Here is a 1,153,433-nt window from a genome sequence, read left to right as displayed (position 1 = left end):
ACAACTTACTTTTACCAAAATTCAATTATAATAAACATCACCAAAATGCAGATGTAAATTATACAGAATCTGAGAATCATGTGACCCCTCCACTATTGCTATGCTGCCACACTTACCACTGCATTGAAAACAAAATAAGCTGCCAGCATACTGAATTCACACTCATAACATGTGCAAAATACCATCACATAGATTACCACTTTAAAAGGACAAAACATATAGAATACCTACAAACTCTGTATCATTGCAGCAAAACTCTTCCAAGTAAAAGACATGATTCTGTCTAATGTAAAATACTTCTATATCATGGTATTTGCGAATCACTACTCAGGTACAGTGTAACAGTCTATACAAACACATCAAACAGCAATCTCACAAAATTAGAAACATTACATAGAAAATTGTAAACTCATACCCCTAGATTCATCAACACTCATATGGTTCTGCAGTGAGATCACATTTCATACTCACACTACTCAACAATCTACCACAAAATTTAAAACACAGAATAGAAATTAGAAACACAATTACAGAACATTAAAACACGAACTGTGGAACCTATACCAACATAGTTAATACAGCATTAACACCTACATACACTTCACAAATCACCAGCATCCAATGTAGAATCTATTTATGTTGTTTGGTACATAATATGTACCAAATAACATAAATAGAGTATGCTAATCCCACTCTTCATAAAAGCTAACCCTAGCTTCAAAGTAGGTGGGATTAGCCTGCTTCAATCAAACAATCCTCATAATCACCATCATCGTAATTATTAATATTGCTGTTATTTTGCTAAAACTGAACTCTTCGAACAGATTACAACGTGTTAACCATATAACTGTAAATAACCTAAATGATATCGCTGTAAAATGTATATTTATAAAAAAATTATTGTAATTATTATTATTTACTATATGTTTGTACTAAACATAAATATGATGTGTTAAATGTACATACTTTGGAGAGAGAAAAAAAAAACTTGAATACGAAATCATATTTCATTGTATAACTGTGAACTATAATAGTAAATTATTATTGTAGTATTATTATTACTAATAATACATGAATTATTCTGTAATATCAATCTCACATTATGCCTATCATGATATTAATCAGAATCTGTTCTTTAGTCACATGAAACAAAATGAAATATTATTGCTTAAATTTTACTTTACATACATATAATTTATCTGAAACATAATAAAGTGTTTAAAAAAATTTATTGTTATTGTACAGGCACCTCCATGGAGTAAAAAGATTCATCGTAGGAGACTAATTTATCCACACAATCTATCATACCTCTCTTTGAACCCAAAGAGAGGTATGATAGTAATTTGTAGAGGTATGATAGTAATTTGTTAGCATTTTGTCTGTTAAGACAAAATGCTAACAAATTACTCTGGCAACTCATTCCATTCATTCGCAATTCTCCAAGTGAAAAATCTAGTTCTCACACTGTTACCACACTTTTACTCAACTTCCAAGGATGACTTCTTGTTCTGGTTCCTCTGGACAAGTGCTGAAACATTTCCCCTACATCTATCCTAAAAAATCCTTTAAGCAACTTAAATGTTTCTATCATATCTCCTCTTTTTTGCCTATCAACAAACTTCTGCAGCCCCCCCCCCCAATCTGTCCATAGCAGACGTTCCACAGACCACTCACCATCCTGGTTGCTCACCTCTGAATCCTCTCCACCACTTCCTCATTCCAGAGAAACACAGATCTGAGCACAGTAATCCAGATGTGGGCATATGTGGAATTATAAGGCAGGTGATTATAATAGTCTTAGACGTCAACTTCGGGAAGTTTCATGGAGGGAGGAATTGGAAAGCCAGGATATCACCAGTGCGTGGGAAATTGTGAAAGAATATTTGTTATCAGCAATGGTAAGTTGTATACCACGAGTGAAGAAGAGGACGCAATTTGGAGTAAAGTGGATGACAAACAATATTAAACAGGAATTGCATGCGAAAAAGAGGCTATGGAAGAGATATAAGGAGATAGGTGAAGAGATGCATGAGGAATATAAGACACAGGCCAGAAGAGTGACTAGTGTGGTAAGGAAAGCGAAACTGGAATATGAGAGGAGATTGGCCCTAAGATCCAAAGAAAATCCTAGGGAATTTTTTAGCTATGTGGCCAGTAGGAGGAGAAATGACTGTGGAAGAATGATATTGTGGGATAAAAATAGGAATAGAGTGACATGCAGAGGACATAGTGGAATTGTTCAATGAACACTTTATTGGAGTATTTCATCCTAGAGGAGTCAGTTTTAATGCTAGAGGGATAAGACTGGTATGAGGTCTGGAGGTACAGGAGGAGAGTGTGTTTCAGATACTGAGTACTCTGGATGTCAGTAAAGCTGTGGGACTGGATGGTATTTCGCCACGAGTTTTGAGAGAATGTGCTAGGGAATTGACAGTACCTTTAACGTGGCTTTTCAATGAAAGTCTGGCTTTGGCAAAGGTGCTCAGGGAATGGAAGGAAGGTAAGATAGTGCCATTGCATAAGGGTGGTAACAGACTGGAAGTGTCTAATTATAGGCCAGTCTGTGTGTCATCAGTAGTTGTTAAGATCTTGGAGAAAGTAGTGAGGGACCGTGTACAGCATTGGGCAGATGAGGGTAATGTTATCTGTGAGAATCAACATGGATGTGTGAAAGGACGCTCTTGTTTTAGCAATATGCTAGCCTTTTATAATAAAGTTACAAGAACATTAGATGAGGGAAAAGCATAAACTGCAATTTTCTTAGACTTGGCGAAGGCATTTGACAGGGTGCCACATGATAAGCTGATATTTAAGTTGCAGCACATGGGTCTGGATGTTAGATTGGTCAACTGGATTCAGGATTGGCTGTCTGATAGGTATCAGAAAGTTGTGTATGGTGGAGCAGTTTCAAGGAGGCAGAGGGTTACAAGTGGGGTCCCACAGGGCTCAGTACTAGGACCTATATTGTTTAACCTTTATATCAATGACATAGCCAGTGGATTGCAGGGGGATATTCAGTTGTTTGCAGATGATGCGAAGCTGGGAAGGATTATTAGTAATAGTGCAGATGTGGTAGCCCTGCAAGAGGATTTAAATAAGCTAGATAGATGGGCAAATGAATGGGGGTGTCAGTTTAATGCAGCAAAATGTAAGGTCTTGAGGTTTGGGAAACATCGATGGGATGCTGCATACTCTATGGGAGGAGTTATACTGGAGGAAGTAGGGGAGACAAGAGATCTGGGGTTGATGATTGATAGAAACCTGAAGTTTAGGGGACATATTGCAAAGGTGGTGAAGGTAACACAGAGGATTGCTGCTATTATGAGAAGGACACTGACCTGCAGAGATAAGAGGGTTATCATTCCATTGTATAAGTCTCTGATCAGACCACACTTGGACTATTGTTCTCAGATTTGGTCCCCAGGATTTGAAGGGGATAAATTAACTGTGGAAAGGATACAAAGACGGATGACAAAGATGGTTTCAGGACTGTACAAGGATAGTTATGAGGATCGGCTGAGAGAATGTGGACTGCAGAGTTTGGTGGATAGAAGAAGGAGAGGTGATATGATTGACTTTTAAACTGTTGAGAGGTGGTTACAGGGTTGACACTGGGGAGTTCTTTCGCTTGGTTGATCAGCGGGAAGGAGTGATGACAAGAGGCCATCCCTGGAAGTTACGAAAGGAAACTGTGAGCAGGAGGGTAAGGAGTGGTTTCTTTGTGTGGAGGATGGTTGAGCCGTGGAATGCATTGCCTGATGGAGTGGTGGGAGCGAGAACGGTCAGTGAGTTTAAAGAGTGGTATGATGGACTTTGTGTTTCTCAGGGGGGGACCTCCCCTCAGTGAGTCTTGACAGACTTTATGTCTTAGGAAGGACCTCCCTCGATGAGTCTTTTGACTCCTTGGAGGCTTGAATAATAATAATAATAATAAATCAAAAGCTTTATAAAAAGGAATAACAACTTCCATATCTCTAGCTATAATTCCTGCTAACTTACCATCAGTGGTTCCTCCCCACATTCCCACTGCTCTCAAGTTCTGCATTATGTTACAATCACAAGGATTTTTTTTTATTATTATTATCCCATGGTATTATTACACCAGATCATAGAGGTCAAATTCATGTATTTTATACAACACCTTTTCTGGGTTGTTATAAAGTTCACATTTAGAAATACTCATACAATTTAGTAAATGCATTGCTTTTACTAAATTGTATTTTATTAAATCGATGCTTCCTCGATGTTACAGATTTTGCAACTGGGGAAGACTTTCATGCCATTGCTAAACTTGATTGATCTTGTGTGGCCAGTCTTGAGGCGACAGATCATGGTAGTGGCACAGTGATTGAACTTGGAGTTGGTGGCAGCTACTGGTTTTTCTGCTGAATACCAGTGGTGAGTCATATCCTGGAGAATCATTCTTTTTATGTTTTCTTTTTGAGTGGTTTTCAAAAGATCGGAATCTGGTATCACTTGATGTTGCAGCCATTTTTGCTACTTCATCTGCAGTGTCATTTCCTTTTAATCCCACATGAGATGGAATCCATTGGAAAATTATTTTGAAATCCTTATGTAGTTTGTTTATGTTTTTGCTGTCTCTAAATATTTCTTGATGGCTAGAGTAGCAGTTCTTAATAGCTTGAAGGGCTGCTAAGGAATCTGTGAAAAATATAAATTCCTTTGGGTTTTGTTTATCCAAATGCTGCATTTCTGTATTAATGGCTATTACTTCTGCATTGTATCAGTTGCATCCTATACTGTTGGTTGTTTTTAGTTCTGTATTTTGAGAGCCATAAATGAATATGCCACTCTCAGAATTGCCATTTGGATTTTTGGAGCCATCTGTGTAGATCTTTATTGAGTCAGGTCCATATTCCATTATTTTTGAAAGAGCTAATAATGATCTCAAGATTTCAGGGTTTTCTAGGCTTTTTTCTCATGTTTCTCTATTTCAAAAGCAATAACTATATTTTTCCTGTGTTGATTTGGAGGAAATGCTGGGTAGTTGGCTATTTTATTTGGACAATCCAAGGGAATTTTATTTTCCATGATTTCACATTGTTGGTTTTTTCTTTATTCTGTTTGTTGGTTGCCACTTTTTAAACAGTTTACTTGTTCTATGATGTGTAAGGTTGGCTCTTTTTTCTACAAATTTAGTGAGATTTTCTTGCCACCTAATTTTTAAAGGAACAAGGTTGGATTCGAATTCTGTGATTTTTCCAGGAGTTGTATTCCTTAGTCCACATGAATTTTTATAAGCTTATCTAAACTAGTTTGTGATGTTTGCATCCGGATGGGTGAAGCATATTCCATTATAGGTCAGATAATAGAGGTGTATGTGACTAAGGTTTTAGCATTGACTCCCCACTCTTTACCTGAGATGCTTTTCATGATATTTAGTTTTCTTTTTGCTCTCACTGCAACATTGTTGATATGTTTATTAAAGCTTAGTGATGTCAGGGTGACTCCAAGGTATTTGGAGTTTTCATTAAATGTAATTAGTTGACTGTTTAGCTTAATCTTTGGTCTCCACTTTCTGAGGTGGTTACTAATGGTAAACACACAAATTTCTGATTTAGTAGGGTTAATTTTGATTTTTTGGTTTTCATAGTATGTAGATAAACTTTCAATGGCTTTGTTTTCTAGGTTGTTGAGAGCTGAGAATAGGACGAAATCATCAGAAAACATAGTTATCTTTGTTTCTTTATTTATATTTTTATCTAAGTCATTTAAGTAGATGGAAAAAAGGAGTGGGCTCAAAATGCTGCCTTGAGGGAGTGTCGTATTTTCACGAAGTTTGGAAAAGAGTTTCTGCCTCCACACCTTATCAAAGGCATTGCTAAAATCTATAGAAGATGCAATGGTGGATTTGGTCTGGAAGTTATCTTGAATTGACTGGGTTAAGTAGAAAAGTTGATTAGTTGTTGAGTGATTTCTTCTAAAGGCAGCCTGAAAATGTGGTAGTATACTATTTTTGTTTAGATAGTAATTCAAGCGTTGGAGTATCATTTTTCCATCAATTTGTCTGGAATTGAAGTCAGTGAAATTGGTCTATAACTTCCGTTGGTCTTGAGGTTTGTTAGGCTTAACGATTGGTATGATTGTGGCTGTCTTCCGGTCTTTCCTTGTTTTATAGGCTATTGTTGTATAGGCGAAGTAGCCAATCTAGGCTAGGGAAGGAAGATGCTTGATCATAATTCCTTGTATGTTATCTGGTCATCCACATGATTTATTTATATCTATTCTCTCCAAGGCATCTCCCAATTCAGAGATTGTAAATGGATCCTAGAATAATTTGATTTTATATTTTAGGGAATTTGCAGCATTTTTCTGCTGTCGAGCCTGTTTTGATATTTGATGATCTTTCCTAGTATTCATCTCTAGTTTGCTTATATTTTGGAAATGAAAGGCCAAGGTATTTGTGATCTCCCTGTCTCCAATTTTGATATTTCCATCTGGATCTTTTAGCATGTTAGTCTCATTTGCCTTTGGTAGGTCTCTTTGTAAATTAGCAGTCAGTTTCCAAAGTTTGGTATCTGAAGTGTTTGGATTTAAGTTGTGGCAGAATTCTTGCTACCTAGTTCTTTGTAATATATTATATTTTTATTTCATTTCAGCATTTATCTAGTACTCTATCCTGGTTTCTGGAGAGCTTCCAATTTTTTAAGAACAATTCACTTCGTTTAGTTATTTTATTAGCAAGTTCCTGGTGACCTTTGTGTAGTTTGAAATAACTTTTCTCCTGTAGACCTTTGTGTAGTTTGAAATAACTTTTCTCCTGTAGACCTTTGGGATAGTATTCTTCCAAGTTATGTAGTCTTTCTAAGTCATCATGGTATGTGTGATCTTTCAGCATTTTGTTACTTCATCCTTGTATTTCTCTCAATTTGCCTTCTGGAAGTTTCAATGATATTTTCTTTTTTGGGTGGGTCTAGTCATTTTTGGGTTCAGATTGATTAATATTGGGGTATAGTCGCTTGCTACTGGTTCCAAAACAGACCAAATAGCTTTGTTGTGAAGATATGGAGACATCGCAGTAACATCTGGGGCATCTTTTGTACCATAAGAATGAGAAAGATAAATGGGTTCTCCACTGTTGAGTTATTAGTCCTGTTTCATCTCAGTAATTACTCAGGTTTTCTCCTCTTGGATTTATTTCCTCAGACCCCCATAACAGGTGTTTGTTATTCATGTCTCCTAAGATGAATTTTTCCCTCAATGAGATGGGATGGATTTGGTCCAGGTTTGTCAGGAGGAAGATAACAATTGAATGTGTTTAATGGCTTTTACTTGGTTCCAGTATTTGGATTCCTTGTATTTCAGTTCCTTCTGCTACTATGTCTAGTTCAACAACTTTATATGACAAGTTTCGGATTAGTGTCGGAAGCTCTCCTCCATTTTGGTCAGTAGGCCTATCTTGTCGTATGATATAGTTTTTAATGTTTAGTCTGCTGGTTTGTTGAAGTTTGGTTTCCTAGATGCAGATAATATCAGCATCATGTTTATCATCTAGTAGTAATAGTTCATTTAGTTTTTCTTTGCTTGCTGGAGTAACGATACCATTTAACACTTTACCATTTAAAACGATACCAGTTAAAACTTTAACATGCTGTTAAAGTTTTTCTTTGCTCATTGATGACCACAGTCCACTCTGTCTATGACTTTCAGCACACAAAATTTGAATTCTACTTAGCCAATTTTGATGCATTATATCTCTGTCTTCAGTGTGTCAAGTAGAATTACCATGCAACACTTTCAAATTAAAAACAGGAGTTAAAACCAATTTAAAACTCTAAAAATGGGAGCTGCTGAATCAGTGTGTGCATACTCCTATGCCTACACAACACCGTCTCAATAATAATAATGATAATAATAGAGGATTGGGAAGGATCTACATCATTTCAAGTGCAAGAGCAGAGCGTGTTTCAAATGATAAGTACTCTGGATGTCAATAAAGCGATGGGATTGGATGGGATTTCACCACAGGTTTTGAGGGAATGCACTAAAGAACTGACAGCTCCATTGAGTTGGTTTTTCAATGCAGGTCTGCTACAGGAAAGTGCCAAAGAAATAGGAGGAAGGTAAGATAGTGCTATTCCATAAGGATGGTAGTAGAATGGAAGTATCAAACTATAGACTAGCTTGTATTTTAGAGTAGTTAAGATTTTGGAGAATGGGCAGATAACAGTAATGTTATCTGTGAAAGTCAGCATTGATTTGTTAAGGGGTGCTCATGTTTTAGAAATCTGATTGCCTTTTATAATAAAATAAGAAGAATAGTTGATGAGGGAAATGCACATATTGATATTTTTTTTTTTTTTTTTTTTGGATTTTACAATGGCATCTGACAAGGTGCCACATGATAAGCTGATATTTAAGTTACAGCACATGCATTTATATGCCAGGATAGTGAACCGGATTGGGGATTGCTGTCTGATACATATCAGAGAGTTGTGTGTGAGGAAGTAATATCAAGGAAGCAGAAGGTTACAAAGCCCTGTGTGAATCCTTTTTACAAAGGATTCACACAGGGCTCAATACTTACTGGAACCTGTATTGTAGGGGAATATTCAGTTGTTTGCAGATGATGTGAAGTTGGAAAGTTTATTAGTAATATACCATATGTGGTAGCTCTTCAGGAGGATTTGAATAAGCTCGACAGATGGGCAAATGAATGGAATAATGGGATATAAGTTTAATTCAGCTAAATATAAAGGCATAAGTTTGGGATATATCAATGCATACTCACTGGAGGAGGCAAGGGATCTTAGGTTGATGACTGATAGAAACTTGACATTCGTGGGACTAACCACAAAAGTGGTAAAGATAGTTCAGAGGACTGCTGCAATACTGAGAAGAATACTGACCAGCAGAGATTGAAGAGTTTTCAATCCATTTATGAATACCTGATCAGACCACAAATGGGTGCTTGTGCTCATATTTGGTCCTCAGAATTTTAAGGAGATAAATTAACTATAGAAAGATTGCAGAGGTTGATAACTAAGATTATATCAGGACTGTACAATAATAGTTATTAGGATAGGCTGAGGGCTTGTGGACTTCAAAGTGTGGTACGTGAAGGAGAGGTGATATGATTGAGACATTGAAACTGTTGAGAGGTAGTCACATAGTTGACAGTGAGTTCTGTCACACGATAGAACAAAGGGAAGGATTGAAGACAAGGGACTATCCCTGGACATATTATTATTGGTGAATGGATTCAAAGAGGTAGTTATGATAGAAATTGTATTGCCTAGAATGGTTTCCCTATGATGAGTCTTGTGACTCCTTGGGAAGCAGAAAGTAATATATTTAAAATGGCAAGATTTTATGACATAATTATCTCATTTAAAGCAGTTTATTTTGAAAATGTTATTAAATCATATGTGGTGTATCTGAATGATAATTCTGAGATACACCACAAACTGATTTATTATTATTTACAAAACAAGCAAAAGTGTCTTACATTATTTTTGACATCTGGTTTACATCCTGACAACAGCAACTCACGACAACTCTGATTGTGCCCATTTTGGCAAGTCAAATGAAGTGCTGTAAAACTGCCCTGAAAAAAAATCCAGAATTTCTAGGGATATTTATACTTTCTAAACATCACATATCCTGTATATATCATAAGTAAGTTAAAAATAATTCTTTGGCATTGCTAATGGTATTAGTTCTGTAATAAACTTCCTATCATCTAAAGAATGAGATACAGGAACTATCTTGAGTTTTCAAGGATAAAAATGTGAACAACTTTGTCTTTTATCTTTTAATTATTCACTTCAGATTTTAGTTCCTTAAGAATTGCCTTTAAAGACTAACTGTAATGAACTTTTGACCTATGAAGCCACACGACTTAAAGCACATTGTTGTACTTGGGATTCTTGTAGATCAAAAATCATCATCTTTCAGTATGTTAATGTTTTGGTTCACATTTATTTTATTTGGTCACAAGAGTTATAATGATGACCTGTTACATGTATGAGAGTAAAACAAATTAAAAAATAAATCAATAAATATCAATTTCAAAAGATTACCTAAGATTAAACTTCGCAATAAATTTATTTATTATTAGAAATATTTATATATTTGATTCTTCAGATCAGTGCAGAACAATATATTTTATTCAGGTTCTTTCATTTTACTGAAATACTGTGAAAATTATTTTCATACAATTTTCATATGCTAATGTTGAAAATAATTATGTTAATATTTATGAAAAGCACAATAATATTTACTGAAATAAATATGATTTATACAATCCATTTGTTTTATTACTCACAGAATTCCAGTATATTGCTTACTGTTTTTAGATATTGTATTGTCCTACATTCATGAACAAAAGATGTCGAATTGCCTTCTGATTGTAAAATTATTGTTATTATTACATGATACCTCCAGGGAGTCTAAGAACTCATTGAGGGAGGGCACCTACTCTACAGCTCTGACTCCACCACCTACAATCATCATCTACACCAATGTCATCTACTGTCCAATACCACCACTAGTGTTTTCATAGACGATCACAAACATCCATGCCAGGGGTGAATGCTGGTCTTGAAATTCACACTTGCTCTTGGTATCATTCAGGGAGTGAGAGATATGATTGAAGTCTGATTAGCAGAATAATGAATTACTGAACATTTAAAACTATATATTTAGAAATTTATGTACATTTAATTATACAAATACAACATTTAGTTTACAAATGATATTCAAACGTGTTCTCTGCCAGGTTGGCAGCAAAACGATCCAGAGGAAGACCAAGATATAGGTGGATTGATACAGTACAAAGTGCTTTAGACGATAGAAATATAAGATCTGATAATGTTGGAGTGTTGACAAGTAACAGACTGATTTGGAGGAAAATTGTAGATAGGAAATTAATAATGATGTAATTTCTTTTCATGTAGTATTATCATATCCTGTACACCCCTTGAGGGTACATGGCAGGAATTTGATGATGATATTCTGTCTTTTTCAATTTAGCTACTTGAATACAAATTCTACCCTACGGTTCTTCTTTATGAACTGGTCAATAATATCAGAATAAAAAGTTGGTTGTAACTTAATTTTCCCACGCAACATGCACACTTGTAAAGGCTGACTGAAGCTCACTGGCTAAAGCTACATTGACTGCGTATGGGCTGTGTTTAAGCAACAGAGTGAGACGACATGAAATGGTTATGTGCACGCATGAAATCAGAGTGCTGCTGCGAGGACCTGGAAGCTCGGACAACCGAGCAAGCCAAGGTAGCTTTGGCTAGCCGAGCAAGCATTGGCCTTCAATACACAATGCAAAGCTCAATTATTGCCGCACAAGCTTAAGAAGTCTTCTGTCTACAAAAAAAAAAAAAAGCCTAAATGGAATGCTTATAAATCCATGCATTTATTAACAAATAAATATTACTTCTTTCTCGATTAATGAGCTTGCATAGCAAGCATGGATAATTCGCCCCTGATCCATGCCCACAGTCTTTTGGCTGGAGAGCAGATACGCTAACCACTTGGCCAACCAGGCCGGCACATGTGTGTATATATACACACACAATATATATATGTATTGGAGGGCGCTCGTGAGCCAAGCATGGCACACGTGTAAGAAGAGCTCCAGATTTAGAGAAGTATTCTTGGAATAATTAAGTATATATATATATATATATATATGTGTGTGTGTGTGTGTGTGTGTGTGTTTGTTTGAGTAAGAGCTGCTGTAAAAGTTGGGCACTACCATTATTATTAGTGTAAAGTATTTTGTTTTCCTTTAACTTAATTACAAATTCGTTGTTATTATTAGACTTTAGAGTGGTAACTGGCAGACTAAACATGGCGGCGGCTTTGTCATTCCATGACTTTAACTTAGATTTCAGTCGTTTCGTTAAGTGCAAGGTGTGTTATATGTATTCCTTCAATTACATAAATGATTTGTGGATGTTTAGAGCGGATGGAAGGAGGGTGTGTGCGAAGTGTGACCCGAACAAGGAATTGATGAATGCAAATATGAAACTGATGACAGAAAGTGTTAGTAGCGAGAATGTTGCAGGGAAAATGATTGCAAGTTCGAAAGAGAAGGATGGTGTGGATGAGAGGCGAAAGAATGTTAAAAAATCAGTAAAAAAGAAATAGAGTGATTTAAAAACCGTAACGGATATTAATAAAGGTGAAAGTGAGGCAATGAATGAAACTGGAAATGGCGTGATGCAGGATTCGAAAGTGGAAAAAATCGAAAGAATGAATGATAGTGAAAATCGGACACATGTTGGATCGAAAGTAGAGTACAGAAGGATGAATGAGAGTGAAAGTGAGAAGAGGGTGTCGAGAGTTAGAAAATGAGAAAGAATGCGACGCTAGATTCGGAAGTTGAATTGGATGAGGAAAGAGATGAAATAGATGCGGAATGAAATTCAGAAAATTCAGGTAAAAACTATTAAAACTAATCGTGATGCCGCAAGAGTTAATGAAAGATGAGCGAGTGGCATCATATGGCGACTCCATTATTAAAGATGTGCAGTATAGTACGATGCACAAGGTATGTTTTCCAGGTGGCAAAATGAGTAGTGATTGAGGCATTGGATGAGGAATGAGCGAGCAAAGCAGTTGATGGGTTTAATCAACACGAATGATTTGACAGAAAACAAAGAGCAAGTCAAAATGGATGTCAGGAGGCTGCTTAGAAGGATAAAAGAAAATAGTTTGACAGGAAGAGTAGTCAGCGTGTTGCCTAGGTATGACTGTGGTGAGATGACGCAGAGAGCAAGAATTATGAATATGCTGGCTGAAATGTGTTATGAGATGGGAGTATAGTTTGTTAATGTGTAAAGGAATGAGTTTGAAGGTAGAAGTGAACTGTATGGGAGCAATGGGCTGCATTTGAGTGGTTATGGTGTGAGTCGCTTGGAGAGACGGCTGCTGGAAGGTAGAGAAGTGAGCAGAGTGAGAGAGAATGAATTAGATCAAGCGGGAAGTGATGTGGAACAACAGGAGAGTAAGACAGGAGAGATTGAAGAGGTGGTTATAAATGAGGAAGTGAGTGGTATGCGTATACAAAATGAGAGAATGGGTCTGCAAGAGGAGCAGGGAAACAGGGAGGCTTAGGGTGGAAAGGGTTACACAGCGTCAGAAAGGCAGATGCTCTGAGAGGAGATGAGAGCATATGTAGACAGGAAAGAAATGGGATGACCTGGGATCAAGAGGAAACAGCTGGAATTGAAAAGGGTTTCAAAATGAATAAGCAGAAAGGGAAATAGCCCCAGTCGAGCATGGAGAGATCACATCAAGTGAGTGATATCAGTAGAACTAGCTGTAGATCGAGAAATGAGCTGTTGTGTTTGTATACAAATGCTAGAAGTATAAGAAACAAGGCAGATGAAATGGTTGCACTAATTGCGTCTGTTCAACCAAAGATTGTTGGAATATGGGAGACATGGTTGGAAGAGGACGACATTCTGACAGGAATAGAGAAGGAAGGGTATGATGTGTTTTGTGAGGATATAAGGAGGTAAAAAGGGAGGGGGGAGTGCTATTGATGATAGAGAAAGAGTTGTGTCCATACAAAGTAGAGATGCAAGAAGGAAATAGTGCCAGTGGTTTTGAGGCAGTATGGTGTGAGATAGAGGTGAATGGAATCAAATACTTGGTTGGATGTTGTTATAGACCAGGTAATGTGGATGGTGGCGATAATGAAATGTACAATCAAATTAGCCAAGTAAATAAGAAAAGGGTGTCGTTATGGGTGATTTTAATTATGGCAATATAGACTGGAATGATGAGATAGCAACTGGAAGTAAAGAAAATGAGTTTCTTGAGTTTCTGAGGGATAACTACCTCAGACAGTATATAACAGAGAGTACACGGGGATTGAGGGTCTTGGATTTGGTCATCTGATCACAGGATGTAATTATAAATTGAAGGGTGACGAGTGTGGTAAGAAAAGCAAAAAAGGATTACGAAAGAACATTGGCCATGCAGGCTAAAGAGAATCCTAAACAGTTTTTTAGATATGTAGCAAGTAAAAGGAAAAATGTACATGGCAGATTGATTTTAAAGAATGCCGATGGTAGGGAGGTAACTGAATCAGTTGAGATAGTTGAGTTACTGAGTGAGCACTTTGCAAAAGTATATCATCCAGGTGGTGACATTGCAGAAACGAATAAACCAGTAGATTATACGGGAATTGTGGTTAATGAAGTGGAGGTGAGTAGTCTATTGCATAACCTCAATGTCAATACATCTGTGGGATTGGATGGTATACCAGCTCGTGTTGTACGAGAAGCAGCTAAAGAATTGTCAGTACCCTTGACCATTTTGTTTAATTTGAGTCTCGGGTCTGGGTTAGTCCCGAGCGGGTGGAAAGAGGGGAAAATAGTTCCACTGCATAAAGGTGGTTCCAAGACTGCTGTAGTAAATTACCGACCGATTAGCATATCAGGAATCATTGTCAAGGTCTTAGAGAAAATAGTCAAGAGGTAAATACAAGATTGGATAGAAGAAAATGGGATACTGTATCGGGGACAGCATGGTTTTGTGAAGGGTAGGTCATGCCTCAGTAACTTGCTCACGTATTATAACACAGTGACGGCTGAACTGGATAAGGGTAATGGGTTTACGGTGATTCTACTGGACCTTGCCAAGGCCTTTGACAGGATTCCACATGGAATTCTAATCAGTAAATTGCAGCATATGGGAATGGACATAGGGTTGGTGAGATGGATAGGAGGGTGGTTGACGGAGAGATATCAGAGAGTGGTTTACTCGGGAGTAGAGTCCACAAGACGGCCTGTGACTAGTGGTGTGCCACAAGGATCTGTTCTTGGACCACTGCTGTTTAATTTGTTCATAAATGATATAGGAAATGATCTGAGAGGAACAGTTCATTTGTTTGCGGATGATGCGAAGTTGGGTAGGGCAATAGTGAATGCAGATGACGTCAAAATTTTGCAGGATGATTTGGATAGATTGGAGGTCTGGGCTAAGGAGAATGGATGTCAGTTTAATGTGGCAAAATGTAAGGTTATGCATTTTGGGGTGAAAAGATTTTCGGCAGTTTACTGCATTGGTGGAACCGTGCTCCAGGAAATTGATGAGGCACGAGATTTAGGAGTGTTGGTAGATAAGGAATTGAAATTTAGGGGACACATTGCAAAAGTGACCAAAACAGCTCATCAAATCACTTGGTTGCTGAAGAATACGATGACAAGCAGAGACAAGCAGGTTATTGTTCCTCTGTATCGAGCCTTGATAAGACCCCATCTAGACTACTGTGCTCAGATTTGGTCACCTAGGTTTCTTCTTGATGGGGAGGAGGTGGAGAGGATCCAGAGGCGAGTGACCAAGATGATAGCAGGTCTGTGGAATGAACCGTATGAGAACAGGTTGAGGATTTGTGGGTTGCAAAAATTGGTTGATAGGCGGAGGAGGGGAGATATGATTGAGACATTCAAATTACTGAAGGGTTTCTATAAAATTAATTCAGAAGATATTTTTGAGTACAGGGCTGGTTGTGGGAGGATTAGGGGACATCCATAGAAACTGGGCAAAAGTGTGGTTAGTAAAGGTGTTAGAGCTGGGTTCTTTACTTTTAGAGTAGTGAATGAGTGGAATGCGCTCCCTGAGTCTGTGGTGGATGCTGTGACAGTGAATGAGTTTAAGGCGAGGTATGATAGATACTGTATGAATGTCAAATAGTTGTGATGAATATGATTTGGGGCCTCCCTCGATGAGTCCAATGACTCCCTGGAGTTGCCCGTAATAATAGTAATAATAAATGAGGTATCAAATCATCCACCAATTGGTGAGAGTGATCATGAGGTGATTACCTGGGTGGTTGCCAGGAGTGCGAGGACCTCTGTGAAAAAAGGGTATATGTGGAACTACAAGAACTACAAGGGATGGCGGGGGGGGGGGTTATGAAGAGCTCAGGATATAGCTTCCAGGTGTAGCATGGAATGAGGAGTTAGCTGGAAAAGAGATCAATGCAGCTTGGTGGATTTTCGAACACAATCTAGTAGATGCAATGTCTATGTGTATTCCAAGGGTGAGAAATTTAAATAAGGTAGGTGTGAGATGGATGAATAAACAGAATAAGCATGTGATACAGAGAAAGAGGGCATTATGGAGGCAGCATAAGAGAAGTGGAAATAACCAATTCCATGAGGTCTACAAAGATCAGGCAAGGAGGGCAACTTGGTTGGTGAGGGTAGCTAAAGAGCGGTATGAACAGCAGATAGCTAATGAAGCCAAAAAGAGTCCTAAGGAGTTCTTTTGATATGTAGCCAGCAAAAGAAAGAATGATTATGGAAGGATGACATTGATAGGAGAAAATGGTATAAAGACAGTTGTTGAAGAATGTGTGGTGGAGATACTTAATGAGCAATTCGTAAAGGTCTTTCAATCTTGTGAATGACTTCATGGAGAGATTGAGAGCAGTAGATGATGGGGAAGAGAGACTGACTGTAAGTGAGGAAGAGGTGTATGGGGAGTTGAGTAAACTAGATGTTAATAAGGCTGTGGAACTTGATAATATATTGCCACATATTCTGAAGGAATGTGCCAGAGAGTTGACACCTGTCTTGACATATTTTTTTAATACGAGTCTTGTACTTAGTCAAGTCCCTAAGGAGTGGAAGGAGGGCAAGATTGTGCCACTTCATAAAGAAGGTGATCAAACTCAAGCATCAAACTATAAGCCTATCTGTGTGTCAGGTGTTGTGGTTAAGTTGTTGGAGAAGCTTGTGAGAACCAGGATCCAGAGTTGGGTTGACATGAATGGTATTATTTTTGATGGCCAGCATGGATTTGCTAAAGGGAGGTCATGTTTTAGTAATCTACTTACTTATTACAATAAAGTGACTGCTTCCTTGGACAGAGGAGAAGGATACACAGTAATATACTTGGATTTCGCAAAGGCTTTTGATAGAGTACCTCATGATAAGTTGACAGTCAAACTAGAGCAGTTGGGGTTGGATGTTATATTAGTGCATTGGATTGGAGACTAGCTATCTGATAGGTATCAACAAGTTGTGTGTGGAAGTGTGATATCCAGGAAAAGGAAAGTCACTTTTCAGTTGTTTGCAGATGATGCAAAGTTGGGATGAACCATAAAGAGTAGTGAAGATGTTGTCGCCTTGCAAGAAGACTTGAATAAATTGAGTGATTGGGGATGGAAATGGGGATGTGAGATGAGTTCAATGTTGCAAAATGTAAGGTTTTAAAATTTGGAAAACAAAGATGAGATGCAGAATTTATGCTTGGCGAGAATATATTATTGGAGGTAGAGGAAATAAGAGATCTGGGGGCGATAGTGAATAAGGATCTAAAATTTAGGGGACACATAGCCAAAATTGTGAAGACAACACAAAGGCTTCTGGGAATGATGCAGAGGACACTGACGTGTAGAAGTAGGAAGATTCTTGTTCCATTGTATGAGGCTTTGATTAGGCCACACATGGACTATTGTGCCCAGATTTGGTCACTGGGTTTTCAGAAGGATGAAGAGATGTTGGAAAGGGTCCAAAGGCGATTGATCAAAGGTAATTTCTCACCTCTGCAATGTCAAGTATGAGAAAAGATTAAGAGATGTAATTTGCAGAGTCTGTTGGACAGGAGGAAGAGGGGAGAACCAGAGGTCATCCCTGGAAACTGTATAAAGAGGATGTGAGTAGGGCAGTGAGAGGCAGGTTTTTTTTCGTACAGAGTTGTGAATGCCTTGCCTGAGAGTATGATGTCTGCAAGGAGTTTGAGTGTGTTTAAGACACGGTATGATGAGATGTGTGTGTGTGATAAAAGGGCCTCCCAGATGAGTCTGACTCCATGAGGTCCTGGGGTAATAATAATACGTCTTCTTATCAACCTCCACCTCAAACCACACTGCCTCAGAACCAATGCCACCATTTCCCTATTTCATGTCTACCTTTAGTGGATACAATTCTTCTGCTATCATCATCATCAGCACTCTGATCTTACGGGACATTAATGCAAAAGTGGGAAAGGCTATGAAAGTTAGGCTTGAGCATGGCATGTTTGGTCTAGGTGGACCCATGGTGAAAAAATTATGAAATTTGCCCATGCTAACAGATTAGTTGTTAACAATAACTGCTTTCTGAAACACCCACAACAGAGCTATAATTGGAAATCTAACATGGATAGGTCAAGGTACCAGATTGATTACATTATGGCTCTCCAACAGTGGAAGACAATCATCTCTAATGTACATACTTATCATTATTATTACTACCTAAGACCCCATGAAGTCAAAGACTCATCTGGGAGGTCCTTTTATCATATACACAGCTTATGTATTATGCTTTAAACACACTTAAATTCTCTGCAGACACCACTCTCAGGCAAGGCATTCCAATCATTCACAACTCTGCATGAAAAAAAAAACCTCCTTCTCACTCCCTTACTCACACCCTCCTTATACAGCTTCGAGAGATGACCTCTGGTTCTCCCCTGATCTCCCACTATTTTCTGTAGAACCTCTCCAGCATTGATCCTATAACAACTCCTTATTAACTTGTAGGTCTCTATCATATCTCCCCTCCTCCTCTTGTCCACCAGACTTTGCAAGTTGCATCTTCTCAATCTTTCCTCATACTCGACATTCCAGATGTTAGAAACCACCTTAGTCATTCACCTCTGGACCCTTTCCAACATCTCTTCATCCTTCTGAAAACCAGGTGACCAAATCTAGGCACAATAGTCCATGTGTGGCCTAATCAAAACCTTATACAATGGAACAAGAATCTCCCTACTTCTCAAAGTCAGTGTCCTCCGCATCATTCCCAGAAGCCTTTGTGTTGTCTTCACAATTTTGGCAATGTGTCCCCTAAATTTCATATCCTTATCCAATATCACCCCAAGATCTCTTATTTCCTCCACCTGTGACAATATACCCCCACCAAGCATAAATTCTGCATCCCATCTGTGTTTCCCAAATTTTAAAACTTCACATTTTGCAACATTGAACTCGCATCCCCAATCACTCAATTTATTCAAGTGTTCTTGTAAGGCCACAACATCTTCTCCACTCTTCATATGTCGTCCAAAATTTGCATCATCTGCAAATAAATGAATATCTCCATCCAAATCTTCACCAATATTATTAATATACGAGTTAAACAGCAATGGCCCTAAAACAGACCCCTGAGGCACAGCACTAATAATTTTTTTTTTCCTGCATATCACTCCCCCATACACAACTTGTTAATACCTATCAGATATCCAGTCTCCAATCCAATGCACCAATCTAATATCCAACCCCATCCACTCTAATTTGACTATCAACTTATCATGCGGTAATCTATCAAAAGCCTTTGCGAAATCTAAATACCGTATATTTCGACAGATAAACACATGCATTATCTATACAGAAAAGTCTAAATTCGTTAAAAATGAACATGTGCAGTATACATTAGAAAGGTATGAGAGGTAAATCAAATGTAATAACAAAACTAAGGTAGAAGTATTGATATTACTTAATATTTATTGGACATTACTATTCAAATCCAAAAAAATTCTTCATCAGACTCAATATTGAAAGAATCAATTGCGTTATCGTTTGGTATTTCTTCAGCTTCATAAGTTAGTACATCTCTGCATTCCCTTGTGCTTTAATGAAACCAAAATTTAGCTACTTTCACTTCATAGTCGCACGGTAAATTTTGTCCAACACTAGAGGAGGAGCATACACTTAAATTGTTTCTTTTCATAAATCCAAAAAAACCCATTGAAATCCTTTATATTATTGTTTTGTGCAATTCTTTTCGATTCCTGCAACACACGGACAGTAGATATTCTCATACCTTTAGCTCTTTCACTAACAACCCAATCAAACAGTTTTATTTTCTATGGTTGGCCATAAGCACCTTCTAATCCTCATAGCACGTTTCCTCGTATGTAAACATTTCAGGACTGTGTCAGCCTTTCGCTATTCACGAAAACTACTTTCTCCAACACTGAAAAATCTACCAGCTTCACAATTCCCTTTTTCCTTTGCTACCTCTACCACTTCAAGCTTGAACTGCGCTCTGTAGGATTTTCACTGAGAAGTATTTCTCTCTTTCATGGGTAATTCAGATCTAATAACAAAATATAAACAAATAATGATTTACTTAATGAAATATTTTAAAACAGGATGTACGGAATAATCGACCACTGCTACCAGCAACGCACATGCTTTTAAAGAATTTCTCCGTCCTATGTCTGTACTTCCTAACGCTACCGCTAGTTGGCACATGCCCATTATCTATACATCAAAAGGAGCGATGAAAATGTTGGGGTGCACGTTATACATTAGGTGTGCATTATCTATCGAAAAATAAGGTATATTACTGTATATCCTTCTCCTCTGTCCAAGAAATCAGTCACCTTATTGTAATAAGAAAGTAAGTAGATTACTAAAACATGACCTCCTTTTAGCAAATCCATGCTGTCCAAAGATAATACCATTGTTGTCAACCCAATTCTGGATCCTAGTTCTCACAAGCTTCTCCAACAACTCAACCACAACACCTGACACACAGATAGGCCTATAGTTTGATGCTTGACTTCTATCACTTCCTTTATGAAGTGGCACAATCTTGCCCTCCTTAGGAACTTGACCCAGTGCAAGACTCGTATTAAAAAAATATGTCAAGGCTGGCATCAACTCCCTGGCACATTACTTCAGAATAGGTGGTGATATATTATCAAGTCCCACAGCCTTATTAACATCAAGTTTGCTCAACTCCCCATACACCTCCTGCTCACTTACATGCAGGCTCTCCTCCCCATCATCAACTGCTCTCAATCTCTCCATGAAGTCACATTCACAAGACTGAAAGACCTTTATGAACTGCTCATTAAGTATCTCCACTATATCTTCTGCAACAGCTGTCTTATACCATTTTTCCCCAATCAATGTCATCCCTCTTCCATAATCATTCTTTTTTTGCAGGCTACATATCAAAAGAACTCCCTAGGATTCTTTTTGGCTTAATTAACTAACTGTTGCTCATACCTCACTTTTGCTATCCTTACCAACCAAGTCACCAGCCTTGCCTGGTATTTGTAATCCTCATGGAAATGGTTATTACCACTTCTCTTATATAGCCTCGATAATGCCCTTTTTCTCTGTATAGCATGTTTAATATCTTTATTCATCCATTTATTCACACCTACCCTATTTAACCTTCTGACCCTTGGAATACATTTAGACACGTTGCATCTACTAGATGTCTCCTGAGCTCTTCATAATCCCCCCCCCCCTTGTAGTTCCACATATACCCTTTTCTCACAGAGGTCCTCACACTGCTGGCATTCACCCAGGTAATTACCTCATGGTCACTCTCACCAAATGGTGGGTGATTGGATACCTCATTTATAATTACATCCTCTGATGAGATGAGCTGTCCTGGAGCAGACTGCGGTAAAGACCATCAGCTGGTAAGAGCAAAGTAAATCTGAGACTCTTAAATCTTCTACGTCAGTCTTGTCCCGCTAGGCTGAATGTCAGAGTAATACCTGGTGGATTCACAGAAGAAATATCAACTCATCATGGATCATGGCCTAGAGACTGGAAGAAACCAGTTTTCATAAATACTGCTAATATATAAGAGGGGAGATAACAAGGATTGAAGAACTAGAAGTTTATACATGAAGATTTTATTAAAGATCATTCTAAATAGGATTGAGGCCAATGTTGAAACAGATATGCCAAGAACAAGCAGATCTTAGGAAAGGTAAGCACACCAGAGATCAGACCTTTTGCCTTAGATGGATCATAGAATATTATAAGGAATTTAGACTCCCTATGGTAATAATGTGTCTCATAGAATACTCTAAAGCTTTTGACTGTGTGCAGTATTTAAAACTGTGGGAAGGAATGAAAATAATAAGTTTTCCTCAACACATTACCAGGTTGATAACTAACTTGTACAGTGAGCAAGAAGCCACAGTAAGAACAGGTGTTAGATTGACTGGTTGGCTTCAGATTGGAAAGGAAATTAGACAAGCATGCTTATTTTCTCCTTATCTGATAGTATCTGTGATGAGGAACATCATGCATGCAAAATTGGATGAGTTTAAAATAGGAATTAGGATAGGTGGTAGATCGATTGGTAATGAGATGCACTGATGATACGGTACTCCTTTGTAATGACAAAGAAGAACTAGGACAAATTCTCGACAAAATTAATGAGATCAGTAAGAATAGAGGACTTCAGCTCAATTTTAGCAAGACAAAGATTATAGTTCTCAAAGGAAATATAGATGGGGAAGTTCCTGAAATAAGTGTACCTTAATGGAGAAATAATTAACGAAGTCAGCAAGTTTAAGTACCTGGGATCCAATATTAATGTGAAGAATTGCTCTTCAGAAGACTTCAAAAGAAGATTAGGAGTGTTTAAAACAACAGTCAGAGACTTGTCTAAAATTTGGAAGGATAGATCTATCTCCACAGGAACAAAGTTGAGGATTCTGGATGTAGATATTTTTTTTTAACAGCGACTTATGGATGTGAGACTTAGAACCTGAAGAAGCCTGATAGGAAAAGGATAGCTGCTTTTGAGATGCACTGTTACAGAAGGATGTTGACAATATCATATACTGGAAGGTAGACAAACAGATGGGTGCTAGAAAGGATTGAAAGAATTTTAAGGCTTCTTAAAGATATGAGAAAGAAACACTTTGGACACATTGAAAGGATGGTAGGAGGATGTCTCAAAACAATAATAGAAGGTAAAGTTTCTCGAAAGAGATGAAGGGATAGACCATCAATGAGGTGGAAGGATGGATGATGGGTCTGCAGTGACTGATCTTCAGAAAGTTGGAGCCTCTAGAAAAAACATACATATCACCTAACAATTGAAATGCTACTGATGTCCAATAAATTGATGGATGGACAATTAACCTGGTAATAACCCCCTATCAACTTAAACATCTCAATCATATCCCCTCTCCTCCTAATTACAAGTCTCTGCAGATTGCAATTCCCTCAATCTGTCTTCATACCCCACATTCCAATAAACAGTTACCACCTTAGTCAATCTGTTCTAGACCCTTTCTAATACATCCTCATCACAATGAAAACCAGGTGACAATCTATGCTCAATCATCCATATGAGGCCTGATCAAGCCTTATACAATGGAACCATAACCTCTGTTTCTGCACCTTAAGGTTCTCTGAGTACCTGAGCAATACCCTCCTAAAAATGGCTACAGCCAAAATACTATCAACAAAATTCTTCACAAGATCTCAAAATAAACTAGCTTACAATAAAACTGTAACCATTCCATACATTAAAGAAATATCAGATAAAATAAACATAATACTACAGAAATACAACCTTAATTCCACCTTTAAACCTGCAAAATTAAAGAACATATTCAACTCATCCAGGATCCACCTTCCTCCGCCACCATTCTCTGCTTCCAATGACTATGGTATAGAAGAAACAAGCAAGAGAGTTAGTTGTGACTGTAGGGACGAATGATCTAAGTGGACATAAGAAGGATATGAGGACTAATATCAGGAGACTATTGAGAAGAGTGAAAGATGCCAGTCTTTCGTCAGGCATTTGATTCAATCTGTAGAAGAGAACTATGGAAAAATTTGGAATTCCCAACAAAATCATAAGAATAATAAAGAATCTGTATGAGAAATCTGAAAGTGCAGTATGAATGGAAGACACTTTAACCAACTGGTTCCACATAGAGAGCGGAGTAAGACAGGGATGCAGTCTGTCACCAGACCTGTTCAATCTTACATTGGAAGAAGCAACCAATAAGGCCTTAAACAATGAAGACTCTGGAATCAAAATATATGGGAAAAATGTGACAAATTTAAAATTTGCAGATGACACTGCATTACTTGCAAGCACAGAAGAAAATCTACAGTGAATTTCTGATAAAATAAAGGAGGAGTGTATAAAATCTGGATTAAACATAAATATAGACAAAACAAAAATTATGCAAATAGGAAAAAGAAGCACCAATCGGAAAATTAAAATTGATAGTAAGAATCTAGAGCAGGTAGAAAACTTCACCTACCTTGGAGGAGTTATTGAGTACAATGGCGAAATCATAAAAGATATAAACAGACAAATCAGTCAAGCATCCTAAACTTCTGGACGACTTAATAAAATATGAAAGTCAAGAGACATCAAACAAGTAACAAAAGTAAGAATCTATGAAACAATGGTCCTCCCAATACTCCTCTATGGAAGTGAATGCTGGAATCTCAAAAAGGCTGAAGAGAAAAAATTATTAGTTATTGAAATGGGTTGGCTAAGAAGATTACTTGGAGTATCTCTGCTGAATCGACTAAGAAACGAAGATATAAGGAAATGACTAAAAAACAAGAAATAACAATAATAGACAAAATCCAAGAAAGAAGACCGCGATGGTTTGGCCATGTGGAAGAGATTTTTTTAAGAACAGGAGGGGGGGTAGAACAAGAAGCCATCGCTGGAAACTGTATAAGGAGAGTGTGAGCAGAGGAGTGAGAAGCAGGTTCTTTGCATGGAGAGTGGTTGGTGCAGACACATTGAAGCAGCTTAAAACATGGTTGGATGAGCATTGTGTGCAATAGTGTGCACTCCCATGATGAGTCTGACTCTATGGAGGTCAAATGTTAATAATAATTTGCCCTACATAGGTGAAACAGAACACACAATTCCTATTTGGAAAAAAGGAACACAAAAAGCACATTCAATTTAATAACTATGGTAAATCAGGCCTTTCTGATTATGCCCTGAATACTCTACATAGAATTGACTGGAAAGGCACCTGTTGTTTACATCACACCAAAATGTGGTATGAACATCAACTCAAGGAGGCCTGTGAAATTTTTTTTATCAACCACCCTAATCTTAACAATAATGATGGTCTAAAAATCCCAGGAATGGAAGGCACATATTCTACTCACATAACCTTTCCTTCTAAGAGTTAGTTATAAATAGGACTGTAAGTAATCCAGGATATTAACTCTAATATAGCAACTCTCATGTTAAATTAGAACACCATTTTTGTTGTGATAGAAGTATCTACATGAATTTGTTCTCTGATGATGTTATAAATACAATATAGCTTTAACATAGTTTATTATGATTATTATTAGAGGTCAGGCCAATAGAACGATGGTTGATCATATCATTGTCTTTTTGGCATACTGTTTGAAATGTAATATAGCTTGTCTCTGTATACATGTGTACTCCAGATGATGACCTTATGGCTGATCACCGTTTACCACTAAAGGAAAGGATTGAACTGACAGCTCCATACACTCTCCCACTCATTCAATTGATTCAAGTCCTCCTGTAAGGCCACAATATCTGATTGATTCTGCATCACTCTCCCCAGTGTTGCATCATCTACAAACACTTGTACATCTCTAGTTAAACCTATTCTAGTATTATTATTGTACAAGATAAATAACAATGGTCTAAAACAGACCCCTATGGTATGCATCTAGTAGATTTCCTCTTCCAGGATACTGCATTTCCATACACAACTTGCTGATACCTATTTGAGAGCTAGTTGTATATCCAACCAATCTATAATCATATCCCATGTATAGGATAGGATAGGGATGTAAAGGATATTATAATAATACAAAATGAAAATTTTACATCATTACAACCTTCCTACTAAAATTTTTCATCCAAATTAATCTGTTATCTGTCTGGACTATAATAGTATCAGATCTTGTATTTCATTCTTCTAAGGCATTTATCAGATCTTGTATTTCATTCTTCTAAGGCATTTCTTATTGTATCAATCTACCTAGACCTTGGTCTTCTTGGATTCGTCTTGCCATCCTGAAAAAAAAAAAGCACTTGTTTTACTAATCTTTCTTCTTCTGTTTAAGTGACCATAAATCCTGAGATTAGCTCTACTTACACATTCCTGAATGCAAACAATGTCGAGTTCCTTCCTAATATCCTGATTTTTAATATTATTATTATTGTACAGGCACCTCTATTAAGTCCAATAACTTATCATGGGAGGTCAAAACTATTGCATACACAACATCTTATGGACTTCTTGACCCATCAACAGACAAAGCACTCACAACTGACTTTGATAACCCATTCCAATCATTCACCACTTTCGAAGTGAAAAATCTAGTCTTCACACCCTTGATAATCATCTTACTCAATTGCCAGAAATGACCTCTTGTCCCTCTAGCCAAGTGCGGAAATATTTAAGAGTTTATAGAAACATTTATGTTACTTAAATTGTTTTATCATATCCCCTCTTTTCACCTATTAACCAACTTTCGCAACCCACAAACCCTGAGTCTATCCTCATAGGGAGCATTCTACAGATCACTCACCATCATAGTCACTTGGTTCTATATCCTTTCCACTACTTTCTCATCTCCAAGAAACTCGGGTGATCAGACCTGAGCACAGAAATCCAGATATGTATGTATCAAGGCCTTATATAAAGAAGAATGAATCTATGCTTGTGTGTTCTTCAATAACCAAGTAATCCTGTGACCCACCTTGCCAACGGCAGCAACATATCATCTAAACGGCAACCTATTACTACCACCCCGCCAATCATCAGCTTCATCAATTTCCTGGAGTACAGTTCCAATGTGGTACACAGCTTGTAAGCTTATAATCACAAAATGTATAAATTTATACTTTTCCACATTAAATTGATACCCATTATCTTGTGCCCATACTGGCAGCTCATTAAAATCATCCTGCAAGCAATCTACATCACGATGATTAACTATTATCCCAATTTTGCATCATCAGCAAACAACTGAATATTTCCCTTCAAATTATTTACTGCACCATTTCAGTACAAATTAGAGAGTAGAGGTCTAAGCACAAAGCCTTATGGCACATTGCTAGTCACCTGCTTTCTCCTTGATTCTGCTTCTCCACATGCTACTTTTTGGTATCTGGTGGTCAGACACCTAAGCATTTTGGAGCAGAATCAATCAGCCACCCTTGTATCACCAGTTTTATATCCATCCTCATTTGTTCCAATTCACTTAGCAGACTTCCATGAGGTATCCTGTCAAATGCTTTTGCACAATTTAGCAGTACTATTGTATAGCTATTTCCTTTATTCAACTCATCTGTTACACTATTATAAAATGTTAGTAAATTACTATGGCTTATATAACTGACCCTTCACAAAACCATGCTGCCCCTGATAGAATCTAATATTCTTATTCACCCATTCTTGAATTCTGTCTTTGACAAACTTCTCTGATACTTTTACCACCACTCCCAAGATAGATTGGTCTATAATTTGCTACTATAGTCTTAGAGCAGCCTCCTTTATATATAGAAATTATTTTGCCTTCCTTCCACTTCATTGGGATTTTACCAGAGCTGAGACTTAAGTTAAAGCCCATCAGAGGCACTGCCAATTCCTTTGCATATTCTCGTAAAATGAGAGCTGATATCCCATCTAATACGGTATGGCACATACAAAAAAAACAGTACTGAACTTTGACACACACCCCCTTCAGTACATAAGATATGCATACATATTAATAGAACAATTGACTGCATGCATATCAATAGAACAGCAGGTGTAGTCTACATCAGGGGTGTGGAACCTTTTTAGTATCAAGGGCGAAAATTGCTAATTTAAAAACTTCCACGGCCAACTGGCAAATTTTTTTCTCATGAAGTACTGCATGAGAAAAACAAAGTCAAAAGTCAATATGTTTTGACACGCAGCAAAATGTCATGGCGGTAATTGGGAAGCAACCAATCAGAGAAAGTCTGAACTTTGCCCACGAGAAATGCTCCCGATTTCTTTTGATTTTAATGGCTGGTCTCGATTTGATGGTTGCCAGACGTATGACGATCATATTTTATGTAATATAGTTATTTTTGATTTTGTATATTTAAATATTTAAATTTAAATTATTATAAAATTTTATTTACATGTATATACGAATACATCAGCAAAGGGGTGAATTGAAATAGACTCGCGGGTGAAATTTCACCCGCGGGTCTATTTCAATATAGGTCTACATCATTACATTTAGCTATAGTAATTTATTGTAGTAATTTAGCTGAAGTAATTTATAGCTGTAGCATTTTCATTCATACGGTGTTGGTAGAGCAAATGCCAGCCTGGTTGGCCTAGTGGTCAGCATACCTGCTCTCCAACAAACAGGCTGCAGGTACAAATCCCAACTGCACTGCTTATTGGAGGCCTGAAGTGGCTTGAAAAAGTTCTGTGTTTGGTCTCTAGAGGAGAGTTTCCAGACTATGTACAAAAAATAAATAAAGATTAATAATAAATAAATAAATAATACAAAAAAATATATAAAAACAGAAATAAACCGTAGCCCACCCACAGTACAAAATGTACTACAGGTTTACAAAATAACTTTTTGTGGGTGAGAGCAACATAATAAACAACTTTTTTTTTTAAAGAAAAAAAATAGTCCAACTTACGGCATGTTTGCAAGCAGTTTGTTTGTCGTTTTCTATGAGTGTTCCCCAGGCAATAGTGTCAACATTGCTTTAATCGAGAAGTTCCAACATACCAGGAGTGTTCTGCTGCAATTTAAAAAGCATTCAGGGAGACCACAAACTGCTAACACAAATGAGAATTACAGACGTTTGCTGGAGCAAGTGTTACAGACTCCAAATTGATTCAGCAGGCCTACTTGGCCGTATAGTTCGCGTATCCGATCTCCATCCAATAGGCTGCTGGTTCAAATTCCGCCTTGGGCATGGATGTTTGAGATTGTCTTTAGGGGATGACACTGATCATCCGGTATGACAACACTGGCCCGGTCTGTCAATGCTGAACAGTAAAACTTGGGATACTGGCCTCAGTATCCCACGTGATGTACGGAATACCATACATCAATTGGTTCTAGAGCCTATTTATCAGAACATTTCCCTGGGAGACTCATTTCCAGGTTCATAGAATTCCTGTACCCTTCACATTCTCATCACAGAGAATCCTTAAGGAGCTGGGTGCCTTTTCATATGTCATTCAGGTGGGTCAGAAACACAAACGGATTATGCTGCATGGCAGGAATACTGTGCATGCATGCTGGCCAATGTCTATGAAGATCCATCCTCCCTCCATAATGTCTGGTTCTCAGACAAAGAGCATTTTCATCTAAGCAGTAATGTAAACAAATGAACCTACAGGTTTCTTGGTTTCTCAAGACCTAAATTTGTCCAAGAGAAACCTCTTCACAGTGAGAAGGTCACCACGTGGTGTGTGTTTCAGGCCATGGCACAATTGGGCCATACTTCACTGAAGAGGGTGATGTGATTGTAACCTTGAATAGAGAATGCTACATCAAGAATGTGCATTCACCCAGAATTTCCATAGGATGTGTATTGTAAAAAACATTCATTTCATGAATAGGTATTCCCATCAGAACACAGGTTGCTGTGTCCTGATGGAATACCACATGATGTATGGAATACCATACATCACGTGGTTCTAGAGCCTATTTATCAGAACACTTCCCTGGGAGGCTCATTTCCAGGTTCACAGAATTCCTGTACCCTTCACGTTCTCATCACTTGATGCCTTCATTTAGGGTATGTTGAAGGAATGATTATTCCGCCATGACCTGCCTTCAACCCTTGTTCTCCAAGACAAAATAGAACCTTCGCATGTACTACAAAACCTGTCTTGAAAGACAGGGTGCCCATTTCAAACATGTAATCTACCATTGTTAATGCTTTACTCGACCAAGATTCCACTGATAGTTGTAGATATCATCAGGTGTAAACATATATTTCTTTGTTAATAAACCGGTTTACTCCATAACATATATTGTTGTAGTTATTCAGTACTGTTATTTTTTCTTTTGTACCATACTGTACTACAGCTGTATTCACACTGGGAATCTGGGGAGTGTGAAAAATTCTAAGTACTTCCAATTCATCATTCTCTGTTCTTCTCACATCAGTTCTTGCTTCATGTGTCACAGCACAATCCTCACTTGGATGATTATACCCTTGTTAAAGTTATCCTTCCACAGTCATTCTTTCCCTTACTTTTCACATAGTGAAAGAACTTTGGGATTTCTTTGGATTGCTTGGTTAATTTCATTGCATAATGTGATTTTGTCTTCCTTTCTTTTGCCATCTTTCATGCATGAAGCTTCTACTGTTCTTGAACTTGCTGATCATCTTTCTTCTTATACATTATGCCATGGCACCACATTAAGCTGCTTCCTAAGTTTGTCATAATAACCTATCATGCAGTTCCACGTATACTCTTTCTTAACTGAAAACTCCATGTTTTACAATTTCAAGTCAAGAACAGTTCAATAAATGCAGTTTCATTCTTCTCATGCCATTTCATAGCTACCCAATCAATGTTCGGATAATTGAAGTCCCCCATTATGATTACTATTTTCTCACCCGTCGTATTTATTTGTTGATGCATTTCTTTGTCACTAGCAACCTATCCACCAGGTCTGTAACAACACCCCACTGTATTTAATCTTGTAAGACTCCACCTCACACCAGATGGCTTCAAAGTCTCCTACACCCCAATGCGACTGTGGGACCATAAAACAAACCATCTGGCACATTGTGGAGGACTGCAGCATAAGACCCTACCCTGGAGACCTGAGAGACTTTGAGGCAGATCTTTCAGCAGTTAATTGGCTATCTGAACTTGACTTAAAATATTATATATATTTTTTTTCACCTGATATTTGCATATGTGCATTACTTGTATCATTTTTATTGTCTGCACAAATATGTATATATTCTGATGTCATGTGTCTTTATTATGCCATATGCTAAATAAATAAATTCAAAGTCACTGCCACATGAAAAATTGTTATTAGTCTTGCAATCATTGATCTCAACTCTAACTGAATTCAAGACATCTGATATCATTAGCAGCATGCCCCATCCTCTCTTATCCTATCCTGTCTATCCTTCCTAAAAGTACTATACCCTTTGCACTCGATAACAGTTATATGTGCTTCTCATATCCAAGTCTTAGTAATGTTTACAACATGAAGTCACAATATATTAACCAAGGCAACAAACTACTCCTAGCATTCATGTACAGATATAATAGACTTAACTCGTGTACAGACAGGCCAAAGATTATTGGGATCACTGAGACGTGGTTGACAGAAGAGGGTATAATAACAGGAATAGGAGTGGCAGGGTACAGCACTTTTCGGCAGGATAGAAAGGGAAAGCGTGGTGGTGGAGTACTGCTTATGATAAGCGACGACTTATGCTTATGTCCTCTAAGAGTGGAGGCTTTGGAAGGCAGTGACACTAATGATTCTGAATGTATATGGTGTGAGGTAGAGATAGGCAAGATGGGATATTTAGTGGGGTATTGCTACAAACCAAGGAGCAACAGAGGGTGGGGACCAGGAGATGTTTAGACAGTTGAGCTTGGCAAGTGCAAGAAGAATGCTTGTTATGGGAGATTTTAACTACAGCAGTATAAATTGGGGAGAGGAAGATGCATGTAGCAATAAGGGAATGGAATTTCTAGAATTCTTGAGGGACAAATATCTTAGGCAACATGTAATAGAGAGAACAAGAGCTTCAAGACTCTTTCTTTTAAGGTTACACTGTGATCAGCATTCATATTTCCAAATTTAGGGACACAAAGCACATGTGTTGAAATGATTATTTTACTTATTATTAATAAAATAACAATTTGACATTTAGACCCCTGTATTGAGGTCATCATCAGAAAGATACATGTGTATAGGGAATCAAGCTACATGCTCTTGCACTCTGTACTGGTAAATTAAATCTATGCTGTTAATTAATATTTTTCTTAGCTTGACCTCTAGCAACAATTAAATAAAATAAAATAAAAGTTGAAAAAAAAATTATAATTAATAAATAACCAAACTACAATAAACTCTACTAAAGTCCTCATGTACTAAAATTCTTCTGGATTTGTACAGTTCAGATTGTTATACAGGGGGGTCCTCAAGTTACGTCGGAGATCCATTCGTACGAACTAACGTAAGGCGATTTTCGATGCAAGGCGGAATTACCATAGCCTAAGTTTCCCCCCTTTCACTTTTCAATGCCTCAATCTTTTCGCCTTTTCTTGAATTAACATGAGGCTAATTGGGATACAGCGTTGATGCTGATCTTCCAGCCAAAGAACAAGAAGCCTTTCCATCTTAATCATGAGCCTACTACGTTTATTTGTAATCACAGTCTATTTCATGGGCGCCAATCCTTTCATGTGTTCAAGGATGCAAACTTTATCCTTGATAATAGTCCCGACTGTGGTATGACTTAAGTTCGATGCGCAGCTGATGATCATTGGCGTTTCTCCCTTTTTTGCCATTTTAACAATGTCAAATTTCACTTCTAATGTAATGGCTTTCCTTTTCTTCGACACACTGCCATCGGAAGAGTCTGCCTTACATTTGGGAGCCATACTGAAGGGTAAAAAGTCACAAAAAAAACACAAACACAAAAGTGAAAGAGTGGATGTAAACAAAGCATGCAGTACCCAAAGAGTGTATGCTGGGACCCAAGCGATGCCACCACTCCCAAACAAACGCTGCGTAACAGCGTATTCTTCCACCGTAATCACAAACAAGTTCGCCCACGACGTTTGAATTTTACGTTGCGCTGCTTCAAGTCGAAATTTATTTTTTAAATTATTTATGGGATTACTGATGTAAAGTCAAAACGACGCATGTCGAGGACCCCCTGTACTATGATTTTCTTCAGACTTGTACAGTTCAAGTTGCTATGGAATGTTAAGGGGAAAAAAAAAAACACTTCACCGAGTCTTCTTGTATTGGGATTTTTCTTTGGCTTGTTCTGGTTGCTATAAAGGTTACAGACGAGTCCTCCACATTCTTGGAATGGTTAGGCCATCATTTTTGTTCAGATTTGGGTTATGTTTGAGCATTTCACATGCTCCTTTGAATTTCCTCTGAAACCAGATTTTGATGCGGTGTAAGGACTTGGTATTTTTCCAATCAGTTCTGTGGTATGTTTCGAGTGCATGGTCAGAAAGGTCGGTTTTCAAAAATGGAGGTATTTAATGTGTCGTTTGTGTTCATCCTGCCTAATTGGAATGGTTTGCCCTGTTTCCCCTATGTATGGTAGGTTACATGTGCATTGTATTTTGTATACCCCTGGGTGAGCTAGGTGTGGAAGAGGATCTCTGGAAGAACTGAGTAGGTGTCTTAATTTTGTTGGAGGTTTAAAGGTGGTTTTGAGGTTGTATTTGTGTAGTGTTCTGTTTGTTCGTAAATGCCTCTAACATAAGGTATGGCAATAGCATTCTTGAAATCTTTTTTTGTTTTTACTAATATCTCTTTGGAGGTTTTTGTGAATAATTTTATTGTATCCATTTTTTATAAATGTATGGTTGATGATATTGTATTCCTGGTTTACAGCTTGTTCATTTGAACAGATAGATTGAGCTCTGTGTTTAAGGATGCTTATGACACCTAATTTTTGTGTTGGGTGGTAATAAGAATTTTTGTGTATGTACTGGCCTGTGTGTGTAGGTTTGCAGTAGACTGAGAAGGAGAGACAGCCTGAGGGAAGACGTGTGACAAGTGTGTCTAGGAACAGAAGAGAGTTGTTTTTTTCTATTTCAATGGTGAATTGGTTACGTTTGCGTTGTTTGTTCAGGTGGCTAAGGAACGTATTTAGTGCTTCGTGGCCATGGGGCCAAATGGCGAAAATATTATCGACGTATCTGAGCCAAATTTTGGGCTTTAGGCACGTTGACTCTAGAACTCGTTGCTCAAAGTCTTCCATATAAAAGTTAGCTATTAGGAGGGGGAAAGTGGCGAACCCATGGCTGTACCCTCTTTTTGAAGGTAAAAAAACAAGAAATACCAGGAGCAGAGTATGTGGGCAAAGAGGGCAGTGATGTCGTGTGGAAATATGTTCTGTAGGAGAAAGATAGCATCACGATCGGGACACTGGTGAAAAGGGAAGTTATGTCAAAGCTGACTAATAAATCTTTGTCATTGAGTGTAATGTTTTTAATTTTGTTTATGAAATGTTGTGTATTTTTTTTTTATGTAGGAAGGGGACTGACCAACCAATTCCTTAAGTGTGGCGCACTAATTTTTTTGGCTAAATGGTAATTTGGACTGTCATTTCCTTCAATAATCGAACGTAGTGGTGTGTCTGTTTTGTGTATTTTTGGGAGGCCGTTATTGAAATTGTTTTGTCAAAAATGTGTAAAGCAGTTAAAAAAAATTGATGTACTTACCGGATTTGAATAGTTGTGATACTTTAAACAAATTTATTATAATTTAAAATATTAAGTTGTGTTTTTGAAGACATTCGCTTGTTGCTAACGGAGACACCATGTCAGCCATTGAGAAGGTTGATGTGTGATTGACAGCTGACAGAAAGTATTCGGTATCATAGTAATGAAGAGAAAAAAAAAAGACAATGTTCAGAAAGAAATTAGAACACGGGCTGACAGATATTTAGATTCGGAGGAAATTGTGTTTTTTATGCGACAGTCAGAGGAAAATTAATAATATGTTCCGAAAAAGGAATTGTGGAACTATGAAGTTTAAAGTGGAATAAGTATTGGTAAATAAAAGGGAAATATTGATATAGGCGTTTTAAAAGAAATACTGAAGGAAACGCTAATTAGAAGATTTATAGTAGGCTCCGAAAAGGGAATTGTAGAACTGTGAATTCTTTTAAAGTGGAAGAGTTAAGGCTGTCAAATAAGCATTAGTGAAAAAAAGAAGAAGTTGCTATTTACATTCTAAAAGAATGTTCGAGAAAACTCTGATTAAAAAGTTTCATCTGTATTAAGGATGTCAAATCTAATTATTATTTCTACTGGAAAGGAGACAGAATTGAGTCAGGAAGAATTAATGTGTGCTACATAAGTGATGAGAAAGGATCCTGTGAAAATGAAGAATAAAGTCATATATCTTCAGAAAAGGGCCTTGACAGAGAGAGAAACTGGCTATGAACATTTTGTCATTGTGAAAACAAAGTGTTTAGTCTAGTCTTAAGTGTTTTTTTTTATTTTTAAAAAGGCCTTGGATCCAATTAAATTTGTAGAGAGTTATGTAATATTTGTTTGAAGTGTATATATATTGTTTTTATTATATTAAATGTGTTTATTTTGTATTTTGGTCTTGTGTCAGTGATTATTTGGATTCTGAAAGAAATAGTAAAAAAGGAGGTCATTGCACCAATCGAAGTGAACCCTTGTGCATATATAGGTACACTCGGGATAAATAATTTATCCCGAGTGTACCTATATAATAAAAAATAATAATTTAGAAAAATAGACTGATTAAAAATCTCCTCTTTAAATAAATATCCTATATATAAAAATCACTAATTATTAACAAAGGTGCAGTCGACAGGATAGGATTGGTTATAACAACTATTTTAGAATCCAGAAAGTAAATCTTGACTTAAGTAAAATGGCTACAGGAATTAGCAATTTTAGTAGTGAAGATGCTTTAGTTAAAGATGAGGAATTTTTTAGGTTAATTAATCCAACTTTAGTAATACCTTCCTTCTCAGGAGATAGTAGTGAAAGCATAGAAGCATTTTTTATATATGCAGAAAAAAATTAGAGAGTTAGGAAAATGGTCAGATTTTCATTTGTTGATTATACTTCATAATAAATTATTGGGCAAAGCCAAAACATTCTTAAACACATCTCCTTTACTGAGAGACACTGACAGTTATGCAACATTTTAAAGTTTGCTAATATTAGAATTTTCAAATTTTCAAAGAGAATTAGGGCCTAACATTTGGAAAATTCATCAGTGCATCCAAGGTAATAGGGAGTCTGTTTCAGAATATTATCACAGACTTTGGAGCATTGCTCATAAATTTAATATTTCATCTGAAGAGAAATCCTCTGGGGTGCTTAAGGGTCAAAGCTGTATAACTGAGAGGAGACCTCCACATAGCCTTTAAAGGAATGCGGAGAATCGACCAGGGCTTCTGACCTAATGTCCAATCCTCACCTTCTCGTGGTGCACCCTGTTGGGTATCTACTTGGATACTGAACGAATGAGGATGGGCTGGCAATTTGGGATTTAGCCAACCAAATTGTATTCTTAGTGGTTAAACCAAAATAAAAAATGATGGTACGACATGACAAAATTTCATGCCGGCTGGGGCGTCGCCCGGTTAAACAAGCCCCCCATTGTTTTTGCCAGGGAACCAGGGCGAACAGCGAAAAGTCAGCTACTGGAACAAATCTGAAAAAAACCCCAACTCAACTTCACCAGAGTTAAAGATCGGTACTATCAACATAAGAAGTTTGAATGGCAAAGAAATGGAGCGAGCTGAGGAATTAGATAAGTACCAGATCGACATAATAGGGGTGACTGAAACAAAAAAAGACCAAAACTGGTGAGATCTTTCTGAGCAATAAATACAAAATGTTATATTCAGGCAATGACAATCAAGGAAAAGAAGGAGTAGCCATAGTATTCAACACAAAATATGAGGCTAATCTTCTTGAATGGCAGTCAGTCTCAACTAGAGTAATGTGGGCAAATATGAGAATGGGGAACTGGACAATGAGAGTTATTTGTGCTATCACTTTTTTGAGGCTTTAGAAAAAGCAACTGACACAATGAAAAAGGAAAAGTTGGTCCTTGTTGGGGATCTAAATAGCAGAGTAGGAAATGATTGTGAGACATACAAAAATATTTTGGGAAAATTTGGAGAAAAGAGCAAAGCTAATAATAATGGCAAATATCTGTTGGATTTCTGCTCAGGACATGGACTGGTTATTACTAACACCATGTTCCAACATAAAAATGTGCACAAATTCACATGGAGAGAAGAGACTAGGAATAAGAAAAGTCTCATTGACTATGTTATTGTTGATAGTGATGTTTTCTCCCTGGTGCAGGACACTAGAATGTACAGAGGATTTGAAATTGGAAGTGATCACTATTTAGTCTTGAGCAGGATAAAATTGAATTTCATATTGAAAAGAATAACATGTAAGAAAGTTTTAAAGCGAATAAAAGTTGAGCAGCTCTCAGATGTGAACTGTAGACTAAAATACACAAAGATTATTGAAGAAAAATTGAAAGAGTTTCAGAACAGGAATTAAACACTGGAGATTCAGTGGCAAACTCTGAAGAAAACATTGATTGATTCTGCCAGAGAGGTATGTGGTGAGGTTGTCTGCAAGGATAAAAAAAATCGGAACTCCCTGGTGGACACACGAAGTTAAAGAGGCAGTGAAGGAAAAGAAGAAAGCATATCAAAAGTTCCTGACAAATAAGTCAGCTTGTGCTCGTAGAGAATACAGAGACAAATGTAAGAAAGCTACAGAGTGTGTAAAACTAGCTAAACAAAAGTCATGGGAGGACTTTGGCAAGAATATAGAAAATAAATATCAAGAAGGTGGCAAAATATTCTGGAGGTTGTTGAAGAAGCTTAGGAATGGAGGAAAGAGTGCTGTAAAAGGAGTTAGAGATGATAAAGGTGACATGAAAATGGGAGAAAAAGATATCCTTGAAGAATGGAGTAATTACTTTGAAAAACTGCTAAATGAAACAAGCAGTGATGACAGCACAGTGCTAAAAAACACTGACCAGGCATGCAGTCAGGAATACATATCCATACTTGAAATAGAAAAAGCCATCAAAGGCTTGAAATGGGGCAAGGCAGCAGGGGTAGATGATATTCGACCAGAAATGCTGAAGTATGGTGGTATAAGAGTCTTACAGTGGCTGCACTGCATAGTTCAGAAAGCCTGGACAGAGGGACGAATTCCCGATGATTGGAGTAGAGCTCTCATATTACCCATATATAAAAAGTGAAATAAAACTGAATGTGAGAATTATAGAGGTATTTCTCTACTGAATGTTCCTGGCAAGATCTATGCAAGTATACTTGAGAAACAGTTGAGAAGAATTGTGGAAGAAAAGCTTGGTGAAGAACAAGCTGGATTCAGGCCAAATAGAGGCTGTCAGGATCAGATCTTCACTTTATGACATATAGACGAGAAAGCATGGGAATATAACAAAGATCTGTATTTAAGTTTTGTCGATTTGGAAAAGGCATATGACAAGGTGCCAAGAGAGAAGCTATTCAATACATTGCAGTTATATGGTGTGAATGGGGCATTATATCAAGCAATACTTCGTCTTTATTTGAGTTGTAAGTCAGCAGTTAGAACTGAAGGAAGTACAGGAAGATGGTTTAATGTTAAATCTGGTGTGAGACAAGGATGTACGTTATCCCCTCTGTTATTCATTATCTATATGGATCACATTATGAAGGAAAGTGGTATTAAACATGATATCAAAATTGGAGATGTTAATGTCAGCTCTTTGCTTTATGCGGATGATGTTATACTTCTAAATAAATCCGCTACAAGTCTGCAAGATTCTCTGACTAAATTGAATAGCTGTTGTAATAGATATGGTATGAAGGTCAGCAATAAAAAGACAAAGACAACGAAAATAGGCAGAATCATTGAAAATGTCAACTGTGTTGTGAATGGAGAACCTGTGGAACAAGTGAAACATTTCAGCTACTTAGGCACGATTTTTACTGAAGATGGTAAATTAAATATAGAAATAGACAACATAATCAGCAAAGCTGGTATGGTAGGAAGTCAATTGAATAAATTCATATGGAATAAGAGAGAAATTAGTTGGAACACTAAATTAGCTGTATACAAGACAGTGTTCAAACCAGTTTTAACTTATGGATCTGAGAGCTGGGTCAGATGTAAAACACTTGACCAAAGACTAGAGAGACCGCAGATATGAGAGTCCTGATAAAGATTATAGGCATGAACAGATGGCAATATCATATTAAAAATGAGGATATTAGGAAAGAACTTGACATTGCCAGCATCCAGGAATGCATTAGCAGAGCTAATCTCAAGTGGTATGGTCACTTAAACAGAATGGGCGAAGAAAGATTAGCAAAACAAGTGTTCTCTGCCAGGTTGTCAGCAAAACGACCCAGAGGAAGACCAAGATATAGGTGGATTGATACAGTACAAAGTGCCTTAGACGATAGAAATATAAGATCTGATAATGTTGGAGTCTTGACAACTAACAGACTGATTTGGAGGAAAATTGTAGATAGGAAGTGTTAGTAATGATGTAATTTTTTTCATGTAGTACTATCATATCCTGTACACCCTTTGAGAGTACATGGCAGAAATTTGATGATGATGATGAGAAATCGTCTTAAGAATGGTTGCCGTTTAATCACTTTAGGCTTGGACTTAAAAAAGATAATTTGAAAGAAACAACATATAAGAAAAAGGTTGAAAATCTTGAACAGTGTTTTGAAATTGTTAGGGAAAAGGAAGAGAAACTTAGAGATATATTTGATTCCACAAATAATAAACAGGTAAACTCTTTTCAGTATAATGAAGCTCATTCTCCTGACACAGTGGCTATAGATAAAGTGAGAGAAGGAAAGTTTCAAAAATTAAGAGGCTCTAAGAAAAAGAAACAGTCTAAGGAAATTTCTGTAAATCTAATGGAAAATGTTCTAGAATCTGAGTCCAAAGTAAAATCACATGATTATGGAAAATTAGATGAGCTGAAATCATTTCTTAGTGAAGAAATATAAAGACAGCAGAGACCAATAGTAAAAGGGAAGGAACTTCTGTTTAAGATGATATCGGATTTAACAATATCCAAGAATCTTACAGATAATCAATCTTTATCTTGTAAATCTAATGGTATTGATAGGAATGAAACACCTCAAAGGAGATATGTTCCAAGATACTTTAGATGTAATAAACCTGGTCATTTTGCTAAAGACTGTTACATTAGGGATAAATCTTGTTTTCAACATAAGAAATCTGAGGATAAAAGTAAATCTGGAAATAATTATTATTCCAATATCATACTGGCAAAGACAGAAATGTCAAACTACTCATTACACATGGGTAAAGCTAAAGACAGCTCTAAGCCTGAAAGAAAGTTTGATGTATCATTAGCTCCTTATGCTAATACAGGTAATCCTTTGACAGTTCTACAAGGATTTATTGAAGATGTGCCTTGTGAAATCTTGCTTCACACAGGTTCACATATTTCACTCATTTCTTATAGTTTGTTCAACAAAATTAAATATCTAATCCCAAATGACATTTCAATTTTAAGTTGTCCAATTAAATTAAAGGGTATATTTGAAATAGAAATTTCAGCTGATAAGCAAATCAATGTTTTTTTTTCAATTCCTTGTTTTCCATTGAAAGTTTGTCATCCATTAATGGTTCTTCCAGAATCATCAAATCCAAATGTACAAGTAATATTTGGAATCGATTTTCTGAAATGTCATGGTTTTGCATGTAATTTGTTGATGGTACAGTGTCCTTGTGTGGACTAGAATGCCATTTAGACAGGACATCAGGTGACAATGGAAAATTAGAGCAATCTCCTGAAGATTTTAAACACCCTGATGATAATGATCAAGTGTTTAATATTGAGACTAAAGAATAAGGAACCTAGTTCACAAATTTGGGAAAAGGATGAGATTGTCCAAGCTCAGAAAGATGATCCCATACTTAAAACTATTTATGAAGCAGTATTGAAGGGTGAAACTCGACTGGATACATTTATAAACCTGGAAAACTTATATTTAGATAAAGATGGGTTACTCTTATCTAGACAAATGGAAGATGGAAGGTTGAAAGTGAAAATATTGGCACCAACTCAAATAATTCCTTGGATTATGTACACTTTCCATGATTCTGACTTGGCAGGTCACCAAGGATTTTCTAGAACTAGGAAAAGAATAAAGGATCGTTACATTTGGAAAGTGTACATAATCCAGTGTACATATGAAGAGTGACGTACTCACATATGTCAAATCATGCCATAAGTGCCAAATAAGATTCCTTTTCAGAGGAAAAGCTCCACTACAACCATTTCCAATTCCAACTAGACCTTTTCAGGCTGTTGCTACTGATATGGTAGGTCCACTGCCAATTACTAAAAAAGGAAATAGGTACATTCTAGTAGCCATAGATATTCTAACTACATTTCCTGAAGCAGTGTCAATGAAGGAGCAAACTGCAAAGACTATTGTAAGAAAGTTCTTGAATATGGTAATTTGTAGTTATGGAACTCCTCAGCCCTTACTTTCAGATCAAGGAGCAAATTTCATATCTGAACTCTTGTTATAGTTATGTAAATTACTCAACGTTAGGAAGGTTATTACAACACCTTACTAACCACAGTGTAATGGTATGTGTGAAAGACTGAATAAAAATATAAAGCAAATACTTTCCAATCTGGCAAACACTAAAATGAATGATTGGAATACATATATTTCTCAAGCATTATTTGCATGTAGATCTGCTTTTCGTTCTGCTATCAAAGAAAAACCATCTTTTGCTTTATATGGCTTTGATCCAATCTTCCCTAATGAACTTGTTTCAGTCATTCCTAATACAGGATACAATACATAAACAAGTATCTGGAAACAGTTATAAATTTTCCACTACTCGCAGATTAGTAGGTGAAATAAGTAAATTAAGTTCTCAGAAAATTAGGCAGTATATAAATCGTTTTAGAAAGTATAAGTAATTTGCACCAGGAGATTTAGTATTGTTAGATGATAAATCTAGTGTAAAAAGAGTTGGAAAATTAGGAAGGAAAGCTTTAGGTCCATATAGAATTCTAGAAAAATTTTCTCCTGTGAATTTTAGGATTGAAGATGTCAAAAATCCTAGTAAAATTATAAATGTACATTCTGATTGGTTAAAAGAGTACTTTTTAGGAAGTAGAAATTTAGTTATATTAGGAGACAATATGAATAGAATATTGAAAGATGAGAGTTGTTTTCCTAGTACTAATTGTGCATCTCATTCACAATCAGTTAGTAAGAAAGGGAATAATTTTAAAGCTCATAATTCGAACACACAGCAAAGGAGAAAATTTAATTTGGGTAAAACAAAACCTAATGCAGGAAATTTTAGAAATCCCAAGACACATAATTCAGATAATGTACAATGTAAGAGTGATGATAATCAAACTGACTCTAACATGGATGAAATAGTAGCAGAATATCATATGTTAGTTAACTTAGAGTTAAATAAACCAGAAAAATATGAAAATACCTCTAATTTAGTTAATAAGGATAAAGAATCTCAGAAACCTGTAGAAATTGATTCTGAAAGTGATGATTCTGTAGATTTAGGGCATAATTCAAATAGTTTAAATGAAATATTTGAGAAATATAGAAACGAGATTTGTTAGTATAGTAAATTGGAAGAAGAAAATTCTGCATTATCTCTAGCATCAGATGATTCTGAAACTAGTGATTCCGAGAGTGTAAATAATGATAAGCTTGAATCACGTTATTATTTAAGATCTAGGAATAAGCATCAAAGATTTTTTAGATATAGGTTAAATATTTAACATTTTTTTAAAAAATTTTCAGAGAAAGATGAAACTGATGTAAAAATAATCATAATTTAAAATTCTGAATATTTTTACATATTGTTTATGTTAGTATGTTTATTAGTATTAGTTTCATAACATGCATTGTCGGCACTTGCGATGTGCCCGTTATTGAAATTGCTTTGTCAAAAATGATATGTAAAGCAGTTAAAAAAATTGATGTACTTACCGAATTTGAATAGTTATGTTACTTAAACAAATTTATTGTAATTTAAAATATTAAGTTTTGTGTTTTATGAAGACATTCTCTTGTCGCTAACGGAGACACTGTGTCAGCCATTATATTTAGTTTCTCACTTGCCATTTTCATGAAGTGCGCATGCTCGTTGAGAATGTTGATATGTAATTGACAGCTGACAGAAAGTGTTCAGTATCATAGTAATGAAGAGAAAAACAAGACAGTGTTCAGAAAGAAATCAGAACACAGGCCGGCAGATATTTAGATTAGAAAGAAATTGTGTTTTTTATGTGCCATTTGGAGGAAAATTAATAGTATATTCTGAAAAAGGAATTGTGGAACTACGAAGTTTAAAGTGGAATAAGTATTGGTAAATAAAAGGGAAATATTGCTATAGGCTTTTTAAAAGGAATATTGGAGGAAATGCTAATTGGAAGATTTATAGTAGGCTCCGAAAAGGGAATCGTAGAACTGTGAATTCTTTTAAAGTGGAAGAGTTAAGGCTGTCAAATAAGCATTAGTGAAAAAAAGAAGAAGTTGCTATTTACATTCTAAAAGAATGTTCGAGAAAACTCTGATTAAGAAGTTTCATCTGTATTAAGGATGCCAAATCTAATTATTATTTCTACTGGAAAGGAGACAGAATTGAGTCAGGAAGAATTAATGTGTGCTACATAAGTGATGAGAAAGGATCCTGTGAAAATGAAGAATAAAGTCATATATCTTCTGAAAAGGGTCTTGAGAGAGAGAGAAACTGGCTATGAACATTTTGTCATTGTGAAAACAAAGTGTTTAGTCTAGTCTTAAGTGTTTTTTTTTTATTTTTAAAAGGCCTTAGTTCCAATTAAATTTGTAGTAAGTTATGTAATATTTGTTTGAAGTATATATATATATATATATATTGTTTTTGTTATATTAAATGTGTTTATTTTGTATTTTGGTTCTTGAGTCAGCGATTATTTGGATTCTGAAAGAAATAGTAAAAAAGGAGGTCATTGCACCAATCGGAGTGAACCCTTGTGCATATATAGGTACACTCAGAATAAAAGAAATAAATGTTAGAAAAATAGATTGATTAAAAATCTACTCTTTAAATAAATACAGTCATATCCCGACTTACACTACCCCAACTTATGTGACTCCGGAGTTATGCGGTTCCTTATATGTAGGTATTCCCATTCCACTTCACCACTAGTCGAATGTTTCCAGCGTTAGCAGCATTCGCCATTGTCGCACATGCTGTGAACAAGCACTGATGTGTTTCGCGTTCTCCATTCATACATGATTTTTATAGTCTACAAACCTTGCGAATGTTTAATGTTATGTTCTTGATACAAATTTTATCACATAAAAAATAACAATGTCATCCAAAAGAAGCAAGTCTGATTCTGATATAGCTAGCAAGAAAAGAAAAACATCGTCTTTGGAAACAAAACTCAACATTATTAAGGATTTTGAAGGCGGAATGAAAATTTGTGAGCTAGCAAAGAAGTTCGGTCTACACGAATCCACAGCAAGAACAATCATAAAAGAAAGGTTTACAGATTTTGGAGGACATAGATTCTAACGGGGAATGAATTGTAGCCACAAGGCAAGGAATAAAAAAATCATTGGCTTGCTATGAAGAAATTTTGCATGACAAGAAAAAGACATTATGCCGTCAGACGAATCTATTAGATTTTATGAAATGATCGACATAGAAATAACTTTCTTTTTTTTATGTACAAAAAACTACAATTATGATTATTTCTTAAAAAAAATATATGTGTTTTTGTAAATCTTTGGTCCCAATTAACTAATATTTTGTATGTTTGTATATATAAATTACATGCAAAATTATACCCCGAGTTACGCGAATTCGACTTGCGTGCTTTTTGTAGGTCCCACCTACCACGTAACTTCAGGGAATGACTGTGTATGATAATATCCTATATATAAAAATCTCTAATTATTAACAAAATTATCAGTTCTTCGTAGAAATCTGCATTTTCCATATAGGCATGTAACTGCCAATACCAATCTTCTTCTACTCCCTGTACATAGTTCAGTGAGATATGGGTCAGGAACAGCCTTCATTAAATGCTCTGGTCAACTGTTGCACACTGGGAGTTTTGTTTGCCTGTGTATGATGCTGATCTCATTCCTGACAGATTGTCTTAGAACCACAGTTAAGCCTCTTAGACAAGCAATGTAGGTTATTTTTCCACTGATTAAACACCCAGGATATCCACCTTTTGAGAATCCAGTCAACTGTGCTATTTTCAAAATCATGGCTCTAGTCAGATGGGCACCCACAATAAGCCCTTTATTGAACTCCAAACAATCCATTATTTTTTCCATTGTGATCAACACTACTGATGATTACTGACAGCAGCATTCTCAAATAATTGCCTAGAACACATGGTGACGTACGTGATGAAATATTTTGTACATATGCTGCATAAGTGATGCTTACGTACCTCTGTATAAGGTTTCTAATTCAGTGGCCAGTGTCTGTAGAAGGACTAGAAACAGATGAATACATTTTGCTGTGGAAGTAATTAATGCATGGCATAGTGGTGGAATGAATAAGGATGAGAATAAGAACAATGTGAAAGAACACAGAGTAAGGGAGAGAAAATGGGAGTTGACAGAGAGAGAAGGAAGTGTATCTCCAAAGAGAGTGATATCCTACTATATTTGTATAGTAATGTAAGGAGTTTGTATACTAATAAAAATATGTATACCTAGGTACTGATATACCTGTGACACTGAGTCAGTATGCTCAAAGATAATTGGTAACAAATTGGAAAGATATTGACTTTTTCAGACAGGTAAGAAAGTGTAGGTCACTTGAGGATTAAAGCTACATAACTAAGACAATACCTCCACATAGCCTTTTTAAGGAATACAGAGAATATCCAAATCCTCACTTTCTTGTGGTGCACCAGGTTAGATGGTTGGTTACCTGAGTACCGAATAGACAAGGATTAGCCGGAAATTTGGGAATTTAGCAAAACAAACTGCATTTTGTATTGGCTTAATCAAAAAGATAATAATAAAATTACAAGAGGAAATATCATTGTGGTGAGTTCAGTTAAATAAGACTCTGCTGCTCTTTATGTCAGGGAACCAAAAAGGAGAACAATGAAGTCAGCTGCTGGAATATACTCAAACTCAAATCAGCATAATTCAAAGAAAGATTCTCAATGCAAGAAGTGTTAATGGAAAAGAAGTGTAACAGCCAGAAGAATTAGATAAGTACCACATTCATGTAATTTGTGTTACCAAAACAAAGAAGAAAAAAGCAGGTCAAATTCTTCTAAATAACAATGCAAGATGTTATATTTAGGCAGTGATGATCAGGGAAAGGAAGGAACAACTACACTTAATCTTCTTCAATGGTAAGTAAAAGATAATATTACTTACCTTTGAAGAAGTTTAAGTAAAGTGATGTGAACAAACATCATGATGATGATGATTTTGAAATCATCTGATGAAATTTTGAAAACAGAGGATATGGATGATGAAACTTATTAACATGTGCATATGATCCCACAGAAGGTTATATATCAAGGAATAGAAGGAAACAGGCTTAGTCAAGTGGTTACTTCTCCAACTTTAATTATAAAGCCCCCAAGAGAAATTGGAAGAACGACGGTACATTGTGCCCTTGATTGGAAATTGCCCGAGTTCAATTCTGGTCATGATGAGAAGAATCTTTATATGGGTTTTTTCATTTGAAGGTGAGTTAGCCAATCTCATATGGAGGTAGCAGGCTTTTTTCTCCCAAAAACTCAGGTTTTCCATCCTGCATCCAGACAAATCAGTCTTGAGAACACACACACACAATTTACATACAGAAACATACCAGTGGTGGTAGGCAGTAGATGGCATTGGAGTAGATGATGGTAGATGTTCAGTGTGGTTGGCAGATTAAGTGGTGGAGACAGGGAGTTGCAGAAGTAGGTGCCCTTCCTCGATGAGTCTTTGGACTCCTTGGAGGTAGTCTCATGTAGTAGTAATAACAATAATATATCATGGGCGAATGTTCCAAGTGTGCTAGGTGTGTGGTGCTCATCCACCAAATAGCAATATCATAGATATTACATTTTTGCATTCATTCCCATTAAAGACTTCGCATGATTCCTAAAAGTAAATTCAATATACTAATACTTCACTTTTCGATGTGTAAACATTGCATCACATTCGTGTTAATAGCCTGGGTCTGCATTCAAAATACATATACCTTTGAGCCCTTTACAAAGACGTACAGAGAATGCACCGGGTCAAATCCTTAGCATTCTAGTAGTGTTAAACTGCTCAAAAGGCGAGGCAGGGTGAGCTCAGAGGCAATAGCACCTAGAGGCTGTGACTAGTTACTGTGTCAACCAATCCAAAACTTCTAGAAGTTTGTCCTATATAACTAAAACCGCAAGAGCAAGGAATGTAAACTCCAGGATGTTTATAGAAAGCAATTTTGTCCTTTGATGATAGTAACAAGTTGCGAACTGTTTCTATTGGTTTGAAGGCCACTTGGATCTCGTGAGGTGTTTTGCAATTTTCTTTGAAACTGTTCCAGCAAAAAGAATGGAAATAGAAGACCTGTAGTGAGTTTCTTGGGTTTGCTGTTGGTAGGGGTTGGAGAAAAGAATCTTTTTTATCAATTTTTTCAGATAACCATTATTTGTTAAAGTTTTGAAGATGAGATGTAATTCATCTGTTATAACTTTTTCATCTCTTATGATACAAACTGCTCTGTTTTTCAGCATATGTATAGTACTCCGCTTTTGTGAAATATGGTGTGATGAAGAAAAATGCAGGTAACAGCCAGTGTGGGTCAGCTTGCGGTAAACCTTCAGACCAATATTGCCATCCATTGTTTAATAGATTTCATCTTCAAAACTTTAACAAACAATGGTTATCTAAAAAAAAATTGATAAAAAAGATTCTTTTCTCCAACTCCTCCCAACAGCAAACCCAAGAAACTCACTACAGGTCTTCTATTTCCATTCCTTTTGCTGGCACAGTTTCACAGAAAACTGCAAAATTGCTAAGTCCTCATGAGATCCGAGTGGCCTTCAAACCAATAAAGACAGTTCGTAACCTTGTTATGATCACCAAAGGACAAGATTGCTTTCTATAAACATCCTAGAGTTTACAACATCCCTTGTTCTTGCAGTTTAAATTATATAGGACAAACTTCTAGAAGTTTAGAGATAAGAAAAAAGAAAACATCAGGGACGTTAACAACAACAGAGAAGACAATTCTGGTTTAGCTCTCCATTTTTCTAATACCAATCACAACATTGAATGGGATAAAAGTACTATGTCGTACTTAGAAGACTTTCATACCTGCAACATCAAAGAAGCTGCAGTAGTGATCCGTTCAAGAGGCAGCCTTAACAGAAACCAAAGGATGATCCTTGGTGACATATGGAAAACACTCATAAGATCACTCAACACATCAGAGTTCAACCTTGCAGCCAATTATAGAACACACCTGTATAACAATGACTGCTAACATACACGCTTCATGAGTTTGGTGTAACGTTTCATTTGAATTTTGATAATATTTAGCATTCGGTTATGTTTTAACCTGATACTTTAGCTTCTTTCTGTTACATTTTAAGCTGTTTTGTGGATTTTGGTATGCCCAGAAGAAGCCGACAGTCAAGTTGACGAAACTAGTAAGCTATATCTCTGTAGAAAATCTCCGACCAATTAAAACCCAGTTTTATATGTTTCATTGTATAATATTAGTTGAAAATAATTATCATGAACAGTAAATTATATATATTTACAATAATTTGCTTTAATGTATTTAAGTGAGGTAAATACAGCACGTTTGTGTTGCTCTCGGTTGAGGTGTAATATCTCAGTATGCATCCTAGAAGGTTTTCTTTTTTAATAATTATTATGTGACACCTCCTGGGAGTCCAAAGATTCATTGTGGGAGGACACTCTACTCTGCCTCACTAAATACATCTCATCCTCTTCACTACTACTACCATCAACACTATCTATCACCCATCATCACCAACAACAGTATTTTTTTTCTGTAAATTGCCTGTGATCTGAAGATTTGTCTGTACACAGGATGAAAAATCAGAGTTTCTGGGAGAAGAAACCCTGCTACCTCTGCATTATTAAGCTCATCCAAAGATGACACCAGTTATTTATTGTTTACTGGTTGGAAGTAGACTGACATTTGATACGTCTGATATTCACTACTGCCAATAGGGTGAGAAATTCATTCACATGCATGCATGCACACATGATAATTTGGAATGTCATGACGTGTCACTGAACTGGAAAGCCTGAACTAATATATTGTGTTTCATTAAGTGTGTAAGTTGTGTAGGATGCATATTTCTCGTTCATAGTATGTCCTTAAGGCTCTTTTCAGGCTATTGTAGTTTGTAAGGTTCCTGTATTCAAAAGGTAGTTTATTTAACATGTCTGGGATGCAGAAGCTCTAGGTGGCCTTTTCGTAGTGATCATTATATTTATTTTATATGTGATATAATTAGTTGTCTGAGGTCTTGTCATATGGTATGTCTTTCTGGCTGTCCTAGTTGGCATCGAAATAATATTCTAGCATAGCTACATAGTGATGCAAGTGTTTTGTTGTTAGTATTTTGTATTCTGACATTGCAGTATATATAAAGCCAGTATTGTCTCTTTGTTCCCAGAAGATCAGTTTTATCATTTTGTACTGTAAAGAACAAAATATAAGCTGTTAATAAAAAATAAATAAATAAATTTTAAAAAATATACGCTGTTATAGTATCTTAGTATACTTTAGCATAATGCTTTGTATATGATGTTTTTAGGCATGTGGGAACTGTCTTTTAACCTGTAGAGTCTGCCAGTTATTATGTGACTTATTATTATTATGTGATTATTATTATTATTTTGCAGATGGTTTATGTGGCTATTCCAGTTTATATCGGCATCAAAGTAAATTCCAAGGTATCATATTTTTTCAACCTGAGTGATGGTACATGAGTTTTACTGTTCTGTGTGTTTTTTTTATGTTGGAAAGTGGATGTTAGATGGATATATATATATATATATATATATTATCAACTGGTTGAGTCAATCGATTTCTGATTTATAATTGATTTTGTCTTAGCAGAGTTCAGGTGTATGGAGTTTTTGGTGAGCCAGCCAATGAGCAGATTTATGTCATGCTGTATATTTGTTTGGGCTATGCTTACATTAATAATAATAATAATAATAAATTTTTCCTCTGGTTTCCAAAAACCGGAAATATGAAAAGACATCAGGCGAACATGATCTTTGACCAGAAACGCTCAAATATGGAGGTATAAAAGTCTCACAGTGACAGTACTGCATAATAAGTGTTAGAATCACTTCTAAGCCTCTATGGAGTCTGAAGACTCATCAGAGAAAGCAGTTAACAAAAAAAAGTTGGTCCTTGTTGGATAACTAAACGGCAAAGTAGTAAATGAATAATGGACATAGAAATGTTTTCGGAAATATGGACAAAAAAGATAATAACGGTAAGTACTTGGTAGATTTCTTTCTGGACATAGACTAGTTATTACTAACATTATGTTCCAACATTTAAAGAACAAAATAAATTTTTAAAAAGTCTCATTGACTGTCATTGTTAATAATGATGATATCTTCATGTTGTAGGTTTTCTAAGCTGTCTTGCCATATAATGAAGATATCGTACATATCTCCACCATGTAGATGGTCTAGGGGAGATTGTGGAGAGAATTTCTTTTTGAAGTTTTTCCATGAAAAGGTCTGCACAAGATGGTGAGTGGGCTTCCCATTGCTAGGCCTTCTAATTGTTGGTATATGGTGTTGTTAACCTTGAAGAAATTAGATTGAAGGCAGTGTCTAAAGATCTATATGATGTCTAGAGGAAAGAGATCTTGGATGATGTTTATTACCTCTTCTACTGGTACATTGGTGAAAAGGGATACAACATCTAGACTAGCTAGCATGTCTGTTGGTGCAATCTTAATGGCTTGGAGTTTATTTATAAAATGCTGACTATTCTTGACTATTGTTGACTAATCATAGTCTCACAAAAAATGAATCTGACATTCTCAAAAAAGGTTTTAACTTTGCAATTATGCCAAAACTCATTCCTAAAATGGATTTCATATATGGAATTGAAAAAGGCCTATATCCACTACCGCAAAACGTAGCCAACACTATCAGATTCAAAAGTACGATAATCCTAGCCAAAGCCAAACAACCTATTCTCAATACATCTCCTTATGATAGAAAGGCAATTCTCAACTTGAAGAAAAACAAAGGTATCATTTTTACAAAGGCTGATAAGGGAAATTCTACAGTTATCCTTAACTCTAAAGATTATTATGATAAGTTAAACGTATCTTCATGTTTCTTCAGGAAACAGATTTCAGATAGGAAGTGATTACCATTTAGTTTTGAGCAGAATGGAAATAAACATCTCATTGAATGGGGGGGGGGGGGAGTGTGTAAGAAAATTTTAAAAAGAATCAAAGTCAAATAGCATTCAGAAATGAACTACTGATTAAAAATACAAATACTATTCAAGAAAAAAATCAGTTTGAAAACAATAAGCACTCCTTGGAGACTACTGCAGAGTTGAAAGAAAACATCGAGTCATATGGAGAGGCACATAGTCAAGTTGTCTTCAAGAATAGAAAAATTCATCACTTCATTGTGGACTTTGTATCAAAAGTTCCTAACTGGTAAGTTAGTATGTGCTCAGAGAATACAGGGAAAATTGTAAAAGAACAAAAAAATGAAAAATAAAACTTTTAAAAAATGTGTAACAACAGCTAAACAAATGTTAGAAGACTTTGTGTAAGAATATAAAAGATAAATATCAAGGAAGTTGGCAAAATGTTCTAATGGCTAAAGAAGCTTAAAATTTGAGGAAAGGGTACTGTAATAGGAATGAGAGAGGATACAGGTGACATGAAGACTGAAGATATCCTCTAGTCGTCTGGAGTAATTAATTTGAAAGACTTACTGAAACAAGAAATGAGATCTGTGGTATAAAATATTCAAGAGGAATGCAATCAGGAATACTTGAAGTAGAAAAAGCCATCAGAAACCAGAAATATGAAAAGACATCAGGCAAACATGATATTTGACCAGAAATGCTCAAACATGGAGGTATAAAAGTCTTACAAGTGACAGTACTGCATAATAAGTGTTAGAATTACTTCTAAGCCTCCATGGAGTCCAAAGACTCACTGCATGAGATTGAACACTCACAGACCAGAATAACTATCATACCTTGACTTGGAATACATCTAGTGTTGAAGCATTCGCCACCCACTCCAGCAATGCATTCTACTCATTCACCACCTGTCAAGCAAAAGATCTCCTTTTCATTTCCTTATTGAGATGACACTTATACAATTTCCAGGAATGACCTTTCATTTTAAGGTTACGCATTATCCTATGCAATAATTCCGCTGTATTTTATCTGATAGGCTCCTCTAACTTATACATCTCAATCATGTTACTTTCCCTCCTCCTATCTGCTATGATCTGTAGACCACATTCTCTCAATCTGTACTCATACACAACATTCCAGCATCCTGAGACAGTCTGTTATTTACCTCTACATACTCTCTCTCTCTCTCTAATGTTTCCTTATCACTAGTGTAACCAGTTAACCAGAACTGTGCACAGTATTTGACACGAGGCCTAATTAGTAACTTAGAAAGTGGAACTATCATCTTATCTGTACATGTCAGAATTCTTCACATTATAGTGGCAATTTTATGGGTAACACCTATTTATTGCCCTCTTCCATTGGGGACAGGTTGAGTCTACCATGTTTCCACAACAACTTCCAGAAGTTTGGTTTCTTGCATGGCTGGTGAGATGTCTATAGGTTTGTAATCCGCAGCTGACCTTTATTGATGTTATTCACTTAATCATTGGTCTTCCTTTTATTTTTCTTCTAATCTTGCATACAAAGTGAGATTGGATAACCTTTTTGGTGGCATTCTCTCGACATGCCCATACCATTGAAGTTATATTCATGTTGGAGGCTTAATGGAATGTATACATCACTCAAAGAATTAAAACTGATTTTGATACTTCCAATATTTCATCTCAGTCACTGAGACATCTTCAGGGATTATAAAAAAAAAAAAAAAAAAAACTAATGTAACATACACACAAATACAACACAATACACAAGCTAAACACATGGGTGACTCTTCAAGTCCTATCTAGGTGATGCACCTTCTATGGACAATTGTAGATGGCCTAGAATGTAAGGTGGGATCTCTGATTATTAATGTTTCTCAAATTTTTGGAAGTTTAATGCAACTGTATTTATTTAGATTTGGTTGATTTCTGAGTGCTGCTGCAGATTCTAAAAATAGTAAATTCTAAAAAGAAAGACTATGGTAGAGCATGGTGGTTTTTCCCCAGGAGATCCTGTGGGTTGCATACAAAACATGGTCTGCCAGGCCAGACTGACCATAGTCATGGTTGCAGGTGTATGATTTGTGTTCTTCTAGGCAGATGGTTGCTGATCTACCTGCCTGTCCAAAGTACGCCAACTTGCAGTAACAGGGGTACTTTATAAACTCCAGGCACTAAGAGAGGAGAGAGCTGATCTTTGATAGAACAGATAAGGGTAGCAAGTTTGCAGTGGGGCTTAAATGCCGTGTGGAGGTTGTACTTTAAGGTCTTGGCTATTTTTTGTGATGTGCCACGGATGTAGGATATGGTGATGGCATTTCCGAACTCCTGAAAAGATGGCCAGGGAATGGGGGAGGAACTGATTATTTTTTAATACCGTAATCGCTGTAGCCATTGGAGAAAAAGGTGTTGTGCATGTGGTTGAGTTCAGTTGAAAGGACAGTTCCACTGGAACAAAGATCGTGGGCTCTCTTGGTTAGAGTTTTAATAATGATTCAAAAATTATCGAGCAGGGTGGTGGTGGTGGTGGTGGTGGTGGTGGGAGAGTTTATGAATGTATCTGCCGGTGTGCGTAGGTTTTCTATATACAGTGAAGGAAAGTGTACCATTAGGAAGGCGTGTAAACTAAGAAGTCTAGGAAGGGTAAACTATTGTTATTTTCCTTCTCCATCGTAAACTGGATTCTTGGATGTAGGCTGTTCAGATGATTGAGGATGGAGTCTAATGTGTGTGTGGGCCGTGATGCCAAATAGAGAACACATCATCTTAGCCAGATAGAAGGTTTGAGAGGAGCTGAATCTATGGCTCGTTTTTCAAAATTTTCCATATAAAAACTGGCAAGAGGGCGTGATGGGGGGGGGAACCCATGGCGGTTCCCACTATCTGTTTGTAAATTTTATTCTTCCATGAAAAATAACCAGAATTGATGGCAAAAGAAAAGAGATCTAAGTTGTCAGAAGTAAAAACGTTTTCTAAGAGTGTCAGGTATCACTTAAGGCAATACTGGTAAACAGTGAAGTGATGTCAAAGCTTACCAATATGTCTTTATTATTTAAAGTTAGATTTTCTATTAGGGTTTTAAAATGAGTAGAGTTTTTTTATATAGGATGTGGTGAGCCCAATGAGGGGGGGGGTCAGAGAGTTAGCCAGCTGCTTTGACACCGCACCGCAAACTTGCTACCCTTATCCGTTCTACCAAAGATTAGCTCCCTCCTCTCTCAATGCCTGCAGTTTATAAAGTATCCTGTTCCTGCAAGCTGGCATACTTTGACCAGACAGGTAGCTCTGCAACCATCTGCCTAGAACTCAAATCATATACCTGCAACCATGACTATGGTCAGTCTGGCCTGGCAGACCATGTTTTGGATACAACCTATAGGATCTCCTGGAAACAAACCACCATGCTCCACCACAGTAAATTCAAAAAATAAAGACTATTTTTAGAATCTGCAGCAGCACTCAGAAATCAACCAAATCTAAATAAATACGGTTGCATTAAACTACCAAAAATTTGGGAAACATTAATTATCAGAGATCCCACCTTACATTCTTGGCCACCTACAATCGCCGATAGAAGGCGTGCAACCTAGATAGGACTTTAGAGTCACCCATGTGTTTAGCTTGTGTATTGTGTTGTATTTGTGTGTATGTTACATTAGTTTTTCTGTAGTCTCGGTGACTGAGACAAAATATTGGAAGTATTAAAATCAGTTTTAATCCTTTCCGAGTGCTGTACATATTCCATTAAGCCTCCAACATGATGTTCTCACAGTACTTAAGCCTCAGCACATGGACGTCTTCTTTTGATCTTTTCTATTAATGAGTCTGTATAGTTTAGGTCTTGTTTTACAGTTTCATTTGTTTTCTTTTCTTTTCTGTCCATTATGTTTTATTTATTTATCTGAGCATTTCATCTTGAAAACCTCCAGTTTTCATATGTCTTCTTGACTCCACGTTTCTGAAGCATACAGCACAGTGGGTATTATAATAGCATTATATAATTTTATTTTTAGAGGTTTGGAGATTTTATTATTTTTCCAGATTTTATCTAACTTATTAAATTATGACCATGTAGTCGATATTCTATGTTTAATAGTGGTCATAGTATCTAAGTGTTCTGTTATTACTGTTCCTAAATAGTTGGATTGTTTTATCTGTTTATGTTTTCTTTGTTATTTCCAATTACTAAGATTTTTGTTTCGTCCATATCTTTGGTCATGCTGTATTCTTCAGCTGTAACCCTTACATCTGTCATGATATGCCCCCTGAACTTTCAATTCTCTATCCATCAAGATCCCTGAATTCCTTGCCGCCTCCACACCTTCTGAACCAAAGTTCCTTCAATATGATAAAACACATTCTATTTTCTCTGGCAAAAGTGCATAATTTTACAATTAATAACACTAAAATGAAATGAAATCTCCATTCTTCAGCCCAAAGCACTTGCCAATTCAAATCCCCCCTTGTAATGAAATCACATCAGAATTTCCTGACATTGCTCTTCCTAATTTCATATCATCAACTCAACAAACAAATGAATATCTCCTCTCATATCCTGAACTATATCATTGATATATAAGATAAACAGCAGTCCCAGAGCAGAGCCCTGTGGTATCCCACTCATCAACTTCCTTTGTTTGTGACACTGCAATCCTATACACAACTTGATAATAATGCTTAACAGTATAACCAACACCAAGAAAGAAAAAAATACATTTATTATTATTATTATTAAAACAAGACCTCATGGAGTCAAAGACTCATCTAGGAGGTCCTTTTATCTCACACACATCTCATCATACCAGGTCTTAAACACATTCAAACTCCTTGCAGACACCACACTCTCAGGCAAGGCATTCCAATCATTCACAATTCTGCACGAAAAAAACCTGCCTCTCACTCCCCTACTCACACCCTCTTTATACAGTTTCCAGGTATGACCTCTGGTTCTCCCCTGATCTCCCACTATTCTATGTAGAACTTCTCCACCATTGATCCTATAATAACCCCTCACCAACTTGTAGGTCTCTATCATATCTCCCCTCTTCCTTCTCTCCACTAGACTCTGCAAATTACATCTTTTCAATCTTTCCTCATACTCGACATTCCAGAGGTCAGAAACTACCTTAGTCAGTCGCCTTTGCACCCTTTCCAACATCTCTTCATCCTTCTGAAAACCAGGTGACCAAATCTGGGCACAATAGTCCATGTGTGGCCTAATCAAAGCCTTATACAATGGAACAAGAATCTCCCTACTTCTACACGTCAGTGTCCTCCTCATCATTCCCAGAAGTCTTTGTGTTGTCTTCACAATTTTGGCGATGTGTCCCCTAAATTTTAGATCCTTACCCACTATCACTCCCAGATCTCTTATTTCCTCTACTTCCAACAATATATTCTCACCAAGCATAAATTCTGCATCCCATCTTTGTTTTCCAAATTTTAAAACCTTACATTTTGCAACATTGAACTCGCATCCCCATTTGCTTGCCCAATCACTCAATTTATTCAAGTCTTCTTGCAAGGCCACAACATCTTCACTACTCTTTATGGTTCGTCCCAACTTTGCATCATCTGCAAACAACTGAATATCTCCATCCAAATCTTTGCCAATATCATTAATATACAAGTTAAATAGTAATGGCCCTAAAACAGATCCCTGAGGCACTCCACTAGTGACTTTCCTTTTCCTGGATATTGCACCCCCATACACAACTTGTTGATACCTATCAGATAGCCAGTCTCCAATCCAATGCACTAATCTAATATCCAACCCCATCTGCTCTAGTTTGACTGTCAACTTATCATGAGGTACTCTATCAAAAGCTTTTGCAAAATCCAAGTATATTACTGTGTATTCTTCTCCTCTGTCCAAGGAAGCAGTCACTTTATTGTAATAAGTAAGTAGATTACTAAAACACGACCTCCCTTTAGAAAATCCATGCTGTCCATCAAAGATTATACCATTGTTGTCAACCCAACTCTGGATCCTAGTTCTCACAAGCTTCTCCAACAACTTAACCACAACACCTGACACACAGATAGGCCTATAGTTTGATGCTTGAGTTCGATCACCTCCTTTATGAAGTGGCACAATCTTGCCCTCCTTCCACTCTTTAGGGACTAGACCAAGTGCAAGACTCGTATTAAAAAAATATGTCAAGGCAGGTGTCAACACTCTGGCACATTCCTTCAGAATACGCGGTGATATATTATCAAGTCCCACAGCCTTATTTACATCTAGTTTACTCAACTCCCCAAACACCTCTTGCTCACTTACAGTCAGTCTCTCCTCCCCATCATCAACTGCTCTTAATCTCTCCATGAAGTCACATTCACAAGATTGAAAGATCTTTATGAACTGCTCATTAAGTATCTCCACCACACATTCTGCAACAGCTGTCTTTATACCATTTCCTCCAATCAATGTCATCCTTCCATAATCATTCTTTCTTTTGCTGGCTACATATCAAAAGAACTCCCTAGGATTCTTTTTAGCTTCATTTATTTAACTTACTAATATTTCACCGGTTTTGTAAACAGCATCATCAGAGCACAATGATAACTGTGACAGGCAAACTGCACTAAACAAAGTAACTGTAGAAATAATTTAAATTGTAAATGGTCTGCCAATCCCGAGGTGCCCTCTAAATTGTTTCTACAATTACAGTTTAGTGCTGCGTGCCTGTCACAGTTATCACTATACTCTGATGATGCCGAATATAAAAACCAGCAAAATATTCGTGATTTTAATAAATGTAATTTTTTCCTTAAATTAAGGGGGATATTAAATCCCATATAGTTTTAAAACCGAATAAGAAACTCAAAAATTGGAATCAGAGAGTTTCTTGCCGAATATAGTAAACTATAAAGTATCGGCAACACTAGCGTTAGCCAATGCAAGTGATCCTAGTACGTAGTACAATACCGGACGACACGTTGCAAAGGTGGGGGAAGTTCAGATCGCTACTCTTAGGTATTTTCCATAATGTAAAAACACATTTCCTAGGAAATGTATGCTGTTATTACATTATGGAGGCAGGTCACTACCCAGACCGGTTTCAGCCATTTTTGAGGCTTCATCAGTGAGTAGCTAGACCTAATACCAAAGTGTATAGCGAAAAGAACTTATGTACTCTGAGAACGAGTTTTCCAAACAGGTGCAACCATTAAGTTACTTAAGCTTATTAGCTCTTTATACTTAAGTAATTTTTTACTCTTGGTGATGGTTATACTTGGTGATGGTTAAGCATTATTATGAATAATGAATGACCCCTAACCTTTCTTTACATATTTAAATTCTACAGAGAAGAAACTGCACATAAAGCATGTCAACTTGGTAAAGAAAACTAAAACTGTCAAGACAACTTAATTGGCTGGCCTTCCTTAAGAGGTGTCGGGACACAAATACCATTCCAAACTAAGATTCCGAAAGAAGGTTAATTCTAAAATTAAAGCTAAACATATTTATATGCAGCCATAGTGAGCAGATTGGCAGCACTCGCACCCATTTGGCAAAAATCAATGCTGCCATCACCATGTTACCTGAAAAGCTTTCCGAAATACTCAGTCCACAAATGTGGTCTATTGTAATCTCCACCTCTGAAAATGCTAATAGTTAAGAATCACCATCTGAAAAAATTTGCAGCACTTCAACAGAGGAATCATTCATGACCACAACTACAACAAGAATATGTGTAGTAGTAAATCTATACTACCACGCATGCACATAGTCATGGGTAAAAATTAGGTAAATCCAAACCTTCCAAGAATAACATTCCGCCAAAAGAAATATCAGCACTTAAAGCTGTATAAGAATAAACAAATTTTTGTAACTAAAGCTGATAAAGGAAATGCTACTGGCATTATGAACTAAGCAGAATACAACAGAAAAATTAATCAACTTCTTAAAGACTCCTCCACTTATCAGATAAATAGATTGGGATCCTACAAAATCCCAGAAGAAAATAGTGCACAAATTTTTTAAAAAAAAGTTACATCCTGGCATAAAGAAATTACCAAAAAACTTAAACCATATCATGTCAATCTACCTCAGATATACAGGATCCCTAAAATTCACAACCCCCCCCCCCACACACACACACTTTGTACAATAGTAGATAGCATAGCCAGCCCCACCTACAAACTGGCTACACATATATTATTATTATTAACATATGACCTCCATGGAGTCACAGACTCATTGTGGGAAGTTCACACAAAGCTCATTCAACCATGCCTTAAATTCAATTCGATGTGTCTACATTTATAACACACTCAGGCAGCACATTCTACTCTCCATGCAAAGAACATGCTTCTCACTCCCCTGCTTACATCCTTATACAGTTTCTAGGGATAGTCTCTTGTTTCTCCCCCCCCCCCTCTCCTATTCTATGAAAAATTTCTTCCAATGTCAATCTTATTACAGCCTCTAACTGATATGTCTCAATCATTTTCCCTCCCTGCTCTTCCTGTTCACAAGGATTTACAATTTACATTCTTTTAATCTGTCTTCATACTCCACATTCCAAACACCACCTTTGCGAGTCTCCTCCGGACCTTTCTAACATATCCTCATCATAATGAAAACCCAGTGACCAACTCTATGCACAATAATTCACACGAGACTTTATCAAAGCCCGAATCATAACTTCTTTATTTCTGCACGTCAGGGTCCAACGCATCATTGCCATTATCCCATGTGACAACTTCACAACATGTGCAATGTGGCTTCTGAATTTCAGATCTCTCATCTCCTCTACCTCCTTTAAAGTTTTCCCAATAAGTGTATACTTTGCATCCCATCATTACTTACCAATTTTCAAAACATTTCACTTTGCAACACTGAACTAACAGTTTTACATGCCCATTCATGCAATCCATTCATGTCCATCTGTAAAGCCATAACATCTCCTTGGCTCTGCATTACTCTCCCCAATTCTGCATCATGTGCATATCACCAGTTCAACCCACCCCAATATCATTAATATACAAATTAAACAACAATAGCCAAAATATAGACCCCTGAGTCACACCCTCCTTATATAGCTTCCAGGGATGACTTTTTGTTCTCTCCTGATCTCCCACCATTTAATGAAAAACTTCTCCAATGTTAATCCTATAACAACTCTTTACCAATGTGTAAATCTATCATATCACCCCCTTTCCTCCTATCCACTAGACTCTGCAAATTGCATCATCTCAACCTTTCTTCATATTCAGCATTCCAGAGATCAGAAACTATTTTGGTCAATTGCCTCTGGACCCTCTCCAACATCTCTTCCTCCTTTTGAAAACCAAGTGACACAATCTGTGCACAGTAGACCATAAGTAGCCTAATCAGAGCTTTATACAATGGAACTAGAATCCACTTACTTCTACAAGTCAGTGTGCTCCTCATCATTGCCAGAATTCTTTGTGTTGTCCTCACAATTTTGGCAATATGTCCTCTAAATTTTAGATTCTTATCTACCATCACCCCAAGATATCTTATTTACTCCACCTTCAACAGTATATCCACACCAAGAGTAAATTATACATCCTATCACTGTTTTCCAAATTTTAAAACCTTACATTTTGCAACACTGAACTCACATCCCCATTCCCATGCCCATTCACTCACTCTATTCAAGTCTTCTTGTAAGGCCACAACATCTGCTCTACTCCTCATAGTTTGTCCCAGTTTTGCATCATCTACAACTAACTGTATATCCTCCATATAAATCTTCCACAATATCATGAACATACAGGTTAAACAGAAATGGCCCTAAAACAGACCCCTGAGGGACATCATTAGTGACTTTCCTCTTGTGGGATATTGCTCCCCCCATATACTCCTTGTTGACAACTAACAGACAGACAGCCAGCCAATCTCCAATCCAGTGCACTAGTTTAATATCCAACCTCATCCAGTCTAGTTTGACTATCAACTTATCATGTAGTAATTTATCAAAAGTCTTTGCAATGTCTAAGTTAATATTCTGTATCCATCTCTCACAAGCAATACTTCTGTCACTTTATTGTAAGAGTAAGCAGGTTAGTAAAACATAACCTCCCTATAAATAAATCCATACTGACAACCCACAGAAATAACAGAATACTGCTGTTATTAACCCATTTCTGTATCATAGTTCTCACCAATCTCTTTAGTACCCTTCAGATATACAGATTGGTCTATAATTTCTATCCACAGCCTTATCACCACCTTTATGCAGTGGAACAATTTTACCTTCTTTCCACTCTGTCTCTTGGAACTTGTGCTGTTGTAAGACTCTTATTAAACAGGCATGCCAATGTTATTGCCAATTCCCTGGAACATTCCCTTAAGTCATGCGCTGACATAGCATCAAATCCTAACACCTTATTGACAGCAAACTTATTAATTTCATCATATACCTCCTGCTCACTCACAATTAAGCCATCCTCTCCTATTTCCTCTGCACTTGAGTTTCTCATGATTTCACCCTGATGAGGATAAAGTCCCCTTATAAAGTGTTCACTGAATGCCTCAATGATGTCTTCTGCATATAATAAATTTAGTTTAATCCTTTATCCAAGTGTGAGCAAACAAAGTTTGCACCTGAAAGTATCTTCAGGACTGAGGTAAGATGTCTTCTGCAGTAGTTACCATTCTCATCATCTTACCATTGTCCTTTTTTCTTCTACTTGCCACATATCTGAAAAACTCGCTCTGGTTTTTCCTGACCTCATTTGCTAACTTCTGCTCATTTTGCTGTTTTTACCAACTGGGCCTGCTTTTTATACTCCCTCATGCAATTGACTGCTACCATTATTCATCTTGTGCTCCCTTCACAGTATCCTCTTGTCCTAAATTTCATGCTTAATCCCTTTATTCATCCATATCACACTTACTTTATTCAGTCTTTTGATCTTTAGAATATGTTCGAACATCAATGTTGTAAAATATCTTTTGGTCAGTTCACATGGAACATTTATCTATTGCTTACTTAACACCTCATTCCATGTTATAGCTCAAAGCTGTCTCCTAAGCTTTTCATAATCACCAGCCTTGTAATTCAAGAAAAAAAAGTGTAAAAACCCCGCTCACAATCACAACCTCTGATGAAATGATCACATCTAAAACTCTCAATCCTCATGTCATCCCCTTCATATACTGCCTGAGATAGTTGTCTCAAGAACTCTTTATCAATATGTGCTTCATACAGGTGTAAACAATCTGCAACAGCACCTAGAAGGAATGGAAATAATAGGAGAATAATTGGAGGTGAAAGAATCAAAGGATGGCATCAACTGTTGATTGGGCTAGATGTTAATAAGCTTATGGGAATAAATAAATGAATATCAACGAATGCTGTTAAAGGTACAAAAGAAATAGTTATGGCCTTGATCAGGTTATTTACTGAATTTTGCAGTTGGGAAAGTTCCTAAAGAGTGGAAAAAAGGCAAAATACTATCCCAACAAGCATAGTTCTGGGACAGAAGTTTCCAATTGCAGACTAGTTCATATAAATCTCTAGGTGTGGTCAAGATACTGGAGAAATTGGTTAGGTAAGGAATACCGAAATGGGTTGGTGGACAATATTCTCTGTGATGGTCACACATTCTCTATGAACATCAGAAGGACAAGTATCAGGAACAGTCTCTGTGAAGAAGGGATATATGTGGAATCTGACAAGCAATGCAAAGCTCTATACCAACAGTTATCCAAATAAATAGAGTGAAACAAGGCAAGTAGTGTGGGAAAAGATTTATGAAGAAGGCACAAGTCAGTTGGTAATGATCAGATGTTTGTTAGCCAGAATATAAAATACTGGCTAACAAACATCATAAAGAAAAAAAAGCGCAGCATGAGAGGAGACTTGCCAGTCATGTTTTAGCAATCTGTTTGCATGTTATGATGAGGTGATGAATGTATTCGTTAAGGAAAATTCATACATAGTGATATTCTTGGTCTTTGCGTCACTAATGAACTTTGAGTCACTAATGATGTGCCTCAGGGGTCTGTTTTAGGGCCATTTCTGTTTAACCTGTATGTTCATGATATTGTGGAAGATTTATATGGAGGATATACAGTTATTTGTAGATGGTGCAAAGCTGGGACAAACTATGAAGAGTAGAGCAGATGTTGTGGCCTTACAAGAAGACTTGAATAGATTGAGTGAATGGGCATTTAATAGATTACCACATGACTAGTTTGTGTACAAGATGAGGCAGGTGAGTCAGATAACAGACTGATTAGACAGATTGGAGACTGGCTCTCTGAATGATAACAGCAAGCTGTGTATGATGGAACAGTGTCTCAGAAAAGGAAGGTGACTACTAGCATGCCTCGAGGTTCTGTTCTTAGGTCCCTGCAGTTCATCTTATTTGTTAATGATATTTCACATAGATTGACTTGTGATCTGCAACTGATTGCTGGCCATATAAAGTTGTGAAAAATCATAAAGTGTGTTGCTGATGTTAATTTGCTTCAGGAAGATTTGAATTTTAAGTTTCAGCTCAGATAAAATGACTGAGGTTGTTATTATTAATATTAACAAATGCAATATTAACAAATATTGCATTTGTTAATATCATTAATATTAACAAATGCAAGGTACTTCACATTGGAATGCAAAGATATAAGATTGTTGCTGAATTAGAATGGGGCTTTAAGAAGATGAGATTTGGGATCTGGGAGAGATGATGATTGAGAGCTAGCCAAAGTTCAGATAGTACACCATGTTGCTACCATGATAAGGAGTACACTGACAAAAGAGATACGGTGGTGGTAATGCAACTGCTTTTATAAGGCAGTGTTTAGATCACACAACTATGGTGCTCAGATTTGGTCACTAGTCTTCGCTGTGATGAAAATACACTGGACAGATTCTGAAGATGAATGCCCAAGGTATTGTCAGGACTCTGGAAAGTTGCTTATGAAAGAAGAGGTTGAGGGAGACTTCTAAGTAGTTAGATGGATAGAGAGAAAAGAGATGATATAACAAACATATTTAAGTCAGTGAAGAAGTTTTACCAGATTAATACAAAGGGGATTATAAAACAAGTGGAGCATAAAATTCACTGCCAGAATAATACTTTTCATTGTAATACTTGTCACTAGTTAAATGAGCCTCCCATGATGAGTCCATAATAATATGAATAAGATTCCTTAAAGCACTCTTTAAGGAATCTTAAAGATTCCAGCACTCTTTTTGCTGCAACTTTATTTGGAAATAAAAAGACATCCATTCTCCACTAGTGATCATACACTAAAGTTGAGAGCATTTCTGCAGTATGCTAAATTATCACTACACAAGCATCTCCATGAAGTTCAGAGCCCATCACAAGAGGCCAATTTGCACAATACCTATTATAACTCTCCTTGAATTCATTCACTGACAAAGCATTCATGACAGACTTATAACTCATCACACTCATATCTAGTCATGAAACTAATACCACTCTATTCGATTTCCAGTATTGATCCTAAACCCCTCCCCTGAGTCACATACCAAAAAATTACCTCTGTATCAATCCTATAAAACCCTTTTTAGGAACTTATATGTTTTAACAAATTACAAACACCACCCACCCCCTAATTGCTATCCCAGATTTGTTAAACTGGAGTAGGGAAACTGAGGAACTTTAGCGAAATAAGAAGAAACTGAAGACGCAACTATTGCTAAGGAGCTCATAGCAACACTCAACAAAAACAGAAAGGAAAGATGGATCTCAACTATCCATGAACCTGACTTCACCAAATCTAGCTAGAAAAGCTGGTCACTTCTGAGAAAATTGGTGGGGGGGGGGGGAGAGAACCAACATATACAAACCATCAGAGATAACTCCTGATCAAATGGCTAATCATTTATGGAAAACCTCCAAGATACGTCCCATCTCTATCAAGAAAATAACTTTGCAATCTTCCATCAGAAAAGAATCTGAAGATGGGCTTCGAGCTTCCTGAACTTGTATGCCCAATATCGCTGGAAGAGATACAGGAAGCCATAAAACTAACCAAGAATAGCAAGTCTGCAGGAGTGGGTGGTATCCTCCCCGAGTTTCTAAAACATCTCGGCCAACGAGGTCAAATGTGGCTGGTCACCCTTTTCTCAAAAATTATAACAACTAGAAAATGACCAAAACTGTGGCAGGAAGCCAAAATAATTCCTGTGCCCAAACCAGAGAAAGATCCAAATAATGTCAAAAATCTATGACCTATCTCCTTGCTTGCTCCACCTTTAAGCTCTTTAAGAATTCTCCTTAAAAGAATTTCACCACTCATTGAAAGAGCAAGCTGGCTTCAGGCCAGAAAGAAGTTGCTGTGACCAGGTCCTGACCCTGACAACACAGATTGAAGCATGCTTCCAGAAGTAACTTAAATCTGGAGTGACTTTCATTGACTTGACATCAGCTTATGACACAGTCTGGATGAGGAGCCTCCTCTTAAAGCTAGGCAATATAAGGTGCAAAAAAAAAAAAGTTCCACCTTTTTGAATCCATTCTCTCCAACAGAAAGATCCGCATCTATATTGGTGGAAAAAAGAGCAGACCCAGACTCCTCCAAATGGTCTCCCACAGGGCTCTGTGTTATCCCCTTAATCTTTAACATCTACATGTCTGACTTATCACATACCAGCTCAAGCAAATATATGTATGCTGATGACCTAGTGATCCTACACCAATCTACCTCCTTTGCTAACCTGGAAACAACCTCGAACACAGACCTGAACATCTGGAAGAGTACTTCAAGCAGTGATACCTGAAGCCAAATCCAACAAAAACTGTGTCCACAGCAATCCACCTGACCAATCGACACCTCAACCTCTCTTTCTGTGGCAAAATGGTAGTACATGAGCCTCACCCGAAATACCTTGGGGTGAGCCTGGAATGAAGCCTAACCTATAAAAGTGCACATCGCCAACCTGTCCAACAAAATTAAAATGAGAAATAATATCATTTCAAGGCTTGCTGGAACAACCTGGAGTTTTGGTGCAGAAGCCATAAGGTCATCTGCACTAGCCCTCACATTCTTTGCAGCAGAATGTTGTGCCTCTGTCTAGGAAAGAAGTGAGCACACTAATATTATAGACACCCAGCTAAACTCTACCATGAGCACAATTAGTGGACAACTGAGAAGCACCCCCTGTTCCCTGTCCTATCTAACATTGCTCCACCAAATATATGGAGAAGACAAGCCTCAATTAAAGAATTTAATAAAGTAATGAGCAACCCACTCCTGCCTCTGGACCAGACTCTCATCAATCCACCTGGTCTTCGCTTAAAATCAAGAAACCCTTTCTAGTCCATGGATGAACTCTCTTCAGCTGCCTTACCATCAACACCTGACATGTGGAGAGAACACTGGTCCAACAATCTCCGACAAATGGCTTCCTGGTTGAAGATCCCTGTGATCCGCAGCCTGGTTTTGCTCTTCCTAGGAAGATTTTATCATCTGTCAACAGGATCAGAACTCACCAGGGCAGATGTGGCTACCTACTACATAAATGGAGACTATCAGACCACCCTTATTGTGACTATTCCCCCTATGGCCCAGACGATCACTCATATTGTAAATGACTGCCCAAGGTGCCAATTTCATGGTGGTGGCCTCCGGGACATCCATGAGGTGATGGATGAGGAATTGGCTTTCTGGACTGGACAGCTGCTTTGTATTCCTTTTGCCATAAGAATGAATAAATGAACAAATTATAAAAGTATGGAATGGAAGACCACTAGATGGCAATTTTCTGACAAGCCATCTATGTCAGATCCTATCAAATGTCCTGGAAAAAGTGAGTGAGTGCAGAAACATCAATTTCTCCAAAACATTCCATGTCCAAGGCTGCACACTGTAAACAAGAAGATCCAATGTGGATCCCAAGAAGTGAAATCCATATATATGGGATGGAGCATCCCAGAAGAGGAAAGTCACTAGTGGTATGCCATTACAGGAGTCTGCTCTTGGGGCCACTGTTATTTAACTTGTATATCAATGATATTGGGAAAGGTTTAACAGGAAATAGACTGACTATTTGCATAAGATTGAAGAAAATTATCAGGACTCAAGCAGATGTTCTGCCTTACACGAGGACTTGAATAAATTCTATGAGTGGAACTGTCAGTTAAATATTACAAAGGGTAAGGGTTCTGAAATCTGGTAGGCAATCATGGTATGCAAAGTATACACTTGGAGGGGAAATGAAAATTTTGAAGGAGGTTGAAAAGACAAGAGATCTGGGTATGATGGTGAACAAGGACTTGAAGTTTAGGGATCACATCAGATTATGGCAATGATGCAGAGGACCTTAATATGCAGAAATAGAGAGATTATGGTTCCATTGTATAAGGCCTTGATCAGGCCTCATATGGATGATTGCGTACATATTTAATCACCTAGTTTTTGTGGTGATGAAAATATATTAGAAAGGGTCCAGAGACAAGGGGCATGAAGACAGATTGGAGGAATGCAATCTGAAAAGCCTCATAAATAGAAGGAGGAGAGGGGATAAGATTGAGACATTTAAGTTGGTAAGGGATCAGGTTAATGTGGAAGAATTCTTTTGCAGAATGGTAGAAGTAGCAGCATTAGAGACTATTTGTGGAGACTATATAAGGAAGGTGTGAGCAAAGGAGTGAGAAGTAGTGCTTTGCATGGAGAGTTAGTGATTAGAATGTACTGCCTGACAGTATGGTGAATGCAGAAAAACGGAACGAGTTTAAAGCACAGGTTGATGTTGTCTAATAGAGAGTACCTCCCATAATGAGTCTGTTGACTCCCTGGATGTTTGGTGTTAATATTAATAACACAGTAATGTGGTGAATTAATCAGGATAACTTTTGAAACCTTGGAAAGTTTTTATGAATATGAGCTTAAAAGTTTTATACACTCTTTCTAATTAAAAACACTTCTGGTCCATAACATTTTATTCCTTTCCATTGCATCTTGTTTTAGTAGATGAAGTCTGACTAGTGAAGTTTATTTAGAATCATGGAAGTGGATGTATTCTTGTTGCTCTTTTAAATGGGTGTGAAAGTTGCCATTTATGAAAGGAATGTTGTGTATTTTGAATGTTGGCAAGAATTTGTTAAACTGTGATATACACACACAATCTGATCAAAAGTATCCAGACACCCCTCTGTAATTCATAAACTGATGTCTAGATGTCACTATGACCTCACTTACTGGTATAAAAGGAGACACAGAACTGTGTGTTGTTCAGTGATAAGCAGTACGAGCAGAATAGGTAGGTCAAGGGAGCTCACTGACTTCAAATGTGGACTAGTTATTGGTTGCCACATCAGTAAGAAATCTGTCAAAGACATTCCAACCCTCCTCAAGTTGCCGAAGTCAGCAGCTGGTGACATGATTGTTAAGTGGAAATGCCAAGGCACAACCACAACAAAACCACAGTTGGGTAGGCCAAGTGTAATGACAGACAGGGATCATCGAGTGTTGAAGAAGGTGGTTAGTGGAAATCACCAGACATCGAGTGAAACAATCATCCGGGAGTTCTGCATTGCTACTAACTGTCCAGCCAGCACCATGACTGTGCATTGAGAGTTAAGAGGAATGGGGTTCCATAGTCAAGCAGCTGCCCGTAAACCAAACATTTCTCCTGTGAACGCTAAGCGCTGCTTGCTGTGGTGTAAAGAGCGATGCCACTGGTCAACAGACAACTGGAAATGTTGATTTAGAGTGATGAATTACATTTTACCATGTGGCAGTCCGATGGGAGGGTCCGGGTGTGGAGAATGCCTAGAGAATGATTCTTGTGAGCATGTGTAGTACCAACAGTGTAATTTGGAAGTGGCAGTGTTACAGTATGGGTTTTTTTTTCCCATAGAATGGACTTGGCCCCCTTGTAACACTACACAGAAATCTAAATGCAGAAAGGTAGAAGGCCATTTTGGTTCACTGCATACTGTCTATGATAGAAGATCTATTCGGTGATGACTGTTGTCTGTATCAGCATGACAATGCTACCTGCCATAAAGCAAGGTCTGTGAAGGAATGGCTTGTGGACAATAATGTTACAGAAATGGACTGGCCAGCCCAGAGTCCTGACCTGAATCCCATAGAACACTGACTTTGCTCCAGATCCCCAACGACCCACATCACAAGCTGCTCAGGCAACAGCTCTTCAGAAAGAATGGGCTGCCATTCCTCCAGAGACATTCCAACACCTGGTAGAAAGTCTCCCCAGCAGAGTTAGAGCTGTCATACAGGCAAAGGGTGGACCCACCCTGTATTAATGTCCATTACTGGAAAGTGTATCACAAGGAAAGTCTGATTAGGGTTTTGAGTAGGGGTCAAGATACTTTTTATCAGATAGTATATATACATACATTATATATATCTACTCTATAATATAAAATGATAAGGCTTTTTTTTGTAACGTTTTTCTGTCACTTTTTTTGTCAAGTTATTTGAAACGTTTTGAAACTCAGAGCTACCCGAGTGTCGAGTCCTCAAAATTCGAGTCATCAGAATTCAAGGAGAACAAGCCTACCAGTCCGGAACTCAGGGGGTTGGGCGATGAAAACTCGGAAGGGTGGGGCTGAACCCCCTTTCGGGTTTCCAAAATTCGAGTCATGAGAATTCAAAGACGTAGAAGACGTGAGGAATTTGAGGATCTTCCTCAGCCATAGCCAAGTTAGCCGGTCTTAGGTGCGGGCAGTAGGGTTTTTCCGCCAGTTTATCTGGTGTTTTTCATCCCACAAGCAGGCAAACTGGCCCCATGAACACACACGGATCTAGAGCCATAAATACTTAACCCCCCATGAGGGGGTTCAACTCGCCCCAATAGGGACGGGGGAGAAAAAGGGAAGAAACTCCATACGAATAAAAGTCCGGAATTGGGGCGCCAGGGGGAGGAACCCCCTTTCGAGTTTTCAAAATTCGAGTCATCAAAATTCAAGAACTGGCCTACCAGTCTGGAACTCGGGGGGGGGGGGATCAGGGGGAAATCCCCTAGTATATATATATTTTAATATTTATTTAGTGATATGTAAAGTTATTATATAAAAGATTATTAAAACATTACATGTGAATATTTAAAAAGACTAACTTGAATTCTTATAGAATATAAGAATTCAAGTTAGTCTCTCCAAGGAACAACTTTCCCTTTTCTTTATATGAGTTGTTGAATTTGGCTACTAGAGGGCTGCAACATGTGTAGTGTTAGAAAAGGCCATTGGAAAATATAAGTGCTCTTTTGCATAAGAATTGACAATATTACTTGAATTTTTGCATTGTTTATTTTTGATAACTTAATGTGTCTACATGATTTTTGGCCTTGAGGGGTTGTTATTGACTTTATTAATTGAAATTCAAAATCTAGCCTTCTTTGAATAGAACACAATAGTGGTTCTCATGAGGTCAACCACATGGTTTTCGACCAGTGTGACTAGGCAAGCACCACAAAAAATCATGTCATTAATGACATAGACTTTTCAAAAATAGTTCTATGTCGAGAGTGTAATATGTATGTGTGGCGAAATGTGAGAGGTGTGTTTATGGAGAGACTGAACAGGAGATGAGAGAAAGTATCGACTTGTAGGAAGTGCAATATTTTATTAGGCTAAGAGTTAACGAATGTGAAACAGACTGGAGAAATTAAAGAAACAGAAATGGAACGAAAGCTAGTAAGACTAAGAGACCAAAAGAATGCAAAAATGTGGAAGCAAAAGTAAGTGATAAGGAGCAAAAGAAAGTATAAATGAAGAAACAGAAGTAAAGTGTGGCAGAATGAGAGGTAGCTAGACTACAGGAGTGACACAGAGAGAGCAAAACTGTTGGATGCAAGATTTGATAAAACAGTTATTCAAAATGAAATGAGGAATATGCAGAGCGATATTAGACATTTAGTGGAAACAAATGAAAGGTGCAAAATAATAGAATGAACAAAAGCAGGGTAAAACAGGTGAGTGATTTGAGAATAGCAGTGTATGGAGATTCCAGTGTTAGAGCATTAGTTAATGAGAGAATCCATAAGGGCTGCTACCAGGAGGGAGAACGAGCAAGATAATTCATGCCTTGGAAATTAGGAGGAAACAAGCAGGAGAATTAGTGTTGGTTGTAGGGACATTAAGTGGAAATGAGGAGAATGTAAGGGCAAATAACACAATGAATCATGAATTGTATGCTAACAGAGTGTGTGTGTGAGGAGAAGGGATTATAGTTTGTGGATGTATGGCATGTATCTGAGGGAAGAATGGAATTATACAGATGTGATGGATTGTGTTTTAATGGCTTTGGTGTGAGTGTACTGGAGAAAGTATTGTTAGATGGAAGGCAGCAGGATGATGCAAGCAGGAGATTAGAATTAAAAGATGAAGAGAAAGATCAGGAGAATGGTATTGAAGAGACAGAAGTGCTTGGCAATGGAAACAGTAGAATGAGAGACAAAGAGAGAATGAGAATGCAAGGAGAACAGGGAAAAGGAGGGAGCCTGGGAGGGAGAGTAGATGTTGGAAGTAGTAGTAAATGTGTGCATGGGGATGATCAACACAGAAATGGAATAGATCAAGCTGTGGGTGGGGAAGTTGAGAATGAGCAGACATGTGGAAAGCGGTGATAACGGTGATTGGGCAAGGGCAGGTGTGGTGGGGAAATCACAACCAAAAAGTGGCTTGAGTAAGGTTGGTTATAGACCTAAAAGTGAACTGCTGTGTTTATTTATGAATGTCAGGAGTATATGAAATAAGAAAGATGAATGGTTTCACTGATTGAGTTTATTTGCCCCAAAATCGTTGGAATAAGCGAGATGTGGTTGAATGAAGATAATATCCCGACAGGAATAGAAATGGAAGGGTACAGTGTTTTTCACAAGGACAAGAATGGAGGAGGGGTGCTTCTGATGATAGAAGCGGAATTACATCCACATAAGGCAGACATGAAAGAGGGAAATGTGGCACTGGTTATGAGGTAGTGTGGTGCAAAGTTGACAGGAAGACATTTAGTTGGATGTTGCTATTGGCCAGGAATTGTGGAAGGTGGTAATGAAGAAATGTATAAATAATTTGGATTAGTGAACAAAGGAAGGGTACTTATTATGGGCAATTTTAATTATGGTGGTATAGACTGGAATGAAGAGATAGCATCTGGGAATAAGGAAAATGAATTTCTCGAGAGATAACTATCTCAGGCAGCACATAAAGGAGGGCACATGAGGATTGACAGTTTTAGATATGTTCACTCCAGTTGGTGAGTGATTATGATTGTGGCAAAATTGCTAAAAGATTAATGAAAAGTAGGATACAGAAATGGATTGATTAAAGCAGTATTCTCTGTGGTTATCAGCATGGGTTTGTTAAAGGGAGATTATGTTTTACTAACTTACTTATGTACTATAAGAAGATGACAAATACTTTGGACAGAGGGAGATGCATATACAGTGGTGTACTTAGATTTTGCAAAAGCTTTTGAAAGATTGTCACATAACAAGCTGTTAAATAAACTGAAACAGATATTATTATTATTATTAAAACAAGACCTCATGGAGTCAAAGACTCATCTAGGAGGTCCTTTTATCTCACACACATCTCATCATACTGGGTCTTAAACACATTCAAACTCCTTGCAGACACCACACTCTCAGGCAAGGCAATCCAATCATTCACAACTCTGCACGAAAAAAACCTGCCTCTCACTCCCCTACTCGCACCCTCTTTATACAGTTTCCAGGTATGACCTCTGGTTCTTCCCTGATCTCCCACTATTCTCTGTAGAACTTCTCCACCATTGATCCTATAACAACCCCTTACCAACTTGTAGGTCTCTATCATATCTCCCCTCTTCCTTCTCTCCACTAGACTCTGCAATTTACATCTTTACAATCTTTCCTCATACTCGACATTCCAGAGGTCAGAAACTACCTTAGTCAGTCGCCTTTGCACCCTTTCCAACATCTCTTCATCCTTCTGAAAACCAGGTGACCAAATCTGGGCACAATAGTCCATGTGTGGCCTAATCAAAGCCTTATACAATGGAACAAGAATCTCCCTACTTCAACACGTCGGTGTCTACCTCATCATTCCCAGAAGTCTTTGTGTTGTATTCACAATTTTGGCGATGTGTCCCCTAAATTTTAGATCCTTATCCACTATCACTCCCAGATCTCTTATTTCCTCTACTTCCAACAATATATTCTCACCAAGCATAAATTCTGCATCCCATCTTTGTTTTCCAAATTTTAAAACCTTACATTTTGCAACATTGAACTCGCATCTACATTTGCTTGCCCAATCACTCAATTTATTCAAGTCTTCTTGCAAGGCCACAACATCTTCACTACTCTTTATGGTTCGTCCCAACTTTGCATCATCCGCAAACAACTGAATATCTCCATCCAAATCTTCGCCAATATCATTAATATACAAGTTAAATAGTAATGGCCCTAAAGCAGACCCCGAGGCACTCCACTAGTGACTTTCCTTTTCCTGGATATTGCACCCCCATACACAACTTGTTGATACCTATCAGATAGCCAGTCTCCAATCCAATGCACTAATCTAATATCCAACCCCATCTGCTCTAGTTTGACTGTCAACTTATCATGAGGTACTCTATCAAAAGCTTTTGCAAAATCCAAGTATATTACTGTGTATCCTTCTCCTCTGTCCAAGGAAGCAGTCACTTTATTGTAATAAGTAAGTAGATTACTAAAACACGACCTCCCTTTAGCAAATCCATGCTGTCCATCAAAGATTATACCATTGTTGTCAACCCAACTCTGGATCCTAGTTCTCACAAGCTTCTCCAACAACTTAACCACAACACCTGACACACAGATAGGCCTATAGTTTGATGCTTGAGTTCGATCACCTCCTTTATGAAGTGGCACAATCTTGCCCTCCTTCCACTCTTTAGGGACTTGACCAAGTGCAAGACTCGTATTAAAAAAATATGTCAAGGCAGGTGTCAACACTCTGGCACATTCCTTCAGAATACGCGGTGATATATTATCAAGTCCCACAGCCTTATTTACATCTAGTTTACTCAACTCCCCAAACACCTCTTGCTCACTTACAGTCAGTCTCTCCTCCCCATCATCAACTGCTCTTAATCTCTCCATGAAGTCACATTCACAACATTGAAAGATCTTTATGAACTGCTCATTAAGTATCTCCACCACACATTCTGCAACAGCTGTCTTTATACCATTTCCTCCAATCAATGTCATCCTTCCATAATCATTTTTTCTTTTGCTGGCTACATATCGAAAGAACTCCCTAGGATTCTTTTTAGCTTCATTAGCTAACTGCTGTTCATACCTCTCTTTAGCTACTCTCACCAACCAAGTCACTCTCCTTGCCTGGTCTTTGTAGAACTCATGAAATTGGTTACTTCCACTTCTCTTATGCTGCCTCCACAATGCCCTTTTTCTCTGTATTGCATGCTTAATCTCTTTATTCATCCATCTCACACCTAACTTATTTAACCTTCTCACCCGTGGTATACATTTAGACATTGCATCCACTAAATATTTTTTGAAAATCCCCCAAGCTGCATTGATATCTTTTCCAGCTAACTCCTCATTCCATGCTACACCTGCAAGCTGCCTCCTGAGCTCTTGATAATCACCCCCCTTGTAGTTCCACATATACCCTTTTTTCACAGGGGTCCTTGCACTGCTGGCAACCACCCAAGTAATCACCTCATGGTCACTTTCACCAATTGGTGGATGATTTGATACCTCATTGATAATTACATCCTCCGATGAGATGACCAAATCCAAGACCCTTAATCCTCTTGTGCCCTCTGTTACATACTGTCTGAAGTAGTTATCCCTCAAAAACTCAAGAAACTCATTTTCTTTACTTCCAGTTGCTATCTCTTCATTCCAGTCTATATTGCCATAATTAAAATCACCCATAATGATCACCCTTTTCTTATTTGCTTGGCTTATTTGACTATACATTTCACTATCACCACCAACCACATTACCAGGTCTATAACAACATCCCACCAAGTATTTGATTCTATTCACCTCTATCTCACACCATACTGCCTCAAAACCACTGGCCCCACTTCCCTCTTGCATCTCTACCTTGTATGGACATAACTCTTTCTCTATCATCAATAGCACTCCCCCTCCCTTTTTACCCCTTCTATCCTCACGAAACACATCATACCTTTCCATCTCTATTCCTGTCAGGATGTCATCCTCATTTAACCATGTCTCACTTATATCTCTGGGTGCACAGACGCAATTAGTGCAACCATTTCATCTGCCTTGTTTCTTATACTTCTAGCATTGGTATACAAACACAACAACTCATTTCTGGATCTACAGCTAGTTCCACTGATACCACTCACTCGATGTGATCTCTCCATGCTGGACTGGGGCCATTTCCCTTTCTGCTTCTTCATTTTAGAACCCTTTGCAATTCCATCTGTTTCCTTTTGATCCCTGATCATCCCATTACTTTCCTGCCTACACATTCTCTCACCTCCTCTTGGAGCATCCACCTTTCTCACGCTGTGTATCCCTGTCCACCCTGAGCCTCGCCGTTTCCCTGCTCCTCTTGCACACCCATTCTCTCATTTTCTATACTCATACCACTCACTTCCACATTCATTTCCACTCCTTCCAGATGAGACTGAATAACAGACTTCTTAGTTGGATCGGTGATTAGCTGTCAGATAGGTATCAGAAAGTTGTTGAAACAGTGTGCAGTATCACGAAAGGGGAAGGTCACTAGTGGGGTGCTGAAGGGGTCAGTTTTGAGACCATTGTTATTAATTTTTGTATATTAATGATGTTGAAATGGATTTAACTGGTGATATATAGCTGATTGCATTTGATGCAAAATCAGAGAAAGCAATGCAGAGGTAAGAAGATGTTATGGCCTTACAGGAGGACTTGAATAGATTGCATGAATGGGCAGGTAAGTGAAACTATCAGTTGAATGTTGCAAAGTGTAAGGTTTTGAAATCTGGTAAGCAACGATGGAATTCAAAGTATACACTTGGCAGACAAACTTTAAAGGAGGCAGAGGAGATGGGAGATTTGGGAGTGGTGTTAACAAAGACATGAAATTCAGGGGCCACATTGCACAAGTTGTGAAGCGTCATATCGGATAATGGCAATGATGCTGAGGATCCTGATATATATAAATAATGAGGTTATGATGCCATTGTATAATGTCTTGATCAGGCATCATATGAATTATTGTGAACAGATTTGGTCACTGGGTTTTCATGGTGATGAGGATATGTTAGAAAGGGTCCAGATAATATTCACAAAGGTGGTCAAAGTAGTTTTTAGAATGTGAAATACGAGGACAGATTGAGAGAATGTAAATGGCAAAGCGTAGTGAATAGGAGGAGAAACATGGAGGGGGGGATATATATATATATATATATATATATATATGATTGAGACATTTAAGCTAGTCAGGGGTTGTTATCAGGTTGACAAAATAAGAATTTTCATAGAATGGGAGAGTGGGGGTAGAACAAGAGACCATCCCCAGAAATTGTATAATTAGGGTGTGAGAAGAGGAGTGAGGAGTATATTCTTTAGATGGAGAATAGTAATGAAACACATTGGTTGAGTGTGTTGTGAATGTAGATACATTTAATCAGTTTAAGGCACGGTTGGATGAGCTTTGTCAAGATTTGTCACGGACTTCATGGAAGTCAGATGTTAATAATAATAAATGCCTATAATATGAGACTGCAGAATCAAGGAATTTTGCAAATACATGGTTAAGAAAGCAGAGCATATTCATCCTTTGAAGGGTGTTTAACTTTCTTGTCCATCCATCCTCTGAACTCTTTTTCCAATTCCTGTATCATCTTGTTCAATAAAGTCTTGAGATTTCAAGATTTTATTCATTTTCAGTATCCTCACTTTAGTACTGGCATATTTCCTGGAGTACAGTTTCCTCAATGTGGTACACAGATTGTAAGCTTTGTATCCCAAAATGCAGAACTTTACACTTTTCCACATCAAACTGACATCCATTATGTTTTGCCCATACTATCAGCCGATTTAAATCATCCTGCAAGACATCTACATCAGCTTTATTAGCTGTTATCCTACCTAACTTTGTATCATCAGCAAACAACTGAATATCTCTATTCAGGTTACGTCCTATATCATTTATGCATAAATTAAACATCAGTGGTCCAAGCACTGAGCCCTGCTGCATACCATTAGTCACCTACCTTCTCCTGGATTCTATTTCTCCATGTACCACTTTTTCGTATCTGTTTATCAGCCATCCTTTTATCCATATGCATACCCATTTGTTGCATTTCATAACAGAGTTTCATTTAGTATCCTATCAAATGCCCTGGGAAACTCTAAGAGTATCATTGTGTAATCATTCTGTAAGATATCTGCTATCTAGCAATATCTGATTATCTTACATTAATTTTTTTTTAGCAGCAGCTGAATTTGATTAAATAATTAAATAAAAAGGAAAGGACAACTTTTTTTTATTATTTATCATGTAGTTAAAAATTTTCAAAAATGTATAGTGGAAAAATGCATTATTTCTTGCAATAATTAGAAATGTTAATGTAAGAAAGCTTCGTTACTTACAGCACCTAGAAAACTATTTCATTGTGATATTTTTATTTGTAAAAGGGCTCACTTCAGTTTTTTTTTTTAATTTCTGTAACAAATTTGAGAGAAGAAATGATTGATCTTTCCAATGTTTTCACAGAATTGAAAAACTGCCGACTTGCTTACAACCACCATGTGGATTACTGAGTCAGATAGCAGTGGGCTTGCACGAATGTCATACTTCTGAAGAGGAAGTTGAATGAGTGCAAGAGAGAAAAATAGTTTCCTCAATTAATCTAAAAAGGTGGGTAAGAGTGTTATGAAGGGAAACAAATAGTTATCCCAAAATTAACAGATAAAAATGATTATACAGTTTCTCCCGAAGCAAAAGGTATGGTGTGCAGAAAGCGTATTCCAGATAAGAACTGTAAACCCACAAGAAATGAACTTTTTGTACTTAAGAATAATGATAAAGCTTCCACAAGAAAACTGGGAGCTTTAAATTATCATAATATTCTAAAGTAGGAAAGGAACTGATACTGCAAAGAAGATATGAAAGAAATATGTTCTTTTTTTAAGAAAGATTGTACAAAAATTTTTTTTTTGTTTTAGAAGAAAAACAGGTATGAATTAAGAAATTTATATTTTATGTCCATTACTAACAGCTGAAGAAACTGTGTATTACGAGTTTCAACTTTGTGTATTCTCACAAAATCCTATGATTTTGAAGAGGAGAAAACTAATGTAATGTTTATATTCTTTAACTGCGTTAAAAACGAAAAATTGTATATAGTGCTTGTGAAACAAACATTTCACACACCATTTAAAATAATACAGAAAAATCTACACTAATATTATTTGTAAATAAATATATTATTCTGAATTTCCTTTGTCCCTCACTCAATCTCTTAATGTATCACAATAACAACATCCCGAGTATGAATCTGTAGTGTTAACCATTTCTCTTATAATAAAAAGAAAGTGGAAAACACATGCAATAAAACACAAATCCCTTTATCAAACTAAGCTGTCACTATTATAAAAAGTTAGTTCTAGTGGAAAGGCTTAGACGTTGGTTATGCATTATTACTAAATAGTTTAGGGAAATAACAACGTACACTAGGATATACATTAAAATAACTTTTTAATACAAATCCAATATTTCGGCAACGTCACGTTGCCATTTTCAACAGGAACTTGTGAGCAAGACACGTGCATGCAGGCACAGAGTAAATGAGGACGAAGCAGGAAGCTATTCTTTCTCCTAAAGTCCTACTGGTGCCCCCTAGCAGGCAATGTTGGTGTTCTTGGGCAATTGGGCTGAGGTCTTCTGATGTAAGTTTCCCAAATTTGAGACAGTCTCATGCAGCCAAATTTGTTGAGGTTTGATTTGTTTCTTAGGGATGAGGCTGATTCCATGAAAAGCCTTTCGTACTTGTATTTACTATGGTGAATGATTGTGGCTTTTTTCCACTGTATTCTATGGAGGGTATCCAGAGCATGGTCTGCAAGACCAGAGTGGCTGTATTGGTGGAATCAGATGTAGTCCTTGTGTTCTGCAATTCAGATATTGGCTGTCCTGCCTGTTTGGCCAAAGTAGGACAGCTTACAGCTGCAAGAGACCTGGTATACACCAGGTAGGTCTAGCAGGGGAGGTTGGTCTTTAGTGGAGCGGATAAGGGATGCCAATTTTTTATATGGTCTGTAACAAGAAGCTAAGCCGTGTTTTTTTAGGATTTTTGTAATTTTTTCCGAGGTGCCTCTGATATAGGGTATGGTGATGGAACCACAACCCCCCTCCCCCCTTGTTGTGAGGGGGGGTTATTTTTTGGATTGTTTTGGGAGGGTAGCCATTGGCTGAGAAAGTGTTGAGAATGTGGTTTAGTTCTGTGGTCAGGGCATTGTCATTTGAACAGATAAGTTTAGCCTTGTTGTGTAGTGTCTTAATGACACCATATTGTTGTGAGGAAGGATGGTGGGATTGTTGGTGAATGTATCTGCCTGTATGGGTGGGTTTTCTATAGACTGAAAAAACCAAGGTTCCATCAGGCTGGCAGTGACTAGTGTGTCTAAGAAAGGAAGGCAGTTGTTTTTTTATTCTTCCAAGGTGAATTTGATTCTGGGGTGTTGGTTGTTTAAGTGTGTTAGGAAGGAGAGGAGTGCATCGGAGCCATGTGGCCAAATGGCGAACACATCATCTATATATTGAAGCGAAATGGTTGGCTTTTGTGGGGCAGAGTTTAAAGCTTTCTCTTCAAAAGTCTCTATATAAAAGTTGGCCAAGGGTGGGGAGAGTGGAGAACCCATGGCTGTCCCCTCTATTTGTTTGTAGAATTTTCCTTGCCAAACAAAATAGCCTGAATTCATTGTGAACTGAAATAGGGCTGCGATATCAGGAGGAAATTTAGCTTGGATTAGTTCTAAGGATTCTTTGAGTGAGACATTTGTGAATAAGAAGGAGACATCAAAGCTGACCATTACATCAGTGTGTTTGAGTGTAAGGTTTTCTATGCTGGCTTTGAAGTAGGCTGAGTTTTTTTTTTATGTATGAAGGTGTGTTGCCAGTATAGTGTGTGAGAGCTTTGGCCAAATGTTTAGCTAGTTTGTATGTGGGGGAATCAATGCCATCCACTATGGGACGTAATGGCACATTTTCCTTGTGTATTTTTGGAAGTCCATAAATACGGGGGGGTATGGAGTTAAATGGTTTTAATTTGTTAGTGGCTTCCACAGGCCAAGAAGTGACCTTCTTAAGGAGCCTGTGGAGTTTTCTAATTTGTGAGTTGGTGGGATTGTACTCGATAGGGAGGTAAGCAGCCCAATCTAACAATAGAGCTTTCAACTTACCTGTATAATCCTTTTGGTTAAGCAATACTGTGGCGTTCCCTTTATCCGCTTTGGTGATTATTATTTCCTTGTTTTTCTTTAATTCCAGTAGAGATTTAATTTCTTTAATGGGCATGTTGGCTTTAGGTGGTTTTGCTTTGGTCAGAACACAAGCCACATCCAGTCTGATATCGTTGGCGATGTGGTTAGGAAGGTGTCATATCCCGCGTTCAACTTGTATCATAATATCCTCTGCAGGTATTCTTCTGGGCACAATGGTGAAGTTGTGGCCACATGAGAGGGCGTCGAGTGCTTCATTTTTCACAATACACGACGAAAGATTGACTACCGTTTTGGTAGGAAGTTGCGGTTTCAAGATCACGTTCTTCTTTATTAAATTTTCAAATTTTTTGATGTGTCGATCTCGTACTTTTTTAAATTCTTGCTCTGCTGCAGTGCACAAGATGTCATGCAAAATAGACCCATATTTCGTGGCTTAAGGTGCTTGAAAGATCATCTTCGAGTGCCTCACAACAAGGGGGGGGGGGTTCCATCACCATACCCTATATCAGAGGCACCTCGGAAAAAATTACAAAAATCCGAAAAAAAAACACTGCTTAACTTCTTGTTACAGACCATATAAAAAATTGGCATCCCTTATCCGCTCCGCTAAAGACCAATCTCCCCCCCCTAGACCTACCTGGTGTATACCAGGTCCCTTGCAGCTGTAAGCTGTCCTACTTTGGCTAAACAGGCAGGACAGCCAATATCAGAATTGCAGAACACAAGGACTACATCCGGTTCCACCAATACAGCCACCCTGGTCTTGCAGACCATGATCGTGGCTTTCTTCCACCATAGAATACGGTGGAAGAAAGCCACGATCATTCACCGTAGTAAATACAAGTACGAAAGGCTTTTCATGGAATCAGCCTCATCCCTAAGAAACAAATCAAACCTCAACAAATTTGGCTGCATGAGACTGCCTCAAATTTGGGAAACCTACATCAGAAGACCTCAGCCCAATTGCCCAAGAACACCAACATTGCCCGCTAGGGGGCACCAGTAGGACTTTAGGAGAAAGAATAGCTTCCTGCTTCATCCTCATTTACTCTGTGCCTGCATGCACGTGCCTTGCTCACAAGTTCCTGTTGAAAATGGCTATGTGACATTGCCGAAATATTGGATTTGTATTAAAAAGTTATTTTAATGTATATCCTAGTCTACGTTGTTATTTCCCTAAACTGTTTAGTAATAATATAAAAAGTTAGATTACTAAGACATGACACCCTTCACAAAGCCGCCGTGCCACTCAGAGTAACATTCTTATCCACCCATTCCTGAATTCTTTTTATAAACATCAACATCCGACCTTCCATGGAGTAAGAGACTCATCCTGAGAGGTACACATTATTGCACACAATGCTCATCCAACCATGCCTTAAATGATTCAATGTGTCTACATTCACAACACACTCAGGCAATTCATTCATTCCACTTACCAACCACTCTACATGCAAAGAATCTTCTCCTCATGCCTATGCTCACATCCTTTTTATACGGGTTTTCAGCAATAACCTCTTGTTCTACCTCCACCTCTCATTCTATGAAAAATCTCTTCCATGTCAATCTGATGACAACCCCTGACTAGCTTATGTCTCAATCATATCCCCCCCCTTCCTCCCATTCACAAGGCTTTTCAATTTTATTTTCTGTAACTGTAAACATTGACAACAGTCTTACGATAGAAAATTCTGCACTCCATAAGTAATTTATTTCTAATTAGTGAATCTAACTCTTAATTATTTATAGCTATGGTTACCACTTACATATCCAAATTTCAAAATGTTATAAAATGAAGCACAGCTTGGTCTAAATTTATTTATACATAAATCATCATGTGTATATTTGTACCTTACCTTATTTTTAATATACACATTTGCCTTTTGCTTGCAAAGGATCTGCAATGTTTGGCTGTATCCTTTCCATGCAGCTTCATGCAAAGCTGTGTTTCCATGCTAAAATAAAGAAATATTAGTAGCACTACATATTAATGATTAAAAATAATGCAAGGCACTACACACTAATCATGTTCAATATTAAAAATAATATGACTCGCTCGTGGTTGTGAAAAAGACAGTTAACAAAAATGAAACTTTCAGCATTCCGCAAGCCACCTTCTTTGTATTAGACTGTACTTCTCCATATATTGGAAGTTATGAAGAGGAGAAACTTATGTAATGTTTATATTCTTTAATTGTGTTAAAGATGTGGCAATTTATTCTCTTTAGGAGGTAATTTATTGACATCGTCCAATCTCCAAAGTTCTTGGAAGAGATTGGTTGTATGGAATAATGGGATGTTAGGGCAGAGGGTTTAATTAATTTGAATAATGAAAACAAAGGGAATCATTTTTTGGACTTTTCAAATGTTAGCACATCAGTGCTCAAAATATGGACATCAAAACTATTATCTTTCAAATTATTATTATTACTCCAAGATCCCATGAAGTCAAACACTCATCTAGGAGGACTTTTTATCATACACACAGCTCATCATACCACGCTTTAAACACACTCAAATTCTCTGCAGACATCATACTCTCAGGCAAAGCATTCCAATCATTCACAACTCTGAATGAAAAAAAACCTGCTTTTCACACCCTCCTTATACAGCTTCCAGGGATGACCTTCCACTATTTTCTGTAGAACCTCTCCAGCATTGATCCTGTAACAACCCCTTAATAACTTGTAGGTTTCTATCATATCTCCCCTCCTCCTGTCCACCAGAGTCTGCTAGTTGCATCTTCTCAATCTTTCCTCATACTTGACATTCTCTCTTCATCCTTCTGAAAACCAGGTGACCAAATCTGAGCACAATAGTCCATGTGTGGCCTAATCAAAGCCTTATACAATGGAACAAGATAATTTATTGTCTTGTCAGTGTCCTCCACATCATTCCCAGAAGTCTTTGTGTTGTCCTCACAATTTTGGCAATGTGTCCCCTAAATTTCAAATCATTATCCACTATCACCTCCAGATCTCTTATTTCCACCACAATATATCCTCAACAAGCACAAATTCTGTATCCCATTTTTGTTTTCCAAATTTTAAAACCTTACATTTTGCAACATTGAACTCACATCCCCATTCCCTCAATTTAGTCAAGTCTTCTTGTAAGGCCACAACATCCTCTCTACTCTTCATGGTTCGTCCCAACTTTGCATCATCTGCAAACAACTGAATATCTCCATCCAAATCTTCATCAATATACAAGTTAAACAGCAATGGCCCTAAAACAGACACCCGAGGCACCCCACTAGTAACTTTCCTTTTCCTGGTTATCGCTCCCCGATGCACAACTTGTTGATACCTATCAGATAGCCATTCTCCAATCCAATGCACCAATCTAATATCCAACCCCATCCACTTCAGTTTGACTATCAACTTATCATGCTGTAATCTATCAAAAGTATTTGCAAAATCCAAGTATATACTGTGTATCCTTCTCCTCTGTCCATGGAAGCAGTCACCTTATTGCAACAAGTAAACAGATTACTAAAACATTGCCTCCCTTTAGCAAATCCATGCTGTCCATTAACCCAATTCTGGACACACACACACACACACACACCTCCAACAGCTTAACCACAACACCTGACACACAGATAGGCCTATAGTTGAATGCTTGAGTTCTATCACCTCCTTTATGAAGTGGCACAATCTTGCCCTCCTTCCACTCCTTAGGAACTTGACCGAGTGCAAGACTCATATTAAAAAAATATGCCAAGGCTGGCATCAACTCCCTGGCACATTCCTTCAGAATACATGGTGATATATTATCAAGTCCTACAGCCTTATTTACATCTGGTTTGCTCAACTCCCCAACATCCCATCTTTGTTTCCCAAATTTTAAAACTTTACATTTTGCAACATTGAACTCTCATCCCCATTCCCGTGCTCAATCACTGAATTTATTCAAGTTTTCTTGTAAGGCCACAACATCTTCTCTACTTTTCATAGTTCGTCTCCTAAATTTGCATCATCTGCAAACAACTGAATATCTACATCCAAATCTTCGTTATTATCATTAATATACAAGTCAAACAGTAATGGCCCTAAAACAGAACCCTGAGGTGCACCACTAGTGACTTTCCTTTTCCGGGATATTGCTCTTCCATACACAACTTGCTGATACATATCAGATAGCCAGTCTCTGATCCAATGCACTAATCTAATATCCAATCCCCATCTGCTCTAGTTTGACTATCAACTAATCATGTGGTAATCTATCAAAAGTATAATAAATTTAATTTAATCCTTTATCCAAGTGTAAACAAACAAAATTTGCGCCTGAAAATATCTTCAGGACTGAGGTAAGGTGGTAAAACACCAGGCAATTCCGAGCAAAGGTGGACCAAGCTCTCGTCACTCCTTGTCTCAGTATCTCCCATAATGCAAAGCACATCTCCTTGTGAACATGTATACTGCTATGCATTAAGGGAAGGGCCACTACCCAGACCGGTTTCGACCTTAATCGAGGTCTTGTCAGTGGGCGACAGACCCAAACGTGGAGATAGTAAGGCAGAAGCAATAGGAGAGGACATATTTACCTATATGAGTTGCCAACAGGTGTACCACCTTATTATTGAATTACTCTGGATTTAGAGAAAGATGTTGGAAGTTTATTTTGCACTTGGTTAGACTATAATAAATTTAGTTTAGGTCTTGATAGTGGCCCTTCCCTTAATGTATAGCAGTATACATGTCCGCATGGAGATGTGCTTTGCTTTATGGGAGATACTGAGACAAGAAGTGATGAGAGTTTGGTTCTGTGAAATCTTTTGTGAAATCTTAGTATATTACTCTGTATCCCTCTCCTCTCTGCAAGGAAGCCGTCACCTTATTGTAATAAGTAAGTAGATTACTAAAACATCACCTCCCTTTAGCAAATCCATGCTGTCGATCAAAGATAATACCATTGTTGTCAACCCAATTCTTGATCCTAGTTCTCACAAGCTTCTCTAAAAACTTAACGACAATGCCTGATACACACAGATAGGCCTATAATCTGATGAGTTCTATCACTTCCCTTATGAAGCAGCACAATCTTGCCCACCTTCCATATGTTAGAGTAATTTGAAAAAAAATGAATAACTAGGATCAGACTATTAGATCAGAATGCACTTATATTCTGAATATTATTCCACTATTATAGAAGCAATTTTGATTTTAAAGTAAGGTTATGTTCAATCCCTTTACTGAATGGAAACTGATGGCATTATAATGATTATCATTATAAGATGGCATAATAATTATGTCATTTAGATATTTATTTTGTCTGTTGTTCTGGGAACATATCTATTGAAAGAATCAAAGATTAATGTTTTTCTGAGATTGAAGTTTATAATTTGAACAAAGAATGTGGCTGAAAATATGAGGGAGGGGAGGTATAATGTAGAATTAAATTATGATGCAGAGCTTGAGTATGGATGAAATGGGAGAAGTGGTATATAATGAATTAAGTACACTTATCCTAATATGGCAATAGGACTCAATAATACATCATAGTGCATCTTGTTGGATTCTGATAATATAGAGATTGGAGTAATTATTTGCTTCAGAATCCAACATGATCTTCCATCACATAGGCTAGACTTGTAAATATTATTTAATATAAATCACTTGTTTATAAATTAATATTCATATAACTACCTTTAACTTTATTTGATTTTTAATTATTTAATCAAAGATATGTATTAATAGTAATATTAAAGATATGTATTAATAATAATATTAATAAGACTGTATTAAAATATTATTAATAAGACTGTATTAAAATATTATTAAGCAATTTTATTTATTGCTATGTTAATATTATAAGAATTTGTATTTGATATTTTAACTGCGCATTAATTGAAATGTAAGTATTCTTTATTTGTTCCTACTTGTAGAGGTTTAGCGTTATGCAATACCTCAATTTTATTATGTTTTGTTTTGTTGTCATGGAAACGTATGTTAGATAGCTTGCACGAGTTTGGAACAGAGCATGAGTGAGAATGTTGAAAGTTTACTAAAAAGAATTTGAGTTAAAGAGAGCACAAGAACAATTTAGGTGGGAAGAGGGGATATAAAAGGAAGAACGCTGAAAATATAAGAAAAGAGAGGATTGGCATTCGGTTGGAATCAGAGGATGTTCTACTTTGGCATTTGGAGAGGGAATCAAAAAGGAGATTGATTCAGTAAATCAGAGTGCGATAATAGTGAGTCGGCGAGTCACTCAAGCAGCTAATTAAAGTCTACTAGTTGAGAAGCAATTAGCTAATAAGTTTCAGAATAACACATTAAGCAATGGAAGATAGCTGAGTGACTACTGAATGACTAGCAATACTATACTTGAGATTTAAATTCAGGGCCGAACTTTCAAGGACACACGGAAACTTGAAGCATAACACAGAGTAACTAGAAAATGATTAGAGGCAACAAGGTTGAGTTAAACGATAGTTGTGTTAAGAATTATAGTACCTAAAGGATTAATTGAATGCCGGAGGAATGGGCAACTGTGCAAATAAAACTTCAAGTTAAGGAAATGGTGTGTTACCTTAGTGCAAGAGCTATTAGAAGAATACTGAATTAGTCAAGTGATGTCAAATGTAGTACAAGCGTTTTGATCTATGCAAGAACGTTTAATTATGTGTATTGTGACCGTTAATTAATTCAGTTATTACCAAGAAGATTTATTTTAATGAGTGCCGTTTATTGTTTAAAGTGTTTACAGTTAAAAAAAGTATTCGCATATAAGTAGATGAAGAAGGAAGATAGTCGGTAAGAATATTTCAACCATTGATATTCCTATGCAGAGATGTGAGTGTGTTTCTTCCTAGAATATCCCTATACTAACAGTAATTATTGTGGAGATTAGCCAAAGTGTAGATTTAAAAGTGTGTGCTTGTGAAAAAGTGTTGCCACCATTATATTGTATATGAAACTTAAGAAGCTATGATATATTAATGTGAATGATCAATAAGGAATTTTATGACATTAAACTTTTTTAAATAGTTAAATATATTGTGTGAAGACTGTATTTCAGATGACAGATTAACCACTGCCTGAGCTTGTATTTATCAGAGAAGCTAAAATGTTTGTGATATCTTAATTACTGATTTGAATTTAAGTGTATAATTTGTGATTCTAAATTAAATGTTTGTTTTGTTAATCTAAAGTTGTATTTTGCCTGAATCTCTTTTACTGCACCATTCATAAAATATTCGAACCAAAGCGGGTGAATTAAGTAAGTTAAATATACTCGGCCAGTATATATTAATAACAACATATAAAGGAGAAATATGTTGAGAGTTGGTTTTTCTTCAGTTCTTGAACTAATTCAAATATAGAGTGGCGCAGTCAATAAATATAAATTTTCTCTATATATGAATTAGAAATCAACTTGCAACCTATAAACTAATTAAGAACATCATAATAACTAAATATCGGATCCAAAGTATAGATTGAGAAGAAGTAGGATCCAACAACAACAAGGGGTGTATCCCCGCACAGGTTCGAATCCTGTCAACTACGCCATTTTGTTGGATCCTACTTTGGATGAAAAATAGAGAAATTTTATATTTATTGACTGCAAATAAAGAATATTTACATTTCAATTAATGTGCAATTAAAATATCAAATACAAATTCTTATAATATTAACATAGCAATAAATAAAATAGCTTAATAATATTTTAATACAGAGTCTTATTAATATTACTATTAATACATATCTTTAATATTACTATTAATACATATCTTTGATTAAATAATTAAAAATCAAATAAAGTTAAAGGTAGTTATATGAATAATAATTTATAAACAAGTGATTTACATTAAATAATATTTACAAGTCTAGCCTATGTGGTAGAAGATCATGTTGGATTCTGAAGCAAATAATAATTACTCCAATCTCTATATTATCAGAATCCAACAATCTTATGGTAATGTTTCAGTGAGTTAACAGCGGCCTTAACATAATTATTTAACCAGGGCCTTGCAATGGAACAAGATCCAAAAAAAGAATAGAAAGAGGGTAGAATTTGTCTACTTCACATGGGAGGGTCAGATGACGAAAAAGCTTGGAATTATGGTTAAGTTGTAGAGACTGGTTAAGACTACAATCCAGATATGGTTTGATAACAGCATTTTCTGCAATAACTGATATGTTTGTTAAAGGGAGGTCATATTGTGATAAAGATTGCATTGGAGAAGGGGGGGGGGGATATATATATATTTTGCAGTAGTCTTTGACAGATTGTCACATAACAAAATTAGTAATTAATCTGAAATAGATGAGTCAGATTAAGAAATGAGTAGCTAGAAAAGGAGATTGGGTTGTCAGATAGGTATCAGCAAGCTGTATACAAGGAAGTTGTATTCAGAAAGAGGAAGTCATTACTGATATGCATCATGGGTTTTCTTTAGGACCATTATTGTTTAACTTGCATATTAATGATACCAGAAGCAGTTTGAATGTGGGATATGAGCATCTGCAGATAATGCAAAGTTTAGGAGGACTATAAGGAATAGAGCAGATATGACCGTGTGACCTTACAGCAGATCTGAATAGACTATGCAAGTGGGCAAGGGAACAATCTTACAGTGCAAAGTGTAAGGTTTAGAAATTTGATAGGCAAGAACAGAATGTAGAGTATATAATCACTCAGGATATCTTAAAGGCAGTGGAGGGAGAAATGGATTTGGGGGTTAACTTTGGGCAGTTATAGTAGACAAGGACCATCTCAGGACCTTCTCTGCCATGTTAACATTTACCCTGAAGAACATAAAAATACATCTGTAAGCAACTGTATGGCAAGTCAGGATGAGCAGATCATGCTCTACATATTCCTTTACACAGGATTAAATAAAAGAGGAAAACTGTGCTGCACAGAAGTCACTGAGAGACTATTTTTAGAATTAGTATCAAGCTGGGGAGTGAGAAAATTCCACTACCCATGGTGCTCCCTGGGACCTACAAGGATGCTAACAGACCTCTTTGAAGAACAACGGACAAATTGCAAAGAGGTTTTATATCGCAATGGTGAAATGCACATAAGAATCTTCAGAGGAGCAGACCTCTATAAAAACCTGGGCTCAGTTTGCTCTGGCTATCAGTACCTAGTTAAAACCCCCTATCTAGGGTTACAAGGAAAATTAAAAGATTCAATCCTCTGACAAAGGAAAGCAGCTTTGGCAGTATTGACACAAAGTTGAAGTCTTATGATGGTAGAGTTTGTGATTAGAAAATTGCAGATAGCAATACAGATTATTTTGTACATCTGTAATACTGCAGAGCAGAAAGCAAACCACCATGGCGAGCAAATCTACACAAATGGCCCCAATTTCCCAGCATTCCTTAAATGGGACAAGGATACAAAAGAGGCAGAGGGTTACAAGTGAGGGTCAGACAGGGCTCAGTACTAGGACCTATATTGTTTAACCTTTATATCAATGACATTGCCAGTGGATTGCAAGGGGATATTCAGTTGTTTGCAGATGATGCAAAGCTGGGAAGGATTATTACTAATAGTGCAGATGTGGTAGCCCTGCAAGAGGATTTAAATAAGCTAGATAGATGAGCAAATGAATGGGGATGTCAGTTTAATGCAGCAAAATGTAAGGTCTTGAGGTTTGGGAAACATCGATGGGATACTGCATACTCTATGGGAGGAGTTATACTGGAGGAAGTAGGGGAGACAAGAGATCTGGGGTTGATGATTGATAGAAACCTGAAGTTTAGGGGACATATTGCAAAGGTGGTGAAGGTAACACAGAAGATTGCTGCAATTATGAGAAGGACACTGACCTGCAGAGATAAGAGGGTTATCATTCTGTTGTATAAGTCTCTGATCAGACCACACTTGGACTATTGTTCTCATATTTGGTCCCCAGGATTTGAAGGGGTTAAATTAACCGTGGAAAGGATAATGACAGATGACAAAAATGGTTTCAGGACTGTACAAGCAGAGTTATGAGGATCGGCTGAGGGAATGTGGACTGCAGAGTTTGGTGGATAGAAGAAGGAGAGGTGATATGATTGAGACTTTTAAACTGTTGAGAGGTGGTTACAGGGTTGACACTGGGGAGTTCTTTCGCTTGGTTGAACAGCGGGAAGGAGCGATGACAAGAGGCCATCCCTGGAAGTTACAAAAGGAAACTGTGAGCAAGAGGGTAAGGAGTGGTGGGAGCGAGAACGGTCAATGAGTTTAAGGAGTGGTATGATACTTTGTGTTTCTTAGGGGGGGACCTCCCCTCGATGAGTCTTGACAGACTTTATGTTCTTAGGAAGGACCTCCCACGAGTCTTTTAACTCCATGGAGGCCTGAATAATAATAATAAAATGGTGTGTTCACTAAAACTAAGAATGTCAGAACCCTGTATGAAGCTGGTAAGCTAAGAAATGCCATCCAAGAAATGAAAAGACTTGGAATTGGTATTTAGAAATGAGAAAAGTTAGGTGGCTAGGATCAGGCAAAACTGAAGCTGATGACATTATGTTGGAGGTTTAATGGATTTTTTACAACACTCAAAAAGAATTAAAATAGAATTTAATACTTCCTATATTTCGTCCTAGTCACTAGGACATCTACGGGGATTATAAAAAACAATTAATGTAACATGCACACAAAAAACTTACAATACTAAGCCCAACCACATGGGTGACACTAAAGTCCTATCTAGGTGGAGCGCCCTCTAAGGGTGGTCGTAGGTGACCTGGAATGTAAGGTGGGAACTCTGGTGATGAGTGTTTCCCAAATCTTCGGAAGCTTAATGCAACTGTATTTATTGAGATTTGGTTGGCTTTTGAGAGCTGCTGCTGCTTCTAAGAAAAGTCTCTCTTTCTTGAATTTGCTGTGGTGGAGCATGGTGGTTTTCTTCCATGATACTCTGTGGGTGGTGTCCAACACATGGTCAGCCAAGCCTGAATGGCCATAGTTGTGTTTAACGATGTACGACTTGTGTTCCTCTATTTTAATTCTTTTTGAGTGTTGTAAAAAATCCATTAAATCTCCAACATAATGTCCTCACAGCACTTAAGCCTCTACACAAGAATGAAGCTGATGACATGACAATGTACCACTCTGGAAGTAGTGAAAACAATCATCAAAACGGAGTTAGAATAATATTAAACAAAGATGCCAATAAGTCACTGTTTTGAACTTCATCTCCTACTCAGATGGATAAATGTTACTAAAACTGAAAAACTGAAAGGTCAACCATTAGATATCAGTTTTATACAGGTCTATCCCTCTACTGACAAGAATGATACCAAGATCGAAGAATTTTGCGATCAATTAAAAAATATTAACAAAAGATACAAAGAAACATGATATTAACATTGTCGCAAGTGATTTCAATGCTAAAGTTTTGAAAGGCAAAAATGGTGATAAAGTTGACGAACATGGACTGAGAACAAGAAATGAGATCATTTTATTCAATTCTGCCAAGAAGAGGAGCTAATAATCACAAACACATGGTTTAAGCTACCACTGCAAAGGCTTACTTACTAATTAATCAACAATTCTGAAGTTCCATAAAGAGCACAAAAACCTATCCTAGTACAGATATTGCTTCTAATCATAATCAACTGGTGATGGAGTTAAAACTTAGACTGAAAACTATACTTAAGAAATATCAACAAAAATATTTAATCTAGGAAAGTTAAAAAAAATCCAGAGATAAGAAAAAACTGAGTCAAGATCTGATCAAGAGATAACTCTTATCAAGAATGATGACATCATGAGGGTTGATGAATCATTAGACAAATTAAAATCTGTCTTCATTGAGAAATGTGTCAATACTTTGTGTCCTGATAGAATAGTAATAAAAGAAAATTTGATAACTGATGAAATTCTCTCTCTCATGGATCAAGGAAGATCATAAAAATCATAGTCCAACAAAATATAAAGAGGTTCAGAAAATTATTAAAGACAAGATCAAAGAAGTAAGAGAAATCTGGATGAATGAAAAATGTAAAAAAATAGAATTTCTATAGCAAAAGCATGACAGTTTTAATCTATATAAAAAACTGAAAGAGACCTTGTGTATATTTAAGAAAAAACAACTATGTATCCTTCGAAACAAAAAGGGGAGAACTATATCCAAAAAGGATGATAAAATACAAGAATGGATGAAATATTGCAGAATGTGTGGTGGAGATACTTAATGAACAGTTGATAAAGATCTTTCAATCTTGTGAATGTGACTTCATGGATAGGAGGGATTGAGAGCGTTGATGATGGAGAGGAGAGACCGAATGTAGGTGAGCAAGAGATGTATGGGTAGTTGAGTAAACTAGATGTTAATAAGGCTGTGGGACTTGATAATATATCACCACGTATTCTGAAAGAATGTGCCAGGGAGTTGACACATGCCTTGACATATTTTTTTAATATGAGTCTTGCACTCGGTCAAGTTCCTAAGGAGCGGAAGGAGGGCAAGATTGTGCCACTTCATAAAGGCGGTGATCGAAGTCAAGCATCAAACTATAGGGCCTATCTGTGTGTCAGGTGTTGTGGTTAAGTTGTTGGAGAAGCTTGTGAGAACTAGGATCCAGAGTTGGGTTGATAACAACGGTATTATCTTTGATGGACAGCATGGATTTGCTAAAGGGAGGTCATGTTTTAGTAATCTACTTACTTATTACAATAAGGTGACTGCTTCCTTGGACAGAGGAAAAGGATACACAGTAATATACTTGGATTTTGCAAAGGCTTTTGATAGAGTACCTCATGATAGGTTGACAGTCAAACTAGAGCAGATGGGATGATAAATTTAGTTTAATCCTTTATCCCAGTGAGAGCAAACAAAGTTTGCACCTGAAAATATCTTCAGGACTAAATATAGTGTTGTACTATCTTACCTGGGTAAGTAGTACAAAACCAGGCAACTCGTAGCAAAGGTGGAGCAAGATACCAACACCCCTATCCCAGTATCTCCCATAATGTAAAACATCTCCTTGTGGATATGTATACTGTTATGCATTAAGGGATTGGCCACTACCCAGACTAGTTTCAACCTTTATTGAGGTCTCTTCAGTGGGAGCCAGGCCCAGAGTTCTTTGCTACAAGTTGCCTGGTGTTGTACTACTTACCCAGGTAAGATAGTTCAACACTATATTCAATCCTGAAGATATTTTCAGGTGCAAACTTTGTTTGCTCTCACTGGGATAAAGGATTAAACTAAATTTATCATAGTCTAACTTAGTGATAAATAAACTTTCAACAGAGCAGATGGGGGTTGGATATTAGATTGGTGCATTACATTGGAGATTCGCTATCTGTTAGGTATCAACAAGTTGTGTATGGGGTAAGCGATATACAGGAAAAGGAAAGTCACTAGTGGAGTGCCTCAGGGGTCTGTTTTGGGTCCATTACTGTTTAACTTGTATATTAATGATATAGGTGAAGATTTGGATAGAGATATTCAGTTGTTCGCAGATTATGCAAAGTTAGGATGAAACATGAAGTATAGTGAAGATGTTGTGGCCTTACAGGAAGACTTGAATAGATTGAGTGATTGGGCATGGAAATAAGGATGTGAATTCAATGTTGCAAAATGTAAGGTTTTAAAATTTGGAAAACAAAGATGGGATGCAGAATTTATGCTTGCTTAGAATATATTGTTGGAAGTAGAGGAAATAAGAGATCTGGGAGTGATAGTGGATAAGTATCTAAAATTTAGGGGACACATAGCCAAAATTGTGAAGACAACACAAAGGCTTCTGGGAGTGATGCGAAGGACACTGACGTGTAGAAGTAGAGAGATTTTGTTCCATTGTATAAGGCTTTGATTAGGCCACACATGGACTATTGTGCCCAAATCTGGGCACAATTTTCAGGTTTTCAGAAGGATGAAGAGATGTTGGAAAGGGTCCAAAGGAGACTGACTAAGGTAGTTTCTGACTTCTGGAATGTCAAGTATGAGGAAAGATTGAGAAGATGTAATTTGCAGAGTCTGGTGGACAGGAGGAAGAGGGGAGATATGATAGAGACCTACAAGTTGGTAAGGGTTGTTATTGGATCAATGGTAGAAAAGTTTCACAGAGAATAGTGGGAGATCAGGGAAGAACCAGAGGTCATCCCTGGAAACTGTATAAAGAGGGTGTAAGTAGAGGAGTGAGAGATAGGTTTTTTTCGTGCAGAGTTGTGAATGATTGGAATGCCTTGCCTGAGAATGTAGTGTCTGCAAAGAGTTTGAATGTGTTCAAAACACGGTATGATGAGCTGTGTGTGTGATAAAAGGACCTCCCAGATGAGTCTTTGACTCCATGAGGTCTTGGGGTAATAATAATAATATGTAGAACTCTTTACTGATAACAGAAAAAAAACTAGAAAATACTTATGAACAGGTGGAAGTTCCATGCATTCTAAGATCAAAGGTAGAATATGCACTGAACTCAGCTAAAAATGGTAAAGCCTAATGCCCCAATAGAAATACCAGTACAAATAACAGCATTGCTATATTAGTAAAGCTATTTAATAAGATCTATGATACACGCATAATCTCTCAAGGCTGGTCACAGTCAACCTTCATCATGCTACCTTAAAAAGCAAATGCCAAAACTTGTAATGACTATAGAAGGATCAGTCTAATGACTCATGTTCTCAAAATGTTTCTGAAAATAATTTAAAAATGAATATACAGAATATGTGAAGATACCATCAGTTATACCCAATTCAGTTTAGAAGCATTTTGGGAATGAGAGAGGTTCTTTTCTGTTTTCTCAAATCTTATTCCAAAAATGTAGTGATCAAAACAAGGAAGTATTCATTTATTATTATTAATTATGACACCTACAGGGAGTCCATGGACTCATCGAGGGAGGACACTTGCTCTACAACTCTCTGTCTCCGTCACCAACTCCATGAAACTTTACAACAAACTGCATCTACACCAACGCCATCTATCGCTCGCCACCAGTATTTTCACAGACAATCACAAACATCCATGCCCATGGCGGGATTCAAACCCACAGCCTTTTGACTGGAGAGCAGATAAACTAAACACTTGGCTAGCCTTCATTGACTTCAAGGAAATGTTTGACTAAGTCCAACACACTAAAATGATTGGAGAAAAAAAAAATCAGCTAACGCCTTTTTATACCTGTATACGGGGAGTAGGCGAAGCCATTCAGCCCTATCTAACTTGCACACCAAGGCACTTGTTGCATGAAGGAAGACTTGGTTTCGAGTCTCGTCGGCGACTAGAGGAAATTTTTCTAAGCCTTTTTTTGACTGGTTCCCGAGTTAGTCGATCTCTGGCACGGGCAAGCGGGTTTTTCCTCCCGGAAACTCGGGTTTTTCGTCCTGTAAACTCAAGAAAATCGACCGTAGAACCCACATTATTTCAGACATTAAATATATTGTGTTAGGGACCACAAGATGGCGGCACATTTGAGCAGTCTCTCTTCACTGTGTACCGCTTAATTAGTGATAGCCTTCGGCCATTTATCTCTGATTGGTACCAGTGGAGATTGAACTGCCCACTCAGTCTCCAAAAGTTAGATAGGGCTAAATGGCTTTGCATACTCTCCATATACGGGAATAAAAAGGCGTTAGCCGATTTTTTAAAATGATTGAATTATTAAAAAAATTGGATTTGATGGTAAAGACATCAAGATCATTGAAAACTTATATTGGAACTAAAAGGTATCTGTTCAAGTTGATGGCATGATTACAGACTCCATTAACATCAAAAGAAGAGTATTATTATTATTATTATTCAGGCCTCCATGGAGTCAAAAGACTCATCGTGGGAGGTCCTTCCTAAGAAACACAAAGCCTATCATACCGCTCCTTAAACTTATTGACTGTTCTCGCTCTCACCACTCCATCAGGCAATGCATTCCATGGTTCAACCACCCTCCATGCAAAGAAACCACTCCTTACCCTCTTGCAAACAGTTTCCTTTCATAACTTCCAGGGATGGCCTCTTGTCATCACTTCTTCACTGTTCAACCAAGCAAAAGAACTCCCTAGTGTCAATAACCACCTCTCAACAGTTTAAAAGTCTCAATCATATCACCTCTCCTTCTTCTATCCACCAAACTCTGCAGTCCACATTCCCTCAGCCGATCCTCATAACTATGCCTGTACAGTCCTGAAACCATCTTTGTATTCTTTCCACAGTTAATTTAACCCCTTCAAATCCTGGGGACCAAATCTGAGAACAATAGTCCAAGTGTGGTCTGATCAGAGACTTATACAACGGAATGATAACCCTCTTATCTCTGCAGGTCAGTGTCCTTCTCATAATTGCAGCAATCCTCTGTGTTACCTTCACCACCTTTGCAATATGTCCCCTAAACTTCAGGTTTCTATCAATCATCAACCCCAGATCTCTTGTCTCCCCTACTTCCTCCAGTATAACTCCTCCCATAGAGTATGCAGCATCCCATCGATGTTTCCCAAACGTCAAGACCTTACATTTTGCTGCATTAAACTGACATCCCCATTCATTTGCTCATCTATCTAGCTTATTCAAATCCTCTTGTAGGGCTACCACATCTGCACTATTAGTAATAATCCTTCCCAGCTTTGCATCATCCGCAAACAACTGAATATCCCCTTGCAATCCACTGACAATGTCATTGATATAAAGGTTAAACAATATAGGTCCCAGTACTGAGCCCTGTGGGACCCCACTTGTAACCCTCTGCCTCGATCATATATGTGCTGTTGCCTCTCCTTTTTAACATATTTCAGAAGCCATATTTCAAAAAATCTTAAAAGGAAGAGAGGAAGGGATTAATGTAAATAGAGAAATTATCAATAACATCCGATATGATGATGATGGCAGCTCTCCTGGCTGGATCTTCAAATATTCAGGATCCTCAAAATCTTCTCGAACTAGTGAACAAAGAGAGTGAAAAAATGGGATTAAGAATGAATATCACCAAAACTAAATTCATGGTCATAAGCAAGAGACCAATACTTAATTCAGCACTTTCTCTAAATAGGTAACAAATAGAAAGAGTGACAAAAATTAAATATCTCAGATGCTGGTTAAATGAAGAATGCAACCCAGAAATGGAAATAACAGAACTGAAGTGGCAAGAAAAAATTTTCTCCTCATGAAATCAACACTATGTAACCACAATTTAAATTTAGAGCTTTGAGTATGCATGATTAAATGCTATGCATGGTCTATACTGCTCTGCTGTGCAGAAACTTGGACCTTGAAGACAACATCAATACAAAAACTTGAAGCCTTTGAGATGTGGTTATATAGACAAATGTTAAAAAAACCCATTTGCAACAAAAATGTCCAATCAAGAAGTACTGGAACATATGGGGAAATCAAGTGAACGTTTAGATACCATAAAAAGAAGAAAAAACATTTACAATGTCATTGGCTCTTTACCCAAAATTCTAGGACATTACTGAAGTGTTATAAAACTAATATATGAAGAATAAAAATACGAGAACTTTTGGACATACTTTTTGGATGTTGGTTTCTGTCTCCTTATTCTGGCGATGTGCCTTCATATGCTATTAAGCTGTTAAAGGAAGGGGGATTTTTTTGGAAAGTGGAGGTAAAGTAATGTGGGAGAATTATTTGAAAAAACCCAGGTTTTTTAATGTATGTATAATATTATTATTATTATTAAGGGTGGGTAGAAAGTGTTTTAGGAAGGGGGAGGTGAGAGAAGAATCTGAAGATAGAAATTATTATTTTGGAAAAGAGGAGGGATTTATGGGATTTACACCTGAATTTTTCCCTTAAATCCCTCCTCTTCCCCCAAATAATAATTTCTATCTTCAGATCCTTCTCTCACACCTAACCCCCTTCCCAAAATGCTCTCTACCCACCCTTAATAATAATATTATACATATTAAAAAACCTGGGTTTTTTCAAATAATTCCCCCACATTACTTTACCCCCACTTTCCTCAAAAAATCCCCCTTCCTTTAACAGCTTAACAGCATATGACAGCACATTGCCAGAATAAGGAGACAGAAAACAACATCCAAAAAGGTATGTCCAAAATTTCTCCTATTTTTATTCTTCATATATTAGTTTTATAACATTTTAGTAATGCCCTAGAATTTTGGGTAAAGAGCCAATGACATTGTAAAAAAAAGGGGCACTCGTAAATGAAAGGAGGCTATATTAGCCATTAAAATAATAGTTTATTTTTAGAGGAGTAACATGGGAATTTTCCCAGAAATACCTAAAAAAACTACATTTCTTGGTCATCTGCTTCATAATGAAAAATATAAATATAAAAAGATAAATGGAAAAGAGGACAAGGAAGATCTTGTCTGGGAGACATGAGACAGTAGACTGACATGAGCTGTGAAAGACTATTCAGAATGGCTGAAGATTGCTTAAAATTTGCCAAGGTGGTCACCGACCTCCTACAGGAGGTAGCAGTGGCACACCCAGAGCAGGGGCCAAGGGGGTCCTGGAAGCCCTCAAAGAAAAAGGAAAAAAAACGCTAGAAAATTTTCCAAAATTTTCCGTCAATAATCAGGCATAGTGGAGTCCCACTATGCCTGATCATTGATGGAAGAAATGCTCCCACATATTTATTGTCCAAACACCTCTCCAGCCTCCTAAAAGGACATATCAGAAAACTGGACACTTATATTAAGAATTCAAAGCAATTTATTGAAAAATTGAAAAAAAAAATCTTGATCTTTAAAGACAGACATTCTCACTAGCTTGGACGTGGTATCTTTATTTACCAACATCACAGTAGAAGTTATCAGTATCCTATAACTCTTCCCTGAAGATACGGCTCACCTTTTTCGTCACTGCCTTAAATCTAATTATTTCAAATGGAATGAAATAATATATGAGCAACTAAATGGCATAACTATGGGCAGTATCCTTTCGCCACCCTATGCAGAGCTGTTCATGGAAAAGCTAGAAACAAACATCCCCTCAAAATTAGACCCAAAACCATTAGTGTGGTGGAGGTATGTAGACGATGTCTTCATAATTTAGAGGGACGCAAACACAGTTCTTTTGGACTTTGTAACCAAAATTAATTCTTTTCATCAAAAAATACAATTCACTTTGGAACTGGAAAAAGATAATCAACTTCCATTTTTGGACACCCTAATCAAGAAACTAGCAGATGGACATATCAAACTAACAGTCTACTGCAAACCAACACACACTGGATGCTACCTTCATTTCAAGTCAACTCACCATATTTCCCGGAAGCTCAGCATAATACATATGCTCAAAAATAGAGCTACGAACATCATCTCAGAAGAAAAAGAACTCTATGATGAAATTATTCATATATCAGAGATATTAATAAAAAACAGCTATCCAAAGAACGTAATCAACAAGATTCTTCATAGAAACCCCGCCTCAACAACAACCTACCATCACTCAATACAGTTCATCCTTAGTTATTCCTTATGCAGGTACAGTGTCCGAGAAGATCGCAAAACATTTTAAACCTTTCAACATCAGAGTTGCGTTCAAACTGGTCAAGACTGTCCATCACATTTTAAGATCGCCAAAAGACATTAATCCTTTTTTCAAACATGCTGGAGTGTACAACATCCCATGTGCTTGTGGTTTAAACTATATAGGACAGATGTTGAGAAGCCTTGAAATCTGATAAAAATAACATATAGGAGATGTTAATAAAAACAGAACAGGTAACTGAGGTTTAGCCCATCGTTTCGCAATTACTAACCATACTATTGATTGGGATAGCAGCTCCATGCCTTACCTAGAAGAAGATTTCTGTTGTAGAAATTTCAAAGAAGCTGTTATCCGTTCTGGAGAAAATCTTAACAGAAACCAGAAAATGATAATAGCTGACATATGGAAAACCTTAATAAGATCACTTAGTCTGCCAGACAAATTAGAATTTAATTTCACTCAAAACTACAGAACGTGCTATCATAACAGTGATTAACACAACACACTCCATGAGTGTAATGTTAAGCATTCTGTTTTAATGTTTAATTTATATGATAGTGTTACTCCATTTTCTCTGTACTAGCCACTTTGAGATTTTTTTTTTCTCTTACCGTTATAAGCTCTGAAGAAGCCGGACAGCCCCATCAGCGAAACTTGTTGGTATTAGATGTTTATAAATCATGGTCGATTAAAGATCAATATATATATATCTATTTAATTAAATATTTTTCTAATTAAAATTCATTTTTTTTTATTTATGTGTCTTTTATTTCTATACTACTTATGAATTAGTGATCATTGCAGATGCTCAGTCATAGGTCATATGTGATGCAAAGTGTGTATTCTCAAATCATCTACCGAACTCACCATCCCCCCCCCCCCCAAGATAAAATCCGGAATGCGCCACTGGGAGGTGGCACTCAAAGAAGAAGTATCAAGCACAAGTATGGCTGCATTAATTTGCCAAAGATCTGGAAGACAGTCATTTCAAGACCATACTTAGCCTGATTTTCTCCAAATTAACTTTGCTGGTATCCAATCCCTAGAAAATACTGTTTAAAATGTGTGTGTATACACAAACACACATATTAGACAAGCATCAAAGATATACCAATAGATCAAAGATCTAGAAGACGCATACACACACACTGCTTGGAAAAAAGTCAATGTACATCATAGTGTGAGGAACAAACAGCCAAGGTGCCCACCTTAATAAGATGTACGATTGCCTTCCACTGCAATGACTGCAAAAATCCTATGAGGCATACTTTCCACAAGCATACGATAATCATCAGTAGGAATTTTGGACCATTCTTCCTATAGACATGTAATGAGATCTAGGACTGTTGTGGATCAGACATCCCTTGACCTCACCTGATGCTCATGTTCATCCCACGTTCAATAGGGTTGAGATCAGGGCTCTGTCGAGGCCAGTCAAGTCGGTGCATGCAGTTACAGGTACACTTGTTAACTATGCGTAGCACTTGCAGTTGACTCCCTGTGCTTCCATCTCAGTATGGTATCACTGATTGTTCACCTGGGATAGCCCAATTTGTCAACAATTTGCTGAACAAAAATTGGCCTGCAACATGGCATACTATCATGACACCTCTTTCAAACTCTGTCAGTTCCCTTCTCACAGCCATTTCACCCATTCCACTGACTTGGGAGCATCATATTCCTCCAATTTATACCAATTTATACAAAGACATGAATCATTAGGTGACACGATGCATTTTGCCCGTGGAGGTGTCAGATGACTTCTTTCCAAGCAGTGTGTGGTGTGTGTATATATGTTCATGAGAAGAACCCACAAAATTCACATTAGACCAAAAAAAGGAATAAAGATATTTTGGTCTAATAATGTGCATTATGTAGTTCTTTCTCAAGAACTTAAAATAAAATTAATAGAAGAAAAACTAAACAAATATAAACAAAATTGGATAGAACATGTAAACTGAATGGCTAACAGCCAATTATCCTAAATAAGTAATAAAATATAAATCAAATGGATGAAAAGACCAGGTAGACCTCAAAATAGGGATACTAGATTAAAAATGAGAACAGAACAAATAAACACAAATCAAGCACCTCTGTAGCACAATTGGAATCATCGCGCCCTTCGATTAGAAAAGGCCTAAGTTCGATTTCGTCATGACAGGAGGAATCTTTATATGGACTTTTTCAATTGAAGGTGAGTTAGCTGATCTCATACAGGGGTAGCAGGGTTTTTTTCTCCTGGAAACTCGGGTTTTTCATCCCACATACAGACAAATCGGCCCTTCAGAACACACACAATTTACAGACAAAAAATACTAGCTATGGTGGTTGTGGGCAGTTGATGTAGGTGATTGATAGAGATTCTGTGTAGTGCAGATGGAGAGTTGTACAGTAGGTGTCCTCCCGTGATGAGTCTTCAGACTCCTTGGAGGTGTCAGGAATAATAATAATAATAAGGTCTATATTTAACATTGTAATGATGATATATCATACTCACACACAAGTCATAGGTTCTATAGCACAGTGTTATTTGTGAATAAGAAAGAAGGAATCTTTTAATGCATTTCTAGTAGTATAGGAAATATAAGGTGAGGGAGGTTGTTCCAAAGAACAACAGATGAATGAAAGAAGAAGAACAGCAGTTGGTTTGGTAAGTTTGGGTGATATAAATGGGTGATGACCTGCAGTTGCTCTTGTTATTAAATTCCTGAAGGGCAGAAAAAGAATGATGGTAGTCAGTTCTGCAGAATGCTGTTCATGAAATTACCTATAGAAGATATACTGAGAAGAAACCAAACATCTGTGAGCGAGAGAGAGAAGGTGATTGGACTGAATTTGTGAGAAAGGAATCTTGATTAATCGGGCTGCTGGCTTCTGTATAGGGTTAAGCAATTGTAGAGAGTTTTGGGCACTACCACAAATATGTAAAGGGTATTCTCAAGTTGGGTGGAATTGTGATTTATACTGTGTTTTAAAGTTGTAAAAGTGGAATGGATTGTCTTGAGCAGAAAAGTAGGTGAGCTACCAAAAACTAAAGATAAATGACACAAGCTCTTTCTTGTGAGAAATCACACAAACCCATATTTTGGTAGCATCAAAGTCCACAAAGTTATTATACTGCACTGAAAAGAAGGTTCAAAGTTCAAGACATTGGAAGGAAAGTGTTAAATTGTGAATGAAGCTATGTTATGTAATTTATTATTTTTCATTCACATTTAACATTGCTTATTAAATATTAATCATGGTTTATATAAAATTGTTTATTATTCCTTAATTAAGAATTACTAATTAAATATTTACTGAAAACCTGACCTGCTATTAATTTATAAAATAATAATATGTATAGAATTTTGTATAACTAAATATATGTGGTGTAACGTAAAGTGTTAATTTATATTTAACTGTATACGTAATCAAAAAGTTAAAGAAGTAGCTTAAATATTCTGTTGTTCTTATTTGTCAAATATTTAATGTTATGTAATCATTCATGTAAGAGTAGTAACAGAGCATACATTACATTAGCGAAATGTTTACGTTTAGTCTGTTGTCATGGAGACGCACGCGTAAACAACCACGAATGAAGAGAGCGTGGCGTTCGAACGTAAGGTGGGAGTGAAGGTCATATATGAAGAAATAGGAGAGGATTATTAATTAGAGAGAAGAGAGAGTTTTGCGGAGCCTGAAGGAAAGTAGGATATAAGCAAGGAAGTGAAAGAAAATTATAAGTTCTCTAGGGCAGAAATTCATGAGAATAGTGTTGAGAAGTGAGCCAAAACATAGTGAATCATATACTTAGCTGCAAGTGAAATAAGCTGTGGTTATAGAGGAAAATTGATGTCGTAATCGGATAAATAAAGAACTGGACATTCAATGAAAAATTCTGATTAGTTCCAGTTAGTCTAGGATTACGTCTTAATTCTGTGTTGCCCTGAGAAGAATATAATGAATTTATCTAGTTTCAGAAAAGTAAACAAGGAAAGATATCAGTGCCTTATTGATGTGTTTTTTTTAGAATAGTGAAGCGCAGTTAACAAAAGTTCAGTTAAAGCGTAGAAGAATTTTATTATGTGTGTTCCGCTAATGTAAATAAGTTAATTCATAAGTGTACTCGCAATAACTTGATGTATTGAAGATTTTATCTGGTAAGAGTAGTTGTATATGTTTGTCTATTCTAGCATTAACTGTAATAGATCTCTGATGCTCAAAGTCCGGAATAAGCTTGCTTGGAATATTGTCTACCTAGATTAGTGCCTGCTGTGAACTTAAGCATTGAACTGACAGATTTGTAGAGACTGACTGATTGTGAAGTTTGTTATTTTAATCTGAGTTAAGAAAATATGTGTTTTTGAAGTTGCAAATTGTTTTTGAGAATTTAGAACATCGAACTGGAATGAGAGACTTAGCGAGTTGTATTGAGTTTATTGTATTGTTTCATTTAAAAGTAGAATTATTGTACTTGTTATATATCATATATTAAATGTTTTATTTTGTTAATCTAAATATTGTGTTTGCCTGAATTCCTTATTATTGCACCGTTCATAAATATTCGAATCTTGCGGGAACCCCAAGTGGAATAGTAAATAATTCGGCCTAAACTAATGAGAAGACTGCTAACTTAATTAAGAATTGATCCTACTATTTTATATAGACTAATCTAAAAATAGGGTGGCGCAGTATAATTATAAATTTCTCTACTTTTGGATCGGTGATCATTTCGTAAATTAGTTGTATTATTCATAAAAGTGACTTGAACCAAGATGGCGGATTTAGAACATAACATGAAAATAGAACGTCACGACAAAAGCTTCTAATGATTGGGCACTACAACTGTCAAATGAAGAATTTGGTGTTCTGTCATAAGCAAACCAATCAATTGGATTGAAGTAAAAACGGAAAAGTAGGTGAGCCCTGTATTGGTGAAGAATCTGAGGCAATAAACTGTCCACCATAACACAGTGAATGGCAAGAGGAAACTGGCAACATAACTGCAAAGGGCAGAAAGGAAACCCTTCACACTATACCAGATTAAATGTTTCAGAAATGTCAAGAGCAACCACATGAATTTCTTAATCTTTCCTTGATTAGTGTTCAGATGTGGCTGGTGAAAACTAGAAGATCAGCTGTGGACAAAGCAGCAGAACCAATATTGCCATAACTAATTAGCTGATGATTGCCTCCAGGTAGTGAAGAAATTGGCTGTTGATCTTCTCTGTGGTTGATGAGAACTGAAGTAAGACCAACTGAAAAGTATCTTGTAGGCTCAACTAATCACTTTGTGTGTGTGTGAGAGAGATGGGCTGAAGTATGCCTGTTAAATCCTATATGATAGATGCCAGTCAAATAGGAAGATGTGATACAGGATTAGTATTAGTTCTGGAGCACAGATTTTCATCATAATAGGGAGACTTATAAGAACCAGATGACTTACTGGTATCGAAATTATTCAAGTTTCTTCTGATTTCTTTCTAACAGAGGACTAGGAGTGGTAAGAGAAGTGACACTAGTAAGTCAAGCACAGTATGGGTGTGGTTACAAGTAACATTTGGATGCGAGAACTGCAGAAACATAAATAGGTAAAAGTTGTGTCCAAATGTTCTTGGTGAGAAAATAGAAAGCTCAACTACCATTTGGATATATGGCAAGTCTGCAGCATTTCAAGTTTTCAAATTAGATTTTTTGTTTGTTTATTTGGTTGGTTGGTTTTACAGTTGTTGCAACCTATAGCATATGTTGAGCACTCCTTAATGTCACTTTGTTACCTATTCAAGAGTGTGCCATGAATGAAATCTGCATGGTAATAGCACTATAAGGTAACAAGACCATATATATTAGTTCTTTATCCTTTATAAATCATATTATATTGCAACATAGTAGTAGGTTTCCATTAACAGATGTGTTCAATTTCAGATTGGACCATTTTACCTATGGTTGTATTGGCAGACTGGATTTGGAAATATTTCTAATCATTTTTTAATTAGTTATTAAAATAATTTTACACTAGATTTCATCATCAAATTCATGATATGTACTCTCAGGGGATATAGAGGATAATTAGGATAGTACTACATGAAAAAGTTACACCCTTACTAACTTCCAATCAATAATTTTCCTTCAAATTAATCTGTTATCTATTAAGACTGATATTATCAGATCTTATATTTCTGTCTTTCAAGGCACTTTTTACAGTATCAATCCATCTACATCTTGGTCTTCGTCTGGGTCTTTTCCTGCCAACCTGGCAAAGAACATTTGTTTTGCTCATCTTTCCTCTCCCATTCTGTTTACGTGACCGTACCACCTGAGATTAGTTTTACTAACACATTCCTGAATGCTAACAATGGCAAGTTCTTTCCTAATATCCTCATTTTTAATCTGATATGGCATCAATATGACATTGATGTCACAGGTTCACTCCACTAATCTTTCTCAGAACTGTCATATCAGAGGTTTCTAGTCTTTGATCAAGGTTATTTCTAACCCAAGATCTGTTAATCTTGGAATCATAAGTTATTATGATTATTATATAACACCTCCAGGGAGTCCAAAGACTCATTGGGGGGAGGGCACCTACTCTACAACTCTGTCTCCACCCAATTCTCAACTACAATCATCTACACCAGAGGTTCCCAACCCTCTGGTGTAGATGATTGTACATGTTGGGAACACCAGAGGTTCCCAACGCCATGGTGCCCATCGACCAATTTGTGTGTGCCTGCTGCCGCTGTTCAACCATGTGCCGTATAGTTTGAAATAATCAGGCAACAATTCATGGCATGCTATATGACGCATGCATTAATGACACGATGAGTATTAAATGCATACAATGTAAAGTAGATGCGCATTCGAAGTTGTTCATTCCAGTTTAAGCACTGGAATATCATCATATTCTCCTAATTATGAAGCACTGGCAAATGAAATGCGATGACAAAGATCACACTAACTTACATATATATATTTAAATTTTTATATAATGTAAACTTTTAAGTAATAAAACATTTGATTATAATGTAAACTTTGTATGTATTCATTTAACAAATTAATTTAAAAAATTTGCTTGAAAAAAATAGATGGTGCCTGTCGCCCTATTGGTATTTTAGAATGTGCTCTAAGAAACAAAAAGGTTGGGAACCCCCTGATCTACACCAACGCCATCAACCACCCACCACCAATACTATAGATTTTTATCTAGCATCCACCCAAGCCAAAGTTCTACAACTTAAATTTGAGTTATCCGACTACGTTATTCCAGAAATTTGGGAGATTCTAAACAGGATCACTGACGACTTGGCCAAGCACTCATTACTGAAAAACAAAGAAAAATTAGTAATGAAATTTCAAGCCCTACAACAACAGAAAAGCACGAGACCATCAAGATGCCATTACGAAAGGAACAGCCAATCGCAAACCGACATCATAAGAAGCAGCCAATCGCCAACAAACAATGTTAGGAGCAACCAACCACCACTGAGTCACTGCTTGGTTATCAACCAATCAAACCACAATCTCACCCAAGGTGAACTCTCGCTGCTAAAGAAAGGTTTGAACTACGCCAGTGTTTACTGACCTCAGCTCCGAGGTCAGTAAACAAACTTGATATAGTGTATCATATCGAGAGAGGTTTAAGATCCCTCCCCACTTTTGGCTGATAAAATACAAATTGGAACATCGTATATACTAAATTCAAACAAAAAAACTAAGCACCAACTTAAACAAAACCGAAAATCTAGCCCTTAAATCCTTAAAAAATAACCAAGACATTATAATCACAAAAGCAGATAAAGGCGATGCCACTGTCCTTTTAGACTGTACAACATACATTGAAAAAATGAACCATTTCATATCGGACCACAACACCTACCAAATGGTAAACTACAACCCCACAAAATGTAACAAAAAGAAAACAACTGAATTAATCAAATCCGTCCACACATGGACCGAAGAAACAACAAAAAAATTAATACCTCAGTATGCCCGTGTGCCCAGAATTTATGGCCTGCCAAAAATACACAAACCAGGCACACACCGCTTCGTCCGATTGTTGAAGGAATTGACAGCCCAAATTATCACTTAGCCAACAAATTAGCTGCCACACTCAAGGAATTGGTAGGTCAGTCCCCTTCCTACATAAAAAATACACAACATTTCATTAATAAAATTGAAAACATTACACTCAACGACCAAGATTTATTAGTCAGCTTTGACATAACTTCCCTTTTCACCAATGTCCCAATCAATGACACGATCTTGCTCCTATAGAACATATTTCCACATGACATCACGGCCCTCTTTGTCCATGTACTCTGCTCCGGATATTTTGTGTGGCAAAACAATTTTTACCTTCAAAAAGAAGGTACAGCCATGGGCTAACCGCTTTCTTCCCCAATAACTAACTTTTATATGGAAGACTTTGAGCAACAAGCTCTATAGACAGCATGTCTAAAGCCCAAAATTTGGCTTAGATACGTCGACGATATTTTCGCCATTTGGCCCCACGGCCACAAAGCTCTAAATACTTTCCTTAGTCACCTAAAACAACACAAACGTATCCAATTCACCATTGAAATGGAAAAAAATAACTCTCTTCCTTTCCTAGACACACTTGTCACACGTCTTTGCTCTGGCTGTCTCTCCTTCTCAGTTTACTGCAAACCTACACACACAGGCCAATACATACACAAAAATTCTTACCACCACCCAACACAAAAACTAGGTGTCATAAGCACCCTTAAACACAGAGCCTTAACTATTTGTTCTAATGAACAGGCTCTAAACCAGGAATACAAGATCATCAACCAAACATTTATCAAAAATGGATACAGTAAAAAAACTATTCACAAGATCCTCCATAAAGATACCAGTAAGAACAAAAAAGATTTCAAGAATGCTATTGCCATTCCTTATGTCAGAGGCATTTCTGAAAAAATAGACAGAACACTTCGCAAATACAACATTAAAACCACCTTTAAACTCCCAAATAAGTTAAGACATCTACTCAGTTCTTCTAAAGATCTTCTTCCACACCTAGCCCGCCCTGGGGTATACAAAATACAATGCACATGCAACATACCATACACAGGGGAAACAGGGCGAACTATCCCAATCAGACAAGACGAACACAAACGACACATTAAATACCTCCATTTTGGTAAAACCGGCCTTTCTGACCACGCACTCCAAACATACCAAGTCCCTACACCGCACCAAAACCTGGTTTGAGAGAAAATTTAAAGAGTCATGTGAAATGCTCAAACACAACCCAAATCTCAACAAAAATGATGGCCTAACCATTTCAAGAATGTGGAGGACCCATCTACAACCTGTATAAGAACCTAAACTAGCCATAGAAAAATCCCACTACAAGAAGACAACCTGGTGAAGTGTTTGTAACATTCAACAGCAACTGAAAGAAATCATATTATAACAATCAGAACTATCCAGAAGAATATTAATACATGAGGACTTTAGCAGTTTATTGAAGTTGAAATTTTTTTTATTATTATTTTTTTTACTTAATTTTATTTTTATTTATTTGTTTTTTTTTTAATTAATTTATTATTTTATTTTATCACTAGAGGTTCAGGCTAGGGAAAAGGATTAACTAACTACGTAGATTAAGTTTACTGGTATACAGGGCATGAGCACACAGCTTGGTTCCATATACACTTGTATTCTTCCAATGATGATCTCGATACACGGTTCGAAACGTCAAGTTTTATTTTATTAGTAATTAATAAAATAATCTGTTCAACACGTGTGTTTTTGTGTCCCTAAATTTACAAATATGAGTGCTGATCACCGTGTAACCTTAAAAGAAAGAATATGGACTAAATGTAAACTTTGAAAAAACTAAAACAATGATATTCGGACAACAGGAGTTACTGAACAGAGTTATGAGAGACAGATTTCAACTGGAAAATGCGGAACACTTCACATATCTTGGATGCCACATGATGCATGAATTGGACCCAAAAAAAAGAGATAAAAATTAAAATAGCCAGAGCAACAACTATTTTAAAACACAAATATGGAAGAGCCAAGATATAAAGATGCAAAATAAACTGCGCATTGTAGAAACTTGTATCTTCAGCAGCATGCTCTATGGATGCAAGGCCTGGGTACTCCTGAGAGAATCTGAAAGGAGGATATTGGCATTTGAGAGGAAGTGCTATAGAAAGATCTTGAGAATAAGCTGGATACAGAAAGTGAACAATGAGGAAATCTACAGACGAATACAACCAAAAGAAAACCTGATCCAGAAAATAATCAAAAGGAAACTACATCTATTTGGCCATATATATAGAATGAATGACGAGCGAAAATTAAAAACGTTGCTGTTTGGAATGATTGGAGGAAAGAACAAAAGAGGAAGACCAAACAGAGAATGGGGCGATGACATCATCAAATGGTGTGGAAACTCTATACACAAATTGAGTCATCTTGCACAAAACAGAATGCAATGGAAGAATCATATCAAGATGGCAGCAGACACCTACAGGCATTGAATCCATGGTTGTTGATGATCTTCCTGTACTTCCTTTAATTCTAACTGCTGACTTAAATCTTAAATAGACTATGTATTGCTTGATATAATGTCCCATTTATACCATATAACTGTAGCGTTTTGAAGAGCTTTCCTCTTGGCACCTTGTCATATGCCTTTTCCAGATCAACAAAACTTAAGTACAAATCCCTGTTATATTCCCAAGATTTCTGAACTACTTGTCTTAAAGTAAAAATGTGATCCCGACAATCTCTCTTTGCTCTGAATCAAGTTTGTTTTATTATTATTATTATTACATAGCACCTCCAGGGAGTCCAAAGACTCATTGAGGGAGCGCACCTACTCCACAACTCTCTGTCTCCAAAGGGTCACCAACTACAACTATGTTCATCATCTACACCAATGCCATCTACCACAGACCACCACCAGTATTTTCACAGACAATCGCAAACATCCATGCCCACAGCAGGATTCGAACCCACAACCTTTTGCCTGGAGAGTGGATACGCTAACCACTGGGCCACCCAGGCTGGCTTGTTTTTCACTACGTTTCCCTTCCACAATTTTCCTTAGCCATTTCACAAATATTCTTGCATAAATCTTAACAGGAACACTGTAATGTAATTTATTTTGCTTTTTATAGATAGGTACTATGAGAATTCTGCTCCAATCATCTGGAATTGGACCCTCTGACCGAGCCTTCTGAATTACGCAATCCAGCCACTGTAAAACTTTTACCTCCATGTCTGAGCATTTTCTGGACGAATTTCATCTACTCCAGCTGCCTTTTCATTTTTCAGGATTTTGATGACTTTTACTTCAAGTATGGATATGTAGACATCAGTACATTCCTGTTGGGAGGTTAAGTTGACACTGCCTGTTTGATTTAACAGTCTTTCAAAGTAATTACTTCAAACATCTAGAATATCATTATCTCAGTTTTCATGTCACCTTTATCATCTCTGATTCCTTTTAGATTACTTTTTCCTCCATTTCTAAACTTTTTCAATAGCCTCCAGAATATTTTTCCACCTTCCTTGCTTCACTTTCTTACAGTTTTCTCTGTATTCTCTACAAGCACAAGCTGATTTAATAAACCAGGAACTTGCGATAGGCTTTCTTCTTTTCCTTCACTAACACTTTAACTTCCTGAATTCATCATGGAGTTCTGATTTTTCTATCCCTACAGATAATCTCATCACATGCCTCTCTGGGTAAATTAATCAACGTTTTCTTCAGGATTTGCCACTGAATCTCAAAGGTTTGGTTCTTCTTTACAAATTTTTTCATTTAATGATGTTTGTGCATTTGAGTCTACAGCTCACCTATGAAAACTGCTCAACCTTGATTTGTTTTAAAACCTTAAACACTCTTCTTTTCAATATGAAATTCAATTTTATCCTGTTCAAAAGTGAATAGTGATCACTTCCTATTTCAAATCCTTTGTATACTCTTGTGTTTTGAAACATCAGGAAAATATTGCTATGAACTATAACATAGTCAATGAGACTTTTCTTATTTCTTGCATCTTCTGTTCATGTGAATTTGTGCATATTTTTGGGTTGGAACATGATGTTAGTAATAACTAATCCGTGTCCTGAACAGAAATCCAGCAGGCATTTACTATGATTATTAGCTTTTCACTTTTCTCCATATTTTCCCAAAACATTTCTATATGTCTGATAATCATTTCCTGCTCTGTTCTTTAGATCACCAACAAGGACCAACTTTTCCTTTTTCATTGTGTCAGTTGCTTTCTCTAAAGTCTCAAACAAATTCCTCCATTTCTACCTTAGTAGAACCTTTTGTGTAACCACAAGTGCAAATAAGTCTCCTTGTCCAGTTCCCCATTCTGATATTTGCCCACGTTACTGCTTGATATGGCCAGCCATTCAAGATTATCCACACATTTAGGGTTGAATACTATAGCTACTATTTCTTTTCCATGATTGTTATTTCTTGAATATAATATTTTTTATTTGCTGCACAATGAAAGATGGCCTGTTTTGTCTTCTTTGTTTCAGTCAAGGCTATTTTGTTGATCTGGTACTTATGCAATTCTTCTGCAAGTTTCATTAAATTTCCATTGATGCTTCTTATGTTGATAGTACCAATCTTGAACTCTGTTGATGTTGAGTTGAGACATGTTCTAGGTAGTTCCAGTAGATGACTTCGTTATTTGCCCTAGTTCCCTGATGCAAACAAGGGCCTTGTTTAACCAGGCAACACCCCAGTCAGCATGAAATTCTGTCATGTTGTATACTATCATTTTACATTGTGTTTTAAGCCAATAAAAATATAATTTGGTTGGCTAAATTCCAAATTGCCAGCCCATCCTTGTTCGTTCAGTATCCAGATTGATACCCAATAGAGTGCACCACAAGAAGTTAAGACTCAGCATTAGATCAGAAGCTTCAATAGGTTCTCTGCATTCCTTAAAAGGCTACATGGAGGTCTCTTCCATTATGCACCCCCTAGTGTATTTCATTATCATCAAATTCCTGATATGTACTCTCAAGGGATGTACAGGATAATGACAGTACCAGATGAAAAACTTGCATTATTAATAACATCCTATCTCCAATTTTCCTCCAAATCAATTTGTTATCTGTAAAGACTCCAACATTATCAGATCTTATATTTTTATCTTCTAAGTCACTTTTTACTGTATCAATACACCTATATCTTGGTCTTCCTCTGGTTCTTTTTCTTGCCAACCTGGTAGAGAACACTTGTTTTGCTAATCTTTCCTTTCCCATTCTGTTTAAGTGACCATACTATTTGAGATTAGCTCTACTAACACATTCCTGGATACTAACAATGTTAAGTTCTTTTCTAATATCCTGTTTTTAATATGATATTACCACTGATGCCATCTGATCACACCTCTAATCTTTCTCAGGACTCTCATATCTGTGGTCTCTAGTCTTTGATCAAGTGTTTTATTTCTAACCCAGATCTGTAAGTGAAAATTGGTTTGAACACTGTCTTGTATACAGCTAATTTAGTGTTTTGACTAATATCTCTCTCATTTCATATAAATTTATTCAGTTGACTTCCTACCACACCAGCTATATTGATTCTGTTGTCTATTTCCAGATTTAATTTACCATTTTCACTAAAATTCATGGCTAATTAGCTGAAATGTTTTATTTGTTCTATAGGTTCTCCATTCACAATGCAGTTGATATTTTCAAATGCTTTTGCCTATTTTCATTGTCTTTGTCTTGTTATTGGTGACCTTCATACCAAATCTATTACAACAGTTATTCCATTTAGTCAGGGAATCTTGCAGACTTGTACTGCATTTATTTAGAAGTATAATATCATCCGCATAAACTAAAAAGCTGAGATTAACATCCCCAATTTTGATATCAGGTTTAATACTATTTTCCTTCATTATGTGATCGATATAGGTAATAAATAACAGAGGGAATGATGGACATCTTTGTCTAACACTAGATTTAAGATAAAACCATCTTCCTGTACTTACTTCAATTCTAACTGCTGACTTACAAAGAGAGACTACGTATTGCTTGATATGATGTCCCATTTACACCATATAACTGTAGCGTTTTGAATAGTTTTTCTCTTGGCACCTTGTCACATGCCTTTTCCAGATCTACAAAACTTAAGTACAGATCTTTGTTATATTCCCATGATTTCTCAATTATTTTTCGTAAAGTGAAAATCTGATCCTGACAGCCTCTATTTGGCCTGAATCCAGCTTGTTCTTCACCAAGATTCCCTACCACAAAATTTCTCAACCGTTTCTCAAGTATACTTGCATAAATCTTATCAGGAACAATCAGTAGGGAAATACTTCTGTAATTCGCACATTTAGTTTTATGTCCCTTTTATATGGGTACTATGAGAGCTCTACTCCAATCATCTGGAATTCATCCCTCTGTCCAGGCCTTCTGAAGTATGCAGTGCAGCCACTGTAGGACTTTTATACCTCTATATTTGAGCATTTCTGGTTGAGTATCATTTTCCCTGTTGCCTTTCCACATTTCAGGCTTTTGATTTTCTACTTGAAGTATGGATATATTTTCCTGATTGCATGCCTGTTTTGAGTGTTTTTCCTACTGTGTCACTGATTGTTTCATTAGCAATTTTTTGAAGTAATTATTCCATACATCAAGGATATCTTTTTTCACCACTTTTCATGTCACCTTTATCATGTCTAATTCCATTTGCAGTACTCTCTTTCCTCCATTTCTGAGCTTTTTCAACAACCTCCAGAATATTTTGCCACATTCTTGATATTTATTTTCTATGTTCTTACCAAGTCTTCCCATTTCTTTGTTTAACTAGTTTTACACAGTGCTTAGCTTTCTTACATTTGTCTCTGTATTCCCTACGAGCACAAGCTGATTTATTTACCAGGAACGTTTGATATGCTTTCTTCTTTTCCTTCACTGCCTCTTTAACTTCCTGTGTCCAAGATGGAGTTTTGATTTTTCTGTTCCTTGCAGACAACCTCACGACATGTCTCTGTCTGAATCAATCAATGTTTTCTTCACACTTGCCATTGAATCTCTAAAGGTTTGGTTCCTGTTCTCAAACTGTTTAATTTTTTTTTAATAATAAGCCTCGGCCCGAGCAAATTTTTGAGTGTGTGCAAGATTTTATTTCCGCCCTTCGGTTGTAAAAACTATGTTACAAGAAATAATAATACCTCTAATACATCGATTTTTACAGTAGGAACACACCTTAAATACCTTGTATAAAATATATCTATGCTTATTATGTTTAAATTTTGTATAAACACCAAAATAAGTCCAAAGGGGAATGACTCACTCATTGTTTTAAAAACAGAAGCAGGATGTTTAAAACCAAGGATAATGTCTATAAGTCAACATGTTCCTTTCAAAAGTGTTTACAAGTCCTGTAGCAGGTGACCTTCAAGGTCAGTATTGAAAAGGTGTGGCTGGCATCAAACGGAAAGTCCCGTAGGCCACAACTGGATTAAGGACGCAAAAGGGGAAGAATAAGATTTGTCTGCGAAAGTTCGAGAACTGCCAAACTCGTGCTGTTGTCCGGGGTTCTCGTAACTACGCACATGACATGCATGGGGACATTTGGGGTCCCATGACCTTGAAGAAAAGTGCAGGGGGTAATGAGATATATAAGGCTTGGAATTGTGTTGAGGAAGGCTTCCTGTTTTCATCTTGCGTGATCTGTCCATAAAGTCGAGAAGGAGAGGTGCCGATTAGTTCCGGAGGGGAGAGATGGGAGTCTGTTCATAAAGGGAGTTTCCAGTCCGAAGCCAAGGATAAACCGGAGGTTACAGTCTAAGGAGATATCTTGCGGTATTGGTCCAAGCTTTGCCACTCTGATTTGAGTACGTGCATGCCCACCCACCTACGCAGTTCCTCACCGGTCAGTTCCAGACGGCGGAAGAAACCTATCCAGTATCCCGTTTGCCGACGCAATCCTTCGACAGTGCCCTGAGACTCCTATCAAGGAAAGGAAGAAAACACAGAACAGAGAAGAGACCCCTGAAGTACCGGTAGAAAATAAACAGAACAAGGAGGGAAGACGTGTGCAGGACAGTCAAAGACCCATGTGAGTCAATATGTTCATTTCTTTTATGTGCGCGAATTAAGACAATTCCCCTAAAGAACTGTTGAATGTTTTGGTATAGAAAATTAGTTTTATCATACATAAATTACCCATACATCTGTATAAATGATTGATAAGCTAAACATGAGTGTAGTTAAAATACCTAGGAAGTTTGGTATTTGGTAAGTGATGGTTTGGTATAGAAAATTAGAGTTTTATCATGCATAAATTACCCATACATCTGTGTAAATGATTGATAAGCTAAACATGAGTGTAGTTGAAAAAAACCTAGGAAGTAATTGGACTAATTGAATTCCCGTTTAATAATTATATGTGCTAATTTGAATGCTTAATCTAGAAAGGATGAAATTATGCTAATATGATCACCAGTCTCATAACTAAGTTCTTAAGTTAGACAGTGAGAATATAAGAGATATATAATGTATGCATGGTGCATGTGTAAAGGCTAATTATGATCATTATTCGCACCTAAAAATATTTGCTTGTTATATGTGAAAAGTCTTTGAAAAGTTTGTAATGTGGAATGTACCAATTGTGATTTTGAGAGGGTATGAGATTTCATTAAGGATCACACCTGAGAATATATTCAAGACTAAGAATTTCTAAGGTAAATGAAGTATTAATTTTATGTATTGTATATAACTATCTAACCAGTAATTAAATTTTGATTGTTTATTAATACATAATGATTCTGTCTCAGTTTAATCTTTTTGCAATGCACCGATCCCAAATAAAACTAAATTCGGACCTGTAAGGTGGGAAACCCGAAAGTTAATGGTTATTTGAGTTCAATATAGAAATTTAGGCCATGCCTGAAAACCGTGTCTAAGTTAAGATTTGATTAAGTTCTTTGTTCGACTAGAGTATTAATGCTTTCTTGTGTCTTAAGGGGAACTTCTGAGGCACAGTCTTGAAATTCAAATAAATATCTAGAGATCCCAGGCACAAGGGAGAGTACTTTAGAATAGGACAAAAAGGGAGTAAACCGGAAGTAAGATTAAGTCTATAGAGAAACCTCTAAGAGGAATTAGAAGTCGATATAAGGCAAAGAGATAAAGTGATATATTACAAACAACAACAACACAGCATATGAGTTATATATAAAAAAGTAAACATATAACAATATAGGTATAAATAAATAAAGTTAAGAAATAAAAGAAGCTGAAGCAACAATTAGAAAGATATTACAGTGTTGCAATTGAGGATAAAAAACAATAACGTCAACGAGATACATACCGAACATTACACGGTTTCGTATTTCTATTATTTATTAATATCATATTTTTTATATTAAAATATTAAATTACTAAATAAAAATTTCCAATTAATTCTGTTTCTTAAATAAAAATATTCTATTTATAAGAGAATCAAGTTTTCGCAATGTAATTGGATTTAAATGTTTCTGTCCCTGGGATTATCAAAATAAAAATAATTATTTGGAGCTTATATAATTAGAAAAAAATATAATTATCTTTATAAATATGTATATATAAATTTAATATTTTTGAAATATATGGCCTGTGAATAATGTTTGTGTATTTTAGTCTACAGCTCGCATCTGAGAGCTGATCAATTTTATTTGCTTTAAAACTTTCTTACATGTTTTATTTTTCAATATGAAATTCAATTTTATCCTGCTCAAGACTAAATAGTGATTACTTCCAATTTCAAATCCTCTGTACACTCTAGTGTTCTGCACCAGTGAGAAAACATCACTATCAACAATAACATAGTCAATAAGACTTTTCTTATTCCTTGCCTCTTATCTCCATGTGAATTTGTGTACATTTTAATGTTGGAACATTCTGTTGGTAATAACCAGTCCACATCCTGAGCAGGTATTTGTCATTATTAATAGCTTTGCTCTTTTCTCCAAATTTTCCCAAAATATTTTTGTACATCTGACAATCATTTCCTACTCTGCTATTTACATCTCCAACAGGGACCAACCTTTTCTTTTTCATTGCATCAGTTGCTTTCTCTAAAGCCTCAAAAAATTCCTAAACTTCTATCTTAGTAGAACCTTCTGTGGGCCCATAGGTACAAATAAGTCTCATTGTCCAGTTCCCCCATTCTGATTTTTTTTTTTTTTAATGACACCTCCAGGGAGTCCAAAGACTCATCAAGGGAGGACATTTACTCTAGAAGTCTGTTTCCACCAACAGAAACTACCATCATCATCTACACCAATGCCATCTATCACTCATCACTACATTCTGATATTTGCCCACATCACTCTACTTGATACTGCTTGCCATTCAAAAAGATTAGCCTCATATTTTATGTTCAATACTATAGCTGCACCTTCTTTTCCCTGATTGTCATTGCCCAAATATAACATTTTGTATTTATTGCTCAGAAAAATCACACCAGATTTTGTCTTTTTTGTTTCAGTCATCCCTATTATATCGATCTGGTAGTTATCCAAATCCTCAGCTAGATCCATTTCTTTGCCATTCAGGCTTCTTATGTTGATAGTACCGATCTTGAACTCTGGTGATGTTGAGATGGAGTGTGTTTCAGGATTGGTCGCGCCACTGCTACTAATGGCTCATGAAAAAAGTTAAGCAAGTTTGAGTGCAGTTAGTAGTTGGAAGGCAAGTTTGAGTGCAGTTAGTAGTTGGAAGGGATTCAATCGTTCAATGCTGTTGGAATACCTCCCTCGATGAGTGTTTGGACTCCCTGGAGGTGTCTAATAATAATAATCTGTTTTCGCCAGGAAGCCAGGGCTATTTGTCCTAGTTCCCTGGCAAAAACAACAGGGACGGGGGGGGCCTTGTTTAACTGGGTGATGCCCTAGCCAGCATGAAATTATGTCATGTTGTACTATCATTTTATATTTTGGTTTATGCCAATAAGAATACAATTCGATCATCAAAATCCGAAATTGCCAGCCCATCCTCGTTCGTTCAGTAACAAGGTGCACCATGAGAAGGTGAGGATTGGATATTAGGTCAGAAGCCCTGGTCGGTTCTATGCATTCCTTTAAAATAGGCATGTCAAACACGCGGGCCGCATGAGGCCAGCCGACAAGTAACATGCGGCCTGCCAAACTTTGTACCCAATATGGTTATTTAACTTTTGACAACACTGAATTAAATAAACATATTTAAAACATTAACATTTCCACTTAATATTAGTCTATACACCAAACTACTCTGCAATTTCTAAAGGAAATAATGTTCTATTTAAAAAGATATATTTCGGTGATTACACCACATTTTTTTTTTTATTATTCAGTTATATAAAACACTGAAATAATAGTTCCTGACAAGTTTCGTAAATCGTAGGATAGAATTAATAAATACAAATCATAACCGTCTGGCTATTCATAAAACTCAAATAACAAAATGCAGATATATAATGTTATTGACGTTGAACAATACTGGATGATGTTACGTGTTCTTGTTATAGTAGTAGGTGGCCTGGAATGTAAGGTGGGAACTCTGGCAATGAGTGTTTCCCAAATCTTCGGAAGCTTAATGCAACCGTATTTATTGAGATTTGGTTGGTTTTTGAGAGCTGCTGCTGCTGCTGCTTCTAAGAAAAGTCTCTCTTTCTTGAATTTGCTGTGGTGGAGCATGGTGGTTTTCTTCCATGATACCCTGTGGGTGGTGTCCAAAACATGGTCAGCCACGCCTAATGGCCATAGTTGTGTTTGAAGATGTAAGACTTGTGTTCCTCTAGACGGATGGATGCTGATCTGCCTGTCTGTCCAAAGTACGCCAGCTGACAAGAACAGGGTACCTTGTAAACTCCAGGCAGAGAGAGAGGAGGGAGCTGATCTTTCGTAGAACGGATAAGGGTAGCAAGTTTGCAGTGGGGCTTATATGCTGTGTGTAGGTTGTACTGTTTTAGTATCTTGGCTATTTTTTCGGATGTGCCAAGGATGTAGGGTATGGTGATGGCATTTTTAAAATCTTGTTGACGAGAAGGACGGGGAATGGGGTAGGAGTTGATTATTTTTTTGATACTGTGATCGCTGTAGCCATTGGAGAGGAAAGTGCCGTGTATGTGGTTAAGCTCAGTAGTGAGGGCGGTTCCACTGGAACAAAGATTGTGGGCTCTCTTGGTAAGAGTTTTAATAATGCCATATTGTTGAGAGGGGTGGTGGTGGGAGAGTTTGTGAATGTATCTGCCTGTGTGTGTGGGTTTTCTGTATACAGTGAAGGTAAGTGTATCATTAGGCAGGCGTGTGACTAAGGTGTCTAGGAAGGGTAAACAATTGTTCTTTTCCTTTTCCATAGTGAACTGGATTCTTGGATGTAGACTATTGAGATGACTGAGGAAGGAGTCTAACGTGTCTGGGCCATGAGGCCAAATAGAGAACACATCATCTACATATCTTAGCCAGATAGAAGGTTTGAGTGGGGCTGAGTCTATGGCTCGTTTTTCGAAATCTTCCATATAGAAATTGGCAAGGGGGGGTGAGAGGGGGGAACCCATGGCAGTTCCCTCTATCTGCTTGTAGATTTTGTTGTTCCAAGAGAAATACCCAGAGTTAATGGCAAAGGAAAAGAGATCTAAGATGTCAGAGGGAAAAACGTTTTCTTAGAGAGATAAGGTGTCAATTAAGGGAATATTGGTAAACAAAGAGGAGATATCAAAGCTTACCAATATGTCTGTCTTATTCAAGGTTAAATTTTCTGTTTTTCTGAATGGATGTCAGACAGGCAGATCAGCATCCATCCGTCTAGAGGAACACAAGTCTTACATCTTCAAACACAACTATGGCCATTCAGGCTTGGCTGACCATGTTTTGGACACCACCCACAGGGTATCATGGAAGAAAACCACCATGCTCCACCAAAGCAAATTCAAGAAAGAGAGACTTTTCTTTGAAGCAGCAGCAGCTCTCAAAAACCAACCAAATCTCAATAAATACAGTTGCATTAAGCTTCCGAAGATTTGGGAAACACTCATCACCAGAGTTCCCACCTTGCATTCCAGGCCACCTACTACTGCCCTTAGAGGGCGCTCTACCTAGATAGGACTTTAGTGTCACCCACGTGGTTGGGCTTAGTATTGTTTGTTATTTGTGTATATGTTACATTAATTGTTTTTGTAGGACGAAATATAAGAAGTATTAAATTCTATTTTAATTATTTTTGAGTGTTGTAAAAAATCCATTAAGCCTCCAACATGATGTCCACACAGCACTTAAGCCTCTACACACGATATGATACTCTATAGGGGCCAACATGGTTTTGTTAAAGGTTGATCCTGCCTTAGCAATTTATTAACTTTTTATAATAGAATGACATCTGAATTGGACAAAGGAAATAGCTACACAGTGGTAATTCTGGATTTTGCTAAGGCTTTTGACAGGATACCCCCATGGAATGCTCTTGCGCAAATTGGAGCAGATGGGGATGGATACTAAACTGGTGATATGGATAGGAGAATGGCTCAGGGAGAGATACCAGAAGGTGGTGTATGGAGGAGCAGAGTCCAGGATGAGGCAGGTGACTAGTGGTGCCTCAGGGCTCTGTGCTTGGGCCATTGTTGTTTAATTTGTACATAAATAATATAGGAAATGGCTTAAAGGGGGATATTCAGTTGTTTGCTGATGATGCATGGGTAGCACAATAAAAAAATCAAGCCAATGTTGAGAGTTTGCAGGATGATTTAAATAAGCTGGCAAAATAGGCAGAAGGTAATGGATGTCAGTTCAATGTGGAAAAGTGGAAAGTTATGCATTTTGGGATTAAAAGATTACTGCTATGTACTACAGTGATGGAATGGTGCTCCAAGAGATTGATGAGGCTAGGGACTTAGGGGTGTTGGTGGATAGGGAGATGAAGTTCATGGGACACATTGCTAAGGTGTCCAAGATTGCACATAGGATTACTTGGTTATTGAGGAACACACTAACATCCAGAGATAAAGAGGTTATTATTCCCCTTTATAAAGCATTGATACTTCCATGTTTGGACTACTGTGTTCAGGTCTGGTCACCTGGATTCCTTGGAGATGAGGAGGTTGTGGAGAGGGTCCAGGAGAATGACTAAGTTGGAGAGGGTTCAGAGGAGAGTGAGAGATTGAGAGCTTGTGGATTGCAGAGGTTGGTTGATACACGGAGAAGAGGGGATATGATAGAAACATTTAAGTTACTAAAAGGTTTTTATAAGATTGATGCAGGGGAAATGTTTCAGCTGTGTGATAGTGATGGAAGAACAAGAGGTCATCCCTGGAAATTAAGGAAAAGTGTAATTAACAAGGGTGTGGGAACAAGGTTTTTCACCTGGAGGATGGAGAATGGCACTTTCCTCTCCAATGGCTACAGCGATCACAGTATCAAAAAAATAATCAACTCCTACCCCATTCCCCGTCCTTCTCGTCAACAAGATTTTAAAAATGCCATCACCATACCCTACATCCTTGGCACATCCGAAAAAATAGCCAAGATACTAAAACAGTACAACCTACACACAGCATATAAGCCCCACTGCAAACTTGCTACCCTTATCCGTTCTACGAAAGATCAGCTCCCTCCTCTCTCTCTGCCTGGAGTTTACAAAGTACCCTGTTCTTGTCAGTGGAATGCATTGCCCAACTCAGTTGCAAGTGTTTCGTCTGTAAATGAATTCAAGAAGAGATATGATAGATGTTTTGATGGTTTGGGTCTCCCACGATGAGTCTACTGACTCCATGGAGATACCAATAATAATAATTTTCAACATTCTCATTGCATTATTCATCAGCAAACACTATGCTCCAAAGTTTTAAATATTGGACATGTCCTAAAAAATGTCAGTAAAATTGTAAATTATATTCGTGCACGTGGGTTTAATCATTACCAATTTATTAACTTTCTAGAAGATATAGAAAGTGAATATAGCAATCTACCTTATTATACAGAAATTAGATGGCTTTCCAGTCATAAAGTTTTAAAGCAATTCTTCAAATTGCTGGACAAAATTACCATTTTTTTAGAATCAAAAAATTATGAATATGAAATGTTAAAAAATGATCAATGGATAAAGGACCTGGCTTTTTCAGTTGACATTAAAAGTCACCTTAGTCAACTTAATCTTCAAGGCAAACATCAAGTAGTTACCATGTTATTTGACCAATATTAACATTTTCAAATCAAAATTATTACTTTGGGAAAAACAAATTCAAAAAGAAAATTAATTTATCCCATTTTGAATGTTGTCAATCATTATTACAAAAATCACTAAAATTGAAATTTTTAGAATATGCCAATCAAATGAAGTTATTAGAAAATGAATTCGAAAGATTTTTAGATTTTAATAAATATGAAAATCAGCTTCACCTATTTACTTCTCCTCTATCGATTGATGTTGAAACTGTCGATGACAATTTACAGTTGGAATTAATCTAAATTCAGTGCGATTCTGTATTGAAACAAAAATATATGGATGTTGGAATTCCAGAGTTCTCTAATTATTTATCAGTCAATCGATACCACAATGTGTTAGGTGCAATTGGGCATATTTTATCTATGTTCGGTAAGACATATTTATGCAAACAACTATTTTCAACTTCAAAGAATAATAAAACTGTGGAAAGATCAAAATTAACAGACCAGCATATGCAAGCAATATTGAAAATAACTACGGCTCAACAAATTCAACCAAATTTTGAAGATTTCATTAATGAAAAAAGTTAAAGTTTCTTCAAAAAAATTATATGTATAATTTTATTTAAATATGTAAACTTTATATTTTATATGTATTTTTGTAACACGGTTGTATTTTGTACTTATATACTCTAATGTTTTCTCTTTATTTTGAGATTTTTTTCTGTTGCAGCCCTTGGCTTGAGGTATATTTCTTAATTTGACCCTTGGAGGTAAACGAGTTTGACATGCCTGCTATGTGGAGATCTCCTCTCAGTTATACAGCTTTGACCCTTAAGCACCCCTACTGTATGTCTTGTCATAATACATTTATTCATGGGCAGCACTGATAGCAGTGATTTATCATTTTGCATTTCCACTTGAAAAGTTCGATTTTCAGCTAGCCCATCTGTAGATGACTATTGAAAATGTTAAGTTTCATTAAAAGATAATGAAAACTATAAATACTGACTGTTTCATCCTGAGCATCAACTCGACTTCCAGACTTCAGTAAAAATCTAACAACTTCTGTGTGTCCTTCTGTCGATGCATAATGAAGTGGGGTATAGCCTGCCTAAATAAAAAAATAATTCATTATATCCTTAATTAAATAAATATACAGTATACTTTCAATAAACAAAAATATTTAATCATGCTTTTTAACTGTAAAGCTTAATTGGTAAAAAATAACAAGAAAATTGAAAAATTTCCAGTTAATAAAGAATGAGTATAGCACTTATTTTTTACTGATAACAAAGAAAGAAAACTAAAAAATTATTTATTCATATTGTTACTTCATAGCATGATAATGCTTTTGGAATAACAAGAAAAATTATATATAACAGTTTATTAAGCATGAAATGATTGTACAAGTAAATAAAAAATAAGCAAAATACATATGATAAAAATTTGAAATATTTTATAACAAATTATTAAGTTCTCATCAGGAACAATATGCTGACTGATTTCTTTACTATTATGTGTTGTTCAATGACATTTTCTAATTGAAAAATCCAGAAATTGACATATTTTGCTGGATGACAACATGCTGGTAGTAGGCATACAATTTTAACAAACAGTAGCAAAGAAACTGTTTTTGTCATCGATGTAGTGTAAAAATTCGATGTTGCACAAATCGTAATTTTTCAAATACATTGATTTTTTACAGAAGGAACATATCCTAAAAATGAAAACCTTGTACAAATATCTCTAATTTTGTTATGTTAAAATATTGTATAAAGAGTATGATAAGCCCAAAGGGAATTAACTCGCTCATTGTTTAAGCAAACGAAGTAGAATTGTTGAAGCCAAAGGCAACGCCTTGAAATCGGTAGATTCTTTGATAGTTGTTTACCAGTTCAATCTCAGGTGACTTACAAGGTCAGTACATAAAGGGGTGGTGTAAATCAAAAGGAAGTTCCGAAGACCACAAAATCAGATTAAGAACGTGAAGAAGGAAAATTAGGAAGTCGGTGAAAGTTCGAGAATGAGTCACGAAATATTGTCAGGGGTTCTCGTAACTACATACAAGCTTTGCACAGGAACATAAGAGGTTCCAAAAACTTAACCTAAGGTTCAGGGGTACAGATGGATATAAAAGGCATGGATTCTAAGAGACTGGACACTCTTTTTTTCATCTTGGGATCGTGACCACGTGAGTTCGAGATTGAGAGGGGTCGTTATTCAGAGGAAGGAAGACAGAGGTCCGTCCACCAAGAGCCACTCCAGTTCATGGTCGAAGATATCTGGAGGTGATCAAAATAAGGAGAAACCTAGTCGAGTTGGTCCTAAAGCTCTGCTGCTCTATCGAGTCCACGCATGCCCCAGACCACCGTAGTTCTTCACCAGGCCGTTCAAGACGCCGGAAAATCTCTCCTCGTATCCCACCAGTTGATGCGACGACTCAGTGTTCTGTGACTCCGAAGGAAGAATTCCGAAACACGGAACAGAGAGGGAAACTTGAAACGCTGAATTGAGCAGACAAGGAAGGTATATACAAGACAAGAAGAAACCCGTTTGAGTTTGTCTATTTGTTTAATTTTTGTGATGTAAGAGAATCCTCTAATGAACTGATAAGATATTTAGAATAAGGCAATGATAACTTATGTGTGAATAATGCTAGTGGATGTGTGTAACTGTAAACAGATGTGAAACTGAGCGGAGTTAATTTCCCGAAAGGCAATTTGAGCTAAGTGATTGAATTGATAACCATCTGTATTCATGATAATTCTATATTAACGTGTTTACCTGTTGTTTATGTCATAAGATTGATTAAGCTCGAAGTTAAGAATTCTGCTGATGTGATTATTTATATTTAATTAAGTGGTTATGAGAGATTACTTTGAGTTATATTAGGTACATAACTGAAACTGGAATATGGTAATTGTATGCATCCATAATATTTGTATGTAAATTTATTACTTGTTATTTGTCACAAAAAATTTGATTGATGAGAATTAAGTGAGCTAATATGAGAGGATACCTTGAATGTTATAATTGATTGCATGATTGAAACTGAGATTTTTTGAGGGTGATCTTCCATGATTTTATGTATTGCGAACAATTATTCAATTAGTCATTAAATATGTTTGTTTCTTATTATACAAAGGTGTCGTCTGAATTATCTTTTGCAATGCACTGATCCAAAAAAACTTAATTCGAGCCTATAAGCGGGAACCATAAGATAAAAAGGTAGTTAAGATAGAAAACGCATTTGAAGCCATGACTGCAAACCTTGGCCAAGAAAGGATATATATCTGATTAATTAAAATCTACTGGGGGTATAAATATCTCCTCATGTCATTAGAAGAACTTTAGTGGTGCAGTCAAAAGTAAATAATAAATTTCTAGAGATCTTTGGCATAAGAAGAAAATACCGAAGGTAGAAGAACTTAAGAAAAAGGGTGGATAGAGTAGCAAGATAAAGATAAGTAAAAGAAAGAAAAGTACTATTTTTACAATAGCTGTAATACAGATTTATAAAGGCACAGTTGACAAGAAAGTAAATTAACACAAGTAGATTTTTACAGTAGCTCTGGTTAGAGTGATTATCAGATTCATCTATGAAAATCCTCATTCACGTTCATTTATTAAAATTGGTATTGTACTTAAAGCATTCATGAAATGTTTCAATTTTTTGAAAATCATATTGTCAACTGGGTATTTTCTAAATCCATGAATTGCATCTCTTTTATTAACTGAAAGAGTCCAGTTGACAATTTTCTAACTTCAGTGTCATGAAATATCACTTGACAGTTAATATCTTTAGCCACTGTTTTCTATCAAATACTTGAGCTGACACTTAGCCAGCATTTTACTGTCAAACAGTCTGTTTTCTATAAATTATTATTATGTGACACCTCCATGGAGTCACAAGACTCATCAAGAAAGAGTATGCCAACAGCATCGAATGATTGATTCCCTTCCAACTACTAACCACGCTCAAACTTGCTTAACTTTCTGTTGAGCCATTAGTAGCAGAGAGGCCCTATCAATCGACCAAATTATTTCAAAATACTGAAGAAAGATCTTGGATCGATTGGCAAATAATTTCTATAATCTGTCCCATGAAGTGAAACTTCCTAAAATCTTAGATTTGCAGCTTTTTAATATTGTCTTGGAACTTCTACATACTTGAAGTAGTATATCTACTACCATTGTATACTATACTCAGTGCTTTTTTTTCTGGTGGTACGCAGTACCGGCACCGTTTTTTTCTTAAGTTTTTAAAAATTTGCGATTTATTGACAGCAAAATGTATTATAAATATTCTGGTAGATGGTACTGTGTTCACGAATTGAATTTTCAGTTTTAATTACTCATAAGTCGGTACCCTGCTTTCCTGTTTCATAGGTTGGTACACAACCGGAAACAGGAAGTTGAGTTCACTTCCTATTGCTTCCAATATCAGTTTATCAGTTCTATATTCACTCTGCAACAGGCAAGTGTTCACGTGAGTTTTGAATTAATCTAAGTTAAATCAGTGCAATCATTGTTCAAAATGAGTACAATAAGTAGTAACTTTATGCCAATGAGTAAAAAAAGGAAGGCTGAAGAAGCAGAAATTGTTGAATCTACTTGTGATCCTGTAAAACAGAAAACTAGCACCGAAAATACACTTGGTGAAGAGGATCACGAAACCAAGACCAAAGATCCACGTGGTCAAAAGGAAGCAAATTCCGATAACGATTGGCCCCAATTTTTTTAAAATTTTTTTTTATTATTAGACACCTCCAGGGAGTCCAAAGACTCATCGAGGGAGAGTGTGCCAACAGCATTGAACGATTGGTCCCCTTCCAAATACTAACCTCGCTCAAACTTACTTAACTGAGCTATTAGTAGTAGAGGCTCTACCAATCGACCAACCTTTGCCGGCAAGTTGGACACTTTTGCAGAAAAATGACTTCTGCGAGAAAAACGAGTGGCTGTATGTCAAGAATAAAATGTTGGACTGTAAAGTGTGTCGTGATGTCAGAAGTCTTGTCGTCGATAAACACATGGGAACAAAAATTTCAGCCGAGTAGTCAAATGGTAAAATCAGTCATTTTGGAGAATCTCGCAAACAATAGTTAATGTCATTAAGAAAAAAGATTTATGATAAGGAGAGTGCAGTGCACAAAGCTTGCCAAAATATAAAATGTGAAGTAAAAAACGAAACATTAGAGAAAGTTTTCCTAAATACTTTGTGTCATAATAAAGACGTAACAGGAAAGGTGTTTCGAACTGCTTACAAAATTGCGCAGAGAAATAAATCATTTAACAACTTTGAAGATGAAATAAATTTACAGGAACTTAATGGCTTAGACATGGGATATATTCTTCATTCTGCAAACGCTTTGCATTAATTGTGAGCCATATCGCAAATGGAATGCGAAAAACATTAATAGACAATATAGTGAACTCCAAGAACAAAATATCGTTACTTGTTAATGAATCAACAACTGCGAGTAACACAACAACATTGATTGTTATTCTTCGTGTAGTTCTTCCTGAACGTTCGGCTCCTGTGAGTCTTTTCCTAGATTTGATCGAATTACCAGATGTAACTGCTAGAGGAATTCTAAACTCTTTATTCAGTCATCTCAAGTGTTTAGGATTATCTGAAGATTATGTAAAGGAGTATTTATTGTCTGTAACTTGTGATGGTGCAGCCATGTTGTTTGGTGTGCGTAATGGTGTAAGGAGGCTAATGCAAAAGAAGTTTCCTAGTGTTATTTTCTGGCATTGTGCTAGCCATCTCCTTGAATTGTCTGTTAGTGACACAGTGAACAATGTGGCAGGAGTGAATCGCTTTAAGAGTTTCATGGACAAACTTTATGTGACTTATCAAGCTTCACCTAAGAATGTTAGGGAACTTCAGGAATGTGCAGCGACTCTAGAACTTCAACTTCTTAAAATTGGCAGAATTTTAAGCACTCACTGGGTTGCATCTAGCTTTCACTGTTTCTGCAGTGTGGTAAGACTTTGAAGCCTTCGTCCATCACTTTCTGGAAGCAAAAGAAGACAGCAGAAGAAGCAAAACAGATCGCTTTCTTTATGAGGGCCTTTTAAGAAAAATAACGTCATGCGAGTTTGTTCTTGATTTGGGCCTTATGTGTGATGCTCTCCAAGAACTTAGTGAACTAAGTCTAGATTTAGAAGAAAGAAATACTGACTTGTATACAAAGCAGACAGGAAGTTAAGGAATACAGTTCAAATTTTTGAAGAAAGAATAATTGAAAATCCTGGTCTGTACTACGGTATTTCTCTTCAAAGTCAGAAGAACATGAAGCTCAAAGGGATTGAGCTCCACAAAAATGAAAGACACAGTCCTGCAATAAGTTCATCTGCTTTCTATAAAAGTCTGAAAGAAGCTGGAAAACATCTGCTTGAAGGAGATAATGCTGATTTGCCTGAATATGCTATGATTTCAGATTCCAAGTATTGGCCAGAAAATCAAGAAGCATCTGACATTTGGTGAAGCTGAAATTAAAAAGTTAGCAATCAAATTTCGCTTAAATCAAAGAGAAGCAGTTCGTAGTTTCCGTGAATATCTTCAAGAAAATAAAGTCCCGGACATACTACTTCCTCTAAAGCACACTTTGGGCACAATTGCAATATATTCCAGTGAATGTGAAAGGGGTTTTTCTCAGATGAATATTATAGTAACTGATCTCTGCTTGTACGGACAAATTCTGCACTGATGTTCATCAAGATAGTAGGACCTCCTCTCACTCAGTTCAACCCTAGCAAATATGTGGCCTCATGGCTGCTCCAAGGTCGTCATTCTGCAGTTGATACCAAAAGCAAGAAGCGATCTAGAGACGACGAGGGTATATCGGAGGATATGTTAAAAGTATGAAAGTTGCTGTAATAACATCTTTATGGTGAGTACCGGCACCTTTTACTTATAGTAGTATATCTTTTACTTATAGTAGTATATCTTTTACTTATAGTAGTATATCTTCTATCTTTGTATACTTATAATAGTATACGGTGCCTGTGGCATGTTTGCATCTCAGCAATCAGGAATGCAGTAGGTAAAAAAAACAGGGAGTTCATGTCTGCATAAAGTGTAGAAAATAGGAAGAGCTAGGAGACATGAATATCAAGATAACCAACTTTGGTAGCAGTGTGTCAGAAACTGAATGCCAACAGAGAGAGAGACCAATTGCATGATTGAGGATGAGGAAGATGATCATCATATGGAAAGGGAGATAACATGAAGGAGTGTAGTAGATTTGAAGGATGATGATTAGGGTTGGTGAATGTCAAGTGATGGTAGATTGCTTGGAGATAGAAGTACTAAGAGAAGCAGAACATATGAAGAATGAGATTAGGAAACTGAGAAACTAATTGATATAAAATGAACAGATTCCATGATTCATTGAGTGTAAATGCCAGAGGACTAGACGACTGCTTGACTGGAGGAACAATAGACAGTGATTTAAAGAAGATGAAAGTGTGGATGAGATGATTGTGATGGAGAGTACAAATCACCTGAGAAGGCATGGTGTGAATAAGGTAGCGAGAGAACTGAGGTTAATGCTTGAGGCTGTATAACGGAAAAGTGTGAGAGGTAATAGCAAGCATGTTACCCAGGTATGATTATGCAGAGCAATCAATAATGAATGGAATGATAGTGAGACTGTGTCAAAAGGGAGGCTTGGAATATGTGGATGTCTGGAGTGCATTTGACAATAGAAAGCTGTATGCAAGAGATAGACTACATTTGAAAGATGCAGGCATCTGGAGATATTGTTGTTCTTGGTGCAAGCAAGAGTGTTAGGGCAAAGAAACTAGAGATGCTAGGGTGTATGGTGGCAGGAGTGGCCTCTTCTGGGAATAGTCATTTGGGACATGAGAGAATGCATGATATACTACAGAGTCAAGCGAAATCTAGAGGGAATAATAAATATAGAAACACTAATGCTGTTTTTTTTTTATTTTGCAAATGCCAGGAGTATCAGGAAGAAAGGCAATGAAAACTTCACAATATCCAAAGGTTATTTGGATCAATGAAACATGGTTGACAGAAGATGATATACTGATAGAAAGATAAGTAGCAGGGTATAACATATTTTGGCAGGATAGGAAAGGAAAACATGGTGGATGAGTATTATGGCCTGAGATGGAGTTGAGAAGGAGAGGTATAAACTGGAAAGAGGAAACTGCATATAGTAGTAAAGAAATGGAATTTCTGGAATTTTGGGGGGACAAATGTCTTAGGCAACATGTAGAAGGAATACAAGGTTAAAGAGTTTAGGATTTGGTCACAGCATCAGAGGATCTGATTGTAACTGAGATGTTATCCATTCTCCAAGTTAGAGCATCTGACCATGTAATCTTGACTTTCTGGATGAACAGTCATGAAGAAATATCTAGGAAAAAGGAATTTATGTGGAATTATATAGCAGGGAATTATAATTATCTTAGAAATCAGTTTCGGGTAGTTTTATGGATGAAAGACTTTAAAGGATAATTTATCACTAGTGCATGTGAACTAGTGAAGAAATATACATTAGCAACAATGGCAAGAACATGATTTGGTGTGAAGTGGATAAAAAATGATATCAAACAGAAAGTCCAGGTGAAATAGAGGTTGTGGAAGAAGTATAAGTACATGGCTGGAGAGCAGTTGCATGAAGAATATAAGACTCAGGCCAGAAAAGTGACTAGCATGGTAAGAAAAGCAAAACTTGAATATGAGAAGAGATTAGCTCTGAAATCAAAGGAAAACCCATAGGAATTTTTTCATTATGTGGCCAGTAGTAGGAGAAATTATGAAATTACACTATTAGACAAAAATATTCTGGAGGTTGTTGAAGAAGCTTAGAAATGGAGGAAAGAGTGCTGTAAAAGGAGTAGAGATGATAAAGGTGACATGAAAAAGGGAGAAAAAGATATCCTTGAAGTATGGAGTAATTACTTCGAAAAATTGTTAAATGAAACAAGCAGTGATAGCACAGTGGTAAAAAAACACTCAACAGCGATACAGTCAGGAATACATATCCATACTTGAAGTAGAAAAAGCCATCAAAGGCTTGAAATGTGGAAAGGCAGCAGGAGTAGATGATATTCGACCAGAAATGCTGAAGTATGGTGGTATAAATGTCTTACAGTGGCTGCACTGCATAGTTCAGAAGGCCTGGACAGAGGGACAAAGAGCTCTACTCTGATGATTGGAGTAGAGCTCTCATAATACACATATATAAAAAGGGAAATAAAACTGAATGTGAGAATTACAGAGGTATTTCCCTACTGAGTGGTCTTGGTAAGATTTATGCAAGTATACTTGAGAAACGGTTGAGAAGAATTGTTGAAGAAAAGCTTGGTGAAGAACAAGCTGGATTCAGGCCAAATAGAAGCTCTCAGGATCATATCTTCACTTTACGACAAATAGTTGGGAAATCATGGAAATATAACAAAGTTCTATATTTAAGTTTTGTAGATCTAGAAAAGGCATATGACAAGGTGCCAAGAGAGAAGCTATTCAATACGCTACAGTTATATGGTGTCAATGGGGCATTATATCAAGCAATACTTAGTCTTTATTTGAGTTGTAAGTCAGCAGTTAGAATTCAACAGGAAGATGGTTTAATGTTAAATCTGGTGTGAGAAAATGATCTACATTATCCCCTCTGTTATTCAATTATCTATATGAATCACATTATGAAGGAAAGTGGTATTAAACATGATATCAAAATTGGAGATGTTAATGTCAGATCTTTGCTTTATGTGGACGATGTTATACTTCTAAATAAATCCGCTACAAGTCTGCAAGATTCCCTGACTAACTTGTAATAGATATGGTATGAAGGTTAGCAATAAAAAGACAAAAGAAAATGAAAATAGGCAGAATCTTTGAAAATGTCAACTGTGCAGAACAAATAAAACATTTTAGCTACTTAGGCATGATTTTTAGTGAAGATGGTAAATTAAATATAGAAATAGACAATAGAATCAACAAAGCTGGTATGGTAGGAAGTCAATTGAATAAATTCATATGGAATAAGAGAGAAATTAGTCGGAACACTAAATTAGATGTATACAAGACAGTGTTCAAACCAGTTTTAACTTATGGATCTGAGAGCTGGGTCAGAAGTAAAACACTTGACCGCAGATATGAGAATCCTGAGAAAGATTAGAGGCATAAACAGATGGCATCAATGGCAATACCATATTAAAAACGAGGATATTAGGAAAGAACTTGACATTGCCAGCATCCAGGAATGCATTAGCAGAGCTAATCTCAGGTGGTATGGTCACTTAAACAGAATGGGCGAGGAAAGATTAGCAAAACAAGTGTTCTCTGCCAGGTTGGTAGGAAAACGACCCAGAGGAAGACCAATATATAAGTGGATTGATACGGTACAAAGTGCCTTAGACAATAGAAATATAAGATCTGATAATGTTGGAGTCTTGACAAGCAACAGACTGATTTGGAGGAAAATTGTAGATAGGAAGTTAGTAATGATGTAAATTTTTCATGTAGTACTATTGTATCCTGTACACTCCTTGAGGGTACATGGCAGGAAATTAATGATGATGACAAAAATGTGAATAGAGTGACTGATACAGAAGAAATTATTATCACCCAAGAAGACCCCATGGAGTAAAAGACTCATCTAGGAGGGCCTTTTATCATACACACAGCTCATCATATCATGCTTTAAACACACTCAAATTCTCTGCATACACCACACTCTCAGGCAACGCATTCAACAACTCTGCATGAAAAAAAAAAAAAACCTGCTTCTCACTCCCCTATTCACACCCTCTTTATACAGTTTCCAGGGATGACCTCTGGTTCTTTCCTGATCTCTCACTATTTTCTGTAGAACTTCTCCAACATTGATCCTATAACAACCCCTTGCTAACTTGAAGGTCTCTATCATAGCTCCCCTCTGCATCCTGTCCACCAGACTCTGCAAGTCACATCTTCTCAATCTTTCCTCATGCTCGACATTCCAGAGGTTAGAAACCACCTTAGTCAGTCACCTCTGGACCCCTTCCAATATCTCTTCATCCTTCTGAAAACCAGGTGACCAAATCTAGGCACAATAGTCCATGTGTAGCCTAATCAAAACCTTATACAATGGAACAAGAATCGCCCTACTTCTACAAATCAGTGTCCTCTGCATCATTCCCAGATGCCTTTGTGTTGTCTTCACAATTTTGGCTATGTGTCCCCTAAATTTTTAGATTTTTATCCACTATCACCCCAGATCTCTTATTTCCTCCATCTCCAACAATATATCCTCACCAAGCATAAATTCTGCATTCCCATTTTTGTTTTCCAAATTTTAAAACCTTACATTTGCAACACTGAAATCGCATCCCCATTCCCAATCACTCAATTTATTCAAGTCTTCTTATAAGGCCACAACATCTCTACTCTTCATAGTTCGTCCCAACTTTGCATGATCTGCAAACAACTGAATATCTCCATCCAAATCCTCACCAATATTATTAATATACAAGTTAAACAGCAATGGTCCTAAAACAGACCCCTGAGGCACAGCAGTATTATTTTTTTTTCCTGGATATCGCTCCCCCATACACAACTTGTTAATACCTATCAGATATCCAGTCTCCAATCCAATGAACCAATCTAATATCCAACCTCATTCAATCTAGTTTGACTATCAACTTATCATGCAATAATCTATCAAAAGCCTTTACGAAATCTAAGTACATTACTGTGTATCCCTTTCCTCTGTCCATGGAAGCAGTCACCTTATTGTAATAAGTAGATTACTAAAACATAACCTCCCTTTAGCAAATCCATGCTGTCCATCAAAGATAATACCATTGTTGTCAACTCAATTCTGGATCCTAGTTCTCACAAGCTTCTCCAATAATTTAACTACAACAACTGACACACAGATAGGGCTATAGTTTGATGGTTGAGTTCTATCACCTCCTCTATGAAGTGGCACAATCTTGCCCTCCTTAGGAACTTGACCGAGTGCAAGACTCGCATTAAAAAAAATATATCAAGGCCAGTGTCAACTCCCTGGTACATTCCTTCAGAATATGTGGTGATATATTATCAAGTCCCACAGCCTTATTTACATCTAGTTTGCTCAACTCCCCATACACCTCTTGCTCACTTACAGGCAGTCTCTTCTCGATCATGAACTGCTCTCAATCTCTCCATGAAGTCACATTCAAGATTGAAAGACATTTATGAACTGCTCATTAAGTATCTCCACCACACCTTCTGCAAGAGCTGTCTTTATACCATTTTCTCCTATCAATGTCATCCTTCCATAATCATTCTTTCTTTTGCTGGCTACATATTGAAAGAACTCCTTAGGATTCTTTTCGGCTTCATTAGCTAACTGCTGTTTATACCTCTCTTTAGCTACCCTCACCAACCAAGTCGCCAGCGTTGCCTGGTCTTTGTAGTCGACATTGAATTGGTTATTTCCACTTCTCTTATGCTATGAAGTTATTGATATTGATATATATAATGGAATTATTTATTGATCACTTGATTTGGGTATTTCACCCTGGAAAAGAGAGTTTTATCAGAAGAGGGATGGTGAATGTTCAACATTTGGAAGTAGAAGAGGTGAGTGTGTTACAAACATAAGTTCTCTGGATGTCAATAAGGCAATGGAACTGGATGGGATTTAGCTGTATTTTGACAGAACATCCTAAAGAAATGACAACTCCACTGACTTGACCTTTCAATCAGAGTCTAGCTATGGGAAAGGTCCCCAAAAAGTAGGATAACAGTGAAATAATGTCATTGCATCAAGGTGGTTATAGAATGGAAGCATCAAACTATAGATGTTTGTATTTCTTCTTAAGATTTTGGAAAAGTTAGTGAAAGATTGTATACAATACTAAGCAGATAAGGGTAATGTTATCTGTGAGCGTGCCTGGATTCACTAAAGGGTGCTCTTATTTTAGTAATCTCATTGCCTTTTATAATAAAGTAATAAGAGCAAGTTGATGAGGGAAATTAATATACTGCATTTTTTTCAATTTATTATTATTATTATTTATGTGGATACTCCATGGAGTCAAACGACTCACTGTGTGAAACCCACTATCCATTAACGCAATACCTATCGTACATCTCCTTAAACAACCTATTCACTGTTTGGGTTCAAAACCACCTCTGGTAATTCAATTCCACTCATTCACCACTCTCCAAGTAAAGAACCTAGTCCATACACCCTTACTAATCACACTCTTAGACAACCAAGTGTGATCCCTTGTTTTTACACCCCTACTTCCCATGTATTGAAAAATTTCTTTTGTGTCAGTCTTATAGAAAACCTTTAGTAACTTATAAATTTCTATCATATCCCCTCTCCTATACACAAAGGCATTTGACAGTGTCACATAGCTGATATTTAAATTATAGCATATGGGTTTGGATATCAGATTAGTGAACTGGATTGGCTGTTTGATAGATATCAGAGAGTTGTGGGCAAAATAGTGGTATCAAGAAAGCAGAAGGTAACAAATCAATTCCACAGGGCTCAAATACTTACTGAAACCTCTATTGTTTAACCTGTATATCAGTAACAATGTCAATGGTAAGGCAAGGGAAATTATTATTATTACGTAACACCTCCAGGGAGTCCAGAAACTCATCAAGGGAGGGAACCTACTCTACAACTCTCCGTCTCCACCATTCCACAAATTGCAACTACTTTCATCATTTACACCAACTCCATCTACTGCCGACTACCACCACTGCTATTTTCACAAACATCCATGCCATGGCAGGATTCAAACCCACAGCCTTTTGGCTGGAGAGTGAATACACTAACCACTCGGCCAACCAGGCTAGCTCAGTTGTTTGTAGATATGAAGTTGGGAAGGGTTGTTAGTAATAATAGTGCAGATGTGGTAGCTCTTCAGGAGGATTTGAATAAGTTGGACAGATGAACAAATGAATGGTGGTATCTTAACTCACTTAAACTTACAGTCTTGAAGTTTAGGATCCATTGGCGGGAGGCAACATACAAAGAAAAGAAGGCAAGGAACCATAGATATGATGAGTGATAGAAACTTAAAGTTTAGGAGGAAAATTGCAAAGGTGGTGAAGGTAACCTAGAGGATTGCTGAAATACCAAGAAGGATGATGACCAGCAAAGATAGGAGAGTAGTAATCACCATGGTATAAAGTCCTGATCAGCAACATCTGGATTATTGTGCTGCTCAGATTTGGTCACTGGGATTCAAAGATAAGCTAACCTTGGAAAGGATTGCACAGATAGATAAAAATGATATCAGGGTTGTACAACGTTAGTTGTTATGATTGGCTGAGGGCTTGTGGACTGCTAAGTTTGGTCGATAGAAGAAGAGATGATATGATTGAGACATTTAAACTATTGTGAGGTAGTTACAGGGTTAAACACTGGGGAGTTTTTTTTTTCATATGGTGGAACAAGGGGAAGGAGCAAAGACAAGGGCTGTCCCCAGAAGTTACGAATAGAAGTAGTGAGCAAGAGGGTGACTGGACCATGAAATGCACTGCCTGATAGGGTAGTGAAAGCATGAATGGTGAATGAGTTTAAGGAGTGGTATGATAGACTGTGTTGTCTAGGATAGGCCTCTCACAGCAAGTCTTGTGACTTCATGGAGATCCTGAATAATAATAACAACAACTGTTTGTCATTCATGAAAAAGTTATACATCTTCTATTTTTTTTTTAATTCATCCTGTATAGTTCTATACTGCATTCCTGCAAGTTCAAACTGAAGTCTAATAACTCTTGAAAAACATCACACAAACTTAAGTCTAATATCAAGTTTGTAATCTTAATTTTTTCTGTAGTCCTTCACACATGCATCTTTCTTTGCTTCTGAAAAAATTATTAGCTAATGCCTTGTTGTCCAAAACAGTCTAAACAGACCAGAAATTCAATGCTACTTATGTACTTAAAATTCTTCCAATTTTGAATAGTTCGCTATCAAGCAACTTTGAGCACACTTTCAAATCTCTTGCATTTTTGGTGGTGCACTACACATGACAAAGTTTGTCAACAAATGCTTTAAACTTATCAATACCTGCAATGGATTTCACAACAGTACCTACTAACAGTAATAAATGGCAATTAACACAATGCCACACAGTTAATGAAGGGAATTTTTCATTCATTAGTTTAGTAGCCCTACTTTTATAACCCTTCATAACAGCTGCACCATGAACAGTTTGCCATCATGTCATATGACTGAAGACAACAGAGCAGAGAATAAAATAACCCTTTTGTGGTAAGAGTTTGGAGTTAAGTCATGTCCAAAAACAAATTGATAGCCGAAATTATTTCAGTGAAATCATTCCAGTGTGCAAATACAAGTTTGAATGGACATGACTTATCACTCAATCTTCAATGAAGTTCTACTGTTCAATGCAATGATGATATTAGCCAATTCTTTTTCTTATTTCATCAATAATGTGTTTCAAGATGTTAATACAAGCATTAGCTGAATGAACAGCACAACTCATGTCAATCCCACTTAATTTCTGTAGGGTTAATCTCCATTTTAAAATCCTCAAAAGACTGATTTTCTTTGATCACCTTATATGTAGTGTGAAAAAGTTTCATTGTTATTAATTTTTTAGGAGAAACTTCTTATCAGGGCCATGCATGGGTAGGAGGCGCCCTTGTGCAAAACGTTTTTCAGCACCCCCATAAAATAAGTTTCCATGAAAAATTTTTACGAAAAATTTTATTTTGCTAAAAGTACAAAATAGTTTATACACATATATAAAAATAAATTTTATTTAACAGTAGTAAAACATTGTAATCATAATCACTGAAATTCATAAATAAATAAGAAATTTTTAATAATAAACATTTTCAAAAATGTTTATTCCTTCATATATATAAATACAACAGAATATATATATATATATATATATATATATATATATAAAAACAAAAATTACTTTCATTTTAATATAAAAAGAAATATTACATAACGAAGATAATTTGGATTCATGCTTTTAACTATAAAACAATTAGTAAAAATATAGATTTATTTTACATATTTATCCGTCTTGCTTTGGCAGCCACAAAATTTTTAATAATATGATGAGGGAAAGGCATATACTGCAATTTTCTTAGACTTAGCAGAGGCATTTGACAGGGTACCACATGATAAGCTGATATTTAAGTTGCAGCACATGGGTCTGGATGTCAGATTGGTCAACTGGATTCAGGATTGGCTGTCTGATAGATATCAGAGAGTTGTGTATGGGGGAGCAGTTTCAAGGAGACAGAAGGTTACAAGTGGGGTCCCACAGGGCTCAGTACTAGGACCTATATTGTTTAACCTTTATATCAATAACATTGCCAGTGGATTGCAAGGGGATATTCAGTTGTTTGCAGCTGATGCGAAACTGGGAAGGATTATTACTAATAGGGCAGATGTGGTAGCCCTGCAAGAGGATTTGAATAAGCTAGATAGATGGGCAAATGAATCGGTGTATCGGTTTAATGCAGCAAAATGTAAGGTCTTGAGGTTTGGGAAACATCGATGGGATGCTGCATACTCTATGGGAGGAGTTATACTGGAGGAAGTTGGAGAGACAAGAGATCTGGGGTTGATGATTGATAGAAACCTGAACTTTAGGGGACATATTGCAAAGGTGGTGAAGGTAACACAGAGGATTGCGGCAATTATGAGGACACTGACCTACAGAGATAAGAGGGTTATCATTCCGTTGTATAAGTCTCTGATCAGACCACACTTGGATTATTGTTCTCAGATTTGGTCCCCAGGATTTGAAGGGGATAAATTAACTGTGGAAAAGATACAAAGACGGATGACAAAGATGGTCTCAGGACTATACAAGGATAGTTATGAGAATCAGCTGAGGGAATGTTGACTGCAGAGTCTGGTGATAGAAGAAGGAGAGGTGATATGATTGAGACTTTTAAACTGTTGAGAGGTGGTTACAGGGTTGACACTGGGGAGTTCTTTCACTTGGTTGAACAGCGGGATGGAGTGATGATAAGAGGCCATCTCTGGAAGTTACGAAAGGAAACTGTGAGCAAGAGGGTGAGGAGTGGTTTCTTTGCATGGAGGGTGGTTGAGCCGTGGAATGCATTGCCTGATAGAGTGGTGAGGGTAAGAACGGTCAATGAGTTTAAGGAGTGGTATGATAGACTTTATGTTCTTAGGAAGGACCTCCCACGATGAGTCTGACTCCATGGAGGCCTGAATAATAATAATAATGATAATTTCTTTATTGTCTAATGAATCCATATTATTATTTTCAATTGATATAATTGATAAATCCGTTAGACGCTCTCCAGACATTGTTGACCGCAAATAATTTTTTATTAGTTTCAGTTTTGAAAAACTTCTTTCCCCTGATGCTACGGATATTGGTAATGTTAAATAAATATGCATCACAATCGCAGTATTCGGAAACGTGTCAGTTAATTTATTTTCGTATATATATAATTTAAGACATCCTGAAGAGCTGACTCTTTTTTTTAAGAAAACATTGCAAAGTTTTTAATTTCTCAAATAAAGTCATACCATCAATATCGCGATTGTCGGAATCTTGATTTTCGCTCAGTTTTAAGTGCAAATCTTTACAATGTTTCATTAAATCTTCATCGCTCCAATCTTTTAATTTGCTAATGTCTCTTATAACTTTATAACTTTAAAGTCTTGCTATGTTGTTTTAAGAGTACGAATCTTTCCGTGACTGAAATTATTGTCGTGTCTAAAATTGCGAAGAAAAAAATTATTTTAAAATTTTGTTTAGGATCATGCATTGTCTCATCTGATGCTTTGTAACCAAACATTTTTGTTTTTATTCTTTTCCAAATGTCTGGAAAAATAGGATCAATATTAAGATTGCTTGCTACTTCTTTTGCAGTTATAATATTTTCAAAATATTGGTCTGTTCAACGAGTATTTAATTCTTGTATAACATAATCAAGATTTTCTGTAATTTTTCCTATATCAAATGTTGGATTCTGCATTATTTTGCTTGCAACATTTACGAGACTTAAGATTTCGTACCAAACATGAACAGAGCAAATAAATTTAAACAAATAAATCTTTGAAATTAAGTTGCCTGCCTAAACTCTAGAATCAATATCTTTAGTTTCATCTTCTGTAATATCAAAAAAGAGCCTGGTAAATTTCCTTGATATTAATTTTAAGTGGCTTTATTGCTTCTACTCTACTTTCTCACATAGTAGCAGAAAGTGGTTTCAAATTTAAAACAAGAATATGTTTTTTAATATAGCCCAACATTTTACAGATATTGAAAAATAATTATATAATTCCTGTATTACCCCAAAAAATTTGCAGTTTCACAGGATATCTTAGCTGCATCATTAACTACCAAATTTAATGAATGAGCAGCACATGGAATAAAAAAAAGCCCTTGAATTTATTTCAAGGATTTTTTTCTGCAGTCCATTATGTTTGCCTCGCATATTTGAACCGTTATCATAAGCTTGGCCACGTAAATCCTAAATGTTAATATTCAATAATTTTAAATAATTTTTTATAAATTGAAATAGTCCTTGCCCAGTGGTATCTTCTACAGATTGAAAACCCAAAAAATGTTCACGAATTTCTGCTATATTTGTATCTTTATTTTGATTAACAAATCAAATAACAATAGATAATTGTTCTGTGTGGCTTATATCCGGAGTACTGTCAAGGATTAATGAATAATATTTTGCTTCTTTAACCATTTCTAAAATTTTTTGTTTTATAGCTTCAGAAATTATACGGATGATCTCATTTTGTATTTCATCACCTAAATAATGAGCAATGTTCCTTTTTTTGTGATGTTTGGATGCGATGCAAGTGTTCTGCCATTATCGAATCAAATTTAGCGACAGTTTCTACTAAGTTTAAAAAATTGCCGTTATCATTTTCAAAAAGTTTTTGTAAAGAACCTCTAAAAGCTATACACTGTCTTGATAAATATTGTATTATGTAGATTAACGGTGCTATAACAGATTGCCAATATTTTTTCTCAGTTTCATATAATCTTTGTTGTGTGCAATCAATAGTGCATTTCTTAATCAACGACATTTTAAGTTCGCTGTATTGTGAACAGTTTTTAACGTGCGTGGAACATGTCTCGTGTATTTTTAGTATATGACTCAAATGTTACCATTCGTTACAACCGTATTCATTAGTAAGTTGGGAATTTTGACTACCAAATATTTTACAATAATAACAGAAAACCGAATTTGGCGATTCTGAATAAACTAAATAACTTCGTAAAAGTTTTTCTCCATTTGCTAAAGTTCGATAATAGTATGAATCGGAAAACTTGCAGCCAGATTCATCTTTGGGAAATTCTTTATTAACTACTTGACGCGGGCAATGCTCAACTAAAAACAATCACTAACTTTGGTAGTTATATGATTCGGCCAAGTACCTGGATCATTAACATTAAAATTTGGAGTTTCATGTTTCGCTGAATCAGAATCCAATATTTCTTCTGCTGCAACTTCTGTAGACAGTCCAGTTTCATTTTCGCATGTAACATTTGTTTCTTCATAGTTATCTTGTGTCCTCTCTTTTTCTGGAGTAGAGCTACACGGAGTACTTGCTTTGTCAGAACTTTCTGTTCTTTGTTTTTTATGTGGTCCTGAAGTTAAAAATTTATTCAGCGATCCAGCCAGTTTGTGTTCCAGTTGTACTCGCTGCAATTGTCTTTTCCTGTTTTGTGCACCAGAAAACTTCTTTGGCTTTTTTTCCGACACCTAAGGGTTAACACACTTGATTAGAGTTTAAAATAAGAAGAGCGTTAAAAGTTGTTCACCAAAATATATAATAATTTCTGAAATTTTCCCTTCAATTTATTTTTAACCCCTTAACCGACAATTATTTTTAAGGTGAATGGCCCAAGACTGACTATTTTTTTTTAATTACAGAATTTGAATTTTCAGATGTTTTGAATAATAAATATGCTTACATTTTAGGTATTTTTTGAAAATTAACATGTAGAGATATTAGCCACTGATTGATTTCTCAGTGATATTTATTTAATATTTTTTACATTCTGGTAATTGTTTAATAATTAAGAAATTTCTAGAATATTAAAATTATTTATTAAAGAAATCAGTAAAAGGAACCCCAACCCCAATGTCTTCCAACCAGAACAAGAACAAATATATAAATAAATCTCTTATTGAAAATTATTTATTTTCTAGACGTCTACCCAACATAACATAAAAATCTTTTGTTTTCAAAATAAGATAATTAACTAAAATTAAACGATTTAACTGATTTTCAAACTTAGCAAAAATATAATAGATGTATTTACTTTACATGAATAATAATCCAAATTCACAAAAAATTTACTAAACAACCATAAATATATTTTATAAAACAAAAGGCAACTGCACAGTAACACTGTTAGTGTAACACACAAAATGAAATGATGCAAAAATACACCCAAAAATTATCAAGAAAGGGCCAATTGCAGTATGTGTAAACAAAGCTCATCTAAAGGGTTTTATAGCTCATAAATATTGAAAATTTATTTTTCACTTGGTTAGAGTATAATAAAATTAGTTTAATCCTTTATTCAAGTGTGAGCAAACAAAGTTTGCACCTGAAAGTATCTTCAGGACTGGGGTAAGGTGGTACAACACCAGGGCAACTCGTTGCAAAGGTGGAGCAAGCTACCAACACTCCTTATCTCCTATAATGCAAAACACATCTCCTTGCAGATATGTCTAATGTTATGCATTAAGGGAAGGGCCACTACCTAGACTAGTTTCGACCTTTATTGAGGTCTCTTCAGTGGGAGCCAGGCCCAAGTGGAGATACCAGGCAGAAGCATTAGCAGGTCATCTCTACCTATACGAGTTGCCAAATGGTGTGCCACCCTTTTTTAATAAATTACTCTGGATTTAGAGAAAGATGTTGAAAGTTTATTTTTCACTTGGTTAGAGTATAATAAAATTAGTTTAATCCTTTATCCAAGTGTGAGCAAACAAAGTTTGCGCCTGAAAGTATCTTCAGGACTGAGGTAAGATGTCTTCTGCAGTAGTTACCATTCTGGAATAAAGGGAGAGAATAAGGTAATTAGAGTTCTTGGCATTGGTCAGTTCAACCTGGCTATTAGTTATAGGCATTATTAAAAGATGGAGGACGATACAGTCATAGTGAGAAAATGCAATATAGTATTTTCAGGGAGGATACGGGGAAAAGAATGAAGGAAAGAGTTTTGTTTATTAATGATAGCAGAAGAACTGAAGCCAAATAAGGGTAGAAGTCAGCAGAAGGAATGCAGAGGGCATTCCTTTTGGGGTTATCTGTGAAACAGAGGCCAATGGGATGAAATATATAGTTGGTTGCTGCTATAGGCTAGGGCAGTATACCTACTACTGGGACGTTGTTCTTGTGAAGTTTGGGTAAACCACATATTCTAGGAGGTCTAGCGTGGTATGTCTCGAGTTTTTTTACAGTTTCTCATCTAAAGAAGTTGTTTACCCAAACTTCACAAGAACAACATCCCACTCAGATCTGTCATTGATTCTATTAGCAGCCCGATTTACAAGTTAGCAAAATTCTTATCTAACCTTCTCCGTCCCCACATTGGCCACTCAGCCTCATCAATTAAAAATTCCACAGAGTTTCATGCTAAAATAAAAGACACCCAACTGTTGGAAACTGACATGCTAATTAGCTTCGACATTGTCTCCCTCTTCACTAATATCCCCCATAAGGAAACAGTGGACCTGTTAACTCAAAAATTTCCGTCTGATATTTTTGAACTATTCAAATTTACAATTACTTCTGGTTACTTCACTTGGAAAGAAAAAATCTACAAGCAAGAGGAGGGAACAGCTATGGGGTCCCCCTTATCACCTAACTTGGCAGACCTGTTTATAGAAGATCTTGAGGGGAAAATTTGCGCGTTTCAACCCAAACCAAAAATCTGGCTACGTTATGTCGATGATGTCTTTGCAGTCTGGGGTCATTCCGAACAAGGGCTACATCTCTTTCTAGATAAAATAGAAACATTTCACCCCCACATCAAATTTACGTTAGAAAAAGAATCTCCACAGGGTATCTCTTTCCTGGATTTACACATCCAAAGAAAAGAAGGCGGTTCCATCTTAACTTCCGTCTATCGAAAGCAGACCTTTTCAGGTCGCTACATCCACAACTCTTCTGCTCATCGTCCTTCTCAAAAATTTGGCATCATCAAATCACTGGTAACCAGAGTGCACAGATTTTACTCCTCTGAGGAATCTCGAAAACAAGAATTGGAAATAATCAAAAACACAGCCATTCTAAATGGATACATCCTAAAACTACTCAAAAAATCATCAGCCACTTCTCCACACATATCAATCTAGACAAAAACAAGCCCATAGGATTCCCATACCTTATGTCAAAGGCATCTCAGAATGACTTTCAAAAATTATGAAAATATACAATCTTGCTGCAACCCATAAACCCATCAACCAGATCTACAACTTGTTACCTTCGTCTAAAGACAAACTCCCACCTCTGTTACTACCTAGCGTGTATGAAGTACCATGCTCCTGTAAACTGTCGTACTATGGGCAGACAGGCAGATCTGTTCTTAAAGGCATCTCTGAACATCAAGCCGCAGAAATCCGGCCTTTCCCAACACAGAGTTGTAAACCCAAACCATAGGATCCACTGGGAAAAGACCAAACTTCTACACAGATCTTCATACAAGCATGAATATTTATATAAGGGCTGAAGCCCTACTTCACAGACCCAATATAAACCACAGCTAAGTTTTCATTACTGTATTTAGTTATATTTCATTTTATTTAGTGTACTTACATGTTTTGCTTGTAATTGTTTGTACTTTTCTTATTTAACGAAATTTATTAATTGAATAATTAACGATTATGCTACTCGGCAGTAAAGAATGATGGTGGATTCAGCTGCAGTCGCAAGTGGCGTATCGCCAAGTCCTCCGCCATTTAAGAACTCTATTATAAGCAATATCATAAGGGACTTTGTGGCATGCAGTACTTGCAGCATGTATGCGTCTCAGGAATTGGATATGTGGCTTGTGAAAGAGAGCAGAGAGCGTATGTGTGCAAAATGCAGGCAGTGGGAGGAAATCAGTGCATTAGAAATATCAATATCCGACCTTGTTGCTCCAGGAACGTCGAATGAATGTAGAAAGACAAGTAGTGTCGTAGGAGAGAATGAAAAAAATATATATATGAATGAGAAAATAATAGTTGATAGTGTGGAAGGCGTGAGTGACTGTGAAAGTTTAGGAGATGGTTTTGTTTGGGAGAGGGAATTTAGATTAAGAGTGACTGACCTGCAGAGGGAGATAGATGAGCTAAAAGAGGAGGGGGAATGTCTTGTGATTGAGAGCAGAAGTATGAAAGATAAGATTAGGAGAATGGAAGAGATAAATGCAAGGCGAATCAAAGTAGGAGAGAGAGAGAGAGAGAATTTTGGGAGTGTTAGAAGAGGAGGAGAAAAAGGAAACAGTAGAAGAGAGGGAATGAGTGAGAGGTATGGGGGTGCTAGAAGAGGAGAGAATGGAAACAGTAGAAGAGAGGGAATGCTAGAAGACGAGAGGATGAAAACAATAGGAGAGACGGAATGAGAGAGGGATATGGAAGTGCTAGAAGAGGAGAGAATGGAAACAGTAGGAGAGAGAGGTATGGGAATGCTAGAAGAGAGAATAGCAGTAGAGGAGAGGGAATGAGAGAGACCTATGGAAATGAAAGAAGAGGAGAGAATGGAAACAGTAGGAGAGAGGGAATGGTAAGAGGTATAATGTATGGGGACTCAATGATCTGTGGTATTCAAGATAGGATGCGTGAGGAGTGTTTGCCAGGAGGAACAATAGGAAGGTTGGCTATGGCAATTAAGAGAGGTGAAAGAGTGGATGAGATGATTGTGATGGTAGGAACAAATGACTTGCATGGTAATATAAGTCGGGCAGAGAGAGAGAGAGATATGAGATTTTTTCTTTAGGCTGTACGGAAGAAGACAGAGAGAGGAAAAATAGTGTGCGTGTTGCCTAGGTATAATAATGATGAGCTGAGCAGAAGATCAGCGATATTGAATGACATAATAGCTAGAATGTGTGACAAGAGAGGACTAGTATATGTGGATGCTTGGAGTGTGTTTGAGGAAAGAGAGGAATTGTATGCGAAAGACCGCTTACATTTGAAAGAGGAAGGATGTAGGCATCTGGAGAGATTGCTGTTCTGAACGAGTCAGTGTGTCCCAGGGAGGATGATAGCAGGGGTGGCCTCTTGTGGGAATGGATATTTGGGAGAAGGGAAACGACATCAGGTAACACTGAGCCCAGTATTCAAGATAGGATGCGTGAGGAGTGTTTGCCAGGAGGAACAATAGGAAGGTTGGCTATGGCAATTAAGAGAGGTGAAAGAGTGGATGAGATGATTGTGATGGTAGGAACAAATGACTTGCATGGTAATATAAGTCGGGCAGAGAGAGAGAGAGATATGAGATTTTTTCTTTAGGCTGTACGGAAGAAGACAGAGAGAGGAAAAATAGTGTGCGTGTTGCCTAGGTATAATAATGATGAGCTGAGCAGAAGATCAGCGATATTGAATGACATAATAGCTAGAATGTGTGACAAGAGAGGACTAGTATATGTGGATGCTTGGAGTGTGTTTGAGGAAAGAGAGGAATTGTATGCGAAAGACCGCTTACATTTGAAAGAGGAAGGATGTAGGTATCTGGAGAGATTGCTGTTCTGAACGAGTCAGTGTGTCCCACGGAGGATGATATGTGGATGCTTGGAGTGTGTTTGAGGAAAGAGAGGAATTGTATGCGAAAGACCGCTTACATTTGAAAGAGGAAGGATGTAGGTATCTGGAGAGATTGCTGTTCTGAACGAGTCAGTGTGTCCCACGGAGGATGATAGCAGGGGTGGCCTCTTGTGGGAATGGATATTTGGGAGAAGGGAAACGACATCAGGTAACACTGAGCCCAGTGGAGTCTAGAGGGGATAATGCTGGGTATAGAAACAATGGCATTTATATGCTTTATACTAATGCCAGGAGGTATCTGGAATAAGGGAGAGGAATTGGTGGCGCAGATAGCATCAGCCTGTCCAAAAATTATTGGGATCACTGAGACATGGTTGACAGAAGAGGATATAATAACAGGAATAGAAGTCACTGGGTACAGCATTTTTCGGCAGGATAGGAGGGGAAAGCGTGGTGGTGGGGTACTGCTTATGATAAGTGATAACCTATGTCCTCTAAGAGTGGAGGTTTTGGAAGGAAGTGAGACAAATGATTTTGAGAGCATGTAGTGTGAGGTAGAGGTAGGCAAGACAGGATATTTAGTGGGGTGTTGCTACAGACCCAGGAGCACCGAGGATGGGGACCAGGAGATGTTTAGACACTTAAGTTTGGCAAGTGCAAGAAGAATGATTGTTATGGGAGATTTTAACTACAGCAGTATAAATTGGAGAGAGGAAGATGCATGTAGCAATAGGGGAATGGAATTTCTAGTATTCTTGAGGGACAAATGTCTTAGGCAACATGTAACAGAGAGAACAAGAGTTTTGGATTTGGTTATAGCATCAGAAGAGTTGACAATAACTGAGATGACATCTCTCCCATCAGTTGGAGAGAGTGACCATATGGTTTTGACTTGGAAAATGAATAGACATGCAGGAGTATCAAAGAGACGGGAACTTATTTGGAATTATAAAACAGGTGATTATAATAGTCTTAGACGTCAACTTTGGGAAGGTTCATGGAGGGAGGAATTGGAAGGCCGGGATATCGTTAGTGCATGGGAAATTGCGAAAGAATATTTATTAGCAGCAATGGTAAGTTGTATACCACGAGTGAAGAAGAGAACACAATTTGGAGTAAAGTGGATGACAAACAATATTAAACAGGAATTGCATGCGAAAAAGAGACCATGGAAGAGATATAAGGAGACAGGTGAAGAGAGCATGCGTGAAGAATATAAGACACAGGCCAGAAGAGTGACTAGTATGGTAAAGAAGGCGATACTGGAATATGAGAGGAGATTGGCCCTAAGATCCAAAGAAAATCCTAGGGAATTTTTTTGGTATGTGGACAGTAGGGGGAGAAATGACTGTGGAAGAATGATATTGTGAGTTAAAAATGGGAATAGAGTGACTGATGCAGGGGACATAGTGGAATTGTTCAATAAACACTTTATTGGAATATTTCATCCTGGAGGAGTCAGTTTTAATGCTAGAGGGATAGGGTAGGTTCGAGGTTTAGAGGTACAGGAGGAGAGTGTGTTTCAGATACTGAGTACCTCTGGATGTCAGTAAAGCTTTTGGACTGGATGGTATTTCACCACAAGTTTTGAGAGAATGTGCTAGGGAACTGAGTGCCTTTAACCTCACTTTTCAATGAAAGTCTAGATGTGGAAAAGGTACCCAGGGAATGGAAGAAAGGTAAGATAGTGCCATTGCATAAGGGTGGTTTACATAGACTGGAAGTGTCTAATTATAGGCCAGTTTGTGTGTCATCAGTAGTTGTTAAGATCTTGGAGAAAGTAGTGAGGGACCGTATACAGCATTAGGCAGATGAGGGTAATGTTATCTGTGAGAGTCAACATGGATTTGTGAAAGGGTGCTCTTGTTTTAGCAATATGCTAGCCTTTTATAATAAAGTTACAAGAACATTAGTATGAGGGAAAGGCATATACTGCCATTTTCTTAGACTTAGCAAAGGCATTTGACAGGGTGCCACATGATAAGCTGATATTTAAATTGCAGCACATAGGTCTGGATGTCAGATTGGTCAACTGGATTCAGGATTGGCTGTCTGATAGGTATCAGAGAGTTGTGTATGGTGGAGCAGTTTCAAGGAGACAGAGGGTTACAAGTGGGGTCCCACAGGGCTCAGTACTAGGACCTATATTGTTTAACCTTTATATCAGTGACATTGCCAGTGGATTGCAAGGGGATATTCAGTTGTTTGCAGATGATGTGAAGCTTGGAAGGGTTATTAGTAATAGTGCAGATGTGGTAGCCCTGCAAGAGGATTTGAATAAACTAGATAGATGGACAAATGAATGGGGGTGTCAGTTTAATGCAGCAAAATGTAAGGTCTTGAGGTTTGGGAAACATCGATGGGATGCTGCATACTCTATGGGAGGAGTTATACTGGAGGAAGTAGGGGAGACAAGATCTGGGGTTGATTGATAGAAACCTGAAATTTAGGGGACATATTGCAAAGGTGGTGAACACAGAGGATTGCTGCAATTATGAGAAGGGCTGTGACCTGCAGAGATAAAAGGGTTATCATTCCATTATATAAGTCTCTGATTAGACCACACTTAAACTATTGTTCTCGGATTTGGTCCCCAGGATTTGAAGGGGATAAATTAACTGTGGAAAGGGTACAAAGAAAGATGACAAAAATGGTTTCAGGAGTGTACAATTTTAAAACTGTTCAGAGGTGGTTACAGGGTTGACACTGGGTAGTTCTTTCACTTGGTTGAACAGCAGGAAGGAGTGATGACAAGAGGCCATCCTGGAAGTTACGAAAGGAAACTGGGAGCAAGAGGGTGAGGAGTGGTTTTTTTGCATGGAGGGTGGTTGAACCGTGGAATGTATTGCCTGATGGAGTGGTGAGAGCGAGAATGGTCAATGAGTTTAAGGAGTGGTATGACAAATTTGTGTTTATTAGGGGGGGGGCCTCCCCCTCGATGTGTCTTGACAGACTTTATGTTCTTAGGGAGGACCTCCCACGATGAGCCTTTTGACTCCATGGAGGCCTGAATAATAATAATAAATAATTTGTAAAATAATTAAATTTTAATTTAATCTAAATAATCTGATGTGTTTATTTTATTTATTTTTTTACGCTAGAAAGCACTGCTGCATGCATTTGGATTCCATTGTATTCATGCACCCTATCTATATGTTATTCCTAGTATTCTTCTCAACTGTACTGACTTTGTCCTAAGACACTTAGGTCAAAATATTTACGTATTAAAAAAACCCATTACTGTGGTTTTACGTGTGTTTATTTACTCATGAATTCTCCACAGGTTTCTTTATATAATCAGATATAAGATAGCTGTGCCACTATACAAGACAATGATAAGATCACGCATGGACTATTGTATATATTTAATCACATGATTTTCACTTGTGGTGAGTAACTCATGATCCAGAGATGAGTGACTAAGCTAATATAAGTGCTCTGAAATTAGCTATGGTTGAAGAAATATAAATTACAGGATAGGCAGAAATTAAGTGATAATGTAAGAGATGTTTTAAGTTTTGTGTCAGGTTTCTGTTTGTTCTTTTGGCAGAAAGGCATCAAAAAAATCCTCATTAGTCTAGATACAGACAGTCTTCTGGAGCTAATGGTATCACCAAATGTACTCAGAATTTGAACTCCAGAATTAACATTCATCCTGTGTTGCCTAAACAACACAGAAGTATCCTGACATCCAACCATTTCATTGCTATTTCTGAACCTCAAATTCTTTAAGTTTAATTTATTTAGCCTAGAAAAGAGAGCAAAAATACTCTGTATGCTGATTCTTGAGCATTTCATCTTGTGTGATAAATAAAATATGAATACTGTATTAACACAAATACAAAACAAAAAAATAATAATAAAGGCCTACAATAACTTAAGCAATTAATTACCCTCCAGATAAGTAACTTACTCTATCAGAACAATTAATTTTTGCTCCAATATTAAGAAGAACTTTGACTGCATCCAGATGTCCATTAGCTGCTGCTAGATGAAGAGCTGTTCGACCTACCTAGAAATTAAGAACATTTATCAGATATAGAAGAAATCTCTTTTTACATGAAATTCAAGTAGGATTCAAGAACAAAATAGGAATGGCTAGAAGGAAATGGGATACTATATGAGGAAAACATGGTTTTGTGAAGGGTATGTCATGCCTCAGTAACCTGCTCACAATTTATAATACAGTGACAGCTGAGTTGGATAAAGGTAATGGGTTCATAGCGATACTGCTGGACTTTGCGAAACCTTTGCCAGGATATCACATGGATATCACATGGAATTCTAATCAATAAACTTCAGCACATGGGGATGGATATAGGGTTGGTGAGGTGGGTGGGTGGGTAAAGGAGAGATATCAGAGAGTAGTTTACTCAGGAGTAGAGTATAGAAAAAGGCCTGTGACTAGTGGCATGCCACAGGGCTCTATTCTTGGGCTGCTACTGTTTCATTTGTACATTAATGTTACAGGAAAGAATCTGAGACGAACTGTTCAGCAGAGTGCTGATGATGCAAAATTGGTTAGAGCAATAGTTAATAAGATGTTAACATTTCACAGGATGATTTAGATAGATTGGCAGTCTGGGAAAAGGAGAATGGATGTTAGTTTAATGTGGCAAAGTGTAAGGTTATGTGTTTTGGGGTGAAAAGATTACCAGCTGTATACTACATTGATGGAAATGTACTCCAGGAAATTGACGAAGCCAGAGATTTGGAAGTGTTAGTGGAGATGGAGTTAAAGTGGCTAAAGCAGCTCATTGGATTACTTGTTTACTGCAGAATACTTTGATGAGCAGAGACAAGCTGGTTATTATTCCTCTTTATCAAGCCATGATAAGACCCCATCTTGACTACTACATGCAGATCTGGTCACCTGGACATCTTGGCAATGAGGAAGAGGCAGAAAGGATCTAGAGGCAGCAGGTCTACGGAATGAACCATACAAGAACAGGTTGAAGATTTTTGGGTTACAAAAATTGGTTGCCATGCAGAAAAGACGTGATATGATTGAAATATACAAATTACTCAAGGGTTTTTACAAGATTAATACAGCAGAAATTTTTCAGAACAGGTGGTAGTGGTTAGAACTGTGTTATTCAGGGTTCCATAGAGTCAAAAGACTCGTCGTGGGAGGTCCTTCCTAAGAAACACAAAGTCTATCATACCACTCCTTAAACCCACTGACCATTCTCGCTCTCACCACTCCAACAAGCAATGCATTCCATGGTTCAACCACCCTCCATGCAAAAAAATGACTCCCCAACCTCTTGCTCACAGTTTCCTTCCGTAACTTCCAGGGATGGCCTCTTGTCATCACTCCTTTCCGCTGTTCAACCAAGTGAAAGAACTCCCCAGTGTCAACCTTGTAACCACTTTTCAACAGTTTAAAAGTCTCAATCATATCACCTCTCCTTCATCTATCCACCAAACTGTGCAGTCCACATTCCCTCAGCCAATCCTCATAACTAACATTGTAAAGTCCTGAAACCATCTTTGTTATCTGCCTTTGTACCCTTTCCACAGTTAATTTATCCCCTTCAAATCCGGGACAAAACCTGAGAACAACAGTCTAAGTGTGGTCTGATCAGTCTTATACAACGGAATGATAACCCTTTTATCTCTGCAGGTCAGTGTCCTTCTCATTATTGCAGCAATCCTCTGTGTTACCTTCACCACCTTTGCAATATGTCCCCTAAATTTCAGGTTTCTATCAATCAACCCCAGATCTCTTGTCTCCCCTATTTCCTCCAGTATAGCTCCTCCCATAGAGTATGCAGAGTCCCATCGATGTTTCCCAAACCTCAAGACCTTACATTTTGTTGCATTAAACAGATACACCCATTCATTTGCCCATAGTTTGTTTGCTGATGATGCAAAGTTGGGTAAGGCAATAGTGAATGTGAAAGATATCAAAATCTTGCAGGATGACTTAGATAGATTGGAGTTCTGGGCTAAGGAGAATGGATGTCAATTTAATGTGACAAAATGTAAGGTTATGCATTTTGGGGTGAAAAGATTAGCAGCAGTATACCAAATTGGTGGAACTATACTCCAGGAGATTGATGAGGACAGGGACTTGGGAGTGTTAGTGGATAGGGAGATGAAGTTTAGGGGGCATGTTACAAAAGTAGCTAAATCAGTTCATCAACTCATTTGGTTGTTGAAAAATACCTTGACAAGCAGAGACAAGCAAGTTATTGTACTTCTGTACCGAGCCTTGATAAGACCTCATCTCGACTCCTGTGCCCAAATTTGGTCACCTATGTTCCTTCTTGATGGGGAGGAGGTGGAGAGGATCCAGAGGCGAGTGACCAATATGATAGCAGGTCTATGGAATGAACCTTATGAGAACAGGTTGAAGATTTGTGGGTTGCAGAAATTGGTAGATAGGCGGAAAATGGGTGACATGATTGGGACTATTCAAATTGCTGAAGGGTTTCTATAGGATTAATTCAGAGGATATTTTTGAGATCAGGACTTGGGGTGGGAGAACTAGGGGACACCTATGGAACCTGGGCAAGAGTGTGGTTAGCAGGGGGTGTTAGAGCTGGGTTCTTTACTTTTAGAGTGGTAAATGAATGGAATAAGCTGCCCGAGTCTGTTGTGGGTGCTATGACGGTGAGTGAATTCAAGGCAAGGTATGATAGATACTGTGAGAATGTCACATAGTTGTGTGGACATGATGTTTAGGGCCTCCCTCGATGAGTCTAAGGACTCCCTAGAGTCGCCCGTAATAATAATAATCTATCTAGCTTATTCAAATCCTCTTGCAGGGCTACCACATCTGCAGTATTACTAATAATCATTCCCAGCTTCACATCATTGGCAAACAACTAAATATCCCCTGGCAATCCACTGACAATGTCACTGATATAAAGGTCCCAGTATTAAGCCCTGTGGGACTGCACTTGTAATCCTCTGCCTCCTTGAAACTGCCCTGCCATACACAATTCTCTGATATCTATTGGACAGCCAATCCTGAATCCACTTGACCAATCTGACATCCAGATCCATGTGCTGCAACTCATATATACATCAGCTTATCATGTGGCACCCTGTCAAATGCCTTCGCTAAGTCTAAGAAAATGGCAGTATATGCCTTTCCCTCATCTAATGCTCTTGTAACTTTATTATAAAAAGCTAGCATATTGCTAAAACAAGAGCGCTCTCCAATAAAGTGTTCATTGAACAATTCCACTGTGTCCTCTGCATTAGTCACTCTATTCCCATTTTTATTCCACAATATCATTCTTCCACAGTCATTTCTCCTCCTACTGACCACATAGCTAAAAAATTCTCTAGGATTTTCTTTGGATCTTAGGGCCAATCTCCTCTCATATTCCAGTTTCGCCTTCCTTACCATACTAGTCACTCTTCTGGCCTGAGTATTATATTCTTCATGCAGCTTCTCTTCACCTGTCTGCTTATATCTCTTCCGTAGCCTCTTTTTCGCATGCAATTTCTGTTTAATATTGTTTGTCATCCACTTTAAGAACAAAATTTTTTGCTTGGAGGATGGTGAATGAGTGGAATGGGTTTGCCAGAGTCAGTTTGGGTGACATGACTAATGAGTTTAAAGCAAAGTATAATAGATACTGCAGAAATGTTAGATGATGCTTGGCATGATGTTTAGGGCCTCCCTTGATGGGCCTAAGGACTTCATGGAGTAGCCCATAATAATAATAATAGTAACAAATCAGGAGTTTCTCAACTGCATGCCCCTGTTTTTCACTTAACTCTTCCTCTGATCAACATTGGAGAACAAGATAGTGAACATTTTTCTAAGAGGTCACAAAAAAACAAAACAAAACAAAAATCCAACAAGTAAAAAATAAAAAATAAAATCAATAATACAGACAAATAAAATATCTGCTCTAAATCCAATTCACCAATATTCGTCATCCCTAATGGTAACAGATGAACATGTGTATCATCTTAGTCATTCAAACCAGATGTTATTTCTAATGGAACCTTAGTGGTAACCTCAAGTAATACTGTCTACCTTGACTGTCTGAACTACTTAGAGTTCTTTCTAGCACAAGGGCAATACATATTCATTATTAGATATGTCATTCAGTGTCAAAAAATTCCAAATCTTAATCCTTTGTTTGATCCTAGATGAGTCTTTGACTCCATGAGGTCTTGTTTAATAATAATCTGCTCTGGTTAATAATTTCCTTACATCACTTTTGTTGGATTGATTTCCTTTCATTATTGCTCTCAGAATTTTGAATAATCACTATCTCTTTGATTTTCTATTTCTAAAGCTTAATTTTCTGTATCCCAAAAATACACAAGGCCAACTTTCTTGTGAAATTCATTAACTACTAAAAATGGCTTCTTTCTCCAATTCCAATGACCACTGCAAATGGGGATAAGGTATTCACTGTCAGCTATGATCTATCATAAATATTTCACCTATCCACCAGAATTATGGATAATGATCACCACCCTGCCAAACCCCTTCTTGATCAGATCCCATTCCAAATATACTGTTGGTTCTTAGTTGAGATAACTAATCTCAAATATGAGGTCAGTTTTTAGCCATTATCATTCTCATGCACTTTAGCATTGTACTGGTCCCAAATAGAATGACATCAGACTTTATGGTCTAATTACTGTTTCCATTCTGTCAACCCAAACAACTACTCCAAGAGAAAAACAAAAATAATTCTAATGGGATGAATACCTTAATTTCCCATTTCACCCAAAATTTCCAACCATGATTCAAGCCCTTCCTTTTAAAGTTACACTGTGATCAGCATTCATTTTGATAAACTTGTGGATACTTCTGTGTTAAGAATAAGGAGGTTGTATGAAATTCTAACTTAACAACCATAGCCTAAAAATCTCAAGAATATCGATGGTACCTATTTTACCAATGTTTTAAGAAGTCATTATAAATTAGAATTAGAACTGTATTAAATATATTAACTATTAATTAGGATTGTATAATTGTATATACCACTACTGCTGTATTAAGCGACAACATGAATTCGTTGTTCGGCCATATAAAAATAGGATATAGATTGATGTAGGCTTTTTCCACTAGATGCCAGGCCAGTAGAACAGTAGCTGATCATTGCAGAAAGTTTTTTTCACTTGGCTTGGTTATTCTGCAAATTAAAGATCCAAGAAATTATATTCTTGGTTTAATTATTATTATTACCCAAGACCCCATGGAGTCAAAGACTCATCCAGGAGATCCTTTTATCAAACACACAGCTCATCATACCATGGTTTAAACAAACTCAAATTCTCTGCAGACACTACACTCTCAGGCAAGGCATTCCAATCATTCACAACTCTGCATGAAAAAACCTGCATCTCACTCCCCTACTCACACCCTCCTTATACAGCTTCCAGAGATAACCTCTGGTTCTCCCCTAATTTCCCACTATTTTCTGTAGAACCTCTCCAGCATTGATCCTATAACAACTCTTACTAACCTGTAGGTCTCTATCATATCTCCCCTCCTGCTCCTGTCCACCACACTCTGCAAGTTGCATCTTCTCAATCTTTCCTCATACTCGCCATTCCAGACATTTGAAACTACCTTAGTCAGTTGCCTCTGGACCCTCTCCAACATCTCTTCATCCTTCTGAAAACCAGGTGACCAAATCTGGGCACAATAGTCCATGTGTGGCCTAATCAAAGCATTATACAACGGAACAAGAATCTCCCTACTTCTACACGTCAGTGTCCTCCGCATCATTCCCAGAAGCCTTTGTGTTGTCTTCACAATTTTGGCTATGTGTCCCCTAAATTTCAGATCCTTATCCACTATCACCCCCAGATCTGATATGTCCTCCACCTCCGACAATATATCCTCACAAAGCATAAATTCTGCATCTGATTTTTGTTTTCCAAATTTTAAAACCTTACATTTTGACATTGGATTCGCATCCCCATTCCCATACCCAATCACTCAATTTATCAAGGCCACAACATCTTCTCTATTCTTCATAGTTCATCCCAACTTTGCGTCATCTCCAAACAACTGAATATCTCCATCGATATCTTCACCAATATTATTCATAATTATTCATAATATTATTCAAGTTAAACAGCAATGGCGCTAAAACAGACCCCTGAGGCACACCACTATAAACTTTCCTTTTCGTGGATATCGCTCCCCCATACACAACTTGTTGATACCTATCAGATAGCCAGTCTCCAATCCAATGCACCAATCTAATATCCAACCCCATCCACTCCAGTTTGACTATCAACTTATCATGCAGTAATCTATCAAAAGCCTTTGCAAAATCTAAGTATATTACTGTATCCTTCTCCTCTGTTCATGGAAGCAGTCACCTTATTGTAATAAGTAAGTAGATTACTAAAACATGATCTCCCTTTAGCAAATCCATGCTGTCCATCAAAGATAATACCATTGTTGTCAACTCAATTCTGGATCCTAGTTCTCATAAGCTTCACCAACAACTTAACTACAACACAACTGACACATAGATAGGCCTACAGTTTGATGCTCGAGTTCTATCACCACCTTTATGAAGTGGCGCAATCTTGCCCTCCTTCCACTCCTTAGAAACTTGACCAAGTGCAAGACTCATATTAAAAAAATATGTCAAGGCCAGAGTCAACTCCCTGGCACATTCCTTCAGAATACGTGGTGATATATTATCAAGTCTCACAGCCTTATTTACATCTAGTTCGCTCAACTCCCCATACACCTCTTCTTCACTTACAGTCAGTCTCTCTTCCACATCATCAACTGTTCTCAATCTCTCAATGAAGTCTCATTCACAAGACTGAAAGACATTTATGAACTGTTCATTAAGTATCTCGAACACACTTCTGCAACAGCTGTCTTTATACCATTTTCATCAATCACTATTATCCTTCTTCCATAATCATTCTTTTTTACTGGCTACATATCGAAAGAACTCCCTAGGATTCTTTTTGGCCTTATTAGCTAACTGCTGCTCATACCTCGTCTTTGTAATCCTTCTAGAAGTGGTAATAGTAATAATCCATCAAAATGGTTATAAGCACTTCTCTTATGCTGCCTCAATTTTCACACTTACCCTATTTAACCTTCTGACGCTTGGAATACATTTAGACATTACTTCTACTAGATAGTTCTTGAAAATCCTCCAAGCTGCATTGATCTCTTTTCTGGCTAACTCCTCATTCCATGCCTCACCTGCAAGCTGTCTCCTGAGCTCTTCATAATCACCCCCCCTTGTAGTTCCACATATACCCTTTTCTTAAAGAGGTCCTCACACTGCTTGCAACCACCCAGGTAATCCCCTCATGGTCACTCTCACCAATTGGTGGGCGATTTGACACTTCATTTATAATTACATCCTGTGATCAGATGACCAAATTCAAGACCCTCAATCCTCGTGTGTCCTCTGTTACATACTGTCTGAGTTAGTTATCCCTCAAAAACTCAAGAAACTAATTTTCTTTACTTCCAGTTGCTATCTCATCATTCCAGTCTATACTGCCATAATTAAAATTACCCATAATGATCAATCTTTCCTTATTTGCTTGGCTAATTTGATTATACATTTCATAGTCCTACCATCCACATTTTCTAGTCTATAACAACATCCAACCAAGTATTTCATTCCATTCACCTCTATCTCACACCATTTTGCCTCAAAACCACTGGCACTATTTCCCTCTTGCATCTCTACTTTGTATGGACATAACTCTTTCTCTATCATCGATAGCACTCCCCCTTCCTTTTCACACTTTCTATCCTCACGAAACACATCATATCCTTTCATCTCTATTCCTGTCAGGATATCGTCCTCATCTAACCATGTCTCACTTATTCCAACAACTTTGGGGTAAACAGACTCAATTAGTGCAACCATTTCATCTGCCTTGTTTCTTACACTTCTAGCATTTGTATATAAACACAACAGCTCATTCCTGGATCTACAGCTAATTCCACTGATAACATGCATTTGATGTGATCTCTTCATGCTTGACTGGGACCATTTCCCTTTCTGCTTATTCATTTTAGAACCCACCTCAATTCCAACTGTTTCCTCTTGATCCTGGTCATCCCATTCCTTTCCTATCTACACATGCTCTCACATCCTCTTGGAGCATGCACCTTTCTCATGCTGTGTATCCCTGTCCACCATGAGCCTCCCCATTTCCCTGTTCATCTTGCACACCTATTCTCTCATTTTCCATACTCATGCCACTTACTTCCTCATTCATAACCACCTCTTCAATCTCTCCTGTTGTACTCTTCTGCTCTTCCACATCACTTCCCACTTGATCTGATTCATTCTCTATACTCACTTCTCTACCTTCCAGCAACAGTCTCTCCAAATGACTCGCACCATAACCACTCAAATGCAGTCCATCACTCCCATATAGTTCACTTCATCCTTCAAACTCATTCCACAGATTAACAAATTGTACTCCCCTCTCCTCACACATTTCAGTCAACATGCCATTCATAATCCTTGCTCTCTGCCTCATCTCACCACAGTCATAGCTAGGCAACATGCTTACTACCCTTCTTGTCACACTATTTTCTTTCATCTGTCTAAGCAGCCTCCTAATAGCTATTCTGACATGCTGTTTGTCTTCTGTCAAGTCATTCGTACCTATTAAAACCATCAACCTCTTTGCTCGCTCCCTCCTCATATCCAAAACCTCAATGTCTGCCACCTGGAAAACATACCTTGTGCATCCTCTCAACCAGCACACCTTTAATAATGGAGTCGTCATACAATGCCACTCGCTCGTCTTTCGTTAACTCTTTCTTACCTACTTGATTTGTTTTAATCATTTTCACCCGAATTTTCTTAATTTCACTCCGCATCCATTACATCTCTTGCCTCATCCAACCCAATTCAACTTTGAATCTTGCATCACATTCAATCTTTCTAATTTTCAAACTCTCGACTCCCACTTCACACTTTCACTCATCCTTTTGGAGTTTCTGTACTTTTGGTCCATGTGTCCAACTTTCGCTTTCATTCATTCATTCTTTCCATTTTTCCCACTTTTAATCCTTTCATCAAGCTATTTCTGATTTCTTTCGTTCTCTCAATTCTGTTTCCTTCTGCTACATTTGCCTTGCTTTCATTCTTTTTACTATCCATTACAGTTTTCAAATCATTCGTTTTCTTTTTCAATGCTTTCTTAACAATTTTTTGCCTTTCTTTCACACCATGCTTCTCTTTCGAAAGAGCACTCATTCTTCTTGCGACGTTCTCGCTACTAACATTTTCTGTCATCAAATTCATATTAGCACTCATCAAATCCTCATTTAGCTCACAGTTCACATATACCTCCTTCCATCAGCCCTAAATGTCCACAAACCATCTATGTAATCAAAAGAATACATATAGCACAGCTCACACTTCATGAAACGACTTTAGTCTAAGTTAAAGTCATGCACTGACAAAGCCGCTGCCATCTTTCCCTCTGTCAGTTACTACTCTAAGGGCCAAAAACAACAAATTTGTATCAAGTTTAAGCAAAATATCCCACCCACCCACCCACCCACCCACACACACACACACACACACACACACTAATAATACTAGTAGCATACAACTTTTATAGTAGCTCTTACTCAGACAATCACTCATATACAATTAATTATTTCAAGAATAACTTATCTGAATCTGGAGCATTTCTTACACACCACCGCTACTGTTGCCTCACGAGCACCCTCACTCTATTCAAGCGTAAGCAAAGTTTGCATGTGAAGAAATTTCAAATACAGATTGGGCTACTACTACTTGGCATACTGCCTGAAATGTAATGTAGCTTGTCTGTGTATATACTCCAGATGATGACCTTAATATGAAAGTCAAAATGCCAGAAAATTATTTGCCAGAAGTAATTATTCTAACAATAGTAGTTTCTATAACTTTATCAAAATATATAATCCAAGTCTTTTTTCCTCCAAAAAATGTGAGCTAAAACAATCCATGAAAAAAACTTTGGCATAGCACAAGTGACTCAAGACTAGAACTTTAGCTTCACTCTGAACTTAAACACCAAATTACAATAGCTATAAAAAAAAAAAAAAAAAGCATCACCAAATCCAATTTTGAAAGGGATTTGATTGATTTTTTTTTTTTTTTTGCTCAAATAGCTGGGTTGGGTTATTCTGAATTATGGCTAAAGTAACTAAGGCTATGAAGCTAGCATATTATGTCTGTTAACTTGGTATTCTTCTAGACAGTGTCTGCTTTGCAAGATTAAAACACCCTGAATTTCAAGTAGGGAAAAACCCCATCTCCCCTGAGATAGCTGAATCACCTTTGGCTGAAAAGCACTACAAAAGATTTTACAATCTAGATGGGATTCGAATCCAGGTTAATCAACCAAACAGCGCTGTCATTGCTAACTATTAAGCATTTTAGTTTCTTTATCAGGATCACTATCCTGATGTATAGTTGCATAATCATCCGAAAATAAAGATCTTCCATAACCAATGCCTTAAACTCTGATCTCCTAGTTATTTATCAGTGGGTCAAGGATAAATGTGAACTTCAGTTGCAACAAAATACAGTCATCTTATTTCTCACAAAAAATTCCTCACTTCACTTCCCCTTACTCCTAATAATACTGAGACTCCAAAGAGGATCAGATTTTTATTTGCAAACTGACTCACACCTCTATTTTCTTGTTACTCTACACACGTGCATCTCTTGCATCTCTACTTTGTATGGACATAACTCTTTCTCTATCATCAATAGCACTCCTCATCCCTTTCTATCCTCACGAAACACATTATATTCTTCAATCTCCATTCCTGTCAAGATGTTGTCCTCATCTAACCATGTCTCACTTATTCCAACAATTTTTGGGTGAACAGACTCAATGCAACCATTTCATCTGCCATGTTTCTTACACCTCTAGCATTTGTATACAAACACAACAGCTCACTCCTGTATCTACAAGTAGTTCCACTGATACCACTCATTTGATGTGATTTCTCCATGCTCAACTGGCACCATTTCCCTTTCTGCTTATTCATTTTAGAACCCTCTTCAAGTCCAACTGTTTCCTCTTGATCCCAGGTCATCCCATTCCTTTCCATGCATGCATTCACATCCTCTTGGAGCATCCGCCTTTCTCATGCTGTGTTCCCCTGTCCACCCTGAGCTTCTCCGTTTCCATGTCTGTCTTGCACACCCATTCTCTATACTCATGCCACTTACTTCCTCATTCATAACTCCCTCTTCAATATCTCTCCTGCTCTTCCACATCGCTTCCCACTTGATCAGCTTCATTCTCTGTTCTTCTCACTTGCTTAGCTTCCCACTTCTCTACCTTAAAGCAGCAGTCTCTCCAAGTGACTCACCAAACGACTCAAATGCAGTCCATCACTCTTATATAGTTCACTTCATCCTTGAAATTCATATGATTGTTACTCATATGAGTTTCAATAAAAACATTTCCCTCAGCTATAACATAATGTTACTGGAAATATCACACAGCTCATTCTATTGCAAATAAATCCATTGTTTGCATTCTACCTTGTATAAACTGTTTTTGCCACCAAAGATGGTTTATAAGTTTCAGACCAAAATATATGGCCTTATGTTTTAATGTAAATAAGTCAGGTAACTATAGCACAAGTTTCTCTAAGAGAAAGAATATACAATAAATACAATTCTCAATAATAAGTAATTCCTTAGTTAAGGGGATAAAAATCCCTTATTGTTTTTCAGCCAGTAAGCGAAACTAAGATCGAAAAACTGTGGCACTACCAAGTGGTCACTTACGCTTGGATACGCTGACAGTTCATCAGCATGAAACGTTACAGATCGTAGTTTTCGATCTTAGTTTCGCTTACTGGCTGAAAAACAATAAGGGATTTTTATCCCCTTAACTTATATCAACCTCGCCAGAAAAAAAAAAAATAGCCGTTTGGCTTTTCATCTTAGTTATAATAAGTAATTCCGTTTATCTCTTTAAGGAGATCTGACTTTCCTTATAGAATTAAAGAAACAAATTAATCTATCTCTAATTTCTCAATACACACAAATAATTAAACGGCCATTCTAGGAATTATATAAATGAACACAGTAATATTATTTTGTCTCATCTCTCCAATTCCTTAGAGTACAAAGTTTAAAAGGTCTCATTTAACTAATGTTTCCTTTCTGTAAACTAGGCGTGAAGAATGATCACTCAGACAATACGGAATACATTTAAATGAGCAGTTCCAAATACACTTCCAATAAAATGAATGAGTTCCCTATCCTTGGAGAGGGATTAAAGTTTCCTATAAAAACTTTCCGAAGATTAGAAGACCTTTTTGGCTCTCCTTCCTTTCTTGCCTACACTTTTCTTCTTGGAGTTCCTGTTACCAGTGGCAGCTGTTCTAAAAAAACAACTAATGCACATGTCCATTACCAAGATTCAAAGAGAAACTCAAATAACAATATGGCTGGCATTGCTACGGTGTTTCATATAGAAACACTGGTAAACAACATAAATTTATAATATATGTGCAACTGGTGTCGGCTCTTGGGATTCTGCATCCACATGCAATTTTAAGTTGAGCGCACCTTACTTTTTTTTTTTTTTTTTTTTTTAAATGTAGTTAAAATTTCTGCATGGTTAGCCGAGTCACTTCGCAACCATATGCCTGGGGAAGTAGTGTCCTAGGTTTGATTTCCGTCGCCGACGTGAGGAGCTTAAGGATCTTCCTCAGCCATAGCCAAGTTAGCTGGTCTTGGGTGCGGACAGCAGGTTTTTTCCCACCAGGTTATCTGGAGTTTTTCATCCCGCAAGCAGGCAAACCACACCCATGAACACACAGGCTACAGTCATAAAAAATACAGCAAGGAAGGCAACGGAAAACCACCTTGCGTCACTATCTCCCTAGTAATCAGCTGCAACCCTCTCAAGAGAGAGGAAGCCATAGGATCAGATCAGTTAAAATTTAAAGGAGAAAAACTCAAAACACATTTTTATCTAAAATTGTGTACTTTTAAAAATCATTATATTAGCAAAATACATATATTTGCAACACAGTAAAAATTGCAAAACATGCAAAAATGCACATAGACTAAATTACAAATACATATGTTGCCAATTAATGGCTATGAGCTATTATAACTAGAGATGCATAAACTAGGAAAATTGCACAATTACAAGAATCATCTAACTTTTAATGGAAAAAGAAATACATGAAAAAAATTAAATGATTTAAAAGTTTATTTTCTTCATTTTATGGAAGCAAATTCATCCAAAATTTCACTTGTTTCTAGCAGATATCACCTTCTGTTGCAGTCTTTCCTTTCAAATACTAAACCTTGGATATTTTTAATTAGTTTGAGTCTTGAAAATGATAGTTTGCCACTTGCTACTGAAACTGGAAGTGTCAAAAATATTTGAAGAGAAATTGTTCAATTAATAAAAGCACTTTCGAAATCATACCATCATTTTTTTTTATTTTGGTTTTAACCAATAAGAATACAATTTGGTCGGCTAAATACCAAATTGCCAGCCCATCCTCATTCATTCAATATCCAAGTAGATACCCAACAGGGTGTATCCCGAGAAGGTGAGGATTGGACATTAGGTCAGAAGCCCTGGTCGGTTCTCCGCATTCCTTTAAAGGCTATGCGGAGGTCTCCTCTCAGTTATACAGCTTTGTAGTACTATCATATCATGTACACCCCCTTGAGGGTACATGGCAGGAATTTGATGATGACGATGACTTTCGAAATCGTTTGAGGCCAGTAGGAGGAGAAATGATTGTAGAAGAATGACATTGTGGGATAAAAATGGGAATAGAGTGACTGATGCTGAGGACATAGTGGAATTGTTCAATGAACAATTTATTGGACGTGGTGAAATACCATCCAGTATTTCACCACGAGTTTTGAGAGAACGTGCTAAAGGACTGACAGTTCTTTTAACCTGTTGCAGTTTTTCCTTTCAAATACAAAACCTTAGATATTTTTTAATTAGTTTGAGTCTTGAAAATGATAGTTCGCCACACTTAGGAAAAGCCACCATTATATAATTCAGTAGGTTTTCAATGAAAGTCTGGCTACAGGAAAGGTGCCCAGGGAATGGAAGGAAGGTAAGATAGTGCCATTGCATAAGGGCAAAAGCAGATTGGAAGTGTCTAATAATAGGCCGGTTTGTGTGTCATCAGTAGTTGTTAAGATATTGGAGAAATTAGTTATGGACTGCATACAGCATTGGGAAGATGAGGGTAATGTTATCTGTGAGAGTCCACATGGATTTGTGAATGTACATTCTTGTTTTAGTAATATTGTTGTGACGTGTTCTCTTGACGTTCGAATCCGCCATCTTGCTAAAAGTCACTTTCATCAAATAAGGAAAACTAATTGCAAATTAATCACTGATCTAAGGGTAGAGAAATTTCTATTATACTGCGCCACTCTATCCTTAGATAAGTCTATATGAATTGGTAGGATTAATTCAAAATTAGTTAGCAGTCTTTTCACTCATTCAGGCCGATGGTTCTTTTTTCTTTCTTTCTGGGATTCCCGCTAGATTCGAGTTTTTGTGAACGGTGCAGTAAAAAGAAATTCAGGCAAACACAATATTTAAATCAACAAACAAAACATTTAATATATGGTTATATAACAATTACATAAATTCCACTTCTAAATATGACAAACCAGTCAAGTTAGCATATCAAGTCAAGTCATTCATATTAATCCAATCTTTCAAACTTTCTCAAACAAATTCACAGTTTCAGAATCACAAAGTTTCTTTACTCAAATTATTACAATAGAATTTCTTATTTATTCAGTTTCCATGTATCTCTCAGCTACACTCTACGATTAACTCATAACAGGCACTAATCACGGTAGATATCATTTCAATGTCTAAATTTTCAACTCTCAGCCTCGATGATATGCTACAGTTAATGTTAGAAACAGCGCAACGGAACTAATACTTAAATCTGCATACACTGAAATAAACTAATATGACTGTCCTTACCAGAAATAATCTTCAATACTTCCAAGTTTTTGTGAGCACACTTTCAAATTGTATTTATCACACTTGCGAAACACTAAATAACTAAAACATTACTAATCGCGCTTCAAAAACTCCAGATAACAACTATAAGGTGCATTAATTATTCTTATTTTTCATTCATCAACTAGTTTAACTCCATACAATTCCTTTTTTCGTAGTATAGAAATAAGTCGTAATTGTAGGCTGAATGGATTTATTCAGAATTCTTCGTTGAATGTCCAGTTCTCTAATTATCCGATTACGGCACTAATTTCCTTTTATTACTACGGCTGATTTTGCTTTCAGCCAACTATAAGATTCACTTATAAAAAAAATATCTACTCAACTCCTTTCCTTAGGAATCTTTTAATTACTTCTACTTCTTTAGTTTACTTCCTTGCTACCTTATAGTTCCAAAGTTCCGTTCCGACTCCCCACTTACTACTACGTATCTATTTTCTCTTCTCCTCTACAAACGCTCCCTTCACACGCGCTCGTTTATTTCACGCGTCTCTATGACAACCGATAAACATAAACATTCTCGCGAATGTTACATTAGGCTATACAACTACATAGAGTTATTACATAACATTAAGCTTTCACAAAAAGAATAAATAGAATAATCGCATTTCAACAAATGCGTAGTTAAATTACAAATATAAGACTTTATAATATTGACATAAGAACAAATAAAATAGCTTAATAACATTTAATACAGAATCTATTTCCCATTAACACATTTCTTTGATTAAGCAATTAAATATTTGACATAATTAAGGTAGTTATATGATATCAATTATAATTTATGTTATTTACATCAAATAATATTTACAAATATAGTTCTTGTGACGGAAAATCATGTTGGATTCTGAATCAAATAACATTTATTCTATTTTCTACATAATTAGAATCCAACAATATGCTAGCCTTTTATAATAAAGTTACAAGAGCAGTAGATGAGGAAAGGTATATACTGCCATTTCTTGGATTTAGTGAAGGCATTTGACAGGGTGCCACATGATAAGTTGATATTTAAGTTGCGGCACATGGGTTTGGATGTAAGATTGGTCAACTGGATTCAGGATTGGCTGTCTGATAGGTATCAGAGAGTTGTGTATGGTGAAGTTTCAACAGAGGGTTAAAGGTGGGATCCCACAGGGCTCAGTACTGGGACCTATACTGTTTAACCTTTATATCATTGACATTGTCAGTGGATTGCAAAGGGATATTCAGTTGTTTGCAGATGATGTGAAGCTTGGAAGGGTTATTAGTAATAGTGCAGATGTAGTAGCCCTGCAAGAGGATTTGAATAAGCTAAACAGATGGGCAAATGAATGGGAGTTTTGGTTTAATGTAGAAAAAGGTAAAGTCTTGAGAATTGGGGCCCATCGATGGGATGCTGCATACTCTACTGGAGGAAGTAGGGAAGACAAAAGATCTGGGGTTGATGATTGATCGAAACCTGAATTTCAGGGGACATATTGTAAAGGTGGTGAGGGTAACACAGAGGACTGCTGCAATAATGAGAAGGACATGGATCTGCAGAGATAAAAGAGTTATCATTCTGTTGTATAAGATCCTGATCAGACCACACTTGGACTATTGTTCTCAGATTTGGTCCCCAGGAGTTGAAGGGGATAAATTAACTGTGGAAAGGGTACAAAAGCAGATAACAAAGATGGCTTGAGGACTGTACAATGTTAGTTATGAGGATTGGCTGAGGGAATGTGGACTGCAGAGTTTGGTAATAGCAGAAGGAGAGATGATATGATGGAGACTTTTCAACTGTTGAGAGGTGGTTACAGGGATGACATGGGGTTGAACATTGTTCATTGGTTGAACAGCAGGAAGGAGTGATGACAAGAGGCCATCCCTGGAAGTTACGAAAGGAAGCTGTGAGCAAGAGGGTGAGGAGTGGTTTCTTTGCATGGACGGTGGTTGAACTATTAAATGCATTTGCCTGATAGAGTGGTGAGAGTGAGAATGGTCAATGGTTTCAACAAGTGGTGTGATAGACTTTGTGTTTCCTAGGAGGGACCTCCCATGATGAGTCTTAACTCCATGGAGGCCTGAATAATAATAATAAATATTGTAATATTTTCAGTGGGTCTAAGGCTGTCACTATCGTATATGATGTCCTTTAGAATTTGCATTTCATTATATAATTCAGTGGCACAAATATCCTTTTCTTCACCATCAATCAGTGCAACTTGTAAATCACAGTGTTTTCTTGAAGTGCCCTCGTCTATATTAGAAATTTCCTTGAAACTGGATAAAAACTGAAATATGTTAAAGTGACTTGCCAAGACATCAAACCTTTCAGCCAAAGAATTAGTAATAGTGTCCACAATTGGAAGAAAAAAATGTAACTTTAAAGTTATATTGCAAATAAACTGGTGCTTTTTCCTAACAGAAGAATCTTTTCTTATTTCTGTATAAATTGCTGCTTTTGAATTGAGAAGAAATTTCTAAATCTAATGCTAACACTTTTGTCGATTCAAGTATAACATTAAAATTTTCATCCAATCTAATTTCTTTAGTAAAGTAAATTACATCATTTAACGCGTTTATAGATTCACTTAAATTTGTGTTATGATGCTGAAGCATTTTCATCATTGCATTGATCCTGCACAAAATTCATACCAGATTATAAGGGAACACACCATAACCTTTAATTTTCAAAAGTAATGTTTTTTGCTTCCTATTTTGTGCTATTGTCGTCAATTTGAATATTATCATAAATTTCCACAAAAGAATCTAAAACTTCTCCAATATTATATCTAAGCGAATGAAGGGCACCAATCCTTGCTTCTCATCTAATAGCCGATAAAGTTTTAAGTAATTTTGGTGTATTTTTCAGTACATCCCATCGTTTAGTCAAAGCACTAAAGAAATTATAAATTTCTTGTACAGTGGTTAAAAAACAAAAAAACTCACTGCTTCGGTATTAACTTGAGCAGCATCAGCGATCCCCAAATTTAATGCAATGTGTGTGCTGCACACAGGACAAAGAGTGCTCGACAATTAATATTCAATACGTATCTCTGAATGCCACTATGTTTCCTCGCATGTTTGTCCCATTATCGCATCCTTGTCTCCGCAAATTTTTAATATCTAAATTTAAATAGTTTAATTTATCTAAGAAGTATGTGGTGCTTCAGTTAATTTTTTTCATCCCCATTATGCCCAAAATTTATTCTGAAGTAAAATATCTATTGAACAAAAAATTAAAAATTTGGTAAGACAAAAAATAAATGTGAATAAAAAATATAAATAAATACTTAATGAAATGCATCAACGTTTTGCTGATTTATGAAAGCTTATATTAAATTTTGAATATAGTTACCTCAGTAGGAATTAAATACACATTCATGTGTGTTTAGCAATCAACAGTTCGGTGATTTACAAACAACGCACGAGATCTTTTCCACAAAAAATGCCCAATTATCATTTCGTAATAGAAGTAAAGCCAGATACACTTATGCACCTCACATCCTAACCTGGCGAATGTGCGCTGCATGTAAAAAAGGAAGTCTGTAGTGTAAGGCACCCCTTGTAACACACACCCAGTTCATTTAGTGTTTCCGCCAGCTCTATATCACACTTAGTGAAAAACAACTTTTTTTCGTTAAGCTAAATGTTATTAAAAGTTGCTGTATTTATTGCAGAATATTTAGAGAATATCCACAATTTAATAAACACTAACATTAAAACCTGGTCGCTGGGCTGTCATGGCACATCGGTGATGGATGAGGGTGATAGTCAGTGGCACTACTTTGTAGGCCTCCCAGCTAGGTCCATGGGACCCACTAACCAATGACAGCTGCAGTCCTCCATTCATATTGGGGGGTTGGGTGGTTCTAGCTGCCCATTCTGTAAAAAATGCTGCTATGTAAAGCATCATGTCTAAACAGAAAAGAAATAAAGCACGGGTAGTCTCAGGAACGGTGGTGTTAGGGTGATGTAGCAAGCCCTGTGGTATCGTCAGTCCGTGACTGCTATAAAGAAACTCAACGCAGAAATTGCTTGAATATTGCTATTTGGAATGCAAGAGGATTGAATAAATGTGGGAAACTGGCTAATGTGATGGGAGATGGAAGGACTGAATATTAGTATACTAGGAATAAATGAAACCTTTTGGAAAGGATCATCAGATTTTGAGTCAAAACTTCCAAATGGCAAGATATATAAAGTATATACGTCAGGTAGTAAAATATCAAGGAGAGGTGTAGCGTTCATTGTAGAGAAGAAAAGTAATAAAAACATCATCCATATCATCAAAAAATCAGAGTAATGGCAATTCTAGTGAAGTGTAAATCCAGATATATGCTGATCATTCAAATATATGCTCCTACAGAACAGAATGAGGAAGCAGAAATATATAATATGTATGATGAAATAGAATGGTGTATAAAGGAAGTTGGAAGCAAGAAAGATTGAGTTATTTGTGCTATGGGTAACTGGAACGCAAAAGTTGGATCAGAGAGAACATCTACACACGTGGGTCCATTTGGACTTGGAATTCGGAATGAAAGAGGACAAAAACTGATTGATTTCTGTAACAAGCACAGTCTCTCATCATAACTAACACTTATTCTGAGCAAAAACCAACAGACAGCAAGATACACATGAGAAAGTCTGGATGGAGGATACAAAAATTAATTAGACTATATTGTGATAGTAAATGTTACTTCAATGGAATACAGAACTCAAAGATGATGTCAAGTGCCTGATTGCGGATCTGATCATATAATGGTCTTAATGAAGATGAATATTCACCTGAAAACAATAAAAATTAAAGTAAGTCAACCCCTAAAATGGGATCTGCAAATGGTACAAAATCCAATAGTAAAATCAAAATTTAATGAAAATGTTTCTGAACTGCTGTTTGCACAGTCACAAAACGAAAACGAACCCTCTCGGCGGAATAGACTACAAGCAGCTATCATAACATCTGCTAAAAACCACATCAGTAAACAAGAAAGAAAGAAAGAAAGAAAAAACAATGGATATCACAAGTAATCAACCTTATCAATGAAAGAAGAACATGGAAAAGAGGAGCAAATGAAGAAGAAAGATTAAGATATAAAACATCAGATAAAAGAATCAGACAGTTATGGAAGAGATTGAAAGAAAACCAGATAAATAGGCAATGCACTGAGAGAGAAGAATTACAAATTAAGAACCAAACCAGAGAAGCACTCCTGAAAGTGAAAGAACTTAATGGAAAAGCAAAATGTACACAGTCTAATATCATCAAGGACAAAAATGGGAACATAATCATTGATAACGAAAAGATAAATGAAAAATGGGTGGAGTACTTATCAGATCTCTATGATGATGATAATAGTGGTAACATGATAGATGATTCGATGATGCACGATACCTTAAGTTAAACATAGCAACAGATACCACTCTACCGACAAGAAAGATGGAATAAATTTAGTTTAATCCTTTATCCAAGTGTGAGCAAACAAAGTTTGTGCCTGAAAATATCTTCAGGACTGCGGTAAGGTAGTACAACAACAGGCAACTCGTAGCAAAGGGGAACAAGCTAACATCACTCCTATCTCAGTATCTCCCATAATGCAAAACACATCTCCTTGCAGATATGTATAATGTTGTGCATTAAAAGGAGATAGAACACATAATTAAGAATCTTTCTAATAATAAATCCCCTGGGTGTGATAATATCCCAGCTGAGCTCCTGAAAGCTTTGACTGGCAATAATAACTATTTAGTGAAATCCCTTTAGGACATCTATAAAACAATAGAATTACCTGAAGTTTTTACTCTATCTGCATACCAATTCTAAAGAAAAATAATGCACAAAATTGCAAGGATTACAGAACTGAGAGCCTAATATCCCATGCAGCTAAAATTATTTTAACCACCATTAACAAAGAAATTGAACAATTGAAATTGTTCAATTTCTTCAGTGAATTGAACAATTTCAATTCACCTATTAAGAGCTTTAATCGGTGAATTGAGTGAACAACAGAAAGACTTCAGAAGAGGAATGGGAACCATTAATGCAATCCTGGAACTAAAAATACTAATAGAAAGATCACCTGAAAGAAATAGGAATATTTACATATGCTTCATAAGCTTTCAGAAGGCCTATGACCGGGTAAAACATAAAAAAATTTTCAATATATTAGATAAATTAGACATAGAAGATCATGTACTTAAGATTATAAAAATGATTTACACCAAACAGAAAATGCAGTTGTTTAACTCTGAGGCTTCTGTAGTGAAAATAAAAACACAGGAGTTAGACAAGGTTTTGTCAAATCTATTTAATATCTGTGTATCTATTTTAATATCTATAGACAGTGATGAAAAATATTTAATATTTTTCATCACTGTCTATAGTGAGACAGTGATGAAAAAGATTGCAAAACAAAACATAAGAATTAGTATCAATGGTATAAAACATAACAATCTTAGATATGCTGATGATATCATTCATAGCAGTAAACAGAAACAAATTAATCAAATTACTGCTGTTACTAATTGAAGAAAGTAAAGAGTTTTATCAAGCAATACTTAGTCTGTATTTGAGTTGTAAGTCGGCAGTTAGAATTGAAGGATGTACAGGAAGATGGTTTAATGTTAAATCTGGTGTGAGACAAGGATATACATTATCCCCTCTGTTATTCATTATCTATATGGATCACATTATGAAGGAAAGCGGTATTAAACATGATATCAAAATTGGAGATGTTAATGTCAGCTCTTTGCTTTATGCGGATGATGTTATACTTCTAAATAAATCCACTACAAGTCTGCAAGATTCTCTGACTAAATTGAATAGCTGCTGTAATAGATATGGTATGAAGGTCAGCAATAAAAAGACAAAGACAATGAAAATAGGCAGAATCATTGAAAACATCAACGTGTTGTGAACGGGGAACCTGTGGAACAAGTAAACATTTCAGCTACTTAGGCACGATTTTTAGTGAAGATGGTAAATTAAATATGGAAATAGACAACAGAATCAACAAAGCTGGTATGGTAGGAAGTCAATTGAATAAATTCATATGGAATAAGAGAGAAATTAGTTGAAACACTAAATTAGCTGTATACAAGACAGTGTTCAAACCAGTTTTAACTTATGGATCTGAGAGCTGGGTCAGAAGTAAAACACTTGATCAAAGCCTAGAGACTGCAGATATGAGAGTACTGAGAAAGATTACAGGCATGAACAGATGGCATCAATGGCAATATCATATTAAAAACGAGGATATTAGGAAAGAACTTGACATTGTCAGCATCCAGGAATGCGTTAGCAGAGCTAATCTCAGGTGGTATGGTCACTTAAACAGAATGGGCGAGGAAAGATTAGGCAAAACAAGTGTTCTCTGCCAGGTTGGCAGGAAAACGACCCAGAGGAAGACCAAGATATAGGTGGATTGATACGGTACAATGTGCCTTAGACGATAGAAATATAAAATCTGATAATGATAATATTGGAGTCTTGACAAGTAATAAACTGATTTGGAAGAAAATTGTAGATAGGAAGTTAGTAATTATGTAAATTTTTCATGTAATACTATCATATCCTATATCCTATACATATGTATAGGATATAGGATACTATCATATCCTATACATCATCATCAAATTCCTGAGTACCCTCAAGGGTACTCAGGAATTTGATGATGATGAAAGAGTTTGGATTAGATACAAATGCAAAAAAGACTAAATTTATGAAAATCTCAAAAGAAAACAGATCCTAGCCAGAAATATTCATAAACAATATAAAAATTGAAAATACAACAGAATACAAATATTTAGGCACCTACTTTACTGCAGATGGAAAGCAAGATAAAGCGATAAAAATAAGAACAGCCATAGCTAAAGATGCATTCTGAAGCTCTGTGGGTATCGAGACAAAGAAAAGAATGATAAGAACATTAGTGTGGTCAGTTTTTACATATGGAAGTGAGACCTGGATATTCAAGAAGGGAGGAGTAAGACAACAGAAATTGCCTTTGAAATGTGGTAGTATAGGAGAGCTCTGAAAATCTCATGGACAGAACATGTGAAAAATACCGATGTCCTACAGAGAATGAGAACACATAGATCTTTATTACAGGAAATGATGCAGAGAAAGATGAGATTGGTGGGACATGTAGTGAGAGGTTCAGCAGAACAGAGGATACCAACAGTTTTAGAAGGAAAATTTATGGGAAAAGGATCAACAGGCAAAAACGAAGGACATAGCTTGATGATATAAGATCATTAACAGGATCACATGGCTATGCAGAAACAGAAAAGGAATGCCACCAACAGAGAGAGAACTGGAAGAACAAGGTGCTGCACCCTCTCACTGAGGAAGCTACATGAAGAAGAATGTTAAAATGTGCTTTTATTTTATTTTTTTACTCACTTCAGTGCCCTGATGCAATGCATCGCCTGCTTACAGTGTTAAGCTGGCCCTACATACAACATTGCTCTGTTGTTCCTAAGAATTACAATATATGGTAAACAAATTTACTACTTAATGATGTTTAAGTTCCCTTTAATATCACTACGCTTAACCACATGGCGGTTCCGATAATACTTAGCATATAACTGCATTACTAAATGCAAACAAATCACATATATACTCTTTCTTTCAAGGTTACACGGTGATCAGCATATTTAAGAATTTAGGAACACAAAACACGTGTTGAAATGATTATTTTACTAATTATTAATAAAATAACACTTGACGTTTTGACCCCTGTATTGAGGTTATTCAGAAGGATACATGTATATAGGAACCCAAGCTAAATGCTGTTGCACTCTATAATGGTAAATTAAATCTACGTTGTTACCTAATCTTTTTCTTGGCCTGACCACTAGTGATTATATATATATATATATATATATATATAAATAATTAATTTTTTTAACTTGGGGATACTGTATATTAGGGTTACCAAGTAATTTTATAAGCTTGGTTATTTAACTCCTAATCCCAAGTAAGCAAACGATTAAGTTTGCACGCATTAAGTTTGCACCTGAAACATAGTTCAAGTCTAAAGATGGTACAACACCAGGGCAATTCATTGTAAAGGTGGGTAAAGCTCTGATCATTATTCTTAGTATTTTTCCATAATGTAAAGCACATCTCACTAAAAGATGTATATATATACTGCAATATGTTATGGGTGGGGTCACTACCCAGACCAGTTTCAACCTTTTTTGAGGTCTCCTCAGTGAGTAGCTAGACCCTAAATACCAAGGTTTTAGTAATACAGAGCCTTATCAACTTTACCTATACAAGTTGCTGCAAGGTGTTTCTATTTTTAATAAGAATCTCTGGAGAAGATATAGATGTAATTAATTTTTTAACTTGGGGATACTGTATATTAGGGTTACCAAGTAATTTTATAAGCTTGGTTATTTAGCTCCTAATCCCAAGTAAATGAACAATTAAGTTTGCACCTGAAACATAGTTCAAGTCTAAAGATGGTATAACACCAAGGCAACTCATTGTAAAGGTGGGTAAAAAGTTGAAACCGGTCTGGGTAGTGACCTCACCCATAATGTATTGCAGTATACATCTTTTAGTGATATGTGCTTTACATTATGGGAAAATACTAAGAATAGTGATCAGAGCTTTACCCACCTTTACGATGCATTGCCCTGGTGTTGTACCATCTTTAGCTTGAACTGTGTTTCAGGTGCAAACTTAATTGTTTGCTTACTTGGGATTAGGAGTTAAATAACCAAGCATATAAAATTACTTGGTAACCCTAATATATAGTATCCCCAAGTTAAAAAATTAATCACATCTATATCTCCTCCAGAGATTCTTATTAAAAATAGAAACACCTTGCAGCAACTTGTATAGGTAAGGTTGATAAGGCTCTGTATTACTAAAACCTTGGTATTTAGGGTCTATTTACGGTCTAGCTACTCACTGAGGAGACCTCAAAAAAGGTTGAAACTGGTCTGGGTAGTGACCCCACCCATAATGTATTGCAGTATATATATACATATACATCTTTTAGTGAGATGTGCTTTACATTATTGGAAAATACTAAGAATAGTGATCAGAGCTTTACCCACCTTTACGATGAGTTGCCCTGGTGTTGTACCATCTTTAGACTTGAACTATGTTTCAGGTGCAAACCTAATTGTTTGCTTACTTGGGATTAGGAGTTAAATAACCAAGCTTATAAAATTACTTGGTAACCCTAATATAATATAATATATATATATATATATATAATAAAATAAAATAAATAAAATGAAAACTACAATAAACTCTGCTAAAGTCCTCATGTACTAAGATTCTTCTGGAATTGTACAGTTTAGGTTGCTATTGAATGTTCTGTACAGAAGCAGTTTCCATCCATATTTTGTCAGCAAAACTGGCAGGGAGGGATTTAAACCTCTCTCGATATGATAAATTATACCAAGTTTATTTACTGACCGGTGCAATGGCATAGTTTAAACCTTTCTCTAGCAGCGAGAGTTCACTTTGGGTGAGATTGTAGTTTGATTGGTTGATAACCAGGCCGTGGTTCGATTATATATATATAATCGAATATAGGTTGGTTGCTCCTGACTTCATTTGTGGGTGATTGGCTGCTCTTTGTGTTGTTGGTTTGTGGTTGGCTGCTCCTTTCATTATGGCATCATAATTGTCTTGTGCTTTCCTGTTGTTTTAATGCTTCCAACTTCATTATTAATTTTTCTTTGTTTTTGACTAATAGGTGCTTGGCTGAGTCATCTGTGATCCTGTCCAAAATATCCCAAATTTCTGGATTAACGTAACTGGATAGTTCAAATTTCAGTTGAAACACTTTGGCTTGGGTAAATGCTAAGTTTTTTTGTGCCTCATGGATCTGTTCCCTTAACAACGCTTTTTCTATCCGGACACAGATACGAAGTGCTTTAGCTGATGTAAACTTCTTTAGTTTAATGCAGTTGGGTATTAAGTTGCTGTCTCTACATTGTTTCAAAAAGGCTAGTCGATTAATTAACATGGAACTAGAGAAAGACCAGAGAAAGGTTTAAACTATGCCATTGCACCAAGGTCAGTAAACAAACTTAATATAAGTTATCATATCGAGAGCGGTTAAAGATCCTTCCCCACCAATACAAAATACGGATGGAAACAGCTTGTATACTAAATTCAAACAACAAATTAAGCAGCAACCTAAACAAAGTGGAAAAATTGGCCCTCAAATCCTTAAAAAATAACCAGGACATTATCACAAAAGCAGATAAAGGGAATGCAACTGTTGTTTTAGATTGGACAACCTACATAGAAAAAAAAATTAACCATTTGGTATCGAACCACAACACCTACCAAATGGTAAATTACAACCCAAGCAATGCAACAAAAAGAAAACAACTGAATGAAATAAATCCGTTAGCACGTGGCTGGAAGAAACGATTAAAAAACTAATACCTCAGTATGCCCACATGCCCAGAATTTATGACTTGCCAAAAGTACACAAAACAGACACCACTACATCAGATTGTGGAAGGAATCGACAGCCCGAATTACCACTTGGCCAAAAATATAGCAGCCACACTCAAGGAATTGGTAGGTCATTCCCCTTCCTACATAAAAAAATACACAACATTTCATAAACAAAATTAAAAACATTACATTTAATGACCAAGATCTGTTAGTCAGCTTTGACATAACTTCCCTTTTCACCAATGTCCCTATCAATGATACTATCTTGCTCGTACAGAACATATTTCCACAAAACATCACGGCCCTCTTTGCCCACGTACTCTGCTCTGGGTATTTGTGTGGCAAAACAATTTTTACCTTCAAAAAGAGGGTACAGCCATGGGCTCACCACTTTCCTCCCCAATAGCTAACTTTTATATGGAAGACTTTCAGCAATGAGCTCTAGAGTCGGCATGCCTAAAGCCCAAAATCTGGCTCAGATACGTCGACGATATTTTCGCCATGTGGCCCCACGGCCATGAAGCACTAAATACATTCCTTAACCACCCGAACAAACAATAAAAATGCATCCAATTCACCACTGAAATAGAAAAAAAACAACTCTCTTCCGTTCCTAGACACACTCGTCACACGTCTTCCCGCAGGCTGTCTCTCCTTCTCAGACTACTGCAAACCTACACACACAGGCCAGTACATATACAATACTTCTTATCACCACCCAACACAAAAACTAGGGGTCATAAGCACCCTTAAACACAGAACTTAAACTATCTGTTTAAATGAACAAGCTCTTAACCAAGAATACAAGATCATCAACCATACCTTTATAAAAAATGGATACAGTAAAACAAACCATTCACAAGATCCTCCACAGAGATACCACTAAAACCAAAAAAAAAAAGATTTTAAGAATGCCATTGCCATATCATATGTTAGAGGCATTTCCGAAAAAATAGACAGAACACTACACAAATACAACATCAAAACCACCTTTAAACCCTCGACAAAATTAAGACACCTCCTCAGTTCTTCCAAGGATCCTCTGCCACACCTAGCCCACCCAGGGGTTTACAAAATACAATGCACATGTAACATACCATACATAGGGAAACAGGGCGAACCATCCCAATCAGGAAAGATGAACACAAACGCCATATTAAATACCTCCATTTTGGAAAAACCGGCCTTTCTGACACCACACACACTCCAAACATACCACAGAATTGATTGGAAAGGTACCAAGTCACTACACTGCACCAAAACCTGGTTTGAGAGGAAATTCAAGGAAGCATGTGAAATGCTCAAACATAATCTAAAATCTAAATAAAAATGATGGTCTAACCATTCCAAGAATGTGGAGGACCCATCTGCAACCTTCATAGCAACCACAATAGAAAAATCTCAATACAAGAAGACTTGAAGTGTTTTTTTTTTACCCCCTCTCGGAACATTCAATAGCAACCTGAACTGTTCAAATCCAGAAGAAATTCGTAGTATAACAATATGAACTGTATAATTACAGATGAATCTTAGTACATGAGGACTTTAGCAGAGTTTATTGTAGTTTTCATTTATTTATTTATTTTTATTTATTTTTTTATTTTTTTTAATCACTAGAGGTCAGGCTAAGAAAAAGATTAGTTAACAACGTAGATTTAATTTACCTTTATAGAGTGCAACAGCATGTATCTTGGTTCCTATACACAAGTATACTTCTGATGATGACCTCGACACAGGGGTCGAAACATCAAGTGTTATTTTGTTAGTGCCTCCGTAGCACGATTGGAAAAGGCCTAAGCTCGATTCTCGTCATGAGGGGAGGAATCTTTATATTAACTTTTTCAATTAAAGGTGAGATAGCTGATCTCATACGGAGGTAGCAGGGTTTCTTCTCTCAAACTCAGGTTTTTCATCCTGCATATAGACAAATCAGCCCTTCAGAACACACGCAAATTACAAACAAAAAATACTAGCTGTGGTGGTGGTTGTTGGCAGTAGATGGCATTGATGTAGGTGATTGGTAGTAGAGGTTCTATGTAGTAGTGGAGAAGGAGAGTTGTACAGTAGTTGTCCTCCTGCGATGAGTCTTCAGACTACTTGGAGGTGTCACGAATAATAATAATTAATAAAATCATTTCAACATGCATGTTTTGTGTCCCTAAATTCTTAAATATGAAATCACATATATATTTTCACTCAGTGTATATATATATCTGTAAAAATGAACATAACAAATAATATGATTATGCAAGATTTTTACACATTCCTCTTGAAAATGTTCTAGTATGGTTCTGTCATTGCTTGTTTCATTTAAGTAATTACTCCTGGGGTAATTACTTTCAAAGTAATTATCCCAGACATCTAATATATCCTTATCTTCAGTTTTATGACCCCTTTATCATGTTTCATTCCTTTTGCAGTACCTTTTCCTCCATTTCTAAACTTTTTCAATAACCTCTAGAACATTATATAAATCAAGCGGATATTAAATCCAGCATTATTTCAAATGCCAAATGTAGAAACTATGAAAGTTTCATAAAGAAGTTGACTAGAGAGCTTATGGGAATACACTCACCAGCATTTACGAGTTGCCCTAGCGAAGATCATATAGAAGATATGACCGCTGGCCCGAGCATCCATATATTTGCCTTTTATAATAAAGTTTTTGCTCTCTTAAGATTTCTGCCTGGTCTCTGAAGAGAACCAACTAGTTCGAAACAGCTCTTAGGCCAGTGAAACCTTATCAAAATGGACCAATAAAAGACGAACATATGGATGCTCAGACAAGCGCTCGTGTCATTTATATGGTCTGCACTAGGGCAACTCGTAAATAACGGTGATATTCCCGTAAGTGCTTTGGTCAACTTTTTTTTATGAAACTTTTATAGCTTCTACATTCCTTTGAAATTATGCTGGATTTAATATTCACTTGATGCCAAAATGAAGCCTTTTGGCTGTTATTTTAGTAAAAACCTTCAGCACATTTTGCCACTCTATTGATATATTTATTTTCGATATTCTTACCAGCCTTCCCATGACTTTTGTTTAGCTACTTTTTACACACAGCTTAGTTCTCTTGCATTTTTTTTTTTTTTTGTATTCTTTTAGGGCATCTGCCAACTTAATTGCTAGGAACATTTGTTATGCTTTCTTCTTTTCCAGAACTGTTTCTTTAATATCTTGTGTCTGCCATGGGCTTCTTATTTTTCTATTCTTTCAGACAACTTCATCACATACCTCCTCCCTGACTGAAACAACATCTTCTTCATCATTTGCCGCTGAGACACCAAGGTTTGGTTCTTGTTTTCAAACTGCTTCAAATTTTCTTCAGTAATGTTTGTATAGTCAAGTCTATAGTGTACCTGTAAAAGCTGCTCAACTTTACTTAATTTAATGCATAGCAGTATACGTGTCTGAAAGGATATGTGCTTTGCATTATGGAATACTAAGGTAAGTGATGTGAAGTCATTAGCCTCTATATACGAGTTGCCATGTCCTGAAAATACTTCAGGCACAAACCTTGTTTGCTTACACTTAGATTAAGGATTAAACCAAGAAGATAATTTCTTGGCATCTTTAATTTACAGTATAACAAAGTGGAAAAACTTCCAACATGTAAGTGAAATAATTGCTCCAACATGTGTTTTGTCTCCATAAATTATACACAGTAAATGCTGACCACTATGTTACCATGAAAGAAAGAACATGTTCCACCTTAGTCTTCTCTGCTCTGGACACTTTCTAATATATTCACATCGCCATAAAAACCAGTGGACCAAATCTGTGCACAATCATCCATATGAGGGAACCAGTCATCAAAGCCTTATACAATGGAACCATAATATATCTAGTTCTGCACGTTAAGGTCTTATGCATCATTGCCATAATCTGATGTAATGACTTAACAAGTTTTGCAATATAACCCCCTGAACTCCGGGTCCCTGTCAACCATCACTCCCAGATCCTTTGCCTCCTTCAAAATTTCCGTTTCCCCACCAGGTTTATACTTTGCATCTCATGATGGCCTACCAAATTTCACAAACTTACACTTTGCAACACTGAACTTATAGTTCCAATCATGAATTCCTATAGCACACCACTAGAGTGACTTTCATCATCTGGGATATTTCACCTGTATTCACAACTTGCTTATACCTGGCAGCCAGTTGCCTATGAAACTCACTAAATCTAACATCCAATCCCATCTACTCTAATTTAGTTACCAACTTGTGAAGTGACAATCTATCAAACGTCTTTGCAAAATATAAGTCAGATGTGCATCTGAGAAGTGAAAGAAATGATTGATTTGGCCAGCTTAAATTAATTGAAATATTATTATTATTATTCAGGCCTCCATGGAGTCAAGAGACTCTTCATGGGAGGACCTTCCTAGGAAACACAAAGTCTATCATACCACTCGAACTCATTGACCGTTCTTGCTCTCAACACTATCAGGCAATGCATTCCATGGTTCAACCACCCTCCAAGCAAAGACACCACTCCTCACAGCTTCCTTTCATAACTTCCAGAGATGACCCCCTTGTCAATGCCCCTTCCCACTATTCCACCAAGTGAAAGAACTCTCCAGTGTTAACTCTGTAACTGTCTCTCAGCAGTTTAAAAGTCTCAATCATATCACCTCTCTTTCTTCTATCCACCAAAGTCCACATTCCCTCAGCCGATCCTAATAACCAACATTGTACAGTCCTGAAATCATCTCTCTTATCTGCCTCTGTATCCTTTCCACCGTTAATTTATCCTCTTCAAATCCTAGGGACCAAATTTGGGAACAATAATCTAAGTGTGGTGTGATCAGTCTTATACAATGGAATGACAACTCTTTTATCTCTGCAGGTCAGTGTCCTTCTCAGTATTGCAGCAATCCTCTTGGTTACCTTCACCACCTTTGCAATATGCTCCCTGAATTTCAGTTTTATATCAATCATCACTCCCAGATCTCGTCTCCTCTACTTCCTCCAGTACAGCTCCTCCAATTGAGTATGCAGACTCCCATCGATGCATCCCAAACTTCAAGACTTTACATTTTGCTACATTAAACCACACCCCTATTCATTTGCCCATCTGTTCAGTTTATTCAAATCCTCTTTAAGGGCTGCCACATCTGCATTATTACTAATAACCCTACCCAGCTTCACATAATCTGTAAACAACTGAATATCCCCTTGCAATCCATTGACAATGTCATTGATATAAAGGTTAAACAACACAGGTCCCAGTACTAAGCCTTGTGGAACCCCACTTGTAACTTCTGCCTCCTTGATATTGCCCCACCATACACAACTCTCTGATATCTATCAGACAGTCAATCTTGAATCCAGTTGACTAACCCAACATAAACCCATGTGCTGCAACTTAAGTACCAGCTTATCTTGTTGTACCTATCAAATCCCGTTGCAAAATTCAAAAAAATAGTAGTATGTGCCTTACCCCTCAACTGCTCGTCACTTTTTTTTTTATGAAAGACAATCATATTACTAAAGCAAGAGTACCCCTTAACAAATCCATGTTGATTCTCACAGATAACATTACCCTCATCTGCCCAATACTGTATATTGTCACTCACTAATTTCTCCAAGACCTTAACTACTAATGGCACACAAACTGGCCTATAATTAGACAATTCCAGTCTGTTACTGTCCTTATGCAATGGCACTATCTTACCATCCTTTCATTCCCTGGGCGCCTTTCCCATAGTCGGACTATCCTTGAAAAGCCAGGTCAACGAAGCTGTCAGTTCTTTAGCATATTATTATTATTATTATTATTATTATTATTATTAAACAAGACCTCATGGAGTCAAAGACTCATCTAGGAGGTCCTTTTATCTCACACACATCTCATCATACCGGGTCTTAAACACATTCAAACTCCTTGCAGACACCACACTCTCAGGCAAGGCATTCCAATCATTCACAACTCTGCACGAAAAAAACCTGCCTCTCACTCCCCTACTCACACCCTCTTTATACAGTTTCCAGGGATGACCTCTGGTTCTCCCCTGATCTCCCACTATTCGCTGTAGAACTTCTCCACCATTGATCCTATAGCAACCCCTTACCAACTTGTAGGTCTCTATCATATCTCCCCTCTTCCTTCTCTCCACTAGTCTCTGCAAATTACATCTTTTCAATCTTTCCTCATACTCGACATTCCAGAGGTCATAAACTACCTTAGTCAGTCGCCTTTGGACCCTTTCCAACATCTCCTCAAAACCCATGGTGAAATACCATTCAGTCCCACAGCTGTACTGACATCCAGAGTACTCAATATTTAGAACACACTCTCCTCTTGCACCTCTAAACCTCATACCTACCCTAACCCTCTAGTATTAAAACCTATTTCTCCAGGATGAACTACTCCATTAAAATGTTCATGGAACAACTCCACTATGTCCTCTGCATTAGTCATACTATTCCCATTTTTATCCCACAATGTCATTCTTCCACAATCATTTCTCCTCCTACTGGCCACATAGCTAAAAAAAATTCCCTAGGATTTTCTTTGGATCTTAATGCCAATCACTATTATTCCATTTTTGCCATTCTCACCATACTAGTCACTCACCTGGCCTGAATCTTATATTCCTCATGCATCTGCTCTACACCCCTCTCCTTATATCTCTTCCATAATCTCTTTTTCACCTGCAGCTCCTGTTTCATATTATTTTTTTTTTACCATCCACTTTACACCAAATTATGTTCTCTTCTTCACTCGTGGAATACAGCTTACTATTGCTGCTAACAAATATTCCTTCACAATTTCCCAAGCACTAATGATATCTTGCCCTTGCAATTCCTCCTGGCATGGAACTGTTCCAAGTTGATATCTAAGACTATTATAATCACCCACCTTATAATTCCACATACATTCCCCTTTTTTTGATACTCCTGCATATCTATTCATCTCCGAAGTCAAAACCATATGGTCACTCTCTCTCAAACTGGGGGGGTGGATGTCATCTCAGTTATTATCAGCTCTTCTGATGCTATGACTAAATTGGTAACTCTTTGAACCTCTTGTTCCCTATATTACATGTTGCCTAAGACATTTGTCCCTCAAGAATTCTAGAAATTCCATTCCCTTATTACTACATGCATTTTTCTCTTCTGCTTATACTACTGTAGTTATAATCTCCCATAACAATCATTTTTCTTGCACTTGCCAAGCTCAGCTGCCTAAACATCTCCTGCTCACCACCCTCTGTTCTCCTTGGCTTGTAGCAACACCCCACTAAATATCCTCTCTTGCCCACCTCTACTTCACACCATATGCTTTCAAAACCATTAGTGTCACTGTCTTCCAAAGCCTCTGCTCTTACAGGACATAAGTCATCACTTATCATAAACAGTACTCTGCTACTGCGTTTTCCCTTCCTATCTTGGAGAAAAATGCTGTACCCTGATACTTCTATTCCTGTTATTATATCATCTTCCGTCAACCACATCTCAGAGATCCCAATAATCTTTGGCCAGGCTGATGCTATCAGTACCACCAATTCATCTCCTTTATTCCGGATACTCCTGGCATTAGTGTGAAGAATAAAAATGTCACTGTTTCTATACCTATCATTATCTCCTCCAGAACCCACTGGACTTAGTGTTACCTGATGTCATCCCCTTTCCCCAAACACCCATTCCCACAAAAGGCCACCCTTACTACCATCCCCACGGGAATTCTAGTTTCCCTGCATTGATACACTAACTCGTTCAGAAAACAGCAATCTCTTTAGATGCCTACGTTCTTCCTCATCAAAGAAGATATTATTATTTTTATTACCCCAAGACCTCATGGAGTCAAAGACTCATCTGGAAGGTCCTTTTATCACACACACAGCTCATCATACCCCATCTTAAACACACTCAAACTCCTTGAAGACACCACACTCTCAGGCAAGGCATTCCAATCATTTACAACTCTGCAGGAAAAAAACCTGCCTCTCACTCCCCTACTCACATCCTCTTTATACAGTTTTCAGGAATGACCTCTGGTTCTTCCCTGATCTCCCACTATTTTCTGTAGAACTTCTCCAGCATTGATCCTATAACAACCCCTTACCAACTTGTAGGTCTCTATCAGATCTCCCCCTCTTCCTCCTGTCCACCAGACTCTAAAAAAATTATATCTTCTCAATCTTTCCTCATACTTGACATTCCAGAGGTCAGAAACTACCTTAGTCAGTCGCCTTTGGACCCTTTCCAACATCTCTTCATCCGTCTGAAAACCAGGTGACCAAATCTGGGCACAATAGTCCATGTGTGGCCTAATCAAAGCCTTATACAATGGAACAAGAATCGCCCTACTTCTACACATGAAAGGGTTGCTGATAGAAGCAAAAAAGAAGAGTGAGAAAATAAATATTGAGTCTGCTACCTCAAGTATCTTGGGAGTGGATTGAGAGGAAGGGCAATGAGTGATAATGAGAAGACTGTGCAGGAGGAGGAATGATGTGAAGTTTATAGATGTATGGAGTAATCTTGACAGATTTCATTTGAATGGCTTTGGAGTTAGACATTTAGAGTGTTGTTCACTGAGAGGGCTGAGATGTAAAATCAAGGAAACTAGAGTACTGAAGGGTGGGGGGATTCAGTTAAGTGTTTGTTCAGCCACCTCTGAAACAAATGAATGTGTACAGAATTGAGTTTTCTATGCAATCTGCATCATGAGATACAGGTTTCATAGAAAATTCAAATTTGAATAGGTTAGCAATGATATTACACAACAGGAACTGTGAATCCAAGAGTGATGTTAAAATGCATGTACATATTCCAGAAGTATCAGAAATAAATGAGGAGTTTTTGGCATTGGTCAGTTCATCCTGGCTAAATGTTATAGGCATCAGTGAGAACTGGTTGACAGAAAATGACACAGTAATTACAGGAGTAGAATGTAAAGGGCATAGTATTATCAGGGAGGATAGAGGGGGATAGAACAGGAGGAGGATACAGCTGATGATAACTGAAGAACTTCAACCAACAAAATTAGAAGTTAAAGAGGATTAGGTCTGGGGAAGATGATTCATCTATCAAAGGGAGATGCAGATGCCATGTATCAGCAAATTAACACAAGTGCAGGATGAGCAATTATTTTTGGAGACTTCAACTATGTGGAAGGAGGTTAAAGGGAGAAAAGGGGTCTTGGCAAGATGTAAGTGGAATTTATACATTTTAGAAATTATGGACATTACAACCGTATTATAAATAACTCTTTAATTTCCCGATGTTTCGATCTTCATATTAAGATTATCGTCTGGAGTATATACAAATATACAAGGACAAGCTGAGTTATATTACACATAGTAAGCTAAAGAAACAATGATTTGATCACCAGTTATTCTACTGGCATGACCTCTAGTGAAAAAAAAAAAAAATTACAAATTAATTAATTATTTAGAAACTACATCAAAGCTAAATTCTATTTAAGAAAACATGAGAAAAACATTCTTTCACATTAACAATGATGTCCTATTTTTAACATTACAATTGTTATTTTAGATTTATGATACTAGATTACCTGCAGTCCTGTTTATAGTTAACTCTTAGAGAGAAAGTAATAAATTTGGTTTAATCCTTTATCCAAGTGTGAGCAAATAAAGTTTGCACCTGAAAGTATCTTCAGGACTGGGGTAAGGTGGTACAACACCAGGGCACTGTGTTGCAAAGGTGGAGCAAGCTACCAACACTCCTATCTCAGTATCTCCCATAATGCAAAACACATCTCCTTGCAGATATGTCTAATGCTATGCATTAAGGGACGGGCCACAACCCAAACTAGTTTCGACCTTTACTGAGGTCTCTTCAGTGGGAGCCAGGCCCAAGTGGAGATACCAGGCAGAAGCATTAGCAGGTCATCTCTACCTATACGAGTTTCCAAATGGTGTGCCACCCTTTTTTAATAAATTACTCTGGATTTAGAGAAAGATGTTGAAAGTTTATTTTTCACTTGGTTAGAGTATAATAAATTTAGTTTAATCGTTTATCCAAGTGTGAGCAAACAAAGTTTGCACCTGAAAGTATCTTCAGGACTGGGGTAAGGTGGTACAACACCAGAGAACCCACTGAAGAGATCTTAATAAAGGTCGAAACTAGTCCTGGTTGTGGCCCTTCCCTTAATGCATAACATTAGACATATCCGCAAGGAGAGATGTGTTTTGCATTATGGGAGATACTGAGATAGGAGTGTTGGTACCTTGCTCCACCTTTGCAAGGAGTGCCCTGGTATTGTACCACCTTACCCCAGTCCTGAAGATACTTTCAGGTGCAAACTTTGTTTGCTCACACTTGGATAAAATATTAAACTAAATTTATTATACTCTAACCAAGTGAAAAATCAACTTTCAACTTAGAGAGAAAGGTTCCGTGGGTAGAATATGCGCCTTCCATATGCTTGGGATTTTTAGACCATCAATATTGTTCAGATTGGGGTGGTTGACAACTGGTGCTTTTCCAGTCAATTCTATGTAAAGTGTTCAGGGCATGATCAGAAAGGAATTGTGTGCCCTTTTCCCCTATATATGGTATATTACAAGTGCAATAAATATAGTATACTCCAAGGTGGGCCAGTGGAGGGAGTGGGTCTTTGAATGAGTTGAGTAAGCTTTTTAATTTTGCAGGAGATTTAAAGGTGGCTTTAAGGTCACATTTTTGTAGTACTACAAAGTACTACAAAAATACAACCTTAAAGCTACCTTTAAACCTCCTGCAAAATTAAAAAGCTTACTCAATTCATCTAAAGTCCCACTCCCTCCACTGGTCCACCCTGGAGTATATCATATTTATTGCAGCTATAATATACTATATATAGGGGAAACACGATGCACAATTCCTATCAGAACATAAACGACACATTAAATATAATAACTATGGTGAAGCTGGCCTTTGTTTACATCACACCAAAACATGGTATGAATGCAAATTTAAGGAAGCCTGTGAGATTCTTATCAACCACCCCAATCTGAACAATAATGATGGTCTAAAAATCCCAAGCATGTGGAAGGCACATGTTCTACCAATGGAACCTTTCTCTCTAAGAGTTAACTATAAGCAGGACCGTAGGTAATCCAGAATCCTAAATCTAAAATAACAGTTGTAATGTTAAAAATAAGACATCATTGTTACTGAAAGAAGATTATTATTATTCAGGCCTCCAGGGAGGTCCTTCCTAAGAACATAAAGTCTATCATACCACTCCTTAAACTCATTGACCGTTCTCGCCCTCACCACTCCATCAGGCAATGCATTCCACGGCTCAACCACCCTCCATGCAAAGAAACCACTCCTCACCCTCTTGCTCACAGTTTCCTTTCATAACTTCCAGGGATGGCCTCTTGTCATCACTCCTTCCCGCTGTTCAACCAAGCAAAAGAACTCCCCAGTGTCAACCCTGTAACCACCTCTCAACAGTTTAAAAGTCTCAATCATATCACCTCTCCATCTTCTATCCACCAAACTCTGCAGTCCACATTCCCTCAGCCAATCCTCATAACTATCCTTGTACAGTCCTGAAACCATCTTCGTCATCCGTCTTTGTATCCTTTCCACAGTTAATTTATCCCCTTCAAATCCTGGGGACCAAATCTGAGAACTATAGTCCAAGTGTGGTCTGATCAGAGACTTATACAATGGAATGATAACCCTCGTTTTCTTAAATAGAATTTAGCTTTGCTGTAGTTTCCAAATAATTAATTAATTTGCATTTTTTTGTCACTAGAGGTCATGCCAGTAGAATAACCGGTGATCAAATCATTATTTCTTTAGCTTACTGTGTGTAATGGAACACAGCTCATTCTTGTATATACTCCAGATGATGATCTTAATATTAAGATCGAAATGTCAGGAAATTAAAAGAGTTATTTATAACATGGTTGTAAAGTATATAATTTCTAAAATAAATGCTGATCACTGTGCAACACTAAAAGAAATGAAGTTATACAGTTGCTAAGAGATCATTACTCTAAACATCATATCATGACAAACACCAGAGATTTGAGAATGCTGAATCTGGTAATAACATCAGAAAATGTATTTACCAATTGTGGAGAGGGACCATGCAATCTTGTTCTGGAAAGCTGCTAAATGTATGGAATTCACTGTCAAGAAATGATTTATGTTAAACTTTTAAGCTGGTTAAACCAAGTGTAGATTAAATGGATGAGTAGAGACAAAGAAAGAGCTGAAACAAAAACTGTACAGGGAATATATATATAAAATAAAATATGATCAGCAATACAAGGTGCAAGCAAGAAGGGTGGCTTATGTTAAGAAAGGTCCAAATCAGATTATGAGAGAAAATTAGCTAAGCAGGCCAAAGTAAAACCATAAGAGTTTTTTCATTATGTAACAAGTAAGAAGGAAATAACAATGGAAGAATCACTTTCATCACTACTGATGGTAGGAAGGCAACAGAGGAAAAAGCAATAGTTGAGTTGCTGGGTGATCACTAGGCAAAGTATTATCTAGGTGGAGATTTTCCAATTGCAAATGCAACAGAGAATGGATGTCAAAATTGAGGTAGATGAACAGAAAGGTGTGCAACATACTGTAAATTATCATGTGAATACAGCAGTGGGACTGGATGTCAGGTTGGCCGGTGTGCTTCGTGAATGTGCAAGAGAACTGACAGTGCCTCTGATGAAGTTGTTCAATCGAAGTTTGAGTTCTGGAAAGGTTCCAAATAAGTGAAAAGAGGATAAGATAGTTCCATTACATAAAGATAGCAAGTTATAATAGACGTTAGGAATGTGGCACACATTTCATAATAGTGAAATTACATAAAAGAAATGTCAATACCATGATACTACTAGGCTTTGCAAAGGCAAGAGAGACAATACTGTATGGATAACTATTGCAAAAATTCAAGCAAATGGGAACAGATATGAAGCTGGTTCTTGGATAGGGCATGGCAGACAGATGCCAGAGAATAGTATGGTGGAGTGGAATCTAGGAGAATGAGGGTGATTGGTGGAGTACCTCAAGGTTCTATACTATGACCACTGCTTTAACTATTCTTTTTTTAATTGGGAGGATAGCAGTTGATAAAAAGTGTTGAAGATATCTTGCAGGATGATTTTTATATTATTATTATTTTATTATTATTATTATTCAGGCCTCCATGGAGTCAAAAGACTCATCGTGGGAGGTTCTTCCTAAGAAACACAAAGTCTATCAAGACTCATCGGGGGGGGGGGGGTCTATCAAAGTCTATCATACCACTCCTTGAACTCATTGACCGTTCTCACCACTCCATCAGGCAATGCATTCCATGGTTCAACCACCCTCCATGCAAAGAAACCACTCCTCACCCTCTTACTCACAGTTTCCTTAACTTCCAGGGATGGCCTCTTGTCATCACTCCTTCCCGCTTTTCAACCAAGTGAAAGAATTGGCATATTGTAATAAATTCCCATTTGTAGGCAAAGAATAATTATTGTCAATTTAATGTAAAACATAAGGTTGTGTGCTTTGGGCTGAAAAGGTTACGTACTGTGTATCACATTGATGGTACTGGATTGCAGGAAATTGATGAAGCTAGGGACTTGGAGGTGATGGTGGACAGAGGATTGTAATTCAGAGGGAATATGTAAAAGTTAGTAAAATAGCAAAAGATTGTCTGCATGGTTAGCCTAGTGGCTTTGAGCTTCGCAACCGTATGCCTGAGGAAGGAGTGTCCCAGGTTTGATTCCTGTCGACAACGTGAGGAACTTCAGGATCTTCCTCAGGCATAGCCAAGTTAGCCGGTCTTGGGTGCGGGCAGTAGGATTTTTTCTGCCAGTTTATGTGGCGTTTTTCATCCTGCAAGCAGGCAAACCGGCCCCGTGAACATATGCCTCTACAGCCAAAAATATACCCCCCCCCCCCCCAGCGGCAGACTAGGCAACAGGTCGGTTGGGAGTGGTACTAACAAGAAGTTGCATCTAAGTAACATGCGGACCCTGCATAGAAAGTGGGAATAGCACATAGTGAAAGAAGAAGTAAAATAGCAAAATATTACTAGAATGTTTTAAAACACACTAACACATGAAGATAGATTATTATACCTCTTTATAAGGTTATGATTTGGATGCATCTTGCACAGATTTAGTAACCTGGGTTTCTTAGTGATCAGGAGGTGGTGGAAAAGATTCAGAGACAAGTGACTAAGCTGGTGACAGGTCTGTAGAATGTTCCCTATAAGGACAGGTTGAAGGTGTATGAGTTGCAAAGTGACTTAACAAGCAGAAAAGAGAAGACAATAATAGAAACTTATATGATATTGAAGTGGATTTATAAAATTTACTAAGAGAAATTTTTTCAATGCATGACAAATAGAGAGAACTAGAGGTACCCCTGGAAATTGTGTAAGAGTGTGGTTAGTAAGGATGTAGACTAGATCTTTTACTTGAAGAGTGGTAGGTAGGTATTTTTATGGGAGAGTTCAGCTATAGTTTTTATTGATGCCCAATGTTGAAAACTACTCTAGAGCCTCCTTTGACACTTCATATATCTCCTGCAGGTCACCATGAAAATGGTGAAGGAGGCATTCACTCTCAGGGCTTGTGAGTGCCCTAATAAGAGTGAATGAGTTTAAGAAGAGGTATGATAGGTATCGTGTGTATAAAAGTTAGTGTGGGTCTCTCACACTATGAGTCTTCTGACTCCATGGAGATACCTGTATAATAATAATAAGTATGCCACTGTATATGCATCTCCTTTGTCTGATACATTCATCAACTTGCTATAGTGCATAATTAAGTTGGTAAAACATGACATTCCTTTAAACAGATCCATGCTGATAAGACTACTGTTATCAACCAACTGTGGCATCAACTAGGTTCTCTCACTTATCAACCTACTGAGTTATCCTAGCTCTCACCAACTGCTCCAATACCTTATTTACAACTTCAGGTGTAGCATGGAATGAGGAGTTAGCTGGAAAAGAGATCAATGCAGCTTGGGGATCTTCAAAAAATATTTAGTGGATGCAATGTCTAAATATATACCACGGGTGAGAAGGTTAAATAAGGTAGGTGTGAGATGGATTAATAAAGAGATTAAGCATGCAATACAGAGAAAAAAAGAGAAGTGGAAGTAACCAATTTCATGAGGTCTACAAAGACCAGGCAAGGAGAGTGACTTGGTTGGTGAGAGTAGCTAAAGAGAGGTATGAACAGCAGTTAGCTAATGAAGCTAAAAAGAATCCTAGGGAGTTCTTTCGATATGTAGCCAGCAAAAGAAAGAATGATTATGGAAGGATGATATTGATTGGAGGAAATGGTATAAAGACAGCTGTTTCAGAATGTGTGGTGGAGATACTTAATGAGCAGTTCATAAAGATCTTTCAATCTTGTGAATGTGACTTCATGGAGAGATTAAGAGCAGTTGATGATGGGGAGGAGAGACTGACTGTAAGTGAGCAAGAGGTGTTTGGGGAGTTGAGTAAACTAGATGTAAATAAGGCTGTGGGACTTGATAATATATCACCGCATATTCTGAAGGAATGTGCCAGAGAATTGACACCTGCCTTGACATATTTTTTTAATACGAGTCTTGCACTTGGTCAAGTCCCTAAAGAGTGGAAGGAGGGCAAGATTGTGCCACTTCATAAAGGAGGTGATCGAACTCAAGCATCAAACTATAGGCTTATCTGTGTGTCAGGTGTTGTGGTCAAGTTGTTGGAGAAGCTTGTGAGAACTAGGATCCAGAGTTGGGTTGACAACAATGGTATAATCTTTGATGGACAGCATGGATTTGCTAAAGGGAGGTCGTGTTTTAGTAATCTACTTACTTATTACAATAAAGTGACTGCTTCCTTGGACAGAGGAGAAGGATACACAGTAATATACTTGTATTTTGCAAAAGCTTTCGATAGAGTACCTCGTGATAAGTTGACAGTCAAACTAGAGCAGATGGGGTGGGATATTAGATTAGTGCATTGGATTGGAGACTGGCTATCTGATAGGTATCAACAAGTTGTGTATGGGGGTGCAATATCCAGGAAAAGGAAAGTCACTAGTGGAGTGCCTCAGGGATCTGTTTTAGGGCGATTACTATTTAACTTGTATATTAATGATATTGGCGAAGATTTGGATGGAGATATTCAGTTGTTGGCAGATGATGCAAAGTTGGGACAAACCATAAAGAGTAGTGAAGATGTTGTGGCCTTGCAAGAAGACTTGAATAAATTGAGTGATTGGGCAAGCAAATGGGGATGCGAGTTCAATGTTGCAAAATGTAAGGTTTTAAAATTTGGAAAACAAAGATGGGATGCAGAATTTATGCTTGGTGAGAATATATTGTTGGAAGTAGAGGAAATTAGAGATCTGGGAGTGATAGTGGATAAGGATCTAAAATTTAGGGGACACATCGCCAAAATTGTGAAGACAACACAAAGACTTCTGGGAATGATGAGGAGGACACTGACGTGTAGAAGTAGGGAGATTCTTGTTCCATTGTATAAGGCTTTGATTAGGCCACACATGGACTATTGTGCCCAGATTTGGTCACCTGGTTTTCAGAAGGATGAAGAGATGTTGGAAAGGGTCCAAAGGCGACTGACTAAGGTAGTTTCTGACCTCTGGAATGTCGAGTATGAGGAAAGATTGAAAAGATGTAATTTGCAGAGTCTAGTGGAGAGAAGGAAGAGGGGAGATATGATAGAGACCTACAAGTTGGTAAGGGGTTGTTATAGGATCAATGGTGGAGAAGTTCTACAGAGAATAGTGGGAGATCAGGGGAGAACCAGAGGTCATCCCTGGAAACTGTATAAAGAGGGTGTGAGTAGGGGAGTGAGAGGCAGGTTTTTTTCGTGCAGAGTTGTGAATGATTGGAATGCCTTGCCTGAGAGTGTGGTGTCTGCAAGGAGTTTGAATGTGTTTAAGACCCGGTATGATGAGATGTGTGTGAGATAAAAGGACCTCCTAGATGAGTCTTTGACTCCATGAGGTCTTGTTTAATAATAATAATAAAAATAATAATAATATCAGCCTATAATTTATACCCTTAACCTTATAACCACATTTGTGAAGTGGAACAATTTTATCTTCCTTCCACTCTTTGTGAGTTGTGCTGTTGCAAGACCTGTTAAACAGATAATCCAAGGCTGAATGTACCAGATATAACTATCTGGGTCATTCCCTTCTATCTGGTACATTCCCTTAAGACATGTAGTGATATCCGTGTAGTGATATATTGTCAAGTCCGTTTGCCTTACTGACACTGACCTTACTTAACTCCTCATATACATCTTGCTTGCTGACCATTAAATTTTCTCCCATTTGCTCTTCAGTTGAGCCTCTCTTTACTAATATTCGCTGGGTTTTGAACCAGCAATGTCAAAGCACAAGTTACAATTGACAGATCATGTTTTGGATATTCCCATTAAAAACACTCAATTCTAAGTCAATGTTAATGACTACCATAAACTGCCATATGAAACTACTTCCCCCCCCACACACACACACACATGCACCTCAAAAAAAAAGTATCATAAATAAATAGAAACTGCTCTATCCATAGACTTCTTAGTTAAAACCAAAATGCTGTCTTTTCAAAACATCAGAAATGCTAATATTACCACACAAAAAAGTGCATTAGAAAGAAATGAACTCACCTCATCAGGTTCTACTTTTACTCCTAAGCGGCTTAGTTCTCTGACTTTATCAACTTGTCCTGAAGCAGCTGCTTGTCGCAACCTTTCTGTAAGTGTAGGGACGTTACCTTGAGCAGGGATCATACTCTTCATTTCTAATGGAGTCGAGTACACGGCTGATCTGATCAATTACAATGTGACTTTTGCAGAGTCCTCAAGAAAACTGTCTGTAAACAGACAGTTTGTTAGCATGGTGGGGGATCTAAAGTATGCATTTTGTAAATAACCTCAGAAAATATTAAGGACCTTAAATGATTATAGAAAAGAAATTATATTTTAATCCTATACCAGAGCGTAGGCAAACAAAGTCAGCATGTGAAGGATCTTCACAACTACTTGTATATAGAAGCTAATGACATCACATCATTTACCTTAGTATCCCATATTAAAGACCTAGGATGATTGAGGTTTTGTGTTCTTGCTTGCTTATATACTGGTAGTAATAATAGTCTTAACCAAGTCTAAATGGAAGCAGTAGTTTAATTTATGAAAAACAAATTAATAAAGTTTATTACAATTGAAATCTCAATTTTTCTATCTTAATTTTGTATGGTTCAGTTTTCTTTTTTGTTGTTGTTGGTATACGTTTATTATTTTAAATTTACTTCCTTTCCCCTATTATATTTTTTCTTACCTTTGTTGCCACTATATATTTCCCTACTACTTTCTTTTTGTTTTGTGAATATTATGCTCATTCTGTAAACAGACATTTTTCACTATCAATTTTTTTCTTGAAAAGAGAGAGTAAAAATCAGGCAGTGCAAAAATTAATGGCATGGACTTTCCGAGGATGGTACATTGTTGTGAATGCAACATATATACATGGCAGAATGTGGAGAGACCAAACAGGAGATGAGAGAAGATGTGTAAAGTGTGATATTCTGTTGGCCTATGAGTTATAGGTAAATGTGAAACTGGCTGATGATGTTGAAAGTTTATTTTTCACTTGGTTAGAGTATAATAAATTTAGTTTAATCCTTTATCCAAATGTGAGCAAACAAAGTTTGCGCCTGAAGGTATCTTCAGGACTGGGGTAAGGTGGTACAACACCAGGGCACTCCTTGCAAAGGTTGGGCCTGGCTCCCACTGAAGAGACTTCAAAGGTCGAAACTAGTCTGGGTTGTGGCCCTTCCCTTAATGCATAACATTAGACATATCTGCAAGGAGATGTGTTTTGCATTATGGGAGATACTGAGATAGGAGTGTTGGTAGCTTGCTCCACCTTTGCAAGGAGTGCCCTGGTGTTGTGCCACCTTACTCCAGTCCTGAAGATACTTTCAGGCGCAAACTTTGTTTACTCACACTTGGATAAAGGATTAAACTAAATTTATTATTGGCTGATGATGGAATGAAAGAATGCATAACTGCAAGAACGAATGATGGTATAAATCATGGAATTGAAGCAAGTGGAATTATAGAAGCAAAAGTGTAGTGGAAGAAACGAAAGAATGAAGTGGAGAAACGTCAGAATGAGGAAACAAAATAAACAAATGACAGACTAACGGATAGTATAACTGCCAGGATTCAAGACTTGAAAAATGAGAAATGAAATCAAAAATATGCATAGTGAGATGAGAAGTTTGATGGACAAGAATGGATGATTTTTAAAGGTTAGAACAAATGAAAACAGAGAAAAAGAGCTGATGAATTACTTCAGAAGTAATGTATAAAGATTCCATTATTAGAGGTTTGGTAGATGATAGAGTTCAGAAGATGTGTTTTCCAGGAGGGAAAATTAGCAGGATAACTGATGTGTTAGATAAAAGAAGTAGATGAACACGCAAGCTGCTGGTGGTTGTTGCAACAAATGACTTGTTTAAGCATAAAGAGCATGTAAGAATAGATATCAGTAGATTGTTGAGGACAGTGAAAGATAACAGTGTGGTTGGAAGGGAGGTCAGTGTGTTGCCTAGATATGACAGTGGTGAGTTGAGACAAAGAGCAGAGATCATAAATGGTATGTTGGCAGAGCTGTGTGAGGAGAAGGGAGTGAAGATTGTGAATGTGAGGGATGCATTTGAATGGATTTAGCGAGTCAGAGAGACTATTGCTGCAAGGAGAATGAGTGATGAGAGTGAGAGAACAGAAAAAGTAAGAGGTGAAAAAAGAATTAAGGAGAGCAGAACTAGTGGGACTGGAATTATTGTAAATGAGAATAGTAGTACTGTGAGTGATAATGACAGAATAGGTAAATGGGAAGGAGTCAGGGTGGACAGAGAAACACAGTATAAAGGGAGTGGATGTTGAAAGTAGTAGTGAATGTTTGTGTGGAATGATCAATATAGGAATGAGATGTACAGAATGCAGATGAATCTGAGGAGATTGATACGTTAAGTTGTTGTAAAAGCAACTAGGAATAGTAAGGTGTGGGGGAAATTACAATCAACAAGTGGCATGAGCAAGACTAGTTATACACCTAAAAGTGAACTGCTGTGTTTCTTTACAAATGCCAGGAGCATCCCAAATAAGGGAGATGAAATGATTTTGTTGATCGATTTCGCTTGTGCAAAAATTCTTGGAATAAGCGAAACATGGTTGGATAAGAATGATATCTGAATGGGTGGTTTCCTTGAGGATACAAAGGATAAGAGAACAGGAGATTTTTGTTGATGATAGAAGGTGAATTATGTCCATGCAAAGTGAAGATGAGAGATGCAAATAGTGGCAATTGATTTGAGTTAGTACAGTGTGAGGCAGAGGTTGACAGGAAGAGATGTTTAGTTGTATGCAGGTCAAGCCCAGTGAATGTGAAGGGTGGTGATGAACAAATGTATAAACAGGGTTAGCGAACAAAGGAAGGGTAATTATGGGTGATTTTAATTGTGGCAGTATAAATTGGAATGATGAGATAGCATTTGAGAATAAGGAAAATGAATTTCTTGAGTTCTTGAGAGACAAACTATCTCAGATAGTATGTAAAGAAGGGCACACAAAGATCAAGTAAGCTTAAAAGACAGCTTGGAGCTATAGCATGGAATGAGGTGTTAAACGAGTGAAAGTAAATGCTGTTTGGGAACTGACCAAAGGATATTTAACAATATCGATGTGCAAACGTATTCCGAAGGTCAAATGACTGAATAAAGAATTTAGAACGAAATTTGGAAGAAGAGGATACTGTAACGGTATCAATCAATTGCGTGCCGAGTATAAAGAGCAGGTAAAAAACTGTAAACAAAACCAGTAGTTTCAATTGCTATATTTAGTCTTTCTAATGGAGAACCATTACATTTTCCTGAACAGTTTATAATTTATTTATTTTCAATCAAATGAAGAATTCTAATTTCTCTCCCCATTTAAAAAATAGAATAAATCTAAAAAGGTCCAGTAAGAAGATAATGCTGTCCAGTCTATGGAAATTTTGCAAAATTCAACTGCTAGCTTCCAATGAGTTAGAGAGGTAAAAAAATAAAAGATTGTAATAAGTTTAAAAAGGAACTAAAGTAGTAAATTATGGCAGTGAATCGCAAGAGTATAAACAAGTTGTTAGGTTAGATTCCTCCCCCCCCCAACTTTTTTTATTTTTATTGTTCTTTGTTTTTGCTATCAAGCATTTAATTCTTTTTTTTACCCCCCACCTCCCATGCTCTCTATATAAACAAACATGTTAAGCATTCTATTTTTAATGTACCATGTCACTTCAAATTGGAAAACCAAATTTCCTTCAAACTAATTATTCCTTTTGTTGAAATGTAATCTTTATGTTGATTTAACCATCTTACCGGCCATTATGGATTAAATACACATCCTCATACGCTTCGTATCCATCATATATTTCAATGTAATATCAATGGTATTACAATTTTAATATGCACTTCACATCCTGTTGGAGCTTAATGGATTGTATACAGTAAGCTTAAAAGACTTTTTTTTTTTCCATGAGATTCTGTGGTTGTATCCAAGACATGGTCCAGCCAGGCTCAATACTTCCTATATTTTGGCCTGACTGGACCATGTCTTGGATACAACCCACAGAATCTCATGGGAAAAAACCACCATGGTCCACCACAGCAAATTCAAAAGAGAGAGGCTGTTTTTAGAATCAGCAGCAGCTCTCAGAAATCAACCAAATCTTAATAAATATGGTTGCATTAAGCTTCCTAAGATTTGGGAAACACTTATCATGAGAGATCCCACCTTACATTCTAGGCCACCTACAACAGCCCTTACAGGGTGCTCCACCTAGATAAAATTTAGAGTCACCCACGTGGTCGGGCTTAGTATTGTATTGTGTGGTATTTGTGTGTATATGTTACGTTAGTTTTTTGTAATCCCTGAAGATGTCTCAGTGACTGAGATGAATTTATAGGAAGTATTAAATTCTGTTCTAATCCTTTCTGAGTGCTGTATACAATCCATTAAGCCTCCAACATGATGTCCTCACAGCACTTAAGCCTCTACACACTGACAGTTCCCATCTATGATAACCTTGACATCTTGGCCGGTAGCATGGCTAAAGTGATGTTCTGTTCATGGTGCTAGAATGTCTAAAGAAAGAGCTTTGTAAGTTTTAATCTAGTCACTGCTAGAGTAATTTTTACTAAGCCCAAATTCGTTGATCTCTGGAATGGTCAAGCAGGGTTTTTTTTTCTCTCCGAAACTCAGGTTTTTCATTCCACAAACTAAAAAAATCAACCATATAACCCACATGATTTTCAGACAGCAAAAACATAGTGTTAGGATTAAGGACCATGAGATGGCAGCACTTCCCAGTCCCTTATCTTCACTAGAAGAAATGTATAATTAGTGGCAGTGAATCACAAGAGTATGGGTCAGCTATCTCTGATTAGCTATTGGGAGATTGACCTTCCCCCCCCCTCAGTCTCCAAAAGTTAGATAGGTCTAAAGCTGCCTCACCTACTCCCAATACAGGAATAAAAGGAGTCACCTGATTTTGATGTGATGCTATTATGTAGTGCACAGTTTAACTGTATGCAAGACCATCGCCAGATTAGATCGCACTCTGAGGCAAATAATTAAATATCGCTCCTGATGGATTATAAGACAAAAATATAAGAAAATCTCCAATTGCTATTTTGTTTTTATTACAAGAGAAACATTAATGCAAAGCAATTGCATAATAATATTAATTAAATGTTTGCTCTATGGGAATATCGCACAATTAAACTGTTTATAAGCTCTTCTAAATTTAAATTATAAGCTATGTTCACCTCTATCGATATAGTTGCTAGACCAACCAATCTTTCTTGGGTCATTGCTGTTCACAAATAATTTTTAATCAGTTTAAGCTTGGAAAAATTTCTTTCTGCACTTGCTACACTAACAGGAATTGTTAACTTAACCATATCCTTAGGGCAGTGATTACACTGGGATAAATTTCTTCAAGATTTTTGGTTATATATATATATATATATATATATATATATATATATATATATATATATATATATATATATATATATATATATATATATATATATGATAAAATTGGGTGAGGACCACTTTTCTCTTGTATTATTTTTGAGAGAATTTTTAATGCTTCAAATAAATCAACTGCATCTACATCAGATGTTTTGCCACTGCTCAAAGCAATTTCCAAGTCTTTACAATGTTCCAAGATTTTACAAGTCTTCACAGCACCACTTAATAAGGGCGCAGTGAGGTGGGCTGCCTCTATGCTACACCTTGTCGACGGTACTGACTGTGTGTGTCTGTTAAGTCAATTAACTACAAATGAAAGTTACTTTTCGAAATCTTTCGCATACTAGTTCTTCAGTTAAAATTATCCTGACTGTTTCTCGATTCATTTGCAATTCATCAACCATTAATCGCACACTTAATCGTCTGTCAGACAGTACCAAATCTTGCACTCGTTTGCGTCCGTCATTTTTGTTTTTTGGCTGGGTCGTCGTTCACATCTTTTCGCCCACCTTTGAATCTCTTATGCCACTCAGACTCATGATGTTTTCGGAGCATCCACACCATATGCCACTTTCAATAGCTCCAACGTTTCAGTAGCAGTTTTGCCGATTTTCACACAAAATTTGATGTTAACACACCGCTCCAAATTTCGATCACACATTTTTATGCCAAAGTTTACACGCAGTTCTCTATTGTTTTTGCAATAGCCAACTAGCAAATGGCTCTATCGGCTTGAGTTTTGCGCACGCATTACAAAAAAAGATGCACAAACACGATTACTCACATGACTCAAACTAAATCACCACACAGGCAACACTACATAGCCATTCCGGGAATGTTGAGGTTTGGAAAGTTGTTCCGAGCTGAGGCAGATTTAAGGAAAAGTCTTTAGTACTTGTACAAAAAACTATTCCTTGAAGCTCATCTCTTACCCACTCCAAAGACCAGCCACTTCACTTCCCCTAGACCGACCTGGAGTATACCAGGTCCCTTGCAGTTGCAAACTGTCCTACAGCCAATATCAGGTTATCCGAACTCAGGAATTGCTAATCATGCTTTGGACACCCGCCACAGGATACACTGAAAGAAGGCCACTTTATTACACAGCAGTAAGTACAAGTACAAAAGACTATTCCTTAAATCTGCCTCAGCTCTGAAAAACTTTCCAAACCTCAACAAATTTGGGTGCATGAGACTGCCCTAAATTTGGGAAGCCTACATTCTAATTGTATTCAATAGATGACCTATTGAAGAAGTAGTTTGAATAAATAGCCGCCCAGCATCATGGAACACAACCAAAAAATTGGCGAAGATATGTCGATATTTTTATCATCAGGCCAAGTACTATTACCGAATTAGAAGATTGTGTCACCTACCTGAATAACATTCATCCTCGAATTAAATTCACTGTTTAATTAAAAACAAACAGGTCTTTACCGTTTTTGGATACTAGTTTTAGTTCTGAACAAAACACATTGAACCTCAGTCTACAAGAAACCAACTAACACAGGATGTTACCTACACGCATCTTATCACCAACCAGGAGAGAAAAAAAAAAAAGCATAATCTGTTCCTTACACACGATAGAACATGCAGAATTTCTACCAACATAGATAAAAGAAACCAAGAGCTATACTATCTTAGTTCAATCCTTCCACAAAATTGCTACAACAGAAAATATTAAAGGGAGGGGGGGGGGTCTTATTTCAACCTCCTAAACAATCAGAAGAACAACAAAACTAGGACTATAAAGGAGCAGTGATTCTCCCATATATACTGTATACTCGTACAATCAGTCACAGATAAAATAGCAAGATTGCTTAGCCAACAAAACTTAAAGATTGTCTTCTACCCAATCAAGAAAATCTCTCATCACCTAAGACTTCCTAAATCTCCCATCCACCACTTAAAAAACAACGTGTCTACAAGATCAGGCGGCATGCACCACAAAGAACAGACAGGCAGATCTGGATAGAAACGTCGATCGGAACACTTCAAGGATGTTGAGAAGGGGGCAAAATACAAATGAGAGCTGGCAGCTTATACAACAGAAACAAAACATCAAATAGAATGGCAACAAATTAAAATGCTCCACAACTCAAGAGCGTTCAAATAATCAGCTGAAATGATGAAGCATCCTCTGCAATGCTACAAATTTTACCTCGGGTCTGGTCAGCTTCATTAATCCATCACGACATACTCATATCTAGCAGTAGTCTATGACAACCCACGAACCTGCAGTCAGAGTAACAGCGAATGAATGCCTTCCAGTGTTTCAACGTGTTCAAATATTTTACACTAGATATTAATTGTCATTACTTGCTTTCTAGTTTTTTGGTTTATTTGTGTTACTTCCCGATGAAGTGAAACAAAATATTTCGTGAAACTAGTCGAAATAAAAAAAAGTACTTTCTATATGACATCTTTGTGGTTTAATACCGGATAAAATATTTCTAAAATATTTTCTAAAAATAATGCTGGATCTAATACCCACTTTTCTTATGTAATTTCTAGAATACTTTGAATTTTCTAAACAATCTAAAAATTTCGATAACGTGCAATACAGAAGGCACATAATTTTCAGAATTCGATTTTGTTAATGAAAACAAAATATTGCATGCAATGTTTATAGAATAGTTAGTTTTAGGCGAAAAGTTTATGTGCATATGTACCCTGCAATTTTGATTATTATCATTTTAAATATAAAATAACTTTTATTTGTGAAAATAAAAGACAACAACATTTTATACGAAAAATATTTAATGTATACTTTGTGAAAATTATAAATTTGAATTATGTCTAACAAACTGGGCAAAAGTGTGGTTAGTAAAGGTGTTAGAGCTGGGTTCTTTACTTTTAGAGTGGTGATTATTATGGGAGATTTCAACTATGGTCGCATTGATTGGAGTGAGGAGAGGACACACGGGAGGAAGGAACTGGATTTTATGCGGTTATTAAGGGATAACTATCTGCGACAGCATGTAATGGAAAATACTAGGGGTCAGAGAGTGCTTGACCTAGTAATTACATCTGAGGATTTGGCTGTAACAAATATGACCACATTGCCACCAATCGGTGAGAGTGATCATAGGGTCTTAACTTGGGAGGTGGCTAAAGGTGTAGAATTTTCAATTAAGACAGGGTACATGTGGAATTATCGGGCTGGAAAGTATGACAAGCTTAGGAGTTTGATTGGTTCAGTGCCATGGCATGTACAACTGCAAGGACTAGAAGTTGATAGTGCATGGGAGGTAGTTAAGAAGTGCTTGCATGAAGCAATGGCTGACTGTATACCTAGAGTCCGAATAATAAATCAAGTAGGGGTTAAATGGATGAATAACACCATTAAGCTTGAGTTGCAAAAAAAGAAACAACTATGGAGGGAATTTAAGGAGAAGGGTGACCGGCAGGCACATGAACGGTATAAAGCACAGGCCAGAAGGGTGACGAGTGTGGTAAGAAAAGCAAAAAAGGATTACGAAAGAACATTGGCCATGCAGGCTAAAGAGAATCCTAAACAGTTTTTTAGATATGTAGCAAGTAAAAGGAAAAATGTACATGGCAGATTGATTTTAAAGAATGCCGATGGTAGGGAGGTAACTGAATCAGTTGAGATAGTTGAGTTACTGAGTGAGCACTTTGCAAAAGTATATCATCCAGGTGGTGACATTGCAGAAACGAATAAACCAGTAGATTATACGGGAATTGTGGTTAATGAAGTGGAGGTGAGTAGTCTATTGCATAACCTCAATGTCAATACATCTGTGGGATTGGATGGTATACCAGCTCGTGTTGTACGAGAAGCAGCTAAAGAATTGTCAGTACCCTTGACCATTTTGTTTAATTTGAGTCTCGGGTCTGGGTTAGTCCCGAGCGGGTGGAAAGAGGGGAAAATAGTTCCACTGCATAAAGGTGGTTCCAAGACTGCTGTAGTAAATTACCGACCGATTAGCATATCAGGAATCATTGTCAAGGTCTTAGAGAAAATAGTCAAGAGGTAAATACAAGATTGGATAGAAGAAAATGGGATACTGTATCGGGGACAGCATGGTTTTGTGAAGGGTAGGTCATGCCTCAGTAACTTGCTCACGTATTATAACACAGTGACGGCTGAACTGGATAAGGGTAATGGGTTTACGGTGATTCTACTGGACCTTGCCAAGGCCTTTGACAGGATTCCACATGGAATTCTAATCAGTAAATTGCAGCATATGGGAATGGACATAGGGTTGGTGAGATGGATAGGAGGGTGGTTGACGGAGAGATATCAGAGAGTGGTTTACTCGGGAGTAGAGTCCACAAGACGGCCTGTGACTAGTGGTGTGCCACAAGGATCTGTTCTTGGACCACTGCTGTTTAATTTGTTCATAAATGATATAGGAAATGATCTGAGAGGAACAGTTTATTTGTTTGCGGATGATGCGAAGTTGGGTAGGGCAATAGTGAATGCAGATGACGTCAAAATTTTGCAGGATGATTTGGATAGATTGGAGGTCTGGGCTAAGGAGAATGGATGTCAGTTTAATGTGGCAAAATGTAAGGTTATGCATTTTGGGGTGAAAAGATTGGCGGCAGTTTACTGCATTGGTGGAACCGTGCTCCAGGAAATTGATGAGGCACGAGATTTAGGAGTGTTGGTAGATAAGGAATTGAAATTTAGGGGACACATTGCAAAAGTGACCAAAACAGCTCATCAAATCCCTTGGTTGCTGAAGAATACGATGACAAGTAGAGACAAGCAGGTTATTGTTCCTCTGTATCGAGCCTTGATAAGACCCCATCTGGACTACTGTGCTCAGATTTGGTCACCTAGGTTTCTTCTTGATGGGGAGGAGGTGGAGAGGATCCAGAGGCGAGTGACCAAGATGATAGCAGGTCTGTGGAATGAACCATATGAGAACAGGTTGAGGATTTGTGGGTTGCAAAAATTGGTTGATAGGCGGAGGAGGGGAGATATGATTGAGACATTCAAATTACTGAAGGGTTTCTATAAAATTAATTCAGAAGATATTTTTGAGAACAGGGCTGGTTTTGGGAGGACTAGGGGACATCCATGGAAACTGGGCAAAAGTGTGGTTAGTAAAGGTGTTAGAGCTGGGTTCTTTACTTTTAGAGTGGTGAATGAGTGGAATGCGCTCCCTGAGTCTGTGGTGGATGCTGTGACAGTGAATGAGTTTAAGGCGAGGTATGATAGATACTGTATGAATGTCAAGTTGTGATGAATATGATTTGGGGCCTCCCTCGATGAGTCCAATGACTCCCTGGAGTTGCCCGTAATAATAATAATAAAAAAAAGGCCGGCAAGTTTCACAGCTAATTCGATTTACTGTCTTTTTTTTTTATTATTTTTATTTTTTTTTATTTTTTTTTTTTTTTTAGGAATGTCGATTTTATAAATTTATTTTATAAATTTTATTTTGAAGAACCATGATGAACTATCATCACAAATTCGGAAAAGAAAAAAAAACCCTTATAGGAGTAACAAAGAAGAATAAACCAACGAATGCTTGCAGACTTTAGCTTTCGAAAAGACAAAATCGCACCCATCACAGATTACGACTAGTAAAGAGAACAACCAAATACTAATGAATTCCTGACGCAAGCATCAGAAGCAGATAATAAGACAAAGCGAGGTATAAATTAAAAATATATCAATCTAGTAACAACCACAAAGTATTAGAAGAACTGACAAAGCATTCTTGTCAGTTCTTCTAATTTTTATTTTATTAGTCATTCTTTTTTTTTATTTGTTACTGTATTCGAACAAATTTAGTAGCTTTCGATGTAAATATAATTGAAGCAAACTGTATATGGGCACAAGTAGAGAAAGCGGAATTCCGAGGCCCCTAAAAACTCCTATTGAATTTCCTAGCAACATATAATTACAAATTTACTGTTAATTTACTTAAAATAACTGGCGAACAAATACCAAGAAATTCGCCTGCGTGCAGCGAAAGTAAACAAGCACTCTTTTGCTTCCCTTGCAGACTTTTCAATAAAAATTCGTTAGCGCATACATCCAGTTTTGCTTCAAAGTCCAGTTACTCAACCAAACAAAAAATGGAAAAAGTTATAAGAAAAAATTTCCAAACACCAAAATAGTGTTAATAATAAAAATAATAATACATGGAGTGGCAAAATTTAGAAAAACGTCTTGGCAATTCAACAACCGCGCATCATTATCTCCAAAAGCATATTAAGGACCAGGAACATGAATGGATGGAGATATTACGTGGTTTTGGACATACTTTTATATTGGGACGAAAGAGGTTTAGTATTTAGAGAAAAAACACATTTGGTTGGTGATTCCGGAAATGGAGACTTTTTTTTTTAGGAATTTTAGAACTTTTAAGGCACTATGACCCCCTAATGAGCAAATATTTTGATATAAAACAAATCCCAATTATTGCAATACCCAATGCAAGTGCATTATTTATCCGTTGAAGGTCAAAATGAATTCACAGATTGCTGTGCAAAATCTGTAACAAAAGCAATTCTAGAAGAGAAGAGGCGAAATATTATTCAATAATTGCTAATGCAACTCCAGATTCGGCTCACATAGAACAAACTATAGTTCATAAACTTGAAAATATCGCAAAATAAACTATATTTACTTAAATATAAAGAGCCTACAGGCTTCATTTCGGCGATATAAACACTATTTAAATTAAGGGGATATTAAATCCCACATTGTTTTAAACCCGAATAAGAAACTCAGAGATTGGAATCAGAGTTTCATGCCGAATATAATAAACTATATAAAAATATCGGCGAATACTAGCGTGAGCAAATGCAAGTAGTCGTAGCACAATACCGGGCAACTCGTTGCAAAGGTGAGTAAAATTCTGATCGCTATTCTTTGGTATTTTCCATAATGTAAAAACACACTTCGTAGGAAATGTATGCTGTTATTAGATTATGGTAGGAGGTCACTACCCAGACCAGTTTCAGCCTTTTTTGAGGCTTCATCAGTGAGTAGCTGACCAAATTAATACCAAAGGGTATATAGCGAAAAGAACTTATATACTCTGCTCATATTTTCAGCCTCAAAAAAGGCTGAAACCGGTTTGGGTAGTGACCTCTTACCATAATGTAATAACAGCATACATTTCCTAGGAAGTGTGTTTTTACATTATGGAAAATACCAAAGAATAGCGATCAGAATTTTACTCACCTTTGCAACGAGTTGCCCGGTATTGTGCTACGACTACTTGCATTTGCTCACGCTAGTATTCGCCGATATTTTTATAGTTTACTATATTCGGCATGAAACTCTGATTCCAATCTCTGAGTTTCTTATTCGGGGTTAAAACAATGTGGGATTTAATATCCCCTTAATTTAAAAACTATGTTTATTTTGCGATGTTTGCAAATAAATGGACTTGGTAAGCACGAAATTAAAGAACGTGTTTTTATTTTCATTTTTTTTTTTTTTTTTTTTTTTATAATGTGTAGACTGTAATAAAAAAGACAGGAGAAATGATTGCAAATTTAATATTAAATATCCTTGAAAAATACAAAATATAAAGGTGCTAAGAGCTTTATCTTGAAAAATGTTCGGTAGTCTATTCTCCATGGGCCTGCCATTCATTAAATCTTTGGGCGTTCAGGCTGCCAAATCTTGCAATGAAGCAAGTAAATTTTTGTAGCAGTGCAAAACACATAACATTTAGTCAGAAACCAGGTCAGATTTGAATGGAATTTTAACATATATTAATTCCTTTGAGTGTGCAATTTTGAGTAATGTCTGGTTTAACATGTTGACGGCAATACATTATGAAAACAAAATTTTGCAAGAAATAAATGTAACAATTGATTTGGAAGAACAAAACATTAAGAGTTTAGAGAAAAATGGAGTGGTATATTTACTGAAGACAAACTCGTTACTGATAAGCTGGGAATAAATTTAATGAATTATGCCCAACGTGTAAATACCATTTATGATCGCTTTAAAAGTCAAGTGTTTTATATAATGATAGGCAGTGTTGTCGAAAACTTATCTTGGCGTTTAGAAGCAGTAAAATGAACACTAATTCATTTTGATTTTTGTAGAATTATTTGCATATCGACAAGAGTAAATTGAGAAGTTGCTAAAAGTTCAGGCGATAAATATGTTGTGATATTAACGAAAAAATATAGAAGAAATAATACATTTAAAAGCTCTATATTCTGCAAATTTCGGAGAAAATCAAATACCACTATTTGAGTTATTAAGCAATATTAAGAGAAATGCAAGAAGTAGCAGCATTTCCAAACATTCGTATTAATTGAAGAAAATTTTGAGCACTACCAGTAACTATGTCCCAAGCAAAAGATCGTTTACTGTACTGGCAAGAATTAAAAATGTTTTAAGATCGACTGTGTAAAGATGGCCAAATTGCGTCAACGGTTTGGATATTCTGTCTATTGAAGCATCTTTAGCAAGACGGATTTAGATGATATTATTAAAATGACTTCTAATAAAATAAAATAAAGTAGGGAGCACCATTGTAAAATATGCATATTTAAAAGTTACTAATGTAACAAATAATGAAGACTTACTTATTCATTATGAAGTCAGTAGTCAATCATTATAAAGTTGTACTTTCATTTTCATTATTGTTGTAATTTTTATGCAGTTTTTGTGATCACTAAAAATGTTTTTGTTATTGTGAGGAACACGGGGTAGGTTCTAGGCTTAGGTACAAGAGGAACCAACCTAGGGCGCCAACATCGTAAAAAAAAGTAATAGTATTAGTCGAAGCTTTGGTGGTAAGAGTTGTGCCCCCCCCCCCCAAAAAAAAATGCTCTATACGCATTTTTTGGCAATAACTATAAACTGCTTTTAACAATAATTTTATGATGCCTGTCTTGTCTTTCAATGCGTTGATAAAACTGGCCTAGTGTCGCCACATACCCTCGCGCCGGCACCGGAGGAACATTTTATGACAAAATAAATCAAATATTTAAGGATCAAAGATCGTTCAACTTTCCCCCCCCCCGCCCCTATTTCAGAGGTGCTCGGTAAGTTCTTTTCTCCAGGTTAGCTGTCGAAGCCTCTGAACACCCAACATCATAAAAAAATGAATATAGCATTTAGGTAAAAGACAGTTTTTCTGATCTGTATGCGAACTTCCTGTATCTTCATTTGTTTTACTTCTTTATTTAATTATTTTTCCTCATTCATTCATTCTGTCATCTCTTCAAGTCTTTAGAATACAATAAAAGTTCAAATCTTACTTGACCAATATACCTGCATGTTTTCTTCTAACAAGTGAATTCCCTTAACGCATTTCTCCTTCATTTTGCTGAAGTAGGCATGAAGAATAATTGCTCAAACAGGAATACACATAACTGAGCAGTTCCAATAGAAATAACTTTTCTAAAAATTTCATCTTGCTCCTTGGAACATATACCGCTTATTTCTTATTAAGCACATAACGTTCTACTAATATACGACGGCTTGATACATTAAACTGTTAATATTAATTCCACAGTTCCTCCTTGGAGAGTAGATAAAGATGTATATCTTTTCCGAGATCTCAGAACTTAACTACCTAGGTAATTTTTCTTTCCAGCTCCTCCTTCATGCTTGCTATCGTTGCTACCCACCGACAGCTGTTCTAAAAACACATAACTAACTCGCAGGTCAAAACCAAACTTTAGTGATGGCTGCAGCGCTTGCACGTTGTTGTTATTATTATTAGACACCTCCAGGGAGTCTAAAGACTCATTGAGGGAGGGCACTTGTTCTATAACTCTGTTTCCACCACTCAATCCAACAACTGACCTCAACGCCATCTACTGCCAACCACTACCACCACTAGTTTTTTCCACAGACAATCACAAACATCCATGCCCACGGCGGGATTCGAACCCGCAGCCTTTTGGCTGGAGAGCGGATACGCTAACCATTCGGACAACCAGGCCGAGTGGTTATAATGTGTATGGCATAATACAACTACTACACATTCATCCACTTGTTCATTCAACATCATCACATGACCAACACATTGTGATGTGTTACACCAGTCCTCGCCACATGGTCTTGTTGTATGCTTTTTCTGGAGGCTTTAATTCTGAAGATTAGTCCCTCCAGGCACATTATCCACCCATCTCATAGACGGTCTACTTCTTCCTCTTTTTCCAGGAACTTTACCTTCTATTACTGTTTTGAGAATTCCTTCCATCCTCTCAATGGATACAAAGTACAGGTAACCCTCGTACAATGCGGATGTTAGGTTCCACAGAAATGCCGCGTTATGCGAGACTCTGATTACATAGAAAAAGTTGGGTTACGTTCCGAAATCGTTTTTTTTTTTTTTTAATTATATAAACAACAATGACATATCCAACCAAATTATATTTTTATTTAATTCAAGTAATTCATGCAGGCTAAGAAAACATATAAACTAAGAAACAAATACATAGAAAAAATTAGAAATGATTACAAATTGTGCGTAAACTTCATTGCACAAATGTTTTAGGCAAAATATAAAGTGAATATTTTAATCTTTCATAGCACGAGGATTTCAGGATCGGTTAATAAACATTGGTTTTGTAATCACCTTGTGCATTACTACAAAACAGTAGAGTAATTCTACCTTTGAAAACTTCGAATCCAGGAGCTGATCTTTCATTTTTTGAAATATAGGTGTGCGTTTTTGCATTGTTTTCCCCAATATGACCCAGATTCATCCGCATTGAACACCTGGGTCTGCATTATAAATGTTTATAAACTTTGAGAGCTTTTTGTTTAATAAGATTTCCATCCAAAGGAATTTTCTTTTGAGCGCAACCTTCCATCCAAATCGTTAGAGATTTCTCTATTTCTTTCTATTAGAAAATCGCGTACACGAACAAAGCGCTTTGCACTTACCGTTGACCCAGCAATAAACACTTTCTCGGAATTTATGTTCATTTTGTTTGATTGTTCGAATTGTTGATTCATTTAAATTCAAAGTCCTTGCAATAGCTCCTGGTTTTTCTCCAATTTTCAGCCGATCCATGATTTTATTTTTTTCTTCAAGAGAAATGAATTTTGTTTTCAATGTTGGTTTTCCCTTTCGTTGCAGTTTGTGGCCATTACTATAAAAATAAATTTTTTACATAAAAAAATGCATGACATATTAATTATGTATGTAACTCACCAGAAAATAAAGTTGTCATTTTTAATACGCTTTCCTGGCAGAAAAGGAAGACAATTTTCAACAATAAACACTTTATACGGTAAACAATTGACGTACATGCTTGCTAAAGGGTATTTCCCCTAATATACGGTAAATTCGCTACTCATAACTACATGCGCGATACGGGCAAACACAAATTTAACGAAGATAAAATTTGATTTTCAAGTCGCACGGTGAAAAACATATGAAAAGAAAAATGTTACTACAATTTGTAGACCGTGTTTTTATCGAAACCGCGTTGAACAAGGGTTACTACCATTGGTAGACCGCGTTGTATAAGTACCGTGTTATACGAGGGTTAACTGTATTTCAATTTTCTTCTGTCGATATCCATAAGAAACCTTATTGATTCTTTCTACCACCCATGTATGATATCCTCAACAACCTTCCCCACATTCCAAAAGCAGCTATCGTTTTCCTATCAGATTTACTACAGTTTCACCGAAGTTGGTGGTTCGATCCCACAGGGGGGGCCGGCATGGTTGTCCGAGTGGTTAGAGTACCCGCTCCCCAATCCAATCAACAGGTCTCGGGTTCGAATCCTGCCTTTGGCATGGATGTTTGCGATTCTCTTTAGGTGGGTGATGAATTTCATCGCCTGGCGTGATACCACCTCCCTGCTTATACAGTATAGCACCTGTGTAGCTTGGTGGAAGTGGCGTGTGCCATACACGGCGCTAAATTACAAGAGGGAGCGTCGTAAGTTCAATTCTGGCTGCCGACTAGAGAAACTTTTACTGAGCTTTTTTTTTTTTTTTTCCTTTTGTTTTCCGACCGGTTCTCGAGTTAGTCGATCTCTGGCACGGGAAAGCAGTTTTTTTCCTACCGGAAACTCGAGTTTTTCGTCCCGTAAACTCAAGAAAATCAACTGTAGAATCTACACTATTTTCAGACAGTAAACAGTGTTAGGATTAGGGACCACGAGATGACGGCACATATCAGTCGTCTCTCTTCACTAGACACCATGTATAATTAGTGATAGTCTTGAGACAGCTATCTCTGATTGGATACCGGTAAAGATTAAACTCCCCCCCCCTCAGTCTCCAAAAGTTAGATGGGTCTAAATACGGCCTAGCCTACTCCCTATACGGAATAAAAGGGGTTAGCTGAGTTTCACATGCTCAACAGTCGAAGATTTTAGAGTAGCATATGAAACATCACATAAGGAGTCAATTCTTTATATTTTTTATGATCTGTCTAAGGCAAAGGATCTGATCTTTTGTACCCTTACCTTTCCTATCTGCTTGTTCTTGCTTTTTTCTTGCTTGCATGAGAGATTAAGAACCCAGAGATTAGCTCTGGGTTCTTGCAATCCTTCATATTTCCCTTCTGATGCAGTAGTATGAAAACCGACTTATTCCATTATTGCTATTAAGCTGTTTAACTGCTCTTTCAACCTCATGCCTAAGTGGAGGAGCTTCCAAACCGAAATTTTCCTGGAGAGAAGGTGCCTCCAAATTTTCTTTATCCTCTCTGCTCTACAGTTTCTCACAGCATTCTTTCCACCTGTTAGTACTGCTCCATTCTTGTCTTTGCTGACACTTTTATAATTGTGACTCATCATCTCTAACTCTATCTTTTCACATTAATCAATAAAAAACATTTCCTTGCCCTGTCTCATGGCTTTTCTGATTTCTCTATGCAATCTCTTATATTCTTCAGTCCCTGTGTCTATTTCTCCAGCCGCCTTCTTTCGATTAGATCCCATGTTGAATCTGATATCCATGGGTCTCTTGGTCTTCTTATTGGACCGAGATACTTCTTGGCTGCATCCTGTATTATAACCTTTACTCCTTTCCAAAGGATTTCCGGTGAGTTCTCCTCACTAGTCGTCAAAAGATCATCCAACCGAGTTGACTACTACACAAACATACAATAATATAGATGCAAGTTAAAGTAAGCAAATTGACTGCTTAAATACATTTTAAAGTTTTGAAGAAATTAATTATAGAACAGACCTGCACTTATCAGCAATAATTCGGCAGCAAAAATATAAAAGTTAAAAAAAAAAAGCAAACAAAATAAAAAAAAGTGCCCCTGAAGACCTTTTGTGTACCCCGAGGGGTATGTGTGCCACACTTTGGGAAACAATGAACTAGACAATTAATCTTAATAGGACAATACTGTCCTATTAAGATTAATTAGTATATATATCAGTTAGTTATTATTGCTAAGGATGTTTTTTTAAGGATAGTAGTAACTTAAGCATTTTGGAGACCGTGATGTTGCTAGTTTATACACTTGCAAATATAAGGTCTTAATTCGTTCATGACTTAGCTGCTTAAAATATTTAATTATCGGAAACCATTTTTTCCACATAAGACTTATTTCTTAATGTATAGTTCATAACAACAAAGTGTATAAAAAAGGTAAGTCACATTTATGCTTAATGCTTTATGACTACAAAGAAAAGTTCGAGTTAATGCTATCTCAGAATGTGGGCTAGCTTAATAATAAATTACTGCTGCACAAGCGACAGATCATGATAGCCTCTGGCGTTTGGCATGACGCACTAGAAAAGGAAAATGATCATGATATACTATCTAGGTCAAACGTGGCACGTGATAGTGTCCGTACACAAACGCGAACAAGGACAGACTAGAATAGTTGCGCAAATTATTTTTATAATATATTCAGTCTGGTACTGCATAGAGTTAACATACTTAAAGCAGTTCCAGAAAGAAGTTGTTATCGAAGCTGTATAAAATAACAGCAATGGCTACTGAAAAAGCCAATGTTTGCTCCTGTGCTAATACTGCCATCTAAATCTTCTGTTGCAAAAACGAATTTATTTAAACCTTGCGACACTAATCTTGCGATTTTCCAGAGAATACAAAAACTCCGTAGGGACGTTTATATCGAACTGTCATGTCTGAATTAATTCCCGAATGTAGTTCTAGCGAAGTATCACAAAATCGTTCTCCCACTTGCTAGATCCCCATTCCAGCATAAAATCGAACAGATGTTAATCTACTCATGATTAGATGCAGAACAACACTTTAGCCAAGTATGGGTCAATACACCCTATGATTTCTTTATCCAGTAATGCGAAAGCATGGCCATGGCTACTCAAATCTGAGCAGTTTCGCAATTGTAATGACAAAATGAGTTCAATCCTAAGGCAATTGATAGTATAATTTGTCATCCGGTTTATTCGTAATTATATAAAATGCGTTCGTATAATTTATTTAATGACAAATAGTAATTACAACAGTATTTAATATTCTTTACATTTGTTCCTTCACTACGAATGTAATTTTTAGAAGATCCCCCCCCCCACCTCCTTCGTCTACCAAACAATACAGTAGATGTGTGTGTTTCGACCATGTACGAAGGCGTTCTGAAAAGCAGGGTAACACTTTTTCTTAATGATGGTGAAAGGGAATGAAATAAAACACAGTAGACAGAAAGATCCCTTAACACTTTCATTGCCAAGCTGAAAATTGGAATTTCGTGTGGTGGCCACAATTTTTTTTTAATTTTTTTATTTAGTTAGCGACGTCCACGCGATAACGCGTGACCGGCCGTTTGGTGAGAACTCGCACCGCACGATATCGCGTTATTGGCAATGAACATGTTAATAACGTTCAAAAAGACTGCCATTGTGTGTGGCGCTACTGTAACCTCACAGCTAACTCCAATTGCAAGATGGCGGCGACCATGCGAGTGTGGTCCAAATAACGTGAAGTTATTTGGGTTTTTTTTTCCAGCAAAAGGAGCTTCACCAAGTGACATCGTGAACTGGTTACTATGTATGGCGAAAAGGGGGATGTCAAAGAAGCAGGTGCGTTTTTGGTATACTGAATTTAAAGCGGAACGTGGTAACATTGAAGATCGACATTGGGCGGGCAGCCCTTCATCGAGCAAGACAGAAGACAATATTTCGCGCATTAAGGGCATCGTTCTTGAAGACCTGCGAGTGAAACTGCATAAGTGGTGAACTGAACTCCACTGTTTAAGAAATTGTTCACGATGTCCTTGTCTTTCGAAAGGTGTGCTGCCGCTGGGTGCCCCGACACATGTCAGAGGAACACAAAGCAACACGCGTGGGGATGTGTTTGGAGAATCTGTTGCGATATAAATGACAAATGTGACGATTTTTTCGCTCCCCTAGTCACAGTAGAGGAAACGTGGGTTTATCACTTGACCCCAGAGAGCAAACAAAACTCCATGACCTGGAAACATCCACAATTTCCTGAGTGGAAAAAAAAAAAAAAAAATTGAAAACTGTTCCCACTGTCTGAAGAATAATGGACACAGTGTTCTGAAATTGCCAAGGCATTATTTTGGTGGACCCCTTGCCAAAGAGAGGAGCAATCAATGCAGAGCTTCACTGTCAAACAAACTAAAAGCCACCATTCGATGGAAACAACCGTTACACGTTTGAGTGACAACGCTACTGCACACATCACTCGCGCGTGGTTGCGTTGTAATCATTATGAAACTCGGCCACATCCCCCTACAGCCCAGACATTTCTTTGGCTCCCCTCAAGAAACACCTCCCTGGAAGGCATTTCACTACGGATAATGAAGTTCATCAGGTAGTGTGATGTTGGTTACTGGATGTGGGTATGGACTTCTTCGGTACCGGGATAGTCTTTGGACTCCCTTGAGGTGTCACATAATAATAATAAAATGATCTATCGTTGAGACAAGTGCATCAATAAATTTGGAGGGTTTGTGATGTTAGTGCATGTTCACCTATTTCTTGGTGTAAAAATTTCAACTTCCTATTATCAAACATCCTCGAGGGGAAAAAAAAATTATTACTTTACTTTTCGGAAACCCCTCGTCTATCATTGAGACAAGTGCATCAATAAATTTGGAGAAAATAAATTTGCCGGGCTGTTTGGCCGAGTGGTTTGTGCATCGGCTCTCCAGCCAAAAGGCCGCGAGTTCGAATCCCGCCATAGGCATTGAGTAGTTGCGGTTCGTTGTAGTTGGTGGATTGAGTGGAGACAGTTGTAGAGAAAGTTTCCCTCCCTCAATCAGTCGTTGGACTCCCTGCAGGTGTCACGTAATAATAATAATAGGATCTCATTATTTGGAGGATCTCAGTTATTTAAGTATACCTCCATATGATTTCATCAAAATCTGCCTCAGTTCGCTGATGAACAGGCCGTTGGTTTGAATCCCACTGTAACAGATATTTAACAATTGTTAGGAGGTGGATGATTTCTGTTGACCAGTGCGAGACCATCACCTTGCTTACTAAATATCTTAACTTCCTTGAAAGAATTCCATATTTGGAATCTAGAGTTGGGTTCCAGGATTAGATAATAAATGTGATAAGATACCAAAGAAAGGTTCTATTTTTTCTTTGGTATTTTTAAACTTTCACGAAAAGTTTTTGTATAACCTACATTTGTATCTCATACGGAAGTGGAGGATTTTTTTTTTTCTCCTGGAAAACGAACAAACCGGCTATACAGACAAAGGTTACTACTGGACAAGGAAGACAACGAGAAACCACCTTGTTTTATAATAATTCCCTAGTAAAAGTAACATTGCTAGCCCATCAACCATTAGGTTTACGGAAAACACACACATATTTGTACCGTGTGGCTAAGCATATTTTCTTTTCTTTTTTTTAAAATAGTCTAGAAAAGTTGTTCTAGAGACCAAATATGAAACTTTTTCAAGCTACTTCAGGCATCCCATAGGCGGACGGTGATAACACACACACCGAATGAAGAAATTCACCTCTCACCTAAAGATATTCACAAACAGTCATGCCCTTTCTGGATTAGAACCCGCAGTCTGTTAGTTGTGGTGGAGTGGATACGCTAACCACTCGGCAAAACAGTCAGGCTATCTTTTTTTTTTTTTTTCCGACCGCAAACCATGTGTCAAGTACAATTTCTTCACTGATGAAGTGATATTTAATTGTGATTGAGAGAAAAAAATAATACTCGTGATGGACACTGAAACGGTATAACAACTAAAATATCAATTTCAATTGTTGTGAAAGCTTTCCTATTCCAATCACATTTTCCCATTTCAATCCAATTTAAATGATTACGGAATTATATAATAGATAATGGTATCACATAAAAACATACAAATAAATGCTAGTTAGGAACAGGAACTATATATGTTATAATATGTATACAGACAATACTATATTTCAGAAAAACCTAAACTATATGCACCTCAGTAATCTGAACTCTCTCTGCAAGTCACCACATTCCTGGATATACTCGCCCCGATTTTGTAATGAGTCATCTTTTGGACCATTCTTCTTTCAGATTGGGATTATAATATACCAGTTAAGTTTTACTCACACGATTTTCTCCAAGTCATGTCGCGATAGCACCTGCTGCAATATGGGTGTGCTGGTCGTCCTAAAAAAAAAAAAAAGAAATCAGTCTGTTCTGTAAAATTACCAATTTCGAAATCATTGCCTGATCCACAAGTGTTATATATTTGTTCATACTTGAGGTATGAAACCTAAAAGTATAGAGTAGGAAATACAGTCAATGTCTTCTGCCACATGCTCTCTAATCTCGCAGTTAGGCTAGTCTCTAATCTCACAGTGTACTTGGGCATAAGACGTGGATCGGCCACATCCGCACACTACCATATGAGAAATGAGGGCAGAGTGATTCGTTTCTCTACATTACGAAATTCCAATCTCCTGGTTGATCGTTTCTACATTAGCTCGCTGAGATTTTTTCCTTCCGTTCTCTTGCCCTTGGTACATTCCGAGTTTTCTGTGCATTTCATTGCTGAGGTGGTACTTCTACATTACTATCGGCTGATCACGTCACCTAGAGATGCTTTTATGTTATAAAGTCGAAAATTTCTAATATGACGAAGAGACAGATCATTGATATAACATCGTATGACGTGACATATCTTTCGAAGTTGTCTACGTACCACTGACAGTTCAAAGATATATAGCTAGATATTATTAAGGTATATCTGTTTAGCTGATATCGCAATGTGAAACATGTATGAAGAATATACCAGTGTGTTGAATTTTAAATCAAGGTGCCAAAAATGTAAAACATAACCACTTTCACAAAATATATTTAAGTATACCTCAATCATTCACAAAATCCACCACTTCGTTAAAGATTGTGCCACGTCCGTTCTTGCTGCACACGGATACTGAAAGTGTGCGCGTGTAAGCTCACGCACGTTATCAAACTCGATAATTGGTCAACAGCGACGCACAACATGCCTAGAGTGACAAGAATGATCCAATAACCAAAAAATATAAAGCCAAAGCAGCAGCACATGGGAGAGGCTTGCTGATGTGGCAGAATGATACATATATACACACACACACACACACACACACACACACTGGACTCGATCACAGAACTTACTCCTCTCAGTTTAAAACAAACAGAACCTGCAGCCTGTTGGTTGGAGAGTAGTCTTGCATAATAAATCCATCATTATTATTAGATCATATACATACTTGGATGTGGCGTTTGCATACCACGGCGCTTGGCCGCACGAAGGAAGACTTGGTTTCGAGTCTAGTCGGCGACTAGAAGGAAATTTTTCTAAGCCTTTTTTCGACCGGTTCCCGAGTTAGTCGATCTCTGGCACGGGCAAGCGGGTTTTTCTTCCCGTAAACTCAAGAAAATCGACCGTAGAACTCACATTATTTCAGACATTAAATATATTGTGTTAGGGACCACGAGATGGCGGCACATTTGAGCCGTCTCTCTTCACTGTGTACCGCTTAATTAGTGATAGCCTTGGGCCATCTATCTCTGATTGGTACCAGCGGAGATTGAACTGCCCACTCAGTCTCCAAAAGTTAGATAGGGCTAAATGGCCTCGCCTACTCCCCGTAGACGGGAATAAAGGCGTTAGCTGATTTTTTTTTTTTTTTTTTTGTTACATACTTATATAAATACCTGCTCCGAATGGTTGCAACGTTTGTTGTAACTTACCCTAGCAAGGTGAAATGCAGTGCACTTCCCATTAAGGCAATGTTGAATGGTGGAAACAGAAGCCCAACAATTTCCAGAACGATAAGACTAAGACTGCTTAACCCATCTCAGAAATGAAAAAGCTTTTGAAGTTTATAATTGAAAGTTATTTGTGTAAAAAATGATGTGGGAGGAAAATGTCATATGAAAAGGAGGATCTGAATTAATTACCCACATTCTGAGTAAACATTAATAATACTGATTATTTATTGTGCATATTATACTACGTTTGCGTTCATCGTCATAAATAGCAGTTAACTAGGTATAACGAGCAATAATTAATATTTACACTTTCTCGTCCCTCTTTGAAAGTTTGTACTGTATTGCACAAATCTTTAGAACAATCAGAGAAATATCATCATGACTGAGATGTGTGTGTTCAATTCGGATAAAATTATTTTGATCACATTCTGGCAAAAATTAAAAAGGACCTTGCATGTTTGAAATGATAGGAAGAAATTTATTATGATAACTATGCAAAAATTTAAAGTTAAGCCATGAGACTGGCTTTTTCTGCAGGTAGATGAATCAGAAAATCCCAAGCACAAAAGAGGTGAAAGTGCATTTAGATAATAGTTACGGCCAATAGCTTTGATAAAGAGACAAGAAAACAGGATCACCATTTGGATATAATGATATTTATCTTCATTTAGTCCTTTGAAAATCAGTTATGAATGTGTGTATAATATGCCTGAAGTTATTTTGAAATCTAGTATAGAAAGAAAAGTAGGATGGAGATTACAATTAACGCCAATTGTAATTTTCCCTGTTCTTCTCTCGAACAGCTTTGGCATGCTTCATTGGAGAAATAAGGCTTAGAAAAGAGAGACAAGTAGAATGAATAATGTTCCCATGCCAATAAAAATTATTTTCGTGAAACATTCAGTGAAATGTTTGGATTAGAAGATTGATAATTGCAATTCGACCAAAGAAATGAGGCATACTACTCTAATAATGAACAGAAAACATCTGGATCAATGTGATTATGCGAGTTCCTCCATGTGAAAAGAAATCAACATCAAATAATGATTTAAATTGCATAGAGGACAAACAACATCCGCAGTACACTTTGAAGGGTTATCAGTGAGGAAAAGATCTAGAGTAGTTAGGGCTATCTAGATTTCTGGTAGGCAGATGTTTGTGTAAGTTCATTAGTAACAGCAAATAACTCGGTATCTCTAAATGATAGATCAGGGTAGATGAAAAATCAAAGCCTTTTTCTTTGGAGGTGATATAGAATTACGGCTGAACTAAGACCAAAGTCAGTGTATTATGTTTTAAATTGCGTGATTGTTCTTATGGTCGATTTGCTTGTATGTAAGATTAATAATCAGTTTCCGGGAGGAACACCTCGCCATCTCTATGAGACTGAATAACTAACCTTCAGTTGAAAAGCTCTTATAAATATTCTTAGTCCTGGACGAGATTCAATCCTAGCCCATTTCAACCAACCAACCAAAAAGGAATAGCCGATACGTAGTGAAGTACGGAGATTCAACAAGTTAGAACAGTGAAATTGACAAAGAAAGCGACTTCAAAATAGGAATCGCTCTAATATACATACTGTATATTAGAGCGATTCCATATGCACCTTTGAAATGAAAATTTAAAATAATACTTGAAGATGCTGAACTTTGAGTTTGTTAGGTGCGATTTTTCAGATTGGAAATGAACATAACTGCGGATCGAACTAAGATCACATACGAGTATATCTGAAGTGAATCCGGATGCCTGTGAAAGTTTGCCTCTATCCACATGTAATCCATTTGCTCTTTGCTGAAATTGCCATGGTCATTTTTAAGTGAAACTGGAAGGTAATGAATTTACAGCAACAGATGCTTTGAATTTCGCCAAATTCCTCTGCAATCGCGGCCCCAACACATATCACTACTCTGCCTACCTGAAGGCATACTTGACTGCTACATAATATCCGCTAACTGCGCATGTTCTTTGCATCGGTTTGCCTGTTTTTATCTTATAAAAACACCAAAGTTTCCAGGAGAAAGCCTGCATTCGTATGGTATCTGCTCACTCATCTTTGGCCGTAAAGTCATTATACAAGTTACTTGAGTCTGAGACGGGATTCCAATCCAGATCTTTACCCAAAAGATATTAATATCGAATCTCTGCTGCAACGCTATCACTACATATTAAAAGACATTAAGCAAAATACTAAGAAATATTTTTGTAATGAATTAGTGCAACAGTGAACATTTCTGTAACCAGTATGCCTAATGGAGGAATGAAGTGACTGATTCCGTGTTTGGCCCAGAGCTGATCCTCTGGCTTCTACCTCTCCCTTGTTTATTCCTATGCGCGTGGGTGAATACCCTTCACGGCGTGCTAAAAATAGGGAAAATCCAGCGCCTTCTCTTCAAGATTATAGCAGATCTACTGATTCTGCTACGACGCTTCTCAACTAGCTAGCGCTGTAATTAATTCTGCCAGATTATGTGGGGTGGTATGTCAGGAAACTGGTTACTCTATCTATAATATCGACTGTCACTTCACTTCTTGTACTCTAATTTTTCTTTTGCTACAGTATGAAAAATTAACGATTACGCTAACATTGCTGCAGATTGAGGAAACCTTTCCATAACAAAAATAATGCGAAAGGAATTCAATTCCGACTCCACTGACTGGGCTGGAAAAAAAAAAGCTTAACGAAAGGCAATCAACCTATAAATCATAATAGGTAATCGTACATGCTTAGCCTTCCCATAATCAGCTTATGACAGGCTTATCTTTTTCGATAACACTCATTGCATAATTGTGGATTCTGCATTTCTCGACTACTGTCCATCATGTATCACTAATGCTATGTATATCACTGCCGGCCTGGTTGGCCGAGTGGTTAGCATATCCGCTCTCCATCCAAAAGGCTGCGGTTCGAATACCGCCTTGGGCATGGATGTTTGTGAATGTCTGTGAAAATAGTGCTGGTGGTCGGCGGTAGATGGCGCTGGTGTAGATAAAGGTAGTTGCAGTTAGTGGAGTGGTGGAGAAGGAGAGTTATAGAGCAGGTACCCTCCCTCGATGAGTCTCTGGACTCACTGGAGGTGTTATATAATAATAATAACTGCTACACAAGAAGAGACTTGTGTAGTATATTATTTTCATAACTTCTATCCTAAGAGTGTATACTTGAGTTCTCTGCTTTGTATGCTGTGCTGGATCAAAAACCACTGCCATATCCTTGAGGCCAGCAAGGATCTACCTGGAAAAACCTCCATTTCATGATCTCCTTTGCGCTAGTGACCAGTTAGTTTCTGCTCCCTCACAAGATGACATAATGGACAGCTTGATTCTTCAAATTTTCATGAGCGATGTTCTGTTCATCCTTCTTCCATCATTCCTCCACTTAACTCAAATCCTATAAAAGCACAAGCATCTGGTCAACATTCAATCGCAGTCCAAATCCAATCTACCGAACCAACCTATCGTCCTCCTCTTCCACTCACTGCATCTTCCAGCAGTCAATCAATAGGAACATTTTAAACAGGCTCATATCAACCTGCTCATGTTTGCTATTTATCTTACAAACTTTAGTACGTGTATGCGACAAAACTAACAGAATGGAGACTAGTGGTGTACATTACTGTCCCACCCCCCCCTCTCTTCATCCAGCCTCATGTTTAGTATAAAGGCCGTGTTATCGTATATTTCCAATATGTAACCTACGTTCACCTCGTTAATTCTTCATATGAAGTATTACATTATATGAAGATGCGACGTAATAAGTCATATGAAAATAAACAGTTTCTTCTTGTAATGCAGAATTAACAGTATAAGCAAAATCATTGATTGGCCGAAAGGAATATCTTTCTTTCGTGTTAAGTTAGGTTTAATACAAAAAAAATAATGCATTGGGTCAAAAGATGGTTTCAAATATTTTAAGTTTAAATTTCATAGCGGTGTAAAAATAATTACTGCATTGATGCCAAAAATCGGCCCGTGTTTCTTCACGGGCTCACAAAAACGTTTCTTTTTTTTTTTTTTTTTCTCTTACTCTAAACTAACATTCAGAATTGTCATTCATGTGATTTTGCTCATTGCAAAATCACATGAAAATTAATGTAGTATTCAGTACAAAATTAATAAAAACTAAATTCAGACTAAATTTAAGTGCCAGCAAGTCATAGTATGACGTATTCATTCAATAACGATCACGATAGAATGCCTGATATGATTAAGCAAATAAGCGTAACAATATATTATTAAGGCATCTCCATGGAGTCCGCAGACTCATTGCGGGAGACCCAAATCATACATACAAATCCTATCATATCTCTCTCTCCCTGAATTCATTCATCGTCAGGGAACTCGCAACCAATTCTGGCAATCCATTCCACTCATTCTCCATGCAAAAAAATCTGGTCCACACACTCCTATCGGGAAAAGAGGGCAGATGATAGAACAGAGCCCTAAGGTACTCCTGTATTTGTAGCAAAGCTCGAAAGGAAGGAAGGAACTATCCACCATAACATGCAGTGAAAGACCAGAGAAAAATTTGGCTTTACCTGGTTACGGAGAGTTTGAAGATAAGTACATAGAAGGATGGCAATTTGCGTATCGGTCTCGATGCAAGACGCGATCAAAAGCTGAGGAAATGTCAAGGGGGACAGTACATGTGTGTCACCGAACTTTTATATAGCAGGTGTCTGCTGGGCACTGATTAGGTGGATGATGTATCAGCCGTGGACTGTGTGATTGACTGAAGCTTCTTGGTTGTGGAGAAGTTGACTTCTCTTCATTACTTTGGGGAGGATTCAGGTTACAGCGATTGGACGGTAGTTTGATGGTCATCTTTTATCCTCCACTCTTAATAGGCTGGATATACTGTATGTTTGCTTCCATGAATTGGGATCAGTGCCAGCATAGTATAGAAGAGCACAGAGACGACATGTGTTAGCTCTGGAGCACGAGCAAACGTAGATACATGCCATCGGGGTCAAAAGAGTGTCCAAGTTGTGTAGCATTTTCCGATGACATTTTGCTGAAAATCCACAGGAAGTGACTTGCCTTGGTCATTTATGCAGCAGTCGAATAAAGAATGATGCCGGGAGGTTAGCTTTATCTTTAGGTTAGAGTGCCACTCCCGCCTATGAAAGATTTTTTTCAGTAAACCTGTAGTATATGAAACCGTGGATAGACTAAGTATCTTTTATCGATTTCTTTTCTCAAGAGACCAAACATGGAACTTTTTCAAGCCACTTCAAGCCGCCACTAAGCAGAGAGTGGCCTCGAACCAAGTGATGAAATTCATCATCTAAAAACAATTACAAACATCCATCCGGGTTCTAATCCATGCCCAAGGCGGGATTAAAACCTGCAACCTATGAGTTGAAGAATAGGTAAGCTAACCACTCGACCAAACCAGGCCGAGAAATTGAAAACCTCAGCCTACAGTATGCTTGTCATCCCAGCTTGACAATTAAAAATAAAATTGCACAAGTACAGATGATCCTTTCATTGTGAATATTACTAACGTTAAATCGTCTTATGAAGTCCGACGAAAATTTGCACAACACATGTTGCAAATCATTATTTAAGAATTGAGACGACTCACAATGACAGAGCAGCAATGTGATGGCCGCTCTTAACAGTACCTGGACTAGTTGGTGAAGGTGTAAAGACAAGTTACAGCAGACGAACGTAGTCAGAATTCCACAGGTGTGTCAGTGAGATGCAGTGTGTAGATTGCCAGGTGTCACGCGACCTGCCGCTGGGCACTGATTAAGAAATAACTGCTGATGCCCGAGGTAAACATGGAGAGGGAGGGAGAGAGGGAGAAAGAGAAAATCGGTGCACAGGGGTAGCAGTTACCGACAGTCAACTTCCAAGTAGACAATGGCGAACATTAACGTTTCACTCTTATTTAATCAAGGAACCAAATGAAAACACCTTTAATTACCAGTTATAAAATAAATATAACGTGGTGCCGCTTGAACATTTAAATCCAAAACTTTCAAAACGTATGTTTGTTCCAAAGATGGCTTTTGCAAGTTAAACAAGGATAACCAACCATTAAGAATGAGCATAACGCAGTGCAGAGGAGCACATGCAACTACTTCGGCCGTAATACTAAATAAAAACATTAAGATTTGAGACAGATCAAAATAGTTTGTTCCTCTCATATCTCGATGTTTTTATCAAATTCTAAATCAGTAATTCTGATTACTGATTTAGGAGAAGTAAAATTAAGAGTGGAGGTGGTTAGGAAGAGTCAAACTGGAATTTCAAAAAAGCTTCGAAGGTCAATTAAGAGAATCATTGAGTGTTAATTGGGAGAAATTGTTTAACAGGAGTAACATAATGAAAAAATATTAAAATCTAATCTTATATTCCCTCTTTTTCACAATGTTTCCGTTTCATTCTTAAAGTTATCTCGCATATTAAAATTTAATTACCGATTAATAATACTTTACATTACCCTGTGAAGTAGTCCATCTATAATATTATCGTTACATTCATTATTGTAATATAGCTTGGTGTAGACTTCTTGCTTACTTTTAGACTCAAATGGTGTACTTTTCTTGCTTACTAACAGTAAGTACCTGGGGGGGGGAAGAACTTAGAAGTATTACTACTTGTTAAGTAGCAAAGTAGACTAAAAAGCAAGGTATTCCACTAATTCTCTCCAACTCCTCACTTGAATAGGAATTCGGTGTGTCATATTTCTTAGTATAAATCCTCTCTAATAAACAATAGCAAGTTCCCTTCCTCTCTTACTTATTTGGTCTCTTCTGAAAACATAATTATAAACCTCAATAGCAAGAGCGCCGTTATTAGAACAGGATTCAGAAATTCCCATAATCGGCGACATAATTTCCCGAGTTACTAAATTTATATGGAGAAATTAATGTAGACTTCATTGTTGACCACTTCAATGTTGTCAATCCCCCATCCTTTCAGTTAAGAAAAATATTATGATCGTAATTAATACAGACCTCCAGGGAGTCAGCAACTCATCGAGGGGGGGAGGGGGGGCTACATACAATATGCACCAGCTGTCATGCTTATTCATGAATTCATTCACACTGCTTGCACACGCATTCAATGACAATACATTCCGATTCGTGTCAGGACAAAATTACACAGGAAAAAATTACACGACGACGAAATTACACAAAGAAAAAATTACACATAGATAAAAATACACTAAGAAAAAAAAATTAAAAAGAAAAATAGGAAAATATTTACACAAGTAATTTCGAAATTACGAAATTAAGAAATTACACAGGGAAGAAAAAACAAAGAAAAAATTACACACAGATAAAAATTAAAAGGAAAAAATACACATAAAATAAAATTTACCAAAAATTGTACAAAATTTATAACCATCAAGGGGTAAATCACTAGTGCAGATCTGGGCAAGGAGGTTAGCGAAGTGGTTGAGTTGGAAACTCAAAATGATGTAGTGATTAGCTACCCTAATTAGTACTAACCTCAGATTTACAAGGAATAATTTCCTAAGGTAAAACCAATCGACAATTGTTACTCACCATGAACTGCTCAAGAATTTCTAAGAATTGTTTGGGCAGGTATATAAGTAAATTTTGTCTTACATTCTTCAGTTCTAGTTTAGTGACTCTTAATACACTAGTGTATAACGTGTGAGTTAATAAATTTCGTGATTAATTTTAATTAATTTTTAATTTACCCATGGCTGATTTTGAGTACGGCGTTAGTAATAAAGATGGTCAAATTATAATTTACAAAGGATTCGAGTTTGTTCGTCACCGTGAAACTGCTATCGGAACTATTCATTGGCGTTGTGCAAAGTTTAGAACTTTACATTGTCGATCGCTGCTCCCTACCAGAGACAACAAGATTATCCGTGAGTTTTCAGAACACTGTCATGTTAACAGGACTTTTGAATCCGAAGCTCATCAACTTGCAAATCAAATGAAAAGAAAAATGTCGAATCCAGGCGCAACGGCTCGTGCAATTAAAGCTAACAGTTTAGTGACTGTATCAGACGGATTAAAAACGTGCCTACCGAAGAAGAGCTCCATGACGAGGCGATTAAATAGATCCAAAGCTAAAACAATCGGAAACGTTCCGTCAAATCCAGATAACAAAAACGTTGAAATACCAGAGAAATACTCTAAATGGATTATTCATGATTCCGGGGCAGAAGATCCAGAACGTATAATACTAATTGGTCACAAGACTCTTCTAGATCAACTTGTAGTTAACGATTTTTGGCTAACAGATGGTACATTTAAAGTGGTTCCAGAAATATATTATCAGTTATACAGTATCCAATATGATTCAGGCGTCGCTTTTCCTTGTCTACTGGCTCTTCTACCAGGGAAAAAGGACAAAATATACGTGAAGAAAGATGCTGAACATGTTACTGGAGAAACTTCCTCAAGCTCGACCACGAAAAATTTTGACCGATTTTGAAACAGCAGCAAATGAATGCTTTCCGTGCCGTGTTTAAAAACATCGAAATTGGTGGCTGCTTTTTCCACTTATCGCAATCTATTATACGCAAAGTAAATGAATGTGGACTAAAATCTCTATATGAATCCAATCAGTCACATTAAAATGTTACAATCACTTGCACGTTTGCCAGAAGAACTGTTAGAAACATTTTTAGAAGTTGCTGATCTGTTCTCTAATTTAGACGAATATAATGAACAAATCGAGCAAGTTCTCCTTTACTTCGAACGTACATATATTTGAGGTCGACAGCTCAGGAACGGTACTTATAGACCTCTATTCAATATTTCTACTTGGAACCATACACTCTGCAGCCAACCGTATAGCTAGAACTACAAATTGTATCGAAGGATGGCACTATGGACTTCAGTCGCTCTTTCAGTGTTCCTATCCAACTGTTCGGAAATTTTTGGATAATATTGTTAAAGAATTATCTTTACAACATACAAACTATTTGCAGCATTTACCTGGTCAACGAAACCCAGGACGTCGTAGGTACATTTCGTTAAAACAACTTATTTCAAATATTATACAAAATTACGACTCTAATAGACGATTGGATTTTTTACGTATAGCTTATATGACTTATTGTTTGTTTTTTATTATTTTTTTTAAATAAAAGTAATTTTTGCAATATTAAGAAAGTTAACGTATTTAATTTGACAACAAAATATCAATAATATTTTAATCGAATTAAAGTCAACAGGTAGGTCTTATAAAGTATTACAAAATTAACGGAACTCTTATCTGAAAAATAAATATAAAATTCATCATAAAAATTTAAAAACTCTAAAGTAAAAAACTTCGGTGTGAATATTCAAGTTTGTGTAATTTTTTCTTAGTGTATTTTTATCTATATGTAATTTCATCCTTGTGTAATTTTAACATGTAGCCATTCCAATCATGCACCACTACGAGAGAAAAATATAGAACTCGCCCCTTTCTTAGCTTCCAAGGATGCCCTCTTGTCCCTTTCCCACCCTCCAAAAAAATGAAATATTCCATCAAGTGACATCCTGTATGCAGGGGCAACTCGTGCATAAGCACTACGGAACTGAAGCACCCCCAATTTTTCTCGATATATAAATATATTTATTAATTTATTTATATTTGCTTGTAATATTTAATTTTATCATCAACAATCCTATGCAATTCTCTTATTTTGTATAAAAAATAATAAAAATCCATCTTGTAGCATTTAGGAGGGCGAAGGACGCTAGCAGCACTATGTTTACCACATTGTCATATTGCTACGCGCGCAAGCATATGCACGTCGTAGTGAGATACGAGCTATTTGCGTAATGCGGCACTGTCCGTCGTGCAGTTTCACTGTTCTTTATATGCAGTCTGCGCCAGTAGTGGAGTGTTCGTAGTGCTTATCGTGTTTACTCCGTCTCTTTAAATATTTGGACATTACAATTAAATCCTTTAATTGTAATGTCCAAAAATTGTAAATCCATTCCATTAATTACAATTAAAGGAATATATTTTATTTTTAAGTAATTTTGAATTATATACCAAACTGCATAATTTTATCGATAAAAAAACAATATTTTTTCATGTTTAATTTTTGTTTAAATTTTTACCATAATTTTGATATTTTATCCAAACAAGTATACACTGTACTTAGTGTGTATGCATATTTCGAAAGTTGTAGCACCCCCAAGATTTCAAACGACGAGCCGTCACTGCCTGTATGACCCTTTCAGACATTTGTAAGTCTAAATCATATCACCCCTCTTTCTCCTGTTTCCTAGTGTCCTCAAATTTTCAATATTTTCATAATCAGTATTTCACAATCCTGATATCATTTTTAACACTCTCCTTTGCCCTCTCTCCGCTGTATCACAATTACAACAGAAACTAGGAGACCAGACCTGCGCACATCATTATCACATCTCAAAGTTCGTTTCAATACTGCATTTATCTTTTCAGTTGTATTTGCAATCTTTGCTACATGGCCCTTGAACTTCAACTTCCTATCTATTAACACTTCAAGATCCCTATCCCCATCAGTTTCTTCTAGCCTAATCCTACCAATGTAATACAACACTGGATATCTAATCACGCCATAGTGAATGACTTTACATTTACTGACATTGACCTGACACCAATTTTCCCATGCCCGCAATTCCAGCCTATTCAAATCATTCTGCAAGTATTGCATATCAGCAGCATTCCTGATTACCCTACCTTTGCATCATCAGCAAATAGCTGTATGTCGCTTGTCAAATCCTTCCCAATATCATTAATGCACAGATTGAATAACAGTGGACTAAGCAGTGATCCTTGTGATACACCACTAGTTTTTTGGTTTTTTTTATTATTATTAATCTTTGTACTGATTATGGGCAGTACTACCATTACATCACGTCCAGGCTTGATATAGGCCTAAGCCTTTACAAGTGTTTTACCCTATGCCTGTTCTAGTTATCATTGTAGTCCTTCTCTGGTGGCAACGCCATGCCACCAGTGTGCCTTGTAGGGCCCTCAAGGAAAGAACTTTTATATCCTTCTGCGTAAGCCCAAGCTGTTTTAAGTCCTTATAGCTAGCTATCTGCGCTCCATACGCCATGTAAAGAGATGGTGGCGCTGGAAAACCTCGGAGTTGCCCCATGCTCCTCCCGTATCTTACTAACTAGATCTTGGTTATTCTTATAATAGTTTACCTTATAATTATTGCTATAGGGCGCCCTGTTCCCACCAACTTGGCATCAACTACCCAAACGTCACCATCTCTTTTAATCACTGAGTCTGGCTTACGCAAACCCGCGGAGGTCCTATAATGTGGTTCTACCGCGGTCTTCCTACCTTTGTTTTAAAAGCGGTTGTTCAGAATGGAGACCACGGCGTCATGTCTCAGCACACGGACCACATGGGCGAGGCTACAGAAAGCCACTCTGCAGATAGGGGAAGAAGATTGTTCTAACTTCGCGATTTTGGACAGCTACAGGCGTCGGATCAGCCATCTAAGTGATGAAACCCCGAGTCCGCCGTCCTTCACCCTCGCGTGGAATGCAGTAGGGGTGTCAGGCGGCAGTCGGAGCAATGATCTCACGGCTGTACGGACAGCCCTGTCCATTCGGGACAGTACCGAGATATATGTCCTACCAAGCACCAACTTATGGTAAAAGCGAGGTAGGAGATAGTAGCAGTCTTTGTTGGGGCTTGAGAGGAACTTTCCTCAAAGAAGCGATCCCAGCTTCATGAATAGAAGCGACAGAAGACCTTCCCTTTGGGGTGAACATGATACCGAGGTATCTCCACTCTTCCAGGATGGTCAAAGAATGCAACAGCCTCTCGTGCAGGGAAAACTCTATAGTCTCGACCTTAAGCTTCTTTTCACGACCAGAGGGGACAAGAGCTAAAGAGCAGGACTTCTCTACATTAATAGAAAGGCTTCGAATAGAGAAAAAGTCAACTTCCCGGTCAAGGAGTTCCTGCAAGCGTACCTTAGTAGAGGCTACGAGAATAAGATCGTCTGCAAAGGCCATAGCATTAAAGCAAGAAGCGCCTAGAGAGGAACCTATATGGCAAGGAAGAGAGTGAAGAAACTCATCTATGACGCAGTTAAAGAAAAGTGGAGATAGAAGATCACCCTATAGAACATCCCACACTGCGGGAATAGAAGTCGCACGGGACTCTGTAGTTATAGTGATGGAGCTACCCAAGTATAGCTCCATAACATAGGAAAGGAAGGGTTCTGGACATCCAGTAATAGACAGCGCTCGAAGGAGAACTGTAAAGGAGACGCTATCAGAGGCCTTTTGGAGGTCCAGCTAGGCCATATATAGAGGCTTAAGGCGGCGTCAGGAATCAGAGAGAAGAGCAGAAAGAAGATATATATTCTCGGCACAGCTGTCCGGAGGGACAAAAGCTCTTTGTCTATAATCATGCTGTAAATGTTGCTGAAGTCGTTTAACTAAGATTTTATGATAGAGTCTAAGTAACACAGGGGATATTATAATAGGTATAAAATCTGATGCAAGGCTTGAAGTTTCTTTCTTTGGAATGAAGATAGTTCTTGAAGCACGTAGGCACATAGGTATTGCTTTACTGGAAAGGAGAATGTCCAATGTCTTCAACGGCACCTTCCGAAGCCTAGCCGCAGGAAAGCCTTCAGGTCCGGAGGCGCAGAAATTGGATGGAAGAGCTGCTTTGATCTCCTCGATGGAGACCGGCTGGTATATTTGAAGGGCAGAAATGGACCTCAATATCGTAGGTTGGTCATCATCAGGGAAGTGTGGAGGTGGAGCAGAAAAGACTGTACACCAGAATTTAACAAAATCATCATGTAAGTCTGCTATATGTGGAGAAGCACCGTCAAGGATGGTCTTGGCATATTGCCCTCTATTATTTTTATATGAAGGGCCTGCATAGACCCTCTTCCTCTGCTTCCTATTTCACATTCCGAAGAGGTGAGTCTGGATGAGATTTAAGAATTTGATGGTTAGAAAAAACGGACATCATCTAGAAATGATGTCCGTCTGAGAATCAAAGCCTTAAATCTTGCAGACTCATCCTCCATATACCACTTTTCGACACCTGTTAGCCGTCCTCTTATCCATGCTAATATTTTATAATGCAATCCCATATTCTTCAATTTATGCAACAGTCTTCCATGATGTATTCTGTCAAAAGCCTTAGCAAAATCCAAAAGTATTATGGTGTATCCATTTCTCTTGTCTAGCTCAATGTGAGCAAGTTACTAAACCATGACTTTCCCTTAGTAAACCTATGCTGTTCATTGCATGAACCTATCCCCTCCAATATTTCAGTATATTGTCTTAATTATTTTCAGACTTATGTGTTACTACTTACTCTAAGTCAGCTACGCAAATAAACCTAAATACTACCTTCGCTAAAAGAAAGGTAGTTAACGACAGCGCTTTAGTGCTGAGGGTAAGGATTACATAATCCGGTAACTGCTCCAGAATCCAAGAATGGTGCTTTTTTTTTTCTTTTGAGGCTAGGAAGTTTCCATTAACAGGGGTTTCACAGAGCAATAGATATCATGGATAGCTTAAAACCATTAGGGCTCGCATGCAGAAATGGGTTGACAGAGGATCTCTACTTTGCAATGAACAGAATGGGTTTAAAGTAGATTCTCTATCAACCCATTTCTGAATCCGAGTCCTGACCAACTTTTCGAAAATCTTCACAACTCCTGAGATATGGACTGGTCGATAGTTGGATACATTGGTTTTTGTAACACCCTTGTGCAATAGGATTATCATACATTCTTTCCGCTCCTGCGGATTTTTTCCTGTTTTGGGACCCAAATTGTATAGCCTGGTTAAAGGAATAGCCAGTTCAACTGAACACTCTTTTAGCACCCGTGCTGTTATTCCATCAGGCTGTATTGCCAAATTCTTATTCAGTTTGTGCAACAGCTCTAAATACCGCCTCCTCATACACCTGAGTTTCCTCATCCAGGAAAGAGGTAGCAGTGAGCTCAATGTTGCATACACCAGGTTGATAGCTTTCAGTAAAATAGGCACTCATTTTGAACAACCTCTTCTATATCTATCATCTACACACCATCTGCGTTCACTAGATTTATTCTTTCATGCTTTTTTTTTTTTTTTTTTTTTTTTTACTTGCAGCATAACAACATCCTTCCGATTACTTGAAATATCCTTTGACATGTGCTTTAGTTTGGCATAAATTTCCTTTCATTTTGGTTCAAAATCTTTTAAAAGCGTCACGGTTTAGTCACTTTAATTACATTGAGTGATCCACTAATATTTTAGATATATTATCACTGACAAGTAATTTTCGATTAAAAAAAATTAATTTAAACTTAACGCCACAGTCGCATCTAACTCAGTCTACTGAGAATCGAATAAGTTATTAACTGCTCTGACGATGAATCCCTTTCCGAAAATCCCATTATAGTAATATTTCGAATAACTGGTTTAAAAATAATTCATTTCCACTAGTGCATTTCAAGATTTCTTAGATTTTTCTTAAATAATATGTTATTTAGATCACTATCCTTAGCAAACCATAAGCGAGTTAACATACTTATGATGAAACCGACATGAAATATTCTCGAATTTTAACAAACACTTTAAAAAAAAATCACTAACGCTCGAGCAAAAGATCTTCCTTATTAAAATCCTCTTTCTCTCACCCGACTGATCCACTTGCAGCCAGCTATTTTTACCTGAAGTGTGAATGAAATTATTTATCCTATATTTGTCACTTTGATTCCTGGATTATATAATCCGGTACCTCTGCTCCAGAATCCAAACAGGATACTTTTTTCCAGGCTAGGAAGTTTCTATTAACATAGTAGTGGTTTCACAGAGCAATAGAAATAATGGATAGCTAACAACCATTAACTCATATTTACGCTACAATGGAATTTAAAACCGTAGTGTATGTTGGAGAGGGAATGCTACCCAGTGGGCCCAACCACGTCGAGTGAGAAGCGTCTCTGATCATCTCCATTTTCTTTTTCTTATAGTTTCCAGATTACAGAACATAGTTTTCCTTTCCGTGTACCATTTTGAATCATCCTGTTAGCCAAGTTTCTCGAAGTTTGAAACAAGTAGTGAAATAAGCGAAAGCGAATATTTATTATGGCCGTTGTTTTCACGTGCAGAAGGTTGTAAGCCTGTAGTACTTTATCACCTTGGGTGGTGTAGGGATTTTTTATTTATCAATTTTAAATTGTTTTAATATCTTGTATTCATTTTATAACCTGGTCCGGAGACCTCTCTAGAGATTAAACATGGAACTTTTTTAAGCCACTTAAAGACCTCCAAAATATGAGGCACAGTGGTTTCTCATCGAATGACGAAATTCGTCTGCCACCTAAAGGATAATCGCATACATCCATGTCCACGATGGATTCGAACTCAACGGATGCGCTAACCACTCGGCCACTCGAGATTAAATGCTTCACCAGAAGTACAGAGAATATTCAGATGAGTTTACTACATGAATGGCACTTCGATATATTTCTATGACTCACAGAATTTCCACTCTGCAATACACTACACAAGTCCATTCGATTACTCAATAAACGGACACTTGGTCTTAAATGTGTCTATTCTCCAGATAGTCTGATTTGCAGAAAGAAAAACCTAATTTTTATGGAAACTCTGTACGAGACCGAATAAGTCATCTTCAGTTGAAAAAGTCCTTATATACATGACGAGAATCGTACTCACCAAAAAGGTTTTTACCAAAAAGGCACGTGTTGTCCCTTATGAATACGATAAAGGAGGATTCAAAAGATTTACTCGTGCTGTCCTGCTACACAATCGGGGGAGAGGCCTCAAAGAAATTAACGGTATAATTCCCCAATGATATAGTGTGAAATTATTAATTAGAGCATCTCCGTACATGTTATAAGTTAATGATAACCAAATTACCTACGATGTCATACATTAAGCACGCTGCTAAATGACCTATTTGTTGAAATTTTTTACGTAGATTGCGGCCGAGGGGATGACACCCTAATTATATAACTGATATTACACCAATTAAAACATTCATTTTAAATCACCAGATACGAGCAAACAAGTTTTGACAAATGATAACCCCCATTTTTTTTTCTTATTATCAAAACTTTAGGACAACGACCAATTACACCTGAATTTTAACACCAGACTACTGAAAATTTCGAAAGGAAGCTTAATCTGCTCCGGACCTTGCAGTTATTTTTACTATTCTGTTTACAAGTTTTATATATTTTATGAAAAATGTAAATTGCTGGATATAAAAAACAAGAAAGCAAAATAACTAAGAATGCTATGTATGAGTCAACCTAAGTTTCCAGTTTTATGGTCTCGAACTATTTAAGTAAGGTCTACATACTATTTACATCACACACAGTGTCCAGTAATTCCGGTTCCATAAGAGAAAGTAATAATTGCAAATCATGTTTCCTCTATCAAGTTGAAATTTTTATCTAGATGAGTCATAAGAGCGTTATCTTCTGGAAATATCAGCGTTAACCCACTTACAGCGATACTGTCGAAATTAGTGTACTTTTTATATTGCGAGTGTAGCGCAGAAAATAAATACTTTTGAAAATGAAGGTCTGCATAAATTTTGGGGCAAAAAAAAAAAATTAGCAATGAGCAAAAACAGAGGGAAATTTTGCCTACAACAACGAAATAAATGTCTGTGTGTGTGTGTAGATACACATATATACACACACACACACACACATAACATATATACAGTGGTGCATGTGCAACACACAGACACACACAAACGCCGTCTCTTCAGATCCCCATGTGATTTTTGTATATTATCACATGTGAAAAAATCACTAGAACAACCTCAGAACTATCCCAGCGCCTCCGTAGCGCGATTGAAAGAACATCACGACACTGCGCCCTTCAATTGGAAAATACCTCAGTTCGATTCTCTTCGTGACGAGAAGAATCTTCATATGGGCTTTTTCAATTGAAGGTACGTTAGCCGATCTCATACGGAGGTGGGAGTGCTTTTTCTCCAGGAAACTCGGGTTTTCATTTAGCATACATACAAATAGGCCATGAGAAGACACGCAATTTACAGACAAAAAAGGCTGTTTATGGTAATGATAGGCAGTAGACGGCGTTGTGTTGAGGGTGGTGTAGTAGTTAGAGGACTGAGTAGGGAAGAGAGTAGTTGTACAGAGTGCATCTAGCAATCAGCCAAACTCCTTGCAAGTCATAATTTTCCATGTGATAATAATCCACTACTAGCTTTTTACTGATACATCGACCGGAGATACCTGATCAAGAACTACATGTAATTACATGTAATTCCATGAAATCAGACGATATTTTTATACGTCTTCGAATTCACATTTATTTCAAAACTTAATGTGTAATCGGATTCTATTCGTTTTTGTTATTTTTGTTGTTTGTTTATCCGGATAGGTTAAATAGATACTTAAGAACGACGAATTAAAAAAATAAAAAATAAAAAAAATACAATATACAGTATATATAATTAAAATGAAAAAAAAAAAAATCCTTAGCCAACCCATGGTACAAATGTACTATAGGTTTACTAATAACCTTTTGTGGGCGGAAACCACAATAAAAAAAACTGAAAAAAAAAAACTGACATAACCTGTGTGCATTTTATGAAGGATGACATACTCCTAATACCTGGACCAAGACTCCAGAGCTGAGATGGCATGTAATTAGGTGTTGAAGATGAAGATATCAGATACTTAACACACTAACAATACAAAAATCTCACCACTGAGATTTGCTTAAATGTAATACAATCCAAATATAATCCTGAAATAGAGAAGGTCATCATTTTCGACTTCCAAGAAAACGAAACGAAATTACGTTGCTCTGATCCACTAGAGATAAGAACCACCCATTATGCGATAAACAGAAAAAGACCATTTTACTCTCGCAGCAATAAAATAAAATTAGTTTCTTCCCACGACTCAAACCAGTCAAACTCCCTGAGACTCTTAAACTCTCGAATAGTACCAAGTGGTATTTTTAATCGCCTCCGTAGGTCAGTTAGCCGATCTCATAAGGAGTTGGCAGGGTTTTTCCCCAGGAAACTAGGGTTTTTCATCCCGTATACAGCCAAATCGGCCTTTCAGAACACACACAATTTACAGACAAAAAAAAAATACTAGCTGTGGTGGTGTGAGTAGATGATTGGTAGTAGAGGTGGAGACGGAGAGTTGTACAATAGGTGTCCTCTCGCGATGAGTCTTCGGACTACTTGGAGGTGTCATGAATAATAATAAACCTAACTCCTCTTAATACACCGTCTCATTAAAACGTCATCAGACGTAGGTCAGATGACGTTTTGAAACGAAACGTCCAGCATACCGTCATGTTGTTGGCTTGCCGTGTATATAACATGTTCTTCATGCTCTTTACTTTCAGCTATTAAATTCTTGGCTTGCTTAATTCATTTTTTCGTTATTGGTATATTCATATTTTTGTTTCTCTGTTAAGTATCTCTATGCTCAATTATTGGTTTTTCATCTTCAGTACCTCCTAATTACATACCATCTCAGTATTGATCAAATCTTGGTCCAAGTACAATCATCCTTACTTTCAAAAAAATGCACACTTATGTCAAATGAGTGAATTTTATGAATTGTTGCTATGACTATTTCTTTATTTGTTTAGAAGTTATCGTTTCAAAAGCTCATGAAACGCACAGAATGTGTTTGTGTGACTCATTCAATATTCTCTTTATACACATGAGGGAACTCCATGGTCTATAGCAAATCAATGCCGTGTTTAGTCTGCAGTCAAGAGCGAAGTAATCTGTTAATATTCTCCTGAAATAGCAAGATGATATAATTTTAGGGGAATACTTTATGAGCAAAACTATTCCACAAAACAGATAGACAGATTGAAAGATGAATGGAGTAGCAGGTTCGGTAAATCAGCAGTACAACTATTCAACTGAGCAGAAAGGGGGAAAGGACCATGATGGGAAGCAGAAATGGGAAGGACAATTTCCTCGGGCTATTTAAACAACCAGCGCATACAGTTTCACGATAGAAATAAACAAAATGCCCTTTTTTTGTCACTTGTAACTCTCTTTCCGTCGAGTCTTCTCATTTAACATATATTGCAAAACCTATGCCTACAAGTCAGTATGATACACGTAGATTCCTCATCACCATCCCATATTAACTAGGGAAATAAATAAGGGCAGTCAAAAAGAGCGGTCAGGAAAGAATTGCTTGAATGAACTCAGAATTATAATGAATCACATCCACCTTTTTTAAAACGGATATAATAAAATGAAAACCGAATATTCTGAACACAAAGATAACACAACGAAACGAATTTTGCAAAGCTATATCTATCACATACATTAAATGCCAATCCGAAACACAGGTAGAAATGATAGGAATTATAACATCAAACTATCTTTAAAACTACTACAAAATTAAAACCTTTATTCAGCATAACCAAGGACCTCCCAAACACACACCCCTCACATCCAGGATATATACCAAATTAAATGTACTTGTAATCTCCAGTACAAAAAGTAAAACTACACAAACAGAAAACCATACAGAAGTAATACACAGTGCGAAGCGGCAGTTAGAGCACCTGCAAAACTCTTTCCAGAGTGCATCGGCTAACGGAAATAAGCAAGTGTTTGAAAGGAAAAATAAGCGTAAGAGTGGGAGAGTTTCAGAAATGAAGGAAAGAGTGTTGTACGGTGACTCGTTATTAAGAGGTATGATAGATGAGAGTTTAACTAAATCGTACTTACCGGGTGCGAAATTTAAGGATATAAGTGAGCGTATCAGAGCGCAAAAACAGAGGGTGAAAGAATTGATAGCTGTGGCGGGTACGAATGAATTGAAAGGAGATAATTTTTTTATAAGAGAGGACTTGAAAGTATTGCTAAAGGTAGCGAAAGAAAAGAGTGACAGAGTTAGGATGGTGAGTCTGTTGCCGCGGTACGACAGAGAAGGAGGGCCATAATCGCAAATGACTATGCACAGGTCATGCAGACGGTGTGGTGTGGAATTTGTGGACGTGTGGAATGAGTTTGATGGGCGAAAGGATTTATACAAGATGGATGGCCTGCATTTGAATGGATTTGGTGTGCGGAGACTGGAAAAAGTGTTGCTGAATGAAGTGAAAATGGATGTGCAGAACCAGGGAAACTAGAACTACCAAGGAGGGGGGGGGGAGTGGATATGCAAACATCAGTGAGACAATTGAGTGTAAGATGTATATAATGTACCCGAGCCAGTACTAAAGACAAGCAATCGGAATGGGATAGTTAGAATAACGCATCAAGATAGGGGTGGGGACAAAGGGACCTCTGCATTTCATGTATACTAATGCCAGGAGTATTAGGAACAAGAAGGAAGAATTTTCGGCCTTGGTTGGCTCTTCCTGGCCACAGGTTATTGGCATTAGTGAAACATGGGCTGACGGAAGAGGATATAGTTAGTGGGATAGAATGTGTAGGTTAGTGTGTTTAGGAGGGACAGAGAGAATAAAATGGGGGGAGGAGTGTTATTGATGATAGCTGATGAACTGCAGCCAAGGAGAATTGAAGTTGTATTGCAGGATAGTGAAAAGAGCTCATTTGAGGCTATTTGGCATGAGATTGTGACTAGCAGAACAAAATATACAGTTGGGTGCTGCTGTAGACCAGGTGATGGAATAGATGAGGGAGATAGTATGCATAAACAAATTGATGAAATGAGTGGAAGGAGGGTAATTATTATGGGGGATTTCAACTATGGTAACATTGATTGGAAGGAGGAGAGGACACATGTGAGGAAGGAACTGGATTTTATTCAATTATTAAGGGATAACTATCTGAGACAGCATGTAGTAGAAAATACTAGGGGTTTGAGAGTGCTTGACCTGGTAATAGCATTTGAGAATTTGACTGTAATGAATATGACCATGTTGCCACCTATTGGTGAGTGTGATCATAAGGTGGGAGGTGGCTAAAGGTGTGGAATTTTCGATTAAGACAGGTATATGTGGAATTACTGTGCTGGCAAGTATGACAAGCTTAGGAGATTGCTTGGTTCAGTGCCATGGCATGTAAAACTGCAAAGGCTGGATGTCGATAGAGCATGGGAAGTGGTCAAGGAGCATTTAAAGGAGGTTATGGCTGATTGTAAACCTAGGGTCCAAATAATAAAACAAGTAGGGGTTAAATGGATGAATAACACCATTAAGCTTGAGCTGCAAAAAAAAAAAGAAACAACTCTGGAGGGAATTTAAAGAGAAAGGTGACCTGCAGGCACACGAACGGTATAAAGCGCAGGCCAGGCCAGAAGAGTAACGAGTGTGGTAAGAAAAGCAAAAGCGGATTATGAAAGGAAACTAGCTATGCAAGCTAAAGAGAATCCCGAACAGTTCTTTAAATATGCTGGAAGCAAAAAAAAAAAAAAAAAACTGTACACGGCAGAATTATTTTAAGGAATGCCGATGGTAAGGAGGTCACTGAATCAGTCGATATAGTGGAATTACTGAGTGAGCACTTTGCAAGAGTATATTATCCAGGTGGTGACACTGAAAGAAAGAAGGAACCATTAGTTTATACGGGAATGGTGATGAATGAAGTGGAGGTGAATAGTCTATTACAGAACCTTAATGTGAAAAATTTGTGGGATTGGATGGTATACCGGCACGGGTCTTACGTGAAGCGGCTAAAGAATTATCAGTGCCCTTGACCATGTTGTTTAATCTGAGTCTCGGGTCTGGTTTAGTCCCGAAGGTGTGGAAAGGGGGGGGAAATAGTTCCACTGCATAAAGGAGGAGGATCCAAGACTACTGTTGCAAATTACCGACCGATCAGCATATCAGGAGTCGTTGTTAAGGTATTGGAAGCAGTCAAGGGAAAAATACAAAAATGGATTGATGAAAATGAGATACTGTACGGGGGACAGCATGGCTTTGTGAAGGGTAGATCATGCCTCAGTAACTTGCTCAAGTTTTATAACACAGTGACGGCTGAACTGGATAAGGTAATGGGTTTACAGTGATACTGCTGGACCTGGCTAAGGCCTTTGACAGGATACCACATGGAATTCTAATCCGTAAACTGCAACATATGGGAATGGATATAGGATTGGTGAGATGGATAGGTGGGTGGTTGATGGAGAGATAGAGAGTAGTTTATTTAGGAGTAGAATCCAAAAGACGGCCTGTGACTAGTGGTGTGCCGCAAAGTTCTGTTCTTGGACCACTGCTGTTTAATTGTTCATTAACGATATAGGGAAGGATCTAAGAGGAACGGTTCATTTGTTCGCTGATGATGCAAAGTTGGGTAGGGCAATAGTGAATGCAGAAGATGTCAAAATCTTGCAGGATGATTTGGATAGATTGGAGTTGTGGGCTAAGGAGAATGGATATCAATTTAATGTGACAAAATGTAAGGTTATGCATTTTGGGGTGAAAAGATTAGCAGCAGTATACCACATTGGTGGAACTGTACTCCAGGAGATTGATGAGGCCAGGGACTTGGGAGTGTTGGTGGATAGGGAGATGAAGTTTAGGGGAAACATTGCAAAAGTGGCTAAATCAGCTCATCAAATCACTTGGTTGCTGAAAAATACTTTGACGAGCAGAGACAAGCAAGTTATTGTTCCTCTGTACCGAGCCTTGATAAGACCTCATCTCGACTACTGTGCCCAAATATTTGGTCACCTATGTTCTTTCTTGATGGGGAGGAGGTGGAGAGGATCCAGAGGCCAGTGACCAATATGATAGCAGGTCTATGGAATGAACCTTATGAGAACAGGTTGAAGATTTGTGGGTTGCAGAAATTGGTTGATAGGCGGAAAAGGGGTGATATGATTGAGACATTCAAATTGCTGAAGGGTTTCTATAGGATTAATTCAGAGGATTTTTTTGAGATCAGGATTGGGGTAGGAGAACTAGGGGACATCTATGGAAGCTGGGCAAGAGTGTGGTTAGCAAGGGTGTTAGAGCTGGGTTCTTTACTTTCAGAGTGGTAAATGAGTGGAATAAACTGTCAGAGTCTGTTGTGGGTGCTATGACAGTGAGTTAGTTCAAGGCAAGGTATGACAGATACTGTGAGAATGTCGAATAGTTGTGTGGACATGATGTTTAGGGCCTTCCTCGATGAGTCTAAGGACTCCCTGGAGTCAACCGTAATAATACTTCCGTTTAATCCACCACTGGAAAACAAACTTTCGATCATGCTCTGAAGACATTCCATAGGACTAAATGGAAGGTACCACAACCCTTGCAAACAATAACTTGCTATGAGAGAAATTTTAAAACTTGTTATAAAACCTCCATAAAACAACCAAATTTAAACAACTATTTCTCCAAGTTTTAAACAAATACGACCATAACAACAAAGTTCTTTTTCAGATTGTTTACCATAAACAATCTGAAGTAACATTAAGTTCAGGCTCAAACTCTAACAAACGATAAAAATGACTTTGCACCAAATATAATAACCACAGGTCACGCAAATAACTAACAGAACTATTAATGATTACGCTGATACTTTAAAACGACTTTATAAATACTGTATATACTGGGAGGATTATAATTAGAAGGTTCGATAATTAGATTTCAAAACAGGAATTTCTGACTGGCTGATGTAATTTATGATTGTTATTTTATTTATTTATTTTTTATATTTTCATCACAAGACATCAGCTTAAGCAGATTAATTAGACAGACACTTATGTGGTCTACAATAGTACGGTGTAGCTGTTTTACATAGATGCATTATGCATATAGCTACTAAATGTGGTTACTATCAGATTGCAGAAACTGGATCATGAAATGAACCTTGATGCCCTGCTTTCTTTTAAAACTACACGTACCACCCGAGAAAATGTATGGGCTAAGTTAGCTAAAGATAATTCTAGGAAAACGTAATTCTAGTCCATTGAGCCGAACTCATAGTTCGGCTAGATGGATTATGAAAGGAGAATTGCCAGTCACCACGATGATTTGGAAATGCACATTAAAAGTTCTCTGCCGCAGCAAACGGAATCAGAATGACAATTCGAAAATATCTAATCTGAGAATGAGATATACAGTATAATAATACTCAGCCTTACGATGATCTGCTCATACGACGCTTTTCAATTATGACTAATACCATTTATACGACATTCGCAGTTTTCGTGACTCAGTTTATTTATGACGTCGTTGCATCTCTGTATTTTGGTATTTTTATCTGTGAATTATAAACTGCTTTTAACTACTATTTTATTTTATTGTTGTTAATAATGGCAAATAAAATTCAAAATAAGGGTGCTGTTGCTTCCAGTGAAAAGAAGATGCTCAAACCTATTATATTAGATACTGAGGTTAAAATGATTAAAATTTAGTGACGATGGTGTATCGAACACAAAGGAAACAGGCTAAGCTTACTACGAGCTGCTTTTGTTAAAAACAAAGTGAGAAGAGCTACACTGGCTAATATAATAATTATCCGTAAAAGTCTTATTTGCCGAAATGGGAAAACTTTTAATGGTGTGGATTGATGACCAAATTGGTTGGTGTGTTTCCTTTCCTTAATTTCCTTATTCAGAATTACTTTTATATTTGCGAAAATTATTCTATTTCTTTTTTTTTTTTTTTGCAGCAATTGATGTAATTATGCTTTAATTACGTGATTTATGCACATACATGGCTGTTAATGTCACTGCATATAAAAATATGCAGTGACACGTTATGCGACAGTGGTCTGGAACGTATGACCAAAGTATGCTTGTGTATGGAAATGTTAATAAAGTTATATTAATTTAGATTTTATTATTATTACGTGACATCTCCAAGGAACACAGTCTTTCTGAAAGCAAAATGTAACTTGAGAATTCTGTGGTTTGGAAGATGTACGTCTACTCCCGGCGTAAGTACCACATTATGCGAGCAGTAAAAAACTATACTTTATTTAAATAAATGAATTATAGTTTTTAATTTTCTCATAATGTAATCCTTATACTGGAAGTTAGATGTACGTGTTATTTTTATTTCACAAGAAATAAAAGAAATGCAACAATGGAAGAAGACTCCAGCATATAATAAAAATTAAAAACACTTTTGATAAAATAAGTATTGAGAGAGGAAAAATTCGTCCCATCCCCAAAGAATTTTTCTTATTTAAATCTAATGTATGCTTTTCAAAGGCCTAAATTCTCGATGATTAAGGTTTTGCTGTTTTCTTAATTTATAGTAACTATTAAAAAAAAAAAGTCAGCTGTCCTTTTCTGCTTACGAAGTATGTCACTACGTACGCCGATTTATTCGACTGTACAATGTTTAAAGTACTCTTTGAAGTACTTAGGTTTCAAAAACGAAATAATTTAATTCTCGACCTTTATAAATGCTATCAAACAAGAAGAATGAGAAAATGCACGTCAGTCAATCGTTTTTTTATTAATAACTGAATTACCTAAAATTAGTTTTATTTCATCAAGATAAAACTATCACATTCTCTGTTAATAAGTTACTATTAAACACCATTGATATCACTCACAATACAGTACAATTACTCACCGTTCATTCATACAAATCAATCACAATAAATAATTTTTTAAAAAAAATCTTAACTGGCGCTTATCAGGGTTTCTTGACATTACATCAGGCACTGAATTCAACTATGCCCAGTAAAGAATATTGCCGTCTGCCCAGTCAACAGCGCGATGTGATGAACACCTCCCACACCAATTGTATCCTGATCCTTGTGAATGAAGGGAATTCGCGAGTGAGTGAACACGAACTCTCGACAAATGCGTTCTGTTCCTAGTATAGTTCACTCACCGCAGAGTTTTGAACGATTCGTATACAACGAAAATTCGGCTGATCGTGCCGCGAGTCCCATCACGTCCAAGAAACAACCGAAATAATCATTAACGATGCTAGTGGTGCATTACTTCCCAAATTTCCAGAGGAATTATGCTATCCCTGACTGGTAAAGACACATGGTTACACGGAAAAACTTTTTTTATCAGTTCTAAACATTCCTGTATCAGTACTTGATATACGGATGACGACGCTTGACATTAACTTCCATTACAGTGTTAGAGAACGTTTTTCGCTTTCTTTTTTGAGGATTATGACAGTAAATTCGTATAAAGAATGAACACTGTAAAGAGTTTAAAGTTACACACACAATATGTATTCTAAGAAGTGTCAAGTTTATGCGACATTGAAAATTGATAATTTACTTGATGCAATGCAAGTTTTTCTTTTGTGAAATTTGTTTCGTTTCAATACAGACTTAAGTTCAGTGTACTGTGCTGCTATCGAGCAACATTTGCTTATACATACAGTATATTGTTTCATCATTTGCTCGATATCCTGATGAGGCGAAAAATGTGTCCTGGCTTTTGAATACGAATTTATTATATTACTCTTTGGTTTCGAAGATCTTTCTTGCATTAAATATTCTGGATCAAGTACTTATACCACTGCAGATTATTGACGCCATTACAGATATATCTAGTCTAACCATAAATACTATTACAACTTGAACAGCGCATAAACCTTGACTCTATCAGTAAAATATTTATAACTTTCAGCACATACAAGCCACATGTATAATGTGCATACAAGCAGCACTCAATGTTTGAAATGTTCCCCTTTTGCTTTCACACGTGCTAAAAGTCTGAGGCCACATATCAATGGCGACACGCACAAGATCCAACAGAAACGCTGTCACTGTTCGATCCAAATCTACCTTCAGGCTGGCGATGCTGGGGTGTCGTTTCTCCCAGGCTACTCCCTCAAACTCCGCCCACAATTTGAAGTTCAACGGATTCAGATCGGGACTTCCAGACAGCCAATCAGATGGTGATATGTGGTCGGAAACATTCGCCTCCAACCACTGTTGTGTGGTCCTCACCTTGTGTTCAGGGACTGAAACTTGTTGGAATGTCCGCTGCCTACCGTGAAACAAGTTGTTGCTCAGGGGCCGTACCACAGAGTCCAGCACGATGTTTTGATACATTCTGGCGGAGGTTTTGACTCCTTTCTCGCAGAAATGCAACTTGGATACCCCCCCCCCTCCGATATGCCTATTCCCCCACGAAACCATCATTGACGCAGGTGATGACCTCTCTGAATCCTGAGTGCTATGGCACGTGCTGTGCGATCGTCCGGGGAATATACCATCGCTTTGGCCGTTAAATGGTGAATATCTTTTCTTTGAAGAGGATATCTCTGTGTTTGTTGTTCCCGTACCGCCGGATCAGTGCCTTTGATTTTATCACCCTCTGCTGCATAAGTTTTGGTGTTAGGAAGTGCCTAGTAGAACTACGATAGGCTCTCATCACACGTGACATCGTTCTCTGAGAAATATTAATCTCTCGCGACATCATTTTCTGTGTTCTTACAGAATTACGGCAGAGGCGTGCCCTCACAGTCCTCACAAGTTGTTGCGTTCTAACGCAGCGTACTCGACCTGTTCTTTGGTGGTCAGATACGTCTCGTTATCGTTATAATGGTTAATACTCCGATACACAAACATCCTACTGATTTCTAGTGTCTTTAGCATGTTGAAAATAACATGTTAACTTGTACAGCTAGACAACTCTCCCTACTGATAAACACGCCAATGTTGGCTGCGCAGTAAAGGAACCGGGCTTGCGCAATTCTGGGAGTGTGAGGAAGTTACAACAGTATTTATGGCAAGACTGTATACACAGACATGAATAATAAAACCACTATACAAATATGTAGAGTTTGCAAAAATTCAAGCAAGGAGATTTTTTAAGTTCATCTTAATGTAACATATGATGATATATAAAGAAGAAAGTAAATGAAATTAAAAAATATATATCAGGTAAGATAACATTGGACAACACACAATTTGCCTCTAAAATGAAAATAGCGATTCTTTACTAATTTCATGTGCTGAACACGAAAATTACAATAAAATCTGTCGATTGGCTCTTGTTTAGGAGAGACTCAGTCCGCATTGCGCACATATGTATCATTGGCAACGCAGTATTTCAATCTCCTGATTGCAACATATTGCATCAGTCAATCATATACAGCCCAGGATCTATTGCATCATTGGCTGATACAATGCAGTTGAATCATGATATCACTGTCGTAAGATGATGCAATCATTGGTATAAAATGAAGAAATATTCCAGATTCGCGCAATCATTGGTATAAAATGAAGAAATATTCCAGATTCGCGAAAGCCTAAAATTTCACGTTTCTCTTCTAACGTTATTGCTTCCGCTTCTTTGAAGATTTTGTATTCTCAAATTCACTTTTCCTCTTTTCGGGCATTTTTGAGGGACAGAGATATTCACCGAACTGTAAATAATTTGGAATTAAACTGACAAACAATAAATGAGGAGCGAGGCAAACTCAACAGTTCGCTTCAACAGGCTGTACACATTCTCTTTACACCTGCGAAGCGATTCAAGCACAGGGACTTTTTTTTTTTAACCTTATACATGTGTACGATATTTTCTGACGTAAAGCTTAGTTACATAAAAAATGAGTTAAGTGAAATCAGTTAATACTAGTTAAAATGTTTTATTCTCGATCTCAGTCAATCGACAAACTGCTTGAATATACGGAACACGATCGTTTCTTCTCCGGTCTAGAATTTCATATACAGTACAGTCATAACAGAAAATGTATTCAAGTCATAAAAAGTGGGAAGTCGTAAAGTAGGGCTTAATGTAGTAAATCCCATCCGGTCTTCCTTTCGTGTTAGGTTCAATGGTCTGCCATGGCCAAGTAACTTGGTTTCTATGATATCTAATTACTGCTTATGAGAGGGCGGTAAATCCTATCTTCACTGTCTGTAGATTGCGTGTGTTCATAAGAACATTATGATGCTTTACGGGAATAAAAATCCAATTTTCCAGAGGGGGAAAACTCTTCCACCGATGAGACCAGCAAACTAATCTTCACTTGAAAAACTCTGATAAAGGTTTTTCGCGTCTTAGACGAGATTCGAACCCAGATCTTTCCAACCAAAGGGAATAGTCAATAACGACTGAGTTACGGAGACTGTAATAAATCCGATTGGGACATTATTTTGCAATAAATCGGTTATAGGTTCATGTAGTGCATTTTTAATAGTTTCATTACAATTGCGAAGCAAACTACAACTGTTCACTCATCACAGATTGTAGACTAATTCCCTGTGAAGCTCATTGGTCTGTCATGGCCAAGCAACTTGCATTTGAGAAACTTTCACCCATAGTCATTTAGACCGTGGGACATTATAAAGGTGACAGTCCTAACATTCTCTGCTCCAGATGTTTCTGCCTTGGAATCTCCTTAACAAAGTGGAGAAGGAAGAATTAGTCCATTTTCTAATATTATGCATCAAGGTGATTCTAGGTCGTCCCCGATGTCTTTTATAAGAAGTAAAGCCCTCTAATGCTAATTTACGTAAGCTATCTAATTTAGCTATTTGGCCAGGACACCGGAGCTGTTTCCAGGTTATTTTAGTGATGATATGTTTTTGTGTTCTAGCAAATGGAGCAGATTGTCCTTCTAACATCGTCATTAATTTATGATAGGGCAATTGATCTCATGTGCATTGCCTGCAAATTGTGTGTTCTGTATGTATATCATAATCGAATTGCTAACGATAGAGGGCAAGCTTACATCATCAGACTGCAATATCCTAGAAAATAACGGGTTTCCGAGGATCAGCTTGCTGTTAACGGAGGCCTGTTCTAAACACCAGAGGTAGGAGGGATGAAAAGACGAATAAAAAGCTGATTCAATAGGTCTGAAATCGGACCATCGGAAGATTATTAGAAGATTTATGAAGATTAATTAGTTGATAAACTTGTAACAGTACAGGATTTCTATCGATAACGCTGTGAAGAGCGATTTTATTTGTGAAAATTTTCCAAAAGAGGATTGCATTTACCAATAAGGATAATAAAAAGTTAAGAGTTCATGGTGCTTGTTAGGCAGCAAATGCCTATTGTTTAAAGAAAAATTGGTGTCGTTCAAGGTTTGTTTTGAAACAGATATACATAATTGTAAATACTAGTGATGGCATTGCAGTGATGAAAAAAAAAAGTCGCAAAATTATCGCCAATCTTTCAACACTTAATTAACATTAATTAACAATTAATAGCAACACTGTATTTACAACGATGTTGTATTGTAAATACAATGTTGAAGAAACTAAAATTAAATTCTGGTAATACAGAATATGCTTCACAGGATGATATTCCTCTTCAGTATCTAGCATAAGAAAAGTTGCTAAATTGTTTCAGTATTGTCCAACAAGAGATTATGTTGCAAAATAAATAAATAATAAAGAGTGAAAAAATAGAGTTACCAGACAATACACGTGGAATGAACAGATTTTTAAGAAGAGCTCTCTTATTCATGGAATGACAAAGTATTTAATCATTGCTTAAAATGTATTAAATTGTTTAAAACTGTTAAGAGTTGCACTAAGAAATCATGATGCAAATCCACTAAAAAGCGAAAGAATTTTTAATATTCCTCTTTTATAATTTATAAAAACAAAATTCTGTTTTGATTAAGAAGCATTTAAGTCTTAGTTTCTCTTACCTGCTTAAACGAGATTAATGGGGATTTTTTTTTTTCGTTACACCAAATAAAAATGAAATTATACGGTCTGCGAAATCGATAATGGAACGAATTTGCAAAGAAAAGTGTACTTGAGTAGAAGTTTGAAATAGACAATAATACAAATAAAGGAGTAGAAAATTGTGATCTTAGAAAATTAGAATGCATTTAAAATCACAGACAGCGAGAAATATATTCATTTTTACGACAAAATCAAAGCCAAAGAAAATATCTTCCTCGTTAAAGTGAAATGAATTATATGAAGCGCCAGGTATACTGAGCACATAAAAAGAAAAATTCTGTTCGGATGTCTGTTAGCAAATAGATCTACGTCAACCTTATGAAAGAAATCTTTCTACCTCAGATTTATTTTGAACTAAACAGAGAACACGACTTTCCGAGAAATTAAGGCAGGCTTTGTGTTTTTCAAGATTCTATTTTAAAATATAAATGTTGGTATTAATTTTTCCTCCTGGCATTAGTGCGTACTTGGAATTTCTTTTATGGTACGCAGTGCGTTTCCACAAATATATATGTTACCTATTTGTACGCTTTTCCTATATACAAAACTGTACAGCTTATTTTTGCAGCGCTTCATTGCTAGAATTAATACAAAAATTCATATTTAACAGAAACTGCAAATATTAAATCAATAAAATTAAATAGTCGAGAATTGCCATTTCGTATTCTCGATTCCCGAAAATTAACAAATGTCCGGAATTTAGAAATCCTAGCCACAGCTCTTTCAAGACCAGATGATAAAACACACTTATTTATTCATCATTTTTCTGGTGTTTTATACAATTTCTTCTTGTATTCTTAGCCTTTATATTTTAATCTTTTACAGTTCATTGTGTTTTTTTTTAATTAATTTCTAACTTTTCTTCTATGGTCGTTCGATTCCCGTTTTGAATCTTTAAAATATTTTATGGATATACTCTCAGTTAAATTATCACGTCTATTAGGATTGCAAAAGTATCTAGATTTTCATTTCCTAAATTAGTTTAGGAATTTAAAATGAAATTTCCGCCCTAAATATATTTTCAAGGTATCAAAATACGTTAGCCATTTTAATAAGTACTTTTAACCATTAAATCACAGGTCTAAGCCAGCGAATTCAAAACTTCGAGGTGCTCCTAAACACAGTGAGCATACTATTTTACAAGAGGAGCTTCATGAAATAAGTTTAGTAATAATATATCGGCTAACATATAACAGATGTTCATAAAGTTTCAATTTATGTGCAGAACTTGAAAGAATGCAAATCAAAAAAAAATAAATTAATAAAATGAAAAACAAGTATCACGCATGTCTTTAGAAACTAATGAGCCCAGTATGTTTATGTTCGTATTATACTGATGGCATTATAACACATTGGTACCGCTGTGGGCTAAGGATTTTTTTTTATTTATATTATTATTTATTATTATTATATGCCAATTGCGGGATTCGAACCCGCAGCCTATTGTAGAGCGGATACACTAATCACTTCGCCAAACTAGACCGGCACTGTTATCATAAATTTTTTATATATTCATTCCATAATAAAGTCGTCAGAGCACTGCGTTCATTAAGTGATATCATGTGATGACAGTGATGAAAAAGTCTCCCGAAAGGCAAATGATTTCGGAAAGAAGTTAGACGGTATATATATAAAAAAAAAAAAAACGGCATGATACGTCCTGCTATTAATAGCAGATAGAGAGAACACTCACGAAATATTGTTGATAACGCAAATAAAATAAAAACCGGCATTAAAGCGGGTAGTTACACCTATAATTCGGTAAAAATCGCCATATAACCGGACATAACAACATAAAGTAATATGTCCCTAAGCCAAGCTATCATCAATGCACGGAAGTATCTTTGATTATTTGAAAGGACTGCGATTACGATAATGATATAATAATGTAATAAAAAATGAAGACATTAATCAATAAAATTATGTTTAAACACAAAATTATTTACAACGGTTGTAAATCTACGCATTCAGAGAATGCATCCCATCCCTCCCTACCCAAAACTTCACATTTATTAATATGAGAAAACTACTCATGTAAATAATGAAGTCTTAAGGAACTCATTCCTCGCATAAAATGCGGCTGCACTATAGTTTTCAATGAACAACGTTTGCCTCGTACAATAACCGGCTATGCATGCATGACAGAATGATCTACTCGAACTACACCTCCGAATCAAAAAACTAGAATGATATAAGAAAATGTGTTGAATGATTTGCAAATTTAATTTATTGCATAGAAAATAATTATCAAATATGAATTAGCATCTAAATTTATGTACTTTGTAGATTATATAACCATATAAACATATAAATATAATATAAATTATAAGAAAAACTTATTTGAAACATTCACCAAATTAGAATAATTTTTAACGTGGTTCAAAATATTAGAATATCCCAAATTTTTCCGACTGTTTTGAGGAGAGCATAGAAACAGCATATATTTCAGTTGCTGAGGACTGACGTGTGTGAGGAATTGTTAGCGCGTGGATTTCAGTTAACGATTTGCTAAACACGGGTCGAACGAGTGACATATCGAGCTAAGAAGTTTCGTATGATGTCTCTACACAAATGCCAAACTCAATAGTTTATAGCTAAGAAACTTAAATGTTTTCAAGCAAGCGTGAGTCGAGTATTGAGACAGTATTCTAACAACCGGAGTTTTCAAAATAATCGCTGCAGAAGCGGTCGAAAAGTAATAACTACATCAAGAGGATGAGAGCAGATTGAAGAATATCGTGAAGAAAATCCATTTCCGAAGTGTAAAGTATTTTCACAGGAGATAGAAAGAACTAGGTGTGAATGTGTCTAAATCTACGACTTTCAGCCAACTTCACAAATCGGGTTTAAATCACGTGTGCCTAAGACGAAACCACCGAGCAAAAGGACCTCCGAGCAAAAACAGACCTCCGAGCAAAAGGCAACCAGAGTGCGATGGTGTAAGCAAAGACTGTTGTGGGGTCAAGAGGACTGGAAAAAGGTACGTTTTAGCGATGAAAGCAAGAAGCATTTGATAAGAATGTATGAAACGTTCAGTGAAATTTGCAACATCTGTCACCGTATGGGCTTGTATGACCAGAGGGTCCAGATAGGCAGTGTATTGTGTACAAAAGAGTCAATTCGGAAGATTTTGTGATGATTTCCTTTTTCAGAAAGATTCAGCTTCTTACCATACTTCCAAGACCACTACTAGATGGCTTAAAGAAAGGCAAATCAATGTAATTCCTTTGCCGGAAAACTCACAAGATTTCAACCCCTTCGAGAATTTGTTGGCGATTATGAAGAAACGTCTTCAAGAAATTGCCCCAAGAGACAAAAATGAACTTGTTTCTTGTCTGCAGACCATATGGATATATTTTCATAAAAAAAGACTGTGAATCGATAGTAAATATGCCAAACCGTTTACGAACGGTCATAAAAGCTAATAGGGATGCAACAAGTACTAATTATCATGTTTCCCTTTCACTATAATTTGTGCATTTATTTTCGCATTATTGTAATATTTTTCTAAAATTCGCATTATTCTAAAATTATTCCAATTTTGTGAATGTTTTCAAATAACAGTTTTCTTATAATTTATATTACATTTTTATGTATTTACGTGGTTACGTAACCTACAAAGTACGTATATTTAGATTATCTATCTATCTATATGTTCACTGGGCATCTACAGATGCCGTATGGTCACTCCTATGCTCGGTGATGTGCTACACCAGGCCCCGCTATGTAGTCCTGTTCTTTGCTTTTCTGGAGGCATCGACTCTCTGAAGATCAGTCACTCCACACACACCATCCATCCATCTCATTGATGGTCTATCCCTGCCTCTTTTTCCAGGAACTTTACCTTCTATTGCTGTTCTGAGAAGTCCCTCTTCAATCCTTTCTATGTGTCCAAAATATTTTAACTTTCTTCTATAAATATCCTTAAGGAGCCTTAAAGTTCTTCTGATATTTCCTAATACCCATTCATTTGTACGTCTTTCAGTATATGAAAGACGTACAACAGCCTTCTGTAACACTGGTTTAGGTTCCAAGTCTCACATCTATAAGTCGCTGTTGGAAAAAGAACTGCATCCAAAATCCTCAACTTTGTTCCCATGAAGATAGATCCATCCTTCCAGATTTTAGACAGGTCTCTGACTGTTGTTTTAGCCATTTCTAACCTTCTTCTGAACAGCTATTCTTCACATTAATAATGAATTACAGGTAGTCAAACTTGCTGACTTCCTCAATTCTTTCTCCATTAAGGTACACTTGTTTCTCAACAGCTTCTCTGTTTGTATTTCCTTTGAGAACCATAATCTTTATCTTGCTATAATTATGGTTCTCAAAGGTAATCTGATCAATTTACTTCTGTCCTAATTCCTGTCTTGAGCTCATCCAATGCTTTACGCATGATGTCCTCCGCATATATACTAAACAGGTGAGGAGAAAGTAAACATCCTTGTCTAACTCCTTTTCCAACTTGAAGCCAATCAGTCAATCCAACACCTGTTCTTACCGTGGCTTCTTGCTCCCTGTACAAGTTGGATATCAACCTGATATTATGTTGAGGAAAACCCATTCTTTTCATTACTTCCCACAGTTTCACATGCTCAACACAATCAAAAGCTTTAGAGTAGTTTAAGAAACACATTACCAGAGGGAGTCTGAATTCTTTATATTTTTCTGTGATCTGTCTAAGGTAAAGGATCTGATCTCTGGTGCCCTTACCTTTCCTAAAACCTGCTTGTTCCTCGGGCATCTCTGCCTCAACTTTGGCCTTAATCCTATTTAGCATGATCTTCAATAAACTTTTGCTTGCATGAGATATTAAACCAATAGTTCTATAGTTCTTGCACGCCTTCATATCACCTTTCTTATGTAGTGGTATGAAAACCGACTTCTTTCAGACTCTAGGCGATGATCCTGTCTCCCATATCCTTGTAATCAATCTATGAAACACTCTTATCCCCTGTGGCCTTAATTAACTCTGTTAGGATTTCATCTGCACTTGGTGCCTTATTGCCGTTAAGCTGCTCTTTCAACTTCATGCCCAAATCAAAATTTTCCTGGTGAGAGGGCTCCACATTTTCTTTACCCACTCTGCTTTATAGTTCTTCACAGTATTCTTTCCATCGTTTTTGATTTCCAACTCTTCTGTTAGTAATGCTCCATTCCTGTCTTTGATGCCATTCAATTTAGGCTTAAACGTGTGCTTTAAGTCAGGAACTAAATAAATCATCCTTTTATAATTGTGGCTCCTCATCTGGAACTATATCTCTTCACATTTATTAGTATAGAACTTTTCCTCGTCCTGCTTGATGGCACTTATGACTTCTCTATGTAGTCTTATATCCTTCAGTCCCGGTGTCTTTGTTTTTCCAACCGCCTTCTCTTGACTAGTTTCCATGTTGAATCTGATATCCATGAGTCTCTTGGTCTTCTTATTGGGCCGAGATACTTCTTCGCTGTATCATCAACTTGACTCCTTCCCAAAGCATTTGTGGCGAGTTCTCCTCAATGGTCTCCAAAAAATCATCCAACCGAGCTGAAGTTTCTTCTGTGAATTCACTAGGAATTATTTTAACATCCAATCTAGTGGGATGTGCCTGACCTGGAAGTTTTTTCGGAGTCAGTCTTACTTTGGCTCTTACTAGCTGATGGTCTGTACCCAATCTGCTCCAGGACAAGTATGCACATCAGAGATGCTCGTCTTCCAGCGCTGAAGAGCCAGGATGTAATCAATCTGGTGCCTTGTCCTATCAATGTTAGATGCCCAAGTATAGGTCCGTCGTGGATGTTTCTGGAGGCAGGTATTGGTAATAACTAATCTGTTAGCACTGGCAAATTCCAACAGTCTTTCACTACGGGTGTTACGTTCACCAAGACCAAACATGCCACACTCTGGCCTTACTCTCATACTCTTTCCCGCTTTTGCATTTAAGTCCCCTAAGTATGTTTCTTCTTGATAAGCATTCCAAAACAGTTTTCATAGAATTCCTCTCTCCTTCAGGTGGAGGGTTTTTTTTTCCTGCCGGAAACTCGGGTTTTTCGTCCCTCAGAACAGTCAAATTGGTCCCTTGGACACAGATCTACATCCATAAATACTTTCTCTTAATGGATGCAAAAGAGGAGTGATGTGCCGGTTGCATTAATTCGTCGTGATCCCTGATCAGTGAACTCTACACGTCCTAAGGGACGAACGAGTTGAAGATCCCCCACCCCTTTTTTTCGTTTCCTAGAGATTTCTTCTGAAAATTTTCTTTCACTTATGTCCGTAGGCTTTAGCTGAAAAAATAAGAGCTGCGAGGAGAATGAATCAACTACAGTGAGTAATGGACTATTTTCCTTTCTAACAAGTGTTTTAAGAACAAGAACTAAGCCTCGGCAATCTTTCGGTAACTTATGTTGATGTCATTTTTACCACCTGGCTCTATTTTAACTCAGAACTATTCAATTCCTTAAAAAAAATTAATCTCATCTAAGGAGAAAAATGACACGTGGAAAGAAAACAATAACCAGATAACTTTTCCACGATGTGTTCTTACCTGATCTGATAGCCATGCCTTACGAGTATACCACAAACATATGTTCACAGGCAGATATAAAGGAATTAGGCACACCGTCCTAACGAAATATGGCGTTGTAGAAACGTTACTTAACAAGCCATTTGTTGCACGAACTCAGCTGTGTAACAAAAACTCGATACAATGAAATCGTCGATGCCGCACCAAAACGAGTGGTCTTAAAAGTTATACAAAGAATGACTGACAACTGTACACTACTTATCTGCCATAAATGGAAAAATAAATCATCATCATGCGTATCAAGGATTTATGCCTAGCATGGCCTGTTTCGGCCATAGAAGTCATCGTTTAATCTTTTAAGAGGACGTCCTGGTTTTCTTTTTCCTAATGGCTTGTACTTGAATTCTTGTTTTGGTAATCTTTCTGTTTTCATCCTTTGAACGTGTTCCAACCATTTATGTTTATATTTTTTCATTTTTCTATTACTGGTTCTTGGTTTAATTCTTTCATAATTTCTTCGTTTCTTTTGTGATCAAACAGGGTATACTTTGCAGTTTTTCTCATAAACTTCATTTCTGCTGTTGTTAATCTTTTTGTCTTTTTTGTTTTATTGTCCAGATTTCGCTTCCATACATTAAGACTGGTAGGGCTAATGTATTGTATACTTTTAGTCTGGTTTCTTTTTGAACTAGGTTTGGTTTAAATATAGAGTTAATTACACCTGTTATTTTTGAATATTTTGCAATTTTCCTTTTATATCTTTTTCATATGTGATCATACATCCTAGGTAGTTAAATGAATTCACCTGTTCTAAGATCTCGTTATCTATTACTCTTTTAGTTCTTGCTGGGTCTTGTCATTTAAAGGCCATAGTTATTGATTTTTCTGTTGATATTATCAAACCATAATCTTTGGCTATCTCATTTAGATCTAAAAAAATAATAAATAAATAAAAAATAATCATTTCAAAACAAATCTCCAGGATATAGTGAATTTCAGTTCTCCACCACTTTCAAAATTCCGGAGAAGATTTTTTTTGTCTTCCACGAATTAAAAAAGGTCCGTCGTTACATGATATGTATCCAGTTCCATGTGAATGCATCGTCTTTTACTGTTGGTCAAACTGCTCCCTCCCTTGTTAAAGAAAGAGGATAACCGAATATCAAGACTTCTTTTTCATAAGGGAAAAGGTTTCACTTCAAGGAATCTCCAAAAAATATAATTTTAACTCATCTAGTAAACTTTTTTCTCAATGGCTGTAATCCAAAATTAAGTTAAAAAATTATCGTCCAATTCAAGAAAATATTCGCAGAATTCTTACTTTAAAAGGCACCTCAGAACATCTTGCAAGGGTTCTTTCAAGAAATTTCAGCGTATTGCCATTTTCAAACCTATCGACCAAATCCCTACCAAAGAGCAAGATTTCTCCATTGCTTTTGTCGCCATATGTTTGCTAAGCTTCATGCTCCTGCGGCTTATTCTGCTTCGGTTAAAGGTCTCTCCCTCTTAACATCAGCGTTACATTTAGTTGAATTTAAATATAAACTGAATAGGTGGTTAAATCTCCCCCCTCTCAAAAAATATTTAAAAGTCTTTTTTCAAGTCGATCTATCTTTTCAATATCTTAGGATTATGAGCCAAATTTTCTGTTTAGGATGTCAACTAATCAATCAAAAAGATAAAGACAAAACAGTAGTTATGTATACTGAAGATCTGCTTAAACCGTTTCAGTGACTTTTGAGCCGGTTTTTTTTTTTTCCTTTTCAGCCCGATGTTGAGGCAGAGGCATTATTAGCTGGATTTCGATGGCCTGGCTGGTATCCCGAGAGTTCACCGAAAGACAATTCATCGAACGACAATTTATCGAAAAAGCAATTCACATAATCAATTTATTGAATTGATTATTCGGTGAATTCTCGGTGAATTAATCGAAAAAGCAATTCCTCGAAAGGCAATTCCCCGATCAGCAGTTAATTTTTAAAGAAGCATGGCTTTCTTTAAAAATGACAATCAATAAAAGTGTTGTTTTTTCCTGGACTTCTTTTAAAGGGAAATAAATCGAATACTAAAAAACTTTTTATAGTAGATCTAAACGATTTTATACGGTGAAATTATAACAACATATTTATAAAGCTTTAAATAATTTCATGAAACAGGCTGAAGAGCTGATGGAAGAGAATGTAGTGGCAGGAATTCTCGAACTGCATATAATTAGTTCCGGTTTCAGAAGCACCTGTTTGAAGATCTTCTCTTCAAGAATAAAAAAGGTATTGGCCTGTTCCGGTTTCACTGGTTTTTCCATCTTGTAGTTGGTCTTCCTCTCTCTCTCTCTCTCTCTTTGGTCTATTTCTATCCACCTCATTTGGTAGCCAATATCTTTCCATACAGTTCCAGAAGATACAATAGTATTATTAACACCAGAATAGACAGTCAAATCTCCCCCTTCCATGAAGTTAAAAGACTCATGAGAGGTACACACTATCACACACAAAACTCAAACCTTGCTTTAAAGTCATTCAATGAGTTCGCATTCACTACACTCCCAGGCATTGTACTCGACTCATCAACCACTTCCTCCCATGCAAATAACTGCTTATCACTTAGGTCCATGGAATGCTCCAGATGAGAATACATCGGTGGTCTGTGGGTTTCAAAAACAAGCTGATAGGCGAAAAAGAGACATGATGGAAACATTTAAGTTATCGTAGTGATTCTACAGGACTGATACTGAACACTTTTTTTTTCCAGTACATAGCAAGAAGGGAGAAAAAGGGATTACCAAGGGAAGTTGTGTAAGAGTGCGAATAGCAAGGTTGTTAGGATTTTTTTTTTTTTTGCTTGGATGGTGGTGAATGGGCCATGGTTGGTGTTGGGAGTGTCATCAGTGAATGAGTTTAGGGAGAGGTATGACAGGTATTGTACTAATACTGGCTAGTGTATGAATGATGGATCTCCCGCAATGAGTCTTTGACTCCATGGAGATACCTATATAATAATAATAATTCATAATTTATTCCATTACTATTCTAATTTTCATCCGACTTAATGTGCCACTGAAAAATATAAACGTTGCATGTGTATGCCAACTAATTCATAACTTTGAATTTAAACCGTGCTGCATATGAAAGCTCATCTCTGGTGATCAAATATATAAAATATGACCTATCGGTAAAGAGTAGGGTTTCGGTGCCATAAAAATTGCAGAAAGACTGCTGAAAGGTGTCACTCCGTTACAGTTTTTGCATCATCCGCAAACATTTAATTCCGATAATGGCTCACGATCGCTGTTAAGGGATTAACGACGGCATAGGATAATCAAATGATAAAAGGCACTGGAGATGATTTCATGAGTTACTTCTCCACTGAGCCCAACTAAATGTTAACAGGTAAAAACAATAAATAAATAAATAAAATAAAATAGATAAAATTAATTAGTTAAAACAGGCGGCAGTCTTGGTATTAGTTACAAACTGGCTGCAAGCTGCAGAAAGCATTGGGGAAACTAATCTACTATTTTCATTGCATTTTGTAACGATGACCGCTAGTTCCCGGCGTCCCTTTAATGGGGCAGGGATGCTTTGAAACCGTAGACGAGTGAAAATTACGCTTTGTTGATGATAGCAAAACACAGTGAAATCTGCACAATGCATAAATAAGAAGAAATATGCATAATACAGAATATGCATAATACAGAAAATTTCCTTTCCAGAAAATTATCTGGAAAGGAAAAACATATCAGGAGTATTTCTGTAAAGAAATACCAATGCGGATAGAAACTTGGAATGTGAGAACAATGTCGAAAGCAGAAAAATTAGAACTGACACAACAAACAAGGGAAAAAAGACGTAAGAATTCTGTGAATTAGTAAAATCAGACTGAAGAGCAGTGGCGATTACTGGAGTGGAAACAACAGAATCATCTAATGGAGGAGAGAAAAGAAAAATGTTTGGGTTGTTACTAAGAGAACATTGGGAAAGAAAGTAAAAAAAAAAAAAATACTTATCTGAATGACAGAAGGCTGATGACAACCTTAACAATAACCCTAGTGGATATTGCAGTAATTCAAGTATACGTGGCAACAACTAGTTCTAAAAATTATAAGAGATTGCAAAGAAACTAGCAACGTCAGTTGAAGATAATTAAAATGGGCGATTTTAATGCGGCGGTTGGAGCGGACAGTGAATGTGAAGAAACTGGACCATTTGGAATAGGCAGGAAGAATGCAAGAGAAGAAAGACATTTTTTAAACAACATGGCCTTATAAGTTAGTAACTGGTTTTTTGAAGTACCAAAACGAAGATGCTGCACATAGAAATTACCAAGAGATGTTGAACGATACTAGATTGATTGCATACCAGTTAAGGAGAGATACAGAAACCAACTCAAGTTGTGCTACAGCTACGTAAAACCCGAAACAAAATGACCTCACTTGCTACTGCAAAATAAAATACAGAGAATAAGAAAGAAAAACGGAATGTTGAACTACTGAAGATCCCAAATATAAAAATTGAATTTAAAAAAAGAAACACTATTTCAGATAAAAGAAATATGAAAAGAAGTTTAACATAAATTAGTGGTAAATTAAAAGAGCGATTAATGAATTGCCTCACTGGAAAATTGTAGAAACAGATGGAATACGGGCTAAAATTTAAAAAAATTTGAGAGATGGAACAAAACTGGACAGAACTCATTTCAAGTGATCAGGTTACTTTTTCAAAAGGGGGAAGGAAGTATGATTTTTATGAAGGTTTTATGGTAACAATACCAAAGAAAAGGAATGCAACAGACTATAAAAATTATCGAACGTAAGCTTGCTCAATCATGCTTCAAAGATTATGCTAAATATAGTGAAGCACAGAATAAAATCAAAAAATGAATGTTATTTAGGCGAACATTAGTTTGAATTCCAAAATGGAAAGAGAATTAGAGAAACAATACTAACTTTACCGATAAAATAGACCGAAGAACTGAAGCAAAGTTTATTACATTGTCTTTTATAGATTTGGAATAAGGCATTTAATAATGTACAATGAAACAAGCTTTTTCAAAAATTGAAGGAAATTGGAATTGACTAGAGAGATAAAAATAAGAAAATTATATATCAGCCAGAAAATAAATATACGAATACAGGAAAATTAAGCAACTGCAGAAGTAAAGAAAGTGCAAAATTGAGTTGTGTATTATCACCCTTACTTTTCAGCCTGTATACAGAGATGCAATTAAAATAATAAAAGAAAGAATAATGGGTGTAACTGCAGGCGGAGTGCAAATACATATGATATGCTTTGTTGATGATATAGCTGTATTATATGAGAATGAAGAAATTCAAAACAGAATATCTATGATGGACAATGTTTTACCTGATTATAAACTAATGGCGGCAAGTTTAAAAGAACAAAATAAAATAAAACAGTGATTAGAGGCAAGAACACGGAACAAGTAAAATCGTTCATATATGTTGGAGGAACTATTCAAGAAGACGGAAGATTTAAGCTGGAAACGAAGAATTACTATGGCAAAATAAAGTTTTTTAATATTTTTTTATTACAAGCTAATTTATTACAAGTAAAGACATACAGAAAAGATTCAATAAGATTCATAAAAACATTTGTTTGAAGCATATTCTTATGTGGCTGTGAGACTTCGACTATTACCGAACAACACGTTTGAAATATTCTGCTGGAGAGTATTATTAGGAGTAAATTGGCAAGAAAGGGAAAAAAAAAAAGTAGGTACTAAGTGAAATAAAAGAGAACCGAGTATTGAGGACAATCATTGGAAGAAGAATGATATTCCTGGGACACGTATGGAGACATAACAAATGGATTATAAGCATATTAGAAGGGAAGGTCGCTGGGAAAAGAAGGGAACAGCTGAAATGCACAGGAGGAGGTTAGATCAACCGGAAGAGCTATTAAAGAAGAAAGCCGGAAATATGGTGACCTGGAAGGGAGAACTCTCCATAGCGACAGAAACTGTCTCTTAAAATGATACTTTAATGAACAGATCAATAATGCTAAGTTCGGTAGGGCAACAGTAAATATAAGCGCTATAGAGATGACGATTAAACTGACATTGTGAGCAAAGTTAATGGTTGATGATTCGATGTGGCAAGTGTAAAGTTATGTTCTTTGGATCGAAAGGGTTCAAATTAACGTATTATATTGATGGGTTGCACTGCTAGAAATTCACAAGATCAGAAATCCTGGATATCACACGATGGACAGGAAATTGAAAGTCAGAGGTCATATTGCAAAAATGAATAAAAGATCACTTGGATTCCTCTTTATAAGGCGCTGATATATTACTGTAATCAGATTTGGTGGTCTGGATTTCCTGGGGATGTGGAGGGAATTCAGAGGAGAGGGGATATAGAAACAAGTAAGTGCTAAAAAGAGGTTTCATACAACAGATGAAGGAGAAATGATTCAATATGTCAGGAAAGCAGAGAACAAGTGAATTGCCCTTTTACTGAACAAGAAGTTCAGTAAAAGGGCAATTCACCAGTAATTTGATTAGATTTTTTTTTTTTTTTTTTCTTGGAGAATGGCAAATCAGCGGAATGCTAGACGACTGCGAATGCTTTATTCATTGGGTTCTCTACCAATGAATAAAGGAGAAGTTTAACTATCTTGATGGTCAGTGTGGCCTCCCACGATATGTATCTCTGCACTCATGCGAGATGTCCAATTAATAATAATGACTACAGATTTATAGATCATTAGTATTCAACAGTGTGCCAAGAAAAGACACAGTTAACCGTTTCAAACATCTGTCCAACAGGATATTAGACAGGTCATTTTATAATTTATATTAGTGATTGTTTACCTTTTGACGTTTGCATGAACACACACACAGTGTGAATTTGTTTCTATTCAATCCTTTACCCTCCCCCACCCACCTCCCACAACATGCAATCCACGCAACCACGAGCAGCCATTTTAACTACATGACGCGATGAGACTGAAAAACACTATTAAGTATCTCAATATATTCCACCGTATAGAAAATATTTCTCAATACAAATACTTTGAGCAAATCATAGTGGCACCATACTCGCAACAGGGAGCGCCAGCATAAAATAATATTTTATGTGTAAATGTATGCTTTCTTTCACACACGTTTAAATTATTGCATGCTGCAGGAATGGAAAAATACAAATCAAAAACCTCGTTCCATTTCCGATATTTTTATTTTCAGGTGAAAATAAACTGGTGAAGGCGGTAAACTGCTATGGATGCATATAAAGCAAGTAATATTAAGCTATTTAGAATTTTCATATATGTAAAAGAAAGAAATGGAAAACTAAGACAATTTTGGCTAGCTAACACCAAAATCTCTTAAACAGGGGTTACTTATACATCGGTAGATGATATAACATGAAAGTACGCCAATCTTTTTTTTTTCCTTGAATTCTCAGACAACATTACCAAAACACTGGTGGAATAGCGTAGTTGACTAATCTCTGGCGGAATAGCGATGTGACAACTATGCTTATCTTAACTACCGTATCGAAATTCATCACGGAAAGTTTTTTTTTTTTTTTTCCCTCACATAGCTGAGGAGAAGAAAAAATTTCGAAGACTCGCAGACGACCTCGTTTGCCGTCAGACTGAAACAGTGGGGTGCAAGGACACAGCCATTACGCCTGCAAACCATACTTACGCATGCTGAATACCAATGAGAAATACCAATACGAATAAGAAACGAAACGCAGCAACGAGTTAGAGAGTTGTCCACATGCTTACTTTCGTTAAGGATCCAGTATTCTAGAACCTAACCTTGTGAATCGTTTTCGTGTGTATATAACGTGTGAATAAATTGTGAAAATTCGAATTCTTTTAAATATGCGAAAAAGTAAGTTTGGTGGTTACACTTTATAAATACCCTGTTTAGGTTGATGTGATGATAATGCTACTATTGAAATATAACTATTTTAATAGCCTATACATGACACCGATTTGTAATCTCTCTTGCGTCACATTAATATACAATAGTAAATAATTAGCAACATTTTTATGTACAGTTAACTGTACATAATTTTCTTTATTCAAATATACACAACTGTTCTTAAAATAGTAAAAGGCTACAGATCAAGAAATCATCTACCTCTTAGATGATTGCATAGTTTTTTCCCTTCTCTCTTTTTTCTTATCCTCCCCTTTTTTCCCCATAAACTATTTTCTTTGGGGCGAAGAATTTTAACAGTCAGAGCAGACGAGAACATAATTATCCCTGGAAAACAATCTTGTTTCATCAAGTTATCATACTGCGTTTGGTTGGGAGTGAAATCCAGGTCCTATGCCCTACTTTTAAGCCGTATAATCCATAAACGTTTTTTTAATCGTTCTTTCATCTGATATTGTAAATCAGAAGTTCCCTAATTGTGGATGAGGGTGAGTTACAGAGCTCTCTTGCAACAGACAACTGCGTAGGATTTTTGAAATATTTATTTTCATTAACGTTTTTGCCGAAATCAAGAGACAACATAGGTGTAACACGGTAGTGCTTGTTAACACGTAAGTAATGCTCTTAAGAGAAAGTATGTTGTGGATTTATGACAACCTACAACAACAGAGAGAAGTTGAAAAAATATGTCAAGTGGCAAAAAAAAATTCTCTCCGTTCTCCAAAATTAAAAAAAAAATATATATATATATATACACACACACACATTGCTTTAATAATCAACGAATTATCACTTAAGTAAAAAAAAAAAACAGTCTAATTTGACTCTGTTTTTTGCTGGTTAAGACAACCTTAACCAGAGTTTAATTTAAGACGAATCTGAGTCAGCCTCGCAGATTCCTGTCTTATATTCTTAGTTTTAAAATAATGATATTGAAAAGTGGAAGTTCAGCATTATGCATTTCCAATACACAAAGAGAAATATTTATATATTACTCACACCAAAAATCAGTGGAGATAAAAGTTTGTAACATATTTCCATTCATCCCACTACTTAAAAGCCACATTTGATAACTAAAAGCAATCAACTCAATAAAATTAAGCGTACAGAAGTCGCTGCAAAGAAGAGCACAGTGTCTATTCTATAGGTACTTCCATGGTAACTGCGTCATTGAACTGGCAGCCATCATTCCTCCACTTTCCGTTACACCTGTTAATATAAGAACTGCACTGCAAAGCACACCTTTGCTATGCAACTGCAAACACGCCGAACATGCTTCTATTCATCCGTTTTTATTCCGTCCACATCTGTCATTTGGAACAGTCTTCCTCAAGAAGTATTTACAAACAACTACAACCTGAAACTCTTAATAAACTTCTATCTCAGTCCTCATCTGAAGCATGCACACACACAGTACTGATGTGCCTATAAGTCTCTCGACTTCTGGTGTATGGGATATCAATATATAAAAAAAAATATATAAATAAAGTAAAAAAAGAGGCTTTTATATACAAGATGGGGAGGGGGGTGTCTGAAAAGTTCGTGCCCCGACAGAGAAACTACATATTACTTTGAATTCATTTTTATTTTTCGACATATCTTCTTAGACCAATGTTCATGGTCCCACAGAAAGCTTTTAAGCTGATTCGTCGAGGTCGGCAAAAGAAAAAAAAGTCTTCTGCTAATGCAATAACTTCTTCATCCGACAATAATTTCTTTCACTCCTAGAACTTTGAGTTTCGGAAATGTGAAATCTGGTGGTTTGGACATGTTGAGAGGAAGGGTGAGGAGTATGTTGGTAAACGAGTGGAGTATATGGAGTTGGAGGGAAGGAGGAAAAGAGGCAGGCCCAAGCTCAAGTGGAGGGATAAGATAACAGAGGATCTTAGGAAGAAAGGATGGAGTCCGAAGGATGCCCTGGACCGGAGAACTTGGAAGAGGAAGGTTAAAGATTGGTGCGCCGACCCCCCTTTAACATGGGATAAGGCAGAGTGAAAGAAGAAGAAGAATCTCTGTGTATGTGTTTCTGCACATTTCATTCCACGCACACACTTATTTAATCCGTTACTAAATATATTATTTAGTAACGGATTATGTGTGTGCTTTCCACAGGATCATAACACTTGCTAGCTACTTCCAAAAAAGGAAAAAAAAATTAATTTTTAGCAACTCCGCAGCCTTGAACAATGATGGAAGCATATCCCGCGAAATATTAATTTCGCCATGGTACATAAATTGAACCATCAACTTTAAGTCATTAAACTTCATATCACTAAATGCCAGAACAATGTAAGGGAATGACCCTGAAGGCTTATAATTCCTTTATGAGCCTTAAGGTTCATTCCCTCACATAATAAGGTTATTAGATTTATATTATATTTATGACTGCGCCATTTTGAGCAAATTTTCTGTGATCTTGTCATCACATTTAGTACTGAACCCTAAGATTAAAATAACATACGTATCTAGGATTCCTTAACCATACTGAGTAGCATAGTACTTTCGTCAGAATTCCTATAGCAGATAATAACGTACAAAAACCTACAGTAGTAGGAGTATATGATATTCCTACTGAAATTAGTTCGGCTTATGCTTGACTGAAATTAGCCTTAGCTGCTCACACATTCGCTACCACTACAGTTTCAGAAAGTATACTCCCAAAACCAATAGACAATTTACATAAACTTATATACAATGTGCTCAAACTATACATCATAATATAAAAAGAAATACTCCACAAGAGGAATATTTCACTAAAAACATGAACAAGTTCGCAGCACTAAATAATCGCCACCACACGTCACAGCACCATCTCCAATATACCCTACCTACCAATAACTGTTGGGACACCCGTTATTTGAAATTATGGAACATTCCAGGTTCGGTGTTAACATAAAAACCGGAATACAGATAGTAGGAAGCAGTATTTCATCGTAGCAGTTGAATACAGGTGGTGTGGCAATACGACGTGAACTCAATTACTTCGAGAGAGGTGTCATCGTCGGATGTCACCATTGCCGCTCAACTGGAGCATCCAAAATCAACGGCTGGTGATGTGATCAGCAAATGCTGACGTTCTGGCATCAGTATTGCAGGAAAATACCCAGAGCGGCCGCCGCGAATGATGTCAGAGACAAAAGGGTGTTAAAACAGGTGTCATGCAAAAAACAGGCTACAATGGGCACAGACCGTCCTTGATGATTTCCAGAGCGCCAGTAACACCATGGTGAGCACTAATACTGTACGAAAGGAACTCCATTTACTGGGTTTCCAAGGAAGAGCAACGGCACACAAGCCAACAACGAACAAGGCAGATTGTCTGGCAAAGAGTGTGTGAACTGGAAAACTAAGCAGTAGCCAGTAGAATACGGTACGCTGGAGCGATGAATCAAGGTTCACCTGTTTCCAGTCTGATGGCAGGACGTGGGTGAAACCTGATGAATTCTTGTTACCATAGTGTGTAGAGTACCCAGAGTAGAGTTTGCTGGTGGAGGAGTGTGGAATGCATTCATAGTTTGGAGATGAATGCATTCCACACTCTTTGATATTTTGAATAATCAGGTACTGCCTACACTGTGATGTTTTTATTCAGGGCCGTTGCCAGATTAGATCGCTCCCTGAGGCAAACAATTAAATATGGCCGCTGATGGATTATAAGACAAAAATATAAGAAAATCTTCCATTGCTATTTTGTTTTTATTACAAGAGAAACATTGATGCAAAACGATTACATGATAAAATTAATTAAATGTTTGCTCTACGGGGATATCGCACAATAAAATTGTTTATGAGCTCTTCTAAATTTAAATTATAAGCTATGTCTGCCTCTATAGATATAGTTGCAAGACCAACCAATCTTTCTTGGATCACTGCTGTTCGCAAGTAATTTTAATCAGTTTAAGCTTGGAAAAACTCTTTCCGCACTTGCTAGTAGCGACGGCACCTACAGCAATGTGGTTGAACGAGCACCCTTATTCAGCCGCGCTGTGAGGCAGGCTGCCTCTATGCTACACCCTGTGGACGGTACTGTTTTTATGGAAAAGACCTATCACAACGACAATTCCCATGCCACAAAGCTGCAGCTGTTATGGAATGGTATGAAGAGATGGGTGTTAAAAGACTTCCCTGGCCTGCACAGAGTCCTAATCTCAACCCATCGAACATGTGGGGTGAATTGGAGCGGCGATTGAGGTCCAGAGCAGCCAGTCCTCGATCTGTCGCTGAACTCAATGCTGTGTTTGATGAAAGAATGGGAGACAAATTCCACCTGATGTCTGCCGCACATTGATGGAAAACGTCCCTCAAATGGTGCAGGTGGTGATCAAACCCCAAAAGGTGGACATATCTAATATTAGGATTCGTCTGCTTGTATCAATCGCAAATTGCTAACGTGTCCAGACAATTATTGGTAGTAGTGTATTCATTCAATATTCATTGATTACTGGAATATTGATAAATCAATAAGATATGAAAAACTGAAAAATATTTTATATTTCGGTTTTCAATGATATTAAAATACTAATATTCGTTTTTTTTTTTTAATCCTAAGCTTCAGTGAATAGTGGGTTAGCTATGTGTTATGTTAGGTCGGGACAAATTTCCCCTTTATGAGTGTGCACTTGAAACGAATTAACTCTTAACGTTTGGGGATTACATATACGTAGTTCAGTATTAATAATTAATACCTGCTCATCTGTAAAAGAAGAGTGTTTAAATTCAATTTGCATTCTAGGTTTCATTTACCTTGATGATCTTTCTAATTTAAAAAAAAAAATCAGCTAACGGCTTTTTATTCCCATATAGAGAATAGGCGAGGCCGTTAAGCCCCATCTAACTTTTTGGAGACTCAGGGCAGTTGAATCTCCACTGGCAGCCAATCAGAGATAGCTGGCCCAAGGCCATCCCTAATTCGTCTAATTCGTTAATAAGTTAATTCGTTTCAAGTGCACACTCATAAAGGGGAAATTTGTCCCGACCTAACATAACACATAGCTAACCCACTATTCACTGAAGCTTAGGATTAAAAAAAAAAAAAAAACGAATATTAGTATTTTAATATCATTGAAAACCCTAATTAAGATGCATGCAGTGAACAGAGACAGCTCAACAAGTACCGCCATCTCGTGGTCCCTAACACAATTATTTAATATCTGAAATAATGTGGGTTCTACGGTCGATTTTCTCGAGTTTATGGGAGAAAAAAATCCGCTTGCCCGTGCCAGAGATCGACTAACTCGGGAACCGGTAGAAAAAAGCTTAGAAAAATTTCCTCTAGTCGACGATTAGATTCGAAACAGTCTTCTTTTGTGCGGTCAAGTGCCATGGTGTGCAAACGCCACATTCACTTTATTACTTCCTTTAAATACAGTTATTCAGTAATCCGTGAAACATTTTAAACATTCACCACTAATAAACTACCCAACAGATATTGGTAAATTTTATGCCCAAATTGATAAAATTTCATCCAAACTGATAACCTCGTGGTCAGTTTGGGTGACTTCACTAACAGATATCTGCAAACGAAGAGCTCACTAATCTCCCCTTGACTGAGTGGACATTTTCTGGAGGAGAGGGGGTGGGGCATTGTAGGGAAGACTGCCATCACCCTCTCAACCACCCCATCACCGACCATTACCTAATGCTATATATTTTTTCTCCCTCCCAACAATTTCAGACACGAGTGACAGAACTAGTCACTTGCTCTTACATCAAAAACGCTGTTTCAGCATGTAATATTAGTAACTCTCGATGGTGTTTTCAAAAATAAAGAGAAGGTACATTTTTTCTTTTCACACAGTTATACATGATAAAAGTTTAAAGTCATGTGACTGACAGTCGAAACTTATTTCAAAACTTTACGATGATACTAACAAGTAGAACAAAAAAAGAGAGCTAGCAAATAACTTGTGTTTTTTTTTAATGGATAAAGTACAAAATGAATAAAATAGTGACAATTTTGTTACTGTATTAGATAAAACCAAAAGAAATGTGCGAGTTTGTAGACAAATCTTGTGAAATTTCTTGCCACAAACTAATCAGACATTTTTGAAAATCCACTTTTTTTGAAAAAAAAGTTACCATTTCTTTAGGAAAAAGTAATTTTTCTAGATCTTAAAAGTAACTTTTAAGATCAAGAAAATTACATCTATACGAAGACCATGTGTATTAAAATCGGTGACAAAGAAGTCTTTAAGCAGAATCATTAATACACATCATAATACAAGGAAACCTAAATGTGAAAAAAAAAATTATATATATATATATATCACTCCTGTGAACTTAATGCCAGGAACGAGGGGGGGGAATTGGAGGAAACTGATATCCTGTTATTAATTATTTTAGAAAAGTGTCTAATGCTGCCTATTGACATTGTTTGAGTTATCTGTAAACATTTCGTCCATATACTCGAAAACCAGAACTGATAATCTCAATCAGAATGTTGGTGTTATTAGCATCACAGAAGGACCATGCATAAACATCAAAAGAGAGGATATCAGTCATGATTAGACACTGTTGACATTTACATACACTGTAAAGTTTTAAATGTTTGGAACTTTGTAACATAGAAATTAACAAAGTATACTACAGAGCTAATATTCATTTGAAATAAAAAGCAATAACTATTTATTTGTAATGACAAAAGAAGTTTCTAATAAATAAACTTTATCACAGAGTCCAAACCTTGTTTGTTTCATATTCTTTAGTTAAACTTACTAATGCTAAAGAAACATACGACATTTTGAAAAAATATATATATATCAGCTATAGAAGTAACTTTGAAGCACAAGGAATCGAAGGTAAAATGAATAGCCAGAAGGGGCAACAAGTTCATTCCCACAATTTTGCAAGCAAAAGCAGTTCAGTATGTCAACGATGGAGACATAAAAAGTAGATTTTGAAAAGCATATTTTGAATTTTTAAAGTAAAATAGAGAAAAACAACACAAATTGGAAAAAAATATATATATAAGCATATCAAAACCCCGTATCGGGCGATGCGAATTTTCGGGTTGCGGTATTCCAAATGATGAAAACAATATGGGTGCGAATGTCAAAACTTTAAAAAGCTGATTAATTTCTTGTTTGCCATGATCAGAAATATTTATCTGAAGGTAAACATTTTATTTTTCTTTACAATTTTTATTTTATTTTATTTGTTTTTTTTTTAGTCGACATTGATGGCGCATATTGTTTTCAAGAAATACGGTAACCCTTCTTTCAGACACTTGTTAAGTTTAAAGTCTTAATTTCTGTTTAGTTATGAATGTGAAAAAAAAACAAATACGAGTGCAAATTACCAAGTCATAGTGCAGTCTGCCACACTACAGTGTGAAAATTAACAGAAGAGGATAGCGATGACTTTACTTCCAATCCTCGTGTCTCATTTCCTTTCAGTCAACACTCACTAAAGCAAAAGAAATATACGGAAGTCTAAAGTATATAACCTTTGGAAACTGCAACAGAGGAATTAAGTTGAAAATTATAGTACCAGACCTAACATTCAGTTGAAATAAGAATAAATAACTATTTATTTGTGTTGGAAAAAATACGTAACATAATGAGTTAAAAAAATATATATCACTTCTGTGAAATTAATGTTGGGAATGGAAAAAAAAACCCTAATGCCACAAACGAACAAATAAAAAAAAAAACTCACTTGTCAGAATTCCATACTCTAACCATCACCCAGAATTCTACACACAGGAAGTCACACATACCCACGACAATGACGTCCATTTCCACTTCACCTGAATGATATCACATTGGCTAAAAACCTATAAGGAATAATAATCCAGTGCATTTTCAGTTTATTTACTGCAATTCGTTCTTGCAGGTCGTCTTTGTGTGTGTGTGTGTGTGTGTGTGTGTGTGTGTGTGTGTGTGTGTGTTGTACTGTAGTTTTGTGTAGCCCATAAAGTAAAAAAAAAAAAAAAAATGAGCGAACCCAAAGCCCTTCGGAATTTTTCTTTCTTCAGGAAAATAGCAAGAGAGACAAATCTTGTGAAATATTTCTAGGTAATTACACATTTGAATTTTTCATTGTGAATATACTTGTAAATAATATTTAAGTCAAATAAATGTGTATTTGTAAATTTAAATAAACAATTAAGGTGTCGTTGATGTGTTCTCCATATTTAAGAATATTTATTCTGCTTACAATTTGTAATAAACATAACATTTAATTAGAAAAGTAATGAAGTTTTTAAGATCTTGAACATGACGTAGAAGTAAAACTGAGATTCCAGTAATTATTTTAGAAAATGTGAACATGAAAGGAAAAAAAAAGTGTGTGTTGGACACCAATAATAGCCTGTAATTACTTATTTTAGAAAATGTCTAACTACAACCTATTGACAAGAAAAACGTGAAAGAAAAAAAAGCAGTAAAACTAAGATTCCAGTAGTTAATTATTTTAGAAAATATGAACATGAAAGAAAAAATAATGTGTGTGTGTGCGAGATGAGGGTGAGGTGGATACCAGTGATATCCAGTAATTAATTATTTTAGAAAATGTCTACTAGTATATTGACAAATATTCTCCCATAGTTCCACAATCGAGCCAAAAACCTCAACAATTGACCAAATATCCTCCCAGAATTCCAATCTCTAATCATTACCCATAATGCTACACACGAACAAAAAAGCTCACCTCATGTCAATGACAAACACAACCATATCCCAGAATTCCACGCTCTGACCATTACCTACATGTCCACACTTGAACCAAACACACAATGTGATGTCACTTCTCTAATTCTTATCTACATCTCAATCTTGTTAGAATTCCATACCCAAACAATTACCCAGAATTCCATATGCAAACCAAAACACAACTTGATGTCACAAATGTGTTCCCCAGAGAAATTCCAAGCATTCCATACTCAATCATATCTCTAACCATCACCCACAATTCCATACGCGAACAATTACCCAGAATGTCATAGGAGAACCAAAACACAACGTGATGTCACTGACAGATGTGGCCCCCAGCGAAATTCCAAGCATTCCATACTCATGACATCACTGATATTATCAAACAATGTCGTCACGAAGCCTTATCTTATCTTGATCTTGTTCACAGTGACCAGACTACTACTTACCTATGAAAGACTTCATGGCCACAATATATTATTACTCCTATCGCGTGTGGTCGAATTCACAAACTGCTCTGAATAAGTAGAATATAACGGTCTTGCATTGCAATAATTTTAATTTAATTGTCTTTAAGAGTAAAACTCAATGACTATTTCTAATAAGTAAAGGTTGAAGTTACAAAAAACTGGCCTAATACCTAGATAAGACTTAATATCTAGATTTAGAAATATTCAGGTTTTAACGTGCATAGGAGAATACGATTAGGTATTATTTTCTCGAAGCTCCACGTGCTTATGAATATAGAACCTAAAATTTATGCCTGTGTGTGTGAGCATGCGCAATCGCGCTTGGATTTAAGTTTATAACCGTTCACTGATGGAGGAATTACAACAAACATTAAAAATATAATAGCTGCCATTACTCTAATATAAGAAGAGCCTTGGTAGCTCAGTCAGAATAGATGAAGCCCTTTGGTCGGAAAAACCTGGGTTCGATTCCCGTCGAAGACGTGAGAAACCTTTGTCTGGTCTTTTTCAACTAAAGATGAGTTACAGGTAGGGTTTTTTTCACGCGGAAACTCGGATTTTTCATCCCCCAGTAAAAAGCAAACCGGCCCCGTGAACAAAAGCGCTAACACCAGTCTTATGTTAGATTACTCTAACATAAGACTGCCGCTGTTCTGAAGCTATTCTGGGCATGTTGGCATTGCTGGGTGTTTACGAAATGTCTCCCTCATGCATTAACTGAATCACAGTTAACCAACTGCGATGCAGTATTAATTGTAGCTGTTTACATTCAGACATCAAGGACTGAGCATAATTTCTACGGATTCCAATAACTTTCAATCTCGTGATACCTCCAATCCAATCTGTTCTGATGAATGATCAGCAGAACAGATCGTCAACTGGATCTCCCGTATGTGATGTCTGATATCATACAGTTCTTCTAGGGATTTTTCTCTTTATTTATAATATGGGCCACTGCAATCAGCCTAGAAGCAGGGAACACTTCGGTACTTCACGCTGCTGAATTTAAGTATCAAACAAGGATCATAGAGGTTTGAGTGTGGTTCTGATTTTGTGATTCTTTCTACCAACTTTCTTGTGACGGAGCTAATATACGAGAAAGAAATATATGCTTTTGTTTCACTATCAAATTAATGACATTTGAGGTTGAAATGGTTGATAACAGTTCTTTTGGAATAGCTATAGCAAACAATCGGAGTCTTGGCTATTTCTACGTCGTCATTAATGAGAGGGCGGGCTTAGGCTCCTAATGTTGATACGATCCCTAATTTTTGAGACAAATAATGATGGGATTAAGCATGCATATTTGTTAGTGTGGGTTGGTTTTCTGGATATTGATTTCAGCCTATTCAAAGACTGAGAAAGCCTAAAGTCCAGAAAGGGAAGCGATATTGGTTGATTTAAAACTCTTGGAGGTGTTCTGATCGTAATTCCTTATCAGAGAAAACAGTATAACTTTTCCAGTATCTTAGTTATATGTTAAGGTCAGAAAATATGAATATTTTCTTCGTTTAATTCTACATAAAGTGCATAGAAAAGACAAAAAAAAAATCAGTTTTTTTTTTGTTGTTGCAATAAAAATTAGTTCTCGTTCACAGCGACAATTTTGTCGAAGTCAGTCGGAAAATCTTAAAGTAACACTAAAATCCCTATTCACCACCATAACCTCATCCATTAACAAAAGCTTTCGTTAGCTGCTTTGATCAACTAGTTATAAAAACTGGATCCTTTGAACTTGGACTTCATTGCTAGAAGAAATGTTTATAAAAAGTTCTAATATGATTTGTCTTGCGCTAAAGTCACTACTTTTGATAAAAATCATAATCTACTAATCTAATCTACTAATCATAATCCACTAATCTACCCCCTGAATCAGAGAAGTCTTACTTGGGTTTTTTTAGAGTATATATAAAAACATTCTGGGAGTAAATACCTTTCCACCTCCATGAGAGACAGGTCAACTCACTTTCAGCTAATTATTTTTTTTTACAAAACTTATTCGAATCCTAAAGAAGATTCGAACCAAGAATTTTCCAAATGCTGCGTCATCCTAGAAAATGCATCATGGAGATGCTCAAGTCATGGAATTCTTTCGTATATCTTTTGAATATTTAGCCACAAGCAACTACAATAGAGGCTCTAATTTCAAATTATGATTTTAGGGGAAAAAAAGACAAACTGCTTCACGGGGCTATGTGTATTTATATTTTAAACATATGAAGTTTATTGGGATTATTGTACGTAATGTGTTCCGCTGTACATTATCTGTGCTGTGATGTACAAGTGATTTATATATATATATATATATATATATATATATATATATATATACACACACACACACTTTATATTTCGTTTATATTTCTAGACACAAATATACAGGTTCCCCCACTTATTCACCAGGTTAGGGACCAGAACGGCAGCGAAAATCGGAAATAAGCGAAAAGCGGAACCTAGCCTTCATTTAGCTTACAAATGCATTTTGGCCTGTGGATCGATTTCTGGCATACGGGCAAGGAAGTTTTTTTCTGGAAAAACTCGCTTGGAAACTCGGATTTTTCGTCCGTAAACTCAGGAAAATCGACCGTGAAACCCACACAATTTCAGACATTAAAAATATATTTTATTAGGGTTAAGGACCACGAGATGGCGACATTTGTTAGCTATATCTTCACTGCGTGCCACTTAAATTGTGATAGCCTTGGACCGGCTATCTCTGATTGCAACCAGTGGAGATTGAACTGCCTACTCAGTCTCCAAATGTTAGGTGCGGTAAAACAGACTCGTCTATAAAAGAATAAAATGTGTTACCCAACTTTTTTTTTAATGGATTTTGGCCACCGAAATACTTAAATAACGCACTATATATCACTAACAAATAAGAGAGACACACTAGAATATACAAAAGTACAGTAAAATGAATCTGGCATGAAACGTGTAGCGTTTTTAATTTCCTCTAACGCACTGACTTTATTCTTAACAATTGTACCAACTGTTCTGCGAGGTATGCCTATATCAGTTATGTTTGTGGCCTGTATTAATTATACACATGCCTTCCTCACTAGGTTTGATTAGTTCTAGCTTTTCTTGCAAATTGAGATGGCTTCTTTTAGCTTTATCACTAAAGCTTATGTGCCACTATAATCACAAATAAGTATGAATACTGCATTATAAGCACAAATATAAGGAACGCAAAACGCACAATTTCTAAGTGATGCACCTTTCGACTTCTATAAACACACTGAACGCGAGTTGGTGAGAAAAGAAACGCGTCGAAGGTTGGTGAAACATGGCTAAAGAGGAGGATAACGGCGAAATGAAGGGATCTACTGTACTTCCATGTTCAGGTTTCTGTAGTTTTAGTGATTAGGGTATGTCGGTTTTTAAAAACTGGGCGTCTTGGATAAATTTTTAAAATTTGAAAACCAGTTTTTAAATTAAAAAAAAACGGTTTTAGATACTAGAATTAATATGTAAAATTAATTATTTAATTAAAAACGTTAACATTTTGACTTGAAACCGATGTATATATTACAAGTGAATCGGAAGATGACGTAGAGTGTCAAGTTGACTATGGCGAGGAATTTTTAAATTCTCTTGATCTAGATAACGACTGTGGATTTCCTATGTTGTCTGACAATTACAAACAATCAATTTCCCAAATTAGAAAAATTTGCAAATTTTTTAGAAAATCTCCCGTAAGAGATAGCATCCTTCAGAATTATGTAAAACAAGAAAAAGGAAAGGAATTAAGTCTGATTCTTGACTGCCAAACATTTAAAGAGTTATAACATTAAAAGAATATGTTGTTTTAGCTTTGAATGATATTGGTGCTTCTCAAATGTGGAATGAAGCTCAATATCCTAAAATCATGGGGCTTCTTAAAGTATTGAGATAAATACTTCTAGCAGCTGAGGCCTTAGGACAGTGAGATGCAAATTCATTAACGAGTGAAGGCGTATTTGAATTTCTGTTAAGTGAACTAAAAAAATTTTAAAGACTAAAATTAGTTCCAAGTTATTAAATGCTTTAGAAGTACGAATTCAAGAAAGAAGACAAGTTGGATTGGTAACCCTTTTGCTATATTTGCAAAATCCACAAAACATTTCAAAAAAGAAATCTAGTGTATTTCCACTAGCTTCAAAACTCGATATTATTAAGTTATCTGCAAAAATATTGTCTGGAATATATCCAAATTCTTCTATGGAAACAGATTCCGATGATGAATATATCGGAGAAACTATTAATCCGCGCAATGCTCTAAAAGAAGCCATGGAAAAATCAATTCAGTTTCTTGAGGAACCTGAAGAAATAATATCAAATCCGAAAACACTGAAGGCCAAATTTTCAGTATTTGAGGCAACCAATAAAAGAACAATGAATTTAGATTTATTTGATGTCCTGAAAACGATAAAACCAAGTTCAGTAGCCAGTGAGAGAGTATTTTCTATTTCAGGCAATTTTGTATCTAGAATAAGAACAAGATTAAGTAATCGTTCAGTGGACATTCTATGTTTTTGAAATCACATTTCCTGAAGAAAAATAGTAAATAAAATAAAAATTTGTATTTTGTACAGATTTTATTAATTTTAGTTGTTGTTTTTCTTATTTGGTTTTGTATGGTATTTGATTTCGTTTAACCGCAGATGGTCGCATAGCACTCAAGATTCAGAGATGGTTTGGTGGTGTATTGACGTATCGGTGAGGGGTATCTAAGTTGTTGCATTTCTGCGAGAAAGGTTTCAAAAAAACTCCACTAGTGTATCAAGACACCGTGCTGAAACCTAAGGTACGTCCCCTAAACAACACTGTTTCACGGTAAGCAGTGGACATTTAACAGGACTCAGTCACTGCACACAAGGCGAGTACCACACAACAGTGGTTGGAGGCGAATGTGCCCGACCACATATCTCCATCTGATTGGTCGTCTTGAAATCCTGATCCGAATCCGATGAACTTGAAATTGTGGCTGGAGCTTGAGAGAGTAGACTGAAAGTCGATTTGGAGTGGCAGTGTTTCCGTTAGATGTGTGCGCCACCATCGATATGTGGCCTTACAGACTTCGGGCGTGTGTGTATGCAAAAGGGGAGCATTTCAACCATTGAGTGCTGCTTATATGCACGTTATATATGTGGTTTGTACGTGCTGAAAGCTGTAAATGATTACCTGATAGATTAAAGGTTTGTGCGCTGTTCAAGTTGTAACAGTACGTGTATTTATAGCTAGAGGAACCATTTTTTTTATGCTTTTTACTTCAGGTGGTCCTGTTTGCAAAAAGTACCGGAACAAACCTTGACAGGGGATACAATAGACACCTGCGACAAAAGTTCTGGTGGTCGTTATTTTAATCTCCTTGTGTAAGGAAATTAAAGACTTTGTATAGAGGTTTTTGTAAACTGATCCGATTTTGTGTTTTTTCAGGAGTGAGCCCAGTATATCTGTTGTATTTTTGATATTAGATAAGGACATGGTATATATAATCTGGTTGGGAGATAGGGGTTTGTTATTTTTTAGAAGTTTTGTGAGATTTTATTGTAACTATTCAAAAAGTGCACAGAACCTCTTGTTCTAGATGCACTGCCCATCCTCAGGACGAAATTCGCTCTGCCTTGGAGGCTAAAATTTTGAAAATTCCAATTTTTCAGGCAGGATGGTGATGTGATGGGGCATGTAAGCATCTACCAGTCTATGTGGGCTTCCGACAGATTGAACACGTGAGGGATCCATCCGGGTGCTTTGCAACTAAGGTATCCAAGAAGGCTAGAGCCGTATTTTTCCCTCTTCAACAGTAAAAGTAATTCAGGGGTAGATATTGAGTAATTATAAAAAGTTAAAGAGCCTGGGGCCATATATCGAAGACATCATCTGTATACCTCAGCCATACTTTGGGCTGGAGAGGGATGAATTAAGTGCCAACATTTCAAAGGATTTTTATATAAATTAGCAATGGGGTGAAAGAGCCGGTTATTCCAGCTAAAATACCCTGATGCAGGTGACTGTCTTTGTTCATTAAAATGCCTTTGATAATGCCGGCTTGAGCTGGCTAAACGTGAGGTTGTAAAAACGGGTTATTTCATTCTTCTCCCTACGTAGTTTATTTCAGAAATTTCAACATGTAGCAATAAATATGGTTATGCCCTTGTTACATACATTGTACAATTCCTTCACTCGTCTATTTGCTTTTCTCTCTTCCTTATTCTTATTTCCCTCTTCACTTCATGTTATTTGTCTTCAAGTTATCACTTTATATGGTGCTTATATAATAATTTGACTGTTTTTGTATTATTACTTTTATCCCTCCCAGTCACTAATATTTGAATTGAATCACTATTGTATACTGGTTTCCCCTTTCAGTCGTTTCCGCCCGTAGGTGACTTTGTAGGCATTGCCCGCAAAGTATTTCTGGTGAGATTTTTACAGTGTAGTTCACCATTGCTTTCCCGAACCCTTCAATTTCATCCGGCTCGGGAGCGGCATATGGCTGGGGCGTATTCATGACTGCAATCCATGTGTGTTCATGAGGCTGGTTTGCCTGTTCCGGGAGACAAAAAACCGGAGTTTCAGGGTGAAAACATCTATTTCCGTAGGAGACCGGCTAACTCACCTTTAATCGAAAGAGACCAGATAAAGGTTCCTCACGTCATTGACGGGAATCGAACCCAGGTCTTTCCAACCAAAGGGCTTCGTCTATACCAGCGCTTCCCAAACTGTGGGCCGCGGCCCCCTTGGGGGCCCGTAGGTTTTGTTGAGGGGGCCGTGAAATAATGAAAACAAATTTAAAATGTTTTAAGACTAAGTATATTTTTTTTATTTTAAAAGAAACGTATTTAACTTTTATTATTTCTTTTTTGTTATTTTTTATATTTTAATGGAAAAATTCACACATTGGTGTTGGTTCACAAACTTTGCTTCCTGCGTATTTCGGCGCTTAACGAATATTAGTAAATATCGCTTATTCATATGTTTCATTTCAAAGCAGTGGTTAATTGTATTTACTTCGAATGTTTTCCAGGGAAGTTCCAAATCTTCCTGTCCCTTTCACAACGCGTTCGTAATCAGGGACTGTTGATATTGACTTTATATACACATCAAAACTCGTTTTATATTATCACTGTCATCCGAGCTAGTTTTCTGTTACCAATAAAAGTTTCGCATATACTTCACACATGAAAAAAAGCTTAAACAAGTTCATGTGGGGATATAGTAACTCGCTTGCAGTGGTAAACAACACGCCCTCCCTAAGAGCCACTATACTGCAGAGGCAATAAAAATAAGTACTTTTGTTATGCCAGTGAATAAGGTATGAGGAGTCTGTGTAATATATTTCTCAACAAATAGTGCAATTAGAGACAACTGGGATAAAAACACTAATTAATGAATCACATGTCCCCTCATACAGAAACTATGCTGTATAGACTGAAACAAAACCATATGTTGCATGGGCAAACACAGCATCTAACTAAAAACTATTGTTATTAATTAGATGTATGTGAGTTCGATTTCCCAAGGCAGCAATAAAATTCAACCGAACGTGTTAAAACTAAGTAATATATATATATAATGAATGTTATGGCAGTTTCACATATGGAATTCGGTTGAAGAGAGTTAGCATTTCAACTCAATTGTCAGCTATGCTTTTATCTTTCGGTTGCGCGATCTTTTGTTAATACCGCACCAATCATATGCACGTTTTAATAAACAGACTGCCTTTGCTGTCTGTTTCGCGTTAGGCTTAATTACCGTAAAAGGAGAAAAGTCACAAAAGAGAAAAAGTTCCTGGTCCGGGGATTCCTTTATTCAGGTAATATTCACTAATTTCATGTTATCAGTCTGTGGTGTGCCAGTATTGGTAAGTGGTGATATTATTTGATCTATTCTACGTTAAAAAAATTAACCCCGAGATGGATAAGTGGTTGATAAAAAATAAAAAAAAAATCCCGCGAACAATCAGAAACAGACTCAAAAAAAAAAAAAAGGACAGTATTTCATATTTTACCAGAACAGACCGTATCGTCTTCAGAACCAAACGGTAAGAGGCAAAAAAAAATGTAATATATGCATTTGATTTTTGCAATATTCGCTGTGTATGTTTTGTATTGAATATAAATACAATAAATATTATAATAATATATCTCTCTATTACGATTTTTTTTCGATGGGGGGCCCGTGAAATATTTTAATTTTTGCAAAGGGGGCCCTGACATCCAGAAGTTTGGAAGCACTGGTCTATACCGACGGGGCTACGGAGGCTCACTATTGTATACTAACAGTTGTAATTACATCAGTACTAATAAATTAATATCTGTAAAAAAATAAATAAAACAAAAAATTAATGAAAAAAATTGCTCCTGATGCCTAACATTTTCCCATGGTCTTCTTTAACATTTTCACTACTGTTTCAATATTTACAAGCTTTTCACTGTCAATTCAATATTTGTAAACATTTCAGCAACTACAGTTGAAAAACAAAAATTAACAAAAAATTCTGCTGTCTGCAGTCTTCTGTAATTATTCTCTCCTACCAGCACTTCGTCCATGCCTTGAGGCAGAACAAAGTGGGGAGTCCGGAAATTAAACCATGCACGCTAATTAATGGAATCAGCAGTGACAGTATTAAAATGCTTAAACTACCTGGGGAAAAAAAAACAAAAGAAAACTGTACGATTAACAACGGCTTCGATTATGACTTTTCTCCATCCATTCATAACAATACTGATGATATCCTTATCGTTAATACGGAAATTTCCATACAGTTCAGCAACTGGTTTGTGATAATGCTTTAAGGTTTAATAAATATATAAAATAGCATCTGACAACGCTATTTTTTTTTCGTATTGTTCAAAATGTGTACTCAGAAGAAAAAAAGGGGGGTCTGCAAAGTTTGGAGAATGCAGTGTGTCATATTTGCGTTACTTATATTAACACAAGTCCGCGCGGTTAGCCTAGTGGCTTTGCGCTTCGCAACCATATGCCTGGGGAAGGAGTGTCCTAGGTTCGATTCCCGTCCGACGGGAGGAGCTTAAGGATCTTCCTCAGCCATAGCCAAGTTAGCCGGTCTTGGGCGTGGGCAGCAGGGTTTTTTCCGCCAGTTTATCTGGGGTTTTTCATCCCGCAAGCAGGCAAACCGGCCCCGTGAACACACAGGTTACAGTCATAAATACTTACGGCAAGGAAGGCAACGGGAAACCACCTTGCTCATAATCATCTCTCCCTAGAATGGTAGCATATAGCTACCCTCCCGCGGCCGTATGGCAGATGGGAACCAGAAGAAGAATATCAACACATCTTTGCCTGAAATGGTTACCTGAATGCTACCCTTTTTGTATTATTTAATATCATTCTAGTAACAATATAGTATTATTGTCACACCATATTCATCTGCGTCCGTTTGTTATATCATGTGTTTCTTTCGCAATAGCAGGATAAATATTACAAATGAACAAAAGTGGATCATACACTGTAGAGAACGTAAGAGCATATGAATCCAACGAGTATCATATATAAATAAATTAAGAGCGTGTACCCAACTGGAAGTTGTATCTTCAGCTGCATTGTTTCCTTGCTGTAAAGCAGACAGGTCATCCGTATCAGTACATCGTCCGCTCAACTTAAACTAGTTGCACGGAAGTGAAGATAAAAATAAAGATTTCCAAACAGCTACTGCGGAACTAATTTTCTCCATTATGTACTTATTGTAGGGTTCCCCTTCTTTCGCTACAACCCCCATTCCCCCGGCCAAAATATACGGCAATGGATTATAATTCGATACGGTACACTTCCAACGATTTCGAACTACGAATACGAACAAATGATTTATCTTGCTTTACCGATAGGCTTCATTTCACTCTTAAAAGAACACATCAGCGTACACATATGCTATTTGGAGTAGATGGGTGAAATTACCTGCTACCTGAGAAAAACAAAAGCCATGCATCACACACACATTTAATACAGAGGTGTGAGACCTAAAAAATGAATATTTTTGTTGTTTTTGTGGAATATATAACAAAATATTTATAATAAATATTATATTACATAATATATTACTGTATATCCCACACATGAAAGGCTGCAAAAAACCTAGTACCATCAGTATGACGCAGCAAAATCGAGTTGTTAAAAAAAACCTGCTGATAGATTTTTTGAACTTGAGGTTTGTAGTCATGGAGAAAATCGTGTGCGCGCGTTATGTATCTAAGGAAGGGATACTGTTTCACACACTTCGATATGTTTGAAGATATTCAATGAACGAACTGACCAGCAGATGTTTTATGTTTATATGCTTAAAGAAGCGTGGAATAATGATAGTGAGCCAGTTCAGAGAAAGAGTGCCCCAAAAAAATATCTACGAAGGTACGTGTGTGGGAGAAAACAAAACGACTATAAGAAAGTGACTGGATTGAGTCTCAGAGAGGACTATCAATGAGATGGACTACTCCTCTTCCAGAAAGTACAAAGCATTTTTCATGCGGTTTTTTGTGCATTATCCTATATTCAGAAAGATATCCTATCACAGTGTGAATATTGGATTTATCCGGTGTAGATTGTACAATTGAAAAGTAATAGGCTTGTTTAAATTTATATGTTGGTTTACTATGTTAAACGGAGAATTTTTCCCCTCAAGTTTTTTTTTTTTCCATTTAAACAAATCTAGATGCAGAAAACTGCCAAACATCTGAATGTTGTCGAGGCAAGTTTAGCGTGCGGCCCTATCTCAAATACACCATCGTCACTACATATAATAATTTTAACCTTAGCATGTAATAGATTTATGCGTCTTCTTTTCAATGGAAGCAATTTAGCGCCCTTACTTGGAATTTGATCTGCCATTTTTAATAACAATAAAAGAAAAGAATTGTCACAAACTGTTTATAATTCATAAACAGCGAAACAGAGACGTGGCAAGCGACGTCGTCTTAAATAGCTCACGAAAACTGCGGCGCATAGGTTAATTCACGGCAGCGGCATGTCGCTATAAGGGTGCGTCGTGTAAGCGAATGCAACGTCGTATAAATGGGTTGGTCACAATATTGAAAAGCATCGTATAAGTGGATCGTCGTAAGGCTGGGTATTCCTATCCTATCCTCTCCCATAGTTCTTAATGGACCGTTGGGTCACTATGGGCTAAGCCATGAAAGTTTAATAGGCAGTGAATTAAGACAGATGGCGCCCATCTCCTCTTCTTTTTTTAATAACGAAACCTGTGGTGAGATCATAAATGAAACACGTATTAACCACAGTGAAAATTATTTAATTGTAAATATTTCATCAGAAGTATCTTAGGACATCATCATTACAGTAGTTTAAACAATAATAGGAATAACATACAGTTAGGGCGCATGATTACAATAGAATCTCATTAAACGTGCGTAACGTGTTACAGAAGTAAAAAAATAATAATTATTATGTTGAATTTTTTCTTGACAATTATTCATAAGACTATTACACTTTTTTTTTATATAATTTTTGTCAAGTAGCTTTATTTTATCCTCCTACATGTTTCGCCAATTTTTCTATTGGCATCCTCAGGGAATACAAACTAGTAAGCTAAAATGAAGGTTACAGACTAGGTTATAACTGATGGTTATAACCTAGGTTTAAAACTGATGAACCATCAGTTATAAACTAGTCTGTAATTAGAACTATCAGTTATAACCGATGGTTCTAATTACAGACTAGAATATAACTGATGGTTCTAAATGAGTTTACAGGAGGAAAAACCCGCTTGCCTGTGCCAGAGATCGACTAACTCGGGAACCGGTCGAAAAAAGGCTTAGAAAAACTTCCTCTAGTCGCCGACTAGACTCGAAACCAAGTCTTCCTTCGTGCGACCAAGCGCCGTGGTATGCAAACGCCACATCCACTGAGCTACACAGGCTCTATAATGCTGATTACTAAATTAAAACTTTTTGTCAAATTAATTTAAGTGATTCTAATACATTTCGAAGTTCTAAATTAAAATTTGAAGTCTGAAAAATTCCACCATACAGGTATTATATAAAAGATATGCAAGTCATTCTTTGTAATAGTATTATTGCTTTGTTTCATGATAAACTAAAAGTTAACTTTGTCAGTAAACTCACCTTTCCGACGTGACGCACAAAGTAGAGATATTTCGGTTTAAACACGTCTAAACCATGTCTTACATAAAGGATTATAAAAACTCAGTCTGCTAAAATTCTCACTTGTGCCCAGACATCTTTGAATCTCGTTTCTTTACTATTATATTTAAAAGTTAAACATTATAAAACAAGCGGGTTCCGCTTTTATTATGTGTGTGATTTATTTACAAGTGTTAAAACTGCAGAACATCACTCGCCTGATAAGAATTACACGTGTTCATCATTTTGAACGTGAAACAAAAGACCAAAATCAAAAGTGTGACTTCCATTATTCCTGCACGTCGCGTAAAGATCAATGAATTCAGAGAAAAATCTCGTGCATGACTTCTGGGAGGCTAATGATTTGGAGAGAACTAACAGATCGTGAAAGAGATAATTTAACTAACGTATGTGGATTTTCTATTTGAAATAAAAACATGATATCGTATTCAAACTTAGTATTCAAACTTAGAATCTGTCATATGACCCATTCCTCATTCTTCGTATCTTCTAGTAACTGCTTTTCCCATCAGTTCAAGATGCTACAGCACTGACGGATGACGAGTATTCTGCTTGTCTGAATTGAAAATTGAATTAAGTGATCTTCTTGGATATTTGAATTTTTTCTTATCCATATTCTGAACTGCCTGTATGTTTGAACAAAGGAAACTAAGCTTCAAGAGCAAAAATATGTTTTCAAAAATAAAATTCTAATTTGATATTTTGAGGCAAAGATGGAATATGTTAGTGCGGTGATGCAGATGACCTTTTTAGAGATGTGAATGTATTCCTGAAAACTGGGGCTATTTCTGGGCTGTTCCAAACTAAAAAAAAAACAGTTTTGTTACATAATCATAACGAGAAACTCTCCATACCGCTCTCACAAACAATAAATATGGAGTAATTCAAGAATTAGCAGGGTTAGTTAGATTGAGTTGATTTGAATTAACAAACCACTTAAGGATATGAGGCCATGGCATGTCTGGTAAATGAGTATTCGCAGCCGCTTTTGTGAGATGGACAACCCAAAATTTCTAGCAGGAAATATTCTGCTACTCCTATAAGACTTACCAGCTAACTCACCTTCAGGTGAAAAGCACTTATACGAGCCTTCGCGTCTTTAAAAGGATCCAAACTCTGATTTTTCCAGAAGATAAAATACATCACTATCCTTGCAACTGCGCTATGAAGGCATAAAAACAAAAATAAATAAAAAAACATAGCGTACCTATAGCTATTTAGAAATAAATGGCATTATTGTTGGATACGCAAGGAAGATTTACAAGATACTGCTACTTCTTGTGTTTACAGAGAAGCAAGAAGACGGACCTTCATGCCAAAAAAATATGGCCTTCCCGAAAAAGATTTTCCACGATGAAAATCTACCACAATATCATAATTGTCTGGAAAAGTTTTGTTAAATTTGGACAAAATATAAATTTGCATTCCAGAATCTAATCATGACGTGATGTTTTTTGTAAATTTATTTTTTATCCGCAAAACATGCAAACCGGCCAGAAGAATACACGAAATTAAACAACAAGAACTAGTATCTAACTGCAGGATTCCTAAAAATCTCATGAGACTAACATTGTGATTATTACCAGAAACACCTGGTAATTTCGACAACTATACCTTAAGTATTAGGCTCAATTATTATTACAGGGACTCTGTGGTAATAATAATTACCAAGACTTTTCAACTGAAGGTGGGTAGCCCGTCTGACACCAGGATGGTAGGGTTTCCCAACTCGAAAGAACGAATTTTTATTATTATTCCATAGACAAACCAACGAGAAGCACTTGCAACTGACAGTCATAATATACTAATCAGAGCATTAATTAGGTTTCAAAAGAAGTTAAGTTACTATGTGAAAGGTAATTTAGCATGACACGCAATGGAGAATATTACAAAAATATAATAAATATATAAAATAAATATAATAATAGCATGGACTTTCAATGATGAGTCATGAAACTTAAAGGCCTCCATAGGCCTGAAAATTATATTGTAATTTTCAGAAGTTAGGACTAGAAAATTCTACTTATTTCCCTTTTTGGAGAATATAAGGCAGTATATGGTTTAATTTACTTCAAATCATATGGAAAAGAATACAGCATGAAATGCATTCGCTTATGGCGGAGTTTAAAGAACAGTAAAGTTTCTTTCGTTTTACCCCGACAATGATTTAGAATCACCCTGTACAGTAATAACAAAGTAAATAAACACGCAGGAGCAATATCATCCATAACATCACACACTTCCAAAATAAAGAAATCGCAACTAATGCAGTAAACACTTCTTTTTTTTTTCTGAGAAGGTAAAATATCAAGGGAATGTAGAGCAAAAACCGTAACGATACAGCCATATATACATATACACATATAAAACTCCAAGTAAAGAAATACTAGTAACATAATTAACAAGTAAACCAATATACAAACATTAAAAAGAAATAAGACAAAAATGAATACCGACATCAGAAAAAGTAACCGCCAATGCCATCAACAACAACAAAATGGGAATAAAAAGCATAAATATCTTGGATCGCCTTACACTGGAGATATCAAAATAATACAAGCAGATTTAAAAAAAAAAAAAAAATGACAGCAAACACCAAGAGCCAAAAATACCTACCTGTCTGATCCTCAAATGCAAACTTCACATTTAAAATTCTAAGATCACCATATCACCTTTCAGAAATAAAAACACCTGAAGCAATACTAAAAACCAGGGTGCCAAAAACCAACAATACAGCTCAGACCTGAGGCCCTCAAAAGCTAACCTGACTTTTTGAAATCAGTAAAATTACCATACCACCACCCTACGAAAGAATAAAAATCCCCCCCCCCAAAAAAAAGATACCAGAAACACAACCAAAGAACTATATATGGCCATCAGAAAAAAAAAACAGATACCAGAAACACATTCATCTTTAAAAAAAATAAAATTAAATTAATAAACTTCAAATACTAACCACAAAAGCAGAAACCTAAAAAAAAAAAATATATATATATATATATATATATATATACACACACACACACACACACACACATATATAAGCATAAAACAGGAAATCACGTAACCTCAAACAAAAAAGCTAATTAAAATAAACCACCATTATAAACAATAACACAAAACAGTACAAACCAGTTTCACGAAACGCTACCACGGGAAACTAAAAATCGAATAACACCGCCTTCATAAAAAAAATTAACAAAAGTACAATTCCGAACATTGAAAACAATCTGGGGTAACAGAATAACAAGGGGAATGTTTATCTGGACGTTTTCAACTGAAGGCGAGTTAATCGATCTCATACAGATGTAGCAGGGTTTTTATTATTATCCGCATACACGCAAATCGACCAACAGGATACATGCAATTTACACACTAAAAATACCATTGGTAATGGTGAGCGGTAAATGGCGTGGTAATGGTAACAGTGTCGTTGGGTATAACTGAAAGATTAAATAGAGGAGACGGTGAGTTATGTAGTGGATGCCCTCCCACGATGAGTCCAAGGACTTCTTGAAGTCACGTCAGGGCCGTTATAACTCACTAAGCAACTAAGATAAAATGCCTAGGCTCGACTAGTTTGGAGAGCGGGGAATAAACAGCAAAATCGTATCTCAAAAAAAAAAAAAAAAGTTTTTATTTTTAATTTTACATCTTCTTGAATTTAAGGGTGGCATACATGTAATGATGCATCACGTAATAATAATAATAATAATTTAAGACAATATAACTTCCGATGATGACAATCCCGTGGTTTCATTTGTAAGTTGAACAGTCCTTTGGAGATCAAACACGGAACTTCTTTAAGCCTCTAATAGGCGGACGTTGTTTCACGCAGGAGAATAAAATTAATCTTCCAATCCATGTCTACAGCGGGATTCGAACCAGCCTGTTGGTGGGACAGTGGATAATCCACAGGCATTTTTTTTATTATTATTCATAAGAGAATCATTAGCAATCCTGGTTAATTAACTTTTTGGAATCGTGACGTTTATCTGCAGATAAATTAAAATATTGAATGAAAGGTTAGAGTTTATTTATTTCGTATCCAAACAAGTGGTACAACATTATTTCGAACAAATTAGGGTGCATTACAAATGAGAACAGCTTAAATTTGGTAGGTGAATTATACAGGGAATAATAAGTAAAATATGTGTGAAGAAAAAATAAACTATACATAAAGGTTATAGTGTACAATAACTTCAACAGTCCTATAATAAATATTTATTTTACTCACTTTCAATGTTTTCTGCGACACCCAGAATCTTTTTCGCAAAGCCGGATGGGTAATGGCTCACAGTTCAAGAACCACTAATATACTCTAACCACTTGACCAATCAAATCGGCGTTTAAATTTTAATAATTTAAATTTTGTCGAATATTTCGAATATGTATGGGGGGGAAAATGTTTTGTTATTATTCAACGTATATTCATCCGAAATTTAGTTGATTACTTTATCACCAATAAGTAAATGCTTTTAAAAAGGATTAACTACATCCACAACTTTATAAAAATCGGAGTACTGATAATATGACAACTCCAAGGACTCATCGTGGAGCACTGCACTCCTTACAACCTACTACTCCACTGCTTAATCTTCCATCCAGCACTCACCAATAGTATATTGTCGGTAAACTGTATTCCATTACAAATTTGATTGCATGCGAACAAAAAAAAAAAAAAAAAAAAAAAAAAAAAAAAAAAAAAAAAAAAAAAAAACGATTTCTCTCGTCACAAGGAGAATCGAATTCCGATCTTTTTGCAATCATTTTTTCTAATCGAAAGACCTCTTTTTATAATGTTTCATGTTTTTCACTTGGGAAAGAAAATCCATTATCTTTAAGAAATCTGTTAAATTCTCAAATGAATGAATCTAATAAGCAAAATTAAAACAACTTTGCATTTTTAAGACTTCGAAAGAATTATAACAAAGTCATTGCAATAATAGAAAAGTGAAAAATGAATGACATTGAACAGAGAGGATGATTATTCTCACAGCAGTAGGACATTAAATTTATTGAAATTAAATTTGCCCTTGCTCCAAATCTCTTTGAGAATTAATTGTTTGGGAAACGTAAAATTTCATATACTGCTAAAATTAAACTTCATTTGAGATCATGTCAATGACAGCATCATTAAGACTGAGCTGCGATTTTAGAAATAGTTGAGATAATTACTTTATCATTGTATCACTTTGTAAAATAAGACAGACGTGTACTTAGCCACCAATGCTGGTTATATGGGATAAACATACAATACAGCTAAAAATCAATTAAACCAAATAAAATAAAACAAAACAATGCGAGTGAGACCGAATGAACGGAACTCCTCGATTTATGAGAGATGAAAGCAGATACTATTCGTGTTTTTAACTTCTTACTTCCCTGAAAACTAACACTCAACATGACTATCAAGTAATACAACAAAATGCCTTCAAAACCTGTGCACTATAACATACTAATGTACAATGAAGGAAAACAACAGCGACGTTTCTTGCTACGCATGTAGCCACAGTGTAGTCAGTATATTTCTCATTGTGCAGCAACTAACCAGCCGTAATTATAATAAACTTATATTTGAAATTATAACGTTTCCCTAATGCCAACAAAATTCAAAACTCACCACATTGCTTCAGCCATGAAATTATTGGAAATCCACTTTCACTTAAAACCAAAATACATAAAATATCGATGACGCATAGCTTTCAGTAATATTTCAATGATTGTAGGTCTCAAACAACTAATTACACGGCATTTTTAATAGCAAACGTCATGTCACACATGCACATACGGCTAGGTAAGTTCTAACATCGCCAGACGTTCCCGCAACAGGTAAGGAAACATGGAGGCACTCGCCAACACCAGTTGGTAAAATAACACGTGACTGACTTCTATGCTAGAATGCTCTCAAACTATCAGCGTGTAGGACCGGTGAGACGATGGCCAATCAACAGGTTTTTTCACACAAAAGAGTAAAATACTGCTGGTTTATTTAACTTTTTCGCTTTCCAGGTTGTTGTATACCAAAACACACACATTTATCAGTTTGCATTCTGTTCAGGTTTTTACGTAAAATTCTGAAGCTAAAAATAATAGCACCTTTCTTTTTTTTTTTTTTTTTTAATCAAAAATAGGCCAGAGGGCTTATCCTAATGAGAAGAAAGTGTACTATCAAGGCCGATGCGAGGGAGATGAGCAAAAGGATTTGCCCATAAGGCAAACTGGAAAAAAAAAAAGAAGAAAGAAAGCTGATTTACATATAAATAATAATAATAATAAATTTATTATTATTATTATTATTATTACGTGATACCTCCAAGGACTCGTCGGGTGAGAGCGCTACACTCCACACAACCACCAGAATTTTAAAATGTACCGAATTATTTATTCATTCATTTAAACCTATTAGGTTCCAGAAAGTTAAGGCTAGCTAAATTGCTGCTCTGTGAAATTGTCACAATCTAAAATACGGTCCGCGTTCCTTGTTTAATGTTTTACAACATTGGAATGCAACATACTGATCAATAAATGAATATTTTATTTGAATAAAGCCATAAAAATACTGAGCCAAAACGGAATTTAGCAGGGTTCCAGCGTAGAGGGGTAGGAATGCTATGGCAAAGGGACATTTGCCAAGTGTACCTGTGGCTGAATATTTTACCACTTATTGCAACTATCACACTACATAAATATATAAAGAATAATAAAGTAAATACGAATTTGACAAAGGCGTCAAAAATTTAGCTATGCTACTGCTGCAATGAAAAATAAAGGGGGAGGGAGGGAAAGGATGATACGGCTAACTACATAAACATCATCAAATTCCTGACATGTGCCCTCAAGGGGTGTACAGAATATCATAGTATACATGAAAAATTTATATCATTACTAACTTCCTATCTTACAATTTTCCTCCCAATCAATCTTTTACCTATATAAGTATATAAATATGTGAAGAAATCAGTGGGATGAATGAATAAGAATCTTTTGCGCTATAAACAGATATATATATATATATATATAAATAGCTGATCTAACAAATAACTTTTCTGAAAGAATTGTTGTTATGTGCCATCCAGTGGTTTTCGACTGTTGGTGATCTTGTGCACCAAAGGCTTTCCATTCCATTCGGCCTCTTGTACTTTCTTTCAGCAGTTGTCAGTTCAAGTTGGTAAGTTCTTTTATGCTGTCCATTCATTTCTTTTGTGGTCTTCCTCTTCTTCTCATTTCACCAATCTTCTCCAACGTAATTGTCTTTTTCAATGTCACATAATATGCCCAAAATACATCAACTTCTGTTTAGAGATCATTGCCTCCAAGGAGCAGTCTATCTTTATATTCACTAAATTCTTCTTATTGGTCATTCTTGCATTCCATGGGATTCTTAAGTCTATCCACACCCATAATAACCAGCTTTCCGCTACTGAAAATCACTAATAAAAATACCATTGAGAATTCTAACTTTCGTGGCCTTACTCACACCTCTGTCTTTAATGATTTTTTTCAGGCTTAACATTGCTTTTTTCCTCCCCATGACTATCCTTTTAATTTCATCTTCATTTACCATCATTTCTGATTCTGGACCCCAGTAAATCATAACTTTCAATGATTTCCATTTTTATCTCCCTCAGTAGTAGGGTAGTCACTTCTGACAAGATCAAGATCAAGATAAGATAAGGAATCATGACGTGATTGGTTGTTCAGATGATGACGTCATTGTGTGCATGACGTCTTCGTGAGTTTGGAATGCTTGGAATTTTTCAGGAGAACATATGTGTGGGTGACGTCACGTTGTTTGTTTTGTTCGCGTATGGAATTGTGGGTGATGGTTAGAGATAAGGATTCGTGTTGTGATTCGTGGAACACTATGAAGAAAATAGGGATAGGGTGTATGGGGAAGTGACATCTGTGTCCTGGTTGTGTGTTGTTATCAGATGAAGATAAGTGACGTAATTTGTTAGTTGTAAATAAGTGACATTATTGTTTTGAATGGAAAAGGAAGATATATTAGTGGATAAGGATTCGTGTTGTGATTGGTGGGACACCACGGACAAAATAGGGGTAGGGTGAATGGGGGAGTGACGTCAGTGTCATGGATGTGTGTTGTTATGAGATGTAGAAAAGTAAATGGTTTATGGGATTGTGGGTGATGGTAGAGATAAGATAGAGTATGGAATGTTTGGAATTTCGCTGCAGGGCCCCATCTGTCAGGGACATAACATGGTATGTTTGGTTCACGTATGGCCTGTGGGTGATGGCTAGTGATAAGGAATTGTGACTTTATGAGTTTAGAAATTTCTGGGGAACATATGTCTCAGTGACATCACATGGTGTTTTGGTTTACCTATGGAATTGTGGGTGATGTTTAGAGATAAGATATCTTGGAATTTCCCAGAGTGACACACATCTGTCATTGTCATCAAGTTTTGTCTTTGGTCATCTATAGGTGGCAGCACGACTTTTCCAATACATTTTGGGGTATTTCTTTCCTGTTAAAGGCTATGGGAATTCTTAGAGTAGAGTCGAGATGGCGGTAGCATTTAGACCTTTTCTGAATAATTAATTATATGCTGGCATCCCCATCAAACACACACACACACACACTTACGTTTCTTGTCAATAGATAAGTATGAAAATTTTTAGTTTAGAGTCAAGAGAGATGGTCGCAGCATTTAGACGTTTTCTGAATAATTAATTATATGCTGGTGCCCCCTCAATCACACACATTTAAACATGAAAACTTGCTAATGAATCCCATAGTGATACTCCCTAATGTATGCACCCCATGATTATTCTTATGAAAAAATATTTCAGTATTAGAATTAGAATTGCACTTACCAAAACATACGAGCAGTGGTAATTGAAATTACAAATATCATTTGATATGTTTAAGTTAAACAAAAAAGATTAACTTACATTCTTTCCAGAATGAGGCATCTTGGAACTAGCAAGGTTTACTGAATGCCAACAGATATTCCAAAATAGATGAATTATAACCATATATTCACAGCACAACACACACACACACACACATACAAAACACAAGAGTTGAAAGAACGAAAGTTCTGTAAATCACCTGAAAAGCCAGTTCACTTTTGTTCCCTTTGATTTTCTGTCCGTTTGTTACTCTTTGTTAATTTCCTTCACACTGGGATCATGGTATGTTTTTTCCCAAGGTAGTGAGCATAAACTTAATGTGTCTTTTTCATGAGTAATATCCACCATCGAGCGGTAACTTCACATCTCTCGATGCAGAGTTTTTGATATGGCGCTCTATATATTTTTTTCCAAATTGATTGATTATTTTTCTCTATTTTACTTGTAAAATTCAGTTAACTACAAATCAACTGAGTAAAATAAATAAATTGTGTGTGAATTTATTTTTCCCACACTGTAGATTTTTCATTAGTCTTATCTTAAAGACAGTCTCATTTCCGGTCGCAATTTGTTGTACCCAGGTGAGAAATCATGTGTTTGGGTTGGAACTCTTCATTAGCGTTTTCTTATATTTCAAATGAATATTAGCTCTGTAGTATACTTTGTTAATTTCTATGTTAATATTTATTTGACTGAAATATTATTTACAATATTAAAGTTCTCAATCTAACATACAGAAATTAAATAAAGTGAAAAAGAGACAATTTTTTTTAATTGACTAAAATAATTAACTATTGGATTATCAATTTTACTGCTTTTTTTTTCTTTCACATGATTTTCCCCAATGTGACACACATCTGTGAAATTTTATTCATTCTGATTGTGTTACTGTAGTAAAATTAATGCTTACATTTTTTTTAAAACCAATACATGTAATTCTAATCAGAATAACTGAGGTAAAAAGAAATCAATAAATAACTAATTGTCCTTCTCTGACTATTAATTTTACCTTCGATTCTTGGTGCTCTTAACCTACTTCTGTAACTGAAATTTATTTATTTTTCTTTGGCATTAGAAAGTTTAAGTAACGGAAATGAGACTAACAAGGTTTTGAACTCTTTGTTAGTGTTTTCTTTTTAGAAACTTCTATTGCCAACACAACAAATAAATAATTATTTCTTATTATTTCAAATGAATATCAGCTCTGTAGTATACTTTGTAATTAGTTTAATTTCCATGTTACCAAGTTCCAATAGATTATATGATATATTTAGGCGAGTCTTGTCTTTTCATGATCCATATCCATCCTTTTGATGTTTTGCACGTTCCTTCTGTGTTCTTATGACACCAACATTCTATCAGAGATTGTTTGGAGTTTTCGAGTATGTGAACGAAATGTTTACAGATAACTCAAACAATGTCAATAGGTAGCATAAGACAATTTTCTAAAATAACTAATTACAGGATATCAGTTTTGCCACTTTTTTTTTAGTTTCCCCTGATTAAATAGTATGTGTTTTCAAGTTTTGAAAAATAAACAGTTTTGACTGCCTGCCACATGTTTTTAAACTTTATAATTTTTTTTCGTTCTCCTAATAGAATAGTATGTGTTGTCAAGTTTTGAAAAAAAGTTGGAGTTTTGTGTTGAGAACACAAAATATTAATTGTTTGCTTTATTGCAAGCACTTTCTTTCAACAACATAAAAAAAGGTTGTACACGAACATCATGAAATGAAGAATATAGAAATCAGATAGATTATGTTGTTGCCAGCAGAAGATGCTATCCAATCAAGCAAAAACACTATCTGGTGCATTTTTCTGTAAAGTTATCACTGTCAGTTGGAGGTGACATCACTAAAAGATATTTGCAAATGGCAAGCTCACTCATCTCCCCATTGATGAGCAGACATATGGAGACATATTATCTGCTATATCTCTGTAAAACAACCAAATTCCAAAATTTCGGATTTTTCGATTATGTGAATGAATTGTTTTCAGATAACTCAAACAATGTCAAAAGGTAGCATTAGACAATTTCTAAAATAATCAATACATGTATATCAGTTTTCAACAAATTTTTCCCCATTCCTGGCATTCATTTCACAATAGTGATTTTTTTAAATAAATAAACAGAATTGCATTAAGGTATAAAGTTGTGGATTTAAATATCAAGTTATAATCAGAATAAGTGAGTAAAAAATTCACTGTGGAAAAACACAATATAAAAACCAGACATCTTTGTTCATTTAAGTTTACAAATGCATATTTTATTTTGCTGAATTACTATTTACAAGTATATTCACTGAGAAAAATTCGAAACAAGTAATTACCTAAAAATATTTCAAAATATTTAGTTCAGACTCAACATTTTCCAAAGAGTTCAATGAATAAAATTTTTGTTACTCACTGTTTCTTGTCTACATTACATCAAAATAGCTGGTCATGCAAAACAGTTTGTGAAACAGATACCATGGTAACCACATTCCATACATTTGATATTGTGTCAGTGTGGAAATGACACCATGCCTCCCTAAACATTCTGTGTATTCTTTTGTCAGCGAATATACACAAACAGTTTTTGTAAAATGTTCGTAAATGTCCCAAAATAAAGAATCTTTATGGAATTGGATAAAATCTTGAAGTCTAATTTTACCATTTAAAAAATAAAAAAACGCGTTTTTTAATTTTTTTTTCCTCCAAAAGTTATCAGTATCAGTTGGAAGTAACATCACTAAAAGATATCTGCAAATGAGGAGGTCGCTCATCTCCACTAGCCTGAGCAGACATCTGGAGGAGAGTGGGAGAAAATGGGAAGGTGAGTGGGAGCATTGACTACCCTTTTGCTTCCACCACCTAATGCTATTTTTTCCCTTCAAAGTTATCAGTATCAGTTGGAGGTGACATTACTAAAAGATATCTGCAAAAGATGAGCTCGTTCATCTTCACTAGGCTGAGCAGACATCTTCTGGAGGAGAGCGGGTGATGGGGTTAGGGGGGGAGCTTGCAGGGAAGACCTCTGTCACCCTTTTGATAACCTTTTCACTTCCACCACCTAATGCTATTTTTTCCACATCCCAACAATTTCGGACATATGAGTGAGACAAGTAGCCACATGGTCTAACATCAAAACACTTTTTGAGGAAAAAATACTTAACATAATAAGGACAAATAATATAGAATACTCTTCAAGCCACAGAGATACGATTTGCCCTATGATGTCTCAAAGTAAGATAATCACACATCAACATCATATCCAACAGCATGTAGAAACATATCCGTGAATCATCTGCGTGAAAGTTACATTTTGGAAGGAACGGTCAGGGTTAAGGAGTAAGTTAAGGAGTTTTTCCATATAGTACAGGTAACCAGTACTATATGGAAAAACAAACCAGTCAAGTGTCTTTGCAGTTATGACAGTTTGTTCATCTAGTGCAGCTATCATATTGTGTTGTGGTGTTTTGTATCCAGGAAAGTAAAGTAAAATAATGGGTGAGCCAGAAAAGTCATTGAAATTTTCTTTCTTCAGGAAAATAGCACGAGACAAACTCTTCACATAGCTCTAAAAGGATGGAAACCGATTATTATGTTAGAAGACACGTGTATTGTGATGTATTTATCCAGGACCACTTGGGAAAAGTTACAGAGGAAGTGGTCTGATATCTTTGGCTACTTGCAAAGAAGAGTTGACTATGAAATGGACCTCGGTGAGTGTTATATTCTGAAACGGCAAGATGGGGAACTAATACTTGATGATACAGGAGCTGATGGAAGTAAAGTTTTTTCTATTAGTTGTGAAGAAGCTGAGAGATTTTCACCGAAATTGAACGACATTGATAATCATTTACTATTTTGGAAACTGAATTACCACCTATTCATATAATGGAGAAAATTATCGCTAATCATTTAAATTCATCAATGGTAAAATTAGACTTTCAAGATTTTATCCAATTCGATAAACATTCTTTATTTTGGGACATTTACGAACATTTTACAAAAACTGTTTGTGTATATTTGCTGACAAAAGAATACACAGAATGTTTAGGGAGGCATTGTGACATTTCCACACTGACACAATATCAAATGTATGGAATGTGGTTACCATGGTATCTGATTTAAAAACTCTTATGCGTGACCAGCTATTTTGATGTAATGTAACCAAGAAACAGTGAGTAACAAAAATTTTATTCATTGAACTCTTTGGAAAATGTTAAGAGTCTAAAATAAATATTGTGAAATATTTTTAGGTAATTACATGTTTCGAATTTTTCTCAGTGAATATACTTGTAAATATTAATTCAGCAAAATAAAATATGCATTTGTAAACTTAAATGAACAAAGATGTGTGCTTTTGTTGTTGTGTTTTTCCACAGTGAATTTTTTACTGAGTTCTTCTGATTAGAACTTGTATTTAAATCCAAAACTTGATATCTTAAGGCAATTCTGTTTAATTATTTAAAAAAATCACTAATGTGAAATGAATGCCAGTTATGGGGGAAAATTGTTGAAAACTGACGTCCATGTATTGTTAATTTTAGAAAGTGTCTAATGCTACCTATTGACATTGTTTGAGTTATCTGAAAACAATTCATTCACATAATCGAAAAATCCGAACTTTTAGAATTTGGTTGTTTTGCAAAGATATAGCAGATAATTAACCCCAAAACGTGACTTAAACTCTTAAAGTTTGGTAAAAAAATGTTTGTACTCTCCTGATAACACAAATACAAAATTTACCTTTTCCCACACAAAGCAAGATAAAAACACACCAACAGTATATCCAGCAGCATGTGAAAACATGTCGTTGAGTCATCTGCACAAAAGGTTCATTTTTGAAGGAACGGCCAGGGTAGGGCATGGTAAGCATAAACAGCACTATAAGAAAATACCATAGAGTCGAGTGACTTTGGACTTAAGGTAATCGTTCATCCACTGCAGCTGCTGTTTTGTGTTGTGGTGTTTTGTGTTTGGTAATGTAAAAATAATGGGTGAGCCACAAAATTCTTTGAAAGTTTCTTTGTGAAAGTGCTAATTTAGAATTTTGTAAAAGAAAGTTAACATAAAAAATACGATCAGAGCTAATAATCAGTGAAATAATAATAATAATAATAATAATAATAATAATAATAATAATAATAATAATAATAATAATAATAATAAACAACTATTTATTTGTGGTGCTAAGAAGTAATCTAAGAAGAAAAATGAAGGAAAACGATTACGAAAAATCGACAGTGGGTGAAAAAAATACAAACTTTCAGTTATCATTGGGATAATTGATTGCCAATTTCTTTTGAATAAGACTTCAAATTTATTTCCTAAAGAAATTTGTATTTCTGATGGAATTATTGTAAGATATACATTGACAAAATTACCCTGTAGTTGGAAAGAATTACCTGAAAGAGTTAAAAAAGAGAATTCTTGGGTAATAAAATATAACCATTGGCTGAAGTGGGAAACTGGTTCATTATCTCTGGACAAACGAAGAAATCGGATGATAGAATCAACATGCAAATATCAAATATTAATCGCCAATGGAAGAGGAAATTCAAAAACTTGAACGAGGTTAATGAGGAGGCCTGTTCTTGATTTAAATGAAATTAGATGCCCAAAACGTGAAAACGTAACATGTACTTTTAAATGCTTTTGGAAACATAACGAAAAATTCTGTGTTTTTAATAATTCTCAGAAGTATATGTATTGGCTTAAAAAACATAAATATGCAACCGCTAATTTTACTACAGTAATAACTTCCCAACGATCACCAGATGAAAATTATCTTTCAGATGAGAGTCACATTGTCAAAAACCACATGATGGCAACTCCACAAGCATGGGAAGAACCTTGTATTTTCCACTTTATTTATTTTCTACATGTTAGATTCAGTAAATACAATTTGTAAATATTATTTCATTAAAATAAAATGTGTAAATTTAAGTGAACAAATTGGGTGTTGTTGATGTGTTATACAAATTTAAGAAAGACCAAAACATTTTTTTTCCTTGTAAAATTTCATGCCACATACTAACCAGAGACTTTTTCTTTTTACTTTAAATCCACTGAATGAAACCGTGTCAACTCTTGGAATCAAAAGGAAATGGGTATTAAATTAATAGGCAGAATTTTACTGGAGAATATTTCAGTAAATACAATTTGTAAATAATATTTCATTAAAAAATGTGTAAATTTAAGCGAACAAATTGGGTGTTGTTGATGTGTTATACAAATTTAAGAAAGACCAAAACATTTTTTCTCCTTGTAAAATTTCATGCCACATACTAACCAGAGACTTTTTCTTTTTTCTGTAAATCCACTCAATGAAACTGTGTCAACTCTTGGAAGCAAAAGGAATTGGGTATTAAATTAATAGGCAGAATTTGAGTGGAGAATATTTCACCTGAAAAGTGACAATTTATTTATTATATATGTGGATACCTGTCTTTTTCACTTTATTAATTTCTGTATGTTTGATTCAATAAATACAATTTGTTAATAATATTACAATCAAATAAAAGGTAACATAGAAATTAACAAAGTATATATTACTGAGCTAATATTCATTTGAAATTATAAGAAATAACTATTTATTGTGCATGCAAAAGAAATTTCTAAAAGAAAACGCTACCTGGAGTTCAAAACCTTGTTTGCCGCATATCCGTTACTTAAAATTACTAATGCTAAAGAAAAATAAAATAAAATAAATAAATTTCAGTTACAAAAATAGGTTAAGAGCACAAGGAATCGCAGGTAAAATTAATAGTCAATATTGGTTTAAAAAATTAATGTAAGCATTAATTTACTACAGGAATAATTTCCTGTAGTAAATTCGGGAACGAAGATTTCCAACCTAAACACACGATTTCTCACCTACGTACAACAAAATTGGCAACCGCATAAGAGAGATAACAGAGCTAATACTCATTTGAAATAAATTCCAGTTTCCTAACTACACAAAATGTAAACAAACAAACAAACAAGCCATCTACTTGAAAACAAAAAGTACATGAAATCCTTAATCAGAAATGAATAATTTTAAGATATTCAGAACACACGCAATTTACAGACAAAACATACTAGTTGTGGTAGTGGTGGAGGTGGGCGGTAGATGGCGTTGATGGAGATGATTCGTAGTAGTGGTTCGGTGTAGTGGGTGAGACAGTTGTAGGTGTCCTCCCGCGATGAGTCTTCGGACTCCTTGGAGGTGTCAGGAATAATAATAATAATAATAATAATAATAATATTTGTCATACGAATTTTACACTAGAAAAACAGTCGTATTTCCTCAAACTTATAAAACTGTGCAAAACATCCAAGGGAGAATATGAGTCATGAAAAAGGTTAATTTGAAGTTACTGCTCGCTGCCAGATATTACTCATGAAAACACACGACTTAGGATGTGTGTCACAATGAATGAATCATGTGAATGCTAAAAACATATAGTCACATCAGAAACATCGTATGACCCAATGCTAAGGAATTAACAATGTACCAAACGGACAGAAAAGCTAAGGAACAAAAGTCAAATAGCTTTTCAGGTTCTTACAGAAATTTCGATCTTTTAAGATTATGTTTTCGTGTGTTGTGGTGTGGATAAAAATTCAACTATTTTGGAATATCTATTTGCATTAAGAAGAATCATTCTGCAAAACTGTAAGTAAATTAAAATTATTAGAATTTCTAGACTACATACAAATATGTTATTGTAACCTTTTAAGTTTTCATTTATTCTAATTTTAATTATGAATTAAAATTAGAATATGAATATAGAAGAAAATACGGATGAGCTATTGAAAAAACAAAAGTGTGTGTTTGAGGGAAACCAGTATATAATTAAATTATTCAGAAAAGCTCGAAACATTGGTGCCATCATGACTTACGCTACGAATTCCCACCCTTTAACAGGAAAGAAATAAAATAACCCAAATGTATTGGAAAATTAGTACAGCCAACGATAGAAGGGAAAAAATGTATATTTGAGTGACATTAGCATATAATTAAATTATTCAGAAATCTCAAAACAGTGCCATCATCATGACTCTATGCTACTCTAAGAATTCTCACCCTTTAACAGGAAAGAAATACCCCAAAATGTATTGGAAAATTAGTACAGCCCTCTATAGACAACCAAACACAAAACATGACAACAATGATGGATATGTGTCACCCTGGGAAAATTCCAAGATATCTTATCTCAAAAACATCGCCCACAATTCCATAGGCAAACCAAAACACCATGTGATATCACAGAGAGACATATGTTCCCCAGAAATTTCCAAACACATAACATCAAGATTCTTTTCTCTAAATATCACCCACAATGCAATAAATGAACCAAACACACCACGTGATGTCCCGGACAGTTGAGGGCCCTAGCGAAATTCCAAACTATATAACAACAAACATTCATGTCACCATTCCTTATCTTATCTTGATCTTAATCTTGTCTGAAGTGTCCCACCAATCATGACACGATTCCTTATACACTAATATATCTCCCTTTCCATTCAAAACAACGTCACTTATTTACAACTAACAAATGATGTCACTTATTTACAAATAAAAAATGGCGTCACTTATCTTCATCTTATAATAACAAACATTCACGTCACGATTCCTTATCTTATCTTGATCTTGATCTGGTCAGAAGTACACCACCAATCACAACACGAATCCTTATCTCTACCATCACCCATAATTCCATGCGCGAACCAAAACACAAGAACGGACGTCACTGACGCATATGCCCCAGGGAAATTCCAACCTTTCCAATCTCATGACGTAACGCCCGCAATGACGTCATCAAATGAACAGCCAATCACGTCACGATTGAACATCTGAACATCTGGACCAGATGTTGATCTGGTTCAGAGTGCCTGGTATACTACTTAAACTCTACAACATTACAAAAGTCTTGAAACTCTAGGCATTTTTCACTCATTTTAGAAAAAATTTGTATCCATCTATCAGATACAGGAATGTTTTCTTTATTCCATATATCCAATTGGCTCATAATTATAGATATTATGAGTGTCCACTGATTGAATACACGAGTTTCTATTGTTTCTGTGCATGTCATGAGTTCCTCGTTCTGGCTGTCCTGTATTTCTTTCAATTCAGGTGTCATCCTTAGTAACACCTACTTGAACTTCTCAGTGTTTCCTGAACTGCACTTCTACTTGTTGACATATTCTAGCTGGTTTCATAGAAATTCTCAACGACCTCAAAAACTTAGCCTCATTAATTTCTCCTGAATCTACTAATATTTTCAGTTTTTTTTTGACACCATTAGTTATAAACACTTCACTTTTTCTGGACTCTAAATTGTTTACAAGATTTTCAATGTTCATGGCTACTTCTTCAGATGAAATAATCTGATTTGGTATGCGCTGAAGAAAATTTTGATTTATAAATCTTATTTATCAATGTCGACAAGCAGTCATTTGCGCGAAAACTTTGGCTGAGACGCACGGTATGATAAGCAACAGGAGCTTCACTTGCTGCAATTTTATCGTTTTCACTATCACCATCTTTTTCAGCATCTTTATGTTTCTGGCTACGTAGATGTTGGTTGATATGTAACTTCTGCCTCCATGAGCAACTGACAAATGGACATTACACTGTTGGCATATCACTTTTGTTCCATACACAGCTTGTCCAGTTTAAGAAATTTCAATTCTTTCTGGAGATCGTCATTAAAACTGCAATTTCGCCTCTTTGACATTGCAAGAATAGACTTAATGCTTTAAAAAATAAGATTTAAAATTTAAAAAAATAAGACTTAAAACTTTAAAAAATATGAAATTTAAACCACCGACATTAAATAACAAAGCCACCGGCTAGCATACAGACAAAACAAAAACTAATGCTACAACAGAACAGACGTCGCGTCTCAGACGCGCAAGTGTTGCCAACATGCATTTTTTATTTTCTCTGAACAAATCACTGCAGGTATCGATATTTATTATCGAACAGTGCGACTTCATGGTTATGCAAATTACTCGTATCCATGATATTGATACACGATTATAGGTTATGAATAATAATTTATGATTGACCAATATTAAAGTATATTTATAGTTTTCCATAAAAACGGGATAAAACTGACATTTTTATTAAAATGACGGGACACTCGGGAAATATGGAAAATAACGGTACTGTCCCTTTCAAACGTATAGTCAGCCTACACCTACTTCGAAGCTAGGGTTAGCTTTTATGAAGAGAGTGGGATTAACCTTCACTATTTATGTTGTTTGGTAATGTTTATGGATGGAATGTAGGCGTTGGATGCTGGGTGATTTCTAATGTGAAGTGATAAGAGTTCGTGTTTTAATATTCTGTAGTTGTCTATGTGTTTTAAATTTTTTGATAGCTTGTTGAGTAGCGTGTATATTAGATGTGAACTCACAAAAGAACCATATGAGTTGATGAAGGGTCTAGGAATGTAAAGAGTTGTTGTGAGTCGTGTTATTATTATTATTTTTTTTTTTTTTTATTTTTTTTTTATTTTTTTTTATGGGCAACGCTAGGAAGTCCTTAGACTCATCGAGGGAGGCCCCAAATCATATTCATCACAACTATTCGACATTCATAGAGTATCTATCATACCTCGCCTTAAACTCATTCGCTGTCACAGCATCCACCACAGAATCTGGCAGTCCATTCCACTCATTTACCACTCTGAAAGTAAAGAACCCAGCTCTAACACCCTTACTAACCACACTTTTGCCCAGTTTCCATGGATGTCCCCAAGTCCTCCCACAACCTGCCCTGTTCTCAAAAATATCTTCTGAATTAATTTTATACAAACCCTTCAGTAATTTAAATGTCTCAATCATATTTCCCTTTCTCCGCCTATCAACCAATTTTTGCGACCCACAAATCCTCAACCTGTTCTCATAAGGTTCATTCCACAGCCCTGCTATCATCTTGGTCACTCACCTTTGGATCCTCTCAACCTCCTCCCCATCAAAAAGAAACCTAGGAGACGAAATCTGGGCACAGTAGTCGAGATGGGGGTCTTATCAAGGCTCGATACAGAGGAACAATAACCTGCTTGTATCTGCTTGTCAACTTATTCTTCAGCAACGAAGTGATTTGATGAGCTGATTTGGCCACTTTTGCAATGTTCCCCCTAAACTTCAACACCTTATCCATCAACACTCCTAAATCTCGTGCCTCATCAATTTCCTGGAGTACAGTTCCACCAATGTAGTAAACTGCTGCTAATCTTTTCACCACAAAATGCATAACCTTACATTTTGCCACATTAAATTGACATCCATTCTCCTTAGCCCAGACCTCCAATCTATCCAAATCATCTTGCAAAATTTTGACATCATCAGAATTCACTATTGCCTCATCCGCAAACAAATGAACTGTTCCTCTCAGATCCTTTCCTATATAATTAATGAACAAATTAAACAGCAGTGGTCCAAGAACAGCTCCTTGTGGCACACCACTAGTCACAGGTTGTCTTGTGGACTCTTCTCCTGAATAAACCACTCTCTGTATCTCTCCATCAACCACCCTCCTATCCATCTCACCAACCCTATATCCCTCCCCATATGCTGCAATTTACTGATTAGAATTCCATGTGGTATCCTGTCAAAGGCCTTAGCAAGGTCCAGTAGAATCACTGTAAACCCATTACCCTTATCCAGTTCAACCGTCACTGTGTTATAATACGTGAGCAAGTTACTCAGGCATGACTTACCTTTCACAAAACTATGCTGTCCCTGATGCAGTATCCCATTTTCATCTATCAGTCTTGTATTTTCCTCCTGACTATTTTCTCCAAGACCTTGATAATGATTCCTGTTATGCTGTTTGGCCGGTAATTTTCAACAGCAGCCTTGGAACCACCTTTATGCAGTGGAACTATTTTCCCTTCTTCCACTCCCTTGGGACTGACACAGACTCGAGGCTCAAATTAAACAAAATGGTCAAGGGCACAATTCTTTAGCCGCTTCACGTACGACACGAACTGGTATACCATCCAATCCCACAGATGTATTGACATTGAGGTTCTGTAATGGACTAGTTACCTCTTCTTCATTCATCACAATTCCAGTATAAGCTGTTGGTTCTTCCATTACTGCAATGTCACCACCTGGATATACTCATGCAAAGTGCTCGCTCAATAATTCCACTATATCGCCTGATTCGTTTACCTCCCTACCCTCAGCATTTTTTAAAATCATTCTGCCATGAGCATTTTTCCTTTTACTTGCAACATATTGAAAAAACTGTTTGGGATTCTCTTCAGCCTGCACTGCCAATTTTCTTTCGTAATCCGCATTTGCCTTTCTTACCACCCTTGTTACCATCCTGTCCTGAGCTTTATACTGTTCCTGCACCTGCTCTCCTTCCTCACCTGGTCACCTTTCTCCTTAAATTCCCTCCACAATTGTTTCTTTTTTTGCAGCTCAAGCTTAATGGTATTATTCAACCATTGGCTCCTGCAAACACTTCTTAACCACCACCCATGCACTATCAACATCACGCCCTTGCAGTTCTACATGCCATGGCACTGAGCCAAGCACACTCCTAAGCTTGTCATACTTACCAGCCCGGTAATTCCACATGTACCCTGTCTTAATTGTAAATTCCATTCCTTTAGCCACCAGCCAAGTCATGACATTATGGTCACTCCCACAAATTGGTGGCAACATGGTCATATTCGTTACAGCCACATTCTCAGTTGCAATTACTAGGTCAAGCGCTCTCTGCCCCCTGGTATTTTCCACTACATGCTGTCGCAGATAGTTGTCCCTTAATAACCGCATAAAATCCAATTCCTTCCTCCCATGTGCCCTCTCCTCTTTCCAGTCAATGTTACCATAATTGAAATCACCCATAATAATTACCCTCCTTCCACTCATTTCTTCTATTTGCCTATGCATACTATCCCCACCACCTATTCCATCACCTGGCCTATAGCAGCACCCAATTGTATATTTTGTTCTGCTAGATTCTATTTCACACCAACCAGCCTCAAATGTGCTATTTTCTCTATCCTGCAGTTCAACTTCTACACTTCTTGGTTACAACTCATCAGCTATCATCAATAACACTCCTCGTCCCTTTTTATTCTCCCTGTCACTTCTGAACACGCTATACCCGTCGCATTCAATCCCACTAGCTTTATCATCTTCTGTCAGCCATGTTTCACTAATACCAACAACCTGTAGCCTGGAAGTGCCAACCAAAGCCCCAAACCCTTCCTTCTTGTTCCTAATACTCCTGGCATTAGTGTACATGAATTGCAGAAGCCCATTAGTCCCATCCCTACTTTGATGCCTTATACTAACTATCCCATTCTGATTTGTTGTCCTTCCTACTTGTTCGGGCATATTATATTCATTCATACACTCAACTGCCTCCCTAAAGTCTGCATATCTACTCCCTTCTCCCCTTTAATAAATCTAGTTTCGCTGAGTCTCTACATCCACTTCCACATCATTCCTCAACACTTTTTCAACCCTCCATACACCAACTCCATTCAAAAGTAACCTATCCATCTTATATAAATCCTTTTGCCCATCGAACTCACTCCACATCCACAAATTCCACACCACTCTCCATGCATAACCCAAGCATAAAGTCATTGGCAATTATGGCCCTCCTTCTAAACACTTCACTGTCATACCGCGGTAGAATACTCACCATCATAACTCTCACTCTTCTCTTTTGCTACTTCAAGTAATTCCCTCACATCCTCTATCATCTCCATTTTGTCTTCTTTCAAATCATTTGTTCTTGCCACAATTATCATCTCTTTCACCCTCTGTTTTTGCACTCGAATAGATTTGCTGACGTCCTTTATGTTCGCACCCGGCTGGTACGATTTCGTCAAACTCTCTACTATCACACCTCTTAATAGCGAATCCTTATTTATGCGATATGTGTCTCTGTTGTTACGATAGGTGATGTTGAAGTAATTCCTTAGTAACATTATGTAGTGTTTAAGATTTTTGTAATAATAATTTTTATAATTTTTTTCAGATTTTTATAATAATTTTTTTTGAACTGTAATAACACTTTATTTATCATCATACAGAGAATTTACATACATACAATAAAGCATACTATTACACTTCCTGTTCAGTACAAAATGTGGAATACAGTGATTTTTTAAATATAAATGTACATTATTTTTTTCAATATAAATGTACATTTTTTTTTCAATATAAATATCATAGCTTAGGCCTGTGTAGCTCAGTGGAAGTGGCGCTTGCGTCCTCTGCGCTTGACCGCTTGAAGTTAGACTTAGGTTCTAGTCTAGTCGCTGACTGGAGGAACTTTTTCTAAGCCTATCTTCCACCGGTTCCTGAGTTAGTTGATCTCCGGCACAGGCAAGCGGGTTTTTCCTCCTGGAAACTCGGGTTTTTCGTCCCGTAAACTCAAGAAAATCGACCGTAGTACCCACATTATTTCAGACTGTGACATATCTTGTTAGGGTTAGGTACCAAGAGATGGCAGCACTTGTTTGGCAGCCTCTTCATCGGTGGCTGCTATAATTAGTGATGGATATGGGCCAGCTATCTCTGAATGGCTACCGGTGGAGATTGAACTGCCCACTCAGTCTCCAAAAGCTAGATAGGGTATAAAGGCCTCGCATACTCCCTATTAGGAAATAAAAGGCGTTATTTGTTATTATTTTTTTTTATATCATAGCTTATTATTATAGAGCATATTACATATACACAATTTTTTTTATCAGTATCTTCATTATTAAGGGATGTAGAGGGTTGTTGTGGGTCGTGTTATACGATATGTGTCTCTGTTGGTTTGATAGGCGATGTTGAAGTAATTCCTTAGTAATATTATGTAGTGTTTCAGATTTTTAATGCTCAGGAATCTGTGTATCGCCATGTGCTGGGCGGATATTGGCTGTTTTGTATAAGGCGTGCAAATCACTGTTGACACAATTTTCCTATGTAATATTTCTAAGTTTGTTAGGTGTCTGTTTGATGTGTTTGCATAGACTGCATCTGAGTAGGGATTCGCAGATACCGTGATATAGGAGCTTTTTTATGTTAGATGGAATAATGTATTATACTTGGAAGAGTTTTGCTGCGATGATGGGGAGCTTGGTATGTCGGTATTCTATATGTTTTGTCCATTTAAGGTGGCAATCTATGTAAAGACCAAGATATTTTGCAAGCGTTACAGGTTTGATTTCGGGACATTGGTAGGTTTTTTTGTTGTTAATGCAGCGGTATGTGTGACAGTGATGCAGAGCGCATGATTCTCTGGTTGTGTATTATTAACATCTGTGTTTTTGTGGCGTTGATTACAATTGCGTTTTGGTAGAAGTATGTTGTATTTCATTTAGGTCTTGTTGTGCTTTGGAGATAGACGTGTTGATGTCTGTCTGGATTGCTATTAGTGCGGTGCCATCTGCGTACTGAAATATTTGACTTCTTATAGTCAGGTTATGAACATCGTTAATGCATATGTTGAATAGAGTGAGGTGATAATATGGCGCCTTAAGGGACACCGTGTTTTATTTGTATACCCCCAACTGTGACATGTACCTATTTTTGTTACTTGTGTTCGGTTTGAGAGATAGTTCCTGAACCAGATATGCAGTGTTCCTCTTATACCTATTGAGTATAGTTTGGTGTGTAGTATGTCATGTTCAAGTGTATCAAATGCTTTGGTTAAGTCAAGCAGTATAAGGACAGCGTACGTTTTTATCGAGGGCTTTGTTTATGGCGTCGGTTTCATGCTTTTCTTGTTTTCTGAAAGCCGTTTTGGTTTTGTGAGTGATGTTGTACTTCTGTAAATAGTTCTGTAGTCTGGTGTGTGTGTGTTATTTTTTCTAGAATTTTTGAAATGACTGGTAGGGTAGCTATTGGTCTGTAGTTCTGAGTATCGTTTCTTTTACCATGTTTGTAAATTCGCGTAATTATTGAAGTTTTTAGTTGTTGTGGAATAATGCCAGGGTCGACTATTATGTTCACGATTCTCAAAAATATTGGATTTATTTGTTCAAGGTGTGTTAGAAGGTCTGTAAGTCTTATTTTCTCTATTCCTGGAGTGGTCTTTGGTTTTAGCTGTAAGAGTGCTACTATCAGTTCTTGTTTCTCTTGTTTTGTTACGGGTCGAAAATTCATGGTTTGTTATTGACTTTGCGTCTGTAGTTTTTTGTTGATCGTTGGTAGATTGTCTTTTTTGAGTTGTGTGATAACGTTTGTGAAGGCATGGTTGAATGAGTCTGCTAGTTCCTCTTGGTTTGTATCCTGACCGACACTTTTTTGCAATAAAATTTGTGCTGAAGTTTTCTTTTTTCGAGCTACTAATTCGTTAAGTGTAGCCCATGTTTGCTTCATGTTGTCGTTATATTCCATGAAGTTTTGGAAGTAGTAGTGTCTTTTTGCCCTACGAATTTTTGTTCTTAGTTGATTTCTTGTGTTTTTTCATAATGTTTGCAAATGTGTGTTACTGGGTGACATTTTTAGTTTTTTCCATAGATTTTCTTTTACAGTAATACGATTTAGTATGTCCATTTATCCATGGATTATTGTCAGTTTGTCGCCTCGTTTGTGTACGCTTTGTTGCTTTTTTGTATATTTCTGTGAACTTTAGTTGGAAATTCTCACATAATGTTACAGGATCATTTATTTTAAGTAGGCAATTTCAGTCTGCATTTTTTACAAGGTTGTCGACAATGCTCTTTAATATGATCGGGTTTTGTCGACTTTTGTGATGGCAGAGGCTGGGCGGGATAGGTAAACTAATACAACAAAGTTGAGACAAAGTGGTGATCGGCAATTTTGATGTTTATTACTAATCATATATATGTATGGAGCCCGTATGTTGAAATGATCAATGCATGATTGCGTTAGTGAAATGTTTAGTATTTCTTCTCTTGTTTGGGAGTTAATGGTAGGGTTTATGTTCTATTGACTTAGAATATACAGGTATATGTTATTGGTTGAAGAAGCGTGGTCAAGAGTATTTATGTTCATTTCTCCTATTAGGATGAGCCTATGTGTTGTACGGGGTTTGATGTCACTTAGCCATGCTTCTAACTCATGCAGAAAGCTGAGTGGATTATTATCTGGGGGTCTGTATATTATATTTATTGTGTATTTGATACTATGTCTGTCGCTATTTGTGATTTCCAAAATTAGTGTTTCTGCATGTTCAAAATGAGTTTGTTTTTCAGTCACATTGTATTTTTCTTTGTTGTATGTGTAAATTTCTGTATCATTTATTGCAACTTCGGTCAGTATTAACGCATCTATGTTTGTCAAGGTATAGTTGAGCAGTGTTATCAATGTAATCCAGTTTTTTTTAAATTTATTTATATACTTGTTATGTTTGTGTGTATGATAGTATTGGTGGAAATGTTGTCTGACCATTTCTTCAGAGTCAAAGACCATGAAGTTTATATTGTCTGACTGGATATGTTCGCCTATATTTGAGATCTCCATTATATAGTTTCTAAGTGATTTCTAATCTTGTTCTTAAGGATGTGAAGAGTTAGTGTTTTGTATTGGGAGGATGTGTAGGTAGGATTCTCTTGCAATTACATAAAACTCCAGTGTTTTCATTCTTTCCCATAAATATCTGTGAATGCTTAGTCCACAGAAACTCGTAGTTTTGCTCTGTTTTTGTCTTCCTTGATTGGTATAAAAGATTTTTAAAGTATGGAGTCCAGTGTTCAGATATATAGAATGGCGTTGGCAGTTTCTTGTCAGTTGGAATCGATGTTTTAGTCCTTATTTTTTTACTTGCTGCAAGAATGGAGTCTCTCGGAGTTCTGCTGGTAAAACGAGCGGTGATTGTTGGTAATCTTTTTTTTTTTTTGTGGGCCTCGGTTAATAGAGTCGATGTCTGTGGTTGCGACTTAATGCCAATTTTGTTCCCGATCGGGTGCACTACGTTGCTTAAATATTATATTTTCTTTTCATATTATCTCAATTTTAAGTTCTCTTTTTCTTTCTTTAATTTTGTAGCATGTGCTCCATTTGACACTTGAGTGTGTTTACCTCTTCCGCAATTCTTCATTTTCGCGCTTGAGTGTTTCTTGTGTTTCTATCGCTACTGTTAATTTTGTCTTTATTTGTCGCACGTTTCCTAGCATTTCTTCAACTGCCATCGTAATGTACTATATGTAGGGTTCATACTCCTCGAATTTTTTGTTAATTTGTTCCATGTGGGTATATAGCAAATCTTTAACCATAAGTTTGAATGAATCTAAGTTGTCTGTAATTTTAGGATCAGGAAGGGACTTTGATGTGAGTCGTGGATTTTCTTTGGTGTCTTTTCTTTGTTCTTCATTTTCTCACGGCATTGTAGACAGCGCCATTCAGTCCGTTTCGCGGCTCCCAAAAGACAAAACTACCAAATGCTCTTGGATCTCAGAAAGCATTGGTAGTTTTGTCTTTTGCCACATCCAGAACAATGTGGCCATCCCCTTCGTCGCATAATGGCTTATTGAACTTGTCACAGGTCATTGTGCTTAACTTTCGCTGTCTCAGTAACCTTTGGACTTAATTCCCTTCAGCGACTGTAACGCGACTTTTAAAATGGGGACGTCCTTTGATCTTTGTTGGTTGGTGACAACCGTTCACTCTATGATTTTCTGAACACAAAATTTGGATATTACTTAGCTGATTTTGATGATTTAAACGTCTCTGTCTTCAGCGTGACTAGTAGAATTAAATTGCAGCACTTTCAAATTAAAAACATGAGTTGAGAGCAGCGATAACAGATTACGTGCATCCGTCTGCCTGCACAACGCCCTCTGCCTTATTATTATTATTATTATTATTATTATTATTATTATTATTATTATTATTATTATTCACATAATTAATACACACTCAAAAAAGATATCATATAAACAAAAATTTGACTGGTGATACAGAACAATTCAAATTCTACCCAAGAGTCTAAGAATAGTCCATCAGGTAGAGTCGTAAAACATGGACTGTTCCAAGTAATGCTGTTTTTTGTAGGTCACATCGTTGATCTTTAATTGCTGTAAATAGTTGACAGGTTTTGAATTAGTGGAAAAGTGGCAAAGAAGTTGCACTTTCTGCAACTTCTTTGAAGTTGCAGCAAGTGCACCGATAACTATTGGGATGACTTTGGTGTGTTTAAGCCACAGTCGGCCAACTTCGATTGTCAGATCAATATTTACTAATTTTTTCCAGTTCTTTGTTGTTAATCACTGGGTACTACGATACCACTAATTCAAACCTGTCGATGTTCGATAATTGTGATGTCAGGTCTATAGTGTTCCAAATGCCGATCACTTTGGATTCTAAAGTCCCAGAGAATTTTTGCTGTTTCGTTTTCCAATGCAGTCTCTATTTTATGCTGCCACCAGTTATCAGAATTCGAAAAGGCATATTTTTAGCACACATGCCAATGAATTATTTCGGCCACTTGATCATGGCGGTATTTATAGTCAGTTTGAGCTATTTTGCTGCAGGCACTGATTAGATGTTCTGCAGTCTCATCTTTCTGATCGCATAATCTGCATTTGCTGTAATTATTGATGTTCAAAATTTTTGCTTTGATTGTATTAGTTTGTAAAAGTCTGTTCTTGAGCTGCTAGAATAAATCCTTCTGTATCTTTTTTAAAGTATCTGTATTGTAGCCATTGCCACGTCTTGTTCACGTCAATTTTTTCCTCAGTATCTCGAAGAAATTGGCCATGCAAGGGTTTATTTTTCCAGCACACATATCGATTATTTTGTTGTTCCTTTTTTTAATCGGATTTGTTTCCTGTTGCATTTAGAAGGCAGTATTGTGTATTGCTTGAAGGATTGGCTAAGGCTATTGATAATGTAACTTCTTAAACTAATTTATTCTTCTTCCACAGTCTGTCTCACTTGCAGCAGACCCCGTCCACCTATCCTCCTCGGTAATTAAAACCGGTCATCATCACTTCGTGGATGTAATGCATGATGCATAATCATTGGTTTTCTAGTTTTTTTTTATTATTATTATAAAAACCTCCATTGAGTCAAAGACTCATCGTGGGAGGTCCACTGTTATAGACACAGTTTATCATACTGTGCCTTAAATATATTCACTGTCTCTGTACACACTACACTTTCGGGCAAAGCATTCCAATCCCTCACCACTCTCTGCAAAAAACCTGCTCCTCTCTTCCTTGCTCCCACCCTCCTTATACAGCTTCCAGGAATGACCTCTTGTTCTCCTGCTATCCTCACCCATTCTGTGCAAAACCTCCCCGACATTAATCTGGTAATAACCTCTTAACAGCTTATATGTCTCAATCATGTCCCCTCCCTCCTCCTTCTATCCACCAATTTCTGCCAATTGCATTTTGTCAATCTATCTTCATACTCTACATTCCAGAGACCAGAACGACCTTAGTCAATCGCCTCTGAACTTTTTCCAACGCAATTTCATCTTTTTGAAAACCAGGTGACCACATCTGTGCACAGTAATCCATATGTGGCCTAATCAAAGCCTTATACAAAGGAACCATAACATCCTTGCTTCTACAAGGCAATGTCCTCCGCATCATTCCCATTATCTGCTGTGTTGTCTTCACTATTTTAGTAACATGTCCCCAAAATTTTAGGTCCTGGTCTATATTCACTCCAAGATCTCTCATTTCCTGTACCTCTTCCAAGATCTCTCATTTCCTCTACCTCTTCCGATTTGCGGTCCAGTTTGTTTAATCTATTATGCTGTGTATTGGATCACTGGTATACCCCAAGAATTCATTGCTGTAGTTGTGTTTAATCCATTTAGTTTTGTTTTCAGAATATTTCTAACTCTTTTAATGTATTCTGATGCTGCCTGTTATTTAACTTTCGAGTGGAGAATATCATTGGGATCTAATATTCCTAAGTATTTATAGTTTTCCTCAGCTGAAATTGTTTTTATATATTTTTCTTGATCAAAATTAAAGCTGCTAGTGTCATTAATTTTTCCTCGTTTGATAGATAAATTTGCGCATTTATCTAAACCAAATTCCATTTTGATGTCCTGACTGAAAATACGAACTCTGTTCAATAAAGAATCTATTTCCTGGTCCAATTTTCATATAACTTCAAGTCATCCATATACAACAGATGGGAAATTTTAATATTACATTTAGGAATTTCATATCCAAGTTTTGTTTTCTTCAGAATCATAGACAAAGGTATCAAAGAAATGTTGAAGGGCAATGGTGACAAGGAATCACATTGGAAAATTCCACGTTTAATGCTATCTCCAAATCGTTCATTATTCACTATTTAAGTTGTTTTCCATGATTTCATAGTAGCAGTCAGAAATGAACATATGTTTTTGCTAATTCCAAATATTTTTAGTGATATTAGGATCCAGGAGTGTGGGAGGGAATCGAATGCTTTTTTGTAGTCTATCCATGCCATGTTCAAGTTAGTTTTTCGTCTTTTTGAGTTTCTGAGAATCATTTTATTAATAAGGATCTGGTCTTTTGTTCCTCTATATGTTTGAAAATTGCCTTTTCGTTCAATCGGATAAATCTGATTATCTGATAAGTAGTAGTATATGGAATTTGCTATGATTGCAATGAACAGCTTAAGCATAGTTGGTAGGCATGTTATTGGACGATAGGTCTGCACCCTTATCCTTATCTTTCATGAAGAGAAAAGTGCGCCCAGATATCATCGAGTCTTCCAGTGAGCCTGACTGCAACAAATAATTAAATTGTTCTGCCATTCATTCATGTAGACTGGTTAGATGTTTTAACCAAAATCCATGTAGTTTGTCTTTTCCAGGTGCCCTCCAGTTTTTTAATTTTCTAGCTTGATCACTGACTATTTCTTTAGTGATAATGACATTTTGCATTTGTTTTTGTTTCATTTCTGACTCTATTTCCTTAATCCATGAGGCATCTTTATTGTGGTCCCATCTGGATTATCCCAGATAGACTTCCAAAATTCGAGTGTTTCTTCTTTTCCTGGTGAATAATCGTTTGCATTTGTATTTCCCTGGGGATACTGAAAGAACTGACGTTGGTTTTGTCGAAAGTGCATATTTTGTACATATTGGTTTATTCTTGCTTCGTATCTTTTAATTTTCTGTGCAGTCACTATAATTCTTCGTTTTAGCTCTTCGGTAACTTCAGCAATTGTTTTGTTGGCCAAATTATGTGTTAATCAGTATGTTTTTGATGTTATTATTTTTCAGCCGTCATTTAAAACTCTTTATGTTGCCCAGATCAACTCGAAGTTTGTTGACTTTTCGTTCTAACCGGATTTTCCATGATGCAGATTGTTTCATCTTCGGCTTTTACTCTTTCGGTTTGCAAACAGGCTTCATTGAAATGATATAGGCTGTGCTGTATAGTAGCTGATTTGTTTCCTATTATTTAATCAGTTTATTATTATTATTATTATTATTATTATTATTATTATTATTATTATTATTATTATTATTATTATTATTATTATTATTATTATTATTATTATTTATTCACATAACTGATACACACTCAAAACAAGATATCATATAAAAAAAATTTGACTGGTGATACAGAACAATTCAGATTCTACCCAAGAATCTAAGAATAATCCGTCAGGTAGAGTCATGAAATATGCACTGTTCCAAGTAATGCTGTTTTTGTAGGTCATATGGGGTCACTTCGTTGATGCTTAATTGCTGTAAATAGTTGGATAGCTTCTTTGAAGTTGCAGCAAGTGCACCTATAACTATTGGGATGACTTTGGTGTGTTTAAGCCACAGTCTGCCAACCTCAATTGCCACATCTCGATATTTAGTAATTTTTTCCAATTCTTTGTTGTTAATGTTGTTATCACTGGGTACTGCGATATCAATAATCCAAACCTGTCGATCTTCGAAAATTGTGATGGCATGTCTATTGTGTTCCAAATGCCGATCAGTTTGGATTCTAAAGTCCCAGAGAATTTTTGCTGTTTCGTTTTCCAATACAGTCTCTATTTTATGCTGCCACCAGTTATCAGAAGTAGAAAAGGCATATTTTTAGCACACATGCCAATGAATTATTTTGGCCACTTGATCATGGCGGTATTTATAGTCAGTTTGAGCTATTTTGCTGCAGGCACTGATTAAATGTTCTACAATCTCATCTTTCTGATCTCATAATCTGCATTTCCTGTAATTATTGATGTTCAAAATTTTTGCTTTGATTGCATTAGTTTGTAATGCCTGTTCCTGAGCTGCTAGAATAAATCCTTCTGTATCTTTTTTAAAGTATCTGTATTGTAGCCATTGCCACGTCTTGTTCACGTCAATTTTGTCCTCAGTATCTCGAAGAAATTGTCCATATAAAGGTTTATTTTTCCAGCGCACATATCGGTTATTTTGCTGTTCCTTTTTGTTATCGCATTTGTTTCCTGTTGCTTTCAATAGACCCTCTTGTAACTGCTTGAAGCATTTGCTCAGAGCTATTGTCGATGTAACTTTTTAACCTAAATTCTTCTTCTTCCACAGTCTGTCTCACTTGCAACAGACCTAGTCCACCTATTATCCTCAGTAGGTACAACCGGTCAACATCACTTCGTAGATGTAATGCATGATGCATGGTCATTGGTTTTCTAGTTTTGTGGTCCAATCTGTCCAGGTCTTCTTTTGCTCAATCTATTATGCCAGCAGTGTATCGGATCACTGGTATAACCCAAGACGCCATTGCTGTAGTTGTGTTTAATCCATCGAACATCGACAAGTTTGGATTATTGATATCGCAGTACCTAGTGATAACAACATTAACAACAAAGAACGGGAAAAAATTACTAATTATCGAGATGTGGCAATCGAACTTGGCAGACTGTGGCTTGAACATATTATTATTATGTTTAATTATTATTTTATTATTATTATTATTATTATTTTGACACCTCCAGGGAGTCCAAAGACTCATCGAGGGAGAGTGTGCCGACAGCATCGAACGATTGGACCCTTTCCAACTACTAACCGCGCTCAAACTTACTTAACCTGACCCATTCGTAGCAGAGGCTCTACCAATCGACCAACCTTAAACCACCAAAGTCATCCGAATAGTTATTGGTGCACTTGGTGCAACTTCAAAAACTATCCAACTATTTACAGCAATTAAACATCAACGAAGTGACCCCATATGACCTACAAACAACAGCATTACTCGGAACAGTCCATATTTTACGATTCTACCTGACTGACTATTCTTAGATTCTTGTGTAGAATCTGAATTGTTCTGTATCACCAGTCAAATTCTTGTTTATATGGTATCTTGTTTTGAGTGTGTATCAATTATGGGAATAAAATTATTATTATTATTATTATTATTATTATTATTATCGCGTAAACACAAGAAAATCGACCGTAGAACCCACATTATTTCAGACAATAACATATCCTGTTAGGATTAGGTACCAAGAGATGGCAGCACTTGTTTTCCGGTCTCATCGTCGGTGGCTGCCTATAATTAGTGATAGACATTACTAATTATAAGCAGCCACCGACGATGCCACCAGTTATCTCTGATTGGCTACCGGCGGAGATTGAACTGCCCACTCAGTCTCCACAAGTTAGATATGGTTTAAAGGCCTTGCCTACTCCCTATAAGGGAATGAAGGGTGTAAATTATTATTTATTATTATTATTATTTAGGTATAGACAGCATTTGTATAGTAATATTTACCTACTATTTTCTGCTGAATCTTTGGAATGGAGAGAAAATGTAATAATATTTGTCAAAAAATTAATAATAACAATACACGATATTACTCAAAAGGAAATTCTGCAAATTATAGTATTGATTATAAACTGTAGTAAAGCATTTATAAAAAAAATATTCTAGCAATTTATTTCAGGTATAGAACTGTTAATTTAACACACAGACACACAATGTTGACAAAAGTATTTGGATACCTTATGTGGCCTGCAAATTTCGGATCCTACCACATGCAAATATTCAAGGAGTATCTGCATGTCTTGTAATAAAAATTAGAATGTGCTGCATCTTTACTATAGATGATGTCAAGATGCCATGTTCAGCTGAACTGACAAACTTCCAACGTAGGATGGTAGTTGAGTGACAAACCAGTGGCCTCTCTGTCCGTGACATTACTACCTGGCTCAGTATACTCAAATTCACCGTTGCTTATGTGATTCGTAGATGGAAAGTTGATGGTGCTACCTCAGCACAAAAACGCCCTAGGAGGCTATCAATACTCACTGACCAAGATCGAATAGATCTGTCTCGGAATGTTCGATCATCGCGTACATCATCAGCGGCGGATCTCGTATCCCGTGAACAAAGAACATATCACCTTCTCAATGCCAAATGGCGTTTGGATTGATGTCTTTTGCACCTTTCCTAGACTGTAGATGATTGGAAAAGGGTTCTGTGGAGCGAAGAATAACGCTTCCAAATGTTTTACTCTGTTGGTCTTGTTTGGATCTGGAATTTACTGGGGACAGTTCTGCATCATTTCAACTGTCAAGGTTGGTAGAGTCATCGTAATGGTATGGAGAAGATTCAGTTGCTTGAGACTTGTCCCATTGGTGGATATGCCCATACCCATGACACCTGATGGCTACCTGGACATTCCGGACAACTTCATACTTCCGACGCTGTGGAAGTACATCGGCAGTGACCATTGCATGTATCAGCACAATGCTCCATGTCACACTGCACTGTGTGTGCAAGACTGGTTTCCACTAAACAACGTTGAAGTGTGGGACTGGATCACTCAGAGTCCAAACCCCAACACCATCGAACAACTTTGCGACGAATTAGAATGCGTAATTCGCTCAAGACCACAATAGCCTTCATCGGCATCCTCAATGAGGATAGCTTTACACAAGAAATGTAAGAATATTCCTGTTACGATATATCAGAAATTGGTTAAAAGCATTCCATAAAGGGTAGTTGCTGTAATTCGGACCAAAGACGGTCCCTCTCGGCACTAGAAATGTAATTAAAACGCTTTTTTTAAACCACAACTAGGTGTCCATATAGAGAGGCCTGTGCAGCCCAATGGAAGTGGCGCTTGCATCCTCTGTGCTTGGTCGCTTGAAGTCAGACTTAAGTTTAAGTCTAGTCACCGACTGGAGGATCTTTTTCTAAGTCTTTCTTCGACTGATACCCGAGTTAGTCGATCTCTGTCACGGACAAGTGGGTTTTTCCTCCCAGAAACTCGGGTTTTTTATCCTGTAAACTCAAGATAGTCAACTGTAGTACCCACATTATTTCAGACAGTAACATATCTTGTTAGGGTTAGGTACCAAGAGATCGCAGCACTTGTTTTCCAGCCTCTTCATCAGTGGCTACTATAATTAGTGATAGGCATGGGCCAGCTATCTCTGATTAGCTACTGGTGGAGATTGAACTGTCCACTCAGTCTCCAAAAGCTAGATAGGGTATAAAGGCCTCGCCTACTCCCTATAAGGGAATAAAAGGCATTAATTGATAGGTAGGTGTCCTTATACTAGGTGTAACATAGTGTATTTGGAATGTAAAAGTTCCTGATGACTTTTCCATAATAATTGTTGAGTTTATATGTACTGTATGACCAAAGATATGAGACCCCACGACGTTTCTGCGCATGGCAAGAGAAACTGAATTGATTCCGATAATAGCGTAATCAATGCGTTTCATGGAATGAATGTTTATTATTATAGATCGGAAAATTAACTTTTCTTTTACGAAAATTATATTTTTTAAATTGGTAACCATTTTCGTTATATAACAGTAGTAAAATATTATGTTTAAACTACGTGATTTCATGTGTTGGTGAAGACTTCGTACATCGCTTCATTCCTTCTACTCTCCAACATAAATTGATGCTTCTTGGCACTGTGAAAGATAGGTTTCTCGCAACTTGGGATGGACAATAATATAGTAATTTGTTTGCGGTCTTGTTATACATTATGGGTTTCTAGTTATACTGTAGATAGCAGCAAAGTAATGTTTTAGCATAATTGCGTGGAGGCATAGGTGTTTGGCTGTTAATATTTAATGTGCTGTTATAGCAATGCAGAAATTGGAATCATCATCATCATCATCATCTCTTTGCTCCAGAAATACCTGTATTTTATACTGCAGTGATATTAATATGTTTAGTTCATAGTCTGCACAGAATGCATACTTTGTTATATGATATTTTAATACATTTTCACACAATGACTGTATATAAGTGCTTTTATATATCTGGGAGCTAAATTTTTCTGTCTATACTTCCTTCTGTTACTGAGGGAAAGAAATCGAAATTGAATAATAAAATTAACAGTTTTTTATATTATTATTATTATTATGCAATACTAATAATAAATAAAGTGAATAACGTGGAAATATTGTTCATCCTAGATTTACACCTTATTCTACAAGAAAACGCCTTGTCTATGTTCAGTTCTAATGCTGACATAACCTTAGTTTACGCGATTGGATCTACACTATATTTCAGAGAAACTTAACTTGGACATATCTCATTAGCATATGGTTCTTGCTGTAGCAAATATCCCACTTTCTGTCCACCTGCGAATACTTCTGCAGTTGTAATAGTATGAGTCAGGTTTGTTTGGAAATCTTTTTCCTTCAGTATTTTCTCCCTCTATGTGGGCGTCTGTTCCTGGTTTTTGTGGGGAGGCTTCCACTGATAGTGATGGTCATATTCTGAGCTCTACTTCTTTGGAGTTTTTAAGTACTGTTCTCCCAAATACTATCGATACGATCCGACAACCTGCTGTCATGGTTGCATTACATTGAAACCGATACTGTGGTATGCAGTGCCACAGAAATGCAAAAGATACTAGATGGCCTGCTGATATCAATCTGCTAATTAGCTTGCTTACATGAACCCATGGTATGGTAGCAACCTTCTTTCTTAACAGTTCAAGGACAGAGTAATCGTAGATTTAAACTTCCTTTGAATATAACTTCGTCATTTTCAAAGTGACTATTTTGCTCGAACATCAGCTTTACATGCAATAATAATAAAATGTGTTCAGGAATGAGGTGCATATGTAGTTTCCACATAACTAGACTGCCAGAAGAAGAAATATCACTTGTATTCTAGTTGCCAACTACAGGAGCTTTTCTAGGCCCTATTTTCGACATGTTCCGGAGTCAGCTGATTTTTGAGAAAGGCTATGTTTTTTCCCCACTGAAACATAGGTTTTAACCATGTAGCTCAAGAAAATCACCTATAGGACTCAGTGTTTTCAGACAGTAATATATGTTTATATATATAATAATAAGTAATATATAGTGTGAAGTTTGTGGACGTGTGGAGTGAGTTTGATGGGCAAAAGATTTATACAAGATGTATTGTTTGCATCTGAATGGATTTGGTGTGGGAAACTGGAAAAATTGTTGTTGAATGAAGTGAAAGTGGATGTGCAGAATCAGAGAAATTAGGGCTATTAAGGGGGGGGGAGTGGAGTGGATATGCAGACATCAGTGAGTGGATGTGCAGAATCAGAGAAACTAGGGCTATTAAGGGGGGGGAAGTGGAGTGGATATGCAGACATCAGTGAGGCAGTTGAGTGTAAGAATATGTATAATATACCTAAACTAGTAGGAAGGACATGAAATCAGACTGAGATAGTTAGTATAAGGCATCAAGATAAGGGTGGGACTAATGGGGCTTCTGCATTTCATGTATACTAATGCCAGGAGTATTAGGAACAAGAAGGGAAAAAAAAAAAAGAACGAACGGTATAAAGCGCAGGTCAGAAGGGTAACGAGTGTGGTAAGAAAAGCAAAAGCGGATTATGAAAGGGAGTAAGCCATGCAAGCTAAAGATAATTCCAAACAGTTTTTTCGATATGCTGCTATTAAAAGAAAAAATGTATACAACAGGCTGATTTTAAGGAATGTCGATGGTAGGAAGGTAACTGAATCAGTTGATATAGTGGAATTACGGAGCAAGCACTTTGCAAGAGTATATCACCCAGGTATATCATCCAGCAGGAATGAAGGACCAATAGCTTATACGGGAATTGTAGTGAATGAAGTGGAGATGAATAGTGTATTACAAAACCTTAATGTGAATACATCTGTGGGATTGGATGGTATACGAGCTCGCGTCGTACGTGTAGTAGCTAAAGCATTGTCAGTGCCCTTGACCATTTTGTTTAATTTGAGTCTCGGTTCTGGGTTAGTCCCGAGAGGGTGGAAAGAAGGGAAAATAGTTCCACTGCATAAAGCAGGTTCCAAGACTGCTGTTGCAAATTACCGACTGATCAGCATATCAGGTGTTTTTGTCTAGGTCTTGAAGAAAGTAGTCAAGAGAAAAATACAGGAACGGATAGATGAAAATGGGATGCTGTATGGGGGGACAGCATGGTTTTTTGAAGGGCAGATCATACCTCAGTAACTTGCTCATGTTTTATAACACAGTGACGGCTGAACTGGATAACGATAATGGGTTTACGGTGATAATGCTGTACCTAGCTAAGGCCTTTGACAGGATACCCCATGGAATTCTAATAAGTGAACTGCAGTATATGCAGATGGATATAGGTTTGGTGAGATGGATGGGAGGGTGGTTGATGGAGAGATATCAGGGAGCAGTTTATTCAGGAGTAAAGTCCAAAAGATAGCCTGCGACTAGTGGTGTGCTGCAGAGTTCTGTTCTTGGACCACTACTATTTAATTTGTTCATTAACGATATAGGAAAGGATCTGAGAGGAACTGTTCATTACTTTGCATCATCAGCAAACAAATTAGGTAGAGCAATAGTGAATGCACATGATGTCAAAATTTTGCAGGATGATTTGGATATTGTTCCTTTTTATCGAGCCTTGATAAGACCCCATCTAGACTATTGTGCCCAGATTTGGGTGTCATGATTTCTTCTTGATGGAGAGGATCCAGAGACGAGTGACTAAGATGATAACAGTCTATCGAATGAACATTATGAAAACAGGTTGAAGATTTGTGGGTTGCAGGAATTGGTCGATGGGTGGAAAAGGGGTGATATGATTGAGATTCAAATTACTGAAGGGTTTCTATAAGATTAATTCAGAGGATATTTTTGTGAACAGAACTGGTGGTGGGTGGACTAGAGGCCATCCATGGAAACTGGGCAAGTGTGGTTACCAAGGGTGTTAGAGCTAGGTTTTTTACTTGGAGAGTGGTAAATGAATGGAATAAGCTGCCAGAATCTGTTTTGGGTACTATCAATGTGAATGCGTTCAAGGCAAAGTATGATAGATACTGTGTGAATGTTGAACAGTTGTTCTTGACATGATGTTTAGGGCTTAACTCGATAAGTCTAAAGACTCCTTGGAGTTGCCCATAATAATAATGTTAGGGACCATGAAATGGTGAGAGCTATCTATGTTAATCTGCTCCTCAGATATTATTGATAGTCTTGGACTTAGGATTAAATGGTCTCTCCTACTCACTTCGGGAAAAAAAAAACAGATTTTTAAAAAGAACAATCATCTGAGCAATTCTCACAACTATTCCAAGCAAGATCATTTCCAGATAACAGTTATCCAGAATTTAATGATTGGGTAATGCCACTTTGTGATATGTTCTCATTTATAGCGATCATAATCTGGCCCCAAAAAAGAAATAGATATCCTTAATTTTTGACGTGTCGAGTGCCCCATCTTCTGTAAAAGGAAAATATTTCATTGTCCTGGTAATATTTAACATATCAAAAACAGCAGTGTTTTAACAAATGGAAATATATATGGGCATGTTTTTGATGCTTCTTATACGCTGTCTATCAATAATCGTCTACACCCCCCCCTGTTATTTGAAGTTATGGAACATTCCAGGTTGATTAATAATATAAAACCGGTGTACAGATAGTAGGAAGCAGTATTTCATAGTAGCAGTTGAATACATGTGGTAGAGCAGCACGACATGAATTCAGTGACTTCGAGAGAGGTGTCATCACGGGCTGTCATACTGGTGGCATCTCCATACATGCCATTGTTGAAGCTCAACTGGAGTATCCCAAATCAACGGTTGGCGATATGATCAAGAAATGGAGACGTTCTTGCATTACCAGTGAAGGAATATATCCAGGACGGCTGCTGAAAATGACTGACAAACACAGGAGTGTTAAAACTGGTGGCATGCAAAAACTGGCTGCAATTAGCACAGACCATCTGTGATGGGTTTCAGAGCTCCAGTAACATGGTCAGCACTAATATATATATATATAAGAAAAAGAAACACCATTTACTGGGTTTCCACAGAAGAGCAGCGGCACACAAGCCGAACATCACAACGAACAAGGTGGCTTGTCTGGCCTGGTGCAAAGATCATGTGAACTGGACTATTGACCAGTGGAATACGGTACTCTGGAGTGATGAATCAAAGTTCGCCTGTTTCCAGTCTGATGGCAGGGTGAGTGTGGAGTCAGCCTGGTGAATGTTTGTTAGTGTGTTGTATCCATCAGTAAAGTTTGATGGAGTAATGTAGGGTGCATTCGGTTGGTTTGGAACCACCGGTGGTTGCATGAAGGCAGCTCAGTACCATGATATTCTGGATAATCAGGTGCTGCCTACACTTTGGACTTTTAAACGAACGGGCCAGTGAGTCCTAGGGTATGGTATAAATAAAGAGATGGATGCTAAACGACTGTCCTGGCCTGTGCAGTCCTGACCTCAACCCCATTGAACACGAGTGGGCCGAATTGGAGCAGCGATTGAAGTTCAGAGCAGCATGTCCTTGATCTGTTGCTGTATGCAATACTGCTGGGATGCAGGAATAAAAATAAATTCCACTTAATGTCTGCTGCATACTGGTAGAAAGCCTCCGTCAAAGGTGGACATACTGAATATTGTTTGCCTTCTGGTATCAACTGTAAATCGCTAGTGGGTGTATAACTTTTAGATAATGTAGTTTCCCTGTAAATAAAACCTGTTTTTTTTTTAAAAAAAAAAAGCCTACTGTAGAGCATGCCACTATTCGAATTACAAAAGAGAAACAAATGATTAAAACAGAACAGAGCAAACCCTCGATTATCAGGAAGTCAAAAGTTGAGCTTGCCACTAACATTTAAACACAGGCCATGCAGTCAACGTAGCTCTAGCCAGCCTTTACAAATGCGTGTTGCTTGGGAAAAAGTTACAAATTTTTATGACGTTATTGACTAGTTCATAAAGAACCGTAAGGTAGAATTTGTATTCAAGCAGCTAAATTGAAAAAGATAGAATAACATTTGTAAAATAAATGTTGTATTTCTATGATTGTACATAAATTTCTAAATATATAGTTTTAAATTAGAGGCCTGTGTAGCTCAGTCGAAGTGGCACTTGCTCGTTCAAAGCCAGACTTAAGTTCAAGTCGTCGCTGACCAGAGGATCTTTTCCTAAGCCTTTCTTCGATCGATTCCCGAGTTAGTCGATCTTTGGCAAGCAGGTTTTTCCTCCCCCAAACCCGGATTTTTTATCCCGTAACTCAAGAAAATCGACCGTAGTACCCACATTATTTCAGACAGTAACATATCTTGTTAGGGTTAGGTACCAAGAGTTGGCAGCACTTGTTTGCCAGCCTCTTCATCAGTGGCTGCTATAATTAGTGATAGACATGGGCCAGCTATTTCTGATTAGCTACTGGCAGAGATTGAAATGCCCACTCAGTCTCCAAAAGCTAGATTGGGTATAAAGGCCTCACCTATTCACTATAAGGGAATAAAAGGCGTTAGCTGATTTGATTTTTGAACTGTCAATAATTCATTATTCCGCTAATCAGACTTCAATCACACCTCTCTCTCCCTGAATGATAACAAGAGCAAGTGTGAATTTCAAGACTAGCATTCGTCCTGAGTTCTACCTTTTAAAATTTACTGAGGTCTCTTATTTTCTATACCGAGGCAGACAGCCCCTGTAATGTGAAACCTTAAGCTGTAGCTGGTCAATCTTAAGTCTAAATCTGGCCTTGAATGCATTCCATTATCTTCCACTTATAACCTATGCAGTCGTTATGATCTCGTCAGTTTCTCTTTGGAGCACATTAATGCTAAAGTATTTATTAGGTCACTCCAAAACAAGTACATCTAAAATGACTCCAGTAAAAAGGGAAATTACTTTGTCAATAACATAAATGGAGAACATAAGGAAATACCTCCAGATACATGTCTAATTTTTACATCTCATTACATGCAAACTACTGACAGTTTTCTAACCTTCTACAGAAGTTCACAGCACTATTATTGCTTATATTAAAAGTGTGTTGTTTACTCTGTTCTTGCAACTTGCTTTATTTTAAACAGGAAGGTCAGCCAAAAAAAGTGTATTTCATAACATAAGAGCTATATCCAACATATTCCATTTAGTAAACCTGCCTGGGCTTAACATGGTATTGAGAAAACTATCCATAAGATCTACTGCAATAACTACAAGTTTTTGCATAAGTTCAGATCTAAATGTGAATGTTTATTCAAAGAAAGTACTGAAGTGTTGTTACCGATCGTCCCAATTTAAATATATTAATGACTGTCTTCCTATGCAAAAACTTTGGGATCATTTCAGACCCCGGACTCTCATTAAACAACCAAGTCAACGGAAATGTGAATTCCGTAGCAGTCTTTCAGAACTGGTGAAATCTCATCCACTAATACTGTATATTCACATTAAGATGATTGTTGAAAATCATCTTAACACGGAACTAAGTTTAGTTGATTTCTGAATTTTCTGTTTCCTTAAAACAGTATCCTTACCAGCAGTGAAAAACCTTAAAAAGGACTGCTGAATAGTTTCATTATACTTCTTCCTTGGTCACTATTATTACACCATCTTGCTTCACCAGTTATTCTCCCACCATTCTTTCTCTTAGCTGCATAATGAAGAAAAAGAAAACTTCGGATTTTTCCTGGCTTTGTCGCCAGTTTCGTTTTTTTTTTTGAATAAATCAATTGCTTTCATTCTACTTTGCAACAACTATTTTTTAAGCCACTGACGAATGGTCTTAATAAATGCTAGATTGCTTTTATTTTTATCGTAAATTCTCTTACTTCAATAAAAATAATTAACTTCCGTTATTTAAGGAATGTGCAATCTTAATGCATTTTTTTATTATTAAATGAGAAAAAATAAAAATTTGTTGTAAATTATAATGTAGTAAAAAAAAGATTGAATAATAATTTTATTAGTTTAAATTATGGATTATTGTAACTGGTATTTACTCAGATTGTAGGCATTTTAAATTATAATTTTACTGATATATATGGCAGTATATTTATTTAATAAACAATACCTTAACCTTGTGCTTTCGTGTATATATATCCTTTCTAGCAACGTTATTTCATTAGAAGGTTCACTGCTGAGCTGAACGCATTATCTTTGGCAGAGATATTAGTGATGAAAGGGATATCAAATGGGAAAGAGCTGTTCAATTTTATTTTTTTTAATAAGATATCGAATTGCAAGACAATTTTTTACCATGAACTGATTTATTAACCTGGACTATGGGAACATAACATATTTATTCAACAAAAGCTTACTGGAGTGTGAGCTATACGAACCACAAATTTAGAATACCACGAACTTCTGCAAGGATGTTTGTTATGAAATTTTGTTTTATGGAAGGTAAGTTTGCAAAATGGATTGAACATGCAAACGGAATGGCCAACACCCAATATCCTAAACAAATACTAAAATATATATATATAGGCCAACTGGAAAGAGAAGACAGGGTAGACCTCAAAAAGGGATACTGGATGGATGAGACCAATATGGTATTAATTACAATCACATCCATCAAGAGATAACGGAGCACCGTGAGAAGGCCAATAATGGATCTATTTACCATCTTACAGCTACTTAATTACAGATTACGAAAATCCAAATAAAAACTATTTACTTTATATTTATATACGTCTGTTGTTAATGTTATGCTGTGACATATGCCGAACAGTAAAGTACAAGCAACTACACTGATTTCCATAAATTAGGTAAAGAGAAAAATAAACATGAGTCAGGTATATTATGTAAAAAAATGATGTTGAGTTTGGTTATCATATATATAAATGAAGAGCAATGTCAGCAGTATATGCAAATGAGGCCCTGGATAAAAGCGGGTGCTCTGAAATGGTTTTCTATTTCATATCTAGAGTGAGAACATGCCATTTCAAGTAGCAAAATTCTTGGATATGGCTACAAGACATCACTTAACCATGAATTCAGATAGTGAACCATCAAGACTAGAGCTGGCCGAAGTCAAGCAGTAGACAGCTAGATGGATACCTATGAGCTGTTTTGTGGTTCACAAACTAGAACCAATTCCAAGTCACAAACAGCATCCAGAGATAGTGAAGGAAGGGTGGGCTACACCACAGTGGGTGATCAATATCTGATTACTGGTTCACCAAAACAGCACCACCACCCTAAATGTCATGATCTGACTTCACATCAAATCTGTTTCCACTGTGCACAGACAGCAAGTGTATGCTGGGTGATGAGTCAGCAAGCCCCTTTAATCACAAAAAAAAAAAAATGTTTGACCAGGCTCTACATGAACTGGACCAAATATGAATGCACATTGGTATTTTTTTAGACTAGTGCTGATGTGATTTACAAAGCAATACTAGGCATGTTCTGATCCAGAGACATTATCTTACTAATATCCATGGAAAAAAAAAAAACACTCATTGCGGCAGCAGTGTTGGGAAGGGAAACAAGCCATCACGCATGTGCTTTCTAGTAGAGCCATGAATGTTGCAACTTAGAGACAAGCTACTGGATCTGTATGTTATCATCTTAACCTACAAGATGATAATGTTTGTCCTCATTGAGTGGACCAATATCTTAAATACTGTACACATGGACTGGCAAGCCAGCTCTCCTGACCTTAATTGAGTATGTCTGGTATGCTCTAGGTAGGCGTGTTGCTGCTCTCATCTCCACAAGACCTCGAAGACAGGAGTATTACCGGAACAATACTGGATTATTACCAGCTGAGCTCTTAAACACCATTACAGTTTTACTAATCATTGTGAGCACTGTATTGCTGAGGGGTGACTACCTTCCTTATTGAGGCACTTTACCAATCTCCTTTTAACCCTTGTCTTCATATATGCATTTGTTACTGAATTATACCATTTACAATTTTTGTGGGTCTCTTTTACATTTCATAAATTGATTTTTATTGAACTGCATAACTGATCATGCAGGTTTTGATTATTGTAATCTCTCTTTATTCCTTAATTTATGGAAATCAGTATAAATCTCAGGAGGATGCAAAATTAGCTCTAATCCCATTGTCATTATTAATGTTATGGAGACCACCTTGGTCGATTGTTGGCCTACATCTTGTTTTTCTTCATATTTTAGCTTTGAAGTCAATGATAACTGATTTCATGTAATGTAATATAAAGGATTGTATACCTTTTAGTTCCTCATAAAATTTATGTTTGACATTTTCCAAACCCTGTCTTCTGTTAATACATAACCATTAACAGCTGCAGCATTAAGCAGAGGCCCAGAAATATAGATATAACAGTCAGTCATCTGCTGACACGAAAACTTTTTACTTATGTGAAGATGTTTCTATGCCTAATATTATACATTCCAATCTAGTATGTATGTGCCATAGTTATTCTAGATATTCTAGGCACACACATTTGCCATAGTTATTCTAGATGTCTGGAGTAATTATTATAAAAGACCGCTAAATGAAACAAGTAATGACAATACGGTTGCAGAAAACATTCAGGAATACAGTTAGAAGTACACACATGGGGTAAAAAAGCCACCAAAAAAACCCGAAAAGCAGCTGGAACAGATATATGAGAAATCAAATATGGAGGTATAAAGTCTTAAAGTGGCTGTAAAACAATTCATTTAAATCTTTATGCATAATTCAGGCCTGCTAAGAAGGTTAATTTCCAGATATTGGAGAACAAACCAGAAGCAAAAGTCAATGTGAAAATTATAAGGAATTTCCTACTATGTGCTCCAAATAGGATTTATCAAAGCACGCTTGCAAAAGCTAAGAAAAATTGTGTAAGGGAAACCTGAACAAGCTGAGTTCACTCCAGAGGTTATCTGATTTCCATTATTTCTCAACAAATAGTTGATAAATCATGGGAATGTAACAATGTGCCAAGAGAAAAGCTATTCAGAAATACTATAATTATACGATGTAAACAGGCCATGATACTGAGCAATACATTGTCTATACTTGAGTCAGAAGTCTCATTAGAAATTAAGGAGACACAGGAAGATAGTTTGATGCTAAATCAGATGCAAAACAAAGGTGCATTTATGTCCATTTGTTATACATTATCTGTATGGATTGTACTATGAAGAAAAGCAACATTATGCCCGATATCAAAAATTGGAAATACAGTCGGATCCTTTTTATGCGGTAAATACGTTCCACAGAAAACCGCATATAAAAAAATCGACCAAAAAAGACCAAACTTACGTTGAAAAATTAGGGATACGTTCCATACTTTTCTAAAACCGAAGCAATGAATTAAAATAAACATAAATCGCAAAAAAGTTTATATAATTCAGAAAAATGAATGCCTAAGTTTGTTTTAAAGATTTAGCCATTTAATTTTAATGAAAAGCAACATTTTTTTTTTATTTTTACATTTCGTCACTATTAAACAACATTCGGCAACGCTTGCGAACTGATGCGAAATCACTGTCATCACCAGAAGAGTGAGTGCATGAGATCTGTATGGTAAAGGCAGTTTCTTCACAAACAGAATTAGCTTCACCCTTGTTCTGTGTTGATTTTTTTCTTCTGACAATGTAATCAGTGATTAAACTTTGCAATGATGATTTTACTAATTTTTTATACAGCTCACGATATCCAGACATAGTTCATCAGCTCACGAATTTAAAAGCTCGTTCAGAATTTGTGTCATTAACAAGCAAATAATTTTCCAATTCATTGCAGTTTAAAACACCTTCTCGAATTATATTTGCAGTGAGGGAGTAGGTTTTTCTCCCGCTTCACTATCGCTTTCTGGATCTTCAATGATATCTAAAGTTAATCGCTATCCAATAATATCATCATCGCATAAGGCATTATCGACAAGCAATTCGTCTATATCATTCTGGCTAAATGTATCAAAATCTTCTCCATCAATTGCATGTGCCAAAGTAATGATTTCAGCTGATAATGAAGATTTGCTTGGTTGCACTGTATGCAACACATTCATGCCAAATGGATGTGTTGCAAACAGTGAAATACGACCACAAACTTTAAATGTCTGCTGGAAAGCAGACATTTAAAGTTTGTGGTCGTATTTCAGCAATAGCAGATGCAAAATGATTTAAGCAGTCCAAAATTGAAAAATTTTTCCATTTTGGAAAAAATGTTAATTATTAACATTAACTTCAGTTACTGTTAATGATTCATTTTCTAGTTTATCCCATTTACAAAGCTTCTATAAGTCAGAGAGGTTGTTCCTGGAATCAACAGAAGCTTTAAAACATACTCCAAACCTTAACAAGTATGGCTGTATAAATCTACCAAAGATTTAGGAGACAGTCATCCTAAGATGAAATTAATATTTATTATAATTTTTTTTCTCAAACTTTAGACTACTATTTTTCAAGTTTCAAGGACTACTATAGTTTTTCCAAAACTTTGTACTGCTTTTTTTTTTTAATAACTTAGATGGTGCCGTATTAGGACTTTAGTCTTGTGTTGCATGCTGCAATTACTTATACTAGCCCCACTGTTCAGGGACATGCCAGTAGTGTCTGGCGCCTGTGTGTAAAACTTAAGTTGCCCCCCCCCCCCCAATAAAAAAATCACTTAAAAAAAAAAAAAAAAACGTTTTTTAAAGTATTTCCTCCTCTTTGGTGCCTTGTGCATCGCACACATGGCTGATGCGCCCCTGCAACTGTTACACCGAATTGTGGTTGTCTCGCATTTGTAACAAACTTTGTTTGTGTGCTCTGAAGATGTTGGATATAATACCAACGAAATATTAGGTTTTAAGTTAATAAATATTTTCTTATCAATCTGTGTTTGCATCAATACCGTTTAAATCCAATTCAACATAGTTCATCTAATATAAATTGAAAAGTGTGCTTAACGTTATAATTTTTAAAAGTAGCAATTATGCCTTGATCTAATGGTTGAATAATGCTTGTTGTATTGGGTGGAAAAACACTACCTGCACATTTCGATGTTCTAAATGCGGATGACTTGGTGCATTGTCAACAATTAATAAAACTTTAAAATCTAGAGCTTTTTGCTTCATATGTTTCCACTTCTGGTACAAAGCAATATTGAATCATTCAGTAAATACAGCAGTTGCTACCCAGGTCTTTGTATTAGCAATCCAATGTACCGGTAGCTGTTTTAGATCTTCACCTTTTAGAGCACATGGTCTTAGAGATCGATTTACTAGGAGGGGTTTCAACATTCGATTTCCTGATGCATTGCTACAAATTAAAACGTTACTCGATCTTTGTTTGCTTTTTTCTCAGACTTTGCGATGTAGGTTCAACTAGGCATTTTCTTCCAAAACAATCCTGTTTTGTCAGCATTAAACACTTGATCGGGACAATATCCACCATTTTCAATAATTTTGGCTGCTTCTTCATCTGATGCTGCAACCTCGTCTGTAATTTTCATGTTACGAAGTGCATTCCTTTTTAAAAACCATCCTTTGCTGCCAAAAATTTTTTTTTTTATCAGCCTGGGAAGTAGACTGCTCGAATTGTTTCATCTGTTCATAAAACCAAAGAGCTTTTTGTTTAATTAAATAACCACTTATAGGAATTCTTCAATCCAAATTACAAGCGCTCGTTCCATTTTTTCTAATAAAGCATCTCTTGAGTACGATGATAATTTGGCACTTAGTTTTGTGCCAGAAATGACAGATTTTCTTATTGTGACTTCATTCTTTTTAATTGCTCGTATAGCAGATTTGCCTAAATTAAAATGGTTACCAATCGCCATGATTCCTCTCCTTTTGTTAAGCAATTTTCATTTCCAAAGAAACTGCTTTTTTTTTTTTCTCCCTCCATTGGGCCAAATTAAATCTTTAAAATAAAAATTAGCAAAATTTAGACTTTCGATAATGAAAAGACAAACACTTACTCACATGCGAAATTAAACTTCAGATGCTCACTGCTTACACGTTTCTCATTTTACGCCAGAATGTGCTGCAACACGCTGTTCATGATGTACAACGATACATAAGATTTGAAGTTATGCACCGCATAAAAAGAGACCCGAGTGTATTTGACTACTTTATATACATGATGTACTCCTAAAACAAATCAAGTAAAAGTGCACAGAATTCCCTAACTAAATTTAATAATTGCTGCAATAAATCTGGTATGAAAATAAGCATTACAAAAAGACCATGAAAATAGGTAGGAACATCAAAAACCTCAAATGCATTCCTGAATTTCAGCTATATTTAGACACAATTTTAAGTGAAAATGGCAAATTAAATTATGGAAATAGAAAATAGAATCAGCAAAGCTGATTGGCATAATAGGAAATCAACTGAATACACTAATGTAGCTGTATACAAAACAGTGTTCAAGCCAATTTTAATTGATGGATCTGAGAGCTGGGTTAGAAAAAAAAAAAAATTGATGAAAGCAGGAGACCCACATAAATGAGAATTCTCAGAATGATTAGGGGAGTGGATAGATGACAATCATATTTAAAATGAGGATATTAAGAAGGAACTTGAACACTGTTAACATGGTCACTTAAACATAATGATAGAGGAATGGTTAGTAAAAAAATTTTTTTTGTTCTTCCGAGGAGAAAAAAAAAAAAAAAAAAAAAAAAAAACAGATCAGGACCAAGATCTAGGTGGATTGATATAGGAAGGGCTTTAAAAACATTGAAATATAACTGACAATATTATCGTTTTGACAGCTATCAAGTTAATTTAGAAAAAAAAATTATATGGTTCTCATCCAAGAAAGGGTTTTTGTGTAATACCGTGCCTGACTAAAGATTTTTTTATTTTTATTTCTTTTATATATTTTTTAAATTTATTTTTCTTAGTCTGAAAACCATGCTCTGGAGACCAGACATGGAACTTATTTAAGCCACTTCAGGCCTCCAATAAACAGGGTGGTCTTCCAATGTGCAATGAAATTGATCCCCTACCTTTTAAAGACAATCATAAACATCTCTGTCAATGGCAAGATTCGAATCCACAGCCTCTTGGTTAGAAAGTGGATACAATAACCACTTGGCCAATTAGTCTGGCAATTGCCAATACGAAGTTACTTAAACTTCAAATTAAAGAAATGTGGTATACTGTGCAGTATTTCCTTAATTTACACTTATTAGAAAACAGTAATTTATACTAGCTGTACATCATTGAGTTTCTGTCAAATCAGAAAAGTAACATTCACCTCAGCAGTGTATCACTTTTCCCCTTCCTGCAAGTAGTATTCAGGATGATCAATGCAGATTAACCTTTATCCCCCCTCTGTTCCTATCCTCTTAATAAATGGAGGTGACTAAGCTGACTGCTGAAGTTTTAAGGTTATTATTTTTTATTTTAATGCTACAGACTGCATGTTTAGAAAATTTATTTAAAATTATTATGAAAATTTCAGGTAAGTGGAATTAATTTAACTCAATGCAGCACTTAGAAATTTAAACATTAATTTTGGATTTTCATCATCTTCTAGCTTGTTCCCTTATCTCTCATTATTGTTTGCTTCATGAATGTTTCTGCCAATCTTTTGCATTTTACCAATGAATGATTTCCAGCCATTTCCACTGTTCTGCTTTGTGATTTCTGTTATTCAGTGAATTATTTTATTTCACAAGAATGAACTATGGGTATTTTTATCCTAAATTTGCTATAGCAAAACTGCACTATAACAAATTATGTCTTTGTTCCTTAGGGGTTAGCTACAGCAATCATCTACTGCAGATGTATAACAGTGGAGATGTGTGCACCATTATTTTACACTTGATTATACAATAAACCATCTTCATGAACTTCTCTCAAATCTAAATAAAATATAGACTATATATTACACTGTATAATGCATCCCATACAACTGAAGCATTCTGAAAAGCTTTTCTATTTGCACCTTGTAAGTTTGTTTTCAGATCTATCAAACTCAAGTACAGATCATTGTTACAGTTTCACAATTTCTTAATTACATGTGGTTAATCTTATCCAGAACACTCACTATGGAAATCGCTTTAATTTTCATGTTCTGTTTTATTCTCCTTTTTACTGATGGGAACTATAACAGCTCTTCTTTAATGACCTGGAATTGGACCTTCTGACTATCTAATGAATTGAATATCTATTCAACTGGCTTTTAACATTTCAACTTTTTGATAGCTTTTCTCGAGTATTGATATGTACTCCTGATCACATTCCTTTTGAATTTTTTCTTCTGCTGTTTTGAGACTTCTGCTTTCATTTAGCAATCTTTTGAATTAATTATTACAGACACCTAAAACATCTATATTCACTTTATCATTGCTTTTAAAGTGCTCTGGCTGCAACTTCAGGGTTCTGTAAAATTTACTGTTCCTGCAGGATCAGCTTTTCTTTTTCATTATTTCAGCTACCTTCTTTAATGATTCAAAAAAATTCTCCACTTCTTCCTTAGAGGATCCTTCTATGAGACCACAAGTACAACTAAGTCATTGTCCAATAACCCAAATTTTAATGTTTTTGCCACCTAACTTGATTTAATAGATCCCGCCATTCAACTAAATTATCTGCATTATTACTGTCGAATATTACAGCTACTCCTGATCATTAATTATTGCCTAAATATAATATCTGGTTGTTATTTAGATGATCTTGCATGTTTTTCCATTGGTCACAACATGCATTTTTGATGTGGTATTTCTCTAATTCTTCAACAAGTGATATGCCTTTTGATTCCAAACTGTTTCTAATTTAATCACAGATAACAAGCAAGACTGGTCACATATTACAAACAATATTTTAATTTCACTCAGCTAGTATGATAAGTAAAATTTCTGGTTATAACTAGATGTTTGAGATGTAGGTAGTACTTATAAAAGACAAAGCATGTCAGTTTGATCAACGAAAGTTTATATAAAATTTTCTTCCTTTAATCATGAAGCTTTTTTTTTTGTTATGAACAGTATACAAATCAAAATGGTATTTTATTTTATTTTACAAGAACAAGGCTGAAAATTACAACATGCGGAGAACACAGAAAAATAGTATGGAAAAAAAAAAAAGAAAAGGGGGGGGGTAGCTTTTTATTCATCTTCACATTCCTTACCCGACTACACATGGCAATTGTAGTCACATTATGTTATTGTTACACATGTTAAAAATCTATGAAATGTGAAAATGAAAATGGCCAGATAAATGTGATAATTACCTTTGGTGATCATGAAAAGTGGTATACGGAACAGCTCTGTAATAAAAATGAGAATGTACAATTCAGCAGTCTCACAAGACCACTTGTATTTTCATTGACATGTTCCAGAACATAAGTTACATTATGATGCAATTACAGGAACAATATTACTATGCTGTACAACATATTTTCAATATGGATGTTCCCATGCGTGGAGAATTATATATATCTGTACTCAAATTAGATTTTCAGGATGCTGAAGCTTCTAACTCAGATGCAGGTGTTTCAGGTTCTTCATCATTGTAAATGTTTTCAGCCTAATAATAAACCAAACATAAATTAGAGACATTCAACAAATGAGGAACAAAAATTTCCATAATTAATAAAACTACAACATATCTCAGCAGCAATTTTATGTTTTAGTCAACCTAACATAACCCTGTTTTAAAGAAAATCCGCAAGTGTTTAATCTAAACCAATGGATTTGCTAGAATAAAAGCTAAGAAAATACTGGTATACAAATATGTAAAGAAGATGGATATAATGATACAATAGAAACTAGTAAAGACATGAATTAAGGAAAATGCTACTCTCATGTTGCAAATGCTATGTTTCCCATGAGTTTTTGTGCTGCTTTCAGACATTTTACAAAACCAATTTCGGGTAGGCAAATAAATTCTTAAAGGTGTGATAAGAAATTTTCTGCCATGTATAAATATTCTAGCAGTATTCTACACCGTGCAGAGGATTTTGAGTGTCTCCTTAAGCTTGAGGAGACACTCAAAACTACATATTTTGAGTGTCCACCTCAAGGATCAAATGCCACAATCTTCACGTTAAACTATCTAAACTGCTTCTTGGCTGATAAACTTAAAATATTTAATACTGATAGGGGAAGTTTAATCAAGAAGTTTCAAAGTTTTTTTGACACATCCTGAAAAAAACCTGCTCACATTATGATAACCACTGAATTTTTTAGCAAAAATATTACAACAGAAAAAAAAAGAAGCAGACATCATTAGATCAAAAAACATAAATCCTCCAAGAAGCAATTTATCCAAGGGAGAAAACATTAAAAAAAAATCTAAAGCCAAACCAAAACATAGTGACAATCAAAATACATAAAGGAATGTTAATGTGATCCTACATTTAGTAGATTATAACAAAATAAAAGAATTATTATTGGATATATCAAGTATATAGGAGAATGGGGAACTGGACAATGAGACTTTGCCTATGGTCCCACAGAAGGTTCTACTAAGGTAGAAGTGGAGGAATTTTTATGAGGCTATAGAGAAAGCAACTGACACAATGAAAAAGGAAAAGTTGGTCCTTGTTGGGGACCTAAATAGCAGAGTAGGAAATGATTGTCAGACATAAGAAAATATTTTGGTAGAAAAGAGCAAAGCTAATAATAATGGCAAATATCTGTTGGATTTCTGCTCAGGACATGGACTGGTTATTACTAACACCATGTTCCAACGTAAAAATGTGCACAAATTCACATGGAGAGAAGAGGCAAGAAATAAGAAAAGTCTCATTGACTATGTTATTGTTGATAGTGATGTTTTCTCCCTGGTGCAGGACACCAGAGTGTACAGAGGATTTGAAATTGGAAGTGATCACTATTTAGTCTTGAGCAGGATAAAATTGAATTTCATATTCAAAAGAATAACATGTAAAAAAGTTTTAAAGCAAATAAAAGTTGAGCAGCTCTCAGATATGAACTGTAGACTAAAATGCACAAAGATTATTGAAGAAAAAATGAAAGAGGCTCACTTTGGTGAGTACGGGCATGGCAAACCCGAGGTACCTGATGCTGGACCATGCCTTACTTAATGTAATATATATCTGTTATATTATTCTGTAGACTGGTCCCTCCTCTTCTTTCTCCTTTCCCCCTGATGCTATTAGAGTATTCGAGGGCTAGGGTTGAGTCTTTCCTATCTTGCTAGGTCATTTAGTCTTATGCAGCCACCGAAGGAGGCAAACTAGCCTCAATAGGTGCCGGTCCCAAGCCGAGATAAATGCGAGGGTTGATGTCAGGAAGGGCATCCAGTCGGAAAACTTCAGTGCCAACTCAAACTATGATTATGAGTCAAAGAGAAAATGATATTATAAGGGCTAGGGCGTACCCCTTAAGCGACGCGCAGCCACATCGCCCTACAGCTGCGAGAAGTGGACGAGGGCTACCACATCAAGGGCGGGTGCAGTTAAAGAAGTGAGCCCAGCAGGTGGAGAGGATGTTGCGAGTGGGAACACTGAATGTTGGAAGCATGACTGGAAGGGGAAGAGGAAGTTGGACATTTTATGTGTGCAGGAGACAAGGTGGAAAGGCAAAGGAACTGGGAGATGGATATAAATTGTTTTACTCTGGAGCGAATAACGAGGGAAGAAATGGTGTAAGAATTGTGGTGTGTGGCAGAATGAAGGGTGAAGTACTGGATGTGGGTAGAAGGAACGACAAGATCATGCGAATGAAAGGGGAAGAGCGGGTGGTCGTATTATGTGTATATGCCCCGCAAGTTGGTTGTACAGCAGAGGAAAGATGAGTTCTGGAACGTGTTAGATGAAGAAATGAGGGAATTGGAAGAAAATGAGATGGTGATTGTCGGAGGAGACTTGAACGGGCACATAGGAAGACAGAATAGAGACTGTGAAAGGGTGCATGGTGGCCACGGAGTGAGAATGATGAACTAGGAAGGAGAGAGGGTTGTGGACTTTGTAGTAGCGTTTTTCTACAAGAGGGAAGAACATTTGATAACATTTAGGAGTGGTAACAACAGCTCACAAATTGACTACATTTTGACTAGAAGAAAACATCTTAAGGTTGTGACAAATTGCAAAGTAATTCCAACAGATCAAGTAGCACAACAACACCGACTGCTGTGCGCAGACTTTAAAATAAGATCGAAGATAAGAACTTCTGGTTGCCATGGGATGAAGACAATTAAGTGGTTTCGCTTAAAAAGAGGAGAGTGTGAGGAATCGTTTTAGGGAGAGGGTGTTAGAGATGATTTCGGATGGACTGGAAAGTGTACAAGATTGGTGGAAACATAATTCAAAAGTAATCCTGAGCTGTGCAATCGAGGTGCTTGGTGAGACATCTGGAAAGATTAGAGAGCAGAAGGAGGGTTGGTGGTGGAATAATGATGTACAAGTGGCAGTGACAGCTAAGAGGAAGGCAAAGCAGAAGTGGGATTGAGTCAAGAGTGGAAGAGGACAGAGAGGTGTACAAAGAGAGAAAGCAAGAAGCCAAGAGAGTTGTGGCACAGGCAAAGGCATATCAAGATCTGTATGATCAATTAGAAACAAATGAAGGACAGAGATAAATTCACCAACTAGCGAAATGTAGAAATAAAGCAGCAAAGGACATCTTACATGTGAGGCAGATCAAAGATGCTGAAGGAAGAGTATTATGGAGGGATGCGAAATAAGAAACAGATGGAAAATATACTTTGAGGGACTTTTGAATGAGGAAAATGCAAGGACTCACAGAGGAGATGGGCAGCCTTCTGAGGGAATGGTGAGAACATCAGTAGAATGGAAGTGACGGAGGCCATGAAGAGGATGAGGAATGGAAAATCTGTGGGCCCCGACAGAATTCCAGTGGAGGCATGGAAGGCACTGGGGGAAGAGGGAATTGACCTGCTGTGGGACCTGTTCATGAAAGTTTGCCAACAGGAAAATATACCCAAGGAATGGAGGGAGAGTACTCTTGTTCCCATCTACAAGGGTAAAGGGGATGCACAAGACTGTAAAAATTACAGAGGAATAAAGTTGATGTCCCACACAATGAAGATCCTAGAAAGGGTTCTTGATGGTAGATTGAGGAAGGAGGTGGAGATTGCAAAGGAACAATTTGGCTTCATGCCTGGTAGATCAACAACAGATGCTATCTTTAGGTTACAACAGATGATGGAAAAATATCGAGAGAAACAAAGGGAGCTACATCTGGTATTTATTGATCTAGAGAAAGCATACGATAGAGTGCCAAGGCAAGAAGTCTGGAGGTGTCTGAGGGAGAAGGAGGTGCCAGAGAAATATGTCAGGTTGGTGCGGGAAATATACAGAAATGTGAAGACAAGTGTTTGGACCTGTTTGGGACAGACAGAAAGTTTTCAAGTAACAGTTGGCTTGCATCAAGGGTCAGCATTAAGTCCGTTTCTGTTTAATATTGTGATGGAGGTGGTAACAGAGGAGGTGAGAGAAGATGCACCTTGGACAATGTTGTATGCAGATGACATCTTGTTGTGTGTAGATACAAGAGAAGAAGCGGGAACTAAACTGGAAAGATGGAGAAAAGTACTGGAAGAGAGAGGTATGAGACTGAACAGAAGTAAGACAGAGTATGTGTGTTGCGCAATGACGGCGGCGGCCAGGAGACAGATCTGGAGCTGGAAGGAAATGTCATCAGGAAGGTGAGACTTTAGATACTTAGGTTCAACAGTGGAAGAAGATGGAGGAGCTGAGAAGGAAGTGGGATGCAGGATACAAGCAAGTTGGAGGAACTGGAGGGAGATGGCCGGAGTGTTATGCGATAAGAGGGTGCCGATCAATCTGAAAGGCAAAATTTATAGGACAGCAGTGCAGTGAGCCCAGCTATGACATATGCTATAGAAACTGTGGCCCTGAGGAAAAATAACATCAGCAGGATGGAAGTAGCAGAGATGAGAATGCTTAGGTGGATGTGCGGTGTGACCAGAAAGGATCGTCTGAGAAATGACTATGTCAGGGGAACAGTGAAAGTTACGAACTTAGGAGCGAAAATACAGGAGGCAAGGTTGAGATGGTTTGGTCATGTGATGAGAAGGGAGGACGAATATGTGGGAAGAAGTGTCATGCAGATGGATGTGCAAAGAAGGCAGAAGCGTGGGCAGCCAAAGAAGAGATGGAGGGAGCTGGTAGAAGCGGACTTGAAGATGAAGAACTTGGATGTGGTGACAGCCCAAGACAGGAAGGTGTGGAGGAGACTCATTACAAACAGTGACCCCACTTAAGTGGGAGAAGCTGCAGAAGAAGAAGAAGATTCAAAAGAATAACATGTAAAAAAGTTTTAAAACGAATAAAAGTTGAGCAGCTCTCAGATATAAACTATAGACTAAAATGCACAAAGATTATTGAAGAAAAAATGAAAGAGTTTGAGAACAGGAATCAAACCTTGAAGATTCAGTGGCAAACTCTGAAGAAAACATTGATTGATTCTGCCAGAGAGGCATGTGGTGAGGTTGTCTGCAAGGATAAAAAAATCAGAACTCTGGTGGACACAAGAAGTTAAAGAGGCAGTGAAGGAAAAGAAGAAAGCATATCAAAAGTTCCTCTCAAATAAGTCAGCTTGTGCTCTTAGAGAATATAGAGACAAATGCAAGAATGCTAAACACTGTGTAAAACTAGCTAAACAAAAGTCATGGGAGGACTTTGGCAAGAATATAGAAAATAAATATCAAGAAGGTGGCAAAATATTCTGGAGGTTGTTGAAGAAGCTTAGTAATGGAGGAAAGAGTGTGTAAAAAGAGTTAGAGATGATAAAGGTGATATGAAAACTGGAGAAAAAGATATCCTTGAAGTATGGAGTAATTACTTTGAAAAACTGCTAAATGAAACAAGCAGTGATGACAGCACAGTAGTAAAAAACCACTGACCAGACATGCAGTCAGGAATACATATCCATACTTGAAGTAGAAAAAGCCATCAAAGGCTTGAAATGTCGAAAGGCAGCTGGAGTAGATGATATTCGACCAGAAATGCTGAAGTATGGTGGTATAAGAATCTTACAGTGGCTGCACTGCATAGTTCAGAAAGCCTGGACAGAGGGACGAATTCCCGATGATTGGAGTAGAGCTCTCATAGTACCCATATATAAAAAGGGAAATAAAATTGAATGTGACAATTACAGAGTTATTTCCCTACTGAGTGTTCCTGGCAAGATCTATGTAAGTATACTTGAGAAACGGTTGAAGAATTGTGGAAGAAAAGCTTGGTGAAGAACAAGCTGGATTCAGGCCAAACAGAGGCTGTCAGGATCAGATCTTCACTTTACGACAAATAGTTGAGAAAGCATGGGAATATAACAAAGATCTGTATTTAAGTTTTGTAGATTTGGAAAAGGCATATGATAAGGTGCCAAGAGAGAAGCTATTCAATACGCTGCAGTTATATGGTGTCAATGGGGCATTATATCAAGCAATACTTAGTCTTTATTTGAGTTGTAAGTCAGCAGTTAGAATTGAAGGAAGTACAGGGAGATGGTTTAATGTTAAATCTGGTGTGAGACAAGGATGTACATTATCCACTCTGTTATTCATTATCTATATGGATCACATTATGAAGGAAAGTGGTATTAAACATGATATCAAAATTGGAGATGTTAATGTCAGCTCTTTGCTTTATGCAGATGATGTTATACTTCTAAATAAATCTGCTACAAGTCTGCAAGATTCTCTGACTAAATTGAACAGCTGTTGTAATAGATATGGTATGAAGGTCAGCAATAAAAAGACAAAGACAATGAAAATAGGCAGAATCATTGAAAATGTCAACTGTGTTGTGAATGGAGAACCCGTGGAACAAGTGAAACATTTCAGCTACTTAGGCATGATTTTTAGTGAAGATGGTAAATTAAATATAGAAATAGACAACAGAATCAGCAAAGCTTTGATGGTAGGAAGTCAATTGAATAAATTCATATGGAATAAGAGAGAAATTAGTCAGAACACTAAATTAACTGTATACAAGACAGTGTTCAAACCAGTTTGAACTTATTGATCTGAGAGCTGGGTCAGAAGTAAAACACTTGACCAAAGACTAGAGACTGCAGATATGAGAGTTCTGAGAAAGATTATAGGCGGGAACAGATGGCATCAATAGCAATATCATATTAAAAACGAGGATATTAGGAAAGAACTTGACATTGTCAGCATCCAGGAATGCGTTAGCAGAGCTAATCTCAGGTGGTATGGTCACCTCAACAGAATGGGCTAGGAAAGATTAGCAAAAGAAATGTTCTCTGCCAGGTTGGCAGCAAAACAACCCAGAGGAAGACCAAGATATAGGTGGATTGATACGTAAAAAGTGCCTTAGACGATAGAAATATAAGATCTGATAATGTTGGAGTCTTGACAAGTAACAGACTGATTTGGACGAAAATTATAGATAGCAAGTTAGTAATGATATAATTTTTTCATGTAGTACTATCATATCCTGTACACCCCTTGTGGGTACACGGCAGGAATTTGATGATGATGATGATGAAGTATATAGGCCAATAAGCAGAAATTCTCCAAGTGAAATAAATAAATAAAACTATTAGCATGTTTAGAAAATTCCAAGATGTCCAGTGAATACCATGCCTAAAGGTTTTTTTACCTGCAGACAAAACAAGACTTTATAGGTTACCTAAGGTCTACAAACTGGGAACCCTACTTTACTGTGGGGGTCCCAGTTTATGGATACCATAAACCATCTCACAACTTGCTAAATATTTGGCATCTTAATTCAGACATATTGCCAAGACATTATCCAAAAAAAAAAAAAAAAAAAAAAAAAAAGTAAATCTTTAAAAATACACAAACCTTCAATTACAGTACTGTATAGTAAGCTTCAGTGCTTTTAAAAAAAAAAAAAAAATACTTAAATCAGGTCACTGGGACAACTAGCTCTATAACTAAATCGAAGGTGTAGCAAGGCTACTTCATTTCCCCCAACTAACTCACATATTAGAAATCATTGGAACTTTGGCAATGAGTATGGTCCTTCTCAAACCCAAGCTTGGATAAGGTATAGAGAGATGCCTAGAACAAGCCTTGGCCATCATGGTCAACAGAATCTAACTAATTTCCTAAAATATCCATTAAAAAAAAAAGTACTTAAGCTTTCTTGATATTCTATACATCCCAAACTCAAAAATACCCTACCACCCCAACAAAAAGAGCAAAAATAACATCAAATTTCACACAATGAAAAGCAGTTACATTTCCCCACCATCCAGGGAATCAATACACAATTCATTATTAGTAGCTTAACATGAATGGTAGACATACTTGGCAACAAACTGTTTAAAGAAATTGAAGGTACCATGATGGGCAGTCCTATATCACCTGCTTCACTGATTACTTTATGGATAACAGAGGATTGAATTTTTAACACCATTTCTCTTCAACCTCGTATTTGGACAAAATTAACTCCATAAACACTCACATCAATATAATAGTGTGAATCTAGCAAGTCTTCCCTTTCTGGATACCCTAATACTTGGTAATAGTGAATTTTCTGTTTAAAAGAAGCACCAGCAGGTATATCCATGCAGTTTCACATCATCATCCTTGTATTAATAATCAAAAACCTCATGTACAAAGCAAGTACAATTTGTTCTTCTAAATTCTTCTATTAGAAGAATTAATACTCACTATCACTTAATGGATATGTACAAAACCATGAGCTCAACGATTGATAATCAATCGAAAGTTGACAATTATCATCCTTTTGCCAGATTACAATCTGATGTTAAAAGGATCTGCATACACTTAAAGAGACTTCTGAACGAATAGCATGGTTTCTTTGCAAATATAATTTGTATACCACCCTCACACCACCTTGGAAGTGATCTTCTTTCCAACCACCTATTAAGGATAAATTATCACCTTTATCCTTGCACAGTGTTCATGAAATACCCTGTTCCTGTTGACTTTGCTATTTTGGACAGACTAGCTGTTATATTGATATCAGAATCCAAAATCATCATTCAGGCTTGCTTCTCATGTCATCAGCACTAGATACAGAGTTCACTGGAATCAAAGAAAGATGTTGCACTTTGCACTACAATTGCTTTATGATTTAAATATGATCATTTATTTTTTTTGAATCATATGAAGCCCTATTTCACCGTCCTAATCTTAATCAAACAGACTGTATGCCTATCTCTAAGTTTTGGGAAGTAATTGCAATCAATTGTTTATAATAATTATATAACTATATCTGTTTCTCTGGAACTTCAACGGTGTTTCCTCCTACTTGGTCAGCTGTGACTGAGACATGTGGAAGTATACACATGCTGTACGATTCATTCTTGTGTTCATATTTTAAATGTTGTAGCCAATTCTCTCGCTTTCTTTCTGAATGATGCTCATGTTACATTGAGTACAATATATATAAGAATTAATCAATTCTAGCTTCCTTTACACATATCATTATTTTAAAATAGCATCGCAATCTATTAATCCCTAATGAACTCCAACTGGCACCCTCCATAACTACAGCTCATCCCATCTCAGTCATCCTAACTACACAATGCATAATACCTTTCATAAGATGAACAGAATTTTTGCTCATGTTAGATTGATATTCCTTGACAAAGGTTGCTAAACCTGGAATCCTCTCTATATGATTTGCTCTAATGCCTCGATCAACTTGTTGATCTCTGAACGACGATTGATTTCATACAATGTAATTAACCAAACCGAGGTTATCTTCCATGGAAACTTTGTCCATAAACTGGCTCTGCTTCGTTAACTTCATAGATCAAGGTAGGAGGGAAGCCAAATTATTTGCTGTCACTCATGATCTAATACAAACTGTTCACCTGCCTACCAGAATACCAGATACTCCTCATCAGTCTCCACACACCCTGGACCTTTCTTCAGAAGCTCTCTCACACACACATCCCAAACAAGTTTGTTTGGGGAGAGAGAGAGAACTGCTGAAGAAAAGTCCCTCTCTAGATGTTTGCTCTCCTTTACTGGGTGATCTGCTCTCATCGATTCTCAACCTCAATATTCGATTAGTCATCATGAGGCATTTCAATGATGATATTATGGGAGGACCATAATGACCCCCAGGTTTTCTTTTTTCATGGTTCAATTACTGTTTTTATTACCACTGTTCTAATCCAAACAACACTTGCTTTGACCAAATAATTGTAACAATCCTTCCAGGAATGAGGGTCTTCATTCGGTCCACTTTGCTGTAAAACCAGGACTCTATCTAAATTCTAGTTTGCTAACAATTATGCCAAATTAGTCCAAGATAAAAATTCAGCATATATTCAGTGACTCAAGTCAAACTCCAGCTTCTCATGTTAATGCTGGAAATAAGTGTAAGCAAATCATCAATAAATCCTGAGAGTTTGTAAGAGCTAAATGCAAAATGTCTTGCCTAATGCTCAAATGGTGTGCACTGTTGGGATGTGAAAAAGGTGGAGACAAGGAAGGCACAAAGCTACATCAAACATTGTTAGCAAAAAATCAGATGACTTGACTGCCATTTAGCAAAATCCAAAGAGAAGGCAGATTTCTTGGTATCAGTCTTTTCCACCAAATCTTTTACAGATGACCAAGGTAAATCACCTCTTGCTATGCCATGAACTGCTCACAACATGCCATGCCCCTTCTCACCCTACGGAAATCAGAAAATTTTTGAATTCTTGATAGTATACCTTTAGATGTGTTAAAAATGTGTATACTAGAATTAACACTTGCACCTAGACAATCATATTTGACTGGCATCTATCCAAGAAATGGAACCAAGCCTTTAAAAGCTCATCCTTAAAAATGATGGCAGTTAAACCATCCACTCACTATTCTCACTTCAATACTCTGGAAAGTAATGCAGGTCAATTAATGTCCAGCTTCTTCATTGCCGGGAGAAGCTGGACATTAACTGACCTGCATTACTTTCTAGAGTAATGAAGTGAGGTTAATGAATGGATAGTTTAACTGCCATCTTTTTTAAGGATGAGTTGGTTTAAAGGCTTGGTTCCATTTTCTTGGATAGATGACAGTCAAATATGAATGTTTAGGCACGAGTGTTAATTCTAGTACACAAATTAGTTAGATCAATTTATTAGTGATTCACCAATATGTGCCAGTCTTGTTTTATTTTAAAGCAGACCTGATCAATAACACTAACCCCTCTGGACACCATGGAAAAGTTTTGAGGAACTCCTGTGGCCATCTTTGATGTCCTCCCATACATAAAGTTTCCAGTTACATAAAGACACACTTGTCTTTATGTAACTGGACTGGCTTCCTCTCAACAGATTTCCATCAATGATGCTGGTGTATCCAGGCTGTACTTAGCTTATGCTCTTTCTCCTATATAATGATGGCCTCCTCTATCCTCAAACCCATCTACAGTTTTACTGACAACAGTACTCCATTCCTCTTCTACATCCAAGAACCTCCACAGCCAATTTTTTAAACACTGATCTCCTTACCACTCTCAAATGGAGTGAAGATATTTAGTCAATTTCAATGCTATCAAAAAGTTGTACCTCATTTCCTGGAAAAAAGTGTATCCAGGCTGTACTTAGCTTATGCTCTTTCTCCTATATAATGATGGCCTCCTCTATCCTCAAACCCATCTACAGTTTTACTGACAACAGTACTCCATTCCTCTTCTACATCCAAGAACCTCCACAGCCAATTTTTTAAACACTGATCTCCTTACCACTCTCAAATGGAGTGAAGATATTTAGTCAATTTCAATGCTATCAAAAAGTTGTACCTCATTTCCTGGAAAAAAGATTTGCTTCCTCCCTCTTACTTTTGATAATGTTGTGATATGCAACAAAAATTACTTTTCTGTTTTTGGCTAACTTTCACATCTAGTTTATCATGGTAGAAACATAGACTGAATTCTTTCCATCTCAACTCCTAATACTATAAATCTCAAATCTCAAAGAATTCAACTGTATAGAGAAGAGAGCAATCAACTTACAGTGTAGACTCACTGTAATCACTTTCTCACAGATGCTCTGTTTTTGCATTGTCTTTTTTTTTTTTTTAATAGTACAAGTACATGGTGTGCAACTCCACCAAAAAGCCATTATCATTACTCTGTTTGTTTTTAAATGTAAGAACACAAACAGTCACTGGACAACATCTATACACAGTTCAACTCCAAATTTACTGAACCAACTCCTGTCTTCTCTCTTAATTCCATTTATCTCACATTGAATATATTATGGTCTAATACACAACAGAAGATGCTTAAAAAGTGCCGTGTTGTCTTTGTCACACTAAAAAAAAAGCAGTGCAAATAGAGGTTGTTCAGGTTCTGCATGTTAGTTTTTTAGTTTACCATACTAATGTGCCAGATGATGGGGTGATTGTGCAAATATCTTCCAGTATTGTGTAGGCCTTGTGTAAATAGAAAATAAAGAACCATTTGGAAGGCACGTAACTAGTGTATACGGGACAGGTACACAGTTATCTGATTCTCTTTCTATTGTGAAGTGGATTTTAGGATGTTTGCAATTTAAATGTACTGAACTAACCTATATTCACTACACCTTTTAGCTATAACCACCAGAAAATGGAGAAAATACTAACTCATCCCACGACAAAAAAACTCTCCTTAATACACAAGTGAAAAAATGAGTTAGATGGGAAGATGCCATGACACCTATATCATTTACAGCAGCCCTGGAAGAAATTTTTTTTAAATGGATTGGAAAAACAGAAGAATTATGGTAAATGGGAATTCATAGACAACTGTTTACCTAGACGACATTATTCTTTTAGGAAACTCTGTGGAAGAACTCCAACAAATGATCAATGAATTGAATACAGAAAGGAAAAAGAAAGGATTAAATACATCACTAAAAGACCAGTACAAATGGAACACCACGAAATTGATATAGTAACCTCAATGTTACCTGGGTTGATCGATTTAGGGTTTTATCGCACAAGGACAGCAAAGGTCATGCTGTGCCATGACATGGGTTACAGCAGCACACAGGGTGCTGATAGGTAAATAAATAATTATAAGGTGATAAATTAGTGAATAATATAATTATTTATTTGCCTATCAGTATTACAGATGTACAAAGCTGATAACTGAGTAAATAAAATGTATATACAAGGCTTAGTATCTACATATAAACAAATTTATAATCAAATGCCTGAATAAAATAATGTCTTGCCAAAATTTAAAAACATCATGCAATTTGTCTTCTTTCTCATGTGAAGTGCTTGCACTCCACCAGAATATGACTAATGGTAAGACAGGTGTTACATTTCTCACACATAGGCGGGCCATTAGCCCTCAATAAATAATGTGTGAGATGACTGTAACCTATGTGGAGCCTAACAAGAACAATTTCTTCTCTTTTGTTCTCATGTTGACTAGAATACTAGTGCTTAATCTCATGCAATTTGCTTGTCAGTGCTTTCTGCCAGGAGTATTGCTATTGGGCATTTAACTTTGATTTTATAACCAGTATGAAGTCTTTATAATGGACCATCAAACAGTTTGTTAAGAAAGTATGAGCTGATCTTGCAGCTGCATCTGCAATGCCATTTCCCTTAATCCCAATGTGGCTGGGAACCCAACACAACCAAACATCAAAATTCATCATTATCATCAAATTCCTGACATGTACCCTCAAGGAGTGTACAGGATATGATAGTACTACATGAAACATTTACATAATTACTAACTTCCTATCTACAATTTTCCTGCAAATCAGTCTGTCACTTATCAAGACTCCAATATTATCATTATCAGATCTTATATTTCTGTCCTCTAAGGCACTTTGTACCGTATCAATCAACCTATATCTTGGTCTTCCTCTGGGTCGTTTTCCTGCCAACCTAGCAGAGAACACTTGTTTTGCTAATCTTTCCTTGCCCATTCTGTTTAAGTGATCATACTACCTGAGATTAGCTCTGCTAATGCATTCCTGGATGCCGACAATGTCAAGTTCTTTCCTAATATCCTCGTTTTTAATATATTGCCATTGATGCCATCTGTTCATGCCTCTAATCTTTCTCAGAACTCTCATATCTGCGGTCTCTAGTCTTTGGTCAAGTGTTTTACTTCTGACCCAGCTCTCAGATCCATAAGTTAAAACTGGTTTGAACACTGTCTTGTATACAGCTAATTTAGTGTTCCGATTCCGACTAATTTCTCTCTTATTCCATTGAATTTATTCAATTGACTTGAATGGTAGGAAGTATATTGTAGGTATATGGTAGGAAGTATATTGAAGTATATGGTAGGAAGTCAATTGAATTTATTCAATTGACTTCCTACCATATCAGCTTTGTTGATTGTGTTGTCTATTTCCATATGTAATTTACCATCTTCACTAAAAATCGTGCCTAAGTAGCTGAAATGTTTTACTTGTTCCAGATGTTCCCTGTTCACAACACAGTTGACATTTTCAACAATTCTACCTATTTTCATTGTCTTTGTCTTTTTAATGCTCACCTTCATACCATATCTATTACAACAGTTATTCAATTTAGTCAGGGACTCTTGCAAACTTGTAGTGGATTTATTTAGAAGTATAACATCATCCGCATAAAGCAAAGAGCTGACATTAACATCTCCAATTCTGATATCATGTTTAATACCACTTTCCTTCATAATGTGATCCATATAGATAATGAATAACAGAGGGGATAATGTACATCCTTGTCTCACACCAGATTTAACATTACACTATCTTCCTGTACATCCTTCAATTCTAACTGCCGACTTACAATCAAATACAGACTAAGTACTGCTTGATATAATGCCCCATTGACACCATATAACTGTAGCATATTGAATAGCTTCTCTCTCTCTCTCTTGGCACCTTGTCAAAAGCCTTTTCCAGATCGACAAAACTTAAATACAGATCTTTGTTATATTCCCATGCTTTCTCAACTATTTGTCGTAAAGTGAACATCTGATCCTGACAGCCTCTATTTGGCCTGAATCCAGCTTGTTCTTCATCAAGCTTTTCTTCCACAATTCTTCTCAACCGTTTCTCAAGTATGCTTGCATAGATCTTGCCAGGAATACTCAGTAGGGAAATACATCTGTAATTGTCACATTCAGTTTTATTTCCCTTTTTATATATGGGTACTATGAGAGCTCTATTCCAATCATCGGGAATTCGTCCCTCTGTCCAGGCTTTCTGAACTATACAGTGCAGCCACTGTAAGACTTTTATACCACCATATTTCAGCATTTCTGGTCGAATATCATCTACTCCTGCTGCCTTACCACATTTCAAGCCTTTGATGGCTTTTTCTACTTCAAGTATGAATATGTATTCCTGACTGTATGCCTGTTGTGTGTTTTTTACTACTGTGCAATCACTGCTTGTTTCATTAAATATCTTTATTTTCTACAAGAGTTGAAGTACCTCACCGAGCTCTGGATTTGCATTATACACTGGAGAGGAGATAGTGGGTAAACAACTCTGAGTGTATAAATTATACACTTTTGGTAGGAGGTTTCTTTGGCATGCAACTCTGCAGCATAGTTACTGTAATCAACTGGGATCTGGTTGGCGATTGTAATGTTAGGAAACAGAGTCAATAGAGATCGCTGATCTTGAACCATCAGTATAGATGAGCAAGAAATCAGAGTGGGCTGCTTTGTGTGCACTGAACAATGGAAGGTAGACAGATGAGTGTAAGAGACTTCTGTAGTTAACAAAGTGAAAGGTTACAGGATGGAGTACAAGCCTGTCATGAAAGAATGCTGTTTTGTTTGGTGAAGGCAATGTTGTCAACACTCATGCCAATAGCTTGTTTGGGCACATAGCAAAAGGATGGATGGCAATGTTGTCAACACTCATGCCAATAGCTTCTTTAGGCACATACCAAAAGGATGGATGGCAAGTCTGATGTGTGTGATGCAGGGCCTCCCAACATAGATAAGAGAGACTAGTCCATGTAGGATGATCTGGAAGGGACTTTATTTTTAGGGCATAATTAAGAGACAAATGTTTTTGTCTAAGTGATAGAGGGTTTCATTTCATTCAACCAGTAGCTAATTGGATATCCTGATGAAAGGTCAGGTCCAACCACTTTGATTATGGGACTCACAATCAAGCTCTGAATGTACAAGAACAAACTTTGAACGTTCAATGCTTTTTTGCACTTATCCAGAAGATGACGAATGTGTAAAGAAAGTTAGCTTTCTATCAAAGATGAGTCCCAAAAACTTGGCTCCTGGAACAACGACAATAATAATTTTTCCTATTCTTAAATCAGGATCAGGGTGGAGAGTGCATTTCCAGCAGATGCTTTTTTTTTTTTTGTAGATAACCTGAACTCATTACAAAGAGCCAAAGAAGATACACAATTGATTGCTTGTTGAAGTTGTCTTTCAATGACCCTTGTATTACAGGAGTGACAGTAAATTGTAAAATCATTGACAAAAAGGCAATTGCCTACTGTGGGAGGAAGCTATTCAGTAATTGAGTTTAATTTAAAAATTGAAAAAAAAAAAAAAAAAACTAAACAAACATAGAATGTTCTGTCAAGAAAGGAAGATGTTAAATATAGAAACAAGATGGGGGATTTTTTTTTCCCATATTCAACTCATCAGTCCAGTGTCATACACTAATGTCAGATGTACCAGGAATAAAGGTGAAGAGTTTTTAGTATTGGTATATGTAGTGAAATCAAACATTATAGACATTCTTAGAGTGAGATGGGGAAAACAAAGGAGGATATTGTTATAGGAAGAAAATGTGATGGGTTAGTTTATTCAGGAGGAAATGGGAGTACTACCAATGATTGCAGAGGAATCTAACCAGATTAGAAATCTGCAATGGTGGTGATGGTAAGATGAGTAATATAGAGATGGGTTTGAGGATGCTTTGCATGAGATAGAGATTAACTGGACAGAATACACAACTATGTGGTGCTACTGATCACGATCATCTAAAACAGAACTGTAAACTGCATAGACAGATAAATCTTATAAATACAAGGAGGACTATCATTATGAGTGATTTCATTTATAGCGATAAATGGGAGGGAAGATAAATAAAACATGTATGATATGGGAAAATGAATTTATGGAATTACTCAGGGATAACAAACTTAAGTAGAACGTGATGAAAGGGATTTGTAGCACATTTTATCATTCAAAAACAATGCTCTAGTGATAACAGCTGTAAGAGCTTTGTCTAAGAGGGGGCATAAGTGGAACTATCAGGCCAAATGACATGAGGAAGAGGGCACTTGCACTAATAGGAAAACCTGAAGAGTAAGAACACTTAGATAAGTGTTCTGAGGAAGGTGAAATATAAGAGGATGAAAGGGAATAACAAGCAATTTGCTGAGAAGCCCTCAATGCCAAACTCATCAAATGCTTTGGAAAAATCAAGTGTGCCACACCATGTTTCTGATTTCCATGGCATGTGTTCAGAGGTGGATGATACAGGCAAGATGGCAGAATCCATATTGGTAGTCACTGATCAGCTGAGTTACTGAAGTCTCATAGATGAACGTTCGTCTTTTTCCATTGCTTTAGATAGCACTAATGCGAAAGCAATTGGTTGATAGTTTAATGGTAGACATCTCATTTTTTTGGAATCAGCAATATATGCCTTGCTTCCAGCTGTAAGATGGACCAGTGGAGTATAACAGTGTAGAGATCATTAAAAAAAAAAGCACTAATTCAAGAGAACTTCTTTTGAGCACATTTGGTGGGATTCTATGAGGCCCATGAGGATTCTTTCTGAAAGACTGTTACTCATGTCACTTTTTTTCTTTCGCAGTTGTTCCAAAAACTCTTTCATACCACTCATTTATATATCTCTCCCTTTTACACAACAGCATCCTCCACGTTTACTTATTACCATGTTCTTTTCACTCACGCATGATACTTCCAGTTCCGATTCAGTCACGAAGTGTAATAAATGTAATAAAAGCATATACATGCTTTTACTGCTTTGCTTGAAAGCAGTAAAAACTCAGTTTCAGTCAAGTGTCTTTATAACTTATGTATTTTAAACATATACAAACATTAAACCAATACTACTGATTTTGGCCATACTAAATTACAATCCAGTAAATTCACTTCTTAAAAAACATAATGCTACACGTAAATACAATAAGTAAACAATGTACAACTATATAAAAGCAAGCAATTAATCATGCAGTTCTCACAACATAAATACACTAACAGAAAATTATAATTTTCTGTTAGTGTATAATTTTCTGTATGGATATGCTGATCGTCTACAATAGGCATGTGGAACTTACTAATTTAATAAGCTGAAAGGCTATTTTACCGGCGAACATGTTAATAGAAAGGGGAGAGTTTTTTAAATAGCCTTTTTTTCATGCCGAAAAAACTATCGGCAGGCCCAAGAGCCTGCCCATAGTTTTTTCGGCATGAAACTCTATGGATTACGATGGATTTCGATCCGAGTTTCGTACCCGGCTATTAAAAACATAAAGGGATTTACCATCCCCCTTTCTATTAGGCATGTGGAACATTTACTCCTGGAACAAGAGATTTTAATCTCTTGTTTCAGGAAAACCAATTGTCATATACTACATACAATAAATTTTAGTTATGGCTTAGAAACTCTACTTTTTATCATAATATGCCATGAGAATGCACTAAATCACACACAATGATAGGCAGGAACTGGCTGCCTACTCTCTTAGGAAAAGTTTTAAGTAATTTATTTTTTAAATTCATTTAATATGGTTATCGTTTCTTTCTTGAATTAAAACACTGCATAAAATAAGAAATAATATGCCTTTAAAAATAACCCAAACACAATTACAATTAGATAAAATTACATCTTACCATTTGCCAAACCTGCATGATATTATCTTCTGACACTGAACAAATTACCCAAGGCTCGTTTGGATTCCAGGAGAAATCTGATATTTTTGCAGTGTGACCTCCATGAATAAACTATGATGGTACAAATAGTGAGAAAAATTTTCAATTATTAGTTAAGACTGAAAACACATTTAATACACACACAGACTAGCTAACACATGTCTAATAATGCTAGAATCAAATTTCTGGTATATGCTCTTAAGGGGTGTGTAGAGAATACTATAATAGCACATGATTATTACCAGCTTCCTATCAATAATTTTCTTCAAAAATGTCTGTTATTTGCCAGAACTTCAATAATATTATGATTTACATTTTGGTCTTCTAATTATTGCTAACTGCAATTAAACCATCTAGATCTTGGTGGTGGTGGCTGTTATGTGCCATCCAGTCGTTTTTGACTCTTGGTGATATTCTAAACAAAGGCTCTTCATCCTGTTCAGCCTCACATCATTTCTTTCAGCAATTGTAAGTTCAAGTTGTTGTTGTCCATCCAATTCTTTTGCAGTCTCCTTCTTATGCCCTCAATCTTCCCCAAAACATGACTTTTTTCCAGTGATTCATCTGCTCGCATATGCCTAAAGTACATTACCGTCTGTTTAGCAAACATTGCCTACAAGGAGCATGTAGTCCATGGGATTCTTAATAGTTTCTCCCATGCCCATTATTCAAAGCAATCAATTCAATTTCTTTCTTCTTAATAATAACGACAGGAAACTTTATATCAGTTTTTTCAAATGAAGGTCAGTTAGCCAATCTCATACGGAGGTAGCAGGTTTTTTCTCCCAGAAACTCAAGTTTTTAATCTACGTACAGGAAAATCGACCTAGAGAACACACACAATTTACAGACAAAAAATACTAGTGGTAGTGGTGAGCAGCAGATGACGTGTGTAGATGAAGGTGACAGTAGCGATTCTGTGAAGTTAGTGAATTAATGGTGGAGACAGAGAGTTGTAGAGTGGAGTACCCTCCCTCGATGAGTCCTTGGAGGTGTCACATAATAATAATAATGCTAATTTAATGTGGCAAAGTGAAAGGTTATGCATGCATTTTGGAGTGAAAAGATTACCAGCATTGTGCCATACTGATGAGATTGTATTCCAGGAACTTGATTAAGCCAGGGGGTGTTGGTGGACAGGGAGTTTAAATTTAGAGGACATATTGCAAAAGTGGCTAAAACAGTTCATAGGATTACTTGGTTAGCGAAGAATACCTTGAATTGTAGAGATAAGGTTATTATTCCTCTTTATAAGGCTTCATCTAGATTATTGCACACAGATTTTGTTGCCTGGGTTTCTTGGAGATGTGCATGAGGTGGAAACAGTTTCTGAGACTAGTAACTAAGATGGTGACAGGACTACATAATGCCCCCATATGAGGAGGGATTGAAGATTTGAGAGTTACAAAAGCTGGTTGGTTGGTAGATAAGAGGCAATATGATACAGATTTAAGTTGCTTAGAGGGATTTACAGGATTGATGTGGATGAAATATTTCAGTACGTGAATAATGTGAAGAAAACTAGAGGTCATCCACATAAATTGAGTAAGAGTGTGGTTAGCAAAGGAGTGAGTACAAGTTTTTTTTGCTTGGAGAGTGGTGAATGAGTGGAATAGATTCCAGAGTCAGCTGTGTGCACATTGTCAGTGAATGATTATGATAGACATTGTGCAGGCATTGACAATTGCTGATTAATATATTTTTTTAAAGCCCTTTCACGGTGAGTCTAAGGACTCAATGGAGGTGTGTGTGTAATAATCCAGCTTTCACAGGAAATATCATTGCTTTGACAATTCTAACTTTTGTGGCCTTACACCTTTATCTTTCACAGGTTTGACATATCCTTTTTTCCCATGACTATCTTTCTTTTAATTTAATTTTCACATTTAACATCATTTCTTATTCTGGACACCAGTAAATCATTACTTTCAACAACCTCTATCATAAATTCATCTAAATTGCCAGAAGCCATCATTTTTGTTTTGCTGATGTTAATATTAAGCCCAGCTTTGTCTAATAGAATCAACCACTCCAGATCTTTCCTAGTTTCTGCTATAAGGGTTGTATCATCTGCATATCTTGAATTATTTTTCTGCCACCAATGTTAATTCCAACTGGGTCTTTGTCATTTTTGTCTAAGTTAGCCATTCTCATAATGTATTCACTATAGATATTAAAAAGATAGGGTGAAAGAATATAACCCTGCTGAACCAATTTTTCCATCATCTTTCTCCAAAGACTGTTGTTTATTGAAGCTTCTTAGTCATCATACACCTCTCTCTTATCAAGAGAATTACATGCTCAGGTATTCCCATTGATCTCATTACAATCCAGTCTATTGTGATCCATGTAATTAAAAGCTTTCTTATAATCAATAAAAGAGATGAGTACTTCCTTCTGAAATTCTTTTGTTATTGGTACTCTTCTGGATTTTTTCCTGCTATCAAGCATATTTTGTTATCCTTTCCTCCTCCAGTGATTTTATGGAACATCAAAGACCTTAGTTTAACTTTCACACATGGTGCCAAGTTCCTCCTTACTATCTTCATTTTTAATATGCTTCTGCCACTGATGCTATCTTTGCCCTTGTCACTCCCCCCCCCACTACAACTTTCATAATGGTCACTAATCTTTGATTAACTATTGTATTTCTAATCCAACTCTCAGATCCATAACTTAAAATTGGTCTTATATACTGGCAGACCTTGTCAGCCACCTCTCTTCATGAGATGCTGGATGTCATCATCATCATCATCATCAAATTCCTGCCATGTACCCTCAAGGGGTGTACAGGATATGACAGTACCACATGAAAAAATTACATCATTACTAACTTCCTATCTACAATTTTCCTCCAAATCAGTCTATTACTTGTCAAGACTCCAACATTATCAGATCTTATATTTCTATCGTCTAAGGCACTTTGTACCGTATCAATCCACCTATATCTTGGTCTTCCTCTGGGTCGTTTTCCTGCCAACCTGGCAGAGAACACTTGTTTTGCTAATCTTTCCTCTCCCATTCTATTTAAGTGACCATACCATCTGAGATTAGCTCTGCTAACGCATTCCTGGATGCTGACAATGTCAAGTTCTTTCCTAATATCCTCATTTTTAATATGATATTGCCATTGATGCCATCTGTTCACGCCTCTAATCTTTCTCAGGACTCTCATCTCTGCAGTCTCTAGTCTTTGGTCAAGTGTTTTACTTCTGACCCAGCTCTCAGATCCATAAGTTAAAATTGGTTTGAACACAGTCTTGTATACAATTAATTTAGTGTTCCGACTAATTTCTTTCTTATTCCATATGAATTTATTCAATTGACTTCCCACGATACCAGCTTTGCTGATTCTGTTGTCTATTTCTATATTTAGTTTACCATCTTCAGTAAAAATTGTGCCTAAGTAGCTGAAATGTTTTACTTGTTCCACAGGTTCTCCATTCACAACACAGTTGACATTTCAATGATTCTGCCTATTTTCATTGTCTTTGTCTTTTTATTGCTGACCTTCATACCATATCTATTACAACAGCTATTCAATTTAGTCAGAGAATCTTGCAGACTTGTAGTGATTTATTTAGAAGTATAACATCATCCGCATAAAGCAAAGAGCTGACATTAACATCTCCAATTTTGATATCAGGTTTAATACCACATTCCTTCATAATGTGATCCATATAGATAATGAATAACAGAGGGGATAATGTACATCCTTGTCTCACACCAGATTTAACATTAAACCATCTTCCTGTACTTCCTTCAATTCTAACTGCTGACTCACAACTCAAATAAAGACTAAGTATTGCTTGATATAATGCCCCATTGACACCATATAACTGCAGCGTATTGAATAGCTTCTCTCTTGGCACCTTATCATATGCCTTTTCCAAATCTACAAAACTTAAATACAGATCTTTGTTATATTCCCATGCTTTCTCAACTATTTGTCGTAAAGTGAAGATCTGATCCTGACAGCCTCTATTTGGCCTGAATCCAGCTTGTTCTTCACCAAGCTTTTCTTCCACAATTCTTCTCAACCGTTTCTCAAGTATACTTGCATAGATCTTGCCAGGAACACTCAGTAGGGAAATACCTCTGTAATTCTCACATTCAGTTTTATTTCCCTTTTTATATATGGGTACTATGAGAGCTCTACTCCAATCATCGGGAATTCGTCCCTCTGTCCAGGCTTTCTGAACTATGCAGTGCAGCCACTGTAAGACTCTTATACCACCATACTTCAGCATTTCTGGTCGAATATCATCTACTCCTGCTGCCTTTCCACATTTCAAGCCATTGATGGCTTTTTCTACTTCAAGTATGGATATATAATCCTGACTGCATGCCTGTTGAGTGTTTTTTACCATTGTGCTGTCATCACAGCTTGTTTCATTTAGCAGTTTTTCAAAGTAATTACTCCATACTTCAAGGATATCTTTTTCTCCTGTTTTCATTTCACCTTTATCATCTCTAATTCCTTTTACAGCACTCTTTCCTCCATTCCTAAGCTTCTTCAACAACCTCCAGAATATTTTGCCATCTTCTTGATATTTATTTTCTATATTCTTGCCAAAGTCCTCCCATGACTTTTGTTTAGCTAGTTTTACACACTGTTTAGCTTTCTTACATTTGTCTCTGTATTCTGTAAGAGCACAAGCTGATTTATTTGACAGGAACTTTTGATATGCTTTCTTCTTTTCCTTCACTGCCTCTTTAACTTCCTGTGTCCACCAGGGAGTTCTGATTTTTTTATCCTTGCACACAACCTCACCACATGTCTCTCTGGCAGAATCAATCAATGTTTCCTTCAGAGTTTGCCACTGAATCTCCAAGGTTTGATTCCTGTTCTCAAACTCTTTCATTTTCTTTTCAATAATATTTCTGTATTTTAGTCTACAGTTCACATCTGAGAGCTGCTCAACTTTTATTCGCTTTAAAACTTTCTTATATGTTATTCTTTTCAATATGAAATTCAATTTTATCCTGCTCAAGACTAAATAGTGATCACTTCCAATTTCAAATCCTCTGTACACTCTGGTGTCCTGCACCAGGGAGAAAACATCACTATCAACAATAACATAGTCAATGAGACTTTTCTTATTCCTAGCCTCTTCTCTCCATGTGAATATGTGCACATTTTTATGTTGGAACATGGTGTTAGTAATAACCAGTCCATGTCCTGAGCAGAAATCCAACAGATATTTGCCATTATTATTAGCTTTGCTCTTTTCTCCAAATTTTCCCAAAATATTTTTGTATGTCTCACAATCATTTCCTACTCTACTATTTAGATCCCCAACAAGGACCAACTTTTCCTTTTTCATTGTGTCAGTTGCTTTTTCTAAAGCCTCAAAAAATTCCTCCACTTCTACCTTAGTAGAACCTTCTGTGGGACCATAGGCACAAATAAGTCTCATTGTCCAGTTCCCCATTCTCATATTTGCCCACATTACTCTACTTGAGACTGACTGCCATTCAAGAAGATTAGCCTCGTATTTTGTGTTGAATACTATGGCTACTCCTTCTTTTCCTTGACTGTCATTGCCTGAATATAACATTTTGTATTTATTGCTCAGAAAGATCTCACCAGTTTTGGTCTTTTTTGTTTCAGTCACCCCTATTATGTCGATCTGGTACTTATCTAATTCCTCAGCTAGCTCCATTTCTTTGCCATTCAGGCTTCTTACGTTGATAGTACCGATCTTTAACTCTGGTGATGTTGAGTTGGGGTTTGTTTTCAGATTTGTTCCAGTAGCTGACTTTTCGCTGTTCACCCTGGTTCCCTGGCGAAAACAACGAGGGCCTTGTTTAACCGGGCGTCGTCCCAGCCGGCATGAAATTTTGTCATGTTGTACCATCATTTTTTATTTTGGTTTAACCAATAAGAATACAATTTGTTCGGCTAAATCCCAAATTGCCAGCCCATCCTCGTTCGTTCAGTATCAAAGTAGATACCCAACAGGGTGCACCACGAGAAGGTGAGGATTGGACATTAGGTCAGAAGCCCTGGTCGGTTCTCTGCATTCCTTTAAAGGCTATGTGGAGGTCTCCTCTCAGTTATACAGCTTTGACCCTTAAGCACCCCGATGCTGGATGTTGATAGTGATAATCTTGGGACCAGATATCTCTAACTGAGTTGTGTAAATACTAGTTAATGAATAACAGTGTACACCTGATTTTACATCAAATCTTTCTTCATGTACTTCCAATTCAAAGTGCTGACTTCAAGCTTAAGTACAGGCTATATCTCTGTATAATTTTACATTTGCATCATCACAAGTGGGCAAGAGCATACTAAGGAGCAAGTGCTGGCTGGCCAGATGCATAGACTATGGAAAATTAGAGATTGATTACAGCAGCAGATGGACATTCACATTAGTGTGTACATGCACTGTGTGTGTGTGTGGTGTGTGTGTGTGTGTGTGGGGGGGGGTTCTGGAAAGTTCTGATAAACACCTAGAACAAAATGGTATTAAAGAAACTGATACAACCATAAGAAGAAAGAACATATTTGTAGCAGAGTTGTGAAGGTAAATTCTTATATCTGCATATGTTCTTTCTTGTGGTTACATCAGTTGCTTTAATATAATTTTTGTTCTAAGAGTTTATCAGAACTTTCCAGATCCTCTCTTTGTACTTAAGACGAAGAACAAGCACCTTGTGATTGCACTTATGCTCAGAGTTAGAAAACTCAAGATTGCTTTCTAGAAAGCTTAGTGGGAGGAGGGGCAACAGGAGAGACATTCAGTTGGTTCCTCCCAAATTAATGGAGAGTTTTTCATACAGCAGAATAAGAGACCACTCCTAGCAGTTGCATAAGACGTGAACAAGGAAGCGAGCCCCTTCCCCCAGAGATAGTGAAGAAGTGGGGCTTAATGCACTCTTGAATATGTGCATGTATGTGTATGATTAGTGTGGAAATTGCAAATAAACTTAAAGCATGGTTTGACTAGCACTGTGCTTGAAAATAAGGGCCTCCCATGATAAGTCTTTTGATTCTATGGTATATGAGTGGTGATGATAACTAAGTCACAAAAATATTATAAACTAACTGATGCATAAACTGACCTTATTAAGACTCAGCATCCTAATAGGTAAAGCCACCACTGCTCCTGATAGCAAAGATGGAGGCTACCTTTTTACTTTCCATGGAATAGTGACTTCACTGTTTAGTGGAAAATGTTCAAAGCAACACACAGAAGTGCTGTAGAGAACAATGCAAAGATTCATTAATAACAAATCTAAAATGGCTCAAATTTCTCATTTGCTATTTAACTTATCATTATTATTATTAGACACCTCCAGGGAGTCCAAAGACTCATTGAGGGAGAGTGTGCCAACAGCATCGAATGATTGATTCCCTTCCAACTACTAACCACACTCAAACTTGCTTAACTTTTTTCATGAGCCATTAGTAGCAGAGGCTCTACCAATCGACTAACATTTGCTGACAAAGGATAACTGAGATAAAACTATTCACTGGAATAAAATGCAACATAATACCAAACATTGAAGTATGCAGATAGATTTAGACGATACTTAACATCAGATATAGAATAAAAATATGCATTTTACTATAAACCGAGAATTCGTATAACCTGGAAATGTACACAGGCAAAAATCTACTGTATGTAGCAGCATATGACAGTAGGACACATTTTTGTAGTTTCATATATATACCACATCAATGGCCTATCCAATTTGTAATACTGGTACAATCACTGCAGCAATTAAAATCAACTGTAGGCAATATTAACCACATCCACGGCCATCGATGTGTATAAACATAAAGGCTGGATGTGTGGTTAATTGCCAAAGGATAAGTTACTACATGTTGAATAGAGACATGGACATTAGACATAGTATAATATTTTAAATAATGGCTTCACACATGTAAGAGAAAACTAAATAGAATTTATTATTCCTGCATTTATTGCTCAACAGTCATGAGCTTCACTCAGCGAGAAGGCAGAAGAACTGGTAACAACATTTAAATTTTGAATACAAAAAAATTCATCACACATTAAGCAAAATATATAGGAGTAATAAATTCTATTTAGTTTTTTCTTACATGTGTGAAGCCGTTATTTAAAATATTATGCAATAGCAAAAGGAAATATGAGGTATCAGCTATTCTGAGACCAGCACAAGAAGATACAGGAATATAAAACTAAGGTATGCCCAGAGTAGGAAATCTTGGAAGTACAATGTGAAATTACCCAGGAGTTCGAAATTGCAGTAGGAGTTGTACATTCTCAATTTCTATGAAAAGTTAGCAGCACACAAGCCAACACCAACCAGCAATTATATGTTCTTTACTAGTTTATGTAAAGAACACAAAATGAGCTCCATCCAACATTGGAAGTCTATGACATAGAAAAACAAATCATGACATATTCTTTTCTGATGAGCAAGTGAGGAAATGCTTTATGTCAATAGCAAATGAAAGTGCACCACAATTATGACATCTGCTAGCAGAGATATGATGGTCAGTAAAACAATGAATATGCAAATTAGAGATAAATTTAATGCTTCTTGCCTTGATGTTTTTCAACATCATTACAAGTTATAAATGCAATCAGCTAGGAAACTAATAAGCAAAACTTGAATTTTTATGATAAGCATTTTGTATATGAAAAGCAAACAACTATGACAAAATTTTACGATATTTCAATTATCAAAAAAAATTAAATTTCTTACTACTTGTGCCTGTACTTGATCTTCCCAGACGTTATGATAAAAAACAGTTTTTTTTTTAAAAGATAGACAAGATTATTCTGATGTCGTTCTAGCAGGAGGCATGAAGTGCAATGTTGAAGGCACCGATTTGTTTTCATGATCATCTACACAGTGTGCCCATTAAGAAACAACAACTATTATAACAACGAACTATATTTGCAATTGTCAATTACACTGATTCAAAATAATCTCCCTCCAAACTGCACACAACATTTACGTCTGTCGTACAGGTGTTCGAAGGCACAGTGGAAGTCTGGAATAGAAATCTCCTTCGGTGTCTGAGTCACACCATGTTGGATGTCCTCAATGTCATCGAAGCGCTCCCCTTTCAAGGCACACTTCATCGTTGGAAAGAGGGAAAAGTCTGTGGGAGCCAAATCTGGTGAATAGAGGGAATGTTTGATCACACAGATTGAATTTGAAGCCAGAAACAAATTGTGGTTGTGGAAGAGTTCTTTCCTGACACATCACAGGCAGGCATACAGACATCGCATTATTCCTAAATAATACTAACTGTTCACTGTGGCGCCCTTAGGAACAAATTTGTGGTGGATAATTCCAGCAGTGTCCACAAAAACAATGACCATTGTCGCAACACATGATTTTGCAATCTGACTTTCTTCTGCCAGGGAGAAGATGTTCCACGCCATTCCATTTCTGGATCAAACTGAAAACACCAACTTTCATCACCAGTGACAATTCTTTGCAACACATCATGATCTTGATCAACTGAATGGATGAAATTCTGACAACATGCAACCAGGTGATCTCTATGTTCGCATGTCAATGTGTTGGCACAAACTTCAACCAAATCTTCCTCTTGTGGAAATCTCTAAGATTAATCTGGCTATTTTCTTACAGTGAGTAGCCTAGTGGTTATTCGCCTGATAGGTAGCAATTTCCATAGCCTTCACAACATTTTCATTCGTCCATGCAGAAAGTGGCAGTCCACAGCATGGTTCATCCTCCAGGGACTCCCCCCCCCCTTAAATGTTGAAAACCAGTGGAACGGCTGTGGACGGCTCAGCAGGTGCAACTTTGTTGCAACTGCAATTACAACACAATCTAGCATGTCAAAACTATAAACATGTCTGTTACTTTTATTCAAAGGACTATCCTGCAAAAAGTCAATTTCATTACTTAATCGGCATACTGTGTAGGTAGGAGTTGGATGGGAAGAATGATGCCAGATCAGCCTTATCTTAAGGCAACATTGCAATGCTACAATTTTGGCAAGAAAGAGGTGCGAACACTTATGGACAAAAGTCATGCCCAACAGCTTTGAGAGGAAGCAGAAGACTCTAATGCAAGTAACACAGAGTTTTATATTTAGTTCTATCAAAATTAGATAGCCTCTTTTAATGATAGCTATGTAACTACTGCTCGCTTCAGCATAGGTAGTGAAGGAAGGTGATTTTTTTTTTTTTTTTGTCTCAAGCCAATCATAATAGGCTATTTTCTCTCTTTCAACATTAATTGCACACACAAGAAAAATACTATGTGCTGGTCCTGCACGTGAATGGTCTTTAGGAGGGTACAAGCACTTTTTTAAAATTTTGATCTTTTTTTGTTACCACATTGTTCATGATAAGTATAGGTCTATTCTATAATTAATTTTTCAATAACTAAAAATATGAAAAGTTTTAAACAAAATGTGTTTCTTGCCATCTATCGACTAACCCCCTTCAGGGCTTTGTCTGGTTGATGGCATGATCGTGTTTCAACTGAATGGTTTGAACTGTTTACATTAAAAGTTTGAATTGAAATAGTTTGAACTACATAGCTGGAACTCTTCACTAAATTTTAGAATCATTTGTACATCTAAAATTATAATTGTCCTGAGCAATAGTTTCACCATTCATTAGTGTCTATGACACAAGTTGTTTTCCTGATGTGAAGAGTCATTAACAAACATCACCATAACAGACATATTTTAATAATGTCTAATTTCACTTCTAATGTAATGGCTTTCCTTTTCTTCGACACACTGCCATCGGAAGAGTCTGCCTTACATTTGGGAGCCATATTGAAGGGTAAAAAGTCACAAAAAACACAAAAGTGAGAGAGCAGATGTAAACAAAGCATGCGGTACCCAAAGAGTGTATGCTGGGACCCAAACAACGGCAATTCTCCCAAACAAACAGTGCGTAACGGCATATTCTTCTGCCGCGCTCACAAACAAGTTCGCCCGCGACGTCTGAATTTTATGTCACGCTGCTTCAAGTCAAAATTTATTTTTTAAATTATTTATGGGATTACCACCGTAAAGTCGAAACAATGCATATTAAGGATGATGTAGGTCGAGGACTCCCTGTAAACTATTAATTCTCCTCCGACTGTCACATAAAAAAAAAAACTAAATTTCCTCCGAATCTAGATGTCTGCCTGCTTGTGTTCTAATTTCTTCCCGAACACTCTCTTGTTTTCACCCATTACTTCGATACCGAACACTCTCCTTGTCAGTTGTCAATCACACATCAAACTTCTCGGCGAACATGCGCACTCCATGAAACTAGCAAGCAAGAAGTTAGGTATAATGGCTGACACACACGCAGATTACGTTAGTGACAAGAGAATGTCTTCAAAAAACACAACTTAATATTTTAAACTACAATAAAATTGTTTAAAGTAACACAACTATTCAAATCTGGTATGTACATAAAATTTTAACTTCTTTACATTTCATTTTGACAAAACAATTTCAATAACAGGCACATCGCAAGTGCTGACAATGTGTGTTATGAAACTAAAACTAATAAACATACTAAGATAAACAATACATAAAAATATTCAGAATTTTAAATTATGATTATTTTTATAACTCCACCTTCCATTTTAATTTAGGTTTTCCTTCTGGCTTAACATTAAACATCTTAACTATTCTATTACTATCCATGTGTATAATGTGTCCAGCCCAGCTTAATTTTTTTTATGTACTTAATAATGTCTGGCTCATTAAATAATATGTATAGTTCATGGTTATATCTTTTCCTCCACACACACCATTCTCTAGTACTGCTCCAAAAATATATCTGAGAACTCTTCTTTCAAACAGACCTAGTAATCTTTCATCTGCCATTGATAATACCCAGTTTTCAGAGGCATAAGTTAACACTGGTCTCACAATTACTTTGTACATCATTATCTTTGCTTTTCTTTAGATCAGATGTGACTTTAGGTGTTTCCTAAGTCCACAAACAAATCTATTTGCAGAAAGAATACATTGCAGTACTGATATCATTTTTACAATTAATTTCTGATCCCAAGTATATAAAATTATGTACAATTTCAAATTTATAGGAACCAATTTCAATTTGAGAAGGATTACTATCACAAATCTTTCTAGTTACTGGCATATACTTTGTTTTTTCTTGGTTAATCTGCAAATTCATCTTCTTTGCTGCCTTTTCTAAACTGATGAAAGTTCCTTCTTTTCCTTTTCATGTCCTTCCTATAATATCAATATCATCTGCATATGCCATAATTTGTATTGATTTGTAGAAAATAATTCCCCTTGTATTAATACCAGCATCTCTGAAAACCTTTTCAAGTGCTATGTTAAACAGTAAGCAAGCTAAGCCACCCCCCTTGTCGAAAACCATTTTTTATATATATTGGATCAGACATGTTCTGAATTTTGATCTGACAATGGGTATTTCTCATTGTAGCTTTAACTAAAGCAATACGTTTTCGTGGAATCTGTAGTTCCTCCACATTGCAACAAGTAAGCTAGATCTATCTATGCTCTCATATGCTAAAATCAATGAAAGGTTGGTGTGTTTCAATTCCAAATTCATTCCATTTTTCAAGCGATTGACGTATATTAAAAATCTGATCATTTGTGGATCTTCCTTGATGGAATCCACACTGATAATCTCCAATATCATTCTCTACTTAGGGATAAAGACTCTTAAATAGAATGTTAGAGGAAATTTTATAAGTACATAGTAAATTAATTCCTCTATAGTTAGAACATATCATTACATCACTTTTCTTATGGATGGGGCATATGACATTCAGATTCCATTTGTCTGGAATTGTTTCATTAATCCAGTTTTTTTTTGATAAGTTGATACAGCTTCTTGGAGTATTCTGCACCTGCACTTTTAATTAATTCTCTTGTATCCTATCCATTCCTGGGGCTTTATTGTTCTTAAGTTTTTATAATAGCTGCCTCCACTTCTGCATCTGTTGGTAGTGGTTACTGCTTATAGATCTTGGCTCTCTCTCTCTTCCATATGATCCAATTGACCAGATATATTTTGATTCAATAATTCATCAAAATGCTCTGCCCGTCTTCCTAGTATCGTTTCATTCCCACTCAAAATTATACCCTCCTTATCCCTGCATAATGTTGTTCTAGACTAGACATCTTTCTGACTATTATTTAAATCGATGGAAAGATCTACTTTCATTCATACTTCTGAGATGTTCCAATTCCTTAAGTTCATCCTCATAGTATTTCTTCTTTCTATACTTATGCACTGTTTTTCCTTCTTTTCTACCCAAAAGATATTCCTCCATAGCTTTACAAGTGTGGTTCCTTTCTGCATTTGTTTATATGTCTCATTTTTTAATACAGTCACACATTCTGCATCAAACCAATGGTTATACTTAACTCTACTGCTTTTCCTAATATTATGTCTGTTGTCACTATGACATCCCTAAGAACATCCCAAGCCTCATTAACTCACCAATGGTTAGACCAGAGAGGTTTTCACCGATTCTTTCACCATATTTGGCTTTAACTTCTAATTCCTTCAATCTTTCCTTATTAAACTTTCTAGTATGGGACTCATATATATCTTCCATGCATTACATCTAATCTTTGATATAATCAAATAGTGATCAGAATTAATATTTGCTCCTCTATAGGTTCTAACATCTATCAAATTGGATAGGTGTCTTGCATCTATTAAAAGATAATCAATTTGTTTAAAAGTGCCTCCCACAGGAGACTTCCAGGTCATTTCATTTTATGAATATCTTTATGATTAAACATTGTACTAATAACCATATTTCTTGAAGAAGCAAAGTTGATCAATCTAGTCCCATTATGTAAACTATATTTCTCAATGGTTGGCCTGGGTGTGTGTATCCTCTTTGCCTAATTTAACCCCTCTTTGGAAAGTCTCCATAGATCTTATCTAATTCATCATAAAACAACTCTTTTTCAGCATCATTATTTTCTTCAGTTGGAGCATGTACATAGATAAAACTGTAGTCAAAAAAACTCTCCTTTAATTCGTAACCTACCTATTCGAGGCGAGTTTGCTTTGAAGTCCATGATAAGATGTTTTATCCTCTTGTTTACAATGAAACCTGTTCCAAACATGTGATCTTTCTTTTGGCAGCTATAAAAATAATATGATTTTTCTTTTCCATAATTCCCTTTCCTGTCCATCTCATTTCTTGTATAGCCATAACGAGTATCCTGTATTTATCCAATTGTTCTAGCAGCATTTTTAAAGCTCCAGATCAGTAAAGAGAAAGTACGTTCCATGATCTAATTTTCAAATCCTTAAGACATTTGCCATTTTGTCCATCCAGCAGTTATTTCTTTAGATTTCGTAACAAGATGTTTTTTCCCCCAGGGTAGGATCATCAACCCCATGCCCCCCCCCCACCCTCGAGGACCAGGATTCTGTATTCATGACCCCCAGAGACAGGGTAACCCAGCTATACCCCAAGGCACTGGGTACCAATTTCAGTCGCCTCGTATGACATGCATGGGCTACAGTGGGGTTATTCTTATTCCCTGGCTGCCACATGGAGAGTCATTAACAAACATAAAACCAAATTTCACAGAACTAACTTTTCCCAACAGAAATAATTTCATTCCAGTTTCTACTATATGTATATACTGAATTCGCATAACTAAAATATGTAACCAATTATATATATTTGGTTTAATCCCTTATCTAAGTGTAAGCAAACAAAGTTTGTGCCTGAAGTAATTTTCAGGACTGGGGCAACTCGTGGCAAAGGTGGTATAACTTCTCATCACTTGCCTTAGTATCCCATAATGCAAAGAACATCTCCTTGCAGACATGTATAATGCTATGCATTAAGGGAAGGGTCACTACCCAGACCGGTTTCGACCTTTATTGAGGTCTCATCAGTGGGAGCCAGACCAAGAGGTGGTGATACTAAGGTGGAAGTAATGGAGCTAAATGTAATGGTGGAAGTAAAGTCATATTTCCATATACCAGTTGCCAAAAGGTGTCACACCTTATTATTAGAATTCTCTGGATTACAGATAAGTTGATGGAAGTTTTTTTCACTTGGCTATGCTACCAATTACATATTTGGTTTAATCCTTTATCCAAGCGTAAGCAAACAGAGTTTGTGCCGTAAGTATTTTTCAGGACTGGGGCAACTGGTGGCAAAGGAGATGTGCTTTGCATTATGGGTCGCTTGCCTTAGTATCCCATAATGCAAAGCACATCTCCTTGCAGACATGTATAATACTATGCATTAAGGGAAGGGTCACTACACAGACCATCTATCCATTATCCATCAACTTATCTCTAATCCAGAGAATTTTAATAATAAGGTGTGACACCTTTTGGCAACTGGTATATGGAAATATGACTTCTCCATTACTTCCAGCTTAGTATCATCACCTCTGTGTCTGGCTCCCACTGATGAGACCTCAATAAAGGTCGAAACTGGTCTGGGTAGTGACCCTTCCCAGAATGCATAGCATTATACATGCCTGCAAGGAGATGTGCTTTGCATTACGGGATACTAACGCAAGTGATGAGAAGCTATACTACCTTTGCCACAAGTTGTCCCAGTCTTGAAAAATACTTCAGACACAAACTTTGTTTGCTTACGCTTGGATAAAGGATTAAACCAAATATGTAATTGGTAGCATAGCCAAGTGAAAAAACTTCCATCAATTTAAAAATGTATGTAATAATTAAAGAAATTTTTCTCATGTTTGTAATTTATTATAATGCAGATGTTATAAAATAAATGTTCTTCAAAACTGCCCCTGCCTGTTTTTTTTTTAAATTTTTTGTGTGGTTCCCCACCCTTGAAAGGTTATTATAAACCTATAGTGTATTTTGTACTGTAGGTGGGCTAAGGATTTTTTTTTTGCCATTTTATATACTTTTCTGTCATTTTTAATTTATTTGTACATAGTCTGGAAACCCTGCTCTATAAACCAAACAAGGAACGTTTTTCAAGCCACTTCAGGCCTCCGGAAAGTGCTGTGGTGGTCTCATACTGGACAGTGAAATTCATCTCCCACCTAAAGACAATTCACAAACATCTATGCCCATGGTAGGATTCGAACCTGCAATGATGGTTGGAGAATGGGTTCGCTAACCACTCGGTCAACAGGTACATACTAAAATTTTAAAAGGGATACACAAGTACTGAAAGTAAAAATAATTAAAGTGATGTGTATTTTACATGAATAAATGTTTAAGAAATACAATTTCAACTATTTAATAATTTTAAGGATTTTTTTTGCCATTTTTAATTTATTTTTGCATAGTCTGCAAACCTTGCCCTAGAAACCAAATATAAGCAAAATTCTATTTTTGTACTCAATTTAAAGCAATTTAAACCAGTACTCTTGTAACCAACAAGTTCCACAGTAATATAAATAATCTGGTGGCAGCAAGTCTCCAGCAATGGTGACTTAATGGAGGCTTGAAAAAAAAAAAAAACATGATTGATCTCCAAATGAGAGTATTAGATTATTGAACAATTTGCCACTGACTCATTTGTAAAAGGTTTCCAACTTTCAAAAGTGCAATTATAATAAAAAATAATATTTATTAATTTAATGAAGATCAGGACTCACTAGCAATTCTGGAGGTCCATCCTCAGCATCTTCTGCTGATTGTTCTTCCCCAATTTTACTTAGGTCCCAAACATGAAGTCTTCGATCTGTTCCACTAGAAGCAAGAATTGTTTCATTATGAGGAGACCACTGCACTTGGAAAATTTCATCTTTGTGAGATTCAAAGGAATGTAGCTTTAGTTTTAAGTTACGAAGATCCCACAATGCCACAGTCTAGAATGTAGGGGGGGGGGGAATAATAAAAAAATAAATACATTTTCCATAATTTCTGTGTAGAATTGCACACAGCCATGCCTAAAAAGTGTGGACCCAAGTCTCTCTCTCTCTTTCATGCAAACACACACACATATACATAAAAGATATTACTTTTTTTTTTTTTAATGTAAGTCAAAAATGTTTCAGAATCAGCAGACGAAGGAATAAAGGTAAAGTACTTCAAGGAAGAAAAAAAATTATCACAGTGATGTTCATGTTCCTTTTGTTTTGCATGCATTTGCATTTGCTAAAACAGTGGCAGACATAACATTAAAACTGATTTAATAAGAAAAAAAACTGGCGAAGGTTCAAAGAGCTTGGTAATACAGGTAAAAGATCTTAGAGTTATGCTACTATCTTCTTCTTCTTCTTCTTCAGCTTCTCCCACTTAAGTGGGGTCACTGTTTGTTATGAGTCTCCTCCACACCTTCCTGTCTTGGGCTGTCACCACATCCAAGTTCTTCATCTTCAAGTCCTCTTCTACCAGCTCCCTCCATCTCTTCTTTGGCCGCCCACGCTTCCGCCTTCCTTGCACATCCATCTGCATGACCCTTCTTCCCACATATTCGTCCTCCCTCCTCATCACATGACCAAACCATCTCAACCTTGCCTCCTGTATTTTCGCTCCTAAGTTCGTAACTTTCACTGTTCCCCTGACATAGTCATTTCTCAGATGATCCTTTCTGGTCACACCGCACATCCACCTAAGCATTCTCATCTCTGCTACTTCCATCCTGCTGACGTTATTTTTCCTCAGGGCCACAGTTTCTATAGCATATGTCATAGCTGGCCTCACTACTGTCCTATAAATTTTGCCTTTCAGATTGATCGGCACCCTCTTATCACATAACACTCCAGCCATCTCCCTCCAGTTCCTCCAACCTGCTTGTATCCTGCATCCCACTTCCTTCTCACCTCCTCCATCTTCTTCCACTGTCGAACCTAAGTATCTAAAGTCTCTCACCTTCCTGATGACATTTCCTTCCAGCTCCAGGTCTGTCTCCTGGCCACCGCCCACTGCGCAACACATATACTCTGTCTTACTTCTGCTCAGTCTCATACCTCTCTCTTCCAGTACTTTTCTCCATCTTTCCAGTTTAGTTTCCGCTTCTTCTCTTGTATCTACACACAACAAGATGTCATCTGCATACAACATTGTCCAAGGTGCATCTTCTCTCACCTCCTCTGTTACCACCTCCATCACAATATTAAACAGAAACGGACTTAATGCTGACCCTTGATGCAAGCCAACTGTTACTTGAAAACTTTCTGTCTGTCCCAAACAGGTCCGAACACTTGTCTTCACAATTCTGTACATTTCCTGCACCAACCTGACATATTTCTCCGGCACCTTCGTCTCCCTCAGACACCTCCAGACTTCTTGCCTTGGCACTCTATCGTATGCTTTCTCCAGATCAATAAATACCAGATGTAGCTCCTTTTGTTTCTCTCGATATTTTTCCATCATCTGTCGTAACCCAAAGATAGCACCTGTTGTTGATCTACCAGGCATGAAGCCAAATTGTTCCTTTGCAATCTCCACCTCCTCCCTCAATCTACCATCAAGAACCCTTTCTAGGATCTTCATTGTGTGGGACATCAACTTTATTCCTCTGTAATTTTTACAGTCTTGTGCATCCCCTTTACCCTTGTAGATGGGAACAAGAGTACTCTCCCTCCATTCCTCGGGTATATTTTCCTGTTGGCAAACTTTCATGAACAGGTCCCACAGCAGGTCAATTCCCTCTTCCCCCAGTGCCTTCCATGCCTCCACTGGAATTCTGTCGGGGCCCACAGATTTTCCATTCCTCATCCTCTTCATGGCCTCCGTCACTTCCATTCTACTGATGTTCTGCACCATCCCCTCAGAAGGCTGCCCATCTCCTCTGTGAGTCCTTGCATTTTCCTCATTCAGAAGTCCCTCAAAGTATATTTTCCATCTGTTTCTTATGTCCACATCCCTCCATAATACTCTTCCTTCAGCATCTTTGATCTGCCTCACATGTAAGATGTCCTTAGCTGCTTTATTTCTACATTTCGCTAGTTGGTAAATTTTTCTCTGTCCTTCCTTTGTTTCTAATTGATCATACAGATCTTGATATGCCTTTGCCTGTGCCACAACTCTCTTGGCTTCTTGCTTTCTCTCTTTGTACACCTCTCTGTCCTCTTCCACTCTTGACTCAATCCCACTTCTGCTTTGCCTTCCTCTTAGCTGTCACTGCCACTTGTACATCATTATTCCACCACCAACCCTCCTTCTGCTCTCTAATCTTTCCAGATGTCTCACCAAGCACTTCGATTGCACAGCTCAGGATTACTTTTGAATTATGTTTCCACCAATCTTGTACACTTTCCAGTCCATCCGAAATCATCTCTAACACTCTCTCCCTAAAACGATTCCTCACACTCTCTTCTTTTAAGCGAAACCACTTAATTGTCTTCATCCCATGGCAACCAGAAGTTCTTATCTTCGATCTTAATTTAAAGTCTGCGCACAGCAGTTGGTGTTGTTGTGCTACTTGATCTGTTGGAATTACCTTACAATTTGTCACAACCTTAAGATGTTTTCTTCTAGTCAAAATGTAGTCAATTTGTGAGCTGGTGTTACCACTTCTAAATGTTATCAAATGTTCTTACCTCTTGAAGAAAAACGAGTTCACAATTGCCAGATCAAACGCTACTGCAAAGTCCACAACCCTCTCTCCTTCCTGGTTCATCATTCCCACTCCGTGGCCACCATGCACCCTTTCGCAGTCTCTATTCTGTCTTCCTATGTGCCCGTTCAAGTCTCCTCCGACAATCACCATCTCATTTTCTTCCAATTCCCTCATTTCTTCATCTAACACGTTCCTGAACTCATCTTTTTCCTCTGCTGTACAACCAACTTGCGGGGCATATACACATAATACGACCACCCGCTCTTCTCCAAGACCCAATTTCATTCGCATGATCCTGTCTTTCCTTCTACCCACGTCCAGTACTTCACCCTTCATTCTGCCACACACCACAATTCCTACACCATTTCTTCCCTCGTTATTCGCTCCAGAGTAGAACAATTTATATCCATCTCCCAGTTCCTTTGCCTTTCCCCCTTTCCACCTTGTCTCCTGCACACATAAAATGTCCAACTTCCTCTTCCTCATCATGTCTGCCACCTCTCTTCCCCTTCCAGTCATGCTTCCAACATTCAGTGTTCCCACTCGCAACATCCTCTCCACCTGCTGGGCTCGCTTCTTTAACCACACCCGCCCTTGATGCGGTAGCCCTAGTCCATTTCTCACAGCTGTAGGGCGATGTGGCTGCGCGTCGCTTAAGGGGTATGCCCTAGCCCTTATATCTTTTTCTCTCAGACTCATAATCATAGTTTGAGTTGGCACTGAAGTTTTACGACCGGATGCCCTTCCTGACATCAACCCTCGCATTTATCCGGGCTTGGGACCGGCACCTATTGAGGCTAGCTTGCCTCCTTCGGTGGCTGCATAAGAGTTATGCTACTATGTAGTAAGTAAATGGAAGAATGACTATGGGCATAAATTTTTTTTATACTTTGGTCATCATTTGTGATGACCAAAGTATGAAAAATACACAGCTGAGCTGCTGAATACCCATTTTGCAAGGTTCTATGATCTCAGTGAGGATATTGATGTGACACATGACAGGAACTGTTCTGAGAATAGAGGTTGCTGAATTTTTAGTGGCTCTACTGTTGTTCATTATCTGTGTGGATCGTATTGTGAAGGAGAGTGGTGTTGACTTTGATATCAGAATTGGTGATGTTAATCTTGGCTCTTTGCTTTATGACGTTATACTTCTGAATAGATTCAGTCTGCAGGGTTCCCTGACTGCATTGAGTGATTGTTGTAAGACATTTGGTATGGGAATAGCAATAAAAAGATAAAGACAATGAAAATAGGTTGGAACCATGAAAACATCAACTGTATCTTGAATGATGAACCTATGGAGCATATAAAATATTTCAGCTATTCAGGCACAATATTTGGTGAAGATGGTAAATTGAATATGGAAATAGAAGGTAGAATTGATGGGGCTGGTGTGGTGGGAAGTCAGCTGAGTAGGTTGGTCAAAACACTGGATTGGCTGTGTACAGGATTGTGTTAAAACCAATTTTAACTTATGAATCCGAGAGCTGAGTTAGAAATAAAACACTTGATCAAAGACTGGAGTCCTCTGATATGAGAGTTCTGAGAAAGATTAGTGGGGTGATTAGATGGCATTAATGGCAGTATCACATTAAAAATGAGGATATTAGGAAAGAATTCTCCATTATTAGTATACAAGAATTGTTAGTAGAACTATTCTCAGATGGTATAGTCACACAACAGAATGGGAGATGAAAGATTAGCAAAACACGTGTTCTTTGCCATTTTGGCTAGACAAAAAGACCCAGAGGAAGACCAAGATGCAAATGGGTTGATACAGTAAAAAGTGCCTCAAATGACAAAAATATATGATCTGATAATATTGGAGTCTTGCAGATAACAGATTAATTTAGAGGAAAATTATAGATCAGAAGTTAGTAATAGTGTAACTTTTTCATCACAATTATCCTGTACACCCCTGAGGATACATATCAGGAATTTGTTGAAGAATTTTTGTGAGCAGTTTAGGATAATGAAGAATCCCAATGCAAATGTGGTCATGGGATTAGTTGAGATATCAGCTCATGCATTACAAGAATGTGAAAAGGAATTGACACATCTGACTAAGTTGTTGAACTTAATTCTCAACTCAACTCTGTCAAAGTTCCAAAAGGAACAGAACTGGGGAGGGGGGGAATAGTTCTGCTGCAAAAAGGTAGGCTCCAAGATTGCATAGCAATCTTGGAGCCTACCTTTTTGCAGCAGATTATACTCAGATTATACTCAATAATAGGTCTACTCAAATTATAGACCTATTAATATCCCTGGAGGGTTGGTAAAAGTACTAGAAAAGTTGATCAGAGACAGGATTGGGTGGACAAGAATATAATTTTCAATGGGAGAGGGATAACATGGCTTTGTGAAGGCCAGGTCATACCTTAGTAACTAACTTTTTACAATAGTAATTGCTGAGTTTGAAAAAAGGAATGGCTAGATGCTGATCCTGCTGGATTTTGCAAAGGCATTTGACAAAGTACCATATGAAATTCTGTTATGCAAACTAGAACAAATGGAAAGATGTATAATAAACTGGCAATATGGATATGAGGGTGGCTGATGGACAAATACCAAAGAACAGTACATGGAAGAGTAGAATCCATAAGGAAGCAGGTGACTAGCATAGCGCAAGAAGGCTATATGGATCAATACTGATTATTCTGTACATAAATGTAACAGGAAATGATTTGAATGGAAACTTTCAGTTGTGTGCTGATGTAGAAAGCTTACAGCATTATTTTAACAGGTTAATAGCATGGGTTAAAGATAATGAGTCTTAGTTGATTGTTGAAAAATGAAAGTTATGCATTCTGGGATGACATGATTACAATCCGTGTATGATGGAACTGTACCCAACCAGGTGGGGTGTTTTGGAGATAGATAGCTGAAGTTCAGAGGATTAATCAGTAATTAAAAAACACACCACCAAGTAGAGATAAGGAAGTATCATTCCTCTCTATAAGACTTTGATCTGGATTACTGTACATGTCTGGTCATATGAGTTTCTTGGAGATGAAGTGGTAGAGAAGATCCAGAGGCTGGTGACCAAGATGGTGAATGGTCTGTGAAAGTCTCAATGATGGATTGAATTTATGGGTTGCAAAAGTCAGTTGACAGAGAGAAGAGATTTGATAGAAACATTTATGTTACTAAAAAGGGTTTTATAAGATAGATGCAGAGGAAATTTTCAGCACTTGGACAGAACAAGAGATCATTCCTGGAAATGGACTAAGTGTGCTAAGCAAGGGTGTGAGGACTAGATTTTTTGCTTGAAGAGTGGAATAGATTGCCAGAGTATGTTGTGAGCACTTTGTCAGTGTTTTCAAGAAGAACGCTATAACAGATATTACATGGTTAACTTGGGTCTTCAATGATGAGCCTTCTAATTCCATGGATGTATCTATGCAATAAAGAGAAAATGGAGTGGGGATATTTAGGCAAGAGTTAGTGAAAATGAAGAGTGAAAAGCATATGGAGAAAGAATCTGTGGCTCCTTATGTGGATTCAGTTACTGGATAATAATTTGTTGTAAACAGGTTCCAGGTGGCCCAACAAGTCAAGTACCAGGCTTGCATAGAAGAAACAATTGGACAGAGTTAGTGGAAGATATGAGCAAAATGACTTGGGAGAGAAATCATATTTTCTAAAAATAAGATTTTTAGAAAGTTATTAGGAGATGAAGAATAATAGCATAGCTGGGAAAGTGAGCAATGTGATGCATTTAGCTTTCTTTACACAGCAAGATTTGCAACCATGCTCTTTACAACCATGTCAGGCATTTTAAGCATGCCCGTATTTCTGACATTTAAAGTATCTTAGTGGATTAGGGATGCACAGTCTATTTGAGATGCCCTGTTTTTACAGATGATGGAGGCTTGGGCATATCAAAAATAAAGATGATGTTCCTGGTTGGAACCAGATGATCATCCATATGCATCAGGATGCACCTCACACCTGTCATCAGGAACATCAAGAAGTTCATCATCATCATCAAATTCCTGCCATGTACCCTCAAGGGGTGTACAGGATATAATAGTACTACATGAAAAAAATTACATCATTACTAACTACCTATCTACAATTTTCCTCCAAATCAGTCTGTTACTTGTCAAGACTCCAACATTATCAGATCTTATATTTCTATCGTCTAAGGCACTTTGTACCGTATCAATCGACCTATATCTTGGTCTTCCTCTAGGTCATTTTGGTGCCAACCTGGCAGAGAACACTTGCTTTGCTAATCTTTCCTCGCCCATTCTGTTTAAGTGACCATACCACCTGAGATTACCTCTGCTAACACATTCCTGGATGCTGACAAAGTCAACTTCTTTCCAAATATCCTCGTTTTTGATATGATATTGCCATTGATGCCATCTGTTCACGCCTATAATCTTTCTCAGAACTCTCATATCTGGGGTCTCCAGTCATTGGTCAAGTGTTTTACTTCTGACGACCCAGCTCTCAGATCCATAAGTTAAAACTGGTTTGAACACTGTCTTGTATACAGCTAATTTAGTGTTCCGACTAATTTCTCTCTTATTCCTTATGAATTTATTCAATTGACTTCCCACCATACCGGCTTTGCTGATTCTGTTGTCTATTTCTATATTTAATTTACCATCTTCAGTAAAAATCTAAGTAGCTGAAATGTTTTACTTGTTCCACAGGTTCTCCATTCACAACACAGATGACATTTACAATGATTCTGCCTATTTTCATTGTCTTTGTCTTTTTATTGCTGACCTTCATACCATATCTATTACAACAGCTATTCAATTTAGTCAGAGAATATTGCAGACTTGTAGCAGATTTATTATTTTAAATTACCAGTGGAAATTTTGATATCATGTTTAATACCACTTTCCTTCATAATGTGATCCATATAGATAATGAATAACAGAGGAGATAATGTACATCCTTGTCTCACACCAGATTTAACATTAAACCATCTTCCTGTACTTCCTTCAATTCTAACTGCTGACTTACAACTCAAATAAAGACTAAGTATTGTTTGATATAATGTTCCATTGACACCATATAACTGCAGCGTATTGAATAGCTTCTCTCTTGGCACCATGCCTTTTCCAAATCGACAAAACACAAATACAGATCTTTGTTATATTCCCATGCTTTCTCCACTATTTGTCGTAAAGTGAAGATCTGATCCTGACAGCCTCTATTTGGCCTGAATCCAGCTTGTTCTTCCACAATTCTTCTCAACCGTTTCTCAAGTATACTTGCATAGATCTTGCCAGGAACACTCAGTAGGGAAATACCTCTGTAATTCTCACATTCAGTTTTATTTCCCTTTTTATATATGGGTACTATGAGTTCTACTCCAATCATCGGGGAATTCGTCCCTCTCTCCAGGCTTTTTGAACGATGCAGTGCAGTCACTGTAAGACTCTTATACCACCATACTTCAGCATTTCTGGTCGAATATCATCTAGTCCTGCTGCCTTTCCACATTTCAAGCCTTTGATGGCTTTTTCTACTTCAAGTATGGACATGTATTCCTGACTGCATGCCGGGTCAGTGTTTTTTTACTACTGTGCTGTCATCACTGCTTGTTTCATTTAGCAGTTTTTCAAAGTAACTACTCCATACTTCAAGGATATCTTTTTCTCCTGTTTTCATGTCACCTTTATCATCGCTCCTTTTACAGCACTCTTTCCTCCATTCCTAAGTTTCTTCAACAACCTCCAGAATATTTTGCCACCTTCTTGATATTTATTTTCTATATTCTTGCAAAAGTCCTCCCATGACTTTTGTTTAGCTAGTTTTACACAGTGTTTAGCATTCTTGCATTTGTCTCTATATTCTCTAAGAGCACAAGCTGATTTATTTGACAGGAACTTTTGATATGCTTTCTTCTTTTCCTTCACTGCCTCTTTAACTTCCTGTGTCCACCAGGGAGTTCCGATTATTTTATCCTTGCAGACAACCCCACCACATGCCTCTCTGGCTGAATCAATCAATGTTTTCTTCAGGGTTTGCCACTGAATCTCCAAGATTTGATTCCTGTTCTCAAACTCATTTTTTCTTCAATAATCTTTGTGTATTTTAGTCTACAGTTCACATCTGAGAGCTGCTCAACTTTTATTAGCTTTAAAACTTTCTTACATGTTATTCTTTTGAATATGAAATTCAATTTTATCCTGCTCAAAACTAAATAGTGATCACTTCCAATTTCAAATCCTCTGTACACTCTGGTGTCCTGCACCAGGGAGAAAACATCACTATCAACAATAACATAGTCAATGAGACTTTTCTTATTCCTAGCCTCTTCTCTCGTGAATTTGTGCACATTTTTATGTTGGAACATGGCGTTAGTAATAACCAGTCCATGTCCTGAGTAGAAATCCAACAGATATTTGCCATTATTATTAGCTTTGCTCTTTTCTCCTAATTTTCCCAAAATATTTTTGTATGTCTCACAATCATTTCCTACTCTGCTATTTAGATCCCCAACAAGGACCAACTTTTCCTTTTTCATTGTGTCAGTTGCTTTTTCTAAAGCCTCAAAAAATTCCTCCACTTCTACCTTAGTAGAACCTTCTGTGGGACCATAGGCACAAATAAGTCTCATTGTCCAGTTCCCCATTCTCATATTTGCCCACATTACTCTACTTGAGACTGACTGCCATTCAAGAAGATTAGCCTCATATTTTGTGTTGATTATTATGGCTACTCCTTCTTTTCCTTGATTGTCATTGCCTGAATATAACATTTCGTATTTATTGCTCAGAAAGATCTCACCAGTTTTTATCTTTTTTGTTTCAGTCACCCCTATTATGTCAATCTGGTACTTATCTAATTCCTCAGCTAGCTCCATTTCTTTGCCATTCAGGCTTCTTATCATCAAGAAGATCTATTCTGATATTACTTTTCTACAAGAATTGAATGTTTTATGAGTGTTACCATGATTGGTATTCCACCCGTTGATGTTACTGATATGATGTTTTCACAAGAATATCACCAGAACGTAGTTTGTTTCTTAACAGTTTTGAAAGATCTTATCAGTCCTTCTAAACACTTTAGGATAAAGAAGGGTGACACTTCCCTATTGGCTTTTCACTTATTGCATGGATGATCAGAAACATTGATACAAACTTATGTCTGTTACTAAAATTTTATATCTATATGGTATACCAGTACACAGCAAGTCCTGGGTCCCGACATTGGACCATGGGTGTCCGGACCCCATGGATAGGGACAGTACAATAATCTAATCAGAAATAATGCTATGTAGAACATATGGAATACACTAGGTTTTTGTGCAAAGTAATTAAAAGAAACTATCAAATTTTAATATTGATAGATGTTAGAAAAGATAACAGAAATCAAATTTACAGAATAAAGGAATTATATGTGGAGAGGAGGGGAAGCAGAATTACAATAACTAGTATGTATGCCATGAGTTAAAGTTAACAGCATTGCACAGTTACTCTAAAACAAACCTTGTCAGCAGATCCTGTAGCTAAAATAAATTCACTATATGGATTAAAAGACAAGCAGTTAACTTCAGCAGTATGAGCATCAACTGTGTGGCTGGGTTTACTTGTATTATTAGACCGGGTATCCCATCTGTAAGAGTAACATATTACATGATAAACTGTAAATATTAAATAAAGCATCAAAGAATATGAAGGACAAAACACAGAACTTCCAAAGGATCACAATTCAGATAAATTTTTAAACACATTCAAACTTCCAGCATGATACAAACAATCCAATAATTAATACACTATACTTAATACACTATAATAATTAATTGACTACAAAAAAAAAAAAAAAAGTAACAGAAGTTACTTTTTTTTTTCTTGTAGTCAATGTTATGAAAAGCTGAAACTTAATGATTAAGCCTTGATGCTCTCTTACTATGAACAATGAGAATTCAAAAAATTCACACCTGTAAACTGGCCAACCTGGTTGGCCGAGTGGTTAGCATATCCGCTCTCCAGCCAAAAGGTTGCAGGTTTGAATCCCGCCGTGGGAATGGATGTTTGTCATTGTCTGTGAAGATACTAGTGGTGGTGGTTAGCATCAGATGGCGTTGGTGTACATGATGAAGGTAGTTGCAGGTGGTGGAGATGGAGAGTTGTAGAGTAGGTGCCCTCCCTCGATGAGTCTTTAGACTCTCTGGAGGTGTCACATAATAATAATAATAATAATATTAGTTAAATAAATTATCTTTAAACATTGAAATTATTCACATATATACCAGCACCTTCATTTTCAAATAAACATAGCTAGCACAGCAATCCCATTGTTGACCAAGTGTGGCCATGAGAAGAGTTGTGAAAGGAGGCCACTCTTTTTCTTTGAAGAAATGATTTTTTTTCCTTAAAGAGGAATATCAGGTATCGGGCCGAATTAAACCATCTTAGAAAGGGGAAATTAGCTCAAGTTCCTTACCTTAGAAACCAGATGACTTGACTGCACTTCAACTTCTTTACCAGTTAATGCTATGCAGTGGTGTTATAAAATGTTAACACTTGTACATGGCCATTTGGATATTTAAACAAGCTTTGTTATTTTTACTAGCACTCATATATAAGAAAACAATTCCTGAAATATACCTAGTTGCATGATGAGAAGTCTGCAAAAGGAGGCATATTAACTAAGCCACATGATCCAATATAACATTCTACACTGGTGTCCAAAACCCAAGGATGAACACTATTTCTGAAGATTACAACTGCAAATTCAGACGAATCAGCTTGTGGCAATTTGTATAACTGACAATTTCAAGTAGAAAGCGGGTACACATTCAAATTTTTGGATCACATGGTAGCACTCAACAGGATAAAAGGCTGCAATATGCAAATTGTGTTTGAAGAAAGCTCTTTTTGTGATGGAATAAAGTTGCAACCTTGGATATCTTGTAATGTCTCAAAGACATCACCTAGATAATTTCACACAGAGAAGAATTATTAGAAAGCTTGAAAAAGGACGCAGAATTACTGATATTACCAGAGTTTGGAATCTCACATAGCTTTGAATCCAGGCTCTGGGAAGCGCTTCAAATCAATGGAATGCGTTCTAAATGTTTGCTAAGAGGTCATCCTCACTCTACCACAGAGCACGAAGACAGATTTTTGGTTATAACAAAATGTAATTTATGCACCACAACAAGTTGTGGTGCAAGCACAGGTATGCAGATATCTCAACAAACTGTGGCAAGACACCTGTGTCCCTTCATCCACAGATCATCGTAGAGCACGTTTTCAGTGGTATCGTGACCAGAAAAATTAGACAAGACACCAATGGGCTAATGTACTCTTTACAGATGAGTTGTTTTAATCTTTCCTCCGATTCTAGACGACTCGATCTAATGTGAAAGTGTTACTACTTACCATTGAGACAATGTTCTTGAAAGGAATAGATACTGCAGTGCTGGAAAAAGGGACTATGACTGGTGAATGATATTGCAGCAAAATTCTTTATCGTTATGTTCAACTGTTCCGTGATGTTGTAGGCAAAGAATTCATTTTTATGGATGACAATGTCCCACAAGTCGTATACATGAGCAGTGGAAATACTTCTGGAGACTGAGGATATTAATCGAATCAAGTGGCCAGTACGTTCCACAGATCTAGCACCCACAGAACACGTTTGAAACAATAGGGAGATGCACTGCTGCTCGACATTCTTCCCCAGAAAACAAACAAGGCCTTATCCTTGCTCTGAAGGAGGAGTGATAGTTTGCCTCACGAACTCCTGAATCACTTGGGCTAAGCATGGTACAATGTTGTAAGGGCAACATCGTAATTCAGGGTGGATGGACACATTCCATACTAAAATGTCTCTTTGCATAGTTTTCTATAAGCACTATACATTAATTCAATAACTAAATCCCTAGGAATTTTGTTTCATGCAGTATTCTGTTAAATGCATTTCACAGGATATTGCAGTATCATCATGTAGCTATCCCTTTATCCAACAGCTCAGTTGTCACGATTATAAAAAGTTAATAGATTAAGGCATGACAGATTCTTCACAAAGCCATGCTGTACCTCATAGATTATCATATTCTTATACACCAATTCCCTAATTCTCTTTTTGACCAACTTTTTCCAGTACTTTGACCACCAATCTTGAGATAATAACTGGTCTATAATTTCCTACCACAGACTTAGATCCTCCTCTATGTAAAGGAATTATTTTGTCCTCCCACTCTCTTGGAACTTTGCCAGAGCTTACAGTTAAATTAAACAGCTTGGTTAAAGGCACAGCCAGTTCCCATGCACAATGTGAACCAATATCCCATCCAATCCCACAGCTATATTTTCATTCAGATTCTGCAATATTATTGCAGAGTTATTCCAATTCTTCAACTCCTGTTCTCACAACGGTCCACATCTCTGTCATAACAGTATCTTCACTCTTGGATGATATACCCTTGCAAAATATATAATATAAATCATATAAAATAAAAACTACAATGTCCTATTTCAGATAATAACATAAGAAAATTAGCATGTCAAGTGAAAAAATAACTGTCCAGTAAATCTTAATAAAATTTTGAATAAAAAAAGATTACAAACTGAACTTACATCATGAGTTTCTGATCATCTGCTACTGAACCAAAGAGACTTTCATGAAGAAGATGCCAAGCAACATCCTAGAAAAATATTTCTTTACATTTTGTGTGTATCAATTTATTATAAATAGCAAGATATTTATGATATGCAAATTACAGGCATTTATGAATAACTGGAATCAAATTTTGAAATGCAAGTATTAATTGCTGTATTAATAACTATAATTATTAATGAGAATACATGTTTTTGTAGATGGTTCCAAAAGTTTGGTTTCTTGGAAGGAAAAAAGAGGTTTCATCCTTTCATTAATATTTTAAGCCTTCAATTTACAACTGATAGAGAATCTAAGCCAGACTGCTATAGGCATTCAGGGATTACCTTGCCTCCATTCAAATCAAGAACCCAATCCTCCTTTACAGCTTACTGAAGCCCGAAAAAAAAAAAAGCTTTGAAAACAGTCTACAAGAGCAAAAAAGCAGCCTGTCCAAATGGCAGATGAGCCTTTTGGTCTCTTGCCAAAGCAATTGGCCGTAACCTCTTCCCAACCATATACCCAAATGGCTCTATTGCATCATCACCCACAGAAAAAGCCAATCTTCTGCTTCGCACTTTGCTTCTAATGCATGCATAACTGACAAAATGCCCCCAACCATTCCAGATGCCCAACATACAATGCCCCCTATATCCTTTTGCCAGGAAGATCAGAAAAATACTATCCAAATCAGACATAAAAAAGTTTCCTGGTTCTGATGGCATTTATCCAATTGTCCTGAAAGTTTATACACCATGCTCGCTTACCCCAGTCCTATCTAAAGTAATGGAAAAAAATCATCAATTGCCAACTACAACGCTACCTTGAAGGCACCCACCTAATAAGCGACCGCCAGTATGGATTCCATCGCTATCGATCAACAGATCTGCTCACATGTCATCTATCTCTGGACAAATGCCATGGAGAAGTTTGACAAATCTCTAGTGGTTGCACTTGATATCTCCAAAGCGTTTGACCAGGTCTGGCACAAAGGCTTACGAAGCAAACTCCCATCATTTGGTGTGTCTCAGGACTTCTGTAGTTAGACTGCCTGCTTTCTTTCTGGATGCACACTATATGTGATGGCAGACGGTTCCCTATCCTCTCACCATCCAACTAATGCTGGGGTTCTACAAGGTTCTGTTCTCTCAACAATCCTCTTCCTTCTATATATCAATGATACCTACTTCAGTTGACCTCCAACCAAATACACAGTTTTGCAGATGACAGCACATTGCACTCCTCCCATTCCTTTGATAAACCTTACTCTACACAACTGACTTCAACCTACAGAACATCAACCACCACTGACCTCAATTCTGATTTCCGAGCTATCCTTCAATGGGGTTCAGATAACCTAGTCAATTTCAATGCTAATAAAACCCAGTTCTGTACTATTTCTCATAAAAAAAGAACCATCTTTTCTCGGTATTCTTTTTTGACGATACTCAAATTGCCAGACAATTTGAGATTTCTCTTCTTGGAATTATATTGACATCAAACCTCTCCTGGCATAAACATATCACAACCACCGCTTCAAAAAACTAGGATTTCTCTTTCAATCAAGACATTACTTCACCTCTGAACAGCTGTTAACATCATACAAATCACATATCCGCCCAGCTATTGAATACTGCTCTCACATATGGGGTGGGGGGGCCCCTAAAAGCTCCCTCAAAATACTTGACTCAATACGACAGCAGTTACTTATTAATGACCCATCTCTTACCAACTCACTCCTCCCACTTTCACAGAGATGTTTGGTTTCTACAATATGTATATTCTACAAATATTTCCATGGGAAATGCTCATCTGAAATAACATCAATAATTCCTCCACTTAGTACTAAGCTCAGAACATGTGCAGCTACTGCTCAACATACCTTCACAGTGGACCTTGAAACAAACAGAACAAGTTCCTTTTCCTTCATCCCTGCAACTGCTGTATTGTGGAACTATCTTCCCCCTGTTGTATTTCCCAAGGAATACAATATACAGTCTTTCAAATCAAATATAAACAAGTTCCTCCTTTCCCAACCCACCACCCATATATGATGCTAATGTACTATAGGTTGATCAACCAACCTCTTGCATATGGGCTCAGCATAAAAAAAAGCTACACTGGTTTCCATAAAATAAGGAACAAAGAGAAAAACTGCAATAACCCATGCAATGGGGGGGGGGGGGGGGGCATATGAAAGTCAGGTACATTATGTAAAATAGCAATATTTAAGATGAATGATGGGCCATAGCCAGCCTCTCATCTTACAATGGCTATCACCTGAATTCATTAGTTAAATGTTGTCTTGCAGCCATTCGTCTGGTTATCATATACAAATGCGCCATGGCATAACAGCAGCTGCTTTGAAGTGGCTTTCTATTTCATGTCTAGAGTGAAAACAAGATATTTTGTATGGCAAACTTCTTCGATATGGCTGTAAGACATCATTTAACTAATAAATTCAGGTGACAGCCATTGTAAGATGAGAGGTTGGCTCTAGCCATCCTGGCTATGGCTGGTCATTCATCTTAAAAAGTAGCCAGAGAGCAGCATGTGAGTCATTCCATGGTTCACAGATTATGGAACCAATAATGACAGTCACAAACAACATCTTGGAGATATAGTGAAAGAAGGTTTCACAGGCTATGACTGCAGCGAGTGACCAACATCTCTGATTATCTGAAACAGGAGTGCTACCTCAAATCAGCTACGATCTGATTGATGTCAACTACAGGTGCTTTGGTATCTTCCACTGCATGCAGATTCCATGAAAGTGACTGTATGCTAGACAAACCAGTAGTCTGCATGCTGGTCATTCTCTTCTTTGGCATATACCCATGCCAAAGAAGAGAATGTACGAAACGGATCAGGCACCAAGATCAATGGAGGTTGTTACTGTTTTCAGACAAGTCCGAATTTGCTCTACAAAACTATACCAAGCATGCTGAGATTTGGAGAGAACAAGGGACATATTATCATCCCTCTAATATCCGTGAAAGGGACAGCAGAGCTCATGGACAACATATTCAAGAAGAGACTATCATACATATGGACTGGACAGCCAGGTCACTTGACCTTAATCCAACTGAGCACGTCTGGAATACTCTCATCCCCAAAACCCTGAGTTTTGCAGGGACAATGGTTGTCATTAGCAACTGGTGCTCATGGACACCATTATAAACATTATGAAACTCAATAAGGAATGGTGGATGACTGCATTCCTTACTGAGGCAATTTGACAATCTTGTTTTTGATAGCTGTCTTCATGTACAGTTTTGTTACTGACAAACATTTATTTACAATTTTTTTGTGGGTGTTTCTTTCACATTTTATATCATACTGCTTTTCACCAAATTGCATACAAATTCATCATACAGTTTTGAGTTAATGAGATTTTTCTCTTTGTTCCTTAATTTATGGAAACCAGTGCAGAAATAAAAAATGACTGACTTCCAAATACCCATTAGTATTTTGAGGTTTAATAGAGCATCAAAGATAAATACGGAAGTACCACTTGTAGACAGATTTCCTGACATCTAATCTATCCAAAAATCTCTTACAACTAGCAATCCAACAAATAGGAAAAAGTCCTTAACACTTCACTGAAAAAATAAAAATAAAACAAAATAAATAAATAATAATAATAATAGGGGTGCTTAAGGGTCAAAGCTGTATAACTGAGAGGAGACCTCCACATAACCTTTAAAGGAATGCAGAGAGCCGACCAATGCTTCTGACCTAATGTCCAATCCTCACCTTCTCGTGATGCACCCTGTTGGGTATCTACTTCGATGCTGAACGAACGAGGATGGGCTGGCAATTTGGGATTTAGCTGACCAAATTGTATTCTTATTAGTTAAACCAAAATAAAAAATGATGGTACAACATGATAAAATTTCATGCCGCTGGGGCGTCGCCCGGTTAAACAAGGCCCCCGTTGTTTTTGCCAGGGAACCATGGCGAACAGCGAAAAGTCAGCTACTGGAACAAATCTGAAAACAAACCCCAAACTCAACATCACCAGAGTTAAAGATCGGTACTATTCACGTAAGACGCCTGAATGGCAAAGAAATGGAGATAGCTGAGGAATTAGATAAGTACCAGATCGACGTAATAGGGGTGATTGAAACAAAAAAGACAAAAACTGGTGAGATCTTTCTGAGCAATAAATACAAAATGTTATATTCAGGAAATGACAATCAAGGAAAAGAAGGAGTAGCCATAGTATACAACACAAAATACGAGGCTAATCTTCTTGAATGGCACTCATTCTCAAGTAGAGTAATGTGGGCAAAGATGAGAATGGGGAACTGGACAATGAGACTTATTTGTGCCTATGGTCCCACAGAAGGTTCTACTAAGGTAGAAGTGGAGGAATTTTTTGAGGCTTTAGAAAAAGCAACTGACAAATGAAAAAGGAAAAGTTGGTCCTTGTTGGGGATCTAAATAGCAGAGTAGGAAATGATTGTGAGACATACAAAAATATTTTGGGAAAATTTGGAAAAAAGAGCAAAGCTAATAATAATGGCAAATATCTGTTGGATTTCTGCTCAGGACATGGACTGGTTATTACTAACACCATGTTCCAACATAAAAATGTGCACAAATTCACATGGAGAGAAGAGGCTAGGAATAAGAAAAGTCTCATTGACCATGTTATTGCTGATAGTGATGTTTTCTCCCTGGTGCAGGACACCAGTGTGTACAGGGGATTTGAAATTGGAAGTGATCACTATTTAGTTTTGAGCAGGATAAAATTGAATTTCATATTCAAAAGAATAACATGTAAGAAAGTTTTAAAGCAAATAAAAGTTGAGCAGCTCTGAGATGTGAACTGTAGACTAAAATACACAAAGATTATTGAAGAAAAAAATGAAAGAGTTTCAGAACAGGAATCAAATGTTGGAGATTCAGTGGCAAACTCTGAAGAAAACATTGATTGATTCCTCCAGAGAGGCATGTGGTGAGGTTGTCTGCAAAGATAAAAAAATCGGAACTCCCTGGTGGACACAAGAAGTTAAAGAGGCAGTGAAGGAAAAGAAGAAAGCATATCAAAAGTTCCTGGCAAATAAGTCAGCTTGTGCTCTTAGAGAATATAGAGACAAATGCAAGAATGCTAAACAAAAGTCATGGGAGGACTTTGGCAAGAATATAGAAAATAAATATCTAGAAGGTGGCAAAATATTCTGGAGGTTGTTGAAGCAGCTTAGGAATGGAGGAAAGAGTGCTGTAAAAGGAGTTAGAGATGATAAAGGTGACATGAAAACGGGAGAAAAAGATATCCTTGAAGTATGGAGTAATTACTTTGAAAAACTGCTAAATGAAACAGGCAGTGATGACAGCACAGTAGTAAAAAACCACTGAACAGGCATGCAGTCAGGAATACATGTCCATACTTGAAGTAGAAAAAGCCATCAAAGGCTTGAAATGTGGAAAGGCAGCAGGACTAGATGATATTCGACCAGAAATGCTGAAGTATGGTGGTATAAGAGTCTTACAGTGACTGCACTGCATCGTTCAAAAAGCCTGGAGAGAGGGACGAATTCCCCGATGATTGGAGTAGAACTCATAGTACCCATATATAAAAAGGGAAATAAAACTGAATGTGAGAATTACAGAGGTATTTCCCTACTGAGTGTTCCTGGCAAGATCTATGGAAGTATACTTGAGAAACGGTTGAGAAGAATTGTGGAAGAAAAGCTTGGTGAAGAACAAGCTGGATTCAGGCCAAATAGAGGCTGTTCAGGATCAGATCTTCACTTTACGACAAATAGTCGAGAAAGAATGGGAATATAACAAAGATCTGTATTTAAGTTTTGTCGATTTGGAAAAGGCATATGACAAGGTGCCAAGAGAGAAGCTGTTCAATACGCTGCAGTTATATGGTGTCACTGGGGCATTATATCAAGCAATACTTAGTCTTTATTTGAGTTGTAAGTCAGCAGTTAGAATTGAAGGAAGTATAGGAAGATGATTTAATGTTAAATCTGGTGTGAGACAAGGATGTACATTATCCCCTCTGTTATTCATTATCTATATGGATCACATTATGAAGGAAAGTGGTATTAAACATGATATCAAAATTGGAGATGTTAATGTCAGCTCTTTGCTTTATGCAGATGATGTTATACTTCTAAATAAATCCACTACAAGTCTGCAAGATTCTCTGACTAAATTGAATAGCTGTTGTAATAGATATGGTATGAAGGTCAGCAATAAAAAGACAAAGACAATGAAAATAGGCAGAATCATTGAAAATGTCAACTGTGTTGTGAATGGAGAACCTGTGGAACAAGTAAAGCATTTCAGCTACTTAGGCACGATTGTTACTGAAGATGGTAAATTAAATATAGAAATAGACAACAGAATCAGCAAAGCCGGTATGGTGGGAAGTCAATTGAATAAATTCATATGGAATAAGAGAGAAATTAGTCAGAACACTAAATTAGCTGTATACAAGATAGTGTTCAAACCAGTTTTAACTTATGGATCTGAGAGCTGGGTCAGAAGTAAAACACTTGACCAAAGACTAGAGACCACAGATATTAGAGTCCTGAGAAAGATTATAGGCGTGAACAGATGGCATCAATGGCAATATCATATTAAAAACGAGGATTTTAGGAAAGAACTTGACATTGTCAGCATCCAGGAATGCGTCAGCAGAGCTAATCTCAGGTGGTAATGTCACCTCAACAGAATGGGCTAGGAAAGATTAGCAAAAGAAATGTTCTATGCCAGGTTGGCAACAAAACGACCGAGAGGAAGACCAAGATATAGGTGGATTGATACGTAAAAAGTGCCTTAGACGATAGAAATATAAGATCTGATAATGTTGGAGTCTTGACAAGTAACAGACTGATTTGGACGAAAATTATAGATAGGAAGTCAGTAATGATATAATTTTTTCATGTAGTACTATCATATCCTGTACACCCCTTGAGAGTACATGGCAGGAATTTGATGATGATGATGAATAATAATAATAATAATAATAATAATAATAAAAGTGATTAAACCAAGACACATTCTATAAAAACTATATGTCAAAGATCTGTTTACTAATTTCGCAAAAACTAGAACTTGAAATTATTTGTTCACATTCTCACATCACTCTTCAAACAATCCACAGAAAACGCATTGTTCTGGCATTAAGAAAAATACTATAAGCGAAAACAGGGTCAATGCTATGGATTCACATCTGTTTATGCTTCTAGTGAAATTCATGGAATCATTTGAGGAAAAAAAAAGGTTGTTATCTGGGTAATATACACACATATATATATATATATATATCAGTCATATCAGAACAGGTGTGAGAATCTACCATTTCTGGACATCAATGTTCGTTCTAATTTTTGCTGGTCCATATGTGAATGAAAAAGATACATTTTTCAATTAAAAACATTTCAGATTTGCAGAGATCATTTGCTCTCTGGAAATCTGAAGTGTGCTAAGAACTAGTACACTTCAGATAAGGTGAACTGATGTTCACCTTAGCTGCATGCTCAACCCAGTTACACTTTAACTGTTTGGATTTTGTGAACATCAACAATATCTGTGATCTCTGAATTTTTTACCTGCTGTTTTTTTTTAATTCCAAGATATCAATTTTTCCTTGCTCCAGAAGAATAGAGGATGAGATGGGATCAGAGGAAAATAACAGTTAATAATTGGATGGTCTTGTGAGAAAACAGTGGAGAAATTTGGGAATGGCCTTTATCTGGCAAATTCAAGTGCCACTATGCATCCAGTGTTAAATCAATTTTCAACTATTAATTCCATTCCATCTTTAATAGTGTAATAAGCTATCCCAGAGAAGTGTACAAAAATTAAACTAGTAGAAAACTGCAAAACTAAAGTTATTGTAGCATTTATGAGGTCTTCATAGAAGAACCCTCAAGAAGAATTCTGAAAAACAGTTCATGATAGTTCTTAAATACTGTATAACATTCAAATACAACATTACACAGTGACTAGCAACATTCAATGGAGATTGACATGCAACTGAATGGTTAGGATTATACATACTGACACATTTGTGCTTATTTCCCCATCCACTTATATCCTGTTGGGCATGTCTGCTATGTAAAGGTGTAGGACCCATACCAAAACTACATAAAAATTTTAAACCAAAGTGCATATATTAATATTAAACTGTTTTGTCGTCTGCAAAAATAATCTATGTAAATCTAAGCATATGCCATTACAGAATTTTTATTGCAAATTCCTGAGGGATTTGTGAACCAAGTTGAGAACACTGACTGTATATGTTAGCCCTTGTTAACTCTGACCATAATCTTGTTCAAATTTTCTTTTCTACAGATCAACCTCCACTCAGTCAATCTCAGTCTTGTGACCTTTATCACTATGGTGCCAAGTCGGATGACTGGGATTTCTATCATCTTTTACTTTTGTGATTGCTGGTTCTGCTTTTCCAACCCAAATACCCATTCCAATGTGAATAACAGAAATAATCCCCATTAGAATGACTATTTTTGTTATTCAGTTGGAATGGGTGCTTCATAATCAGGAGAAAAAAAATGCCCGACTACCTACGAATTGTGACCAAAAAGTATATCTGACTGTCAGTCATGTGACTTCAGATCAGAACTTTTTTCACCAATACACCATTACAGGAGAGAAATCTCAGGTGTACGGTAATGATCCTGAGACCAAGATTCAGAGTTCACAATGGAAAACATCCAACTCACCTCAGTTGAAGAATTATGCCAATCAAAATCCAATATCAAAACCCTGTTGATTTATCTTTTTCGTTTTGAAGGGTGGGTGGGCAGAGATTGTACCTAGCGGCACCATTGTCAATTCTGAATATTATAAAGGAGTACCGGAGTGTTTGCAGAACAATGTGCATTGAAAAAGACTGCATAAGTGGGCAAATGGTTTCATGTTGCATCATGACAATGCTCCATGCTACACTTTTATGAAAATGTGCAAATATTACTTTCAATATCAATTTACTCACTCACTGTTTTAAGTGCACTCTATGACAGCTTAAAAATGTACTAATGTACTGACCAAATTTGCTTCAGTCTACAAAAACCAACACATGCACAATGATTCTTGATGATATCCAGAAGAGGGCAATCTGCTTAACAAGCGACCCTTCCCTGACAGACTCCCTTCAGTCACTTTATTATAGGTACTCTGTTTCAGTGCTGCCATTTCTATAGGTACTTTCATCGCATTGCTCTTCTGACTTGGCTGCTATCATCCTCCACTTTCTTCTAACGACAGAACTAGAGCAGCCACAACTCTCTGCTAAATTTAATTAAAATTTTCAACTAAACCTGCTGTATGTATTTTGGATTTGAATAACTAATATTCAAATTTAATAATTTAAAAAATTGTTTCACACTGTTTGTAATTTATTATCAGGGCTTGACAAATTATGTAAAATCCTTCTTGCCCAAGAAGGATTTTACATAATTTTTACATAATAAAATCCCCCCCCCCCAATAACATAATAGGAGTTCCATAAACTATATTAAAGTTAAAATATTTTGTTTGGTCTGCAGCTACTTGCCATCAGGCAAAATTTACTTGCAACAGCAAATGTATTTGTTGAGCTCTGTTTATTATAATGCAAATGCTAAAAAAAGATTAATGAAATATTATTGTAACTTCTCCCAAATTGCATTTTCTGGAGAGGAAATATGCCAGTGTAACTAAAATTTTACAAGTTGTATGTGGATACTGAAAATTGAGAAGCAGTTATAAATCCGTAACTTATAACTTCAGCACAATATAACTAATATTACCTCTACTACTGCAGTGTGTCCAGTAAATATTGTTTTTGCATCCACAATTTTGTTGTCCCTTGGCGTGGCATTAATATCCCACAAACAGATAGTCTGTCAAAGAAAAAAAAAAAAGTATAACATTTCAAAATATTTCATGCACCAACTAACAAATATTTGAAAATTAACTAATCCACAAGCTAACAGTGAACAGACATTAAATACAGCCTCAATTATCCGATTGGTCAGGAAATAAATTTGCTGTCAAATCAGTCGACTGAAGAAGATTGGATAAATGAGAGATTAATGTATTTCTCATTTATTCAACCTTCTTAATATGAATTCAATAATTATCAAAAGCAGCATGATTTAGTTCAGAAGAAGTTGAAGAATTTTAACATAACCCTTAGAAGAAAGAGATCATAATGTTATTTAATTTCCACTGCAGTGCTATTTAATTTGCTGAGGTTACGATTTTCTATGCCAAAACAGGGTGTATTTTATACTGTTAGATTTTATGAAATAGTTGAAAGTTATGTTTCCAAGAAAAAGTTCCACCCCATTGCAATAACTGTCTTGCAGATAATAAAAATTAAAGTTTTCTTTATAAATCTAATACATCTGCAGCTGTTATAAAATGACTAACATTATAATGGGGTCATATAAAGTAAAACATACTAGTTGATATAATCAACTCAATAGTCTACATGCTAACTGAATAAAACCTCTAAAATCAAAACAGCAGACAGGCTTTTGATAATAGTACATGGAAATTAATTCTCCATTTTGATACACGAAGAAAAATTATGAGACTATAACGGAAAAAAAGAAGAAGAATATCCACGACATACAAGCTATATAAAGTTTATATTAAGGCACAAAAATGATGTTATAATCAAGTAATAAATTAACAAAGATTAAAGAGATTGGAATTAATAAGACAGGCATGTAGTTTATCACCAACTCTAATCAACACACACACACACACACCCCCCGATCAAATTATTTAAAAAGAAAAAATGACAATAAAACAAGGTATCCAGTTAACTAAAAGAACTGCTTGTTATCAATGCAATGCTGTATGCAGATGACTTCAAAAATCAGAATATGAATTATACAAAATAAGCCAACAATACAGATCAAAGATTTTGCAAACGAAAAGAAGTCATAGCATTTAACAGTGGAGATCATATTAGATTAAAAATTGTCATAGAAGATAAAATAATAGAACAGGTGACAGTTTATTTACTTAGGTTGCATAATAACATATCTAAAAACAAAGATATAAATAAAAAAATAAAGAAATTCCAGAAAATTAAAAGGGCACTGAATTAAAGAGTGAAACCTAACTTACATGGAACTGTTAAATATATCATCTATTTGCTATTCCTTTGAAGAAATGAAAGCATTACTTCAATTTTTTTTTTAAGCTGTAAAAATATCTAACAAATTTATGTGGTAAAAATGAACATATCACTGAAAAGAATTCTGATATGTTTTGTTCTAGGTAGTAAACAATGTTATTACATAATAACTACATCTTGAAGATTAATTCCTCAAGATTTATACTTTATGATTCATTTAAAATTAATTTGTTCAAGAGATTTACTGTTAAAATCTTTTCTAGTAGAACTTTAAGTATTGGGGAATGTAGCAGTGGTGCACTGAACTTACCATGATGATAACAATTATGTGCAGATTAGTCATGTTTATATATGAACGTATCACAATATTTGAATAACACAGGCGATGATCTATAACAGCTCAGCAGTTAACATCTAACTACAGCGTGCACCAAAAACTCTCATCCAACAGTAATCGTGGGGATATGCAACTAAATAGTTTTATTGATCAAATTATTAAAAGAGAAAAAATGACAGCTCATTACCATGATGATAACAATTATGTGCAGATCAGTTATGTTCATACATGAATTAGTATGTATCACAACATTTGAATGACACAGGTGAACGAAAAACTGTGTTACCTGACAGTGATCATGTTGATATGCAACTATAGTTTTACACTCAAAAGGAAACAAGATACTAACTCGTGCACCAATGAAGTTTAAAAATCACACAAAAGAATGAAGAGGCTAATCTTTTTGAAAGGAAGGCAATATCAGATTCGCCCACATCACTCTACTTTGGAAAACTGGACAATGAGACTTATTTGTGCCAATTGAAGTGAAGGAATTTTTCGAGGCTTCAGAGAAAAAAACTGACACAATGAAACAGGAAAAGTTGGTCCTTGTTGAGAATCAAAATAGCAGAGGACATGATTGTCAGACAAATATCTTATGAAAATTTGGAGAAAAGAGCAAAGCTAATGATAATGACAAATACCTGTTAGATTTCTGCTCAAGACATGGAATGGTTATTACTAACACAATGTTCCAAGATAAAAATGTGCATAAAATCACATATAGAGAAGAGGCAAGGAATAAGAAAAGTTGACTATGTTATTGTCGATAGTGATGTTTTCTCACTGGTGCAGGACACTAGAGTGTACAAAGGATTTGAAATTGGAAATGATCACCATTCAGTCTTCAATAGGATAATATTTCATATTAAAAAGAAGAACATTATTATTCAGGCCTCCATGGAGTCAAAAGACTCATCGTGGGAGGTCCTTCCTAAGAACATAAAGTCTATCATACCACTCCTTAAACTCATTGACCATTCTTGCCCTCACCACTCTATCAGGCAATGCATTCCACGGCTCAACCACCCTCCATTAAAAAAAATACCACTCCTCACCCTCTTGCTCACAGTTTCCTTTCGTAACTTCCAGGAATGGCCTCTTGTCATCACTCCTTCCCGCTGTTCAACCAAGTGAAAGAACTCCCCAGTGTCAACCCTGTAACCACCTCTCAACAGTTTAAAAGTCTCAATCATATCACCGCTCCTTCTATCCGCCAAACTCTGCAGTCCACATTCCCTCAGCCGATCCTCATAACTATCCTTGTACAGTCCTGAAACCATCTTTGTATCCTTTCCACAGTTAATTTATCCCCTTCAAATCCTGGGGACCAAATCTAAGAACAATAATCCAAGTGTGGTCTGATCAGAGACTTATACAATGGAATGATAACCTTCTTATCTCTGCAGGTCAGTGTCCTTGTCATAATTGCAGCAATCCTCTGTGTTACCTTCACCACCTTTGCAGTATGTCCCCTAAACTTCAGTTTCTATCAATCATCAACCCCAGATCTCTTGTCTCCCCTACTTTCTCCAGTATAACTCATCCCACAGCGTATGCAGCATCCCATCGATGTTTCCCAAACCTCAAGACTTTACATTTTGCTGCATTAAACTGACACCCCCCCCCATTCATTTGCCCATCTATCTAGTTTATTCAAATCCTCTTGCAGGGCTACCACATCTGCACTATTACTAATAATCCTTACCAGCTTCGCATCATCTGCAAACAACTGAATTGCCCCTTGCAATCCACTGGCAATGTCACTGATATAAAGGTTAAACAATATAGGTCCTAGTACTGAGCCCTGTGGGACCCCACTTGTAACCCTCTGTCTCCTTGAAACTGCTCCACCATAAACAACTCTCTGATACCTATCAGACAGCCAATCCTGAATCCAGTTGACCAATCTGACATCCAGACCCATGTACTGCAACTTAAATATCAGCTTATCATGTGGCACCCTGTCAAATGCCTTTGCTAAGTCTAAGAAAATTGCAGTATATGCCTTTCCCTCATCTAATGTTCTTGTAACTTTATTATAAAAGGCTAGCATATTGCTAAAACAAGAGCGCCCTTTCACAAATCCATGTCGACTCTCACAGATAACATTACCCTCATCTGCCCAATGCTGTATACGGTCCCTCACTACTTTCTCCAAGATCTTAACTACTGATGACACACAGACTGGTCTATAATTAGACACTTCCAGTCTGTTACCACCCTTATGCAATGGCACTATCTTACCTTCCTTCCATTCCCTGGGCACCTTTCCTGCAGCCAGACTTTCATTGAAAAGCCAGGTTAAAGGCACTGTCAGTTCCTTAGCACATTCTCTCAAAACTCGTGATGAAATACCATCCAGTCCCAAAGCTTTATTGACATCCAAAGTTCTCAGTATCTGAAACACACTCTCCTCCTGTACCACATCTGCAAACAACTGAATTGCCCCTTGCAATCCACTGGCAATGTCACTGATATAAAGGTTAAACAATATAGGTCCTAGTACTGAGCCCTGTGGGACCCCACTTGTAACCCTCTGTCTCCTTGAAACTGCTCCACCATAAACAACTCATCAACCCCAGATCTCTTGTCTCCCCTACTTCCTCCAGTATAACTCCTCCCACAGAGTATGCAGCATCCCATCGATGTTTCTTCCCATCATTTATTAAAAACATGTAAGAAAGTTTTCAAGCAAATGAAAGTTGAGCAGCTCTCAGATGTGAACTGTAGAATAAAATACAAACATTATTCAAGAAAAAATGAAAGAGTTTGAGAACAGGAACCAAACCTTGAACCTGCCCTATCCCTCTAGCATTAAAACTGACTCCTCCAGGATGAAATACTCCAATAAAGTGGTCATTGAACAATTCCACGATGTCCTCTGCATTAGTCACTCTATTCCCATTTTTATCCCACAATATCATTCTTCCACAGTCATTTCTCCTCCTACTGGCCACATAGCTAAAAAATTCCCTAGGATTTTCTTTGGATGTTAAGGCCAATCTCCTCTCATATTCCAGTTTCGTTTTCCTTACCACACTAGTCACTCTTCTGGCCTGTGTCTTATATTCTTCACGCATCCTCTCTTCACCTGTCTCCTTATATCTCTTCCATAGCCTCTTTTTCACATGCAATTCCTGTTTAATATTGTTTGTCATCCACTTTACTCCAAATTGTGTCCTCTTCTTCACTCGTGGTATACAACTTACCATTGCTGCTAGCAAATATTCTTTCACAATTTCCCACGCACTAACGATATCCCGGCCTTCCAATTCCTCCCTCCATGAAACTTCCCGAAGTTGACGTCTAAGACTATTATAATCACCTGCATTATAATTCCACATAAGTTCCCATCTCTTTGATACTCCTGCATGTCTATTCATTTTCCAAGTCAAAACCATATGGTCACGCTCTCCAACTGGTGGGAGAGATGTCACCTCAGTTATTATCAACTCTTATTAAAAAGATGTAAGAAAGTTTTCAAGCAAATGAAAGTTGAGCAGCTCTCAGATGTGAACTGTAGAATAAAATACAAACATTATTCAAGAAAAAATGAAAGAGTTTGAGAACAGGAACCAAACCTTGGAGATTCAATGATAAACATGAAGAAAACTGATTCAGACAGAGTATGTGTTCAGGTTGTCTGCAAGGATAGAAAAATCAGAGCTCTGTGGTGGACACAGGAAGTTAAAGAGACAATGAAGGAAAAGAAGAAAGTTCTTGTAAAGTAAGTCAGCTTGTGCTCTTAGAGAATATAGAGAAAAATGTAAGAAAGTAAAGCTTTGTGTAAAACTAGCTAAACAAAAGTCATGGAAAGAGTTTTGTAAGAACATAGAAAATAATTATCAGGAAAGAGGCAAGATATTCTGGAGGCTGTTGAAAAAGCTCAGAAATGGAGGAAAGAGTGCTATAAAAGAATTAGAAATGATAAAGGTGACATGAAAACTGTGAAAAAGATATCCTTGATATATGGAGTAACCAGTTCGAAAAATTGCTAAATGAGACAAGTAGTGAGAGCCCACTAGTAAAAAGCACTCAACAGACATGCTTGAAGTAGAAAAAACCATCAAATGCCTGAAATGTGAAAAGACAGTTGGAATAGATGACATTGGACCAGAAATGCTCAAGTATGGAAGTCTTACAGTGATTGCACTGCATAGAAGGCCTGGAAAGAGGTATGAATTCCAGATGACTGAGTAGAGCGCTCTTAGTACGCATATATAAAAAGGGAAATAAAACTGAATGTGAGAATTACAGAGGTATTTCCCTACTGAGGGTTCCTAGTAAGATTTACGCAAGTAGATAACAGCCAAATCGACTGTAAGGATCAGATTTTCACTTTACGACAAATAGCTGAGAAATCATGAGAATATAACAAAGATCTGTATTTAAGTTTATCTGCAGATCTGGAAAAGGCATCTGACAAGGTGCCAAGAGAAAAGCTATTCAAAATGTTATACACTAGTGGCCAAATTGTAGAAACCTTTTGGTAATGTGTATTTTTGAATTTTGATGACGCATAACATCACTTTTTTTTTTGGAATTTGCAGGAATTTGGTCTAAATGCTAGAATTCCACAAAAAAAAGCCATTTTTATCTATCAAACAAAGGTTGAAAGATTAAACTGGGCTAAAACCCATGTTAACTGGACAGCGGAACAATGGGAGAGTGTTATTTGGAGTGATGAGACCAAAATCTCCCTGTTTGGTAGTGATGGCATAAAATACGTAAGAAGATTTGCATCCTGAGTGCATTATGCCTATTGTGAAACACCCACTTAGTGTTATGATCTGGAGTTGTATGATATCAAAAGGTATGGGCAGAATTTGCGTGATTAATGGGAATATAAATGCCCAAAAATACATAAATACTTGAGCCCAAACTGAAGCCTTCCGCACGTAATCTTTTCCAAGATAATGAAGCATTTATATTTCAACAGGATTCAGCTCCATGTCATGTTGCTGCTGTGTGCAAAAAGTGGTTTCAAGATAATCACATTCCACTGCTGGAATGGCCTGGGAATAGCCCAGACCTTAACCCAATCGAAAATCTATGGAGCCGCCTAAAGAAACTTATTAGTCAGAAGCAACCCAGTAATAAAACCCAATTAATAGAAGCAATAATTCAATCTTGGTTTCCCATTATAACAGCTGCAGAACTAAAAAACTTGGTTCACTCCATGGGAAGGCGTTGTAAGGCCGTAATTAATGCTAAAGGTTACTCAACTAAGTATTAACTCACATTGTGAGAATTTTTGTATCTCATTTTTTCTATGTGTTTCACTTTTCTTCTTTATAACTGCTGTTCTAATAAAAAATCCTTCATAAAAGTTATTGCATTAGATTCTTAATTAAATTATCTTTCCATTGATATATAATTTTATGGTATTACACCAAAAAAAAAAAAAAAGTGCTGTTATGAGCCATTCAAACTTCAAAATAAATTTTATCCAAAAGGTTTTCACAATTTTGGCCACTAGTGTAGTTATATGGTGTCAATTGGGCATTATATCAAGTAATACTTAATCTTTATTTGAGTTTTAAGTCAGCAGTTAGAATTGAAGGAAGTATATTATCCTCTGTTATTCATTATCTATATGGATCACATTATGAAGGAAAATGGTATCACATCTGATATCAAAATTGTAGATATTAATCTCAGCTCTTTACTATATGCGGATGATGTTATACTTTTAAATAAATCCAGTACAAGTCTGCAAGATTCCCTGACTAAACTGAATAACTGTTGTATGAGTTGGTATGAAGGTCAGCAACAACAAGACAAAGACAATGAAAATAGGTAGAAACATTGAAAATATCAACTGCATTGTGAATGGAGAGCCTATAGAACAAGTAAAACATTTCAGCTACCTATGCATGATTTTTAGTGAAGATGGTAAATTAAATATGGAAATAGACAACAGAATCAATAAAGCTGGTGTGGTAGGAAGTAAACTAAATAAATTTATATGGAATAAGAGAGAAATTAGTCAAAACACTAAATTAGTTGTACAAGTCAGTGTTCAAATCAATTTTAACTTATGGATCTGAGAGCTGGGTTAGAAGTAAAACAATTCACCAAAGACTAGAGACTGCAGATAGAGTCCTGAGAAAGATCATGAAATGGCAATAACATATTAAAAATGAGGATATCAGTAAAGAACTATTGACATTGCTAGCATCCAAGAATGTGTCAGCAAAGCTAATCTCAGAGGCAGTATTAGTCACTTAAACAGAATGGGAGAGGAAAGATTAGCAAAACAAGCGTTCTCTGCCAGGTTGGTGGGAAAAAGACCCAGAGATTCACTAAGATGTAGGTGGCTTGATATAGTAAAAAGTGCCTTAGAAGATAGAAATATAAGATCTGATAATGTTGGACAGGTTACAGACTGATTTGGAGGAAAATTGTTGATAGGAAGTTAGTAATGATGCAAGTTCTTCATGTACTGCTATCATATCATGCACATCCCTTGAGTGTACATGTCAGGAATTTGATGATGACAAAAGAATGAAGACTCCTCAGATGTATTTTCATCTCACCATACGTAATCATTTCTTTTTTTACTTGGCTTCTGAAAGTTGAGGTGAAAATGGAAATGACAGGGGAAGATGCAGTAACAGATTCTTTATTAAGCCATACAAATAAAGATTTTGCCTAATGATGTAGAAATTAGAGCACTGGCAGTTTCTCTAGCATACTACTATCCAAGCAGTCACCAGTCACACCTAGTAGCATACTGGCAGCGATATAATTCACCAGCTGACTGGAAGTCTTCTAAAGCATTACCATTATATTTAGAGCAGTATATCATCTGCCAGCAAGTCTGTGGAATAACTTTTAAATCTGCACCTTGATAAAAACAAAATATCAGGTCTCTCCATGATGTCTGACATAACTCTGAAAACATCACTTGTACTGCATACAGGAAGAAATGAATAGTAAATCACCTCTTGCAAACCTTTTGCAAGAGACCAGTTAAAGTATAGCAGAGCAAGATTAGGTTAGGAATACAGTTACCTGGCTGAACATTAAAACTTTATTTCCTGAGAATGAAAAGGAGGAGCTCTTTTCCTGCCTATTTACCACTGCAAATGTTATGCAATAATGAACAATTTCTTTGGCCCCTATGAGTTTGCCACGGTGAGTCTGTAAGAAACAAATTTAAAGATGTTTTGGCTCACACAACATGTGCTTTCCAAGATATCTCTGCCTGTAAAATTCTCTCAGTCTCTACAGTTCAGTACATTGTTTTTAGTCAGCAGACTGCTGCTCTAGAAGAAACAGCTATCTACTGATTTGCAATCACATGAGCAAACTTGTTCAGATAGCTTAAGTGCTGATAGTTGTAACGCAAAAGATAAAACTGGATAACCTACCATGATGGTAACCATTTATTAATTTGATTGTGATATTCTGCAGAATGCTAAAATCACTATGCAACAAGAACGACAAATACTATCTTAATAATAATAATAAAAAGGTTATGAGAACATATATTGCAATTTTATGAATGCTTGCCATTTAGGGTTAAGGTGGGTTAACAGTGAGAGAAATATCAGATAAAATATTCAAAGGAGAAATTTCAAGTTTAGTGATAAATTTCATACTTACATGGTCATCAGATGCACTTAAAAGGTGGCCATTCAAATTGGGATTCCAAGATAAACCATATCTACAATAACAAATACATTCTTATAATTATAATGGTCCACAAAATGGATTCAGATATATGCACATACAATAAGATTTTATTCTCAGATAGGCATTTCAATTGTAAGATTTATTATAAAAGACCAATTTGATATCTCATTTGCAAATGCAAGTAACTTGCTTTCCCTCAAACAAACTAACAAGTCTCAGACAAATTAATGTGAAGCTTTCCATGCTCTGGTATCTTCTATCTGAAAAAAAAAAAAAGGTTCTTATTTTGAAGAGCCTTTCAAAATAAGAAATGAGTTGTTCTTTTTGCAGTTGATATCAGAAAGAATGGTCCTAAATTTCACTATCAAAAACTAATGATATAACAAATTATTCCTGTGGCACCTATATGTTTCTTCAGTGAGAAAAAAAAAAGCACCTTGTAATAATGCAATGCAAAAAAGTAAATAAATAAAATGGAGTATAAAGGAGTTCCAGAAACTGAAAGGGTGCATTTCTCCTGAAGTTATATTTTATAGAGAGCTAGTAAAATTTTTCTTCAGTTCTTCACAGTTTCTTCTGAGTCTCATTTTTTTTTTGGTGATTACTTATATTTGTTTTGTGTATTATGTCAGGATGAGAGAGAGAGAGATTAGGGCAAGCTTCAATCTTCTTGTTAGAGCAGTAGTAATCCAGTTTTTGATGTAGATATATAATCACTAATATCATTGAGTAGTTGCTTTCAGTCACTCCCATTTCCATTCTGACATCACAGTAGTTTTCAAATATTCAAAAACCCTTTGTTCTCTTTTCATCACAGTTGTGTGTGCAGGCACATATATTGCATTTATTTATTTTTTTGTTGGATTTATGAAGTGGAACAACAACAAAAATTTATCATCAGTAAAGCATATTTGTTTCACATTCTTGAGAATGGTATTTTCTGTTCATATATTCTTTTCATCAGGAACTATGCTCTTGTGACAAATCCAATGTCCCAGATAACTTTTTCTGGGAGAAAAATTTTGCATACTGATGGGATCAACATGATTATTACAATATTAGCATTTTACCCTATCTCACTGAAAAGGTTTTGGGTTTATTTTGAATCCTGGTCTGGTTTAAGGGAATGTGGAGAGAAGTTTGATCATCTATGCAGACTGTTAAGAGTTTCTCTATATCAGCAACAAGGTTATCCCTTTTCCTAATTAACATTCACCTGAGTAGCATTTTTAACTTCAGTAAGAATGGTTTTGCTTTTAATCACAATGTTAACTGTAATAGTGCAATGGAAAACCAGTCTTCAGGCTATCTCAGAATGTGATGCATCTTCACTAAATTTAATCAATTTAATATTTGAACTAACATAATAATCTTATGACTTTTCACTTTTATCTGCCATTATATTAACTTTAATCCAGTGATTCTTAGCCTATGTGGTGCGCTCCCCAAAGGTGGCACGAAATACCTAAAGGGGAGGTGTGGAGAAAGTGGAAATCAAAGGAAAAACTACTTTAATGAAACAAAAACATAAAATACGCTCCGAAAATAAAATGTGCAAAATCCACTGTAGTGAGCTACATTTACGGGAACATACCAATATTGCAAAATATTCTGAGTAACTAATTAAAACTAAACAATAACAACAAATCTAAAAATTAATGGCTTTCTTGAGCCTGTTTTGCAGAGCAAAGCTTTTATTACAATGGTGATACATTGGAAATTGACACTCTTAATTCTCTTTCTATGTTTAACTGAGATCTATATTTTGTTTTCAAGGCAGCCACTACAGAAAACTAGTTTTCACAAAGATAAGATGTCGGAAATGGCAAAAGTGTATGAAAGCTCTCGACTTTAGTGCAGAAAATTCATTATCAACACAGCAATTCAGATGCAAACTGGGTTTTGATTTTGCCACTCTTGATGCAAAGTCTATAAATTAAAACGGGTTTCTAAACCAGTCGTAATTTGCCTTTTATGTTGTCGCCGGTTATGAAATAGTTTCTAAAATTCTTTGTCAACATTGTTAAATGATTTCCAATAGTTGCAAATAAAATGTGTTGCTCTTCTGCCTTACAGGTTTTGATAAACTTCCACATTTGCAAACTTTTCTAATTTTTGATGCTTTACATATTTTGTCTATTGCACCAAAATTAATTTTAACGTATCACAGACAATACGAAGTTAGCGTCAATTTCAAACAAACATACAAAGACGTCTGTGGCACGCATTTTGTTTATTGCACCAAAATTGATTTTGACGTATCGCAGACGTTACGAAGTTCGCATCAATTTCAAACGAATTTAGAGTTAACGTACAAAGACGTCTGTGGCACGCATTTTGTTTATTGCACCAATGATTTTGACGTATCGCAGATGTTACGAAGTTCGCGTCAATTTTAAACGAATTTACGGTGTTAGGCAGTGAATATACATCCATATAAACTCTATTCACTAGTTTGTGTTGCAATTTATCATCGTCCCTAACATGTCTGCAAATATTTATAATATGTTAGCCGAAAATGATATTGAAAGTGAAAGGACAGTTTGGATAAAAACAGCGAGACAAATTTATACCATCAAAGTGTTCGCATTTTTGACTTGTCAAGTGACAATAGCGACAGTAGCAATGGAAGTCCAGTTCAAGGCAATGTTCTTAAACGTTTGAGACCGATAACATCTAGTAGCGATGATTCCGATGTAATAGAAAACAAATGGAATTGGCAAGAAAAGGAAAATATTCTATTATAAAACAATTTACGGAAATTCCCGGCGACAATGCAATTGCTTTGCTAAGATTTGGTGCAAATCCGACACCTCTTTTTGTTTTCAAACAAATACTTTGTGATGATTTCTTTGACATGATAGTTACAGAAACTAATAGATATGCAGCTCAAGCAATAAACGAGGAAATTATTAAAAACATTGAAGAATAGTATCCAATAACAAGCGACGAACTGCAGGCATATTTTGCATTATGTATAATTATGTCACAGGTAAAAAAATCTAATATAGACATGTATTGGTCAAAGAGGGCTGTGGGTGAGACACCCATATATTCAAAAATCATGCCTCGTAAATGCTTCTTGGCTATATCTCATTTTCTCCATTTCGTGGACAATGAAACAATAAAGAAAGACGACAAAATATGTAAAGTGCAAAATATAGTCAACTACCTGAATAATAAGTTTCAGCAATTATATACACCAGATAAAAATGTAATAACTGACAAATCCCTTATGAAATATAGAGGTTGACTAAATTATGTACAGTTCATTGCTAGCAAACGAGCACGATTTGGGATAAAATTTTACAATCTATGTGAATCAGACTCTGGATATTGTTCAAAGTTCAAAATTTATACAGGAAAGGATAAAATTCTGGGAAGCAATATACCTGCATCTCAAAATGTCGTCATGGAGTTGGCCGAACCTATTTTAGGAATAGGATATACATTATTCTTAGATAATTGGTATTCGTCACCAGAATTATTTTATTTCTTGAGAAAATATAGTACAAATGTTGCGGGGGACAGTTTGAAAAAATTGCAAGAATATGCCTAAGAAATTGACGACATATAAAATAAAAAAAGGTGAATCAAAAACTTTATCTTGTCGAGGAATTTTGTCATTACGTTGCCGTGATAAGAAGGATGTTTACATGATAAGCACAAAGCATTCAAAAGAAGAAATGGTAGATACAGGAAAAGCAAGGAGAAGTAAGAGGGGCAATGAAGAAAAAGTAATAAAACCTACATGTGTTCTTGCATATAATTGCAGAATGGGCGGTGTCGATAGGCAAGACCAACTACTTGCTTGTTTTCCAATTATGTGAAAATGCATCACAGGTTACAAGAAAATATTTTTCTATTTGATGGTTATCGCTATTTACAATGTTTATGTTTTATATTCCAAACTACCGAATACATCAAAACTAACAATAGTCAATTTCCGTTTGAATGTAGCAGAAGATATGTTGTCAAATATATCTTTGCCTAATTGTAGTACCCGTGGACTTCCATCGCAAAAGGACTGCCAATTAGACTGCAGACAAAAAATTGGGCACATTTCCCTGAACATATACCCCCCCACCCCTACTGATAAAAAGCAACATCCAGCAAAGAGATGACATGTATGTGCCAAGCATAATGTAAGAAGTGAGACTACATGGCAATGTAAAAAATATTTAATACCATTACATTTACCTAAGTGCTTCGAAAATATCATACCTTGCAAAATTATTAATATTCTTTATAATAAGGTAACACTTAATGAAATAAACCACATGAATTAAATAAATAGTAGTTTTATCTGTTCCAACTTTAAAAATAATTTATATGTCAAAGGTTAACTTTGTCACTCATCTCTAAGATATGTGTATTTTTTTTCTCTTGGAGTTGCAGTTTTAATATATTTAGCTTCTCGAATATGTCCACCAAGTAGCTCAATTTCATCACAAATAAGAGGTCTCAAACCTTCTCTGTTTCTTCGAAAAATTTTCCTCTTCCAAGAAGTTGCTATTTCATCTCTTAATTCATACACACAAACATTTTCCCTATGATAACCATCTTATCTCAGTAAAACAGCAGTGCTGAATGTTCTGTTCCAACCACATCTTTGCAAAGTTCAAAAAACATTCTTGATTTTAAGGGTCTCATTTTTATATACTGTATTTGCCGGCGTATAAGACGCACCCCCCTTTTTTCTACACATTTTTTATGAAAAAAACTTTATGACTGAATATTATAATGAATTTATAGTATTTCAAATATAAAGTAATAAGTAGGTCTACTTTCAACAAATACCTAATCTAACTAGGAAAGAGTACCCACCTTTTAATCTTCTTCATTAAAACCCAGATCTCCAGAGCTAAATGAAGAGACACTTGAAACCTCTTCTAAATCAGAATCCGAGTCCTCATACAACAAATTGTCCTCTGTACCATCCAGTGTATTACTAATGCCACACTTCTTAAATGATTTAACCACTGTCTCAGTTTTCACAGCATCCCATGAAGCTTTGACCCACTGACACACTTGCGAAAAGCTAGGCTTCTTCCTGATGGCATAACCTCAAAATCTGAAGACTGCATCCAGCTGTTCCACTTCTCCTTCATAAATCCCTTAAATGGTTTATTAATACAAATATCTAAAGGTAGAAGCTAACTAGTTAGACCTCCTGGAATTACAGTTAACTGAGTTTTCAATTCCTTGAGTTTATTTTTAGCATCTTCTGTTCTGTGAGAATGAAACTGATCCCATATTAGCAGGGCAGGATTCTTCAACAGTCTGCCAGGGCACCTAGACCAAATTTTCTATCCATAACTTCATTCCTCCTCCATCCATTCAGCCTTTTACGTGAACACATACAAACACTCTTTTAAGCAGTTTTTCTTTGGGTAGCATCTTCCTTTTAAAAATCAATAGTGGCGGCAATTTTGTCCCACAAGAACAACAGGATAAAACAACCGTGTAGTAAGTTTTTTGTGCCCCGAAGTTTTAAAGTAACACCTTTTGTGCCCTTGGAATCTACAGTTTTGTTTGAAGGCACAGCAAGTCAGCAGAACTTCGTCCATGTTTCCTATTTGTGCAAGTTCAAATTTTCTCGTTTCCTTGCGTTAATGATGAATCGATGAAATTCAATAATTTTTTCTTCATATTCAGCTGGCATCTTTTGTGATATTTTTGTTTTAGTTCGCATACATAACTGGTTTCTCTTCATGAATCTTGAACACCATGATGTTGATCCAGTAAAGTTGGTGATCCCTCTGTTAGTGGCTATCGCTTTCGCTTGATGAATAATCATTTTTGTAGACACTGAAAGTCCTGCTTTTCTGTGGTCTAAAATCTAAGTATTCAGTTCTGCCTCAAGTTCTGGCCATTTTGCAGTTCCACTTCGTAGGTTATGTTTACTATGAGTTGAGTTGCTTTTTTTTAGATCCTCTTCCTGATTCCGCCAAGTTCTTATCATTTTCTCAGTTGGGGATGGCCCAAAATGCCTCTCTGCAGCCGTTTCCATGTTCTTTAGCATACACAACCACAAGTAGCTGGTATGCAATATTGTAACAATGCCGACGTTTTTTAGCCACAATTTGCCAAGAAATTTAGAGAAAATTTAACGGCAGAAATTTATCACTGTTCACAACAACATACGCATCCACTGAACTCTACGTAACTGGAATGTTCTCGCACACCACAATGAAGCAAGAAAGAACAGGTGGAAAAAGTGAGAGAATATTGTGTACAATTCATGGTGAAGAAAAAAGTTCTGATTTTTTATCGGCCGATGCGTGGATTAACACCGAGTGGCCAAAAATTATTGCTGAATATTCTTCCGAGGATATTTACAATGCAGACGAAACAGGACTCTATTTTCATGCAATGTCTGAGCATACTTATTTGTTTAAAAATGAAAGTACTAAAGGATTTAAATCTTCAAAAGTTGAGTGACAGTTCTTTGTTATGCTAATATGAAAGGTGAGAAATGAGAGCTCCTAATTGGAAAAAGTAAATCCTCAGTGTTTTAAGTGTCAAAAGTCTACCTGTTGACTACTGTTCTAGTGCAATGCTTGGATGACTGATATTTTCAATAATTGGTTAGTTAAGTGGGATCTTAAATTAAAGTGAAAAATTGTCTTGTTAGTAGACACCTGCACTGCCCACACAAACAATTTATCATTAAAGAACACCAAAGTAATTTTCTTGCCTTTGAACACTACATCTTTAACTCAAGCATGTGACCAAGGCATCATATGAGCTTTTAAAGCTTATTATAGCAGGGAAGTTCGTGCAAGAATTACAGCTGAATTTAATTATATAAAAGACCAATCTGATGCAAGTGCAATTTCAAAAAAGATTTCCATTCTTGATTCATTGCATTTGGTAGCAATTCATGGAAGCAAGTCAATGAGAAGATTATTGAAAACTGCTTCTAAAAAGGAGGATTTTTTAAGACAAACTCTGAAACTCCTTCTTCCAAAGAATTTGAATATCTTACAAATTAAATTTTTGATAAAACCCCAAATGTATATTGATAACAACGTTGAAGTGGTGGCTACAATGAAGTGTTGGAAATATGCCAAGTGTTGCTTCCGATGAGAACTTTAAACTAATAGAAGAAAGTGAACCTAATACAAGTATAGATGAACAAATTTCAGAAGCTCCTCCAACCAATGCCCAGATGCAAGAAGCTCCATGAATACTTCATTGCAGTGTGCCACATACAGCGATAAACTTCGAAAGGCATCATGATAACGAGCAATTTATTCATGAACTACTATATTCAAAAACATGACAGACAACACTAGACAAGTTTTTAAAATAAATTTAATGTTGTTGCTTATAAAAAAGTTGTTTATAACAATAAATTAAATTAAATATTGTTCATAACAATAAATTGAAATAAATAATGCAATTTTTTATATCCTTTGCTTAATGTTATCAGCCGATTATTATTGAAAAGCGACTGTGCCAAAGTGATCACAATAAGCAGTATCTATTGAATTTTCATATCTGGCATTCTGTGCTTCTAAAGCACTGAATCAATCCACCTAGCCCTTGGTCTTCCTCTGGGTGTCAAGCTAATCTGGATATGAAGCTTGGAATGATGTAATTTTTCATGAAGTACTATCATAAGATTCTGTACACATGATCATCAAATTCCTCGTGTACCCTCAAGGGGTGTACAGGATATGATAGTACTACATGAAAAAAATTACATCATTACTAACTTTCTATCTACAATTTTCCTCCAAATCAGTCTGTTACTTGTCAAGACTCCAACATTATCAGATCTTATATTTCTATCGTCTAAGCCACTTTGTACCATATCAATCCACCTATATCTTGGTCTTCCTCTGGGTCGTTTTGCTGCCAACCTGGCAGAGAACACTTGTTTTGCTAATCTTTCTTCGCCCATTCTGTTTAGGTGACCATACCACCTGAGATTAGCTCTGTTAATGCATTCCTGGATGCCGACAATGTCAAGTGCTTTCCTAATATCCTCGTTTTTAATATGATATTGCCATTGATGCCATCTGTTCAAGCCTATAATCTTTCTCAGGACTCTCATATCTGCGGTCTCTAGTCTTTGGTCAAGTGTTTTACTTCTGACCCAGCTCTCAGATCCATAAGTTAAAACTAGTTTGAACACTGTCTTGTATACAGCTAATTTAGTGTTCAGACTAATTTCTCTCTTATTCCATATGAATTTATTCAATTGACTTCCCACCATACCACCTTTGCTGATTCTGTTGTCTATTTCTATATTTAATTTACCATCTTCAGTAAAAATCGTGCCTAAGTAGCTGAAATGTTTTACTTGTTCCACAGGTTCTCCATTCACAACACAGTTGACATTTTCAATGATTCTGCCTATATTCACTGTCTTTGTCATTTTATTGCTGACCTTCATACCATATCTATTACAACAGTCATTCAATTTAGTCAGAGAATCTTGCAGACTTGTAGCAGATTTATTTAGAAGTATAACATAGTTATCCTGAGTTTCTGGGTGGATTTGACTAAAATTGGGTATATAGACCCTTACAAATATTTGTCGCAATTCCAGTTATTTCAATTAAAAAATCTGCAGGGACACAAAGAGTCAAACCAAGGAAATTATTTTGGATGTGTGCAAGTCATTATGGTATGATATAGACCAATAATTCAGCATTGGCTGCATGAAATTTTACAAAGCGTTATATCAGAATGTATTAAAATTTATCAGGTACAGTCAGTCTTCAACACGCGGACCCTGCATAGGAAGCGGGAATAACACGTAGAAGAAGAAGTCAGTCTTCAACTTACAACCATTCTTACTGACCATGGCCACCCTATTAACATGTTAGAATACAACCTAACTATAGTACCACATGGACTAGGGTGTTATAGCTGCATTCAAGGCATATTATTTAAGAAATACTTTTGCTCAGGCTATTGCTATTACTGTGAAGAAATTCTCAGACACTTTTGGAAGGAATATATCTTGCATTGTACCAAAAATGTAGTCAACATGGAATGAGGTGACAGCACAGTTTATGAATGTCATTTGGAAGAATCTGCTGAAAAATAGTACTGGAACTAGAGGTTAACGAAGCAGTTCATGGAAGATGAGAAGCAGTTATAAAGCAGTTCATAGAAGATGAGAAGAAGAGTTCTCGAATGAATTGAGAACTAGAAGACCAAAATGCCGCAGAATCGGGGGGGGGGGGGGGGGGGGACATGAAAAAGAAAAAATTACAGTGAAAAAGTTGGCAGAGGCATTTGCCACTATCTATTAATAAAGCAGTTCAGTTGTTTGAGTAAACGGATCTCAACATGGAGAGATTTCAAAAAGTATACAGAGGACAGGGGAGAAGCTTTTCCCCTGTCACTTCATCCTGAAGATGAGTCTAGACCAGTGATGGCAAACCTATGACACACTTGTCAGCACTGACACACTTGGTTTCAGGTGACACACCTTGGATGTTGAAAAAATATTGGTATTCTGATGAAAAAACTGCAATAAATCATGTAAGATCGCTCTCAGTCAAGGTGAAGGTAGGTTTCAGCTTTGAGAATAAACTCAAAATATTTCAACGTGATTTAGAAAGTAACAATTTTAAGTATTTCCCAAGAGTGAAAATTTTTTAAACGAAACCAGCCCCAAATATCGTGAACAACATATCAACTAATCTTAAAATCTTTGCTAAAGCTCTTCTAACAATTTTCTCTTCTACATACTCTTGTGAAACTCTACTTTCTGCCTTAAATAATATCAAATCGAAAGGGTGAAATAGATTGAGCAATGATTTGAGCGCTGCCTGTGTAGCATTAAAATGCACACACTATAGCACTTCTATAAAGCAACTTCCTACTAGCACTCAGCACCAGAAAGTCATTAAATGTAATGTAAGTTTGTAACTTCAGTTTATTAAATTAATCGTATAATATGAATTCTTCTAAGCAAGCCAAAATCAAATTATATGAATCAATAATTATACCAACAGTCATCTATGGAGCAGAAGCGTGGACAGTTAAGAAAAGAGAGGAGAAAAAAACTGCTGACATTTGAAATGAAATGCTTAAGAAAAATAAATAGAACAAGTTGGATAGAAAAGAAAACAAACATCACAGTCAGACAAGAACTATTGTATAAAAAGACAATAATAGAAAAAATTAGAAAACAACAACTGAGATGGTTTGGACACACTGTACGCATGGACGCAGACAGACTTCCTAACGTCCTAATCAATACTTTTCCAACTGAAAAAAGAAGACCCAGAAGACCAAGAATAACCTGGCTGAAATTAATAAAGAACATCTCGGGATGCAGAACATATAAGGAACTTTTTCGAGCAGCAAGGAATAGAGACGACTGGAGGATCCTGCTCAAGAGAAGACTCAACCCTTCTTAGACGGAAGAGAAGAAGAATATGAATTCATAGATTTTATATCAGTGTCCTATTAAATAAATAGCCTAATATGATATGTATAAGTCACCATCTATGATTATGTAGTTAAATTTATAATGCATGTATGCAAATGGCACATCAACAACGTCAATATTTAAAAAAAAAAAAAAAAGATGTTTGACACACCTGGGTAAAAAGGTTCGCCATACTGGTCTAGACTTTCCATAAGTTATGCATCTGGTGAAGCATCCTCATAATGTTTTTTTGTAATTTCATGAATTTGTTGTTGATAAACTGGCCACCCCTGCCTCTTCTGAGGAAATGCCCAATTAATAATGCAGCAGCTATAAAGAATTATTCTTGCTTCATGTGTTTTGAGCTGATTATTTTGTTGTAAGTGCACAGAAGTACTGTACCCTTATTCGTCATCATCTATTACAGTACAGTACTGTATTCAGTCATTTTATATTATAGTTTATACATTTGTATTATTTCACTATAAACAAAGAGAAAATTTAGACTTTTATCTAATAAAGCAGACCCACATATTTTAGAATTCAGGCATCTTAATGTCTGCATAATCCTTATGGTTCATGTAATGATTTCTGACTTAAAATCCTTTGACTTACAAAGAGATCATCGGAATAGAACTCCATTTTAAGTCGACACATCCAAGTCTGGTTTTCCCACAATTCAGACCTCTTCCTGTGCACACATCCCTCACACATGCTAAAACTTCCTGGTACAATTTTCTGTTTATCATCTGACCATGTGGTAAAATTCATAACGGACAATGCCTTTCCAATCAAAAAACACAACCAACATAACCTTGTTCTTTGACCAACTCACCTGTGCTTTTTTTTTTTTGGTCAAGGAGACCCTTTCTCCACCCACTGCGACGATTGCATCTTGGTTTCAACATCATAGCCATAAACACACGTATCAGTTTTTACCAAGTTTACAGCAAAATCCCCCCCCCCCCCACGTTGTTCTTCAAGCTAGTTCATTGTCACCAATCTGACGAAGAGCTCATTAATGTGCTCGCTTCAGCAGATGTAACTCGACGACTAATCTCATAGCAGAATGGGGCAAATGGCAGTTTGTTGTCAAAACTTGCTGTTAGGTGCACCCAGTGGTGGACTATGGAAATTTTAACAAAGGGCTCGAGCAAAAAAAAAGCTGTACAAAAACGTTTATTAATACAGCTTGTGTAGAAATGACAATCAAGAAGTATGTGAGGACAATCAACCTGTAAAGGCTATCATTTTTAAACAAATATTTCATGATCTAAACATGAAATATTTGCACACAATCATCTGTGTTAAATTATCATACATAAAAAAAAAATATTTTATAATCACAGATAAGAAATAGTCTCCATTTTTTAAAATCAAAATAAATTTCTTTTGTTTGCGATAGAAGTTTTTATGACAAACAATCTAAAAATAATAAATAAATATTATCTAAATACAATAATATTGAAGTACGTTATATTTCTCTTTTGTGTTAATATTTCTAGTGATAATCAACTGTACCAATCAAGGGGCATTATTTTATAGTCCTATTTATTTGTATGCGATTACCAAAAGTGAATTATTATTTGTAAAATGGTAGTAACAGTAACTATAATATTTTATTTAATAAAATCACTTTGTTAGGTTACCGTATAAGTTTTTCACTTAATACGTTTCAAAAAATTATGTTTTTTTCCCTTTTTTTTAAAATAAAATAAAAAAGTAAACAAGAAGAACAAGGGGCTTGCAAATTTGAGAAAAATTTAACAAAGGGCTCGGACAAGCCCCTTACAGCTCACCACTGGGTGCACCCAGTAGCCACAGTGTGCTCTCTGTGCCAGTTGGCGCACTATTTAAAAAGTTCAGTCTTTTTTTGAACCCCTCATAAGTTCAATTCTCGCTGCTGACTGGAGTAACTTTTTCTAAGCATATCTTTGACTGGTTCCCGAGTTAGTCGATCTCTCGCACAGGCATGCAGGTTTTTTCTCCCAGAAACTCTGCAAACTCAAGAAAATCAACGGTAGCACCCACGTTATTTCAGACAGTAACATATTCTGTTAGGATAAGGCATCAAGAGATGGCAGCACTTGTTTGCCTGTCTCTTCATTGGTGCTGCCTATAATTAGTGATAGACATAGGCCAGCTATCTCTGATTGGATACTGGTGGAGAATGAACTGCCCACTCAATCTCCAGAAGCTAGACAGGGTTTAAAGGCCTCGTGTACTCTCTATAAAGGAATAAAAGGCATTAGGTGATGATGATCAGACAATTTGTGGTTTGACACCATAGCTATAAAAGGCCTGCCACTACTGTAAACTACAGCATAGGATAGAATTTAGGAAGAGCAGTGTTTTTAACATTTGTGCATGAAGATACCTCACATGCAAACAATGTTTGCTTACATTTGAATAAAGGATTAAACTAAGAATATAATTTATTGGGATCTATAATTTACAGTATAAACAAGTGCAAAAAAACTTTCAATATCTATCTCTAATCCAGAGTATTTTAATAATAAGGTGAGACACCTTTTGTCTGCTTGTATATGGATATATCGAAATTAGTCAAAGTAGTGGTGCATTATGGCCTTTCCCATAATGCACTGCATTATATACACCTGAAAGGTTACGTGCTTTGCATTATGGAGTGCTAAAGTAACAAATGCAGGTTAGCCTCTATATAGAATTGTGAAGATACTTCAGACACAAATATTGTTTGTTTCTGCTTGGATAAAAGATTAAACATCAAAATTCTTGGCATCTTTAATTTATAGAGTTTTTAAGTACCTCCGTATTAGATTTCTTTAAATAATTTATTTTACATACCCTTCTTTTTGATGACCCCGTAGCCTTAAATCTGGACTGCATTCACCACTTGGATCTGAAACCAGTATGAAAACATCATCAAAACATATAATTATTATTATTATTAAGAGAAACTCCAGGGAGTCAGAGACTCATTGAGGGAGGCCACATACTACACACCAGCTATCATACTTATTCTTGGATTCATTCACACTGCTTGCACTCACAGTATCCAATGGCAATCCAATCCAGTCATGCAGCACCCTATGAGAGAAAAATCTAGCCCTCACCTCCCTTCTTAGCAGCTTTCATTCTCAGCTTCTAAGAATGCCCTGGAGTCCTTTCCCCTATCATACTTATTCTTGAATTCATTCACACTGCTTGCACTCACAACATCCAATGGCAATCTATTCCAATCACGCACCTCCCTCTGAGAGAAAAATCTAGCCCTTACACCCTTCATTCTCAGCTTCCAAGGATGCTCTCTCATCCTTTCTCCACCCTCCATAAATTGAAATCCTGTATGACACTTTCAGCAGTTTGTAAGTCTCAATCATATCACCCCTCTTTCTCCTGTTTACTAGTCGCTGCAATCTCCAAATTCTCAACCTGTCTTCATAATCAGTATTCCACAATCCTGATATCATTTTTAACACTCGCCTTTGTACTCTCTCCAATATATCAGAATCACATCGGAAACCAGGAGACCAGACCTGCGCACAATAGTCCAAGTGAGGTCTTATCAAGGCCTTGTAAAGAGGCAAAATAACATCCTTATCTTTACATGTGAACGTTCGTTTGAGTATTGCAATTATCTTTTGAGTTGTATTTGCAATCTTTGCCACATGGCCCCTGAACTTCAACTTCCTATCTATTAACACTCCAAGATCCCTAGCCTCATCACTTTCTTCTAGCCTAACCCCACCAATATAATACGACATTGGATAGGTAATCAAGTCGAAGTGAATGACTTTACATTTATTGACATTGAACTGACACCCATTTTCCCATGCCCACAATTCCAGCTTATTCAAATCATTCTGCAAGGACTGCGTATCAGCAGCATTCATGATTACCCTGCCTATCTTTGCATCATCAGCAAATAACTGTATATCGCTTGTCAAATCCTTCCCAATATCATTAACGTACAGACTGAATAACAGTGGACCAAGCACTGATCCTTGTGGTGCACCACTTGTTACCTTAAACCTTGCAGACTCAGATCCCCCGTATACCACTTTTTGATATCCGTCAGTCAGCCATTATCTTATCCATGCTAATGTTGTATAACCCAAACCCATTTTCTCCAATTTATGCAGCAGTCTGTCATGTTGTATTCCGTCAAAAGCCTTAGCAAAATCCAAAAGTATCATGGTATATCCATTCCCCTTGTCTAGTTCAATGGTAACATTGTCATAGAATGTAAGCAAGTGCTAAAACACGACCTTCCCTTAGTAAACCCATGTTCATTGCAAAGTAGGGATTCACTGTCAACCCATTTCTGAATGTGAGCCCTAACTAATTTTTCTAAAATCTCCACCACCACTCCTGAGATACTAATTGGTCGATAGTTTGATACATCGGTCTTTGCACCACCCCTATGCAATGGAATTGCCATACATTCCTTCCATTCCTGCAGAATCTTCCCTGTTCTGAGACTCATATTAAACATCCTGGTCAAAGGAATGATCAATTCAGCTGAACACTCTTTTAGCACACATGCTGATATTCCATCATTCCCTATTGCTGAATTCTTATTCAGTTTGTGCAACAGCTCTAATACCTCGGCCTTACACACCCGTGTTTCTTCATCTAGTGAAGAGGTAACAGTGAGCTCAATGTTACATTCACTAGGCTGATAGCCTTTAACAAAATGGGCACTCATTAACTGAACAACCTGGATTTAAAAGAGTTATTCTTTCTTTTACTTGCAGCATATCGATAGAATTCTTGTGGGTTGTCTTTAGCATGCAGAGCCAGTTTCTTTACATAATCAGACTTTGCTTTCCATACGCCAGTTGTGACTATTCCAGCCTGCTGCTTATAATGTTCATAACGGACGTCATCCTTATGCAAACGGTATTCATTCCACATCATCCTTTTCTTACGAATCTCTTACTTAATAAGATTACACATCCATTTAACTCCAACTGTACTTATTCTTCGAACTCTCGGGACACATTCTGATATCGCATCATTTAAATATTGTTTAAATGATGCGATATCACCATAGCATTCCTGGATGTTGACAATGTCAAGTTCTTTCCTAATAAACTTGTTTTTAATATGATATTGCCACTGATGCCATCTGTTCATGCCTATAATCTTTCTCAGGACTCTCATATCTGTGGTCTCTAGTCTTAGATCAAGTGTTTCACTTCTGACCCAGCTCTCAGATCCATAAGTTAAAACTCTTGTATACAGCTAATTTAGCGTTTCGACTAATTTCTCTCTTATTCCATATGAATTTATTCAATTGACTTCCCACCATACCAGCTTTGCTGATTCTGTTGTCTATTTCTATATTTAATTTACCATCTTCACTAAAAATCGTGCCTAAGTAGCAGAAATGTTTTACTTGTTTCACAGGTTCCCCATTCAAAACACAGTTGACATTTTCAATGATTCTGCCTATTTTCATTGTCTTTGTCTTTTTATTGCTGACCTTCATACCATATCTATTACTACAGCTATTCAATTTAGTCAGAGAATCTTGCACACTTGTAGCGGATTTATTTAGAAGTATAACATCATCTGCATAAAGCAAAGAGCTGACATTAACATCTCCAATTTTGATATCATGTTTAATACCACTTTCCTTTATAATGTGATTCATATAAATAATGTACATTGTTGTCTCACACCAGATTTAGCATTAAACCATCTTCCAATAATTCCTTCAATTCTAACTGCTGACATACAACTCAAACAAAGACTAAGTATTACTTGATATAATGCTCTATTGACACCATATAACTGTAGCGTATTGAATAGCTTCTCTCTTGGCACCTTGTCATATGATTTTTCCAAATCGACAAAACTTAAATACAGATCCCATGCTTTCTCAACTATTTGTCGTAAAGAGAAGATCTGATCCTGACAGCCTCTATTTAGCCTGAATCCAGCTTGTTCTTGACTAAGCTTTTCTTCCACAATTCTTCTCAACCGTTTCTCAAGTATACTTGCATAGATATTGCCAGGAACACTCAGTAGGGAAATACCTCTGTAATTCTCGCATTCAGTTTTATTTCGTTTCTTATATATGGGTACTATTAGAGCTCTACCCCAATCATTGGGAATTCGTCCCTCTGTCCAGGCTTTCTGAACTATGCAGTGCCACTGTACGACTTTTATACCACCATATTTCAGCATTTCTGGTCGAATATCATCTACTCCTGCTGCCTTTCCACATTTCAAGCCTTTGATGGCTTTTTCTACTTCAAGTATGGATATGTATTTCTGACTGCATGCCTGGTCAGTGTTTTTTACCACTGTGCTGTCATCACTGCTTGTTTCATTTAGCAGTTTTTCAAAGTAATTACTCCATACTTCAAGGATATCTTTTTCTCCCGTTTTCATGTCACCTTTATCATCTCTAACACCTTTTACAGCACTCTTTCCCCCATTCCTAAGCTTCTTCATCAACCTCAAGAATATTTTGCCACCTTCTTGATATTTATTTTCTATATTCTTGCCAAAGTCCTCCCATGACTTTTGTTTAGCTAATTTTACACAGTGTTTTGCATTCTTGCATTAGTCTCTGTATTCTCTAAGAGCACAAGCTGACTTATTTGCCAGGAACTTTTGATATGCTTTCTTCTTTTCCTTCACTGCCTCTTTAACTTCTTGTGTCCACCAGGGAGTTCCGATTTTTTTATCTTGCAGACAACCTCACCACATGCCTGTCTGGAGGAATCAATCAATGTTTTCTTCAGAGTTTGCCATTGAATCTCCAAGGTTTGATTCCTGTTCTCAAACTCTTTCATTTTTTCTTCAATAATCTTTGTGTATTTTAGTCTCAGAGCTGCTCAACTTTTATTCGTTTTAAAACTTTCTTACATGTTATTCTTTTCAATATGATTTTAAATTTTATCCTGCTCAAGACTAAATAGTGATCACTTCCAATTTAAAATCCTCTGTACACTCTGGTGTCCTGCACCAGGGAGAAAACATCACTATCAACAATAACATAGTCAATGAGACTTTTCTTATTCCTTGCTTCTCTCCATGTGAATCTGTGCACATTTTTAGTAATAACCAGTCCATGTCCTGAGCAGAAATCCAACAGGTATTTGCCATTATTATTAGCTTTGCTCTTTTCTCCAAATTTTCCCAAAATATTTCTGTATGTCTCACAATCATTTCCTAGTTGCTTTGTCTAAAGCCTCAAAGAATTCCTCCACTTCTACCTTTGTAGAACCTTCTGTGGGACCATAGGCACAAATAAGTCTCATTGTCCAGTTCCCACATTACTCTACTTGAGACTGACTGCCATTCAAGAAGATTAGCCTCGTATTTTGTGTTGAATACTATGGATACTCCTTTTTCTTGATTGTCATTGCCTGAATATAACATTTTGTATTTATTGCTCAGAAAGATCTCACCAGTTTTGGTCTTTTTTGTTTCAGTCACCCCTATTATGTCGATCTGGTACTTATCTAATTCCTCAGCAAGCCCCATGTCTTTGCCATTCAGGCTTCTTACGTTGATAGTAGCAATCTTTAACTCTAGTGATGTTGAGTTGGGGTTTGTTTTCAGATTTGTTCCAGTAGCTGACTTTTCGCTGTTCGCCCTGGTTCCCTGGCAAAAACAATGGGGGCCTTGTTTAACCGGGCAACGCCCCAACCGGCATGAAATTTTGTCATGTCGTACCATCATTTTTTATTTTGGTTTAACCAATAAGAATATAATTTGGTCGGCTAAATCCCAAATTGCCGTCAGATTGCTGTTCAGGATACAAACCATGTTCTAACATTTAAGATGTGCATAAAGCAAGAAGAGAACATTAAGTTTTGAAACAATAAGTCATATTCCCTATTCCTGATAGTGATATATTCTGACTGGTTCAGAATAAAAATGAGTATCATATTGAAAAGAAAAATGTGCATTAAACTTTTAAACACAATAAAAGTCTACTCGCATTTTAGGTAAACTGTAGACTACAGCATAAAAAAATATGACCAGTGCTTTTTTAGAAGTTTCATTTTTGGACATTCAAGACCAAGTGACTATCTGAAGAAAATGAATGACTAAGGTTGTTTATGCTAAAATAAAATTCAGAATTAAATGATGAAATCATGAAATGAAAGAGGCATGTCTACAGAGTGGAGGAAATTATATGATCATTCCCAGTGCCTTCATAGAATATCTAGAAAAATATATAAACAGCAACTGAGAGAAAGACAAAGAATGGAGAAGATAAATCTAATAAAAGTGGCAGTGTGTTCTGGAGACAATTGAATTGTTTAGTAGAAATAGGAATTCTCTAAAAGTAAGCAAATGATAAATGTGACACTAACGTCAGTGTCACATTTACCATCTGCTTACTTTTCTCTGAATGTTCTGGATGTCTGGAGTAAATATCTTGGAAAATTTTAGAAGAGAAGCTTGAGGATGAACAAGTTGGATTCAGGCTACTGGGACTATCACTGCATTTTTACTTGAAAAACAGTCAAACCATGTGTGTTAAAATTTTGCAGATCTAGAAAAGGCACATAAGATGCTAAGAGAAAAACTGTTGGAAACACTAGAATTATGAGGTGTTGGAACAACAAGCAATTCAAAAAACAGAAAGACAAGGTAAATACAACAATCAGCTTACATATTAAAAATGGCTGCTACATGCAAGTTTCTACCAAGGAAGTAATGGAGGAATTTTTTTGAGACATTAGAGATGACAGCTGTCACAATGAAAAAAAAGGAAAAGTTGGTCCTTGTTAGATATCTAAGCAGCAGAGTAGAAAATGATTATCAGATATATATACAAATGTTTTGGAAAAATAGCAAAACTAATAATAATGGTAAATGATTGCTGGAGTTCAGGATATGGATCCTTATTACTAGCACCATTTTCAACATAAAAATGTGCACAAAATTCACATGGAGAGAAGATGCAAGGAATAAGAAAAGACTAATTGACTCATAGTTAATAGCGATGTTTCCCCACTGGTTCAAGATGCAAGAGTATACAGAGGATTTGAAATAGGAAGTAATCACTGTTTAGTTTTGACAGGATAAAACTGAATTTTGTATAGGAATGAAGAAAAGAAGATTGTGTAAGTTTTAAAATGAATCAAAGTTGAGCAGCTTTCAGAAGTGAACTGTAGATGTAAATAAACATTATAAAGGGGGGAAAAAAATGTAAGAATGCAAGATTTTTGAAAACAACAACCAAACCTTGGAGATTCGATGGCAAATACTAAAGAAAACATTGATCACTTCCATCCAGAAAGACAGGTGGTGAGATAATCAGCAAGTTAAAGAAGCAGTGAAGGAGAAGAAGAAAGCATTATCAAAAGTTCCTGGCAAGTAAGTTAGCTTGTGCTATAAAGAATACAGAGAAAAATGTAAGAAAGCAAAGCATTGTGTAAAACTAGCTAAATAAAAGTCATGGAAAGACTTTGTGGTAAGAATGTGAAATAAATATCAGGAATGTGACAAAATATTTTGAAGACTATTGAAAAAGCTTAGAAATGGATGGTCGAAAAAGTACTATAAAAGAAATCAGAATTGATAAAGGTGACATGAACATTGAAGATAAAGATATTTTAGATGTCTGAAGTCATTACTTTGAAAGACTGCTAAGTGAAACAAGAAGTGTCATGTCATAATGATGGTAGAAAACTCCCAAGAGGAATGCAGTCAGGAATACATATCCATACTTGAAGTGGAAACGTCATCAAAATCTTGAAATGTGGAAAGGCAGATGGAGTATATGAAATTTGGCAAAATGTTCAAATATGAAGGTACAAGTTTTACAGTGGCTGTATTGCATAATTCAGAAATCCTGGTCGGAGGGTCAAGTTTCAGATGATTGGGGTAGAGCTCTCATAGCACCCATCTATATAAAAAAAAGGGAATAAATCGAAATGTGAGAATTACAGAGGAATTTCTCTACTGAGTGTTCCTAGTAAGATTTATGTAAGTGTACTTCAGAAATGCTAAGAAAAATTGGGGAGGAGAAGTTTGGAGAAGAACAACTGGATTCAGGCCAAACAGAGGATGTCAGGATCAGCTTTTTACTTTAAGAGAAATAGTTGAGAAATCACAGGAATATAACAAGAATCTGTATTAAAGTTTTGTTGATCTGGAAAAGGCAAATGACAAGGTGCCAAGAGGAAAGCACTTCAAAACACTACAGTTATATGGTGTAAACAGGACATTATAATGAGCAATACATAGTCTCTATTCAAGATGTAATTCAGTCAGCAGTTAGAATTGAAGGAGGTAGAGGAAGATGGTTTTAAGGTAAAAATCGGGTGTACGATCATCGCCACCATTATTCATTATCTATATGGATCACATTATCAAGGAAATGGTATTAAATCTGATATCAAAATTGGTGATGTAAATCTCAGCTCTTTACTTTATGCAGATGATGTTGTACTTCTGAATAAATCCAATATGAGTCCGTAAGATTCTCTAACTAAATTCAATATCTTCTGTAATAAATTTGGTATGAAAATCAGCAAGAAAAAGACAAAGCCAATGAAAATAGGCAGAAACACAGAAAACATCAACTGTATCCTGAATGGTGAATCTATAGAACAAGTAAAACATTTTTGAGCTGTTTAGCAATATATTTAGTGAAGATGGCAAAACTTAAATATGGAAATATACAACAGAATTAGTAAAGCTGGTATGGTAGGAAGTCAGTTGAATAAATTTATATGAATAAGGAAGAAATTACTCAAAACACTAAATTAGCTGCATACAAGGCAGTGTTCAAACAAATTTCAACTTATGGACCTGAGAGCTGGGTTAGAAATAAAATACTTGATCAAAGACTAGAGACCTCTGATATAAAAGTTCTGAAAAAGATTAATGGAGTGAACACATGGCATCAATGTCATATCAGTATTAGATTAAAAATGAGGATATTAGAAAATAACTTGCCATTGTTACCATTGAGGAATGTGTTAGGAACTAATCTCAGGTGGTATAGTCACTTAAACAGAATGAGAAAGGAATGATTAGCAAAGCAAGTGTTCTTTGCCAGGATGTCAGGAAAAAGACCCAGGGGAAGACTAAGATGTAGATGGGCTGATGCAGTAAAAAGCACCTTAAAAGACAGAAAAATAAGATCTCATAATATTGTAATCTTGGCAGATAACAGATTGACAATAGGGGTGCTTAAGGGTCAAAGCTGTATAACTGAGAGGAGACCTCCACATAGCCTTTAAAGGAAAGCGGACACACGACCAGGGCTTCTGAACCTAATGTCCAATCCTCACCTTCTCGTGGTGCACCCTGTTGGGTATCTACTTTGATACTAAACGAACGAGGATGGACTGGCAATTTGGGATTTAGCCGACCAAATTGTATTCTTATTGGTTAAACTAAAATAAAAAATGATGGTACAACAGGACAAAATTTCATGCAGGCTGGGGCGTCGCCCGGTTAAACAAGGTCCCCGTTGTTTTTGCCAGGGAACCAGGACGAACAGCGAAAAGTCAGCTACTGGAACAAATCTGAAAACAAACCCCAACTCAACATCACCAGAGTTAAAGATCGGTACTATCAACGTAAGAAGCCTGAATGGCAAAGAAATGGAGCTAGCTGAGGAATTAGATAAGTACCAGATCGACATAATAGGGGTGACTGAAACAAAAAAGACAAAAACTGGTGAGATCTTTCTGAGCAATAAATACAAAATGTTATATTCAGGAAATGACAATCAAGGAAAAGAAGGAGTAGCCATAGTATTCAACACAAAACACGAGGCTAATCTTCTTGAATGGCAGTCAGTCTCAAGTAGAGTAATGTGGGCAAATATGAGAATGGGGAACTGGACAATGAGACTTATTTGTGCCTATAGTCCCACAGAAGGTTCTACTACGGTAGAAATGGAGGAATTCTTTGACGCTTTAGAAAAAGCAACTGACACAATGAAAAAGGAAAAGTTGGTCCTTGTTGGGGATCTAAATAGCAGAGCAGGAAATGATTGTGAGACATACAAAAATATTTTGGGAAAATTTGGAGAAAAGAGCAAAGCTAATAATAATGGCAAATATCTGTTGGATTTCTGCTCAGGACATGGACTGGTTATTACTAACACCATGTTCCAACATAAAAATGTGCACAAATTCACATGGAGAGAAGAGGCTAGGAATAAGAAAAGTCTCATTGACTATGTTTTCTCCCTGGTGGAGGATACCAGACTGTACAGAGGATTTGAAATTGGAAGTGATCACTATTTAGTCATGAGCAGGATAAAATTGAATTTCATATTGAAAAGAATAACATGTAAGAAAGTTTTAAAGCGAATAAAAGTTGAGTAGCTCTGAGATGTGAACTGTAGACTAAAATACAGAAAGATTATTGAAAAGAAAATGAGAGTTTGAGAACAGGAATCAAACCTTGGAGATTCAGTGGCAAACTCTGAAGAAAACATTGATTGATTCCGCCAGAGTGGCATGTGGTGAGGTTGTGTGCAAGGATAAAAAAATCAGAACTCCCTGGTGGACACGGGAAGTTAAAGAGGCAGTGAAGGAAAATAAGAAAGCATATCAAAAGTTCCTGGCAAATAAGTCAGCTTTTACTCTTACAGAATACAGAGACAAATGTAAGAAAGCTAAACAGTGTGTAAAACTAGCTAAACAAAAGTCATGGGAGGACTTTGGCAAGAATATAGAAAATAAATATCAAGAAGGTGGCAAAATATTCTGGATGTTGTTGAAGAAGCTTAGGAATGTAGGAAATAGTGCTGTAAAAGGAGTTAGAGATGATAAAGGTGACATGAAAACAGGAGAAAAAGATATCCTTGAAGTATGGAGTGATTACTTTGAAAAACTGCTAAATGAAACAAGTAGTGATGACAGCACAGTGATAAAAAAACACTGACCAGGCATGCAGTCAGGAATACATATCCATACTTGAAGTAGAAAAAGCGATCAAAGGCTTGAAATGTGGAAAGGCAGCTGGAGTAGATGATATTCGACCAGAAATGCTGAAGCATGGTGGTATGAAAGTCTTACAGTGGCTGCACTGCATAGTTCAGAAAGCCTGGACAGAATTTCCGATGAATGGAGTAGAGCTCTCATAGTACCCATATATATAAAAAGGGAAATAAAACTGAATGTGAGAATTATAGAGGTATTTCCCTACTGAGTGTTCCTGGCAAGATGTATGCAAGTATACTTGAGAAACGGTTGAGAAGAATTGTGGAAGAAAAGCTTGGTGAAGAACAAGGTGGATTCAGGCCAAATAGAGGCTGTCAGGATCAGATCTTCACTTTACGACAAATAGTCGAGAAAGCATGGGAATATAACAAAGATCTATATTTAAGTTTTGTCGATTTGGAAAAGGCATATGATAAGGTGCCAAGAGAGAAGCTATTCAATACGCTGCAGTTATATGGTGTAAATGGGGCATTATATCAAGCAATACTTAGTCTTTATTGGAGTTGTAAGTCAGCAGTTAGAATTGAAGGAAGTATAGGAAGATGGTTTAGTTTAATGTTAAATCTGGTGTGAGACAAGGATGTACATTATCCCCTCTGTTATTCATTATCTATATGGATCACATTATGAAGGAAAGTGGTATTAAACCTGATATCAAAATTGGAGATGTTAATGTCTGCTCTTTGCTTTATGCAGATGATGTTATACTTCTAAAGCGCCTCCGTAGCGCAATTGGAAGAACGACGGTACATTGCGCCCTTCGATTGGAATAGGCCTAAGTTCGATTCTCGTCGCGACGGGAGGAATCTTTATCTGGTCGATTTCAATCGATGGTGAGTTAGCCGATCTCATACGGAGGTAGCAGGGTTTTTTCTCCCGGAAACTCGGGTTTTTCATCCCGCATACATACAAATCGGCCCTTCAGAACACACGCAATTTACAGACAAAAATTACTAGTTGTGGTGGTGTTGGAGGTGGGCGGTAGATGGCGTTGATTGGTAGTAGAGGTAAGGTGTAGAGACAGTTGAAGATATCCTCCCGCGATGAGTCTTCGGACTCCTTGGAGGTATCAGGAATAATAATAATAATAATAATAATAATAAATAAATCCGCTACAAGTCTGCAAGATTCTCTGACTAAATTGAATAGCTGTTGTAATAGATATGGTATGAAGGTCAGCAATAAAAAGACAAAGACAATAGGCAGAATCATTGAAAATGTCAACTGTGTTGTGAATGGAGAACCTGTGGAACAAGTAAAACATTTCAGCTACTTAGGCACGATTTTTACTGAAGATGGTAAATTAAATATAGAAATAGACAACAGAATCAGCAAATCTGGTATGGTGGGAAGTCAATTGAATAAATTCATATGGAATAAGAGAGAAATTAGTCGGAACACTAAATTAGCTGTATACAAGACAGTGTTCAAACCAGTTTTAACTTATGGATCTGAGAGCTGGGCCAGAAGTAAAACACTTGACCAAAGACTAGAGACTGCAGATATGAGAGTCCTGAGAAAGATTAGAGGCGTGAACAGATGGCATCAATGGCAATATCATATTAAAAATTAGGATATTACGAAAGAACTTGACATTGTCAGCATCCAGGAATGCGTTAGCAGAGCTAATCTCAGGTGGTATGGTCACTTAAACAGAATGGGTGAAGAAAGATTAGCAAAACAAGTGTTCTCTGCCAGGTTGGCAGGAAAACGACCCAGAGGAAGACCAAGATATAGGTCGATTGATACGGTACAAAGTGCCTTAGACGATAGAAATATAAGATCTGATAATGTTGGAGTCTTGACAAGTAACAGACTGATTTGGAGGAAAATTATAGATAGGAAGTTAGTAATGATGTAATTTTTTCATGTAGTACTGTCATATCCTGTACACCCCTTGAGAGTACATGGCAGGAATTTGATGATGATGGCAGATAACAGATTAACTTGGAAGAAGTAATAGTATATCAGAAGTTAGTAATGATGTAAGTTTTTCATGTAGTACTATCATAAATATCCTGTACACCTGTGAGGGTATATATCAGGAATTTGATGATTTCAACTCTCATCAAATCCAACAGATGACTTCTATGTTCTAACACCTAAGTAATCTTCGATAGACTGCAGGCCCACTTCCATTATATTTCTGATATCTCTGAACCAAATGGTAGAATTTTGAAGAATTTTCACCTTAATCCCACATATTGCCATTAGAACAAAATTTCTCATCTTTTACCATCTGCAAAAGACAAACTTTATTTTTAGCTGCTATTTACCAGATTCCTTGTTCATAATACAAACTATATAACATATTTTGGGCAGACAGGCCATTCTGTGGAAAGAAGAATTAATCAATATTGCAATCAGAATGATAGTCACTTCCTCAAAGTTAGCAAAATTGTTGTCTTACGTGAAAAAACATGACACATTATTTTAGCATGCGGACAGCTGTCCTTTACTGGTAAATGTTTCCACACTGACAATGTACTGTTATTTCCGGTACGAAACATATGTGCATTTCTTTAAATTTTCGTTTTAGAAATTACGAACTTTACAACAGTGTTATAAATAATGCTTTTAATTTCCCGAAGTTTCGATCTTCATATTAAGATCATCATCTGGAGTATATACAAATATTCAAGGATAAGCTGAGTTACATTTCCCACACTACGCTAAAGAAACAATGATATGATCACCGGCTATTCTACTGGCATGACTTCTAGTGAGAAAAAAAAAAAAAAAAAAAAAAAAAAAAATAGATAAATTTACAAAATAATTAATTATTTAGAAACTACATCAAAGCTAAATTCTATTAAAAAAAACACGAGAAAAACATTCTTTCTTATATACAGTCTTCTTTCAGTAACAATGATGTCCTATTTTTAATATTACAATTGTTATTTCAGATTTATATTTAATATTCTGGATTACCTACAGTCCTGTTTATAGTTAACCCTTAGAGAGAAAGGTTCCATGGGTAGAATATGTGCCTTCCATTTGCTTGGGGTTTTTAGACCTTCATTATTATTCATATTGGGGTGGTTGATAAGATTCTCACAGGCTTCCTTAAATTTGTGTTCATACATTATTTTGGTGTGATGTAAATAACTGGTGCTTTTCCAGTCAATTCTATGTAGTGTTCAGGGCATGATCAGAAAGGCCAGCTTCACCATAGTTATTATATTTAACGCGTTATGTTCCTTTTGTCTGATAGGAATTTAACGTCCCGTTTCCCCTATATATGGTTACAGTTGCAATAAATACGGTATACTCCAGGGTGGGCCAGCGGAGGGAGTGGGTCTTTGGATGAGTTGAGTAAGCTTTTTAATTTTGCAGGAGGTTTAAAGGTAGCTTTCAGGTTGTATTTTTTGCAGTATTCTTTTTATTTTATCTGGTGTCACTTTAATGCAAGGAATGGTTATAGTTTTATTGAAGTATGGTTTATCTTTGTTTTTTATTGAGGTCTTGTAGAGAATTTTGTTAATAATGTTTTGGCTATAACCATTTTTTAGAAAAGTATTGCTGATAACTTTAAATTCTTCTTTCAGAGCTTGTTCATTGGAGCATATCTTTAAACTCCTGTTTTTTAGAGTATTAATGATACCTAGTTTTTGTGTTGGGTGGTGGTAGGAGTTTATGTGTATATATTGGCCAGTATGTGTCTGCTTCCGGCACATAGTGAAGGAAAAAGACTGCCAGAAGGAAGACGTGAAACAGTAACATAGTCAACCTATTCAACCACGCATTAAACAAAGATGAACTCTCACTACTCCGCAAAGGTCTAAATTTTGCCGTAGCACCCAGATCATGAACAATCTGGATTTTATTTGTAATATTGAAAGAGGATTAAGGTTCAACCCAAATAACATAGCAGACAAAATATGTTTAGAAATCGCCAACATTTTAATTATAAACCACAAGAAAACAATAACAAGTAACTTAAAACACAAATTAACGGCAGCGGTGAAATCATTAAAATGAAATCCGAACATCGTAATAACTAGAGCCAATAAAGGAAGTGTCACCGTTATTCAAAACTGAACCACTTATTTAGGAAAAATGAATCTGCTAGTCTCGGACAATAGTACATACCAACGTGTTAAGTACGACCCAACCAATAGAATAAAAAAGAAAACAGAGAAACTACTTAAATCTATTACTACATGGCCTGAAGACACAATCCAAAACTATTTCCACACTGCGCTCGTTCCTCGAGAATTTATGGTCTACCAAAAATACACAAACAAAACACACCACACCTTAATAAAAAACAAAGATAAACCAGACTACAATAGTTCCTTAGTGCACATACCATATCTTTATGTTCCTGAAGATGGCAATGTGACATTGCCGAAATATAGAAGTGATTCATTAAAGTTATCTTTAATTAAATACTTCATATGCGTTGTTAATTCCGTAAATTAATTACCAGTTATGTCTAACCAACGTATAAGTCTTACTACTAGAATCATGATCATCCACGGAGATGCAATCGCACGAAAGGCCCGTCAATACGGCAAATTGAGGTTGAAGATATCGAGGCAAATAAATCGTCTCACGTTCCTAAAACGCTGCCGGGATAACAAAGTGATCCCCAACTGTGTCAAAGTGAAGCACCGTTTCACTTCCGAGAAAGCTCTACGCATTTATAACCGCACTAGCTTCGCCCTGTTAAGAGAACAAATTACCGCGACGCGCGTTCTCCTTGCCGACGAAAACAAAACCTTACGGGCGCTAGAGGAAGAGCTTTCTAACACACTCGGCCTTGATCTATGGTCTATACTTCATGACATCTCATGCACATCGGCAAGAAAGGAATTCGAAAAAATACATAGTCGTCACGTGAAAAAATACGAAAACCTGACAAAGACTTCTACTTCTGTACCCCAACCACCACTTAACACAGTAGTCAACCTCTCGTCGGCAGTTTTAAAGCCTGAAGCACTCATCACCACACTTTCACGTGGTCACAATTTCGCCCTAGCTCCAAAAAGGATACCTGCTGAAGAAATCATGATCCAAATAGAGCGTGGAATTCGCAACCTGCCTAACCATATCGCCAACAACGTGAGACTGGATGTAGTCGGTGTTCTCACTAAAGCCAAACCTCCGAAATCCAACTTATCCAAAAACGAATATACAGCCCTACAAGAATTAAAAAACAACAAAAAAATAGTAATCACCAAAGCTGATAAGGGAAGCGCCACTGTGGTACTCAATCAAAAAGACTACAAAGGTAAGCTAAATTCTTTAATACGAGACCGTACTACTTACCTCCCTATTGAATATAATCCGACCAACTCTCAGATTAGAACTATCCACAGACTCCTTAAGAAGGTCACTTCTTGGCCTGTGGAAGTCACCAACAAACTTAAACCTTATAACTCTAGACCCCCCCGATTATATGGACTCCCAAAAATACATAAACAAAATGTGCCATTGCGTCCCATAGTGGATGGCATTGATTCCCCCACATATAAATTAGCCAAACATTTAGCCAAAACGCTCACACACTACACTGGCAACACACCATCACACATAAAAAACTCAGCCCACTTTAAAGCCAGTATAGAAAACCTCACACTCCAACACACTGACATAATGGTCAGTTTTGACGTCTCCTCCCTATTCACTAATGTCCCACTCAAAGAAACCCTTGAGCTGATCCAAGCCAAGTTTCCTCCCGATATCTCAGCCCTATTTCAGTTCACAATGAACTCAGGCTATTTCGTTTGGCAAGGAAAGTTCTACAAACAGATAGAGGGGACAGCCATGGGTTCACCACTTTCCCCACCCTTGGCCAATTTCTTTATGGAGACATTTGAAGAGAAAGCCTTAAACTCCGCCCCACAAAAACCCACTATTTGGCTTCGTTATGTGGATGATGTGTTTGCTATTTGGCCACATGGCTCAGACACACTCCACTCCTTCCTAACACACTTAAACAACCAACATCCCAGAATCCAGTTCACCTTAGAAAAAGAGGAAAACAACACCCTCCCCTTCCTAGACACTTTAATCACCCGCCAGCTTGATGGATCTTTGGTTTTCTCTGTTTACAGAAAACCCACCCACACTGGCAGATACATTCATCAGCAATCGCCCCCCCCCCCCCCTCACAACAATATGGGGTGATAAAAACACTATATAACAGGACAAAATTAATCTGCTCAGATGACAAGGCCCTGACTATGGAACTAAACCACATCCTCAACACTTTCTTAGCCAATGGCTATAACCCCAAAAAAATCCAAAAAATACTAAAACCTGTAAACCACAACCCACCTCCCCCCCTCCACAATAAAGACTACACCAAGTCTATCACTATCCCCTACATCCAGGGCACCTCTGAAAAAATAACTAATATCCTCAAAAAATATGACCTTACTTCCTGTTACAGACCATATAAAAAGTTGGCATCCCTTATCTGCTCTACCAAAGACCAACCACTTCCCCTAGACCTACCTGGTGTATACCAGGTCCCTTGCAGCTGCAAATTGTCCTACTTTGGCCAAACAGGCAGAACAACAAATATCAGGATTTCAGAACACCAAGACTACATCCGGTTTCACCAGTACAGCCGCTCTGGGTTGGCAGACCATGCCTTAGATACTCACCATAAAATTCGTTGGAAGAAAACAAAAATAATCCATCGCAGCAAGTTTAAATACGAAAGATTATTCAAAGAATCTTCAGCAGCTCTAAAAAACGTTCCTAACCTCAACAAATTTGGGTGCATGAAACTGCCCCAAATTTGGGAGACTTTCATTATGAGAACTTCAGCCCAACTGCTAAGACTACCAAATTAGCCCGCAAGAGGGCACCATTAGGACTTTAGGAACAAAATTAGTTTATTACTTTCTTCCTCATTTGCTTTGTTAGTTCCTTAGTGCACATACCATATCTTTATGTTCCTGAAGATGGCAATGTGACATTGCCGAAATATAGAAGTGATTCATTAAAGTTATCTTTAATTAAATACTTCATATGCGTTGTTAATTCCGTAAATTAATTACCAGTTCAGACTACAATAAAACTATAACCATTCCTTACAATAAAGGTACACCAGATAAAATAAACAGAATACAACAAAAATACAACCTCAAAGCCACCTTTAAACCTCCTGCAAAATTAAGAAGCTTACTCAACTCATCCAAAGGTGCACTCCCTCCTCTGGCACACACCGTATTTATTGCACCTGTAATATACCATATATAGGGGAAACAGGATGCACAATTCCTATCAGACAAAAGGAACATAAATGACACATTAAAAATAATAACTATGATGAAGCTGGCCTTTCTGATCATGCCCTGAACATTTCACATAGAATTGACTGGAAAAGCACCAGCTGTTTACATCACACCAAAACATGGTATGAACACAAATTTAAGGAAGCCTGTGAGATTCTTATCAACCACCCCAATCTGAACAATAACAATGGTCTAAAATCCCAAGCATATGGAAGGCACATATTCTACCCACGGAACCTTTCTCTCTAAGAGTTAACTATAAACAGGACTGTAGGTAATCCAGAATCCAAAAGCTAAAATAATAATTGTAATGTTAAAAATAGGACATCATTGTTACTGAACGAAGACTATATATAAGAAAGAATGTTTTTCTCATGTTTTCTTAAATAGAATTTCCCTTGATATTTTTTGATATAGTTTCTAAATAATTAATTAATTTGTAAATTTATCTGTATTTTTTTTTTCACTAGAGGTCATTCCAGTAGATCAACTAGTGATCAAATCATTGTTTCTTTAGCTTACTGTGTGTAATGTAACTCAGCTTATCCTTGTATATACTCCAGATGATGATCTTAATATGAAGATCGAACCGTCGGTCACCGTGCAACACTAAAAGAAAGAATTCTTTAAATTTCATTAATTTGGTTATGTTATTATCAACGTACAATGTAAATGACACATTATACAGAGCAATAAGTTAGCTAGCAGAATTGAACATACAGGATAATGTTATGATGCAAAATCAGGTTTAAGACAATAATGCATATTATATCCACTTTTATTCATCACTATATTAATCTCGTTGTGAAGGAAAGTGGTATTAAACTTAACAAAATGAGACATACTTAACAAAGATGTTTTATCTCTAATAGCAGTTATTCAGTTTTTATAGCTGATGTAAGAAAGTTCCAACAAAGCAGCAATAAAAACACAAACTATGAAAATATGCAAAAATTATGGAACAAAGAAAATAATCACGATAACTTGGGGGAAAAGTAAAAATCATGAAATCAGGAACATTACTTGTATGTAAAAAGTGATGTTGAGTCTGGTTATGGTACACAAATGAGTGGTACTATCAGTAGTACAGTTGGAGGCATTTTCAAGTGGTTCTACATTTTGTGTCTGCAGTGAGAACAAGACATTCATAACAAAATTCTTGGATATAGCTGCAAGAAATCACTGAATAAATGAATTCGAATGGTGAGCCATCATAAGACTGGAGGCTGACCAAAGTCAGGTAGAAGTGGCCAATTAGCTGCATAAATGTATTATCATATGCTTATTTTGATGTCAGTGAAAAAACAACACATTATAAAAAACTGCATCGTCATATGCTAAAAAGCAAAATAGAATTAATACATACATTAATAAGAATGAACAATGTAATACTTGCCTGGTTTAGATGGGTGTTTGGTATAATCAAATATCAGTACATCACTAGAAGGAGTTTTTGTGGCAATAATACATGGATTTTGAGGCATATAACGAGCTCGGTTGACTTCACCTTCATGATTGATTTTTATCTCTATTTCTATTTTCCCACTGACTGAACCAAATCCTCCAAATTCTAAATAAAATAAACTGTGCTTATTAATATATACAAAAGAATACAAATTCATATAAAACAAGAAGAACATGCTGTAACTTGGGAATTAGATGACAAAATTTATTTTGTATTGCTAAATGAGCAAATGTCATGCATATGGGGTCATCACCTAGTTAAACAAGATCACTACTGTTTTCATCAGAGAATCAAAGCAAATGAAAAGGAAGCTCCTTGAAAACAAACCTCTGCAGGATGGAACACTACATCAACACATTCTTCTAATTCCGATAAATCCTGCAGACAGAAAGAAGGCCTAGTAATTTAACTTGCTACTTACTCTACTTTTACCTAACCTCTTCATGCAATTATTAGTCCTCTGGAATAATTATAACCCACACTTTTGCCATAATATGTGAATTATCCGTTCATTGTTTGACTTGGCTCTGGAAAACAACTACAAGCCACTGTTTTAACAACATCATTGCTCACATTAAGCTCGAACTAGAAAACAGATGGCCTTTTTTTAAGACACCGTCTTCGAGATTTCTGAACAAAATAAACTTAGATATTCAATCTAAGTTTGGCAGTGTGGAACAGAGAAGCCAAGAACTCAAGTGTCTCAAGTCTGACAATGCTGGAGACCTGGGGTTAGAAACAGTAATTTGAATGAAAACTCTTGACAGGAAGCTCAACATAATCGTGTAATACTACCACTGTGTCCTGCTCAACCATTTGAAGCATATATCAGGACCTGATTAGTAATATTGTTTCATCTTTCCCATACATTAATCTGAATAGCCTATAACATGCAAGTAACTTAAGAGAAAACCTAATTAGTGCTCTGCCTGTACTACCTTCATAACCGCGCTAACTGCATACATAAGTTTTATATTTATTTCATTTATTTATTTTTGTAAACAATTTATTTCTGATTCAACTAGAATAAGTTGGATGTGCACAAATCTCCTATACCAGAAATGAATATAGTACAGTATGGTGAAAAAAAAAAAAGTACTGAATAACTACAACAATGTATGTTATGGAGTAACAGGTTTATTAACAAAGAAATATATGTTTATACATGATGATGATGATACGAACATCCCCAACTATCAGTGGAATCTTTCAAATCAATCGAATAAAGCATTAATAACAGTAGATTTTGTGCTCGAAATGGGCAGCTTGTCTTTCAAGACACGTTTCATAAAGCATGTGAAAGTTCTCTGTCATCTTGAAGAACAAAGATGTTGAGACATCTGCTGAACATATATTTCATTCCTCAGTTTATCGAGGTTTGAAGGCAGATCATGGTGGAATACCCATTCTTTCAACATACCCCCAAAAAGTGATGTGAGATCAGGAGAACGTGAAGGATACAGGAATTCTATATGAACCTTGAAATGATCCTCCCAGGGAAGTGTTCTGATAAATAAGCTATGAAACCACGTGATGTATGACAAGTTAATCCATCCTGTTGGAATACCTGAGCACAAAATGGAATGTTTTTTGTACGACACAACCTATGCAAAGCCTGGGCGACAACATGTTCTCGATGTAGCATTCTCTATTCAATATCACGGTTACACCACCCTCTACAATGAAGTAAGGCTCAATTATGCCATGGCTGGAATCTGCACACCATGCAGTGACTTTCTCACTGTGAAGAGGTTTCCTCTTGGACAAATTCAGGTCTCCAGAAACCAAGAAACCTGTAGATTCATCTGTTTCACGAAGCACATTTCCACTAAGATGGAAATGTACTTTGTCTTCATAGACATTGGCCAGCACATTTGCACAGTATTCCCACTGTGCAACGTAATGCTGCACAGTGGGAATACTGTGCAGAACACTTGCTCCAGCACATGCCCACGATTCTCATTTGTGTTAGCAGTTCTCTCTCCCTGAATGCCTGTTACAATGCACAGAACATTCCTGGTACATTGGAACCTCTTATTAAGTAATGGCAACACTATTGCTTGGGGCACACTTACAGAAACGATGAACAAACTGCTCACAAACATGTTGTAGGCTTGGACCATTTGTTCTACCAACTCTGTATAAATGAAAATAACACTCAACAGTAAACGTTTTTTCTTCCAACGTCAAAACAATTGCAACAGCTAAATGTAACGGTGTAGACTCTAGGCATGATCATGCAGTCAAACGGCATATCTCATAGCACGTGAAGTGGATGTTGAAGTTCAGTATTGTTTATTTTGTGCCATACCATATAACTAAGGGAAAGAATGTTCTCTTACATTGTTTATTTTGCTTTGGTACACGTAGTCAACCAGAGCAGCTATGTTCAGAAGAATAATTCATGAAAACTTTTAAGTGACTTTCACTCATGAAAAGTTGTAAACCTGTTGTACAATTGTGCCATGATGGGCTAGTGGTTAGATAATCCAGAAATCACTAATGAACATGGAATTTCTCAATGTCATTTTGCATCCAGGGAGGTAATGATCTGACATCAAGCAATGCAATTTGACTAGCCTCCAGACATTCACGAACACCCACAACTGCAGTGTCATTCAAACCCACAACCTAATGGTTGGTTCAAGCGCTATTCACTCAGCTAAAAAGATAACCGATTGATCAGATGAGTTAAAAACCTCATTTAAATAATGATACTCTTAGATGTTAATAGCTGTATACTAATTCAAGTAATGGGACTAAGAAAAAATTACAGCTTCTGGGTCCTTTCATTCTGATATCGCAAATGAACTAAAGGCTTATAGTTACCTCCTTTTTCACTGTCATAATGAGAAGCATCGAACTGAGCATCTTCGCTTGGTAACTGGACACTGGCAATAAGCAAGTGATTCTGTTCATCTGACCTGGGTGAAACAATAAAGCAATATAAAATGAACAGTAAGGATAAACACACAAAAAAAAAATAAATTTCTAGTAGCTGTCACTTGTTTACTTTCACCAAAAATAGCTGACAAGTAGAAAACAATCAGGAGTTTCAGTATTGTCCCAGTTTTATTTATATATTGCAGAATGTTGATTCTGTTATTTTTAGTCTATAAGTTTTTTTTTTTTTCCACCTTACTTATTTTATCTATTGGGACTTGCTGTCATTACAAATGCTGTTTTGTCAATTATCTGATTTTGCTGTAATAATGTAATATGACCAACATGATGGGCATAAATGCATTATTTTATCTCAAGAGTGCGCAGGTGTACTGTTAAGTACATCTGCGCACTCTTTAACCAGCGACACAGAAATCTAAAATTATATGCAACAGACAGCTAAGGTCACTAAATGGTCAAAGCTAGATAAATGGCAAGAGATCTTTACAGCCTTCGTAGAATATGGAGAACTAACCAGCAACGCCTTCCAACCTCCTTTCCCATCCTAACCACCTTGTGACATGTTCCATACGTAACCACCTAGATCAGGGGTCGCCAAACTTCTTTGACTGTCGACCCCTTCAAGAGTTTCTTGACTTTTTATCGACCCCCTCTATTTTACTATTAAGTAATTATATTAAGTATTTATAATAGGACAAGCAAAAAAAGATGCTTATGTGAGTTTTTAGATTGTTTTATAGTTACAATGTTTATTGTATGTATAATATAGTATATATTATTATATTATTATTATTATCACTAGTAATATCACTGGTATTACTAGTGATATTAATATACTGGTATTACTACCAGCCCAGCTCAACTCTTCAACATAGAGAAGTTTAGTTCGTGAATGAATAATGATTGAATTATAATATGTAAGTTGATGAATTTTAGAACATTAGTGCTCACTTGTATGTCGATGCGCAAAAATGAGACTGGGATCGAATACGTGTAAGTATAAGTAAATAAGCAACGGCGCACATGTTGCAATCTCGCTACCACTGTGCCGGCCAGGCAGGAACCACATACACCAGTTTATTGGTAAATACGTCATTTTGGTCTACTTGATTGGCCTCCGTAACTATTTTATTGACCCTGCTCCATCTTACGGTCCTATTCATGTCACTGTCCCCACGATTCACTCTTAATTGCGTTGTCATTCAGGATGGAGGTAATCCAAGTTAACCGAATTAAATACTACCCGTACAATGATGTCTTATATTTTTCTATCGACCCCCTAACAATGCTATATCGACCCCTGGGGGGGGTCGATATTGACCATTTTGGCAACCACTGACCTAGATAGTGAATGAACAAGGAGGGATGGTAATTTGGTACTTAATGACTTAAACCAAAAATAAATCATGGCACATAATACACCAGAAGGTGATGTATGGAGGAGCCGAGTCCAGGATGAGGCAGGTGACCAGTGGTGTGCCTCAGGGCTCTGTGCTTGAGCCATTATTGTTTAAATTGTATATAAATGATATAGGAAATGGCTTAAAGGGAGATATTCAGTTGTTTGCTGATGATGCAAAGTTGGGTAGCGCAATAAAAAAATCAAGCTGATGTTGAAAGTTTGCGGGATGGTTTAAATAAACTGGCAGAATGGGCAAAAGGTAATGGATGTCAGTTCAATGTGGAAAAGTGCAAAGTTCTGCATTTTGGGATTAAAAGATTACCAGCTGTGTACTACATTGATGGAACAGTACTCCAAGAGATTGATGAGGCTAGGGACTTAGGGGTGTTGGTAGATAGGGAGATAAAGTTCAGGGGACACATTGCTAAAGTGTCCAAGATTGCACATAGGATTACTTGGTTGTTGAGGAACACATTGACATCCAGAGATAAAGAGGTTATTATTCCCCTTTATAAAGCGTTGATACTTCCACATTTGGATTACTGTGCTCAGATCTGGTCACCTGGATTCCTTGAAGATGAGGAGGCTGTGGAGAGGTTCAGAGAAGAGTGACTAAGTTGGTGATTGATGTAAAAAATGTTCCTTACATTGATAGATTGAGAGCTTGTGGATTGCAGAGGTTGGTTGATAGGCAGAGAAGAGGGGATATGATAGAAACATTTAAATTACTGAAAGGTTTTTATAGGATTGATGCAGGGGAAATATTTCAACTGTGTGATAGTGATGGAAGAACAAGAGGTTATCCCTGGAAATTAAAGAAGATTGTGGTTAACAAGGGTGTGAGAACAAGGTTTTTTGCCTGGAGAGTGGTGAATGATTGGAATTCATTGCCTGACTTAGTTCTTCATCTGTAAATGAATTCAAGGAGGGATATGACAGATATTGTTTTGTCAGTTTGGGTCTCCCGCGATGAGTCTACTGACTCCATGGAGATACTCGTAATAATAATATTTGCAATAATGCAATGTCATGCTAGTTGGGACACTGTCCAATTAAACAAGGTCACCCCACTTATCCTTTAGGGAATCAGGATGAACAGTGAAAAATTTGTTACTGAAGCAGCTTAAACTCAACTTGAACAGAACAGAAATGAAATGAAGATAGGTATAACACCATTGAAAAAGAAGTGAAACTGAATGAAGAATTAGAGAAGTACTAGGCAAAGATTGGCATAATTTGTGCCAATGATATGAAGAGTAAAATAGGAGAGGTTCTGCTAATAATATAATGTTATATAATCACTTATCATAATAGTACAGTAATTGAGGGAAAGTTATAAGTAATTATACCCCAATTACTGTAATATTATCCTTTAGAGATAATATTACACAAGATAAACTTTGTGAACGACAAGCAATTTCAAGTATAGCAAGATGAGCAAATTTCAAAATGTGGAATTGGACAATGAGACTTACTGTACCTATGGTCACACAGAATGTTCTATTAAACAGTTGATTAAACCACAAATAATCAGACATTGAAAATATATGTTCATATGGTGATGCCATGATTAATATCGCGTTTCAACATAACAATGTGCATAAATTCACATGAAAACACAGAACAAATAAGAACAGTCTTATTAACATTATTGTTGATAGTTATATCTCAATAATAATTCAGGATACAGGAATACGTGATTGAAAATAGGAAGTGATCACCATTTAGTTTTGAGCAGGTTAAAAATGAGGATCACATTGAAAACGAAAAAAAAATATGTAAAAGTTTAAAAAGAATCTAAGTAGAAAATATTCTAGAGGCTAATTTCTGACTCAAATATGCAAATATTATTAATGAGAAGTTTCAGTAAGGAAATAACGTGAGCAGACATATTACTAACTATTATAATAACGGAATTAACTCACGTAAATTATTCTTTATTCGTAGAATTTTCACCTGAGTATCACAGGCATCATCAGTACAGGTACAAAGCTAATTAAACAATAACTGTTATACTCACAAAGTACCACCTAAGTAGTCAAGGTTAAACTTCCTAAGTTTATTTAATTATTATCATTTAAAAAAAATTATTTTAATTATTTAGTTATTTAATTATTAAATAATAATTATTCAATTATAATTTTAAAAAATATTAGGAGTGCTTAAGGGTCAAAGCTATATAACTGAGAGGAGACCTCCACATAGCCTTTAAAGGAATGCAAATAACCGACCAGGGCTTCTGACCTAATGTCCAATCCTCACCTTCTGGTGGTGCACCCTGTTGGGTATCTACTTGGATACTGAACGAAGGAGGATTGGCTGGCAATTTGGGATTTAGCCGACCAAATTGTATTCTTATTGGTTAAACTAAAATAAAAAATGATGGTACAACATGACAAAATTTCATGCCGGCTGGGGCGTAGCCTGGTTAAACAAGGCCCCCGTTATATTCGCCAGGGAACTTGCACACGTTCAGCTACTGGAACAAATCTGAAAACAAACCCCAAATCAACATCACCAGAGTTAAAGATCAGTACTATTAATGTAAGAAGCCTGAATGGCAAAGAAATGGAGCTTGCTGAGGAATTAGATAAGTACCAGATCGACATAATAGGGGTGACAAACAAAAAAGACCAAAACTGGTGAGATCTTTCTGAGCAATAAATACAAAATGTTATATTCAGGCAATGACAATCAAGGAAAAGAAGGAGTAGCCATAGTATTCAACACAAAATATGAGGCTAATCTTCTTGAATGGCAGTCAGTCTCAAGTAGAGTAATGTGGGCAAATATGAGAATAGGGAACTGGACAATGAGACTTATTTGTGCCTATGGTCCCACAGAAGGTTCTACTAAGGTAGAAGTGGAGGAATTTTTTGAGGCTTTAGAAAAAGCAACTGACACAATGAAAAAAGAAAAGTAGGTCCTTGTTGGGGTCTAAATAGCAGAGTAGGAAATGATTGTGAGACATACAAAAATATTTTGGGAAAATTTGGAGAAAAGAGCAAAGCTAATAATAATGGCAAATATCTGTTGGATTTCTGCTCAGGACATGGACTGGTTATTACTAACACCATGTTCCAACATAAAAATGTGCACAAATTCACATGGAGAGAAGAGGCTAGGAATAAGAAAAGTCTCATTGACTATGTTATTGTTGATAGTGATGTTTTCTCTCTGGTGCAGGACACCAGAGTGTACAGAGGATTTGAAATTGGAAGTGATCACTATTTAGTCTTCAGCAGGATAAAATTGAATTTCATATTGAAAAGAATAACATGAAAGAAAGTTTTAAAGCGAATAAAAGTTGAGCAGCTCTGAGATGTGAACTCTAGACTAAAATACACAAAGATTATTGAAGAAAAAAATGAAAGAGTTTGAGAACAGGAATCAAATGATGGAGATTCAGTGGCAAACTCTGAAGAAAACATTGATTGATTCCTACAGAGAGGCATGTGGTGAGGTTGTCTGCAAGGATAAAAAAATCAGAACTCCTGGTGGACACAGGAAGTTAAAGAGGCAGTAAAGGAAAAGAAGAAAGCATATCAAAAGTTCCTGGCAAATAAGTCAGCTTGTGCTCTTAGAGAATATAGAGACAAATGCAAGAATGCTAAACATTGTGTAAAACTAGCTAAACAAAAGTCATGGGAGGACTTTGGCAAGAATATAGAAAGTAAATATCAAGAAGGTGGCAAAATATTCTGGAGGTCGTTGAAGAAGCTTAGGAATGGAGGAAAGAGTGCTGTAAAAGGAGTTGAGATGATAAAGGTGACATGAAAATGGAAGAAAAAGATATCCTTGAGGTATGGAGTAATTACTTTGAAAAACTGCTAAATGAAACAAGCAATGATGACAGCACAATGGTAAAAAACACTGACCAGGCATGCAGTCAGGAATACATATCCGTACTTGAAGTAGAAAAAGCCATCAAAGGCTTGAAATGTGGAAAGGCAGCAGGAGCAGATGATATTCGACCAGAAATGCTGAAGTATGGTGGTATAAGAGTCTTACAGTGGCTGCACTGCATAGTTCAGAAAGCCTGGACAGAGGGACGAATTCCCGATGATTGGGGTAGAGCTCTTATAGTACCCATATATAAAAAGGGAAATAAAACTGAATGCGAGAATTACAGAGGACACTCAGTATTTCCCTACTGAGTGTTCCTGGCAAGATCAATGCAAGTATACTTGAGAAACGGTTGAGAAGAATTGTGGAAGAAAAGCTTGGTGAAGAACAAGTTGGATTCAGGCCAAATAGAGGCTATCACAATCAGATCTTCACTTTACGACAAATAGTTGAGAAAGCATGGGAATATAACAAAGATCTGTATTTAAGTTTTGTCGATTTGGAAAAGGCATATGATAAGGTGCCAAGAGAGAAGCTATTCAATATGCTGCAGTTATATGGTGTCAATGGGGCATTATATCAAGCAATACTGTCTTTATTTGAGTTGTAAGTCAGCAGTTAGAATTGAAGTACAGCAAGATGGTTTAATGTTAAGTCTGGTGTGAGATCCCCTCTGTTATTCATTATCTATATGGATCACATTATGAAGGAAAGTGGTATTAAACATGATATCAAAATTGGAGATGTTAATGTCAGCTCTTTGCTTTATGCAGATGATGTTATACTTCTAAATAAATCTGCTACAAGTCTGCAAGATTCTTTGACTAAATTGAATAGCTGTTGTAATAGATATGGTATGAAGGTCAGCAATAAAAAGACAAAGACAATGAAAATAGGCAGAATCATTGAAAATGTCAACTGTGTTGTGAATGGAGAACCTGTGGAACAAGTTAAATATTTCAGCTACTTAGGCACGATTTTTACTGAAGATGGTAAATTAAATATAGAAATAGACAACAGAATCAGCAAATCTGGTATGGTGGGAAGTCAATTGAATAAATTCATATGGAATAAGAGAGAAATTAGTTGGAACACTAAATTAGCTGTATACAAGACAGTGTTCAAACCAGTTTTAACTTATGGATCTGAGAGCTGGGTCAGAAGTAAAACACTTGACCAAAGACTAGAGACTGCAGATATGAGAGGTCTGAGAAAGATTATAGGCATGAACAGATGGCATCAATGGTAATATCATATTAAAAACGAGGATATTAGGAAAGAACTTGACATTGTCAGCATCCAGGAATGCGTTAGCAGAGCTAATCTCAGGTGGTATGGTCACTTAAACAGAATGGGCGAGGAAAGATTAGCAAAACAAGTGTTCTCTGCCAGGTTGGCAGCAAAACGACCCAGAGGAAGACCAAGATATAGGTGGATTGATACGGTACAAAGTGCCTTAGAGGACAGAAATATAAGATCTGATAATGATAATATTGGAGTCCTGACAAGTAATAGACTGATTTGGAGGAAAATTGTAGATAGGAAGTTAGTAATGGTGTAATTTTTTTCATGTAGTACTATCATATCCTGTACACCCCTTGAGGTTACATGGCAGGAATTTGATGATGATGATGATAAAAAAATATTATATACAACTATATGTTAGGAAAGATTTGCTGCTTTATACACAAGGGGGAAAGACATAGACCATCGGATCCGTTTAGGTTAGGGGAGTGAAGTAAGGTTTCACATGTTTCTTTGTATAGCCGTTCCATTAGGAACCGACTTTTGTGAATGACTTTTGTATTGTTCCACTTAACTCTATGTCTGGTGTTGATGGCATGTTCTGCAATTCCAGACTGTTCAGGTTCAAGGTACTGGATATACGACTGGTGTTCTTCTAACTGGACCTGAGCAGATCTTCCTGTTTGTCTGAAATATAACCCACACGAGCTGGGAATCTGGCAGACACCTGGATAGCTGAGATTTGGGAGCTTGTCCTTTGGAGACATTAGGAATGTGGAGATTTTTCTGATGGGTCGAAAAGCCACACAGATATTAAGTGGCTTTAGCACCTCAGCTATGTGTTCCCTAACCCCCTTGTACACAGGGGATAGGTATACATGTAGGTTCTTCTGTACTTGAAGAGGATGCTGGAGCACGACTACTTAAAGCTCTTTTAATGAAGGGACTTTATAAAGCAGCAAATCTTTCCTAACATAATTGTATACACATATTTAATTATAAAAAAAATTTAATTATTATAATTGAATAATTATTATTTAATAATTAAATAATTAAATTTAAATAATTAAAAATAATAATAAATAAATAAATTTAGGAAATTTAACCTTAGCTACTTAGGTGGTGCTTTGTGAATATAACAGTTGTTTAATTAGCCTTGTACCTGTACTGATGATGCCTGTGATACTCAGGTGAAAATTCTAAGAATAAAGAATAATTTACGTGAGTTAATTCCGTTATTATAATAGTTACTATTAATGAGAAATTGAAAGACGTCAAAAACGAAATCCGAACTGCACAGTGGATAAAGGAAGTTAAAGGGGAAATCCTGGAAAATAACTTATTAAGTTCCTAGCAAGTAAGCAGATACACATGGGGAATATAGAGAAAAATGCTAAACACAAATCATGAGAAGGCTTGATAAAAATAGAAGATGCAGATCTAGGTGGTAAAATGTTCTGGACACTACTGACAAAGCAAAGAAATGGAAGAAAAAAGTTACCACAAAAGGAATCAGAGATGACAAATCTGCCCTATATGTTGAATATTAATACTAAGATATTCCAGATGTTTGGAGTAATTATGCAAGATTATTAAATAAAATAGGCAGTGACGGAATAAGCAGTGAAAAAATATTCAAGAAGAATGCAATCAGAAGTATAAATCAATAATTGATGAAAAGGCCAATGCAAATGTGAGATGTGGAAATATAGCTGGCATAGATGATATTTAACCAAAAATGCTAAAATACAGTGTGAAAGTTATGAGTTTTATATTTCTGTATTATACTCCACGCCATCTGAATTATGCAGTGCCATTGCATAGTTCAGAAGGCATGAGGTCTAATTCTAGAATTATAAATCCCTGAAATGGAGGTTTTCGACCTCTATATACGTATTCTCTAAATCCTCTAATAATTTTATTACCGAGAGAGAGAGAGCTCCTTTAGCTCTCCATTCTTCAAGCCTTCACTGACAGAAACCAAGGATACAGTATGACAGACAACTGCTATAATTGATCCTAAACAATAACTTATATTACTGCTGTACTAGTGGAAGCCATGTAGTCAGTTTATTTGATATGAGCTAAAAACCTGAGATTCCAGAGGGGAGAGAGAGAGAGAGAGAGAGAGCATACTTGCCTGTTCCAAAGATCAACTGATTCAGAAACCAGGCAAAGAAAGGTCTAAAAAAGTTCCTCTAGTCGCAACTAGAATCAAGCCTATAACATTCTTTCTTCGGGCAAACTAGCCTTGTGGAGAAAAATACCATTTCTAAACTGCTAGAGACACCGACTATGCAAAATTCAGGAGAGACTTCCAATTCATCACAGGTAATTCACATTTAAGACCACAAAAAAGAACCTGTAAATTCAAGAAAATTTAACTTTTTCTATTGCACTATTCACATGAACATTTCATGTGAACACTATTCACATGAAATGCCAGACCTGAAGTGTCTGTACTTTAATTCATGCAAATAAATCATAATTTTTCTAAGTGAAACCTTAACAAAAAAAATTTTCAGGGTAAATGCAAGCTTTCTTGTAATTAAAGCTAAAATCAAATATTATCATGATGAGTTTAAGATAAGAAAAGCCTCATTGATTACATCATTGTTGACAGTAATAACTTCATACCGGTTCAGGACACAAGAGTGTAAAAAGTTTAAAAATAATTAAAGTTAATCAGCTTTTACAGGTAAACTGCATACTCAACTTTATAAACATTACTGAATAAAAATGAAACATTAAAAACAAGAACCAAACCTTGCAGTCTCAGTGGCAAACTCTGCAGAATGATTCAGCTAGGGAGGTATGTGGTGAAGTTGATTGCAAGAACAGAAAAATAAGAACCCCCCATAGTAAGCAAAAGTTAAAGGAGTCGTGGAAAAGAAAAAAGAAAACCAAAAGTTCCTAGCAAATAACTTTGTAGATTCCATAAAAAAATAGAGAGAAACATGTGAGAAAGCTAAGCTATGTGTAAAAGTAGCTAAAGAAAAATCATAGAAAGACTTTAATAAGAACTCAGATAATAAATATCATGAAGGTTGAAAAATGTCATGGAGTATATTGAAAATGCTCAGAAATGGAGGAAAGAGTACTGTAAAAGATATCAAAGATAATCGAGATGACATGAAAACCGAAGATAAGGATATCCTACATATCTGGAGTTTGAAACACTGTTAAATGAAACAAGCAGTGACAGACACTAGATTATTTAATAGGAATGCAAACAGGAGCACATATCAATACTTTAGGTATAAAAAGTCATCAAAAACTTGAAATACAAAGAAAGGCAGCTGGAGTAGATGACATATAACCAGAAAAGCTCAAACACAGCAGTATAAAAGTTTTGCAGTGGTTTACACTGCATAATTTCAGGGTTCCTGGTCTGAAGGTCGAATTCCAGATGATTAGAGTAGATGTATAAAAAAGGGAATAAAGTTGAATGTGAGAATTAGTGTTCCAGGTAAGATTTATGCAAGGATACTTAAAAAGAGGTGTTGTGAAAGATTGTGGAACACAAACTTGGAGAAAAACAAGAGATTCAAGCTAAATAGAGGGTTTTTATATGATCAGATTTTCGCTTTATGACAAATAGTTGAGAAATTATGGAGCACAGGCAAGTCTATCAAAAAACTACAGTTATATGGGATAACTGTAGTTAGGAACACTATACAGAGTAAAATGTAGCCTATATGTAAGTTGTAAGTCAGCAGTTAGAATTGAAGGAAATACAGGAAGATGGTTTGGTTTGATGTAAAATCAGGGATAAGACAAGGAGGATGCACATTATGATCTGATATTATAACTGGATATGTCAAAATGAATTGTTTTTTTGACTCCATTAAGAATGCAGCTGTAGTTTTCTATATTCCTGCTTATTTTCATGCCACATTTTTTTAGAGATAATATTCAATATGAATGGAGAATCCTGGAGACCTGTACTAAATGCGTTTAGGAGTATAACATCAGTAAAAAATGTGGCATGAAAATCAGCATTAAAAAGACCAAAACTATGAAAATAAACAGGAATATAGAAAACTACAGCTGTATTCTTAATGGAGAGTCTATAGAACAAGTAAAATATTTTAGCTACTTAGACAAAGTTTACAGAGAAGATGGCAAGTTAAATCTGAAAACAAGACCACACAATAAGCAAAGCTGGTATGCTGGATATCCAGCTGAATAAATTTATATGGATTAAGACAGAAATTACCCCAAACACCAAACTAGCAGATACAAAAAAGTGTTCATACCAGTTTTAAGTTATGGATCTGGGAATTAATTTGGTTAGAAATAAATCACTTGATCAAAGATTAGAGACCCACAATATGAAGGTTCTGAGAAAAATTAGGGTAATGAACAGATGGCATCAATGGCAGAATCATTTTAAAAATGAAGATATTACAAAGGAACTTACCATTGCCAGCATTCGAGAATGTGTAAGCAGAGCTAATCTAAGGTGGTATGGGTACTTAAATAGAATGGGTGAGCAAGGGTTAGCAAAGTGTTTTATGCAAAGATAGCAGGAAAGAGACCCAGAGGAAGACCAAGTGAATCAATCCACCTAGACCAGGTCTAGGTGGATTGATTCACTCAGAAGTTCCCCAGAAGCACAAAATGTTATATATGACAGTATTGGATCAAACAAGTAATTAACTAATTTGGAAAAAAAATTGTTGATAGGAGATTAATAATTACGTAAACTTAATCATGTAGAACATAGTAACCTGAATACCCCCTTGAGGGTACATATAAGGAAATTGATGACTTCTCCACATGGCCTCGCTGGATCGCAGTTAGGCATATTATGTGTGATGCATGTTTATTAATGCTCCTGAAAGATAAGTAATATTTTCATATTTTAGTTGATAATATTAGGTTAACTAATTGTAGTTTTTGTTTTAAACAGGTATGTGCTTGACTGAGTTATTTAGTTTGTAAGTAAACCATGTATTTTTTTTTTTGGTTTAAATATGATGTTGGTATGGCACCAGTGCATGGTAGAACAATGGCAGCAAAAAGCACATTGTCAGGTGATTTGAATTTGCAAAATTTTGTGCAATGCAATGCATGTCAAATATTCACTGCAAAAATTAAAGGATATGTGGAAGGAAAATAAAACTGGAGGAGTGTGTATTAAATGTTTTAAAAGGGAGTACTAATTAAGACAAAAATGGAGCAAATGTTAGAAGAGTGGACAGTATCAATGGTAGGATGGAAAATGTCAGAATTAATGTTGAATGTGTGCAGCAGAAAAACAGGAGAACAAAATGGGCATAAATAAAGAAATAGGGGGTGTGAATGATATCCTTCACAGCACAAAGTGCGAAACTGAAAAGTTGCAGAAGTGGCAAGTTACTACCAGGGCTGAGAAGAGAAAGAAGTAGGTGGGCTGGAGCAATGATAGAAACTGAGTGAACAGATGAGAAAAACAAATTATGGAAAAAATTATGTATGGATACTCAATGAAACATGTTTTCCTGGCACAAAAATTCTTATTAGTCACGCCATCTGGATGCAAAAAGGTAACGCAAAAGAAGTAATTGCCTTGGTTGGCAGAAATAATTTGAAAGATGAAAAATATTCTATGAGGAAGGATATAAAGGAGTTGTTAAATGAAGCAAAACTGATGAGTGAGAAGGTCTCCTTGCCATATTATGATAGAAGTGAACTGAAGAGGACACTGGTAGCAAATGAATCGATACGTAGGTTGTGTAGAAGGAATGATGTAGGATTTGTGGATCTGTCATCTGTGTTTGACGGATTTGTATAATACTTATGAAATGCATCTCAATGGTTTTGGTGTCTAGAAGCTCTGTTCACCAAGCATACTGAAGTGGAAATTCAGGAAAACTTAAGCAGTTAGTGTGGAAACAGGTGAGAATGACCAAAAAGTGCAGAATGTAGTCTCTCAAGCAAATATTTTGAATAGGGTAGTCAATTTAGGAAGTAACAGTGGGTGCCTAAAGGGATGCTGCAGTTTCTATATACTAATACCAGAAATATCAGCAAAAAGAGGGAGGAGTTTTGGGCATTGGTTAGTACAATCTTGCCAAAAGTTAGGCATTAGTGAGACTTGGCTAACAGCAGTGTAGTTCCAGGGGAGGTGGAGAGGAGGAGGTACTGCTGATGAGTGGATGAATAGGAGTTAGGCAAGAGAGTGCCAGTTCATTTGAAGCAATCTAGTGTGAAATCAAGGCCAGTAAGACAAAATATACAGTCGGTTGTTGCTATAGACCAAGGAGTTCCACAGATGATCTAGAAGACATGCATTGACAAATTAGTACAATGAGTGCAGGTCAAGTGTTTATCATGGGGGACTTCAACTATGAGTATATAGACTGGAAGAAAGAAAGATCACATGGTAGTAAGGAAATGGAATTTATACATGTGCTGTGAGACAATTACTTGAGGCACAATGTAATGGAGGGGACTAGAGATGGGAGAGTGTTGGACCTGGTCATAGGATCAGAAGGGCTATCCATAACCAAGGTGACAACATTGCCTCCAGTTGACAACATTGCTTCCATAAATACCCCTTCTTGATAGAATTGTGATTATGACATGCTTAGGAAGAAGCCTAAATCTGTACAACAGCATAAAACACTGCAGGGTAAGGATGTTAATAGTACATGGGATATAGTTAAGGGTCATCTAGAGCAGCGCTTCCCAAACTGTGGGCTGCGGTCCCCCTCGGGGGCCATAAAATAATGAAAACAAATTTAAAATGTTTTAAGACTAAGTAGAATTTTTTTTATCTTAAAAGAAACGTATTTAATTTTTATTATTTCTTTTTTGTTATTTTTTATATTTTAATGGAAAAAAATCACACATTGGTGCGGGTTTGCAAATTTTGGTTCCTGCATATTTCGGCGCTTAATGAATATTAGTAAATATATGCTTATTCATATAAGTTTCATTTCAAAGCAGAAATCTAAGAATTGCAGTTTCAAATATTTCACCTGATATTGGTGTAGCAGTGTTGAAACACATCCATCCATTATTAAATTGTTATTAAACTGGTATGTTTTTAATTCTTTCTTTATTACTAATCGTTTTACGTTTCATGTGCTTGTACTGCAAATGTACAATAACAATATATCCATCTATATAAAAATATGAGATAATGTGCCATGTCAAACGTGTACGTAAGATGCTAAAAATGTAATATGTATTTGCATTTGATTTTTGCAATATTCGCTGTGTATGTTTTGTATTGAATATAAATACAATAAATATAATAATAATATATGGCTATATTACGATTTTTTTCGAGGGGGGGGGGCATGAAATATTTTAATTTTTCCAAAGGGAGGCCTGACATCCAGAAGTTTGGGAAGCAATATTAAATCATATACCTTAAGGTAAGGAGGGTTAATCAGGTAAGAGTTAGATGGATGAGTAATATCATTATGCAAGAGCTGCAAAAGAAGGAAATGCTGTGGAAGGTATATAAAGAGAAAGGAGGTGACCAGCAAGCTCATGAAGGGTACAAGGCTGAGGCAAGAAAGACGACCAGAAATGTAAAGAAGGCAAAACCAGATTACGAGAAGAATCTAGCTGAGCAGGTCCAAAGGAAATCCCACACAGTTCTTTCGTTATGTGGAAAGTAAGAGGAAGAATAACAATGCAAGATTAATTTTAATGAGTGCTAATAGTGATGAAGTGACAGAAGCAGACAAAATAATTGAGTTACTGAGTCACCACTTTGCAAGGATATATCATCCAAGTGAGATTACTGCTGTAACATAAGTGACAGACATTTATGTGAGAACAGAGGTAGATGAAATAATGAATATTGGAGGTTGAAGGATATCATCAAGTGGTAAATGGAGGGGTAGAATTAAGGCAAAAAGAGGTGACTAGCAGCATGCCTCAAGGTTCAGTGCTGGGACCACAACTGTTTATTTGTATATAAACGATATAGGAAATAACTCGAAAGGAAATATTCCGTTGTTTTCTGAGAATGCAAAAGTAGGCAGAGTAATAGTTAACCAAGGAGATGTAAAGAGCTTGCAGGGTGATTTAAGTATGCTGTCAGTGAAAGCAAAAGATAATGAGTATCGGTTTAATGCGGGGAAATGTAAAGTTATACATTATGGGATAAACAGATTACAAGATGTGTAGTATATTGATGGCACTGTACTCCAGGAAATAGATGAAGCTAGAGATTTAGGGATGGTGGCAGACAGGGAGTTAATATTGCTAAAGTAGCTCATAAGATTACTGAGCTATTGAAGAACACATTAACAATAAGTAGAGTTAAGGAAGTTATTCCACTTTACAAATTACATCCACATCTGGATTACTGTGCTCGTGCCTGGTCTCCTTGGGGACAAGGAAGTGGTGGAGAGGATTCAGAAGCAAACAACCAAGATGGTGAGTGGTCTGTGGAATGTTCCCTATGAGGATAGATTGAGGATGTGTGGATTGCAGAAGTTGGTTGATAGGAGAAAAAGAGGGAATATGATAGATAATTTAAATTATAGGACTGATGCAGGGGAAATGTTTCAGCACTTGGCTAAAGGGACCCAAACAAGATGTCATCCCTGGAAGTTGAATAAAGGTGTGGTTAGTAGGGATATGAGGAGTAGATTTCTTGCTTGGATAGTTGTGAATGAATAGAATGGGTTGTGAGATTCAATTGTGAGTGCTTTGTATGCTAATGGATTGAGGGAGAGGTATATGATAGATTGTGTGGATAATTTGGGTCCACCGTGATGAGTCTACAGTCTAAATGTAGGTGGTCATACAATAATAATGTTAAGCTTGTCTTGAAGGATTTTTAAAAAAATTATTGTATGCAAGGTTTTTTTTTTTAGCTGTAGCTTAATTTATTACATGCTCCTTAAGTGCAAAATGAATAAACACCTATTAGATTTGTTTTATCTACTTATAAGGAAATTTTTCCAAGGACTATGGATGATAGATTTCATTTCAAATTTTCCATTTTGTAGAGAAACTTGGGACAAAAAGCATTGCATAATTATATAATGCAATAACTATGTTGGGTGGAATTTAATAAAATTTCAGCCAGCATACAGTAAACAAGACTATATCCACATATTAAATTTGATTAATTTTTTATTGGCAAAACGAATCTAACAGATATTAACAATTCTGCACTAGTTAGATGGAATTTAATGAAAATAATCACTTATCAAATTCCTGATCCGTATCTGCAATAGGTGTTTAGGCTACTATAACAGCACTACATGCTTACAAGGGTTGTTTGAAAAGTTTGGTAAATTTCCAATAGGTGGTGACACAATTTGTTCATTCATACCAGTGTCGACAATTATCATCTTTTTCATGACCCCTGGCAAAATTTGCCTTGTGCAATGCGTAGTTCTCATTTGGTAAACATTTAAAATGACCTTCTTCGCATTTTTCATAAAAATGGAGAAAACTAGTTTCGTGTAGTGATAAAACACTTTTATTTGAAGAAGTGGACGGCTGTGCAGATCAAAGCCGAGTTAGATGGGGTTCATGGCGACTCTGCACCAGCATTAAAGACTATTTATTTTTGGATAAATGAGTTTAAACGTGGTCATAAGTCCATCGAAGATGAAGCACATCCAGACATCCGACTGAGGTCACTACAAAGGAAACGAATGAAAAATCCATGGAAAATTATGGAAGACTGCCAAGTGAAAGTGTGTGAGATTGCTGAGATTGTAGGCATCTCAACTGAATGGGTATATAATATCCTGCACGTAAAATTGCACATGAAAAAGGTGTATGTGCAATGGGTGACATGATTGTTGACCATCGATCAAAAACGCATGCAAAAAGACATTTCAATGCAGTGTTTGGCGATGTTTAATCGCAATTTGCAGGATTTTGCGTCGATTCTTGACTGTAGACGAAACTTGGATCAACCACTACACACCTGAGTCTAACCAGCAGTCAAGAGTGAAAGAGCACCGAAAAAAATGAAGACCGTTTTGTCAGCTGGGAAGGTGATGGCCACTGTTTTCTGGGATTCCCAAGGAATTATCATAATAGACTATTTGAAAAAGGTTAACACAATAACAAGAGTCTATCATGCATCGTTGTTGGACCGTTTAAAAGAAGAACTGAAGAAAAAACGGCCAAGATCGGCATACAAAAAAGTGCTCTTCCATCAAGACAATACACTGTCCCACACATTGGCAAAACTGTGACGGCCGATTGAGGTTCGAATTGGTTCCACATCCACCGAGGCTGCCAATGACTATTTTGCACAATTTGACAAATCCTACTTTTTAGATGGGATGAAAAAAGTGGGAACTCACTAGACCAAATGTGTAGACCTTGATGGAGACTATGTTGAGAAATAAAAGGTGTTTTTTCCAAAAAAATGTGTAACTTATTTTTTTATCTTTTAAACAACCCTCATAAGTTTATATTATTAATAATCTCCTATCAACAATTTTCTTCCAAATCAGTTTATTACTTGTCAGCATTCCAATATTGTCATATCTAGCATTTCGTGCTTCTAAAGACATTTCTGACTGAATCATGCCACCTAGCCTTTGGTGTTCCTCTGGTTCCTTTTCTTGCTATCTTGACATCAACCACCTGCTTTGCTAACCATTCCTCATCCATTTTATTTAAGTGGACATACCACCTAATATTAGCTATACTCACACCTTGCATGCAGTGTCAAGTTCCTTCCCTAATATCATTTTTAATATTATTCTGCCACTGATGCTATCTGTTCACTCCCCTAATTTCTTTAAGAACTCTCATATCTGTGACCTCTAATCTTTGGTCAACTGCTTTATTTCTAAGCCAACTCTGGGATCCATAACTTAAACCTGGCTTGAATACCACTAATTCGGTATTTTGGCCAATTTCTCTCTTATTCCATTTATTCAGCTGGCTCCCCACCATACCAGCTTTGTTTATTCTGTAATCTAATTCCAGATTTAACCTGCCATCTTCACTAAAAATTGTGTGCCTGAATAGCTGAAATATTTTACTTGTTCTATAGGATCTCCATTCAGAATGCAGCTGACGTTTTCTATGTGCCTGCCTATTTTCATAGTGTTAATCTTTTTATTGCTGATTTGCCTGTGCAATTTCTAACAGCTGTTACTCATTAGTCAGAGAATACTGGAGACTTACTAGATATGATTAGGAGTACAATATCATCTTCATAAAGCAAAGAGCTAAGTTTGGCATCTCCAATTCCAATATCCAGCCAAATGCCACTTTCTTGCATAATATGATCCATTCAGATGATGAATAAGAGTAGAGATAATGTGCATTCTTGTCTTACATCAAATGATCTTCATATATTTCCTTCAATTCTAACAGCCAACTTACATCTTGAATATAGGTGACGTATTGCTCTGTATAATGTTCCATTTATCTCATATAACTATAGTGTTTTGAAAAACTTTACCTTGACTCCATGTCATATTCTCATAATTTCTCAATTATTTGTTATAAAGTGAAAATTTGATCCTAAAATATCTATTTGGCTCGAATCCAGATTGTTTTTTTCCAAGTTTATCCTCCATAATCTTTCAAAACTCTTCACAAGTATGCTTGCATAAATCTTACCTGGAACACTTAGTAGAGAAATTTCTCTGTAATTCTGACATTCAGCTTTATTCCCCTTTTTTTATAGATGGGAACTATGAGAGCTCTACTCCAAGCATCTGGAATTTGACCTTCAGACCAGGCCCTCTGAATTATGCGGTGTAACCACTGCAAAACTTTTATACTGCCGTGTTTAAGCTCTACTCCAGCTGGATTTCCACATTTCAAGTTTTTGACAACCTTTTCTACCTGAAGTATTGATAAGCATTCCTCTTAAAAATTTTCTGCTCTTTCAATACTTCATTACATTTTCCCACCTTCCTGATATTTATTATCTATATTCTTACTGAAGTCTTCCCATGACTTTTGTTTAGCTACCTTTGCTTAGCTCTCTTACTTGTTTCTCTTTATTTTTTGGGGGGAAAATCTGCCAATTTATTTGCTAGGAACTTTTGGTATGCTTTCTGCTTTTCCAGGACTGGAAAAGCAGAAACTTTTTTTGACTTTTTTTGTGTTCACCATGGCATTCTTATTTTTCTATCTTTGTAGACAACTTCATCACATGCCTCCCTAGCTGAATAATTAATGCTTTCTTTAGAGATTGCCAATGGTACTCCAAGGTTTTCTCACCGTTTCATTTTTTCTCCGACAATGTTTATATAGCTGAATCTACCTGTCAAAGCTGCTCAAGTTTTAATTCTTTTAAAACTTTCTTATATACCATTCTTCACAGAATGTGATATTCTTTTTTTTTTTTTTTTTATCTTACTTTAAACTAATTGATGGTAACTTCCAATTTTACTTTCTGTACACACTGATATCCTGAACCAGCATGAAGATATCACTAAGCACAATGTCACAGTTAACGAGGTTTTTCTTATGTCTTGTCTGCAAGTGAACTTGTGGCCATCCTTATGTTGGAAGATGGTGTTAATGACTAGTGTATATCCCAAACAGAAATCCTGCAGCTACCATTATTATTAGCTACCACTATTATTACCATTATTATAAAACATCTGTGTATGCCTGGTGGAACTCCTTCTCTACCCTGTTGTTTAGATCACCAACAAAGACCAGTTTTTCCACTTTCCTGATGTCAGCTGTCTGCTCTAATGACTCAAAAAAAATTGCTCCAATTCTTCCTTAGGAAAACCTTCTGTGGAACCAATAGCACAAATAAACTGACATCCAATCAAGAAGTTTATCTTCATGTTTGGTATTGAATGATATCACTATTACTTCTCTTAGATAGTTAATGCATAAAAAATAATAATGTCGTCCAAAGGAAGCAAGTCCGATTCTTCTACAGCTAGCAAGAAAAGAAAAACATTGACTTTGGAAACAAAACTCAACATTATTAAGGATTTTGAAGGCGGAATGAAAATTTGTGAGCTAGCAAAGAAGTTTGATCTACAGGAATCCACAGTAAGAGCAATCATAAAAGAAAGGTTTATAGATTTTGGAGGACATAGATTCTAATGAGGAACGAATTGTAGCAACAAGGTAAGGAATAAAAAAATCATTAGCTTGCTATGAAGAAATTTTGCATGACAAGAAAAAGACATTATGCCGTCAGACGAATCTATTAGATTTTATGAAACCATTGACATCGAAATAACTTTTTTTTTTTATGTACGAAAAACTACAATTATGATTATATATTTCTTAAAAAATATAGGTGTTTTTGTAAACCTTTGGTCCCAATTAACTAATATTTTGTATGTTTGTATGCAAAATTATACCAGAGTTACGCAAATTCGACTTATGCGCTTTTTGTTGATCCCATATATATATATATATATGAAAAATAAATTAGTAGATAAAAATGCAAGTGCAACTATGAAATTTGATCTAGTTTTTCGCATGTGTGTGTATACGGTAATCTATATATAGAAATTGTTCATACTAATACAGGTAAACCTCGTATAACGAGGATGTTAGGTTCCATAGAAATGTCGCATTATATAAATCGTGTTATGCGAATGCGAGACTTAGATCACATAGAAAAAAAAGGGTTATGTTCTGAAATCGTTTCTTTTTAAATATATATACCGGCGTTCATATTTACTCAGTAGATAATGTTATAAAAAATAAATTAGTTTGAATGACTATAATACCGAGAATAGAATAGAATACTGAAGAGGAAGATGTTTTACTTTAGGTCTACTTAGTAAGGAGCGAAGTTTTTGGAAACATAGTGAAACCAGTTCTGATGTTGAATTTCTTAAGAATTTATGCCAGTTCAGTATCCAGGATTTTACAAGGTCGTATAAATGTGACAAACCATATTACGGTCAGACGGCTAAATCCATCCTTTTACGTATTGAGGAACACAGAAGAGACATATCCTACAATAGGACCAGAGCCAGCAAGCTCTCAAGCCACGTTCCCTTCTCTATTAACTCGGATGAAGGCCACCAACTTCTAATATACATGTGTTATGATGAGCTCGAAAGAAACATAATCGAATCTAAAGAAATATCCCTTGATTCATCCCATATAAACAACAGCCTTAGCTACAATCTTTCCGATGCAGACATTGCCACTGTCAGTATTGGAGCTCTTGTGATAACTCGCACACGTAGTCAACTTCAATTGGAACTACTCCAGCACGCATTCCTGTTTAAACTGTACTACAGTCTTTTATATCAGATCTGTTGATGTAATTTTGTAATGTCTGTTATTTTTTAGATAATTCTTTGTCTTTGATACCCGAAGAAGTTGATTTTTTCAACGAAACTAGTAGTATCTCAGCATTAAACTTTATTCTTTTTTATTCTCGGTATTATAGTCATTCAAACTAATTTATTTTTCATAACATTATCTACTGAGTAAATATGAACAACGATATATATATATATATTAAAAAAAAAATAAACGATTTCAGAACATAATCCTCTTTTTTCTATGTGATCAAAGTCTTGCATAACGCGATTTATATAATGCAGCATTTCTATGGAACCTAACATCCGCTTTATACGAGGGTTACCTGTATTAGTATGAACAACTTCTATATATAGATTACCACCCACCCACCCACACACACACAAAACTAGATCAAATTTCATAGTTGCACTTGCATTTTTATCCACTAAACTTCATTTTAAATCCCTACTTTATGTAATAAAATGTTAGAAGACTAGTTTTTTGATACTAAATGGAACCTATAAGAAAATGTCAGTCACATATTACATATTGAGCAATATTCCCTCTCATGTTTACTGGCCCATGTGTGCATAAAAAACATCTTGTGCAATTTTCCAGTCTCAGATGCACTGTGTGTGTAGTAGCTCAGCTCACAAAGTCATAATTTGATAGCAAAGTTCGCATTGCCATTTCAACACATTTGTTCAGCGACTCAAACTTAAATGAATTTACAGTCCCTCTCTCTTTAAACTTCAATAGTGACATTCGGATAATGCACAAACTGCTAAGGAAATATTTCTCATAATTAATGTTGCCACTGTTTTTTGTCTAGCTGTAACTTGTAAAATTGTGAGCATCACTAAATTAATTAATGCTTAATAAAATGCATTAATTAATAATTAAAAAATTAATCTATGTAGCTACAAAAATCCATCATAGTCTGCACAAGTTCAAGTGACTGAATAAATATACCTCTGCAACTTGCTGATATCAGCATCAGTTTACCCACAAGAAGCAGGCTAAAAATTACTATTTAGAGTGCATCAAATTGGAATGGGTTAGGGGAATGTTTCTCAATGTTGGGCATACGCCCCACAGGGGGGCAATTAGAAAATGTACATGTACATATTTATATTATACTTTTTCAGAACTTGGCTGACTATTATAATGGGGGGGGGGGGCATCAAAATCTTTGAGACGTTGAGGCGGGGCAAGATCCAAAAAATGTTGAGAAACACTTGGTTAGGGTAATATAAGAATGGAGACACTGGAGAAATTACTAAATAAAATGGGTGACAAGAAAAAATATGATTTATCACATAATTTGTTTTATAGTGTGCTCAAAAATTAATGACTAAATTTGCATTTCTGGAAGCAAAAATTTTATGCATGCAGAGCATAGAGGGAACATTGATACTGAATTAAATAATTGTATTATATAGGCAGAAAAAAAATCAGAGTTCAAAAAAGAATGTTTGGCACAACAATTTTGTGTAAATAAACAATCAGAAGTAAACTGCTACATAGATAATTTTGCATTAGCCCACCCAGATATATATTTTAGATTTTTGTAGATAGAATATGAAATGATTAGTTATGGGTGATTAAAATTATCCAAAACACTGACTGGATAACAGAGAAAACATATGAGAAGAATGAAGGAGAATTTCTTAAGCTGTCGTGAGACAACTTTCCCAAAACAGCATGCGAAAGAAGAAATTCGAGGTCATAAAGCATTAAATTGATTACAGCATCAACAGGAATCTATTAAAGAATAACTTTTATTGCTGCTTGGTAACAGTAATGATGCTGTATATGGCTGTTCCAATTAGAAAAGGCTACATGCTAAACTACAAAGCAAGGAATGTTCAATCCCAGAATTTAAATTACATGGAAAACTGTGTTCCTAGTTTAACATACAGATAAAGTGGGAGAGAAATGGATGTGCAACCTTATTAAGCAAGAGAGTCATAAGAAGAGGATGATGTGGAAGTTACATTTTATGTAACTTCCACATCATCCACAGGCTAACGGCAACACAAAAGAAAAGAATTTTATTGTTATGCTGCAGGTAAAAGAAAGAATGAATAGGTAAGAATAATTTTCATGAATACATATGGTACCCTTGTGTCAGAAACAGATGCGATTGTTCAAATAATATGTGCTCACTTTGCTAAGATCTATGAACCTGATGTATAGCACATAGTACTTCCAGTACATTGAATGAAGAGTAGGAGAAGGAAGTTCAAGAGTTGTTGCAATACCTAGATATGAATTCAGCGATATGAACAGATAGAATATCACCATGTATACTAAAGAAATGTTCAGCTAAACTGGCTCGACTCTTTACATGCTTTTATGAGTCATATTTTTAAAGAGATAGATAATTTCATATCTACCACAATTTGCCTAACCTGGAAAAAAATGCAAACTGAAAAGGAGTGTAACCTTTCTAAAAAGACAATTTAGGTGTCCAAAAGACCTTGGCCATTGATACCACAATGGCCAAGTTGAAATAAGTGGGAGAAGAGGGTTACACTTTTTTTTTTTTTTTTTTTTTTTTTTGAAGTGCACTAATTAGGTTTCTGAGCAGGGCAGTCAATGACTTTTCAAAAATAATTTAGATGTACAAGCAAAATTTCTAGCTAAAATGACACTTTTGATCTTTTATTGATTCCCTACATAGTTTCCATCGTTGTATTAAAAGCGCTCCAATTAAATTTTTTAATATATTCAATTCAAGGCACCAAATCTGATGTGGTGTAATATTTTCTATTTCATTTAATGCAAATTATACTATTGTCTTTTTAGTACTGCAGCATATTTATTTGAAAATAAATCATGGTTCATTTCCAAATCCACCTTTTGTGAGTAAATCATTAACAATTGACTCAAGGAATCATCGAGGGAGGCCATACTCACACCTGCTGTCATACTTTCTCAAACTCATTCAAATTAGCACACTCACTACTTAACAAACTATTCTTGCTGCTCTATGAGAAATTTAGCTCCCATCCCTTTTCTTTTAACCATACACAAACTCCCATGGATGCCCACCATGTTCTCTCACCACCTTCCATCTAACAAAACATTTCAACAACTTATAATACCCTTCCAGAAGTTCATAGGCCTCCTCTTTCAGCAGTATCTGTAGTCCAAATTCAATCTGTCATCACAATCTACATTCCATAATCATGATATCACTTTTGGAACTATTCTTAGCATTCTTTTCACAGCTTCTTTACCCCCTCAGAACCCTGGAAACCAAAGCTCACAGTAGTCGAGGTGTGGTCATATCAAGGTCTTTTAAAGGGGGGGGGGGAAGCACAACTTCCTTATCTTTGCATATCAAATGTTCATTTCATTGGTGCAACAACTATCTACAGTTATATTTACAATTTTTGCTATGTGACTGAATTTCAACTTCCTATTCACTATAACTCCAAGATTCCTATGCTCATTAGTTTCTCCAAGCTAAATCCCACCAATATTATATTGGTGGAATTTAGCCATTAAGCCATTGGAAATTACATCATGCTGATGCACATTACTTTACACTTACTTATGGTGGAATTGTGGGCAAGTGATAATGGCTGTCAATTCAGATACTGTAGATAAGAAGCATCCTGATTGCCCTGACTATCTTTGCATCATAAGCAAGCAATTGTGAATCTCCTACAAGGTCCTTCCCAATAGCATTCACATGGGGATTGAATAACATTGGTCAAAAGGACTGATCCGTGTGATATACAACTGGCACCTTAAATATGGCAGATCCGTTCTTCCACTCCATGAACACTTTCTGATACCCATCCACCAGCCACCCATTCATTCAAGTCAACACTTTATATTCAAATGCTATATTCTCCAATTTATTCAACAAATTTTCCTATGGTTTCTATCAAATGCCTTAGCAAAGCCCAACAACACCATAGTGTATCCATTCCATTTATCCAACTCATCTCTATTATTCTCATCTCTTTAGAGTCCTAAAGTCAGGGTTTGCTGGAAAACTTGAACTAATGGACTGAATGTGTGCCATTCAAATTCTTTGAATTTTTATGCCATTATTATTAAGATTAGGATGGTTAATCAAAATTTCAAAAAAGTCTGAAAATTTTGATTAACCATCCTAATCTTAACAACAATGGTGGCATAAAAATCCCAACAATTTGGATGACACACATTCAGTCCACTTAGTTCAAGTTTTCCAGCAAACCCTGACTTTAGAACTAAGCAATTATTTCAGCTTTTATTGACCACCATCCATACTGTTTTAATTTATATGTATATATAAATATGTATGTATATGAATAAGTTTGTGTGAACATGTTGCTCTCTAGCTTAATATTTTGTAACCAAATAGATAATAACAATAGGACTCTAGCATTGGATGTAGTAATTTTTTTTCCCAACAGAGGTCAGGCCAGTAGTTTTAACGTTTAACCAAATCAATGTAATTTTAGCATACCAAGCGGATTACAATGCAGCTTGTTTCTATGTATATATGTGTATACTCCAAATGATTACCTTAATGGGAAGGTGAAAACATCAAGTTTGGTTTATATTAAACTGAAGTTTAACTCCAACACAGTAGTTGTTTCCATAATTTTTATAATGAATTCTAATCACTGTGTAACCATGAAGGAAAGGATTCACTATTTGGTTGTTGAATCAGGGATACACTGAGATACTGAATCATTTGCATATCTTTTCAAAGCTTCCCATGCAATGCTGATATCATTCCTATTCAGAAAGTAATACCATGGGGATGAACATAGTATTCTCCATTTTCATAATTTCCAGCTTTTTAGTTAACACAGCCCTTCCTAATTGGATTCAAAATGCCAAGAAATAATATTATTGTTTAATTCTTTATCCAAGTGTAAGCAAACAAAATTTGCATGTGAAGTATTCTTCACAACTGAGCTACTTGTATATAGTGGATAATGACCTTCACATCACTTGCCTTAGTATCCCATAATGCAAAGCACACATCCTTTAAGGTGCATAAAATTGGAATACTGAAGAAAAAAAAAATCCTAATTGGAATATCCATATGTCACATACTCTGCTACTTCCTAGGTGAGTACAGCATATCTGCATTGCCAAATGGTTTGCAGAACAGTCACACCATTTGACCTCCTTTCACATGCTGCTTGTAAAAGTTGTCTCAAGCAGCTAAATAAATTCTCCTTCATTCTTATCACAAGTTTTCTGTTCTACCGAACCAACAATCGAGTAATCGAAGTCACCCATAATGATTAATCGTTTAGTATCCATCAGAGTGATATGGCAATTATTTCATTTAGCAATGCATCCCCAACAAATGAACTGTCACAGCTGCAGAATATCCCACCATATATTTCATCCTGTTAATCTCTGACTTCACATTAGGTAGTATCAAGAAATGTACACCACTGTACCAGTAACAAACATCCAACCAACCTAGTTTAATAAATTATAGTGTGCAGAGATAACTATTATACATTAAGAAACAAGCTGTGATTTAGCAGTTAAATAAAAGTGTGATAGAGATATTTTAACTGCATTATGTAGATTTATGACCCTTGAAAAGGAAACACAAGCTACTAAACAATATTACAGAGGAAACACCCCCCTTTTTAAAATCACTTGTACATACATGGATCCAAGCACCCACAGCAAATCAGCTGTATATCCCAGGCTTAAGAGAAAAGGTATCACTCAATATTCTTTTTGAAAAGTCAGCAACTGTTCTTGAGGAATACTTCATGAATAAAAAAAAACTATTCCAAATAGTAGGCACAGTGAGTTAGCAGGTGACATGTAAATGGATGTCAGACAGATGCTGCTTGTTATTATAGGGGCTTTGTAGAAATGGTGATATGCAATTAGCATTTCTATAACCATTTCTTTCATACAATACAGTGGTTCTAGTTGTTATGCATGAATAATATCATGCACTGCCATCTGTGCCAGTTAAAAGAGAGGGAGAAAGAGATGGTTCACACATTTGTCATTCATGGTGACAAAGTATTTTATTAGTACATTTGTGGAGCAAGATATTTCGTGGGATGTGAAGGTGAAAGCAGTTGTCAATGCACACTGATCTGCAAAATATTGAACAAATGGTGGTGGCTAGTGTTAATGTGCAATTTATAAGAACTGCACCTTCCTGTTTTTATTGCTATATCATGTTAAAGCTTGGTTGTTTATAATATTTATATGTGATGAGACCATTGGTGTCGATATGCTAATTATAACAACATGTGCACTGGAGGCCGCTACCCCCCCTTCCCTTTAGTGTGACCATTTTTTTGACTCATCTTGTAATAAATTATATTAAATGTACTTTCACTTCGACTGCCATTTTAAATTCAGTGAATTTCATTTACAGTTTCTATCATAAAACTCCATGATAATTATTTCAAGCAGGAGAGAGAAAGAGAGATGCACCTAGTTAGGAATATTTACCAAAAGCCAGTACAAATATCAAGTTTAAGAACAAAAGAGGAGATGACAGTTATTTCTATGTAATATTCCCCTACAACAAATATGCAAACCTATAGTATAACATTAATCCCATGGGTGGCTAATGCTCCCCCCCCCCTCTATTTTTATCAAATATATATCTTATGTATCTTACTTTTTACATAATCTGAAAACCATGCTCTAGAGATCAAACACAGAACTTTTTCAAGCCACTTAGGGCTTCCGCTAAGGAGGGCAGTGGTCAATGGAATTCATCTCCCACCTGAAGACAATCATAAATAGTCTCTGTTGAAGAGCGAACATGCTAACTGATCAGCAACAAAATTAGCATTAAATGCTAATAAGTATTAAACTATTATGATTTAACCAGATACTAGTATCTAGTTCTTTGTGGACAATATTAAAATGAGTATTATTAAATCAAATAAAAGGATGTTCTGTGAATTACTATGAACATGATAAATACATCATAGGATACCATATGAAATAAGCTTAAACACTGTTTGCCGTGACTTTGGGGCAATCTTCTCAGCTGTTAACTAGTTATATATGACATTTGTTCTGCTTTTTTCTCAATAATACAATAGAAACTGTTATAATATATTTCTACTTTATATGGAAAAATATAGACATGTTAATGGAGGATGGTAATATCTTCAAAATTACAAATTAATGATTACAAAATCTTCAAAGAATTTGTAATCATTACAAGCTTGGTTATCAAATATCTCATACTTATGAAAAAAATAAATTTGAAAGTTATATGAAGATAGGATACTTTTAACACTCACATACACAGTTGTTTGCTAAACTTTATTCTTTCAAGTGCTCTTGAACTGTGACCATAGTATGTTCAAAAATTTATAGAAAATTCTAATTATAATGCTGCAGTAAAGCAACAATAAAAAGGAATTCTGTAATATACTATAATCCTGTAATACTCCAGAAGCACAATTTATATTCAAAAACATTTACTCAACGGATTATATTCAAAATGACAAAATCGAGTTAAAAGTTTTTAAGTCACTTTTTTTTTTTTTTTTTTTAAACACTGGTATAGAAGAAGTTAGTCTATTACACACTGCCAAAGTAATAAAAAGAAAAGCAAACCAAATTATGATAAGCAACATTAATAAACTAATGAAATTATGTCCATGCACAATAAGAAGGAAAATGAAAAGCTACACAGAAGTTCAAATCCAGAAATACAATGACTTTAAATCGATTGTTGTCTCCCTTACCATATTGGTCATTTCTATTGCAAATACATTATCCTACCATCGACAAATTAAACACTACTCAGAGATAAAACAACTCCTGAAAACTGCTATGTCCAACTAAATTTCTCTATTAAATGGTTATAGAGATAACAGCAGAGGAGATAACTAAAAATACTTCAAAGAGTACCATAATTTAATGAATCACTACAACCAGTGTTTTCTCAATCTATTGAAGCAACAGATCACAAATGAATACAGTTTTCTCTTACTAGACTGATGCCAAGTATGGCATCAACTTTAAGACTTCAGATCTAATCAAGGAATATTCTCAAATTCCTTTGAGACAGTATGTTACAAAGAATATGAAAACACAAAAAAAGTATAGAATAGGTAGCAGCAGTATCAAAATAAATAGCCACTATTTGAAATCAATCATCAATTTCAGCTTACAATTAAAAACCTAACATGTATTTACCAACAAAGAAAATACAACATATGCCTGAACTAAGATTTGTTTGAAGCAACAGGCTTCAAATAAAACTTATCTGGATGAACACTATAAAACTAGAAGAAATTTCTCTATCCAACTACACCACACAGCAATTAAGCACATTCAAAACTTAAAAATACAAAAAGAATCAAATCCTGTAATAAACAATTATAAGAAACAGGCAAAAGGCTACACTCAGAGAGAGAGAGAGAGAGAGGGAATAAGGATAAACTGCAATGAGGCATTGATGAAAACAATGAGCAGAATAAGGACAAAAAAATTGACTGATTTATCAATCCAAGAAATCTGTCTACTCAAAGAGAGAGAGAGAGAGAGGGGGGGAAATGCTCCAACATTACAGATGTTGAAAGTTTTTTTGATTGGTTAAACTATAAATTAAGGATGGCATCTTTAATTTATAATTACAAACAGAGAAATAGAATGAATGACTAATTCATAAAGGATCAAATATCCTTTATTGTAAAATAAAATTTTAAAAAATCCAACTAGCCATTTAAATACAAATGATGTTACAAGTTAATACCATAAGTTAGGTAAAGAAGGTATATTGAACAAAATCAGCACATATTCATACAAAACTGAAGATGCAAAGTAAAAAAGGTGATCCTTCAATTATTCATAAAATTATATGTGTATACATATATACTGTATATATATATATATAGAAAATGACAAAAAAAAAGAAAAGAAAAGAAAAAACTGCAAAAAATTGAGTACTAAATTTTAATGCATTATTGTTCAATGAAAGCAATCAAATTGAATGTAATATAATGTGATTTAATAAAGTAGAAAGACTATTTTCATGAGCTTACAGAGTGAAGAATTAAACTTTAAGAAATTTATTACTGATTCAATAAATAAAGCAGATGAAAAAAAAATAAAAATAGACGAAGTCTTAAAATGAAATGCCAATAAAAACAAACAAAAATGTGGAGTACTGAAGGAATTATTTTTTGACAAATACAAACTTCTTAGGCATGTTTATGAACAACACTATTAAATTAATGAATAAAAATAGAAACTGAATTAATAGGCATTATGAGAAATTACTGAAAATGAAATAAAAAATAAATCCATAATGCATGCACACATTCATATACAGTATATTACTTTTACAAATTACAAAACGATCTCACTATCTAAAGGCAAATGTAACTTAAGTGTTCATAAACAATGGAAATGATACAGGCTTCTTTCTACATAATGGTACAAGAAATGTATATAACCAAGAAAGGGTAATCAAACCAACACCTATTAAAGGAGTAAACAGTAATAAAATTACTCCTTTTACAATTTAATAAGTATAATAATGGAAGCTGATCAAGTCATATTTAAAGAATTGGAGGACAAGCCTCAAAGAACAACCACAACATAATGAAATAACAGAACATAATAAGAAAGTATCAAAAGAAAACAAAGGTGATGGCCTTCTGTGGGAAAGAGCTAACAAGAGCAAAAATAGTGATTAATTGCAAAATTATAGAGCAAGTACAAAAGTTTAAATACCTGGGTTCTCTTCTATCTTTTGAATCTGAGTTGGACATAGAAGACAAGCTGCAAAAATATAATAAACTAAATGGAATTATGCGTAGGAATTTTGGAAAACACATAAGAAAAGAAACTCAGTTCAGATTCATAATATTACGAAAAAAAAAAAAAAAAACATATATAGTAGTGAATTGTGAATATTAATTTTTAACACACACACACAAACACACATGTGTATCTATATAAATGAACATATAATAAGAATTAGATGTTGCAGAGATGTCTAGTTTTAAGCTTATTAGGTGGCTAAAAGAGTTTATTATAAAAGAAATTAAAAAGAGAGAAGATGTCACCAACTGAAAGAGTATATTAAGCAAATTACTACCCTGCAAATGATGTGAATGAAGAAATCTACAAGATGGAAAACCATCATAAATGAGTGGGATAAGAGTAATATTATATACTTTAATCATAAAGAATACTGGGGAGGAAAAAAAAATACAGCAGTGTTGTATTAAAATATTAAGGTACTACTTGAGCAGTTCTAAACGTGGTGGACTAATACAAGTGAACAAAAATACAATGAAATGGTGCTTTTTATAACACAAACAACTAGCAAACTATATAACTGGCATGTGTTTAATGATATGCTATTTACAAACTAATGTATGTTTGTGTTTTCAGTTTTTTTTTTTTTTGGTGAAACCCTGAAGAGGCAGCTATTAAAAAACAAAAAAAATATTTTGAAGGCAAACTGAATCTCATTCTTTATGCTGACAAGTCAAGCTTGTTTTAATTTTAAATTTTTATTTGAATTCTTAGCTGATAAATGTTTAAGTAAAATACAGTGGTATCTCGCTAATCCGAACTAATAAAAACCATGCTCATTCGGATTAGCGAATTTCCCCCCAAGAGACAACAATAACTAGCGTTTAAGACAAAAAAGTTTCACAAAATAACACAATTTTTTTTTTATTTCTTTGTAAAAAAGTCACTGATTTTCTTTTGCTTCTTGGAAGCTAAACTTTTTTCAAATGCTTTTTGTTGCTGATGCAGCTCTCGAAGCTGCATCAGCAACAAAATTTTGTGGAATGGCATATTATTCTGCTTAGCCCATTCTATATTAAAACTGTCAGCTGCCTCTTCATGTTTTACTTTTTTTCCTTCAAGTTCTTCATCGTCATCATCGTCTTCTAATTCATTCTGTAGCATCATATTTATAATTTCAGTGAATTCGGAATCTGATTTGATTCCGAATTCACTTTCGGTTCTACCTGTAATCCATTCCATAATATCTGTTTGTGAAATTTCAACATTGATTTATATTTTAAACCAAATTATGCATGTTTTGAATGTCCACTTTTTGTATATATTTGTGATTCATGCTGACAATACAGTACATACTGTACAGTATAAAAAAGCAAACGTGAACACACAATAAATCAAAATAGGCCTCCAGTATAACCATACAATTGACAGTATGAAAAAATACTGTACTGTAATAATAATAAAATAAATAACAATAGTTAACATAATAATTATTAAATAAAAATAATAGTACACAAAATAATAATACTTAATAAAACTTCTTTTTCTTTCAAACTGCAGTTCGGATTACTGGAGGGTTTGGATTAAAGAGTCTTGGATTAGCGAGATACCACTGTATTACATTTTATAATTAAGTAAAACAAATAGCAAATATAACACTATTCCTCTTCCTGTCAACTTACAGGAATTTCTTCAGTGATGTTTTGGGTTTTAAAATTTGAAATATGATCCTGAAGTGCACTTTCATAAAAGTACCTTTAATATTACTGCTAAATTAAAACAGAGCTATAAACATAACATAGAAAAAATAAATTCAGATAAGAGAGTAGGAAACTAATTAAAATACAGGCAAATTAAGTGACACAGGAAGACTTAATAATCTTAAGCTTGGTAATTGAATTTTGTAAAAATTGTACATTTTCTGAAAGAGAAATGGAAATTATGGCACAGCAACCTTAATTCAACATATATTTAAGGATAGCTTTGCATACAGAATATTTGTGTAGTATTTTCAGCCAATTTACATGCTTAAATATATTTAATACAAAAGAGCACCAGCCTTTGCTTTCCACTCCCTGCAATAGAGTAGAGTTTTCCTCTAGCTGATGAAATGTATATTATGATGAGTGGCTTCTTTCACCAATGCAAGAATGCTGAATGACCTCACTGACTTAATAAAACCATCTGTAGCTCTGCTGACAATACATTCCATGTATCCTACTTGTGACATAGAATGCAATAGACAGTTCAAGGTTAATTAATAATTTCTACAACCAGTACTTCAAACATACTTTCATTCTCACAAAGAGTATGAATTACTATTCCCTTACCTTCTCTGATAATACACAAATTACCAGACCACATCAGATCACACTCTTTGGACTGACATATACCCTGAGCTACATCACACCAACAGATTCTCCAGCCTCTTAAAAGCTTCACGTCTTTTATCTACAGAAGTAACTTTTCACTCATTTTTTTAATTTTTTTATATCAATCCCAAACAAGAGGTTGACAAACCTATATGCACATCAATGCCATGGGTAGGATGCACATGAGGTGTGAGAAAGATGTTTACTGAGGATCCGGGCAGTTAGCTGAGTGGCTATGCGCTTCACAACCATATGCCTGTGAAAGGGTGTCCTGTGTTTGATTTCTGTCGCTGATGTGAGGAGCTTAGGATCCTTCTCAGACATAGTCAAGTTAGCTAGTCTTGGGCATGGACTGCAGGGTTTTTGCCGACAGTTTATCTGGGATTTTTCATCCGGCAAGCTGGCCTTGAGAACTCAACGCTTCCAAAGACATAGGATACACCAGGAGGCATAGGACTACCCACCTTATCCTTGTGTACGGTTGCAGTTAAATGAATAGAAAACCCTTGACATTGCAAGATAAAAGAGGGAAAAAGGAAGAAGTTTATTGAAGAGTTGTAGATTTATCGCTCCTACACACGAGGCAAGATCTGGCAAGTAAATATCCAGTAGCATGGGGTCAAGAGCAAAGTAATTACTTGATAATCTTTTTAAAGGGCAAGATCCTTGGAGAATTTTTCATGGAAAGGCTGTTGCACAGAACAAAAGTGGTTCTGTGGAATGACTGGGGTGTGTGTGGGGGGGGTTAGCAGGTTTGATTAGCATGCAGTTCAACTGTAAAAGGATGCTGCTCATTCTCCTGTAGGTTTAGCAGAAATGTAGGACATAATGGATGCTAGTTCTTTTGACCAGTGACCATGAAAATATCTGCAGAAGGGATAATGTGGAACCTGACCTGTAAGAAAATTGCTTGAACAGAATCACTGGGAAACAGTGAGAGGTCATTAATAACCAATAAACTGAACTGGTCTTCTTTGAATTTTATCAAGAATTTTTAGAGAGATCTTAGGTGCACCACCCCAAATGTGATAGCAGCATTCCAAGAATGGATCGATTTGTACAGAATATGCAACTGGACAGGGAAGTAATGTCTTGACTGAAAAAAATGCTAAGCTCTAGAAGCTCAAGATGATATAGAAATGATGCCAGGGAAAACTAGGAGTCATTCTGAGAATGAGAGCTGATCTTGACCGTCGAGCATTATAAGTAAATGAAGTAGCATAATTTTTTTTTTTTTTGAAAGAAAATAGGCAAAACTGTTTTGGAAGTGTTGAATATGACAAGGTTTTGTCCTATTGCAGGATGGTGTGAAGATCAGTGGTTTTAGGGCAGTTGCTGCAGAGCAGGGTTTCCCATTCTGTGTTCCGCAAGAAATTCTCCTGGAATTTGTCATTTTAGTTTTCTAAGTATTTTTCATGAATAAATATTTTATAGTGGAAATATTCTGAGGAGAATATTTGTGAATATGTCGAAAAGCTCAGACCCAGAACGCCTAATAACATCTGTGTAGCAAATGTTAGTGACCAAGTCGTTTAATTTTAAATGTGGAAGTATTCATGAATTATCGTTAATTTTCCCACATCAAAACCTTTCAATATTTGGGAAAGGGAATACCGCTGTTTATGACCGATCATAAGAATTACCTGCAAGCCATTACAACAATGGGCGGCATATCCTCTGTTCTCAAAACAGAAGGAAATAACATCTGTGTTGCAAATGTTAGTGACAATCAGCAAGGAAGTATAAAGAAAATTTTTCCACTGAAATTGAAGATCAAGGTAGTCTGTATCCGGTTCTCAGATCTAGTAAATCTGAATACTTTCTTCACAAGTTCATATTGTAGCATGAAAGTGCTTGTTTCGAAACTGTGGTGCCGTGATTTTTTAAAAGTAATAGGCCTACAGATTTAAATTTTAATAGGAATAAGAGACTAGGAACTTTGTATAATTTTGGTGTTAAGAAATCTCTTATTGAAGGTGTTTGTGACGCAACATATAGTGATTCATCCAACTCCTGCCTACAACGCGATCTCCAGGATCTCTTCTGGACGCAATAGCAAAGTTGTGGCCACGTAAGAGAGTGTAGAGTGCTTCAGGTTTCAAACTAATTGATGAAAGGTTGACAACCATGTTGGTAGGAAGTTGTGGTTTGGAGTTCGAGTTCTTTTTTAAATTCTCAAATTTTTTGATGCGTCGTTCCAGTACTTTTTTGAATTCTTTGTCCACAGCAGTGCACGTGATGTCGTATAAAACAAACCAAATCTTGTGGTTTAAGGTGCTGGAAAGCTAAGTTAGCGTCAAACAGGGAAAAGCGAGTAGCGGTGATTTGTTCCCTGAGCAAAGCTTGGCTGGCGCGGTTATAAATACATAGAGCCTTTTGAGAAACGAAACGGTGCTTGAATTTGATGCAGTTTGGGATTACCTGGTTATCCCGGCAGCATTTTAGGAAAGCGAGACGATTCAGTTGTCTTGATAGCTTGAACTTCATTTTACTGTAATGGCAGACCTTACGTGCGATGGAATCTCCGTGGATTATCATAATTCTCGTGGAAAGGCTTAGACGTTGGTTATAAATTCTTACTAAATAGCTTAAGGAAATTACAACGTATAATAGAATATACTTTAAAATAAATTTTTATATAAATAAATTGACATCCATTATCTCTGCTCCACTAAAGACCCCCACCTGGAGTATACCAAGTCCCTTGCAGCTGTAAGCTGTCCTACTTTGGCCAAACAGGCAGGACAGTTAATATCAGAATTTCAGAACACCAGGACCACATCCGGTTTCACCAATACAGCCACTCTGGTCTTGCAGACCATGCGCTGGATATCCGCCATAGAATATGGTGGAAGAAAGCCACGATAATACACCGTAGTAAATTCAAATACGAAAGGCTATTCATGGAATCAGCCTCAGCCCTAAGAAACAATCCAAACCTAAACAAATTTGGTTGCATGAGACTGCCCCAAATTTGGGAAACCTACATCAGAAGACCTTTAGCCCAATCGGCCAAGAATACCAACATTACCCGCTAGAGGGCACCATCAGAACTTTTAGGAGAAAGAATAGCTTCCTGCTTTGTTCCTCATTTACTGTGTGTTGTGCTTGCATGCACATGTCTTGTATTTAAGTTCCTGTGATAACGGCACCGTGACAATGCTGAAATATTGGAAGTGTATTAAAATTTATTTTAATGTATATTCTATTATATGTTGTAATTTCCTTAAGCTATTTAGTAACAATGTATAACCAACGTCTAAGCCTTTCCACAAGTGCTCCCCCATTCAAGACAGTACTTCTCACACAAACAGCTGCTAAGACTATGCAAATTCCAGATCTGCTCAACCACGTTCTCAAATATGGGGCTGTGCATCTTAAACATCGCTATAATTCCAAATGCTACCCATAAGAGTGTAACAATTAAATAATGATATCCCCTCCTCTTCATAGGCTCGATCCAAAGATGTTTGTTTCCTGCCAGTCTCTTCCATGTGTTTTCAACTGTCATTCATCAGAACCAGCATCAATAATTCCACCACTCTGTCGAATATGTCTAAATACATTCCTCTAAGCCTGTAAAAAAAAAAAAAGCAGCTACTTCACAACATTAGCTGTATTCCAGCTAAAACCTAGAGCAGATTTCTTGTCCTGCTCAAGAATAACAGCCCATACCCTTCAAGATTAATATCAAATAAGTTACTTTTTTTTTTTTTAAAACCACTTTCTCACAGATTATATATACAGGACAAGTCAAAATTATGTGGATAATTTTGTTTCTTAATACTTTTTACTTAGTATGTTCCTAATAATCTTGCTTTAGATTATTATACAGGTTCGGAGTCTTGGACAAAAGGTAAAGAAATTATTAGTTTCAGTAAGGAAATACTGTGAGTAGACATATTACTATTATAATAAAGGAATTAACTCACGTCAATTATTCTTTATTCATAATGAACGTATACGAATAAAGAATAATTGACGTGAGTTAATTCTGTTATTATAATAGTTAGTAAAAGAAATTATTAAAGAAACAAGAACAAAACATGTGGACAACCAGACAAGAGCAAACAAAGATTCGCTTACACCAGAGATTTTGGACTTATGGGAGAAAAAAAGAATATCCAAAGCTAACCTCTCAAAAGAAGATAATGAAGAAAATAGAATATTATACAAAAATTTGAAAAAAAAAAAGAAATAGACAAAATATGCAGATTAGAAGAAAAAGCAGGAATATGTGAAGAAGCATACAAAAAAACATGACTCCAAGACCATTTATGAAATAGTTAAAGAGATAACTAGAACATACTCACCCAACCCAGTTTCAATATTGTAAAAATATGGAACCACAACAAGTAGCCATAAAACAATAAAATAAATATGAGCTAATCATTTTAAAAGAAGTATTTGCAGCTGAAGAAAACATAGATCACGACACTTGCAACCCAGAAGAAACTTCTGACACAAAAGACATACTAAATGAATAAATACATAGAGCAATCAAACAAATGAAAAATAATAAAGCACCAGGCATAGACAACATTCAAAAAGTACTTCTAGAAAAAAAAAAAAAAGGGGGGGGAGAAAGCATAATAAATTATCTAAGGGAACTGTTCAACAAAATACTAAAGAAAAGAAATTTACTAACAAAGTGGAGAACAGGCCAGATCATACCCATCAACAAAAAAAGGAGATGTCAGATCCTGCACTAACTATAGACTTATCACCCTTCTAAGCCATTGCTATAAAATATTCATTAGGATTCTTCAAAACAGAGTTAAACATCCAAGAAGAGATGGAAGAAGAGCAAATGGATTTAGAAATAGCAAAAGTACAATAGATGCAATATTCACATTAAACAGATTAGCAGATCTTATGAGAGACAAAAATAAAAAACTACTGCTGTTTTATCGACTTCAAACAAGCTTTTCACTCAATAAACAGAAGCAAAACTCATTAAAATTCTAAAAAACAGAGGGTTCGACAAATACCTATTAAATTGTATCAAGAATTACTATTCAGAAACACAAACAATAGTGAATCACAAAAACATAGAAACAGATCAAATAACAATTAAAAAAAGAGCTACGCAAGGCTATCCATTGTCACCATATTTATTCAACCTGTACCTAAAAGAAGTAGTAGACGAAGGACTACAGCTGTGTGAAGGCATAACTATAAATGGAAGAAATATAACACATTTAAAGTGTTGATGACATAGTTATCACTACAGACAGCCAAGAAAAATGAGAAAACATCCTGACCAAGCTGCATCAAACAAGTAACAAATATGATATGAAAATCAATTTTAGTAAAGCAAAACTAATGGTAATAGGAAGTAAAAGGGAAACAATACTATAGAACAAGTAAAGCAGTTCAATTACCTAGGATCAATGATCACTGAAGATCTAGACTATTTCAAAACCATCAAACATAGAATCAATAATGGATGGATAACAATGAGCAGACTACAAAAATGTGGAACAATAACAGATTAAGCAAAGAACTCAAATTAAAGATATATAAAACAATGATAATTCCCACAGTACTCTATGGCTCAGAATGCTGGATCTTAAGGAAAAAAAGAAACGGATAAACTCAATGCTTCTGAAATGAAATGCCTAAGAAAATCAATAGAACAAACTGAACAGAAAGAAAAACGAACGAAAAAGCCAGAGAAGAACTGAACTTTAAAAACACAATAATTACAGCACTAAAAAAGAGCCAACTAAGCTGGTTTGGGCATGTTTCTAGAATGAACCCAGAAAGACTACCAAACATACTATTAAATGGTAGAATTGAAGGACAGCCCAGCAGAGGAAGACCAAGAAAGAAATGGATTGATAACATTAAAGAAAGCACCCACTTAAACTCTATAACAGAACTTCATAAAAACACAGCAGACAGAAAGAAATAGCAAAAATTCGTCTTTGAAGAACTCAACCTGCCATGAGTGGAAGAGAAGAGAAGTAGTAGTTCCTAATTGCTCACATCAGCTTGACTCGCTCTGTATTCAGCTGTCTGATAAAATATTTCTTACTATTTCCAAACTGCATATCAAACTAACAACCTTTATCTCTTCTATTAAGGTAAAATAAAATCCCATTGTTATCAAATGCTTCATGTTTGTAAACCTGCTATGAACAGAGGGCATACCTTTAACATCCAACCACCTTTCAGAACACAAGAAATACATAAATTACCTACATTATGAAAAGCCAACACTATTCGCACCACAGATACTCTTTCATAAAGGATTAAGTGAATGAAACGCACATTACTATTAAGTGGCAATTACAAGCCTCATTGATCTTCAATACGAATGAATGCATTAGTTTACCAAGAATATCTGAAGTGGTCATTTTAAGATCACCTTCAACTAAGCAAATGCAAACTACTCAGTCCTAATACATGACAAGTGTTTTAGGGATTTTTTTTTTTATACTACCACATCCCACAAAAGGTTATTTGCAAACCCATAGTATATATTGTACTGTGGATGGGCAAAGGATTTTTGCCCTATTTTTTACCAATTTTATATATACAAAAGGTTATCTGTAAACCCATAGCACCTTTTGTACAGTGGGTGGGCTAAGGATTTTTCCCCCTATTTTTATTAATTTCATGTATACAAAGGGGAGGGCATTAGTGAAAGAAGATTTTTTTTTTCTGTCATTAACCAACTCCCTTTTTCTGCACAGAATATTCAAATATGGGATGAATTTGTATAGGGTTAGGAGTTAAAGAATATGGGATATATGATCAAGTTTGTACACAGATTTAAAGAAATGCCTTGGATAAAAGAGAAGGCCTAATTTTTTTTGGATGCAGAGGAGGCAATATTTGTAATATGTTTGTGCAAGAGAGAGTTGAGGTGAATTATCCCAAGGAGGTAATCTTCATTTTGAATAGTGTTGTCAAAAGTAACACTGAAATGAAAGATTATTTTTTTTTTAGAAATAAAGTAGAGCTGTGTTTTGCTAGCACTCATGTAAACAAGGTTATCCAAACCCCATTAATGAATGTTTCAAAGATCAGATTTAAGGTAGTAGAGGATAAGGGTCTACAGATTGTGGTGATTTGTGCATTGCAAGGTTTGTAAAATGAAAAGGAGGAGGGGTGCAATGGGCTGTCATCAACAAAACTGTGCACCGGATTTACAATCAGCGGGAGTAGATCATTATATTAATGATCTACTCCAGAGGTAGGCAAAAGAACAGAAAGTTTACTAAATAGACCTTTGTGATAAACCCAGTCATAAGCTTTAGAGATATCAAGGACAATTACTGAGATTTGCCTAATTTCTTATGGTGTTCTCAAAGATGGGTAAGGTAAGTAAATCCTCTGTTGATCAGCAGCAATAGAATCCATACTGGCAGTCATTTATTAGTTGAGAGGCTTCAAGTTAGCAAGGAACTGGGTGTTGATGGTTCTTTCCACAGGAATAGTATGTAGGCTAATTTTCAGATTATGGGATAGACACCAATGGAATAAGCGTAAAAAAGCAACAGAGTGGGAGTTACCTCAGCAGCACAGACCTTTAGAACAATCGGAGAAATGCTATCAGGACCAGGAGACTTTTTGGGCATCCAATTTTGACAAGATTTTTCTCATCTCTTTTTGTTAGGTCAAATGATAACAGTGAGTGTTCAGTTTGGAATGGATAAGGGACATTCACCATGATCAGCCATGCAAGAATTGGAGAAGTAGAAAGAAGTAGAAGTAGAGAAGTAGAAAGCCATTGATTGCCTGTACACTTGTACAGGCAATCAATGGGAATTCCTTGTCAGTTCTCAATCTGCACTTTTAAACTTGTCATCATGTCATATAATTAGTAAGGAAAACTGAAAACTCTACCCATTTTGAGATATAATCAGTGATAATTTTGGAATGCTCAAAATGTTTACTGACTGAAATTTATCAGAAAGTTAGCAAAGTGCATGAAGAAAAATAGCATGAGTGAGAAGATAGTGTAGGATGCTAAGTGAAAGGAGAGCAAATACTGAACTGGCTATCTACTGAAAATCACTGCTGGTCAGCTTGACAGATGATTAAGAAGACTAAGATAACAGTGAGTAGATGTTTTCTATAAGATTCTCATTCATTATTACAAGAAATTGTCGCAGAACATTTACAACATTACAAACTGTGTGCAAGATGAGTGCCAAAATTGCACACTGATGATCAAAAACAAATTGCATGAGAGTAAGGTAGCAATTTTTGAACTACACTGTGACAGCAGATGAAATCTTGTTTTCTCATGTGACATCAAACAGTAAGAAGCAATCAATGCAACAGCAGCACAGTGGATCTCCAAATACAAAGAAATTCAAGTAGGTGCTTTCCTCCAGGAAGATCAAGTGTATTGTGTTTTGGAACAGTCGAGCTGTTTTGCTCACTGCCTTTATGCCTCACCACACAACAATAAAAACAGATTTTAGTATTCATAATTACAAAATTATGGAAAAAACTACCATGATATAGTAAAACTCCAGTTTAACATAAATCAAAATAATCACCCAATGTTTCGACCTTCATATCAAGGTCATCATTCGGAGTGCATGTGCGCACGCAGACACACACATATACAGACAACCCTCATATAACGGGTTTCAATATAACGCACTCTACAAATTGTAGTAACCCCTTTTCAACACGGTTCCGATATAACACAGTCTACAAATTGTAGTAAACCTTTATCTTTTCATATATTTTTCACCTCGCGACTTAAAAATCAAGTTTTATCTTCGTTAAATTTCTCTGTCTGTCTGTATCGGGCATGTAGTTATAAGTAGCAAATTTACATTAGGGAAATACCCTTTAGCATGCATGTACGTCAATTATTTGCCGTATAAAGTGTATATTGTTGAAAATTGTCTTCGTTTTCTGCCAGGAAAGCACATTAAAAATCACAAGTGTGTTAATCTCAAGCTGAGCACTTTATTTTCTGGTGAGTTACATTCTTATTCTTCTCTCTCCCATCATCTATGCAGATGATGATGAGGCCGAATGAACACTTTCCACTTCTGTCTGTCCCGGGAGAGTCCGAACAATTCTGTCCAGTCTGGTGTCCCTTGTTGTGATTTGGTTTTCAGGTCCTCATTTATTTTGTCTATGCATCTAATTCTGGGATGTCCTTTGAATCTTTTACCTTCCATCGTTGTATTCAGGGCTTCAGATGGTAGTCTTTCTGTTCTCGTTCTGGTCACATGGCCAAACCATCGCAGTCGTTTTTCATGGATTTTGTCTATTACTGTTATTTCTTATTTTAGTCCTTTCCTTATGTCTTCGTTTCTTAGTCTATCCAGCAGAGATACTCAAAGTAATCTTCTTAGCCAACCCATTTCAGTAACTAATAATTTTTTCTCTTCAGCCTTTTTGAGATTCCAGCATTCACTTCCATAGAGGAGTATTGGGAGGACCACTGTTTCATAGATTCTTACTTTTGTTACTTGTTTGCTGTCTCTTGACTTCCATATTTTATTAAGTCTTCCAAAAGTTTGGGATGCTTGACTGATTCATCCGTTTATATCTTTTGTAATTCCACCATTGTACTCAATAACTCCTCCAAGGCAGGTGATGTTTTCTACCTGCTTAAAATTCTTACTATCGATTTCTAGATTGGTGCTTTTTTTTCCTATTTGCATAATTTTTGTTTTGTCTATATTTATGTTTAATCCAGATTTTATACACTCCTTTATTTTATCAGAAATTCGCTGTAGATTTTCTTCTGGGCTTGCAAGTAATGCCATGTCGTCTGCAAATTTTATATTTGTCACATTTTCCCCATATATTTTGATTCCGGTGTCTTCATTGTTTAAGGCCTTATTGGTTGCTTCTTCCAGTGTAAGATTGACGAGGTCTGGTGACAGATTGCATCCCTGTCTTACTCCACTCTCTGTGTGGAACCAGTTGGTTATGGTGTCCTCCATTCGTACTGCACTTTCAGATTTCTCATATGGATTCTTTATTATTCTTATGGTTTTCTTGGGAATTCCAAATTCTAACATAGTTCTCTTCTACGGATTGAATCAAATGCCTGACGAAAGGCTATGAAATTTATGTAGCAACTTTGGCTGTACTCTAGTGTCTCTTCTATTAGCTGTCTTAAGGTGAATAGTTGATCAATCGTGCTTCGCCCTGGTCTGAAACCGGCTTGTTCTTCTCCTAGTACCAGTTCTACATATGGCTGAATTTGTTTATAGAGTACTTTCGTAAAAACCTTACTTGGAATACTGAGGAGGCTAATGCCAGTGTAATTATTGCATTCTGTTTTATCTCATTTTTTGTGTATAGGAGTTATGACTGATTTGGTCCAATCAGTAGGCACTGCTTTGTTTTTGTAGATCATTTCAAATAATGTTTTTAATGATTCCAACAGTTGTTCCTTTCCTGCTGTGCTTTCCTAGTTTTGAGTTTTTCTATGCTGTGTGGTATTATTTCTTTGGTAAAGATATTTGTTTCCTCTTCCATTTCAGTGGCTGTAATCGTAATATCTTGGAAGCTGTTTTTATTATATAAATCTTCGAAGTATTCTTCCCATCTGGCCATTCTTTTTGTTTCATTTTCAATTAGTTGTCCCTCTTTGTTTTTGTTCATTATCATTTTTGCTGTCTGTGTCTTACTAATTTGGTCTATTTGTTTATATAATTCATGAAGGTTATTTTCTTTTGATAGCTTCTCACCCATTTTGCATTTTTCTTCTAACCAGTTATTCTCGTCTCTCTTACTTAGTTATCTAATTTCTCTGGTTAATCTATTATATTCGTTTCTTGTTATAGTTTTGTTTCAGTTTCACACTTTTCCTTGGATAGCTTAACCTTTTTACTTCATTCGAGATCCAATCCTTTTTACTTCTCTTTCTGTGTAACCTATTGTATTTTCTGCTGATTTTAATATTATTCTTTAATTTGCAATAATGCTCTTCGATGTTTATATTCTGTTTTGGTAGTTCCTCCACGTTTTTATCTAGTTCTGGTTGATATTTTCTAAGAATATTGTTGTCTTGTAGTTTTCTTACATTCAGTCTCTTTATGACTCTAAAAGTGCTTTCAGATTTTAACTTTATTCTCAGGTTTGCTAATACTAGCTTATGGTTTGATCCACAATCTGCAGAAAAAGATCTGCAATTTAGGGTACTTGATTTCCATCTTTGGTTTTCAATAATATAGTCTATCATATTCTTGGTTTGTCTGTCTGGTGATATTCATGTCGATTTTCTTTGGAGTTTGGGTTGTTTAAAGAAAGTGTTGGTTATTTTAGTCTATTATTTGAGCAGAAGTTTAGCAGTCCTTTGCCACATTCATTGCTTTCTCCATACCCAAACTTTCCAATTACTCTTGGCCAGATATCCCAGTCTTTGCCTACTTTTGCATTTAAGTCCCCCATTACAATTAGGAGATCTTGACTTGATGTCTGCTGTACTGCTTTTTTGCAAATCTATATAGAACTCCTCAATATCTTCTTCTGATGATGTCGAAGTTGGTGAGACATCATCATCATCAAATTCATGCCATGTACCCTCAAGGGTTGTACAGGATATGATAGTACTACATGAAAAAAAATTTACATCATTACTAACTTCCTATCTACAAATTTCCTCCAAATCAGTCTGTTACTTGTCAAGACTCCAACATTATCAGATCTTATATTTCTATCGTCTAAGCCACTTTGTACCATATCAATCCACCTATATCTTGGTCTTCCTCTGGGTCGTTTTGCTGCCAACCTGGCAGAGATCACTTGTTTTGCTAATCTTTCTTCACCCATTCTGTTTAAGTGACTATACCACCTGAGATTAGCTCTGCTAATGCATTCCTGGATGCTGACAAGGTCAAGTACTTTCCTAATATCCTCGCTTTTAATATGATATTGCCATTGATGCCATCTGTTCACGGCTCTAATCTTTCTCAGGAGTCTCATATCTGCGATCTCTAGTCTTTGTTCAAGTGTTTTACTTCTGACCCAGCTCTCAGATCCATAAGTTAAAACTGCTTTGAACACTGTCTTGTATACAGCTAATTTAGTGTTCTGACTAATTTCTCTCTTATTCCATATGAATTTATTCAATTGACTTCCCACCATACCAGTTTTGCTGATTCTGTTATCTATTTCTATATTTAATTTACCACCTTCGCTAAAAATTGTGCCCAAGTAGCTGAAATGTTTTACATGATCCACAAGTTCTCCATTCACAACACAGTTGACATTTTCAAGGATTCTGCCTATTTTCATTGTCTTTGTCTTTTTATTGCTGACCTTCATACCATATCTATTACACCAGTTATTCAATTTAGTCAGAGAATCTTGCAGACTTGTAGCAAATTTATTTAGAAGTATAACATCATCCGCAGAAAGCAAAGAGCTGACATTAACAACTCCAATTTTGATATCATGTTTAATACCACTTTCCTTCATAATGTGATCCATATAGATAATGAATAACAGAGGGGATAATGTACATCCTTGTCTCACACCAGATTTAACATTAAACCATCTTCCTGTACTTCCTTTAATTCTAACTGCTGACTTACAACTCAAATAAAGACTAAGTATTGCTTGATATAATGCCCCATTGACACCATATAACTGTAGTGTAAAGAATAGCTTCTCTCTTGGCACCTTGTCATATGCCTTTTCCAAATCGACAAAACTTAAATACAGATCTTTGTTATATTCCCATGCTTTCTCGACTATTTGTCGTAAAGTGAAGATCTGATCCTAACAGCCTCTATTTGGACTGAATCCAGCTTGTTCTTCACCAAGCTTTTTTTCCACAATTCTTCTCAAACGTTTCTCAAATATACTTGTATAGATCTTGCCAGGAACACTCAGTAGGGAAATACCTCTGTAATTCTCACATTCAGTTTTATTTCCCTTTTTATATATGGGTACAATGAGAGCTCTACTCCAATCATCGGGAATTCGTCCCTCTGTCCAGGCTTTCTGAATGATGCAGTGCAGCCACTGTAAGACTCTTATACTACCATACTTCAGCATTTCTGGTCGATTATCATCTACTCCTGCTGCCTTTCCACATTTCAAGCCTTTGATGGCTTTTTTTTTACTTCAAGTATGGATATGTATTCCTGACTGTATGCCTGGTCAGTGTTTTTTCATGTTTTCATGTCATCTTTATCATCTCTAACTCCTTTTACAGCACTCTTTCTTCCATTCCTAAGCTTCTTCAACAAACTGTCTCTGTATTCTCTAAGAGCACAAGCTGACTTATTTGCCAGGAACTTTTGATAGGCTTTCTTCTTTTCCTTCACTGCCTCTTTAACTTCCTGTGTCAACAATGGAGTTCTAATTTTTCTATCTTTGCAGACAACTTCACCACATGCCTCTCCAGCTGAATCAATCAGTGCTTTTTTCAAAGCTTCTTGCCATTGAATCTCCAAGGTTTGATTCCTGTTCTCAAATTCTTTCATTTTTTCTTCAATAATCTTTGTGTATTTTAGTCTACAGTTCACATCTGAGAGCTGCTCAAATTTTATTCGCTTTAAACTTTTCTTACATGTCATTCTTTTCAATGTGAAATTCAATTTTATCCTGCTCAAGACTAAATAGCGATCACTTCCAATTTCAAATCCTCTGTACACTCTGGTGTCCTGCACCAGGGAGAAAACATCACTATCAACAATAACATAGTCAATGAGACTTTTCTTATTTCTTGCCTCTTCTCTCCATGTGAATTTGTGCACATTTTTACGTTGGAACATGGTGTTAGTAATAACCAGTCCATGTCCTGAGCAGAAATCCAACAGATATTTGCCATTATTATTAGCTTTGCTCTTTTCTCCAAATTTTCCCAAATATTTTTGTATGTCTCACAATCATTTCCTACTCTGCTATTTATATCCCCAACAAGGACCAACTTTTCCTTCTTCATTGAGTCAGTTGCTTTTTCTAAAGCCTCAAAAAATTCCTCCACTTCTACCATAGTAGAGCCTATTGTGGGACCATAGGCACAAATAAGTCTCACTGTCCAGTTCCCCATTCTCATATATGCCCACATTACTCTACTTGAGACTGACTGCCATTCAAGAAGATTAGCCTCGTGTTTTGTGTTGAATACTATGGCTACTCCTTTTCCTTGATTGTCATTGCCTGAATATAACATTTCGTATTTATTGCTCAGAAAGATCTCACCAGTTTTTATCTTTTTTGTTTCAGTCACCACTATTATGTCGATCTGGTACTTATCTAATTCCTCAGCTAGCTCCATTTTTTTGCCATTCATGCTTTTTATGTTGATAGCACTGATCTTTAACTCCTGTGATGTTGAGTTGGGGTGTATTTTCAGATTTGTTCCAGTAGCTGACTTTTCGCTATTCGCCCTGGTTCCCTGGTGAAAACAACGGGGGCCTTGTTTAACCGGGCGATGCCCCAGCCGGCATGAAATTTTGTCATGTTGTACCATCATTTTTTATTTAGCTTTTAAGTTGGTGAGTATACTTGAATAATAGTCAGTGATCAACGTTCCCTCTAAGCAGGCAGGAATTATGGAGGTGTATGACGAAGAAGGGGGTGTTTGAGAAGTACGTGAGGTTGGTGAAGGAGATGCATCAGGGAACAGAAACTCAGGTCAGGTCTAGTATCGGCATGACAGAAGGGTTCGCCATGGTCGTAGGGCTACACCAAAGAACCCCTACCTCTTTGACCTGGTCATGGATGTACTAGTGGAGGATGTCAAGAAAGAGGCACCATGGAGCATGCTGTTTGCTGATGACATTGTTCTATGCGAATCTTCCCGAGAGAAGGTTGAAAATACCCTGGAAGAGTGGAGAAAGGTATTGGAGTAGAGAGGCATGAAAATTAACTGGGAGAAGACTGAATATATGTCAACGGGGGGTGACCAGGATATGATCATAAGACTTAAGGGTGAAAGGCTAATTTCAGGGAAGAAATTCAAGTAGTTTGGGTCTGTCGTCGAGAGGAATGGTGACCTGGATGAGGAAATGCAGCACCGAATAACATGCGGCTGGAAGAACTGGAGGAAGATGAGCAGGGTCCTGTGCGACAAGAGAGCGACTTGTAAGAGGAAAGGAACGCTGTATAAGATGGTGGTGAGGCCGGCGATGCTTCATGGCCCGGAGACGTAGCCTATAACAAAGGCACAGGAGAGGAAGATGGAGGTAGTGGAGATGCAGATGTTGAGATGGATGAGTGGTGTGACAAAGAAAGACAGGATAAGGAATGACTACATCAGAGGGACGGTTAAGGTGGGACCAATTGGCAAGAAGATGCAAGAAAGTAGGCTGAGGTGGTTCGGACATGTAGAGAGGAAGGGTGAGGAGTATGTTGGTAAACGAGTGGAGTATATGGAGTTGGAGTGAAGGAGGAAAAGAGGCAGGCCCAAGCTCAGGTGGAGGGATAAGATAACAGAGGATCTTAGGGAGAAAGGATGGAGTCCGAAGGACGCCCTGGACCGGAGAACTTGGAAGAGGAAGGTTAAAGATCGGTGCGCTGCCCCCGTTTTACATGGGATAAGGCATAGTGAAAGACAGATTCAAGAAACACTGTAACTATAAAATAAACAACCTAAAAACTCACATAAGCGTCTTTTCTGCTTGTCCTATTATAATTACGTAATAGTAAAATAGAGGTAGTCAATAAAAAGTAAGAAACTCTTGAAGGGGTCAATGGTCAAAGAAGCTTGGCGACCCCTGCTCTAGGCATATCTTTTAGCTCTTGTGTGGCACTCGGCAATGTTTAGTGTTGGTTCAGCTTTTGCCTTGCCAAGTTATTCAGTGAATAGTGTACATTTGTAAATTTATAAAAACAATAAAACACATTCTTCAAATAACAAAATTGCAAGAAACTGATGCACCATGTCAAATTCCAAGGAAGTAAAAGGTGTGAAGCGAAAACGAAGTGCTAGCTGCTTTAAAAGTGAATGGCTGGATGAAATAGTGAAAACTGCTATGCCAAAATCCCATGGGTTGATAAACATTCAGCTGCATGAAATATTTATGTATGATGCTACAATTGGTGTTGTTTGTATTTATTGTTGTGATGCAAAGGTTGTTGGGGATTTTGCTAATGGGAAGAAGTTTGATGTCACTTGGAAGTTGGACTTTTTGAAATGCCATTTGACAAGGAAATACATCTGGATGGTGTACACAACTTGGCAACAAAACTGTTCATTGCCAGCTACAGGAGTAGCTGCATATGCTACGTGAAAGTACAGATGACCGAGAGAGAAAATGATCAAACCCAGAGCAGGTTAAAGTTCTTATTGACAGTGTCTTATTAGTTGTTAAGATGAATAACTCTTTATCAGTTCAACATATTAATGAACATATGGAAAAGTATGTTCAACTCCCAGACAGCCTGCGAAGCAAATATTACGCGTTTGAATTTCTGGAAACAATCAATTTAATTGTTGAAAATGACATGTTTGAGCAAATTGCATCTGCAAATTTCCATACCTTAACCACTGATGAAAGCACTGATATAACTGTTAACAAATGTCTCATTCTCTATTTTACGTTTAGACCTAAAGATTGTAATGAATGTAAAACATATTTTGGCAGAACAATTCAGGTGCATGTATGTGATGCCTCCTCCATTGTGTTAGCTATTAAACAGTTTTATCAAGAAAAGAAACTTGATCTCCAAAAAATGGTGATGTTTACCTCTGATAGAGCTACAGTGATGCTGGGCAAAGTTAATGGTGTCGCTGCAAAACTTAAATTAGAAGTGCCACATCACGTCCAGCAACACTGTGTAGCTCACAGTGAGGATCTGGGGATCTGCGATATGTGGAAGGAAATTAAACCAATCAGAGATATTGATACATTAATGAGAACAGTGTACACACTCTTTTCTCGTTCCACAGTGAAAAGACATGAATTTAAAGAAATCGTCGAGGCGTCTGAAAATGAAGCTATTGCCTTCAGACCACTCAATGAAGTGCAGTCGCTATCCAGACATTTTGCATTACAGGCAATAATAAGAAACTATGAGGGACTGATCACATATTTTGAAAAAGACAAATCAAATGATCCCGTGGTTAATTATTGTCACAATAAATTAACTAACGTGACATTCAAAGTAGCTGTTAATGTTTTAAGTGATGTTTTTGAAGAAATGGCTTCCCTGTGCAAAATCTTACAAAGGAGTAACCTTACACCACTAGACAGTCATCATTTTGCCAGAGGGAAGATTAACAAAATCAGCGTTTAGTATTTAGAAGGTGATGCTTGTTGGAGTGACAGAGTAAATGCTTTACTTAAACAAGAGACTGAACGAGTAGATATTAGGCCACTGTTAAATTTTATAAATTGTTTATGTGTACATTTAGAGGACAGATTCCCTGAGAATGAGATACAAGAATGGTCAGTGTTTGATATCTCCTCTATTTCACATTGTGATTTCTCATTTGGTAGTGAACATGTCAATGCATTTTGTCTTAAATATCATGATTTTCTGGATGATACTATGGAAATAATTAGTTTAATGATTTCAAATTTTCTGTACAAGAAAAAATAAAATGCAAAATGATATCAAATTTTACACAAATGGTTGTATTTGCTCTTCAAAATGAGCAGTTTTGTGATTTGGCAAAGTTGATGGATATTGGAGGAACATTCCTTGCATCTAGTGCAGACGGTGAGCGAGGTTTTAGTCTAATGAATCAAATAAAAAACCAACTTAGAAACCGTTTAGGAGAATGGCATTTGGAAATGCTAATGAGAGTGCAAAGTTACTAATTATATGGAAAGTCAATTAATTTAGATAGTATGTATAAAGAGTGGGTGAATGCCAAAGACAGAAGAGAGAAAAAATAAAGAGAGAGAAGCTAGAACTAAACAAGATGAGAATTAGTAAGGGGAATATTTTATTATGCATGTTTAGAGTTATTTGCAAAGTTAGAAAATTTAATTAAAGGCAATCAGTCACTAGTGTTATCTTTTTTTTTTACTGTATTTCTTACTTCTAATCAGATTATTAAATCAATATTAAATACATATAAAATATTTATGTTAGCTCTGTGATTGATGTCACACAACTTACTTGGTGATCGTAATAATACACACACTTAGAATCCTATCTAGTACAGTCGGTATCGTGTTGGCCTCACATGTACAAAGTCCCTGGATCGAGTCCTGCCCAAGGCTTGTGAATCATGATTTCCAACTGTTTACTGGGGAGGCTACTGCCGTGTGTGGGAATACGATGGGGAGCTGGGGTGACCTGGCTGACGTCTCATTGACACCAGAAGGTAAAGAGTGAACTAAAATCTTTTAACTTTTTTGCTTAAATGATCAGTATGGTGACTCGTATGGGTGCGCACACTCACAGCAAAAAATTAGAGGGAACATTGTCAGCGATCCAATTGATGTTTTAAATCTTGCTTTAATTATCCTAGGTGAGATAGGATTGAAAGGCATTGAGAGTTTTGAGCCTTTGGTTTCAATATAAGTGCTACTCCTTCTTGGTGTTTGTTGTCCTCCCTGCCTGAAGTTAAGATTTTGTAATCTCCATGGTGGAATTCTCCTTTTCCAGTTCACCTAGTTTCACAGAGTCCAATCACTTCCCATTGGTAGTTGTCCAATTCATGCAGTAGTATTTCCAATGCTCCTTCCAGGTGAAGAGTTCTTACATTACGTGTTCCTATGCTTGTTAAGTTTTTCCTGTCTACTAGATAATGTTTGGTGAGTTACATAATTAATATGTAATGCAATTTTTATTTTAAAAAATTATTTTTCTAGTAATGGCCACTAAAACTGCAACGAAAGGGAAAAAACAACATTGAAAAGAAACTCCATTTCTCTCAAAGAGAAAATTAAAATTTTCATATGAAATGGCTCAACAAGTCCACCCTACCTGTTTATTGGCGGGCCAGAAAAAAGGCATGGGTTACAGCTAGCATGTTTGAAAATTGGGAATCAAGTGTTTTGTAACCGAATAGAAATTTACACACACACACACACACACACACAAAAAAAAAAAAAAAAAAAAAGAATATCGATTTCAGAATTCTACTTTTAGATAACGCACCAGGCCACCCAACAAATTTAAGATATCCGAATATGAAAATAAATTTTTTGCCACCTAATACTACTGCTTCACTTATTCAACCACTTGATCAAAGAATAATATCAACATTTAAGTCATATTATATTCAAACATTCCAATTAATTTAGGAAAAAATGGAATCTAATCCAAATATGCCACTGCCTCAAGCGTGGAAAAAGTTTTCAATATTGAATTGTGTGAAAATTATTTCTCTGTCCATTAAGGAATTACAACCCCCTACACTGAATGTTTGCTGGAAAAAAATATGGCCTGACGCTGTTCCGGAACAAAATTTCGCATAATAAATCTTGCACACATTTTTGGTGGAGAGGGCTTTTGCGATATGGTTGAAAACGAAATTAGTGAATTAATTGATGAGGAAACAATTTAAATTAGGAGGAACTGGTTTAATTAATAGATGACGTCGAACCACATGGCAGGGAAAGTTCTGCCAAAGATTCTAATTGTGATGAATCCATTAAAGAATTCAGTCTAAAGAAATTAGCAGAAGGATTGGACTTTGCAAGAAAGTTAAGTTATTTAACGGATAATGATCTCTCATTGGAGCGCTCCGGAAAATTCACAAGACAACTGGATATTTGTTTAGCTCCATATTATGAATTTAATAAAAAATTGCAGCATAGTAATAGTGAGCAAGGCCTTGTTACTGACTTCTTCATAACTAAACTAGCCGAAGTATGTGACGAGAATTATACAAATCATGTCCACGAGATTTCAAGTGAACGACGTACGGCCACTCCTAAATAAAGAACATCTACAAAATGTTCGTTTTGAAGACAGTGATGATGATTAAAATATGCACTTTATTTTATTTTGCCTAGAACATTTATGCTTTATGTGCAATGAAGTTTGTATTTTTATAAGTTCACACTATGTACATTTCAAAGTTTATATGTATTTTTCACTTATATTAATTACTTGAATTAAATAAAAATATATTTTTATTGGATATGTCATTGTTATTTATATAATTTAAAAAAAAAAAAAACGACTTCAGAACCAAACCCTAATTTTTTTATCTGATCATAGTCTCGCATAATGCAATATTTCTATGGACACTAACATCTGTGTTATACGAGGGTTATTATCTAATACACTAATCAAAAACCTTACTGCAAAGCTTAGAGTCCTGTTATTATTATTATCTGTTTGGTTACAAATCATTAAGGGATATATTAAGCTAAAGTGTAATATGCTCTCACATAAATTAGAACAAAACAACATAGATGATGGTAAGTAAGGGCTGAAATTATTGCTTAGTCCTAATGTAAGGGTTTGTTGGAGAACTTAATTGGGCTGAATGTGTGCCATCCAAATTTTTAGGATTTTTATGCCACCATGATTGTTTGAATTACAATGGTTGATCAAAATTTCACAGGCTTCTTTAAATTTTTTTTTTTTTTATCAGGTTTTTGTATGATGTATGTAACAAGTATCTTTCCAATCAATTTGGTGTAGGGTGTTAAGAGTGCGATCTGAGAGACTTGCATTACAAAAATGATTCAATTTAATGTTTTATGGATAGGAATTGTGCCCAGTTTCACCAATAGAAGGTAAGCTACAGGTACAAATGGATTCCGTATACCCCAAGGTGTGCCAATTGGGGAATCCTTGGAGGAATTGAATATGCTTTTTAACTTAACAGGTGGTTTAAAAGAAGCATTAAGACTGAATTGTACTATAGACATTGTTTATAAATGTATTACTAATAATCTGCAACTTTAAGAGTTTGTTCATTAGAGCAAATTGTTATAGCTCTGTTCATGAGGGTGTTAATGACTCCAAGTGAAGGGCGATGATATTTGTGTATTATATATTTTTTTTCACCAGAGGTTAAGCTAGTAGTGTTAACAGTTGACCAAACTACTGACTTTAGAATGCTACATAAATTGTAATGTAGCTAGGTTTTTTTTTTTTTTTTTTGTATATGTGTATACTCAGTGGTGTATTTAGGTATAGGCCTGGGCCTAGAGTGGCAAATTTTGAGGTGTGGCGGAAATTTCCGGGCTCTCATTTTTGTAATTATATTTATATTACGAATTTACGATATAAAGAGGTTATGCATGTAAATCAACGTGTTCATTAAATATGGGGTGGCAACACTTTCTGCGGGCCTAGGGACGGGAAATACCTAAATACGTCACTGTGTATACTCTAGATCAGTGGTTCCCAACCTTTTACCACTTGCATACACCTTTTAAACCCATTTCTATAAATTGTACCCCTTGTTTTTAAAATAGCTGTTTTTAAATACTGACACTTTTATACAGTGCCTATTTAAGGTAAAACAGTTTACTTCTCTTGTTTTTCCGCCATTAATGATTATTTTTCGTGTACACCTGAACAGCCCAGCACGTACCACCGGTTGGGAACCGATTCTTTAGATCAGTGGTCGCCAAAGTGGTCGATATAACATTGTTAGGGGTCGATAGAAAAATATAAGACATCATTGTACGGTAATATTTAATTCGCTTAACTCGGATTACCTCCATCCTGATTGACAACGCAATTAAGAGTGAACCGTGGAAGCAGTGATATGAATAGGACCTTTAAGATGGAGCAAGGTCATGAAAATAGAAACGGAGGCCAATCATGTAGGCCAAAATGACATATTTGCCAATAAACGGATGTCGGTGGCTCCGTGGCGGGAGCAAGATTGCAACACTTGCGTGGTTGCTTATTTACTTATACTTACACGTATTTGATCCCAGTCTCATTTTTGCGCAGACATACAAGTGAGTGTTAATGTTCTAAAATTCATCAATGCACATATTATAATTCAATCGTTATTCATTCACGAATTAAACTTCAATATGTTGAAGAGTTCAGCAGGGCTGGTAGTTTTGTACATCCCATATATACCTATAGGAAGATTGTATTATTGTTATTTTGTTATCTAAATTAAATTTTATATTTTATATATTATCCCTCCTATCAAATATCCAATGTTAAGAAGGATGTCAAAAACAAAAACGTATCCCTTTGACGTTAAGCCAATACAATAATATATACTATATTATACATACAAGAAACACTGTAACTATAAAATAAACAATCTAAAAACTCACATCATCGACTTTTTTGCTTGTCCTATTATAATTACGTAATAATAAAATAGAGGGAGTCTATAAAAAGTCAAGTAACTCTTGAAGGGGTCGACGGTCAAAGAAGTTTGGCGACCCCTGCTTTAGATGATGATAGTGATATGAAAGTCAAAGCATTGAGTGATTACTTTGGTTTTTATTAAACACAGTAGTTTCCATAAATTTTTAATGACGAATGCTGATCATCTAACTATGAAGGAAAAGTTGTTTAGTGACAGAAGGAAAACATGTTTTATATATATATATAAAGTAGCAGTCTGGAGCTCTTTTGAGTGACAACAATGTGTGATCCATACTGCTACTCAAACAACTGAACTGGGAATTCTTCCTAAGTCATCCAATAATTTTTCTCCACTTGGGGAGACTTTTAGAAGAACAATAATTCAGAAAATTATAGTAAAAATTTTCATAATTTGAAATTTGAAACCTTGTTCTGTTCATTTAATGAACAGAACAAGGTTTCTGTACACCTGTAAAAATTTTAATAAATGTTTCATATATGTGTGTGTTTGTACAAGTGCGTGCACACGCACACAGTATATACATCCCATTTCTATTTATCGACTTAATTCCTACTCAGTTTATCCTTCTGATCCTGCGTAGGAAGAGTGATAATACCTCTCTAAAACAAGCTCTGACCACTTCCTATGCACTAATGATATTCATTCCATTTAACTTCTTATGCCACAGCACTGCTCCAAGTTGCCACCTAAGTTTGTCATAATCACCAGCTTTACACCGAGTTAGCTTTGCATTAGGAACATATTCCACAAGGTGTTCAACATCTTTTGTGGTAACTCTGTCAGTTCACACTCATTCCATGGAGTATCAGCAGTTCTCACACCCCGTTCTAGCATATCCCATACATGTTCAATTGGGTTAGTCAGGGGAGTTTGGGGGCCAAGGCAATGTGGCAAATTTGTTGTTGTGCTCCTCCAATCACTCACAGTACTTGTACGAGCCCAATGACAAGGCATGTTGCTCTGTTGAAAGATGGCACTGTAGTCAGGCTAGACCTCCTGCAGATATGGGAGCAGCCAACAAGTGTGGCTGTTTCCAAAATACTGGCACCTACCATTTGGACCCAAACTATCTGCTCACGAATTGGCTTACATTGTCATGTTTATCCATTACTGGCAGAGTTTACTAATTATGTACAGATGATAGGTGAGTCCATTTATAGTAACTGCACACGACGTTGATATCACATGGGGGAGATGTCCTCATGCAATGCTAAATCATGGTATAGCTCTACATAAACTCTTTCTTCATTGAAAATTCCACATGTTGAGCAATCTCCCATGACAAGACTGTGTGATCACTTTCCCCGATTGGAGGAAAGTTGCTACTGTAGTTATAGATCTTCCGATGCTATTACCAGATCTAACCATCTCTCCCCCCTGGTCACCTCCATCACATGCTGTTTCAGGTAATCATTCCTCAGTAACTGTATAAGTTCCATTTTGTCATTTGCCCTTTCCTCCTTCCAATCTATATCCCTACAGTTAAGTCGCTTGAAATTATTGTTCAGCCTGGACTCATTGTGATAATCTGCCGATACACGGCAACCACATCTTAGCAATGAATATATTTAACATGCTGCACTACACTAAATCCCACATATTGATATAATATAACTGAATATCGAACTCTTGGATATCACTTGACCCATCAACGCAATGAACGCAGAATGCTTTCTTTTGAAACCATACTGTGCAGTAATAATTACTATTAAACAAACACACAATCAAAAATAAAGATGAGCAATATTACAATATTTACTAAAAATAAAGATCTATCTGAACGGGCATAATACTGCTGTTTCTAAGTACGACATTAGCACCCTTCCAAATGGGAAAAAACAGTGTGAAAATGGAAAAAAATAACAAACAGAACAAACCACCTGTGAAAAAACATTTCAGTGATGCATTTGGTGCCAGTGTTTTCAAAAGGAGACCAAAATAATGAATGCTATCAAAGAAAAGATATTTAAAAAATAATAATAATCAAAGTTTATCCCACTTTACATTCCTATAATACTGAAAGACAACATGCAGATTAAGTGTTGGCACATGAAAGAAGGAATTCAACAACAATAAGTGTTTTCTGAAATGAATAGTAGATAACATCCATAGTGCACTCAGAAGGGGCAGAAAACAAGATTTATATTTATAGAACAGTTAGGTTTACCTCAAAATTATGGTAAGCAAGTGGAAACGATGTGGATGAGATCACTGTTGAATTAATCAGTATCTTTATCTGCTGGATGAATGCAGCTGGAAAAGAAAAGTCAGCTGAAATCAATAATAAAATCTGAGGAAGATTTCACTATTGAAAATTTGAACTGGAGAAAACTAGATTTTTCTTATAGCCAGCATTCCAAAGTCCTGATATTGTTTCCGTCACTCGTCTCTGGACCCTCTCCAATGTTTCCACATCACACTGAAAAACCAGCCTTATATTTCTGCACTCCAAAATGCAACACTTGCACTTATTGATATTAAAACCATAGCCCCACTCTTTTGTTCAAGTAAAAAGTCTATTCAAATCTTCCTGAGAGAATTAACATCAGCAAACAACTGAAGATCCCCATTCAGTCCACATGATATGTTTACAAACAAGTTAAACAGCAGGGGCTCAAGAATAGAACCCTGGGACATGCCACTAGTTACCCTTCTTTTTTTGAGACACTGCTCAATCATGCACAACCTGCTGGTATCATTCAGAGAGCCAGTCTCTGATACATCTAACCAATATACCATCTATTCCCATCCTCTGAAGCTTGTACATCAACTTATCATGTGGTAGTCTATCAAAAGCTTTTGCAAAGTCTAAGAATATCACTGTATATGATTCTCCCTTATCTAACACAGTTTGAAGGAACAGGAAATATACACTAATAATTTCTTGTTGCACATCCTGTCAGAGTGCCAGTTTTTGTTTAAAAAGAAAACATTACTCATTTTGGTAAATTATGGAAGCTACAACCATGTTAGGAATAATTACTTTAATATCCTGACATTTCAACCTTCATATTAAGTTCATCATCTGGAGTATACACACACACATATATACATACATATATATATACACACACACACAAAGACCAGCTATATTACATTTCAAACAATATGCTAAAGTGATAATGTTTTGTCCAACTGTTATTCTACTGGCCTGACCCTAGTGAGGAAAACAAAACAACATCAAACCTATACCCTATTTATAACACCAGAGAACAAATTCACAAGATACTTTTAATACAGCAAAATTGGTGGCCTAATCAATAATTAAATGATTGTTATACTAAAACTAAGATCCTAGATTACTACAGTCTTAATTATAATTAACTCTTAGCGATTTTGTACGTAAAATTTATAGTGCCATTTATGTTCCTTTTTTTTGGATAGGAATTGTGTGTACTGTTTCGCTAACATAAGGCAAATTACAGGTGCAATGAAATATGGTATACTCCAGGGTGGGCAAGTGGATCCTTGGATGAGTTCTTTTTTGCAGGAGGTTTAAAGATGGCATTAAGGCTGTATTTCTGTAGTGTTCTGTAATTTTTTTGTAATTTTATTGTAATCTAGTTTATTTTTTTTAAGTGAAGTCAAGTCATATGAGGAATTTTTCAGGAAGGTATTGCTGATAACTTTTAATTCATGTTTAAGTGCTTGTTCACTGGAGCAAATCTTTAAAGCTCTCTTTTTTAGCATGTTAATGACACCTAGTTTTTATGTATATATTAGTCAGCATGTGCAGGCTTATGGTAAACAGTGAAGGAAAGACTGCCGGAAGGAAGACATGTGATAAGAAAAGGAAGCGTGTTCTGATTTTCAATTTCAGTTGTGAGTTGTATGCGTTTGTGTTGTTTATGACTATTTTTCACGGTATTAACAACACCACGAACACTTTTAACAACAAAGATGTTTTATTAACGCTTATATTTCGCTGATTTTCAACCTAGCATCACCAGAGCACAACACACATGTAAACACGACAGTGAGATCTGTCGCGTTTACATGTACTCACTGTCATGTTTTACATGTGTGTTGTGCTCTGATGATGCTGAGTTGAAAATCAGCAAAATATAAGCGTTAATAAAACATCTTTGTTGTTAAAAGTGTTTGTGGTGTTGTTAATACTGTGAAAAATAGTCATGAATAACCATCAACACCTAAGCTTATCTGTTAGTTTGTATTGTTTGTTTAGCTGACTGAGGAAAGTGTATGTTTGGCAGGTATAATGTAAACACTGAGATTGTATCAGCCAAATTTTGGGTTTTAAAGTAGACGAATCTTAGAGCATATTACTCAAAAGCTTCCACATAAAAGTTGGCAGGAGAAGAGAACAATGAGCCCATGGCTGTGACTTCTTTTTGCAGCAAAGAGTATTTTGCACATGAAATAGGCAGAACATAGTACATAAGCAAAGTGTGTTGTAATATTGGGTAGGATTTGTCCTGAAAACAAAAAATTGTGTCGTTGATTAGGAAATTTGTGAAAAGGGCAGAGATGTCAAAACTGACTAATAAATCACTTTAAGTGTAATGTCCTTATTTTTATTTACAAAGTATTGTCTGTTTTTAATACAAAGAAAGGATAACTTAACATTACAATTACATTAGGTAAGTATCCCCTCCAGTGTTATACACATTTATCTAAAGAAAAATAATTATAAGTTATAATGCACATCTTATTCACTATATTCACTTATCTCATTTTCAGAAATAAAACAAGAGAATTGAGAATTGTAAATACAAAAAAGAAATACCTGTTTAATTATTATAACACACACACACATGGAAACTAAAAAAAAATAAGTTTTTTTTTTTTATTCCCATACAACTTAAAATTATTTTCAGAATAAAAACATATCATTTTCAAAATTTAAAACTTTAATTCAAGACTAGCTTCTGTCTTACTAAATTTCCTTTCACTTTCTTTTTGTAACTTCAATGTGGAAGCTGTACCATAAATTCTCCCTTTCAGACAGAAAATAATCATGCATAAAAACTATTGATTGAACAGCTTGTTTGGACAATCCTTCCATTTGAGGAATTGTCCATATCTCTGATCGAACATACTATTTCCTTCTTTTCTCCAGCACACATAAAGCACTTTGCTTAAAAACACACCAATATTGCATAAGCAACCCTTTTCCTTCCTGAACAACTATAAAGTTCTACTTCCAATTTAAATGTGCTGGTACATCTGAATAGACAGATCACTTGCCAACAAATTAACAAATAACTTTGAAACTATTAATATTTAAAGCAATATTCAAGAAGCTTTTTTTAGATTTCAATAAATCCATTGTTTTTTTTTTTCTCTTCTGTCTAGAAAAAAATTCCATTCAAATATATGCATGTTACATGTTTCACAGCAGTTCTGGAGTTGCAGTGCTTCCTGAAAATCTGCACATTCACTACAAACTGCAAGTTATTAGGCATTCCTTCTCTGTGTAGGACAAATGAATAAATTCAAAGAAAAAACATTTCTTAGTTCATTAAAGAAAATAATGCACTTCTGACATTTGATGAAATTAGATAAATGCAGAATTTGAAACCTTGATCCTTAATTCATGCATAAAAGGTACTGTGCTGATATTGCAAATCAATGACGTGGAGCAATATCTGATAACTTAAGTGACAGATGTTATCTAAATAACAGATTTCAACTAACTGTTATGAAAAGATTTTATAAATTAACATAAATGTCTTAAGACAAAGACAAGTGAATTTCTTTATTACAAAAAATTAAAACTTATGACTGAGTATTACAAAAACACAATAAAACTACATCAGAATACTGTAAAAGGCAGCAATGACGCATTTAATTTCATCTTAAAATACATTTTCCACATTTATGTAATTTGAAATCATTTCTGAAATTTAGCTATTAAAACAATGTGATGTATATGAAAATGGTAATCAGATACACATGACAGATTCTTTGCCAGGCAATACATATAAAGAATTTCATCTAATTCCTCTTAATCATGTCTTCAGCAATGTCTCCCACATACACTACACATTCTTCTAGACACACTTCTTCGAACATTGGGTGTAAAATTATTTATCTGACTTCTCAAGATGGCTACAATGAGATAAAATACTACTGAACATAAAGTCAAGAAAACTGATGTTCAGATAAATGCTATGTGTATCACAGTCCAGTTATTATGCAGCACACAACTCCTTTGTCGACCCCTTCAAGTTGGCATGCCAGTTAGTAGCACATAATACACATCCTAGCCACAAGTATTGAACTATCAAAATGAGAGGCAATGAGATGTAGCATTCATATCAGATGAATGGTCTTGAAATGGTCTCCAGTGTTGTACCACCTTACCCCAGTCCTGAAAATACTTTCAGGTGCAAACTTTGTTTGCTCACACTTGGATAAAGGATTAAACGAAATTTATTATAGTCTAACCAACTGAAAAATAAACTTTCAACATCTTTCTCTAAATCCAGAGTAATTTAATAAAAAGGTGGCACACTGTTTGGCAACTCCTATAGGTAGAGATGACCTTGCTAATGCTTCTGCCTGGTATCTCCACTTGGGCCTGCCTCCCACTGAAGAGACCTCAATAAAGGTCGAAACTAGTCTGGGTAGTGGCCCTTCCCTTAATGCATAACATTATACATATCCGCAAGGAGATGTGCTTTGCATTATGGGAGATACTGAGATAGGAGTGATGTTAGCTTGCTCCACCTTTGCAATGAGTTGCCCGGTGTTGTACCACCTTACCCCAGCCCTGAAGATACTTTCAGGTGCAAACTTTGTTTGCTCACACTTGGATAAAGGATTAAACTAAATTTATTACAGAGGAATGGTCAAGTCTCTGTAATACTGGCCACAGTAAGATGATGAATGAGTTTCACTACAGAGTGCGACTCCTCTGCTTATAGGAAACTTGAAATAACCAGAAACCTATCTGGAAAATGCTCCCTTCTAAGCTGTGTGCACGTGCAGCAGTCAAAAACAGTTACTGCAGGGAATATTATATCTAACAATATGTACCCTATATGATAAGTCACCAGTCTGAATTCAAGGAGGTACAGGAAGGAAGTTTGATATCAGGTTTGATGCCACTTCATAATGTGCACACTTGTCTTATACATGTTAGGTCAGGTATAAGACAAGTGTGCACATTATGAAGTGGCATCAAACCTGATATCAAAACTGGAGATATTAATATCAGGTCCTTATGCAGATTATATTATACTACTAAATAAATTTAGTACAAGTCCTCAGAGTTCCCTAATTAAATTGAATAACTGCTGTAATAAATTTGGTATGAAAATCAGGAGTAAAAAGCCCGACTAAGAAAACAGACAGGAACACTGAAAACATCAACTGCAACCTGAATGGAGAACCTATAGAATAAGTAAGACATTTCAGTTATTTAGGAACAGTTCTCATTGAAGACAGCTAATTAAATATGGAAATAAACATAACTAGCAAAGCTGGCATGGTTGGAAATCAACTGAATAAATTTATACATAAGTGTGATATTAAAAAAAAAAAAAAAAAGGCAAGCCTAGTTGTCTTAAGGTAGCAGCCCCCACCACTAGGATACCTATAGTCATGCTAGTCACTTGACATAGGGAAACATGTTACTTTCAAGACTCAACAAAATCCAAACTGGACAGAAAACATGGAAAAAGACCACAAACTGGAAAAGGTTAAGAAACTTTGGTAAAAGAAAAATGTAGTGACATATGCTACATGGAACATTAGAAGCATAGCACATAAAGAAGAATTAGATAAAATTTTAAATGACGAAAATATAGAAATTGCAGTTCTTACAGAAACAAAAAAGGAAACTTTTTTGTTTCTGTAAGGAACAAAAGAAACAGCTAATTACTATATCATATATAGTAGAGTGGACAAACAAATACATGCAAAAGCCGGTGATGATATGGATCCATAAATCAATTAAAGCAAAAATCACTCATTATACATACTGGAATGAAAGAATATTAGAAGTGCGATTAAAATTAAATAAAGAAAATTTAACACTAGTTGGAGTGTATGCCCCTGAAGGAAAAGAAGAAAATGATTACTTTTACAAAGAGTTACAAGGAATATATGAAAAATTAAATAAAACAGACCATATAATTATAGCCAGAGATCTTAATGCCAAAATAAGAATGAAAAAAAAATTAACAATAATATACAAAAATTTGGAGAACCAACAGTAAACAAAAATGGAAAGTGACTCATTGATTATATAATAATTTAAAAATAATAAATACATTTTACAAACATAAAACGATACATAAACATACATCGTGTGTAAGAGGACAAAAATCAATAATAGACTACTTTATAGCAAATGAAAAAAGCAGCAAACCTTTTCCTAGAAGTAAAATAGTTATTAATAATATAAACAGACAGAAACAGAAAAACATAATAGAACAGATAAATACTTTCAGTTATCTGATGTGAAATATCATATGAAGGAGAAAAAGACAAAATTAAAAACTTCAAATTTTTTACAGATTATAGGCCTGATAAATAGAACACTCAATCTAAATATAGTACAAAAAGAAACATGCTTGAAAATATATAATACTTTAGCAGTGCCCAGATTATTATATGGCAGTGAAAATCTGGGAAATAAACAAACAAGATAAACAAGTGAAATGAGATTTATGAGAACTGCAAAATACACATTATTAGACCAAAAAAACGAACAAAGATATTTTAAAAGAACTAAAAACAAACTCAATAGAAGAAAAATTAAACAATTATAAACAAAAATGGATAGAACATGTAATCCGAATGGCAACAACACCTGATATCCTAAACAAATACTGAAATATAAGCCAACTGGAAAGAGAAGGCAAAGTAAACCTCAAAAAGGATATTGGATGGACAATGAGACCGGAACAGACCACTATGGTCTATATCTGTAATTAGCATCATGATGTTGATGATATTAGTCAAAATACTAAAGTATACAAAAGTGTCCAAACCAATTTTAACTTATGGATTAGAAATAAAACACTTGATCGAAGACAGGAATGAGATAGGTAAGGTTAGCAAAATAAGTGTTTTGCCAGGATGGCAACTAAAAAAAAAGATCCATGATCTAGGTCGACTGACAGCAAGAAGGGCATTAAAAGATTAAGATATAAGGTCTGACAATACAGGAGTCCTAAGAGATAAATTTGAAGAAAAACTGTTGATACGAAGCCAGTAATTGATGTAAAAACTACCGCCTCTAGTCCTTTAGTACCCTAATGGCACTGGAATAAGCAGAGAAGAATGGGATTTGGTCTACACACAATATATCAGAAGTATATTAAGTGAAGTAATCACTTCTGTGTTTACTAAAGTGAATCCCTGAGGGTCATGTACAATCTATAATGCTAAAGCCCTGATGGTCATCAGAATTGTTTACTTCTTGTTTTGTTAGGAAGCTTAAATTATCACACTAATTAACAGGGTAACTTGCAAGAAAAATTCCAAAACTAAAAGTCATCATCAATTTTTCAATATGTGCCCTCCAGGGATGCAGAAAATGCTAAAACAGTACCACACAATGACATTTAAAGATTTTTTCCAATTTAGTATATCATTTGTCAGCACTCCAATATTGTCATATCCAATATTTTGGTCTTCTGGGGAATTTCTGATTAAATCAATCCACTTAGATCTTGGTTTTCCTCTAGATCTTTTTCTTGCCATTGCAGTATCAAACATGTTTTGCTACCCTTTCCTTTCTCATTCTCTTTAAATGATCATACCACTTCAGATCAGCTGTTCATACTTTCTCGAATGATAAAAATGTCAAGTTCATTTTTAATATCTTCATTTTAATATGATATTGTTGCCATCTGTTCAATTTTTAATTTTTCTCAGATGTCCCATGCCTGCAGTCTAGTCTTTCATCGAGTGCTTTATTTCTAATCTCTCAGATGTATAACTTAAAACTGGTTTGAAGATGGTCTCTCTCACACACAAATTTACATGATAGTTTAATCTATGTACTAATTTCTCTCTTTTTTCGGGGCATGAAAAAAAACTCACTACACGGTTGTTTTATCCTGTTGTTCTGATGGGACAAAATTGCCGCCACTATTGATTTTTAAAAGGAAGATGCTACCCAAAGAAAAAGTGCTTAAAAGAGTGTTTGTACATGTTCACGTAAAAGGCTGGATGGATGGAGGAGGAATGAAGTTATGGATAGATAAAATTTGGTCTAGGTACCCTGGCGGACTGTTGAAAAAGCCTGCCCTGCTAGTATGGGATCAGTTTCATTCTCACAGAACAGAAGATGCCAAAAATAAACTGAAGGAATTGAAAACTTAGCTGTAATTCCAGGAGGTCTAACTAGTTAGCTTCAACCTTTAGATGTTTGTATTAATAAACCATTTAAGGGATTTATGAAGGAGAAGTGGAACAGCTGGATGCAGTCTTCAGATTTTGAGGTTACGCCATCAGGAAGAGGCTTAGCTTTTTGCAAGTGTGTGAATGGGTCAAAGCTTCATGGGATGCTGTGAAAACTGAGAGAGTGGTTAAATCATTTAAGAAGTGTGGCATTAGTAATACACTGGATGGTACAGAGGACAATTTGTTGTATGAGGACTCGGATTCTGATTTAGAAGAGATTTCAAGTATCTCTTCATTTAGCTCTGGAGATCTGGGTTTTAACAAAGAAGATTAAAAGGTGGGTACTCTTTCCTAGTTAGATTAGGTATTTGTTGAACGTAGACCTACTTATTACTTTATATTTGAAATACTATAAATTCATTATAATATTCAGTGATAAAGTTTTTTCGTAAAAATTGTGTAGAAAAAAAAGGGGATGTATCTTATATGGTATATAAAAATGAGACCCTTAAAATCAAGAATGTTTTCTGAACTTTGCAGAGATAAGGTTAGAGCAGAACATTTAGCACTGCTGTTTTACTGTGAGACAAGATGGTTATGATTAGGGAAAATGTTTGTGAGTATGAATGAAGAGATGAAATAGCAATCTTCTTGGAAGATGAAAATTTTTCGAAGAAACAGAGAAGGTTAGAGACTGCTTATTTGTGATGAAATTGAGCTACTTGGTGGACATATTCAAGAAGCTAAATATATTAAAACTGCAACTCCAAGGGAAAAAAAATACACATATCTTAGAGATGAGTGACAAAGTTAACCCTTTTAAATATAAATTATTTTTAAAGTTGGAACAGATAAACTTTTCGAAGCACTTAGGTAAATGTAACAGTATCAAACATTTTTTACATTGCCATGTAGTCTCACTTCTTACATTATGCTTGGCACATACATGGCATCTCTTTGTTAGATGTTGCTTTTATAAGTAGGGGGTATATGTTCAGGGAAATGTGCCCAATTTTTTGCCTGCAGTCTAATTGGGCAGTCCTTTTGCTATGGAATTCCACGGGTACTACAATTAGGCAAAGATATATTTGACAACATATCTTTTGCTATGTTCAAACGGAAATTGACTATTGTTAGTTTTATTATATTGGGTAGTTTGGAATATAAAACATAAGCATTGTAAATAGCAATATCCATCAAATAGAAAAATATTTTCTTGTAACCTTTGATGCATTTTCACATAATTGGAAAACAAGCAAGTAGTTGGTCTTGCCTATCGACACCGCCCATTCCGCAATTGTATTCAAGAACACATTTAGGTTTTATTACTTTTTCTTCATCGATCCTCTTATTTCTCCTTGCTTTTCCTGTATCTACCGCTTCTTATTTTGAATGCTTTGAATGTTTACATGATAAGCACAAAGCTTATCATGTAAACATCCTTCTTATCATGCCAACGTAATGACAAAATTCCTCAACAAGATAAAGTTTTTGATTTGCCTTTTTTTAAATTCTATGTCGTCAATTTCTTAGGCATATTCTTGCGATTTTTTCTAACTGTCCCCACAACATTTGTACTATTTTTTCTCAAGAAATAAAATAATTCTGGTGACGAATACCAATTATCTAAGAAAAATGTATATCTTATTCCTAAAATAGGTTCGGCCAACTCCATGACGTCATTTTGAAATGCAGGTGTATTGCTTCCCATAATTTTATCCTTTCCTGTATAAATTTTGAACTTTGAACAATATCCAGAGTCTGATTCACATAGCTTGTAAAATTTCATCCCAAATTGTGCTCATTTGCTAACAATGAACTGTACATAATTTAGTCGACCTCTATATTTCATAAGGGATTTGTCAATTACTACATTTTTATCCGGTGTATATAATTGCTGAAACTTATTATTCAGGTAGTCTACTATATTTTGCACTTTACATATTTTGTCGTCTTTCTTTATTGTTTCATCGTCCATGAAATGGAGAAAATGAGATATAGCCTAGAAGCGTTTACGAGGCATGATTTTTGAATATATGGGTGTCTCAACCACAGCCCTCTTTGACCAATACATGTCTATATTAGATTTTTTACCTGTGACATAATTATACATAATGCAAAATATGCCCGCAGTTCGTCAATTGTTATTGGATACCATTCTTCAATCTTTTTAGTAATTTCCTCGTTTATTGCTTGAGCCGCATATGTATTAGTTTCTGTAGCTTTCATGTCAAAGAAATCATCACAAAGTATTTGTTTCAAAACAAAAAGAGGTGTCGGATTTGCACCAAATCTTAGCAAAGCAATTGCGTTGATGCCGGGAATTTCCATAAATTGTTTTATAATAGGAATATTTTCCTTTTCTTGCCAATTCCATTCATTTTCTATTACATCGGAATCATCGCTACTAGATGATATCGGTCTCAAACGTTTAGGAACATTGCCTCGAACTGGACTTCCAGTGCTACTGTTGCTGTTGTCACTTGACAAGTCAAAAATGCCAACACTTTGATGATATAAATTTGTCTCGCTGTTTTTATCCAAACTGTCCTTCCGCTTTCAATATCACTTTCGGCTAACATATAAATATTTGCAGACATATTAGGGATGATAATAAATTGCAACACAAACTAACTAGTGAATAGAGTTTATATGCATATATATTCACTGCCTAACACCGTAAATTTGTTTAAAATTGACGCGAACTTCGTAACATCTGCGATACGGCAAAATCAATTTTGGTGCAATAAACAAATGACTTGTCACAGACGTCTTTGTATGTTAATGGATTAAAGAATCCTGGAGACTTGCACTATATTCCTTTAAAAGTACATCATCTAAAGTAAAGAGATAAATTTCATTTTCTGATTCTAACATTCAGGTTTAATGCTAGTTTCATTCATAATCCCATCTATATAGTTGAAGAATGGAGTGCAGTGGAGATAATGTGCACTCTTTCCTTAAACTTGATTTTACATCAAACCATCTTCATGCATTCCCTTCAAATCCATCTGCTGACTTACAACTTAAATAGAGACTATGCAGTGGCCTGCATAATGTTCCCTTTCAATTGTAGTGTTATGAAAAGTTTCTCTAGACATCTTATCATCACGCCTTTTCCAAATACACCGAACAAGTCTAGAACTTTGTTATATCTCCCAATTTCTGAACTATTTACTGTAAAGTGAAATCTGATCAACAGGAAATGATTTCATTTTGAAACTGCTTTATGGTACAGAATATTGTTGGATCCCACTTCTTCTTAATCTGTACCTTGGATCCGACATGATTACTATTACGATGTTCTTAACTAGTTGATAGGTTGCAAGTTGATTTCTAATTCAAATATAAAGAAAATTTATATTTAAAGACTGCACCACTTTATATCTGAATTAGTTCAAGAATTGAAGATAAACCAACTCACAACTATCTCTCCTTTTAGATGTTAATATTATATATATGCTGGCCGAGTATATTTAACTTATCACTCCCGCTTTGGTTCGAATATTTTATGAATGGTGCAGTAAAAGAGATTCAGGCAAAATTCAACTTTTGATTAACAAAACAAACATTTAACATTTAATTTTAAAATCACAAATTTTACACTTAATTTCAAATCACTAATTAAGTTATTAGAAACACTTCAGCCTTCCTGGCAATACAGTCATGCAAACTCAGACAATGGTAATTCTGCTATCTCTACTTTACAGTCTTCTCACAGTTCCTTAAGCTCCAAATACAATAAAAATTTCAGTAACACTTCTTCACAAACGATCACCTTTAATTTTACACTTCGGCTAAATCTCCACAATAGTTACTGTTAATATCAGGGAATTCTAAGATGAAACTCACACACTTCTCCGTACAGAAATATTAAAGTTGGAATAACCTTACCGATAATCTTTTCTTCTTCATCTACTTATACGTAAACACTTTTTATAACTGTAAACAATTTAAACAATAAACGGCACTCATTAAAATAAATCTTCAAAGCAATAACTAAATTAATCATCGGTCACAATACACATAAACAAATGTTGTTGCATAAAGTACTACTGATCACTCATGAAATAAAGCAACACAATAATTCCTTAACTTTAGGTTTTATATGCACAGTTGTTCACTCTTCCGGCATTCAATTAATTCTTAGACACTACAATTCTAAACACAGCTATCGGTATACTTCAACTTTACAGCTCTACTATTCTTTAGTAACTTCGTGCTTTGCTTCAAGGTTCTGTGTGTCCTTGAAAGGTCGGCCCTGAAATTAAATCTCAATTCAAGTATTGCTAGTCTTTTTAGTAGTTACTCAGCTGTCTTCCGTAGCTATAATTGTTATTCTACAACTTATTAGCTAACTGCCTCTCGACTAGTAGACTTTATTAGCTGCTTGAGTGACTTGCCGACTCGCTATTATCGCACTGTGATTTCCGAATGCCCGATTCCAACCTAACGCCAATCTCTCTCTCTGTTTCCTTATTATTCTTATTTTCCGCGTTCTTCCCTTTTTATATCCATCCTTCCCGCCTAAATTGTTCTCGTGATCTAAAACTCTTTTTAATAAACCTTCTCTTCACGTGGTGTTCCAAAACTCGCACTCGCTTACTTACATGCATCTCCATGACGACAAAACAAAACGTAATAAAATTGAGCTATTGCATAACGTTAAACTTCTACAAACAGGAATAAATAGAGAATATTTACATTTCAATTAATGCGCAGTTAAATCATCATCATCATCATCATCAAATTCCTGCCATGTACCCTCAAGGGGTGTACAGGATATGATAGTACTACATGAAAAAAATTACATCATTATTAATTTCCTATCTACAATTTTCCTCCAAATCAGTCTGTTACTTGTCAACACTCCAACATTATCAGATCTTATATTTCTATCATCTAAAGCACTTTGTACCATATCAATCCACCTATATCTTGGTCTTCCTCTGGGTCGTTTTGCTGCCAACCTGGCAGAGAACACTTGTTTTGCTAATCTTTCTTCGCCCATTCTGTTTAAGTGACCATACCACCTGAGATTAGCTCTGCTAACGCATTCCTGAATGCTGACAACGTCAAGTTCTTTCCTAATATCCTCGTTTTTAATATGATACTGCCATTGATGCCATTTGTTCATGCCTATAATCTTTCTCAGGACTCTCATATCTGTGGTCTCTAGTCTTTGGTCAAGTGTTTTACTTCTGACCCAGCTCTCAGATCCATAAGTTAAAACTGGTTTGAACACTGTCTTGTATACAGCTAATTTAGTGTTCCGACTAATTTCTCTCTTATTCCATATGAATTTATTCAATTGACTTCCCACCATACCAGCTTTGCTGATTCTGTTGTCTATTTCTATATTTAATTTACCATCTTCAGTAAAAATTGTGCCTAAGTAGCTGAAATGTTTTACTTGTTCCACAGGTTCTCCATTCACAACACAGTTGACATTTTCAAACAACAGCTATTCAATTTAGTCAGAGAATCTTGCAGACTTGTAGCGGATTTATTTAGAAGTATAACATCATCTGCATAAAGCAAAGAGCTGACATTAACATCTCCAATTTTGATATCATGTTTAATACCACTTTCCTTCATAATGTGATCCATATAGATAATGAATAACAGAGGGGATAATGTACATCCTTGTCTCACACCAGATTTAACATTAAACCATCTTCCTGTACTTCCTTCAATTCTAACTGCTGACTTACAACACAAATAAAGACTTAAGTATTGCTTGATATAATGCCCCATTGACACCAATATAACTGCAGAGTATTGAATAGCTTCTCTCTTGGCACCTTAAGTTAAATAGCTTGATAATATTTAATACAGTCTTATCATTATTAATACACATATCTGTGATTAAATAATTAGATATTAGACAAAATTAAAGTAGTTATATGAATATTAAATTGTAAAATAAGTTGTTTACAATAAATAATATTTACACAAGTCTTGCTTGGTTTATGGTATATTATGTTAAATGTGAATGAAAAAAAAAAAAAAAAAAAAATACAAAACAATTTCATTCACAGTTTAACAATATCATCAGATCAAATAATGTAACTCTTCTTGCATGTTTATTATGTGAACTTGCAAAGAGCTGAAATTATTATAGTAGTCTAAAACCTATGTAATCCTATATAAAACAAGTCAGTCAAAATTTTAATCATCTTATAATTTTCACACTGCTTGAGCAGATAATTGTTTCACATATTCTACCTTGCCTACTAATCATTATGCAAATTATACAACTTAAGAGATAACAAGGAAAGCAATATCGGTGTGGAAAGAATGAATAAAATACTTAGATAAACAAATAATAAATTGGAAATGCAAAATCCAGATCAGAAATTCTAACAAAAGCAGAACAACAAACTAAGACTAGAAGGAAAATCACAAGAGAAAATACTGATTAGTTGAAAAATAAAAATTCCTGCACAGTCAGTCACACTAAGATTTTTCTATTTCTACGGAGAACCCATTTATGAGAGGTTGGTCAACATATGGTACACTAGAACTGTGGATAGGTAAGGAGCTTGTCGACATTTCAATTGAAGAGCTGAGGATTGTATTCTTTGGCAAACAAACATGGTGGAAGACTGTTCAAGAAGGAATCAGTGGAAGGGATGAACAAAGAGGAAGAAAAATTTGGGAGTACTGATTGGCTGCTGCACATGTAAAGACAGATTTCACAGAGAGTAAAGGATTTATTCATGCCAAATCAGATGAAATGCAGTCATAGAAGCATATATAGAAGATATAAACAGTAGAAACTGAATGCATGTGTTAAAGTGAGGGGAGTGTATTAGTGAAAGAAGAGTCAATCAATCTAACTGCATTTTTCTGTATAGAATCTAGAGTTTGCATAGAACGCTTTGGGACATAACTCCCCAGATAAGAGAGCAATATTCAAATATGGAATGAATTTGTGTAGTTAGGAGTTAAAGTAATGTCTTGAAAAAAAGAGAAGGCCTAATTTTTGGATGTAAAGTAGACAATATTGATATGTTTGTGCCAAGAGAGATTTGAGGTGAGTTATCCCAAGAAGGTAAACTTCATATTGAATAGTGATGTCAAAAGTAAGACTGAAATGAAAATCTTTTTTAAGAAATAAAGCAGAGCTGTGTTTTTGCTAGTAGTAGATCCTCTGTTGATCAGCAGCGATGGAATCCATAGTGGCAGTCATTTATTAGTTGAGAGCCTTCAAGGTAGCACAGGAATTGGGTGTTGATAGTTCTCTCCATTACTTTAAAAAGAAATAAGATAAGGAAAACTGAACAGCAGTTTGAAGGTAAAGATTGGTCACCCTTCTTAGGAATACGTATGCGGGCTAATTTCTAGATTATGGGGATAGACACCAATGGAATAAGTGTAAAAAGGCAACAGAGTGGGAGTTACCTCAGGAGCACAGACCTTTAGAACAATCAGAGAAATGCTATCAGGACCAGGACACTTTTTGGGCATCCAATTTTGACAAGATTTTTCTCATCTCTTTTTGTTAGGTCAAATGATACAGTGAGTGTTCAGTTTGGAATGGATAAGGGACATTCACCATGATCAGCCATGCAAGAATTGAAGAAATAGGAAGCTAGGAGGCTGTCCTCACCCCCCATCTGGGTGATGAACTATTACACATGGCTGTAATAGTTGTGGAAGTAGTGAAAGGCAGAAGTTACAGCCAAGAGCTTTGGCTAGAGATCAAAAGGCACAGCTACTATTTTGTCAGGATGCAAGTTTCATGATTTCATCTCTCTCAAAGTTAGTTTTCAGCATGTTAAAAATCTTCTTGTAGCAATCCTACATATTGGTGTAAGCAGTATAGGAAGAATGAATTTTGGATACAAGCCAGTTAATGTATGTTTGATTCTTGAACAGCCTTGGCATACCTGTGGGAGAACCAGTGTCTGGGAGATGGGAATTTAGAATTATTTTTTTATGTAGCTCTGTCATCAGTGAAAGGTCTATTTGTGGACCTAAGTATATTCATAAGATGGGTGAGCTAAGAATTTTGTTGATTGATTTTATATTTTTTTCAAAATTTTTTTATCAAGTCTGGAAACACTGTGCTAGAGAGTGAACATGGAACTTTTTTTGAAGTCATTTCAGGTCTCTGATAAGTGATGATAAAATCCATCTTCCTCCTAAAGAAATTCACAAACATTAATGCCCATTGTAGGATTTGAACTAGCCAGACTTTGGAAAAGTAGTGGAAATTCTTATTGGCAAAGGAAACATTTTTCCTTTGCCAATAAGAATTCTTTCAGTGATTCATTCACCATATAAATGTTTGATGAACCTAAACAGTAATTTGACAAGTAAATATGGTATATTAATTGCAAAGATTATCCCACCTGACTTTCATTTAATGTATACAATATGAGGAGAAAAACTTCCAACATCTTTCTCTAAATCCAGAGTAATTTAATAATAAGGTGATACACCTTTTGGCAACTTGTATAGGTAAATATGACTTCTCCATTGCTTCTGCCATCTCTGGGTCTGGCTCCCACTGACGAGACCTCAATAAAGGTCGAAACTGTTCTGGGTAGTGGTCCTTCCCTTAATGCATAGCATTATACATGTCCCCAAGGAGATGTGCTTTGCATTATGGGATATGGGAGATACTACGACAAGGAGTGATGAGAGCTTGGTCCACCTTTACCACGAGTTACCTCAGTCCTGAAGATACTTCAGGTGCAAACTTTGTTTGCTTACACTTGGATAAAGGATTAAACTAAAATTATAAAAACTTCCAACAATATGAGGATGCGAGTTGTTGTGTATGTATGTATGCTGCATGGGAGAAAGGTCTGCACTAGATCATGGTCAAAGCTGCTGCCTAGAGAGCAAATGACACCCACAGTCTAGTTAGATGGGCTACTAGTAACGAAGAGTCTGGAGAATGGTTGGGTTGTCCAGCAAGAATGTGAACAATTTGTGTTAAACTTGGTGATAGCAATGTTGAAATTTTTTTCACATGGTTATAACCCAGTCATGAAGTTACTTCATGCACAAACTTCATTTGCTTACAGAGGATTTATCCTTAAACAGAGGATAAAACCAAGAATATAATCTCATGGCATCTTTAATTTATTGGTGATAGCAAATGTCTTTGCTTCTCCACTTAGGAAATGCACCAAGTTGCAAAACATGTAGTTCGGGTAGGAAATCAGAACTAGACAGAAATGTTAGAATGACTTACTAATACTAAACTAGTGAAGCAGTGAGATTGCAATGACCACAATCATCATCAGCTAATGGCTTTTATTCCCTTATAGAGGGTAGTGGGGCCTTTAAACCCTATCTAGCTTTTGGAGACTGAGTGGACAGTTCAATCTCCAACAGTAGCCAATCAGAAATAGCTGGCCCATGCCTATCACTAATTATAGGCAGCACCGATGAAGAGACAGGCACACAAGTGCTGCCATCTCTCGGTTCCTGATCCTAAGGATACATTACTATCTGAAATAATGTAGGGTCTATAGTCGATTTTCTTGTGTTTACGGGAGAAAAAAACCACTTGCCTGTGTGAGAGATTGACTAACTTGGGAAGCAGTCAAATATAGGCTTATAAAAAGTTTCCAGTTGGCAACTCAACTTGAACTTAAATATACCTTCGGGCAGCCTAGCGCAGAGGATGCAAATGCCACTTCCACTGAGCTACACAGACCTACTGAAATAATTATAAGGTGTAATAACTATAACACTTTTTTTGAATGTTAGTCAAGCGAGTTTTAATTTATCGTCCTACATGTTTCACCGATTTTTGCTATCGGCATCTTCAGGGAATACAATTGGTAAGCTATATGAAGGTAACAGACTAGTTTTAACTGACATCTCTAATTCATACAAAATTAGTATTATGCAAGACAATGCGCGTGTCTCGGGTACATGATTTATTTGTTACGAGACATAATGTAATTGGCGTGAAAGTTCATTTTTGATGTTTAGTGATCTGATTAAAGCTTTCCAAATTTCCGGTAGGATTAGACCTTGATTCTTATTTAGGTTTCCTGTTGAATGGGTGACCATAGCAGCCTCCTTGAATGTTCTGGAATGATGGTTCTCTTCTATATAGGACATATGACTCTTATCCCACTCAATGAGATGTAGGATGATAAATTAAAACGCACTTGACTAACATTCAAAAAAAGTGTTATAGTTATTATACAAGTAGTCAAGAAAGAAAAACAACTATAAGGTCTGTTTTTTTTAAAGCATCGATATAATTATTGCACCTGAAATATAGTATTTTTGACATTTGTACTGTAAGGCAATTTTGTGTTCTGACTATAATCTAATTCTGACTTTAAAATGGTCTGTTTAAAGTGAAAGAAAAATCCAAATTCTGTTGCCAATAAAAATAATCACAGCAGGGAGAAAAAGCTTTCAAGAAAGCTTACAACAATATAACTGACTAGTCACTAAACAAAGCTTATTCAACTCTGCACAGTTTAGAGTAGTTCCTCATATAACTATTTAAATACAACAAATTATCTGGTTAAATTTTCAACTTATTTCACTGTTTTTCTTAAATTTATGCTATTAAAAGAACTTTATTAAGGTAGTGAGAATTTCATAAATATTCAATGAGTGATCGTAGTTATAGCATATTCATAACATGTCACATTTTAAGTATATACAATCAAAGCGATTTTGCCAGTATGAATACTTTCAGTGAAACCAAAACTAAACATCCCGAAGGCCCTGTCATTAAAAGTTTAAAGGGATGAATAGGCATCATAGGATTTTGATTAGGATCTATAAATTCTTCTGGTTCAGTATAATATTTTATCATGTGGTTTGCTAAAGAGGCTAAAAGAATCCTCACACCATGAGGTGGATCAATTACATAGATTCTTTGGTCACCTATCTTAAATCCTGTGGATTTTTATTTGTGGGTTCATTTGAAACCATTGTTGTATTCCCAGGGAATTATTATCTGCCAATGTCTGTTTTAAAGACATGCTTTAAAGAAATTTTAATTCAACATGCAAAGTCTAAATATACTTCTGTGTATCCATCTCCCCACACCAATATATATGTCAGTCTCTGACTTAACACAGTTCTATTCTGATGATCTCTTTGTAAGTCAAAGGATTTTAAGTCAAATTTTTTAATAATTCAGGCATCTTAATGTGTTCATAAAAAACATTAAGATGCCTAAATTATAAAAAATTTGGGTTTGCTTCATTAGATAAAAGACTGCTTTATCAATAGAGGCAAATGCCTCTGTCAACATTTTTCACTGTAATATTTTTGGGGAGGAGAGCCTGCTATTTCTTCTTTTCCATACTCATCTCCTCTTTGACCGATTCTGCAGCATTCTGTGCTTCTAGTTATCAATTCATTTAAGAACTCTTCTTCCCATCTTCCATGAACTGCTCCATACCTTCATTGTCAACCTCTAATTCCAGCACTATTTTTCAGCAGATTCTTCCAAATGACATTCATAAACTGTGCTGTCACCTCATTCCATGTTGTACTACATTTTTGATACAATGCAAGATATATTCCTTCCAAAAGTGTCTGAGGATTTCTTCCCAGTAATAGCAATAGCCTGAGCAAAAGTATTTCTTAAATAATATGCCATGAATGCAGCAATAACACCCTGGTCAATCTGTTACTGTAGTTAGGTGGCATTCGAACATGTAAATAGGGTGGCCATCGTCAGTAAGAATGGTCGTAAGTTGAAGACTGGCTGTACTTGATAAATTTTAATACATTCTAATAAAACGCTCTGTAAAATTTCATGCAGCCAGTGTTGAATTATTGATCCATATCATTTAGCCAAATGTTTAATAAAAATGATTCAATTGAAAAAAAAAAAATTAATAAATTGAACCTCATGAATAGTAACTTTCACGCATCCAAAATAATCTCCATGTTTTGGCTCTTTGTGCCCCTTCAGATGTTCTTTAATTGAAATAACTGGAATGGTGACAAATATTTGTAAGGTTCTATATACTTAATTTTAGTAAAATCCAACCAGAATCCCAGGATAACCTGCATGAAGATAGATGGGGATGAATCACATAGAATTTTGCAAAACACATACACGCCTGCTTCTTGCATTCTAGTAGTTTAATAAGCATCAACAACAACACTTCTCTCTTCCTAGCAATAAATGTGTTCTATTGTACAAACAAGTGAAAGGATGCAGATATGCAATTAAAATCAAAACCAAATATCATATATAACTGAAAAAACCTACGTGTGTGTGCCAAGGATAAGTCTGTGTATAGAGTAGTCTTTGCCTTCAGGTCTGAAAGAAAATGTATATAAATTAAGAAAAGCATTAATATATATCAAAAGTATTAATTCATAAAATTAATTTGAATACAGGAAGCCAAGTGTGACTTACAGTGATCTGGGCTTACATTTTCTAATAAGGGAACGCGAACTGGGCATGAGGCACTTGGCTCACACGATAAGTGATGCTTACATACAAATCAGTTAAACTGTATTGTGATTTTGTGGAAAATTAGGCTTTTATAATTATTCCAATTTGATTTTTCCCCTTTAAAACGTTCAAAAAAGAAAAGTTATATTACTGGCAAGCATAAAATGCTGCAAATTGATTGCTAAATTGAATCACTTTTTAATCCTATTTCCCAAGTAAGCAAACAGACAAGTCAGTCAAGTTTGCGCCTGCACGTAGTGCAAGTCTGAGGCAACTCGTGGTAGTGCCAGTCTAAGGCAACTAGTGGTAGTGCCAGTCTAAGGCAACTAGTGGTAAAGGTGGATTAAGTCCAATCACTGTCCTTAGTATTTTTCCCTTAACGTAAAGCACATCCCCTTGCAGAGATGTATGATGCTATGCAGGTCTGGCTCCAACTGACAAGACCTCAATAAAGGTCGAAACCGGTATGGGTAGTGACCATTGCCTTTAATCCTTAATGCATAGCATCATACATCTCTGCAAGGGGACATGCTTTACATTAGGGAAAAATACTAAGGAAAGTGATCAGAGCTTAATCCACCTTTACCACAATATTACCAGTGACACACTCAGGATTTAATCTGGAGGGGGGGGGGGCTAGTTGAGTAGACGATCTGAGAATACAGCAATCCCTCAATTACTGCGTCATTTTTTTTCGATACCCAAATTTGATTAGTGCGCCTATATACATCTTAAAAATAAATGTTACAGATTTTAAAAAATTTTCTATCTATACCTTTTTATGTCTAACTATTTTAAAAAATCACTCACCAGAATGAAATAATTTAATTACTGATTTAAAACATTTTACAAAGTTATTTTTAATGGCATACTACACTATGTTCCAAATTTTTACCTGCCAAAATTTATGTCGTCTGCTATAGTACGCTCACAGATTCGAGACCCTTCGACACTTCTGCGCATGTCACAAAAAGGAGAATCCATTCCAATAATAGGGTAATCGATCCGTCTTCTGGGATGAGTTGTTTATTACTACACGTTGGAAAATTAACTTCTCTTTTATGATCATTGTAGTTTTTAAAGTGGTAACTATTTTGCTTGTATAACAGTTAGGAAATTTTATCTATAAAGCACGTAATTTCATGTGTTGGCGACCAATTCGTACGTCCTTCATTTCTTTCTCCCCTTCAATGATAACATCCAAGAGTTAATCAAATCTCATTCTGAAGAATTGAGTGATTCCGACCTGCGAAATTTATACACTGCAGGAAGATCCCGAAGAATATGCAGAAATTTTAACTACTGATAATCAGCCAAATTCGATTTCACAGAAACAATTTGAAAATATTTTTCGTACAATCAAAGTTTTTAAGCAGCAATGCTTAGAGGCTGACCCTGATGAAGACAGAAGCAGTAAAATTTGCAGAAGAGTAGAAGAGGCAATAGGGCCATAGAGTCAGTTGTATGAAAAAAGAAACAAAATGCCCGCCAAACTACGTTAGCTTAATTCTTTGTTAAGAAGCAGAATAATTAAATTTATATTATGAATATGTTTTATTATCTTTCAGCTTCATGGATTTCCTTTAACCAGGCCCTGAGACATACTTTAATTCTTTTATAAAAAAATTAAGGTTCAAAAAAGAAATTTGAGGAACGAATATATTCGATTGGTGCGCCTGTTTTAAAGAACACATTAGGTGCACTAATCGAGGGATTGCTGTACACACTACACATTGCATATGGCCTATGACTAAGCATCTGCAGTGATTGACAACACGATACTAGTGATATCCTCTGGCCTGGCTCCGGCAAAGAAGTACTGCTTGGTCTGCCCGAGCACTAATTCGTTCGCCTTGTGTTCAAAGCGGCTGCGATTCTGGGAGCTATAGGGTATTCCCACCTTATGTGACTGCTAATTCATTAGTATAGAAATAGAAGACACGACACAACATAAAATAAAAAAATGAATTTTAATTAGGAAAAGATTTTTGAAAAATTTTCTAGTGTTTTTTCCTTTTTTTTGGGGGGGGGGGGTGGGAAATCCCAGGGGATGAGGGGATGCACCACTGTATATCATACACTGCTTGAAAAGAAGTGAACAAATTCAGCCATCCCAAAGCAACAATCAGTGATATAGTGCGCCCAGAGATACGAGACCCTTCGACACTTCTGCGCATGTCAAAAGAAGGAGAATCTATTCCGATAATAGGAAGATCAATCCGTATTGTGGGATGAGTGTTTATCATTACACATCGGAAAATTAACTTCTCTTTGATGATCATTGTAGTTTTTAAAGTGGTAACTATTTTGCTTGTATAAAGTTGGAAAATTTTACGTATAAAACACGTGATTTCGTGTGTTGGCGACCAATTCATACAATCGCCTTATTTCTTTCTCCCCTTCAACATGAATTGACTATTCTTGCCACCGAGCCAACGAAAGCTCTCGTATCTGTGGTCAGACTATAACACACTTACTGAACATGACCTTAGGGTTTTACAAAGGATAATATGTAACAATTAATGAGATGATACATTGAATGCACAGTTCCATTCATTGAGAACTGAGACTCAACAACATGGATCTCCAATGTAAGACCACAATATGCAAACTCCATATTAGGATGTCGTCTGCTATGGGTTTGCAATGTACAAGAAGACACTGAAAATCAACATGCAGTGTCTTCTTGTGTGGTGTAAAGAGCAAGTACTGTGGGAGGTGGAAAATTGGAAAGCTATGTTATGGAGTGACAAATCATGCAAAACCATCAACTGGGTAGTACAATGGGTGTGGCGGATGCACGGTGAATGTCTTACAAGAGTTGTAACCACAACTATGAAATTCAGAAGATGGTAATGTGATGGTATGGTACTGTTTTTCCTGGTTTGGCCATGGATCTCTGTTTGATCCATGAACCATGAACAGGGAACTCTGAGAGGTTTCTGGACAATGCAATGCTTCTTACTGTATGGCGTTTCTATGGAAATGACTACTGTTTCTTTTAGCAAGACAATGCACCTTGAAGTGCATGATTTGTAGACATGAATAACACCACATTTGACTGACCTCCTCAGAGCCCTGATCTCATCCCTCCTGAACATCTATATTTATCAGAATTTTCCAGACTTCCCCCTTGTGCATATATATATATATATATATATATATATACATAAAAGACGAAACTAGTCGTGTGAATAAAATGTGCTTTTATTTTTTAATTCTCGGTATTCTAGTCATTAAATACTAAATAAAATATATATATGGCACTACTGTACTATAATACTATAATGCATGATACTAATAAGCCAAAAACTAATGCAACTTACTTTGTAACATCAGGAAGCCACTGTGCTGTCAAACTTGGCCATTCCAAAGCATGAGTCATTACTAAATCATACAGAAAAGGAGTATTTTTCTTCCATATTTTGTACTCCTCGTTGATAACACGTTCTTCAACTACAAATCAATAAATATTTTATAATTTTATGCTTAAGACTATAATATTTAGAGCACAGCAAATTTTTCATTCAAAAATGAATGAAAAATATGACTAAGATTGAAATAAATATAATTAGCAGTTAGAATAAATCAAAAGTAAACGAATCAGACAATTCTGTATGAATTACACATTATAATGTAAATTTTGGAAAAAGTAAAACAGGATTACCATTTTTTTTTTTTTAAGTAAAGGGATATTATATCCCATATTGTTTCTTAGCCGAATATAGAAACTATATAAAGTTCGCCGATTCCAAGCGTAAGTAAATATCTGGATAGTGCAGCAACTGAACCTTGAAGGTAGTGCAAGCTCTGATCACTATTCTTGATATTTACCCATAATGTGAATTTAACTCTTAGGAGCTGTATTATTGTTCAACATTATGAGAGAAAGTCACTACCCAGACCGGTTTAGACCTTTTTTGAGGTCTCATCAGTGAGTAGGTAGACCATGTTAATACCAAGTTTGTAGCGAACAGAACTTACATCCCTTTAATGAGAATTGCCAAGAGGTGTCCTATTAAAGTATTAATTATAATGAAGAGCCAAAGGCTTCAGTTCAGCGACATGAACTTATTTAAGTTAAAGTTAGAATAAATTTAAGTTAGAATAGTGATCGGAACTTGCTCCACCTTTTACATGAGTTGCCTCAGCTTACACTACCTTCAAGGGTAGTGCAAGCTGAGGCAACTCATGTAACTGAAGCTTCATGTAACTTCAGTTGCATGAGGCAACCCATGCAACTGAAGCTTCAAGGGTCAGTTGCTGCACTATCCAGGTATTTGCTTACACTTGGAATCGCCGAACTTTATATAGTTTCTATATTCGGCATGAAACTCATTGAGTTTCTTATTCGGCTAAGAAACAATATGGAATATAATATCCCTTAACTTAAATAAGTTCATGTCGCTGAACTGAAGCCTTTGGCTCTTCATTATAATTAATACTTTAATAGGACACCGCTTGGCAATTCTCATTAAAGGGATGTAAGTTCTGTTCGCTACAAACTTGGTATTAACATGGTCTACCTACTCACTGATGAGACCTCAAAAAAGGTCGAAACCAGTCTGGGTAGTGACCTTCTCTCATAATGTTGAACAATAATACAGCTCCTAGGAGTTAAGTTCATATTATGGGTAAATATCAAGAATAGTGATCGGAGCTTGCTCCACGTTTTACATGAGTTGCCTGAGCTTCCACTACCTTCAAGGGTCAGTTGCTGCACTATCCAGGTATTTGCTTATGCTTGGAATTGCCGAACTTTATATAGTTTCTATATTCGGCATGAAACTCTTTGAGTTTCTTATTCCACTAAGAAACAATATGGGATATAATATCCCTTAACTTAAATAAGTTCATGTCGCCAAATTGAAGCCTTTGGCTCTTCATTATAATTAATACAGGATTACCATTTTTTTTTTTTCCCCAGTAGAACTAAAATGTTATAAGAATGAAAGCAGAAAACTGAAATTTTTTAACTTCACAAAGAAAACTACACAAGGGTCATCAACTGTCCTAAGGTCAGAGTTGATACTACTTCTGATTAATGTAAGATATCTGCTGACTAATAATAATGGTGAAGTTATTTTCACTTAAAATAATTACTTTTTAACTTTTATTACACACCACTTGTACAATAATTTCTGTATTCGAGGCTACATTATGAGTAGTCTGTGTATTTAGAGTCCTGCAAAACTGGTGATTTTTATCTGTTAAATAAAACAGATACCTAGTGTTTTATAGTAATATTAGTGAAGATTTTCACTTATTTATAATTATTATTATCCAGGCCTGCATGGAGTCAAAAGACTCATTGTGGGAGGTCGCTTTTAGGAAATCCAAAGTCCATCATAACACTCCTTGAACCCATTAACCGTCCCTACTCCAACCACTCTCTCAGGCAATGCATTCCAAGGTTCAACCACCCTCCACGCAAAGAAACAACTCCTCACCCTCTTGCGCACAGCCTCCTTTCGTTACTTCCAGGGATGGCCCCTTGTCATCGCTCCTTCCCGCTGTTCCACCAAGTGAAGGAATTCTCCGATGTCTACCCTGTAACCACCTCTCAACAGTTTAAAAGTCTCAATCATATCACCTCTCCTTCTTCTATCTGCCAAACTCTGCAGTCCACACTCCCTCAGTCGATCCTCATAACTAACATTGTACAATTCTGAAACCATCTTTGTTATCCACCTCTGTATCCTTTTCACAGTTAATTTATCCCCTTCAAATCGTGGGGACCAAATCTGAGAACAATAGTCTGTGTGGTCTGATCAGGGTCTTATACAACAGAATGACAACTCTTTTATCTCTGCAGGTCAGCATTCTTCTCAGTATTGCAGCAATCCTCTGAGTTACCCTCACCACCTTTGCAATATGCTCCCTGAATTTCAATTTTCTATCAATCATCACCCCCAGATCTCTTGTCTCCCTAACCTCCTCCTCCAATCGAGTACATATCCTCCCATCGATGGATCCCAAACCTCAAGACTACATTTTGCTGCATTGAACCAACAATTCCATTTATTTGGCCATCTGTCTAGTTTATTCAAATCCTCTTGCAGGGTTGCCACATCTGCACTATTACTGATAACCCTTCCCAACTTCACATCATCATCAGCAAACAACTGAATGTCCCCTTGCAATCCATTGATATAAAGATTGAATAATACAGCTCCAAGTACTGAGCCCTGTGGAACCCCACTTGTAATCTTCTGCTTCCTTGATATTGCCCCATCATACACAACTCTCTGATACCTATCAGTCAGCCAATCCTGAATCCATGGGATTAACCTGACATTTAAACCCATGTGCTGCAACTTAAATATCAGCTTATCATGTGGCACCCTGTCAAACGCCTTTGCAAAATCCAAAAAAATGGCAGTAAATGCCTTTCCCTCATCAACTGCTCTTGTCACTTTATAATAAAAGACAATCATATTACTAAAGCAAGAGCGCCCCTTAACAAATCCATGTTGATTCTCACAGATAACATTACCCTCATCTACCCAATGCTGTATATAGTCCCTCACTAATTTCTCCAAGACCTTAAGAACTACTGATAACACACAAACAGGCCTATAATTAGACACTTCCAATTTGCTACTGCCCTTATGCAACGGCACCTTCCTTCCATTCCGTGGGTACCTTTCCTTCAGCCAGACTTTTATTGAAAAGCCAGGGCAATGGAGCTGTCAGTTCTTTAGCACATTCTCTCAAAACCCGTGGTGAAATACCATACAGTCCAACAGCTTTATTGGTATCCAGAGTACTCAGTATTTGAAACACACTCTCCTCTTGCATCTCTCTAAACCCTGATCCTGCCCTATCCCTCTAGTATTAAACACTCCTCCAGGGTGCTCATTGAACAACTCCACTATGTCCTCTGCATCAGTCACTTATTCCCAGTTTTATCCCGCAATGTCCTTTTTCGACAATCGTTTCTCCACCTACTGGCAACATGGTCAAAAAATTCCCTAGGATTTTCTTTCGATCTTAGTGCCAATCTCTTCTCATATTCCAGTTTTGCCTTCCTCACCATTCTGGTCACTTTCTTGGTCAGCGTCTTATATTCTTCGTGTATCTGTCCTCCACCCCTCTCCTTGTATATCTTCCATAATCTCTTTTTCAACTGCAGTTCCTGTTTGATATCGTTTGTCATCCACTTAACACCAAATTGTGTCCGCTTCTTCACCCGTGGAATACAGCTTACTATTGCTGCTAATAACTATTCATTCACAATTTTCCAAGCACTAATGATATCCTAGCCTTCCAATTCTGCCATCCATGGAACTGCTCCAAGTTGATACCTAAGACTACTGTAATCACCCACCTTATAATTCCACATACGATTCCTTTTCTTTGATACACCTGCATGTCTGTTGATTTTCCAAGTCAAAACCACATAGTCACTCTCTCTAACTGGTAGGAAAGATGTTATCTCACTTATCAGCTCTTCTGATGCTATGACTAAATCCAAAACTCTTGTTCCCTCCATCACATGCTGTCGAAGACATTTGTCCCTCAAGAATTCCAGAAATTCTATCCCCTTCTTACTACTTGCATTTTCCTCTTCCCAGTTTATACTGCTGTAGTTAAAATCTCCCTTAACAATCATTCTTCTTGGACTTGTCAAGCTCAACTCTAAACATCTCCTGGTCCCCACCCCTCTGTGCTCCCTGATTTATAGCAACACCCCAATAAATATCCTGTCTTGCCCACCTCTACCTCACACCATATGCTTTCAAAACCATTTGTGTCACTGCCTTCCAAAGCCTCTACTCTAAGAGGACATGTCATCGCTTATCATAAGCAGTACTCCACCACCACCACCACGTTTTCCTTTCCTATTTTGCCGAAAAATGCTGTACCCTGCAATTTCAATTCCAGTTATTATATCATCCTCCGTAAACCATGTCTCAGAGATTCCAATAATTTTTGGCCAGGTTGATGCTATCAGCCCCACCAATTATTTCCTTTGTTTCGGATACTCCTGGCATTAGTACAGAGCATAAAACTGTCACTGCTTCTATACCTATCATTGCCCCCTCTCAACCCTCCTGACATCGTCCCCCTTTCCCCAAGAGGCCATCCCTGCTACCATCCACCTTGGGAATTCTAGTTTCCCTGCATTGACACACTGACTCGTTCAGAAAACAACAATCTTTCCAGATGCCTTTGTCCTTCCTCAATCAAATGCAAGCTGTCTCTAGCATACAGTTCCCGTCTGTCTTCAAACGCCCTCCAAGCATCCATGTATTCCAACCCTCTCTTCTCATACATTCTGGCTATTATGTGATTCAGTATTTCTGCTCAGCTCGTCACTATCATAACCTGGGCAACACACACACACACACGTGCGCGCGTGCACACACACACAATCTTCCCTCTCTGCGCATTCTTTTGCACTACTACAAGCATGAATCTCGGATCTCTCGCTGCCCAATTTACACTGCCTCTCACATCATTCGTACCCACCATCACAATCATCTCATCCATCCTTTCACCCCTCTTAATTGCCATAGCCACATTCTCTATTGTTCCCCCAGGAAAACACTCCTCACACATCCTATCTTGCACACCACGGATCATTGAGTCACCATACATTAAAACCTCTCACCATTCCCTCTCTCCTACTGTTTCCATTCTCTCCTCTTCTATCATTCCCATACATCTCTCTCTCATTCCATCTCCTCTACTGCTCCTATTCTCTCCTCTTCTAGCATTCCCATACCTCTCTCATTCCCTCTCCCCTACTGTTTCTATTCTTCCTTCTAGCATTCCCATACCCCCCTCTCTCTCCTATTGTTTCTATTCTCTCCGCTTCTCACATTCCCATACCTCTCTCTCTCCTGCTGTTTCCATTCTCTTCTCTTGTGTCATTTCCCAAATGCTCTCATCTCCTATCCTTCCCAAAACTCTCCCCCTCTCCTACTCTGATTCACCTTGCATTTATCTCTTCCATTCTCCTCATCTCATTCATAAGACATTCCACCTCCTCTTTCAGCCCACCTATCTCCCTCTGCAAGTCAGTCACATTCTAAATCAAAATTCACTCTCCCAAACAAAACCATCTCCGAAACTTTCACAGTCACTCACGCCTTCCACATTATTGACTATTATTTTCTCATTCATATTTTTTTCTTCATCTTCTCCTATCACACTACTCGTCTTCCGATATTCATTTCCCGTTCCTGGAGTAACCAAGTCAGTTATTGATATATCTATTTCATTTATTCCCTCCCATTGCCTGCATTTCGTGCACACTTGCATCCCCCTAATGAGAACAATAATGCTTGTCCTGATAAAGAGGATATTAGAAATGATATAACCTCCAAAATCACAAAATATAATACTGGTACATTCATAATATATTTTTGTTGAGATATTGCAAGATTAAATATGGATGTCAAATGGCACTAAAAATACATAGGAAATGGAATGCTAATGAGAGCAATAATGCTTTCCCTGATAAAGAGGATATTGGAAATGATATAACCTCCAAAATCACAAAAGTCAAAGCAGATTATTAGACAGATGACAATTATAGATAGTTGAAAGTCAAGCAAGTATTTATCTGGACACGATTTTGTAACACCTATTGCAGTGGTGTTCAACCTTTTTCACTACGTGAGCTACTTTTCTATAAAAAGTTATTCGGTGATCTACTCTCTTATATAGATCACGTTCCCCCAACCTGATATCTGATTACGCACAAATAAACAACTAAAAACTTTATTTGTGTATTTAAAAATTTATCATTTTTAATTATTTTAATACAATATATATATATATATATATATATATATATATATTGGAATAAAATATTTCTCTATTCTGGAAAACCAAAGTTAGAAAAAACAACAGATTGATTACAAACTCACAAGTTACAGGAAATGCTGGTTGATTAAAAAAAAAAGTTAATGTGAAATTTGGCATTGTTCAGACCTCGCAATATTTTCATAGTCAAGTTGATATTAAGAAGTGGCCAATTGCAGACAATCATCCAAATGATCATTTATTATTTGGTTTCTTAATTGATTTTTTATGACGGTCATATTTGAAAAAGCAGATTCTGACAAGTATGTCGATCCGAAACACGATAGAATTTTTTGCGCAATATCAGTTAATATTGGGAATTTTTCATGTGCATACTTCCAAATGACTTCATTGTTTATTGATTTTAAATGTAAACTATTCTGAATGTTTATTATCTCAAGTTCTACTTCAACTTGGTTTATATGAAACAGCCCACTAATTTTATTTGAAATTTCTGTGATGTTCAAGCTTTCTTGAAATGGATTATTGATAAAAGATACAATCATTTCAGTTTTATTAAAATCTTTAAATCTTGAATTTATTTCTTCAACTAATTCTATTTCACGAATAAATTCTTTTAAATCATAGCGAAGCATTTCTTGATTTTGTTCAAAAAATTTTAATAAATATGGGAGATGACTAAATTCGCAGTAATTTATATATATTTTTTTAATAAAAGTAAGTATTGTTGGAAACTTTTTTCATTGAACTTAACATGACAATTAAATTTTTATCTCTACCTTGTAACTCTAAATTTAAATTGCTTAAATTCGTACAGAAATTTACTAAAAATGATAAGTGTAACAACCATCTTTTATCACTCAATTGTGGATAAATATCTTTTTCATCAAGAAAATTTTTTATATCGTTAATTAATACAAGAAATCCAAAAAATATCGAAACCAGTAAACTACAATCCCCCCCCACACACACACAAACAAGGATTACTCTAAATCTATCACCATTCACCATACCCTATATCCGAGGCACCTCAGAAAAAATTACACAAATCCTAAAAAAACATGACTTAACTTCTTGTTACAGACCATATAAAAAATTGGCATCCCTTATCTGCTCTACTAAAGACAAACCTCCCCCCCCCCCCCCCCTAGACCTACCTGGTGTATACCAAGTCCCTTGCAGCTGTAAGCTGGCCTACTTTGGCCAAATAGGCAGGACAGCAAATATCAGAATTTCAGAACACAAGGACTACACCAATACAGCCACTCTGGTCTTGCTGACCATGTGCTGGATACCAGCCATAGAATACGATGGAAGAAAGCGATGATAATACACCGTAGTAAATACAGATATGAAAGGCTCTTCATGGAATTAGCTTCAGCCCTAAGGAACAATCCAAATCTCAACAAATTTGGCTGCATGAGACTACCTAAGATTTGGGAAACCTACATCAGAAGACCTTCAGCCCAATCACCCAAGAATACCAACATTGCCCACTACGGGGAACCATCAGGACTTTAGGAGAAATAATAGCTTCCTGCTTCTTCCTCACTTACTGTTTGTTGTGTCTGCGTGAATGTGTCTTGTTCTTAAGTTCCTTGAAAATGGCCACATGACGCTGCCGAAATATTGAAGAATATTAAAATTTATTTTATATATCCTAGTTTACGTTGTAATTTCCTTAAATTATTTAGTAAAAACTGCATAACCAACGTCTAAGCCTTTGCATGAGAAGTAAAACAAAAAGTAAAAAATAATACAAGAAATCTTTCTAAAAATCGACTTCTGCTGAGCCAACGAACATTACTGTACAACAGAAGTTCCCAGTCATCATCTGCCTGTAATTTAAATCACCGCCGTTACAGGGCTTTTCCTCAAACAGAATTTACAATTTTAAAAGTAATTTCCACAACATCTTTTGTGTTTAATCTTTTACTACACAGTACTTGTTGGTGAATAATACAGTGGTACGTTAAAAAATCTGGATATTTGTCATCTTTTTTTTTACATAATGAAATGAAGACTGATTTATTACCTATCACAGCAGGAGCACAATCAGTAGTAATAGACACAAGTTTAAAAAGCGGAAGTTTGTGTTGTTTCACAAATTCATCAAATGCCGAAAAAATGTCTTCTCCCCTAGTCCTTCCCAATAATGGTATAATTTTCAAAAGTTTTTCTTTACTTGAATAATCTTGAAATACCATGTGAATAAATACCATTAACCAAGCAATATCAGTGAAGTCGTTTGATTCATCAAATTGCAATGAAAACGCAACACAATGGTGAATGTCTGACATTAACCTGGCCAGGAAACTTTTCTCCGGCCTAGAAGTAGTCTCTCTCTTTAGTGACATCTCGAACCGAGAAGCTCCTTTCTGGAAGCTGGAAACTCCTCTCTCAAGCAATGTGGATCCAGGCAGTCTCCCTGACGGCAACTCTGGAACCGGGACCCCCTTCTGCTTGCTTCAGTCCTTTTTTATTAGGCCTCCTCTGAGACCTCGCATGAAGTTTGGCAACCCCCAAAGAATCGGTATGAGTCTTTCATCTTAAGTTTCAAGTTTGGCATGCCTTTTGTTCTCCTCCGCTTTCTTTTAATTGTAAGGCCATCGGAAAGTTGTTAGAACGTTTTCTGACTGACTTCGGAGATGTTTACGCTTAGAGCCTGCAAGCCTTTCTCATACATACAAGTTTCAATAACAATCTTTCTAATGCCACCATGTACAGCTTCAGCGAAAAAAGCATTGCCTTTGTTTTTAACACTCTAACATGTTCTTATTAAAGCAGTATATACAGTTAGCTTCAAAAGTTATTTACAAAAACATCTAATACAAACTATACTGAGACAAACAAAGTTTATTTTTTTACAATATCCACATGGGACTTAACCTACTGTATATTAACGCGTATAATGCGAACTAGAAATTTTGTTTGAAAACTAGCCCTAAAATGCCATGTCCACGTATAATGCGATCTGTTAATCTTGTTCCATAACATTATAATACAATATGAATTAATGAAATATTTATTTAAAAACAAAATGTCAAAATACAAGACAAATTAACGAAAGACATTTATTTTAAAACAAAATGTCAAAATACAAGACGAATTAACGAAAGACATATTTATTTTAAAACAAAATGTCAAAATACAAGACGAATTAACGAAAGAAATATTTATTTTAAAACAAAATGTCAAAATCCTTTAAATTCTTCTTCATCCTTTGAGTCGTCAAACATTTCATTTATAAATTCATCTGTAGGGATTGCGTCATCAGCGTAGCAGTTGTCATCGTCTTCATGCTCTCCAATTTGTTGTGCGTCATCCTCGCTTTCGTATATGACATGATCTTCGGATCCATCCATTGAATTACTTATTCCACATTTAAGAAATGAGCGTTGAATCATTTCAGATGGTATCGAATCCCATGCTTCTTTAACCCAGCTGGTGACTAGGGTGATCTCAGGCTTCTGAAAATTCCCACCCTTTGTCATCTTCACCAAACCAGATGACATCCATTCTCTCCATTTTTCACGTAAGTGATCTTTAAATGGCTTATTCAAGCTGACATCAAGTTGCTGCAAAACGGAAGTTAGACCACCCTGTATGACTGCTAGGTCTGTACGTAGCTCACGTGCTTTCTCTTTGCTTGCCTCTGTTAAATGCGCCCGGAACATATCCCAGACTAGCATGCTTTGTTGACGTAACAAGCTACCTGGACGTATGTTCCATACTTGATCCAGCCACAATTGTACACCTTCTTCATCCATCCAACCTTTCTGATTGGTGCTAACAATTCCACCTGGTGGAAATTTCATATGCTTTGGAATTTTCTTCCTTTTAAATATGACTGTTGACTTTAATTTGGTTCCATTTGCCATGTATGCTAGAAGAATGGTAAAATGCGTTTTTTCATGTCCTGTTGTTTTTATGAAGACACCCTTTTCACAAATTAAGTTTACTGTTCGATTCCCAGGCATATTAAAGTACATGGGCGTCTCATCCATATTGCCAATTTGGGAAAGTTCATATCTGTGACACTTCTGTAATTTTATGATAAATTTATGGAAGGACTGCACTTTTTCTTCAAGCTGCTTTGGTAACTTCTGTGCAATTTTTGTTCGGTGTTGTAATGTTAATGCTTTGCGTTCCATAAATCTGTTGCACCACCCAGGCGAAGCAAGAAAAGATGAAATACCTGGTGTGTCCTTGAATTTACCATTCTTGAGTTGTAGAGCTCGAAAACAAATTGCATTTCTTGTTACTATAATGCCATCTTGTTGTTGCGTCAAAATCATTTAGCTCTTCCAGTTCTGGAAAAGGATGCTACATCTCCATGATGGGCACATTTCGTTTTGGGGATTTTTTCAAGACTGTCTTTTTGCTTACACCAAAGTCTAATATTACTCTCTGCTACACAAAATTCTCTCACAGCAACACTGTTATTATGTTCTTCTGCACAACACGCAATTTAAATTCTGCTTCAAAAGATGAACGTTTACGTTTCTGTTGGCTCATTTTCAGGCTAGGTTTGTTTAACGAATAATATTTAAAATGAACTGTGGTTAAACCGATATACCTAACTGTGCTCTATGATTCGGCAATGGAGAGTGCATGTGCAGATACGATGCGCACTCAGTCGCTGAATGCGAGTGGGTCAAGTAGATTTGGTTGCATAGGCATTAGGTAGTATATATTGTGTGTGCAAGTCTAATAAGATGTTATATTTTTTAGGATCTGCATATAATGCGAGCCCCTAACTTTAAGTAGTATTTTTTACCATACATTTTTCGCATTATACGCGATAATATATGGTAAGTAAAAAATCTATGCAATGTGCTTTGGAATATTTAATATTTAAGCTACAATCGAGTTTTTACACTTTGCTTATAATCGTATTCACTCAGCTCGCTGTTTGATTTCCACTGATCCAAATTAATTCATTTACCCAGACTTATAAGAAAATTACTAATTCGACAATTTTAACGAAAAATAAATAAACAATTGCAACACTTAAAGCTAATTAAAAAATCATACAAAATAATGATAAATAAAATATTATGTTTTCAGTTTTAATTAAATTTGTAAGTAAGGAGGAATACACAAGAGATCGACCAAAAATTGCTCCGCGATCGACGGGTTGAACACCCCTGACCTATTGAATAACATGGATAACAAGTGCAAGTTGGTCTCACTATTTCATCCACTTCGGCCAGTAGAGGTTAATTTGGTAACAATCCCCCTCCTAAACTTATATGTCTCAATCATTCCCCTAATGCATTCCATTCACCAATCAATCTCTATGCAAAGAACCTGCTCCTCAATCTGAAGTTCACTTAAAATAATTAGTTTTTAATTTTTATTACGCACCACCTGTACAATAATTTCCGTGTTTCTGTAAAACTGGCGATTTTTACCTGTTAAATAAAACAGATGTTTTATAGTAATATTAGTGAAGATTTTCACTTATTTATAACAGTGGTGTAATCATAATATATTTTTGTTAAGATATTGCAAGATTAAATATGGATGTAAAATGGCACCAAAAATACATAAGAAATGGAATGCTAATGGAACAATAATGCTTACCCTGATAAAGAGGAAGGATATTGGAAATGATATAACCTTCAAAATCACAAAGTCAAAGCAGTTTATTAGACAGATGACAATTACAGACAGTTGAAAGTCAAGCAATATTTAATTATTATTACTAACATCTGACCTCCATGGAGTCAAAAGACTCATCGCAGGAGGTCTATACTCTCTCAAGGCAGAAGATCATCCAACTGTGCCTTGTAACGATTCACATTTTCTACACCCATCACCCTTTCAGGCAATGCATTCCATTCACCAATCACTGTCCATGCAAAGAATCCGCTTCTCAGTCGGAAGATCTTACACTCTTTGTATTACAGCTCCAATGGATGGCCTGTAGTTCTATCCTTTCCCCCTATAAAATTGTATATAGAAGGATTTTTATACAAAAATACCTTATATACCGATTTTACTGGAAAACGAAAATCCATACAAACATACTTGTGGTTAGTTAGCGTTTTTTTTTTTTATAGTTATGTAATATGGAATTAATTTAAGGTGAATTGTTAAATAATGTAACCGCCAAATTAATGTAAAGAACAAAGAAAGTCAAGTGTGAATTAATTTGTAACAAAAGAAGGTTCCAGACGGATTAACTTATGACCCGAGGCAATCACTATCGCAAAGTTCAAAGTATGTATGGGGGTTTCCCGTATTATTGCAACGAAAAAGGTGGCGGGTGCAGCCCCGAGAGAGACCCAGGGAAATAGAAATGTAGCAGAACCCAAGGTCGAAGGAAGAGAATAAAAGGGGATAAGATAGAGATAGATCAAGGCTCCTTTTCCTGCAAGTAGTAAGAAGGCTCTTTCTCGTTGGTGGCGTGTGGCACGCACTTTTGATTTTGTCGTTGCCTTTACCGAGACGTTCCGGTTCTCGATTCCAGCCCTAGATGCAAGAAATTCCAGCGTGTCTTGCAGACTCAAGGTCGCAGATCCACGTCCAGAAGTAATAGAAGGCTCTATTATGCAGTAACGACGGTCTGTTTTGAAATTACAGCCGCCTAGTTTTCTAAAGGTTTCCATTGATGAAACATCTTCGACATCGTAATAGGCACCCGTTAGTGGGTTATAACAGAAGATAAAAGAAGGATCTACAATTGCAGACTATATGACCAAGTAAGGCCTTGTATTAGAACTTTCCAGAAGTGAAACATGTGGAGGAGATTGCTATTGTTTTGAAAATTTTGTTAGAGTTAAGATCATTAATAAGGACTCTAGTTTAATTTTGTGAAATAACCTGCTGAGTTATGTGTGTTAAGATAGAGTTAGCATACGTGAAGGTTTAGAGTACATGATATATTTTAATGTCCGAGTTAAAAATATGATGTAGTATGCACAAGTCTATTTTAAGGTGTGAATAATTAGTGCATTAGTCATTTTGTTTAAAGAAGAATTGAGAAGTTAGGTTGATTAATTTGAATCCAAGCTGATATTAGCAAAAAGTATAGAGATATTTTGATTTTAGTATTGACCCTCTAGTATTTTCAATTAGAATGAATGAATTGTTTTGTTTACTAAATAATTTGCCTGATTCCTGCATACCAATGCACTGCTCATAAAAATCGAACCCGTATGATCTAAGGGGATAGTTTACCATGACTGTAGAATTGAGTTTTACATTGCTTGATAGAGCATTGAGAGTCATAAGTATTTCCATGTTAAGTGAAGTGTTTTTTTTTTTTTTTTAGGAAGGATATTTAAATCGTATCTATGCCTCCTGATGGTGCAGTCGAAATAATAAAATAAATTTCCAGGAGTTAATATTGAAGAAATACGCTTGCTGTTATAACAATAGAATTTGGCTCTAACCCAGAGGCAAGTTCCTAAGTTATAAAACTAAGAGCACATGAATAGCATAGATACAACCTTGAGAAAGGTGAGGGACAAAAGCTTACGAATAAGGATTAAGAATAAGTAACTACATCAAGCAACGGATTATATACTCGGTGTTACGACTAAGAATTAAGTTAAGAGAAATTAAATAAAGTGACAGATAAATATCGAGATAGAATTTTGAAGTTACGTTTTTGAATAATATAATAAACAAAAATTTACACTATTTTTACACCTCCCCACTCCACTAAATGAAATATCTTCTCCACATTAACACCCCAACCAGCCAGGACGTATATATACACCCAGATAAATCTGGATACGATTCTGTAACACATATTGAATAACATGGATAAGAAGTGCAAGTTCCACCTCAGCCGGTGGAGAGGTTAATCTGGTAACAATCCCCTCCTAAACTTATGCCTCAATCATTCCCCTAATGCATTCCATTCACCAATCAATCACTATGTAAAGAACCTGCTCCTCAATCTGAAGTTCATACACTCCTTGTACATCTTCCATGGATGACCTCATTCTACCCTTGCCTCGCTCCACTCAATGAAATAGCTTCTACACATTAATATGGTAACCCCCCTCACCAACGTATGTCTTAATCATATTCCCCCTCATCTTACATTCACAAGTCTCTGTAAATTGCATTACCTCAGTCTCACCTCATATCTGACACTAACTTAAACAGTAAACCCTCTCTGGACCTTCTCCAATAAATCCTCATCCTCAGAAAAACAAATGACCAAACCTGTGCTCTTTTTTGTGGCCTGATCAAAGCCTTATACATGGGAACAATAACCTCTTTGCTTCTGCATGTCAATGCCTTCTTCATTATTGCCATAATCCATTGCAATGTTCTTACAATTTTAGCAATATGACCCCTAAACATCAAATCTCTCATCCCCTTCAAATTTTTCTGTTAATTGCATACTTGTTACCAACCTTGTCTACCAAATTTCAAGACCTTGCACTTTGCAATATTAAACTGACAGTTCCAATCATTTGGTCACTCACATAGTCTATTTAGATACTGCAAGACCACAAGGTCTGTTCTAATCATAGCCCTTCCTGGCTGATGATGCAAAGTTGGCATCATAAGTTGGGAAGGGCTATACATTGGCAAACAGCTAAACATCTTCAGTTAAGCCAGTCCTAATGAGATTAACATAAAGGTTAAACAATAATGGTCTCAAAACAGATAACTGTGGCACTCCAATAGTAAGTGACCTTCCTCTTTTGGGATACCACTCCTCCATATACAACCTGCTGATATAATCCTATGTTTCAATTGAGCTACTAGCTTATCATGTGGTAGTCTATCTAAGGTCTTTGAAAAATCCAAGTACACTACCGTATATGCACCTCTTTTATCAAGTGAATTTGTCACCTTGTAATATGTAAGCAATATTTCCAGAACATGATCTACTCCCTAACAAACCCATGCTGACCATCGTGAAGAATAATGCTGTTATCAACCTACTTCTGAATCCTAGTCCTCACCAATTTCTCTAATACTTTAACCCAAGATACACAGATGGGCTATAATTTGTAGCTTTGGTCTTATTACACTCCCCCGTGAAATGCAACAATTTTTCCCACCTTCCTTTGGGACTTACTTGCCATGTTGCAAGACTCATATTAAATAGTTGTGCCAAAGGTGCTATTAATTCCATAGAACATTTCTTTAAGACACATGGTGACACACTGTCAAATCCTATTGTCTTATTAATATCAAGTTTACTTAATTCCTCAAATTTCCTGCTCATTCACCCTCAGTCCTTTCTCTGCCATACCATCTACACTCTACTTTTGCCTAACGTTGCCATCATGAGGATGAAATAGTGATAAACTGATCACTGAATAATTCAACTATATCCTTCGCATTGGTTACCAATCTGCCAGTGTCATCAACTAGCATCCTCCTCCCAGTCATTTTTCCTTCTACTTGCCACATATTGAAAGATCTCACCAAGATTTTTCTTAGCCTGACTGACTAACTTTTCTCATACTGCACAGTTCTGATTTTAACAACTGAGTTACCTTCCTGGCCTGCTCTTGCTGTACTCTTAATGCAACCGAAGTGTTGTGTTGCCTCCACAGTGCCTTCTTCCAGATTTCATGCTTAATCTCTTCATTCATCCATTATATTCCAAGTTTAGTCTTTTCACCCTTGGGATATACTGAGACTTGGCTGCTGTTAAATAGCTTTTGATCAGTGCCCATGCAGCATATATATATATATATATATCCCACTCAACTCCTCTTTCCACACTATAGCTCCTAGCTGTCTCCTACGCTTGCCATAATCACCAGCTTTGTAGTTCTACATATATATCCTTTCTTTATAATAAGGATCATGTGACTGGCTGAAACCCAGGTGATAGCATCATAGTCACTCTCACAATCTATCCAGGGTGGATTAGATATTCCGTTCACAATCACACCCTCTGATGATATAACAAGATTGAAGACTCTTAACCCTTATATGCCCTCCATCACGTTTTCTATGATTGTTTTTCCTTAAGAACTTGAGAAATTCATTTTAATTACACCCTGATGCTATCTCTTTATGATATTGCTATAACTGAAATAATCTACAATGATCACCCTTTGCTTGTGCACTAAGCCAAGTTGCCTTAGTCTCCGCCTCCCCATTACCTGGCCTGTAGTAGCACTTCACCAAATATCTCATTCCATCAACATCCACTTCACACCATACTGCTTCAAAATCACTGCCTGTTCTATCATCACCAGCACCACCCCCCTTCTTGCCTTTCCTTTCAACAAAAAACCTATCATGCATTTTTATTCCCATTAAGATGCCAATTCTCATCTGACCATGTTTCACTTATCCAACTATTTTTCAAGCAATAAATTAAAGATGCCAAGAAATTATATTCAGGGTTTCATCCTTCATCCAAGTGTAAGCAAACAAAGTTTGTGCATGAAGTAACTTCCCAACTGGGCTAATAGAAGCTGATGACTTCACATCAATTGCCTTAGTATCTTATAATGCAACACATACCTTACGATCATGTATAATTCTATGCATTGTGGTAAGGCCATTACCCAGACTGATGAGGCTTTAATAAAGGTTGAAATTGGTCTGGGAAGTGGCCCTTCCCATAATGCATAGCATGAGATACTAACGAAATTGATGATGTGAAGACATCAGCCTCTATATGCTGGCCTGATTGGCCGAGTGGTTAGCATATCTGCTCTCCAGCCAAAAAAGTTGTGGGATCAAATCCCACTGTGGGCATGATTGTTTGTGATTGTCTGTGAAAATACTAGGGGTGGTGGTGGGCAGTAGATGGCATTGGTGTAGATGATGTGGTTCGCTATAGTTGGTAGATTGAGTGGTGGAGACGGAGAGTTGTAGAGTGGGTGCCCTTCCTTAACGAGTCTGGGACTCACTGGAGGTGTCAAATAATAATAATAATAATAATATACAATTAGCCCAGTTGCAAAGTTACTTCACATGCAAACTTCGTTAGCTTACACTTCGATAAAGGATGAAACCAAGAATATAACTTCTTGGCATCTTTAATTTATAATATAATCAAGTGAAAAAATTTTCAACATATTTTCAGGCAAATAAATGCAATGAAATAATTTCATCTCCCTTGCATTCATAAAGAAACATAATTTCTTGGTCTGTAAGTAGTCTTAACTCTTCTGGTAGATAGGCTTATACATTAGCTACTCATAACAATTTTTCCAGAATGCCAAAATATAGGAAAATATTAATTAGTTTTTTATATTAATCATAAAAAAAAACTTTAACTCACGGATGTTTTTTCACTTGGCTATGCTCTAATTATATATTGGGTTTTATTCTTTATCCAAGTGTTACCAAACAAAGTTTGCGCCTCAAGAGCTTTCAGGACTGGGCAACTCGTGGTAAAGGTGGTATAAGTTCTCATCACTTGCCTTAGTATCTCCCATAATGCAAATCACATCTCCTTGCAGACATATATAATGCTATGCATTAAAGGAAGGGCCACTACCCAGACTGTTTCAACCTTTATTGAGGTCTCATTAGTGGGAGCCAGACCCAGAGGTGGTGATACTAAGGTGGAAGTAATGGAGAAGTCATATTTACCTATACGAGTTGCCAAAGGGTGTCACACCCTATTATTAAAATTCTCTGGATTAGAGAAGTTTATGGAAGTTTTTTCACTTGGCTATGCTACTAATTATATATTGGGTTTTATCCTTTATCCAAGTGTTAGCAAACAAAATTGGCACCTGAAGTACTTTCCGGACTAGGGCAACTCGCAGTAAAGGTGGTATAAGTTATACCACCTTTACCACGAGTTGCCCTTCGTTTGCTAACACTTCAATAAAGGATAAAACCCAATATATAACTTTAATTCATACTTTCCTATATTTCGGCAATGTTACATTGCCATCATCAGGGATCACAAAAACAATGTGCATGGAGGCACTAACACTGGGCAAAAGAGGCTGAACAAAGGCAACTGAAGTTGGGCATTGAGTCCTAAGCCACCAAAAAGCAACCTATCCAGAAAAAATTTAAAGATCTGCAAGAAATCAAAAACAACCATCATCATCAAATTCCTGCCATGTACCCTCAAGTGGTGTACAGGACAAAAAAGGTCAACAACCACCATAGAATAGTAATTACCAAAACAGATAAGGCAAATACCACTGTGGATTAAACCAATCAGATTATAAAGATAAGCTTGCTCCTTACTTCTAGATCATTTTACCTACCTCTCTATAGTCTATGACCCCACCAGTAGAGAAATCAGAACACTCCATAGGCTCCTTAAAAAAAAGCTTACCTCTTGGCCTGTGAAAGTCACAAACTAAATCCTGATAACTTTAGATTCCCCCCTCTTCTAGATATATGGACCACCTAAAATCCACAAACGAAATGTGCCAATACATCCCATAGCAGATGGCAATGATTCCCCCACATACAAATTAGCCAAATATTTAGTCAAAGTGCCCAAATAATACTGACAATACACCTTTGAATATAAAACCACTCAACTCGCTTTAAAGCAAGCCAGTATGAAAACCTCACACTCCAACACACTGACATAATGGTCAGCTTTGATGTATCCTCTTAATTTACTAATGTCCCACAATATCTTTGAGTGAGACATTATTAAGGATATCTTGGCACCCAGAGGAGAGCCAAGGGGTCGTGGCACCTCATAAAAAAAAAAAAAAACACTAGAAAATTTTCCAAAAATCTTTTTCTAATTTAAAATTCATTTTTTTATTTATGTTATGAATTAGCAGTCATATAAGGTGGGACTACCCTATAGCGCTAGGGAATCATGGCCGCTGTGAATGCAAGGCGAACGAAGTAGTGCTCGGGTGGACTGAGCACTACTTCGTTTACCTGAGCTGGGCCAAAGATCATGGGTATCACGTAAACGCGATCCTGAGTGCGCCACTGCGTTAGACCTCATTCAATCCATATTTCCTCCAGATATCTCTGCTCTCTCAGGTAGGACAGCCAATATCAGAATATCTCAACAGGACAACTATCTGGTTCCAACAAAACAGTCACTCACAACTTGGTGACCATGCCTTAGACATCCACTACAGGATATGCTGAAGGAGGCCACTCTATTACGCCGCAGCAGTTATAAATATGAAAGACTATTTCTAGAATATGCTTCAGCTATGAAAAGCTTTCCAAACCTCAACAAATTTGGGAAGCATACATTCTAAGATCGTCAGCCCAATGGCCAAGACTACCCAACTTAGTTCACTGGGGGGGCACCATTTAGGACTCTAGGTCCAACTTCTGTTGCCGTTCTTCAGCTTCATCTGTCTTGTGATAGTGCCTGCATGCACATATCATCCCTGATGATGCCAATATAACACTGTTAAAATATAGGAGAGTATTAATTAAAGTTTTTACAGTATACTTTGGCCATGTCATGCATGCCCAACTCACTAGAAGTCTGTGATGTTGGAAATGGTCAGTGGAACCAGAAGAAGGTGCCAGTTCAACACCATTCAAGTGGATACCACATGAGCATCGAACAACTGAAAGAAGCAGTGCTTGACAGGACAGCATGGAGAACACTTGCCTACAAAGTTACCAAGAGTCAGACACGACTGAATGGTTAAATTATCATAATTAAGTTTTTAGTATACATCGTCATTTCTGGAAAAATACGTCTAAGTCTAACTCATGCTGTCCCCATCTGATGTCTGCTTACCTGCTTCTGTCTCGAAGTCCTAACCCTAAATGTGTTCCTGACCATGTTATTCCTATGCCGACCACCTGCAAACATGCATTCATCACCACTTTCAGAATCCACTCTCATTAAATCGTGTCTCTCTGACTGCCCTAGCCCAACCTGTATCCCTCTCCAACTTGAATTCCTGTGCTCACTCTCTTCTCCATTCACAAACACATCAGTCTCAGCTAGTCCACTCTCATGCTCATTCACATAATCTGATTTTCAGAGATACCTTGTTTGCATCACTCATTATGCTTCCTTCCAGTAGCAGCTTTCTCAAATGAATCAATCCAAATTCATTCAGTTGCATTTCATCTCTCTCTTTTACATAGTTCCTTTTGTCCCTCAAACTGGACTAACATATTTAGAAACTGCACTCCTTTTTCTTCAAACATTTTCACTAGCATTACATTCAAGATATTTACTCTCTTCTGCAACTCATTATTGTCATACTTAAAGCATCATTAAGAAAGTAATGTTTGATGTTTCGACCTTTGTATTGAGCTCATCAGGAAAACATGTACATACAGGATACAAGCTACATGACACTACAGTACACAAAAGTAAGATGAATATAAATGTTTGTTAATCATTTACCTTAGCCTGACCTCTGGTGAAGGGAAAAAAGAAAAAAAAAACCTATATTAAACAATTTCTACTCAAGTCCTCTCATATTAAAATTTTCTTCTGCCTGGTGCTGTTCTGGATGCTATATGGGTCAAAGATGGGTCCTCCAAACTCTTGGAATAATTAATCCATCATTCTTGTTCAGATTTGGATGATTTTTTAGCATTTTACAAGCTTCTTTAATTTTCTTTCAAACCAGGTGTTGTGGCAGTGTAGGGACTTGGTTCCTTTCCAGTCAATTTCGTGACGTGTTTAGAGCACGTGACGGGCCTGTTTTACTATAGCGGAGGTATTTAATGTGGCATTTGTGTTAATCTTTTCTAATCAGGATGGTGCATCCTGTTTCCCCTATCTAAGGTAATTTACAGGTACAATGAATTTTGTAAACCCCTGGATGGGTAGAGTATGAAAGACGATCTTTGGAAGATCGAAGTAAATTTCTTAATTTTGCAAGGGGTTTGAAGATTGTCTTCATATGGTTAGCATAGTGGCTATGTGCTTCGCAACCATATGCCTGGGGAAGGAATGTCCTAGGTTTGATTCCTGTCAACGACGTGAGGAGCTTAAGGATCTTCTTCAGCCATAAGCAAGTTAGCTGGTCTTGGGCATGGACAGTAGGGTTTTTCTCAGCAGAGAAAAACCCTACTGTCCCCACCAACCAACCGTGTGGCTGAGGGAATAGAATAGAAATAATAGTATTCTATCTATTTTTTCCAAAATGCCTCTAATGTATGGCATGGCATTCTTGTAATCTTTTTTGCCTTTTAATGGCATTTTTATGGAGGTCTTGTGAACTGTATTTTTATTGTAGCAATTTTTCACAAATGTTTGGCTTAAATTCTTGTATCACACTTTCTACAGACCCTCATTTCTTTTGTTGAATCTCTCCCTAAAATCCACACGACTCAATTTTCACACTATGCATCTAAATGACCTTGTTCTTACCGCCACTTTTAACCGAGTTATTCTGTTATTCTGAAAAAGTGCTTAAAATTGATTAAATGTGAAATCAACTGCAACACACTCAACCCTAACCAAACCAGGCCAAAATTATGCTAAAATACACTAAAGTTATATATTGTAAACTATTAGCATCGACTTTTTTTTTTGCAGATGACACATTGCAGGAGACTGAACACTAATGCCAATTTTCAGTTAGGTTATACTGATTGTAAAAAGAAGGATATTATTTGGTATGGTGACTAGCATAAGCCAATGATGAACGAGTAATAACATCAAGTTTTCCTGAAGCAAAAATGAAAAATATAGTAAATACAAATGAAAAACAGAAAAGCAAAGCAAAAAAGAGACCGTAATTCTATTAAACGACTTAACTAGCGGTAAGTTCAATATGTCAGAGGATATGAAACAGTTCTTAGAAGAAGCAAGAGTGAAGAGTGATAAAGTGAAAATCTTAAATATATTACTTAAATATGATAGAAATGAATTAAGAAGAACTGCTGTGATGGCAAAGGATTCAATGAATAGGCTATGTAGAAGGAATGTATACGAGTTTCTGGATGTGTTGTGTGAGTTTGAGGAAAAAAATTGATTTGTATAAGAGGGACAGCCTACACTTGAATGCATTTAGTATCAGGAGTCTTGAAAAACTATTAATTAGTATGAAACCTATGCAAAGTCAGGGAAACTAAATTATGGTGTGAGGAATAGTGTGTAAGAGTGAGTGTTATGCAATTGTTAATGATGGGAAGGATCATTATCATCGAAATGGTTAAGAAGAAAAAATGATTTTGTGTTTGTCCAGTTAGGATTCATCAAGCATGTGCAATACTGCCTACATAAGTAAGGCACTAGTTAAGAACAGATCTGCAAGTTGTTCAACCATGTCACGCAGAATACAGCAATGAGAATACAAAACGAGAATGCTGGTAACCTAAGTCTGAAGATGAATGCTAGGAGTATTAGAAACAAAGGGATAGACATTGTTGCCTTATCCAATATGTTGGGACCTGCGATGTAGGCATTAGTGTTAGCTGGCTATCAGAAGCAGACATACACTGGTGTCCAAAACCTAAGGACAAACACTATATCTGATGATTACAACTGTAAACTGGGACAAATCAGCTTGTGGCAATTTGTATAACTGACAGTTTCAAGTAGAAAATGTGTACACATTCAAATCTTCGAAATATGCAAAGGCAAAAGGTTGTGGAGAATGAACCTGTGTCTGAAGGACGATCTTTTCGTGAAGGAATAAAGTTGCAAACTTGAAGGTCTTGTAGTGTCTCAAAGACATCATCCAGATGATTTAATGCAGGGAAGAATTATTGGAGAGCTTGAAAAGGGCTGCAGAATTACTGATATTGCCAGAGTCTGGAATCTCAGATAGTGTTGTATCGAGGCTCTGGGAAGCATGTCAAACTAACGAAATGTGTTCCAGATGTTTAAGAGGTCACCCTTGCTCTACCACAGAGCATGAAGACAGATTTTTTATCATAATCATAAAAAGTGACCAAAACGTGATCAACAAACCATGTGAGTTTAGCTTGCAAGTCAGCTCCATTCAAGCACAGGTATGACATGCAGGCCTATATGCCCGAAGGCATAGAGTCTGTATCCTTTTATCTACAGCTCATCATAGAGCACCTTTTCAGTGGTGTTGTATCCATAAAAATTGGAAACGACACCAATGGATTAATGTACTCTTCACATATAAGTTGATTTACTCTTTCCTCTGATTCCAGAGGACTCTTGATCTGGAACAAAAGTAGTACTGCTTAGCATCGGGAGAATGTTCTTAAAGAGATAGATACAGTGGTGCTAGGGTCATGGTATTGTTCTTGTGTCGAACGAAAGATCAGCTCCCTCCTCTCTCCCTGCCTGGAGTTTACAAAGTACCCTGTTCCTGTAAGCTTGCGTACTTTGGACAGACAGGCAGATCAGCATCCATCCGCCTGGAAGAACACAAGTCGTACATCGTTAAACACAACTATGGCCATTCAGGCTTGGCTGACCATGTTTTGGACACCACCCACAGAGTATCATGGAAGAAAACCACGATGCTCCACCACAGCAAATTCAAGAAAGAGAGACTTTTCTTAGAAGCAGCAGCAGCTCTCAGAAACCAACCAAATCTTAACAAATACGGTTGCATTAAACTTCCGAAGATTTGGGAAACACTCATCACCAGAGATCCCACCTTACATTCCAGGCCACCTACTACCACCCTTAGAGGGCGCTCCACCTAGATAGGACTTTAGTGTCACCCACGTGGCTGGGCTTAGTATTGTAAGTTTTTGTGTGCATGTTACATTAATTGTTTTTGTAATCCCCGTAGATGTCCTAGTGACTAGGACGAAATATAGGAGTATTAAATTCTAATTTAATTCTTTTTGAGTGTTGTAAAAAATCCATTAAACCTCCAACATAAGGTCATGGTATTGGGAGGAATTTTTTGTTCAATGGATGCTCAGAGCTACAAGTGCTGGAAAAAATAACTATGACCAGTGAATGATATTGCAACAAAAGTTCTTCAACATCATGTTCCATTGTTCTGTGGTGCTGTAGGTAAAGAATATTTTTATGGATAAACAATGCCACACCACATCGTACATGAGTAATGGAGATCAAGGAAACTGAATAGAGTGACCAGAACGCTTCCCAAATCTGAATCCAGTGTTGAGTGGGAAGGTCCCAACTCAACATCTAGAAGAAGAAATCCGACATCAAAAGAACTGAAGAATCTGTAGCCTCTTCATCTGCAATAGCAGCTTCCCCCTGTCTGAGAACACTATGAATGCCTGTTCTACCTTGGAATCTGTGAAACCAGCCTCGACTTGCTTTGAATTCCTCAGCTTGATCTCAGGTACATCCTGGAGTTTTCTTCTGCAATTCTTCAAAAATTAACCTAGCCTTCTCACAGATCACTGCCTGAGTTACTGGATCTCCCTTCATCTGTCTTTCTCTAATCCAGGTTATAATCAGTTTTTCCATCCCTTCATTGATTGAAGATCTATTCTTATCAGAAATCTTCATTGCACCAGCAGACACCCTAGCACCCATAATCTTCTCTCCCTATTGCCAAAAAGTTGCCACAGTTGACCTAGGAATGCCATACTCTTGAGCTACATCTGTAATTGTTTTATCTGGGTATAGAAATAATGGCATTTATATGCTTTATACTAATGCCAGGAGAATCCAGAATAAGAGAGGAATTGGTGGTGCAGATAGCATCAGCCTGGCCAAAAATTATTGGGATCACTGAGACGTGGTTGACAGAAGAGGATATAATAACAGGAATAGAAGTCACTGGGTACAGCATTTTTCGGAAGGATAGGAGGAGAAAGCATGGTGGTGGGGTACTGCTTATGATAAGTGACAACCTATGTCCTCTAAGAGTGGAGGCTTTGGAAGGCAGTGAGACAAATGATTTTGAGAGCATATGGTGTGAGGTAGAGGTGGGCAAGACAGGATATTCAGTGTGGTGTTGCTACAGACCCAGGAGCACAGAGGATGGGGACCAGGAGATGTTTAGACAGTTAAGTTTGGCAAGTGCAAGAAGAATGATTGTTATGGGAGATTTTAACTACAATAGTATAAATTGGAGAGAGGAAGATGCATGTAGCAATAGGGGGAATAGAATTTCTAGAATTCTTGAGGGACAAATGTCTTAGGCAACATGTAACAGAGGGAACAAGAGGTTCAAGAGTTTGGGATTTAGTTATAGCATCAGAAGAGTTGATAATAACTGAGATGACATCTCTCCCACCAGTTGGAGAGAGTGACCATATGGTTTTGACTTGGAAAATGAATAGACATGCAGGAGTATCCAAGAGACGGGAACTTATGTGGAATTATAATGCAGGTGATTATAATAGTCTTAGACGTCAACTTCGGGAAGTTTCATGGAGGGAGGAATTGGAAGGCCGGGATATCGTTAGTGCGTGGGAAATTGTGAAAGAATATTTGTTAGCAGCAATGGTAAGTTGTATACCACGAGTGAAGAAGAGGACACAATTTGGAGTAAAGTGGATGACAAACAATATTAAACAGGAATTACATGCGAAAAAGAGGCTATGGAAGAGATATAAGGAGACAAGTGAAGAGAGGATGCATGAAGAATATAAGACACAGGCCAGAAGAGTGACTAGTGTGGTAAGGAGAGCGAAACTGGAATATGAGAGGAGATTGGCCCTAAGATCCAAAGAAAATCCTAGGAAATTTTTTAGCTATGTGGCCAGTAAGAGGAGAAATGACTGTGAAAGAATGATATTGTGGGATAAAAATGGGAATAGAGTGACTGATGCAGAGGACATAGTGGAATTGTTCAATGAACACTTTATTGGAGTATTTCAACCTAAAGGCGTCAGTTTCAATGCTAGAGGGATAAGGCAGGTTCGAGGTTTAGAGGTACAGGAGGAGAGTGTTTCAGATACTGAAACACACTCTCCTCCTGTTTTAGTATCTGAAACACACTCACCAAGAGTTTTGAGAGAATGTGCTAGGGAACTGACAGTGCCTTTAACCTGGCTTTTCAATGAAAGTCTGGCTGCGGGGAAAAGTGCCCAGGATGGAAGGAAGGTAAGATAGTGCCATTGCATAAGGGTGGTAACAGACTGGAAGTGTCTAATTATAGGCCCATTTGTGTGTCATCGGTAGTTGTTAAGATCTTGGAGAAAGTAGTGAGGGACCGTATACAGCATTGGGCAGATGAGTGTAATGTTATCTGTGAGAGTCAACATGGATTTGTGAATGTACATTCTTGTTTTAGTAATATGCTAGCCTTTTATAATAAAGTTACAAGAGCAGTAGATTAGGGAAAGGTATATACTGCCCATTTCTTGGATTTAGCGAAGGCATTTGACAGGGTGCCACATGATAAGTTGGTATTTAAATTGCAGCACATGGGTTTGGATGTCAGATTGGTCAACTGGATTCAGGATTGGCAATTTCTTTCTTCTTTGTGCTCAACCAAGTGTGCTCTTTCCTGAATGAATTATTCCTCTGTTCACTTCTCTTTGGATCAATTCTTAAATTTCACTCAAAAAAATAATAACTGCAGTTGCACAAAATTTTTACTTTCTGAAAAATGCAGAATTGAAAATTAGCACAAAAAACACTAGCAAACACCAACGCAACCCAACAAGAAATGTCAAATAACAAATGGAATCGCACAATTCCATGCACTTGCATGTGCCGGCCCGCAAAATGCAACTGTCAAAGGCACCAATACTGTCAGGATACTGTCAGGATTACAGTGATCAATACTTGGATACTGTCAGGATTACAGTGGTGCAAGGCACCACTGTAATCCTGACAGTATCCAAGCTACAAATAGAAAAAAAAAATTCCATCTTATATGAAAGATGGATGTAAAAACTTTGGAAGACCAAAATAATCAAAATAGGAAGAGAACTGGAAAACATTTCAATAACTCTGGAGAACCAAACCCTAGAATAAATAAAATCTTTTGTCTACTTAGGAGGCACCATTAAACACAATTTATACAGCACTGAAACAGTAAAACACAGAATTAACATTGGATGGTCGAACATGAATAAATTAAAAATATGGAACAATAACAAACCCTCGAAACATCTTAAAATCAAACTATTCAAAGCCATGATCATCCCTACAGCAACATATGGAAGTGTCATGGCGACTCAATAAGAAGAAACTACTCAAAATAAGTGAATTCAAGGGGAAGTGCCTAAGAAAAATAAACAAAATATACTGGGCTGAACATAAAACCACAGAACAAGTAAAGCAGAATCTCAACTACCAGGACAACCTCACAAACATTATTCTTCAGCAACAGCTCCAGGAGGCATTCTCCATACATGGCCAATGGTTCAGCCATGTCCAGAGAATGCCCCCTCACAGACTTCCAAATAGCGTGCTAAATTGACGAACAGGAAAAGTTGGCTCAGATCCTTAAAAGAAAGGGGTGAATTCCCCAACTTCATTACTATGCTGAAGAAGATTAGAACCATTTGGAGACAGATTTTACAAAGGGGGATTCAACCCGTCACCAGACGAATGAGATGAAGAAAATCAGGGGTAAGACAAGGATGCACATGATCGCCAATCTTATTCACCATCTATATGAATCACATCATGAAAAGAAATTGGCATCAGGCCTGATATTAGCATTGGGATGTCAAACTTAGTTCTTTGCTTTATGCAGATGATGTACTCCTAAACACATTTATTATTATCATAAGACCCCCATGGAGTCAAAGACTCATCCTGGAGGGCCCTTTTGTCATACACGCAGCTCATCATATCGTGCCTTAAACACATTCAAATTCTCTGCAGACATCACACTCTCAGGCAAGGCATTTCAATCACTCACAACTCTGCATGCAAAAAAATTTGGTTCTCACTCCCTCCTTATACAGCTTCCAGTGATGACTTCTTGTTCTTCCCTGATCTCCCACCATTTCAAAACAAACCTCTTCAACATTGATCCGATAACAATCCCTAACCAACTTGTACATCTCTATCATATCAACCCATTTCCTCCTATCTGCAAATTGCATTGTCTCAACCTTTCCTCATATTCAACATTACAGAGATCACTTAGTCATTTATCTCTAGACCCTTTCCAATATGTGTTCATACTTTTGAAAACTAGGTTACCAAATCTATGCCATAGTAGTCCATGTATAATCTAATCAGAGCTTTATACATATGAACAAGAATCTCCTTACGCATACAAGTCAGTGTCCTCTGTATCATTTCCAAAATTCATTGTGTAATCCTCACAATTTTGGCAATGTGTCCTCTAAATTTTAGATCCATCACCCCAAAATCTCTTATTTCCTCCACCTCCAACAATATATCCCCACAAAGCATAAATCCCATTTATGCAATTGTACATCCCATCTTTGTTTCCCAAATTTTAAAACCTTACATTTTGCAACAATGAACTGGCATCCCCACTCCTGTGCCCATTCACTCAATCTATTCAAGTCCACATCTGCTCCATTCCTCATAGTTCATCCTAACTATGCATCATCTGCAAACAACTGAACATTCACATCCAAATTTTCCCCAATATCATTAGCATACAGGTTAAACAGCAATGGCCCTAATACAGACCCCTGAGGCATACTACTAGTGAATTTCCTATCAGAAGTGATACCTATCAGAAAGTTGTAGATTACACTGAGATATTCTGATCCGAGTCTAATATCCAACCCCATCTGCTCTAGTTTGTCTATCAACTTATTATGCGATACTATAAAAAGTGTTTGCAAAATCTAAGTATACTACTCTGTATCCATCTGCTTTGTCCAATGAAGCCATCAGCTTATTGAAATAAGTATATTTAAAAAACATGAGTGCAAGTTTCCAGGATACTCTAATTAAACTGAATATCAGCTGTAACAAATTTCACATGAAAATCAGCAATAAAAAGGCCAAAACTATGAAAATAGGCAGAACATAGAAAACTCCAGCTGCATTCTGAATGGATATCCTATAGAATAGGTAAAACATTTCAGCTATTAGGCACAGTTTTTTGTGAAGGCAGGTTATATCTGGCTTACACAAAAGAATAAGCAAAGCTGGTATGGTGGGTAGCCAGCTGAATAAATTTATATGGAATAAGAAAGAAATTAGCCAAAACACTAAACTAGCAGCATACAAGACTATGTTAAAATCAATTTTAAGTTATGGATCTGAGAGTTGGGCTAGAAATAATACACTTGACCAGACTGGAGACCACAGATATAGTCCTGAGAAAAATCTAGAGAGTGAACCAATGACCTCAATGTCAGAATCATTTCTTTGCCGAAATGAAGCTTATTAGCTCTTTATACTTAAGTATCAGAATCATATTAAAAATGAAAATATTAGAAAGGAACTTGACATTATTAACATTTAAGAATGTGTCAGCAGAGCTAAACTAAGGTGGTAAGGCCACTTAAATAGAATGGGTTAGCAAAACTTGTGTTTGATGCCAAGATGGCAGGAAAGAGACCAAAAGGAAATTGATGATGTGTACTAACTAGTATGAAGTGTAATGGGCACAGTATTTTTAGGAAGGATAGATAGGATAGGAGAGAAAGGGGTGTTCTGTTAGTGATATTAGATGACTTTAATGCAGTTGAGACCAATAGCTGCAATACTAGTTACCGTTAGTTTTTCATGTGGAGGGGGGGTTAAAGCCATCTGATGTGAGGTGGAGTCTTAGTGGGGTCTTACAGACCTAGTGGATTGATTGCTAGTGTCAAAGAAATGCATTGCCTAATAAAGATGATTGATGAGAAATGAGTAATCATAATGGGAGACACTTTATCATTATCTGAACATTGAGTAGCTGTGGAATCTCAGGTGACTATATCTGTGCAGAGGTCCATACATGGCCTAATAGAGAGTGATCAAAGTTGAAGCTGAGCTGTATCAAAGGATTTCCAGGAGCACCAAGTTATTTTGAAATGTTACTGTGCCTGTGTTGTGGAGGAGTTTCGTAAGAAGTACCTTTACTCAGTTGTTGATCAAAATTTGACAATTACAAGATTAATCAAACACTTTCAGGAAACTGGATCAGTATCCACTTTCCCAAAAATAATATTATCAAGTATAACATGGATCTGTTAAGAGAAATTCCTGTTTTCAGCAATGGTTACTTTTGTTTTTATAATAAAATAAAAAGAGTAATGACAAGGGAAATCAATATACCAATTATTCAGGATTTGGCAAAAGCATTATGACAAATATCAACCTGTTGTGTGGTAACCTAAGTTGTAACTGAGATTTTTAATGCAAGGTTGGTGAAGTTGACTGGCCTGAGACGTCCTATTGGTGAACTGGTCTGAGAGATGTCTGATGTGTATGATAAGCTAGCACATTGTTACCAGCAAACTGTTAAAAGGTAGTGCTAATGTAGTTGCCCTTCAGGAGGATCATATGATGGAAAGGTGGGCAAACAAACAAAGGTTAACCATTATAAAGTTCTGTTCTCTGAGATACTCAGGTGGAAGACTGCACATTCTGTAGAACTGTATGGAACAAAGTGGAAGAGACGTGAGAACACGGGCACTGGTGGTAAGAAATTTAAAATTCAAAGGACATAATGTAAAGGCATGTCGTTTGAATGTTTCAGCACAGATAAAATGGTAGCTATTCCATTGAAAAAGACCATGATCAGTTCACACTTGGTTACCAGGATTTGGAGGATGCGCAATGAAAAAAGTTTGAAGTGATGTACATACACAGCTGACAAATGACTTCAGGACTCAGGATAGTGTTAAATGGGTAACTGAAGATGAAATATGATTGAGACATTTAAACAGTTGAGAGATATTTACAAGATAACTTTGGGACAGAATTTTGAAATATAAAATAAGGGAAGGCAACATCCCTGGATATTGCGCAAGGAGGTGGTGGGAGAAAAAAAGTGAGTGGAATTCAGTGCCTTCAAGATTCAGAATGGCATATCATGCACGCTGAGTTGACCTTCCATGACGAATTTATGTGGGCTATATGGAAGTTTGCTATTATAATTTGCATTATCTATTGTTAATACCTTCTCTCCAGATGCTGATTAATATTTTTCGCGTCACACAGCAAGAATCAAAAGTTGAACTTTTAAAAACCAAGAGACTAAATATGCTCTTAACATAGTTTATTGACTACTAGTTTATTGTACGCGTCTACAAGTGACCATACCCGTTACAAAAATAAACAAATATTCACGTCATGAAACAGTTTCGTTGAAAGTATATGACAAGTTTCCATAACTTTCGATGATAAGCTTTTTTTGTTTTGTTTTTGGACGATGAAAGATAAATAACACTTACCAGCATCTTTATCTGTCATCCTTATTCAAACTGAAATTTAAACTGTTTAGATTATCCGTAAGTATTATGTAAAAAACACAATAAACATTTCCTTTACATAACACAAAATGAAACTTTGCAACTTTGGCGCGGCTTTACACATGAAAAGAACTTCTGCCGGCAAATGGAGACAAAGCCTAATGCACATGCGCAGAAATTGTACAGATTCCGAACCTACTAAATCCTTTAGTTTAAAAATAAAAATATGACATGTCGTTTTAATGATAAAATTTAAATTTCACATCAAAATTGCCAAAACCACATGTTTTATTTCTGGTTTTAATAATTGCAATTGTAAGAATTAATTTCATGACGTCATGTTTAAATCATGGCTGATACGAATGTGGGAAACGTGTGGAAAGGAGGGGTCAAATGATGAAGTGAGGTAGGTGTTTGTCAAAATTGTTGTGATAATTGTTTCCTACAATGAAACCTTTGATTTTAGTGGTGTGTAATGAATATTATTTTATGAGATGGTATTTAACGTATGTATACATATCTGTCTATATATACATATATGTGCATTATTATTTATATTGCTGTAGCGTAGGACAATTTCTGAAATATTTCTTAAAATACTTTGGCAAACAGAGACCGTTACATTTAATTATGTATTGTTTGTTGATTTAACAGAAACACTTCAGAGTTTAACAGCATATAGAAGGTTTGATATCAGTTTCATAACTTTATACCACCACGAGAATGGGTTTAATTTGTCATTCGTTTAAAAATGTACGCAGACCTAGATTCATTTAAATACAGTGAGTAAATCAAAATAAAGCATGTTAATTGCATTATAAAGTCAAATTTATGTTATCAAAACCTGTGGTGTATTCTATAGACCACTAAAGCCCATAATGTTGCAGTGCATCAGTTTATAAGATTTGAATTAATCATCAGTGAAAAAGATTTGATTTAATTTTTCATCTCCATACATCAGTTTAGTAATTTTCCTTTTTTTTTTTGGTTTTATCTCATGGAATACATCTTAGAGTAAATGTGGTTTGTGGGAAAATAATTCAGTTCACAAATAAATAAAGCGCTAGCAGTGTGCATGCAAAAACAGTACTTTTAAATGTATATGATCAAATCTTGTTTTAGAATATGCTAGCCTTTTATAATAAAGTTACAAGAACATTAGATGAGGGAAAGGCATATACTGCAATTTTCTTAGACTTAGCAAAGGCATTTGACAGGGTGCCACATGATAAGCTGATATTTAAGTTGCAGCACATGGGTCTGGATGTCAGATTGGTCAACTGGATTCAGGATTGGCTGTCTGATAGGTATCAGAGAGTTGTGTATGGTGGAGCAGTTTCAAGGAGGCAGAGGGTTACAAGTGAGATCCCACATGGCTCAGTACTAGAACCTATATTGTTTAACCTTTATATCAATGACATTGCCAGTGAATTGCAAGGGGCAATTCAGTTGTTTGCAGATGATGCGAAGCTGGGAAGGATTATTAGTAATAGTGCAGATGTGGTAGCCCTGCAAGAGGATTTGAATAAGCTAGATAGATGGGCAAATGAATGGGGGTGTCAGTTTAAATCAGCAAAATGTAAAATCTTGAGGTTTGGGAAACATCGATGGGATGCTGCATACTCTATGGGAGGAGTTATACTGGAGGAAGTAGGGGAGACAAGAGATCTGGAATTGATGATTGATAGAAACCTGAAATTTAGAGGACATATTGCAAAGGTGGTGAAGGTAACACAGAGGATTGCTGCAATTATGAGAAGGACACTGACCTGTAGAGGTAAGAGGGTGATCATTCCGTTGTATAAGTCTGATCAGACCACACTTGGATTATTGTTCTTAGATTTGGTCCCCAGGATTTGAAGGGGATAAATTAACTGTGGAAAGGATACAAAGATGGTTTCAGGACTGTACAAGGATAGTTATGAGGATCGGCTGAGGGAATGTGGACTGCAGAGTTTGGTGGATAGAAGAAGTAGAGGTGATATGATTGAGACTTTTAAACTGTTGACAGGTGGTTACAGGGTTGACACTGGGGAGTTCTTTCGCTTGGTCGAACAGCGGGAAGGAGTGATGACAAGAGGCCATCCCTGGAAGTTACTAAAGGAAACTGTGAGCAAGAGGGTGAGGAGTGGTTTCTTTGCGTGGAGGGTGGTTGAGCCATGGAATGCATTGCCTGATGGAGTGGTGAGGGCGAGAATGGTCAATGAGTTTAAGGAGTGGTATGATAGGCTTTATGTTCTTAGGAAGGGCCTCCCACGAAGAGTCTTTTGACTCCATGGAGGCCTGAATAATAATAATAATAATATAATAATTAAATCCATGTTTATCTGCATGGATCCCTGATTAACAAAAATGAAAAGCAGGATAATCAGGTTAGTAAAACGTGGGGCATTGTAAGCTCATTTTTAGCATGAAACGTGGAAAGAGAATTGCGAAGGTTTGCAGATTAGTTGGCTTGTGGACAAAATGCAGGTAACTAGTGGAGTGTACAAGAGTTAATTCTGACTTTATTCCTTTTTGAGCGATAGATGCAGTCAGATACTACATTAGGAGGGCCAAAAAGATTAAATGTTTCACTTAGCAGTGTATGTGGAACCATAAGGTGAGATTATGAAATGCACTGTAATCAAATTATTTGCATTGATTTATGGTCTGCAAGGAAAGCAGGTTGACAGTATGGGTATTAGTTAAAACACCTAAGACACAGTGTGCAACTGCATATCAAGAGTTATATTAATAAGGCATGAGTGAATTAGGGAAATTGACAAACAGTAAAATTTAGGCAGTCACTTTGGAAAACAAAAGTTATGAATTAGATACAATAACATGCTTCAGAAGTATAAAATTCAGGCTAGAAACTGATAAACAAAAGTGAAGGATATTTAATGGAATTCTGCTTGTAGCAGGTAGGAGAATAGTTACAAAAGGTGATACAGGTGGATGGTGGTGGCATAGTGAGTACTGCAGTGGATCGATAGAATTTATTTAGTGAGCACTTTGTCAGTGTATTTTATAGTAGTGTGACTGACATGCAGTATCTAACTGGGAGGCCTACATTATATAAGGAATATGCCAAGGAATTTATTCATTCCTTGACTTGGTTATTTAATGAGAGCTTGGAATTGAGAGAATCCTATAGGAGCACTAAAACTGTTTCCAGGTTTGGTGCTTTGGTTACATCTGCAGCTGTGGTTTAAGTATTGAAAAGAATGTGTAAACTAAAATATGTGATTAGGTTGATAGGCATAGGATAGCCATTGATTTGATTACAGTGCATTTCATAATCCCCATGTATGGTTCCTACTTGGGTTTTGCTTTAGTCATCTTGGGCAGATGGGCTGGATAGGGGAAACCCATGTGTGAGAATATTTTTTGCCTTCATGAAGTCCTTTGATCCATTGCCACATTTCAGTTTGAACAAGCTGCCTTGCTTATTGGAGGTCTGAAGTGGCTTCAAAAAGTTCCATGTTTGGTTTCTAGAGCAGGGTTTCTGAAATGTATAAAATTAACGAAAAATACAAAAAAAAAATATTAAAAATTAAAAAAAAAAATCCTTAGCTTGTTCATGGTACAAATGTGCTATAGTTTTACAAAAGCTGTTTGTGCGTTTGATAATAGATTAGTCAGGTGGAGAGGAGATTGTTGCTTAAATAATACCAACAAATTTTGTATTGAGATGAGCATATTGTAGCAGAATATATATGTAAATCATGATTATATAACATAATGAAAAGTTTGCAAATTATGAGCCTCCTAACTTTGCATCATCTGCCAACAACTGAATATCCTCATCCAAATTTTTCCCAGTATCATTAACATGCGGGTCAAATTAGAGTGGATGGGGTTGGATATTACACCAGTTCATTGGATTGGGAACATCTATAGCTCTGTCAGTATAGACCAAGCCCTTTGGTCAGTATCATTAACATGCAGGTTAATGATACTGACCAAAGGGCTTGGTCTATACTGACAGAGCTATAGATGTTCCCAATCCAATGAACTGGTGTAATATCCAACCCCATCCACTCTAATTTGACTATCAACTTATCATCAGTTTTCAAGTCTTTGCAAAATACAAGTATACTATTGTGTATATCTTCCACATCCAATGCTGCTTTCACTTTATTGCAATAAGTAGATGACTAAAACATCTTCTCCTTGGCAAATCCATATTATCCATCAAAGATAGTACCAAAAATTGTTGTCAACCCAATTTTGGATCCTGATTCTCACCAGCCTTTACAATAATATTAACCAGAACACTTGACACATAGATTGGCCTAATTTGATGCTTGATTTCTGTCATCTCCTTTATGAAGTGGTAAAAAATTGCCTTCATTCCATTCCTCTGGAACTTGACCTAATGTAAGACTCATATTAAACAAATATGTCTAGGCAGACGTCAATTCCCTGTCACATTCCTTCAAAGTATGCAGTGATATATCATCAATTCCCACAGCTTTGTTAATATCAAGTTTACTTAATTCCCATATACCTCTTCCTTGCTCACAGTCAGTCTCTCCTCCTATTCATCCATTGCTCTCAAACTCTATGATGTTTACCTCTTCCTTGCTCACAGTCAGTCTCTCCTCCTATTCATCCATTGCTCTCAAACTCTATGATGTTACTTTCACAAGGATGAAAGACCTTTATCAGTAATCAAAAATCAGCTAACGCCTTTTTATTCCCGTATACGGGAGTAGGCGAGGCCATTTAGCCCTATCTAACTTTTGGAGACTGAGTGGGCAGTTCAATCTCCACTGGTACCCAATCAGAGACAGATGGCCCAAGGCTATCACTAATTAAGTGGTACGCAGTGAAGAGAAATGGCTCAAATGTGCCGCCATCTCGTGGTCCCTAACCCTAACACAATATATTTAATGTCTGAAATAATGTGGGTTCTACGGTCGATTTTCTTGAGTTTACAGGACAAAAAACCCGAGTTTCCGGGAGGAAAAACCTGCTTGCCCGTGCCAGAGATCGACTAACTCGGGAACCGGTCGAAAAAAGGCTTAGAAAAATTTCTTCTAGTCGCCGACTAGACTCGAAACCAAGTCTTCCTTCGTGTGGCCAAGTGCGGTGGTATGCAAACGCCACATCCACTGAGCTACACAGGCTCTCCATGTATGAAAGACCTTTATGAACTCTACAAATTTTATGACCTTTATAAATATCTCAACTATATCCCTGCAGTAGTTTTTATACCATTTTCCCCAATCAATGCCATCCTATCATAATCTTTGTTATATTTGATGGTTACATATTGAAAAAAATCCCTAGGATTTTTTTTTTTTATGTCTCATTATCTAACTGCTGCTCATAGTGAACTTTTGCTATCCTTACCAAGTAGCACTCCTTGCCTGTTCTTTGTATTCCTGATGGAATTGATTATTACCACTTCTATTATGTTGCCTCCCATAATGCCTTTTTTTCTGTATTGAATGCTAATCTCTTCATTCATCCATTTCACATCTACCTTATTTAACCTTCTGACCTTTTGAATATATTTAAACATATTTTGACTAGATAGTTCTTAAATCAGCATTGATCTCCTTTCCACCCAACTCCTAATTTCATGCTGCAGCTACAAGCTGTTTCCTGAACTTCTCATAATTACCAGTCTTGTATTTCAATGTATACCCAGGTAATCAATTCATAGCCACTCTCACCAACTGGAAGGAGATTTGACACCTCATTTATAATTTACTTATTTTGTATGGTGCTCCCCCATACCTTTGCCATCCCTTAGGACTGTGGAGCCCTCCTAGCAAGGTATTAAGTATGTATTTTATGACTGTAGATCAGTGTGTTCATTGAGCCAGTTTGCCTGTTCTGGGGGGGGGGTGGCGAAAAACCCAAGTTTCCAGATGAAAACCCTCTACCTCTGTATGAGACTGCCAACTCACATTTAGTCAAAAGAGACCACATGTTCCTGATGTCATGAACAGGAATCAAACCAAGTTCTTTTCGACCAAATAGCTTCGTCTATACTGAATGAGTTATGGAGGTTCATTTATAATAACATCCTCGGATGAAATGATGAAATCCATGACCCTTGATCTTCATGTGCCCTCTGTTATGTACTTCAAGAAACTCATTTTCTTTAATTCCAGTTGCTATCTTGTTATCCCAATCTATATTGTTGTGATTAAAATCGCCTATAATGATCACCCTTTTCACATTCGCTTTGCTAATTTGCTTATACATTTTCTGGTCACTATCCTCTACATCAGTGCTTCCCAAACTTATGAATGCCAAGGCCCCTTTCAAAAAATTAAAATATTTCACAGTCCCCATCGAAAAAAAATCATTATATACACATATATTATTATAATATTTATTGTATTTATATTCAAGATTTTGCATTTCTAATCTTTTTTGTGTTTCTTATCAATGCCTTTGAAATGAAACTTATATGAATAAGCATATATTTACTAATATTCATTAATCGCCGAAAATTCGCAATAAGCAAAATTTGTGAACCAACACCAATGTGTGATTTTTTTCCATTAAAATATAAAAAAGAACAAAAAAAGAAATAATAAAAATTAAATAAGTTTCTTTTAAAATTAAAAAAGATCTACTTAGTCTTAAAGCATTTTAAATTTGTTTTCATTATTTCAGCCCCCTCCCCAACAAAACTTACGGCCCCCAAGGGGGCCGCGGCCTACAGTTTGGGAAGCGCTGCTCTACATTACCAGGCCTATAGCAACAACTGATGAAATATTTCATTCTCTGAATCTCTATCTCACAACATACTGCCTCAAAACCATTACCGCTATTTCCACTTTACAGCTCTACCTTGCATAGATGTAACTTTTTTTTTTCTATCATCAGTAGCACTCCACCTCTTTTGTTACCCTTTCTGTCTTCACAAAATGCATCATGCCTTTCCATCGTCATTCCTTTCAGGATGTCATCCTCATCCAACCAAGTTTCACTTATTCCTACAATTTTTGGTTGAACAAACTCAATCAATGCAAACATTTCTCTTCTTTCTGATGTTCCCAGCATTCATATACAAACACAACATTTCATTTTCGATCCATAACAAGTTTCAGTGATACCACTTATTAGATGATGACTTCTTACTTTTCTTGAGCCATTTCTTTTTCTCCTTACTCATCCTAGAATCTTATTTAAATCCAACTGTTTTTCCTACTTTCCAGGGTCATCATCCCCTTCCTTTCTTGTCTACACACACACACATTCACATCATCTTGGAGCCTCAGCGTTTCTCATGCTTTGTTCCCCTGTCTATCCTGAGTCTGCGTATTCCTGTTTGTCTTGCACACTTGTTCTCTTATTCTCTACACTCATACTGCCCACTTCATTTATAAGCACTGCACCACTTCAGTCTCTCGTTCCTTATTCTTTTGCTTTTTACATTGCTTCTTACATGTTCAGTTTCATTATCTGCATTCATTACTCTGCCTTCCATCAGCAATCTCTCCAAATGACTCACACCAAAATCATTCAGATGCCATTGAAATAAAACACGTTATGTCACTGTGCACAATCCCCTACATTATTTCTTAAATTTGTCAGCTATCCAATAATCCAAAACTTTCAACCAATCAAAATGCTCCCAAATAGATTGACACAGTCTTCATAATATACTTCATGAAAGTTTATCCTTTTATTCTGATGGCAATTATACCAAAACCACTCTATTTCACCCCATAAATCTATTTCAACTTCATGATATATTTGTATATTTTATGTTTTGCTTTGAAGATCTTTATATTCTTTTTTATCTCTTACAGATTTTACTTTCTAGTTTTTAATCTTTTAATATTTCATTTTAAAATTTACACTTTTATGGTGTATTTACTAGTAATATCACATCATTCATTACCAAATTTATTTTCATCTTTAATAATATCCTATTATTTACTTTTATGCTTTTAACTTTTTTCATATATTTTTTAAAAATCACTGGAGGTTCATCTTACTATTTTTCTTGTCAATATCATATTCGTTCATAACCATCTACAGCTGCAAAAAATTCCATTCCCAGAGAACTCAGGAAAAACAATTGTGTTCCATTTTGGAAAGATCATAATATCAATGTTATGATCACTGAAAGAAATATTATCAACAAACAGTTAAAACAAAATAATACAGAAGTTAATAGAATTAACTCAAAACATAAAAGAAGAAATTCCTAACTGCAAGCAAAAAAAAGTGGGAAGAATTCTGCAATGGACTAAATCCAAGAAAAGACTCACAACACTAGAATATCATCAGATTATTAAATAATGCAACACTTCTGGATACTGATCACTCTTCGAACACAATCTCCTCAGGAATTAATACAGCAGCAACAAACAAATGATGGCAAATATATTAGTCAAACATTACTCTAAAGTAAACAAACTGCTATACAACAAAGAAGACAAAAAGTGCAGGAAAATTGCAAAACATCTGCTTTTACACTTCAGAACCTATCCTTCTGAAGATGTCTTTACTCAGTGTGTAGAGGCTTAAGTGCTGTGAGAACATCATGTTGGAGGCTTAATGGATTGTATAAAACACTCAGAAAGGATTAAAAACAGAATTTAATTCTTCCTATATTTCGTCTCAGTCAATGAGACATCTTTAGGGATTACAAAAAAAAACTAATGTAACATAAAAACAAATAACAAACAATACTAAGCCCAACCACGTGGGAGACACTAAAGTCCTATCTAGGTGGAGCGCCCTCTAAGGGCGGTTGTAGGATCAGCTACTATCCGTCTGGAGGAACATAAGTCATACATCTGTAAGCACGACTATGGTCAGTCAGGCCTGGCTGACCATGTCTTGGATAAAACCCACAGGATCTCATGGGAAAAAAACCACCATGCTCCACCACAGCAAATTCAAAAGAGAAAGACTATTCTTAGAATCAGCAGCAGCTCTCAGGAATCAACCAAATCTTAACAAATATGGTTGCATTAAGCTTCCTAAGATTTGGGAAATGCTTATTACCAGAGGTCCCACTTTACATTCCAGGCCACCTACAGATGCCCTTAGAGGGCACTCCACCTAGATAGGACTTTAGTGTCTCCCACGTGGTTGAGCTTAGTATTGTTTTGTTATTTGTTTTTATGTTACATTAGTTTTTTTGTAATCCCTGAAGATGTCTCATTGACTGAGACGAAATATAGGAAGAATTAAATTCTGTTTTTAATCCTTTCTGGGTGCTGTATACAATCTATTAAGCCTCCAACATGATGTCTTTACTCAGGATTTCACAAGAAATTAGAAACGACAATTAGTCAAATTGACTCTGACAAATCACCCGGAATTGATCTTATCTTTGGACATATGATTAAAAACATGGGAGAAATAGCCAAAAATTGCCTTAACACTTCCTGGAATACAGGTAAACTACCAAAAATCTGGAAAATAATTCAGTCATTATACCCTTACTAAACTAGTGACTGTAAAAGCTACAGACCAACAGCTTTGATTAGCACTCTCTGTAAACTAAATGAAAGAGTAATACATACCAGACTTATGAATTAGCTCTTAGAAAATAACAAGATTAACTTCTACCAAATTGCATACAGGTCTCAATACAGAAGATCAATTATTTTATTTTTGCCAATCAGTCATAGATGGTTTTCAAGAGAAACCACCAAAGAAGACAACAGCAGTCGTCTTGGATCTCACAGCTGCCTTCGGTTGCATTTAGAGACAAAAGTTTATTAAAATTGCATATAATACTGGAATAAGGGGGAAATGCATTAATTTGGATTTCACGAAAGGAAGAAAAATGAAAGTAAAAGTTAATGGAATTTATTCCAACATGCATTGAACTTAGGTTGAAGTCCCACAAGGTTCTATTTTAAGCCCACTCCTATTTCTCATCTATATGAACAATATCCATTCTCACATAATAAATGACACAAAAATAGCATGATATGCAGATTATATCGCACTCTGGCACACAAGCAGTAATCGTCAAGAGTCTGAAAAAGTCCTAATTAATCCAGTATCTCCCATAATGCTAAACACATCTCCTTGCGGATATGTCTATTGTTATGCATTAAGGGAAGGGCCACAACCCAGACTACTTTCGACCTTTATTGAGGTCTCTTCAGTGGGAGCCAGGCCCAAGTGGAGATACCAGGCAGAAGCATTAGCAGGTCATCTCTACCTATAGGAGCTACCTGTTGGTATCTTGCTCCACCTTTGCAAGGAGTGCCCTGGTGTTGTACCACCTTACCCCAGTCCTGAAGATACTTTGAGGTGCAAACTTTGTTTGCTCACACTTGGATAAAGGATTAAACTAATTTTATTATACTCTAACCAAGTGAAAAATAAACTTTCAACATCTTTCTCTAAATCCAGAGTAATTTATTAAAAAAAGGGTGGCACACCATTTGGCAACTCCTATAGGTAGAGATGACCTGCTAATGCTTCTGCCTGGTATCTCCACTTAGGCCTGGCTCCCACTGAAGAGACCTCAATAAAGGTCAAAACTAGTCTGGGTTGTGGCCCTTCCCTTAATGCATAACAATAGACATATCTGCAAGGAGATGTGTTTTGCATTATGGGAGATACTGAGATAGGGGTGTTGGTATCTTGCTCCACCTTTGCAAGGAGTGCCCTGGTGTTGTACCACCTTACCCCAGTCCTGAAGATACTTTCAGGTGTAAACAAAGTTTGCTCACACTTGGATAAAGGATTAAACTAAATTTATTATAAATAATCCAATAAAAGGCTAAGAAAGATGGGCAAAGAAACTTAAATTATACAGATAAACCCAGAAAAAAATAAAACTGAGCATTTTCTCCACTGATAGAAAAAATAGACACAATTATAACCCCCAAATCAAAATATATAATACTAATGAAAAACAGTCTCCAAAATACTTGGGTCTAACCATAGATAAAGAACTGAGATTTACAACTCATATTACAAATATATCTAATAAAGCTCTTAAAAAGCTTAATATCATCAAAGGCTTTCTGGAACAAAGTGGGGTGCAAAACCAAAGACACGCATACGACCCACTGTAGAATATGCCTCATCAATCTGGACTCCAGCTTCTACTAGCTCAAAAGAAAAACTTGACAGAGTATAATCAAGAGCAACAAAAATTATTATAGGTGCAGTCTCATTCACAAATAATTTAAAAGCTCAACAAGAGTGTGGGCTTCACATACTATAGGACAGAAGAAAACTCTCCGCAGTTAAATTCACTAACAGAATCAGGAGCCGATCACATCTCACTCAGGACTTTTGATGCCTGGACAAGAAAATCTAGACTAGAGAGATCATCTACTTTACAATACGATCATGAAATTAGAAAACAGATCGACTTAGAGCACCTGTCCATTGAAATAAGCAAAGAACCATTCTTTTCTACTTTCTACCAAAAAATACAATGATAAACTTAAATCTCCTAGCTTGTTCAAAAAAGTTCACAGCAAGAAAATAAAAGAAAAGGACTTGACACTATACATCACTTAAATAATCTAATCCATGTCATTGCCTACACTGATGGATCATCTGATGAAGCATTCAACCAAGGAGGATCAAGGGTTTTTCTAACTCTACCTGGAGGCGAGGAAACACAAATCAAAACCACAGCTGGCAAAATAGCTTCAGACTTCACTTGTGAATTAACAGCCATACAAGTTCTCAAGTTCTGTCTCTCAAATCCAGTAATAAACATTACAGAAGGAATAACCATCTAGAGCGACTGAAAATCTGCACTTGAGGCATTATGGAAAAACAAAACTCACACAGGAAATTCATGAACAATTAACGACTTTAAATTTGAAAAATAAGAACTGTACACTGTAATGGATACCAGCTTGTGTAAATATTGAAGGCAATGAAAGAGCAAATAGACTAGCCAAAGAAGCAAGATACTTACCTTAAAAATTACACCGACTATCACTAACTGATGCTAACTCTGTTGCCAAAATAAGATTGGTAAAACAAACTATCAAGAAGAAGGTTGAAATCAGCAAAATTAATGAAAATAGAGAAATAACCACAATCATCACCAGACTAAGGATGGAACATTTTAAAGGCATGAAAATTCAGCTAGACAGTAGTAGAAGCTATGAACCATGCAAGTACTGTCCAGGAGTTGAACTAACACCTGGCCATATCTGTTCTTGTCCAGCAGTCGCTGCTGCTCTACAGAAAATTGACAATAACCCTAGAGAAAAGCTCTACTCCATCAAAGTTCAGCAGATTGCCAAAGCAGTTCTACAGATCCACGGTCATATCTAGAAGCTTTTCAATTGACTCAACAACAACAAACCATCTACAATCTCCATGTCAAATTTCACAGATCATTATTGCCAAAAGCACAACAAAGGTAGGCAATATATACAGGGTGTTCGGGATAAATTTGACAGTTTCGTAAGGAAAAAGAAAATCTTCTTTGTATCTATTAAATTTAATGAATTGACAAAAAAACATTACAGGCAGAGTTAATTACAATACTATCAACAAGATTTACTCAAAATAACCACCATTAGCATCGATCACAGCTTCAATTCTGCTTCGGAACCTCGAACAAGCTGATGCTATAGTCTCCCTGGGAAGGGCCGCAAAAACTTTTAATTTTATCCATTAACTGGGCTTTTGTATTACTGGAAGTGCGATTGGTGTCTTTTTCAACTGCGCCCCATACAAAATAATCCATGGGGTTAAGGTCTGGGGAGTTTGGAGGCCAAACATTTGGACTGGTGAAGTCGTAGAAATTTTCAGACAACCATTTTTGACTTTTCCCAGAGGTGTGGCAAGGGGCCGAATCCTGCTGCCATACATACGGCCTACCATTGGCTACCCTTGTTATCCAGGGCTTGACTACAGTTAGCAACTCCACGAACAAAGCCCGAATTCCAATGCCAGGGTTCTTCAACACCTGTTCCTGCAGATTTGCGAGGAATTCTGCTGTACGAACGCAATCAGATCGTCTGCTAGGGATCTTTCTTCTTGCTACATCCTCGTAGTCACCATTGCAAGTCTCTAGTTCATGCCTGATTGTTTTTACTGTATTCAGGGAGCATTGGGCAGCAGTCGTAATATCCTTATTTTGATGGCGGGCACGAATCATCACGATACAAGTTATTCTCTTCCATGATTCAGGTGGGTTCCAGCTATCCATCCTTTCTGACATCTTGTATATGAATGAAGAAGGGTCCAAACTTTTAAATGAAGAGAAGTGTGTGTTAATACATGTAACTTACGGAAAAATATAATTAATTATAAATATGTCAAATTTATCCCGAACACCCTGTATATGATCACTCCCTAAAATTTTAATTGTTAATTAAAACCTAGAGTTGTTATCAAAAGAAATGTCCTGATCTTAGGTGCTCCATGACATAAAAGCTTGTCTTATCTCATTATATCAAACATTTCGAAAGGATCAACATGAGCTAGAAGTTCAGAGACAATATACAGTCCTATGAGTATCAATTTTCATCTTGGTAACATAGTTTGGTATCAAACTGGATTACATCTCGAGACTTCCTCTCCTTGCCTAAATTATTGTTTGATTCCCCTGATCCAAGCACATGCTCTGATTCTTCTTCTTCAAGTGTCATCCCCTAGAAGGAGGTTGGCAACCATGTCACAGAACCTTTTTCTTTCTTTTGCTTCTCTGGAACATTTATGGTAATTCAAGCCAGTCCAGTCCTTAATGTCTTCAAACCACATTCTCCTGGGTCTCCCTCTTTTTCCATCCAATTTCCCTTCTAATATTAATTTCTGAATGCCTTCTTTTCTAGTTAGATGTCCAAAATATTTAAGTTTTCACTCTTTAATTATTTTCATTAATGTTCTTTTCATTTTTGCTTTCTTTAAAACATCTTCGTTTTTCATTTTCTCTGTCCATGGTATTTTCAACATTCTTCTGATGGTCCACATTGCTCTGATTAAGTAACAAAAATAATTCACTCTGAAATGAAGACCTTCATCTTGTATTCCGTGCACAATATTACATACAGGTAATAATAATAATATAGGAAATTCAGAATATCATGCTTGGCTTGTGAACTTAGCATAACCAGTACTGTATTAAGGATTTTGTTCTTAGATTGCCACTGTTCAGTTTATTTGTTAATGTTATTTCACATGGATTGACTTGAGATATTTGCTGATGATGCACATGGACTGTACTATCAACTACATTTAACATCATCATCACAAGGAGTGATGTTGAAGGTAAGTTTGTCAGTGCATGGAATTACCATTTTAATGCTAATAAATGAAAAGTGTCGAGCTGTGTACTGCACTGATGGAACTGTACTCCGAGAGTTGGATGATAATTCGAATTGATGTTGATGGTTGACAGAATGCCTAAGTTTAAAAGACACAAAGTAAATTATATTTAACAAAATATTATATTCTTGTTTTTATCCTTTATCTGGGTGTGAGCATGTGAAGTAATTTCATGATCCTTTAGTTATATATGCAGGTAGGTGACTTCAAGTAGAACCTTCAGATAGGTAGAAAGTTCCTATGGTACAAAAAAAAAAGATCATGGAACAAAAACAGAACGGCTAAGAAGGTGTTGAAATAAACCTTTAAGAGGAGGAGGGGGAGTTATCACTTAACCAAAGATCCCTGTTAGAGATATAATCAAAAATTGAGCTGATTTTGGATTTGTGTAAGATTAATAGTACATGAGTAGAAGTATTGTTTTAAACAGAAAAGTAACCAAATTTTTCTTGGAGAGAATAAAGAAGTTATGGATAATGAGAATAATATTCAAAAATTGAGCTGATTTTGGATTTGTGTAAGGTTAAGAGTACATGAGTGAGAAGTATTGTTTTGAGTAGAAAAGGAACCAAATTTTTCTTGAAGACTAAAGAAGTTATGAATACGATATTGATATGGAAGTTATGTATATTAAAAGTAGAGCAGATGTGGCCTTGCAGGAATATCTGAATAGACTGTGTGAGTGGGAAAATGAGTGGAGCTGTCAATTTAATGTTGCACAGTGCGAGGTCTTGAAATTTAGTAGATAAGGTTGGGATGCAGAGTATACAATTGGAGAAATTTGGGAGGAGATGAGAGTCCTCTGAATGATGGTGGATAGAGACTTGAAGTTTAGGAGTCATATTGCTGAAATTATAAGAACATCCCAATGGGTTATGACAATAATGAGGAAGACATTGGCATGCAGAAGCAAAGATTATAGTTCCCTTGTATAAAGCTTTGATCAGGCTGCATGTGGACAACTGTGCACAGATTGCAAGTTTTTTCTTTTTCTTTTTTTTTTCCCCTCAGGGGGATGGGGAAGTATTGGAGAAGGTTACTAAATTAGTGTCAGACTTATGGAATATCTGATATGACGAGAGACTGAGATAATACAATGCAATGTTGAGAGCCTTGTGAATAGAAGAGAGGATATAATTGGGACATGTAAGTTTGTGAGGAGTTGTTACCAGATTAACATGGAGAAGATATTTCATAGAGTGAGGCAAGAATAGAACTAGTGGCGATCCAGAGTGTGAGCAGGGGAGTGAGAAGCAGTTTCTTTACATGGAGTGATTGGTGAATAGAATGCATTGCCTGAAAATGTGAGTGGAAATTGTGAACGGGTTTAAGGCATAGCTGGATGATCTTTTAGCACTAGAGATTATAGACCTCCCACAATGAGTCTTTGGCTCCATGGAGGTCAGATAATAATAATACTAATATGTTGTGAGGCTTGCAGGTATGCTGTAGGTAAAGCAGAGAAATATGATTTTGTCTGGATAGTGGGTATTATCAAAGGTAAGAAGTGAAATTGCTCTTGAAAAAAGACAAGACTGCTTTGGTAGCATTAAACTTTCCCTCATCTTACTGAAGAATGACAAGGAAAGTTGTGATTATGGTGTTACTTATGGAAGATCTTAATGCTGGAATGTTCGATTACTGAGAACGTCCCTTCTCCTGCTTGCTGTGAAGACAATTGGAGTGCACTGCCAAAAGTAGCTTTGTTGATAGATATTGTGGCTGGTGAATGAAGGTTATATTTAAGAAATAGGTTGGGTAGAAGTTTAGAGGCTTGAACATTCTAGTTTAGGTGGGGAAATCAGAAGAAACAACCCATCATGACAATGAAGATGAAAATCACCACCTAATTACCAGTTTGACATCAAATAAATACGGGCAGACCAAACTTAAGCAAATTATCCTGCAAGAGCTATTGGGAGGAAAAAATTATTATTCTTCAGGACCTCCATAGAGTCAAATGAGTCATTGTATAAGGCCCATCTTAAACAGTGCAGTAATTCATATTATTCCTTAAACTTATTCACAGTTGCTCAATATTCTGTCAGTCAATGTATTCAGCGATCCTCCATGCAAAAAAGTCACTCCTTACCCTCTTACTCACCACTTCTATTTTGTAACTTTCAAAAATGGCTCCTTGTCCTTGCTCCTTCCTCTTGTTCTACCATCTGAAAGAACTTCCCAGTATCAGTGTTGTAGCTTCCTCTCAACAGTTTAAATGTCTCAATATCACCTCTCCTACCTATCACTCTAACATCCACATGCCCTCAGTCTCTCGCCATAACTAATGTTGTACAGTTCTGATATTGATTTTGTTATCTGCTCTTCTAATCTTGGCAAAAAAAATCTGAGAACAGTAATTCAGATGTGGTCTAATCAGTGCTTTGTACAGTTGAATCATAACTCTTCTGTCTGCTTGTCAGTAACTTCAGTATTGCAGCAGTCCTGGGTTACCTTCACCGCCTTTGCGATATGCCCCCCTAAAGTTACTTAAATATAAAGAGCTAATAAGCTTCATTTCGGCGATATAAACATTACTTAAATTAAGGGGATATTAAATCCCACATTGTTTTAAAACCGAATAAGATTGGAATCAGAGAGTTTCATAATAAGAAGAAACACACGTATAAACCACAGTGAAAATTATTTAATTGTAAATATTTCATCCTAAGTATCTTAGGACATCATCAGTACAGTATTTAAACAAAATTAGGAATAACATACAGTTAGGGCACATGATTACAATAGAATTTCATGAAAACGTGCATAACGTGCTAAAGTAGTACAAAAAAAAAAAAAAAAGTTAATTATTTAACACAATTTATGTATGATAATTTCCCATACTATTAGGAATAGTAAGAACGTCGTTGCGGTTTAGGTTTGATCCGTGTAGTAGGGCTTCAGAACTTTCTTTGTATAAACGTTCATGTTTAAATAAAGATCTATGTAAAAGTTTAGCCTTTTCCCAATGGATCCTATGGTTTCGATTTTCAATTCCGTGTTGAGAGAGGCCAGATTTCTGCGGTTTAAGAAGACGAATGTGGTCTTGATGTTCCGAGATGCATTTCTGAACAGACCTACCTGTCTGTCCAAAGTAAGATAATTTGCATGAGCATGGAATCTCATAAACACCAGGTAACATCAAGGGTGATAATTTGTCCTTAGGAGAAGGTAATAAGTTGTAAATTTGGTTGATAGGTTTGTAAGTAGTGGCAAAATTGTATTTCTTCATAATTTTAGAAAGACGTTCTGAGATGCCTTTAACGTAAGGTATGGGAATCCTATGCACTTCTTCCTGTCTGGTTTGATGTATGCAGAAGTGACTGATGATTTTTTGAGTTGTTTTGGGATATAGTAAACTATAAAGTATTGGCTACCACTAGCGTGAGCTAATGCAAGTGACCCTAGTATGTAGTACAATACCGGAGAACTCGCAGCAAAGTCGGTAAAGTTCTAATCGCTATTCTTAGGTATTTTTCATAATGTAAAAACACATTTCCTAGGAAACGTATGCTGTTATTACATTATGGTGGGAGGTCACTGCCTCCCACCTCTGATTCCAGTCTTTGAGTTTCTTATTCGGTTTTAAAACAATGTGGGATTTAATATCCCCTTAATTTAAATAATGTTCCCCTAAAGTTTCTATCAGTCATCACCCTATGGTCCCCCCTCTAGTACAGTTCCTTCCACAGAGTACGCAGCTTCCTATAGATGAATCCCAAACTTCAAAACCTTACATTTAGTTGCATCAAACTGATACTGCCAATTAATTTGCCTATCTGTCCAGCTTATTCAAATCCTCCTGAAGGGCTATGACATCGACACTATTGCAAATAACACTTCCTAGCCTCACATCATCTGCAGACAGCTGAATATCTCCATGCAATCCATTGACCAGTGTCAATGATATAAAGGTTAAAAAGAAGAGTTATAAGAATTTTACTTAATGCACGTAAGTTACTTGCACACCACCTAACTGGACTTTTTCCTAAGGCATTGTCTACATGGTGCCTGTGCATACCCTCCTCGGTATTGCTTTGTTTATTACTAAATATAGGCATGATGTATTTTTAGTAGTCCTATAATTATCAAACTATACAAACTATTCTTTCATGGGATCCTGTAACCTATAGAAAGTGCATCCCCTGGGTGGCGGATAGGGAGCCCACCAGATATAGTGGGGTCCGAATATATTGAATAAGGACTCTTGAACCAACAGGGCCATTAGGGGCAATCATCTTGATTGTGAGGGAAGTGGCACTCCCATGGTCCCCTAGCTGTATCTGTTCTCTTCTTTCTCTACTTAGAGGAAGATCCACTCACTTTAATCCGTCCTATAAGGCTTTATAAGCCAACTCTTCTTATTTTATGACCCTTATGCAATTAGAGTACTTGAGGGCTATATGGTCTTTCCATTTCAGGCCCATATCTATGTTCCCTCTAAAATCTACCGTTTTCTTCCTACGGGTTTAATTTGGAAGAAGGCTAGTTCAGAAGCTTTGAGGTAGCAGCCGTACCACTGGACTATCTATTACCAGGCTAGTCACCTGACATGGAGAACATTAATCTATTTTTAAGCCAACAGAGAAAGGAAGTAGAAATGAATCTATGGAAAAGGTAAAATGAAAATGGAAACGGCAAAATATAATACATATAACAAACTGGAACATAAGAGGAAGAGTATATAAAGAAATAGAATTAGATCAAATATTAAATGAAAGAAATTTTCAAATAGTAGTGATCACTGAAACAAAAAAAGATTAAAAGGAACCATGAGAACTGAAAATTTTAATGTAATATATAGTGGAGTTGACAGAGACCAAAGAGCACAAGCAGGTGTTATGATTTGGATTCATAATTCCCTTTCAAAGCAGTTAAAATATTATAAATTATGGAATGAACGAATAATAGAAGCTAGAATAAAAATTGATAGAGGTTATTTAACAGTAATTGGTTTATATACCCCAGAAGAAGGAAGAGAGGATAATAATGTTGAATTTTATAATCAGTCACAAAATATATATAACGAAATAGATAAAAATGATTATGTAATATTAGCAGGAGACTTGAATACAAAAATTGGAAACATGAAAATTAATAATAATATAGGAATATATGGAGAACATATTCTAAACAGGAATGGTAAAAAATTGATAGACTTTGAAGTTTATAATAATCTTAAAATAATGAATTCTTTCTATAAATATTAAAGACATACATAAATATACTTGGGAAGCAAGAGGATGGAAGTCAATATTACATTACTTTATCTTAAATGAAAAGACATCAAAGTTCTCGAGTTCACTGAGGATATGAAATAAGTAGTAACCACTTCCTCATTAAAATAAAATTAAGATTACCACCTAAATGGCTACAAATAACAAGAACAGAAAGAAAATTTTAAGCATTTGTTTATAAAAACTAGATTATTAAATGACACAAATATACAATGGCTATATGAACAAAGAATTGACCGATATTTAAATAAAATAAAACAAAATATAGAAATAGAATGGCTTAATATAAAACTGATACTAAATACAGCAGCAAATGAAAGCTTAGGAAAGAACAAAAATTTCAGTAAAACAAAACTTAACATATGGGACCGTAGAATCAAAGAAATAATCAGAATGAAAAAAAAGAAGCATATCATAAATGGTTAAGTAATAAAAGATTAGAAGATGAAATAGAATATAAAAGAAGAGCCATAGCTAGAAGAAAAGTCAGAAAAAGACAGAGAATCATGGAACAAATTTGTTTCTAATTTAAGAAATATTATATAAAATAAGACCAAATGTATATACGATTTTGAAACATTTAAGTACAGATAAACTATACAGATAATCTAATCTATACAGATAAACCAAGGAGTCCAACAGGGATGTCCCCTTTCACCAATTCTTTTTAATATTTATCTAAATGAAATAATAATAAAATGGAATAAAAATTTCCATCAAGGTATTAAACTTTCTTCTGCTGTGAACTTAAACACTCCTTTTTTTTTCTGATGACCAAATAATAATTACAAATTCTGAAGAAAACTTACTAATATTTTAATATTTTACTAATAATACAAGAGAAAAAGAGCAATCACTGAATAAGCTCTAAGGAAAAAAACAAAGAGAGTTCTGTGACAACTTTATCTCTGAACTTGAAACATATTACATGCACACAGTCCAAAACTTTTAATACATTAAATAATTTAAATAGAGACCTAAGAGAAAATGCACATCTTTCACCCATTGATCAGAATACCTGGCTAATCTATTATAAAAACCTTCTGACTCAGAATAAAGATTTTGAAACAATAAACTTTGATAATGAGACAGTCTTGGATACTATATCAGTAGATGAGTTAGAAATGACTATAAGTTGTAAAAACCATAAAACACCAGTTGAGGATGAGTTCAATATGTTTAATCAAATATGTAGGCCTAAACCTCAAAATTTGTTTCCTCAAACTAATAAATAAAATATGGAATGGTGAACCACATGAAAAGACTGGCAGAAGGCAATTGTTATTCCTATACACAATCAGGGCAATATGAATAACTGTGAAAATTACAGAAGAAATAGTCTCCTAAACTCTGGATATAAAATCTATAGTAAAATTCTGAAAAATAGACAGTCCCATTTCTATGAAGATGAGATAGGAGAAGAGCAGAATGGATTCAGGAGTAGCCACTTTTGTGCAGATGAATATTTTACCTTAAAAATTTTATTGAAAAGCATAAAGAATACAATGTGGAAACCCATATTGCTTTTATTGATTATTCTAAGGCATTTGATAGAGTTCTTCATCACCTAATTAAAGTGATCTATGATACATATACAGACAACATGATTGCAGTAAAAGTTAATGGAAGAATCTCTGATTGGAAACCTATAAACAAGGGAGTAATGCAAGGCTGTAGTTTATCACCCATTCTCTTCACAATCTATATGAATTTTATAGTAAGACATTGGAGATTCACAGTACATGATTATATCCCAATTAACGACCGCACTAATATAGACACAATACTGTTTGCAGATGATCAGGCTATACTTGCAACCTCTGAAACTGATCTGCAATACTCTATCCATCATCTAATCTAATAGTAAAAAAATTTAATATGGAAATTTCAAAAGAGAAGTCAAAGGTACTTGTCTTTAAGGGAAGAGAACCAATAAAAGGTAAAATCTGTTTAGACAATACAATTATTGAACAAGTCAACTCTTTCAAATACCTGGGATATCACCTAATATACAGAGAAGAAAATGACATAGAAATGAAAATTACAAATTCCAATAAAACTTTAACCTCCCTACCGGCTAGGACGTCTATAGACGTCCAGATAAATCTGGATACGATTCAGTACACCTGTTGAAAGAACATGGATAAGAAGTGCAATTCGGCCAGCATGTCCATTAGAAGGTGTGATAATCCCTCACACTGAAGAGAGCACTTAATCTGATTATCTCAGGCTCATAGCTGTGTCTCAGTTACCTATAACAAGAAATGCACTTTCTTGTTCTATGCTGGGTAACTGAATTTTAGTTATATTGGATAAACTAAAAATATAGAAATTATTTTTATTTTCTCTTTTTATTGTAAAATACATTTTTAATGTCTGGACAAAATAAAGATCCTTGCCTAATTTCTTCACTTAAATATTGCGTTACATTCCAGAACCAATTTAGTTTTTAATTTTTTTGCTAATTTTTTTCTAATTGCTTACTCCACAAACCATTTTCCTTGTTCTCGAAGAAATTAATTCACAATAATTATTTGAAATACTATTTAACAAAACCAGCTGCCGACGTTTTATATTATATTATATTTTTGTTCAAAATCATGATTCGAAGTATACTTCCCAGATTTCCTGAAGGACATGCTTGAGCGACTTTGCTTTATAAAGAATAATGAAATTCTTTAAACAAAACATATCACTAATTTTTTTTCTTTATATTGTATTCTACTGTTCTTTTCACTTTCACCTTCTTGGTTTCCCTGTATAATTGGTCATTACAAAATAAAATTAACGGTTATGATTTAAATTGATATGTATATATTTTCTGCTAGTTCAGATATTATGCTCCACTTTTATAATAAGCAATACTTTTGCTTATATATGTATATATTTAAATTACAAAGTTTTGTATTAAAAATTTCCACTATAAATGTTCGACAGAATCAACAATATTATTGTCATATTTCTTTTTCTCGTGTGGGAGGAAAACGGTAAAATGCCACTCTTGTAATTGTATCAGATGTTCTAATGGCAAAAATAGTAAGAAAAAAAAATCATTTGTACTTTCTTTTCCAAACACAAAGTGAGAACATTGTAAATTCACCCAATGAAAAAGAAAATACTCCATATTTTTCTTGTGCTATCTGATTTTTTTCTTGTAGTACAAAGAAGAAATCACTGCGCGTAAGATGGTAGAATACAAGAGGGCAGAAATCTGTAGATTGATTATATTATAGCTGATAGAGAATTCATGCCAGAAAAATTATTTATGTAAGAGTTCTAACATCAGCAGATATACCGATATTTTCTTCTAGTTTAGATAGGTGACATTATTGAAGTAGCTAAATCTTTGCTACTATTTACACTAAAATGAATGGGCATGTTCCCCAAGTGATTTACGTTCAAAACAGTTGTCTTGCGAACGATTTATAAAATAAATTCTCTGAAATATATGCAAATTGAATAAGTCTCAAATATAACCTTCCTGCCCTCCCCAAAAAATAAGATTATGTGAAGTATATGCTCCTTTTCTTTTAAAATAATTCAAGTCCTCTTTTTCAAGATAATTATATGAAATAATTTATAATTTTTCGATAATAAAAATGAAACTGATCATTATAAATTAAGAACTTATTTCAGCATAAATACTGTATCAGCCTGTAAAAGAAATGTCTGTATTTTCTTCTATGTTATATGTCTACTAATCAACAATTGAAAACAAAACACGACATTCTTGATGTATCTCGGACTATAGCTTGAGGCACTTTAGTGTCCCTTCTAGCTAAGCGTTCTCAATTTTCTTCCTCAATAGCACTGAGAATAATCTAAGCCTTTACCTTTCCCACCAGCTAAGAGGATTACTACAAGTATTTCTAAGACGTAGATTACTTCAGAAATAGCACCCAGAAGCATAAGTAAAAATATTTAGATTATTTTAAGAAAAAGAAACTAAAATAATACTACTGAACTTTCTTTTGTGTGGTAAACAATTTTATGTGGTGAAAATATAGCATAGTATTTCTAAAATTTCAAATCATTTCAGCAGACAGTAGAACAGCTGGTTTTAGATTGCAAAGAATAGTGCAGAATTAGAAGCTTCAGGGTACAACAATCTTATTGCCTTATTTCTTTTGTCGAAACGGTAAAATGAAGTAATAGATTTTGAATACTGTCTAGAAACGTTTTCTAACCTGTAGAAATTTAGAGTGGTTATGTAATTGAATTCCAGGAGAGGATAAGGATGGGGAGGGGGGTAAGCATTAGCAAATATTCAAAATGAGCATAAATATTGAATTATTCTGTATATGATATCCTTCATATTATATTTTCAACATATCTACGGTGGTTATGCATTGGATATTATAGTAATGTGCATCCTACAAAAAAAAAAGGCTAAAAATCCCTCCTAAAACATCATTGGATATAAATTCTCGATACTAAAAAGATTCACAATCGGAAACCGAGTTATGCAATATAACATCGTTTGTTGTTCATAAAACAAAAAAAAAAAACGTTTCTAGAACTGAAATGTGATAATCCATATAACGGTATTTTGCTAGGAAAGAAAGCAAAAGGTCATATTTATTTCAATAAATATTATTTAAAAATATAAATACGTGACATAATATGTTCAATGCAAACATCTGAAAATTCGCGAAAAAAGTTGTTTCTATATTGGAACAACCAGAGCAACTGTTCTGTTGCAGTGATTTGAAGAATGAATTTAAAATACAGCAGAATTTGCTTCTACTAAATAGATTCATTGCAAAGGCTGATCGATGGTCATTTCAGGATTGATTACTTTCGCACATGTGAAATTCGTTTCAAATTTTGCAAAGAAACGCAATAAATCATTTTAGAGGCAAAAAAAGTCAAATATTTTAGGACAGTAAAGAAAATTCCAAGTAAAACAGTGTGTGTAAAGACAGGTGACACAAACTGTTAGTCAGACACTAACAGTTAATCCACGAATGGCTCTAAAATAGCCGTAAAGGGATTAACGGCAGAGGGAGGTAATGGCATGATGAAAGGGACAATGCCGATCAAGTTTTGATCCATGCAGAATGCTATGGTGGGGTGGATATTTCATCCACCTCAGCCGGTAGGGAGGTTAAATATATAAATCAAATTTTTAAATCCACAAAAGTAAAAAAACATACCCGGATTAGAGTTTATAAAACATTGGCAAAACTAGTGCTGACTTATTGAAGTGAGGCATGGACGATCAGAAAAGGAGACGAGAGAAGAATAACAGCAGCAGAAGTGAGGAGAACCCCCATGATACACCTTGTTAGATCATAAAAGAAATAAAGAAATCATGGAAGAAATGAATGAATAACCAATAATAGAATATATCCACAACTATAGATCATCATCATCAAATTCCTGACATGTACCCTCAAGGGGTGTACAGGATATGATAGTACTACATGAAAAATATACATCATTACTAACTTCCTATCTACAATTTTCCTCCAAATTTGTCTGTTACTTGTCAAGACTCCAACATTATCAGATCTTATATCTCTATCATCTAAGGCACTTTGTCCCATATCAATCCATAGGAATTATATCTTGGTCTTCCTCTGGCTCATTTTCCTTCCAACCTGTCAGAGAACACTTGTTTTGCTAATCTTTCCTCGTCCATTCTGTTTAAGTGACCATGCCACCTGAGATTAGCTATGCTAACGCATTCCTATCTATAGAACTATGGAAATATGGTGACAAGGAAGCCATTAATTTCTTAATGAATTTATTTAATCAAATTCTTTATACTGGAGTAATTCCAACTGACTGGAAAACAGGAATTATTATACCAATTCACAAAAAAGGAGACAAAAGAATATGTGAAAATTACAGACCCATAACACTCTTAAGTCATAGTTATAAACTATTCATTCAAATTATACAAAAGAGAACACAGGTGATTACAGAAAAAATCATAGAGGAAAACCAAGCAGGATTCAGGCCACATAGATCCACTATAGACCATATCTTCACCAGAGAACACAACCTGCCCATATACTGTTGTTTTATAGGTTTTAAGCTTGCTTTTGATTCAGTTAATAGAAACAAATTGATTACTATCCTAACAAACGTAAAAATCGATTCTGATATTTTAGCATTTACTACAAATTATTATGGAGACACCAAAGCTTTTGTTAAAACAAACAACATTAAAACCGAGAATTTCAGAGTCGAGAAAGGTGTAATGCAGGGATGCCCTCTCTCACCTCAACTCTTTATCCTCTTCCTAGAAGAAGTCTGTAAAACCATAGCCGATGAACTAGGTGTAAAAATCAATGGTACCAACATCAATCACATAAAATACGCGGATGATATTAATATTTTAAACGACTGTTGTAAAACTTATGGTATGAAAATAAATCTTCATAAAACAAAAATAATGAAGATAGGTAGAGAAGAAGAAACTATTTCTATAAATCTTGAAAATCACCTGCTGGAACAAGTTAATAAATATGTTTATCTTGGCAGTCTTATATCTAGTAACCTCAACAATATGGAAACAGTAAAATACAGGCTAAACCTAGGTTGGACCAACATGAATAAACTAAACAAAATATGTAAAAATAAAAAAATCCCAACGAGTCTAAAATTAAAACTATATAAAACAATTATTATCCCAACGGCTACTTATGCTTCAGAAGCCTGCAGATTAACTCAACAACCAATCAAGAAACTTCAAGCATTTTAAATGAAATGCCTCAGAAAAATTAATAACACCCACTGGATGCAACACAAGACTAATGATCAAGTCAGAACAGATTTAGACTTCCCAGATAATATGATAGACACAATCATTAAGCATCAACTGGGATGGTTTGGTCATATTCAGAGAATGGCCCCTCATAGACTCCCATATTTAGCTCTGAATAGATATATCGGAAGAAAAAGACCTACAGGCAGACCAAGAAGTACTTGGATAAAGTTGCTGAAAGAACATTCGCATCTACCCAGCTATAGAGTCATGATTGAGATGGCTAAAGATCACGATAAGTGGAGAACCTTTCTTCTTAGTGGACTCAACCCGTTACCAATCGGATGAGATGAGATGAACGCATTCCTGGATGCTGACAATGTCAAGTTCTTTTCTAATATCCTCATTTTTAAGATGATATTGCCATTGATGCCATCTGTTCATGCCTCTAATCTTTCTCAGGACTCTCATATCTGTGGTCTCTAGTCTTTGGTCAACTGTTTTACTTCTGACCAAGCTCTCAGATCCATAAGTTAAAACTGGTTTGAACACTGTCATGTATACAGCTGATTTAGTGTTCCGACTAATTTCTCTCTCACTCCATATGAATTTATTCGATTGACTTCTTACCATACCCACTTTGTTGAGTCTGTTTTCCATTTCCATACTTAATTTACCATCTTTACTAAAAATCGTGCCTAAGTAGCTGAAATGTTTTACTTGTTCCACAGGTTCCCCGTTCACAACACAGTTGACATTTTCGACAAGTCTACCTATTTTCGTTGTCTTTATCTTTTTAATGCTGACCTTCTTACCATATCTATTACAACAGTTATTCAATCAGGGAATCTTGCAAACTTGTAGCAGATTTATTTAGAAGTATAACATCGTCTGCATAAAGCAAAGAGCTGATATTAACATCTCCAATTTTGATATCATGTTTAATACCACTTTCCTTTATAATGTGATCCGTATAGATAATGAATAACAGAGGGGATAATGTACATCCTTGTCTCACACCAGATTTAACATTAAACCATCTTCCTGTACTTCCTTCAATTCTAACTGCTGACTTCCAACTCAAATAAAGACTAAGTATTGCTTGATATAATGCCCCATTGACATCATATAACTGTAGCGTATTGAATAGCTTCTCTCTTGGCACCTTGTCATGTGCCTTTTCCAAATCGACAAAACTTAAATACAGATCCCATGCTTTCTCAACTATTTGTCGTAAAGTAAAGATCTCATCCTGACAGCTTCTATTTGGCCTGAATCCCTTCACCAAGCTTTTCTTCCACAATTCTTCTCAACCGTTTCTCAAGTATACTTCCATAGATCTTGCCAGGAACATTCAGTAGGGAAATACCTCTGTAATTCTCACATTCAGTATTATTTCCCTTTTTATATATGGGTACTATGAGAGCTCTATTCCAATCATCGGGAATTCGTCCCTCTGTCCAGGCTTTCTGAACTATGCAGTGCAGCCACTGTAAGACTTTTATACCACCATACTTCAGCATTTCTGGTCGAATATCATCTAGTCCTGCTGCCTTTCCACATTTCAAGCCTTTTGATGGCTTTTTCTATTTCAAGTATGGATATGTATCTGTTGAGTGTTTTTTTTACCGTGCTATCACTGCTTCTTTCATTTAGCAATTTTTCAAAGTAATTACTCCATACTTCAATGATGTTTTTTTCTCCTGTTTTCATGTCACCTTTATCATCTCTAATTCCTTTTACAGCACTCTTTCTCCCATTTCTGAACTTCAACAACCTCCAGAATATCTTTCCACCTTGATAATTATTTTCTATGTTTTTACCAAATTCCTCTCATGACTTTTGTTTAGCTAGTTTTACACAGTGTTTCGCTTTCTTACATTTGTCTCTGTATTCTCTAAGAGCACAAGCTGACTTATTTGCCAGGAACTTTTGATATGCTTTCTTCTTTTCCTTGACTGCCACTTTAACTTCCTGTGTCCACCATGGAGTTCTGATTTTTCTATCCTTGCAGACTACCTCACCACATGCCTCTCTGGCTGAATCAATCAGTATTTTCTTCAAGGCTTGCCACTAAATCTCCAAGGTTTGATTCCTGTTCTCAAACTCTTTCATTTTTTCTTTAAATAATCTGTGTATTTTAGTCTACAGTTCACATCTGAGAGCTGCTCAAGTTTTATTCGCTTTAAAACTTTCTTACATGTTATTCTTTTCAACATGAAATTCAATTTTATCTTGCTCAAGACTAAATAGTGACCACTTCCAATTTCAAATCCTCTGTACACTCTGGTGTCCTGCACCAGGGAAGAAACATCACTCTCAACAATAACATAGTCAATGAGACTTTTCTTATTCCTTGCTTCTTCTCTCAATGTGAATTTGTGCACATTTTTATGTTGGAACATGGTGTTAGTAATAACCAGTCCGTGTCCTGAGCAAAAATCCAACAGGAATTTGCCATTATTATTAGCTTTGCTCTTTTCTCCAAATTTTCCCAAAATATTTTTGTATGTCTCACAATCATTTCCTACTCTGCTATTTCGATCCCCAACAAGGACCAACTTTTCGTTTTTCATTGTGTTAGTTGCTTTTTCTAAAGCCTCAAAAAATTTTTTCACTTCTATCTTAGGAGAACCTTCTGTGGGACCATATAAACAAATAATTCTCATTGTCCAATTCCCCATTCTGATATTAGCCCACATCACTCTACTTGAGACTGCTTGCCATTCAAGAAGATTAGCCTCATATTTTGTGTTGAATGCTATGGCTACTGCTTCTTTTCCTTGATTGTCATTTCCTGAATATAACATTTTGTATTTATTGCTCAGAGAGATCTCACCAGTTTTTGTCTTTTTTGTTTCAGTCACCCCTATTATGTCGATCAGGTACTTATATAATTCAGCTAGCTCCATTTCTTTGCCATTCAGGCTTCTTATGTTGATAGTACTGATTTTTAACTCAGGTGATGTTGATTTGGGGGTGTGCTTATAGATGGAAATATTTAAAGATACCTGTGGCGTGACGCTAAACAAATTACACAATAACCACAGTAATTAACTTTAATGAAATGAAAGTAATATAGTTCGTACTGAAAATAACAGTACATCATCAGTGTGTAGAAACAAACAAATAAAAATAACGGGTACATACAGCAGTTGGCAGTTTTTTAATTAAAAACGGTTGCTGCATGCTAGAAATTAATAATAAATAATAATAATATTATTCAGGCCTCCATTGAGTCAAAAGACTCATCGCGAGAGGTCCTTCGTAGGAAACACAAAGGCTATCATCCCCCCCCCCCCCCGAATTCATTGACCGTTCTCACTCTCACCACTCTATCATGCAATGTATTCCACGGTTCAACCACCCTCCATGCAAAAAAAACACTCTTCACCCTCTTGCTCACAGCTTTCTTAACTTCCAGAGATGGCTCCTTGTCATTTCTCCTTCCTGCTGTTCAACCAAGTGAAAGAACTTCCCAGTGTCAACCCTGTAACCACCTCTCAACAGTTTAAAAGTCTCAATCGTATCACCTCTCCTTCTTCTATCTGCAAAACTCTGCAGTCCGCATTCCCTCAGCCGATCCTCATAACTAACATTGTACAATTATGAAACCATCTTTGTTATACACCTCTGTATCCTTTTCACAGTTAATTTATCCCCTTCAAATCGTGGGGACCAAATATGAGAACAATAGTCTGTGTGGTCTGATCAGGGTCTTATACAGCGGAATGATTACTCTGTTATCTCTGCAGGTCAGCGTCCTTCTCAGTATTGCAGCAATCCTCTGTATTACCTTCACTATCTTTGTAATATATCCCCTGAATTTCAGATTTCTATCAATCATCAACTCCAGATCTCTTGTCTCCCCTACTTCCTCCAGTACAACTCCTCCAATAGAGTATGAAGTGTTCCAAACCTCAAGACCTTACATTTTGCTGCATTAAACTGACACCCCATTCATTTGCATATCTGTCTAGCTTATTCAAATCCTTAGTACCACATCTGCACTATTACTAATAACCCTTTCCAGCTTCACATTCGCAAACAACTGAACATCCCCCTGCAATCCACTGACAATGTCATTGATATAAAGGTTAAACAATATAGGTTCCAGTACTGAGGCCTGTGGGACCCGACTTGTAATCTTCTGTCTCCTTGAAACTGCCCCACCATACACACCTCTCTGATACCTATCAGACAGCCAATCCTGAATGTAGTTGACCAACCTGACATCCAAACCCAGTGCTGCAACTTAAATATCAGCTTATCTTGTGATACCCTGTCAAATGCCTTTGCTATATCGAAGAAAATGGCAGTATATACCTTTCCCTCATCTACTGCTCTTGTAACTTTATTATAAAAGACCAGCATATTACTAAAACAAGAGCACCCCTTGTTTTCAAAACAAATCCATCTTGACTCTCACAGATAACATTATTATTAAAATAATAATAATATTAAAAACTATTTTGGATGGTTACATAAGATAAGAATCTCCCAAACTTTTGGGAGAGAGAGAGATAATCATTCCAATTCAGATTTGGCTGATCTAAAAGTGGTTTGCATCTTTGAAAAGGTGTTCATATTTAAACCTGTTACTATGGAAAAGATTAGCTTCAACCCACTGGATACTGTGTTTAATGTTAATACTATGTTGTGCCAAACCAGACTTTTGAGGTTTCATGTATTCGATATAATATTGATGTTCATTAATTCTTTTTTCCACAGAATGGCCTGTCTGCTCAAAGTATGTAGATTACATTCCCGAAGTAGACAGATATGACGAGAGAGAGAGAGTGAAAGGTACCTTGTGAATGTAATCTAATCTGGTAACAACTTCTCACCAACTTATTGCGTTCGCTCATTCTGTCTTCATATCTGACATTCCATAAACCTTATACTGACTTAGTAAACCTTCTCTGGACCCTCTCCACTACATCTTTACTTCCCTGAAAAACCAGGCAAGCAAATCTGTGAACAGTAGTCCTTATGTAGCTTGATCACAGCCTTATACTAGGGAACCATAACCTCTTTGCTTCTGCATATCACTGTCCTCATTATTTCCATAATGCATTAGTATGTTCTTACAATTTAAGCAATTTGACCCCTAAACTTCAAATTTCTGGCCACCATCACTCCCAGGTCTTTTACCTCTTCCTTCTCCTTCCAAGTTTCCCCATTAATTGTATATTCTGCATCCCATCCTTGCTTACCAAATTTCAGAACCATGCACTGTGCAACATTAAATTGATGGTTCCACTCACATAATCCATTGAGATCTTCCTGCAAGGCCTCAACATCTGCTCTACCTCTCTAGTGCATTTGGAAGGTATGTTGCGTCCTTCGATTGGAAAAGTACTAGGTTCAATTCTCATCATAATGAGAGGAATCATTATATATGGGTTTTTTTTTTCAATTGAAGGTAGGTTAGCCGATTCTCATATGGAGGTAGCAGGGTTTCTTCTCCCAGAAACTCGGGTTTTTCATCCCACATACAGATAAATTTTATCAGCCTTGAGAACACATACAATTTACAGACAAAAAATACTGTTGGGGTGGTGATGGGTGGTAGATGCCTTTGGTGTGGGTGATGATGGTAGTGACAGTTCACTATAGTTGGTGGATTAAGTGGTATAGATGTGGAGTTTTAGAGTAGGTGCCCTCCCTTGATGAGTCTTTGGACTCCATGGAGGTGTAATGTAATAATAATTTCTTGGTCTGGCTCCCACTGACGAGACCTCAAAAAAGGTCTAAACCGGTCTAGGTAGTGACCTCCCCCCATAATGTATGTCATCATACATCTCCTAGGGGATGTGTTTTACATAATGAGAAAGTACTAAGGACAGTGATTGGAACTTACTCCATCTTTACTACAAGCTGCCCTGTTATGAAAGGTTTGTGTATGCTCTATCTGCCGAAACTTTTATAGTGTCTATATTCGGAATGAAACTCTCGTAGTTTCTCTATTCGGCTTTGAAATAATGTTGGATTCAATATCCACTTAATTTGAATAATTTTGCATCGCCGAAGTGAAGCCTTTTGGCTCTCTTTTTCAGTAATTCTTGGTGCCTTTTGTGATGTGACACTTCTTTTAGCAACTCGTACAGTAAAGTATAAGTTTTGCATCACTTCATCCTGAGTATTCTTGGTCTGGCTCCCACTGGCGAGACCTCAAAAAGTCTAAACCGGTCTCGGTAATGACCTCCCCCCATAATGTTTATCATCATACATCTCCTAGGGGATGTATTTTACATCATGAGAAAGTACTAAGGACAGTGATCGGAGCTTACTCCACCTTTACTACGAGTTGCTCTGTCATGAAAGGTTTGCGTATGCTCATATTCGCCGAAACTTTTATAGTCTCTGTATTCGGCATGAAACTTGTAGTTTCTCTATTTGCCTTTGAAATAATGTTGGATTCAATATCCACTTAATTTGAATAATTTTGCATTGCCAAAGTGAAGCCTTTTGGTTTTCTTTTTCAGTAATAATAATAATTCTTCTCAACTTTGCATCATTGTCAAACAGCTGCACATCTTCAGATAAGCCATTCCCAATGTTATTAATGTAAAAGTTAAACAATAATGGTACAAAAACAGATCAATGTGGCACTCCACTAGTGATCTTCCTCTTTTGGGATACCACTCCTCCATAAACAACCTGCTGATACCCGTCTGACAACCAATCAACTATTCATCTCACTATTCTCTTATTTAATTGATCTGCTTCAATTTTCTATGTTTCAATTCTACCAGGTTATCATGTGGTGGTCTATCATCGGCTTTTGAAAATGTCGGCTGATGAATGGCAGCTTTTACATATTATCCTTCATGGCGCCCTACGGTCAAGTTCAGTGACTGTGGTGGGTTGTCCACTGTGGGTAGCACATGTAGTTACTCCATGTACTTCCATCTCAGTATGGCATCACTGATAGTTGACTCGGGATGGCCCAATTTGTCAACAATTTGCTGAACAGATAGGTCTGCCACTTGGCATCCTATCATAATGCCTTTTCCAACCTTCATCAGCTCCCTGCTTGCAGCCATTTCACCTGGACACATTTGCACTGACATTGGAGTATTATTTCTCCAATTTATACCTGCTACTAACATGTGACTTGTTACATGGTACGGTGCACCTCACCCATTTGGGGTGACTGTTGACTTCTTTCCAAGTAGTGTAGAATTTGGTTAGAGTTGAGGAAAAGGGAACTCATTGCTGTCCCATCTAGATATTTGTATATTTTTCTTTTTCAGAAAAAATAATTAGTGTATTATGAATTTGAATAATTCAAAATAGTGGGGGATGTTGCTTAACATGGTCAAGGATTTTTATGTGGTCTCTTAAGGAATTACTTCTACAACAGTCCAGTTAAGTGTTATGTATTTTATTTAATGAACACAAATTACAGTTGTAATTTGTTCTCAATGAAGTATTTATTTTGTTGCTGTGGTGTTGTTTATACTGTGATGCACTATAATGAGTAGTTGCCATTATGTTTCAGCATTTTTCTGCTGATTCATTTCTGCAGTTGAAAAAGAGAACCAGTTCTAGTTCTGAACATTAATATCTCCAAAAACGATGACCTTGCCATTACGAAGGTTGGACTGAACAAAATCAACATTTAAAGAAAGGAAAATCAAAGTTCAGAATGGTTGGTGGCATTAGAAGCAGTAAATGAACTTGATAAAGCAGAGAGAGAGAGAGATTTTTATCTAAGGATCAAAAAAGAGAACATGGAAACTGACATGGTATATCAGACCATGCATATTCACAGATACTGACTTTCAGATCGAGTGAAAGAGGGTGTGATTGGAAACAAAGCAAAGTGATTAATGTTCATAGAAGCTGAAATCTGAGATCCTGTGAGAAGGAGGCAGAAATGAACATTACTGAGTTTGGAACCAAGACCAGATATGTATCTGGAGTGAATCTAGAGATTGCTTTGAGAGGTTTGCATTTTTCCTCGTGTAATAGGTTTCTCTTTGCCTTGATTTTTTTCATTGTTGTTTATTTGAAATAGGTGAGGTGGGGGGATACCGAATATACAGTAATCGATTTGTTACTGATAATCATGAAAAACTTCATCAAATCCTTCTGTAAAAATAATCCTTGTTGAAATGGAAGCATTCATTCCTCACTCTGTTCAAATTTCCCATATCTGAACCATGGTTCTCCAAGAAGGGTGCCATGGAAGTCCAAGAAAAGTAAACACAACATATCACAAGTGTCTTGAGAACAAACACCAACTTCCTTCACAGTACTCGCAACACTTGTAAAACTATCATCAAACAGGCAAAGACTGAATTCGATAAGGATAAATGTAGAAAACTTTCTGCTTGGGCCACTGGCAGCTGTGCCTTCTGGTGTGTCACCAAAGCTGTTGGGGACAACTTCATAGTGATCATAACAAATTACTTCCTTCTTCACCTAGAACATTGCATCTCATTCCTCTTGTGACTTTTTTATCAGAAAGACATCAGAAGAATCTTGAATGATTTGGTTACCATAAAGGTAGCCAGTTCTGATTCCCAATGGAATGCCACCTATTGTGCAGAAGAGATGTTCTCCTGAACTATCTGTATTCAAAAATGTACTCAGCTGCTCTCACCCTACAGTTTGGAAGCAAGCCCATATACAACCGGTTCTCCAGTCTACCATCAAGCTATCGACCTATTGCTTGATCACCTCAGTTTTTTAAAAATTAATGGAGAAGGTTATCAACAGTGAACTTCTTTGATGGTTGGAGAACCATCTAATTAGTGACCACCAGTATGAATTTGACCATTCTAGATCCACTGGAGATCTCCTGGCCTACATCATGCATCTCTGGACCCATTTCATGGAAAGGGTTGGAGAAACCTGTGACATTGCACTTAACATCTCCAGTGCTATTGATAGGATCTGGCATTGAGGGCATCTCAACAAATTACTATCATATGTACTGCCTTCGTTCTTGTGTAATTGGATGCCAGTTTTCTCTCAAATCAATTTCTATATGGCGAATGCTGTTCTCTCTTTTGATTTTACTGTTTCCTGATTTATATAAACAACCTTGCAGACTGCAAACTCTATTCATAGTTTTGTTTGTTAATGATAGTACTCTCCACTCATTTTACTCATACGACAAACCTTGTAATGCTCAGACATCTCAAGTTACAAGATCAGCTGTAATAAGTGCCCTGAACAGTGATCTCTACAGTATTGTTCATTGGGGTGAAAACAATCTAGTCAACTTCAGTTCTTCTAAAACACAGTTTTTACTTGTTCTTGCAAAAAAGACCTCAAATTTTCTCCACTTCTGATGATGTTCAGCTCAACAGACAAGACCAAATCTTCTTTCTGAGACTGACTCTTACTTCAAATATTTCCTAGCATAATCATATCACTTCTATATCATCATGAGCTTCCAAAAACTTGGTACCTTTTCCACTCAAGATGGTACTTCTCTTCTGAACAGTTATTTACTCTATATAAATCCAAAATCTGGCCAATCTTGGAATACTTCTCTCACATTTTGGGTGGTGCATATAGACCTTCCTAAAATACTTAATGCTGTTCAGAAAAGAGCAGTATGATTGATTGATGCCACATCTCTTACAAACTCTCTTCAGCCACTTTCCCATAGATGATCGGTTTTTGCATTGTCTACTACAAATATTTCCATGGCCATTAAGCAGAACTAGCATCCATTATGCCCCTTATTTCTGCCTGTAGTTAAAGAAGAATATCAGTAGATTACACTGCTCCTAACTCCTGCCCACACACGGCATTTACTTGTGTGGAGGAGCATGTGGGGAGTAATAATAATATATGAGGGTGGTCTGAAAAGTTCTTGGCCTCAGCCAAATAGTTTGTTTTATGCAACTATCTGAAGCAAAAGTATTGTGTGTATCCCTTGAAATGGATAAAATTGAGTATTGTGCGGCTATGAAATTCTTTGTAAAAGAAGGTTTAACGCCAAAAGAAATTCATCCGAAGTTCATAAATTTATGGGCACTCCTTTCCTTCGTTTTCGACAATTAAGAAATGGGTTGCCAAATTTAAACATGACTGTACCAGGCTTGAAGATGATCCGCATGAAGGATGTCCAAAAAGTGTAACAACACCAGAAATCATTGAACAAGTGCACGATATGGTACTGGATGACCGGCAAGTCCCAGTGCGTGAAATTAATGAGACTATAAGCATTTCAAATGAACGTGTAGGATATATTTTTCATGAAGAATTGCAAATGTAAAAGCTTTGCGCAAGATGGATGCTGTGCTTGCTCACAGCAGGTCAAAAATGCACTCGCATGAAAATCTCTGAACAGTGCTTGGATCATTTTAACAAGAATAAAACTGATTTTGTGCATCGATTTATTACTATGCGTGAGACTTGGATTCACCATTACACACCAGAATCCAAACAGTAGTCAAAACAGTGGACAGAAGCCGGTTGTTCAGCACCATAGAAGACAGTCGTTTCCATCAGCAGGAAAGGTCATGGCATAGGTGTTTTGGGATGCAGAAGGCATTTTGTTTATTAATTATCTTGAAAAGGGTAAAACAATAACTGGAGAAGATTATTCCAATCTTTTAACCAGACTAGATGAAAAAATTTGTGAAAAAGACCTGGTTTGCAGAAGAAAAAAATCATCTTTCATCAGGACAATGCACCTGTCCACAAAGGTGTTTTGGCAATGGGAAAATTAAGGGATCTGCACTATGAATTGTTGGAACATCCACCCTATTCCCCAGATTTGGCTCCCTCTGACTTCTATCTCTTCCCAAAACTAAAACTCTTCCTTATTTATTTTCAATATGTGTGTGTGTGTGTATACACACACACATTGCCAATTTATCATCAGTTTTGCCATCCAGTATACTATCTAGTGACCAATCTAGAGAATAAGTTTTACTATTGAGAAGAAGAAATGTTGGGTCTGCCATAATTTTGAAAACATCACTCATGGTGCATGCTGATAGAGATGAGGAAAAATTAAATTGGGTCTTTGCTTTGGAATCCAAATAAGGCATTTTTTTGGCCACTTCATGCTCTCTTTAGCAAAGTTGTGTGGTATTATATCAATACATGCCTATGAGGGTTTATTTTTAGATAGTTTACTGCTCTCAGATGTTCTAATGTCTGTCAATTGGAGAATTTATCTAGGGCTACTACTGGGGGCCTCAGTGTAAAGGTGTAGGCAGAGATTTGATTGCTGCAGACTAACTGGACTTCTCTGAAGTTCAGCACACTCCAGGTCAAACATGATCTATTATTCTGATTGGATGTTAAAATTAATGTTTTTTGCCAGGGTGGAGGAAGATAGTATGTTAGTCTTTATCAAAATGTCTACGTTGGGAGCTTTAGTCACTTGCTGTGAGTTGCCTTTACATGTTTTGCACTGAAGTATTTATCTTGAGGAAACATTGCAAAGATGGATTAAGCTACAGGTAAACTCAAAAAATTTTTAGTTAAATTAAATTTGTTTTTAGATTTTTTTCTATCTCAAGACAAGCTGCTTGAGTGTAGGTCAGTTGGTAAAAGGTACTTGTAGCTCATTTTAAAGCCTTTTTTTTTTTTTTTAATTAAAGTTTATTTACATAGTACTGTCATCTCTCTCTCAAGATGGCTTAACCTACAGGTTAACTCAAAAAATTTTACTAATTCAATTAATTTCTCATTTTTGGTTTTTCCTATCCACCTTACACTGAGCTGTGAATACCGTATTATGTTTGTAAAACCTGTTCTGTGCAAGATTGTACAACTCTCAGTTTATAAGGCTTCTGTTAAAAAGAAAGAAAGATGTAAGGTGGATTTTCATTGAACTGTAGTAGTTCCTTCTCTCTGTCTCCTTCCCTTCCTCACCCTTTTTTGCTTTTATCAGTAATAATGCTAATATATTGGTTCTTCTTCCCATCTAATTGAAGTGGAAGAGCAGAAATAATGAATGGCCATAGCTGAACTCTGTTAGGTAAAGGATAGTTTGGAAATGTATGATAGGAATTTGAAGGGACATTGGAATAGTTTAAGGTAGCTAGGCTGCATATGAACAGGTTGTTAAACATTTTGGAGAAAATCTACTATTTGTTGAAAGTTTTTTCACTTGGTTATATTATAAATTAAAGATGCCAAGAAATTATATTCTTAGTTTCATCCTTTATCCAAGTGTAAGCAAACAAAGTTTGCTCCTAAAGTCATTTCACGACTTGACTAATTGTGTATAGAGGCTAATGACTTCACATCAGTTGCCTTAGTATCCCATAATGCAACGCACATATCCTTACAGACATGTATAATACTATGCATTATGGAAAGGACTACTACCCAGACCGGTTTCGACCTTTTGCATTTGCATTATGAGATAAGTGATATGAAGTCATTAGCTCCCATATACAAGTCACCCAGTCATGAAGTGACTTCACTTGTATACTTTGTTTGCTTACACTTTAATAAAGGGATGAAACCAAGAATATAATTTCTTGGCATGTTTAATTTATAGTATAACCAAGTGAAAAAACTTTTAACATCAATCTCTGATTGAGAATATTTTAATAATAAGCTATGACACCTTTTGACTACTTGTATATGGAAATGTGACTTTTACATCACTTCAAGCTTGGTATCACTTCTGGGTAGGCCCTTTCCATAATGCACAGCATTATACCTTTCCATAAGGATATGTGCACTGCATTATGGGATACTAATCAATTGATGTAAAGTCATTAGTCTCCATATACAAGTAGCCCAGTCAATGAAGTGACGTTACGTGCAAACTTCGTTTGCTTACACTTGGATAAAGGATGATACCAAGAATATAATTTCTTGGTATCTTTAATTTCTACTATTTGATAAGAGAGATAAAAGGAATGCACAGACCCATGATAAACTGGGTGTGTGTGTGTGCATGGGCACAGCTAATAATCAGAGAAGATTGTAAGAAGGAAGTTTTGGAAAGACTGTTGAAAAAGTGGATACATGGGTGAGAGGTTGTTTATGGTAGAGCAGTGATGGAATGTATGAAATGGTGAGAGTAAAGAACGGGGAACAACTGTTCATAGTGGAGACGATATGCAGTAGTGAGCAGCTAGAGGGAGGAGAGTAAGTGATGAGTGTGTTGTTGTATTAATGCAAGGACTATTATTAATAAGGAACTGAATTTTGTCACCTTGATTAAATTCTGTATCCAGGGATAATTGACAATCAAAACTTGGTCATTTGAGCATCATAAAGTGAAGGTAGTGAAATGTGTGTAGCAGAGCAGAGTACCCTTCTGTGATAAGTCCTTGGAGGCATTACGTTGTAACAGTAATATACAGGAGAAATAGAATTATAGGGATATAGATTCTTTTCAAAGATCAGAAATGAGAAAAGAAGAGGAGTTCTATTAATGTTCACATTGTGCTGCTAAAGGTTATGGTGAAAAATAGTGGTACTTGTGATAGCTTTTGAGGCAATTATGTATACACCCTCTGTCCAAAAAGAAACTGAACTTTTCAAAAATAGAAGAAACTAGTGGCGTCACCTGTTGTATCTTTTTGTTGTCGAAAGCAGCAACCTTCATTAGTGTTGTGTCAACTATTACGACATTTGTTTCATTAGAAGCCGAGTTATAGTGCCAAGAGTGACAGTGTGTTTGACGAACGGTCGGAAAATGAGTTTCAAACACAGTGCTGTGATTGATTTTTGTGTTAAACTTGGTAAAAGTTTTACCGAAATGCATCAAATGCTTCAAAAAGCATATGGTGATGAATGCTTATCCCGTACTCAAGTTTACAAGTGGTTTAATCGATTTCAAAGTGGTTGTGAGATGCTTGAGGATGACGAAAATGCGGGCTGTCCAAAAACTGGACTGAGCGAAGCTAACATCCAAAAAGTGCGATTTCATCAAAGAAAACCTGAAATCGTCCATGAGATTGATTGAAGATGAATTGGGATTCCAAAATCAACTGTGCACAACATTTTGACTGAGAGTTAGTAAATTGAATTCGCGATTTGTTCCCCACAAGTTGACCGACAACCAAAAAATGTATCGAATTGAACACTACAAGGACCTCATTAAAACCTCTCGTAAGGACTCAAACTTCCTTGAAACGATTGTTATTGGTGACGAAACCTGGTGTTTTGTGTATGAGCCTGAAACAGAGTGCTGAGTGGAGACTACCAGAAGAGAGCCATCCGAATAAAAGTTGCTTGGAAAAGTCAAAAGTAAAGACAATGTTTGTTTCTATGATTCTAAGGGCATTATCCACAAAGAATTTGTTCCGCCTGGCCAAACAGTCAATGGTGAGTTTTATCTTGAAGTTTTGAAGTGATTGATAGCGAGAGTTCGTCGCGTTCGGCATGAATATCTTGATGCAGGCAGCTGGTCACTTTTGCACAATAATGCACCATCTCATCATTCGAACATTGTGATACAGTTTTTGAGCAAAAACCAAGTTTGTGTGTTGGATCACTCGCCGTATTCACCTGATTTAGCACCCTGTGACTTCTTTCTATTCCCCCAACTTCATTTGCCCATGAAAAGAAAGTGATACGACACCATTGAAAACGTTCAAGCGGCAGTAACCATGACCCTTGACAACTGATATAAAAAATTCATTTAACGGATTAATTGCCCGTGCCAAATGCTGTATCAAAGCTGAGGGAGAGTATATTGATTGAAATAAATGATTTGAATAATTATAATTGGCATGTGTTTTATTTTCTATCAAAAGTTTGCTTTCTTTTTTGGACAGATGGTGTATGTGAGATTGAAAGAAATAGAATAATATATTTACCTAATAAGATATTAGACAACTAAGATTGTGGAAGGCACCAATGATTTGTTTAGACAAATTGGTTTTTTACATAAAAGGAGGGTGTTCTGATCCTAAATTGGAGATTTTAATTATTATATCAAGCTGGAAATCAACAAATAGAGGAGTATGTCAGGGTTGCCCTCTCTCACTGGTTTTATTTAATATATACATAGATAAAATCATAAAAGAATGGAAGATAACTAATGAAGGAGGATTCAAGATAAACCGTAACACCAGATTAGCTACTCTTCTTTTTGCTGATGACCAAATAATTATTATTATTATTGTTCCGGGAAACTCCAAGGAGTCGACAGACTCATCGAGGGAGACCCTAACATCATGTCAAGAACAACTATTCAACATTCACACAGTATCTATCATACCTTGCCTTGAACTCATTCACGGTCGTAGCACCCACAACAGACTCTGGAAGCTTATTCCACTCATTTACCACTCTCCAAGTAAAGAACCTAGCTCTAACACCCTTGTCAACCACGCTCTTGCCCAGCTTCCATGCATGGCCCCTAGTCCTCCCACCACCAGTCATATTTTCAAAAATATCTTCTGGATCAATCTTATAAAAACCCTTCAGTAATTTGAATGTCTCAATCATATCACCCCTCCTTCGCCTATCGTCCAATTTTTGCAACCCACAAATCTTCAACCTATTCTTATAAGGTTCATTCCACAGACCTATCATCTTGGTCACTCGTCTCTGGACCCTCTCCACTTCCTCCCCATCACGAAGAAACCCTGGTGCCCATAGCTGGGCACAGAAGTCCAGATGGGGTCTTATCAAGGCTCGATACAGAGGAACAACAACTTGTTCGTCTCTGCATGTTAAAGTATTTTTCAGAAGCCAAGTGATTTGGTGAGCTGTTTTAGTTACTTTTGCAATGTGCCCCCTAAACTTCAATTCCCTATCCACCAACACTCCCAAATCCCTGGCCTCATCAATCTCCTGGAGTATGGTTCCACCAATGTGATATACTGCTGCTATTCTTTTCACCCCAAAGTGCATAACCTTACACTTTGCTACATTAAATTGACATCCATTTTTCCTAGCCCAGTCCTCCAAACTATCCAAATCATCCTGTAAAATTTTGACATCCTGTGCACTCACAATTGCTCTACCCAACTTTGCATCATCAGCAAACAAGTGAACACTTCCTCTCAGATCCTTTCCAATATCATTGATGAACAAATTGAAAAGCAGTGGTCCAAGAACAGAGCCCTGTGGCACTCCACTAGTCACAAGACGTCTTTTAGACTCCACTCCTGAATAAACCACTCTTTGATATCTCTCCTTCAACCACCCTCTTATCCATCTCACCAACCCTATATCTATACCCATCTGCTCCAGTTTACTGATTAGGGTTCCATGTGGTATCCTATCAAAGGCCTTGGCAAGGTCCAGTAGTATCACTGTAAACCCATTACCCTTATCCAGTTCAGCCGTCACTGTGTTATAAAACGTGAGCAAGTTACTGAGGCATGATCTACCCTTCACAAAACCATGTTGTCCCCCATACAATATCCCATTTTCATCTATCCAATCCTGTATTCTTTTCTTGACTAATTTCTCTAAGACCTTGACAATGATTCCTGATATGCTAATCGGTCGGTAATTTACAACAGCAGTCTTGGAACCACCTTTATGCAGTGGAACTATTTTCCCCTCTTTCCACCCGCTCGGGACTAACCCAGACCCGAGACTCAAATTAAACAAAATGGTCAAGGGTACTGACAATTCTTTAGCTGCTTCTCGTACAACACGAGCTGGTATACCATCCAATCCCACAGATGTATTGACATTGAGGTTATGCAGTAGACTACTCACCTCCACTTCATTAACCACAATTCCCGTATAATCTACTGGTTTATTCGTTTCTGCAATGTCACCACCTGGATGATATACTTTTGCAAAGTGCTCACTCAGTATCTCAACTATCTCAACTGATTCAGTTACCTCCCTACCATCGGCATTCTTTAAAATCAATCTGCCATGTACATTTTTCCTTTTACTTGCTACATATCTAAAAAACTGTTTAGGATTCTCTTTAGCCTGCATGGCCAATGTTCTTTCGTAATCCTTTTTTGCTTTTCTTATCACACTCGTCACCCTTCTGGCCTGCGCTTTATACCGTTCATGTGCCTGCCGGTCACCCTTCTCCTTAAATTCCCTCCATAGTTGTTTCTTTTTTTGCAACTCAAGCTTAATGGTGTTATTCATCCATTTAACCCCTACTTGATTTATTATTCGGACTCTAGGTGTACAGTCAGCCATTGCTTCATGCAAACACTTCTTAACTACCTCCCATGCACTATCAACTTCTAGTCCTTGCAGTTGTACATGCCATGGCACTGAACCAATCAAACTCCTAAGCTTGTCATACTTTCGAGCCTGATAATTCCACATGTACCCTGTCTTAATTGAAAATTCTACACCTTTAGCCTCCTCCCAAGTTAAGACCCTATGATCACTCTCACCGATTGGTGGCAACGTGGTCATATTTGTTACAGCCAAATCCTCAGATGTAATTACTAGGTCAAGCACTCTCTGACCCCTAGTATTTTCCATTACATGCTGTCGCAGATAGTTATCCCTTAATAACCGCATAAAATCCAGTTCCTTCCTCCCGTGTGTCCTTGAAAACAATGAAGATGAGCTACAAAAATCATTATGCAGTTTAAATAATCTGATAAAAACATATGGTATTTCCATACCATATGTTTTTATAAGAAGCTTTTATATGAAGCTTTGAAAGTCATGGCCTTCAAAGGTGCTAATCCAATAAGAAGCAAAATAGTAATAAACAACAAAATAATAGAGCAAGTAAATACATTCAAATATTTAGGTTGCACAATGTCATATGAAAATAAAGCTGATATAGAACCAAAGATATCAAACTTTTTAAAAGTAACAGGCATTATAAATAAAATGTTTAAACCCAATTATGTATAAAAACACACACGAATAAGAATCTACAATACAGCAGCTAAACCCACCTTACTTTATGGCAGTGAGATATGGACAATAAAAAAAGCAGATGAAAGAAGAATTGAATCATCCAGAATGAAATATCTGCACAGAACTGAAGGAGTCACAATAATAAAATGAAAAGCAGCAAAATCAGAAAAAAACTTGGAATTACAACCTTGCTAAATGAAACAGTTATTTGCTATAGAGAAAAATGGAAAGAACGCATACTGAGAATGAATAGAAGGAATATCTAAACAAATTCTAAATTACCACCCAAATGGTATACTCGATGAAGAGGAAGACCCTTAAAAAGATGGAATTGAATCTGGAACAGGCCACTTGGCCTATAAGCCTTTGCTTATAGGCCTTTAAAAACTCTACAAATTCACTCTGTGAATTTGTAGAGTTTTTAAAGAATAAAATTGTATATAGCATTGACATGGGTCTCAGAAAAGAGAAAAAAGAATAGTAACTCCAGGTGCTCTGCATGCTTACTGTTTTGGATCTTACTGTTAAATTTTAGCATTGTATTTGGTAATATCCTCATAAGATGCAGTCATAAATTAGTTCTGTACTGTCATTAATTAGGATGAATGACAGTAATTAGTGCCATTGTAGGTTTCCAAACAAGAAAAAGTTTTATTTAAGAAGGGATATATGTGGAACTGTGCGCTACATGATTTGGAAACCTCTGTAGTTGAACATCAATGCTGTGGAATGATGAGAGAAGAGATTTGACCAAGTATGAGAATTGATAGGATACATTGACAGCAATGCACAAATGTATAAAGAGTAAGGACAAGTTGGAGTGATATGGGAAGAGTGAAATTAGGTGAACAGTGTGAAAAAAAGTTATGAAAGAGATGGTCATTAATAATCTGATTTGTGAGTAGTGTGAGGTGCAGATCAGAAAAGTAACATGCATGCTGGTAAAGAAAGTGCACTATGGGAAAAGAAAATTTCAGGGAAATTCTTCAGCTGTGTGGAAATCAGGAAAAATAATTAAGCAATTTCACTATGAAGGATGTAGTGAAATTATGTAATGAGTATTTTGTTCAGTTTGAATGATTTTGGGCAACACCTAGAAGGAAGGCAAATGCTGGAGTGTCTAGAAGTGAAAGATCTAAAAGTTGAATTGAGTTTTGAAAGTACATATAAAGCCATGAATTACGTATTGCCACATTTTTTTTTTTATAGAATGTACAAAATATTTGTCTTTGTCTTTGATTGTTTTATTAGTTTTGCAGTGAGAAAGGTACCTAAGGAATGGAAAGAAGAAAAAATACTGCCAGTGCACAAGAATGGTGCTAGGACAGAATTCCCTGGTTATAGTCCACCTCTCTATATTTGGACTATAAGGTACCAGAGAATAATAGAAACACGATTGGGTTGATAGACATATAATTTTCTATAATGATCAGCTTGGGTTTGCACAGATATTGCTTTAGTAATATACTTGAATTTTAAAGTGGCATTTTTTGAATAAGGGAGTCTATTGCATGATATTCCGCTTGGAATATCATGCAATAGAATTGAGCTTCTGTGGCTCAATTATTATTGATGATGCCTTCATCTTCCTTTTACCCTCATTCACCTTGCGGTGTCGAGGGTTTTATTAATCATCAGACCTCAAACTGTTCACAGGATAAGGGTCAGCCCTACATGTATCCTATGTCCATAGGGTTGAGTTTTCAAGGCCAGTTTGCCTGCTTTGCGGGATGAAAACCCCAGGGTAAACCTGGGGGTGAAAACCTACAGTCTATGCCCAAGACCGGCTAACTTGGCTATGGCTGATGAAGAAGTTGAAAGTTTATTTTCCACTTGGTTAGAGTATAATAAATTTAGTTTAATCCTTTATCCAAGTGTGAGCAAACAAAGTTTGCGCCTGAAAGTATCTTCAGGACTGGGTTAAGGTGGTACACACCAGGGCAACTCGTTGCAAAGGTGGAGCAAGCTACCAACACTCCTATCCTAGTATCTCCTATAATGCAAAACACATCTCCTTGCGGATATGTCTATTGTTATGCATTAAGGGAAGGGCCACTACCCAGACCGGTTTCGACCTTTATTGAGGTCTCTTCAGTGGGAGCCAGGCCCAAGTCGAGATATCAGGCAGAAGCATTAGCAGGTCATCTCCACCTATCTGGCAATTCCTATAGGTGGAGATGACCTGCTAATGCTTCTGCCTGATATCTCGACTTGGGCCTGGCTCCCACTGAAGAGACCTCAATAAAGGTCGAAACCGGTCTGGGTAGTGGCCCTTCCCTTAATGCATAACAATAGACATATCCGCAAGGAGATGTGTTTTGCATTATAGGAGATACTAGGATAGGAGTGTTGGTAGCTTGCTCCACCTTTGCAACGAGTTGCCCTGGTGTGTACCACCTTAACCCAGTCCTGAAGATACTTTCAGGCGCAAACTTTGTTTGCTCACACTTGGATAAAGGATTAAACTAAATTTATTATTGGCTATGGCTGAGGAAGATCCTTCAGCTCCTTGCGTCTCCGACGGGAATTGAACCTAGGACACTCCTTCCCCAGGCATATGGTTGCAAAGCGCACAGCCGCTAGGCTAATCGCGTGGGCATTTATGATGCCTTTTCATTGGAAAACTCTCAGTTTGAATCCCATATAGGATGTGAACAATCTTTATAAGGGATTTGCTGGTCTCAAATGTAAGTGGTGGTTTGGTTTTTTCCTCCATGAAATTCAGGTTTTTATTTCTGTAACAAAACACAATTTATGTACAAAAATATATTTATATACATTGCAGAAGCCAAGGATAGTTGAGACAGATCACAGGCCTGAGGGCCTGTATGCAACACTTAAAACAGTAATTTGATTGATTGCTGATGGCAGGTTGGTGTACAAATCAGGAAAGGTAAGGATAGTCATTAAATTGGTCATGTGGATAGGAGGCTAACTCTCTGAACAGTACTAGAAATTTGTATATGTGGCATGGATCTCAGAAAAGAGTAAAAAGAGTAGTAACTCTAGGTGCACTGCAAGCTTATTGTTTTGGATCTTACTGTGTAATTTATTTTTTAATGTTTCATGTGGATTAACAGGAGATTTTAAGGTTAATGTGACAGAGTTGAAGAGTGATGCTCCTGTCAAGTTTCCTCAGGAAGATCTACCATTACGCAAATTGAACTGTGCTTCACAAGGTGGATGAGATTGGGAACCTGGAATTGATGGTGAGCTTGAAGTTCAGAGAATGTGCAAGTGTTACACACACACACACAAAAAAAAACAACAACGTGCATTGTTGCTGTGATAATGGGATGCTCTAACATTATATAGTAACATTAATATAGTATATACATTATTTTATTTGCAAAGCAATTTGATTCTTACATAACAAGTTTGTGTATAACCTAAGAAAAATAGATGGATAAGATATTGCTGCTTTCATCAAAACTATGGAAGTGTGCATGCAGGGGTTGTCGCATATTTCATGTGAGTTGACAGGGAATGTTCATTTTGCTGAAACATGAGTCTGGCAGCAATTTCAATCTTAATAGGCACAAGATCTTTCATTTTTACTAGGACTGTGCTTATAGACGTGGATGAAATTTGAGATCGGAAAAGGGTGATAGACAACAGTAATGTTAAGAGGGCATGCTGCATGTATTAGTTTTGCTACTGTATGAGGTTCATGTGTGGTGTTAAATAAATATTTTTACCTTCTTTATTTATATCTTATATTACTTATATCTATGATATATCTAGGACTGTTTCCTCTTCGGATGCTCGCAAATTTTTATTATGCTGCGCCAGCCATTATCCTATAGCAGAAAAGGATCCTTGCTCAGGGAGACAATACTAGATTCTTAGGCGTTCTTACACAATGATCTTTAACTATAAAGTATAGTGTTAAAGATCATTGTGTAGAGAGAGTTAAAGATCACCATATAGATTCAGATTATTGCAGTCATGACCTAAATCTATAATTATATACACTTCCTAATTCCTTCCTGCCAAAATAGGTTCTATTTTTATAAGTGGTAGTTTGGCGTCGTAATCAGGCATGACTCAGGTTTAGGTAAATATGACATCTTTATTGGAATATCTAAACAGAATACAAAAGAATTCATACACTCAATCTATGACTCAGTACTAATTAAAACTCAAGTTAAGAGGTTAACATATTCAAAGTTAAATCAAAGGTCATAAATCACGCGAAACACAGTAATTGGGATAGATAGCAAATGATATGAAGTTAAGCTAAATTCCTTTCTGTAATGCTATTCATAAAATAATATAAACAAACATTCTAATGCTACTCAGTTACTAAAATCCACAATTCTAATCTCATTAAATTAATCCTATCACATACAATACTAAAGATCTCTTCTAAACAATTCTTCTTACTCTCGAAGGAGGTTAATTTTCTAATTAGAGACTGTCCCCACAAGGTTCTTTAGAGTACTGTTCTTAATTTTTACATTCACAAACAATCTTCTCTCTTCTAATCAATTTTATACACAAAATAGAGTGATTTTACCTTACTGAACTTTTTCCGTGTCTTTCAGCACCACGTGTACATCTGGTTACTTCTTGTCTATTGGCTGTCCATATGCCAACGTAGGGGTTATGCTATCTTCATTATTTCTGCTGAAAATGGACTTAAATCTTTGCGTTTCAGGAACAACTCGATGGGACTTCTCAGCGATGGCTTGATTCTGCTAGGACTGGAAATTTTTACCTTCAGCTCTGCGTAGAATCCTTCTTCATTTTCAAGAAAGCCTGTTGTCTGACATCTTATCTTAGCACAGACGCTTCATCTCTCCCCCCCTTTACGCGAACTCCTGCTAACTTCCAACCACCAAACAGGAAAACGATACGACAAGAGACATCCCCAATATGGCACTCGTCCCCTTATATTCTTCATTAGAGTGCCCTCTTTTTCCTCAGTCCCCTTTGCACATGACCCATATCTTTTCACCCCTTGGGTTCATTCCTTGCTTTTTCCCGATGCTGTTATGCTCTTGTATTCCCAGAATTTGCGTCGATATACGTTCCGCTTAAGCTACTTCCGCCAGCGTTACGCTGTACACGTGTAGTTTTATACCTTCCAAGAATTATTATTTAGTAACTGTTTGATGACTCACAGTTAATTTTACACAGCTTAAGTGAGGCTTAAATTAAGTCAGATTATCCCTCTTTTAAGACATACTCTAATAAAATCTTAATATGAACACAATAGATTAAATATGTCGTACATGAAATAAGGAATGTATGAAAATATTCAAATTTTATACATAAAGTGAAGAAGTTTCACTTTTAATTTTAGCTGATGTGCAGGTATTTCTCTTTTTTTTTTTTTTTTTTTTTTTTTGTAAGTTTAATATGTTGGATTCTGAATGAATGATTTCTTTGCAAGATTCCTTCATTCAGGATCTAACAGTGGTTTGACATTCGTCAAACCACATCGACTTGTGCTCAAATTTGGTCATTTTTTGTTATGATCTGAAACTGATAGGAGTACAGACAGTGGCGTAGCTAGGGGGGTGCACAGGTCTGCCCTGAACGGCACTTTGAACCTTTTTGAACTTTTACAGTCTCGAGAACTCAGTTCCAGATATTGTAATACTACTGCGAATTTTCCTCACAATTGCTGTGAGTGTTGCTAGTTGTGAGAGGAGTTTTTCTAAATAAAATTTGATTAAGAATTACTATGAAATAGACTTTGCCAATGTCATCGACAATTTTGCTAAGAGAAAAGCAAGAAAAATAACATTTTAGAATTGATATATAGTATTGAATTTATTGGGGCCATGGTCTTGATAAACATTTATGCATAATCGTCGACTAGTTTCGCCAGCTGTGTCTGTCTGACTTTATCAAGACGAGAAAGGTTATACTAATATTAAATGCAAAAACAAAAGAATGCAATAACGACTTAAAAAACAGTTAAACAAATTGGAGAGCACGTTTTACATCAAATGCATAAAGCGTGATTAAGTCGTGTTTTATAATTTTTCGCATAATTTAATTCTGCTAAACTTAATGAATTTAATAGGTTTTTCCAAATGACTTTTAATATTATTCCCTGGTTTCTGTTGAGGTTATTTCCTGTCCATAGGACTACTGCAGCTTCTTTAAAGGTTCTATATCTGTAATCCTCTTCAATATATGGCATGGAGCTGTTGTCCCAATCTATTGAATGGTTTGAAGTCGAGAAATGATGTGCTAACTCTTAGGTGTCTGTTCTATTATTAACATCTCCGACATGTTCCTTCTTTTGGATTTCTAGGCTTCTTGAAGTTTGGCCGATGTAAGTCAGTCCACAAATACATGGTATGCTGTAAACACCTGCATATTTGTAGAAAGTGACGCTATCCTTACGGGATCTTAATAACTGTCATGTAGTTATGGTAGTTTTAAAAACAACTGATGTTAAAAGGCTTCATAATTGTTGCTATTTTGGTGGAGACTGACCTGCATAGGGTATTATGATGGATGATACGTACTGTGTCACCAGAGGTTGTTTCTATAGAGAATTTTATTAATTATATTTTGAGGATAACCATTAAGTGATAGTTTTTGATATAAGGGAAAGCTCAGCACATACATCTTTTTCTTCTGTGATGATATTTTTAACTCTGTTTTTTAGCATATGTATGATGCTAAGTTTCTGTGTATAGTGATGATTGGATGTAAAATGGAGATAACGTCCAGTATCTCCAGGTTTACGATAGATTGTAAGTTTGATTTATCCATTATCTTGTTTTTTTAACTGTACAGTAGATGTCAGACAGGTATCAAAGTATCAGGTTTTAAAGATGATATAAGATGCTTACTACATTTGTGATCATGAATTTTGATAACAACTATAGGGAAGCAATCAAAAGACTTGCTGGTGTACAAGCTGAAGATTCTTCTGATATCTTTCTAGCAAAAGATGCAGTCGAGCTGTTCCTGATAGAGTTTGAGGCGATTTGCCTTATTCATTCATTAAAAGGAATTTTAATGAATTTTTTATGGAATAAATAATTAAACAGATGTTTAATCACTCCTATATTTTGTTTGGTCAATGAGACATCATCAGGGAACCTATATTAAAATTGCGAAAATGTGCAAAATTTCACAAAACATTATCATTATCAAATTTCCTGACATAGTAACCTGAATATCCCAAGGGATGTTCAGGTTACTATGACAGCACTATATGATTAAGTTTACATTATTATTAATCTCCTATTCACAGTTTTCCTCCAAATTAGTCTGTTACTTGTAAGCACTCTGATATTGTCATATCTAACATTTCATTCTTCCAAAGCAGTTCTGACTGAATCAATCCACTTAGACCTTGATTTTTCTCTGGGACACTTTCCTGCCATCTTGGCATCAAATACCTGTTTTGCTAATATTTCTTCACCTATTCTATGTAAGTGGCTATACCACCTTATATTAGCTCTGCTGACACATTCTTGAATGCTAATAATGTCAAGTTCCTTTCTTATATCTTCATTTTTAATATGATTCTGCTATTGATTCGCTCCCCTAATTTTTCTTAGAACCCTCATATCTGTGGTCTCAACTCTTTGATCAAGTGCTTCATTTCTTACTCAACTCTCAGTTTCATAACTTAAAACTGGTGTGAACACAGTCGTATACTGCTAGTTTGTTGTTTTGGCTAATTTCTCTCTCATTTCCATATAAATTTATTCAGCTGGCTACCCATCATACCATTTTTGCTTATTCTGTTGTCTATTTCCAGATTTACCCTGTCATCTTCACTAAAAACTGTGCCTAAATAGCTGAAATATTTTACTTGTTCTATAGGATCACCATTCAGAATGCAGCTGAAGTTTTATATGTTCTGCCTATTTTCATAGTTTTGGTCTTTTTATTGCTGATTTTCATGCTAAATTTGTTACAGCTGTTATTCACTTTACTTAGAGAATCCTGGGGACTAGCAGTAGTTGTGTTTAGGAGTACATCATCATCTGCATAAAACAAAGAACTAATCGTGTGGAAAGGCTTATGTTTTCATCACACGTGTTAATTGGATTTTAACTGTATAGATACAAACACAGATTGATAAGAAAATAACTATTTATTAACTTAAACGCTAATATTTCGCTGGTATTATATCCAGCGTCTTCAGAGCATACTAACAAAGTTCGTTACAGTAGCGAGACAACCACAATCCTGTAACAGTGGGACTAGTATGAGTAATTGTGACGTGCAACACAAAGACTAAAGTTCTAATTAGGTACCATCTAAGTTTACAAATAAATAAATAATTTATTTGGTCTTAGGATGACTGTCTCCCAAATCTTTGGTAGATTTATATAGCCGTACTTTTGAGGTTTGGAGTATGTTTCAGGGCTTTTGTTGATATATTTGCCATAGTGAAAGTGGCAGATATATTTTTTGTATTCATCGAGGTGGATGTCCACAGTTCTTCCTGTCTGTCCATAGTAGGCTCGATGACATGAACAAGCATTTCATAGACTCCTGCATGCGATAAAGGAGAGAATCTGTCCTTAGGTGAACAGATGAGAGTTGCCAATTTCACATAAGGTTTAAATACAGTGCATAGTTGGTGTTTGTTAAGCACCTTAGATATCTTTTCAGATGTGCCTTTAATGTATAGGATGGTGATAGTTTTGTTGTAGTCTTCTGTGGTAGATAGTGGGGGGAGGGATTTTTTGGGAGCATTTAGTATTTTATCTATCTTATGAGGATTATAGCCATTGGTCAGGAAGGTGTGACGCAGGTGAGAAAGTTCAGCAGTGAGAGCAATGTCATTGGAACAAATTGCTCTAGCTTTATGGGTTAGTGTTTTTAAGATACCATATTGTTGAGAAGGGTGATGGTGTGATGGTTTGTGTAAATATCTCCCTATATGTGTAAGTTTTCTATAAACCGAGAATGATAAGGAACTTTTTGGAAGACGTGTGATGTGTCCAGGAAGGGTAGACAGTCATTTGCTTCTAGTTCCATTATAAAGTGGATTTTAGGGTGTTGGCTATTTAGATGCACTAAAAATGTATTCAATGTGTCTGGGCTATGTGCCCAAATAGCAAACACATCATCAACATAGCGTAGCCAGAGTTGATGATAGCTTTTCCAGATGTTCTATGTAGAAGTTGGCTAAGGAGGAATCCCATAGCTGTCCCATCTAATTGTTTGTATATTTTCCCTTTCCATGTAAAATAACCTGCCTGTACTGTGAATTTAAATAGCTGAAATATATCAGGGGGAAATTGTGAATTTAGTAAGTTGAGAGTTTCAGTTAATGGTACATTCGTGAATAATGAGGTGATATCAAAACTCACCATTGAGTCTGAACTTTTTAAGATGTGGTTTTCTAAAATACTTTTTAGGTGGGTACAATTTTTAACAAAAGAGTAAGAATTGTTTGTGCAAGTGGCTAGTAGTTTTGCTAAATGTTTAGCAAGTTTATATGTGGGACTGTTTATACTATCTACAATAGGGCGTAAAGGTATACATTGTTTGTGAAATTTTGGAGCTCCATATATCCATTTACACCTTTACATCATAGTGTAGATAGTATAAACAGGCCCATATATAAACTTGCTAAACATTTTGCTAAACTACTAGCCACTTACACAATTCCTGACCAATGGCTACTGTTACACCGGATTGTGGTTGTCTCGATGCTGGATATAATACCAGCAAAATATTAGCGTTTGAGTTAATAAATAGTTATTTTCTAATCAATCTGTGTTCGCATCTATACCATTAAAATCCAATCAACAAAGAACTAAGTTTCATATCTCCAATTCTAATATCAGGCCTAATGTCATTTTCTTTCATAATGTGCATCCTTTTCTTACCCCTGATTTTACATCAAACCATGTTCCTGCATTTCTTTCAATTTTGACTGCTGATTGACAACTTAAATATCGACTCTGGATTGTTCTGTATAATGTTCCATTCATCCCATATAATTGTAGTGTTTTGAAAAGCTTTTCTCTGGGCCCATTGTCGTATGCCTTTTCCAGATCCTTGTCATAATCCCACGATTTTTCAACCATTTGTCTTAAAGTGAAAATCTGACCTTCACAACCTCTGTTTGTCTTGAACCCTGCTTTTCTTCTCCAAGTTTCTCTTTCTCAATCTTTCTCAACCTCTTTTCAAGTATGTATGTATGCATAAATCTTACCTGGAACACTCAGTAGAGAAATTCCTCTGTAATTCTCACATTCAACTTTATTCCTTTTTTTTTTTTTTTATTTATTTATTTATTTATTATTATTATTTTTTTTTTTTTTATAGATGGGTAAACTATGAGAGCCCTACTCCAATCATTGGGAATTCGACTTTCTGTCCAGATCCTCTGAATTATGCAGTGCAGTCACTGCAAAACTTTTATACCTCCATATTTAATCATTTCTGGTCAGCTATCATCTACTCCAGTTGCCTTTCCACATTTCAAGTTTTTTACAGCTTTCTCTAATTCAAGTATTGAATTTTTGCATTCCTCTTGAAAATTTTCTAGTACGGTTCTGTCACTGCTTGGTTTTTTTAACAGTCTTTCAAAGTAACTATTCCAGAAATCTAGGATATCCTTAACTTTAGTTTTTGTCACCTTGATTATCTTTTATTCCTTTTACAGTACTCTTTTCTTCATTTCTAAGCTTCTTCCATAGCCTCCAGAACATTTTGCCACCTTCCTGATGTTTATTTTCTATATTCTTACCAAAGTTTTTCCATGACTTTTGTTTAGCGACTTACACACTTAACTCAGCTCGCTTTCATTTTCTCTCTATTCTTTTAGGGCATCTGCTGACTTTTTTTTTTTGCTAGAAACTTTTGGTATGCTTTCTTTTTCCAGACTGCTGCTTTAACTTGTTGTCACCACCAAGGTGCTCTTATTTTTCTTTCCTTTCATATAACTTCATCACATACCTCCATGAATCATTCAGTGTTTTCTTCAGAGTTTGCCAATGAGACTCCAAGGTTTTGTTCTTATTTTCAAACGGCTGCAAATTTTCTTCAATAATGTTTGCATTGTTGAGTCTACAGTGTACCTGTAAAAACTGCTCAAATTTAATTCTTTTTAAAACTTCCTTATATACTGTTCTTTTCAATGTAATATCCAGTTTTATCCTGCTTAGTACTGTAAGTAATGGTCATTTCCTATTTTGGATCCTTTGTACACTGGTATCCTGAACTAGCTTGATGATATCACCATCAATGATGATGTAGTCAATGAGGCTTTTCTCATTTTTTGCGTCTTCTCTCCATGTGAACTTGTGCTCATCTTTATGTTGAAACATAGTGTTAGTAATGACTTGTATGTGTCCTGAGCAGAATTCCAGTAAATGCTTACCATTATTTAATATTAGCTTTGCCGTTTTCTCCAAATTTTCCCAAAATATTCCTATATGCCTGTTGGGATTCGTTTCATACTCTGCTGTTCAGGTCTTCAAGAAGGACCACTTTTTGCATTTTCTTTTGTCAGCTGTCTGTTCTAATGACTAAAAAAATTCCTCCACTTCTTCCTTAGAAGAACCTTCTATGGGATTATAGGCACAAATAAGTTTCATTGTCCATTTGCCCATTTTCAAGTTTGCCCACATAACTCTACTTGAAACTGCTTTCAAATCAAGAAGTTTATCTTCGTGTTATGTTGAATGCTATCACTTCTCCTTCCTTTCCTTGATCATGATTGCCTGAAAATAGCATCCTATACTTATTATTTAGTAGTATCTCACCTGTGTTTGTCTTCTTTGTTTCAGTTATGCCAGTTGTGTCCACTCGGTACTTTTCCAATTCTTCCGCAAGTTCAATTTAATTTCCATTAATACTCCTTATATTGATGGTTGCTATCCTCAGTTCTTCTGATGTTGGGTTTATTCTTCTTCTTCTAGAACCCCTTCTACACTAACTTGAAGCTACCTGTCTAATAAATGACTGCCATTATGGATTCTGTCGCTGCCGATCAACAGGAGATCTGCTCACATATATCGCCCATCTCTGGTCAAATGCCATGGAGAAGTTTGGCCAATCTCAAGCGTTTGGTCATGATATTCTCAAGGCATTTGACTGGGTCTGGCACAAGGGCTTACTAAGCAAGCTACCATCGTTTGGTCTATCTCAAGACCTCTGTAATTGGATTGCCAGCTTTCTGTCAGGATGCTCACTATGTGCGGTGGTGGATGTCTTATTATCCTTTCATCATTCAACTAATGCTGGGGTTCCTCAAAGTTCTGTCCCCTCACCAACCCTTTTCCTACTATATATATATATATATATATATATCAATGACCTACTTCAGCTTACCTCCAACCCAATACACAGTTTTGCAGATGACAGCACATTGCACTCCTCCTTTTCTTTTGATAAACCTTACTTCACACAACTCACCTCAACCAACAGATCAGCAACCACCACTGCCCTTAATTCAGACCTCCAAGCCATCCTCCAATGCGGTTCAGATAACCTAGTCAATTTCAATGCAAATAAAACCCAGTACTGTGTCATTTCTCATTAAAAAAAAAGAACCAGTTTCTCCCAGTATTATTTTTGACAATACCCAAATTTCCAGACAATCTGAGATTTCTCTTGGAATTATCCTGACAGCAAGCCTCTCCTGGCGCAAACTCATAACAACCATTGCATCCTCAACTTCTAAAAAAAACTAAGATTTCTCTTTTGCTTAAGACGTTACTTCACCCCTGAACACCCATTAACCTTATACAAATCACAAATCCTCCCAACCACCGAATACTGCTCCCACATATGGGGTGGGGCCCCGCAAAAGCTCCTTTAAATTGCTCGACTCCATACAGAGGAGAGCAATCAGACTTATTGCTCTCCTCTGTATGGATCCTAATAAATTTAGTTTAATCCTTTATCCAAGTGTGAGCAAACAAAGTTTGCGCCTCAAAGTATCTTCAGGACTGGGGGTGAGGTGGTACAACACTGAGCAACTCGTTGCAAAGGTGGAGCAAGCTCACAACACTCCTATCAGTATCTCCCATAATGCAAAACACATCTCCTTGCGGATATGTATAATGTTATGCATTAAGGGGAGGGCCACTACCCAGACTAGTTTCGACCTTTATTGAGGTCTCTTCAGTGGGAGCCAGGCCCGAGTGGAAATACCAGGCAGAAGCATTACAAGGTCATCTCTACCTATAGGAGTTGCCAAACGGTGTGCCACCTTTTTATTAAATTACTCTGAATTTAGAGAAAGATGTTGAAAGTTTATTTTTCAGTTGGTTAGACTATAATAAATTTCGTTTAATCCTTTATCAAATGTGAGCAAACAAAGTTTGCGCCTGAAAGTATCTTCAGGACTGGGGTAAGGTGGTACAATACACTACAACAAAGATGCGTTCTTGTGCATTCATTATTAGGGTTAGGGTTCTGAAAAGAGATGAAAATAAAATTATGAAATAATTTAGAAATTTTTACATTTTTAAAAAATATTAAACATGATAAACATCAATAAACATGAGTTTTTAAAAAATTCGTCCCATTTCACTGAAATAGATAGCTAATTCTGGATACCCTGTATATTATTTTTGAAACTTTTTTTTATTCATTTTGGATTCCAAGCTTTGATGTACACATGAATTACATATAGCATGTAGAGAATCATTAAAGCAAGCTGAAACTCTTTTGTGTCTTGTTCTAAAACATATTTTTGTGATATAACTAGTAGACCTGACAGTAACATTTAATATTTAATAAAATGTATAAACTTGTGTATTTTTTTATTATATCCAAATTTTCAGTCATAGTTCAGGACAATTTTCTGTAAATTTTTGAAACGAGAAGAGAATAACAAAGCTTATGCTACAGGTAAGTTAAAATCATGAGAAGAGCTCAATTTGTATAGCATTTTATGTATGTTCATCTATGGGTAAAGTTGCTTTCAACTTTGGATTCTAATGGTATTATATAGATGGAGTTCTACGTCATATTTGTATCACATATTTGTAATATATATATAAGTAGCCTAGTTACTTCATCACAAACTTTGTTTGCTTACACTGGGATAAAGGATAAAAACAAGAATACAGTCATCCCACAGCTTATGTCCAATCGAGTTACGTCCATGATCCCATAAGGCAGAGCTTTCCAAACTGTGTGTTGGCTGCATTGTAAAGGTGTGTCGCGCGAACATAAAGCATTAAACAGAATAATTGCTGAAAATTTCCACAGCAGAATCCATTTCACAAAGTACCGGTACGACTTTTAGTTAGCGCCGTTAAAGCAGATATTTGGTCAACCGCTCTGAACCCCCTCCCTGAGTCTATACCCACTTACATGCAACCATCACCATCAGTTTCATTTTCGTTGGGGGTTTTCTATAGTTCATTCAAGTATGAGTGACAGTAAATGTAAACAGAAGCTAAATTGTGCAGAGCTGCATTGAGGAGTCCCAAAAATACTTTACTTTAAATAGAATGTAATTGCAAGATGTTTTACGTTCCAGAATTTAAATTTTACTTTCAAAATTATATATACAAACTATCTTTTAATTATTTTTAACCTTTAAGAATATTTCATATCAATATATTTCGCTAAATAATGAAGAATAAATGCAGCCGAATTCATCCCTGTGGTTTTACCACGTAGTAGTCGCTCGGTTTTATTATCGTTCAACCAATAAAAATAAATGCCCCACTATTCATGCAAATGTTATTATTGATGTTTATTCTAACTGCAACATGAATAAACAAAGAGCTGGTGCTTTTATTTTATGTTTAGTTACTGTTAAAGCTTTACAATAAATTCACACAGTTTTATTTATCAAATTAGTGTTGAATTATCCGTAAAATGGATAAGTTTCTAATTAATAAAAGAAAAGCTGAAGGTGACGTTTGTGATGAACAAAATGTATCGACTATAGAGGAAACTACGCAAGAATCAACTGTTTAACGGTCTGCATTAATACAGAAGAAGTGTAAAGGAGAATTTTCCACGCCTCGTTTATACAATAAAGATTATATGAAATTGGGGTTCGCATTTCCTGATAATGAAAACCATCCTTGTCCATAGTGTTTAGTTTGTGGGGTGATACTTGCAAATGAAAGTATGGTACCAAACAAATTAAAGCGCCATTTTACTCAAAACACAACAGTCATTTGTCAGAAAAGCCAGTAGAATACTTCATTGAACTTTCAAAATCTATAAAGAAGCAGTCTGCATCGTTCACCAAGAGAATGAAGATATCAGAGAAAGCTCAAAAGGCAAGTTACTTGGTTGCCCAAATAATTGCCAAAAACAAGGAGCCACACACTATTGCCGAAACTACTATAAAGGAATCTTGCTGTCTATTGTTCGAACAATGTTTGGGTCCGAATTTGAGATAGACGTTAATAAAATCCCTTTGTCAGATTACACGATTGGAAGACGTGTAATCTGCCAAAATTTTCTTGTATGAAATCTATTGTATGAAATCCCCCAAAATTTATTGTATGAAATCCCCCAATTTCATACAATAAAGATTATATGAAATTGGGGTTCACATTTCCTGATAATGAAAACCATCTTTGTCCATAGTGTTTAGTTTGTGGGGTGATACTTGCAAATGAAAGTATGGTACCAAACAAATTAAAGCGCCATTTTACTCAAAACACAACAGTCATTTGTCAGAAAAGCCAGTAGAATACTTCATTGAACTTTCAAAATCTATAAAGAAGCAGTCTGCATCGTTCACCAAGAGAATGAAGATATCAGAGAAAGCTCAAAAGGCAAATTACTTGGTTGCCCAAATAATTGCCAAAAACAAGGAGCCACACACTATTGCCGAAACTACTATAAAGGAATCTTGCTGTCTATTGTTCAAACAATGTTTGGGTCCGAATTTGAGATAGAAGTTAATAAAATCCCTTTGGCAGATTACACGATTGGAAGACGTATTCAAGACATTCTGCTGACATTAAGCTGCAAATAAAAGATATTTTTCAAGACGATAATATGATTTTTACATTGCAGTTAGATGAATCAAGAGATGTCAGTGGGTTAACGCAATTACTCGTTTTTATATGTTTCATTCATACTAACAGAATTATTGAGCAATTCTTGTGTTGTCTAGAACTTCCAATGAAAAGTAGAGGCGAAGATATATTTAAAACAGTAGATTGCTTCATGAAGGAAAATAATTTGCTGTGGTTAAATTGTGCAGGAATATGTACAGATGGCGCTCCTTAAATGGTTGGTTCAACAAAAGGTTTCAAAGCTTTAGCAAAGAAAGAGAATGAAAATATTATAATTACTCATTACTTTTTACATCGCGAAGCACTAGTCGCGCAAACCACTTGTAATGAATTAAAAAAAGGTTATGGACAAAGTTGTTCAAATGGTCAATTACATTAAAAGTAGACCTCTTAAATCAAGATTATTTGCTAAAATTTATGAAGATATGGGGGCAAAATTTAAAAAAACTTATACTACACTCAAAAGTTCGTTGGCTGTCAAGAGGTCGAGTGCTTTGTCGTGTATATGAATTGAGGGAAATGATGCTTAAACTTTTTGAGGAAAATCAACAAAATGAATTCTGCGATCTAATTCAAAACAAATTATGGTCCACAAAATTGGCATATCTTGCTGACATATTTGAACACTTGAATAAAATAAACACCAGTATGCAAGGAAAAGGAGAAAATATCTTAACAGCGGTGGATAAAATTTGTGCTATGAGAGACGAGATAGAAATTTGGAAAAGGAAAGTGAAAGAAGGAAATATTGAAATGTTTTCCAAAACTGCAGGTGAACTAAAATGTGATATCAGCTCGCTAATTGTTGACCATTTAACAATGCTCGGAGAGAAAATTCATCACTACTTCCCAAATATTGAAATACAAGACTATGATTGGATCAGAAATCCATTTTTTTCAACTGCAACGATTAACTTGTCACTTATTGGAGAAGAAGAATTAACAGAAATAAAAAATGATTGAAGTCTGTTAATGATTTATGAAGAGGGTGATTTAGAAAATTTTTTGATTCGTATTTCAAAAATGCATCCAAACATAGGTAAAAAAGCGTTAAAAATTCTTTTGCAGTTTTCTACTACATACACGTGTGAAGTATCTTTTTCAACGATGGCAAACTTGAAGACATTGAAATGTGGAAGCTTAAGAATGCCTGATGACAAAATGCGAGTGTCTTTATACCACCAAATATTGAAAATATGTGTTCATCCCATGAAGCTCATATATCTCATTAAAATTCTATTATATATTTCTTTCTTTTCTTTCTATTTCTTATAACAATGACATTAATCTTGGAAATAAATATAAATATATTATATATTTTTATTTTGTATATTTTATTATATATAAAAATACAGTATGATTGAAAAAACTCAACAAGCGAGCTATGAAATCTGTTTTCCCTATATTAAATACATTGAAAAATTAAGAAGAGAGAATCATTTCAGCTCACTTGATATGTTTTATATTCGATCATACTGTATTATATATTTTTAATAAAAATGAAAGGTTTTCATGAAATAGGTTGTGTTGTGAAACAAGTTTAACCTCTAGTTTGTTAATAGACTGTGTCGTGCCCTCAAGACAAGAGTATAGTCTAACTATATAACGCAAACTTTAAAGGAGTTACATGATATTTGATCTTATCAAATATCAAAAAGAGTTGCGTGTTATAGTAATGATGGGATCAGTTTTAAAAGGAGTAAGTGATTAATCACTTACTATTAATACTGAATTTTTTTAACCCAGTATCGGATGAACAGAAAGAAATTTTTAAATAAACCTTCTAAAAGTTATATAAAATATAATTGTAGAAGCATATACTTAAACTACATCTGATCTGGCCATGTGACCCATGAGAGGTACATCAGACTGAATTACTGTGCCATGAAATTATGTTTGTCTAAAATGTTTGTCATCAACATTAAAAGTTTGGAAAGCACTGCCATAAGGGAATAAATAGCATTTTCGGCTATACTTTCGAACAAGATACAAGCGAACTAAAGTAAAAAGGTTTCTATTTAGCTTCTATTTCTATAATGCTTCATGCGCATTCAGCAGCAAGTTCATTTGGCAGTCGGCACTTGTCTTCAACAATTCCTCTGTTGATTTTGTGTTTGAGAAATAGGTTATTTATGTGTTTATCGTTAAATATTTCACAATGATTTGTGCGACATGGCTCCTTACACACCCAATCAAAAAACCTAGTGAAGAATCACAGAAAAAGGGGCGAGCAATTGATCTTGAAATTAAGTTGCAAGTTATAAAGCAAAATGAAGCTGGTATGCCCGTTGGTGTGATCGCACATGATTTCCGATGGGCTCATTCTACAGTGACAGGCATTTTGAAAAAATAAGAATAAAATCCTAGAGTCTGTGAAAGGATCTTCCATTAAATCAACGTTAATGGCAAAGCAACGACAAGGTCCTATCGGTGATATGTAAAAGCTACTTGCATCATGGATAGAGGACCTGAACCAAAAACGCATACCTGTTAGTACTATGACCATAACTGCTAAGGCACTAAGTTTCTTCAGTATGTGGAAGGAGAAAGCAAGGCCTGATTACGACTGCAAATTGAACGCTTCTTCCGGTTGATTCATGAGATCCAAGCAGATTTTTGCGCTGCAAAATGTGAAAATGAATGGTGAATCTGCAAGTACCGATGAGAATCCTGCCAAGGAGTTTGTGGAGAAATTGGATAAAATTATTATGGTGGAAAATTATTTGCCACAGCAAATATTTAATATGGATGAGACCTTGTTTTGGAAAAAAAAAATGTCCGAGCAAACATTCATCCACCAAAAGCTAATATGTATGTCTGGTTTCAAAGCTCTTAAAGACCATGTTACGATTCTGTTAGGAAATAATGTGGCTGGATATAAATTGAAACCATTTGTGATATGGCACAGTGAGATTCCACGAGCCTTCAAAATCATTAGGAAGCATACTCTTCCAGTTCATTATCAGAGTAATAAGACATGGATGACTCAAAAAATTGTTAGACAATGCCTTAATTCTAGATAATGCTCCAAGTCATCCACATTACGTTGATGATTTTCACCCCCAAGATCAAGGTCATGTTTTTCCCTCCGAACACTACTTCATTGATCCAACTGATGGAACAGAGGGTTCTTTCAGGGTTTAAGGCTTATTATCTACGGAGAACTTCTTCACAAGCCATTTCTGATACTGAAGGAAATGATCAGACTCTCATGCAATTCTGGAAAGCATTCAATATTTATCATGCTATTAAAAATATTGTGGCTTGGGATGAAGTAACCTCTCAATGTATGAGTGGCATATGGAAAAAGACATTAAAAAGTCTTTTAATGTCTTTTTCCATATTGTGCACGATTTTGGAAGTTTTGAAAAAAAATGAAGACCTTTGTAAATTGAGTGAAGAAATAGTGGGCCTAGTAAACAATCTGAATCTCAAAGTGAATGCGGACGACATAGTTCAGCTCATAGAAAGTGTGCCTGAAGAGTTGACCAATGAAGAATTGGTTGAACTGGAGGAACAATGTGTTGCAAAAGAGGAAGAGGGGAAAGAGAAACAAGAAGAGGTAGTTAAACAATTCACAATGAAGGGTCTTCCAGAAATTTTCTCTGCAGTTAGCGATATTTTCAAAATGACTGAAGACAGGACCCAAATGTTGAATGCTACTTACTAGAAGAAAGGAAAGTAAATGATGTGTTTGTTTGCTATAAACAAATTTATGATGAAAGGAAGAAAAGGAATAATCAAAGCACATCGGACATTTTCATCAAAAAACAAAAGTTTACACCAGAACAGCTGCAGCCTGGTCCTTCACATAGGGAAGGTAATGAAGATGTGACTGTGGAGGAAGAGTTGGGTGATTATTCTCCTGTTTTATAGTGGCAGTAATGCACAGTACAGTTTTGTATAGTTTAAAAATTAAAATGACAGTCTAATTATTATGGTTAAGTCCCTAACCCCTATAACTCTGTTGATTTAATGTATCGACTTATGTCCTGCCAGATGGAACAGAACCCTAATGTAAGTCGAGTGATGACTATATAACTTCTTGGCATCTTTAATTTATAGCATAACTAAGTCAAAAAATCTTTTAACGTCTATCTCTAATTCAGAGTATTTCAGTAATAAGGTGTGACACCTTTTGACTACTTGTATATGGAAAATATATGATGACTTCTGGTTACTTCAACCTGGTATCTCATCTGGGTCTGACTCCCACTAATACTATGATAATGTTTGTCTTTGGGGAGTAGAGCAGCTCTGCTCAGTGGCAGGTTTTTGCCTCTCCCTGAATGGAATCACTGCCGAGTTTCTCCTGTCCTGGAGTGATTTAAGTCAGAAATTGAGTTTAGTAGTGATCTCCTTTAGGGTCGCTCAGTGAGATTTAGAGTGATCTTGTAGATGATGCAGAATTTTTGGACGGAGTATCCCTGCACTTTAACATACCTCAATAAAGGTTAAAGATGCCAAGAATATAATATCTTTAATTTATAGTAGTATATTGGGCTTTATAGTTGAATTTATTAGTTCATTCCAGTATCCATATTTTAATTCTGCTTCTCATTTTATTATTATTGTTTTTCACTCCCCATTTCTCCGACTTAGTATTTAACTCATAACTATATTTTATTACTTCATAGTCATTGCATAATAACATACAAGCAAATGACACAACATTTTTACTATATTATACAGTGTTTGAAATAGTTCACTTTGTGATTACATAATAACTAAATGATAAGGCATTTTAACATGAGCAAATAAGTTAAACTTGTATAGAAAATAAGATCCTTGCAAGCACAATGAATATTGAATTAAAAATTTCATTAGGTTATTGGTGAAAACTTATCCTTTTTTAAATGCATAATTTTGCAGAGTATTACCTGGCAATGGAAACTTTGGGTTTGAAGTTGAGTGATCCTGAACAGCGTTATTTTGGTGAATTGTTCAGCTGCTATGATGTAGATGGTCAGGGAAAAGTAGCTGGTAATAAAGCTTCAGAACTCTTTCTGACATCTCAGCTTTCTACAGAAATATTGCATCAGGTGGGTATTCTATTTTTATTTGTAGTGCATCATTCCAAGGACTCATTGAGGGAGGGGGTCCATTTAGATATTTAAGTACCTGTTGTATCTAAAAATATATTTACAGAAGATTCCTGCAATATGTAATGGTAGCCAAAGTTCTTGAGAGTGAGAAAAACTTTTCATCATGCTTCTAACCATCTTCCAGCAATGACCCCAAGTTCTACCAGCCACAAACTACAGAATGGCTTGTTTTTATACTGTAAGATCCCTTTATTAACTTATTTCTCATATTTTCTCTTCTCCATATACTCCATAAACTTTACCTTCCTTTTCTTACAAGTTAGCATTCTCTTCAACAGTAGAGCTATCCAATGGGATGACTTAAACACTGTAGTATTATTATCCTTAGACTCTAGCTCATTGACTGTGCATGCTAAATTACCATTAATATAATACTGTGCTTGAAATTGCTTCTTTGAAATGCATAACCTATGCTTGGCAAAACTGAACTCATATTCATTGCTATTTACCCGTATAACTAATCTCGTCAAGTCAGCCTGCATTAACTGCCGAGTTGTGTCTGTCCTTCTCATGCTTTACAACTTCATATTATTATTATCATCATCAACAGCAGCATATAACTGCTGCTGATTGTGACGTATAAAGAGTCATACATTGAGTAAGTTATTGTTTCACAGTTGTTTATGATAATGATTTTAAACTTGCTGTGCTCAAAGTTTAGCAGAAGGTTGAACAAATACAATCTAGTCTCTAGCTGTAATAACTCTTGGGCTCTATAAAATTGCTTCTTTCCAGCAGATATTATAAATGTGCAAAAAATGAATAATCATTCCCCATTGTGCTCTAAACTTTGTTGAATGAACTCATAAATTGAAGCCTGATTGTACCCCCCTCCCAGCCAACTAGGGCTCTAGTTTCAGATGGTGAGAATCTGATATCTCCAAAGATATTTCTTCCCATACCAAAAATTCATTTCTTGGATAAATGGAAGGTGTATCATATGCCAGAATATTAATTCCTAGACAATCACATGCATCCATATCTCAGACTATGATTAAGTTTAGTGCAGTTGCAACCATAAAAGAGAGAAAGAAGATACAGTACTTAAATTATACAAAATCAGATGAAGTATGGCTTTTGTACTTCATAACCTTTTAATTTCGTGTTATCGATGAAAGTTGTGTCCTATCTGATGTTCAAAATCTTGCAGGCTCTCTCTGTTTGTTAGCCTGCAAGGTTACAAACCAGTTGAAAACTTAAACATCTGTTCCAGCAGGACGTGTTTCATGTCAGGCCAATCAAAACTGTCTGTCATTTTATCAAAAACTGCTCCACTCGAATTTTTTTTTCTCTAAATCTTCTGTTATCTAGTTTCTTGACATATTTTGTGATCTTTCTCTTCATACCTTTTCTCTCATGTTTTATTTCATGCATTATTTTTTAATTTGTTCTTTTTACATGTCCAAAGCATTTTCAGTACTTTGTAGTCCTAATATGTGCCTAAACAATATTTTTTATTCATTCTTTCTTTTCTTGTTTTTGCCAACAGTGTCCTGAAAATCTTCATTTCCATTGCCTGTGTTCTACTTGAATTTCTATTTTTTTAGTGTCCATGTATCTGCTGGATAAGACTAAATGGGTAAAAAGTAACTTCTTTTCACAGGAACTTCAAGTGATTTTTACTGTCCCAAATTGGACTACTTATATTATTAAAGAAGCTTGGACCCAGTCATATCCTCGAGATTTCTTGTTTTAAATTTCCATCACTTAAAAGCACACTTATATTTGAATATTTACTCAGGACTTGACCAACAACTCTCATGCTGTTAATTTGCACATTTTCTCTTTGAATTTTATACTGAGTTTTCACTTTTCTTTCTGTTAATATGTAACCAACAATTGTTAGTCATGTTCAGGTTCTATTTTTTATTTTGTAACCCTGAGTTTTTTCTCCTGAAAATCAGGTTTTTCATCTTGCAAAACAACAGTCTGTTCAAAAAAATATACAGAATTTATTAAGGCCTCATAGCCTTAGTTGCTTGAACTGTAAATCAAAAACAGCAAACTAGTCCTATATATAACCCCTCTTCTGAATGTATGTAGATCATCACATCTTCTAATACAGTGGATTTTCTGTTCATTAATGGTATCTAAAATAGTGTTCATTGCCACATTAAGTATGTGGGGAAATAAGTCATCATCATCCTCATTGGAATCTTATAAAATTGTTGCTTTGAATTATCAGATATGGTAATTGAAAGCAACATGTATATTCTTGATGGAACTCATTTAGAGGCTTTTCCAAATCCATAAATGCTGTGAATAGGCATTTTTCACACTTTCAATGAGTTCCATCGTTCCTTTACAATAGAACTGAAATGAATGATTAATTTTATTTTTAAAAAACCAAACTATTCTTCCATTAGGTCTTTTCCTTTTGTCTGCAGCAGTAGTAATGCTGTTCATGAATCCAGGTTCGGTGTCAGTCATTTGAACACAATCTTTGCAAGAATCCAATCTTCTTAGGAAATGAAACCAAACAGCAATCTCCCTGAAATCCAAAGAGATGCTTTTTTGAAATTGGGCTCTGATTTGAATCTATCAAAGCAGTCAACTTGTGCTTACAATAAATAGTGTAGGTCAGCTATGTAACTCATCCCTTTGTCATTAAGCCGTGAAATTAATTTGATTGTTTTGTATGCTCTCTCAAATTCTTAAACTAAATTATAACAATATTTTGTTATAATTTAGTTTAAGAAGACTTTCCAAAGAAAATTTATGAAATTAATAATTTTCTTTGGATAGTTATTAGAACAGTTATTACCTTGCCTGTGACAAAATTTTCGTTCACATTTATCCTTTAATTATTCAAAAGGAAACTGGACATGTTAGTTTTTTATCATATTATTAAAATTACAATACAATTATTAATTTCATTAATATGTAATAAAAAAGCAGTTAGTGAATTTTGCTTGTTATATTAATTGAATATGATATAAATTAATTAATTAAGGTAGTTCACAATCCATGCGGCTAGGCTAGTGGCTGTGCACTTCGTAACCATATGCCTGGGAAAAGAGTGTCCTAGGTTCGATTCTCGTCAGTGACGTGAGGAGCTGAAGGATCTTTCTCAGCCATAGCCAAGTTTGGTCTTGGGCATGGACAGTAGGATTTTTCCCCCAGTTTATCCTGGGGGTTTTCAATCCACAAAGCAGGTAAACCGGCCTTGAGAACACGACAGGACTTAGGATACATTGTGGCATAGGGTAAATGGAAGATGAGGTGAGATGAAGACTAATTAAATTTAATGACTTTGTTTGAAGAAAATTACTTAATTTTGAGACCAGTATTTGTTATTTGAAGTTATTCCTATTTTTAATCAGATGCTTTCTTATAAGAAAAACATCTGTATTCAAAATATATACTGTGCCATGTTTTCTAATATTTACTATATTCACTCAAATGTTGATCTACAGCTACTTTACTAATCTAAATGGAAACTCTGAGGTATTATGAACGTGTGCAGAAAGAAGAAAATGACCCATTGCTGCATATCAGCTGTTTATGTGATGAATGATTTTCAGTTTAAGAATGTAGCTGATTGTGTGTGTGAATTCATGGATGGATGGAGGGAAGGAGTAAGTTTTTATTAAATGAAAAACATGAATGATTGATTTATTAGACAAGGGTGATTTTCTGCATATGATATATTTCTTTTAAGGCATATCAAAACAGTGGTTACTTCTGGAAAGCTGAAATTTTGTTGAAGTTGGTCCAGTTACGAAAGGAAACTGTGAGCAAGAGGGTAAGGAGTGATTTCTTTGCATGGAGGGTGGTTGAACCGTGGAATGCATTGCCTGATGGAGTGGTGGGAGCGAGAACGGTCAATGAGTTTAAAGAGTGGTATGATATACTTTGTGTTTCTTAGGAAGGACCTCCCACGATGAGTCTTTTGACTCCATGGAATTCTGAATAATAATAATAATATGCAGAACAATTCTGGCGTGTTCTTAATTGCATTTAATGCTTTTCAGCTACCTACTTTTGTTGGAATTTTAGCAGTGGGAACTTAATCTATACTCTTTTTCAGATTATCTTGGAAGTAGCGGAATAAGTTACATTTCTAGCTTTTCTTACCATTCATACTATAGGCTTATGCTGCATAAAATAGGTCCTTAAATTTTTTATGTTATCATATCGTGTGGTACTTTGTATATAATTATTTACTACTTCCTTACTTGTGGATGCTAGAATTATGATTTCTGCCATGGACATGGATGTTTGTGATTGTCTGTGGAAATACTAGTGGTGGTGATCGGCGGTAGATGGCATTGGTGTGGATGATGAAAGTAGTTGCGGTTTCGTTGTAGTTGGTGGATTGAATGGTGGAGACTAGAGTTGTGGAGTAAGTGCCCTCTCTTGATAAGTCTTTAGACTCCCTGGAGGTGCCATGTAATAATAATAATAATAATAAAAATTGTTACAGGGAACTTATTTTTGAAAAATGCAATTATCTATCACGTGGTCTCTGGCGACTTTACCCTAAATATGGTGGAGATGACTGGTGGTTTTGGCTCTTTTATTCCCACTCACGATAGTCCTAAATTAGTGATGCATCCTAAAGCAAACCTCCAAGAAGCTCTGACAAGCACATAGTACTAAATGTTTACACTGGTTTACGGACAAGAAATCCTGATAAAACAGTGGGCAATATCGTGAAGCAAACAGCAGAACTGACGGGTGTAATCAAGACGACAGTATTCCACATGAAGAAGGAACTGACCACAATGGGACAACTGTGTATTCTGGAGAAGAAGAGGCCTAGTGCCATAGGACTATGCACATCTCAGTGAAATACTACGACTTTACGCTGTCAGCAATTTATCAGAAAGTGCACGATTTTTTCCAAAAGAAGAAATTCCTACGATATATAAGGTAATGACTGCTGTAAACAATGATGATCTCCCTCACATTTCATTAACAACAACTTAACTGATTGTTAAAGGACCTCGGTTTTGTTTACACTACAAGAAAGCAATCATCGGCATTACTTGAAAGGGAAGATATAATTTTATGGCATCGCCAGTATTTACGTTATATCAGGAAATATTGTTTCAAGGGACAAAAAATTTATTATACAGATGAAACCTGGGGGAATGCCAGATGTGACACCTGCACTAAAGTTCTCCAGGACATGACAGTAAAAAGTGCTTGTCAAACATTTTTGTTGGGCTTAATGACAGGCCTGAAAGCACTGAGTGGAAAGGGGTCTCATATAATCATAACACAAGCTAGCAACAAAGATGGATTTGTACCAGGGGCCCTTGAAATTTTATGAGCACAGAAATCATAAGGAAATGGATGAAAAGCATTATTTCCCGATTATCATAAGGAAATGGATGAAAAGCACTATGAACATTGGTTCACGAACATGTTTTTGCCAAACATTGAGCCTAACAGTGTTATTGTAATGGACAATACGTCTTACCATTCTAGAGGTCCGACTGGAAAATGTGCTATCTCAAGCTTGCGCAAAAAGGACATTCAGAAGTGGCTCAAGGAAAAAGGAATCGATTTTACTTCTGATATGGTGAAAACAGAACTATTGAACTTGGTGCAAATGTCAAGAGTAAGTTTCAAAAATGTTGCATTGACAGTGCACAGAAAGAACACAGAGTTGTTTGGTCTTACTTGACGAGTAAAGTCCTCCACCATACCATTGTGAACTAAATCCCATAGAATTCATCTGGGCACAAATTAAGGGGCATATTGCAGCTAAAAATACGACTTCAGAAATGTCAGATGTTGAAAGACTGGTCATGGAAGGATTTCCGAAAATTACTCGGTGCACATGGAAAAGTTGCATAACCCATGTTATATTAGAAGAAAAATTCTGGGCCCTTGATGGAATGATAGATGAGGTGGTGGAAAACATGTTTCACGATAGATGACAGCTCTTGATCTTTATTTAGTTAAAGATGCACAATCTGATGATGCTACCCACGCCTGAGTGGTGTTGAGGAGCTTCCTCATTAAATTGATGACGGGGTAAGAGTATTTATGTATGTATTATTGTAATAAAATATGTCATGTTCGGAAATGTGTGTTGTGACGAGTGAAGTTCACTTCATAATGTAAACAATCACTGCTTATCTTAAGCAGTGATTGTTTGAAACTATATGACATCTACTTTGTTACAGCATATCAACCACACAGTCGTATAGAGTCATCTTAGTCATGCAATTTCATATTAGCAATCATAACGTAATGTTATAGGTAGAATGGTGTGATTCAGGCAGTGACTTTTTTTTTTTTAGGGGATTTTCTATACATGTGCTTAGTCACAAACACGATGCGCTTCACTGTTGTCATCGTAACATCGAACTAATATCCCGCTACCTTTGGAAGCAGTATGGCCCGTAATATATTTTTTTACTTCCAAGATAACCTGAAAAAGAGTATAATAATTATATGGAAGAATTGAAAGGTGAATGTTTCCTTAATTTCATATGGAATTGTGTTTTCTGATGAATGCTATAATTCTTTCTGATTTGCAGGAGCGAATGCTGGTCTTGAAATTCACGCTTGCTCTTGTTATCATTCAGGGAGTGAGCGGTGTGAATGAAGTCTGATTAGCGGATTAATGACTTGCTGACCATTTAAAACTGTATATTTAGAAATTTATGTACATTTAATCATACAAATACAATTTATTTTACAAATGATATTCTATCTTTTTCAATTTAGCTGACCTACTTGAATACAAATTCTACCCTACGGTAGAATTCTTTATGAACTAGTCAATAACATCGTCAGAAAAAGTTGGTTGTTACTTAATTTTCCCAAGCAATATGTACACTTGTAAAGGCTGACTGAAGCTCACTGCATATGGCCTGTGTTTAAGCAACAGAGTGAGACGACGTAAAGGGAGCGGAAATGGCTATGCACGCACATGAAATCACAGTGCCGCAGTGAGGACCTGGAAGCTCCCACAACCGAGCAAGCCAAGGTAGCTTTGACTAGACGAGCAAGCATCGGCCTTTGATACACAATGCAAAGCTCAATTATTGCCGCGCAAGCTTAAGATGTCTTCTGTCTACAAAAATAAAAGCCTAAATGGAGTGCTTATAAATGCATGCATTTATTAACAAATAAATATTACTTCTTTCTCAAGTAATGAGCTTGCGCAGCAAGCATGGAGAATTGCCCCTGCTGATTTGACTGATTGTTATTATGCAGGCTCCTCCGGGAAGTTCAGGAACTTATTGGGAGAGAATCCATTTGACACACACCATTAGAAAAACCTTAAGGAAAGTCAAACCAATGTTGGCTCGAGGATGGGCATGCTAGCTCACAACCAACCAGGCTGGCTATCTATCAGTCATTGATAATATATATAATTGATAAATATTACTTTATATAAATTTAATATTAATATAAACTTTATATTATATAAAGTTAATATTTAACAGGCAGGACAGAAAGATCAGTGATATAATTTTGGCATTTATGAAGTTAGAGTAAGATGGCTATTCTAAGAATCTTTGTATATGCAGAACATTGCTTTTTTTATTGCACTTTGCATTTATTGGAACACATTTGTTTTGTGTTCCAATAAATGGCATCATCATCAGAACAAAAAATTTATTCTCTTGATCAAAGCTTTTAATGTATATTGCCATTGATGTTATCTGTGCACTCCCTTAATCTTTCTCAGAACTCATGTCTGTGGTCTCCAGTCTTTGATCAAGTGTTTTATTTCTAACCCATCTCTCAAATCTATAAGTTCAAGTTGGTTTGAACACTCTTGTATACAGATAGTTTAAAGTTTTGACTAATTTTTCTTAGTCCGTATAAATTTATTCAGTTGATTTCCTTTCATTCTTTGTCATTCTTTAATTCTTTTAATGCTGTGAATTGCAGATTCAAAAGTTGCATTTTTGATTGTTTGCTTAGAATGTAGATGTTTCATCAAACCTAATGTTATTGGCAACATGAGGGGGAACGTTGTAGATGCTTTTATTATTATTATTTATACTGGTATTCCATGAAGTCAAAAGACTCATTGCTGGAGACCAACACTGTCCATTAACACAGTACCTTTCATACATCTCCTTCACTGTCAGGGTGGGAATTTTTTCAGTTGATCCATGATAGAGCAGCTTACAAGCGTGTGGCATTTTTAGGAGAAGAGATTTATCTTTTATAAAGCAGGCAAAGATCTGCTTTAAGAAAGATACTGCCATTGATACCATCTGTTCACTATGTTTATCTTTCTTAGAACTTTCATATCTATGGTCTCCAGATGTGAGATATATTGAGATGAGTTTGTTAAGTTTTCTGTTTTTCTAGTATGCCCAGGATATATAGAATAGTAGCATTATTATAATCGACATTCTCTGAGGTTTTGTAGAGTTTGTTTTGGTATTAGGTCTGTTAATTTCACTTTTTTCTGCTGAGTTTGCCCATTATGTATGATGATAAACCTTGTCACCTTCATATGTTACTAGTGGAATATTCAGTATTTTGTTTCCTTGGAATTGTAGCTGTTGGCTAAAAAGTTGGGGTAAATATATTTGTGTTCAGCTGTGTGGGATGTTCAGTCAAAAAAATGATTTGGTGCTCTTGGCTACTTTTTATAATATTGATGTTTCTTGGGATTGTTTTTTTTTTTTTTTTTTTTGAAGATAATTTGCGTGTTTAAATAGGTTTCCTGTCTACTCTGAAAAAGAGAGTACAATGGAGAAGTTAATCAGGTGTCTAGGAAAGGATAGGCTTGTTTTTTTTTTCTGTAGCAAATTGGATTCTGTGATGATGATTGTTGAGGTGGTGGAGAAATTATTTGGGCCACTGAACAGAGATTGTTGTGTCATCAGTAGTAGCTGAAGGAACAAGCAGGGTGGTAAAATTGTAGAAATCTATGACTCTGGGGAGGGGAAAAAACATTTAAAGTGTTACTACTTTTAAAGGGGATATTTTTAAAGAAGGAATGTCACAGTCGACAATGATACAAGTTATAACTAAGAAGAAAAGCCAAACGGCTATTGGCTTTTCTTCTTAGTTATAATATGTTATAATATAATATAGTGGCACACCTTTCTGGCATTCGTATAGCGAAGGTATGTAAGTTCTTTTCACTTAAACTTTGATATTATCTAGGTCTAGCTACTCACTGATGAGACCTCAGAAAAGGTTTAAACCGGTCTGGGTAGTCACCTCTCCTCATAATGTAAAGCAGTTCTACAACTCCTAGGAGCTGTGTGTTTTTACATTATGAGAAAATATCAAGGATAGTGAGGGATCTTGCTCCACCTTTGCATCGAGTAGCCTTGGTGTTGCACTACCAAGTGGTCACTTACACTTGGATCCGCCGACAGTTCGTCGGCATGAAACGTTTAGATCGTAGTTTTCGATCTTAGTTTCACATACTGGCTGAAAATCAATAAGGGATTTTTATCACCTTTACTTAATGATGCAAGTTGTTTTCTGATTCCATTTTGGAGAGAGGATTTGAAATTAGTGAAGTTTTTTTAAATAATTATTATTTTTAATAATTAATTGGCTAATCTGAAGGAAGGGAGGAATCAGTCTCTTTCACTATGAGACGAAACCTTTGACCATAACTCCTGCCAAATTGTAGTCAAGGATGCTAATTGCCCCTTTTTAGAAAAAAGTTTCTTAATTTTAGGTGCTGAATCTCGCATTGGAATATAGCATTGATTATGTTATTGAATTTCTTAATTTGCTTGCTTAGAAATGTCTTTTTTTTTTTTACTTGGAAGCCACAGAAATATCTCTAGTAGACTGGACAGAGCATTGTGTGGAGAATAGCAAATGGATATTCACATTGATGAAAATATATTAGGAATTGAAATCAGTTAGAAACAAAGTGAGTATATCAGATTAATCTAATAACTGTTTAACTAATAAACAGTTTTTAGATTTATCTGATAATTTGTATAATGATACAAAGGCTATTAGGCCCATACAGACAGAAACTCTCTTATGAAACCAGTAAAAAGATATGAGTTGTGATCAGGGGCGATTATTCCAGGTGTGCTGTACTCATCCACGAAATATCAGTATCACCGATATTATATTTTGCATTTATTCCCGTTAAAAACTCGCCCAAACCACTGAGAAGGCATGACTAGGTGAGCTTAAATTTTGAGCTCACTCAGCACCTAGCGACTGTGATTGGTTATTGTGTCAACCAATCCAACCAATTGAATGCTGTTATGAGTTGAGAGATTACTATATCCGATGGCTTTATTACAAACAGCTGTTACATATGTTTTCTGGAACTGAAAATTTGAAAGTGGATGCTAGGAGAAAAATGCTAATTGTTTTTTCTTTTGCTTGTGCAGTTATAGCATCTGTTGAGGTTGCAAAGTTTTTTAACGGTATAGAGACATTATTATTCTAGTCTTCGAAACAACAGACAGTAAAAATATCTATTCCTAAATAAAAATGAATATTCTGTGTATTATAAGATGTTATTGATCTACAACAAAATACCAGTATATATATAAGATTGATAAGACAGAAGAACTGCTGATACTAAAAAAAAAAAAAAAACTACTGAATTTAAGATTCCCGAAAGTGTGGATAATTCTGATAATGATCAGATGTTATGTATACAGAGTCTCAGTAAACGAAAAATTCTTGGAAAATGGAGCGAAATATACACAAAGCAGAGAAATACACATAACATGTGCAACAAATTTTACAAGATAATTTGCTGCTCCATCAAACCATATTTATTCCTGCAATACTTTCTCTCTCTCTCATAAGTTTTATTTTTTTTTTAATTATGCCATCATAAATTCTCTTATTGATATTTAGAATTTATAGGCTCGTGCTATTCGCTGTACCCAGCAACTTGTAGCACACATATCACAAATGATAATTATTAATTATTCATTTACCATTAATGAAAATGTTTCTACTCACACTTATTCCTTCCTGTTCTCACATGTCTTATAAATGATGGTTCACATATTTTCATCTTTGAGTATTTCAAATATACCAACCAAATATAGCATTCTCCTTCATTGTTGTTTTCTAATCAATCATAAAACAGATTGTTCCCCCACTCTACACAGAAGTATTCAAAGTTATCCTGCAATTAATTGCATTGGACCAATTAAGATGAGTGCTGATGCGCTATGCCCTTTCAAAACTTTAGTACATCGATAAAATGCAATCCTATGGTTATGGACGTCCACAGGGGGGAGGGGACACTTCCCCCTGGGATTGATTAAAAAATTCCACAAATTATAATTGTAAAATTGATTGAAATTTTTAGTGGAACCTGTGGCATAGTAATTAAATAATAAAGTAACACGTAAAAACCACAGTGATATCTTTAATTAGTAAAAGGACAGATATTTCGTACTAAAATTAATAGTACATCTTCAGTGTCTGTAACAGTAATAGGAATGGAATACAGGCAAAACGTTTGGTGGATCACCTATTAAAATACAATTGTTACCGCGTGCTAGGAAATAATTCCTAGCATTCCTTATCTTGATTTCTTACATAATATAGAACGCAATCTGTCAGGACTTCCTAGCAAAAATGGCAACAAACTAAGTTTTGAAGTTGCGACTTCAAAATTGCAATTCAATATTATATTGAATATAACAAACCTCTGAAGTCTGGTCTGGCACAGTATTGATTTTACTCATAGTGTCCAGTGGGATAAAGCAGTTCTCCTCCATAAATGCAGATTCAAATATGAACGCTTATTCAAAGAAAGTTGTGAAAATATCTTACACCGACCAAATTTAAATAGAAATGACTGTATGTCTCTCTCAAAGATCTGGGAGACTTTTATCTTATGTAAAAAACCATTTATCTTAATAGATTAAATTTGTTATTTCTATTATTTCCTAGCACGCGGTAACAATTGTATTTTAATAGGTGATCCGCCGAACGTTTTGCCTGTATTCCATTCCTATTACTGTTACAGACACTGAAGATGCACTATTAATTTTAGTACGAAATATCTGTCTTTTTACTAATTAAAGATATCACTGTGGTTTTTACATGTTACTTTATTATTTAAAATTGATTGAGATATGTAATCTTATACCCTCGACCCTGGGAACGCTTTGTCTGTCTTAAAATTTTATTATGTTGTTGCGGGGTAGCCATAGAACACGTGTTTTATTGCAGTAATAAAACACGTGTTCCTGTTTTTGGTTCATCTTTTTCTGATTTGTGAACAGTGACCTGTTAGTTTGCCCTCTGTCTAGTAAGTTACAGAGTTAAGTGTGAATTGTAAATTTATAGTGAAACAAATTTAAACAAAAAAAATACATTTTAAAAGGTAAGTGTATGTAATTTAATATTATTGTACTTGTTAGTTTTATGATTTTTTTGCTTTTAAACTGAAATAATTTAATTTAGGATTAATTAATTAGTTGATTTTTAATAAAATATGCCGGTGAATTTTTTAATATATAAAATTGTGCTAAAAACTAGTAATTCTGAATACCTTTTGTTTTCCCAAGAATTAAAGATCATTAAAATCGATGTAAAATGAAAATCTATTTATAGTTTACATCGACAAATAATTACATAAAAAAAGCTAAAAGACATTTATTGATGCAATTATTTAATTAAATCAATAATTATAAAAATTTATTGATGTAATTATTTGTCTCCAAGCTTTTCTCCCCACCTCCTGGAAAACATGACAGCACACTCAACCAAAATGATCATGCAACGCCACTGGTTGTGATGTATTTTTGATTTTTGCATGTGTGTTTTTATGGTCGATTTGCTTGGTAGCAGATGAAGAACCCAGGTTGTGGTTTTCCCTCCTGAAAACTTGAGATCTTCATCTGCTACCAAGCAAATTAACCATAAAAACAACTATGAGACTCTTCTTGTCATGGACATGATTCGAATCTGACTGTGACCATACTTATTAAGTCAGTATGTACAGAATTGTCTTTTAAAAAACGTTTAATTTTCTTGACCAAAAAGCGCAGGAAAAACTTTTATTGGGATTATATTGATCAAGTGTATATAATAAACAACTAAGTTATACCAACTAGTTTCACCAACTAAGTCTGTTGGCATCTTCAGGGTACATAACTGATGTAAGGCACTAAAAAGTAAAAAACTGTTACAAACTAAAATCAACCGATTCCAATTATATTAAACAAAGAACAGAGCGCGTACAATACATTCATAGAGCGTGGATGATCTCACTTGTTGTTATTTAGGAACGTTCTATAGTTGGCACTATAATTCAGTTCTGGCGAGTTGAAGGATCTGATAAGGGTCTTCCAGATCACGGGCAAGATTAGTCCTTGGTTCCTGTTAAGGTTTTGTGTACAGCGGGCAACTGTTGTGGCCTCCTTAAAAATTTGGGAGCGGAAGTCCTCCTCCATGTAAGGAATTGTGCTTCTATCCCACTCTATGGTATGGTTCGTTCTTGAGAAATGAAAAGCTAAACCCGATTTTTCTTCTCTGTTATTATTGACGTCACCTATATGTTCGTTTTGCCTAATTTCAAGGCTCCTTGAAGTTTGGCCGATGTAATTCAACCCGCACGAGCATGGTATGTTATAAACTCCAGCATATTTGGAGAAAGGATGGCTATCTTTTGGAGATCTTAAGAATTGTCTAATCGTTTCTGTGGGTTTAAAGGCCACTCTTATTTTATGTGGTCTAAGGGGTCTAGCAATCTTATTTGAAACTGTTCCTAAGTATGGAATGACGATGGTAGAAATATGGTGAAACTAGTTGGTATAACTTAGTTGTTTATTATATACACTTGATCAATATAATCCCAATAAAAGTTTTTCCAAAACTGTCTTTTGTTAGAATGGGACAATTACCAAGAATATGGTTCTTACCTATTTGAAAAAATAAAGCTCTGGACTTGTCATTTAAGATGATTTCATCCCATTTTCTTTATTTACATTACTGTTATGTTTTGATAATGAAACAAAGAAACATCCTCAGCAGTGAAAAGCAGTTTTTCAGATCAGGATTTTGATCTCTGCTATAAATGAATAGTAGTTCTTTATGTACTCTTTGTGTGCTTTTGAATAGCAATAGACTGTTGTTCCTCATCACTTAGAGAAAAATAAGTCTATATAGTATGCATAATTTGTAGTGAACTGGTGATTGCATTGGTTATAGACATGCTCCTATACCTTTAAGGCTTCAGGCACAGGAGGAAGGATTTTTAAGAGCCAAATCCTGGCTTTAACTTCTCAAGGGTTTGTAGTACCTGTGTCCTTATGTTGGTTGAGAAAGCTAGTCTGTTCAGTAGTCAGTTTTAATTTACTATATGTTATGAAATGCATGTTATGATTTCATCACAAATTATCATCCATCATATATGTGTAGGCTTTAGTGCTGACTATTACCCAATTGTAAATTGAATGGAATTGAATTATACACAGCAAGAAATGATTTTATCACAGCAATTTTAAATACAACACTTGTTCTGAAATTTGCTGCTGCTTTTAAGATTCTCTCTAATTTAAAGAACTATGTATTTGTGAAGCTTCCCAAAATATGGAGGAAAGGTAAGACTTATGATGAAACAACCGAACTGCCAGGTTAGCACCTAGATTGTTAAGCATCCCTTAAGAATTAGGGTTTGTAAGTCATTTCTACATCCTTTGTGCTCTTTATAGCTGTGTACTATACTCTGTCCCATGACTAATGAAATACTGGAAGTATTAAATTGTTATTTATTAAATAATTTAATAATTTAATTAATAGATTAAATTAAATAATCATCATCAAGGCTATATTACACCATTATAATTTATCCTTGCACCAGTCTAGAAAACACAATGTTATTGTTTATTTATTCTTGATTTGGTATATCATACTCATTCAGATCTGAATGGATGGAATGGATAACAGACTAGTGAGTTGGATCTGTGACTGGCCATCAGATAGGTATCATAAAGTTGTATATGGGGAGGGGGGGGGGTTCATATTCTGAAAGAGGAAAGTCACTAGTGGTGTGCCATGTATTGAGACCATTGTTATTCAGTTTGTATATTAATGATATTATGATGGGTTTAACTGGTGACATGCAAATGTTTTCAGATGAATGCAAAATAGGGGAGAGCAATGTAGAGTCAAGCAGATGTTGTGGCCTTACAGGAACTTGTATAGATTGTATGAGTGGGCAACAATGGAACTGTCAGTTCAAGATTACAAAGTGTTGGTAAGCAGCAATTGGATGCAAAGCATACATGGTAAGGAAACTTTGAAGGAGGTAGAGGAGATGAGAGATTTGGGAGTGGTAGTGGACAAGGACCTGAAATTCAGGGGCTACATTGCACAAGTTGTGATGTTGTCACATCAGATAAAGGCTATGATTCCATTGTATAAGTCCTTGCTCAAACCTCATATGGATTATTGCACGGATTTGGTCACCTCGTTTTTATGATGATGAGGATGTGTTTGAAAGGTTACAGAGAAGATTCACAAATGTGATAAGTGGTCTTTTTGAAATGTGTAGTATGAAGACACCGGGCCACATTTACAATTAGGCGCAACCTGGGGACCACATTTTAACCCTACTCCTCAAAAAGAACAATAAAAAAAAAGCAGTGTAATTATAGTTGCAAAATAAAATACTTTGCAACTTAAAATAAAATACTGCAAAATAAAATAATATTAAGACTAGAGGCCGCTAAAAAAATTTGTGAGTCCTCCTGCTTCCATTTGAAATTCATTGTTCTTTCCTTAGAATATAAAACTAACAGGAACTTCTGTATTCCATAAAATTCATTGTTCTTTCCTTAGAATATAAAACTAACAGGAACTCCTGTATTCCATAAAATTCATTTATGCAGGCATACCATTTCTTTGCGGGATGTATATACACGTCCAGCAAACCTGGATAATATTCTGTCCACCTGTTGAAAGAACATGGATAAGAAGTGCAGTTTGACTGTCATGTCCATTAGAAGGGGCAATAATCCTTCACACTGAAAAGAACGCTTAACTAGATTACCTGGTGTATGTAGTAGCTACGTTCAGTTGCCTACAGCAAGAAACACAGTTGCTTGCTGATTGCTCGGTAACCAGAATCTAAGTTATATCAGACTAAATATCTATGAGTTATGTTAATTTTTTGCTGCTTGTTTTTATCATATAATGATGGTTTTTAATGTCAGCGCAAAATAAGAAATCCTTTCATACTTTTTTCACTTCATATTGTATCACTTTGGAAGATCAATGTCACTATCAATTTTTTTGCTAATTATTTTAATCGCCAATACATTTTAAAATTCTCCCAGAACTTGATTGAATATAATTATTTTTGTCAAATGATTATTTTATAAATTCATGAAAATCTGAATTTAAAAATGAATACAGCCTCCATCTGTTCCAAATTAAGTTTTCTTTCTTATTCATAATCTTACTTCGAAGGTTAGTTCACAGATTGTTTTTGAGCCCTAAACTCTGCCCCACAAAAACTTGCTGATTGCTCGGTAACTCATATTTGGCTTTGTTACGTGGATAATGTGTTCACTATTTGGTCACATGGCTCAGATACACTCCACTCCTTCTTAACACACTTAAATAACCAACACCCCAGAATCCTGTTCACCTTGGAAGAAGAGGGAAACAACAGCCTCCCTTTCCTAGACACTCTAATCACTCACCAGCCTGATGGATCCCTGCTTTTCTCTATTTATAGAAAACCCACCCACCCATACAGGCAGATACATTCACCAGTAATCCCCCCCACACACACACACAACAATATGGGGTTATTAAAACACTATATAACAGGGCAAAATTAATCTCTTCAGATGACAATGCCCTAACTACAGAACTAAACCACATCCTTAATACTTTCTTAGCCAATGGCTACAACCCCAAAAAAAATCCAAAAATATTAAAACCAGTAAACCACAACCCCTTCTCTCTTCACAACAAAGATTACAAGGGACCTGGTATACCCCAGGTAAGTCCAGGGGAAGTGGTTGGTCTTTGGTAGAGCAGATAAGGGATGCCATCTCGAAAAAAATAACCAAAATCCTTAAAAAATATGACCTGACTTCTTGTTACAAACCATATAAAAGTTGGCATCCCTTATCTGCTCTACCAAAGACCAACCACTTCCCTGGACTTACCTGGGGTATACCAGGTCCCTTGCAGCTGTAAACTGCCCTACTTTGGCCAAACAGGCAGGACAGCGAATATCAGGATTTCAGAACACAAGGACTACATCCGGTTTCACCAGCACAGCCGCTCTGGATACCTGCCACAGAATACGTTGGAAGAAAGCCAAAGTAATACACCGCAGCAAGTTCAAGTACAAAAGACTATTCATAGAATCAGCTTCAGCTCTAAAAAAACGTTCAAAACCTCAACAAATTTTGGTGCATGAGACTGCCCCAAATTTGGAAGACTTACATCATGAGAACATCAGCCCAGTGGCCAAGACAACCCTAATATAGCCCACTAGGGGACACCATTAGGACTTAAGGAACAAGAGTAGTTTCTTATCTAATGCCTCATTTGCTTTTTGTAGTTCCTGGGTGCATATGTCATATTTTGTTCCCATTACGATGGCAATGTGACAGTGCCAAAATATAGGAAGTATTCTTTAAAGTTTCTTTTAATTAATATTCCAGTATACGTTGCAAATTCCCTAAATAATTTAATAGTCATGTAGGTTTTTGCATTTCAACTTTCTTGGTTTCCCCCTAATCACTCACTACAAATCGAAATAAACAGCAGTTATGAAGTCAACTGTTATGTACATATTTTCGGCCTAATTTCGATATTATGCGGCAGTTTTGAGGTAGTGATATTTTCCCTACAGTTTATCTTTCGAAACGTGTAGGTGCATGTGTCAAAATGAAATTTTATTTCCAAAAGTTTCATAACAGAATTAATTCGTCTTTAATGGATAACTCTCCCCCCCCCCCAAAAAAAAAAAATTATCACTACACACACACAAAATACTGCTAGATAACATGTGCACTTTCTTTTTGTTTGAATTCATTATTTTTCCAAAGTAATTGTACCAGAGAACTTTTAATATTCCGATAATACCGAAATTAAATTGTGATTATTATAAATTAGCAAATTTTGTATATTTTTCATTTATATTATTTCCTGATAAGTATAAGTCATTAAATTATGTAATATTGGGGAAATTAATGTTTAAAAAACAGTTTCATCCTACAAAAGCAATATCAGAATAAAATGTTTTGAACATCTCTAAAGCAATCAGAAAGGTGAAAAATATAATAATAAAATAAAATAAATTTCTGTGTGTGTTCGACTTTTGTTAGGGACTTTTAAGTGCGTCTACTGGATGTGTTCGTTTCTCAATAATTTTTGTTAGCTTACGGACTGTTACTCGAGCAGAAAGGAATAGGTCTATACCCCCCCCCCCCTCAAAAAAAAAAAAATCATAAATGATTATGTAATACATGTGCACCTTTTCTTTTAAATGATTCAAATCTTTTTTTTTTCCCCAAGATAATTGTATCAAATTATTTATAATTTTTCGATAATAACAATGAAACTGATCACTGTAAATTAAGAAATCATTTTGGTATAACTGTTGTATCAGCCTGTAAAAGATATATCAGTATTTCAGTGTTAGGATGTCTGTAATCAACACTGAAAAACAAAACGACATTCTTGATGTATTCTGCACTACAGCTAGGCAATTTAGTGTGATTTCTGGAGAAACTTTCTCTCTTGTCTTTCTCAATAGCAGTGAGAGTAATCCTAGTTTAGCTTTTCCTCCAGCTAACAGGATTATTATGGAGTATTTCGAAGACGTAGTAATATTTAGAATTAAAAACAAATAAATAACAAAAATAACACTACTGAAATTTCAGCAGACTGCTGAATAACTGATTTCAGATTGCAAAGAAATAGTACAGAATTAGAAGCTTCAACTACAACAATATTATTGCTTTATTTTATTTTATTTTTTTGTCAAAACAGTAAACTGAATTAACAGATTTTGAATACTGTCTGAAAGCTATCAAACCAGTAGAAATTTAAAGTAGTTATGTAATTGAGTTCGAGGAGAGGAGAAGGGAGGTAGATGCAGTAGAAAATCTTCAAAATGACATAAATTTTGAATTATTTCATATAGGATATCCTTCATATTATGTTTTCAGCGTATCTACAGTGGTTACACTGGATATTATGGTAATGCAGATCCTAAAGAAAAGAATTCTGTTGCAATTTTAAGTAAAAGACAAAGGCGAAGAGTTTCTGATAAAATACCATTGGATATAAATTTGTGATATTAAAAAGACTCACAATCGGAAACCCCGAGTAATGCAGTTTAACATCATTTGTTGTTCATAAAAAAAAAAAATTGTTCTTAAATTGAAATGTGCGACCCATATGATCTCATTTTGCAAGGAAAGAAAGCAAAATGTCATATTTATTTCAATAAATGTTATTTTAAAAATATAAATATTTGACAATATTTCCAATGCAAACAAACATTTTGATTATTTATTTTCGCACATGTGAAATTCGTTTTTATTTTGGGAAGAGACAATAAATAAATTGTGCATCAAAAAAAAGGTCAAATATCGTAGGACAGTAAAGGAAATTCCAAGTAATACAGTGCACATAAAGACAATAATCTGTTAATAATGGGGGTAGAATGCTGATGAAGTTTCATCAGCATTCTACCTTTTTATTAGGTCAAAGGGATTTTGAGTATATTTGTGAACAGATATATTCAACATAACTTAGCCAGTTTTGTTGTAAAAAGTGCCGCATTTGAAGAAATATTAGCAGAATAATAATAAAATAGCAAAATTCATAATGCTTCAGAATAACTTGATAATTTTTATAATACCAAAACAAGATGAGACACATCTGTAGAAATCTATTATTATTAGAGTCCTTTTAATTATGAACTTTATAAAGATATATTTAATAAATTGGTTGTAATTTTCTGTTTTTACTTAAATAAACTAGTTTCATTTTGTCACAGATGGTTTTAGCTTCTGGACTACCTGGACTTTTAGAGACTATTGATCTTATCAATATTACTAAATTCCAATCTCCTTCTCTGGAAATTTTCTCTTAATAAATGTTTGACTTGTGTTGACCAACCACTGAGTGACTTAGCAGTTTAATCCAGAGATTAAATATATGGTTAGTTTAATCCATAACGTTCTTAAGAATATTTCACCCTGTGATTTCCCAGAATCCTATTAGGAAAAACCAGATCACTGAGTATTGGGCTTGCGATCATTTTGAAACACGTTGCTGAGACAACAAAGTTTTTTTTTTGTGCTGCTGCGATTTGTATTAATTAGTTTGGTAAGAGCAGTTTCTATAAACAGAGGATTTGATTTTCAAGTTTATTATTATTTATAAATTAAATTGATTTTTCGGTTCTTTTTTTGTGCATCAAGATTCTAGTTATTTTAGGTTAAAATGTCGAGTAAAAAAAGTGGGTGTTAGTTAGCATAGCAAGTTATCGTTGCTATTTATTGCCTCTACGTTTTAACTAAAGCTCGAATTATTATACTTATTACTTCAACTTAAAAAAATCAAAGCTGGAGTTGAATAAAACTTAATAATTGTGCAATAAAGTTGGAACTGAATGAATCCTATATATATATACATGTAGAAAATTTTTTACCTTGGGTATATACTATGTTAAAGATACTGAGCTATTTTATAAGCTAGGTTTTGATCCTTTTTCCCAAATAAGTCAAGTTTGCACCTGAAGATAGTTCAAGTCTGAGGCAACTCGTGGTAAAGGTGGAGTAAGCTCCAATCACTTTCCTTAGTATTTTCCCCTAATGCAAAGCACATCCTCCTTGCGGAGATGTATGATGCTATGCATTAAAGGCAAGGGCCACTACCCAGACCGGTTTCAACCTTTATTGAGGTCTCGTCAGTGGGAGCCAGGCTTTAATCCTTTGGGAAGCTAGATTTTAATCCTTTTTCCCAAGTAAGTCAAGTTTGCGTCTGAACACTATGTTCAGGCGCAAACTTGACTTACTTGTCTGTTTGCTTACTTGGGAAAAAGGATTAAAACCTAGTTTATAAAATTGCTTGGTATCTTTAACATAGTATATACCCAAGGTAAAAAACTTTCTACATCTTACTTTCATCCTGAGATTTTCATTTAATTAGGATAAAGCACCTTGTTGCAACTTGTTTAGGTAAAATTTATAAGTTCTGCATCACTTCAACCTTAGAATTTTTTGGATTTTGCTCCCACCGATAAGACCTAAATAAGGTCGAAACCGGTCTGGGTAGTGGCCATTGCCTTTACTGCAGAGCATCATACATCTCCGCAAGGGGACGTGCTTTGCATTAGGGGAAAATACTATGGAAAGTGATCGGAGCTTACTCCACATTTATCACGAGTTGCCCCAGACTTGAACTATGTTCGGGTGCAAACTTGACTTACTTGTCTGTTTCCTTACTTGGGAAAAAGATTAAAACCTAGCTTATAAAATTACTTGGTATCTTTAACATAATGGAGCTAGCTATAGAATTAGATAAGCACCAGATCGACATAATACGGATGACTGAAACAAAAGACAAAAACTGGTGAGATCTTTCTGAGCAATAAATACAAAATGTTATATTCAGGCAATAACAATCAAGGAAAAGAAGGAGTAGCCATAGTATTCAACACAAAATACGAGGCTAATCTTCTTGAATGGCAGTCAGTCTCAAGTAGAGTAATGTGGACAAATATGAGAATGGGAAACTGGAGAATGAGACTTATTTGTGCTTATGGTCCCACAGAAGGTTCTACTAAGGTAGAAGTGCAAGAATTTTTTGAGGCTTTAGAGAAAGCAACTGGTGCAATGAAAAAGGAAAGGTTGGTCCTTTGGCGATGTAAATAGCAGAGTAGGAAATGATTGTCAGATGTGCAAAAATATTTTGGGAAAATTGGAGAAAAGAGCAAAGCTAATAATAATGGCAAATATCTGTTGGATTTCTGCTCAGGACATGGACTGGTTATTACTAACACCATGTTCCAACATAAAAATGTGCACAAATTCACATGGAGAGAAGAGGCTAGGAATAAGAAAAGTCTCATTGATTATGTTATTGTTGATAGTGATGTTTTCTCCCTTTGATAGTGTTGTTTTCTCCCTGGTGCAGGACACCAGAGTGTACAGAGGATTTGAAATTGGAAGTGATCACTATTTAGTCTTGAGCAGGATAAAATTGAATTTCATATTGAAAAGAATAACATGTAAGAAAGTTTTAAAGCGAATAAAGTTGAGCAGCTCTCAGATGTGAACTGCAGACTGAAATACACGAAGATTATTGAAGAAAAAATGAAAGAGTTTGAGAACAGGAATCAAACCTTGGAGATTCAATGGAAAGCCTTGAAGAAACCCCTGATTGATTCAGCTAGAGAGGCATGTAGTGAAGTTGTCTGCAAGGAGAGAAAAATTAGAACTCCATGGTGGACACAGGAAGTTAAAGAGGCAGTGAAGGAAAAGAAAAAAGCATATCAAAAGTTCCTGGCAAATAAGTCAGCTTGTGCTCTAAGAGAATACAGAGACAAATGCAAGAATACAAAACACTGTCTAAAAAAACTAGCTACATGAAAGTCATGGGAAGACTTTGGCAAGAACATAGAAAATAAATATCAAGAAGGTGGCAAAATATTCTGGAGGTTGTTGAAGAAGCTTAGGAATGGAGGAAAGAGTGCTGTAAAAGAAGTTAGAGATGATAAAGGTGACATGAAAACAGGAGAAAAAGATATCCTTGAAGTATGGAGTAATTAGTTTGAAAAACTGCTAAATGAAACAAGCAGTGATGACAGCACAGTGGTAAAAAAAACACTGACCAGGCATGCAGTCAGGATTACATATCCATACTTGTATAAAAAAAAACCATCAAATGCTTGAAATGTGGAAAGGCAGCAGGAGTAGATGATATTCGACCAGAAATTCTGAAGTATGGTGGTATAAGAGTCTTACAGTGGCTGCACTGCATAGTTCAGAAAGCCTGGACAGAGGGACGAATTCCCGATGATTGAAGTAGAGCTCTCATAGTACCCATATATAAAAAGGGAAATAAAACTGAATGTGAGAATTACAGAGGTATTTCCCTACTCAATGTTCCTGGCAAGATCTATGCAAGTATACTTGAGAAACGGTTGAGAAGAATTGTGGAAGAAAAGCTGGATGAAGAACAAGCTGGATTCAGGCCAAATAGAGGCTGTCAGGATCAGATCTTCACTTTACGACAAATAGTTGAGAAAGCATGGGAATATAACAAAGATCTATATTTAAGTTTTGTCGATTTGGAAAAGACATATAACAAGATGCCAAGAGAAAAGCTATTCAATACGCTACAGTTATATGGTGTCAATGGGGCATTATATCAAGCAGTACTTAGTCTTTATTTGAGTTGTAAGTCAGCAGTTAGACTTGAAGGAAGTACAGGAAGATGGTTTAATATGGAATCTGGTGTGAGACAGGGATGTGAATTGACCCTCTGTTATTCATTGTCTATATGGATCGCATTGTGAAGGAGACTGGTATTGAGCATAATATCAAGATGTTAATGCCAGCTCTTTTCTTTATCCGGATTATGTTATACTTCTAAATAAATCCACTTCTGCAGGATTCACTGACTAAAGTGAATAACTATTGTAATAGATATGGTATGAAGGTCAGCAATAAAAAGACAAAGTCAATGAAAATAGGCAGACTCATTGAAAATGTTAACTGTGTTGTGAATGGAGAACCTGTGGAACAAGTAAAACATTTCAGCTACTTAGGCAAGATTTTTAGTGAAGATGGTAAATTAAATTTAGAAATAGACAACAGAATCAACAAAGGTGGTTGGTATGGTAGGAAGCCAATTTGAATAAATTCATATGGTGTAAGAGAGAAATTAGTCGGAACACTAAATCAGCTGTATACATGACGGTGTTCTAACCAGTTTTAACTTATGGATCTGAGTGCTGGGTCCGAAGTAAAACACTTGACCAAAGACTAGAGACCGCAGATATGAGAGTCCTGAGAAAGATTATAGGCGTGAACAGATGGCATCAATGGCAATATCATATTAAAAACGAGGATTTTAGGAAAGAACTTGACATTGTCAGCATCCAGGAATGCATTAGCAGAGCTAATCTCAGGTGGTATGGTCACTTAAAGAGAATGGGCGAGGAAAGATTAGCAAAACAAATGTTCTCTGCCAGGTTGGCAGAAAAACGACCTAGAGGAAGACCAAGATATAGGTTGATTGATACGGTACAAAGTGGCTTAGACGATAGAAATATAAGATCTGATAATGTTGGAGTGTTGACAAGTAACAGACTGATTTGGAGGAAAATTGTAGATAGGAAATTAGTAATGATATAAATTTTTCATGTAATATTATCATACCCTCTATGCCCCTTGAGTGTACATGGCAGGAATTTGATGATGATGATATATATATATATCTTCTTCTTTCACTATGCCTTATCGCATGTTAAACGCGGTCGGCGCACCGATCTTTAACCTTCCTCTTCCAAGTTCTCCGGTCCAGAGCATCCTTTGGACTCCATACTTTCTCCCTAAGATCCTCTGTCACCTTATCTCTCCACCTGAGCTTGGGCCTGTCTCCAACTCCATATACTCCACTCGTTTACGAATATACTACTCATCCTCCTTCTCTACATGTCCGAACCACCTCAGCCTACTTTCTTGTATCTTCTTGCCAATTGGTCCCCACCTTAACCGCCCCTGTGATGTAGTCATTCCTTATCCTGTCCTTCTTTGTCACACCACTCATCCATCTCAACATCCACATCTCCGCTACCTCCATCTTCCTTTCCTGTGCCTTTGTTATAGGCCATGTCTCTGCGCCATGGAGCATCACCAGCCTCACCACCATCTTATACAGCTTTCCTTTCCTCTTACAACTCACTCTCTTGTCGCATTGGACCCCGCTCATCTTCCTCCAATTCATTCAACCGCATGTTTTTCGGTGCTGTATTTCCTCATCCAAGTCACAATTCCTCTTGACAACCGACCCAAGCAAAGGAAATTCCAAATAACGGTAATTAAACTGATAGTTTAGTTACTGTTATTTGGCTAGTATTTGTAGGACAGTATATTATATACAAGTGTATATACCTAATTATATGGTTGAAGTAGTTGTCACAGTTCGGTAAGAATATATTTTTCAATTAATTTATTATTCTTATTTTACTGTTACTCGTTTATTTTAACAAAACCAAGATACTACTGTTTCTAGTTTTGTATTTTTTTAGCTTTTAACGTAATTGTTTCTTTTATATTTATGTTTATTTTGGATTTAATAAATATTTATTTCACTTTTGATAGATTAATACACATAATGATGGCCAGAAAATTTGAATCCGGAGCTAGTAAAAGAAAACGAAAAACAGCAAAATAGTCCAAAGAATGCAGTTTTGTCTTTCTTGCGTTCTGAAAATGAAGAATTTCGTATTACTGAAGTTGTACTATATACTTCTCGGAATGAAAACGAAACATTGGTATCATTATCAGGAAGCGATGACAATGAAGAACATCAAAATGATGTGGAAAACATAGAAGGAGAGAAAGAAGTAAATGAAACATATCAAGAGGATTCTGAAGAAAATTTTCAATCGGAGTCTGTACTTACCAGCAAGCATGCTATCTCTTATCCTACCGATATAGCAGTGTGGCCACTTACTATTAATGAACAGTTTTTCGATCATATTTTAATAAATATGCCCCAGAATGTCGGTAAAATTGAAAATTTAAAAAAAGAATACACAGAACGCAATAGAATATATGTCAGAAATGTAAATATATCACATTTTTACTGTAAAAAGGCGAATGGAACAAAGGAGAAACGAGAGCGGCTAATTTTTTTCAGAAACCAGTAAAGCAATTTACAGCTTTGTTTGTAATTGTTTTCTAAGTCAAATAATAGCTTAATGAAGGGTTTTAGTGATTGGGAAAATATAACATGAACCTTATGTGTTCACGAGCGATGTGCACATATTGCAAAAGAAAATCAAGTTCTGTAAATAGTTGAATTGATTCTGAATTGATCAAACAAATATTGTGCATTGAAACCTGTCTCCAATAATCTGAAGAAAATTATTGGAGAGGGGTTTTAAAAAGAATAATAGCTACCATTAAGTTACTGAGTAAACTAGGGCTAGTATTTAGAGGAAATACAAATGATAATTTTTCTGATTCTTGCGGAAATTATTTATCATGTTTACATTATTTAAGTGAATTTGATTATTTTTTAAAACATCACATGAAAATGTATTCCAACTGTAGTTCTGGCAGATCAAATTATCTTTCTTACCACACTTGTGATGAATTCATAGCGTTAATAGCTAAAAAAACGAGAAATATTAATATTAGAAATTAAGGAAGCTGCTTATTTTGCAATAATACTAGATTCAATGGCAAACATTGCCCATAATGACCAATTAGCTATGATATTTGTATGTTGCCGCAAATTCTGACATTAGAGAAACATTTATCGGGTTCATTAATATTACACAACATAATTTCTTATATTTAGAAGAGGTAGTGTTAAAAAAATTAGAAGAATTATCTTTAGATATAAAAATGTGCAGAGGACATAGCTATGATAACGTTACCAATATGAAAGGTATCTATATAGGTTTACACGCTAGGCTGAAAAAACATAGTCCCTCTGCACATTATATACCATGCCCTAGTCATTTCTTAAATTTAATTGGCAACTATGCTGCGGAATCTTCTCCGGAAGCAGCGCAATATTTTTGTTTTATTCAAAATGTATATAATTACTTTTTATCTTCAACAAGAAGATGGGGTATACTCCTTAAACATTTAAAAAAAAAAAATCTTTAACAGTTAAAAGACTAAGTGAAACGAGGTGGTCCACAAGAGCTAATGCTATTGGCTTTGAAACGTGGATATAAACAAATTCAAGACGCATTACTTGAACTATTCATTTCTCCTCATGAAAAACCTATTTCTAAATTAGAGAGATTATCATTGGCTGAACATTTTGACAAACCAGAAACAGCAATTTTAACAGTTGTGTGGGACAAAATTTTACAACGAAGACATGCTCCTAGTAAACCTCGACAAGATCCCGAAATGGATTTGTTTTTAGCTAATAATTTGTTACAGTCTTTAGTTGGTTTTATTTTAGATATAAGAAATAGTTTTGCTGCTGTAAATGAAGAAGTGAATTTATTAACAGATGAGACAAAATTTAAAGATGAAAAGGAAAGAGTTAAAAAAACTTTAAAAAAATGAGTGACGAAGTTTCATATTTTAACAATGAGATTATATTACATGGGAAAGAAAATTTTGCTGTGAACACTTTTAATGTCATTTGCAATAAGCTAATTTTGGAAATTAATGAAAGAAGAAAAAGCGATTTCGACATATTAGATATGTTTGACATTTATTTGAAGAAAGATATAGATCAAGACAAGTACAAGACTAGTATTAATAAAATTTTACAAACTTATGGGACTGATATTGATCCAGAAAAATTTACTGATGAAGTTAAGCAATTTTTAATAATAAAAGAAGAAAATTCTTCAATTAAAAATATGTACAAATTTATAAACGATGGGTTAAGGTCTACTTTTCCGAACATAGAAACAATTTTTAAAATATTTTTGACGATGCCTATTTCAAATGCAAGTGCTGAATACTCATTTTTAGTGTTGAAACGAATAAAAAATTATTTACGAAGCAACTTGCACCAAAATAAAACAAGTGACCTGTTATTATTATGCATTGAATCAGATGTAATGGACTTGATTAATTATGATGACATTATAGATATATTTGTTAAAACCAAAGCCAGAAAAAACTTTGTTATTAATTTTTTTATTTAAATTTGAACTGATTTATTTTTATACTTTTTTTTAAAATGCAAATATATGTATACCAATGTTGTATTGTGTTATTTAAATGAGTTATTATGAAAATGTTGACTTTTATTTTCAATAAACTAAAAAAAAAAAATGCTTATTTTTGAGGCCTCATAATGATGTTGCGCCTAAGGTCTCCAAAAGCATAAATGCCCTGTGAAGACAGATTGAAAGAATATACCTCATGAGGAGGAGGAGGGGGGGGGGGATGTGATTGGAACATACGAGTTAGTCAGGAGTTGTTATCAGGTTAGCATGAAAAAAAGTTTTCATAGAATCGGAGATGGGGAAGTAGAACAAGACAATTCCTGGAAACTGTATAAGGCGGGTGCAAGTAGAGGAGTGAGGCGTAGGTTCTTTTCATGGAGAGGTTGACGAGTGGAATGAATTGCCTGAGTGTTGTGAATGTAGAAAATTTGAATAAGTTAAAGGTACAGTTTGAGTTTTGTGTGTGATAGAACCTCCCATGATGAGTCTTTGACTCCATGGAGATCAGATGTTAATAATAATTATTTGTTTTTATTTCAGTATGCCAACTTATAGCCAGAAGTGTATAATTTTTATGAAAAGTTTATTTAGAAAAATTATTGGGTACTAGAATATATTTTAAGTATAGAACATGATGAAATTGCTGAAAGATATCTTTACATAGCAAAATATTTTTTATTATAGATAACAGAACTCTGTGGAGCCAAACGACTTGGTCATTTTGGTCGTAGTCAGTTTTATATTGCTTTAAAATTGATTGCTGCTGCTCAAGCAGGTCTTCCACTTAAACCTGAAACATTTAATTCAGGTAAGAGGGAAATTTCTAAATTATTTATACTGTATGTAATTTTCTACAACTTATGTAGTTTTGACCAATACTTTAATTACTTCAGTTTATTTGATCTCAATATAGGCACTCAGTTGAATGCTTCTTTTCAATAGCTTGAATGTAATACAGGAGCTAGTGAAAGTTATATATTGATTTTTGTTTATGAACAAAAACTGTTTTGAATTGATTTTTTGAGAATGTTGGTTTCAAAATTAATGACTACTTGTTTAATCATTTAGATTTTGTGTGTGTGTGTAAATTGCATTATATTTCCCTCAGGTGGTAAATGTAATATGGTGACCATTTAGAGTTAAAACTGGTTTGAACATTGTCTTATATACAGCTAATTTAGTGTTTTGGCTAATTTCTCTCTTATTCCATATAAATTTATTCAGTTGATTTCCTACCATATCTGCTTTGTTGATTCTATTGTCTATTTCCATATTTAATTTACGATCTTCACTAAAAATCGTGATTAAGTAGCTGAAATGTTTTACTTGTTCTATAGGTTCTCCATTCACAATGGAGTTGATATTTTCAATGATTCTGCCTATTTTCATTGACTTTGTCTTTTTATTGCTGACCTTCATACCATACTATTACAATAGTTATTCAATTTAGTCAAGGAATCTTGCAGACTCGTAGTGGATTTATTGATAAGTTGAACATCATCTGCATAAAGCAAAGGGCTGAGATTAACATATCCAGTTTTGATATCAGGTTTAATACCACTTTCCTTTATAATGTGATCCATACAGATAATTAATAACACAGGGGATAATGTACATCCTTGTCTGACACCAGATTTAACATTAAACCACCTTCCTACTTCCTTCAATTCCAACTGCTGGAACTCAAATCAAGACTTAGTATTGCTTGATATAATGTCCCAATGACACCAAATAACTGTAACGTTTTGAATAGCTTCTCTCCTAGCACCTTGTCATATTCATTTTACTGATCTACAAAACTTAAATACTGATCTTTGTTATATATTCCCATGATGTCTGTTGTAAAGTGAAAATCTGATCTTGACAGCCTCTATTTGGCCTGAATCCAGCTTGTTCTTCACCAAGCTTCTCATCCACAATCCTTCACAACCGTTTCTTAAGTATACTTGCATATATCTTACCAGGAACACTTAGTAGATAAATATCTCTAATTCTCACATTCAGTTTTATTTCCCTTTTTATATATGGGTGCTATGAGAGCTCTACTCCAGTCATCTGGAATTCGTCCCCCTGTCCAGGCCTTCTGAACTATGCGGTGCAGCCACTTTAAGACTTGTATACCTCCACAGTTCTTCTGGTCGAATATTATCTACTCCTGCTGCTTTTCCACATTTCAGACTTTTGATGGCTTTTCTAATACAAGTATGGATATGTATTCCTCACTGCATGCCTACTCAGTGTTTTTTACCACTGTGCTGTCATCACTGCTTGTTTCATTTAGCAATTTTTCGAAGTAACTACTCCATACTTCAAGGATGTCTTTTTCTCCTGTTTTCATGTCACCTTTATCGTCTCTAATTCCTTTTACAGCACTCTTTCTTCCATTTCTGAACTTCAACAACCTCCAGAATATCTTTCCACTTATAATTATTTTCTATGTTCTTACCAAATTCCTCTCTTGACTTTTGTTTAGCTAGTTTTACACAGTGTTTCACTTTCTTTCATTTGTCTCTGTATTCTCTAAGAGCGCAAGCTGACTTATTTGCCAAGAACTTTTGATATGCTTTCTTTTCCTTCACTGTGTCCACCATGGAGTTCTGATTTTTCTATCCTTACAGACAACATCACCACATGCCTCTCTGGCTGAATCAATCAGTGTTTTCTTCAGGGCTTGCTACTGAATCTCCAAGGTTTGGTTCCTGTTCTCAAACTCTTTCATTTTTTTTCTTCAATAATCTTTGTGTATTTTAGTCTACCATTCACATCTCAGAGCTGCTCAACTTTTATTCGCTTTAAAACTTTCTTACGTGTTATTCTTTTCAATATAAAATTCAATTTTATCCTGCTCAAGACTAAATAGTGATCACTTCCAATTTCAAATCCTCTGTACACTCTGGTGTCCTGCACAAGGGAGAAAACATCACTATCAACAATAACATAGTCATTGAGACTTTACTTATTTTTGCCTCTTCTCTTCATGTGAATTTGTGCACATTTTATGTTGGAACGTGGTGTTAGTAATAACGAGTCCATGTCCTGAGCAGAAATCCAACAAATATTTGCCATTATTATTAGCTTTGCTCTTTTCTCCAAATTTTCCAAATATATTTTTGAATGTCTCACAATCATTTCCTACTCTGCTATTTATATCCCCAACAAGGACTAACTTTTCCTTTTTTCCTTGTGTCAGTTGCTTTCTCTAAAACCTTAAAAAATTCCTCCACTTCTACCTTAATAAAACTTTCTGTGGGACTATAGGCACAATTAAGTCTAATTATCCATTTCCCCATTCTGATATTTGTCCTGTACTTTGGTATTGCAACCCTCCCCCCCCCCCCCACACAAAATAATACTAACCTGAGGATCTGGTAATCCCTAGCTTTCAGGTCATTATCAACCTATCTGGTCTGTACCTGATGTAAAGTTGAAATAATAATGAGAATTGGCATAACCATCATCATAATCATTAGTTACCTGATATGTACCCTCAAAGGGTGTTCGGGCTACTATGACAGCACTACATGATTAAGATTACATTATTAATAATTTCCTATCAAGAGTTTTCTTACAAATTAGTCTATTACTTGTCATCACTCCAATATTATCACATCTAATATGTCATTTTTCTAAGGCATTTCTGACTGAAACAATTCACCTAATCTTTGGTCTTCCTCTGGGTCTGTTTTCTGCCATCAAACACCTGTTTTGCTAGCCTTTCTTCTTCTATTTAATTAACCATACCACCTTAGAATCTTGAACAATGTCAAGTTTCTTTTTAATATATTAATTTTTTATGCAATTCTGCCACTAATACCGTACCGTCTGTTCAGGCCCTAATTTTTCTAAGAACTTGTATCGGTAGTATCTGATTGTTTGATGAAGTGCTTTATTTTCTAACCCAACTCTCAGATCCATAACTAAAAACTGGTTTTAACAGTCTTGTATACTACTAGTATAATATCTTGGCTAATTTCTCTCTTATTCCATAAAAATTGATTCATCTGGCTCCCCCACCTTACCAGCTTTGCTTATTCTGTTGATTATTTCTAGATTTAACTTGCCATCTTCACTAAAAATTGTTCTTAAATAGCTGAAATATTTTACTTGTTCTGTAGACTGTTCATTCATAATGCAGCTGAATACAGCTATGTTCCTGCCTATTTTGATAGTTTTGGTCTTTTTATTGCTGATTTTCATGCCAAATTTGTTACAGCTGTTATTCAGTTTACAGAATGAATCCTCGATGTATTTAGGAATACAACATAATCTGCATAAAGCAGATTGAGGAGCTAAGTTTGATATCTCCATTTCTAATATCAGGCTTAATGCTTTCTTTCATAATATGATCCATATAGATGGCGAATCAGATTTGAGATAATGTGCATCCTTGTTTTACACCTGATTTTACACCAAACCATCTTCCTATATTCCTTTCAACTCTTACTTCTGATTTATAACTTAAACTATATATTTTCCTGTATAATATTCCATTTAGTCCACATCTAAGATGGCCTCCAGAATCGTACTTTCTATTGGCTTAACCATAAATAATATAATGAATATTGGTCTAACCACCATTCATGAAGTATTACCTCTTGTTTCATGTTTGTATTTTAATGAATAATAATACACACATAGTAAGATTGAGTGATGTTATTTTATTCTTAGTATTTAAGTAGTGACTTATTAACTTCCTCTGAACCAGAATTTTCTTTGTCTCAGCCATCTCAGCAGTTGTCTTTCAATCCATACCTAGGATATAAACAGGGTGCAACTTAGTGTCTCATTGTGAATTGTCAGTTTAATAGTGTTTGTTTAGCTTTAACTGTGATTTTGTATGAACTCTAGTTGTCCTTGTTTTTATTATAGCATCTTTCTTGTATATAGGTGTCGTGTCGACTTTTCCTTAAATGTACCTATTCTTAACTCTCAATACACTTCTGGCCGTATCTCCGACAAGAATGAAGCTGAGGTCTTGTGAGACAAAGAATTGCAAATGGTGGATGCCAACTTCTTTGTCTCAACTCTGGCTCTATCTCCCTTTTCAAACTCCGAGAAATTTATTTGTTTTAGCTGCGCCACTCTGAATCTTAGGATATACTGAAAATATGACCAGGGAGTTAGAAACCAGTCTTCTCAGTAAAATTTTATAACTTGCAATCGTGACCTTAACTTAGACTGTTTCCAGCCTTTATGAGGTTCGTTTTACTTTGTGAGCAAGTGCGGTAGTTCTAGACATAGGGAAGACAAATTTCATAATAATAACAAAGCAATTTAATTTCACTGAATATATCATACAAATACGTTTATAAAAGCTTAGTAAATGTGTATTCATTTAGAATACACATACAAATCATCACACTCTCGTGCACAAAGTTAGATAAAACACTCTTGAAAATTCATGTCTCAGAATACTAAATCTAAATTATATATCACAGAATACTAAATGTTAAAGCTCATATCACAGAATACTAAATCTTAATTTTCAGTTACTTAGTCTCATCTCACTAATAATTACTCATAAGAATTCATCCAAAATTTTCCTTAACAGTCCTATCCAATCAATACATTTTATCTCTTTCCCAAGATCTGAACAAACTTAAATTATTCTCTTACAAACACATATTACGAGTCTACTGACATATTTTCTTTCATTATAATCGGCCACAGTTCTAGGAATGTTTTTCATCACACAATTCAGATTTTTACATTTAATTCACTAAATAGTAGATATAAAGTTCACTTTACCGGTTCACAGCATTTTCTCTGTGGGCCACTTCAGAATTCTTTCATCAGACTATTGCCTTGATTTTCCCTCTGTTACGTCGATTGGAATTCTTCACTCTTGTTTTCCACCATCAAGTCTGCTGGGCTTTCTTTTGTCTCCGACTGGTAGTTTCTCTTTGTTATACGATCATACTCTCCACTTACGAAGGGAACCACGTGGAGCCTCACTACCAGCCGGACGATCCATGGCACAGGTGAACAGCAGCAGGAAAATGTCTCCAAAAGCCCGGTGTGTAGCGATACACTCGCTTTTAAGCTACGTGCTGCTTCCTTCTCTCGTCATGCGTGCATGCGTCATACGCTCCTTGCTTCTCCCAGCACATAGCGCCACTCTCGGCAACCTACCGAAACTCTCGTAACTTTACATTGAATGAAGAGGGGAAAGCACCGTTCTGCATAACAGATATATCGAAGTTGGCCGTTTCACATTTGGTATAGTATTTTGATTTTCTTTTATCTAGCAAATGGTTAGTTGCTCACATACAAAATTCCGACTAAGTAACTACTATATTTTTAAACACTGAAATTCCACAATACTAAATTAAAATTATACAAGACTTAATTGCAATTTTATACATGTTCCTTCTTTTCTGGTAGATTATTAGTTTTCTTGTTTAAGCAATAATAATGTTATGTCCTCCGGCATAACATAGGTCAATGAACGAAATTCGTTTTTCATATATATATGTGGCAGTTATTCTATGAATTGGCAAACTCAGTATGTCACTGATTGTTTCAGACAGATGTATTGTGACTTTTGAAGTTAAACTTCATGATCAAGACAAATTCTGGGCCCTTAATAAATATGTTAAAATATGTGTAGAAGGATGGTGAATGAAGGAAAGATGCAGAAAGCTATTTTGTTCACAAGCAGCTTTTCAACTATTCAAACATGTTTCATGTAAATCCATGATGCCAAATAGGAAGAAGATTGAGATAGTTAATCTCTTTTATTGCTATTATAATTCAAAGATGAGCCTCTATAGCTCAGTCAGTATAGACTAAGACCTTTGTTGGAATGACCTGGGTTCTATTTTCCTGTCTGTGGTGTGAGGAACCTTTATCTGGTCTCATGCAGAGGTAGAGGGTTTTTACACCTGGAAACTGGGTTTTTTCTTTCCCTAGAACAGGCAAACCGGCTCTGTGAACAAATAGATTACAGTCAGGAATACTTAACATCCAGCCATAAGCTTGATTTGTCAGCTATGCTGGTCCCGAGCTTGTATAAAATTGGGGGGGGGGGGGGGTTGAGATTGTGCTCTCCCTGTAAAAAGGGCTCGTGGCTGTTTTATCATCATATGAAATAAAAAAATATTTCAAAGATTATAAATTTCGAATATGAGGATGATACAATATCAGACATTATGCTAGCATTGTAGGAATGACTGAATGAATATTTTTGTATGTTTCTTTTACATAGTTTTTGTGAAGGAAAATGTGAAAATAAAGTCTTCTTGAAGATTGTTAATAGAGGACGGACAGAGAAGAGGTATTTAAACAAATCATATGCAGCAGTGCCATCTAATCCACAGTTTTTGTTAATAGCGTAACAAAAAGTAGCTTAAAAGAAGTGGACAATTTCAGGATTTTGAGTTATTTTTATGTTTAATCTCATTAGTTCAGAACTAACACTGTGAATAGAGGAATAATATAAAGAAGGATGTAAGGATCATATATATGTTATGGACTAAATGATTAATACAGGCATTATTTATAATGCCTGGCTATTATGAATAATGACAAACAAAATTGAGCACTGTGATAAATTTCATGTTTATCATAATTTATCACATTGACGGGTCAATATGAATACTGCTATCATCTGGTCAGGCAAAGTGATAATAATAATACTTTTTTACCAGTATTAGAAGGGGTTGGGGGGAGGAGAGATTCTTCGGATTTCTTTTTTGTTGGGAGATGGGAAGGGGACTTTGCCTAGGTCACTCAAATTTTTACAAAATCAGCATATTTGACAATGATAGAAAAAGTGAGAGTCAAAAACCAAAGTGACTTGGCCCATAACATATAAACATCATATATGGGTATTGTAATATGCGTATGGCAATTTGATTAAATATTATGTTCACAGTGAAGAAATATTTCAGATGTTGCATGATGCCCATATCGCTGTTGGCCATGGTGGCAGAAACCGCATGGAAAAAGAATTAAGTACGAAATATAAAAATATTATGAGGAAGATGATCGTAATTTAGATTAGGTTAAGTTAGGAATTTTTTTTTTTTTTAAATTAAATTGCCCAAAGGGAATGTAGCTAGCTTTATTCATAATGTCTCATCAAATTCTTAATGAAAAAGTTTTTTTTTTTTTTTTTAAATCAAATTGCCCAAAGGGAATGTAGCCTTATTCATAATGTTTGGTCAATTTAATAAATTAATCAATATTTATCAGGCTGTGTGGCCGTTTTAGTCATTAGCCAGGCATTATGAATAATGACTTATTAGTCACTTGGCCCATAACATATACATTATAAAAATAATGAGGTTAGTAGAAGAACTGTCAGTCCTCATTAATCTAGCAGAATTAATCAGATTAAAGGTGCTTGTATTTGACATTTTTAGAATCTTGTGAAAGACAAGATTGTCTTTGACAGGGGAAGAAATAGAAACTGCAAATGCTTACATTGAGATCTCAGCCTGTAATATTTTGTAATCCAGAGAGAGAAAAGATTATTGGAAAGGTTGTTACTATTATTATTACCTAAGACCTCCAAGGAGTCAAGAACTCATCGAGAGAGGCAATAAATCACTCATATCAGCTGTCATACCTTCCCTTAAATTCATTCTCAGTAGTTGCCCTCACTACCCCTAAAGGCAAACTATTCCACTTACTGCTCTGTGAGAGAAAAACCTAGCTGTTACCCCTTTCTTGACTGCGAACAAACTTAACTTCCATGGATGCCTTGTGTTCTCTTCCCACCTTCCATATAACAAAAAATTTCCTCAGATGATATCCTATAACACTCATTCAAAAATTTATAGACCTCTGTCTTATCACCCTTCTTTTTCCTGCTAACCATAGTCTGTAATCTACATTCTTGCAGTCCGTCCTCATAAACTAAATCCCATAATCTGGATATAATCTTTGTAACTCTTCTTTGCACCCTTTCTACAGCTTCTTTATCCCCTTGGAACCTGGGAAAACAAATCTGTTCATGATAATCCAGGTACATTCTTATCAACGCCTTATAAAGAGGCAAAATGACTTCCTTATCCTTGCATATCAAGGTTTGCTTCAGCATCATAATTATTGTCGGAGTTGTATTTGCAATTTTTGCTATGTGACCTTCTAACTTCAATTTCCTGTCCACCATTACACCAGGATCCCTAGTCTTGTCAGTTTCCTGTAGCATAACCCTGCTAATATAATATGCTGCTGGAAATCTCATCACACCAAAGTGTACTGTGCAGAAATGGTTTAAAAAATTTGTTTCTATTGATGAATCTTGAAGATGCACCAGGTTCAAGAAGACTCTCCATTATTATAATGAAGAATTACGTCTTACTGTTGAAAATAATTCAAGATTAACATGTCAAGAAATTTTACAAATGTTTAATGTGAGTGGTGAAACGATTCGTTTATGCTAGGTTTATTACTTCTAAAGACAAAATGTTTTATAAAACTGGAATTTACAAACTTGCATCTTGTTGGGAAAGAGTCGCATATTGTGAAGGTGGTTACTTTAATGAATAAAACATTTAATGAAGATTTCTGCAGTTGTTTAGTTTTTATTATGAAAAACTGCACAAACTTTTTTGACTACCTGATATATAACCATCAACGAAAGGTGAGTTTTTGTGTCCCCCAGAACAGGCAAACCAGTCCCTTGAACACATGCATCTACAGACATAGGACACTCTGGGAAGAATAGGGATCCTTGAATTCATCATCATTGGCTTGACAGCCATATGTGGACCCTGGCCTTCTTCAGAAACTTCTGCCAGCCTTCCTTATTCAATGCCAAACTCCTCCAATTTTTGATTCCTAAAACCTTAATATATTGCATCTCCATCTTAATTTAGGTCTTCCAATTTTTCTTTTTCCTTCCAGCTTAGCATTAAACCTCTTCTTAACTATTCTATTACTATCCATGTGTATAATGTGTCCAGCCTAACTTAATCTATTTATGTCGAAAGTTTATTTTTCACTTGGTTAGACTATAATAAATTTAGTTTAATCCTTTATCCAAGTGTGAGCAAACAAAGTTTATGCCTGAAAGTATCTTCAGGACTGGAGTAAGATGGTACAACATCATTGTACCATCTTACCCCAGTCCTGAAGATACTTTCAGGAGTAAACTTTGTTTGCTCACACTTGGATAAAGGATTAAACTAAATTTATTTTAATCTATTTATTTTTATGTACAGTGGAACCTCGGTTGATGAACTTAATTCGTTCCCGAAGGCTGTTCAGAAATCGAATTGTTCGAAAACTGAAACCATTTTCCCATAAGAATTAATGTAAAATGGATTAATCCATTCCCGAACCCCCAGATGATTGTTTATTTAAATATTTACAACTGTACTTCATGCATAAGATCATATACAAACATAATGAAAATGCATAAAATCTTACGTAAAAAGAATAAACACAATAAATAGATAAAATAAAAACTAAAATTTAACTTCACTTTAACTATACATACGGAGGAGAGTTGATGGCGTAAGTGGAAGTAAGGGGAGTCCCCTATCATAAAAAAATATCGGGTTACTGTCCTTCTGTTTTTTTTTTTTAACTTTCTCTTTTATGTCTCTTGGCACCACTCGACTCTGCTTGAGACACACTGGGCCTCTGTCTCACTAAAAACCTGTCCAATGACATTTGTTTTTGCCTGCTTTTTAAAATGTTTCTGAAGTGAGACATGGCACTGTCATTGAAATGATTTATGATGCAGTTTGCTACAGCTTTGTGAGGGTGATATCTTGCCACAAAACTTTGCACTTCACTCCATTTCGCACATATTTCGTTGATCAAAGAACTAGGAACATCCTCAATCCCTTCCTCTATGTCTAAAGACATTTCCTCCACCTCCGTCTTTTTCTGCTCCTTCTGAAGTTGTTCCAGTTCTTCCCTGGTAAGCTCATTCCTCTGATCCTCCACTAACTCTTCCACATCAGTATTGTCAACTTCTAAGCCCATGCTTTTGCCCAGAGACACAATATCATCGATAAGAGCAACATGCTCAGTCTCTGTCTGCTACACAGTCTGGCCACAATTTCCTCCAGGCCGAGTTCATCGTCCTGTAAGTCACTTGTGCCCAGACTTTGTCAAGGATACTTAAGCAATGGAGGATGTTGAAGTGATTTTTCCAGAATTCTCTGAGTGTTAATTCTGTGTCAGAGGTCACTTCAAAACACCTTTGAAACAGTGCTTTGGTGTAGAGTTTCTTAAAGTTCGAAATGACCTGCTGGTCCATGGGCTGAAGTAGAGAAGTTGTGTTAGGGGGCAGGAACCTCACTATGATAAAATCAGACTCCTCCACTAACTCTTCCTCCAAGCCTGGATGGTGAGCAGGAGGACAAGTTGGTGGAGCATTGTCCATCACAAGAAGGCTTCTAATTGGTAAATTGTTTTCTTGAACGTCTTTTCTCACACTTGGGGCAAAGAATTCATGGATCCACTCAATAAACAATTGCCTAGTTACCCAAGCCCTACTATTAGCCCTCCACATAACAGGCAATTTACTTTCCATCATGTTATTTTTCTTAAACACCCTCAGATTCTCAGAGTGGTGCACAAGCAATGGCTTAACCAAGTCCCCACTTGCGTTTTCACATAGCAAGAGAGTCAGCCTGTCCTGACAATGCTTTTTCCTCCTGAGTGATATAGGTCCTCTTTGGCAATTTTTTCCAAAATAGGCCGGTTTCTTCACAGTTGAACACTTGTTGGATAAGAAACCCTCAGCCTTTACATAGTCGCTAAATTCTTGCACATATTTCTCAGCAGCTTCTCGGTTCGAACTCGCAGTCTCCCAATGCCTAACCACACAATGTATGCTGCTTCTCCTCTTAAATTTCTCGAACCACCCTCTACTAGCTTTGAACACATCAATATCAGCACTCGTACCAGGGTTTTTCTTTAACAGGTCATCATGTAATCACCTCTCTTTTTAACAAATTATAGCCTCAGAAACACTATCACCAGCTAACTGTTTCTTGTTTATCCAAATCAGCAACAATTTTTCCACTTCTTCGATTGTCTGCGATCTCTGTTTAGTAAGAACTTTCGCTCCTCTTGCAACATCAGCTCTCTTGATCGCCTCTTTATTTTTGATTATTGAGTATTGTACATATCGTTGATTTCACCATACCGAACTGCATAGCAAAATTCGAGACACGAACGCATTTTCATGTTTGGATATGATTTCTTTTTTCATCTCTATCGTGGTTCTAACAACTTTTCTTTTCGCTTTGCTGCTATCACTATTCTTCTGCAGCCCCATGGTGGCTTAATTAATAATAATTTATGAAAAAAAAAACAACAAAACACAAAGAAAATCAAGAAAACTCACTGCTAATTCGAGCAGGTGTCTGCACTGAGTGAAGGCTACCGCATAACTGACACTTTCCTGCCTTACAGCTCAGCATGCAGAGCACGTGGTTGCCGTTTTTTGTTCAGAAAATATGTGTGAGAACAGAGGCGTTCGACAACTAAGGTTCCACTCTACTTAATAATGTCTGGCTCATTAAATAATCCATATAGTTCATGGTTATATCTTTTCCTCCACACACACCATTCTCTTATACTGCTCCAAAAGTATATCTGAGAACTCTCCTTTCAAAGAGACCTAGCAATCTTTCATCTGCCATTGATAATACCCAGTTTTCAGAGGCATGGGTTAACACTGGTCTTACAAGTACTTTGTTTTTCTTGAGACCAGGTGTGACTTTAGGTGTTTCCTTAGTCCACAAACATCTATTATATTAAATCTATTATAGGAAAGAATACTTCTGAATCTCAGTACTGATATCAGTTTTACAATTATTTTGATCCCAAGTATATAAAACTATGTACAATTTCAAATTTATAGGAACCAATTTTGATTTGAGAAGGATTATCATCACAAATCTTTCTTGTTACTGGCATATACTTTGTTTTTTCTTGGTTAATCTGCAAATTCAACTTCTTTGCTGCCTTTTCTAAACTGATGAAAGTTTCTTCTATTGCTTTTCATATCCTTCCTATAATATTGATATCATCTGCATATACCATACTTTGTACTGACTTATAGAAAATAGTTCCCCTTGTATTATTGCCAGCATCTCTGACAACTTTTTCAAGTGCTATGTTAAACAGTAAGCAAGCTAAGCCATCCCCTTGTCAAAAATCATTTTTTATATATATTGGATCAGAAACATGTTCTGAATTTTGATCTGACAATGAGTAATTGACGTATATTAAAAATGTGACCATTTGTAGATCTTCCTTGATGGAATCCACACTGATAATCGCCAATAACATTCTCTACGTAGCGATAGTCTCTTAAATAGAATGTCAGAGAAAATTTTATAAATTGTACTTAGTGAATTAATTCCTCTATAGTTAGAACATATCATTACATCACCTTTTTTATGGATGGGGCATATGATGTTCAGATTACATTCATCTGGAATTGTTTCATTAATCCATTTTTTTTGATAAGTTGATACAGCTGCTTCAAGTATTCTTTAACTGCACTTTTAATTAATTTTGCTTGTATCCTATCCATTCCTGGGGCTTTATTGTTCTTAAGTTTCTTTAATAGCTGCCTTCACTTCTTCATCTGTTGGAGCTGGTTCAAACATCTTCTAGATCTTGGCTCTCTTCCACATCATCTAATTGACCAGATCTATTTGAATTCAATAGTTCATGGAAGATGTTCTACCCATCTTCCTAGTATCATTTCATTCCCACTCAAAATTATACCCTCATTATCCCTACATAACGTTGTTCTAGGCTGGAATATTTCCGACTACTATTTAACTTTTGATAGAAAGATCTGCTTTCATTCATACTTCTGAGATGTTCTTATTCCTTAAGTTCATCCTCATATTATTTCTTCCTTCTATTTCTGTGCACTCTTTTTTCTTCTTTTCTAGCCAAACAATATTCCTCCACAGCTTTACAAATCTAGTTCCTTTGCTGCTTTTGTTTATATGCCTCATTTTTTAATACAGTCACATGTTCACATTTTGTATCAAACCAATGGTTATACTTAACTCTACTGACTTTTCCTAATACTGTGTCTGCTGTTGTCACTATGATATCCCTAAGAACATCCTAAGCTTCATTAACACTCACCATTGGTTAGACCAAGCAGGTTTTCACTGATTTTCTCACCATATTTGGCTTTAACTTCTAATTTCTTCAATCTTTCCTTATTAAACTTTCTAGCATAGAATCCATATATCTTCCATGCATTGGAGATTCTGCTTCTAATCTTTGATATAATCAAATAGTAATCAGAATTAATATTTGCTCCTCTGTAGGTTCTAACATCCATCAAATTGGACAGGTGTCTTGCATCTATCAAAAGATGATCAATTTGGTTAAAGGTGCCCCCCCCCCAGGAGACTTCCATGACATTTCATGTTATGAATATCTTTATTATGATTAAATATTGTGCTACCAATAACCATATTTCTTGAAGAAGCAAAGTTGATCAATCTAATCCCATTATGTAAACTATATTTCCCAATGGTTGGCCTGTGTGTATCGTCTGTCTATCTTGGCATTTAAATTGCCTATAATAATTTTTACATCCCTCTTTGGACATTCCCCATAGATCTTATCTCATTCATTTTCTCTTTTTCAGCATCATTCTTTTCTTCAGTTGGAGCATGTATACAGATAAAACTCTAGTTAAAAAACTGTCCTTTAATTCGTAACCTACACATTCAAGGTGAGTTTGCTTTGAAGTCCTTGATAAGTTGTTTTATCCTCTTGTTTACAATGACACCTATTCTAAACATGTGATCTCTCTTTTGGCAGCTATAAAAAATATGATTTTTCTTTTCCATAATCCCCTTTCCTGTCTGTCTCATTTCTTGTATAGCCATAACGATATCCTGTATTTATCCAATTGCTCCAGTAGCATTTTTAAAGCCTCAGATCAGTAAAGAGAAAGTACGTTCCATGATGCAATTTTCAAATCCCTAAGACATTTGCCATTTTATCACCATTTAGTCCATCCAGCAGTTATTTCTTTAGATTTTGTAACAAGATGTTTTTTCGAGGATGAGATCGTCAACTCCATGCCCAATCCCCAACCAGGAGGACCAGGCTTCCGTATTTAGGACCCCCAGAGACATGGTGACCCAGCTATATCCCCAGGTTCTGGGTACCCATTTTAGTCACCTTGTATGACATGCATGGGCTACAGTGGGGTTATTCTTATTCCCCAGCCACCACATGGGGGTTATCCTTGAATTACGGTTAAGAAATTCAAGAATAGTTGAAAGGGTGTGGGCACTTAAGTGCCTGTTAGAACTGCTGATGATGATATATAACCATAGCTAAAATCTTCCATGATAATTGCTCAGACTGCACTCTTTGCTAATCTGCTGATGCATGTCATCCACATTTTCTTATATCTGTAAGAATCATATAATCCAGAAGCCATGCTCTAAAGACAAACATGTGACCTTTTAGAGGTGTGGGGTTTCACAGTTCAAGGTGCTTCAGTCCTTCAACTTTAATCTTCTGAAACAATATAAAGAGATGGCAAGAAGGAAGGTGGTGGCCAGCCATTTGAATACGTCTTAATGCAGCTTGGGCACTGATTAACAATTATTTAACAGCGAAAAACAAATATATTTCAGAAGGTTAAGGAAGGCATGGAATGAAGGATACATTAAATAAGTTACAATATAAAACAGATGAAAAGAGAAGTTAAGTATGTAAGATGGAAGAAGTTATTATGGAGAGAATTGGAGGTGTCAAATAATAATAAACTGAATTATTATTATTTGACATCTCCAGGGAGTCCAAGGACTCATCTAGGGAGGGCACCTGCTCTACAATTCTGTTTCCACCACTCAATCCATCAACTCACCGCAATTACACCAACGCCATTACTCTCGACCACCACCACCACCACTGATATTTCCACAGACAATCACAAACATCCATGCCCACAGCGGGTTTCAAACTGGCAGCCTTTTGGCTGGAGAGTAGATACACTAACCACTTGGCTGGCCTGCCAGGCTGGATAGTTATGAGGACCATAAAGAGCAGGTTGGGAAAGTGACTAGCTGGGCAAGCATTGCCAAAGTAGATTTATGTGCAAATATTAACCAATCAAGCCAAGACTTAAAATTATATTTCATAATTCCTATGTATTTTATTAACAGACTCTCTCATAATCTATAAAGGATAAATGTGTCTCCAATTTAAATTTTTTTTTTTTTCAATAATTTGTTTAAAGACATACATATTATTCTATACGGGACTCTCCATAGCTCAGTTGGTATAGATGAGGCTATTTCCTCAGAAAGACCGTGGTTTAATCCGTTTCCATGATATGAGGAACCTTTATCTGGTCTCGTTCAACTAAAGGTGAGTTGGCTGGTTTCATGCTGAGGTAGAGGGTTTTTTTGTGCCTCAGAACAGGCAAACCAGCCCTGTGAACACACACAGATTGCAGCCATAAATGATTACAACAATGTAGAAGAGACTATGAATCACATCATGGTAGTCAACCTCCTGGACAGAGACAACACATGATTACACTGGTGGCCAACAAAAAAATTTTTTTTTCCTGCCGATTATGATCTGACACTTGTTTTTTACTAATTTCAGTGCACTAATTTCAAATATGAAACCCATTTTCCTCTATCACGTCAGGTTTTTCCTCTATGGCATTTTCTTTTTGCTAATTTGTAAGTTTTTGATAGTTTTAAGGAGGCAGTACTATTTAGAGGATCACAAAAATCGATTTTTTAATATTATTTTCTGAAAGTATGTACTTTTAAAAATCTGTTCCTAACTTTTTATCAAGAAATTCGAAAAATTCCCAAAGATATAGCCTATTATTCAAAGCGGTGCGCAGATCAGCATCGGAGCGCTCACCGCTCTCACTTGTTAGTAAACGAATAAATGCGTAAGAACCTGCAATGGCACGTACTGGCGCTTTGAATGCGAGAGAGGCCGATAACCGACCTAATACATTTAGGTGATGACAACTGCCTAAAACAAATGAATGCTATATGCGTCATAGCAGACAAAGAATGGTCGAAATCAGTCAGTCATTAATCGATCGTGAAAGTATGATGAGTGCTTATAACGTTTCAATAAAGTCTGTGGTTTTTTTTGTCTTGTTAATTGCATGTTAGTCAGCAGTGAAGAAAATACGTCTACTACTCAAAATTGTGTCAGTAGTGTAGATTCCTTCTGCTTTATTTGTGGCAGCTTTACTGTTTCCAGTCAAAGGACAAATAACACTGATTTCGTTAAGAAAGTGTACTTTGATCTGCAATTTTTACGTCAAAGTATGCAAAGTACACTTTCTTAACGAGGACAAGTCATGGGCTCCAAATAAAGTGTGTAAGTCATGTGTAGAAAATTTACGACAGTGGAGCAAGGGAAAACGCCAAAAATTAGCTTTTGGCATTCCAATGATTTGGCGTGAACCGAAAAATCACGTAGATGATTGCTATTTTTGTTTAGTTCAGACTTCTGGTTATAATAAGAAGAATAAGAAAAAAATTGTGTATCCAAATCTCGACTCAGCAATTCGGCCAGTTGCTGATTCCAATGAAATAGCCATGCCAATTTATAAAGGACTTCCTTTACTTGAGAACGAGCATGATCAGGATATGCCAGATGATCTTGGGGAGCAAGACCCAGATATTGATTTAGACAATGAAAATTTAATTTCTAGTTCTGGACCGCAACCTTTTACTCAAGCGGAATTGAATGACTTAGCAAGAGATTTGGGCCTATCAAAGGAATCATCGGAATTGTTAGCTTCAAGATTAAATGAAAAAACTTACTGGAGCAAATACGAAGATAACTTTTCATCGTAGCAGGGAAAGTAATCTTGTACAATATTTTAAACACGAGTGTGGGTTTGTTTACTGTAACAGTGTGTCAGGTTTACTAACTGAAATGAGTGTTGTACAATATCATCTAAATGAGTGGCGTTTCTTTATCGACAGTTCAAGCAGAAATCTCAAGTGTGTCTTACTACACAATGGGAATGTATATGGCTCAATTCCTATTGGCTATTCAGTCCACTTAAAGGAAACATATGAGGACATTAAAAAGGTTCTGAAGTTATTAAAATATACAGACCATAACTGGATCATCTGTGTGGATCTTAAAATGGTGACCTTTTTACTTGGCTTTCAAAGAGGATATACAAAGTTTCCATGTTTTCTATGCTTCTGGGATAGTCGAACTAGAAACCAACACTGGAGTCAGAAACATTGGCCTCTTAGAATATCCTTAAATGTTGGAGAACAGAATATTATAAATCAACCTTTATTCGACAGAGAAAAAATCATTTTTCCACCTCTACACATCAAACTCGGTCTTATGAAGCAGTATGTTAAAGCTTTAGATTTACAAGGTGACTGTTTCCAATACATATGTGAAAAATTTCCACGACTTAGTTATGAAAAAATTAAAGCCGGTGTATTTGATGGACCGCAAATTAGAACTTTAATGAGAGACCCAAATTTCATCAACTCTATGAACGAAATTGAGAAAGAGGCCTGGACTTCATTTACAATGGTTGCGAATAATTTTCTTGGAAACAAAAAAGCGTGCAATTACAAAGATCTAGTGGAAACAATGCTTGAAAATTTCCAGCGCCTAGGTTGCAACATGAGCATAAAGCTTCATTTCCTATACAGTCATCTTGATAAATTTCCCGAGAATTTAGGTGCTGTAAGCGATGAACAAGGCGAAAGATTTCATCAAGACTTAAAAACTATGGAAGATCGGTACCAAGTAAGATGGGATTCTCACATGATGGCCAACTACTGTTGGAGTATTCAAAGGGATTGCCAAAACAGAACACACAGCAGAAATTGCTACAAACAAAAATTTATTCCCTGAAACTCACGTGTAAATAAAATTGTTATTTTTTTATAAATATTCTTGTAATTTTTAATGAATATTGTTAAGTAGTTATGTATCTAATTATCTAATTATCTTGCATTCAAAGCGCCAGTACGTGCCATTGCAGGTTCTTACGCATTTATTCATTTACTAACAAGCGAGACCAGTGAGCGCTCCGATTCTAATCTGCGCACCACTTTGAATAATAGGCTATATCTTCAGGAATTTTTTGAATTTCTTGATAAAAAGTTAGGAACAGATTTTTAAAAGTACATACTTTCAGAAAATAATATTAAAAAATCGATTTTTGTGATCCTCTAAATAGTACTGCCTCCTTAAAAATATCAAAAACTTAGAAATTAGCAAAAAGAAAATGCCATAGAGGAAAACCCTGACGTGATAGAGAAAAATGGGTTTGATATTTGAAATCAGCACACCCAAATTAGTAAAAAACAGGTCTCATATAAAAGTCAGCAAAAATTGTGTTGGACAGTGTTATCTATACATGATCTTCCATGTCTGAAACCATTTTGTTCTTCTAAGAATAGATTGTTTGCAATATTTTTAAATCTTTATCAAAATTTTGCTGCATATTTTGAAATTGAATAAGCTTTTTCTCCATAAATTCCATTCTGCTACCTCCTTTCTTAAATATAAATGTAACTATGCTTTTGACCAAATTGATGGAACTTCTCATTTATCCCACAGTTATTAACTTTAAAAATCCTTGATGTAAACATTCTTCACCATATTTTCAAAGCTCCTATTTATGTCATCTAATCAGGTTGATTTTCTATTTTAATACTTCTATTTCTTTTAATTCTTCAAAGCTAAATGGTTCTATATCAGTACTGTTTTCTTCATTGTTATTTTCTATTAATAAAATTGTGTCATTACTACAAATTCTTATAATGTTCTATCTATTGTTTCTGTCATATTTTATGTGCTTTATCTCTTCTTCATTATTTCTTCTTCTTCTTCCTAACATGGAATATAGGCCATGTGGCCTGTTCCGGTCTCATGCCATCTCTTTCTTGGTCTTCCGATTCTTCTTTTCCCACTTATTTTGTATCTGTATAATATTTTTGGTAGTCTGCTGTTGTCCATTCGATTTAAATGTTCTAGCCATTTTTGTTTATACTGGTGAAGCGCAATACATAGCCTCTCTCACTCAAATGTCAACCTCACCTTCCCGTGGTCCATCCTGTTCTAAAAGTACAAACGAGGCACTGGCGACCGAGTATGGGCGGTATAACCTTAACACCCTAACAGAGTAAATGCTGTTAGATCTGCCTGTCCAGAGGCGTTAGGTAGCAGCCCTACCACTGGACTTACCCAGCGACAGGTTAGTAACCTGCCCTGGGGATATTCAAAATACTTCTTCATTATTTAATATCCTTAATATTCAGTAGAATATATCTTGTCTTCCATGTATGTATGTATGTATATATGTATGTATGTATGTATGTATGTATGTATATATATATATATCTTCCATTTTATCAATAAATGTATCCAAAGAATCTTGTTGAGATTTGTTTTATAATTGTTTTAGCTTTTACACACACTCTCTCTCTCTCGTATATTTCTTCTGTTTCCATTGTTTGTTATGGAAGGAATGGTCTAGTTCTATTATATAGTGAAACCTGTGGAGTATTCATAACTAAACATACACACGTAACCACAGTAATTAAATTATTTTTAATAAGTAAATATTTCATCCTAAGTATCTTAGGACATCATAAGTACAGTTATTTCAAACAATACTAGGAATAACATACAGTTAGGGTGCATGCTTATAATGGAATCTTACTATGCTTGCAGTAGCATGTTATAGAATTAAATTAAAAAAATAAATATATCTGATAAAAAATAAATTAGATTAATTTAAAATAAAATAACATACATAAATTTATTTTACACAATTAAGGATGACAATTTCCCAGTTTTTAGGGATAGTAAGAATGTCATTACATTTTAAGTTTTGTCTGTGACGTAGGGTTTCCAGGCTTTCTTTATATAAACACTCATGTTTATATAAGGATCTATGTAGAAGTTTGGTGTTTTTCCATTTGATCCTATGGTTTAGGTTTTCAATCTGTGTTCAATTCATTTTCAATCCGTTTCAATCTGCGCGAGGCAAGATTTGTACGGTTTGATAAAATGGATATGGTCTTGATGTTCAAAGATGCATTTATTAATAGATCTCCCTGTTTGTCTGTAGTAAGACATCTCACAGGAACACGGAACTTCATAAATGCCAGGCATATCCTTATATATATATACAAGCGCAGTTATATAAAGAAAGTGCTGAAGCCCTAAGTCACAAACCCAACTTAAACCATAATGACATTCTTACTATCCCTAAAAACTGGGAAATTGTCATCCTTAATTGTGTAAAATAAATTTATGTATGTTATTTTTGTTAAATTAATCTAATTTATTTTTTATCAGATATTTATTTTAATTTAATTCTATAACACTCTACTGCACACATTGTGGGATTCCATTGTAAGCATGTGCCCTAAGTATATGTCATTCCTAGTATCGTTTGAAATAATTATACTGATGATGTCCTAAGATACTTAGGATGAAATATTTATGTGTTAAAAATAATTTAATTACTGTGGTTACATGTGTATGTTTAGTTAGGAATGGTGTAGATGCCAACTGTTTTTCTTTTATTGTATTTTCTCTCTTCCAAACTTTTAATGTACTTATTTTTAATATTTTATTTTTCTTTCCAAGTACTTCTGAGGCTGCCTTATGAATTATCTTTATTATTTCTTTTACATTCTTCTATATCTTCATTAATGTTGACTTCTTTTAGGTAATTTATTAATCATGATTATTGTAATATTAAATCAACTATCAGGTTATTTGTTGTTATAACCAAGCTTAGGAACTCAATGGCTTTTTAATCTTTCTCAAATTATTAATCAGTAAAAATATCAAAAAATCAGTAATAAATGACATTAGGAAGGGTCTAACAGGAGATGTGCAATTGTTTTCTGATGATGCAAAGATAGATAGGACAACTACTGATGCTACTGATATCCGAAATGGATATCAGGACTTACAAAATGATTTGAATGGGCTGGAAATTTCGGCAAACAATTTAAATAAATTGGCAGTGTGGGCAAAGGAAAATTATTGTCAATTCATTGTTGTAAAATGTAAGGTGATGAGTTTTGGAAGAAAAGATTACACACTTCATATCATATTGATGGTACTAATTCACAGGAAATTGTTGATGGTAGGGATCTGGGGGTTAGAGATTTGAAATTCAGAGGACATATTGCGAGAATTGGCAAAATATCTCAGAGGATTATTTGGATGTTGAAGAGCACATCGACAAATAAAGATAGGGAGGTTATTATCCTTCTCTATAAGGCTATGATTTGGCCACATGTTGACTACTGTGCACAGATTTGGTCACCTGCATTTCTTGGAGATCAGGTGGTGGTGGAGAGGATTCAGTGATGAGTGACCAAGTTGGTGACAGGTCTGTGTAATGTTTCCTATGAGGATAGATTGAGGGTGTGCATTGCAGAGTTTAGATGACAGGCACAGGAGAGGGGATATGATAGAAACTTAAGTTACTAAAGGGATACTATAAGATTGACACAGAAGAAATTTTTCAATATATGGGAGTAGGGGTGGGTGAAATGAGCCACTTGCAAGTTGTCTAAGAGTGTGGTTAGTAAGGATGTGCAGACTATGTTCTTTACTTGGGGAGTGGTAAATGAATGAGGTGTATGATAGGTATTGTGTTAATTGATAATGGGTATCCACAATGACTCTTTTGACTCCATGGAGTATTACCCATATAAATAATAATAATGTAGATTTATAATCTTTTATAGTTGGACTTGCATTAAAAAAAATAAATATTTGATATAGTCCTTAAGGGTATACTCCAAAAAATGATGAATAAATACTTAACCTTTTAATTAAAAATGTTATTTAGTTTCATCGATTGTTTGGCTGAGCATTCACTGGTGTATTTTTAATGTATTATATTTTTAGATTTGTAGTGATGATTGTCATTATTCTCCATTGTTAAACTTTTGTGCATAACATTGGTTGCTACTTTGTAATGAAGTTTGGATATTTTTTAATTTTTTTTTTATTAATTAGAAAACGAAGCCTAATTTCATAATGTGTATATATAGGTATTGAAATTCCTCTACCAAAATTTGGCAGAACACCAGACAGCGGTAAGCATTATGTACATGTGTTAATGTGAAATTTTCTTTTCAATTTTGATATACTGAAAAGATCCTTATTCATTGGATTCTAGTCATGTACATAACTAATAACTACATGAAGAATCTTTGATACAGTTCTGTTTTTCTTTAAATGTTTCTAAATAAATTATATTTTCAAGAATATCATTAAATATAATAAATAACATATAATAGTAATTTATTAATTTATATTTACTTAAAAGTAAAATCATACTGATTAAATAATGATCATTATAGGCATGAACTCCCCTTCCCCATTATGAACAGAAATAGTTAATATGGTAATTAATAATGGCATCCATTGAATAAAAATTTGTGAAAATCACATTTCATTGTTAAATAATTTTTACTTGATTATATACTTTTCTCTCTCAGTTATATTTTGTTGTAAATAAATCCAGCACGACTTTTTACTTCCATATTTATATAACTGTATTTAGAGTTGAATTATATAATACTCATAGATTGCAAACTTTTTAAATTACAACCATACTGCCAACCTAGCTTCCTTAAATGTTTCAGTGGTATGAGCATAAATGTGTAAATGAATTTATAAATAAAATATACAAATGAAAACTTTTATTTTTAAGCATTCCAGCCCAGAAAGGCTTAACTTCATTATTGAGAATCATTACTAATGATTCATTAATAGTCTGAATCTCAGCACATGCAAAATTTCTAATGGAAACAAGAGAGGAAAATAATTCCATTACAGTGGTCCCTCCTTATCCATGGAGGATACATTCCAAGACACCCCACGAATACTTGAAATCATAGACGGTACCGAGACCCTATATATATATATTATGTTTTTCCCTATACACGTACGTATGATAAAGTTTAGTTTCTAATTAGGCACATTAAGAGATTAACAATAATAATTAATAATAAAATATAATAATTATAACAACATACTTTGATAAAGGGTATGTGAATGGAATCTTGGCAACCTCAGCATATGTTTTTATTATTATTATTTATTTATTATTTTATGAAGTCGAGAACTTTCACCTTTCTCACTTAAAAGGAAGCACTTTACGGCTTCTCTTTGGCATAGAATTTGCCAGCATCACTACTCTTGTGCTTTTGGGACCATTATTATGTAATGATTACTTGTACACAAGCACTGCGATACCGCGACAGTCAATCTGATAACCGAGAACTACTCAGAACAGTGAGCAATATGAAATTTATGAATTGTCTATTACTAAAAGAAAGAGCAATATGGTTTGATTTCGGCGATGTAAAATTACATAAGCAAAGTCGATATTAGGTCCAACATTATTTCAAAGCCAAATGTTTGTAGAAACTATCAAAGTTTCGTAAGTTGATTTGAGAGCTTATGAGAATACAATCCTCGGCATTCCCGAGTTGCCTTAGCTTGCCCTACTTGACTTAAGTAGCCAAGGCAACTCGGGGATGCTGAGGGTTGTTATTCTCGTAAGAAACTTTCATAGTTTCTATAAACATTCGACTTTAAAATTATCTTGGATGTAATATCCACTTTACCTATTCAATGATAAATTGTTTATTTCTGGAATTTTCCATTTAATATTTTTGTACTTGGGTTGACCGTGGATGGGGGGGAGGGGGGATACAAGAGTGAAACTAAGACTAGTGCAGCAAATTATAAAGCCTAGTTAGAAATCACCTGTCAAAGTGGGCAGACAGCATTGGATCCTCTATACAGGACAGCCTGGTTTTTGGAAAAGGTAGGTATTTTTTATTTTATTTATTTTTTTTTTTTTGGGAGTTGCTTAAGGGTCAAAGCTGTATAACTGAGAGGAGACCTCCACATGGCCTGTAAAGGAATGCAGAGAACCGACCAGGGCTTCTGACCTAATGTCCAATCCTCACCTTCTCATGGTGCACCCTGTTCGGTATCTACATGGATACTGAATGAACGAGGATGGGCTGGCAATTTGGGATTTAGCCGACCACATTGTATTTTTATTGGCTTAAACCACAATACAAAATGGTGGTACAACATGACAAAATTTCATGCCAGCTGGGGCGTCGCCCTGTTAAACAAGACCCTGTTGTTTTCTTCAGGGAACCAGGGTGAACAGTGAAAAGTCAGATACTGGAACAAATCGGAAAACTTACCCCAACTCAACATCACCAGAGTTAAAGATTGGTACCATCAACATAAGGAGCCTGAATGGCAAAGAAATGGAGCTAGCTGGGGAATTAGATAAGTACCAGATCGACATAATAGTGGTGACTGAAACAAAAAAGACAAAAACTGGTGAGATCTTTCTGAGCAATAAATACAAAATGTTATATTCAGGCAATGACAATCAAGGAAAAGAAGGACCTAAGTGGCCATAATATTCACCACAAAATACGAGGCTAATCTTCTTGAATGGCAAGCAGTCTCAAGTAGAGTGATGTGGGCAAATATCAGAATGGGGAATTGGACTGTGACACTTATTGGTGCCTATGGTCCCACAGAAGGTTCTACTAAGGTAGAAGTGAAAGAATTTTTTGATGCTTTAGAGAAAGCATCTGACACAATGAAAAAGAAAAAGTTGGTCCTTGTTGGGGATCTAAATAGCAGAGTAGGAAATGATTGTGAGACATACAAAAATATTTTGGGAAAATTTGGAGAAAAGAGCAAAGCTAATAATAATGGCAAATATCTGTTGGATTTCTGCTCAGGACATGGACTGGTTATTACTAACACCATGTTCCAATATAAAAATGTGCACAAATTCACATGGAGAGAAGAGGCAAGGAATAAGAAAAGTCTCATTGACTATGTTATTGTTGATAGTGATATTTTCTCCCTGGTGCAGGACACCAGTGTACAGAGGATTTGAAATTGGAAGTGATCACTATTTAGTCTTGAGCAGGATAAAATTGAATTTCATATTGAAAAGAATAACATGTAAGAAAGTTTTAATGCAAACAAAAGTTGAGCAGCTCTCAGATGTGAACTGTAGACCGAAATACACAAAGATTATTGAAGAAAAAATGAAAGAGTTTGAGAACACGAACCAAAACTTGGAAATTCATTGGCAAGCCTTGAAGAAAACCCTGATTGATTCAGCCAGAGAGACATGTGGTGAGGTTGTCTGCACGAATAGCAAAATCAGCACTCCATGGTGGACACAGGAAGTTAAAGTGGCAGCGAAGGAAAAGAAGAAAGCATATCAAAAGTTCCTGGCAAATAAATCAGATTGTGCTCTTAGAGAATACAGACAAATATAAGAAAGCTAAACACTGTGTAAAACTAGCTAAACAAAAGTCATGGGAGGACTTTGGCAAGAATATAGAAAATAAATATCAAGAAGGTGGCAAGATATTCTGGAGGTTGTTGAAGAAGCTTAGAAATGGAAGAAAGAGTGCTGTAAAAGGAGTTAGAGATGATAAAGGTGACATGAAAACAGGAGAAAAAGATATCCTTGAAGTATGGAGTAATTACTTCGAAAAATTGCTAAATGAAACAAGCAGTGATAGCACAGTTGTAAAAAAACACTCAGCAGGCATACAGTCAGGAATACATATCCATACTTGAACTAGAAAAAGACAACAGAATCAACAAAGCTGGTATGGTAGGAAGTCGATTGAATAAATTCATATGGAATAAGAGAGAAATTAGTCGGAACACTAAATTAGCTGTATACATGACAGTGTTCAAACCAGTTTTAACTTATGGATCTAAAAGCTGTGTCAGAAGTAAAACACTTGACCAAAGACTAGAGACTGCAGATATGAGAGTCCTGAGAAAGATTAGAAGCATGAACAGATGGCATCAATGGCAATATCATATTACAAACAAGGATATTAGGAAAGAACTTGATATTGTCAGCATCCAGGAATGCGTTAGCAGAGCTAATCCCAGGTGGTATAGTCACTTAAACAGAATGGGCAAGGAAAGATTAGCAAAACAATTGTTCTCTGCCAGGTTGGCAGCAAAACGACCCAGAGGAAGACTGAGATATAGGTGGATTGATATGGTACAAAGTGCCTTAGACGATAGAAACATAAGATCTGATAATGTTGGAGTCTTGACAAGTAACAGACTGATTTGGAGGAAAATTGTAGATAGGAAGTTAGTAATGATGTAAATTTTTCATGTATTACTGCCATATCCTGTACACCCCCTTGAGGGTACATGTCAGGAATTTGATGATGACATAATGTTATCCACATAGGTGATGGCAACAGCAGAGATAATGTAAACCCTTTTTGCACAAGGGTATACATTATCTTAAATAAAAAGCTTAAATTGAGACTATATATATTGCTTGATATAATGTACCATTTACACCATATAACTGTAGTGTTTTGAATAGCTTTCCTCTTGGCACCGTGTCATATTCCATTTCAAGATCAACAAAACTGAAATACAAATCTTAGTTATATTCCCAAGATTTCTCAACTATTTGTCTTAAAGTGAAAATTTGATCCTGACCACCTCTATTTGACCTGAATCCAGCTTTTTCTTCACCAAGCTTCCACAATCCTTCTCAACTGTTTGTCAAGTATACTTGCATAAATCTTACCAGGCACACTCAGTAGGAAAATACCTCTGTAATTCTCACATTCTGTTTTCATCTTTTTCATGTGTCATCTCCTTGAAGGAGATTGGCAACCATGTCATAGAACTTTTTTTTTTTTTGCTCAGTTTGCATTCAGGTTTTATTTCCCTTCTCATAGATGGGTAATCTCAAAGCTTTGCTCCAATCCTCTGGAATTCGACTCACTGACCAGGTCTTCTGAAGTATACAATGCAGCCACTGTAAAACTATTATACCTCCATATTTGAGCATTACTATCATCTACTCCAGCTGCCTTTCCACATTTTAGATTTTTGATTTTTTTTCTGCTTCAAGTATGAAAATGTATTCCTGTTGGGAGTTTTTTTAGCATCATGTTAACACTGCTTGTTTCATTTAAGTCTTTCAAAATATTTGCTCCAGGCATCTAGAATATCTTTATCTTCGGTTTTCATGTTGCCTTTATGATCTGTAGTTCCCTTTACAGTACTCTTTCCTTCCATTTCTAAAGCTTTTCCAATAGCCTGCAGAATATTTTGCCTCTTTCCTGATTTTTATTTTCTATGTTCTTACGAAAGTCTTCCCATTCTTTTTTTTTAGCTAGTTTAACACAGAGCTTTACTTTTTTACATTTTTCCTGTGTATTCTCTAAGAGCACAAGCTGACTTACTTAATCCTCTTCACTCCACCTGGAAGTATAGGTCTTCCACCAGACTCTGTTTTTTGCTTCTGCTTTTATTTGGTTCCAGTTCTTATTAATGTTTGCTATTTCTTTCAGTATTGTTCTTTTGCATGTTTCTCTTGGCCTTCCCCATCTTCTTTTTACCCTGTGGGTTCCAATCTAGAGCCTGTTTTACTATTATTTTATCTTCTTTCTTCATCGAAGCCCCAACCACCTGCATTTCCTTTCATGTATCTGTTACAACGTGGGTTTCTTGTTTGTTCTCTGCCATAGTTCTTCATTTGATATTTGTTTTGGCCAATATATTCCCATTATCATTCTTAAACACTTGTTTAGGAAAACCTGGACATTGTTAACTATCTTTTTGTTTAACATCCACATTTCTGATCCATACATTAGTATTGCCTTTACATTTGAATTGAATATTCTCATTTTAGTTTTTATAGACAAGTTCTTGTTTTTCCAAATATTTCTAAGTTGGTTGAAAGTTTAATAAGCCAGCTGTTTCCTTCTATTTATATCTTCAGTAATTCTTCCTTTTATTGTATTGAACCAAGGTATATAAACTGTTCTGCTTCTTTAAGCGGTGTTTCTTCTATCGTTATTTGTTTATTTTGCTTTGCATTTATTTTCATCAACATTGTTTTATTTTTATTTATCCTAAGACCAACTTTTTTGGCTGTTTCTACAAGTATAGAAACAGCCAAAAATGGAAAGCACACATTTGATCTACATAACTTATTTCAAGGTTTCCCTACTTCAGCATCCTACATCATTGTTTAAGAAAAACTTATGTAGGATGCTAATAGTATTTTTAGTTTTTTGTTCTGTATGTTGGTGTTTCTGTGCAAGTAAGCAGATCTGCAAAATCTAGATTGCAGAGTTGGTTTTTAAGTAACCATTGTAATCCTGTATTTCCATTGGATACTTTTCTCATTCCTAGTCTATGATAATTAGCTTCTTTTAAAAACATAGTAGGAGAGAGGATACAACCTTGCCTTACTCCTATCTTTGTTTTAAGTGGTTCTGAGAGGGTATTTCCATGTATTACTTTAATTTTAAAATCTTCATATATTTTTTACATTCTTCTTTTTATTTTTTCTGGGAGTCCATAATATCTAAGTAGTTTCCACAGGAAGATCTGTTTATACAGTCAAAAGCTTGTTTAAAATTGATGAAATTTAAATATAAGTTTATATTTAAATTTAAACCTGCCATTCCAATGATTGTTCTATGATAATTCGTAAAGTAGAAATGTGGTCGGTACATAATCTCTTGGCTCTAAATCCTGCCTGTTGTGGTCTTAGTTGTTTTTCTATTTCTCTTTTGATTCTTTCTAATATTATCCTTGCTAGTATTTTACTTATAACACTCAGCAATGCTATACCTCTCCAATTTTTGCATTCAGATTGGTTCCCTTTTTTTGGGTAATTTAACTAGTAACCCAGCACTCTTCTTTCTGCCATATCTCATTTAGTAAGGGATATAATATCGTCTGGTATGTTATCTGCTCTTTTGCAATTTCTATTTTTGTTATTTTATTCTAATTTATATTCAACGATGCATTTTGTTCATTCAATTCTATGCTCTGGTCGCATCAGTCGTTTCTTGAAATTTCAATGAGAGCCCATCTATTTATTTATTCTTTTTCATTTAATAATAGTTTATCTTCTTTATTGTATATGGGAACTATCCATTTATTTCTTTTTCCACTTAATTTCCTTGTTATATCATACAGCTTTCTAGTATTGTTTGTATATGCAGCATCCTCTGCCTCTTGTGCTAGATTCTCTATATATTTTCTTTTATCGTTTCTTGCTTGCTTTATATCTTTCTGCTTGCTCTTGTTCATCATGTTCGCCAGTCTGTAACAGTTTCTCTTTTATTCTGTCTCTGTCCTCTATTTTTAATTTAGTGTTTTCTGATATCCATTCTTTGTCTGTATTGGTTTGAAATCCCAATATTTTTTTAACGTGCTAATTAGTATGTCTTTAATCTTTGTCCATTTTTCCTCTATGCTATCTCCTCCTCGTTTTTCGAGTTTCTCATTTATCCTGTAGAGTTATAAATTTATTTCTAATCTCTTTGTTTTTGAGTTTTTCAGTTTCAAACCTCTTCCTATTGTTCATTGTTTGTTTATTTTTAAATATTTTTACTTTTATGGTAGCTGTTAGGAGAAAGTGATCTGAATATGTCTTGGCTCCTGTTTTAACTCTGACATCCAATTCCCTGTTATAAGTATATGGTCTATTTGGTTCTTTGTCTTCCTATCTGGTGCTATCCATGTCTATTTATGTATTTTTTTGATGTTGAAAGAGACTCTCTCCTATTACAAGCTGGTTGAACATACAAAATTCTATAAGTAACTCTCCATTTTCATTTATTTCTCCTTCTGCATACTTTCCCATAATAATTTGTTTATTAGTATTATCATTTATTTCCTCCATTAAAGTGACTTAGCATTAAAGTCTCCAATTATAAGTTTGCATATCTTTTTTTTTATTTATTGTTTCTATGCTTCTCTGTAGCATTTTATAGAAGTTATCCTTTTCTTCCTGGATCACATCATTTGTTGGAGCATATATAGCAGTTATTGTAGTGTTCTGCTTGCCAGCTTTAAATCTAATGTTTAGTATTCTTTCCAATATTGGGTTCCACTCCATTAGTGGAACCCAGTCCTTTGTGTGATCATTCGTATTTTGGTTCTCAGAATAGATTAAGTAGTGACCAGAGTTTAATTTGATTTTTTTCAGTTCCTATCCATCTCATTTCACTTAATCCCATTATTTATAATCTGTATTTTTCTAGAAATCTTGAGACTTGGTATGTTTTCCCAGTTTCAAACATGGTTCTAACATTCCAACATCCCAGTCTAAGGTAACTGTCACTTTTTTTCTGCATCTCTGCTTCCGCAGAACGGCTTTCACAGAGGTGCCTCATGTTCATGGCAATCTATATTTTATTTTCTTCATCTGGTATCACATTTTGGAAGGTTTTGGTTTGCATAGCAAATTTTTTTCTCTGAGACTGGGTTGCTAGCCCCGTGCTCAACCCTCCCCATTTATCCAGGCTTGTGACCTGCATGGCAAGTTTTCATTCAGCATGGCTGGTTTCTCATAACTATTGGTATACAACACAAATTTTAATATTAAAAATTCATATATACAAATCTATGTTCTAATTTCTTATTTTAATAAATTTCTTTTATAACTGAGCAAGAGATCAATAGCCAAGGGGGAGGAATTACATCATGAAATGTTTTCTTTCTAGCATACAAAGGTAAATAAAAAGAAAACACATTTAAATAACTTATTAAAATAATACCATGTTATAATAAACTATAATATGGAAAATAAATAAGATGGAAAATACTAATAACGGAATTGTAACCAATAACAGATTCATCCAGATATATTTACAAAATATCTAAATTTAAGAAAGACTAAATGTTTTTCATTTTTTCTGCTGTTGAGAAACGTTTAAATCAAAGGTCTGTTTTTGACAAATTGATTTGATTCCCTGTTATAAGAAGATCCTTATCATATATATTTGAAAAACTACTATTGTCCATACCTCAACTTTCTATTTTCCCTTTGGCTGCAAGTATAATTTCATTTGGTTTTGCATTGAGGTTATGGAAGCAGTTCGTAATTTCTTTAAAGAGAGAAGCCTCATTTCAACTATATTCTGTGGGTTTTTATTCTTTAATTGATATTATTAGCCATACTTCAAAAGTTTTACTGTCCATGAATCAAAACGTTATTTGTTATGGTAGGACATATCTTACTTTGCAGGAGGATTGAAAGCAAAAAAAAAAAAAAAAAAAAAATCAAAAATTCTGTAGGTGTGTCCTGTCATAAGAAATAATGACTATCAATTAAGATCAATTGACGATAGTCCATATAAAAGTGGCTAGATGATATAAATGAGTTGTTTTGAAAGAGTCTGCAAGAGTTAGCAGACAGTTTCAAAACAACTCATTTATATAATATAAATGAGATAAAATAGTGAAAATAGCATCAGATGCCAAACGGGCATAGGACCCATGAGCATTGATTTATTATGGCTAATTCTCTTTGCTTTTGGTGACTTGGAGCTCCTCTTCACACTTGTTTATCTATTTATTTCAGCCCTGAATAAGAGCAATAGTCAAAAATACTTGCATGAAAATATATAGTATAATAGTTTTAATCATTTTAAATATTGTTTTATTTTGTAAATATTTAAAAAATTTTCTTGATTCAAGTCTAGACTAGTTTCTTTTTTTTTACTTAAAATTAAGTTGTTGAGAATGTTGCCAAATTGGTAATTGAGTAATTCAATTTTTGAACATTTCTGTGTTTCCTTCACAAAATCTAAACTTAAATATAAATGGAGATGAATACTGTTTGTGCTGATATTAGATAAACCGAATTCTCTTGGATAAATCAAAATGGCATAATAAGAGCTATTTCATTTAGCTTGGATCACTGTTTGGTGTTTTCTTGATGATTTTGGTGATGATCTGATAGAAACACATCTAATTGTTCTTTCAAAGAACTTCTATCAGATGTTCTATCTGAACATTTGTTTTTCAATTTAGAATTTTAAATGAATAATCTGTTAGTAGTTGGTGGTGGTGTGTAATTAATTTAAAACTTATCCAAATTACTGAAATATTTTTTCTCTAACACAATCGGAATCTAATGGATAAGTTGAAATGCATCTGCAGTATGAAATTAGTGGTTTAAAAATGTCATATTAGTAAACAATACTGATATTGTATTGTAACAGTATTATAAAATAGTTAATTAAAGCTTTTTTTTTTCTTTTATAACTGTCATTTAATATTTCCTTTTAAAAGCTTCAAATGCTGAGAGTAGACATGGCAGTTTTTCAAATCAGATTACTGGACAGCTTCCTCCACCACCTAAGTTAGGACATAGTAGATCTATGTCTGTGACACAAAGACAGGGAAATGCAAAGGGCGAGACAGAACTTTCTCCAGTCCACCAATCACAGGTAATTCTTGTTAGCATTAAAGTCAGTAAATGCCCTTTTCAGAATTCCAAAAAATTCACACAGGTGTTTCACTGATTTGATTTAATTTATCAAGTTTGCAGTACATTAAGGATAAAATCAAATATATTTGATAGCACCAGCTAGGACTGTAGGATTCCAGTCCATTATTTACCTTTTTTTCTGTGTAATGCATGCTTATTTTGGTGATCATGCCACATTATCAGCTCATTAGCAAATAAACATAGTTAATAATATTTAACTATATTTAAATAGTAAAGTTAATTTGTTTTACCTAGCCATGTGTTTTCTCATGAAGTTATAACCGGAATGATTATAGATAATTAGTGTTATAACACTGATAAAACTGAACTAATGACTTGAAAAATTCCACCACTTCTTTAGAAGATCTCTGAAGTTTCATCATCCATTTACCCATTTTCAATTTGTTCAGATAACACTATCTGAAATTGCCTTCCAGTTAAATTTATCTTCATGTTTAGTGTTGAATGCTATCGCTGCTCCTTTTCTTGATTGTTATTACATGAATATTATTTAGTAGTTTCTCACCTGTTTAAGTTTTCTTTGTGTCAGTAATAGCAAATATGTCCAAGTGGTACTTTTCCATTTCTTCTGCAATTTTGATTTCCTTTTCATTGGTTGGTTGATGGGTTGTGTTTGTTCCTTTTCTTCTAGATGTTGAGTTGAAGTTTGTTCCAGTAGATGATGATTCACTGTTTGCTCTGGTTTCCTGACATCGGAAGCTTATGTCTTATTACTCGGTGTGTATGATGCTGCTATGAATGAACAAGTAATTGCAAACTCTTTGCTTTGACTGAAGTAGCAGGGATAGTTGACAAAGCATAAACAGGAGTTTAAGATTGTAAATTTGCAGTCTTGGATCATTACTTTCTTTGGTTACATGTCTTGGCATGAAACTGGAAATATTTACCTGAATATTAAAGATTTAGCCAAATGTGAATAAATATCCCTACGGGTGGGAGCAAGACATCTACAGAACGACTCAAATTCATGGATTATTGGCTATGGTCAATGGTAGGAGAAGAATACTCTTTGGTCATGAAACACCAAATTAATTTTTTAAACCATTTATGGTAAGTGATGTTCCATTTCTGGCTGGTATACGAGTCAAAAAAAGGTATTTCACAATTTGCCATTCTCATATAACTAGAATTTTTCTGAAATTATCTTCATATTTAATACGCTTTTGAAACTTCGTATGAGTGTTCGCTTAGATCCATTCAACCATTTTGGCAAGATATTTTAAGCAAGATGCCAATATTATAATGTTTTCAAAAACTTTTGTGTAGAAATCATAAGAACTTTCTTTAGTTGCAGAGGTTTTTTTCAGTGTTGGAAAGTTAACCAGTCTATTCATGATGATTAATCATGATTATTTTCTTTACTTTTGCTTTAAAGATGCGTCTGGTAGTGTAGGAAGCTGATAAATAATAATACATCATATTCTTTCATAAGAGCAGATTAGAAAAACCTATATTTCTAAAGATCTACCAAGCTAGTTTCTTTAGTTTTTATGTAAATGAAAACAGTAGTGACATAGATTTGCAGAAAAACCAAAGTAGTATCTAAACGTGTTCAGAAAGTCCATATAGTTAGGATTCATGTGATTTATGTACATCATAGTTTACAAATATCAGTGCAACAGCTAATTCATTTTCATTTATGCTGAACAATTCAGTGAGAAAAGACAGTCCTCACCATTCTGATCATCAGTCACTCTAGTGTCTGGAATGATACCTATCAATTTCATCATCAGGTTTCAGACTAACAATACATTTAAGACATGTTTTGAGATGGGACACAAGAATTGCCTAGTACATTCTCTTGATGAGCATGCCACAAATCATTATGTGCATTGATTGAAACCAAAACTGTCTGTGGGGAAAGAGATGAGTTTGTTTCAGGATATGTCTAGGAAGAATTCTTATATTTGGTTGGTATATTTAAATTAAGATGTAAATATATAGGAAACATGCAAGACCCTTGCAGTCAAATACATGCCTCACAGAACCTTGCATGTCCACTTCACTAACATCCGTGGCCTCAACTCCAACTTAATAGTGTCCACTACCATCTGCAGTCCACTAAACTCCACTTATGCTTTTTAGCAGAAACTCAAATATGACCCTCCCCCCCAGCACTATCCATCTCAACCTTCCAAACTACACACTGTTTAGCTCCTTTCGACCCAATGGTGACATCTGCACATATATCCGCTCTGCTCTGACATACCATGCTAGAGGGCACCTAACCTAGAATCGCCCAACTTTGACCTTCTTTGGTTGAAAATATCCCTTCCCCACTCAGTCAAATTCATCTGCTATCGCTTTCCTATTGCCACTAACCACTGTAAGCTCTTTAATTTCCTCTCCTTAAAATATGATTTTCTCTAGTCCTACTCTCCTAACAGTGAAATCATCCTCCTAGGAGATTTAAATACCAACTGGCTTTCCTCCTCCAGTTATACGGATCTGACTCCAGTTGCAGGCAGAGATGCTGAAACATTTGCCATCACTAATTACCTTACACAAATTGTTCACATGCTAACCAGAATACCAGATAACCCAAACCACTCCCCAAATACTTTAGATCTCTTCCTTACCAATGACACTTCCAGATATGCAGTGAATGTAGTGAGTCCCCCTGGGTAATTCTGTCCACAATCTTAGGGCTCATTTCCTCCCCCATGCAACAACACTCACTACAATCACTCCCACACAAGAGTAGTAACAGTGCCAAGTGGGACAATCCCCGAGATTACTATGCTTCATTCCATTGGTTGGACTGTTGTTTCCAGTCTTCCAATCCAAACATATGCACTGAACATATTGCCAAAGTAATCCTCACTGGCATGGAAACATACATTCCCCACACTACTCTGAATTGTTGTCCCTTATCTAAATAAACCCTAGTTCTCCAAAAGATGTGCAAAGGGGCTGTACAAATGAAAAATCAAGCATACACAACTTTTGCCCTACTCTATTTTCACCCCTATCATACCCAGATGGCTCAGGTGCATCATCACCCACAGAAAAAGCTAATCTTCTGGCTTCACACTTTGCCTCCAGTGCACGCATAATGGACCATGGCAAATTCCCTCCCAGTCATTTCAACTGCTCAACATACAGTGTCCCCTATATCCTTTTGCTAGAAAGAAATCAGAAACCTATTGTAAATTAGACACAAAAAAGTCTCCTGGCCCTAATGGCATTTCTCCAATTGTCCTGAAGGTCTGTGCACCTGACTGGCTCCTATCCTATGCTGCTTGTACATACTCTGTTACTCCACTGGTGTAACAGAGTAACACCAGTGGAGTAACAGAGTATGTACAAGCAGCATACTCTGTTACTCCACTGGTGTATATATCCCAAAGCCTGGAAATTGGTCTATATTCAACCCATTCCTAAGAGGGGTGCAAATCACTGCCATCTAACTACCATCCTATTTCACTCACCTGATTCCTATTTAAAGTGATGGAAAAAACCATCAATTCTCAACTCCTACACTACTTTGAAGGCACCCAGCTATTAAGCAACCACCAGTACGGATTCTGTCGCTGCCGATCAACAAGAGATCTACTCTCATACGTCACCCATCGCTGGACAAATGCCATGGAGAAATTTGGCAAATCCCAAGTAGTTGCACTTGATATCTCTAAAGACCGGTTCTGGCACAAAGTCTTACTAAGCAAACTCCAATCATTGGACTGTCCCATGACTTCTGCAGATGGTTTGCCAGCTTCCTGTCTGGACACACACTATGTGTGATGTAGACGGCTCCCTATCCTCTCACCATCCAACTAATGCTGTGGTCCCACAAGGTTCAGTTCTCTGACTGGCCCTCTTCCTTCTGTTTATCAATGACCTACTTCAGTTGACCTCCAACCCAATACACAGTTTTGCAGATGACAGCACATTGCACTCTCCCTTTCATTTGACAAACCCTACTCTACACAACTCACTTCAACCCACAGAGCATCAACCACCACTGCCCTTAATTCTGACATCCAAGCCATCCTCCAATGGGACTCAGATGACTTTGTTAACTCCGACGCTAGTAAAACCCAGTTCTGTCTTATTTCTACAAAAAAGAACCATTTTCCCCCAGCATTATTTTTGATAACACTGGAATTCCCAGACAAGATTTGATTTACCTTCTCGGAATTACCCTGATATCTTCCTGGTATAAACACATCACAACCATTGCATCCTCTGCTTCCAAAAAACTAGGTTTTTTCTTTCGCTCAAGACATTACTTCACCTCTAAACAGTTGTTAACTTTATACAAATCGCAAATCTGCCCAGCTATTGAATACTGTTCTCACATTTGGGGTGGGACTCCTAAAAGCTCCTTCAAAATGCTTGACTCAATACAGAGGAGAGCAATTAGACTGATAAATGAATGACCCATTTCTTACCAACTTGCTCCCCTCACTCTCACATAGATGTTTGGTCTCTGCAATTTGTATATTCTATAAATATTTCCATGGGAAATGTTCATCTGAAACAGAATCAATAATTTCCCTACTCTGTATTAAGCCCATTGGAACACATACAGCTGCCACACAACATCCTTTAACTGTACACCTTGAAACTCACAGAACAAGTTTCTTTTCCTCCTCCTTCATCCCTGCTACTGCTGTACTGTCTTCCCTCTGATGTATTTCCCAAGGAATAGAAGATGCAGGCTTTTAAATCGAATGTAAACAAGTTTCTCCTTTCCCAATCCACTTCCCATATACAGTACTAATGTACGATACGTTGATCAACCAACCTCTCATGTATGGGCCCAACATTAAAAAAAATATATATATATGTGTGTGTACTAATATTGATAGTGAACTACACGAGAATGATTGGCACATATAAAGGAGGAAAAGTATCACTGTGAAATAGAAATACGTTAGAAGCAAATGAATTAATTATTAATAATTTACAGTTGTGCTATTATGCATGTGTCTTGCAACATTGTGTATCATAGCAAATGATATATCATCCTACTATCCTATAATATTTACACATGAATGTTCACATTTATGATGGGTATAATTAAAATACTTATGATAAGAGAGAAGTCTGTTGTAAAATATAAATTAACTAATAATAAACAGTACCTATACATTTCTGTAGCTTAGTAACTGATTAAGAAAGAGGCATATTTATCGAACTAATAAGTTTGATCAGATGATCATCTAGGCATGGCAGGAAATCATGTGCATTGATGGACTGCTGAGTATATCATCCTGTACATTTGTTGTACTTGTAAATGCTATAATATGATGCATTGTAAGTTCTGCAGGATATGTGATTTACATCAAAGGGATAATTGGGACAAAGTGCAGAATTCAGCTCCTTTTGAATTCATACCAAGAACATGAAACAAAGTTACTTAATGTAAACTATTATTGTTCGCCTAAGTACCATGACAAACAGTTCTCATGAAGTTCTTGTATTTCTCACTATAGAGAATGCTGACATAACTTCTAATAAATAGTGTGCTATAATAAATTGCTGAAAAAGTCCTGACTGACACCTCATATCAAGTCTGTACCATAATATAATCTCAAGATCATACATGGTTCCATAAAAATTCATTCAAAAATGGTGTTAATTGAAAGTTTACCAAATGGCAATTCACCAAAAATGAAAGCAATTTGTCAAATAAACAAACACTATTTCATTGTATGACAATTCATTGCAAAAGCAATCGACTGAAAAACAATTTGCCAATAATTTTTCAGTGAATTCCTTTCATAATTCATCAAGGGAGTAATTTTCTTGTGAGATATCGTGTAAGGTTCTGTAACAATTTCTAATATTACCCAAGATGTACACAACACATGTATGTGGTTGAGACTTGTAATAATTATTTTGTTGTATTGTAGAATATTATTCTATAAGGGCAACTACTATCTCATTGTGTAGATGGAGCTTTATCTCTAGACAAAAAATTTCATCAATGTACCATGGACCATAGTCTAAGAACTGGAAAAAAATATTTTATTTCCTTATATATTATATAAGGAACATGTAGGCCTAATGTAAGTGACTAGAAAAAGTACCGTGTTTAATCTCAAATAAATATTACTTTTTATATTTCCCCCCTTCATATTATTATCTAAAATACATAATATACATATACAGACTGAAATGATAATTTTTCTAAAAAGAATGAAGAACTTGGCACACGTCTGCATGTTGTTGTTATTGTCGAGTCTATTGAAGAGCTTCTAGATATGACAGTGGAACCGTAGAACTGCTGTGGCAATCTGTTGAACTTTGGAGTAGAGCTTTTCTGTAGAGCAGCAGCAATTGCTGGACAATACATCACCTATACCAGTTATCGTATCTTCTTTTAAACTCATTCACACTGAATGCTCTCATTACTTCACCAGGCAAATTATTTCCATGCTTTCACGCTTCTGTGAGAGAAAAATCAAACTTTTGTCCTTTTCTTTACTACACACAAACTAACTTCAACAGATGCTCTCCTGTTCCCTCCCCACCTTCCATTATATGGAAGATGGGGAGAGAACATTATAAAATATTATAAAACATTATAAAATATCAACTGATATTTTATAATGTCCTCTCAAAAGTTTATAAACCTCTTTCATGTTGTCCCTCTTTCTGCCATCTACATTCTTTCAATCTGCTGTAATCTATATTCCATAATCCTGATATCCTCCTCTTTCTAAATCTTTTTTGCATCCTTTCCACAGCTTCTTTATACTCTCATAACCCCAGGGACCAAATCTGCACATGGTAATCCAGGTGCAATTGTATCAAGGCCTTGTAAAGAGGCAAAGCAACTTTCATATCCTTATATGTGAATGATAGTTTCAATGCTGCAATTATTCTTTGAGTTGTGTTTGCAATTATTGCTATGTGACTCATCATCATCAAATTCCTGACATGTATCCTAAAGGGGGTGTACAGGATATTATGATAGTACTACATGAAGAACTTACATCATTACTAACTTCCTATCAACAATTTTCCTCCAAATTCATCTGTTATCTGTCAAGACTCCAACATTATCAGATGTTGGAGTCTTGACAGAAGGCAGTCTTCTAAGGCACTTTTTGCTGTATCAATCCATCTACATCTTGGTCGTTTTCTTGAAAATCTGGCAGAAAACACTTGTTTTGCTGATCTTTCCTCTCCCCCCTCTGTTTAAGTGACAATACCACCTAAGATTAGCTCTGCTAACACATTCCTGGATGTTAACAATATTAAGTTTTTTCTTAATATCCTCATTTTTAATATGATATTTCCATTGATGTCATCTGTTCACTCCCTTAATCTTTCTCAAGAATCATCTGTAGTCTCTAGTCTTTGATCAAGTGTTCTATTTCTAACACAACTCTCAGATCCATAAGTTGAAATTGGTTTGGACACTGTCTTGTATACATCTACTTTAGCATTTTGACTAATTTCTCTCTTATTCCATATAAATTTATTCAGTTGACTTCTTACCTTACCAGCTTTGTTGATTATATTGTCTATTTCCATATTTAATTTACTATCTTCACTAAAAATTGTACCTAAGTATCTGAAATGTTTTACTTGTTCTGTAGGTTCTCCATTCACAATGCAGTTGACATTTTCAATGATTCTGCCTATTTTCATTGTCTTTGTCTTTTTATTGCTGACCTTCATACCATATCTATTACAACAGCTATTCAATTTAGTCAGAGAATCTTGCAGACTTGTAGCAGATTTATTTAGAAGTATAACATCATCCGCATAAAGCAAAGAGCTGACATTAACATCTCCAATTTTGATATCATGTTTAATACCACTTTCCTTCATAATGTGATCCATATAGATAATGAATAACAGAGGAGATAATGTACATCCTTGTCTCACCAAAGATTTAACATTAAACCATCTTCCTGTACTTCCTTCAATTCTAACTGCTGACTTAGAACTCAAATCAAGACTAAGTATTGCTTGATATAATGTCCCATTGACATTATATAACTGTTGCATAGCTTTCCTCTTAGAACCTTGTCATATGCCTTTTCCAGATCTACAAAATTTAAGTACAGATCTTTGTTATCTTCCCTAGATTTCTCAACTATTTGTTGCAAAGTGAAAATCTGTTCCTAACACCCTCTATTTTGCCTGAATCCAGCTTGTTCTTCACCAAGCTTCCCTTCCACAATCCTTTTCCACTCTTTCTCAAGTAATATCTCTAATTCTCACATTCAGTTTTATTTCCCTTTTTGTAGATGGATACTGTGAGTGCTCTATTCCAATCATCTGGAATTCGTCCCTCTGTCCAGGCCTCCTGAACTGCAAGACTTTTATACTTCCGTACTTCAGCATTTCTGTTCGAATATCATACTCCTGTTGCCTTTCCGCATTTCAGGCTTTTGATGGCTTTTTCTTTTCCAGCATGTAATCCTGACCCGATTGGGACATCCATGTAGTTGGGCTACTTTGATCACTGTCACCAGCTGGTGGCAGAAACAGTCACATCCTTAACTGAGACACCTTCTAATGCTATAATCAAATTTATCACTCTTTGACTTCGAGTTCCTTCTTTCACATGCTGCTTGAGAAAGTTTCTTACAACTTTATAATTCATTATTTGGTAAAGTGCTCATTCCGTGATTTATAGTTTCGATGAATTGTTATTATTTTTTTTTTTTTGATTAATTGTTGGTTTGAGATGAATTCTCTTTTAGGAAATTGTTTATTCGAGAAACTTCCTGTTGATAAGTTGTTGTTTATTCAATTAATTTTTTTTCAAACAATTGCCTTTCAGTAAGTTTCTTTCAATGAGTCGTGTTTGGTGAATTTTTGCATATCGGCCATACATATCAATACTGATCTTTCCCACTAGGCACAATATGGCAGCATAAGTGGTGAAATTTGTGCTAGAAGAAGCCTTCTGATGCATTATATCAGGTGTGTGATCTTGTGTACTATCTGGCAGTAAACTGTTTTACTGTCATTGCCATATCTTTGAATGGAGGAGGCAAGGAAGGTCACCTACTGCCTAAGTTTAGTTGGCATTATCTCTAAATAGGAAAATGTTCCTTTGCAGCAGGAAAGGAATTTGAATACAAACTAGCTCACTGCCCAAGTTAACATATTCATATTGGGCAGGAACTTGCTTGACCATATATTGTGGTTTTTTTGCTTACAAAGTTTTCAATATCTGTGACATGCTGGATTTTCAGTAGAATTTTATTTGTGAAACTGCCTTAATTATATAGAAAATCCCAAATATAATTCTGTCGAATTTCAAGTAATATACCCAATTTCAACCATTGAGTGCATTATTAACACGTATGACTATATATTTTCTGCAACTGAATAGTAATTGTATTTAACAGCTCCACTTCATACCAGATACATAAAACTTATACTTCATAAAATATAAAATTCTTATAAAATATATAAGTAGGAGATGGTTACCATTGGTAGTTCCACAATTTTATTGAATGATGTTATGGAAATGGAAGGCATTATTGTGTTAGATATCTTATATTTCCTTTTTATTGTGATACTGTGAAGTAATTTTTGCTGATTTCATCAGGAAAACCTATGCTTGTTTATGATTTTTTTTTGTGTGTGTGTGTTTAAATACATATTCCCCTATTTATTATTATATCATTTAAAATAAAAACTGAATAATTATCTGAGTTAATTGTTATTGCCAATTTCATATATTTTAAAAAATCTTTTTCTTTTTTTTTTTTTGTTATGAATTTAACATTTCTTTTTTAACATGGTAATATGAGAGAGATTTCATTTATTAAGTATATATAAATCTCTGTGGAATTGTTAATTATAAATAAATTTCTAATGAGCAACTTTCATGGCTTAAAAATTCTAATAAATAAGATGACCATTTATTAAGACATCACCAGAGTTCACGATCAATACTATCAACATAAACCTTAATGACAAAGAAATGGAGCTGCTGAAGAATTGGATAAGTACCAAATCAACATAACAGGGGTGACTGAAACAAAAAAGTCAGACTGGTTAGATCTTGTCAATCAATAAATACAAAATGTTATAATCAGCAATAACAATCAGGGAAAAGGAGGAGTAGCTATAGTATTCAACACTAATGTTCTTAAATGACAAGAAATATCAAATAGTGATATGGACAAATATAAGAATGTTTATCAGGACAAATATAATCTTGTCTAAACTGGTTTGTGAAGTTTGCATCCAGATGGGTGAAGCATATTCCATTATGGCTCAGATAATAGAGGTGTATTTGACTTTTAAGGCTTTAGCATCAGCTCCCCCACTCTCTACCGGAGATACTTTTCATGATATTTAATTTAATGCCTCCAGTTTTAAAGGGTATAGTTGGATGAAAAAACTGCAACATTAATATGAGAAATATTATGTTAGCAGTTTTAGTCTGTCAAACTCACTTTTCCACTTTAATGTCACTGTTAGAGTGGAAAAGAACATTCCAATTTCTTTAAATTTGAGTGCTGGACAAATGTGTTGAAACAGTAATACCAACATTGCCATTAGATTAAGAGTTTGTAGCTTGCAACTTTCGCTGTTGTGAACAAAAAGCCACAAGCTTTTTGTGGGTTCAGACTCATTGTGGCACACATTGAGTCTGATACTTGAAACTTGCACAAAATTGTTTATAATATGCACATGAGTCAGCATAAAGGGAATATTTTCTACCACTGTTCTGTCATTTGTTTCATTTAGCAATTTTCAATGTAATTAACCCAAATATATAGAACATGTTCAATTTTCATGTTTCATGTTATTGTTATCATTTCTTATTCCTTTTATAGTATCTGTCTTCCATTACCAACTTTTTAGTAGCCTCCAGAAATAAAAAGCAACACAAAAAAAGTAACACATTCACTTTTTTTTAACCAAAATTAATTTAAGTACTTTCAACATGCTTCCAGATTTTGAATCAAAATCTGCTATCCAAAATTTATCCATTACATAATCTTTTTACAGGTGCCTATGCATCTTATACTTTTTGGAATGTTTTGTAATATTTTTGAAAGTCTTCAAGGTTGCACACAAATGCATGTGTGAGTGTGTTCACTTTAATTTGGACCCTAATGGCTTATAGATCTAGCTCTCCTCATGATTGTAACACATTTTATTTGTATTTGTAATGAATAAAAAAAAAATTTTTTTTTTTCCCATTTGTTGATTCAAAAGTTCAAGCTATTATAAATTATAAAATAAACTGAGTTATATAAAGATAATGAAGCCACTAGTTTTTACGATAATACTTTAAGCTTCTTCTGGATTTAAAATACATAAAAATAAATGCATTAAAGCAAACATGAACTATTACGATGATAAAACAGTTATTTTTGAATTTTTTTTGTGGAAGTCCTCCTTCACAAAATAATGAAGAGGACTTCTGCTCCCGAATTATAAAAGAAGCCACAACAGTTCTTCGTTCAGAACAAAACCTTAATAGAAACCAAGGATTGGTTTTGCCTGAGATCTGGAAAAGCCTCATTAGATCTTTTAACATGCCAGAATTAACTTTTGCTGCCAACTACAGAACGTTCCTACATAATAACTAGTAGATCATACACGCGCTATGCGTGTGATGTATGCGTTCTTCTGCTTTAATAAAAATGCAATTGTATTCAGTTTATTTTATGGTTTTAGTGTAAACAGTTTTTAGCGTTTAAGTGTTCTTGTTTTTATACATCTTTCACCCTGATGAAGCCAACAGCCACAGTTGGTGAAGCTAGTTGGTATAACTTAGTTTTAAAATAAATTTGACCAAAAAAAACCCAAATAGTAGTCATTCGTTTTCCTATGAACTATTATATTACTAAAAAACAAGCCATGCAGGAACCGTTATAATACAGAGCGAAATGAAACCATGTGGGTTCATTTCGCTCTGTATTATACAGAGCGAAATGTGGCATGAGTTAGATATTGTTCGGCGTTTTATGCAGATAGTTGGCTGAATTAGTTGGCAATTTCCAAATATCGCACTCGATTAATCCTTAGTTTGTATTAAGTGTACCTTGTGAAAAGATGACCATAGTAAAGTTATTCTCTGTAAGGCATAGATCTCTTTCACTCAATGTTGTATGTGCAAAACATTTTTCAAAGTGAACTTTGAAAAATGTTTCCTCATGTGAACAAACCATAAACCTTCATTTTGGTCTCATTCCACCAAAAATTAAAATTTACTTTGGAGCTAGAAAGTGGTGGTAAACTGCCCTTCCTAGATGTTTTAATTGCCAAATTTTTTGGAATAGGCTTTTCAAAATTTTTGGCAATTAAAACATCTAGAAAGAACAGTTTATCACCACATCATCTGTCACAAAAACTAGATATTATACATATGCTCCACAAAAAGGGTGGCCTGTATCACAAGAAATGAAAAAAAGCTTAATAGAGAATTACAAACTCTAACGGCTTCACAACAAATATTCACAGAAACTCGTACACAAATTGCTATTTCTTATCCTGCTCCATAGCAAAATCTTGACATTTAGTACAAGATTTCAGTTTCCATCCCTTATATTGGGCTTTCGATCTAGATCGTTACTCTCCTCAAAGCTCATCAGGATGACTTTCAAGCCTATTTTGACTGTCTGATGTTTACTTCATTTATGTAAAGACCACAACTTCTACAAATATCCTGGTATCTGTAATATTCTGAGCTGTTGTGTTGTTTCTTATATAGGTCAGACATCTAGAAGCTTTGAAATAAGATAGAATGAACACATTGGAAACATCAACAACAGAGAAGACAAATTGGGCTTGGCTTTTCATTTTTCACGCACACATACATGACAACATTGAGTGGAATAGGAGATCAATGTCTTACATAGAATACAGCTTTACCACTCACAACATAAAAGAATCTACTGTGGTCATCTTTTCACAATACACACCTAAGAGAAATCAAGGATTAATCTTGTGTGATATTTGAAAATCGCTTATCAGATCTTTCCATGCATCAGATTTCAACTTTTCTTCCGATTATCTACACACACAGGGGCATGCCAGTAGTGTCTGGCGCCTGTGTGCAAAACTTTCCTTGGCATCCCTATACCCCTTCCCCCAATAAAAAATCACTTTATAAAAACGTATCAGTGAGTAAAAATGAAATACAAAATATATTAATTATAAGTTTATTGAACAAAAAGCAGAAATTACAAAAAAAAAAAAAAATGTATCAAAAAACAATAAAATAAAGAAGGGTACAAAAACAACAAAAATATTTTGTAAAAAAATTAATATTAAAATGAATAAATAATAGAACTTACAAGTATATAAAATAGGAACATAGTAAACATTATTGGGTAAAGAAATAGGTAAATAAATATTTAAACAGAAAGAAAAATCACTTAATGAATTGAACTTTTCTAGTTTTCATTAATGAAAATTCTTGAATAATATCATGTATATCAAGTTGATCCAAAAGATCTGACTCTATTGATATAATGGCAAGATTTGAAAGTCTGTCTTGTACCATTGTGGAGCGCAAGTATTTTTTAATAATTTTAAGTTTAGAAAAGGTTCCACAGATGCTACAGATACTGGTGATGATAAAAGAATCCGAAGAGCAATTGTAAAGTTTGGATAAACTGTGATTAAGTCGTTTGAATAAATATACTGAATTATCTTATATATATCATTTTTAAAATTAGAAATAAATGGTTGACAGTGTAAAATTTCTTCGCATGAATCGTCTGTGTCGATGTCTGAATGATTCTCTTGTTAATTTTTGTCGTACCTTTTTACAGCAAGATAATAAATATTCTTGTTTTGTGAAGTACTTAATAAATACAAAAACTGAAATGAATTCATATGTTCTTTTAATAAAGTAAATCTTTCCTGCAAAGATTGTAATGTTTGATCTATTATGCAGAGAAAAAAAATTACTTTAAATGAAATTTTAGGATCTACTATATTTTCATTTTCATGTTCGTAATCAAATTGTGTTGTCTTTTTACGTCGCTTTAGTGGTCTACTACTACAAAATACAGATTGTGCCTCAAATTTTGCTGCAATTAATTTTGAGCTTTCTACAATTTCTTTGAAAGTTTTTCATCAGACTTATAATCATTTAAAAATTGATTTAGATCATTCAGTGCATCTAAAGCAAGTTGGAGATTCATAGATGAAGACTGCAGTATTTTGCTGACAAAATTCACTAATATCATACCAAATCTTTGGCCCCTGTGTGTGTCGCACACATTGCACATATGGCCAGCGTGCCATTTCACATGTTCTGTGTGGTTTCATTTCAGCTTATTATATTGTAACGGTTCCTACATGGTTTGTTTTTTACTAATGATATAGTTCATATTTGCTTTATTGAATTTATTTTATTTACCCAGAAGAAGCCACAAGTGTTAGTGGCTATTAGCTTGCATCATCTTTGTATTTATGACTAAATAAAACCTATTTATTTTATAATACTTATTGTCGAAAGTCTTCTTATCCAAAATTCGAGCTGGTTTATTAATTTTGTATTACACTTTTCCTAAATATACAATACAATGTTAATTGCTTCTACTAAATCCAGTATTGTTGAAAACATGTTATTTAGATATTGAAGAATTTTATTGAAAATAATTTGATATATATGTATGCAGTATTTTAATTATATTCTCTAATTATGGTTTTTTTTCCATTGGTACTTGACCATTGATATCTTGGTATCTGCTCTTGCAGGTGTTAACACAAACTGTCTCTAGTTCTGTATTAAGTGATGGTGATTGCCATGGTTCTCCATCAGAAATTCCTTCTTCACCTCAAGCATCACACTTATTCCATGGAGATAAAAGTTGGGCCATATTTCACAAACAAGGTAATGAACTAATATGTTGTGGGGGGGGGAAAATTGAGAAGCAAATAGCTGACTGATTAAAAGAATTTGTTTACCTTAAACAGATATCGGAATTTACAAAATCAGTTATGACAAGCGTGCCACCTGTGTTTACTATCATTCATCACTTATGCAGATTGCATTATGAAAGAAACCGACTATAACCTTATAATGTATATGATGTTATACTTCTGGATAAATTTCCTACAAGTCTGTGGGTTTCTTTTAAATTAACTACTGTAACAAATTTGGTATGGAAATCAGCAATGAAACGACCGTTGTGGCTGGAAAATGTCACTTCTACTCATTAGTGGGACCCAGACCAAGGTAGTTACTGAAATTGAATTGGTGCAGAAATCATGCACAAATTTTAAATAGCATTCTAACTAGAAAAATAGCTCCAATTCCACATTGTCTTTTATGAGAGTTCTCCAGTCATCTAAATTGACTTTTGAATTATGCAGAATTGAAAAGGCCTACAATAAAACTTTAATACATATTTTAGCATTACTGGTACATTTCTAACAGCTTTTTCTTCCTCCAGCACTAAACTGGACTCATGACTACACTTCTTCTAAATATGTTATATCATTCAGCAGTCATGTCTTATTTCATTTAATAATTTTCCAAAGTAGTTATGTTAGGAGCATCCATAGCTCAGGTGGTTCAGGTGAGCTGGAAAGACCTGGGTTCGAATCCCATCTGTGATGTAAGGAACCTTTGTCATGTGTTTTCAATCAGATGGCGAGTTAAACCAATCTCATACAGAGGGGAGAGAGTTTTTCTTCGTGAAACTCTAGTTTTCTGTCCCTCAAACCAGACAACTGACCAGAAGAACATAGGACGCACATAATTTGTGTATATATAATAGGAATATACAGACATAAGACATGCAGGAATAAATATTAACCTTCTTATTCCATCTGATTTGGTTTCAAATGCCTGCACAGTAAAGTATCAGTCTGTATGAGCATAAATTAGGAAGAAAGGAAGGAAATTGTATCATCTCAGATTCCTTCCTTTTACTTTGTTGTTTCCTCTAATTCTAAGCTTCCCCCCCCCCCCCCCACACACACACACCATAGCTTCCATAACAATTTTGCAGAACATTTTAATGATGCTAATCCTGTGTACTTTTCCCAGAGTGTTCTCATAACTTTTGCTTATTTAATTTTTACACTTAATTTAGATTGCTTGCTTTTTTTCTTGGAAAATACAGAAAAATCTTATTTTGTGTATTCTTAAAGAGCATTGGTGATGACTTCCTTGCTGCTACTTCTAGCACTGCCACTTTAATTCCACTACACAGTTCTGAGTTTCAGATAACTTTGACAACCTGCATCTCTGGTTGAATCACTCAGATTCTGCCACCTGGTCTTAAGTTGATTATTTTTAAAAAATTTTCCCTTTTATTTCCTTAAATGACATTTGCATATTTCAGCAGGCAGTATATATCCAGAAGCTGCTTGACTTTGCTTATTTCAAACTTTGTACTTTTTTGACATTACTAGTGTCATATTCATTTTTAAACTACTTCAAACTAGATGGTGATCAACTCTTATTTCAAATCCTCTGTATATGCACTTGTATCCTGCACCAGTCTGAAGGATATTGACACTGTCATAATCAACATGACTATCATTCTTACACATATCTCATGCGAATTTGTACACATATTTATGTTGGAACATGGTGTCATTAATGAACAGAAAATCAGCAGATGCTTACGGTTCCTTTTCAGAGACAGGCAGGAGGGTGGCTGTTCATTTGAAGCAATCTGGTGTGAGATTAAGACCAGTAAGACAAAATATACAGTAGGTTGTTGCTATAGGCCAGGGAGTTCCATAAATGATCTGGAAGACATGCAACAGTAAATTAATACAATGAGTACAGGTCGAGTGATTATTATGAGGTGCATCAGCTATGGAGATATAGACTGGAAGGAAGAAAGATGACATGGCAGAAAGGAAATAGACAAGAGACAAATAGACTGAGAGACAATTACTTAAGGCATCATGTGATAGAGGGGACTAGGGGTGGGAGAGTGTTGGACTTGGGTCATAGGATCAAGAAGAGCTATTTGTAACCAAGGTGACAACATTGTCTCCAATTGGTAAAAGTGACCATGTGATCTTGACTTGGGAAATTGTAAAATATGAGGAATATTCTATCAAGAAAGGATATTTGTGGAACTACAAGGCAGGTGATTATGACATGGTTAGGAAGAAGGTTAAATCTGTACTATGGCATAAAACACTGCAGGGTAAGGATATTAGTAGTGCATGGAATATAGTTAAGGGTCATCTAGAGGAAGCAGTATTAAATTATATACCTAAGCTAAGTAAAGTTAATTGAGTAGGAGTTAGATGGATGAGTAATATCATTAAGCATGAGCTGCAGAAGAAAATGCAGGTAGATAAAGAGAAAAGTGACCAGCAAACTCACGAACAGTACAAGGCTCAGGCAAGAAAGGTGACCAGCATGGCAAGGAAGGCAAAATCAGATTATGAGAAGAATTTAGCTGAGCAGGCCAAAGGAAATCCCAGAGTTCTTTTGTTATGTGATAAGTAAGGGGAAGAATGACTATGAAAGATTAACCTTAATGAGTGATGATGGTCAAGAGGAGACAGGAGCAGATAAAATAGTTGAGTTACTGAGTGACTATTTTGGTATTATCAAGGGTATTATCATCCTAGTGAGGTTACTGCTTTAACCTATGTGACAGACACTACTGTGGGAACAGAGGTGGATGAATTGGAGGTTCTTAGGGTATTACCGAATTCCATGTAAGACTGCTGTGGGATTAGATGGGATATCAGCTGGGTTTTGCGAGAATGTGCAAGGAATCTGGCAGTGCCTCTGACTAAGCTGTTTAATTTAAGTCTCAGCTCTGTTAGAGTTCCAAGGGAGTGGAAAGAAGGCAAAATTATTCCTTTGCATAAGAGAGATTCTGATACTAGCATAGCAAATTATAGACCAATCAGTGTAACAGGCAGTGGTAAAAGTACTAGAAAAATTGGTAAAAAAGAGAATTCAATAATGGGTAGATAAAAGTATGATACTGTATGAGGGTCATCAGGGCTTTGTGAAGGGTTGGTCATACCTTAGTCATTTACTAACTTTTTATAATAGAGTAACAGCTGAGTTGGATAATCCTTCATGAAGTCCTTCAAGAAATGTGGAATCAGCAATGCCATGGATGGAATTGAGGATGATCTCATATATATATATATATAGAGAGAGAGAGAGAGAGTGACTCAGAAGACAGCAGTAATGCAGTTAGAGAAACAGTTGAAGAAAGTGATATGTCAGGAACTAATAGTGATGAGAAAATTATATGTCCGGAACTTAGAGTGATGCATAATTTCTTAGTATGTATCTTAAAAATATTACCCAATTACTAAATATACTTTGAATGTTTAAAAAAAAAAAAAATTAAATGTGTTCATCTTATACATGGGGGTGTTTTATAGATGGAAAATTGCTGGAGGGGCAAAATCAAGGCAATAACAGGTGACTAGTGGTGTGCTGCAAGGTTCAGTGCTGGACCGTTTCAGTTTAATTTGTACATAAATGATATATTAAATAACCTGAAAGGAAATATTCATTTGTTTGCTGATGATGCGAAATTAGGTAGAGTAATAGTTAATCAAGGCGATGTGGATAGCTTGTAGGACAATTTAAATAGGCTGTCAGTATGAGCAAAAGTTAATGGGTGTCAGTTTAATGTCGAGAAATGCAAAGTTCTACATTTCAATATATAGATGACATATCACATTGATGGCACTGTACTCCAGGAAATAGATGACGCTAGAGATTTAGGGGTTGTGGTAGACAGGGAGTTAAAGTTCAGATAACATATTGCTAAAGTAGCTCATAAGATTGCTTGGCTAGTGAAGAACACATTAACAAGTAGAGATAAGGAAGTTGTAATTCCTCTTTATAAGGCCTTGATACAGCCACATCTAGATTACTGTGCTCAAGTCTAGTCCCCCTGGGTTTCTTGGGGATGAGGAAGTGGTGGAGAGAATTCAGAGGCAACTGAATTCAGAAGATTCGGTGACTAAAATGGTGAGTGGCCTGTGGAATATTCCCTATGAAGATAGATTGAAGGTGTGTGGATTGCAGAAGTTGGTTGATAGGGAAAAAAAAAAAAAAAGAGGGGATTGTGATAGAAACATTTAAGTTGCTCAAAAGGTTTTATAGGATAGATGCAGAGAAAATGTTTCAACACTTGGCTCTAGGGACCAGAACAAGGGTTCATACTTGGAAGTTGAATAAAGGTATGGTTAGTAGGGATGTGTGGACTAGATTTTTTGCTTGGAGAGTGGTGAATGATTGGAATGGGTTGGCACAGTCAGTTGTGAGTGCTTTGTCTGTTAATGGGTTCAAGGAGAGGTATGATAGATTGGGTCTCCCACGATGAGTCTTTGGGCTCCATAGAGGTGCCTGTATAATAATAATAATAATTATTATTATTATTACTAGTTTCATATCAACAGTTTTTTTCTAAATTAATGAAACTAGATTTTTCCAACACCTGTTTTGCTAGCCTTCCTCTTCCATTCTGTTTACTTGACCAAAGCATTTTAATTAAATTTTGTCACCCATTCTTGAATGCTAACAGTTGCCATTTCCTTTATTTTTTAATATGATTCCACATTAATTTCATCTGTTTGCTCTCGTAACTTTTTTCAGAACTCAAATTTGTGATTTATAGTCTTTGATCAACTGTGTTAGTTTAGGGTTTTGGTTAATTTCTGCATTTTCCTTATAAAGTTATTGAATTAACTCCCTACCACTTCAGTACTTTATTCCATTATTTATTTCCATATTTAATTTGGCATTTTCACAAAAATTGTGCATAAATATCCAAAATATTTTACTTGCTCTAGAAATTCTCCAAGAATTGCCATAATTTATTTGGTACTGAAAATGCCTTTTTGTTGAAGTTATGTTTTTGTCAAATCTTGCTTCCAACATGAAGAACCTTTATAGCAGCTTGTTGGAAGTTTAAGCAAATATGACCTCTCCATTACTTCTGCCTAAAAGTCGAAACCGGTCTGGGTACTGGCCCTTCCCTTAATACATAGCATTATACATATCCGCAAGGAGATGTGCTTTGCATTATGGGGAGATACTGAGACAAGCAGTGATGAGAGCTTGGTCCACCTTTACTACGAGTTGCCTCAGTCCTGAAGATACTTCAGGTGCAAACTTTGTTTGCTTACACTTGGATAAAGGATTAAACTAAATTTATTATACTTTATAGCAGCATCTCAGTTGAATGTGAGATAGTCTTACATGGAGGAGTGGAGTTACTCCTCTTAACTCAGGTTTTTTTTTATTGCACAAAGGCAACTTAGTCAGAAGAACAGATGCAATTAATAGACACAGCACTATGGAAATAGCTTTACTAGTACATCAGGTAGGTTTCTAAGAAGTCAATTACTTAATTGCAACAGCTCTTTGAACCTAACTTGTAAGAAAAAGTAAGGATGAAAATGACATCTCTAATGAGAATGCATTTCATGTTTTAGATCATCCTGCCTAGTTTTATGATTTTTCATACCAAATTTGTAATAACATTTATTTAATGGTATAATCTTCATAAAGAATAGAAGCTATCCATAGAAATACACTTTTATTAATACAGACCAGTATTTTACAAATAAACATTTATTAAAACCTACCAGTTTCGCCAGCAAACTGTCTGGCTTTTTCAAGGTATTACGGAGATATGAAAGTAAATGCAAATTAAAAGGAACATAAAAAACGTTGTAAACCAAACTAGTATCTATGGTTACACGTTTCGCGTGACAGAGATGGCTTATTGTTCTTATTCATTTTTTTAGATATTTTGATAAAAAAACAACCTAACAGTGTCAAATTATCCATTTACAGAAAGCCCACAGATACTGGAAGATATCTTCACTATACTTCAAACCATCACAAGTCACACAAACTGAGTTTTATCCACATGTTGAAACATAGAGCCAAAAAGTTTATATCAGAAGAGGAGGATACACAGAATGAACTCTCACTAATAGCCAACACATTATCACAAAATGGATACCCTCAAAACATCATCAAAAAATATCTATACAATGACAACCCCAGACAAGAAGAATCCCACCGTCAGCACGTTTCTACTGTAGTGATACCTTTCATCAAGTCAATTTCTTATCAAATAGCAAGAATACTAAGAGCCAACAACATCAGAGTGGTCTTCAAACCAACCACCAACATCAGACAAGTTTTAGGATCTCCAAAAGATAAAGTTCCTTTCTACAAATATCCAGGAGTATATTACATTCCCTGCTCCTGTGGTCTTGCCTACATTGGACAAACTTCACGAAGTTTAGAAATTAGACAAAAAGAACATGTTGGTGACGTAAACCACAACAGGAGCATTTCTTCCAGCTTAGCACATCATTTCTGCACGTCTAACCACACGATAGATTGGCAAAACAGCTCCATGCCATATCTCGATGACGACTACAGGCATCGTGTTTTTAAGGAAGCCACAATAGTACTAATAACCGGCGGAAACCTCAACAGAAATCAGGGTATAATTCTCAACAGTTCGTGGAAAAACTTGATCCTCTCTCTCAGTCAATCTGAACTGCAGCTGGCCAGTAATCACATTGCAAGTCTACAACAAACGCGCATGCGTGATAATGCATAAGAACAATAAGCCATCTCTGTCACGCGAAACGTGTAACCATAGATACTAGTTTGGTTTACAACGTTTGTTATGTTCCTTTTAATTTGCATTTACTTTCATATCTCCGTAATACCTTGAAAAAGCCAGACAGTTTGCTGGCGAAACTGGTAGGTTTTAATAAATGTTTATTTGTAAAATACTGGTCTGTATTAATAAAAGTGTATTTCTATCTATAAAAACGACCAAAAATGTATACCTTGAAGAAGCTATCCATCTTTAATTTTAATATCTGGTTTAATGGTACTTTCTTCCATAAATTTTTCTTCATATACATCTTTGTCCTACACCTGATTTTATGTCACTTCTTCTTTCTGTGCATTCTTCAATTCAAATGGGTGAGTTATAGTTTAAATATAAGACTGTGTAGTATTATCATAATATCCTATACACCTTCTGAGGATGCATGTTACAAATTTGTTGGTTAAATAGACTGTGTAATTTCTGTGTAATGTCCCAATTTACAGATAATTTAGCATTTTGAAACAGCTTTTCCAGATTAGCTGAAAATTTAATTACAGATGCATGTTATATTAATATGATTTCTGTGTACCATTTGTGGTAAAATGAGTCTCAAATACCACAGTATAGTGTCTGCTCTTCTCAGTACAGTGCCCATGCATGTCATCATACCTTAATAGTACAGGGTGTAAAGCAGACAGTTGTATGATCGCAATGGCTACCTTAATGCTTCCATTGTAGTGGCCTTATTGCTAACTAAGGGTGATCATACTGTAATGCAAAAGCAACTGCTGCTAGCTTTTCCAATCAGTGCACAAGACATGAATGACATGTTTGCAGTGCTAGAAGGGATTCTGACATTGATTCATTGAGTCATAATCCCATGGATATGAACTTAGAAGTTTTAGATTGTGTCTTCTGGAATGTAATCTGAAGGTGTTCAGTCACCTTCCCACACCAGTAGATAAAGCTGCTTTTTATAAGCAACATAGTGTTCAAACATAGTACTCTTGCAACCACTAGCCAGGAATTGTTTCTGGTAGAACTGCTCGTTGGACCTGTACTGATGTTCATAACTTATTTTAATTTTTATATTTAATGGTATTATAACACCAAGAAAAATTAAATTATAAAAAGGATATTTATTAACAAGCTTATATTTTGCTGGATTTCAAACCAACATCTTCAGAGCAAAACAACATTACAACTTGACATCGAGTTAAGAGAAACAGTTCAAATTGTAATGTACAAAAGATATAAAGTCCTAATTTGGCTCCTTCTAATGTTGATTAAAAGAAATATTGCAGTTGAGAAAGAGTTGATCTTAGAATTATAGGCTCCCAAATTTTTGACATATTGATACCGCCGTAGTTGTTGGGGTTAGAAGAACGCTTCATAGCCACTGCTGACTTTAAATATAGTCTTTATGATCTGAAGGTTATATAGCACATTGGTTTTCTTCCATTTAATCATCTGTGAAGGGCTATCCAAAGCATGGTCTGTTAGTCCTGACATTCATCATCGTCAAATTCCTGATGTGTACCTTCAGGGGTATACAAAATATTATGATAATTATTACATGATGAAAAAGTTATAACATTACTAACTTTTAATCAGATGTGCATTTCTGTCTTCTAAGGCACTTTAAACTGTATCAGTCCACCTACATTTTTATCTCCCTGCCAACCTGGCAAAAACACATGCTTTACTAATCTTTTCTCTCCTGTTCTGTTTTAGTGACAATACCATCTGAGATGAGCTCTGCTAACACATTCCTAAATACAAAAAATCGTAAGTTCTTTCCTAATATCCTCATTTTTAATGTGATACTGCCATTGATGCCATCAATTCATTCGACTAATGTTTCTCAGGACTATTATCTGTGGTCTCCAGTCTTTGATCAAGTGTTTTATTTCTTACCTAGGTTTCAGATCCATAAGTTAAAATTGGTTTGAACACTGTCATGTATATAGCTAATTTAGTGTTTTGACTAATTTCTTTCTTATTCCATATAAAGCTCGTTCTGACTTGCCCTAATAATGGTAATGAATGGAACTAAATGTGGGAATTACAGAGGAATTTCTCTACGAATGTTCTCCAAGGTGGACGTTAACTGATTTTCCTGTCTGACTATAGTAGGCTATGGCACAGCCACAGAGAATTTCATACATTCCAGGATATGTACTATCATTACTAACGTGATCATCACTTAGTTTTAAAAGCAGAATAAAAATGAATATCACATTGAAAAGAACAGTGTAAAAAAAAGTTGTAAAAAACAAAAAGTATAGCAGCTTTTACAGGTAAACAGTTCACTCAATTATACAAACATTATTGAAGAAAGAATGAAGCAATTCAAAAACAAGAACCAAACCTTGGAGTCTCTGTTGCTACTCTGAAGAAAATTGTTTGATTCGGCTATGGAAATATGTAGTAAAATTGTCTACAAGAATAGAAAAATAGAACACTGCACTGAACACAAGTTAAAGAAGCAGTCTATGAAAAGAAGAAAGCATATCAAAAGTACCTATCAAATAACTCAGCAGATGCCCTAAAAAGAGTAGAGAGAAAAATGTAAGAGAGTTAAGTTATGTGTAAGAGTAACTGAACCAAGGCACTTTAAACTGTATCGGTCCACCTACATTTTAGTCTTCCTCTGGGTCTTTTTCCTGCCAACCTGGCAAAGAACACTCGTTTTACTAATCTTTCCTCACCTATTCTGTTTAAGTGACAATACCATCTGAGATTAGCTCAACATGGGAGTACTTTTTTAACCTCCCTACTGGCCGACGTGGATGAAATAGTGACACCAAATTGCACTTCTTATCCATGTTATTCAATGGGTGTTAGAGCTTCGTATCCAGATTTAGCTGAAAGTCTATAGACGTCTTGGCCGGTTGGGGGGTTAAGAATATAGAAGATAAATATCAAGATGGCCACAAAATGTCTGAAGGCTATTAAAAAAGCTTATATATGGGGGAAAGAGCACTGCAAAATAAATCAAAGATGATAAAAATGAAATGAAAAAAATATTGAAGATAATGATATTCTGGAGTAATTAGATTGAAAGACTGTTAAATGAAACAAGCAGTGATAGAAAAGAAGTAAAAAAAATCAAGTGAAATGCAAACAGGAGTACATATTAGTTTTTGAGGTTGAAGAAAACCATCAAAAACTTGAAATGTGGAAAGGAAGTTTGAGTAGGTGATATCTGACCAGAAATTCTTAAATATGGAAGAATAAAAGTATTGCAGTGGTTGTACTACATAATTCTAAGAATCTGGTAAGAAGGTGAAATCCCAGATGATTGGAGTAGAGCTCTCATAGTTCATATCCATAAAAAAGGGAATAAAACTTAATGTGGGAATTTTTCTACTAAATGCTCCAGGTAAGATTCATGCAAACATACTTGAAAAAAAGGTTGAAAGAAATTGTGAAAGTGAAACTTGAAGAAGAAGAATGAGCATTGTTCAGGCCAAATACAGATTATCAGGATCAAATTTTCACATTATGACAAATAGTTGAGAAATCATGGGAATATGACAAGGATCCATACTTAAGTTTTGTAGATCTGGAAAAGGCATAAAACAAGGTGTCCAGAGAAAAGCTTTTCAAAATGCAATTATATGGGATAATTGAAACATTATACAGAGCGATACGTAATGTATATTAAAGTTGTAAGTCAGCAGTTAGAATTGAAGGAAATAGAGGAAGATGGTTTGATGTAAAATCAGGGATAAGACAAGGATGCACATTATCTCCACTCTTATTCATCATTTATATGGATTTCATCATGAAAGAAAGTGACCCGATATTAAAATGGGAGATATCAGGCTTAGTTCTTTGCTTTATGCAAATGTACCCCTAAACACAGTGGTGAGCTATAAGGGGCTCGTGCAAGCCCTTTGTTAAATTTTCCTCAAATTTGTGAGCCCTTGTTCTTGTTTAATAATCTTGTAGAACTAGAAAATACCACATGGGTAGTGGCCTTTACCATAATGCATAGCATTATACACACCCAGAAGGATGTGTGCTTGAAGTCCCAGTCATGAAGATACTTAATGTGCTAACTTTGTTTGCTTACATTTGGATAAATGATTAAACCAAGAATATAATTTCTTGACATCTTTAATTTATAGTATAACCATGTGAAAAATATTTTCAACAGTTTAAAGTTAAGAATCTGAGCGTTGGGTTAGAAATCAAGCACTTGATGAAAGATAGAGACTTCAACTCTGAGATACCTGAGGTTGATTAGGAGAGTGAACAGATGGCATCAATGGCAGAATCATATTAAAAATGAAGACATTAGGAAGAAACTTGGCATTGTTTGCATTCAAGAATGTGAGACCTGGGCTAATTAAGGTAGTATGGTCACTTAAACAGAATGGAAGAAGAAAGGTTAGCAAAGCAGGTGCTTGATGCCACGATAGAAGGAATAAGATCCTGAGGAAAACCAAGGTTTAGGTGGATTGATTCGGTCAGAAGCACCTTAGAAGATGAAATGTTAGATACTACAATATTGGAGTGTTGACAAGTAATAGACTGATTTGGAGGAAAATTATTGATGGAAGAACATTAACAGTGTAAACATATTTATGTAATGCTATCATAGCAGCCTGAACACCCGCTGAGGGTACATATCAGGAAATTGATAATGAAGTTTTAATAAGGGCAAACTCCATTATCAATTTAAATATAAGGAAAATTAAAGATACTGAGAAATTATATACTTGATTTAATCCTTTATCCAAGTGTAAGAAAACAAGTTTGCACCTGAAGTATTTTCAAGACTGGGGCAACTCATGGTAAAGGTAGTAGGACTTTACATCACTTGCCTTAGTATCCCATAATGCAAAGCACATATCCTTGCCGACATGTATAATGATATGCATTATGGGAAGGGTCACTACCCAGACTGGTTTCGACCTTTATTGAGGTCTCATCAGTGTGAGCCAGACCCATAGGTGATACCAAGGTTGAAGTAATGCAGAAGTCATATTTTTCCTATATGAGTTGCCAGTAAGTGTTACCCCTTATTATTAAAATACTCTGGATTAGAGATAGTTGTTGAAAATTTTTTCCACTTGGTTATACTATAAATTAAAGATACCAAGAATTTATATACTTGGTTTAATCCTTTATCCAAGTGTAAGCAAACAAGTTTGCCCCTGAAGTATTTTCAGGACTGGAGCAACTCGTGGTGAAGGTGGTATGACTTCACATCACTTGCCTTAGTATCCCATAATGCAAAGCATAGCATTATACATGTTCGCAGGGATATGTGCTTTGTATTATGGGATACTAAGGCAAGTGATGTGAACTCATACACCACCCTTATCACGAGTTGCCCCAGTCCTGAAAATGCTTCAGGTGCAAACTTGTTTGCTTACATTTGGATAAAGGATTAAACCAAGTATATAATTTCTTGGTATCTTTAATTTATAGTATAACCAAGTGGAAAAAACTTTCAACAACTGTCCTTAGGAAAGTAGATAAAAGTTGCTAATCTGACCACAGGTCAGATTAGCAACTTTTGGATCTGGTGTGATCTGGTTTGGGTCTTGTGTGAAGATTATATTTTAGTAGTACCTCAGGGTCTTATTCATTCCTGGATTTATAGAATAGGAATAGTGGTGTTTTATTCTTGCGTGTTTGAGGAGGGAGAAGTAAGGCCATGTAGAATGGCAAAGATAGTTCAGTTCTTTGGAAAGAACTGCATCATTAGAACATATAGCTGTGACTGTGTAGCATTTTAGCTTTCTGTAAAGGAATAAAGATAATGACTCATCAGGCAAATGACTAATGTGTCAAGAAAAGGCAAACAGTTATTTGAATCTTTTTCTACTGTAAAGTGAATTTTGGAGTATTGGCTGTTAAGGTAAGTTACAAAAGAATTCAAGATGTCTTGCCCATGTGGCTTAAATGGCAAACACATTAACAAAGCATAAACACACTTAAGTTGCTATAGTAGCTATTTTGTTCTCAAAGTGTTCCATGTACAAGTTAGCTAAGGGTGAGGGGACATTGCAGTACCATTAATCTGTAGATGTTTTCCTCTTAAATAAAGTAACCTGCATGCACACTAAATTTGAATAATTCAGTCATATTGGGGATTGGTGGGAGTGGTTTAGACTTGATTAAATCAAGAGTGTGTGTTTATGGTACATTAGTAAATGGGGAAGTGACATCAAATCTAAACATTTTGTCTGAAACTTTAAGTCTGTGATTTTTATTATTATTATTAACTGATCTTATGGTGAGTAGGAGTGAGATAAACTCCTACTCAACTGTAATGCTTCTTTTAATCATTATTGGACACCAAATTAGGTGTCCACTAATGATTAAAAGAGTGAGTGAGATAAACTCCTACTCAACTGTAATGCTTCTTTTAATCATTAGTGGACACCAAATTAGGACTTAAGATCATTTGTCCATTACAGTTTGAATTGTTTCACTTATTGAATGTTATGTGTAAATTGTAACATGTTATTATGCTCTGATGATGCTGGTTTGAAATCTAGCAAAATATAAGCCCATTAATTAACATCCTTTTATTCTTTAGTTTGATGTTGTAATATTGTCAAAAATTAACATGGCATAGTATGTAATGTTAGGAGGATTAAATAGAAGTGTTGGTGAGTTGTTGTATACTTTTACACACTATAATTAACCCAAGCTTCCCTTACAGCTGAAATCTCCTTTATCTGCAAGACATTCCTGTCCAATGGTTATAATGTTAAAAAGATAAATGAATGAGTTGTTCTTCACACCCATCTCAACACAGACTACAGTAATGATATTACTATTCTTTATATCTGGGGTACCTCAGGAAAAAAAATTGAGGAGAGGAAACTACACCATGACTTGCAGTGAGTAACTTTGACACCCTTTTCAGTACATGCACTATGAGATATGCTGTTCAGTACTGTCTTCTTTTCTTTTTTTTCCCTTTTGCGCCATACTGTGTAATGTGACACTTCCATGATGATTCCAGGACTCCTTGGAGGTGTCACATTACACAGTATGGTGCAAAAGGGAAAAGAAAAGAATACAATACTGACGGCATATCTCATAGTGCATATACTAAAGAGGGTGTCGAAGTTACTCACTGCAAGTCATGGTGTAGTTTCCTCTCCTCAGATTTTTTTCCTGAGGTACCTCTGATATAAAGAATAGTAATATCATTACTGTAGTCTGTGTTGAGAAGGGTGTGAAGAACAACTCATTCATTTATCTTTATAACATTGTAGCCATTGGACAGGAATGTCTTGCAGATAAAGTTAATTTTTTCCACTTATTGTTTTCTGTTGGCTTTTACAATTTTAAGATTGTATTCTGATGATTTCTGTGAATGAGACAAAATAGGTGATCTTTTAAATTGTGTTTAATTCTTTCTTCTCTGTTCTCTGCTATTCATTCTGGTAAACCTAATAATCAGTTTAAAGCAGCACATAAGCCTTAATACTTATCTGTTAATTCTACCCAGAGTTGAGATCTTTATTCTAGGTGGAAGGCATTGCATTTGATTGTTTGCATATACACACATACTGGCTAGAATTCTTTATGCAGATCTACGTAAACCTCACTTAGCATATATACAAAATACTTGGCATTGAACACGGATAATCCATGTTAAGGTTGAGATTAGGGTTGATGTAGAAGAATCCCAGCACTTTCTTTAAAATAGATGTTTTTATTTATGAAAACATGTAGTAATTTAGTAAAGGATGCTGTGGCCAGTATTAGTAATTCCATGTACTGGTGGATCAGATTTCTTGGAGGCAAAGAGGAATGATGTTCAGAGATGGAGATGCATGTAAATATCACTTATGTAGCATATGTGCAAAATGCATAGTCATGTCAGTTACACATTGTAGGCAACTATTTAAGAATGCCGCTAGTCTCTAATCGTCAATAGTATTGATCACAATGGGAAACACAAGATCTTTTGGAGTTCAATAAAGGGATTATTGTGGGTGCCTGTCTCTGGCTGGAACCACAATTTTGAAAACAGCAGAGCTGACTAGTTTCTCAAAATGTGGGATATCCTGGGTGTTTAATCAGTGGAAAAATAATCCAAATTGCTTGTCTAAGCGGCACTGTCTGAGAAGGCTTGTACGGACAAACAGAATTTCCTGTGTGCAGCAGTTGACCGAATCATATAATGAAGGCAGTTCCCAACCCATATCTCACCAAACTATGCACAGGGAATTGAAGAGGATTGGTATTGGTAGTCATGAATATATGGAAACCTGTATTAAATAAAAGGGTCTAATTCCAACTCTTTAGCTTGGTTGGTTGAAAGAAAGAAATATACTGTAGAAAGGAAGTCAGTGAAATTGAGGTCACCTAGAAAGATGACTTCATTGTGTGTGTGTGTGTGTGTGTGTAATTGGACTGCAGGAAATCAAGTTTTCAAAATAAGTTCTGGTTATAGTGATATTAGAATATGAAGAGAGTAGTGAAATTCAGTAGATGCATATCACTGAATGGAATGGAGTGGGGAAGCCTCTAAGCCAGAGGAGGAATTTAAACACAGCCTAGTGGCTGTGCGCTTCGCAACCATATGCCTGGGGAAGGAATGTCCTGGGTTCGATTCCCGTTGGTGACGTGAGAAGCTGAAGGATCTTCCTCAGCCATAGCCAAGTTAGCTGGTCTTGGGCATGGACAGTAGGATTTTTTCCAAGTTTATCCTGGGGTTTTTCATCCTGCAAAGCAGGCAAACCGGCCTTGAGAACTCAACACTATCCTATGTCACAGGACATAGGATACACCGGGGCGTAGGGCTTGACCACCTTATCCTCTGGACGGTTTGAGGTTCGATGGTTAATAAACCCTCAACACCGCAAGGTAAAAGAGGGTAATAGTAAGATGAGATGGCATTACAATCTTAAAATTCTAGATTTGTGCATTCTTTGGCAAGTAATTTTCATCCTCAAAAACATACGTGCTACTCTTGTAACAGAAGGAATTATACACAGTGTAATTTAGATGGTTAAGGTGGACTGTGGTTCTTGTAGCTACAGTTGTGGAGTTCGGTCAAAAATAGGAGGCCAGATTTTAGATATCTATAAGTTAGTGTACATTGTTATTATTTATGCTATGAATGTTGATGTGAAAGTGAATTTTTTGGGTAGAGTTTTTATTATTTTTTTATAATTTTAGTTGAGATGTTTTTTTTTTTCATTTTATAATTATTGTTGGAGAAATGGGAAATTTTGTTGATGGATCAAGTTATTTTTTTAGTAAGGGGTCAGAGATGGGATCTAAATTTGAATAGGGAAAAGTTTGAAACTGCTGAAATTTGTCTGTTTAATCATTTATTTATCTATTTAATCTGATACATTAAAATTATTACAAAAATAATTTCTTGATTGAAATTATTTGATTTTCCTATTGATTAACATTCATATTTTTCATTTAAGAATAAATTTTATAAACAAAGACAAAGAATGACAGTGGATTCTGCAATCTCTCTCTCTTACCCTGCCCAATTGTTAAAAGGAGCATTTGAACAGCATATCTTGAATGTCTTCACCCCACATCCATCCTTCGTTCCTTTATGTCAAAGATGAATTTTTTTTAATTTGGAATCCTTCCTTGTCAGATGCTTTTTCTACTTCTTCATCTGAGAATCAAATTCACTAGAAGCCAAAATGCATAATAATGGTAGCAATGTTTTATGGTAAGTCAGGACTGGCAGATCATGCTTTGGACACCCCTTCATACATGATTAGATGGAAGAAAATTAATGTGCTATTTAGAAGCCATTACATATCAGAAAGATTATTTTTAAAGTCAGCCGTAGTTATAGAGAATTCTCATAATCTCAACAAATATGGTTGCATTAATAGCCAAAATTTCGGACTGTTATCTTAAGATCGACTCCTACATAGCTATAATACTTCTTTTTTTGCAACATTAGAGGGCATTAAATTAGGACTTTAGATCTTTTGTCTGTTACAATTTGAATTGTTTCACTTACTCATTGTCATGTATACATGCTGCTTTATGCTCTGAAGATATAAGCAAGTTAATAAACATCTTTTTTATAAAATAGTTTGTCTGGTGTTGTTAATACTGTTAAAATAAGTTATTAGTATGCACAGACATATTCCATTTCTTTTTTTTTTAAATGATGCAAAGTTCTTTGGGAAAAGGGTGGAGATTGAATAAGCTGGAAAGGCAGGCAAAGGATTGGAGAATACATGTCAGACTACATATGAATTACTGTGCTCTTATTTAGTTGCAAGGATTTGGAGGGAATGAAAAACATTTATAAGATAGGAAGCAGATAACAAAATGATATCAGGACTGTGGAATATTAGGTACAAGATTATATTGAATGTGTAATATGATGAATGGCTAATTTGATTGAGAAATTTAAAATCAGGAGAAGTGCTTACCAGATACACTGGCAAGATTTTTCAAGGACTAGAACAAGAGGACATCCCATGAAGTTGCACGTTGGAGCAATAAGTTTCATGATATAAATTAAAGATGACAAGTAATTATATTCTTGGTTTATTCCTTTATCCAAGTGCAAGTAAGTAAACAAAGTTGGCAGGCAAAGTATCTTCGTGACTGGGACTACTTGTATATAGAGGCTAATGACTTCACATCAGTTTCCTTAGTATCCCATAATGCAAAGCGCGCGCACACACACTTTTGGATGTGTATAATGCTATGCATTATGAGAATGGTCACTACTCAGACACATTTCAACCTTTATTAAAGTATCCCCGCACTTTAATACTGTGTGATGTACAAGATAACCCTGAAGAATCACTGCTAAACTCATCACTCCAGGCAGGAAACTCAGCAATGGCTTCACTCAGTGACAGGAAAAACTTGTTGCTGAGCAGAGCAACAAGTTTTTCCTGTTTTGCCTCCCCAGGAAGCAAGCAAATCCAAAAATGAACATTATTAATCATTAATGGGAGCCATGCCCAGAAGAGATACCAAAGTTGAAGTAATGCAAAAGTCATATATTTCCCATATAGAAGCAAAAAGGTGTATCGAGAAATTATATTCTTAGTTTATTCTTGATAAAGGATTAAACCAAGAATATCATTTCTTGGCATCTTTAATTTATGGTATAAACAAAAAAAAAAATTTTATTATCTATCTCTGATCCAGAGTATTTTAATAATAAGGTGATGCACACTTTTTCATTACTTGTATATGAGAATATACAAAGATGTTGTACCTTGGTATATCTTCTGGGTCTTTTCACTGATGAGACCTCAGTAAAGCTCGAACCCAGTCTAGGTAGTGACCCTTCTCATAATGCATAGTATTATACATACTGGAAAGGGTGTGTGCGCTTTGCATTAAGGGATACTAAGCAATGAAGTCATTAGCCTCTATATATAAGTAGTCCAGTATTGAAGATACTTAATGTACAAACTCGAACTCAAACTTTCTTTGCTTACACATGGATAAAGGATCAAACCAAGAATATAATTTCTTCACATCCTTAATTTATAGTATAACCAAGTGAAAAAACTTTCTAGTTTCGTGAGAGCTGAAGGTACATAAATTGCATTGCCTGAGAACAGTGTGTATGTGCGTGCGTGCACGTACGCATATCCCCTGTACAGCCTTTTATCTGAAAATCTTGTCTTTTGACTTTTGGTTGCTTATTGTTAAATGGTTATTAATACATTGATTAGTATTCTTAGTTTTGATTAAATTACTGATATTTACTGGATTCTGTTAAAGAACAGATATCTGTATATAAACAAAGGATAGAACTTCAGGCAGTAACGGCTTGTACATAAGCACTGCAACACTCCCAAGGAAAAAATTAAAAAATTAAATTTTGTTTGTGTTTATTAAATAATAACAATGCTTACAACATTATATAAATGCAATACATGTTAAAGGATACAGCTTATGTTTCAACATTGATTGAATACTTAATAATTGGAATTGTTCGATTAATGCTTTAGATTACGAAACAAATGCACTGCGATCTAATGCAGTGTCTGAATTATCACGTTCGCCAATTGCAGCTCGGCTCGCTGATATTCGTTTGCGCTTGTCATTGCACAGAACAAGTGAATTAGACACTGCTTGTTTGAGCAGTGTCGCTACAGATAAATTGTATGCTTGTGCACGTTATTTCTGTGAGATACAGAAACTTTTATTATTGGTGCGTATTCGTGGTGAGAGTGAACTATTTTCTGTAAATCTTATTTTATTTTGTTAAAATAACAAGGCTGAATTATGACGAGTGTCACTGTTGAAAATATGAAAGGAATTATATTTTTTCAATTATCATTACACGAAACAATTGCACTGCAACCTAACGCAGTGTCGGAATTATCGCATTCAGCCAATTGCAGCTAGACTCGCCAATATTTGTTTTCACTTGTTATTGCACGTAACAAGTGAATCCGATACTGCTCGTTTGAGCAGTGTCGCTACAGAGAAATTGTATGCATGCGTGCATTATTTCTGTGAGATACGAAACTTTTTATTATTGGTGTGTTCTTGGTGAGGGTAAAATATTTTTAATAAAGCAATTTTTTAATATGTAAATTTATTTATTAATAAATTGTTTACTGATTAGGAAAAAGATAATTTTTTTTTTATTTTGTAAATGCAGTACCCCACTTAAAATTTTCATTGGCTGCCACTGACTTCAAGATAATTTAAGTACTTCTAAGGATATATACCTACTGCATTCAGGTGCAGGGGGGTCTGTTCTTGTTCAAGCCTAGACAAAATCTATATTTATGCAATCCTTGCATAAATATAGATTTTGTAAATAGAACATGATATCCCCATTGAATTCCCTGTAAAACATGGGAGATGCATTCTGCCAACATGGAATTTATAAATGACACTCAGCATGATGAATTATTTGGTCTGTTATACATACAATGAAGTAATAATAATAAACATTTGGACACCTGTATGACTTGTTTAGCCATTCTGACTGTTTTGCCATTTCCTCTTCTTTGTCTTTTAATTTTTCTCTAATAGTAACCAGTTCTTCCTGTAAAACATTGTTGCTCTTTTTAATTCAATAAGTCTTCTTGCTTTATTGCTATTTTAGCTCAAACTTTCAACTTGGCATCATGCTGTGCATTTTTGCTTGCAGTTTTCGAAATATATCATTGCCTTTGGCAACTTCTTCTGTTAATGATTTTATAGCTGTTTCCTTTTTATTTAAAAAAACTTAGATATGCCCAAGAGAATCTTCAAGATTTTGGTCCATGAGCAACTTTGAGTTGCTCTTGGAATCTTGCAACTAACTGGTCCTGATGGACAGCTTCTTGTTCAAGCCTAGACAGTGAATTTCATAAATGTGCAATTGTCTTTCCTCTTTCCTGATGCTCATTTTCCAGGTGAGATTTTTCTTTTGTAAGGGTCTGTAATTTCTGGTGAGTAACTGCACTTCCTCTTCTAAAGTAATTAGCCTATGCTGAAGTTCTCTAATGGTTGTGTCAGATTTGTAATTTTTTCATGTAATTCCCTATTTAAAGTCTGTAACTGTAGTTTTTCATCCTTTATGATTTTTAAACATTTTGCTAAGCATTACTACTTCTAATTGCTGAACTTTATTTTTATGATTAAATTCATTTTCTTTTTTTTTTTCCTGCTCCCATCTTTGTTGCTCTTTTTTAGTCCTTAATTCATCAGAATATTTTCAAGAATATTCAGATATTTTAGCTTTGTATTCTGCTTTGATAGTTTCTAGCTCCTTACTGTTAAGTGTAAGATTTTCCTGACAATGTGATAGTCTATGTTGAAGATCACTTTCTGTGACTTTTAAATGAATCTCTAACTGTAGTTTTTCATCCTTTATGATTTTTAAACATTTTACCAAATATTTTTTCATATTTGAATCAGATGATGGAACAGGTTTTAGAGATAAATGTGTTAGATGCTTAAATGGATTTATTCCACTACATCTAGTTGTGCTGGATCAGGATCAATTCCTAATTTCCCAACTAAATTCAGGGTCAACAAAAATCTTGGAATTTCTTTTCGTTCTTCCTGTACATATAATTCAACAAATTTCTGGGGAAATGCAGGAAAATCCACAAGTAATCTCTGCTGTGTTTTCAGACTAAGAAAGTCCTCTTAGTCAAATTAATTAATTCAGTCAAATTTAAGGTATACAAAAAGAAGGGATCATTATCATCAGTTAAACGTACGACCAACTCTTTTCTCAAGAGAGGGGTGTTAACAGAACATCTTTCTACTGTCAGAAAAAGAGATACTTTCCTGCTGCTGCATGCATACACAAACTGTTTTTCCATATAATTTTTCAACTTTCCCACAAGAAACTGATAATGCCATTGTTTTATTCTTTTTATGATGAGGAAAGGTCTTTCTTTTTACTTAGTTACAAAATTTAGCACCTCTGGACCACATCTTATACTACACTGTATCTTAGCACATTATCAGTTGGCCAAGTGGCTAGCATATCTGCTCTCCAGCGAAAAGGGTATGGGTTCGAATCCCACCATGGGCATGGATGTTTGTGATTGTCTGAAAATACTAGTGGTGGTGGTTGGCAGTAGATGGCATTGGTGTAGATGATGAAGGTAGTTGCAGTTGGTGGAGACGGAGAGTTGTAGAGTAGGTGCCATCCCTCAATGAGTCTTTGGACTCCCTGGAGATGTTATGTAATAATAATAAACATTTTTATTGAATTAATTAATCTTAATATTAAGTACATAATACATAGTCTACAGCTAGAAAAATTAATGCAAATGATGCACAGGTGAATTTTTCAACATCTTGGGATTGAAATATACTTTACAGAGGAAGGATCATCATATATAAAAGCAGTTTATTATTGTTTTATCCTAATAATTGATAAAAATTCATATGAAATATTGTAACACATTGAAGTTTTAGTAAGCAAACGTGAATGCTGAGTTCAACTTCATTTTAGTGTGAAAGACTAACAACAAAAGCTGAATGCTAGACAGATCACACTTCCATTACATAAAGGATAAGTCATTACACTGATTTGTTCAAGTCTTTTAGCAGATTTTTCTCAAACAAATTTAAGCATGTAACTTCAAATCCATGTAAATTAAACATATGTAAACAGAGGTGTTACTTAAATTATGAAATAAGATCTTGGGAGGTATTTGTATGAGTCATTCACGTACATAAGTCATAGGTCTCACTCCATCTATCTGTTCATTGGACATCAACAGATATTGTATGGTCACTCAAATGCTCGGTGAGATGCCACAGCAGTCTTTGCCAGGTGGTCCTGTTGTATGTTTTCTGGAGGCTTCAACTCTCTTAAGATCAGTCATTCCAGACATATCATCAATCCATCTCATTGACAGTCTACCTCTTCTCTTTTTCCAGGAACTTTACCTTCTATATTAGGACTTGAAAGTATTGTTAAAGGTAGTGAAAGAAAAGAGTGACAGAGTTAGGATGGTGAGTCCGTTGCCGCGGTACGACAGAAAGGAGTTTAGAAGGATGGCCATAATTGCAAATGACTCTATGCGCAGGTTATGCAGGCGGTGTGGAATGAGTTTGGTGGGTAAAAGGATTTATACAAGATGGATGGTGTTCAGAGACTGGAAAAAGTGTTGCTGAATGAAGTGAAAATGGATATGCAGAACCAAGGAAGCTAGAACTACCAATGGGGGGGGGGTGGATATGCGGACATCAGTGAGACAGTTTAGTGTAAGAATGTATATAATGTACCCGAGACAAGTAATCGGAATGGGATGGTTAGAATAACGCATCAAGATAGGGGTGGAACAAAGGGACCTCTGCATTTCATGTATACTAATGCCAGGAGTATTAGGAACAAGAAGGAAGAATTTTTGGCCTTGGTTGGCTTTTCCTGGCCACAGGTTATTTGCATTAGTGAAACATGGCTGACGGAAGAGGATATAGTTAGTGGGATAGAATGTGTAGGTTATAGTGTGTTTAGGAGGGTCAGAGAGAATAAAATGTTGGGAGGAGTGTTATTGATGATAGCTGATGAACTGCAGCCAAGGAGAATTGAAGTTGTATTGCAGGATATTAAAAATAGCTCATTTGAAGGTATTTGGTGTGAGATTGAGACTGGCAGAACAAAATATACAGTTTGGTGTTGCTATAGACCAGGTGATGGAATAGATTGTGGGAATAGTATGCATAAACAAATTGATGAAATGAGTGGAAGGAGGATAATTATTATGGGGGATTTCAACTATGGTAATGTTGATTGGAAGGAGGAGAGGGCACGTGTGAGGAAGGAAATGGATTTTATTCAATTATTAAGGGACAACTATCTGAGACAGCATGTAATTAAAAATACTAGGAGTGTGAGAGTGCTTGACCTGGTAATAGGTCAAGCACTCTCATGGCACTGAACCAAGCAATCTCCTAAGATTGCTTGGTTTAATGCCATGGCATGTAAAACTGCAAGGGCTGGATGTCGATAGAGCATGGGAAGTGGTCAAGGAGCATTTACAGGAGGTTATGGCTGAATTGTATACCTAGGGTCCAAATAGTAAAACAAGTAGGAGTTAAATGGATGAATAACACCATTAAGCTTGAGCTGCAAAAAAAAAGAAAACTGTGGAGGGAATTTTAAGAGAAAGGTGACCTGCAGGCACACGAACGTTATAAAGCACAGGCCAGATGGGTAATGAGTGTGGTAAGAAAAGCTAAAGTGGATTATGAAAAGAAACTAGCTATGCAAGCTAAAGAGAATCCCAAACAGTTCTTTAAATATGCTGCAAGCAAAAAAAAAAAAAAAAAAAAAAAAAAACTGTACACGGCAGAATGATTTTAAGGAATGCCGATGGTAAGGAGGTCACTGAATCAGTCGATATAGTGGAATTACTGAGTGAGCACTTTGCAAGAGTATATCATCCAGGTAGTGATACTGAAATAATGAAGGACCCATTAGTTTATACTGGAATTGTGATGAATGGAGGTGAATAGTCTATTACAGAACCTTAATGTGAATACATCTGTGGGATTGGATGATATACTGGCATGGGTCTTACATGAAGCAGCTAAAGAATTATCAGTGCCCTTGACCATGTTGTTTAATCTGAGTCTCGGGTCTGGTTTTGTCCTGAAGGTGTGGAAAGAGGGGAAAATAGTTCCACTGCATTAAGGAGGATCCAAGACTACTATTGCAAATTACCGACCGATCAGCATATCAGGGTTGTTGTCACGGTCTTGGAGAAAGTAGTCAGGGGAAAAATACAGGAATGGATTGATGAAAATGAGATACTGTATGGGAGACAGCATGGCTTTGTGAAGGGTTGATCATGCCTCAGTAACTTGCTCAAGTTTTATAACACAGTGACGGCTGAACTGGATAAGGGTAATGGGTTTACAGTGACACTGCTGGACCTGGCTAAGGCCTTTGACAGGATACCACATGGAATTCTAATCCGTAAACTGCAACATATGGAAATGGATATAGGGTTGGTGAGATGAATAGGTGGGTGGTTGATGGAGAGATATCAGAGAGTAGTTTATTCAGGAGTAGAATCCAAAAGACGGCCTGTGACTAGTGGTGTGCCGCAGAGTTCTGTTCTTGGACCACTGCTGTTTAATTTGTTCATTAACGATATAGGGAAGGATCTAAGAGGAATGGTTCATTTGTTCGCTGATGATGCAAAGTTGGGTAGGGCAATAGTGAATGCAGAAGATGTCAAAATCTTGCAGGATGATTTGGATTGATTGGAGTTCTGGGCTAAGGAGAATGGATGTCAATTTAATGTGACAAAATGTAAGGTTATGCATTTTGGAGTGAAAAGATTAGCAGCAGTATACCAAATTGGTGGAACTGTACTCCAGGAGATTGATGAGGTCAGGGACTTGGGAGTGTTTGTGGATAGGGAAATGAAGTTTAGGGGACACATTGCAAAAGTGGCTAAATCAGCTCATCAAATCACTTGGTTGCTGAAAAATACTTTGAGCAGAGACAAGCAAGTTATTGTTCCTCTGTACCGAGCCTTGATAAGACCTCATCTCGACTACTGTGCCCAGATTTGGTCACCTTAGTTTCTTCTTGATGGGGAGGTGGAGAGGATCCAGAGGCGAGTGACCAAGATGATAGGAGGTCTATGGAATGATCCTTATGAGAACAGATTGAAGATTTGTGGGTTACAGAAATTGGTTGATAGGCAGAAAAGAGAAGATATGATTGAGACATTCAAATTGCTGAAGGCTTTCTATAGGATTAAGTCAGAGGATATTTTTGAGATCAGGACTGGTGGTGGGAGAACTAGGGGACATTTATGGAAGCTCGGCAAGGGTGTTAGAGCTGGGTTCTTTACTTTTAGTGTGGTAAAGGAGTGGAATAAGCTGCTAGAGTCTGTTGTGGGTGCTATGACAGTGAATGATTTCAAGGCAAGGTATGATAGATACTGTGAGAATGTCGAATAGTTGTGTGGACATGATGTTTAGGGCCTCCCTCGATTAGTCTAAGGACTCCCTTTAGTCGCCTGTAATAATAGTAATATTACTGTTCTAAGAAGTCCTCCTTCCATCCTTTCAATGTGTCCAAAGTATTTCAACTTTCTTTTGTCAATAAGAAATAAGGCTTAAGGAGCCTTAAAGTCCTACCGATCCTTTCTAACACCCATTCTTTTGTCTGCCTTTCAGTATGTGATATCCTCAACAGCCTTCTGTAACACCACATCTCAAAAGCAGCTATCCCTTTTTTAGATGTCACTCAAGTAAATATAATAAAGATTTTTTTTTTTTACTAAAATATTTATTTTATTTAACTGTATGTCAGTTTGTTTATTGTATAATGGTATTATTTAAGTAAAAGTAAATGCATATTAAAAAAAAAAAAGGAAAAAAAAGTGACAAAAGTGAAATAATAATCCAATATCACATATTGCTACAGAAAAGCTAATTTACTCATTTTTAAGACAGCATTAGCATTACTTGGATGCAAAATCATAACTGAGAAAACTCACTGTTGATGGGGATTGCCTGTCAGTGCACATGTCCATTTGGCACATTTTCACTTCACCTGTGTAATATGGCTTTTGTGATTTAGTAATTTTTTATAAAGGTTTAATTTTTGTAGGCAATAAAGTTAAACTTTATTTTTTATTTTTTATTTATTTTTTTTTTTTTTGGTGTAAAAAGATGATAGACTTTTAATATCCTCATTATGTATAGTCTTACTTTTTTTGTATTGTGCTAGTCTTTTACTTTTTATACATATGATATTTATACAATAATATGGAATACCTGCATTTAGAATAGTTTAAAATTTAAAATTTTTTTTTTCTTAAATCTTTTTCTTTAACATTTCTTTTGTCATTATAGTTTTTCATATTTTTCAACTTGCATCTACTATCTTGTTTGAATGATTGTGATTGTTCCAAATAATTTGTTCCTTTAAGTCCACATTCAAGTAATACAGTGGAACCTCGGCTGTCAAATGACTCTCATCCCGAACAAAATCTTGATTCCCAAACAGGCAAACTGGCAACTACATGCCCTGCGAGCTTAGATGTACAGCAAGAGAGTGTCAATTATGCCACAGCCTCTGCTCACTGCAGACACCTACTCGAATTCGCAGTGCCTTTTCTTGATTTTCTTTGTATTTTGTTGTTTTTTTTATAAATTATTAGCAGCAAAATGAAAAGAAAAGTTGTTAGAACCACGATAGATGTGAAAAAAGAAATCATATCCGAACATGAAAATGGCATTTGTGTCTCAGATCTTGCTATGCAGTTCGGTATGGCAAAATCATACAGTACTCAAAAATAAAGAGGCAATCAAGGTAGCTGATATAGCAAAATGAGTAAAAATTCTTCCTAAACAAAGATCACAGAAGATTGAAGAATAGGAAAAATTGTTGCTGATTTGGATAAATGAGAAACACTTAGCTGGTGATAGTGTTTTTGAGGCTGTAATTTGTGAAAAAGCAAGGCAATTACATGATGACCTGTTAAAGAAAAACCTTGATACAAGTACTGATACTGTTGTGTTCAAAGCTAATAGAGGGTGGTTCGAGAAATTTAAGAGGAGAAGTGGCATACATAGTGTGGTTAGGTATGGGGAGGCTGTGAGTTTGAACCAAGAAACTGCTGGGAAATATGTACAAAAATTTAGTGACTATGTAAAGGATGAGGGTTTTCTTCCCCAACAAGTGTTCAACTGTGATGAAAGAAGTCTATTTTGAAAAAATTGTCAAGGAGGACCTAAATCACTCAGGAGGAAAAAGCATTGCCAGGACACAAGCCAATGAAGGACAGGCTGACTCTTTTGCTATGTGGAAATGCAAGTGGGGACTTCAAGGTCAAGCCATTGCTTGTGTACCACTCTAAGAATCCGAAGGTGTTTAAGAAAAATAATGTGATGAGTAAGGCTTGGGCAATCAGGCAATTTTTTAGAGTGGATCCATGAAGTTTTTGTCCCAAGTGTGAGAAAATAACTTCAAGAAAAAAAAATGCCAATAAAATGCCTTCTTGTGATGGACAATGCTCCACCAACTCGTCCTCCAGGCTTGGAGGACGAGTTGGTGGAGGAGTTTGATTTTATCACAGTGAAAGTCCTGCACCCTAACATTTATCCTCTAATCCAGCCCATGGACCAGCAGGTCATTTTGAATTTTACACCAAAGCACTGTTTCAAAGGTGTTTTTTGAAGTTCCTCTGACACAGAATTAACACTCAGAGAATTCTGGAAAATCATTTGAACATCCTCCATTGCTTAAGTATCTTGACAAAGCCTGGGTGCAAGTTACTTACAGGACCATGAACCAGGCCTGGAGGAAATTGTGGCCAGACTGTGTAGCAGACAGAGACATTCAGGTCTTTGAGGATGAGTATGTTGCTTGTGTCGACGATATTGTGTCTCTGGGCAAAAGCATGGGCTTGAAAGTTGACAGTACTGATGTGGAGGACCACAGGAATGAGCTCACCGGAAGAACTGGAACACCTTCAGAAGGAGCAGCAAAAGACGGTGGTGGAGGAAATATCTTCAGAAACAGAGGAAGGAAGGGAGGATGTTCCTAGTTCTTTGATCAACAAAATGTGTGCAAAATGGGATGAGGTGTAAAGTTTTAGTGGAAAGATATCACCCTGACAAAGCTGTAGCAAACTGCATCATAAATGTTTTCAGTGACAGTGCTATGTCTCACTTCAGAAACATTTTAAAACGTAGGCAAAAACAAATCTCATTGGACAGGTTTTTAGTGAGACAGAATCCCAGCGTGTCTCAAGCTGAGTCGAGTGGTGCCAAGAGACAGAAAATCAAAAGAGAAAAAAAAACCAGGACAGTTACCTGATGTTTTTATGGAAGAGGGCTCCCCTTCCTCGCCACCTTCCACTTACGCCATCAACTCTCCTCCGTACAGGTAAAGTAAAGTTAAATTTTCGTCTGTATTTTATCTATTTATTGTGTTTATTTTTTTGTATAAGATTTTATGCATTTTCATTGTTTTTGTGTACGATTTTATGCATGAATACTGTTAAAAAGTTTTAAATAAGTAATCATCTGGGATTCGGGAATATATATATCCATTTTACATTAATTCATATGGGAAAATGGATTCAGATTTCAAATAAATTGGTTTCCGAAAAGCCTTGAGGAACGAATTATGTTCGAAAACCGAGGTTCCCCTGTATTTCCATTATCTATTTTAAATCCTGTTCATTCTCATCTAATGCAGCAGTATCCATCATCAGCAAAACACATATCTGCACTCCACCTAACATTTATTCATTCCTTCTTTTACTACTTTCATTGTATATTATTTATTTTTATGTTTATATAATTTATATTTTTATATATATGTTATTATATATATATTTATGGGTGACTTTAATTTTCCAAACATTGATTGGGTAAAATAGAAATCTCACGATAAGAAAGAAGAGGAATTTTTTGAATTGAACTTTCTTAAGCAGCATGTGAAAGAAGGAACTTGAGGTCAAAGAGTGTTGGATTTGCTCATAGCATCAGAAGGGGTCGCTGTTAAGAATATGGCTATTTTACCACTAATTTGTGACAGTCATCATGCTGTGCTTTCTTGGGAAGTATCTAATTGTATGTATGCTCTGATTAAAACAGGTTACATACTAAACTACAAAGCTGGAAATTATGATCAGCTTAGAAGAATACTATCTTTGGTCCTATGGTATCAGTTACTGAATGGGAAAAATATCAGCAATTCATGGGAATCTTTGAAAAAAGTGCTTAAATGAGGCAGCATTTGAATGTATCCGTAGTGGTCGAAGAATAAATAGGGTGGGAGTGAAATGGATGTGCAACGTTATTAATCAAGAGATCCACAAAATGATGATGTGGAAAGAATATCGTGAGAAGAGTTATGAAATATATAAAGATCAGGCTAGAAATGTGATGAGTATTGTGTGGAAAGCTAAATTGGATATGAAAACAAATGGGCTATGCAAGCTTAAAGGCAATCCAAAAGAATTTTATCATTATGCCGCAAGCAAAAGAAAGAATGGATGTAGTAAAAGAATAACTTTATTGAATGCAGACGGTACTCAAGTGTTGGAAGCTAATGAGATTGTTCAGTTAATGAGTGCTCACTTTGTTAAGATATATCAACCAAGTGTATGTAACATAGTGCTCACTGCTACTGCTACATTGGATGAAGAGTTAGAGGGTTCATGAAAATGATGTTGAAGAGCTGTTGCATAACCTGGATAAGAATTTGTCTATTGGGACAAATGGAATATCAGCTTGTTTGCTAAAGGAATATTCAGCCAAATTGGCTAGGCCTTTCACATATTTGTATAACTATTCTCAGCTCAGGAATGATACCACAGAAATGGAAGGAATGTATGACAGTTCCATTATACAAGAGTGGTGCAAAAACTGATATGTCTAACTGCTGACCTATCAGTATCGCTGGTCTGGTAGTTATTTTAAGGAAGTTGGTATGAACTTGTATACAGAAATGGGTAAACAAACAAGCTATACTCTGCAAGGAGCAGCATGAATTTACTAAAGGAAGGTCATGTTTTAGCAATTTACTTATATTTTATAACAATGTTATGGCTGAGTTGGATAAAGGGAATGGATACACTATGATAATGTTGAATTTTTCTAAGGCATTTGATAGGATATCACACAAAGGGCTGTTGCATAAACTGGAGAATATGGGATTGGAATATAAGCCTTTAACTTGGATCAGATGAGAGTTGACAGACAGATATCGAAAAGTGGTATACAGTGGGTGTGAATCTGGCAGATTTAAGGTGATCAGTGGTGTACTTCAGGGTTTCAGTCCTTGGGTCATTATTGTTCAAATCTGTACATCAATGACATCAGGCAGGGTTCAACATCAGATGTTCAATTGTTTGCCAATGATGCGAAGATAGGTAGGGCAATCAGGGATGCTACTGATGTTATATTCAGCATTTACAGAATGATTTGAATGGGCTGAAAATTTGGGCAAACGAAAATGGCTGTCAGTTTAATATTAGTAAGTATAAAGATTAGAGTTCCAGTGGCATATTATATTAGTGGGGTTATGCTACAAGAAAATGAGGAGGCAAGGGATCTTGGTATATTGGTGGATAGGAATTTGAAGTTCAAAGGTGGCATAATAAAGTTGCAAATACAACTCAGGGGATAATTGTGATGTTGAATCGAACCTTGACATGTAAGGATAAGGAAGTCATTTTACCTTTTTATAAGGCTTTGATAAGACCAGTCTGGATTATTCTGTGCGGATTTGGTCTCCTGTGTTCCAAGGGGATATTGAAGCTGTCGAAAGTTTGCAAAGAAGAGTTACAATGATTGTATCTGGATTATGGGGACAGATTGTGAGTATGTAGATTGCAGATGCTGGTTAACAGGAGAAAGAGGGGTGATATAATAGAGGTTTATAAACTTTTGAATGGGTTATAGGATATCAACTGATGATATTTTTCGTTATATGGAAGGTGGGGAGAGAACATGGAGGTGTTCAAGTTCAGTTTATTTGCAGTCAAGAAGGAGTAAGAGCTAAGTTTTTCTCCCAAAGAGCAGTGAGTGAGTTGTATAGTTTGCCTTTAGGGATAGTGAGTGCATCTAGTGTGAATGAATTTAATGGAAGGTATGACAGCTGGTTTTGGGTGATTTATAGCCTCTCTCAATGAGTCCTTGACTCCTTGGAGGGTCTCAGATGATAATAATAATAATATATTGATTGAAAAATAAGAATGATAGTGCACACCTTGTGTTTACACCTTTCTTTACTTTTGCTGTTACTTCATTTTCTTGTATTCCCATTCTTTCCGTGTGTTAAACTCAGCAGCCTGTTGCAGCCATGTAACTTAGCTATGTACAAACGTAAGTAATGCTCTTTTAAAGCAGTTAAGACAATCTGCATAGTCTTAACTCATTGTTTCATGTCTGTCCGTTTTTGCAGGATGAAAAAAAAAAACTGAGTTTACAGGTGATAAATTTTGCCATCTCTCTATGGAACTAACTCATCTTTACTCAAAAAGAATTTAAAGCAATTTCATGATTCAAATCCATTTCTTTTCAACCAAAGAGCATTATTGTTACTTACTAAGCTGCAGAGGCTGCTTCTGTATTTTTATCTTTGTTCTAGTTAATGGTTGACAAATTAATGTCTTTTCTTTAAGTTGCAGTTTTTATTATTGTTTGTCATCCCTTTCCATTCCAAACTGGTCTTTGTCTGAATAACACTTGGTTCACAGTTTGATTCTCTGCTATGCTATGTTCAGGATAACTTTTATAATGTACTGAATTATCTGTGTGTGTGTGTGTGTGTTGTGGGGGGCATTGTTACTATTAGAACTCTTATGAGAATCATTCATTTCCATTTGTGATAAATTGACTTTGTCACTTTAAACGTTGCTTCCTTTATTGAACATCCCAGTTTTTTTTTTTTTACCCAGTATCTTGTTTGTTCTTACAGTCTTTCAGTTATGTAATTCATGAAATTGTATTTTGGATTATTAATAGTAATGTAATATTCATATTTACTCTGTTATCTAAAGTGTCAAAGCTATTCTTTCTATCACTTTGTCACCAATAAGTAATTTTTCAATTGTTGGCTCATACTTTTATAATTTATGCATTTTACTAGATGGTCATCTGAATTGGGCCCAGTTCGAGGAACATCACCATCTCTTGGGAAATGAAGAAGATAGTAGCGAGAGGCACTCCAGTGATGAGGAATATGACATCTGGACAATTACTGATGAACAAAAAGAGTATTACATTAATCAATTCAAATCTATGCAGCCAGAACTGAAAGGAAGAATTACAGGTAAAGAATTTAGGAGCATTATTTTAAAAGTTCATTAGGTATTTGTACTTTTATAGCTGTGGTATTTAAGATAGAAGCATTTATTAACTAAATGATATTCTTTCAAGCTATCTGACCTATATAGAATGTATGTAGAGAGTATGGCATGTGTTGAATGATGAGGCAACACAAACCCAGGAATATTCCTGAGAAACTACCATAGTAATTGGAAATTCAATTCCCTTATAGGCTTTAGAAATAGCAGGGAACAGATATAAAAGATTTAAGGCATATATCACATTGCTATAATCATTCTTTAATCAATTTTGATTTGGGAAAAAAAAAAAATTGTCCCCATTTGTCTGACATCTTATTTGATTTCCTTGAAAATTGAATAAGAGTTGTTAACAAAGATGAGAATTAGATTTTTTCCATAGAGAGTAGTCATTGAGTGTAATAAATCTATTCTGTTGAGTGCTTTGTCAGTGAATGTGTTCAAGGATAACTATGAACAAGATTGTATGTAGCATCAGGTCTCCTGAAATGAGTATTCAGACTCAGTCACATTTCAATTACTAGATTAAATATACAGGTTTTTTTTTTCAATGATGTATGACAATAAAATGCTTAATCATTGAGATTTTATTCATTTGATTTATTGATTATTTTATATATATATATATATATATATATATACATACAGGGTGTTCGGGATAAATTTGACATATTTATAATTAATTATATTTTTCCGTAAGTTACATGTATTAACACACACTTCTCTTCATTTAAAAGTTTGGACCCTTCTTCATTCATATACAAGATGTCAGAAAGGATGGATAGCTGGAACCCACCTGAATCATGGAAGAGAATAACTTGTATCATGATGATTCGTGCCCGCCATCAAAATAAGGATATTACGACTGCTGCCCAATGCTCCCTGAATACAGTAAAAACAATCAGGCATGAACTAGAGACTTGCAATGGTGACTACGAGGATGTAGCAAGAAGAAAGATCCCTAGCAGACGATCTGATTGCGTTCGTACAGCAGAATTCCTCGCAAATCTGCAGGAACAGGTGTTGAAGAACCCTGGCATTGGAATTCGGGCTTTGTTCGTGGAGTTGCTAACTGTAGTCAAGCCCTGGATAACAAGGGTAGCCAATGGTAGGCCGTATGTATGGCAGCAGGATTCGGCCCCTTGCCACACCTCTGGGAAAAGTCAAAAATGGTTGTCTGAAAATTTCTACGACTTCACCAGTCCAAATGTTTGGCCTCCAAACTCCCCAGACCTTAACCCCATGGATTATTTTGTATGGGGCGCAGTTGAAAAAGACACCAATCGCACTTCCAGTAATACAAAAGCCCAGTTAATGGATAAAATTAAAACAGTTTTTGCGGCCCTTCCCAGGGAGACTGTAGCATCAGCTTGTTCGAGGTTCCGAAGCAGAATTGAAGCTGTGATCGATGCTAATGGTGGTTATTTTGAGTAAATCTTGTTGATAGTATTGTAATTAACTCTGCCTGTAATGTTTTTTTGTCAATTCATTAAATTTAATAGATTTGTATTAGAAGATTTTCTTTTTCCTTACGAAACTGTCAAATTTATCCCGAACACCCTGTATATGTTAAAGATACCAAGCTATTTTAAACATGGTTTTACTCCATTTCCCAAGCAAGCAAACAGACAAACAAGTCAAGTTTGCACCTGCAAGTGTTGCAAGTCTAGCTGACCCTGCACGTAGTGCAAGAACAAGGCAACATACTTTCTACATACTTTTCTACATTTATATCTCCTCCTGAGATTTTTATTTAATAAGGTTAAAACACCTTATGGTAACTTGTTCTGGTAAAATACTTAAGCTCTGTATTACTAAAATCTTGGCATTTCTAGCCTGGCTCCCACTGATGAGACCTCAATAAAGGTTGAAACCGGTAAATATTAAGATTAGTGATCAGAGCTTATTCTACTCTTACCATGAGTTGCCTTGGTCTTGCACTACGTGCAGGGTCAGCTAGACTTGCAACACTTGCAGGCGCAAACTTGACTTGTTTGTCTGTTTGCTTACTTGGGAAATGGAGTAAAACTATGTTTAAAATAGCTTGGTATCTTTAACATTTATTATACCCAAGGTAAAATACTTTCTACATATATATATATATATATGTGTGTGTGTGTGTGTGTGTAAATAAGTTTTTTTAACTTGGGTAATGTATATTAGGGTTACCAAGTAATTTTATAAACTTGGTTATTTTACTCCTAATCCCAAGTAAACAAACAGTTAAGTTTGCGACTGGACGTAGTTCAAGTCTGTTGCACCACCTTTAGACTTGAACTACGTTCAAGCACAAACTTAACTGTTTGTTTACTTGGGATTAGGAGTAAAATAACCAAGTTTATAAAATTACTTGGTAACCAAATATATATATACAGGGTGTTCGGGATAAATTTGACAGTTTCGTAAGGAAAAAGAAAATCTTCTTTGTATCTATTAAATTTAATGAATTGACAAAAAAACATTACAGGCAGAGTTAATTACAATACTATCAACAAGATTTACTCAAAATAACCACCATTAGCATCGATCACAGCTTCAATTCTGCTTCGGAACCTCGAACAAGCTGATGCTACAGTCTCCCTGGGAAGGGCCGCAAAAACTGTTTTAATTTTATCCATTAACTGGGCTTTTGTATTACTGGAAGTGCGATTGGTGTCTTTTTCAACTGCGCCCCATACAAAATAATCCATGGAGTTAAGGTCTGGGGAGTTTGGAGGCCAAACATTTGGACTGGTGAAGTCGTAGAAATTTTCAGACAACCATTTTTGACTTTTCCCAGAGGTGTGGCAAGGGGCCGAATCCTGCTGCCATACATACGGCCTACCATTGGCTACCCTTGTTATCCAGGGCTTGACTACAGTTAGCAACTCCACGAACAAAGCCCGAATTCCAATGCCAGGGTTCTTCAACACCTGTTCCTGCAGATTTGCGAGGAATTCTGCTGTACGAACGCAATCAGATCGTCTGCTAGGGATCTTTCTTCTTGCTACATCCTCGTAGTCACCATTGCAAGTCTCTAGTTCATGCCTGATTGTTTTTACTGTATTCAGGGAGCATTGGGCAGCAGTCGTAATATCCTTATTTTGATGGCGGGCACGAATCATCACGATACAAGTTATTCTCTTCCATGATTCAGGTGGGTTCCAGCTATCCATCCTTTCTGACATCTTGTATATGAATGAAGAAGGGTCCAAACTTTTAAATGAAGAGAAGTGTGTGTTAATACATGTAACTTACGGAAAAATATAATTAATTATAAATATGTCAAATTTATCCCGAACACCCTGTATATATATATATATATGGTAATCTCATCCATGAAAGGCTGCTAACCTGTAGCACTTTCAATACAGCAAGTGGACCAAAAGACTCATAATTTTGGGGGGGTGTGCTTGCAGACTCACATGTGATCTTTCATTCAAGTTCTATCATATCTTCAATAAGCTGGTAATTTCGTAATTTCACAATGGACGATGAAAATCATTTACAATGTAGATTCAAGAGTGAGACTTGTGCCCACACCTGTAGAAAAGAATATCACATATTACAGATAATTTGACAACACTGGATTGAATATGATTTGAATGCTTAAATTTTGCTCATTATGATGCTGGCCTGGTTGGCAGAGTGGTTAGCGTATCTACTCTCCAGCCAAAAGTCTACGGGTTCGAATCCCGTCGTGGGCATGGATGTTTTCTGTGAAAATACTAGTGGTGATGGTGGGTGATAGATGGCGTTGGTGTAGATGATGAAGGTAGTTACGGTTGGTAGAGTTGTGAAGACAGAAAGCTGTAGAGTAGGTACCCTCCCTCAATGAGTCTTTGGAATCCCTGGAGGTGTTATAAAATTTTTTTTTTGCCAGCCTGGTTGGCCGAGTGGTTAGCGAATCCACTCCCCAGCCAAAAGGCTGCGGGTTCGAATCCTGCCGTGGGCATGGATGTTTGTGATTGTTTGTGAAAAATAGTAGTGGTGGTTGGTGGTAGATGACATTTGTGTAGTTGCGGTCAGTTTGGTGGATTGAGTGGTGGAGACAGAGTTGTAGGGCAGGTGCCCTCCCTCGATAAGTCCTTGGACTCCCTGGAGATGTCTAATAATAATAATAATAGTGATGATGATGGTACAGGACATCACAAAGAATAAAAGAATGAAACGAGATTTAATATGACCGCATTATTTTTCTAAATTATTGTTATCTGAATATACATGCGCGCACGCACACACACGTGTGTGTGTGTATTTATTTATTTATTTATTTTTTTTTTACAGGGATTAACACGTGCACACACACACACACACACACATGTTTTTCAGGATTAACAAGAACATTTTCAGAAGCACCTTTTGAGCTAATGTTTTTGATGGATGTTGATTGAGTTACATGATAATATTTCCAAAGTTTTGGAAGTTTGTATTATCTCTGCTAGTTAAAGTCAATTGATTTGAGTAATAAGTATTGGCGCTAAGTATTTGTAGAAATTCTCTTCTTCCTAACATGGATTTTAGACCAAGTGGCCTGTTCCAGTCTCATGCCGTCTCTTTCTTGGTCTTCTGATTTTTCTTTTTCCACTTATTTTGTATCTGTATAATATTTTTGGTAGTCTGTTGTCCATCCGATTTAAATGTTCTAGCCATTTTTGTTTATATTGTCTTATGCAGTAATTAATTGGTTTTATTTTCAGGGATTGTAAAATTTCATTTGTTTTATGGTCCCACTTGGTATATCCAGCTGTTTTTCTGAGAAACTTCATTTCTGCTGCTTGAATTCATTTTTCATCTTTCCTTTTTAGTCCATGTTTCACTTCCATATATTAGAGTTGGTTTTGACAAGACATTATATAGTCTGATTCTAGTGTGTTTTTGTACTTGGGATGGCTTAAATATATTATTTATTATGCCATTTACTTTGACAAAGTTTGATATTTTGGTGTCTATGACTTTTTCGTCTTCGTATGATAAATCACATCCCAAGTATCTGAAAGTATTTACTTATTCTAATATTTTATTATTATTATGTGACACCTCCAGGGAGTCCAAAGACTCATTGAGGGAGTGAGTGCCAACAGCATCGAACGATTGAACCCTTTCCAACTACTAACTGTGCTCAAACTTGCTTAACTTTTTTGCGTGAGCCAATAGTAGCAGAGGCTCTACCAATCGACCAACCTTTGCTGGCAAAGGTTGGTTGATTGGTAGAGCTATCTAGAGTTATCCATCACTAGTTTACTTCTTATTGGGTTTTCTCCTTTGAATGCCATTGATTTTTGTTTTTTCTTTAGATATTGTCATATTATATTGTTTTGAGATATCATTTAATGATTTTAATGATCTTTGTGAATCATCTTTTGATGTAGCTAATACTATTTGATCATCTGCAAGTAGTAATGTATCTATCTTCGTTTGTGGGGTTATACTGTTTCCAGATTGTTATAATTTTATTTATACATATATTGAAAAGCAGAGGTGAGAGGGTACATCCTTGTCGTACTCCTCTTGATATATCTTTCCATTCTGAGATGTGTTCTAATTTAACTGCTATTTTATTTCCTGTATATATTTCTTGAATGGATTGTAAAAGTTAGTTTGGTATGTTTAAATCAGTTAATATTTTAAACAATTTTTGTATACTAATTTTGTCAAAGGCTTTTTCATAATCAATAAAGGCCATGTGTGTGTGTGTTTCTTTTTGAAATTCTCTTCTCTTTTCTATTAATAATTTTAGAGTAAAAATTGGATCTATGCAGGATCGGCCTTTTCAGAAACCATTTTGTTCTTCTAGTAGTTTGTCCTCTACAATACTGCTTAGCTTCTCTTTTAATATTCCTGCATATATTTTATATCTTGTATTCAGCAGACTAATTCCCCTATAGTTATTGCAATCTTCTTTATTTTCTTTTTTATAGATTGGGATAACCAGTGCTTTTTCCCAAGAGTTAGGAGTTTTTTCAGACATCCAAGTCATATTAAAAAATTTCAGATGTCTTGCATTAAATTTTTCACTGCATTTTTGTATAGTTTTATATTTATATCGTCTTCTCCTGGTGTTTTCCTATTTTTCATCTTCTTTATTGTATTTTTCAGTTCTAACATTGTGAAATTTCCTATTAGATCATTCTTTGTTTTATAAAATTTTATTTCATTGTTCTCATCTGTCCAGAGATTTTGGAAATAGATCACCCATTTTTCTAAATCTATTGTTTGTATTTTTATCTTTCTTTTATTTCTTTATTCTTGTATTTTATTGCTTTATAGGTTTTGAGTTGTGGCTTAAATAAATCCTTTTCTAGTTCTATTACAAAATTGTTCCATCTCTCTCTCTCTCTCTCTCTCTCTCTGTTTTTTCCTTATTTCTCATTTTGCAATTTCACTCTTTCATTTATACTCTATTTCTGCTTCTATTGTTTTGGAATTTAGCCATTTCTGTTAACTGTCCTTTTTTGTTTTTATTATATTTTTTATTTCTTTGTTCCAGTCTCGTAGTCCCCTTTTTCTAATCCATTTGCACTTTATTCCTAAGGTTTCTGTTGCTGCTTTTGTCAGAATTTGTTTCAAATTTTCCCATTCATTTTCTATGTCACTTGATTCTTGTGTGATTTCTGTTTTTAAATTTGTGCATTTTTGATATTGTTGTCTAACTTGGGGATCCTGTAATGAAGAAATTTTGTAGATTGGTTGGTAAGAATTTTCCATTTTGCATGTTTTTAGCCACTTTGGTTTAAATCGAATTTTTGCTGATACCATATAATGAACAGAGTTTAATTCAAAGCCTCGATATGCTCTTATGTCTAAAATTGACTCCGCTAATTTAAAATTTGTAGAAATTAAAAATGGAAATTCAACCTTACAGGGAAGTAAGTTTATCTTCTTATTATTATTCCTTCCCTCCTCTTTTACTTTGCAGTGTCGAGGATTTTCTACATTTAACTGCTACTGTATTGAGGATAAGGTGGTTAGCCCTATGCCTCTTAGTGTGTCCTGTGTTAGTAGATGCATTTGTTCGTGGGCCGGTTTGTCTGTTCTGGAGGACGAAAAACCCAGTTTCTGGGTGAAAAAACCCTCTACCTCTGTGTGAGACCAGCTTACTTTCCTTTAGTTGAAAGAGACCAGATAAAGGTTCTTCACGTCACTGATGGGAATTGAACCCAGGTCTTACTGATCAAAGGACTTTGTCTATATTGGCTGAACTACAGAGGCTCAGAAGTAAATTTAATAGGCGTATAATTTTCAACTGAGCATCAAAGGTATCTTCAGTATGTCAACAATGAACACAAAATGCAATAAAAGTATTAATTTTAAAATCATCACTTCGGTATAAGTAAGACAGTAGATGGTCTGCTGTCTTACGAAAATTTTGTCTATTAAATTTACTTCCGTGTAAGTTTGAATTTCTGTGTTTAATTTGTACAACCATGACGGCATATGTACCTATTTTGAAGAAGCTGTTCTAAATATCTTCATTACTTCAGCCATGAAGATACTTCCTCTTTGTCACAAAGGTATTACCAAGGAGACAGATGGGCCTTGTACATGAAGATACTGCAATAATCAAAGTCAGTAAGCAAAGATTGTGAGAGAGAGCACAGAATCCCAAGTACCACCTTCTAAGAGAACTACAATAGCCAGATATGACTATTCAAACCAAGGTCTTGTGATTCAAAAGTCAATGGCTAAAAAAAAAAAAAAAAAAAAAAAAACTGTATGGGTTAAAAAAGGAGCAGATTGGGATTTAGGTCAGAGGTTCTGCTGGTTGGTTCATTCTTTAAAAGGCAACATTGAGGTCTCCTCCTAGTTATCTAGCTTTAAGCAACACCATGAGAGTTAATTACTATAATTAATTAAAAGGCAAGAAGGAAATTCAAAGAATTACACTGATTATAATAATGCAGTTTTCCCTATCGTACCTTACCTAGAGAATATAATGCTAGTTGCAAGACTAAATTGACCTGAAATTGTAGTACCATACATGTTCCTTATAAGCCCAGTGTAACATTAGCTCTTCTTCCAGTTTGGATTAGGTCAGCTTGCAGGAGTGAAAGATTTTATACATCCCAGGATTATCCGTGGGTAAGGAAATGCAGAATGCCAATTTACTATATGATAGAATGTAGTGTGGAGTTTTTAAATTCTAGCTTTTTTTTTTTCTTCAAATGCTCCAAACATAAGTGATGGATATATACTCGATGTCAATCATTCAGGACAGGATGAGAGATGAAAAAATCAATATGTGTGGGTTTATAAGAGAAACTGAGCAGAAATAGTACTTATCATTTTGAAGCTGAAATATGATACTGTAAACCAAAAGTGAGATTACTCAAGAAATTTTCATAAAAACATCAGAGTTCAGTAAAGTCCATTCTGCCAGAGCAAACACATTCTGTGTATGCACAGACCTATGAATAAATCTGATAGGTACCTATGCAGTTTACAAGCCAGCCCTGAACAGCAGAAACATTATTTATTATTATTATGCTGGCTCCTTCAAGCATTCAAAAAACTTACTGAGAATTGCACATTGCCTACATATATTCATTGCCTCTTTATTTTCACATTCTTTCACCCAAGATGCACTCATGATCCAGTAATCCACTCCATACACTTACCACACACAGTTTTAACAGGGCATCTCATGTAAACATAGTACCGAATGAAATTTTTTAGGCCATTGATTTTACTTATGAACTTTGATTTCTATTGCATGGACAAATACAAGTATCTTAATTTTTAATGATTTAAATATGATTGACTGAAGTCACTTAAGCTTAAGACAGCTTACTTAATGATATTTATGAAACTTTATTTTCAGAATCATTATTAGCAGTTAATGAATACTCTATAAAGTTTGATATTCTAATAATAAATGTTATCTTTATATATTTTAATAAATAAATATTAAATATTTATTTGTTCAAGGTGCTACTGCAAAGGAATTCTTTGAAAAGTCTAAGCTTCCTGTACATGAACTTTCAAAAATATGGTAAGTAACTTAACTCTTGCACTTACTTCTCATTTGTTTTGGCAGACTGTAGATAAAAAATCATACCTGTCATTTCTGCTGAATTCTTTATTTATTTATTTTTTTTTAAGTTACTACATCTGTCATAAGCATCCATGAAATTGCAAATCATTCTATCAAGTAGTTTGTTTTATGCAGCTGTCTGAAGCAAAAGTGTTGTCTGTATCCCTTGAAATGGATTAAATTGAGTATCGTGCTGTTAGAAAATTCTTTGTAAAAGAAGGTTTAACGCCAACAGAAATTCATTCGAAGTGCATAAAAGTTTATGGGCACTCTTCTCCTTTGTTTTTGACAATTAAGAAATGGGCTGCCGAGTTTAAATGTGGCCGTACCAGCCTTGAAGATGATCCCCGTGAAGGATGTCCAAAAATTGTAACAACACCAGAAATCGTTGATCAAATGCACGATATGGTATTGGATGACTGTCGAGTTAAAGTGCGTGAAATTGCTGAGACTATAGGCATTTCAAAAGAACGCATAGGATATATTTTGCATGAAGAATTGCAAATGAAAAAGTTGTGTGCAAAATCGGTGCCATGCTTGCTCACAGCAGATCAAAAACGCACTCGCATGAAAATCTCTGAACAGTGCTTGGAGTGTTTTAATAAGAATAAAACTGATTTTGTGTGTTGATTTATTACTAATGGATGAGACTTGGATTCACCATTACGCACCAGAATCCAAACAGCAATCAAAACAGTGGACAGAAGCCGGTTGTTCAGCACCAAAGAAGACAAAGTCAGTTCCATCAGCAGGAAAGGTCATGGCATCGGTGTTTTGGGATGCTAAAGGCATTTTGTTTATCAATTATCTTGAAAAAGGTAAAACAATAACTGGGGAATATTATTCCAATCTTTTAACCAGACTAGATGAAAATATTCATGAGAAAAGACCCAGTTTGCAGAAGAAAGAAATCATCTTTCATCAGAACAATGCACCTGCCCTTTCCATTGATTCTTTTTTATGTTGGTGGTGCATATGTTGAATTTTGATTAGGTTTAGTTGGTGTTTGTTCCACTTTCTGACTTTTGCTTTTTGCTCTCTGGTTCTCTGATGAAAACATAATCCTTATCATTTATACTCATATTTATAGATTTAGGGACTCAAAAACACATGTGTCGAACTGTTGGACACGTGTTGGACTTATCATTTATAGAGTGGTCATACAGTGTCTTTCAGACATATCATTAATGTCTTTATATGAAGACATTAATGCAGATTTATTACCAATATGTCATCTTTTTTCATAAAGATGACATTGAATATCTGGACTCTTATCATTAGTTGATCCCAGATTATTAGCTGAAGACTGTCTTCTCTTCTAATGGTTATAACACATATGACATTAGCAAAATGCTTTGAAAATATGTGGACACAAAATATTTCTTGATAATGCGAACTAAATAACCTGCCATTGTTTCTATATGTATATTATCATAAAAAAATTTAAGAAATTCTGTTAATCCACTTACAAACCTGAAATATATATAGAATATTGGTAATTTTTGTCACTGTGGACAAGCTAACAATATATAAATTACATCAGATTTCAAGACTATTTATTCATGGTAGTTGTATAAATTTGCAAAACTTTTGAAGTAATCTTGCAAAGTCTTTATGTAATATCAAACTTGTATAGGAGTGATTCTATTGATTTCCTACATTTGAGGAATAGCTCTAATATTTTAGTTGTATTACCTTAATAATAAGGTGATACAGCTTTTCACTATTTGCATGTGGGAATTATTTGACTTCTGCATTACTTCAACCTTGGTATCCTTTCTGCATTTGGCTCCAACTGATGAGACTTCAATAAATGTCAAAACCGGTCTGGGTAGTGGTCCATCCCATAATGCATAGCATTATACATACCCGAACATTAGAGTAATTTTGTACAGCTATACATTTAGTAGTGTTACATAGAAACAATATTGAATTACCAGATATCATTCCATCATCTCTTACACCAAAAATCTCTCAGAAAGTGATGGAAGGTAGGTAACTTACATCATGAAGTAATCTTTGACAAGAGGAAGAATTATACCTTAAGGGTGTGTAGTCCAGTTGTGAAGATATTACACATGCAGATTGTTTCCTTACACTTACATAAAGGATGAAACTAATAATATAATTTTTTTGGCATCTTTAATTTATATAGATAGGTTATATGTGTGACTTGTTGACTCATTGTTTAAGTTATGACAATAAGTATAATAGAAAACTTTATAATAATGTTAATTTCAGTTTTAGAATTCTCACCATTTATTACTAGCTTCCATTTTCTATTTATTATAAAAAAATAGCTCAGTATATGGCTTGTAGTTATACCTTAATAAATATATGCATCGCTATTTCTTTAATGCATATTCTACTTGTACATTTAGATACTAACAGTTCTTTGGTATGCATTTGGAAGAATTGTATCAAATGTTATGTTCTAATCATATCTTAAGAATGCAGTGATTAAAAGCTCAGTATTCATTTAATATTTTGAAGTTTATGAAGTAGTTTTCTGCATTCTCTGTTGTTGTTATTATTATTGTAGTTTGTGAATGTTTAGGAAGGAGATTGCTAAATATGAGAATAAAATTAGAATTACAAACTAAAGTTTATATGTCTCAGGTTGCATCAATAGTATCATCCTGCTTTAAGTAAAATAAGGAATTCATATTTATTACTAGTGAAAATTAGCATTTAACTACTGCGTATGATACTTGAATTGTAATATAATTTGAAATTATTTTATTTTTTGTAGGCAGTTGTCAGATGTTGATAAAGATGGAGCCCTAACATTAGAGGAATTTTGTACAGCTATGCATTTAGTAGTGTTACGTAGAAACAATATTGAATTACCAGATATCCTTCCATCTTCTCTTACACCAAAAATCTCTCAGAAAGTGATGGAAGGTAGGTAAGCTTACATCATGAAGTAATCTTTGACAGAGGAAGTAGCTCAAATTCCATAATTAAAGAACTTTCATGCACTTCTCTGTGAGAGTTGACATATGAACTAAAATTTCAAATTTAACCTGTTCATTAGCAAGAATTTAAAAAAAATTAATTAATTAATTAAAAAAAAACTTGAGTAGCCTCCATAATGTCCTAACTTATAACAAATAGAGAGGGAATCTCATATTTCAAAACTGTAGTTGTCATCCTGACTATAGTTTAAATTGTCCAAAACTAAAATCAAAACTGATAAAAGCTCAAGATGCAAGTAGAAAACATTAATTCATAATAAAAAACGGAATTTTCAATCATGTCTCATGACCATTTTCAGTGTGGATCTATGGTTAAAAGAAAACAGAATAGCAATTGAGAAATGTGTACCACAATGATAGCAACTCATCCTGTAATGCAATTAGTCCAAAGCAAAACAGTAATTGATCCCTGTAGGGGATCAGTTACTTAAATGGATCGATATATATATTTATAAAAATTCAAAATTTCATCAAAATCTATACAAGCAGAGATGTCCCATGAATTGGATGCAAACAAAAAGAGTACACTAACATATGTTTGAAGAAATTCTTTTTCAAACTAATAATCAGGAATGCAAGTTTATGGTAGATGAGAATGTAATAAGCATTATCTGTTCTTGTCTATTTTGTGTCAGTTCAAACTTGTAAAAATTACTGTATTTTAATCATTATAATTGCTCTTCCTGCTATACACACTCAAGGCAAGTACTGATTCTGTACACCTGCTAGTTTAATTATTACTGATTTCATTGATAAAATCACTATTAAAGTTACACGATTTTCTTTTAATTGTGATAACTCATTTTCAATCTACACAGTGCTGGATGGAGGTTACTTCCTGTTTCAAATCCCCTGTACAACTTCCATGCTGGACCACTCGAAAATTAACATTGCTTGGTCTGATTTACACCTCTAGCCTTTAACAGATATATTCATAGTTTCCTCAATCTCCAAAAAACTTGCTACCCTCTTCCATTCAAGATCTGCTATGCCTGTCAACTTGTAACACTATAAATCTCAAATCTGCTCATCCTTAGAATGTTGGTCTTGCATTTCGAATGGTGTACTAGAAGCCTCTGTTAAGAATGCAGATAGTATCTGCTAAATATGTTACTTCCTGTTTCGAATCCCCTTCTCTTCCCCCCCCCCCCCTCTGATTCTGTCTAATCATTTTTTCATATGTTCTGTTTCTGCATTATGCCTTTTCTGTAGGTGTTGCAGTTGCTGGTAACTGACCATCACTGTGCCTTTACTTTCTTCAGATGTTGAGCAGTTTCTGGCTTATCATCCATATATGAAACAAACATATTAACAAGATCATTGACTGACCAGTTGTCCATATCCACTGAACTGTTGTGTTATAGATTTTGCAACTTCTCGTGTGTGTGGAAAAATTTAATTTCGTAACATATGCTTGCTGTACGAAAGCTTGAAGAGAATTTGGAAAGTTTATATATTATATTTGTCTTGCATTTCATGGCTTGGCAGTTTGAGAAATGCAGAAAAGTAAATTTTTTGTCGGCTTATGTGATGCTTAAGTATCATATTTGGGGAAATCAAGGACTGAACTCTAGACTGGGTGATAATAAATCTGTCAGCAAGTAAATGAAATTGATTACAGTGTTATAAATATTTTTTTAAATATATCCATGGGAATTTTATCAGTTCAGAAATTAGGCTTGATGTTTTGTTTCTTATGTATTAGACATATGCTGGTTGAAATTCATTTTAGGTTTAATCAAATTAAAACAGTAGTAGGAATGAATTAAATGTTAGTTTAATGCCTCCTGTATTTCATTTGTCATAGATATCATTGAGGATTCAATATATAAGTATGTGCATGGAAGCAACACAAGAGCATTAGTAGTAATTATACCAAGCCTGAAGTCTTATGAGGGATGCCTTCTTTTTTCACTGGGCAGAAGGTCTAAGGTTTCCATATCTAAGAGAGTGTCATACAACCATATTTATTGTGGTTGAGTTGATTTTAAGATCTTCTGATTCTGAATTAATTGTCTATACTTACTGCACTAAAGCATATTCTTTTTCAATTTATTTCTGTGGAGGTTATCTGAAGCATAGTCTTCTATGTCTGACTGACCTGGCAGTGAATGTAATCCTAATATACCTGAAAACTGGTAGTGGTAGATGAACTTGCAATTTTATTTTTTATGTTGGGCCCATATATGAGAAGTTGGCTGGTCTACCTATGGTACGTTAGTACCGTATATGGTCAGTGGGTTGGGAAAGGACAAACTTGTTTACGGTTAATTTAAAAGCCTGTATGTTATATTCCTTGGGAAATATGTCAGGGGGAAGACTGTTCTACAGTACAGCAGTAGCAGAGATGAAGGAGGAAGAAAAGAAACTTGTTCTGTGGATCTCAAGGTGTACTATGAAAGGATGTTGGGCAGCAGCTGTACGTGTTCCAATGGGCTTAGTACAGAGTGGGAGAATTATTGATGCTGTTTTCAGATGAACATTTTCCATGGAAATATTTATAGAATATACAAATTGCAGAGACCAGACATCTATATGAGAGTAAGGGGAGAGAGATGGTAAGAAATGGGTCATTTATCAGTCTAATTGCTCTCGTCTGTATTGAGTCAAGCATTTTGAAGGAGCTTTTAGGAGTCCCACTCCAAATGTGAGAACAGTATTCGATAGCTGGGCAGATTTGTGATTTGTATAAGGTTAACAACTGTTTAGAGGTGAAATAATGTCTTGAGTGAAAGAGAAAACCTAGCTTTTTTGGAAGCTAAGGATGCAATGGTCAACAAAAGTCAAGTCCTCCCTTGACTTTTGTTTAGCTAGTTTTACACAGTATTTAGCTTTCTTACATTTGTCTCTGTATTCTCTAAGAGCACAAGCTGACTTATTTGCCAGGAACTTTTGATATGCTTTCTTCTTTTCCTTCACTGCCTCTTTAACTTTCTGTGCCCACCATTGAGTTCTGATTTTTCTATCCTTGCAGACAACCTCACCACATGCCTCTCTGGCTGAATCAATCGAGGTTTTCTTCAAGGCTTGCCACTGAATCTCTAAGGATTGGTTCCTGTTCTCAAACTCGTTCATTTTTTCTTCAATAATCTTTGTGTATTTTTGTCTACAGTGCACATCTGAGAGCTGCTCAAATTTTATTTGCTTTAAAACTTGCTTACATGTTATTCTTTTCGATATGAAATTCAATTTTATCCTGCTCAAGACTAAATAGTGATCACTTCCAATTTCAAATCCTCTGTACACTCTGGTGTCCTGCACAAGGGAGAAAACATCACTATCAACAATAACATAGTCAATGAGACTTTACTTATTTCTTGCCTCTTCTCTTCATGTGAATTTGTGCACATTTTATGTTGGAACATGGTGTTAGTAATAACCAGTCCATGTCCTGAGCAGAAATCCAACAAATATTTGCCATTATTATTAACTTTGCTCTTTTCTCCAAATTTTCTAAATATATTTTTGTATGTCTGACATTTATTTCCTACTCTGCTATTTATATCCCCAACAAGGACTAACTTTTCCTTTTTCATTGTGTCAGAATCTTCTCTAAAGCATTAAAAAATTCCTCCACTTCTACCTTAGTAGAACCTTCTATGGGACCATAGGCACAAATAAGTCTCATTGTCCAGTTCCCCATTCTTAAATATCAGAATGGGGAACTGGAATTGAGTATCAGATCAAGAAGATTAGCCTCATATTTTGTATTGAATACTATGCCTACTCCTTCTTTTCCTTGATTGTCATTGCCTGAATATAACATTTTGTATTTATTGCTCAGAAAGATCTCACCAGTTTTTGTCTTTTTTGTTTCAGTCACCCCTTTTATGTCGATCTGGTATTATCTAATTCCTCAGCTAGCTCCATTTCTTTGCCATTCAGGCTTCTTATGTTGATAGTACTGATTTTTAACTCTGGTGATGTTGAGTTGGGGTGTATTTTCAGATTTGTTCCAGTAGCTGACTTTTCGCTGTTCACCTTGGTTCCCTGGTGAAAACAACGATTGCCTTGTTTAACCGGGCGATGCCCCAGCCAGCATGAAATTTTGTCATGTTGTACCGTCATTTTATAATTTGGTTTAAGCCAATAAGAATTACAATTTGGTCGGCTAAATCCCAAATTGCTAGCCCATCCTCATTTGTTCAGTATGCAGGTAGGTACCCAACAGGGTGCACCACAAGAAGGTGAGGATTGAACATTAGGTCAGAAGCCCTGGTCGGTTCTCCACATTCCTTTAAAGGCAATGTGGAGGTCTCCTCTCAGTTATACAGCTTTGACCCTTAAGAACACCCTTTTTAATTTCTTTCTTTCTTAAGTTCTTTAATTTCCTCTCCTTAAAAATAGATTTTCTCCAGTCCCACTTTCCAAACTGAGAAATCATTCTCCTTGGAGATTTTAATATCCACAACACTCAACTGGCTTTCCTCCTCCAGCCATATACAGGGTGTTCGGGATAAATTTGACAGTTTCGTAAGGAAAAAGAAAATCTTCTTTGTATCTATTAAATTTAATGAATTGACAAAAAAACATTACAGGCAGAGTTAATTACAATACTATCAACAAGATTTACTCAAAATAACCACCATTAGCATCGATCACAGCTTCAATTCTGCTTCGGAACCTCGAACAAGCTGATGCTACAGTCTCCCTGGGAAGGGCCGCAAAAACTGTTTTAATTTTATCCATTAACTGGGCTTTTGTATTACTGGAAGTGCGATTGGTGTCTTTTTCAACTGCGCCCCATACAAAATAATCCATGGGGTTAAGGTCTGGGGAGTTTGGAGGCCAAACATTTGGACTGGTGAAGTCGTAGAAATTTTCAGACAACCATTTTTGACTTTTCCCAGAGGTGTGGCAAGGGGCCGAATCCTGCTGCCATACATACGGCCTACCATTGGCTACCCTTGTTATCCAGGGCTTGACTACAGTTAGCAACTCCACGAATAAAGCCCGAATTCCAATGCCAGGGTTCTTCAACACCTGTTCCTGCAGATTTGCGAGGAATTCTGCTGTACGAACGCAATCAGATCGTCTGCTAGGGATCTTTCTTCTTGCTACATCCTTTTAGTCACCATTGCAAGTCTCTAGTTCATGCCTGATTGTTTTTACTGTATTCAGGGAGCATTGGGCAGCAGTCGTAATATCCTTATTTTGATGGCGGGCACGAATCATCATGATACAAGTTATTCTCTTCCATGATTCAGGTGGGTTCCAGCTATCCATCCTTTCTGACATCTTGTATATGAATGAAGAAGGGTCCAAACTTTTAAATGAAGAGAAGTGTGTGTTAATACATGTAACTTACGGAAAAATATAATTAATTATAAATATGTCAAATTTATCCCGAACACCCTGTAGATCTTGCAGTCAGAGATGCTGAAACATTTGCCATCACTAATGACCTTACAACTTGTTCAGATGCCAATCAGAATACCTTCTTCACTGACACCCTTCCAAATATACATTAAATGTAGTGCAACCTCTAGGTAATTCTTACCACAATCTAGTGCTCATCTCCTCCCTAATGCAACACTTACACAGCCACTCCCATGCAAGAGTAATTTGGCATTATAATATTACCAAGTGGGAGCCCCCCCCCCCCATCTTCTATGCCTCATTCCCATTGTTGGACTATTGCTTCTGGCCTTCCAACCCAACCATATCTCTGAACTTATGACCAAAGTAATCCTCACCAGCATAGAAACATACATTCCCCACAGTACTCTGATTTTCCATTCTCTAACTAAATCCTGGTTTTCCAAAAGGTTTTCCACCAAGGCTGTTCAAAGGAAAAACCAAACACCTCATGACTGGCTCAAATCAAGAACTCTATTCTCCTTTAGAGCTTATACCCAATTCCGAAATAGAAGCAAAAAAACAATCAATGCTTCCAAAACAGAGTTCAAAAGAGCAAAATGCAGGATAATGGCAGCCTAGCCGTTTGGTCTCTTGCCAAAGCAATTGGTCGTAACTTTTGCCTAACTATTCCTACCCCATCATACCCAGATGGCTTTTTTGCATCATCACAGAAAAGGCCGATCTCTTGGATTCACACATTTCTACCAATGCATGTATAATTGACAATGGTAAATGACCCCCACCGATTCCAGATGCCCAACATACAGTGCCCACTATATCCTTTTGCCATAAAGAGATCAGAAAAATACTGTCCAAATTAGACACAAAAAGATTCTCCTGATCCTGATGGCATATCGCCAATTGTCCTGAAAGTTTGTGCACCAGAACTGACTCCTATCTTATGCCACCTGTATATACTTATTGTCTTACTCTACTGGTCTCTATCCCACAGCCTGGAAATTGGCCTGTATTCAACCCATTCCCAAGAAGGGCAACAAGTCACTGCAGATCCAACTACCGCCCTATCTTTCTCGCTTTGGTCCTGTCTAAAGTGATGGAGAAAACCAACAATTCTCAATTCCTACACTACTTTGAAGGTACCCCACCTAATAAATGACTGCCAGTATGGATTCTGTTGCTGCCAATCAACAGTATTGTCATCTTACATGTCATCCATCTCTGGAAAAATGCCATGGAGAAGTTTGGTGAATCTCAAGTGGTTGCACTTGATATCTCCAAAGCATTTGTCCGGTGTGGCACAAGGGCTTACCATTGTTTAGTCTGTCAGGTCGTCATTTTGATTGCCAGCTTTTTATCTGGACACACTATGAGTGGTGCTGGTGGATGGTTCTTATCCTCTCATCATTCAGCTAATGCCAAGGTTCCACAAGCTTCTGTTCTCTCACCAACACTTTTCTTGCTATATATCAATGACCCTATTTATGTTGACCTGCAACCTTATACACAGTTTTGCAGATTACAGCACATTGCACTCCTTCCCTTTCATTCGATAAATCTTACTCTACACAACCCACCTGAACCTGCAGAACATCAACTACCACCACCACCCTCAATTCTGATCTCCAAGCCATCCTCAAATGGGGTTCAGATAATCTAGTCAGTGTCAATGCTAATAAAACCCAGTACTGTCATATTTCTCATAAAAAATAACCATTTTTTCCCAGTATTATTTTTGACAACACCCAAATTTCCAGACAAGCATCCATCTGTCTGAGATTTCTCTTCATGGAATTACCCTGACATCAAGCCTCTCCTGTCATAAACACATCACAACCATTGCATCCTCAGCTTCTAAAAAACTAGAATTTCTCTTTCACTCAAGATGTTACTTCACCCCTGAACAGCTGTTAACCTTATACAAATCACAAATCTGGCCAGCTATTGAATACTGCTCTCACATATCTTTAGGGTGTCCCCTAAAGGCTCCCTCAAAATGCTTGACTCAATACAGAGGAGAGCAATTAGACTTATTAATGACCCATCTCTTACCAACTCACTCTCCCCACTTTCGCACAGATGATTGGTGTCTAAAATAGCATTAATAATTCCCCGACTTAGTACTAAGCTTGTCGGAACATGTGCAGTTGCTGCTTAACATCCATTCACAGTGCACCGTGAAACTCACAACAAGTTTCTTTTCTTCTTCCTTCATCCTTGCAACTGCTGTAAGCTGTACTGTGGAACAGTCTTCTTCCTGTTGTGTTCCCCAGGGATTGCAATATACAGTCGTTTAAATTAAATGTGAACAAGTACCTCTTTTCCCAACCCACTACCCATAGATGGTACTAATGTACTATAGGTTGATCAACGAACCTTTTGTGTATGGGCTCAACATAAAATAATGCTATGCATTATGGGAAGGACCACTACCCAGACCCATTTCAATCTTTATTTTGGTCTCATCAGTGGGATCTAGACCAAGAAGTGATACCAGCGTTGAAGTAATGCAGAAGTCATATTTCCATATAAAAATAGTGGAAATGTGTCCACCTTATTACTAAAATATGTTGGATTAGAGATAGATGTTGAAAGTTTTTTTACTTGGTTATACTGAATCTTAACATAATAATTGGACAAAAGTACAAAGTACTGACATACTTCTGATTAAGAAATCTTAAATCTTAGCAAGGAAAATGGAGATGGTTGTTAGGTAAATATTCCTTTTCTGCCAGCCTGGATCACATGTCCTAGAAATATTAAGATTTGATGACATTTGTTTGTCATAGCTTTTTCATGCCTTTTTATCCAAATGTGTGATATCTGCAAAGCAGTCTATTGTGATTCAAATTTATCTAAATTGTTTACGTTGCTTTTATAAAGATTTATAGATTGTATTTTAACCGCCATACTGGCCTTGACATGTTTTTATGTTGAGCCCATACATGAGAGGTTGGTTGATCAACCTATAGTACATTAGTACCATGTATGGTATTGCGTGACTGTTCAATTAATGTGTATTTCAAATTAATTTTAACTGATTATTATTGTTTACTTTAATTATTATTATCATCTACACATATGTCAGTGCATTCAGTTATCTGCAAACACAGAGTTAGCTTGGAATTTTCAAAATGTATGCAGTTTATCAACTCTTTGTCATTTTCTCATACAGAGGTGGGCATTGCACCCACCTCTATATGATACACTCATGCAAAATGTAGAACTTTGTTTGTTAAATCAAGCCATGTTCAAAACTTGGGGGGAAAAAAAGAAAAAAATATAACTATATTTGCCAGATAATGATTGACACAGCTGAGCCAAGACCTTTGAAGGCACCAGAAGTAACAGAAATTCATCAGCAGTGTTTGCTCATTTGCAAGAAATAAAAAAAAATGGCAGCAGATAAAGTTAAATCATTTATGCCTTATTCAGCAGCAAGAAAGAAAAAATCTGGAGAAAGAGCAGCAAAAGTTCTGGAGATAGTTTACGCATAAAAAAGATAAAAGATCACATGTATTTACAATGGGGTGCTCAAAAATGGATAGAAACCTAAAGAAAAGACTAATAAAATGTTATGTGTGGAGTGTTGCCCATGCATCTGAAACTTGGACATTGAAGAAAGGAGAAATTAAGATTTTGGAAAGCTTTGAGATGTGGATTTGGAGAAGGATGGAAAAAATCAAATGGACAGATAAAATAACTAATGAAGAGATCTTAAAAACAGTAGAAGAAGAAGAAAGTCTGTTAAGGAGGATAAAAAGAAGCAAGGGAAACTGGATCAGACATATTCTGAGAGGGAATGGAATCATCAGAGATGCCATCAAAGGAAAAATAAATGGAAAAAGACCCAGAGGAAGAGTAAGGAAAACAATGCTAGATGACATGCTGAATGGAGACAGGTACACAACCTTGAGAGAAGGCTCAGAACAGAAGAGAGTGGAAGGAAAGTTTCTGCTACTAAAAGAAGAACCTGCTCAATTGCAGAATACTAAAGAAGACTCAAAAATAACTGGAATTATTATTATTATTATTTTTTTTTTTTTTTTTTTAATTCCAGATGATTGGAGTAGAGTTCTCATAGTACCCATATATAAAAAGGGAAATAAAACTGAATGTGGGAATTACAGAGGTATTTCTCTAATAAGTGTTCCTGGTAAGATATATGCAAGTATACTTGAGAAACGGTTGAGAAGGATTGTGGAAGAGAAGCTTGGTGAAAAACAAGCTGGATTCAGGCCAAATAGAGGCTGTCAGGATCATATTTTCACTTTACGACAGGTAGTTGAGAAATCATGGGAATACAACAAAGATCTGTATTTAAGTTTTGTAGATCTGGAAAACGCATGTGACAAGGTGTCAATGGGGCATTATATCAAGCAATACTTAGTCTTTATATGAGTTGTAAGTCAGCAGTTAGAATTAAAGGAAGTACAGGAAGGTGGTTTAATGTTAAATCTGGTGTCAGACAAGGATGTACATTATCCCCTGTGTTATTCATTATCTATATGGATCACGTTATGAAGGAAAGTGGTATTAAACCTGATATCAAAATTGGAGATGTTAACCTCAGCTCTTTACTTTATGCGGAAGATATTATACTTCTAAAAATATCTGCTACAAGTCTGCAAGATTCCCTGACTAAATTGAATAATTGTAATAGATATGGTATGAAGATCAGCATTACAAAGACAATGAAAATAGGCGGAAGCATTGAAAATATCAACTGCATTGTTAATGGAGAACCTATAGAACAAGTAAAACATTTCTGCTACTTAGGCATGACTTTTAGTGAAGATGGTAAATTATATATGGAAATACCCAACAGAATCAACAAAGCTGGTATGGTAGGAAGTCAACTGAATAAATTTATATGAAGTAAGAGAGAAATTAGTCAAAACACTGAATTAGCTGTATACAAGACGGTGTTCAAACCAATTTTAACTTATGGATCTGAGAATTGGGTTAAAGTAAAACACTTGACCAAAGACTATTGACCGCAGATATGAGAGTCCTGAGAGAGAGATTAGGGGCGTGAATAGATGGCATCAATGGCAATATCATGTTAAAAACGAGGATATTTGGAAAAAACTTGGTATTGTTAGCATCCAGGAATGTTTTTGCAGAGCTAATCTCAGGTGGTATGGTCACTTAAACAGAATGGGAGAGGAAACGTTAGCAAAACAAGTGTTCTCTGCCAGGTTGGCAGGAAAAAGACCCAGTGGAAGACCAAGATAAAGGTGGATTGATGTGGTAAAAAATGCCTTAGAAGTTAGAAATGTAAGATCTGATAATGTTGGAGTCTTGACAGGTAACAGACTGATTTGGAGGAAAATTGTAGATAGGAAGTTAGTAATGATGTAATATTTCATGTAGTACTATCATATCCTGTACATCCCTAGAGTGTATATATCAGAAATTTGATGATGATTATGATGATAATACCATATTCTAGTATCCTTCAAAGTGCTCTCTATGTGATTCAATGCACTTGTCCCAATGTTTATTCCACTGCTGGAAACAGTTCTGGAACTGTTCAACTGTAATACTGTTTATGGCCTCCAGTTACTTTTCTTTCACTTCGTCCACATCAATGATCGCTGCCCTTTCATATTTTCTTTATATTTTATATGTGGAAATAAAATAAAATAAAAATTCACATGGTGATAGAGAGAGATCAGGTGAGTAGGGAGGGTGGGGAATAACTGCCGTGTTGTTTTTCATCAAGAACTGTTTGACAGACAACTTGTTGCTTATTTTGTTTCTGGATCATAACTGTAGCACTCAGATTCATCTCCAGCGGACTTTGTTTCATACATTAAGGATGTGACAGTTAATGAATGAAGATGAAATCATGGCTAGCTTCAACATAATTTCCTTGTTCACTAATATCCCAACAGATGAAGTCATAACATTACTCAAGGACAAGTTATCCAAAAAAAATGTTGGCCTTACTTACCCATTCCATCAAGTCCAGTTACTTTAGATTCCAAGATACTATATACAAGCAGAATCATGGTTTGGCGATGGGTAATCATTTATCCTCTGTTCTTGCAAATATTTACTTGGAGGATTTTGAAGCCAAGGTTATCTCTTCCTTTGCTTTAACACCTAAAGTTTGGAAACGTTATCTGGATGATGTTTTCCTCATTTGGAGCCATGGACATGATTCCCTAATATATTTCTTGGAACATCTCAATAGTCTACATCCAAGTATAAAGTTCACAGCAGAGCTTGAAACTGATAGTTCCCTGCCCTTCCTAGATGTGAAACTGACCCGGTCTTCTGGTAGACTTAAAATTTGGTTGTATAGAAAGCCTACACATACCAACAGGTATCTTCATAGTCAGTCCCATCACTTCCCTCCCCAAAAACTTGGAATAATTTCTACCTTGGGACATATAGCTCGCTCTCTTCTTGATCACCCAAATGGACTTTAAAAAGAAATCAACTATCTCAAAACTACTTTCGTACTTAATGGATATTCTAAAAGAATTATTGAAAAATTCCTTCTTAATCCTCCTGGTCATCACACAGAAGAAATAAATACATTTAAAGGTAATATATCTATTCCTTACATAAGTTCAGTTTCACAAAAATTAGTCAAGGTTCTAAAAAAATACAATATCAGAACTTTGTTCACTCCACTTCCAAAAATCCGCTCCTTAATAAGCCACCCAAAACCATGTTATCATCATCTTAAATTTCCTGGTGTGTACAAAATTTGGTGTGATTGTGATATTCCTTAATTTGGCCAGACAAACAAATCTATTGAATTACGCATGGAGGAACACATGAGGGACATTGCTTACAAGAGACAGCAAGCCAGTGCCTTATCAAGCCATATCCTTTTCTTGGCTAATCCTAATGATGAAACCCCAAGTCATACAGTCTGCTGGGACAGATCTACTAACATCTTTCATTGCCATGATGAATTGGAGAGAAAAATTGTAGAATCTAGGGAAATCATCCTCAACCCTGAACATCTAAATAATAACTTGAGCTACAACCTCCCAGATAGTCATTCAGCTCTAATCATGTACTGGCATTCACGTGATGTTGCAAGCACGCACTCTCCTAACAATGCAACAAACAAAAGAACAGTTTTAAATACAACTACAACATTTTCATACTAATTATGTATAGAGACTCTCTATGTTGTTCATAGTGTTTTTAACCTTCAGTGTTTAGTGTTTTTTCTTTTATAATGTCACCTGATGAAGGTTGTTAAAGCCAAAACTAGTCGTGGTTTACTATTAAAAGGGGGTTTACTATTAAACCCCCCTTTTACCTAACTCTCGGTTTAAGTCATTCAACTCATTTCACAATATGTATTTCAACTGAGTCAATGAATCATCATACATATATATATATATCTTCTGCAAGCAAACGAGGCAAAAATTTAGCAGATACGTTTCATTTGCAAATCTTATAAAATTCGCTAGCATGAAATCCATTACAAATTTGTCTTTTCAGAAACTTGCTCAATCTTTCAGTGATGTTCATCGATTGCTTGGCAAACCTTTTTGATATTTTCATCATTTCTGCTTGGTTGGTCGTCAACTGACATGTCCCCATTTTTGAAATGGGAAAACCGCTTGTAGACCTGCGTTTTACCTAAAGTGTCATCCTTAATGTCTTGCCAAAGTATAACAATAGTTTAAGCTGCAGTTTTACCCAAAAGAAAACAAAATTTCATACACATTCTCTCTCTGTTTTTCATGGTCAGCCATCCACAAAATCACCCATCTTGCTTGTAAACACTAACAAAAACGCAGCCAGAACAAAGAACCAGTTCACACAGGATGACGCCACTTGTCAGATTGGCATGGAAAACTGCACACTCACAATGCCTAGCAGTATCATCTGTAACTAGAAAATGTGTGCACACGAAGTTCATATTCTGGTTATTTTTGGAAAGAAACCCCCTCATACATCCATCATTAAATGAATATTGCCCATTTAAATGTGTCCATTGAAGCCTATATAACCTTTGGATATTATAGAAAAAATTATATGGATTTGAATAATATACTTTTGATATATATATCTTCATCATCATCATCAAATTCCTGCCATGTACCCTCAAGGGGTGTACAGGATATGACATTACTACATGGAAAAATTACATCATTACTAACTTCCTATCTACAATTTTCCTCCAAATCAGTCTGTTACTTTTCAAGACTCCAACATTATCAGATCTTATATTTCTATCGTCTAAGGCACTTTGTACTGTATCAATCCACCTATATCTTGGTCTTCCTCTGGGTCGTTTTCCTACCAACCTGGCAGAGAACACTTGTTTTGCTAATCTTTCCTTTCCCATTCTATTTAAGTGACCATACCACCTGAGATTAGCTCTGCTAACGCATTCCTGGATGCTGACAATGTCAAGTTCTTTCCTAATATCCTCGTTTTTAATATGATATTGCCATTGATGCCATCTGTTCACGCCTATAATCTTTCTCAGGACTCTCATATCTGCGGTCTCTAGTCTTTGGTCAAGTGTTTTACTTCTGACCCAGCTCTCAGATCCATAAGTTAAAACTGGTTTGAACACTGTCTTGTATACAGCTAATTTAGTGTTCCGACTAATTTCTTTCTTATTCCATATGAATTTATTCAATTAACTTCCCACCATAGCAGCTTTGCTGATTCTGTTGTCTATTTCTATATTTAATTTACCATCTTCAGTAAAAATTGTGCCTAAGTAGCTGAAATGTTTTACATGTTCCACAGGTTCTCCATTCACAACACAGTTGACATTTTCAATGATTCTGCCTATTTTCATTGTCTTTGTCTTTTTATTGCTGACCTTCATACCATATCTATTACAACAGCTATTCAATTTAGTCAGAGAATCCTGCAGACTTGTAGCGGATTTATTTAGACGTATAACATCATCCGCATAAAGCAAAGAGCTGACATTAACATCTCCAATTTTGATATCAGGTTTAATACCACATTCCTTCAATATGTGATCCATATAGATAATGAATAACAGAGGGAATAATGTACATCCTTGTCTCACACCAGATTTAACATTAAACCATCTTCCTGTACTTCCTTCAATTCTAAGTGCTGACTTACAACTCAAATAAAGACGAAGTACTACTTGATATAATGCTCCATTGACACCATATAACTGTAGCGTATTGAATAGCTGCTCTCTTGTCACCTTGACATATGCCTTTTCCAAATCAACAAAATTTAAATACAGATCTTTATTGTATTCCCATGCTTTCTCGACTATTTGTCGTAAAGTGAAGATCTGATCCTGACAGCCTCTATTTGGCCTGAATCCAGCTTGTTCTTCACCAAGCTTTTCTTCCCCAATTCTTCTCAACCGTTTCTCAAGTATACTTGCATAGATCTTGCCAGGAACACTCAGTAGGGGAAATACCTCTGTAATTCTCACATTCAGTTTTATTTCCCTTTTTATATATGGGTACTATGAGAGCTCTACTCCAATCATCGGGAATTCGTCCCTCTGTCCAGGCTTTCTGAACTATGCAGTGCAGCCACTGTAAGACTTTTATACCACCATACTTCAGCATTTCTGGTCGAATATCATCTACTCCTGCTGCCTTTCTACATTTCAAGCCTTTGATGGCTTTTTCTACTTCAAGTATGGATATGTATTCCTGACTGCATGCCTGGTCAGTGTTTTTTATCACTGTGCTGTCATCACTGCTTGTTTCATTTAGCAGTTTTTCAAAGTACTTCCATACTTCAAAGATATCTTTTTCTCCTGTTTTCATGTCACCTTTATCATCTCTAACTCCTTTTACAGCACTCTTTCCTCCATTCCTAAGCTTCTTCAACAACCTCCAGAATATTTTGCCACCTTCTTGATATTTATTTTCTATGTTCTTGCCAAAATTCTCCCATGACTTTTGTTTAGCTAGTTTTACACACTGTTTAGCTTTCTTACATTTGTCTCTGTATTCTGTAAGAGTAAAAGCTGACTTATTTGCCAGGAACTTTTGATATGCTTTCTTCTTTTCCTTCACTGCCTCTTTAACTTCCTGTGTCCACCAGGGAGTTCTGATTTTTTTATCCTTGCACACAACCTCACCACATGCCTCTCTGGCAGAATCAATCAATGTTTTCTTCAGAGTTTGCCACTGAATCTCCAAGGTTTGATTCCTGTTCTCAAACTCTTTCATTTTCTTTTCAATAATCTTTCTGTATTTTAGTCTACAGTTCACATCTGAGAGCTGCTCAACTTTTATTCGCTTTGAAACTTTCTTACATGTTATTCTTTTCACTATGAAATTCAATTTTATCCTGATCAAGACTAAATAGTGATCACTTCCAATTTCAAATCCTCTGTACACTGGTGTCCTGCACCAGGGAGAAAATATCACTGTCAACAATAACATAGTCAATGAGACTTTTCTTATTCCTTGCCTCTTCTCTCCATGTGAATTTGTGCACATTTTTATATTGGAACATGGTGTTAGTAATAACCAGTCCATGTCCTGAGCAGAAATCCAACAGATATTTGCCATTATTATTAGCTTTGCTCTTTTCTCCAAATTTTCCCAAAATATTTTTGTATGTCTGACAATCATTTCCTTCTCTGCTATTTAGATCCCCTACAAGGACCAACTTTTCCTTTTTCATTGTGTCAGTTGCTTTTTCTAAAGCCTCAAAAAATTCCTCCACTTCTACCTTAGTAGAACCTTCTGTGGGACCATAGGCACAAATAAGTCTCATTGTCCAGTTCCCCATTCTCATATTTGCCCACATTACTCTACTTGAGACTGACTGCCATTCAAGAAGATTAGCCTCGTATTTTGTGTTGAATACTATGGCTACTCCTTCTTTTCCTTGATTGTCATTGCCTGAATATAACATTTTCTATTTATTGCTTGGACATTAGGTCAGAAGCTCTGGTCGGTTCTCCGCATTCCTTTAAAGGCTATGTGGAGGTCTCCTCTCAGTTATACAGCTTTGACCCTTAAGCACCCCTGATATATATATATATATATATATATATATATATATCAATTCTTGTGGTCATTTGGGCTGTTAATAAAGAATATGAAAAAATAAAAAATGTTAATGCCTTTTCCTTTTTCAAGAAAATATGTAAAAATAATGAACTATAAATTACACTTTAACGAATATATTTTCATCTATAAATTTCAAAATTACAAAGAAATTTAAATAGGGCAGAGGGGAAATACACACACAATTCGATCCTGAAGAACATGGTTTTGTACTGCACTGGTCCACTTATAAGCAGATTTTTTTTTAACAAATATATTATATTGGAAAATTTTTTGGAGATTTGCAACAATTTGAAAAAAAAGTTGCAGCTGAACCACATAGCCTAGAAATATCAAAAAAAATTATGAAAAAGGTATGTTATGAATGCATAAATTATATGTAGATACTAGTCTATTCTATCATTTACTTCCATAAAGTATACATAAATTTTATAAAAAGTTTTAAAATTTATCAAAACTTACGCACAAAAACACTTAGACTGTATATGCTACCATTCACAGTCCAGAAAAATGTAAATTAAATCATAACTGCATAAAATTAACTGTTATTAATTAGTTTAATTTAATTAATTAGCATAAAAATTGAAAAATTATGACAATTCATTCATTAGTGTGTAGGCTTCCATGAAGCAGTTGTATTAATTGCTTTACGGTAGCCTAGCCTGTACGCTAATGAAGCAATCATATTGCTGCTTCTTTGTTATCAATGCTTGAATCATTATACCTGTAAATAAATATGATTAATTTCTTTTTCACATTATCATTTCATTTTTGATGTCTAGTGTTACTAATATGTATAACATCTACATGTTTTGTATTATATAAGACAGTATTGATGTAGGTACTGACAGATAATGTAAACTTACAGTATTGTAAGAGTACAGTATGTAATTCATATAGCATACAGAATATGTGTTAATTAATCAACTGTTTATCAGTAAGGTTTCCAGTCAACAGTAGGCTGTTAAGTTTTTGTGGAAGCCAAAGTTAAATGCCGATTTTCGGACCATACGGGGGAGGCGTGCCCCCAATCCTTCGCATTGTTCATGGGTCAACTGTATATACATAAAATCAGTAGGCCAAAACTGCCACACAATTTACATTTATATATGTTTTTGACATCACATTATTTTGTTACTTATTGTTCATTACATTTCCTTCACCTTTGGGGAGTAATAAGGTGAATGGTTTGCCAATTCAAAAAAAATTGTATTGATTCACTATATTTCACTTTTAATAATAAATATTATTTATTTTATATGTTTTAATATCTCAAAACAGGCCAAGTATGCATTAAATACAGCCTCTTGACTGAGAATGTCATGCACAACGCATAACCACGGAAAGTTTTCTTGTATGAGTTTTTCACTTTAGTGCTGCCCACTTACAGATTAGTTATTTCTTCCTAACTGGATTTTCATATCTAGAACTACCTAAGACATATCACAAACTTTGTGTTATCCAAATAGCTCAAGAAGCAGCATCTTTGAAGAGTGGATTGCTTTACTTGCCTCCTAGAATGATGTTTTTCTGTGATACAATTATCACAATACTTGTACTCTTGTTTATATCACAAATTTCATTTGAAAAAAATAAAAAATAAATAATGCATTATGGAAAAACAGAATTATTGACAAAAAAAGGGGGGGAAAGATTCCTAAACAGTACTTTGGTTTGGAATATGAAATAGTTTCTTAAAATTAATATAGAATGCTTACAACATTAACACTTTGAATCCTAGACCTACTGGGACTTAAAGAACCCTCTGTCCTAACCATTTTTAGCTCTTTAAATATCCAAATTATTATATGGAATATCCAAATAATTATTTTTTGTCTTTTAGTTAGCATCTTTAACAATTAATTGGAACAAAAATTTTAGTTATACATGTGGTATGGGCTCCAGAAATGGGTTGCAAGAAATCAAGATTTTTTTAAAAAAAAAATAAAAAGTCAGTTTTTTGTTAGTTTCTACTTATATTTACTTCTTTAGTGTTCAGAATTCAATAAATTCAGTCAAAATATTGCTTAGATGTTGCATAAATAATGAAAATTATAAATAAAATTCCTGATCTTCCTGAGCAATAAATACAAAATGTTATATTCAGGTAATGACAATCAAGGAAAAGGAGTAGCCATAGTATTCAACACTAAATATGAGACTAATTTTCTTGAATGGCAGGCAGTCTCAGGTAGAGTAATGTGGGCAAATATGAGAATGGGGAACTGGACAATGCGACTTATTTGTGCCTATGGTCCCACAGAAGGTTCTACTAAGGTAGAAGTGGAGGAATTTTTTGAAGCTTTTAGAAAAAGCAACTGAGACAATGAAAAAGGAAAAGTTGGTCCTTGTTGGGGATCTAAATAGCAGAGTAGGAAATGATTGGGAGACATACAAAAATATTTTGGGAAAATTTGGAGAAAAGAGCAAAGCTAATAATAATGACAAATATCTGTTGGATTTCTGCTCAGGACATGGACTGGTTATTACTAACACCATGTTCCAAGATAAAATGTGCACAAATTCAAATGAAGAGAAGAGGCAGGAAATAAGAAAAGTCTCATTGACTATGTTATTGTTGATAGTGATGTTTTCTCCCTTGTGCAGGACACCAGAGTGTACAGAGGATTTGAAATTGCAAGTGATCACTATTTAGTCTTGAACAGGATAAAATTGACTTTCATATTGAAAAGAATAACATGTAAGAAAGTTTTAACGCAAATAAAAGTTTAGCAGCTCTCAGATGTGAACTGCAGACTAAAATACACAAAGATTATTGAAGAAAAAATGAAAGAGTTTGAGAACAGGAATCAAATCTTGGAGATTCAGTGGCAAGCCTTGAAGAAAGCTCTGATTGATTCAGCTAGAAAGGCATGTGGTGTAGTTGTCTGCAAGGATAGAAAAAATAGAACTCCATAGTGGACACAGGAAGTTAAAGAGGCAGTGAAGGAAAAGAAGAAAGCATATCAAAAGTTCCTGGCAAATAAGTCAGCTTGTGCTCTTAGAGAATACAGAGACAAATGCAAGAATACAAAACACTGTGTAAAACTAGCTAAACAAAAGTCATGGGAGGACTTTGGCAAGAAAATAGAAAATAAATATCAAGAAGGTGGGAAAATATTCTGGAGGTTGTTGAAAAAGCTTAGGAATGGAGGAAAGAGTGCTGTAAAAGGAGTTAAATAGAGATGCTAAAGGTGACATGAAAACGGGAGAAAAAGATATCCTTGAAGTATGGAGTAGTTACTTTGAAAAACTGCTAAATGAAACAAGCAGTGATGACAGCACAGTGATAAAAAACACTGACCAGGCATGCAGTCAGGAATACATATCCATACTTGAAGTAGAAAAAGCCATCAAAGGCTTGAAATATGGAAAGGCAGCAGGAGTAGATGATATTTAACCAGAAATGCTGAAGTACGTGGTATAAAAGTCTTGCAGTGGCTGCACTGCATAGTTCAGAAGGCCTGGACAGAGGGACGAATTCCCGATGACTATAGTAGAGCTCTCATAGTACCAATATATAAAAAGGGAAATAAAACTGAATGTGAGAATTACAGAGGTATTTCCCTACTGAGTGTTCCTGGCAAGATCTATGCAAGTATACTTGAGAAACGGTTGAGAAGAATTGTGGAAGAAAAGCTGGGTGAAGAACAAGCTGGATTCAGGCCAAATAGAGGCTGTCAGGATCAGATCTTCACTTTATGACAAATAGTCGAGAAAGCATGGGAATATAACAAAGATCTGTATTTGAGTTTTGTCGATTTGGAAAAGGCATATGTCAAGGTGCCAAGAGAGAAGCTATTCAATACGCTACAGTTATATGGTGTCAATGGGGCATTATATCAAGCAATACTTAGTCTTTATTTGAGTTGTAAGTCGGCAGTTTGAATTGAAGGAAGTACAGGAATATGGTTTAATGTTAAATCTGGTTTGAGACAAGGATGTACATTATTCCCTCTGTTATTCATTATCTATATGGATCACATTATGAAGGAAAGTGGTATTGAACATGATATCAAAATTGGAGATGTTAATGTCAGCTTTATGCGGATGATGTTATACTTCTAAATAAATCCACTACAAGTCCTGCAAGATTCTCTGACTAAATTGAATAGCTGTTGTAATAGATATGGTATGAAGGTCAGCAATAAAAAGACAAAGACAATGAAAATAGGCAGAATCATTGAAAATGTCAACTGTGTTGTGAATGGAGAACCTGTGGAACAAGTAAAACATTTCAGCTACTTAGGCACAATTTTTACTGAAGATGGTAAACTAAATATAGAAATAGACAACAGAATCAGCAAAGCTGGTATGGTGGGAAGTCAATTGAATAAATTCATATGGAATAAGATAGAAATTAGTCGGAACACTAAATTAGCTGTATACAAGACAGTGTTCAAACCAGTTTTAACTTATGGATCTGAGAGCTGGGTCAGAAGTAAAACACTTGACCAGAGACTAGAGACCTCAGATATGAGAGTCCTGAGAAAGATTAGAGATGTTAACAGATGCCATCAATGGCAATATCATATTAAAAATGAGGATATTAGGAAAGAACTTGACATTGTCAGCAACCAGCAATGCATTAGCAGAGCTAATCTCAGGTGGTATGGTCACTTAAACAGAATGGGTGAAGAAAGATTAGCAAAACAAGTGTTCTCTGTCAGGTTTGCAGCAAAACGACCCAGAGGAAGACCAAGATATAGGTGGATTGATACGGTACAAAGTGCCTTAGACGGTAGAAATATAAGATCTGATAATGTTGGAGTCTTGACAAGTAACAGACTGATTTGGAGGAAAATTGTAGATAGGAAGTTAGTAATTATGTAATTTTTTTCATGTAGTACCATCATATCCTGTACACCCCTTTAGGGTACATGGCAGGAATTTGATGATGATGATTAATTAAATTTGTGCATTAATATTATGATGAAAATATCATTTTACATAGGGGTGTACATCACTATAATTATCCATTGTCCTCTTGTTCCCTTACTTCCTGGAGTGACGGGAATCACATATGGAAAATGATTTTCTTTGAATATAAATTCCCTTTTTTATTGATAATCAACCATCCTCGTGATAATGAAGCTGAAGGTTCAAATTTAACTACAGTACAGTCTGATAATGAATTTCAAGCATTATTATTATTATTTTCAGAATTTTTAATTTAGTGATGTAAATATACATCTATAGGATTCTGGGTTCACGCAAGATCAATGTATATTTGCATCGATAGGACTGAAAGTGTTAAACAAATCGCCTAACTTGTTACATTCTGAGGCATGAAAAAACAGATTGTTTCCATGTTCTATCATTTGGTGAAGTAACAGCAAAAGTGAGTTGCTCTACCAAATGGATTCACTGTATTTGCAAAATTCTTTTTGTAAATTAAATGAGGTTTAATTTGTGCAGTTGATAAAAGTTTATAAGAGAAAAATAATTGTATTAAACTAAATGTGGACAAATTGGCAATTTGTATTTAAAAATAAAATGAACATTATGATGATTCACTGATTTATGCGAATTTTACAACTGATGGGTGAAATACCATATATTTTGTAATAGCCCCGTTTGTATATAATAAAGTGAGGGGAAAATCTCCCTCCTGTCAGTGTTAGTACCATATTTTTTTATTTTTTTATTTAATTTTTTATATGTTCATTCTTTCAGTTGGTAATTAAAGTAATTAGTTTATTAATCGTTTGTATTTTGTTTTTTACATTTTCTTTGGTATTGGCAAAAATATGGCTGTTATGAAATTACAGTATTTGCATTAATCTGATTTTATAAAGATTGATATAAATGAATCACCACAATGTTCCTTTTTATGATCAGAACTCCTGTTATAAACTTTCATTTACTCATATTTGGTTATGAGATATATTTATTCTCATTTTATAAACTTTTGTCAATTGTATATAGTTTAAATATGGTAAGTTACCAGTGATAACTGTTATTTGTGTACTGCAGGGAAAACTTCATAGTGAAATTTTTGCTGTTGCTTTACTTTAATACATGATGATAGAAGCATTATGGTATTTTTGCACCTCAGTTTCCTTTGTATTTGCATATTTGTTGATGTGCATACAAAGGATGGTGTACATTCTGTATTCATTTTAAAAGCTAATATTGCACAATTTTTATATTAAAGATCCATCTTTCTATAGTCAAATATTTGAAACTTAGTTTCAAATTTCATCAGAAAATTTATGAGAATATAATTGTTATATTCAGATAATTTCAGCATACCTGAACTTCACGATTGTGAGTGCTTTTGCATGTAGTGTTGGTCGCCTAACTTATTACATTCTTAATCCTGAAATACCTGAAGTGATCCTGTTCAATGAGAATGCACCTGGCAAGAAAATGATGATGAGCATTACTAAAAGAGAATCTACCAGATACAACTCAGAAAAATGAATACATTTTGTATTCACTGGATGTAAACTATATACAACTGATCCTGACACATCAAATGATGTGTTAAGCATTTTTCCAGAAGAGATGGACACTGGCCATCTGCACTTCCCAAAATTAGTTGACAGATACTAGTCAGACAGAAGTAAGCCCCCCCCTGCTTGAAATTGGACAGGTCCACAAAGCCAAAAGAATAGGAAAAGTAATCAAGTATTCATCCAATCTTGCAAAATTTATGATGAATACTGAAGCAGTCAGCCAAACACCTATTAATGAAACAGTGATGTATGTTATGGACTCTTGTCAGGGTAGCAAGCACTGCAATTCCTAAAAATCTTGATTTCTACAAATCCAAAGTCATTGTGAAACTTTGAGTTGCAAGCAGCCAAACAAAGATCAAGATAGAGCACAGGGTATATTTTGGAGATACCTTACCACATCAGAAATTTATGGCATTTAAATATGTTCAGGACAGGGTGTGTCTAAGTTGGATGACAGAGTCAAAAGCAGTCATGGATCAAGCTTAGATTATGATCTATCAGTTAAGCAAACCAGTCAATGTGGTGTGAAATAAGATCAGGAAAATTTTATTGAACCCAAAGCAGACGTTGACATTTTAGGGGAAAGTTTTGCTAGAATCTAAAATCCAGCAAAAGCTTTCTTATTTCATTTGAAGGGGTTGTTTTTCTGTTTGGATATTGCGAGATTTTGCTTGTTTAAGCATTAAAGTTTTCTGAAGTTATGGAAGGAGAGTGCACCATACAGTACCGGCTCTAGAGGGTCCTGGTGACCCAATGCAAATTTAAGTTGAGCACTCTTTACTTTTTTTTTTCTTTTTTTTTAAAAAAAGTAGTTAAAATTTAAAGAGATTTTAAAATTTAAAAACTCAAACCATATATTTTTATGTAATTTATGTACTTTGAAAAATACACATATTAACAACACAGCAAACAAAGTAATGGCCTACAAAGTAGTGGCACTACTTTGTAGGCCTCCTGGCTAGGTCCATGGAACCTGCTAACCAACGACAGCTGCGGTCCTCCATTCATATTGGGGATTGAATGGTACTAGTAGCCCATTCCATAAAAAATGCTGCTATGTAAAGTATCACGTCTAAACAGAAAAGAAATAAAGCCCAGGTAGTCTCAATATGCCTGGAACGGTGGTGTCAGGGTGATGTAGCAGGCCCTGCGGTATTGTCAGCCCATGACTGCTATAAAAAAATTCAATGCAGAAATTGGTTGAATATTGCTACTTGGAATGTAAGAGGATTGAATAAATGTGGGAAATTGGCTAATGTGATGAGAGAGAGATGGAGAGATTGAATATTAGTATGCTAGGAATAAGTGAAACCTTTTGGAAAGGAACATCAGATTTTGAGTCGAAACTTCCAAATGACACGAATATATAAAGTATATATGTCAGGTGGTGAAATATCAAGGAGAAGTGTAGCGTTCATTGTAGAGAAGAAAACTAATAAAAACGTTATCCATGTCATAAAAAAATCAGTTAGAGTAATGGCAGTTCTAGTGGTCTAAATCTAGAGATATGCTGATCATTCAAATATATGCCCCTACAGAACAGAATGAGGAAGCAGAAATAGATAACATGTATGATGAAATAGAATGGTGTATAAAGGAAACTGGAGGCAAGAAAGATCGAGTTATTTGTGCTATGGTCTACTGGAAAGCAAAAGTTGGATCAGAGAGGACATCTGCACACGTGGGTCCATTTGGACTACAAGCAGCTATCATAATATCTGCTAAAAACCACATCAATAAACAAGAAGAAAGAAAAAACCATGGATAATGCAAGAAGTAATTGACCTTATCGATGAAAGAAGAACATGGAAAAGAGGAGCAAATAAAGAAGAAAGGCTAAGATATAAAACTTTGGATCTTTTATCCAAAGTTTTATAACAGTTATGTAAAAGATTGAAAGAAAACTGGATAAATAGGCAGTGCACTGAGATAGAAGAATTACAAAATAGGAACAAAACCAGAGAAGCATTCCTGAAAGTGAAAGAACTTAATTGAAAAGCAAAATGTACACAGTCTAATAACATCAAGAACAAAGATGGAAGCATACTCATTGATAAGGAAAAGATAAATGGAAGATGGGTGGAGTACTTATCAGATCTCTATGATGATGATAATGGTAACACGTTAGATGATTCACAACACCTTAAGTTAAACATAACAACAAACACCACTCTACCCACAAGAAAGGAGGCAGAACATGTAATTAAGAATCTTCCTAATAATAAATCCCCTGGGTGTGATAATATTCCGGCTGAGAGCTGCTGAAAGCTTTGACTGGCAATAATAACTATTTAGTGGAATCCATTCAGGACATCTATAAAACAATAGAATTACCTGAAGTTTTTACATCTATCTGCATACCAATTCCTAAGAAAAATAATGCACAAAATTGTGAGTATTACAGAACTGTGAGCCTAATATCCCATGTATCTAAAATTATTTTAACCATTGTTAACAAAGAAATTGAAAGAGCCTTAATCAGTGAATTGAGTAAACAACAGAAAGGCTTCAGAAGAGGAATGGGAACCATTAATGTTATCCTGGAACTAAAAACACTAAGAGAAAGATCACTTGAAAGAAATAGGAACATTTACATATGCTTCATAGACTTTCAGAAGGCTTTTGACCAGGTAAAACATAATAAAATATTCAATAATGAATTTAGTTTAATCCTTTATCCAAGTGTGAGCAAACAAAGTTTGCACCTGAAAGTATCTTCAGGACTGGGGTAAGGTGGTGCAACTCGTTGCAAAGGTGGAGCAAGCTAACATCACTCCTATCTCAGTATCTCCCATAATGCAAAACACATCTCCTTGCGGATATGTATAATGTTATGCATTAAGGGGAGGGCTACTACCCAGACTAGTTTCGACCTTTATTGAGGTCTCTTCAGTGGGAGCCACGCCCAAGTGGAGATGCCAGGCCTGGCTCCCACTGAAGAGACCTCAATAAAGGTCGAAACTAGTCTGGGTAGTGGCCCTCCCCTTAATGCATAACATTATTCATATCCACAAGGAGATGTGTTTTGCATTATGGGAGATACTGAGATAGGAGTGATGTTAGCTTGCTCCACCTTTGCAATGAGTTGCCCAGTGTTGTACCACCTTATCCCAGTCCTGAAGATACGTTCAGGTGCAAACTTTGTTTGCTCACAGTTGGATAAAGGATTAAACTAAATTTATTATAGTCTGACCAAGTGAAAAAATAAATTTTCAACATCTTTCTCTAAATCCTGAATAATTTAATAAAAAGGTGGCACACCGTTTGGCAGCTCCTGTAGGAGGAGATGACCTTGCTAATGCTTCTGCCTGGCATCTCCACTTGGGCCTGCCTCCCACTGAAGAGACCTCAATAAAGGTCGAAACTGAAATTGGAAATGTCAAAAATATTAGAAGCGAAATTATTAAATTAATAAAGATATCTAAATTATTTGTATATATTATCAATTAATAAATAATAAATCAAATAATAAAATCAATTAATTGCTAATTGATCAATTATCCAAATGTAGGGAAATTTATATTTATACTGCACCACCCTATATTTAGATTAGTCTATATAAAATAGTAGAATCAATTTTCAATTAAATTAGCAGTCTCCTTACTCATTCAGGCCGAATTTAATATTTTTCACTTGAGGCTCCCGCAAGATTCGAATTATTTATGAACGGTGCAATAAAAAAAGAATCAGGCAAACACATTATTGAAATTAACAAAACAAAACATTTATTATAAGGCTATATGACAAATGAATTCCACTCTTAAAATAAGACATCACAATTAAGTTGGTACATCAGGTCAAATCATTTATTAATTCAGTCTTCAAAATCTTCACATACAAGTTTCACAGTTTTCTCAATTACAAGATTCCTTACTCAGATTAATACAACAGAAATTCTTGTCTAATTAGTTTACCCGTATTTTTCAGTTATACTCCATACTTAACTCTCAGCAGGCACTTATCATATCATTAATCACGGCAGATATTATTCCAAGGCAAATTATTTTCAACTTCTAACTTCGGCGATATGCCACAGTAAATGTTAGAATAAGCGAAATGGAACTATCACTCAAATCTTCTTACACAGAAACAAATAAAATATGACTGTCCTTACCGGAATTAATCTTCAGCACGCCAGATTTAATGTGAGCACATCTTCAAATTATATTTATTACACCTATGGAACACATTTAAAAAGAATTCTTCAAGGTCATAACTAGATTATTATTTGTCGTGCTTCACAATTCTCGACGGCAACTATAGGGCAGATTGATATCCTTGTTTACTACTTCACAACAAATTAAGCTCCGTACAATTTTTCTTAAAGCAATATAGAATAAGTAGTAATTTTAAGCTAACTAGATCTATTCTGAATCCTTCATTAACCTTCCAATCCTTTAATTATCCAATTACGGCACTAAATTCCTATTAATGCCACTGCTGACCTTACTTTCAGCTATTTATAAGTTTTCACTTGTCTCTGCACACTTCTAAATACTACTCTCTTGAGTTCCTGCCCTTCAGTCTTTTTTATTTACTTTCACCTCCCTGCTTATATTCTTCCCGCTTCAAAAACTCCCCCTTTTTCTTCTTATATATTACTCTCATATATCTTTTTTCTCTCCTCGTTATCGAAGCTCACGGTCTACCCACGCGCATTCCATTTTATTTCTCTCTCCATGGCAACGAACAAAACGTAAACATTCGCATTAATGTTACATAAGGCTATACTTTTACATTGAGTAATGAAAAACATTAATAAAATATTACAGTTACTTAATTTTCTCTTTCATTTCATTTACAATTAACACTAATAAAATATATGTTACAGTATATATATATAAGGTATATTAAATTATATACATATAATTTCTCATAATATTATTGAAGGAATAAAGTAAATAAGATAAATGATAATTATCACTGAGTCCTTCCAATAGTAAAATATACATTAAAATTTTTAATCAAATAATAGCTGATGAAATTCAGGAATAATACATGAATAATAATTCTTAAGCAAGGGATTAACAATTAATTTTTAAACAAGTCATGCTTAATATATGATAGGTTATGTTAAATGTGAATGAAGAACAGAATATACATAATAATTTCATTCACAGTTTAACAAGGGCTATATAGAAGACTTGATCACTTGCACAAATAATGCTGGATTTAATATCCACTTGATTTATATAATTTTGCATGACTGAACTGAACCCTTTTGGCTCTTTATTTTAGTGCAATTATTTGCATATATATTTGCAATATTTTCGGCGGGTCTAAGCTGTCACATCCTGTAAAATGTCCTTTAGAATGTGTATTACATTATATAGTGTAATTATATTAGAATTATATAATTACATTACATAATTCAGTGGCACAAATATCCTTTTCTTCACCATCAGTCAGCGCAAGTTGCAAATTATCACACTGTTTTCTTAAACTGTCCTCATCCATATGAGAAATTTCCTTGAAACTGGATAAAAACTGAAATATGTTAAAGTGACTTGTCAAGGGATGAAACATTTCAGCCAAAGAATTAATAATAGTGTCCACAATTGGAATAAAAAATGCAACTTTAAAGTTAGATTTCAGATCAACTGGCACTTAGTCTGAACATTTATAACAGAACAATCTTTTCTTATGTCTGCATAATATACTGCTTTTGAACTCAAGAGAAATTTCAAAATCTAATGCTAACTCTTTTGCCAATTCAAGTATACCATTAAAATTTTCATCCATTCTAAATTCTTCAGTAAAGTCGATGACATTATTTAGGGCTTTTGTAGACTCACTTAAATTTGTGTTTGGATTTTGAAGCATTTTACTCACTACATTGATCATGCACAAAATTCATTCCAGATATAAGTTACCACAAAAATCCATAACCTTTAATTTTCAAAAGTAATTGTTTTCGCTTCATATTTTATGCTGTTGTCATCAATTTGAACATTATCATAAATATTCAGATTGATTTCCACAAAAGAATCTAAAACTTCTCCAGTATTATATCTAAGCGAATGAAAAGCGTCAATCTTCACTTCCCATCTAGTTTCAGATAAAGTTTTAAGTGCAATTTTGGTGTCCCTTTTGAGTACATCCCACCATTTAGTCAAAGCACTAAAGAAATTATAAATTTCTTGCATGATGCTATAAAAAAACAATTTTAAAAAAACTTATTGTTTTAGTATTAATTTGTGCAGCATCAGCGATCGCCATATTTAATGTGCGTGCTGCGCACAGAACAAAGAGTGCTCGGGGGTTAATATTCGATAAGTGTCTCTGAATGCCACTGTGTTTTCCTCACATGTTTGCCCCATTATCGTATCCTTGTCTCCACAAATTTTTAATAGCTAAATTTAAATCTTTTAATTTATCTAAGAGGTACATGGATAAACCTTCAGACTTTTTGAGAAATTTAGTTAGCTGCCCTTTCTGTATCTCTTTTTCAAGTTCTTTTGCTGCTTTTCTTTTTTTTTATTTGCAGCTCTGGATAATTCTTTTTTTTTGTCTCCATTATACCCAAATTTATTCTGAAGTAAAAAATCTATTGAACAAAAAATTTGGTAAGACAAAAAAAAAAAATGTAAAAAAAATGAAAATGAAGGCTTAAAGAAATGCATACATTTTTTGCTGATTTGTAAAGGCTTAGGTTAATTTTTGAATTTACTTACCTCAGTGTGAATTAGCTACACATTCACTGTGTGTTTAGCAATCAACAGTTTGATGATTTATTTACAAACTATGTGTGAGGTCTGTTCCACAAAAAATGCCCAAATGTCACTTCGTAAGTGGTTAAGCCGGATACACGGGTGTTTGCCTCATGTCCTGATGAATGCTTGCTGCATGTAAAAAAGAAAGTTAGTAGTGTAAGCTGCCCCATGTTACATGACGCCCCTGACAAGCGCCTGGATCATTTAGTGCTTCTGGCAGCTCTCTACCACACATTGTAAAAAACAACTTGCAGTTTTTGCTAAATGTTATTAAAAGCCGCACTATTTATTACAATATATTTAGTGAATATCCACATTTAATAAATGCTAATATTAAAACATGTTTTTATTTTATTTGTTGTCTACTCACTTCAGCACCCCTTGAAGAAAACACCCTGATGCAACACATCACTTGCTTACCATGTTAAGCCAGCCTTGCACCATAAGCAAAGCTGCAAATAGGATTGGTTGGCAAAAGAAAGTTGTAGATAATTGGAAAAAGGCAGAATCGGTTGAAGAAACACTCCTAAGTATCTGTGCATTAATAGCAAACTAGATTTGGGTGGGGCTAGATACACCACATTTTCCATTTGATAAAATCAGATGCTTAATTCACTAATTAAACTGGATTACAGGAAACTCATCCTATGTGGTGGCTACAAATTTAAATATTTTTGTTTTAAATAATGTTGAAATCTGTTTTAATGTTTAAAGTTTTAATATATATCAATATCATTAAAAAGGACTGTATGATTATTTCATGGATGTGGAAATCATTATTAGAACAATTAGCCTTAGTATAATTGTATCAGCAAGTCTTGTTTTCTGCTGTCTTGCTTCATATCTTTATTTCCATCACTTAAACTTAACCAGTTGTCATATTAAATTTGCAAAGAAATTATATTGCTGTTTTATTCTTTATCCAAGTGTAAGCAGACAGTTTGTGCATAAAGTACATTCACCACTAGACTACTTGTATAGAGAGTAGCTGATGACTTCCCGTTACTTGCCTTGTTATCCCATAATGCAAAGTGCGCATTCTCTCAGGTGTATATAATGTTATGTGTTATGGGAAGGACAACTACCCAGACTGGTTTGATCCTTTTTGAGGTTTCACCAGTGGGAGCCAGACCTAGAAGCGATACCATAGTTGAATTAATGCAGAAGTCATATATTTCCCATATACAAATATTTTAATAAAGGTGTATCAACTGATTATTAAAATTCGCCGTATTAGATGTAGAAAGTTTTTAACTCCTATCCATGGAAAGCACTGTATACAAGGGGGGGGGTACCCAAAAATAACCAGAATTTTTTTTTTTTTTTTAATTTATTGAAGTTTATCATACCATATTCTAGTCTCCTTCAGAGTACTCTCGATGTGTGTGTCAATACACTTGTCCCAATGTTTTTTCCCACTGCTGGAAACCATTCTAGAACTGTTCAGCTGGAATACTGTTTATAGTCTCCAGCTTCTTTCACTTTGTCCACATCAACGAATCGCTGCCCTTTCATGCCTTATTTTATCTGTGGAAATAAAATAAAAATAAGTCATATGGAGAGAGAGAGAGATCAGGCGAGTAGGGAGGGTGTGGAACAAATGCCATGTTGTTTTTCGTCAAGAGCTGTTGAACAGGCATGTTGTTTGTTTTCTTTCTGGATCATAACCATAGCACCGAGACTCATCCTCGGTCACAACTTTTGAAAGAAAGTTCTGGTCATTAAGAACTCGCCACCTCAAATTATGGCAAACATTCACACGTTTTTTTTTTATTCTCTGCAAGCAGGTGAGGCAAAAATTTAGCAGAGACACATTTCATTTGCAAATCTTTTTATAAAATTCCATGACAAATTCGCCTCTTCAGAAACTTGCCCAGTGGTCTTTCTATGATGGTTCATTGATTGCCTGGCAAACCTTTTCGATGTTTCATCATTTCTGATGTGTATTTTTCAATTTTTTTTGTGTGTGACCTTTGAACTTCAAATTCCTATCCATCATTATGCCAAGATCCCTAGTCTCATGAGTTTCTCGTAGCATGACCCCCCCCATATAATATGACACTGGCAATCTCATCACACCAAAGTGCATAACTTTACACTCACTCCCATTAAACTGCAGCCATTTTCAGTTGTCAAAATTTCCAGCCTATTCAAATCATTCTGTAAGTGCTGGATATCAGTAGCGTCCCTGATCTTGCATCATCAGCAAACAATTGAACAACTGTTAGATCCTTTCTAATGTCATTAATGAACAAATTGAACAACAGTGACCCAAGGACTGAACACTGGAGTACCACTAATCACCTTAAATCTAGCTGATTCCCACTCACTGTATAACACTTTTTGATACCTGTCTGTCGACCATTCACTTATCCACCACACCAGAGATACTGATGGTTGATAGTTTAATGTGTCGTTTCTTGCACCGTTTATTGTTGTCCCTTGTACAATGGAACTGTCATACGTTCTTTCTATTCCTATTGTATCTTTCCTGCACTGAGACTCAAGTTATACAAACATGTGAAAGGGCTAGCTGATTCAGCTGAACATTCCTTTAGCATATATGCTGATATTCCATTTGTCCCTAATGCTAAATTCTTATCAAAGGTTATGCAACAGCTCTTCCACATTGTTCTCATGTACCTCTATCTGTACTAGTAGCACTGTGCGCTGTTGCATACACTTGGTTGATATTTCTTAGCAAAATTAACACTCATTAATTTTTATATTTTTTATACCATTATTACACCAGATAGCCTTAAACACATTGCTACATGGGACATTATTACCATCATTGTTTTCTTGTGTTTCTACCATAACTGGACTTAAATCATATGATATCATTAGTAGTACTACCCCTCCTCTCTTGTCTGTTCTGTCATTACAAATATACGGGGGCTGATCAATAAGTAATACGACTAATTTTACTGTTGCGAAACCACTCATCACAATATTAATTTCTGTGGAATAAAGAAATGTTGCTGTCTGTATTAACAAAAGAGGTTGATAGATGGCGTATATGGGCTGATGCCAGAGTGTCACGTGACTAAACGCAAGCTTGTTTCGCCGCACCTATGAGCCGCGACCAGTCGTCGAAATGGAAGCGTCCTTGGAACAGTGCTATGCGATTAAATTTTGTGTGCGTTTGCAAAAATCACATCGGACACTTTTAACATGATACGCGAAGCTTTCCACAATGAAGCAATGTCGAGGGCAAATGTTTTTCGCTGGCATAAAACCTTTAAGGAAGGAAAGCAAAATGTGAAAGATCTTGAACGTGAGGGAAGACCTTCAATGTCCATCACAGAGACAATGATCAACACAGCAGCGATTATCATCAAGGAGAATCACAGAATTACAGTATGCCAGCTGCATACTATGTGGATGTTTTACGGACAATGGTACAGCATGTCAAAAGGAAGCATCCATTGCTGAAGAATGGCTTCTTATTGCACCATGATAATGCAAGGCCACATATTGCTGGTAGTGGACGTTTTGCAGAAGAACAACATAGATATCCTACCACACCCTCCATACAGTCCTGATCTCGCACCGTGCGATTTCTGGCTGTTTCCTCATCACAAGAAACCACTAAGAGGCCGCCATTTCGAAAGCAACAAAGCATGTGTAAAAGCTGGGGAGGCAGTTTTGAAAGAACTCTCAAAAAACAGACTTTCACGTGTGTTTAAGAAGTGGACGCAACGTCTCACAGTAGTTACTTCGAAAAAGACCATGTAAATGATAATTAAAGGTAATCTGTTTTCTGTATAAATATAGTCATAACTTATTGAACAGCCTACATATATATATATATATATATATATAAATTATATAAAGAATATCTAGTTTTCATCTGTTGTGATTTTTAATGTTCCATTTTTGTGGTTCTTGGTTCAACTTAAATGAGTTAACCGAGAACACTTAATACAGTTTTAAATGATAGCTTCAAAACTTGTCAGTCATTTTTTTTCTCAAATATATGATTTTCATTGTTTTTGTTTTGTTTGTTAATTATTACAATATATTACAGAAGGTTCTGCATTATCATCTGTTCAAGCTCAGCAATCTCAACCATCTGCTAGTCCAAAACAAGGTTCACCAGCAGAATTAACATCTCCACAAAATAAAGAAGTAAGAATAATTTTAGAATGTAATTTATTCACTATTCTGTTAGTGTTTTTATAATTCACAGTATTTCTTAAAGACCTGACTTATTACAAATGACCTACCATGTTACAAATATCTGTATTTTTAATGCTACTTAAGCGACAGTTATTTTGTGCTTAGACGTGGCTGTCTGGGTTCCATGGAGATGTGAAATCATTTGAAAAGATATATTGGCGAGTAACCAAAATGATATCTAGCCATAGGAATTTTGCATTTTAAGACAAGTTGAAGTGTTGTCTGCAAAGTTGAGAAATTGGATGGGAAACGGAATAGAAACATAAAAGTAGTAATGGGAACTTACAATATGGATACAAGAAAAAGTTCTGCAGCTTGTACATGGGACTAGAGCCTGGAGGTCAATCCTTGAAGTAGACTAATGGTATGGTCAGGTAGCAAGTGAATGGAAATTATCTTTCTTTGGCAAACATTTTTAAGGCATATTAAATATTTGGGCATTGTATGACCTACAAATGGAACGTCCTTCACTGAGTCCCTGTTCTGGCCAAAGAAGGTGTTGTCAGCAATAGCAATCTCTTTAAATAATAGCTTAGGGATAGTAAACAAAGACAGTTTTGCAAAGAAAGTTATCAAATTTTTATTCCACATGTTGTATGTTACAAGGATCTCATACAATCATCGTTAGTATCATGGCAGATATTCAGTTTGCATTTCAGTTCTTGGTAGATCCTGTGTAACATGGTAATGGCTTTGCTGATGTTTCAACTCAAGTGCTCGTGGTGGTGGTAGTAGTACTGCAATGTGTTCCTTGCCCCTCCCCTCCCCTCCTTTCCACATCCATGAAGAATTCTGTTGGGGAGGTCTGGAGACCTCAACACTTGGTCTTTTTCTTGAGGAGTAGATATTTTTCTTAACTCTTCAATACTTTTTTGGCTAAAAGTGAGGATTTAGCACGAAACCTTGATTCATCCCTTGACCATATGTCATTTCATTTATAACTACATGTGTGGGTGTAAGAATTTGTAATTGGTGAAGTCATTGTAAAACATCTCTTATTGTTTTAGGTGATTTCATTTTTTGTTACAATTTCATATTATATTTGTAACTAAAAATAGCAACTATTACACCACACTTCAAATGGGAATTCACTTGATCATATATCATGTCCCTTCCACATCTGGCAGGCACACATTTACAAATTACTCCGTAATACTTCGTTTGCTATTTTCAGTTTTTTTCAGTAGAATTTTTATGTATAACAAGCATTTGTCAACGATCTTAATGGTACACAAATCTCAAAAGTAATGTTATCTTACTTCATGTAAAAAAAAAAAAATCTTTTAAAAATATAAAATCACCATATTTGCTGCCGTATAAGATTCACCCCCTTTTTTGTACACATTTTTTTTAAAAAAAAACTTGATCACTGAATATTATAATGGATTTACAGTATTTCAAATATAAAGTAATAAATAGGTCTACTTTCAACAAATACCCAATCTAACTAGGAAAGAGTTGCCCACCTTTTAATCTTCTTCGTCAAAACCCGTAAATTCATCTCCAGAGCTAAATGAAGAGACACTTGAAATCTCTTCTAAATTAGAATCTGAGTCCTCATACAACAAATTGTCCTCTGTACCATCCAGTGCATTACTAGTGCCACACTTCTTAAATGATTTAACCACTGTCTCAGTTTTCACAGCACTCCATGAAGCTTTAACCCACTCGTAAACTTACGACATGCTAGACTACTTCCTGATGGCGTAACCTCAAAATCTGAAGACTGCATCAGCTGTTCCAATTCTCCTTCATAAATCCTTGAAATGATTTATTAATGCAGATATCTAAAGATTGAAGCTGACTAGTTAGACCTCCTGGAATTACAGCTAACTGAGTTTTCAATTCCTTGAGTTTATTTTTAACATCTTCTGTTCTGTGAGAATGAAACTGATCCCATACTAGCAGGGCAGGCTTCTTCAACACTCTGCCAGGGCGACTAGACCAAATTTTATCTATGCATAACTTCATTCCTTCTCCATCCATCTCCAGCCTGGAACTGGAATGCTCTCACACACACGACAAGGAAGCAAGAAAAAAATTGCTTAACTTGGAATAGAGAAAATTTCCAGAAATGAAAGTGATAAAAAACTGAGTATCGGCATATAAGACGCATCCTGTTTTTCAGACCTATTTTCAAAGAAAAAAGTGCGTCTTATATGCCGGCAAATACGGTACATAAATCTGTATCTGGTCATATTGAAGTATATGTGAATGCATAGTGATATTTCAGTTTTATGTTTATCATCTGTATCTGCAAAAACAAGAATACAGAGCAAAGACAACCATTATTATCACCAGTTCCTTCCCTCCTGACTTCAGCAGTGGGGAAGATGGGATTGCATATACTGTTGCTATGCTGAATTTGTATGACCACTTATCTTCTACAGTGGAAGATGATATAATAATAATAAGTTCGTTATCGATAGGAAAAAAGGCATTGTTGAATCTCTTGGAAAGAAAATTTTATTTTTTATGTAACTCCCACCCATGAAAGGTTGTAAAACTATTGTACACAGACTACTGTGGATGGAGTAAAGCTTTTTTATTTCTATTTTTTGTTTATATTTTACATAACATTAAAACTGTATAGTTTTACTGTATAGTCATCAAAAATACAATACAAGTGGCATTGTGTGCAAAAAAAAAGCATAATGCCACTTTTATGAAATATTCACTTGATAATGAAAATTCAGAATCATGTTACTAACATTTCAGTGTTCACATATATTGCTATATTAAATAGCCTTTAACATTTCAATGCGTTTCATAATGCAGATTTTGCACAAATCATGGTTTTTATCTCATCTTTATACCCCACTCATTACTAAAAAATAAAATAAAGAATTAGCAAGTAATTTTCTTGAATTTCTTAGAAAAGAAAAACTGGCCTTTCTTGGGATAAAAGAATAAAAAGGTCTCTTTTTTTATTATGTTTTCATATTTATCCCACACACACAAGAGATACTAGAACCTATAACACATCAGTGTCTTGTATGAGGTGCAGATAAGGATTGAGAAAGAAGAAATGTATTGACATTCTTCTTAAAAGCCATAGGTTGAAATTGTTGGGTAACATATCATGACGAAGAATGTTCCAGAGGACAGAAATAGATGGAATAAATGACGAGGAGAAGCAGGTTCAGTGGGTTTGCAGTACTGTAAAGGGATGTTGGACAGCAGCTGTTCTATTTTTAACAGGCTTAACAGCAAATGTGTTGCCAATTCACTGTAGCAGTGACCATGGAAGTATCTGTAAAAGAGACAGAGCTGAAACATTACATCTGTGAGATAGAGGTTGAAGTGAGCCTGTGCTGGAAGGGTCATCTATGAGCCGAATTACTCTTCTCTGGCAGCATCAAGAATTTTTAAGGAGGTTTTAGGTGCACCACCTTAAATTCTGGGTGGGTGTAAAATAGCTTCTTATGCAGAAAAGAATGCTGAACTTTTTAGAAGCTGAGGAAGCTATTGATGTGATGTTTTTGTGCCAGGAGAGATTGAAGGTAAATGTCAGTCCAAGGAGAGAGAGCATCCGGTCTGCCGATGTGTGCATTACTAAGGATGAGGGAAGGTGAGCTGAGATCCCTTTTGTGAGAGAAAAAGCAGGAATCGCTTTCCCTTTCTCATCCTACTCAAAGGAGTATGATGAATTCATCTAGAAGTAGGATGAATTCTGTTTCCTTTCCCAGAATGCAAAGCTATGGATAGGATTTGTAGTAGTGATTGAGAGTAGGTCATTTATGTAAAAAACAAAGAAGGTAGGTGAGAGAATGGAACCATGAGGCACTCCTACATTATTGGCAAAGCTTGAAGAGAAAGTGCTATTCACAATGATATTCAGTGAACATTCAGAGAGAAAGCTGGCTATCTAGTTGCAGAGGGTAGCAAGTAGACTGAAGGAAGGCAGTTTGCAAAACAGGCTTTCATGTCAGGCACTCTTGAAAGCCCTAGAAATGGCAGAGGCAACAGTGCACATTTCTCTGAACCTTTACATGGCACATAACCAGTGGTGGTTGATGTAGGAGGATATTTGGAGATTATTACTTATCTCTCCATGCTCTGGAGAGAGAAGTAATTTTTTTCACATTTTTGGTAATAATATTGAGTTAAATTATTGTATTTAATTGTTTTAAAGTGTGTGAGATAGACTGGGTTATTTAGATGTACCACTTTGTTGGGCAAGCTAAATTTGCATGATTTTGTCCAGTGTAAAGTTTGTTAGATATATTTCTCATGAAAATTAAAGGATTTGCAGAAGGAGAGCAAAACTGGTGATTTGGTGTATAATAAATGTTTTAAGAGTGAATGCGGAGAGAAGGTATCTAGTAATTACACGATAGTAGAGTAGAGAGTATTGATAGAACACTGAAAATGTATCAGTGATAATACTGAACGTGCTGTGAAGAATATAGATCTAGTTAATAAATAAATAAACAGTTTGCTTGTGTGTAGTCCTTCACAGGACAGAGTTTGAGATTGAAAGCCTCGAAACAGCAAGAGATTAGTCAAACTGAGAACAGAAAAAAGCAAAACGTCCAAAGCCAAAAAAGAAAATTGTAAGAAGAAATGAGAGAAAGAGCATAAGCAGATACTTTATTTTTTTTTACTGTTATTCTATTATAAGGGGAGTATTTCACAAAAGCATATTTTTACAAAATCTTGTTTACTTAGAGCAGAAATTAATAATATTAGTAATGCTGTCAGTATGCATAAAGGAAGGTGAAAATATTGATTGGTTTTTCTGGAACCAATGACCTGAGAGGTAAGAAGTATTGCCTGAGGAAGTATGTGAAAGAGTTATTGGAAGAAGCAAAAAAAAAAAGAGCAAGGTGAAGTTTGTAAGTCTGCTGCCATGCTATGATAGAGGTGAACTGAGGAAGACAATGATGACTAATTAATCAATACATGAGTTGTGCAGAAGAAATTTGATAGTTTATAGATCTATGGTCTGAGTTTGAGGGCCAGAAACATTTGTACAGTGCTGATGGGATGCACTTAAATGGATTCAGAATTAGGTATATCAACAGAGTTTAATAAAAAATAAATAAATCTTAAATTTGGGACTATTATAAAGCCAAAAACAGAAATAACACTATTGAAATCCATATTTCGTATATAAAGTTTTACTCATCGGCTTGGTTGGTCTAGTCATCCATTGCGAGACCAGCACCGCCACATTTAGTCTGTAGAGCAGGATTCTTGGATTATCTAATCCTTAGCGACACCTTACACATGTGTGTGTTGGTGGTGGTGAGGTTGAGGGGGTACAGTGGTAATTTTTAAAGTTATAATATTTTGTGGATGGGAATGGCTTTATTACAAGCCATTAAAAAGAATCTTAAGCCTATCTTGCTATTGACTGTATAATTCAACTCTCACCATGGCAAAGATTGTTATGACAAACTCACACTATAACAAACTACTGAAAAGGCTCTATCAAAGCCTATTGGACACAATGCTCTGTTAAAAGAATTTTGCTATGGCAAGTTATCCACTATAATGAACAGTTCTAGTTTCCAGAGGTTTGCTATACTAAGTTGACTGTATAATATGGGCGTATTATAATCAGAAAACATCTATGGTTTTTAGGGAGCTGTGTTTTGGGTTCTCATTATATTATAATACCCTATTCCATCAGAGAATGACAGGACAGTCATCATCATCAAATTCCTGCCATGTACCCTCAAGGGGTGTACAGGATATGATTGTATACTACATGAAAAATTTACATCATTACTAACTCCCTATCTACAATTTTCCTCCAGATCAGTCTGTTGCCTATCAAGATTCCAACATTATCAGATCTTATATTTCTATCTTCTAAGGCACTTTTTGCCATATGAATTCACCCATATCTTGGTCTTCCTCTGGGTCTTTTTCCTGCCAACCTGGCAGAGAATGCTTGTTTTGCTAATCTTTCCTCTCCCATTCTGTTTAAGTGACCATACTACCTGAGATTAGCTCTGCTAACACATCCCTAGATGCTAATAATGTCAAGTTATTTTCTAATAGCCTTGTTTTTAATATGATATTGCCATTGATGCCATCTTCATGCCCCTAATCTTTCTCGGAGTCTTATATCTCTTATATCTTTGGTCTCTAATCTTTTGTCAAGTGTTTTACTTCTAACCCTCTGAGATCCATAAGTTAAAATTGGTTTGAACACTGTCTTGTATACAGCTAATTTAGTGTATTGACTAATTTCTCTCTTATTCCATATAAATGTATTCAATTGACCTCCTACCATACCAGCTTTGTTGATTCTGTTTTCTATTTCCATATTTAATTTACCATCTTCACTGAAGATCATGCTTAAGTAGCTCAAATGTTTTACTTATTGTATAGGTTCTCAAATTCACAATGCAGTTGATATTTTTGTTACTTCTGCCTATTTTCATTGTCTTTGTCTTGTTATTTCTGGCCTTCATACCATACCTATTATAACAGTTATTCAATTTAGTCAGGGAATCTTGCAGACTTGTAGCAGATTTATTTAGAAGTATGATATCGTCCGTATAAAGCAAAGCGGTGAGATTAACATCTCCAATTTCGATATCACATCTTATTTTTATTAATCTTATATCTATATTATCTGAACCAGTTGAATGATGTATGTCTTGAGGCATTTCAAGCTTGTCGTTGGCTTTTGCACAATTGTAAATTAGAGATTTTAATTTTACTTATTTGAAATATATTTAGAATAATGAACATTTTCATGCATCATATCTTTCAAATTTACAACATATTACTTTTAGAAAACATAGAAAAATGAATAATATAAATAAGAAAATACATCTTATTGTAATAAATACTGTTTAGTGTAATTTGTGCTTAGATTTGATACTGTATTGAATACAATAGTAGTAGTAATAGTAATAAGTTTACTTTTGTAGCGATCATTAACTAGCACAAGATATGTTAATATGGGATTCTAGAATTGAATACCTTTCATTTTTGTGCTATACTATAAAGAAGTAATTATATAATTTTTATTGGTTTAATTGGTTCTGAATGGTAAAACATTTTATCACTGATTTGTACATCTAAGTACTTTTATGACAGCTGTTTTTTTCTCATATTTGCTTGTCATGTTAATATTCAAAACATAGAAGAAATCTATCACACACTGCTCTCTCTCTCTCTCTCTCTCTTTTTTTTTTTTATATATATAAGTATATATATCTCAGCTTTTTTTTTTTTTTTTTTTTTGCTACTATGTGTATGCTTGTGGAAAGGATACAAAAGCAGAATTTACCTATTCATTAATATTTTTAAAGCTTTTAACAGCTACAAATTGTCAAGAGTTAAATATATTTTTTAGTGGACAAAGTTCAACGATTCTCCTACAAGTTGCATGTCCTCACCTGGGATGAAGCCCGTGAACTTTGACTTCTCTGCAGCTTCAGTAGAACAGGTTAATGCTTTTTTACCTGATTTGTCTTAGAATTCGTTGTTTTAGCATTTCATTCTTTTTTCTTTTGTTCCTTTTTATCTTTAACTTTGCTGATTTTCTCAAAAAAATAAGTTTAAATAATCAGCACATGCTAAGTTTTATTTATGGGCAGACTTTTAACTCTTGGAGTTATTAATTTCATACCCTGAATTGGAAATTGAATGAATTTAGTATTTGTATGTCAGAGAGAGTGAGAGACTTTGGAATGTATATATATTTTAATCTGCAATCCAGCACAGCAAACCAATATAATTTAAAGCCTGTATGCTGTCTTGTTTACTGTTGATTTAACATTTATTGATATAAATGGAAATTCTCATTGATATGAATTTCATATAATTTAACAATCTAGATTTTTTTTTTTTTTTTGCCAGTTTATCTAATAATATTCTCAGGAACTTAATATTTGATTGAGATATTTCAGAATAAGGAAACACTAATTAAAAAGGTGTAAACCATTTAGACTGGGTTTGAACTCTCTGAACATACAAATGTATCTGTCATAAACAAAGATGCTTTTCACACTGCTTGAAAGAACTGACAGTTAAACGAACATTATGTTACTAATGAGAAGGATGCAAGTGAACTTGTTAAAAATTCAATGGATTCCTCAGTTACTTGTAGTTTTACAGTTATAGGTATAGCATTATTGTAGTGTGTTCCATTCAAATCAAAAGTTTACAAGAAAAGTAATATGTTGAGCAGATACAAATGTTGAAGTTTATATAGTATTAGTAAAATTAAATTGCATTGTACCTATGAGAATTGCATCTTAGTTGAAAGAGGATGAATTGTGAAATGTTTTTGACTTAACAGAGATTTATAAATTTAAACACAAATTGAATGGCAAAATATATATCAAAGCAGTTTGCATTTCCTTAAGAATTGCATACTCACAACATGATTTTACAAAATATTACAAGTGTAGAGAACCAAATGTCTCTTTCTGGAAGAAACAATGAAACTGACTGATTGTCTTTCAACTTAAAATGAAACATGAAATTTTGATTTGTCATATGTAGTTTTGAGATTTAAAAAAAGTACATTGATTTTATTCCTATATTCATTTTCTTTTCATCTGAATAACTTTATTTATTTTTAATGTCATTGAATGCATGGTTTCAATACCTAATAGCACAATGGATAGGTAAGGGTTAAATAGGCCTGAAATCCAAACTTAATTTTTTTATGCCACTATAACTCCTGGACCATTTTAGTGATTTAGGAATTGTAATGCATGATGTTGGAATATTTTTATACTTTTTCTTCGTAATCAGATATTGAGTTAATTGACTCATTCTGATACATTGGATTACTTTTTCTTCCCTTCCTTTTTTCCCATGAGAAACTCCTATTTCATACTACAAAACATACATTCAAATTTAGAAAACATCCATTTACAGACATTACGAAAGATATATTATGACTATAACTGTCCTGTAAACAGGAACCAATTTTGCTGTTTTATTAATTCTTAGAAGTAATATGGAGATATGGATAGAGGAATTGAATTCTAGATGAAATTACATATTACCCAAGAAGCTTAATATCTTAATGTCATGAAACGATAGCTGATAACATAGAAAAGAGAGAATTTATTAAATTATAATAGAGATAATTATTCTTGCTAACATTTTGCCATTTTTACAACACCATTGGGACAGTTATATAAGTACATATGTTTAAACAAAGATAACATAACTGCCATCACCACTGAATTCAATCTTCAGTTGAATGGCATGGCTATTCAGTTGTATTATCAAGTGAAAGTACACGATATTATGATAGCTACAATCAAAATATTCTTCCAAATGAGTCTGTTATTTGTGAAGACTCCAAGTCATATCTTATATTTTGTTCTTCTGTGGCACTTTTAACTCAAGTTAGTGGATCTTGATTTTCCTTTGGGGGAAGCTGAAGAAAGGAATAGAAAGGTTAGAAAGCAGATGACTATACCAAAATGGCCTCAAATACCAGCTTTGCTAACTTTTTTAATCTCATTCTACTTCGCATCCTTTCTAATGTCTTTATTTATAATATGATTCTGCCATTAATGCCATTTATATTCACTTCCAAATTTTTCTCAGAACTCTCATACCTATGGCTCATAGTCCTTGATCAACTGTTTTTTTTTTTTTTGATCAATTATTTCTAACAACTCGCAGGTTAAAGTTGGCATAAACACTATTGTATGCTGTTGGTTTATTGTTTTGACATATTTCTCTATTATTCCACATTAATTTATTTACTTGACTCCCTGGCACTTCATCTTTGCTTATTCTGTTGTATATTTTATAAAATTTGCCATCTTTGCTAAACATTGTGCTTAAGCAGCTGAAATATTTTGCTCGTTTTCTATAGGTTCTGAGAAGGCATACAAGGTTTCCCATGTTCCTCTCTCCTTTCAAAGTTTGTGTTTTTTATTTCTGATTTTCATACGATATTGGTTACAGCAGTTATTCGTTTAGTTAGGTGTTAAGTTTAATACCACTTCGCTTCATGAGCTGACCTTGTTAGCTATAGGAACATTAGTATCTGCTTTCTCCGTGTACCCCTATCTCCATCATAGGAGGGAACATTTGAAATGAGCCAAGCATCGCATCAACTGGATCCAAGACCATTGGGGATCAGTATTATTTTCTGATCAATCCCATGGATCACCTGTTCTTGGAGAGGACCTCCCAGTTATGATACTGGTGCTTTATATTCTTAATCTTTTTCTTTGCATTTCTTCCCATATTTTTTGCTCTACTTCTCCTGAGTTTTTTTTACCATCCTTCTTTCCAGTCCAGCATCACTAGGATCCAATGCCGTGCTGCCACGTTTGCACATCAGGTGTGAGGCACATCCAGATATATAGGAATGGTCACCTTGTTCTGACCAGAAACATCATCCTTACTTTTGATGCACATAAGCCTCCAACATCTGTAAAAGCAGAGTATCCCAACTGTCCTGTACATCCATAATCCACTAAGATGCTTTAAATGTCAGAAATATGTGCCCAAGCTGCCTGTTGTGGCTCTATCACCCGTGCCTGATGATAAAGAGCATGATAACAAATCTTGCTCTGCAAAGAAAACTAAATGTGTCAACTGTCAGGGAGATCACCCACCTGGCTCTCATGCATGTCAGAAGTGGAAAGATGAAAAAGAAATATAAAAAATTGAAACAGAAGAAAATACAGTATATCATGTCATGATTCAAAAAAGGAAGTTACACTATACCTGTTCTGAGATCCTCTTATGCTGAGAAGGTGGCAGTAAAGAAAATGTGCACATCATCTCAAGCAACATATGTCTATTCCATCAATTGCAGGATCTCCAATCTCACTCCAGAAATTGTTCCATGCAATGAGAATCCACTTGTAAAATATATGATCACTTAAAGATAAACCACTGAAAAAATAGATACTTTGCTATCTGCTGAAAGTAAATTAAACTTGCCAATCATATCTATTGAATATTTTACCAGAGGAAGAAATGGACGTTGGCTGTCCATACTTCCCAAAATCAGCTGATAAATATAAACCTGATAAAGGTAAGCCTTCAGCCTCCCAAAAACTGGACGTCCACAAAGCTAAAGCAATACGAAAATTTTTACAATGGAACTGGCATGGGTTTTGCCAGAATATCAATGAAAGCAAGGTTTTACTGCAGAAACAAGACTTCCTGTTTCTGTCAGGAAACATATTTAAGATCCAGTGAGGACCCTGCCTTAAGGAATTTCACTGTTGTATGCAAGGAGAGAATTGGAGGTGGTCCTGCTGATGGAGGAGTACTATCCTAGCAGATATTCATACTCCTTTTCATCAATCCCAGCTTAATACTGCTCTGGAATCAGTAGCGATTCACTCATTTGTAGGATGTTTTTATTACAGCATGTTCAATTTATTTATTACTGGGTGCTGAATTAAATGAAATTGATCTTGATAACCTTATCTCTTGCAATTCAACCAATATTATTTTTGGTCGTCTTTAATGAACACAACACTGTGGAATAATGCCAACACAAATGAACAAGGTTGTATTATTGAACAAAGCAGTAAGATTGCACTGTCCAGACAGCAACAGCCTCAATTCCAAAAACATCATCTCAATTTCCACTCTATCCAAAGCCTTGCTGGAACCCAGAAAGCCAGGTAGCCAAAACACACAGAGCATGGGGTATATTTCATAGATACCCCACCATATCAAATTTAATAGCTTTTAAGTGTACTCAGGACAAAGCACATTGTGAGATGTCAGACTCAAAAACAAATCTTGGATCTAATTTAACTCATCAATTAATCAAACTACCAATGCAGAAATCTGGAAAATGAAAGGTAGATACAGAATACACCATTTGTTTACCTTACACCATAATGGAGATGTTGTTGCTGATCCCAAAGCTACTGCAGACTTTGGGAAAACATTTTGCCAGAATCCCAGCAACAGATTCATATCATCCGAATTTTTAATATTTGACAGTTCACCAAGAGAAACAATGGCTAAATTTTTCTACCAATGGTCTTGAGCCATACATTTGGCCATTTGTTAAGGAGGAACTAAAAAGAACTCTTTTACTGTTCCACCCTAGTGCAGTAGGACCTGATGACATCCATTATGAAATGATGAAACATCCTCCATCATCTTCTATAGATTTCCTTTTCTTAATATACAACAGAATACTTGTAGAGGAAGCATTTCTGGATTCTTGGCATAAGTCACTTTTCATAGCTATCCCAAAACCAGGAAAGAATCTAACACAAGCAAATAATTATTGACCTGTTACTCTGACTAGCTGCTTTTGTAAGATGGTGAAAATGGTTATTGTCCGACTTCTGTAGTATTTAGAAAGGTGATCTCTCCAATACGCAGTGTGGTTTTTGTAGACATTGTTTATCTTTGGACCATTTTGGTGCATTTAGTAACTTGTATAAGAGACACATTCCTGAAGTAAGAACATCTGGTTTCAGTGTTCTTTGACATGGAAAAAAGCTTATTACACAGCCTGGAGATATGGCATATTAAAAGACTATAACCTAGGTCTCAGTAGCACCTTCCTGTATTTATCAAAAACTTTCTACCCATGGGAGCTTTCCAAGTCAGTGGGAAATATGCTATCCTGTCATATCATCAAGAACATGATGTTCCCCAGGACTCTGTCTTAAGTGTCACACTTTTTGCTATCAAAGTTAACTCAATCACTGAACATCTTTCTCCTACTGTAAGCAATGCTATGTATGTTGATCACTTCAAAATTTACTGTCACTCTCATAACACGAGGGTAATCAAGAGACAATTTCAGCATGCAATTGATCATGTCTCTCTCTCTATGGACTCTTAGTAATGGGTTTAGGTTTTCAGCAGAAAAAAGTGTCTGTACGTTTCTGTCAAACTGTTATTCCAAGAACTTGGGACTCCTCTTTGACAGAAAACTTACATTCCTTGCACACATTTGTAAACTAAAAGAAAAGTGCAGATCAATCTTCATTGCTTTATCTTATCGTATGTTTATATGTTCAAAGCTGGATTATGGGTTTCAAGTCTATGGTTCTGCAAGGCAGAATAACCTGCAATGGTTGGATCCCATCTGTCATCAGGGTATACAGATAGCAGATACCTTTCACATATTGCCCACTTGAAGTCGTTATGTTGAAGCAAATGAACCAGCTCTATTACTTAGAAACAGTTGTGTCTTAAGAGCATCCTATATTGACTAGTGTATTTTCTCTGTGTCAGTAAGCTCAATATCATACTGCCGTATGTCTTTTTTGTATGTGCGTTAAAGAGACTGTGCAAGCTGTTGGCATGAATGTTGACAACATTGCCTACACCAAACATAACAGCATCTTTCCATGGCAGGTTTGCACTCCATCCTGCAACCTCTCTCTTTGTCAACTACAGAAGTCTCATCCCCATCATCTGTCTACCTGTAATTGTTTAATGCACACAAAGCAGCACACTCTTTCTTTTCCATTTATCCTGATGACTTAAGATCTGTGATCTCTCTGTTGACTGTGCTGCTGTCATTTGTGACATTACTATCTCCAACCAGACTACACCTGACAGCAGTAATGATACAATAGAGTTGCATGCCATTCAGCTCACACTTGTGCATGTAAAAGAAAACCACTACCAAAAGTGTGTAATTTATACAGACTCATTGGGTTCTTTACACTGTATAATGGACATCCAGTGCTTTGTGAGGTGTTACACCTGTCGTATAAAATTAAGACCCTTAATTTTGATATCCGGTTGTGCCAGATTCCCTGCCACATTGGAATTAAGGGAAATGAGACTGCAGATGTAACTGATAGATAAGCTAATTGCTTTTTTTGACATACTGTTTGACAGTACCATATACAGACTACATATCAAAGCTAATTGCCAGGAACCACTTCCAAACAAATTGAATGATGAGCAAAATTAAGTATCAGTAGTCTAATCAACATAAAAAGCGGGGGGGGGGGGGGTTTGTTCTTGCTAGGCTTCATAGATCAGTCATCTGACATATTCTTAGTTATTGAGGGCTGATGACCCACCTGTGTGTGAAAAATGCAACATGTCTTACCATTTGTCATATTCTGGTGGAGTGCCAGCACTTCACATGAGAGAGGAATGAAATTTTTGCCTATCTAGCCATAATATACTCAGGTAGTATCTGACTTACACAAATTACGTAATGTTTTTACAAAGAATTAATTTATACAAACACATTTGATTTATAAATGTATTTATATGTAGATACTGCATTACTTCACTTTATACATGCATATTATTTGCTAATTTATCTTTGACTATTTATTCATACCTTGTGTTCAACTGTAACATTTGCTATGGTGCTGTATGAACTATGACTTTTGCTGCCCTTGTGCTAATAAACCAACTAACCAACCAACTCAGTTTGCTGTACAAAGCAATATGAAGCTTGCTCTAATCTGGCAAGAACCAGGGACACTTATGGTGGAGGTAGTATGGTGGTTTAAGGTAGCATCTTGTTGGGTCAATGCACCAACCTGTGTGTGCTTCCTAGCGGAATCATGAATGCTGTAACTTACAGTGGTGATATTCTGGGAACTCTATGTTCATGGGGGGGGGGGCATTTCTTATTATTATTATTACATAACACCTCCTGGGGTATCAAAGACTCATTGAGGGAGGGCACCTGCTTTACAACTGTCTTCACCACTCAGTCCGCCAACTACAATAAACTGCAACTACCATCATGTACACCAACAGTGTCTACCACCCATCATCACTAGTATTTTCACAGACAGATATAAAAGATGTTACCCATTTGTAACATTCATGCCCACATGGGATTCGAACCCACTGCCTTTTGGCTGGAGAGCAGATACACTGACCACTTGGCCAATCAGGCCAGCATTTATCCTCGTCAAGCAAAGCTTGTGGATCAGTGACTTTAAGAAGAGACTTTCATACATATGGAATTGGTCAGCCAGGTCTCCTGACCTTAATCCTATTGAGCATGTCTAGAATGCTCTAGGTAGACATAATTTCTGCTCTCACTCCCCCTTACTGAAAACCTTGAAGGACTTAGAAAGAGCTTTACAGGGTCAATGGTTGTTATTACCAACTGAGCTACTGGACACTATTATATACATTATGGAACATTATGAGTGGTGACCACATTTTTTTATTGAGGCAGTTTGACCTCTTGTTTTTGACCATTGCCCTTATGTACCCATTTGTTACTGAATTAAGATATTTATTTGTAATTTTTGTAGGTATTTCTTTTCACTGAATTGCATAAAAATTCAACGTACAGTTTTTGAGTTTTCGTGATTTTTCTCTTTATGACTTAATTTATGGAAACCAATGTCATCTTTATGTACCTCTTCACTTCTAACTGCTGACTTAAAGCTTAGATATAGACTATATTGCTTTTCATGATATCCTGTTTATGCTGTATAATTTCAGCATTCTGACTAGCTTTCCTCCTGCATCTTGTCATATAACACTCAATGGGGTAGTTCGTTTGTAATTATAACATTTACTTTTATGTCCCTTTTTGTAGACGAATACTATGCTAGCTTTACCTATAGTGATCATCTGTGCAAAGGAATGTGGCATGTTTGTCTTCTACAAAACGAAACTTACATAATTGAGAGTGTATGAGGGATTTTTTATTTCATAGAATAATTTTTAAAGTGATGTGATTCAATTTAACTTAAAATTAGCCAAGTGAAACAAAAGGTAGGCATACTCTCTCACTTAATAATAAATAAATAAAACCTGTCCTTCTGAATTATGTAGCCCATCCACTGTAAACATTTACATTCCATATTTGAGCATTTCTTGCCTAATATATACTCCACTGCCTTGATACTTTCAGTTTTTAGAAAGGTTTTATTATTTCAAGTGTTGATATGGGCTCCTGATTGTATTCCACTTCAATATTTTTTGTCACTGCTTGTTATCATTTAACAGTCTTTCAAAATAATTACTTCAGATATCAAGAATATCTTCAGTTTTATTATCATTGATATTATTTCTGATTCCTTTTTCAGTACCTATTCCTTCATTTCTAAGGTTTTTCAGAACTATCCAGAATACTGTATCACCTTCAGTTTATCTTCCATATCTATCCTTACATATCATACACAGACACAGCTGCACAAAAGTCCATTGACTTTTGTGCAGCTGTGTCTGTGTATGGCTTGCTTTATCTTTTTCTTTGTATTCTCTCCGAGCACATGCCAATTTACTTCCTAAATCTTTGTGTTCACTATATTCTTTCCCAGAACTGCCTTCTCTAATTTCTTGAGTCCATTCATTGCATGTCTTCTTGACTGAATCCATTGATATTTTTTCAGCATTTACTACTTAGTCTCCAGAGTTTTGTTTTTGTTTTCAAACTCATTCATTTTTCCTCCAATAATATATGTATATTTGAGTGTATAGTTCACCTCTCAAAGCTGCTCGACTTTCATTCTTTTTAAAACTTTCTACTTATTTTGATTTTCAGTATGGTATTCATTTTTATCCTGAACCGTCAGGAAGATATAGCTGTTAACAATAACATGATGAGACTTGTCTTATTCTTGTCTGATGTCTCCATGTGAAATTATGCACATCTTGATGTTGGAACGTGGGGTTAGTGATGACTAGTCCATATCCTGAACAGAAATCTAACAGGTACTTAATATTATTAACTTTTTCCCTTTTCTCCAAATTCTCCCAAAGTTTTTCTATATATTTAATGTTCCAGAATCAACCTTCTGAGAGACCATAGACACATTTAATTGTTGTTATAATCTCCATTTTGATGTTGGCTGAGATCACACTTTGAAGTTATTCTAAAAGATTATATCTGTTGAGTGTCGAATACTCTTGAATTTTCCTGATTGCCGTTGCCTGAATATGCTATCATCATCATCATCATCACGAACCATGGGCTCACTGTCTGTTGGTGTCTAATGCCTCCTTCACTATCTTCTTCCACCTTTCTTTGTCCAGTGCACAGTGTCACAGTTTCTGCACACCCATTCCACACCAGTCCTTTATGTTGTCTCTCCATTCTCTGTATGGTCTACCTCTTCTGTTTACACCATCCATAACACCAAACATGAATGTCTTTATCTTCCAGTCCTCACTCATTCTGCAGTTGCATCCAAATAATTGCAGCTTCTGTTGCCCTTCATTTGTAATTTTCTGTATACCCATCCTGTTCTTAGAATCTTCCTGTAACAAGTTCTTTCAATTGCCAAAATTTTTTTTCTTGATTCCTTATCACCCATATTTCAGATCCACATAGTACACTGCTAAAGATGTATGTTTCCAGTACTCTTTAATTTTGTTTGCAGGCTGATCACTTTACTTTTCCAGATGCTATCTATCTGTGGCCTTCAGATTTGTTCTTTGCAGTCCTATTCTTTATTTCTTTTTTACAGTCCAAATCATATGTCATTTTACTTTCCAAATATGTGAATTGTTCTGCATTTTCTATATCAATTCCATCTGTTTGTATCTTTTGTTTCATGTTTTTTGTAGTTCTCTTTCGTCTTCTTCAATAATAACAATGTCATCTGCAAATCTCAGATTGTTAATTCTCATCCCATATACTGATATTCCTTTTGCATCTTCCTTAATTTTATCCATTGCTCTTTCTAGTACTGCTAATGTCAGAAAGCGACATTAGCAGTGCTAGAATCTTTTAATATAGCTATTAGTTTTTCTCTTGGGAGAGACCACATTCCTACCAGGTGCATCCCTCAGGTGGCAGATGGGGGAAACCCAAATGGGTTGCTCTGAATAAAGAATAACGAGCCATGGACCAAAGGATGTAGCAGAGGCATGGCAAGCTAGCTACATTATTATACCAGTAACTTCCATTAGCCGGAGAAAGTCTACAAACAGAGATTGTACTACTGCGTATGGGACAGCCAACGCACCTACTCGAAAACCACATAGAGTAGGTGAGAAATCAGCAATGTGGTCAGCAAAGGATGTGAAACGCATAGCCATCCTCAACATAAGATCATTATACCGAACTGGAAACTTGCAGTTAGTCCAGGAAAATTTAAAAAGACTGAAACGGAGTATTTTAGGTTTATCAGTGACACATTGGTGTGGAGATGGATTTACCAGAAGGAAGACTATACTTCTCAGGAAGAAAAGATAACATACACAGAGAAGGAGTTGCGTTATTAATCGAGAAAAAACTTAACACACTCAGTAATTGAAATAAAAATTCCTAGAATATTCGCAGCCAAATTTCAAGCAAAAGAAAAAGGTCAAACAAAATAATCCAAATATATGCACCAGACAGTAACCATTCAGAGGAAGAAATAGAAATTTTCTATGAAGAACTACAACAGGAAATAGATAATTCCAGAAATTCCATCACTATCATGAGTTTTAGAGAACTCATGATAGTGATGAGAGATTTTAATGCTAAAATAGGACAGTTCACATCAGACAAAAAAAGATGTCATGTGGAAATTTGGATACGGAGAGCTTAACGACAGAGGAGAACGATTACTCCACTTCTGTAAAGCAAATGATCTAATGATCACAAATACATTATTCTATCAACGCCCTAATAATAAATATGCATGGACATCCTCAGATTATATAAATATATAATAGTTTCTGATAAAATATTACTCTAAGACGAATGCAATAATTAAAAAGGACACACTCACAACAGAACCTATAGAGATCCAAAAAGGAGTAATACAAGGATGCCCATTATCCTCATGTCTATTCAACATATATCTAGGCGAAGTTGTAAAGAAGGCAATAGACAATGAGCCTGGAATCAATGTCAATGGTTTAAACATAAATAATATCAAATATGCAGATGATCTCATCCTTATTGCAAGAACCCCAAATGAACTACAAAGGTTGATAAACAAGCTAAACGAAACCTGTAAAACATATGACAATAAATATACAAAAGTAATGAAAATAGAGAGGAACAGAACTACCATCTCAGCCACCCTAAATAGAGAAACTAACAGGAACAATAGATGAACTCGAAACAATCACACACAGAATAGCGATAGGATGGACCACCATGTAAAAATTACAGAAAATCTGGAAAACAAACAAGATATCTAAGCAAGCCAAAATCAAATTATATGAATCAATAATTATACCAACAGTCATCTATGGAGCAGAAACGTGGACATTTAAGAAAAGAGAGGAGAAAAAAACTGCTGACATTTGAAATGAAATGCTTAAGAAAAATAAATAGAACAAGTCGGATAGAAAAGAAAACAAACAGCACAGTCAAACAAGAATTATTGTATAAAAAGACAATAATAGAAAAAATTAGAAAACAACAACTGAGATGGTTTGGTCACACTGTATGCATGGGTGCAGGCAGACTTCCTAACATCCTAATCAATACTTTTCCAACTGATCGGCAAAGTAAATTTATTCAAATTAAGTGGATATTGAATCCAACATTATTTCTTAGCCAAATAAGAAACTCAAAGATAGAAAATCTACCTAAGAGTTTCATGCCGAATATAGAAAACTATAAAAGTTCGGAGAGTCCAAGCGTAAGCCAACAGGTGGTACATGCTGAGGCAACTCGTAGTAAAGGTGGAGTAAGCTCCGATCACTGTCCTTAGTATTTTCCCCATAATGTAAAAAAAAAAAAAAACCTAGGAGATGTAAGCTGTTATACATTATAGGAGAAGGTCATTACCCAGACCAGTTTCGACCTTTTTTTGAGGTCTCGTCAGTGAGTAGGTAGACCTAGATGTAAAATACTGAGGTTGCAGTAATACAAAGCTTATTTCTTTACTGTATGAGTCGCCAAAAGTTTTTTTCTATCTTTGAGTTTCTTATTTGGCTAAGAAATAATGTTGTATTCAATATCCACTTAATTTGAATAAATTTACTTTGCCAAAGTGAAACCTATTGGCTCTTTATCTCAGTAATTTATTAGTGCACCTTTTGGCGACTCGTGCAGTAAAGAAATAAGCTTTGGATTACTGCAACCGCAGTATTTTACATCTAGGTCTACCTACTCACTGACGAGACCTCAAAAAAAGGTCAAAACCGGTCTGGGTAGTGACCTTCTCCTATAATGTATTACAGCTTACATCTCCTAGGGGTTGTGTTTTACATGATGGGGAAAATACTAAGGACAGTGATCGGGGCTTACTCCACCTTTACTACGAGTTGCACCAGCATGTACCACCTGTTGGCTTATGCTTGAACTCGCCGAACTTCTATAGTTTTCTATCTTTGAGTTTCTTATTCGGCTAAGAAATAATGTTGGATTCAATATCCACTTAATTTGAATTAATAAAGAACATTTTGGGATGCAGACCATATAAGGAACTTTTTCGAACAGCAAGGAATAGAGAATGGAATATCCTGCTCAAGACTTAGACGGAAGAGAAGAAGAAAATATTAGTTTTCTATCAGTTCCATAGGATTCTAGCTTTGCTAATGTCACTTTCTGGTTGATACTGTCAAATGCCTTCTGAAAATCAACAAAGCAAATATATGTTTGTGTTTTTCTCCTAGCTTTCTCTGCTATTAACCTTATTGTCAAAATCTATTGAATTGTAGTTCTATCCTTCCTAAATCCTGCTTGCTCGTCTGCAAGGTATGCTTCCAATTGTGTTCTCATTCTTTCTGTCAGTATCATCATCACCTTACCAAGGAGACTTGTCAAAGCAATTGTTCTATAATTTTTTACATTCTAGCTTATTTCCTTTCTTGTATAACGTCGCTAATATCGATTTCACCCACTCCTCCAGCATTTTCCCTTCTTTCCATACCATATTACATAGTTGGTGCATTTCTGTAACCATACTTTCGCACTATATTTAATCATTTCTCCAGTGATGTTATCATTACCAGGATTCTTATTGTGGTTTTAGCCATCCTGTTGCTTTTTTCTACCTCTCCTCTTAAAATGTCCATATTATACTCATTACCTAGCAGTGATTACTGCTTCAATTCTTCAGTCAGTTTTCCAACGCTATCTAAATCTAGTTTTTTTTTTTCATATAACTCACTACAGTATCTTGTCCACTGCTGTACAATTTTATCTTCATTCATCAATACTTTGCCTTTTTCATCTTTAATTGTGATCAGTTTTGGTTGCCACCTTCTATTAATGGTTCTAATCATTTTGTACACCTCCCTAGTTTTATGCTCTCCATAGTGCTGTTCTATATTATTGCATTGGGCTTCTAACCATTTCATCGTATCCATTCTAACTTCTTTTATCACCTCGTTACACTTTCTTCTATTTGTTCTGATGTATCCCTTCGTATCTTCAGCATTCTCTTCTCCTGTATTAACTTCAGTATTTCTTGTCTAATCCATTTCTTCTGGTACTTCTTGTTCTTCTCTTTTTCTTCTGAATATAACATCCTGTAGTTATTATTTAGAAAAACCTTGCCTGTTTTTGCTCTGTTTTAGAAATGTCAGTGTGGCATTTCTCCAGTTCTTATGCCAGTACCATTTCTTTTCTGTTGACATGTTGTTAGTGACTATCTTTTATTCTGCTCAGCTTGAATTTGCTCTTGCCCTGACTCTTTGTTGCGTTGGTTTCCTGGTGAAAACAGTGGAGTTCTGCTGTAATTCCCAGCCAGCATTTCATATATTACTCCCACCCACTAAAGATTGTAAACATATAATACATTAGTATACTGTAGCTGTGTATTAAGGCTTAAGTGCTGGGAGGACATCACTTTTTTTTAAGCTTTAAAACTCTAACCAACAGAGCCTATAATCTTTCTTCCAGTGGAACCTCTCTTTCAACTGAACTCAACCATATGCACAACACCTTCCTATCCAATGGCTACAGTGATTAAAGAATTAAAAAATTAATCAGTTCTTCCCCCATTCCCTGGCCATCACTTCAGAAGGATTTCAGAAATGCCATCACCATCTCCCTACATCCGTGGCACATTGGAAAAAATAGCCAGGTCTTTAAAAAAAGTATAACTTCTACATTGCTTTTAAGCCCCACCAGAAACTTGCTATCCTTATCAATTCTACCAAAGATCAGCTCCCCTCCTCTCTCTTTCTCTCAGTGCCTGGAGTATACAAAGACCATATTCCTGCAGGTTGGACATCTGCAATCGCGACTATGGTCAATCTGGTCTTTCAGACCATGTATTGGATACAACTCACAGGATCTTCTGGAAGAAAACCACCATGCTCCACCATAGTAATTTTTTTAAAAAAAGACTGTTTTTAGAATCTGTGGCGGCACCAGAAATCAACCTAATTTAAACAAATACATATGCATAAAACTCCCCAAAATTTGGGAAACAATAATCATCAGAAGTCCCAGTTTACATCCTAGTCTGCCTACAAATGTCCATTGCACCACTTAGATAGGATTTGAATCACCCATGTGTTTCATTAAGTTGTTCTCTTTGTGTGTATGTTACAAGTGTTATTTGTAATCACTGAAGATGTCTCAATGAAAGATGAAATATTGGAAGCATTAAAATTAGTTTTTAATGTTTTCCTGATGCTGCTAATTCTCCATTAAACCTCCAAAATTAGTATGCTGTAGATGGGCCAAAGGTTGTTTTATTTCATTATTATTATTATTATTATTATTATGTAAAGAAATAAATGTATTTCTTTGCATAATCTGAAAACAACTTGAGACCAAACTTGGAACTTTTCTGACCTCTTCAAATATCTGCTAAATTCTGCCAGTGGGCTCACTCCAGGTGATGAAATTCAAGACCCAGCTAAAGGCATTTGTAAACGTTCACAACCCCCCCCCCCCCAACAACAACAACAATTAAATCTACAGCTTGTTAGTTGGGGAGCTGGTATGTTAACCACTCAGCCATTCATTTCAACAATTACTAGTGCTATTCTACATGAAATTTGCATGACCCTTTGAGACATGCAAGAGATTCTTTAATTTGGTGCATTGGTTTTTTTTTAAAGAAAATGTAATTCAGTTTAACTTAGTCAACAAGAGAATTTGAAAAAAACAAAAAGGAATTAATATTTGACCCCAATAACAAAAGGTGCACATAATTTCAGTTAATTATCAATAAATAAAAACAGAATAATATTAAAAAGAATAACAGAGTACCAATAAGACTGCAGTTTGGAAACTTCCTTGTTAGGCTTCTAAATCACAAACTTTCTTGCAGCAATCATTTAGAAATATTCTTCTTCAGCATCTTAATGGGCCATTTAGGTCTAGTTTTGCATTTTCCTGATTTTTTTCATCTTTTACTGTTGTAGGCTATCTGGAGAAATATGTTCACCCAGCTGTCTTAGATCTTTCATTATGGGATCCTCTTGCAGGTTTTTTCTTGTCAGTTTTATTTGTAAGAACTCTGGATAAACTTGTTATCTGCCCATCAAACATGGTCAGACCATTCAGTTCTCTCCTTATGAATGATAGAATATTGGTCAAAAACCGATGTTGTGTAGTTCATTATGCTTTCATTCGTCTTTCTCAATGGGATGATGAGACCCCAATAAAGGTCAAAACCGGTCGTAGTGACCCTTCCCATAATGCATAGCATTCTACATGCCTGCAAGGAGTTGTGCTTTGCATTATGGGACACTAAGGCAAGTGATGTGAAGTCATACTACCTTTACCACGAGTTGTCCCAGTCCTGAAGATACTTCAGGCACAAACTTTGTTTGCTTACACTTGGATAAAGGATTAAACCAAGTATATAATTTTTTAGTATCTTTAATTTATAGTATAACCAAGTGTAAAAACTTTCAACAACTAACTATCTCTAATCCAGAGTATTAGATATAATATTAAGGTTAGACACCTTGCAAGTGATGAGAAGTTATACCACCTTTACCATGAGTTGCCCCAGTCCTGAAGATACTTCAGGTGCAAACTTTTGTTTGCTTACAATTGGATAAAGGATTAAACCAAGTATATAATTTCTTGGTATCTTTAATTTATAGTATAACCAAGTAGAAAAACTTTCAACAACTAACTAATGTGAAAAAAGTGTTTGGTCTTTAGAGTGAGGTTTTTCAATCTTTCTGGAAAGTTTGCGAAAGCTTGAAGTTAATTATATTGAAACAACACACACACTTATCTATCAAAATAAGTGTGTGTGTGTTCACTTTAAATTCTGCAATTGAAAAATAATGAAGAAAAACTAGAACCATAAACACAACTGTTATACTATAATAACATGCCAGCATTCATGTTATATTGTTTTCTTTATTATATTATTTATGAACCATTTGTAGAAATAAATCAGAGATTAGCTAAATGATTTGCCAGGTTAGTGTTGGATGATTTATCATATTCATGTTCCTAAAGAGCTTTTATACACACACACACAACTCACACAAATGTCCATTGCACCACCTAGATAGAATTTGAGTCACCCGTGTGTTTCATTAAGTATTGTGTTGTCTTTGTGTGTATGTTACAAGTGTTATTTGTAATCCCTGAAGATATCTCAGTGAAAGATGAAATATTAGAAGCATTAAAATTAGTTTTTAATGTTTTCCTGGTGCTGTTAATTCTTCATTAAACCTCCAACATACAAGACATGTTCAAAAAAAGACCAAACTCTTGCTATAAAGACTTTATTGGTCATTTTATTATTATCATTATTATTTGACACCTCCAGGGAGTCCAAGGACTCATCGAGGGAGGGCACCTTCTCTACAACTCTGTATCTGCCATTCAGTCACCAGCTGACTGCAACTACACCAATGCCATCTACTGCCAACCACCACCGGTACTTCCACAGATAATACAAACTTCCATTCCCATGGCGGGATTCGAACCCGCAGCCTTTTCGCTGGAGAGCGGATACGCTATCAACTTGGCCAACCAGGCCAGCAATTTTACAACATTTTAAGCACTCTCCCCTTCCCAATGTTTCTTCTATTGTTGGAATGCACTTTCTGTGATGGTGCACAGTTCTCTTGGCGCATTTTCCTGAATCTCCTCTATGGTTTGGAAATGACGTCCTATCAAAGTGGTTTTAAGTTTAGGAAGCAGGAAAAAGTCTGCTGGGGCTAAGTTCAAAAAATGGGGGGGGGGGGGGGGGATGGGACACAACTGATGTCTGATGTTTTGTCATATAACTGCAGATGAGGAGCGACACATGAGCCAGTGCATTGTTGTGGTGCAACATCCAAGTCTGGTTTTTCCCACAATTCAGGCCTCTTCCTGCGCACAGCATCCCTCAAATGCGCTAAAACTTCCTGGTACAACTCTTTTTTTACCATCTGACCACATCATACAAATTCATAATGGAGACGATGCCTTTCCAATCAGAAAACACAACCGACATCACCTTGATCTTTGACCAACTCATGGTCAAAGGCTGTGGCATTTCAAGCCCTTTATGATCAATTAAAAACAAAGGAAGAACAGAAAGATTTATCAATTGGCAAAATGTAGAAATAATGCATCAAAGGACATCGTACATGTGAGGCAGATCAAAGACTGGAGGAAGGGTATTAAGGAGGGATGTGGATATAAGAAACAGATGGAGAATGTACTTTAAAGGGCTTTTGAATGAAGAAAATGTAAGGACTCGCAGAGAAATGGGGAGCCTTATGAGGGGATGGTTCAGAACATTAGTAGAGGAAGTGGAGGAAGCCATAAAGAGGATGAAGAATTGAAAATTGGTGGACCCTGACAGGATCCCACTGGAGTCATGGAAGGCACTGGGGGGAAGAGGGAATTGACCTGCTGTTTGACCTGTTAATAAAAGTTTGTCAACAGGAAAATATACCCGAGGAATGGAGGAAAGTACTCTTGTCCCCATCTACAAGAGTAAAGGGGATGCACAAGACTGTAAGAATTACAGAGGAATAAAGTTGATGTCCCACACGATGAAAATCCTAGAGAGGGTTCTTGATGAAAGACTGGGGAAGGAGGTGGAGATTGCAAAGGAGCAATTTGGCTTCATGCCTGGTCAATCGATGACAGATGCTATCTTTGGGTTATGACAGATGATGGAAAAGTTTCAAGAGAAACAACGGGAGCCACATCTGGTATTTATTGATCTGGAGAAAGCGTATGATAGAGTACCAAGGGAAGAAGTCTGGAGGTGTCTGAGGGAGAAGACGGTACCAGAGAAATATGTCAGGTTGGTGCAGGAGATGTACAGAAATGTGAAGACAAGAGTTCGAACCTGCCTGGGAGAGACAGAAAGTTTTTCAGTGACAGTTGACTTGCATCAAGGGTCAGCATTAAGTCCGTTCCTGTTTAATATTGTGATGAAGGTGGTGACTGAGGAGATGAGAGAAGACACACCTTGGACTATGTTGTATGCAGAATCAAGAGAAGAAGTGGCAGCTAAACTGTTTCTTGTAAAGCTGGAGGTTGTATTTGTTGGAAAAAACAGTATGGGAAAGGTCATTCAAAAGAACAGCAGCAGATGGATTGAAGGTAGAAAATGAGAAGTTTGCTAAGTATATTTTACATTGAACTGTGTATTGTATTGATGTTATCCAGAATGCAATCAGGAGTACCTAATCTATAATTTGTATGTGCTGTAAATGATTTACAGCACATACGAACTACATGTATAATGTGCATATAGTAGCATTCCATGTTTGAAATGTCACACATCCTTCAGAAATGCTGCCACTGCTCACTCCAAATCCAACTTCAGACTGGCGATGGTGGGGGGGGTGTCATTTCTTATAGGCTACTCTTTCAAGGACCACAATTTGAAGTCCCAGTTGATTCAGATCAGAACTTCCAGATCGCCACTCAGGTGGTGATATGTGGGTGGGCACATTTGCCTCCAAACCATTGTTGTGTGGTCCTTGCTTTGTGTTCAGGGGCCAAGTCCTGTTGGAAGGTCCACTGCCCTACTGACAAACAAGATGTTCAGAGCCTATACCACAGGTTCCAGCACAGTGTTGGTACACTTGCCAGAAGTTTTGACCCCTTTCTCACAGAAGAAATGCAACTTAGATAACCCCAATATCACCCCACCAAAACAATCACTGACATAGCATGATGACCTCTCTGAATCCTGGGTGCTATGTGATCATTTGGGACAATATACTCAATCATTTTGGCAGTTAAGCAACACTCAAATGGTGAAAATCTTCTCATCTGTGAAGAGGATATCTTTGTGTCTGTTGTTCATTCACTGCAGGAAAAGTGCCTTTGATTTTATCACCCTCTGCCACATAAGTTGTGGTGTTCAGAATTGTCCAGAAGAACGATAATAGTTTCTCACCCCCAGGTCATCAGTTAGTACATGTGACATTGTTCTTTGCGAAGTATTCATCTAGCACTAAATCACTTTCTACCTTCTCAGAGGATTACAGCAGAGGCATACCTTCACAGCCCTCACAAGCTTTTGCCTCCTAATGCAACATGGTTGACCTGTTCTTTTACAGTCAGATATGCCTTCTGTATTGTTATAATGGTTAATAGTCTGATACACAAACATACTGATTCTGGGTGTTTCTAGCATGCTGAAAAGAACAGGTGACTGCATTAAAACTTTGTGAAGTGCTACTACAGCTACACAGATGTCATAATCTCTCAAATGCATGTTAATCCATACAGCTAGATAACACATACACACTCTCTCTCTACTGATAAACATGTGAATGTTGGCTGTGCATAACACTACTAATGGAACCAGGCTTGCACAATTCTATGAGCTGGATCAGGTAAAGCAGAGGTAACAATGTTTATGGCAGACTTATGTATATGTATATTGACACTTGAGGTCAAAAAAAAAAAAAAGTCATCAGAAACCTGAAATGGCAATATGGATGCCGGTCTAGATGGCCAAGTTATTGGCATGTCTTTTCTCCAACTAATAGACATTGGGTTAGAATCCATCGTCTTTAGGTAATTATTAATTTCATCACTCAATATGAGACAAGGCTTGAAAAAAGTTCATTCTATGGGCTATAGAGTAGTGATTCTGGATTGACTGCCTACTTTAACCCTTCTTCTACCCATGATAATAACACTAAATGTACTATAGGCTAACAGACTTTTGTGGATAGGATTCACATAAAAATAAAATTTAAAAATTTTTAAAAATGTTTTACTGTTGCTGCACTCTGCAATTCAGATATCTTGGTCAGATATACAAGTCCCAATGATTGGAGAAGCTATCATTATACTGATTTATAAAAAGAAAAGAAAGAAATTGTGAAAATCAAAGAGGAATTTCCCTTAGATTTTCAGGATAGATTTATACAAGCATGCTTTAAAAAAAAGGTAAGAAAAATAGTTGAAAACATTTGTAAAAAAAAAAGAACAACAGATTTAAGCCATGTGGGGGATTGCCGATACCACTGTCACATTTTGACAAACATTTGGGAAATTATGGGATGGCATTTAGAATTTTTAAGTTTCTTTGATTTTAGAAACCATTACTATGAATCAAGGGGTGGAGGGGACTTAAAACCGTAATCTTTATGGTCTTAATCGAAACTTATACAAAGCTCAACATAGCTTAAGTTATAAAGTGGCATTCAGAACAAAGAAAAAGAAATTAATTCTGAAAGTGCTAAAATTAGGAGAGGATTCAGGCAAGGGTGTTTCCTGTCCCTTCTTCTCTGTAATTTATATTGAAGAAGCTATAAATGAAATAAAAGTGGAAATGGTGTCTAATCTACTCATAAATGCCCATATTGTACTCCAAATTAGATTTGCAGATGACATTGTGATTGCTGATTCAGAAAAAAACTGCAAAATATTTTGCTGGTTATAGAGAGAATTTTGTGAAAAGTGGCTGTAAATACTAATATATAACTCAAGTTCTTGCCAGAAGTAGAATCCCACAAGTTAAACTGTTACTAAGTTCTTATTGAACAGTGAAACAGTACTTGAAGTTTTAAATTTTCAGACTATGTGATGATAGAAGATTCTAGAAGTGAAAGAGACCAGATGTAGTATTTCGGTGACAACAGAAGCTTCAACGAAGGTGATATTTATTCTCTTCTAACATAAATTTGGAACTACAAAAAAGATTCATAAAAATGTATATTGGAGTATTTTGTTGTTGGAAAGAGTACTAAAACTTATATGGACAAAAAAAAAGTGACTGAGGAAGTACTCCAAATAAGACAGAATAGTTAATTACTAATTTAATAAGCCAAAGGGCTATTTTACCGGCGAACATGTTAATAGAAAGGGGGATGGAAAATCCCTTTATGTTTTTAATAGCTGGGTACAAAACTTGGATCGAAATCCATCGTAATCCATAGAGTTTCATGCCAAAAAAAAACTCTTGGCAGGCCCAAGTATGAATGATCAATTGGATAGTACAAGGCAACTCCATGCAAAGGTGGAGCAAGCTCCCTCACTAACTTTAATATTCTTTCATAATGTAAAACCCAGCTCCTAAGAGATGTATATATATATATATATATATATATATTGTTTTACATTACGAGAAGAGGTCACTACCCAGACCAGTTTCAGCCTTTATTGAGGTCTCATCGGTGAGTAGGTAGACCTGGAATATCAAGGTTTTAAGTGAACAAGAACTTACATACCTCTACTATTGAATTGCTGAAGTGGTGTATAGGAGTACTAATACTAATATATAACTAATAATTACTGAAGTGGTGTATAGGAGTACACCACTTCAGCAATTCGATAGTAGAGGTATGTAAGTTCTTGTTCACTTAAAACCTTGATATTCCAGGTCTACCTACTCACTGATGAGACCTCAATAAAGGTTGAAACCGGTCTGGGTAGTGACCTCTTCTCATAATGTCAAACAATATATACATCTCTTAGGAGCTGGGTTTTACATTATGAAAGAATATTAAAGTTAGTGAGGGAGCTTGCTCCACCTTTGCATGGAGTTGCCCTCGTGTTGTACTATCCAAGTGATCATTCATACTTGAGCCTGCCGATAGTTTTTTTCGGCATGAAACTATGGATTATGATGGATTTCGATTCGAGTTTCGTACCCGGCTATTAAAAACATAAAGGGATTTTCCATCCCCCATTTCTATTAAGACAGAATAGAATCATCATTAGGACAGTGGAAAATAAAGAAACAAAAATAGATAGGATATCTTCTGTACCACAGCAATTTCATTAAAACTGATTTTTGATCAAAAGGTGATGGGTAAGAGAGAGTGGTTGGCCAGGACATAAATTTCTGGAACAGTTGATAAGAAAATCAAATGGCAGTAGCATTACCCAAATGAAAAGAATGGTAATGAATGAAGTGTTTTCCATAACTTCAAAGATAAGAAAAAATCCTTTAATTGTACAGACACATATCCTGCAAGTGTTACGTTGTGTGCTTCCCAACCAATTGTTACAATGACAATTTTCAATATTGGGTAGCCTTCTCCATCAGAACAAATTCACAAAGGTAAACACTGAATACAGTAAGAATTTACTGATCAAAACTTGTTTTTATAAAAGTTAGAAGTACTGTGTGTGTCAATATCAGTTTAATTTATGCAAAATTCTTGCAGTCAATATAATAATAATAATAAAATGATATCTTGTTTTGACTGTATCAATTATGTGAATAAAATAATAATAATAAAATTTACTTAATTTAGATAAATTAATTAAACCAGAATTCATATTTTGTTAGTGTCCCTGAGTATTTTTTTAATATATGTAATTGATTATATATCATATTATATATAATTATATATATATATATATATATATATATAATTGATAATAATACAAGTCTTCAAGCAGGGAGACCAGAGAGATTGCAGCAACTATCGTGGCATCTCTCTGCTCAGCCTGCCTGGGAAAGTATACACTAGGTGCAGGAGCATAGTTGAGGAAGAACAGTGTGGCTTTCATCCTGGTAGAAGCACAACTGATCAAATCTTCACTTTAAGGCAAGTCTTTGAGAAATCTTGGGAATATGCCAAGACTGTCTACACATGTTTTGTGGACTTGGAGAAGGCATATGACGGGGTTCCTCAGGATAAGCTTTGGCAAGTAGTACAGGAGTATGGAGTGGATGGCCAACGATTAGCCACCATCAAGTCCCTGTATGAATGCCCGGAGTTTTGTGTCAGGGTAAACAGCACAAAGTCTGAACCTTTCACAGTCTCCATTGGCCTCCGCCAAGGATGTGTTCTGTCACCCCTCCTTTTCATAATATTTATGGACTGGATTGATAGGCACAGCCAAGGCAGTGAGTGTGTCAGAATTGGAAGATGTAGCATTGGACGTCTGCTTTTTGCAGATGACCTAGTTCTGCTTAGCTCTTCCACAGATGACCTCCAGTGGACCCTGAATATGTTTGTAGCTGTTTGTGCAGAAGCCGGAATGAAGATCAGTGTGGCCAAAACTGACACATTTGTGGTCTCAAGACAACCATCCCAGTGCACTCGACTTGTGAGTGGAGTCCCACTGAGGCAGGTGGAGAAGTTTAAATACCTTGGGTCTATATTCACACGTGATGGAAAGTGGGACCAAGAGCTAGATACTCAGATTGGCTCAGCAAGTGCAATATTGCGGGAGCTTGGCCGTTCAGTAGTATTGAAGCGGGAGTTAAGCCAGAAGGCAAAGCTGACTGTCTTCAATACAGTCTATGTCCCCATCCTCACCTGTGGTCATGAGAGTTGGGTAATGACCGAAAGAATGCAGACACGAATCCAAGCGGCTGAAATGAGGTTCCTTCGAGGGGGTTGCAGGGCTGACAAGACTCGACAGTCAGAAGTTCTGCAATTCGGGAAACCCTCAATACTCAACCGTTGCTTCTCCATGTTGAGAGATCACAGTTACGTTGGTAGGGGCACCTGGTCAGAATACCACAAGAGAGGCTCCCCCAGCAAGCCCTCTTTGCCAAGCCAGAGGGTGGGAGGCCACGTGGAAGGCCAAGGACTCGCTGGATAGATTATATCCAAAACCTTGGATGGACACGTTTGGAAGTCCCACCAGAACACCCGAGCTTTGTGGTGGAGGATTGTGACCATTGGAAGTTCCTCTTGCAGCTGCTGCCCCAACAATCCAGTTAGGAAAGGTGGGCCTTGAAGATGAATGAATGAATGAAAATACAGTGGAAACTCAGTTGTCGAACACCTCTCATCTTGAACAAATCGTTTCCCGAACATATTTTCCAAACCAAAAATGCACCGGTTTCCGAACAGGCAAACCAGCAACCACGTGATCCCCCAGGCTGAGACGTATGGCAGGAGAGCGTCACTTATGGCGCAACCTCCTCTCAATCCAGACACCTGCTAGAATTTGCAGTGCCTTTTCTTGATTTTCTTTGTGTTTTGCTGTTTTTATAAATTATTATTAAATAAGCCATCATGGGACCGAAGAAGGACAGTGATAGCAGCAGAGTGAAAAGAAAAGTTGTTAGAACCACGATAGAGGTGAAATGAGAAATAAATGAGAGGTGATAGAGAAATCTTATCCAAACATTAAAATGACGTTTGTATCTCGGATCTTGCTATGCAGTTCGGTATGGCGATATCAATGATCTATGCAATACTCAAAAACAAAGAGGTGATCAAGGGAGCTGATGTTGCAAAAGGAGTTAAAATTCTTACTAAACAAAGATCTCAGACGATTGAAGAAGTGGAAAAATTGTTGCTGATTTGGATAAACAAGAAACAGTTAGCTTGGGTAACCAAGAAGTTTTTTTTATTCAGTGGATCCATGAAGTCTTTGCCCCAAATGTGAGAAAGTACCTTCAAGATAAAAATTTTCCATTAAAATGCCTTCTTGTGATGGACAATGCACCCTCTGGGCTTAGAGGACGAGTTGGTGGAGGAGTATGATTTTATCCTATCCCCAAACACAACTCCTCTAATCCAGCCCATGGACCATCAGGTCATTTTGAACTTTAAGAAACTCTACACCAAAGCACTGTTTCAAAGGTGTTTTGAAGTGACCTCTGACACAGAATTAACACTCAGAGAATTCTGGAAAAATCACTTCAATATCCTCCATTGCTTAATATTCTTGACAAAGCCCGGGTGCAAGTGACTTACAGGACCATGAACTCTGCCTGGAGGAAATTGTGGCCAGACTGTGTAGCAGACAGAGACATTCAGGGCTTTGAGGCTGAGTATGTTGCCATTGTTGATGATGTTGTGTCTCTGGGCAAAAGCATAGGCTTGGAAGTTGCCATGCTGATGTGGAGGACCACAGGAATGAGCTCGCCATGGAAGAATTGGAACACCTTCAGAAGGAGCAGCAAAAGATGGTGATTGAAGAAATGCAGGACCGGTACGAGAGTATCTGATGTCCCTAGGCACAGAAAATTTAGGCGCCCCATATGCTGTCTCTCTCTCTCTCTCTCTCTCTCTATATATATATATTTTGTCATACTCACACAAGCACACGTACACCTACACATATGGATACTTATAAAAATAATTATTAATCAAGGTTTTACTAATTTTTTTTCGTAGGTTGTAATTTTTCTCCGAACTATGTAGCAAAATTTGGGGCCCCGTAATCTTAACGCCTCTAGGCGATTGCCTAGGTTCGCCTAATGATAAAACCGGCCCTGAAGAAATGTCTTCAGAGACAAAGGAAAGAAGGGAGTATTCCTAGTTCTTTGATCAAAGAAATGTGTGTGAAATGGAATGAGGTGCAAAGTTTTGTGGAAAGAGATCACCCTTTTTTGTCTATATTTTATCTATTTATTGTGTTTATTCTTTTTATGTAAGATTTTTTGCATTTCCATTAGTTTTGTATGCAATTTTATGCATGAAGTACTGTTGTGAAGGTTCAAATAAGCAGTCATCTGGGGTTCGGGAACAGATTATTCCATTTTACATTAATTCTTATGGGAAAATGGTTTCAGTTTTCAAACAAATCGGTTTCCGAACAGCCTTTAGGAACAAATTGTGTTCGACAACCGAGGTTCCACTGTATAATTGTAGTCAGTAAATGTAATAAAAAAATGTTTTCATGTATTGCAAAATCACTTGAAAAGGCTCTGTCATCTCCGTTTTTGTTGTTGTTGTTGTTTTTTTTTTTCCTTCAAAATATTTAGTCGTTCAGTGTAGAATCTTGTGTCTGGTTTTTTTTTTTTTTTTTTTTCATTATCTGTCTGCTCTTTGATATAACTTATTTCACTATAGAGAGCTTATATAAAGCTTCTAGTTATTCTCCTTAATACCACTAATAATTTCTTTTCATGTATTCAGTTTTATTTTTCTTTCATTTAGAAGATGAGGGTATAATATTATTTTGTAATTAGAACCATTTCAAAAAAAAAAAAAGATTTGAGAGAAAGATGGACATAAAACTTAAAATGGTGGTATTTAGGCTGCTGATACATATAATAATTGCTCTTCTGACCTCAGTAATTGTAGTGCATGTGTGTGCACGCAGACACACTAATCCTGCACAGAAGTCATGAGGCTGATAACATAAGTGTCATGTGGGCAGGTAGTTAATGAGAAAGAAGGAATCTCTTAACAAGTGTAAAGTTGGACTCTCAACAGATCAGTTGCTCATATTCTTAATATGATACAGGAAAGCGGAAGAATGGTAGTGGCCAGTTTGTTAGAGCAACTCCCATAAAAACATGGAAGTTGGAGAGAAACCAAAACAAAAAAAAAAAAAGAGGGGGGCATAATATAGAAACAGAGCACCTGCAAGAAAATGACTGAAAAGATTCTGTAAGAGAGAGAGAGAGAGGATAACCTATTAGGTGGATTCCCTCATTTCTATACCATCAAGTATTTCTTAGGAGATTTTGTGTGCATCTTCCCAAATTTGAAAACAATTTTCTGAGATCTGTCAGATTTGAGATTTATAAAGAGTTGAACTGGATGGAAGTAATGCTTTTAATGAAAAAGAATACCAAGTCTTTTGGAGGTTGAGGAAGCTATATACCTAAATAACAGGTAACGAAGTAGGATCTTTCTTACATGTAATGACACAGGCTGTTTTGATAACATTTAAATTCACTGGATTATCTTCACTTCCCCTTGAGAATGGTAAAGAGATCAGTGTTTAAGACATTAGTTACGGAAGATCTTGAATCATGAAGCAAAATCCTTGGGTATTCCAGCATTGATAAAGTTTCTTGACAAAGTTTCTTGTCTGATTAGAGGATGCTGAGCTGTCAATCCAATCACAAAGGACAGGGGAAGACCATAAGATGACAGTTTGGTAAGAAGGCCACGATGCCACACTTCAACAAATGTCTTAGCAATATCAAGGCAACCAGTTTCTAAATCTTTCCATGATCTGTGTTCAGAAAGATGGGTAAGTTTAGCAAGGAGGTCCACTATGAACAAGAAGGATGGAATCCATATCATCGAGTATTGAAATTAGGACAATGAGATGATAGTTTGGTTGGATGACTTATCACCCTTTTTTGAAAAAGGACAGACTTTCATCCATGCTGTTGGGGAGGTGTCAAATGAGTATGACAGTTCATGTAGGTGATATAGGATGGATATTAATTCTGGGGCACAAGTTCTGAACAAAACTGGAGGGATAGTATCTGAACTAGAGAATTATTTGTATCATGATCACTGAGGATCTTTTTGATGTCATTTTGGAAAAAGATTAGAGAATCCATGCTGTGAGCATTTCATGGTAGGAGGTGATATTGGGTTGATTGTCTATACAGGAGTGGGATTAAAAGGCTGATGCCAAGAGATTTGTTTTATATATGGATGTCACCTTGGTACCATCAAGAGGAACCAATAGTCTGCCTGCTAGTTGAACAGGAAGTAAATTTATTGGAATTACCCTCAGGAGATAAGTTAAATCCATTCAGCCCTAAGAAAGTCTGCTTCTTTTTTTTTTTCTTTTTTTTTTTAATACTTGTTTTGGGTTATAATGTAGGCTGAGTGAGAAGCTGGAGTTTTTCACTTGACCCATTGAATATATGCCATATTTTTATCATGGACAACAACGAGAACCAGGACTTCAGTGAAGGTTTGCACTGGAGTGAGGAATGAATCATGATTCATTCCTCACCCCAGTGCAAACCTCCACTATTTCTACTCTGATTATTTCACCTTTTTTGCTCTGATCAAATAACTGAAATAATCACAATAGAAACAGTAATCTGACCATACAAAAGAGGAATAGAAATCTCACTGGTCATCCATTGTGATGCAGTTGTAGTTTCTTATAGCACAAGTGATATTGGTTAGTTGGAGATCAGTCTGTAGAAAAGGAGATATGGATATGATTATTATTGAAATTTCAAAGAGGAGAAGTAAACAACTATAATGTAATTTGAGGAAGAGCTGGTTAAGGAAACGTCATATACTTGAAAAATAATGATCGTGTTTGGCAGGTTAACAATTTTCATTAGATCATTACATATGAATCAGTATCCTTTCTGGCTTGATCTGTGCAGTTCAGAAAGGAAGTCAGTTTATGTTATTATTTTCAATCTTCTAGGATGATAATTGCAGATTTTGGGTAAGTAGACTATATGAAATTGACTTTTTTAGAAATAAGTAGTCAAAGAGGACGGCATGGCTGTCTAAATTAGGAAAGTGGTAAAGAAATGAAAGCTATAAAGAAAGGCAAGGAAATCTTGAACCAGGACAGATGGTAAAGTGCAGATTCTAGGCTTGACAACATTTAATAAGGAACATCTAGTTTGACAAAAGTGCATGTTCATCCTTTTTTTTTACAGAAAGCATCATGCAAGATGTGGGAATATCCGGAGTAGACTAGTTCTGAAGGATTCCATTTGTGATTCAGTAGCAGATCAGGTTTTGATGCCTGTAAATGATTACATATATGAACATTGAAGTATTTTTAAAATTAAGTTACTGAATGAACAAGAATATTATAGTAGAATATAAAATACTTTTTTCAATGACATAAAGTAATTACTAGCATTTGTCATAAGTTCTTGAGTTTTGAACCAGCACATTTAATTATAATGCAGTTTGTCACCGTATGTGCTCCAGACACAAAGATGATTTTTACTAAACCAAAAAATTTAAGGGTGTTTTTTTCAAATTAGGTTGTCAGTTTTCTAGACAACACTAAGAAATAATCATGTTCTATGTTCTATTTCCACCAGTGATCTGAGACAAATCAAAGGACAAATAAATGATGCTACCATTTGTCACATAACAAGCAGATAATGTAATTCCTGTTGGGTATTTTTCATGCTGAGTATATCTAAGAATTATAATATTTTAACAAAGAATGCTTGTAAAATGGGTTTTCTTTTGATATAGGATCCACGAATCTTGCATCCTGTTGCTTTAAGGTTATCTCCTGATGGACAACCCCTTACATTTTGCAGTGATGTTGAAAAACCACCTTCAGGTAATAAACTTGTACCTCATGTTACACTATAATTTGCAAAGAAAAAGAAGAAAAAAAAATTTATTATTTGACTGTAGCTGCATATGTTTCATTTCTGCTTTGGTTATTGATTACCCCATGTTGGTTAAAGCTTACATATAGGAGGATCGAGCAAAGAGCTAATTTGCCCTTTGCCTGAAGATTTCCTGATTGTGGAAATGAGAGAGTCCAACCCAGTGTACCATTTGTCAGTTGTGATGACCTGCAGGATCTCAGATAATGCCTTAATGAAGTTGGAAGATTAAATCCTACAGGAACCTTTGAAACAGATTAAGTCACCACTTAAACAAAAAACACTAATTATTATTATATAGGCACCTCCATGGAGTCCGAAGACTTATAACGGGAGACCCAATCAATACACACAATCTATCATATCACTCCTTGAACCCTTTAACAGACAAAGCACTCACAACCGACTCTGGCAACCCATTTCACTCATTCACCACTCTCCAAGGCAAAAAATCAACTCCTCATATCCCTACTAACCACAACTTTATTCAACTTCCAGGGATGACTCCTTGTTCTGGTCCCTCTAGCCAAGTGCTGAAACATTTCCCCTGCATCTATCCTATAAAACCTTTTGAGCAACTTAAATGTTTCTGTCATATCACCTCTTTTTTTTTTTCCCCTATCAAACAACTTTTGAAATCCACACACCTTCAATCTGCCCTCATATTGAACATTCCACAGGCCACTCTCCATCTTGGTCACTCGCCTCTGAATCCTTTCCACTGCTTCTACATCCCCAAGAAACAAAAGAGACTAGACTTGAGCACAATAATTCAGATGTGGTAATATCAAGACCTTATAAAGAGGAATAACTACTTCCTTATTTCTACTTGTTAATGTGTTCTTCAATAACCAAGTAATCTTAGGGGCTACATTAGCAACCTTTTGGCAGTTATATTTTGCCATACTGACAGCCTATTTAAATCGTCCTGCAAGTTCTCCACATCACCTTGATTAACTAAGAATTACCTACATGTTAGCACAAGAAAAGTATATTTAATATACTGCCAGATATTTCAGCTTGAAAATATCAAACAATCATCAGTGGCTAGACAGAAAACAGTTTTATACAAGGTAGAATACAAACAGTTGATCATTCAAAATTAGAATGAGCCACATGATGTTTCATCAATTAATGATGTGATCATTAATTGATGATATCGTGATTAATGATATAACATCACGCGGCTCGTTCTAATTTTGAGTGATCAATTGTTTGTATTCTACCTTGTAAAAAAACTGTTTTCTGTCAGCTACTGATGATAGTTTATTATTTTCAAAATGAAATATCTTGCAGTATATTAAATATACTTTTCTTGTGTGAATGTGTAGATAATTCTTAATTTCATTCCGCAGGTTTCTCTCAAAAGTAAAAAAACCTTGATTAACTATTACTCTTCAAATTTCGCATCATCAGCAAACAACTGAATATCTCCTTTCAGGATATTTTCTACATCATTTATGTACAAATTAAACAGCAATGGTCCCAGCACTGAACCTTGCAGCACACCACTAGAAACCTGTTTTCACCTCGATGCTCTCCCTTCATATACCATTTTTTGATATCTGTCCAGCAGCCATCCTCTTATCACTTAACCAATGTCATATCCATCCCCATTTGTTGTCATTTACTTAACAGAATTCCATGTGGTATTTGGTTAAATGCCTTTGCAACACCGTGTAGCCATTTCCTTTATCCAACTCAACTGTTACTCTATTATAAAAAGTTAGTAAATGAGTAAAGTGTGACCAACCCTTAACAAAGTCAAATTGACCCTCATACAATATCATATTTTTATTTACTCATTCTTGAATTCTCTTTTTTTTACTAATTTTCTAGTACTTTTACCACCACTCCTGAGATACTGATTGGTCTATAATTTGCTACTGCAGTCTTTGAACCTCCATTATGCAGAAGTATTATTTTGCCCTCTTTCCACTCCCTTGGAACTCTACCAGAGCTGAGACTTAAAGAGCCCAGTCAAAGGCATCTCGCAAAACCCACAGTGATATCCCATCTAATTCCACAGCTGTATTTACATTGAGATTCTGCAATATCCTAAGAACCTCCAATTCCTTCACCTCTGTTCCCACATTAGTGTCTGTCACATAGGTTAAAGCAGTACCATCACTAAAATGATATACGCTTGTTAAGTGGTCATTCAGTAACTTGACTATTTTATCTGCTTCTGTCACATCGTGACCATTATCACTCATTAAGGTTAATTTTCCATAGTAATTTTCTTCCTCTTACTTGACACATAACGAAAGAACTCTTTGGGATTTCCTTTGGTCTGCTTGGCTAAATTCTTCTCATAATCTGATTTTGCCTTCCTTACCATTTTGGTCAACTTTCTTTTCTGAGCCTTGTACTGTTCATGAGTTTGCTGGTCACCTTAACTCTTTATATACCCTCCACAGCATTTTCTTCTTCAGCAGCTTGTTCTTAATGATATTACTCATCCATCTAACTCCTCCTACCTGATTAATCCTCCTTACTCTAGTATACTAATTCTTCTAGATGACCCCTGACTATATCCCATGCACTACTAACATCCTTACCCTGCAGTGTTATATTCCATGGTACGGATTTAAGCTTTTTCCCAAGCATGTCATAATCACCTGCTTTGTAGTTCCACAAGTACTCCTTCTTGATAGAATATTCCTCATGTTGCTTTCACCATGGTCCTTTTTTTCTTTCTTTTTTTTTTTTTTCTTGTTATATGGAGGCAATGTTGTCACCTTGTTATGGATATCTCTTCTAATCCTATGAACCAGGTCCAATACTCTCTCACCCCATCACATGCTGCTTTAAGTAATTATCTCTTAGCAGGTGTATAAATTTTATTTTCTTCCTGTCATGTGATTTTTCTTCCAGTCTATATCTCCATAGCTGAAGTCTCTCATAATAATCACTCGACCTGTACTCATTGTACTAATTTACTGATGCATGTCTTCCAGATCATCTGTTGAACTCCCTGGCTTATAGCAACAACCAACTGTATATTTTGTCTTACTGGCCTTAATCTCACACCGAATTGTTTCAAATGAGCAGCCACCCTCCTGCCTGGCCCCTATTCTTTTTGGCTTCAATTCATCTGCTTTCATCAGCAGTACTCCCCCCCCCCCATCCTATCTTCTCTATCTTCCCTGAAAATACCATACTCTTTACATTCCATCTCAGTAACTAAATCATCTGCTGTTAGCCATGCTCACTAATGCCTATAACTTTTGATGAGGTTGCACTTAACCAATCCCAAAACTCCTCCCTCTTGTTCCTGATACCTGTGGCATTAGTTTATAGATACTGCGGCATCTCTTTAGTATCCCACCCACCGTTACTTTCCGAATTGACTACCTTATTCAATATTTTTTTCAGAGAATAGATTCCTCACTTGGTTATTCTCACACACACTCGCTTCATTGGCACACAAACTCACTTGCTTCCACCCAAATTGCTTAAGTTTCCCTGAATTTGCAATTCAGCATGCTTGGTGAACAAAGCACTTTCTAGATCCACCAAAACCATTTAGATGCAGTCCATCAGCATTGTATAAATCGTTCTTTCTGTTAAACAGAGGCCACATACCCACAAATTCCAAACCATTCCTTTTGCATAATCTACATATAGACTCATTGTCTATCAATGCTCTCCTCAGTTTGCATCTATCATGACTTGGTAGAATACTTAGTCTTCATCTTCTCACTCTTCAGTTTTGCTTTTCAAACAGCTTCTTTACATCCTCACTCATAGAATACTTCATGCCTCTCAAATCATTTGTACTAACCAAGACAGTCATTTCCTTTGACTTATCGTTTTGCATACAGATGGTGTGGCTAATATTGTGAATTTTGCACCTGGGAAACATGATTTTGTCACACTGCTCTGATTGCAAAATGGAATGTTCAAACTGTGTTTCAAATCATGAAGATCCAACAAATTATTAGGAAATAAGATGATACAGTATTATTAATATTGTATCATCTTGTTAACTAACATGGACAAGCTTTAGAAATGTGAAACTGTAGATTTGCTGTTAGATTCTGTATTAAGATCTGATAAAAAACCTGAGCAGATGGCACCTTTTTTAATATGACTTTCACTTACAAGAATTTGTGAACTTATATCAAATTTACAACTCTCACTTGTGATATTGATTTATTTTCATTTTTTAATTTTATGCATTTTTTTGTATTTCTGTTTCTACATTATAGGCACTTAAATGGAGTGATGAGACAAATAAAAGATTGATGAATTGCAAGATTAAGTGACTGAATAATAATGACTAGAGATATTCAAGAGATATTAAATTATTTGTGATAAGGATCTTCAAGAAAAGGAGAATTTACTTAAAAAATTGCAGAAATGTTTGAAAGAAATAATACCAAATATCATCATGGTATGATGATATTTCATCATCATCATCATCATCAAATTCCTGCCATGTACCCTCAAGGGGTGTACAGGATATGACAGTACTACATGAAAAAATTACATCATTACTAACTTCCTATCTACAATTTTCCTCCAAATCAGTCTGTTACTTGTCAAGACTCCAACATTATCAGATCTTATATTTCTATCGTCTAAGGCACTTTGTACCGTATCAATCCACCTATATCTTGGTCTTCCTCTGGGTCGTTTTCCTGCCAACCTGGCAGAGAACACTTGTTTTGCTAATCTTTCCTCTCCCATTCTATTTAAGTGACCATACCATCTGAGATTAGCTCTGCTAACGCATTCCTGGATGCTGACAATGTCAAGTTCTTTCCTAATATCCTCATTTTTAATATGAAATTGCCATTGATGCCATCTGTTCACGCCTCTAATCTTTCTCAGGACTCTCATATCTGCGGTCTCTAGTCTTTGGTCAAGTGTTTTACTTCTGACCCAGCTCTCAGATCCATAAGTTAAAATTGGTTTGAACACAGTCTTGTATACAGCTAATTTAGTGTTCCGACTAATTTCTTTCTTATTCCATATGAATTTATTCAATTGACTTCCCATGATACCAGCTTTGCTGATTCTGTTGTCTATTTCTATATTTAGTTTACCATCTTCAGTAAAAATTGTGCCTAAGTAGCTGAAATGTTTTACTTGTTCCACAGGTTCTCCATTCACAACACAGTTGACATTTTCAATGATGATATTTTTATGGTGCATATATGAATGCCAAAGTTTGCAGAAGTTAATGGAGCAGCAGTTAATGAAGCATATGGGCAATGAAATATGAATGTTATTTACTGGTATCATTTTGTGAAATGATACCTCATCAATAACACAAGAAAGCTTATTTAAACATAAAGACATATGTAAATGATCTGGATATCACCAGATAGGTAAAAACAATAACAGATTGATCACATTGCAATCAGGGATGGTATCAAAAGCCCACGCTTAAATTTTAAAGCAAGGCAAGGAGTTGACATAAGATCTGATCATTATTTATGGACAGCTAAGATGAGTAAGGAAAAAAAATCAAAGAAGAAGGAAAGATTATGGTATGTCTAAATTAAAATTGAGCAAAATAAAGGAAATGTTAATGTTATAAAGATAGTTTTCATATTCAGAGAATGAGAAAACTAGAATCTGGAAAAGAAGAAAGTTCAGAAGACAGTAGAAAGGCAATGGAAAAATTTTAGAACTAGTATGTAGTATTTAATGAGGTGACAAAAGACTGTGTATGAAGAAAGGCATAAAGTTAAAATGCTGTTTGAAAATACTAAATTTCTGAGAATTAAAGAAATTCATCTGAGAAATTATAGAGAAAAAGATAAGTTAGTCAAAAGCTTAGGAAGAGAAATTATGTGGATAGTATGCCAGAAAAAGCATGGAAGGCTGCAGAGTTAGACCCTATTGGAAAATTTGAAGTAAAAAGGAAAATATGCTCTGAATGAAAGAATAAGCAAGAAAAATATAAGAATGGATAAAAATGTTGTTGTGCCAACTGAAGAGGATACGATTGTTGAAAGATGGAGTGAGCACGCTGATTAATGTGCAAAATAATATATAAGTGACTTAAGTACAATAACGAAAAAACCCTCTAAGTATGGATCTAAATATTACACTAGATGAGTATTTAAAAATAGGATAGTGTTGTGTCCCAATTTATGAGTTTTATTCTATCTAGTGAAATTCTGCTTATCTATGTTCAATTATTATCTATGCACGAGATATCACCCCAAAATACAAATATTTAAGCTATTTCTCCCCTTAGTGTCCCTAATATTTATATTATACTGCGCCTTTTGGGACATTTAGTTTGAGATATTAAATACAAAAACAAGGAGCAATTACTCAAATATGTCTGAATGTGAAACAATATTGCAGTCGTGACACTTTATCTCGTTTCTTAACACATTAATTTCCCGCATGATTAGGTTCGTACGTTTTTCAAGTTGTGCATTGGGCAGCAATTTCAGACAACTGTTTTGTCAATGAACAAAGATTTATTAACCTCATTAACATGGTACAATTCAATTTCTAATATAATTCAATTCAATACTAAGAAAATATTTACAAAATAACATTAGCTTATCACAAGTAACTTGGCTATGATCCTATATGGGTATTGCGATCATGCCGCCATAACAAATTCAACACATAAAATCATATGTATAATCCCAGATCTAATTAACACCTTAGTTAACCCTATATTAGTCTGAATATACGCTATATGCTGTAGCACATGGACATATGTGATCAACTTACTCTATTTTACTATCTAAAACTATCTACACTAAATTATCCTTTCACTGTACTAACACATAACTTTGACATTTAAAACTTTCCTATACGTTACAATACATAATTCTCATTGACACATGAATTACTTATATAATATTAATATTAGCAAGCATACTTTCATTATAATCAGTCATGTACTAAAGTCCTAGTATAATTTTCCTTAGTCTCTTCAACAGTTCAGTAATAGAATAATGATTACAATTACAGACGATTTTCAGTTAACACGAGAATTTTACAGTACCTTTTTCTCTTGAGTTTTCTATGTTGGCCTCTACCTCTTTCCGATTGAACTATGATCTCTCTTATAATCTGTTACTCCTAAGTTCTTTTGGTATTGAACTGTGCTTACGAGATCTTAACTTTTCGTAATTAAGGACACACTTTGAATCATCTGTACAATGGCTGTGAAACTCGCCACGTGGACACCGACTTCTTTAGAGATTTCCTTTTTTCACAGTTGTCATTGGATGATGAAACGCATAGATAATTCCTTCTTTCCTTTGGCTAAATGGCACTCCTCGTTTCTTACCATAGGAAGTACGGAATCGAAATCCTCACTTTTGTTTCCTTGTTGTGACGATGGAGATTAACTCCAACCTCGCCACTCAGGAAAACCGCATGAAAACCTATACGAAGGAGCTCGTGAAGAAACTATCCCAGGAAAAAAGCCCCTGTGGGGGGGGGTTTTAACCCTTTTATACCTTGACTCCTAATGGCATCTTCTTTAATTTCTTTTCTCCACCCCTTACATGATTCGACTTCACCAACCAATTAGGGTGGCATTTTTCTGCCAAACATCCTTTGGTCGGCGAGCCCGTGACGACATCTCAATTCAGGAATTGACCTTGAACGATAGTCTGTTGTTTTTCTTTTGCTAGCCGCTAATTTAATTCCCCTTCCAAAATTTTTCTATGAATTTACTTAATATTTTAATCTCTAGCCTCTCACATACAATTTCTTATGACTAATCCTTTTCTGTCTTACTTAGCTAAATTTGTTTTTTTTTATATCACAACACTAATATATTCCTTCTTTTATTAGTTAGTTCAACAAACACCTTTTTTTTTTGTTATATATTTTACTTGGATGCAAGAATATTTTTCTTTCTTTTAAATAATTCATCTATTAGTTTTTATACAGGGGTTTTATTTTATTTTCTCTTCATGTTACACCATGATAACTGGGAATTCTACATTCTGAAGGTATCGGGGTGTAACAATAGTTAATGTAATAGAGAAGAATATAGTGGTAAGGCATGTGACAATGATAATATCAATAGAAATGCTTCAGACAAAGAAATTTCTGCTAATAAATTGAAATAATCTTTACTAAAGTGCTAGAGCAGAAAGATACCCAAAATAATGGAATGAAGAACCATAATTCCAAAGAAAAGATGGTCTTACCGAACTGTTAGTACCTGCAATTTTTTTTGTGAAATTTTGTTAAATAGGATTAAAAGTGAAATAGAAAAGATATTGAGGCATGAGCAAGTTGATTTTAGAATCGGTTGGATTGTTGTTTATTACTTTAAGGAATATCATAGAACAAAGTAGAGTAATAATAAATATATAGTAATATGGACAGCGTATGCAGACCTCAGACACTGGTAAACAGAAGAAAGAAGGATGATGTGATAGGATTCTATACACAATAGGTTATCAACTGATGAAACATGTCATGATATGAAAGTTGGGGAGAGGATAAGGAAACATCTGTGGAAGATAAGCTTGTGTGCAGCTAACCAAGGAATGAGGGCTAGATTTTTTTCTCACTGAGTGTTGAGTGAAACAGCTTGCCTGTTGAAGTAGTGAGTGCATCAGAAGCTATTATTGCTAGTGTGGGTGATCTATGCCCTGCATTATGGATCGACTCCCTGGAAGTCTCAGATAATAATAATAAATAATAAAGTCCCACCCACAGTTACTTCCTTTATCATTCTTTTATCGTGTTTGTCTTAATTTTAACTGAATAAAATGCATATTATTCACTTTCAGATAGGTTGAGTCTCTCATGGATAAGAGCCTTCCACCCTTGTCCAAAGAAGCTCTTTCATATGCAAACAACTTAAGTCCAATGCAGTTCTAAGAGCTTTATGTCATGTTAATTTTTGTCTTACCCTGGGTCTTGTACTCCATAATGTCCTGAAATACCAAGAGAGGAAGTCTTTTGGGTTCCATTTGCACAGTGTAGCCAAACTAATGAATTTGACACGAGGTAGGTTCCAAAAGTTTCCAGCCTGACATGCAAAATTCATGCCAATTTTAAAATGCTGCGTGTGACAGATAGCACCATCTGTGGGGAGCTTAGTGTACCAATTTCAACTCTCTACTTGAGGCATTCAGTTGGGAGGCACTCATTTGACTGACACGTGGCACACTAAGTGGCTGTAATGTTAAAAATCTGAGTATCATGCTGTGATAATCTTTCACCAAGCAGCGATTGGATGGTGTTTATAAGAGAAACTTCTTCATATTCCACTGTGAAGGAATGGACTAAACATTTTTGCCTAGGGAGAGAACATCGAAGATGATCCTTGTGATGGTTGGCCTGTAGAAGTGATGACTGAGGAAAATGTCTCTCTTGTTGGGGAGAATTGAACTGCCCAATGACAGTTCAAAGAAATTTGAATCTGAAGCTCAAAATAATCTCAGCAAGGTTGGGGCTTTCTATAACAACCATCTTTCGCATCATTCATGAGAAGCTTCACATGACAGAGGGCAGTGCAAGGTGAGTGCCCCGACTTCTCTCTTCAATTCAGAAGGATCATCCTGTGACCTGTTCCTGCAAGTTTTTAGAGCTTTGCCAAGGGAATCAGAAGTACTGGAATCCATTGTCACCAGGGATGAAACCATAGTCCTTTATTATGATCCTCTTTCCAAAAGGGAATCCACAGAGTGGTACAAACCAGGCGAAGCACTCAAGAAAAGCCAAATTCACTTGGTCCACGAAGAAGATCATAGCAACAGTCTTTTAGGATTGCCAGAGAATCTCTTGATTGACTTCAAGGAAAGGAGTACCACTGTGAATGCAAAAAATTATGCTTCACTCTTGCACAAACTGTGCAAGAGACAAGGAATGCTGAGTCATGGTGTTTGCCTGCTTCACAACAATGCTCCAGTCCATACGGCTAATGTTGCAAAAACTGCAGTGAAGGACTGTTGCTTCCAGGAGATTGAACTCCCAGATCTAGCACCCAGTGACTAATACCTCTTCTCGAACCTGAAGAAAGACCTTCGAGGAAAAAAAATTGCAAATGACAATGAGGTCAAAGATGCAGTTTTACGCCATTTTGCAGACAAAAATACAGATATTTTTTCAAGGGCATAGAAATGTTAATTTAAAGATGTGAAAAGTTTGTTGACGTAAAGGGAGATTGAAAAGTGACACAGTTGTTTTCTTTTGATCACCTCTAAAAGTTAGTCAGGCCAGAAACTTAACGAACCACCCTTGTACTTTTTAACTGTGTTAAGAATCATCGAGTTAGGGATATTGAAATCATGTAGCACTTATGCATTAATCTTGTGTTCTGTGCAATAAATTCTGTTTATTTTCTTGAAGCATTTCATTTCAAAAGTCAACTGTTTCCTCTCTGCTTCTTTTTTTAAGGGTCATGTTTCTTCCCTGTAATAATGCTATTTTTAATTAGTCCTGTTATATTCTTACAGAGAACCATTTAAGTATTACTAAGAGGGTTTGATGGTGACTTGCTTTCAATCTGTGGAACCTATGAACAGACGATATTACATGGGTATTATTTCTGGGAAATCTCCCATGTTTACCTCTCTTAAAGACTATTATTTTACGGCTATTTTGCCTACTTTTGTTTTGGCATACCCCTGTTTTTATGTCATTGACTCTTTATTGAAGAATTCTTAGGGCATTGCAGGTGTATTTTAGAGCAAATATATGTAGCATAATAGAAGAAAATTCGCACATACCTTTTCTTGGATGTTGTTGCCTGTCTTCTTTCTGCAGTGTGCAAACTTCTGCTGTTGTGGTGTTGAAAGGTGAGTGGGAGGGGGGATTAGGCAATGTGGGAGAATTAATTTTAAAAATCCTGGGTTTTTTTGTATAATATATACATATATTTTTTTAAGGGTGGGAGGAGCACTTTTTTTGTAGGGCGAGAAAAAGATGAAAATAGCAACTGGTTTTTTAGAGGAAGGGGTTGACTGGGTGCAAGCTGTTTCGAGCTGCTTTTTCCCACCCTTAAAAAAAATATAATATATGTATATATTATACAAAAAAAACCCAGGTTTTTTCAAATTAATTCTCCCACATTGCCTAATCCACCCCCCCCCCTACTTCCCTTTCAACACTACAACAGCAGAAGTTTGCACACTGCAGAAAGAAGACAGGCAACAACATCCAAGAAAAGGCATGTGTGAATTTTCTTCTATTATGCTACATATATTTGTCTCTAAAATACATTTCCAATGCCTTAAGAATTCTTGAGTAAAAATCCCATGACATTAAAACAGGGGCACTCCTAAACAAAAGTAGGCAAAATAGTCGTAAAAATAATAAGACGATATTACTTTTGTTAGTGTCATCTATCTATTGCTGAAGCGTAACAACTGAAATCAGAATCACAACGATAGTTCAAACCAGAGGTAAATACTTTATTACAAGCCCTAGTTTACAAAATTCATTTCCCTTAATTTTTTTTTCTTTTCTTTAAAAATTCTAATGCCTTGTTTGCAAAATTGGGGACTTTCAGACACATTCAAATCCTTATCCAGAACAATGGATAAGAATTTGGACTGTCTCAGGTAAGCCAGAATGGTTAGCTACTCTACAAAGGAAGCTTGTAAAACTTCTCCCTCTATAAGCTACATATATCTGTCTCTAAAATACATCTCCAATGCCTTAAGAATTCTTGAGTAAAAAACCAATGACATTAAAACAGGGGCACTCCTAAACAAAAGTAGCAAAATAGTCGTAAAAATAATAAGACGATATTACTTTTGTTAGTGTCATCTATCTATTGCTGAAGCGTAACAACTGAAATCAGAATCACAACGATAGTTCAAACCAGAGGTAAATACTTTATTACAAGCCCTAGTTTACAAAATTCATTTCCCTTAATTTTTTTTTTCTTTTCTTTAAAAATTCTAATGCCTTGTTTGCAAAATTGGGGACTTTCAGACACATTCAAATCCTTATCCATAACAATGGATAAGGATTTGGACTGTCTCAGGTAAGCCAGAATGGTTAGCTACTCTACTAAGGAAGCTTGTAAAACTTCTCCCTCTATAAGTCTTTGACTCCAATAGAATTGTGGTAATAATAATAAATTATCTATTGTAGTGTATTATTAATTAGTTGTTTCAGCACGATCCTCAAAGCTTATTTTGGTATGACATTTTTAATATTTATTTATAAGCCTCTGTATGTTGAAATACCCAAAATCTATTTTAGGTTGATGAATTTCATTATCTGGTATGAGCCCACCACTCTACTTATTGAAAGCCTGAAGTGGTTTGAAGAAGTTCCATGTTTGGTCTCTAGAGTAGGGTTTCCAAACTATGTAAAAACTGTTCTAATGATGTTAAATTATTTAAAATTAAAAATACAATAAATAAATTGATAAAAATAGAGGGGGGGGGAATCCTTAGCCCACCTATAGTACGAAGTGTACTGAGGTTTTTATGATTTTTATTGCATTATGTAGGGTCCTAAGCATTTATGAGGCTTCTTGTAAACTTTCTTGTAAAACAGTTACGATCAATATATGCCATTTTTGTTTGTTTCCAAAGTACTTGATGGCCTGTAGTAGTTGTGTGGAATGCCAAGCCTGATTTATGCTGTCTTCTTCTTCTTCTTTTATATCTTTTATGCGTTCAAACATGTGGATCTCTCCCACCCTTTATATTATTCAACTTTTAAGTAAAATTATATACTTTTACTAACTGATAGTCCATGCTACAATTAATAATAATAAACTAATTTTATTGTAAGACCAGGAAATTAATTTAATTACTTAGAGCAAATTATATGACTGATTAACATCAGTCACTTAATATGTACATTCTAGCAGAACGATTTTGAACCCAAGAGTTAATTGCACTCCAAATGCATGCCACATTTACTTTTGACACCAAATGATAAGTGAACGATTCCTGGAAAAAAATTTTCATTTTGAAGCATTTTAAAACATATGCAGCTAAGGTTTTACAAAATAATTGTAAATACAAATTTCCCATAGACATTTTACAAAGAAGGAAACTGTGCTAAGAAACAGGATTTTGCTTTTAGTTTTGTAGTACACAAATGACAGAAATCAGCAATATGTATTCATGCCTCAGTTTTGCATTACTGAAATTAACACAATTTAAAAAGAAATAACAGCTAGATTTTTAACATATAGCAAGAAAAGCATACATTATGAAATGTCTTCGTATAGCATGATTTACAATTAAAATAATTTAATTTTCGTATAGCATAATAGTACATAAATCTTTGCTTTTGCTAAATTTAGAAAGAATAAACATTGATATTTCTTGATTGATTTAGGCAGGGAGGCATGCAGTAAAGTTGCATGCAAGGATAGAAAAATAAAAACTCCATTTTGGACATAAGAAGTTAATGAAGCAGTACTGGAAAAGAATAGAGCATACTGAAAGTTCCTAGCAAGTTAGCTGGCAGATGCCCTAAAAGAATACAAAGAAAAATTAAGAGAAATGCAACCAGGAGTACATTTCAACACTTGAGATAGAAAAAGCTGTTTAAAAGCTTGAAATGTGGAAAGAAAGGCAGCTGGTGTAGATGATATTTGACCAGAAATGCTCAATGGAGGTATAAAGTTTTACAGTGACTACTCTGCCTAATTCAGATGGACTGGTCAGAAGGTCAAATTTTACATGGTTGGAGTAGAGTTCTCATAGTCCCCATCTATATTAAAAAAAAAAAAAAAAGATAATGCTGAATGTGAGAATTACAGAATAATTTGTCTACTAAATGTTCAGGTAAGATTTATGCAAGCATACTTGAAAAGAGATTGAGAAAAATTATGAAAGAGAAATGTAGAGAAGGTCAAGTGGCTTTAGGCCAAATACAGGTTGTCAAGATCAGATTTTCATTTTATTTTATAACAAATAGTCAAGAAATCATGGGAATTGACATGGGTCTGTGCTTAAGTTTTGTAGATCTGAAAAAGGCATACAGCAAGGTGCCCAGGGAGCTATTCAAAAATGGAACATTATGAAATTCATTATGAAAGAAAGTGACATTAAACCTGGTATTAGAATTGGAGATATCAAACTTAGCTTCATGCAGATTATGTACTCATAAACACATCCAATGCAGTTCTCCAGGATTCTCTAGGTTGAATGACAGCTGTAACAAATTTGGCTTGAAAATCAGCAATAAAAAGACCAAAACTGTGAAAATTGACAGGAACATGGATAACTTCAGCTATATTCTGAATGGAGAGTCTTTAGAACAAATAAAATATTTCATCTATTTAGGCAGAGTTTTTAGTGAAGATAGCAAGTTAAATCTAGAAATAGACAACAGAATAAACAAAGCTGGTATTGGAAGCCAGTTGAATTAATTTATGTAAAATATGAGAGAAATTAGTCAAAACACTAAATTAGCAATATACAATTCAAATCAGTTTTAAGCTATGGATCTGAGAATTTGGTTAGAAATAAAGCACTTGGTGAAATATTAAAGACCACAGATAAGAGAGTTCTTAGAAAGATTAGGGGTTGAACAGATGGCATCAATGGCAGAATCATATTAAAAATAATGACATTAGGCAGTAATCTGATATTGTTTGCTTTCAAGAATGTGTGAGCAGGGCTAATTTAAGGTGGTATCTATAGTTGCTTGAACTGAATGGAAGAGGAAAGGTCAGCAAAACAGGTGTTTGTTGCCAAGATTGCAGGAAAATGACCCAGAAGAAGACCAAAGTTTAGGTATTTCAATTCAGTCAGAAGTGCTTTAGAAGAATGAAATGTTAGCTACAACAATACTGGAGGGCGGACAAGTAATAGACTAATTTGGAGGGAAACTGTTGAGAGAAGATTAGTAATAATGTAAACTTAGTCATGTCATCATCATCAAATTCCTGCCATGTACCCTCAAAGGGTGTGCAGGATATGATAGTACTATATGACAAAAATTACATCATCACTAACTTCCTATCTACAATTTTCCTCCAAATCAATCTGTTACTTGTCAAGACTCCAACATTATCAGATCTTATATTTCTATCGTCTAAGGCACTTTGTACAGCATCAATCCACCTATATCTTGGTCTTCCTCTGGGTCGTTTTGCTGCCAACCTGGCAGAGAACACTTGTTTTGCCAATCTTTCCTCGCCCATTCTGTTTAAGTGACCATACCACCTGAGATTAGCTCTGCTAACGCATTCCTGGATGCTGACAATGTCAAGTTCTTTCCTAATATCCTCATTTTTAATATGATATTGCCATTGATGCCATCTGTTCACACCTATAATCTTTCTCAGGACTCTCATGTCTGCGGTCTCTAGTCTTTGTCAAGTGTTTTACTTCTGACCCAGCTCTCAGATTCATAAGTTAAAACTGGTTTGAAAACTGTCTTGTATACAGCTAATTTAGTGTTCAGACTAATTTCTCTCTTATTCCATATGAATTTATTCAGTTGACTTGCTATCATACCAGTTTTGTTGATTCCGTTACCATCCTCACTAAAAATCGTGCCTAAGTACCTGAAATGTTTTACTTGTTTCTCAGTTCAAAATGCAGTTGACATTTTCAGTGATTCTGCCTATTTTTATTGTTTTTGTCTTTTTATTGCTGACCTTCATACCATATCTATTACAACAGTTATTCAAATTAGTCAGGGAATCTTGGAGACTTGTAGCGGATTTATTTAGAAGTATAACATCATCCGCATAAAGCAAATAGCTGACATTAACATCTCCAATTTTGATACCATGTTTAATACCACTTTCCTTCATAATGTGATCCATATAGATAATGAATAACAGAGGGGATAATGTACATCCTTGTCTCACACCAGATTTAACATTAAAATATCTTCCTGTACTTCCTTCAATTCCAACTGCTGACTTACAACTCAAATAAAGACTAAGTATTGCTTGATATAATGTCCCATTGACACCATATAACTGCAGCGTATTGAATAGCTTCTCTCTTGGCACCTTGTCGTATGCCTTTTCCAAATCGACAAAAGTTAAATACAGATCTTTGTTATATTCCCATGCTTTCTCGACTATTTGTCGTAAAGTGAAGATCAGATCCTGACAGCCTCTATTTGGCCTGAATCCAGCTTGTTCTTTACCAAGCTTTTCTTCCACAATTCTTCTCAACCGTTTCTCAAGTATACTTGCATAGATCTTGCCAGGAACACTCAGTAGGGAAATATCTCTGTAATTCTCACATTCAGTTTTATTTCCCTTTTTATATATTGGTACTGTGAGAGCTCTACTCCAGTCATCGGGAATTTGTCCCTCTGTCCAGGCTTCCTGAACTATGCAGTGTAGCCACTGTAAGACTCTTATACCACCATACTTCAGCATTTCTGGTCGAATATTATCTACTCCTGCTGCCTTTCCACATTTCAAGCCTTTGATGGCTTTTTCTACTTCCAGTATGGATATATATTCCTGACTGCATGCCTGGTCAATGTTTTTTACCACTGTGCTATGCTTGTTTCATTTAGCAATTTTTCAAAATAATTACTCCATACTTCAAGGATATCTTTTTCTCCTGTTTTCATGTCACCTTTATCATCTCTAACTCCTTTTACAGCACTCTTTCCTCCATTCCTAAGCTTCAACAACCTCCAGAATATTTTGCCGCCACCTTGATATTTATTTTCTATATTCTTGCCAAAGTCCTCCCATGACTTTTGTTTAGCTAGTTTTACACAGTGTTTAGCATTATTGCATTTGTCTCTATATTCTCTAAGAGCACAAGCTGACTTATTTGACAGAAACATTTGATATGCTTTCTTCTTTTCTTTCACTGCCTCTTTAACTTCCTGTGTCCACCATAGAGTTCTGCGTGTGGGAAAAAAAAAAAAAAAAAAAATCCATTAAGCCTCCAACATCATGGAGTTCTGATTTTTTTATCCTTGCAGACAACCTCACCACATGCCTCTCTGGCTGAATCAATGTTTTCTTCAGAGTTTGCCATCGAATCTCCAAGGGTTGATTCCTGTTCTCAAACTCTTTCATTTTTTCTTCAATAATCTTTGTGTATTTTAGTCTACAGTTCACATCTGAGCTTCTCAACTTTTATTCGCTTTAAAACTTTCTTACATGTCATTCTTTTCAATATGAAATTCAATTTTATCCTGCTCAAGACTAAATAGTGATCACTTCCAATTTCAAATCCTTTGTGCACTCTGGTGTCCTGCACCAGGGAGAAAACATCACTATCAACAATAACATAGTCAATGAGACTTTTCTTATTCCTAGCCTCTTCTCTCCATGTGAATTTATGCACATTTTTATGTTGGAACATGGTGTTAGTAATAACCAGTCCATGTCCTGAGCAGAAATCCAACAGACATTTGCCATTATTATTAGCTTTGCTCTTATCTCCAAATTTTTCCAAAATATTTTTGTATGTCTCAGAATCATTTCCTACTCTGCTGTTTAGATCCCCAACAAGGACCAACTTTTCCTTTTTCGTTGTGTCAGTTGCTTTTTCTAAAGCCTCAGAAATTTCCTTCACTTCTACCTTAGTAGAACCTTCTGTGGGACCAGGCACAAATAAGTCTCATCGTCCAGTTCCCCATTCTCATATTTGCCCACATTACTCTACTTGAAACTGACTGCCATTCAAGAAGATTAGCCTCGTGTTTTGTGTTGAATACTATGGATAGCCCTTCTTTTCCTTGATTGTCATTGCCTGAATATAACATTTTGTATTTATTGCTCAGAAAGATCTTACCAGTTTTGGTCTTTTTTGTTTCAGTCACCCCTATTATGTCGACCTTGTACTTATCTAATTCCTCAGCTAGCTCCATTTCTTTGCCATTCAGACTTCTTATGTTAATAGTACCGATCTTTAACTCTGGTGATGTTGAGTTGGGGTTTGTTTTCAGATTTGTTCCAGTAGCTGACTTTTCGCTGTTCGCCCTGGTTCCCTGGCGAAAACAATGGGGGCCTTGTTTAACCGGGCGATGCCCCAGCTGGCATGAAAATTTGTCATGTTGTACCATCATTTTTTTTATTTTGGTTTAACCAATAAGAATACAATTTGGTCGGCTAAATCCCAAATTGCTAGCCCATCCTCGTTCGTTCAGTATCCAAGTAGATACCCAAACGGGTGCACCACGAGAAGATGAGGATTGGACATTAGGTCAGAAGCCCTGGTCGGTTCTCCACATTCCTTTAAAGGCTATGTGGAGGTCTCCTCTCAGCTTTGACCCTTAAGCAGTCATGTAGGTTGTCATAATAGTCTGAACACCCATTGAGGGTCCATATCAGGAAATTGATGATTATGATCTAATAATGCCTCATTTTAACATTATTGAAATTAATGAACAGCAAAATTTTTAATATACAGCAAGAAAAGAATGTTCTGTGAAATGCCTTCACGTATAATAACTTATGAATGGCAAAAATGGTCTGTACTCATAAATCCTTGTAATCTTAGCTTTTGCTAAATTTAGATAGTCGAGTAAACATCGATATTTCTTAGCCAACCAAAAACAAATGAGAATCTGCACTATAAAATAGTAAATTGACAAAAAGAAAAATAAACATCTGTATTGCAATAGCTTAGTAAACAGAAACAACAGAACATATATAAATCAGGATTACATCTATTAGGATGCCATTCTGATGTGATTTTTTTAGTAAACTTATACATATATATATATATGTACAATATGTATATACATATTGTATATGGGTGTCCCAGATTGTCACGCAAGATTTAAATTTAGTGCCATTTGTGCGGTAAAGTGTTGCCAACGAGGAAAAAAAGACAGCGTGATAGCTGACAGTTCAGGGTTATTAAAAATGACCACACACAGCGAAGAGAGTTCATTGAATGGATTATGGAACAACAAATGGATGCTTATTTTTCGAACAAAATCATCTTCAGCGATGAGGCTCATTTTCATCTTGATGGCTTCGTTAATCGACAAAATTGTCGCATTTGGGTTCAGAAAATCCACGAGTGATTGTTGAGTAACAAATGCATCCACAACGTGTCACTGTTTGGTGCAGATTTTGGGCTGGAGGCATTATCAGTCCATTCTTCTTCGAAAATACGGCTGGTAAGGCAATAACAGTTAATGGTGCTCACTATCACGACATGATAATCCAGTTTTTTGTGCCTAAATTACAAGATGTGGACGACGTGGTTTCAACAAGATGGTGCCACATGCCATACAGCCCGAGAAACAATTCAATTACTGCATGAGTCATTTCCCGTTTTGTTGATCAGAATTGGCCTCCCAGATCATGTGACTTAACGCCGTTGGACTTTTTTCTTTGGGGTTTTTTGAAGTCTAAGGTTTATGCCAACAAGCCCACGACCACCCACACCTTTAAGGAGGAAATTGAGTGCTGTATCAATGAAATTCAGCCACATTTATGTAAAACGGTCATGGAAAATTTTGACAATAGAGTGCATATGTGCCAGCAAAGTCGTGGAGGCCATTTACCCGATATGCTATTCCATGCATAACCCTATACTGTATACTTTATGAATCAATAAGAAATTACAAATTTTAATTTAAAAACTGTGTTTTCTATCAAAATTATTTCTTGCGTGAATTTTGGGACACCCTGTATATATATATATGATATATATGAAGTTGAGTCCCAATTAGAGTTGCTTCATATATATATATGAAGCAACTCTAATTGGGACTGCACAACCAATTTATATATATGCAAGGATGAATTTGGAAGACGAATTATAGAATCCTAAGAAATAGTTCTGGATCCTTCACACATGAACAACAATCTGAGCTACAATTTGCCTGATTCCCATAGTGCAGTAATCCAATACTGGCACTCTAAAATTAGCTGTCACACACATTCAACTCATGCTAACAATAGCATGCGGTCACCAATTCAAATATGACTGTTACTATTCTTCTTTTTATTAAGCTGGAAAGTCCATGTTTTTTTGCCTTGTTAGTTTTATAAGTTTTGTGTTATTTCTTACTCACCTGAAGAAGTCAGGACTCCGATGAAACTAGTTGTGATTTATTAAAGTTTTTTGCATTATACTTTCTCGGGTTCGAGTCAGCTAGTTTAATTTTATAAATGTATACATCCCAAGTCAATCCTAATAACAATATATGTATATATTTATATATAATGAGTGATATCTAATGTTATCTAAAGTAAAAACAAAACAAAGCAGTTAAATTTGGCTGACTGCATAAGAGCATGAAGGATTGCTGTTTGGCAGATAGATAAATAGATTACTATATTTACAAGAATGAAACATCAGCAACAAAAAGTGGCATTACTTGAAACAGCCACGAATACATATTTTTCAATGCTACTGTTATATGACCAACAGCAGAATCTGAATTGCACTGTATTACTAGTGAAATTGTGAATGGTATCTTGTTTTGGCTGTGTTTCAATTGTATGAATAAAGTAGTAGTAGTAGTAGTAGTAATAATAATAATTCAGTTTTGTGTACATGTTCCCCAAAATGGAGAGAATTCCCCTCCTTCCGGCCAATGTAAGTTTCCTAGAATACTTAAAACTGTCTGCCTAAATCCTTTCTCATTTTCAGGAAAGAAATTTCACTTTGTCTTCTCTCTTAAATCCATAGTCTCACTAGCCTTCCCAATCTGCAGCTATCAGTAGGAAATCTGGTCTTGGAAACATCCTGAAACCTAGAACAGAACCTTCCCCTCCTCCAGTGGATGAATTGATAGTCACAGATGCAAAAAACATGGCAAGACAAAGGTTATAGATAGACCGCTGAAATGCTTCTTCTGCTGAAGCATCTCTGACTATAAATGAATCACCTCCAGAAACTTGTGTTTTCAAGGCAAGCTGAGTTCGTTGTTTCATGGGACTCCCATCAAACTCTTCTGCCTACCAACAGTGCAGAACGAGGTGTACCGTGACTTGTCAACCATATGACTTTTTCCAGTCCAGTGTCCTATCACAGCTTTCATGACACTTCTATAGATGAACTTTCTGGTTCTTTGCAGAAATCACTGGTTTCCGTATAGGCATGCGACTTCCAATACCAATCTTCTTCAATTCCATGCACATAGTTCTATGCGATATGGGTCGGGAACAGCCTTCGTTAAATGCTTCAGTTCTGTTCTGTGGAAGTTCTGTTTTTCCATACAAACAGAAGGTAGTGATCTTTTCCTGACAGAATGTCTTAAGACCTGAGTTGCATCTCTTAGACAAGAAATTGGTTCTTTTTCCACTGATTAAACACCCAGGATATCTTACCTTTTGAGAAACAAGTCAGCCCTCTGTTTTCAAAATCATGGCTCCAACCCAGATGGGCACCCACAATAAGCACTTTATTGAACTCTGAAAGATCCTTTGTGTTTCCCATTGTTGTTGATTACAATGGGATCAACACCATTACTGATTGATTACTGACCAACAGCATTCTTAAATACTTGCCTAGAATACGTGGTAATGCTCATGACCAATTATTTTGCATATACGCTGCATAAGTGATGTTTACATACATCTCCATAAAGGTTTCTAATTCAGTTGCCAGTATGTGTACATAGTCATTCTTTTCAATGTGATGTTAATGTTTATTCTGCTTAGTACTACACAGTAATAATTTCATATTTCAAATTCTCTGTACTATGTATACTACTGTATCCCAAAACAGTACGAAACCATATGAAGAACAGTAAGCTACTCAATATGATTTCCTTCTCTGTCATGTGAATGTATGCATGTCTATAAAGATGCACATGTTCCACTGTAAATTAGACATGGTGTTAGTAATAGTTAGTCAACCTGAACCCCAAACAGAAATTCCATAGCCACTTACAATTCGTGTATAGAGGCTTAAGTGCTGTGAAGACATAATGTTGGAGGTTTAATGGATTTTTTACAACACTCAGAAAGGATTAAAAAGAATTTAATACTTCCTATATTTCGTCCTAGTCACTAGGACATCTACGGTGATTACAAAAATAACTAATGTAACATAACACAAATATCATACAATACTAAGCCCAACCACGTGGGTGACACTAAAGTCCTATCTAGGTGGAGTGCCCTCTAAGGGCAGTTGTAGGTGGCCTGGAATATAAAATAGGACATCTGGTGATGAGTGTTTCCCAAATTTTTGGAAGTTTAATGCAACCGTAAATTTGGGAAACACTCATCACCAGATGTCCTACTTTATATTCCAGGCCACCTACAACCGCCCTTAGAGGGCACTCCACCTAGATAGGACTTTAGTGTCACTCACGTTGTTGGGCTTAGTATTGTATGATATTTGTGTTATGTTACATTAGTTATTTTTGTAATCCCCGTAGATGTCCTAGTGACTAGGACGAAATATAGGAAGTATTAAATTCTTTTTAATCCTTTCTGAGTGTTGTAAAAAATCCATTAAACCTCCAACATTATAGCCACTTAACAGTTATCATTATTCTTCCTCGGTGAGCGGGTGCAGCACCATGTCCTTCCAGTTCTCTCTGTTGGCGGCTTTCCTTTTTGTTTCTGCATAGCCATGTGATCCTGTCCAATTATCTTATCTTCAAACCATGTCCTTTGTTTTTTACCTCTTGATCCTTTTCCCATAATTTTTCCTTCTAAAACTGTTAGCATCCTCTGTCCTGCTGAACCTCTCAGTACATGTTCTACCAGTATCATCTTTTTTTCATAAATATTCATAAACAATATGAAAATATTGTTTATGAATATTTCTCTGGATCATTTCCTGTAATAAAGATCTGTGTTCTCATTCTCTGTATTTGTCACATAATCTGTCCATGAGATTTTCAGAGTTCTTCTATAGCACCACATTTCAAAGGCAATTATCTGTTGTCTTACTCTCTTCTTGAATACCCAGGTCTCACTTTCATATGTAAAAACTGGTCACACTAATGTTTTTTATCATTCTTTTCTTTGTCTTCGATACCCACAGAACTTCTGAGCAGATCTTTATTTTTCCAGAGGGCATCTTTAGCTATGGCTGTTATTATTTTTATTTCTTTATCTTTCTTTCCATCTGCAGTAAAGTGGGTGCCTAAATATTTGTATTCTGTTGTATGTTTAGTTTTCATATTGTTTATGAACATTTCTGGCTCGGATCTGTTTTCTTTTGAGTTTTTGCTAAATTTGGTTTTTTTTTTGCATTTATATCTAATCCAAACTCTTTGCCTTCTTCAATTAGTAGTTGCAGTAATTTGATTAATTTTTTTGTTTGTTTTCTGCTATTAGAATGGTATCATCCTCATATCTAAGATTGTTGTATTTTATACCATTGATACTAATTCCTTTTTTTTTTTTTTTTTCAATCTTTTTCATCACTGTCTCACTATAGATATTAAATTTGGTGAAAGGATACAACCTTGTCTAACTCCTCTTTTTATTTTCACTTCAGAAGTCTCAGAGTTAAACAGCTGCATTTTCTGTTTGGTGTAAATCATTTTTATAATCTTAAGTACATGATCTTCAATGTCTAATTTACCTAATATATATTGAACATTTTATTATGTTTTACCTGGTTGAAGGCCTTCTGAAAGTCTGAAGCATATGTAAATGTTCCTATTTCTTTCAAGTGATCTTTCTATTAGTCATTTTAGTTCCAGGATAGCATTAATGGTTCCCATTCCTCTTTTGAAGCCTTTCTGTTGTTCACTCAATTCACTGATTAAAGCTCTTTCATTTTCTTTGTTAACGATGGTTAAAGTAATTTTAGATGCATAGGATATTAGTCTCACAGTTCTGTAATCCTCACAATTTTGTGCATTCTTTTTCTTTGGAATTGGTATGCAGATAGATGTCAGGTAATTCTATTGTTTTATAAATCTGAATGGATTCCACTAAATAGTTATTATAGCCAGTCAAAGCTTTCAGCAGTTCAGCCAGGATGTTATCGCACCTAAATAATTTATTATTAGGAAGATTCTTAATTATGTGTTGTATCTCCTTTCTTGTTGGTAGAGTGGTATCTGTTGCTTCATTCAACTTAAGGTGTTGTAAATCATCTATCATGTTACCATCATCATCATGGAGATCTGATAAGTACTCCACCCATCTTCCATTTATCTTCTCCTTATCAATGATTATGTTCTCATCTTTGTCCTTGATATTATTATGCTGTGTATGTTTTGCTTTTCCTTTAAGTTCTTTCACTTTCAGCAGTGCTTCTCTGGTTTGGTTCTTAATTTGTAATTCTTCTGTCTCAGTGCATTGCCTATTTTTCTAATTTTCTTTCAATCTCCTGCATAACTGTTTGATTCTTTTATCCAATGTTTTATATCTTAATCTTCATGTGCTCTTCTTTTCCATGTTCTTCTTTCATCAATAAGGTCAATTACTTGTGTTATCCATGGTTTTTTCTTTCATTCTTCTTGTTTATTGATGTGGTTTTTAGCAGGTGTTATTATGCTAGCTGCTTGTAGTTTATTTATTCCACTTGAGAGGGTTCATTTTCATTTTGCAACTGTGCAAACAGCAGTTCTGAAACATTTCATTCAATTTTGATTTTACTGTTGTATCATTATTAGCTTTTCATTTTTCTCTAAATTATTTTTGTATAATAGCATTTATAATGGAAACAACCAAGTTCGAAATTAATGTTAGCATATCTTTCTCAATGCTAGCATTCATTTTCTACTCTAGTGTTTAGTTAACAAATAAAAACTAGTACTTTTTATATCTACTCTGAAGACTCCTGTACTTTTTTCTCTGCTAAGTGTTCTTCAGTTTGACTTAGTGATAAGTCTTTGTCCTGTTATGCATGTTGAAATCTGACTACATCTATACTTGAAATTTCCTACCATTCATGAAGTTTATTTTCATGTTTAGTGTTCAATTACTATAGCTACCCCCTTTCTTTCCCGCACGTTTACCTGAATATAACTTATTTGAAAATTTCCTACTTGTTTTGATGCTTTCTGTCTTGTTAATACTAATATGAAGTATTGATAAAGAAATTGGCATAGTGATTTCTTTATGAATGGAATAGCAAATCTGATAATCCCACTAAATAATAAAGGCAGCAGCTAAGAATGGAAATCATTCTCTCCCCAAAAGGTGTTCTGGTAAACCTTTGTATAAAATTGGGATTAATGAAACAGTTTAAGGATTTAGCAATAATGACAACTTCTTTGAGTTGTGTTGGTTGTGTTATAAATTTCATAGTTTCCAGGTTCAAAGTTCAATGAAAATTTTTATAGGACCTGATATAAGAAATATTAACTGCACATAAATTCATCCAAGAAATTATGTCTACAGTTAAAAAAAGAAGTAGTACCCCATGAAGTTTTCATCAAAACTTCATGGTATAACAAAGATACTGGTTGCAAGCGCATGGTTGAAAATATTAACATCTGACCTCCACGGAGTCTGAGACTCATCGTGGGCATTACACACTGTCACTCACAAATCTCATCCAACCGTGCCTTAACTGATTCAATGTATCTCCATTCACACTCAGGCAGTGCACTCCACTCACAACCACTCAACGTAAAGGACCGTCTCCTTACTCCTCTGCTCACACCCTTCTTATAGGGATGTCCTCTTGTTCTAACCCCCCCATTCTACAAAAAACTCTTCTATGACAACCTGATAACCCAGTTAGCTTATATGTCTCAATCTTATCCTCCTCCTATGCACAAGGCTTTGCAGTTTACATTCTTTCAATCTGTCCTCATACTTTACATTCCAAAGACCACTGACCACATTTGTGAATCTTCTGAATCCTTTCTAACATATTCTCGTCACCATGAAAACTTGGTGACTAAATTTGTGCACAATAATCCATGTGAGGCCTGATCAAAGCCATATACAGTGGCATCATAATCTCTTTTTTTCTGCATGTTAGTGTCCTCTGCATCATTGCCATTATCCCATGTGACTTATTCACATTTCAAAACTAATTGATCATTTATAGGATAAAGAACAAGAATTTGTTCAGAAAAGATTAAGAAGTCTGAATAAGCATGTACTTTTATATAAATTCATTTTCTTCTATTTTTATAAAATAATGCTGATTTTAAGTTATTAGGTTAAAAAGAAAATTCAAAAAAGAAACATCTGATATATATACAGTGTGGCCATAAATTAACTTTCCCTCTTTGGAGGTATCTGTAGCAAAAACTAATACATGGAATGAGACCACATTTTATATTGAGACTTTCGAGGGCATGGGGAGATGAATTCCATGAAAAAAAAAAAAGATTTAGTACCAAAAGTTGCCGATAAAGGAAATTTTGGCACTGGTGGAGCTGAAAGAAGTCAAATATTTGCAGTAAATGCAGGTAAAAAGGATTATGCAAATTTTACTGTGTGTACACAACAGCAGCGCTACCAATTCCACTTAAAAAGGGATTGGGAACGTTCAGGCAGTTATTCGAATGACTGACAAATTGTGCTCGATATGCGTCCTACCTTGCCTCAGCATGCTTTACTTGTTAAGTTGTTTTACCTTAAACAGTGCAATGCTGTAGCTGCCCTTCGGGAATTTAGAAGGCTTCATAACCTGCATACAGGTCCTATGTCAGCTGTAGCACTGAGAGCCATGATTAAGAAGTTTGAAGAAACTGGATCACTAGGAGTTAGACCTGGTAGAGGACAGAAAGCAGTGCAAGAAGAAACAGTAACAGACGTTGCTACTGCAGTGTTCGATGATACAGGGACCAGTAGTACTGGTCCAAGCGCTCGTGCCATAGCTTGCAAACTTGATATGGCTTATGGTACAGTCTGGAAAATCTTAAAATCACTATGAATAAAACATTATTTCCTGTGAGTTCAATCACTACATTAATTTCTATGTCTCTCGCAAGTTGTTTTAGTTTAATTATTATTATCATCATTGTAACGTGCCACATATTCACCTGGAATGAGTAATGCGGCTGTCGCTTACACCGTTGAAATGTTACTATTCCATTTTATCTGCCTTGAATGTAATTATCCGCTTGTTTTTGACTGCCACCACCAAAATTTCCCCTGTTGGTGATTTTTGGTACTAAATCTTTTTTTTTTTTTGCAGAAATCACCTCCCCATGCCTTCAAAGGTCTCAATATAAAATTTGGTCTCATTCCATTTATTGGTTTTAGCTATAGCTGCCTCCAAAGAGGGAAAGTTATTTTATGGCCATCCTGTATTTTAGTGGTTTGTAAAAAATCTTTGTATGATTTGGGGGAGGGGGATCTTTGAAAATAGCATAGCATGGCATTTTAATGTCAACTCCATTTTTACAAATTTTGATGTGTAAAGTGTAAGCCATTTTGTGTTACCTGTGTATAGAAACTTGTCATTAGTAAATAAATTGAAAATGTTGATTTAACTGCACTATTCTGTTTTTTGCTTATTAAAGTGTATAGCATGTAAATACATTTTTTCATGTTATGTAGAAATAAGTGAAATTAAGCCTGTGACAATTATATCACACCCACAAGTCATTCAAAGGCCAATACCAAGAAAGCCTACTGGTAAGTCAGATGAAGTTTTACTGTATTGAAATAAAGCCCTTTGTTCTTACTTGCATTTCTTTTGATGAAGTTAATTTTTTCATTTAAATGAAGTATTTAAATTAGTTATAAAAATTTTGAGATTTGCTGCACACAGTTATATAAAATAGAGCATTTTGGATGTGAAAATATTACTGGTGTTTCTATCATTTTTACAAATTCGGTATTGTAGTGGTTTTATTTTGGTATTTAACATTCATTGTAATTAATTTTATTATTATTATTATTATTACATAGCACCTCCAGGGAGTCCAAAGACTCATCGAGGGAGGGTGCCTACTCCACAACTTTCCATCTCCACCACTCAATCCACCAACTACTACTATGTTCTACATCAACGCCATCTACCGCCAACCACCACCACTAGTATTTTCACAGACAATCACAAACATGCATGCTCATGGCGGGATTCGAACCCGCAGCCTTTTGGCTGGAAGGTGGATACGCTAACCACTCAGCCAACCAGGCTGGCAATTTTAAAAGGGGGCTTTGATTGAGCATTAAAATTGAATCATAAATTGAAGTATTACTGCTTATTTTTCTGCTATTAAGGACTTGTCTTTTCTGTTATATCTATAATAGGTAACATAAGCACTCATTTCATTGTAAGGTAAAAAATAAAAATTGTACCAAGTTGCACAAATGATGTTAACCAATGAGAGTCAAGAAATATTTTGCTAAGATTCTGGCTTGCTATCATATTTTTTAAAAAAATAAAAATAAAAAATCACATGTAGAATGACATGCAAAAAAAAAAAAAAATCATGATATCGAATTGGCATTTACTGATGAAAATACCATTTTGATCTCATGTTAGAAATTATCAAAATGGTAAGCTACATTTAAAAAGGTTCGTAAATATAAATTGCCAAAAACAGGTAGTCATGAAATTATATTTAATATATTAAGAACAGCGCTGTACTTGCATTTTTTCCCAGGCAGTCAGACCCCTCCCTTATTGTTTAGGGACCCTTAAATTGGTCCTAATTTTTTGGAACCCCCAGCTAGAGCCTCGTGCACCTGTGCATAAGTATGGCTCTGATTAAGAATATGAAATTTTAGATATATCCCTGGATTTTGTGGCAATGGTGCTGATACAGAGTATTAAATTTGAAATAACATAAAAATATAGAACCAGTGAATAAGATGACATGACAAAAATGAAGTAAAAATGAGAGAATAATAAAAGATTGTTTCAAAATTATAGATTTAAGAAGAAAGGGATTGAAGAATTAAAAATCTGTATGAATGCACAACAAGCCTGTGGTATTGACAGTAAGCTGGCTGTTTTAGAGAAATTATCATTAGATAGTGGAGAATGCAAAAACATGCTGTGAACTTGTCTTATGGTTAACCACATGACATGACGATCTGTGAATAACACTGCAGAGAGTATGACATTTTGTTAGTTTACTGTCATTGTCTTTTAGGTTAAGTCAATATAGAATACAGTTTTGTCAGCGATATCCCACAGATCGATGGATTTATTAAAATTTACAGTTCTTAATAAATATATTTAGCATTCCAGTTTTTGTTTGGAGCTTTCAATACAGAAATAGTAAATCAAAAATTCAACTCCATACAATTTAAGGTTATTCTATGTAAACAATTAAAGCAACATGCTAGCGTGATGTGCATTTGATCACTAGTATGGTATAGCGCAAAACTTTTCATTGATGAACCAGTCTTAAGTTCATTCAAGAATGGTTGTTGAAAGAAATATCCTTGCTATCTGACTATAATTTGTTTTTCTGTAATGGCAAAATTCAGAATGATATTTATAATTATTGCTTTAGGTTTATAGTTACAAAGGATTTGCACTATACACCAAATCCCCATGTTCACCCAACTGCACTCCTGCGTATCATAAGAGACGATAAATGGAGACCCAGTCCTCGGGGATATAGCCGGGTCCCCTTCGGGGATTGGGTGAAGGCTAATCACCCCTCCCTGTAAAAAATTATTTGATTATGGAAACTGCAAATCTGGATGAGCAAATGCTCCTAGCAACAGATGTGACTTGCAAGACCCCAGAAGATGGTTATCTAGCCTAGTCTGATGTGGATAACGTATATACGACACACCAAGGAGAAAGCCTTTCGGAACCCTTGATGTTGAAAGAGTCACTTATGAAGCCACAAAAAACTTTAAAGATTGGATTATGGAATGTCAGAACACTGTACCAGATAGGAAAAACCAGACAGATGACAAATGAAATGGACAATTACAAGTTAGACATTTTAGGTATCAGCAAGCTCAGATGGACTGGTTTTGGTAGACTTATAACTAAAGACAATAAGACAATATTGTACTCCAGATCAGAGGAGAAGCATGAAAGAGGAGTTGTGCTAATATTGAACCCAAAAGTAACCAAAAACTTGATGGAATGGAAACCAGTAAATGAGAGAATTATAAAAGCCAGGTTCTATTCTAAATTTATCAAATTTTCTGTTGTGCAGGTTTACGCACAACAGAAAGTACTAATGATGCAGATGAAGAAATAAAAGAATGCTTTTATGAACAACTCCAAAAGATTAATTTCTATTCCAAAACATGATATGATAATACTCATTGGCAATCTTAATCCAAAAGTGGGTAAAAGGTCATGTAGAAGAAAATTCCTTAGGTTTTGAGGCTTGTGGAGGCCGAAATGAAAATGGCATGATGTTTGTATTCTTTTGTGAAATGAACTTTTTCATAGGAGGAAGTAAATTTAAGCACGATGAAATACATAAACTGGCATGGACCTTGCCAGATGGTAATAAAAGAAACCAAATTGATCATGCTGCTATAAATAGTAAATTTTTAAAATCCATGCTTGATGTGAGAGACAAACATGGTGCAGACATTGGTTCCAACCACTTCTTGTTAGTGACAAAGTTGAAATTAAAACTTCAAAGTGTATTAAGAAAGAAAAGAAGTTCAAGAACTGCATTTGATACTGAAAAATTAAAAATTAAAGAAACAAAAGAAAAGTTTACTTTGGAGATAAAGAACAGATTCAATATATTAGAAATAGAAGAAAATCAAGATGTAACAGCAGAAAACATAGAAGAATATTGGAAAAACTTCAGGAACACCTACAAGTTGTTGAAGATGTAATTGGTAAACGAAGAAAAAAGAAAAACAAAGAATGGTTAACTGCAGAATCTTGGAAAATCATCGAAGAGAGAAAAAAGATTAAATTATTAATGAATAATACAAATTCAGAATGATTATATGAGGTATATACAATCATTATAATGAACTAGATAAAAGCATAAAGCAAGCTGCAAGAGCCAACAAGAGAAAATATATTGATGAATTAGCAAAAGAAGTGCAACATGCTGCAGAAAATGGACAAATTAGACAACTTTATCAGATTATAAAACAAATCAGTGATAACAAAAAAGTGACTCCTTCCTCCATTAGAAACAAACAAGGAAAGTTATTGACGATTGACTCTAAAATTGAAGCAAGATGGAATTTTTTGATGAAACCTTGAATGTAAAGGTAGGTACAGGGTCTCAATATGCACAAAATATTACAACTAGTGTAATACCCACTTTGAACATTTCCAAAGATAAGGTTTTGTTGAGTGGAGTCAAAGATGCCCTGAGGGCACTAAAATCTAACAGCATGCAGAAATAACAATATCAATGCCAAAATGTTAAAAGTTGATCTTAATACAACTACTACCAAATTACAAAGATTATATAACAAAATATGTAAGACAAAAAAATTCCTCAAAAATGAAAAGAAGCGGTAATTATAAAAATTCAAAAAAAAAAAAAAAAAAAAATCTGATCAAATGCAAAAATTGGAGAGGAACAAGTCTGCTTTCAATTCCTGCAAAAGTTTTTACAAAAGATTTAATTAATAAATTAAAAAAAATCAAAAACTTATTAAGAGAAGAACAGGCAAGTTTCCAGACTGGCTGTGGAACCATCCAACAAATATTCACTCTTAGAAATATAATTGAACAATGTATAGAATTTCAAGCTCCACTCTATCTAAACTTCATTGATTTTAGTAAAGCATTTGACTCAGTAGATAGAGAGAAACTTTGGAAAATATTAGAAGAATACCTTATAAATTTCTCAACATTATCAAGAATATGTATAATGGCAGTAAGTCTTACTTGGAAATAGATGGAAAACTTAGACTTCTTTATCATAGAAACTGGAGTTAGGCAGGGATGTGTTCTATCTGGTCTATTATTTATATCTTAATTGATTGAATTATGAAAAACTCAATCATCAATAGAGAGGAATATGTTGGGATTTCAGAATTTCTTTCTGAGTGCATTCTGGAAGACCTTGATTATGCTGATGACATAGTGCTTCTGTCCTCCAAGTTAAATGACTTAAAGCTAAAAACCGATGATTTTAGTCGTTGTTCAGAAACTGTGGGTCTTCATATAAATGAGAAGAAAACCAAGGTTGTGAATAAATGAAAAATCAAATAAAGAAATTAAATTAAAAAATGAAACAATTGAAGGTGTTGATACTTTTACATACCTTGAATCAATAATAAATAAGGTGACATTGATGAAGACGTTTTACAAAGAATAAAGCATCAATTATTACAGTTAAAGTGAAAATTAATATTTGCACAATAGATTTACAGATTTTTTTCAAAGTAATAAATTGAATATTTTCCAAAACAAATGTTTAAGAAGAATTTTTTAAATTTTTTCGCCAAATACAACCACTAACGAGGAACTTTTAAAGATCCAAGTCGATAGAAAAGAGATACGCCTAAGAAGATGGAAATGGACCCGTCATGTTCTGTGCATGGGGATAAACAGAATTCTCCAAATAGCATTGAGTTGGACACCAGAATGGAGACACTCTAGAGGTCACCCAAAATTAACTTGGAAAAGGAATGATGGAATTTGAAATGAATGAGGTAGGATGGGCAAGCTGGGTAGAAGCAAGAGCAGCTGCTAGGGACAGGCAAATGGAAAACCAGCATTGCAGCCTTATGTGCCAGTAGACACAGGAAGCATTGATGATGACTATACAAGAATGGTACTTTGAAACATATCTCTCTTATACTTCTCGTCATTTCTTTAGCTGTTGACTACATATACATAGATACATGTATATTTATGTAAGTATATATATAGATAGATAGAGGTGGGGGGGGATTACAGAAGGCAAACATTAAAAATTAGAATAAATATTAAATATAATATCTTCCTCATTCCCTCAGTGTAGAGAATACTATGACAGCACTACATAATTTAGTTGACATTATTACTGGCTTCTTACTAACAATTTTCTTCAAAGTTAATCTCCCCTGTTAGATTTTCATTTTTACTAAACAGCCTAAGGAAATTACAACGTATACTAGGATATACATTAAAATAAATTTTAATACACTCCCAATATTTCAGCAATGTCACGTTGCCATTTTCATAGGAACTTAAAAACGACACGTGCACGCAAGCACAACAAACAGTAAATGAGGACGAAGCAGGAAGCTAATCTTTCTCCTAAAAGTCCTGATGGTGCCCCTTAGCAGGCAATGTTGGTATTCTTGGGCAATTGGGTGAAGGTTTTCTGATTAAAATTTATTTTAATGTATATCCTAGTATACGTTGTAATTTCCTTAAGCTGTTTAGTAAAAATGCATTAACCAACGTCTAAGCCTTTCCACGAGAATGTTAGATTTTCAATATGGTGAGATAAGGCATTTAATTTCTCTAAGGTACTACAGTAGTCACCTTGTTACTGATCTCTTCTACTTTTGATCTTATGACATCCAACTACTGTTGTTGCTAACCCCTTTCCACTCCCAATCTGTTTAAGTGACCATACCACTTGAGATTAGTTATTTTCACACATTCTCCAGTTCCTATCTAATATCTTCATTTTTAATATGATTATACTTTTGATACCATCTGTTCATCCCTTAATTTCTTTTTTAAAACTCACATCTCTGGTCTCTAATCTTCAGTCACTCACTGTTTTTAATTCTCATTTTTGAGAGCCTAAGTTGAAACTGATTTGTATACTACTAGTTTAGTGTTTTATTATAAAGTAATATGAAATGTAATATAAAGCCATTATCCACACACCCTTGTTCTCTGGATTTTCTATTCATGACTTGAATCCTATATGGGCAAAGGATGGATCAGCCTTCGTTATGGAATCTCAATCAGCACTCCTTGGAGGAAACATTTTAAGATCCAAGTAGAAGAACTGTTGTTACTGATGAAGTTTTAATAACATCCCCCAAGAAACAGTTTTTTTTTTTGGCTGATCCGCACATGAAAGGTCACAAGACCTACCTATAGCATATCAGTGCTGTGTATGGGAGAGTAATAAGAAAGAGGGAATCTGTGTTTTTTCAACAGATGGCAGGGCAGTCCTTTCAACAACCCCTCTTGAATGAACTTAGGACTGGTTCACCAGTGAAAATTTTTGCTCTGTAGCATACCAGTATAATCAAAAGCACACTCACATTAGCAAATGTTTTAATTATTTACATGCAATACAGTTTACAATTCTTTGGAGTTGAATTTTTGATTGTCACTATTTCCTTTAATTTCACATGAACTATTGGATGGTCTGGAGAAAAATTTGAGTAGTTAGGTAAATATGTTTTTAAGAATTACAAATATTAAAGTTTAATAAAGCCATCCATTTAGAATCATAGAGCCAGTAGAAAAAAAGTGGTTTACAGGCATAATACACTGACTTCATTACCTTAGCTTTACTTCCAAAATAACAATGATCAAAATCCTGGAATAACTTGCATATAATGGACAGATAAAACAAATCTAATTAGGCATTTATGCATTTTGTGAAGCACAGCTGAAGTTTCATTTGAAGGAAGCAGAGAGAGATAATAGCCATTTGATTTATGATTTCAGCTTCCCAAAGATAAATGGTAATTTGTGTTGAGCACCTTTACTTGCTTGCTATGGTCATTTCAAGTATACTAAATGAAACAAGCTAATCAGTTATTCTTATAAATTTCATTAAGGGAAACTCACCTACATTATCATCATCTGTGACCTCTAGCAGGTCAAGAACTCATGGAGGGAGACCATACATCACCCACATCTGTCATATCTTCTCTTAAACTCATTCACACTAGATGCACTCACTATGAGAGAGAGAAATCTAGCTCTTATCCCTTTCTTAATGATGTACAAACTTAACTTCCATGTTTTCCCCACCTTCCACACAGCAAAAAATTTCATCAGCAATATCTTATAACACTCATTCAGAAGTTTATAGGCTTCTATCATATCACCCCTCTTTCTCCCGTTTACCAGTGGCTGCATTTCCCATATTCTCAATCTACCCTTATAATCTACGTAATCCCAATATAATCTTTGTAACTCTTCTTAACACCCTTTGACTGCTTCTTTATCGCTGCTGAACATAGGAGACCAGATCTGTGCATAATAGTCTACGTTCATATCAAGGCCTTTTAAAGATGCAAAATAGCTTTCTTATCCTTGCATTTCAATATTTGTTTTCAACATTGCAATTATTTACGGAGTTTTGCAATTATTTTGTGACCTTTGAACTTCATATTCCTTTCAACCATAATTCCAGCATCCCTAGCCTCATCAGTTTCATCTTACGTAATTCCACCAGTATAATATGTCATGAGAAATCTCATCATGCCAAATTGCATAACTTAACACTTACTGACATTGAATTGACAGCCATATTTCATCATATTTCCATCCTATTCAAATCATTCTGTAAGTGCTGGATGTCATGTCAGTAGCATCCCTAACTGCGCTGCCTATCTTTGCATCATCAGCAAATAATTGAACACCTTCTGTCAGATCTTTTCAAATATTAATGTATACTGTAGATTTGAACAACTATGATTCAAGAACTGATTTATGGTAGTATACTGCTGGTCACCTTAAATTGAACAGATTCGCAACCATCATATACTACTCTCTCATACCTGTCCACTTATCCAAGTCAATAGTTTATATCCCATCCCATATCCTCCAGTTTATGCAACAGTCTTTCATGCGGTTTTCTATCAAATGCCTTAGCAAAGTCCAACACTATCATACCATATTTATTCCATTTATCCAATTCAGACATGATCTCCCTATAGTAAATCAGCATGGGTTTATGAGTACTTACTAATTTCTCTGAAATCTTTACCAGAGATACTAACAGGTCAATAGTTAGGCACATCAGTTTTTGCACCATCTTTGTTCTACAGTGGAACTGTCATACATTCTTTATATTCCTGTACTATATTTCCTGAGCTAAGACTCAAGTTATATTATACAGATGTGTCAGGGGCCTAGCCAATTCAGCAACTTTCTTTTAGCATATGTACTAATATCACATTTGACCCTATTATCAAATTCTTATTTACGTTACGCAGCAGCTTATGAACTCATTCTCATGCATCTCAGTATCTTCATTCAGTGTAGTACTAGTACTGTGCATCATGTGACATATACCTGGGAGATGGCTGATGTTAGCAATTTGAGCACTCTTTTGAACAATCTCATCATTTTCTGAACAGAAGGGTACTATCTGCATTCAGTAAAGTTATTCTTTCGCATTCAGTCATTCTTTTACTTGCAGCATAATAATAAAATTCTTCTTGATTACCTTTAGCTTGCATGGCCAATTTCTTTTCAACTTTCTGTACATTCTTGGAACTTCTGCGCACCCCTGCACTGCCCAGAGAATTTTGCAAGCCTGGTTCCATTAGTGATGCTGTGCACAGCCACCATTTGCGTGCTTATCAGTAGAGAGAGAGTTGTCTAGCTGTATGGGTTAACATGCTGTGGGAAGATTATGAGAACTGTGTTGCTGTAATAGCACTTCACAAGGTTGGAATGCAGCCATCTGTTATTTTCAACATGATAAAAACACTCAGGATCAGTAGGATGTTTGTGTATCAGACTATTTATTCATAATCGGATTATTAGTCGGAACTTGAGAGAGTAGCCCGCAAGAAACAACATCTGAGCATCACTAGCCTGAAGATGGATTTGGGGTAAGCAATGGCAGTGTTTCCGTTGAATGTTATGTGTGTCGCCATCGATATGTGGCCTCACTAACTTCTGGCGTGCATGAAGGCAAAAGAGTGATGTTTCAAACATTGAGTGCTGCTATATGCATGTTATACATGCTGAAAGTTATTTTTGCTTTGTTATACTATAAATTAAAGATACCAAGAAACTATATTCTTGGTTTCATCCTTATCCAAGTGTAAGCAAGCAAAGTGTGCATGTGAAGTAACTTCACGACTGGGCTTCTTGCATATATAGGCTAATGACTTCACTAAAATATTAATTACGAAGGCTGTTCAATAAGTAATAAGACTAATTTTACTGTCGTGAAACCACTCATCACAATATTAATTTCTGTGGAATAAAGAAATGTTGCTGTCTGTATTAACAAAAGAGGTTGATAGATGGCATATACGGGCTGATGTGCCAGAGTGTCACATGACTAAACGCAAGCTTGTTTCGGCATGCCTACGAGCCGCAACCGGTCATCAAAATGGAAGAATCCTTGGAACAGCGCTATGCGATTAAATTTTGTGTGCGCTTGCAAAAATCGGCATCGGACACTTTTAACATGATACGCGAAGCTTTCCACGATGAAGCAATGTCAAGGGCAAGTGTTTTTCGCTGGCATAAAACTTTTAAGGAAGGAAGGAATAATGTGGAAGAGCTTGAATGTGAGGGAAGACCTTCAATGTCCATCACAGAGACAATGATCAACACAGCAGCGATTATCATCAAGGAGGATCACAGAATTACAGTAGGCCAGCTGCATGTTGTCCTGAATATTTCTGTGGGAAGTGTTCACTCAATCATGGCTGAACATTTGGGACTGACACGTGTTTGCGCCCGATGGATTCCCAAACTCTTGACACCAGTGCAAATGCAGCATCGAGTGGATGTGTGTACAGAATGGAAAGAAAGACTAGAACAAGAAGGCGACAATTTCTTAAAATGCATCATTACAGCAGATGAAGCTTGGTTGTATCACTATGACGCTACAATGAAACAACAAAGCAGTGAATGGAAGCATCCGTCTTTGCCTACCCCCAAGAAAGCAAAAACTGTAAAATCGGCTGGTAAAGTTATGACCATAATGTTTTTTGACTACGAAGGCATTGTTTACCAACACGCTGTAGAACCCGGAAATACTGTAAACGGCTAATACTATACGGATGTTTTACGGACAATGGTATAGCACATCAAAAGGAAGCGTCTATTGCTGAAGAATGGCTTCTTATTGCACCACGATAATGCAAGGCGACATATTGCTGGTCGTGCAGTGGACGTATTGCAGAAGAACAACATAGATATCCTATCACACCCTCCATACAGTCGTGATCTCGCACTGTGCGATTCCTGGCTGTTTCCTCAGCTCAAGAAACCACTAAGAGGCAGCCATTTCGAAAGCAACAAAGCATGTGTAAAAACTGCATAGGCGGTTTTGAAAGAACTCTCAAAAAACGGACTTTCACATGTGTTTAAGAAGTGGACGCAACGTTGGAACAAATGCATCGCGTCTCACGGTAGTTACTTCGAAAAAGACCATGTAAATGATGACGATTAAAGGTAATTGTTTTCTGTATAAATATAGTCTTATAACTTATTGAACAGCCTCCGTATAACTTTAATTAATACTTTCCTATATTTCGGCAAAGTTACAGTGCCATCATCAGGGATCACAAAAACAATGGTATGTGTATGCACTCAATAACACCTGGGCAAATGAGGGTGGAGAAAGGCAATCAAAGTCAGGCCTAGAATCCTGAACAGGGCCCACTAGTGGGCTAAATTGAGTAGTCTTGGCCGTTGGGCTAAAGATCTAAGGATTAACTCTTCCCATATTAGGGGCAGTCTCAAGCACCCAGATTTGTGGAGGTTTGGAAAGTTTGTCAGGGCTGAGGCAGATTTGAGGAATAGCCTTTCATATTTGTATTTGCTGCTGTGTAATAGTGTGGCATTCTTCTAGCGTATTTAGGATTTTTGTCAGTTTTTTGGATGTATGGAATGGTGATAGATCATGAGTAATCTCTGCTCTGTTGGGGGGGGAGGTAACATTTTTTGAGATTGTAACCATTGGCTAGGAAAGTGTTGAGAATATGGTCAAGTTCAATAGTTAGGGCACTGTTATCAGAACTGATTAATTTTGCCCTGTTATATAAGGTTTTTTAATAATCCCATATGGTTTGGGGGGTGGGGGTGACTGCTGGTGAATGCATAGGGATCCATGAGGCTGGCATGTAATCAGTGTCTAAGAATGGGAGACTGTTATTGTTTTCCTTTTCTAACATAAACTGGATCTTGAGGTGCTGATTGTTTAGGTGTGTTAAGGAAATGTGAATCATATCCAGACCATGTGGTCAAATAGAGAATACGTCATCTACCCAGCATAATAAGACAGTGGGTTTATGTGGGGCAGTTTAAGGCTTTTCCTTCAAAGGCCTCCATGAAGAAGTTGGCCAGAAGTGGAGAACCCATGACTGTCCTCTCTATCTGTTTGTAAAATTTTCCTTGCCAAACAAAATAGCCTGAGTTCATGGTGAACTGAAACAGGGCTGAGATAGCGGGAAGAAATATGGCTTGGATGAGTTCGTAAATGTCTTTGAGTGGGACATTAGTGAATAAAGACATCAAAATCGAACCGGTATGGCAGTCTGAAGTTCTCTATACTGGCTTTAAAGTGGGTTGAGTTTTTTCTTATGTGTAAAGGTGTATTGTCAGTATATTGTGTGAGCACTTTGGCTAAATGTTTGGCTAATTTGTATTTTGGTGAATCAGTGCCACCACAATTGAACATAATGGCACATTTTTTTATGGATTTTTGGTGGTCTTCATGTCTGAGGAGGGGTCTAGAGTTATATTGTTTTAGTTTGGTTTTAACTTCCACAACCCAAGAGGTAACCTTTTTCAGGAGCCTATGGAGTCTTCTGAGTATTGTGGGATCATAGATGTATTTCATGTACAGATGCACCAAGGCTGTACAAATGAAAAACCAAACATACCATTACTGGCTCAAATCAAGAATCCCATCTCCCTTAGAGTTTATACTCAAGCATGAAATAAATGCAAAAAATAAAACAATCACTGCTTTCAAAACAGAGTTTTGAAAGAGCAAAAAGCAGGAAATTAGCAGCCTGTCCAAATGACAACCAAGCCTTTTGGTCCCTTGCCAAAGCGATCAGTCGTAACTTCTGCCCAACACTATTCCCACCTCTATCATACCCAGGTGGCTCCATTGCATCATCACTTACAGAAAAATCTCCTGTCCTCGGACTTTGCTTCCAATGCACGCATAATTGACAATGGCAAATGTCCCCCAACCATTCCAGATGCCCACTATATCCTTTTGCCAGAAAGAGATCAGTAAAATACTGATTTGGGGTGGGGGTGACTGCTGGTGAATGCATTGGGCTCCATGAGGCTGGCATGTAATCAGTGTCTAGGAATGGGAGACTTGTTGTTGTTTTCCTTTTCTAACATAAACTGGATCCTGAGATGCTGATTGTTTAAATGTGTTAAGGAAATGTGGATCATATCCACATTTCCTTAATGTGTGTCCAAATTAGACACACAAAAAATCTCCTGGCCCTGATGGCATTCCTCCAATTGTCCTGAAGGTTTGCACATCAGAACTGTCTCCTGTCCTATGTTGCTTATATATACTGTCTTTCTCCACTGGTATCTATTCCACAGCCTGGAAATTGGCCTATATTCAACCCATTCCCAAAAAGGGAGACAAGTCACTGCCGTCCAACTACCGGCCCCATCTCTTGCTCACGTCAGGCCTGTCTAAAGTAATGGAAAAAATCAATTCTCAATTCCTACACTACCTTGAAGCTACCCATCTAATAAACAACTGCCAGTATGGATTCTGTCACTGCCGATCAACAGGCGATCTGCTCACATATGTCGCCCATCTCTAGCAAATGCCATGGAGAAGTTTGACGAATGTCAACGGTTGGACTTGATATCTCCAAGGCATTTGACCGTATCTGACACAAGGGCTTACTAAGAAAGCTGCCATTGTTTGGTCTATCTCAAGGCCTCTGTAGTTGGATTGCCATCTTTCTGTCTGGACTCACACTATGTGTAGTGGTGGATGGCTCCTTATCCTCTCACCATTCAACTAATGCTGGGGTTCCTCAAGGTTCTGTCCTCTCACCAACACTCTTCGTACTATATATCAACAACCTACTTTAGTTTACCTCTAACCCAATACACAGTTTTGCAGATGACAGCACACTGCACTCCTCCCTTTCTTTTGATAAACCTTACTCCACACAACTCACCTCAACCTACAGAACAGCAACCGCCATTCACCTCAACCTACAGAACAGCAACCACCACTGCCCTCAATTCAGACTCCAAGCCACCCTCCAACGGGGTTCAGATAACCTAGTCAATTTCAATGCAAATAAAAGCCAGTATTGTCTTATTTCTCATAAAAAAGAACCGTTTTCTCCCAGTATTATTTTTGGTAACACCAAATTTCCAGACAATGAGATTTCTCTTCTAGGAATTACCCTGACATCAAGCCTCTCCTGGCATAAACACATAACAACCATTGCATCCTCAGCTTCTAAAAAACTATGATTTCTCTTTCACTCAAGATGTTACTTCACTTCTGAACAGCTGTTAAACTTATACAAATCACAAATCCACCCAACCATTGAATACTGCTCCCACATATGGGGTGGGACCCTCAAAATGCTCGACTCAATACAGAGGAGAGCAATCATACTTATTAATGACCCAGCTCTTACCGACTCTCCCCCCCCTCCACTTTTGCACAGATGATCGGTCTCCTCACTATGTGTTTTCTACAAATATTTAAATGGAAAATGTTCATCCAAAATAGCATCAATAATTCCCCCACTTGGTACTAAGCTCATTGGAACACATGCAGCTACTGCTCAACATCCCTACGCAGTGCAGCTTGAAACCCACAGAACAAGTTTTTTCTTCTCTTCCTCCTTCATCCCTGCAACTGCTATACTATGGAACAGTCTTCCCCTTGATGTGTTTCTTAAGAAATATGATATACAGTCATTCAAATCCAATGTGAACAAGTACCCTTCTTTTCCAACCCATACACTGTACTAGTGTACTATAGGTTGATCTACCAACCTCTCGTGTATGGGCTCAACATAAAATAAAATTAAAAAAATAATGTAGTATCGTTTGCTTCTGCCACATTCTTCCTCTCTCGACACAAACTGCATTTATTGCATTCACTCTTCAGCAATGAATACATTAAACACACTCTAGATTTCACTAAACTTACATATTAATATCATTAACATCGATATCTTGGCTGCCATTTTTCTTGTTTGCACCAGTAGCGTAACATAGAAAGCTTTTGAAATAATATCACGTAATAATAGTCATGACTAAGCAACACACTTAGCAGCACAATCAAAAACAAAGAAAATAACCCCAATTATATTTAGCAATATTGCCTGTATTTACTAAAAATAAGAACTTATCCGAGCAACGTGTTTATACCACAGCTACTATTTACGATAATGCTAGTGCCCTATCCCCTGGTAGTGGCCAACTCAGAGGAGCAATGTCCATGAGTATACCTATAGAAAAGGCACAGTGCAGATTTATGACTGAAGGGAGTGTGAGGAGTCACCTATTAAGCAGATTGCCCTCTTCTGTGTGTCATCATGAATTCTTAGGTAGGTTTTTGGTGCACTAACCCAAATGTGGGAACAATATTCCACATGGATCTGCAACTTTTTAGGAATTGAGAATTAATTTTTTTAACAGAAAATAATACAATGCTTTTTAGAGGCTGAGGAAGCTATTTATCTAATATATTTGTGCAGGACAGTCATCCAAAGAAGAGAAAGCTAATTTTGAAAGGAAATTGGAACATTATCAAAAGTAAGAGGGAGTGAAGTAGGATCTTTCTTGCAAGTTTTTCCCTGAGTTTTTATGGTATTGAAATTTACTAAGTTGTCTTTATTCCCCCCCCCCACACACACACCTTTGAGGATGATGAGGAGATGAATGTTTAAATCACTGGTTATGGAAGATCTTGAGGCTTCTATCAACTTCTGTTTAACCTTGGTCTGGCTCCCACTGATGAAACTTCAGTAAAGGTTGAAACTAGTCTGTGTTGTGGCCCTTCCCTTAATGTTTTTTGCATCATAGGATAGTGATAGTGAACCTGTAAAGGAGGGATCATCTATAAGTTGAAGTACTCTCTTTGGATAACATCAAGAATTTTTAGAGAGGTGTTTGGTTCGCCATCCCAAATATGTGAGCAATGAGATGGGCAAATTTGGAATTTGCATGAGTTGGTAGCTAAATGAGTGAAAAATAGCATCTTAAGCAGATCATGCTTTGTTTTTTAGATACTGAAGAAACATTTGATGTCATGCCAGGAGAGGCTGCAGGTAAATGTTAGTCCAAGCAGGTAGAGAGAGAGATCGGATATCCTATCTCATCTGGTAATTTCTGTATTACTGAGGGTTAAGGTTGGTGAGTTGAAATTCCTTTTGCAAGAGAAAAGGCATGACTCCATTTCGATGGCATTGAAGGTGATTAGATTTTATCCCAATTGAAGGATGGTATGTAGAACAGTGTTAAAGGCTCTGGTTGTAGATGATCTTGAAGCTTGGGATGTCTGGGCACTGCATAGTTTGTCAAATGAGTATGATGAATGAAGAGCATTGTTGCATGCTAAGCTGTGAATAGGAATAATGGTGATTGACAGTATGTCATAATTATAAGAGAAAGAGGGCAAGCGATAGAACAGAGCCCTGAGTCACTCTGGCATTGGAGAAATTTGACATGAGGAAACCATCCACCATGACATGCAGTGAATCAAGAGAGAAAACTGGCTTCCCAGTTACAGAGAATGGCAGGTAGACCAAAGGATTGCAATTTGTTTAGCAGGCCTTGAAATGTCAAGAGCGATAGCACAAGTTTCTCTAAACCTTTCCATGGCACTTATCCAAAGGGGAGTGATGTAAACTAAGAGGCCATCTGTGGATCTTGAATGGCAGAATCTGTACTGATGGACTTCTAGATAGTGGAATAATTGACTGTTGTTGACTTTCTCCATTAATTGGAGAGTACTGAGGTTGATGGCAATTGGCCAGTAGTTTGATAGCAGAATTCTATCTCCTTTTTTTTTGAAATACCTTGGATACATAATTGCTTCCATGCATTAGAATAAGTACCAGCTATGTTTAGATTATAGCGATATATAGAGATTATAGAGACAATATAGGACAGTTGTTAGCTTCTGGAGCACAGTGTTCAAGAAATACCATCAATACCAGAAGGCTTTAGTACCAAGTTATTTAGTAATTTTATGATGTCTTTTTGCTGAAAAACTACAGGAGGCATATTTTGCTTGAATTCTGGTATAGCAGGGGGCAATTTGTCTTGTCATCTATGGAGTTAGAGGGGGAAAAGAGTGATGCTAGAGTTCATCTTTATCTAGGGATGAAGTGGCAGTGGTGCCATCAAAACGAGAGAGAGAGATGTGGAAGTGCAAGTGAGCAGCATTTGTGTCGAGTGGCCTTAGCAGGGACCAGAAGTCATGGCTTGTGAACAAAGAGGGTTTAGTTTCCTATTGTCCTGTTATTTTTTAGTTCTGTTTTTGGTTGAGGACCATTGGTTCGGTAGCAATTTCTATTCTTCTTGGTATCCAATATATAGATTATTTATGTTTGGAAAATTATTGAAGTTTTTTTTTTCTATATGTTATGCAGGTTGGAGATGAACCAAATTCTTAGGATTTTAAAGCTTTCTAATTGAGAATGGATTGATGAATAACATCTCACAGACAAATTCAAAGAAGTGAAATTCTAATTCATCTGCCCACTCTCAACAAGAATAAAGGCTTAAGTCTCAACGATTTGGATAGCTCATCAATACCTAGAAAAAGAAACACAATTTTCCAAGCATAAATAACCTATATATATTTATATATATATACACTCATGAGCAGTTGAATTAGAGATGCCTGCCTAGTAGCGAGTAGCACCCCCTTTCACCTTGATGATGGTGGCGTGGCATGGACTCCACAAGTCACCGGAAGCGTTGGGGAGCCAAACTGATTCATGACCGCTGCACAGCCTCCCACAATGCACGGAGATTGGTCAGAGCAGGGTCCATGGCGCGTATCTCTCTCTCTCTCTCAACAGCATCCCAGATGTGTTCACTAGGATTGAGGTCAGGGGACCTCAGGGGCCAGTGAAGCATCCTCATGTCCGTGGCGTGTTCATCCACCCACTCGGCACAATTCGGGAACGGTGGGCTAGTGCATTGTCTTGCTATAGGTACAGGTCTCCTGCAGGATGCTGTAGGCGCAGAAATGGGTGCACATGATCTGACAGCAGGTCCCTGTATCGTTCGCCGGTGAAGGACGATAGATGTACCAGGTGACCCATTTCATCCCATGTAAACAGTCCCCATATGAGGATACCACCACCACCGCCCTAACTGTACCCTGCTGGCACGAGGGATCCATCACTTCATGTGCTTGGCAACGCACTCACGCCCTGCCATTGGCGTGTACCTCGACTCATCAGTCCAGGCGACCTTTTTCCATGTGTCGAGGGTCTAATGGCGGTGTTCCTGCACCCATGCTAATCATTGTGCCTTGTGACGTGCGGTGAGCAGAGGTACCCCAGTTGGGCGGTGTCTTCTCTACCCCATAGCGAAGAGATGGTTCTGGATGGTGTGGCTGCTCACATGTCGTTGTTGTCCAGCATGGAATTGGCTAGTGATCTGCAGCACTGTGGCCCGTGTATCCACTGTTATCATCCGAGCTAGCCGATGGCATCCCCCCCGTCATTGACAAGTTGTGCACCACGGCAGTTTTCCCTGGGAGCTGTGGTTTTACCCGATTCCATGTACTCGCGGTACACCCTTCACACAGTGGCCCGTGAAAAGTCCAGTGCCTGCACAACTTCGGAGATGGAGTGCCCCATACATCTGACTCTAACTATCTGGCCGGGATTGAATTCGCTGAGATCTCGAGTCTTCCCCATTCTGTGCTCGACTATTACTCAGATGGTCAGTACAAGGTCTGACGACATCCCCGTCACGTTCCACATGGCACTATTCCATTCGCCAGGGCGACCACAGCACCATTTTGCCAACACAGCAGGTATCTCTAATTCTACTGCTCATGAGTGTGTGTATATATATATATTTTAAAAAATATATAGATTTAATGACTTCAAAAACCGAGATAACTTATAAAGATTTTAATGAGAATAATACAACTAGTTGTATTATTCTCATTAAAATCTTTAAGTTATCTCTGTTTTTTAAGTCATTAAATCGATATATTTTTTAAAATGTATCACAACAACCGAGTAGAAGCATATGATCACATACACACACACACACACACACACACACACACACATATATATATATATATATATATATATATATTGGATACAGAAACGGGAAGAATAAATTCATACCAAACATGGGTCTTCAGACCTTAAACAGAACCATTAGTCACTGATGTTGTTTGACTGATATGCGATACATTTTAGTGTTTTTTTTTTTTTTTTTTTAACCAGAGGCTAAGGCCATTGGTTGACCAAAACAGTAAAACTGTAGTGTATCCCAAAGTAGCTTGTGTCCCAGTGTGTGTACACGTTTATTTATTTATTTATTCATGATGTTTATCTTGATATGGAGAACCAAAATTTGAGTGCTTACTATGAACTTCTAATTAAAGTAAGTGCTCTAACACTGATGGTTTGTCTCCATAATTGTACACAAAGAAATTCCAAGGCACTTGCTATTAGGATTTTTTGCTGAAATCCAGACCACAAATCAGTGTTAACAGGCCTGTTCTCTAATAGCTTTATGATGACGTGATTTTAGAAAAACAGCCACCCAAATAGTTCTACAGCATGCACATTGTCTGAAATGTTCAGAAATTCTTAGCCAAAAAAAAAAAAAAAAAAAAAAAAAAAAAAAAAAAAAAATCATTCTTGTTGTTCCTCACCTACTTTACAAGATCCCTCCCCCATGATTTTCTTCTTTATCTGAAACACACCCTGAAAGGAAAATTATTTCAGGAATCACAGATATACAACATAGTATGGTGTAACAACTGTGGACCTACCAGAGCTGCATTGAATAATGAAGGGATTGCTGTATACAATCAGGAAGATAGTAATTAGGGGGAAATTCTTATATAAGTTCTAATATCTTGAAATAATTTCTCCATAATAATAATAATAGCATTGAATTCTTTCCATTCACTCAGCATGTACATTTTTCTTCAAAAAAAAAATAAAAATCGAGGTTTTTAATTTTGAAATGAGAATGCTTTCTTTTCAAATAGCAGGACCTGGAGCCATTCCTCCTCCATCTCAGATGGTTCAACAACCTGTTGGTGAATCATCTTTAGTAGATCATACTGCAGTTAGGTAAAGTTGTTTAATTTAAAAAAGAATGTACAGTTTTAATTTTGAAAATAATGACAAAAGAAATCTTTCTGTCACCTCCATTCCTTGGGGGACTCTAAAAACTTGTTCCATCATTGCTCTAAGCTTAGTACTAATTGAGTATGTTTCAAAGTACTGTTTTTTAGCCTTTTTTTGTAATTGTGAAAAAGTAATATAGTATTAAGCCCTAACACCATATTGATTGTGGATTAAATTGCACTTTTATGACTGTTAAAAATCCCTGAACTGTTTTAAAAATTTAAATGTTATTGCTATTTTTAGAATTTTAAGATGAATGAATTATGATAAAAATTTAGTTTTAAAATGTGTGATATGCATGTTGTTAATCTATACTGTAGACATCTTCAGTCATTACATGATCAGCATATCATGTACCATACAACTGCAACAGTCTGATAGTGTAATGTAATTTATGATCATGGTATTGACATGAGGATTTGATTGTATGTACCTTTAGATGGCCATTGATTTTTAGCCTTCAGTCATCCTTCGAAAGAAGAAGAATCTGGATTTGAATTATTGCTCAGTTCATTGAACTTGTGATGGTTTTATATATTGTTGCTAAACACTAAGGTTTAGTTTTTATTTCTTATTTCCTTCTCCCTGCAGATTGAAAACAAGTTAAACAATTTTTAAAAAAAGAACATAGTTATTATTTTTTATCTAACATAATCACATACTTTCTTTTTTTATATACATTATTGAAAGAAAATTCCAAAATACTGTAATCCAACATATTTCACACATTCTTAAGTCTTAGTCTCTAACACATGAACAGGTTTTGGAAATGCGATTTTGTATAAAACTTAAATGATTTTTATTCCACTTTTTGTCATCCTATGAGATTTCAAAAAATAAATAAAGGATTACAAGGCTTTTCTAGGAAATAAAATCCAAAACTCAAGTTTGAAATTGGCAGAAAACAATAGTTAGATGAGATATGAGAATCAAAAATTCTTACAATAAGTTTCCCTTGTTCATTATTTTGAAATACATTTCTAGGACATTTTACTCTATGCAGTGGGGGGGGGGGGGGAGCATTCACTCTACAGTAGTGTTTCCCAACGTGGGGCATACGCCCCACAGGGAGCAATTAGAAAATGACGTTGCATTCGTCACCTCATCACCGATATACTCAAAAAAACTCTCCACTGTCAATGTTGCAACCCTGACTTTCTGAGGGAAAAAAAACTGACATCACTAGTACAGCATTCAACATAAATACAGTATCAAGAATTCTCAGAAAAGCAAAATGATCAGTCTTACTACTTAGAAACAGTGATCAGAAATGTGGAAATTCAGCTAGAGTAAATGATACTCAAAGAGAAATGATAAAATCTGGGGTATAAAAGTTTTATAATAACTATACTTCATAAGATCAAGTGAAGTTCTCATTATGCCAGTTTATAAAAAGAGCAAATTATTTAATACTACTAATTTAAAAAAAAAAAAAATGATATGCCTTTTATTCGCAGAAGGATTAGGTGGAATTTCTTTAGCCCTAACTAACTTTTTCTGGGAAGGGGCAGCTATTCTGTGGCCTTCAAACCCTCACTGAAGTCTTGAAGAATGGAAAATGGCTATTCGTCTAAACCTAGAGATATGCTGATCATTCAGATATATGCCCCTACAGAACAGAATGAAGAAGCAGAAATAGATAACATGTATGATGAAATAGAGTGGTGTATAAAGGAAACTGGAGGCAAGAAAGATCGAGTTATTTGTGCTATGGGTGACTGGAATGCAAAAGTTGGATCAGAGAGAATATCTACACACGTGAGTCCATTTGGACTTGGAATTCGGAATGAGAGAGGACAAAAGTTGATTGATTTCTGTAACAAGCACAGTCTCATCATAACTAACACTTATTTTGAGCAAAAACCAACAGCAAGATACACATGAGAAAGTCTGGATGGAAGATATAAAAATCAATTAGACTATATTGTGGTCAGTAAACATTACTTCAATGGAATACGGAACTCAAAGTTGATGCCAAGTGCTGACTGTGGATCTGATCATAGACTGGATTTAATGAAAATAAATAGTCACCTTGAAAACGATACAAATTAAAAAAAAGTCAATCCCTAAAATGGGATCTGCAAATGGTACAAAATCCAAGTAAAATCAAAATTTAATGAAAATGTTTCAGAACTGCAGTTTGAAAAGAACGAAAATGAACCCTCTCTCTCAGTGGAATAGACTACAAGCAGCTATTATCTGCTAAAAACCACATCAATAAACAAGAAGAAAAAACCATGGATAACGCAAGAAGTAATTGACCTTATTGATGAAAGAAGAACATGGAAAAGAGGAGCAAATGAAGACGAAAGGCTAAGATTTTTGCTAAGACTTTGAATAAAAGAATCAAACAGTTATGTAAAAGACTGAAAGAAAACTGGATATATAGGCAGTGCACTGAGATGGAAGAATTGCAAAATAGGAACAAAACCAGAGAAGCATTCCTGAAAGTGAAAGAACTTAATGGAAAATCAAAACGTACACAGTCTAATAACATCAAGGACAAAGATGGAAACATACTCATTGATAAGGAGAAGATAAATGGAAGATGGGTCTTTCATTTATCTGGTACTTATCAGATCTCTATGATGATGATGATAATGATAACACGTTAGATGATTCACGACACCTTAAGTTAAACATAACAACAGATACCACTCTACCCACAAGAAAGGAGGTAGAACATGTAATTAAGAATCTTCCTAATAATAAATCCCCTGGGTGTGATAATGTTCTGGCTAAGAGCTGCTGAAAGCTTTGGCTTTGACTGGCAATAATAACAACTATTTAGTGGAATTCATTCAGGACATCTATAAAACAATAGAATTACCTGAAGTTTTTACAACATCTATCTGTAATTATATACCAATTCCAAAGAAAACTAATGCACAAAATTGTGAGGATTACAGAACTGTGAGCCTAATATCCCTTGCATCTAAAATTATTTTAACCATTGTTAACAAATAAATTGAAAGAGCCTTAATCAATAAATTGAGTGAACAACAGAAAGGCTTCAGAAGAGGAATGAGAACCATTAATGCTATCCTGGAACTAAAAACACTAATAGAAAGATCACTTGAAAGAAATAGGAACATTTACATAGACTTTCAGAAGGCTTTTGACCAGGTAAAACATAATAAAATGTTCAATATATTAGATAAATTAGACATAGAAGATCATGTACTTAAGATTATAAAATTGATTTACACCAAACAGAAAATGCAGCTGTTTAATGATGAGACTTCTGTAGTGAAAATAAAAAGAGGAGTTAGACAAGTTTGTATCCTTTCACCAAATTTACTATCTATAGTGAGACAGTGATGAAAAAGATTGAAAAACAAAAAATAGGAATTAGTATCAATGTTATAAAATACAACAATCTTGATATGCTGATGATACCATTGTAATAGCAGAAAACAGAAACAAATTAATCAAATTACTGCAGCTACTAATTGAAGAAGGTAAAGAATTTGGATTAGATATAAATGCAAAAAAAAAAAACAAATTTAGCAAAAACTCAAAAGAAAACAGATCCGAGCCAGAAATATTAATAAACAATATGAAACTTGAACATACAACAGAATACAAATATTTACGCACCTACTTTACTGCAGATGAAAAGCAAGATAAAGAAATAAAAATAAGAACAGCCATAGCTAAAGATGCATTGTGGAAAAATAAAGATCTGCTCAGAAGTTATGTGAGTATCAAGACAAAGAAAAGAATGATAAGAGCATTAATGTGGCCAATTTTCACATATGGAAGTGAGACCCAGAGAAGAGAGTAACAGATAATGGTCCTTGAAATGTGGTGCTAGGAGAGCTTTGAAAATCCATTGGACAGAACATGTGACAAATACAGATGTCCTACAGAGAATGAGAACACAGAGATCTTTATTACAGAAATGATCCAGAGAAAGATGAGATTGACAGGACAGTACTGAGAGGTTCAGCATGACAGAGGATACTAACAGTTTTAGAAGGAAAAATTATGTTAAAAGGATCAATAGGCAAAAAACAAAGGACATGGCTTGAAGATATGAGATCATGGACAGGATCACATGGCTATGCAGAAACAAAAAGGAAAGCCACCAACAGAGAGAACTATAAGGACATGGTGCTGCACCCTCTCATTGAGGAAGCTACATGAAGAAGAAAGCATGGTTAAGTACAAAGGAAAAACAGCTCAATTTGACATTAATGTTTGTTATAAATGAAATCTTAACATGTGGGGAACTGAAAAGTTCTGATAAACACCTAGAATAAAAATGATATTAGAGCAGCTCTTTTTATATATGCTAAAAGAAAAAAAAAAAAAAATTATTACAGTTTGAAACATGGCAGTTAAAGATTTTAAGATATCTCGTTTAAAAAACTATGTTCTTTCTTGTGGTTATATCAATTGCTTTAATATCATTTTTGTTCTAGATGTTTATCAGAACTTTTCAGCCCTTTATTCTCATTCTCCTTCCCTCTCAACGAGAGGGAAGGAGAATGGGCATAATATATAGTTTACACTTAGGATACAAATCAGCAGTTTAACTTGAAGAATCTTCAGAAAGTTGTTAAATATGATCCAATTCTATATTTTCATTATTATTCATAATTTATTACATGGTCTTTATGATTAAAGAAAGTGTTTTAAACCAGATATTTAAATATTATTATTTAGAAAATTCTTCGCTTGTGTGTGTGAGAGATGATATCCTCTTAAATCTGCCGCAAGATTGAGTGATTGGCATGAAAATCAGTAAAAAGGAAAAACCGCTGTTTAAATAGTCATGAAAAGTGAAAATACCAGCTGTAATCTTAGTGGTGATCCTATAGAACACAAATTAAATATAGAAGTATATAATAGAATTGGTAAGCTAGGTTATGGCAGATGTTTGTGTTGATTAAATTAAAAAAAAAAAAAACGGCTAACGCCTTTTTATTCCCATATATACAGGGAGTAGGTGAGGCCGTTTTTAGCCCTATACATGAAATATGAGAAAGTCCATCCAAAAGACAAGTTAGCATTGAATAAGAGAGAGGATGAAAACCGCATTTAAGCATATTAATTCTGATAGCTCGGATAAAAAGACAGTTGTTTTAAAAATGAAGATATTAGAAAATAATTTATTATTAATATTATGGATAATATGGTGAATCAGTTGCCAGTGATGAAGAAATGCATCACCGAATAAAGACGATGGGTGGGAAAAGAGTAATCGTAATGAGGGATTATTATCCAAACATTGATTAGGTAGCAGTAAAATCTGATGAGAATAATGAAACTAAATTTATTGAGCTGTTGCAAACTTCCTCAAATGGCATGTAACAGAAAGAACTCAAGCTCAAAGAGTGTTAGATTTGATTATTGTGTTCAGAGGGTGTTTCAGTTAAAGATGTAACTCTTCTGTCTCTGGTTGGTGACAGTAATCATGTAGTACTCACTTGGGAATTCCATTCAGAAAAGATTACATCCTGAACTACAAAGCAAAAAATTATGACAAATTAAGTAGTATACTGAGTTCAGCATAATGGTATCGGTTGCTGGATGGGAGAATATCGACAGTGCATAGGAAACATTTAAAAAATACTTAAATTATGCGATATCAGGATGTGTCCGAAGAGTTTGCAAAATAAATAGGGTGGGAGACAAATGGAAGTGTAATCTTATCAAGCAAGAGATTAGTAAGAAAAGGATGATGTGGAAGGAAAATGCCGTTTGCATAAGTATGATGTCTGTTATGAAATTTATAAGCAGCAGACCAGAAGAGTAGTCAACTATTGTATGGAAAACTAAGTCTGAGTAGGAAAAGAAAGTATGAATATGAAAGAATAAATTGTCTTAATGCAGATGGTGTGAAAGTGACAGATGCAGAAGAGGTTGTTCAATTAATGATTGCCCATTTTGCTAAAAGCTATCAACTTGCTGTATGCAACATTGAGTTTGCTGCTACCTCTTCACTGGATGAAGAAACTCGGGTGTATGAGAAAGAGTGTTCAGTTGAACTGGCTATTCCTTTGACCAGGCTGTTTAATATGAGTCTCAGAACAGGGAAAATTCCGCATGATTGGAACGAATGCATGGTAATTCCATTGCACAAGGGTGGTGCAAAGACTGATGTATCCAAACAGAAATGGGTTAACAGAGAATCTCTGCTTTGCAATGAATATTAGATGGGTTTACTAAGGGAAGGTCATGTTTTAGAACTTGTTCACATTCTATAATAATGTTACCATTGAGGTAGGCAAGGGGAATGAATATACCATGATACTTTTGGATTTTGCTAAGGCTTTTGACAAAATATAGCATGGAAGACTTGCATAAATTGGAGAATATTGGCTTGAATTATAAAATATTAGTGTAGATAAGAGGATGGCTGACTGACATATCAAAAAGTGGTATATGGGGATGTGAGTGCAAGATTTAAGGTATCCAATGATGTAACACAAGGATCAGTCCTTGGTCCACTGATGGTCAATCTGTACATTAATGACATTGGGGAGGATTTGACAGGTGAAATACAGCTGTTTGCTGATGATGAAAAGATAGGTAGAGTAATTGGAAATGTGGCTGATATTCAGTACTTGCAGAATGATTTGAATAGGCTGGAATTGTGGGCATGGGAAAAAGAATATCGATGAACATCAGTAAATGTGATGTCATGTACTTTGGTGTGATATCTAATACGACATATCTAGTATCATATTATATTGGTGGGATTATGCTAATAGAAACTGATCAGGCTATGGAGTGTTAGTAGATAAGAAGTTGAAGTTCAGGAACAATGTAGCAAAGATTGCAAATATGACTCAAAAGATAATTGCAATGCTGAAACAAACTTTGGGATGTAAAGATTAGGCTGCCATTTTGCCTCTTTATAAGTCCTTGATAAGGCCTCACTTGGACTACTATACACAGGTCTGGTCTCCTGGTTTCTGTTGTTATTCTGATACAGTGTAGAGAGTGCAAAGGAGAGTATTAAAAATGATATCAGGATTGTGGAGTACCGATTAGGAAGACAAATTGAGAATTCGTAGACTGCAGTCTACTATACACAGGTTCTAGAGTTTCTCATCTCACTCCCTTCTTAGCAGTATTCAGTCTCAGCTTCTAAGGATGTCCTTGCATCCTTTCTCTACCCTCCATAAAATGAAAAATACCATCAACTGAAATCCTGTATGACCCTTTCAGAAGTTTGTAAGTCTCGATCATATCACTCTTTCCCCTGTTCGCTAGTTTCTGCAGTCTACAAATTCTCAATCACCATTGGATGCTGTGTGCAAGTAGTGTGAATGAATTCAAGAACAAGTATAATAGCTAGGGTGTGTAGTATCTGGCCTCCCTCAATGAGTACCTCACTCCCTGGAGATCTCTCCTAATAATAGGAATAGTAATAATAATATTCAAAAATGTGTAAAAAAGACTAATCTAAATATGGTCTATTAAATAGAATGGGAGACAGAAGGTAAGTAAAATAATAGCTGAAGAAAAAATACCAATGAAAAGTCTTAGAGGAATTAAGACATGGCTGGATGAATATACAAGTAGATATTTCGATTCAGAGGGTAGACAAATTGCAAAGAAATTTATCAAAAGAAAAGTATAGTACCGTTATATATTGGGAAACCTTTTAATCATCTACAATTATAGCAGACTTAATATTAAGCTGATATTCTTCGACTTCCCATCATAATCTTTAATTTCTGTTTTCATCAAATTAATGAGTCTTTCAAGCCTAGAAAAGTATTTCCAGAAGAGGGAGATGGCTCTGTGTACACTGCTTTCCATATATTAAGGAACAAAGAAAACCAAGCTTGATAACCTCAAAAGCTGTGTGATAAATTTTTCTGTAATTCAGTGAAAAGCAGTATGATATGATATGTGAAAGAAATATCCACAAAAATTGTAAATAAATAGTTTAATTCAGTAACAAATGGGTATGTGAAGACAGTGGTCAAAATCAAGAGGTCAGAATGAGATTGTCAAAGTGCTTCAATAAGGAATATGGTCACTCCTCGCAGCAGTACAGCACTCACAATGATGTTTCATACTGTTTATAATAGTATCCAGGAGCTCAGTGGTAATAACAACCATCGTTCCTGCAAAGCTCTTAAATTCCCCAAGGTTTTGGGGTGAGTAGTTGTGAGAGTGGCAACATGTCTACCTAGATTATCCAAGACATACTTAATAGGATTAAGGTCAGGAGACCTAGCTGGCCAATCCTATGTCCGATAGTCTCTTCTTGAAGATCTTGGTTGACTAGCACACCAGTTTTGGCGAGCAGATAATCAAAGATATCAGTCACCCACTATAGTTGTAGCCCTGACTTTCTTTCACTGTATTCTCCAGGATGCTGTTTGTGATTGTCGGAATTGGTTCTACAGTATGTGAACCACAGATCAGCTCATATGCAACTGGCTACCTGACTTTGGCCTTGTTTTGCCACCTGAATTCATTTGTTAAATGATGTCTTGCAGCCAATATCCAAGAATTTTGTTATCCTGAATTGTCTTGTTCTCACTCCAGATACAAAAGGACAGCTACTCCAAAATGCCCACTTCTTTGCCGTGGCTCATTTGCATATACCATATTTACTCGAATATAACTTGCACTTTTTTTTATCAAAAATTAAACTTAAAAAATCATGATGCAAGATATGTGCAGGAATTTTTGTTAACTAAAGTTTTTCAGGAAAAAACAAAATTGTTTATAATTAAATCCTCAGAATTCATTATAATTGCTCACATTATAAAATGAATGCATTTAAATTTTAATTATGAACGTTATTTACACAATCAGCCAATCACCTTCGTCATGTGATATATTTGAAACTTTTAGCAACAATGCTTCTATTATTAAATTAATTATTTCTGGCAAAATGATGTCCCATGCTCTCAAAATCCAGTTGCACAACAGTTCTAATGATGGTCTCTTAATCTTTATCCACCCCCACACAATCCAAGATCAAGTAGAAATCAATGCTCTCACTCCAACATTTCCTCTACTGGTTGCTTCCATCTCTATGCATGTGACCAGTGTGGTATTAACAGAAGATCATGCAACTCAACAACAAAGGCAAGCCATAATTGTTGAGTTGAATTGCTGATTCTCTTCAACTGAATTCCACAATATCTGAAACTGCCATAACAACATTCACTATCTATTTCTTAAAGCTTACTTTTTTCATGTGTGTAGTATATGCGAAACTTTTTCATTTCTTTTTTCATTAAGTAAAATCAGGGATGTAAGATATATGTGAGAGCAAGTTATATTCAAGTAAATACGGTACTTCTGACTGTCACTTTTTACTTAATGTACCTGACTTTCATAAGTCCCCCACCTCAAGTTATTGCAGTTTTATTGTTTGTTCCATAATTCATGGAAACCAGTATTACACTGTTGGCTTTTTTCATCTCCTTGTTTCGGTACATTTTTTCTATATTAAAATTGAAATTTTTGTTTTTTCTAATACAAATGCAGAAAACTCGATTATCTATAAACAGGAATTCAAAAATTGCTTCTATATTCATTGTATATATTATTTTATCTAATAATTTAGTAATTAATTTAATTAGAAGTTCAATTAGTAACTTCATATAAAATTAATTTACTGATACGTTTTCATGTTTATTTTCTGCATATCCTAGGGAACCAAGGAGAAGGTGAGAAGATTCACTCTCCTTGTTGAACTTGTTTGGCTTTGTTGATTTATGTAATTACTTTTTGATAAAGAAACTGAAAATGATTTGTGCATTGTTAGTTTAACTAATTTTAAGTAAAAGTGACATATGAAATGAATTTTTGAAAATACCAATTCAAATGATTAAATGCATACAGGATAATTCCATTTGTGTACGGTATTACACAAGAATGTTTATTTAAAGAGTATTTTGTAGATATCCAACCACATAAGTCCTCAAAGCTTTTAAACCTTTTTCATGCTACGGCACATTACATTCTAATGTAATGTTCCTTTGAGCCCAAATTAATCCTTGGATTAATTTGGATATAGATTATATAAGCCTTTAAACCTAAATAAAGGTAGTGTAGTAAAAGATTTGAAAAATGGATGGAGAAGTACTCTTCACATAATTCATCGGTCCTGAGTTCATTGGGTACTTGAAGTCAGTTTTTTAAATATTAAATATTGACCCTATATACAAGAGGCTGCAAAGCTTATAACACATCAGTGTTATGTGTGGCCAATGTGCTTGGGAAGAATGCTCATTACGTTAGACGTCTAGAATCAGAAACAATCTTGGGTCCAGTTTACATCATCTGTGAATCACACAACTAGTGGAAAAATTGTTTGGGATAAATTCCAGAAAATTAATTGTAGGTTTAGAACACGCTGTTCATCTACTCTAGAAGAGCAAATCGGATGTGTAGTTGATGAACGTCATACAGTGCAGACACTTTGGGGCATTGCATTGCTAGATTCATGGCAACAGCTTTGTGTCATCCTGAACTTTTGATATTGAAAGAACAAGAGAAACACCCATGAAAGTTTTCTATAAATCAGCTAGAGCCATGCAATCAGCAGTTCATTAAGATGGAACTAAAAAGAGCATTTTTTCACTGTTTATCTTTCTCTCATGCCAGTGCAGTAGGGCCTGTGACATTGAGATGATAGAACATCTTCTATGGACCTACCTCTCTTAGTACACACAAGAATACCTGCTGAGGAGGAGTTTCCATATTCACTGCATAAGTTGATTGCCATTGCCATCCAAAAACCCAAAAAGATCCAATGGAAGCAAAAATGACCCTCCACTTTGACCAGCTATTTCTGCAAGATATTTGTCAAATAAGAGAAAAATGAAAAAAAAAAATTCAGTGTCCTTCATGCACTGTCTTATAGAGAATGAGGTGTGGATCAGTTTTTCTTACTTTGCCTTTATCATTCACTTGTTTGCCCAAAGCTTAATTATGAGTTCCAAATCTTCAGTACTGTAAGGGAGATTATCCTGCAGTGGTTGAATGCTGGGTATGCAAGTCATGATATGCAAAAAGCTACCCATACATTTCACACATCTCCTGTTCAGAGTCTTTTTCTTGCAGCAAATAAGCCTGCGCTGCCATTTTAATGAAAAATTGTCTCTTAACTGCCCCAAAAAGTCTCTTCATAAACATCCTGTGTGAACTGGTATTCTTTCCCATGAGAGTTTAATTTTACACATGTCAGGCTGCCATTCACCCATTTGGTTTACACCCTCTGTCCAAAAAGAAACCAAACTTTTGATAGAAAATAAAACACAGGCCAATTATAATTATTCAAATCATTTATTTCAATCAATATACTCTCCCACAGCTTCGATACAGCATTTGGCAAGGTCAATTAATTCATTAAATGAGTTTTTTATATTGGTTTTTGGGATACTGTTGAGGGTCATGGTTACTGCTGCTTGAATGTTTTCAGTGGTGTCGTATCACTTTCCTTTCATCGACAAATGAAGTTAGAGGAAGAGAAAGAAGTCACAAGGTACTAAATCAGGTGAATACGGCAAGTGATTCAACACACAAACTTGGTTTTTGCTCAAAAACCCTCTCAATGTTCGAACGATGAGATGGTGCATTATCGTGCAAAAGTGACCAGCTACCTACATCATGATATTCATGTCGTGCGCGACGAATTCTCGCTATCAATCGCTTCAAAACTTCGAGATAAAACTCACCATTGACCGTTTGGCCAGGCGGAATGAATTCTTTGTGGATAATGCCCTTGGAATCATAGAAACAAATCAGCATTGTCTTCACTTTTGACTTCTCCAAGTGACTTTTTTTTGGATGCCCCTCTTCTAGTGGTCTCCACTCAGCACTCTGGTGCTTTGTTTCAGGCTCATACACAAAACACCATGTTTCGTCACTAGTAATGATCATTTCAAGGAAGTTTGAGTCCTTACGAGCGGTTTTAATGAGGTCCTTGCGGTATTCAATTCGATACATTTTTGGTTGTGCATCAACTTGTGGGGAACAAATTGCAAATTCAATTTACAAAGGCCCAAACTCTAGGTCAAAATGTTATGCACAGTCGATTTTGGAATCCCCAATTCATCTTCAATCAATCTCATGGATGATTACGTGTTTTCTTTGATGAAATCATGCACTTTTTGGATGTTAACTTTGCTCAGTCTAGTTGTTTGGACTTCCCGGCTTTTCTTCGTCCTCAAGCGTTTCACGATCACTTTGAAATCGCTTAAACCACTCGTAAACTTGAGTACAGGATAAGCTTCATCACTGCATGCTTTTTGAACCATTCGATTACAATCATACAATCTGCAAAAGGTATCTATCCATATATTTCTACCATTTTACATCTGTGTATGTTAAAGTGATATCAGATAAAATAAACAGAATACTACACAAATGAAATCTTAATGCCACTTTTAAATCTCCTGCAAAATTAAAGAACTTATTTAACTCCCCCAAGGATCCCTTTCCTCCCCTGCTCTACATTGGAGTATACCTTATTCAATGCTCCTGTCACTCGCCTTATGTAGGTGAAACCGGATGCACAATTCCTATCTGGCAAAAGGTACATAAATGACACATTCAATTTAATAACTATGGTAAATCTGGCCTTTCTGATCATGCCCTGAATATGCAACGTAGAATTGATTGGAAAGGCACCTGTTCATTACATCACATGAAAATGTGGTATGAATAGCTATGAATGCAAATTTAAGGAGGCTTGTAAACTTTTAATCAGCCACCCTAAACTTAATAATATGGTTAGCACATATTCTAATCACATAACTTTTGTTCTAAAATTTCATTATGAATTATTATTATGACTGTAGTGCTGCAGGATCTGAGCTTTAATATAACAAATACTTATGTTGAATTATTGATTAGGCCATTATGATTACTGTCTTAAAAGTATTGAAAGGTATGATTTTTTTCTCTATGTCATAAAGAATAAGTTATAGCTTTGTAAGTTTTTTCCCACTTGAGGTAAGGCCATTAGAATAAGAGTTGATCATATCATTTTCGCTTTGGTATACTGTTTGAATTGTAATGCAGCTTGTCTCGTTTTATATATGTGTATATAAAAGATAATGACCTTAATATGAAGGTCAGAAAATTACCTGTTGTTTACATGGTGCTAGTCTCCCTAATTTATCAAAATGAATGCACACATTTCAACTTGCACTTACATGTAAAGAGAACACCTCTGCCAAAAATGGGTGATTTTTAATCAAGATCATAAACCAGATTATAAAAATCTTGATTATGGCCAAGATATTTATAATCTTGATTCCAACGCCTTATACTATATATTTTAGATGTAGATAGATTATAGTGTAATGCCTTATACTCTCATAGTTAACTATTACAGCGTATCCTCCTCTCATTATAGGCAGTCTTTATGTTAATGACTTTGTGATATTCTGTCATTCTTAGCATGAGGATGACTGAGTGATAACTGCAACAGGTTTATTATTATTATTATGAGCAACTCCAAGGAGTCCTTAGACTCATTGAAGGAGGCCCTAAACATCATGTCAAGAACTATTCAGCATTATCACAGTATCTATCATACTTTACTTTGAACTCATTCACAGTCATGGAACCCACAACAGATCCTGGCAGCTTATTCCACTCATTCATCACTCTCCAAGTTAAAAAATAATAACCTAGTTCTGACACCCTTGCTAACTACACTCTTGCTCAGTTTCTATGGATGACCCCTAGTTCTTCCACCACCAGACCTGTTCTGAAAAATTTCTTCTGAATTAATCTTGTAACAACCCCTCAGTAATTTGAATGTCTCAATCATATCACCCCTTTCCTGCCTATCAACCAATTTCTGTAACCCACAGATCTTCAATCTGTTCTCGTAAGGTTCATTCCATAGACCAGTTACCATCTTGGTCACTCGCCTCTGGATCCTCTCTACCTCCTCTCCATCAAGAAGAAAAACCCTGGTACCCAGATCTGGGCACAGTAGTCAGCATGGGTCTTATCAAGGCTTAATAAAGAGGAACAATAACCTGCTTGTCTCTGTTCATCAAAGTATTCTTCAGTAACCAAGTGATCTGATGAGCTGATTTAGCCACTTTTGCTATGTGTCCCCCCCCAAGCTTCAGCTACCTATCTACCAACACTCCCAATAATAATCTTTTCACCCCAAAATGCATAACCTTACACTTTGCCACATTAAACTGACATCTATTCTCCTGATCCCAGTCTGCCAATCTATCCAAATCATCCTGCAAAATTTCGACATCATGTGTATTAACTATTGCTCTACCCAACTTTGCATCATCGGCAAATAAATAAACAGTTCCTCTCAGATCCTTTCCTATATCATCAATGAACAAATTAAATAGTAGTGATCCAAGAACAGCACCGTGCGGCACACCACTAGTCTTCTTGTGGACTCTACTCCTGAATAAACTACTCTCTGATATCTCTCCATCAATCACTCTCCTATCCATCTCACCAACCCTATATCAATCCCCATGTGCTGCAGTTTACTGATTAGAATTCCATGTGGTATCCTGTCAAAGGCCTTAGCGAAGCCCAGCAGTATCACTGTAAACCCATTACCCTTATCCAGTTCAGCTGTCACTGTATTATAAACCTTGAGCAAGTTACTGAGGCATGATCTACCCTTCACAAAACCATATTTCCCTCCATACTATATCCCATTTCCATCTATCCATTGCTGTATTTTGCTCTTGACTAATTTCTCCAATACCTTGACAACGACTCCTGATATGCTGATTGGTCGGTAATTTGTAACAGCAGTCTTTGAGCCTCCTTTATGCAATGAAAATTTTCCCTTCTTTCCATCTCATCAGGACTAATCTAGAGCTGAGACTTAAATTAAACAATATGATCAAGGGCACTTACAATTCCTTTACCACTTCACGTAAGACTTGAGCTGGTATACCATCCAATCCAACAGATGGATTCACATTAAGGTTCTGTAATATACTATTCAAATCCATTTCATTCACCTCAATTCCCATATAAGCCATTAGTTCCTTCATTCATGCAGTATCACCTCCTGGATGATATACTCTTGCAAAGTGCTCGCTCAGTAATTCCACTATTTCAACTGATTCAATTACCTCCCTACCAACGGCATTCCTTAAAATAATTCTGCCGTATACATTTTTTCTTTTACTTGCAGCATATGGAAAGAACTGTTTGGGATTTTCTTTAGCTTGCGATGCCAATTTCCTTTCATAATCTGCTTTTGCTTTTCTTACCACACTAGTTACTCTTCTGGCCTGTGCTTTGTACTGTTTGTGTGCCTGCAGTGCAGATCACCTTTCTCCTTAAATTCCCTCTGCAATTGTTTCTTTTTTTGCAGATCAAGCTTAATGGTGTCATTCATCTGTTTAACTCCCACTTCATTATGAACACCCAGCCCTTACAGTTTTACATGCCGTGGCACTGATCCAAGCAATCTCCTATGTTTGTCATACTTAACAGCCCAGTAATTCCACATATACTCTGTCTTAATTGAAAATTCCACACATTGAAAATTCCACACACCTTATGATCACTGTCACCGATTGGTGGCAACGTGGTCAAATTCGTTTCAGTCAAATTATCGGACGAAATTACTAGATCGAGCACTCTCGAACCCCTAATATATTCTATTATTATTATTATTATTTATTATTATTAAACAAGACCTCATGGAGTCAAAGACTCATCTAGGAGGTCCTTTTATCTCACACACATCTCATCATACCGTGTCTTAAACACATTCAGACTCCTTGCAGACACCACACACTCAGGCAAGACATTCCAATCACTCACAACTCTGCACGAAAAAAACCTGCCTCTCGCTCCCCTACTCACACCCTCTTTATACAGTTTCCAGGGATGACCTCTGGTTCTCCCCTGATCTCCCACTACTCTCTGTAGAACTTCTCCACCATTGATCCTATAACAACCCTTTACCAACTTGTAGGTCTCTATCATATCTCCCCTCTTCCTTCTCTCCACTAGACTCTGCAAATTACATCTTTTCAATCTTTCCTCATACTCGACATTCCAGAGGTCAGAAACTACTTTAGTCAGTCACCTTTGGACCCTTTCCAACATCTCTTCATCCTTCTGAAAACCAGGTGACCAAATCTGGGCACAATAGTCCATGTGTGGCCTAATCAAAGCCTTATACAATGGAACAAGAATCTCCCTACTTCTACACGTCAGTGTCCTCCGCATCATTCCCAGAAGTCTTTGTGTTGTCTTCACAATTTTGGCGATGTGTCCCCTAAATTTTAGATCCTTATCCACTATCACCCCCAGATCTCTTATTTCCTCTACTTCCAACAATATATTCTCACCAAGCATAAATTCTGCATCCCATCTTTGTTTTCCAAATTTTAAAACCTTACATTTTGCAACATTGAACTCACATCCCCATTTGCTTGCCCAATCACTCGATTTATTCAAGTCTTCTTGCAAGGCCACAACATCTTCACTACTCTTTATGGTTCGTCCCAACTTTGCATCATCTGCAAACAACTGAATATCTCCATCCAAATCTTCGCCAATATCATTAATATACAAGTTAAATAGTAATGGCCCTAAAACAGACCCCTGAGGCACTCCACTAGTGACTTTCCTTTTCCTGGATATTGCACCCCCATACACAACTTGTTGATACCTATGAGATAGCCAGTCCCCAATCCAATGCACTAATCTAATATCCAACCCCATCTGCTCTAGTTTGACTGTCAACTTATCATGAGGTACTCTATCAAAAGCTTTTGCAAAATCCACATATATTACTGTGTATCCTTCTCCTCTGTCCAAGGAAGCAGTCACTTTATTGTAATAAGTAAGTAGATTACTAAAACATGACCTCCCTTTAGCAAATCCATGCTGTCCATCAAAGATTATACCTTTGTTGTCAACCCAACTCTGGATCCTAGTTCTCACAAGCTTCTCCAACAATTTAACCACAACACCTGACACACAGATAGGCCTATAATTTGATGCTTGAGTTCGATCACCTCCTTTATGAAGTGGCACAATCTTGCCCTCCTTCCACTCTTTAGGGACTTGACCAAGTGCAAGACTCGTATTAAAAAAATATGTCAAGGCAGGTGTCAACTCTCTGGCACATTCCTTCATAATACGCGGTGATATATTATCAAGTCTCACAGCCTTATTTACATCTAGTTTACTCAACTCCCCAAACACCTCTTGCTCACTTACAGTCAGTCTCTCCTCCCCATCATCAACTGCTCTTAATCTCTCCATGAAGTCACATTCACAAGATTGAAAGATCTTTATGAACCGCTCATTAAGTATCTCCACCACACATTCTGCAACAGCTGTCTTTATACCATTTCCTCCAATCAATGTCATTCTTTCTTTTGCTGGCTACATATCGAAAGAACTCCCAAGGATTCTTTCTGGCTTCATTAGCTAACTGCTGTTCATACCTCTCTTTAGCTACTCTCACCAACCAAGTCACCCTCCTTGCCTGGTCTTTGTAGACCTCATGAAATTGGTTACTTCCACTTCTCTTATGCTGCCTCCACAATGCCCTTTTTCTCTGTATTGCATGCTTAATCTCTTTATTGATCCATCTTCCACCTACCTTATTTAACCTTCTCACCCATGGTATACATTTAGACATTGCATCTACTAAATATTTTTTGAAAATCCCCCAAGCTGCATTGATCTCTTTTCCAGCTAACTCCTCATTCCATGCTACACCTGCAAGCTGTCTCCTGAGCTCTTCATAATCACCCCCCCCCTTGTAGTTCCACATATACCCTTTTTTTCACAGGGGTCCTTGCACTGCTGGCAACCACCTAGATAATCACCTCATGGTCACTTTCACCAATTGGTGGATGATTTGATACCTCATTGATAATTACATCCTCTGATGAGATGACCAAATCCAAGACCCTTAATCCTCGTGTGCCCTCTGTTACATACTGTCTGAGGTAGTTATCCCTCAAAAACTCAAGAAACTCATTTTCTTTACTTCCAGTTGCTATCTCTTCATTCCAGTCTATATTGCCATAATTAAAGTCACCCATAATGATCACCCTTTTCTTATTTGCTTGGCTTATTTGACTATACATTTCACTATCACCACCATCCACATTACCAGGTCTATAACAACATCCCACCAAGTATTTGATTCTATTCACCTCTATCTCACACCATACTGCCTCAAAACCATTGGCCCTATTTCCCTCTTGCATCTCTACCTTGTATGGACATAACTCTTTCTCTATCATCAATAGCACTCCCCCTCCCTTTTTACCCCTTCTATCCTCACGAAACACATCATACCTTTCCATCTCTATTCCTGTCAGGATGTCATCCTCATCTAACCATGTCTCACTTATTCCGACAATCTCTGGGTGCACAGACGCAATTAGTGCAACCATTTCATCCGCCTTGTTTCTTATACTTCTAGCATTGGTATACAAACACAACAACTCATTTCTGGATCTACAGCTAGTTCCACTGATACCACTCACTCGATGTGATCTCTCCATGCTGGACTGGGGCCATTTCCCTTTCTGCTTCTTCATTTTAGAACCCTTTGCAATTCCATCTGTTTCCTCTTGATCCCTGATCATCCCATTACTTTCCTGCCTACACATGCTCTCACCTCCTCTTGGAGCATCCACCTTTCTCACGCTGTGTACCCCTGTCCACCCTGAGCCTCCCCATTTCCCTGCTCCTCTTGCACACCCATTCTCTCATTTTCTATACTCATACGACTCACTTCCCCATTCATTTCCACTTCTTCAATCTCTCCTGTCTTACTCTCCTGCTCTTCCACATCACTTCCCTCTTGATCTGATTCATTCTCTCTATTCACTTCTCTACTTTCCAGCAGCAGTCTCTCCAAGCGACTCACACCATAACCACTCAAATGCAGTCCATTGCTCCCGTACAGCTCACTTCATCCCTCAAACTCATTCCACACATTAACAAACTGTACTCCCATCTCCTCACACATTTCAGCCAGAATATCATTCATAATCCTTGCTCTCCGCCTCATTTCACCACAATCATACCTAGGCAACACACTGACCACCCTTCCTGTCACACTATTCTCTTTTATCTTTCCAAGCAGTCTCCTGACATTCATTTTGACATGCTCTTTGTTCTCTCTCAAATCATTTGTGCTGTCTCAGGTCGTTATCCCTTAGTAACTGCAAGAAATCCATTTCCTTCCTCCGATTTGTCCTCTCCTCCTTCGATCAATGGTACCATAGTTGAAATCTCCCATAATAATTTCCTGTCCTCCACTCATTGTGTCTGTTTGCCTATATTATTATCTCATACCAGATAATCTCATAATAGCCTCAAATGTGCTATTTTCACTATCCTGCAGTTGAACTTCTGTTCTCTTTGGCTGCAGTTCATCGGCTATCATCAATAACACTCTTCCCCCATTCTTTTCTCTCTGTCTTTCCTAAACACACTATACCCTACAAATTCTGTCCCACTAACTATATCATATTCTGTTAGCTATGTCTCACTAATGCCAATAACCTGTGGCCAGGAAGAGGCAACCAAGGCAAAAGCCTGCTAGTTCCACTCCTATCTTTGATGCCATATACTAATTATCCCATTCTGGTTTGTTATCCTTCATACTAACTCAGGCATATTATACGCATTCTTATGCTCAACTACCTCACTGATGTCTGTATATCCACTCAACAGCCCCCCCCCCCCCAAAAAAAAAGCTATAGTTTCCCTGATTTTGCACATCCATTTTCACTTCATTCAGCAACAATTTTTCCAGTCTCTGAACACCAAATCCATTCAGATGCATACCATCCTTCTTGTGTAAGTCCTTTTGCCCGTCAAACTCCTCCACACATCCACAAACTCCACACCACTTCTTCTACATAACCTATTCATAGAGTCATTTACAATTATGGCCCTCCTTCTCAACTCTACTCTGTCATACCACGGCAACAGACTCACTGTCTTAACTCTCTCACTCGTTTCTTTTGCTACCTCTAATAATTCTTTCAAGTTCTCTCTCATAGCAAAGTTTTCACCTTTTAAATCATTTGTTCCAACCACGACAATCATTTCTTTCATGTAATGCTTCTGTGCTCTAATAGCCTCACTTACATCATTAATTTTTGCACCAGAAAGCACGAATTTTGTCAAACTCATCTATTACACCTTTTATTACTGAATCGACATATAACACTCGCTCCTTAATTTTTTTTTTTGACTCCTGATCATGTTCTCATTTTTCTTATCTCACACTTGCTTCTTTTTGTTAGCTGATCCACTCGGTAGACATTTTTGCATTCGCTTCAGCTGCTGCTTCATCCTATGTATCACTCTGTGCAAAGCTATCTCCCTCATTGCTGCTAACTCTTCATTTTTTATATCAGTCAAGCCATTCTCTTGCTCTGTACTTTTACTCTCACTGTTGATTGTTGTCTCAAGTTGATTGTCTTACTTAATGAGTATTCACTGATGGGTTCAGTTTTTCACCAGAAAAAGTAGCTCTGTTTACCTTGCCAAAAGTGCATTCTTCATCCTGACTGAATTAAGTCTTTTGACAAAGGCTTCCATTCCTTACATGTATATCATCTAAGAGAAATATGCAAGACCCTCTTTATCCTATGTTCTACAACAAGATCAGTGTTCTCTAATTCATCTCTACTATGTGCTTGTCCACACAAAGCTTAATTTTTGTGCAAGTATATGCTTCGACGTGAAAAAAAGTACCATCATAATGGAATTGATATAGCAAAAAAAAAGTAACAAATTGAATTTGAATAGGAAAGTATCTACACCTGTATAATAAAGTGTTTTCCACTGAAAATTGTATGAGTGAGTGATATAGTCTTAAACCCCTGATTAGCTTTACTGCAGATACTGGACTTCTTTTATTTTTTTTTCATCTTGTCAGCTGTTAACAGTTCTCAGTTTAGTTGAAGTAGACCAGCTTGCAGAAACAGAGTGACTTCACTCCAGGGCTGATCTAAGTGATAAAGAGTGACTTTTGGTAAGTGGATAAGGGTTTGAAGGAGGTGTGAGTATTATATCATTTAAGAAGTTGTGCTTCTTCTTAAAGTCCCTTAGCATCCCTTGTCTCGTACATTGGGTGGTAAGGGCTAACAGTGGATTTTAATGTGATCTGAGTTTGGTGGGGGAGGGGAATAGCAGAGAATAGTGTACAGTTTTTTGTGGAGAGGAAGACTCTATCTAAAAAAGTGTCATGCATTTGGTTTATTTTATTGGTGAGGCTGATAGGATCTTAGCAAATGTTTCTTTTAGTTCTGTTAACTAATGATTTGATAACACCATACCATTTTGTTTCATCTACAGGAAACATGGCCACCAGTGTGGGTGAGTTTGTGAATGAAAGAACATGGATATGCTTAGTAACTTTACAAGGGGCTATTTTTGTGTGTATGGGTGAGAAAAGAATAATTTTAACAAGTACATTAAATTCTTGACTAGTGTAGATTTTTTGATAATGCATTTTCAGAAGCACTTGTGTCATAATGTACACCCTCTGTCCAAAAAGAAACTGAACTTTTGAGAGAAAATAAAACACATGCCAATTATAATTATTCAAATCATTTATTTCAATCAATATACTCTCCCTCAGCTTCGATACAGTGTTTGGCATGGTCATTTCATTCGTTAAATGAGTTTTTATATTGGTTTTTGGGATGCTGTTGAGGGTTGTGGTTACTGCCGCTTGAATGGTGTCGTATCACTTTCCTTTTATCGGCAAATCAAGCCAGGGGAAGAGAAAGAAGTGTGTAAGGTGCTAAATCAAGTGAATACGGCAAGTGATCCAACACACAAACTTGGTTTTTTGCTCAAAAACTGTCTCACAATGTTCGAACGATGAGATGGTGCATTATCGTGCAAAAGTGACCAGCTACCTACATCACGATATTCGTGTCGTGTGCGACAAATTCTCACTATCAATCACTTTAAAACTTCGAGATAAAACTCACCATTGACCATTTGGCTAGGCGGAATGAATTCTTTTTGGATAATACCCTTGGAATGATAGAAACAAATCAGCATTGTCTTTACTTTTGACTTTTCCAAGCGACTTTTTTTCGGATGCCCTCTTCTGGTGGTCTCCACTCAGCAATCTGGTGCTTTGTTTCAGGCTCATACTCAAAACACCACATTTCATCACCAGTAACAATCGTTTCAAGAAAGTTTAAGTCCTTAAGAGCAGTTTTAATGAGCTCCTTGCAGTAGTCAATTCTATACATTTTTTGGTCATTGGTCAACTTGTGGGGAACAAATCACGAATTCAATTTATGAAGGCCCAAACTCTTGGTCAAAATGTTGTGCACAGTTGATTTTGGAATCCCCAATTCATCTTCAATTAATCTCACAGACGATTTCGGATTTTCTTTGATGAAATCACTCACTTTTTGGATGTTAGCTTCGCTCAGTCCAGTTTTTGGACTGCCGTCCTTTTCGTCGACCTCAAGCGTCTCATGGCCACTTTGAAATTGCTTAAACCACTCGTAAACTTGAGTACAGGATAAGCATTCATCACCATATGCTTTTTGAAGCATTTGATGCGTTTCGGTAAAACTTTTACGAAGTTTAACACAAAAGTCAATTGCAGCTCTCTGTTTGAAACTTATTTTCCGACCGTTCATCAAATTACACTGTCACTCTTGGCTCTATAACTTGGCTTCTAATGAAGGAAATGTCATAAACAGTTGATACAACATTAATGAAGGTTGCCACTTTCAACAACAAAAAGACACCAGTAGTTTCTTCTATTTTCGAAAAGTTCGGTTTCTTTTTGGACAGAGGGTGATTTACTAGTGTTAAGAAGTAAACACAAGAAACATTTTATTTACAAATATTTTGGCTTGGAACAAGCAAGCCATCAACACCTAGAAGAAAAATGACATTAAAGCAACTGATATAACCACAAGAAAGAACATATCGTAAACCCCCTTTTTATACTTCTATTGTTAATTTTATGCAAGAATGTAGACTTTTTCTAGGAACACAGGGAGTATATCTTTTGGATAAGGCCAGATTGAATATATCATTCATTGTAACACATCCAGAAAGAAAATAAGATATCCTTAAAATGTCCCATATTCACAATCTGGCCTTATCCAAAAGATATACTCCCTGTGTTCCTGAAAACATCTACATCCTTGCATAAAATTAACATAGAAGTATAAAAAAAGGGGGTTTAAGATATAACTGATATAACCACAAGAAAGATATGTTCTTTCTTGTGGTTATATCAGTTGCTTTAATATCATTTTTCTTCTAGGTGTTGATCAGAACTTTTCAGCCCCCCCCCCCACCCCATTGGATATAAGAACTCCTTTTCGCATGCATTTCAAGGAATTGGTATATTGTGCCCTGTTACAGCTTCAGAAATTATCAGCAGGACTCTTCGATGGATGACCTGGTCTCCCCCCCCCTCCCCCATCCTCCTCTCTCCCTCTTATCTGGTTTATATTGAAGTATTTGCTTGGACAGTCTTTCTGTTTGCATTTTTTTAGAATGCAACTGTGTTTATATTTCTTTATTTTCTGTGTTACTTGTTCTTGGTTTAAAATTCTTTTATTTCTTCATTTTTTTATATTTTTCTCATAAATTTCATTTCATTTGCTATTAATGATTGCTGTTGTTTTGTTAAAATTTCAATACAAGATTTAAGCACACAACTTACTGCACTCTTATTATTGGGTATTTTGAAAGTTTTGTTATCATCATTTGGGCCACCATGGAGCCATCTGAGATGAGCCTCGTCACAGGAGACCCATCTTAGACAATACCAAGAGTGGTCTATCATACCACAACCTTTGCAATTTCCATAGTTGGCCTCTTGTTTACTATATGAAAAATCCCTTCTGTGGCAATACTGTAAATACTGGTCAACAGTTGAAATGTCTCAATCATGTCACCCTTTCATCTTATGTGTACCAAACTCTAGGTTGCATGTCCTCAGTCCAGTGGTGCACTCAGAATTTAATCTTTGGTGTGTGTGTGTGTGTGTTGGGGGGGCAAGTTGAGTAGACAGTTTGAGAATAGATACTATGCATTGCATATGACCTATGATTGTGCATCTGCTGTGATCGCCAATACATGAAACCCGTGATCTCCTCTGGCCCAGCTCAGGCAAACGAAGTAGCACTCAGTCCGCCCAAGCACTAACTTATTTGCCTTGCCTTCACAGTGGCCATCATTCCCAAGAGTATTCCCACCTTATGTGACTGCTAATTCATTAATATAGAAATTGAAGATACGACACAACATAAATAAAAAAATTAATTTTAATTAGGAAAAGATTTTTGGAAAATTTTCTAGTGTTTTTTTTTGGGGGTGTACCACTGTCTCAGTCTGTTCTCATTCTTCATCGTAACTAACATTGTAGACTTCTGATATAATTTGGTTATCCATCTTTGTGTACCCTCTTCTAGGTTAATTTATTCTCTTCAAATTCCAGTGACAAAGCTGGGCACAGCAGTCCAAATGTGGCCTAATCAGGACTGTATAATAAAGGAATCGTCATTCTTTTATTTCTACTGATAAAGTATGTCTTAGCATTGCAACTATTCTCTGGGTTGCTTTCACCACTATCACATTGTAGTGAAGGCAAAATCGCAATTGTCGATTTTTATTGACAATCATCACAAGATCCATTGCCTCATCTACAGCCTATCTGTAGATCCCAAATTTCAAGACCTTACATTTAGTTACATTAAACCACTATTCTCATTTATTTGCCTACCTGTTCAGTTTATTTGAATTCTCTTGAAAAGCTAAAATATCAGAACTGTTACTAATAACTCTCCCAAGCTTCACATCATCTGCAAATAACTGAATATCTCCCTACAATCAAGTGACAATATCATTGACATAAAGCTTAAAAAGCAAGTTCCAGTACTGATCCCTGTGGAACTCCACTTGTGACCATCCTCGTCTCTGATGCATCTCTCCCCCATACACAACTCTGATATCTATCAGATAGCCAATTTTCAATCCACTCGACTAATCTGATACTTAACCAACTTAAATATCAACTTATCATGTGGCACATTATCAAATGCCTTTAAAAAAAAATAAAGTACTATATATCTTTCCCTCATCAACCGTTCTTGTCACAATATCAGCAATAAGTTAATAACTATTTTCTTATCAGTCTGTGTTCTCATCTATACCATTAAAATTAATTAACATATTTGTTTTACTACATGAATATGATGAATTGTGTTAAAGCCTTTATGGAATCCTGCTTGTTTTACTGGTTGATTTGAGTCTAGAAGAGGAGTTAACCTGTTTGTTATTAAAAGATAAGAAGGGAAACATCTGTATAAGAAGCCAGCCTAACATCATTCTTCACTACAAGCGACTAAAATGGAAATTGACCAGACATCTATCCAGAAGAGAAGATGAGTGATGGACCACCATACTAACGAACTGGATTCCAAAAGAAGGGAAACAAGGCTAAGGGCGTCTTAAGAGAAGGTGGAGTGATGAATTGTTGGATTTTGTTGGGGAAAATTGTCAACCAAGAATAGAGAAATGTGGAAGGAACTGGAGAAGTCCTTCATCTAGCAGTGGACAGAAATTGGCTGAAAAGAAGAAAATACACTCTATTGCTCCTCCAGGCAAGAGGAGCAATAGTTTCTATTATTCTATTTTGCACATCACGAATCATTGAATCCCCATACATCACTTCCCTCACACATCCATTCATTCCTTTACTCTCCCACTTATCTGCCTTCTTCTCATCTCGCTTTCCCCTGCTCCTGTATTCTCTCAGTGTTCTTTCTTTCCCTGGTCCATGTATTCTCTTTCATTTTCTCATTCCTATAACATTCTTTCACACTTTTTGTTTGTCTCATAATTCAGCCTTTATCATCATCATCAAATTCCTGCCATGTACCCTCAAGGGGTGTACAGGATATGATCGTACTACATGAAAAATTTACATCATTACTAACTTCCTATTAACAATTTTCCTCCAAATCAGTCTGTTACTTGCCAAGACTAAAACATTATCAGATCTTATATTTCTATTGTCTAAGGCACTTTGTACAGTATCAATCCACCTACATCTTGGTCTTACTCCGGGTTGTTTTCCTGCCAACCTTACAAAGAACACTTGTTTTGCTAATCTTTCCTCGCCCATTCTATTTAAGTGACCATACCACCTGAGATTAGCTCTGCTAATGCATTCCTGGATGCTGACAATGTCATGTACTTTCCTAATATCCTCATTTTTAATATGATATTGCCATTGATGCCATCTGTTCACGCCTCTAATCTTTCTCAGGACTCTCATATCTGCGGTCTCTAGTCTTTGGTCAAGTGTTTTACTTCTGACCAAGCTCTCAGATCCACAAGTTAAAATCGGTTTGATCACTGTCTTGTATACAGCTAATTTAGTGTTCAGACTAATTTCTCTCTTATTCCATATGAATTTATTCAGTTGACTTCCTATCATACCAGTTTTGTTGATTCCGTTACCATCCTCACTAAAAATCGTGCCTAAGTACCTGAAATGTTTTACTTGTTTCTCAGTTCAAAATGCAGTTGACATTTTCAATGATTCTGCCTATTTTTATTGTTTTTGTCTTTTTATTGCTGACCTTCATACCATATCTATTACAACAGTTATTCAAATTAGTCAGGGAATCTTGGAGACTTGTAGCGGATTTATTTAGAAGTATAACATCATCTGCATAAAGCATAGAGCTGACATTAACATCTCCAATTTTGATACCATGTTTAATACCACTTTCCTTCATAATGTGATCCATATAGATAATGAATAACAGAGGGGATAATGTACATCCTTGTCTCACACCAGATTTTACATTAAACCATCTTGCTATACTTCCTTCAATTCTAACTGCCGACTTACAACTCAAATACAGACTAAGTATTGCTTGATATAAAACCCCATTGACACCATATAACTGTAGTATATTGAATAACTTCTCTCTTGGCACCTTGTCATATGCCTTTTCCAGATCGACAAAACGTAAGTATAGATCTTTGTTATATTCCCATGCTTTCTCAACTATTTGCCGTAAAGTGAAGATCTGATCCTGACAGCCTCAATTTGGCCTGAATCCAGCTTGTTCTTTACCAAGCTTTTCTTCCACAATTCTTCTCAACCGTTTCTCAAGTATACTTGCATTTATCTTACCAGGAACACTCAGTAGGGATATATCTCTGTAATTCTCACATTCAGTTTTATTTCCCTTTTTATATATGGGTACTATGAAAGCTCTGCTCCAATCATTTTGAATTCGTCCCTGTGTCCAGGCTTTCTGAACTATGCAGTGCAGCTACTGTAAGACTTTTATACCACCATACTTCAGCATTTCTGGCCAAATATCATCTACTCCTGCTGCCTTTCCATATTTCAGGCCTTTGGTGGCTTTTTCTACTTCAAGTATAGATATGTATTCCTGACTGCATGCCTGGTCAGTGTTTTTTACCACTGTACTGTCATCACTGCTTGTTTTATTTAGCAGTTTTTCAAAGTAATTACTCCATACTTCAAGGATATCTTTTTCTCCTGTTTTCATGTCACCTTTATCAACTTCTTTTACAGCACTCTTCCCTCCATTCCTAAGCTTCCTCAACAACCTCCAGAATATTTTACCACCTTCTTGATATTTATTTTCTATGTTCTAGCCAAAGTCCTCCCATGACATTTGTTTAGCTAGTTTTATACAGTGTTTAGCTTTCTTACATTTGTTTCTGTATTCTCTAAGAGCACAAGCTGACTTATTTGCCAGGAATTTTTGATATGCTTTCTTCTTTAACTTCCTGTGTCCACCATGGAGTACTGATTTTTCTATCCTTGCAGACAACCTCACCACATGCCTCTCTGGCTGAATCAATCAGTGTTTTCTTCAAGGCTTGCCACTGCATCTCCAAGGTTTGGTTGCTGTTCTCAAATTTTCATTTTTTCTTCAATAATTTTTCTGTATTTTAGTCTACAGTTCACTTCTGAGAGCTGCTCAACTTTTATTCACTTTAAAACTTTCTTACATGTTATTCTTTTCAATATGAAATTCAATTTTATCCTGCTCAAGACTAAATAGTGATCACTTCCAATTTCAAATCCTCTGTACACTCTGGTGTCCTGCACCAGGGAGAAAACATCACTATCAACAATGAGACTTTTCTTATTCCTTGCTTCTTGTCTCCATGTGAATTTGCGCACATTTTTATGTTGGAACATGGTGTTAGTAATAACCAGTCCATGTCCTGAACAGAAACCAACAGGTATTTGCCATTATTATTAGCCTTGCTCTTTTCTCCAAATTTTCCCAAAATATTTTTGAATGTCTGACAATCATTTCCCACTCTGCTATTTAGATCCCCAACAAGGACCAACTTTTCCTTTTTCATTGTGTCAGTTGCTTTCTCTAAAGCATGAAAAAATTCCTCCACTTCTACCTTAGTAGAACCTTCTGTGGGACCACAGACACAAATTAGCTCATTATCTGGTTTCCCTTTCTCATATTTGTCCACATCACTCTATTTGAGACAGCCTGCTATTCAAGAAGATTAGCCTCGTATTTAGACTATGGCTACTCCTTTTCCTTGATTGTCATTGCCTGAATATAACATTTTGTATTTATTGCTCAGAAAGATCTCACCAGTTTTGGTCTTTTTTGTTTCAGTCACCCCTATTATGTCGACCTGGTACTTATCTAATTCCTCAGCTAGCTCCATTTCTTTGCCATTCAGGCTTCTTATGTTGATAGTACCAATCTTTAACTCTGGTGATGTTGATCTGGGGTGTGTTTTCAGAGTTGTTCCAGTAGCTGACTTTTCACAGTTCGCCCTGGTTCCCTGGCAAAAACAACAAGGGCCTTGTTTAACCGGGCGACGCCCCAGCCGGCATGAAATTTTGTCATGTTGTACCATCATTTTGTATTTTGGTTTAAGCCAATAAGAATACAATTTGTTCAGCTAAATCCCAAATTGGCAGCCCATCCTCATTCGTTCAGTATCCAGGTAGATACCCAACAGGGTGCACCATGAGAAGGTGAGGATTGGACATTAGGTCAGAAGCCCTAGTCTGTTTTCCACATTCCTTTAAAGGCTACGTGGAGGTCTCCTCTCAGTTATATAGCTTTGATCCTTAAGCACCCCATTCAGCCTTTATATTCTTCTAATCTTCAAGTTCACATAAAAGATTCACATTTGGCACAATCCTTCTCTGGTCACACTATCTAATATCGAGTCAAATCCCCCTGAACATTTTCCTTCCTCTTCCTTGATCACACTACTCATAACTCTTTCCCAGCAAGCACATTTCCTTATTACTCATTGCTGAAACCTGAGATATTTGATATGCTTATATCAAGGTCACTCAGCTCCTTCCTTAGTCTACATTTCAAGCAAACATGCACTCCCCCATTCCTTATCCGTCACATTTCCAAATGATGGGAAGTACACATGTCACAAGTGAAGCATGCTACAAAATTCTGTGTTGTACTTCACAAAGTGTGATTTTTAAATTGTAGTGCATTGGGCAACAGTGTATCAATCAGTAAGCATATGTACAGCTGCCACCATAATTGATAGAAGGAAAATGTATGATGTACAAAGCATTTCACTGTAAAAGAACTTCAACCTGAATAACTTCTTTGCATTCACACACCGTGCTCAGTCAAAACCAAACCATACTAAAATTTATGCTGAAGTTTTAAATCACTAATGATTAATATCAAAACTTATCTTTTTTCCTCAGACCACATGATGCATGAGACTGAACTGTTCACCCTCTACTAGTAGGTGCACTCTTTCTCGTATATTTGTTCTTCTCATCTTAATATGAATCATGCATTGTAAATAAGTGAAATAATTTTTCCAAAATTTTATTGAATACTGTTTTACTTTTAGTTATGTCTGGACCTTTTTAAAAACCATTATTTTGATTGTTCTGTTTATTCTGAAATCTTTGGCTATTTCCTTTCTGAAATTTTTTTCGATTATCACCTGGTCATTTGCAAAAAAAAGTTATATTTAAATTTATTAGAGGATTTTATTGCTGTTTCATTTAAATGTTTATTAAAAAGCATTGTAGATAGGGAACATTCTTGTCCTTAGTATATTTCTCTCTGAGATGATAGTTCACAGTTCAGATATCTGCATTTCATGATGTTCATATATATTTATAATAGCTCTTAGATTGCTATGTGGTACTTTTCTTTCACATAATATGCTAAATAAAATGTTTCTTTTTTTACCTTATTAGAAACTTTTTTTCTATCATTACTTTTAGACAGAAAGCTGGATCTGTACATGAACATCATTTCTTAAAATCATTCTGTGCTTCTAGAAAAATAGTTTTCTGAATATGTTGTAAGTTTTTTTTTCCCCCATTGGATATTCTGCTATATATATATATTTTTAATAGGAATTCAAAGTGATTATACTTCTATAATTTTTAGGCTCTTCTTTATTAACCCTGCCCCTCCCCGCCCTTTTTTTTTTTTTAATAAACAAGAATCACTATTGTTCTTTTCCATTCTTTTGGTGGGTTTCCTGTTGGAATAAACCTTATTCAAAAATAATAAGTCTCTCTTTAAATCATATTTGCATATTTATTTATGTGCTAAGTTATCGTCTCTTGATGTTTTTTTTTTTTTCGTTTTTGTTTCTTTCAAAGTAATTTCTCATTCTTCCATTGTTATTTCTTTATCAAAAAGCAGTATTAGTTTATTCAACAAAGCACAACTATCTTATATATTAACAATTCACTTATGGAGCATGAAATAAATTTTCTTTATGCTGCAAACTTTTAATGGTAAAATCAAAACTGATGTTAAGTTTGCTCAAAGAATGCATCCTCATTTCACATAAAAAAACTATTTCCTATCATTAGCATAAGCTCATTATTTCTTTATCAATAAGGAAAGGCAAGAAAGGGGTAAAGTGAGAAATCCACTGTGAAAAGGAAAATATTTTTTTGTATATGTTGATTATTCTAAAATTATCATTTCATGTAGCTCCTATTCAATTACTAGTACAGTAGAATCCGCTTATTGTGATTGCTGATAATATTATTAATCAGCTATTATTATCAGAATCATTCAGTCCCAAAACACACCATTTAAAATGAACTTAAAAAAATAATCTGTCTATTTATAATCAAAATTCCAGTTATTGTTATCAAAATCCTCGAATGTTTAGCATTTTGCGTCTCAGAATTCTAAGAAATAAGGGTTAATCAGGAGAAAATCTGACAAAGAACAGGTGTCGAAATGTGACTTTTTTTTTTGTTAATCTTCCTTTAATCTTATTCTTCTGTAAATCTTATATCTTCCAGGCAAATGCAGGTGGTTAATCTTAAATCTTCCAGGCAAATGCAGGGGAGTATAAATACAGAGTCTAATTGTGATTTTTCAGTTTATTTTTGTGCTCTATTTCAGTAAGTGAATTTGACTTTAAGTGCTCGTTAAAACAGTCCTTAGCATTATGACAGAAGCAAAGAATTTTGGAGTGCTATGATAAGTTGCCCAAAAAAAGAAAAGGTTTGTTATGAGAGTAGATTGGCTGGGGTCAGGCCAAGGTGGTGGATAGTCATGGCAGCAGACTAACAGCTGCAAAGGATATAGTGGAATTATTAATGAGCACTTTATCAGCTTATATCATACTTGTATAAATTTTCCAGTACGATATATAGAAGAGAGGCAAGTATTAGGAGAATAGGAAGTGAAAGAAACAGAGATGTATCAGGTGTTGGTTGGATTAGATGTGAATAAGGCTGTAGGAATGGATGACATATCACCATGTATGCTTATGGAATGTGCACCACACTTGGTTATGCCCTTGACCTAGTTATTTAGTGAGTCTTGCAGTGGGTAGGGTTCCTAAGGAATGGAAAGAGGGCAAAATAGTACCACTCGACAAGCATGGTTCTAAGACAGAAGTCCCCAACTATAGGCCAGTCTGTATAACTGCAGTTGTGGTCAAGGTGTTGGAGAGATTGATAAGGAATAGAATACAGAATTGGGTTGATGGACATGGCATTCTTTATGAAGGTCAGCATGGATTTGTAAAGGGTAGGTCCTGTTTCAGTAATTTACTTGCATTTTATGATAATGTGACGAGTGTGTTAGATAAGGGAGAATCATATACAGTGATATTCTTAGACTTTGCAAAGCATTTGATAGATTACCACATGATTAGTTGGTGTACAAGCTACAGAGGATGGGAATAGACAGTAGATTGGATCAGAGATTGGCTCTCTGAACGATACTAGCAGCTTGTGTATGATGGTGCAATGTCTCAAAAAAGAAGGATGACCAGTGACATGCCCCAGGGTTCTTTTCTTGGGCCCCTGCTGTTTAACTTGATTGTAAACGATATATCATGTGGACTGACTGGGGATCTTCAGTTATCTGCTGATGCTGAATCCCTTCAGGAAGATTTGAATAGGCTTTTTACTTGAACAAAAGAGTGGGGTTGTAGTTTTAATATCAATAAGTGCGAGGTGTTGTATTTTGGAATGCAGAAATATAATGCTGTGACTATATCGATGGTGCCATACTGCAGGAAGTTGATGAGATTAGAGATTTGGGAGTGATGGTTGACAGTTGACTGAAGTTTAGAGGGCATATTGCTAGTGTTGCAAAGGTTGCACATTGTAGTGCTGCTATGATAAGAAGTACTATGACGTGTAGGGATAAGGAAGTGGTTGTGCCACTGTATAAAGCACTGGTCAGACCACACTTGGACTATTGTGCTCATATTTGACCACCTGGTTTTTCAGTGTGATGTGGAAACATTGGAGAGGGTCCAGAGACCAGTGACTAAGACAATATCAGGAGTTTGGAATGCTGGCTATGGAGAGAGGTTGAAGAGATGTGGATTGCACAGTTTGGTGGATAGGAGGAAGAGAAGTGATATGATAGAAACGTTTAAGTTAGTGAGAGGATTTTATCAGATTAATCCAGAGGGGATTATAAAAAGAGTAGAAGATGAGAGGAGAAGAACCAGAGGTCATTCCTGGAAGTTATGTAAGAGTATTGTACATGGAGAATTGTCAGTGAATGGAATGCATTACCAGAATGTGTTGTTAATGTAAGAAGTTTTAAGGACTTCAAGATTCTATATGAAAAATATGTTGTCAGTTGAATGAACCTCCCATGATGAATCTGTCAACTCCATGGAGGGTGTAATAATAATAATAATAAAATGAGTCAGTGTAGTGCAGCTGTACATTTAAAAATTTCACAACCACTCTTGTGTAAGATCTTAAAAAACAGATTAAACATTGAAACTTCAGCTCTTACTAATGAAAACATGGATCAGAAGAGAGCCCGATCTGGTAAGGATACTCAAGTTGAATCAGCATTAAAAATTTGGTTTAGTAATGTTCATGAAAAGAATGCTTCGATTAATGGGCCTTTGATGCATCAAAAAGCAGAAGAACTTACAAAAACAATGGGCAAAGAAAATGTCACTATAACTAATGGATGGTTTAACAAATGGAAAAAGCAAGAGAATATTGTGTACAAGTGTATTCATGGTGAAGAAAAAAGTGCTGATTTTTTTATCAGCTGATGCATGGATTAAGACTGAGTGGGCAAAAATTATTGCTGAATATTCTCCCGGGGATATTTACAATGCAGACGAAACAGGATTCTATTTTCATGCAGTGCCTACTTATTTCATGCATACTTATTTGTTTAAAAATTGAAAGTACTGAAGGATTTAAATCTTCAAAAGAGCGAGAGACAGTTCTTTGTTGTGCTATTATGAAAGATGAGAAACAAGAGCTTCAAGTGATTGGAAAAAAGTAAAAAAATTCTTGGTGTTTTAAAGATGTCAAAAGTTTGCCTATTGACTACTATTCTAGTGCAAATATTTGGATGACTAATGACATTTTCAATAATTTGTTAGTTAAGTGGGATCTTAAATTAAAACAAAAAATTGTCTTGTTTGTAGACAACTGCACTGCATACACAAACAATTTATCAATAAAGAACATCAAAGTAATTTTCTTGCCTTCGAACACTACATCATTAATTCAACCATGTGATGAAGGCATCATATGAGCTTTTAAAGCTTGTTATTGCAGGGAAGTTCATGCGAGAATTATAGCTGAACTTTCCCTTCAGAAAGCAACAGTGCTGGTACTCATTGCATTTGTACCAGCACTTTTTTTGCAGTGTCATGGAAGCAAGTCTCAGAGAAGACTATTGAAAACTGCTTCCAAAAAGGTGGATTTTTTAAGACAAACTTTAACTCTTTCTTCTGAAGAATTTGAATATCTTACAAATGAAATATTTGATAAAATACCAGAATGAATGTCAAAAGAAGAATTTGAAAATTGGTTGGATATTGATAACGTTAAAGTGGTGGCTACAATGACAGTGTCGGAAATATGTCAAACTGCTTCTGATGAGAACTTTAAACTAATGGAAGAATGTAAACCTAATACAAGTATAGAAGAATAAATTTTAGAAGGTCCTCCAACCAATGACCAGATGCAAGAAGCTCTATGAATACTTTGTTGCGGTGTGCAACATAGAGTGATAAACTTTGAAAGGCATTATGAGTATGAGCAATTTATTCGTGAACTACTATATTCAAAGACATGACAGACAACACTAGATAAGTTTTTTAAATAAATTGAAATAAATTATGCAATTTTTTATATCTTTTGCTTTATGTTATCAACTGGTTATTGTTATCGAAAAGTGACTGTCCCAAAGTGATCACAATAAGCGGTGTCTACTGTATATAAAATAGCACCTGTGTTGTATTAAGGAGCTCCCTATGTAGTTAACCATGCTGGTTGTTATTTTGTAGTGGTATGATTATAATATAGCCTGAGATGAAATTATTATGCCAAATCACAAATTGGAATATTGTGATTTGGTATAATAATATAACTATAAAAAGGAGGAAAATGCATGTCAAAACTTATTGTAGAATTTTCATTTGAGTGTCATAGTCATCTACACATGATTATAAAACAGCAATCAGACAATAACATACAATTCTAAAAAGTGCCACCTTACTAGCTAATCTAAGATAATTAAAACAGTCAATTTCCTAACTTAAAAAAAATACACACACCACACAGTGCTTTTTTTGTTTAAAAAAAAAAAGCAACAGTGCTTGTACTCATTCTTTGCTAGCAGCAAAAATTGAAGAGTTAAAGGATGTGAAAAAGAAAACTAAAAGTATATACCACTATTGTTACTTCGTAGTGTGATAAGACTTTCTTTCTTAAAGATAGTAGCTGTTGGTATCTACTTTTGTCAAAATAGGCAACTTCATTGTTCATTTCTTAGGCATCTTCTTTTTCATTCGTTTACATAATCCCCCATCTACACAGGACCATTGTAACACACATACTAAGGCTATGCCTTGGAGTTGGCTTATAGAACAGCAAAATTGTATTTCAACTAAAAAAAAACTTGAATTTAGCAGCGGCATATGCTTTAACAATGATCCTGCATCCAAGTCTCTTATTTTGATAATTTAGCCATCCATATGAGTATGAGTACTTCAGACAAGTCTTTTTTTTTTTTTTTTTAAATCAACAGTCCAGTAACTTGGCCAGTCATTTATGTCAGTTATTTTTTACCGTTGGATGCTGATGCCGTCGGGAACAAAAACGATCTTTGACATTAACATAGCTTATTATTATTATTACTGCTCAGATGAACACAACATCTATGACAGTCAAATATAACCTAGTAGAATGATTTTAACACATTCACGAGGGGAAGAGACAAATCAACTTGTGTTGTACTTGACCTTCAGGCAGGACAGTAGAATTTGTCCATTGCTTTTGGCCTGTATATATATTGGTAATTCAGAACTAGAATGAAAATGACCCTATATAGTGAACCATATCTTCCCTTACAAGCACCATACTGTACAGATGCAAGAAAAACAAAGTAAATTTGTGATTAGAAATCAAAGCTGAGATTGTTTGGTCATGTTATTTTGCAGTGAGATAAAAGCTGTGTGGGAAGGAGAGTGCTGGAGTGAAGCTGCCAGGCAAAAGAATTAAGGGGAGACCTAAACAACATTGGCTAGACAGCTTAAGACCCCCAAGACTTCAGATTAGTGGAGAAAATAGCCTTGGACAGAATTGAGTGGAGGAGGTTGATCTGCCACAGTGATCCTACTTGAGTGAGAATGAAGCTGAAGAAGATGACTTCATCTACGTGTCACACATTTGTTCATACTCCTTATACTGTACTGTTGCGTACCATACCAAAAAAAAAAAGCACTTATGAGAATATTCTAGGGAATTGGTAGACTCTAGAACTAAATTGTTTAATCTGAGTCTGAGCTTGAGTAAAGCTCCAGCGAAATGGAAGGAAATAAAAATAGTTTCATTGCATAAAGGTGGTTCCAAGACCAATGTAGCTTATTATAGGCTAATTATTATTTCAGAAGTTTTTAGAATTTTGTAGATAAATATCACATCGTTTTGATTCAGGGATCATCAGTGTTGTTTTTAAGTGAGTGAGTTGCTTGGACTTGCTTCCAGATTTCTAATTTTGTGTTGCTTTATCCTTTAATATTAGTTGTTGTTTTAATTTTTTATTTTTTTATGTTGAGTTCATACATGAGAGGTTGGTTAATTAACCTATAGTACATTAGTACCATGTATGGGTAATGGGTTTGGAAAGGAGAAACTTGTTTATGTTAGATTTAAAAACCTGTATATTGTGTTCCTTGGGAAACTCATCAGGAGGAAGACTGTTCCACAATACGACAGTAGCAGGGATGAAGGAGAAGGAAAATAAATTTTTTCTGTGGATTTCAAGATGTACTGTGAAGGGATGTTGGGTGGCAGCATGTGTTCCAACTGACTTAATAGTGAGTCATGGAATTATTGATGCTATTTCAAATGAACATTTGCCATGTAAATATTTATAGAATACACATAATGTGGAAACCACATGCCTGTGCAAAAGTGGGAACAGTGAGTTGGTTATTAATCAATCTAATTGCTCTCCTCTGTATTTTGAGGGAGCTCATAATTAAATATCACATCATTTTTATTTGGTGCTGCTTTTAAGTGAGTGAGTTGCTTGGGCTTGCTTATATTTTGTTTAGATTTTTGCTTAGATTTCTAATTTTGTTCTGCTTTATCTTTAATATTAGTTTAGTGGTTAAAAAAAAAAGTTTAAAAATCCAGGTGGAAGTTTGTTTTTGTTATTTAACATTCAGCTGTGTTGTTATTGCAAATAATTATTTTCTTCTGAAAAAAAGAATTCCACATATTACTTTTTCCTAACTTATTTTTCATTCATTTCTTTTTACTTTTTCTATTAAAATTGAAGTGTGTAGTTATGTTATTGAAAGCTAATCTTATTTTGTATTCTTAGTTCTTTTTCTGGTCCCAGCAATACCACTTCTTCACAAGGATCTCTTTCTATACCTCAAGGACCGAAAAAAGAACCTCCACCACCACCGCCACCTAGACCAAAGCACAATCATGCCAGAAGTTCCTCATTAGATCTTAATAAATTAGGTGAGGTTTTTTTTTTTTTTTTTTTTTTTTTTTTTTTTTAATGAATTGGCATCCTTCTCTGCAGCTCTTAAGAATAACAACAAGAATGCAGAATTTTATTTATTTAGGCTGCATTATTAATAAAAATACAAAATTTCTCAAGTGTATCATTAATTTAATAATTAACCATATATGATTAATTATGAAAGAACAGTGCAATCAGCATTCAGTTTTCATAGTAAACCCTCAAGATCTCTTGCCATATTTTGTTGCTTTAGCTAATCACGTTTAATGCTAACTTAATTCCAATATCTATGCAATATGATTGCTCATCTCTGAAGGTTGATTTTTTATAGTGTTTTTATATCCAAGCTTCACAGATCAAATTGAAAAAGATGAAGTTGTTAGTAATGATCTGACACATGTCCATCTACCAAACCAAATACTAGATAATCCTCATTCTTCCAGCACTTTAACAATTTCTTAATCTGCCTTTCCTTCACATATTTTTTCTGCAATGCGAGGTCTCCTCTTGGTAATGCTGACTATAATCTTTTCTACACACACTGGCCTTCATTCATCCAGTAGTAGTCGCATGTTCTTTGCATTACAGTGATGCCATATGTGATTATGTTCAGAACTTCTACATCTTTTCTGTGATCTGACTGTTTTCACTCTTCTGTCCAAACACTTGCACATCAACAAAAACCAAATCACATTTTCAAAAGGCAAAATGCAGAAAACCTGCTGATCGCTTGCTTCCTCTGATCTTTCACAAAAAGACATTAGAATAATTTTTAATAGTTTAGATATCAAGTCTCCTAGTTCGAGGATACAAGGGACATCCAGAAAGTAAAGTCTGTTCAGAATTTACTGTCAAATAAGATATGGGAGAGGAGTCATGCATGCCTGGTAGCATAGCGTGACTCATTAGCTCACTGTTGACCATTTTACTTTCATACCATTATCGTTTGTTATCTTTTACGAATAATTTATAATGAATGCTGTGATAACAAAATTGTACTAGTTGCGAGGTTCGTGATGTAATATAAATTTTGTTGGCAGTAAACAGTAGTGCAGCAGAAATTCACCAACGAGCATATAAGGTTTATTTACATGCCTAACATAATGAGTGATAGTAGGGTTAGGCAATGGTGTTGTTTGTTTAAAGAAAGGTGCAACAATGTTCACAATGAACAGTGTGCAGTGACCAGCTAATGCTATGATAGTACTACATGATTAAGTTTACATTATTAATAATCTCCTCTCAGCAGTTTCCCTCCAAATTAGTCTGCTACTTGTCAGCACTCCAATATTGAGGTTCAAATCCAGTCAAATTTATGTTTTTTTGTTGAATGCTATCACTACTCTTTCCTTTTGTTGATCATTATTACCCAAATATAATCTTATACTTAGTATTTAGTAGGATCTTATCTGTTTTTGTCTTCTTTCTCTCTGAATTCCAATTATGTCCATGCAGTACTTTTCTTTATTTCTTCTGCAAGTTTGATTTCATTTCCATTAATACCCCATATTTTGATAGTTTCTAGATCAGTGTTTCTCAACCTGTGGTCTGCGACGATGGGACAGGTGGTCCCATCGTCACGGGACTGGGAGGGAGGGTTCCCATAAACCCTTCCTCTAAACAACAGTTTCTATTTTCAGCCACCATTTTCATCTTTTCCCACCCTTAAAAATAATATATGTATATATATATTATACAAAAAAAACCAGGTTTTTTTTTTTTTTTTTTCAAATTAATTCTCCCACATTGCCTAATCTCCCTCCACTCCCATTTCAACACCATAACAGCAGAAGTATGCACACTGCAGAAAGAAGACAGGAACAACATCCAAGGAAAGGTATGTGTGAATTTTCTTCTATTATGCTACATATATTTGTCTCTAAAATACAACTGCAGTGCCCTAAGAATTCTTGAGTAAAAAGCCAATGACATTAAAACATGGGCACTCCTAAACAAAAGCAGGCAAAATAACCATAAAAATAATTTTTTTTTTTTTAATTATCCAAACAAAACAAATTAAAATTGAATAAGTAAGTAAAAATTATTGAAATAAAATGGATACTTAAAACCGCTACAAATTATTGTAGCAGCAGAGAATGTTCATTCCATGAACATTCTGCGGCTACAATAATTTGTAGTGTAGAATGACGAGTAATAAAAGAGGGGGGTGAAACAATGCGGTTTTATTGCTTCCATCTTCTTCAACAAAGGCTCAGTATATCTTCGGAAGTGCTAAGTGATACTTGGACTAAGTATGTCTTGAGTTAACCCCAGTATTTATATATTTTTCGGAAACGTTTTTTAATAATGAAAAAGTGGCTTAGAACTAGGACTTTGAAAAGAAAAGCAAATGAAACAGGTTATGCTAACCCTAAATCTGATACTATTAAAGTAGAAGAAACAAGCAGTTCAAAACAAAAATACAGTAGGAAATATAATAGTTCATATTTGGAATTCGGGTTTACTTGGTGTGGAGATGAAAGTAAACAGACATCTTAATATGTTTTGTGTTATGAAGTGTTGTCGAATGAGTGCGTGAAACCTGCAAAACTCTGACAACATTTAGAAACTAAACATTGTGATGTGAAAAATATGCCATTTGAATTTTATCCACGATGCTTAGGGACATTAAATCATAGGAAAGATAGAATTTTGGGCCATGGGTTCGATTAATAGCAAGGCACTGGAAGCATCTTATCTTTTAAGTTTGTGCATAGTGAAAACAGGGAAAATTTACTACTTCCAGCTATAAAAGATGTGGTAAAAACTACGTTTGGCAAAAAGTTACTAAAAGATGTTGATTTGATTCCTCTTTCAAATGACGCTGTCGGTCGTAGAATTAATGATATGGCAGGTGATGTAGAATCTCAGTTAATTGAAAGAGTTAAGAAGAGCCCTTATTATATGTTACAAATAGACGAGACTGCTGATGTTACAAATGCGGTTAAAATTGATACTGTAAAAAGTGCCTTAGAAGATAGAAATATAAGATCTCATAACGTTGGAGCCTTGATAGTAACAAACTGATTTCGAGAAAAATTGTAGATAGTTAATAATGATGTAAATTTTTTATGTAGTACTATCACATCCTGTACACCCCTCGAGGGTGCATGGCAGGAATTTGATGATGATGATCATAGTCTTCCTGTGACTTTTGTTTGGCTACCATTGCACATAGCTTAGATATCTTACATTTTTCTCCATATTCTTTTAAGAATTCACTGACTCATTTGGTTGGAGCTTTTTGGCTTTCTTCTTATATGTTTATTGTCTTCTAGTAAATTGATAATCATTACTTAATTAGCCCTATGCTTAAAAGATGCATCATTCTGTGAACTGTAGGATCTAAAAAAAAAAGGGAAGCCAGATTTCATCCTTCTTTATGCGTAATAAAAATATTATTATTAAAAGAGACCTCCACGGAGTCAGGGACTCATCAAGGGAGGCCACGTAACACACATCAGCTATCATACTTGTTCTTGAATTCATTCGCATTACTTGCACACACACGCACACAACGTCCAATGCCAATGATAACTGCCACCAATTATGCCCTATTCTATGAGAGAAAAAAACTAGATCTCACCCCCTGCATTCATTCTTAGCTTCCAAGGATGCCCTCTTGTCCTTTCCCTCCCTCCATAAAATGAAAAATTCCATCAGTTGAAATCCTGTATGACCCTTTCAGAAGTTTGTGAGTCTCAATCGTATCACCCATCTTTCTCTTGCTTTCTATTGTCTGCAGTATACAAATTCTCAATCTGTCTTCATAATCAGTATTCCACAATGCTGATATCATTTTTAACACTCCTTTGCACTCTCTGCACTATCAGAATCACAATGGAAACCAGGAGACCAGACCTATGCACAATAGTCAATTAGGTCTTATCAAAGCCCTGTAATGAAGCAAAACGACATACTTATCTTTACATGTCAAAGTTCGTTTCAGCATTGCAATTATCTTTTGAGTTGTATTTGCAGTCTAACACTAACACTCCAAGATCCCTAGCCTCATCAGTTTCTTCTAGCATAATCCCACCAATATATAATACGACGTTGGATATGTAATCACGCCTAAGTGCATGACGTTACATTTACTGACATTTAGTTCATATTCGTTTTCCCATGCCCACAATTCCTGCCTATTCAAATCATTCTGCAAACACTGAACATCAGCCACATTCCTAATTACCCTACCTATCTTTTCATCATCAGCAAATAGCTGTGTGTCACCTGTCGAATCCTTCCCAGTGTTATTAATCTTCAGATTTAATAAAAATGCGCCAATGACTGATCCTTGTGGTATACCACTGGTTACTTATAATCTTGCAGACTTACAACCCCCATATACCACATTTTGATATCTGTCTGTCAGCCTTTCTCTTATTCACATTAATATTTTATAATTCAATCCCTTTTACTCCAGTTTATGCAACATTCTTCTGTATTCTGTCAGAAGTCTTAGCAAAATCCGGAAGTATCATGGTATATCATTCTCCTTGCCTAGCTGAATGGTAACATTATTATAGAATGTGAGCAAGTTGCTATAGCATGGGATTGCCATACATTATTTTCATTCCTTTGGAATCTTCCCTGTTCTGAGATTATAATTATATAGCCTATTCAGCTGAACACTCTTTTAGCATCCTTACTAATATCCCATCAGTCCCTATTGCTGAATTCTTATTCAGTTTGTGCATCAGCTCTAATACTTCCTCTCACCTGAGTTTCTTCATCTAGTGAGGCGGTAGCAGTGAGCTCAATGTTGCATACACCAGGTTGACAGCATTTAGCAAAATGTGCACTCATTAGTTGAACAACCTCTTTTGTATCTTTCTCCCTTACCATCTGGATCCATTAGTTATTCTTTGATTATACATTTTTTCTTTTACTTGCAGAGCCAGTTTCTTTTCATACTCAGACTTCACTTTTCCATACAACAGTTCTGACTCTTCTGGACTACTGCTTATAATTTTCACAATGGACATCATGCTTATGCACACAGTATTTATTCCTTCCATCTCATCCTTTTCTTACGAATCTCTTGTTTGATAAGATTACCCATGCATTTATCTCCTATCCTATTAATTCTTCAAACCTTTGGGACACATTCTGATATTTCATCATTTAAGTATTTTTAGATGCTTCCTATCCAGCATTTGATACTGTTGTGCTGAACTCAGTATACTCCCCAGTTGGTCATTTACCTGCTTTGTAGTTCAGGATATAATCTTTTTTGAATGGAATATCCATAAACTTAGCCACTTCCCAAGTGAGTACCACATGATTACTGCCACCAACCAGAGACAGAAGAGTTACATCTTTAACTGAAACATCCTCTGATGCAATAATCAAATCTAAAACTCTCACAACAGTTGTCTCACAACAGCTTATTCTCATTCTCAACAGCTCAGTTCATATCAGTTTCATTCTTCTTATGAGATTTCACATCTGCTGAATTAATGTTTGGATAATTAAAACCCCACATTACTGATTACTCATTTCCCTCCTATCATCTTTATTTGGTAATGTCTTTCTTTGTCGCTAGCAACTGATCCACTAGGCCTGTAACAACACTTCATTATGTATTTGACCTTGTTAGACTTCACCTCACACCAGGACCGGTCCAAGAGTATCTGATGCCCCTAGGCAAAGAAAATTTAGGCATCCCTATACATTGTCTCTCTCTATATATTTTGTCATACACAAGCACACGTACACCTACACATGTGGATATTTACTTAATGTAAATTAGGAGCGCTAAGCAATCGCTTACCTTTCCTAAGCGATTGCCGAGGTTCGCCTAATGATAAAACCGGCTCTGCCTCACACCAGATGACTTCAAACTCACTGCTACATGAAAACTGTTATTAGCATTGCAGGCATAGGTCTCAACTCTAACTGGATTCAAATCGACTAATATCGTTAACAGCACACCTCCTTCTCGCCTACCCCATTAGTCTTCCTAAAAATTCTCTACCCTTTACACTCGGTACCAATTAGTGTCTATTCCCAATAGCCAGATCTCACTGATGCCTTCAATATGAGGTCCCAACATATTGATCAGCATAACAAACTCTACCCTTTTTTTTTTTTTTTTTTCTTCTGATACTGCTATCATTTGTGTACAGACATAGTAAACTATCTCTAGTCTTTTTTGTATACTCTTGGCTGCAGTCTGCATGATACAGTCGAACAACTTACAGATCTGTTCTTGTCTAGTGTCATTTATGCAGCAGACATCTTATCTCATTCTTGATAGGTCCAAACCAGATGAACACAAAATCATTCTCTTCTCAATCATTTTCATAATAATACTCATTCTCATTATTAACACAGTTGCCAAGACTTGGATACCAAATTCATTCAAGTGTAGACTGTCCCTCTTATACAAATCCAATCTTTCCTTTAACTCATTCCACACATCTCAAAACTTGACACAGCGTACTCATTGAATTGTTTGCTATCATAACCCTTCTTCTTAATTCATTTCTATCACATCTAGGTAATATACTTAAGAGTTTCACTTTCTCACTCTTTACTAATATTGAACTATTAGTTTCCAATTCTGCTGTAGCAATGTTTGGTTCTTAGTTGTTTGTATGATTTAGAAATTCCTGAAGGGTTTGTCCATAACTCTGTATTAAGAAAACATCATCTGTATATCTGTTCCAGAGTTTTGGTTGTGGATGATGTTTATGGCTCTTTATTCATACAGATATTGGTAAGCACTGGAGAAAGGATTCCTGCAATACCAGACCTGAGTTTTGTTTGTAGTGCTTCATATATATATATATATATATATATATAACGTATTTGAATATATGCAATTAATGTTCCCTCTGATTTTTGCTGGTGCATATGCTAATGAAAAGCATTTTGTGCATAAGTTTCCAGCTTCAGACTCAATTTGTGCGCAAATGTAATAGTTCTTATATTAATGTTGCTTTTTTTTTCGTCTAGCTATAACCTGTAAAATTGTGAACACTATATTAATTCACTTAAATTTACTTACTTACAAAAATTCATTACTATTTCCATGATTTAAAGTGACTAATCTTTAGTAGAAACTCTAAACAAACAAGCCTCCTCAACTTGCTGATGTCACTGTCACTTTGTTCATACAGTGCAGGTCAAAAGTAACTAATTAGAATGTATTAAGTTGGAATGGATTAGAATAGTATTAGAATGGAGACATAGGATAAATTACTAAATAAAATAAATAGTATATTTAGTTCTAAATCTAAATGAATGGTAGTTCAAAAATTGACTGTAAATTAGAAATTCTGAAAGGAAAAATTTTGTTTATACAGTTATATGTGCACTCCCTTTTTGACTGGTTTGCATGCTCACATGTACAGCTTAGAGAGGGAAACGTATGTAATCCATTAGGAAGGGAGATAATTTTCCTGTAAAGTTTATCTTCTAGTAGCATTATAATTTCCTCAGTAGGGAATGTATGTAAGAAAGAGCAATGGCATCAAAGCATACTATGATTTACTCTCTCTCTTTCACACACACACACACACACACACACACACACACACACAACCCTTGGCATTTACATGAATATAGGTGAATGATTGGATGCTTGATGTATTTTATCCATCGTGACCTATTGGTTGGTTAAAGGTTTTCTGTGTATGGTCATGCCCGTGAAATTATTGGTGTGTTTTTTTTTTTACCTAAAACAGTAGAAATACAAAATAATGTATTATGCTTGTTTGCATTTTTTTTTTTTTCTTCTCCCTCTCAACCATCTTCAGGAAAAGGATCACATTTTCTCGGAGTACCTCCAGCTGTACCACCAAGAGTGTCTCCAAGCACGGTAAATATTTTAATAGTATTTAGAATAAGTACATTTTGGAGCTAATAGTAATAGTTGTAATAGTTATGTATGTGTTCTGCTTAGTATATTGGGCTTGGTTGTTTTCTAATCGAATGTAACATAACAAAGAATTTCAGTCTTTTGTTGTCTTTTTAAACATATAAGTTGGACCTTGTACAGATATTTGGTGCTATATTATTATTAATTTACTATTAAATTTTGAAATAACTGTTCAGTAAGAATAAAAGAAACAAATTATAAATTATTTTTGCTAACCATGACAATTACATGCCGCAGTAAATAGTATTCATATTTTTTATTTTTTTATTTTTGTTAATATTGACTTCACATACAAGAGGTCACAAGACTTGGTACGCAATATTGCATGGACGAGTGATTAAGGATAACAAAGAAATCTTTTAACGTTTCTCGAAAAGCTATGGGTTATATTCATTGTGGAATATGGTATGTGCAAAGATTTTCTAAATAGAGGAAAAGTAGTAGCCAGTTTGGAGCAATGTCTATGAGAGTACCTATTTAAAAAATAAATAAATAAATAAATAAAAGCACAGCACCTGTGAGAAGTGTCACTTGTTAAGTAGATTGTCTTCTTCCATATACAGTCAAGAATTTTTTTTGAGGTTTTGGATGCACCACCCTATATATGAGAAAAATATTTTTGTTGGTATTCTTGAAATGAACAAGAGAGGTGGTATTTTGAACAGAAAGGAATACAAACTTTTTAGAGGCTGAGGAGGCTTACCGACAAGTATAATGCTATGCATTATGGGAGAAGCCACTACTTAATCTGATTTTGAACTTTATTGAGGTCTCATCAGTGGGAGACAGATCCAGGAGGGATACCAAGGTTGAAGTAATGCAGAAGTTATATATTTTCCATGTACAAGTAGTGAAAGGTATACCACATTATTATTAAAATCCTATGGAGCAGAGATAGATGCTGAAATTTTTTTCTCTTGATTATATTATTAAAGATACAGAAATCATATTCTTGGTTTAATCATTTATCCACTTGTAGGTGTGCTTTGCATTATGGGTTACTAAGGGATACTATATACATGAAGTCCAGTTGTGAAGATACTTCGTGCACAAGCTTTGTTTGCTTACATTCAGATAAATGATTAAACCAAGAATATAATTTCTTGCCATATTTAATTTATGATATAATGAAGTGAATAAACTTTAAACATAAATCTCCAAACAATAGTATTTTAATAATAAGGTGATATACCTTTTCTTTACTTGTACATGGAAATAAATGGTTTCAACCTTGGTATGTCTTCTGGGTCTGGCTTCCACTGATGATGTTCAGTAATGTTTGTCTTTGGATTTGATTGCTTCCTGTGGAGTAGAAAAGCTCTGCTCAGTAGCGGGTTTTTGCTTGTCACTGAGTGAAGCCACTGCTGAGTTTCCTGTCCTTGATTCAGGTTAGGAGTGATGAGTTTAGTAAGGTTACTTGAGATTTAGAGTGATCTTGTAGATGCCTCAGATTTTGGAGAGGAATCCCCACACTTTAACATTCCTCTTCTGGGTCTGGCTGCTACTGATGACATCTAATGATGTTTCTTTGCTTCGTGGGGTACAGAGTTTCTGCTTGGCGGCGGGTTTTTGCCTGTCATGAGTGGAGCCACTGCTCAGTTTCCTATTCTGGAGTGATGAGTTTAGTAGTGATCCTCTTTGGTCACTCAGTGAAGTCTGGAGTGATCTTGTAGATCACTAAGAGATTTTGGTGAGATATTCCTGCATGTTAACATATCTCAATTTTCAGATTTCAGCAAGATAAGTGCTTTGGTTTTCTTTTCTTTGATCTTCACTTTAATATTTTAATTTTATTTTACTGGTACTGGTGGTGGTAGTTTCGCCCACTACTAGCACTGGATTTATTAAGTAAAGATTAAGGTTGCTGGCAGTGCAGTTAATATCTGCATTACAGTATTACTGTTGGTTGTATCACGGGCGCATTTTATAGTAGCTCAGCTACATCATTTGTTGGTGGTGTAGCATTGTTTTTATATTACAAGATTATCTAATTTTCAGTATTACAACTGAAAGGTTTATCTTGTAATCAAATGCAGAGGTTTTAGTCTTTTTTACCCCCTGAGATGATGGTACCAGTTCCTCCAAAGATGCAAAGAATCGAGACAGGTGACTAAGGTTTTAAAAAAGAGATTGTTGGGGCTATTAAGATTTATTCTTTCACTCTGTAGGTCAGAGAGAAATATTTAATTGTAATTAAAGATGTGGAAACCAGGGATAAACTACTACAGTGTTTTACATTACAAAGTAGCACGGTAATGCAATGGTGGGAAGCCAGATTGAAACAGAAAAATTTGAAAGATTTCCAATGGAATATATAGAAAACAGTAATGAAATTCTTATCCAGATGTTTTCAAAATGGGGAGGGGTAAAATCAGTAACAAATGAAAGGGTATATCAGGTGAAGGTCCAAACTGGCTTTCTAGTGAAGTCACCTTCATAATGGATATGAAGATGCCTGTACCAAATTTTGTCAGCATCGGTACTACTAGAGTTATGGTGAATTATCCCTGAGTACAGAGGCAATGCCTGCTTTGCAGTTCATATGATCAGTTGAGTGGCAACTGTCCAAGGCTAAATGATAGCTTTTAATTTTTCAGGAAAAGGCTAAATTTCTATTAATTGGGTTTTATTGGTGTGTTGCTTCTGACTAACAAGTTTCTTTAGTCGGCTCCATAGATTTTTGATTGGGTTAAGGTCTGAGCTATTCCCAGGCCATTCCAGCAGTGGAATATGATTATCTTGAAACCACTTTTTGCACACAGCAGCAACATGACATGGAGCTGAATCCTGTAAATATAAATGCTTCATCATCATCATCATCATCATCATCATCAAATTCCTGCTATGTTATATCCTGTACACCCCTTGAGGGTGTACAGGATATAACATGTTATATCCTGTACAAAAATTACATCATTACTAACTTCCTATCTACAATTTTCCTCCAAATCAGTCTGTTACTTGTCAAGACTCCAACATTATCAGATCTTATATTTCTATCGTCTAAGGCACTTTGTACCATATCAATCCACCTATATCTTGGTCTTCCTCTGGGTCGTTTTCCTGCCAACCTGGCAGAGAACACTTGTTTTGCTAATCTTTCCTCTCCCATTCTATTTAAGTGACCATACCATCTGAGATTAACTCTGCTAACGCATTCCTGGATGCTGACAATGTCAAGTTCTATCCTAATATCCTCATTTTTAATATGATATTGCCATTGATGCCATCTGTTCACGCCTCTAATCTTTCTCAGGACTCTCATATCTGCGGTCTCTAGTCTTTGGTCAAGTGTTTTACTTCTGACCCAGCTCTCAGATCCATAAGTTAAAATTGGTTTGAACACAGTCTTGTATACAGCTAATTTAGTGTTCCGACTAATTTCTTTCTTATTCCATATGAATTTATTCAATTGACTTCCCACGATACCAGCTTTGCTGATTCTGTTGTCTATTTCTATATTTAGTTTACCATCTTCAGTAAAAATTGTGCCTAAGTAGCTGAAATGTTTTACTTGTTCCACAGGTTCTCCATTCACAACACAGTTGACATTTTCAATGATTCTGCCTATTTTCATTGTCTTTGTCTTTTTATTGCTGACCTTCATACCATATCTATTACAACAGCTATTCAATTTAGTTAGAGAATCTTGCAGACTTGTAGTGGATTTATTTAGAAGTATAACATCATCCGCATAAAGCAAAGAGCTGACATTAACATCTCCAATTTTGATATCAGGTTTAATACCACATTCCTTCATAATGTGATCCATATAGATAATGAATAACAGAGGGGATAATGTACATCCTTGTCTCACACCAGATTTAACATTAAACCATCTTCCTGTACTTCCTTCAATTCTAACTGCTGACTCACAACTCAAATAAAGACTAAGTATTGCTTGATATAATGCCCCATTGACACCATATAACTGCAGCATATTGAACAGCTTCTCTCTTGGCACCTTGTCATATGCCTTTTCCAAATCGACAAAACTTAAATACAGATCTTTGTTATATTCCCACGCTTTCTCGACTATTTGTCGTAAAGTGAAGATCTGATCCTGACAGCCTCTATTTGGCCTGAATCCAGCTTGTTCTTCACCAAGCTTTTCTTCCACAATTCTTCTCAACCGTTTCTCAAGTATACTTGCATAGATCTTGCCAGGAACACTCAGTAGGGAAATACCTCTGTAATTCTCACATTCAGTTTTATTTCCCTTTTTATATATGGGTACTATGAGAGCTCTACTCCAATCATCGGGAATTCGTCCCTCTGTCCAGGCTTTCTGAACTATGCAGTGCAGCCACTGTAAGACTTTTATACCACCATACTTCAGCATTTCTGGTCAAATATCATCTACTCCTGCTGCCTTTCCACATTTCAAGCCTTTGATGGCTTTTTCTACTTCAAGTATGGATATGTATTCCTGACTGCATGCCTGGTCAGTGTTTTTTATCACTGTGCTGTCATCACTGCTTGTTTCATTTAGCAGTTTTTCAAAGTAATTACTCCATACTTCAAGGATATCTTTTTCTCCTGTTTTCATTTCACCTTTATCATCTCTAATTCCTTTTAAAGCACTCTTTCCTCCATTTCTAAGCTTCTTCAACAACCTCCAGAATATTTTGCCACCTTATTGATATTTATTTTGTATATTCTTGCCAAAGTCCTCCCATGACTTTTGTTTAGCTAGTTTTACACACTGTTTAGCTTTCTTACATCATTATCTTGGAAAAGATCACGTACGGAAGGTTTCAGTTTGGGTTCAAGTATTTCATTTATATATTTTTGGGCATTTATATTCCCATTAATCACACAAATTCTGCCCACACCTTTTGATGTCATACACCCCAGATTAAAGCACTAAGTGGGTGTTTCACGGTAGGTGTAATGCACTCAGGATGCAAATCTTCTCCGATTCTTTTCCTTATGTATTTTATACCATCACTACCAAACAGGGAGATTTTGGTCTCATCACTCCAAATAACACTGTCCCATTGTTCTGCTGTCCAGTTAACATGGGTCTTAGCAAAGTTTAATCTTTTCAACCTTTGTTTGAGAGATAAAAATGACTTTTTTCATGGAATTCTAGCATTTAGACCAAATTCCTGCAGTCTGTGCTGAACAGTCCTTGCACTCAACTTCACATTGTATTGTGCCATTTTATCTTGTATACACCCAGATGATTTTCTTCTGTCACGTAGGCACAGTCTCTCAATTCTTCTATCATCACTTGCTGTTGTGCACCTTTTCCTGCCTTTACCAGTTCTGGTTTTGTAGTGACTGAGTCGCCTTATACCTCTTCAAAAATTTAGAAATGCCACCTTTGGTTAAGTTTCCACCAATTTTTCTTCTAATTTCTTCATAACTGTAGCCTTGTTCACTTAATAGTACTATTTTACATCACTTTCTGGGTGACCAGTCAACTCTTTGTGCCATTTCTTTAATTTTATTACGTTTTACAAGAACACAAAAAAAAAAACCAACGAACTTGATAGCAATCACATAACACACTGACAAATGTCCTCCTCTCAGCTCCAATACATGACATCAATAGCTGAATCCTACTGTGACCTTACTGGCACATTGCCAAAACAGGATGAAACCTGACTGGCTCTCTAAACACTCGTGCTCATTGGCTATGTTCAAATGAAGGAAAGCTACTTCATATCAACCTAAGCAAGTTGTGCGTCTTTTTTTCTGGTTATTTCTGGCTATAACTTTCGTAGAATACAGATAATTGAACAAATTTTGTTGCATTACATTCTTGATTAAATTATCTTTCCATTGATATATACTTTTATGGTATTACACCAAAAAAAAATGTGATATGAGCCATCAAACCTCAAAAATACACTTTTTCCAAAAGGTTTCCACAATTTTGGCCACTAGTGTAACTCCATTTTGAACAGAAGATCTGGAGTTTGGTTAAAAAGGTCAACGAGAAATTTGGTGGAAGTCTCCATGGTCTGGAACTGATCTCCACTTGTTCCATGCAGCAGAATTTAAGTAGAACTGGACTATGATCTGACATGTTGATGTCAAGATGTTTTTTCTGAATTACACTATAAGGGAAGAAGAGAGATAAATTCATCAAAATGGGTACCAATACCTTGATTCCTGTACATGTAAGCCTGGAGATTAGGATTCGAATACAAATCTTTCCATATGTCTATTAGTTGAGTATTATAGAGATATATTTTTAACTCTGCATATCCCACTTTTCTCCACATTAGACAAAATTTCTATTTTGTTTCTAGTTTCTATATTCAGCTTTGAAATAATGCTGGATTTAATATCCACTTAATTTTTATATCTTCATATCTGCAGAAACATGTTTCATTGAGAAACAAAAATCTAATATTTTGGCACAGCATAAGTTTCCATATATCTCTTTGCTTAACTTGCTTGTGGAATCCTTGCACATTTAATGAGGCAATGCAGAAAGGAGATGATATGAAGTAAAGTATCACTGGTAAGTCTTTAGCTTCTAGATTTTGGATGAGGTATTAAATCTGTGTAGGAGAGCAATTGTGTAGCCTGATTCTTGTAAATTCTTTTCCTAGTTTTTTTTTTACAGTTACTTGCCATTATTTCAATTTCATGGCTACTGTTCTTGATTTAGAAGGTAGTTATTTTCTTTTCATGTAGATAATAATGGTACTGAGAAAAATTTGCATCAGTAAACATTATTTTTTCTTGAATTGTATCTCTTGCATCCTCGTAGTCCAGAAAAGTATAGTTTAGGATCTCGGAAGATCCGAGAGCTCTTCTTTATGCTTCTTCAATATATATATATATGTTGCTCTATTTGGCTCTACCAGTGCTACCACTCTTTCAGAAGTGCTAAAAAGGACAGGAAGTAATGTGATATTCAGAACTTTTGCATTTCTGACAGGGTTTGAGACATTAATTAGCGATATGTCTGATCTTAATCTCCATACAGTTAAAATATTAATTCAATCTTGGTTTCACATTATAACAGCTGCGGAACTAAAAAACTTGGTTCCCTCCATGGGAAGGCATTGTAAGGCCGTAATTAACACTAAAAGTTACCCAACTAAGTATTAACTCACATTGTGAGAATTTTTGTATATCTCATTTTTTCTATGTGTTTCATTTTTCTTCTTTATAACTGCTGTTCTAATAAAAAATCCTTCATAAAAGTTATTGCATTACATTCTTGATTAAATTATCTTTCCATTGATATATAATTTATGGTATTACTCAAAAAAAAAAGTGTTGTTATGAGCCATCAAACCTCAGAAATACACTTTTTCCAAAAGGTTTCCACAATTTTGGCCACTAGTGTATGTTACCTGATACTAGGATATGTGGTTGAAATTCAAACAAGCAGTAAATATGATTGAATGGGGGAAGGAACAGGTTTTCCTCAGGAAAAAAAAAATTGAAAGACTTCTATAAAGGGAGAAGCTGGTTCATAGGAAACCAATGCAATGGTATAGAATACAGTAATATCATTAGAAACATTAACATAGAGACAGAAGTGCAAAGGTAGAAACAAGTAGAACAAAGAAAGAAATTTTAAAATATGAATACAGCAGTACTTAGCAATTAGTCCATCAGCCACAATCTTCAATAGACAGTTCACCAAATTCTGTAAAGAAAAGACTATCACCAAAATTTGCATTGATGGTATCTCAAGACATCCTTGACTCCTTTCAAAAACACTATAAAATCTGCTTGAATTCAAATAGCACTATGGGAAATTGTAACTCTTGGAACATTCACGGCTTTCCTGTTCATATTCAAAATGAGCTTCACTGACCCATTACAGCATCTGAAGTTACTATAGCCTATAAAGAATGCCAGACTAGAAAAACCCCAGAATCTGATTGTCTAGGGATAAAATTTGACTGTGAGACCTGGGATTTTATTTGTTATATTCTAGTTATACTGTCTAATTTTTTTTCTCTTTAGAGAACACATTCAAGTGAATTTCTAGCAATCCATACCATCTTCATTCCAAAACCTAATAGAGATCTAATTAACATCTGGAGGCCTATTTCTCTATCTAAGACTATCCAGGAGATATTTTTCTGCATTATCAATTACAGAGTAAGAATAAAATACAAGGGTGGTCTGAAAAGTTCTTGACCTAATAATGAAAAAACGAATTTATAATTTCAAAATTATTTTTATTTTTCGACATAATCTCCCTTAAGACTAATACATTTATTCCAATGATGCCTCATTACCATTATCCTGTCCCTGTAGTGGTTCTCAGTAAGATCTGCAAAATACTTCTCTACAGCTGCAATCACCTCTTGATTCGGAAAAAAAAAAAAAAAAAAAAAAAACGCTGACCAACGAGGAAGAGTTTTAGTTTTGGGAAGAGATAGAAGTCAGAGGGAGTGAAATCTGGGGAATAGGGTGGATGGTTCAACAATTCATAGTGCAGATCATTTAATTTTCCCATTGCCAAAACACCTTTGTGGGCAGGTGCATTGTCCTGATGAAAGATGATTTTTTTCTTCTGCAAACTGAGTCTTTTCTCATGAAATTTTTCATCTAATCTGGTTAAAAGATCGGAATAATATTCTCCAGTTATTGTTTTACCCTTTTCAAGATAATTAATAAACAAAATGCCTTTAGCATCCCAGAACACCGATGCCATGGTCTTTCCTGCTGATGGAACCGACTGTGTTGAAAGTTTATTTTTCACTTGGTTAGAGTATAATAAATTTAGTTTAATCCTTTATCCAAGTGTGAGCAAACAAAGTATCTTCAGGACTGGGGTAAGGTGGTACAACTCCTTGCAAAGGTGGAGCAAGCTACCAACACTCCTATCTCAGTATATCCTATAATGCAAAACACATCTCCTTGCGGATATGTCTAATGTTATGCATTAAGGGAAGGGCCACTACCCAGACTAGTTTCGACCTTTATTGAGGTCTCTTCAGTGGGAGCCAGGCCCAAGTGGAGATACCAGGCAGAAGCATTAGCAGGTCATCTCTACCAATAGGAGTTGCCAAATGGTGTGCCACCCTTTTTTAATAAATTACTCTGGATTTAGAGAAAGATGTTGAAAGTTTATTTTTCACTTGGTTAGAGTATAATAAATTTAGTTTAATCCTTTATCCAAGTGAAAAATAAACTTTCAACATCTTTCTCTAAATCCAGAGTAATTTATTAAAAAAGGGTGGCACACCATTTGGCAACTCCTATAGGTAGAGATGACCTGCTAATGCTTCTGCCTGGTATCTCCACTTGGGCCTGGCTCCCACTGAAGAGACCTAAATAAAGGTTGAAACTAGTCTGGGTAGTGGCCCTTCCCTTAATGCATAACATTAGACATATCCACAAGGAGATGTGTTTTGCATTATAGGAGATACTGAGATAGGAGTGTTGGTAGCTTGCTCCACCTTTGCAAGGAGTTTCCTGGTGTTGTACCACCTTACCCCAGTGCTGAAGATAGTTTCAGGCGCAAACTTTGTTTGCTCACACTTGGATAAAGGATTAAACTAAATTTATTATGAACTGACTGTGTTTTCTTAGGTGCTGAACAACCAGCTTCTGTCCACTGTTTTGACTGCTGTTTGGATTCTGGAGTGTAATGGTGAATCCAAGTCTCATCCATAGTAATAAATCAATGCACAAAATCAGTTTTATTCTTGTTAAAACACTCCAAGCACTATTCAAATAATTTCATGCGAGTGCGTTTTTGATCTGCTGTGAGCAAGCTCGTCACCTATCTTGCACAAAACTTTTTCATTTGTAATTCTTCATGCAAAATATAACCTACATGTTCTGTTGAAATGCTTATAGTCTTAGCAATTTCACACACTTTGACTCGCTGGTCATCAAATACCATATCGTGCACTTGATCAATGATTTCTGGTGTTGTTGCACTTTTTGGGCATCCTTCATGTGGATCATCTTCAAGGCTGGTACGGCCATGTTTAAACTCAGCAGCCCATTTATTAATTGTTGAAAATGAAGGAGAAGAGAGCCCATAAACTTGTATGAACTTCGAATGATTTCTTTTGGCATTAAACATTCTTTTACAAAGAATTTTATAAACTCACGATACTCAATTTCATCCATTTCAAAGGATACAGACAACACTTTTGCTTCAGACAGCTGTATAAAAAAAACTACTTGATAGAATGATTTGCAATTTCACATGGATGCTTATGACAGATGGACCAACTTAGAAAAAAAAAAATCTTGCTGATAGTGTTGCCATCTCTGGACGAGGCTGAGAACTTTTCAGACCACCCTCTTACATAATTAAAAGCACTTTGGTGTATGGAGTTCCACGCCAAGTAGTGGAATTTTTTCTGTTTCTGCTATGTGATATTCTCTGCCTAGTTAATATGAAAAGTAGCTAATGGTGGTGCTATTAGTAGACCTTACACAAGTATCTGGTAATGTCCAGCATCCCTTTCTCTTCCATATTTTCCAGCAAACCTTTCCATGTGAGGCACCTGTTCTTGGTGGAGGGGACCTCTCAGCAATGGTACTGACCTTTTTTTTCAGGTATTCTTCTTCCGGGTCTGGAATCCAACACCTTGCCATGGTGTTTATCGTGCGGTGCAACCCCTGGATATCCAGAAAGGGGTATCCTGATAGTCTTGCACTGCTTCAGAAAGACAGGTGGTCCTGGATGGCCCAGCCAGGACCATCATCATCAGCTAGTTTGCTTGCCTGCAGGGGTCAAGGATGTTGCAGTAAGTCTTTTTCCCATGATCCAGGAATAGGGCCCAAGGCTTGCTATGTTGCTCATATAGCATCTGGAGTAAGCCTGAAATTCCAGTCCTGATCGTAGTCTTTGCTTGCCGAATATTGATCTCACGTGTGTGGCTCCATGCTGGGCGAGGTGCTCTAGCACTGAACCAAAAAAACACTCAAGCAGGAATCCTTCATCCTTCACTCAAGCAAGAATTGATAACAGAAGTAAGAAACAAGAGACGTGATACCAGTACAAATGTACCAGTTATCTTAATCATCTGTGAAAATTCAATAATGAAAATGTCATCCTTCTTTATTCAAAAAGGGTCTAGAAGGACTAGATGGTTCTCCCAAAACAATTAAGAAACTACATTCTGATGATGTCCTCATAGAAATAACATGCCAACAAAAGAATATCCACCAGGTGCCAAAAAAGCATATCCTGTGATGAGTTCTGTTGCCACTGGCTGCATGATTCCTGCACCAAAATAGATGAATCAGCGCACAAGGTATTTATCGACCTCGACCAGATTTTTTTTCTGTTTGCTGTGCCTCCTGTAAAACAACTCCTGAACATGGTAAATGAATCAAATACCTTGAACAGCACATCAATGCTATGAACGGAACTTTTTCCTCCAAAATATGGGCCCTATTCCTGGATCATGGGAAAAAGACTTACAGCAACATCCATGACCACTGCAGGCATGCAAACTAGCTGACTGATGAGGCCTTAGATGTCATCGTTGAATCTTTTAAGAGGATGTCCTGGTTTTCTTTTTCCTAATGGCTTGTACTTTAAGGCTTGTTTTAGTAATCTTTCTATTTTCATTCTTTGAATGTGTTCCATCCATTTATGTTTCTATTTTTAAATTTTTTTCTATTACTGATTCTTGATTTAATTCTTTCATAATTTCTTCGTTTCTTTTGTGATCAAATAGAGTATACTTTGCAGTTTTTCTCATAAACTTCATTTCTGCTGTTCTTAATCTTCGTTTGTCTTTTTGTTTTATTGTCCAGATTTCACTTCCATACAATAAGACTGGTAGGGCTAATGTATTGTATACTTTTAGTCTGGTTTGTTTTTGAACTAGGTTTGGTTTAAATATAGAGTTAATTACACCTTATTTTTAAATATTTTGCAATTTTTAGGTTTATATCTCTTTCATTTTCATATGTGATCATACATCCTAGGTAGTTAAACGAATTCACCTGTTCTAAGATCTTGTTATCTATTACTCTTAGTTCTTACTGGATCTTGTCCTTTAAAGGCCATAGTTTTTTTTATTTTTCTGTTGATATTATCATACCATAATATTTGGCTATCTCATTTAGATTTAAAATAGCTTTCTGTAAGTTATCTTCAGAATTTGTAATTATTATTTGGTCGTCGACAAAAATGTTTAATACCTTGACGGAAATTTTTATTCCATTTTATTATTATTTCATATAGGTAAATATTAAAGAGTGTTGCTGAGAGGGAGCATCCCTGTCAGTCTCCTTGGTTTATTTCTCTCGTATATGATAGCTCATGATTTAATCCTATTTGTATTTGATTATTTTCATATATACTTGTGATAGCTTTTAGGATATTATTTGGTATTTATCTTTCTTTTAATATATTAAATAAAATGCTTCTTTTAACTTTGTCAAATGCTTTTTCAAAGTCAATAAATGCAATATGTGTTTCTAAATTGTATTCTCTTCTTTCTCTATTATTAATTTTAGGCAAAAGGCTGGGTCTATACATGATCGTCCTTTTCTAAATCCATTCTGTACTTCTAAAATAAAGTTTTCAGAATATTTCATTAGTTTGCTATTTAAATTTCTGCTATATATTTTGTAACAGGAATTTAGTATACTTATACCTCTATAGTTTTTAGGGTCATCTCTATTACCTTTTTTAAAGATAGTAATCACAATTTAGTTATTTCATTTTCATTAAATGTTTGCGAGTTGTATTTTTTAAAATATTTGTCTGTCTACAATTCTGTGTAGAAATTCTTCTAATTTCAATTTGGTAGTTAATTTAATGTTTTCTTTAGTATCTGCATTTAGGTATTTCAAAATCTTATATACATTGCGTCTTATTTTATATAAATGTTCTAAATTAGAAATGAATTTGTTCCATGATTCCATTGTCTTTTTCTGACTTCTCTTTTAGCTATGGCTCTTATTTTTTTTATATTCTATTTCATCTTCTAATCATTTACTGCTTAACCATTTATGATAAGCTTCTTTTTTTCATTTTGATTATTTCTTTGGTTGTATCATCCCATATTTTCAGTTTTTCCTTTTATTGAATTTTTTGGTATTTCCTAAACTTTCATTTGATGTGCATTTAGTAACATTTTTATGTTAAGCCATTCTATTTTCATTTCTTCATTTTGTTTTATTTTATCTAGATGTTAATTCTTTGTTCATATAGCCATTGTATATTTGTGTCATTTAATAGTCTAGTTTTATAAACAAACATTTTGAATTTTCTTTCTGTTCTTGTTACTTGTAGCCATTTAGGGTAATCTTAATTTTATTTTAACAAGGAAGTGGTCGCTACTTATTTCTTACCTTCTGTGAACTCTAACATCTAATGAAAACTTTGATATCTTTTCATTTAAGATAAAATAATCTAATATCAATTTCCATCCTCTTGTTTCCCAAGTATATTTATATAAGTCTCTATGTTTATAGAAAGAATTCATTATTTTTAGGTTATTATAAAACTACAAAGTCAATCAATTTTTTACCATTCGTGTTTCCAATTCTTGCATTCTCCTGTTCTCCTGCTAAAATTACATAATCATTTTTATTTATTTTATTATAAATATTTTGTAGCTGATTATAAAATTCAGTATTATCCTGTTCTCCTCCTTCTTCTGGGGCATATAAACCAATTATTGTTAAATAACCTCTATCTATTTTTATTCTAGCTTCTATTATTCTTTCATTCCATAATTTATAATGTTTTAACTGTTTTGAAAGGGAATTATGAATCCAATTCATGACTCCTGCTTGTGCTCTTTGGTCTCTGTCAACTCCACTGGATATCACTTTAAAATTTTTGGTTCTCATGGTTCCTTTTAATTTCTTTTTTGTTTCAGTGATTATGGCTATTTTAAAATTTCTTTCATTTAATATTTGGTCTAATTCTATTTCTTTATATGCTATTCCTTTTACATTCCAGTTTGCTATATGTATTATATTTTGTCGTTTCCATTTTCATTTTACCTTTTCCATTCCAGGGTCGTTTTCCCCAGATTCATTCTAATTACCTTTTTCTGTCATCTTAAAAGTAGAATTATGTTCTCCATGTCAGATGACTAGCCAGACGACTGATAGTTCAGTAGTAAGGCTGCTACCTTAATTTGTAAGAAGGCTACTGAACTAGCCTTCTTCCAAATTTAAACCCATAGGAGGAATAGGGTATATTGAAGGGGAAAGAGTAGATTATAGTAGAATAGAGTAGAATTATAGTAATGGTTTATAGAGGGGACATAGTTATAAGGCCAGAAATGGATAGACCCCATGGCCCTCGAGTACTCTAATAGCATAAGGGTCATAAAATAAGAAGAGTTGGCTGATGAGGCCTTATAGGAAAGATTAAAGTAAGTGGATTTTCCTCAAAGTAGAAGAAGAAGTGGATAGATCCAGCTAGGGGACCACGGGAGTGCCACTTCCCTTACAATCAAGATGATTGCCCCTTTTGGTCCTGTTTGTGGTTTAAACCAAAAAGAATACAATTTGGTTGGCTAAATCCCAAATTGCCAGCCCATACTCTTTCGTTCAGTATCCAGTAGATACTTGACAGGTTGCACCACGAGGTGAGAATTGAACATTAGGTCAGAAGCCATGGTCAGTTCTGCACATTCCTTAAAAGGCTACGTGGAGGTCTCCTCCCAGTTATACAGCTTTGACCCTTAAGCACACCAAGGAGATATGTTCAGACCTGAAAGATTAGTGGGTGACAGGTATGAAGATCATCCTGATCTGTAGGAGTGGTCACCTGGTTCCAACCATTAACATCATCTTTCCATTCTTACTCCTAAGCCTCAAACATCTGTTAAAGCAGGATATCTCAATTGTCCTGTTAGACTATACATTCCTAATCCACTAAAATGCTTCAATTGCCAGAAATGCAGACATATCCAAACTTCATGTTGTGGCTTTGCCACATGTTCATGATGAAGAGCATGATATCCAGTCTTCCTCTGCCAAGAATGTTAAATGTGTAAACTGTCAGGGAGATCTCCCAGCATACTCCTGCACATGTCAGAAGTTGAAAGATGACAATGAAATACAAAAATAAAAACAGAACAAAGCATATCATATCAGGATGCAAAAAGAAAGTTAGCTACCACCACAGAGATCGTCTTATTCTGATAAAGGAACAGTTAAGAAAATGTCAACAGCAACTCAAACTCGCATGTCTATTCCACCATTTGATAATTTTACCATACTTGAACTTTGCAATTGTGACTTTTTCTGTTCAGTGCATCAATTGCAATGTATGGTCTCATTCGATGAGAATCCACTTGTGGAAAAAAGTGTGGCAAGGTCACTTAAAATCAAACTGCCAGACCCCTCCACAGAAAAAAAGGAAATTTTTTCTGTGAAAAGTGGATACTTCAGTATTCACTGAAAGCAACTTGAACTTCCCCAGTGATCCTGACACATCCCATGATGTGTCAGAATCACTTGGGATCACTCTCTCATCCCCAAGAAATCTAGGGGACTAGACTTGAGCACAGTAATCCAGATGTGGACCTTATAAAGATGAATAACAACTTATCTCTACTTGTTAATGTGTTCTTCAATAGCCAAGTAATCTTATGGGCTACCTTAGCAATATGTCCTCTAAACTTTAACTTTCTGTCTACCACCACCCCTAAATCTCTAGCTTCATATATTTCCTGAAGTACTGTGCTATCAGTGTGATACGTGGCTTGTAATCTATTTATCCCAAAATACATAACTTTACATTTCTTGACATTAAACTGACACCCATTAACTTTTGCCAATACTGACAGTGTATTTAAATCATCCAGCAAGCTCTCCACATTGCTTCGATTAACTATTACTCTACCTAATTTCGCATAATCAGCAAACAACTGAATATTTCCTTTCAGGTTATTTCCTATATCATTTATGTATAAATTAAACATCAATGGTCCCAGCACCGAACCTTGCAGTACACCACTAGTCACCTGTTTTTTGCCTCGATTCTGCTCCTCCATATATCACTTTTTGATATCTGTCCAGCAGTCTCCCCCACCCCCTTATCCACTTAACCAGTGTCACATCCATCCCCATTTGTTCTAATTTGCATAAGAGTTCGTGTGGTATTCTGTCAAATGCCTTTGCAAAATCCAGAAAAATCATCATGTAGCCATTTCCTTTATCCAACTCAGCTGATACGGTATCATAAAAAGTTAGTAAATTACTAAGGCATAACCAACCCTTTACAAAGCCATGTTCACCCTCATACGGTATGATATTTTTATCTACCCATTCTTGAATTCTCTTTTTTAACCAATTTTTCCCACGCCTGAGATACTGATTGGTGAATAATTTGCTACTGCAGTCTTAGAACTTCCCTTAACCTAAAGGTGTGGTTAGTAGGGGTGTGGGGACTGCATTTTTTGCTTAGAGAGTTGTGAATGAGTGGAATGGGTTTCCAGAGTCTGTTGTGAAGGGATCTAAACCTTACTTATATATCTTGATGCATGTGTAATTATTTTCTTAATATTTTACCTTGAATGTATAATGTGTTCTTCTCCCTTTTGTGGAGAGCTGATATGTTGGGAAGCTGTGTTTTTTCATAATAGATTAATTACAGTTGAATAAGATAATTAATTAAAAAGCCATACATAATTCTTGAAAAAAAAATTTTTGTACAACCTGAGTAGGATGGGGAGTTTAAAATGTAGTTTTTAAGTTAAACTCTTTAGAATTAATGACATTCATCATCCAACCAACAGTCAAAATTTATTGACAACTTGGTTTTTTTTTTAATTTTTTTTATATGAATTGTTCATAGGTGGGCTGAGGCTTAATCTGGGAACCCTATGTACTGACCAAACATGGAACCTTCAAGTTACCTCATGCCTTAAGTAATGAGTATGGTAGTCTTGCACCATCTGAGCAAAACATTTATCACCTAACAACTTTCACAAAACATCCATGCCACTGTAGGATTTTAACCCCCCCCCCCCAGCTGATTGGGTGGGGAGTGGATATACTATCCACTCAGCCAACTCAAGGCAAATTTTTTCAGTTTTGCTTGATCACTTCTTTGTAGAAGATATTCTACTAATGTTGAAGATTAGTTGGTGATGTTTTGCTCCAATTTAAAGTATTAATAAGTTCCATTAAGAAAGAGGATTGCAACAATAGCTATACAATAATTCATCATGCATGTTGTATTGGCTTGAAGTTAGGATTCTCTGCTGTCCACTGTTAATGTTCTGATGTTATTTTCTTTAAGCTGCATATTTTGACTCATTGCTTTGTCACATTATACCTTATCATGTTAAACAATGTAACAGCCAATACAATAAAATTTACATTACAATTCCATTAGAAAGTAAGACATGCACAGTTGTGAATATCAGTATAGTCATGATTCCATGCAGTACAACCAGCATACCAAGAAACCCCATGATTACATCATTGCCATTTCCGGGGCTTGGTTGGCTATCTGGATAATGTCTGCTCCCCAGGAATCAGGCTGTAGAACTCTCTCTATGACCACCTATCAAAACTATCACTCATAAAAATATATATTTCTGTTTGGTTCCACCTGCATAATTTTTGGTGCTTAAAAGTCAGTTTTTTTTATGGCAGTTTTTTAATATACAGGTATACCCCCAACCATATGACACATTATGTTTCAGACCAGTGTCATATAGCGAATCACTATTCCCCCCCCCCATGTAATGGTTTAATAACATTTTTAAGCAGTCATATACATGCATAAATGATGTAAAAAAAGCATTTATTTACATCAGATAGGCAAACGAAAAATTCAGAATAATTTTTGCAAACCAAAAAGTTATTCTGAATAACTTTGCTTAAGGGAACATGCCAACTAGTTTGGTCATCAATCTACACCATTAAAAGTTGTTCCATTTTCTTTCCACTGCTGAACTCCCCCCCCCCCCCCCCCAAAAGTCCTCATTTGTTCCTATCTTGAGCCGTTCTATGCCACTGAGTTCCATCTCTTTAATCTCATCTTTCCACTATCCCTTTGGTCTTCCTGTGGCTTTATTTCCATCTATAAGCTGCCATTCTGATATCAACTTTGTCCATTTTTGAGTGTTACTTCTTGCAATATGACCTGCCCATTACCATTCGGATCTTTTAATGGCTGTTATAATCTCTGTCACCCTAGTGTGAGCTCTGACCCAAGTACTGCACTTTCTATCTAGAATGGAAATACTATTCTAGATAGAAAATGGAAATGCCATTTTCCTCTGGGTAGTCCTCAACTTTTCAACCAAGTGAAATTCTATGTATAATTTCTTCTTTACAGTCACTCTCTACATTTGCATATAACTGTAGTATTAACTACTGTAGCACTTTTCACTTAACTAAGAAATTTATCTTTGTTTTAAACAACTGTAACAACAGTAATAGTAGTGCTAATAAGTTTTGTCTGTGGCCTATCTCTGTGTTTGATACACCATCACTAAATTTAATCATTTTAATCTTAGCATGTAATGTTAATAGGCTTACATGTCTTCTTCTTTTCACTAGAAGCAACAGCACTCTTACTTTGAATTTTTTCTGCCGTTCTTAACAAGAATAAAATAAAATAACAATTACAAACAATTTATAATTCAGAACAAAACACCAAAACACTGAGAGATGTAGTGAGCAAGGCATTGTAAAACGCTTTACAAAAGCTATGCATTGGCTGATTTATGGGAGCATCATTTCGCTAAAACCATCATATGAGAAAATGCAGCATCTTATAAATGGGCATTGGTCATAATTGAAAAGCATCGTATGTGAGTGGATCATTATAAAGTGAAACATTTTAAGGTGGGAAATTACTGTATATACAGTAAAAGAAAGACTTCAATTATGGTTGTTTGGGGCAAACATATTCCACTGCACATATACATAAAAAACAAAATGTCAACGTCTGGCTTTAACCTAGGGTCTATAGAAAAGACTACAAAATGTGGAAAAAGAGTACTTAGAACATCTAAAGCTGGTAAAGCTTTACATTTAAAAAAGATAAATAAAAATAAAAGTTGGTTTGTCTGAAATACAAATAGAAAATCCAAAAGTATACATCTTGAACATTAAAATAGCAGTTTAAAAAAAAAAAAAAAAAATTCTAAGCTAGAAATAAACTATGATAAATTTTAACACTCTGAAATTGTGAATATTCTTGGATTCTCTTAATAAAAATGCCATCATAATTCAGGCCAGGAAAATCTAAAAAAAAATATTTTCTTCTGTTCTCTAAAAGATGGTGTGACAACTTACTCTCATTAAAATAAAAAATTCTGCTGCTTCATCTCCCCCCCCCCCCGATGATGATTTTTATTTGAAATAACCAAATACTGCAATTTCATAATTTTTATCACATTTTAAGGCTGTTAAAATGAATAACATTTGTAGATGCATTATATATTATCAGATTTGATGTTTCTTTCAGGCTACACCTAAAAGGATGGTTGGTTCTCAGCAGGAAGACTCACATGTAAACCATGGTGATGAAGTAGATTTTGCTGATTTCACAAATTTTGAAGATACTGGTTCTTCTGGCATTTCACAGCCACAGTTAAAGGTATTATTTAATTCATTCTAAAAAACTACCATAATTTGTATGTCTCTTAAAGTTTAATACATAGAGAATTTAGTTTAAATCAGCTTTTTTTTTTCTTTTTTTATGTAATATATATAACAAAAAGGCAAAAATTCCCATATACTAAACAAAATTTACTATAACGAACTATTCCTGTGAACTTAAGTTTGTTGTTTTGTGTCAACTGGACCATGTTTAAGTATTAACTTTCTTAGATGATGGTTCAACTATCGCATCAAAATCATCATCTGATGTATATATATAAACTGTATGAGCATAAACTGTATCCCATTATTGCAAACTATAGATTATCTGATTTAGCTGCCATGATATTTGTGGATGAAAGAATTTCAGAAAAACCTGTGGAACTGATAGTTGAACCTTCAAAAAGTTTGTAAATCACAGTAACAGCCTTCACCTCAGTCCATGAAATGAAGGTTGAGATGTGGGGGTCATTGATCAGTTGAACTCCCCTCCTGCATACAACATCAAAAAAATTTTAGAAGGATTCCTGGTGCACTGCCCCAAACATGTGAACAGTATTATAAGGTTGGTTCAGTTTGGGATTTCTACAGATTTAGTAGCTAGATATACAAAAAAGTAGCATCTGAAGCATAAAGAAATACCAGTTTTTTTAAGACACTTGAGAAATCTATTAATGTGACAAGTTTCTGCCTAGCAAGGTTGAAGTAAATGTCAGTCCAAGAACAGAGATCAGATTTTTGTCTAGTGATTTGTATATTCTCAGTTCACTTTTCTTTACCCATTCCCTTACCTCCCTTCTTTCTTCCAAAAGAAATGTACTGTGTAGGCACCATTTACACCATTAAAGAATAGTATGAAGGTCTTGTGTTTAAAGCATTGGTTAGCTCTAGAAAGTTTTGTCAGATGAGGAGGAATGTAGTATTATCAGTAATTGAAAGAAAGTCTTTATGTATGTGAAAAAATTGGGTAGGTGACAGTACAAAGCTTTGGAACATTTCTGTTAGAGGTGAACTATGAATAGAGCATGCTGTCTTTCATGATGTGCAATAATCATCCAGAAAGAAAACTGGTAATCCAGTTACAGTGTATGATAGTTTGCTGATTACACATTAATGCCAGACCTGATTAAAGGCTCGAAATGTTGAGCGACATCACAGGTTTCTCCAGGCCATGTCTATAGTGGGTTATGAAGGATTGGAAATCTGTGCATCAAGAGTAGTGGAATCCATACTAATGGATTAACTGATGAGCCTCCATGTAGGGAAGAAGTTGCCTGTCCGTTATATATATAATGATGTTTGAAAGGGCAGTGGTGAAATAATTTATACCAGATTTTTATTGCTTCCCTTTACACACACACACACACACACACACACAAAAAAAAAAACATGTTTGCTTCCATGCTATGCAGGAGATGTTAGCTAACTATAAAGAACTGTAAAATACATTAAAAGTTTATTTTCCACTTGGTTAAAGTATAATAAATTTAGTTTAATCCTTTATCCAAGTGTGAGCAAACAAAGTTTGCACCTGAAAGTATCTTCAGGACTGGGGTAAGGTGGTACAACACCAGGGCACTCCTTGCAAAGGTGGAGCAAGCAACCTATTTATTATACTCTAACCAAGTGAAAAATAAACTTTCAACATCTTTCTATAAATCCAGAGTAATTTATTAAAAAAGGGTGGGGGTGGCACACCATTTGGCAACTCCTATAGGTAGAGATGGCCTCTAATGCTTCTGCATGTTATCTCCACTTGGGCCTGGCTCCCACTGAAGAGACCTCAATAAAGGTCAAAACTAGTCTGGGTTGTGGCCCTTCCCTTAATGCATAACATTAGACATATCCGCAAGGAGATGTGTTTTGCATTATGGGAGATACTGAGATAGGAGTGTTGGTAGCTTGCTCCACCTTTGCAAGGAGTGCCCTGGTGTTGTACCACCTTACCCCAGTCCTGAAGATACTTTCAGGCGCAAACTTTGTTTGCTCACACTTGGATAAAGGATTAAACTAAATTTATTAAACTGTAAAATACAACACTGGATGAATATTAGCTCAAGAGCAGAGCTCAACTTAAAAGCACTGTGGATTATCTTAACCCTTTCTGTATGATGACTCCAATTTTGCCATGATAGGAAGACTTCATATTCCCTGCGATCATCAACATTCTTTATTAAACACTCAAACTTTTAAAGTATTATTCAAATGAAAAGATGCTGCTGGGTGTTAATTGGAAGGTAACTAGTGATAAATTACTCAATTTTGTTTTGCATTCTTTTACAGTTAACAAGTAATTTTTTACCTTTGGTCTATGAAAAAATCACAATTTGTGTTGCTTAGCATTTATTGTAAAGATATTGCACTCTTATGGGTATTAATTGACCATGGAATCCTATAGATGATGCTATCTTCCTCCACTAAAGCTGTATCTAACAGTATGGAGATTAAAATTTGTTTTTCAGCTTCATATAAAATGCAAGGCATACATTTGGTTGAGGATTTTTTACAAGGGAATATGAATAGATGTTTAAACAAAAATGCAAATAAAAGCATACAAAATTAGCTTCCATATTTTTTACAAAGGATATTGATAGGCACTTGGGAAAGAGTAGCAACTAGAAATATATGAAATATATCAAAATATGTGGAAAGTAACTTTATGCTTTCATTTAATTGCCTTTGTGTCTTTCCCTACATGTTTATCCACAATTCCCCTTGAAAAAGAAAAATATATATGCTTACCATAATCCCCCTTTATCCGTGGGTTCACTATCCACGGTTGACCCCAGTTCAAAAATATAAAATGGAAATTCAAGAAATAAACAATTTATAATTACATAGGCAAAGTGGATATTAGATCCAACATTATTTCAAAGCCAAATGTTTATAGAATCTATGAAAGTTTTGTAAGTTGACCCAAGAGCTTACAAGAATGCAATCCTCAGCATTCCCAAGTTGCCCTAGCTACTAAAGTCAAGTGGTGCAAGCTAAGACAACTCGGGGAAGCAGAGGATTGTATTCTCGCAAGCTCTCAGGTCAACTTACGAAACTTTAATAGATTCTATAAACATTCTGCTTTCAAATAATGTTGGATCTAATATCCACTTTCCCTATGCAATTTTACATTGCCAAAACACAAAGTCACATGGCTCATTCTTTTAGTAATAGACAGTTCCTAAAGTTTTAAATTGCACTGGTCACAGTAGTTCTCGGTTATCAAATCGACTGTCGCAGTATCGCAATGCTTGTATTGAAGTAAGAACCCTTATTTTATTTAATAATGACATCAAAGTGCAAGAGTAATGATGCTGGCAATTCGGATATGTCAAAGAGAAGCCTTAAAGTGCTTCCTTTTAAGTGAAAAAGATAAAAATTCTTGACTTCATATAATAATAAATAAATAATTTAAAAAAATGTATGCTCAGGTTGCTAAGATTCTTCACATTCAGATAACTTTTATTACACTATGTTATTATAATTGTTCTATTTTATTATTAGTTATTGTTGTTAATTTCTTACTGTGCCTAATTTATAAATTAAACTTTATCATAGGTATGTATAAGAATATAAGGGGGACTACTGTATATACATATATATATATGGGATGCTTAAAGATCAAAGCTGGATAACTGGGAGGAGACCTCCACATAGCATAGCCTTTTAAAGGAATGTGGAGAACCAATCAGGGATTCTGACCTAATGTTCAATCCTCACCTTCTCTAGATATTGAACAAAGATGGGCTAGCAATTTGTGATGTCGCCAACCAAATTTTATTCTTATAGGCTTAAACCATAAAGCAACACGACAGAATTTCTTGTCAGCTGGGATGTTGCCAATTAAACAACTGGCAACCTGTTGTTTTCACCAGGGAACCAGTACAAAAAGTCAGCTACTGGAACTCATTATCTGCAGAGTTCAAGATTGGCAACACCATCATAAGAATTATCAATGAAAAAGAAATAGAACTAGCAAGAATAATTAGACAAAGTACCAGATCAACATGTGATAGATGTTACTCAAACAAAGAAGACAAAAAGGTGAGATCTTCCTAAGCAACAAATACCAGATGTTGAATTGAAGCCATAATAATCAGGGAAAAGCAGGAGTAGCTATACCTTTGGTCTAGCCAAGTAAAAATATGCATAGTATTAATATGAGGATAGTCTTCTTGAATGGCAGGCAATATTGAATAGTGATGTGAGCAAATATCCGAATGGAGAACTGGACAGTGATACTTATTTGTGCCTATGGTCCCACAGAAGATTCTACTAAGGGAAAAGTGGAGGAATTTTCCGAGGCATTAGAGATAGCAGCTGACATAATGAAAAAGGAAAAGTTGATCTAAAAACATAGTAGGAGACTAGGAAATGATAACCAGACATGCAGAAATATTTGAGGAAATTTTGGAGAAAAGAGGAAGGCTAATACTTTTCAGAGGAACTTGTGCCATAGTTCTATACAATATGTACATGAAAACACAAGGTAAAAGTATTATTTATTAAATATACTGCCATATATTTCAGTCTGAAATTAACAGCCCTTCGTCAGTGACTAAAAACAATTGTTACAAGGTATAATGCAAACAACTGATTTATTCGAAACAGAATGAAATAGAAAAAAACTTTGGTGTGTTTTTCTAATCCAATCATCATCATCAAATGCCTGCCATGTACCCTCAAGGGGTGTACAGGATATGATAGTACTACATGAAAAAATTACATCATTACTAACTTCCTATCTACAATTTTCCTCCAAATCAGTCTGTTACTTGTCAAGACTCCAACATTATCAGATCTTATATTTCTATCGTCTAAGGCACTTTGTATCATATCAATCCACCTATATCTTGGTCTTCCTCTGGGTCGTTTTCCTGCCAACCTGTCAAAGAACACTTGTTTTGCTAATCTTTCCTCTCCCATTCTATTTAAGTGACCATACCACCTGAGATTAGCTCTGCTAACGCATTCCTGGATGCTGACAATGCCAAGTTCTTTCCTAATACCCTCATTTTTAATATGATATTGCCGTTGATGCCATCTGTTCACACCTCTAATCTTTCTCAGGACTCTCATATCTGCGGTCTTTGATCAAGTGTTTTACTTCTAACCCAGTTCTCAGATCCATAAGTTAAAACTGGTTTGAACACCGTCTTGTATACAGCTAATTTAGTGTTCCGACTAATTTCTCTCTTATTCCATATGAATTTATTCAATTGACTTCCCACCATACCAGCTTTGCTGATTCTGTTGTCTATTTCTATATTTAATTTACCATCTTCAGTAAAAATCGTGCCTAAGTAGCTGAAATGTTTTACTTGTTCCACAGGTTCTCCATTCACAACACAGTTGACATTTTCAATGCCCATTTTCATTGTCTTTGTCTTTTTATTGCTGACCTTCATACTATATCTATTACAACAGTTATTCAATTTAGTCAGAGAATCTTGCAGACTTGTAGCGGATTTAGAAGTATAACATCATCCGCATAAAGCAAAGAGCTGACATTAACATCTCCAATTTTGATATCAGGTTTAATACCACTTTCCTTCATAATGTGATCCATATAGATAATGAATAACAGAGGGGATAATGTACATCCTTGTCTCAAACCAGATTTAACATTAAACCATCTTCCTGTACTTCCTTCAATTCTAACCGCTGACTTACAACTCAAATAAAGACTAAGTATTGCTTGATACAATGCCCCATTGACACCATATAACTGCAGCGTATTGAATAGCTTCTCTCTTTGCACCTTGTCATATGCCTTTTCCAAATCGACAAAACTCAAATACAGATCTTTGTTATATTCCCATGATTTCTCCACTATTTGTCGTAAAGTGAAGATCTGATCCTGACAGCCTCTATTTGGCCTGAATCCAGCTTGTTCTTCACCCAGCTTTTCTTCCACAATTCTTCTCAACCGTTTCTCAAGTATACTTGCATAGATCTTGCCAGGAACTCTCAGTAGGGAAATACCTCTGTAATTCTCACATTCAGCTTTATTTCCCTTTTTATATATGGGCACTATGAGAGCTCTACTCCAATCATCGGGAATTCGTCCCTCTGTCCAGGCTTTCTGAACTATTCAGTGCAGCCACTGTAAGACTTTTATACCACCATACTTCAGCATTTCTGGTCGAATATCATTTACTCCTGCTGCCTTTTCACATTTCAAGCCTTTGACGGCTTTTTCTACCTCAAGTATGGATATGTATTCCTGACTGCATGCCTGGTCAGTGTTTTTTACCACTGTGCTGTCATCGCTGCTTGTTTCATTTAGCAGTTTTACAAAGTAATTACTCCATACTACAAGGATATCTTTTTCCCCTGTTTTCATGTCACCTTTATCATCTCTAACTCCTTTTACAGCTCTCTTTCCTCCATTCCTAAGCTTCTTCAACAACCTCCAGATTATTTTGCCACCTTCTTGATATTTATTTTCTATATTCTTGCCAAAGTCCTCCCATGACTTTTGTTTAGCTAGTTTTACACAGTGTTTCGCTTTCTTACATTTGTTTCTGTATTCTCTAAGAGCAAAAGCTGACTTATTTGCCAGGAACTTTTGATATGCTTTCTTCTTTTCCTTCACTGCCTCATTAACTTCCTGTGTCCACCAGGAAGTTCTGATTTTTTTTATCCTTGCAGACAACCTCACCACATGCCTCTCTGGCAGAATCAGTCAATGTTTTCTTCAGAGTTTGCCACTGAATCTCCAAGGTTTGATTCCTGTTCTCAAACTCTTTCATTTTTTTTCAATAATCTTTTTGTATTTTAGTCTACAGTTCACATCTGAGGGCTGCTCAACTTTTATTCGCTTTAAAACTTTCTTACATGTTATTCTTTTCAATATGAAATTCAATTTTATCCTGCTAAAGACTAAATAGTGATCACTTCCAATTTCAAATCCTCTGTACACTCTGGTGTCCTGCACCAGGGAGAAAACATCACTATCAACAATAACATAGTCAATGGGACTTTTCTTATTCCTTGCCTCTTCTCTCCATGTGAATTTGTGCACATTTTTATGTTGGAACATGGTGTTAGTAATAACCAGTCCATGTCCTGAGCAGAAATCCAACAGATATTTGCCATTATTATTAGCTTTGCTCTTCTCTCCAAATTTTCCCAAAATATTTTTGTATGTCTCACAATCATTTCCTATTCTGCTATTTAGATCCCCAACAAGGACCAACTTTTCCTTTTTCATTGTGTCAGTTGCTTTTTCTAAAGCATTAAAAAATTCCTCCACTTCTACCTTAGTAGAACCTTCTGTCAGACTATAGGCACAAATAAGTCTCATTGTCCAGTTCCCCATTCTCATATTTGCCCACATTACTCTACTCGAGACTGACTGCCATTCAAGAAGATTAGCCTTGTATTTTGTGTTGAATACTGTGGCTACTCCTTCTTTTCCTTGATTGTCATTGCCTGAATATAACATTTTGTATTTATTACTCAGAAAGATCTCACCAGTTTTGGTCTTTTTTGTTTCATTCACCCCTATTATGTCAATCTGGTACTTATCTAATTCCTCAGCTTGCTCCATTTCTTTGCCATTCAGGCTTCTTACATTGATAATCCAACTTTCCCATAATTTTGAAAGGATAGGCAGTCATTTCATTTAAAGTTAGGGTGGTGCACTCTCCTTAAATAAGTGTTCAAATTTGTACCAACATCTATGTAGAAGGCATGTTTCAGACCAAAAATGTGTTGTGATCTGTCTCTATTTCTAGTTGAGCTAATCCAGATTTATCGGATTTTTTGTGGAAAATATGAGGGTGGTCTGAAAAGTTCTCGACCTAACAATGAAAAAACGAATTTATAATTTCAAAATTATTTTTATTTTTCAACATAATCTCCCTTAAGACTAATACATTTATTCCAGCGATGATCCAGCACCATTATCCTGTCCCTGTAGTGGTTCTCAAAAAGATCTGCAAAATACCTCTCTACAGCTGCAATCACCTGTTGATTTGAAAAAAAGAAAAACTGACCAGCGAGAAAGAAATAGAAGTCAGAGGGAGCCAAATCTCGGAAATAGGGTGGATGTTTCAACAATTCATAGTGCAGGTCATTTAATTAAAAGATCGGAATAATATTCCCCAGTTATTGTTTTACCCTTTTCAAGATAATTAATAAACAAAATGCCTTCAGCATTCCAAAACACCTATGCCACGACCTTTCCTGCTGATGGAAACGACTGTCTTCTTTGGTGCTGAACAACCTACTTCTGTCCACTGTTTTGACTGTAGTCTGGATTCTGGTGTGTAATGGTGAATCCAAGTCTCATCCATAGTAATAAATCAATGCACAAAATCAGTTTTATTCTTAAAATGATCCAAGCACTATTCAGAGATTTTCATGCGAGTGCATTTTTGATCTGCTGTGAGCAAGCCCCACACCTATCTTGCACAAAACATTTTCATTTGCAATTCTTCATGCAAAATATATTTTATATGTTCTGTTGAAATGCTTCTAGTCTCAGCAATTTCATGCACTTTGACTCGCTGGTCATTGAATACCATATTGTGCACTTGATCAATGATTTCTGGTGTTGTTACACTTTTTGGATGTCCTTCATATGGATCATCTTCAAGGCTGGTATGGCCACATTTAAACTCAGCAGCCTGTTTAGTAATTGTTGAAAATGAAAGAGAAGAGTGCCCATCAAGTTTTATGAACTTCGAATGAATTTCTTTTGGTGTTAAATCTTCTTTTACAAAGAATTTTATAACCTCACAATACTCAATTTTATCCATTTCAAGGGATACGGACAACACTTTTGCTTCTGACAGCTGTTTAAAACAAACTACTTGATAGAATGACTTGCAGTTTCACATGGATGCTTATGACAGATGTACCAACTTAGGGAAAAAAAAAATCTTGCTGATAGTCTTGCTATCTGTGGTTGAGGCCAAGAACTTTTCAGACCACCCTCGTATATGATTGATGTTCTTGTATTCTTTTTTCTATTGAGCGTCCAGTTTGTCCGAAGTAGGAAAGATTGCATTTATATGGAACTTGGTATACACCTGGAAGAGACATAGGAGAGCATTTATCTTTAGAAGAGGGGAAATACGTTGAGAGTTTATTAATAGGAATAAAAATTACTACTAAATCATATTTAAGGAATGTGTAGCTTTCTTTTCAGAAGGAGATATGTTAGATGGTGGAAGCTTTGATTTAAATAGGATGGATGCAACTTCTAAGTGGAGATTATTAGCCTCTTCACTGGAAAAGTTAAATAAGTTTCATTCGATGCTGAAAAGGAAATCTAAATAGGGTTTTTTTTTTTTTTTTGGAACTATGAAGAAATCATGTCCTTTTTGAAGGAATAAGTGTTTTACTGTCAGTTAAAGCCATTCCTGAAATGTTGATAACCCAGTTATCTGGAACAGAGAGAGGCTTGATTTGTCTAGCGACAAGGACATTGAATTTACGATTTAGTTGTTGATTTTATTTACTAATGAACATCATAGAGAGTGTTTAGCCACATTAACAATTATGTAGAAAAGTTGTGGGCTTAAGGTTGAGGAAATAAAAGTCTAGAGCTCAGGAACAAGACGAATATTAATAGCAAACTCACGTTTAACTGCTCGAAGTTGATTGCAGACGAGAGATAAGCAGGTGTTCCAATAGATCCATAAGAAAGACATTGCTTTCCAATTGAAGACTGCATTGATTCACCTATGCCAAATACAGTAAAACTTGTTCAAAGCGGAATCACAAGGGACCGAATATATTTTCCACATTGGCCAAGTTTCTGCATTATAAAAAATTGCAAAAACATTTAAAATACATTAAATTCTATTATATGGTACATATAATATGATTATGACCTGTTTATGAGTGAAAATCGGCAGCACTGGCTCTTGTAAGTAGGTGATACTTGTAGACCTATGTTATTAAAATAATAGTAATAATAATAATAATAATGCATTATTAAAGTATTAATGCTCTATTACACTGCACATTACACGTTTCCAATATACAACTCATTGAGATTTCTTCCACAGATCCAATAAAGAAACTTGTTTCCTATTTTGTGATTATGTCTTTTTGAATGCAGTTCTTAACTGCATACGATAGTTCAAGAAGGCTGGAAGAGTTTGAATCAATTGCAAACTGCATTACTTCACTGATGCAATGAACGGCTTGTTCACGTGTACAAATTTTCGTTGAAATAACCTGTTCTCCGGCTGCTTCTACTCCTCGTTCTTCCTTTTCCTTCTTCTCATCCTCCACATGTTCGTTTTGTGTATTTCTTACTGAGAGCTGTAGCAGATTCAGAGCTGTAATATGTGGCTAGATGGAACCTCCAAACAAAGTTCTCTGTATCACAGCAAAGTTTTTTCCTCGGCAGAAATTGTATATTACAGCAATGTTTTCACTCGCCTCCTCCAAATTATCTGCCACATCGCTTTCCCCAAACCCAGCTTTAGCAAAACACTTTTTTACTGTTTCTGCTTTAATTTTCTTCACTGTGAACCATCCAATTCACAGCATCCAGAACCAATACAGATCTTGCTAATGCGTAAGAGCTTTCGGCTTCGCCTACATTCGAAATCAAAGATTGCATCAGAAATTGTCTAGTGCGATTTGAATGTGTAAATAACACCCATATCCATGGGCTGTAATAACTTGTTGCATTTTCTGGGAACCAGCGATTTTCACATTTGAAAGTGTTACCTTTTGGTGGCGGGTAGCATTGTCAAGAAAAAGGATGACATTTCTATTTTCCTTCTTCGTTTTTACATTAAGCATGTTTAACCACTCTTCCATTGTAGCTGAATTCATCCAAGCTTTTTTATTGTTTCTACAAAACACTGGTAAACTATTGCTTTTCAGGTTCTTGAAACATCTTGGTTTTTCTGCTTTTCCATTTCTCCCACCATATTCCCAGACAATAACACTGTAAGTCTTTCTTTGGACATTTTGTCCCTGGTACACTTTTCTCCCTTAACCACGAGTGATTTTTGTTGGTAATGCCTGAATAAACAATCCTGTTTCGTCCACATTGTAAATGTTTTTAGGTTCATATAGTGAAATCAATTCTAGCAGTTTTGGTTTCCATTCACTCACTACACTGTCATCCACATCTTTAGATTTCCCACAGACTTTGTTCCACGCAATATTGTGCCTCTTCTTAAAACTATCCAACCATCCTGTAGATACCTTAAACTGATCATTCCCAAGAGATTTGACTACTGCAAGAGCTTCACTTTGGACCATTGGACCGGATATATGAATATTTTTTGATCTTGCATTCGTGACCACTCCCACACTACCTCGTTGCCGATTACCTTTGCTTTCCTCTTTATTCACCCGTTTCCTTGCAGCCACTCGTTCATTATGTTATCCTTTTGTTTAAGTGTGTTGTATACTTGCATTTTGCCATACGTAAGCTGCATCATTATTTCCCATACCGAGAATTTATCCTTTTCTTTAGCTTCAATGACTTTGATTTTTCATTTAGCGACAATGGCATGTACGATTTAGCCATGATGCAAAAAATGAACTGATTCGTTTGTTGAAATTCAGGTTACTGAAATTTTTGGACTTGCCAGAAACTGACCAACATTAATTCTTAGATGAAACAGTAAAAGCAACACAAGTACCAAAATCTAATAAATATAGGTGTATTTTTAAAACACGTTCCGCTTTATACAAGTAATTTTTAATAAATTATTCAAATATTGCTTTCCATTTCCGCATTGGGCAGATTCCACATTATACAAAATAAATAATACTGTAATGCCTATTCTTGCCGGGACTATATAATTTGTTCACATTGAGCAAGTTTCCGCCTTATTCACGTTCTGCCTTGGACAAGTTTTACTGTATTTAGCAAACCTACTGAAATAACATAAAGGCAAGTCTTGCTCTTTTTTTAAAAAAAAATTTCGAATTTCTTAGACAAATTAAAAAAGGGCTCCATACAGCCTACTGATCGTATGGTGAGCTTCGATGTAGAATCCCTATTTACAAACATACCTCTCAGAAAGACTTTACAAGTACTTTCTGAAATATTCTCACAAGATATAGTAAAACTGTTTGAATTTGTGATGCATTCTGGATACTTCATTTGTCAAAACAAATTCTACAACCAAGTCAAAGGAACTGCCATGGGAAGTCCACTCTTCCCTGCTTTAGCCAACTTTTATTTAGTAGAGCATTTAGAAGACATCCTTTTTTCATCTATTCACCCTCAACCTTCATTTTGGGTTAGATACATAGGCAATATTTTTGCAGTGTACCATTACAATATAGATACCTTACCGATGTTTTTAATTACTTTTTTATAATAAATTTAGTTTAATCCTTTATCCAAGTGTGAGTAAACAAAGTTTGCGCCTGAAAGTATCTTCAGGACTGGGGTAAGGTGGTACAACACCAGGCCAACTCGTTGCAAAGGTGAAGCAAGCTACCAACACTCCTGTCTCAGTATCTCCTATAATGCAAAACACATCTCCTTGCGGATATGTCTAATGTTATGCATTAAGGGAAGGGCCACTACCCAGACTAGTTTCGACCTTTATTGAGGTCTCTTCAGTGGGAGAAAGGCCCAAGTCGAGATACCAGGCAGAAGTATTAGCAGGTCATCTCTACCTATAGGAGTTGCCAAATGGTCTGCCACCCTTTTTTAATAAATTACTCTGGATTTAGAGATAGATGTTGAAAGTTTATTTTTCACTTGGTTAGAGTATAATAAATTTAGTTTAATCCTTTATCCAAGTGTGAGCAAACAAAGTTTGTGCCTGAAAGTATCTTCAGGACTGAGGTAAGGTGGTACAACACCAGGGCAACTCATTGCAAAGGTGAAGCAAGCTACCAACACTCCTGTCTCAGTATCTCCTATAATGCAAAACACATCTCCTTGCGGATATGTCTAATGTTATGCATTAAGGGAAGGGCCACTACCCAGACTAGTTTCGACCTTTATTGAGGTCTCTTCAGTGGGAGCCAGGCCCAAGTTGAGATACCAGGCAGAAGCATTAGCAGGTCATCTCTACCTATAGGAGTTGCCAAATGATCTGCCACCCTTTTTTGATAAATTACTCTGGATTTAGAGATAGATGTTGAAAGTTTATTTTTCACTTGGTTAAAGTATAATAAATTTAGTTTAATCCTTTATCCAAGTGTGAGCAAACAAAGTTTGTGCCTGAAAGTATCTTCAGGACTGGGGTAAGGTGGTACAACACCAGGCAACTCGTTGCAAAGGTGAAGCAAGCTACCAACAATCCTGGATAAAGGATTAAACTACCACACTTGGATAAAGGATTAAACTAAATTTATTATACTCTAACCAAGTGAAAAATAAACTTTCAACATCAAGTTTTTAATTACTAACTTTACATCCTCATATCAAATTCACTATGGAAATTGCAAGAGACAACAAATTATCGTTTCTAGACATTCTTCTCATCTGCTCACCATCAGGTAATTTAACATTAGTTTATGGAAAACCCACTTTCACTGGATGTTACATTCTTCAACATTCTGCACATCATCCTTCTCAAAAGACAGGAATCATAAAGTGTTTAATTCAATGAGCTAAAACTAATTGTTCAACTCTCCATCATTTACAAGAAGAACTCTCAAATATCAAACAATATATGAAATTAAATGGCTTCTCAGACAGGACTATAACATCTGTTTGACTCCTACAAAACTAAGCCAAAGAATGAGGAATCAATATGTCATGTTCCAATTCCATACATCTCTGGCATTTCAGAACCGATTTTGAGAATTCTTAATATGATTTAGTGGCAATTTTTATTCCTATTAATAAACTCTCAACATATTTTCCCTCTTCTAAAGATAAACGCTCTCCTGTGTCTCTTTCAGGTGTATACCAAGTTCCATGTGACTTGCATCTTTCCTACTTCGGACAAACTGGACACTCAATAGAAAAACGAATAAATACAAGAGCATCAATCATACATTTTTCACAAAAAATCCAATATGGATTAGCTCACCATGGAATATGGACAGATCACAGCATTCTTTGATCTGAAAACACATATTCTACATAGATGTCGGTACAAATTTAAATGCTTATTTAAGGAAAGTGCTGAAGCTATGCTTCACTGCCCTAACTTTGAAATTGGAAGTGATCACCATTTATTATTGAGTAGGATAAAATTGAATTTCATATTGAAAAGAAGGGTGTTTAAGAAATTTTTAAAATGAATTAAGGTTGAACTGAAAACTCAAATATACAAACATTATTCAAGTAAAAATAACCAAGCCTTGGAGATTCAGTGACAGATCTTGAAGAAAACACTAATTAATTCAGCTGGAGAAGCATGTGGTGAGGTTGCCTGCAAGGATAGAAAAATCAGAACTAACTCCATGGTGAATTCAGAAGTTAGAGGCAGTCAAGGAAAAGAAGAAAGCATATTGTGAAAGTTCCTGAGAAATAAGTCAGCTCTAAGTGCATACCCCCCTTGGTGAATATGGAGAAAAATATAAGAAAGTGAAACACTGTAAAATTAACTAAACAAAAGTCATATGAGGACTTGGGTAAGAACGTAGAAAATAAATATCAGGAAGGTGGTGAAATATTTTGGAGGCTGTTGAAAAGCATAAAAATGGAGGAAAGAGTAGTATAAAAGAAATCAGAGATGATCAAGGTAACATTAAAATGAAAGATGAAGATATTCTAATTGTCTGCAGTAATTACTTGAAAGATTGCCAAATGAAATGAGCAGTGACAGAATGGTGTTAGAAAATGCTCAACAGGAATATACATCAATACTTGAAGTAGAAAAAAGCCATTAAGAACCTGAAATTACACTGCATAATTCAGAAGGCCTGGTCAGAGGGTTGAAGAATTCCTGATAATTGGAGTAGATCTCTCATAATACCCATCTAGAAAAAGGGAAATAAAACAATGTGAGAATTAGAAATTTCTATATTGAGCATTCTTGGTAAGATTTATGCAAGTAGCACCAGAAAAATTGTGGAAGGGAAGCCTGGAGAAGAACAAGCTAGATTCAGGCCAAATAGAAATTGTCAGGATTAGATTTTCTCTTTAAGACAATTATGGTTCTTAAAGTTCTTAAAAGTGTTCATGGGAATATAACAAGGATTTTAAGTTTTATAGATCTGGAAATGCATATGACAAGGTGCCAAGAGGGCTGTTCGAAATGCTACAATTATATGGTAAACAGGACATTATATCAAGCAATAATTAGTCTGTTATTTTTATGGCTATTTAGCCCATTTTTGTTTAGGAGTACCCCTTTTTTATAATGTCATTGGCTTTTTACTCAATTAAAGACACATATGAAGAATATATAGGAAACATACCTTTGTAGGGTGTTGTTGGTTGTCTTCTTATTCAGCAGCATCCAGCGTATGCCAATATACATTTATCTGCTGTTAAAGTTGACTGAAAGGAATGCGGGGGGGGGGGGGGGAGATAGAGAGATGTGGGAGAATTATCGATGAGGCAAGAGGTGTGTGAATTTTAAACTTGGCTTTTTTTTTTATAAGGGTGGGCAAAGAATTTTTTGGGAGGGAAGCGAAAGATAAATTTTTGGGGAAGGAGAAGGATATGATGAGATAAGATCAGGGATGGGAGTAACGGGGTTTGAGCCATTTCGACAGTGTGTCGTCTTCAGAGCTCGCGGGGAAGTGGAGGCTATTCGTGCTGGCTTGGTGTTTTTGTCTTTGGTGTATCTGTGTTGTATTCTATAGGTCAGAGTCATGACCTAATTTTTATGTTTTGGAGCTTCCAACTCCCGGAGATTATGTGGGGGCAGTGGACATTTATTGAGTTTTTGTCACATTTTATGGCTATCATTTCCGATATGCTAAGCATTGGTTCGTTTTCCTGTATGTCTATTATTATGGCTTTTGATATCAGTTTTAATACCACTTGCACTCATACCATGATCCATATACATGATGAATAACCATGGAGATAAGGTACGCCCTTGTCTCATCTGATTTAACATCAAACCTAACCAATTCACCATGGGGTCAGCATTTTCTTATTTTTTGTGTGTTCTCTCCTGGTGAATTTATTCTGCGAATAAATTCACCAGGAGAGAACACACAAAAAATGCTTCAGTTAAAATATGGTGTTGATGATGACCTACTCCATATCTGGAACAAAAATTCATCAGTTATCCCATCATCATTATTGGTTTTGACCTTTTCTCCAAAATATTTCTGAAACTTTAAAACCCATTCATATTCTTTATTGGGTTTATATTCAAGAATATCATCAATTTCCTCATGGTATGTTGCACATATTCAAGAATATGTATATTTGTGAATTTTTTTGTTTATTAATTTTGATTATAATTTTTATTTAGTTGTTTAGTTTAATTTTTATCTCTTTAAACATATATTACATTCTTATGTATTATTTCTATTTTATTTTCTGTTTTAATTACATTTGCATTTTTTTTTTTTCTTTTCTCATGATTTTGTACAGTGACTGATTTTTTTGAGTAGAATCACAGTAACTTTTGGTACTGCATTATATTATTATAAGAATTTGTGATTTTTCTGAATCACTGTGTTTTATACAGTTGGATTGTTTGAAATGAAAATATATGAAAGCAGTGTATTTGAAAATGAATTAATGCCTGTAATTAATTATATGTAGTTATTGCACAAAGTTCTGTGTAGTTCTTGATTAATAAATAAATAAACATTTACATCCGTAAATTAAATCTAACTGATTTTATAATTTTTTAATTAGTCAGGAGCATTTGAGATATATAAAAAGCCTTTTTCATCACCAGGTAAGGATTTTTTTAAAATTAATTTTATAACCTGTGGAATTTAATTTTCTCTTCTAAATGGATTATGTATAACATACATAATCCATTTACTGTAATATATATATATATATATCACTAAGCATTTTATAAATTATGAAAACAAGAACACATAATTTCTCATATGCAGTGATAAGTTAGATTTGAAGCCTAATGCAAATCATCGGTCAATAATATGCATTTTGTTCTGGTACAGAACTTAGAGATTATTATTATATTTTAATGATTTCTCAACTATCTGTCTTAAAGTGAAGATCTGATCATGAGAACTCTATATTTGGTCTGAACCCAACTTGCTCTTCTCTAAGTTTCCTTTCCACAATTTTCTTAGCCTCTTTCAAGTATGTATGCATAAATTTTACTCAGTAGGGAAATTTTTTCTTTCTGAAATTTCTTCAGATTTTACTTTCATACCATTGCTTCAGAATTACACAATGCAGCCACTGTAGAATTTTTATATCTATTACATGTCTGGTTGAATGTAATCTACTCGAGTTGTTTTCAGCATTTCAGTTGTCTGATGGTTTTCCCTAACTCAATACTGATATGTATATATTTTTGGTTGCATTCCTCATGAATATTTTCTACCACTGTCGCTACCCTAGACTTCCAGAATATCCTCAACTCTTATCACTTTTATCATCTCTGATGCCTTTTACAGTACTCTGTCCTTCATTTTTTAGCTTTTTCAATAGAATCCAGAACATTACCATCTTTCTGATATTTACCTTCTATATTCTTGTTAGTCTTCTCATGACTACCGTAGTTTATCTAGTTTTACACATTGCTTTGCTTTCTTACATATTTGTCTGTATTCTATCAGAGTATATGCTGGCTTACTTTTGATATATATTCAGAAACTTTTGATTTGCTTTCTTCTTTTCTATAACTGCCTCTTTAACTTTCTGAATCCATCATGGATTTCTGATTTTTCTGTTTTTTGTAAACAACTTCACCAAATGCTTCCCTAAATCAGTTAATGTTTTCTTTAGAGCTTGCCACTGACACTCTGACATTTGGTTTTTGTTTTCTCAAATAACATTTGTATATTTGAGTCTACAGCTCATCTCTGAAAGTTCCTAGACTTTTTATACATTACCATATATTTTTGTTTTCAGTATGACATTCATGTTTATCCTGCTCACAATCAAATGGTGATCACTTTCTAATTCTAATTCCTGATGTTCCAGTTAGGACAGCTTATGTACTGAACTGCAGATCTGCAAATTATGACAAAGTCAAGCGAATGCTATCTTTGGTGCCATAGTATTAGTTACTAAATGGTAAAGATATTCAGCAGTGCATGGAAAGTTTTAAAAATATACTTAAATGATGCAGTATATGAATGTGTCCCTACAGTTTGAAGAACAAATAGGATGGGAGTCAAACTGATGTGCAGTCTTATCAAGCAAGAGATCCATAACAAGAGGATGGAAAGAATCATGAGCATAAGAGTGAGAGAAGTTATGAAATATATAAAGTGCAGGCCAGAAAAGTTAAGAGTGCTGTGTATTGTATGGAAATCTAAGTTGGAATATGAAAAGAAATTAGTTGTGCAGGCTAAACGCAATCCAAGAGAATTTTGTTGTTATGCTGCAAGCAAAAGAAAGAATGAATGCAGAAGAATAACTTTACTGAATGCAGATGGTACCCTTGTATCAAAAGCAGATGCAGTCGTTCAGATAATGAGTGCGTTCTTCGCTAAGCTCTTTCAACCTATTGTATGTGATTTAGTGCACGGTGATGTCATTACTGCTACATTGGATGAAGAGATAGAGATGCATGAGGAGGAGGTTCTAGAGGTGTTGCATAAAAATCCAGCAATTGGGACAGATGGGATATCAGAACGTGTGCTAAAGGAATGTTCAACCGAACTGACTAGGCCCTTGACATATTTGTATAATTTAAGTCTGAGCTCAGAAAAGATCTCACAGGAATGGAAAGGTGTATGATTATCCCATTGCACTTCCCATGCATTGTGGCTCAAAATAACATGTCTAACTATTGACCTCTTAGTATCTCTGAAGTGATGGTGAAGATTTCAGAGAAGTTATTAAGAACTAGCATACAGAAATGGGTGGACAAAGAAGCAATACTTTGCAAAGAGCAGCATGGGTTTACTAAATGGAGGTCATTTCTGAGCAATTTGCTCATTTTATAATAATGTTACAGCCGAGTTGGATAAAGGGAAAGAATACACTGTGATACTGTTGGACATTGCTAATGTATTTGATAGGATTCCGCATGAAATGCTGTTGCATAAACTGGAGAATATAGGATTGGAATGTAAACTACTGTTCCAAATAAGTGGATAGCTGATGGACAGGTATAGGGAGTGGTAAATCTGTCAGCTTTAAGGTGACCAGTTGTGTGCTCCAGGGATCACTCCTTGGACCATTGATGTTTAATCTATGTATCAATGATATTGGAAAGGGCCTGACAGGAGATCTTCTATTGTTTCCTGATGATGCAAAGAAAACAATAATGGTTGCCAATTCAATGTTAGTAAGTGTAAAATTATGCACTTTGGTGTGATGAGATATCCAATGGTATATTATATTGGTGGGATTATGTTTGCCATAACTAAAGATCTTGGAGTAATGGTGGACAGGAATTTGAAGTTGAAGGTTCACATTAACAAAAATTGTGAACAAAACCCAGAGGATTATCATGATATTGAAATGAACGCTGACATGTAAGGATATGGAAGTTATTTTGCCTCTTTACAAGGCCTTGACATGACTGTACACGGACTACTGTATGCAGATTTGGTCTCCTGGATTAGGAGGGGATAACAAACTTGTGGAAAGAGTGCAAAGAAGAGTTACAAAGATGATATTGGGATTATGGATTGATGACAGATTGAGAATATGTGGGCTGGAGACATGAGAATGAGGGGTGATATGATAGGTGTCTATAAACTTTTGAGAGGGTGATTGATAAAATTTTTTATTATATGGAAGGTAAGGACAGGACAAGTTAAGTTTATATGAGGTTAAGAAAGTAGTGAGAGCTAGATTTTTTCCTCACAGAACTGTCACTTAATGGAACGGTTTGCTGTCACATTTGTGATAATTAGCAAATTATCACAAATTTGCTAATTTGTGATAATTTATATTTGTAATTCTCAATGAAAGGCTCCCCAAATATTAAATCAAAAACTGAGTTGAAATTCCTTGAGCAACAAGAAAATCATGTGAAAGTTTTGAACTTAAATCAGAAAAATCAGTTTGAGTCATTAAAACCTGTGTTCCGACTAATTCTTGTTTGAAAATTTTCTTTATCTTCACTTCCAATTAAATTATATCATGCCTTAAGACAGGTCCCATATTACTTAAACATGAACTCCTGTGTCAAAAAAATAAAAATAAAAAAATAAAATAAATTTGTCTCAGTCACTCAGACATCTTCAGGGATTACAAAAAAAACTATTGTAATACACACTCAAATACAACACAATACTATGTAAAACACGTGGTTGATTCTAAAGTCCTATCTAGGTGGTGCACCCTCTGTGGGCATTTGTTGGTGGCCTAGGATGGAAAGTGGGATTTCTGATAATTAGTGTTTCCCAAATTTTGGGAAGTTTTATGCAACTGTATGCATAGAATTCTTTCTGTTAAAAATTACAGAACCTTGAATGTTCTCTTTCAAAAGAAACCAAAGTTGTGAAGAATTCAAATTGAGGATTTGCTAGATCATCTTGCAGTTTGGGATCCTTATAATGTCTAGTTGACTTTCTCTTTGTTTGTAAGACATGATAAATTCTTATGATTAAATGCTTCCTTAGACACTTCTCTAATTAGGAATAACTTATTAACTGAACATTGCAGAACTTAGAAATTGCCCTAATTCATTACACCTTAATATATGATATATTTTTCTGCTTAGACCCATTAGCCTTTCTTTCTCATACAGAAGTGACAGGGTTTTTCATCCCACAAAGCAGATATACTGGCCAGAACACATGCAATTAACATACATAATACACTCCTCAGTTGCTTCAGCCATAAATCCAAATAAACCAAACCAGTCCTTTTCTTTATGGAAAAGGAGTATTCTTTTTGTTATCCTGCTTCTCTTGAATTAATTAATAACCTTTCCTGTATTTCATTCAACAATTGTCAAGAATTGATCTTGAATCTTTGAGAGATTCAAATTTAGTGTGAGTTCTGTGATTAAATTCTGATCATAATTCTCCTGCACACTTATCAGTTAACTGAGAAGCAGATAATTTGTACATTTTGGTTTTGTCTTTTCTCTCAGCAGTTTCTGCTTTTTCCAAAATGTACTGTGTGCACTGGTTTTTTCTGTGAATAGTTGAGATCACTAATTAAATTCTCCCTTTTTTAAATATAGCCTTCCTTAGCTCTTATTTTAATTCATTCATAAATTGATGAAATATATCCTATTCATAAATTCACTATTAGACTAGTGGATGTCAAAATTTTGAACTGCTGTAGTCTATCTACTAATTAATTAATACAGATTTTTTACTTGTGTAATTTTTTATCATGGAATTAATGCTCTATTGAACATTAAGGACATCTTCATCATGACTTTAAAATTAAACACAAACTAGAAGATTCAACAATGAAAACGTATGAACTATACATAGTAACACAGTCTAAATACATTAAGGTTTTAATAAAATAACTTAAAAAAATGACATTAATTTTAAAACAAAAAAAAGTCTTCATGCTGCTCTAGTAGAAATTGGCAAGTGCTGATGACAAAAGGCTTCAACCTTCCTTTTGGGTGTGTATGTGGATGATGTGTTTGTCCTCTGGCCAGACTCAGAAGTATCTCTACCAACTTTCTTAACCAAAATCCAACAGCCTACATTCATGAATAAACTTACTTTATCATGGAAAAAGGACAGAAAATTAGCTTTCCTGGACTTCCTTCATTCCTGTACTCAGTCTGAGATATCTGTTCACAGGCTGCTATATACAACAATATTCAGCCCATCAAACATCAAAAAATAGGCATTTTCAAAGCTTTGCTCAATGGAGCATGTGTTATCTGCTCCAATTCTGAAGATCTCCAACGAGAGCTAAGCACTATCCAGTGTATCATACTGCAGAATGGCTTTACTTGAAATAAATTTAAATGCATTCTAGGCACTTATAAGCCTAACCCTAAGAACCCTGAACTTGTGTGGTGAGTCCCTATCCCATGCATTACAGGCATCTCAGAGGAATCACAAAAATCCTGTAAAGATAGTTTAGTCCCTACATTCTTCTCTATCGACAAAATCTCCTGATTACTGTCCATGAAAGCTAAGCAGCCTCCTCTCCCTCCCTGGTGTTCACCAGGTTCAGTGTAAGTGCTTGCACTCATATTTTGGACAAAGAGGACATTCAGTCAAAAAAAAAACTACAAGAACACCTATCTTATATCAACAAAAATAAACCTGAAAAGTCTGGCCTTGCTCAGCATGGGGTGGATACTGATCACAATATCCTCTGCTCCAATACTCACCCTTTACATCAGTGTCAGTTTAGGTATGACCAGTTAAAGAGAGTGCTGAAGCACTTCTGCACTACCCAAACTTAAATCAGAATCACCTGCTATCAATTATCGAGATTTGGAAGAGTCTCATCATCATAAATGACAATCGATAGGCATGCTTTCCCACCCTTTTTTTTAATATAATGCTGTGTCATTCAATTATTTATCTAAATTTCTTATATTTTTTGTATTTCAAAATTATAATATTTCTTTTAATTTTAGTCTTAGCTTTAATTGCATTCTCATTTTATTGCACCTCTCATACAGTGCCGCTCTGGCATGAGGTTCAGCTCTGCACATAGGATTAACATTCTTTGTTCTAGTTTCAGCTTGTGATTATACTGATGCACTGATCGCCTGTTAGTTTCTTGCCAAAATATTTGCAATAATAAAAATTATTTTTCTTTATTCTTATGAATATGTATATCTAATAATCATTTGTCACAACTGCCATTAAAAACCCAATGTGGAATGTGAAGTTTATAATTCTCTGGGGAAGACGATCTCACGGTTAGGTAATAAGACTGTAGAAAATAAACTTTCAGAGTAAATAATTGAAGAGGTCAGCATGATGATCAGAATTAGGAGAGTGCTAAAGGCAGCAGATGAAAGTAACAAAGTGATGTAAGAAGTGTTAAACCAGAAAAGATTATATATCAGAATGTTTCAGACTTAATTATTACTAGTATGGAATGTCAGATCTGATAAATGCACATGTTCTGTTCTACTTCGTGCATGATATAGTTAAGATGAACTATAGTTGACGAGTATGCCATAGAGTTTCAATAAGAAATAACAGATTGGGTTTTGATGCATGCAAGCATCTTCTTATCTTGCAGGTCCTTCTCTAATTTATAATGATTTCTTTTGTGTTTAATATCAGACTTCCTCCTTTGTTCTTTATTGGTCTAATTGGAATAAATTATTTCCTTAATATTGCTTTATTATTTTATATAACTTTATCTTCTTTTAGAAGATAAAAGAAAGCAAAGTGGTTGAATAAGCCTCTTTGTTTTCTTCTGCTGTATATCAGTTGTACTTGTTTCTCTAGTTTGGTTTAGTTGCTTTCAGTTCTCCTCTTTCTTGGATCTTATTCTACATTTCTTCAGAAATCCATTTCCTCCTTTCTTTTTTTTTTCTTTAAATCCAATAACACTGCATTAATATCAGAAAATACATATTTCATAATATTCTTCTTGGTTTTTAGCATCTTGAGAATGCTAAATCTGTTTTTGAGTTGAATTATGAAATTTTTCTTTGAATCATTAATTCTTACTTTTATAGATTATATATATATATATATAGATTACTAGTGGTAGTGGTTGGCGGTAGATGGCGTTGATGTAGTTGCAGTCATTTGGAGAGAGAGCGGTAGAACAGGTGCCCTCCCTCGATGAATCTTTGGACTCCCTAGAGGTGTCTAATAATAATATTAATAATATTCCATTAGATTAAAAATATCCATTTTTAATCTAATGTTTGGCAGTTTTAGATGTTACTTCCTTCATCTACATCTCCTCTGTTTCTCACTCCAGCATTCGTCATCTCTCTCTGATCTATTTAGTTGTGTGTTTTGTACTCTAGTGAATTCTAGGTAATTTTGTGACATGTCTCATATATGAACAGTGTCCGTCCAATTGTTAGACCAAATTTTGGTATAACAGTTGGAAGGCAGTTAGTTAGCCTTTGCATATTTTCCATTAAAATGAAAATATTTTGTTTGCATATCAGATGTGCAAACAGATCTATAGCAATCACTTCATTTCCCCATAACTCTTACAAACATAGTATAAAATTTACATTAGAACTTGAAAAGATGGAAAACTCCCTTTTCTTGATGCTCTCATCACTAAAAAGTCTGTTCTCTTAAGTTGTATCGTAAGTCTACATGTGTGGGATGTTAACTTCATGCCTCATCCCTTCACTATCCTTCCCAAAAATTAAGCATGATCCACAACCTTAAAGAATTGAGCAGTTTCTGTTATACAAAATGAGAACCAACTCGAGACCAAACTTCAATCTCTCTCTCAAAGTTTTTATTTTTGTTCTCAATGGCTGTTCAAAACTAGAATATCCAGTATGGAGACTTGATTACAATCCAATATATTGGCAGTCTATCGAACTTTGAAAAAAGATCACAACATCAGAATAACTGATTCAAACTGTTAACAGCCTCTTGAAATCCCCTAAAGATCGCAGTTTTCTACAAATATCTAAGGGTATATAGAATTCCATGCTATTCTGGTTTAGCCTACATAGGACAGACATGCTGGATTTGAGGTGAGAAAGAAGGAACCTTTGCGGATGCCGAGCAAAACAAAAGATAGATCTGTCTGGCCAACCATACTTATAATACCAATCATGCAGTTGATTGGAATGTTTCAACTGTGCTGTGCCTTATGTAGAAAAAAAAAAAAAACTTTTATTCATGACTTCTGAAGAAATCGGTTATGATCATCCATTCGCATGGATCACTGAATAAAAATCGAGAATTGTTATTGACATATGGAAATCACTTATTAAATCTTTTAATATCAGAGATTTCAACTTTGCCAGCAATCACTTTCAGTCACTATCTGCAGATAGCTAATGCATGCCATGTGATTTTTCATTTATTTATTTTTCTTGTAATAGTTTTTCAGCATTTGTGATCTGTTTATATGTTTTCATGTTTATTAAGCCCTGATGAAGCCAGTTCTGTTTTAGGTGATGAAACTAGTAGGTACATTTTTCATATTTTAACAACTAATAAATTTTCTTGTTATGAGCATTTTTAGTTGTAAAACATTTCTTTAAATATAAATACTAAAACAGTTCTTGCATGGTTGACTACCAGAACAATAGCATTTTTCTGATGCAAAATCGTTTGCTTTATTTCAGATGAGAATAATAATCATAATTTATTTTGATTATGAAAATCAGATGAGCAGAAATTATGTACTCATAGGTTGGAAACACTGTACTTAAAATACAGTAAATTTTAAAACTTTTGTGATAAACTTCTTTCATCTTTTATTTTATCTGCGCATTGTAACTTTTAAGATGAAAGTTTTTAATTGAAATTTATTAAGACTGAAGAAGTGGTACAAATGATACAATAGTAATGTAAAACAAGTGTTACAAATATACAAGTGATAAAATAATATAGTAAAAAGTAATACTAAATACGTAAATAAAATATGTATATTATAAGATATGTAAATATCTTACATATCTTATAATATTATACAATTACTGTTCAGGTGGTGATATAGAGACTGATAGATGAGGAATAAGACTTAATAAACATTAAAAGGAAATAGAAGGAATACAGTGTGAACCCAAAGCCATACTGGTTACTAGAAAAATATAAATGTAGGCATTATAGTCACAAAATCAAATTACTGTGTCTGAGAGCTCATGTAACATATAGTGTATACTTAGTCATAATTTCTTAGAATCATAATTAGACACATAATATATAACAGTAAAAGCCTAGATTATTTTGTCCCATGAGGTAGTCCCTCAATCATTTTCTAAAAGTATATTCTAAGGTTACTGACTTAATTTCATTAGGCAATTTATTGCAGCTGCTTGTTACTAGATATTCCAAAGATTATGAAAAATTTCTTTGTTTGCCATGATAATTACCAGCAAGTTCTGGCCATAGCATAAACCATAGTCTTCATTGTATACAGAAAAATTTACAATGTTATTTCTTACTTGTGATAATTGCAAAATATTAAGAATAACAAACAGGTCACTAGTTGAATATGCGAAGAAATCGGTAATGACTATAGATCTAAATATTATACTTCTGTATTTGTATCTAAGCAAGCAGATTGTTGTAGTAATCTTCACCCCAACAGGGAAGAATCTACCCAGAATAGTATAATCATCTTAAAAATGCTGCATTTACAAAGTTTTTAACATTGTATCCTATTAATTGCGAACTTCAACATGTGTTGAGATATGGGAGTTCCATTTCAGATTGCTATCGATATGGAGATCCAAAATACTTGCCTGATTTTTTTTATTATTATTATTATTTTTATTTATTTTTATTATTTTTTTTTTGGACTAAGCGATAGTTAAAATTATGGATATCACTACATTTCCTTTTATGCCATTTTATAATTATGTTATGATCTAGTGTAACGTGAAGTATATATATTTAGTTTTACTAGTATTAATTTTAAGACCATTATTGCTGAACCACTTATTTAATTTCAATATATCATGATTGATCTGCTTTTCTAGATCCTCAAGGGTTGTTTCAGTGTATGTTGATGCCGTATTATCAGTGAATGATATCATAAAAGTTTGTACTCGCACAGATCATTAACATGTATTAAAAATAGGTTAAGTCCTAGCACTGAACCTTGTGGGACTCCATATTTTATTATTTTTGTTGCACTATTGGAGGTGCCATAGCTGGTATATTGTTTTCTGTTATTCGAATAGGATTTGAACCAATCATGAGTAATACCTCTGATGCTGTATCTAGACATTTTCAGGAATAAGTCATGATGCACACAGTTGAATGTTTAGGTATATCAAGAAAAATGGATGCTGTATACATTCCTCTATTTATCCCACAATAAGCTGTTTTCTGGAACTCCAATAGCTTTTTTTTTTTTCATATTGAATCTGGATCTGAACCCGTACCGATTAGGCACTTAAAAGGATATGGAATTTAGGTAGCTATTTAATCTTTTTTTTTTTTATTAGGATTTCAATAATCTTTGAAACTAGATAATATAGATATTGATCTGTAATTTCTAATTTCATTTCTGTTACCTCCTTAAAATAACAGAAGAACTGAAGTAACCTTTAAGTGTTCTATGAATTTCCCAAGTTCAAAAGATTTATTAATTATATGTGTAAAGAGCTTTATGTTTAATTATAATGTGTAGTTTTCAAAATTTATATGATCGTATCCCTTGAAGGTGCCATAGCTGGTATATTGTTTTCTGTTATTCAAATAGGATTTGAACCAATCATGAGTAACACCTCTGATGCCGTATCTAGACATTTTCAGAAGGATTGAGTCATGATGCACGCAGTTGAATGTTTAGATATATCAAGAAAAATCATTTACTGCATATAGATAAATTGAATTCTTAATCCATGGAAGGTGATTCACACTATAGGATCAAAGGATAGTAAAAGGTTCATGTGTTTTCTGCTTTGTATTGCCAATTATCATGTTAACCAACCTCCATTCTTTACTTTTATCATTCATATAAGAAAGAAATTTCATAAGAAATAGTGTTCATTTGCATACTTTATTTTTTTACTTTAAGTGTCTAAGCAAAATATTTAGTCATTTTCAAACATTAAATTGCAGGGATTCTTCTTATGCCTATAATATAGTTTTTCTTTTGTCCTTATGTTTTTTAGTTTATCTGTAATCCAGTGTATGTGAAGATCCTTATTTCGAGCAATTCTTTTATGATTTGTGATTTGCTGTTTGCATATTTAATCATTTTGATAAATACCTCAATAAAACTGATATACATCTAATCATGTGGCAGTTGGTAATTTTTTATGTAATTTTCACATGTATTATAATTGATGCCAATTTCAAGTTTTTCATGACGGCCTGCATAGCTCATATGTCCACTATCAGGTAAAGATAGATTCAACAGTGTAGAGTGAGGATCTGTTATTTTGCTAAAATAGGTTGCAGAGGAATCCATATTGGCCATTTTATTTCTTATATGTGATCAATACAACTTGCTGAATTGATTGCTTCTGTCATATGGCCATCTATGTATGCAAGAAACCCATGTGAAGATAATAATAATATTATTACTACTACTACTATACAGATATCTCCATGGAGTCAAAAGACTCATCGCAGGAGATCCTTTATTCACACAATAACTACATACCTTGTTAAACTCATTCACTGATGAAACACAACCACTGTGACGACCCACTCACCAACCTCCAAGCAAAAAATCTAGTCCTAACACCTTTGCTAACCACACTCTTACACAATTGATCCCTTGTCAATCCTATAAAATCCTTTTAATAACTTATATGCTTCTACATGCCTCTTCTTTTTCACCTATCAGCTAGTTTTTGAAGTCTACAGACCACTTCCATAGACCTGCCGCGATCTTTGTCATTCACCTCTGTATCCTCTACACCACTTCTTCATCCTCATGGAATCCAGGTGTCCAGATTTGTGCACGGTAGTCCAGATGTGCCTTATATAGGGGAACAATAACTTCTCTATCCCTGCTTGTTAGTGTGTTCTTCAACAACCACGTTATCTGATATGCTGTTTTTCTACTTTTGCAATATGCCCTGTAAACTTCAGCTCCCTGTCTCTACTCGCTCCCAAGTCCCTGGCCTCATAAATTTCCTGCAGTTCATTTCTATTGGTATAGTACACGGCTTATGATTTCTTCTTCCTGAAGTAGTTACCTTATATTTGACCACATTAAACCCCTCCCTGTAGAGCATCTGTTTGTGATGGAGGAGGCCTCCCAGTGATGCAACTAACCTTTTTTACTATCTTTTCTTCAAATCATAATCACTGGGATCTAATGCACTTCCCCATTTTTTGCCCCGTGGTGCAACTCATGAACATCTAGGAAGGAGGACTGTGGTAGTCTTGTACTACTTTGGAAATTTTGCTAAGATGGGTGGTCCTGGATGGTTCAACCAGGATCAGTCAGCAAGTCAGCAATTGGTGTCTCAATAACTCTCCTATCCCATGGTCCAAGGACTGGGCTTGCTCTGGTGCTGGTCAGCCATCCATGTATGGCTCTGTGGTGGGTGGAGAACTCTGTCGCTGAACAAAAAAAAAACCTCTTCAGCATGAATTCCTCATTCTAAAATGTTTCAGAGCCCCTGACAAGGTCTCAACCAAGCATTTATATCATAGGTACATCATTTGATAACAGGAGTATGAAACAAAAGACATACATGTGTAATACCAGTATGAATATACCATTTTTCTCATCATCCACATGACATTGAAAAGCTGATAAGGAAAATGTCACCCTTCTTTATTCAAAAAGGTTTGGAAAGATTGGCAGTCTCCCAAAACAATTAAGAAACTATGTTTTAATGACATACTTGTGGAAACATGTCAGCAACATCAATGGATAGAATACCGTTTGCAGTAACATCTAATAAATCACTCGATTCTTGTAGAGGAGTGATATCTGAATGGGATCTCCGTGATGTTCCTGATGAGGAATGTTTAGAGCTTAAAGATCGGGGGGGGGGGGGGTGACAGGTATGAGGTGCATCCTGATACATAGAGATGGTCACCTGGTTCTAACCAGGAACATTATCCTTACATTTGATACACCTAAGCTTCCAACATCTGCAAAAGCAGGGTATCTCAACTTTCCTATTAGACTGTATGTCCCTAATCCACTGAGATACTTTAAATGTCATAGCTCTATCACCTGTGTCCAATGTGCTAGTAAAGAGCATAATAACAAATCTTGCTCTGCAAAGAAAGCTAAATGTGTCAACTCTCAGGAAAATCATCCTGCTTACTCTCCCATGCATGTCAGAAGTGGCAAGATGGAAAAGAAATACAGAAGATTTAAAACAGAACAAAATATATCATATCTGGATGCAAAAATTGAAGTTAACCAACACTGTACCTTTTCTAAGATCTGCTTATGCTTAGAAGGTGGAAAGAAAATGTTAACAGCAGCTCAACTTTATGTTATCACTCAACTTTGGACCATTTGGTATGTTTAAAAACTTTTTAAAAAACTGTTAATAATAATATTATAATTATTATTAAGGATGCCAGAAAAATAGCCATTTGGTTTTCAATTTATATTTTAAAACTGTTGTTTAAAAACTAGGTATTAGTTTATTGAATATATGCTACAAACTATATAGTAGAATACTTAATGAAATATTGAAAATATACAGTGAAAAAATATTATTAGAATTTTAAAAATGGATTTAGAAAAGGATGCTCTACAATGTATGCAGCTTTTGTTTAAAACTACTTATAGAAAAAAGAAGAAATTTAATTTAGAAACTCATCTTTTGTTTATAAATTATGAAAAAGCATTTGACAAAGTAAAAAGATATATGCTGTTTGATGTATTACAAAGAATAAATATACCTAATATTTACTACATGCAATATTGAATATATACAAAGATAATGAAATAAAAATAATTGAAAAAATGTCTGAAAAACAATTATAAACCAAGGAGTAAGACAGGGATGTCCTCTGTCTCCAACAATTTTTCAATATTTATATTAATGAAATATTAATACAGTGGAACATCTTAAATGATCCAGGTATGGAAATTTCCCAGAATAACAAAATAAATATGCTATTATTTGCAGATGATTAGGTAATAATATCAGATAAGGAAGACAATTTACAAAGAGTAATATATAATTTAAACATTATAGTAAAACAGTTTGGAATGAAAATATCCATAGATAAAGCAACAATGGCATTTTGTGGACAAACTCCAGTTAGAAGTAAAATAGTTATTAATAATAAAATAATAGAACAGATAAATACTTTGTTATCTTGGATGTGAAATATCACATGAAGGAGAAGAAGACATAAAATTAAAAACTTCAAATTTTTACAGCTTATAGGCCTGATAAATAGAAGACTCAATCTAAATATAGTACAAAAAGAAACTTGCTCGAAAATATACAATACTTTAGCAGTGGCCACATTATTATATGGCAGTGAAATTTGAGCAATAAGCAAAGAATAAAAACAAATAAAATGAGATTTATGAGAAGAACTGCAAAATACACAAAAAAGGAACAAAGATATTTTAAAAGAATTAAAAACAAAATCAACAGAAGATAAACTAAACAATTATAAACAAAAATGGATAGAACATGTAAACCAAATGGCCAACACCCGATATCCTAAACAAATAATAAAATATCAATTGGAAAGAGAAGGCCAGGTAGATTTCAAAAAAGGATATTAAATGGATAATGAGACCGGAACAGACCAGTATGGTCTATATTCGTAATTAGCATTATGATGATGATGATGATGATGAAGAAAATCTTGTATAAGAGACAATCCTGAGACAAGAACATCTGATTTCAGTGTGTTCTTTAGCATTGAAAAAGCTTATGTCACAGCCTGAAGATATGTCATGTTAAAAGACTTCTATAACCTAGGTCTCAGAGGACACCTTTCTGTATTTATTAAAAACTTTCTGTCTAGCTGTCTTCTAAGTAAGAGTAAGAAGAATGCTATTTTGGCCATATCATCAAGAATAGGGTGTTCCGAAAGGCTCTGTCTTAAGTGTGACAATTTTTGCTATCAAAGTTAACTCTGTCACGTAAGCAATGTGTTATGTTGAGAACTTCACAATTTCTTGTCACTCTCATAACATGAGAATAATTGAAAAACAACTCCAGCAAGCAGTTGATCATGTCTCTCCATGAGCTCTTAGAAATTGGTTCACATTTTCAGCAGAAAAAAAAATTGTGTACTCTTATGCCAAAAACTTGCTCTTTATCCAGATCCTGAGTTAAGAATGGGACAAACTGTTATTCTAGTTGCAACTGAAACCAAGTTCTTGGGATTCATATTTAAGAGGAAACTTATATTCCTTAGCAAATACTTGTTAATTAAGAGAAAAGGAATAAGAACTAGGAATAAGAAAAGTCTCATTGACTATGTTATTGTTGATAGTGATGTTTTCTCCCTGGTGCAGGACACCAGAGTGTACAGAGGATTTGAAATTGGAAGTGATCACTATTTAGTCTTGAGCAGGATAAAATTGAATTTCATATTGAAAAGAATAACATGTAAGAAAGTTTTAAAGCGAATAAAAGTTAAGCAGCTCTCAGATGTGAACTGTAGACTAAAATACAGAAAGATTATTGAAAAAAAAATGAAAGAGTTTGAGAACAGGAATCAAACCTTGGAGATTCAGTGGCAAACTCTGAAGAAAACATCTGCCAGAGAGGCATGTTGTGTGCAAGGATAAAAAAAATCAGAACTCCCTGGTGGACACAGGAAGTTAAAGAGGCAATGAAGGAAAAGAAGAAAGCATATCAAAAGTTCCTGGCAAATAAGTCAGCTTTTACTCTTACAGAATACAGAGACAAATGTAAGAAAGCTAAACAGTGTGTAAAACTAGCTAAACAAAAGTCATGGGAGGACTTTGGCAAGAATATAGAAAATAAATATCAAGAAGGTGGCAAAATATTCTGGAGGTTGTTGAAGAAGCTTAGGAATGGAGGAAACAGTGCTGTAAAAGGAGTTAGAGATGATAAAGGTGACATGAAAACAGGAGAAAAAGATATCCTTGAAGTATGGAGTAATTACTTTGAAAAACTGCTAAATGAAACAAGCAGTGATGACAGCACAGTGATAAAAAACTGACCAGGCATGCAGTCAATAATATATATCCATACTTGAAGTAGAAAAAGCCATGAAAGGCTTGAAATGTGGAAAGGCAGCAGGAGTAAATGATATTCGACCAGAAATGCTGAAATATGGTGGTATAAGAGTCTTACAGTGGCTGCACTGCATAGTTCAGAAAGCCTGGACAGAGGGACGAATTCCCGATGATTGGAGTAGAGCTCTCATAGTACCCATATATAAAAAGGGAAATAAAACTGCATGTGAGAATTACAGAGGTATTTCCCTACTGAGTGTTCCTGGCAAGATCTATGCAAGTATACTTGAGAAACGGTTTAGAAGAATTGTGGAAGAAAAGCTTGGTGAAGAACAAGCTGGATTCAGGCTAAATAGAGGCTGTCAGGATCAGATTTTCACTATATGACAAATAGTTGAGAAATCGTGGGAATATAACGAAGATCTGTATTTAGTTTTGTAGATCTGGATAAGGCATATGACAAGGTGCTAAGAGAGAAGCTGTTCAAAATGCTACAGTTGTATGGTGTCAATGGAGCATTATATCAAACAATACTTAGTCTTTGTTTAAGTTGTAAGTCCTGCTGACTTACGACTTAGAATTGAGGAAGTACAGGAAGATAGTTTAATGTTAAATCTGGTTTCACACAAGGATGTACATTATCTTATTCATTTTCTATATGGATCACATTATGAAGGAAAGTGGTATTAAACCTGATGTCAAAATTGCGATGTTAATCTGAGGCTCTTTGCTTTATGCAGATGATGTTATACTGCTAAATAAATCCACTACAAGTCTGCAAGATTTCCTGACTAAATTGAATAACTGTTGTAATAGATATGATATGAAGGTCCACAATAACAGGATGAAAGACAATGAAAATTGACAGAAGCATTGAAAATATCAACTGCATTGTGAATGGAGAACCTATAGAACAAGTAAAACTATTCAGTTACTTATCCAATTTTTAATGAAGATGGTAAATTAAATATGGAAATAGACAGCAGAATCAGCAAAGCTGATATCGTAGGAAGTCAACTGAATAAATTTATATGGAGTAAGAAAGAAATTAGTCAAAACACTAAATCAGTTGTATAGAAGACAGTTTTCAAACCAATTTTAACTTACGGATCTGAGAGCTGGGTTAGAAATAAAACACTTAACCAAAGACTACTAGAAAGACCACAGATACGGAAGTCCTGAGAAAGATTAGGGGCATGAACAGATGGCATCAATGGTATCATATTAAAAATGAGGATATTAGGAAAGAACTTGACATTGTTAGCATCCAGGAGTATGTTAGTAAAGCTAATCTCAGGTGGTATTGTCACTTAAACAGAATGGGAGACGAAAGATTAGCAAAAACAAATGTTCTCTGCCAGGTTGGCAAGAAAAGAACCCAGAGGAAAACCAAGATATAGGTGGATTGATACTGTAAAAAGTGCCTTAGAAGTTAGAAATATAAGATCTGATAATGTTGGAATCCTGACAGGTAACAAATTGATTTGGAGGAAAATTGTAGATAGGAAGTTAGTAATTATGTAAATTTTTCATGTAGTACTATCATACCTACACCCCTTGAGGGTACATGTGAGGAATTTGATGATGATGATGGTTGTGCTGGATTTCCAGGCACATTGGAATTAAGGGCAATTAGACTTCAAATGCAGCTGCTAATTTAGCTCATTTTTTTGACTTATTGTTTGACAGTGTTGTATATAGACTACAGACAGTTTAAGATTAAAGCTATTGCCTAATGGCACTCTTCATGGCAGGATGACAAACAAATTACATGATATTAAGCATTGGCAAGCTAATCAATGTAGCAAAAAGACAGAAAGTTGTTCTTGCCAGATCTTATTTACTGTGGGTTGATGACCTACTGTATAAAAAATGCAACATGCCTCTTACCATGTGTCATATTCTCGTGAGAGCCAGCATTTCATACAAGAGAGAGAGAGAGGAATTAAATTTTTACCTATCTACCTGAGCTATATTCACTCTGGAAGATGTTATCAGACTCGGACAAATTGCATGATGTTTTTAGCTTCTTACAAAGAAATAATTTATACAAACATATTTGGTTATAAATTCTATATATGTAAATATTGTGTTGCTTAACTTAATTTTTTTGTACAACATATTATTTACTAATTTATCTCTCTCTGTGTATTAATACCTTGTATACTGCTGTAACGACTGTTCTTGTATCCATAAACCATAAATCAGCAATCCACATTCAACTTGCAGCCATTACTTTTGTCCATATTGTGATATATTTAAATCGTCCTGCAGTATCTCTATATCACCTTCATTTAATATCACTTTCCCAGTTGTGCATCATCAATCAACTGGATATTTCCCATATCATTGATGTACAAATTAAATAGCTGAGGATCAAGTTCTGAGCCCTGTGATACACCACTCTTTGATATCAGCCACCCTCTAATCCAAATCACAGATTTATTTCCGTTATGGATAACCGAAATAAAAAGTAAAAAATTACTAAGGCAAGACCTACTTTTCACAAAAACCATGTCTCCCCCTTCTAAAGTATCATATTCTTACCTACTTAGTCCTGAATTCTGTCTTTCAACAATTTCTCCAATATCTTAACCACTACTTCTTAGATGCTAATTGTCCTATAATTTGCTACTTCTGTCTTGTGCTCTTCTTTATGTAGTTGGACTGATTTGCTCTCTATCTATTCAAACTCTTACTGAGCAACACTTTCTCAAGACTCCTGATTCCAAATTCATTAAAATGCAATCAATTCACCTTATATATATCCTTTCATCCATCAAACTTACTCTGCACATCCACAAACTCCACAGAATGCCATTCCTCCTGCACACACTGTGCACTGACTTATTCATGATCATAGCTCTCCATCTCAGCTCACTTCTGTTATACTGTGGCAATAGACTCAACTTTTACTTTCTCATTTTTCATGTTTGCATGTACTAGCAACTCTTTCATATCTTCTCACATACCACTCTTGTCCCTTGCTAAATCATTTGCAACATAAACATCTTTCATATTCACTCTCTACATCCTTACAGCATCACTAACACTCTTAATCTTGGCACCAGGAAAACACAATTTTGTTATGCTCTCCTCAAGCATTTCTCTTATCATTGAATTGCCATACAAAATCCGATCCTTATTCTCATGCTTTCACTCTTTCATACTTTAATTTCTCTCCCCTTGCATCTTGCACTTGTGTGTCATACCATCTGCAAGGCATTTCCCCAAACCACACAATCTCATATTTTGGTTCTAAGAAGAAGAAGAATTCCACATAAGGGCCATTATCTTTTCCATTACAGTTTGGTCATTCTCTGCATTTTTCACCATTTCATTCTTGTAGTCACTCATATCCTTATTCTCATGATTTCACTCTTTCATACTCTTATTTCTTTCCCCTTGCATCTTCCTCTTCTTTTGTTTCCGTGTCATACCATACCACTTGCAACAATAACCTCACCAATCACATTTTCACACGTTTTGCCTTCACTAACTCATCACTATCATTCTTCTTCCTCTCCTCACACTTCTGGCATTTGCTCTCAAACACAAAGAACCTATTTTCCAGTTTTGTTCTCATTCTACAAAGTGCATATACTTTGCACATGCTGCAGCAAATGAAATCATGCACATTGAAATCACCCACCATTGTGTTAAGAAGAATATATTTTTATATTCTTCAGTTTTGCTAATATTCCCACATAAATCCAAATTAATCACCAACTAGTATAACATCATCATGTTTAAAGGTCTTCAGAATATTACATAGCTCTGTTAGAAACATATCAACTGGGCCATCATGTACACAGATTATAGCAAATATCAGTGTATTCATAATTGTATCTCAAATCATTACTGTTTCAGCACTGTGCATATATGATTCCAGTTTATAACAATGCAAAGTATTTTTCCTAGCATAAGAATTAAGACTGCCATCCCAACAGCCAAAAAAAAAAAAAATAGTAATTAATGAGAGAATATCAATCAATTTCAAGTACCATGATCCATAATTCACTTAATACTAATATATCTATATATTGTTCAATTTCTCAGAAGGTAACATTAAATTATTGCAAGTTTACCTTAATGACTTAATGTTTACATGGTATAACACATTCTTAGATTAATACAGAGTAGGGTTTTTTTTTTTTTTTTTTTTTTTTTACAGAGGTTAGATTATAGTGTTTATAGTAGACAGTCACACTAAGATCTTGGTTATTCAAGTGCTCTTATGTTTGTTTGGATCAGCCTTGTTTCAGTTAAGTAGCATTTTGTGTTTCATGGCTTCTTTGAACTGTGTTGAGGTCGTCTGGTGTTTTTATCTGTATTACGTTTGCATTGTCATCTTTTCTCATGAACAATTTACCATCTCTTGTCCATGCATACTATAACTGCACCACTTGCTCTCTTTTCATAAAAAAGTTTCTTATTAAGTTTGGTCAAGTGGTTTGTTTATATATGGGCACTGTCGTAATTGTACATCAACTGTTGGACTATAATCTTGTTGAATTTTCTTGTCTTTTACCTTTATTGATGTCTGTTTTCCTGTTGGTAGGTAGGGCATGCATAATGCCTTGCTTTCCTAGTAGGTTTCAATTCCTAGTAGATTTACAAATTTGTCAGTTAAAGTATCCATGTGTTTCATTATGAGCTTCTAGTACACCATTTATTTCAATATTGTTCAACCTTTCAACAACTGTTGAATTTCATTCACCTTCCATTTCAGTTTGTTAATTTTTAACTTCAATAATTTATTTTCGTTTGTTAATTTTGCATTTTTATTAGACATCTTTTTGATTAGTTTGTCATTGCATTTGGCTTTGGTCTGGTGAATCCTGAATGCATCCAAAACTGTACCCTAGCAATGACTTCAAATAATTTATTGCAACTTTAAATAATTCTTCCAATTCTTTTCTTATTTCAAATTGTCTCCTTTTTTGCTTTAATGGCATTTTGATCTTCTAATATCTGATCCCTGAATTTTCTTAGGAGAATCCTAATGTCTTATTCTGTTTCCCCAGCTTTATTTAAAGAGACAAAAACACGAGTATTAGAGCAATTACTTATAATTAAGAAAATAACAATCCATGTTTTGACCTCTATGTCAAGGTCATCGTCAGGGAAACGATACACTAAAGCTGTTTTGTTAACCATTTACACTAGCCTGACCTCTGATGAGAAATAAATAAATAATTAAATAAAATAAAAATTTTATATATTTATATTAAGTATAATAATATACTGACAGAGGGGAAGGAATTTACAGTCAATCTATGCCAAATGCATCTCTATAATCCTGTTATCTTGAGATTTTCTTCTGCTATGATTCTGCCATTATATTTTGAATGCTATATAGGTTGCAGATGGATCTTCCCATCTGCAGACTCTTGGAACTGCTAATCCATCATTCTTATTGAAATTAGGATGATGAACCAGCATCTCACAAGCTTTCTTGAATTTTCTCTCCAACAGGATTTTGGTGCAATGTGGTGACTTTTGTCTTTCCAGTTAATTCTGTGACAGATTTGTAGTGCATGGTCTGTCAGGCCTGTTTTACCATAGTGGAGGAATTTAATGTGCTGTTTATATTCATGTTTTCATATTGAAATTGTGCACACTGTTTCCCCTATGCAAGTTAAGTTGCTGGTGCACTGGATTTTGTAAATCCTTGGGTCAACAAGGTGAGGAAGTGGGACTCTTTGTATGAGCTAAGTATACTTTCTAATTTTACAGGAGGTTTGAAAGTTGCCTTAATATGATATTTATGTAGTGTTCTATGTATTTTTTCTGATATTTCCCTAATATATGGTATGGTTATGAAATTTTTGTAATATTTTTAACCTTTCATGGCATTATTGTGGAGATCTTGTGAACTGTTTTATGTAGCCATCCTTTATAAAGGTTTCTTTAATAATTTCATATCCTCCTTCAGCATTTGCTCAATGGAGCAAATTGTTAGACTATGTTTGAGGGTACTGATGGCCCCTAGTTTTTTTTGTTGATGGTAGACCATGAGGGAAAGACAACCTGAGAGAAGATGTGTGAAAGTGTATCTAGGAAAGAAAGACAGTTATTGTTTCCAATGATGGTAAATTGGATACGTTTGTGTTGTTTGTACAGGTGGCTTGGGAACGTATGTAATGTTTTGTTTGGCAGCAGTGGAGCCAAATGGCATATATATAGTCAACTTATCTGAGCCAAACTTGGGGCTTTAGACTTGCTGAATCTAGAGTTGACTGCTCGAAGTATTCCGTGTAAAAGTTAGCTATTTGGCTAATAATTTGGTGTGTGTGGGGGGGGGGGGTGAGTCTGTGGCTGTGCCTACTTTTTGCAGGTAGAAATTATTTTGTCACGCAAAGTACATGGACAAAGTGGACTGTGATATAGAGTAGAAATTTGAACTGTATGAGAAGAACTAGGTCATTGATCAGGACATTCATGTAAATGGAAGCTATATCAAAGCTGACTAATAATTCTTCATTGTTGAGTGTGATGTTTAATAAGTGTTGTGTATTTTATATGTAGGAGTGGGAATGACCTACCAACTCCTCTCCAATATAGCTGATAAAGTATGGATAGAAACATCCAATATACTAGACTACAATAAACAACTAAGTTGCAATTTAACCGAAGCAGAAAAAATTGCCGTCAGATATCAATCGGTATCTGATATCTGACCGCAGCATGTACCAATTGGTTAACTAAATCCTACTGACTGCATCAAATGAAAACAACAGAATTAAGTCAGTGAGACTTGTACAGAGGAAACAGTTAAAAAGCTGTTACCACATTATTTCTGTATACTTCCAGAATTTATGATCCGCCAAAAATACACAAAACGAATGCACCACTGTGACCTATAGTAGAAGGAATCAACATCCCCAATTATTACTTGGCCAAGAAACTAGCTGCTACAGTCAAGGAGTTGGTAAGTCATTCCCCCTCCAAATATAAAATACACAATACTTAAACAAAATTGAAAACATCACACTCAACAACAAAGATTTATTAGTAAAACAGGCCTGTCAAACCATGCACTCCAAACCTGTTACAGAATTAACTTGAAAGTTCCTACACTACACCAAAACTTGGTTTAAAAGAAAATTCAAGAAAGCTTGTGAGATGCTGATTCATCATCCTAATCTCAACAAGAATGATGGATTAGTATTCTGAGTCTGCAACCTGTGTAGCATCCAGAACATGATGGCATAACCATAACACAAGAAAACCTTCAGATAACAGGACTGTAAAGATGTATTTGATGTAGTTCCACTGTAATTATTTTTTTTTTCCTCTATATATTATTATACTTATCATATATAAAATTTTTATTTCATTTAATTTTTCCTGATGATGACCTTGATATAGAGATTGAAATGTGAAGTGTTTTTTTCTTAATTATAAGTAAAATAATTGCCCTAGCACATTTTTGTCTCCATAAATTTTAAATAATGAATACTGACCACTGTGTAACCTTGAAAGAGAGAATCTTTATTTAAATCTTTAGTCAAACTATTGCTATAAGTATCTTGTCTGTCTGTAGCTTTAATGTTATTATTGGGAGAAATCTTATTACTATCGTACAAGAATGTTGGTAGCATTCCAAATAACACTGCAGTAAGTTATTATCAATCTTACATTTGCAGTTTTCAGCAGCCATGACTTGTCTGGTGACTCTGAAGAGGATTAATAGGTATTGTTCAGTTTAAATTCGTAGTTGCAACATGTGGAGTCGAAGGATTATATTGCTTAATTGGCTATGGCCTTTGTTCTTCTGGTGCAGCTTGATCAACCTGGCTATGGAAATTTCAAAACACTAGTATTTCAGGAACTACTAGATCAATTTTAATTATCTAAATGTCTACTTTTTTTTAGATTAGCAAGTTGTTATGCCTGAGCATATTTTAGAAGTAGTTATAATAAGGAAATTAGTTAGATTTAAGCATGAAATAGTAGCTGAAACAGAACACCAGCATCTGCTGTGCAGCCTCTTATGGCCATAACGTCCTGTTTTTCTAGCATCTTGAGGATACTTAAATACGTTTCTGCCTATTTTCATAGTTTTAGTCTTTTTTATTACTGATTTTCATGCCAAATTTGTCAGATGTTATTCAATATAGTTAGAGAATCCTGGAGACTTTCACTGGATATTTAGGAGTACATCATCATCTGCATAAAGCAAAGAGCTAAGTTTGATATCTCCAATTCTAATATCATGTTTAATGACAATTTCTTTCATAATTCAATCCATATTGATGGTGAATAAGAGTGGAGTTAGTGGAGATTTAAAATAAAGTTGAAGATAAGAACCTTTGGAAGCCATGGGAGGGAGACAATTAAGTGGTTTCACTTAAAAGAAAGTGTGAGGAGACATAATTCAAAAGCAATTCTAAGCTGTGCTTGATGAAACATCCAGTAAGAGTAGAGAGCAGAAGCAGGGTTGGTGGTGGAATAATAATGTACAAGAAGCAGTGACGTCTACGAGGAATGCAAAGCAGAAGTGGGACGAGTCAAGAGTGGAAGACAGAAGAGAAAAAGCGGGAAGCAGCCAAGAGAGTTGTTGCACAGGCAAAGGCCATGGCATATCGAGACCTTTATGATCAATTAGAAACAAAGGAAGGACAGAAAGATTTATCGATTGGCAAAATGTAGAAATAAGGCATCAAAGGACATCGTACATGTGAGGCAGATCAAAGACTGGAGGAAGGGTATTAAGGAGGGATGTAGATATAAGAAACAGATGGAGAATATACTTTGAAGGGCTTTTGAATGAAGAAAATGCAAGGGCTCACAGAGAAGATGGGGAGCCTTATGAGGGGGATGGTGCAGAACATTAGTAGAGTGGAAGTGAAGGAGTCCATAAAGAGGATGAAGAATGGAAAATCAGTTGGCCCTGACAGGATCCCAGTGGAGGCACTGGGGGAAGAGGAAATTGACCTGCTGTGGGACCTGTTAAAAGTTTGTCAACAGGAAAATATACCCGAGGAATGGAGGGAAAGTACTCTTGTCCCCATCTACAAGAGTAAAGGGGATGCACAAGATTGTGAGAATTACTGAGGAATAAACTTGATGTCCCACACAATGAAAATCCTAGAGAGGGTTCTTGATGGAAGACTGGGGAAGGAGGTAGAGATTACAAATGAGCAGTTTGGCTTCATGCCTGGTTGATCGACGACAGATGCTATCTTTAGGTTATGGCAGATGGTGGAAAAGTTTCAAGAGAAGCAACGGGAGCTACATCTGGTCTTCTGGAGAAAGCATATGATAGAGTGCCAAGGCAAGAAGTTTGGAGGTGTCTGAGGGAGAAGAAGGCACCAGAGAAATATGTCAGGCTGGTGCAGGAGATGTACAGAAATGTGAAGACAAGAGTTCGAACCTGCCTGGGAAAGACAGAAAGTTTTCCAGTGACAGTGGTTTGCATCAAGGGTCAGCATTAAGTCCGTTCCTGTTTAATATTGTGATGGAGGTGGCGAGAGAAGACTAGCCTTGGACTATGTTGTATGCAGATGACATCGTGCTGTGTGCAGAATCAAGAGAAGAAGTGGCAGCTAAACTGGAAAGATAGAGTAAAGTACTGGAAGAGAGAGACTGAGCAGAAGTAAGACAGAGTATATGTGTTGCAAAGTGAATGGCAGCCAGGAGACAGATCTGGAGCTGGAAGGAAATGTTATCAGGAAGGTCAGTGACTTTAGATACTTAGGTTCAACAATGAAAGAGGATGGTAAGGCTGAGGAGGAAGTGGGATGTAGATTACAAGCAGGATGGAGGAACTGGAGAGAGATGACTGGAGTGCTATGCGATAAGAGGGTGCCGATCAATCTAAAAGACAAAATCTTCAGGACACTAGTGAGACCAGCTATGGCTTATACTGTGGAAACTGTGGCCCTGAGGAAAAATAACATCAGCAGGATGGAGGTAGCGGAAATGAGAATGCTTAGGAGGATGTGTGGTGTGACCAGAAAGGATCGTCTGAGAAATGACTATGTAAGGGGAAACAGTGAAAGTTACGAACTTAGGAGAAAAGATACAGGAGGCAAGGTGGAAATGGTTTGGTCATGTGATGAGGAGGGAGGAAGAGTATGTGGGAAGAAAGATCATGGATGTTGGATGTGCAGGGGAGGAGGAAGCATGGGCAGCCAAAGAAGAGATGGTGGAGGAGGACTTGAGGATGAAGAACGTGGATGTGGCTACAGTGCAAGACAGGAGGTTGTGGAGGAGACTCACTACAAACAGCAACCCTGCTTAAGTGGGAAAGGCTGCAGAAGAAGATAGTGTTCACCCTTGTCTTGCACCTGATTTGATGTGAAATCACCTTCTTTTATTTCCTTCAATTCTAACTGTTGACTTACAACTTAAATATAGACTTTCACTTTGAATTTTTTCTTAGAATCATTAATTCTCAATTTTTCCTTAATATTTAATATCTAATTCTTATTTTTCCAGATTATTTCCCATCATAGTAATTTTTAATCTAATATTTGGCAGTTTTAGGCAAGGTTATTTCTTCATTGGCACCTTCTCCGTTTTTCACATCTGGCAGTCATGATTTTCACTTGTAAATACTAGGCTGGTCTGAAAAGTTCTCGGCCTCGACCATAGACAGCAACACTATCGGCAAGACTTTTTTTTTTTTTTCTAAGTTTGTACATCTGTTTTTAGTATCTAGATGAAATTGCAAATCATTCTATCAAGTAGTTTGTTTTTTACAGCTGTTTGAAGCAAAACTGTTGTCTGTATCCCTTGAAATGAATAAAATTTAGTATCATGCGGTTATAAAATTCTTTGTAAAAGAAGGGTTAATGCCAAAAGAAATTCATTTTCACCTTCATTTTCGACAATTAAGAAACCGGCAACCGAGTTTAAACGTGGCCGTACCAGCCTTGAAGATGATCCACGTGAAGGACGTCCAAAAAAGTGTGACAACACCAGAAATCGTTGATCAAGTACATGATATGGTATTGGATGACTGGCAAGTCACAGTGTGTGAAATTGCTGAGACTATAGACATTTCAAAAGAATGTGTAGGATATATTTTGCATGAAGAATTGCAAATGAAAAAGCTTTGCTCAAGATGGATGCCACACTTGCTTACAGCAGATAAAAAATGCACTCGCATGAAAATCTCTGAACAGTGCATGGAGCATTTTAACAAGAATAAAACTAATTTTGTACATCGATTTATTACTATGGATGAGACTTGAATTCACCAGAATCTAAACAGCAGTCAAACAGCGGACAGAAGCCAGTTGTTCAGTGCTAAAGAAGACAAAGTCGGTTCCATCATCAGGAAAGGTCATGGCATTGGTGTTTTGGAATGTTAAAGTCATTTTGTTTATTAATTATCTTGAAAAGGGATTTTACCCTTTTCAAGATAATTAATCAATAACCGGGGAATATTATTCCGATCTTTTAACCATACTAGACAAAAAAATTTGTGAGAAAAGACCTGGTTTGCAGAAGAAAAAAATCATCTTTCATCGGGACAATGCACCTGCCCACTAAGGTGTTTTGGCAATGGGAAAATTAAGGGATCTGCACCTATGAATTGTTGGAACATCCACCATATTCCCCAGATTTTGCACCCTCTGACTTCTATCTTTTCCCAAAACTTACTCTTCCTCATTTGTCAGTGTTTTTCTACGAATCAAAAGGTGATTGCAGCTGTCGAGGGGTATTTTCCAAATGTTACTGAGAAACACTTCAGGGATGGGATAATGGTGCTGGAGCATCGCTGGAATAAATGTATTAGTCTTAATGGAGATTATGTTGAAAAATAAAAATAATTTTGAAATTATAAATTCGTTTTTCATTGTCATTGGCTTTTTACTCAAGAATTCTTAGGACATTAAGATGTATTTTAGAGACAGATATATGCAGAATAATAGAGGAAGAAAATTCGCACACATACCTTTTTTGGATGTTGTTGGCTGTCTTCTTTCTGCGACGTGCATACTTCTGCTGTTAGGCTGTTAAAAGGAAGGGTTTTATCAAATTAATTCTCCCACATTCCCCCCCCCACACACACACACACTTTTTCAAAAAAAAAAAAAAAAAAAAACTTCTAACAGCAGAAGTATGTACATCACAGAAAGAAGATAGTCAGCAACATCCAAAAAAGTATGTGCGAATTTTCTTCCTCTGTTATTCTGCATATATTTGTCTCTATAATACATCTGTAATGCCCTAAGAATTCTTGAGTAAAAAGCCAGTGACATTAAAAGGGGGCACTCATAAACAAAAGCAGGCAAAATAGCTGTAAAAATAAGTTTTTAAGAGGAGTAACATGGGAATTTTCCCAGAAATAATATCTGAAAATATCTTGTTTCTATTCTTCTGATTTTTTCCAAGTTTTCCAATCATAAAATCTTTTTCCTTCCCTCTGTTATATCGGTGCTTATATTTGCATAATTGAAATAGTTCTTTGATTTTTAGTACTATTACAGGTTCCTATTTCACTAAATTATTCTCTATTTTTATTTTGTTTATTTATTTTTGTTTTTTGCAAAATTTTAATTTTAGAATAAGTATCTTTTTTTTTATAGAAAGCATTTCCCCTCGTTTAAATTTTACCAGACAAGAATTTATATTCTTGTTCTAATCCTTTAGCCAAGTTTGAGCAAACAAAAGTCTGTGCATGAAGTGTCTTCATGAGTATATAAAGGCTGTTGACTTCACACCAGCTGCCTCAGTAATCCATAATGTACAGCACATTTCCTTTTGGATGTGTATGTTGCTGTGCATTATTGAAATAGTCACTGCCTGGACCAGTTTAAACCTTTATTGAGTGAACCTTTATCATTGGAGAAACTGAAAGTTAATGCCAAAGTCTTTTATGTTCCATATATAAATAACAAATAGTATGTCACCATATTATAAAAAATTATTTATTAAAGTAAATTAAGAGAAGAAATTGTTCTTATTTTAATCCTTAGCTCAAGTGTAAGCAACCTTTAGAACTGTACTACTTGCAATGGTGTTGCTAGAGCTTTTGCCACCCAGGGCAGACTGCCCCCCCCCCAAGCTACTCCACTGACTACTTGTATATAGAGGCTGTTGACTTTGCATCAATTGACTTAATATCCCAGTGCACAGCACACTTTCTTTTGGATGTGAATATTGCTTTTCATTATAGGGAGGGTTACAACCTTTGTTAGTCTGTTGAACAATGGTAGCTAGACCTGGGAGGATATTGAGTTTACAGTAATTTCTGCAGAAGTCATGCAGTTATCTTTAATCCATAGTATTTTCATAGTATGGTGATGCACTATGTTACTACCTATATTGGAAAATATGTGTTATTTATAATACTCTTTTTTTTTTTTTTTTTTTTCATCTTTAGCCATTTCAGTAGCCAATATTAGTTCAACACCTTCAGCAACATACATAGAACAGGTAAGTGTATTTTACAGTGTTTTGAAGTTACATTAAATAATACAATCAGATCTTAGAAGATCAACCCAACACTATCATTAACGCTATAACATCAGACGAGTTACTAATGTGATGGACTTCTTAATATTTTTCATTAAAATTCATTAGAACCTATCTTGTGGCATTAACCATCAAAATATGATTCTGATGTCATAATCCTGTATTTGATGATTACTGCTGCTTTACTAAGAATTTATTTTAAAATTTGATCCTAGCATTAAGACTGTGTAATTGTTAATTTATTTTTTGAATTAAAAAAAAAATACAAAAAATTTCTTTTAACCATAGTTTTGTGATATTCGTATTCCAATTATTCTCATACACTTTATAAAATTGTTTAGAAATTTCTGTGAAAAAGATTAGGCTAGAAAATAATTTTATTCTTAAGCAAAAAATATTTTTTTAAATGTTTTTTTTTGTTCTCCCCCCCCCCCCACCTTCGATATAGTATTCACTGTAGAAGTGTGGGGACTGTGCAGTAGTGTTATGTGAGCTCTGAAAACATTTTTAGATAATGATAATTTCTTTACAGTTTATCTAGCTTTCAGCATAGTTAAATATATTTCATGTAGTTATAAAATAATTGGGATGACCTAAGGATTCGAAGCTAGATAACGGAGAGGAAGAGGACCTTAACATTGCTTTTAAGAAGTACAAGAACAGACTGGGACTTCTGATCTAATGTAAAATTCCACCACATGATGGGTGCACCCATCAGTGAGTATTCACTGGGTAGTGAACAAATGAGAATAGGTTGGCAATTTGGGACTTAGCCAACAACTTGTACTCCATTTGCTTCAAAACCAAAAATACACATGATGGTGCAACATGACCAGATTTCATGTCAGCTGGTTAAACAAGGCCCTTGCTGTTTTCTTCAGAAAACTAGGGCAAACAGTGAAGAGTCAGCTAATGAAATAAACTCCAGCTCAACATCTAGAAGAAAACTGGAAAAGTATCACGTAGACAACATAATTCACGTTACAGAGATGAAGAATAAAACAGGTCCTATTAAATAATACATATAGAGTGTTATATTCAGATAATAATGAACCAGGAAAGGAAGAAGTAGTGATAGAATTCAACACAAGACATGAAGATAAACTTCTTGATTGGAAGGCAGTTTCAAGTAGAGTTGTGTGGGCCAACTTCAAAATGAGAAAATGGTCAATGAACCTTATTATTGACTATAATCCCACAGAAGATTTTCCTAAGGAAGGAGTGAAGGGATTTTTTAAGTCATTAGAGCTAGCAGCTGACATAAAGAAAATGGGAAAAGTGGTTCTTATTTGGAGAAAAGGGAAGGCTAGTAATAAGTACCTGCAGAATTTCTGCTCGGGTTATTACTAACACCATGTTCCAACATAAAGATGTACACAAGCTCATGTAGAGAGAAGACACAAGAAATGAGAAAAGCCTCATTGTGATATCTTCACAATGATAGTGATAATGATATCTTCATGCTGATTCAGGATACAAGAGTATACAGACCATTTGAAATTTGAAGCTATCATCACTTAGTTTTAAAAATAAATATTGCAGTGAAAAGTACAGTATATAAGAAAATTTTAAAAAATAATCAAAGTTGAGGCTTTTACAGGTAAACCATAGATTCAACTCTGCAAACATTATTCAGAAAAAAAATGAAACTGTTCTCGTTCTCAAACAAGTACCAAACTTTGGAGACTCATTGAAAATACTGATGAAAACTTTGATTCATTTAGGGAGGCCTGTGGTTGAAGTCTGCAAGAATAGAAAAATAAGAATACTATGGTGGACACAAGTTACAGAAGCAGTCCTGCAAAGGAAGAAAGCATACAAAAAGTTCCTAGCAAATAAATTGGCAGATGCCCTAAAACAATACACAGAAAAATCTAAGAGACCCATAAGCTATGTGTAAAAGTAGCAAATCAAAAGTCATTGGAAGACTTTGATAAGAATATAGAAAATAAATATCAGGAAGGTGGCAAAATGTTCTGGGTATTACTGATAAAGCTTAGAAATGAAGGAAAGAGTACTGTAAAAGGAATCAAAGATGATAAAGATGACATGAAAACTGAAGATAAGGATCCAAGATGTCTGGAGTCATTTGAAAGACTGTTAAACGAACCAAACGGTGACAGAACCATACTAGAAAATCTTCAAGAGGAATGCAAAGAGGAGTACATATTAATACTTGAGACAGAAAAAGCTGTCAAAAATTTGAAATGTGGAAAGGCAGCTGAAGTAGATGATATTCCACCAGAAATGCTCAAGTGTGGAGATAAAAGTTTTCCAGTGGCTATACTGCATAATGCAGAGGATCTGGTCAGAAAATCAAATTCCCGATGATTGGAGTGGAGTTCTTTTAGTACCCATCTATAAAAAAGAGAATAAAACTGCATGTGAGAATTACAGAGGAATTTCTCTAACTAAGGGTTGTAGGTAAGATTTATGCAAATATACTTGAAAAGAGGTTGAGAAAGATTGTGGAAGAGAAACTTGAAGAACAAGCTGGGTTCAGTCCAAATAGAGGTTGCCAAGATCAAATTTTCGGTTTAAGATAAATAGTTGAGAAACTGTGAGAATATGACAAGGATTACTTAAGTTTTGTAGGTTTAGAAAAGGCATACAAGTGCCCAGATAAAAGCTTTGCACAGCACTACAATTATATGGGGTTAATGGGACATTATATATACAGAGCAATACATAGTTTATATTTAAATAGTCAGTTCAGCAGTTAGAATTGAAGAAAATACAAGAAGATGGTTTGATGTAAAATCAGGAGTAAAACAAGGATGCACATTACCTCCACTCTTATTTGTAATATATATGGATCACATTATGAAAGAACGTGGCATCAAGCCTGATATTAGAATTGGAGATGTGAAACTTAGCTGTTTGCTTTATGCAGATGATGTTGTACTCCTAAACACATCTAGTGCAAGTTTCCAGAATTCAATAACTAAATTGAATAACATTTGTAATAAATTTGGCATGAAAATCAGCAACAAAAAGACCAAAACTATGAAAATAGGCAGGTGCATAGAAAACTTCAGCTGCATTCTGAATGGAGATCCTATAGGACAAGTAAAATATTTCATTATTTAGGCACAGTTTTTAGTGAAGATGGCAGGTTAAATATGCTAATAGACAATATGCTAATTGACATCATAAGCAAAGCTGGTATGATGGGTAGCCAACTGAAAAAAACTTATGGAATAAGAAAGAAATTAGCCGAAACACCAAATTAGTAGTATATAAGGCAGTTTTAAGTTATAGATCTGTGAGTTGGTTAGAAATAAAGCACTTGATCAAAGACTACAGACCACATATGAGGGTTCTAAGAAAAATTAGGGGAGTGAATCAATGGCAGAATCATATTAAAAATGAAGATATTAGAAAGGAACATGACATTATTAGTATTCAAGAATGTGTCAGTAGAGCTAATCTAAGGTGATATGGCCAATGGCTACTTAAATAGAATGGGTGAAGGTGTTTGATTTTTTAGTTGTTTGATGGCAGGAAAAAGACCCAGAGAAAGATGATTGTCTAGGTAGATTGATTCAATCAAAAGTGCCTTAGAAACACATAAATTTAAGATGCCAAGAAATTATATTCTTGGTTTAATCCTTTATCTAAGTGTAAGCAAACAAAGGTTGTGCATGAAGTACCTTAGATTTTGCCACTGGACTACTTGTATATAGAGGCTGGTGACTTCACATCACTTGCCTTGGTATCCCATAATCCAAAAGCACATCTCCTTTTCAGAAATATATAATGCATTATGGGAAGGGCCACTATCCAGACCAGTTTCAACCTTTATTGAGGTCTCATTGATGGGGGCCAGACCCTGAAATAATGCAGAAGTTATATTTTCATATACAAGTAACCAAAAGGTATCACACCTTATTACTAAAATACTCTGGATTACCGACAAATGTTGAAAGTTTTTTCACTGGGTTATAGTATAAATTAAAGATTACAAGAAATCGTATTCTTGGTTTAATCTTTTATCCAAGTGTAAGCAAAGTTTGGGCGTGAAGTAACTTCAAGACTGGGCTACTTGTATATAGAGGCTAATGACTTCGTATCACTTGCCTTGGTATCCCATAATGCAAAACATATATCCCTATGGACAAATATAATGCTTTGCATTAAGGGAAGGGGGCCACTACCCAGACTGGTAGTGACCCTTCCCATAATGAGGTAAAAAAAGTAAAGGGGTGCTCGTCATAGACCTAGAGTAATTAGTATAGGGGTGAAAGAAAGCCTGTTAGTGTTAGGAGAAAGAAAAGACTGATAGATAGAATGGAGATAAAGAAAAGGCCTCAGCGCTTATATATTATATAGCCAGAGGCTATTGGTTTTTGTTTTTCACCAGTCTTATGCTGATGAACAACCAAAAGACCAATTGAAACTAAAGTGCAAAGATAACTAATACCCAGATGGTTAGCCTTATCTGAGTTAACTGTCTTGAGCTGGCATTATCTTCCTAGGATTGCTTTCCAGTCATCCCTGCAATTGACCATAAGACCACATTGAATTAAGAGGATGGAGCCATTTAAAAAACCTCTCATAGTAAAATTAGACAGAAGTTTATGTACCCTTAGTGAATATTGCATAATGTGGATGGTCTACACCGCCTAGCCAAAAATTTGATATCTTTTAGAATGCTTCTTTCTAAATACAAAAATAGTCAGACTGACCAATAAAATTTCCACAGTATAATATAATATTATAAAGCATTTGTATGTCATATTGCTGGTTTTCAAATCTGTGTTTCTTTCTAAACCTTCTGTAAATGGTATTTTAATTCATTAATCATAAAAATAAAAATGAAAATTCTTTTCCCGTTGCTGACAGGTGGTGGGTACTGAAAAAAAAAAGAACCTGTCCTGTTGTAAATAATGGAGTGACCAATACATTACATAATCTGTTCCAAATACAGAGGGCAAGAGGGCAGCTATAGAATACATGTTCTACTGTTTCTAATCATTAATAGATGTCACAGATTGGATCTCCAATGTTAAAGTACCTCCATTTGATGATATTGACTGGAAGGTAGCCATATGCAATTCTCCAAACAAGAACCCTCCTATTAGAGATCCTTGGAACTTCAATAAATTATGAAACAAAGTGTTGTTGTCAGTATCCAACTGCAGAAGTTTGCAGTGAAAGAGATTAAAGATTTCTTTATACCAAGTTATACCAAGCTTAAGGGTCAAAGCTGTATAACTGAGAGGAGACCTCCACATAGCCTTTAAAGGAATGCAGAGAACCGACCAGGGCTTCTGACCTAATATCCAATCCTCACCTTCCCGTGGTGCACCCTGTTGGTTATCTACTTTGATACTGAACGAACGAGGATGGGCTGGCAATTTGGGATTTAGCCGACCAAATTGTATTCTTATTGGTTAAACCAAAATATAAAATGATGATACAACATGACAAAATTTCATACCGGCTGGGGCGTCTCCCGGTTAAACAAGGCCCCCGTTGTTTTCGGCAGGGAACCAGGGCGAACAGCGAAAAGTCAGCTACTGGAACAAATCTGAAAACAAACCCCAACTCAACATCACCAGAGTTAAAGATCGGTACTGTCAACGTAAGAAGCCTGAATGGCAAAGAAATGGAGCTAGCTGAGGAATTAGATAAGTACCAGATCGACATAATAGGGGTGACTGAAACAAAAAAGATCAAAACTGGTGAGATCTTTCTGAGCAATAAATACAAAATGTTATATTCAGGCAATGACAATCAAGGAAAAGAAGGAGTAGCCATAGTATTCAACACAAAATACGAGGCTAATCTTCTTGAATGGCAGTCAGTCTCAAGTAGAGTAATGTGGGCAAATATGAGAATGGGGAACTGGACAATGAAACTTATTTGTGCCTATGGTCCCACAGAAGGTTCTACTAAGGTAGAAGTGGAGGAATTTTTTGAGGCTTTAGAAAAAGCAACTGACACAATGAAAAAGGAAAAGTTGGTCCTTGTTGGGGATCTAAATAGGAAATGATTGTGAGACATACAAAAATATTTTGGGAAAATTTGGAGAAAAGAGCAAAGCTAATAATAATGGCAAATATCTGTTGGATTTCTGCTCAGGACATGGACTGGTTATTACTAACACCATGTTTCAACATAAAAATGTGCACAAATTCACATGGAGAGAAGAGGCTAGGAATAAGAAAAGTCTCATTGACTATGTTATTGTTGATAGTGATGTTTTCTCCCTGGTGCAGGACACCAGAGTGTACAGAGGATTTGAAATTGGAAGTGATCACTATTTAGTCTTGAGCAGGATAAAATTGAATTTCATATTGAATAGAATAACATGTAAGAAAGTTTTAAAGCGAATAAAAGTTAAGCAGCTCTCAGATGTGAACTGTAGACTAAAATACAGAAAGATTATTGAAAAAAAAATGAAAGAGTTTGAGAACAGGAATCAAACCTTGGAGATTCAGTGGCAAACTCTGAAAAAAACATCTGCCAGAGAGGCTTGTTGTGTGCAAGGATAAAAAAAATCAGAACTCCCTGGTGGACACAGGAAGTTAAAGAGGCAATGAAGGAAAAGAAGAAAGCATATCAAAAGTTCCTGGCAAATAAGTCAGCTTTTACTCTTACAGAATACAGAGACAAATGTAAGAAAGCTAAACAGTGTGTAAAACTAGCTAAACAAAAGTCATGGGAGGACTTTGGCAAGAATATAGAAAATAAATATCAAGAAGGTGACAAAATATTCTGGAGGTTGTTGAAGAAGCTTAGGAATGGAGGAAAGAGTGCTGTAAAAGGAGTTAGAGATGATAAAGGTGACATGAAAACAAGAGAAAAAGATATCCTTGAAGTATGGAGTAATTACTTTGAAAAACTGCTAAATGAAACAAGCAGTGATGACAGCACAGTGATAAAAAACACTGACCAGGCATGCAGTCAATAATACATATCCATACTTGAAGTAGAAAAAGTCATCAAAGGCTTGAAATGTGGAAAGGCAACAGGAGTAAATGATATTCGACCAGAAATGCTGAAGTATGGTGGTATAAGAGTCTTACAGTGGCTGCACTGCATAGTTCAGAAAGCCTGGACAGAGGGACGAATTCCCGATGATTGGAGTAGAGCTCTCATAGTACCCATATATAAAAAGGGAAATAAAACTGCATGTGAGAATTACAGAGGTATTTCCCTACTGAGTGTTCCTGGCAAGATCTATGCAAGTATACTTGAGAAACGGTTTAGAAGAATTGTGGAAGAAAAGCTTGGTGAAGAACAAGCTGGATTCAGGCTAAATAGAGGCTGTCAGGATCAGATTTTCACTATATGACAAACAGTTGAGAAATCGTGGGAATATAACGAAGATCTGTATTTAGTTTTGTAGATCTGGATAAGGCATATGACAAGGTGCCAAGAGAGAAGCTATTCAATATGCTGCAGTTATATGGTGTCAGTGGGGCATTATATCAAGCAATACTTAGTCTTTATTTGAGTTGTAAGTCAGCAGTTGGAATTGAAGGAAGTACACGAAGATGGTTTAATGTTATATCTGGTGTGAGACAAGGATGTACATTATCCCCTCTGTTATTCATTATCTATATGGATCACATTATGAAGGAAAGTGGTATTAAACCTGATATCAAAATTGGAGATGTTAATGTCAGTTCTTTGCTTTATGCGGATGATGTTATACTTCTAAATAAATCTGCTACAAGTCTGCAAGATTCTCTGACTAAATTGAATAGCTGTTGTAATAGATATGGTATGAAGGTCAGCAATAAAAAGACAAAGACAATGAAAATAGGCAGAATCATTGAAAATGTCAACTGTGTTGTGAATGGAGAACCTGTGGAACAAGTAAAACATTTCATCTACTTAGGCACGATTTTTACTGAAGATGGTAAATTAAATATAGAAATAGACAACAGAATCAGCAAAGCTGGTATCGTGGGAAGTCAATTGAATAAATTCATATGGAATAAGAGAGAAATTAGTCGGAACACTAAATTAGCTGTATACAAGACAGTGTTCAAACCAGTTTTAACTTATAGATCTGAGAGCTGGGTCAGAAGTAAAACACTTGACCAAAGACTAGAGACCGCAGATATGAGAGTCCTGAGAAAGATTAGAGGCTTGAACAGATGGCATCAATGGCAATATCGTATTAAAAATGAGGATATTAGGAAAGAACTTGACATTGTCAGCATCCAGGAATGCATTAGTAGAGCTAATCTCACGTGGTACGGTCACTTAAATAGAATGGGAGAGGAAAGATTAGCAAAACAAGTGTTCTCTGCCAGGTTGGCAGGAAAACGACCCAGAGGAAGACCAAGATATAGGTGGATTGATACGGTACAAAGTGCCTTAGACGATAGAAATATAAGATCTGATAATGTTGGAGGCTTGACAAGTAACAGACTGATTTGGGGGAAAATTGTAGATAGGAAGTTAGTAATGATGTAAATTTTTCATGTAGTACTGTCATATCCTGTACACCCCTTGAGGGTACATGGCAGGAATTTGATGATGATGATGATTATACCAAGTTTTACTTTTTTTAATGGGAAGAATGTCAATGCCAAAATGTTGTATTCACGAATAATCTCAACTTTTGGACCGTTATGATCATTTACTCCAAACAAGGGATAATGTAAACCCAGGTAGTACTGGAGAAAGTCTGCACATGTGTGATTCGTTGGCAGCATTTTATGGATTTTTGAAGCTGTATTACTTAAATAGCAGAATTTTAAGACTGTAAACCCAAATCCTCTATGCTTCTTTGATAGTTAAAGAAATTCTTTTTTCACTTGGTATCGGCTGGACCAAAAAAATCACACAGTCTTACTGTATAATTGCTTTTCTTCATGTGGGTGGTCTACACCACCTATGTGGTCTTAGTAAGTAGCTTCTGTGATGTATGTAATATTTATTATGTACAACTGAGCAGGGAAGATTATGGTTTTAAATACTATAGCTTTAGAAAAAAAAAGGGGGGAAGTGACCCAATTTTCCAGTCTTCTAAAGCTTCGATGTTCTTGTATATAAGTTTTTGAACGGAATGCCTCCAAGATTGCACTTTCCAAAATTTTTAATTTTATATTGTCTGCATTAGAAGTTAATCCACTGATCTTGCTGAATATTTTCCAAAATACCAAAAAGGATGTATATGGAATCATTGCTGGCCTGGTTGGTCGAGTGGTAAATGTATCTGCTCTTCAGCCAAAAGGCTGTGGGTCGAATCCCAGTGAGGGCATGGAATGTTTGTGATTGTCTGTGAAAATACTAGTGGTTGTGGTCAGTGGTAGATGGCATTGGTTTAGAAAGTAGTTGCATTGGTGGAGATGGAGAGTTGCCGTCCTAGCTGGCTGAGTGGTTAGCGTATTCGCTCTCCAGCCAAAAAGGCTGCGGGTTCGAATCCCACTGTGGACATGGATGTCTGTGATTGTCTGTGAAAATACTAGTGGTGGGCAGTAGACGGCATTGGTGTGGATTGTGTGTCAATGAGGCTTTGGAATCCCTGGAGGTGTCACTTAATAATAATTATCCTTTAAAATGCCCACTACATCATCAGCATATGCTAATACCTTATTTTCCTTCATAGCTGAAGGAAATGTTGTTCCTTGTACAGCATGTGTACTGTCCTCTTCCTGTAAGAAAGGTTCAAGAACTATTGCAAAGAGCAATGGACTAACAGGACAACCTTGCTTGACTTCTTTTTTGAATTTTGACAGGGTCTGATAGAACCCATTTATTAGGAGACAGGTAGTTGAATTGTCGTAAGCTTCTTTAATAATGGATAGCAACTTTCTACCCACACCAATTTGCTGGAGGATGTGGAACAGAAAGAGATGCTGGACATTTTTAAATGCTTAAGGTCTACTGATAGCACTTCCGTTGTCTCCTTTTTCGTAATAACTAAGCAGAGTAGATCACTTAGCAGAAACAGATTAAATTCGTCTGTTTGGCCTGGAACCTCATACACCTGTGTGCTTATAATTATATATCTCATTCCTACTTTAAGCCTGTTATTGAGGCTGTGGGTCGAATCCCAGCGAGGGCATGGAATGTTTGTGATTGTCTGTGAAAATACTAGTGGTTGTGGTCAGTGGTAGATGGCATTGGTTTAGAAAGTAGTTGCATTGGTGGAGATGGAGAGTTTTGCCATCCTAGCTGGCTGAGTGGTTAGTGTATTCGCTCTCCAGCCAAAAAGGAGGGGGGTTCGAATCCCACTGTGGACATGGATGTCTGTGATTGTCTGTGAAAATACTAGTGGTGGGCAGTAGATGGCATTGGTGTGGATTGTGTGTCAATGAGGCTTTGGAATCCCTGGAAGTGTCACTTAATAATAATTATCCTTTAAAATGCCCACTACATCATCAGCATATGCTAATACCTTATTTTCCTTCATAGCTGAAGGAAATGTTGTTCCTTGTACAGCATGTGTACTGTCCTCTTCCTGTAAGAAAGTTTCAAGAACTATTGCAAAGAGCAATGGACTAACAGGACAACCTTGCTTGACTTCTTTTTGAATTTTGACAGGGTCTGATAGAACCCATTTATTAGGAGACAGGTAGTTGAATTGTCGTAAGCTCCTTTAATAATGGATAGCAACTTTCTACCCACACCAATTTGCTGGAGGATGTGGAACAGAAAAAGATGCTGGACATTTTTAAATGCTTTAGGTCTACTGATAGCACTTCCATTGTCTCCTTTTTCGTAATAACTAAGCAGAGTAGATCACTTAGCAGAAACAGATTAAATTCGTCTGTTTGGCCTGGAACCTCATACACCTGTGTGCTTATAATTATGTATCTCATTCCTACTTTAAGCCTGTTATTGATAATGCAGAAAAATATCTTGTAGTCAACATTAGGTAGATTATAGATAGATTGCTACAAATTCACTTGGTAAGTGCCCTGATGAGAGAAAAGAAATAAACAGCATAACTAGAATGGGAAGAACAAAATTCCAGGCCTCACAGTAAAGTTCTATCCCTAGACCATCATGTCCTCGGGATTTTCTTGTCTGTCAAGCCCATTTTGGATATGAACAGGAAAGCCATTAATGTTCCATGAGTTAGAATTTTCCACAGTACTATTGTCTTCAAGCAGATTTTTATAGTGTTTTTGAAAGGAGTCAAGGATGTCTTGAGCGGTGGACATGTCTTCACCATCAACGCAGATTTGAGTGATAGTCCTTTATTTGCGAAATTTAGTGAATTGTCTATTGAAGAATGCAGCTGAAGGGCTATCTGCTAAGTGCTGATGTATTCTTATTTTAAAATTTCTTTCTTATGTTTGTTTCTGCCTTTCCACTTCTATCTCTATGTCAATGTTCTTAATGATGTTGCTATATTCTATGCTATTGCGTTAGTTTGCTATGAACCAGCTTATCTCTTTATACAGGTCTTTCAACTTTTTTCTTTTGAAGAAATTCTGTTCCTTTCTCCATTCAATCATTTTCTGTTTTACTGCTTGTTTGAATTTTAACCACATATTCCAGTTCCAGGTAACGTTATTCCGATTCGAACAGAGGGTGTGGAATTTGGTTTTAAAAAAATCAAGGAAATTTGTTGGAAGTCTACATGGTCCAGAACTGATCTCTGCTTGTTCCATGCAGTGGAATTTATGAAGACTGGGTTATCCTATTTATAAAGGAAGAAGAGATATAAATTTGATTAAAATGAGTACCAATACACATTCATGTACATTTAAGCCTGGAGATTAGGATTACGAATCCTCCATATGTCGACTAGTTTAGCATTGTTGAGACATGTTTTTAACTGTGCATATTCCACTTTTTCCCTCCTGGGATGTCCTCCTATTTTGTCTAATGTTGTGTTTTCAGTACAGCTCCGGTCTCCATCTTCTATGATGTAGTGGACACCATATAAATATGGCTCCGATTTCTAGAATTTTCATTTAACTGTTCCATTGGATGTAGCATAAACATTTATATACCTTATTACACATCCACAGTATTTCCAATCTATTGTCAAGATTCTCCCTTCTGCATCCCTTTGGATAATGTAGAATGACCCATGGAAGGGTAGGAAAGAATAAGAACTCCTACTCCAGCCCTGTTAAATCTTCCAAAGTTCCAATAAGAAAGAAGTGGATATCTATCTGCAGAAGTATGTTTCTTGGAAAAACAAAAACCTGATATTATGCCTAGCATGAGTTTCCATATATCAGGTCATCCCAAAAGTGATGTTGTTTTTTATACTATATTTGTTCAAATGTGTCTCAGCTTGTCTAAACATGAATTTTTAAAGCTTTATAATTACTGCTAAGCTGAGATGGTCTCATTCTAAGGAATTCCACCTTGCAAGAACATCATACATGAGTTATTGTTTAAATAACCCTTTATTATTACTATAGAGTTCACTGAAGAGCACATCATGCTTTGAGTTCAGAAAAGGCAACAATGCTGCTAACACACTGTAAAAAATGTGCAAGAAGTGTATAGATAATGTTTTGAATGTGCTAGAGTGCCAGCAATGGTTGGTTCGAAAAATTTTGACAAGGGAACTTTTGCTTGAAAGACTCCCCTCACTCTGGTTGCCCTGTCTCTCTCTCTCTCTCTCGATAATAATATGCTGGAAGCCACTATTCCAAGATATGCCAATGCAGCTGTTGAAGATTTAACAAAAGATTTAACAAAAATCTTAATTCTCCACCCTCAAAGGTTTTTTGTTAAGCTTTTGGTGCGATATGGCTGGTACTATACACTTTGAACTCTTGCCACAAAACCAAACAATCACAGCTGAAATATGCTATGAACAACTCGATTGATTGAATGAAAAACTGAAAAATAAGAGGTTTCTCTGGTCATTCGAAAGGGTGTTGTTTTTCACCATGATAACGCACACTCTCATAGTGCAAGAATCACCTGTACCGAGAACTCTGCTGGGAAAAGCTTCTACATCCTCCGTATTCTCCTGATCTTGCACCTTCAGATTACCACTTATTTCGAAGTTTGCAACATTTTGTTAATGAAAAACAGTGCAATACATTAGTGGCACTGACATTGGACCTATGCGACTTCTTTGCCTCCAAACCTCTTGATTTCTATAGAAATGGCATTATGAAGCTCTCACAACATGGGAATTGCATTATTGATTCAAATGGAGAACATATACTTGATTAAATTAGCAAGTGATTTATCTTTTATATCCTTTCAAAGCTTAATGCTAAAAACATTACTTTTGGGATGACTTGATGGCTTCTTGTTTAAAATGCCTGTGGAATCCTCATACGTTTAATCAGACAATGCAGAAAGGAGATGCTATGATTAGTGAAGTGTCGCTCACTGGTAAGTCTTTAACTTCTAGATTTTGGATTAACCTGATGAGGTCTTCAATCTGTGTAGCCTGATTTTTTTTTCCAGTTTTTTTTTCATTATTTCAATTTCATATAGATGATAATCATATTGAGAAAACTTTGAATCAGTAACTTTATTATTTTTTCTTTAATTGTATCTCTTGCTTTCCCTTCATTAGCATGAGATGGGATGGTTCTTCATAGTCCATAAATTTTTCTGAGCCTGAAGAGTCTTCATTTGACAATCCACAACCTTCTCCATCTTTACATTTTTTTATTATATCTTCTTCTTTTAGATTTAGTTCCTTTATTTAACACATCTTTTAGTTTTTTCAACCTTTATTGAGGTCTTATGAGTGGGAGCCAGATCCAGAAGTTATACCAAGGTTGAAGTAATGCAGAAATTATATTTCCATATACAAGTAGTCTAAAGGTGTCACGTCACACCTTATTACTAAAATACTCTGGATTTGAGATAGATGTTAAAATTTTTTTCACTTGGTTATATTATAAATTAAAGATGCTAAGAAATTATACTCTTGGTTTTATCCTTTATCTAAATGTAATCAAACAAAGTTTGCACATGAAATAACTTCATGACTGGGCTACTTTTATATAGAGTTTGCGCGTGAAGTAATGACTTCACATGCAAACTTTGTTTGCTTAGACTTGGATAAAGGATGAAAGCAAGAATATAATTTCTTTGCATTTTTAATTTATAGTATACCCAAGTGAAAAAAACTTTTAACATCTATCTCTAATCCAGAGCATTTTTGTAATAAAATGTGACACCTTTTGATTACTTGTATATGGAAATATGACTTCTGCATTGCTTCAACCTTAGTATCACTTTTGGGTCTGGCTCCCACTGATTCAACCTTCCCATAATTCATAGCATTATACTTGTCTGTAAGGATATGTGCTTTGCATTGTGGGATACTAAGACAACTGATATGAAGTCATTAGCATCTATTCATAAGTAGCCCAGTTGTGAAATTACTTCACAAACTTTGCTTGCTTACACTTGGATAAAGGATGAAACCAAGAATATAATTTCTTGGCATCTTTAATTTTGTTTATGATGGAGCTTAAGATTTGCAGTGTATACGCTGCATAATTGAGAGGGCTTGTCAGAAGGTCAAATTCCAGGTGATTGGAGAGTTCTCATATAGTTTTCATCTATAAAAAGGTGAAAATAGTTGAATATGAGAATTACTGAGGAATTTTTCTACTTAATATTACATCTAAGATTTCTGCATGCATACTTGAGAAGAGACTAATAAAAATTGTGGAAGAGATATTTGGAGAACATGCTTTGTTCAGATCAGATCTTCACTTTGTCAAATAGTTGAGAAATCATAGGAATTTAACAAAGATCAAAGGTCTGTATTTACATTTTGTAGAAGATCTGGAAAAGTCATAGGACAAGATGCCAAGAGAAGAACTTTTCAAAATGCTAGAATTATGTGGGGTAAATGGAAGAATATACAATTCAATGCATAGTCTGTATTTATGTTCTAAGTCAGAAGTTAGATTTGAAGGAAATATAGGAAGACTGTTTGATGTAAAGGCAGATGTGAGAATATCTCCACTCTTATTTACAATCTATATGGATTGTGTTAATTTTTAGAGGTTCTATTATGTATATCCTCCCTTAACTTTTACAGGTTCTTTCCCCATTCCTATATATTTGGTTTTTCACTGTTGCATTCATGAAAAATAAGTTTTTATGTATTTTATTAACAAAGTTTATATATATATATATATAAACTACTTAATGTTCCACAACATATAAAAAAATGTATTAAAATAAACCACTTTACTCTTTCTTGTGCGTGCGTGCACACACATTCATAACCTTTCAATATTGGATCCTCTGGCATTAAATACAAGGTATTTGCAAAGGCACAAGTTAACATATCTTAGTCAGAGACTCAAACATTCACAGAAAACTTGGCAAATATTGCCTTGGAAAATCAGAACACAAGTTTTTCATCAATCCTGAAGTACAGTTAGGGAAACAACAGCAACATTTTCTTGCACACAATGACAGGTTACACCTGTGTATTTGATACATGCTTTACTGCAAGCACATTCAGTTACTACTTAAAAACAAATCCAAAACATTAACAGTTTATTTCATAAAACTCCAGCTATCCAGTACTGAAACAGAAAACAACGCATGCAGAACATTACAGCATTTTCTTAAAAACTGTGAGTTCCACCTAAAAGAACAGCTTTTCATTTAATCTTCACTCAAAAAATCAAAAATTACAACAGTGAAGATGAAGATATCATTTCTTATATTTTATTTTATATTATATTATATTTTGATATATATGTGGAGAGATGTAAAAATTCGAACGGTTGAGAAGAATTGTGGAAGAAAAGCTTGGTGAAGAACAAGCTGGATTCAGGCCAAATAGAGGCTGTCAGGATCAGATCTTCACTTTACGACAAATAGTCGAGAAAGCATGGGAATATAACAAAGATCTGTATTTAAGTTTTGTCGATTTGGAAAAGGCATATGACAAGGTGCCAAGAGAGAAGCTATTCAATACGCTGCAGTTATATGGTGTCAATGGGGCATTATATCAAGCAATACTTAGTCTTTATTTGAGTTGTGAGTCAGCAGTTAGAATTGAAGGAAGTACAGGAAGATGGTTTAATGTTAAATCTGGTGTGAGACAAGGATGTACATTATCCCCTCTGTTATTCATTATCTATATGGATCACATTATGAAGGAATGTGGTATTAAACCTGATATCAAAATTGGAGATGTTAATGTCAGCTCTTTGCTTTATGCGGATGATGTTATACTTCTAAATAAATCCGCTACAAGTCTGCAAGATTCTCTGACTAAATTGAATAGCTGTTGTAATAGATATGGTATGAAGGTCAGCAATAAAAAGACAGAGACAATGAAAATAGGCAGAATCATTGAAAATGTCAACTGTGTTGTGAATGGAGAACCTGTGGAACAAGTAAAACATTTCAGCTACTTAGGCACAATTTTTACTGAAGATGGTAAACTAAATATAGAAATAGACAACAGAATCAGCAAAGCTGGTATCGTGGGAAGTCAATTGAATAAATTCATATGGAATAAGAAAGAAATTAGTCGGAACACTAAATTAGCTGTATACAAGACTGTGTTCAAACCAATTTTAACTTATGGATCTGAGAGCTGGGTCAGAAGTAAAACACTTGACCAAAGACTAGAGACCGCAGATATGAAAGTCCTGAGAAAGATTAGAGGCGTGAACAGATGGCATCAATGGCAATATCATATTAAAAATGAGGATATTAGGAAAGAACTTGACATTGTCAGCATCCAGGAATGCGTTAGCAGAGCTAATCTCAGATGGTATGGTCACTTAAATAGAATGGGAGAGGAAAGATTAGCAAAACAAGTGTTCTCTGCCAGGTTGGCAGGAAAACGACCCAGAGGAAGACCAAGATATAGGTGGATTGATACGGTACAAAGTGCCTTAGACGATAGAAATATAAGATCTGATAATGTTGGAGTCTTGACAAGTAACAGACTGATTTGGAGGAAAATTGTAGATAGGAAGTTAGTAATGATGTAATTTTTTCATGTAGTACTGTCATATCCTGTACACCCCTTGAGGGTACATGGCAGGAATTTGATGATGATGATGATATTTTATTTTATTACTTAATGGGAATTATTTCCAACTCTCCCTTATATTCTTCCATCCATTCGAATTTTTACATCTCTCCACATATATATCAATTTATCTTCTCTCTCTCACACACATGTGCATCAGCTGTTCATTTTCATCCTATTCAAGCAAAACACCATATTCTCTCAATTGTGACTGCATGGACTGGATACATTTATTTGTGCAGTAACATTTCTTTTCCATGAGATCATTATTTCAGTGCTCATTATAAAAAATGTCTATAGGTATTTTAATTCCAGTGCCATAGAAAATTATGTACATCTTGCTGATTCTTCATGCTGCTGAATCATAGGCTGTTTTTACCGATAAATTAAAGATACCAAGAAATTATATACTTGGTTTAATCCTTTATACAAGTGTAAGCAATCAAGTTTGCACCTGAATTTTCAGGACTGGGGTAACTTGTGGTAAAGGTGATATGACTTCACATCACTTGCCTTAGTATGCCATAATGCAAAGCACATATCCTTGTGGACATGTATAATGCTATGCATTGTGGGAAGGGTCACTACCCAGACCGGTTTCGACCTTTATTGAGGTCTCATTACCAATGATTTAAACCATGAAGCATGGTTAGACTTAACGGTCTTGCTAGTCAGCCACTAATAGCAAAAGTACAAGCACTGCTGCTATATTCTTTTTAAAGTAAAGTATCGTTTTAACATAAGTTAATCAGCATAATGATATTTTTATGCATCTTTTATTTTATTTTCAATTCCCTAAAATAACAGTATTTTCTGTAAACAAATTCATGTTAAGAGTGCACGTTATCTTCACCCTTATTTATCATCTATATGGATTAAATTATGAAAGTGAATGTCATTAAACATGATATTAGAATCAGAGATATCAAACTGAGCTTTGCTTTATTCAGATGATGATGTTTATTCAGATTCAGATGATGACTCCTAAACATCCAGTGCAAGTCTCCAGGATTCTGTAACTATATTGAATAATGGCTAACAAATTTGGCATGAAAATCAGCAATAAAAAGATCAAAACAAGCTGTAGAACAAGTAACATAGTTCAGCTATTTAGCACAGTTTTTGTGAAGATAGAAATTAAATATTGTAATAGACAAGAGAATAAGTAAATCTGAGAGTTGGATTAGAAATAAAGCACCTGATCAAAAATTAGAGACTATAGATATGAGAGTTCTGAACAGTGGTAGAATCATCAATGTTTGTAATATGAAGGTATTTACAAAAGAACTTGACATTGTTAGTACAATAATGTGTGATCAAAGCTAATCTCAGGTGATATGGTTACTTAAACAGAATGGGAGTGCAAAGATTAGCAAACATGTTTCCCAAGTTGGCAGTAAAAAGATCCAGAGAAAGATTAAGATCTAGGTGGATTAATTCAGTCAGAAATGTCTTAAGAAGATCAAAATGTTTGATACAACAATATTGGAGTACTGACAAGTAATAAACTAATTTGGAGGAAGCTTGCTAATTGGAGATTAATAATAATGCAAACTTAATTGTATAGTACTGTCATATTTGCCTATACACACCCCTTGAAGGTACTTATCAGTAAATTATGATAATGAAATATATGCGTGCCTATCAAACTAATTTTAAAGAGTAAGTTATTGTGAGATATTCTCAGTTCCTCTCTGTTTTTATCATCTTTTGAAAATGCAATCCATTAGTGCATTTGTCTCCCATCCAGTGCAACTATTAATTTTCTATAATAAAGTGAATAAATTACAGAGAAGACCTCATGTTCACAAAGCTGTGTTGAGTATCATATTCCTCTCTGTCTATTCCTGAATTCTCTACTTACTCTACTTAACCAAATTTTAAAAAACCATAATTGACACTCCTGATATACCATTTGATTTATAATTTGCTATCCCTCAAGTCTCTCTCTCTCACTTTATATATAACTATCTGCGACAGCATGTAATGGAAAATACTAGGGGTCAGAGAGTAGAGAGTACTTGACCTAGTAATTGCAACTGAGAATGTGGCTGTAACGAACATGACCATGTTGCCACCAATTGGTGAGAGTGACCATAAGGTCATGGCTAAAGGAGTGGAATTTACAATTAAGACAGGGTACATGTGGAATTACCGGGCTGGTAAGTATGACAAGCTTAGGAGTGTGCTTGGCTCAGTGCCATGGCAGATAAAACTGCAAGGGCTGGATGTTGATAGTGCATGGGAGGTGGTTAAGAAGTGTTTGCAGGGGGCAATGGTTGACTATATACCAGGAGTCCGAATAATAAATCAAGTAGAGGTTAAACGGATGAATAACACTATTAAGCTTGAGCTGCAAAAAAAGAAACAATTGTGGAGGGAATTTAAGGAGAAAGGTGACCAACAAGCGCAGGAACAGTATAAAGTGCAGCCCAGAAGGGTAATGAGTGTGGTAAGAAAAGCAAAAGCAGATTATGAAAGAAAATTAGCCATGCAGGTTAAAGAGAATCCCAAATAGTTTTTTCAATATGTTGCAAGTAAAATAAAAAATGTATATGGCAGAATGATTTTAAGGAATGCCAATGGTAGGGAGGTGTCGTGATATTGCAGGAATGAAGGAACCAACAGCTTATATATGGGAATTGTGGTGAATGAAGTGGAGGTGAATAGTCTATTACAAAACCTCAATGTGAATGCATCTGTGGGATTGGATGGTATACCAGCTCGTGTCATACATGAAGCGGCTAAGGAATTGTCAGTGCCCTTGACCATTTCGTTTAATTTGAGTCTTGGGTCTGGGTTAGTCCCGGGGGGGGGATTAGTTCCACTGCATAAAGGAGGTTCCAAGACAGCTGTTGCAAATTACCGAACGATCAGGAGTCATTGTCAAGGTTTTGGAGAGAAAGTAGTCAAGAGGAAAATACATGAAAATGGGATACTGTATATAAATGCTGTCCCCCATACAAAACCATGCTGTATGGGGGACAGCATGGTTTTGTGAAGGTTAGATCATGCCTCAGTAACTTGCTCACGTTTTATAACTGGATAAGGGTAATGGGTTTACAGTGATTCTGCTGGACCTTGCTAAGGTCTTTAACAGGATACCATAGGGAATTCTAATCAGTAAACTGTAGCATATGGGGATGGATAGGAGGATGGTTGATGGAGAGATATCAGAGAGTAGTTTATTCAGGAGTAGAGTCCAAAATATGGCCTGTGACTAGTGGTGTGCTACAGGGTTCTGTTCTTAGACCACTACTGTTTAAATTGTTCATTAATGATATAGGAAATGATCTGAGAGGAACTGTTCATTTGTTTGCTGATGATGCAAAGTTGGGTAGAGCAATAGTGAATGCACAGGATGTCAAAATTTTGCAGGATGATTTGGATGGTTTGGAGGACTGGGCTGAGGAGAATGGATGTCAATTTAATGTGGCAAAGTGCAAGGTTATGCATTTTGTGGTGAAAAGATTAGCAGCAGTATACCACATTGGTGGAACTATGCTCCAGGAGATTGATGAGGCCAGGGATTTGGGAGTGTTGGTGGATAGGGTGATGGAGGTTAGGGGACACATTGCAAACATGGCTAAATCAGCTCATCAGATCACTTGGTTACTGAAGAATACTTGGACTAGCAGAGACAAGCAAGTTATTGTTCCTCTGTATCAAGATAACACCCCATCTAGACTATTGTGCCCAGATTTGGGCACCAGGGTCATCTTCTTGATGGAGAATAATAATAATAATATAACTTAGCTTTAATGGCCAGAGTACTAATAGATTATAATATATATAACATTCAACAATAATGATTTATTGAAAATTAGCAACACCTATTTCATACTTAAAATAACAGTTTTTATTATTATATTATTATTATCCCATGGTATTATTACACCAGATCATAGAGGTCAAGTTCATGTATTTTATACAGCATCTTTTCTGGGTTGTTATAGAGTTCACATTTGGAAATATTCATACAGTTTAGCAAATGCATTGGTGATGCTTCCTTGATGTTACAGATTTTGCAGGTGGGGAAGACTTTTATGCCATTGCTAAACTTGATTGGTCTGTGTGGCCAGTCTTGAGGCGAGAGAACATGGTAGTGGATCTGCGATTTAACTTGGGGTTGATGGTAGCTCCTGGATTTTCTGCTGAGTACCAGTGGTGAATCATGTCCTGAAGAATTGTTCTTTTTATGTTTTTTTGGGGGGTGGTTTTAAAAAGATTGAAATCTGTGGTATCACTTGATGTTGCGGCCATTTTTGCTACTTCATCTGCAGTTTCGTTTCCCTTTAATCCCACATGGGATCCATTGGAAGATTATTTCGGAATCCTTATGTAGTTTGTTTATGTTTTTTTCTATGTCTCTAAGTATTTCTTGATGGCTAGTGTAGCAGTTCTTAATAGCTTGAAGGGCTGCTAAGGAATCTGTGAAAAATATAAACTCCTTCGGGTTTTGTTTGTCCAAATATTGCAGTGCTGTGTTAATGGCTATTAATTCTGCATGGTATGAGTTGCATCCAATACTGATAGTTGTTTTTAGTTCTATGTTATGAGAGCCATAGATCAGTACGCCACTCCCAGAATTGCCATTTGGATTTTTGGAGCCATCTGTGTAGATCTTTATTGAGTCAGGTCCATATTCCATTATTTTTGAAAGGGCTAATGATCTCAAGATTTCTGGGTTTTCTAGGCTTTTTTCTCATGTTTCCCTATTTCAGAGTTGATAACTATATTTTTCCTGTCTTGATTTAGAGGAAATGCTGGGTAGTCAGCTATTTTATTTGGACAATCCAAGGGAATTTTATTTTCTATGATTTCATGCATTGTTGATTTTTTCTTTATTCTGTTTGTTGGTTTCCAATTTTTAAAAAGTTCACTTGTTCTATGATGTGCAAGGTTGGCTCTTTTTTCTACAAATTTGGTAAGATTTTCTTGCCACCTAATTTTTAAAGGAACAAGGTTGGATTCGAATTCTGCTATTTTTCCAGGAGTTGTATTTCCAGAAAAGGTGCTGTATAAAATACATAAAATAACAGTATACATCATCATCATCAGTTAAATTGAAGATGCCATGAAATTACATTCTTGATTAATCATTTATCCAAGTGTAATTTTGCATGTGCAATATCTTCATAACTAGACTAATTGTATATAGAGGCTAGTGACTTTGCATTAATTGCCTTAGTATGTGGTATCCATTAATGCAAAACACAATCCCTTTCAGAAATGTATAATGCTGTACATAATAGGAAGGGCTGCTACCCAGATTTGTTTCAACCATTATTCAGGTCTCATCAATAGGATCCATATCTAGAAGAGATGTTGTTGTTTAGGGGCAGCTATATATATGCCACCATCTAGGGACATGACTATGAGCAAGGTGGTTTCTCATTTCCTTCCTTGCTATACTATATCCTATGACTATATCCTGTGTGTTCATGGGGCCGGTTTTCCTGCTTGCAGGATGAAAAACTCTGCTGTCCACGCCCAAGACCGACTAACTTGACTATAGCTGAGGAAGATCCTTAAACTCCTCATGTCATCGACGGGAATCAAACTTAGAACACTCCTTCCCCAGCCTAGAATAGATACCAAAGCTAAATTAATGCAGAATTGTGTAACCCCATGTACAAGCAGCCTAGTCATAAAAATACCTCATGTGTTTAACCTCAGTAAAGATTGAAACTGGTCTGGGTAGTTGCCCTTCCCATAATGCAAAGTACATATCCCTTAAGACATGCATAACTGGTCTGGGGTAGTGAACAAGGTTCACTACCCCAGACCAGTTTAGACCTTAATTGAGTTATGTTAAAGTGCAGAGATACCTCTCCAAAAACTCTGAGTGATATACAAGATCACTCTATATCTCACCTGAGTAACTCTACAGGATGACTACCAAACTCAAAATGCAATTGCCGCAGGAATGACAGGAATCGAAAATTATTTCTTCTGGCAGAAACTAGCCACCAAGCCAAACCCCTCTATTCCTCAGGATGCAAACTATCATCAGTGGAAGCTAGGCTTAGGAAGAAACTAAGGTTGAAGTAATGCAGAATTTAATATATTTCCTTTATATCAAAGGTGTGAAAAAGGTGTAACACCCTATTATTAAAATACTCTAGATTAGAACTAGTTATTGAAAGTTTTTTACTTGGTTATAAATTAAGTTAAAGAAGTCAAATTATATTCTTGATTAATCCTTTATCCAAGTGTAAGCAAAAGAAGTCCACACATAAAGTATCTTTCTGACTAGGCTACTTGTATATATATAGACTATATAACTTCTGCATTACTTCGGACTTGGTATCTCTTCTGGATCTGGCTCCCACTGATGAGACCTCAATAAAGATTGAAACCAGACTGGTTAGTGGCCCTTCCCATAATGCATTATACATTACTAAAGGGATATGAAGTCACTCCTCCTCCTCCTTGACTGCTTCAAGGATGAGGTGGTTAGCCCTATGCCTCCTAGTGTGTCCTATGTCTGTAGATGCATGTGTTCATGGGGCATGTGTTCATGTCCTATGTCTGTAGATACATGTGTTCTGGGGAACGAAAAACCTGAGTTTCCGGTTGAAAAAAGTCTCCTACCTCTGTATGAGACTGGCTAACTCACCTTTATGAAAGACCAGATAAAGGTTTCTCACATCTTGGATGGGAATCAAACCCAGCTCTTTCTGATCATAGGGCTTTGTCTATACCGACTGAACTATGGAGGCTGTATGCACAGTCACTAGCCTCCTCTATATACGAGTAGCTTAGTCATGAAGATACTGAATGTGCAAACTTTATTTCCTTACACTTGGATAACGAATTATTCAAGAATATAATTTCTTAGCATCTTTAGTTAATTTATAACCAAATGAAAAACTTTCAACAACTAGCTCGTTACTTCAATTCCTGGGTCTGGCTCCCACTAATAACATATAATGATGTTTGCCTTCGGGCTTGCTTGCTTCCTAGGGAGTAGAGTCACTGCTGAGTTTCCTGTCTGTGAGTGATTCAGGAAATATATGACTTCTGCATTACTTTAACCTTGCTAGGTCTGGCTCGCTTGCTTCCTAGGAAGTGAAGCCACCACTGAGTTTCCTGTCCTGGAGTGATGAGTTTAGTAGTGATCCTTTAGGGTCTCAGTGAAGTTTAGTGATCTTGTAGATTACTCAGTTTTTGGAGAGAGGTATCCCACACCTTAACAGCACCTCAATAACGATCAAAACGGATCTTGGTAATGGACCTTCATGTGTATCTGCCAGCAAAGGTAAATATGGAATACTGGTGGACAGAAGTACCAGAGTTTGTATGGGTATGAAGGAGACATCCAAGAATTGTAAACTCCCAACTTATAAACTTTCAACATCTTTCTCTAAATCCAGAGTAATTTAATAAAAAAGTGGCACACCATTTGGCAACTCCTATAGGTAGAGATGACCTTGCTAATGCTTCTGCCTGTATCTCCACTCGGGCCTGGCTCCCACTGAAGAGACCTCAATAAAGGTCGAAACTAGTCTGGGTAGTGGCCCTTCCCTTAATGCATAACATTATACATATCTGCAAGGAGATGTGTTTTGCATTATGGGAGATACTGAGATAGGAGTGATGTTAGCTTGCTCCACCTTTGCAACGAGTTGCCCAGTGTTGTACCGCCTTACCCCAGTCCTGAAGATACTTTCAGGTACAAACTTTGTTTGCTCACACTTGGATAAAGGATTAAACTAAATTTATTATAGTCTAACCAAGTGAAAAATAAACTTTCAACAAAAAAAATTTCTTTTCGACATAAATTATTACAGATGTAGTCTGTTGATTTGTAGTAAAAAGATGGTTAGTTTATTTTCAGAATGAGACTAGATAGCAAATATGTTGTCTGCATAGCAAACCCAGAATGCATCATCCAGAGTGTTTAGATATTAATTAGTAAATGGAAAAGGGAAGAGGACTGCCCATTGTCATCGGCCTTATTTTTTTTCTGAAGTCACCCGGTTTGATAACAGATTAGACTATCTTCACCACTTCAAGATGAAGGTCTTTGGTCAGTAAATCAGATCAGTAGGGAAACATCTTTGATCTTTTCTAGAAATTGTGTGGAATTTTTAATAAATATGATAGAAATTTCACCACCATGTGTAGGAGAGTTAATGTAGTTTGTACTGGATATCAGATATCACAGGACAGCCTTCGTGTATTTTTTGGGATACCATATAAGTGGGGAGTTCTTTCAAAATGGTTGTTTCTTCATTGGTGAACCAGTTTGCAACTTCATTTTCTTTTATTAGCTTTAGAAATAGGTTTCTTTATTCATTTTAAGTGAAAGAGCATGAAATGGCAGCTGTAAATAAATTTGATAATGGTAGCTTGGCTGTAAATTATGAAGAGGCAACTTTAAACTGAAGTTGTTGGCATCATCAACATTCTATATAACATTGGGCAGATAATTCTCGTGGAAAGGCTTAGACGTTGGTTATGCATTTTTTACTAAATAATTTAAGGAAATTATAACGTAAACTAGGATATACATTAAAATAAATTTTAATATACTTCAATATTTCGGCAACGTCATGTTGCCATTTTCAAGGAACTTAAGAACAAGACGGCACAACAAACAGTAAGTGAGGAAGAAGCAGAAAGCTATTATTTCTCCTAAAGTCCTGATGGTGCCCCCTAGCGGGCAATGTTGCTTTTCTTGGACAATTGGGCTGAATGTCTTCTGATGTAGGTTTCCCAAATTTGAGCCAGTCTCATGCAGTCAGATTTGTTGAGGTTTGGATTGTTTCTTAGGGCTGAAGCTTATTCCACGAAAAGCCTTTCATATTTGTATTTACTACAGTGTATTATCGTGGCTTTCTTCCACCGTATTCTATGGCAGGTATCCAGCTCATGGTCAGCAAGACCAGAGTGGCTGTATTGGTGAAACCGGATGTAGTCCTTGTGTTCTGAAATTCTGATATTTGCTGTCCTGCCTGTTTGGCCAAAGTAGGACAGCTTACAGCTGCAAGGGACCTGGTATACACCAGGTAGGTCTAGGGGAGGAGGTTGGTCTTCGGTAGAGCAGATAAGGGATGCCAATTTTTTATATGGTCTGTAACAAGAAGTTTTTTCACCAATACAGCCACTCTGGTCCTGCTGACCATGCGCTGGGAATATGGTGGAAGAAAGCCACGATAATACACCATAGTAAATACAAATATGAAAGGCTTTTCATGGAATCAGCTTCAGCCCTAAGAAACAATCCACACCTCAACAAATTGGCTGCATAAGACTGCCTCAAATTTGGGAAATCTACATCAGAAGATCTTCAGCCCAATCGCCCAAGAATACCAATATTGCCCACTAGGGGGCACCATCAGGACTTTAGGAGAAATAATAGCTTCCTGCTTCTTCCTCACTTACTGTTTGTTGTGCCTGCGTGCACATGCCTTGTTCGTTTTTGTTCTTAAGTTCCTTGAAAATGGTAACGTGACTTTGCCGAAATATTCAAGGAATTTAACGAGGATATACATTAAAATTTATTTTAATGTATATCCTGTTTATGTTGTAATTTCCTTAAATTATTTAGTAAAAAATTGGGCAGATAATGGTAATGTTATTTGTGAGAATCAACATGGATTTGTTAAGGGGCGCTCTTGCTTTAGTAATATGATTGCCTTTTATAATAAAGTTACAAGAACAGTAGATGAGGGAAAGGCATATATTGCCATTTTCTTGGATTTAGCGAAGGCATTTGACAGGGTGCCACATGATAAACTGATATTTAAATTGCAGCACATGGGTTTAGATGTCAAGGTGGTCAACTGGATTCAGGATTGGCTGTGTGACAGGTATCCGAACGTTGTGTATGGTGGGGCAGTTTCAAGGAGGCAGAGGGTTACAAGTGGGGTCCCACAGGGCTCAGTACTGGGACCTATATTGTTTAACCTTTATATCAATGACATTGTCAGCGGATTGCAGGGGGGGATATTTAGTTGTTTGCAGATGATGTGAAGGGTTATTAGTAATAGTGCAGATGTGCTAGTCCTGCAAGGGGATTTGAATAAGCTAGATAGATGCATAAATGAATGGGGGTGTCAGTTTAATGAAGCAAAATGTAAGGTCTTGAGGTTTGGGAAACATCGATGGGGCGCTGCATACTCTATTGGAGGAGCTATACTGGAGAAAGTAGGGGAGACGAGATCTGAGGTTGATAATTGATGGAAACCTGAAATTCAGGGGACATATTACAAAGGTGGTGAAGGTAGCCCAGAGGATTGTTGCAAAAGGACACTGACCTGCAGAGATAAAAGAGTTATTGTTCCATTGTATAACATCCTGACCAGACCATACTTAGACTACTATTCTCAGATTTGGTCCCCAGGATTTGAACGGGATAAATTAACTGTGGAAAGGGTATAGAGGCAGATAACAAAGACAGTTTCAGGACTTATGAGGATCAGCTTAGAATGTGGACTGCAGAGTTTAGTGGATAGAAGGAGAGGTGATATGATTGAGACTTTTAAAATGTTGAGAGGTAGTTACAAGGTTGACATTGGGGAGTTCTTTCGCTTGGTGGAACAGCAGTAAGGAGTGGTGACAAGGGGCCATCCCTGGAAGTTATGAAAGGAAACTGTGAGCAAGAGGGTGGTTGAATCATGGAATGCATTGCCTGATAGAGTGGTGAGAGCGAGAAAGGTCAATGAGTTTAAGGAGTGGTAAGATACTTTGTGTTTCCTAGGAGGGACCTCCCACGATGAATCTTGATAGATTTGTGTTTCCTAGGAAGGACATTCCGCGACGAGTCTTTTGACTCCTTGGGAGCCTGAATAATAAAAAACATAGTAATTATCACTTGAAAGATTATGTTCATTGCAGTGTATAAATATTTACATAAAGAACATTGTTAGAAACACTAAAAGAAGGTTTACAAAAGATAATCTAGAATCAAATTTTTTCTGAAGTTTGTATGAATATTTATCTAAAGAGCAAGCTAACGACTCTTGAGATTCATAAAATAGTATTCAATAGTATAGTAGCAAAAATGATTGATCTCAATAAGAAATTGATTGTACAAAGCAGCTAAATCTTTGTTTTACTAGTCTGAAGTAGGTTCTATACCAAAACATAGCTGATGTAAGTATAAAGTATAGAGATCTCTTTAAATCTAGTGAACATAGGAATTCATATTATACATATTTGAAGGAAGGAAATTCAAGAATGAAGCTTTGTAGCATATTTAGGCTTGAGTACTATTTAAGGCTTATATTATGGTTTAATGGGATGAAGGCAGCACAACTAATGAATTCAACAAATGTTTAATTATTTTAGTATTTCATCTCTGTCTCAGACATTATCATGGATATAAAAATATAAAAAGTGACAACACAAAGAGAGGAGAGAGGGGTGTAAAAATTATCCATCTTCAAGGCCCACCTTTCCTAATTGGGTTGTGGGGACAGCAGCTGCAAGAGGAACTTCCAATGGTCACGATCCTCCGCCACCAAGCTCAGACATTCTGGTGGGACTCCCAGGTGTGTCGAACCAAGGTTTTGGATATAATCTATCCAGCGGGTCCTTGGCCTTCCACGTGGCCTCCCACCCTCTGGCTTGGCAATGAGGGCTTGCTGGGGGGAGCCTCTCTTGTGGCATTCTGACCAGATGCCCATACCATCGTAACTGTGATCTCTCAACACGGAGAAGCAGTGGTTGAGTATTGAGGGTTTCCCAAATTGCTGAGATTCTGACTCTGTTGAGTCTTGTCAGCCACTTGGATTCGTGTCCACATTCTTTCGGTCATTACCTAACTCTCATGATCATAGGTGAGGATGGGGACAGACTGTATTGAAGACAGCCAGTTTTACCTTCTGGCTTAACTCCAGCTTCAATACTACCAAACGGCCAAGCTCCCACAATATTGCACTTGCTGAGCCAATTTGAGTATCTAGCTCTACGTCCCACATTCCATCACTTGTGAATATGGACCCAAGGTATTTAAACTTCTCCATCTGCCTCAGTGGGACTCCACTCACATATAGAGTGCACTGGGCTGGTTGTCTTGAGATCAAAAATGTTTCTATTTTGGCCACACTGATCTTCATCCCAGCATCTGCAAAAACAGCTACAAACCTATTCAGGGTCATCTGTGGAAGAGCTAAGCAGAATTAGGTCATCTGCAAAAAGCAGACGTCCAATGCTACACCTTCCAATTCTGACACACTCACCGCCTCAGCTATGCCTATCAATCCAGTCCATAAATATTATGAAAAGGAGGGGTGACAGAACACATCCTTGGCGGAGACCAACGGAGACTGTGAAAGGTTCAGACTTTATGCTGTTTACCCTGACAGAAAACTCTGGGCATTCATACAGGGACTTGATGGTGGCTAATAGTTGGCCATCCACTCCATACCCCCTGTACTACTTGCCAAAGCTTATCCCAAAGAACCCGGTCATATGCCTTCTCCAAGTCCACAAAACGTGTAGATATTCTTGGCATATTCCCAAGATTTCCCAAAGACTTGCCTTAAAGTGAAGATTTGGTCAGTTGTGCTTCTACCACGATGAAAGCCACATTATTCTTCCTGGAACTTTGACTCAACTATGCTCTTTCTCCTTTCCAAGCACCTAGCATATACTTTCCCAGGCAGGCTGAGCAGAGAGATGCCACGATAGTTGCTGCAGTCTCTCTGGTCTTCCTTCTTGAAGACTGGTATTATTATGCCTGTCTGCCATTGCTTTAGTGCTTGCCCATATATCCAAGCAGCTTGACACACTCGAGCCAGCCAGAGAACACCGTCTCGATTTAAGGCTTTCAGCATTTCAGGCCGAATTTCATCATCACCAACAGCCCTGCCCGATTTTAGCGATTTTATTGCTAAATGGACCTCCTCTGCTGTGAGTCTAGTCATCGCCCCGATCTGCACCTCTTGGATGTCCACAGCTACTGTGCCACCTAGGTTGAGAAGGCTCTCAAAGTATTCCCTCTATCTGTGGTGGATATCCTTCTCAGTTGTTAAATGCATACCATCAGAGATCTTTATTGCCCTTGCTGTGCACGATTTCCTTCCTCGAAGGCAGCGAATGGTCTACCAGAATACTTTGTTTGCATTTGCATAGGATGAGTCTAATCTTTCTCCAAAGGACTTCCAAGCCTTCTGCTTTGCTGTCTTTACTGCCTCAGCAGCAGCTTTTTGCACCTCAGTGTACCAGAAATGCATCTCAGGTGACCTGACCCTAAGCCATGTTAGGTAGGCCTCCTTTTTTGCCCGGACAGGTTTTTGGACCTCTTGGTTCCACCAAGGTGTCCTTTTCTCACTATCCGTTACCCTCTGCATGAGAGTGCAGAGGCAGTGACAGCTGTTCTAAACAGCTCCCACTCCTCCTCCACATCTGCAGTATGTTTAGGAATCTCTTTGAACCTGGAGGAGATGTTATCTGCTAAAAATTTTCCTCACAGCCTCATTTTCCAGTGCCTCCCATTTCATGCAGTATAGCTGCTTAGGTCTACCAGTGTTGAAATTTGGTTTCTTTAGCCATAGGGTGCAGACAACAAGATGGTGGTCAGTTGACAGTTCTGTCCCTCTCCTCACACGAATGTCCAGCACTGAGGAAAATAGGTCTACTGAGACTATAAAGAAGTCAGAGACCTATGTCCAAGTGTATCCTTGTACCAGGTATACTTATGGACTTCTCAGTCCATATTCAATGAACAAGCTGTTAGTACAGGAGAAGTTCAATAATTTCAACCCATTCGCGTTGAAGTCAGGGTCTCCATTCCTCCCAGCCGCACCCCTCCATGTCTGGTCATCTGTTCCAACATGTGTACTAAAGTCACCCGTTAGCAGGACTGATTCCATATCTGTCACCCTGTCAAAAGCATAATCCATTTCCTCTAGGAGGGCAGAGTATTCTGAATCCAAATTAGGTGCATAGGCTTGCACCGCAGCCAAGTTGTGGTTTTCCATCTGAAGCCTTAACACACATACCCAGGTGTACTTATTCCCCCAGTGGGATCCACTCAGCAATACAGTCTGACAGCCAGGGGCTTGTGAGTATCCCATACCTGCCTGAGCAGACCTTGTTATGCTTACACCAGAGTAGCAGAGCTTCCAACACTCATCGAGGTCGACAGTTCCAGAGCCTCTCCTCTTGGTCGAAGAGAGCCCGACTAAATCTAGTTGGTAGTGCTTGGCTTCATCGACCAGTTCCTTCTCTTTCCCTGTCAGAGAAAGATGTTCCAGTTGCCTTTGCGTTCCTTAAACACCTCCCCAAACAGGTAGTGGGTCCATTGATGGAGTTTCCTCTAGCAAAATGCTGAGGAATGGTGTCTTAAGGGAGACTGTAACATATTTTTCAAACGCGTCCCTTGGTAACCCACATGACAGACGATGCGGTATGACCATTGTATGATGACCAGACCATGTTACAGTGTTTGATAATGCTCTATTAGCACTACTGCTTCAGTAAGAATTATTGTTTCCCATATCTTGGAAAGTTTTGTGCAATCATATTTACTGAATTTTTATTGGTTATTTTAGTTTTTCATGTTTGTTGTGAAGCATAATAGTTTTTTTTTTCCGCTGTTCGTTTCTGTGTAGGGCATCCAAGACAGTCTGGTAGACCTGACTGATCATAATTATGGCTATAGATATATTTCTTACATTCAAGACAGATATTAGCAGATCTTGCAGTTTGTTCACAATACAGGTTGCCAGAACAAGGGACCTTGTATACCTGCAACTGAGAGTAGAAGTTGGTCTTTAAAAGTAGTGATAAGGAGCAGCCAGCTTCGTATGAGAGTTTGAAAGGTACAGAGGTTACATTTCTTTAAATTTTTTTTTTTTTTTTCTGAGTTGCCCTGGATATAGAGAATAGTAATAGCATTACTGTGATCTATATAATTGGAGGGCTGCAGAAAGGAGGAAGGGGCAAGTATTTTGTTTTTTTCATTGCTGTGATTAAATGATTGCAACATATAAAGGTAAGTTTCACTGAGAGAATTCTAATTGGAACAAAAGTTACTGGTTCAGTAAACAAGAGTTTTGTAATAATATACTGTTGGGAGGGGCAGATGAAGAGCGAGTTTGTGAATGTATCTATGTGAGCGGGTTTCTGTAAAATGAGAAATAAGTGTACTTTTTGGAAAATGTGTGATTAAAGTATCTAGAAAAAAGATACCATTTATTTTATTTTTCTAAACTTTAATCTCGGGCATTGTCTCTTGAAGTGGAAATAGAACGTAATGTCTCTGGAGTGTGTGGCCAAATTGAGAATACATCATTAATGTTTCTTAGTCAGATAGAAGATTGAGGAATGGCTGTATTAAAGGCATGTTTTTCAAAATGTTCCATGTAAAAATTGGTTAGTGTGATTTGGCATCCTTCCAAGTGTAAAAGTTCATTGAAATATAAATGTCATTTGAAACCATTGTGTTTTTTTCTATATAAAAATGTAATTCTTTTCTGCCCAAGCATTTGAAAATAGCACAAATTTTTTTGTACCACTTTTAGTGAAATAAAACACTGAATAAAGTTCCTTGTTCATTGCAAGAATGAAAGATGGTTGATTGGAAGAATAACAGATGGCAAATATTGCCAGTAATAAATAAATGTATTGCTAAGATTGATTTCAAAATAGATGTCATTTCTTTTATCTTCACATATAAATTTCATTACTCTTGTGAACATTGAAATAAATAAAGTAGAATGTTTTTATCTTAGAAATATTGTAAGGTGGTTTCATATATCGTATACTGAAAGGTGGACAAATGTATGGGTGCTAAAATGGATCATTAGAACTTTAAGGCTACTTAAAGATACTGACATAAGAAAGTTGAAATACTTTGGACATTGATAGGAAGGAAAGAGGATTTCTCAGAACAGTAATAGAAGGTAAAACTCCTGGAAAAAGAGGAAAGGGTAGACTGTCATTGAGATGGATGGATGGGTGGTGTGTCTAGAGTGACTGATCTTCAGCGAGTTGAGGTCTCCAGAAAAGCATACAACAGAAACACATGATGAGGACTAGTGTAGCCGATCACCAAGCATCTCAGTAACTATACAGTATCTGTTGATATCCAATGAACAGATGGATGGAGCATTTGGGAGTGAATTATTCATTTTGTTATAATAGTTTATTATTAAAATAATTATTTTAACAAGAGTTCAAGTTGTGTTGAAATAATTTCTTACAAAAAAAACCCTAATGATCATGTCTGATACAAAAAAAAAAAAAAGTGTTAGCAATATTCAGTAGAATATTTAAATTTTGGGTTTGTTCCTTCTCCTGCTAATGAAACAAAACCAAATTGTCTTTTATGTGAGAAAACATTTAGTAATAATACTATGAAACCTTAAAAAAATGAAAGAACATTTTAATTAATCAGATTAGTTAAAATTGATTAGATCTCGGAAATAATGGAGATCTAAGATTACAACTAACAAATCACAAATCAAATATTTCCTCTCTTCTAAAAGCACATCAACTCATCCTTCATATTATACATGTAAGTTTTAATGATTATTAAATTTTTTTAATATGTGTTGCAAATTACAATTGAATACATTTTCTAAAAAAAATTGTTTATAAAATATATTAACTTGAAGCTAATTGCTTTGGGGATTTTTATTATTACTGAATATTTTCTTATTGGGTCTCTGACCAAAAAGTTCTGGAACACCTCTTCTAAATTAATAACACAAAATTTCAATTTCAAGTTTTCTTGTGCACATACAAAAAGTGAAGCAATAACCATTAATGTGTTGTCTCCATTAACAGAAGAAATTTGCAAACAGTTAAATGGTGTTAGTTTTATACGTGTGTCATCAGACATTTCCATTAGAAAATTAGTTAGGTTAATTGCAGTAATAGTTTGACTTTTTCATCCAGTTTGTTAGTTCATAGAAAAGATTTTGAAAGTGAAACATCTGACTATTGTGAATGCTATTGTAGATTCAGTTAAAAGTTCAACAATGAAGATAAAATTATTTGTTTCTGCAGTGATAACATGAGTACAGATTTTAGTGGAGAACAGTGTTGTGGTAATGTTCTTACTAAATTAAGAAACTTATGAAACAGAAATGTACTTAATTGGTTGTGGTGAATACATAATTCGTAATTTGCATCTAAACAAGCCGTGATATTCTACCAGCTGAAATAGAAGCTGTAGTTGTCAAAATTTACAAAATTTTTGTGGCTAAGCTGATGTCAAATTCAAAAAAATACTTCATCAGGACATTACAAGCATTTTATTGTTGCCCATCATCAATCTGATTTTAGAAATCTTTGAATTTTTTAATAAATAATACTGAACTTTAAAAAAAAAGACCTCAATTTTGGGTACATTTTGTTCAATATCAGTTGGAAATCTTTAATTAAAATATTCAGTGAATGGAGTGACAAAGAACTTCAGCTTTAGAAGCTTTTAGCGAATTGAAATTTGTTTCTACAAAAAGCAAGGGAAGACCTGAGCAAACTAAATGATGAGAGCTCAAATGTGAGATTTAATTTTGTAATTTTATAATTACACTTGGAATATCTTGGCTTGTGAGAAGAATCTTTTGATGGTGCTTCTATTTTTAATTGGATAAATTTATAATCTGTACTAGAGGGGAATAAAATTGAGGATTGTGATTTTATAGCATCTAAATTGATGCTATTGAACATTCAAAACATTCATAAATAGAAATAATTTATTTGACAAGTTTGTAAAAATGCTTGTTGAAGAAAAATACTCTGAACAAAGGTAAAAATATAATACCTGTGAAAATATTTGGACTGTGAAATATTTACACATTTCAATACAAAAAAAAAAAAAATGTTTTTTTTTTTAAATTAAGAATATTCTCCATTTAGTAGAATTTGCTCTGAGCTTACCGGGTACCTCAGCACTTGTAGACAGCAGAGTATTTTCTCGATTAAAAATGTTATGGTCTGCAGAAAAGAGTTAATTGAAAGTGTCAAAAATTTCAAATTGAAGAAATCGCCAACCAATAAGATGGTACTGGCAGAAAAAAACGTTTTTCAGAAAAATGCTAGCGACATGATTTTAGAGATAGATATGTCCAATAAACTGATTAAAGTATGTGAATATTTACCCAATAACAATTATTCTGTTTATTTTTAATGTTTAGATAACCAGTATAATAGTTTTTTTTGCTCTAATGCACACAGACATCCTTCCTGATTTACACTTGCATGTAGATCCACACTTTATTGTGGCAGGTGTTTGAAATCAAATCTGGAAGAATAGGGTAGTTAATTCTTATTCCTGTAGTGTTCTATGTCTATATATTGGGTGTGTTCTTCTGGCCAGTTTGCCTGTTTTGAGAGGCAAAAAAACAAATTTCTGGGAGTAAAAAACCCACCACCTAAGTATAAAACAGGCTAATTCACCATCACGTCATAGACAAGATTTGAATACGGGTCTTTCCACCCAAAAGGGTTTCTAGCAAAGAAAAACCTCTGCCTCTGTATGACACAGGTTAACTCACCATTTGATTGAAAACATCTGATAAAGGTTCTTCATGTCATAGACGAGATTCAAACACAGGTCTTTCCAACCAAAGGGCTCATCTTAAACCAACTGAACTACAGAAGCTCACACAGACATATACAGCAATCCCTTGATTAATGCACCTAATGCATTCTTTAAAACAGGTGCATTAATCGAAAACGCACTAATCGAATATAATAACCTATGGGAAAAAGTATAATTCGTTCCTCAAATTTCTTTTTCGACCCTTAATTTTTTTATAAAAGAATTAGGGTATATCTCAGGGCCTAGTCAAAGGAAAACCATGAAACTGAAAGACAATAAAACATGTTTAGAATATAAATTTATTATTCTACTTAACAAAGAATTGAGCTAATGTAGTTTGACGGGCATTGTTTCTTTTTTTTTTTCCATACAACTGACAGTATGGCCCTATTGCCTCTTTTACTACTGCAAATTTTACTGCTTCTCCCTTAATTAATCGGGGTCAGCCTCTAAGCATTGCTGCTTAAAAACATCTATTGTATGAAAAATATTTTCAAATTGTTTTTTTGAGATCTCTTTGGGCTTGTCAGTGATTAAATTTTCTTCATATTCTTAAGGATCTTCCCGTTGTGCATCTAAATTTAGCAGGTTAGAATCGCTGGATTTCTCAGAATGAGATTTAATTAATTTAGATTCATTTGAAAAGCCTCTAAAATCATTTGCACAATGTGGAAGAATGTGCTTACAAACGGCTCACGTATTGCTAGCAGTAATTTCATTCGACTTTATAACCAGACTAAGATTTCTCTGATTTGGCCAGAAAAGTCTTGGAAGGCATTCACTTCTTAAAAAAGGCCCCTTCTTCCACAATTTTCTTCAAAATCTCTGAATAATTTGTGGCCACCTCCTTATCTGCACTTGCAGCTTTGCCTGTGATTAGAATATTATGTAGGCTATTTCTCTTTATGAAACACTCAAACCATCCAGCAGAATTACACGAGCGTGTAATTCTTCTTTTCCATCATTGATAGTTCTTTCTTCCAAGGTTGCAAAGAGACTTAATGCTTTTAATTTAATAAGGTCAGTGATTAGCAGGATCCATTTTTCGTTACAATCTTCGATCCATGTAGAAAGAAGTATCTCTAATTCAATCATAATTTCAAGTGGTCTGCATGCATTATGAACTTGAAGCAACCTTACCTTTCTCTTTGTATTCAGCAGCTTTGCTTAAAATTGCTCACATAGTTGAATCACCCATTTTTGTGTTCTTGTCCTATCTTTGCTCTGGACTTACCTTGTTCATTTTTCTTTATTATTTTATGTTTTTCTTCCAGTGAGATTACTTTTCGAATCATTTTCACACTTCCACTTTTTTGCTTACTAATTCTTTTACTCATTAAAGGTTGGGAAAATACTTTAAACTAAAAAAGTAAGGAAAACAATTGCAAAGGAGGCACGAGATATGATCATCAAAATGCTATGTAATTAGCAGACGACATAAATTTTGATGGTAAATTTGGAACATAGTGTACATTGAAATACTGTAGTACTGTATGCCATTAAAAATTAACTTTGTAAAATGTTTTAAATCAGTAACTAAATTATTTCATCCTGGTGAGTGATTTTTTAAAATAGCTGTAAAAATTTATATATAGAAAATTTTTAAAATTTGTAATATTTATTTTTAAGATGTACAGTATATAGGCGCACTAATTGAATTTGGGTATAGAAAAAAAATCACGCATTAATCGCAGGCATGTTAATTGAGGAATTGCTGTATTGTTTTTATTTTCTTTAGAAAGAATTTTATTTTTGAAAATAGCTTTTTAATAGAACTATTTTATAGGTCCACCAATATAATGAAACCAACATCGTGGTCAGTAAATAAAGATTTAAAAATATTATGTAATTTTAATTATTTTTAGCCCTGTTCCCTTCACTCTCAAAAATGTCCTGGTTTAGATGATAAATTATGTGGTCATCCTACTTCTAAGAAATCACTTTCTTTTCACCAGAAACTTTTTGTCTAACGAAATCTTTCAGATTTAAGTGGGAATAACTCTGTTCTGCAAAAGGAGAAAGTCCCATGAAGGTCAGTTTATGTATGCCTTATTTGCACAGTAAATTAACTTTACCATCTTTTGTCATTATTGCAGTATCAGGATCATAGAAAGATGATTTCAGCAAGCCATTACCCACTTTTTTTTTCCCCTGGCTTCTTGCAGGTAGATTCAAGTTTTCTCAACATAAGTCCATTTCTATGTACTTTTGTCACAAACAAGTCTTCATCCTGACCAACGATAATCCATTCGAAAAAGTTCTTGCTACTCGTATTTAAAAGAAGAAGAAGAAAAATTCTACATCATATAGATCAGCTGTGGGATGTGTACTGAGGTTTACGGAAAAATCGCCCCTGTAGATAATGAGTAGGTTACAAAAATGTAAATACAGTCAACTCTCGATAACTCAAATTTTTAATGAAGTCCCAGCCCCTTTAGTGGAGATTCAATGTTAAACTCTCTCGATTACTCGAACCGAACTTCCGATAACTCTAACTTTTCTGAACAAATTTTTAAAATTACATTTGTGTACAAATTTGTCATGTAGCTTTTAAACTAATTTCTCCCCTTTTGTATGTCTTCAGGGTTCGGTTCTCTTTCCATTGTGAAAGTATCACCTGGAACTGTTAATCCTTTCACAATGGAAAGAATACATACTCGACCACGAGAGCGATAGTCATGTGGTTAGTGACGGACGTTGGGGGGAACAGTGGACAGTGCCCGTTTACTATTATTGGCGGTGCATCGCGTGAACAAGCTGAGTGTCACAGGCTGTGCGGTATCTGCATATTATTTTCGCATTTTGATTGATTAATCCTGTGTGTGTACAATGGCAAAAAGTGTTCCATCAATAAGAGGCAAAAGAAAATTGGTAGATGATGACAACCACATTTACGTGTTTTCAAAGAGAACTGTAGATGAACGACATGGAATCTGGGTTGGTGAAAAACATTCCACCTGCAAAGGGCATGTTTGGACAGAGGGTTTGGAAGGTCCAGTTGTGAAAGTCGTAACTAAACATAACCATGCAGCTCAAGCTGCAAGGTCGGAAGCATTGCAGTTGATTGGTCAAATACGGCAACATGCAATAACTACGAACGGACGGCCACAGCAAATTGTTGCATCAGTAATTGCAGAGGCTCGTGCCAATGTCACAGCATTACTTCCTAAAAAGGATTCACTTGAACGAACCATTCATCATGTTCGATGCAACAATGGTACTCCTGCTTTACCAAGCAATCTCCAGGACATAGTAATTCCACAAAATTATCAAGAAATTATTATCGATGGCAATGTACAACAGTTTTTGATTTATGATTCTCAGGACGAACTGCTCCCAGGCCGCATGCTTATTTTTTCCACAAGTAACAATTTTCAGTTATTAGCACGTAGTCAGGAGTGGTTTTCTGATGCAACTTTTAGCACAGTACCCAAGCATTTCCAACAGCTTTGTACAATTCATGTAGTTCAATTCAATGCAGTTATTCCAGTGGTCTATGTGCTTCTGCCAAACAAAACTCATGCCACATACGTCAAGAAGTTAAAAATCTCCAACCCCAGCGACTTATGACAGATTTCGAATAAAGTGGCAAGCAAGCCTTCCAACAAGAATTTCCTGGTATTGTAAATACCGGAAGCTGATGACTTCCCCATTGAAGCTATGGTGATTGCAAACTACTTTGAAGATACATATATTAGAAGAAGACAACGGAGAGGCCAGCAATTACCCATTTTTGCCATCGAATTGTGGAATGTTTACACACGAACACTGAATGATCAGCAACGTACCAACAATGGTGTGGAGGGGTGGCACAGGGGATTTAAGGAAACTTGTGCTACTTTATTCCCAAATATTTACCGATTCATTGATTCTTTAAAGAAACAACAAGGGCTGCACAATCTCGAAATTACACAACTAATTTCCGGTAATTCAGGCAATCAAAGAAACAAGAAGTATGCTGCAATTTCTGCTAGAATCAAAAGAATAGTCCAAGATTTTCAAAATCATAATGTAATCGATTACCTTAGAGGCATTGCATACAACTTCGAGTTTTAAACAATAATAATGTGAATTTATTCTATTAAAACAAAATAAATTAGAATTATTAAAAAATTAGATGTATTATTTACATTTTTGTAGCTTACTCATTATCTACAGAGGGTGAAATGTGCTGGGGGCAACTTTTCCGGATTCCATGTACTGAAGAGTCATAGTGAACATCACACCAAAGAGCTCATCTTAAACCAACTGAACTGCAGAGGCCTCCTGGGGTGCAGACTAATGTTCTTTGCTCGGTCTTTCCTGAGCTCTTAGTCACTCAAAGACTTGACTATGGAATGCGTTTCTATGCTTTTGCCCAAGAAGTAGTTTGATTCTATCCACCATCAGGCAATTAGAATCACCACTGGAACCCTCCAAACATCACCTGTTTCTAGGCTTTACTTTGAAGTATATTAACCAATACGTCTCATTAAGACAACAACAACTGTCTTTGTAGTATGCAGCCAAAATAAACTCCTTGCCATATCATCCCATGTGCACAAGTTTTTTTGTCTGTGTTGTGTAAACTTAGATGACAAGTGCCATGTGCCTCTTTAGGCTACATATTAAATAACTAATTAAAGCTCTAGATATTACTATAGACAATATTACACTAGTGCATCCAAATATACTATCATCTTGATATAGTTTCATCACGCAGCTTTTTTTGCAAGTTAAGGAAACATTCCTCCCAATCTACATGGGTGATTCAAAATTGGTGTATAATATCTGCTGCTATCTTCACAAGCAGCACACTATTTAATCAGATCCCCCTGAATGCAGCAGTTTTGCTACACTGCAGAGCTGCCTGCCATATAACTTTTATAAAGATGAAATGCCACCAAAGATGCATTATTTACACGGATTCATTAAGTCCTTTACAGGTATTCAAAATTCTGGAATACCACATATCCCAGTAACTCTCTTGGATCCAACATCTCTTACATCCACCTGTGTTGGATTTCATGCCTTGTAAGAATTGTGGGAAATGAAGCCACAGACATTGCAGTTAAGTCATCACCTTGTACCCTTAGATACCACCATATTGGGATGTGAGTCTTTGGCCTGCTGATTTGGAATGTGGTGATTGGTGAAAATGGTGGCTGGTGAAAATTTTAAGTGGGGTGCTGCATATACAAAAAAAAAAAAAACTTTTTTTTCCTAATCAGTAATGAATTTATTAATAAATAAATTTACATATTAAAAATTGCTTTATTAAAAATATTTCATCCTCACCAAAAATAAACACCAATAATAAAAGTTTCGTATCAATGGCAATGACAAGCGCAAACGAATATTGGCTTTAGATCGCAGTGTATTTGTTTTGTGTAATGATAACTGAAAAAATATAATTCTTTTCATATTTTCAACAGTGACACTCATCATAATTCAGCCTTGTATCTATAATAAATAAGTAATTATGTTATTTTAACAAAATAAAATAAGATTTACAAAAAATAGTTCACCATGAACAAGAGCCAATAATAAACATTTCATATCTCACAGAAATAATGAGCGTAGGCATAAGATACACTGCCTAAACAGCAGTGTATCTTGACATAACGTGCAACGACAAGCGCAAACGAATATTGCTGTTAGATCGCAGTGCATTTGTTTCGTGTAACGATAATTGAAAAAATATAATTATTTTCATGTTTTCAACAGTGACACTCATCATAATTCAGCCTTGTATCTGTAATAAATAAATAATTATATGTTATTTTAACAAAATAAAATAAGATTTACAAAAAATAGTTCACCATGAACAAGAGCCAATAATAAACATTTCATATCTCACAGAAATAATGAGCGTAGGCATAAGATACACTGCCTAAACAGCAGTGTATCTTGACATAACGTGCAACGACAAGCGCAAAAGAATATTGCTGTTAGATCGCAGTGCATTTGTTTCGTGTAACGATAATTGAAAAAATATAATTATTTTCATGTTTTCAACAGTGACACTCATCATAATTCAGCCTTGTATCTGTAATAAATAAATAATTATATGTTATTTTAACAAAATAAAATAAGATTTACAAAAAATAGTTTGCCACGTACACACACACCAATAATAAACATATCATATCTCACAGAAATAAGGCGTGTAAGCATACTGAAGATACACTGCCGTTTGAGCAGTGTGGGAATGATGTAATGTGCAATGACAAGCGCAAACGAATATCGGCATTAGATCACAAGCATTTGTTTTGCATAATTGAAAAAATATAATTCTTTTCATATTTTCAACAGTGACATTCATCATAATTCAGCCTTGTATCTATAATAAATAATTATATGTTATTTTAACAAAATAAAATAAGATTTACAAAAAATAGTTTACCACGCACACGCACCAATAATAAAACGTTTCATATCTCACAGAAATATGGCACATAAGCATACTAAAGATACACTGCCATTTGAGCAGTGTGGGAATGACGTAACGTGCAATGACAAGCACAAACGAATATCTTCGTTAGATTGCAGTGCATTTGTTTCGTAATCTAAAGCGTTAATTGAACAATTCGAATTATTAACTATTCAATCAATGTCAAAACATAAGCTGTAACCTTTAATATGTTGTACTGCATTTATATAATGTTGTAAACATTGTTATTATTTATAAACACAAACAAAATTTAAGTTTTTCCTTGGGGGTGCTGCAGTGTCGCAGTGCTTATGTACAGGCCGCCACTGGTGGAGATACTATTCTCTCAGTCTTCTAGGTCAATAATTTTTTGTATTCATTTGGTGAAGCTGTGTTGCAGAAGATTTAAATTATAATGGACCAATGAATGACATCAAAAGTGGCTGAAATGGGAGAGATGTATTTGAGAATTATGAGGACAACATGATAGATTATTCCAGTGATTATGAAGACATTCACATGTAGAGATAAAGAGATTATTATTTAATGTTATAACTCAGTTTTGGTTTCGATTACTGTGCAAATTTTGTTACCTAAGCTGTTCATGGCATTTTGGAAATATGTCAGCAGTGAGTGATTTAAAGTAATATGAGTTTACAGGAATGCCAATTGAAGATTACCACTTGCAAATCTTGATGAAATAGGATGAATGATATGTGCACTAAAGTAATGAGTGTGGTGAGTGAAAGTAATGCATTACTTCAGATTGTGTGTGGTGCAGATATTGTAATAAGTATAAATTAAAGATATACATGTAGGTTTCTGTTGTTAAACAGTTCTGTGGGAAGTTTTCGGTATTGAGTCCACATTGTAATATAAATAAGGAGTTTATTAAAAATGAACAATTAAACCCTGACAAGTTTCTTGTGTCGTAAGACTTGCATCATCAGAGGTAGTGGTACATAAAAGTTTTACATAACAAAAGCTTATTAATAATTAATTACACCTATTAGATGTTTTTGATATCTTCACAACTGTTAAATATAATTGATAAACCAGAATACGAATGATAAATTCGTTACTGTATGTGTGTTGGAACATTGCTAGTTATTACTATCACATTCTGTGGTATCACGTGTGCTATATCCTAGGTCTGTGGCAATTAAATTTTTGATGAAAGCAGATCGTACTTGATGTAAATTAAGCCTTGATTTTTATTGCATTGTGTAGGGATCCTAAACATTTGTGAGGCTTCTTTAAATTTTCTTGTGAAACAGTTATTATCAATATATTGACATTTTTGTTTGTTGCCAGAGTACTCGGTGGTCAGTAGTAGTTGTGTGGAATGCCAGGCCTGATTTATGCTCTCTTCTTTTTTCGACATCTTTTACATGTTCAGACATGCAAATCTCTCCCAACCTTCCTGTCTGACCTACATAACAAATGCCACAAGAGCAATGAATCTCATCGATGCCTGATTTTTCATGGGGTGATGTGGAGGTTTTGGTGAATGTAGGACTCTTGATGTTACTAATTACACCTAATTACTAAAATACTCTGGATTAGCAGTAAATGCTGAAAAATGTTCCACTTGGTTACACTATATAATCTATATATAATTAAACTTGGTTTATCCAAGTGTGTGCAAACGAAGTTTACACGTGAAGTACTGTACGCCCACAGATGCGAGACCCTTCGACACTTCTGCGCATGCCAGAAAAAGGAGAATCCATTTCGATAATAAGGTAATCAATGCATTTCGTGGGATGAGTATTTATTATTATACATCGGAAAATTAGCTTTTCTTTTATCAAAATTCTAGTTCTTAAAGTGGTAACTATTTTGCTTGTACAACAGTTGGAAAATTTACATATAAGCATGTGATTTCGCATGTTGGTGACCAATTCGTACATCCTTTATTTCTTTCTCCCCTTCAGCATGAATCGCCTATTCTTTGCATTGCCAAGCTCAGTTCTATAAAGTGTGGGATACAATAACTTCATGACTGGGTAACATAGAGGCTAATGACTTCATGACACTTGCCTTAGTATCCCATAATGCAAAGCACATATCCTAACGGACATGTATAATGCTATGCATTATGGGAAGGGTCACTACCAAGACTGTTTTTGACCTTTATTGAGGTCTCATCAGTGGAAGTCAGACCCAGCATTGTGGGGATACTAAGGCAAGTGATGTTGAAGTCATTAGCATCTATATACGAGTTGCTTGGTGGTGAAGTTACTTCATGGGCAAACTTTGTTTGCTTACACTTTGATAAAACATTAAACCAAGAATATAATTTCTTGTCATCTTTAATTTATAGTATAACCAAGTGAAATGCACACTGTGATGTGTAGTGATGACAATAAGAGTAATTTATAGTATAACCAAGTGGAAAAACCTTCAATATTGTAATAAGTTTCAGGGTGAGCATGATATGCACCCTATGATGTGTAGTGATGACAATAAGTATTGCATTGCCTTAGCAGTCTAGTGATATCACAATATACATATATTGAACATGACTGCTTCAGAATTGTGAATGGTATAATGATTTTTGAAAATATACTTTTTTTTTGTTGGTTAATACAGAGAGAATTCTAAACATAATTTTTGAAGCAGGTCATATTTGTAATTTTTGTAGTATCATGTTTTGGTTTCAGAAAAAAAAACAGTAAAAAAAAATCTTATGGTTCTAAAAATTTTTGATATATTTTAAATTTTATTACATCACACCTGTCATTTTATAATTGATTACATGTAAAAAAAAATACTGCTTTTTTTGTTTTAATCTTTTTTTTTTTAATTATGTTTATATTTAAGGGGATAAAACATTTTTTTAATAGCCTTCTGGTTCAACTCCATCTGCTGCAACAGATGATAGTACCGCACTTTTGGTTGATATTAGCCAGCCTGAGGAGGCATTAACAGATAGAAGACGGCATTTATCAGCACCGCCATTAGCCCTAACTGCTACTTCTATTGTGTGCGTATTTTTTGCATATGTGGTATATCACAAATATACTTTGTTGTTTTTATTTTTATTTTTTTTTTTAATTTTAATGGAAGAAATTAAAAGTACATGGATAAACTTGAATATCATACTATTTGTTATGTATTGGTATTAGATTAAGATGTAATATATGTATGAATATTAACTGGCATGTGGTTACCAAATTCTGATATGCACCCTTAAGGGATGTATAGGATACTATAATAGTGCTGCATGATTAAGTTTGCATTATTACTAGCTTCATCTCAACAATTTTCCTCCAAATTAATTTTTTATTTGACAGGACTCCAGCTCATCACATCTTGGATTTAGTTTGGGGCTCCATTCTGCCATCTTGCATCAAATACCCAATTTGCTAACTTTTTCTCTCCTATTCTGTGTTAAATAACAATACCATCTCAGATTAGCTCAGTTCACACATTCTTGAATGCTAATAATGTTAAGTGCCTTCATAATAACTTCATTTTTAATATGATACTGCCATTGATGCTATCTGTTCATTTCATTAATATTTTCTCATATTTGTCATATCTATTGTCTCTGGTCTTCGATCATCTGATTTATTTCTAACCTAACTGAGATATGCAAGGTTAAAATTGGTTTCGACATGCTTCTATACTGCTAGTTTAATGTTTTGACTACTTTCTCTCTTATTTCATATAAATCTATTCATCTGGCTCCCTACCATACTAGAAGTGTTTATTCTATTTATTTCCATATTTAATTTGCCATCTTAACTAAAAATTGTGCCTTTTATGTTGTTTCCACCCACGAAAGGTTTTGTAAAACTATAGTCCATTCATAACATACTTTCAGTTGCATCTGTTAATACAAGCACAGCAACTGCCCAGCATCCCTTTACTGTGTGTCTGCAAACACCGAACCTACTTCTCCTCTTCCTCTTTTATTCCGTCCACCCCTATTCTCTAGAACATCTTATTTATATTTGTTTTTGTATCTGAAAACCGTACTTTAGAGACCAAACATGAAATTTTTCAAGCCACTTTAGGTTTCCAAGAAATGAGGGAAGGAGTCTGATGCTACTTTGCTGTTCTATAGGTTCTCCATTGCAACTGATGTGTCTAGTGCTCCTATCTAGTTTCATAGTTGTTGTTTTTCCCTTGTTATTGTTGATTTATAACAAATTTGTTGCAGCATTTATTTAGTTCAGTTATTCTAGACTTGTACACATATATTATTATTACTACTTGACACCTCCAAGGAGTCCAAGGACTCATCGAGGGAGGACACCTACTCTACAACTCTGTCTCCACCAACTACACCAATGCCATCTGCCACCATCACTAGTATTTCCAAAGACAATCACAAATGTCCATGCCCACAGCAGGATTCAGTCCTGCAGCCTTTTGGCTGGAGAGAGGATATGCTAATCACTTGCAGCCTGGTTATATAATAGGGGGATAATGTCATTTACATAAACAGTTAATTTAATATCTTTAATTTTGATATCAGATTTAATGTCACATACATTCATAATATGATCAATATAGATTTATGAATAAGAAATAGTTTGCATCCTTGTCTTACACCAGGCTTTGCATCATATCATCTTCCTGTACCTCATTTATCTCATATGTCAGTCCTGAACTTATGATGTAGTTCCATTCATACAATCCTATCATTGGAAAGTTGGGAAGGATATGTTAACAGTTAGCATCCCAGAATGCAAAAATGTGTAGGTTTTAAATTTTTTTAATTAATTTTCTTTTTTTTTATTATAGTGAAATAATACAATTGATAAATTATAACATAAAATTATTCTATTGTAATAAAGAATGAAACCTGAGTGTACATTCCTTCTGGTTGCACCTACCAATAAATAGCCTTCAAAGCTGCTACTTTATTAATTAGAGAATTCATTGAAGGAATCACAAGAGACTTCATCAACAACAAATTCTTCAAATTTATAAATTGTAACAAAGCATCCTGATGATGATGGTTTGCCATATGTTTAACTTCTAGAAGAAGGTTTAGGCTCATCTTTGGGAGGGGGGGAGAAACAGCAGGAATGTACATATGTTACGTTCAACTTGGTCTGCACAATTTACCTTTTCCTTCCTGCATAAATTTCTCGTAGCAAGTACTTGCAACTTGCACTATTCTTGCTGTAAATGTCATCATTTTGGGATTGTTTCCTGAAACAACTGAATTGCTTTATCAACAGATGCCTCTACCAATTTTTTCACTGTAAACTTTTCAGGGGATTTGGCTACTTCCTGTTTTGCTTTTCTCCCTCTCCTGCAACTTAGCGTGATTATATAGAGCTGTATAAGAACTTCACTGGAGAACTCTTCTTCCACTAACTGCTGCCTAGAGCTATGGAAGAGAGAGCTTTAGCTAGTAGCAGTATCTTTTCACCAGTCTGTTGTGGCGTTTGATTTTGTTGAATCCTGCAAATGTATAAATGCATTCCTGCATTTATACATTTGTTGCATTTATACAAATGTATACATTTATACATTTGTTGAATCCTGCAAATGTATAAATACAAATGATGATGGTTTGCCATATGTTTAACTTCTAGAAGAAGGTTTAGGCTCATCTTTGGGGGGGGGGGGGAGAAACAGCAGGAATGTACATATGTTACGTTCAACTTGGTCTGCACAATTTACCTTTTCCTTCCTGCATAAATTTCTCGTAGCAAGTACTTGCAACTTGCACTATTCTTGCTGTAAATGTCATCATTTTGGGATTGTTTCCTGAAACAACTGAATTGCTTTATCAACAGACGCCTCTACCAATTTTTTCACTGTAAACTTTTCAGGGGATTTGGCTACTTCCTGTTTTGCTTTTCTCCCTCTCCTGCAACTTAGCATGATTATATAGAGCTGTATAAGAACTTCACTTGAGAACTCTTCTTCCACTAACTGCTGCCTAGAGCTATGGAAGAGAGAGCTTTAGCTAGTAGCAGTATCTTTTCACCAGTCTGTTGTGGCGTTTGATTTTGTTGAATCCTGCAAATGTATAAATGCATGTTTTCAGCAGCTTCATCCAAACACCATTCATACAATTTGATGTCACATCACTCCATATACATTCTTGTACAGTGCAAGATATTACATTCTTTGTAGATGTTTATGATGGTTTTCTCACCATCAATATCAACAACAGCCTGAGCAAAATAATCTCAATGCATGTGTTGAAGGCAGCAATAATCACCTAGTATGTGGGTAGCAGGTACAATGTGTATTCAGTGACGTGTTAATGGGATGGCCTTCGTAAGTCAAGTACTGACTTAACATTTTGAAAAGCTTTTCTCTTGGTGCTTTGTCATAGGCCTTTTCCAGCTCTTTCAAAATATTACCATGATTTCCTAGTTATTTTTTTAAAGTGAAAGTGGATCCTGAGAACTCTATTTAGCCTGAACCCAGCATGTTTTTCCCTAAGTTTTTCTTACATAGTTCTTAAACTTTACATATGCTTGCGTGAATTGTACTTGGAACATTCAGTAGAGAAATTTCTCTGTAATTCTTACATTCAGTTTTATTTCCATTCCTCTCTCCCAGTCATGCAGAATTCACCATTCTGACCATGCCCTCTGAATTATTAAGTGCAGTCACTGTAAAATTTTTATACCTGTATATTTGAGCACTCCACCTCAATACTTGAGGTAGAAAGAGCCATCAAAAACTTGAAATGTGGAAAGGCAGCTGGAGTAGATGATATTTGTTCAGAAATGCTTAAGTATCAAGATATAAAAATTTTGCAATGGCTGCACTGCATAATTCAGATGGCCTTGAATAATTAAGCACCGTAAAGCACTGTGCCTCCTGCGGTGTCCGGAGCGCTCCTGTCGGCCCTTGAAAATCTGAGGGGGGGAGAGTGTGATTTTCATGCTGGACCGTACCCATATCTGTAGCAGGTCTCCAAGGTGAACAGCCTCTATTCGATAGAATAATGTAGGTAAGAGAAGTCAGCAAGATGGATTTGTAACCTCGGGACAGGGATTGGTTCTGAGGACTGGGTCGGTCAGGCTGGGGTCCGAAGTGGGTATGGCACTGCACTGGGACTGGGCAAAACTGTCCAGTGATGGAACGGTTGAGCCCGAACCAGCATCAGAGCCTTCTCATGGAATGTCTCAGCTGCATGCCGTGCCAGATGGCCCGTCTGGCATGACCATTTCGGCTGGCAACTAACAGCCGACTCAGAACTGGCACGAACCAGGGGAATCTGACTCTCTAATTAAAACAAAGCATATTGCAAATTGGACGTTGAGAGATGTTGCTGCCAATGTGATTTTTGCCCAGTGGTCTGAATGTTCAAGTGATAAATATCAATCAAGATCGCGGGTAATTGGCAGGAATAAACATGACTCTCCTTTGAGGTGGATGTGTTGGATGAAGCTCTGGTCTAGCTGGTGAGATTACTTACTGTTTCTATTGAAAATAATCATCAGGGGAAGCCTGATGAGTGCAAGATTGCATAATTTTTTTTTTTTTTTGAGCAATTTATAAAGATATATCAGGATAATAATAAATATAAGTAATTCCCGGTGACTACAGATCCTGTCTGGCCCAGTTGCGGATCTGAGAAGGATCGAACCTTCATGCTGTCTTTAACGTGGGAAATGGCCATCCCTCCCGTGCACCTATGCACACGAGCTTATCGTAGGGAATTTGCTATCTGACTTCCATTGCTAGCATTGGGAAGAGGTGAGAGTGCCCTTAAAGACTCTCACTGTTCCCCTATGCACATACACCATAGGGAGGTTTATTTCTAACTCACAAGGCATTGGGTTTCTTGGTAAATTGCAGATCGTGGGTCTCTGAGTCGATATGCTTAATAATGAATTACTCTGAATGATAAGAATAAAAGATCCTTGGATAGGAGTACGTGAGCTCATAGCTTTAGATTTTAAGGTAGTTTTTAGTTAGATTTAAGCTAGGTTAAGGAAAAGGTTCAATAATTGGGGAAAGAAGAAATAAGTTGCTGACCAAGTGAAAGTTCTACTGGCCAAATCCAGGCAGGCGCTCTACTTGGCGTTAGCAACAGCACGAAAATATGGCAAAAATCTAAATAATATAGGTAATTGCATTGGCAAGTATGGCTAATAGTCATGAACTGAATGACCGATTGCTCTATTAAGTGTTCAGGGTAAGATTTTTGCAAGCATACTTGAAAAGAGGTTGAGAACGATTGTGGAAAAGAAACTTGGAAGAACAAGCTATGTTCAGGCTATATGGAGTTTGTCAAGATCAGATTTTCACTTTACAACAAATAGTTGAGAAATCATGGGAATATGACAAGGATCTGTACTTTAGTTTTGTAGATCTGGAAAAGGCACACAACAAGATGCCCAGAGAAAAGCTTTTCAAAACACTACAATTATATGGAGTGAATGGAACATTATACAGAGAAATACGTAGTCTTTATTTAAATTGTAAGTCAGCAGTTAGAATTGAATGAAATACAGGAAGATAATTTGATGTGAAATCAGGTGTAAGACAAGGATGCACATTGTCATCTATGTGGATCACATTATGAAATAGTGACATTAGGCCTGATATTAGAATTGGAGATGTTAAACTTAGCTCTTTGCTTCATGCACATGTTGTTGTACTCCTAAACATCTAGTGCAAGTCTCCAGAATTCTCTAACTAAATTGAATAACAGCTGTAATAACAAATTTGGAATGAAAATCGGCAATAAAAAGACCAAAACTATGAAAATAGGCAGGAACATAGAAAACTTCAGCTACATTCTGAATGGAGAAACCTAGTGAAGATGTCAAGTTAAATCTAGAAATAGACAACAGAATAAACAAAGCTGGTATTGTGTGTAGCCAGCTAAATAAATGTATATGTATTAAGAGAGAAATTTGCCAAAACACCAAACTAGCAGTATACAAGACAATGTGTTCAAACAAGTTTTAAGTTAAGGATCTGGGAGTTGGGTTAGAAATAAAGCACTTGATCAAAGACTGGAGACCAGTGGCAGCCAGTGAAAATTTTCAGTGAGGGTGCTGCATATACAAAATAAGAAAAATAATTCATTATTCCTAATCAGTAACCAATTTATTAATAAGTAAATTTACATATTAATTAATTTATTTATTTATTTAGCGTATGACTCACACATGAAAGTTACATTACATTAATCCTTAATATATACGGACATAGTAATATACATATGTACAATAAGAAGACATAATACAGTCATAAAAGAGACACTCAAAAATCAAGAATAGACTACAACTGAATGTCTAGGTTGATTATCCAGTCGACTGCACTTGGTGTAGCATGGATGAAGTCTGACAGGTTTCCACTGTATGCACGTAGGACACATTCTGCTATAATATGATTAATTGTCTGGCGGGGTGATCCACAGTCGTACCTGGGTGAGGCAATCATGCCCCGTTTGTAAAGGTGGTCTGCACATCTGCCATGGTTGGTGCGGATTCGGTTAAGGGCAGACCAAGTTTTCCGAGGTAGGTCAAAACCCAAAGGTATCTGTGTTGGGTCCACTAATTCATGGAAGATCCCTGTTGAAGTGTTACACCAGGACTCTTTCCACTTCTCCTTCATGTTGAAGCTTGTCTCTGCAAGATTTTTTACTATTAAGATTGGAGGGTGCCTTGACTTTAGCCTATTTATTTCTAGGGGTGGGATGTCTTCATGGATTGGAAAATTTTGGATTTCCATGATTTTGCTGAATTCGTGTAGAAAAAGGTTGGATCTGCAGATGTGCGGAGGTGGGATGTTGCTTAGCACTGGGAGCCAGTAGGTTGGCGTTGATTTTAGTTCCAGAAATAAGGCACATAGTGGTGTTAAGCTGGGCATCAACCAAATACACATGGGCGCTGTTCAGCCATACGGGTGAGCAGTATTCAGCTGTAGAGTAAACGAGGGCCAAGAGCAGTGCAGCGAAGCGTTGTTGCTGAGGCACCCCAAATTGTTCCACATAGTTTTTGCAGTATATTGTTTCTTGTTTTTAGCTTGGATGCTGTGTTAATGAGATGTGGTTTAAAAGATAGTGTTCTATCTAGAGTGACGCCCAGATATTTCGGGGAATCTGTTGTAGTGTAGCAGTTTGTGGTTGAAGTAGACCATGCATTCTTTGTTAGCCTGGTTATTGTTCAGGTGGAAGCATGAAACTTGTGTTTTGTTAGGATTTGGGCGTAATCTCCATTTGCTGAAATATTCATCTAGGACTTCAAGGTCGTTTGTTAGTGTATCTTCCAGTGTAGTAAAATTGGTGTGTCTGGTGGCTAGAGCAATGTCATCAGCATAGCAAAACTTCTTAGAGGCTGTATGAGGCATATCTGTGATGTATAAGTTAAAAATTTGTTTTTGTTTGCTTTTGTTCTTGTCCATACACACTTGGAATAGGCGGTTGCTTAGCATGTTATCGATTAGTTTTGCTATTGTTTTGCATGGGACTGCACAGAGCAACTTGCAGACTGTTTCATATTTTCAACAGTAACACTCATCATAATTCAGCCTTGTATCTATAATAAATAAATAATTATGTTATTTTAACAGAATAAAATAAGATTTACCAAAAATGTTTCACCCTCACCATGAACACACACCAGTAATAAAAGTTTCGCATCTCACAGTAATAATATATTAAAAAATATGCTTTATGAAAAATATTTTTAATATTATATATTAAATTTAATATTAATAAAATTTTTAATAATATTTTTGTGCCCAAGCATACAATATATCTGTAGCGACACTGCTCATTGAGCAGTGTCGGATTTACTTGTTGCATGCAGTGACAAGTGCAAATGAATATCGGCAAGTCTAGCCGCAACTGACCGAATGTGATAATTCCGACACTGCATTACATTGTAGTGCATTTGTTTCATGTAATGATAATTTTTCATGTTACAATAATTGAGAAAATATAATTCTTTTCATATTTTCAACAGTAACACTCATCATAATTCAGCCTTGTAGCTATAATAAATAAATAATTATGTCATTTTAACAGAATAAAATAAGATTTACCAAAAATGTTTCACCCTCACCACGAACACACGCCAATAATAAAAGTTTCGTATCTCACAGTAATAACGCACGCAAACATACAATTTATCTGTAGCAACACTGCTCAATGAGCAGTGTCCACTACGGATAAATTGTATGTCAGATTTACTTGTTATGTGCAGTGACAAGTGCAAACGAATATCAGCGGGTCTAGTCACCACTGACTGAACATGATAATTCCGACACTGCGTTAGATCGCAGTGCCTTTGTTTCGTAATCTAAAGCATTAATTGAACAATTCCAATTATTAACTATTCAATCAGCTTAGAGCTTATGTCGAAACATAAGCTGTAACCTTTAACATGTTGTATTGCATTTATGTAATGTTGTAAGCATTGTTATTATTTATAAACACAGACAAAATTTAATTTTTTTCGTTTATTTCTTTGGGTGTTGCAGTGTCGCAGTGCTTATGTACAAGCCGCCACTGCTGACGACCAAAGATAGGAGGGTTCTGAGAAATATGAGGGGAGTGAACTGATGGCATCAGTGGTAGAATTGCCAGCAAAGGTTGGTCGATTGTTAACGCCTCTGCTACTAATGTCTTGTAAAAGGTTAAGCAAGTTTGTGCAAGGTTAGTAGTTGGAAGGGAGCCAATCGTTCGATGCTGTTGGCACACTCTCCCTCGATGAGTCTTTGGACTCCCTGGCGGTGTAACATAATAATAATAATATTATTAAAAATGATGGTATGTGAGAAAGGAATGTGACAAATCTTAGCATTCGAGAATGTGTCAGTAGAGCTAATCTAATGTAGTATGACCACTTAAATGGAATGGGTGAGGAAAGGCTATTAAAATGGGTGTATGATGTCAAGGAAAGATATCCAGAGGAAGACCAAGGTCTAGGTGGATTGATTTAGTCAGAAGTGCCTTAGAAGCACAAAATGTTAAATTTGACAATATTGGAGTGTCCACAAGTAATAGACTAATTTGAAGGAAAATTATTGATAGGAAATTAATGATAATGTAAACTTAATCGTGGAGTGCTGTTATAGTAACCTCAACATCCCTCGAGGGGTACATATCAGGAAAATTTATGATATTTGAGCATTTCTAGTTTGAATGTCATCTATTCCGGATGCTTTTCCTCGTTTCAGGTGTCTGGTGGCTTTTCTTCTCCGTATATTGATATGTACTTCTGATTGCATTCCTCTTGAATATTTTGTATCACAGTTGTGTCACTGCTTATCTCATTTAATAATCTTTCAAAGAAATTGAAAGATTAATTTGTTAGCCTGGTTGACAAAGTGGTTAGTGCATCCTCTCTCTCCTGCCAGATCCCATCTAGGACATGGATGTTTAGGTGGGAGATAATTTCATTGCTGGTATAAGAACACCACCCTGCTTATTTGGAGGCCTGAAGTGACTTGAAAAAATTCTGTGGTTGGCCTCTACAGAAGACTTTCTGGGACTATGTAAAAATTAGAAAAAATCCTTAACTCACCCACAGTTTTTAGATGAGGGATGAATTTCATTGCCCTGTGCGAGACTCCCCCCCTCCCCCCACTTAATGGAGGCCCCAATTAGCTTGTAAAAGTTCCATATTTGATCTCATCAACAAAAAAATAAAAAAATAAAACTCATCTGTAATACTTAGTTATTGTAGGTTTGCAACCTTTAATGCATAGGAGTCATATAAAAACATTACTTCAGGCATTCAGACTATATCTTCAATTTTTATATTGCATTTATCATTTCTGATTTCCATTATACCATGGTTTTCTCCATTTCTAAGCATCTTCAACATGCTATAGAATATTTTACCATCTTTGTGATATTTTTCTCTTTATAGAGAACAGCATGTGTGTGGTAGGTGATTTGTGGTACAGAAGATAACACTTTTTTTTTTAATTTATCTAATAATATTGGGTTAATTTGGTGTTATTTAAGAGTGTTTGGTAGAGTAAGTTGTTTAGCTTTTAAGAAAACATATTTTGCATTGTACTAGATATTGCTGGTATGTTGCTGGTGCATAATAGAGCAATGGCAGCCAAAGAAGTCTTGGGAGAGATTTATTGTATTTGTTATGAAAGCGAAAAATTTGTGGAAGAAAACAAGATTGCTAGCCAAATTTGTAGGAAATGATTAGAGAGATCCAGTTGCACAGGAAGATTGTCACATCTTGTTTATTCTTTATTTTAATTTTAAATTAAAATTTTATTTATTTACATAATCCAGATACCTTATTCTAGAGACCAAACATGGAACTTTTTTTTCAGCCGCTTCATGCCTCCAAATAAGTGGGGAAGTGGTGACAAACACTTGGTGACAAAATTATCTTCCACCTAAAGACAGTTACATATTTCTACCAATGGTATGATTTTAACCCACAGCATCCTGGTTAGAAAGTGAATGTGATAACCAATTGGACAACCAACTGGTTATCACATTCTAGTAATTTATTTTGCCAAATAATGTTTAGGTATCAACATAAGAAGTTTGACAGCATAGGAAAATTCAGAAACAAATATGATTCTAACATGCCTTCATGCCTCCAAATAAGTGGGGAAGTGGTGACAAACACTTGGTGACAAAATTATCTTCCACCTAAAGACAGTTACATATTTCTACCAATGGTATGATTTTAACCCACAGCATCCTGGTTAGAAAGTGAATGTGATAACCAATTGGACAACCAACTGGTTATCACATTCTAGTAATTTATTTTGCCAAATAATGTTTAGGTATCAACATAAGAAGTCTGACAGCATAGGAAAATTCAGAAACAAATATGATTCTAACATGATATTGGTAAAAACAGAAATATCAAACCATTTATTAAACATGAATAAAACTCAAGGTCAATTCAAACTCAGAAAGAGAATTTGATATGGCATTAGCACTTTTTGCTAATAATATAGTCCTGTGGCAGTTCTGCATGGCTTTATTGAGAACGTGCCTTGCAGAAATTATTGATAGGAGATTAATGATAATGTAAACTTAATCATGGAGTGCTGTTATAGTAACCTCAACACCCCTTGAGGGTACATATCAGGAAAATTTATGATATTTGAGCATTTCTAGTTGAATGTCATCTATTCCTGATGCTTTTCCTCGTGTCAGGTGTTTGGTGGCTTTTCTTCTCCGTATATTGATTTGCATCTTGAATATTTTGTATCACAGTTGTGTCACTGCTTATCTCATTTAATAATCTTTCAAAGAAATTGAAAGGTTAATTTGTTAGTGCATCCTCTCTCTCCAGCCAGATCCCATCTAGGACATGGATGCTTTAGTTGGAAGATAATTTCATTGCTGGCGTAAGAACACTACCCTGGTTATTTGGAGGCCTGAAGTGGCTTGAAATCTTATTCGATATAGGTGCACGTATGTCACTGATTTTTTATAGTTGATTCAACAAAATTAAAACTAATACCAAATGATATTTCAGACTCAAGTTACCCAATTAAGCTAAAAGGTATTTTGAAATCAGAAATTTCAGCTAGAAAGCAAATGCTTTTATTTCAGTCCTTTGTTTTTCCTTTTAAAGTTTATCAATTAATGGTTCTTCCATAATCCTATAATCCAAAAGTACTGGTGATATTTTGAATTGATTTTCTTAAGATCTTGCTTTTGTATGTAATTTTTTGGATGCTGCTGTGGTATCTTTGTGTGGATTAGAATGCTGTTTTGATAACAAACTACAGTAATCTTCAGTGATTTTTTTAAAGACACTTAGGATAGCCCAAATCAGTAGTTTAATGTTGAGACTTTACATATTGATAGGAAGGAAAAAGGTAAAAGAAAACTCCATTTTTTTAACCAGCTTTTGAATTATTTTTCAATGTTTTCACAGAGGATATTCTTTCAATGTCTTGTACTAATCTAGTAGAAATTTAGTATTTAGTCTCCTATTTATATCAGGCAATATCATCAGACTTTTTGAAGCACAGGTAGCATTTTCAAAAATTATTGCAGTAATAACTGAAAATTCAAATTTTCTGTGGAACAACTTTCATATAGGGTGGCAGAGTTTTTTCATCCTGCAAAACAGGCTGACCAGCCAGAAGAACACACCTAGTATACATACATATTACACTCGCTGGCTTCATATCCTTAGTTGCTTAAGCTGTAAATTCAAAACACCAGCCAACCCTTCATAATAATTGAAAAACTGATGGAAGCCTGCGATTTGTCTTAGACTTCAGCTATCAATAAAGTGGCAAAACCCACAAATTTCCCACTTTGTAAGATTGGGGAATCATTGATCTGTTTGGAAGGAGCATATTATTTAAATTCTGGCTGTACTCCCCACTAGATGGCAGTTACATTGATTACCGCAAGGTAATCTATGTAACTGGCATTTCAACTGAAATTCTTCCATATCATTTAAATCCTCAATTCTGTATTGTCAGACATGGTTGAAAAATAGAATCATTTGTTTCAAATTGATCTTTAGTTGATTGAAAAGAACCATTAAACGTTGAAAGCATACTATCTGCTAACCTTTCTAAAACAATTAAAAAAGGTTTGTACATGTAGTGGCATATTCTTCTCTTCACTGAAGAGTGAGAAGTTCTAGTCCTGGATTACCATAAATTTGGTGAAATCTTTTTATCTGCTTATGCTTTAAATGACTACATCACAGCTGTATTAGAACAAATGGAGGGAGGTGATCTTAAACTAGTAACTTTTATAGCAGAAACTGTCAAGTCTAGGATTAAATTATTCAACTTGGGAAAAAGAGGCACTAGTAATAATCTTTTCATTGAAAAACTTTATATATTTCTTTTAGGACATTACCTTAAATAAGGTCTGATCACCGGTTTTATAATTTCTGACTACTATGAAGGATAAAATTCCATGTATAATAAAGTGGGCACTGGAATTACAAGAATATGTTATTGGCATGACTTATATTCCCAGAAAAAAGAAATATAATAGCAGCTTATCTTTCTTTAGTTTTTGATGATCAATTATCTTTGATACACACACAAGAACCTATAACACTCAATACCATGTGTTAGGTGCAGAAGAGATTTGAGAAAGTAGAAACCTATTGACATTCTTAAAGAGCTGTAGGTTGAAATGTTGAAATTGTTGGGTAACATATCATGGGGAAGGCTGTTCCAGAGGTCAGAGGAGAAGCAGGTCCAGTAAGTTTACAGTTGTACTGTAAAGGGATGTTGGAAAGCAGCAGCTGCTTTGTTTTACCAGGCCCAGGCCTAACAGCAAGTGGAGGAATGATGTTTGTCAATTCACTGGAGCAGTGACCATGGAAGTACTGTAGAAGAGACACTGAGCTGAAACATTGCATCTGTGAGATAGAGGTTGATGTGAGCTTGTGAGGAAATGGTAATCTATGAGCTGAATTGCTCTCCTCCGGATAGCATCAAGAATTTTTAAGGAGATTTAGGTGTACTACCCCAAATGTGCAGTATTCCATGGATGAATGGATTTGGAATTTATATAAGGTTAGTGGGTGTAAAATAGCTTCTTGAGCAGAAAAGAATGCTTAGTTTTTTTGAAGTTGAGGAAGCTATTGATGTAATGTGTTTGTACCAAGAAAGGTTGGCGGTGAATGTCAGTCCAAGGAGAGAGAGAGTTCATCCTGTCTAGTGATGGCGTATTACTGAGGATGAGAGAAGGTGAGCTGAGATCACTTTGGCAATAGGAAAGTCAGGACTGCGTTTTGGCAGTGTTTAAGGCACTGGTTGCATATGACCTTGTAAGGGATCTACATAGTTTGTCATGTAGTGGCTTGTGGGCTATTGTAGGCAAAGCTTGAAGAGAGGGTGCCATCCACCATGACATGCAGTTAATGACTAGAGATAAAGCTGACTATCAGGGGGTTAATATTCCAGGTGTTTTAGGTGTGCAGTGCACATCCATGGAATAGCAATATCATCGATATTATATTTTTGCATTTATTCCTGTTAAATTACTCTCCTAATTGTTTCCTGACTTTGCGTGATTCCTAAAATTAAACACAGTACACTACTGCTTCATGAAGAGGACACTTTTCGACATGTAAACATTGCATCACATCTGGGTTAATAGCCTGGGTCTGTGGTTCACAAATACATACTGCTTTGATCCCTTTGAACAGATGGCACAGTGGGTTAAATTCTTAGTTTAGTCAAATTCTTGTAAATTTTATAGTGCATGTTGCATAAGCAACACAACAGCACACCTAACTGAAATGGGCATGCAACACTGCTTCTGACTATCCAATTACAGAAGGTGGCAGGTAGACCAAAGGAAGGCAGTTTGCAAAGCAGGCCTTGATGCCAAATGCAATCGTAAGTCTTGGAAATGTCTTCCTTTTTTGGAATGAGTTGGATATATGTTAGTTTCCATGAGATGGGATGGGATAGGTGCCAGCTGAGTATAGAAGATTGAAGAGACGATAGAGGACAGGTGTTAGCTCTGGAGCACAATGTTTGAGTACAATAGAAGAGATACCATCACGATCAGAAGACTTCGTAATGTTCAGGTTATTGAATCTTCTTCTTAGGTCTTTCTGCCAAAAGGCCACAGGAGGTGATTTGCCTTTGTTATCTATGCAGAAGTTTGAGAAAAAGACTAATGCTAGGAGATCAGCTTTTTCTTTGGGTGCTAACAGTAACATTTTTGGTAACAGTGGTGCCAGCTGGATGGGAGAGAGAGAAAGAAAGAGGTGGACAGAAGTTGTGTCCGATGTCTTTTGCAAACGGACCAGAACACAAGGTTACCATTTGCACAAGAGATGAGTTTTCTGCTACTGAATTTTATAAAATTGGATTTGGATTGGCTGATAGTTGATTTACATTTATGACATGCTTCTGCATAGGCTGAGTATGAAGCTTGGATTCTTTATGCAAGCCACCGGCAGTAAGCTGAGTTTTTTCCCTTTGACTGCTTTCCTACATCTTCTGTTGAACCAGGGCTTAAAAAGTGAATGGTAATTTTGAATGGAATGAGAGATGAATGCTTTTGTGCCACTGACTGTGATTTCTGTCTCACTCAATGCAGGTGTCTGGGTCAGAAGAGTGGAAGAAATAGTCATGCCATGGGAAAGAAGAGTAGTAGTTCTGGAGATCATCCCACTGTGTACCTTTGTAGCACCAAAGAACACAAGGCTGGGTATGTGGTCAGAGAAATGGATGTTCTGTGAGATTGCAAACTTGCACTAGATTGTGATCTGAGTTACCAACAGGATAGGTAACTTTTACAGTGTGTCTGGAAGGAGAACTAGTTAAAAAAAGATCGAAGTTTTTGCTTATAGCAAAAACTTCCACATCACATCTGGCTTGATCTGTAGTGTTGGATTTTTGGCAAGGTCAACCTAGGATGATGACTTTGCTGCTTGGGTAAATGGAGTGTGGGTGACAGAGTTCATGGAGAAGAAGGTGAAGAGGTCTTTGTTGTTTTCAGAGTTTCAAGACTGGTAAATGCAGCAGATGAATGTTACTAAGTGGGACAAGAAAACCTGCAGGCAGTGTTAGAACATGCAAAAGCACAGGTGCCACCTTTGTGGCAAAATGAATCATGAAGAGTATAATTATTTGTGCATTGAAGGTGAACTGTGGTTGATGTATCTGTAATGTGAGTTTCTGTTAAGAGAAGGTGGTCTGGTTTGGATGTCTGTAAGTGGTGATGAACATCATTGTTGGAATTTATGCTGCAGATGTTTATGAAGAAGATGTGGAAATGATTTCTTTTTTGATAGGGATTCTGGTAAGTTTGGATGAATTGGTTATTGAGGAAGATTTTTATGTTTGCAGCATTGCTGTCATTGTTTGTCTGTTTTATTTTTCATTTTTGGTTTGTTATTACATGAAAGGAAACTGTGGGGACATGCAGTGGGAAGAGAGACTCTTGAATGTACAGTTCAAGACAAGTTCGTACAGTTTCCTTGCCATTCAGTGGCCTCGATAGTGCACACCATTACTCAGACTCCTGCACAACCTTGCAGAGTATTTGGCAGCAGGATTATGCATTAGTTGATCAGTTCTGGCTTGTATACTATCTGGTGGCTGGCCTTTCTTACCACCATTTTAACTGTTGTACCCTTGAAATGGAGAAGGGTCTGAGTATTTAAGTATGTTAGTCATTAGTTATACCCTTGAAGGGTATCACTCACACTACATGGAGAAGAGAGGGGGCATGGAGGCTGGAATCCCTGCTCTTGAGGCCAAACATAGCATTTCAGGCCCCCAATAATCAGAGTAGTGATGTTTCACCAGGCAATGATGGTCATTGACTACCTAGTGGTCTAGTCTAGAAGGCATTCCCTCCAACTAGGAATATATCCTTTTACACTCGGAATGCTCGCTGCAAATGCCACAGCTACTTTAGTGGAAACGGGCCACACCATGGAAAGGTGAGGGGTGTTGACTTGACAGGGAGAGGCTGCATATCATGCATCCCTGCCCATTAGTAGCCCTATGAATCTGGAGATATTCTCTTAAATCAGGATGAAGAGAAGGTTCAAATTCATGTCATTGATAAAATAAATAAGGAGCCAAGTTCACATGCTTGGGGAAATGGACAAAAGATTAATCTTGTATTAAGACTTCTGTTGACTCAGTGGAAGCAGTACAACATATGAAATTCAACCAAATACCTTTTTAAACTTAGAAAAGTTAAGAGTAATCCATTGTTGTCTAAATCTATCTATTTCTTAACCAGACAAATGGAAGAAGGAAAGGAAGGTTGAAAATACTTGCACTAATGCCTTGGATAATGTGTACTTCCCATAATTCAGATTCAGCATGTCACCAAGGACTTTGTAGAGCCTAGAAAATTTGGAAATGTATGAAAAGTGACATATTCACATAAGTGAAATCATGCCATAAATGCCAATTAAGATTTGATTTCAAAGGTAAAGCTCCATTTCCTATTCCAACTAGACTTTTCTGGTTGTTGCTTATTGATATGCTAGGTTCATTGCCTACTACTAAAAAAGGAAGTTAGTATCTAGCTCAGGAAACAGACCAGCCATGTTCTAACATGGCTGGTCTGTTTCCATGAACAGACCAGCTTTGTTAGAACTTTGTGTTAGAACATGTAACCATGTTCTAACACAAAGATGTGCACCAATTCACATGACGAGAAGACAATAGAAATAAGAAACCTCGTGTTATTGTTGATAGTGATATCTTCATGCTGATTCGTGATAGAGTATGCAGATGATTTGAAATTTCAAGTGGTCATCACTTAGTTGTAAGTAGGATAAAAATGAATATCACATTGAAAATAACAATATATAAGAAAGTTTTAAAATTAAATTTCAGCAGCTTTTACAAATAAACTGTAGACGCAAGAGAAAATAAGAACCAAATCTTGGAGTTTCATTGGCACACTCCAAAGAAAACATGAATTGATTCATCTAGGAAAGCATGTGAAGAAGCTGTTAGCAAGGATATAAAAATAAGAACACTGTTGTGGATACAAGAATTAAAAAAAAAAAAAAAAAGTATACCTAATGTTCTAAACAATTAAGTAGGCAGATGCCCCAAAAGAATACAGAGAATCTTCAACAACTGTTGGCAGATCAAAGCTCTCCATTTCTCTCTATCCTCCCAAGTGTTTATCTTTTGTGAATACTGTTCCAGTTTATGTTATTTTATTTCCCTAATCTTCTGTTATCTGTGCTCTTTCTCTCTTACCCCTCAAATTTCATATCATACAATCTTCTGGGTATTCTTTCTAAATTTCCAAGCCCACTTCAAAGAAGAATGCACAAGCATTTCAGCACTTTCTGGTTCCAAATCATTCCTAATCTTCACATTTCTTATTCTTTCCTTGTTTTTGCCAACATTATCCTTAAACCTTTCATTTCTATTGTTTGTATTCTACTTATGTCTGCTGCTTAACACAAAATGAGCAAAAAGCAACTTCTGTTAATCAAAAGCTTACACTTCGGTGGGACCTCACTGTACCAAAGTAGACTACTTACACTATTATAAAAAGGTTTGGCCTAGTGAAATCCTCCTCCTCATTATCTCCTGATCTAAACTTTCATCTAGTATACTTCCCAGATATTTTCACTACTCTTCAAGACTTGCCCATTGAGTCAAATACCATTAACATTTTCTCTATGATTTAAAACCATGCTCTCACTCTTTTTGTTATTAGTACATAACCCATAATTCTGTGTAGCACTGTTTAATTTGTCCAGTTTCTTCTGTAGCTCTTCTTCTGAATGTGTCCAAATCATCACATCATCTGCATATACTAACTTCCTTTTTTTAGTAGTTGGCAATGAACCTAACATATCAATAATAAGCAACAACCAGAAAAGTCTAGTTGGAATGGGAAATGGAGAGCCTTACCTTAGAAATCAAATCTTAATTGACATTTATGGCATGATTTCGCTTATGTGAATATGTCACTTTTCATGTTCACATAAGCATACATTTCCAAATTTTCTAAGCTCTACGAAGTCCTTGGTGACATGCTGAATCTGAATTATGGGAAGTGCACATTATCACATCAGTGCAAGTATTTTCAACCTTCCTTTCCTTCTTCCATTTGTCTGTTTCTTCTTTCTGATCATTAACTGTACTTAGGATACATTCATCACCACAATGAACAGCAGCAGTGAAGATAAGACACTTCCTTGTCACAGTCCATTATTTAGTATCAACCACTGATTTGTTGCCAAATTTCATCTTCACGTAGCTTTTAGATTTAACAAATATTCTTGATTATGACTATTCCTTCTCTTTCTGTGCTTATCTTTTCCAAACTTTCTCAGACTTCTTGCTGAACCCAGTCAAAGACTTTTTTCAAATCAAGAAATGCCATAAATAGGCTTTGTCCAAATTCTCAGTATCGTTCCATCATTTCTCATAAAGCAAAAACCAAGTCAACAGTTGATTGCCCCTTTTCTGAAACCAAACTGCTCTTCACTTAGCACTCCTGTTTTATCTCTTGTTGCCATTATACTTTCATAAATCTTTCCACAGTGACACAGTGTTTTTCCTCTATAGATACTATGGTCCCTTGAACCTCCTTTATATTTGTGTCTAACCATAATATCAGGAACAGTAACCTACTCGGTTACTATTCCTGAGATTACGGTTAGGCACAAAAAAACTTGTGATGGCTGGATCCTATCCCTCATAATGGTGTATGGATAGCTACTAGTGCCTTTTGTGCATCACCCACTTGGTCTTTATGTCGAAGCAAATGAACTGGCTCTGTCACTTAGATGGAAACAGTTGTCTCTTAATTATGCCCTAAAAATAGTCTCTTTTCTCTGCATTGGGAAGCTCAGTATAAATCCTTTTCATCCTTTTGATATACATGTTAAAGAGACTTTGCAAGCTATTGACAACATTGCCTACACAGACATAAAATCATCCTTCCATGGCAGGTTTGCACCCCATCCTGCAACCTCTTAACTATGTCAACTAACGAAGTCTCATACTCCATCATCTGTCTACTTGCAATTGTTTAATGCACACAGAGCAGCTCACTCTGATTTCTTGCCCATCTGTACTGATGGTTCAAGAACTAAAACCTCTGTTGAATGTACCGTTGCGTTTCCTGACAGTACTATCTCCAACCAGATCATACCTCGTTGCAGTAATTATACAGCAGAGTTGCATGCCATTCAGCTTGCACTTGCGCATATAAATGAAAACTGCTACTACCAAAAATGTGTAATTCATACAGACTCATTGAGTTCTTAACAGGCTATCTCTGCTCCTGTGTATAATTCACATCCAGTGCTGTGCGAGGTGTTACACTGTTGTACAAAATGAAGATGTTCGGTTGTGCTGGATTCCCAGTCACATTGGAATTAGGGGAAAGTAGACTGTAGATGTAGCTGCTAGATCAGCTCATTTTTTTTTTTTCAACTTGCTGTTTGACAGTACCATATACAGACTGTAGTCAGTTTATAAGATTAAAGCTAATTACCCAATGGCAGTCATCATTGCATGAAGCACTGACAAACAAGTTACATGATATTAAGCCTGAAATTAAGCATTGGCAGTTTAATCAATACAGAAAAGAAGAAAGCTCTGCATAGGTCTCACTCATCTTACATATTTATTTACTGAGGGATGATGACCCACTTATGTGTGAAAAATTCAACACCTCCTCTTACCATTTGTCATGTTTTGGTAGATGACAGCACTTCACATGAGAGAGGAATGAAATTGTTACGTATCGTATCTAACTGAGCTATACACACTCAGGCAGATGTTATCAGACTCAGACAAATTGCATGATGTTTTCAATGTTTTACGAAGAATTCATTTATACAAAAACATTTTATTTATATGTAGGTACTGCATTGCTTAATTTTTGTACATTTCATCAGCATGTTTCTTTTCTGCTACTGTTTATTCCTTTGCACATCTCTTCTGTTGTTCCTACCATTACATCTTAGAACTTTTCCTATTCTTCACTGATCAGGAACAGCTTCCATTAAATGATTCACCTCTGGTTGGTGTGAAAATCCAAGCTTACTTATTAAGCAAGAGATTCATTCATTCATGATATGAGAGGGAATACCATGTACACGAGGATGTCAGTTATGAAAATTATAAAGGAACAGGCCAGAGGAGTTACAACTGTTGTACAGAATACTAAGTCTGAGTATGAAAAAAGGGTGTAACGCAAGCTAAAGAAAATCCAAATAAATCTGAGTGTTATGCTGCAATTAAAAGAAAGAATGACTATAAAAGAATAACTGCTGAATGTGGATGGTATGCATGTGACAGATGCAGAGGAGATTGTTCAACTGAGTGCCTGTTTTGCTAAAACCTACCTACATGATGTATGTAACATTGAGCTCTAACTTCTATGAAGTAGTTTGCTAATCATTTCATGATCAGCCAATGACTATTACAACAGATACAGACAGCAGCATCTAAAATTCTTTAATGCATAGCATCCTATCCAAGTTGATGTCCTTTGATGCATACACTAATGAAATTGGAAAAGAACTCTAGCAGGTATTGGTCCACTCTTTTCTTTTTTCCGTATTTTTGCAAAATATTTCTGTGTACCAGGAATATGTGCCCTCTCATCTTCTCTGTGAAACCCTTCTACAGAATCTCATTGCCCAGCTTGAAATTTGTCTACATCACTCTGTTCAAAATTGGCTCCCATTCACAAAATTATCATCATGTCTAGTTGAAGACTATATTAAGTACAGTATTCAGCATAAAACATCATCCATACCCTGATCATTGATAATTGAATTTGTCTGTCTTATTATTTAGAAGGATCTCGTCTGTTATCTTCTTAACACCATCTGAATGAGGTTGATCCATTTAATGACTTGCTGTTTATCCTGGTTTCCTCATGAAAACAGTGGGGCCTTGTATAAATGGGTGATGTCCCAACCAGTATAATATCTGAATACAATACATCCACATTATAGTGATATACAAATACTGTCTACTGATTTAGAAAGTTTTGTTTTACATTTGGGCATGCGACTGCCAATACCTCCTCTTCTATTCCCTGCACATAGATCAATGAGATATGGGTCAGGAACAGCTTTCATTAAATGATTCACTCAATTGCTGCACATTGTGAAGTTCTTTTTGTCCATACAAGCCCTCTCAGATGATGGCAATCTCGTTCCTGATAGGCTGTCTTAGGACCACGGTTACACCTCTTAGACAAGCAATGTGGGTTATTTTTCCACTGATTAAACACCTGGGATATATCACCTTTTGAGAAACTAGTCAGCTCTGCTGTTTTCAAAATCTTGGCTCCAGCCAGACAGGCACCCACAATAAGCCCTTTATCAGACTCCAAAAGATTTTTTATTTTTTTCATTGCGATCAACACTTGACAATTACTGACCAGCAGCATTCTTAAATAGTTGCTTAGAACACATGGTAACAGATGTGAGCAAGTATTTTGTATATATACTGCATAAGTGATGTTGTTGCATATCTGCATAAAAGTTTCTAATTCAGTGGCTGCTACTGTGTGTAGCCGGCCTGGTTGGCTGAGTGGTTAGCATGTCCTAGCCAAGAGGCTGCAGGTTCAAATCCTACCATGGGCATGGATGTTTGTGATTGTCCTACAAAAACTTTGTGTGGAAAGGGAATCTGCGACCCTACCACTTATTCTAGCAGAAGACATCATTGCCAAAACCACATGAGGTACAGCAGTGACCATACGGCATCTACGGACGTCAAATATGATTTTTTTTTTTTTTTTTTTTTTTTTAACTGTGTCTAGTTTCACCATTAGAGAACTCAGTTTGGTTAGCTAAGTATTTAACTGTCAGCCCATCCTGGTTCATTCATCATCCAAATGGATATCTAGTAACAGAGTGCCTATGGAAACAGTACAGATTAGATAAAATGGAAGCCCTTGGTCTGCAATTTCTAATGCATAGGTATTGAATTAGAAAAGATCATGGGAAGATAATTGAGCATTAATTTAGATGTCTCAGTGTTCTATATTTCTTACTTGGTGGAGATCTTTCCAGTTAACTGGCTTCTTAAGTAACCCAGGATTTTTTTTTAGAGCAAAAGGCATCAATAATTATCATAATACCTCTTGTTACCAGTCATGGTAAGGTGAATAGAAGAAGATCGGTGTTAAGTACCAGATGTTATATATGATGTACTGTATCTTTCGTAATCATGCTATCGTCCACTTTGTTTTTAATTCTTGTAGATAGGCTTATGCGACTGCCTTCACAATGTATACTGGAATATTAATTAAAAGAAACTTTAATAAATACCTCCTATATTTCGGCAATGTCACATTGCCATCTTCATGGGAACATACAACTATGACACATGAATGCAGGCACTAGAAAAATCAAATGAAGCAGAAGAGAGAAAACTACTGTTGTTCCTAGAGTCCTAAAGGTGCCCCCTAGCAGGCTATATTGGGTTGTCTTGGCTGTTGAGCTGAAGTTCTCAAGATGCAAGCTTCCCAAATTTGGGGCAGTCTCATGCAGCCAAATTTGTTGAGGTTTGGAAAGTTTCCATGAACAATCTTTCATATTTGAATTTGCTACAGTGTATTAATGTGGCTTTCTTCCAACGTATTCTGTGGCAGGTATCCAGAGCATGGTCTGCAAGCCCAGAGTGGCTGTACTGGTGAAAACGGATGCAGTCTTTGTGTTCCGAAATTCTGACATTTACTGCCCTGCCTGGTTGGCCAAAGTAGGACAGTTTACAGCTGCAAGGGACCTGGTATACCCCAGGTAGGTCTAGGGTAAGTGGTTGGTCATTGGTGTGGAGCGGATAAGGGATGCCAATTTTTTATATGGTTTGTAACAAGAAGTCAGGTCATATTTTTTTAAGATTTTGGTTAACTTTTCAGAGGTGCCCCGGATATAGGGAATTGTGATGGATTTAGTGTAATCTTTGTAATGAAGGGGGGGGGGGAATTGTAGTCAACTGGTTTTAATATTTTTTGGAGGTTGTAGCCATTGGCTAAGAAAGTTAAGGATGTGGCTTAGTTCAGTGGTTAGGGCATTGTCATCTGAACAGATTAATTTTGCCCTGTTATATAGTGCTTTTATAATCCCATATTGTTGTAGGGGGGGGGAATTGCTGGTGAATATATCTGCCTGTATGGGTGGGTTTTCTGTAAACAGAGAAAACCAAGGATCCATCAGGCTGGCTGGTGATTAGAGTGTCTAGGAAAGGGAGACTGTTGTTTTCCTCTTTTTCCAAGGTGAACTGGATTCTAGGGGGTTGGTTGTTTAAGTGTGTTAAGGAGTGGATTGTATCTGAGCCATTTGGCCAAATAGCGAACACATCATCAACATAGCGAAGCCAAACAGTGGGTTTTTGTGGGGCTAAGTTTAAGGCTTTCTCTTCAAAAGTCTCCATAAATAAGTTGGCCAGGGGTGGGGAGTTCAGATGACAATGCCCTAACCACTGAACTAAACATCCTTCACATCCTTAACACTTTCTTAGCCAATGGCTACAACTCCCCAAAAAATCCAAAAAATATTAAAACCAGTTGACTACAATCCCCCCCTCCCCCTTCATTACAAAGAATTAAATCCATCACCATTCCCTATATCCAGGGCACCTCTGAAAAGTTAACCAAAATCTTAAAAAAATATGACCTGACTTCTTGTTACAAACCATATAAAAAAAAAAATTTTTTTTTTTTTTTTTGAAAGTTTATTTTTCACTGGGTTAGAGTATAATAAAATTAGTTTAATCCTTTATCCAAGTGTGAGCAAACAAAGTTTGCGCCTGAAAGTATCTTCAGGACTAGAGTAAGGTGGTACAATACCAGGGCAACTCATTGCAAAGGTGGAGCAAGATACTAGCACTCCTATCTCAGTATCTCCTATAATGCAAAACACATCTCCTTGCGGATATGTCTAATGTTATGCATTAAGGGAAGGGCCACTACCCAGACTAGTTTCGACCTTTATTGAGGTCTCTTCAGTGGGAGCCAGGCCCAAGTGGAGATACCAGGCAGAAGCATTAGCAGGTCATCTCTACCAATAGGAGTTGCCAAATGGTGTGCCACCCTTTTTTAATAAATTACTCTGGATTTAGAGAAAGATGTTGAAAGTTTATTTTTCACTTGGTTAGAGTATAATAAATTTAGTTTAATCCTTTATCCAAGTGAAAAATAAACTTTCAACATCTTTCTCTAAATCCAGAGTAATTTATTAAAAAAGGGTGGCACACCATTTGGCAACTCCTATAGGTAGAGATGACCTGCTAATGCTTCTGCCTGGTATCTCCACTTGGGCCTGGCTCCCACTGAAGGGACCTCAATAAAGGTCGAAATTAGTCTGGGTAGTGGCCCTTCCCTTAATGCATAACATTAGACATATCCGCAAGGAGATGTGTTTTCCATTATAGGAGATACTGAGATAGGAGTGCTGGTACCTTGCTCCACCTTTGCAACGAGTTGCCCTGGTATTGTACCACCTTACCCCAGTCCTGAAGATACTTTCAGGCGCAAACTTTGTTTGCTCACACTTGGATAAAGGATTAAACCAATTTTATTATATCATATAAAAAATTGGCATCCCTTATCCACTCTACACCAATGACCAACCACTTACCCTAGACCTACCTGGGGTATACCAGGTCCTTTGCAGCTTTAAACTGTCCTACTTTGGCAAAAGAGGCAGGAGAGCAAATGTCAGGATTTCGGAACACAAAGACTATATCTGGTTTCACCAGTACAGCCACGTTAATACACCACAGCAAATTCAAATATGAAAGATTTTTCTTGGAATCAGCCTCAGTTCTAAAAACTTTCCAAACCTCAACAAATTTGGGAAGCTTGCATCTTGAGAACTTCAGCCCAACAGCGAAGACAACCCAATATAACCTGTTAGGTGACACCTTTAGGATTCTAGGAACAACAGTAGTTTTCTCTCTTCTGCTTCATTTGCTTTTTGTAGTGCCTGCATACATGTGTCATAATTGTATGTTCCCATGAAGATGGCAATGTGACATTGCCGAAATATAGGAGGTATTTATTAAAGTTTCTTTTAATTAATATTCCAGTATACGTTGTAAATTCCGTAAATAATTTAATAGTCACTTTGTTTTTAATATATAAAGATGGATTTTTATCAAATTATATCACAGTGGCTTATTCTATTTTCATGTTGTTAAAAAGTATTTTCAAGGCTTTTATATCAATACACCATTATAAGATCTACCTATTTTTATCTCTGATGAAAAAGCGCATGCTTTTGGGTTGTAAAGACTGAATCCTACTATAACATAAGGAGTAGTGAAGTAAAGGATAAGTTAGCTTGTTAGAAGGTACTCAATGAACAGATTTTAAAAAAATTATATGCTTACTGCATGCCTTAGTATCATTCAAATAACTTAATATTTTACATATTTTCAAGCTTTTTATATGTGTATTTCTGATATATATTTATGTTTAACATAATTAAAAAATATATTGTTAAAAATTACTTTCAGTTGTGTTCCGCGAGACAAGAGAGAATTGCAGTCAGCAATCAGAGCTCATCGAGAAAGGAATATGATGTTATCTCTCATGAACAATGAATTAAACCAGGAACTGTCTGAAGTTATGGAAGAAAGGATTGCACTGGAAATTCAATTAGAGCATCTAAAACCATTTTCATAATGAAAAATGTGCTAATATTATTGTTGGATGGCATATGTGATTAAATTAGCTTGATGTAAAGAAAAACAGAACATGTCAAATGGACCATGCAACATGTAAAGGGGACTTTGTATTATAACCTCTGTACAGTAACTTGTTCATGAAATGTTCGAAGTCATTCCATCTTTGCCCATGTTCCTGATTTTTCATTTGCTCATCTGGGCTGCATGCTTTGATTATCAGTCATTCTTCCCCACTTTCTCTAACATTATTCCTGTTGCTTATCAGTCTGCTTTCTTTCAAAATGAGATGATCTCTTTGCACCAGTCTAGCTGTGTAAAGTGTTTAATAAACACTGATGTTATATGTTTAATTTAATGTTTTCTGTTATTTGTGTGCATGTGAAGTATGCCGATTTTGCATATAACTCCTTGAAATACATTTAGAGGAGCTATGAATCAAACATTTTGGAGAGAAAGGAAAACGAATAACTGTTTTACAAAATAGTTGATTTGTAACTGTTAAACATATGTACATCCTTGTTAATATTTTGTAAATGTTAGTGTATCGTTGTTAACAGTGATCTGCTTACTCTTGTTTATATCACTCATTATTTCACCTAATAATGTGCATCTTTTGAAATGAGCAGCTAGTTTATTTGTTGAAACATCGAGTGGACTAGCCTGATTCCCAATTTTATTCTTTCTAATACAAGCCTCACAGAGCAGGTAAGCTTAAAGCTTGTAAGATATATAATAAAAGCATTATATTCTTTCACTAAAGAATATGCTATGTTGTATATGCAATAGTTGTTTAGTTTATTCTCATAAGAAGAACATGAACTAGAACAGTCTTTACATTTGAAATCCCTGGCATATATTATGGACCATACTTAAAAAAAAATTAATGGATTCTTAGAAAAATCCAGAAAAAAGGCATATCTTAAATTTATATTCATATTTTAATGTAACCAATCTAAAATTCACTTCCCAGATTTCACACACTGTATTATCCTTCAATTTTTTCATTTATTTAGCTCCTAGGTTTCTTACACATGTTCTTAAAAACATGGTTAAGTTTGTGGTCTGTTGGTAAGATCTCTATGTATTTAGTTATGAGGAAACATCATGCATGTTAAGGGCTTATAGCATAGTCTGTTTCTGTTAATCTATCAATCAGATGAGATAAAACTGGTGAGGAGAGAGAGATCTCAGCTTTGTTACAGCTCATCCTTCGCATCAAAACTCAAAGTTCAAAGATTGTGTGAATTACCTTGAATTGTATCAATCATTCAACAATGCACGTGTACCCTTGTTATGCTACACTATCTGATCAAAAGTATCTGGACACCTCTCTGTAATTCATAAACTGACGTCTAGATGTCACCATGACCTTACTTACTGGTATAAAAGGTGACACGGAGCTGTGTGTTGTTCAGTGATAAGAAGTACAAGCAGAATGGGTAGGTCAAGGGAGCTCAGTGACTTCAAACGTGGATTAGTTATTGGTTGCCAAATCAGTAAGAAATCTGTCAGAGACATTTCAGCCGTCCTCAAGTTGCCCAAGTCAACAGTTGGTGAAGTGGAAATGTGAAGAGTGATGACGATGCGCAACCACAACAAAACCACGGTCAGGTAGACTGCATTTAATGACAGACAGGGACTATCAAGTGTTGAAGAAGGTGGTTCGTGGAAATCACCTGACATTTGAGTGAAACAATCACCTGGGAGTGCTACTAACTCTCCAGCCAGCACCATGACTGTGCATTGAGAGTTGAGAGGAATGGGGTTCCATTGTTGAGCAGCTGCCCATGAACCAAACATTTCCCCTGTGAACGTTAAGCACCGCCAACAGTGTTGTAAAGAGTGACCCCACTGGACAGTGGACAACTGGAAATGTGTGATTTGGAGTGATGAATCATGTTTTACCATGTGGCAGTCTGATGGGAGGGTCTGGGTGTGGCAAATGCCTAGAGAACGATTCCTGCCAACGTGTGTAATGCCAACAGTGAAATTTGGAGGAAGTGGCATTACAGCATGGGGGTGTTTTTCATTGAATGGACTTAGCCCTCTTGTAACACTACACAGAAATCTAAATGTGAAGGGTACAAGGACATTTTCACCAGTTGCATACTGTCTACAATAGAAGATCAATTTGGTGATGACAATGCTACCTGCCATAAAGCAAGGTCTGTGAGGGAATGGTTTGTGGACAATGACATTCCAGAAATGGACTGGCCAGCCTAGATCCCTGACCTGAATCCCATAGAACACCTTTGGGATGAATTGGAATACTGACTTCGCTCCAACTATATCAACTTATCAACTATACTCCAGACCTCAACAACCTACATCAAAACTGCTGTGGCTACAGCTCTTCAGGAAGAATGGTCTGCCATTCCTCCAGAATGTTCTGACAGCTGGTAGAAAGTCTACCCAGCAAAGTTAGAGCTGTCATAGAAGCAAAGGGTGGACCCACCCCATATTAATGTCCACTACTGGAAAGTGTGTCACAGGGAAAGTCTAATTACAGTTTCGAGTGGATGTCCGGATACTTTTGATCAGATAGCTTATAAGTACTAATAGCTGTGTATGTTCAGTGTAGGCAGAAGTCATCTGACATTTTGTGTGTACAGTATATAAAATACATAAATTTTCAGACAAGAGATTTCTTGGTACAAAAGATTACATTTGCAATTTAAGATGAGCAGAAATAGTGAACAGCATATGATCAAACAATTTGAAGAAAGGATTTGCAGTTTGATGGAAATGAATTGTATTATTATGAATGCACCTTCTCTGAATCCAAGGATTCGCTGAGGGAGGGCTAATTTAAACACTCATCATACTTAAGCATATTTCTCCTTGAATACATGACTGAAGATGCACTCACATTTAATGGTAGTCCATTACACACATACCACGAAAGAGCCTGAACTTCACATGCTTCCTAACAACACTCCAAGGCAGCTTCCAGAGATGATCCTAAATGTTTTCTTCACCATCCATAAGCTACAAAATCTCATGTCTATATTGTAAGATTCCATTACTAACATGTACGTTTCTATCATAACTCTGTCCTTATATTTCTTTCTTTTAGAGAAACTTTTGCCATAGTGATATGAATTATTTATAGCCAGTTTGTTCAGCCAGTATACCCTTCCCAGTATCATTAATATATGTTTTAAACAACAATTGCTCAAGTACAGAATACTGATGCCATGACCTTTTCTTCTGATGGAACCGACATTGTCTTCTTTGGCGCTGAACAACTGGCTTCTGTCCACTGTTTTAATTACTGTTTGGATTCGGGTGTGTAATGGTGAATCCACGTCTCATGCATAATTCAATGCACAAAATCAGTTTTATTCTTGTTAAAATGCCCCAAGCACTATTCAGAGATTTTCATGCGAGTGCGTTTTTGATCTGCTGTGAGCAAGCGCAGCACCCATCTTCCGCAAAGCTTTTTCATTTGCAATTCTTCGTGCAAAATATATCCTACACATTCTTTAGAAATGCCTATAGTCTCAGCAATTTCACGCACTTTGACTCGCCAGTCAGCCAATACCATATTGTGCACTTGATCAATGATTTCTGGTGTTGTTACACTTTTTGGACATCCTTCATGTGGATCATTTTCAAGGCTGGTATGACCACGTTTAAACTCGGCAGTCCATTTCTTAATTGTTGAAAATGAAGGAGAAGAGTGCCCATAAACTTTTATGAACTTCGAATTTCTTTTGGCGTTAAACTTTTACAAAGAATTTTATAACCACGCGATACTCAATTTTATCATTTCAAGGGATACAGATAACACTTTTGCTTCAGACAGCTGTATAAAACAAAACTACTTGATAGAATGACTTGCAATTTCACATGGATGCTTATGATAGATGTACCAACTTAGAAAAAAAAAAATGTGCTGATAGTGTTGCCATCTATGGTTGAGGCTGAGAACTTTTCAGACCATCCTCATACTACAAGATTTTATGTCGTGTGGTGCTTGCAGCGTGTTTGCATCCTGTCAAATAGGAGAGACAGGGGAGTGCATGTCTGCATAAAATGTAGGAAATGAGAAGAGCTTGGTAACATTACTGCTATTAGCTGCATTGATTTAAGCAGCTGGTAGCAGTGGGTCAGAAATGGGTGAATGCTGGCAGAAAGAGAGACAATAGCGTGATCAAGGGTGAGGAAGATTAGCATCAGGCAGTGTAGTAGATTTAGAGGATAGTAACGATTTGATAAGCAAATGTCAAGCAAGAGTAGGTTGCTTGGGGAGAGAGAGAGAGAAAAAGCTGAATGTATGCAAAATGAGTTCAGAAGCATGAAAGAATAGATTAGGATACTGGAAAGGCTAACTGATGTGAAGCAAACAAGAGGATGAGTGATGGTTATGGGAAGGAGAAAGAAAACAGGAGAACCACAGGATGAGAGGGATTGAGAGGAGGGCAAGATAGTACAGAAATGAGGAATAGAGAGATAACAGGAAGGGCAGGCGATGAAATTCATCTTTCACCTAAGTGGGAGTGCAAGGAGAGAGAAAGAGAGAGACAGACATAGGTGAGAAATGATGGATCAGTGAGAGGTGTGATGTGTGTGGAGATTCATTGATTTCTGAAGTGAAAAATAGAATGTTAGAGGAGTGTTTTTCTGGGAAAGCAATGGCATAAAGAGTGTGACTGTGGCAGTTAAGCAAAGTGAAAGAGTGGGATGAGATGATTGTGATGGCAGATATAAATGACCTGAGAGGTAGTGTGAATCAGGCAGCAAGAGATTTGAGGATTGTGCCCAAATAGTTGTGTGAGGGAATATGGTCAGTGACTTTTTATGTGGCTCCTATCCATGAAAGGTTATATGCAAACCTATAGTACATTTGTACCATGGGTTGGCCAAGGATTTAATTTATTTATATTTATTTTTACATTGTCCTTGCCCTAGAGACCAAACATGAACTTTTTTAAGCCACTTCCTGCCTTCAGTAAGTGGGATGATTGTCTCACACTGGGCAATGAAATTCATCTTCCACCTGAAAACAATCACTAACATTCATGCCCACACCAGAATTTGAATCCACAACCTGTTGGTTGGAGAGCAGATACGCTAACCACTCAGCCAACCAGGTATTACCTAGATATGATAATGCAGAGTTGACCAAAGCATCAGTAATGAATGGCACGATAGCAAGAATGTGCCAAACAGGAAGCTTGGATTATTATGTGGATGCATGATGTGCATTTGCAGATGGAAGATAGCTGTATGCAAAAGATGGATTGCATTTGAATGAGGAAGGATGTAAGCCTCTGGAGAGAATTTGAATGAGAAAGGATGTAAGCCTCTGGAGAGAATGTTCTCGGGACAAGTGTGAGAGTATTAGTGCCAGGAAATAAGTTGTCAGAGTGGATGGAAGCTGGGGTGGCCTTTTGGGAATAGACACTGGAGAGATTGGGGAACATGTGTTATGTAGAGTCAATACTGACATACTGACAGTGCATTGATATTTCTTCATACAAATACCAGGAGTATCAGGAATATGGAGATGGATTAGTGGCATTGATAGCCTCATCCAGTACAAAGATTAATGGGATCAGTAGAAGATATACTAACAGGAATAAAAGTAGAAGGGTGTAGCATATTTTGCAGGATAGGAAGGGAAAACATGGTGGAGTATTACTTATAAGTGATGAGTTGTGTCCTCTCACAGTAAAGGGTTTTGAGAGTATACAGTGTGGTGTATTGGTAGAACAGGATGTTAAGTGAGTTATTGCTATAAGCCAGGGAATATAGAGTTTGAAGAACAGGAAATGTTTAGCCAGTTTTGAGTTTGGCAAAGCAGAATTGAGTGATCATCATGGGAGATTTTAATACAGCAGTCTAAATTGGGAAGAGGAAATAGCATTTTGTAACAGAATAGAATTTCTGGAATTCTTGAGGGACAGATGTCTCAGGCAACATGCAGTAGAAGGAACAAGAGGCTCAAGTTTTGGACTTGATCCTAGCATCAGAGGATCTGATTGTAACTGAAATGTCATTCCTTCCTCCAGTTGGAGGGAGTGACCATGTAGTCTTGAGGGGAATGAATAGATATGCAGAAGTATCAAGAAAAAAGGAATTTATATAGAATTATAAGGCAGGTGATTATATTAATTTTAGAAATCAGCTGGTCAGTTCAATGGGTGGAAGAATTGGAAGGGCAAGATATCACAAGTGAATGGGAACCAACAAAAAATATTTATTAGCAGCAATAGCAAGTGGTATATCTTGTGAAAAAGAGAACATGATTTGGTGTAAAGTGGTTGATTATTAATACCAAATGGGAACTGCAAATGAAAAAAAAAAAAAAGTTATGGAAAAATTATAAGGCAGGGAGGGTGGAGAGCAGTTGCATGAGAAATATAAGACTCAGGCCAGTAATGTGACTAGCATGGTAAGGAAAGCCAAACTTGAATATGAGAAGAGATTAGCCCTGAGAGCCAAGGAAAATCTGAAACAGTTCTTGTTATGTGGCCAGCAGGAGGAGAAATTATTGTTAAAGAATGACATTATTAGATGAAAATGGGAGTGGACTGATGCTGATGACTGGCGTTCTCTAATAAACACTTTACTGGGGTATTTCATCCTGGATAAGGTAGGTTTATTACTAAAGAAATGGGAAGGGTTCCAGGTTTGGAAGTGCGAGAGAAGTGTGAGTGTGTTTCAAATACAAAGCACTCTTAGATGTCAATAAGAAAATGGGATCTGGATGGAATTTCACCACATGTTATAAGAGAGTGTTTTGAGGAACTGACAGCTCCATCAAGTGAATATTCCAGTTGTGTGGTGCTCATCCACCGAATAGCAATATCACTGATATTATGTTTTTGCATTTATTCCTGTTAAAGACTTTCCCCTATTGTTTTCACCCTTCGCATGATTCCTAAAAATAAACACAATATACTAATGCTGCATGAAGAAGACACTTTTCGATGTGTAAACATTGATCACATTCATTTTAAAAGCCCAGGTGTGCATTCAAAATACATACACCTTTGAGCTCTTTGAAAAGATGTACAGATGTTGCAGTGGATCAAATTTGTATCATTCTAGTAGTTTTAAACCATTTGGAAGGTGAGGCAGGGTGAGCTCTGAGACAATAGAACCTAGAGGCTGTGATTGGTTATTGTATCAACTAATCCAATTGAACATTGTCATTTGTCATGAGTTGCTGTTTTCTGATTTCATCTGTTTTGCGTGCATGAAGTGTGAATTAAGGGTCAAAGCTGTATAACTGAAAGGAGACCTCCACATAGCCTTTGAAGGAATGCAGAGAACTGACCAGGACTTCTGACCTAATGTCCAATCCTCACCTTCTCGTGGTGCACCCTATTGGGTATCTACTTGGATACTGAACGAACGAGGATGGGCTGGCAATTTGGGATTTAGCCAACCAAATTGTATTCCTATTGGTTAAACCAAAATAAAAAATGATGGTACAACATGACAAAATTTCATGCTGGCTGGGGCATTGCCCGGTTAAACAAGGCCCCCAATGTTTTTGCCAGGGAACCAGGGCGAACGACGAAAAGTCAACTACTGGAACAAACCCTAAAACATACTCCAACTCAATATCACCAGAGTTAAAGATCGGTACTATCAACATAAGAAGCCTGAATGGCAAAGAAATGGAGCTAGCTGAGGAATTAGATAAGTACCAGATCAACATAATAGGGGTGACTGAAACAAAAAAGACCAAAACTGGAGAAATCTTTCTGAGCAATAAATACAAAATGATATATTCAGGCAATGACAAGGAAAAGAAGGAGTGGCCATAGTATTCAACATTAAATACGAGGCTAATCTTCTTGAATGACAAATAGAGTGATGTGGGCAAATATAAGAGTGGGGAACTGGACAATGAGACTTATTTGTGCCTATGGTCCCACAGAAGATTCTACTAAGGTAGAAGTGGAGGAATTTTTTGAGGCTTTAGAAAAAGCAACTGACACAATGAAAAAGTAAAAGCCGGTCCTTGTTGGGGTCCTTGTTCTAAATAGCAGAGTAGGAAATGATTGTGAGACATTCAAAAATATTTTGGGAAAATTTGGAGAAAAGAGCAAAGCAGAAATCCGAATACCTGTTGGATTTCTGCTCAGGACATGGACTGGTTATTACTAACACCATGTTCCAACATAAAAATGTGCACAAATTCACATGGAGAGAAGAGACAAGAAGAAAAATCTCATTGACTATGTTATTGTTGATAGTGATGTTTTCTCCCTGGTGCAGGACACCAGAGTGTACAGAGGATTTGAAATTGGAAGTGATCACTATTTAGTCTTGAGCAGGATAAAATTGAATTTCATATTGAAAAGAATAACATGTAAGAAAGTTTTAAAGCGAATAAAAGTTGAGCAGCTCTCAGATGTGAACTGTAGACTAAAATACACAAAGATTATTGAAGAAAAAATGAAAGAGTTTGAGAACAGGAATCAAACCTTGTTTGATTCCTGTTCAAATTTCAAAAACAAATTTCAAATGCTCAGAGAGGCATGTGGTGAGGTTATCTGCAAGGATAGAAAAATTAGAACTCCATGGTGGACACAGGAAGTTAAAGAGGCAGTGAAGGAAAAGAAGAAAGCATATCAAAAGTTACTGGCAAATAAGTCAGCTTGTGCTCTTAGAGAATACAGAGACAAATGCTGAATGCTGTGTAAAACTAGCAAAACAAAAGTCATGGAAGGACTTTGGCAAGAATATAGAAAATAAATATCAAGAAGGTGGCAAAATATTCTAGAGGTTGTTGAAGAAGCTTAGGAATGGAGGAAAGAGTGCTGTAAAAGGAGTTAGAGATGTTAAAGGTGACATAAAAACGGGAGAAAAAGATATCCTACAAGTATGGAGTAATTACTTTGAAAAACTGCTGAATGAAACAAGCAGTGATGACAGCACAGTGGTAAAAAACACTGACCAGGCATGCAGTCAGGAATACATATCCATACTTGAAGTAGAAAAAGCCATCAAAGGCTTGAAATGTGGAAAGGCAGCTGGAGTAGATGATATTCGACCAGAAATTCTGAAGTATGGTGGTATAAAAGTCTTACAGCGGCTGTACTGCATAGTTCAGAAAGCCTGGACAGAGGGACGAATTCCTGATGATTGGAGTAGAGCTCTCATAGTATCCATATATAAAAAGGGAAATAAAACTGCATGTGAGAATTACAGAGGTATTTCCCTACTGAGTGTTCCTGGCAAGATCTATGCAAGTATACTTGAGAAATGGTTGAGAAGAATTGTGGAAGAAAAGGTGGGTGAAGAACAAGCTGGATTCAGGCCGAATAGAGGCTGTCATGATCAGATCTTCACTTTACGACAAATAGTCGAGAAAGCGTGGGAATATAACAATGATCTTTATTTAAATTTTGTACATCTGGAAAAGGCATATGACAAGGTGCCAAGAGAGAAGCTATTCAGTATACACTACAGTTATACGGTGTCAATGGAGCATTATATCATGCAATACTTAGTCTTTATTTGAGTTATAAGTCAGCAGTTAGAATTGAAGGAAGTACAGGATGATAGTTTAATGTTAAATCTGGTGTGAGACAAGAATGTACATTATCCCCTCTTTTATTCATTATCTATATCGATCACATTATGAAGGAAAGTGGTATTAGACATGATATCAAAATTGGAGATGTTAATGTCAGCTCTTTGCTTTATGCGGATGATGTTATACTTCTAAATAAATTCGCTACAAGTCTGCAAGATTCTCTGACTAAATTGAATAGCTGTTGTAATAGATATGGTATGAAGGTCAGCCATAAAAAGACATAGACAATGAAAATAGGCAGAATCATTGAAAATATCAACTGTGTTGTGAATGGAGAACCTGTGGAACAAGTAAAACATTTCAGCTACTTAGGCAAAATTTTTAGTGAAGATGGTAAATTAAATATAGAAATAGACAACAGAATCAGCAAAGCTGGTATGGTGGGAAGTCAATTGAATAAATTCACATGGAATAAGAGAGAAATTAGTCGGAACACTAAATTAGCTGTATACAAGACAGTGTTCAAACCAGTTTTAACTTGTGGATCTGAGAGCTGGGTCAAAAGTAAAACACTTGACCAAAGACTAGAGACCACAGATTTGAGAGTCCTATGAAAGATTATAGATGTGAATAAATGGCATCAATGGCAATATCATATTAAAAACGAGGATACTAGGAAAGAACTTGACATTGTCAGCATCCAGGAATGCATTAGCAGAGCTAATCTCAGGTGGTATGGGTCACTTAAACAGAATGGGCGAAGAAAGATTAGCAATACAAGTGTTCTCTGCCAGGTTGGCAGCAAAACGACCCAGAGGAAGACCTAGATATAGGTGGATTGATATGGTACAAAGTGCCTTAGACAGTAGAAATATAAGATCTGATAATGTTGGAGTCTTGACAAGTAACAGACTGATTTGGAGGAAAATTGTAGATAGGAAGTTAGTGATGACGTACATTTTTCATGTGGTACTATTATATCCTGTACCCCCATTGAAGGTACATGGCAGGAATTTGATGATGATGAAATATTTAATATATAATTTTCAATAAATTTATAACTTTTTTTGTCCATATTTATAATGGGAAGCAGTATTGTAATCGAAGCAGGTAAGCCTCTTTCAAATTTTACATATCATTCTCCTTCATTATTGTTTTCTAATATACAATATCTTAAAACAAACACATTGTCCCCCACTCTGCACAGATTTGGTTACAGTTAATTGATAAATGAAAGTATTCAAAGTTATCCTACAATTAATTACATTAGCAATTAAGATGAGCACCGATGTACTATACACTATCAAAAGTTTCATACATTGATAAAAATGCAATAATATGGTCAGACTGATGCGAATTTTGTCGCCCAGGTTGCATAAGCCATGACAGCACACCCAACCAAAATGGGTATATGATGCCACTGAGCTTCATTGATTGACTTTTTAATGAGAGAGAGTTTAGCTATGGGAAAGGTGCCCAAGGAGTGGAAGGAGGATAAGAAAGCCACATTGCATAAGGGTGGTAGTAAAATGGAAGTGTCAAACTATGGAGTACTTTGTATTTCTTCTGTAACACCGTAGTCCTCCTAATCCGTGGTCAACCCTGGTCAAAAAATATTATTATTATTATTCAAATTAAGTGGATATTGAATCCATCATTATTTCAATGTTGGATTCAATGTCAGTTATTATTATTACGTGGCACTCCAGGGAGTCCAAAGACTCATCGAGGGAAGGCACCTACTCTACAACTCTGTCTCCACCAACACCAATGGAAAATTCCAGAAATAAACAACTTATAATTACATTGGCAAAGTGGATATTAGATCCAACATTATTTCAAAGCCGAATGTTTGTAGAAACTATGAAAGTTTTGTGAGTTGACCTGAGAGCTTACGAGAATACAATCTCCGGCATCACCAAGTTGCCTTAGCCACTTAATTAGTGCAAGCTAATGGAACTCGGGGGTTTCTCGTAACCTCTCAGGTCAATTTACAAAACTTTCATAGTTTCTACAAACATTCGGCTTTGAAATAATGTTGGATCTAATATTCACTTAGCCTATTAATTTTACATTGACGAAATGAAGCCATGTGGTTTTTTCTTTTAATAATAGACAATTCATAAGTTTTTTATACCATTCTGAGTACTCAGTTACTAGATCGACTGTTGCAGTATCGCAGTGCTTGTGGTCAAGTAACCATTATATTACTTAATAATGGTCCCAAAGTGCAAGAGCAGTGATGCCGGCAACTCAGATACGCTAAAGAGAAGCCATAAAGTGCTTCCTTTTAAGTGAAAAAAATGAAAGTTTTCGATTTCATAAAATAATAAAATAAATATATGCAGAGGTTGCTAAGATACTATTCACGTTCAGATAACTTTTATTGCAGTATATTGTTATAATTGTTCTATTTTATTATTAGTTATTGTTGCTAATATAATACTATGCCTAATTTATAAATCGGTATGTATAGGAAAAAAACATAGGATGTGTGTGTAGGGTTCAGTACTATCTGCAGTTTCAGTGTATCCACTGGGTGTCTTGAAACATATCCCCTTCAGATAAGGGGGGGGGGAGAACTACTGTAGTTAAGATTTTGAAAAAATTAGTTGAGAGTTCATATACAGCATTGGATGGATGTTATATGTGAGAATAAGCATGGATTTGTTAAGTAGTAATCAGATCACTTGTTGGAGTGATCTAATTGCCTTTCATAATAAAATAAGAGCAGTTGATGAGGAAAAGACATATGCTGCAAGTTTTTTGCATTTTATGAAGGTATTTGAAAAGGTACCACATGATAAGTGAGATTTAAGTTACATCATATGGAAGTAGATATCGGGTTAGTGAATTGGATTAGGGATTGGCTTACAAGTAGAATCCCTCAGAGCTCAGTATTGGGATCTATATTGTTAAACCTTTATATTAATGACATTGTCAATGGATTGCAGATTATGTGAAGCTGGGAAAGATTATTAGTAATAGTGCCAATGTGATAACCCTTCAAAAGGATTTGAATAAGCTGGACAATTAGGCATATGAATTGGGGATCAGTTTAATGCAGCTAAATGTTAGGTATTTAAGTTTGGGATCCATCGATCAGAGGCTGCATACTCTGTTGGAGAAACTACTGGGAGAAGCAGATGAGGGTAGGGACCTTGGAGTAATGATTGATAGAGACTTGAAGTTTAGGGAACATAACACAAAGGATTGCTGCAGTACTGAAAAGGATGCTAATCAGCAGAGCTAGAAGATTTCTCATTCCATTGTATATAAAGTCCTGATCACACCACATCTGGATTATTGCGCTCAGATTTGAAGGAGATAACAAAAAATCGCATGACAAAAAATGATATCGGGACTGTACAGTGTTATCTATGAGGATAGACTGAGCATATTTGGCTGCAGAGTTTGGCAGATAGAAGATGATGTATTATGACTAAGACATTTAAACTCTTGAAAGGTAACAGGCTTGACAATATTGAGTTCTTTTGTATGTCAGGACAATGGGATCATCTCTGGAAGTTGCGAATGGGGGTGCTAAATAAGAAGTTGAGGAGTGACTTTTTTGCATGGAGGGGTGGCTTGGAGTGTGGAAAGCTTTGCCTGATAACGTGGTGAGAGCACAAACAGTGAATGAGTTTAAGGAAGCATTGATACTATTGTTTGTTTCTTGTGTTTTGTGTTGTTTTTAGATAGCTTCCCTTGATGAGTCTTATAGCTCCATGGAGTTCTTCCTGAATAATAATCTGGTGACCCTATCATTAGATTAGAGTAAAAAATGTAGAAGGATAATATGGAGAGAAATCCAAGTCAAGGCAATTGGCATATAAAAATAACACGAAATTTCAGAATTTGTGCTGAAGTTATCATGCTCATTATTGTAGACAAACAGGTCTAAATATACCTTTTCTACTTGTTTCTCATACAGTTTGAGAGGTAAATCTGACTGTTTTATAGGTGTAGGTGGAAGAGTGCATAGCTAATCCTGATAGGCTTAAGAGTAGAGGTAAAGTGAGATGAGATATAATGTAGCTAGCTAGGAATCAGTTAGCCTCATATTAGATCAATTGCACATATCAGATAAAGGTGCAACATTCAACTGACCACATCCATGGCAGATCCTAACCTAGCATTAGTGAGGTTACAGATAATCTAGGCAACAGGTCTGTATTCTGAATAATTTTATTTATTTATTCGTATGGGATCCCATAGGACTGGTTGAGCCCTCCTAGTGAGGGATTAATATGTATTTTTGCATATATGTATGTATTTACCAGTTTGATTGTTCTGAGGGATGAAAAACCCAATTTTGTGGGTGAAAAATCCTCTACCTCCATATGAGACTAGCTAACTCACCTTTAGTCAGAAGAGACCAGATAAAGGTTCCTCATGTAATTGATGGGAATCGAATTACAAGTCTTTCTGACCAAAGAGCATCCATCGTCTATACCGACTGAGCTACAGAGGCTCATTCTGAATAATAAAATGTAGTGGGTGAGTATGGCTGGTTATCCTAAGATCATACTTTGATAAATGCATGAACCTTAGTTCTTAATGTGGAATGATGACTTGAACACCTCTAAGTCAGAATCCCATCTAGCCACTTCAGTGATACTGTTCATGCCTTATGTGTTGAAAAGTAGAGTTAACCAGAGTTGGTTTCATACTGCCACATTGTAATCGTTCTTGCAATGAGGTCACTAGAATAGAAGCATTAAAGCAGCTGTTGAAGCTATACTACCACTGCTTCCTACACTGCACCATTTAGGTGTGAAGTGCAGGCACCAAATTGTCCACAGACAACCTAGGTACTGGTCTGGGCATGATGCTTAGAAGCGCAGCCATCATACTGTGATCCTCTGACTTTGAGGCCTGAAGTTGCTTGATAAAGTTTCATGTTTAGTTTCTGGAAGAGATCTGGATATTTCCAAAAATATATAACTAAAAATTGTTAGTACTTCTATTGTACTATAGTTTTATGACCTTTCATGGTTGCAAAGCATATAGTTTCATCATTAATGAACAGTGCTCATGATTTTGTACCAGTCTCTCTCACATATTTTAAGAAAAATTTTATGTTTTACAGTTTTTCGCCAGAATATGATGAAAATCATATCAAAACAGGTGTGAGAATGGGCAGAAAGGTCCAGATGAGTAACTAAAATCTGTTATTTATGGTTAATATGGAGAGGACAAGTCCAAAGGAAAGTTCTGCATTATAATGCTCATCCTCATTCATTGATTGAAGTAATGCAAGAACTTAAATATGAAATTGTTTCTCACCCTCCCATCTTGCTCTAGATCATCACTTGGACTAAGATCCACACACAAATGTGATAGAGAAGCAATGCATACTTTCCCATCATTCCTGCTGCAGGAATGATAGGAAATATTCTTCTCTCATAGCATTTCAGAAGCTATGAGAATGTATGTAGAAACTATGAAAGCTTCATAAAATTGACCAGAGAACTTACGAGAATACAATCCTTGGCATCAGAGTTGCATTAGCTTGCACTACTTACCAAAAATTCATATATTCGCCTTTTATTAGTACATTTTTTTAAGGTTTCACTGGCCTGACAGCTGTTTAGAACTGATTGATTCTCTTCAGACCAGACAGAAATCTTAAGGGAACAAAAACTGTCATTCAGTACTAAGGAACTCAAATGTCAGAGAAATGTATTTTCCATAAGTGAACTCTCGGTTGGTGCATAAAAGTAATTACTGAAAAAAGAGCCATACGGCTTCATTTTGGAAATATAAAATTACATAGGCAAAGTGGATATTAAATCCAATGTTATTTCATAGCCTAATGTGTGTAGAAGCTATGAAAGTTTTGTAAACTTGACCAGTGAGCTTATGAGAATACAATCCTCAGCATCGGAGTTGCCTTAGCTTGCACAACTTAAAAGACATGAGCACAAGTGTCCATATATTCGCCTGACTGAGAGTTCACTTATGAAAAATACATTTCTCTGACATTTGATTTCCTTAGTACTGAATGAGGATTTTTGCTTTCTTAAGGTTTCTGCCTGGTCTCTGAAGTGAACCAACAGTTTGAAACAACTGTCTGCACTAATAAAAGGCGAATATGTGGATTCTTTGAGGGTGCTCACCTCTTAAGTAGTGCAAGCTAAAGCAACTCCAATGCTGAGGATTGTATTATCGTAAGCTCTCTGGTCAACTTTACGAAACTTTTTTATGTAATTTTAAAATGCCAAAATGAAATTGTATGGCTCTTTTTTCAATAAAAGGAGACTATGTTAAAAGAAAAAATGGTACTAAAAGTTTGTATATTTTACCTTTCTGCAAGTAGTACAAATAGATCTCTAAGAGCAGAAAAGAAGTAATGCAAGAGAGTAGATGTAAGACAGGGAATAAAGAAATATGGAAAGAGGAATGTGCAAAATGATTAATTAGGTTGGTGAGAGAAAGCATTAGCATATATTTTTATAGTACCTTGGCTTTCTTTTCAAAGTACCCTCTCTGTCTCTCTCTCTCTATATATATATATAGAGAGAGAGAGAGAGAAAATAAGAATAATTCTTCTGTGTTATTATTTGTTGTGGAGTGTATGGTGCATGCTGAATTTTATCTAATTTATAGGAGTTGGCTATAAAAATAAATAAAGCATGACAGATAATTAGGTAGTGGAGCAATAGCTGTGTCGTTGGAACAAACAGCACTCTCACTACATGTCAGTATGTTAAAGATATTGGTGAGCATTTATTTCAGTGGATGGGGGATAACTTTATTTAAATAGCTCTTAGAATCTATTAGCTTTCTGTGAAAAAGGGGAAGTGTAAACAGTGTTGCTATTTACTTGTTATATATAAGCCACCGTTATTATTATTTTTTTATATATTCATTACTTATTCTCACTATTCCATCTTACTATTGCGTAATTAGTTTATCTACCTTTCACACTACGAGTTTTATGCCTATGGATACTAGAAAATTTATTTGATAAGACTGTGCCACCAGTATCTTTTAATTGGCATAAAACTCAGTAATACGGCCAGTTAACTTCTCTCTCTCTAACACAAATTCCTTCAGTAAAACTTTACACAAACAGTCATGGTCTATTTGCACTTAACTATATGCTTCGGCTATCTTACTTGGTTTCCCACTCTAAGTTCGCGTTTATTTAGGAACAGTGAATTGTAAAATAAAAAATCAGGCGGCAACTCTATTGACATATAATTAAAACATATTTATTTACAATAGAAATAAAGTACATTAAATAAGCGATAGGGAAGTTACTCTCTCTCTCTGCCTATCCTTATACTTTTGATATAAAGAAACAAACTTTACCTTTTCAATATTAAATGACTATACCATGTAATTGCTCTGTTACTTCTCTGTTAAAAAAAAAATCAGATTGCCGAGACTAATTTACATCTAAAGAGATTAGCTAGCTATGGCAAGTTATCTTACAATTTATATTCCAGCTAATCAACAAATCAGAGGACTCTCTTATAGATAGTTCTTATCAGTCCATCTATGACATATCTCTTAGATTACAAAAAGAATGTACATTAAAGGATGTAATACACTTACAGAGGCTCTTTGTCACGACCTTCCAAAGGTCTTGCATCAAAATCACTATGGTTTTTCTTTCTTCACAGGCCTTAGGTTTCCGTCCGGAGAGTCTTATTTCAGGGGGCATTTCGTCGGAATATCAGCAGGTCATGCACTACAATCTTCCTGGTACTCAAAAGCTCAGGCAAGAAGTTTCAACATACAGGCTTGAAGATCGTTCTGCAGTTTTTGGCTTCAGTTGACTTCCTGCAGCACTAGAACATCCAATTTCCGCCGTAAAGTCTGGTCCTCTGGGGCCGACTGCCTCTGGCTCTCTTCGGTAACAGCGCTTTGCCTCTCCTACTTCGGTAACTGGACCTCGTCTCTGCTCTCTCGGCAACTGGATCTTGCCTCCCCTCTGTCAACAACTGGACCTGGACATCTCCTCACAACGTTCAGCTCAGTCCCCTTTTATTTGCGCCTTATCGGGACCTTGCACCAAGGGTTGTAAACCCCGAAGAAATCGGCAGTTCTCCTTGATCTTTTTGTTAAGGCCGATCTGTTCTTTCTTCTCCTCCGTGCACTCTTTTTTCTTGTCTTGTCAGGCAGCAGAAACTTCTCTGAAACTAGCGGATCTCTTTGATACTAGCTTTGAAGACAAAATACATAGAGAACTGTACAAAAATAACCTTGTTATTTTTGTACAGTTCTCATAAGACTTGACCTCTGTAAAAATAGATGTAAAGCGCTTTGGTATTTTTTAAGCTACATAGAGTTTTACAGGAGAAAATCAGTAATGAACCATTTGAAAAATGTGCAACTAATATGTCCAAGGAAGGGTAGACAATTGTTTTTCTACAGTGAAACGTATTTTAGGATGCTGTGAGACCTAAATAGCAAACAGCTCCTCTCTAGCATAGGCTTTGCTGGTTGGGTGGAATAGAGAGAGAGAGAACATTGGTCCCCATCTAGTTGGTATATATTTTTCCTAGGTATATAAAATAATCAACCTAATTAATGAATTTGAATTCATTACTTAGGTTAATAGAAAATTCAGAAACCAGGCAAGTAGAGATTTAATAAAATCTACGGTCATTTTTTTATTAATATACTAATAAATACATATAATATCACAGTTAATCATCACTGGCTTTTTCTTGTAAATAAAGGAGAGTTGCCAGTAATGGGGAATAATTTTTTCATACTTGTGACAGTAAAAGATAATTGAAACACATGGATACATCGTCGTCTGGTAGCATCCTCTAGCAAGAGGGCTGCAGCAGATGAGCAGCTCTTCTCCATTTCTCTCTGTCTGTCACTTCCATCATTCTTAAACCAGTCCATTCCACGATATCATTAAACCCCTCTCTAGTTGGTCTTCTCTTCCCCTCAACTTTCCCTTGTAATATAGTTCTTGTCAGGTGTGCCAAAGAACCTCTCAAAAGATGTCCTGCAAATCTGGTCTTTTTTTGCATAATATTCTTTAGCATCCCAACTCGTCTTAAAACTTCTTGATTTGATATTCTTTCTATATAGCTAATCTTTTCCATCTTTCTATAACACCACATTTCCAATGCATTAATTCTTTCCATATCTCTCTTTCTGAGTGTCCATAACTTGCAATACTCCAAACTGTTGCTTTAACTATTCCAACTCTAACACCTATTTTAGTGTTCCTGTTTATTAAAATTCTCTTCATTTCCATAAATGCCAATTTAGCTTTGCCTATTCCATTTCTAATGTCCAACTCTGAAGTTCCTTTCTCTGAGATCCAGCTACCTAAATATTGAAATCTTTCCACTTCTAAAATCTTTCCTCCACGTCTTATTTTTACATTATCTCCTATTTTTCTACCCATTATCATTATCTTGGTCTTTTTTGTGTTAATTCTTAGTCCATACTCTTTACAAGAGTTTTCAGTTCTTTGAACAATTTGTTGTAACCCATTTTCACTTTCTGCCATCACCACTACATCATCCGCACATCTTAAGTTATTAATGATTCTTCTGTTTATTTTTATTCCTTCTTCTACATCCTCAAGTGCCTCTCTAAGCATTTGTTCACTATAAAGGTTAAACAATAATGGTGATAACTTGCATCCTTGTCTAACTCCTCTCTCTACCGGGAATTCTCCTGTTTCCTCTCCATTTACACATACCAACGCTATTTGTGACCAATATAATCTCTTTAAAATTTCCAAGTCATAAGAGTCAATATCAGTATTTTCTAGAATGTCAAAAAACCCTTCATGTTTCACTGTATCAAATGCCTTTTCAAAATCTAGAAATCCCAAAAACAACTTTCCACCATGGTTTAGTGTTTTCTCCCCAATAATTCTTAGACGAGTTATAGCCTCTCTAGTTCCTCTGTTGGTTCTGAATCCAAACTGTTCCTCATTCACAAATTCAGACAAACATCCACGCTGGAATTGAATTCCAGCGTGGGTTTTGAAGTCTGTTTTCTTTTCCATTTTGAAGTCTGTTTTCTTAATACTCCTCTTTTTTAATAATAACAATTGAATATTCTTCCTCTCATGGGTTTAAGGCCAAGTTGCCTGTTGTGGTCTCATGCCATTTCAATTGGTCTTCCAATTCTTCTTTTTCCATTTATTTTATATCCATATAGTATTTTTGGCAGTCTGCTATTGTCCATTTGATTCAGATGGTCTAACCATTTTTATTATGTTTACTTATATAATAGTTAATAGGTTTTATATTCAGGGATTGTAAAATTTCATTTGTTTTATTGTATATCTCAGCTGGACATTTCGACTGTTTGAATCTGTTTTTCATTCTTCTTTTTTATGATCCATGTTTCACTTCCATATAAGTTGGTTTAGACAGGACGTTATATAGTCTGATTCTAGTGTTTTTATACCAGCAATGGCTTAAATATATTATTTATTATGCCATTTACTTCAAGAAAATTTGATATTTTAATGTCTTTTTCATCTTCATATTGCCGGCCTGGTTGTCAGAATGGATAGCATATCCACTTTCCAGCCAAAAGGCTGCAGGTTTGAATTCCGCCGTGGGCATGGATATTTGTGATCATCTGTGGAAATACCAGTGGTGGTCGGCAGTAGATGAGTTGGTGATTGATGGAGACAGAGTTGTAGAGCAGGTGCCCTCCCTCGATGAGTCCTTGGACTCCCTGGAGGTGTCGAATAATAATATGATAACTCACATTATTATGTTTTCTCCTTTGAAAGCCATTTTTTTTTTTTTTTTTTTTTTAAATCTTTACTTTTGATATTCTTATTATATTGTTCTAAAATCTCATTTAATGATCTTATTGATCTCTGTAGGTCATCTTCTGATGTAGCTAATACAATTTGATCATATGCAAATAATAGTATATCTATCTATATTAAAAAGTAGAAGTGATATGGTACATCCTTGTGATACTCCTCTTAATATTTCTTTCCATACTGATATTTATTCTGATTTGAATGCCATTTCATTTCCTCTGTAAATTTCTTGAATAGACTGCAAGAATTGGTTTGGTATATTTAGATTGGTCTATATTTTAAATAATTTTTGTCTTAATTTTATCAAAAGCTTTTTTTCATAATTAGTTAAAGCCATGTGTGTTTTTGTGAAATTCTCTTTTCTTTTTGATTAATAATATTAGAGTAAAAACTGCGTCTTTGCAAGTTGGCCTTTTGGGAATCTATTTTGTTCTTCTAGTAATTTGGACTCTACAGTAGTGTTTAGTTTCTCTTTTAATGTTCCTGCATATATTTTGTATCCTGCATTTAGCAGCCTAATTCCTCGATAGTTACTGCAGTCATTTTTATTTTTTTTATAAATTGGAATAACCAGTGCTTTTTCCAGGAATCCAGATCATGTTCAAGAATTTCAGGAATCTTTCCACGTGCATTTTGTATGGTTCTATGTTTATATTGTCTTCTTGTGTTTTCTTATTTTTCATCATATTTATTGTAATTTTTAGTTCTAACTTCATAATATTTTCTGTTAGATCATTCTTGTTTGTATAAAATTTTACTGCTTTATTATCATCAGTCCCGAGATTTTGAAAATAAGTTACCCATTTTTCTAAATCTATTGTTTGTATTTTTACCTTTTATTATTTTCTCCCTCTCTCTCTCTCTGTTTTATCCTTACTTCTAGTTTTGCAATTGTGCTGTTTGTACTCTATTTTTGTTTCTACTTGCCTTGGAATTTAGCCATTTCTACTAACTCTTTTACTATTATCTTTTCTATTTTTTATTCCAGTTTCATAGTTCTCTTTTTCTATTCCGTTGTCTGTTGCTGCTTTTGTCAGGATTTGTTTCAGATTTTCCCATTACTCATCTGTGTCATTTGATTCCTGTATGGTTTCTGTTTATAAATCAATCCATTTCTGATATTGTTGTCTAGTATGGGGATCTTGCAATAAAGAAAGCTTGTAATTTGGTTGATATCTATTTTCCAATTTGTTTAAATCAAATTTTTGCCAGTAATGATCAGATTTAATTCAAAGAACAGGATTATCCTCTTACATCTAGCATTAGCTCAGCTAATTTAAAAATTGCACTAATGTTAGTCAGTAACTGACTTACATCCTCTGGCTGATTCTATTTATGTATTTCTTTATGTTCAAATACTAAGTTCATTATTCTCATATTATTATTATAAATGATAAAATCGCACAGTTTATGTCCATTTTGATTACATATATCTTCACCAGATTTCCCAAGGTTTGTTTTGTATTGCCTATTCTGGCATTTAAATCCCCTGCTAGTAGTAAATAGTCTGTTTTATCTATGACTTTCTGCAGTTCTTTGTACAAGGTTTTACTGTCTGCTTCTAGTGCATATGTATGTGACCTCATGTTTTGAGTCTAATTTCCATTAGTCTTTCAGTGCAGCAATTTTAATATATACAATATTGTTCTTCATAGATTTGTATATAGTGTTACTTGTTTCTTTGGTAGCTTTTTTTTTTTTTTTGCTTTTTCTTTGTTTCTGTTGCTATACATATCCTTATGTTGGTTTGGTTTAGTTGTTCATCAACTTCCTCTTCTTTGTGTGCTTCTTACATTCCAAGTTGCAATTTTCATTATAGGTTCTTCCTTCTTTCAGTTTTGTTTAGCCTTTTCCTGAATCATCATCGTTTCTCTGATAGTCTGTCTTACTTTTCTTTGGCTGAGACTTGAAAATATGTCAGTTTCCTCTGGGACAGGTTACCAGCCTTTCACTGGATAAGTCCAGTGGTGGGTTGCTACCTAACACCTCTAAACAGGCAGTTCTAACTGCATTTGTTCTGTTATAGTTATGCCACCCATACCCAGTTGCCAGTATCTCATTTGTTCTTTTAGAACAGGGTGGACTCTGAGAAGGTGAGGTAGGCATTTGACTGGGAGAGGCTATATATTGTGCTTCACCACCCCTTCACACTCTGTAATAATTTAATAATCCAAATATTTCAATCTGATTCTATCTGATCATCAGTGCTGTAAAAAAAAAAAAAAGGTGAAGCAGCATGATGGATTGCTATTCTCTTCCACAGATACAACCAATGTGCTGCAATGACAACATATGAGTGATAATTAAATTAAAATACAACAAATACAAGCAAAATATATATAAAATAAAGGAGAGGTTACTTTTTCTTTTATCAGGATGAGACTTGCCCAAATTTTGCTATGGATAGACATTCAGTTTGATTTAAGTTCGGGCATTGTAAAAGTACTTCTGCACCCTCTCTTTGAATAGTCATGGAAAATTAAAACAACGATAACATAACAAGTGGGTATTTGACCCCAGAAGATAATGGTTGGTGTTCAATCCATGCTGAGTCAGGCCAGGTTTTTCAGGCTTATAATAGTTGATGTAAAAGTGGTGTTCCTGCTGTCATTTTTCAACACAATGCCTTGTTTATCCAAAGTAAGAATGAAGGTAGTAATGACTAGGTTGGGAGAGAGGAAAAGAGAAGGGGAAGGGCTTGTTTATCCTTCAGGGAGGTAACAAAGAAGTGATTTTATTAACAAACAAAAAAAAATTGGAACTAAATTATCTTTCTCTTTTTTTTTTTTAATTTAATATATATGCATACACACACATCTTTTAAATATATTTGAAATAGATTCAGCAATTCCTGCAATGTATGGAAGTGAGACTCACTGTCCATGGTTAAGGCGCTTAGGAAAGGAATGTAAGTTTCATAGATACATTGAATCCTCTTTGGGATGAAGTCGTTCTGTAGTATGATGCTTTGGATGATATAGAGTTTTGGTCTGAGGTGCTTTGTTTAATAGAGATTTGATCATGCCCTTGTTTTGTTTTTCTAGATGGATAAGCTGAATCTTGTATCTAGTGCCTGTGAATGTAGGTTTATGATGAACTGAAATTGTTAGTATGGGATAGGAGGATGTCTAAGAATGGTAATTTTCCAATCTTTTCTTTCTCCATAGTGAAGTTTATATGTAGGTACAGACTGTTGGTAATTTTACTAACTATTATAATAACAGAATTAACTCACATAAATTATTCTTTATTCATAGAATTTTCACCTGAGTATCACAAGCATCATTAGTACAGGTACAAGGCTAATTAATTAAAAAGGTACAAGGCATCTTTCCCCCTTGTGGGAGATAGTACTTTATAAAGCAGCAAATCTTTCCTAACGTATAATTGTATACACATATATATATTTATAAAAAAAAAATTTTTTTAATTATTATTATTTATTAATTTTTATTATTTATTTAATAAATAAATAAATAATAATTAAATAAATTTAGGAAATTTAACCTTAGCTACTTAGGTGGCGCTTTGTTAATATAACAGTTGTTTAATTAGCCTTGTACCTCTACTGATGGTGCCTGTGATACTCAGGTGAATAATTTACGTGAGTTAATTCCGTTATTATAATAGTTAGTAATATGTCTACTCATGGTATTTCCTTACTGAAACTTGGTAATTTTAGTTAGAAAAGCAGATAGAGATGTTTCAGATTCAGGCCAAATGGTAAAATCATCATCCACATAGCAAGGTTGTGGTTTTGTTTACAGTTTGGCATTTTGTTTAGTTCTTCAAATGCTTGGAAGAATTTCATTTTAAGATTATAGCTATAAACTACATTAAATCCCATTTCATTTGAAGGCAAGTTAGCTGGTCTCATACAGAGATCGCTTTTCCTGGAAACTTAGCTTTTTTGTGAAACAGGTAAACCACCAGAGAATGCATACAGGTGGATATCTTCCTGGGAAAAGTCAGGCTCAGGAGACATGCTGTGTAATCATAATCCAGTCATATTGAGATGAGTTCTTTTGTTATAATTTTGATCCCCCCCCCCACACAATTACTTGATTGTTAGTGCCTTATATTTATTTTGAGCTCCAAGATACTTAGAACTCTTGACCTTCATGTTGCATTCTATTCTGTACTTTTTAGATCTTCCATTGACTTGTGTTTATTATCAGATGATTTGTACTTTTTTTTTCTTCTTCTTAATACTTTGGCCAATCTGGGAGATATGTAGCTATTTCTCACTGGAATGTAAGAAATACATCTGATACTGTGAACCAGAAGAGCCTGGGCTTGCACAGTATGTTATTGTTGCTGCCACATATACAGGGTAAAGTGGGAAGGGGAAAAAAATTTTCAGCTCGAGATAATTTTTTTACAGTTTTTCATATTCAGACTGAATATGAAAAATTGTGAAGCATTAAGATATTATCCTAATCTGAACAGATCCAATTTTATACCATTGTGGGAAATCGTACTACTTATCACTACTCAATATTATTTTTTTTTTTCTTGTGTGTGTGTGTAATGTATATACCTTTTTACTGGACCTTATGACTGCAATTAGACTGTGCTGCCCCACTACATCTTATGACATTCCTTCATTGTTAATCCTGTCATTATCCATCTTTCAAATAATAATGAATGTTCTCCTATATGACAGGTAAAAGCTATGAATAAAACATTTATCCTGTAATAATAAGCATTAAATCAGAATTATTTAGTTTAATCCCAGTCAAACTGAAGTCATGAATATAACATGACTGACCAAGACTCATAAATTAAGAGGAATAGAAATTGATTCTTTTTAGACAATCCTACCCACAAAAAGTTATATACCTATAGCATATTAGTATTGTGAGTGGAATTATATAATCTATTAACCATGCTGCTATTTCAAGCCTCCAAAAAATGGTAGGCTCATATGAAAATCATATACTAACCAAAGACTAGCCAACATCCATATGCAATGCTGTTCAAACCTATCTTTTGCACATACAATAACGATGTCCAGGTTGAAGGAAATAATAATTTGCATGAGCTACCATTGGTATACCATAGGAATGGAAAGATGACTGTTTGATAGCTACTAACAGGTTGTGTATGGGGAAGTGATATTCCAGAAGAGAAAAGACACTAGTGTTTTGGGGGCATTGTTGTTTAATTTGTATGTAAATGACATTGGAAAGGGCTTAAATGGTGATATACAGTTGTTTGCAGATGATGCAAAGTTTAGAATTATGAGACGTAGAGCAGATGTTGTAGCTTTGCAAGAGAACCTAAACAGACTGTCTGAATGGGTGAGTGTGTGTGGGGATGTCAAATTTAATGTTGCAAATTTTGGAAAGCAAAGTATAAGATTGGTAGAGATATTTTGGAGGTGGTGGAGAATTGGGATTTGTGGTGGGTAGGGACTTGAAATTTTATGAACATTTTGCTAAAATTGTGAGGATGTGGAGAACACACGTGTAGAAGTAAGGATGTTTGGATTAAATTGTACAAGACTGATTAGGCTGCATATGGATTACTATGCACCGATTAGCCAAGTTTTCAAAAAAAGATGATGAGATGTTGGAGAGGATCTAGAGATGATTGACTAAGTCAGTTTCTGAAGTGTGTGATATGAGGACAGATTGAGAGAATGCAATTTCCAGAGCCTAGTGATTAGAAGGAAGATGGGAGACATGATCAAGACGTACAGATTGGTAAGGGATAATTACCAGATTAGCATGGATGAGATTTTTCACAGAATGTCTAGAGACCTGGGGGGGGGGGGGACAAAAGGCTATCCCTGGAAGCTGTGTAAGGAGAGTGGGAGCAAAGGGGAGAGAAGTAGATTTTTTTTCATGGAGAGTGGTGGGTGACTGGAATGCATTGCCTGAATATTTGGTGAGTGTAGGGACAGAGAATGCATTTAAGTCAAGATACAATGAAACATGTGAGAGTTGGACTTCCTATGATGAGTCTCTTGACTCCATTGAGATCTGTTAAGAATAATATTTGTGTCAGTGTATTTCCAATAATTCTGCTTTTTTATGCTTATGGGACAATGAGCAATGGAACAAATTTTAAGAGAATATAGACTTGCTTAAATTATTTTGTACCAGGAAGAGAATTAATGTAAAACACAAAACTCGTCATTATTGACCCCAAGAAAAATTTTGCTACCAGTGCATATTAACTGAAAAAATTTGTTAAAGCACTGGACAGAAATATACCTGTGTTTCAGATACATTGGGTGAACCTAAAATTAGGGAAGTATCAAAAGGTGAATTCAAAAAAGTCTTGTTAAAGTAGAACTAGAATCATGAAAATCATTTAGGAATATTGGGTAATAGTAAAAGCTAAAAATCAGAGAACTAGTTCAGCAGCTTAAAGTATTGCAGGAGGGGGGGGGGTCCTTGAATATTTGCTTCTTTCATTTTTACTTTGCTGTGGTTTTCAGGAAAACTTTTATTTCCCCAAATCCTTTGCATATTATAGTAATGAAACAATTAAAGCAGTGTAAAATGATGATAGAAAACTGTGGAGCTTTTTTTTTTTAAGAGAGGCATGTATAGGTCCCTACAAGATGTATTTATAAGCACTTAAATGTGTGTGGAGTTTAACAATTTTTTTTTTTTTTTTTTTTAGTTATTCTAAATTATAATAAAATAGGAAATTACATGAATTTTGAATGTAGATTATTCCTTTTACATTTTTCATTATTATTATCGTAGTACTGACAATACTTAATCGAAATTATTTTTGCCCAGCAACTCAGGATTCCTGTTCAGTTGTGAATTCTATTCCTCGAAGTACATAGAATCCACCTGTTTTGAACCTAGTCACAAAATCCTTTTTTTTTTTTTTTTTTTTTGGCTAGCATTGTAATTGAGATGCATTTGAAGAAATTGATCCATGTTAATTGCGATGTGTAATTCATATAAACTGGTTCCGTACAATATTCCAAAATACTGTAGATGGGGGAAAGGGTCATAAATTGTTTTAATACAGCATCCTTTTATAAAAAAATGACCTATTCAGTGTACAGTTTTACTTCATGTAATATGTAAAATTTTGTATTCAAAAAATTCAATTTTTTGAATACAAAACAGAATACCATTGAAAACAGTTATGCAAAATGAAGTCATCATTCTGCAGACAGATAGTTGACCGTTGCTGTTTTAGAATAAATATCATGCAATATGCACAATTAATATGTTGAATACATTTCATTTCTTTTTATGGCTGTAGATTTAGTGAAGTCTGATTTCAAAAAATTGGAAAAGACATTATTTAATTGCATTTTTCAGTTGTTCTTTGAAAAAAAAAAAAAAAAGGAATAAATCGGTTACATTTCTTATACACTTTTACCTAAATGGCAAGTAAAAGATTAGCATTCTTATCACACCTGTCCTTAAATTCATTCATTAGCAGAACATAACTTGCAGGTTGATCCTGTGTTTTCCTCTTTTCCATCATGAATTGAAAATTTTATTCTGTAAAACTTCCCCTAAGTATATGTTTCTATTATATTTTCTACCTGTCAACCAAATTTTGTAACCCACAACCTTCAGTGTGTTCTTCTAGATAGCATTGCATAGATGTCCCCAAGAAATGGAAACCAGATGTGTGCACAGTGGTCCCAGATGTTGTCATGTATCAGCATTATGAAGAGGTATAACTTCCTTATCTTTATCAATGAGTGTATTGTTAAACATTCAAGTGGTTATGTGTGTGTGTGTTGTTTTGTTTGGAACTGCATAACTGGTCAGAAGCATTATCTTGTCTTGATGGGGGGGGGGGAGCAGGTTTTTTTATTTATTTTTTAAGTTGTGAATGCTGTACAAGTGATGTGATTATCCCAGAAATAGTTTGGAATTAGAGTCGGTCTGAAAAGGGCAATTTGATAAGGCTCGGCTGAGAGACATGCATTAACAGGAAATATGAAGAGAGAAAATTCCTTCCACTATTACATGTAGTGATCAGTCTTAGAGAAAACTGACAATCCAGCTACAAAGAGAGGAAGGTAGTTCATATGATGTTGAGAATTCCTCAATGCCATATCCTATCATATGCATTGGAAATGTCAAGTGCAAAGCAGAGGTGGGTGATATAAGCTGGGGATCTCCTATGAATTTAGATTGCCAAAATCCATAGTGGGGATTGCCAATTAGCTAGCAGTTCCTTAATTGTTGGAAAAGTTTGACTGTTGCTAATCTCCATTACTTTGAACAAAACAGATGTTGAGAGTAATAGGTTGATAGCAGACATTTATTTCCATTTTAAGAATTGGCTGTGTATGAGCTTCCTTCCATGCTGTAAGGTAGATGCCAGCTGCTTATGATATATAGTGTACAGATGATAAAGAACAGGAGTTAGTTAAGGAGCAGAATAGGTGATTTTTGGTATCCAGGTTTTTCAAGATTCTTCTGGTGTCTTTCTGGTAGAAGGCCATAGAAAGTATACACTGCAACGTTCTGGGCAAAGAAGGAAGTCATTTGCATTGGTCATATAGGAAGGACTTCGAAGAGAATAATGAAGCCAAGATATCAGCGATGTACAATGCAGTTATTAGGGTGAAAATGAGGAGAAAGCTGGGATAGACAAAAGTTGTTTTCAGAAAGCATGACTGCCATTGGCACAGGCAGCAAATGTTGTAGGCTATGAATGAAGCTGAGGTTTTTGTCTGAAGCCACTTATAATAGGCTGTTTTCTTTTCTTGAAAAACTATGTCAGATGGGAAATCTGAAAGAGTGAGGAAAGAGCCACTATTCCAATATCAATTATTTCTGGAACACGATCACAACAGCTATCCAGATCTGAAGAATGAAAATAGTCTGCCCATGGAAAGGAGGAGTAAGTTACACAAGCCCTTCACTTGGCATTGTTGCAATGCCAAAAAATATGAGATAAATCACTGAGGGAAGAACATTCCACCAGGAACAGTCACCTGAACAGTACAGCTGCTAGGTAGGTGAATTATTTGTTTTAGGTCATTGCTTACAGCAAAAACACTACCACTCTTCTAGCTTGGTCAGTGAAATTGGAGAACTGGAGCTAGTTTATGTTGAAAGTCACAAGAAAGATGGGTTGAGTGAAATAGAGCTTCAAATATAAGAAATCAGGTCACGATGATCCCCCCCCCTAAATTTAGAGAATGGTAAGAGCCACATATTAATGCAAAATATGATAATGAAATCTCAAACCTCAGAAAGTCAATCTTAGTTAAATCAGTATCCCTCCAGAAATTCAGCTGTGTACCGCAAGTATGTGATGTGAGTTGCTGATGATAGTACAAGCCACATAGTGCTCTAACATCAAGTTTCAAAATCATCTGCAACCAGTTCCTTAAATTCTCTCCATACTTTTCTTCAATGCTGCCAAAATGCAGTCTTGCTTTTTCTCTTGCCAGGACTTCAGGTAATCTTCCCTTACCCTCAGTAATACACAAATAATGAGACAGGATTAGATCTCTCACCTTGCTTTGATATTCACTCCAGCTTTGTGTATTCTGTTGTCTATTTTCATATTTAATTGTCATCGCACTCAGAATTTTGTCTAAATAAGGTTTTGCAGGGAGAATGCAGCCAATGATTTTTATGTTCATATCTTGTTTTATAACAGATTTCTTAAAGTAGTTATTCATTTAAAAACTCACAGCATATTACTGCATGTCCTCTAATTCTGATTGAAAAATGAACTTTCATTCTTCATTTCCATCTATGCCTCTATCTAGTAAAATAATTCCATATCCTATTATACTATGTGACCCTTTCAGATCTTAATATCACCACTCTTCCTCCTGTTTGCAATTCTTAATATGTCTTGACTGACATCAAAAAGGAGTGCATCTTCGAGAATTAAGGTTGACCATATTTGTGTGCCTCAGGAATCAGTTTTTCTGCCGATGATTGTTCTGTCTGTACATTAATGACATCATCTATGAAATCTTTTCCATACAGATGTCTGCTAATGATACAAAGATAGAGTAATGACAGGAATCGAACCCAGGTCTTTCTCACCAAAGGGCTTCCTCTATACTGACTGAGCTACTGCGGTTCCTGCGATGTAGGGGGTCACAATTTAACGGAATTGTCTTCTTCTGGACAAGAATATAAGGTGGATTAGGATTCATAAATTTTAGTTGTGCAGCTAAGAAACAATATTATGAACAGAGAATGCCTAGTTTTGGGGAGACAATGTGGCTTTGGATATGCCACATTTCCCTCGTACATTTCTAGTTTCTCCTAGAAATGTACAAGGGACTCTGGAAAGTTCTCATAAACACCTAGAACAGAAATGATATTAAAACAACTACTATAAGCACAAGAAAGAACATTCTAGTAGCAGAGTTATGAAGGCATCTTACGTTCTTATATATCCTCGTATGTTCTTTCTTGTGGTTATAGCAGTTGTTTTAATATCATTTTTGTTCTAGGTGTTTTCCAGATCACCCCCCCCCCCGTAAGTCTCCCCATTAAGAGATATCTAATCACGTGCCTGGCGATCTAGGTATTTCTAAAGTGAAGGGACATGTTTTTTTTTTTTGTGGCACTGAAGTCGAGGCTTTCTTTATTCCACTGAAATATGACAAGAAGATCAGTGTTTAAGGAATTAACACTGATTAATTGCCAAAGCATGGATGGAAGATGATAAAATTATTACTGCACGGGCACCTCCAAGGAGTCCTAAGACTCATCGTGGGAGGCTCAAACGCTCAGCACAATATCTATCGTGCCTTTCTTTGAAATTATTAACAGGCAAAGCACTTACAACTGAATTTGGCAACCCATTCCATTCATCCACCCCTTTCCAAGCGAAAAATCTAGTCCTCACGCCCTTTTGCTAATTCTAAAATGTTGGACGGTATGCCTATTTGTGGCGCCTGATCAAATGAGCAACTGTACACGTTACAACGAACTTCCCATAGATGGGAAATGCTGTCAATCGAGAATGACATAATCCATAATGGGCTCCAGGAACTGCGAATGGCTTGCTTCATTGTTTTCGATAGAAATGAGGTGAGTGCAGGGTTTTTCCCCCCTGATCTGGAAATTCCTCCCCCCCCTCTAGAGACCAAACATGTAACTCTGTACAGGCATTGAATTCCTCTCTCACAAACATCCATGCTCCCAGTAGGATTTGGGCCTGCTGCAGTCCGTTGATTAGAGAATGTATATATGCTAACCACTCAGCCAACCAATTTTTTTTTTTTTTTTTTTTTTTTTTTTTTTTTTTTTTGGACTAAGTGATCCAATAGGTATAAGGTGGTCTGAAAGGTTCTTGGCCTAACAATGAAAAAACGAATTTTCAAATTATTTATATTTTTCAACATGACATACATTTATTCAGGCGATGCTCCAGCGCATTATCCCGTCCCTGTGGTGGTTCTCAGTAAGATCTACAAAATACCCCTCTACAGCTGCAAGCACCTCTTGATTCGAAGAAAAACGCGGACCAACGAGGAAGAGATAGAAGTCAGAGAGAACCAAATCTGTGGAATAAGGTGGATGTTCCAACAATTCATAGTGCAGATCCCTTAATTTTCACTTTGCCAAAACACCTTTGTGAGCAGGTGTATTGTCCTGATGAAAGATGATTTTTTTCTTCTGCAAACCGGGTCTTTTCTCACGAATTTTTTCGTCTAGTCTGGCTAAAAGATAGGAATAATATTGCCCGGTTATTGTGTTACCCTTTTCAAGATAATTAATAAACAAAATGCCTTTAGCATCCCAAAACACCGATGTCATGATCTTTCCTGCTGATGGATTGCTGTTTGGATTCTGGTGAATTCAAGTCTCATGCATAGTAATAAATCGACGCACAAAATCAGTTTTATTCTTGTTAAAACGCTCCAAGCACTTCAGAGATTTTCATGCAAGTGCAGCCCCCATCTTGTGCAAAGCTTTTTCATTTGCAATTCTTCATGCAAAATATATCCTACACGTTCTTTTGAAATGCATGTAGTCTCAGCAATTTCACGCACTTTGACTCACCGGTCATCCAATACCATATCGTGCATTTGATCAACGATTTCTGGCGTTATTACACTTTTTGGACGTCCACGTGGTTCATCTTCAAGGCTGGTACGGCCACGTTTAAACTCGGCAGCCTATTAAGGATGTCCAAAAAGTGTAATAACCAGAAATCGTTGATCAAGTACACGAAGGAGAAGAGTGCCGATAAACTTTTATGAACTTCGAATGAATTTCTTTTGGCACCTTCTTTTACAAAGAATTTTATAACTGCGCGATACTCAATTTTATCCATTTCAAGGGATACAGACAGCTGTATAAAACAATCTACTTGATAGAGTGATTTGCAATTTGACCTGTATGCTTTTGACAGAGATACCAACTTAGAAAAAAAAAAAAATCTTGCCATCTGTGGTCGAGGCTGAGAACGTTTCAGACCACCCTCGTAGATAAACCTTTGAAGGTGAGCTCCTAAAACCTAGGAAAACAATGAAGTCATGAACAGATGATAATTAAAACTATAAACGAACATTCGCTTAATTTGGTTCTAAGGGGGGGATTGCATAATAGTAAGTCCTTGACTTCATGATATATAGCCTCTCTCACTTTCTCGTGGTAGAACCTGTATGACAAACGAGGCTCTGAATGCTGAGGTAGCAGCCCTACCACCAGAATAGGAATGCTGTTGGCTATCACCCCACAAGTCTCTGAAAATTTAAATACTGTTTTCAAGTTGGATAAATGCAGAAATCGGACAGACGTCTTGGAAAATTAGGATATAAATTGGCCAATGGAATATTAAAACACTATCCAACAGGAAAACTAGTACAATTAAGAAAGGAGATGGGAAAATATAAAATTGAACTATTGAGTGTAAGCGAAATCAGATAGAATGGGGAAATAAATTTTCCCAGTAGGAATGCGTTTCTTTATTTGGGGATACTTAATATAACTGATATACATCATAGAGATGGAATCCTCATGAACAAAAGATATAGTCAACCAATTTCAGAACGAATAGAAGTAAATCGTAAAACTAAGTTGTTCAACGCTATGCCCCAACTGATAATGCATCCTTTGAAGGAAAACGTTTGTCTTCTTGGCAAGACCGTGATAATGGATATTGAGCGCATACTCCTCATGGGCGACTTCCTCTAAAGTTGGTACAAATAATGAGGAGCTGAAGAATGCAATGGGCAAGCATGATGTGGGAGAAAGAAATGTAAATGGCGAACTGTTGGAACTGTGTGGCAATTATAACAATTGGTGACACAGTCTTCCAGCATAAGAATACATAAAGTAACCTGGATGTCACCAGATGGCATAACACAGAATCAAATAATCATTTTTCCATCAGCCATATTGCTAACCAAGACCTCTGCAAATGAACAAATTAGCAAAATGTCAACCTTGAGATCCGAAAACAAAAATTTAGATGGATTGGACATACATTTAGGAAAGATAATGAAATCTGCCATGCTGTCCTGGAATGGAACGGAACCCACAAGGAAAGAGAAACCTGGCCTTCCTAAAAAATACATGGAGACGATCGACTTTAATAGAATGCGAGAAGAGTTTTGCTGAACTAAGAAAAATAGGATAAGGGACCAATGGAAAGCATTTACAGACTCCTGATGAAATCTGGGAAAGAGGAAGAATTCGCTAAATTTCCAATTTAATGACATAAAAGTAATGCATGTTACAGATGCTGTATTCTAGGAAAGTGGTTGTTTTGCAGTTACGCCAGTGTATTATGTCTGTCAACTGCATGTGTTCTAGGATGAAACACCTACCACTTCTGTATGAGACCAGCTAACTCACCTTCAATTGAAAAGTCCTAGGTCATCGTCGATACTGACTGAACTACAGAGGCTCGTATGCCGGGAGACAAACTGCTCATGGAATAGTGGTATGGGAGGATCCTGGACAAAATCTAGGGCTAGGATTGTGGAGATCAACAGCTGTTACTGGCGTGAATATTATGTAAAGAAAAAAAATAATTAAAAAAAACAAACAGATAAAGCAAATTAATATTTCCAAACTCTTATCAGCATGTCACTCTGAAAAACGTGATCATCCACTAGATGTTGGTAGATAAACTGTAGTACTAGCGATAAACCTATAGTATGCTAGTACTGTGTGGGTCGTTGGTTAGCAAAAGGGGAAACTTGTTTACATTTGATTGAAGGCCTGTATATTCTATTCCTTGTGAAACACAAGGGGGAAACCTCCACAATACAGCAGGAGATTGGGAAAAAAAACAAAAAACTAACGCCTTTTATTCCCTAATAGGGAGTAGGCGAGGCCTTTATACCCTATCTAGCTTTTGGAGACTGAGTGGGCAGTTCAATCTCCACCAGTAGCCAATCAGATATAGCTGCCGATGAAGAGGCTGGCAAACAAGTGCTGCCATCTCTTGGTACCTAACAAGATATGTCACTGTCTAAAAGAAACTCGGGTTTTTCGTTTTTGAGACGAAAAACCCGAGTTTCTGGGAGGAAAAACCTGCTTGCCTGTTCCAGAGATCGACTATTTCGGGAACCGGTCGAAGATGGGCTTAGAAAAAGTTCCTCCAGTCAGCAACTAGACTAGAACCTAGGTCTAACTTCAAGCAGCCAAGCGCAGAGGACGCAAGCGCCACTTCCACTGAGCTACATAGGCCTGCAAGAGATTGAGGAGGAGGAGGAAACGATACGTGAACTGTGAAAACATATAGGTGGCAGCTGCACGTGTTTCAACGGATTAGTAGAGTGGAGAAATTCTTGATGCTATTTTATATGAACAGTTACCATGGAAATACTTATAGATTACACCATCTGTGCGCCAAAGATTATTGGGAAAGTTGAGATGAGTAGTATTTGGGTTTCTGCCAAGTGATACTTTGCATTAATTAAAACCACTTTAAAATATAGAGGTAAAACTGTCACACATTTCATGATATTACACTATAGCAGAGTTCTTTGCCTTGGCCCTCCGGCCATTTTGAAAAAATGGCTACTTAACATTAAAACGCGATTAAATAAAAAAATAATTTCAATGAAACCCGCGGCCACTCAGCTATACTGCGGTATTTAGAATTGTAAGATGCTTTCCAGATTCACAAGGAACGCTGCGCATTTGATACTTGACATAAAATCCTATAAAAATAAATATTAAATAGACATGCTTCTTCAGCCATCTACCAGCACCAAGCGGTACTTAAATACTAGTATTAGTGCCGCAGGTAGATGGCTGAAGCAGTAGTTCGTTCGAGTGCACTGTCTAGGCCTTCCACATACATCTCGATACTTCGTTATTTTCATATAAATACAAGAGGATCTCATCCACAGTCAGTCGTGAACAGTGTGATATTCGTGCATACGCGCACGCAGGTTCGTCGTGTCAGCCATAGCCTATTGTGGTTTTATGTTGCCAGACTTTTTTCATTAGTGTGAGACATATTCAGTAGATAACAATTACACTGCCATTTTGGATCACTTTTTGAGTTCACCTTCCATCAGTATCGCGTCTACGAGTCTTCTTTTCAGTATGCGTTATTCTGGCTTCATATGCAAGGTCTGCTTGTTACTCAGATGCGACTTCTTGTTAGTACCACTCCAAACCGACCTGCCGCCTAGCCGCCGGGGGGATATATTTTTAGCTGTTGTAGCATATGTTCACGGGGCCAGTTTACGGGATGAAAAACGCCAGATAAACTGGCGGGAAAAAACCCTACTGCCCACGTCCAAGACTGGCTAACTTGGCTATGGCTGAGGAAGATCCTCAGATTCCTCACGTCTTCGAAGGGAATCGAACCTAGGACACTCCTTCCCCAGTCATATGGTTGTGAAGCATAAAGCCACTAGGCTAACCGCGCGGACAATGGCTTCTACGAGTATAAAGCGTAAATCAAGTGATTCTTGTCGGGTTTTTAATGAAAAGTGGACCAGTTTGTACTTTTTGTGCCGATCGACGATAAGTCAGTGTGTTTAATTTGTTGTGAGCCAGTATCAAAAGAATACAATATAAAACAAAGCATGCGTCCAATTTCACTCACTTTCAAGGGCGGCTTCGTGTGGACAAAATGAACCATCTCCAAATTGATTTAAAATGCCAGCAGGAAGAGTGCGTCAAAGTAAGTTATGTAATAGCTGAAAAAAAAAGATGCTAAAAAATCAAAAGCCTTCTTGGGTGGCAAGTTTGTGAGTGTCTCATCGTTGCTGGGGATGTACTGTGCCCAAAGAATAAGGAAGTCTTTAAAAAACGGAGTTTGTCTGGGGTAACTGTAGCACGGTGTGTCGAAGAACTTTCCAATGACATTGAAGGAATAAAAAAAAAAAAAAAAAAAAAAAAAAAAAAAAAAAAAAAAAAAAAAACGGTCGTCCGAATTTACGTCATATTCACTTGTTTAGATGAGAGCACAGATGCGAAGGATACAGCACAACTGGCTATCTTTGTCTGTGACATTAATCAACAATTCAATGTGACAGAAGAACTGCTAGCGCGTAGGAAACGGTACGAAAGGCACTGATATTCTTGAAGCTGCCAAGAAAACGCCCCAGCGTTTCAACCTCAGGTTAACTAATCTCGAGGGTGTGGTAACTGATGGTGCCCCTACTATGGTGGGAAAGAAAGAAGGGTTTGTTGCGCTGCTACGGAAAGAACTAGAAGGAAAAGATTTCGTCCATTGCCACTGTTTAATCTACCAGGAGAATTTGTGCGCGAAAATTATTGGATTTGAGAATGTTATGAAAGTTATTGTGACTCGTCAACATTATTAGGGCAAGAGGATTGAATCATCGTCAATTCCAGAAGTTTTTGACCCAAGAGTGCGAAGCAGATCACGGCGATGTGGTTTATTATAGTGATATGCGTTGGTTGAGCAGAGAAAAGGTTCTTAAAAGAGTCTTTGACTTAAGAAGCGAAATACAACAGTTCATGCAAACCAAGGCGACTCCAATTGCGGAATTTAACGATTCGAAGTGGATGACAGACTTTGCCTTTGTGACCGACATCTCGTTGCATATGAATGACCTAAATACGTGGCTACAATCCAAAGATCAACTGGTGCACACTCTGTTTGATCACATCAAAGCTTTTGTGGTCAAGCTTAAACTTTTTGCTTAATCGCAAAAAAAAAGCTAACTCATTTTCAGGTTCTCGCTGAGTCCAATTGTTCGTCTCTTGATCAATACGCTACAAAATTAGCCATGTGGCGAAGTGAGTTCGAAGAGAGATTTAGTGATTTTCGCAACCAACAGTCTTCTTTAGATTTATTTTCAATGCCATTCAGTGTCAATGCTGCCGAAATGCCAGGCTCAGTACAAATGGAGCTGCTTGAACTCCAAAACAACTCTTCTTTGAGAGGAAAATTATTCAATGTGCTCTTGCTTACATTTTACAAAGACTACATTTCTAAGGATGCATTCCCTAATCTTCGCCAGCATGCTTTGTTAGGGAGCACATAATTATGTGAGCTGCAGGACCAGCTCTAGAATTTTTGATGCCCCGTGCAATCCATTACTTGCTGCCCCCAGCACCAACCTCAAATTAACTTTTGGAATTTTGAAAACCATTATGTTCAACATTAGTTTCCTGACCATTCATTTTAAATACAGTACCATTAATAATAATGCACTGATAAAGTGATTAAAATACTGCATATTCATAAAATAAACCATCGACTTTGACAATTAAATGAAATGTAGTTATAATTTATTACTTACATATATGGAATGATCTTCACTTGTACAACGGTGAGCTGTTGAGTTACACTTAACTATAGAATGTACACGTTATAGTTTTAGCACTATTTTCACATTATTTTAATTAGAATTTATATTGTTTTTAGTATCTACTGATTAAAAATACACTTTTCTTGCTTTCATATTTGCAAAATCAGAAATTAGGTCTGCATAGTCTAATTCCTGACCGATTTCATGTTCAATTGAAATCATGGCAAGTCGTTCCAATCTAGTTTCGGCCATTGTTGAGCGTAAGTTTTAATAAGATTCAGTTTTGAGAAACTACGCTCACCACTTGCAACCGTCACGTGACATGCAATGTCAGTAATATTCTTAGGGCGACAGCGAAATTCGGAGCAAAGTTATTTTCAACAATAAAACGAAGAACTTAATTGGCGGCGTATTTTCTGGTACTAATTTGGACACTACTTTCAGTTCATCACATCGATGTCTCTATTTTCTTCATGTGTTAAAACGGCTTTTAGGTTTTTACAATTGTCTAAGAGCTCATTTGTTGTCTCAGATTTTAATTTAGAGATGTTATGTTCCAATTGCTCGAACCAGGGCCGAGCCGTGCGGTTGTGCAGATTGTGCACCGCACAAGGGCGTTTGAAGATAGGGGCGCCATTTCACCACGGTAAATAATTTTAAAAAATATAAATTTTCTTATTCTTGAATTATATCATTTGAAGTGAAACGTTATCAATATTACCACAGATTTTATTTCACAGAGTAAGCATCGACTCAGCGAAAATTTTAGAAATATTCTCGATTGTTTATTATATTTTTAGTGGAAATTGTTAGTTTAAGACAGACCGTGAATTCATTCTTACGCTGTTCTTTGCCCAGTACCATCGACAGGATGTAGCATAGAGGCAGCCTGCCTCACGGCACTGCTTAATAATGTCGCTCGCTCGGCCGTATTACGGCAACAAGATATTTTACAAAAATACAGCGTTTAGTTAACAAATAAAAAGGCACCATTTCCCATTGACAGTTAAATATATGCTTATTATATTTTATTAATAAAAAAATTACAGTCATACATACTAAAACTAAACATTTTCGAACCCACTTATTAGATACTTACGGAAACAACCCATAAAGTATCATACGATGTGAATTTCATAAACTTTTATAGTCTATATATATCTATTAAATTATTTTCACATTTGAGCGATAATTCGCTCCCTGCAATAAGCAATATGGTATCCCCAACAGCCATTATTCTGCAGAAACACTAAAACCAATTAGTTTTATCATGCCACTGGATACGGTTCACAGACATCATTTGTAGACTAATATATATTTCTCAACAAATAGTGCAATTACAGACAACTGGGAATATAAACACTAATTAATGAATGACATTTCCCTCCAACAGAAACTGCTACATACAGCAGGTGCAACATATGGTTTTGCTTGACACTACCCCCCGCCCCCCGTCATGAACGTGTTAAAACTAAGAAATATATAGTGAATGCATTTCAGATATTATGGAAAGCAGTTTAAGAGAATTAGCATTTCAATTGTCAGCTCTTGTTTTGTTTGGGTAGCTCGATCTTTTGTTAATACCGCACCAATCATATGCACTTCTTAATAGTGGCTTTTTCTCTATTATACTGGCTTACAATCGCGCACATCTTTCACTTCTCATTAGTAATTTGTCAAGGATTGTTCATTACGTATCTCAAGTCTTAAATTACTGGTAATTTTTGCTTGATATAATGGGAAAGAAGATGACTCTATTTGGGTGGATAACTGATTGCACACAAGGAAACCGCTCTTGAGGACAGAAGAAGTGATGGAGAATAGAAGATTCTTGGTAAGCCATACCCATTTTCAGCTGTTGTTTTTTTTTCTGAAAACTTTAGTTTCCGAAAATCCCCACATATATCTCGCAGCACGATTTTTTAGCTTTAATTTTTGGAAAAAAGTACGAGTTATAGTCGAGTAAATATGGTAATTTTTTTAGCTTTCAAATTGTTAAGTATGGATCATTGGTTAAAGACTAAATTTATAAAACACACAAAAGAGCAATATAGCAGATATAGAAATAAGCAATTTCACTCCTCTCATTGATGATAAATTATTTATATTAAGTGAAAAGGATTAGTATCTTTATAAATTTTGTGCTGTTAAAAATAAATCATGTTTTTTTTTTGGTTTAAATGTACATCTAAATTCAAATAAAGCACAGTTACAATGAAATATATTTTTATTTATTTATTTATTATTATTATTATTATTTTGATAAGGGTATTTTGAAAAGGTACTTGGTAATAATGAAAATTAAAGAAGGGTACACGGATATCTGAAGTTTCAGAAACACTGATCTATCCAAAAATATTTAGTCTGAAACACAGATGTACATTACGATGTTCGTTTTCTTAAATTCCGCTTCGAATTTGAATAGACGAAATAGCATCTATCCAAACACGCACTTGCATTTTTTTTCGGAGTCATTTCAATTTTGAATGTGAAACATATTGAATGTATTGTGTATTCTGTGTTTAAGTGAATTTGGACAATTTGAATTTAATTGTGTACTTATTTTTAGATTTTTGATAGACAAATAAAATTTTAAAGATAATAGTTTATAAATTATAAACATATTAATCAGCTGAGGGACCTTAGCTAAAAATCCCGTGTATATATATATATATATATATATATATATATATATATATATATATGCGGGATAGACTATCGGCGCATCAGGCTGACGCGGCTCGAATTAAATTAATAAGCATAGGTTATTTATGAGCTATAAAACCCTTTAGATGAGCTTTGTTTACACATACTGCAATTGGCCCTTTCTTGATAATTTTTGCATCATTTCATTTTGTGCGTTACATTAACAGTGTTATTGTGCAGTTGCCTTTTGTTTTATAAAATATATTTATGGTTGTTTAGTAAATTTTTTGTGAATTTGGATTATTATTCACGTAAAGTAAGTACATCTATTATATTTTTACTAAGTTTGAAAATCAGTTAAATTGTTTAATTTTAGTTAATTATCTTATTTTGAAAACAAAAGATTTTTATGTTATGTTGGGTAGACGTCTAGAAAATAAATAATTTTCAATAAGAGATTTATTTATATATTTGTTCTTGTTCTGGTTGGAAGACATTGGAGTTGGGGTTCCTTTTACTGATTTCTTTAATAAATAATTTTAATATTCTAGAAATTTCTTAATCATTAAACAATTACCAGAATGTAAAAAATATTAAATAAATATCACTGAGAAATCAATCAATGGCTAATATCTCTACATGTTAATTTTCAAAAAATACCTAAAATATAAGCATATTTATTATTCAAAACATCTGAAATATCAAATTCTGTAATTAAAAAAAAAAATAGTCAGTCTTGGGCCATTCACCTTAAAAATAATAGTCGGCTATGGGGTTAAAAAATAAGTTGAAGGGAAAATTTCAGAAATTATTATTTATTTTGGTGGACTTTTAACGCTCTTCTTATTTTAAACTCTAACCAAGTGTGTTAACCCTTAGATGTCGGGAAAAAAGCCAAAGAAGTTATCTGGTGCACAAAATAGGGAAAGACAATTGCAGCGAGTACAACTGGAACATAAAACTGGCTGGATCGCTGAATAAATTTTTAACTTCAGGACCACATAAAAAACGAAGAGCAGAAAGTTCTGACAAAGCAAGTACTCCGTGTAGCTCTACTTCAGAAAAAGAGAGGACACAAGGTAACTATGAAGAAACAAATGTTACATGCGAAAATGAAACTGGACTGTCTACAGAAGTTTCAGCAGAAGAAATACTGGATTCCGATTCAGCGAAACACGAAACTTCAAATTTTAATGTTAATGATCCAGGTACTTACGTTAGTGATTGTATAGTTGAGCATTGCCCGCATCAAGTGGTTAATAAAGATGAATCTGGCCGCAAGTTTTCCGATTCATACTATTATCGAACTTTAGCAAATGGAGAAAAACTTTTACGAAGTTATTTAGTTTATTCAGAATCGCGAAATTCGGTTTTCTGTTATTACTGTAAAATATTTGGTGGTCAAAATTCCCAACATACTAATGAATACGGTTGTAACGATTGGCAACATTTGAGTCATATACTAAAAATACACGAGACAAGTCCCGCGCACATTAAAAACTGTTCAAAATACAGCGAACTTAAAATGTCGTTGATTAAGAAATGCACTATTGATTGCACACAACAAAGATTATACGAAACTGAGAAAAAATATTGGCAATCTGTTATAGAACGGTAATCTACATAATACAATATTTATCAAGACAGTGTATAGCTTTTAGAGGTTCTTCACAAAAACTTTTTGAAAATGATAATGGCAATTTTTTAAAGTAAGTAGAAACTGTCACTAAATTTGATTCGATAATGGCAGAACACTCGCGTCGCATCCAAACATCACAAAAAAGAAACATTGCTCATTATTTAGGTGATAAAATACAAAATGAAACCATCCGTATTCTTTCTGAAGCTATAAAACAAAAAATTTTAGAAATGGTTAAAGAAGCGAAATATTATTCATTAATTCTTGACAGTACTCCGGATATAAGCCACACAGAACAATTATCTATTGTTATTAGATTTGTTAATCAAAATAAAGATATATAGCAGAAATTCATGAACTTTTTTGGGTTTTCAATCTGTAGAAGATACCACTGGGCAAGGACTATTTCAATTTATAAAAAAATATTTAAAATTATTGAATATTAATATTTCGGATTTACGCGGCCAAGCTTATGATAATGGTTCAAATATGCGAGGCAAACATAATGGACTGCAGAAAAAAATCCTTGAAATAAATTCAAGGGCTTTTTTTTATTCCGTGTGCTGCTCATTAAATTTGGTAGTTAATGATGCAGCTAAGATATCCTGTGAAACTGTAAATTTTTTTTGGGTAATACAGGAATTATATAATTATTTTTCCATATCTGTAAAACGTTGGGCTATATTAAAAAAACATATTCGTGTTTTACATTTGAAACCACTTTCTGCTACTAGGTGGGAAAGTAGAGTAGAAGCAATAAAGCCAATTAATATCAAGGAAATTTACCAGGCTCTTTTTGATATTACAGAAGATGAAACTAAAGATATCGATTCTAGAGTTCAGGCAGACAACTTAATTTCAAAGATTTATTCGTTTAAATTTATTTGCTCTGTTCATGTTTGGTACGAAATCTTAAGTCTCGTAAATGTTGCAAGCAAAATAATGCAGAATCCGACATTTGATATAGGAAAAATTACAGAAAATCTTGATTATGTTATACAAGAATTAAATACTCGTTGAACAGACCAATATTTTGAAAATATTATAACTGCAAAAGAAGTAGCAAGCAATCTTAATCATCATCATACGTATCAAGGATTTAGGCCTAGTATGGCCTGTTCCGACCTTAGAAGTCATCGTTGAATCGTTTAAGAGGACGTCCTGGTTTTCTTTTTCCTAATGGCTTGTACTTTAAGGCTTGTTTTGGTAATCTTTCTGTTTTCATTCTTTGAACGTGTTCCATCCATCTATGTTTATATTTTTTAATTTTTTCAATTACTGGTTCTTGGTTTAATTCTTTCATAATATCTTCGTTTCTTTTGTGATCAAATAGGGTATACTTTGCAGTTTTTCTCATAAACTTCCATTTCTGCTGTTGTTAATCTTTGTTTGTCTTTTTGTTTTATTATCCAGATTTCGCTTCCATACAGACCGGTAGGGCTAATGTATTGTATACTTTTAGCCTGGTTTGTTTTTGAACTAGGTTTAGTTTAAATATAGAGTTAATTACTCCTGTTATTTTTAAATATTTTGCAATTTTTATGTTTATATCTTTTTCATTTTCATAAGTGATCATACATCCTAGGTAGTTAAATGAATTCACCTGTTCTAAGATCTTGTTATCTAATACTATTTTAGTTCTTGCTGGATCTTGTCCTTTAAAGGCCATAGTTTTTGATTTTTCCGTTGATATTATCATACCATAATCTTTGGATATCTCATTTAGATTTAAAATAGCTTTCTGTAAGTTATCTTCAGAATTTGTAATTATTATTTGGTCGTCTGCAAAGAGGAGAGTGTTTAAGTTAACTGTAGGTGAAAGTTTAATTCCTTGATGTAAATTTTTACTCCATTTTATTATTATTTCATTTAAGTAGATATTAAAAAGAGTTGCTGAGAGGGGACACACCTGTCGGACCCCTTGGTTTATCTCTCTTGTATATGATAGCTCATGATTTAATCTTATTTGTATTTGATTATTTTCATATATACTTGTGACAGCTTTTAGGATATTATTTGGTATTTGTCTTTCTTTTAATATGTTTCTTTTAACTTTGTCAAATGCATTTTCAAAGTCAATAAATGCAATATGTGTTTCTAAATTATTTTCTCTATTATTAATTTTAGGCAGAAAGCTGGGTCTATACATGATCGTCCTTTTCTAAATCCATTTTGTACCTCTAGAATCAAGTTTTCGGAATATTTCATTAGTTTGCTATTTAAGATTCTGCTGTATATTTTGTAACATGAATTTAGTATACTGATACCTCTATAGTTTTTAGGGTCATCTCTATTACCTTTCTTAAAGATAGGAATCACAATTGCTTTTTTCCATTCTATTGGGGGGATACCAGTTGAGTAAATTTTATTTAAAAATAATAAGAGTCTTCCTTTGAATCTTGTTCTTGCGTATTTATATAGTTCTGAACCTAGCTTATCTTCTCCAGGTGATTTTCCGTTTCTTGTTTCTTTCAGGCTGATTTCTAATTCTTCTTCAGTTATTTCCTTTTCATTTTCGTTAATTGTTTGCCAGTTGTCTTTTTTAAAATATTTGTCTGTCCACAGTTCTGTGTAGTAATTTAGAAATTCTTCTAATTTCAATTCAGTGTTTAATTTTATGTTTTCTTTGGTATCTGCATTTAGGTGTTTCAAAATCTTATATACATTGGGTCTTATTTTATATAAATCATGTTCTAAATTAGAAACAAATTTATTCCATGATTCTCTATGTCTTTTTCTGACTTCTCTTTTAGACGGCTTTCTTTCTGACGGCTCTTATTCTTTTATATTCTATTTCATCTTCTAATCTTTTACTGCTTAACCATTTGTGATAGGCTTCTTTTTTCTTTTTGATTATTTCTTTGATTGTATCATCCCAGATCTTCAGTTTTTTTCTTTTATTGAATTTTTTGGTCTTTCCTAAGCTTTCATTTGCTGCTGCATTTAGTATCGTTTTTATATTAAGCCATTCTATTTCTATTTCTTCATTTTGTTTTATTTTATCTAGATACTAGTTAATTCTTTCATATAGCCATTGTACATTTGTGTCATTCAATAGTCTAGTTTTATAAACAAATGTTTCAATTTTTCTTTCTGTTCTTGTTACTTGTAGCCATTTAGGTGGTAATCTTAATTTTATTTTAAAAAGGAAGTGGGCACTGCTTATTTCATATCCTCTGTGAACTCTAACATCTAGTGAAAATTTTGATGTCTTTTCATTTAATATGAAGTAATCTAATATTGATTTCCATCCTCTTGCTGCCCAAGTATATTTATGTATGTCTTTATGTTTATAGAAGGAATTCATTATTTTTAGGTTATTATAAACTACAAAGTCAATCAATTTTTTACCATTTCTGTTTAGAGTGTGTTCTCCATGTATTCCTATATTATTATTAATTTTCGTGTTTCCAATTCTTGCATTTAAGTCTCCTGCTAAAATTATGTAATCATTTTTATTTATTTTATTATATATGTTTTGTAGCTGATTATAAAAATCAATATTATCCTGTTCTCTTCCTTCTTCTGGGGCATATAAACCAATTATTGTTAAATAGCCTCGATCTATTTTTATTCTAGCTTCTATTATTCTTTCATTCCATAATTTATAATGTTTTAACTGTTTTGAAAGGGAGTTATGAATCCAAATCATGACTCCTGCTTGTGCTCTTTGGTCGTTTAATGTGGTATACAGTGTCGACTCCACTGTATATCACATTAAAATTTTCAGTTCTTATAGTTCCTTTTAATTTCTTTTTTGTTTCAGTGATTACTGCTATTTTAAAATTTCTTTCATTTAATAACTGGTCTAATTCTCTTTCTTTATATGCTATTCCTCTTACATTCCAGTTTGCTATGTGTGTATTATATTTTGTCGTTTCCATTTTCCATTCCGGGGTCGTTTCCCATAATTAAATCCGATTATCTTTTTCTGTCAGCTTACAAGTATGGTTATGTTCTCCATGTCAGGGGACTAGCCTGACGATGGAATAGTTCAGTGGTAGGGCTGCTACCTTAAGGCTTCTGAACTCGCCTTCTTCCGAATTTAAACCCATAGGAGGAATAGGGTATATTGAAGGGGAAAGAGTAGATTACAGAAGAAATATAGTAAGGTTTATAGAGAGGACGTAGTTGTAAGGCCAGAAATGAAAAGACCCCATGGCCCTCGAGTACTCTAATAGCACAAGGGTCATAAAGCCAACTTACTTTAATCTTTCCTTATAGGAAAGATTAAAGTAAGTGGGTCTTCCTCAAAGTAGAAGAAGGAGAGGATAGATCCAGCTAGGGGTCCATGGGAGTGCCGCTTCCCTTACAATCAAGATGATTGCCCCTTATGGTCCTTATGCCCTGTTGGTCCACGAGTCCTTATTCAGTATATTCGGACCACCCCACCATATATATATATATATATATACACACACACACACACATGGTGGGCTCCCCTATCCGCCACCCAGGGGACGCGCTCTCTAGGGGTTACAGGGTCCTCTGAGAGGGCAATCTTAATATTGATCCTATTTAAAAAATAAAAAAAAAATAGGATCAATATTAAGATATTAAGCAATCTTAATATTGATCCTATTTTTCCAGACATGCGCAAAATAACAAAAACAAAAATGATTGGTTACAAAGCATCAGATGAGACAATGCATGATCCTAAACAAAATTTTAAAATAATTTTTTTCTTCGCGATTTTAGACACGACAATAATTTCAGTCATACTCTTAAAACAACATAGCGAAGACTTTAAAGTTATGAGACATTATCAAATTAAAAGATTGGAGCGATGAAGATTTAATGAAACATTGTAAAGATTTGCACTTAAAACTGAGCGAAAATCAAGATTCCGACAATCGCGATATTGATGGTATGACTTTATTTGAGAAATTAAAAACTTTGCAATGTTTTATTAAAAAAAAGAGTCGGCTCCTCAAGATGTTTTAAATTATATATACGAAGATAAATTAACCGACACGTTTCCGAATACTGCGATTGTGATGCGTATTTATTTAACATTACCAATATCCGTAGCATCAGGGGAAAGAAGTTTTTCAAAACTGAAACTAATAAAAAATTATTTGCGGTCAACAATGTCTGGAGAGCGTCTAACGGATTTATCAATTATATCAATTGAAAATAATATTATGGATTCATTAGACATTAAAGATATTATTAAAAATTTTGTGGCAGCCAAAGCAAGACTGATAAATATGTAAAATAAATCTATATTTATACTAATTGTTATATAGTTATAAGCATGAATCCAAATTATCTTCGTTGTGTAATATTTCTTTTTATATTAAAATAAAAGTAATTTTTGTTTATATATATATATACTGTTGTATTTATATATTAAGGAATAAACATTTTTGAAAATGTTTATTAAAAATTTCTTATTTATGAATTTCAGTGATTAATGTACTACTACTGTTAAATAAAATTTATTTTTATATATGCGTATAAACTGTTTTGTACTTTTAACAAAATAAAATTTTTCGCAAAAATTTTTCATGGAAACTTATTTTATGGGGGCGCTGAAAAACGTTTTGCACAAGGGCGCCTCCTACCCACGGCGCGGCACTGGCTCGAACCTTTCTTCAATAGAATTAGTTGCAACATCAATAATAAAAAAGAAAAACTCAACTTTGAATTTTGTTTTGGGATCTGAAATAGGTTCATCTCTTGCTTCATAATCATGTTGCTTTTTCTGCTGACGCAATCTGGTACTTTCGAATGTTGGTTTCAAATCAGCATCAGCTTCGACTTTCTCAGCTAATGTTGTAGCATCGACAAGAAAATTTTGAAATTATTTATCATTTCTGAGATTCTTACCCAATGTTGTTATGGCACTAGACAATTCCATCTTTATGCTTTGCAACAGTTTACCTGCAACATTAATTTCATTTAAAACATAGTACCATATAACCAGACAACATAAAAATGTAAAGTCTCTAAGTTTTAAAGCAAGGGTTTCAGCTTCGTGTCTCGCCATTTTGTCTACTGACTCAGCAATTTCTATCAGTGCATAATAAACCTCCTCAATATAGTATCTTAAAGCAGTGGTCTCAAACTGGCGGGCCGCATCGGTCCCCCGAAGCAATTTTACACGGCCCGCGAATACATTTCAATTATGTATTTGTTGTACATACGGTGCTTATAGTTTTAGAGACATAGAGATATGGACTGAGCTTATGTGCGCATAAGCTCAGTCCATATCTACAATTTACAATCAACAAATTTAGTTCGCCAGCCGGCATTTGGTGGCGCTTCAGTATTCTGGTGTTTCCGATGCACAGCTGCGCAGTTCATATTGCAATATAGATGGAGACAAACTAACGTACGGTTTATAAAATCTGTTTATTTGTGCTTGTTGTTAGATCTACATTATATCAATACCTATCGTTTAGAATTGTGCATAACTTTTGAGTGTTGCTTGCATACGAAAATTCATCTTGTTGAATTACAGTTGTAAATAAAATTATAATAGTGATTTTAATTAAGAGATTAAATTGCAAGTCATGTCTTTAACAAAGTGTAAAAGAAAAGTGGCCAAGAAGGACATGTTTTTCAAGATAAATGGGAAATTGTGTACTTTTGTGGTGCGCAATAAAATTGTATGCTTTATTTGTAATAAGGGAATATCAGTTCCAAAAGAATACAATTTACGTCGCCATTACGAAACGAATCATGAAGAAAAATTTGAAATGTTGGAAGGCAAATTGAGCGAAGAAAAGTTAGTTTCTGAACTCTGGCTTACAACGACAACAAAAATTTTTTACTGAAGCAAATAAATCCAGTGAAACAACAGTTCACGCAAGTTTTACTCTCGCGCACATCATTGCAAAACGATCAAAACCATTTAATGATGCCGAATTTCTTAAAGATTCTTTGATTAAGTCTGCTGAACGTCTTTGTCCTGACAAACAACAGTTATTTAAAAATATTAGTTTGGCAGCCAACACGGTAGCGGGACGTATTAACGAAATCGCTAGTGATTTACGATGTCAGTTAAAAGAAAAAAGTATAGATTTTGCAACATTCTCAATAGCAGTTGATGATGAGAGTACTGACATCACAGATATAGCGCAACTTGCCGTTTTCTTACGAGGTATTACTGATAAATTTCAAGTATTATTGGATAATAATTTCTATGAAAGGAAAAACTGGTGCACAGGATATTTTTTCTGAAATTACAACTATAGTAGATAAATATAAATTAAGTTGGGATAAAATGGTTGGATTTGCAAGTAATGGTGCAGCTGCTATGGGTAAAAAAAACGGAGTAGCGGTAAAATTAAGAAATATAGCGAAAGAAGAAAAATTTCAGAATAAATTTTGCACTATACATTGCATTATTCATCAAGAAGCACTTTGTGCCAAAAGTTTGCAGAAGGATAATGTTATGGAAACAGTAACTAAAACAGTAAATTTTAAAGAGCTCCGAATCACGAGAATTTGTTGCATTGCTTGAAGAAATTGAAAGTGAGTACGGAGAAATGATTTATTATAACGAGGTGAGGTGGTTAAGCCGAGGAGCTGTATTAAAACGGTTTTTTGATTTAATAAATGAAATCAAAATTTTCATGACACAAAAAAATAAAACCATCGACGAGCTACGTAATGATACATGGATAACAGATTCAGCATTTCTTGTTGACTTAACCGGCCATTTAAATATTCTCAATAATGAGCTGCAAGGAAAGAATAAACTTATCACTGACATGTATGCTCGTATTAAAGCTTGTAAAGTTAAATTGCAATTATGGGAAATACAACTGGAATCAAAAAATTTCGTACATTTTCTACATCTTAAATCCTGTCCTATTATTTCAAATGAAAATTTTCAAGAATATGCAAGAAAAAAAAATAGCATTATTACGACAAGAATTTGAAGAAAGATTTAAAGATTTTAATGATTTGGAGTCCGATTTTACATTATTATTATTATTATTATTATTATTATTATTACCACGGGCTACTCCAGGAGTCCTTAGACTCATCGAGGGAGGCCCTAAACATCATGTTCACACAGCTGTTCAACATTCTCACAGTATCTATCATACCTTGCCTTGAACTCGCTCACTGTCATAGCACCCACAACAGACTCTGGCAGCTTATTCCACTCATTTACCACTCTAAAAGTAAAGAACCCAGCTCTAACACCCCTGCTAACCACGCTCTTGCCCAGCTTCCATGGGTGTCCCCTAGTTCTCCCACCACCAGTCCTGATCTCAAAAATATCATCTGAATTAATCCTATAGAATCCTTTTAGCAATTTGAATGTCTCAATCATATCTCCCCTTTTTCGCCTATCAACTAGTTTCTGCAACCCACAAATCTTCAACCTGTTCTCATATGGTTCATTCCATAGACCTGCTATCATCTTAGTCACTCGCCTCTGGATCCTCTCAACCTCCTCCCCATCAAGAAGGAACAGAGGTGACCAAATCTGGGCACAGTAGTCGAGATGAGGTCTTATCAGGGCTCGGTACAGAGGTACAATAACTTGTTTTTCTCTGCTCGTCAAGGTATTTTTCAACAACCAAGTGAGTTGATGAGCTGATTTAGCTACTTTCGCAATGTGCCCCCTAAACTTCATCTCCCTATCCACCAACACTCCCAAGTCCCTGGCCTCATCAATCTCTTGGAGTACAGTTCCACCAATGTGGTATACTGCTGCTAATCTTTTCACTCCGAAATGCATAACCTTACATTTTGTCACATTAAATTAACATCCATTCTCCTTAGTCCAGAACTCCAATCTATCTGTCATCTTGCAAGACTTTGACATCTTCTACATTCACTATCGCCCTACCCAACTTTGCATCATCAGCGAACAAATGAACTGTCCCACTTAGACCATTCCCTATATCGTTAATGAACAGATTAAACAGCAGTGGTCCAAGAACAGAACCCTGTGGCACACCACTAGTCACAGGCCGTTTTTTGGACTCTACTCCTGAATAAACTACTCTTTGATATCTCTCCATCAACCACCCAGCTATCCATCTCACCAACCCTATATCCATTCCCATATGTTGTAGTTTACGGATTAGAATTCCATGTGGTATCCTGTCAAACGCCTTTGCCAGGTCCAGCAGTATCACTGTAAACCCATTTCCCTTATCCAGTTCAGCCGTCACCTTGTTATAAAACTTGAGCAAGTTACTGAGGCATGATCTACCCTTCACAAAGCCATGCTGTCCTCTGTACAGTATCTCATTTTCATCAATCCATTCCTGTATTTTTCCCTTGACTACTTTCTCCAAGACCTTGACAACGACTCCTGATATGCTGATCGGTCGGTAATTTGCAACCATAGTCTTGGATCCTCCTTTATGCAGTGGAACTATTTTCCCCTCTTTCCACGCCTTCGGGACTAAGCCAGACCTGAGACTCAGATTAAACAACATGGACAAGGGCACTGATAATTCATTAGCCGCTTCATGCAAGACCCGTGCCGGTATACCATCCAATCCCACATATGTATTCACATTAAGGTTCTGCAATAGACTATTCACCTCCACTTCATTCATCACAATTCCCATATAAACTAATGGTTCCTTCATTTTTTCAACGTCACCACCTGGATGATATACTTTTGCAAAGTGCGCGCTCAGTAACTCCACTATATCGACTGGTTCAGTGAACTCTTTACCATCGTCATTCCTTAAAATCATTTTGCCATGTACAGTTTTTTTCTTGCTTGCAGCATATTGAAAGAACTGTTTGGGATTCTCTTTTGCTTGCATAGCTAGTTTCCTTTCATAATCGGCTTTTGCTGTTTTTACCACACTCGTTACCCTTCTAGCCTGTACTTTATACTGTTCGTGGGCCTGCAGGTCACCCCTTTCTTTAAATTCCCTCCATAGTTGTTTCTTTTTTTGCAGCTCAAGCTTAATGGTGTTATTCATCCATTTAACCCCTCCTTGTTTCACTATTCGGACCTTAGGTATACAATCAGCCATAACCTCCTGTAAATGCTCTTTGATCACTTCCCATGCTCTATCGACGTCCAGCCCTTGCAGTTGTACATGCCATGGCACTGATCCAAGCAATCTCCTAAGCTTGTCATACTTGCCAGCACGGTAATTCCACATATACCCTGTCTTAATCACAAATTTCACACCTTTAGCCACCTCCCAGGTCAAGACCTTATGATCACTCTCACCAATAGGTGGCAACATGGTCATATTCATTACAGTCAAATTCTCAGATACTATTACCAGGTCAAGCACTCTCACGCCCCTAGTATTTTCAATTACATGCTGTTTCAGATAGTTATCCCTTAATAATTGAATAAAATCCATTTCCTTCCTCACATGTGTCCTCTCCTCCTTCCAATCAATGTTACCATAGTTGAAATCCCCCATAATAATTACCCTCCTTCCACTCATTTCATCAATTTGTTTATGCATACCATCTCCACCATCTATTCCATCACCTGGTCTATAGCAGCACCCAACTGTATATTTTATTCTGCCAGTATCAATCTCACACCAAATAGCCTCAAATGAGTTCCTTTCACTATCCTGCAATACTTCAATTCTCCTTGGCTGCAGTTCATCAGCTATCATCAACAACACTCCTCCCCCAATTTTATTCTCTCTGTCCCTCCTAAACATACTATAACCTACACATTCTATCCCACTAACTATATCATCTTCCGTCAGCCATGTTTCACTAATGCCAATAACCTGTGGCCAGGAAGAGCCAATCAAGGCCAAAAATTCTTCCTTCTTGTTCCTAATACTCCTGGCATTAGTATACATGAATTGCAGTGTTCCCTTTGTCCCACCCCTATATTGATGCGTTATTCTAAATATCCCATTCCCATTTTTTGTCCTTATTGCTGGCTCAGGTACATTATATACATTTTTACACTCAACTGTCTCACTGATGTCTGGATATCCACTTCCCCCCCTCCTTGGTAGTTCTAGTTTCCCTGGTTCTGCACATCCATTTTCACTTCATTCAGCAACACTTTTTCCAGTCTCCGCACACCAAGTCCATTCAAATGCAGTCCATCCATCCATCTTGTATAAGTCCTTTCGCCCATCAAACTCATTCCACACGTCCACAAATTCCACACCACACCGTCCGCGTAACCTGCGCATAATATCATTTGCGATTATGGCCCTCCTTCTAAACTCCTCTCTGTCATACCGCGGTAACAGACTCACCATTCTAACTCTGTCACTCTTTTCATTCGCTACCTTTAACAATACTTTCAAGTCCTCTCTCATAAAAAATTTATCACCTTTCAATTCATTCGTACCAGCCACAATTGTTATTTCTTTCACCCTCTGTTTTTGCACTCTAATGCTCTCACTTACATCCTTAAATTTCGCACCCGGCAAGTACGATTTAGTTACACTCCCATCTATTACTCCTCTTAATAACGAGTCACCATACAATACTCTCTCCTTCATTTCGGAAACTAGCCCACGCTGTTTATTTCCGTTAGCCGAATCACTCTGGAAAGAGTTTTGCAGGTGCTCTAATTGCCGCTGCGCATCTTGTATCACTGCGCGCAGCCTAGCGATCTCACTTCCTACAAATAATTCCTCATTTTTTTTATCATTCAAACCATTTTCTCTTTCTGTATAATTGCTCTCACTCTTTCTTAGATCACCGCTCACATTGCCATCTTGTTCACCGCAATTCCCTATCGAGCCACTATTTACACTCGCATTCTGGCTTTCTTCAACCATAACTGTCTCACAACCTGACACATACTTCGACTCCTCACTTTGCATACACTTTCTACACATTCTCCCACCACTATCACTTTCAACCCATACTCCAGACTCATTCGGGAATGCATACATTCCACACACATCACACCGGACAAATTTTTTTCATTATTTTCATTACCATTAAAAACGAACGTGAATAACGCACCAGAAAATCTACAATTAATTTACAGTGTGATATAAATCTTATTCAAAGATTTGAAGATACAGATTTGATTAACTTTTATTCGTACTTGTCAAAACATAAATACTCTCAGTTACGAATTTTTGCAATAAGAATAATCGCTTTGTTTGGAAGTACATTTATATGTGAACAGTTTTTTTGGCAGTTGAAAATTAATAAGTCTAGGAAAAGAACCCGATTGACCGATGAGCATCTACAATCCGTGATGAAGATAGTTTCTAGTAAGTTTTCTCCAGGGCTACAAACTTTATCAGAATCGAAACGCCATCAAGTGTCAAGTGGCAGTAATAAATAATGAAGTTTATAATTATTTACATACAAACATATGTATTTTTTCTGTATGTGTCTAAGAAAAATTTAATAAATAAAAGAAAGAGAATAGGTTTTCATTATTTATTCTTAAGTTATAAAGGTTATAAAAGGGTTTCATAATTATAAAGGGGTGGATTCCATACATTAGGGGTAAGTACGGTTCAATATATATTTCACTCTCATTTTGTTAAAAAAAAATTCCGGCCCGTCAGCTGCTTTCACATCGTGCATTCGACCCGCATGCAATTTAAGTTTGAGACCACTGCCTTAACACGTTCATTGCCAATCACGCGATATCGCGCGATGCGAGCTCTCGCAAAACGACCGATCACGCGCTATCGCGTGGACGTCGCTAACTAAATGAAAAAATAAAAAAATTTGGCCACCACACGAAATTCCAATTTTCAGCTTGGCAATGAACGAGATCACGCGATGCGAGTTCTCACCAAACGGCCGATCACGCGTTATCGCGTGGACGTCGTTAACTAAATACAAAATATAAAAAATTTGGCCACCACACGAAATTCCAATTTTCAGCTTGGCAATGAAAGTGTTCAAGGACGAATAGCGTCGATTCTAGATTCCCAGCGAGTTGTACTTAATGGCTTGGGCGTTAGGGTTGTAATATGTGTCTTAAGGATTCCCAACGCAGCGTTGACGCTGAGAAAAACACAATTTCTGAACCGTTTCAAAAAATGAAATCCCTTCTCTAGATGACATTGCGGCATCATTGACCACCAAATTGAGAGAATGAGAACAGCAAGGGATATAAAAAGCTCTTGAGTTCAAGTCCCTAATGCGTTGTTGAATCCTGAATGCTTTCCTTTCATGTTCGATCCATTGTCATAACCCTGGCCACGCATGTTTACGATTGGAATATTCATGTCTGATAATTTTCTTACGATACATTCGGTTAACGCTGAGCCTGTAGTGGCTTCTACAGAAATGAAACCAAGAAAATGCTCATGAATGCTGATATCAGTTGGATCCGTAATAACAAATCTTACAATTAGTGTTAATTGTTCAATGTGGCTTACATCGGGAGTACAGTCTGCAACTATGCTGTAATATTTAGCTTTCTCAGCCATAGAAATTATTTGTTTTTTTATGGTTCCAGAGAAGAGAGCAATCAATTCATTTTGAATATTTTTCCCAAGATAATGTTGGACCGAACCACAAGCTACTCTCATTAAATGTTCAGACATAAAACTGTCAAATCAGTTCAACAAGCTGTAAAAAATTTCCATTTTTGTGGTCATATAAAATATCAGATGTTTTACGAAATGGTAAGCATTGTTGGCCCAAGAACTGGACAACGGCAATTAGGCGTTCTATTATGCTCCTCCAGTGCCGAATTTCTGAATTTAATAACTTTTGTTGCATTGAATCAATTATCTGTTCTAATTTAAGCCTGGACGATAATTCAATCCACCTTTTATGGGACTCCAAATGGTTTTTAGATTTCTGATGTTCATTAAGATACACATACAAATGACCCCAATCATTATACCCATCAGTAGTGAATGACATTATATTATAGGAAAACAACATACAGCAGAAACAAAATACAGAATCTTTTTCTTTTGAATACACTAACCATGATCGATTAATATGTTCTCCATTGCTTAGTTCCCTAGTATAAAAATTTCACAAAAATTTCCTACCATTAGAACTACGCGGAAAAAGGAAATCACTGTTTGGTTTCTTTGGAGGGCCCTTTTTTACGATTTCCAGTCTTTCGGCATCGCTTAAAGAAGGATTCCATCTAGCTGGATCAGTGTATACCTATCAAGTTCATCACTTAAATCTCTAGATTCGGAAACTGGCATATCAGTCTCATTTTCGAGATTCCTTGCAATGTCTATGTTACTGGAATCCGAGTTAGAAGTACTTGTCATGAGCTCAGAATCATTGGTTTCGGTACATTTACTTATTTCCTCCTTCCCTACATCAGCTGATTCAGTTTTTAGATATTTAAGTAAAGTCCCACTGTTTTTGAATATCAGGTTCTTTTTCTAGTTTCCGTTTGCGATATTCTGCACCTGATAGTTTTTTCTTTTATCGGACATTGTAATCTATTTGAATATTAAAATTGTTTTAAACCCTACAATAAAATATTATTATTAGTATGGTATTATTTAGTAATTAATGGAGGTTGAAACACTGTACTAACTACTAATTTACATAAAACTAAAAAAAACTTATCACTGAGCAAAATCAACTTTCCTTAATACACGCTCAAAAACAATTGAAACGTTCCGTAGATTATAGTATCGACGGCCGTTTCTCAAAGAGAAGGACTCTAGTGGAAATTTCAATTACTTCGTATATGACTCGTTTTCTAGTACACGTGTCTTGCCTTAGGCAGTAATTCATATAATCGGATTAAGTTCCAAGTTCCTGTGTTTAGTTCACATGGTATGCATACACAATGCTAAGAATTAGCATGATTAATATAACTAACAACTACAATTTTTTACAAATACAGTATATTACAATATATTATACAAAATAGTGGCACACAACAGTAGGTAATATTTTAACATTTATTCTGATGAACAAAATTGACCTTGGGAATGGCAGATTATGTTAAACTCTGAATGAGATACTATTATATTATAATTCTTCTCATTCAGAATTTAACACCAGCTAACAGTGGGAAATTCAATTCATAGTAAATTAACAAGCACAAGATGGAAATATAATATCGCATAACACTTTTAAATGCAGGTTTATTGCAGACTCCATTGTTGCGTATGCAAGGAATAGAGAGGAGAGGAGAGAGGGAAAGAGAAAGAGAGTAAGCGAAGAATGACTCACATAGCTTCGATTACCGAAGAGCATTACGCGAGTATCATTGGTCGACGGATTGTCGGAAATAGAAACAGCATCATGGACAGTCAACTTATTATAAAAATTGCGATCTTACGCAGTATTATTATTTATTCCACATCTTCATTTTATTCGCTTTCATTTTGGCCGCCCTCCCAAAACATTTTCGCCTGTGCAAATGCAGGCGTTGCACCGTCGGTAGAGTCGGCCCTGGTGAACAGTTCTTCTCCAGAATGAAGCATGTGAAGTCCAAGACAAACTCAGATTACGGACCAACATCTCGAGATTACTCTGCGCATAGCGACTACTAACATTGATGCCAACATCGACAAGCTGGTCAAGGAAAAACATTGCCAAGTTTCCCATTGACATTATAAAAAATGAATGTTTTCTTCATTAAATTATATTTTTTTTTCAAGTATTGATTGTATTTACTTATCATGAACCCGACTCCTTCCTACGTTCTTAAAGCTGAGTTTGTTTATTTTTATAGGATTTTATGTAAAGTATCAAATGCACAGCGTTTCTTATGAATCTGGAAAGCATCTTACAATTCTAAATACCGCAGTATAGCTTAGTGACCCGCAGGCTTCATTAAAATTTGTAATGTGGCCCTCACTGTCTGAAAGGTTGAAGACCCCTGCACTATAGTGTAATACTTCAGCTGAGATAATATACACCTGATTTATGACTCATTATTGTGATTCATGTTTTGAATGTCGTTAATTGTCAATCTCCCCGACGATGTAATTTTTGTTAAATGTGCAAGCCATAAAAGTTATTTAAATATGTCTAGCGCACATGTTCCATTAAAGCTATTAAATTGCATAGTTGTCGAAGAACCCTAACTAACAGTGATAATGTTAGATTATTGTTCTATCTTTATAAGGCAACATCTGGGCTACTGCACACAGATCTGGTCGCCTGAATTCCTTGAGGATACAGAGCCAAGTGACAACGATTGTAGCAGTTTATGGAATGCTCCCTATGAGAATAGATCAAAGCTATCTAGGCTCCAAAAACTAGCTGATAAACTCCTACATCTGGAGTTTATCCAGATGGAGGAATAGTTAATGGAATATCATTTCACTATGGGAATTGTTTGACTGCAGAAAATTGCTTGGAGTTAAGAGAAACAATACTTGAATCATCTAGAAAATTAGCAAATTTATTCGAACATGAGATTATGTATTCCGGTAATGAATGTGAAAACTCAGGGGTGGATGGTACTAGCGACAAATTAGGTGAAAATAATTGGCTTATATAGTAGATGATATCGATGGGTAGGATCCGTTTCTTGACTGTAAGTGATGCATAAAGGCAAATTTACAAAAGAAAGTACTGACATTAAAATCTAAGATTATTCTATGAAAAGAGAGGCAGGAAATATTTTATGCAGGCTAGATCACAAGAATATCACTTCATATTGATCTAAATGAAGTTGTGTAGGAAAAATTCTGTGAGGTTTGTTAGTGGGGAATAATGAGTTGTATTTATATTAATTGGTAAATCGTGGGATAGAAAGGGAAATTTTATTAATAAATTCATATATAATGAGATTTATGGTTAGATTATAAGGTTAATAGGTGTTGTGCGCTGCACACAACTGTTCTTGATTAATTTATATCAGTTTGTTAAAAATCTGAAGCATTTTGGTGGTGATAGTTCATTCACGTAAACATGAAGCTGAGTTCAAGAAACAACACCTAAGGAAATTTATGGGAAGTGAATGGGTGTATATATTACTGTGAAAGACCGAAATTAGAGAATGTCGACACATACCAAATACGTCGGTGAAAGACCGACATATTTGGTTATATTATTATACATTCGAACCATCGCCGGTATATGTCGACAAGCACAGTTAAGCTCTGGTGGGGGTTCGAAACGACAAGCCGAGAACATAACCTAACCTACCACGTCTTCATATCAAGCCCTGACTGAACAACACGAGTTTATTTCTATAAAAAGAGCGGCCGCGAAAGAGAATCTTCTACCGCAAGCAACGAAAATGTTACCAACCTCAAAAAGAAAATTTCCTCCTACTCAAAGTGGTGGTACCGTACGAATACAAGTCCATGATGTCGACCGTGGACGTACAGATGCCCGAAATGTGTTGGCGGTTGTTGTTGGAATAGAAGACTCCAACTTTTATAAATTAGCAAACAAAAATGGTACCCTCAAGCAGCTTTATACCTGTAATCAGTTCGTAATTTGTAAAGAAAAGTTACTTTCCATAGATGAGATTTCTTCTCAAGAAATGTCGCTGAGAGAAGCAGCTGCAACTAATTCGAGAAGTGGAGGACAAGGCTATACACGCTGTAATTGCAAAAAGAAGTGTTCCACGACTGAATGCAGTTTATAAAAGCAAAACTTTCTCCTATTTTGACATATATCATATATTAAAAAGTTGCATTTTTGTTTTAACGTAATAAAAATATTTTTATTCAACATTCACCATCGGTGCATGCTGAATGTCGCCATTTGCCGGTGTAAGTGAGAAATAATGATATTTAGCAAATATTTCGTACATACATCAAGCGACTATGTGAATGCTGACATTCACCGGAGAATATCGACATTTGCCAGATATCGGTCTTTCACAGTAACATATATACATGAAAGGTATTCCAATTATAATAGGAAGGGTAATCACATTAACGGTAAAGGAATAACTTTAATCTGCGCTTTGAACAGTATTTTGTTCTTTTATAAGAATACACGACGCTTAATAAATAAGACGGATGTTTAAATTATTAATCGGACAAATTAAACTGCATATTTTTTGGAATTTCCGAGTCTTGGCTTAAAGATGAAGTTCGTGATATATTTTATTGCATTATAGTACTATAGTTAAGTAGTATAGTGATAATAGTACTTAACTGAGAAGAGACCAAATAGGTAAAAAGAGGAATGGGCGTGTTATTGCTCATCAAGAAAGATTTGAATTGTCATACTGACGTTACATCGAATCCTGTTTGGGACAGGAATTTGATAGTGTGTATGGCATACCAATATAGCATACCAATCATAGGATTTGTAGCAGAAGACCGAAGTGTGTTACCGTAGTCGAGGAAATAGTGAAAATATTATGAGCCAGTAACTCAAGAAAGAGGGTAGAAAAAATAAAGTATTATTAATGAGAGATTTTAGTAAGAGAAATATTGACTGGCAGAATGAGAGATGATAATAAAACCAGTAATAAACTTTTGCAGTAACTTCATAATAGTTATTTAAAGCAATGTACGAGAACCAACCAGAGGGATAGGATATTTGATTTGATAACTTCGGAGGAAAACTAGTAATCGACCATTAGAATTTGACCCCCTTCCTTTTTGTGACGATCATTTGACCGTGAAAGGAGAATCAAAACTAAGGATAAGTGATAATTAGAGAGCAGGAAGAGTGGAATTTCAAAATAACTACCATGGTTAGTATACAAAGAGAATTAAAAAGTATCGACTGGGAGACATTGCTTAACTGAAAAGACACTAATGCAAAATGGATAGTACTGAGGGATATCTTTCATTTTTTTAATGCTCAAATTTGTTCCTAAGAGTAAATTTTGTAATAAAAATGTAGTCAGCTGGGTGAATAATCAAAGTTTTAAATAAATACGTTATAAGGAGGGAAAACACACATACATATATGGAAAGCATATCGATAGAAATCAATGAGGCTGAGATAAAATTAAAGTTAAAAATCGTGGTGCGAGATATATGTGGGGATTTCCGAAATAATTGTATCTTTCGTTTATAATTAAATCCTCAGTATTCATTATAATTTCTCCCGTTATTTATTAAATGAATGCGTTTAAATTTTAATTATTAACCTTATTTACGCGATCAGTCGCTTACCTTCCTCACGCAATTTGAATCTTTTAGTGACAATAATTACAGAAGCAAATTAATTATTTCTGACGAAATCATGTCCCAAGCTCTCAAAATCCAATTGTACAACAGTTTCTCATAATCTTAATCCACCCTTGAGTAATCCAAGATCGAGTAGAAGTCAATGCTCTCACTCCCAGATTTGCTTCCATCTCCATGCATATGATTGGTGCGGTATTAACAAAAGATCGCGCAACCCAACGACAAAGGCAAGCCGACGATATTGTTGAGTTGCTGATTCTTTTCAACCGAATTCCAAAATATCTGAAACTGCCATAACAACATTCGCTATCTATTTCTTAATGTTTTAAACTTTTTTTTTTTCGTGCACGAACTATATGCGAAACTTTTTAATTTCTTTTTTAGTAAATAAAATCAGGGATGCCAGATATATTCGAGTAAATACGGTATTTGTAAATCTCATGGACTCATTGAAGATGATCAAAAGGGAAATACATAAGGCAATGGCTATGATGCGATTTATTTGGATTGCAGCAAAACCTGAGTCTGTTGCAAATGAGAATTTCTCTATTACGAGTGTTTTTTATACCTTACGAGTGTTTATGTAATTTCTACCTTACGAGTGTTTCTTAAATGTAAATTCCACGGAACCCTTGTGAATACAGACATAACTTGTATTAGATGTAATTTCTGTTGGAGAGGAATTCCGTGAGTAAGAAAAATGATATATATAGGGAAAATATGTGGGTATAAGGACGGACGGTTTTTGTCATAGCTAGGGATCGTGATTCACCATTTATTACGCGCAGTGAAGGTGTTTTGATATTACTGTAATTAGTAAATTTATTTACCGGTATTAGTCAACAGTGTCAAGTTAATTTCTTTTTTAAACAACACGAATTTCCTTGAGTGTTTATTTTATAACACACACACACACACACACACACACACACACATATATATATATATATATATATATATATATATATATATATATATATGTTGTTTGTGTGACTTTCTGACAAAATTCGATAATGCAAGAACATCCAAAGAAATACCATTAAAGGTTCAATTCTAGTTGTCAATTAGAACTTTTTTTTTTCAACTAGTTTCCAGCGTTTGTCAATCTATGGTTAGTAATAATATATCTTTAGAAGTTCAAACAGTGTCTGATACGAGCTGTTGATTATAATACAAACTATGTAATGTTCATCTGAAGCTTCAAGATCATCTTCAACCAGTACCTTTAATACTGATCGCCATACCATTCTTCAATGGAACAATGATGCAACCTGGTATCTTCAATGCCACCTTGCCTTTTTCTCTCTCTCTCTCTCTCTCTCCATGGACTAATATTTACCTCCAGCTACTTTTTGAGATAAATAGCATTGCTGGTAGTGCTTTCCACTATACACTTTGTGTATTTTGTTGTCTATTTCTATATTTAATAATCTCCATAGAAAATAACTTTTATGTTTGTATCTGTTTTCATAAATTTCTTAAAGCAGTTAGTCAGTTCAGTTAAAGACTTGAAACATATTACTTAAATTCTGACTACTGGGTTAAGGCTTAAACATAGGTTATATTATCATTAGAGCCCTCGAAGGAAGTGCGCATCACTCGAACCAGCTGTCATACCTGAGCTCATTTATACAATTTGCATTCACCACCTGCAATAGTAAACTATTCCAATTACTTACAGCTCTATGGGAGAAAAATCGAGCTCTCACTCCTTTGACTCCATTAATTCTCAATTTCCAAGAGTGCCTGCCCTCTATAAAGTGAAAAATCCCATCTTCCGATATCCTAATATGACAATTTTCAGATCTGCAGTTCTCTATAATTTCACTACTCCTTCTTTGTTTGCTCGTGTCTGTAATTCTTAATCCCTCTCCTCGTAATCTACATTCCACAATTCTGATACGATATTTTGCGCTCCCTGCATCTCGAAAACTAAGAGATCAAATCTGTACATTACGGTGCAGGTGTGATCATATCAAGACTTATAATAAAGAACAAAATGACTTTATTATAGTCTTGGCCCGTCTGTTATTATGCATTTTTGCTATATAATGATTCCCTTCTGTTTTGAAATATAAAAACAAACTTTTTGAGTCATATTTAAAAAAAAAGAAAAAAGATATTCTTAAATATGGCTGAGTATCAAATCAGTGGGTGTTGATTTAATAATTAAAATTAAACATACATTTAATTATCAATCTGTTTTGATGAGAATAATTAATCAGTGAAAAAAATAATATAACTTTTCGTTGGGGGGGGGGGACAAAGAAGCGAAGCAACAAATGTACGGCAGTTTAGCAGCAGCATTTTCACCTGTTAGGCAAACTACATATCGAAAGTAACATGTAATATAATATATCCAAATATTGACCGCATGCATGGAACTAGGTGCAGGGGGGAAGGAGGGGAGACAATGCATTCTGGTCCCTAAAAATTTGGGAGTATCACTTGTTTGAGTTTTAAATTTTAGGTCTCCTAAATCATAGTCAAACTAATAAAATAATTGTATCTTTCGTAAATAAGCACAGCCACGACTGTCCTGTGGAGCAATTCTATTCAGTGTTGTTGGGTTATTAAAATATGCAAGATTTTTAGTGAATTTTCAGGTGCTCTGAGACAATTTTTTATTCCCGTTAATATTGTTCAGTTTAGTTACATCACCAGTCAAATATCACGTTTCATAATCACTTATGAACTGTTTTTTAAAAATGGAAAGTAAACAGACAGCGTATTCACTATGCCATAATATGTACTTTGTATGCAGAGTACATGCTTATGCTTCCACAAAGAATGTTGTGCTGCAGAAACATACTTGTCCCATGGATAGGCCATATTTCCTTGAAACAAAAACGGGACGGGGATTATGTAATAATAGTCTGTATTCATGAAAAAGCAAGACGATAAAAAAGTTTTATTACATAAACATATTGAGCTTATCATTATTTTTAAGTGACAGAACCCAAATAAAAATTTAAGTCGACGTAGTGGGGGGGGGGACGTGTGGCTGGTGGTTGATTTAGCTGTATAAAGTTGCTTACGCGTTTTAGTGAAATATTTTTGTTGAGGAGTATTTCTTTTAAAAGTATGATGTTTAGGTTGAGCACATTGCATATAGGTTTGTGTAAATTGTCTATTGGTTTTTAGTGAGTATACTTTATATAGTATACTCACTAAAAACCAATAGTAGTGGTAGAGAATGTGCGAGCAACTAAGCCTAATTTGAGTAGAAGCTTATTATAGTACTTTGTTGTATGCAACTGCTTCAGAATTTCTGTCGCTAGTACTATGCTGCTCAATTTAGTTAAGGAATCCTAATATAAGGGGAGGAGGGTTAGCGAGGGGCCAACCACCCCTCCTGTAAAAACCCTATTGGTTACGAAACAAGCACCACAGAAGCCTCGGAATTCGGACGCCTTTGCGACTATGATTATTAATCGTTTTGGGACCTGGAATATACGTAGTTTGGTGAAAGAAGGAGTGACGAATGTCTTACGACAGTATAAAATTGGACTTTGTGCTGTACAAGAAGCGCGTTGGCCGGGACAAGGCTCGACCCGCAATCAGGGGTACACGCTATACTATAGTGGTGACGACAGAGGACGAAGAGCCCTCGGAACTGCGTTTTTAGTTAGTGATAACTTTTTGTGTAATATTTTAAATTTTAAACCTGTGAACAATCGGCTGTGTACTATTAGAGTTAAGGGACGTTTTCAAAATGTGTCTATTGTGAACTGTTATGCGCCCACTGAAGAGAGCTCGGAGGAAGCTAAAGATTGTTTCTACGAAGTGCTTGAGCGTACTTGTAATAATCTACCGTCCTATGACGTCAAGCTAGTGGTGGGAGATTTCAACGCGAAGCTGGGGAGAGAGTGTGTGTGGCGTCCTTTCGTGGGTAGTGAGAGCCTGCATGAGGAGTGCCATGATAACGGAATCCGACTTGCAAGTTTTGCCGCCGCTACGGGATGCTTTGTAAAGAGCACTATGTTTGCGCATAAAGACGTCCACAAACAGACCTGGAGATCGCCGGACGGTAGAACAGCTAACCAAATAGACCATATACTAGTGTATCGACGTCACCACAGCTTCATCTCGGATGTGAGAAGTTTCAGAGGAGCAGATGGAGATAGCGACCACTATCTGGTAGCCTACGATTTCAGGCATAGAATTGCAGTTCAGAAGCCCGCGTGTCCTACCATACGATCGGCATGGGACCTGGACAAGTTGAAAACAGCGGAAGGCAAGCGGACTTTCCAGTTGGAGTTGCGGAATCGTTTTGGGGAGTTACAGGAGGAAGAGGATGATCCGGATGGGATGTGGGACACCATCAAAAATACGGTCGCGTTAGCTGCCTCGAGAACTGTGGGAAAGAGAAAGAGAAAAGCATGGTTTAATAGACAGTATGAAGAAGCTGTAGCGAAACGAAGGGAAGCACTATTGAAATACCTAGTGGATAGCAGGAAGAAAGCTGCATATGAGAGGGTGAGAAGAGTGGTGAATACATGTCTACGCAGGGAAATGCGGAAGTATCTTAATGAGAAAGTGGCTAGTATAGAGAGAAATAGGGTGACGAATAATGGACCGGAGATGTACTGGACGATCAAAGCCATGTGAGGTGCTCAGACACAAGCGGCAACCATAAAAGATGAGAGTGGAAATCTATTAACAAAATCAAAAGATGCTCTCGCTCGGTGGCTTAGATATTTTGCGAACTTGCTGAATGTCAATACTGGAACATCAATATCGGAGGATTATACTCCTTATCACACTGCTGAACCATTTATTGAAGAGCCGACATTTAGTGAGATTACTCGTGCTATCCGCATGCTGAAAAATAATAAGGCTCCAGGAGTGGACTGCATACTGGCGGAGCTCCTGAAGAATGGTGGGGACATCCTGCTGGAGGAGCTGCACCGGCTCATCTTGATCTGGCGAGAAGAACGGCTGCCGGACGAGTGGAAGGAGTCGCTGATCACCCCAGTATATAAGAAAGAAGATAAGGCTCAATGCGGCAACTATAGGGGCATCTCACTGCTGTCGACTGGCTACAAGGTGCTGTCTAACATCATGCTAATGTGTCCACACCATATGCAGAAGAGTGCCTTGGTGACTACCAGATGGGCTTCAGGAGGAACCATTCTACAATAGACCAACTCTTCACGCTGCCCCAAGTTTTTGAAAAGTGCTGGGAATATAACCAGGAAGTTCATAATATTTTCATAGACTTTTCTAAAGCTTGACTCAATGGTACGCCTAAAAATATGGCAGGTGTTAGAAGAGCTGGGAATTCCTCGAAAACTCCGGAAAATGGCGCAGGTGTGCGTAGCTGGTTCGAGAGCAAGATTGAAAGCAGAAGGTGACCTTTCGGACCCGTTTCAAGTACAGACCGGTGTGAAGCAGGGTGATGGGCTTTCTCCGATTCTCTTCAATCTAGTGTTGGAAAAAGTAATTAGGAACACACAGCAAGTGGCAGGTGGAGTCGACATGGGGGTGCAAGTTAGGATTCTTGGCTACGCTGACGACCTGAACGTTATGGCGCATCAACGGGACGACGCGGTGGCATTGGTTACTGCTATTGAAGAAGCTGCAGCAGTTGGCCTGAAAATAAATGCCGAGAAGACAAAATACCTTTTTATGAGTCGCCATGCTGCTCAAGATCCAGAGAGAGCTGCACAGTTTGAGAGGGTGAAGGTATTTAGGTACTGGTTCTTTCGTGACTGAAGACAACAAAGTTGAGGCTGATGTCCAGAGTCGGATAAATGTCGAATGTGGCCTATTATCAGATGCGTCCCCTTTTCGCCTCGCGCTTGCTGTCTTGAATTACAAAGGTGGGACTATGCAAGACTTTGATCAGGCCTGTTCTCCTCTACGGTGCTGAAGCGTGGACTCTCACGGCGAGACAAGCCGATCACCTGAGAGTATTCGAGAACAAGATGCTACGACGTATCTATGGAGGGGTCATGGCAGACGGAGTCTGAAGGAGGCGGTCCAATGCTGCCATACACGCTTTATGCAACTCGGCAGTCATCTTGATGGAGCTGCGAGCCCAGCGTCTTCGGTGGCTGGGGCACCTGTACCGTATGGGCACCGAAAGGACTGTGAGACAAGCGTGAGAGGCCCGATCCCGATCAGGGAGGCCGCCAGGGAGACCGAGAAAGAGATGGGCGGATCAGGAGAAGGAAGACCTGCAGGCTGTCGGGCTAGAGACCAGAACGTGGACTGTCGCAGAGGACCGTGCCCAGTGGCGACATGTGGTGCTTGAGGCCAAAAGTTCCCCCAGGGCTGATAGCGCCTGGCTAATGTAAATGTAAAATGTGGTGGGGGACTGTATTTCATCACGATCGTACCATGAATATTTCTCCGATGAAGTGATCTTACGCAGCAAATTTTGGTCTTTCAGCAGCTTATGATAAAACTTCTCACACTCCATCACACACTTACATCACACAATTTTGTCTTACAACTAACATAGCCCTCATTGTCTCAACACTTAATCTAGATTTCTCCTTTGACCACATATTGTTCATAACAGAAAATATTCTCCCAACAGGTGCTTTACTTCCTGGAAGACAAAGAATAAACTCTGCAATATTACTAAAGTCTTGAAAGTCTAGGCGTTTTTCGCTCATTTCAGAAAAAATCTGTACCCATCTATCAGATACAGGAATGTTTTCTTTATTCCATGTATCCATCTGCCTCACAATTATAGATTTTATGAGGGTCCGATGATCCACAAACGATTATAGGTTATGAATAATAATTTATGATTATTAAACCAATATTAAAGTATATTTTATAGTTTTTATTAAAAACCGGACAAAATTGACATTTTTATTAAAACGACGGGACGGCAGGAAAATATGAAAAAAAAAAAAACGGTACTGTCCCGTTCAAAACGGTACGTATGGTCAGCCTACCCATGGAACACAACTGGTCGTCAGAAACTGTTCGAGCAACTGATGTTCGACATGGTGGGAGTTAGAATTCATTATTACTACATTGCACACATCCAGGAAACACTCCAGAACGTGCAATTCCTTGGCTATTATACCTAATCTTAAAAACAGCTTATTCCATTCATTCACATGTATTCATGAAGTTCAAACAAGCGAGATATAAATCTCTGGATCTTTTCGAATGTTTCCTTATCTCCATGGAATCCAGATATGATCTGGATTTCATGGAGATAAGGAAAAGCTTTGTAAATTGAGAGAATAACTTTCTTATTCGTGAAAGATTTTTTTTTTCTTGCAGTTATCCGATGTGATGCTTAGAGATCCGCCTACATTAGCAATGTGTGCTATAAACTTCAACACATTATTCACAAATAATCCTAGGACACCAGCTTCATCAACCACTTGCAACAAATTCCCATTAATGTAATACTCAGGTTAAAACGTATCTTATATTTTCGGCCCAAAATGCATAACTTTGCACTTAATAATAAACACATTAACATTTGACCATACAATCAATCTGTCCAAGTCTGCAGTGATTCTGTTATCGGTTATGTCCTTTACACTGGACCCAACTTTATATCATGCGCATATAACTGAATGGATCCCTCCAGACCGTTCCAAACATCATTAATATACAAATAGAAAGTTTCCGGAGCATTTAACATCATCGCTACAACGAGAACATTATACTATTAGATTTATCGAAGTGGAAAGCCAACAGTACTCAAAGCACTTTGTATTTTTAATAGGAATATCACTCCATAAACCTATGATAAAGTATTACTGTGGGCTGGTTGAAGTGGTATTATTTAAACTTTGCTCTAGAGACTAAACATGATACTTCAGTACTTCAATTAGCAGGATTTTAGAAAAGGCTACAAAAATCAATAGGGAAGAACAAAATGGATAACGTTGCACTTAGCAATATTAAACTAACATTCAGAGGGCCTTTGGTTAACAACCCTCCTTGGGTGGAATTCATTTAAAAACTTTGCCATTACCTAGCTCACTTTATGTATATGGTTTTTGAAGAAAAAAAAAAAACAATCGTCTAAGCAGCTATGCAACAAAAAGAAGTCTTAGACGAGAAGTTGGAAAATCTGCATTACGAATGACGGATTCTTTCAAGTATATGAAATAGCACAAGTCTTTTTCGATTTTTCTGAGTTTAAAAACTCGAGTTTTCGGGAGGAAAAAAAATTCTGCTTATCTACTCCAAAGATGGATGAAAAATTGCCTAGTGTCTCGAATCGAAACTAGAATGAGAAAGTAAATTTTCTGAATTTAACTATTCCTCAAAAAACATTTCCTGTCACAAGTTCCATACAGCGTTTATAAAATTTTTTCCCATATTAAATAAATATATTCATAGTAGTTCACCTTCAAGTTCTACGATAAAGTGATTATATATATATATATAAGATTTTTTAAAATGACTTCCCTCCTCCTTGATGTCCTTTATCTTCTTCCTAGCGTTATATCCCACTTGATGCAGGGTCCGCTATTTTTACATGATTTTACATTAAGAAACTCCAACCATGCCTTGGCGGGATTCAAACCCACAGCCTCTTGGTTGGAGAGCGGATAAGCTAACCACTCGGCCAACTTCTTGATGTCCTTTATCGTTGTTGTAAAATCGACAAAGAAAGCCCATTCTTCTACGAACGGCAGACTCTTGAGTGTAGATACACCCCTTGGAAAGACGTCAACGAATACCATAATGTGAGGAACCAGGGCCGGCGGAAGCGGACATGCAGAGCATGCGGACGTCGCTACGGAACGGTTCATAAGTTAATTTTAAGAAACAAAATTTTTATTATAAAAACAAAATAATTCTTAGAATGATCAATATTAAAATAAATGAGGCCGTATACACTGAATAAAAATTTAAAAAAAAAAAAAATGTATATTGCCGCCTCTTTGATCATCCGGCTGTTTACAATTTTGCAGCTAGAGCAGGCTAAATGCTTGCCTGCAGAATGTTGTGTCTACTGCAGTCTATCTAAAGTGAAACGGTGAACAGTTTTTATGCGCAGAAACGAATTTTCGTACAAAACATTTGTTGCTAGTTAACCAGTCATATTGTACGCATCTCAGTAGGCTACTGACAGTAGCGCAGTGCGGACTATTATTTCGTCTCTGTGTCGTGTTGTGTAATAATTTCTTGTGGGTATAAAATAGAAATGGAATCAAAAATTTAAAAAAAAAAAAGTTATCCGGTACACAAAATCATAAACGTCATGCTGCGAAAGCAGCAGATATTAAGAAACAAACTGGGGCTCTTAATAAATTTGTTAAAATATTAAAATATTTTGATGCAGATTGTAACCAACTCGATACATCAGATTTGAAGAACCGTGCACATCATCCAGTTTGCATGAAGGTACTATTGCAACTATTGAACATGATTTAAGTGAAAAATAGTTAGGATTTAGTCAACTATAACAAGATTTAGTTGTAGTTGACCACGAAACTAACACATTGTTAGTCTGTGAATTTAGAAGATCCAGATGAACGGGGAAATATTGATGAAAAATTACGAGTTGTTTTAATTGAAATGGGGCCTGTTCAAAATAAAAATATAATATATCCCAGAGATACATATAGTCGTAAATTTGGCGACACGTATTATAATAGAAAAATGGAAAACGGGAGCTCGTGCCAAGAACATGGCTCATTTATTCCGAAACTTTAAATTCTGTTTTTTGCTTTTGTTGCAAACTTGTCGCACCTACTGAATCAACTAAATCACCCACTGAGTCTTGTAGAAGGTTATAACGATTGGAGAAATGTAAGTACAACTTTACATAGACATGAGACTAGTTTAACTCACATGAAAAATTTCTTAAAATGGAAGGAACTTGATAAAAATTAAAAAAAAAAAAACTACTATTGATCTCCAGACTCAAAACATGTATGAAATGGAAAAGAAACATTGGACAAGTGTTTTAGAACGCTTGATTGAAATTATAAAATTCGTTGGTAGCCGAAATTTAGCTTTTCGCGGATCATCTGATAAATTATATGAAAGAAATAACAGCATTTTTTTAAAATTAGTCGAACTGTTTGGGAAGTTTGATTCCGTTATGGAAAATCATGTTGAAAGGACCCTACAACGAAACAATAGAGTACACTGTTTGAGTAAAGACAGTCAAAATGAAATATTGGAAACTTTAAGTAACAATCAGGAATACAATTTTATTATCAATTCTAAAATCTAAATATTATTCCATAATTTTAGACTGCACACCTGATGAAAGTAAAACAGAACAAATGACCATTATTATTCGCTTTGTTTCCTGTGACAATGGAATTGTCAAGATCAGGGAAAACGTTTTAGGTTTTGCAGATATATCAGATTCCACAGGACGTGGTTTATGTGCAACAATAATGGAATAACTGAAAAAATGGAACATTCCCATTGAAGACATGCGAGGTCAAGGGAAAAATATGGGCTCCGAAATTTGCTTTTGAACAAAAATCCTCTAGCTTTTTACGTGTGCCATGTGCTGCTCATACTCTAAATTTAATCATTAACGATGCAGCCAAAGTGAATGCAGATATAATTAGTTTCTTTGCAATTATTCAAGAAATATACAATTCTTTTCATTCTCTTACAAATTGGGCAATCCTTTTAAAGTTCGTAAAAAAATTAACATTGAAACAGCCATCAGAAACGTGATGGGAAAGTAAAATTAATGCAATCCGCCCTCTACGATATCAGTTAGGAGAAATTTATGATGCACTTTTTGAAATTTTAAATAATGAAAATTTTAATAAAGAAACTCAGCATGAAGCACAAACATTATGTGCTAAAATAAAGGACTAAAATTTATTTGCTCTCTTATAACTTGGTATGATTTACTTAACAGAATAAACCCTGTGAGTAAAATGCTTCAAGACAAAAATATGAACATTACACTTGCTTTAGAATCCATCGAAAACTTAAAAATATTCTTACAAGAGTATCGATCAGATACAAATTTTAAAGAAGTTCTAAAAACGGCAAAATAACTGAGTGAAGAGGTGGATGGAGAACAAGAATTTAAAACTGGTACGGAAGTTCGACGACGAAAGAAGACACGATAGTTTGACTACGAGCTTCATGACGAAACGCCACAATCGCCAGAAGATAAATTTAGAGTGAATGTGTTTTATACACTTCTAGACGTTGCAATATGTTCGTTAATAGAACGTTTTGAACAACTAAAAGATATGATAATTTCAATTTCTTGTATAGATTACTACAAATTAATAACGAAGATTTACGAAAAATTTGTGACGATTTAGAGATTCTCTTGAAGGACTGCGACAATAAAAACGTAAATGCAATAGAACTATATGACGAGTTATGTGCTTTCCGGGATATTTTTCGGAAGGATAATTTAAATATTCAAAAGCCCTTTCGATATTCTTAATTTTATTGTGTCCAATAATTTATCTTTCCCTAACTTCTCAATGGCTTTAAGAATACTATTAACCTTAACTGTTAGTGTAGCGAGCGGTGAACGTTCCTTTTCCAAGTTGAAATTGATTAAAATCTACTTAAGAACAAGTATCACAAGTATGTCATAAAAAAGGCTTGTTAGTTTGGCGTTAATAGCTATTGAAAATGATATATGTGCGGAATTAGACGTTAAGACCATTATTTTCTAATTTTGTGAATATGAAATCAAAACCTTAAAATTTTAATTAAAAAAATTTCAAGTATATTTATGTAATTTAATTTATTTTCTGTTATTCTGTAAAGATATTATTTTTTGAATACTTATTAAATGTTCTAATTATTTCTGAATTCTTTTATTATTTTCTCATCTATCTTGAGTTTCTTTTAATTTCCTAAAAGATAGTTCCACTTATAAAAATTATTACAAGTTACTAAGAATTTAGTAACTCTAAAATGCAAGAATTTTTTAAACTTCAGTTCAAATAAATTTTAACTTTAATTAAAATTCATTTTAATTTTGTTAGCGATTCAGATCGGTGAGAAGGTTATAATCCCTGTATCAACGATTAAAGTCGGGCTTTATCAAAATTTGCTTTAACTTTTGAGAATTTTTTTGAATATACGGGTTTTTAACGATTATCCTGCCTAGTCAACACTCCCGGTTCGTTACATTTAACGAACCAACGTGCGGCTGTTCTGTCAAAATTTATTTAAGAAATTTCAAATAATTAAAATTTTATTACCGTAAAAGAACCACACACTCCCGGATCGTTACAGGGGCGCTTAGATAGAAATTGCATGCGGGCGTCAAAGACCCTAGCGCCGGCTCTGTGAGGAACAAACAGCCATGGCGCCTACCTTAAGATGTAGGGCCCCTTTCACTTGCTAAAAGAGACAATGGTCAGTTCTGTAGAAACACAGCAAAGTAGGAAACATTACATTGTTCAGAATATTCAGATACCTCTCGAAATTCAAAGTGGGTAGCACCAAAAATAGAGGTCCGAGGCCGAACTGGGACATACCATCACATCGCTAGCTCCGAATTTCATCGTTGGGGTTACGCACTCTGGTAAGAGGCGTTCATCGAGCAATCTGTCCATCTGCCCGGTAGACGGTGCAGCATGATTGGTAGCTCCGTACACAGCTGTCTATGCTTCCACGTCCCACTGTATATATACGCTGTTTGCGCCGCTAAATCAACGCTGCATGTTGGTTTGGGTAATGTGAGGTTTTAATATTGCGATTCTACCAAGGAAATCCATTTGAGCATTGGTTCTGAATGATTTTGTGCGGATTCATATTCCAGTCGATGCTTGGAACTCCTCATTCAATGTATCGGCCGACGAATGGCAGTTTTTACATATTATCCTTCGTAGCACCCTACGGTTACATTCGGTGAGTATGATGGATCGTCCACTGCAAGCAGCACTCGCAGTGGACTCCCTGCGCTTCCATCTCAGTATGGTATCACTGACTGCTGACCTGGGATGGCCCAATCTGTCAACAATTTGCTGAACAGACAGGCCTACAACATAGCATCCTACCACAACGCCTCGTTCAAACTCCGTCAATTCCCTTCTCTCAGCCATTTCATCCGTACACAGTTGCACTGACTTGGGACCATCATATTCCTCCAATTTATACCGGCTACAAACGTGCAATCGTTACATGGCACGATATACCTTGCCCACGTGGGTTGGTCGTTGAATTCTTTCCAAGCAGTATATAGCTTAAGGCTTCCCGAAGTACAATGCCAAACTTGATGATGGCTTCTTTGATATAAATGAAAATTACATAAAATTAGAGGAGGGCTAACTATATCAAAGTGAAATTTTAGTTCCAGAGAATGTTTCTCTGGTCATATAGGGAGTGGCCATGAAAAATGCGATTATGGCACGTGTACAATTTTCCTGATATAAGCATCAGCCAGAAAGAGATACTTAAGCAAGGATTTAAAATTGTTTGTGTAAACATACGAATTTCCAATCGTGAAATGTAGGTGCCATGCAAAATTTCGTGAAACTGGTTCATGAGCTCTCGAGATATAAGCTGAAGGCTGCATATTATAGCTGTGATTACCTAGGAAAAGAATCAATTTAGCTTACACCCTTTGTCTACAGTCATTCCTTTGTCAAAAGAGATAGCCCAACTAGATGTATAATCATTGCATACTTTTATTAAACTTAAGCATACGCCATCTAACCGCTTCATACTTCAGTGATGTGCACCACAAATTCTCTCCAAACGAGACTGAGTCCTTTTCCTGAAAGGTCTCTCTTTCTGAAAACCTGTCATACCATCTATCTCAGCGAATGTCTGCCACTTTTACTTTTCCCTACACTATTACTATACTTGAGTCCTCTTTCATTCCTTCTTTGTACTCTAAGTATTTTCCAAATTTCATCTGTCAATGCACTCATCGAATCTTAAGGGTCCTACTGATCACCTCCACGACTTATCTAATTGTCCACCTGAACAGTCTCTCATAACGCCACACCTCAAAAGCCGTAACCTTTTTAGATTCCAACTTTCGCACCCATAATAATCTGCTACTGAAAAAAAAAAAAAAAAAAAACAGCTACATGCCGGGACCACAGCGTTATTCCTAATATACTGTAATGATCGATTAAAACCTCCATACTGGATTAAAACCTCCAAATTTGATTCACTGATGGTGAATGAAATTTTTCGTATTTGTTAATCTCCTCCTTCACCCCGCCTCCATTAAAGCATAACTGTTTCGCTGGTTCTTCTGAATGGACTTCCTTCAAACACGAGAGTTTTAGGTTTTACTGGCGTTGAATGAGTACACTGATTTCAATAATTCCGTACTCTTCGTTTTCGTTACAGAGCATTATCATCAACATATCTTAGGTTGCTGATTCGCTGCCAGCTTATCCCACCATCTGCTCATCCAGTGTCTCCACACATGCATAATGTCCTTAGCATAGATGCCGAACAGGTGAAAAGAAGATAGGTATTCTTCGATAAAATCAGTCAATCCTACTCTTCTTTCAGTGGCATCTTACTCACTGCAAGAGGCCACTGGGAGGAGAACAACCAGTTAATTCTATGCACAAATTAGGTAGCTATCAACCTTATAATATGGTAGTAAAAGTTCATTTCTTTCATTATCTCCAAAAATTTCACATGCTGAACACGGTCAAAAAATTTGAGTGGCCTATGAAACACATCAAAAGTCTAAACTTTTTATATTTCTCTTACTATTTAGAATAATCTTTAATGAAATTTGCCTGCATCAGAGGGAGAAAATAGTTCTTGTGTAGCTTTATGAATACTGCCCTCTATCATTCTCTAAACCATTTTCCAATATCCTTCCAGTCAATCTATGAAACACTTATTCCTCCATCTATTATTGCCATAACATTTCAGCTGCAGATAGAATCCAGGCAGAGATAACTCTGTCTGTAATAAGTAGCATAATTAAGTTCTTCACGTAGATAGAGCAATTCGAGGTGATTACATTCCTCTGGGGAAGTCATATTTTCCTTCGAATCTCCCTCTGAGCAAATACTCGTAACTCGCCATCCTTCTCTCTGAAATGCTCATCATTCCCTTGGTCTATAATTCCCAGGATGTCTATTCTGTACCTCATATTTGTCTGAAGACATTGTCAAGAGAATCCAGCCTAAGACTTCGAATATTCAATGTACCCATGTAAATTTACCACTGAGGTCAAGCTCGTATCTACATACGTTCCATCCCATATTCAGTACAGATCAATTTTCATTGACCTGTACCGAAGACTAATATACTTCTCGAACAGTGTCCTCTAAGCCCCCAACGTGACTAATATTTCTGCGGCATAGCCTATCGTATGATTTGTTATGAAACAATCATATTAGATTTTGGAGTTAAGTGAATCCTCGAAGTAGTAATAGGATCGCAGTTGTCCCTTCCGTAAAATTGATTTCTGTGGTACAGGACTTCGTTTTCTTTATTCGAAGATACCTTTTAGAGCTTCCTTCGCGTGCCACCTGAGGGATGCTTCTGGTAGGAGTAGAACAACTATTGTACAAAATTAGATGGCAGCATTGCAAATGTATATGTATATACTCTATCACAAACACCTTTCACATATACATATATATACATATACATATATATATATATATATAGGAACGTTACTCCAGTTGTTATTTATCCGCTTCGACGGCTGTGAAAAACAATTAAAATTGTCATTTAAATTTTAAGGCAAATTTTCCGTCTTTACAGCATCTTACCCCTGAAAGGATTGGATGAAAGATAAAATCGACTAAAATCTCAGGTGATGGATGGTTAGCAGCAATTCATCCGTTTTTGAGTTAATCATACTTTTTGTGATATATGCAACTCTTCATAATGCGTTCGTTTTTTTTTGTTTTTTTTCCCAAGCTTGCCATCTCGTGTCAAAATAAAGAAATACTTATTACGAAAATTCGGTGATTATATATGAGGAATGAAATGAGAATTAAAGAACCTAGAGATTGTGCGTATATTTTTCCAAAACAATATATATATATATATATAGAGAGAGAGAGAGAGAGAGAGAGAGAGATATCCACCAATCCACAACTAGCACACCTAGTCTAATTATGAATCATATTATATGTAGAGTTGTACACAGCATACAGAAGTATTCCTGTTTTATAAGAAGAAAACTGGCCACAGAACTAATATTGTCAAGGCATCAAAGTATTTATTTTTCGCGTGTTCTGAGATATTAACATTTATCAGTAGGTGAGTAGTAGGGGAGGCACTTCTAACCAGATCAAGATCAAGATAAGATAAGGAAAGTGGGCGTGGCTTCCTGGCGTCATTGTGAGTGACGTCATGAGTTTGGAATTTCCATGTGGGCAACTGTGTGAATGGCTTCAGTTCTTGTGTTTTGGTTCGCGTATGGGATTATGGGGGATTTTTTTGGTTCGCCTATGGAATTATGGGTGATGATAGAGATAAGGATTCGTGTTGTGATTGGTGGGACACTTTAAACCAAATGCTTCCGGTGTGCGTGGCTTCCTGAGTCAGGAATTTCCCTGGGAGCATATGTGGTCATTGGCTTCAGTTCTTGTGTTTTGGTTCGCGTATGGAATTATGGGTGATGGTAGAGATAAGGATTCGTGTTGTGGGTGTGTGTTGTTTTCAGATGTAGATAAGTGACGTCATTTGTTATTTGTAAATAAATGTCGTCATTTGTTATTTGTAAATAAGTGACGTTGTTGTTTTGAATGGAAAGGATGATATTAGTGGATAAGAAATCGTGTCGTGATTGGTGGAACACTTCTGACCAGATCAAGATCAAGATAAGATAAGGAATCGTGACGCGAATGTTTGTTGTTATTGAGTTTGGAATTTCGCTGGGCCCCCCTTCTGTCAGAAATATCACGTGGTGTGATGATAAGATATCTTTGAATTTTCCCAGGGTGGCACATATCCGTCATTGTCGTCTATGGGAATTCTTAGAGTATGTCGTGATGGCGGGTGTGATTAGATTTTTCTGAATAATTAATTATATACTAGTGTCACTCAAACATACGTTTTTTTTTTGTTTTTTTTTTTAATTTTATTTTTTTTTATTATTATTTTATTTTATATAGATGTTTGTACTAATTTCCCAATACATTTGGGGTATTTGTTTCCTGTTAAAGGGTGGGAATTCTTAGAGTAAGTCGTGATGGCGGTAGCCTTTCGAGCTTTTCTGAATAATTAATTATATACTGATGTCACTCAACACACATACTTTTTTTTTTTTTTTTTTCCATACCTCATCTGTATTTTCTTCTATATACATATTCTAATCAAGTTCATATTTTATTCATAATTCATCCGGATATTTTGATTTGTCTAAAAGTAAGATAAGGAATCGTGACGCGAATGTTTGTTATGAGATGTAGATAAGTGACGTCATTTGTTAGTTGTAAATAACTGACGTTATTGTTTTGAATGGAAAGGGAAATATATTAGTGTATAAGAAATCGTGACAAACATACAGTTTTTTTTTTCTTCTCTAGATGGTTGTACTAATTTTCCAATACATTTTGGGTATTTCTTTTCTATTAAAGTGTGGGAATTCTTAGAGAAAGTCGTGATGGCTCTCGTGTTTCGATCTTTTCTGAATAATTAATTATATACTTAAAGTACATGTCCTTAAACACACACACACACACACACACACACACACATACACATTAGACATAAAAAATCGCTAATGTGTCCATGTTGATACTCTAATATATAACCTATGATTATTCTTATGGAAAAAAAAAAAACTATTCAGTATTAGAATTACGCTAACCAAACAACATGCGATCAGTTATGTTTAAGTTAAAAAAGTACTTACAGCTTTCCAGATGACTCTTCGAAATTCGATTATTCCAAAATAGTTCAATTTTATATCCACAAACACAAAAACCACACAGAATGAAATTTCTGTAAATACATTAACCTGAACTAGTTACTTCGTCCTTTAGATTACGGAGCGTAGATGGTGAGGTTTCGTCGTTGCAATATCCCCCAGCGAGCGCTTTTCTTCAAAGGGGATGACATGAGTCACAACCGTAAATTGTGAATTTATTTTCCAAAACTGAATATTTCTCATTAAGTCTTTTACAGTAGGTTTTCTGAATATTCCAATTGTTGATTAACATGTATTCACAGAACACAATCACAAATCTGAAAAGAACATTTCACTTTTTCATCATAGCTTACTGCGGCTAACATATATTCACACCACAAAACACACAAAACATAGGAGTTGATAGATATTTCTGTAAATAACCAGAAAAGCTAGTGGACTACTTAATTTACTTTAGTATCCGTTTGGTTCTCTGTATTAATCTTTCCCACGGGTGTCCTTCCTCGGTAGGAAGCTCTATGCGCTGTTTTGTTTAGGGTAAGTGTTATTTCCGGTTTCGAATTCCGATTGCTGTTAGAGTATGGAATTCAGACAAGTGAAATTATTATTATTTTTTTTCAAATTGATTGGTTATTTTCTGTATTTTACTTTTAAAAGTCATATTCTAACAGAATAACTGAGTAGAATTAATAAATATATAAAGTATATGTGAATTTATTTTCCAACACTGAATATTTCTCATTAAGTTTTTCTTAAAGTTCCCCAAGCTTAGTGGGAAAGTCTATGCGCCGTTTTGTTTAGGGTAAGTGTTATTTCCGCTTTCGAATTCCGATTGCTGTTAGAGTATGGAATTCAGACAAGTGAAATTTTTATTTATTTATTTTTTTTCAAATTGATTGGTTATTTTCTGTATTTTACTTTTACAGGTCATATTCTAACAGAATAACTGAGCAGAATTAATAAATATATAAAGTATATGAGAATTTATTTTCCAACACTGTATATTTCTCATTAAGCCTTATCCGGTCGCCTTTTGTTGTACGTAGGTGAGAAATCGTGTGTTTTGTTTCGAACTTTTGGTTTCCGCTGGGAAATTACCAATATAACTATTAATTTTACCTTCGATTCCTTGTGCTCTTAACCTATTTCTGTAAGTAGACTTTATTTATGAATTATTTTCCCACACTGTTAGTTTTCATTCATTAACCTTGTTTCTAGATAACGAAGAAATAAGACTTTTACTTCAATGAATCAAAAAAAAAAATTCTCTGGTTACTTTGTGGCATGAAATTTCACAAGGAAAAAAAAAAAAATGTTATCTTCTTTCTTAAATTTGTATAACACATCTACGACACCCAATTTGTTCATTAAATTTACACATTTTATTGAACGAAATATTATTTACAAATTGTATTTACTGAATCTAACAATACAGAAAATAAATAAATTGAAAAATACATCAAAGGTTCTTCCATGGTTGTGGAATTACCATCGTATGGTTTTGACAATGTGATTCTCATCTGAAAGTTAATTTTCATTTGGTGGTTGTTTGTTGGGAATTTATTACTGTAGTAGTAAAATTAAGGGTTGCATATTTATATTTTCGAATCCAATACGTATACTTCAGAGAATTATTAAAAGCACAGAATCTTTCGTTATGTTTCCAAAAGCATTTAAAAGTACACATTATGTTTTCACGTTTTGGGCATCCAATTTCATTTAAATCAAGAACAGGCCTCCCTATTAACTTCGTTAATGTTTTTGATTTTTCTCTTCCTTTGGCAAGTAATATATGATATTTGCATGTTGATTCTATCATCCAATCTCTTAGTTTGTCCAAAGCTAGTGAACCAATTTCCCACTTCAGCTGATGGTTATATTTTATTAACCAAGAATTCTGTTTTTTAGCTCTTTCAGGTAATTCTTTCCAACTACAAGGTGATTTTGTCACTGCATATCTTACACTAAATCCATCAGAAATACAAATTTCTTTAGGAAATAAATTTGAACTGCTATTCAACAAAAATTGTACATCAATTATCCCAATGATAAGTGAAAATTCGTATTTTTCACCCACTGTCGATTTTTCATAATCGTTTTCCTTCATTCTTCTTCTTCGATTACTTCATATGGCACCACAAATAAATAGTTATTTATTATCATTTCACTGATTATTAGCTCTGATCGTATACTTTATGGTAACTTTCGTTTACAAAATTCTAAACAATTAGAACTTTTCACAAAGAAACTTTCAATGAATTTGTGGCTCACCCATTATTTTTGCATTACCAAACACAAATCACAAAACAGCAGCTGCAGTGGATGAACGATTACCTTAAGTCCAAACTCACTCGACTCTCTGGTATTTTCTTATAGTACTGTTTACACTTACCAGCCCCTACCCTAACCGTTCCTTCAAAAATGAACCTTTGCACAGATGACTCAACGACATGTTTTCACATGCTGTTGGATATACTGTTGGTGTGTTTTTATCTTACTTTGTGTAGGGAAAGGTAAAATTTGTATATGTGTTATCTGTAGAGTACAAACATTTTCTCTATGCCAAACTTTAAAGAAGTATTAAAGTCATGTTTTGTTGGTTTAATTAGATGCTTCTCTCTTTCTCTCTCTCTGTAAAATAACCAAATTCTAACAGTTCAGATTTTCGATTATGTGAACGATTTGTTTTCAGATAACTCAAATAATGTCAATAGATAGCATTAGACAATTTCTAAAATAATCAATACATGGATTTTCGTTTTCAACACTTTTTTTTTTTTTCCTGTCCTGGCATTAATTTCACAGTTGTGATTTTTTTTAAATAATTAAACAGAATTGCATTAAGATATAAAGTTGTGGATTTAAATATCAAGATCTAATCAGAATAATTGAGTAAAAATTCACTGTGGAAAAACACAACAACAAAAACACATCTTTGTTCATTTAACTTTACAATTAAGTTAAAAATAAAAAATAAAAAAACGCTTTTTTTTATTTTTTTTTCAAAAAAGTTTTCATAAAAAATGCGTTTTTTTCCTAAAAAGTTATCATAAAAAACCAGTTTTTTAAATTTTTTTTTTCCCAAAAAAGTTATCAGTATCAATTGGAGGTGAGCTCACTCATATCCACTAGGCTGAGCAGACATCTTCTGGAGGAGAGGGGATGGTGAGAGACTAGGGTGATGGGGTTAGGTTGGGGGAGCATTGCAGAGAAGGCATCTGTCACCCTCTGTGATATCACAGTATGAGAGACATATGTTCCCCAGAAATATCCAAACACATAACGACATTGTTGTCATGTTTTGTTTGGCTATGGAATTGTGGATGATGTTTTTGAGATAAGATATCTTGGAATTTTCCCAGGGTGACACACATCCGTCATTGTCATCACGGTTTATCCAACACCATGTAGAAACATGTCCGTGAATCATCTGCGCAAAAGTTTCATTTTGGAAGGAACGGTCAGGGTTAAGGGTCAGGTAAACAGTACTATAAGGAAAAATAAACGAGTCAAGTGTCTTTGCAGTTACGACAATTCGTTCATCCTGTGAAGTTATCGTATTGTGTTGTGGTGATTGGTATCCAGGAAAGTAAAGTAAAGTAAAATAATGGGTGAGCCACAAAAGTCATTGAAATTTTCTTTCTTCAGGAAAATAGCACGAGACAAAACTCTTCACCTAGCTCTAAAAGGATGGAAACCGATTATTATTTTAGAAGACACGTACATTGTGATGTATTTATCCCGGACCACTTGGGAAAAATTACGCAGGAAGTGGTCTGATATCCTCGGCTACTTGCAAAGAAGAGTTGACTACGAAATGGACCTCGGTGATTGTTATATTCTGAAATGGCAAGATGGGGAACTAATACTTGATGATACAGGAGCTGATGGAAGTAAGGTTTTTTCTATTAGTTGTGAAGAAGCTGAGAGATTTTCAACAAAAATGTACGACATTGATAATCATTTACTATTTTTGGAAACTGAATTACCATCTGTCCGATTAATGGGAAAAATTATCGCTCAACATTTAAATTCATCAATGGTAAAATTAGACTTTCAAGATTTTATCCAATTCGATAAAGATTCTTTATTTTGGGACATTTATGAACATTTTACAAAAACTGTTTGTGTATATTTGCTGACTAAAGAATACACAGAATGTTTAGCGAGGCATGGTGTCATTTCCAGACTGACACAATATCAAACGTATGGAAGTGTGGTTACCATGGTATCTGATTTAAAAATTCTTTTGCGTGACCAGCTATTTTGATGTAATGTAACCAAGAAACAGTGAGTAACAAAAATTTTATTCATTGAACTCTTTGGAAAATGTTAAGAGTCTAACTAAATATTGTGAAATATTTTTAGGTAATTATATGTTTCGAATTTTTCTCAGTGAATATACTTGTAAATAGTATTTCAGCAAAATAAAATGTGCATTTGTAAAGTTAAATGAACAAAGATGTGTTTTTGTTGTTGTGTTTTTCCACAGTGAATTTTTACTCAGTTATTCTGATTAGATCTTGATATTTAAATCCACAACTTTATATCTTAATGCAATTCTGTTTAATTATTTAAAAAAAATCACAACTGTGAAATTAATGCCAGGACAGGGAAAAAAAAAAAAGTGTTGAAAACGAAAATCCATGTATTGATTATTTTAGAAATTGTCTAATGCTATCTATTGACATTATTTGAGTTATCTGAAAACAAATCGTTCACATAATCGAAAATCCGAACTGTTAGCATTTGGTTATTTTACAGAGAGAGAAAGAGAGAAGCATCTAATTAAACCAACAAAACGTGACTTTAATACTTCTTTAAAGTTTGGCATAGAGAAAATGTTTGTACTCTACAGATAACACATATACAAATTTTACCTTTCCCTACACAAAGTAAGATAAAAACACACCAACAGTATATCCAACAGCATGTGAAAACATGTCGTTGAGTCATCTGCGCAAAGGTTCATTTTTGAAGGAACGGTCAGGGTAGGGGCTGGTAAGTGTAAACAGTACTATAAGAAAATACCAGAGAGTCGAGTGAGTTTGGACTTAAGGTAATCGTTCATCCACTGCAGCTGCTGTTTTGTGATTTGTGTTTGGTAATGCAAAAATAATGGGTGAGCCACAAATTCATTGAAAGTTTCTTTGTGAAAAGTTCTAATTGTTTAGAATTTTGTAAACGAAAGTTACCATAAAGTATACGATCAGAGCTAATAATCAGTGAAATAATAATAAATAACTATTTATTTGTGGTGCCATATGAAGTAATCGAAGAAGAAGAATGAAGGAAAACGATTATGAAAAATCGACAGTGGGTGAAAAATACGAATTTTCACTTATCATTGGGATAATTGATGTACAATTTTTGTTGAATAGCAGTTCAAATTTATTTCCTAAAGAAATTTGTATTTCTGATGGATTTAGTGTAAGATATGCAGTGACAAAATCACCTTGTAGTTGGAAAGAATTACCTGAAAGAGTTAAAAAACAGAATTCTTGGTTAATAAAATATAACCATCAGCTGAAGTGGGAAATTGGTTCACTAGCTTTGGACAAACTAAGAGATTGGATGATAGAATCAACATGCAAATATCATATATTACTTGCCAAAGGAAGAGAAAAATCAAAAACATTAACGAAGTTAATAGGGAGGCCTGTTCTTGATTTAAATGAAATTGGATGCCCAAAACGTGAAAACATAATGTGTACTTTTAAATGCTTTTGGAAACATAACGAAAGATTCTGTGCTTTTAATAATTCTCTGAAGTATACGTATTGGATTCGAAAATATAAATATGCAACCCTTAATTTTACTACTACAGTAATAAATTCCCAACAAACAACCACCAAATGAAAATTAACTTTCAGATGAGAATCACATTGTCAAAACCATACGATGGTAATTCCACAACCATGGAAGAACCTTTGATGTATTTTTCAATTTATTTATTTTCTGTATTGTTAGATTCAGTAAATACAATTTGTAAATAATATTTCGTTCAATAAAATGTGTAAATTTAATGAACAAATTGGGTGTCGTAGATGTGTTATACAAATTTAAGAAAGAAGATAACATTTTTTTTTTTTTCCTTGTGAAATTTCATGCCACAAAGTAACCAGAGAATTTTTTTTTTTGATTCATTGAAGTAAAAGTCTTATTTCTTCGTTATCTAGAAACAAGGTTAATGAATGAAAACTAACAGTGTGGGAAAATAATTCATAAATAAAGTCTACTTACAGAAATAGGTTAAGAGCACAAGGAATCGAAGGTAAAATTAATAGTTATATTGGTAATTTCCCAGCGGAAACCAAAAGTTCGAAACAAAACACACGATTTCTCACCTACGTACAACAAAAGGCGACCGGATAAGGCTTAATGAGAAATATACAGTGTTGGAAAATAAATTCTCATATACTTTATATATTTATTAATTCTGCTCAGTTATTCTGTTAGAATATGACCTGTAAAAGTAAAATACAGAAAATAACCAATCAATTTGAAAAAAAAAAAATAAATAAAAATTTCACTTGTCTGAATTCCATACTCTAACAGCAATCGGAATTCGAAAGCGGAAATAACACTTACCCTAAACAAAACGGCGCATAGACTTTCCCACTAAGCTTGGGGAACTTTAAGAAAAACTTAATGAGAAATATTCAGTGTTGGAAAATAAATTCACATATACTTTATATATTTATTAATTCTACTCAGTTATTCTGTTAGAATATGACTTTTAAAAGTAAAATACAGAAAATAACCAATCAATTTGAAAAAAAATAATAATAATTTCACTTGTCTGAATTCCATACTCTAACAGCAATCGGAATTCGAAACCGAAAATAACACTTACCCTAAACAAAACAGCGCATAGAGCTTCCTACCGAGGAAGGACACCCGTGGGAAAGATTAATACAGAGAACCAAACGGATACTAAAGTAAATTAAGTAGTCCACTAGCTTTTCTGGTTATTTACAGAAATATCTATCAACTCCTATGTTTTGTGTGTTTTGTGGTGTGAATATATGTTAGCCGCAGTAAGCTATAATGAAAAAGTGAAATGTTCTTTTCAGATTTGTGATTGTGTTCTGTGAATACATGTTAATCAACAATTGGAATATTCAGAAAACCTACTGTAAAAGACTTAATGAGAAATATTCAGTTTTGGAAAATAAATTCACAATTTACGGTTGTGACTCATGTCATCCCCTTTGAAGAAAAGCGCTCGCTGGGGGATATTGCAACGACGAAACCTCACCATCTACGCTCCGTAATCTAAAGGACGAAGTAACTAGTTCAGGTTAATGTATTTACAGAAATTTCATTCTGTGTGGTTTTTGTGTTTGTGGATATAAAATTGAACTATTTTGGAATAATCGAATTTCGAAGAGTCATCTGGAAAGCTGTAAGTACTTTTTTAACTTAAACATAACTGATCGCATGTTGTTTGGTTAGCGTAATTCTAATACTGAATAGTTTTTTTTTTTCCATAAGAATAATCATAGGTTATATATTAGAGTATCAACATGGACACATTAGCGATTTTTTATGTCTAATGTGTATGTGTGTGTGTGTGTGTGTGTGTGTGTTTAAGGACATGTACTTTAAGTATATAATTAATTATTCAGAAAAGATCGAAACACGAGAGCCATCACGACTTTCTCTAAGAATTCCCACACTTTAATAGAAAAGAAATACCCAAAATGTATTGGAAAATTAGTACAACCATCTAGAGAAGAAAAAAAAAACTGTATGTTTGTCACGATTTCTTATACACTAATATATTTCCCTTTCCATTCAAAACAATAACGTCAGTTATTTACAACTAACAAATGACGTCACTTATCTACATCTCATAACAAACATTCGCGTCACGATTCCTTATCTTACTTTTAGACAAATCAAAATATCCGGATGAATTATGAATAAAATATGAACTTGATTAGAATATGTATATAGAAGAAAATACAGATGAGGTATGGAAAAAAAAAAAAAAAAAAAAAGTATGTGTGTTGAGTGACATCAGTATATAATTAATTATTCAGAAAAGCTCGAAAGGCTGCCGCCATCACGACTTACTCTAAGAATTCCCACCCTTTAACAGGAAACAAATACCCCAAATGTATTGGGAAATTAGTACAAACATCTATATAAAATAAAATAATAATAAAATAAAATAAAATAAAATAAAAAATAAAAAAAAAACGTATGTTTGAGTGACACTAGTATATAATTAATTATTCAGAAAAATCTAATCACACCCGCCATCACGACATACTCTAAGAATTCCCATAGACGACAATGACGGATATGTGCCACCCTGGGAAAATTCAAAGATATCTTATCATCACACCACGTGATATTTCTGACAGAAGGGGGGCCCAGCGAAATTCCAAACTCAATAACAACAAACATTCGCGTCACGATTCCTTATCTTATCTTGATCTTGATCTGGTCAGAAGTGTTCCACCAATCACGACACGATTTCTTATCCACTAATATCATCATTTCCATTCAAAACAACAACGTCACTTATTTACAAATAACAAATGACGACATTTATTTACAAATAACAAATGACGTCACTTATCTACATCTGAAAACAACACACACCCACAACACGAATCCTTATCTCTACCATCACCCATAATTCCATACGCGAACCAAAACACAAGAACTGAAGCCAGTGACCACATATGCTCCCAGGGAAATTCCTGACTCAGGAAGCCACGCACACCGGAAGCATTTGGTTTAAAGTGTCCCACCAATCACAACACGAATCCTTATCTCTATCATCACCCATAATTCCATAGGCGAACCAAAAAAATCCCCCATAATCCCATACGCGAACCAAAACACAAGAACTGAAGCCATTCACACAGTTGCCCACATGGAAATTCCAAACTCATGACGTCACTCACAATGACGTCAGGAAGCCACGCCCACTTTCCTTATCTTATCTTGATCTTGATCTGTTCAGAAGTGCCTCCCCTACTACTTAGGTGGATTCAAAACTATTTAAGTTGGTCTCATTTATTTTTCACTGAGACCAGCCCCCCCCCCCCCCCAAGTGGGCAGAGCTCCTTTAACCCTAACTTTCTTTTGAAGATCAATCTACAGCTGGTCTTCACCCATTGGTAGTGAGCTGAAGTTATCAATTCATCAAGACTTTCTGGGGAGAGATTACGAAAGACAAGGGTTTCTATGTCGTGCTCCTTAACTAACGCGTGTGTGTGTGAGTTTCCAAGAGGAAAAACCTTATTTTCTATAAGGTTTTTCCTCTTAAAATTAACTATAACTCAGGAAACAATCGAAGAAAGTCCAGGAAAAACCCTCTAATCGAACTTGCAACGTTCATTTGGGGGGTCCAGCGCTATGGAAGCAAAGTCCATTTCCACAAGCCATCTTTATTTTCTTATTATTAATAAACAAGGAAAAAATTCATTGTTTATATTTCCCTATTTTAAACCAATAATACTGAAGTATTATAAAATAATAAAATTAAAAATAAGGTTCTGTAATGTCCGCAAACGTAACTCTGAAAAATATCTGACTGTGTATCCATGGGCATCGCTAGAATATCCTACTCTTGACGGGATTTTGCTGGCCTGGTTGGTGGAGTGATAAGTATGTCCGCTTTCCTATCAATAGGCCGTAGGTTCGAATCCTGCCTTGGGCATGTTTGTTTGTGATTGTCTTTAGGTAGAAGATGAGCTCCATCGTCGAGTGTAAGACCACCGGAGGCCTGAAGTGGCTTAAAAAAGTTCAACGTTTGGTCTCTAGAGTAAGGTTTCCAAAGTATGTAAAAATAAATAAAATACGAAAAAAATAATATAGTGGAACCTCGGTTGTCGAACGATTCTCATCTCAAACAAATCGGTTCCCGAACAAAAAACGCACCGGTTTCCGAACAGGCAAACCGGCAACCACAATGCTCCTCGGGCTGAGATTACAGCGGGAGAGCGTCAGTTATGCTGTAGCCTCCGCTCAGTGCGGACACCTGCTGGAATTTCTGGAGAATTAATTAATTAAAGATACCTATTGTATATTATTATTATTATAAGGTGCCTCCATGGAGTCAAAAGACTCATCGCCAGAGACTCAACATTGCATACTAACCATTATTCACACAATGCTTGTCATACTTCCCCTTAAACTCATTCACATTATTGAATTTGCAGTGCCTTTTCTTGATTTTCTTTGTATTTTGTGTTTTTTTATATAATTATTATTAAATAAGCCACCGTGGGGCCGAAGAAGGATAGTGATGGCAGCAAACCGAAAAGAAAAGTTGTTAGAACCACGATAGAGGTGACAAAAAGAAATCAAATCCAAACATGAAAATGGCGTTCGTGTCTCGGATTGCTATGCAGTTCGGTATGGCGAAATCAACGATCTGTACAATCCTCAAAACTAAAGAGGCGATTAATTTTCGTCTATATTTTATCTATTTATTGTGGGTATTCTTTTTGTGTAAGATTCTATGCATTTTCACTGTTTCTGTATACGATTTTATGCATGAAGTAAAAAAAGTTATAAAGGTTTAAATAAGCAATCATCTGGGTTTCGGAAACGGATTAATCCATTTCACATTAATTCTTAAGGGAAAATGGTTTCAGTTCACAAACAAATCGGTTTCCGAACAGTTTTTAGGAACTTATGTTCGACAACCTAAGTTCCAATGTAATAATATAATTGATAAAAACAATATTAACGAATGTACTATATATAAGTTTCTAAAAACCTTTCGTGGGTGGGCGCGGCATGAAAACTATATGCCGCTCCTTCCAGCAATCACTATATTGCTGCCTGTGTGTGTGTGCGCGCGCGCGTACACACACACCTGTTTATATATTATCGTTGAGATTTCAATATAAATTGTAATATTGAAAAACATGATATTAACGTATATTGTTTTTTAAAATTTATACAATAAATAAATATTTTCTGGCCTTTTTTTTTTTTTTTTTTCCCAAAGCAAAATCAGCAGAAGGGTTCTTCTAAATCTATATTTTGTGTATTTTTATTCTCAACTGAAATTGTTACTGGGCCGATTAATCTTCAATTGATTTTTATTAACAAAGTTTTGATAAACTTCTTTCGGTACTAGCAATACGGTATGGTTAATAATATTCGTAGAATTGTAGTGAAAGTTGCATATAGTTTTGTTAAATTATTTTGATTTAGTATTCATTTCAATGCGTGCCAGTTCCTGGAGAAAGTATTCAAATATTTTTGACAACTGCGTTAAGTTCTATACTCGGTCTATGGCCTATTATAATCGGAGACCGAGTCAAATAGAAATAAAATTTCTAAATTTTTACAATTCAATATTGTTGATGAAGGTAAATCTTAATGAAATGTCATAAAAATTAAAATGAGAATTATGAATTTTTAACTGATAAAGCTGTTGAATGAGATCTAAAATGTACTAAAAGTCCTTTTTTTTTTTAATCACTTACAGGTTCGAACATCTTGACTTTCATATCCAAAATGACTTTTTTCTGGTGTTTTCTTACTTGTGCTTCGGTTACGAAATCGGCAAGACATTAATGAAAGGTCTTTTTGTTTGTATGCTCACTGGATTTCGCTAGGAGTAGTTTCGTTTTGTAAACTAGGTGCTTCTTTTAAATCTACATTGCCTTGAACGTATAAACTCATGCATTATACAATACCTCCTCTCTGGTCCAATTGGTCTTAATGCTTCGATCCGTTATTTAATTTAATTCTCAATGTATATTCTGAAATCTTTTTGTGTTGAATTTGATTATTATTTTTTCCTCCATAAAATGTGACAATTATACAACCACTGGATTATATTAAAAAAAAAAAAAGATGAAACCGATTCTAAATTACTTTTTAATTGCATCATTTACAACTAAATCTAAAAGAATGTGTAGTCATAGAACACAAAATATACCTGGATTTAAATTTAATAGATAATAACTGATCATCTAGCTCTGAGTTGATATGTCATCGACATTTATACCGAAATTGTAACAATTCTGTACAAAAAAAAAAAAAAAATTCTGTACCTATTCTAGTACTTAATCCAAATTTATCGAAGATTTCAATAAAGATGTTCAGATATTAATAAACTATTCACTAAATGAATATCTTGATAAAAATGGTTCATTAATGTTGAATTTATTGCTTTCTTTTCTATCGATAATACTTTCAGTTATTATTATTAATAGAGACCTCCAAGGAGTCAGGCACTCATCCAGGGAGGCCACATACTACACGCACCAGCTATCATTTATTAACACTGCTTGTACTCAACAACATCCAATGGCAATCCGTTCCAATCACGCACCACCCTATGAGAAAAAAATCTAGTCCTCACCCCCTTCTTAGCAGTATTCATTCTCAGCTTCCAAGGATACTCTCAGGTCCTTTCCCCACTCTCCATAAATTCAAAATTTTCCATCAATTGAAATCCTGTATGACCCTTTCAGAAGTTTGTAAGTCTCAATCATATTATGCCTCTTTCTCCTGTTTGCTAGTATCTGCAGTCTACAAATTCTCAATTTGTCTTCATAATCAGTATTCCACAATCCTGATATCATTTTTAACACACTCCTTTGCACTCTCTCCACTATATCAGACTCACGATGGAAGAATGGAAGCCAGGAGACCAGACCTGCACACAATAGTCCAAGTGAGGTTTGATCAAGGCCTTGTAAAGAGACAAAATGACATCCTTATCTTTATGTGAACGTTTTCAGCATTGTAATTATCTTTTGAGTTGTACTTGCAATCTTTGCTACATGGCCCCTGAACTTCAACTTCCTATCTACTAACACTCCAAGATCCCTAACCTCATCAGTTTCTTCAAGCATAATCCCACCATAATACAATATTGGATATCTAATCAAGCCGAAGTGAATGACTTTACATTTACTGACATTGAACTGACATCCATTTTCCCATGCCTAGCCTATTCAAATCATTCTATAAGTACTGCATATCAGCAGCATTCCTGATTACCCTAATATCTTTGCATCATCAGCAAATAGCTGTATGCCACTTGTGAAATCCTTCCCAATATCACTGATGTACAAATTGAATAACAGTGGACCAAGCATTTGTGGTACACCACTGGTTACCTTAAATCTTGCAGACTCACATCCCCCGTACATCACTTTTTTATATATATATATATATATCTGTCAGTCAGCCATCCTCTTATTCAAGCTAATATTCTTTAATCCAAACCCATATTCTCCAATTTATGCAACAGTCTACCATGCTGTATTCTGTCAAAAGTCTTAACAAAATCCAAAAGTATCATGGTGGATACGTTTCCCTTGTCTAGTTCAATGGTAATATTAATATAGAATCTAAGCAAGTTGCTAAAGCATGACCCTTCCTTAGTAAACGCATGTTGATGATTGCAAAATAGAGATTCACTGCTATCTTCGCCACCACTCCTGAGATACTGACGGGTCGATATTTGGATATATCAGTTTTTGCACCACCCTTGTGCAATGGGATTACCATATATTCTTTCCATTCCTGCGGAATCTTCCCTGTTCTGAGACTGGTTAAAACGATAGCCATTTCAGCTGAACACTCTTTTAGCACCCGTGCTGATATCCCATCAGTCCCTATTGCGGAATTCTTATTCAGTTTGTGCAACAGCTCTAACACCTCGTCTTCATACACGGAGTTTCTTCGTCCAGTGAAGAGGTAGCGGTGAACTCAATGCTGCGAACATCCAGGTTAATAGCTTTTAACACTCATTAGTTGAACAACCTCTTCTGCATCTGTTATCCTCACACCATCTGCACTTAAAAGAGTTATTCTGTCATATTCATTCTTTTACTTGCAGCATATTGATAGAATTCTTGTGGATTGTCTTTAGCACGCAAAGCCAGTTTCTTTTCATACTCAGACTTTGCTTTCCGTACACAACAGTTGTGACTATTCTAGTCTGCTACTTATAATTTTCATACCGGACATCATCCTTATGCATACGGTTTATACATCCATTCGGTTCCTATCCTATTTAATTCTTCGAACTCTCGGGACAAATTCTGATATCGCATCATTTAAGTATTGTCTAAATGCTTCCCATGCACTGTCGATATTCTTCCTATCTAAGATATCTTACATAAATAAACATCATATTAAATGATATTACGTATTCATTGACTGCTTGCAAAAACTTTGGATATTGTCATTAGCGACTGGCGAACAAATAAATAAACGACTATCCGAATATTCACCAGTGTCTATATTATAACGACTACTTTATTAAACCAATCAATCAAAATGTTAAAATAAAAAATAAAAACAATAAAATAACCAATTATTCTTTTCGCCGAAATGAAGCCTGTTGGCTCTTTATATTTAAGTAACCAATTATTCATTTTTAAGCCTTGATGTCCTTAGGCATTGTCTTACGACAGCTCTGCATTTGTCATAAAATCAGTGCAACTTCGTGGTTAAAAATATTATGTTTATTAAAATTCGGAAACTTTATCTGTATTCTTGAAAAAACACCACTCCTTCGTTTCCTCCCCCCGAAAAAAAAAAGTTAGCAACTTCCCTATCACTGGACACAACTCATTTATTTATTTATTTTTACAAACATTACGCTTTAATATGCGAAAACTTTAAAACGAAATAAATTAGAAAGAAAGAACTCGTAAACAACAAGCAGTATAATAAACTTTAAATTCAACAACAGCATTTTATGTTTCGTTGCTTGTTATGAAGTTTATTGGAACTAGTTTCTATAATCGCCGCTAGATGTCATCTTTTGAGAATGCGAACGGGGAGAAAGTAGAAGAAAATTATAGGTTCCAAAGGAAGGCAGTTGAACTGTGGGCTGTTATTACCTTGGTAAACTGGTAATTAGGGTGTCAGCAGATACATGATGACATGTTTTATCCTCATATTTACTCAGCGCTACATGCCTTGGACTGGCCTCACTGTGGAACTAGCAATAACTTCTATAACAACGATCGTCTGGCACTTAGTCTACCTGGTGAAGTGAGTTTTGTTGTTATTTATTGACGTCGCAGTGACTTGCTTGTGACGTATAATAGAACAGAAGACTGCCACTTGCATCAAACAAGTTGTTAGAGATGTAATGAGTTGTCTGACAGCTGGCTGACAGCTAATGAAGTAACAACCTTCGTTTAAAATTTTGTTGTAGAATTTAATGCAAATTTATTAGTGTAAGATGTATACGTGAAATTAGTTCTTTTTGTATATCCAGTTTTTTATGCAACAACAATAAGTCGTTAAACAAAAATATTTCTTAAACATACGGCTGTGCATATTCATATACATTCACCTTGCAACAACAACAAGGTGAATGTATATGAGTATACTGCACAAAAGATGGCTGTTTTGGAATCTCACCCTAAGCAATTATGGCTATGAGACGTGTGTATTCTTCTGGTTATTTTATCTGTTTTGAGGGAGGCAAAATGCTGCCATTTCCGTACGAAGAAAGATGCAGGAAATGTTTTCATTTTGAGAGGAACGTCCCATACGATCTGTGGGATTTTCATAGCTATGGCATACACGAAGTTAAGTAATGTTTCTTACTATAATATAATATGAACCCCTGTCTTTCCCGCTGAAGGGCATTTGTTCCTTTTCAGACTATTTCATATGCATAGTGAGAAAGAACAAGTTTATTGCAATCTAATGCTTAGTTTAAAACCATCCAGCTGGCCTTGACGTGTGTACACGTCAAAGGTTGCCGCGGATGAGACGTGTATATTAAAATTGTAATACCATTGATATTACATTGAAATGTCGTGGTCAAAAGTGCACGAGGAGTCACAATTTCATCCATATTGAAGCCAATGTAGTTAAAACTTTATGTGTGCGTGCGTGTGTGTATAGAGATTAAATTTTAAACCCAAAACACATTGTAGATTTCGCAAAAAAACATAACAAGAAAAAGTTGATTTAGTGTTCGGCGAATTTATGAGACTAGTTTCTGTGCTTGTTTTAACCGGTTTAAAGGAAGTAAAGAAAATGCATATAAGAATATATAGAAAATGTATGAATCAGAAAATATGAGAAAGGCTACACATGCTCGTCTGCACAGAAGCAAGGATTTTTTTTGGACTCGTACGCCACTCCAGGAATGTGAACAGCATTGGTTAGCTGGAGGGATCAGCGTCTTATGCGGTTTGTTCGAGTGATCAAGTAATATTTTCCATTGGAAGAGAAAACTTAGCGTCATCGTGGTTCTAACTTGGATTGACAGATGGAGACAATTGAGAATCGAATAATATAGTCGTGCCGAGCAGTGAGGTTAAAATAATTACATATTTAGCAAGGTAATGAATGCTGCTATATGCATAAGCAGCAAAACTTAACGATCAGGACTCCCCGAATTTGCATATCTCCAAACGCATTTCAATGATACAAATAGCTTGAAAGTTTAAAAATTTCTCAGTGATTAAAGAATCAAGGTCAGTCATTTTATAATCATTTTTTTTCAGTTCAAAACCACTAATTAATTTTCTATATCTCTGAAAACATTGAAATTTGAGATGGAGTTCTCCCTGGTGATGTGCCTTCCTAAATCGAGCTTTAGTATTATCGAGAAAAAGTGAAGAAACTTAAAATACAGTATCCTTGGAACCGCAAAGCTTTATGAAAATCTAATAAATAAAAATACGCCTGTGTATCTTCGTGGCAATTTCCACGCTAGCAGAATAAACGCAATTGTAGATACGATTATGAGCATCGGCTAGATGAGTTGCTGGTCTTTAATCAGCCATTTCAGTTGTCGATCGTCAGCGCAGGCCAATAGGGTTTTCTCTCCTAGAATAAAATCGAGCTTCTAACTCCGCAACTCAGTAAAATTTACAGGTACATACCAGTTAGAATTAGAAACACGACCTTTAGCATAACACGTTGCAGAAGTTCGCTCAACCCACCGAATGATGAGTGGAGACCAGCGCAGTCTGCCGATTTTTCACTAAGAGAGTGCAGTTTTCATTTTCTTTGGAAAATGAAAATGCGTTAGAAGATCTATTTTATAAAAGAAAATCTGATATTTACTCCCTACAAGATTATTTATTTTGACACAGAGTAATAATAATCCGCTACTTAGTACGCTAGGCCTTAATCTGCCTAGATTGGCTTTCATGATTGGAATTTTAGGATCAGGTGGTTGGTCTTGATTTTAAATATATATATGACTGTGTGTTCTCCAGGTAGGTTTGTCTGGTGAGATGAAAACACTTTCACCTCTGTATGAGACGGACAAATTCACCTAAGTTAATTGAAAAGTCCTGATAAAAGGTCTCATCGTCAAATTCCTGACATGTACCCTCAAGGGGTGTACAGGATATGATAGTACTACATGAGAAACTTACATCATTACAACTTCCTATCTACAATTTTCCTCCAAATCAATCTATTACCTGTCAAGACGCCAACATTATCAGATCTTATATCTTCCAAGGCACTTTATACTGTATCAATCCACCTATATCTTGGTCTTCCTCTGGGTCACCTTAGATTAGCTTACATATTCTTGAATGCTAACACTGTCAAATTCTTCCCTAATATCTTCATATTATTATTATTTGGGGTTATGGTGAAGTAACTAAGGCTATGAGACCAGCGTATTATGTCTGTTAACTGTGCATGTTCTTTTGTCTACTTGCAGGATAAATCTGAGTTCTCAAAGGAAAAACTCTGCTACAGCCAGGTTTGGCTAATCAGCCAAACTTGTAGGAATCTCACACACTGACATGTCAGAATCACTTCTCTGCAAAATCATTTTTTAAGCTTTTTAACAGCACCACAATTAATGTGTTTCAGAGCCAATATCGTAAATATCTTACAGCATTCATAAAAAACTAAACTACATTCTGTAGAATATGAATCTGCATGAAAAACGTCTTTGGTATTAATTTTCATAAATATAAGCTAAATATGAAAGAAAAATAATCCAATTTCTCTGTGACTGCAATCCTGCCAAATTCCTTACCGTTATATTTCAATACCACCAGCTGTCACTGTAAAACTTCCTCACAACATTCTCTCTCAGATTCTGTGACTATTATTTAGTCTGGTACTTGTTACTAAACGCATTAGAGACCATATTTAAATACAATAACTTCCAATACTTTATATTCAAGTAAAGAGGCTTACCCACATGAAAGATAAAATCTTAGACTGTCAAATAACACTAAGAGAAATATTCCCGTCAAATAACAGGGGGCATGGAGCTGTGTGAAAGGTCTTAGAGTCCTAGACGAGATTCACACCCAGGTCTCTTTCCAACCAAAGGGATTCTTCGAAACCCACTGTGCTAATACGGCTCTTTTAACACAGAATGCCAAGTGCAAATATGATGAAAATATTCTGAAACTTAAGAGACATGCGTTTAAATATCATAGGAATAATTTTTACTGCTAAGGGATTTGTTATTCTTTTTTATAGTTCCTCAGTTATGGAACGTGTTAAAATAAAAAAAAAAACAGGATCGACATATGGGCACCACTATTTTATTATCATTCATGCATGAAGTTTATGAATAATGGTTTAGGCACCAGCTTTATAGACAGGACGTATGTATCCGAAACATGCAAATTTTCCCCCCTCCTCGATAAATAGGAATTTCTCTCTCACAGAAAAGGTAGATAAGACCTATGATTTCCTATGTTAATATTCATCAACACTAATACAAGAGAACCTAATTAAAAACAAGCCTCAATATAAATGCCTCTGGAGCTCACGAAAGGTTGAAAATGTATAGTACATTAGTAATATCGATGGAGTAAGGATTTTTTCTATTTTTTCTATTAATTTTATACATTATTTTTACATAATCTAGAAACCCTGCTCAAGAGACCAAACAGCTTTTTTAAGCCATTCAGGCTTGCAATGAAATTCATCTCTCACTCAATTACGAATCTCTTTGCCCACAATGGGATTCGAATCCGCAGCCTGTTGTTGAAGCACTAATACGCTATCCACTTCGGCAACTAGACCGACAATGCTTACCTGATACTGGATTTCATGGATAGTGGACTGGTATTCCTTCACATAAGATTACTTTATTACTTTGGTATGTATTACAAAGTAGTTACGGTATTATACTACCGTTCGGCAACAATCGATTACATCTGGTATGGCAGAATAATTGACGCCATCATATTCACCACTTCACTTTCGAACGTTTTGCGATCAAGATCAAAAATATGTCACCATGAATATGGCATACTGTAGTTGTAAGAAAGAAATTGCCTACCTGGGAAAAATGTTTGTAAATTATTTTCTAGTGCTAAGCAGGATGGTTCTGTTGTAGAGAACGAATTTTTTTCCCAAGCCGCTTCAAGCTTCTAATAATGAGGGTGGTGGTCTCACACACTGGATGTTGAAAATTACTTAGCATTGGAACTTACTTTCAATTACGAGAGTTTTCTATTTGTTTGTTTATTTATCGAAAAAAAAAAAAACCTCTCATGTGGAAAATCCTATGATTTCCATCTAAAATCCGATTTTATACTCAGCCTCGCTTGAAAAACCTAGACATTTTTTCTTATTACTGGAGAAATGTGAACAAAGTCGTTCCAAATGCCATTTATACTTATCTGCGGAGTCGCATATTTTCAATACACAACGACTAATTCTGTCCACTGGTGAAGTAGGCATTTTTGCATTATCATATTTGAACTTGAGATAAAACAACTAAAATAATACTAAAGTTCCTTATCGCTTTCAATCTATGCGATAGCTAAACATTACGATTGCTTCTAGCACGCAATAAGTATATATAATGTTAAAAAATATTGTACTGATTAGGGTTAAACGTAAAATCAATTTAGTGGTGACTGTTCAATTTTTGCAGAAGCTGTAAAAATCCTAGCCATTGTCCAATATATAATGGCTACTGGGAAAACTGAATATCACACCACCAAATGGACTTTACCTTTAACCTTAAGTCAACTGATATGTTAAATATTTTTGAACATTAAGGCTGCTGCGAGAACAATGAACGTTTTGGTATATAGTTGGAAAGTAATTCGTATGGGGTTTCCCCTTTTCCTACCCCGTCCCTGGACGGGTTGAGCTCGAAAGAGACTAGATAAAGGTTCCTCACGTCATGGACGGGAATCGAACCCAGGTCTTTCCGACCGACGGGCTTCGTCTATACCGACTGAGCTACGGAGGCTCGCTGGAAAATAATAAGGTAACCTTACTTATTAGTGGTTTTCGATTTCATGTATTTATATATGTATAATTCAAGTAAGGAATATGGTATGGATTAACCATATTCCTTACTTGAATTATTGTTCCACCCTGTTCCGTCGGATTTAGTGTCGAACGACTGCGTGAAGTTCGAGACCAAATGGTCTAAGCGCAAACTTAGCAGGAATGACTGCAAGTAAACTCTTGATTATCCGACATCTCAGAAATCCATTTACCATTCATTCAGTGGTCACAGTGACGTAGCTAGAGTTTTTGTCACCCGGGTCGGTCCCTGAGTTTTCCACACACCCCCCTCAATACAACCAAAAATACTACAAAAAGTCAAAACGACGTATAGAAAAAGAAATAAAAACACTGCTTATTTTTGAAGTAAAACTTTAATTTCAACATTCTAAAATGTTATTTTTCTTGCTTTTCTGTTAGCAAAATCGTCGACGACATTGGCGAAGTCTATTTCATAGTAATGTAGGCAACTCTTAATCAATTTTATTTAGAAAAAATCCTCTCACAACCAGCAACACTTACAGCAATTGTGAGGAAAATTCGCAGAGTATTCCAATATTTGGAACTGAGTTTTCGAGACTGTATTTTAGAATTAACTGCAAAAGGTCAAAAAGGTTCAAAGTGCCGCCCGGGGCGGACCGTCCCCTCCGCACCCCCCTAGCTACGCCACTGAGTGATCATATCAATAAAATACTCATAACTATTATTACTCCATTCTGTGGTCGAATAACTGATCCCAAGCATTTAGAATCAGTTGGCAGTTCTTCATATTTCTGAGATGAATCTCTCCACTCACTGCATTTCCATCTCTTGTCTTTTAAAAAGTCAATATAACTATTTACTTTAAAATAAGTATATCAATGAACTGCAAGCCACAGGTCCTTCTGCCCAGCACGGAGTTTTCAGATCTTTTTAAAGGAAAAAAAAGTCGTGAGAACTTCCATTTATCAATTAGTGTTTTTGTATGACTTTCTGAACAAAATTATAATTTCGAAAAAAATTATACGAAACTTTGCATGAAAATTCACGCTAAAACTCAGTTTCAACTGTATTTATTGCAGCCCAACCGTTTAGCAGCATCAATTACCCACAAATTATTCGTTTCATAGCCATAGATCCTACAGGCCAACATGTTTCTTCTATTTTCCATCTTCCACCTACTTGTCTTTTGAAACAGCTTTACTCACTCATGCTGTTTCCCTACTAGCTGTTCGAGAAACATTACCAGATTCGCGCTTTTTCCATAACTTCTTCCCGATACACACACTAAAGGTGTTGCAAGCTATTGTGTGGGGGAGGGAAGGAAGAATTGATTTATATAATTGATGTATATGACTTGTGGTGTGGTTATTACATATGAATATGAAAGAATTTTCAGAAAAAAAAAATCGGCTAACGCCTTTTTATTCCCGTATATGCAGGGAGTAGGCGAGGCCGTTTTTAGCCCTATCTAACTTATCTACCTACCTATCTAATTTTAACTGAAAGAAATTTTTCAGTTAAAATTATCATGACCCGTCGTTAAATAGGTCTAAATCTCATTTTAAAAAAATAATAATAAATAAAAAATAAATTAAAAAATGCCGATGGGATTATACGTGCATTTAACTGCATCTTCTATCCAAGTTTTTTTTTTCTCTTTCTCGTTCAACAGGCCTTCCAAAATTGCCTGAAGATAAAGCTCACATTCGTTATCTCCCAATGGTCCAAATTAAAATAAATCATATCACGAATGGATCGAACCGTAATTTCCAGCTTCCTTCTGTGCCTATAAAGGAATCTGCGATAGGTGCAAGAAGGTTTCAACGATTGTCTACTGGGTCTGTGAACTACCCCTTTTGCGTGTTTGGTCTTATTTCTCTAATTCTTGTACCGACAATGAAGACAAAAGTACACCTAAGAGTACCAAAAGAAATGAATCGCTCTGTAAATTTCTTTTGTCGTTCAGAAGATTCGTGACATATTTGGACAATGCAAAAATGATCTTAAATGGTATCTTTAAAATTGTTCTCAAAATCTATACTCTGCAACTTGTTTCTTGTGCTTTTTTTTTCACTCGATTTCTACCAATCATTGTAATATTTAGTTTACAGCCCACTAGATTAGAAGAAATACGATATTGCTACGATAATGCAGTTTCAATTCACTTATCTTCCCATGCTTGAGAGCAAGGATATTTTTAATACCGTGTAAGTTTAATAAATCTTTTTATCCAATGTTCGAAATGCAAGAATATTTAGTTTTCTTGTATTTCTCTGTGCAAAAGAGAAAATATATTTTAAATTCATGGATCGTTCAGTTTCTTAACATAGGAATTCTGTGTACATGTATGTAGTCTTTCAAAACTGACCAAGGAAAATAAGAAATTTTGAGCCTTTTTTTTACCTTAACTACCTCTATAGCAGCCCTACATATAAAGGATGGAAATCTGTAATGTTCTAAGTAATATAGATAATTGGATGGATCTAGGGTTAAATAACACGGGATCACAATAAACAAGATGAGAAAATGGGAAGCTTTTCTTCCAATTTCCATTAAAACTCGATATTAGAGTTGGGAAATTAGACAAGAAACTAGGTACTGTGATACAAGGAAGAATAAACAGTTTTATTTTTCAAAAATATTTTGTTTACATTTAGGGACAGCACCATATGTGAAATGCATTTCTCTTCTTTCTATCCCATCTAACGATCAATCATCATTGTAAAACATTTGTGTCCTTTGCGCTTTGTGTAAAGGAGATGCTCGAAACAGAGCTCGAAAAGAGAGAGATGACAGAAACAAAGTTGGTGGGGAGAAGTGAAAGTAACCAAGAAACGATGTTGGAAGTTTTTTTTCCACTTGGTTAGACTATAAAAAAACCTTAGTATCACCACCTCTGGGTCTGGCTCCCACTGACGAGACCTCAATAAAGGTCGAAACCGGTCTGGGTAGTGGCCCTTCCCTTAATGCATAGTATTATACATATCCGCAAGGAGATGTGCTTTGCATAATGGGAGATACTAAGACAAGTGATGAGAGCTTGGTTCACCTTTACCACGAGTTGCCTCAGTCCTGAAGATACTTCAGACGCAAACTTTGTTTGCTTACACTTGGATAAAGGATTAAGCTAAATTTATTATAACCAAGAAAAGGAAAAGCAAAAAATGCAAGGATATGTTTGAAAATAAATAAATCGCCCAATCAAGAATGGAGGAACATCTTGAATTAAGAAAACCAAACAGTGACGGCTATGTTGGTTTCTAGTATTTTTTATTATTAATTTTCAGAATAATTCCATTATTTCAGATCGATAGAAATAATCCATTTATTTTATTTTTTTGAAAAACTATTCTCCTGTGTTAAAGTTTTTCCAAAAAAAAAAATATATTGTATATATATAATAATCACGGACTGCATTCCCTCCCCTTCTCAGCTATCGAAAATGAATGGAATATCACTATATTTAAAACAAGATTGAGAAAGGTTTTTGTAATTATCATAGTTACGCTTTCAGATTTTGGAATGGATTTTGAAAAGTAGAAGAGTCACTCTTTAGCCTGTAAATATAAAATGCAAGATCAGCATTCAGTTATGGCAGCCCATGGGATAAAAACCTTTTTTTATTAAAAAAAAAAAAATGTAAACAAATTTCTCTGCACGAAAAACCAAACACATTTCACTGTGCGAACAATGTTGCCGTCGCAAATCTGATGTCGGCAATCCCTCTTTTTCAAAGTGGTTTTCGGTGCACTCAAAAACATGTCATTTATATTCCAACAACTTGGAATCCACTTGAATTTATTGATTATTAATACAATAAATCACAATAACAAAGACACTGCGTACTCCTTTTTCTCAATAGCACATATTGCGTTGAACGGAGCTCACTTTAATTGAGATATACTCGGAAGATTAAAAAAAAAAAGTTGTCAGTATTTGAGAATACGGAGAATTCTTTGTTTCCTCAAATGTTCACTTTCAACAATATCATACTCGACTTTTCTAAAAGGAGGCGAGCCTGATATTTTAGTGAACTACTCGTATTATTTATTTAAATCGACTGGTAACATGTTTTTAGCCTGAAGAACATTGTCATTTTCGAAGATGAGAAATCGGTGCAAGGCGATAGGACCAAATGTCATAAATCCTTTATTTTGCCTCCCTCCTCCACATATAATTTTATTCGATGAGTTTAAATGCATACGAAAGCAGAATACCATCTACTTACCACAAAATCCAACACCGAAAGCTTCGGCGTGACCAACCAATATTCTCAAGAATTTTCTCTTAGAGGACCATCGAAAGTATTTGCAGAAAGGGGAGGGGGTGATTACGCCACCTTGTCGAAGTGTTTTCGGTACGTATATAAATATCTCCGAAGTATAAAAAATCGATAGCATAAATTTTATGTTTCGATCTAGTCCTAATTTCATACATAATTACGTGCCTGAACCTGAGTACTCAAATAAAATACTTCCAAGTTCTCTACTAGTAACCTCTCGATTAAAGTGTTGTATTAAAGATCGCCAATTCAGAAGACAAAGCAGCTAAATCAACAGGTACTCAAAATAAAGAGAAACTTTTCAAAAACTAAATTTCTGTATGTCTCTACATAGCTACTCCCATTGCTATTTATTCCACATATTTAGCGTGTTGACATATCTTAACAATGCCAGCTTTCTGTGCATTTAAATATTTTTGCATCAAAATGCATTTAATGACAACAAAGCCATTTGTTGCTGCTGTGGGCGTCACTTGTCTGTCAAACCTGTTTTTCCAACGTCTTTAATCTTAACTCGCCCCGAAGCAATTAAAAAAACAAAAAAAAAACAGAAAATCTTATCTCGGAATATTTCAGCCATCAGAGATCCAAGCGTTGCTTTGCCTAGTCAAAGATCGTGGGTACCCTGACGGCAAACAGGTCTGGCCGAGACCATCCTGTTAGCCACCCGTCAGAGATAGACTACGATATATCAAAGCTCGTTATCTCCCTGCCAGTTACGAGGCTTCTCTTAACCTCGCTATGGGCGGGCTGGGCGGAACAGCCTTCTTGCAACAACTTCTGCCATTGGCTCGAGACGTTCCGCTCAAGCCTCGGGCGACCACAGCAAGCGGAACGGGAGTGTGTCGGAAGCATGCCTGCAGTACTGACGAGTCTTATAACAGCTGCTCTTCTGTGCTGCGATTATTCAGTCCTGGCTTCGAAGTGAGGACGTTTTGCGTGTGCTATTATTATTAAGCAATGCGTTAGTCGAGTGTGCGCGCATGACGACAGATGCTTCGCTAGTGATGCGGATTTGTAATCACGCTAAGTTCAGCTGATGCGTGTTAGGGAGAAGACTTCGACACCATCATGGCACCGTCTTGTTAATAAGGCCGTGAGTCGGCCCAGCGCCGAAAGTTTACGACTTGAGAACAATTAGCAGGACTGTCAGTCCTACCCTGGCTAGCGGCCGAAGCCACGGCAATAATGCGAATCTCCCGCCGTCTGAGATTTGGGTGTGGTGATTTGGCGAGAAGCTTATTTTTGGTCGCGGTCCTCTGGAACGCCAGTGTTATAGGGCTTATCAACGGAAGTGAGCGCACGTGTGAACCGATAAGAATCGAGATGTGCAAAGATTTGGGTTACAACGTGACGGGGATGCCAAATCTCGTGGGCCATGAGTTGCAACAGGATGCCAAACTGCAACTGCATACTTTCAATCCACTCATCCAGTACGGATGTTCCTCTCGTTTAAGGTTCTTTTTGTGTTCAGTGTACGTGCCAATGTGCACGGAGAAAGTCCCTCAACCGATAGGACCGTGTCGTTCGCTGTGCGAAGACGTCAGAGACCGATGTCAACCAGTGCTTCAAGGATTTGGTTTTCCGTGGCCATCGGGATTGAACTGCTCCAAATTTCCACCCGAAAATAACGACCGTCATATGTGTATGGAAGGCCCTGAACCTCTACGGCACGAGAAAAACAAGCCGTATGGACGCGTTCCTGTGAACCGACCGACAAGTGTCTTGACGAGAGAACGAACAGGAATAGTTTCCGTTGGCTATGGAAACTGGCAAAATTCCGAGAAGTCAAGAGGAAACAATTACATTCTGTGCAAAGGCGTGCGACACTCCGAATATTATTATTACATCAACAGAACAGGGAGGTGCGCCCCACTCTGCAACGTGGACATCACGTTTACTGTCGAAAACAAGAAGTTCGCTGAGGTTTGGGTGGCCATCTGGGCCTGCTTGTGCTTTATTTCCACCCTCTTTACTTTCCTCACTTTTCTTGTTGATGCCTCGCGTTTTGCATATCCGGAACGTGTGATCGTCTTCATGAGTTTCAGTTACAACGCTTACAGCATCGCTTATTTCATCCGCCTAATCGCGGGTCGAGAAGAAGTTTCGTGCCACATGGATAGCCAACACGACGTGCCCATTCTCATTCAGGAAGGCTTGGATAACGTCAACTGTACGATCATTTTCGTCCTGCTTTATTTCTTCAGCATGGCCAGTTCCGTGTGGTGGGTTGTGCTGACCGTCACTTGGTTCTTGGCAACCGCTAAAGGATGGACTCACGAGGCCATCGCACGTTACAGTACTTACTTTCACCTGGTAGCATGGGCCTTTCCGTCCGTCGCAACCATCGCAGTGTTAGTGCTCCGAGTAGTGGATGCCGACGAACTTACCGGCACGTGTTTTGTTGGAAACCAAAGTGCTCCGAACTTATTTTATTTCGTTATTCTTCCCTCCCTCGCGTACCTAGCATTTGGAAGTGCGTTCTTGCTGGCGGGTATAGGAGCAGTGTGGCGACTGAGGAAAAAACGCCAACAAACTCAAGTCTTACATCATCCTCATGCACTCTTGAAAAGCGACAGGCAGGAAGTGCTGATGGTCCGAATCGGCATTTTTGCCATTCTGTACGTCGTTCCGGCCATGTGTGTCCTGGGTTCGTATTTCTATGAGTACTTCTATCGGGAACACTGGGTAGCTTCGGGGTCGAATGCACAGCCAAACGTCGAAGTTTTCACCCTAAAGATTTTTATGTCTCTCGCCGTCGGCCTCAGTCCGGGGGTGTGGGTTTTTACAAGTAACAGGCCGCTCACGACGTGGCGGCAGTTGGGAAGACGACTAACTCGGCAGAAACAACCGGTTCCAGCGTACTTGCAAATGATCCCCCAGAAACACCCCGTTCGACCAGAGAAGAGCAGCAAGAGGCCACGGACGAAAGGAGGAAACGAGACGGCAGTTTGACCCCCGGAATCACGTGAACGGAGGTGAAGGTCTCGTACTTTTACATTTTTTTTCTTTCTCGCTCTCCTGATCAGTTTTTAATGTTGCTCGCAGATTGCTCTTTCAACAAAAGACCAGAGTTATCAAACATGCTGCGACTGTATATTTTTTGTATAAATATGATTTGTAAGTAATATGTATATACAGTATATATAATATGCGTGCGAACATGCAAATCCTGTAAAGCGACGTTTAATAATGTATGAAAATACAGAATGTGTACTTTACTACATAGCAATTTGTTTTCTTTGCCATATTGTTGACCATTTCATTATCTTTGAAATTAACAGAATATTCAGTCAACTAGTATCAGAAGCTGCAGACCAACTTGAGCAAGGAAATCGATAGTTTTAATTTTGGAAAATATTTTGACTTGTTACAAGTCATTTTCTATTTTTTAAGAAAGTATTTTTTAAGTACTTACTGAATGGTTAATTAGCAAATTATTGTACTGCCTACCAATACAAAATATATCGTCAATGCATAATTTTTTAAAACTTGTTCTGATATCAATCCCAGTTCTTTAAATTGTTTAAAAAATAAGTGATTACAGGAATATTTCAATGACTGAAATATAGTCTGTTGACCTCTAATTTTGCAAGTTCACTTTACTCCATATCGAATTTTATTATTTCAGCTCTCAGAATTCTAATAACGGACGTTATAATTGATGATCGTTAGCAAAAGATTCCATAACATCGCCGGAGCAAATTGCAAATTTTAGTCGCAGCCAGTTATATTTATTAGCATTTCGTGCTAAGTTACAAATTAAAATAAATGTGTACTTTATTTTAATCATTTCTTTTAGATAGGAACATTTAGAATTTGATTCAAATCGTCGTTTTGGATACAAACTTTACTAACTTGCACCGAAATCTTGTGACCAGTATTTATTTATTTTTTTTTTTTCAAAATTCCGATTTAAATTTTGTCGATAGTTAACTTGCGAAAGTCGACTGTTTATCATATTTTATGCAGTAAGAATTATTTCTTTTTGTCCCGATTGAGCGATTTTTCTTTTATGAATTTTCATTAAGTGAAACAAAAAAAAAAAAAAAAGTCCTCATTTCAAATGACCACTTCCTAAGACGATTGTGTATCGACCGATCACTCCAAGTAGCAAGTTTTAGAGTTCCATCTCCACGAGGACAAAAGAGAGTGCAATTTTGGTCGCTAGGCGTGTATTTGACCCCATTAACTTATTTTTCGATCTACGGGAACTGGCAGGTAATTGCCTGTGGTCGTCCGTCTGACTGGGCTTGTTAATGTATTGTTAGCATAGGTGGCCATTATTCGCAGAGAGCGATTCTCTGTCGTTTAGCAACCCCGAAGCCAAAGTTAATGACAGGGTGCTTTCCTAAGTACACAAGGAAGATATAAGTGTCACGTGATTTGGTACTTTGGAATACGAGATGAGCTGTTACGCACTAAAGTGAACTTGCAACTATGAGGCATGTACTTGCATGCATTTTAAGTTTTTTAAAAAATGCAGTTATTTATGCGGGATTACTTAGTGCTCTATAAGCATGTAAATAAGAAATCCCTCCTTTCACAAAACAAAGAAGAAAAAAAGTTTCATGCCGTAAGTGAACAGGTGAAATTTTAAAACGCGATCCGATTTGATGCAGTGGCTCCAAGTTAAATATTGGAGTTAATCTACTAAATTGCCAACAAACGTTTGTTAGCTTATAGTTAATGCAGAACAGAAACGCGAACATGTAGGGAATCCATGATCATTCTGCTTTTCACTGTGATGCGTTCATTCAGCCTCAATCCACATTCATTGCCAAGTTACTTAACATAACCTTATGGGCCAACAAATTACAAATATTTTCTTTAGTTGTACTTTATAAGAGGTCCAGGGAAATGACAGGTGCAAGGAAATTTATGTGCCATGAGTAGTTTTTAACTACTTAAGGGGGAGGGGGAGTTTGTCTTTTTCAGTACCTTCAATTTCTAGTGCAATCACAAACTTCATTATTACGAAGGGTAAAATTGATAACTGGAAGTTGTTTCGAATTCGACTTGAATTAGTTATTCCCGTACTGAATATATTTAGCAACCACGCATTATGATACACAAACTTTGGAAAATTCTTATTAAGTATTTATTTCTGCTGTAGTGTTCTAAATGGATTATTGTCGTTATCCATTTAGTATCTTGAACAGAGTGCAATATGTGGGATTTACACAGTTTGCTTCTATCCATTCATCTGCGTTCCTTCAATCTGAAGGCCACATTCGCAGCAAAGAGTTCCTGGCGTTTCTTTACAGGCTACGAAACCCTCACACCATATGTTTTCGGAAGGTCTTAGTAAATTCTAACTACACTTTTTTTTTTCTCCTCACTATTCGTCTTGGATTAAGAATGCGAATTTTCGCTAAAGTTGATCTCCATATATTTGTAGAAGAACCAGACTTTCCTTGTGCATATTGTCATTCCAGAGCTACATGATAAAAAAAAAAATTTAATTTATTATTTATTTATTTATTTTATTACGCCAATGTCCAATTCACAAAAATTTCGTTTTCTAATTTCTATATTAACGTTATGAGTTAATGAAGGTTTGTAAGGTTTTTTTTTTTTTTAATCTCCATTGAAACTTTCACTGAATTCAACTTCGAAGTGATCTATTGCAGTAAATTATTTTCGCACAGGTATGAATATCTTTCAATTTTGATGTGCTATCCAGTTCAACTTATACGTCTCGTTTTTCGAATCCTTCGGTCAACATCCCTATTTGCTCATTAGTCTGCAGATAAAATGCTAAAATTGAAGCAGTTGATTCATTCATTTTTAATTGACCTTGTTCACATTTGCGATGCTTTCGTTTTATTTGCATTTATTTTTAAAACCAATTTTTTATCGATTATTTTTGCAATGCGCTTAGTTTATTTCGAATATCATGATGTATGAGAGATATCAGACATTTATCATCTGTATAAACTTAGGTCTCTCCGAGTTTTAATCTTCCATGATACTTCACTTGATATGTCATTTTTACCTGTTTTAAAATGATCTAGCATCATGATCTCCCTTATGAATGGCAAGGGAGATAAACTTCCGTGTAATACCCACATATAGCTTCGAAAGATTATTCTTGCTTGATATCCATTAGTACAATACATAACACTGGAATTTATTGTAAACAATAATTACAATTATTATAATTCATAATTATTTTTCTTCCTGTGGCTTTCCTTTAAGTGCAATTCACAAACACATCAATTAAATCAAAAGTTTTTCAAACAGTCAGTATAAAGGCAAATTAAATTCACGAAATTGTTATCCTTAAAGCATGAATGTGGTAAACTAAACAACAAGAAAGCCTGCGTAATTAGGTCGGTTGGCTGGAAAGACATGAGTACAAATTCCGTCACAATTGAGGGCTAGCTAGTTGGTCTCATACGTGATAAGGTTTTCCTTCGGCCACCAGGCAAACCAGCCAAGTGAACACATGCGATTTATACACAAAAATATAGACTAACTCACATTTTCCTAAAATTATAATTGCGCAAGCCAAGGATACTTGGAAGGTCACGGGCCTTAAATTTAGGCTTGTAAGTAATGCGGCTTATTATCAATATACTTCACTTATGGCATTTATTTCGAATTTGTTGACTATTATAATGTAAAATAAATGAGTTAGGTTGACTATTATAATATAAAATAAATGAGTTAGGTTGACTATTATAATATAAAATAAATGAGCATGACTCATTTATTTTATTGGTTGACTATTATAATGTAAAATAAATGAGCAAAAAGTGCATTTTCAATGCACTTTTTGCTCCGATATTTGGGCCCTCCTATGAAGCTTATGTGAATCCCAGCCACGAAAGGCAGAAGCCAACAATACATTTAATATCACGGGTGCAACACGGATTAGATCATTCAGAAACCCTGCTTTTGAAACTAAACTCATAAAAGCCACTTCAAGCTTCCAAAAAGCAGAAAAGTGGTGGTCTTACATCTAGCGGTGAAATTTATTTACTATAAAATCATTCAAAAACATTGGCTGAATTTAAGTAGTAGTTCATATTTTGGAACTTCTCCGTTTTTCACATATCATATTAAAATATTAATTTTAAGAATACTGACTTGTGCCACGATATCCTTTCACATTCTCCAATAATTCAAAACTCGGAGCAACTTCTTGAAAAACAAAGTAGGATTACTCGGTCAAAAGTCTGAGTTACGTTTTCATTGGCAGGATTCTCGTGAAATTTGACTTTCTCCACTTTATAATGAATTACTATTTCAGTATTTCGAAATAAGTAAAATTCAAGCACACCCAATTATTAAAAATTAATAGAATCACCATATATAATTTAATGAAAAACTAAACATTATTTTACCTACTGAATTAAAGCATCATTTCTTTGTTAAACCAAGGTGATTACTTTTTTTAATAAAAAAATTATTAGGATTAACTAACCTAGTTGAAGACGCTGAGAAAGAAAATGCTGTTATTACATCAAATTTACCAATATTTTAAAATCATTTAAATTAGAAATGCAATCGATCCTGCACATTTAAAAAAAAAAAAAAGACGAAGCATTCATTTTTTCATGCATTAGCCTTCACAAATATGTCCCATTTTCTTAATAGAATATGGATCATATTTTTGAAGTCTCAATTGGGTTCGTGCAGAATCTTGCAAAACTTTTTTTTTTATTGAAACTGCATAAGTTATGTAATTTCTGTATAAGTTCAGGATACTCTGACACAAGATTAGTTTCCATGACGAACGCTTTCATAAACTGTCTTATATTATATTCCTAAAAGAGATCAATAAATAGCAGCATATGGAACCCGAAAGTTGTTTCCAAATTATGCCTTTTAACTAAATACATTAAAAGAGTTTCCCTATTACCAGAGTGTGTGATTAATAAATCAATGTATAAAGCATTGTTATTTTTATTTAAATAAAAAAAGAGGGATATAAATTAATTCTGATGCCTCACGCGTATGTGTAAATGTTCTTTTAAGAACCGAACAGCCAAAAAAAATGGAAAGGCAACAAACAAAATTATTTTCATGTTTTGTCCTATTAATGGTTTCCAACCAAGTATTGTGGAGACGTCCTTTACCCTTAGGAACAGCTTCACTGCATTCCGTTTCTTCTCATTAAATAATTTTCGCATTTAATTACCAGAAACAGTCATAAAGTGCATTAAAGATATATAAATGCGGCTAACGCATGAAAATTAATATTCTTAATGTTAATTTTCATGCGTTCTATTAATTTTCAATAATTAATATTCCTTTTGAAAAATATGAAGTGCATTTTTCTAACTTACACCCAAAATATATCAATGTTTTTAAATGATATGATATATAGTTGTTTTTTTACCTTTCGGAAAATGGTTTCTCTTCTCGTAATGTTCCTTAATTTAGAGCATTCGCACATATATAAGTCTTGTCATCACTGTGTCCCATACTTTGCTTGGGCCTAACTTCCTGGTTATGCCTTTTGAGAAGAAGGAAAATTACATAAAATTATGATTTTGCTTTCTTGTGTGTGCACGAAAATTTAATTGGAGCTTGGCTCCTTTAAATGCTCAATATAGAATTTGTTACGATGTTACTGATTCCAAATGCTTAGAGTAAGCTATGTTTTTTCTTCTGTCTTAATGAAAATTAAAAGAAATCAAGGCAAACGAAACGATGTTCTTGTACATAATGTAATTAATAAAAGTTATGTGAAATTTTCCATCTCTTGTAATAATCTTAATTGATCTGTCAATAATATTTCAATTTAAACTGAAACTTTTGTGTGTCTGCTTTATTCTGCATTTCATCTCACACTAAAACAAGCAATTGGCCTTATTACATTTTGACAGAATGGCACACGCTAAATACAGCGTTTCCATTTGAAAACAGAACACAAATGAATCTACTGAAAAGAGCATTCAACGTCAAGTTGAGTTTAACAAATACTTCATTAATATTTTTCACTATTTGTTAATTGCTAAACTGATGGCTACTGCTGAAGTGAAAGACAGAAACCCTTTCTCTTTGGAAAGAAACACGAGAACTCGCTGATTGCCAAAATAGTCACATAAACTAGTAAAGTATCAACTCAATAGCAGTTTTTTCCTTCTCTCTCTCTCCCCCCCCCCAATTTGTACAACTAACTCAAAATAATCCTGCAGTTTTAAATTATATATCTGAATCTTAGTATTTTGGTGGGAATGAGAAGCTTGCTCAATAGTTAAAAACTGTAGGTTAACTTCTTCGTCCTTAGCTAAATGCATACCATTCTTACTAATGTAAGAATGGTATTCATTTGTAGTACATGAAGTGTGTATGACAACTTCAACGCAACTTTTCAATTATGTTATTACATTCAATGGTATTGACAACATGGTAATCCATAAGGAAAAAAAAAAAAAAGCAGGCAACTCGAAACTTCTGGGCTGGAGAGTGTCCATATGCTGTGATAGATCAAGTTGCGTGACTGTCGCTGAAACGTCGGTGGTAACGTCAACTGAAGATCAATCCAAAGATACTGAGTATGCAATAGGTGTAAATATGGTTAAATATCGGCCTTGGATCGTGAGTTGGACATTCCTGTTTAAAGGTCAGAAACTGAGTTAATGAATCGACAATACAGTAAGCTGTTCAATATTCCAAGACTATCAGAGCAGATATTGTGGGGCACTCGTTTGATATCTTACACTGAACGATCTCATGAACCATACCAGATCAATAAATCAGAAAAATAGAAAACAGATCTCTTAAAAAATAAATAAAAACTTGGCACGATTTTTTTTTTATATTTATATGTAAGAAAACAAACACCTCTTCAGAAGTTTACCAATTACTATCCCATTAAATAAATTCTACAGATAGTTGGTTACATCTATATGAACTAGTTCAAAATATAATACAACTAAGATCAATTTTCTTCACAAATATCAGCACGAATGACCAACAGACTTACAAACATTCTAACACAGATTAAGCGATGAAACAAAGCAAAAACGGAGTAAAAAAAAAAAGCTTCAAAGAATTATAGTGAATATCGTCTTCTTTCCAATGAATAATCAAACTAATGGGACTTAATAAAATACCAGCGGGGAATAAAAAAAGGTCGTTTAAAACATGCTTTAGAATCAGACAAAATTTTAAAATAAATATTGTAAACTAATTGATTTTTTAAATAATCAATTTAATTTTATATTTAATTTAAAACTATTAATGACTTCATTAATTTCTTCAAGTTGCAATATATCAAATTAGCAGCTTCTGCTGTCAAATTATGAAGAAGCCAGTATATATTTATATCTGCTGATGCGTGTGTTCTATGAATGGTTTACTTCTACTTTGTAGGAAAGAGAGAGAAAAAACGAAACCCCTGATACCTCCGTTTGAGACTAGCTGAAAAGTGTTCTTGTAAAGGTTCCCCGGCAATCTGATGAGAAATTTATTTCAGTTTGCATACCTTGTTCTCGCGACTGCCACGTAATGAGATAAGAAGGTTCAAAGTTGGGAAGTTAGCTTAATTATATGATAAAAAATGTATTAAAATAAAATGTTTCGGGACGTACATTTTATTTTTCATGGGAGAACCAAGGAGAACATACCTACCAAATTTGAAATCAAAATATTAAAAAAAGCTAAGATACGGAACATTAGACGCAGTGTTGAAATGTTATAGAATTAGCGTTTCATGTAGTTTTAAAGATAAAAGTAAGATAATCTCATGTCCTTCTTTAATTATCTAGTGCCGATAAATGAGATTCTGGAAGCTATATATCCCAGTTATGTACAACCTCGCTTGATTGTGACAGAAAATGCTGTACTTGGTTGGAATCAAGATGCATCCTGTTCTGTGTAAAATTCTATTTCGTCAAGCACGAAAAATCTTTCTTTTCAAAGTTAGAGTTCGCACCACTTTTTTTGTTTTAATCCAGAGGAAAATGCAGTTTCTATGGACTTCAACAGAACTAATTCAGGTGATTCTTACTGCATCGTGATTTATACTTGCTGAAAAAGTCATCGACGAAAGTTTATGCTCAACTAAATGAGACATTCATGACCGATTTTTCAAATGGGCCTTAGAAATTAGACCAACAGAAGTGAAACTAATCATAATTATAAAAATATTTTCATTTTATTTACGATTTACTTTAAATATCTCCTGTAATTACATCATCATTTCCTGCTAATATATCCTCAAGAGGTCTACATAGTCTGTAATTAGATCACTTATAATTAATAAAAAAGAAAGTGTCCTGAATAATATTGAGCTGACATTTCTTAGGCTATTTAAAAGATCGAACTGCGGCGATTTTTTTTTAACTTCTACTTCTAAAAGGGACAATGAAGAAAATTAATTGATGACTCCTGTATGTGTGTGAGATTGATGATTATTGGTGCATGCGTGTGTGTCATCCTTTGCAGCAGAGACGGAAAGGAAAAAAAAAAAGGTGTAATTCTTATTATTTTGTTGTGTCCAATTATTGCTAAGATTAATGTCGTAGACTTGTTTATAACGCCACCTTAGAAACGTAACGTTTATTTTAGAAGGTGATAATGTACTATTGCTTAAATAATCTAAATAGTGCCAATTACGAATAAATAGCATGAATTAATCATGTTGGTCTGTTACATTTCATATCATTTTTAAACAAGTGAGGAAATAAATGACAAAAAAGTACCTATAATTCTTTGGTAATTATATTATTCATTATCGCACTACGATAATTTGGCGCCGTCCTTCGTGATGTAAATAGAGATCTTGTTTTGCCTAATTTAGTCATTAAACTTGTCCAGTTAAAGAGGAAAAAATTATGACTCGAATCATTTGGCCAACAAGAACA

General features: G+C 35.8%; 4 protein-coding genes and 2 pseudogenes across 8 annotated transcripts; 3 read left to right on the top strand and 3 right to left on the bottom strand.

Annotated features, from left to right (window-relative positions):
* Positions 1-9,439: 9,439 nt before the first annotated feature.
* Positions 9,440-292,098, bottom strand: LOC150104347 (uncharacterized). The gene is made up of 7 exons (XM_090396462.1): positions 291,911-292,098; positions 218,339-218,530; positions 195,601-195,806; positions 151,507-151,605; positions 123,861-123,962; positions 82,195-82,293; positions 9,440-9,568 (listed from the first exon to the last, which is right to left on the bottom strand). The coding sequence occupies exons 3-7, from the start codon at positions 195,730-195,732 to the stop codon at positions 9,440-9,442; spliced, it is 561 nt and encodes a 186-aa protein (XP_090252588.1). The 5' UTR covers positions 195,733-195,806; positions 218,339-218,530; positions 291,911-292,098.
* Positions 292,099-338,155: 46,057 nt separating this feature from the next.
* On the bottom strand, positions 338,156-553,769 carry Caf1-55 (chromatin assembly factor 1 p55 subunit). 2 transcript variants are annotated; one of them, XM_090396934.1, is made up of 14 exons: positions 553,620-553,769; positions 522,098-522,227; positions 518,583-518,633; positions 471,461-471,508; positions 440,998-441,092; positions 438,100-438,273; positions 419,351-419,405; positions 406,093-406,153; positions 396,799-396,891; positions 387,001-387,068; positions 383,902-384,028; positions 373,530-373,742; positions 356,927-357,037; positions 338,156-338,694 (listed from the first exon to the last, which is right to left on the bottom strand). In XM_090396934.1, the coding sequence occupies exons 1-14, from the start codon at positions 553,636-553,638 to the stop codon at positions 338,626-338,628; spliced, it is 1,314 nt and encodes a 437-aa protein (XP_090253060.1). In that variant the 5' UTR covers positions 553,639-553,769; the 3' UTR covers positions 338,156-338,625. The 2 variants fall into 2 exon arrangements, with proteins under 2 accessions (XP_090253060.1, XP_090253061.1); XM_090396935.1 differs by lacking the exon at positions 471,461-471,508.
* A 111-nt stretch (positions 553,770-553,880) lies between these two features.
* LOC150104343 (ralBP1-associated Eps domain-containing protein 1-like) lies at positions 553,881-1,038,961 on the top strand. Of its 4 annotated transcripts, none has more exons than XM_090396932.1 (21): positions 553,881-554,043; positions 618,413-618,582; positions 647,147-647,270; positions 669,487-669,531; positions 679,592-679,749; positions 694,467-694,602; positions 726,354-726,536; positions 735,478-735,541; positions 738,336-738,487; positions 772,109-772,209; positions 779,582-779,674; positions 809,287-809,377; positions 836,701-836,778; positions 856,158-856,239; positions 893,628-893,773; positions 901,544-901,605; positions 921,029-921,160; positions 937,886-937,928; positions 967,194-967,246; positions 1,011,985-1,012,124; positions 1,038,008-1,038,961. In XM_090396932.1, the coding sequence occupies exons 2-21, from the start codon at positions 618,427-618,429 to the stop codon at positions 1,038,174-1,038,176; spliced, it is 2,208 nt and encodes a 735-aa protein (XP_090253058.1). In that variant the 5' UTR covers positions 553,881-554,043; positions 618,413-618,426; the 3' UTR covers positions 1,038,177-1,038,961. The 4 variants fall into 4 exon arrangements, with proteins under 4 accessions (XP_090253058.1, XP_090253056.1, XP_090253059.1 ...); XM_090396930.1 differs by having other exon boundaries at positions 553,883-554,043; positions 856,155-856,239; XM_090396931.1 differs by lacking the exon at positions 553,881-554,043 and adding an exon at positions 554,057-554,143 and having other exon boundaries at positions 856,155-856,239.
* On the top strand, positions 614,060-614,503 carry LOC150104345 (zinc finger BED domain-containing protein 5-like). Its single transcript, XM_090396461.1, has one exon. The coding sequence runs from the start codon at positions 614,060-614,062 to the stop codon at positions 614,501-614,503; it is 444 nt and encodes a 147-aa protein (XP_090252587.1).
* On the bottom strand, positions 714,295-715,584 carry LOC150104344 (spindle assembly abnormal protein 6 homolog; annotated as a pseudogene).
* Positions 1,038,962-1,142,476: 103,515 nt separating the features above from the next.
* On the top strand, positions 1,142,477-1,150,374 carry LOC150104342 (frizzled-4 pseudogene; annotated as a pseudogene).
* The last annotated feature ends 3,059 nt before the right edge of the window (positions 1,150,375-1,153,433 follow it).

Source organism: Typopeltis vanoorti, chromosome 8, assembly GCF_054136105.1.
Source record: "Typopeltis vanoorti isolate ZY-2024b chromosome 8, IOZ_Tvanoo_1.0, whole genome shotgun sequence".
NCBI lineage: Eukaryota > Metazoa > Arthropoda > Arachnida > Uropygi > Thelyphonidae > Typopeltis > Typopeltis vanoorti.
Note: the sequence above shows the minus strand (reverse complement) of the source record. Positions and strands in the feature narration are given on the sequence as shown.

Excerpts from the sequence above, each read along its gene's own strand:
- LOC150104347 (XM_090396462.1), bottom strand. The coding sequence starts at position 195,732 with ATGAAGAGTATGATCCCTGCTCAAGGTAACGTCCCTACACTTACAGAA. Across the intron at positions 151,606-195,600 it reads TAAAAGTAGAACCTGATGAG|GTAGGTCGAACAGCTCTTCA; the intron begins GTGAGTTCATTT and ends CTTAATTTCTAG. Across the intron at positions 9,569-82,194 it reads ATGTGTATATTAAAAATAAG|GGCAGTTTTACAGCACTTCA; the intron begins GTAAGGTACAAA and ends ATTTTTTTTCAG.
- Caf1-55 (XM_090396934.1), bottom strand. Across the intron at positions 387,069-396,798 it reads GACACACTGCAGTAGTAGAG|GATGTTGCTTGGCATCTTCT; the intron begins GTAATATTAGTT and ends ATATTTTTCTAG. Across the intron at positions 384,029-387,000 it reads GATGATCAGAAACTCATGAT|ATGGGATACCCGGTCTAATA; the intron begins GTAAGTTCAGTT and ends TTACTCTTACAG.
- LOC150104345 (XM_090396461.1), top strand. The coding sequence starts at position 614,060 with ATGATGCTTAAACTTTTTGAGGAAAATCAACAAAATGAATTCTGCGAT.
- LOC150104343 (XM_090396930.1), top strand. The coding sequence starts at position 618,427 with ATGGAAACTTTGGGTTTGAAGTTGAGTGATCCTGAACAGCGTTATTTT. Across the intron at positions 809,378-836,700 it reads TGTTGAAAAACCACCTTCAG|AAATAAGTGAAATTAAGCCT; the intron begins GTAATAAACTTG and ends CATGTTATGTAG. Across the intron at positions 893,774-901,543 it reads ATTAGATCTTAATAAATTAG|GAAAAGGATCACATTTTCTC; the intron begins GTGAGGTTTTTT and ends AACCATCTTCAG.